Source organism: Pezoporus flaviventris, unplaced genomic scaffold, assembly GCF_033815535.1.
Source record: "Pezoporus flaviventris isolate CSIRO_AGI_PZ_B2104156 unplaced genomic scaffold, CSIRO_AGI_Pfla_v1 ptg000002l, whole genome shotgun sequence".
In the NCBI taxonomy this organism is placed as follows: domain Eukaryota; kingdom Metazoa; phylum Chordata; class Aves; order Psittaciformes; family Psittacidae; genus Pezoporus; species Pezoporus flaviventris.
The window spans coordinates 49,425,083-50,578,515 of record NW_026892550.1 but is presented as its reverse complement, the minus strand read 5'-3'; the positions used below and the strand labels follow the sequence as shown (position 1 = coordinate 50,578,515).

Here is a 1,153,433-nt window from a genome sequence, read left to right as displayed (position 1 = left end):
CCGAGCTCGCTCCCTCACCTCGGCGGCGATCGCCCCGCCGCTGCCGCCGCCGCCTCCCGCCCGCCCTCCTTCCCCCCGCCCGTCCCCTCCCCTCCCCCGCTCCGCCACACGCACACGCACTCCCGGCGCTGTGTGCGAGGGCGGGCGCCGGGAGACGGGCGGCGAGCAGCGCGGCGGCGAGACCACCGCGCACACGCGCTCTCTCTCCCTCACACACACACACACACACACACACACACACACACACACACACACATCCCGCCCTCCCTCTGTGCCTGCTCCTTCCTCGCCCCCCGCCGCCTCCCCTGCTCTCTCCCCCCTCCTCCTCCTCCTCCTCCTCCTTTCTCTGCAACGAGCGAGAGAGGGAGAGGGGGGAAGAAAAGCCACTCACAGGTATTTGTTTAGTGGATCGGCGGCTTAATTTATCCCCCCCGCACACCCACCCCCCCAACGCCCCTCGCAGTTTGTTTACAAGTATCAAAGTTGTAATTGAGGAGCTGCCAAGGCACATCTGGATATTTTTCTTCTTCTTCTTTGTGTTAGGGACTGATGTGCAACTAATTAAAGGCAGGCAGGCTGGTAGCGTCTGCACACTCAAGCCCCCCCAAATAAAGAGCCTGGTAAGTGACTGGTTTGCTTTTTCCCCCCCGTCCTCTTTTCCCCCTTCTCCGTCGTGGGTTCTTGTTTGGGTTTTATTATCTTTTTTTTTTTTTTTTTTTTTTTTTTTACGGGGTGGGTTTTCTGATTTTCTTTTTTTTTTTTCAATTTTGTGTTTTTGTCGGGGCTTTTTTTCCTTTCTCGTTCTTGTGCTCTGGAATCGTAAAAGTAGATTAATGCCAGACTTGGGCAATAAAAGGCACCGCTATATTAATTTATTAATTAATCTGCACCCGCCCCTCCTCCTGAATGTTAAATATGACCTTTGATCTCTCTGTCTTTGGCAGAGCAGACGTGCAATATTGAACATGTACGGTCACATTTAGCTCAAGCAGGGACAGAACCGCGAAGCCCGGCTGGCGATTTCTATTTATTCCTTTCATTCGCGGAAAAGAGGGCGATAGTTAAGGGGGTGGTGGTGGGGAGAAATCCATAACTGCGTCTCGGGTGCCCTTTTCATGCTCCGGAGCTGCATCGATTAAACAATAATGACCCGGCTGGTGGGCACCATCATTTTCTCGCTCCTGGTGGCAATAAACCTTTGGAGGGAGGCGGTCGCAGCGAGGAGAGCTTTGTGGAGAGAAGCCACTTTGACGCTGGGGGTTGGGGGGGGGGGAGGGAGACGACAGGGCAGATAATGCGAATGTTCCCCGACTTCTGGCATAAAGGGCTGAACGCCAACGCTTCGTTCCTTACCAGATGCGTGGCTTTCCTACACATGGCTGGCACAACTAGTTTTATTGAGGAGTTGTTACTGAGGACGTGCGGCTAGATTTTCCTTTCTGGAAACGGGAGAGGGGATTTTTTTCCTTTTGTTTTTTTTTTGGTTTTTTTTTTTCTTCCCCTATATGCAAATCCTTCGCATCCCTCCAGAAGACGCCGCTTAGCCTAGAGCTTTCCGGGGCAGCCTTTGTATTGCCACCAGGGCTCTGGAGGCAACGGGAGCCCGGGTTTACCCCTGACGTGGGAACGCGGCGGTGGCTCCTGCGGGCTCGGGGTCTGTCTTTTTTCCGACGGGAAGACGCCCGCCGGCCCCTAATGCAGCCGAGGGCGAGGTTTCCTCTGTAGGTTGACGCTCCCCTCCCCTCATCTGGATTTGTTTACATAAAGCTCGCTTTTAGTGCACGACGTCGGGGGAAGGCGAAGTTTTCGCACTCGGTAGGTCGGGCTGCCAATGGTTCATTAATCTAATTATGATCGTAATTACCGTAATTGATAACCGTTTTGATCTAAACATACCGGAGTCTGGAAACTAGACGCAGCCCCACGAGTGCCTCCCAAGTGAACATTTCTGATCTGTAGCCCCGCATCAGAAAAGATGCTGGAAATATCTATAAACTATTCAGGTAGAGCATCTGGAAAACAAAGAGGCAGTGTTCACAAACTGAGAGCTTTTTAAGTTATGTTTATGTTTTGCTTTAGTTCAGGCAAGCTGCTAGAATGTCCCTTTCTCATTGCCATCAACTAAAATACCCCCCTTCACCTCCCGGGGAGGGAGAGGGGGGGTAAAACCAGCACTGTCTCCTTGCCCCCTCCTAAACTTTCCTGGCCCCGAAGCGGAAAATTGCCTTACTCCGAGAGGGCCGGGCGGCAGGTACAGCGCAGTGCCCGCGGGCTGCACCCCCCCCCCCCCCCCCCCCCTTCCGAGGCGGGGGAACCCTCCCCGGAGGCTGGGATGGGGATGAGCACTCCGCTTTCAGCACAGCTGCGGGCGCCGGGATCGCAGGCTGTAAAATTGCCGCCTTAAGTATTTTATTTTATTACTATTATTATTATTTCGGGTTTTAACCTTCCCCCCAACACCCCCATCCCCCGCGAGCAGCGAACGGCGGTGCCGGCAGGCAGCTCAGGGCCGCCGGGCGCAGAAGGACACGGTAGCAGCTGGCGGTTCCCCCCTACCCCCCCCCCCTTTTCCTCTTTATTTCTGTAAATCCTTTTATTTATCCTTTCCTTCCCTTTCACTGCCTTTTCGCACCCCCCGGTGGAGATGGTAGGTGGGCAGCTCCCGGTTCCCCTGTCCCATCCCCGTCCCCTTCGCGGCCCCCCCCCTCCCGCCTCGTGTCTCGTCGAGTGTGTCGGTGTCCCCCTCTTCTCCCGCGGTGGCCGTGATCGCCCCCCGCGCGCGCGCACCCCCTCGGAAATGACTTTCTGTGTTTCAGCTGCGGCAGCTCCCGTGAGGATGCAGGAGGAGCGGCTGCCCGGCCAGGCACCGACGGCGGGAATGCGCCCGGAGCAGGAGGAGGAGGAGGATTAAGCGACAGCCTCCCCAGCCCCCCTCGCCCCGTCCCTCTCCCCTCGGCCCCCCACCCTCCAGCCCCGTTCCTCCCCGCCGCCCTCCCCGGCCACCATGAACACCAACGTGTGCGTGGAGAGTGGCCCCAACCCCGAGGCGCCGGGGCTGCCCAAGGACAGCCACCTGCCCGAGGGGGCCCTCAACAGCCTTGTGGATTACAACTCGGAGATGGAGAGGTACCGCTCCTTCGCCACCTTCTACAAGACCAACGGCGGCGCCTTCCCGCAGGCGGCCAAGATCGCCCGCATCACCACCCCCATCTTCCCCAGCGCCGCCGCCGCCGCCGCCGCCCGCATCGGCATGTCCCCCTGGAACTGCGACACCGCCACGGCCGCCGCCGCCACCGCCATGCTCTGGGGCAGCGGCGGCGGCGGCGGCGGCGCGGCGGGCGGCGCGAGGAAGCCCTCCTCTGCCGCCGCCGCCTCCGCCTCCGCGGCCGCCGCCGCCGCCTCCTCGCTGCACGCCGGCAGGGGCGGCATGCACCACCGGAGCGACTCGCAGCGGCTGGGCAAGCCCGGCTGCCCGCCGGCCGAGCAGCCCACCCTGCCCATGGCCAACGGCAACTTCCTCTCCACCCTCTCCCCCGAGCATTGCCGGCCGCTGGCCGGCGAGTGCATGAACAAGCTCAAGTGCGGCGCCGCCGAAGCCGAGATCATGAACCTCCCCGAGCGCGTCGGCACCTTCTCGGCCATCCCGGCGCTGGGCGGCCTCTCCCTGCCCCCCGGGGTCATCGTCATGACGGCCCTGCACTCCCCCGCCGCGGCCTCGGCCGCCGTCACAGACAGCGCCTTCCAGATCGCCAACCTGGCGGACTGCCCGCAGAGCCACGCCTCGGCCTCGCCCGCCTCCGCCCTGGGCGCCGCCGCCGGCGCGGGGGGCGGCGGAGGCAGCGGCGGCGGTGGTGGCGGCGGCGGCGGCGGAGGGGGGGCCGGCGGCGGCAGCGGGGCCGGGGCGGGCAACCCCGCCAAGAAGAAGCGGAAACGCTGCGGGGTGTGCGTGCCCTGCAAGCGGCTCATCAACTGTGGAGTCTGCAGCAGTTGCAGGAACCGCAAAACGGGACACCAGATCTGCAAATTTAGGAAATGTGAAGAGCTTAAGAAAAAACCGGGCACTTCGCTAGAGGTCAGAGGAGATGATTTCTTTTTCCCCAGCCTCCCGCCGTCCCTCCTCAACCCCCTGCCCCCGCCCCTCCAGTGCTTCTTGTCTAGCTTCAAGATGCAGCATCCCTTTTCCGAGGCCTCCTTCAGGCTCTGAGGGTGCCCCCGCCGCGGGCGCGGCGGCCCCCCGCGGCGCTGCCCCGCCGCCCGCCCGCCCCTTCTCCGCCCCGCAGGGATGAGAAACGCCGCCCCCCGTGGCGCCCCGCCGAGCGCGGCGCCCCCCCCGGCAGCCGGCTCCGCCGAGGAGGGACGGAGAGCCGCCCCCGAGGGCGACCCGGCCCTGCGGAGCCGGGGGGCGGCCGCCGGGCGCCGGCCCCTCCCCGCCAGCCCGTGGCCGTGACGAGATGCTGCTCGCCTGGTGTACCTGCCGTGCTGTTCCCATAAGACTGCTGGTTCTCTCTGGTTCCTTTTCTTCTCGTTTTCTTCTTCGTTCTCCTTTTTTAATGGCGATTCGTGGCCCTCTGCGGGGACAGGGAGGTGGGAAAGGGAAAGTTTTAGCTGAACGCCGTCGGAAGTTCAGGGAAAAGCAATGGCGAGTTCATCTCCAGGCTGGCTGGTAGCAGTTTGTTCGAGAGAGACAGCTGGCCCTAGAGCCTGGTAGTCTGTGAAATGTGCCCACGTTAAACCCTTCGGCAGTGTCTTTCACGAAATAACCCGCTCACGGTGTATAAAACACAATGGAAATTTAGCACAGGGATGACCAAACTGATTTGCACATAACGGTTATTTTGACGAGGCGTCCTCGGCACTGACAACGTATTATGTTTCCCAAAGCTGTAAGGCCAGGTTTCAGGTTTGCTGGATGTAGAAGAGACAGGCAGCTCCCGTCTCACAGACATTCCAGTTCATGTAGTGGGTACAACAGACAATGGGAACCCAAATACACAAAACAGCAATGGGCTGATACCATTTGGCGAAGGAAACAAGCGAGAGGAAAGACTAGTAATCATCCTTAATCCCTTGTCATTATTAAAATTATAGTGTTGCTGATAAGACACACAGATGCATCTGAAGGTGTCGGGGATAATGGATTTAGTACAAAGGAGCAATGTATGCTGGGTGACATCGAGGTTTGTAGTCACAGAAATCAGCAACTAAGTGAGAAATTGCAACTTCCCTCTGTGTGTGTGTGTGTGAGCAGGGCTGCTATTCCCTTACTCACTGCTTGTAGGAGTTCTCTTCAAGAAGAAGGAGGTGGGGTAAAGGATTCCAGGGAAAAAGCAACCCCAGGAGCCCGTTAATTTGATCACAATTAAATAAATAGAATAACGGAGTTTGAAGCAATAGTGCCATGGGACAAAAGCAGCATTGTGGGGTTTAACTGACATTTGGCTGATGCCATTAACTCTTTCCCAACCCTAACCAGCCCCATCAAACCAACCAATGAATTCCTCCTCACAAGAGTGTGAACTGTCCCTGCTGAAAGTTCCATTTGTAGCTAACCATCCTCCTAGCTCTTTCTTGGGAGCGTGTGGTGACCCACCGTCACCTATGCAGAAACCAGGATGGACTCCCCAGGTGCTAGAAACTAGGACGGGGTTTTCAGCCCTTGTTTTTCTCAATGATATGCCTTTGTGGACTTTGTAGCAAGTTTGCAAGGAAGATACTTTACGCCCTGATCTGTTAATAATGGGTTATAATGAGTACAGCCCAAAAGAGACTCCCCCCAGCCAGAGATGTAGAGAATCCCTCCCACACCACCCCACAGCAGGGGTGCCTTTGTACGCCAGGTCCCTCATTGGGCTTGCAGACCAGGGCGCTGCTGGGATTTAACGCTTGTGATAAATGATGGGTTCTGATGGCTTATTGATTTGTGCAGAGAGTGAGCTATATCTGGAAGAAACGAATTTGTGTGTTATCAGATCTTCCTATGGGTTTGTGTGCATCTCTGAGCACATTTCCAGAACTTCCTCGCTCCTGGCAGAGGTTTTCGACAGCCTTAAAAACTGCTCAGGTGTGTTATGAGAATGCCGCCTGTTAAAACTGTTTAACCACTGTGACTAGTAAAACCCATGGTTTAATTAGCCACTTGTGTACTCTCATAACCACCTGTCTTCATTTCTTTTCTTCACTCTTTCTCCCCCACTCACTCTCCCCTCTTTGTGCTCTGATGGATACATAAACACAAAAACTCCTCTGCTGCTGTACTGTGAGTGGAAGAAAACAGGTTTCTCATTCCAGCTGTGGAGGTGTCAGTAAGGCATTGCTTCTGTTCAGGTTGTGGCCCATCACAAAGTTCTGTCACGGGATGTGGCTAATTTCTATGCAGAAACATGGATGTCAGTAGGAGAGGCAGAGTAACTTTCTTATGTGGTAGTTTTCCTTGTATCTTCTCCTTCTTCCTTTTATTTAAATTAACTAATGAAGAGTGACAGCAGGGCTGAAGCACATGTGCAGCTGCAGTGCACTGGCTTCGAGGCCACCAGCTGGAAGGGTGTTGGAGAGTGGCAGGGCCTGTCTGAGGGCTTGGCAGTGAGGGCAGCTTGCTTTGGCCTCTGCTCCTGGAAAGGCAGCCGCTCCATGGGGGTAATCTCTGGTCACCCCTGCAGGCACGGTCCCAGGGCTCACATTCCACTATGTACTCGGGAGATTTGTGAATCAGGCTCGACAGTGGCATCAAGTTGTGGAGATGATTCAAGGCAGGGGGGCGTAACTGTGCTTAAAACTGAAATAAACAAAGAATGAGAATGATACCAGTAAACAGTAAGCTGACTGGTCCCACGGAAACCATTTCTCTCTTTTTCCTTTAAATCTCTTCTTCTACTCGTGCAATGAAGGCATAGGATATAACTCTCAAGGTTAATACATGGAATCAAAGAAAGATTCACATGAATGCTTTCCAGTCCCTGACCCTTGCATTTTTAATGGAATGCTTCCCTCCCAGCTGGTTTTTTTTTTTTGAACACTTGAATTATTTTTTTCTCTATTTTTCTTGTACCATTTTCACGTTAAAAGTGTCCCTATGCTCTAGTATTTTTCATAGAATGTTATCATTACTAGGAAATTTTATGTACAGTAATAATAAATCTATAAAAAATAAGATTGACGTCACGTTGCACGCTGCCTACTTGTGTATGTATATTCTGTGTTCATTCAGATTTACAGTCGGTTTAAAGAGACATAATCTTTATTTACCCATAGAGACTACTTATTTTCTTCTGATTGGTATACATGGCTGTAACTTCTGCTGCAGGTTATGAAGATTAGGAGCCTGATGTTACTTTATGTCCCCCTCCCTCTGAAGTAAACCATCCTGATTCACTCTATGAATCTCAGTTGCCCCTCTCCTCATTTTCATTAGTGTGGCAGCAAAGTCAGGTGGAGTGGCTGGCTCACATTGGCAGGGTCTGACGGGTTCAGCCCAAACGTGAACTCTCTGCTGTTTGGGCAGGTTGTCACCATAGCTGGTGCCACTTGCTTTGTTTGTAACAGCCCCACTAATTGATATGCACGCTATTAACGTTTGCGTAGTGACCTGAAATAGTAAATGCAAGTCCGAGGCACCTCACCTCATTTCAAGCCAGTGAGAGTCTGAGATGGACTTTGCTGGGGACAGGGTTGTGATGATTGTTTCCAGCAGGAACGGCAGCTGATCCTGAAAATCTTAACACCATATGGCATTGCCACGGGGGAGAGAGGCTGCGCTGGCAACCTCCAAACTTGCACTTCGTGTTGTGGTAGCGCATGTGAGTGCTGTTAAGGGAAGACTGCTGAGCTCTGAGGATAGGGGTCAATTAGTAGGGGCCTCAGAGGAAGCAATTTCCCTGCTGTCTATCCAACTTTAAATTACATGCATAAGTTAAGTGACGGCATGATGGAATTGAGTAACATGAGGGGGAACTGAAGAGCTTGATAAGGAGCAGGCAGCTAATGCGATCCAAGTGGCTGGCTGGAAGGTGGAAAGAAAGACCACCCTGTAGCCTGCGTGGCTGTTCTTCCCTGCAGTGTTGCTGTATGGCAGTGTTTGTTTCCTTCCTGCCGCTGCCTCATGCCCAGGACGCCCTCCATCTGGCCAAGCCTCCACATGTTAAAACACCATGCAAGCAAGCAAAAAAGCAGTCCTTGTCCCAGGGACTTTACAGTCTGGAGCAAGAGCTGCAGTCTGTCCTGAGCTCCATTCATGTTGGCTATCGACTGTAAAGCCCTCATCAGCCTTGAATGCGGGCTTTTTTTTTTTTTTAACTCTATCCTCCATGTGCGTGCCTGTTGTGCCCTGCGAGGATGCTCTTGTTTATCTGTTCCAAGGCCTGAACATGCAGGGAGCGTGTCTGGTGCTGGAACTGGCTGCTGGCACCACACAAGAGCCCTCACCAGGTGACTGCGGTGCTCTCAGTTGGGGCTTCCAACGCAGTTGTGGTGCTGACAGGGAGCAGGGGAGTCAAAAGGCAGAGTGAGGTTTGACCTTAGTTGAGTGTTTTGCAATGGTTTTTGTCACCTTCATCCAGATTTCATGTGTCTGGGGTACACATACGTTCAGTGATGAATTTTCCTTGTGACCTCTGGAGGTTCTTGGGGACAGTGCAAGGTCCCCTGCTGCCACCTCCAGCAGTGTCCATAGCAGCTGCAGGCATCTTTGCTCTCTGGTGCCTGATTTCTCCCACTTGGAAGTCTCATTGAATCTTTTTGACCTTCTGTGTTAGGATTACATCTTGCAAGGCAGGAATTCATCACATTTGGTGGGAGACATGGGGTTGAGAAAGATGTTAAGAATGTAAAGGAGTTCGGCCTTTGGTCTCCTTACTGGAGAGTTCTGCCAAATTATCAACTCAAGGGGTAGCCTCAGAGATGGAGTTGGATATCATCTAGTTTACTGTTTTATATGCTGTTGTTTCCCTTTCCTGGTGTGATACTTACAAAGCAAGGAAAGTGCTCAAATCCCATGACATTCGCATTCAGTTTACAATACACATTATATAAACTGCTGTTTGATATAGTGTAGTTTGTTAAATGGGGGCAAAAATGAAGTTTCTCCTGCCTAAGGAAACCTCTTAGTGGTGGGATTTGGTACTGAACTGAAAAGAATTTCAAGGGCCTCAGCAAAATTTAAGGCCATTCAAGGGCTTCACAGCCTCTTTCATACGAACACTGCTTTCTACTTGTATTGGAAATTTCTTGCTTTAAATCATTGAACTATGATTGTTTGCAGTGAAATTGTCCGTATTGTAAGAGAGGTTAACTGGTTGTGGTGATTCTGCATTGTGATTGCACTGAATATTTCTTTGCTCATTTTTCTAAGTACTCATATAGGTTATGTAGTTGGGGTGTCGGGGTTCCGTGCCAGACTTTGGATTTCAGTGTCATGACCGGTTAGTCTACTTTTATAAGCTGACATAATGAAATCTCTGTGTATTGTTTAGGCTGGACAAGGTGCCTGTGTCGTGAGAAAGATGATGAATGAAGCCAGTTTTTTTCCTAGAGCAGTAATTACCATAATAAGTACTTGTTTCATTCCTGCCCCCCAGTTGTCTAAGTCACTTTGGACTATGTATTTCACTTAGAGGTGCATAGAACCATTATGACTTGGACTCTTCTGCCAGCTATAGGACTTTTGGAAGATCTTGCAATTTCCATGTTCATACAAAATGTTGTGGACTATACACATAATGCCTTATTCATATAGAGAAACTCAGTTAAGCTGGTAGATTTGTCAGTATCATGTAGCGCTGATTTGGGGTGGGTAACAGTAAGCAGCTATATCAATTTTTGTCTGCCTGATTATGTATATTCATATTACTGGGGTTTTTGGGCACTTCCCATGCAGTTCCGTTTGCTAGGTGGACACCTAACACCTTCACTGAAGTCAGGGAAGACCTTGCTCACTTGGAGAATGAATTAGGATGTTAGAAAGCAGTCCCATTTGAAGAGCAACATCTTGCTTACTGTGTTTTTGGTTTTAAAAGAAATGTGCTCTAAGGGAGTTAAACAAAAGGTAGATATTAATTTCTGTACGCCTTGTGTCACGCATTTGATGCATAGCAATGACTTAAGAACAGGTCCTTTCCGAATACCCTAAAAAAAACGTATCTGTAGAAAGAAAACTGGCTTAACATGCATGTATTTTACGGGTTAGGCTTGGTGAAATATTTCTGAGCAGGCAAACCTAGAATGTACACCTTAAAGTCTCATCAAATGCAGTGTAATCCTTTCGATCGCTGGTTGCAATGGGAAGCAGCTGCTGCTTGCGTAGGGAAAGGCTCTAAGATAAGCTTTTCACTTGTACCCAAGTGAGCTAGGAGCAATAAGAAAGTAACTTATGTCCCTGTAAGAAAGTCCTTGGGAGTTGGTTGTAGCAACTGGGCCTCAGTTGCTACAGTTCTTGAGTCACTTGATTATGTGCTAAAAAAATTATGTGCCAGCAGATGCCATGTCTTCTGAGGAGTACCACCATCTGAAGGAAGCGCTTCTCTGCTTCTGTAGTGTCTGTAGTTTTTGATAGCTCATCTGCTTTGAGTGATTGTACTGAACCACAGCCTCTTGAAGCATGTGGTTTCATTTGACACTTTTTTTGCTGTTTGGGAGCCCAGCCTGCTGTGTCTGTCTTCTCCCTTCTTTTGCGCACCTTTATTGTTTTTGCACAGCCGTATCTTGTTCAGTCACATGCAAACACCTGTCCTGAAATTGAATTGCTCTGCAGTGTAATCTAAAGTCATCCCCCATTTCAGCATCCTGTGCTTTCTGTTGTGTACTGAGTTATGCTGCACCATACTTCGGATGTGACAGCCATTTAATAATGCTGAAGCCTTAGCTCTGCAGGGGCTAAAAAGATCCCGGCAGGCATGTTAACTTCTACCCTCAGACATTATGGGGAATACTTTCTCCTCCCGGGAACTCCTAGGCATCCTCTTAATTAACACCATAAAAATCCAGAGCCAGGTATGCATGAAGCCTGTTTTCTTTGCAGTTTTCCAGAGTTTCTCTATTCCTTTCTATTTAACCAGACACTCCAGTGTCTAATGGGATATGAGAACATATAAGGAATAAAGTGTCATGTTGCATACGGCATTCTTGGTGGGCAGCAAACCCATCAAATGCCTTTGCCTTACTCACCATAGGATTTTTATTCTTTCCCGTTTTCTACTCAGTATTTTCCTTTATCTCACTCTCTGAAGTGTTAGACATTTTAAAACATTGCACCTCTCCTGTCTCAGGGCAATATTCCTTTCAGCTCTGAATTGCTGTGGTCTGGGTACAGTGGTAGTGCTGAAGATGGCAGTGAGATCTCCCTGGTGAAAAGAGCATGAAATGCTGCTATGAGCCGGAGATTTGCCATTAGCAATTCAGGTGAGGCAGTTGAAGAGCTTATTGGTAACCTTCTTCCCAGCACTTCTTCAGGGGAAGGCCAAGACTTCATACAGCAGAAGAGGCTTTCCACGTGCCCTTGTTGATAAAGTAATCCAGTTGCTTTGATTGATTTTTTTAATTGATTAGAATTTCTGGAGACAATTCGGGTATCAGGGTGAGGAAGTGGTATAGGAGGAGTTGCATGATCCGAACAAGTTCTTCAAGACCTAAGGAAATGATAAAAGCAGGCAGGCAGACAGACAGGCTGACAAATGTGAAAGGGGGAGAGGATGCTTGAAAATGAGTGGCTGAAAATAATGATTTGTTGCATGAGGACTTAGAGGTTTCTTCAGTGGTGTGTACTGCGTGTCCTAGGGAGGCTGGAGCATTCTGACAACACATCAGTCTGCACTATGTTAACACATAGAATTTGCTTCATCGCCATGAAAGAAATATCCCAAACCAATTGTGATTCATTAGCATCCATCCTTCTGCACATCCTAACAGCTGAGGATTGCAAGGGTGGTGCAGCCGCCTTGGCAGTTACAGGCTTGTCAGATGGCTGAAGATCTTTAGCTGTCTGTGTAGAAGGGACAAGGAGGGCAGAGCGTGATTGTCATGGTACAGTTAGAGAGGTCAGTAATGGAGAAGGAGAGGCAAGGAGTGTATGTTGTTAAATATGTGATCTTCAAAGTGAGGGGCGTCAGTCAAACAAAGGCTCTTGGGTTTGGAGTGAGCAAAAGAGGGGAAAATATATTTAGAAGGGTCGTGGGTTTGAATAGCTAACCACCAGGGAGTGGGTGGGTGTGGACTCAATGACACAAGCTTAGTAGTGATGTAAAACCTCTTCTGTCTAAGTCACCCGTTCATCTGAGCTTTGGGAGGCACTGATCACAGTTGGCTGGTTGCTTGGAAGCTGATGTAAAGAAAATTGGAGGTCAAAGTCCAGCAGAGGTGACAGTGTCATGAAAATAATCACTGAGGTGGGTCTTAATTGTCATCCTTGAAAATTTCAGAAGACATACCCAGGAATGAATGAGCTTCAGAGCCGTTAATAATCTTTAGATGTTTCCCCCTCCAGTCAGGAGTTGTGATGACCTGCTGTAAAAGAGTTTGCATTGCCAATCCTCTCCCTGCATCTAATGGGACAATGCATGCTGCTCTCAGGCTCTGAGGAAGTCAGTCAGGCTGGCACCCGTAATTAGTCTTGGGCATTGGCTGAAAATACTCCCTCAGCCCAGGTTTGACTACTGCATTTGGGTGAATTTATGTATTTTTTTTCTCAACCATTCTATTCTCCTCCTCATCCCCCCCCCCCCCCCCCCCTTCCCCCATTTTGCAGAAAAAGAAACAAGCAAAGTCCAGGCATTTACTGGATATATTTTTCACTGTCTGTTTTATCAACAGTGTGTGAAAAATCCCAAAGGACAGAAGCAGTTAGCTAACCAATGAGGCATCATAGCTGGTTTTAGGTTCCATGCAGGAGAAAAAGATGCTGAAGCCCCAGCAGCTCTAGGGGAAAGAGATTTAAATTTAGGTTTGGTATTAAGAAACGTGCCTCCCCTCTGCTTGGAGACCAGTCTGTAAGAGATTACCGTACCCCAGAGCAGCAGTTTGGATGATGATAGAGATGTCAGCCTGCGAGTGCAAAGACTTGTACCACTGGATGACGAACCAGCAGGGATTTCTCATTAATGGAATGAATGTTAACAAGAATAATTCTGTTTTGTGAGCTTGTGTGTGTGGGAAGGATAAGTGATAGGGACTGATGGATGGTCTTCACAGGGATTTGATTAGGGAAAAGGTGAATAACTATGTGTGTGTGTGAGAGAGGGGAGGTGTATGCACGTGGTACATACATTGCAGAAGGCAGGCACACTTCTAGTTGATAATATCTGACAGAAGAGAGTCAGCAGAAGTAACCAGGCAGGTCCTAGGTGAAAGCAGAAGCTAAGTGGTGGTGTGGATGTTCCATTTTTTACTGTCTTTGGCATTGTAGGGTTCTGAGTTTCATGTTGCATGGTGGCAACAAGCCTGCATCCAAGAATTGCTCTGTAAAAGTTTTCTCGGTAGCAGAGATTTCTGCTTTATGCTGATAAAACATTTGGCTGTTTGATACTGATTCCCACAGTCAGTATGGGAGCCCTGAGTGACGGATTTTCAGACCTGCTTAGCATCAGTCTTGGCTCTGAAGTAACACTGTTAGAGCTAGTACAAGCCCATCCCCATCCCTGAAAAAGCAGGAGACAGGCCAGACCTACTGGTTGAGAGGCCGGACAAGCAGAACCGACAGAAACAAGTCCTTCACCCTGCCTGAGGCCTTCGGGTCCTGCCGGAATGCAAATAATAAATAATAAAAAAAAAAACAAAATAGCCACAGGCTTAGCAGCTCCATCCTCAGGTACAGGGATAGCCAAAAACCCAGAGGAACTGCACAAACAAGTCAAGAGGGATGTAGGAATAGGGAAAGAAACGTGAATCCCCTTTGGCAGTGAGATATGAGAGACCCCGTAACCTGAAAACCCAAACCTCTGATGTCTTCACTGCTGCCTTTGCCAGAAAGCTGTTAGGAGCTCCCATCTGAGGCCAGAGCATGGCCAGCTGGAACACGGCTGCAGGGTAGCAGACGGTAGGAGTTCCCGACCCTGGCTTGCCCGGTGCTGCCAGCCCCACGTGCGGGATGCCAGGCATGGGGAAGCCAGCGGCCAAGCCGGCTGCTCCCCTTGGGAGCAAGTAGAACAGCAGAGGTGGAGTCTTGGCTCCATCCCTTGTCTTGCTGGCCAAAAGAGCTGTGCTGGCACAAGGGAGGGAGTGTGCTGGAAGTCGACCATAGCCAATTACTCCCAGCCCAGGAGAGAAAGGGGAGAGGAAATGTGTTCCTTTCCAGGGCTCTGCCTGCATCCTGGGGTGATGCTTGTGCCTGCCAGACTCCGTGCAAGCAATGCTTAGCGCCTGGAGCTGCCCCCTGGGGATTTCAAGGCCAGTGGTGGAGTATGTCAGCAGCTCCGCTGAAAGCTAGCATGTCTGCTCTTAGCTGTAGGTGAGAGGGGTTCCGTCACTAGCATTCCCTGGGACTGAGCTGCTTCTCTTTGACAGCATTAGTCTGGATTCCTTATGATTTCTGATCTGTATTTGCCATCTGTTTTCCCCAGTGGTGTTACGCATTTTTTCAGATCAGAAAAGTGAAATTGTTTACCCATTCCCTAAATTTAATCTCATATATAAAGTGAAAAAAAATTAATGTATAAAATAAACTATGGTGTATACTGAATGTAAATGAGGGACACGTTTGCTTGTTCTTTCTCCTGTGGAGAAACACATTACTCCTCAGACTAATCCTATTGATTTAGTTGGGGAGCTACTGCCTGCTGCTGGTGCCGAGTCTAAGTGGCAGGATCTGGCCCTACACTGGCAGGTTTCTATGCCCGTGGGCATAAATCCTTTATTCCTCAGCTATCTCCACTGAAGCTCCCTGAGGTTACCTCTGAGTGAGCTATTTGAGAGGAGCTGGGTTTTCAAAACACAGCCCCGACTTAGGAGTACATTTTTTAGGTTTCAGTTTGCAATGTCCCGTGGCAGAGGTTTACTTTTCACTTGCTGGAGCTGGCGGCAGAGAAAGTCAAATGAGTTTCCTAATCTGGTATGTTCTAAATCTGGTTTGTCTCAAATACGGTCTGAGAGATACGCAGCGCAAGTGAAAAAATAACCGCCAGCACGCAGATGCACGTCCTCTCGGAGCAAATAAAGCTGACTTTTAAAATAAATGTTAAATCTCTTCCTTGCTATGCAGGGAGACAGGCCCCTCACTCAGGTGTGGGGGGAGATATTTTAAGGTGGGCTACAGAAGCAAACTCACAACCGAGCTTCTGACCTGGCATACGTGTCCTTTTTTATCTGCTAAGTCCAATAATAAGCTTGTTATTAGAGGACATCTGTTACTGCCTGATAACACGTACAGCGAGCAGGAGCGCGGCGTTGGTGGGCAGCCAGGGATTTCGGCAGCTGTGGGGAGCGGCAGCTTCGTGCACTGTTTCACACCTCACCCAGAGCTGGCATGTCCCCCCTGTGGGCCTGTGGCTGGGTGGGAGGATGCCAGGGATTTGAGGTGTGAGCTGTTCCCGTGCAGAGCCAGCGTGCACGTGTGCCCAAGCTTTAGCGTGCACAGGAGCAGCATCTCGTCCCCCTGCAGCCACAGCCAGCCCCCTCCGTGTCGGCATGGTGGGGTTCTTGGTGTACATCCAGGGCTGGGAGAACTCTTCCGAGCGCTGGGCTCTGCTTTTTCCTTCCTCCCACATTTCCAGGAGATGCAATTCACACTGTTTTCTTGCCCCCGAGCCTCCTTGCCTGAAGAAAAACATTCAAGGAGACTCTTGTGTGAGCTGAATCTGAGCATCAAGAGGTTTTCCCCAAAGTCACTGCTGTAGGTAATGTATATTTATGAGTGGAACAAAGTAGGCCATAGATACTTTCAAAGGCCGCTTTCCTGTCAGGGTAGCTCTGTATTTAGGCAGGTAAAGAGGGGAGATGCTGTCCAGACCACACTCACTTGTGGCAGAGCAGGCTGGCACAGGAGAGGTGGCACCGCCAGGCAGTGAGCTGCCTTTGCCACTGGGACAGTACCTGCCAGCGGGTCAGGACATGGCGTTGCTCTGTGGGTCAGGAGATCCCATTGCTCTGCTGGGTGCTGGTGTGTGTCAGTGAGACCCACAGCCCCATGCCAGCCCCGAGGCTGGGTCCATGCCACCACATGTGCCCTGCAGCCTGACGGTTGGCTGGGTAAAGGGTTTTTCCAGAGGGAATCTGGGTATGGAAAGTGAGCTTTGGAGCACATGGTTTCGCACCAGATTCTGCACTGTTTATGTGAGAGCAATGCTGTGTGTATAATTGATGTCATTTCCAGCATGATCAGCCTGATACCTAAATTAACTTGCAGTGCTGGAAATACAAGGTGGCTACATGTGAAAGGACAGTTTGCTTTCTTGTGGGCAGTCGTGTGAGGTTTGGGGGACTGGTTAGGTGTGTACCCAACGTTTGCACAGGTGTGAGAAAAGCATACAGTCCCTGGTTTGTGGCCAGTGGTGCTCAGCGTTTGCTGGGCTGGGCTGCTGATTGATCCAAATTGCATTTTGTGTAGGGGCTGTGACTTTCCAGCTGAACCTTTTGGCCACCATGGAGCACCAGACTTCTTCGTCTCTGATCGTAGGTCTGTATATGTACATGTGTATTGAGATACATGAACACTCATAGATACGTATATAACTTAGCAGGACAAATTTCATGCTATACATCCACTGGCCTAAGTGCCAAACTGCTCCTCTTGTGGAAGGTATTTCAAGAAGGGATTGTCCTCCAGGGTGAGAAGCTCATGTGGGGCTCTGTGCAAACCTTGGCGAGGTCATTTCTTCCCGTGTGCCCAGCACCAGTCCCACTGCTTTGGGAAATCCACTGGTTTATTTGCCTTCCCATGTGAGTTTAAGATTTCATTAAGGGCAAAGTTCCTTCACCACTGTCTATTTGTGTGGTTGTACAGGTCTCTATAAAGACTGTCAGGTAGCCTGGATCTTGTTGAATGTACCTCAGCTGCCATATACTGTCTGAAAGGCCTCTGTTGTGCTGGATCATTTCAGCTAGGGCTCCTCAAGAGGAATAAGGAGAGCCAATAATTTGCTCTAGCCATCATGTGAGTTTGCTTCAATGAGGGCAGGATTTTTGCTCATGGATCAAACATCAAAGGATTCTTACTTAAAGCAACATCTTTTAACATCGGTAAAGTATTAGGTCATAATCATGTAGTGCTCGGATATGTTTTATTATTCTATTTTATTTCTGAATGAGGTTCACCTCAACACATCTGATTCCCTAGCCTGGCAGAAAATAATAATACATACAGATGACTTACAGTGAGTCTTGGTTATGCAGCTGTGAATCTGGGACATCCTGAGCAGCAGCGGACAACTTTCCTGATCTCTTTAAGGTGGTTGTGAGCTGCAAGACACAGAGAGCCAAGGCAGCTGGCATCTCTGGCGGGTTTTGTAGGCATGAGCTTGCCAAGGGATGGGGCTGGTACCCCTTGCCTTACTCCATCAGTTTGGTGGCCACCTGGAGGGGCGATGTGGGAAGCATCATTCTTTAAGGAATGCTTTTGCAGTGAAGATATAGAGCTCAGCTGTCAAATTGGAGAATCTGGTGAGGAATTCACAGCACCTGCCAGTGCATGCATGCACACACATCTGGCAAGGCTCTGCTTTTACATTTCTGTGAGGGGCAACCAGGACAGATGAGTAGGTATCATTTTTGTGTTGCTGCTTAATTGAAGGGATTTTTAACTATTCTGTTGACTTAGGTTGCCCTTTTTACCCTCCTCCTTCAAAAATGTAGTGTACTTGGCGCCCTATGTGAAGCTGAAGTTTCAAGGCAACAATTAAAATCTCAAATTTCAGATGTTTAAGCTGCATCTTTTGCAGTGAAAGCTGACAAGAAGGGAAACAGAATAGGGAGTTTGAAAGTGCGGAGGTCATTTCATCCTGGGTTTGCACAGGGATAAATCCTCTCGAGCACCACGCTTTATGGCATTACCCGCTCGGAGGAGCCAGGGCTGTGGGTTTCTGAGCATCCTCCTGGGAGCGAGCCTGCCGTTTGTCAGCGTTTGCACCGGCACGAGTAGTGAAGGCTTTTACAGCAAAACCACGCTGATCAGCTCGGGTTCTGCTCCTCACCACCCCTCCCCAGGCTTCCGGGGGAATCTGTCTTTCCTGTCACTCAGGATAATGATTCGCCGCTGGCAGCTTAGAGATCCAGAAATGTGCTGTAATCTTGCCAAGAATTTGATTCCCCAGCTGGGACTCCCGGATTTATACAGCCAGGCGGTAGATGGTCATTGCACTTAAGCTTGTATGTTGGTGTGCTGAACCACTAAACGGGCTGAAGGGTCTCTTTCTGTCTGGAAATAACCTTGATCCTTGGAATGGTAAAATCTATGGGTTTCATCACATAAATTGGTTTAGATTTAATGCGATCCACCTCCTCAATTTTAAAAGCTTTCTTTTTTGTTTAAGCGTGGATAATAATTCATTCCAAAAATAGGGAGTTAGCGCAATGGATATTTAATTGTAAATGTGTATCTTTAATTAGAACTTTGTACGCAGATGCAAAATTCCTTATCTGGTAGCTTTTCAAAAGCACACATATTAAACCACAGCTTTGCCCTTCAAAAGTATTATTCTGTGTATTTAAAGGTCTGAATGACCTTTTAATCAGACATTGCACCTTTACTTCCAGCTGATATGACAATGTCTGACCGTGACTCAACCTGATGCTGCAAGAAAATAAATAAAGGCCATCTCAGTCACTATGTCTTTAAATTTCCGTGTCTAGTTGTGGTTTTGTGTTTAGGCAGATGGACCCACAGTGGAGTATTATGTTTAGTTTTCAGGTGAAGACAGTCTATTGAGTTTAATATGTTTGCACGTTTGGCTGTTCTTTTGAGATCAGTTTATCTGTGTGATTGTTTCCTGTCATTCCGAACTCCAGCCTCTTCTGCAGTTCAACCTCCTTATAAATTATAAATCTGTATACCTCACTCTCAGCAGCCATCTTACAGCCCACACAGACTGGTGCGGATGGTCTAGCAATTGCATTAGCTCTCCTCGTGTACTCGGGGAGCCTGGCTGCTGTGCTTTGTCACTACTTGTGTTTAACGCTAAACACCCTTAATGGGGCAGAACAGGGACTGGGAAAGATGGGTATGAGCAATTCCTACTTTTGGACCACTGACACATAGAAAACTCATAGTGGTCAGGGGAGATGTATTGAACAAACCTCAAAACAAAGCTCGTTGTCCTTGCAAATTAATTTTTGGATGATTTATTAAAGCTTAACATTTGTTGAGGGGAAGCGGGTATTGAATTGACCGCAGGTCAGAGTTCTGGTGACACAGCAGAAGTATGTTTGTCTCTGGTATTTCCATGGGCATGAGTGATAAATGTAACAATAACAGCTCCCTTTTTATATGGCTTTTACAAAAAGAGGAGCTATGTACTGCTTGAGCCTGATTATCACAAAAGGGGCTAATTATTCAACAAAAAATACTTGCCATACTAATGAGCAGTTCCTGCACTTCAGAAAGAAATATTCTGACATCAAGTACAATGCACACTGTAGGCTCCATGATTTCTTGGATTTTTATTTAAAAACTAGGGAAACATTTAAAAGGTCCTCTCTGAAACAAAAATGAAAGAATTCCTTCAAAGGGAGACATAGTATTTATGTGTGACACCAGCAAAATCAGTGAAAACTGTTTCATTACAAATATTTATTTGCAAATTCCCAGAGTTCTGCTTTCAGGGGGACATGGTCAGGTGTGATACTTCTATCCATGGACAGTTATTAGTGAGAAAAGTACTTGTGAGCTAGGACTGACTGATACAAAGTCATCTCAGGCAGGGCTTGCTCTTGCCTCCCTGGTCAGTGCCTAGTCATGAGTTCTGCAGAAGAGATGATTGGATGATTTCAAGAGCACTTTCAGCATCTTCTGATTCTGAAGAAGGCTGAGGGCCAGAAGTACCTCACAGGGGTGACATAGCCCTTGCAGGCTCAACACTTCAGTGTCTTGTGTATGTTGTACTTTAAAGTTGTGAAAGGAACTTGCCTATACCTAAATGTGCGTGGAGGCACCTGAATGCAAGTGGATGATATCCTCCGGGAGGGAACAACACGGAGAGAAGCAGGGGTAGCAACTCTGCAAATAGACTATTTCTACGTAAGCCAAGGTCCAGCATGTGTGCGAAAGAAAGTACTTGGTCAGTTTGTGCAGTCCCCCCTCGCCCCCCCACCCAAGTCAGTTAGGAGGTTTATTTCTCTGAAATTAAGTCAAGGATGTGCTTAAGTGCTTTCTGCATTGCAACCTAAATGTGGAATGGTGCGAGCAGCCTGAGGTTTGAAAACATCATCCTCATCTCACGAGGCATCTGTAGACACAGCACAAAGTGATCTGAATGGCAGATGCATGCCTTCATTATTCCCCTATCAAAAGAAATATTCTTACCAAAGCATGTACCTAACCTGCAAACCCACCACGACATAACTGTATATCCAGTATGGCAAGGCACAGGGAGAAACCATTGTACAACTGTGTGGTTATTCTAAAAGCACTGTTTTCCAGGGTTCTTTTCTCTAGCAATATTTACATTTCCATGACTACTTTGTTTAACTAAGGAGAGGACAGCACGTTAGGTGTGTTGTATACTGAATATGATTTCTCACGTGTTATCCTAAAATGGTGTGTTTGGGGAAAGGATGTGTCTATGAATTGTCAAGCAATGTGAGGCATCATGCTGTTCCTAGATAATTGAAATTATGCCTAAAATGTAAAGGAAAGAACAACTAGAAGAACTCAAGTATGCCAATGCCGCAAAAGAAAGCTTAACTTGTTTTCTTGCTTCTTTTTTAGAGAACACCTGTTCCCAGCGCTGAAGCATTCCGATGGTTCTTTTAAGCAGTAGTGTATCTTATTTTCAAGGCATTCGGAAGTGAATGGCAAGCTAAAGTCTTGTTTTAAGAAACTGCTTAGTCCACCATTGAAGAATATACTCAGATACTATTTTCATTTATGTATAGGGGTTTCCTCAAAAGCAAAAAGTCAAAAATCCGGGAGCCTGGGGAATTGGCCAGCTTCTTCACATGCAGTCCACCGACTCTTTCTTTGGTGTAACTTAGCTATTCTAGTGAAGTTGTTGTCTATTTTTAAAGTGGCTGTAAAAAAAAAAGAAAAAAAAGAGTTTGGGTAAACCCCTGCTATAAAGTCATGTATCTTTGCAAAGTAACATATCTATACTTCATTTTCAAATATATGTGTTTCGGTACTGTAAACTGTACAGATAGCCGCTTGTATTTTGTGTGTTTAGACACAAGGAGACAATCACGTCTGAGCATCAATGGAGATTAATGGTTTGTACACGATGGTGTGGTTCTGCGAGTTAAATCCGGAGCAATAAATTCTAGCTTTAACTATTATTTTGCTAGTTGTTTAGCAGCAGCAGCAACAGCGACACTGTTTTACCATGCATCCTTCCATGGAGACTTGATGCCAAGTTTCCCAAGATAAAAAGGTGGTGATGCATCTAGCAATTGCCTTCTGTCGTGGTGGTGTAAGAGGGGAAGACATAACATTTAAAAGCACTGTATTAGAGTAGTGGTTTGTGCACTTGCATTGCTTCCAAAGGAGCTTTACAGAGGGGTATCTCTCCAAAAATGCTGTCTGGTGTCTGACTCGCCTTTCACTGTCTTCTGGCGCGGAATGCCCAGCATGGGCGAATGTGCAAAGCCAGTCATCTATACAAAGGTTGCTCTAGAATGCAAAGCAAAATGAGTACGAGACCTTAGAAAAATGACGGCTTGGCCTAATTACCCTTCACCTTTGAGTTCTTATGTAAGGTTTTCAGTCAATGGAGTAAATACTTTATAAAGTGGATGCCACATTGCTGGTCCAAGTAAAGCTCATTGCAGTTAAGTGAGTTTTGACGGTTGGACTGGTTTGGGTCTCACTTGCACTTGTGTTCTTTTGAGAGCCTGGATATTTTTGCAGTACAAAAATGAACTTTAAAAGAAAAAATGTTTAAAACAGACCACTTCTCCCCACATGCTTCTTGGTCCACTGATCTTGGCTTTGCTGAACGGCTGGTCCCTTAGGCCCCCAGAAGAATGCTCTGCTGTTCTTCCTGCTCTAGCTGAATGAAGGAAGTGTCTGCTCCTCAAAAAGGCAGCACATCGAGGGGTATAAGCTCACATGTCATAAAAAATTGGACGATACTGAACTTAGGGATACTTATTATCAGTTGATCATTACTTTTTATTGCTTGGGTTCATCATACCAATCATGAATGAGAAGGCCATCCCATCAAAGTAAGCAAATGCTGTTGTGCCATGTATTTGATTGATTTACCATTTTATTCAAGATAGGACTATCGACAGTTTCACAGACAAGGTGCTGGGCATGGAAATAACCAGATAATGATGCACAGCATGTTCAAATCTCCTGTTGTTTCAGCACTTTATCCTTTTTTTGCTAAGTACATCAGCCTTTGGCCACTGGTGGCAGTCACTTGGTGTACAAAGGGGATGGTGGGGAATGCTGCAGTGTGAGACCTGTGCAGGTGGGGGAGATACTGGCTTTGGCAGGGGAGCTCACTCACAGAACTGGTGGTTGTTTGGAATGGCCCAGAAAGCAAAGACTGAAGGACAGAGGAGGAGAAACCCCCTTAGGCCACACGTGTGTGTCAGCAGGGATAGGCAGAGCATGAGTGACCTGGGTAACTGGTAGAGTGGGGGTGGGCTGGGCTTACACATGCGTCCTCAACATCAATGCACATGTCCATGTCTGTACATCATAAGATGTCATGGCTTCAGAGTTGGAATGTCACACTTGAAATGCTTCCATCATGGTGCCCCTATTACAGTTTCTGAGAGATCCTCAGTTGAATACTCACCCGATACCCCTCCGATGAGCTTTATGTCTGTTAGTATGGCAGCCATGTACGATTCTTTTTGTGTTGGAGACCTTTTGGTTAGGGCCTCTGTTAGTGACCGCTAGACCCATCCGAGCTCTGTAAGGTGTTCTCTACTAAAACGCTGAACACACTGAAGCCTTATTTGCACATCTGGCTGGTAAGCTTGCCTTGCTTTTTGGAAAACTGTGATTGCTCTTACAGAATCAGAGGCAAAAATAAGTTCAGGCTACATTAGGTGTACAAAGATACTCATAGAAATGTGCTTACTGTCTAATACCCTAATGTTGCATGTCTTGATGTGGTTTCTTTTTTTGTTTTGTTGTTTTGTTTTCAAGAACTGATGGATCTGTATATTGTAATTGTGGTGTTTTACATGTCGATTCAAAATTGTTAAACAAGCAAACCAAGCAAACCTGTTAATTATTGAAAATGAACAAGAGTTGGTTTTTCTTTGATTTCCCCATATGGTCTTCATCTCGGATGTTGTTCCTTTGCACCTTCAGATTTTTAGATTTTGCTGAAACAGTGTTTATGTGATGTAGTGCACATAGAGCATCTTAATTAGTGATGTTTGAAGAAGGAAATCCCATTTCCGACCTGTCTCTCTCCACTGCAACCCTACCCCCACTCCCCGTTTACACATGTATTTGTCAATTGGGTTATTATCAGGTTCTAATTACCAAACCTGTGCTTTTCACAAGGTCCGATACCACTTTCCATGAGAAAATTTATATTCTTTTCTGTCTTTCATTCTTACAATGCAAAAAAAAGGAAAAAAAGGGGGGGGGGAGGGGGCAGATAAAAAGCAGAGCATACTTTTGCCATCTTCTAGGTGTGAGCACTAAGCCTAATGGAAGCATTTTTGGCATACCTCAGATAAACTTATGAAAAATGGTAAGGCTGAAAGGGAGGCACATGTACCCGTTCTGTCAATTAATAACAGACCCTCCCTACAAGGGAAGATGCTCCCTTTTGTACAGAACCCCTGGTAGGCAAGTCCTACAATTAATGTTAAAGGATATAAAGTCTTCAAATGGGCCATATCTGTAATCAAATAATGAAGAAAGAAAGTAGTTAAATGAACATACCATTCAGGGTCGAATGCATTCAGCAAAAAGCAGTAGTGGGTCTTTGATCATGGTTAGATGCATAGTGATATCAAACAGTGGGTTCTCATGTAACAGCTAAATGTTTCAGATTTTGTTTTTATTAAATTTGGCAGTTTCACGCTGAGCTCTTCTGTATTCTTAGTGAATAAAAGACAGCTCCTATGTTAGAACGTACTCCATTTTCACGATTGCAGGGAACCAGGAGGGGTTTTTCAGAAACACGGGCCACAGAAATGTACTCCTTTCACAGTGTTCTCCTATTTCTGAACTGTGCAGTTATCTATTAAATTTTCTAATAGATATTTGTGTAAGGTGTATGTATGCTTGTGCAATTATGGAAAAAAACAGTTTTGGAATACAGTGTATTTATGAAAAAAAAAAAGAATAATCACTTATGGGGCATGTACAAAACTGTATAAAAACATTCAATTTGCCCAGTAAAGTTGTTTTTGTGATATTTCTGTGTTGTTGAATAAAGGACTTTAGTATTCAAAATATCTCTCTTTCTCCATAAACAGGTTTTGTTTGTGGGATCTTAAACAAAAAATACCTCTTTTAAAAAAGAATCCTCCAAATGAGTGAGAAATTCCAAATGCTGACCTCAGCCTTGTGTATGGGAATGAATGCTTATGAAGTGATGGCACAATACCTACAAAACTAATTCCTTCTCAATTAGCAGTCGATGGAAACCCCATGAGTTGTATACCTGAAGGTAACATACTCTGGATTTTTGAAAACAGCAGAAAAAGATACCACATTTTTAAGACTAGGAATGTTGACATTTTGAGACTATGAAAAGGTTCAGTGAAGTAGGAGCACAGTGGATTGCAGGAAAGGCTTCAACCCTTTAACATAGACCTCTGTTGTATAAGAAGAGTGGACTAGTGAGGGTGATGTGATAAATTTACAGTTAGCTTTGTAGGGAAAACCATACGAAGGTGAAATCTCACGTCTAACTCTTGCAACAAACAATAGACTTCAGATGAGATCATCCTGTTGCTGTTGGAGTATTTGGGATTACAAATACAGTTTATGAGAGAATGACAATAGTATCTTCCATTTAGCTTTACTGCTTCTCAGTTCAATATTCTGCTCTTTACCTGTCTTACAAACAAACTGTACATAGCAAAAGAAAGGGTTTCCTCTTGCCATTTTATTTCCCCATGCTACTTGCCAACATTAAAACAACTTCTGATAGGTCATGGCTGTGCTGGCAGCAGGTCATCTGATTTTGGTGAAATTTGGAATATCATTTCTCTGCAAATATTCCTTTAATAAACAGGATGTCTGCTCTTAGGTGCCAAAACAGGATTCTGAAAGGGTTTGAAACCCGGGGTAGGTTCTTTAGTCTGTGAGATTCTTTCAATGCCAACTGTTTTTCCAGGGGGAACCTCTGTGCATCCTTTTGTTTTTTAAAGAAAGCAACAAAGCGATGGGAATAGAAGTGGATTTTCCACTGATCCTGACTGCTCTCATCGAAATCCATAAGGATATATGTTCTTGGGAGACATAGACTGCTCATTAGACAGTGCCAAGAGTGAATCTTGAGGTCTGTTTGAAGAGGAGGAAAAGGGCTGCCAGGTTGCTCAGGCAGAGTGAGTGATCTCTCTGGATTAAATATAGAATTCACAGGGAGGAAATACACTCATTTCATGAGATGGTCGATTTGGAAGCGGGAAGAGGTCTCTGAGTTCCTATTCTTTTAATGCTTTATCTTTCAACTTTTTTTCCCCTCGAGTATTGTTTTATACTAGTCTGAATGAAAAACGTCCCTTGGCTCCAGAGAAACACTCGCCCCAGATATGAACCTTGCAGTTGAAAACTACCTCTAGCTTTTTATAGCTTTTATTTTTTAATTAAAAAAAAAAAAAAATTGAAGAAAACTCCAAACAACAAGCAGGTAATTCTTCAAAGCCAAAACTGACAAACTCATTACTGAGCCTATTAAAAGGAAGGAAAATACCTTTTTGTGTGGAAGCTCAATTCTTCCTGGCTGTCCTGGACTCAATTTGGTTTTGCCACTAGCCATTTCAGTGCTTTCTTATATTTTTCCAAGGAACAAGTCTGAAATTATGAACGGTATAGTGATACAGGGCAATGTGCCTTCTGGGAGGCCCTAGTTCTCCCCACATTCCCATGGGCTTTACTAGATAGCTCTTGAAATTGGAGGATATTATATAGGTGACTTACTTAGTTATAAGTTCTGCCTTACTTCGCTGTAAGGATGTACTCAGTCACTAGTGTGTGGTGAGCACAGATTGATGGCCCCAAAATCTATAAAGGTAAGAAATACACTTTCTGGGTAATAACTGTAGAACATAAAATAGAGTTTGAGACCATTGGAACCATCTAAGGAAATAAAGGTGAAGTTCAGCATCAGCAAAGATGTTAGCATCCGCTCCCACCATTGCTTTGTTTCTGTTTGACATTTGGTTGTTGGGATGGACATGATCGTCCGGGTAGCTGGGTCCTTCAGCAAGGCAGTTTTGCTTAAGACCGGCAGAATGAAGGAGTTATGGGTACCAAATTGTAATCTTACAAGACAAGCATCTGGAGTGCCTAAAGAAGCTGTGATGTTAGGGAAGTATTTCCATTGCTCTTTCAAGTTTTCAAACTATATTAAAGGATTGTTGCATTACTCTTAATCTAATAAGCAGGAAGAGTTTGTCATTCCCATTCCCTGCAAAAGGATTTTAGGAATTAGCCTTAACGGATTAATGTCCCAAGAAACTTTGAAGGTACCTAGTGTAATAGGACTTCCCCGTAAGATGTGAGTGCATTGGCCTGTGTAAGGCCCCTTTGCCTTGCAGAGTCAAAGATCTTCGGATGGAAAGATAGAAAGGATAGAAAAAAATCATCAGAATTCTTGTAGAAAGATCTGCAGGTGTCACAATGTCAGTGAGAGTCCGGATTAATTATTCAGTGCGGTACTCCCCAGCATGTGTATAAACATCCCACACTTGAGAAGAAAATAATTTTCTTCCTTTACTCCTTTACATCTGCTGTATAAAACCAGCCTTCTTCTTCAGGAAAACACAAACGTAAGAAGCCATTTGCCTTTGGAAAGAGAGAGAGAAGAGTTAGCCTATGTGAAAGTCCCTTGTTGCTTGCCCAAATCTCTTCACACGAGTGTTCTCTGCATCAGATGAAGCTTGTGAGCAGTCTATACATCAGCTTGGCAACTGGACACAACCCTACAGAAGATCAACACCAAAGCAAACAGGACACAGTGGGGGACATTCCCACTATGACCTCCCTGGTATATGCAACACACACAAGTCTGTGCCAGATGTCCAACACCCCTTCCCCTCCCCTGTGCCCAGCAGAGAGGTGAACCTCCCAGATCTGATGAGCAGATAGCATGCTGGAGGGCTCTTAAGAGAGAGGGTTTACACGTCCAGACAGTGATTAGAGTATCTCAACCCATGTGTCTTGTCTTAGCTTCTGATTTCTAGCTGTGGGTGTCTGAGGCCACCAGGCTTCAAGAGAAGTAGTCGGACTGTTGAGTACACCTAGTCTCTTATGTGCCTCCATTTTAATAGTCATACCTAGAGACTGATAGTGAATTTGACCAGGTGGTGTGTTGACCAAGAATGTACTGTTTAATGCAAAATGATAACAACGGCTTTCAACCTGTTTTTGGAGTTAGTGGGTAAATAACCTGGCCTAAATAAATCTGTCACCCACATTAGGAGCTGTGAACTAATTATTGCTTTCTGTTATTCTGCTCTTACTTGTTTTGCCTTTTCATCCTGATTGTTTGCATTCCTAGGACTGATTTGTCTTTTTGATGCAATGCCATGTGATCTGCTGATTAATTTTTGTGATCAGTCATAGACTCCAACCTGTGGCTGACTCAGTATATTTTTATGCTATGCTCCATAAACATTCATTCATTTCTTATGATTACTGTGTGGAAACAAACTTTTACAGGCTAATAAACTTGGATTTGAACTGGATGAAGTGTTTCCTTGTGTCACTTCTTGCCGCTTTTCAAGGAAAAAAATTAACAAAAAGGGAGTATAAGGGAGCAAATCTTGACTTGATTTAACCAGGTCTCTGTTGCTATCTCCACAGCTGCTAGCAGTAGTAAACTTAGAAATACCAATAGCAAAATCTTATTCTTGAGCTGATTTCCCTGACAGTGAGAAACACTCCTTGTTTAAAATAAAGGAGACTTTCAGTGTTTGAGGCTGGGAGAGAGAGGGAAGGGAAATCAGGGGTTTCTTTAAATGCTTACTCCAGTGCCTGCTCCTCTTCGCTGGCATGCACAGAGCAGCTTCCTGCTGAGACCAATTAAGCAGAGCATTTGCCTCCAGTCTGGCTCACTGGCTCTGGCTGGGTGATGCTTGTGTTAGTGCAGGGGACAGCTGGAGCATGTGCTGGCAGGTGACTTCTCACCACACAGAGGTCCAGGGCCAGCATCCTCCTGTGCTCCTGGGGTCTGACACTTCCCAACCTGCAAAAGCCTGGTCAGAAAAGACTCTGTGGGTGGTGGAGGTATTTTCTCTCTTAGATGGCCAGCTCAGTCTCACACAGCTTGGAAGTGGTGGTTGTAAGTGTAGAAAATGGAAGAACTACGAATTCTTGTGTTTGAGGTGTCTCAGTAGATGAGTATGCTGGCAGTAATGGGTAACCCTTTAAATGCTCTCTTCAAGGGGACTGCTGCAATGGAATAGCATTCTGCAGGGAGATGCAGCAAGGCTAGGAATAGATTGGCCTGATGCCTGCACACAACTCCATGTAGTCCTTCGATGTAAAGAAGTCAGAACCCTTTCCATGTGTTAATCTGATGCGTCACAAACATTACACATAAAAACTGTATTTTTCAGGCCACTGGAGGCCCAGGGCACACATGTTATCTTAATCTTTCCAAAGAGCATTCAGGAATTTGATAGCGGAAGGAGGGCTAATGCTTTGTCAACTTTGAGGCTTTGAACACAAGCAGTGAGATCAAGTATCACTGAACTGTGCAGCTGGACCAGCCGGGACCCAGCCTCCATCTGTGCTGAGCCTGGCAGAAGCACAGCCATCCTAGCCAGGAATCTCTGGGGGGCATCAGTCTGGCCCCTGCCTTCCATTGCCTAGTTATGCTGGAAAGAGTGACTTTTACAAGATAGGGAGGATCCTGGGGCAATCTCACCACAAAGGTGAAGCACGAGCAGGATTATTAGCTGATTGTTCTTTTTTCCCCGTTGTGACCCATCACAGCTTACTCCAGTAACGTAATCTAGAATTGCAGCAGCTGAAAGGAGAAGCCAGGGAAAAACGCAGTACAGGCAGAGCAAAAACATCACTTGCTCACTTCTTTCTTTGTTTTATGTTGCCCCTTCCCTTGTATTCCCTTCCTTTAACTCCTGCCTTCCTTAGAGGGAGGCAGCTCCCAGCTCTGTGGTTTGTGTCCCAAGAAGGTGTTGGGGCTGCACAGGCCTGAGGCCCCAGAGGCTGGAGTACCTCAAGGTAGGTACAGTGCTCAGGGTGTGGGACCAATGCAGATTGCAATGTGTGAATACATAGGCTACTTCTGCCCTGAAGTACTGGTGCTGACCAAATCCAGGGGGAGGGAGTGAGATGTATCCTTGATCCATCACTGGCATTTCCTAAGCTTTCCCCTGCCAGAGTTCAACCTTCAAAAGAGGCTGAAATAAGGCAAGCCCTAGCTAGATTTTCCCTAATTGTTTTCTCGGAAACAGCTGAGTTGGGTTTGCTAGGACTTTGACAGCACACCCAGCTCAAGGCAGACACCTCACCTTGAAGCTTTCAGCCTGCAGAACTAAAGGTCTGAATAAAGCTAGAAAACACCAAAAATAGGACCTTGTAATAGGTACTTCAGGTGATGTGAGCTGCAGGAGTTGCCATCAGCTTTGCTGGGAGAAAAAGGAGGGAGTGAGAAGGGTATTAACTCCACAGCACTGCACGTGAAGACCCAGGACAGATCTCTGCCAGCAAGGCTGGAGGCAGCTAAGGTGAGTTAGTGCCTTTCTGGGAAGGCATCCCCTTAGCATAAAACACCATTTGTATGATGGAAAGCATGGCTGCTGGGCAAGCAGAGGTGCAGAGGTGCAGAGGCAGGCCCAGCCAAACAGCTCCCCGCGGCTGCTAAACTGTGCCCCAGAGAGCAGGCAGGCTTGATGCTCACCCAGCACATGTGCCACATGGGGTTTTGCCATGGTTTGTCCTCTGGCTTGCCTGCAAAGAGCTGGTAGCCCAGCTCATCCCCTTCCCTCCCTGGTGTGCCCCAGAGGCAGGTCATAGCCAGGGTGGTTACTTAAAGGAACCTCCCGAAGGTGATGCCTGGTCAGAGCTGTGCTGGGGCATGCTGCAGCCCCATCCCTGTTCCCCACTGCTGAGGCACGAGCCACTGCCGTGTTTTGATGCGATGCTCCGTGCTGCTGTTGTGACACATCACTGCTCTCTCCGCAGTAACTGCATTTCTCTTCTGCTTTGTGCTAAAACAAGGAAGGTGTTTAAATATTTATTATCACTAGAAACTCCAGAAGCCAAGTTTCATTTGTACAAGAGACTGGGATGTTTATTTTTTTCCAATTGTCAGTAATAATTCACTAATTATTATTTTAAAGTTGTTGTTCTCCCTGTGAAGTGTCACCTTCCCACTGATGTGGCAGCGATCTGCACAAGATGTGGGATGTACAGCACCCTGGATCTTGCACCTGTGGGTTGTCACTGCTCCTTCAAATACTTTCTGCTTAAACAAAGAGGGTGTTGGGGTTGCCAGTGTCTGTTGTCTCTCCCAAAAAGAGATTGCTTTTTCTTGCTTTTCCCCTCAAATATGGTTTTGTGGCCAAGTGCCTTCTGCAGCCATTACCACACCTGCAGAATTGGGATCTGCTCTTTCTCCTTTGCAGATGTGGGACACAAAACTCAATGTGGCTCTCAGCACCCAAGGATGCTGCATTTGGCCATTGCTGCTAGATGAGTGTTTGTGCTCACCCTGGTGGGTGCACTGTGCTGTGCCAAGCCTCGGTGGTCTTTAACACAGGCTCTAAGCATCAAAGTGGTACAGTCTGGAATACAGAGCCATGCAAAAGCAATCTTGGTAGCTGTGACAGGTTGGCATTTTTCTTAGAATACTCTGAATTCGGAGCATTGCTTGCTTTCTCTTGCTTTTGCCTGCAGATGAGGGGGAAGGCAGCTCGGGAGCTGCAAGCTGTACCTGGAGGAAATGGGAATGGGAAACTTGCACTGAAAGCGCTTCTTGTTTGCTTTTTTAGCCCTGGACATGAGGTTTGTCTCTTAAATTCCATTTGTTTTGCAGTGCCTCAAACACTGTCATTACCACTTGTTGAAAGGACTGTCCCCAGGAGCTACTCCCCATCTCACCTACCAGGGAAGTGCTTGTGCCTAATGCCATCACTGCCATAGACCATGGCTGAGCTGGGTACCAGAGCAGCCAATGGCCATGGAAACCAGGTGTCAGACTGCTCAAGGCTGTGCCCTAACTGGGCTGTCCAAAACCTCTGTTAAGAGCTAGGGAGGAGGCAGTGAAAGAGCCCTGGGGGCCAGTGAATCTGGTCTCACCTGTGGCGACCACAGGAGCTGAGCATCCACAGGGCAGCCCCTAGGGCTGAGAGGAGAAACTGCTTCTCTGGCCTGAAACGTGCAAATGAGGATTGCATTATGGGTCACCGAATGTGGCTAGCTTCAGAGGGCAGCAGCTGCCGAGCTGGGAGGTACAGGCTGTGCCTTCTGTGCAGACAGGGCTTCTCTGCTCCTGGGGCTTGGGGCTGCGGGCACCTCTAGCCAGAGGAGCAGGGGCAGAAAGAGATATCTGTGTGGGCATGTGGCAATGCACACACTTACAGGTGTGCCTGCAGCCTGTTCTGTGCCTAGTGCACAGCCCAAAGACCATCTCTGCTGTTGAACCTATTGGTGCACCATGTCCCAGAGCGTTTGCACTTGCTCGTTGTGTGTGGATGTGTGAATGTTGACAGGCAGCGCTGGGCTGAAGATTAGGTTTGTTTTTCTGACACTATTTTTTACTTCTGAAAAGATACACCATGCAATTTGGCTTGGTTCCCACTCCTTCCCTTCCTTCCTCCCTTCCCCTCCTGCCCTTGCCGCTGAATGGTTCGATAACCCCTGTTTCCTCAAGAGACTAAAAGAGGGAACACCAGGAAGAAGTTAGATCTTGGTTAGTGCAGCTGAGCAGCCCCATCAAGGCTGGTCTTGCTTTACCTGGAAATCCGTGCACCAGTGTCGTAGCAGGGGATGTTTCTGCTGGCACCCCCAGCTTGCTGCTGCAGCAGCTGGGTCTGCACTGGAATGAATGCAAGTGTGGCAGCAGCCGTGCTTATAATTTCTGGGGGAGGTGGAGGGATGTCAGATTTTGCCTCCTTTCCGGGGGATGGAGCTACACCTCTGGTGCAGTAACAGCTCATGGGAGATGCTTCCTGGGAGGCAGAGCGAGCTGCAGGAGCGGAGACGAGCTGCCAGGGCTCTGTGGGATTTGCTGCTGGATAATACGCAGCCAGGGTTCAGCCTGAATGGCCGCTCGCCTTGTGTGGTCACAGGAGTGATTTGCTGAGAAGGACTAAGATGAATTGCCTTGCCTCAGGAGAGGCCCCGCAGCGGGGGGAGCCCAGCCTCAGCCCCAGCCATGCCTGTGCTTTCCGCTTCCTCTTGCCGGGGAAACTCTGCCCCATGGGAGAGCTGCTCCAAGGAGGCTTTTAATGGGGAGCACAGGTTTGGGTTGGGATCACAAGTGCTACCAGGGCATCCAGCAGAGCTGTGGTAGTGGAGGAGAGCTTTTGATGAGGATGCTTTAGGCAGGGATAGAGTGCTGAAACACTGCTTAAAAACATGTGCCCCCACAAATAAAGGCATGGCAGCTTCAGGGAGCAATCAGGTGCTAAAAAAGCCCTAAGTACAGCCCTAACCAAGTGCATGCAAGCAGCACTTGCTGTGCTGGGAAATGTGCTGTCAGTATGTCACCCATCCCTGCATCAGAGGAAGGTGGTGGTGAGGAAAGGGGAGAGGAAAAAAGCCTGCCAAGCACTGCCTGGTGCATATGGAGGGGTGAAGCATGGGGTGTGGGTGCATGTCTGTGTCCCTGTGAGTGCACCAGGACTCCTGGCTCTGCCCATGGCCCCATCTGGGCTCTCCATCCTTGTGGCAGCCATCCCAACTGGGGACCCACCTCTCCCTTGCCCCACAAGAGGTGACGATGCTCTTCATATTCCTTCCCATAGAGGAAAGGCTGAGGAGCCCAGCAGGATGTAAAGTGATATGACCATGTCTCTGGGAAAGGCCTTGCATGGACACCATGCTCCAGACATGGGAATGACATGAGAGAGCTGGAGTGTGACACAACTCTGTGCCCTGGCTCCAAGGTTCTGCACTATATGATGCTGCTCTGGGCTCTCTGTTTCAGGTTTTGGTAATGTTTTTGCTTCATTCCTGCTTTTATGGACACCTGTCACAAGCAGCTTTCAAGCCTGCTTTTAGTTTTGGCTCTTGGCCCACAGAGGTGTGCACAGCACCTAGGTAGGGAACCAGGGAAGGAATTTGGAGAGCTGTTCCGGGTCAGTGGCTGTGCCATGGGCTTCATTGCCTATCTATCAATGCGAGTAAGTATTATTATCTTTTCACATGCTGCTGTTGCAGACCAGCACCCCTCTTCTGCTCCCTTCCCAGGTTCTTGGGGCATCATCCGCTGCCATTACCAGCAGGGCTGCAGGCAGCATCATGGCTGTGCTCACATGTGCAGGGAAAGGGGCCTCCAACTGCTCATGGTGTTGAGCCATCAACCTGTGCTGAGCAGCACGGAGAGGACAAGTGGGCTGGTCCAAACCCGCATGTTTTCTCTTACAGCCACCAGCTGGTTTCTAGTGATTTGCTTTAATTGTGTTTCCCTTAACAGCATGATGTGTAATGCCCACCTTCGAAAAGGGCACAGTTACTGGGAAAGTGATATGTCTTCTGTTTGGGTGCCAGTGTTATCTACATTGCGTGTGAGTATTGCAAGGTGGACCTGCAGTCTGGGCTTACTTCTGGTTCTGCCTTCGTGCAGGAGTGTCTCCAAGTCAACTGCATTTCAGCTGCTGGCAGCAACTGGGGTAGGAGTAATTTGCTGGGCTGGGGTGTCGCTCAGCAATGAGCAGTGGGTGACAGCCGTGATCGAAAGGGACATTTATTTGCCTTTAGGATGGAAGGAACGTGACACCTCTTGTCAAATCCCATCTCTGCAGATTTGGGCTGTGAGGCAATAAGGCAGAGGGCATGGCAAAAGGTCAGACAAAGAAGCACTCTGCCTAGGCAGGCCTTTGCCCGGATGCTGCAATGGCACAAACTTGGCACGGGATAGTGGCAAGAGTGAGGAGTGGCTGGTTCCCCTTCCACTGGCTGCTCCCCTTAACAGCTCAGGTGTTTTTCCCAGTAATGGCTTGCATGCTGCTTCAACATGTGCACACTTACTTTTACACCTTGGTGGCATTTTGTACCATGAGAGTTACTCGGAAGACCAAGGGATGCTTCATGTGTCGCTCTCTTGTGTCTCACGTGTCTCATGTGGGGTCTTGCTTCTCTGGAGGCCTCTTTGAGAACTGAGGGTGTGCGACCTCCCTGATATATAAGTATGGATTCTTTAAATTGATTTAAAATATCTCTTTGTTTAAATACAGACTCGGGTCTGTAGTTGAGCTCTGGTGGTCAACGTGGACTGAAGCAAAGCAAACTTAAAGTGACCATCAGTTGTAGGCCATAAGGGACTCTCATGATCTGCTCTGCTGCCATAAGCATAAAAACATGAGACTACATGGATATGGAAAACACAGGTGAAGGACTTCCACACCCAGGGAGGCTGATCGTGCTGGGATGAAACCTGGTGCCTGCCCCATCTGGGGCATCGGTTAGGTCGTGTGTCACATTCCCACCTCTCCCACTGCCAGTGACACTGTGGCCACCCTGCAAGGCTGCAGCACCTGTGCAAGCCCTTTCCTTCAAGCCCTTTTTCAGCATATATGGAAGAACCAAGCCTGCAGTTTACAAAGACCATTCAGCTCCTCTTTTCCCATCAGTAAATGAGTATAACCAGCACTTTGCACCATTACACCTCCTTAGAGATGCAGAAAACACATAGGTTGTTTGTTTTCACATATACCTACCTAATTGATGGGTTGAGAAAGGGGAGGCGGGAAGGGAACTTCAGCCCTATTAAACTGTTGGGAATTGCGTGCGTTAGATTAGAAGTGTTTGTATTATAAATACTGCAAGGAGCTGAGGCGGGGAGCGAGCTGGGATAAAACTGCCGGTGGTGGTGGAGCCCTTTATAAACATTTGCATTTTTCCGGATGCAGGGGATAGTTAATCCAAACTACACGCCTGGAATTTATCTCCCGCGGTCAGGGGTGGTGTTGCCTCTGAGCTGGGACAGGAGCTTAGGCAGCACTGCCAGGATGTGCATGCACCCCTGCCTTGCCTACCCAGTCCTGCTTCCCAGAGGAGCTGCTGGTAAACTGCTCCCTGATGTAAATACCGACACTCCTTGCATGTGAGTGTTTAAATCTAGAATTGAGCTCTGCAGCTCTGATCTATTTACATACAATGTGGGGGGGCAGAAGTATATTCAGGTGAAATATTTTAGGGACTGGAGAGATTTGTGGCTTATTTATAGATGAGCATAGGAAAAAACCTCCAAAAACCACCCAGGGTTTTTATCTTTTTTTTCTCTCCCACTTCATGGCTGTGTACCATGCTAATGCTTAACCAGAAGGAGCACAGCTGAAGCAGACCCAGACAAGTGTCTGAAAAGCCATGTTCATATTTCTTAGGTAACACTGATGGGATTTTGTCTCTGGGAGCAGAGCCGCATCCTGCAGGGTTATGGTACCTGCGGAGGAAATCGCAGGTGTTACGAAAAACAGAACCAAACGGATCCCACTTTCTCTTCTCCTCATTTCAGGGGCTGCGGTGAAATTCGGGTGGGCAAAACCTCCTATTGGAGCCCTTCACTTTTATCCTGATGGATGGCCTTGATACTGTATGAGCACTCCTAGGTTAGAGATTTCTCCCTATGCCTCTCCCCTGGCCCATGTCTTTAACTGTGGGCTGCTGCCCTCCACCCTCTGCCTCCAGCTCAGGCCAGACAAGCAGTTGAGGGCATTTCAAAGAGTTGTCAGGTGGATTGGGCCATGCTAAGTGGAGTGTGCAGGGAGAAGAGAGGGGAAGATAAAACAGCAGGGCTGCATGCCAGTTCTCCAGCCTCTGGTGGGGTGACAACCTCGCAAGGACAGTGGAGCTAAATGTGGCTAAAACAGGTCCTCTGGGGTGGTGACTCTCCACTTGTCATCTGCAGCACAGGGCTGAACTCAGCCTGTCTGCCTATAAAACCGGAGGAGCATATGCATGGATTAGTGATTACCTTTCCCCTAATAAAAAAGGAGAAAAAAATTAGAAGGGAGAGCAAGAGGTCCTTTAGCAAGTTATTGCTTTTATGCGCTGCACCTCTGTGCACTGAGCTGAGACAGCTTCCTCTGTGCATTCAACTGAAAACAAAGAGTGAGAAGGAGAATGAAAGAGCAGGACGCAGCCTTCCCCACAGCCAGCTCTCAAATGTGAGCCTCACTCCACTGCCTGCCTGCCTGCATGGTGTTGAGAGGGGGGCACTCTGCCCTGGGTGCAAGGGTCTGCAGGGGGTCCCCATCAGCTTGTTCTCTCCTTCTCTTCAGCACCTCTGAAAGAGGAAGGGGTGCAATTATGCAGTGACTAGGAAAAATAAGCTCTCCCCACCCTCCATAATAATAGTAGTATTATGCCAGGATCACTCAGGCAATAATTTCAGTGTGCACAAACCAGTTTAAAATGGAGAGCGTTGCAGAACCACGGTCTGGTGTCGCCTAGGTAAAATGGGTGCGTTATCTGCAGTAATATAGCGATCTCGCTCTTTCACCTCCACCGCTCTGCTGGCATGGAGGTGATTGCACAGACAATGTGTCACCCCTCGCTCCCTCCACTTTTAATTCCTCCCCTCCACCCCTGCGTGAATCTATGCAATTCTCTGTTAATAAAAAAATAAGAAAGGAGCTAAGCTCTTCCTCAGAAATCTAGGTATTAGCATACTTGCCCTAATACTTTAATCCCCATCATTGTTTATAATCGGGCTACACACAAGGTTATGCGTCGTGTGGGCTGATTTATGAATATATATATATTTTGTTTTAATTGAAACGGCAACATTTAGGTTCCACCTTAACAGTGCACCTTAAAAGATTATCTCGGTTATTTCACAGGCACCGAGCCGGCACTAATAGTCCAAGGCAGATATTGAAAAGCAGCACAGGGCCAGGCAGATCTATTAGAAATTCCCATCCACGCGCCTCATACATATTGATTTCTGACACCAAGCAGCAGTGAAAGCCCCCGTGGGAATAATATATTTAGCAGGGTTCGCTGCGAGGAGGTCACAGAGTGCATACAGATTAGCTACAGAGGACCAAGGCACTAGTGTTGGAGCCAAATGCTAGATTTTATATCATTTTAATCTGAACTTTTATAATCCTTTTAGTTCTTCTTTCTCTGGATGGCAGAGGAAAGGCGCCTCTGCATGTATCATGCATCTTTTCTTCCCCCTTTATTCCTCTTATAAATGTGCAAATGCTGCTGTAATGGGGAGGAATGTACCCTTAGCATTAGCAGGAAGAGGCACAAGCAGATTTGGGGTTTATATATAGGTACGTTTGCGTGTGTATATATGCATTATATATATGTGTGTGTGTATATGTGTGCTAGTGGATAATAATGGCCATTTCAGCTGGAGACATCTTTATTTGAAGGTTTCCTTCCATGGGGGGTAGGAGGGGGCGTCCATAAATCTCAGGCTCCAGTTTTTACGTGCAGAAATAAAGAACCACCGTAAGACCTCCTTTTATTTTATTTTTATCCCAAAGCTTAATTGAGCAGAAGTTGCATTTATGCTGTTGAGCCTCAGAAAGCAGCAACAACAACAACAAAAATACCTAAACAGTTTTAATTACCTTTCTGCCTATGCTGATGGGGAGAAAATGCCTGCTCATTATGCAGCGAGGTGTTGTGGCTGGCTGAGCCTGGTGTTGGGAGGGGGCCGGGCTGAGGTTTGCGGGCTGGAGGGGTGCCAGCATTACGGAGGGAAAGGTTAGAGTTGACACACTTTGACACGAGAGTGAAATGCACTCCGACAACAAAGGAAACCAGGAGCTTGCAGCTAAACAGACACAAAAGCTTACGGGCGTCTTGCGGGCGAGGGAAATGCGCTGGCTCCCATTCCTTTCCCTTGTCTTTTCTTAGGAAAAGTTCTCCATTCTTTTAGGTAATCGGTCAGTATTCTCATACTGCTCAAACCCACCGAAAGGAGGGGTGGATTTTCACTCATCACCTCAAATAATTAAACCCAAATGCTACCACCTGCGCACACCAATACAAGCAGGTCTTCCGTACGTGTCTCTAGCAGCAAAGTCCCTCCTAAAATCTGTGCAAGACACAGACGTACCTCTACCAGGGCCCCTGCTGCCCACATGGGGCCATGAGAGCTACCCACCTGCCAGGAGCCCAGCCAGCCTGCTGGTGTCCCCGTGATCCCCCAGATCCCCTCTGGGGAGACACAGCAGCTCTGGCTGCTGTGGGGTGAGTACTGGCTGCTTCCTGCCTCGGAGGCAAAAACTCATTTGAGGCTTGCTTCCTAATTTGCAAAATGAAGCGAGGAGCAGCTTTTGCCACTTCTGCTGCTCCTTAAGCCAACAGGGTGCTGTAGCTTGGGCTATGAGAGGCTGCAAGCGCTGCTCAAGAGACTTGAGTTGTCTTTTTAACTTTTTAGCTCTTTGGATGTTGGTTTTCCTGCCAGAGGTGCCACCCTGTACCTCAGTCGGTGGAGCAGCAGTCGGGATGTCACGTGGGAGGAAACCTGTAAGCCTGCAAGAGGTGCTGGGGAAGCAAATGGCCTAGGTGGGTGTTATACAGCCAGGCTCTCCTGGGACATCCTGGAAAAGCAGTGAGGTGTTTGGTGGTGTGCGAAGACCTGCATATGGGTTTGGTGCAGCCGGGTCCCACTTTTCCAGTTCTTTCACTGTCCTCATGTTCACTGACTGCTGCTGGTGTTGTCATGCTCACCTCCTCCCCAGCAGAAGCACAAAGAGCATCTCAGTCCTTTCCATCCAAAACCTGAATTTAAACATACTTCAGTCCTTCGCGTGCATCTTGAAGCTGTTTGTAAGGCTTTTCTGCTTTGCAAGCTGTGGTAAAGTCATACGTACCTTTACAGTTGACTTCTTGAACTTATTTCCAAGAGTGGATTACCTGCTCTATTCTTGATACTTAAAAAGTCCCGGACCAGATCAGTACACGATGGTTGACATTAATCACCCATTTTTTGTCCACCTGGAGTCTCTCCCACAAGAGACAGTTCTCCACAAAGTTCTCCAACATGGGTCCTTCCCATGGGCTGCAGTTCTTCATGGACTGCTCCAGTATGGGTCCCTTCCATGGATGCAATCCTTCAGGAGCAGGCTGTTCCAGTGTGGGGTCCCCCGCAGGGTCGCAAGTCCTGCAGCAAATCTGCTCCAGCGTGGGCTCCTCTCTCCATGCGGGGTCCTGCCAGGACCCTGCTCCAGTGGTGGCTTTCCCACAGGGTCACTGCCTCCTTCAGGCATCCCCCCACTTTGACGTGGGGCTCTCCATGGTCTGCACGGGAATCTTTGCTCCAGTGACTGGAGCATCTCCTCCTTCTGCACTGACCTTGATGTCTGCAGAGCTGTGCCTCTTCCATGTTCTCACTTCTCCCTCTGGTTGCAGTTTCCCCTGCACAGTAACTTATCTCCCTTCTTAGATATGTTTTCCCAGAGGTTCTACCACTGTCACTGATGGGATCAGCCTTCACCAGTGGTGGGTCCATCTTGGGTCCAACTGGCATTGGCTCTATTTGACATAAGGGAAGCTTCTAGCAGCTTCTCACAGAAGCCACCTCTGTAGCTCCCCCACTACCCAAACCTTGCCATGCAAAGAGGTCTCTTCATCAGGTTCAACCTCCTGTACCATGAACCTTATGATTTCTGATGAGTAATGCTTGGTTGCACCAAGTGGTGGCATTCTGCAGAAGAGTTTGGTGTGGACTGTCTGTATTTTGCCCAGTCCTTGGATATCTGGAAAAGTACAAGACTGATGTTACATCTGCACTGCTGGTGATGTTATCCAATTGAGCAGCTGTCTGGAGCCAAGTCCCACCTGTGAAATTCGTTCTTTATTTTAGCTGGAACTCAGTGCTTGGGCACAACTCAGGTGTTGCCAAGGATCTCTCTTGTTGAATAAAATATTTATAAACACTGAATTATCTTTGTCAAGATAAAAAATTGGGGTTTATTCTCTGCTGTTTACTACTGGATACTTTACAGCTGAAAAAATCCATATTCATTTACCTTAAAAATCTAGTGGAAAGAGTACCTGACACAAAACTGTTTATGAATGGTGGCCTTTGCAACAACTGCAGCTTGATCCATATCAATAAGACATCAAATGGAAACCCACATTTTAGGATTATATACTACCTCAAATATGTGGCTGCACATTTTGTTTTACCCAAGCTTCTAGCCCAACATCAGTCCATCCATTCACCACTCAAACAAAATTGCTACTGAGAGCCTGGGACCAGATCTGCTTCAGAGTTTGGTTTTTTTTTGTTTGTTCATTTTTGAAGATCTCCATCTATACGACAAACAGACCCAGCATACTGAGGTGAGGTTATTGCTGGCCCTTGGCCAGTCTCTTCTACACAAGTGCCCCATTTCTTTCAGTGTCTGGAAGAGAAGACTTTGCTTGTTCCGAAGTTGTGGTTGTCAAACTTCATGCTTTATCCTCCAGCCTTGGTGCTCCCCTCGAGCACTCTTTGCGGCTCCTTATCAAGAACCGTGCATATCCTTGGAGGTGGCAGCAGTTTCATCTCCTGAAAGCTTTCTACCTTTCTGATGGCACAAGCCCCATGCAATACTTCCCTGGGGCCACTCTTGAACTAGAAACACACCTGGAGAGGTGTCACAGGAGAGTAAAGGCTGATGGTGGTGGGCATGGTCAGGAAGCTCCTGGTACTCTAGCTGGGAACGGGTCCTTGTCAGAAAGGAGAAAATCTGTATTCAGGCCCATTATCAGCTGCTGTGTGGGGACTGAAGTGTGTCAAGGAAAAGTGACTGCTGAGGTCAAAGCAGGGTGGGAAGGCTGGGGGCACACAAAGTGGTCTGGGGAGCAGACGAGGCAGCCTGCTTGGTGTTTGTGCTGGTGATGTCACCTTTGCCTGCACACGTCGCTGGTAGGCCAGTAGCAGGCACTGGCTTTGGTATGTTCTTGTAAGGCCACTTCTGCAGGAGGAGCAGATAAGTTGCAAAGACCAAAAACTGGAATATGCGGTTTTGACATGGTTTCTGCCAGCAACCTTTATACAACTGAGATATGTGGCTTTGAGGTACCTTCTGTCAAAGCAGCTCATAGGATAGCTGATGGCAGTGGGCTGAGGCATGAGGTTGTGAGGCCCCTCTTCATGAATTAACTGATTGGCTAATGGTAGGCACATCTGTGAGCATGTGGCCATGATGTTACATCTGACCATCCAGGAGCAGGACTATGGCCCTGCCCAGGGTCTGCACCAAGCTGCCTGTGGTTGCTGAGGGTCATTTCTGACATTGGGGTGGTTCCTAGTGCCTGGGGCGCTTTGGGATGGGTCGCTGGCCATCCTCACTCCCTGCCAGGCCCTCTCACTCTCACCAGGCTGGTGCCTCACTGTGAACCCAGACATGCTAATGACAAAAGGTCTGTCTAAAATTCATGTCTTCCTATGGTGGTGTGGTTGGTGTGTGTCCACGTGCCACAACGCACCTATTTTCCCCTCTCTTGTTTCCCCCCCTCTTTCCCCAAAATTGTTAAGAACCTAGAGGTTTGCAGGCTGTGCTGAGTGATGGATTGGTTGTTGGTGACACACCAGGACGACCTGGGCCCTGATGCCACAACACAGTGACCAGATGTGGCATTGCCCCTTGGAGAGCAAGGCCAAGGAAAAATACCAGTAAGTAGGGGGATGCAAACTAATCTTACACTCTAGGATGTCTCATCCCAGTGAGATAAGAATTAACAAGTTCTTCTTTGTCTTTTCTGATGTGGCAGGATTTTTATGGCTTTTTATGGTTTTTAATTTTGAATTTTTATAGCGCAGACCTGAGTATTGTTTGCATCATTCCCAATTAAAGTCTTGGGATAACCTTGAGATGTTCCTTCTCAATGCAGACCATTGTGTTGGTCAACATGAATGCAATAGCCAGAGAGAGCAGGCAGTAGGGCAGACAGGGCTGCGTAAGTCCCTGCTCCTCAGACCCTGGCTGTGGAAAGGCTGCACCACGGCTGGATTCACATCTGGCTTACGCTTAAAAGCATCTACACACGAGCCAGCTTCCTGCTGTTTACACAGCTGGGTTTTAACACACCAGGCTTGTTCTGGGCTTTTGTCTCATCATGCGGTAAAAAGCTGAGGCTTGGTGGTATTTCTTTTGGCACGCTACCTCGCAGGCCGGGGTATCTGAAAATGAGCAGCATTGGTTCTGGAGGAATATCCTGCCTACATGGGCATCCCACACCTTCTGCCTTCAAAGTACCAGCTTGTTTTACACCCATATATTTATATTTGTTATATATTTATACAATTATATATAACCATACATTTATAGACATCCATATATAAGTATGTATATATAAAATGTTTTATTGAGCAGTTCTAAGAGAGGAAAGGGAAATGTCTTATTCCGATGCAGATATGCACATGCCTGTACCAACTGCAGCTCTACCACGTATGTATTTTCAGCTCAGATTTAGACAAGTAATGGAAAATGGTGAAAGTTAAAAGCCGAAGTGTTGACCCCTACTTCTACTGGAAAGGGAATGCAGTATGATGCAACCTGTCCAGGGTGGCATTGAGTATGCTGGAAAGAGGCGCTTGAGACAGCAAGTGGACTTTATCAACAGGAAGTACTTTGTTTAAATATGAAGCTAGAAGATGGGTTAGAAGAGTCACGCCATAAAATTATGTGATTCGTAATTCATAGAAAGAAAAAGAACAGGAACAGACATCAGTAAACTGAAAGAGGTGGTAGATGAAACCCTATGGGAAGTAGGGCTGTAGCTGGTGAGCAGAAAAGAAATAGCATGGAGCTGCAGGGGCAAAATGGGGAAGAAGGCATAAAATGAGATGCAACCTGCAGATGACATAAAGAAAAAAGATACATTCCATGGGTGTTTTAGTTACTTCTCATGGTGACCAGGAAAGGGGAGCCCACTGTTAAATGAGGTGGGAAAGCCAGCAACAGGTGATGTCAAGAAGACAAAAGCACTCTGTATCTTTTTTTCCTGCTCCAGCTTTACCCGTTTAATCACCAATGAACATTTCTTAGGTTGACAATGCTCATCTCAGCAACCAGGAGGTCGAATTTAGGGTGAAAGAAGAAGACAGCAGGATATTTTCCACTAGACTGGATCTGAGAGAGCTCACAGAAACAGTCATTTAGCTGTTGGCAATTTTGTTTTTGAGAACTGGTGACAGTGAAGGGAGGTTCCCAAAGCCTGGGAAAGGTTAACCAGAGTGCCCATCTTTGCTAAAAGGCAAACCAGGGGGGGCAAGGAGCTGTAGGCCAGTCAGTCTACTTAGCACATGGCAAAAATGCTGGAAGAAATAATCAAGCAAATTATTTATGAGCCTCTAGATTATAGCATAGAGATAAGTAACAGCCAACGGGGATTTGTCAAGAACAAATCATGTCAAACTCACCTTATTTCCTCCTATGACAGGGCAATAAGCCTTGTGGAGATGCAATGCATATCATATATCTTGGCTCAGCAAGGCTTCTGACGCCGTCTCACGCTGCATCTCCTGAAGATGCCATGAGGATGTGAACCAGGAGAGGGAGAAAGCCACTCATGATGAGCCATTACCCATGTGCCCCATCCCCATAGTGGAGTGCATGGCATTTTCATGAATCCTTGTGGGATGGGTGAGGGGCGACAGAGGCATCAAGGGAGGAGAGGTGGGGAGCCCACAGGAAGGCAGGCCTTCAGCACACTTGCAGGAGGCAGTAGGGAGAGCTGAAGAAAAACCAATGTGATTCAATAAAGACAAGCACAAAGGACTGGTTTTAGGTAGGAATAAATGGCTCACATCCTGGGTGAGGATCCATTAGCAGATCAACAGGAAAAAAGGATCTGCTGGAGCTGGAGAGCATCACAAGCTGAACATGAAGCACGTCTGTGGAAAAAGCAGACGCCTCACTGGGTGAAGCAAAGGGGGGAATCACAGGCGTGTGAGGCTTTCTGTACCACTCAGTGCTAGCAAGGGCTCAGCTGGCATTCTGCTGAATCTGCCCCATTTTGAGCACTGCTCTTCAAGAAAAATATGGATTAATTGGCAAGAGTTCATCTGAGAGCACTGAGGGTGATGCGCAGTCCAGGGAGCACCTCCTGTGAGGGAGGGTGGAAAGAGCAGAGTTTATTTAACCTGAGGTTTCTCAAATGGTGGGTGCAGGAAGGTGGGGGTCAAGGTGATGCTCTCCCTGCTGCAGGCAGAACCAGAAGCCATGGCTGCATAGCAGGAAGGGAGCAGGAGTCTGGAAATGAGGGAGATGGGTGGTAAAGGTGGAAGAAAGTGTGTAACCTGATGGGCTGGCTGCTGCAGGGAAGAGTTAGGGCACAGCTGTTACCACGGGGTATCAGAAAGGGTGGTCCCCGGGGGTCCTTCCAGCCCTGATTTCAGGGTCTGGGGTGTGTGTTTTTGTTTTCCTAAAGTTTTCCCTTCAGCCTGGGCTTTGTGCTGCATGAGGATGCTCTCGGAGCAGGCTGCTGCTGCCTTGTCAGCATTTGGGATACTCTTCTGTCCACAAAGGAGACCTGCGTTAATCAGCACAGTGGGGAGATAATTAATTATTCTCAGCGCCTTCTCAATGGAAATGTTAGAAAAGAGGGCTAAACCCTCCCCGCTGCCCCCCTGTAATCCTATGCCACGGCTGGCTTTATTGGCTCTAAGGGGGAAAGAGGCACATTTTCTTTCCCGCTGATAGGGCGTTAAGCATGCTCACTTCACAGGCGTGTGCAGATGAAAGTGTAATTGCATGGAAGGTGAATTGATTGCAATTAACCTCGGGACTTGGCCTCGGGCTGGGGTGTCCCACCTTCCCCCCTGGGAAAGTGCCATCAGGGGCATAACACGCTCCTGATGAATACGTATATCATGGCATGAAACACATACGTTATGGGAGAAAGTACATAAATCATCTAGGAAAACATGTATTATACAGAAATGATCAAATTATAAATGAAGCACATAAATCATGAGATTACACCGTTGGATTGTATCAGGAACCATAAATTATATAGTGAAGCCCAAGGTTCACTGAGAGGTTCATGGAATAATGAAATGGGACTCTTATAACTTAAGGAAAATGCTGTTATCTTCCGTGAAATGCAAACGCAAATATCCAGCCTGACCTGCATGTATTTTTGCAACATCTTCTATCAGAAAGGCTCGCAACAATAGGGCCAGTTAAGCACAATAAGCCCCAAGGAAGCCTCCCCTGCTGAAGCAAACAACGATTACACATTAAAAAGCATGTTCGAAAGATAAGTTTGTAAGGAAGATAAAAAGTCTCCAGCAGGGCTGATAGTTGGACGACAAAGCTGCTCCGAAGGTTGGTGACATGCGAGCAAGCTGAAAAAGCCTCGCTGCTAAGTGTGAAAAGTAGGAAGAGTTATTCTGCGAGCAGCCGCTTGATTTCCTATTGATGGAGAGCACAGGGTGCTGAGGCTGGTGGGGTGCTCGGGATGGTAGCTGGAAATGGGCTCAGCAAGGCGCTGCCTTGCAGCTGCAGCCAGGCAATTAAAAGTTAACATGAAAAAAATTCAAATCGATATGTCCTACAATTGGAAGCCAGTGGAGTTCAGGGGGAAAAGAAGGGGAAAGGATATTGAGTGCAGTTATGTCATACCTGATCTTCTGCTGCTTTTTGCTTTTGTTGGTCTATTTACCCTTCCTTGATCGCTCCCAAAAGTGATTTCCTTTTTTACCCACTCTCCTTTGGTTGTTGTTCAAACAGATACAATCAGGAGAAGAAAGGCCAGTCCATCGTTCAGTGTGTGAGTGATATTGGTGCTGTAGCGTAACTCTGGGATTTACACCCTCTGCCTGCATTGCTGAGCTGGGGTTATGGTTGGCATGTGTGTACTAGGGTATTCCTTAGTCATAAACGAAGTGTTTGTCATTCCTCAGGGCAAGCACGAGCTGGAGCCAGCTGGATTTATGGACTGGGAATGGCTGGTTTATGGCTGACCCTGAAGGGGCACTGACTCAACCTGCTTCTGGCTGAAGATGCTAATAAGGATGCCAAAGATGTTTCAGGTGAGCAGCAACACTAACATTTATGGGAGAGTGCCTAAAAAATTTCATATCACATAGACATCATTTTTAATTAGCAAGCATCAGATGCAGCAGCTCCTAGTATACAGCAGCAAAATCCATCTTCAACAGCAAAACCGGCTCCAGCTCGGATGCTCAAACTCTTGTAAGAGAGGGCTCCCTGATAATTTATTCTCGTTGATCTTGGGATAGGAACCTGGGTTTGTATCATGGGAAAAAAATACACTTTCAAAGAAAGAATGGGGGGGAGGGCCAGGCTCAGCCTCCTCACCAAAATAAGTTGGTTAAAAATAAATGGGTGAGCCTGCTAGGTATGAGCATAATCATTTTACTATATGATCTATGCGTTTCATTAGTTGAGGTACACATTTCGCTATAATAAATGTGCTTCAGCAAATGATCTATGCATTTCTTTCTGCAATGTATGTGTTTCACTGGAAAAGGTATGTGTTCATCAGCTATGAGTAATGCTCCTAACGGCACCGCATTATATTGCTCGGCTGGTATCAGCACAGCATTACACATCCATTCCCTCATGGCCGTGGAGACACCAATTTGGCAAGACAGCACATATCAGGCCCTGTCATTCCTGTACGGTGATGCTGCGCAGGCTGGAGGGCTCCAGCACTGGGGGAGATGGTGTGAAGGAGGGGAAACAAGAGGCCTTGCATGTGATGGCTGCCTGCTGGGCATGCATTAGAGGTGCAAAGAGTAGAGAAGGTTATTGCAGCAGGCTGGCTAGGCTTTGGCAGCATGCGAGGGGTGAGCCCTCCAGGGATTCAGCAGGGGATGCAGCCAGAGGTTCACCTGCACGTTCTGTCCTCAAGTGCTCAGTGATCCTTTCTGGTTGCCCAGCAGAGAGTAGGGTGATTTCTTTTGCTTCCCAAGCTCACCAAACGCAGTAGCAATCCCCTGCAGCTCCAGCGGGTCAGCCCCTGCCAGAGTCCCTGCAGATGTGTCCCCATCACCTCTCCAAACTTCGAATTCCTTCCTGGTGTTTCTTGGCATCGCCGCTGCCCTTTGGAAACAGCCCCTGCCAGCACCCAAGGTGACTTAAACTATTCAAATAATCGAGAAAAGCTTTCCTAACTGCTTGATAATCAATCCCCTCCCCCAGCGATGCTCCTCACCCATTACAGCATTGTTATTCACTTGTAATGACATTGCTTATTACAGCAGAATGCATATTAGTCTTGGCCATAGGACTAATGATTTGTATCTGAGCTTTCATTTTAAAATCACTTTTCATCAATACATTCATTTTTATACACACAGCTTTATATAATTCATTACACATATTTCCCTTTACTGACCTATTTTGCTGTACCCTGCCATCTATCACTGCAGATGGTATTCCGTTCTTCCAAAAAATCCTGCCTTTTCTACCTTGCTGTTCATTAATATGCTCAGAAACTTTGGTTACGTATATTTTTGTGTTATCTTATAGTTTTCTCCCCTTCATCTGAAAATAAATGTTGATTTTGGAGAGGATTATAAAATCTGAATGAATCTGAATTAATTAGGAGCTCTAGTGATACTATGCGATGCCTGTTTTGGTTTACCTGGTATATGTTTTCTGATTAGTTCCACTCACTTTCTCTCTTTCTCTTTCTGAAATTTCAAACATTTCATGGTGTGTCATTTGGTAGCAGCAGTTTTAAAGAAAACCATTTCTGATGGAACTAGTTCAGCACTGATATAGGACTGAGTGTAGCTCATGCTCCAAACTGGGTCAGCAGAGAACATTAGAGACTATTAGGAGACCTGAAGTATCTGTTTTCCAAGAGAGAATAAATATTTTGAGTCAGGTCCTCAGCAAGTATAAGTTAGAATAGGTCACAGATTTATAAGCAGCTCTGGATATATGTTGTTATATGCACCTCTTGGTAGCGCGCCAGTCACCGAGCAACAGGATCATCATTAAGGGCCTCGTTAAGAGTGGATAATGATAGTCCTTTTTGCCTGTGAGCTTGGGAAGTGGCAGTGTCAGGGATGAACCCTGTACTCTGAATACTTTCATCACCCTTTGGGGTTTGTGTTAGTGTGCTACATGTGGGCTCAAGGGAAGGAAGAGAATCCCCTGTGCTAAGCTCTGTATGTGGTACCTGCCCAAAGGGTACAAACCAGAGAAGGGAAGAGGGGCTGGGAACCAGCCTCCAGGTCTGGAGTGAGGAGATCAGGGCACAGTGTCCCCCGTCACTTTTGTCCACCACCTGGTGCTGATGCAGCTGCCTGTGGCATGAGTTTTCCCATGCTCTGCAGCATTGTGCCCATCTCCCTTCACGCTGGTCCTCTCAGGAGGGGGACCTAGCTGGAGCAGAGCAGCTGCCATGAAACTGAACCTCAGGTCCCACCTCATCTTCCAGTGGTGAGACCTCCCTCCTACCTCTACTTAAATGTAATTTCTCACCACCTTTTTTTCAAATCGGTGCCTAAGGGTATCGTTAGGACCCATGGAATTGCTTTGGACCCATTGCTAGAGAACTCAATATGGTGTGTGAGGGGAAAGTGGGGCTCAAAGTGCTGTCGCTGGTGAACACTGAAGTGGCTGTTGTTGATGGACATACTATGGGTCCGCTGCTGCTCTGCAGCGCTCTCTTTCCCTCTTGAAAAGATGATGGAAGATGCTCTTGCTTCCTCCCCAAACAGCACAGCTCTCAGCTTAGCTCTTCTTTCAGCTTTTTTCCCTGTCCTATTTCATTCTGGGCTTGCAGGGCATGTCAGGATACCTGCCAAATATTAGCTGACTCAGGACTATGATTTGTGTACTGGCTTCTCCGTACTCATTTGCTGACTATAAATTTCTGTGTAAGCTCTGGGACATGCTTTTTTAATTTGCTGCGAATTACTGTATCCTTTTCAGATGTTTTTGCTACCATAGCATTATGGTTATGAAATTAAGTTCAAAGAACACTGGTGGAGAGAAGACAGACTGAAGCATAACTTTGGCTTGTAAAACGTCTATAGGTTTTGAAAATAAAAAAATAAGGGGGGGGGGGGATCAGGTTATCCAGATGACCACAAATCCTAAATTACTCTGGTGTTTTGGCCATCGCTGCAACCCCAATGGGGAGATAAATCAATTTGCAGCAGCTGCAGACAGCTATCTGAGCCAGGGCCAGAATAGCTTGACTGGAGAGGCATGGTAAAAGTTAAGCGGCTGCTATCACAGGAGGTTTCCTGAAGGTGCAGAGGGATGGGGGAAGGACAGGGAGGAAATGAATCCATAAAACAATATTCCAAGTTAGCCTGCTATTTTTATGAATTCAAACATACATGCGGTGCCTGAAATTCGCAAACCTGATATGCTCCTGCCTGTTACCAATCTTGAAAAGTAACACAGAGTGAAGGAGATTTTAGTTGTCCAAATCTGCTCTGTTTGTTGCAGTCAGCTGCTTCTTATTAGAATGTGATTTAATGTGCATGGCAGCAGTAAAACTACTAGTTTTATGTTCTTTTAACCTCAAATGGAAGCTGAACTTGGTTTTCTAAAATGCTAAAACCGGCTGTGATCTGATACAAGATCCTTGAAGGTCATAATGCTGGGATTTTGTCAGGGTAGAAAACCTTTACTAATAGCGTCCCAGATTGTTGAGATAAAAGTATTTACAATGAAAAAATGTTTTTTTTTTAAACCATGGAAAGAATGTTGTGTAAACTATGGTTGGACTGCCTCTTGCTGCAGTTTCCTTTGGTTTTGCACCTTATATGCAGTTACTGGTGGAATTTATCTTGAGTTTCTCAAAATAGCCTGAATTATTAGTGTGTTGCTCTAATCCTTTTTGCTTTGAATCTGCAAGGAACAGCCTCAATTGGTTAATGATTGTCTAATGTTTGTCACAGGCCATCTTTTCTGCAAATCCATTTTCCATGTATGATAATCACACCCAATTGTAGACCTACAGCCACAAAAGGGTTGAACAACATACTTGACGAATCCATGTAATGGGTGGCATTCTCGTGCCAAATGATTTCAGGGTACAATCAGTGCCAAATATATTCCTGGCGTTAAATGTTGTTTTTCCCCTCATTTTGAATACAGGCTCTGCTTTTCTTGCCATAACTCAGTGTTTGGAGTGGCTAAAGATAGCTGCTGATGATGCATTTTAATACATCTAGCAGGCCTATACATGTATAAGATGCTCCCTGACTCCTATTTTTCCCCCCACGTTAAACAGCAGGCAGACAAAGGCAGAGATGGTTTTTCATCTTTTGTCTCAGGATTGGTGATGCAACCTCAGATGTTGGTGGGGTTAAGGCAGAAAGCCACTGGGATAAATTTGTTCTTGTGGAAATGTCCACAAAGGTTCTTTCCTGGCATCTACTCCAGGCACTCCCAGTGGGTTGAGGTCTCTCAGCAGAGCTTTGGATTTTGAAGCCTTTTAAGAATGAACCAAGAGAAAAGCTTGGAAATGGCATCAGCTGTATGGCAATTTCCAAGTGGTATTTTTGAAACATAAGTCCTGGCTGACCTTCCTATCCTTCAGTCATATGGGGTTGAGTGGACGGAGAAAGAGAGCACAAGAAAGCATAGCACCATCACCATTCAAATCCAGCATTTCCCTGCTGATACCACTGGTTTCTCTAATTTCTTTTAACATTACGGAAAGGAAGTGTTTCAGACCTCCTTTGTGAGCTACTCTAATACATCATTTATAAGGACTGCTTAGTAAAACCTTATTGATTGCACCTCAGATCTTGATAGAATAATATCACAGCTGAAAACTGTGATTTATGAAAATTTTTGAGCAGTAAGTAGTATTAATAGGGCACAGCTTTTGCGGGACAAGCCCACAGAAGAGTGAGGGGGAACTGAGTCCCTTCGAACTCCAGAGAGGGTTCCTCCTGGGAAACCAGTCTGTGCTCTCTCCTGGTAGTCTGCTGATAGGCTTTGCAAAGGAAAATTGCCCCATGTTTGGGACAATGTCTGAAAACAAGTAATCCTGACAGAGAGATTTCCAGAAATTCAGGTTCCCTTTGAGGGTGGTGGTTATTCCAGAGGGGCAAAGTGTAGGAGCTGAAGGGCTTCAGAAACAGCAGTTACATCTTCACAACTAGAAGTTTCACCATGATCCTAATCCATCACTGGCGGATTTCTCAAGCTAAACTTTTTCATCATTATCGTCGTCATCGTCATCATCATCATCAATTTTGAGGCAGGAACTGTAAAGATTACATGTATGTACCCCGAGAAAGCAAAGCAGATAAAATTATTGGGCTGCTCATATATAAAGCCATTGGGACCTCATATTCAAAAGCTTTCTTGCATGTGATAACCAAAAGTAGGGTTCCAGTTCCATGGACTTTTCTGTGGGTAGAAAAAAAAAACCCAGTAGTCCTCAAGATCTGATCATAACCTTGGCAAAACTGGAGACCTCTTGTAACACCCCATTTATTGTCTGAAATACCACTTGCTTGGAGCATGAAGCTGCTCCAAGAACATGCAGTTACGTCACAGTAATCCCAATCAAATCCAAGCTACCACCTGCAATTGCAATTGTGTTTGAATGGGGTTTTTGTATAAGCAGTTGTGTCATACCAGGAACGCAGCTTGATTAATTCAGGGGATAACATGATGCCACGTTAGCCTTACAGCACAGTTGCTGCCTGGGTTTGCTCCAAGAGGAACCCCACGTAATTAACATGACTCTCACCCTTTCACTTTTAACATGCTTCCTAATTAAGCTCTCCAGGTTCTGAACTTCACTTTCTGGCCACAGTGGCTGCAAAATGATTTATCCCCTGATGATGGTCACTAGCGCCAACCTCGCTGTCAGGGAAGCACACTGATGCATTTAACTCTTTGAATTATTTTATCCCTTCTCCTCTCCTGTTTGAGTACAGAGGTCTGGCACAAGCCCTTACATTTCAAAGCCAGAAAGTAAAGATGCAAATGTATCTATAGGCCATCTCTGGTCTATTTGTGTATAACAGACATATGCATAAGAAATTATAAGGATGCATATAAAAAGCCTTTGACCTGTAATTAGCCTATCTTGCCTTTAAAAAAAAAATCTTTATGTCACTTCATTTGCAGATTAATGAAACCTAATAGATATAATGAAATGCAGAGAAAGCCAATAGCTTTGCAGAGATTTAGTATTGATTTATACACTAAACCAGCTTTAGTGGATTTCAAACAGTTATTGTTAATAGACAGATTTCTGCAATAACTGTTTTATGTATAAACAGGTCATATTGAGGTACAAAGTCTATCCTATGTATATAGTGGATAATTAATCCCCCCCCCCCCCCTTTGTATTTACACAGCACTCCAGATCTTTGGCCGAAAAGTGCTGTTTACACAATATTATTTTAATTTCACATGACAAATGTGCTACCACAAAGCCAAACATTCATCACTACCTGACGTGCTTTCCCCTTCCCTGACGGGAAGAAGCAACGTCAACTACTGACACGGGCTGTCCACAGATGACACCAGCTGGGGAATAGCAGTTGTGTACCGGAGAAATCCCATTTCCAAAATACCCTCAACGTGTGGATGTGCCCAGAGGCCCCAGGTACGGCACCCCCTGGATGGGGCTGGGCTGCCCTGTTGTCCAAAGCCCCGATTCCCCGGCTGGTTTGAATCGCGGCTGAGCGGGCTACGAGGGCAGGCAGCCGCGCCTGCCTCCATCCATCACGGATGCCGAAATGGGAAGGACGTGGAGCCAGCGATGATGAGGAGGGTTCGCATGAATCCCCCGAGCCAGCAAGCAGGGTTTCCTAATTGTCAGCTGCGCTGCGCCAGGCTTGTTTAAAATAATTAGAGTGCGGTGGCTTAAACAGACCGGCGGGGGGGGGGGGGGGGGGGCGGTGTGTGTGTGTGTTGGTGTGGGCTGCTTTTTTTAATCCCTCCGTATAGGTTTTTATCGGTTGCTATCAGCTCCCTGCTCATCTCTGACACCGTCACTCTGCCAGGCGGGGGGATGGGGAGGGGGAGGGAGAAAAAAAGGTATTATATTTTAAGTACACGGGCGCAGTCAGAAAGAAACATGATGAACCAGCCCCAACGTACGTGGTGGATGGAAACAATACACCCAATACACCCAAACTAGGTTATTAAAAAAAAAGAAGGGGGGGGGGGGGGGAGAAAATAATCTGCTTTCTCCTCTTCCTCCTCCAAGAGGGCTAGCTGAAATCTTTCTTAATTACCGCTTATTTCAATGACAGAATTGTAATTTATCATTTAGTTGTAATGTGACATATGTTCACACCTTTGCCATTTCCAATTTCCTCCTTCACTCTAATTGTCTGCCTGGCTCGCCTGTCACGCGCGCCTCCTGGGATTAATTCGAGCTGTCTGTCTGCAGCGGGCTGGCGGCGCGCTCGGGGCTGCCGGGAGTGTGACAGTGTCAATGCGCACACCGTTTAGCCGAGGCATTACCCGGCCGTCACGCTCCCACCCCTCCGCAGCCCCCAGTGTTTATTGTTTAGCCCGCTGCTGCATTGGTGACTTTTTCGGGGTTTTATTAGACTCTAATTACGCTCCCCGGCTGTCAGCTGAAAGGAGAGGAAACCTTGCTGTAATTAGTGGGAGGGGGGCCTGGCAGCAGGGATGCAGGGACCGGTAGATGTCTCTCGCTCTGCCTCGAAAATACACACCGGCTTTAAACGCTCTGCCTTCATTTTCCTCCGCGGCTGTTTATGCTCCTCTCTCCTGCTGACGTAGCCTTGATGGAGCTGTTGCACCCTCCTCCCCAGGATGTAGGTCCCGGTAGCCCCATTCCCCCTCTTTAACACCCCGCATCTTGCTTCAGCATCCTCTTAAAACAACCTCTCCATAGCCAGGCTCTGCTTCACCCCAGTGCAACTCCAGTCGCTGGGGGTGAATTTGGCTCAGAGGATATTTGCTTGCTGAGGATGATAATATAGCAGGGAAGGGCACCATATGCCCAGCATGTGAATATACACTATGGCTAAAAATTAACCTGCCAGAAACTGCTCTGGTTGCCAGGGAGGCGTGTGCGCACCTTTCCCCACTGCCAGACCCGCTGTGCTTGTGCTGAGCTGATCTCCTCATCTGTGTAAATGTGCAACGCACGGGGCAGCCTCTGCCGGTCCAGACAGGCTCTTGTTTTCATCAAGGGAAGCAATATTTCACCGAGGTGTTGGAAAGGAACACCAAAAATTAGATTCTCAGCCACACTTTTCATGGGCAACAACTGAATTCACACTGTGACTCATTACCTGGCCCCCTTTTCACCATCCCACCCAAATTTCTCCCAGAGGTTCCTCCGCGGGCCTCTGAAGCACATATAGATGCCATACGCCTCACTCTGAGTGTCCAGCGTGGCAGCACCCTACTTCACCCATGGGGTCCACCCTCAGAGCTCCTCTTAACATGTAAAGATGACCAGAGAAAGCTGTTTAGTGCAGCTGCTGCTATGCTTTTTGATTTACCTTTCATTTTTACCTGGAAGGACAGAAAGCAAAAAAAAATTCAAAACATAGCCACATACTAGTTGCTGTGAAGAATATTAACTCTGTCACAGCCAAAACCAGCGTACCTTCTACCATTTCCTCTTTATTTATTTTGATACCCAAGAGATGTAAAGCAAGGAAAAGAGATAAACTACCTATTCCAGCTGTTAAGTGAAGCCTGAAAATGACAAACAACAAGGTTTAAAACAAAAGAAAAAGTCAAATATTTATTCATTCTCCAGTGATTTTGAATGTCTCATCCCTCAGTACCTGCAGGCACAAAAGAGAAACTCACAGAAGCCAGAGTTAATTGCCCAGCATTACCCCCACACTGGAGATGTGGATGCTGTGGAAGGCGAATTTTGGAGCTGGCTCATCTGCACCACATACTGTATGCCCAGTCGCTGCACATAACCTCTATGAGCAGCTCTTCTTGATGGCGTAGCCTTAGGTAATTGCTTTAAGCCCAGTCTTGATGGCTTGGAGTGCCTTAATAGATGCCATAAGTATATAAAATTAAGATAATACCCGGAAAACACAAACCCATCCAAATGACATAATTCCTCCCTTCCTAAATTTAGACTGAGCCCCTTGCTCTGGGCTATCCTGAGTCTTTTCCAGCATCACCTTGGCAACACACCATGAAAACAGCCCTACTCGAGAGTGCAAGCTAGAGGTCAGCACAGCTTGGCTCTTTCAAATCCCACAGGAATTCATTTCACAGCCAAGGGACTCGGGAAAATTCCCCAACCTAAACCACGGCCCCAGTTTATCTGGGGATGAGAAAGCAATGGTTGGCAGCATGGTGAGAGGCTGGCAAGGTGCTGCCTTTGGGAAACCCCTGGCTTGGGGCCATTTGCTGTCTCACAGCGGCTGCCATGTGAGCAGGCAGAAACACTCTTTGGAGCCCAGGTAAACAGCAGCTAACGCAGAGGTGCTGGAAGATATTTAATGTCTTGTAGTAGGCAAGACTGAATGGATTTACATTTATTTAGGTTCCCCCCTCCCTTTCAATGTCTGCTTCCTACACCACTGACCTTTTAGAATTGTTTCTGTACTTACTGACTTTGTTTTCTGCACGTTGCTGTTGAGCAACTTCCAGCCTTTTGCTGTCTAGGATGGACGGCCTTCTCAGGCAGTTTTGTTTGAACTCCAGGATTTTCCTGAAGTGTCTGCAAGCTTTCAGGAGCCAGTGTTTTTGGCCACCTTAGCTGCCAAATTATGAGCAGATTGTGGAAATGCAAAGTGCCTCAAGCTGAGTCCCAAAAAAGAAGGTACTCCAAATAGTCATATGCTCCAGCGTTGGTCTGCAGGCTGGGGTATGAGGTGCTTATGATTTAGTATTAGATCTTTGCTATATTTATGGTCTATTTCATATATTGGAGCTATTTCACTGGAAATGGTGTTGGAAATCAATGTGGTCATTAGCAGTTGATTCTAAGTGCTTTTGAAAATTCACTTTCTTTTTTCATTTCTCCTAGCTATCAATTTTGGATTTGTTTTAAACCTGACTTCCTGAAGCCTTATTCATTAATAGATAAGCAGTAATAAGTAGGCTACAAGCATACAGTAGGCTCATCTTCCATGCCAGTATGCCCAGCGCACTTCCTACCTTGATACAAATCTGATTCTTCAAGGATGGGGAACTTCTTCAGCTCACAGAGGGTCTCTGAGAACCGTATGCTTTTGCTGTATCTGTGATGAGAATGACAAACTCCAAATGGGGAGGAGAGAGTCAGTCTGGACCCCAGGTGGGAAACAACCTTAAAATAGTTGTCCTATGCAGTACCAACTGCAGTGCTCCATACAGTCAACAGTGAGGTAAAGAGGAAAATACAGATGGGCTGAAACATCAAATTCTGGGGGAGCAGAAGGAGGTGCTGACTTTTGTAGTTTTTGGTTTTGGTTTTTTTTTCTTTTTTAATTATTACCTACTTTGGGGGCATTTATTGTCTCAGCAATGCTATTCATTCACTTGTGTCACAGGAATACATAGATGCTTCAGTACTGTCTCATCCTAAATGGGCTGTAACATGCGATTCTATGATTTAGCAGGGAAAAAACCCTCTCACTAGTAACTCAAACCCTAAACCCTGCTAATCATTCACAGCTCCCATATCGCTGGATGGTCAGTGTGGTTACACCTGCTACACCCCACAAACATGCCCAGAGGCAGAAGGAGGCTCTGCCTGAGCAGTGCACCCTGAGCACAGGAGATGGGCAGTAGGTCCCCTGTTCTCTTGGGAGAAGCTCAGGTGTCAGTTGAAGGACTCACCCACAGCCCTGCAAGAAGACAGCGGTGGAGTGCTACTGAAACAGTCATGGGTGGCTTTTCTTTGGTGCTCCCTCAATCCTCTCTTCAGATTTCAACAAAACCCTCTATTAATGAAACAAAAGCAAGAGGAGACCCTGATAGCACTTAACTATAAGGCCTTACAAGCCCTTTACTGTAAGGTTTCTGAGTCTGTAGTAGTTTAAGTATTCCTCTGGCTCCTACTTGAACATGGTATAGTGCTCTTACAGATGCTTGCTCAAGAACAGATGAAGAAAACTACTTGGCGTATCCACAGTATGCAAGTTTAACTTGTTTCATCCCTATAAATCAAACCTGCTTTTGTCTGAAAATAAAAGGAAAACCCTAACCCAACCAAACATAGTAGCTGTCTGTAAGAATATGAAATACTTCTTATAAATAATGGAGGAAAAACCTCTTTCATTCATGTATAGAAAAAGAGAGCTGAAATAATTCTGCTTTGAGGAAAGCACTCTCCTCTGTCCCTTCAACTTCACATAGAGAACAAGCAGCAACATCTTGATCCCTAAATATAGTGTTCTAGGAAACTGTGAGATGGCAAAATCAAGGTGGTGTTCCTCATGGAGATAGTTTTTGTGCACTAAAATATAGTGGTCATCACTGGTGCCCGCTATAACATTTTTATATGTAGAAAGTGGAAGGCTATCACGCTTTTTATATATGCATATATAAAAGTGACAGGCAGAGGAATAGGATGCCTGAAGCTGTAGGTTATGAGTGTTATGGGCCACAGTCCTTTTATTTTATTCTTTTTTATCATCTCAATGGGAAAAGTTTTCTGTCATTAGCTCAAAAACCCAATACAAATGTTTTCTTCCTTTGAAGATCTGAACACACACAGAGACCTGCCTGCTTTCATCCAGGCATTTAGTGCTGCTGCTCTCTGCTTGTTAGCATTTCAGGGTGAATTATGGCAAGTTGTGGGGCTGGTTCTGGCTGCCGGGACTGCACGTACCTGCTGTACTGCTCAAACACCCTGGCCATGGCCAGGGCAGGAGGGTGGTCACCAGCACCAGGTAAAGCCTCACAGTATTTGAGAGCTGGTTGAAATGCTGTTTCTAGCCTTGTGGTTTCTGTTCCTCAGCATCTCTAAAAACTTAGGGAACAAATGCAGAAATAGAAGAGGTAAAAGCAGGAGGTAGACCAAGGGATGCAGAAGCACCACCAGCTGTGCATCTAGTCCACGGTATCATCTCTGGCAGCAGCAGCACTGGGGGCTTTGAGAGAATAAATGGGAGTCCCTTACATAGAGAAACCTGCTGTAGGAGCTCACCACCCGTCTTCAGACAGACATGTTCCCGGCCACCTTAAATCCAGCATTTGCCTGTGCCTAGTGGGATTGCTGAAATTCCTGTGGTAGTCCTGGTATCCAGAAGGTCCTTGTTCCTGTTTGCCCTAGACCCTGCAAATGACTGTGGTTGATGTGACACATTATCCTGATATGGCAATGATGGTGCACATTGGACTGCAAGGAACTGTCACAGTTTCAATCTATGCTAAGAAGAAGGCATTTGCAGGATGTAAAGCTACACAATTTTGTCACACATGTCTTTTGGTCCTCAAAATAATATTTGCGTGGAAGTCAAGCACTTCAGGCAGTAAGGCCAGGTGGAGAGCAGGAGACCTGGAAATTCTAGCCATCCCACAGCATAGGTGCAGACATTTTACTGATGTTTTTGGGATGAGCTGTATTTCCTCTTGTGTGCTGGACATACATTTCATTGTCTGGGATAGCCCAGACAGAAGCATGGGAGGTCCACATGTGTGTACATGTTGGTGAACATACAGACATGGAAAAAGATACAGTTTTGTGTACATACTCAAACTGAAATGGTTTCCAGCCACCTGCAAATAGTACGAGCTGCAGCTCTGCATCTCACCTTAGCCAGCAGCTCACGACTTGCATTAGAGCATCCCACGCTCAGCAGGACCGTGCCCTTGAGCATGTGACAACCTCTGCTGGGTGGGAAATGCCTGTTGGGCATGCAGACAAGCAAGGAAAGAAACTCTGGAGGATCTGCAAGGAGAATTCAGTCCCTCCAGCGTCTGTCACTGCAAGTGCTGGGTTTGCACCTTGCAATTTGTTTAGGAAAAGAATCAGGGAGCAATAAGGTAATAAGGTGAACAGAAAAGGAATTGTTATCAGAAAATCGTTTGTAATGTAGCCTTTAAAATAAATATCCCAGCTATTCCTGTGCTTTACAGTGTCATTTCTAACTCTAAAAAGTCAGTGTGTAAATCTAATGGAGCAGCTATTCATAAAAGTTCAGCTTGAGTAATAAAAGTAACAATTTTCTGTAATGGTATTTTATAGATTTGAATAAGATATATAAAATATTTTGCTTTTATGGCATATGTAAAGGGAGTAAGTATAGCAGGCCTATAAAGCAGGGATTACTTTTAAATTCTGAAAATATTTCCAGAACAAAGTAAATAATACTCACTTTTTTTTTCCCCTGAAAGACTGGGAGAAAGCCGCATAGCAAACTTTTCAAATATTTTTTATGAAAACAATTCTCCTGCAGCTTCAGAGAAGACATAACACACTTCCCTCTCATCTTTCAATAAAGGAAATTCACATCCTCTCTTTCCCCTTCCTGTTGCGTACCCTTCCCTCTGAGCCCTTCAGCCCAGTTCTTTGCCAGTGTGAGTGTGTTACATGTGGGGAGAAGTTGGGCTTTTATCTGCTGTGATGTAATTTGCACAAGTGCCAACTGAACGTTGCAGAGAAGAGATCTTTCATCAAGTGCAGGAAGAAAACACAAATCTGAAAGGTAGAGGCCTGGACTTCTGGTTTATTTTGTACTGAGTCTGGAGGAAAAGACACCAAGTTTTAATGGGATGTTGTGTATTGTGCATGAAGGTAAGCAGTGTCCCCTGGTGATGCTGTTACATCCGAAGTTGTGCTCCATCTCTGGTCAAGCCATGTGTTCAGCAGTGGCACGGGGACACTGGGAAGATAGGATGCCCGTGCAAGTGGAATAGGCACATCAGTGCTTTACAGCCATGGAGGAGCCAGCCGCCTGCACAGAACTGAGGGTGTAACCTGCAATTCTGTGGAAATGCAGAGACTAGTTAATGGAAATAGCTGTAGTTTGAAAATCCTTGTAAAAGAAACCAGAAAATGCACAGCACGCACAAGCACGTAATTGTTTCTAAACCTTTTTCTGTAGGGTTTCTCTAAGGTACTGATGAGCATAAAATTTTTCCCTTATCAATAGAATATGTTTCAAAATTGCTTTGTCCAAATGTGATTTGAGCTACTTTCAGTGAAAAGGAGAGGAGTGCAATTTGATTAAGTGGTTAAAATAAGCCATAAAAAAAGATGATAGGAAGGATGGCCACATGTGGGGCTGCAGCCTCCTGGCCTGGGTTTAGGCTGACGCCCAGACACTGCCGGGCACTTTGGTGTACAGCCAACAGCATCTCCTGTGGTTCAAGCCTTTTTGCAGTGAACCATGTCCTATTTGTTTTCAATCACAGCCCAGCAGGGTAAATTAGGAGCTGAGAAAGCCCATGCAGGTGTTGGGCCTGGCCTTGCCACCCACCAGCATCTACCCTGACAGCCTCTCTGCTGATGTTTATTTGCCTGTTCCTTGTCCACCTGCTGCCTGCCTGCAGCTCACTGAGCAGCACTTATACCCACATTTAACCTGTACCCACACACATGCATGCTGTAATATGCATCATTGTATATTGTCTGCTGCCCTGCTCTGACATCCATGTATGCACATTGGCGTGTGTGCAAGTGGGAATACACAAACACATTTGCAGGTTTATACACATGCTTATTTGCTTTCTATAGTTACTCATAGGGCATGTTACAAAGGAGTCTTAAGCAAAAATAAAATGTATATGCATTTTCATTTATGTGGTTACATATCTATGCATATATATGCCCACTAGAAATGGTGTGCAGCTATCTCAATTTGCTCATCCACCTGACAGTAAATATTGGGGTATGCAGCATATGGTACAGCCATAAATACATATATCTATAGGAAAATGAAAACCAATATGACTCAACATGGAGGCTACACACATATTTGTATTGACTTGTCTATGTATTTACTTTTCCAGCTTGGCCCCTGCACCTAGCTCCGAAGGCACCACCATCACTCTTCTTTAATGTAAGCACAAAATACAGAGTCTATCATCATGGCTATCTCGGTACATATGGCCAGGTCATTACACAACCAAAGTTATCTTTCTCTAAGGCTTTTCAAATAGGAAAACCTGTGAAAACACTGTACACACCACAGCCCAGGGATGCTGGCAGTGGGTCAGCAGCAGGCTGGCGACAGACTAGTAACTATAAGCATCTTTTGGGTCAAGCACCAATAACACTTTTTGGGGGGTAAATCTTAAACAAGAAATGTTTGTACTGGAGGCTGCAGTTTAGAGTCAGTGTTACTGGGGACTTCACGGTTTAAATACTGGCCAGGTCTGACTTTTTATTTTATCTTTTATTTGACAGTTGGCATATTTCTGAAAAGTCAGTGCACATTTCTGAAATTTCATTGCACATCCATGCATCATTACCTGTTTTCTTAGAGCTCGAGGGAGATGATATTGTTGGGGGGTTTCTCTCATGTAGGGAGGCAAGGCAACGAGGCGTAACAGAAGTGAAGGATGGCCTTTGGGAGAGCAGCATAGCTTTTCTGAAGCACAAGTCTTTGGTCCAACTGAAAGTCCAAAACAAAGGAAAATCTTTGTCTTTCCCTCTCTCTATCTGTACCTTGGTAATGAAAAGGAAGCGGCAAGGGAAGAGGGGAAAAAAAAGTAGAAGAAAAAAGAAGTAGAAGCTTACTATTTCTAAAACCCGGTCCAAAGTTGAAGAGGCTGGTGAGCAGAGGCAAATACTCTTCAGAAATGCCTGGCTGCAGTGCTAGGAGGAAATATTCAGGAAAACAAGGTAGAGAAATATTTCTACCAGTTGAATGAGACTGGCTCATCTCAAAGAAAATGATGGACAAATGCTGCAGGGCGTGTTGAAGAGAGTAAAATCCCTGCCTTTACCCCAAACCCATTTGGCTAGGAACCATTTTAGGAGCTGAATGAAGTTCTCTGAGGTATTTCCTTCACTCTCATTCTTTTACTACTCAGCAGCAAACCAAAAGCTTACCAAGGTCTCTTTCTTGGCCTGAGAACTCCTGGTGTGGAAGAGAGCAGCTTTTCTTTTGAAGGCTGAACTTTGTTGTTTCATTAAGAAGTGGAGATATCACCGAGCTCCGGGGTTACTCTGGTGCCTTCATCAGTGGAGGTAGTTTAGGGTGGGGAGGACATGGGGAGCCCCTGCATTTCAGTAAACTGGGACTTGCAGGCAACTCCCCCAGCTACCTCTCCCAAGGCAGCCATTCCCCAAAACTGGTTCTAATTTATTCAGTATTTTGGAAATCATCTTTCTGCTTAGGCATGACTGAATTAGGGACATCTGGGTGCAGGTTCAGTCTGTAAACTTGGATGAATTCTGGGGGAGGGGGACGAGGAGGGAGACAACACATCATGTCATCCATTAAACTTTCTTTCTTAAACTTTCTCTAAGCTAGTTTCTTGTTTTTGGGGGGGGTTGGCACCATATCCCTGACATCCCTTACAAGGAAAGACATGGTGCTAGAACCGAAAAGCCATCCTGCAGTATTTAGCAACTGGCAAATACTTTTGCCACATTCTTCTGAGTTCTCCAGATTTCAGGAAAGATTAGGATTGCTTTTTTTTTTTTTTTTTTTCAGTTTTACATCTGTTCTGAGCAGACACCATTAACCCTCTCAGATCTCCCCTTGCTGCCAATCACGGCAAAGACAAATGACTCCTTTCCACCTGCCAAAGCCCTCTCTGCTCCTGGGTCCAGGTGCTTCCACTTGTGCAGAAAGCTGAGAGAGATGTCAGGAGGCACGTGGGGTGATGCCCACCTCCTTGCAGCTTTCCTGAGGACATGTCAGACAGGCAGCAGATGCATGGCAGCTTGGGAAGCTGCTGCTGCTGTCCTGAAGAGGGAGGCCCAACAAAGGAAGGCTCTATGTGTCCCTGCTTACATGAAGGTTAATGCCAACATAGAGGTGCCCGACCCCGTCTGGCCCTTGTGTATGCGCATCTGTCTTCCCACCCTTGGATTTCCCTGCCTGTGCTGGGAGCAGCCACCCTGCGGTCCCCGCGCTCCCCTGGGCTGCCGAGGTGCTGCAGGAGTTCTGTTACACACATGCCGAAAGCCATTAATTAAATTAGAGCTCTCCGACAGGGTCTGCAGAAGCAGCTGTGTCATCAATCATCACGCCTCAGGCTGACACACAGCCGCAGCACACAGAGGGAAATCTTCTCTCTTTAAAGCCAGCCGAGGGCTGTGAGCAGGGGTCCCATGTGAGGTGGTGGCACTGGGACAGCTGAGGTACCTGCTAGCCCGTAGACACCACATCCACACTGAGTGGCAAGGAGTGGGTCTGTGGCTGAGGCACCTGGGTGTTGCTGCAATACAGCTTAATTGGCATCATTAAACATCATCCTGTGGCTGCTCATGTCCCTTTGCATTAAGTGCTGAGGGTTGACTGAGCTGCTGCCCCTGGGGGCCATGCCTGTTTTTGACAATGGGTGAGAGTGCCAAGACACTGAAGCCCATCCACCAACTCCTGTCCTGCATGGATGCAGAGGGAGCCCGTGGCCCCCAGTGCTTGGCATGGCCCCCCTTGGACCCTCACCAGCGTGCTTGGTAGCGTGGCATGAAATGGAATGGATCCCAACCATGCACACAAAAAGTGAATTTCTGTTATTTACAGGCTCTGTGCCACTCAATAGGGAACTTTCCACCCACCACGACAGAACTGGCTTTTAGACAGTTAATCAAATAAGAAAGGCTAAGGGTAGTCACTACACCCTTTGCAAACAGCAATCCAGACACAAGAGCAAATAATTTGTGTCAGCACGACAAGAGAAAATGGAATGTAAACTTGGTAAATAGCCAACAGATACTGGCTTTCATATACGTGTTTTTTTTTGTCTCAGCCTGAGGAAAGAGCCCAGGCAGGTTTAAATTTGGGATCCATTTATAACATCAAGTGCTATCCCTGTCTTGCCCCATACTGGTGGGGAGCCAGGGAGAAACAACCTTGCAATACCATAACATTGTCTGGGCCAGCTTCTCCATATCCACCTCTTGGTATGTTACCTACGGAGGTAAGACAAAGCTTCAGCAATTTTATTCAGGCCTGTTTTGCAGTGTAGGTCACCTCGGCAGGGTGTGGAAACAATAGAACGTGCCAATGTCTCAATGGCACAAATACTGACCCACAAATAATGAACGCTCCTAGCACCTTTTAGCACATTTTTGTGGAAAAAAGGAAAAACTGAAGTTTAGTTTTGCACCAGTGAAAAGTGTCCTGTGTGTAGATGTGCTGCAAAGAGGAAATCGTCAGATAAATTATTTGTATCGACTAATCTGATCGTTTCTCCTTGGAAGCCTAATGAGTAGGTGACTTTCTGCAACAGCTGCTGCTCAGCCTCTCAGGCATGAGTCCACATGGGCTGGCAGTTCAAAGGCAATTGCTGCACTGCCTTTTTTAAAGTCACTTTTGAAAACGTTGGACTAGAAACGCTCTACCTGTTGACGGGGAGGAAAGATGGACTGGAGCAGATTTCAGGAGGTGGTGAAATTATCGTGAAGCCCTAAAAATTAGCAGTAAAAAGAGTAATTGTGTGAATGCACAAATAATTCACCTGTCAGTGCAACTGCAAGAGACCAAACCATCGTGGCTGGCTGTGATGTAATTCAGACATGTTATCTGCACTTCATGTATGCTGCTATGGAGAGGAGATGCCTCCCACATGGCTATGAGGCTGTATGGCCCCAGGGACTCTGCTGCTGGGTAGGCTATAGCAGTGCAGGCACCTTGGTCTGGAGCTACTCCTCTCTCATTGTCTGCTTCGTTTATATGAGGTCAAATACCACCTGCGTGTGTGTGTGTCAGTGGAGGAGTTTAGGAAAGGTAAAAGATCTTGTAAGGGCCTTTGGGAGGGTGGAGAGGGTTAAATGCATTCTACACTTATGCAACAATTTGCCACTCATGATATTCAGTCCATCATCTACAATTCTCCAGAGGGAAACAGATTTCCTTCTGCATTTGTTACTGAATACTTGCCTATGGTGGGCAAAGGCTGACTTGAACCTCTTTTATGGGTGATATTTATCTGTGTTTTTCTCTGACTGGGTCTAAATAGGGTAAAGTGTGATCTGTCCACCATAAGCCCCTGAATTCTTTCACCAGCAGTGTGATACAGAGGCACAGCTCTGCATGCCTGCCTTGCTTCCTTGCCCTGCCCACACTCTACCTGTGTCTGCCCTGTAGATGCTCCTGTCCTTGGGGGTAGTTTGCTCGGGTCATCTTTCAGTGCAGCACTTAACTTCCACACACCGGACCTTTTTGCACCTAGTCAGATAGGTTTCTTTGAGGGTTATTTCACTGTTCCTTATAATCTGTTCAGAAACTTCATGGTTTACTTCTCTTGTTCCTTTCCTTCCTTTTCTTGACAAAGTAATCGAGAGGAGACTTGTATGAACAATATGAAGTATGTAATATGTATTGAGGTGCATGAAAAGTATCTCAGGTAGGAACTAGCCATGAGCTGTCTTTGCCATGTGATTCTGCAGAAGTAGGTTTAAGCAAGCTGGCACAATAGGAGACACTGGGGCTGGATACATGCAGGCATGCACGTGAAGGGAAAGAAAACCACCCTGAAAAGTCAGAGAAAACACCCAAACACACATTTTATAACAAAGGATTTGATGTTTAGCTCTTAAAGGGGTGCTTACCACTGTGAGGACCATGTTTAGGATGCTTCCACACTGAGTTCAAGGTGCATACTGCCTCTTTGCAAGGCCATCTGAGATTCTACAGGTGGTTAAGGGAGCCCGGGAGGGTTAGAACTGCAGCAAGGGAGCCTGGGGGAATGATACAGCCCTCCTTTTTGTCCTAGGAATGTAATCCTAGACTGTAGCATCATCTTTCTTTAGGGATGGAGGCCAGGTCCCCCGCATTGTGCAAACCGAGGTGAACATGCTGGCTTTGTGCCCGCTGCAAGTGACTACTGGCTCTGGCCTCTTGTGGTTCGGTCTGCTTGTATATTGCTCTTCTGCGGGGCACATTGCATCCACCTGTCTTCTCATTTGGCTTGAGGGGGGCTGAGAAACCCCCAGCAGCCATGCTGGGGTTGGTGAATGGAAGGGACCATTTTGCTTTTGCAGCTTCTCATGACATTTGTGTGAGCTATGGAGAAAGCCGTGTTTTTCCCTATTAGCTGACCGCAAAGCGAAACCCCACAATCCTGCCATTTTTTGGGGCAAAATCTACTTTGGGTCATTTGGCATATTGCAAGAGCATACTGAGTAGTTCCTGTTTCATCTGAATTAATAAAATGTGCCTATAAAGTGTGCCTAAAGTGTGTATATTGCTACTGAAAGTTAATTATGAACAAAATAGTGTATTTTTTGAAACAATTCTAAGTTTGTACTTGTGATGAATTTTGGATGTCTCAAATCTCAACAGAAATATAGTATTTGATGCTGTTTGCAAAAATTATCTGCCTGCCAATTTCAGTGAGGGCATACTGCTCTGAGCACAGCCTGCCATAGCAGCCAAGGTTCTCTGCAGCCACCAAGAAGTCCAAGTCCTGCTGTACCTGCTCACTCCTCTCTTCTTGCTCACAAAATCACCTTTGACCAAATCACCTTTTAGAAAAAAAAACCTTTAATCCCAATTTTTTGTGTGCTCCTCCTTTAAGTTACTGCATAAAGATACCGAGGAAGGGTTCATGACTTACAAGTCACCCGTGTTACCCCACGACCATAAGCTAACCACGAGCCACAACACAGAAAATACTGCAGCACTGGCTTCAGTTTTTAACAAGAGCCTAGCACAACCTCAGAAACAATCCTTAAAGATTCCCTGCTGAGACACGCTGCCAACCCAGAGATAGGTAAACTTTAAGGCTGAAGGAGCAGGTGCTGAAAATTTGGAGCAAGGCAGTGTTGTGGCACTTGGGGACAGATATTGCCACAGGTAGAGTCACCACCAACAGCCGATGTGTCAATCTGTGAAAAGGTGAGCTTCTGGGAGGGTAAATGTAAAGACAGGCAGCTGTAATGAATGGCAGGACTTTGGACCAGAGAGGGATGAATGCATGAGACGCTCACACACACAGTGGGTTACAGCTATTTAGACTTGTATTCATAAACAGGCTTCAATGTGGATTCCAGGCTTACTGTCCCCATTTGGTATCCACTTAATACCTGCCCTTCTACTGACTACTAGTGTAACACACTGAGTTTGACACTCACCTCACCGAGTCACCAGTCTGCAGACATTACCAGCCGTGGGTTGAAATCATATGCATATCCAGGGGTCATTTTTACAAAATGAGGACCTGGACGGATGGATTCATATTAAAGCAGTATTTGCATGTTGTAATTCTCATGAGTGTTGGTACATATGTGCTACATGTATCATAGCTAAAGTAGGTTGTAACAGTAGGTGGCACCTGGCATTCTCTGTCATGTCAGTCACATTTTGCTTCTTCTGTGCCTTTGGATTGATATATATATATATGTTACAGATAACTGGGGTGCTCTTTTCAGTGAGGAAGCAATTTTTTGCAAAACCTTTCCTAGCCTGATCTGTGTATGGTGCCCTTTTTTATCTGGGCTGATTAAGATTCATGTTTCTTTCCTCCAAAAGGGCTCTCTAAGGTTCCTATTTACGCATGATATAAGATCAAAGGGCTAATAATTAAGGCAGTAGTGTGATACTATTTCAGGTCTGCTGCATGTTTATTTGAAACAGCTGTCTATGAATGTTGGCGGCATGATACAGGGGTTGCTGTGGTTAAAAACAGTGTTTACTGAGTGCTTGGTAAATGATTGCACAACTTTCTGTGCAAATGCCAGACAGCACATTAGAGTTCCTCTTGGGTGGCTTCACTTAGGTATAAGCCTTCTCCCCAATTTCTGTAACCGTATTGATCTTGTTTGCTTGCACACACCTGTGCGGAGCGAAGCAAGAAGGAAATGTGCCACCAAGAAATGACTGAACTTGTGTTTAGCCTGGAGAGGTGAGGACTGAAAGGAGGAGTGGAGGCAGTCTTTGCAAACATGAAAGGCCACTGCAAGGAAGCTGGGAATAATCTCCTCCACCTCTAGTGGCTACGAGAGGAGCAGTGGTCTTCAATCGCTGCCAGGAAGAATTGAGTTAGGCGTCAAGGAGAGACTTTGTAATGGTAATGATGGTGAGACAGCAGCCTGCAGAGGCTGTCAAATCTCCACTGCTGAGCATCTTGAAGAGCAGATTAGATCTAGCTTTGGCAGGAATGATATACTGTAACTAATCTAGCCTTAAATCGAGGAAATGGGCTGGATGACCTCTTGAAGTACTTCGTAGTTCATAAGTCTATTTATGCTGTTAATATTTGGAGGCAGAGCCTGATTAAACTGTGGCATACACCAAGTGCTGGAGCAGCTGCTGTTTCTTCCATCCATAACTTGGTGAGAGAGGGCTTAGCAGAGCTCTGTGGGGAGCAGGGTGCTTTGAGGGAGGATGGTACCAATGTGCCCATGCTATGCATGTCTCAGCCTGGCTCTTTGACATAAAGTCAGCAGAGGCTGCTGAGCTTTCCTGAAGCAGTACCCACTGCCCTCCAGAAAATCCCTCTCCTGTCACCTGCAGTGGGTCCAAATGCTTTTGCAGTACACTTTGTTTCCCATGCTCCAAATGAAGAATTTATTTGAAAAACATTTTTTCCCCCCCAAATGGCACATGCTTCCATTTCCAGGCATTTCTTATTTGTGTTTGGTTCTCCAGATGTAAAACAGACCCACGGGGTCAGGCGGTGCAGGTTTTCTATTTTTCACATCGCTGCACCCACAGAAGGATGGAATTCAGTATCACTCACATTATAAGGGGGAAAAGCCTTCCTACTTACGTTGTTTTTGAGAATGTAGACTTTTCTTCCAGTAATGCTAAGAAAAAAACCCTCCTTTTCTGTTGCAAAGGCTGCTGTAGGCCCAGCTAATGCTGTGGGCTGTGAATGAACACGCTTCCCCATAACACATTATTCTCTGTAAAACACGAGAAAGCTGTGACAGGCAAAAGCAACCGGTAAAGATTGCACACTGTAAAATGGATTAGCAGGTAGATGACTTCTTGAAATGGAAAGGGCTTGCTTCTCACAAGGGCCTGGATTTACTTATCTACCATGCAAGTACTTGCATGTTAATAGCTAATCTGCATATGATAAATTAATAAAATAGATTTAAGTGTAGAAGAGAAAAAAAACCCAGCAACCTAGATATGTGGTGCTCTTTCATTTACCTGAAAACATTGATGGGGGATCTGTGAGGAAATTAGTAACATTTACTGGAAGAGGAGTTTATGCATGTGTGATGGATTTCCAGATTCTTTCTGTGGTGGCTGCAATTTAGCCATATGTCTCCTGAAATGAGAGCCTGTCCTGTTTGCAGTGCTTTGCAGAGCTGGCTTTGTATGCAGCCACCTCCCTTTCAATATAGGAATCCAAAGCTTACAGAGCTGCAAATAAAAATGCAACCTGTGTAAGCCAGTGTAGCAATTTCTCCTGAGCCCACAGATGATCAAAATTATGTTGTTGGAGAGCATTATTTAAGTTCATTCCTGTTGGCAGTTAGTTACTCTAGTGCACAGTAGATGCAGTGTAAAAGAGTTTGGGCAGATGTGCAGGCCATAGTGTGGATGAGATCAGTTGAATGGCAGGAGGGACCAGGGCAGCAGGGCAGACAGGGGCGGCTGGGGAAACACCCGTGCCCATTCCTATCTCTGTGTTTCCCAGCTTCCTGTAGGAAGAGATTTTGATATTGCATTAACTGCTGTGCTACCAGAGCTGGCATCTCAGCTGTCTAACTTGTGCCAGTGCCGCTGCACTGATTACAGCAGTGACTAGAGCCTGGTGGCGGGCTATATCCCAGATTTTTCCTGATGCTCTGGTGGAGTTTGGAGTCTTTCTTCCTGGTCTTTGCTGCGACACGTGGCTGAGCTGCTGTCAGCATCGCAGCTGCCTAGCTTGGATAGATCCATCTGTAACAGTGCAGCCGCAGCAGAGACGTTCCTATCACGGTGAGAGCCACACTACTGGCTAGCTGGCCATTTCTAATCAAGCAGCAAACATGACAGAAAACATGTTCTGCCTTACTTTGCTGCAGCTCTCAGACCATTGAGAAAAAACCTTAAAATGCAGACCTTTCATCCACAAGTCTCAAAAGATGTAGCATTAATGATGTAAGCTTCGCATCAGCTCTACATGGTGTCAGCTTTGTAGCAAAACAAAAGCACAAAGGAAAGAACCCTTCTTTTTGTGTTTGTGGGGTTCCCCCCTCAAAGTCATATCTCTGGCCAATACCGCAGGCTGGCCTGTTGGCCCTGACCCAGGGCAGCATTTTGTTGTGAAAGGCTGTGAAATTTCTGCCTCTGGAGATTATAGTCTAGAAAGTAGAGCAGATAGAGGCAAACAAAGGATGCAGGAGAAAGTCCTAGCAATTAACTCTTGTTGTAAATATCTGTATTTGGAAAAAGGTGTGCTTACGCAGTCAGGGAACTGACAAATCAGGTGAGCTATGGGCCCAAGGAAAACACAGCTCAATTTTTAATATCAAATACTCTTAACAGTAATCACAGTGAGCAGCTTACCAGCAATTCAGTCCAGAATATGTTTGCGTTGCTTGTTAGATGATTTTGAGCTGTGGACATATTCACGGAGATTGTGATGTGTTTCAGGACAATTCACAAGCAGGCAAAAGGACTAAATTCAACAAATTGATTCTCCGCTGCAAATATGTCAACCAGAACTAGTGTCTTATAATAAGGTATTGCACATTTCTCATTTCTAACTGAAATAAACGTGCTGCTGTGCTATTGCATTGTTTATCATGAGAAATTTTGACTTCGTAAATATTGAATCATGAAACTGAGATTGCATTAAACTTGCTGTGTGTGGAAAAAAAAAAGAGTCCTGCACCACCTGGATCCCCTCCTGTACTGCTCTTCCAAGGTGCCATGCTGGTCCTTGGACTTTTTGTCATTGGGGTAGATGCCAACATTAATTTTGTGTCCCTTGCTGTAATGCTATGACACAATTAATTTTTCAAACTCAGATTATTTTGAAACATTGGAGTGAGTGTTTTTTGCCCCGGATGCCCACTGAACCCTGCTGGACCACCATCAGCACCCAAGTGGGAAGAGATTCCAGTTATTAAACAAACACTTTCTTCTGGGTTCTTTTTCCCACAAGTCTGTAAGGAAAGATGTGTTTTGCATAAGTGGTTGCATGTGTGGTGGCTCTTTGCATTGTAGTTTGCCTAGTCCATGGCTACTTGTGCCATGTTGAAGCCAGTGGGTTTTCCTTCTTAGCAGTTTTGCCTTGAAGCTGTAAGAAGTAAGATCATTTATTGGAGGGGAACTGAGTTGTATTTGCTGGAGCTGAGAGCTTGGGTTGAGGAAACTCAGTTGCTAGCCTCAAGCAGGTTTGGCCAAAAGTGTGAAGAGCAGTTGTTACCAGCAATGTCCTTCCTCACACTGCAGAGAAATGAGCATTTAGAGCCTGAAGGGAGCAAAAGATGCAGCCACTGAAGCCATATAATCATGAACCTGAGAGAGTCAGATCCCAAGCTCAGTAGCCAAAAGACATTTGTGTGTCCGTGCCTTGTCCTTTCATCTCCTATAAAGCCAAGGAACAGAACTTAAATCCCCCTCAGACAATTTCGGTTTCAAGGCAACTTAGTGTTGGACTGCTGTAGAACTCAATTTTACCTGCGGAATATTTTGTTCAGATCTGACACTGATAATAAGTGTCCCAGCTGGGTTAGAATTGCACACAAATGTGTACACTTTTATAATATTTGCATGTTTCTGTATGTACTGCTTGCTGCATTTGAGGATCCCAAGGGCTTTAGTGCTGTGGAGAGGGATACATTAGCCAGCTCTTACCCAAAGGTCAAGTGTAAGTCATGAAGGCCTGTGATTTTCACTTCTATTCTACTTGCTGTTCTCTTTTGGCAGCCCATGAGAAGGACCAGGCCTCCTGATATGCTGTGGGCCTGCCCTCAGCCCCAGCATTACTTTTGGAAATAGATCACATCCCTTCAGAATCATTGCTCAGTGTGGTTTTTGGGTTTTCTTGGTTTGTTTTGGATTTTTTTCCTTGTCTCTCCAAACGTACTAAAGTGTCATTAAGACAAATGGCAAACATTTCTCCTTTTCTCACATCTGTCAAAACTTCAAAATCTACTTTCATGACATTTCACAGAGCATTTTTTTTACATGCCATTCAAAGGACATAGAATCCTAATGAGCCCTGCTTCTGTGATTTTCATCTGCTATATGCTGTTACCCCTGTATAATAAATTAACAAAAGGAACATGGGAAGGGGGGAACAAAATGTGATATAACATCTGTGGGGTGGGACGAAAGGGAAAGAGAATTAGGTACCCAAACAGGATTTTGAGACACTTAGAATGAATTATCTATGTGTTACCATCAAGAGGATGTACTCCTGAGCACCTGAGCAGAGTGGTTCCTCAACCTGCGCCCCACCAGCAAGGAGGCTGAGCTCCTTAAGAGTAAAGAAATTGGAGTCACCTAAGGAAAACTCTGGAAGACTCGGGGGTATCTTTGCATTTCCAGTGTCAGTAGAGTGTCAGGAATTGAAAGGAAGTTTCATTTTTTGCCATTTAATTTTAAAAGTAATTTGTTGTTTCTGCAATTGCACATTTGGACTGCAGATGTTAACTGATGTGCTTGATTTTAGGTGCTGTAAATGTACAACCTATCTGCTATATAATAGTTCATAATGGGAGAATATTACTTTTTCTCATCAAAATACAGAAGGAAAAATGCACCAAAAATTGCTTAAGATCCTCTTTTATGCAGGGAAAAGTGGACAGCTATTTCTCTTAATTCAAGGCTGGGAAGCTAGTGGTGCTGGTAGCGCAGGTTCTTCACTGTTTATCACTACAATACAAATAGCAGCCACCTCCTCTCCATCCTCTGGGTAGGAGAAGAACATCTTCAAATGGACTAGCTGGCCTGTAATAGTTTGTATAATAGCAATATGGTTAATAAGATACTGGGCAAGTCTCCATTAGTTTGTTAAAGGTCACCCATGAGTAAAAGACCTACTTTCAATACGAGAGATGCTGAGGAACAGCTCTGCTAACACCAGTCTGTAAGCACACAATAATTATGTAGGGCCTCTTCAGCCAGGAAGTTGTACTTTGCAGGTTACCAACAGCTATAGTTGTAGATGGCTGGTTTTCCATCTTCAGGATACAAACATTTCATGGATATGTGGAACTCTGTAGATGAAGCACTCTACAGATAGATAGGAACAGCCTCATGCTCGCAGGCCCTTGTTCTCATGGGTGACTTCAACCACCCTGACATCTGTTGGGGCGACGGTACTGCCCAGCACAAGCAATCCAGGAGGTTCCTCGATTGTGTGGAAGGCAAATTCCTTCTGCAGGTAATAGAGGAGACGACAAGGAGAGGTGCCATGCTTGACCTCGTGCTCACCAACAGGGAAGGGCTCATTGGAAATGTGACGCTCCAGGGCAGCCTTGGATGCAGCGATCAGGAGATGCTCGAATTTGAGATCCTCAGGACAGTGAGAAGAGAGTGCAGCAAGCTCACTGCCCTGGACTTCAAGAGAGCAAACTTTGGCCTCTTCAGGAACCTGCTTCAGAAGGTTCCATGGGATACAGCCCTAGAGGGCAGGGGGGCCCAAGACTGTTGGTTGATATTCAAGGATCACCTGCTACAAGCTCAGGAGCGTTGCGTCCCAACCAGAAGGAAGTGCAGCAGGAGGGCCAGGAGACCTCCTTGGATGGATAAGGAGCTGCTGAGGAAAATTCAAATGAAAAAAGAGGCTTATAAAAAGTAGAAGCAAGGACAGGCGGCCTGGGAAGAGTACAGGGATGTTGTCCAGGAAGCTAGGGACCAGGTTAGAAAAGCTAAGGCTCAGTTAGAATTAAACTTGTCTAGGGATGTGAAAGATAACAGGAAGGGATTCTATAGGTACATTGCAAATAAAAAACTAGGGACAACATGGGCCCTCTCCAGAAGCTATGGGGAGAACTGGCTACCCTGGATTTGGAGAAGGCTGAGGTTCTGAATGACTTCACTGACAAAGGCTCTGACCACACCACCCAAGTCTTGGAAGGCAGATGCAGGGACTGTGAGAATGAAGACCTTAGGCCCACTGTAGGAGAGGATCTGGTTCGAGACCATCTTAAGAACCTGAATGTACACAAGTCCACGGGACCTGATGAAATCCATCCACGGGTCCTGAAGGAGCTGGTGAATGAAGTTGCTAAGCACTGGGCATCATATTTGAGAAATCATGGCAGTCAGGTGAGGTTCCCGATGACTGGAAAAAGGGAAATATAACCCCCATTTTCAAGAAGGGGAAAATGGATGACCCGGGGAACTACAGACCAGTCAGTCTCACCTCTATGCCTGGCAAAATCTTGGAGCAGATTCTCCTGGAAGGCATGCTAAGGCACATGGAAAACAACAAGGTGCTTGGTGACAGCCAGCATGGCTTCACTAAGGGGAAATCCTGCCTAACCAATTTGGTGGCCTTCTATGATGGGGCTACGGAACTGATGGACAGGGGTAGAGCAGTTGATGTCATCTGCCTGAACTTGTGCCAAGCGTTCGACACTGTCCCACATGACATCCTTGTCTCTAAATTGGAGAGACATCAGTTTGATGGATGGGCCACTCGGTGGATAAAGAACTGGCTGGATGGCCGCACACAAAGAGTTGTGGTCAATGGCTCAATGTCCGGCTGGAGACCAGTAACGAGTGGTGTCCCTCAGGGATCGGTGTTGGGACCGGTCTTGTTCAACATCTTTGTCGCTGACATGGACAGTGGGATTGAGTGCGCCCTCAGCAAGTTTGCCGATGACACCAAGCTGTGTGGTTCAGTTGATACCCTGGAGGGAAGGAATGCCATCCAGAGGGACCTCGACACGCTTGTGAGGTGGGCTGATGCCAACCTCATGAAGTTTAACCATGCCAAGTGCAAGGTCCTACAGCTGGGTTGGAGCAATCCCAGGCACAGCTACAGGTTGGGCAGAGAAGAGATTCAGAGCAGCCCTGTGGAGAAGGACTTGGTGGTGTTGGTTGATGAGAAAATGAACATGAACCAGCTTCAGTGTGCGCTTGCAGCCCAGAAAGCCAACCGTATCCTGGGCTGCATCAAGAGGAGCGTGACCAGCAGGTCGAAGGAGGTGATCCTGCCCCTCTACTCTGCTCTCGTGAGACCTCCCCTGGAGTATTGTGTGCAGTTCTGGTGTCCTCAACATAAAAAGGACATGGAACTGTTGGAACAAGTCCAGAGGAGGGCCCCGAGGATGATCAGGGGACTGGAGCACCTCCTGTATGAAGACATTCTGAGAAAGTTGGGGCTGCTCAGCCTGGAGAAGAGAAGGCTGTGTGGAGACCTCATAGCAGCCTTCCAGTATCTGAAGGGGGCCTATAGGGATGCTGGGGAGGGACTCTTCATTAGGGACTGTAGTGATAGGACAAGGGGTAACGGGTTAAAACTTCAACAGGGTAAGTTTAGATTGGATATAAGGAAGAAGTTCTTTACTGTTAGGGTGGTGAGGAACTGGAATGGGTTGCCCAGGGAGGTTGTGAATGCCCCTTCCCTGGTGGTGTTCAAGGCCAGGTTGGACGAAGCCTTGGGTGGCATGGTTTAGTGTGAGGTGTCCCTGCCCATGGCAGGGGGGGTTAGAACTAGATGATCTTAAGGTCCTTTCCAACCCTAACTATTCTATGATTCTATGATATAGCCTGTACTAGTAATTTTGTAGAAAATGTGGAACTTGGGGTTGGTACTACACAAATAAACAAAAATAAAACAAATAAAATGATAATGCATATATGTATAGGTGTATATATATGTAGTGCTGCACATACATACAGACATTTTTTTATAGTCTTATAGTGCCTCATGTCTATCTGAGCAACGCAGTATGCGGGATAGCAACATGGCAGTCACCTTTTATGCTCCTTCACAGCAGGGAAGAGGCCATCACCTCCAGGTGACTTCCAACCTTGTGGGACTTCTGTTGCCCCACTGCTGTGCCTGAATCACCAGAGCCCTTGTAAGTGGCCCCACAGGTCTGAGTTACATGAGACCTGCAGCCTCCTTCCTGCCTGAGATGTGATGCACACACCAAATTACCTTTCGCTGCCTCCCCTGAAGTCAAAGTTCAACTTTCTCCAGCAGCATCAGCCAGCAGGAAGCCTAGATAATAGTTTGACATGGTAGGAGTCAGCACAGAGAAATACGCTTCTGCCTCGATATGGAGCCTTGTACAGTTTTTTTTTTATACATTTTCAGAAAGTTTCCAAATGAAGCAGATACAGCAGAAACTGATGAAAATTTTATTTCATTTGCAGCAGGGGAAAGGGAAGAGGAAGATGGGTTAATGTGCTTCAGAGAAGATCCTCCAGAAGGAATATTTGCAAGTAGTCACCTGCCCAACTTTTACCTTTCATGTTCGATGCCATCTTTTACTAAATTGCCAAGATTTTTATTCACATCAACAGGATCTTTGGAGTGCTCACTTCAGAAAATCAGTATGTATTTGGGGGAGGGCTAAATCTGAGCTAAGATTAGTTTTGTGGGTTTTCATACCACTGGCTAAGTGTAAATTTTAATGCAACATTCAATCATTATTGCTGAATCAAAGAAAAGTCTCAGTTACTGCTGGCATCCTATTTAACAGAAAAAGATCTCTTCTGTTGCAGACATACATTACTGTGTGAATGGATGATGGGATGATGCTGCCTCGATCACTATGTCTCACATTTGTGTTGATTAGCTGCCCTATTTTAGGGCTGTTCACATTAGGCAACAGACTAGTAAAAATCACAGAATCATAGAATAGTTCGGGTTGGAAAGGACCTTAAGATCATCTAGTTCCAACCCCCCTGCCATGGGCAGGGACACCTCACACTAAATCATTAGTGTGAAAATAACAGTTGGTCTTTACGTTAAGAATTAAACATGTAAAACACATGATTAAAATGACTGAGGCTTATAGAAACAGGGAAAAATGCATGAACTAGGTGAAACAACATGTTTTGAGGCACATGAGCTTCACTGGGGATAAGTGACAGGGCTGAAGTGCACAAGTGAAAATAATCAGAACTCCTGTGTAAAGTGGCGCTGATATATTCTTAATGTCACATTACACTGCACAATGGCTATGCGTGCTCCTAAAAGGCTCTTTAATTATAGTAGTTCAAGCCTTAGAGTCACAAAACTCAAGGGTGCTAGAGGTGGGCACCATTTAAGCAACAAAAACTATGTTGCTGAAGATGCAGCACAAATGGGAAGTTCATCTCCCAGATAATTAGCAAGACTTACCTGTGATATTTAATTACCTATGTGTCTATTTAAGGCTAACAGTGGAATGGTTTAAAGGAGGGGGGGGGTGTGTCTAAAAACTTTTATTAAAACTATTATCCTTTTACAATATTTCTTTCCGCTTTATCTTTCCTTTCTAATGCTTGTATAGTGAATTGCTGGGGTTGGTGGGTTTTTTTGCATACAAGCCACTCACATATTGTCCTGCTTTTGGCTGGGATAGAGTTAAGTTACTTCCTAGCAGATGGTACAGTGCTGGGGTTTGGATTTGGAATAATGTTGATAACACACGAATGTTCTAGTTGTGCTAAGAAGTGCTTACTCTGAATCAACCCAGAATGGATCAATCGCTGCTCGGTTTGGGCTTGGTATTGGTCAGTGGGTGGTGAACAGTTGTATTGTGCATCACTTGTGTTTATTGGGCTTTGGTTTGTTTTCCTTTCCCTTTTTTATATTTTTCTTCTTATTTTCCCCTTCTTTTTATTTTTATTATTATTTATTGTTATATTGCACTTTAATTATTAAACTATTCTTATCTCAACCTGCATGTTTTACATTCCTTTGATTCTCCTCCTCATCCCACCTGGGGAAGGGGGAATGGGGGTGGTGAGGGAGTGGCTGCGTAGTACTTCGTTTCTGGCTGGGTTTAAACCATGCCTCCTGCTCTTCCCATGCTGTGGTGAAGGGTGACAACCTGTTATGGAAATCTATTCCTATTTATCAGCTCTTCTCAAGTATCTGCAAATGAGGGATGTATCAGCTAACTGATGCCCAAGTTAACAGCCCCAGGGGAGCTGGAGCACCTTGCATAGGGACAGGAGCCAGGAAAGCACCATGTCAGCAGTCCATTGCAATTTGGCAGGCAAAAATGACTTTGGCAATTTTGCTCCTCTCCTTCCTGTTGCCTGTCAGAAAAAGGACCCATCCCCTCAGGCACCATTAGAAACATCCCACAGTTGGCTAGGGATAAATAAGGGAAGTGCAAGACAAAACTTAGTTCCTGAATTAAATGAGGAATCTCTGCCTGTTGGTGGCTTGAGTGTCCTGGAGAGTGCAACCTGCGCCTTTGCTGGTTTTGTAAACTGCTGGCTAAAGCTAAAAATACTTCTTTCCTTGAGATCTTTTCTCCCACAGTTTTTTTTTGTTTTCAGGAGTTGGCACTGAAAAAAGTAACTTAAATGGAAACACAACAAAATGGGGCTAAGTTTCAAGCGGAAAAGCCCTCTTAAGCTATGGCCACGCACAGTCACATACTCTGCTGTGATCCTTCCCCTGCAAAGTGTGCTGCCAGCTTTACTATAGGTGTTTTCTTTCTGTTAGATGGTACCAATGCATTCATTAGTAGACCTCTGAAGATTGATTTTAGATCTGATATCACCTCAGTTGCCACTTTTCTTTCATATCCTCCTACATTATTCCTATGCCAGGTATTCCCAAGGGAATCGGGTTTTAACGATGGAAGAATTTCACTGTGCTGCCAAAAGTGCTTTGGTACTTCCCAGGCAGGTTCTTCAGGATTCATCTGGCCAGGCTGCACTCCCAGGACACCTCCTTGGTTGTCCTGCAATTCCCTTCCTCTCATCATCCTTCGTAAATACTGACTCAACTCACCTCCGTGCTGCTGAGCTCTGAGAGCTCACTGCCATTTTGGGGAATAGCAAAATTACTGTTGTCTTCAGCAAAGCTCATCACCTGTCTGTGAAAGTTCAAAGGCTGGGTATGTGGATTTAGAGTCATGTTGTCTTTGCAAAACACATTTCGCAGTTATGAACAAATTAATAAATATCACATGTGATGATTTGGCAAGCAAAAAGAGATGAGTTCCTTAAATAAACTATTAGCAACTAAAATCTGTGATCAGCTCAAATATTTATTGAGAGGAAAGCATGAATAAAAAATTGAAAGGATATTAGTTCTAAACTAAAATGTTTTCTTGGCAAACCCACATGAAAAGATTTTTAAAAAATATTTTAATGTTAGTTGGCAAAGTATTAGAAATTAATCATTAATTCCTAAACAAAAACGAAGCACTGGAAAGTATGTGAAATGTGAGGAAAGAATCACATTTTAGTATCACAGTGCCCTACCACATTCCTGACAGAGGATGTTTGTCGAAGGCCTCTAGACTTATGTTCTCAAGAACAGCTGGATGTATGAGCCATAATTTACTATTAATGAGCAAGAATGTGGTATTTCAAGTATATTATGTTACATGGAGGAAGATGTTTTGAAAACTGCATTGTAGCTGCTTGAAATTAAATGGATATTGCTCTGCCGCCGCTCAAAACATAGAGTAACTGAACTGCTTGCTCCTGTTTTCCTTTGCAGTGATACCCACTTCTTTGTAGCTTCTGATATTTAGATGAAGCACTTCTTGCAGAGAGAGGGAAAAACCAAACTCTTTCCTGAACGTGTGCTTTCATAAAGCATCGGCTTTGCTTGTCACTCAGTGACTGGTGTTAAAAACTCAGGACAATCCTTTTGGATGACCAGCATCCCAGGATAGAACAGACATAGAATGTCTATGTATCTGCATGAGATCAGGATGTATCTGTGTGAGTGGCTCTCTGATCAATGCATGCTATCTTTAAAAAATTATTTATTTTATTTTATTTTATTTTGTTTTATTTTATTTATTTTATTATTTTACTTTGCTGTAAACATTCTCTGCATTCACACTTGGAGTATTGTGCAGCAGAGTAACACACAAGAAATGGCTTTTGTCCTGGAAAACCAACAGCTTATTTCACTTGAGAAACCTGGAGCCATGTAAAAGTGTTTGTGCTCCCTCGATCTCCCTCACTTCCCCCTTTTTTTTGTTTTTAATATCTTTCTGCTCTTACAGTGCCAAAGGAAAAATTCAGTCAGAGCTGAGCCCCTGTACAAAATACAAGAGGTTTGCTGGAGTCCCCTGCTGTGCAGGGAAGAAGCATCAGCTGATTGATCCACCATGTCATTTTACCTTCTCCCAAGATTTCACAACCTTATATGTCTCTGTCTGTAAAGATCCTAAAGCAGGTGTAAATATGATTGAGGTTTTGCACTGGAAGTGAAAATCAAATGTAAGTGTTAAGGGAAAGAAGCAAGTGTGTGGAAGACGCAGCAGCTATATTCATAGGTGTCATTTCTGGATCCAAGAACATACTTGCATTTTACAATTTTGGAGACCTAGGAGTAAGGGGCTTTGAATGTCTTCCCCTCTCCTTCCAATGAGTCTCAATTTACCATGTTTGTATGCTTTTTGATTGGAAAATGCTTGCTGCTGTGCACGTTGCACATGCCACGCTGCATCCTTGCAGCCACAGTCCTTTGTGCTTGGTGTTTGCAGATGTACGGCTTTTTCCATCATACATCACAGCTGTGACAGCAGATTGATGATCTACAACTCTGAGCGCTGTAGCTCTGATGATGTGGCTGTGGCTGTAGTAATAATGTGGGCCTACTCCAGGGACAGCAATGCTGCATGGGGTTTTTTAAAGGTGAAGCAAAAGGCTTAAATCCCTGCTTGTTTCCTATCTGCCTCCATCCCCAGAGCTGCTTCAAGTTCCAGATCAATGAAAAAATTAATCCATTTCTGTGGAAATATCATAAGTGGTGTGGGAGAACTCACTGATTTAGATGCTGAACAGGATATCACATAATAAAGCTTTGTAAATACAGAACTGGGGAGAAGTGCAAAGGGAAATCTGACTTTTGGATCTCTTACCCTAACAGGTAAATATTGTATCAGAAACAGGACAAACTAGTCTTCTCTGTGTCTGCAGTTTGATCAACTCTTGCAGTTTTTCCATAGGCTTATATCTCTAGCCTTCATTAAAACTCCAGTTTGTTACATACATCACATCTTTCCTAAGTAAATGAACATTACCTTCTTTGAAAGGAAATGTAAACTCTTCAAATAGTGACATCTGTTACCCACTGAAGTTCAGAAATAAAAAGGTCAAGGAATGAACTCACATTTTGTTTTTACCATATTACCTTGGTTTTAAACCACCCCACTGATTTAAATCTGAGTCATGATGCTTGATTGTTTGGGGGTAGCAACAGTACTGAATTTAGATCCTCACCGGGCAGTCACTCTCTGTCTTGCTGCAGCTGGTGGTGCTGTTCTGTAGCTGGTGGTTCCAAACCAGAACCCAAACTCCTTTCTCTCCATCTCCCAAGTGCATTAGCCAGAAATATACTGCTTGCTTTTCATGGGCTGGATGGCCCCAGTTCTGGGGCTGCCTGTTTGCATGCAGACCCCAACACTACTGCTGTCCCTGCCAGCCAGGCTACATTTACAGCCATGGGAAACTGCCTTTCTCTGAAGCCCAGATATGTGAAAGGAGAAGACATGTATTGACTTCAGCAAGATTTGACTCAAGACGAAGCCTCATGCATCACACAAAAGTTGGGAACACTGCCTGTGCACACTGATATAAATAGTGCAATGTGCTTTTCTTGTGGGTCTGTTTTGGGCTTTTTTTTTAATTTAGGTATTCTATATTCAAAACATATATTTCAGCTAAGGCCAAATGGTTTTAAAAGGTGAATTCAAAAGTATCTGAATTAGTGAAAGTAAAGTAATTCCATTTTTTCTCTGGGAAATGAAAGAAGCAACTGCACTGGCAGACATATCTGCTAGTGTTAATTAAGCTGTTCAATAGCTGTTTGCAGAGGACCTTACACTTATATGTCACTGAAGAGGAAAAAGCATCACAAATGAACTGACCCCCAGCTCTGGCTGAAGGAGAGAGGAGCTCCTCACATGAACCATATACAAGCTCCCTCCTTTGTGAAGTTGCTATCCTAATATTGTAGTAGTAGTATTATAGAAAAGGTAAAGGATGGGCTTTATTTGCCCACATAAAGCAAACTGCATCTTGTGATAGCTTACTGCATAAAAATGGAGTAATCACCAAACACCATTGCATTGCTAGGTTGCATACAGTCAAGATGAAACATGCTGAGAGGGGTCAGTTTTCTTCCAGTTCAGCTGTTCTGAAGCCCCAGGTCTGCTTCCCTGTTGCCCACAGCTGGTGGAGATCAAGCTTTGTCCAAAATGTCCACACACCCTCAGAGAATACTTGGGATTTTTGCCTACTGGAATTAAAGCCTATTACTTCCCTTTCTGTCCTCACTGACTAATGAGAATTGGTCCCAGTCTTCTTAATAATGTCCCTTAACATGCCTGTAGGTAGTTACGTGTCCCTTCAGCCCTCTCTTCTCCAGTCTGAACATGCCTTTCTCTCACAGATCTTATTTTCCAAATCCTTTATCACCTTTGTTGCTTTTCTGTGAGCTCTTCCCAATTAATCTTTAACGAAAATGTGCCCAGCACCAAATGCACTGTGCCATTGCCTCTGTGCTGAAAGAGAGCAGCATAATTAGCATAATTATCTCGCCTGGTTTTCCCACAGCTCTGCTATTAACTGTTGTATTGCTGGGGCACCTTGTCCTGCTGGCAGCATGCAAATCCAGGCTTCTCCCGAGCACAAGCTGATGCTCCATCCCTGGCACTATTCAAGGCCAGGTTGGAAGAGGGTTTGAGCAGCCTGGTCTAGTGTGAGGTGTCCCTGCCCATGGCAGGGGGGTTGGAACTACATGATCTTAAGGTCCTTTACAACCCAAACCATTCTATGATTCTATGTAGCATTTGGCTGTTCATCTGGGAGTCATTTTTACGAGTCCCTGCAGAGGCAGATACTGTTTTGCCGGCAGAGTCCAGCCGCTGCCTTCAGGCAGACCTTGTCTACAGGATGCAAAGTGGAAAGTATTAAAACCTAGGAAAAGCCATGGGGAGCCCCTGCCCCAGAGGCTCCAGGAGTGGGTGGCTCCAGGAGGAGCTGGTGGCCCTGCTCTTCCAAGGGGGACACTGACCACATTGGATGCCAGCCTGGGCAAACCCAGTGTCTGTGCCAATGCCTCCCAGGGATGCAAGGCTTAACAGCTGTAAAAAGCTTACTGCCTCTGGCTGCTGGTAGGGATGTTGGCTTCAAAACAGCAATGTCTGCAAAGATTGTTCACATGCCTCAAAAAGCACTGCCCCCCGGTCACAGCTGTGGCACCCAGAGAAGCCCATCTCAGCTGGCTGGATGCTGCATCTGTCAGAGCGGTGCTGCTGGCTTGTGTTAATCTTAAGGTTTTAATGGTGACCTCTAGATCCTATAGCAAAACAACACTCCTCCCAGCATTTTCTATTGCCATGCTGCAGTGGTGCATTTTATTATTCCTTGCAGAACATTGACTTTATTGAATCTCAGCGCATTTCTTCAATTTATCTCCCAAACAACACATTATACTTTAATCCTGTCCTTCTCGTTATTTGCATATCTTCCTTGGTTTGAATGGTACCTAAATAGGAGCTTGCTCTTAAAGGCACGGATAGATTTGCATGTGTGACTATGCCAAGAGCTGCTAATGAAAATATCAACAAGCATGGGGGAATAAACTTGCCACCTGTGGAGTCTTGTCTGGCATCCTCATTCAGCCTAATAAAGAATCATTCATGTTTAATTGCTACATTTGATTGTTTAATTACAGTTATTTTACATGCCATCTTGTAGTTTTGTCGTTGCTTTAGACACTATCTGCTACCTTACTCTTTTTGAATAGTGAATTATACTATAATAGAAAGTCATTTTAGTCAAAGAATTAGAACCAGGCCTTTTAATTGTAATCAGTATTTTTTTTAAAAAGATCTGCTCATAACACTCTTTCTATGTAATGTTGCTGTATAGATTCAAAACTAGGCTTTTTTTTTCTGTGCAACAAGAATTATAACACTCTTGCAGGGCCACAATACAAGTAGCCTCATCTTCTTACTGAGTTTTATCAAATTAAGTTTACTTTGTTTAAATGCCAATTTGTTTTAAGCACTGCAAGTTTTTTTTGTACAGGCTTAACTTAGCATAAAATTAGCTTATTGCAGGTTCACTTAGCTGGGCAGTGTTCTGACTTCAGATCAATACAAATCTGTCCTAAACTTCAATAAGATGGTCTGCTTGCAAACCTGGCAACTGTTTAAGTAAATGAATGGAAAGGAAAACTCCTCTGCTTCTTCAGCTGTGCCTTCTTGGTGCTCCCATCCTGTAAATCGTGAGGAGGTACTTACCAGCTCAGAGCCCTGGGGCAGCCCCTTGCCTTGGCAGGTGGTGGTTTCTCTCTGTGAGAATGTCTCCCTGAACCCAGTTCATAGAGCAGGTGTTGGTGGCCTCTCTGGGTTAATAATAGACCTGACCTGAGCAGCCTCATCATGCGTTCCCCAACAGCTATGAACTGCCTGTCCCTGCCTTTCACTTACCTTTCAAGAGGGGAAATTCTCTTTTAACTAATGTGATTAAAGACTGGAGCAATGAAACAGCTCCAGTTCATCAGCAGTCCTTCCTTTACATTTCTGTAAACTGTACTGTGTTCCCTGCAAAGCAGACCACCATACGTCAAGCAGTCCCGAGCTCCCCTCTTTGCTTTCTGAGTGGGGCAAGGTGTTGCTGCCTCGCTCTGAGCTCCCCTGGTTTGGCTTCTCATCTTGTGCGTTGGCACATGTAGGTACCCTACCTCCAGACTCCCATCCATGGGAGTGTGCTACACTCCATCTTGATAGTATCTGCACATTTGTCCTTTCTGGTTTTTGTACACATTTGGTCAGTCACCCCTCCTGGGGTGCTGGTCTCTGACAAACTTATGTAGAAGCAACGGAAAAATCACAGAATCATAGAACAGTTTGGGCTGGAAGGGACCTTCAAAGGTCATATAGTCCAACCTCCCTGCAGTGAGCAGGGACATCTTGAACTAGATGATCAGGCCATTCAAGGTCTACCCTTTCTGTCATCTTTTCTTCAACCTTATGATATTCCCAAGGCTTCATACCAACAACTGCCATCCTCAGGCATTTTCCAGTCCCCTCCTCCTTTGGACAGTGGTGATCCCCACTATGGCACCAACTTTTCTGCCACAGGTACATGTAACCACACAGTGCTCCTCCCTTCCCACATCTGAAAATAAAAGACCGGGTGACTGCAAGTACCACACATACTGTCTGGCTTTGCCTCTGGCTTGCTCACCAGGGAGCAGATTTCTCAGTGCTTCAACTCCCCCTCTTAGATGAATAATGACAATCTGTGATTTGTATGCCCAGGCAGCTGCAATGGTGAAGGCTGCACTGATCCTCCTTGGATCAGGCTGCGAAGAAACGTGGCTGCATGGGGAAATGTGCCCATTGAAGATGGTGCTCTGCCTTTTGACATTCTTTTCTCCCAGTTTTAGGCTTTTTGGTTTTTTAACCTTGGCCATTTCTGTGTGACCAGTATAGGTACAGGAGGATGAAGGTCTCCGTTTTACCCCTGCTTTTGCTCCTCCTTTGATAATGCCTAAATCTGTCTTTGAGCTATTTGTTTGGCTTCTCTGCCTATCCAGAAGAGAGGCAACTTTCTCAGACTTGTCTTTAACTTCATTGCTTAATAGGAGAAAACTTTAGGACACTAGCAACCAGCTGGTGCCCAGAATTTACAGAGAAAATATGGAAAAGGCATCTACCAAAATGAATAAACAATGGATAACTTCATGGCACTGCACTGTGTGAGGGTTCTCCATAAAAAAGAAAGTAAAAAGAAAAGATAAGTGATCTGAAGAGCTGCAGGCCAGTTTAATGCTAGTTATTTTCCTGCTTGGAGGCCCTAGGGGATTTCCCTCTGGATGCATCTTGAGCATGTTCCCAGGAAATTCTTCCCTTGTTTATACCGCTGCCTTGCCTTTCCCCTTCTCACCTCGTACAGCTCAGAAATGACATGCCACCTGAGTGCTTTTTTTCAGGATAATTTCAGCTACTTCTTGCTCAGTTAAGATTTTGTAAAAGATGAGGCTCATGTACTCAAATCAGTTTAAAGTGCTTTGCAGGAATGTGGCAGAGGAATACTAAATCGTTATTCAACATTTGACCAGAAATGAAAATAATCTACACTCATAGCTAGTTTCTTAAAATGGCCAGTGTAATTACTAATATGCTGTACAAGAAGGTAGGAAACAACTATTTCTGCAGACAAGGAGCATCTTACTGAGACAAAGCTACAGCAAAGCAGGCAATTTTCAGTTCTTTTTCAGAAAGCTTTTTATGTCCTTTCTTGCCTTTGCACTCATAGAAAGCCAATTTTCCATGTCCCTACTACACTCAAAATGGGGCAAGATTTTAAAGATACAGCTCCACTCCATTTGACTGCAGCAGACTAAAAGAAAAATGAAGTTCAGCACTTAACTGATCCCTCTGCACTATTTCAGGGTAAATTAAAAATCAAAATGTCAAGAGGTTCAATATGTCAGTGGGCCTTTTGACAGAGCAGCCACTTTGAAGCCTGAATGGGAACTGTGCTCTTTTTTGAAACCAAAACCAAATGTGTGCAGCTGCTGCACTGTTTCAAAATTCAGGTCCTTCATCTTTGTATTTCTTTTGTAACAAAATTAGTAAAATATTCCAGCTGCTGTTCTACTTATTCTCAGAGCTGAAAGCCTCCATTTAATAGAACTGCTACCTATTTGTTAGGATGGATAATCTTCATTATCTGCATTAACGTAAAACCTGGGAGTCTTACAGTTTGCCTTCTTCCCCTGAGCAAAACTGTATTTACTGCCCGCAATGTCTTTATCTTGCCTGGCCTCCTACAAATCATTTTTTGTTTTGCCATCTCAGTTTGTGTTTGTAAAACAGGAAAGATAATAAATGATAATACTTAACTTCTTCACAAAGATGTGGTGAAGATTAATTAGCTGTTGTTTATACAAAGATTGGCAATAGTGATCTGCAGGTTTGCAAAACACTCGAGCGATTGCTATCGCTGCCGTGCTTGACAAAGAAGCACAGTCAAGGACAGGAGCTGGTGCCACTGCAATCATTTACAGGACTGATGATATATGTGGCCTTGAAGAAAACTCCCCAAAACCATTTGCATCTGCACCTAAAAGAAGGAGAAAATGCGTATCAGGGCACTCAGAAGTTCAGTTTGCAAAGCAGCATGTGCAGGACAGCACCAAGGCAGCCCTGCTCCTTTGTACCTTAGCAAAAGCAGTGTTACCTACTAGTTTTAAGGGCGAGATTTTGCCTCGTTCGAGCCTGTGAATGCAATCATGTGCCATTAGCACATGGCAAGAGAGTGTCTGGATATTGTGAAGAGGCTTGCCATGCCACAGGGGCCACAGACACAGAGCTCAGCTGAGCATGGGACTGGTGGTCTGAATGGGAGCCTAAGGCAGAATTTGGTGAAGCTCAGACTTTGTTCTGAACAAAGCTGGGAGCAGCCAGCTAGCCCTGAAGGTGCTCTCCGCTGCCCAGCAGGCTGCTCCTCACCCTGGCCACACACTCTCCACTCTTGGCCAGGCAGCGTGGGTTGGCATGGACTTGAATTGGAGTCCCCCTCGAGGAAGATGCTCCTTCACCGCTTTGGCCTTGGAATCCCTGGGGTCTCCATTACTTACCAGCGGCATTCCCTGTCCCTCACCTCAAACCCTTTAGTCTGCTGCAAAAGGCACACAGGATAAGCAATCCAGATTGCTCATTCAGTAATCTCCTAGATAGTGTTAAATTTCCTCCTCCTGAACTTTACTATGGATGCAGTGATGGATTCAACCTCTCCCACTCACATACGCTTCCCTTGCCAGTCACTGCATATATGTATTGTGCTAGAGCAAATTGATGCCTTTGGCGCTCAGCCTGCTGCGTTAGTTAGACACTTACGGGCTGTCCAGTCAGCAGGTTAGGCTATTTTCATAGTGAACCATCCACAGTGAAATGTGTTTTTCCCCACAGCTGCCCAATTTGTTCTTGTAGGTGTTTTTGAGCATGGCCAGCTTTCAGCCTGAGCTTGCTGCAGGCAAGGACTGTCTCTGTGTGAAACAAAGGGAGGCTGTGCTGGCCTGAGCGCCTTGTCCTCAACTTTCCCCTGATTCCCCACAGCTCTCCACAGGATCCAGTTGTTGCTTTTCACCTTCCTCAGCAACTCCTTGCCACCCTGACAGCCTCCCCTGCTCTCCTGTGCTGCAACACTGCCTGTGGCAAGGAGACATGGCATGTCCAAACATGATGACAGCAAATGGTGAACTCCCCCTAGGCAAAGCAGGGTCTGTGGCTATTGCTGGCAGTGACCAGCAGCCAGTGATGGCTGGGTCAGGGCACTGTAGGTTGCTGACACAGCAGATGGGACTTTTGTATCTGAAGCTTTGTTCCTGTTGCAGCCAAAGGGGTGCAGGTGATCAGCAGGAGCTGGTTGCGGAGATGCTGATCCTTCCATAACTCATGACTGCTTTTGTCAAATCATCTGATGGCACCTGGATAAGATTCCAGGGGTGATTTTCCTGCTTTGGCAGAGACCAAAACACTCTGTCAAGGAGAGGTGAATTTAGCACAGTACATGTGTGAGATCTGGGGCACTGATACCACAGTTACCATCTTGACCAGCAGGTACCAGGCCAGATGGCTGGTCTATCCTTGAACAACTGGATATTACAGTCCCTTGAAGCCCAAGATCTTTGTGTTTCTTTACTTACAGCCCTTCCTGCATAGCTATGCATTTGTCCTGGTCCTCTTCAACAGTCCACTTGCTCCTCTGTTAGTCTCGTTTCTGCTGCATACATCCCTAGGTACAGACTACCGCCACCTGAATAAAAAATGCAGCCAACACCAACCGTTCATTAACTCCTTTCACATTGTAGCAAAAGCAGCACTGATCAAACTTCCGTGTTCTGTAAAGTTACAATTTCTCAGCAATGCTTTTTTAACAGGAGAGGTTCAGTTGCTATGGTGGACACTTATGCCAGTAAGGTCAAAATCTACAGGTTAGACTGTACAAGGCTAAAAGTGCATGCCATATGATTTCAAGCTATAGACATCCATTTAATGGTGTGAGCTTAAAGGAAGGATGTATATATGGGGCAATTTGTGTTGCAAAGTACATGCAGGTGACAGTGCAATATGATGGGAGATGTTATCACTGAGATTAGAATTTACTCTTATAGCCCAAATTGGGATAGTATTTGTCTGGGAAATGATGGTACCCTGGAAAAAAATACTAAACTTCTGATCATTTAATATTGACTGTGCCCAGTAAATATCCCTTCAGTTTCTTATTTCCAGCTAAGATTAATTTTCTGATCAAAGAAAATTTGATCAGAACTGCATAGACAGTGCAACAGCAGTGATATTACATGGCTTGAGGATATGCGTTGTACCTTTGAATCTCTGCAGGAAAGCCAGCTAGGAGGGGATGATGATGGCTTGTGGTAGAAGTTCTGCAAGAAATAATAACTACTCTTTGGTTTTGGAAAGGAGTTGTTTTTATGTATTTTTTTCCCACTGTCAATCAGAGAAGCCCTTTCCTCTCTTTGAATGTACAGTCTTTGTTTTACACCTGCAAAACTCAACGATTTTGTTGTTGTTGAACCCTGTGCTCATTACAGTTATTGCTATTTTAATTTCTTTAAAGAAGACCAGAAGTAGAGATGAATGCTACCACAGCATTTGTTTTGGTGTTAGCAGCTACGTTAACGAGATTAATCTTGGTCCTCCCATCTTTCTGCCCTGTCCAGTGTGATAGATAGCCCCCTTTTCCTTCCCCTCCTACTTCTCTCTATTGCTGCTAGATCAGCTTCTCTCATCACAGGTGGAGCATCCCACTCACACAAGCTCTGAATTGTTTCTGGGTAGCCCTTCACCAGCTGTTTCACAATATTGCCTTCTTTGCTTTTTTACTACCATCACATTAAATATTCTCTGCTTCACAGTGCTTGTTAAGTGGATGGTTTGCTACTAATATCTGGCTCTGAATGGAAACATCTTACTCGGAGTATTCCCAGCACCATTTGCTGCCTCTATTTCCATTTCTAGAAAGGGTTTCACTGATATCTGAGAAGCAGGGGAGGAATCGGGATATGGTTGACACAAATCCCAGAAAACACTTGTCTGTCTTGTGCACTAATTAGCGTAGACTTGGTCAAAAGTGTTCTGAACTCTTATTTATTTATTTTACTCATTTCTATAGCATCTATCACCATGACAGCAATGTGCTTCAATGGCAGGAAATTAAAACACAAAATGCAGGCAGCTAATCAAATGCAGAAGCAAACAGAAGAATTTTGTGCAGAGCCCTTGGTGTCGCTACGGTCTTGCTTTGACAGGTAGTTGAGTTTCTGCAGGGAAAAAAAAAACTATGTTTTGTTTCTTTCGAATTCCCTTTTCCCTTGGAAGCGTAAACATGAAATTACTCTATCTTCCTCTGTTGGGATGTCTTATTTATTTTCCTGCTAGTGGCTGTTCAAGAGGATGATGTTTAATTATTTCCTGGGTTTAATTCATGGCTTGTATGATTCAGTATGAGGATTATGGTAGGACTGGTGTGGACTGAGGCACAGCCTGGTAGTAGCAGCTCCATAGCCAGGATCTGTTCACCATAGCTGCCCAGGCTCCACCAGTGCTCCTCTCTGTGGTGTGCTGTCTCTTATTAGCAGTCTTATTTTACCCTCTGCCCTTCTGGGGCTGTGCAGGCATCAGCAGATCTCTGTGCACAGGCAGGGGCTGAACACTACCTCAAGGCTCCCGGGGTGCAGCACACTTTTCTGGCAGGAGCAGGTGAAAGGGCAGCCATACAGCTTGGTCCCATGCATCGAGCTGCCTGCTTAGCCAGGACAGAGGCAAAGAAAAAGGCAGAAGGAAAACAATTCCATGCAAATTATCTCAAACCTTTTAAAAATGTTTGTTTTGAAGGATCCAAACTAGACCTCGTCTGGGCTTCATGAGGCTTACTTCAGCAGTATTTGAACACAAATATTACCGCAGTTATCTATTCAGTTCAAGCATGTCACAATTTTTCTCCAGTTTTCCCTTTCTGTGCTGTAGCCAATTCCTAACTCCGCATGTTACACCCTCTCCCATGGGCATCATTCACACACAAACCCAAATCCCTCCAACCCCAGGACATGGCAGTAATGAGTGCCGAATCCCAGGGCAGATTGTTGAGGGCCACATATGAGTAAGTAGAATTAGGGCAAGAACTATGCTCATCTGATGCCCTTCACCTTAGACACCAGGCTGTGTGGTGCAATGCTCACCTCCCTGCTCAGCACACAAGGTTTTTTTTGCTGGAAAGTGGCTAGCTGATGTTAGGGCATATGTTTATGACTACATCTACGTCTTTGGGTGTGAGGTGCAGTTGTGTGATAGAAGCGTTTTGGACTTCAGGTGTTTGGGCAATTCCTATGTTTAAAATTATTGTTTAAAAAGAAAGCTCTTTGAGGAAAATATTTAAAAGAAAGCTCTTTAAAGAAGTATTGAAATAAGCCATGGAGACAGCCGAGTAAAAGGGTAACAAAACCATTTGGGCCTCTTTTTAACCTTGACAGGGACCCTTTGAGCTCTTTACATAAGGTATTGAATACGTCAATCACAGTCTCTCCGCTGTTTGAGACTCGAATCAGAAGTCTGCTAACTTCTCTTGAACACTTTCATCAAATCATCATCTTATACTGGAGTCTTCAGATGATTTCTTTTGGGAGCAACAGAATTTCACAAACGCCAATCTTTGTATTATTCCCCCTGCACCTAAATTAGGTTTTGTATTCTTTTGAGTAAACAGTTCAAACAGCTAAGCATACCTACCAAGGAGCATCCTACCAGGATGCTTTCCTAATAAGCTTTCTTTAGTATTGAAAACTGAAATACATTTTTCTTGATTAGTGTTGATAAAATGTCTGCCATGTGAGCAATGAATCACACAAAGCTTGAGTCCTTCCCTGCACCCAGCAAGTCTGTGCAGGTGGGTAGAGTTTTTTTTGCTTTGCTCCTGCAAGCTAAGTCCAGGTTTCATAGTCATTGAGGCACTTGTCTCATAAATCCACATACTAACATTAGCAGTCTAACTCTTCTCAAAATAATTACATTGCTTCTATTTGGGGTTGTAAACTTGGGTGTGTTGTTAAGAAGCAGTTGTGTTTCACTCTCCAAATGACCAAAGCAACTGGGTTTTCTCTCAGGTGAGAGATGCTTCACAAATCTGATATACTCATTACTTGCCTGCCCATCCAGGTGCATCTAGGATAAAGATATTTACGAGTGGGCATTTTTCATCAGTGAGTTACAATAATGAATACTTTAGTCTCTTTTTTACTTCTCTATCCATCTTTTTGAATTATTTACTTGATATTAATTACTGAAAGCTCTCACTGTTTTGCGGAGCCGTTATAACCAAGTAGTGTTATTTCTTGCCATAAGGGTGCAGCAAGGTTAAATACCAAAAGCCACTTGATGTGATTTTGCAGAGATTTTGGGCATATGGAGCCACAAAAGCCCCTGAGGCTGTCATCAGATCCACTTGGCATCTGTAATCAGGAGGAGCAAGCTGATTGTCTTTGCTTTTCATAACTCTGCCTCTGAGTAGGAACTCTCCAAACTATTTCATCTGATAATGTCTTGGTGAAACTTTCATTTTATGTATGTAGCTAGGCAGTCTCTCCTTGCTTTGAAAACTGATTTTATATTGTGGCATTTTTATCTCGTATTTGCTTTATGTTTGTAGGTGCCAGTCTACTGGCTACTAGTTTCTGAAGTAGTGAATGTTAGCACTTGAGTAGTACTCACTATTGGTCAGGTTCAGGCTGAAGCCTATTTAATTATTTTTTTATTATTATTTAAAAGTTATAAATTATTCTCTGGGCTGCAGATACCTTCAGTTCTCTGTACTTGGAAACAAATCAAAGTTTGTTTTCCATTCATCCCAGGAAAATAACTTTACGAACCCTACAGTCAACTATATGAACATAATCACGCAATGCGCTTTAAAAATGGAAGTAACCCCCAAAAGGCTTTTGCTGCATAGGGAATGGGTGGAGCTCACAAGTGCCTGCTAAGGATAATGGACTCTCTATTTCAGCTCTGTTCTCTGATCCATAGGGGCAATTCCTCTCAACCTGATCCCAAACTCTGCTGAAAACTGTTGTATTTAAAAGCCCTTGGGAGAGTATTTCATGGAATTGAGATTAGAAAGCAAGAACTGAAAAGTGGAAAGTGCTCCATGATGTATTTTTTAGCAGCTTAGGATTGATTCATTCTAGTATTTGTGTCTGGGCCCTATTCACTGCTGCCTCATAGATCAATGGCACAATGGAGTCCCAGCTCTTGTTGACGCAGCATAGGGGAACGGGATCCTTTAGCTCCCAGGACTATAAAATGTCTAATAAACTCTGGAGCAAGAGTGCCAGATTTGTGCAGCATTGCCAGCTGCTCTAGCCTTGTTGTCTATTAAGTTGTGGTTTTAGTTTCATTATTGATGGGGACTGCCGATAGTTGAGCAAATGACATTGCTTGCAGATTTGAGGTACTTTGATAAAGCATCATTGACATTAGAGTGCTGAAAGAGGCTAACAGTAAAAGAAAACCGGTCAGAAAAGAGCCCTTGATATGTACAGAGTGAATTTATGATTCACCTCGCTTACTTCTCCTTTGGAGACTGGGAAGCCTCCAAAGTTGCACCTATGGGGTTCATACATGAACACGTGTTGCAGGAGGCAGGGGAAGACTAAAATTGTGCATACCAGAGGAAGAAGAAGACCCAGCTATGGGAGATCATGGCTCATAGCAGGAGCAAAGCCATTTGGTGGAAATCCCGTTCACCAGAGCTCTCCTAGCAAATCCCTGTTGTACCTCCGCCTTCTCATTTCCCTTCTGCCAGACAGGATCTGGATCAGAAAACAGAAGCAATCCTAAGTTCACCACCTAATTAAAAACTATTTGCTCATTATTTCATAAGCTTCTTTCTCCTATATCGGCATGATTTGTAAAGATGACTCCAGCTGCTGTGCCTCCTCTTGCCAGGAAGGAGCGATTCACTGCAGTGAGAAATCAGTTTAAATTCACATGAGCACTGTCAACCCTCAGTCATGTCAGGAAACTCAGGCTGGCTGCAGGAATCTTAGTAGGAAGTTCAAATGCCTTGGTCTCAAATGATCATCTGCTACTGCAGAACCCAAACCAGGGAGTCCCTGAGCATGAGTTTGCGTCTCTCTGTCTTTTTCTACCCACTGCTCTGTAGCTCCTTTTATATCTTTGGAATAAATTCCATAATCACTCTGAAAATGGTGCAAAATGTGATCTTGCATACAGACATTGTTGCAGTGGGTTGGGGGAACAGTTTCCTACTCTGCTTTGCTTGCTCCCTGTGCATTGTCACCAGGGGCATGTTGCAACTCCTGACAGTATTGTATTTATTGCTTTCTTTAATCCTATGGGACATGACATCAAGCACACCTAGGGGAAGTTAGGCAACAATTTCAGTCTCTAGTGTCTTTAGTTCAAGCTCTTCAAATTCAGTAGCAGGCACTCAAATAGAAGCAAATTAATATGAGCCAGCATCCTCAGCTCCCATTTAATCTGCTGACTATTGATGTCTTTGATCAATCTCTAGATATTATATCTTGAAAAGAGAATCCTGTAAGCCACAGGCAGGATCAGTTTCTGCATCTTGGACATCTCAGACAACGGAAAACAAAATCCGTAGCGTTAATCCTGGCAAAAATGCAAAAGAAAATGTTCCCTTGAGTCTTACCCGGGCTAAGGTCTATATGGGTGGTAATTAGAACAGCTATCACCCATGCTTGTATCTTGCTTGTTCTTGGTTTGCAAGTCTGCTGTCACTGCCCAGTGCCTGATGGCTCTTGACACCCTTCCTAATGCATTTCTGATCTCTCAGTCTTCACCATCAGTGGCTGCAGCACTGGGAAAAAAAAATGGTAAGTGCTGGTGTGTTACTGCAAGGTACAGAAAGCAAGAAGCTTGTGAGCTAAGAGTTTCTTTTAAAGAATGCAGATCGGAGGTTTTGTGCTAACAACACTCTTCAATTACTTAAAATTTGCTAAAATTACTGGATATTTAAAAATATTCAGGGGAATAATTTCTATGCCCTTCTGTTTTTCCCTTCTCTTTACTGCCACATAGAGTCTCAGCCATTAAAAATGCGAAAGAATTACTGTAATGAAAATGAGGGAGATGGCAATGGCATGTTGGACAAAAACACAACCTGTGCTTGGTGAAGCTGTATATCCTTATCAGAAGACACCAAGAGGTGGAGGATTCATTACTTTCATCAATACCTTGTTCAGAGCTTTTCACTCTTCATCTTAAAAATGCATTTTTACTGTCTCAGATTTGTTTGTCTCAAGCTTACAGCTATCTGGTCTTTTTCTCTCCCACATTAAAGAACTTCATCGTTCCCACTGTTTCTAATAGTACATAGTAATCAAGCCACCTCTCAGTCTTCTTTTTGATCCACTAAGCAGATTGTACTTTTTATGTTTCTCACTCTAAAGCACTTTCTTAAGATCTTAAACACTTTCTCTGGCACTTACTGTGGCTTTTCCTTTTCTGCGCAGTCACGCATTTTGCTACACCCTTATTAAAAAAGATGAACTTTAGAGCTGAGCGTTGTCAGCAGATGGCCTCAATTAGACTACATACAAACCAAAAATCCCATGCCTGAATCAGCTTACATTCCCCTCTTGGCATAGAGGAATTATTCTACCTCCTTTTGGTGTGGCTTTGCCCTGGTGACCTACGTTCAGTTGCTCCTCTATTATGACCTTAAACCATTTGCCGCTACTGTGGGATTACCCTGCTGCTCATTTCCAGGTGGGGCTTCTACTCCACATCCCCGCCCTTTACACCTGCCTGTAGTAACTGCAGTTTGAGTCAGCCTAACCAAATGTTGCACCATCTCCCACATGATTTACGGTTTCTCTGAGGAACTTTTAGAGAGATGGCTAGTACCTAACAGGGTGTGACCTAGTGCCTCCTGCCCCAGCTCCACAGAGCAGATTTATCCTGGGAAGGGACTCTGGGCCATGGGAGATCATAAAATGAATCCCCCAGGCCTGTCTCTTTCACCAGTTAAATGAGAAAAAAATTATCTCCTTGGCTTTATCAGTAAATTTGGTGCTCTTGGCCTCAGACTTGTGACAGACCTGTTGCTACCTGTCACATCTTCATGAGGAGTCTTGGGTGGAAAATTATTTTGATGTCTTGGTTACTTCTGACCTACAGTGGAATCATTGTATCCTACTCAAAAGTACCTCAGTTCTTCATCCATTTAATGCAATCTTTGCTGATACTGTGAAGTGTTGGGGATTTTTTTATATACAGTGCTGTACAGTACTAAGCGAAGCACCTGACAATGGAAGGAAGATTGCTGTATCACCAAATCCATCATCAAAAAGAGAAATATTTTTTGAGACAGGGTTTCCATTTATAATAATGCTGATTGACATTAATTATGGCTTAAAAATCTGTATCAGCACTTCCATTTGGCAGAATAATGATGCCACAAAGTTCCTTCAGCAGTAAGAAAAATGTAATGCCTCCACATTAGTCCCCAGCAGTTTCTCTGGTGCTGTCCACAGTGATGTGTGGGTGTTGCTCTGTGACAGAAGGAAGGTACTCCTGAATACATCACAAGGAAGGTACTCCCTCCCCTTTTAAAATATCTTGATTTTCCAGTCGGGTTTGCATGCTCAGGCTTTAGCTTTGCTGCTCAACTCCACTTTATGAGCATGGCAGAGTGATTTATTAAGGACTTCAAGAGGGAGACACGAGGGTCACAGCCGCATGGCACTCACAGGGCTGGCGAAGCCCCTCTCCCCATCTGTCTCTGCTATTTGTAGCTATATGTGGTGGCAGTGCAGTAAAGGCATTCACCCATTAAAATACTTTCAGTGCTCGTGCTTATGACTTAAATAAAGGCTTTTGGTTTTCCAGGCAAGGGTTTTAGAGATGTCCATCTCTTCATCTGCTTTCTTTTGTCCTTTGCGTGTTGTTATTGCTTACATTCTTAAAGCTCCACAAATTGTAAGCCTGTGGCTTGCAGTGAAGGCATGCTGGTATATGATTTATAGAGGGTCCTACAAATCATGTTGCACAGAGCACAACCCCTTCCCCCACAGCAACAGCCATCATTTCAGAGCAGCATGGTCTTCAAGGGAGCTAAGCTGTCCTTTTCCTGCTGAGATTTAGGAAGCCAAACAGTAAAATGCAGCTAAGAGTGAGAGTAAACATGCCACAATAACAACCTGGCATTTAAGTTTCAGCAGGGCTTAAGGTGGCCTCAGAGAAGCTCTTGCTTACCATTGGTAATATATTATAACATTAACAGGCATCTGCATATTGGTTTAATGGTTTTACAGATAGATATATATATAAAACCCCAATATGCAAGAATGTCAGCAAGGAGATAAAATGACTTCAAGGTTTAAAAGGCAAGCAGAACTTCCTAATAGTTAAAGGAACTGTATAAATCTCCATTATTAATTGTGGTCTCAGTTTACCAATCCGGTCAAACCTCAGAGGGGGTGTAGCAGACCTGAGAGCACAATCTGACTCTGTGACCACTAACCTCAAGACTTTTCAGCCACCCTCAGCACCACTCCAGAAAGACATTACATATGATGCTCCATAGGGCACATGGCAATGCCAACGCATACAACAAATGCTTAAAAACCCTGCAGCCCTCCCAGGCTCCCAAATACGGGGAAGGGATGCTCTTAACCAGTGTCCCTCCTAGCGGCTGGTGCAGCTCCCGGACTTCAATACTCAGTTGGGGAGAGGCTATCAGTGTAGAAAGTTTGGGGATCCAACTTGGTCTTGGCTAGCTTTGGCTTACAGTGAATAGAAGAGCTTTGTAAAATTGCTTATGCTGCTTTCCCCTTCCTCCTGTTCTCTGTGCTGATCAGAGAATCACAGAATAATTCAGACTGGGAGGGACTCGGGGGTCATGTAGGGCACAAAGCAGCCCCAACTAAATCAGGTCATGCACAGCCTTGCCTAGATGGGGTTATAATATTGCTGAGGATGGAGACCACAGCCTCAGTGGGCTCCTGCTTCAGTGTTTTCACTGCCCTTCTTGTGAAGAAATATTTTGCTAATCTCTGATCCAAATTTCCTGCAGGCCAACTTGCATCCATTACCGTTTATCCTATCCTCTGTACCTCTGGGAAGAGTCCAGTTCAGACTTTTCTTTGCAGCTGCTCGAGGTCAATGGAAGCACAGCCCCACACTTTGCCAGCTCTGTTGATTTTTGTGAGTCTAAAGAGTTAATGCAATAGAACATCACAAGGAAAACAGATCTGGTGTCTCAAAAGGAAGGATTTACCATACAGTGAAACAACTGGATTAACAGATTGTGATTTACACAAAATAGTTTACCAAGGAAGTTGCCAAATAGTAGAATTTATTATTTTTTTGTTGTTGCTTTTTACTAAATTAAATTGTGGACCTGGGAGGGGAATGTTCATCAGCAAGTTATGCCCTTCTAAAAATAACCAAAATATTGCTGGAGCTATAGACTAATGCCTTAGCAAGATGCATGATCTCCTTAATGAAAAAGGAAATTCTAGCCACTGTGATACTCCATCTGATGAGGACACTTAGCTGTGATGGGGTGGAATAACTTGCTTTATTATACTAAAGTGAACCACACTGCGAGTGTTGGGGGTATGGTTAATGCAAGTACAGAGAAATTACGGAGTGTCTGTTTTGACTTTCCGATTTCCTCTAATGGACACAGAGCCTTCAGGCCAAGCGCTTGGAGAGTTTTGTGCCATGCCATTTTCTCCAGTTATTACCTACGCGTTTCCTCCAAAGTAGCTGGTGTCAGCAGCTCATTCACAAACCTGGCATTTACAGCTGGGAATTTAAAGGGCTCGCCTCCCACATCTGGCATCCTTCATTTCTACCCCATTTGCCTTTAATGACACATTAGCCATTTTAATGTGTTAACCGATGTCACCTGCACGGTGCAGGAAATGCATCAAAATCAACACCTCCCCGCGGGGTTTTGCCTGTGGATTTTATTAGCTCAGTGTTCATCCTCCTACAGTGGCTATTCTTCTCTCATTAAGACCCACCTTAGCTCCCTGCTTAGATGCTGCACTGGTGAAGGCAGCACGCTGCGCTACTGATGGGGAGATGGGAGGTGCTTTTGGGGGCCCTGCTCCTGCAGTAAAAATGGCTTTCCCAGTGTGAAAGGCTGTTGTAGGGGAAGATGAGGCAAACCTCCCAGGGGAAGCACACACACCACACACACTCCACCATGCATTCAGTTACAGGGACCTTGAATAGGGCTTTATAAGAAAGCTTTTTTGTTTCCGTACTGCTGTTCCTGATTTGGGCTTGGTTTTCTTTCTGTTTTGTTTGGGTTTTTTTCGCATTTGCACTGCCTGGGTCAAACACAGATGGGGGAGTAGAGGGACTGTCAGAGGTGAAGTCTTGTGTTCAAATTAAACACTTGTGTATTTTACATATTGGATAAGAGGGTCATTTACCCAAAATACCCAACATACATTCATATACCTATATATAAGTATACATACACACCTATACAAAGGGACTGATTAGTCCCACAGCCTTTTTTCCTGCAGTGACCTCCATTTCCCTCACCTGTCTTCCAGACTCTGACAGTTTATGTTGAAAAGCCACTGAATCCCCAGGCAGTGTAAAATACTCTACTTCACCGTTTAAATCTCTCTTCCCATCAATCCCTGGACTGTTTGTTTCCCCCACTGCTGCTGAACTGGGCTTGTTGTGTGGAGCTGAGTTATTGCAATGGTCTGGCTTCAAATTTGTCTTGGTCTTGTCCAGGCGATGAGGAAATGCATGCAAAAATAGTCTCCTAGGAAAACTGACCGTGGAAAATTCAGCTTAAGGAGCAATAAAAGAATTTACTGCTGTCACTCAGAAACCAACAGGAGAATTTACATCTCCCACAGCAAGCTCCCCCTGGGGGCATTTCTGTCCTCGGGAAGGAGGGGCCCTCAGTAAGGCCACCTTGGAGGCCAGTAGCTCCCTGCAGCAGGTAGCCATCCTTATCCATCAACCACGAACTCCCCTTGCCAGGCCCACTTAACCACTGCAGCATCTCCCCTCGAGGCTTTGTCCTCCAACTTCAGGAGTAAAAGCATCAGCAGCTCTTTGCTGTGAGCTGTTGCACCTCAGCCCGTGTGAGGGTCAAAGGAGATTTTATAACCCCAGCAGGTATGGTGGCTCCCCCAACTACCCTTGCCCTGTGCTTCCCACAGCTGTGCTGCTCTGTGTCCTGGGACTTTCTCAGCGTCCCCTCTGTCCTCCCATAATTTTGCAGTTGTTACCTTTTGTCAGGCAGAGAACAGGGTTTGCACTCCTCGTTGACCTGAAGGAGGTCTCAGAGGGCTTTTTTGTCTTCTTTCATCTAGATGCTTCTGCTGTTCCCAAATTCCCAGCCCAAAGCTCAAGGGTAAACCAACATTCAGGCCTGCTGCCTTCGGGAACTGCCTGAAAGACCCAAACTGGCCTGCCTTGTGATGGCATGGGGTCCAGGCAGGAGAGCGGGCGGCCAGTCCCTGCCAGTTGCAGCCCCTCATAGCTGTGTCCACACTTTCTGGGCTGCAGGGACGTGTCTTTGCAGGAATTTTTATGGAAGAGTTTTCCTAAGAAGGTTGCTTCTGCATGCACGGCTCCAGGAGTGTGCAATGCTCCTTGCGGAGCTGGGCAAAGGCAGAGAGTGGTGCACAGCCTAAACACTTCCTGTTCCCTGTGGCTGGCACATAGGCACCCTGAAGACTCGACAGGTTTGTATACAGGCATCCTCTCCTGGGAGCCGTTTCTCCAGAGTCTTTGTAATTTTTGTTTCAGTTTTTTTCAGTCTTGAGCTCTTTTTCCTGCTTTACGTAATGCTTTCCATTTTAGAGATGTCAGATGAGCTGTGATAAACTGACAGTATGTGCAGGAGCAGCAAGGAGACGAGGTCCATTTTAATGAGACTAACTCTACTGGGTAGTGAAAACTGTTCCTCAACAAGCCCTAGATCCTGTTTCTCTTTGCAAAGCATCTTAATGGCATAAAACGATTCTTGCACAATAAGGAAGGGCAATTCCCAAAACAGATTTCTTTCAGGAGCAACTGAAATGTAAAGTTACCACTGAGAACTGTGTGCTCCCCTTTAGGAGGTAAGCATGATCAGAAATCAGTATTCTCCTGGCTCCTCAAAACAGCCTGAAATATTTCTGAGTAAACAGTGTGTTTGCTTGAGGTTCACCATTCACTCAGCAGATCCTGCTAGCACCCTACATTTCTTCTATGGTTGCCTGTAGAAGTCTGAATAACCAACAGCAGAAGGGTGGGGAGGGAGCAAGAGAGAGCATGTGAGGGAGGACTAAGCTGTGGCTGGACTTCAGAAAACAGAACCTTGCAAATAGATATGTCAATAAATGCTCATTGTTATACACCTGCCATTACTTTGTTACTATCACTTTTACCACTTCTTGAGAAGGGTGTTGGTACAGCCCCTGCCCACTGACACAGAGGTGTAGTCACACGTATGGACAGCATTACCCAGTGCTGACTCCATTCAACCCACTCCTTCAAGTGGCACAGGCAGAATCTGGTTGCTTATGATGTGGTGGAGACAAAGCAAAAAAGTGAATTTGAGGAGGTACCACAGTGCTCTCCAGTCCTTTGTCATTTCAGGAAAGGACTTGGGTGCCTTTCATCACCTCTGTAGCATCATTATTCCCTACGGATGAAGAAGTCAAGTCAACACAAAAACACTTCAGTGCTCTTACCATCTTGTAACTAGCATGTTTGTTGACAACTAAATGCAAAGGCAATTCGGTGTGCATTTCAGGGCTGTATTCATTTTCTGACTCCCCATGGAAATTATTGCTTGTTCTTACCTAAAAGGCAGACTTGAGTAACACACCACACGAAGCCGATCTCCATAGCTAAGTTATTAGTCTTCCAGGCAGACAGGGCTCATACTTCATGCTGGTTGCCAATGCATTCTGGGTGAATTCTGGAGAGGTAATCATAGTTCAAATAGGGTCAGCTGTACAAGGCCAAGGCTATTGATGCCTGTTTCCTGAGGTTTGCTGTGGTCACGAATGCCTGTGACATCTATTTCAGTTCAGATTTCTGCAGAAACCAGATAGACATCTTCACTTAGGCCTTTACTTAAGGGATTCCTTATCATAGGATAGGAGCCTCGAACTACAAAATGATGACGTACAAACCTTCAGCAATTAAGTGATACTGGCACCAGCTAAATGCAAAAAGACAGCTAGTCCTGCTCCAAGTTACAAATAAAAGCTGTTTCAATGGTTGATTTTTAACCTAGACACCACCAGCTTAATATGGAGCACCTACAGTGAATAATTTTTATGGAATATGTTTTTTAAATCTTGCTTTCCAGGGAAGTACCTTTTTATCTAGTACTTTTTCCTAAGCTATTTTTGGACCCCAATATGTGAATTCTAACATTTTTTGGGCAACATGGTGAAAAAGTGAAGAGATGAATAGGAGATGTAAAATACTCCAGACTTCATAAGAGTTACTCAGTCCGGTTTTCCTGTTCTCTATTGAAATTTGGATTTACTGATGATTTGTTCAAGCCTGTGGGAAATCTTATTTAGCTATGTATTAAAAACAAATCAAATGTTCTGATCTTAACTTGCATTTCTGACTACAAATGACTTCTAACGACTTCTGTATTTTTTCAGCTAGGTCTGGAACATCTCTCCAAGGTAACTACGATCTATTTGTGAGTTTGCTCATTGTTTGCTCATTGCTTTTCAAGGTCAGATTTATTTAAATAGGTGTAGGAAATTGCATATGACCAGTCATGAGAGGATATTTTAAAGGCTTGATCAGAACAACTGCAGGAAAGAGGTCAACATTGACTTGATGGTCATTCCAAGTGTTAATTTTTACTTCAACAATACCTGATATTAAAATGGGTTCCCAAATAAAAATTGTAAATGTTGCATTTAAGAAAGGAGAAAATGTGATCTTAGAAAAGAGATGCAGATTTTGCCGCATCTCTGTGAGCATCCAATCTTTACACATCTGATCGATACTTTTAACAGTGGGACATGCAAGTGATTTATTCACTTTCAGATCTGTCTAAGGAAGACAACAAAACAATATTAAAATCTCCTGTGGCTAGTCAGTGAGTGGATGGTATTTGCTGTGGGAAGAGCAGTAAAACTGATTTGCAAAGGCTGTAGCTACAGTTACCTTTTCAGATTAAGGTGAATGGAGTAAGGTGACAAAGAAAGATTTGATTTCCATCCATCAGGGCTGCAAGAAAACAAAATAAACAGGGCAGATGGGCACACACAATGGCACCAAGATGGGCTAAGGCAGTATCAGCTCATAACAGAGCAGCTTCATGCATCACCAAAGCAATACTGGGCAAGTGGCAGTAGGATGGATGTGTTCCTGTGGTGCTCCAAGCTTGCATTCCTCTTTTCAGATGGCTTAAGTAGATAGCTGTGACTAGGGCCTTTTCTGCACTGAAGACCCTCTTATTGCTCATTTAGGGCCCCTAACTGTTGCTAGAAGCAGGTTGGGGGCAAAAAAGCCCCAGGCCTCTGGGTACCACAGATCTCACCTATAGCCATAAACCAGCAGGGAAATGCCAGAGGCCATATGGAGTACAGCCAGTGGCAGTTACTGCCCAGGCTCCTAAAAACAGCTCTGTAAATGGGTTAACAATATCACAGCAGACATCTGCTTGTGCTTTCTGTGCCTCATTGAGGGGGCATCGTATTTAAGTTTGTGCTGCCTGGTACAATTAGGCACCAGAGACTGCAGTAACACCAGCTATTTGTCACCCCTTCTGAGTGAACCGGTGGGGGCCCTGCCTCACTGAGTGGCAGCCTGGACAGGCTCCCTGGCTCTCACATCCCAGGAGAAGCCTCTGGCAGGTGCCCCCACACTGACAACCAACAAGATATGCACAAAGCGCCAGCAGCATAGAGATTACAAAGATGCATCAAAAAAGCTTCCTTGTCTGTCTCCCTGCACAGTGGACCCAGCGGATCTTTGATAGGTTTGAAGCCCTAAAAGGAGATCTTTGTGTTCTGGAACTGCTTGAGCCTCTACAAAGGAGATGAAAAGGAGGAAGAAAACATCTGAACAGCCCAATCTGGTCTGAACTGCATGCATGCATGCATTATGGAAAAGATGGATTTCTTCTGGTTCCTCCTCCATATCCTCCTTCTCTGTGGTGGCAGCAAGAAGCCTGACACTCCAATTACAGGATATTTGCATTAAACAGAGAAGAGAGACAGCTAGTCATTGGCAGATGTTTAGGATATGGTATCCAAGACTCTATGCAGCCAGCAGAACCCTGGAGGAACAAACTGAAACTACTATAAATGACCCAGCTCATCACAACCCTTCCATGTAGACTTAAATTAGCTCCTAGCAGTCAGTGTTACCCTTGATTTAAATCAGGGTCCAAACATAGTCACTTCACTGAAGCTACTGTGAAACAGGACTGTGTCCTAGAGGTTGGAAGGGGCCCCATTGCGTGGGGCTGCTGTTGCAGTGTACTGTAGTGAAGTGCCTTTCCCATGCCTTTTTCCCCACCCAGGTTTGCCACTTGGCTGCAGCTCATCTCTGAGCCCCTCCCCAGCGCACAGTCTCAGGCCAGGAGTGCTGTTCACTCTATGCATTTACAAAGCCGTGCAGACAAAATCCATTCAAAGGCTTGTGCAAAAGCATTTGATGTTTGTGGCTCTGAGACCGCTTTGTCTTTTCAAACTTGAGACAAGTTTTTGTCTTTTTTCCCCTCAGATGGAAATGGTAATGCAGGCTAAGGAAAATGTCATTAATAATACAAACTGGGGGCTTTGGGAGAAAATTTCAGTTTTGAAAAGTGACTACTCTGCATGAATATGTCATGCCATCAGAAGTTTATCTGGATTGTCTTGACTTTTCACATATGCATATATTTCTCTTCTGCCACAGCTGGTCCTTTTTCCTTTTTTAATTAGGGTATAAGTGCATACTTAAATTAGAAGAATTAAATTGAGATTCATCCATTCAAGAGGCATTTTTATAGGGGAAAGATATTTCCCTTCTGATATTGGTTTTCTTTTTTATTTTGTCTCTATTTTTAATTTAAAGGTATTTCTCTTATGTTTTATTCACTTGTTTTCATTAGGTAAAGGAAATGAAAACCTGTCCTGAACCCACTGCCTGCTTGTCAGATAGATACAAAGGCTTGAAACATGAGAAGAAAAGCAAATGGTTGCAAGGAAAAAAAAAAACCCAACCAATCAAAACCAAAACCCAAACAATCAAACATCCCCTAAAACAAACAAAAAACCCAACCAACCAACCAACAAACAAACAAAGAAAAAAGGAAGGAATTAAACCCAGCACAGGGACATGTATCAATACTGTGGGAGTGCCATTGCATGCATTGGTAAGACTGACAGACCTCAATGACAAATCTCTACTGCCTTCTAAAAAGGTAGGGCCCTCCTTTTTATTCCTAGATTGATCCTGACCAGTTTGCTGCAAATAGCTACTGCTTGAATTTCAAGTATTGAGTGCTGATATCTGTGATTGGTCCCACGCTGTAAATCACATGCTAATGTTCCTCTGTCTTGACTGGATGAGAACAAACATAATAACCAGGAAGAGGCCTTGAAGAAGCCACTGTGGCTTTAAATCTCTCAGGGAGTAGCAGCAGTTTAGGGAGAAGCGGCTGATAAAGCGGATTAGGGAATTCTAGAAAATTTAAAACCTGCTCCTTTCCGGAACACACAGGCTCTGCCAAAGGCATCATTCCTAGGAAAATAAGGCTGCTGTGAAATTTATTGCTAGGGTGCAGAATTTACATTTCAATTTCACAGCCTGGGCTGTGGTCAGGTCCCCTCTGCCTGCCCAACTACTTCTGCACTACGTTTGCCTCTCCTCCCGGGCTCTTTGTGGGTGCTGAAGACAACCACAAAGCCCTCTTCCAAAAGTTTAAGGACAGCAAGGCTGGCTGGGGAGGGTTGCAGGGAAGGGTTGCAGAGGAGGGTTACTTCTGCTTTTCACTATATTGCTGCCTTCATGGCCAAGCAAGGGCTTATATTCTCAACCCTACAGAAATTCAATGGAGTTGAATTTTTTCATTAACTAAATTACACTGAGAGCTTTACCTGATAATAGGTAGGCAGAAGACAAAGCAGGCGATAACCACCTTTACATTTGCAGGAAAGGACCGGTCATCCTCTTCCAGCTGTCAGAGGGGCTCTGCTGGGCTCCATAGCTAGATACACCCTGATGGCTCAGGCAATGCCAAGCTGCTTCCACCCTGTGGGGAAGGACAAGGGGGCAGTAAGTCCTGAGGATGTTGTCCAAGGAACTGAAGAAGAGAAAGAAGAAAAGGAAGTTGGACATTTTGATGAGACAGATGGGGAGAGGATAAGAAATAGTGGGAAATGGTAGGCAGAGTGCAATATAATGAGATTGCTGTAGATAACTGTCCTGGGTTCAGCAGTAGCAGTCATGTTTCTCCTTCGTGGTAGCTGGTGCAGTGCTGTGCTTTGACTTCCAGCCTGGGAACAGTGCTGGTGATACCGATGTTTTTGGTTGTTGCTAAGTGATGTTTACCCTGACCAAGGACTTTGTGAGGCTCATGCTCTGCCAGGGAGGAGGGGAAGCCGTGAGGAAGCAGAGACGGGGCGCCTGACCCAGGCTAGCCAGGGAGGTATTCCATACCACAGCACGTCATGCCTGGGGTAGGGGGTAACTGGGAGTTACCCGGAAGGACACGGGCTTCCGTGTTGGGCTTGTTTTTTCAGCAGGTGGTATTGTAGTCTCTTCCCTTGTTATTTTCTCTTATCATTGTTGTCGGTGGTGGTAGCGGTGGTGATTTGTGTTGTACATTGGTTGCTGGACTGTTCTTGTCTCAACCCGTGGGAGTTGCATTCTTTCGATCCTCCTCCCTGTTCCTCCGGGAATGGGGAAGGGAAGAGCCCGGGGGGGGGGGATGGGGACAGACCTCGATTGCTCTCAGCCCAGCAGCACTCACTGGGAGTGAGTGAACAAGTTGCCTGACTGGGTTTAAACCATGACAGTTTCTTTTGGTGCCCAACATGAGGCTCGAGGGGTTGAGATAACAACAGATCTGTCTGGATTAATAGTCACTCATCACAATGCTGATTTATTGGCTCTCAAGGTTGTTCCTCTTGATCTCACAGTTTCAGTATATCGTATCTTACTTTGAGCCAGTATTTGCTGTATTAGTGTTTTTCAAGTGTGGGGCTTGGGCTAAGGTTTTTGTCTCATTGTACTTTATGGCAATGACTTGTAATACAATAGAATCATTGATCATGAAACTGATCTGGCTTATGTTCCCAGTGTGGTCACCACCTTTATACTTTGGGAGGTATATAATAGAAGTGCTTAGCAATTACACATCTTTTTTCTCCTTCTCAGGTGCTCCTGTGAAGGAGACATCCTTTTACCCTCCCAGTCCTCCCCCCAGACCATTTACATTTGAGATTTTTGAAGTTTTTGACTGGCCTTTTAATGCTGTTGAGACTTGTTTGCTGATCATGATGGGGATCACCATGCTAGCACGCATACAGAGTGTGTTTTGCCCACGACTGATTTCAAGAGTTAAGCAGAGTCAGGTTTGAGTCTTGTCTGGGGTCAAACGAAGATGTAGGAGGACCAAGAGATTTTCCCTGAGGCTGGACAGTCATGAGTGGCAGGGTGTGTGGGATAGTATGGGCAAGTATCCAGGTCAGTGGGCCCCTCCAGTACTTTGGAATTTCACCACCGAACAACTGCTGGAGAGGGTGAATCGAGTCAGTTTGCCGAGGTGAAAGCCATCCAGCTGGCCCTGGACATTGCTGAACGAGAAAAGTGGCCAGTACTTTATCTCTATACTGACTCATGGATGGTGGCAAATGCCCTGTGGGGGTGGTTGAAGCAATGGAAGCAGAGCAACTGGCAACGCAGAGGTAAACCCATCTGGGCTGCTGCACTGTGGAAAGATATTGCTGCCCGGGTGCAGAACCTGGTGGTGAAGGTACGTCATGTAGATGCCCATGTACCCAAGAGTCGGGCCACTGAGGAACACCAGAACAACCAACAAGTGGATAAAGCGGCTAAGATTGAAGTGGCTCAGATGGACTTAGATTGGCAACATAAAGGTGAATTATTTTTGGCCCGGTGGGCCCATGACACTTCAGGCCATCAGGGCAGAGATGCAACATACAGATGGGCCCATGATCGAGGGGTGGACTTAACAATGGACACTATTGCCCAGGTTATTCGTGAGTGTGAAACATGTACTGCAATTAAACAAGCCAAGCGGTTAAAGCCTCTTTGGTATGGAGGATGATGGTTGAAGTATAAATATGGGGAGGCCTGGCAGATTGACTATATCACACTGCCGACAACCCGCCAAGGCAAGCGCCATGTGCTTACCACGGTGGAAGCAACCACCGGCTGGCTGGAAACACATGCTGTGCCCCACGCCACTGCCCGGAACACTATCCTGGGCCTTGAGAAACAGATTTTGTGGCGACATGGCACCCCAGAGAGAATTGAGTCAGACAATGGGACTCATTTCTGGAATAACCTTATAGATATTTGGGCCAAAGAGCATGGCATTGAGTGGGTATATCACATCCCCTACCACGCACCAGCCTCTGGGAAAATCGAATGGTACAATGGGCTGTTAAAAACTACACTGAGAGCAATGGGTGGGGGAACTTTCAAGCATTGGGATACACACTTACCAAAGGCCATCTGGTTGGTCAACATCAGAGGATCTGCCAACAGGGCTGGCCCAGCCCAGTCAGAACTTCTACATATTGTAGAGGGGGACAAAGTTCCCATGGTGCATATGAAGAATTTGCTGGGGAAGACAGTCTGGGTTATTCCTGCTTCAGGTAAAGGCAAATCCACTCGTGGGATTGCTTTTGCTCAGGGACCTGGGTATGCTTGGTGGGTAATGTGGGAAGATGGGGAAGTCCAATGTATACCTCAAGGGGATTTGATTTTAGGGGAAAACAGCCAATGAACTTAATTGTATGCTGTTGCCTGCTGTGTAATACTTTTATAGCCTATCAACTAGATGTCTCCAGGTCATCAGCAACTAGCCCTGACTTCCCTCCAACCATCATCCCAACAGAGAATGAACTTTGATAGAACCGGATAAGTTCTGCAGTAAAGGAACGACCAGCATCAGCAGGCAACGATCCAATACTGCACACAGCCCTTCCTGCCCTGAAAGATTGTTACAAGAGATGGAACCTGACATCATGGACCGAATGGACTCAGCAGCATTATAGGGATTGGTCCATGCACTAAGAAAATGATCTCTTTCTCTTGGTCTGTCTGTAAATGGATGTATATATGTGGGAGAGCGATGGTGTATTGAAAATGTGGGATCTGAGCATGACGTGAATGGCATGGAATAAGGGGCGGATAATGTCCTGGGCTCAGCAGTAGCAGTCATTTTTCTCCTTCGTGGTAGCTGGTGCAGTGCTGTGCTTTGACTTCCAGCCTGGGAACAGTGCTGGTGATACTGATGTTTTCGGTTGTTGCTAAGTGATGTTTACCCTGACCAAGGACTTTGTGAGGCTCATGCTCTGCCAGGGAGGAGGGGAAGCCATGAGGAAGCAGAGACGGGGCGCCTGACCCAGGCTAGCCAAAGAGGTATTCCATACCACAGCACGTCATGCCCGGGGTGGGGGGTAACTGAGAGTTACCCGGAAGGACACAGGCTTCCGGGTTGGACTCATTTCTTGACCAGTGGCCTCGATTGCTCTGAGCCCAGCACCACTCACTGGGAGTGAGTGAACAAGCTGTCTGGCTAGGGTTTAAACCACGAGAATAACTCAATTCTGGACAGTATTTAGTTGAATTCTTCAACAGGGCTATTCCTGTTCCTTTGTGCTTTATGTTACTCTCCTTACCAAAGAGGTCAGCAGCAGGAAGGTTTGCAGAGATTACGATCATTACATGGATATTCATAAACACTCAGCGCACTGCCAGTCACAGGACATGAACAGGTTGTATTACCACTGGGCCTGATCAGCATTAACCAAAAAACCTTGACATTAGCAATGCATTCCTTTGTGGAGGAGTCTAAGTCCTAACAGTTGCATGACTAGATGAAATTATGTCTAAATTTGCAAAGAAAAAAACGAACCAAACTTCCACAGAGGTGTTTTGCAACTGTAAAAAAGGCATAACTCACATCATCTGTGAACTGTGATAAACTGGTATTATCATTTCAGTTACATTTTTCTTAGAAAGCCAGGAGGGGTTCTGACCCTGGACTAAGGGTCTCTCCTGATACTTAAATAGGAAGTACATACAGAAATGGAGTTGTCCAGGGTGATGACACCTTGAGGTGAACAATAGCTTGAGCTGGAAGGGTGAGGAATAAATGTTGCTGCAAGAAAAGCTGCTGAACTTCCTTTTGAGAGACTGATAATCCCACAGGCTTCTGCAGAAGCAGCTTTTGATCATCATTGCTGATGATATTAGGAGACATCTCTGGAGTCTGTCCTTTAAAAAATGTTTCCCTAGTGCTATTTGAAAACATATGGGTTGGGAACTGAAGTGAAAAACTGATGTTTTACTAACTCTCTTGGCATGATGAAGGCTTAGAAAATGATGTGCCTGATACTGGAGATGCATTTTTAACAGTAAATGAAACTAGACTGCATAAAAATTCAAAACACTAGACTGGTAAATGTAGATGAGAAAAGAAGGTGGATCAAGAAAAAGGGGCTGGTTACAGAAACAAATGAGAAAAGATGGATCAAACCTACAGCTGAGGTACATTGGAGCAGTTCCACTAACTTTAGCAGATCTATTTTGAGTTGCATGAACTCACTGAAGATCTAAACATGCATCCTTCTGCACCAGTATGGGCAAGCTGTCAGTCTCCTCCATTTCTATAAACAGGTCAGACATTTTGTCCCCTGGAAATGATTTTATAAGATGGCAAAACTTACAGTTTGCTGTATGGTGGTTACAGTGTCTGTTGAAGATGTAAGGTTCTGCAGCATCCTAAAGAAATGGTAGATCCTAAAGACAGCTTTCATCTTTAGCTACAATCAATTAACATAATCTATTTTTCAATTTTCCCAGGCCCTCTTTACATTCTCTAGCTAGGATCTTAACCTCTTTTCCAAACCCCAACATAGCTAAAAAACACGCAATATTGCTCTCATTACTTATAGAAATCAGTACAGGTTTTGCATTTGACTACACAAAGAAGTTTTATTTCAGTGACTTGAGGTGCTAGGGTTTTTCCAGATGTGACTCAAGCCATGATTTCCTGTTGAAATAAGCTTTTATCCTTTATCAAAGAGATTGTGTTATGAGAAAATTCAAATGATTTTATTCTGGACCTTGTCTAATTAAATTGAACAATAAAAATTTTTATCCTTTATGACCGCCAAGCAATTTAGTGACCCAGTGACAGGGAATTAAGTCAGTCTTCTTCCTTTGAAATGACAGCTGAAATAAGAGAGGCACTGTTCTTTGTCTACTGTATGTGTGCTGGAGAGGAGGCAGAGTGGGAAGGATGGGAACAGGACAATACATAATCAGAAAAATCCTGCTCCTGTTGCAACTGCTGAATTGTTTCCCATTAACTTTCCTACAGGCAGAATTTTCCCTACTGTGGCACACCTTGTAGGACAGCTTGATAAAAAAACAAACAAGCAAGCAAAAAAACCCCACCTTGCTTCTACTATAATTTACAGTATCCTCCAAACTGTTAATCTAAAAAAGCTCTTTGAGTATATTTTGCTGCCTTTCTCTTTCTTTGACATCCCTCATTGTAAACAACAGTGGAGCAGGAAGAGTGCATGCTAGCTCATTAAAGGTGTGTGCCAATGAACTTGTGATTTAAACATGACACAGTGGGAACTGGATGAGGGACATTTGGGTATAAAAACAGGAGCATCTAAAGGGTGAGGGTAGTGGCAAATTCACCAGCGCTGTAGTCTGCTGCCTGCCCAATAAACATGGGAGATACAGCCTCAGAGACAGGTGCCACTGTGGCTGCATAGGAAGTTTTCCCCTTTGCACAGCTACAATTATCTTAATTATAGAAACTTAACTTGAACAACATACATTTGCTTTAATTCAGTAATAAAATTGTTCAAAGTAGCACTATCCAAGACAAAAAAGGCATGTATATCTGGAAATAAGGAAGTCTGTCTGGCACATTATATTGGCATAACTATTTTTTATAAATATCATGTCCCATTTAAGGCATTTACCAGGGCATGCGGTCTTTGGGTGGCTGTTTTATATATATATACATATATATATATATATACACACAGAGCACTGTGTGACAGGATGATCATCTATAAGCATCAGTGGGTGTTTGTCTATCCAATAAAACCATAAACAAAAATCAATTTTATACAAATGATCTTAATAAGTTGGCTGAAAGCTTGTAAGATAATAACAAATGGACAAAAAAAAATATGCATCTATTTTGGTGGCACTTACCAATTAATGTTAGTTACTTCTCACCAGACATCTCACTTGTATGGATGAAAGACTGTTTTATTTCATGCTTCACAAACTGGCATAACTGTGCTCTACCACTGGACTCCACTGGAAAAGGAAAAAGCCACTATCAACTGTCCCTCATTACGCAGCAGAGTCCATCTGGAACAAGGTTTCTGTTAGCCTGCATAGATTTAGTCTAACTGTTAATTACTGTAATTAATTAACTTCCATGGATAGAAAAAGATGAAAACAAGCTAAAGAGCAAGACAGTTTCAAGCAAAAGATGTTTCTATGGCAGCTGAATGCTCCCTGCTTTCACACCACAGTTGTAAAAGTTCCTGGTTTGGACTTATAGCTTTCCTTGGGGATGGTGGCATTAATAATTTCCAAGTGGCAGACTTCAGAGTGTCAAAAGAATTAGGGCTGTAGTGTCAGGAAATAGGAACGTAAGCCACGCAGAGCGAATATAGAGGTTTTTTAATGTGTTTAGATTTTAAATCCTTTTAAGGGATAGCATTGCAGGCTTCAAATGCTCTAGCAAATCATTAATGATAATATGAAATCCCAGCAGAATTACAGCAGCTATTTATCTGTGAATTTGGCCATTCAACCGTGTAAAGAGAGTCCTTTCTACCTCTTGAGTCATTATGAAAAAAAGGTCATCTTTCTACCAATCTAGGAGGGCAGCCTGATCAGACACTAAAACTAGAAGAGTGGCCCATACTGGCTGCATTTCTTGCTCAATACAGAGCTAAGAAAATGTGTGACTGGAAGAATTCACACAAGCATAATTCTTCAAGGACTATCAAATATCTCGAGAAGTTGGTGAGCTGCAAAGTGTTGCAGGCTAGAAAAGTCCTTGGAGGGAGCATCCCTATATGCTTGTCATCTTCTCATGCTTCCTAGGCACCCACTCCTGGTTGTCATCAGCTGTTTCTGGACTTATGTTCAAAGCAGCAACTTTGGAGGCAGATCATAATTACTGGTCTTTTTCTTTAGGTGCTCTAATTTTGCCAGAAGGACAAAAGTTGAAATAAAACAACTGGTGTTATCTGTCATCCCTAGACACGGATAGGGGGCATGAATTCAGTATAGGGGTAGATAATGTAGATATATTAGAATGCATTATTATCTTCAACATTGCCTATTGCCAGTTTTATTTGTGTTGCATGGAAAAGGTCAGCACCTTTAGGTAGTTCAGAGATCCCAGAGGGTGAAAAATTAACAAGAACTCATCTATTCAGCATATATATGAAGCCATGAAAAAAAGACCATCAGCCTGGTGCAGTCCTCTCTGATTCACATTATAGGTTTGTTTGGCAAAAATGATTTGTCTGTCATTGATGGTGGGCAGATATTGAGGGCTGAAATAAGGTGGCATCTTGTTGTTCTTCAGCTAAAATGTAGCTTATGGTAACAAGATTCACAAGTCTCAGATTCCTACTGGAACCTGAGCTGTGTTTGGTTTTAGGAAACTGCAAGAAAATTTTTATTTCAGAATGCCTTACTGTTATTCCTAGAAAAAAATCAGGTCCATCCACTCTTCCCTTTTTTTTTTTTTTTAATTAAAAAGAGGAAGAAAATGGAATGAAAATAGCAAAATAGCAATCAATATGGAGGAAAAAATATGGGACATTCTTCCACAGCTTGCTCTTACAAGAACAAATTGCTCTTACAGGCATCAGACTTGACAGTCTTTGCTGGATTCTTCAGGACAACTTTATCTCAGCTAAGGGAGATTGCACCTAACCGCTTACTTACTGATGCTTAACTGAGCAAACTATTATACTAGTGCCACAGTGTGTTGGCTTTTGATCGGTCTTCCGGCTTAATTAAAGCATTTTGGATATGCTTTAGACCACCTGCATGTTCTAGATCTAGATAATTTTGGCATCTGTCACTTGATGGGAAAAAGAGGAAACGATAACACCACATCAGACAAAGAGTTAAACGCTGTGAGCTTTCAGATAAAGGTACTCTGTCATTTTGGCCCTAAAGTTTTATTCTGACTAGGCTGATGTTATATCATCTTGTTATATTATCTAATGTTATATCACCTCAGCACTGTTGAGCCTTGTACTCCTTCTAAGGTTCTGGCTTCAGTGGTATTCAGCCTATTCCCCAGATTGGTTATTCACAGTTTTTGAAGTTTGCCACCTTCTAAACGCATTGAAGTTTCCTTCTTGTTATGGGATGAGAAGTAGTGGCTAGAAATGTCCAGATGACCTCCTCTTTTGCCTCTCTCGCTTCCCCTCTCATTCACATTCTGCACTGGTTTGACAGAGCCTGAGATGGTTGCACTTCAGACCACATTGCAAGACCCGTCTATTATTCTGTCGTTTGCCAAAGAGGCTGATTTGAAGGGGTGTGGATTTTTGTGAGGCTTCGGAAGTGTTGAACTGACTTTTCTGTCACTTTCGCTACATTTTACTTTCTGTGGGTTAAAGCGCTGATGGAAATATCCTTATAGTCTATGATAGGCACTTTCTATAAATAGCATGGTAAAGAAATGGAAATATTTTTAAAAATTAAGGATCTCCCAGAAGTTTTACAAGTATAGGCACTATATGCCATCAACCAAAAATAACCACTGCATTTTTATTTTTGTCAAAAGATATGTATAAGTAGGAAAACTATGCAGTTTAATTTGTTCCTTGATATTAGTTTTCATAGTATTTGCCAGTAATGGCAACATTATAATTTGTAGAATTAATTAATGATCTGGCATCTGATTTTGATTCATTAATGTTTAAGCCAGCTAAGTCTCAATTATCCTCTGGAATATTTATTCCTTAACAAGCTTTTAGCTAACGTGATTTTAAAAATATGAAAATAGGTCTTAACTTGCCTTTAAGAAGTGACAACATTGTAACACTCCTCTACAAAATAAAGAAACCTTCATATTTTTTTTCTATTATAGTTACATTCAAAATTAGACTTGGGGATTTGCAATGGGTTCACTATATATATATTATATCTATATATACCGGGAACTTGACTTCAATTTAGTCTTGATTAAAAAATGTACTGAATTGGAAACTGTGTAATAAAGGATGCCTAAATCATGCTGACCCAGAATAGCTCACTCAGTCAGACAGTTAGCAAATAAGTGCACGGGCAAGCAGATGATACGAGAATTCAAAATTAATTCTATTCTCAGAGGATGCATAGACTAGGAGATAGCATCTGATTCTATCTGCAGAGGTGTAAAGCCAGAGTAACACCTTGGCTAAAGCCTCATTACCCTGAATTTGATAGCTTATCCTTCAAATGATCAGAATTGGACTCTTCTGTGCCCAAGGCTAAGTTAAAGTAGCTGAAACATCCTGTACTACTTCATGACATTTTTGTGATGCAACTGAAAGTCTCTCCTGATTTCCAGGTATTTATTATTTATTACTAATCCATTTACCAAAGTAATTTAAAGACTCCTGAATTTTTCTCCAAATGACTGGTATTTTTAAAAGTTCAATCACCACATTCTTTAGGAAAATCTGCCTGATGCAGCCACGTCTTGTGCTGCAATTGTGTTATGATAGGGGGCATTCAGAAACGGCATACATTCGATTTGGGACCTTGAGGCATCAGTTTCAGAGCTGATCTGAACTGATCATGAGAAGATGCTTCTATTGCTGGGCTCTGATGTGATGATCCTGCCTGCCGTCATTGTACTTTGTCCCCGCTCACATCAAAACTGAAATGTGTGGTTACAAAGATGGGTAAACAAATGAATCATGAATGTTTTAAGCAAATAATCTTAGTTAATCACTTTAGTTACTGAGATTTGTTTTGAAAGTACCTTCCAAAAGCTTTCAGGCATTATGTAAACGTTAGAAAATATAAAACTAAGGCCTCAGTGTTGCAGTATATGAAATAACTCATCTTCTCCTGAAATCGTGCTTCCTTCTCCTAAGGATTCATTTGATGGCCTCCCAATACCTGCACATCAATGTAATACCATTGGTGCTGCTGTAGTTCTTAGTTCACACTACTGTGACAGCTAGAGCTTTCCTTACCCTTCCCATCAAGAAAAGCCTGAGATGAACATCTGAGAGTATCTTCCTTCCCATTTTTAGACCAGTAATGTCCAAGATGGGAATTCAGTCCATAAAGGTAGGACTTTTAACTGAGTGAGCTGTAATGCCAGCTTCTCTTGCCTTGAAACCCAAGGAGCTGTTACCTTGGCCAGCTCTCAAATGGCTACCCCAAAACTACCAAGTGACAGGACTGCTGAAGTCCCAAGCTGTCTGTGGTTTTAAAAATGAAAACCTACTGCTGAGTCAGATCCTCTGGCCCACTGAATCCACTCTGAAATGCTCTGGGGACTCAAGGCATCTCTAAATCCAGCTTATGTGGCCGGCGCAGAACTCCTGGGTGGTCACAAAACCAGCTACCAGAGACATATGAGAGTCAACAAACAAAGGAATCCATCTCCAATTACTGAAGCATGAGGAAAACTCCAAGGTACCTGGATTGTTATGGCAAGAGTTCATTTGGACTAAGGTAAATAGGGATGGCTGAGCTGGATCTCAGGTAAATAGGGCTGGACTGCTGGAAGAACAAGCTTTCTCAATTGCTTAGAGAAAAGCACTGATCTGAGAAATCAGAGAAGCCCTGGTGTCTTTTAATCAACTGAATGAAGAGAAAGGAGGGGAGGTGGAGGCTTGGAAAGAAAAATATGTAGACCTTAAAAAGTTCCAGCTGCTGTTCTCTAATGGAGTCTTGGTTCCTCATGAACGGTGGAATAGTTAGGCCACCTGGTGGTAAACAGCAAACCAACAACTTTTGCAATTTCCAAGCCACAATAAATATCCTGAGGATCAGAGATCTCCGGGGATTGTCATAGGTTGGGAACTTTCCATTCCCAGGTGGCTGGTGCGCAGCTAGCAGCCAGTAGCGGCTTCTATCAGCTGCTATTCAGGTGCAGTGCAGAAAAGACAGGTTTATCTGGTCTCTATCCAATTTCTGCCAGACAATTGGCTCCATCACAAAATCATCCACTGCAGCCAGGCTCTCCTTTGCCTCAGGAGGGTGGCAAAGGAGAAAACAGTCCAGGGACAGCTGAACCTAAGTAAGCTTGTGAAGTAAGAGCTTGATGTGATTTTTGTTAAGTAGCTAAATGAGAACCCCTGTCCCTAAATGCAGCATGAGGTCTATGCAGGTAAATCAAGTGAGGCTCATGTGAATGGTCATGATTGCACATTTGGGATTCATATTTTAATGAATATTCTGCAATATAGTTGTAATTTCTGTGTCTACAATTTGTTTCTTCCGGCAAGTCTACTCATCAGGAGTATTGCAAAGTATCAAACAAACGTGCACAGAAGGTATCAAACCTGTTGGTGAAGTCCTTCTTCAGAAGCACTTCTAAGTACTACTCTTTAATATCTAAAAATGTAGCTGAGCTGGACAGTGCTATATTGCGAGAGGGCATTCACAGATGGGTTCAGTACAAGCAAAGGAATATAAATGGAAATGTGTTTGAAAATGTAATTCTTCTTAAACAAACAACTGTCAGTTGTTTTGCCCAATTCTGTCCACTGGACCTTTAGTCTAACCCTGGTGAAAACAAGTAACTGTCTCCAGAAGTTGCTTTCTGCTAAGCCTTGCTCCTATCTGCTCTCTCCTTGTTGTTCTTGCCTGATTCTCTCCCCACATTCCCTAACACTTAAAAGCTCACCAGACTTGTGACTCACATTTTAATCTTATCCAAGTCACAATGTTTATTTCACAGGATGCCCAATTAAAGGGTAATTCAATCTGCTCTGGAGTTGTTTCCTTCCCCTCTGGTGATTAGTATAACCTGAATAATGTAGGAAGCACAGGCAAAAAAGGCAGTAAACAACTTCAGTGACATTGGGAGACCAACTTTTTCCACTGAAGAAGAGGGGAAAAGAGTATGCATGAAAACGTTAGCATGGGTCATAATTTCTAATGTTCTCTGACTCTGAAGAATTGAAGGGAAAATTATACCTTAGTATGCTTTACGGGCTCTCTTTAAGCCTGGGGAAACATGAGCAGGTGCGGTGCCGTGCAAGCCACACAAAGTGAAAGAAAATCTCCAGCCCCATTTTTCCCTGTCCTTTCAAGTGCCCATTGTTGCCCTTCATTGAAACTAGTGCAAATATGCGTCCAAAGCAAATGCTGGAGCTCCATACTCTCAAAGTGCAGGAGCAGACTCCTGCCTATCACTTGCTGCACGCTAGTGTCCAGAAACCCTAAAAACATACCAGCTACCAGCTTCCTGACTGACTGAAGGGGATTTTTAGCATGGCACAGACTTGCATATTTTCTTGGGGCTTTCTTTTCATCTTCACACAGGCATGTCAAGTGCTACGGGATACACATAGATGTAACTCTACTTGTTATCTGCTCCACAAGTGCTCCATGAGTAGCCTTCTGTAGCTCCTCAGGCTTACATAGGAAGCATGGAAATAGAGGTAGGACTCTGCATAAAAAGAAGGGATTGTTTTTCAAAATAAGAAAGCAAGTTTAACTAGACTGATAAATGTTACCTGGTCTTGAGAAAGCAAGCAAATGAAAACCTCTTGGGAAATGCCAAATGTGAGAAGCTGAGCAGGATCGCAGCTTGGAGCTACCTTCCTTCCCAACTCATACATCTGCTAAGGCTAGGAGTGGAATATCACCAGTTACTCAAGGGAAAAAAACTGGTTTTAGAATGACTCTTTGCTCATTGGAGCAAACTCAACATTAATGCAAGGATTGGCTTCACTACCGAAGGCACCTCCTCCTTACGCAAGTGCTTAAAACAAAATGTGACACTAGCTCCTTACTTTCCCAAAGCATCACATGCTACTTACTGAGTAGAGGCCATGTTGTGCCTCAGCACTTTTCTGCGTGTGCACTGAAACACTATGCAAGCAGGGGCTCAAGGGGAGCAACTGAGGGGTACAGGAGTCCTGCAGAGCCAAGCAAAACTGTGGCAAGGACCCACAGCCCATGGGCACGTTGTGGGGCAGCTTTCCCCAAAACTAGGTGTTCTCTCCAGCTTGCAAAGGGAGCAATTTTGTGATTTAGGAAGAAATATTTCCATTTGAGCTCCTGCTGCGATGATGCTCATTACTCTCAGTTATGCCTAAGTGGCGTTACAGGGAGCTCCTCACACAATGTGCCCTGTGCCTGCCTGCCTGCCTGGGCTTTTTTTCTCTGAGGGGAGGGAAGTTTAGTGCTTGACTTTTCTTGTTGATAACATTGTAAAATTCTTCCCAAAGAAATTTTCAATGTGCTTTGCGGAGACTTTCTAAGAAAATATGGATTAATTGTGATAATTAAATTTCCCTCTGAGTGATTTCTTTGATAAATGGGTCTAGTTAGGACTTTCAATTAAGCACCAGGCCCTGCTGTGAAGTCAGACTGAGCTTCGTGTTGCAGGCATTTATTGCCTCATTTACACAGAGGCAATCTGAATTATTTTACATTACACTGTTTTCTTTATCTGTCTGTTTTTTACACAGGTATTAGAATTCCTATTAACCCTTCTATCAGGGAGCCAATTAAAAAGGTACGGTCAAGCAATTTTTAATTATTTTGTTATGGTTTAAATAAGCCTCCTGGCAGCACGGTACTTGAAATCTTTCTTTTGTCCACACTGCAGTCCCTTGCTGCACAAATTCACTGGTTTGTTACTCTGCTGGTGCTGTTACTGTGAAGATTCTTGTAGACTCCGAGTTGGTGATAAAAGAATATGAAAAGAATATAAAGTGGGGAAGACAGGACATTGACCATAAAGACAACGTTTTGATGAATGATAGTAATATGCAACAATTCCGCAAGCAGCAGCTTTTATGTTTTTGCATTGTCCAAAGTTGTGAGTAAATGGTAACTACTGCTTGGAGAATTTCAGTTATCAGGGATGCACTCCACCTTTAAGGTTGCTATGTTTTAAAGTTATATCCATGCACTTCAGCATGGTTGCATGGTCATTTTGAGTGTGGATTAAAGTATTTAAGATACACAATTTCAACCTTTTATATGAAATGGGACTATTTGCTTGGTTTTCTAGTTACTGGTATCAATGGTTACAGAAATACATACATGCTACTGGCAATCAGTGCTGTTAACAATGAATGAGAGGTCCACTGATTTAATAAACCAAACAAAACTCATCCAAAAGAAGGTCTTTTTTTTTTTAAAGTACAAAATCCACATCTAGACACCAGAATTCACTGTCATTGATAACAGAGAAGAAAAAGTCCACTAGACTTAGAAAATGGTTTTAAATTTTTATGAGTTTTCTGTAAAGCTATCCACAGCAAGCTATGCTTGATAAGATGAAATTTTAAGGATAACCAACTGATGTGCTTTAGGATATAAATCAGAAACTAACTGTCTGACATCTGGGAAAAACACGGTTTTCTCTCCTCCCACACTACCAAAAAAAAAAAATCTATTTCTTTTATTCTCTGTAGTATGTTTGAATCTATGCAATGATCATACTTGTGAGCTTGATTTTGGATATGCTTCCAAACTAAGAGTTAGTCAGAGGAATACTTTAATTCATACTACTCCTGTTCAGGAGGCAGGAGGATTTCAAGGGAATCTCTGCCATATAAAGAAATCATGCTGTCTGTTCACATATGAATCTAAGCACAGTCAGATCTCAGATTGTCTGCATGGAGCAAGAGATATTAAATGAGTTGTGACTACTGAGAGTCTGAATAATTGACAGTAATTTCAATGCAATTAATGTAAAGTAAAGGACACAAACTCATTGCTGAGGAATTAGGGTTGGTGGTTTATTGAGGTATGACAGTAAATCCAAATGTCACCACCACCCCTTTTTCTCCAACATAAAACAGCAAACTCCATGAATTTGTTATGGTCTGGAATATCTAATTTCTTAAACTGGTAAGACAAAGATGACTGATAGCAAATACTAAAAATGTACATTTTAAATATCCACATGCTATTTTAAATGAAAGTTAAAATAACAACACTGTGTGGTTAATATTTATCTAGCATCCTCTCTTTTTGAGGCACACCTAAAGTGGTTCATGGGAATGATGTGCATGACTCCGTTTGCTAATGGGAGCTGGATGCATAGAACAATTTAGCTGTTAGTGCTCTGAGGAGAACTTGAATAGCAGGGGTTTGGAGAGCAAAATAAAAAGAAAGCTGCTGAGGGCATTTGAAAATACACTCAGTACTCTTTTCCTTCCTAAGCATTGCTGCAGTAAACAACCGCTTCAAGATTCCTCTTTAAATAAGTGACATGAAAAAGAAAAGAGCGCGACTTTGTATCAACAGCCATTCAAAATGCACCCAGGGTCCCAAACTAACCTTGGGGATAGGAAAGGCTTGTGGGGGAAGGGTGCTGATGGGGTGGTTTCTTTCTTTGCTGGCCAGTGGTTTAAAGAAATTATCCCTAGTGGGAGCATTCTGACCCAAATATCAGAGACGCTGCATTTCCTGTGGGGAGTGTATTTAGGCCTGGGTTTTAAAAATACAACTGCCTAAAATTAGACTTGGAAATCCATGTAAAGCATTAAAAGAAGTGGCCTGGTTTTCAAAAGAATCAAATATCCACAGACTCCGGGTCCGAGTCCTGACCCAGCAAAGCCGATGAATCTTCTCCCCACTCCCTCCCCCCCTACCCCCGAGGCAACGTGATTGCTCATGCATTGAAGGCTAAAGTGCTTAAGTGCTCCCTCAGGTAGGGGTTAGGGAACTTAAACATGGGTGTAGAATCGACTGAGCATCATCCACTCTTTCAGATCTTGGCTGGAGGGAGGTATCTTCATTTGACTGTTTTTTTATCACCTTGCTTGTGTAGAATTTTCCCAACCAAGCCATATGCAGCAAAGTGCTTCTAAACACATTGCAAACCTTGGTCCAGAACCCTGCCAGGACAACCTCCTTTGGGGAGTGGGCTGCAAATATAGAAATTGTTGTAGGGCTGTGTACAACTCCCGAGGTCAGGGCAAACGCATACCACACTGGAGAGCAGTTTCTTTCAAAGGCTAAGCTAATAGCAAATTCTTCCTGATGATTAGTCAGGACTAGAAGAATCTGGGATATTATAAAAAGGCCAAAGAGCATTATGCATCACAGACAGCCCTTTCCTAAATGTTACGATGTGGGTCTGTTAATGGTTAAGAAGATTGCTTAAGGTATTGGACAAGGACAGAAAAAACCTGACTCTAAACCCTTAGATATGAACCTAAGCAAGTCACTAACTATTCACTTCTAAATCTGTAAAAGGGCAACATACTTTTCTGCCTTTCGAGTGAAGGGAGTCTAAAATCCATTAGTGATTGTGAAGTGCTCAGATACTACATTCTTAAGTGCTTAGATACATCAGTAGAGGAATTTTCCAAAGAGACATTATTGAACAGATCTGTGCATGCTTTTTGGTAATATTTGTCATAATGTGTTGTTGTATATCTTTATTCCTAATATTTTATTTATTACAAAGTATTAAAGGTTGGGTTTTCTTATGGGGGTGGATTGACTTGGAGGAGTTCCACAGGGAAAGAAAATGTTTTCCATGTTATAAGACTAATAACATAACGGGAAAAAGAAAAAGCTTATGTTGCTATTTGATTGAGACAATAAATAAATGCCTTCACTTTGGCCCATTGTGTACCATCTAACTTCTATGCCCTTATGCCTGTTCAGTCTCATTAACTGCCTCGCTTTTCACCTATTGTGTTTTCTTCTACTTCTAGAACAGATGTACTAAGTGTTGCAAAAAAAAACCAACAAAACCCAAACCAAACCAAGCCCCAAACCCCCAAGCCTCCAAACAAACCCTCCAAAAATTCAGTCAGGCCATAACAAGTATCATTCCATATTTCCTGAACTGAATGTCACTGTGGGATGGGCCCTGTCACATCAACAAAAATGCCATTTTCCTGTTTAATTTTCAAGTTTTCCTAAGCTTGTCTATCAGCGACAATAATAAGGACACAAAAGGAGCCAGGTTACAGATACCAGGGTCAACTTAAAACCGAGGAAAGACAGGCATATGAGAGGAAAAATCATTTAAAAGAGTGTCTTAGGGGAAGCTGAATGTTTCTCATACTTAAACTGAGGCTATATCTAAACACTGTGCTTGAGTTCTCACAGAAAGATTTTTTCCTCTATTTTCTGTTTTCTCATGCATTCGTGTTCTTTCAGGCACGTAACTTTTGGTCATATTTTGGCAATCAGCATAAACCTGATGATCCTCCTAAGCCTCAGTTCAGAATAGTTGACACAGGCTGCAGTGCTTTAAGGTCTTTAGTAATTTGGGTTCTCTTTCTCAAGATGAAATCTTCCTTGGTCTGCTGGCTCTGCAGAGCATCAGCATCAATGAGCAAAGCATTCTCATTAAGGATGAGCCTGACTTTACAATCCAGGATCTTGTGTTACAGCTGTCTACTGCATCACACTATCTGTCCCATTACTCATCCTCGCTTCTCTTATGCTTAATGATGGTTGTTTCCTGCAGTCTTCTTTTGGGGCTCTTTTTGTGTTTTATTAAGAGTCCCTTTGGAAAGCCGAATTCCACAAGTGGTACTATAACTTTTACAGAGGTGATAATAATATGTTTATGTTTTAATATTATCAGTGTCTATGTTCTGTAACACAACAGAATGTCTTCGTTTTCTCAATCACTATTCTGAAAGTGTTTTGAGCGCTTTCAGAGTAAAAGGCACTAAACAAGATACAGGCCTGTACCACCACACTACAGGCATAGTTCAGACTAAAACCTTCTGTGGTTTTCATACAGTTGCTTTATATCCCACTTGATACCTGCCCAATTTATCCAATACCTTGATACAGAATTTGTAACAGTGCTCTCTGCTTTATTACTCCCAGTAATTCCTGTCTGTCTGCTCTTGGCTGGTACTGTAAACCACACAGGCTGAGGTCCTGTGTTGTACTGGTATTGCTAAGGTACTTCAACTCACTTTTGCATAATTTGGATTCTGATCTAATCCCAGAGATTGCTCAGTTTATGAGTATCAGCCTAAGGAGAGCTCTCTGTGGATAACTTTGCAATTCAGAGACACGGTGTTTCGTGATACAGAGGTATCCTCTTTTCTCTCTAGCAAGCACCAGGCATTTCTGAAGGCTGGTTAGTGCAGACAGTATAATCAAATGAGCTTTAAACACTTTTGGCTAATAAATCTGAACTCAAGTTATCACAGAATAATAACAATTCATGATATATCCCCATCAATCTTCAAAGGACTTACAGAAAAAGTTACTGTTAGTTAAAACAAGAGATGCTCAATTTACAGATTAGGAAAATAAGGCAAAGATTCCATTTACTACTGGCTATGAAAGTAGCTGAGACTTAGGCTCTTAAAGTAGTTCTGTACCAACTACAAAGGCCAAAAGGTGAGGCCTAAAGATCTTCAAATGTCTGGGTTTTTTTCTTCCTTCTTCTTTTTTATAGCCCTTCTGTTGTATTTTTCAGAAAAAAACAAGAGCCCATAAACTTTTTCCTTCTTCACCCCCCCCCCCCCCCCCCCCACCTTTTCCTAGGAGAAAATGACATGAAGCTGAAAGGTTGCCCCTGGATCTGCTCTACATTGCTTGACAAAAAAAGAAAAAAAGGAGGAAAAAAAATAAAATGAGTGGGGGGTGGAAGGGATTTGATTACAAGCATTTTGGCCAACATTTAGAATGGAACATACAGCACTGCTGTTCTGTTTCTGCCCTTTGCACAGTTATCCACAAAACCCAAGCCACGTTCATGCAATTTGCTCAGCCCACAGCCTGAAATCAATGAGGTCTATGCAAGAAGAGAGCACCTGCCGCAGGCTGTTACTGGTTTTATTTATTATCTGCATTATGAGACCACACAGGAACCCTAACAACAAATATTTTCTGAAGCACTGTGTAAACATCAGACAAAATGATGGCCCTATCCCAAAGTGATTACAAACTAAACAGAGGACAAGAGACCACAGATGGATACGAACAGACAGGGAGAATAAAGGAAATGAGAATGCTCAGTGTGGCTGACAGCAGTATTACCTCACTAGCAGTCTAAGGGTTGTCAAAGCTCTTGCAGACGTCACGGCAAAGGAGAGCTTTAAGGAGATTGTAGAGAGCTACTAACATAAATCTGAGAGTGTTTATGCAGGGTACCTTCCAAGTATGAGAGACACCATAGAGAAGAAAATGAGAAAGGGCTTACTCTGAGAGAAGCACAAGAGGTGGTAACTCTGAACAAAAGGAGATGGTCCATTTTCAGGTTTTAACCACATTCAAATGCTGCAGCTGCCCACATTTCTGACTGCCTTTAACAGGGACCCACTTTTTTGCTCCTGACCAATCCTCTTCACTCACATCATGCTCTAAAAAGGCATATGAGGATCAAGCACAGCAGAACTGGAAGTCTGCTCAGGCAGGGCAGTTACTGGAGCTGCTCTGTTCCGTGTTCCTGCCTCCTGACAATGAGAGATGATAGGTAGGATCCCAGGGGGGCTTGAAAATGAAGATAGGCAGCTTATGTTGATGTGAGATAGGGAGGGGGGAGGCAGTGCAGGGATGCCAAGAGAGGAGTGACATGTTCAAAGAGACAGGCTAGGAAAATTATCTTTGAAGCAACAGCAGCCTCATGCAGTATGATTAGGGCATAGGCAAGCCTGCATGTGTCAAGGCCAGAGAAAAGGATGTTGCAGCAACTGAGGTGCTAAATAATGAGAACTTAGGCAGGAATTTTAGCTGCATGGAAGAGTGTGAAAAAATGCATCTTAAAAGCTGGAAAAATTAAGAATTGGAGGTGGGATGGTATAAGCAACTGAAAGTTTGAAGCTTTGCCTATATTTTACAGAGGTCAGAGCTGATTTTCCAGTACAGCCATGGGTGACAGATAGCATGGTATATTGTCCACAAAGAAAAGAAGGTGATAAGAAGGCCTGGGGCACAAAGAATAGTAGCAAGCAAGAAGTAAAGACATTTTCTTCCTCTCAACTCATCGGCTCTTCTCTCTGCAGTTATTGAATAGAGGCAACTATAGATTAGATGCTTATGATAGGCCAACACCTTAGAAAAGACTTTAAGTGCAGTCCCCTTAATAATTCTTTTCTCATGCGTTCTGTTCAATATAGACATGAGGTTGTGTCATCTAACTCAGAAAATATGAATCGTTTCCTCCGTGCTCAGTAATAAAATGCACAGACCTTGTGCAGATCTCTGTTGTATTCCTGGAATAAGATTACCAGCAAGATTAAGGCCTCAGTGCGAGAAGTGAGATTTCACAGGATTAAATGTTATTCCGTCTCCTGCTGAAACAGAGAGTAATATACAAGAAAGGACTATGAATTATATTACTGAAAATATCACAGAGCATGGTGGTGGCAAAAGTGGCAATGAAAGACCGAAAATTTAAGTTATACACAAAAATAAAAATCAACAGGGAGTACTGCAGGACCTACAGTTATCGTTTGTGGCCAGAAGAGGGCACTCGTGGCTTCCTTTTACGATTTGGGAGATTTAAATCAAGATTTCCCTTGGTAGCTTTTCCCAGGCATAAATCAAGCACAAATGAATAACCTTTGATTTATCATTCCTAATGGAGATGTATATCATATTGGCGTGTCATCACATTTCGACATTGGCCATTATGATGCCAATCATATAGTAATTTTCTTCCGTGTCATAATCAGCGATGAAGATGTACGTTTCCATTCAGTACAATTAGATTTTCATGTTTCTTAATGGTAGCTGAGGGCATTAGGCAGAATACCTGCTTTTGCTGCCTCTAACTCTTTTGTGCTCATATTTTTCTGAAATTGTATCCAAACCATTACCCAATCACCACTTCCCCGTAGTTAAATGCTACCTCTGCTCATATGGGAGAAGGCAAGAAAGATTTAAACTATTATTCCAAGCTGCAGAGGAACAGGCATCAAAATCCTAGGCAAATACACGTGGTTGGAAAATACTTGACCTCAACTATTTGAGAGCTTTTTGGTATGCTTCATGAAATCAGTTTGGGATTGATACTAGTGACCTGACCTACGGCACACACCACAATGAAGGTGCCCAGCTGGGCCTGACATCCAACCAGCAAGCTCAGCGATACTGGTAAGAAGACCTGCCCAGAGAAAACCCAAGCTAATGCTGGTGGGAATGAAGCTCTTCTGTGAGCAGAGGCTTTCTGCTGGCTGGCTGGCTGGATGTGTTACAGGTATTTCGAGCAACTCCTCGCTCTTACACATAGGAAAACATACAGACAGAATAAGAAAATTGGGGCTGTTCAGCCTGGAGAAGAGAAGGCTGCATGGAGACCTCATAGCAGCCTTCCAGTATCTGAAGGGGGCCTATAGGGATGCAGGGAGGGACTCTTCATTAGGGACTGTAGTGATAGGACAAGGGGCAATGGGTTCAAACTTAAATAGGGAAGATTTAGGTTGGACATAAGGATAAAATTCTTCACTATGAAAGTGGTGAGACCCTGGCACAGGTTGCCCAGAGAAGCTGTGGCTGCCCCATCCCTGGCAGTGTTCAAGGCCAGGTTGGATGGGGCTTTGAGCAGCCTGGTCTAGTGGAAGGTGTCCCTGCCCATGGCAAGGGGTGTGGAACTAGATGAGCTTTAACATCTCTTCCAACCCAAACTGTTCCATGATTCCGTGGTTCTGTAACTGCTGTTCAGGCCCAGCATGTCATGCGTTTGTACAAGTTAACTGAAGCTCAAGTAGCAGCTTTCAAAAGCACCCGAGCCCGTCTCAAAAATCCTGTCGTGCATCTATAGTGGGTATTCCCAGTGGCCAAACATCTCCTTTCCTTAAAGGATGCCTCACTATTTTGACACTTTCATTCTCCATGCAGCTGGACGGGTAACACTCTCTCGCAGCGATACCAGCATGGCAAACGGAGACACCGGAAGGAGAGGAGAGGGAAGCAGAGCAGCCCCTGGCCAAGCGGAGAACATGGCCCCGGCTGGGAGCGGCGAGCCTGCCGCCTGCAAGGGCACTGCGGCAGGCGGACGGGCGGGCTGCAGGAGGCGGGGAGAGGTGCCTGGCCCCGCCTGCGGGGTTTCCGTGAGCCGCCGGCTCTCGGGGTGAGCTTCCCTCCTCCCCTCCCGACCCTGCGAGGCGGTGCGCCCTTCCCGCGGGGCGCTCGGGGCGGAGCGATCAGCCCCCGGCGCCGGGAGCGAGCCCGGAATGGTGCGAACGGCGTCCGGAGGCGGGAGAGACCGCCGGGCCTGGCGGCGGAGTGCCCTCTAGCGGCCCTTCGTGCCGCCTTGGACGGCGGGCGCCTGGCCCCGGTCCTGTGTCAGGGCTGCGGGGGAGCGGACCGAGACACCTGCCCAGGGAAGGGCTGGGGAGGCTGTTTGGATCGGTAAATAACATACCTGCAAGAGCAAACCGCGCTTTTTTTGTGCTGGTGGTCTTCAAAACGAAGGCACTACTGCGGATGCTGTGACTTCAAGGGCTCACCATACTGAGTTGCTGGAGCAGGTCCAGAGAAGGGCAATGAAGCTGGTGAAGAGTCTGGAGCACAAGTCTGATGAGGAACGGCTGAGGGAACTGCCGTTTAATCTGGAGAAGGCTCAGGGAGGACCTTATCGCTCTCTGCAACTACCCGAAAGGAGATTGTAGTGAGGTGGGAGTTGGTCTCTTCTCCCAGGTAACAAGTGACAGGACAAGAGTTAACAGCCTCAAGCTGCACCAGGGGAGGTTTAGATTGGATATTAGGAACAATTTCTTCACTGAGAGGGTGGCCAGGCATTGGAACAGGCTGCCCAGGACAGTGGTGGAATCACTGTCCCTGGAAGTGTTCACAAACCTTGTAGATGAGGCCCTTAGTGGCATGGTTTAGTGGTGGCCTTGGCAGTGCTGGGGTGAAGACTGGACTTGATCTTAAAGGTCATTTCCAATGTAGCTGATTCTATGGTTCTGTGGTATTTACAGGCCTGCTCAAAAGAGGAATACTGTGACAAACCTAACCATTGTGCTCCAAATGGGTTGTCTCCTTCCTCTCATATGTAAGACTTATTTCTCGTAAAGGTCAAGGGCAAAACTATTTTCTGTGATCAGCTCCAGCCAACAACAAATTCACCTCTATCAGAGACTGTGGAAAGACCAGGCAGCCCCTTTCAGTGCATACCAAAGCCAGTCCTTGCCCATGGGGACAACTTGATATTGCCAGGGGGGCAGCTGTAGTGGCATGTGCAGCGTGCTGAGCAGGGACAAAGGCAGCACTGCCTTCCTACTGGTAAAAGCAGTGTTCTTCTAAACACAGAAAGCCTGAATTCCTGACAAGGAAGCAAATTTGCATCTTAGCAAGACAAAAAGTAGGTTTTCTACTTGACATGGGAAAAACTTCCCAATTATGTTATTATCAAGCAAGCCTGGAGGTTTTATCTATTTATAAAGCCAGCGAACTGCTTCCTTCCCATGTGTAGCTGACCTAAGCTGTAAACTTTAACCAAAAAGCAGCTGGTTTGTGCCTGGATTTAAATCCCTGTTTTTAAATACATCTGTTGATGTTGATACAGCAAAAGGCTTGACCTTTTCTGCCTCTCTGTTCAGAAGTGGTGAAGGTTTGTAGTCTCCCCTCTCGCAGCGGGTAGACCAAGGCATCCCGGCTGTCAATCCACTTACCTTGGTCAGGCAGCCTCAAGAATTGATGTGTCCCTTTTAACTGCCTGTGAGCCGTGGCTGGCTGCAGAGTTGCATTTTACCTGTTTGCTGATGAGAGAAGCTGTATTTAGTCAACTTGAAAATGAATTCAGGTTCAGACTGAATCAAGGCAGTGTCTAAAAAGACTGATGGCAATCCCAAGTCTTTTCCTGGTAAAACATGTGCTATAAAACCTGGGCACCTCATGACAGTGGGTATAAACTAGAATAGGTACTCAGCAACCAAAACCCCAGTCCTCACTGGGGGTGACTTAGGCAGATAATTACTTAAAGATAAAACTTGGGGAGAAATAAAAGCCTACTTTGTTGTCAAAGAACAGAAAGCAAATGCAAATGAATGCTGCCTACATAAGGCCATTTTGGTTCCTGTTTTGAAGATGGAACCTTTTCCCACTTATACTAGGGTGAGTTAGGGATAATGCCACTGAAATTAGCAGCCATAACAGTGCAGAAGCAGACTGAGAGAAAAATGAGGTTTTTTCAATGCCTACTTGATAGGAAATGTGTTACTAATGAATGGCAGTAGCTGCAAGTGTCACTCTCTGCTTCCTTTTTCACTTTCAAATTTCTTGATAGTGTCCTTACTAAATTTGTACTGTTCTATAGCTGAGGCTTGGATTACATTAAAATTATCAGGATTAGAAATGGGGCAAACCAGAACCTCAGATCTGAGCCTCTTTGAGTTTCTATGGGAAGGAATTTGGATTCAATCCCCAGATGTGAACGTTCTTTCACATTTAATTCTGGGTCAGTAGAAGCCTGAATTCCTAGTCTGGTTTTGTGTGGGTTTAATCCTGCAACAGCATTTGACTGCGGGATTTTATGGGGTTTATGAATGATAGATGGTGAGAGAAAGGAGGCATTTCATGACTATTGATGAGACTAGCTTCCTGTTCACAGAGTACAAAGGAACAAAAGACAGTTATTACACTAGTTTTTATAAATTGTTGGGAATACAAAATGTGGGAGGAAAAGTGCCAAAGATCATTCAGATGGCTAGAGTTTCAGAACAAAGACCATTTCTATAGTGTTAGCACAATGGAACTTCATTTTTTGCTTAGTTTTTGGGCATTATTATAACAACCAACATTAAAAAGGAGGTTAGAGTTTTGCAGGTTGACAGCTTTAGTTGTTGCCATTCAAATCCTAACAAAAATATCAACATAATTTACACTCTTGTTCCTTCACCTAAGCCCAGAAATCCAGCCTACTATGGAAGCTGGATTGAATTCTGCTGGAGAAAATAAAGTGTGAAGACACACAGCTGGTGTTTTGGGGACTGAGAGCAAGTAGAAGAATGAAAATGCTAAAAAAAAAAATAATGAAAAAGATAAAAACTGCACCAGGTGGAAGAGTCTCAGACCAGAAAGCAGGGGATGAAGTGAGAAGTTAGAGAGTTCAAGAGGAGTTCCTGAAGTGTAAACCACAATTTACTAGTGCTAACAGATCTAAACTGTGTTAGTTTGCTACAGTTCAGTGGAAGTCCAGGCTGTTTCAGCTGCTTACACTAGAAAAGCATCTGGTCTGTAGCTACTAACCTAGGAGAAGTGTTCTTGGTAAAAAAGTATTACCTTGTGTAAGCTACAGTTACTATGCTGAGCATGTCAGCTCATTTATACTGAATCCCAATGACCCAAAGTATGAAGCCTTTCTTATTTAATGTTAATAAATGACTAAACCCTTATTCAACTTTGTGCATGTAGAATTGCTTTTTCAATAAACAAAGTCAGAGATTGCTTATCCAATATTGTAATTAATTCTATGACTCTACAAGGACATCTCTGTCTTGTGGCTGGTAAAATTATTATGCATTCTCATTTTCTATTCACCATTTTAGAAAAGCATGTTTTCTCCTTGTAGGGCTAAAGCGCATCTACAAGCTTTCTCTCTCCCTCACTACATCTCCCATCACTGACTAAGGTCATCACCATTACCCTGCAGCAGGAACACTCTTGGATTGGATCAGCCATTTCCCTGCCTGTGTGTGTCTATGAGATAAGAACATAGTATTCAATCTTTGAAAAGATGTTCAGAGTAGCTTCTGTATGTTCCTCTGTGCTATTAACTTTCACATGTGACACATATGTCTAAAAGCCAGTATGATGCATTAGGGCTCAATCCCACACTACTGACGTCAGTGAGTTTTATCAATTACTTCAGTGAGGATGGGATTAGGCCTTTGTGATTACACAAAGAACTAATTATTGGATTTTTCTATGAACCTACATTAAAACCTCCTTACAAAGGTAGCTTTCAGGGTGTGAATCAGAGAAAACATTTAGTTTTAGTTTAAATTTGACTTTGGTACTAAGCCTGTTATATTTAGGGTTTGAAATGCAGTGCATTGGCAGAAACAGACACATTTTTCTGTCTATTCCAGCTCTCAGTAACAAGACATTGTGTGGTTTAATCTCTTTGTGGGCATTTCTTGCTTAAGGACCCAGTACTTTCACAGTGTCTATATTAAAAAATACTTTTATTATCTTGCAGGGTGAGACACCCCCCCCCCCCCAATATATTCTGTTTGACAGATGGTCTTTATGTAATTCTATTCTCAAACAAGCAAACAAATAAAATAAAACAGAGTAAAAAGAAAAAAAAAAACACAACCCAAACCCTAAGCTAGAAAGAAGCCTGAGCCTGTGATTTACTGTGATTTATTCTTCTTGGGTTTATTCACAGTCTTGCAAGTATGACAACTGTGATGTAATGACTTGGCCTACATATTGCATAGTACAATGCTGTAGATCTTTTCATTTTTCTGTTGTTCCTAACCATTTATTATCTGAGATGATTATCAATCATTTCTTTTAAACTCCAAAGCACATCCTCGAGGCCACATGATTTTTTATATTTGAAGCTCAAAAAGTATCTGACTTCAGTTTACTTTTCTGTAAGTCATCAGTTCACAGTGAAGGCAAATGTGATTTTCATGTAAATATAGTCTCTGCATCAGTATTTCATGCTTAAAATCAGAAACACTAGAAGTGAATAGCTGTCTTTCATGCACAACCTGTGATGGGGTTGATGCAAAGCTAATACTTTATTATTTACTCCACCACAAATTCACACTGGTATTTCACTATGTTCCTGCACATCCAAATAAAAAGGTGGAGTTTTATAATCATTACTTTTGTCTTGTCTTTGGAATTATTCTACAGAAGGTAGATATAAGCTGAATGATATTTTGCCTTGGAATAAAAGTTTATAGTGTTATTATGATGGGGTGATTGGAGCTGAACCTTGTGTGGGCAGGTTACTTCTTGGCATGATAGAAAATTAGTATATACAAGTTATAAAAAATCACTAAAAGATACAGTAACAGATTCTTACTGTGTGACACATACAACTATTTCAAGTGTTGTGTTCACCCTAGCTAAAACACTGTTTCCTAGAGCAGATATTTCATGCTTGTGCAGGAACATATAAATCTTATTTGAAGCTGAGGAAACATTAAATAAGAAAGGCTTTATATTTTGGGTCATTGGGATTCAGTATAAAGCTCCAAAGTAATCTCATGAAAGCAGGGGTGTGATCTAGGGGAGAGACACCGGCTTAGGAATCAGGGGGCTTGTGTTTCATTTCCACCTGTCTGTCTCGCTTGATAGTCCTGGCCTCTTCATCTCAGCTTTTAGTAATGCCATTTTTCACTGGTTGTCTGTCTTCACAATTGAAACTGTAAAATTGTTGTGACTACCATTATCCTCCAGTATGCTTTTCTACAGTGCTTACAGAGCATTGGAGCTCTGTGGACTAGGTTAGGCAATTTTGCCTGTGTTCTAGCACAGAAATAAGAGAGTCTCCCCTTTAAATGGATACAAGGAACAACATGATGATGTCAGAAAAATAAAGGAAGAAGACTCATACCTAGGTTTCTGATAGAAATCTTAAATGAAGTTTCCTTTATTTTGCTACATGGTTCAAATGGAGGCATTAATAAAATATTAAGTGAATGAAGCCAATTTGTCATTGCTTAGAATATCCGTATTTGTGCTATTCTCTAGCTGCTGAAATACGTTACTCAGATTTACACCAGACATGTTCACCTATGGGTTAACGACAAATAAGCCCAAATTGAGCAAGGTGGTTTGGTTGTAAGAGGTCGGATAGTTTTCCCCATCTCACTTCAGTTCTTTTCTCCAGCAAGCACACCAACACCTGTGGTGTCAGTATGTTGACCTTTGCACACTGAATCTGGTGCCCTGCAATACCTCAATCTGCAATTGAAGAATTTCTTTTCTATTTCTTTTCCAAAAGTAGTTATCATGGAGAAAATAGTTTTGATCATATACATGAATGAAGCAGAAATGTAGCTGAAGGTGATTAATTTGAGACTGTAACTATTCAAAGGAAAGCAATAATTATTTCACTACCTGTATATTTAAGTTGGCAATTTCACAAAATGTCAGCTGAATAACTTCTGCTATTGGCAAACAGGTATAGATATTGGGTACTACTGTCTGAGTACTACTGAGCCTGAATGAGTTTTTCTTCCTTCTCTTTAATTTTATCTCTTTTTTGTTTTCTTTTCTGTTTTCTTTTTATTATTATTTCCGATTATTTTTATGTTGATCTTTTTGCAATTTCCTTCAGAACATCTATTCATGCTTTTAAAAATTTTAGTGTTAATCTCTTGTTTTAGGACATCATTCCTTCCCAGAAGGAGGACTAGATTTACCTGTGCTTTTAGCTACTTTGTGCTGTTCAGCTGATCAAAGCATCTGTAAAGCCATCTTAATCAGTTAAGCCTGATTTATGGCTGCTTTACTTTGCCAGAGCAATACTAAGAAACCAGAAAGAGAACTTGGGCTCTATGCTTCTTTTCCTGTTTCCCTTATCTATCAGTATTCTTTTCTCTGTTTTTCTTGAACATATTCCCTTATTCTTCTATTAAATATAGCCAAGTGATTAATGAGTATTCAGGAATTGAAAATGATTTCTACTGTTAATCAAGTAATATTCAATTAGTAGTTCTCTTTATTATTCAAACAGCCCAAATACCACTCTCTACAGTTCTCTTATCCTATTTCTCAACTGATTTCTTACTTTCTTTCACAACAGTTTTCTTCCTGTATCTCTTTATAACCACTAAATAACCACTAATAATCATAATCAGAGTAAGGCGATACAAATGCTCTATTTGCCAAATTAACCACTAATTTCTTAATCTTTGCAATATAAAAATATATGCCAGAAATCTTTGCTTACCATTTAAAAGCCAGTACTAGCTAAATCCAGATCTTCGGAGCCCCCAGAGCTCATGCATAATCTTGGAAGTGCCTGAACTTGATATCAGGATTTTGTCAATAAGATCTTGCTAGGGTGAGCGTGTGTTTGTCTGTGTGCACATTTTGTGGGGACTTGAGTTAGCAGGCATTCTCACAGAACCACTGGATGCCACACAGAACACATCTGTTGGTGATACTATCACTGCCTGTTGATTATATCTTAATGATACCTTTTTTACCAGTTTCTCAGCCCACACAGCATTTAGCCAACATTTGGGATATGTGAATGCAGTGCTCTTGAGGGGATCTTGATCGTCACAAGGAATATGCAACACCAGTGTGCAAAGCGTGTTGGCTTGAGAGAAGACAAGGGCTGCTCTTCTTCAAAATGAAGTAATTGATGCCTACTGGACTGAATACTTAACTGGGAGAAGGCAACATGGGATTCCAGCCCTGCTCTACAAAGTGATTTTGCATTAGATCCTTGCAGTGGATCCTCCCTTAGTCCTGGCAGTACGAGGACTAGAAACCAAGCTTTTCCTCTTCAGTTAAGCACCCCAACTGTCCACTATAGCATCACTCTTCCTCTGCATTTATACTGAGCCCATATGAAAAAAATGTTAGAAATGATCCTTTTCTAAACCTGGAATAACAGTGTTATAGGATCCTCTGCAAGCTATAGAATTCAGCACGTGTAGTACCAATACTCTTACTATTGATTTTAAGAGTTTAAAGAAGAAAGGAACCTAGCTGTAGACTATTCTGTGGATACAGGAACTTTAAGAAAGAATCATCTTACTGCTCATTATATCTACATCTCATCTTCACATATCATGAGGATTATTTGTGCCTCTATCCTGGGACCAGTACAATGAACATTAGTGGCTCATGAATTACGACTTCCAAGAATGTTTTCCTTAGTGGGCAATGTTAGATTCAGAAAGAATTTATTTCTTAGTGACTTTATGAAAATGGGAATCTTTTCCACAGTGCACTGATAACCAATATTTTTCTTTGTATGGATAACAGATGTCAGTATAGTGACAATGACTCCATCATACTCATCTTTCTGCAGCACCATCAGCTCTGATATCTTTTTCAGACAGTTTATCAGCTTCTCAATTCCAAGTCAGTGATCTATATCTGAAGCAACCTGTATGTTTCCTTTTATATGGTCTCTTTCTCATCTTGACTCATAAAAAATCACCATTAGCACTTCTTTCATTTTCCACCTATGCTACACAGCTTGCACAAAGATTTTGATGTACACTGCAGCCTGTTCTCATTTTTTCTCTTTGTCCCTTCTGCACAGATTGCATCCATCAATATTAACATTTCAGCTCTCTGATCTATCTCATTACATTTCTGCATTACCAGCTAAGTCATAATTTCCTTCCTGTAATGTCACTTTGAGCTCATTTCACATACACTCTGCATGTGTATATAGACAATTACTGACTTTATTGCTCGCTTCCTTTTTCCTGGCCTTGGCTTTTCTCCTTTGTCTTTATCTTCCAGCATTCAATATTTATGGAAAAAGCTCTGCACTGAATTGTAACATCCCAGTCTAAGTTCACAGCTGCCTGAAATAGCATGACAGTACTAGCCTCCTGTATTTTCTTGTTCTCAGGTTTTTAAATATGAACTGCCCACCCTTTCCACAAAAAGCAGGATTCGGTCATGTTTCCAGTCCTATGTGCTGTGCAAAGTGCTAACAGACCACTGGAGTCACACATGTGAGTGAAACCCTGCAGAGGGCAGAGAGACCATCATCTACCAGTTAAGGGTTGCTCATTTGGCAAAATAAGAACAAGGAGTGTTGCACCGAGTTCACACTAACAGTTCATGAGAAGGCACTCTTCATAAACAGTGACTTCCTGGTAGGAAACAGGTTGCAAGAAGGACTCCTTTTTCCAAGGACAGCAAACCTTTCTCTCTCATGAGGCCACATGCACCACAGAGGCTTCCTGTTAGGAAACAGCCCTCTGCACCTCGTGGCTAGAGGGGCAAAATAGTGGTCGGAAGCAATGCCTAAGGGGATGTGCAACTCTCTTATGCCCGGAGGCCAGACATATGTGGACACACAAGTATGTCTGGGAAGACCAGGTTATACTGGAGTTCCTGTACCATTTCTCTCCTACCTGGAGACAATTCTAACCATGCAGCTGGAGTACTGCCCACAGTCCCTGCTGTCCTGACAAGGACGGTGTTTTAAGCGTTGGATCTGTACTTTGTCACAGTGCTCATATAAAATTTAAGCTCGGTACTTGTCCATAGTCCACTCCCCAAAACTTCAATGCTATAGCTCCACTCAATGAAAATAAAAGCGCAAAGCTCTCTTGCAGCCCCTTTCTTCCAAAAAGCGGAGTGGCTTGTAAGTATTTCATTGTTCACTAGAGGGCAACATTGCCTTAAAAATCAGTTTCTTTGCTCTCGCTTACACAGAAAAAGGTGAGCTCATACAAACACGGACAGAGAGACAATACGCAATACCCAATATGTTGCTCCAAGGGAAGAAAAAAAATGCAGTGGCTGTTGCAATGCTAAGGAAGTGTCTCAGACTGGAACAGAAATTAGTGACTACAGAACGGGGATGAAAGAAAAATAGTTTGCACAGAGTAAGGTGCTCATTCAGTGAGGTATTTAAATGTCCTCCATTAATCTGAAGCAGGGCTTTAGCACTGTTGTCCTCAGTCAGAGCATAAATTATTTAGACAGGATTTTAGACCCTGTCTAAATACATATGTATGTATTTATGTAATAATATGTGTTTACATAGTTTACATATTATGTAAAAGCTTTGCTAAAGGCTAAGGACTCAGGAAAGTTTCACCACCTGGAGGAGTCTGTAGATGGGCTTCTTCTATTCTTGGAGAGGCCAAAAGAAAAAGGAGGGATGTGGGCTGGGCCCTGAAGAAGACTCTTGGGATAGGAACCTATTAAGCAAAGAAATAACTTAGAAATGGAAAAGAGACACACTAGTGTCAAGAAGGGCTAAGCAAAAGTTTCTTGGTAAGAAAGTCACAAGTGTGGTCAGAGCCAGCTCTGTAGTCAAGAGTCCTCTTTGGGCTAGGTGCAAAGGGAACGGGCAGAGAGGGAATTTCTTCTGCTTTTTCCTGACAGTTTTTACTTGTCTTTTAACCCTGCTGAAGGAGACAGTTGCGCTTGTTTATTAACTCTGCTGCCCCAGTAGCATTGTTATCCGTTCTCCCTCATAATGCTGATGTAATTATCTCCCCAGAGAGCTATGCCTGTGGGCAGCAGTGTGAGCCTGCTGTGCCTCTCCTGGTCAGGCTGTGTGCTCCTGCCACTGCAAACTGTGCTGCCCACCCATCACCTATTTTAGGTACTCCTGCTGGGGTCCACAGAGGAAACAGCAGGCTGTGTGCCCACTTAGGAGCTGCATACTGATAAACGAATTGGTTTTAGAAGTACCTGAAGACACTTTTGCTAACAATAACATGGCTTGTTGGAGGTTTGTAATACAGTTTTTATAATTGGATTTGAAACGAGACTAGATTCACACAATCCTCTGTGGGGAGCATTCCTCCATGCTAGTCTGGGTTGCTGAAGAGACACAGGAGGACTGGGACATGTGTGCACCCTGTTTCACATGGCACTGGTTAGCTGTGGCTGGTCAAATAAGCAGCAGTTATGCCTCATCTCTAGTCTCATTGATCCTGCTGCAGGGCTGTGACTGTTGTGACAGCACTACTCAGGTGCCCAGAAACAAACAAGTCTGTAAAGTCTTGCATATTCCATGTGAAAATCCATACCTGGCCTCTGCCTCACTGCACTTCTCTTTCTCGCACTGTTTCTCTGCCCTGCTAAAACCTGCAAGGCAGGTTGCAACTGCTTAGAGCCTTCCCAGACGGGGTGCTGCACTTGCTGTGTGAGGGCTATAAAGGCAGCAGCCTTGTGGTCCTCCCTGGCTGCTACCTTCATGCTACGCAGCCCAGTATCAATGCCTGTCTGCTATGCTGCATTGCCAAATGCCTCAAACACCTCCCCTCACCCTGCACACCACCACCTGGCACTCAGAAATGGAAATGTTTTGAGTAAGATGAAACTATAAAAAACGAGGAGCATGATTCTGGCTTAGCTGCTGCTGTAACAATCCCCTCCATTTTGACTAAAAAGCCCCTACTATCGGAAGTGCCAAAACCTTACAAATCTGGGAATGCCACTCTGTCTCCTTAAAACTATCTAACCATGTCTCCTTCCACAGACAGCTCATAAATCAGGTGTTGGCAAGTGTTCTGCACAGCCAAAGCATGCCTAGTCCCATTTAGAAACCAGAAAAGCCCCGTGAGATAATATGAACAGATTTATCAAAATCCATTTATACCCTGTATTGCCTATTTACTCCATCTTGTACTCATTTGCTTTTTTTTTTTTATCTTTCTTTTTGTGGATTAGACAATGTAGAAATATATCTCTTAAAGCTGAAAGCTCATGCTTTTCCCACTGATGAGAAAAGATCAGTCCATGAATCTAACAGCTGCCCTGATGCATTTTTTGATGTTCTGGAAGTGCAAATTGAGCATATTGTCTCCGTTCTGCCAAGAGAAGTGCCAGGGCCCAAGCCTATGCGAGCTGTCACATTGAGAAGTAGCAAATTTGATGGAAACAGGTAGACAAGAAACAGTTCTTGAAACAGACACAGATTTGGTTCTTAGAAAGCCAAGTCTTCATTTCCTTGCCTGCTAGCAATTCACAACCTGTACAGGATTTAGAATGCTAAGTACCTGCTTATCTTCTCAGGACTGCTGGAAAGATATTGAGTCAATAAACACATTTGAATGCACACTGTGAGGGCGAGTGCTTCCCAGGATATCAAGCTGATAGGAGGCTGCTGCTCGCTACAGGTGCCCACAGCCTTGAGCTCTGCAGAAATGTCATACGAAGGGTGACCCTGAAAGGCAGGTTTGGCTTCTCATGCTGCCACCAGGGACTGCCCGTGCAAATGGTGCTGCCACAGAAGTGTGACTGCTGTTAAAAGCAGAGCTTGGGTGGCCAGTAACACTGTTTTGAAAGGAACCCTGAGAAACATACTACTTTCTCTGAGGCTTTTAAAATGGGTACAGTAGCAAAGCAACCCAAAGAGTTCCCCATATACTGCTTGGGAACAGTGTGGGAATGGTTTAATGTGTGAAGTTGGCAGGACTTCCACAGTATAATTTGTGGGTCAGATAGCCTGTTTTATAGTTATCCAAAATGTTTGATCATGTCATCAATGCTTAGAGAGACTAATGCACAGGGATTATGCTTCTGGAGCCAATACACTGGGCTCTTCAGGTTTGCATGAGTAATAATTCTCTGGGCTAGTAGCTGTCAACATGCATTTATTCCAATAATACTGACTGCTTACTGGTTTGCAATTCCTTAGCAATACAAAGATTGCACAGTTCAGCTACTGTGATGACTTTCTCAAACATCAGGAGTCTGAAAACATAAATGTCATCACAAACAGGGCCAGGATCTTTGGTTGATAGCAGGCTGCTGTGAAATACCATCTCCATTTATTACAGTTCCCCTCTGTTCCTTCCTACTCGTACTCTTTTCCTTATAGCTGAAGTAAAACCGTGTCATCAAGAGCCTGAGTTCTGCTCTTTTACTTCCTTCAAAGGCCAGTGCACATCAGCTAGTGCAGGTGCATGTGAAGAATTCCCAGGAACTTACTGGAAATGCACATTCAGCTGGTGAGATCAAGGTGGGTCAGGGCCAGCAGCCTGGCTGGGAAGGAGGCAGCAGCCAGTGAAAAAGCTCCATCCACTTCTTCCTTCCTCCCCACCTCCATCATCGTACTTTTCCCTCATCGTAACCTTTCTATTCACTGCCTCGGATATGGCAAAGCTGTGTAGCAGCAGTTTCAGTCAACACTTTCAAGGGGCTCAGGGGGACGGGAGTCAGTGAAGCCAGAATGAGGTATAACCTATGGCAACCAAAGCGACAGATGCCGCAGCCTTTCACGTCATGGTTTTTCAGGCTCCAGAGGGAAAATACCTCGTAAAAGATAACCATGTATGTATACATCCAGAAGGTTTGGGGGGTGTTCGTGTTCCAGGCAAGATATTGTCAGCTTCTTTATTAACAGCTGGCAACAGGAGGGATTCACAGAAGCTGTAACAGCAAGTCATCTCATGCTTTGCTGTGGTGACAAAAAGCATAACAAGGCCAGTAAGGGACAGAGGCACACGCCCCTGTTACCAAAGTCAGTTTCAATTAACACTGGTTCTTATTCTGGATCTGCACAGCTGCCTCATGAAGTGATATGCATTCCTTTGAAATGTAGAGCTTTATGCTGCATGTGCTCAAAAAAAAGTAAGTTAAAAATGCTACATGTGCTCTGGGAGGAGTCTTGTTCCTTGTTTTGCATTTGGACTTACTTCTGCCCAGTTCAGATATATTGGATCCATGTCACATACAACGGAAACCTTTTTCATTTTTGTTTTTCCCAAGAAAAATGACAGGGTTCTTTAAGCAGACATGGTGCTAATTTTTGTGTTCATTTACCCAGAACAAATCTGTTTGGCGTAATGCCTAGATTATTTTTGATATTGTTTATAACAGAGTGGGACAGCAATGATCAAAGTGTCCTCTACCTCAGGCACAGATTGCCGTAGCATATATCTGCTAAAGCCAAGCAAAGAGTGTTTGGCTGATCCTTAAAAGCCCTCACTCATATAAACACTAGTATTATTCTCAATAATGTAATGAATTATTATACTTTAAATATACTTTTGGGAGGTGTCCCTTCCCATGGCAGGTGGGTTGGAACTAGATGATCTTAAGGTCCTTTCCAACCCTAACTATTCTATGATTCTAAATAGTATTTCTGCCAATGGAACATGCATTTGGTCAAATACCACACTGGAGACACTTTAACAAACTTTTGCCTGTAAGCCTCAGTTTCTAAGCATAGATAAGTCTGGGTGATGTGTTTAAGCCTTTTTTTAACCATTGTTAAATACTAAAGGCAAGAATTACTAAGAGGATAAACTGGTTTATCTTTCCTAATGTCCTGTAACTGCTGTCAGTGACTATAATGCTGAATCAGAGGGCTTTGAGTCAATGCTGCACAACAGATCGCTGCCGGCCTGACACCGTAATGGAGGAACTTCAAGGGGGATATGATACAGATTGAAATATTTTTACATTGCCAAGTGCACCGTCATTTACAGGGAGTTCAACTGGAATTTCATCCCAGTTTTGTGGGCAGCACGGTACAGGCAGGGACAAGCTGCATGCCCTCCAACACTTTCACGTTTGCTTGCCCTGTAGGGTTTTTTTGGTGTGTCTTGTTCTTTTACGGTTGAAATGAAACAAATTCACTTGAGAGACTCAAAAAACATATGAGGGGAAGCAGGCTTATGAAGATTTCTCCAACAGCGTCAGAGGAAAAGTGAAACATAAAAGCAGATTTGTTTTTCTGAAACTGTTAATTTTGCCGTGAAAGCCTATTTAAAAAGAACAGCGCCAGGCTACACTCACATAGCAGGGAGGAGACTTTGAGCATACTGCTTTCTGCTCCCTCTAACAGCTTGTTTTTCGGTGAAATAATGAGCAGGGTGGAAGGTTTACGAAACATTATACCTGGCTTCTGTGCTGGCCTCTGCCTAAGCCTAGCACCTTCCCTGAAGGCACCACAACTGTGCCCTCTGTGGCATTTCAGGCCCCGCAGTCTTCCTGCCACCCCAACTTTGGCACAGCCTGAACAACACAACAGTCCCCAGCCACCACAGGGATGTACCATAGCCTCTACCCCACTCAGGATGCATCTCTCCCAGGGCCTGTGGGGCAGGATGGCAGTGGAGACACAGAGGCAAAGCAGTAGCACCCATTGCCCCAGGGCCCCAGAGGGGTTATTGTGAGGGCCACTTAGATGCTAGGTAAGCTGGTTCAGCCTGAGCTATGCCCCACCTCAGGCACAGGCTATATTTCACCCTGTGCGGCAGTGGGAACTGTTCCACAAATGGGATTTGTGTGCCTGTGCTGGGGGGCACTGGCAGTGAGTAGAGTTTAATACAGATTTTTTTGTACCACACTTCATTCCTGAGAGCCGTACCCAAGAAATACAGTTGTAACACAAGAACAACACAGTTTCCCGTTCCCTTTGTCTCTCTTCAAGTGATAAGAGTATCTCTAGGTGGTGAAGATGCTAAAAATCATTTCCTCTGCTCACCCGTAACTAGCCTGGAAAGCATTCACACCAATTCCTTCTTATTCTCTCATGACAGATATCCTCAGTGACATCTGTGATTCACTCAGTAAAGCAACGAGCTGGTGGAGATAAAGTCAGTATAGATGATATTATCAGCATAGGCCACAGGTAACTATTGTGATATTAGGATTTCATCCAGCAAGGACCTCAGCACAAATTAAATTCAAGTTTCTCCCACCTTCAGGAGCGGCTCAGCGTAAATAGTGTAAGTTTACACATTGCTTTCAGTAGGTGAAGGTTTCTCAGCCTTTGAGCTTACACTGCGTGATAAAACACAAGACACACAGAGCTGCTGTCCAATGGTTTTGTCAAGGGAAAGCAGAGAGATAAATTGTAATGGCTTTCACAGGTAACTAGCAAAGACCATTTCTGATATGTTTTGAAGCACGGTTACTGGAATAGTGGGAACTCTGAACTTTACAATACATCCTTGTAAAATGCCACAGTGGATCTCAAACCAATGGGACAAGAGCAGGAGAGATTTCTTGGCATTTTCTTTCCCCGGCAATTACAGGCTGTTGAACTTTCCCTTGAACTATGGCTTCACTGGAGCAATGACAGGACCATGACAGATTATGTCCAGCATAAGGGGCTGTACTACTTCCTCTCAGTCAGGGAGCTCCATCTCACCTTTGCTGCTGCTTTGGCAGGGAAACAAGGTTTGCCTGGGCTGCAGCTAAAGCAGCATGAATTCACCCACCGTGTTCAACAAGGACCCAGCAATACTTTCTGCACCTTCAGTAAAGCTGTTTCTGGTTCTTCATTTCCCAACAGCTTCTCCATGGAGACTACAGTCACTATTTTTTTAATGGACTTCATGTATTTAAGCACACCTAGAAAATTCATGCATATTGCCAAACAAAAAACACCACACTGACCTATGCCAACATATTACAACTATTTTGTAAAAGTAAAAATTCAGAGTCTTTTCTTTCTTTCTCATTATTTAACTATGCAAATGTTTTGGTTAGAATAAAAAGAAATGTAACAAAAATAGATGAAATATAGGTTGTGGAAATACAGTGACATTTCTGACTACTAACAACTTTCTGAATGTTGGGCATAAAGTCTGTATAAGTGACCATTACCTTCCAGTCCCAAGAGTGAAACTTCAAGTGATTTGCCTTATGGTGCCCAAAGGAATGAAGGACACTCAGACAGAAGTTGTCATGAAGCAGACTAATTATATTCCTTCTGTTAGTAATGCACTCAACTTTGAAATGAATGCTGGTGTTTTGCATTTCAGAGATTTGTGCTTTCCTCTGAAATGAGTTCATTACTAGATTTAACATCAGAAGAAAGTATGTTTTCTCAGATGTTCAGCTAGTGTTGTAGTATTTAGGATCCTTAAAAAAACAAACAAACAAAAAGTATCTGTCTTAGACACCAGCTGAATTCTGTTAGCAGTATTAAATTGAAGCTGTCACCAGTTTTTCCCACTTCCACAGTCAAATGACTGGAGTGGAAAAGCACCCAGGAAGCATCACAAAGCTGAAGGTTAAAACAAATCAGAAAACTTTTTTCCTATGTAAAACACTGGGATTTTGGCTTCACTTTCCAAATGTTTGATGTACACTAAAAACTCACTCAAAGCCGGACATATAAAAGAAATAATGGTAATAACTGAAGCAAAATGTCATCTGTAAATGTTTGGGCCAAAGTTTTACACTGGTTCTCAGGGCTGGTCTACCAAGGGTAAAAGCTGGGTGAGCACCTCTTACAGCAAGTCTTGGTCTGACATTTCAAGTTCACTGCAAGAGCTGAGTACAGGATGCAGAGCAAAACCCAAAATGAGTTCCCTGAGCTGGAGAGGGCTGCATGACCCCATACATGCCCTCCTGATCTTTCAGTATGAGCCCTCAGCATGGCAGGAATTGGAGATCCCTCTTCCCCAATCCTCGCTCATCTGCATCACTCCCCACTAGCCCCTTCTCAGGAGCCAAGGCAGCTAACAGTAGCACCATGAGTGCTGAGAAGCTGGAAGAGACAAGAGTGAATAAATGACTGAAATCCAAAGGAGCACAAAACACTTCGCTTTCACTGCTGACTGTAGTAACTGTCATCGCTGTTATTTATAGGTGCCAGGTTGGCAGCTCTGCACAGCCCCTGTGCAACCATGGCCATGCAGCTTGAAATGCAGACTGCATAGCCACTTCCCAAATCCTCTGTATTTAATCCTGCTGTTATTGCTGTGATGTGCGAGTGGTGTCGGGGCAGCACATGCACTGACACCTCTACCCTTCTCCTGACTTCAGACACGGGGAGGAGGCCCTGCCTGAGGGAGACAACCAGCACCATTGTTCCCTGGCCAACAGTGGGTTCATTTTGTTGATCAGTGACAGTGGAGGCAAAACAAGGGTCTAAATCAGAGTGCTTGCTGTTTGTCAGCAGATCCCAGAGATAATTTAGGACAATAACCATGACCACAGAAGTTGTAATTTCTGAATATGATTTTTTAAAAGTATTCACAGCTCTGTTCACAGTGTGTTCTTGTATGCACTGATCTTGAGCTGGGCCAAAACAGGCTTTCACCTTAATTGTCACTTTGATGCAGCCAAGCAAGCAGAGAAAAAGCAAAAGAAGACTGTAGCTGGCAGTAAATCACCAACTCTGTTTATTTTTATCCCTTAGTCAGGATTACAGTGAAAGAAATCTCCAGTTTAGAATGTTAGCAAAAAAACAAACTTTAGCTGCTTTTTAAGGCAAAAAGCAAACCATAAAGCACAGTCCTACACTTGCAAGGAGTGTGGGGAATGAAATTGTGCCACCTGACAGAAAATTCTATACTCCTCCACTGACTTCTGAGCTTTAGTCGTAACATTTAGCAACATTTTTCCCAGATCTTATTAAATACATCTCAGTAGGTCCCTGCAGCATGTGTTGAAAGCATATTGGAAGATTAAATCTACAGGACTTCACTCTGCCTGTCCTTGTACTTCTCTCTTACTCCATTCACATCACTGGGTGTGCTTGCCCAGCTTGGCTGAGAGGAGAGTCAAGCCCCGGGTGTATTCCTGAGGTGGTTATGTCCTTGGGACTAAGTAGTACACAGCAGGACAATAATTCTTTCAGCAGGGGCTGGTATAAGGTTAGATGTCCTGTGCACATGTTCAGTTGCACTGGCTGCAAAGTCCTTGTACTAGAAGAATTGCAACCACTTAATTTAGCTTGAACTATTTGAACAAGTATTTGCTGAATCCCTGCAGCGTGGTGGCTCTCGCTCTGACCCAGCAGCTTTGCTGCTCCTGAGCTACAGGAGCAGATCTGTCCCCATTCCATAGACTCAGGGGTTAAAAACCCAGTGTCCTGGACTCAGCAGCAGCAGTCATTTTTCTCCTTCTTAGTGGCTTGTGCAGTGCTGTGGTTTTGACTTTCGGCCTGGGAGCAGCACTGATAACACCAAGGTTTTTAGTTGTTGCTCAGTCATGTCTACTCTGACCAAGGACTTTCTGAGCCTCATGCTCTGCCAGGGAGGAGGGGAGGCCGGGAGGAAGCAGAGACAGGACACCCGACCCAAACTAACCAAAGGGGTATTCCATACCACAGCACGTCATGCCCAGGATGTAAAACTGGGGGGAGTTACCTGGAAGGGCTGGATCACTGCCAGGGTTGGGCTGGGTATCAGTTGGCGAGTGGTTGTATTCTCTTCCTTTGTTGTTTCCCTTATCATTATTATTATTGGTGGTAGCCGCAGTGGGTTTGTGTTACACCTTAGTTACTGGAATGCTCTTATCTCAACCCATGGGAGTTACATTCTTTCAATTTTCCTCCCCATCCCTCTGGGAGCAGGGGGAGGAACGGGGGTGGGGTGGGGGGGGTGGAGTGAGAGAGTGGCTGCATGGTTCTGATTTACTAGCTGCGCTTAAACCACAACACCCAATAGCATATTTCTATTAAGGGCCATCCCTCAACCTGCTCATGTCCCCAGACCATGCCAACTCTGTTTATTTACGCCACAGCTGCTTCCACTGACTTCATCCCTCTGTAGCCAGGTGAGAGAACAGAACCAGACAGAGCCTTTAACAGCTTTTGTTACCATTTGCAAAGCAAGAAAATGAGTCATGTATTTAAGCCAAACCACTCTTCCTTAGTGTCACCTGAGATTAATTCAAATAGAAAAAACTCTCTTCTGCTAAAGCTCCTAAAGATGAAATATATCTAATTTGTTGACTCTGAAGGAAAGAAAAAACTGTAAAGAGTTAAATGCAAGGTATGAAGCAGTGAACCGACAACCATATGAGGTCTGTGGTATGTTTATAAACAGGCCAAAATAACAATGCCTTATAAAAATGAAATGTATTCGGAAAATGAAATAACTTTACTTGCATGTTTGATTGTCTTTACTCTTTGAAAAGAGCACTGCTTTTTTTTTTTTTCAGTGTTTTTCTCCATCTACATTGATTTGGTTTTACCAATCCAGTTCTTCAGAGTTTACAAACTGTGGTAAACCTGTTAAATGCTGAAATAGCAAAGACCATGTTGAACCACCCAGGAGACAGAATGAGGGATGGAGGAAAGGAAAGGATTCCTAGGTAGATTATCAAAATATGTATGTTTAGGCACCTAGTTAATTCCAACAAGTAATAGATAGCAGAAAGAGCATAAAACTTCATGAAGTATCTCAGAATTAAGAGACCATAATGCTCAGAGGGATCTAGATAGTCTTCCAGGGAGAAATGGGAGACGACCAGTACTGACATTTTGATGTCCAATGGGACATTCTAGGGCCAACAAGCTACTTAAGCTAGTTTTTACACACTGTAAAGGAACTAATAAGGTGAAAGGCTCAATTAACAATAATTCTTTGCTAATCAACTTTGAGACTCACATTGTACTTGTGCATCCACAGTTTGTTCAGTAACATCCTAATGCAATTATGCCAAGTAGAACAGAAGAGGTCCAGGCTTGGCCTCCTTTGTTACACATTTTGAATCTTACACTGCATTTTGAATTTTCCATGGTGGGGGGGGGAAATCAAATTGAGCTAGTGGGCTTAAAAATATCGGAAAGAAGCACATGGATATAAAGCAACCAGGAATACTTTTAAACTGGGAATTAGATGATTTCTAACCACAAGAACAGCAGAATTATGGAACAGTCTCCCAAGAGAAGTAGACAGGGTAAAAAGCCAAATTCTCTTAAGGTGGTATTTGGCTGGTCTATAAATGCGATGATGTGCCAGGGTTGCCTGTTAAGACCAGGCACAAGACTTGGTAAGTCAGGAGATTCCTATCGTGAGTGATTACTGTCTTCCTGTCTCCTAGCTACCTGTTCAGTCTGCTACCACCATATAGCAACTACTGCTAGAATTAGCCATCTTCCTTTGGTGAGCAAGGAGCTGGGAGACAGGGCAAGAGAGGACTTCATATGCTGGCCAGGTCCAGAAGCACCCCGCTGAACTCTGCTGTGAGAAACCATGCAAGGTTTGTCACAGGCTGGAGTGCCCAGTGCTGGCTGAAGGTGTTCTGGTGTTTGACATACAATACAATAATGTGTTTGACATCATACACAGCTGCAGCTGTGAGACTGGGATTCTAGACTATGTGTAGCATCAGGATGTTCCTGGGCTCAGAACTCCATGCACTGACACTAATTGCTGCACTTTCATAAAGTGCCCGCACCCCTCACTGCTATCCCAGTCTTCTACTGCATGTTACTGCCTGGCCTCATGGCAGGGGCAGCAAGAGTAAAGCTGTGCTTACCCACACCTCAGCTGTTGCCATTGCAACCTGGTGTTTTACACTGAAGTATACTTTCAGCTAAACAGCTACAGCAGCATGTGTTGGGACAGTGAAGGTGATCTGGGACTGCAGCTCTGTCCTGCTTCCCTTATGTGGTCACTCACTTTTGGGGACAGATGGCCAGGAACAGCCACATATTCACTGAGATTTGCAATCACTCAATCCTCATGCTCAGCTCTGCACTGCCTTCAGCTGTAGAACAGTGATAGGAAAGAAACAGGAAAATACCAAGTCCCTACTTAATTTGGCTACATAATGCTCTGAGACATATGGAAAGGTTTGGAAAGCTCCCTTGTTCCAGTAAACAGACTTTTCTTACTGTATATCTGATAATTTCAGCCTTTTCATGCTGAATAGCTCCTTAAGCTCAGTTCTTGACCCTCTTACTGTCTCTGAATATTGCTTTTCTGCAGAAGCATCTTTACTGTGTTACTGAGCCCATTTCTGCCCCATGTGGAGAGTCTAGGGAACACATATATACTTATGTCCTGCTCAAAGGCAAGTGTCCTGAAATTTAACCTGTTTGACTAAAGATCAAAATCTGCCCATGTAAATGGAGCTATACCTGTTTGCCTCAGCGAACTGAACCGACTGAATCTCTGAACTACAGTAAAAATAATCTCAGAGGACTATGCTAAGAGCAACAGCAAGAGATAACACAGTCTGAAATATGTTCCATACACTGCAAAATACTTCAGAATCAAATACTAAGCAGTCTACTAAACTGGAATACACAATGACATTGATTGAGAGTCTGATTTATCTGCTAGTCACACTGGATCACAGAAGTCTGGATTACCTCATGAGCAGTCTCTACTGGCTGGAGAGGTATTCTGCCATGAAAGGAGTGAGTAAACAGAAGTTAAATAATATAAATATTAGTATGTCAGGACAGAAACACTAACATAAACAAACTAACATAAGCATCCTCCTTAATACAGATGAAGGGCCTTGGTTTCCCTCATTCCTAAAGAAGTTTGTGTAATGACTACAATCCAAGATTATGTCCTGGGATTGTTAGTTACCAAAGATGATGTGAAGGGGCCACTGACCCTGATGTTTGGGGCCTGACTAATTCAAAAGCTTGGTTTCTATTCTTGAGGCTCTGTTTAGAAGATTTGGACAACAAAATGTCTTCTGTCCTACCTCTAATCCATTAAAATCAAGATTGAACACTATAGCATTCAAGTTAGGAAAAGCTAATGACAGAGCTGAACATGAAGCTTTAATTATAGTTTTGTATGGATCATATCCTACACATGTACTTCTCCAAAGGCACATTTTAGTGCCTAGTTCTAGAACACTAGTTCTGTAATTCATAGTGTTTATAGCTAGAAAGGTTCTTCAGTATTACCCAGTTAGTCTTTAATGATGCTTTCAGCTATGGGTATTTGCCACGCCATCCCACACTTCCATTCCACCTCTTTTTAATTAGGAGCGGATTATTTCTTCCAGAGGAGCTACTGAGAGAAATCTGTTTCCACTTGGCAGTTAGGCCAGAAATGTTACTGCCACTCCTGCTGTAATTGCCTACTAGCCTTTATTAGTTTGTATTGATCTGACACAACCCACGTGTTGGATGCTTTCTAAATCTCTCTGAATTCAGCCTAAAATGAAGTAAATTTTACCTCTTTTTTCCTTCAACACACCTCTAAACCATATAAAAAAGCTTCAGCTCTTTTACAGTTCAGATTTCTCCCTGTGACAGACTTAATATTAGTTCACTGCTACACACTTCCAGGGCCAAGCCCCTGTAGCAGAGCTGAACAGAATAATAAATAGTATGGGACAAAAAAAAAACCATACTACAGCTACAACTGCTCATTACAAATTTATCTCTAGTGCTGCTTATCTACCAATTCCAGCCTTCTGTCCCATCCCAGCCAAACCATCTGTATGCTTAGCAACAGCAATCACCCAAAATACTTTGCTACTGTGGCTGCTGTGAAGAGCTCTGGACTGTACACTCTTATATCACATCTTAGAAGTCAGTGGCTTTGTAGGCTGCTTGCTTTCCTCCCTGTTTGTCTTCAAGGGGATAAATGTGCAACTGTTTAACTGCAGGACAGATGTTATGATTTGCTATCAAGCTCCCTTAGGATTTTGCCTAGTGCCGCTTTAGATGTGTCAGCGATGTATGTTGAATCTGCAGGCACGGAACAAGGCTAGAAAACAGGAGGCATCACCTTTGCCAGTGCTCTGCTCCACAGCTTTGGGTAGCTACTACAGCTTATTCAACTACCAATTCCCGCTTCTTCCCTTTGCCTGTTGACTCTGGTTTTAATAAGAATATAATCTTGGACAGAGATAGCCTGTTATTATTCTAATAAATGGCATCATGACTGGAACTTTTTTGTTTGTTTGTTTCTAGATGTAATTTAATATAAATAAGGAGCAATTAAATCGGTCTTCTGTCCTATCAATAGCATTAGCTCACTTCAATACAAAAATGTTTGATAGCTGAATGATGTTGAGGTGTGTGGTATTCAGCCTGAGTTCATTACCTTCAGATGAGCCTAAACTGCAAATAATTGTCTGAACTGAAAGAACATTTAAGTTCTGTGGGCTTGAGCCAACAGCACTGGAAACCAGTTAGTGTTTCTCAGGAGACCTTCTATGCCGTGCAGTAACTCGTTCTTTCAAGAAATGATACTGAAAAGGAAGTGAAATGTTTATGGGCTACTAGGAGAGAGTTTATTTATATTAGTTTTCTGGAGCCATTTCATAGCTCAGTATCTTACAGCCATCTGGACTTCAACAGTGACAAATCTAACATGATTACGCTGCTGCCTTGCACTGCATTTCTTTTTTCAATGCTTCACACTAGGTGATTGCCAAGCCAGTCTCTGAGGCATGCTGACTTCTTTGGCTGCCCCAGAAAGCAAGGGAACAAGGGCACTGCATAAATGCTTGGCCATATGGGCTTTTATGGAAAGCATCTCATAATTCGTCCCTTTTAACCCTCTGAGCCCCAAATACCAAGGCCATCCACTCTGTAGGGCTAAATGTATAACCTCTGGCAAACTGAGGGTTATTCTTAAACCATTTCCAGCTGAAAGATTTTTCCCAGCCAGTCAGAAAAGCAGCAGTACGTGCTAATTTCTACCAGCAGGCTCCTGTTCTGGTTTTCAGACCACCTGTGCATTTGCCTAGGGCCTGTACATGCTGTGCTGTGGGGACTTAGTTTTGTGTATGCGTGAGGTTGACAATGCATAATGCCCCCCCCACTTGTTCTCTTCCTTATTTGTTTCTGTTCATTCTAAACTTCCTTTGCTAATTGCCAGAGCACAATTTGCATTATATTTGAGTTAATTTAGTTAAGGGCCTAACTTTGATTTGTCTGTCAGCTTGTGCCAGATAGAATGTTTCCATGAAGGTGCATACCACTGTCAATGCCCAAAATACTTTAAAAAATAAATAATAAAAAATCTTTTTCTTTTTACAAGGAAAATCTTTCCAAGTGTCAACATTTAAGGATATGTACTATGAATTCTTAAGCCTAACAGTACACAAGCACGTCAATGACAAAAAATGTTTTATGGAGCTGTTCCCCAGTAAACCTGGCTCAAAAAGCCTCCTTGCCAGTCTCCTGCCATCAGCAGGCTCCCCGACCCATGTACAGCCGATCTGCTCATTTTATATGAGTTCTCCCCATGGCCTCTCATGTCCTGTTTCAGTGCTGGCGCATAAAGGCAGATCAGAAGGCAATGCTGTCTGGCTGTTTCTCCCATCCTAATGGCAGTGAGCAGCTAGGGCACAGCTGTAAGAGTGGATCTGGGAGTTTACTACCTCTCCTGGGGAGCTGGCAGATGCTCCAGCCAAGCTTTAATCTGAAAGCAGTTGGGAGCGTTTTTCACTGAAATAGTTATTGTAAGAAAAAGCATCAGAGGTGACACTGATTCCTTACTCAGTTTAAAGTTTTATGTTAGAGAAGCACAATTCTTCATAAAAGCCACAAAATATATAGGAGGTATTTTCAGCTATTACAGCTTTGCTTTAGCAAAGTGTATGGGAAGCTCTGAGCAAAAATTCCATGATGATCTCTCTCTGCCTTCTTTTGCTGCTGTATTTGTAGCTTAATCACTGGCACTGCAATGTCCTGACTTAAAGACCAGGGCAGTTTGTTTTTTCTGACTGTGAAATGAGGGTAAAGGCTCTGCTTTCTAGCCTGGTCCTTTTTCTGTGCGTGTTTTCACCATGTATTATTGTGGAACAATTTGCCTCATGTATGTAATAAACCAGAAAGTTTGGTAGGACACAGTGCAAGAGTATATAGTTGCTTGGTGTATTTTAACTTGACAGTATCGGGGTCTGACTCCAGGGGCCATTAGGCATCATCAGCCTGTCACAAAAAGTGGTGCTAAGGCATACTTCCATCCCTGAACTACGCCATGCTCAGTAGTGAAAACATAAGCCCTGCACATTCAGGGCAACCAAAGCTGAGGCACAGGTTTTGTCAAATGAAACCACAGGGTGCAGTAGAAAATGGAAATTGGCAGTGAGCTAGGAGCAGAGACATACATCAAAAATGAGGGAAAAAATAAGAGCAGTTTCCTAACAACAGAGCTGGATGTAGTGGTCTGAGAGCTCTGCAAATGTAATTGCTTGTGTGCTATTCGGACCACTCCACCTCTGTTTAAAGATATCTTGTGTAAACACATTATCCTAGAGCCTGTACTGTGTCCCGTCTTAGGCCAATGGCAAAAAGAGACATCTGCCAAATGTCTTTCTGCTTGGCAAAGGAAAGGTTTGTTTCTGCTTCAGTAGGTAATACACTGCCCACAGTATTATTTTGCAATAATTAAGAATCCAGAAACAGCTTCTTGAGATGGAGCCCTATTGTGCTGGTTGTTTTCCGAAGCATAAAACAAGAGAAAGTTGCCCTTTTGATGACTTTACATTAGTAAGTGTATCCTTGTGTTTTCAAAAGACAAACTTAAAGTAGGAAACATTCAGGCTGGATTTGAAAACAAACACCTCCTCCCAGGTAGGTAACCATCTAATTAACTTGATCAGAGGTACCCAAGCAAGGAAAAGCCATTAGAAACTGAAGACAGCCCCAGTGCAGTTCTTAACCCAAAATCTGATTTTTTTACTTGCTTTGATAAGCCAATGACTTTGTACAAAGGAAATTCTTTATTGCCGCATCTCTATGTAAAAGGCTCTGTACAATCACATGCTTTCTGCTGTGCCCTCTGCTTTCGATCAGGAGCAGAGCTGGCACTTTGCTCCAGGTTTCTACCCTCTGTAGGCATCACACCACTGGAAATGCAGCCTGGGGAAGAAGCACACAAAATGCAAACTCTTTCAAGCTGCTGCCCTTTAATTTAACTTGAATCATGTATCTGGAACTTGAGATAAAAGTTTCCAATTTTACCTGAGAAAACCAGGCAGCCAGAAAAATCCACTTTGCAAATCCTGGCCAAAGTTACAGTGCCCTGTGGTGGCACTTGCATCATTTCTGTTCTTGTTTTGCCTTTGCATAGTTGCCCTCAATTTTCCCTACTCACTATCAGAAATATACGCCTGAATCAATCCTACTTACTCTGGCTCACCCACAAGTATAAGAATTGTATATCACAACGAACCGAAGGTACATTTATTCTAGTGTGCTACTTCCAGTGATGGCCAATATCAGACATAGAATCATAGAATCATAGAATAGTTAGGGTTAGAAAGGACTTTAAGATCATCTAGTGCCAACCCCCCTGCCATGGGCAGGGGCACCTCACACTAAACCATGTCACCCAAGGCTTTGTCCAGCCTGGCCTTGAACACTGCCAGGGATGGAGCATTCACAACCTCCCTGGGCAACCCATTCCAGTACCTCACCACCCTAACAGGAAAGAACTTCTTCCTTATATCCAATCTAAACTTCCCCTCTTTAAGTTTTAACCCATTACCCCTTGTCCTATCACTACAGTCCCTAATGAAGAGTCCCTCCCTAGCATCCCTATAGGCCCCCTTCAGATGCTGGAAGGCTGCTATGAGGTCTCGACGCAGCCTTCTCTTCTCCAGGCTGAACAGCCTCAACTTTCTCAGCCTATCTTCATACAGGAGGTGCTCCAGTCCCCTGATCATCCTCGTGGCCCTTCTCTGGACTTGTTCCAACAGTTCCATGTCCTTTTTATGCTGAGGACACCAGAACTGCACACAATACTGCAAGTGAGGTCTCACGAGAGCAGAATAGAGGGGCAGGATCACATTCTTCGACCTGCTGGTCATGCTCCTTTTGATGCAGCCCAAAATACGGTTGGCTTTCTCTGCTGCAAGCCAGAAGAGGGACAACTATCTTGTGTTTTATATCCTCTCCCAGTTTTCAATGGGTTTTGGATCAAAATCCCTCTGCCAGATATAGTGTCTTTGTTCATCATAGCCTACACTCTTACCTGGTAATACCTGGTGCTAAGAGAACTGCAAATAGAGGCAGAGCTCAATTTCAGAGCTTCTATTAGTGTGGAGGACATACTAACATTTTTTTTTGTGACAAACTTTATCAGAAGTAATATGGTTGTACATTTTCCTGTGGGTTGATATCAAATGCATTACTTACAGATTTGCCTATCACCATTGGTTGGCAACCAACCAATGACCCATACTTTACAGTGACTCTAATGAATACCTAGCACACTCCAGGATTTGTCTGTTTCTTCTGCATTTTTTAGCAAGCACAAATGCTGAACTCCAGTTTAGTTCTAAACCCATGTTTTCATTAATCATCCATTAGGGATAACAATCTAACATAACTGTTTCTACTCATATTCTCAATGTAGCTGCCAGAATTATTCATCATTTTATAATTCTCTGATTTAAGTTTTTTACCTTTCAAAAGTTTACATACTTCTGAGATTTTGAATGGTAAGGATTATCTACATTTGAAATCTGAGTTAGAATAACATAGGGTGTACATACAAAACACAACAGCTATTCCTAAAGTAGTCCATGTACAGAACACTGTATTGCAGAATAAGAGAATCTTACACTGGTATAACTAAGAGGCAGGTTGAACTAAATCAAAGTGGAGTCAAGAGCAAAAATTATGAAATAGAAGTGTATATACCTGGTATTGGTTATTCAGAAATATCTGAACAGCAAGTCCAAACTAATTCCATGCCTCTCTCTCAAGTCTAAATGAGCTCACTCATCAGGGGCCAAGTAACATAGCTAATTTATCCAGCTGAGAAGTTAAGAGCACCATGTTAACATAGCAGTATTGCTTTTAGTATCACAGCAAGCTCATTTGAAGCTCAGGTATTTCTGTTTCGATACAATACCCCATGAAGGTGGCAGGGTTAATAGAATACGAACAAACACAGATGAAAGCATCAAAGCAAGTGAAAGCCTTATGGTCATCTCAGATGGAAGATTATTGTATTCATGGATGAGGCATGGTAACTGGCTTTACTTGCACTTCTAATCTGTTACAGCACTGTTAGACAGGTAAGTGTAACCACCATCGCTCTGAAAAAAGGCTGTTTTGCTGCTGTTAGTGGTCCACCCTACATAAGGTTTCAGATGTCAAGCATCCTGGATCCTAACAACAGATTTTTCTCACCTGGCTTTTGCAGATCTTCTTCTATCACAATCAGTGGTCACTGATGTGAATCCATCTTTGCATTTCAACAAATCAAGATTACACACACACAGAGTCAGTTAACTGCCTAAGAGGGATCTACAGCAGCGTAATGAATTGCTAAATTACTGTGAAGACCTCTCTAGAGCTTAATAATCATAGCATATATATGCTATGGATCACAATACTTGGCACAGGTTTGTATCAGAAGTGACCAACTTAAATGGCTTATGAAGAAAAAAGTATTTCTAGATGATTTTTCAAGGGTAATTTTAAATACCTGCCAGTTTCTGGTGCTAATAATTCTGCTCAAATCATCCAACAATTAGCAGTTAGTTGTGAAATATCAAACTGGGTGATCGAATTATTAAGTGCTTAAATACTGAATACTGACTAAGGAATACTAGAATATGATCTACTGATTCATTTCAAATTTTAAACCCATAAACCTTTCTTGCATCCATAATTTTCTGTTTAATATTCATTGTCTTGACTGCTCCATCAACACAGGTACTCTACCAATTTATTTTTTAAAAAAGAGAAAAAGAAGGGAGTAGAAGGGTGAAGAAGGGGAAGAGCTAGAAGAAGGAGGAAAAAGAAGAGGAGAAGGAGGAGAATAAGAAAGGAGAAAACAAAGGAGGCAGAGAAAGAGGAGGAGAAGCAGCAGAAAAAGCAGAAGAACTGAAAGAAGCAGAAAAAAAGCAGAAGCAGCATCAGAAGAAGATGAAGCAGAAGATGACAAAGCAGTAGACAATGATGCAGCAGCAGATGCAGAAGAAGGAGCAGAAAAAGAGCAGAAGAATGGGAGTGGGCAGTGTGTGTGTGTGGGGGGCTATATGTTAGACAGAATCTAGAAGAACCAAACATTTTCATGGCGGTTCTCAAAGGTTACTGAATACCACCTTTCTCAGATTTGATTCTAGGAACTTTGCCCTGTTAAGCCAAGAAGTTGTGATCAATAAATGATAGAGGTGGGAAGATAGGAAACACAAAATATATCCCATCTAAATTTTAATATCAGTAACATCCAATCAATACTAACTCCACTGATTTCTGCAACATCACCTATTAGCAGACCAATCTAATTTTGCACCTGAGCTGACTGAAGTTTGGAGCATCAGATAGTGTTGTGAAGTGTGAAAAAATGCATTAATAAACAAGAATTAGTGCTAGCAATAATTTGTTCAAGTTCAAAAGCTTCGAACTATTTGAGCCCAAATGTTCAGACACAGCTTAAATTCCTGCTAAAAAATTTCTTGACAGATACTCTCTAATTATGCTTATTTTCTTTGGAAATTAACAGACTGTGGGCTTTGATGAGATTAATCACACCTCATGAAAATCGCATACAGCACAGAACTTCTAACTGATATTTAGTTGGTAATAAATGAGAGCCAGGTTGCCATCAATAAATAAATATTTGTGTTATCATCCAAACTTCACAATAACAAGTAAGTACTGCATAATTTACAGTGAAATAACTTCAGAGAAAAACTCATAAATAGAAGCATTAATTCAGAAATCAGCCTTTTATTAATTAGGTTTCTTTATTAATGCAGAAAGGGATTTTCTGGTGGAAAAATGCCTAGGCTATAACATTATATAAGAAAATATGCAGCAAATAGAGACTTACAATAGTATTTACTAGGGCAGGTTTGATTTGGGAATGATGACAACTTGATTTTGCTGCTGATAACACTGGCAAAGTATCTGACAACACTGGGATAATGGTGAAGCCCATGTCTCATAAGAGAACTGGAAGGCTGAAGAGTACCCTATAAAGAGTGAAGGATCCTACAGATAAAACTAATTTTTCTCAGATCCACAATTAATATAGAATCAATTCTGTAATTCTATAGATTCTTGGTAAACAGACTGATACATATACCATTCAAAAGCCTTTAACAGTGTCTATTCCACTCAAAACTAGCACAAATAGGCATCCGGAAGTAAAGATCAGGTTCATGAAATAAAGCAAAACTAATTTTTTCGCTAAGCAGCTTGCCTTTCTTGTGCTTTGATGCTGGTGATGGTATAGGACAAGCCCCTCTGAAATACAGTGGCTAATACAGCTTTGGAAACTCCTTTCCGCAAATTTTGACAAAAAAAAAAGAGCAAATTTACCCAGTTGTTAAACAGACTAGCAATTTAGCACCCCAATAAAGAAACATGAAGCACATTCATGAAGCACGCTGCATGACCTGTTATATACAACATACCCAGCACTGTCTCCTCCACTGTCACAGCACTATGCAAAAGCTCAGACAAAACAGTCCAGGCAAGGCGACAGTGACCAGGCTTAAATGGTAATAGACAATCCACGTGTACAAAAGATAAACAACTGGTATATGCATTTTCAAACTTTCATCTGCTGGCTAAAAACATAAAGATCTGTATTCTTGCTCAACAAAATTGTTCAGTTGATTAGACAGTAATGCTGCAATTGGAGCTTTTAGTCTAGGTATATATCCCCTCACTGACTTACCAAGGCCCTTGCCTTGTGGTCTTCTCCAAGTCCCATGTTCTCTTGCAGAAGGAAGGGGCACTTCTCACAAACCTTGTAATTGAAATGAGAAAAAAGCAGTACAAAATTTTCTCCCTGATTGTAGATGACAGACGCACATTTCCAAGTACTGTCTGTCCTCTGTCAACTGAACCTATAAATCAGCTGTAGAGGCAACCCAGCAAAGCTACCTGAAGAGTTTAAGTATGTCAATAAATTTACTCAGTTGCATCATTACAGAACTTTCTCCAGAACAAAGTGTCCCATTTCCAGCAGTGTTCTAACTTTAAGAGCCGAGTTACACCAGACATGCACATAATTGCACTGACAATAATTAGATGTCAATTACTCTTTCGGGTTTTAACATTACATACAGTATTCAGCAAGTGAAAAAATACTAGAGACCTAGTTCGATCTGATCTGACATTTGCTGCCATAAAAGTCATCTTAGCATTGTGACCTTTCAAAAGAAAAGCTCAATTTACTCATCATGAAATAAGCGGCATCATTCAGACCTAATTTTCCCACTTAGGATAATCTCTTCCACATATTGATGTGGAATGCGTATTAAATACACAAACAAACAGAAGTGCTCTGACATGTATTCAAAAGCACTGGGTATATAAAATAATAAATAACAACAACAAAAGTACTGCTTAGTGCCTCACAAACAACATTCCTGGTCTCAAACAGCATTATTTGGGTAGAGTTTATATACCTGTAACATCCTAAGCATTTCTACATTCATGACTGCATGAGCTTCAGGACTCGGCAAGCTCTAGTATCTGTGTATCTTATGAGCTCCCAACCTTGTTAGCAAGGAAAACAGTTTACTATATGCTGAATTTTGGACTTGTGGGATTTTATTTATGCCTGGAGGTGCCCTACTGTTGCCTCTCCTACTCTTCTGTCTCACCTATCTCATTCTCCCATCTCCGCAAGTTCTCCTTTTCAACTGTCTCTTTTTAAAGCTTTACCCTGTGCATTTGAAGTTGTTTGTTTCAGATCTCTGACATGTTTGTTGGTTTTCAAGGCAGATAACCCTCTTCACTGATTCTTGAGTTTCAGCTGGTCAGCTATTGGCCGCTAAAGGGATTGTAAGAACTGTCAGTCAGGTAGCTATTGGCAGTAAGAGGGAGTGTTTTGGATGTTGTGGCTTATAACAGCACAGACAAAACCAAAAGGCAAGGCTAAGCAAAAATACCCTTGAAGATATTATGCATGTAAATAGCCAAAAGGTCTTTGGAAGCTGCTAGAGGACTGCCAACTCTGCTACTGTGGTCAATCACACAAATCCAATCATGGTTCTATCCTAAACGTAGTGCAAATTGTTGCTGTCATTGACCTTGGACACCTGCTCCAAAACCAAGCTTCTCTAACATCAGAAGGAGGCTTCTGACTTTAATGTGTCCAATTTATGCACACTTGGTTTTGTGACAGCATCATCTTTCATACACAGCAGTTGTTCTTCCACTACAGCAATCACACAGATCTCCTTTTAGCCATAGGGACAGATATACACAACATTTCCAATAGAAGCTTAGGCCTTCTCTGGCACCTTTTTAGCATTTTTATGTGTGCAGGTGAGTGTATGTACATACATCTGTTTCCATAGTAACTGATCATTACTCTTTATAGAGAACTGCATACCACAAAGCAGAAAAATTATAACTGAGTTTAAATTATATCATCTTGTATTTTAAAGACACACCCTTTTTTGAAGCCACGGTGAAAATAACATTATCATTTCCTTTTCTTTATTGCACTGTAGTTAGTAAGGCATCCTCACATTCAGAAATAAAAGTATTCAAGAGAAAATATAAAATTCAATGTAGAGATAGGAAAAATAAATCTTTTGGATAGAATTCTACAGAAAGTCTTCACAAAAGGTGAATATATAGCATTCATGTAAGTACAAATTTGAGTTACTGAAAGTTACATTCCTGGCAACTTGGAAGGTACTGGTAAGGGGCACGTAGCTGTGATTCGCGGGAGATGGGCAGGAGAGCACAGGAAGGCTGTACAGCCTTTCCTCAGAGCCTGTAAGATGAAAAGACCGAGACCTTTGCTTCCCTGATAAAGTTCCTGGAACGGAAATGCTGTAAATTCAAGCCACTGGGAAATCAAGTACTAAAAAAATAATAAATTTTAAAAAAAGCCCTCTTGCATCTGCATCCCAGAACATTTGCTTCAGTTCCCTTTTCTTTCACCAGGTTGCTGTCTCCTCTTAACTGGTGCCCACCTCTACACAGAATTAAAATCCACCAAAATCTCACTGAAAATAACCAGTTCTAATCCAGATTTACTACTGATTTGGAGGTTTCAGATAACTCTGAAGTTCCTATAAATATTTTTATTTATAGGAACCATTACATGTGGTAGAACAGGTTGGGAGAAGCCAGAGGACTAACAAAACCCTTAGCTTAGAAGAGCTGCTGCGTAGGAAGGCATTCAGCAGAGAGAAGGAGGATTAAGAAGAGAGAAAATGAAATCGTGCAGCTGACAGCTTGCTGAATCAAGTGAATTATTTGGAGAAGGGCTGTTTCTGGTCCTTTTGCATTTATATTAGCTTGTTTTTCTTCCAAGGTAGCAACCTGCTATGTAATTAGAGGATTTTGAATAGTATTTGTTATTCATTAGTCTCCTTTGGCTCCTTGGCCAACTGTAAATTTCTCAGAGTCTTCTCCATGCACTGGGCATCAACTTTATGATAGCTCCAATTAAGCAGGCCTAAAAAGGTACAGAATGTTTTTTTTTCTCTTATTTTTGTTTACCTTTTTTGCTGATAGTATTCCCCAGCTACCTCTACCTCAACTTAATAACTTTGCCATTACCATCTGCCTCGGTTTCTCCCTTTCCCTCAGATCCAAGCCAACATATCTTGTCTCCTGGTCTTTCATACTCTTTGCTTTATTCCCTGTCTTCCAGCAGTCAAAATATTTACCTTTTCATTGTCAAGATTTCCTTGTCTAAATACAGCCACCTCAATTCTCTGTTCCAGCACATTTTATTCTTGGATGAAACCATATTATCCTACTGAGGATTTATGGTCAGGATGCTAAAGCTAAGAATGTCCTAAGCTGAAAGCAACAGTGACAGAAAAGTTTACTGAAGTGATCTGTGATGGTTCGTCTACATGGGAAATTAGTGCTGAGAACATCAAGCAAATATGCACTGGTATTAATTTCTAATGTCATAGCAACAACAATTGCTATTCCTCGGGCAGTCTTTTCTACCCAGTTTCAAGGGAGAAGTCTTGAAAGCTGAAACACTTTTACACATCTCTGCTCTTAAAGAAAAACCAGACAAATGTGGGAGAGAAGCAGTCTTGCTGTTCTGTCAGCAGAGCTCAGGCTGACCTGGTGCAGGGGTCCAGCTCAGCCCTGAGCAAGGGAAGGGAAAGAGAAGAGCACATGGTGCTCTGCTACAGACTGCCCAATGGCACAGAATTGAAAAACTGGAACACAGTGGCACAACATCTTGTTTTTCATAGAACATATTTATCTCTGTTTCCTTATCCTCTCCTCTGTTGTAAATCTTGCTTGATGGATTTTGTCAGAAGATAACCTTCAAGTCTTTATCAGTGTTTATTCAGGACACAGGACAACCTAGATCTTGCTGTCATCTTTGGACAAAAATACCTCACGTCATAATGCTTACTCATGTGTTTTAGACCATATACTGCACACACAATGAGTGAAGAAAGGAGCACCAAGGTTTGATCTACTGTTAAGCAACTACTCATTTCAGGTTTTGATGGCTCTGGTATCCACCATATGGACAGCTTATAAAATATTTTGCCACCAGATACAGTATTTTCTTAAATGTGAGATAAAACCAGCAAAAAGAAAATGGTCAAATAGCCAAGCTGAGGAAAAGGGCATTAGCTTCAGGTTCTGGATTAGAAATTGAAGAATATGAGAGATATGAGGCTATTTAAATTGGAAGAACTACTATTAACCGGAGGAGGTCAAAAGAAGAGATGCCAGATGAAGTGCTGTACTTTTTATTGTGAAACCCCAGCCTTTTCAGTGGTTCTTGCTAAGAAGATGAGTAAGCTTTTTTCCTTAAGCATCATGGATTTCACAGCCTAAGGACTCCTCTAATCTATTTGAAACCTTTCTTAAATGATTGTACTAGGATCTCATCCATACACTTCCCAACTCTTTTCAGAGAAAACCTTGGATATTACATCTCTTCAGATTTGCTGAATTATTTGGTGGGTTTTTTTGATTTTTGTTTTTTTTTAAACAAGTCTAACAAAACCAGTAGTTTGACTGAGGCTGGTTCAAATCCTTCAAATCCATTTTTCATATCGTATATGAGGAAAAATATGGAAATCCTAACTGATCACTTACCATAGCAAAATTAGCTAAGGATTAGGTATGATTTAAGTTTTTAATAAATATGATGTGTCATATTTAAGATCAATTACTCTCAAACTTAAAACAGTAAAAACTTGTTTTGCCCTTTTCTGAAATTAAAAAATAATTTTTCTCCAACTGTTCATCATTCTGCATTTTCCTAAGTCTGTGACTCTTCTCATTGGTTTTCACCTACAATGTGGTGATGGCGACACTAAGAGATGTTACGGGGAGAAAATCCATTGCCATTTATGGTGTACACTGCTTGGAGACAGCTACTTTACTTATTGAAACTAGTGAATATAAATGGCACTGTAAGTAGACAGCAAATCCTTCAAATATTTTACTAGTGCTGCTTTGGGGCAGTCTAATAGGCAGAAAGCCAAACGCTTTTGATCTTTTTGTCACCTCACTGTTGATTTAGGAAGATTTTCCATCAGAATATGCAGTAACTGTCACAGAGGGGAAATGCTGTCTTCAAAGTTTTTAATCTCAACTACATTAAAAAATGGTGATAATCCCAGGATCAAAAGGGTTGGAAGGGACCTTTGGAAATCATAATGCCCTACAATCTCTACATAAATCTTTATACAAAGAAATAGGAGCATGCAGTCAAATCTACACGTGTATTTTCCTATTCATCTCACAAATGTAAGGACAATAGTCGGTTTCCATACAGGGGCACTGACTGCTTAGTGAAGCAGCTTCCACAGGATTTATGGTTACAAGAAGATAACGAGTGGTTTATTCAGTTTTCACAGCTGCTTGATGTCAGAGCTAGCTTTCCACCTCGGATGTGTCCTGGGTTCAGCAGCAGCAGTCATTTTTCTCCTTCTTGGTAGCTGGTGCAGTGCTGTGTTTTTGACTTTCAGCCTGGGAACAGCGCTGGTAACACCGATGTTTTTAGTTGTTGCTCAGTCATGTTTACTCTGACCAAGGACTTTCTGAGTCTCAAGCTCTGCCAGGGAGGAGGGGAAACTGGGAGGAAGTAGGACAGGACCCCTGACCCAAACTAACCAAAGGGGTATTCCATACCACAGCACGTCATGCCCAGGATGTAAAAATGGGGGCAGTTACTGGGAAGGGCTGGATCTCTGCTCAGGTCAGGCTGGGTATCGGTCTATGGGTGAGCAGTTGTATTCTCTTCTCTTGTTATTTCCCTTATCATTATTATTATTGGTGGTAGCAGCAGTGATTTGTGTTATACCTTAGTTACTGGACTGCTCTTATCTCAACCCCATGGGAGTTACATTCTTTTGATTCTCCTCCCCATCCCTCCAGGAGCGGTGCAAGGAAGCAAGGGGAGTGAGAGAGCAGCTGCATGGTTCTGTTAAGCTGGGCTTAAACCATAACAGATGACAGACCAGCTCAGCATCTACAGCCTTCTCCTAGCTCCACTCCCAGTGGCAGGCGAAGGGGCAGTTAGTTTTAACACATTTTGACTGTCAGGGAGATGAGTGTCTAGGTTCAGGCATGCATCTGTTCTTCTATCCTCCATTCTAGAAGGGGAAATCCGATTTCTGTCATTGGACCTGTACCACACCACCTGGCTCTCAGCTCTGTGCACAGCCCACATGAAATATGGCTGCCAGTAGAACTATAGGCTGCAGGGTTGATCTCAGTTGCCTCTCACCCAGTGCTCCCGCAGATTCTTACCTCACTCTGTTCCTGTCTCTCTGGCCACCTCCTTCTCCCACCACTGCCCAGAAAGTGGGGAGCACCTTGTAGTTCTCATTTGACAGGAGGGAGAAACTTGTCCTCAGAAATGCAAGCAGACAAAAGGTAGCTCCCAACCAATAACAAGGTATGACACACGATTTTGGTGAATGGAATTCAAGTGAAGATTACTAGGGAGAGATGACATGACTTACCTGGCTGGAAAGTATTTAATTTATTTGCACATATACTGACATTACTATGAAAGGAACCAATGACTGCAAGTAATAAAGGGTTGCATTAAATATGCCAGGTAAATAGAAACAATGGGATCTTTGATCAACATTGAGAAAATATTAGTAAAGAATACTGATACTTTTTTAATGGAAAAATACTAGAATTTTACTAGAATTAGGAATTTATCAATTATTTAACCTCATTACTGCTATGGTGTCCAAGGGAAATGAATTCAAATAATCTAATGTGATTTGTTTTGACTATGAATACATCACAGAAAATTTGCTAAGGTAAAGAAGTGCAAAGGGTAAAGCTGCTAGTTAAAAATTCAGTTTGAGACACAACAAATAGGCATAGCTGGTAACAACGTCATGAGGAAATAACAAGAGATTTCAGGGGTTAGTTTTGACAGCTCATGTTAATATTGCAGTTACTCCAAGAACTTGATTTACAAATTCTACAGGTTCTAATATTGCTGATTATTATCCTCATTTGATAAAATATATGAACTGAAATAGTAAAAACAAAGCATGGGATTTAGCCTCTATTCAAATCAAGGTAAAGGCTCCAGGTGACTTTAAAGTAAGCAAGAAATAGAAGTGTTCCATAATAGGTTAAAACAAAACAAAGAATAAACTCCAAACCTCTGAGATAAGCTCTGCTCCCCATTTGTCCCATTTATTTAAACAGGTAAGTTCTCAGTGAAGCTCTCTCTCTGTTTTTAACTTGCCCACAAACATTCACAGAGTTTAGCAGGAGTAGAATCCAGTTTGGTTTCCCAGTCAAACGTGACCCTTTGTATTCTGCCCTGTGCCTGGGACTTGCAGGTGCTATTGGAAAACAAATAGAAAAAACAGATGACTACACTGTTATCCATAATGGAGGGCTAAGACATAAAGGAAGCCTAAGTAGCTACCAAAGACAACAACAAATCTTACTCCAGTCAGCAACGAGGACAGCTTTTGAAAACTCTCATGAGTCAGTGGTCCATTTTCTTTCACAGTTACATAAGGCGCAGTGATTTAATTCCATGCTATTAAGTGAAAACCTTTTTATATATTCCTTTTCTATTTTTTCTCTCTTGAGGGAATGGTAAAAATTAAGCTGTTTTGGTGGATGTCAAGGAATAGCTAAGATTTATACCATCTTATTTTTTCATAATCAAAACATGATGATGGTTATGATAGTTAATTGGCAGTATTTAATATTTGTTATAAGATTAAAAGCTTTTATTCTAATTTATATTCCCATTTATATTCTGTGACTTTCTTAGAAAAAGTCTAACATTCCCCAGTAATTTACTTGTTATCAGGAACTCTCTGTCTTTTACCTGGGGGAAAAACTGAGGGAGAATTTTTATGGTTGTGAAAGAATTCTTTCCCAAGTCGACACAACTGATCACTGCATATAGGTCTCACTGTTTTCATCAGTATTTATGAGGTGAAAGATGTTAAGTGAAATTCTAATGTATTTTTATATTCCTACATTATCATCCTTATGCAGTTTCCCTTTAAGTAAAAAAACCCAAGCTGTCTCTCAAGGAGGAGCTGTTGCTATTGGTATACTGCTTGTGGTATTCATTGTGAGTATAGTAAAGGCCTTTTCTTTGTTAGGAATTGTACATCTTGCTCTCACTAACACAGTTGTTAAATAAGTTATTTTCAGCTCAAGAAGAACAAGTGAAAGCAATTTAAGCTAAGCCAGCCATGGTAAAATCCACTCATGTGGCTCAACTATGACAAGGACATAAATAATGACATCAGTTCAGAATAGTCATGAGACTTGGATCTGAGTTTGGACTTGTCTGAGACAGGGCATGATTGGATTTTTATTAGAGGGATAGTGCTGTGGGAAACTGCAGAGGTTTCCCACCTCTCACTACCTGCAAATTAATTTCTCTAGAGAAAGGATGCAGGGGAGGGTCGAAACTCGGAGAATTTGCACCAAAAAGTAAACAGAAAAATCCTGAGCATTTTCTTCTCCAAGATGAGTGTAACCTTATTTCTTTTCACAACAGTACGGCAGAGCTGTGTACTTATGATCTGCTTTTGCAACAAACAAAAGAAGATTTTCAGTGTTTGCCCTCCTCTTGTGTTTGCAATGGACAATTTAATCCACAAATACAAGCACTTGTGGGTAGGAAAATCTAGTTTGCAAGACCCAAATTGTTACATATCAGAAATCCAGTGGAGTACGTATTCTGAAAGCAGATTTACTTTAGGCATTAAAGGAAGAAAATACAGTGGTGGGATGTATATAATGTAATGATTAGAAAAGTTGACTCGTAATGTTAACCATGTTTGAATAATTTCAATTAAATAAGTATTACAAACTCAGCACCCCACATATAAATAAAAAATAGTGGAGTCATTATTTCCTCAGCTGTTCTGTAAGCATTTCAAGGTTGTTTTACCACATGTGGTGAGAAGTGAAATACAGGATTTGGCGAGTATATTTAAATTCCGAGATGGCATTATTAGTAGACCTATTTTCCCAAGAAAAGGACAAGGGAAAACAGTGAAAAGTTTAAGCACAAGAAATTCTGCCTGCATGAGTGGTGAAACGTAATTCGCCCAAATGGTGATGAGGCACTGGATTAGGGGCCCAGAGAAGCTGTGGGATCTCCACCCTTTGGTATATTCAAAACTCAGATAGCCTAGGCCCCAAGCAATTCCCATACACTTCTAAGTTTGCCCTGGATTGCATGGGAATTTAGACTAGAGGCTTAAAAAAATCATAATCTAACAAAGCATGTAAAAAATATTAATTTTACATTCGGAAGGACAGCTGGAAGTTTCTGACATGCACACACACACCGTAATTTCTCAGCCCTATCCAAGAGACTGACATATTACATTAAATCATAAATGGAAAATATAATTTCCATAGTTGGAAACATATCCATACAAAATAAAATAATAGCAAAGATAAGTGTGGCAAAAACTGCTCTGCATACATTATTTCTGTCTTTACATAAGTGTTTGCATATAAGTTCAGTATATTGATTCACAGACTACCAAGAATACAGACCTGAGGAAACAAGAAGCAGTTTGTTAAATTCCAATGTTTTTCATTCGTCCGTTCTAATTCACAATTATGATCCCAAAAGTCACATGAAAAGACACAACTACCAGCAAGAAAAAACATTTTAAAGGAAAGCAAAGTAAACTAAAAATAAACAAGCTTTCAGATCCTTCCACAGACCCTGAGGAGGTCTTACAAATTTGTCACTGTGTCAAGCCGAAAAAATTTACAGCATTCAAAATCTCATTCCTGAGACTTTTCTAGGAAAGTAGTATTTCAGCAGAAGCACAGAATGGACCCAACCAGAACACCTGCAGAACTTCAGTTCTCAAGATCTTCATCTATATAAAGAAGTGGGGTTTTTAAAGATATTTCAGAAAATCAAGCTGACAGGCTATTTGCTATTGCCAGTAACTCTACAATAGAGCCAATTATAAGCTATGGGAAACCTTCTGGAGATGGGCATACTGTAATAATATTACAGTTCCATCTACCTGAGATGTTTGGAAAAAAAGACAAGCATCATTAGAAATCGGTGGAGACTGCTCCTATCACTTGGTGAAAGAGCCCTAGTTTGAACAGACCAAGTTAAACTCTGTTCAATTCATCCATAAACTTTGTTTTCCAGACTTCAGGTGCAGGTGCCAGAGACTACCAGCAGAGTAGGAAACTGCATTTTAAAAGAGCTTTCTTACTTTAAGTGATAATCCCACAGTCACTCGAACAAACATGAGCAGGTAAATAGAATGGTTCTGCAACAGCAGCCTCAAGCTTCCAAAACCTAAAATGAGTGTGAAAAAAGGAGAGCTGCTAAGTGAATTGATGATTCATTTACATGACAGTATGTTTTACTTTGTGACAAATACCTATGTTAACTGTATTATTGATGTGCATGCAGCATTTTCATAACTGTTCACAGATGTAGGTCCAAGATAGGCACAAAATACAAATCTGACTCCAGTGAGAACTTTCTCTCCTGGAGCTCTCTTTCATTTTCTATTGGAGATGAAGAGCAATGAATTATTGAAATATTTCATCAGAATTTATATTGAGAACCTATATTAAAGGAGGAAAAACAAAATAGAACAAATTTAATCTCAATTTTGACATTGATTTCCTGAGGAAATCACAAAATCTGCATCAAAATTATGAAGTTAAAAACAGGGAGCAGTTCCATATACTTGATAAATGGTACCATGAAGAGCTCTGTACTTGCAAAGCACAAACAGCCTCTGGCATTAGTGGAAATCAAATGCAGATATCTTGGTTTCTCTTCCCTTTTCACTGTACTATCTAGTTTTGTAGCAGTACCTTGCAAATTCCAGGCATGGTTGCATATTAGCTGTTAAAAATTAATTGTAGCATACATTTTACAGGAGGTAATGAAAAGAGGAGAGGGGGAAGATAAGCTTTTTAGAGATCATACCTGTGATCAACATTTGTGTGACAAATGTTCATCTGAGTTATCTAATTCCCTTCATCAAGTTCCTTTGAGAAATATATCTTTACTCCATATAACCATATGCAAGGCATTTTGAAATGAAACTATTTCCTGCTCCTATGCAAAGAAATTAAAACACCTGCAAAAGCAGGTGTAAGTGGTAAGCAATTTTTCTAATAGGCAGAAAAGAGAAATCAGTGCAGCAGAAGTCAAAGTCAGGTTTCTTCAAAAACTAGCTGGAAAGTTGCTACATGCATGTAATGTGTTTTATTACTTTGCTACTTAAGACATTGGATGTCTTATAAATGTACTGCATTAGGAGTCCATAAAAATATTTATCTGTGTTATAGAAGGTGCCAACCCTTGGAGGCTTTAAACAGGAACTTTACTGTCAGCTTTCCAGAATCTTGACACATACGAATACAACAAACCAAAGGAAAAAGCAACAGCTGAGTTTTCTGTTCCTGGTGTCTCCAGGACAGAGCAGTTTAATGATTCATCTTTGCAAAATGTCAGTAAGAGCAGAGATGACTCAATACACTAGCAGTCCCATAATCCTCCTTTAACTCCCCCCTCATTAACGTTTCACATCTGCTTGGTGTCTCCTCTCTTACTGCTCCCCCAGGACCCCACAGCCCTGGTCTAAGGGTCTGCAGTCGTAGACGTACCAGAGCATAAGTACACCAACAACTGTGTCAAAGATCACTGAAACTGCAGTTAGTATTCTCATTACATTTGTTACAGTTTAGAGCTTCAAGTCCACCCCTTTAGAAATTTTTATTAGGGAAAAGACTTCGCTTGCCTAGTGATAGCCTCACTCAGCATCCTACTATTCTGACAGTGGCCAACAGCAAATGCCTAAGAAAGACTGTAAGAAAGCAAATGTATTTATTCTTCTCCATATAGTCAATCAGTCACAATTGCTCTCTGGTGCAAGAAATTCGTAGAATCATAGAATGGTTTGGGTTGGAAGGGGCCTTGAAGATCATCTAGTGACCTCCATTTATAAATTCTGGGGTTTGAGGTAATATCTTTGTGATTAACAGCTCTTTTTCATCTATGAAGCTTTCCAATTGCTTTTCTGCATGTAAACATTGTAAACATTGACCTTGGCAATGCATTGAGGCAGAGCTCACCAGTTTCACTATACAAAGAAAAATCTCCTCTTTTTTCTTATGTCTTCATAATTTCATTTTATAGCCCTGATTTATTGAAAGCTAACTAATACTTGAATCACAAACTCTAAAATAATCATTCCCTCTTCACCTTTTCCATGCACTGCTATCATATTTCCCTTCTGTCTTCCCTTTTCTAGACAGAAAATTCCTAGCCTTTTGCTCATACTTGCTCTCTGTCAGTGCTTGAATGGTCTTTGTATCCCAGACGCGTGGAGTGAGGACGTCCTATTTGTGTTCCAGCGCAGGATCCTTAGTTTAGGTGGTCTGCTCAGAGGAAATCAGGCACAATTCCGCTAGTACCCTCTCCTTTTGTTGGAGGTATACCTAGATATGTAACTGTTGGTGGCTTGCTCAAGTAAATGTTTCCTGATTAATCAGACACTAGCCTGCAGGCATCTTCTGGGCTTGTCAGTGAATAACTTTACCTGCCATGCAGTGTAAATTGTAACTTTTCTGCACAGACAGAACTAACATTTATGAGCATCAGATGACCATCTAGTGACAATGCTGCTTGTTAACTCTTTATGATTGTTCCTTTCGTGGAGCTAACATCTTCCGAGACCAGCGGTGAAGGAAATTGCTCAGGATCATCTTTGCTCTAATTACAAAGGAACTAGGCAATTCTTATTTGCAAATAAAGCTTCCCTGCAGAAAGTTCACACTGAGGGATCCATGCTCATGTACTCAGCAGGACCTACCTCCTAGGTGATTCAGAAGCGGCTATGCTAGCAGTGGGAAAGAGTCTGACAACTAATGGAAATATTCGCTTCCTGTAACAGTTCAGCTTTTGCCAGCCTAAGTGTGTTTTCTTATCACTAACAATTTTCAATGAAAAATGCAGCTTACAGCGGATATTCTTTACTACTGGCTAGGCTGAAAAGCTGCAGGCAGAATGTACCCACCACATTCAGGTGGATCTCTCCATTCTCTATCAGTGATTTGCCCTTGAAAAATCGATTCAGTCTGTAAGGGTTTTATTCTGGTTTCCCAATGGATCTTTAATGGACACTTGACAGCTCTTTAGGTATTCATACATCATTAGAGAAACATCTATACTCCTTTCCACTGTCCCCCAATCTTTGTTTCCATTTAAATTATCTGACTAGAGATTTATTTTTTGTGTTTTGAAAGATTAGAATATCACAATCTCTACTCCAACAGACAGCAGTAAGGAGATGATGGGAGTGTGGAATGCCAGATCAGACTAGTGATTACTCTAAACCAGTGTCCTTTCCCTGCCTAGCATCAGATTTTTACCTTTCTGTGTGAAAACTTGGAACCTTCCTTGCCTGCAGAGGAATCTTTCCTTCTTTATCTGCTAATTAGAAAGTGATGTTATACCTTAATCTAATGCTACCTACAGCGAACAAAGAATATTTTCATCCTGAACTCTGTTAGTCTTCCACTAATGCACTGATTTTCAAATACGTGCTTTTCTATGCAGTAGCATTGCAGAGACAGATTTTTGGGTAGACCATCTTAGCACACCAGACACCAGAAACTCCCTTGAAACTTCTTCAATTGTCCAAAACTGGAACTTGATCTACACACTCTTCACTCTAGATATAAATTAAATTTAAATTTTAGAGTTTTGTATAAAAAGAGAATATAGGGTTTTCTGATGATTAAGTAATCCTACCACTAAGCTATTAAAAATAAATGAATCTCCAGTTCAAATAAATGCTAACCTAACAGTAGGAAACAGTAAAATTTCTCTCTTAAATGAAAGGTATATTGAGGCAATTGCTGTTTCAACAATACATTTCTTTTCAGAAAATTCAGTCTGGTTGTCATTGAAAATTAAGCAGACCACAGCCAGTTCTGTTGGACCACCCTATGAAAACTGTTCATCCTTTCAATTTCAAAAAGAAACAGAAGCTTTGCAGACACACAACACAGTTCACACTAAGGAATTTGAGAACACACGAGGGCACGACATTTTAGTCTAAAACTTACAGTCTATCCATTTGCTCCACTGAGTGCCCCATTTCTATCCCCACTAACTGTTCAGTTCAGCTCACTTACTGTTTAGCTCAGTTCCTTTCAGGAAAAAAGGTCATATTCTATTAAGAAATTAAGAGGACAATTTGCTTGTAAGATCACAAATCTGATTTTAATATGTCACAACATTTCAGGAAGGACCACAAGAGTTAACCTAAAAGTTCACCAACCTTATTTTCTTACCTGAAAGTCCTGGGGACATAATGCCACGAGCTTTCTTTGCTGTAGCAATACAGATGGAATCGATGAAAAATAAAGCTATGAAGTTTAACAAAGTAAGGATTGCCTGTGAAATAATTCTGCCAAAGATTAAAGGACTAAGAAGAAATTAGTTCTCCTAGGAAATTGACTGCATCAGATGCATCTAAATTTATCTAGAAAGCAGAATGTTCTTTGCATGACATGAATTCATAGACGTTCATCAGAGTTATGCTATTTTATTAAAAATAAGGTACAGTATCCCTCAAGCAATATCAAGGTCCTATGAACCAGCAGCTTTATTCTAAGTCCAAAAATTCAATATCTTTATTACCCAAATGTGCATATTGAAGCAAAGTTATCTTTGTTCATCTACAGCCTTATTCTTCCCAGAAAATTCTTTCCTTTTATATGAGACCATTTAGCGAAAAACAGGTCTTTCACTGTCTTATGACCTCAGTGATCACACGTATGAACCCCAGTGATATTTCTTAGGAGGTAAAGGGGAAGATCTGCAATGGTGAGGATCACTTAATAGCTTTAAACAAAATAACAGCTTTAAGTTTAAAGAGATGCAGTGAGAGAATTGGACCAACCATAAAATGTCAGATGAAATATCTGCCTGTTTCAGTATGCTGTACTTGGTAACGGCCAGTTCCTAGGGACAAGTAGAAAGAAAATGAGAGGAACATATTTCCCAGGAACTGCCTCACAGCTTTCAGTTCTTTATTTTGAAATTTCCTCAACCACAGTGGGCATCCATTCATAATAGCTCTAGGTCATTTTTTCTTCTATTAATGTATCAAATCAATATTGAACACCAGCAAACTTTTAGCATCTGCAACAGCCTGTGGCAAGGAATTACATAGATTAGCTCTGTAGTTTGGGAGGTTTTTTTTTACTTTGTTTATTTTCAACCTGCCATAAGCAATTTCAGTGCATACACATCACTGTTAGAGTAGCAATGGAGAATAGTCCTGACAGCTTAGGGTTTTGTCTGCCAAATTTCCTAAACTTCACCCTTGTTTTATGCACTCTTGAATCCACTGAACAGATTATTTAAGAGTCTTTGAATCTAAGTTATCTAATGTAACAGATATTGGGATAATCTGCTTCTTTACACAAGGAAATTCCTCTCAGTAGATTAATTACTTGAAAATCTGTCATTTTTTGCAAAACTTTAATTATCTGAAACTGTTCAGTAACCACCATTACATCTACATAATTGAAGTTGAACTGTAATCAGCTGTTGCTCTAACAAGAAGATTGGTTGGAGCAATTAGAGCAGTCCTTCTTTGTTTTGATCTTTACCACTTTTAAATCTTTCCCATACTAGTAGTATTGACTTATTTCCTGGAAGAACAAAGTCAGCTAATTATTTCCATTGTTACTATTTGGTGCTTTTTTCACATTTTCTCTTGAATCTACATTCAATTTCTAAACTTTCATGGGAAAGTCCATTCCTTTAATCAAATGAATTAGTTACACATAGCTCCCAGTGAGTTGCTTTCCTCTAATTTAAAATTTGACTACACAGCTGCGTAACACTACACTGGTCATTTAGTCTATCATGGTATTTCAGGATCTCAGGAAACAGCTTTAGGTGAATCACATAGCAGTAGAGCTGCCTTGACAATCTAGAGTTAAGCAAGGCAAGACTGTATTTTTAATATAAAATAAATCTCTCTCTGCAAATCTTACTGTGAAAAGATAGCCCAACTACTAATATATGGCACATATATTAGTACTATATATATATACACACACATATACTGTGTCATATGGAAACTGCACATGCTGGGATAAGCAATTTGTTTTGGGAAAAAGGGGGAAATCACAGTAGGAAATTGGAATAAAGAATGCAAGAAAATAAAAGCTGTGCCAGTCTCACTGGCCTCAGTTCTTGAAGGAAGGATCTGGAAATAACCAAGTGAAGAATTAAAAGCATTGCTGTTTAGTGTACCAGTGTTGGGGTTTAATCCCAGCGAGCCACTAAGTACCACACAGCCGCTCATTCACTCCCCAGCCCCCGCCAATATCCCCCCCACGGAATGGGGAGGAGAACTGGGAAAAGAAAAGGTAAAACTTGTGGATTGAGATAAAAACAGTTTAATAATGGAAATAAAATAAAATATAACGATACAGGCTGCCCAGGGAGGTTGTGGAGCCTCCCTCTCTGGAGACATTCAAAACCCGCCTGGATGTTTTCCTGTGCAACCTGCTCTAGGTGGCCCTGCCTTGGCAGGGGTGTTGAACTATATGATACCCAGAGATTCCTTCCAACCCTTATGATTCTGTGAATAATACCAATTCAGAATGCAAATACAAATGAAAAAGGATATAACAAAAAGAGAGAAAGGAATAAAACTCAAGAAAAACAAGTGATGCACAACACAATTGCTTACCACCCACTAACTGCTCCCCAGCCAGTCCCCAACCAGCATTCAGCCTCTTCTGGCCAAATTCCCCCCAATATTGGAGTAGAGGAGCACAACAGCATCCCAGCTGAAAGTATGTAAAACCCACAAATGAACTACCTGAAAATGGCACATGCAAGAGCATCTAGAAAGGACATGAATGAACATTTGACTTTGTCACGCTCAAGTGATACACTTAAGTTTTAAATTCGTATATCCATCTCTGATCTCAGTGTCTTTGAAATTCCTAAGCTTCGTTGCTTCTCTGATAGTTGCTCTGAACTGTCACATCAGTGCTATACAAAGAAGAGTTCCATACCTTAGATGCTTTTGCACAACGTCAACTTTGAATGGGTTCTCTTTGAGAACGTATTATAAGCACACTTCTTCCCACGTTTCTGTTACCCTAGATTTTCTTCATTACAACTGTTTTTCATGTAAGCCTCTTCCTAGTAGCATATGTGAGGTTTTTATATGGCATCACTAAGAGCCTCCTCAGCTATATAATTTACTTTTTTTTTTTTGCCAATATTCACCTTGCAATTTTCTCATATTAACTTCATGCTTTCTTAAAATAACCATTTTATTATCTGCTTCAACTAGTGTGAGCATCTCTCATTCTAGTACTACCCACAGACCTCATGACACTATTATCAATACCCTCTCTGAGTGCTTAAACAAGAAGACATTTAATAAAACTGCTCCTAATACCGATTTCCAGACAGATTGCTATTATTCATTGCCTATAATATTCACTGTTCTGGCTACCTTAAGATATATTACTGTAATGCTATTCAAACTAGCTCAGACTCACTTTCAGCTAAGATTTTATGGGAAAAATCAATCCATTTTCAAGCAGCTTATGTTTTTGTGTCTCTACCTTCTCTCTCCATTTTATGTTTCTATCCAGAAACAAGCACATTTTGATTGGCAAGATCAATCCTATTTATAAAGAGAAGATGCAAAACAGTGTTTATTTTAGTCTACAGAGGTACTATGAGACATACCTATTAATATTTTTCACATGCTGAATCACAGTGAAACTCAGTACCACAAAAATGTCTTCCAGAAGCCATCATTCCTATCTAGATTTCGAAAGGTCCTGCCTGACCCTAAAGTTAGACCAACTTAACTAAAAAACAGCCTTAAAGCTTGAATCATTATATATTAATGGCAAACGACCTTATGTATCAATTGCAAATAAATTGCAATTTCACATTTATCTCCTAACAAGTAAAATGATACAGATTTAAACCACAGTAGGTGTCTCATATGTCTTTGAACCTATTTCATTACAATACCTTAAAATCAGTGTAGTTGTAATAAAGTTATCAGCTACTCTTTCTCCTTTCTCTTCTCTGTCATACATAATTAAATATCTAGGCCTTCCCTTCCTTGAATCATGGGGATTAAAGTCATCATGGCAATGGGGTTTGGACAGTGAATACAGATCACTTCAGTTACATCTTCTACCCTTATCTGTAACCCTACGACCTACCCCTTAGCCTACTCCCTTACTATGTTTCTCTTCACTAGTCTCTAAAGCAAGTCCCTACTTTGAAAATCCTAAACCCTATCTGCTTGCATTAACCTCCTAACCCTAACCTGTTGGGCCACCGGGAGGCAGATGAAGTGCAAGGACTGAGGTCATGGGGCAAAAGAGAAATCCCTGCTGCTCCAATTAATTCCCAGCAATGGTGCATACCAACTTTATGCAAAATGCCCTTATTCTCTTTGGATGTGTGAACAAACATGGTGTAGGATTCAGGCCACATCTTCCCGAGGTCAGTGAAAGACTTTTCTCACATTGCAATTAGAGCAGGATCCTTGCACTTAAATTTCTCGAAATAAAGCGAATGTGTCCAGTTCCCCTAGATTTCCATCTGTCACATGATTATATTTTCTCTCTTTCTTCCATGTTTAATGGAAAAGGAGGCACAACTGAATTCTGTGTTACTTCACTGATTGCACTGCAGAAAAAGTGATACATCTGGGAAACAGCTGCTAATCCCACAATGACATATCCATCTTACAGCGATTAACACGTGTGTGGATGAAGTGTTCTATACTGTAATTTTATACATTAAATTTCTAGAGCATTTTTTTAACTGTATTTAGTCTATATATGATCTGACTTGTGACGTGAAATGGTTATGAAGCACTAGTTGTTCTTTCCAAACCCATGCAACCACTTCAGTGCTGAAAATATTTTCTTCCCCTTGAAAGGGACTTGAACTTCAAAGCATAATTTCAAAATATAACTAAGGTAACGAACATTGCAACAGATTGAGGGCAGTGATTCTCCCCCTCTACTCCACTCTCATGAGACCCAACCTGGAGTACTGCATCCAGCTCTGGGGCCCCCAACATAAGAAGGACATGGACCTGTTGGACTGAGTCCAGAGGAGGCCACAATGATGATCAGAAGGCTGAAGCATCTCTTCTATGAAGGCAGGCTGAGAGAGTTGGGCTTGCTCAGCCTGGAGAAGAGAAGGCTCAGGGGAGACCTTAGAGCAACCTTCCAAAATCTAAAGGTGGTCTACAAGAAATCTGGAGAGGGACTTTTTATAAGATCAAGTAGTGATAGGACAAGGGGGAATGGCTTTAAACTGAAAAAAAGGTAGATTTAGATTAGATATTAGGAAAAAACTACAGAATTCAAACAGGAAATCCTTTCCCTATTTCTGTGTTTCCCAATTTGTATTTTAAGATGAAGATACATTTTAAGATGGAGATGAGCATAGATTCAGATTAGATATTAGGAAGAAATTCTTCACTGTGAGGGTGGTAAGACATTGGCACAGGTTGCCCAGAGAAGTTGTGACTTCCCCATCCCTGGAAGTGTTCAAAGTGAGGCTGGATGGGGCTTTGAGCCCTCTGGTGTGGTGGAAAGCATCCCTGCCTATGGCAGTGCAGTTGGATCTAGGTGATGTTTAAAGTGCTTTGCAACCCAAACCATTCGATGATTCTATAAAAATATTTTAAAAATAGTGACTATGTTATGTAGAAAGATGCTATATAGACACCATCCTGATAGGAAGTAAAAATGTTTTAAAACATGTAAGAACTTCCATGAAAATATACTTTGTCTCAAGACACAATGTGATCTAGGCAGTGACTTGGACTATTTAATCAAAAAAGTTCATGCTTTGATGTATTGCAAAGACTTTCTGCAGTATGAAAGCCAGCTAACATTCAATAACTACAGTTTCTATGTATGCTTCAGATATCATATTTTGTTTGTTCAGAACAAGAGGAATAGAAACTTTTTCCTAAACCATAAGGAATCGAATAGAATGATATTATCAGTATGTGCCTTCTTACAAGATATTAGACCCAGGCTTAACAATGAACAGGTTGTATAATGGATGAAATTTCTACTTTCTATTGACGTTCAGTTAGTAAGCAAAGAGTGTATGGATGGGGAGGATGGAAAGAGAGGAAAAAAATATTGAAGTAATAATAGTAATTTTCCTACAATTCTAAGAAACAAATCTTAGAATTCTAGGCCAGACACAATTTATACATATGGACCAGATGTATATTACATATACATCATTGATTGTGGCGGAGATGCTTTGATTTAAAATACCCGAGGATCTCATTAAAAGAAATAAGTCACAAATTTCCCTATTTCTTCCAGCAGTATCTCACAAAATTCCTTTTTCCTCTGTGAAGATAGAGAAGGACACTTTAGGAAGATACTTATTTTAAAGGACTGATAAATACAGAGATAAGTCATAGTCTAAGAAATTCTCAAGACACTATGCTCCTGCTGCAACAGCCGTGGATTAAATTAATAAATAGTGCTGTATGACAACCAGATGGTTCTGCAAGAGAAAAGAAAAGAGAAAAATAAATCATTGCACTCTCTAGAGGACTAAGACACCAAATAATTACTCCAATGCATTAGTTAAATTAATGAGTTGTAAATGTGTCCTCCTCTGCCACCCCCACTCAGAAATTCCACCAAATCCTCCTGTTAAGGAAGCAGGAGTCCTAAAGAGAAAACTGCAGCAGCACAGCACTATCTCTGCCATAATAACACCCCATTTTCCTACACCCAGTCCTATTCAAAGACAGACCCCTCTCTGAAAACACTCTGCATTCTAAAACATACATAAATTTTAGGCCTAATCCCACAAACATTCAACATGTGCATCTGCTAGCTTCGATGTGACATTAATAAAAAAGATCCTGCTTGTGCACACGTGCTCATAGGATCATGTCCTCACTAGTGAAATTAGGTTACTTTTATAGCATGTAGTGATTAGTCCCAACTTTACATCTTATGAGAATTGCAGGGGTTGAAAGGTAGAGTTGCAGATGTTTCACAGAACATGGCTTGGGAAAATAAGTCATTTTGCTTAATATGCGTACTGAAAATCTCTAACATCTCATGATGCAAAACAAAGCCTTAAAATCTGGCAGCATTTGTGACTTGCTACAGATACTTAGGGTCACAAGTCCCACATGCTCCGTAGACAAGATAGAATTTGATAGCAAATATATCCAGAGATTGTACCAGGACCATTCAGGTGCTGCTCCTGGCTGCATCAAGATACTCAGGAGAAGGACAGACAAAGTTAATCAGAACTTAAAAGTTAATCAGGCCTTCTGGCGTCCTGGTCATTACAAAAACCAGTGCCAGTAAGAATTTAGGTTTGTTTGTTTTTTTTTCCAGAGCATTACTCAAAAGGCTGAAGCATACTTAGAATGAGAAAGATGTTGTAAATGGCTCATAAGGAAGTATCAGTTAATACTACCTTTAAATAGGCTTTTGGCTATACTTACAGAAGCTCCACAAATTAGTTAGATTTTAACTGCAATATGGAGTATTACCAAAATATTAACATCTAATAAATACTGATCACAGCAGGAATTTTCAATTGCCATAATTACTCAAGCAAAGACCATTAGTACTGCTTCCTCCCAGCTAAAACATCAAGGCGCCTTTTACTCAATTTCATTTGCTCTAATATGTGTCAGCATCTTAATTAATCTTAATGAATTTATCTTTTGTCCAATTTCAAATTGTTGTTTATTTCCAGAAATGAATGCCATAATCTCAGAATAGCAATGCATACAGCTACATAGACTGCTAAAGGTGGTGGGGGGGGATATATTCAAAGGAACTACAAACATAGAAATTTCATTCTTTTACAGCCTCTCTGGGCAATCTGTCAGCTACTCACTTTTTTTTCTCTTTATATCAGGTCAGTTTTAGATCCTAAGATAGTTCTGTTTCTTGAAGACTTAAAGGCATAAAGATATAATTAGTATGTTTCATGGACTGATAAACTTGCTTGAATCAAAACTGTAATTTATTTGAACTCCAGGTAAGGCCAAATTTTTTTCTGTAAAAAACCTTTTTCTCACTCTGCTGGTGCTGGTGGTGTTAGTCTGCTTCAGACACAGCCATGTAAATACGTTTTGAACTTTTTAGCAGGTGAAACCTATAGAGAAATTACTCTGTATACGAAATGTTCCAGGCTTGACACTTGCTAGGGTTCACTTGTATTCTTACTTAAAAAAAATCCCTAATGATGCTGGAGCCCAGGTCAGAGGCAGAAAAACAGGATTACTGAATAATGGCACTCATTTCTTCTTCCCCTTCTGACATGAAATCATTTCTTCAAAGAATCTTTTTTTATTTCTTTGGTTTGACATCTAAAGTCAAGCCTCAATAGCAAGAAATGCGTGAAATGTCAGAAATTGCTGCTAGTCTTTCATAGGTTGTCAGAGCAACTGGCTTTTTCACCAAGTACAGCCATGATGAAACAAACATGTTTTGTTTTCTCAAAACAAAAGATGTGCCATGGAGATATATTTGATATCAGATACAAAAACTGTAGCTCTACTTGCCAAATTGTCTCTGAATGCACCCAGAGAGATGTGGGTATCACTCAGGATAGCCGAGCTCTGGATCCTCCACCTTAAAACATCATCAAAACCCCTGACTGAGTAACAGAAGCAGGCCTGTTGGTTTGCAGCTGTTGCAAATACTCCCATCCCTCTTCTGGTCTCATAGGCGGCTCACCCGCACGTAAGTTTCTTATCAGATGGTACAAGGCAGCAAACATCCCATGAGGAAGAATCTAATGATTCCAAGCTACGAGATTCAGAGCAATCCAAATTCCCCATCTGTGCCAGGTCAGTGAAAATCTCAGTTCTCTGAAAAGGAAGTGCAGAGTTCTTGATACAATTAAAGACCCTATGAAGATTCAGACTCTCTACAAGACTTCTGCTAAGTTTTGGTTTTGGGGTTATTTTTCATCCTTCAAAGGAGAAAAACACTAATGAGAGACAGACGCTGAATGTTGTCCCACTGAATACTGCAGCATGTTAAACCTCTGTGACTGTACGATATATAATAGGCATACCGTAAGTAACACAGTTCTAATAAACTGTATCTTCCATGATGTATTTTTTTTCCATGTTCACTCTAAGCCCCGTCTTTAATTTTGTTGCAGAAATATGCAATAAGTTGTTTAATCAACTCTTATCAGCTCTTTTTCTTCCTGTTCAGTCAATTATGTTCCAGTTCTAAGGAATAAACTATTGAAAAGGTGTATTGCCTAAATATACCAAAATAATGCTGTTTATGTCTAAGGGTAACCATTCTCTTTCATGACCCCCAACACATATTAAGTCACTTGTAACCTCTTCCCTCCCAGGCAACACCTGTTTCTGCTACCTGGAGAAGAGAAAGCTCTGTGGAGGCCCTATAGCAACCCTAAAGGGGGCCTAAAAGAAAGCTGGGACTTTCTATAAGATCAAGTAGTGATAAGACTAGGGGGGAATGGCTTTAAACTGAAAGAGGGCAGATTTAGGTTAGATATTGGGAAGAAATTCTTCCCTGTGAGGGTGGTGAGACACTGGCACAGGTTGCCCAGAGAAGCTGTGAATGCCTCATCACTGGCAGTGTTCAAGGCCAGGCTCAATAAGGCTTTAGGCAACCTGGTCTAGTGGAAGATGTCCCTGCCCATGATAGAAGGGCTGGAACTAGATGATGTTTAAGGTCCTTTGCAACCCAAACCATTCTATGATTCTATGGTATTTAATCAGTCATTAAATGAAATACAGAGATGAGCACTGCAGTTATGTATCTGACCACAGATGCTCTCACCACTGGTTTTGCTGCTTCTTCAGTCCTTTAGTGGACACTGGCCCAACTGCAAACCAGTAGTTCCAAGTCCAGAGCACCCTTATGGTCCAGACCTTTAGGAAGTTGGAGACAGATTCGATTTACTACAGCATCCAGTAAGATACAGGATTTCACAGCAGCTGCACACTTTGTAGATGAGGACTCTTATCCAGCTGGCTACTATGTGATCAGCAGTAATAAAAACATGACTGAAAAGCAGAAATTCCCTTACAAAATAGAGACATTATTTATGATTTATGATTAACATTGACACTTAGGATAACACTCTGGGTTATCCCAGAGAGCATTTCTCTGATGTTCTGTGGGAGTTGCATAATTCCTACAGAGACATAAATTTCCACACTTGCCATTTACAGCACTTAAGTTATGCGCTCCCTGCTGTTCTTAACAGTTCTCTAGAGCTATATCTATTTTTAACCACAAATCACATTTGCATCTAATGCAAATCACTTTTGTATCATATAGATGCTTTTGCTGACCCTTGAGATAGTGTCATGGAAATGCACATGATGTCTTCAAAATCCCACAGGTGGTAATTTTGGTGAGCTACAGTAGGAGTGTCATAGTCTTCCCAACTGCAAAAGTAGATGAAACAACCTTATCTTAACCAATACAAAGAGCACTAGAATTGCAGTAACTTTTGGTATGGAAACTACTTCTAAATCTAGCCAATTTAATATCAAAGTAATATAATTCAAGGCATCATAGAACTTGCCAGACAGTCAGTAGACACTCACTTTAAAAAGCTCAGTCTATTGCCTTTGTACCTTCAAAAATAAGTAGACAAAATTCAGCCACAGATGCATTCATAAATTCAAGAAACCAGTGACACTAAACTTTCATAGCATCTTAAAAAGAGAAGGGGTAAATCAAATTTAGATACGCTCTGAATGGAAAGAAAAAATGTTCCCATTCAAGGGATATCTGCATTCAATATTTTTTGAGAATAAAAACCTTAGCTAAGCACCATCATAAGTAGAATAATAAAATATTCTAAAACAAACTGAACAGGCAGATCTCAGCACCCAGGGAGAGACACTTTTGATGCAATATTTGCAGAAAAAAACCTAGTGTAGGAAAGAATTCAGTTAATGAATTATGTTTATGTCATTTAGTTTTTCCCTGCAAAAAGAGACTAAAACGTGCAGCCATCAGACAAAACCAGCTACTGCAGATGAGCACCTAGCTCATGCAGAGAATAAGACCTTCGGTTGCAGAAGGCATGGCAGTACATAGTGATGTGCATATCGCATTCTTATTCTAGGAACTACTACAATATTAGCCTCCATATTTCTCTTTGAAAAGAAATCAAAACACATGAAGAGATGGTTCCCATGTAGCAATTTGAATAAAATACACCAGGAATAGTGCTCATGTATTTTTCCTGGTAGTCCAGTTTTCATACTTTGTGTTGACTTCAAAGAACTTTTGAAAGAAAAGTACTGAAGAGAAATAGCTGCCCAAAGTCAGTGGGCAATCAAATGGCAAAGTTTTCAGTACAACCCTGGGCTCCTAGCTTCATCTTGTCAACAAATGTTGGAACACTCTATTCTCCTTACATACTTGTTTCATATGGGTATGTTGTCATCTTAGAATAGAATAGAATCATATAATGTTTTACGTTGGAGGGGACCTTAAAGATCATCTAGTTTCAAACTCCATGCCGTGTCCCTCTTCTCAAACATCATGCTGCTCAGTAGATACCCATTTACCTTCCTGGCAGCTCCTGTGTTGATCACAGTTTTCCATTGGGGTTATTCATCACTCCCTGCCTCCAGAGCAGAACTATGGACCTAACACAGCTTGTTTCAGCTAAAAATAGAAGCAAAACTTATCCTGATCTTTGCCAGAATAGAAGCTGGATGCAAATTAAGAGACAGTTACTCTCCTGCTACAGTTCATCCCAAAGGAACTACATAAAAAATGGCACTGAACAGAAAAGAAACTAGGTCTTATAATAGAAGTGTACTCCTGAGCATAGTAAGGCTCTCAGGAATCAGACAACTGATTAGAACCATGTTTGTTTTCTCTTATACCTCACAGCCATCTTCCAGCTATCCATATAGTTTTCCACAAGGCTGTGGTGTAGAGTGTCAATGGTTACACAGGACACACCCTTGAATTACCTCCAGGTGCTTTATTAACTCCTTTGTAGCACTGGCAGCTGCCTTTGTATTCTGCTTCAAGTTCCAAATTTCTTTTTCAAGTCCTTATTTACAAACAGCTTTTCAGTCAATCAGCTCAAGGAATGAAAGCTGTGAGAAGCATGTCACTTCAGCTGCAGCAGCAGCATAGAATCATAGAATCGTTAGGGTTGGAAAGGACCTGAAGATCAAGTTCCAACACCCCCCCCCCCGCCATGGGCAGGGACACCTCACACTAAACCGTCTCACCCAAGGCTCTGTTCAACTTGTTCTTGAACACTGCCAGGGATGGAGCATTCACAACTCCCTTGGGCGACCCTTTCCAGTGCCTCAACACCCTTATAGTAAAGAACTTCTTCCTTATATCCAATCTAAACTTCCCCTGTTTAAGTTTTAACCCATTACCCTTTGTCCTGTCACTGCAGTCCCTAATGAAGAGTCCCTTCCCAGCATCCCTATAGGCCCCCTTCAGATACTGGAAGGCTGTAACTTTTTTTTCTATTGGCCAACAATGGCAGGGATGGAAATGAATTTAAATTTGGCATATTTCTTAAACTAAAAAAAAAAAGAAGAAAAAAAGAAAAAAAAGGGTATTTTATTCTTGTTTCCACTTTCATTTGAAGTTTCCAAATCCTGCTTTCAGTATCCGCTGTTAGTTGTGTTTCTCTAAACAGATCTTACACACCAAATTTCTGCAAGAAATTGTGTTTGCACAGATCCCCACCCCACGAAAAAAACACGCGCAGTCATCTTTGCTGGTGAAATAAAGGCTAATTCTAACAATGACTTTCATAACTTTAAACTGTAAGCATGACAGAAACAGATGAACAGATACCATCATTTCATCACATTGAAGGAAAAGACCTTTATAAAGACCTTCTTCAATTCCCCTTCTCTCTTCAAACTAGGCAATTTTATCAAAAATGTATACAACTGTGTTTGGTTGCTACAGTTGGCAGTTTATCCTGACTTCATTTAATTTGTTACTGAATACTAAATATTCTTTTCTGTGCTCTGTTCTTATTGCTCTTTTTCATTGCCCTCTATTCCTCCCTAATTATGTCTCTTTGGAAACAGACACCAGAAACGCTGCTCCCATTTGATTCTGTGCTATTGTGTATTTAGCCTGTAATGTGTTGCTTCGAATGCAAGACACAAACCTTTTCTTCAAATAAAAATGTGTCTTCTGGAATCATTCCTCTTGAACATGAAAGGGGCCAAAACCACAGCCAAAGCAATTAATGACTGCTAAACCTCTAAGGTCCTGTTATCTTGACTGGTCATACAAATGGATAGGTGCTAAACCAGCAAAGTAATTGTTATTTAGAAATTTTGAAAGATTGTACATTCTAATACAATTCCTTTAAAATTCATTGTCATTTCTTATCAACCAACATTTTTATATTTGAAAATTTGACACCTAAAACCAGTGTTTTTACTTTTGTTTCCTGCAATTACCTGTGGATTAAATGAAGAATACCTTAAAGCCTTTCAAATTCAGTGTCCAGCCTTTTATGGTCCAGAAATCAAGGGGAATTAGTTTTTCTTCCTGGTCTTTGTTTAAGAGAAAACTGGAGTAAAAATCTACACTTATAAAGCAAGAGAGAGAGAAATTGATACAGAAATTGCACAGATCTCAGCATTGGTATTTTATTCGTTTCATGTCACTATATAGAGAAGTGGAGAGAAAGCTGAGGAGAGATAAATAAACTGTGCAAGAATCCATCCAAATAAATTTTCTAACAAACAGCACTGTCACCAGCTTGAATCAACCTGGAAAAGACAGATCTTTCTCTCTAGTCTCCCAGCCATTTTCTAACATGAATCTGTTCCAGGCAGCCGCAGCACAGAAAACGTGAACAATGGGAAGTCATCTCTTTTGAATTGTCAAGAAGAAGGCCTATTGGGAAGAAGAATTGTCAAGAAGAAGGCCTCAATTGGGAATTGAGTGTACTATCAGCAAGTTTGCTGATGACACTAAGCTGGGAGGAGTGGCTGACACACCAGAAGGCTGTGCTGCCGTCCAGCGAGACCTGGACAGGCTGGAGAGTTGGGCAGGGACTCACTTGATGAAATATAACAAGGGAAAGTGTAGAGTCCTGCATCTGGGCAGGAACAACCCCAGGTTCCACTATAGGTTGGGGAACGACCTGTTAGAGAGCAGTGTAGGGGAGAGGGACCTGGGGGTCCTAGTGGACGACAGGATGACCATGAGCCAACACTGTGCCCTTGTGGCTAAGAAGGCCAATGGCATCCTGGGGTGTATTAGAAGGGCGGTGGTTAGTAGGTCGAGAGAGGTCCTCCTTCCCCTCTACTCTGCCCTGGTGAGACCGCATCTGGAGTATTGTGTCCAGTTCTGGGCCCCTCAGTTCAAGAAGGACAGGGAGCTGCTGGAGAGAGTCCAGCGCAGGGCAACGAAGATGATTAGGGGAGTGGAACATCTCCCTTATGAGGAAAGACTGAGGGAGCTGGGTCTCTATAGTTTGGAGAAGAGGAGACTGAGGGGTGACCTTATCAGTGTCTATAAATATATAAAGGGGGAGTGTCACGAGGACGGAGCCAGGCTCTACTCAGTGGCAAACAATGATAGGACAAGGGGTAATGGGTACAAACTGGAACACAAGAGGTTCCACTTAAACTTGAGAAGAAACTTCTTCTCAGTGAGGGTGACGGAACACTGGAACAGGCTGCCCAGGGAGGTTGTGGAGTCTCCTTCCCTGGAGACATTCAAAACCCGCCTGGACGCATTCCTGTGTAACATTATCTAGGTGTTCCTGCTCCGGCAGGGAGATTGGACTAGATGATCTTTCGAGGTCCCTTCCAATCTCTAACATACTGTGATACTGTGATACTATGCTGCTGGTTAAGCTGAGTACAAATAAGACAGAAAATGGCTTCAAAGGCAGTATCAAGACATATTCAGAAAATGCAGTTTTAGAGGTATTGAGGCTCAGGCTCAGATTTTGAATTGACAGGAAGTCGATTATTAATTCAACCTCTGACTCACAGGCAGCAACTGTCTATACAACAAATCATGCCAGAGAAACCAAGTGAGATGAGTGACTTCAGATAAGCATGACAGTTGTTACCATGTGCACACAAAGACTCTTCCGTGTCCCCACTGCTCACTGTGCAACATATCTGTATCTCCTGTTCACTCCTGCAAGCTTAACAATAACACTCTCTGTGCTAATACAGTTGTAATTGAGTGAAACATGCAGCTGAGTATTCTTAATACTCTTCTACGGCAACACCATGAAGGGAAAAGACAGCTAGTGCTCTTGAAATGCAAGCCTAAAACACAAATATTTTGCATGGTTTTACCACAGGGTTTAATGAATGCTACTTAACTTTCCTGTTTATGAATGGAGCTAAGAGACATCTGATTGCTGGCACATTTATAAAGGAAAATTAATGCCTTCTAAGAAAACAGAAACATATTACGAAGCACACTAATATATAGCAAACATCAATGCAAAGTTGCTGTACATAATGGACTAGTAAAGTCAGAGAAGCAGTCTGCTAGCTTTTAGGAGAACAAACACAAGAGATGTGAACACAGCAGTTTTGCACTTTCTGGTGACATCTATCAGAAACCAGCACATAAGAAAATCTTCTTTAAAACTTCTGTAATCCAGAGCTGTGATTACAATGATTATTTAAGATTCTGAAACACTAGGGATCTGGAGTGATATGGAAAAATACATATACAAGTAATGTCCAACTGGGCTTATACTAGCAATATCTGCTCCAAGCAGTGCAAATAAAATGGATGATATAAGAACTTAGTATTTTCTTCTTTGCTAAAGTCTTTTTCCTCAAATATTCCCCATCCGTGTCCATTTTTAGTCACTCATCTCTGGCACTGAGAAAAGCTCTTCAGCACTGGTGTTTGCATTTCAGCACATCTTAAAGGTTTCTTAAGACATGATGCTTCAAATGATTCTGTGTTACAGGCTGTTCTGTACTATTACAACTAGTGCAAGAGACAAGAAACAAAGCTCTGTAAGAGTATGTTTCCACAGTAGTAAATATTTCTCACAAGAGGAACAGCTGAGAAATGGGATTACACAGCCTCTATGTGCTATCGTTGAAGCAGAACTGAAATTGTAAACAGGTAAGCAGTTGCAACCAAAATTCCCAAGTTGCAGGGATTTCTATTCACAGTCTCTGCAAGATGATGGCAGTCTAAGCTATTATTTCAGTACTCTGAAACAACAATGTGAACTAGCTGAAGCATTTACCTTTGAGTTCAGGGAGGACATTCTGTGAAAACCACCCTATGACTCCATGACATTGATATGAAAAGTCAACTACTTCACCTACTCATTAGCCTACAAGAAATACGTCCTATCAAAAACATTGGGATCTGGATTGGCTCCATAACTGACACAAAAATTAATGTGTAATAAGAACAGTGAGCATGTGTACAATGTTTCTACTTATAATTTCCAAACAGCTTTATAAACATTAGTTATTTAATTCACAAAAAAATATAAAATTCAAAGGAAGCGATTATTAGGTAAATGCCTAAAGAACACAGCCCAGAGATATTTTCTTTAGCCGTGTGTCATGCTTTGCCTTCCACATACTTCTAAGAAAAATATCTGCTGGAAAAATCAATTGGATAATTACTGTGAATTATTGCTTGCAAGTTTATTTTTCTACTTCAGCTGCAAAAGAGAACCATTTGAAAGGTAGTCTTACCTATTTGAAAAGATTTCCCTATAAACTAGAGTCTTTGCATTCAAACAACATCAAAGGACAAGCGATGACTTTGTGAAAATCATGCAGAATGCTGTTGCTGTCCTAGCTGGCCTTTACATTTCTGAGCACAGCTAATTAGACACCAAGCGAGATTTTATTAACAGCAAAATTATCTATTTCTGCTTTATACTTTTCTCCACTCTCAGCCAGCTAAATATCTTCATTTTATCATATTTGGGGAAAAAGCTATTGCTATTTATTTATGGCAAAGGGAATAACCAGCTTGACTAACTTTTAATAAAAGCTTACTTTGACTAATATTAATAAGAGTTTGTGGGGGTGAAGAGGAGGAGGAGTCCTTCTAAATTAATTCTGCTTCTTTTACAGAGGCCTGCTTTAATGGATAGCAGCTACACAGTAAGCTCTGTCCTTTGCGCTTCTATATATCCATTAGCTGCTTCTTCTGAGCCAAGTGCCTTTACATTTTCTCAGCTCTACCCTTTCCCTCTAATCAGCACCAGTCTTTCCGGTTTCTTCAAGGAGCTGATGGTATCTCCTTCAGCAAAGAGGCATTGCACACAAGTTGTTATAAAAGCAATGATGAACCCTCTCAGACTGCACAATTTATTCATGGACTTCCATATCAGAGACTCCGAAAGGAAGGACTAGAGTATATTTCCCCAAGACAAAAACAGACTAACAAAACCAACACATTTAATCACCAAAAATGCAGCATTTTCTTCCAGAAAGTACAATTCTTTACCTCAGTTTAGATGTCTTAGAGATTATCTGAATGACTGTCCTCAAGCAGCTGCTAATAATTTTGTTTTACTCATGGCTCAGATGCAAACAAGACCTCCCAAGCACTTCCTTCCATGGTTTTGTTACTTTCCACTGGACTAGCTGAGCTGATAAAGTGCTCACTGTTCTCCAACTGCTACTCTAAATCAAAATCCAAACTCAAATGCCTTATTGAATGCTGTTACTGTACTGCAAATACTTTCATTCTCCTGAATGATAGCATCTGTGTTTAACTAAAAAATTACCACTTTTATTAATTTTTGCAAGTAAATAATTTTCCTTCTTCAATGTTTTCCATTGATTTCCCCAACACCTCTTGCAAAATGTCAGCATTCTTCTTCAATGACAGTATATATTTTGTTAGTGTTTGGTGTCTTATCGTTATACCATGTAATTTATCGTTTTCTAAAAAAGAAACTGTATTGACCTTTAAGAATAAAATGTGACAGACATAAACATAAACAGCTGTCCTGGGTTTAGCAGTAGCAGTCATTTTTCTCCTTCTTAGTAGCTGGTGCAGTGCAGTGTTTTGACTTTCGGCCTGGGAACAGAGCTGATAACACTGATGTTGTAGTCTGACCAAGGACTTTGTGAGCCTCATGCTCTGCCAGGGAGGAGGGGAAGCCAGGAGGAAGCAGAGACAGGACACCTGACCCAAGCTAGCCAAAGATGTATTCCATACCACAGCACGCCATGCCCAGGATGTAACTGGGAGTTACCCAGAAGGGCCAGTAGACTGCGGGGTTGGAGGAGGTATCGGTCGGTGCTCGGTGGAGCTTGGGGGGCGAATTATTGGTTGGCTGGTGGTGAGGTGATGTATTCGCTTCCCTTGTTATTTCCTTTATCATTGTTATTATTGGTGGTAGCAGCAGTGATTTGTGTTATACCTTAGTTACTAAACTGTTCTTATCTCAACCCATGCATTCTTTTGATTCTTCCCATCCCTCCAGGAGCTCGGGGAGGCCAAAAATGGGGGGGAGTGAGAGAGCGACTGTATGATTTATGGCTGACTTTGTTTAAATCACGACAACAGCCTCCTGCCTTTCTGAAGCAAATGCTCATTTTCCCTCTTGTGATTTAGGCTGTCTTCAGTTTTTCTCTTATATCAGTGTAATTCTCAGACGTTTCTTCCCAAGAGAGTGACATTCAGTTATGTAACAAAGGTGTTTCTGGCACAGACTTTATTTTTCAGATACAAGGTAGATTAGAAGATCAAATTAATCAAAAGCTTGTTTACCAAAGAATCATAGATTCATTTAGGTTTGGACGTCACTTTTAAGATTAAGTCCAACTGTTAATCCAGCACTACCAAGTCCACCACTAAATCACATCCCTGAGCACCGCATCTACACATCTTTTAAATACCTCCAGCAGATAATGGCTCAACTCCTTCCTTGACAACCTTTTCAGTGAAGAAATTTTTCCTAATATCCAAATTAAACCTCCCCTATCACAACTTGAGGATATTTCCTTTTGTCCTATTGCTTGTTAACTGGGAGAAGAGACTGGCATCCACCTCACTACAACCTCTTTTCAGGTAGTTGTAGAGAGTTATAAGGTCACCCCGAGCCTTCTGTTCTCCAGACTAAACAACCCCAGTTCTCTCAGCCACTCCTCCTAAGACCTGTGCTCCAGACCCTTCACCAGCTTTGCTGCTCTCCTTTGGATACCCTCCAGCTTTTCAACACTTAACATCACAGGACTGAAGGAAGCAAGATTTCCACTGGACCGCTTGCTTAATAAAGTCAATGGTAAAGATTGACAAGCTTTAAAAAAAAAAATATGTATACAGGGGCACCATTCCATGGGAACTGGAGCTATTGCTGGTAGTGATTTATGATAAAACACATTCTAATAGTATATGATTCCACCATAGACACAAGATGCAGAGTATATGCAGCAAAGAATTTATTTACATTTTCTGTGATGGGAGATGATTCCTGGATTAGCTGATAAATTGCATTAACAAAGTGACATGCAAAAAGAAAAAAACCTGTGGGGTGCAGAGCATTCTGACAGGAAAGATGTGCGCAAAGGTGACAACATTAGCATATCAATATGAATTTGTCAGTCATATAAACCTGGAACGTTGGGTTGCACTTTGCTTTAAAAAGATCAGTTTGCTCTTCGCAAATAAGAAGTGACAGCAGTGAAAAACACAGTTCACTCCTGCACGTTGATGGCACTTGGGGTAAGAGAGATGAAACTGGATGAAGAACATCTTCAAGTAAAAATATCAACCAGCTATTTTTTAACTTTAAGGTGTCTGGCTGCCTGTAAAGAGATGGCAGGAGCTAGGTAGCATGCAAAGAAACACAGCCTTCAGTGTACAGCCACAAGAAATTTCAATAGGTATTTGGTCCTCAATCAAGACAAAAACATCAACATAGAGCTTGAGATTGATTTTTTTCCCAGGTGGAAACTTTGAAAAGTTTAGTTGTTTTGTTTTGGTTTTTACTAAATAAAAATTACTTGCGGTGTTTCGTAGTCCTCAAGTCAAACGCTTTCATTTGAGATTTGGAGACGTGAGAAGCAGCTAGAATCTGTGGTAATGGAGGCCAAATAAAATCCTGCCAATGAAAGACAGGAGTATAAACAAAGCTGCTCTGTGTTGACAGATAAAACTTCAATATTTTTAGGTCTCACTATTGATGCCTGACAAAAGTATCATCATACAAGTGTTAAGATTACCACAGACAAAAAAGTGTGATTTTCAGTCCTTCTTCCTCCCCCCAACTCTTGCACCAAAAAAAATTGTTTCAACTTCTAATTATCTTCAGTCCTCTTTTTCAATCTCCTGTTTCCCTGCTATTTATTGCTTTGTCTTTTACCCCTTTGTCCTTCCTTTGGATTTCCTCTCTTCAGCTTTCTGTATTTTTGTCCCAAATGGGAAGTTGGCTGTCTTTGCCTACTAACCCAGCTCCAGCCTCCAATTACCCTTTCTTTTGCCTTCTTGGGCATCCCACACACTACATCAGTCAAAATCAAGAACATGAGGCAAGAACTGCTTAGCAGCAGGGCACACTAGTTCAGCTTTCTGGGATAGAAGTATTTCATTAGAGTGATGCTTGAATTCACCTGAAGTACATAAGCCAGACCAGGATCTCTCTATCTTTATCATCCATAAAAGAATTTGTGTGCTCTATAGGAAGAGTGATGAAGGACTCTGTGGAACCAGAACAAATCCATTAAACACTCTGAACACATTGTTAGACACAAGAAATCAGTTTCTTTAGCCTACAAATGCTACCTCTACACACATTCCTACCACTACAAATCCTACTTGACAAAATCAAATTATTTGAACAATTTAGCAAGGTAACAACCATTTTATCAACACTCACCATCTGTATTGGTTTTAAAAGAGCAAAAGATTTATAAAACAACCTCAATCCCAAGAGCTTGCTACATGTATGAGAACAAATTAGTTCCCAACAATAGCCTGAAGGGGGTATGTGACAATTAAAAGATTTATCTTTTCCCCTGCCTGCCTCAGAAAAGCTAAGGAAGAATCACATTTTAATTCTAAATATCCCAGATCTCCGTATTATTTTCATAGTACTTTTCATAGCTACTTTCTTATTATAGCCATTGCACTGGGGATGTGTATGTGTGTGAAAAAAAAAAAAAACAAAAAACAACCCAGGCTGTGAGCTATTTCCTTTGTGGTTTATATAGACAGAAAAGGGTTTTCACATTAACTTTTTTCAAAGGTCCAGTAAAGCTAGAAAGTATTTTTAATGAGGTTGCTACGTGGTGCCAATCCTAAACAAATGGTAACCTTTATAAAGAGAACAATGCTGTTGACAGACTAATATGGTTAGAGAAATTGTCAGATGATCAACTATTATCATTATGGATGCAATAACACATTATGAGTGTAGGTACAGAATCCCAGTTTGGCTGGGGTAGAGTTAATTTTCTTCATAGTAGCTAGTATGGGGCTGGTTTGGATCTGTGCTGAAAGCAGTGTTGATAACACAAGGATGTTTTAGCTGTTGCTGAGTAGTGCTTACACAGGGTCAAGGCCTTTTCTTCTTGGCAAACTGCCCTGCCAGGGAGAGGGCTGAGGGTGCACAAGAAGTTGGGAGGGGACACAGCCAGGACAGCTGACCACAACCCCCAATAATATAAAGTGATATTCCATACCGTATGATGTAACGCTCAGCAATAAAAGTTCGGGGAAGAAGAAAGGGGTAGGGTGGGGATGTCCAGAATGAGAGCATTTGTTTTCCCAAGTAACCATTACATGTGATGGAGCCCTGCTCTCCTGGAGATGGCTGAACACATGCCTGCTAATGTGAAATATGAATGAATCTCTTTGTTTTGCTTTTCTTACACACACAGCTTTTGCTCTATCCATTAAACTGTCTTTATTTCAGCCCATGAGTTTTCTCATTTTTTTCCTCAGATTCTCTCCCTGATCCCACCACAGGGGGGGGGGGGGTGTGAATGAGCAGTTGTGTAGTTCTTAACTGCCTATGGGGGATAACCTATGACAAGCCCATAACAGAATGCATATAAGGCTAAGGTAGCCTAGAGAAAAGAATAAATGCCAAGTTTCCTCATGAAAAATTGCAATTAATCCTTTCGAGGAGTTCGTGTCAAAAATAAGTCTCAGCTAATGAACAATAAATATGAGACATTGCTACTCAAGTAGTGTGGAAGAAATAGCAAGGCAGAGGCAGCTCTACAAACTGGAATGTGTCTACAGGAGCTGCATTAGAGGGCAATTGCCACAGTCCTTCCTTAGATGTACCCTCCCACCTAAACACATTAAACAATTTTCCTACCAATATTATATTCGGTTAATGCGCTATGTGTGTGTGCATTAAATTTATTACCCACGTACATAAATACACTAGATTCATGGTAGAATGTTTTTTTTGCTATGCCAGAAAGCCAAGCACTACAGAAGTGAGAAACTAGTAGCTAAGTAGAGTTGACTATGTATTTTTAATCCTTGTGGAGAGTGTAACTGAAACAGAAGAGCAAAGCAATATTTTAAGGCAAATTACCACCCCATGCTGTCACAAAAGCAATGGAAAAGTTTGTTCTGAGAGGATCCAGCTTAGTATCTGAGAGTCCTCCCTCGAGTTCTTGCTAACAGAGTAAAGCAAGTGAAGCCTTAATAGTAAGAATATCTAGGTCCTGCCCTGCTACATTAATAAGTTGATAGCAGCTTCTCAGTTGAGTTAATCCATCAGCTATGAGCATAAGTATCAAAGTTCCTTAAATATTTAAGAAGAGAAACCTGCATTGACAGGACAGTAGTTCAAAGCTCAGTGAGCCCACTCACTGAAAAAAAATAAAAATAAATATTAAAAATGAAACAATTATGCACTTCAAATGTGTAGCTGACTTAATAAGCAATAGAAACTGTTACTGTAAGAGGTCAAAATATTAGTTTGAGGTAGTTTTTGACAGAAATAGACATTCTAAGTGAGCAATTTGATGTTTTTGTAGGAAATTTTCACTGAAATTTCAACTTTTTGCTAAGAAAATTTTCCATTTAAAGGCAAAATTTCCCCAGGCAGGGGGGAGGAAGGACTCTTCCTATTGCTACAGAAAATAACAAAATCTGTCTGATAAAATCATGCTCACACTCATGGAAATGATATAAGAAAGCATTTGCCATGCACAGTTTCTGCTTTGCATTGTAATTTATGACCACAAGCCGAGTCACTGAACATCAGTCACTAAGCTGGACAGGATAAATGGAGAAATCAAACAGTGATTAAGCAAGATGGTAATTACAGCTCATAAATGAAAGATGATAGTCCCTTTAGAAAGAGTATACAAAGAAAGTAATTTTGCAGTCAACTCTTGTTAATATTAGCTATAGTGTAATACTGCATAGTCCAGCCTAGTACAGTGCAGCAGAGCAAAGCACAGCTAAAGAGCATGCAAGATCCATCTTCACATAAAATAAACTTAGCTTTTTCTGATTACATTCAATCGCTATACTACATTATTATTTGAGAATTAATAATTAAAAAAAAGGCACAGTAATAAAAATCTAAGCGCCTTCCCCAAAGTTCCAAAACAGTCATCAAATGTTAATGTTTGGAGTTTATCTAAATAAATGATGTAATTTGTAAAGAATGCATCTTAAGCTACTACATTTTGCTTTCATGCGTCTTCCTCCCTTTTTGCTACTGCTTATTCAAAACTCAGCTGGTGATATATGGTGAATCCACAAAAAATAGTCTAAATCATTTCACCTCAGAAAATTAATTGCCTTCCTCTCTGTTGTCTTCACAATGCTTCTGGAAATTGCTGAATTATTGGGAAAGGTCAGATCATTTTCAAAAAGATTCTTTTTCTGCCAAATGAGCCAGTCTGACACTAAAAACAGGAGAAGGGTTTCGTGATTTGCTGCATATAAAAAGCAATCCCATTTTTTGCAAGGAGAGGCATACACAGAAAAGCTTGTGACAAAATCACTGACATTTGGTTTCCAACATTAGCAGCAATGATTTGTTGATGTAACTGGTAATCTCAGAGAATTTTACAAAGCTGATTAGAAGAAGAGGAATTCTGAAGTCGAGACAGAAAGCAATTTCTCCAAGCTGAGCTGTGCCACAGGCAAACTAGAACTCAGGTCTTCACAAACTCAGTTCAATGCTTCCAGCACTCAGCAACTTTTTGTCTTTTGCCTCTAGTTAAAAACAGATTAACTAAGAACATACTTTTCCTTACTTATTTTTTTAGGTAAATACAGCTTTTTCCACCTGTTCAAATCCAAAACCTGCTGGGTTTAGGCTGTATCAAGAATACTGAACAGGGCTGATATAGCACAAAAAATACTTTTCTCTAGCACACAGGAAGAGAGGTCACTGACAGTAAGAGTTTGATGGATCAGACCCCCAAAAGGATGTTAGCACATCCTATTATATAAGATGATCAAAGCAAGGAAAATATATTCAACACTACAAATTACTGCTAGAATTATGACAAACACAGAAATCACAGCCTGATTCTTAATCTAAATTATATCTGCTCTTCCTGGACTATTTCCACTATAACTCATTTTTGAACTTTGAAGCATTTTAAATGATAGCCAAGATAAAAAAAGAAACTTAAAACCTTATTTTTGGATGCAAAATTAAAAGCTGACTTTGCTTTTTAGTTAGAAAGGCAGAAGTTTAGAGCAGAGTAATCAGAGTATTTCTGGATTAACTTCAGAAATTGTCATGAATACCTAACCTAGCGTCAGCATGTCCTTTCATTCTTCCTTACAGTGACTTTTAAGAGTTTAGTCTGTACTCCTTTTAAAATAAATATATTTTCTCTAATAATCCAATGTGCTATAGTACTTTTGAGTTTTATTATTACTACTACTTGTAATGTTCAATTCCTCCCGTATGCTTAATCTGCTCTGGTTTATCTGTTTTGCAGAGGTTATGGATATTAAACGTAATTATGTACTTTTCTAAAAGGCCTCAAAATGCAACTATTCTTCTTTCCTTAAACTCTAAGGAATATAGAAAAATGTAGCAGGAAAGCTTCTTTGGCCTTGTGAATAAATCCCAAATGTATTTTAAAACAGTTTACTGAGCAGGCAGAAACAGAACAGCAATTTACAGACCATTGCAGCAAACTTGTGGGAAAAACTATTTGTTTTCTGGAAAGCTTGGTGGAGGGAAGTTACAGCTGGCATATTTCTAGAAAATCTTCCATTAGAAAAAATAGCTTTTCTACTGAGTTTCTATATGCTTGTTATTCTTGTCTATGCTGCCAGAATATCGTCTCATATGAGCATTCCAAGTAGACAGTTTTCTAAAATGGATGAGATTTCTTTTCTGTAATTGCCTGTAATGTTTTATGATGAACAATCCATAAAAATTCTTTTTCAATGAAGAAAGCAAGTAACATTAAATAGCCTCTTAATACAACAGTGATAGTAAGATAATCTCTCCTGTTATCAAAAAGCAAAGTCAAGAAGCCTCCTTGTTTTACTTATCAGGTAGCAGTTAAATACAGATGCACCACCGATGTCCTATGAATTACGTGATAAAGCTACCTGAAAATCTTGTTAGCATGATTCCATGCACACCTCCTCATCTTACTTCAGACCTTAAAGTGTGCATTTTATTATGTATTAATAGGTATGTACGTTATTATATATAAATATATTCAGTAACTCCTGGAAACAGAAAAGACATTAGTAAAATCCCCCTTAATTTGGATGTTTGGAAGGAAACAAATTGCTGGAAAGAGCCTTGTAGGAGACAGAGGAAATTGTTTTGCCAGTAGGTGCCTCTTTTATTGACTTTAATGGACTTAGAAACAGGCCCATAGGAATTTCAGGTTCAGAACATGCAAGACCTAATAAAACACATTGTTTTCATCTCTGATGTATGTGACCTTATAATACTGCTATAATTGTAACTTAAAAAAATAGAATCATTAAAGCAATTTAAAAGAAAATAAGAATATGGGGAAACATGAAGGAGTGCACACATATATGTTAAGTTGCTGGTTCATCTCACCTATGACATTGGACTGGCACTTGAGCAATCGGAAAAAGATGAAAAGGCAGAAGTACCTGGAATTACAATTGCAAATACTTTGTCTCCCACTGGAGAAAATAAGAATGTACAACAGTCAGGGAGAAGGGAACACAAAAAAACCCCCAGAACAAAACAAAAGCACACCCCCACACCTCCCCCCAAAAACCCAAAATCAAACAAGCAAACAAACACCCCCACCCCCCAAAAAAACCCAAACAAACAAAAAAACAACAACAACAAAAAAAAACAACCAAAAACCAACCAACTTGGTAAAGGTTTCACACTCCTTTGTGTCAGGGACTGCAACAAAGAGTTTAAAGAGGAAAAGGAATAATAACAGGAAAGACAACTAATCACAATAACCCAAGAAAATGTTTTTTTATAGCACATTCCACTTCATTCTGCCTTTACCTCCTCTCCACATACGATTTTAAGGTAGAAGTACCACTTGAATCAATCCACTAAATTTTTAAAAACAAAAACCTTATAATGCCTTTTCCTCTCAAAGCCCAAGCTGACCAGGAAACCAAATGAATACTTTTCACTGAACTGTGACCTACAAATTATATTTTGACACCAGCACCTCACTTACCAACTATTCAACTACTTCAATCATGTCCTACACACAGCAGCTAAAAAACAGAGGACCAGCTCCTGCTTGTGACAGTGGAAATTAAGTGTATTTAGCCTTTCAGAAGGATTGGAAAAGTCAAACTCTCAATAGCTGATGAAGTCCTCCTGGTTCTTTCTTCATCCTTCATCAAAGTTTTCTCACACAAAATATTTTGTGACTATTACATATAATTCAGAATACTCTTTATTTCTTTGTAGTGTTAATTTCTCATTACTCATCCCTAGAACTGCCCAGATTCCTTTTATTCTAAAAGTAGCTAACAGTGAAGTTGCACTTCAGCGTCATACTCCAGAAGAAAATTTGTCTTTGACTCTGATTGTCCCCACCCCTCCTGCTACTATGAAAGGCCACATACAGTATTTCTGATTTTGTCCAACCCCTTTACTAGAACATCCTTACTCACATGCTTGTGAAGTTGCCTGCTATCCTATTGAGTCATTTTCAGTTGGTGCCAGGAAGAAGACTTGCGCATTTATAATCAGAAATCAAGTTCAAACTGAATCTTCCAGCTGTGTTTAAGCCACACAAATGAAAACAAACTGTTCAAAATCCAGGATGACATTATCATGACAGCAGCACAATGCTAACAAGCAGCTATAATAAAGAGGACAATGCCAAGCATCCTTAAATTGCAAAAATTCTCCTGCTGTAGCCAAAGCTTTGCATGACTGACTGAAGAACAGGAGCTGAGGAAAACTAAAAACTGCTCGTAAAGGATCATCTCTTCTAGATGGCAGCTGGAAGGATGGAGGGAATGAGGTCATTAGGGTAAGCCTAATCAAGCAAGCAAATTGAAAAAAACAAAGGCATACTTAGTGCCCTCAGTGCTATAAACAAAAAAAATGAAAAAGGAACCATAGAGGACAGATCTTGTGAAATAGAACTTCTGTACATAACAATGATGCAGTTAGCAAGCATGCTAAATAGAGATGCTGTGCAGACTGCTATTTTACTACAGTTCCCTACTGGTACACTACTGCTGATATTCTCTGGCTCTCTTTCCCATCCCACACAAAAGAATTTAGTGGAAGAGTGACATCAGTTGAAAACGTCAAGTACACCAGAAGACCTATAGAAGATTAAATCACAGTTTCGTAAATAGCAAAGAATAGGGTAATTTCTAAATCTACCTTGTAATCAAGATGCTAAGTCAAAAGCTTAGCTTCTACTCAGCTCGGAATGAAAGGTTTTGCTAGAACTGTGAAAATGTAACTTCAAGCTATATAAAGGAAGAACTACAGACAATCAAAGCTACTTTCCTGATCAGACTTTGAATATTTCTTTCACGTTTCTCAGTGTTTCTGTGAAGCTTGGGGAACTGCTAATAGCAGCAAGTTTAACCACGGCTGACTGTACAAGCACAAAGGAGCTATCAGTGGAAAGGCAAAAGAAAACAGCAAATAGCAGATAATCAGAAAGCAGTCACTCTAAAATTTAGTACAGTCTTAACCAGAGGAAAATGAAATACTCCTACTGCAAATATACATAACCTGGAATGGCCAAAAGCTAGCATAAGAAACCACATACCTGTACTGGTTTTAGAAGAAAATGCCAGAATGTTTACCTTCTACAACCACCTCACTTTTCTACAAGGACTGAGAAAAGACACAGATCTTTGTCTTTTGTACTACTCCTTTGCGTAAGTTTCACCACAGACAGGTAGGTTTTGTTGCTTACAAGTTATTAACAGAAATGCTTTCACTAAAGTTGCTGTGAAACTTATTTGAGAAACTGAATGCTAATGACCTTCAGCAGAACAATCATTAAGTTTATAATCGATACAAATGTTGATGGAGAAACACAGCTGACTTCACTGTCCAAGTATATTTCCTCTCTAGGCAAAAGCCAATTACTGGCTGCTTAACCTCTTTCCTTAAATAAAATGGTAGCAAGACAGGTGCTAAAGGGTAGGTCAAGTTATTTCTTTGCTGCAGTCTTTTTGACGTAGGAGGATGTGGTTTTGCTCCAATTGATTGTACCAGACTGCTCCTTTAGGGTTTCAATAAGAATGAAAACCAGAGCACAGAAAATTTATTCTAGTAATCACCAAAAGGAATCATAAATGTTCCCTACAGAAGGTTGATCCAGTTGCCCAACATTTTCCCTGTACTGTTTAGTGTTCCACTTCTTAAAACTAAACAGCTCCAGATACTCACCCACCTCTTCTTCCAGATTTGAATACCTGCAGCAACACAGCAAATAACATCCAGCTTACTGAGCAAGTGACTAGTGAAAAACTGAGGTTGTTGCAAAAGGACATTTTTTCTTCTCTTCACACACAGAGGAATGGGGAAAAGCACACTTTATATTCCCTACAGGAGTGGGATAGTTCCTCAGTGTCCTCAGCATACCCCTGAAGAGGAAGACAGGACACTTTTGTCACATACTGTGTTGGTGGTCTGGCTGACATACCACAAACAGAGACTACAAAAAGCTTCCTGTTTTTTGTTTAAAGTCTGAAGGACTCAATTTACCTATAGCTTTGCCTGTATAAGGTGATGTTGACCAGTACTGACTTCTCACTGTGACTAGGAATCCATTGAGAACAATTTCTCTCGGCAGCACTGTAAAGGATTAGGGAAGGACACATGGGACCGGTTTCTCCAGAACACCCAGTGTGCAATGACAAGCAGTTTTCCAGGACAGAGAGCTAGATCAAACTTCATTCCTGTGAGAAGAGAAACAAGAACTCAGACTCCTGCTCTCATAGTCAAAATACAGCCCCTAATTTGCAGCATCGGGCCAGATTACCGCACATTGAACATTTTTCAGGGGAACTCGCCACTGAGACAGAATTTACAACACATGACTAGGACATGACTCCATGAACTGTACAGAGTAAGTAGTTTAAATACAGATCCTTCATGTTTCTATAGAGGGTAAGTTACTGGACGTGCTAACAGTATGCTGTTCCTGTGTGTTTGCACTCCGCTGCACTGTTGGCAGTACTGTGTGCAAGAAATAAGGTCCCACTAGCCTGGGAATGTGAAAAACACTCATTAGAGTCTGAGGCTCCTAGTTTGGGCATAAGGGTGGAAAGGTATAGGGCACAGGGCTGAGTTTGTGCTTTCTGACTCACAGCCATATGAAAATCTTGAGTGAAGCTCTTAGAGTCAATAACTGAATGTCCAAGTCTCTGATATAACTAGTCAATTCAGTAGTCCTCACTTACTGGAATCCCCATCTGAACCCTTTCAACACTCAAACTCACAGAGATTTTCTTCACCACAGTTAATTCAATTTCTTGGATTTTGTCTCTGGTTTAGACCATTTATTACAAGTCAGACTCCTTTTCCCAGGTAAGGGATTCTCTCAGTCTATCCCACTGGTCTATTTCAGATGACATGATACAACAAGAAGCTCTAGCTACTAAGCCTCTGGCCAGCACCCCAGTGATTTTACCAGAGGAGAGCACCTGAATCACTCAACTGCTTATTCCTTACTGCCTTCCCAAAGTCCCCTTTACACACATCCAAAAGGCAGAAAAATATACCTCACAGTTTGCTGGAGAGCTAACTTACAGCGTGGTTCAACTCTCTCAGCACTACTACAGCTTCTGCTGACTCTGCTTCTTACTATGAGACCTCTTGAGAACAGGGCACAAAGGCTGCTGGGAAACAGTGTGTGAACTACTATTCCCTTCTTCAGACTCACCTCCAGGGAGAGGATTAAAGACAATACAGATGGAAGACTTGGGTCTTGAAACGGAACTGTGGGATTAACTCCAGTGTTTTTCCTGTGATGAGGACCTGCAGCACATGAGTAGGTTCCACAAGCGCTATAGCAAAGGGTGGTTTTCGGCAGAGATTCTCAGCCTGGGATGGGCTGCTGCTTGGGATCATGGCAGGTGGTAAGAGCTGAGAAGCATACAGAAATGGCCACAGTTGCCGTCATTCAAATTAAAAGTGTAGTGCAGACCTGACAATTAAAGTGCAGGCACTATTCACACTAGGTAAATACAGCAGGGACGAAGTGGAACACAGGAGTATTTGATTTTTGTATGAAGCTTTTGTTTAAAAAAATGTAAACGTGTCATTGCTGATAGGAGTATTGTATAGCTCCCACTCCTGTGATACAGCTGAAATATCTGCTGATGACACGTAGTAGCTCTAAACTGTTAAAGCATGGAGCAGATCTGCACTAAACCGCATTTTCTCCCCAAAGACTGCAGCTTATTGAATAACAAAGATTTGTTAGTTGAAGTCCCCTGCAATCAACCCTTGCATAAAACATGCATCCCCAATGCCAGCTGTTGTTAACATGTTAATGAGAAAATTGATTTCTCAGATGTGAAATCATCAGGTGTTACATTTCCTCATTTACCCTCTTCTACCAGCATAAAAATCACCACATATGAAAATAATGTTTGCTCAAAATAATAATAGTACGAAGTGTAGAATAAATGCAAATAAGTAAAAAAGAACTAAAAAAAGTAATTTTTGCAAAGATACAATGAAAACAAACCATTAGCATTTTACACATATTTAGGGACATCCGTGTTTAGGGCTGCATAGTGTTTCAACAAAAAACAGTGTCTGATGAACATGCAAATGACTTTACAGGCATGTAAGAAAAAGTCACATTATAATTTTATAAATGTTTCTTGATGTCGGTCATGGTTTAAGCTGGGCTTAAACCACAGAAATGTCAATTACATGTTACAGATTGAAAAGTGAAATTAGCAGCAGGATGTATTTATCTATCTGAAAGGAGTCACTATTCCAAACCTGTAGTTAATGGAATGGTTAAAAAGAAAGTGTGTACTAAATAATAGAGAGCAGCAAAAAAGCAGATCTGAATTCCTCTGGAATTCAGGAAACAGCTTTAATCAAAAGCAGCCTCAGCCCTGGGATGTTCAACTAATTAGCCCTGCAAGGAAAGGGCAAAAAGAGTATTTTAAAACTTAAAGGCAATATAAAACAAATTTCTCAACATAAACAAGATGAGAATTCATTTTCCCTGTGGTGCTCTCCACAGCTCCTGAAAGTGCCTGCTGCTGTCAATGAATGAAATAAAAGGGGAGGAGGGAGAACAAAGAGGTGCTATCTTACCAGCCGATGAAGCTTATTGCTCCACTCCCTTCATGACGCTGGGTACTCACAAGCCTATAAAATGTGCCTTGGCTCCCAGTCAGCTTCTCTTTCAGCAAAATCAAAAGCAAGAGGTGGCTGTAGAGAGGAGCAATAGGATGCTGCTCTACCCAGAGGCAGCTCTCCAGTCTCAGCTGGTATAACAGTTGAACAGAGTAGCCAAAGCTTTTCTGGCAGGTTTCTCATTCCCACTGTCTGCTGTGCTGCCTCACTCCTTTTTTTCTTTCTTTCCTCTTCTTACTTGTTTGTGGTGATTTTGGTGGGCTGGGAGAGGCACATCATTTCTGGAACTGAGGAGAGGAACATCCAAGATGACTTCTATCCCCACAGCCAACGGGAACATGAGCATGAGCAGCAGGTGGAACATTAGCCTTGCTGCAGTGGGTGATCCCTGGGGACAGGAACTGGGAGCATCAGCTGGAAACTCTTCTCACCCTGTAGCATCCTCAGCAGCCAACTTCTCCAACCAATTTGTGCAACCCTTTTGGCGCATTGCCCTGTGGTCTCTGGCTTATGGTGGTGTGGTGGCAGTGGCTGTTTTTGGAAATCTCATTGTCATCTGGATTATCCTGGCTCACAAGCGCATGAGGACAGTGACCAATTACTTCCTGGTGAACCTGGCCTTCTCCGATGCCTCCATGGCTGCTTTTAATACTCTCATCAATTTCATCTACGCGCTGCACAGTGAATGGTACTTTGGAGAGGCTTACTGCCGCTTCCACAACTTCTTCCCAATTACAGCTGTCTTCGCCAGCATCTACTCCATGACAGCAATAGCTGTGGACAGGTGAGAAAAGAAAGGAAAAGTTTTGGGGTGAAATGCCAAGTTCAAATTCTCTGCTGAAATAAAAATACAGAGGAAACAATCATAAAGTAACAAGAGGCAGAGCTCTCAATAGATCACTGATTGTGCTCCTCTGTACTTCTGTAAGTTCTCTCCCTAACACACAGTTTTTCTCCCTGTCTTTGGTCTTTCTCTTTTAGACTTTCATTGTTTTCACTCTCACATTTTCTTTTACATTTCCTCTCCGTTTGACTTCAGTGGCTCTTTGTGCTCCATCTTCTAATACTAATTCAGTAACAGCAGCCACTGCTCAGGGTTTTGCTTCCCCACCTGTGAAAACAGTATCTGTCCCTCAGTCAATGTCATCTAATTCATACTGATAAGTAGTTGTAGAGATTGTGTGTGGAGGGAGAGGATTTCAAACTTACTTCCTATCTGTATTTCTGCAGCTGGCAGAGGCATTTGCCTCCTCCTCAGAAATCACTTCAGACTCTGTTTTTAATAGTTGCTCCCACAGACAGCTCTGAGTTACTTGGTTCCTCCTGATTTTAACTAATGAGACTATTTACATTGTCATCTGTACATATCCAGAGGTCTGGTAAGAACATGGTTTCAAAGTGCTTGATATTTTTCTGATTACTTCCAGCAAAGGAAGCCTCTGTGACTGTGAAAAAAAAAACAGAACAGGAAAAAAAAATTACCTTTGTGCTCTTGACAATAATAGAATAGGACAACTATTGTCTGATTTTGAACAGAGGTGCTTTGATGGACCACATTTCTCAGAAGGTGATGTGAGTCTTCCCTGGGAAATGTTCCTTTCTTTACGATAATTTTCACATTTGCTGTACTGGAGAGGTGACTTACCCCATGCTTTAGATCTCCAATGAGTTCCTGAATTTTCATTCAGAAATCCAGACCATGTTGTACTTCAGATCTTTTATATTCCTTTTAGCAACACACTCTAATCACTCATAAAACTCTTTTCTACATATCCAAATCCCATTATGCATCTTGCCTGAACTGACCTGGCAGAACTGCAGCACTTTCTGCATTTGGTAGTTAAGATTAATGGTGATGTTAGGTTAAGATTTGGTGATGGTAGTTAAGATTTTTATGAGGTTCAATCCACCTTCTCACTTCCAGGGGCAAAGATTGGGAAACATGTTATTGTACCTCTTCTCTATGCTGTGGACAAGCTCATAATAATGGTTTTGTGTTGGTCCTTCAGAAAGATAAAAGGTTTTTAACTGATGTTGAGGATTTAACTGTTATTGCTGCAGCTGATCACATCACTATCTGAGCAGTTACCTGGATGCTCTGAGTAAGGTTTTTTCATTGTTCTGGCAAAAACCTCCAGAGAGATGTAGTACTTACCACTTGAAAGTTCATAAATTTATGCTAGGAAACTGGAAACAAAGATAAATACAGTTCCCTGGGAATCCAAAGGGTGCATTTCCAGAGTAAAGTAAAGAACAGCTCTGTTCCACACTGACTGAAGTGCAATGGTCATATACAAATACATTAGAAATGTTTTCCTTGGTTTAGCAATGTGACACAGTGATGCTCAGAAGTGAATCTATTACTGCTGTTGCTCACTTTGATCTATTTCTTGTCTGACAATCCCCTGAAAAAATCACGATTTCCACCCCTCCACATCTTCCAAGCTCACCTGCCCCCAGAGGCATATCAAAATCTTCCCTTGGGAAAGCACAGTGAGCAATGCCACAGCTGTGCTCAGGAGAGCTCTCTGTTGTACCAAGGAGCATCTTGTAAAACAAAGAGCAATCTAGCCCTCCTTCCCTATTCAAATTGTTATTCCTTTTCTTTTTATACCAAATCACACCTGATTCATTCAGCATCTTTAACCATTTCCTGCCTACTACTGCAGAACAATTCTGCAGGTTCAAGAGGAAAACTGCAGGTCAAAGTGAATCCCAAGGAATGTCCTTACATGTACAGTCTGCTGTATTCTAAGGCACACATCTACTGAGTGGATGTTTTTTAAACTTTGGTTCCCATTTCTGTGAAACTTCAGCCAGTGCTTCAGACAGGTACCTGTGCTTTAGTTTTGACCCAGTAAACCCATTCTTAAACATTCATGTTCACCTAGAATTAAACAAAAAAAAAAAAAAAACACAAATTAGGAAAAAAATTACTGAAGGAACAAAAATGATGGGGTTGTATGAGATGATTCAGTAGTGGAAATTGTTAACATCCCAAAACTGAAAACTCACGGGTTGCAACTCAAACTCACTAAAAAGTATGCTGTGATATGCTCCATTGATCATTTTAGAACATCCAGACATTCACAGAGTATGAATGAGTCACTGTGATTCTAGACATCACTGAGCAGAGGTCAAGGCGGTATGTTTCCTTTCACATCATGTAGGCCAAATTGTGTGCACTGGGCTGACACCGATTTCCATGGAGTAGGTGGTTCCTGCAGTGGAGTGTGCTCATCTGGAGATGAGGATGAATGTATTCAATACTGCTGTATGACCACCTGGTCATTGAACATAGACTCAAATTTACGTGGATTTATTCACAGTTCTGAAAACCCCTTCCTGGTGGTCTTTCTCTTTCTTTCCCAACAGGCTGTTAGCAGTCTACTGCAGAGATGCCACAGGTAGCTTTAACCAAACTAGCCCAAGTATCAAGCTGCACAGATTTTACACTACTGCTTCAAAGGCATTCATTCATTCATTCTATCTTCTGTAGCTCATGCTGCACAGTATTACAGTTACACTGCTTCCAGTGCAATAGTTCTTTTAGCTACTCCATGGAGATAAGCTTTTAAAACAGCCTAAGATAAACTGAATGAGGGATAGTTCTGGAGCCATTATGCCCTTGCCACTGGCAATTATCCAAAAGGGTCATATGTCTTACCTCTGTCTGTGACTACTCGCTGTGGTACAGTTCTTGGACATATTAAAGGCAGTAACTTAGGCAGAATTTATGCCATCTGGCCCTGGCTATTGAAGACCCCCTGTCCCTTCCTAACAGTTCTTAACATGCAAAAGAAATAGTTCATGTATACTGGCACTTAATTTCCAATCCCAAGATTGCCTCATTATACAACCAGCTCTGTGTGTAGACATAGAAATTCTCTGCAAATGTCTGATGGTAAAAGTTCAGAGATGTAGGAATATAGCATAAAATAAGATGCCTTCAGTGGGGTACTTAGTGCCTTTTTATGCATTTTTTTCCTGATTTTTAACACAGTGTGACTTTTCCAGTTATTGTTCTATCAGCAATTCCATAAAGATTTCCTCACTTCAACAAGTTAACTCTTTGTAAAAGCAACTGCTCTGGAATTATACAAGGTATTCCAACAGTGACAGTGAGTAGCTGCTGATCCTATTTAAATCTTACCACTTATTTTCTTCTTAGTATGCAAGCAAACTTTTAGTCTTTGAAGAGGCATTGAATATATATATTGCCTTTATTTATATGCCAAAGTTATTGAAAAGACACACATATGCCAATATTTCATACAAATGTAAATAATATTACATTTATGATACACTAATATTCTGCATTACTGCAAAACAGCCTATACGGATTACTGCTGTTCAGTATGGATCAATATAATAACATCAAAAAACACGTAAAATCTTTTTTTAACAAATTATTATGAAAGAAAGAGTCAAATGATGGATTTAACATAATTCTTTCCAAAGTTCAGATTCCGCCAGTTGCTACCCACCTTAGTCTTATACTTTGCAAAATTCACAGCCCATTTTTCAGTTCAGCTACTTGCAGAGTCAGAGTTATTGCACTAGAATGATAAAATAAAGCCCAATATTAAGAACTAAGAGAATTCCACTTTCATGCACTTTTTTTTAATCACAGAACTTTCCTCACATGTTGTGTTGATGTAAACTCTGGAGTTGTTACAGTTTTCTGCCATTAATACTGAAAGTTCAATAATTAACTTCAAATCAGGAGGTTATCAAAGTAAATCATGATTTTTAAAACTTAAAACTTAATCATGTCCCAAAGTCCAATTATGATTTCAATAATAACTTAATCTTTTTCCCCATTTTCTGGTCCTTCTGATAGACTGAATTTTTTTTGACCTACAGGCAGATACAGAACTTTATTCTGTATTTGTCTAGTCCAATAGAGCTGTTATGAAACTTTTTATTTGTATTTATTCCACAGAACTGTGTCTGCAAGTCTGTTTTTAAAAGCTATTCAAATTAGAGCTAAAAGACAGATACATAAGCACTCTTACCTTTGGTATCCTAGTCAGCTCACTTAAGTATGGCTACACAGAATCACTACACAGAATCACACTCCTGATATGGATAACATGTTGATATCAGGATGGATGTTTTTAAAAATTTGATTGAAAAATTGAATAATCAAACAATTTGCAGCACAATGAGATTCAGAATCCAACAGCCATGGGCCCAGCTTTCTCCTTCCCAACACCCCTACACTCACTTTGCTGAACACCAGACTCAAAATCAAATTAACCTTCACTAATGAAAGATTATATCATTAGAGAATATCCATGTTTCAGAATATGATTGATTCTTGTAATTAGCAGGCTCTGTTTCCTTTTGGTTGCCCTTCTCATTTCTTTTTAATAACCTTCCTCATGCTTTTATAGTTTCCCATTTTTAAATGAAACACTATCACAGCACCTTTTGGAGGGTTTTATTGTTTCTGCAGAGATGCTAAAAGCAGCCATAATCAAGAGAATATTCAAAGAATAATAACATTTAAGCCTGACTGTAGCCACTCTTAAGGACCAACTCAAAAGCTCCTTGTTTACTTTATGCTTCCTCTTACAGATGTTCCGTAAAGCAGTCACTAATGTTGATGAATATGTTTTATGTCTGCACAGAAGTCACTGGTATCTTCTATTATTATTGTATTGCCTGCTATCAGAGCCTTTCTAATTTCTTTCAGCATGTCATCATTATTACCATGAATTAGCTGAGTGTGTAATCGTGAAGTTGATTTTTTCAGTCAAGCATGGAGTTTCAAACCATTTAATTCTATATTATTCATTAATACATTTGTTTTACTTGACTTGATTTTAAACTATATTTAACATTCAGTTTTACTCTCCTCCTTGCACAATCTCTTTTTTTATGAACCTTAGTATTACAGTGTTACTTTCTTCCTACCTAGTTTCTAGTATGCCTATTACACCAATATCCTTGTTCAAAACTTGTCATTCTAATTTCCCACCTGATTTCTTAGACTTCTAATACGTCTACAGAAGCCTACATATACTGGGTCAGTTTTTTATTTTTCTGTGACATTGTTCAGTTACAGATGGCTGTTAATAATCTCTCTATACACTCATTAGGCTCCTGCATAAGTAGTATAATACAAGCTTGTAACAGAAAACAGTTAAAAGGCATAAACATGTGGTTTCAATTTATCAAATTCATCATATGTACACACTCAGATCCTCAAAATATCACTTAGGCTCTTCATTCTCTTCAAGTGCATGCTGCAAGAGCAGTTATTACTGTCACAAAGTAGTATCACAAGCCCTATCAATGAATCTGTTACTGAAATTCTCAAGTAGGCAATTGGGCCATTGAAAAATGGATTATTTTCCCAGTAGAATACATTTTGATATCTTCCTCTGCATGAGCTCCTATTCCTGGAACAAATTGCTCAAGGCCTTTATGTCCCATAAAAATTTTAAACTGACACTCCTGCCAAACTATGCATGATCATCTTTACTCTATAATAACATTATCTGAATTGGGAGTTATCTGTTCTGTCTGCTCAGGAACACTGAAGTATAGGGAAATGTGTATGGGAAAAAATGATTGTAAATATGTCTGACAGGTTAGGATATGGAGGCCTATGACCTACCCTATGTCGTAGGGTAGAGGCATCCTCAAAAGACCCACAAAAGATGTACGCCAGCACTTGCAATCTTGTACATGTGCTTTGTACAAAGTGTTTTGTGCTTGGCTCACCAGTGAAAAGAGGAGGTTGAAGCAATGGCAGTCAGGAACCCGCATTGCCCAGCCAGCTGCTATCCCTTGCACAGAGACGAGCCCAAATGGAAATTCAGCCTTTGGCCTCTCTCTCACTCCCCTTCCGTCAAATTCTGTTGTCTCAAAGTAAATGGCTTCCATGTAAAAGAGATAATTTGCACTGAAAACTGGAGCAAGATACATATTAGCAGAGGAAAAATGAAAACAAAAAGCTGGGTGAGTTTCTTTTCAGGTTTCTTGTGCTTTATAGGGCATTTTGCCCAGAGAGAACTCCTCCTCAAATCTGAGAATATTTTCATCTGAAGAAATGGATGAAGGAAGCTTCTGTAAACTCACTGTCCTTTTTTTTCCACAGGATGCCATTTTATTGTTAGTTAGCTTTACCTGCCTCTGGTGTCCCATAACTACACAAAACACTACCTGCCCTACCCCCAGACTAAAGGTCAATACAGCTTTTTTTCCTAAAGTAATGGATGACTTCATAATCATAATTTCATGAATCAGCCTTGGTCACTGTGTATTATGAGGGGAAAAATGCAAAATATGGCTTTAAAATTGTTACTATTATATTATTACCTTGCGGGTCAAACTACAGAATTCAAACAGAAAATCCTTTCCCTACTTCTCTGTTTTCCAATTTATATTTTAAGATAGAGATATATTTGAAGATGAAGATGGGGGTAGATTCAGATTAGATATTAGGAAGAAATTCTTCACTGTGAGGATGTGAGGCACTTGCACAGGTTGTCCAGAGAAGTTGTGGATGCCCCATCCCTGGAAGTGTTCAAGGCCAGGTTGGATGGGAATTTGAGTGACCTGGTCTTACGGGAAGTGTCCCTGCCCATGGCAGTGGGGTTGGAACTAGGTGAGCTTTAATGTCCCTTCTAGCACAAACCCTTCCATAAGTCTATGAAGCACATCATATTTATGGATTCCAGTATCTAGGCTGCCCTCTGAAAATTACTAGTCCCCAGAAAGAGAGATAAAATGTTGAACAGGAGAGCATTAAGGGTTCAAAAATCAAGAGGTGAAACATAAAGGACTCTTTATGCCTTGAGGGCCTAAAATGATTTTCTAGGTTTGACAATTCTCTTTCTTTCTGAAAAAAAGAGGTGAAATAGTTTCTGCAGAACATCCTAATGCAACGACTACAAGATTCAGACTGTGAGAGACACAGGAAAAATAATTCATTTGTTGCTGTGGTACAAACTTCTAATGATCAGGATAGAACAGAGAATCTTTTTGCAGTCTGCAGTACTTTTCAAGGTTAGTCAAGGGTTGGGTATTTTTGGGTTTGGGGTTGGTTTGTTTGTTTTAATATTATTGTGTATATGCCTGTATTTCTGACAGATTTACCAGCCAGGAGAGAAATTTCCATCATTCATATATTTGTGTTTACCTAAACTAAAATTATTCAAAATAACTGCAGAAACAAGAAGGAAGGCACTCAGATGACAGTGCCAAAAAATACAGGCAATCACAGGACAGAGTGGGTTGTACTTTCTGCTCTGGAATTAAACAAGGTATTCCAACAGTGACAGTGAGTAGCTGCCGCTAGTATTGACATCTTAGTAGTGTCTGTGTAGATGGAGATGGTTTTGCAAACACTGCATTGATATTGGTCGTTGATAGCCAAGATAGATCATATTCAAAGAATAGGAGGAAGAGAAGCCCTTCTATGGGGAAGTCAGCCCATTAGTTTATGAAACAGACCAAAGAAAAGTGTTATCCCTTTTCTATTAATATGCACAGGTATTGAAAACATTGTGTAAAATCAATTACATACTTATAAAAATCTAGCCTATTGTCAGTTACCAAAATGTTCCTCAATTAGAAATCATTTCACTGTTTATGAGAACTCAGCTGTACTGAAGAATTTCAATATTCCTGTTTCAAGGTTTTTGTTAGAAGGTACCCAAAAGCAAGGCCTTGGAGGCTAGTCCTGATTTCGGAAAAGCTGCAGTTATCCCTGCTCAGAGCATGACAGCCATTCACCAAGAACAGCATATGTGCCACTGGAAAAATCAAGGCCAAGTTATCCTTCTGGGACACTGCCCATTGATATCTCATATGTACAATGTGTTTATCTATCATGCTGTCCTACACTCTTCCTTCATGCTGTCAGTTTTAAGGTGATCCCTGAATAACAACAACATTGTTCACTGTTGTAGATCCTTCTAGCCACCAAAACCAGTCTTATTCAACAGTCCTACAAAAATGCCCATAACCCCTTTCCCTGAAGAGAAAGTCAGTCTAAATAAATTAATACAGACCATTCCCACACTAAAAGATGGAACCTTGTACTAGTAGGTAGAAGATAAAGATTAAAGAATGCAAAAGTTAAGGACTTGGTTTTCACCATACAAAAAATGTCTCTAAAATCTCACAGTACATTCCATCCTCTTCAGCCTACTGTATCTACCTTACAGAGACCTTCTGTAGGATTTTTCCACAACAGTGTTTTAAATAAGGGCAGGGAATCATAGCAATTTCCCTACCTATGTTTCTTAATTACCAGTTGATTCCAAATACAAAGTTTCAAAACCAGCTTCTGTTTTGAGGGAATAACAGCATCTGTGCATTCCCAAAGGAAGTGCACTCTGCTGTCTGCTGTTGATGAGCCACTTATACGCAAGCATTATGATTCTCTCTCAGTCTCTTCCCCCATCAAGTCCTAATTTCCTGTTACAATCTGGGGCTGAATTGATTACTTTTTCCCCCATTTTAGTTTATAAACACACTGTAAACAGGTGAAACAAACCACTTAGAATGATTAAAGGGTTCCAACTGTGTCTCGAAATGGGCATTTGTAGGATCCAATTTTGAACATCATTTTAGTTGTAAAATGTCTTACATATTTTTGCTACAATTTTCTAAATAATGTGTTAAGAAGAGAAATTTTTCCTGCCTGTATTAGTCAATGTACGCTGTTCTACAAAAAGAGAAATCAGGATTTTTAAATCATCTTTTCTACTGTCACGACCATAATATGTAAACTTCAGAAGCTTTTATGGGACTTTTATAGGACCAGTTATTTGTCTTTTACGTTATTTATAAACTGTAACAGAGCTACATGCTGTCATTATAACCATTGGCTTAAACAGTTTACCGATGTTATTCAAATGAGGACTGTCTCTATTACTGTTTCAGAAGAAACAGATTTTCTTGTTTTGATGAACCCAAGAAACAAGTAATAAACAGTAAATTGCAGACTGAGAAGTTCTGAAGGAAAATAGACCTATTCTGACCCAGGCAGATAAGAAAACAGTCTTGAAGGAAAAGAGTGCTGCAGCAAGCACACCATGATGCACCACCATTACATCTTGCAGCCTGACTGATATCTCATTAAGTTCACTAGAAAGATTATTGCTGACTTTGGCAGTAATAAGCTAGGGATAAAGATTAACAAAACACAAAGCTGAAAGAAAAACAGTGACAGTGGGATTTAACATGATCACAGGAAACAAAATAATGTGCTAATGATTCCTGTGATGAAACTAAAGTGCTGCCTAAAAAGGCTTTAGTGTAATGCATAGAACGTGGTGCAAATGTTGAATAATCCACACTCTTGCAAGTGTCTGCTTGAATCTCTACCTAGAATCACAGAATCATAGAATAGTTAGGGTTGAAAAGGACCTTAAAATCATCTAGTTCCATTCCCCTGCCGTGGGCAAGGATGCCTCACACAGGATCATGTTTCCCAAGGTTCTGTCCAACCTGACCTTGAACACGACTAGGGATGGAGCAACCTTCACATATTTACATCTCTAAATTTCTAAATGCGCATATTTAATCTTATAATTATTTTCCAAGTGTTAATGTTTATGCTGGATGGGGTAATACTGGCTTCTGCTTGTTGTGGTGAAGGAGCATAATGAGTAAATTTCTTTTTAGTCGTTACATTTTAGAATCAGTATTGCTGCTTTACTGTGTGGAACAAGCTATCTGTGGCATTATCAGCAGCTCCCACTGGAGTAATAATCATTAGAAGCTCAATCCTGAAATCAAATGACTTCAGTGAGAGTTCACAGTGCTTTGCTCAGCAGAGTCCCATTTCTCCAGCTTGGTGACTGACTGAACAGTAAACACCCAAAGACTGCAAAGTCAAGTGGCACTGTACCCCACTGAATAATGTTTGTGTGGCTACAGAACCCTTTTCCATGGTGTAACAAATCTTCAGCTGCTTCTAGCCATTATAAATCCTCCTTCAGCTCAAATGCCTACCATCTTTTAGAGTGCTTAGAGTCAGAGGTGCAGGGAGGTCCAAGGTCTGTGTATAAACATCACAGAACACAGTGGACCTACAAGGGCCTCAGCACTGCCACTTTCACTGACTTCAGGACTGCGTGAGTTCAGACCACTTTAAAAAACAGTGGAGAAGCAGAACAACAATTAAGACAGATTACATTGGAGCATCAGAGAAGTCCATTTGTTCCCCTTGCATACAGTTTATGGTTGCCTGATCACAGAGAGAAGCAACTCTTTGGGAGCTCTCTCTCCTAAACCTTCAGAGTCAAAAGGTCTTGCCATCACAGAATCCCACTGTCAAAACATTGTGCTTTTCTTCTTACCTTGGAAACTCTGGTCTAGTAGGGCTGATTTTTCTCATATGTCTTTTGCCTTTACATCACCTGAGTTTCCTTTCTTATTCTCTCCTCTCTCAACCCACTTTCTATCTGCTAATATTCTACATGTCTGCTTTCTTTCACACAGTATCACAGTATCACAGTATGCTAGAGATTGGAAGGGATCTCGAAAGATCATCTAGTCCAATCCCCCTGCTGGAGCAGGAACACCTAGATAATGTTACACAGGAATGTGTCCAGGCGGGTTTTGAATGTCTCCAGGGAAGGAGACTCCACAACCTCCCTGGGCAGCCTGTTCCAGTGTTCCGTCACCCTCACTGAGAAGAAGTTTCTTCTCAAGTTTAAGTGGAACCTCTTGTGTTCCAGTTTGTATCCATTACCCCTTGTCCTATCATTGTTTGCCACTGAGTAGAGCCTGGCTCCATCCTCGTGACACTCCCCCTTTATATATTTATAGACACTTATAAGGTCACCCCTCAGTCTCCTCTTCTCCAAACTATAGAGACCCAGCTCCCTCAGTCTTTCCTCATAAGGGAGATGCTCCACTCCCTTAATCATCTTCGTTGCCCTGCGCTGGACTCTCTCCAGCAGCTCCCTGTCCTTCTTGAACTGAGGGGCCCAGAACTGGACACAATATTCCAGATGCGGTCTCACCAGGGCAGAGTAGAGGGGAAGGAGGACCTCTCTCGACCTACTAACCACCGCCCTTCTAATACACCCCAGGATGCCATTGGCCTTCTTGGCCACAAGGGCACAGTGTTGGCTCATGGTCATCCTGTCGTCCACTAGGACCCCCAGGTCCCTCTCCCCTACACTGCTCTCTAACAGGCCGTTCCCCAACCTATACTGGAACCTGGGGTTGTTCCTGCCCAGATGCAGGAATCTGCACTTTCCCTTGTTATATTTCATCAAGTTATTCCCTGCCCAACTCTCCAGCCTGTCCAGGTCTCACTGGATGGCAGCACAGCCTTCTGGCGTGTCAGCCACTCCTCCCAGCTTAGTGTCATCAGCAAACTTGCTGATAGTACACTCAATTCCCTCATCTAAATCGTTGATGAATGTATTAAATAATACCGGTCCCAGTACTGACCCTTGAGGCACTCCACTAGTTACAGGCCTCCAACTAGACTCAGCCCCATAGACTACAACTCTCTGGCTTCTCTCCTTCAGCCAGTTCACAGTCCACCTCACTACCTGATCATCCAGTCCACACTTCCTCAATTTAGCTGTGAGGATGCTGTGGGAGATTGTGTCAAATGCTTTGCTGAAGTCAAGGTAGACCACATCCACCGCTCTGCCATCATCCGTCCACCATGTTATTTCCTCATAAAAGGCTAAGAGATTGGTCAAACATGATTTCCCCTTGGTGAAGCCATGTTGAGTGCCCCTCATAACCTTCTTATCCTTGATATGCCTTAAGATGGCACCAAGGATAAGGTGTTCCATCACTTTCCCAGGGATGGAGGTGAGGCTGACCGGTCTATAGTTACCCGGGTCCTCCTTCTTGCCCTTTTTGAAGACTGGAGTGACATTTGCTTTCCTCCAGTCCTCAGGCACCTCTCCCGTTTCCCAAGACTTGGTAAAGATGATGGAGAGTGGTCTAGCAATGACTTCCGCCAGTTCCCTCAGCACCCACGGGTGCATCCCATCTGGACCCATGGATTTATGGATGTCCAGATTGCTCAACTGGTCTCTAACCCATTCCTCATCGACTAAGGCAAACCGCTCCGTTGACCTGACTTCATCTAAGGTCTCCGGGGTACAGGGCTCTTCAGGACTGCCTGCAGCAGAGTAGACAGAGACAAAGAAGGCATTCAGTAACTCTGCCATCTCTGTATCTTCTGTCACCAGGGCACCTATCCTGTTTATCAGTGGGCCTACATTGCCTCTGGTGTTAGTTTTATCTGCCATGTATTTGAAAAAGCTCTTTTTGCTGTCCTTGACCCTTCTCGCCAGCTTTAATTCTAAGGAGGCCTTAGTCATCCTAGCTGCCTTCCTACATCCTCTAGCAGGCAGTAGCCTTATATTCCTCCCAAGTGGCCAGCCCCTCCTTCCATGACCTGTAAACTCTCCTCTTCCACTTGAGCATACCCAGCAATTCCTTATTTAGCCACGCAGGTCTCTTGGCCCTCTTCCTTGACTTCCTACGTGTCGGGATGCTCCGATCTTGAGCTCGGAAAAAGCAATCCTTGAATGCCAACCAACTATCTTGGGCCCCTTCACCTTCAAGCAGCCCTGCCCATGGGATTTCCCCTAGCAATTGCTTGAAAAGGCCAAAGTTTGCCCTGCTAAAGTCCAGGGTTGCAATTCTACTTGCTATTCTACTGGTCCTACCACACAAGATCCTGAATTCCACCATCTCGTGGTCGCTGTAACCAAGGCAGCCCTCAACCCTTACTGCTTCGACCAGACCCTCCTTGTTAGTGAGGATGAGATCCAGCAGCGCTCCTCTCCTGGTCGGCTCATCCACCATTTGCAGGAGGAAGTTATCATCCATACACTGGAGGAACCTCCTGGACTGTGGCTGGGTTGCCGAGTGGTCCTTCCAGCAAACATCAGGGAAGTTAAAATCCCCCACGACGACCACGGCCTGTGACTGTGAGGCCGCTCTCAGCTGCCTGTAGAAGGCCTCGTCAACTTCCTCACCCTGATCTGGTGGTCTGTAACAGACACCTACAACAGTATCCCCCCTGCCAGCCTGCCCCTTAATTCTCACCCACAGACTCTCAACTCGCTCGTCATCTGTCCCTGGACAGGACTCAGTGCATTGTAGTTGCTCCCGTACATAAAGAGCAACCCCACCACCCCTCCTGGCTGGCCTGTCTTTCCTGAAAAGGACATAGCCTTCCATGACTATATTCCAGTCATGTAAGCTGTCCCACCACATCTCTGTAACTGCCACCAGATCATAGTCTCCTGACTTAACACAGGTTTCTAACTCCTCCTGCTTATTTCCCATGCTGCGCGCATTGGTGTACAGACATTCCAGGGAGCGAGCTGAGCACACCGATTTCACCCTAGGATTATAGGAGGCCTCCCAGTCTTCATCAATTCTGGAGCGCTGCCCCACTGGGGCAAGCCCAGCTACAACCCCATCCCCCTTCGAATCTAGTTTAAAGCTCTCCAAATGAGCCCTGCTAATTCGTGCCCCAGCATCCTTTTGCCTCTGTGAGACAAACCTTTCTCACTTGTCATTGTCCAGACTGGTGCCCTATAAAACCAGCTGTTATCAAAGAATCCAAAGCCCTGCCTGTAGCACCAGTCTTGAAGCCAATTGTTTATGAACTGAATCTTCCCATTCCTTCCCACATCATCAGTGGAAGATGGAAGGAGTGAGGAGAAGATCACTTGAGCCCCAGACTCTTTCACCATCCGCCCCAAGGCCCTGTAGTCTTTCTTCATCCCCCTCAGACTTGCTTCTGTTAATTTCTCATTATTCTTGTTTCATTTCAATTCCTATTTTTGCATTCAGCAAACTCTTTCACAGTCTCAGTTCTTCTGCTTCTGCTCCGTATCCTGTATCTCATCATTCTCCCCTTCATTCCTAGCCTACTCACACAATCCTTTTTTTTCTACACCATGTTCAGCACCATTTAGTACACAATTCAGACAGCGTGTCTGCTGCTCCCCCTTGTGACTGGCACTTTGCCATACAAAATCTATTAAAGGATATCAAACAGATTAAGGAAATGAGCCCTAATAACAGAGCTACACCATGAAAAATTACAGAGAGTTGTCAGCTGTAGGTAATTGGAATATACAGGGGCAATATCCTGTATCATACATACATATTCCCCCACACTTAACCTCCTCACCTCACTAATTTTCTGAGCAACACCTACACATAGAACTTCTAGCCTGTGCTGGCAGGAGCTTTCATTCCTGATGGAAACATCCTGGCCAAAATGGACAGATATCAAAGACAAGGGCCAACTGGAAAAAATAGCTACTGCTCCTTCAGGTTGAGCCTAAAGAGACAAGCAACTTATCATCCTTAGGTACCAGTAATGGGAAGATGACTTTTCCAGCAAACAAAATTATAGTCAGGAGTAGGTATGCCTCCTTTGCGAATGACAGTTAACAGTGCAGGAAGGACTCAATTCTCTTCTAAGCTTCCTTTGGGTGCAAAGATTAACAACCACGGACAGCTCAGCCATGGAGGTGTTTTTTAACTGGCAGCTGAGAGTCATTCTACATTTTCCACTGTCCTTAATTATGGCAGTGATGGCTTCTCTAGGAAATTGCTACCAAACTTAAATGACAAATTTGAGTGAGTGTTACAACTGCAGCTATGAAGCAGCATCTTACTATGTTAATTTAGCAATTTTGTTTCCAAGAAAAGCCACTTAGGGAACAAGTTAGATACTTCATTGTAATTGTTAGTGAACTGGCACATCAGACTAAATTAAATCTCTTAGCAAAGGCTCAGTAATAGAGAGTTGCCAATGCTTTCTGATCAGCTAAGTCCTTCCTGCACAAAGGAATTACCGAGGAAGTGGTCAAGGCTTCTCCACCTCCTCCCCATTTGTTTGTTGGAATGACTGCCTGCTATGCTTTTGTCATCTATCTTGTGCAAAAGCTAGACTGTTGGCTTATCACTCAAATTTCAGCAAGAAAGACAAGTAGCCTGCTTTTCATCTCAGCCAGCCAATAGTTAAAAATTTCCATCAGTACATCTGTAGGAATCATTTCACACAAACAACACACATTTTTAAAGGGCAGTTACCAGACAGGAAGATAAACCAACAGAATATTTTCTTAGCCAAAAGGAATTGTTGCTGGTGCCTATTGGGAATAAGAACAACACGAATGTAATAGAAATCTGACAGTAGCACATAAAATAATGTCAATGTGCAATCTGAAGAAAACTAGCAATTGAAAGGAATGATACTAGGCTAGAAGAAGATGCCTTAGGAGTCCCACAAGCATGTGAAAATGATGAATTATGGGTTATCACCTACTACAGGTAAAGATCATCAAGCATTTTGGGCAGCATCAGGCAGCCAACACTCAAGCTAGCTCAATTTGAAAGACAGGACTTGTGACTACCAACTTATATTCATTACCAAGTTGCACTTGTTTTTTGGAGGAGAAGGGAACTAGGGGATAGAAGGCAACAATCCAACTAAAGTTTATATTTATGAGATCTGCTGCTTTCTCAGGCCCAGACACCCAGCACTCAAAACTATGCCATAGTTAATTTATAATATCAAAAGTACTGGTTTAGCTGTAAAAAACCCCCAACTAACCAACCAAACAAAAAAGCAGGTAAATGAGAAGGGAACTAATTACCCTATGGTTAAAAATACCAAAGTGTAGTAAAAGCAAATGAAAATGAACAGTTGTTTTAGATTACTATTTCTGCCAGCCTTTGGATGTTTTAAGATATTAGCACAGTTCTCATGTCTACTAGAGGTTGCGAATCCAAGATGGCAGATGTTGGGTTTATCACATATTTGATGGTTAACTAAAATGGAATTTTTTTTGATAAACCAAATATCTTTTCTGCAATTAACTATGTCTCAGGTATGAAATGTCAAAAAAGTAGGAATATCCTGAATGAAATTTGTTTTTCATAGCAGGTAAACATGGATGCAGATGATTACCTGGACAAATTTTTATCAGGAGCATTATCTTATAAATGTTATAGTTATTGTCTTGTAGCTAATGTCTGTGCAGAAAAATCCTGGGGAAGTCTGCCTAGAACATTGTGTGCACTGTAACAATTAGGACATGTTGCACTCTCCTTCGTTTTAGATGACTGCTACTCTTCTGATTGCAGCAGAACACAACTTACTCATCCTCAAAAAGGATTAATTAAAATTTCTGGTAGCTTGTCCATTGATTTCAATGGATTTCAGTTCAAATCCTGCCTGGATTTGGAAGCACAGACCCAAGCAGTAATCTAAAAGTGTAAGAAGGTTTCTCATAATCTAAAGCCAAGGCACAAGATGAGAAGACAAAATGTAAAAATCATGAGTGGCTTTGGAATCTTTTTGTCTATGAATGTCGATACGACAACACAGACAAGAAAAATAATAATCACTTATTGTGTCACTTTGGAATAGGATCTACTAATTTATACTTGCTTGCCTACAGAATAACTCATTCTCTGTCAGTGTAAATTAAACTGATTATATAAATTCTAAGCCCCACAGCAACAACTAATGTCCCAACAATACCTCAAAATCTACAAAACCTAATAACACAAAGTGGTTTTTTTCCTTTTTTCCTACAGTCCTTCCATAAAAATGGCTATTACTGCCTATGTGATTTCCCATACACAAAATGGTCTCTGAATTCATCCTGAGCCATCTTTATATGAGGTAGAAATGCAGAGAAGGAGTAGATGACAAGCCATAGTACATCTTTTACTTATTGAAATTCCTTTATAAGGTATAAATGACACAAGGAGGGGAGCAATACTGGAAAATTCTGGAAATATTTTCTCTGCACATGTAGGCTGGAATTGGTGTGGTTTGACTTTCTAACTGTATTTAAAACCTGTAATAGACAGGGACAGGGGCAGTTAGCAGGCATGAAGACTGGAGGACATTTATGATCACTGGCATACCCCAATAATCTTGTCAAAGATAATCAGATAACTGGACATGTACTGTGAAAGAGAGTGAAAGTGTACAGGCCATAATGATTGTTTGGCAACAAGTTTGCTTCTTCCAGAATTAGTACTAATCCCCATGGCTGATGACAAAGTGTTGAAACTGATCCAGACATTCTCCTAGAAATCTGGCAAATTCTCACTGGAAATTATTTTCTCATTGGTAAAATATTCAAGCTGGTTTTCATACTCACCCCAGTTTCCTACCTGCTTCAGGTGTTTTCATATAATATAACAAACAAAATCAAGCAAAACAAAACCAGAAGGAAACACAGAAAATAATATTTTGTTAGTTTCCTTCTGACCTCCCTGGTTATTCCTGAGCTGCTTCTAAATCATTACTATTCTAATTCTGATTTTAGAAAAGCAACGGCTTGGAAACACAGTGTAGAATATCAGTGTTACCAATGACTTCAGAAGGGCAGATCTTCATTCAGATTCAGTTTCCAGAATAAACACAGATACACTGAATACTTCCATGGAAATTTCTTGATTTAAATTGCTGATCCATTAACTGCTACATTAACTCACAGTCAGCATGGAATGAATCATGAATAAAAGGATTTTTTAATGTACCCTGGGAACCCTCTGGATCTGAAGCAAAACATTAATGTAAAAATCATTTCCTTGTATTGTTTTGGAAAACATTAGGATGTCAGATTAAAGGATATGTAGTTAGTTATTCAGTGTGCTATATCAAGTAACAGAATATGGGCACACATAGAGCCAAAATCACCCTGGTTTTATGGAAGTATAAAAATTCCTTTAACTGTGATTCTGGCTGATACTTATCAGTATTCCCCTAATACTGGAGGAAATTTAGAATAGTGCTACCATTTAATTAACATAATTAATGATTCTGTAAGTCATTATTTGGTCATCATTATATAAAACAAAATCATGTAATCAGAGAAGTTGGGGAAAAATATGTTAATTCAGTGTTTAGCCAAGAAATCAAAGCAGTAGTCTTGCTAAGAAAAATGTGAAAATACAATATGGAGTATATAAGATACAAAATTTCTGTCTCCCTTGTTCCTTGCATATATAACAGAGATTGAAAGACAGAAAACAAGATCTGTTTTTCTTTTACTGTCTCGTTGCCTTCCTGATGTGCTTTTTCCTAAGCTTTTAAACCGTAATTAGAGTAAAATTTTAAATTCTTGTTTGCATGTTCTTCTAAAATTACCATACATGGATTGCCAATACAATTATAGAGCCGCAAAAAGAATGCTATCCTACCTGACATCACAGGAACTGAAAAGTCAAGTGAGATGTTTTCATGCTTTATATATCTATTTCTCTTGGTGCTTTTCTCATTTCTACATTACCCAAGGAAATGCTCATAAGGCTCCTCTCTCCATCTCTGTATGAATTTGTTGTGGTCTGGGGCTCTTTGGCAGATGTTCCAAAATCAGCCTGTGTTTACTGAAATGGATGCACGTGGACTTATCAAGTTCCTCCAGCTTTTCAATAGATGAGAAATAATCCTGACAGCTTGACTGTAAACTTTTTAATTAGAGATAAACCCTGTATTATGTAGCAGAGTAACAGAGGATCCAGCTGTATTGTTGCCTTTTCAATCAGGTTGTGTAATAACAGGATTAACTCTTTGATAATTGCTCTACTGATATACATTTGGTTAACCAGGTGTCCCACAGCTTTAAAATAATATTCAATGGACCTTTTTCCAGCTTTCATAGGGGCTGAACCACTCACAAAGCACAATGCCATCAGAAACCCAGGAAGATAAATATCTCTGCTCTTATCCTTCTCCCAAACCTAAGCTTTGGTTGAGTTTAGATACATCCTGATCTCTGAAGGTTTCTTATGCACAGGTTTTTGCTTTCTTTTACAGATACATGGCCATTATTGACCCCTTGAAACCTAGGCTCTCTGCAACTGCTACAAAGGTGGTCATTGGGAGCATATGGACTTTGGCTTTCTTGTTGGCCTTTCCCCAATGCCTATACTCCATAACCAAGGTGATGCCTGGGAGAACTCTTTGCTATGTAGCGTGGCCTGGTGGTCCAAAACAGCACTTTACGTAAGTTTTTGTTCTTTTAAACTTGTGCGCGGTGGTGTCTACACTTGCAATGGACTTGGCAAAAGTTGTAGAGTATCATGCAGATACTCTGCATGCAGAATAACTAACAGAACTGATCACTGAGAAATGCAGAACAAGTTTTAGGATGTAGAAAGATAGAATTATTTTAAGTGATAAGTGGAATACCTTTATTCTCTTCCGCTTCTATGTGTTCCTCATCCCATGCTGCATGTTTGCCATCACTGCTTCACTTAAGATGGCTACTTCTACACAGACAGAAATAGTAAGAAATGGGGATAGTGTAGGCAATTCAAAGCAACCTTCCTTTTCATCCTAGATAGGAAAAAATGTATTTCCAGCCTCTCCTTGTCCAAATCAGTTTTTTTCATCTGGATCTCTTTGTGAGAGGGCTGGATTTTCCCACTTCATTCTGTTACATTATCACAATTACTTATAGCAGTCCAAATAAGAAAATTGTAAAAACTGTAACTGGTTCCAGTTTCTGAAAGTGTAGAATAACAGTCAGTTAAATTGAATCTATCCTATTTTACCTCTGGCAGAATTAGGAGTAAGTGGTTACCTAGCCATAGAAACATTATCTGCCCTTTCATGTCATTACTGGCATTTAAGATGAACTCTGTGTTCAAGGCTGAAAGCCTGCGTGATCATCCAGAATCAAATTTTACTTTTTGCCCTCTTTCAGGCATGTGAAAGGGCCCACCCCGGTCACATATATAATTTGTATCACCTTAGGAGGAACACAGAAATATTTCTCTTTAGGGCAGGAAGATCACTCTCAGTGATGGCTAGGGATTCTTCATTGATCGTTCACTAGGATTTTATCTGAGGATGGCATTCAACCAGGAAGCAAGAGTAGTTACCATTTTTTCCCTAGTGCTTATATCAGCAGAGATGACTATGTTGCACATAGGCAGCAGTATTTCCTACGTGCAGCAGATCTGCAATATGGAATACTGTCCTGGTTTTTGCTGGGATAGAGTTAATTTTCTTTCTAGTAGCTGGTGCAGCGCTGTCTCGGCTCTAGTCTGAGAACAATGCTGGTAACGCACCAATGTTTTAGCTGTTGCTAACTAGTACTTACCCTGATCAAGGACTTTTCAGTCTCTCATGCTCTGCCAGTGAGGAGGGGCACAAGAAGCTGGAAGGAAGCAGAGACAGGACACTTGACCCAAACTAGCCAAAGGGGTATTCCATACCACAGCACTTCATTCCCAGTGTATAAACTGGGTGAGCTGGCCAGAAGTGAGTGAGTGGCTTGTGTAGTTAAACCAGCTGTGGTTAAACCACAAGTACGTTGGATAACACGTTGCATACCATTTAAATACTTATTTTCCTCTTTCATTTATGGTCCAGAGCACAAAATGCCTACCTTGTCCTTAGGATACCTGGCTGTGCAATAATTAAAAATCAATTCAGCTGGTTATGGACAAACATATCTTATTTTTCAGTCACTAATTATGATAACTTTAGAGTCCTTCTTAATTATGATAACTTTAGAGTCCTTCTTAATTTATGATAGTGCAAATTCAAAATCAGCTCTAGAAACCCCATAAAGCTCTTGCATTAAAATGTAAACAAGTTTGCAGTGCAATTCAAGACTTTCAAAAAGTCAGTGAAATCACCGGCAACTAGCCAGTCAATATAAAACATGCCTTGTGCTACTCTTGTCTTCTAGCAGCCCATTCCATTGGCATGGCTCCTCTGAAAGCACTTATCAGCTTTATGTTTTTTATTGCAGGTATCATGTTATTGTGATTGTCCTGGTCTACTGCTTTCCACTGCTTGTCATGGGCATTACTTATTCCATAGTGGGAATTACACTCTGGGGAGGAGAAATACCAGGCGACACATCCGACAAATATCAGGAGCAGCTCAAAGCTAAGAGAAAGGTACTGTTCCATTAAACTCACTAAGTTTTGATGAGAAAATGAACATGAGCCGGCAGTGTGCGCTCGCAGCCCAGAAAGCCAACCGTATCCTGGGTTGCATCAAAAGGAGCGTGACCAGCAGGTCGAAGGAGGTGATCCTGCCCCTCTACTCTGCTCTTGTGAGACCTCCCCTGGAGTATTGTGTGCAGTTCTGGTGTCCTCAACATCAAAAGGACATGGAACTGTTGGGACAAGTCCAGAGGAGGGCCACGAGAATGACTGGGGGACTGGAGCACCTCCCGTATGAAGACAGGCTGAGAAAGTTGGGGCTGTTCAGCCTGGAGAAGAGAAGGCTGCGTGGAGACCTCATAGCAGCCTTCCAGTATCTGAAGGGGGCCTATAGGGATGCTGGGGAGGGACTCTTCATTAGAAACTGTAGTGATAGGACAAGGGGTAATGGGTTAAAACTTAAACAGGGGAAGTTTAGATTGGATATAAGGAGGAAATTCTTTCCTGTTAGGGTGGTGAGGCACTGGAATGGGGTGCCCAGGGAGGTTGTGAATGCTCCATCCCTGGCAGTGTTCAAGACCAGGTTGGACGAGGCCTTGGGTGATATGGTTTAGTGTGAGGTGCCCCTGCCCATGGCGGGGGGTTGGAACTGGATGATCTTAAGGTCCTTTCCAACCCTAACTATTCTATGATTCTATGATTCTACAAGTGAACCCTGCTAACATCATCTGCAATTGTGTTGCAAAGTATCACAATGTATACCTTCAGAAACACCAAGTCACTTGAAATAAGAGTAATGAGAAATCTACTTTTATGAAAAAAAAATTGATTAAGTTTGACAAATTGCCTTCTATGTTCATTAGCTGGTAGGCTTTTTTGTAACCTTTGTTCACCATTAAGTAAAGGTTTGATTTTAACTTTTTACTCCACATATAGCAGTATATACTGTGTCTGATATGTGGAAACTAAGCCCAAATATTTAGTCTTTACAGAGCTAAAATACTGATTTTTGAACAATGGACTACTGAACATTTAGCTCCTCTTCAGCCAGGGTCTCATCCTACTGAAAGGAAAGTGAATCTTTCATTTTCTGTAATCTGCAATTTTCAGTAGATTAAAGCCCATTCAGCTTCGAGATGAGTGCTGATTGGCCTGCTTATATTAGGTATTTTAGGTTTTAAATCAATAACTTTTGGTGGGAGATAGAAATTGTTTTTAACCAATTACTTTCTTTTTCACTGTAAGTCTTGCCTAATCTAACAAGACTGTGGATTGCTTATGAACTGATTATTTGACTATTTCCAGTTCAATTTTCATGATGTTACAGTGCCATTAAAGTTTCTTTCTTATAATGTTCTTTTTCTTAAAACAACTTTCTTCTTTAATAAGACAGCCCTTCTGGTTTTTATTCTTGACAATTTTTCACACTAAAAACCATTTAACCTTTCATATTTGAAAAAATGCAATGTGAACATGGACTTCTAACTCACAATGATGAACACATTTTCAGTTGCTCAGTTTGCTTCCTGACACTGTGAATATGTTTGAACAGTGGTATAGGCTAAGATGCTGTAGCAATAGCAGACTGCAGCATATTGGGTTCTGAGACAATAGGGATCTTCTGCAAATACTGGAGGACACTGATGTTTTAATTGCTTACAGGACACTGCCAGCAACATTAAAGTGTTTTTACCCACATATTACACAGAAAAAGTTGTTACAGCAGAGGATATATGAAGGGAAAGATTAGGATCATTTCTCATTCATACAACTTCAGATTCGTAAGAGGCAAGCGCAAAATTTTTATGGCAAGTTTCAGTTGTCAGAATGGTAGACATGCCTAGACAACTTTGCAGTATGATGTGCAATGAGTCCTATGAAACCAAAGTTGTTATTTATTTTTGCTTTTACATAGCTTTTTTAAGAGGACAAAATGCTAGCCTCTCTTAAGTAAAATGCAGTTGGACTAGAATTATCACCACTATTGTTTGTAACAGCTTAAAGATTATTTAGAATGTGAACAGATAGAAAATGATGAAAAGTCAGAATGATTTTTCATGTGCTTTACATATTTGTCCCAAAATGAAATTATTGGACTAATTTCCAGAAATTCTAAAGCATTTTAAAAGATCAGCATTTTCTCTTTAACATAATACATAGAAGTCCAACATTATCATTATAGTCTTTGCCATGCCTGTTGTCACTTACCCGAAAGTGTATTTTCAAAGTTACAATATTACATTTCCTACAGAGCATAAGCAGGAAAAGATTTCACTCATCAATTAAGTGTGCTAGCACCAATAGTGTCCTTCCAGTCAGTGAAGAACTGTCAAGAGACAAGGAGTAGCATCCTTAATTAAAGGATGAGAGTACTGGAATGCATGCCTTCAACACATGGAACAAGGGGATTAAATTATGGGCAGATATATTGTAACTGCATCAGTGACTTTATTGGTAGAGCTACATGACAGCTCTTCAGTTCCACTGCTGTGCTCTCCAGCAGGATTTATGAAATACCCGGTATTTGGAAAGATGATAGACTGGAATCCAAATAAAGCTATAATCCATCCTGCCTCTGATAATAGAGCTATTTCTTTTCCTTTATTCAAACAAAGAAATCATCTGCGGTTTTTTGCTATTTTGCATGCAGATATCAAGACATATGGAAAGTCTGTGGACCTGTAATGAAGGAGAAATACAAAATAGCTGACTGCATGTTTCATTTTCTTCAATGATACAGTACAGAGGATGTTCGGTTAGGATTGTTTGAAATGGTATATAATGTTAGAGAAGGCAGCGAACGGAAGAAAAGAAGCAACAATATTTTCCAATAGATTTGAAGCTTGAGAAAGTTGTTAGTAGTTTGATAGGCAGTCTCATTTCTCCTTATGTGTGACTCCATATGTACCCTGAATCCTTCTGAAACCAACATCAAAGAGGAAAGGATTCAAAGAATTTCACCATACACACTACAGGTTGGGCAACGCAAAGTCATACTTAATATTTTTAAGGGTCAAAGACTTGAAATTTTTTAGAGATTCAGGACTGCCAGAGACTAATACCAATACCTTTTTATTTTTTGTGAAAGATCAAAAGTCTCAGGGACTGACCCACTTAAAGTTGCCTGACAAACTTCTGAACTTTCACTACATGTGGGGACTTTGCAGGCATTAACCCTTCTTAAAGCTCCTGGCATGAGACTCACTGATGTCCAGCTGAACATCATTTATTCTCCTTCAGTTCTAATTTTCAATTGTAGTTTCAATACTGTCATATGTGACTAAGTTTACATAGGTGGTTTATAACATTACAATCAGATTTTACTAGGCCATAGTGTTTTTTATATTCACTGCAAATAATTAGACTTGCTCACAGATGTTGTTTCCACCTTCTCTTTTTATTAATAACTAATCTGTTCCAATCCCTCTTCCAACTTTACTTACCCTATAAGAGGGAATAATCATGTACTGTAAATAAAATCAATCAGTTATTGTTGTCTTTGTCAAGAGATGCAGTTCTGATACAACTGTTTTCTGAAACATGTGCACATGTTCTGAAACAGTGTGCACATGCCATTGCCTTGCCCCAAAATGAAGAATACAGAAGAACAGAAAATACTCTTTCAACTTCTATTTCTTTTCTTTACAGTTCCCCTTACCTCTATTAACTTTATGATAATATATCACTGTGCACCTTTTTCAGCAATTTTCATTCCTCCATACATAAGCCTCTGTCAGCTTGAGTGTCATTTCAACTTCTTACTCTGATAATGATTTATTAAAGGCCACATTTTTCTAATGTTAAAATTGTTTTTCAAATTTGCTTGTAAAAACAGAAAAAAACCCTGTACGTACTCTAGTGACTCACAGTATTACAGGACTCACCAAGGAGATGGTCAAGGTTTACAGCCTAAGTGCATAAGGCAGTTTTCAAAGTTTTTTATATATATATATATATATATATATATATATATATATATTTTTTTTTTTTTTTTTGACAGCAGAAGTAGACATCCCATATCCATTTACCGTCAAATGCATCTATCTAATCAGTTAATATATGTTAGTATATGCAACACAGTGGAGGAGAAAATGAAAAAGTAGATAACTTTAGACTTCCATCTGAAAAGAAAATACTATTCAAAACACTATGGGACTGTAGGAATAATGATATCATGAGAGCCACTTTTGAATATGAATTTGAAATATCACACAGTGTGAGAAGCCAAATCAAGTAAGACGGCAGGACATGCTTTTCCAAGCCAGGGTCAGAACAGTCATATGTAAATTCAAAAATCACTCAAAATTACTGTGTGAAAAAAGCTTTTACTAGATAAACAGAAATATCCAGGTGAACTCTTCCAGAACTACAAGTAAATATTACAAAAAAGGCATCCAAACAGTTTTAGATAATTTTCTGAAATACTTACATAAAACAATTTCCCTCTTTCATAGGTTATGGAAGTAAGGAACAGGACAGGATATGAGCAAATGATCTCTCTAAGAACTGCTGCATGAACAGTTCACATGTGGTTACTCACATGTATTTTTCTCTTAACATTATCTTATTCCCAGCACAAAGACCAGCATTTCAATCTCCAATAACTTACATATGCTATATTTCATTTTCAAAATGGCATTAATGAGTCAAACTGTTTAATATAACAGAAAGTCAATATAACTTGACTATCCTAAATTCTATTAAAAACACGAGCTGCAATCCACTACTCTACATAGCTTTGTGCTACAGACTTCAAGGGACAGCCAAATCTTCACAGCTGATGCCCTAGTCTATACTGAATCACCACCTATGCATGTATTTTAAAAGTCAGACAGTAATAAACACAGCATTTTTTGGCCTTTATTCAGGTAATGGTCTACTAAGGCTGCACATCTGAATATACACTTCTCCATGTTATGTATGCAAAGAGAACCAAACCCTGGAGCACACAGATACAGAGGGAAAGCATCTGGTTTGCAGTTCATCCAGATCAGCCATGTAACAGCAGACTATGGAAAAGACTTACATTGTCACAGACCTTGCCCATCACTTGATTATTCATGGCATATGAATATTTCTACCTTGTAGATTCATTTGTGCTTGTGTTTCATGGACAAAACTGACTGCTACGGTGATGTAGGAGCACTTTGCTTACATATCGACAAGGTGCCTGCTCCAGAACTGTTCAATCATACACAGAGGCACATGTGCTCCCCTCAGGAAGGTACCCCTTCCCTTTGATTTGGGGAATTAAGCCCTATTTTGTTAGTCCTTAGTTCAGTAAATCCCAGATTTTTTCCAAGTATGCTCTTTCCCACAACAGTGTAAAACAATCCCCAGAGCTAGCTCAGTACCAATCCAGCAGTTTTTATCTCCTCTGTGATACATTAAATGAGGACAGTCTCAAGACTGTCACTGTCAGAGCTGTGTTCCATGCAACATTAGAAAAGCATCATTTTAAAAAGCCAGTAGCTAAGACTGCTCATGAAAAATGTCACTATTGTTTTGATTTTGGGGGGATCCCACATTTTAGCATTTGTAAGACAGCAATCTGATTCAAATCTACTTCATACTAGAACAGAATATCTTTTTCAACATTACAGCTTAAATAACAAAGTAAGTGATTGTGGATTCAGTCTGTAGCCAGGGATTATGCAAACTGAAATGAAAAGTAGTTTCTTTATCTCAAGTAACTGAGAAAAAGAAAGTATAAATTGGAAGAATAAAATTATTTGTTGAGCATTGGAATTGATAAGTTCCTTACCTGACTGAAAGACTTCCAAGCTGTTTGATACTTTGTCATTCTAAATGTGCATCTCTTTCAGCTATTAAGAATCTATCTTTTCTCTGGGCTAAAATAGCACAGAAAATCCTTGAGCTTGCCAAAATTATATGAAAACCGGCAGCACCTGGCATCTCAGAAATCAGTCCTTTCTCCATACTAGTACAGACCTTTGAATCTTAATTTTCTTGCAAAAGATTGTTTACTCCAAATAAACATTGTGGAGAAGCAGAAGACATAGTGATGTTTCCCTTCTCTCTGGTGCTTAGTGTACAAGTGCCATGCATGTCCCCAGGATTAGGAAGTGGATTTACTGATTGCATCCTTACAATGAAAGAATGCTTCTTACTCAGGAAGGGTTTAAAGAAATGGGCAAGACTACAAAGCACATAAATCAATTTTTTTCATAGACATAGTTTTTCTTAGACATAGGCAGAAGTACATCAATATCAGCAGAACATGTTGATGAAAATAAAAACCACTTTGATTTTCCATCATATGCCAAATCTAGCCTCAAGACTCACCTAAAGGTTGCACGACTAAGAGACTCAGTACAACTCATTTTAACCAAAGTCCCGGAACAGAGGAAAAACTCTTTCCTCTGGCCATGCTGCTCGTAATACACAAAAGGAGGCTGAGCGGAACACCAGAGGAAAATGGTGCCACTGGGATACCGATAGATGATGTTCACTGTAATCATAAATTTTTGAAAACTCCATGGTAAAATGATGGCAGAAACAGAGTCAGACATTAAGCACTACTGAATTCCGTAATTTTCTGGTTTGCTTGCTTTAGAAATATCTCGTAACCCCCAAAAGCAAACCCTTAGTAATGAATTCTATGCAACACAGAGGAGAAAGCATTTGAAAAATGGTGATATCTCAAAAAAAAAAACAAAAAACAGAACAGGCATACTAAAAAGAAATAAAATCAAAGAACTTTGTATTGTCAGAGCTACAGGTCTATGTCCTCCACCCCCCATAAAAACAAAACAAAGCAAAACAAAAACCAAAACAAAAACAAAAACTATTGAGGAGCTCTTTTAAACTCTGCAGCTGAACAAGCAGTTCTGCAGCAAGAGTCATTGGAGATTTTTTAGTGAAATATCACAGTGTACTGGGAAAAGACAATAAAGCTTTTGCAGCAAATTTGTACTTGGCCTTTTTCACTTATTTTCCCTGTGTCCTGATTGAGCTTAATAATTTACTGGCATTCATACATCAGGATTTATACCAAGTAAAATAAAGGTGCCCTGGGTTTATAGACCTTGAAGGCAGTTTCTGTTCATGGTTATCGATACCATCCAGAAATGAAACTTAATGGAAGGATTAGAGGTACAGACAAGAACTGCAAGAACTGTAAGGTATGGCGTTGCACAGTATGTGTGCCTGTCTCTGAAAGAGGAAAATAAATTGGGAATAATCTTCGTCCTTTTCATTTTCCTCTTATTCTTTTCCTCTATTTCTGCCAACATATATTCATTCTTAGTGGATGAAACAAAGACAGACTAGTGCTTTTTCATTCCTCTCATTACTTCTGTGGTTAAGTTCAAATTTAACTGTAACTGCCCTGTGTTTCAAATGATTTTATGCCACACAGACTTGCAACATCACACTTACCTTTTTCTTATAATATATCAGTGAGTGCATTGTACTTTCCGTAACAACCTGTTTTCTGGAAAAAATAGCACTTTTTTGTTCCAGGAAAACACACTTTACACATTCAACGCTACAGAACTGATGGACAGGGGTAGAGCAGTTGATGTCATCTACCTGGACTTATGCAAAGCATTCAACACTGTCCCACACAACATCCTTGTCTCTAAATTGGAGAGACATCAATTTGATGGATGGACCACTCGGTGGATAAAGAACTGGCTGCAGAGAGCTTAAGTATTGTGGTGTAACTATGGAGTTAAGTCTTCTACCCATACAATGTATGCAAGGCACGGGTGTAAATCCCCGCAGAAGAACCATGGAAGCTATGTCCAAAGGAGTAGAAAAGACATGCCATTTAATGATCCACTGGGATTTGCCAACATATTTTTGTGTTATAATTTCAGATACAGAATTTAATCCAGAAATGTCTATTCACATACTGTCACAACTTGTTCTTTGCCCAAAAATCCCTATTACATACAGTCGTATGAACATCTATGCATGTCTAGATATAGACATACAGACATACACTCAGCAAAGGTGAAACTGATACTATGTTTTGGTGTGTTACCTTCCCTTATAATCTTCCTTCTGCAATGATTTACAGTTAACTGATGAAAAGTGCTTTAGAAGAACCAAATATCAATAATGTTGAGGTTTGTGTGGACAGATGCACCTTTTGCATCTTCAAGTGATGATATGTATTGGTAATAATAAGTATTCTCTGGTACAGTACAGACCCAGCCAGCAGAAAGCTTGTAAACTGGTGTCAGATATTAAGTGAAAAGTTGTTTTATGTTTCCCACAGGAAGATGTAATATGGATGGCACCATAAAATTTATATGTAAATATGTAAAATTATTTAATTACATTACTTGAAATTTTATAAAAATATCAACCTAAGATATGCAGGGATGGCAAATGTCTTCTTTTTTTTTCTTTTTTTTTCTTTTTTTCCTGGCAAAGCTACAAGCAGCAGCAAACAGTACCTTGTGCAGAGAAATGAAAACAAAACAGCTATTGATAGCAATCCCTATTATTCCCCAGTATTGACCGTACAAATGAACAAGAGACATCCCAGCACAGATCTATCATGTCTGGTTTCATTTTACTCACGAAACAAACAAAAAGTCTGTTGTGTAAACGTGTGACATATTGGTTGAAAATGGCAGCTGAGTTAGTATTTGGCATAGTTGAAGAGGGAAAGACAGGAGTGAAAGTTTTACGTGACTTGGAATTTCTTGTGTTTCAAGCACAAAACAGAGCTCTTTTTGATTTGTGCTTAATGGAAACTATGGTAGCTAACAGATGTTATGATGCCTGCAGAAAACAACAAATAATGATCACCAGCCAAGGAAACTGTTATCCTCTGAAATTAAAAAGGATACTGCAGTTGCTCATTTCCTACAACCTTGTATTTACTCAAATCACATCTAATAAATGGGGATAAGCCATACACTTGCAGACCACAACAGAGAAAGATATCAGGGTCAATAAAGGCCAAAATGAGGTGTCCCAAGAACCCTGTAACCTTATCTCATGATTAAGTACACAGAAAAAAGTAGTGTTTTAGATGCCAAATACAAGTAAGGAAATATATTTTCTTGGAAGAATCAATACAAATGAAGTTAGAGAAATTTTCATGTTATTTTTCTTAGGAAAAGGAGGATTTCCAGCCAAGGGGGGAAAAAAAAAAATAAAAAGAAATTTAGGAGAGTCAGGTTAAAGGGGAAATTATGTAAAAGCATATTCATTCTTTGCTTTGACTAACTTTAATCAAATGCAAGAAAATCATTAATGGATGTTGAAATGCTAGTCCAAAAAAAAAAAATCTAATGTATATTATTAAATAGTATTATTACATCCTTCTTTCAGGTGGTAAAAATGATGATTGTGGTTGTGCTGACATTTGCCATCTGCTGGCTGCCGTACCACATTTACTTCATAGTTACTGGGATCTACCAACAATTAAATCGGTGGAAATACATTCAGCAAATCTATTTGGCCAGCTTTTGGCTCGCCATGAGCTCTACAATGTACAATCCCATTATCTACTGCTGTCTTAATAAGAGGTAAGAGCTGGTTATGAAAGAGTTGGTATGCATAACTTCAACGAGCATATAAATGGTTTAAATGGGATAAAAGACAAAAAAATTTCACTTGAGTAATTTTCAGTTAGTGGGAAAGAAAACAAAGCACAAAAAAAAACCCTTTCCTTTAGAGTTGTACTTGAAATCAACCCCAAGAACCAAATGTCCAGTTCCAGTAGTTATGTTAGTCTAATTTCAGAGCAAAACTCAGCATTCAGAATCCAACCCTTCCTGTTTCTATATGCAAAATTTAAAATTTATAGCAGTTTAATATTTTTTTTGCTTGCAAAGCACTAAAATAAATAAGTAAAGACAACCATTAGTGATATACAGTGGAATCTGTATGTTCACTAACTAATGGTAGCCACAGATTTGTTTTGCAGTACTGGAAGGATATAATATAAAATGTGGTTTACTGTGTATTGTAATGCTTCACCACTAGATATCTACCAAGCTCTGAGGTCTGTAACAGGCTACTAAAACAAATATTACTTCATACTGAATTACAGTATAGCAACACATTTTGCTCTGAATTTCAAAGGCATTGCTGTTGAGTTTGGTGAGATATTTGGCGGTTTGAGACTATTGGATTGCAGAATGAACTCATGCTTTTGATTTCAGCTTGTAGGACCGGGATCTAAACAAATGTCATCCTAGCCATATTATTTTTCAGTATTACTTCTCATAATGGAGTCAGTATGAATCAGTATTGAATAAGTAATTTAAACATTATTAGAAATCTCTTTTGAATGAACAGCCAGTGTCAAGTTTAATTGCTGACAAGTTTTACACCAATTTTGTTGAATATTTATAAAACCCCACTAAGGATCATGCAATACCTGTGAAAAGGAGTCTAACTGAAAATGAAGTGACCAAATGATGGCAAGCTTTTATTGACGGAAAAACACTGGATTTTGCTTCCTTGATTAGAATAGCTTATGATGCCTAACATTCATTGTCTTTCAAAATGTCAAGGTAATGCTCTATTTCATACAATCTTCTTCCCCTTTTGATGATTACAACTGTTTAAAGAAGGTGTAAAGTTCTAGTATTCCAGAACAATACCCTAACTCAAATGGCAAATTTCCTATTAATTTCAACAGAAACCAGAATTCTCTGGATGTCCAATGTCTGCAAAATCAAAGACGAGGAAAGATCATGCCTCATATTTTATCATTTACTACCATAAAACCTCTAAAACGCTGCCATTTTCTTCAAAAACTTTTTATGCAGAGTCACAAAAGATGTTATTCAGAAAATGTTAATGTCTCATATGGCTTGTATTGACACTCGTACTTTAGTACAACCAGTGTTTAAGTGCAAAACTAAACATCTGGATGAAAGAATATAATCAACAAACATTTCATAATTTTGAGACACATTAAAGGTCATCTTGTACAGAATGTAATGCAAGGAGGAAATACTGGTGAAAGTTTTCTTATACTTATGCTCAATATTTAAATCAAGAAGCCAGAATGTCTGCCTCCCATTCATGCAGCAGGAAAATACAGCCTGTTGTTGGAGTCAGATCAATTCATGCAGTATTGTTACCTCTACTGGATCTAATATGAGATGGAGTTACACCACCTATCCCCAGCCTCATCTTCCAGGGGTTATGTGTCTTCCAGGCTTATATATCTAGATATATCAAGATGAAGAAAAAACATGCCCTGAATAAGAAAGAGAAGGTGAGACAAAAAATAATACAGCCTAAAGATATTTAGGTTTTACAGTCTCCTTCACTAATAAACCCATTTCCATCAGAGGTTCTTTCAGTATTTTTTTCAAATTCTGTAATTCCATCTGAACAGAGAAACCCTAAATAGCAAGTTACCTGCTCATTTGTCACCATATGACAGCTCTGTGACAAACCTGAGAAAAATGAAGAGGAAGAAAGTTATTTCTGTGAGACAATTCAACTTTCACTGAAAACAATCTGAATTTTTTATCTGTAGTCATCACTGTGGTAGCTTTACCATTGCTCCAAAAAGCTTATAGGCCCAATAAACGACACGGCTGATCATTGAAACAGAAACGAGAGAAGCAAGACAAAGTGAAAAAGTCTGGTAAGTTTTAGGTCTAGGTGAAAAGGTGCTCTTTTGAAGGTTACATATAAATATACAGCTAATTGCTTACCTAACATTTAACTTCTATTCTGGAAATGCATACACACAAAAAGTAGCAGTAGTCCTTATAGTAAATCTGTCCCTCTGAACTGAAATAACATTATACACTTCTGAACATTGCAAGCATTAATATGCTAAAGCCTCTAAATTCCCATTTATGCATTGTTCATGTTCAGTTTTCAACTTTCTAGGATCTTCTTTTGTTATTACAAATAATTTTCAAATATGTGATATGAACAATTAGTCATTACATTATTCCCATTTAAGCATCTCTGTTAGAAAGGGAAACACAGAAGGGACATCGGAATCTGGAAGCTGGGATGGTATTTTACAGAAAAGAATGCTATAAAGGTTCTTGCTGAAAGAAGATGAAAATATAGGTGCAGATTTCTTCACAGCTCAAACCAAAATAATTTCTGTGAAGACAGTGCTGTGAAAGCTGGTGTTTGCTTATTCAGGCACAGGCAAAGGAAGGGAAATTGAGTACAAAGAAAACACCAATGTTAAAATGTAGGGAAAATATATTGAAAATCCAAAACAGAAATGAGCTGTTACCAGTAGCTTCTTTTTACCTTACTCAGACTTTAGTCAAGGAAACTCCCACTAAGTTCACCACTAAGAGGATTAGGCACAAGATAATCAGCCAAGTCAGTGTCCTGTCAGCACAATATATATTTTGAGGTGAAGGCCTGTGGCTGGCTCACAACACAGGCTTTCACCAAACATCTTTCCTTCCAGGTTCCGAGCTGGCTTCAAACAAGCTTTCCGTTGGTGCCCCTTCATCGAGATGTCCAGCTATGACGAGCTAGAGCTCAAAGCAGCTAGATTTCATCCCACTCGGCAAAGTAGCCTATATGCTGTGTCCAGAATGGAGTCCAGCATGACAGTGGTGTTGGACACTAGTGACGGAGACAACACCCACGCCAGCCGTAAGAAAAGAGCAGCTCCAAAGGACACCAGTTTCAATGGCTGCTCACGGAAGAATTCCAAAACTGTCTCCACAGCCTCAAGTCTCATCAGTTCACTGCACACATCAGCAGATGATTATTCCTGAGCATTTCATGGTGACAGCTGCTAGAAGGGCAGCACTGGACAATGCTTTCCTACTTTGGGACTAGATATTCATGCCACAGGAAAGCAAACATAATTCCACTGACAAAACCTAGCTATAAATACAGCGAGACTTTTAAGCATCACTTTTCTGCTTTGGAGAGAAGGAGGAACTTGAAGACATATGTATGCTTCAGTTTGAAAGCACACGCTTAATACACAGCAATGTTGGTAGCAATTATCTGAAACAAGCCAATGGCATAAAATACATTGTTTCAGCTGTATCTGACCTGTGGTATTTATGTTTCTCTTACTGCAATGTAACAGACTCCTTATTAAAGCTGAAATGCATCGTGGTTTCTACTATGAGTTTATTAATCCCACACAAAATTACACGAGATCTGATACAATATTTCTTTATAATGAAGACATAATGAGCCCCAAGTCTATTTTTCTGTTTGTTTGTTTGTTTTATAATTAAGCCCTATTCCCAGGCAAATAAACAAAAGGGCATTCACGTGAATGAAGTTCAGCTCTGTCTGCAACAGGAAAATTTTTCAACTATAGATGAAAAATATTTTTTTTAAAAGCAGAAAATCTCCAAGGGACTAAGTTAAATTCTACCCAAGTTTCTATATTAGTGAACATTAGATTCCAATGGTAGGTGTGTTTCCAGGAGGATTCATTGCTTAGATGAACGTCTTGTATCTTAGTGATAAGTTGTTTAAGTACTAAAAACTTTCTCTAATGACCCTAACTGGACCTTTGTGATTGACTTTAGAAAGGACAAAAGATTTTAAACTGGAGATTCACATACAAGAAAAATACCACTGTGGCAATAAGCTCTTCTCTGCAGAAGATACATAACATATCTCACTATGAAACACCTCTACCAGTAAAAAAATATATGGGTTGTTTTCCAAAATTTTCCATGTAAATGTATCTTCTGCCTGCATCTGAAAATATGTTAGGCGTTATTACACAGACACTTCCCCACCTGATTCAGAGAAAATCCACTATCACTGTTGCAAAGAAAGCTGATTTTACTACAAAAGTGACCAGAGAGCAGCCTTTGTTTCAGATAAATGGCTATGTCAGTTGCATCAATCAGCTGGTTGTTTGAATGCTTGTTCTCAAACAGTTAATCAAACCTGGAGCAAAAGAGTGTCTTCCCAAGATGGCCAGACAAGCACAGAGGAGTGTATACCTGACTCAATCCAAGACAGTATCAAAGCTGAGCAACTAACAAAGAAGTTTGAAGAGAGAAAGGCTTGAACTGGGTTTAGCTCACTTTCTTTCCCAGCAACTGGGAATGCCCAGCATTGTGAGCATATGTTATGAGACTAGTAACAAGAATCATGTTTGTATTGTGATTCATCTGTATAGTCAATTGCTATATTCTGCTAAGTATCATTTGAATTTGTACCGTGATTTCAGTGCCTTGCTGTATCACTCGGCTATATCAAAATCCTGTGTAAGACGAAACATCCTCAAATAAGTAAATCTAGTACTTAACATTGAACTCTCCATGCGTGAAATAACTGAAGAACCTGGTCATAGAGTACTGTACTCTGATAAAAACGTATCATGATTCTAGACTCACAGTTTTCCTATCCAAGGCCTGATCTTAAATCCTCTGAAGCAAAGAGCTGTGTTCATTAATGGCTTTCCTTTTAAATTTAAAATCTTCACAGGTGTTTAACAACTCTGCTGAGAAGATTCAGGATAGCCACACACAAAAAAAATAATGAACCCAGGCATATTAACCTGATGGTGATGTATTACAAACATGTGCTGTAAATTCCTCTGTCTGCTCATGTACAACTTTTGAGGAACATGTATGTATAGTTGTTATATAAACTGTCTTTTCTAACTATGGCTGTTACAAAATCAATGTTGATAAACGCCAATACATGGATGCATGTTTGAACAAGATGGTTGTAGTGAGATGAAGTTATTGTTTCTAAATGTAGAGCATGACTCTTTAAAAGTTTTATATAAAAATATATATCACAAATATACAAAACATGCTTGTTTTGTATATACAAAACATGATACTTGGTTGACAAATATTGAGGAACCAATAGTGGCTTCTTCACACCTATGCCTTTAATTAGTGAAACAATTTCACTTTACTAAGTATTTTAGGATATATTTGGGAAATAAGCAGGAGGAGTTAGAAACCTGTGTTAAGTCAGGAGATTATGACCTGGTGGCAATTACAGAGACCTGGTGGGACAGCTCACATGACTGGAATATAGTCATGGAGGGCTATGTCCTTTTCAGGAAAGACAGGCCACCCAGGAAGGGTGGTGGGGTTGCTCTCTATGTGCGGGAGCAACTACAATGCGCCGAGTTCTGTCCAGGGACAGATGACGAACGAGTTGAGAGTCTGTGGGTGAGAATTAAGGGGCAGGCTGGCAGGGGGGATACTGTTGTAGGTGTCTGTTACAGACCACCAGATCAGGGTGAGGAAGTTGACGAGGCCTTCTACAGGCAGCTGAGAGCGGCCTCACAGTCACAGGCCGTGGTCGTCGTGGGGGATTTTAACTTCCCTGATGTTTGCTGGAAGGACCACTCGGCAACCCAGCCACAGTCCAGGAGGTTCCCCCAGTGTATGGATGATAACTTCCTCTTGCAAATGGTGGATGAGCCGACCAGGAGAAGAGTGCTGCTGGATCTCATCCTCACTAACAAGGAGGGTCTGGTCGAAGCAGTAAGGGTTGAGGGCTGCCTTGGTTGCAGCGACCACGAGATGGTGGAATTCAGGATCTTGTGTGGTAGGACCAGTAGAATAGCAAGTAGAATTGCAACCCTGGACTTTAGCAGGGCAAACTTTGGCCTTTTCAAGCAATTGCTAGGGGAAATCCCATGGGCAGGGCTGCTTGAAGGTAAAGGGGCCCAAGATAGTTGGTTGACATTCAAGGATTGCTTTTTCCAAGCTCAAGATCAGAACATCCCGACACATAGGAAGTCAAGGAAGAGGGCCAGGAGACCTGCGTGGCTAAATAGGGAATTGCTGGGTATGCTCAAGTGGAAGAGGAGAGTTTACAGGTCATGGAAGGAGGGGCTGGCCACCTGGGAGGAATATAAGGCTGCTGCTAGAGGATGTAGGAAGGCAGCTAGGATGACTAAGGCCTCCTTAGAATTAAACCTGGCGAAAAGAGTAAGGACAGCAAAAAGAGCTTTTTCAAATACATGGCAGACAAAACTAACACCAGAGGCAATGTAGGCCCACTGATGAACGGGACGGGTGCCCTGGTGACAGAAGATACAGAGATGGCAGAGATACTGAATGCCTTCTTTGTCTCTGTCTACTCTGCTGCAGGCAGTCCTGAAGAGCCCTGTACCCCTGAGACCTTAGATGAAGTCAGGTCAATGGAGCAGTTTGCCTTAGTCAATGAGGAATGGGTTAGAGACCAGTTGAGCAATCTGGACATCCATAAATCCATGGGTCCAGATGGGATGCACCCGCGGGTGCTGAGGGAACTGGCGGAAGTCATCGCTAGACCACTCTCCATCATCTTTACCAAGTCTTGGGAAACGGGAGAGGTGCCTGAGGACTGGAGGAAAGCAAATGTCACTCCAGTCTTCAAAAAGGGCAAGAAGGAGGACCCGGGTAACTATAGACCGGTCAGCCTCACCTCCATCCCTGGGAGAGTGATGGAACACCTTATCCTTGGTACCATCTTAAGGCATATCAAGGATAAGAGGGTTATGAGGGTCAGTCAACATGGCTTCACCAAGGGGAAATCATGTTTGACCAATCTCTTAGCCTTTTATGAGGAAATAACACGGTGGATGGATGATGGCAGAGCGGTGGATGTGGTCTACCTTGACCTCAGCAAAGCATTTGACACAGTCTCCCACAGCATCCTCACGGCTAAATTGAGGAAGTGTGGTCTGGATGATCAGGTAGTGAGGTGGACTGCGAACTGGCTGAAGGAGAGAAGCCAGAGAGTTGTAGTCTATGGGGCTGAGTCTAGTTGGAGGCCTGTAACTAGTGGAGTGCCTCAAGGGTCAGTACTGGGACCGGTATTATTTAATACATTCATCAACGATTTAGATGAGGGAATTGAGTGTACTATCAGCAAGTCTGCTGATGACACTAAGCTGGGAGGAGTGGCTGACACGCCAGAAGGCTGTGCTGCCATCCAGCGAGACCTGGACAGGCTGGAGAGTTGGGCAGGGAATAACTTGATGAAATATAACAAGGGAAAGTGTAGAGTCCTGCGTCTGGGCAGGAACAACCCCAGGTTCCAGTATAGGTTGGGGAACGACCTGTTAGAGAGCAGTGTAGGGGAGAGGGACCTGGGGGTCCTGGTGGATAGGATGACCATGAGCCAACACTGTGCCCTTGTGGCCAAGAAGGCCAATGGCACCCTGGGGTGTATTAGAAGGGCGGTGGTTAGTAGATCGAGAGAGGTCCTCCTTCCCCTCTACTCTGCCCTGGTGAGACCGCATCTGGAGTATTGTGTCCAGTTCTGGCCCCTCAGTTCAAGAAGGACAGGGACCTGCTGGAGAGAGTCCAGCGCAGGGCAACTAAGATGGTGAAGGGAGTGGAGCATCTCCCTTATGAGGAAAGACTGAGGGAGCTGGGTCTCTATAGTTTGGAGAAGAGGAGACTGAGGGGTGACCTTATAAGTGTCTATAAATATATAAAGGGGGAGTGTCACGAGGATGGAGCCAGGCTCTACTCAGTGGCAAACAATGGTAGGACAAGGGGTAATGGATACAAACTGGAACACAAGAGGTTCCACTTAAACTTGAGAAGAAACTTCTTCTCAGTGAGGGTGACGGAACACTGGAACAGGCTGCCCAGGGAGGTTGTGGAGTCTCCTTCCCTGGAGACATTCAAAACCCGCCTGGACACATTCCTGTGTAACATTATCTAGGTGTTCCTGCTCCAGCAGGGGGATTGGACTAGATGATCTTTCGAGGTCCCTTCCAGTCTCTAGCATACTGTGATACTGTGTGTGATATTACCCCCTAGAGAAATAATCTACTGATAATCTCACCATATATTGTGGTGTAGTGGTTTCAAAAACACTCTTAACATTCCTGTTGTTCTCCTCTGAAGTTACAGGATATTCCTGTACAACGAATGAAGAAATCTGTGCTTTTAATCACAGCATTGATTTAGCAAAACATGATGATACATGGAGGAAATCCAACCCTCTGTCTCACCCTCAAAAAGCATGAGGGGTTACACAGTCAAACAAGTAACCTCTAAAATGCTTATCTGATGAAAAGACTTCATTGCTCCCTGAACTGCCATTTTGCTATGATGTTCCCTTGATATAGGTCGGAAAGGTTTAACTTTCACGTCTCCACAGACAGGATGTTTAGTGTAAGTTTTTGCTGGCATTCCCCTGACATTGGCTAAAGTTCCCCCCCCCCCCCCCCCCCAAAAAAAGGGGCTAAACATGACTACATTTAAACACAGGTATTCAAAAGATGGCTACATTTAAACACAGCAGTAAACAAGAACCTCCTATTTCACCAATATAAGTTTCAAAACACAGATCTTCAAAACTCACTTAATTAATAGAGATTTATAACACCTTTGTCTCAAGTCTTCCATATAAAAGCATGATGTTGAGAGGAAAACTGAACTCGGAGCTTGGAGTAAGCTCAGGATGCTCATACAAGATTCAGTCAGTAGGTTGCAGCCTGTAGCTACTTGGCAGGGATCCCTTCACAGCCTCCCTTCCAGTGCAAGTCTTATTATCAAGGTTGTGAGGCACTGGCAGAACTGCATGGCATGAGCTACTTGTGGCATTTTTATGTCTGGTAACTAAATGTGACAATTGAGGTAGGGCATTGACCAATACTAATATACATTTGCAAAAATAACATTCAAAATGAGCTAGTGCAGAAAAAGAGAGCAAAACACAAGTTTTAGAAATTGCCTTTTTTTTTATCTAGATAAAAACATTGAGGTATTTTGGATGTAAATGTTTCTTCTTTAATAACAGTGAATTCCTTTTGCAGCAGTAAACAATCTCCTATTTGACCAATACAAATTTCAAAACCTTTCAGGCTGTTCTCTCTAAGAACCATGGAGTTTATAAAAACACTTTTCCCTGATGCATTTATTTCAAGAGTTCTGAAGTTGCCCCAGCTCACATAGAAATTTAAACCTGCTGTATAGCTCCCCCTAGGTCAAGATGAGCTTTAAGTTTAGAGTCCCCATTCGTATGTGTTGTTTGTACATCTCGTTACAAATGATGCAGCAATAGCGCTTAGGATACACCACTGTTTACAAATGCTGTGTGAGCTCCTTGTATTAAATAATTCATTCAGTTCAATTTAAATCCTCCTGTTCATGAGCAGGTTCAAGTGATTCTGCATTAGTTATTCAAAATGATTTGTAAGTGCAGTCAGAGATAATTCTTTATCAGTCCATGAGCAGTTGTTGTGGGTATTTAAATTCAGATTGTTTCAGATAGTTTAATATATCACATGGTATACCATTATTGGCTAATCGGATTCCCTCTTCCTATCTGTAAGACTGAAATGTGCATATTGGATTACAACTGGAATCACATTTCCCAAAGCAAATGGTTACATTTACAAATACCAAACCTGCCTGTTATGAGTAGTCTGTAACATAGCCTCTGGAATCACTATTTCCGAGTTTCCCGGGAGCAAGTGTTTCACTGCAATATCTGTGATGCAAACAAAAAGGGACACCAGGGCCAGCCACATGAATCGTATTTCCAAAGCACACTTACTTTGAAAATTCATGTTGCCCAGCCTGCTTCAATTTATGTTTTAGATTAAAAAACTAATCATTTATCAATAGACATTCACCAACAGAAAGCTACAAACCTGTTAACACTTGAAATAGCAGCTCACTATAACACTGCCTACAAATTCATATACAAATGAAAGTGACAACAGATCAAGTCCGTAGATCTTGTAGATGTATAGTAGTAGATGTAGTCTTGTAGATGTATACTTTCTGTGTATAGCATACACAAAAAGACTTCAGGCAAGCTCCTTCCTGAGTGCAAGGGAAAACTTCCTGCAGAGCATCTCCAGATTGACAGAGGTTCTGCCAGATGGGGTCTGACAAGCTAAGGACAGGGAAACATTCCAGCATCAAAGGACTCCACAGAGTACCCCAGCCAGCAGCTCTTTCCCGTCTGTGATACTGAAATATACCTCCCAGATGTTAACTGAAAAATTTAAGGCAACCAGCCACACTTTGAAGACCAAAGGTACTGCTCTTCCTTTGCCCAGATCTCTACAGTAGGGAAGGAAGGAAGCTCTGTATTCAGAATTGTGTTCTAATATGTTCACAGTGTTCATTCATTTTGTTTGAGTTTGGAAACTTAAAAACACTTAGGCAAAGATATTAGTAATGAGCTAGGTAAGGCTACCCACCTGGAGCAGTTCTCCCGGACCTTGACTTCAACAAGGCAGAAAGGAAGTGATCTTCACTTTTCCTCCCATACCCTGCATCCCAGCACCCTCGGGGCTACTAACCAAAGATACTGCTGTTTCCCAACCAGCTAATATGTATGGGGCAGCAGGACCAGTACTAGCAGAGGAAAAAGACAACAAGCCAAACAGTTTGTCCCTGGGTCCAAAATTACTTTTCATAGCTTGTTGGCCATGTAATTCCCTTAAAATTGACAGGATGTTAGTGGGTGTAGTTGCATCTATTTATTGTGAACCAGTATCACATAAACCAGACTTTATTTCTCCCCACAGCAGACATTCATAAGCTCTTTTTTCCCCAATAGATCCTGTGGTTCCTCAAGAGTTTTCCCATATTAACCTAAGATTCTGGCTCCTAATCCCTTCCTTCTGCTCTGATCCTGAGGCAAAACACAGGAGGGACTGAGGGAAAGAGTTTCCTCAGCAGGAACCCTTTGAAGTAGCCTCCATTTAGCACAAAATTTAGCCCAGCTCGCTCTGTGTCAAGTCTCTCACATAGTCTGATTAGAGCTCACTGCCTTCTGGCAAAGTTGAATGGTTTCAGGAGACTGTAGATGTTCCCTCATCACAAAAGAGATCAGCCCTCAAAATACTCTGGTGCCACTAGTCAGACGTCTTAGCCTCTCCTTACAGGCACTGATCAGGCATCACAGAAAGACAGATTAAGCTTTCACCAAAGAAACTACAGACCATCAGTCAGAGGATGTTGTGCATTTGACTTCTCAGTCACCGCGACAGCTTATCAAACTGCACATAAAAATGGGTAACTGGTGACAATACCTATAATCAGCTTGGCTATAGGTTGCAGTGACATTTGTAGCTGCATAACATTGTCCAAGGAAGGGATCTAACTGCTTTACATCCCAAAGAAGAAAGAGTAGTATCTCCCACTAGGATTGCAAATTTAACAACTATTCAGGCAAATGTATTTAAAAGACATAATTTGAAGTGTACTTTTGCAGCTTACTCATCTATTCTGCAATCTCTTGGGTTAATTGTGCTGGCACCTTCTATACCTTGTACAGTATGTAAAAAGTATCATCAAACAGCTAAGGTATATATATGTGAAGTATGACTCTGTCCCTGAAAGGCTAAAAAATAATTGAGTCGAAAACCACCAAAATGCATTTTGTCTTTGGAAAACAAAGTCTCTGTCACTCAGAGCAGCTAAAGATGAATTAAAATGCAACAACCTGAGATCATTGTTTGTCTCTTCCAGTAGAAAAGGTTGACAGTAACACTTTTTCAATAGCATTTAAGTAAACAAGGTTGGATGGGGCTTTGAGCAATCTGGTCTAGTGGAAATGCCTCCCATGGCAGGGGAATTGGAGTTAGATGGTCTTTAAGGTCCTTTTCAACCCAAACCATTCTCTGATTCTGTGGTTCTATGAAACAGCATAAAAAACTAATCACAGAGTATCAAGAACTATATCTCACCTTTGGAAAAATACGTGGGAATAAAAAGCAGCTGAAAACAAATTAATTCCCTGAAAAAAAAAAATCTTATTTGAACATGCTAAATATCTGACCAAATTGTCCAGCTTCAGTGTCCAGATATAGCAGAGTTGTAAGTGAATTAGACTGATGAATAGAATTGATCAGAGTTCCACTAATACTTTTGCAAATCTGGAAAAATAATTGTCCTAGTTCTTATGGGTTGTTTTAGTGGTTATCTGAACACTGACTTCACAAACCACAAAATGTTCTGAATTCTGGCACAAATTATAAGTCTGAAAGATTATATCAGGAGCATGTTTTCATGGTCATATCATGCAAACAGCAACCCACGATAAACATCAAACACTGAGTTGTTGAATTGGCTTGAAAATAATTGTACAATTATATATAAATGGGAAATGTTTCCAAGTAAATGTTTTGCTTGTTTTTTTGATTTTATTTTTTTTTAAAGCATGAACAACTGAAGAAAATAGAAAATTATTACCAAACAAATCCAACAGACTAATAAAGAGCTTCTAATGTGTTCTTTTAAGATACTTCCTTTTCAAACAGTCTAAGCACCAGTACCCTATATTCCCAAGTAACAGGGTGGCTGATGAGGAAATTATCTTTCATCAAGTATCTGTAGCAAGGCTGGCTGTCCTACAAGGCTAACATGATTAAGTTATGCTAGTTTCCATCAACAGCAGCATGCAAAGAAGAGACGTCTTTCTAACAGACATCTCAAAGAGCTAACTTTCCACCTGGCCAGCTCCCTCTTGCAGATGACACTATGTCACACAATACAACACTGGGATCAACTGGAAGTCTCCTTGCTACAGATTTATAGAAGGCATAATGTCACGTCAGCTCAGAAGGATTTAACCGATTTGTTATATAACCTGACTATGTGTGCTCCATTATTTATTACTTTTTTTTAAATATTGGCATAAGTACATTCCAAACACGATGACCATTAGCATATCAGTCACCCTGTTATTAGAGGCTATATAAAAGCTAGTGGAAATACAAAAATAAGTTACAATATATTCAGTTTCTGAGTACATGCCCATAGGCATGAATCAAAAGGTTGCGTTGTGAGTGACAATACAGTGAAAGCCAGCAAAGGAAAGGGCACTTATGGTTCACAACAACAGAAGTTTTTTAAAAACTATTACATTTACATTTAACATTTACATTTTAGAACCCCTTGGCCCTGCCTGTTCCAAAGGAGACGGCAAAACTCCTCACACACGCTACCCATCTCCACTTCCTGCCATAACAAGATCTTTGAGCAACCTCTCCTTTTTTCAACTCAATAAAAACCTGACCCTGAGGCCATGAGGGAGCTGCAACACAACCTGCCAGGTTTCCCAGTGTGGCTGTGCCTCTGCAAGCTCTGACACAGAGCACTCTACAACTCATCTTGATGAAGACCTAGAAACCCAAATGAGACAGGAGTAATAGATCTCAACTCTAATCACTTTCTACTAGATAATTCCATTTGCCTTGCCTGCCACAGTGGCATACCAGGGTACATGTTACATAGAAATTCTTTGAAATAGAGCAAATAATCCACACATAGGTTCTGAGAAAGGAGAAAAACCTTGAACTAAATCTGTGAGTTCCACCTATGGAAAAGAACTTTCCCGATGTGCCTTGGCCTCACAGTGGTGGCTTTAGGGCCCATTCACGCAGCTGAGATCCTTGTAAGAATTTGAGAGCTTGCAACAACCAGAGTACTGTCAGGACAGCTACCAAATGATAGAACCTAGGCTAAAGTCCTCCACACCTTGAGACTCAATCCCCACCTGTGGAAAAATGCTGACATATTAGACAAGAATATTTCACTGACTGAAGGAAAATTTTTAACAAGTACACTTTTGTATGTCTTTATGTATGTGTGTGCACATGTATAAATTGTTATAGCAACTGTAGTAAATTCTGTTGACTAACTTTATAAGATCCACCTTAAAACTTCTGCTAAATGATACTTATAACTCTTTTGATGTACCAAAACACCCAGGAGCCCATGGCTTTAGAGGTAACTGAAAACAGAAACCAAATTTAATTCCTCTTACACAGGTCACCATGTGTTTCTGGATATATTAGGACAGGCCTTGATGTTTTCGTTGACAAAGCATTGTTAACGTTACTTTGATATTTCCAATCACTGCCAGAACAATTAGGAGTTAAGGTCAAACACTAAATTAACTTTGTTGAGGAGGCAGAGTACATATCAAGTCTGTGAACTCTGCAAGGCTCAAATCTCCTGTCTGAAAGTAAGGGTAGAGAAAAATGGCATAGAATAGATTGGAATAAGGAGCTGTATTTCCCTGCCAGGCATTAATTTGAAATTTTGGAAAGCATTGCAACGGGAGGTGTTGGGGAACACCAAAAGTAGCAAGTCTAACATACTGCTCAGGCCACAGAACAAGGAGCCTGGACATTGACATGCTGAAGAGCGAGAAAACATGAGGTAAAGAACCAGGCTCTCCACCACGGCTGACCCTCAGCTGGAGCTACTTTTGTCTCCCTGGAAGAGACCCAGCAAGCACACTGTTCAAAGACCTTTAAGAAAAACAAGTAAAAGTGAGAAAAGGGATAGAAAAGATTATGAAAATAAAAGGATATTAATCTTGCTTACACTGAGAGAAAGCAGTCAGTCTCTAAGCTACAGAAATCATTAAATGTACGTTCTTAAAGCTCAGCATTTTCCTCAATGAACATACCTGAAAAGCTTTTAATGGGAAATAGATGGGATCTGGAGGGTGGGAGCCATGTATCAGGACCAAAGTTAACTTCCTTCAACTTGCTTTCCCACAAATGCCGATAAAGTGTAGGGGGGGGGAAGGCTGGGTTTGTTTTTTTTTAATGCCCCCTCCAGGTCATCTGTGGCCTTAAGTATCCATACATGTCTGTATCCTTCTAATATGGAAAAGCAATAGGAACCCCAAAAGTGCTGAACAGAGGTACTTCTTTTTGTATATCAAACTGTGTGCCTGCAGAAGGCACTGGGTAAACACAACGGTGACAACTGTGATAGGGAATTGGTATGTCTCATCACATAGATGGTAGTATGATAAAATAAATACTTATTTTATAATCATAATACAAGCATCATACTTAATTTTCTTACATTAGTAGCATAATGCTGCCAAAATGCTTACTATGTAGCAAGACTCACTGTGCTACATACCTCATAGAGCAGAAAACAAAAGCTCCTGCTTCAATGAGCTTACAATTTAAATATAATACAAGAAATGATGGGCAGATCAAAATAGGTTTGATTAGAAAAGGCTTTCAAAATGTCTCCTGACTCTTTCTGTGGAAAAGCACAATGCCTTTCTTCCCTTTGCAAGGTTAACATTGAATCACAAGGCGATCTGTGAGAAAGTATCTGGGACCAAGTACCAGATTCCATTCACTTGCATGCAACAAAGTTAATTAAATTACACAGGGTTCACTCTGATATAATTGAGAAAATACACTCAGAGATTTTCATTATTGTTTCATTTGTATTCACTAAGGTATAAAGAAGAAAACATAAAGCATTATTTTTCTGAGTTTTGCTCCTGCAACATCCATTTACACAAAGATTAAGAATTTGTTAAAATTATAGAGATACAAATGACAAGAGTTTTTGAAAGAGATAGAAGAAGAAAGCACTGCTAGCATTCAACCGTTAATGAGAGTTTAGGTATTTCCACTTAGCTATTCAAATGATTTAATTTACTGATTGTAAGAGGAAAGGCTTTTCCTGATGTGCAACAGGGGGTGTTTGTAGAGAAATTTTAGAACTATTAGAAATGTAACAGCCAGGGTTTGTTCTCAAAACCTTGTGACATTTTGAAAGTAAGATGTGCATTAAGGAATCAAATCCTTAGCTGTGGGTCTTGTCTACTGACAGAAATTCTTTGGCTTTATTTCATCCTGCCTAAGTCCCTTAGAACGACTAGCTTTTAATGCACTTGTTACCTTATTGACAGGGATTTTATGACCTTTCTTAAGTGATTTTTGTTCTACAACTGTCTGATATTTATCCTTCAGGACATATTAATGCTAGCATCATACATGGAAATATTGACTATGAGGCAACACAGACACAATCCTAATGTTTCAAAAACAGAAACCCTGCTTCCTAACTGCATAAAAGCAAGAATTTGTAATAGGCAAAATCACTTACATAGAAAAAAAATAATTCAAAAAGTTGAATGTATACACAAGCAAGAGATCTGCTTTTTATGTACTTTGAAAGTTATTAACATGTATTATTCTGCAATTGGCCTACGGTGTTTTGAGTTTAGGATGCCGCTGATGTTGTTAAGACGATACAGAGTTTCTCAAAGTAACCCTGATACCACAGCTGACATGGGAGGGCACTCCAGTGGGCTGAGTGATGTGGACTTCCTTCCTACAGCTGAACTTAACAGAAATCCTCATCATTACAGCTGGAACTCACTAGCCCCTCCTCAACTGAGAAACCAAAGGCTGACACAAACAGTCTAAACCATCACACAGTCTCTGTATTTGAGCCATTTATTTCATACCAAGGAAGGTGTTTTCACACTACAGAAGAGCTTTGTTCTCTGAAGTACTGAGAAGCTCCGACTCCTGACAAAGTCAAGGGTGATGCTTGAAAAGTTATGATCTTAAAGTGTTATAAATTGTGACATTATGAGACGAAGATGAAAAAGAAAATATTTCAGACCAATCTGCTTTTACCTATATTTTGCAAATATGAGGCAAACGCACAGAAAGAAAGCTATTACCTCCATGGCTTGGCTATAGACAGGAAAGTCATAATATAGTTGCTTTAAGCTCTGTAAACAGGTTCCAGATGCATGTGTCAGAAAATGGATTCAAGGAACCATTCTTTTTCCTCATCCACACAAATGCTCCTTTGTAAAAATATCTAAATAGAAAGGGGGCTGAGTGAGAGCTTTTATTTAGATATATACTAAAGCCTAAAAAATGTCTTGCCTGGAGGACCATAGCATAACTGGAACATTCCATTTCAGAGGAAGAAAAAATAAATACTACATGTGATAAAACCACTATCACCACAGTAACACAGATAAACAAGTCATCTAAAGCTACAAACTAGAAAAGTACTCCTGTCTGAAGCACGTGAGCCTTTCTAATTTGTCTTATCAGATAGCCATGAAAGCCTCATGAAAGTAAAGTACATCTTTTTAGAGGCAGCAAAAGAAATCAATTTAACAATAAAATACCTATTGAAAACCAGTGGTCGGATTATCCATTAAGATTAATGTTTTTAGCTTCTCTGGGATGGAAAGGATGAGCTTCTGAAACAGGCTTATTCTTTTCAAAGCAACACTTTGGGGCCATTAAGAAAATCAGTGATTTTAATGGTGGAGAAATCTGTTATTTCAAAGAGTATGAAAAGGTCAGAGAAGAAGTATAAGTAGGTGGTAAGAAGACTACTCAGAAACTTTGCTCAATGTTAGTTTTATTTCAGAAAATTTTACATTTTACAACATAAATATCTATTTTATACATTTCAAAACTTATTTTCAACATTTCAAAATTTGAATGTTTAGAAGAAATTGATTTTCTCAAAATATTTGCCATAAAACTTCTGACCTCCTCTAACTGAAGGAAGGAAGAAAGAAAAAAATATAATCCAAAATTCCTGTGACATATAAAATTTCAACTGATTACATAAATTAAGCTTCTTCACCTCATCAACTGCTTAAAGATTTCCTTAATTAAAAACTATTATTTCTCAAGAGGCACTTTACCTATATCAAATGGAAGCATAGAGTTGTGAAGTTCATTAGTATATAGAAAACTAGAAAAACTTCACTTTCAAACAGGAAAGCTGTATCTGAAAAGCCTGCATGCAGGAAAGTCTGCACTAGAACGAATCGTAAGGGGATTGACTGAACTGAAATAAAAACATATTAATATTTGCATAACATGATACTACATAATAAAATCTGAGCTATTTTGTGGTGGGGAGGAGGGAACACACCTCCCTATTCCTACTCAGGATCAATGTGGACGGTTTTATTATGCATGTTCCTGACGTCTCTGTTCACCCTTATGTGAGCAGTTTAATACTACTAATTAGCACTATTAGTATATTGTGGGATTTGTGGAATTTAGTGTCATCCCAGTGTAAGAGAAGACAGTTTTTGGGTGAGGCGATACTGAAGTGTGCCCTGTGGCTGCCTGTCGCCAGGCCCTGGGTGACAGGATGAACTTCATCTGCCATGTCCCTCTGTATTTCACAGTATTTTTATAAGGCAAAGTATATAGCTGGTAACTTAGATAGTTTTCAGGAAGTTTTTCTACTCCTTAGACCAAACAGTGCTTATGAGTAACTTAACAGATACTTCCATCAGATGCAAAACTGCCCATACAGTATAAAAATAGATTCCTAATCTGCATTTTAGTTTTATTTTAATCAAGATTTCATCCCAATTTTCTCTCACAAGGTCACAGATAGGAAAGTGCAAAACAAGATGTCCCATACCTATATCTGCACTTAAATATGTTTCAGCAGCTAACCAAATAATAGTATCTTTAAAAACCAGGAACGTATAAGTACATGTAATGGAAACCATTATATCACACAAGACAAGGCAGAAAACTATCATAATATAAATGCAAAACTTAGGGAAGCAGACCGGTATAACGTACATTCTCTGGACAACTTGGGTAGTGAAATGGATGAATCACAGACACAAAAGGAAAAAGCTCTCCGACAAAAGTATCACTGGAAATTATTCTTAGGCAAATATCTTACAAAATGCACATATACCATCATTACAAGAAGTACAGCAATCACTCATCCCTATGTACCAAGAGTTACTTAACACCTGTATGTCGGGGACATACTTCTCTATCTAATGAACATCAGAGAAACCATTTATTCAGCCTTTGTTATTCGCTTGTGATTGCTAGTGTTCACCATTAAGGCCATGCATTACTTCACAACCAAACAAAAGCCAAAGTCATCATCATTAAAAAATATTATGTAGCAGAACATCTTACAATTACAATGCAACCAAAAGAACATGAAAAAAACATAGCAATCAAATCACAAACCAGCTTAGAGAAGTACAAAATACTCCCAAGCGATCAGAGACCTAGACTTCTCATGTTTTTTAGAAAGCTTCAACTCATCTACTAGCTAAATGCACATGCCTGTGTGGGTGTTTGGGCACATAGCTAAGTACTCCAAGTAGCAACAACCAAGTAGCTAGATACCTAACTAGAAGAACATCTTCCTTCTTCCCACTACCACCAAAATTGTTTAGCCTCAGTAAATCTGGGACAAAAGTTAAGAACAATTTATAAAAGCTGATCCCTTTCTCCTTCAGAGCTGGTGCAACATATGGAGTCTTTAAACTAGTGTTTTAAATTAAAATTACCTTCCTCAGGCAAATGCAACAGTTTCATAGGGTTTCAAGCAGAAAGTTCAGCAACATCCCTTAGAAGTTTTGATAAAAGTTTTGTTGTAGCAAGTAAATGACTTTCCTATAGCATTTGATTAAAGTAGAACAGGAAACATCAGAACTCAGAGACTTCTTCTGCAGTGCACGTTACTTTCACAGGCATCTCTAGGCTTAAGCATCCAAGATGAAAGACAAAAAAATCTGACACACACTGATTATTCACAGAACAAAAGGAAATACAAACCTTGTAGGTGAGGTGGATTGTCGTGTTCAACTCTTCTCGGCTACTTGTTCACCCTCTGCACTTCATTTGTCCCACTACCAAATAAATGCTGTCATGCTCTACAGGAAAGTACACATTGTCAGGCTCCCTAGCAATTACAAATGCTGTAGTGTTATCTGCAATGCATTACAGGTGACCACAATGCTGGTTTTCTCACACAGCAGTATGTTTGAATCAGGTAATATGCAGTCAGGAAAAAAATAAAAAAATCCTTAATAATCTCTTTTTCAATTCAGTTCTATCCAACCCGGTTGGATAGGTTCACTACTTTTTTCTTTTTTGATATGTAACCTACAAACAAAATCAAAATGCAATAAGGACTTTTCACACATACTATATCAAAATGAAAAAGCAGAATTAATATAACGATTTAGTCATTGATTCATGGATATATATTAATTATAGAGCCACTACATCTCCCAGCTGATAGCTTTGCTAGGAAAAAAGGGGGGGAAAAAGTATTTACAGCTCGTTTTATAACATTTTTCACATCATACTTTAAAAAAATTAGAACCAACAGTTTCCTGCAGTTGCCTTTGGAAATTTTTGATGCCCATAAATATGTTTGTCAGAAGATCTTTTCCGTTAGTAAAAAAGCTGCCTTTTCTTAAACTGAATAAAACTGATCTTAGCTATAACCCATTCTGTTACATTTACATCAGACCTTTCGGTGACTAATCCTACTCCAATTCATATTTACCTCCTCCTCAAATAATTTCCACCAGGTTTTTATATTTTGTTTCTTTTTAAACTTAGTACTGTTGATTTTTTCTTGCCTACTTCTAGCATCACTTTCTAGCTCCAGTTGAGATGTAATTAAACGTGGTTGTAAGTCAAGGTGAAGTTTGCACAGGAAAAAAAGACAGTAATTTTGCTGTTCTGTCTTATGACACTTCCAAGGAAAACACAGATTTTCCTTGGCTTTTTAAGTTGGTCTATTTCATTACACCTCATATTTATACAGATATTCATAGGCTTTTACAGCAACAGGCCTTCCTAAAAACAGAAATTCAGGTTTTAAATGTGCATTTTCTACTTGAATAACAAATAACTAACTTTCAGGTTTCTTCTTGTTGCTTAATTTTACTTTTCTCCTCATCTATTTGTAAAGATTCTTATTCTCTCTAGGTTCTTTGTGCAACAGCAAATCACTATCAAAGTTCGGTTGGCTCTACCAAGTTAAAGAAAGCAAAAGAGTAATGGAGCATGAACAATTCTATGTACTGCTCTTCTGAGGCATGACCGCCTGCTAGAGCAGTAGTCATAGCACAGTCTCTAAAATGGACAAAAATGCATGACAAAAAATACTGCAATAACTTAGTGTTGCTAAGACAGTCAGCCAAACATGGACACCTTCTCCCCTTCTGTAAGTGTCCACAGTTCATGGGGCATTCAGTTTTGCAGAACTGTCATTGTAAGGTCTCATGATAGGGAAGTCTGTCATTTTACAGATTGCTTTGAGGGAAATGAAGCTGTCTGATGTCCTTAAATGCTTAGGAACTTGTGTGGAAAATACTATGAGTCAGGGTGTCTTGCAAACTTATTATATCAATTACTTATTTCTGTTTTTAATGAATCTCTTAAGTTTAATTTTAATTCCTACAAAAATGCATATCCATGTAATTGGTTATTTTCTAAAAAGCTGAGGATGCCTTTGCAAATTCACAAATAAACTGTGTTCACAGTGATAAAGGTTTTTTATAATCAAACATGGCACAGATTATTAGATATGTCATCAAGCTGTTATTATTTTGCAACAGATGAACCAAACATTAGCAGATTTGACAGTGATTTACTCACTGAGATGTCTTTAATTATTAATGTGATAGATTTCAAGCTGTCATCAATGGCTGCTAAACCAGTCAGAAATCAGCATCAGGCACTGAACTTCAAAGTGAGTCCTGCTGTTCAATGATTACCACCTCTGGAAAACTTCTATTTTTAGATACTGAACTCACCATCAGTTTAACATAACTTGCAGCAACTGAAAGCTTTTCCTGAGTTCCTAATTTCATTAATTCCTAGACAGAGGCTAGAGTAAACATGCACTATTGTAAAAAGCAGAAACTAAAATATCAGTGTCCAGGGCTGTCATTCTATTGTGATAAAAAAACTTGAAGTAAATTAACATTACAGAGCAATGCAGAGGCACTACTGCATCAGTACACACCAAGCTGTGTGGTGCAGTCAAGATGCTGGAGGGAAGGGATGTGCTCTAGAGGGAGCTTGACAGGCTCAAGAGGTGGAGCAGCACAAACCTCAAAGTTCAACAAGGCCAAGTGCAAGGTCCTCAAACCCAAGCACAACTACAAGCTGGGAGGAGACGAGTGAGAGCAGCCCTGTGAAGGACTTGGGGTGTTGGCTGACAAGAAGCCCAACATGAGCCGGCAGCGTGCACTCGCAGCCCAGCAAGACAACTGTACTACGGCCTGCATCAAAAGCAGCATGGACAGCATGTTGAGGGAGGTGATCCTAACCCTCTACTCTGCCCTCGTGACACCCCACCCCCCCCCCCCCGAGTACTGAATCCAGTTCTGGGACCCCACCACAAGAGGGATGTGGCCCTGCTCAGGTGAGTCCAGAGGATGGCCACTAATATGATCAGACCACTGAAGCATCTCTCCTATGAAGACAAGCTGAGAGAGTTGGGCTTATTCAGCCTGCAGAAGAGAAGGTTCAGGGGAGATCTTGTAGCAATCTTCCAATACCTAAAGGGGGCCTACAAGAAATCTGGAGAGGGACTTTTTACAAGGGCATATAGTGACAGGACAAGAGGGAATGGCTTTAAGCTGGCAAAGAGGAGATTTAAATTAGATCTTAGTTAAAAATTCTTCACTGTGAGGGTGGGGAGATACTGGAACAGGTTGTCCAGAGAAGTTGTGGATGCCCTGTCCCTGAAAGTGTCCAAGGCCAGGTTGGATGGGGCATTGAGCAACCTGGTCTAATGGAAGGTGTCCCTGACCATGGGGCAGGTAGCCTGGAACTGTATGATCTTTAAGGTCCCTTCCAAAGGTAACTGCATACGTAAAGACCTACCTGGTTTGCTACCAGGTGCAACTATTAACTCTCAGTTCAGCACCTAGCCTCCACAGGGCTTATACATCTGCAAAAACATTGTATGAAGAAAAGTTAACAGGTTTAGAGCACAGGCAGAACTACATTGAGATCAAGACTTCAGAAATGGGACTGAGATGAAGATCACTGGTGAATGGTACCACATGAGGCAGTGTATCATATATATACAGCAACTTCACATGACACTCGGCTTCTCAAATTCTACCCTATTTACTTTTCTCAAAAAGCAGTTTGGAAACTGGTGACACTTCTGATTTTTTTTTGAACAAACTCATTTGACATATTAGAGCAGTGAACTGGGCCTGTGCCCTTGTCTTAGGTTTTTGTTTCTTTACAAAATCTCAGGAACTACTATACTTGGCCTATTCCATGTATTCTGCCTATATTTTTCTTCTGTGCTTTACAGCTTAGTTTCTGCATTAGAGTGCCCAGAGAACCACAGAATTCTTTTACCTCCTATAATTTGATAGAAGTAATTACACTGCAGAATAATGCATGCTGAAAGAGTAAAAACTGGTATACTGGTATATCACTGTTCTGAATTAATACAGATATTATAGCAACAACAGCTGCTCAACAACTTTTCTGGAAACAGATTCTCAAAGAAAAACAGCAAATAAATTCCTTTAGATGTCTCCTGCATAATGCACAGGAGAAAATGCTATAAAGCATCTCCATGAGAATAAATTATTTCCATAACTTAAGGCCACTTTTTTGTGAAAATACATTTTCATGGACTAAAAGAGTAGCAAGCTCATTCTTGTTCTTGTTCCAGATTTTCCAGGCACATAACAGCCTGAAAACAGAACAAATACATTAACTTGAGAAAAGTTTATCCAGGACATGCTATTTTCCAAGCACAGTGGTAAAAAGGCAGAATTTCATTGCAATATTTTATCATTTAAATGACGAAGAAATCAGAACCTCCACGAGGCTGTTGAGAGATATAGCTTGAAATTATTTAAGGCAAATTGATGTAAAAAATTACATCTGCCTTCAGACTCATCATAGCACAGAACAAAGAGCTGGGGTTTTCTCACAAATTCTACATACACAAAAACTTCACTAACAAAATCCTTCTGATTTCACCAGTTGCTAGATCAAGTGTTTCAGACAAGGGAGTAAAGGGTAATTAAAAAATGAAAACCCACACAAATCTTTTTGCTATGGATTACAGAAATGCTACTGGCAAAGAATCTGACAAAATTTCACATGAAGTAATTGAATATAGCAAAAATTAACTGAAAAGAAAGATGCACCTTAAGAAGATGCCCCATAGTATTATATATGATTAGTGAGATTAGTTTCCTGTCTGCATGCTGCAATCCTAAAAAGTCCTCCTCTGAGTGATGCTTTTAATATACTGTTCCTTTTCATTCTTTTCATCAGTAGAACAGAAAAGGTTGAAGTTACAAAAGAAAGTTTCATATCTATCATACCCATAAGTCATTTTATCTCTCTGTACACCACTCAAGGAGGGTAAATATGAAACCACTGCTACAACAGAAATTAAGTTTAATATTGCAGTTACTTCTCTGGAGCCACTGTAGCAGTGATAGAACACTGCTACCTAGTCTCCAGCACTGGATGGGGCTACCTGGTGAGGGCTCTTCATGAATTAACATCCTATCAGCACTAGCTCTACTTCAGCTTCCATTCATATCATATAAAGAACAGTTCAGAATAGACAGTGCCTTGGCCAGACCCTTTTCTGGTGTATATGACCAGTCATCTTCTAAATTAAGAAGGGCTTTACTGCTTTACAGTAAGAGTGATTTTAGCCTTTTTGCGTTAAACAATATTAAAGTATTGCTCAAAGTCTGGGAACTTTGTAAAGTTTGTGACAGTTGTAAAGTTACGGAAAGACTCCTACGTCAATTCCCTCTTCCTTTTTCAGTGATTGCAGCAGGACTAGAAGCAAGTCCTAGCTTCCCTCAGCTGCTTCCTGACCCACAGCCTTTTCTCCGAGCATTCTCTAACATGAGCCATCAATGGAAGACCATGCTTTCTTCATCAGACTCAGCCTGGCTGCAAAATACTGGCAGCTGCAGGCATGTTTGGGATGAATTCCACAGTACAGACATCCAGCACTTGTTTAAATAGAAACTAAACAGATGGTTAAATATGACAGTTTTGGATGTGCTGGCGGATGTATTTGGATATATTAGCAGATCATAGTTTACAGGTATCATACACACATATACATATTATTGCTGAATTATGGACTTGAAATATTTCTAGTTTTACCTCAAATTTTTCCAGTATCACATTTACGGTATTTGGCATCATATAGTGTGATAATACATCAATTATCACTTCTCTTCATGTATGTGTTTGCCTCTTAGCATAGATTTCTCTCACAACATGGAACTTGACACATTGTTTGCTTCATTGCGTGCTCTTTTTTAATTGGGCACAACAGATTTCAGATAAACTTTGAGAAGAAAACCGCTGAACTTTCTGATAAGAATCACTTTCACATCACTTCCTGTTATAAATGACTGGTTTTATCTTTCTTCAAAGTGTTGGAACTCTAAGTGAATTCATTAAAACATTTTAAAACCACTGAGTTAGCCTACAGATTTTTTTAATGTCATTAATATTTATATCATAATTAATAATACAATTTTAAAATACGTATTATACCCTGCTAAGATAATCTAAGTACTAAGACACATAAACAAGTTATCATGAAATAGCAACTTGCTATGTGTCAGATGATACATCTAGACTTTATCTGCCTCTGTGCATCTATTGGGCATACAGTAAAATAATTTGAGGTAGATTTTCCTGCAATGAAAGAATGCTAGAGGACTCTATGGGTAATCCCTACAACATATTTTAAATGTTAAGATAAAAAGTATACCATTGTACAAGACTAGCTGTCCTAGCAATTTTCTAAAGAAAAAATCTAATTAATTCAATTTTGTTCATTCCAATAGCTCCAGTAAAGACCAGACTTTATTCATAAAGCCTCATTCTTATTAATTTCTTGTTTGAATTTTAGACCAATACTTTTCCTTCTGTTTGATGTACCTTCTTTGTTTTCCTGAAACAACTGAGATTTGATACTTTTTCTGAAGGCCATTAAGACAGACGATGTTAGGAATAGTAGTTATTCTTATTTAGGGATTAAAGACTACTGCCGCTAAGAAGCTGCTACTAGGCCCCCTGTTCTCCTTTGCTCTTCTCTAGCACCACAATACCTAGAATACTTGCATCTTACACTACTGTAGCAAGATTTTACTGATCAGCGCTTGAATGCATAGGTGCATGCTGCGTAAGTGTTTGGGAGTTGAATTGGGAGTGTGCTTTTGAAACAAGTCTTTCAGTCATGCCACTCCTACCAGCCAACACTTTGGATCACACCTCCGAATGTCTTACTTTTACCTCTCAGAGATTAACCCAAAGACACACTCTAAAGACTAGCAGACATTCTACCAAGAGAACCAGATTAAACGTACTGCAAGGAAACCCCCTCCTCCTTAAAAACAAAGAAGGAACATCAGGTCCTCAGCACAAGCAGTGTGTCTCTACAAATCTCCCACTAATGCAGACATAAGCAATGTCTGCTGAATTGCAGTCTACTTCTTGAAAGCAGTGACCAGTATTACCTTAAATTTTGCCTCCACAAAATTGTCTATCATCTGATATTTGCATAAATTATGCAAGCTAAAATAATTTGGGTAGAATTTAACATAAAGACAGATTGGAGATAAATCCAGTTGCTTTCAGGCAGAACTGTGTTATAATACTCCTGAAAAAGGATTATTGAACAGACCTTTCAAACTTCTGTGTAAAATTGCATTATGGTAACACCTGCACTGCGTTAAGTACATCTTACTGCAGTTTTACATGGTCTTGAGGTGTTTATGAAATCTAGAAACGAGGGTGACAAGCAAAGTATAGTCAGGCAGGATTATAAAGATAGTTGTAGCCTGACAGTCAACTTTATGGTGGAAAGCAGGAAAGGGCTCATATTGCCACAGACAAGTAAGGTTGAGCAGAAGTTACAATGAAAAAGATATCCAAGATGAGTATCTGTTAAGAAAAAGTGACTTCAGAGTGGCTGCAGGCATAGTACTTTAAAATATTTCACCAATCTGACAAATAATGCCAGGGATTCGGGCACATGACCCATGAGACCTTTTCCTGAAAAATAGGTTTAAAAAAAAACAAGTAATGAACTTCTTAGTCTGCTACATAAGTGTTAAGTGCTGGTTTTCAGAAGTCAGGGATGAATTCCATCCCTCAAAATGTAATTCTTTTAACATGCAATACTTTGTTATATTGTGCTCATCTCTACTTATTTTTTAATAATAAAATGACAAAACAAGTAATTTACAGAGATTTTGCATGTGATTGTGGTAGGTACAGACATTTTGCTGTAGCATGATCTGATATTTGGCTCACATAACAAATTTATGATAGAGTCACAACAGGTGTCAGTTACAATAAAATCAAATATTGCAATATTAGTGAAAGCAAACTTTCTTTTAGAAGGAAAAGAATGTCTTTATTATTGATTTTTTTCATTTCATACCTGAAGATTGTGACCTGAATTTAAAAAAAAACATAATTAATTCTCTGTATATTCAAGTGCTTAGGAACCTCACTCATGGCCTTCATTCAGTACGTTACAGTACCAGAATACTATTTATAACAGCAAACTCAGAAAGAGAGAGAGAGAGAGAGAGAGAGAAGGAGCTCTATAGAGGTCTTTTTTTCTGCATGGAGAATGGCTGAGGAAACAACTGCATTCCCAGAATGGCGCCACACCACAAGTTTCTTCAATGCAAGTTTGGATGGAAAGATTCACAAACAAAATATCCTATTCCATAACAACTTTAGGGGAGCCCGACACTAAAAGAGGAAGTGAAAGTTTTCCCTTGGCTTAGCTAATGAAAATTCATGATTTGCAATCTAAGAGACCATCTTGTGGCACTTGTTTACAACTGTGTGTAGTGATAAAAATAGCTAAAGGCTAAGCCAAACAGAAGAACAAGGTGGTTATGCTGTGTGCCTAAGCCACAATTCTCCTCACAGGAAAATTCTGTAAGAGAGCTTCTATATATTGCCTCCCACTCACAGATGTTTGGTGAAGGAACATGCAATGCAAGGCACTTTGAATTGAGAAATGAGAAATAAATTCAACACCTCCCCCCTTCTCCATTTATTTTAAGATTATTGAAAGTACTAAAAGAGATTAGCTTTGCCATTCACACATCCATATTTTGTAATTCTTACACATTGTGTCACACCTAAAATGAGATCGTCCAACTGACTGAGCAGGAACTACGTTCTCTAGATTTTGTCAGCTTCCAACCTCAATCAGTATATGACAAAAAATAACAATAACCACCTGTGAAGAAAGTGTTACCCTCAGAATCACAGAAGATGAGCAATCAGTTGCAAAGAATTTCTTTGCAACTGAACATATCTTTTTCTGAGGTTTATCTTCAGCTTGAAACTACACAAAATAATTCAATCTGCCTCTAACTGGAAGAGATCAAATGTACTAATGCATGCAAAAATTAGTACAGTTTGATTTATTTCTCTGTACCAGAAAACAACAAACTCACATGGTTCTAAATAGTTATTCCGCCACTGGGACAAATAATTATTAGTAAAGGCACTTTCTTCAAATCTGCAAACCTATAAATACGTTTATCCTACTCTTAAACAGCGGGTAATGCTCAGCTCTAAGGTTTGAGCCTGTCATTAAATACCTCCTGCTTGCACTTTCTCCCATCTTCTGCAAGAGATATCACCTTGCAGATTAAAACAGACCTGGAAGAAGACCTTCTCTCTTACAAGCTCATCTGCCTCCCTTGCAGGAAGGAAGCATTTATTAGAACTAAACACAAAATAGAACCATAAGGCCAACGCTATTATTCTTTTTCATTAACCAATACCTCTAGCTTCTGGGATTTTACAAAATTCAGTCTTTCCTATCTGAAAATAGCAGATATTAAACTAGTCATCCATGCAGGAAGTTTCCTGACAACATGCTTGCTGCTCTCACAGTATCTCCATAAGGAGCAGAGCATTCTAAAAGCTGATTGATTTCAGAGGAAACTGAAGATGGAATAGAAGTATTTAAAAAAGTGTTTATTTGGAATTTCATAGCTATCAGCTACAGATTTTTATGAGCTTTAAAATTGCCTCAGTGATCATTCATCTGCAGTGAAAGACTGAACTGGTGACAGAAAAATCTGACTCGCCACAGCACTTACATGATACTGAAGATCAAGAGAACCACAAGAACAGCCAGATGATCTCCCAAACCTTACAACTAAGTACCCACTGTTAAAAGACAATACTTGAACTTCAGTAAAATAGAGACCATCTTCAATTAACATAATCCCATCTTGTTACTAATAAAAACATTGCTGCATTACCTTCAGAAATAACAAAGAAGCAGCTCCGTGGACACACCTTTTTCAGGATTCTGTGAGTATGCAATCTGGCCACAAAACAAATGAAAATGTCTAAAATTTATAAGATTTGGTACAGCAACATAAACAGCACAATTGCCAACTTGTAGTGCACTAAATCTCCAGCAACTATCCACTTACATAAAACCAAACCAATATAATGACAATCTTCTTCCACACACAATATAAATTTTTACTTTAAAAAAAGCCTGTTGTTACACTGCATTAACAGTAATTACAGCCACAAAGTAAAAGTACTTCTATGTCCTATTAAGAGCGTCTGTCCGCATTAAGATCACATGTCCCCAAATAGCTTCCCCCACATTCCCAAACATTATGGCTATATTTAACAATTTATGTCTGTACTTGAACACTAAGGAATTCATTGTGCATCTGTACTGATGGAAGAACAACCATCAATATTTGTTAGAACATTACTATCAGCCTCTCCACCAGCAGTAAACCATTGCTGTTGACAACAACCATACGGTATTACCTTCCAGGAGACAATTTCAATTGTTTTCTCTTCATACAAATTAGACTTTTGGAAAAAAAGAATTTCCTAACCAGCCAACCTTAAGATTAGGATAATATTTTCTGAAGATTATATTTAGCATTTTCTCTTCTTTTTCTCTTATGCGACAGGCACTGCAGCTACTCAAACCCCAGTGACAGGCACTGCAGATACTCCAAGTACAGTAACATGCATTACAGCTTCTACAACTCCAGCTACTGGCACTGCAGTTACTCCAACCTCAGTGACAGGCACTGCTGCTAATCCAACTCCAGTGACAGGCACTCCAGATACTCCAACTCCAGCAACAGGCACTGCAGCAGCTTCAACCCCAGAGACAGGCAGTGCAGCTACTCCAACTCCAGTGAAATGCTCTACAGCTCCGACAACCTGAGTGACAAACACTGCAGCTACTCCAACGGCAGCTACACGCACTGAAGCTACTCCAACTCCAGAGACAGGCACTGCAGCTACTCCAACTCCAGTTACAAGCACTGCAGCTATTCCAACCCCAGCGACTAGCACTGCAGCTACTCCAATCCCAGCGACTAGCGCTCCAAATACTCAGATTCCAACTCCAGCAACAGGCACAGCAGCTACTTAAAACACAGCAATTGGCACTGCAGCTACTCCAACCCCAGCAACACGCACTGCAGCTCCTACCACTCCAGCTACTCGGCACTGTAGCTACTCCAATCCCAGCAAAAGGCACTGCAGCTCCTACAACCCCAACGACTGCAGCTGCAGCTACTCCAACTCCAGCGACAGGCACTGCAGCTCCTACAACCAAAGTGACAGACACTACAGATATCCCAAATCCAGTGTCTGCCACTGCAGCTGCTCCAACCCCAGCAAAAGGCACTGCAGCTACTTCAACTCCAGCCACAGGCACTGCAGCTGCTCCAACTATAGTAACAGGCACTGCAGCTACTCCAACTCCATGAACACACACTGCAGCTATTTCAACTCCAGCGACAGGCTTGCAGCTGCACCAACCCCAGCGAAAGGCACTGCAGCTACTCCAACCCCAGTTACAGGCACTGAAGCTACTCCAACCCCAGCGACAGGCACGGCAGCTACTCCAACTCCAGCAAAAGGCACTGAAACTGCTTCAACTCCAGTGACAGGCACTGAAACTGCTTCAACTGCAGTGACAGGCACAGCAGCTATTCCAAACACAGCGACACGCACTACAGATACTTCAAGTCCAGCGACAGGCACTGCAGCTCCTCCAACTGCAGTTACACACACTGAAGCTGCTCCAACCTCAGTGACAGGCACTGCAGCTACTCCAACCCCAGAGACAGGCACTGCAGCTACTCCAACTCCAAGAACTGGCACTGTACCTACTCCAACCCCAGCGACAGGCACTACAGCTACTCCAACCCCAGCGATAGGCACTGCAGCTACTCCAACCCCAGTGATAGGCACTGCAGCTACTCCAACCCCAGCAACAGGCACTGCAAATGCTCCAACCCCAGCAACAGGGACTGCAGCTACTCCAACCCCAGCAACAGGCACTGCAGCTACTCCAACTTCAGCAAAAGCCACTGCAGCTGCTTTAACTCCAGTGACAGGCACAGCAGCTACTCCAAGCACAGCAACAGGCACTGCAGCTACTCCAACTGCAGTTACACACACTGAAGCTACTCCAACCTCAGAAACAGGCACTGCAGCTACTCCAACTCCAGTTACACGCACTGAAGCTACTTCAATCCCAGTGACAGGCACTGCAGATACTCCAATCCCAGTGACAGGCATTACAGCTCCGTCAACTCTGGCTACTGGCACTGCAGTTACTCCAACCCCAATGACAGACACTGCAGCTACTCCAACTCCAGCGACAGGCAGTGCAGATACTCCAAGTGCAGCAACAGGCACTGCAGCTGCTTCAACTCCAGAGACATGTAATGCAGCTACTCCAACTCCAGCGGAAAGCACTGCAGCTCCGACAACCACAGCGACAAACACTGCAGATAATCCAACTCCAGCAACACACAATGTACATGGTTCAACCCCAGCGACAGGCACTGCAGATTATTAAACTACAGCAACAGGCACTGCAGCTAAATCAACTCCAGGGACAACCACTGCATTTACTCAAACCACAGTGATTGGAACAGCAGGCGCTCCAACTCCAGCAACAGGCACTGCAGTGACTCCAACTTCAGCGACACACACTGCATTTACTCAAACCACAGTGACTGGAACTGCAGCTGCTCCAACGACACCAACAGGCACTCTAGCTACTCCAACCCCAGCGGCAGGCACTGCAGCTCCTACAACTCCAACGACTGCCATTGAAGCTACTCCAACTCCAGTGACAGGCACTGCAGGTGCTTCAACCCCAGGGAGAGGCACTACAGCTACTCTAACTCCAGCGACAGGCACTGCAGGTACTGCAACTCAAGTAACTGCCACTGCAGCTACTCCAACTCCTGCAACTGGCACTGCAGCTACTCCAACTCCAGCAAGAGGAACTGCAGCTACTCCAATTCCAGCTACAGGCACTGCAGCTACTACAACTTCAGCAACAGGCACTGCAGCTACTCCAACTGCAGTTATACACACTGCGGCTATTCCAACGCCAGCGACAGGCACTGCAGCTACTCCAACCCCAGGGACAGGCACTACTCCAACTCCAGCGAAAAGCACTTCAGCTACTCCAACTGCAGCGACTTACACTGCAGCTACTACAACTCCAGAGAGAGGCACTGCAACTGCTCTAAATCTAGTGACACGCACTGCAGGTGTTCCAACTTCAGCGACAGGCACTGCAGCTACTACAACTCCAGTGAAACACACTAAAACTCCTAGAACCCCAACGACAGACACTACAGATACTCCAAATCCAATTCCTGCCACTGCAGCTACTCCAACTGAAGCAACAGGCACTGCAGCTACTCCAACTCCAGCGTAGGGACTGCAGCTAATCCAACTATTGTGATAGGCACTGCAGCTACTACAACTTCAGTGACAGGCACTGCAGCTGCTTCAACTCTAGCGACAGACACTGCAGCTACTCCAGATTCTGTGACAGGCACTGTAGCTACTCTAAACCCAGCAGCAGGCACTGCGGCTACTGCAACGCCAGCGACAGCCACTGCATCTGCTCCAACTCCAGCGACACGAACTGCAGCTACTCCAACTCCTGTGACTGGCACTGCAGCTACTCCAAGAACTGACACTGTAGCTACTCCAACCCCAGTGATAGGCACTACAGATACTCCAACTCCAGTGACAGGCACTGCAGCTACTCCAACTGCAGTTACACTCACTGTATCTACTCCGACAGCAACAGGCACTGCAGCAACTCCAACCTCAGTGACAGACACTGCAGCTATTCCAACCCCAGCGATAGGCACTGCAGCTACTCCAACTTCAGCAAAAGGCACTGCAGCTGCTCCAACTCCAGTGAAAGGCACTGCAGCTACAGCAACTCCAGTGACAGGCACTGCAGCTACTTCATTAACACGCATTGCAGCTATTTCAACTCCAGCAACAGGCACTGCAGCTACTTCAACTCCGGCGACAGGCACTGCAGCTACTCCAACCCCAGTGACAGGCACTGCAGCTACTCAAACCACAGCTACAGGCACGGCAGCTGCTCCAGCTTCAGTGACTTGCACTAGAACTACTCCAACTTCAGCGATAGGCACTGCAGCTACTGTAACCCCAGCGAGAGACACTGCAACTGTTTATTCAGGGAAAACTCCAGGAAGAAACTTGCCAACAAAGTTTTCAAGCTGACAAGCAGGTATTCTTTATTGTGGCGTGGGGAGACACGGGGGATAGCTCCTCCTAACGTGTGTCCCCATATTGCTGTACAAGCCATCCTTATATAGTCCCTGGGCATACATGCATATTTATGAGGCTACTTATGGATTACATCATTTTCCAGAAAGTTCCTCACATGCGTACAAAAATGTGGTGGTGGTCTCTGAGGGTCGTTTACTTCTTCCAACAATCTTCATCACTTCTGGCAGCCTTTGAAGCATTCACAGTAGATGCTCATACCAGCTTAATTGGCTCCTTAGCACCTGAGTCATAACAATCCTCCTGTCTTCTTACTTATCAGTTAGTTTAACTGTAGCCCATCCTGGACACCTGCCATTCCCAGATACTTCTTACCCCTGCGTCCTGTTCTTCTAGGCTCTTTGTCTTAAATCTATGTCAACTATAATGGTTTATCTTGTACAAGAATTCTCAGTATGTTCTCTAGCTGTACTCTATTTTTTTTCTATGTATCACACACCTCAGTAATTTTCCATTGCTACTGTTACAAAGCCATCAAAGTTAACATTACTTAAAACTAATTCTACAGGTTTATAGATTCCATTTTGTGATTTTTGTTCCCCCCCTTGTCTCAAATCCCCCCTTTTTTTGTGCTTTTGAGAATTCTTTTGCAACATTTTATATATTACCATTATCATTGAAATTCTTTTTGAAATAATTTCCCATTTCTACTTGGTACTTAATTTCATTCCTTTTCCAATCTTCATAATTTATCATAGATCGTTTACAATGCTGGAGGGAACATTGTATCATACCACAAGTAATCAATATTAAAATAATTAACATCAATATTCCTGCAACCGCTTGCCTCAACCAGGAGAGATTAGGTTTTAACTTTTTCTGTATGTCTTCAAAACCCCAGGAGGTGTCATCCATGGCCATTTCATGAAATATCTTAGTTTGTTTCCAACTTTCCTCCAGATCTGTTTCAATTCTGCCACTTTGATCTATATAGGAAGAGCAACTGTCATTGATTATGGAACAAACCCCTCCTTGTGATGCCAATAACATATCTAGAGCTATTCGGTTTTGTAATACCCCTTTAGATAGGCTAGTTACCTCTTTTTGTTCCGCCTGGATTATAACAATGGTTTTAGTTTCTATTTCCTCTATGGTTGCTGTGATATTTACAATTGCCTTCTCTAATTCATTTACTCCCAAAAATGGAATTACCCATCTCTCACAAAACTATGAAATGCAGTGTTCCGTTCAGCAATAGGGTTAAACCCTTGCTTAATTCGTTTAACAAAATTTCCAGTCCAGGTCCCAGAAGGATACATGTCAACAATAGTAAGATTGGATACCACAGCACCTAAGGTGCATGCCCCCTTCCAGCTGGGAGGTGAAGTCTTATAAGCATTTTCTCCACATAACCAATACCATTCTTTCCCTTCAGGAACGGGCCACCCACCACTGAACTATGATACATCGTAATTGTAATTTGAATAACGATCTACACCTGTGGCATTTAAACTAACATACTCTCATACTCTGGTTCCTGATGTAATACATCTTTGTGCACAGGTATAATATTTCTTACCTGGATTAGGATTAACTATTCCAAATTTTAACCTTTCCCTCGGATGCAGATTGCTAGTGTTCACCCACAAATTTGTCCATGAGATAGTGTTAGGAACTGGAACTCCAATTAATGGAAGGTCTGGATTTTCTCCTGATGTAGGCAATTGTGCACACACCCAACAGTCACTACGATTAAAACCTTAGTAACATTCTGCACTAATTTCAGGTATAAGTTCTGGTCCCAAGCTTGTGCGCCAGTTATCATGTGAGTCCAAATTATGACCGATGCAATTTCATATGTAAGGGTCCTGAAGGTTCGATTTGCCATGTCTTCTCTGGCTCTGGTGCTTCCTTTGTTCTTGAATAATGTATCCAAGCAGGTTGTTCCTTTATCTTCACTGCTGTAAAGGTGGTCAATAACATCTGGTACGGTCCACTCCACTTCTCCTGTAGAGGATCTCTGAAAAATTCTTAACATAAACCCAGTCTCCAGATCTGAAAGGGTGAATCAGATAATCCAAACCTCTTGCTCTTGTGCCTAATATTCTCTTATTTATCTCCGCTAATTGTTTTCCCAGATTGATCAGAAACTGTCAGAGATAGCCTTCTCCCGCTTCCTGAAGACTTTCTCCTTTAAACTGGGACTGATATGGTCTTCCATACAAAATCTCAGATGCACTAACCTCTTCTTTCGACCGAGGTTTAGTTCGAATTCTTAATAGAGCCAGTGGGAAAGCTTGGTACCAATATAAATTCGTTTCCTGACATATTTTACTAATCTGTTGTTTAATCAAATGGTTCACCTTTTCTACTTGCCGACTGGCCTGAGGCCTGTGTGGAACATGTAGTTGCCAATCAATTTCTATTTTTTTGCTAATTTCTTGTAACAATTTTGCACTAAAGGGTGAACCCCGGTTGGAAGAAATTGCCGCTGGTATTCCAAAATGAGGTACTATTTCATTTAATAATGTTTTAATCTCTTGTCTTGCATTATTTATCCTACAAGGGAATGCTTCTGGCCAGCCTGAAAAAGTATCCATTAACACCAACAAATATCAATAACCCCCTTTTCTTGGTAATTTAGTAAAATCTATTTGCCACTGCTGTCCTGGATAACTTCCTCTTCCCATTGTCCCAATTTGATTTCTATTTTCAGTTTTAGGATTATTCTTAAGTCATAGCTGACATTGTTTTGTCGCTAATTGAACTATAGTATATAGATTTCTTCCTACAATTTGTTCCTCTTTATTTTCCTGTCCTTTTAGATCTTCAATCAATTTTCTATCCTCTTTTGAATACCTAGGTTTAGATTTTTCAATTGTTAGTTAGCCATCAGGGATTAAGGACATAATTTTAGATTGTTCAGCTGCTTGTCTAGCTTCAAAATCAGCCATATTATTTCCAGTTTCGTGATGAGAGTCACCTTGCTTATGCCCTCTACAGTACATAATAGCTACTTCCTCAGGTAGCTGAACAGCTTCCAGTATTTGTAGAATTTCTGTAGCATGTTTAATCTGCTTCCCTTGTGTGTTCAAAAGTCCTCGTTCTTTCCAGATAGCACCATGTGCATGTACCACACCAAACGTGTATTTAGAATCAGTCTAAATATTTATCCTTTTATCTATAGCCAATCCCAGGGCTCTCGTTAACACTATTATTTCTGCCTTCTGGGCAGAGGTGTTCACAGGTAAAAGTTTAGCTTCTATTACCTGTGAACTAGTGGTAACGGCATATCCTGCCTTTCATTCACCATTTTTCATGAAGCTACTACCATCAGTAAACCAAGAATCAGCATCTTCCAGAGGTTTTTCTTTCAAGTCTGGTCGGCTCAAATATACAGTCTCTATAGTGGCCAAGCAGTCGTGTGTTAGTGGTTCTGTCGATCGTTCCTGCAAAAAAGGATGCTGGATTCACAACATTAATGACCACAATTTCTATATCATCCTGTTCCACAAAGGTGGCCTGGTATTTTTAAAAATGTGGAGATAATCAGTGAGCTCCTTTCTGTTCCAGGACTGCTGATACAACATGGGACACTAGTACAGTAATCTTTTGTTCCAAGGTGAATTTGCAAGCCTCTTCAATATTCATGACAACTGCTGCCATAGCTCTTAGGTATCCAGGCCATCCTTTGCTTGCTTCATCCAGCTGTGTTGAAAAATATGCCACTGCCCTTCTGCAGGGTTGTAGTTTCTGAGCAAGGACCCCCAAAGCTATTCCCTGTTTTTCATACGAATATAGCCGAAACAGTTTAGTCACATCCAGAAGTTCCAGAGCTGGAGCTCTCATTAACTCTATCTTTAAATTTCTAAAAGCCTCCTCTGCTGTATCAGTCCAGTCCAGAGAGGGAGGGTTTCCCTTTAACAATTCTTACTGTTCTGCTCTTACCAGAACACCATCATTATGTATCCAAAGTCTGCACCATCCAGTCATTCCCAGGAATGTCCAGAGCTCCTTGACAGTCGACCATTTTGGAGTCTGACAAATGGCTTCTTTTCTAGCAGCTCCAAGTTCTCTCTGTCCTCCCATTATTTCATATCCTAGGTAGGAAACTCGGGTTTGGATTAGATGGGCCTTTTGTTTGGATACCTGATAAACATTCAGTCCCAGAAAATTTAATAATTCCACCGTTCCACTGGATACATTCTTCCTTTGTTTCTGTAGCAATTAACAGGTCATCCACACATTGTAACAGACTCCCCATCTGAGTAGGTGGCTTCCGTGATTCTAGTTCTCATGCTAACTGATTTCTAAAAATTGCTGGACTGTTTTTAAACTCTTTAGGTAATACCATCCAAGTTGAGTTTCCCTTCCTTGTTGACGCAGGAGTCACAGACAACGCAGAGACAATAAATGTGATCAAGAGATTGCCAAATTTATTACAAAGCCTTAACTCCTTATATACTATTTCTTACATGCAGTTACAGTGATTTGGCATATTATGATTGGATACATGTCTTGAAGACCCTTAGTGACTAACATATAATTGGTTAAGCACAGGTGTGAGAACTTGACCTCGAAAGCTTGCCAACAGTCCACAGTTCTCATTAACTCAGTGAATTCCAGCTTCTTCTTATCTTGCTGGCTTAAGCTTCTTCAGGCCTCTCATGGCCTTGCTGTATCTTTCAGGATTATTCAGAGTTTATGTACCAATTATGCATTCTCCTGTGAAAACACTGTCTCCACACTTCCTGTGTCAGGATTTTCCTGTTCAAAAGCAAATAATTTTGGCTTTCTTTGGCTAATGGTAAGCAAAAGAAAGGGTCCTTTAAATCCAGGATGGCAAACCATTTCTGATTATTATTCAATTTAGACAATAAATCATACGAATTAGCTACTACTGGACAAATAACCTCTGCAATTTTGATTGCCCTGAGATCTTGAACCAATCTGCAACTTTTCCCATCATAGTTCTTTACTGTCCAGATAGAAGTATTATATTCCAATTCACATTCAATTAATAATCTCTATTTTAAAATTTATCAATGATTTTTTGATTCCCTTTGATCTTCTCATTTTAAGGGATACGGTTTTATTCTAATTGGGCAGGCCCCCCTTTTTTATTTCCACTTAACAGGCAAAGCATTTTTCGCCTTACCTGGAACTTCAGATGCCCATACTCCCAGATATACCTGATTAAGATTTTCTTCTATTTCAGGGCGGTCCTCCTGTTTGCTTTTCTGCTAAATTAAAGATAAACTCAAAACTGCAATTAATTGATTGTTTTTAACTCTAAATTCCATTTTGCTTTCTTAAATGTTGCTTCTCACCCTAATAAAGTTTTCAGAGAATTTGGCATGCATAAAAATTTATGCATTCATATTTGTTTTCCCAATTTGTACTTTAAAGGTTTCAGAAAGAATGCCTCTTTTTTCTTTTCTCTTTTTTCTTGGTGGCCAGTAGCTCCCACATCTGTAACAATTTCTTTTCTCTCTGATTTAAGACCGAATAAGTTGCTCCTGTATCCACTAAAATTCCACTTTATTTCCTCTAGTCCCTAGTTTTAATTTAACCAGTGGATCTGCTAGGGTAGATTCCCCAGGTCCCTCTCAGTCCAGTTCCAATTCAGTCACCGGAGCCAGCTCATGGCACTTTCCCCCCCAGGGCAGTCTCACTTCCAGCATCCAAACTCTCCATAGCACACACAGCAATCCAGTCCCACAGAAGAGCCCACTCCCCCACCTCCGCCTGACATTCCTCCTCCACCAGTTTCAAAGCAACCACTGCAGCCGTGGCTATAAAACGACCCAGCTTTTTCTTTTTCACCTGTTCCCTATTCCTATACACTCTCCATGCTTCCTCCTTCACTCCCGTCCACATTTATTCAACAACCCCTCAGTCCCGTCTGTCAACATGTCTGTTCCCACTTGTTTGCCTGCCCCAGCACCCATCCCATGCTCAAACACAGGAGAGAGCTCCCCTCCTTTCCCCCTTGGTTTTCCTTTTTTGTTTTTTCTCACAGCTGCTCACCCTGCTCTGCAGGGGCTGCAGATGCCTGCCTCTGCAACAGCACTTCTGTTTTAACCCTTTCTTAACTCTGAATGTGAATGCGCTGCTTGTTGCCAGTGACAGCAATCTCTTCTCCCTTATCAATATCAGATAGGACAGATGTAGAGGGTGCTCCCCTCTGTATGTGATACATAATTTTGCAACCTATCTTCCTGATTACTGTTTTTTAACTTTAAAAATATTTCCCCAGTATCATAGGCTGAACAACATCTCTCCATCTTAACTTTCAGTTTTTCCCTGTCCTTTTCCAAAGCCAAAATTAAGGGATCTGGTGGAGCTATATTAATTTTGCATTCAGTCTGTCACTCCACGTGGTTTCTTAAAGTGAAAAATATATCTGCATACATTATTTCATGCCATTTTCCTTATGGCCTCAAAACAAGATTAATTGTAACAATGTATTATAGTTCAGAGTTCCATTTTTAGGCCATTTTTCCTGATCTTCTAAAGTATACAAAGGCCACTATCGGTTACAATATTTTACCAATGTTTTCTTATTTACTGAGCCCCCAGGAGACCCTCCAAGTTCTTTCCAGTGTGCCAAAATGCACCCTAAAGGACTCTTTTTCATGATCTCGTCACTCTGCTGATTTTCCATTATCTCTCACTCACACACACTAGGGATCCCACAGACACACTCCACAGAGTTACGACACTTGAAACAGAGACAGAGACTAAAATTCTATCAAACAAACTACAATTAATAACACAGTTATAACATCCTGTCACCGATACCAAAATCACAAGACCAAAATCCTTAATGTAACAAGCCACAAAAAAGATCAAATACCAACAAGATCCAAAACCATTTCCACAAGACACCCCCTGCGTCTTGCAGGACCCAAACCACAAGAAGCCCCCAGCCCCCAGCTTTTTGTGGGTGCATACCAGTAAAATCCAAAACGTTTTCTACAAGATGCCCACTGCATCTTGCAGGACCCAAACCACAAGAAGCCCCCTGCTTCTTGTGGGTGTATACCAAACAGATGCTAGCAGCCGGGTATACGCCTTTACCTACGAGATTTCCGATCTTGATTTACAGAAGGCTCCCAAACCTTGCATACGCTTACCAAACCAACCCAATTACCAATTTAGTCTTTATGCAAGATGCACTGCAGCTTATCCAACTTCAGTGACAACCACGCCAGCCACTCCAACTTCAGAAACAGGCACTGAGGCTACTCCAACTCCAGCGACAGGCACTGTGGCTACTACAACTTCAGTGAGAGACACTACAGCTATTCCAACCCCAGCGAGAGACACCGTGGGTACTCCAACTCCAGCGAGAAACACTGCGGCTACTCCAACCCCAGCAGCAGCCACTGCAGCTACTCCAAACACAGTAACAGCCCCTGCAATACTCCAAACACAAGAACACGCAATGCAGCTACTCAAACTCCAATGACAGGCACTGAAGCTACTCCAACCCCAGGGACAGGCACTGTAGCTACTCCAACTCCAGTGACAGCACTGCAACTGCTCCACCTTGAGTGACAGGCACTGCAGCTACTCCAACTTCAGCGACAGGCACTGCAGATGTTCCAACTCCAGCAACAGACAGTGCAGCTGCTGCAGCTCCAGCAAAAGGCACTGCAGCTACTCCAAATCCAGTAACTGCCACTGCAGCAACTCCAACTCCAGTAACAGGCACTGCAGCTACTTCTACTACAGTGACAGGCACTGCAGCTATTCCAACTCCAGCAAGAGGAACTGCAGCTACTATAACTCCAGTGAGAGACACTGCGGCTACTTCAACCCCACTGAGAGGCACTGCAGGTACTCCAACCCCAGCGAGAGACACTGAAGCTACAACTCCATCGACAGCCACTGCGGTTACTCCAACCCCAGAGGCAGGCACTTCAGCTACTGCAACTTCATCGACAGGCACTGCAGCTACTCCACGCCAGCAAGAGGCACTGCAGCTACTCCAACCCCAGCGAGAGACACTGTGGCTACTTCAACCCCAGCGACAGGCACTGCAGGTACTCCAACCCCAGTGACAGGCACTGTAGCGGCTCCAATTTCAGTGACAAGCACTACAGCTACTCCAACTTCAGCAGCAGCCACTGTGGCTACTCCAACTTCAGCAGCAGCCACTGTGGCTACTCCAACCCTAGCGAGAGACACTGCAGCTACTCCAAACCCAGCAGCAGACACAGTAGATATTCCAAACACAGTGAAAGCCACTGCATATACTCCAATCCCAGGAACAGGCACTGCAGCTACTCCAACTTCAGCAACAGACACTGCAGCTACTCCAACACCAGAGACAGATATTGTAGCTACTTCAACTTCAGCGACAGGCATAGCAGCTACTCCAATTCCAACGAATATCACTGCAGCTGCTCCAACTCTAATGAAAGGCTCTGCCAATGCTCCAAACCCAGTGACAGCCACTACAGCTACTCCAACTCCAGGCACTGCAGCTACTACAACCACAGCGATAGGCCCTGCAGCTACTCCAACTACAGCGAGAGGAACTGTGGCTACTCCACATCTAGCGTCAGCCGCTGCAGCTACTCTAATTCCAGCAGCAGGAACTGCAGCTACTCCAACTCAAATAACATGCACTGCAGGCATTCCAACTTCAGCGAAAAGAACTGCACTTACTCCAACCCCACCTACAGGTACTGCAGCTACTCCAGCCCAAGTGACAGGCACTGCAGATACTCCAATCCCAGCAGTAGGCTCTGCAACTACTCCAGCTCCTGCGACAGGCACTGCAGATACTTCAACTCCAGTGACAGGCACTGCAACTACTCCAACTTCAGCAACAGACACTGCAGCTACTCCAACCCTAGAGACAGACACTGCTGCTATGCCAGCTCCTGCAACAGGCACTTCAGCTACTCCAACCCCAGTAACACGCACTGCAGCTATTCGAGCTCCAGCGACAGGCACTGCAGCTTTTCCAATTCCAACTCCAACAATAGGCACTGCAGCTACTCAAACCACAGCAATAGGCACTGCAGCTACTCCAGCAAGAGGAACTATGGCTACTCCAACCCCAGTAACACGCACTGCAGCTATTCAAGCTCCAGCGACAGGCACTGCAGCTACTCCAACTCCAGCAAGAGGAACTGCAGCTACTCAAACCACAGTGACAGGCACTGCAGCTACTCCAGCTTCAGTGACAAGGACTGCAGCTTCTCCAATTCCATCAATAGGAACTGCAACTAGTCCAACTCCAGTGAGAGACACTGCAGCAACTCCAACCCCAGCAGCAGGCCCTGCTGCTACTCCAACTCAAGTAACATGCACTGCAGCAACTCCAACTCCAGCGACAGGCACTGCAGCTACTCCAACTCCAGCGCTTGCCACTGCAGCTACTCCAACTCCAGTAACACACACTGCAGCTACTTCAATTTCAGCGACAGGAACTGCACCTACTCGAACCACAGCAAGGGACACTGAGGCTACTCCAAATCCAGTGACAGGCACTGTACTTTCTCCAACTCGCAGGCACTGCAGCTACTCAAAACACAGAGACAGGCATTGCAGCTGCTTCAGTTTCAATGACAAGCATTACAGCTACTCCAACTTCAGCCACAGCCATTGCGGCCACTCCAACTCCAGCGAGAGCAACTGCGGCTACTCCAACACCAGCGACAGGCACGGCAGCTACTCCAACCACAGCAACAGGCACTGCAGCAACTCCAACCCTAGTAACACACACTGCAGCTACTCCAACACCTGCAAGAGACACTGCAGCTACTCCAACGCCAGCAGCAGGCAGTGAAGCCACTCCAACTCCAGCGACAGGCACTGCAGCTACTCCAACTCCAGCGACAGGCACTGCAGCTACTCCAACCACAGCGACAGGCACTGCAGCTACTCCAACCCCAGCAACATGCACTGCAGCTACTGCAACCCCAGCGAGGGGCACTGCAGCTACTCCAACTACAGCTACAGACACTGCAGCTACACCAGATCCTGTGACAGGCACTTCAGCTACTACAGCAACAGGCACTGCAGCTATTGCAGCTCCAGCGACAGGCACTGCTGCTACTCAAGCTCCAGTGACAGGCACTGCAGCTACTCCAACTCCAGCGACAGGCACTGCAGCTACTCCAGCTCCTGCAACAGGAAGTGCAGCTACTCCAACTCCTGTGACAGGCACTGCTGCTGCCCTAACCCCAGCGAAATGCACTGCAGCTACTCCAACTCCTGTGACAGGCACTGTCGCTACTCGAACTGCAGCAACTGGCATTGCGGATCCTCCATCTCCAGCGACAGGCACTGCAGGTATTCCAGCTGCAGTGACTGCACTGCAGGTACTTCAGCTGCAGCAACTGCACTGCAGGTACTCCAGCTGTAGCAACAGGCACTGCAGCTACTCTAACCCCAGCGACAGGCACTGCAGCTACTGCAACTCCAGCGACAGGCACTGCTGCCACTACACACAAGTTATGTGACAGAAACTGGTACAAAGCAAGCCATCGTCATATGTGAACAGACTAGAAATACTAGAGACATGTAGAGGCACCAGTGGTCAATGAATTCTTTTGCCAACCTCAGGTACAATGCCAGCTTTTGAGTTCTTCTATTCACATCTGGTTCAACTCTGCAAAATAGAAATACCTTGTCAATAGTGAAGATGGATGTAAGAAAAACAATAACTCAGGAGGCATCCTGGAGAAAACGCATCGTATTATTATGCACTCAAAGTATTGCTCACTCAACCTAAGCTACTCTCGTAACTATCAGAACACCTAGCACTTTTCATCCTCCATTGTAATGGAGGATGGTCTCAAATACCGGAACTTCAAATTTAAAGTTTCTAAAGTATTCTGAGAACAAATGATATGAATGTAAGGATAAGGTACATTTATTTTGTTTGTATTGTCGAATGCCTCCACCCTTCTCTATACAGAGATTCAAATATTGATTAACTGACTTTTCTGAAGAGAAATCTCTACATATATCTGGTAAGCACAACATTTTTCACATCATGTTTGATTTACAATGTCACTTTCAAAATGCTAAGAGAGTAATGGGTGCAGAACTCAAAGCAAGAATGTAGAATATTTCTACTCCATTTTTATATAAAAATAAATAGAAGCACAGATTCTTCATGTGATACTTCTATTTGCAGCAGACATTTTATATTGTTGTTGTTGAATTTAAAAAGTAAAATTTGCTGTATTATAAAATCATATTCAGAAAAGAGGTTAAAACAATATTACCAAACAAATCACGTAAGAGGGCATAGCTTTACAAAGTATGTTACATTTATGGAAATTCAACCTGATACTCCAGCTCTTCGTCCCCAAAGAAAGTAAAGAAAGCAGCAGTTTAATTTGCCCTCTCACCTATTACATAATTTTAATGTAACTTCTGCAGAGCTGCTCCTCGCTGCTGGGTGAAAAAGTACGGAGGCAGACTCTACATGGAAAGCTTTTATTACGTTTGCAAGATTCTGGCAGCATTTTTTACCTGTGTATTCCACTGTACTGAGTGCCAATTTCCAGAACTTCTAAGGAAAGAGGATTCCCATGGATTTCTAAACTTGTTTATTGAATAACAAACCCTAAGGACTTTCACATGGCATTTCCTGCAGTGAGTCAAGTATCCTTCCCAAAAACATAAGCAATCGTTCAAATCTATAGTCTTGAGAATTTTGAGGAATGTTTGACTAAGTTTTAGCCTTAGAAAACTATGAATATTAAGTCAAGTTTTTATTCAGTCATAAAAACAAAACAAAACAAAACCACAATATCTCTTTTCTTAGCCTTCAGCAGCCTCATATGTAAAGATCTCTGGACCTCACCTGAACAAGAAGGCCTTGTCACCACTGCAGCATTGGTCAGTTTTCAGTAAATTTTGCTCTGAGAATCATTAGATTGTTTCTACAATCCTAATTAGAAAAGAGACTTAAGCTATCTATTATGTGAAATGAAATATTTGTCTTTAACTAGTTTATGCACTTATTTGACACTATTCCTGACACATACTAATGTAAATTCTCAGATAAATTTCTCCAGTAGCTTCAACTGAGACCGTTTCAGTTTGTGCAATCTCCCCTATTTCTGATATAATCATTATCCTATATGACCAGACTTAATGTTTATATAGCATACAGATGTAATATGTGACAAGTCCTTATAGAGAATGCATTATGCCCTGAGTCATATCCAAATAAAATTCATTAATTCCATCTGGTAAAGATGCTTTCTGTTCATTCTGGCAATGAAGGTTTTAAATAATCATTCTCTGGATTATTATTATTGTGTGACTGGCATGTCATCAATACCAAGTGATAAACAGAAAATTATGTTCTATGTTGACATGTGACATGTGACATGACACTATGTTTTTTGTGACAAATTCAGAGACTTGTCCTGAGTGCTAGGAATTACTTAAATGTTAGTTTATAGAAAAGAGCAAATAAAATTCAAGTTTTCATGTCAATGATAATTCATTCATTTGAGGATTATTCTCTGTTTTTTTGGAGGGAATGTTCATGGTGATATTGTTTGGAGGCGGTCACACTAATAAGCCAATATATTACCCATACTAATTTTAAGGCTTGAACCTTGTGGACAATTTTGTGTATTTGCCCGTTTGCTTCTGCAGTGGCCAGATTGCCTGGCTTAAGTTATTTTAGCCGTTTCATGCATGAGAGAACAGAAACTACTACATATTTAAATAAATAAATGAATAAATAAATACTCTATCCTCTATCATTCCCAGATTGATTTTGCATCCTCAAAGACAGAATAAACTTACAAATCTCCCAAAGTAATATGAAATAGATCTGAGTTCAAATTTCAGATACAAAGGAGAAAAAGCAGTAATAGTTGTATCTCCTTTCATGAGGTCAGTTATTATAGTTTCCTTGAATTTTTAATTTGCATATTCTAACAGAATGTGTCAAGATAAAGGCAAGACTGGTTCTAGTCCTTGATCAACTGCTATTGACGGATGCAAAGCCAATAGGAAAACGGCTGAAAATAAAAAGTGAACTCACAACAATTTCACAAAAAAGCCCACCTCTTTGCTGACATTCATAAGAAGAGACTGCTGAGAAGTTATTTTGTTACGAGTGTATATTTCGACAGGCAAACTACATTCTCTTCTATGCTGTTGAAGTAACCTAGAAACAAAAATTAAAAGGGGACATAGAGATTAAAGCCAGTGCCATGCAAATACTAGTGCAGAAAAAGGAATACTGGCAAGTACTCAGTAGACATAACTGCCTAAACAGTGGCCCCCTAGGATCCATTCAAACCCCTGTTAATGGCAACAGGATCGCAGTTAGATCAATGTACTACTTTCTAGTGCTGCAGATTTATTTTTTTTTCACCTCCCTGTATTTGCCAGGCATGCAAGACAGTAGTGTGCTAGTCTACATTAAACTTGGTGTTACTATCAGAGGTAGGAAACTAACCACTATCTCCTTGGTCATCCAAGACTCTCTGGATAACAGTTGTCTTGCATTCCACTCCTCCATTCTTTTTACCCAAATATACACATGAAAAAGAACTTCATTCAGGTGTCCCTGCAGAAGCAGCAAGAAATAGTCAGATGCACTTCCACTTGGTGTAGAACCTGTATTAATAGAATTCATTTTCTGATATCACGGGTGTGATGTGGAGGGAACATTTATCAGACAGGAATTTGTTTTAAGCCCAAAATGTCATATTTGGAAAGAACTGAGTGACTTTGAACTTATACATCTTCCTCTCTGCCTTCTCTTTGCAAAGGCTGTTTTCCTTCAGTCATATCAGTAGTCTTTGAAAAGTCAATATAGGGGGCTTGGGGTTGGTTTGATTTTGGGGTTTTTTATTTAGCAATTTTAGACTTGTTTTTAGATTATTAACTTTGTCAGGAGCTTTTAGGCTTTGTGCTATCTTTCACCATTATGGCTGAACTTTAATTTTGACATTTTCTATTAAGTTACTTTTGAATAAAATCCTACTCAATGTCTTTGACATGCAAGTAAGTTCTGTATTAATTTAAATAGCACATACAGCACTTATCTTCTGTTCAGATCTACACACAGGGACTAATACAAACCGTTAGGTATAGAGACAATAAATATAGTTTATATACTAAGCTTTCTTTGTATTTACAGAGGCAGTTAGGTGAATTTTCACAGATTAAGTTTGTTAATATTGTCACAATAGCTCCTAATGAATTTCAGGCAGGGGGGAGGGCAGGACATGACATAATAAATACATATTAAGACACAAAGCTTTATTTTAAACAGGTATTCAAATTTGAAGACTAATGACAAGCCTCTTGGCTTCTAAGGATTTCACTGACAGGGTTGCAAACAATGGAACAATCATCAGTTTTTGTGTCCCAGCACCCACTCTTTGTAGACCAGGTAACAAAAAGTCTATCTATCCTTTCACAACTATTTCAGGCAAGGGTCAAGGAAGAGATGACCCCAGATATCATCACATGAGATGACAAATGAAGAATGATTTACAACTGTGCATCTGTTATGAACTCTCAAGTATAGTGGATTATTCATCAGTCTCTCACTTAAACACTAGCTCAAGCTCTTTCTTCATCATAAACCATGGAAGTAAGAAATGTTATTCCCCTGGTGCTGCATTTGGAGTGCTGGAAGAAAACACTCCTTAGCTATATCATAAGTCTGCAATTTGATCAATCCTCTACTTTCCTGTAAGCAGCAATTAAACATTCATATTGATACTAAAGTCTGACATATCTGAGGGTATAAATCAGCATTTGGTATCATGCAGCTATCATTGAACAGTTTACAGATTCCACCAGAGCATGTTACACCAGTGACTCACATTTTGAAGATCTATGCATTATCACAAGGATTATACAGTTGTTTAAATAAAGCCTATGTCTATTACAAAATACCCACTTATGTGCCATAAGATGTAATAATTTGTTTAGAAATAACTATTTGGTCCTTTTTTTTCCCCTCTCCCCAGACAATTTTGCATTCAAGCACTCCTTTACTTGAGTTGGAATAGACAGTTGGTCTTCATGAACAACAGAACTACTCTATTTTCAACACATGGACAAGCTTCCAGCCCTCTCTTCATGCATCAAAAAGAAAAGCACCTTGATAGGCATGTGTGAAATTTCTCCTAGACACAATGTCACTCAGACTGCCTCAAAGGAAAAAATTTATACCAATAATGTCAATAACCATGAGAAGGAAAGGAAAATTAAACTTTCTTGAGACAGTACAAACGATGAAAAAAGTTATTTGAATGTTCCCAAAAATCTTAACAGCAACAAAAAGAAGTGTTAGAGAGAGATTGAGAAGTGGATCATGGTCTTCTAACCCCCAAAACAACAAGAACTTTAAGGTTAGGTAAAAGCATGCATATTTCCCTGGCTTTTTCAAAATAGTTCAAGAATATTAACCAGAAATGCACTTTCAAGTTCTAATGCTGGGAAAATACATGTGCTAAAGCTTTTTCTTCATTAATAAAGAAATAGGCAAATAGATACAGAAAGACAAACCAGCAGAAAGAACTTTTTAGAATCACTGTGCTTGTACTTGGTGCCATGCTGGCGCATTTATTTAAGGATTTGGGTTTTTTCCACTTTAAAGTAAATACTAATAGTAGTTCAAAATTAGACCAAGACTAAGTGTATATTCAGAACTCAGGCAAAATTCTTACCACAGAATGCTCACGTGCGAGAAATTTCAGCATTTCTTTCATTTTAATTTCATATTCTTCTAAATCACTTATCATTTATAGATGTCCTACCTCAAACTGTCAGCACTGTATTACAGTAATAATAAAGTGACTTATTGCTGACCCGTTATCTCTGAAGTTCCAGAATGACACAGAAGGGCTGAAAAATGGAAGTTATTATACCCAACTGTCTTACGTGAGAACAGATCAGACTTCTACAAATTATCAATTCTCTCTTTTTTTTTCAATAAAGCAATCATCATCTAATTTATTTGTTCATAAATCAGTTCATGACTGTTTCACATTTTTATGCGCATATGAAGAAAAGGTCAATTAAGTAATAATAGGAAAAATTATTTAAAATGTGTATCACACATGGCACAAAAGTGGTTAGTTGAAGAAGATAAGCAGCAACTGGGTAAAAATATTTTTTTTCATTTTTAAAGCAGGAATGAATCTATAGATGCAAAAGCCAGAAAACCGTATATCAACTCTGAAACAAAAAGACAAATCCGTATTATCTCTATGTTAGTAACAACTTTGACTACTGAATTTTAGATATTTAAATAGCATCTTAATACAACGTAACTTCAATCATACCTTGTGCTGTTGAGATGAGCAGTTCTCTGAGCAACAGCATAACAAACATGATATAACTTCATATTGCAAGGATTTTGCTAGGTGCCTACTTACAGTTAGTTTCTCTTTTTGACATGTAATTCTTTATAGGTTACATGAAATGCATTTGAGAAAAAGTTAGGTGCCATCAGTTCACATGGTTTAAAAAACTAAAGTTATATTAGGAACAAGTCCAGATTAAAATAATAATTTTTGTTTAAATTTTCATGCACATATTCACCTGATCAGTTTCCCAAATGCTCATTTTATATATATATATAACTCAAAGAAATTTCTCTTACACTTACTCTCAGAAAGGGCTTTACTTGTGAAAACCATTACTTTGCAAACTTGGCATACGACAGCAATGTTCCTGTATGACTGTATTTGCCAGGCTTTTAGCTGCCTTATTACCCAGCTGGACCTTTTGGATGGTAGAACTTTATGGTTTGCCCAAAACGTTAATTACTGTGGTACTGCTAATTGAATTACCAAATCCCCAGGCATTCCACAAAACTGGTCTGTTTTCACCACTGTATTCAATTAAACTTCTAATAATACCTTCTATATGGATTATTATTATTTCTAATTTGCAAGTCCCTGTTTTATCTTCCTTTACCATCCCATTCCAATAATTTTTCACCCTATTATCAGTAGTGGTACTACTGCTGTCATTTATAAACACAAGAGAAATAAAATTAATTCTCGGTCTCCCACTGAGACTGTTGCTTATTTTCCAGTGTTAATTACCAATTTGTCATTTCAAAGACATCTTTAGGAGATGACAGTCATGACTGTGCCTTACTACAGAAACAACTTGTCTAGAACTTTATCACAACTGAATTCTGCACTCTATGCAAGTATACCCAGTTGAAATGAATAATTAGCTCATCATGCACAGAAACACAGTCAGAGTTCAAGAGAAGGTAAAGCGGAAAAAGCAAACCTTAGCTCTCACCACAAACCATGAAATGCAACATCACACATCACACTGTTTTTTGAATGAGCATTGATATCCTGTAACACTAGCACTTCAAGGCTACCTATTATACTACTATTTTCAAATAGCTTCTCCATTCCCCAAAAATTAAGTATTCCAGCCCTTAAGCACCAGGTCAAATTGGAATATTGTGCTGTTTGTGTCTTCAAACTAAAGTTCACACAGAACGTACGTTGAATTGGACTCTTTTGTCCACTTGCTCTCCAGAGCAATATTCATGCTAATTTTAAATGTAAAGCCTGAATTTTCTGTTAGAACAGAAGTCACAAAAGGTAATACCCTCTCCACTAAGTAATTTGTAATTAGTCCAAGCATAATCAGTGTCTCTACTAAAAGATTCTAATCAAATATACCAGACATTGTGCCATTATATTTTAATAGAACATTACTTCCATTGAGATATTTATTTATACTTTACTTCTTTGGAGGAGAGATTTAAAGCAGCCCTGCGGAGAAGGACCTGGGGGTGTTGGCCGACGAGGAAATGAACATGAGCCAGCTTCAGTGTGTGCTCACAGCCCAGAAAGCCAACTGTGTCCTGGGCTGCATCAAAAGCAGCAAACAGCAGGTCAAAGGAGGTGATCCTGCCCCTCTACTCTGCTCTTGTGAGACCTCACTTGGAGTATTGTGTGCAGTTCTGGTGTCCTCAACATAAAAAGGACATGGAACTGTTGGAACAAGTCCAGAGGAGGGCCATGAGTATGATCAGGGGATGGAAGCACCTCCCGTATGAAGATAGGCTGAGAAAGTTGGGGCTGTTCAGCCTGGAGAAGAGAAGGCTGCATGGAGACCTCATAGCAGCCTTCCAGTATCTGAAGTGGTGCTATAAGGATGCTGGGGAGGGACTCTTTGTTAGGGACTGTAGTGATAGGACAAGGGGTAACAGGTTAAAACTTAAATCAGGAAAGTTTAGATTGGATATAAGGAAGAAGTTCTTTACTGTAAGGGTGGTGAGGCACTGGAATGGGTTGCCCAGGGAGGCTGTGAATGCTCCATTCCTGGCAGTGTTCAAGGCCAGGTTGGACAGAGCCTTGGGTGACATGGTTTAGTGTGAGGTGTCCCTGCCCATGGCAGGGGGGTTGGAACTAGATGATCTTAAGGTCCTTTCTAACCCTAACTATTCTATGATTCTATGCACAACATGCAGAAATAAACATAGGCCAAGCTGCTAGACCTATCATTGACAGAATGATTGCTTCAGTCATCAGTTTAGTCCACAGACCACATAGCTTCTGGATAAAAGTTCATTTTCACTACATCTCTGTGTCCATAATTTAATTCAGTCAATATTTATTGCTACACTTCCACAGGGAAAATTAGCTTACACGACATCAACAAAATTTGTAGAGAGTCAGTTTATTAAATAGACTGGGACTGGAGTTAGTAAATTGTCTTGCAACATTTCCCACAAAATACTCCTCTGCAGTGCAGAAGAGAAGTATACTTTACCTTTAACTACTAGTTCATGGCGTTAAATTGCTACCTGCTTTTTCTGTTGGCCTGTCTATGAAGCATAATATATAAATATGAAAAAACGTATCTTATGAAGTCACACAACATGCCTGTCGGCATTTACAACACTCCTATATAGCTAGTGTGCAGCAGCAGTCCACCATTCTTCAGAATTTCTCGTTACCATTGGGAAGTCTTTGACCACCTTGGCACTCCAGAAACAGATGCATTTGAGCTTTCTCCCCACATACAGTTTTGCACATATTGACACCAAATATCCATTCCCTCAAATGCAAGCAGATACCACTGCAATAGAGCTATCATCTGTCACGTATTTCTTCACTCTGGCAATATACGGACAACACCTTGTATAAATTCAGATTTAGCATTTCCAGTGTATTGGCCAGCTAAGAAAAAACTAATTACCTGAACTGGGATTTAAAAGTTTTCCTGCACTGTTCAGTTTGACTATGACTGCTCATCTTCAAGTGCTGCTTCATATCACGGCTGGTTTTCAACTAAATATTTTCATCCTAGTAATTTGTGAAGCACACAAAAAGAGCTGACAACACTAAGTGCTGCAGAAGCAAGCTTACCGCTCTAAAGCCAGACATCATGCTTTATCTGTAACATGAGACACATGATCTTTAACAGCAGAATTTGAAAAGGGAAACTCAACCTATTGCACAAACACAGGGGATAAATACAGTTTCATTCACAGGAAGCAGGGCTTGTGGGAACCAGCATATCCCTTTATCTTCCCAACAAATAGTCAAGGGTTGAAAGGAAGACAGAGGACAAAGATTAATTCTTATTTTGCTTACTCCTGCAGCCTACTGGCTAGCTTCTATATACTCTTCATGGAGAACTTAAAACTTCAAAAGGTTAAAAGAGGCTAAAGATATACGGAATGTATACAAATCAGATTATTTCATTCAGACCTAACCAAAGCAAAAGAAAAACCAAAAACCTTAGAAGATTCAGATCATTATCTAATAAGCACTTAGCTCCAGTTTTCAATAATTTAATGGACTCTGTATCAAGACAGACTGTGATATGGCCAGAATCTAACAGGACCTTGAGGAAGAAAATTGCATACATAGGCTAAGAGGGACGCAAGTCTGAGATTTAAACTTCTTCTACTGCTTCAGACTTCCTTTCTGTCTTAAAGTCACTTCAGATTTTATCCAGGATTCACTGCAATATTTAAAAGCTAAAATTCAAACATGAAAGTGAAATGCTTCAGAGAACTAAAGAAAGCCAAGACAAACAGAAATCATTCCATACATAGCTTTGATCTTTGTCACACTGAAATACACTTGCCCCGTGCACACAGAAATCCATGTGAGGTAAGCAGAAGAGCTTACCCTCCAAAAGACAGCTTCTTGTCATCAGCTTGAATTATATAAATAATCCCATCTCCTTTCCCTCAGTCTTGTCACACACTCAGGGTCCTGAATAGCTGAATGACCCTTATCCAACAGAGGAAGAGTCTCCTCCTCTTGTCTTTCAGAATCTAGTTCAAACATTCTTCAAGGCATAGTTTGTTAGTGCTAATATAATCATCCATGGAGAATGCACAGTAATTTAAAAGCTACCCTCATACATGTGGATTCTCAAAAATAAGTATTATACAACAATTTCTCCTTCTCTTGCAGCTCATTCCAATATCAAATTCTCCTGGGCACCTATAGGGATTTGCAAACTTCTTATTGAGTGTACATATTTGTGAGCATCTATTTTTTTTCTACCTATTACAAAGTTTTTAACTAAGATTAAACTTTTCATCAAATACCTAGACAGAGAGGAGTCCCTGGCTATTTAGGTAATCAAAATTAATGGAAGAAACATATTTAAAATACAGTGAGAATCTGTCTCATTTCCTCAGTTGTTTGTCATATACACATTCTCCCACATCACCAGCACTGGGAGAGACTAAACATATCAGGGAGTGAAAACTGTTCATATCTTTGTCAATGTATAAATGCAGAATGCATAATTTTAATATTTTTAATAGAATAGTATGCATTATATAAAGAAAATTCTGAGTCTTATGTGTATTCTAATGCAACCACAAGAAACTGGAATTAGAGCCTTACTGTGAAAAACTGTAGATGGACAAATAACAGTACAGTTCCTATAAAGAATTCATAATGCTATGTGCCAATTATGCAATTAGTTATGCACAGCCATAACTCAAGGAACACTGACTGAGTAATGATTCCAACATCTGTTTCTGCAATCAAACCCAAAGTATTTGATGACAGACAACAAGCTGCTATACCATCCAACGAGGGAAAAATAATTTCCCAGTCTTTTCTGAACTGAAGCAAATTAATAAAATCCTCTTTAAAACACTTTCATGATTATTTCCCAAGAGACCACAAAGCATTCATGCACCGAGAGTTTGATTTAGAAGGATTCTACTAGCTAGCACTCTTCCAAATGCAATCACAGAATTCTCTAGCATAGAAGCTAATTATATGAAATATTGGTAATTGTGACCCTTATGCTACTGAATGTCAAAGGGAGTTCTACTTAGTTTATATTTTACTGGAACCTCATGCTCACATGAGCAATGAAAGAACAATGACAACTTGTTACAACTGTGACTATGAAAAGAGAACCAAAGCACCCCCAGTTACTCATCTGAAGGCGAGCTCTGCTTTCCAGGACATGATACTTCCAATCTCTAGCATACTGTGATACTTCATGGGGAATTTGTTTGCGGACACTGCTAACACAGTCAAGTCTTTCCAGTACTACAGCCTTTACGCTCCACATTTGATGTTCTGATGTTAAAGTCTATCAGACTTTATAATGAAGAAAGGGCTTTCCAGAGGGAATCTTTTTGTATTGCCTTTTTTTTTTTTGTAGGTACTTTTTGAGCTGCCACCTTTTTGAACAGAAGTCTATGATAACGCAGTAATTAGCATAACAGTATAATTAGTAATAATAGTATAAGTTCTTGCTAAGAAGCAAGAAGATCGCTGTGTGATCTCTCCTGATTAAACAAACCAACTAAACAGAAAGATTCTCTTTTCTGTAGTGATTTCCATCAGGAAATTCCAGCCTCAGCAATGACAGAAGATCTGTGTCATAATGTGAAGAGTCTCTGCAGCTATGGACTTTAGTGACTTTAACAAGAAAGATCATTAATCAGACTATTTATTGCTGTATTTATAGCCTGCCAAAAAATAATGTAATCACTACTCTGCAGATCAAGCTTTTTCAGTAAGACCATTTTAACACTAACGTGTTCACATCATATCAACTATGGTCAGTCAATTTCCGTAACTTTTTAAATGTATAAATTCTTTAGCACCTTTCATGGGGAATTGTGTTAGTGGATTAGTGCTGTGCCTGATGATGTCTGAGACAACTCACAAAATTTTACAGTATGCAATTACCCAGTAGGCTTCATATACAGAAACTACATGCTTACTTCTGTCCTACAGGTTGGTTTACATCATCAGTCACAAGGGTTTGAATTTAAGCTAATTCATCCCTTCTTCCTCCAACCTCTCATCACCAACCCCATACACGTCACCTGCTTTACCCTTTCAAAATAGAGTTTACACAAAGCCCTAAGTCAACCTATCATGTTAGGTATTTCCTTGCTTTCCCTGTTCCCTCCTAAGTCAGGATCCTCAATTGTGCAAAGCCATTTGCTATGATTTTATCCAAATTAATTCAAAATACCTTTTTTTTTGTCCCAATAAACACACAACAGAACTACCCAAAAAAATAAGACTTTCAGACTTTCAAGTGTGACACATCTGAAATACAAGCTGACACAATTTCTGTTGCAAGACAAAGCTAGTTTGTGTATATAAGGACCCACCAAAGATTTTTCCTTTATCTTTTTTATACTATTGTTGCTTTTTGCATACATTAGTCTGCTACTCTTCCAGCATTTACAAATTATCTCTTTTCAATTAAAGTAAATGAAAGAAAGATAAGGAATCAGGGATGGAGCATTACCAGACATCTGAAGACAGCATTTTAAGGGCACATTTTTTTTACAAAATAAGAGAACAGTGAAATGCAAATAGCTTACTTCAGAATTGTTAAGTGCCTTGACAACACAAACACACCAGGTCTCCCCTTTTGTCTTCTAGCTCCTTGTTTAGCAACTCCAACCTACAGACAGATATAGAACCACATCAGTGTGCAGTGTGATCACTGCAGCGACTGCTTTGGTCATTAAAGAGTACCTTAGAGCCATGTCTTCATGACTCTCATGCTTCTGAACTCAAAGGAGCTTTGCCCTTTCTCATAGTCTGTCCTGCACCACAATCTACAGTTGAGTGAATCCAGTCTATGTATTACTGGGAAGATAATTAAGCACAATTCTGCGCTTATCCAAACCTTGCTGTGACTGACAGGCTTGTATACATCAGACACAGGGCTGAGATCTTCGAGTGCCTGTGGTTAAAAGCCAACAGATGTGCTAGCAGCATGCCAGCGTAATTCTGCTGAGGACAGCATTGCTATGTACAGAGCATGAAATTTTAGGGCACTCAGCCTAGCTTTCTGGGGGAAAACAGATCCTGACAAAGGATCTGTTGATAAAAGACCAGAAAGTCATGGGAGCCCATTCTCATACACTTTCTAACCTCAAATTGGAAAAATCTTTGTGCATTTAAATAGAAACAACATCTTCATCTCAAGGTATAAAAACATGCCAAAATACACTGAGAAGAAAGGAAAGAGAAAGCAGAACATGAACTATGCTAAAATAATTACACCCAAAAGCATGAGAAGTATGATCTTTTGATAACACAGCAAAATTTACCACATAAAAATAGTTTGGATTTTTTTTCCAAAGGATGCACTTGAAAGCTTTATAAATTAAACATGTTTACAGATAAAAAGTGTCAGAAAGCCTAAGCAGAAGGCTTATGAAAGACTAGCAGAGTAAAGCTATATATGCATGCCATGGAGTAAAGTTTTACTAAGTACAGCTAACAGAACCTTATTAATTTATCTCACAATTTTATGAGCTTTGCAGTAGGGAATCAGAAACCACTACCAGGTCTGGCTGTTTCACAGAACTACTTGTTCAGTTCAGAACAGTTTTCTATTGCTAGTTAATTACTCCATCCAAAAATTGCAGTAAGATGTACATTTTCCAGAAATGTTAAATTCTCAAGATAGTACCTCTCTTCCAGGCAGACAAGAAAGCAAGAGCTGTGGTAATTAGTTATATTCCATGACATTTTATTGCACTTAAAATTAACTCCTTGCAACTTAAAATACCTTAACTGCCAGAAAATCAGACCAATTTTTGCCTGCTATCCAACCTCTCTTAGTGTGAGCGTACAGAAACAGTTAAGAGTTCTATCCTTTCTCACTACGCTAGTGAGAAAGAGATTATACAAAGCCACAATAACTGTAACTGAAAAATACTCCAGTACTAACGTGGCTAATTAATCACAGACGAATACGTACATAAAACTTTGTTTTATGTATAAGCATTTTATATTATTTTATGTATAAACATTTTATATATTAACATTGGTTTGTCCATGAATGAATACAAATAAATACACCAAATATATATTCATATAGCTGCCTATTGGTACACCACATCAGTAATATACCACTACACACACTATTCAGCACATACTCTGGAACAACCAACGCAAAGTTCCAACCAATTATCGGCCATAATCTGATTGCTGTATTGATCAAACTGAATTGAAGCTTGAAAATGTGAGGGAAAAAATCTAACTGCTGGTTTTCAAACATTTGAGTTTCTTGCATATTTGTTAAAGTCCTGTTTATTAAAGATGTGTTAGGTAGTCACTCAAACATGGCAATGAAATATGCAAAAAAAACCTGAGCATCAGAGTAGATGAACCCTGCTTTGACATGCCAAGAGTCAAGCAGCTGGCTCTGGCTTAGGAGACATCTTGCAGAGGAATAATAATTTGATTTTATTTAGTTCAAAGCCTGATAAGTTTGATAAATAGATGATGCAATTTCCATTTCTAACACAAAGTAAAGCTAAATTGGAAAAATCAAAAGCCAATTTTGCGCATTAACTTTATGTTCATGCTTCAAAGCATAATACAATCTGAAGTTGACAGTGCTTATTTGACATACTTTTAATGTGTCCAGGGGAGCACAGAAAGATAAATCAGTATATTGATTTTTCAATGCATTAGATACCTGTCTGCTCCTAAGGACTTAGTTTCATGTGGCATTTTAGCTGCTTGAAAGCAGTGAACTACTCTCCTATCCCACTGTACCCCAAGTTACCCAACAAAGACAACACGCAGTTAAAGATTACAAACTTTCCATGAGTCTGGATCAAAGCTTACAAAAGTTTCACAATATCTTACTACAGACTCCACAGAGATGTCTCTAGGAAGCCAGGAAACAGCAATAAAACTGTTTTCCTAAGTCACTGATAGTCAAGCACAGCAGCACTTGAAGGAACAGAGGATGCAGTAAGTTAGGCTTGGTGGGTAAGGAGAAACACCTGAGCCAGTTCAACACAGCTACCGACATCCCCTCTGCTTTCAGTGGCATGCAATGACATTTTTAAGAACCAGCACTAACCTGCAACACTGCCATGTTTCTAGGCAACCTAGGGCCACTAATACAGTTTAGTGACACTTTTTACCCTGTGTGGAGTCCAAAGCCATACAGGTATGTGAAAGCAGCAAGAAACAGAATACATTTGTTTTACTCAGTTATGTGTATAAATAGGAGCAAAACAAAAACTGACAAATTAACAAGGCTCTAGTCTACAGACAGAAAGGACCTGTTGGGTTTGTATGTGCTCTTTTGATAAATTGCATATCTAAATTTGCAGATTTGATCAAACATCCTACCAGCTTTATGCAAGATAATTTGTCAAGTACAGAGCGTGAAAGCTGGTGGGAGATAAAAGCACATTAGCATTATTTAGCATTTTACTGCTTTACTGAGAAAACTCATTTGGTATCTTCCTTAACCACTGGGTCTCTTCAGGAAACTCATCCTGGAAAACAAAACATTCCTTTTCAGAGTTTGGTGGAGGTGGGGGACAGAGGGCAGAGACTGGATGATAGGCATGTTACTTATCAAGGGTTTTTTACATTCCCACCTAAGGTCCAGCAAAAACCAGATCCTAGTTTGCTAGTGATCAGGAAATTGTGGATACTTTTTTCCTTCCCTTCCTCCTCCCCAGGATGCTATGTCAATAATTTACATGCTATAAATATGTAACTGTCAAGTCATTTGAGGAAATCTTATCTACTCTTTCTACGAGGTTGATTCAACTGTCCACTGCTGAGGCTTTTATAGCATCAGCATTTGTGACATCCAACCAGACAGTAAGCAAATGCTGCCACTGGTGTACATTATTTACAAGCTGGGTGAAGGACAGAGCTTCCAACATTCATTTAGTTTTAGATTTGTTTTTAAGTTACAAAACTCTTTCAGCCACATTTTTTAAATCAAGAACTACATTTAATCTTCTACAGGAATTCACCATGCTTAGGGATTCAAATCTTCCATGTAAATAAAGATCAAGATTTGCTACCCTAAATACACTTTCACATAAAGTAAATGGGCAGAGCCCAACATAAGAGAAACACAGAACACTGAATACAATGAAGTTATGGGTGGGCAGTATGGGCAAACATTCTAATTGGCTAAAAATCCAGACTTAATTAAAACAGTATATGAAAACTAAAACAAAGGCTGCTATACAACTCATAGCAAGCCCAGCATTCACTCATGTAACTAATCCCTGTTATATTTTTTGTTGAGTATATTAACTGAAAATTGAATACTTCAGAGAAGCTGATTTGTGCTGCTTGAATTTGGGGAGTCGTATGAATTATTTACTATGTATTTGTTAAATTATTTTTCACTCTATCCCCCAAAGCCATTACCAGAAAAATATTTCAAGAAAGAATTTAAAAGGCTCTTCTTATAGATGAAATTAAAAAGTTTCATCCGCACAAGTATTTGATAAATAGAAAGTAATGAACTATTATTTAACTTCATCACAAGTGTCAGAGGCTTAAAATAACAACGTTTAATTAAGCTGATGTGTGCCCCAAGTCTTCTCCCAGGAAACTGGTGAATCACACCAGATTCCCTTTATTGTCAAATATATTCACAAAATTATGTGAACACATCTGTTAAAAATAGATGGCACAAAGTCTCCTGCTGTTAATTCAGATTGATTACTTGTTAAGCATATTTAATTGAGGCAGAAGGGAGGTTAATGGATGTTTACATTAGGATACATAAAATAATGGAGAAAAAGCAGTTGTGGCATTTAAAGACAAGGTGAGGTACTGTTTGAACAGCAAAGTTTAAACATTTCAGATAAAATGCATGAAATAATTGTAAGAAAACTAATGTTTCCCTTTAACTGTTTTATACTTGTGTACCTATTGATTGAACAAATTTTGGTGCTTGAATAATATAAGCCAGGTTATGGTGGACCCTTTATTATTTCTGACAGGTAATTATATTTTCCCATCACTGAACGATGACTGCTTCTAAACCCTTATTACTTCACTTTACTGCCTGTATACAGAAGCTAATGAATGACTAGACAAAATTCACACATCTGAAAGTACATTGCATCCATCTACACAAAATGTTTTCTACAAATTTTGCCTCCTGTATACATTGTCCTTTCCTAAATCTCAGGGACAAAAGGAATCTAGCCAGCTAAAAGAGTGTAAACCAGAAATGACAGAGCCAGACTAGGTCTTTTTCAATGTTTTAAACTCACCATGATTTTGCCTTTTAAATGACTCTACATCTTCCTGAGCTTGATCTCAGAAGCCTACCAGGAAAACCTCTCTTGTAACTCTTGTTTATCCAGAAAGCTCTGATTCAGGAAATCCATTTTAGGAACAGAGCTACTGCCACTGCACCTCCAACTTCTTTCACGAGTGGTACCTCCACAAGTGAAATTATTATCACCTTTAATTGTTGAATTTTGGGCATGGTGTTTTTCTGTATTTGACCATATTATTAGCCAAATCTGTCTGCCTTTCCTGAAAGATAATCAACTTGTTGATTAGCAAAAACATCCATCAGCTTCACACTTTAATTCTATCTGCTCATCTCCAAGCTCTTGTTCTTTTCATTTTGGAATTAAAACAGGTAGAGGAAGTTGGAAGGGGAAAAGATAGCAAGACAGCATCAAGAAATATCAAGAAGCAAACACCACAAGAGAGATTTTCAGCTATCAAAAGCATGTAGTTTCACAGACTGCAGAAGAACTGTTCCGATTAAACCCAGTCAAGAATAGCCTTATAATTACAATTTTATCCATTTAGAAAGTCAGTATAATGACTACATCTGTCCCTCTCACCATCTTTGTCCAATATAAAAAATAAAAACTCTTTACAGTTACATATAGAGTTCACTTAAACACAGACAGTATCTTCAAACAGTGACACATTCAGAAGTAGGTTGGGGTTTTTTTGCTACAAAATTTCTCTTTGTCTCATAATTCAGACAGTAACTTCTGTAAAATTAAACTAGAATGAAAACTGGCAAGCTATCAGAATGACTTTTCTGTTAGCACAGGATCAAAACACTAAAAATCTCAAACAAGGGCAAAGCTAATTTGTGACCTTATTGCATTTATAACGGGAGGAGAAGAAAGAGATAAGACTCAATAACTTAGTTCTCCCTAGCAGGAAATTCATTAATAATCTTTCATTCCTCTCCCCAGCCACACCAGGTGAATGAGTTAATTTATTCAGAGCTCATAGACTCTAAGTTATGAACTCTCAAAGTAATTGAAAAGCAAGTTCCATTTTCAGGAAGAAGAGCTGGAATAAAAGATAAATGATAGGTAAATGAGTTTATAGCACATACTTAGAGGAAATGAACAGTTTATCAGCTGCATATGCAGGATACACCTATGTCTACAGTGACAGGTTCCAAAAGAAAAAAAAAACAAACCCTACCATCACAACTGAAAAAGAGAACAGATAAGTCTTAGGGAAGAAATGAAACTTCTGGAAGAGATCCAGAATTCCAGAAAATACATTGTTTCTGAGAAGTAACTCAAACATCTACATTTTTAGATATCTGGCAACTTTCATCATTACTGTTTCTTGATTCCTATTATATTTGGATTTCTGTGTTTTCATAATACAGACTGAAACCTTGTGAGAATTTTAATTTTAAGAGATATAAAACTCAATAAATTAATACTTTCATTTAAAAACTTTTTTTTTTCCTCCTCATTTTTGTTGCACTTTAGTGTTAAGCAAATGAAGAGAAAGGCAACATAAACTGGATCTGACTTTTTTTTTCTTGAAGGCAATCTCACAGTAAGCTAGTAGTTTTATTACCATCTTTAATTATTCAAAGGTAACTTTTTGATTACAAAATTATTGAATAAATATGCAGAGCAAATGATTAAGAATTGCTGAATTAATCAGAGATCAATACAAGGCCTATATATCATTTAAATTAAGTTCAAACTCTGGATTATGTACTAAAGGAAGTTTGGTGCCAGAGCTATTCCAAGATCTTAGGCTGAGGAAGTTCCTCTTTCATAATAGGTACTAAATTCACAGACCTAGTAACTAAACCAACTGGATTATATTTTAATATCCATAGCCAGAAGAATGTTAACAAGACGTGTCCTTATGCTCAGGGAAGCAAATCCAAAGTCAAATGGTACATAATTAAACCTGTTTGTTAGCTCAGAATTCCAAAGCCATGATACTCTTTTGAATACCAGTAATGAACAAACTAAACCTATTCACCCAAGTTTTTGATGCTCGTTTCAAAGCAGTAAAGCCATACAGTGCAACACTGAATAGTGTTTATTAAATCTCAACCAAAAATACAAATTACCGTGAGTTCTCAAAGAGATTGGAAATGCCACACAAGTAAACATATTAAGCTGGATAATTTTTTTCCTGTTATGATTTATTTTTAATCTATAAATACACTACCTTATAAGTGTAAGAGGCTTGGGCAATTTTTTTTTTTTTTTCATTAAAACTTGAAGCATTATTGCTTCACAATTATTTATATCTGTGCAAAAAGTGTTTGGGTTTTTTTTAATGTATAAAGTTAGTATGTCCTTCCCCGGAATATCATTAATGAAAACACGCAATGCAGATTCCTGACAAACAGGAGTTTGAGCCATAACTGTCTCACCAAGGTACAGTGAATTTCACTGGTTAACTCCACAATGGAATTTGGCCCTCTGAATAAAATCAAAATCATGGTCACTTCAGGAAGTGAACCACTATCTGATTAACAGATGGTGTTTGGACCTGGATTATTTAAAGAGAAATTTCAAGCTCTACTGAAAATTGTTTTAATACCCTGACTTTTTGCTCCCCATGTTTTCTTTTTACAGTTATTACTGTATTCTGGAAAACTACTCTTGGCTATGTGTCCTGGGTTCAGCAGTAGCAGTCATTTTTCTCCTCCTTGGTAGCTGTGCAGTGCAGTGTTTTGACTTTCAGCTCAGGAACAGAGCTGATAACAATGATGTTTTGGTTTGGTCAAGGACTTTGTGAGCCTCATGCTCTGCCAGGGAGGAGGGGAAGCCGGGAGGAAGCAGAGACAGGACACCTGACCCAAGCTAGCCAAAGAGGTATTCCATACCACAGCATGTCATGCCCAGGATGTAACTGAGAGTTACCCGGAAGGGCTGGGACTGCGGGGTTGGAGGAGGCATCGGTTAGAGCTTGGTTGGACTGGGGCAGGTGAGTTATCGGTTGGCTGGTGGTGAGATTTTGTATTCTCTTCCCTTGTTATTTCCTTTATCGTTGTTATTATTGGTGGTAGCAGTAGTGATTTGTGTTATACCTTAGTTACTAAACTGTTCTTATCTCAACCCGTGGGAGTTGCATTCGTTTCAATTCTCCTCTCCGTCCCTCCAGGAGTAGGGGGAGAGCAAGAAGGGGGGGGGGGGAAGTGAATGAACCCTCTGCCTGGTTTTAAACCACGACACTATGAAGTATTAGCTCTAATTGTTTTCATCTTTTCATTGACTGTACTGGACTCTCTTAAGAAATCACTCATGTCTGCTCCAAGATCATGGTTTTGCTTTATAAAAGATGAGGAAAGAAAACAAACAAACAAACAACTAGGAAAAGGATAGCAGAATTTTGTAGTCTCCTCAGGCAGAGTCAGTTCCTTTATTCAAGATGCAGGGGAATATAATTTGAGTCTTAGCCTTAAGGGAATTGAATTCAGGTCTCTCCCTTCCCAAGTTCCACTTAGGCTGGTATAAAGGGTATATGCTCCCACCAGCTGTTCTTTAGAAAACAAGACCTGCTTGTTTCTTTGGACAGTGAATGAAGAGGGGGGAAGTTGCTTTCTCTTTCAGGAGCTGATCTACAGATTTGGAGTCTGAAATAGATAACAGTGGGCCCCTTTCAGTTCTGAGAAGGGTGACTAAAGCCTGAAGAGATGCACAATTTATAGCATACCATATTTCATAGCGTATTGATAGCATATCATGACATTCCACCTCATTCCACTAAGCAATCTGCTCAATGCATGGACCGTCATGTCTTTTTGACTGCCAACCATTTTACCCTATGCATTTAAGTCTAAGCATCAAAGAGTTCTCAATCTCCCTCCAGACAGCTAAAAAACAAATGTTACAGCCCTTGAGTTTTACATATTTAAAGACACCTTCCAAGATGCTCTTTCTCACATGGGTACAGTATTTTTTCATATTTTGATAAAGTAATACAAATAAATTTATGGTTTAATATGGATGCTTTGAACACTTACTAACATTGACAGCTAAAGAAGCCGCTTATATCAACAAAACAGAAGAGAGAAGCAAGTTTCAAATGCAGGTGACCAAAATATTGTTTACAATGGTTAGATACATACTTTACAAGAAAAACACAGACTAATAGAATCTATTCTACTATCAAAATTCACAGCATATTTTGTATGAAAAACTTATATGTGAAACAGGATGGAAATTGTTGCGCAAAAAATATAGTGATGTAACAAACATACTAATATAAAATATGGAGAAACCTACCTAAGGGACACTTCATAGATACTCCTCTTTACTTCACCTAAATACAGTAATTTGATTGCTGATGGAAATTTTTGCCTTGTTTTTGTTATGCTTTTCATAGATAGAAAAAAAGACATGGAGACTAAGTGACTGAAGATAAACAGAATCCCTAGCCAAAATAATATAAAGGAAAACAAAGGAGAGAAAAAAAGTAATCCTACAGTAAGGTTGTTTACAGGAATTTTTACATCTCTGGAAAAAGGAAATGAGACAGTTATTTGCAACAGTTGAGACTGAACCTAGGAGTCCAATTTACAATGAAAGAGTATTTTAACTTACAGAAATTACTTCCAGAGAAAACGGTTATTTTACTAGTATTTCATGAAATAACAATGAAGCTTGATTCCCCCCCGCCCCTTATGCTTTGAGTATTATTTCAAATGAAGAACACAATCTACATTATTAACTCAGTAGACAGAAATTAAACACAGTGTTTCTGAGCACACTGCTATCTTTAAACAAGTCAATTATTACATATCACACAATCAAAATAGCATAATGTAGGACAACTTGCTTGGACATTGTTGAACAAACATGGCATGAAAACTTCTGTTTTTTAAGAATGATACTCAGTAGCATGGATTTTCTAACATGACTGCAGTATAAACATGGATTTTTGAGCAGAATTTCCTATTTTTTGAGTCTAACATGGCAAGCTCCTCCTATAAAGGATTTAAGTGTGAACTTACATGTATGACTAACCCTAGTGAAAAACTGAAACTTCTTCTGTATATCCCTAAGTTACACAAAACCTCCCAGCTATTTCCAGAGTCCCTAACGAAAAAAATGCTATCTACACTTCTGAAGGATTTTATTTTTGTGATATTTATTTTCTAAGTATTTGATAAATAGCAAAGGAGATGCTCATTTAGTCCTTCTAATCATTCAGAAGGGCTGATTCCCAGACCTGGTTCTCTATTTCCTCATGTTTTGTATAGTTTCATAAACCACTACTCAACCATTATACCCTGTTTTACACTGCTGCTGCAGACTACAGGATTTACCACAATAGGCTAAAAAATATTCAAATCCATTCTCTCCACAGTAAGAAACGTTTTAACGTTTACATAGCTAAGGAAAAGAAAAATAGTAATTGACTGAAATTTATAATGCTTTTGAAGTGATTGCACTTGCTCAGCTTCATATAGGAATAATACCATTACATTTAATCATTGTAAATTGAATGAAGCATCTAGTAAATATAAAAGGTTGTTGTATCACTCAGAAACGCAATATAGGCTACAGATCTGTAAAGTGAAAAATTGAACCTCCCTTTTATTAATGACAGTCTTTGCTCCATTTTAACTGTCACTCAAATAATAACTGAAATAAAATCCACACGAATTTCTACATTGAACAAAACCTCTCCTCCCTTTAACCCCTTATCCTTCAAGAAAGGAGCACTTCAGAAGCACTGCAAAAAAAAAAAAAAAAAACAAACACAAAAACCTGTAAGATTTACCAAGACTGTAACAAGCCAGAGAAAAGGAGGGTATTTGAAGCTCATTCCACCACACTACCACCACTAGCGGTATCACTATTGCAGCAATCAAAGATTCTAAACTATTGCTGTTTTTTCCACAGTTGGAACATCACAGTCATCAAGTTCCATACAGCTCTGAGCAACAAATTTGGGGATCTTCAACATGAACCACTGAAACAGGTTCAGTGATAATAGTACAGAAACACACAATTATGTACAGTGAGAGGAGGAAAGAGAAGGCACTATCCCACATACACATTCAGATTTCTCTGTGTAACAGTTGACAAAAACATGGAACAGAAGCCTACATAGATACAAAACAGGCTCATATGAACTCTGTATAGCCAAGATCATCAGTGCTTTTTTATTTCACTCTATCAAGTGTCACAGCACACAGCCTCTGAAATCCGCAGTTGTGATGCAACAGGCTTGTAGGAAATTGATAGTTCTGACCAACACCACACAGAACCTATGCTGATACTAGTTAAACACAGCCTGTATTTAAAAGATGCACAGCTGCACCACAAAACACCAATCATGGTGTTCACTGCAATTTCTAGTCAGTCACAGTGCCCAAAACCAGAGAAATACTATCACCTTCAGTGACAGAAATCATCATCATAAAGACATTACATTCCAGTATCCGAAAAAAAATATCAACTTCAATTTCCTGCAATTCTCCTGATAAAAATCTTCACCATCTCACTCTAATAACACAGTTTGAACAAAAGCTTTGTTTAAAATATAGCTTTAGCAATCGGATTATCAGGGGATGTAAAATTCTTTACCGTCTTGAAATTTTGCTGGTCCAGATCAGCATTGCTGCCAAATGCAAAGTTATATAGTTATATGCCTACTGAACATTATCCTGTAACTCAAGGTGATTTTCTGAACTCAGAGGACATAAAATACAGAATTCACACTTCAGGATGCAAACTCACGCTTGGCCTTAACCACAGCAGCTCTCCGCTGTAAGTCAGGACTAAAATCAGTTTGTCTCACAGCATATAACCTGGTCTGTGTCAAAAAAATGATAATGAAATGACAAAGAACCTAACCTTACTTTCACTGAAGTAAGTAGCAAAACTCTCACTGACTTTAATAAGTGTAAAAGCCAGCACTGGTTCTCCAGAAATTATTATTATTCTCTCCAGAGAACGATATGCATTTCCTATCAGCTCCCTGCAGAAGGATGATGGTCTCCCAGCTTTCCAATAATACTGGCTCACAAAGAAGCATCTCAGACTGCCAGCACTAATCTAACATCTATGACCACCTGAGGAATACACTTTGACTTCAGCATATAAACTGAAGAAGATAAAAAGAATCAAGCCTTATGGAAGAAGAAAGAAGCATACCAGCAGTAATGACTCACTGATAACCTTGTAACTACCAAAAGTCACTGCCATACTTTACAGAGATTTTGTATGAGCATCTATTCATAATAGATAATTATAGTATAATAAAGATAGCTGCACTAGGGGAGGTTTAGGTTGGCTATTAGGAAAAATTTCTTCACCAAGAGGATGATCAGGCACTTGAACAGGCTGCCTAGGGAAGTGGTGGAATCACCATCCCTGGGAGTGTTCAAAAATTGTGTAGGTGAGGCCCTCATTGATAAGGTTTAGTGGTGGTTTTGCAGCCCTGGGGTAATGGGCAGACTTGATGATCTTCATGGTCTTTTCCAACCTAGTTGATTCTATGATTCTATAATCCCTCTCTGCACAATAAACACCTAAGATTAACAGAATATTTGCTTTTATGCATACAAGCAGTTAAATATTTAGTAGGAAATTGCTATTAGCAATGACATGAAAAGAAGAACTTCAATCAAATGGAAAACTATATGTTGAAAGTGATGCAGAAATACATTTGGATCCTCTCTGGGTTTAAAAAAAAGGGGGGGGGGGAGAAAAAACAATGTGGCTTTTTCAGAACTGCAAAAGAAATGAATGTCACTGGTATCTGAACAGAAAAAAATATATTAGAAAGTAGTTATGTAGTTAACAGTCTTTCCATGAGAATTAACAAACACAACAAGACAGAACCTGTGCTTTTCAAGTACCTTTCCACTTTAAGTCTTTTAGAAGCAGTCAGGGCAAGCATTAAGTATTTAATTCATAGACACAGCATGAAGAAAAAGCTAGCAACCATCTTCATATGCTCAGGCATAATATGCAGTCTGAGACCTATGCCACAACAAATCAAGTAAGTATCTACTAATCATGCCTTCCTCTTAAGTGCCAGCCACTTGCCAGAACAAGCTTTATACAAAAAGCAATAGCCTCTGATTCCTACTGTACAGGTGGGGATTCAGTTAAAGTTGCCTTGCCAGCTGAAGAGTAGCTTGACCTCAGTAGTTACAGGTGCTAATTACTGGTCTGGTGATGAAGGCATTCTTTAGGAAGACACACATGGGACATGAATCTGGGCTTCCTAATTCAGTTGCTTGCATAGAAACCAACAGAGCACAGAAGTATCACCAGTTGAAATGGGAAGCTCTATTCAGATTGCCTGTCATTCCCTTCCCAGTGTAAGCATGTTCAAAATTCTCCAATGAAACTGTACAGAAATGAAACAGATAACCTGTTCTACATGCAACAATTTATACCATCTTTGCATCTCCACTTGGAAATCAGCAAGAGGCAAGACTTTGGAAAGAAACATGAATACTTTAGTTACTGTTCAGCTAATTAACCCATGCTACTGACAGTGCTCATGACAGTAAGATTCTGCAGCAATATTGCATGTATCCATTTCCTACTTTTCTTTATCAAAAAGAGATCATCACAGCACCTTGTTGAAACATCCTTTTGCAGAGGTGTGCTTTGTCCTGAGCCACTGTGTTTTACATGTGTCCTAGCTTACATAATTGCAATATAGGTGCCCCTAGTTTTCTTCTTTGTTGAACAAGACTGAAAAGATAAAGCAGTTGCCCTTTCTTGAGCAGCTGCTTCACAGAACATCACTGGCAGAAAGACAACTTAATTCCATACCATTTTCATAGAAGTGAATTACTAAACAAACCAAGCTTTTCCTCCAAATATGAAATATGGGTATTAAATGAAAAGGAATTTACAAGCAATTTCCAAGTACTGTACCGCCCTCTGCAGTCAATGTGTAAGTTCTGCAAATACATCCGCAAGAAAGACTTGCCCACATTCCTTGTGAAGATCAGTAGAATAATAAAATCTTTACCAATTGAAAGCTAGCAGAAGTAACATTTGTATGATATTGATTTACTTGTTAGAAACATAGTAACAGAATATATAACCTTTTTAATTCTTCATATAAATGTTCTGTGCAGTAAAGGATGTGGAAATTTATGTTCTGCTGCTGGTTCAAAATGGATCAGACTCCTCAGTGATACTTCTGGCGCTTACTCTTGGAACTTCACAGAAGCTTGCAATGCCCCATATGAGAATGTTTTCTGGTTACTTCTAGTAAATATCCAAAATAAACTGCTTTTGTTAAGTTACATTAACTGATCTATCAATGACAAAGAAGTATATTTTACAGTTGAGCAGCATCTTTTCTCCCTTCTTAGGGACCTTATCCCAAAGGCACTGCCACTGTCAGCTATGAGCTCAGCCTCAGAAAGTGGCAAATCCATCTTGGATCCAGCTGGCATTGGCTCTATAAGACCCAGGGGAAGCTTCTAGCACCTTCTTACAGAAACTACCCCTGTAGGTCCCCCACTACCCAATCCTTCCAACGACAAACTTCTTCACACAGAATGTTTAATACAGCATTATTTTCCCTGTTAAACTGACAGAGAACATTTGACAGTTATCCTTGGGCCACCTGGAGGTATCTGCTAAAACGTAACTCCTTAAAATGCCTTTTTGTTCATTAGCTTTAAAGCTCACTTGCTCTATATATTTGTTTCATAACCTCCTTGTTGAATGAGGTATGTGTTTACTCAAACAGTAAAAGTTCTTCACTGACTTAATTAAGAGCAATTAGGAGAACAAATTTTACACATGTGTAAATCCTCTGGATATTGACACAACTTCAAATACCTGTTCAAGTAGCACATAACACCTGGTAAGACTACAAAAGCATACAACACTGTGTTACTGTATTTCTATAAAACAAATATGTAAGAAAATGAATAGAAATTACCAGGTTCTTCCTCTGTAATAGGAGAGTTCTCCTTCACGTTTTAGTGTTTGAATACTATTGCAATAGAAGGTACTCAAATCAAGGCCTAACACTGATAACATCGTATGACAAAACTATTCCTTCAGAACACCTTCATTCCAACTTCATTTACATCTGCTTTTTTAACTTGGATCTGTGAATACAATTTTTTAAGTAATTATCAGGTTTTACAGTATTTTTTCTCCTCATAAAAGAAAAACTTTGTACCTTATGGCAACATTAAAATATAGAATATTAAACTGCACTTTCTACTGCACACCATGAAAGCAACAAAGACAAATAAACATCACTTATTTCTTTATAAACCCAAAATTAAGCTTTTGAAGATGCATTCTTCTGCTGTCACTGGGCAACTGGAAGATTCTTTCGCCGCAAACATTCAAGATGTAGCACTAACAGCACGTCATGGATGGGAACTCACGACGACAGGAAGCAAGCAGGGCTTCAAAACCCCTCTAGAAACAGCTTCGGCTCGGGCTGTGGGCTGGGAAAAGCGAGCCCGGCAGGAGAGCCCCCAGGCCCTGAGGGCAGGTGCTCACAGCGACAGGCCCTGCGGGGAGCCTCTGGCCTCCCGCCCGGCGCTGGGGAAAGCTGCGTCGGTGGCCCCCCTCAGAAATACGCTCGTTCGTCCGCCAGCTGCTGTGCCTCAGCGTGCGGCGACAAAAAGAGCGCACCACCGGGCCTATCAGCTAAGAGTGGAAGACAGGAGGCGCTCCCAACGCACGGAGGAAACTCCCAGCGCCGACGGAAAACTCGGTACCGGACCAACCCATCTGACCGCTTCGCCGGGCGTCCTAAGCAACAGCGGCCGGTTTACCTTAGCGACGCCCCGCCCCGCCGGCAGCACCTGCTGCTGCGCGACGAGCTGGCCGCGGCCGAGGGGCTGTTGCGTGCCCCAGGCTCGGCGCGTACGCTGCTGGGCCAGGCCATGGCCGAGCCTTCGGAGGAGCCCTCGCCGCAGGCTGTCCCGCAGCCACATGAACCAGGTTACGGTCTTTATCAGCCAGGATACAGCCCGTATGATGATCAGATACCCGATCCCACACAGCAAATGCTGGCAATTCAGAATGCAAAAGCCTTTTTACTGAAGAGCAGCACAACATCTGGCCTGAACTTGTAAGTCGGAAAGACAGACTCAACTGAAAGGGGTAGGAAGTAATGAGTGGAGAGAAAAGTAGTGTTGGTAAAAGGGCAAAGGGTTAAGAAGGGGAGGTATAGCAAGGGGTATATATAGAATGGACTATAAATGCTATATATAGAATGGACTATAAATGCAATAATTCCTACTATGTGACACCTCTGTGTATTCAACATCTTTCAGAATCAAAATTCCTAAGAGAATTTGTAGAGTTCAAAGGTTTTGATTAAGAGCAAATTTAAATTCAGCTTCAGCTCCAGAGGCAGGTGCCTTCCAAAAATGGAAGATGGGACTACTCATACTATAGTCAGGCCAGTTTCAAGTCTAATTTCCCATAATGCTCCATGTTCCCCTTTCATCTGACTATTCCAACAATTTCCCCAAAGCTCCAGGTGATTAGCTTCTACTTTCAATCTTAAAAATAAAATATTCTAAGACTTCTGTATAGTAGGCTGATAATATTTACATTTATATGACAGATATGATCATCTTGCTAATATGCTAACAAAGATCCTGGATGAACAGCCCACAAATGTAGTAGACATAATTGAGAATATCAGCAGGGATGTGAAGTGGACTCAGTTTCGGAAAAAAATGGACACTCTTCGAGATGAACATGAGATTCTTCCAACATTTGAAGCTGCAGAAAAGCGTAAAGCTTTGTTCCTCAAGGCAAATGGAGGAGAAGAAGAAATAGAAGAAGAGGAGATAGTGAGTTATTATCACAGAAAAATACATACCATATATACCAGGGAATGGATGGGAGGATGGTGGGAAGGGAAAGGAGGAAGGGAGGGAGTTGTGTTCTCCTTTGTAGTCTTGCCTCTCACAATCGTATACATAATTGCAACCACAGTACCATGTACCCTCCTCACAGCTGAGTTGGTCCCATGTCTAAGTGTGAAGAAGAAAACCCATCTGGCTACTTAGTTGGGTCTTTTTCCTATAGTAAGTCTAATACCCTGAACCTTTAAAACCACAGATGTTTGAGAGAGGATGAACAGAAAGTAAAGCTTAAAATATCTCCCACATGCCAGTTCAGCATGGAATATTGCATCTAACTTCCTTACCTAAAGTGACCATAATTCTGGTACTCCAGTTTGAGAATATTGTGCACAGCTGCTACTGTAAAATAGAGAATGGAGAATTTTGTGATCCTTCCAGCTCCAGCTGTGATTCCAGTCTGTCCTTCTCCAAATAAAAAAAAAAAAAAAATAATATGGTTATAATGAAGAACTACTAGAATTGAAAAGCCACTTCTTACAACAGGGGATTTTTCAGTATGCAGTTGCTTATATGCAGAAGCATTTGTATACAATAAAAAAAATAAATTCTTCAAAAAAAAAAAACAAGGGAAACTAAATCAACTAAATGTTGATTTTCACATGAAGTTACCAGTATATATTCAAATGAACTGCCATTGCAGAATATAAATATTAACAACAGCAGAGCAGTCTTTCATCTTTTCTGTAGCCTATTACTTATTACAGTAAGCTTATGCAATGGTAAAAATGGAACATGTAGGGCATTTCAGAGAGGAATTTTGAATTTTTCATACTCTGGTCTATCTTGCTTTGGTGTAAGAAACCTGGAAGGGCTGAAGAAATTCCATACGAAGCTAACTTCACTTCTTCCAAATTTGAAGACTTCTACTTGTTCTAGTTGTTCTAGTGAACAACTTCTACTATCTTTGTGTGATACAATCACCTACCCACATGAAATGAGAGAAGAGTGAGAAAGTGAATGGAAATAATGAAATCATTATTGGCCTAGTTTTGCTTCTACTGAAGACAGCTGGAGTCTCATAATGGGCCTTAGTAAGAGCGAGCAGAGGCCAGTATTTTAAAAAATGAAAACCGTATGTCAAGGTTTTCAAAAGAACAACATTCACTCCAGAGAAATATTGCTCATCTGCTGTCTAAATATATAAAATATGTATTATATTTTCCCCAAATGAATCTGCGACAAACACAAGGAAAAACAGTAACACCGTTTGCAGGCATCAAGGCCTCTTTACATAGCTGACATGCTGCAGCACTGAGGTCCCTTGCAGATCCTGTGTAAGAATTCTTACTTTCCTTATTTTGCAGCAATTAGAATTTGAAATTTTAAATCTTGTATTCTAAAAGCTGAAGCTCATCTGTGTTCTCTTTTTTACCTTTAAAACAGCATTTCAGGTTGTTTTTTTTAAATTATAGTGGAAGATGTAGTGAATGAATGTCTGTGAAGCACCTTGAGAGAGTAAGTGGCACTACAGGAAAGTGAAGGGTACATTCAGTGGATAAACCGTTGATTTTTCAAATAGATAATTACACTATTCTTCAGCTCTAACTCCATATCTTCTTTCCCAGGGAGAGACCAGTCTACCTAACGTGATGGAAACAGCCTTTTATTTTGAACAGGCTGGAATAGGCTTGAGCAAAGATGAATCCTATCACATATTCCTTGCCCTTAAAAAACTAACTAGTGTTCAGCCAGTGCCCCAGACCTGTCGCTTCTGGGGCAAAATTTTGGGTCTGGAGATGAACTATATTATAGCTGAAGTACAGTACGGTGAGGGGGCAGAAGAGGAGGAAACAGAAGAGGAAGAAGCTATTGAGGAAGAAGGGAAAGGTATGACTGAGTTCAAAGATGAAGAAGAGGAAAAAGAAAAAGATGAACCACCAAAGTCCACGTATAAGCCCCCACCTACCATCCCAAAAGAAGAAAGTGGAACTGGGGCTAATAAATATGTCTACTTTGTCTGTAATGAGCCAGGCAATCCCTGGGTGAAGTTGCCTCCAGTGACACCAGCCCAGATTGTCTGTGCCAGGAAAATCAAGAAGTTCTTCACTGGTAGGCTGGATGCTCCCATTGTGAGCTTTCCTCCTTTCCCTGGAAATGAGGCCAATTACCTGCGTGCACAGATAGCTCGGATCTCAGCAGGAACCCAGATCTCTCCAATTGGATTTTACCACTTTTCAGAGGAGGAAGGAGACGAAGAGGAGGAAGGAGGAAGAGATACATATGAAGAAAACCCTGATTATCAGCCTATTCCTGTGGCTGAAATGGTGGATTCTCTCTCCAGCTGGGTACACCATGTACAGAGTATTTTAACACAGGTATGTTCAGGAATAGCTCATTCACACTGTGGTGCTCATAGGGTTTCAGAATGTAAACACACTCCTCACCTGCACATTTGAACTATTCACCAGAAATGGTATTGGCCTAAAATATTTTTTTAAAGAAAATACCTTTGATGTAGTATATAACATGTTGCACATATTTACATTTAGCATATATTTTTATGTATATATACTTAGGAACCTTCTAGGTGTGTTCTTGAGATCAGAACCTACCTTTAGATAAGAGTATGGAATTAAGCCTTGATAGATAACGATAATTTCTGGTGATCTATATTAGGTTTTCTCTTTTGAAGTCTTTACTTGACAAAAATGTTTTAAATTCTTTTTTCTTGGGTAGGATGCTTAAACGCAGGTAGTTTATGATTGTATGCTAAATGAAACTTATTTGATGTTTTCTTTTGGTTTATTTTTCATTGCTTACTTTCTGCTGTGAAACGTGCAAATGCAAAAGCTTAAAAGCTTGTTGATACCAGGCTGGAAAGAGGTATCACTAATTTGATTACCATTGCTAGGTAAATTGCTGGCCAGTCTACCAATTCAAGAATGCTAGTGTGAAATAACAGCAAATAGTAGGAAAGAAGGTTTAAAATTATTACCAGAAAAACAGTAGTTGTAAAAGAAAAAGAAATGCATGCATTAGAATCTTAAGATAATATTTTGTTATGTTCCTCTGACTGGTAGCTAGATAACAAGGCAAAAAAAAAGTGTCAAAGTCCTTAAGTTAAGCCTCTTAGTTTGCAATAACTGGTAATGTAGAAGGATATAAACCCAATGGGCAAGAAACTGAAGATTACAAAATAGCAAAAACTGATGACAGGTATAAGGTCATTCTGGAATAGTGAACATGAGTGAGGGAGGAATGAGGGATATAGGGAACACTCTGCCAAGAGGATACATATTCTGCTAACAATATACCAGTGTTAGAATATATATATTTCTTTTCTTCTCCCCCTCCCTTAACTATGAGTGCCTGTGTCTGAGCCAATTGTTTTAACTGGCTTGCATTCTTTGAGTGATTGATATATGTATTTATTATTTTTCCGTATCAATTATAGGGTCGCTGTGTTTGGCTTAATCCTTTTCAAAAATCAGAGGAAGAAGAAGTAGGAGAAGAAGAGGAGGAGAAAGCAGACGAGCCAGATGACGTACAGCAAGAAATAGGACCACCTCTTCTCACTCCACTCTCTGAAGATGAAGGTATTCTTCATGGAATATGAAGTTTGTGATGGAGAGCCATTAGGAATGTTGTCATTTAGGTAGTAAATATTTGAAGTTACAGGAGTGACGCTTCATGGAGAAATACAGTTTGCCCCTGGAGGGTAAGCACATTCTCTTACAAAATTGATTAAAAGCAAAATGGCTATCAGTATTGACATTAGAACTGAGACATTTGGGTTTACTAGTTAACAATCTGGTTGTGAATAAAGGGAACAAGTACTCCAGACTTGCCAAGCTACTGTGAGTTCAAGACAGCTCACTACATTGAATACATTCAGCTCTTTTTCCATCATCTTTTTAGGCGAAAAAGTGTGTGTGCATGTGTAAATAAATAAATATATATGTACACGTGTGTAGATACACAAATAAGAATTTAGATCCTGTAGCATATTACTGCAGCAAATCATGGAAATATGGAAACCTGTGTATTAGATTACACCACCAGTAAATTATTTTCTTATTCTCCATTTGTCGATCAAGGTGTAATATAAGTTATCCGTAAGTTATGAAAAAGTCATTGACAAAAGACTGCTACTGAATTTCAGAAGCATGATCTTTTCTATACGTTGGTCTATTACCATTCCTGTGCTACCTACCCATACATTCAAACAGCCTGTTTCTATGCAGCGCCTACATTTATTGTTTCAGACTTCCAGCTCTTCTAACATGCAACTTAATATAACCATTGCTTGAATTCTGTGGAAGTCTTGTAGCTCAGTCTTAAATATTTCGTAGAGGCATCAATTTATTCATAGACTGTGTGTGTTTGGCTGCCTCCAGGAATTCAAAACATCCCTGCTTGGACAGGTCAGACTTCTACAGACCTGATCCCAGAATACGCTGTTGCAGTCCTCCAGTCTAACCGATGGCCTGGAGCATATGCCTTTGCATCTGGCAGGTGAGTAGCTACTTGATATGGTCACAACACAGACTGTATATGCTAAACATAGACACCGGTCTAATGAAGCCAAAGCTGCTGTATTATTAATTCATTGACTGAATTCTAAGTATTCCAGAGACTGGTGGGGAAGGCAACTTGTGAATATGTATTTAAGACTGAACTGAGTAATTGTTGGAAAGGCTAGGATGAAGTTAATGGATGTAAGTGTCCAGCCAGTATTTGGGCACAGCCCTTGATTCAAAACATTATACTTGAGTCTCTGGTACTTTTTATAAAAACAGCTACATTCTGTGGTTGTAATATTTACTTGTGGTGCAGTCATGACCTCCACATGCTTTTAAATGGGTGCTGGATTTGGTGTCAGGAACACTGCTATGTTACCAATGTGGAGTTGTGCAGTACAGCAAAGTGATATACAGCCTTCACCATTTTAGCATTTATAGAGATTTTTAAGTGAAAGATGTATTAATCAACAGTCACAGCAGTTAAAAAGAGGTGCTGTCTTTTAAACACTCCTGTTACAGAATAGCTGCACCAGGGTGACTTTTTGCAGAGCATGGAAGCCTGATAATACCTCCACAGATGTTCTGTCAGGGGTAGAATGCCTGACCTTTAACTTTTCTTTCTCAGGAAATTCGATAACATCTACTTTGGCTGGGGTCACAAATACAGCCCAGAGAACCACAATCCCACCCTGCCGCCACCAGTGCAAGCAGAATACCTCAGTGGGCCAGATATCACGGAGACAAGTGACCCCACCCTGGAAGAGGAGCTGGCTTTCAAGGCTGCACAGGAAGCAGCCTCATCGGCAGCTGAGGAAGAGGAGGAAGAAGCAGCTGAGGACGATGAAGAGGATGACGAGGATGATTATGATACGTGAGGGAAACATACGGTTTAACAGTTTAAACACGAATAGTAATTTCATAAATTAGTCATTAATTAGTTGATGCTAAAAGACATGCAGCATGTTCTGTATTCTGGAGGCTCTCCCTTGCAGCCACCTTCCCCTTGATCTTACTTCAACCAAAAAAAAAGAAATAAACTTAATTTCCCAACAGTGTCACTTACACGTGTGAACGCGTATTATTTAAGTTCAGTAAACACCGTATTAATCAACCGGCCGGCACCACGGACCGCCGCACAAACCACTGCCGCCCTGGCCGGCACCACCTCAGGCCGCCCTGCGGGGGGAAGCGTTTCCCCACGCCCTCCCTCAGAAGCTGTTGGCTGTGGTACGCTCCGCGGTTGCGTCTGTCCCGCACGGACCAATAGGAAGCGGCTGCAATAGAGGTTTAAACTCTGTTTGGCGGTTAAGTCACTTCGTTACTTCACTGAGCGTTGGCGGCCGGGAGAGGAGTTGTTGCTTCCCTGTCGCTCCACAGAGGTCCTGGCGATGGCGGACGAGGGAGCTGTGACGGTCTGTGTGCGTGTGCGGCCGCTTATCGCCAGGTGAGGCCTTGTCCGAGCGGTAGTGTCGCACCTGATCCCCGGCCTGAGGGGAGGCTGTAGTGCTGCGCGCGGCTTCCATGTCCCTCGGGTTCTCCCCCCGCGTTGCTGCCCCTTCCTCCCCTTCAGCAGGTCTCCCGGGAGTGCCGCTGCAGCCTTGCGAAGAGAGGAGGTGGGGGCGAAGTGTGGTGTCTGTCCCCGAGAAAGGGAAACCCCGAGCAAACAGGGCTGTCGGAGCTTTGAGTGGGCGGTGATCCCTGAGGAGCAGAGCCCTCAGGTAACGGATTATTTCTTTGGTTTAGGGAAAATGCCTTAGAAGATAAAGTGTCACTCCACTGGAAAAGTGAAAATAATACTATTTCAGAAGTGAATGGGACAAAAGTATTCAGTTACGGTAAGAATATGAGAGCAGTTACTTTGATGTTTACATGGACTTGTTACCGTGCTACTTGAATGTATTAACAAAGTTTAATGATGCTGGCTTTTTGCAATGGCCATCAACTTTTTTTTTTTTACTTCGCAATTTTAAAGAAGTGCCATCTGGGCAAGTAGGATTTCTGGTTTTGTCAGTACCAGGAACATGCTTTTAAAGGCACTTTCCTGATGAATATGACCTTCTCTATCCTGGTTCATGGTGTAGAGTGGCTTTGGAACACATGAGCTGTATTCTTTTCATATGAATCCCAGTTACAAATGGACTAGACTAGGGCTAGTCCAGAGCATTTAGGGAGAAAGACATTTGGGACCCCAGCATGTAAAAGTGTGTAGTGTGGATGCTAGATTGCCATAACTGCCTCACTTTGAGTCTCTACCTACTGATCCACTCTACCCTTCATCAGGGACTGTAGTGACAGGACAAGGGGTAATGGGTTTAAACTTCAACAGGGGAAGTTCAGGTTAGATATAAGGAAGAAACTCTTTACTGTGAGGGTGGTGAGGCACTGGTACAGGTTGCCCAAAGCAGTGGTAAATGCTCCATCCCTGGTGGTGTTCAAGGCCAGGCTGGACAGAGCCTTGGGTGACGGGGTCTAGTATGAAGCATCACTGCCTGTGTTGGGGGGATTGGAACGACCTTAACATGATCATAACATGACCTTAAGGTCCTTTCCAACCCAAACCATTCTATGAATGTAGCCACTGCAAGGATTTTTGCCAAAATACAGTTATAATAAAATCATGCTCCAGGCTAGGAGTTTAACAATTAGCCTGTCTTGTCAGGCTTACAGTTCTCTTAGTTAAACTAGCCGTAACATTTTTTTAGGATTAAATGGGATGGCTATTTAACTGTGTCCGTCATTTTTAAGTTGTTTTTTTTTTGACTTGCCTGTTCATCATAACTTTTTTGGATCCAAGTTTAATATCTTTTTAAGGAAAAAAAGCCTACACTAGAAGCATTATACTTTTTGTTTGAGTTCTCCTATAAACAGTCAGATGCCTATTTATTGAATCTCAAGTCAGCAATACTAAGTAAGATGGCAGCTTGGTTTTGACTTGCAGCACAATGTATTCATATGCTTGATTTTTTTTGTTGTTGTTTTTGTTAAGATCGTGTGTTTCACTCAAGTGACAGCACTGAGAAGTTATATGAAGGTGTAGCTGTTCCAATTATACAGTCAGCTGTGCAAGGGTATAATGGTAAGTTTTAAAACTGTGTTCAATTTCTGTTTTTAATATATTTCATGGTTAATCAGTTAAATTTAATCATCTGTTCTAGGCACAATTTTTGCTTATGGACAGACAGCTTCAGGAAAGACATACACAATGATGGGAAATGAAGATTCTGTAGGCATTATCCCTAAGGCAGTTCGACATGTTTTCAAAGTTATCTGTGAGGTGAGTAATTCCATTACATTGAAGTGGCTGAAAGGACTAGTAATATTTGTAATGGTTATGTGAAAGTTAATTTTAGTAGCAAGGAGCTTGTGAAGGATATGGATTTACATTGGCCTGTATGTTGCAGTTGCTTTGCTAGCCTGGCAAAGATGAGTAGTTAAAAAAAAAAAAGGCTAATGGGACTCTCTTAGTTGGAATCAAATCAGAACAAAACTGAGCTGGGTTGTTAAACTTGTAAATACACTAAACTATACTGTAAGTCTAAATAGATGCTCACCTGTTAATATGGTAGACAAGGTAATGTGACTCTTTATTTAGTCTGCTATTTTAAAACTTACAAAAATTAACAATATTAAAGACTTCCAGTGGGAAGAATATGGCACTAAATTTACTTATACCATAAAATCATAGCATGGTTTGGGTTGGAAAGGACCTTAAGATCATCTAGTTCCAACCCCCCCTGCCATGGGCAGGGACACCACACACTAAACCATGCCACCCAAGGCTTCATCCAAGCTGGCTTCGAACACTGCCAGGGATGGAGCATTCACAACCTCCCTGGGCAACCCAGTCCAGTGCCTCACTACCCTAACAGTAAAGAATTTCTTCCTTATAGCCAGTCTAAACTTCCCATGTTTAAGTTTTAACCCATTACCCCTTGTCCTGTCACTACAGTCCCTGATGAAGAGTCCCTCCCAGCATCCCTATAGGCCCCCTTCAGATACTGAAAGGCTGCTATGAGGTCTCCATGCAGCCTTCTCTTCTCCAGGCTGCACAGCCCCAACTGTGGTGCTAGCTGCAGTATTTCTAAAGGTTCTCCAATTAGGGTTTTCCAGGAAAAGAGGTCACACAGGCTAAAACACCGTCTCCACCACTGAGGTCCACCTTCTGGATGGGGAATTTCTATTCATGCACGTTTTAAATTGCTGTTACTTCACTTACCCTCCTTTGCAGTGGGCTGTGTGCTCCAACATGGCTCTGTCAGCTTTCAGACGCTGCCACAGGAGGCGATTTCCCTCCATTTTATCATTCAGTTTCTTTTTTTTTTTTCATTTTATCCTTCAGTTTCATTTTTTTATCATATCAGGTTTTCAAAAGAATGATAGGCTAGTTGCTCAATGCTAATAGGAAGCAAGTAGAAGGTATAAGAACAAAACATCACCTGCAGAGCACTTGTTATCGGTTGAATGAAACAGTCATTCCTCCTTTAAGGAGGTGCAGAGAGTACTTTGTGGGGGTGGGGGGTTGTCTATAAAACTAACTAAAGGCAAGAAAACTTTCCATGATGGTGTAGTCCTGAAGCCTGTTGTGCAGCCCCAGTATGCTCTAGCAGGGAGGCAGGGGAAGAAGCAGCAGCAAAGGAAATATGAGCAAGCAGAAAGAGAAGATGTCATGGTTTAAGCCCAGCCCTGCACAACCATGCAGCTGCCTGCTTACTCCCCACCTTCCTGCACTCTCCTGGACAGATGGGGAGGAGAATTGAAGGAATGTAAATCTTATGGGTTGAGATAAGAACAGTCCAGTAACTAAAGTATAATACAAAACCACTATTACCACTAATAATAATAAGGGAAATAACAAGGGGAGAGAATATAAACCTAAAAAGGGAAGGAAAATATCCAACAATAAACACAAGTGATGCACAATGCAATTGCTCACCACCCACTGACCGATAACCAGCCTGACGAGAGCAGTAATCTGCCCTTCCTGGTGACTCCCCCCAGTTTATATACTGGTCATGATGTGCTGTGGTATGGAATACACCTTTGGTTTGTTTGGGTCAGGTGTCCTGTCTCTGCTCCCTCCTGTCTTCTTGTGCCCCTCCTCACTGGCATAGCATGAGAGTCTGAAAAGTCCTTGATCAGGGTAAGCATTACTTAACGCACCAGTGTTCTAGCTGTTGCTATCAGCATTGTTTTCGGACTAAAGATGAAACACAGCACTGCACCAGCTACTAAGAAGAAGAAAAGTAACTGTTACAGCTGCACCCAGGACAAAAGACTAGGTATACATAAAGGAATAAGCAGAAGGAAATTAGATATGGAAAGGGCGTTTAAGCAGAACAACTGTCACCCTTCCAGTAGTGCAGTTACTTTTTATAATCCACAAAATGTGATATACCATTTATCCAGCTGGAAAGAGGTGGAATGGAATAAAACTGATTTTGTATTGATAGATGCTAATGTGCATGTGGAATGATATCCAAACATATACCTTCAAGGTAAGAATACTTGCATTAAAAGGTGATTGTTAGTTAGCCTTTTCTTTTTTCTTAATTCTTTATTTTTTCTTTTAACATCAGATTCCAGATAGAGAATTCTTGCTAAGGGTTTCTTACATGGAAATCTACAATGAAACCATTACAGATTTGCTTTGTGATAAAAGGAAAAAGAAGCCTCTGGGAATTCGTGAGGATGTTAGTGTAAGTGCATATAATGTAGTATAAGTATGGTATCTGCTTGGAGTAAAAGTTTTTTTAAAAAAAATACCGTCAGAGGTGTGTAGTTGAAAACTTGTCTGTGTCAGATTGTGTAACTGTTATCTTCAGAATTAGTAGGACACCTGATTTAGTAGAACAACAACAGTGAATTTGGGCTTGCTGTTCTTGGTTTCTCTGTAACTGTCTGCAAAAGTAGACTTAATCCCTTAAGTCTTCTAGCATAGTATATTATAAAATCACAGAATGGTTTAGGTTGGAAAGGACCTTAAGGTCCTCTAGTTCCAACCCCCCTGACATGGACAGTGATGCCTCACACTAGACCCTGTCACCCAAGGCTCTGTCTAACCTGGCCTTGAACACTGCCAGGAATGGAGCATTTACGACTTCTTTGGGCAACCTGTGCCAGTGTCTCACCACCCTCACAGTAAAGAACTTCTTCCTGTAGCAAATTATAAAATCTGGTGGTTTGGAGAGGCAGGGAGTGTTTTGGCTTTGGGGATTTTTAGGTCTTCCAATGTCCTGAATGATCAACACTTTTGGGACTTGGAAGAAGGGAGATTTTTTTTCAGTTGTATAATTATGGCCTTATAACATTTACCAAGGAAACATACTTCTGGGTTCCCTCAGAAAATGACTAGAAGGGTATTTCTCTTGTTTTATGTTTAGGAAACTTTCTAGATCTTTGTTTGATTCTTGTCCTTAAAGGGACTATAGTTTTGATAAAGGTGTAAACTTGCCCTATCCCTTGTGACCAGAGTAAAGACATTCAATTAATAATGCTTCCTTAAAAGGAAGCAAACTGAAATGAACACCATAATAATTGCTGGTAATCTTAAGATATTGAAGTGAGTTTTAGAGTTTGATAGAATTTATTACTGTGTTTTTTCTTAAGAGGAATACATATGTAGAAGATCTCATCGAAGAGGTGGTGGTTGCCCCAGAACAAGTAATGGAATGGATAAGAAAAGGAGAAAGTAAGTTGCTTAGCCACTGTCAGCTGATATCTTAGCAAAGCGTTGATGAACTGGGTATATCTAGAATCATAGGGTATCTCTTTGAGATTATATTCAGAGATCAGTGTTGTCAGATAGTTTCGGAATTGTGGTTTTTGTCTGATATCTCCAGTTTATCAGAATGTAAGCAGAAATATTCTGCTACTTTTTGACAGAAAATCGCCATTACGGAGAAACAAAAATGAATGAACACAGCAGCCGTTCTCACACTATCTTCAGAATGGTAAAAACTGTTTCATTATTAGGAGGGGTGTTAATATTTTTAAAGTGGCTTAAACTTTATTGCACCCTCATCTTCTAGATCATCGAAAGCAGAGAACGAAGTGACCTTGCAAATGCGAACTGTGATGGAGCAGTGATGGTATCCCACTTGGTAAGCAGTATTCCAAGAAGTTATTTAATGGGCATTAAGTTATTAAGTAAGCAATTTACCACTGCTGCTTTTTTGAGAAAATAATGCTGCTTTATAATGACATTACAAGTACACTTTGTTGTTAACTTTGAGCAGACATTTCTTAAGTAGAAATCATGGTTTTTATTTGTATAAAGGGAGACTCCTGGGGTGTTACCTAGAGGCTATATTCCCACCAAAGGGAATTGGATATGGGAATAGTTCCTAGACAATTCATGCTGGACAGGGGGATGTTATGCCTTTCCCAGAAGCATAAGGAGCTATTGTTGGGGTGCTCTTGTGTTTTGTTAAATACAGCTCCTGACCACTGACAAGCCCACTGAAAGAACCTGTAAAGTGGGTAACCTTAAAGTTTCTTTTCTCCTCAGACTTAGTGGTTAAAAGAACATGTGGCCTACAGCTGCAATGGCCAGAAGATTAATTTTTTTTTTTCAAAAGTAGCCCCACTTAGCACTAATCTCTTTGGTGGATTTGAATCATAAAATTATGCTTTATTACTGATATATGAAATAGCCTAAACTAGGAGGAGTACATTGCTTATCTCTGGAGTGTTTTGGTTTCCGAAGCCTTCTCTATACAGTTTCTTTGATTCTTAGGGAAGCCAAATCATCCGGAGGAATGAAATCAAAATGAAAGCATTTGAGCTTGCTAGAATCTGCATGAGCACTCTTATTTAGCATTGGGAATAGCAGTAAGTCAATCACATGTGTTGTAGAAAGAGCTTTCTGTTCTGGCTTCATGTAGAAAAGCTCTGGGATCTGAATGTAGACACTGCTCATGCAGCATCTCGGCAATTTACTGCCCACTTCGTTTTTTCTCACTGCAGTGCATGGGATCTATTCTTCTTAAACCATGCTCTGCTCTGTCTCTCTTCCAACTGACTTTAGAGTAACCTCTAGTAATAGCAGAGAGAGAGGTTGGATTTTTTTTTTTTTTTTGGTCTGTTGCTGTTTGGGAGAGTTAGTATAGGATTTTACCCTTCTGAAACAGAAACTCAATTTAAGTGAGGAGTACATGCTCAGGCAAATCATTATGGGATGGTATAAAGGTCTAGTTGACTTTGAACCAGATTTTGGAGGCGTCTCCTCTGATACTGAATTTCTTCCTTTCCTTATCTCCACAATGACAGGCAAGGAGAGATGTACAGCTGATTCAGGACAGGGTGCTAGATAGTAACTTCTAGTCTCTCTTTCCCATGAAAGATTGGACCAGAGGATCTGTGATTCTATGAAGCTTTCTATGGCTTGAGTTTGTAGTTAACACTTCTGTACTGAGCAACTGTATTTATTTTTTTTGTCACTGAGAGGGGGGGAAATTGCACTGCAAGATTGGAAAACTGTCAGGTATAATAGAGTTCATGCAAACTCATTCCATGTCTTTACGTACCTTGAAAGTACTGGTTGGTATGTGTTTAGTAGTTATGGATTGCTTCCAGTAATGACAGGCCTCTTGCTTTTTTCTAAGTGTAACTTCAGTTTTTGAAATTCTTAACCAAGATTTACAGTTAAGAGGATCTAAAACTAAATTGCCTCAGAATTAACCTGTGAAATACTTATTGAATTTGCAGAATTTGGTAGATCTGGCAGGCAGTGAAAGAGCTAGTCAAACAGGATCTGAAGGTGAGTGTTAAATGAGGCTCTTCTGAAGACTTCTTCTGTTTACCCTTGTGAGCTTGACTGTTAACAGTGACAGCATAAAGCTGCACAGAAATGCATTTATCAGAAGAAAGTGGTCAGAGAGAAAACAAGTTAATATTCTCTTACAAGAAATAATTAACCCCAAAGTTATATCTAAGGCTGGTTTGTTATACTTACACATGTTAATACAGGCATTTGCAAAACTTAAACAGGAAACAAAATTAAAGTTCTTATGGCCCCAGCTACTTACTACACAAAAAGTATTAACATTTGGGAAAGATTGCTGTCTTATTTTGATGCATTTCAGCTATTATAAAGGATTTGATACTGGCTGCTTTTGGGCCATAGTGCATTGTGGCACTTGAGATTTAGCACTTGGATAACCCTTTTAAGTGTAACAGCACAAAAGCTTGACAGGTTTAAAATGTATCTTTATCTTTTAAATTAATAAAGTATTAAAAAAAAATGCTGTGTGATACCCAGGTGTCCGACTGAAAGAAGGCTGCAATATAAACCGGAGCTTGTTCATTCTGGGCCAAGTTATCAAAAAACTTTGTGATGACCCTTCTGGGTAAGCACTTGTGTTTGTATACCTGTTTTAATATAAGTCGCTAATGAAATGAGAAATTAAAATCCTTTATGTGTAATCCTGGTTTATGCAGGTAATTATTTCAAATAACCCATTACCTCTAGCAAAGATAATTACTGTTTCTTTCTATGCAAAAGTATTTTTTTTTCTCTTTCATCAGCTTCATAAACTACAGAGACAGCAAGCTGACTCGAATTCTGCAGAACTCCCTTGGAGGAAATGCGAAGACGGTCATTATTTGTACAATTACTCCTGTTTCTTTTGATGAAACTCTCAGTACTCTTCAGGTAAAACTTATCACCTCTAGCGTTATTCAGACTTGAGGCTTCATTGTAGACAGGTTGAACAGGTGGAAGATCTAATTTGCTGGATTGTGGTCACTTGAATCTTGTAAATGTCCCCTGTGGACTTGGAACTTGAAATGTTTGTTTTGTGTACAGCATCTTTTCCTTGTTGTCATCCTGTGCGAGGTTGTCTAACTAGAGCTTTCTGGCAGTTGGTATCTCTTCCTGTCAAGAAATAACCTGTTTTCTCATTCACCTTTTCCAAACACAGTTAGAATTGCAAGTCTGTGCTAACACAAGATGTTAGGCAGATCCTACAGGAAAGGACCTATACAATTACCTACAGTAATTGACCTATTAATGAATCCTTTAGATAGGATTGTCTTTTTTATGATCTTTTGAGCTTTTTATTAGATAAAAAACTTTGTATATTTTTGCTGAAGTGTTAGGCTTCACTTTTTAGGTATTAATGTCAAGCAAAGGTTACTTTTTTTTCAAAGCTTAGAATAAATGATAAAAGGAAATGTAAATATTTAATATTATATCCATTAATATAAGTGTCCTTTTTTAGATGTTTCTCTTTATTAGAGAAACTGTCCCCTTAATTCTATTGGGAAATGTGAGACAGAGTAAGTCTGATATATTTGTTCTTTTAACTATTGTCCATAATATCCCTCCAGTTTGCCAATACGGCCAAAAGAATGAAGAATACTCCCAAAGTCAATGAAGTGCTTAACGATGATGCCCTCCTGAAGAGATATCGCAAAGAAATTCTGGATTTGAAAAAGCAGCTGGAAGAAGTATGCAATAAACATATTAATCTATCCTTAGTACTGATAGCTATTTTGAAACATTCTATTTTAAAACTAAACCAGTTAAATTTGGACTGATAGGTAAACTCTTTTGAGTTGTATCTGCCATTTCAATTCAGAGAATAGAAACTGAAAAGACAATGTGAAGTTTAGAACAACTGATGATGAGAGTCAATATATCTGTGTGAAAGCTAACACTGAATGAGAACTAATTAAATCGCTTGCTTTCTGTAGGTTATGTTTAAGAAACAGAAGTGTTGTGCCTTATAGCACACTTTAGTATTGCCACAGATCAAAAGGAATAATTAATTGCAATATAAGAAGTTACTGTATGTCAGTTAAAGATTCCAACTTAATTTGTATTTTTCCCCTGTTACTGATGTTTAGCTTCAGTTTGAGTTGCAGGATGTTGCAACTGTGTAACACCATGGGCAAAACAGATGTCATGCATAGACATGACTATTATTAATAAAATCGGCAATAGTAACTTCCCACCAAACAGTGCTTTCATGTGGTCATCTTTTGCAAAAATCTGTGTAGTTGAAGAGCAGTCTTGCAAATATTGTTAGAGCATAGATCATAAAAGATGAAGGAAAATCACAATCCTGAATGTACTGGTTTGGTGAATTAAATTGTCAAAATATTATTACAAATTATCATATAACTACAGATTTAAAAATAGCCGTAGAAAAAGGTTAAGGAAAAATAACTTGCCTCTTATACCAGAAATGAGTTCTTAAAAATAAGCTTGCATCTGGAAGTGTTTACTGTCTTCTGTACTTGGGATATTCTCCTCATTACCTACTATATCGGAAGAGTTTGGGAAATCCCATGTGACCTTTGAATTACCCTATTGCAAGCTTAAAATAAAAATAACCTAGCTACTGTAATGTAGTTCCTTTACAACAGAATAGACTTTCAGTATTTCAAATTTTAAGACAACACATGCATTAGAGTAGTTTACTGTTATTTGACAATTGAATGGTAGTCCTCTAGGCTTCTGGCCCTATGAGAAGGTCATCTTAAGCAATGTTGCACTTGAAAGAATTGGGTTTGGTTTTTTTGTTGTTTTTTTTTTAGCTTAGAAAATCTGAGGCTGTATTGTTTTGTGAAGTTTGACCTCTTTAAATACTAAGTCTACAGGTAAATTGTAGTCTAATCAGTTTCATAGTTAAAAACAGCTCTTCCAGACTTAAAAGAATGTGTGTAGTTGTGTTTAAGTGTTAGTAATTGTGTATCTGTAGGTGTACTTTTGGCTCTTAAGATGATAGTTTGATTAATAGTCTTTTTATGGAAGGTGTCTTCGAAGACTCAAATTCATGCAATGGAAAAAGACCAATTGGCCCAGCTGTTGGAAGAAAAAAATTCTCTTCAAAAAGTACAGGAAGATAGGATAAGAAACTTAACTGAGATGCTGGTGACTTCTGCCTCCTTTTCCTCAAAAGAAAATACCAAAGTAAGCACCTGTTCTAGATTTATTTAACTGAAATACTATGCAAAAGGTAACATTAAATACATAGTTGTATCGCCAATGAAGACTAAGTTTGATATTCAATTTTTACATAATTTTCCTTATTTTTAAAGGGGTAACTTAAATGTAACTCCTGAGTGACTGTCAATTCAGTATTGCCTTGCAGTGAACAGACTATAGATTTTTGCTTTCAGTCTGTTCTGCTGTAGTTTAATTCTTAAGAAACTGCGAAACACAATCTAGTTAGCTGCTGATATTGTTATAGAACTAGGCTGATGCAACATCTGTTCTCTAAATGCCTTGTATCACTTTTCTGTAAATACTTTTTTTAAAGGCCAAGAGAAAGAGAAGAGTTACTTGGGCTCCTGGTAAAATAAACCAGGCAAATGTGAGCTATTTTGAAGACTTTGAAAAAACAAGGCTAAGTGAAACCAAAAAAATTAAAAGGTCTCTGACATCACTACCAGACATGGAGGACTGTAAGTATCTTCAGGAAAAAATAAGGAAACTTTGCAAAGCAGCTTTGAAGTGAGAAATAATACCTTTTTAATAAATGAGTTAAAAAGCAGATTTGTATTATTAGCAACCTACAGCTGCATTTAGTTGCCATTATACTGCTGAAATTGTTTTGTGAACCCAGTTTTAAGAGTTACGTTTAGCCCATAAGGAAACGTGTCTGCCAACAAAGAACACTGCCTAAAAGGGAGCTGGTTTTAGTGTAACAATACTGGTAGTTCTTGCCTGGGATTAATTGGGAACTTGAGTCTTGCTATCCCAGATGAAATAATTCCCAAAGGGAGTAAGTCTGATAGCACCCACTCCCCCTTCTGGATATTGAGCTTTTTTTATTTTCTTAAAACTGAGAGTAACAGATGTGAGGTAAAAGACAGCATCTACAAATATTTCTGCCATGCAGTAGTCAAAGTTGTTCTTTAACACAGACCGTCCATCCAAACCACACCCTCTCCCCAGGAGAGGGTTTTTCTGTATGTAGGGGTGGTGCTTTTTAAGCCTTGCGGGATACTGTTGAGTGGTTCTTTCCTTGATAACTAAATATTTTCTCTAGTCTGTAATTAAGTAGATATGCTGCATTTGGTTTAGTACTCATTAACTTGTTTTAAAGTGGTAATCGTAAGTATGGACTGGACTTTAGTTGTGTTCCCTTTCATAAGGGAAAATTATGAGATTCATGAGTCCTGTGCAGTGTGCTACATCTTTGCCATTGAATGATTGTTTCCAATCTGATAAAATTCATAAGAAATTATTGATGTCCAGTTTAAAATCTACTGTCTTATTTTTTTAATACATCTTCTTTTTCAGCTTTGTTAGAGAATTCTGTACATGACAACCAGTGTCTAATGGCTCCTGATCAAATTTCAGATGTAGAATGGACTGCTGGACCTAACATGAATTGGGTAATATAATCTGTTTCAATTGTGTAATACATTGCATACATATGACATACTTCCCAGTAAGATCAGCCTTACTCTTCTATAGAACATCAATATTCTTCTATATATCTGAGGAATTGTAACTGGTTAGAAAGTTTCTTGGTCATCTGTGAAGCTGTGGGATGGTTCTATAATTGCATAGTTTTGTGGCAAATGATCCAGTAAGTGTTGGTATTTAAACAGGACTACTCATGAAAAGACAAGCAACAAAGAACACTAAACTTGCTTGATCTCATAGGTCAGTTAACTGAGAGCAATTCTTTTTCTAGACTCAGAGACACTTTGAAGAATCTGTAGAGCTCTGTGAAGCATTAGCACTAGAAAAGGTAAGTCTGTTCTGTGTTGTCTAGAAATAAGACTGACATTCCAACAACAACTTCTAAAGTTTCTTGTGCTTCTTCAGGATGTTGCTTTAAATGAGATCAATGTCCTGCAAGCTAACTTTAACAACCTAGTATTGGAAAATGAGCAGTTAAAATCAGAAATAAATGAATTGAAGGAGAAACTCAAGGAAAAAGTAGAACTGGATGAATTTGAAGCACTGGAAAACCAAACACTGAAAGTTCATGAGGTAAGGTCCATTGAAATAGAGGTAAGAATTCCTCTGTGCTCAGATGTTTTCTAGAGTTTATTCAGTGTACATAATCTTGGATATTGATTTACAGATGGTGTTTATAACTACATTCAGCAACAGAATAAGCGAAGACAGGGCTCAAACTGTATTTACTCAGAATGTAAAATTCAGACTTAAATTTTTTGAAAGTTTCTTACTGAAGCCTGGTTAAACACATTTGTGTGTGTGTACATATCCATTGTTTTCATATATGTATGATCTGAATTTCATTCAACCTCTGCAGGAGACAGTTGTTTTGCTGCATATAAGTATGTTTTGGAGCTGATCTGAAGTTACTGTACTATTGCTAAACCATACTTCATATATTGTGTGGAAAACATCTTGGCTTACAATCAAAGATAGCTCTAGCTTTTGATAATCCTTCGAACTATGTGGGTATTGACTTCTAACATTGTTTAATTTTGCAATGAAAACAATAAAAATAATAGAATAGTCATGTCTGGAAAATTGAAACATTGAATTTTCTGCCAAGTAGTCAGAGAAAGTAAAGCTACATACTGGATGACTTCCAGGAAATGCTGAAATATTTTCAGTTCTCTTCACATTCTAATGTTCTTAGTGGAGATATTCCTTTTCTGTCCAAGTGTTTTATGCTCTGATTCTGTAACCTAAAATGTCTTACTTGTTAAGTTTTAGCTGCACAAGGAATAGACTGTGAAATCAGTCACAGCAAAAAAAAACAACAGCAAAACCACACCAAAAAACCCCAACCCAACCAAAACTGTCAAACCAGCTTGAGGTATTGAGGCATGGATATATTAATCCATTTCTTTCCTGATGCCTTCTCGGCAGATTACATGTACATACAAGTCTGTTCAGTATCCTCTGAATAAGAAACTAAGTTTGAAGCTGAAGTTACATCATTTTGCACTGTTGACTTGGGTTACAATCTAATAAGATTACCTCCAACTTCCATTGTGTCCCCTACAAATATTCATAGATCTTAAACAAAATGGATCCATAACAGATTTTTGATCTAGCTTGTACTTAAGATTCTTTTTAGAAGAACCTTTGTACGGTAGACTAATTGTGTTATCTTCCTTATCTGCAAAGATTTGTTAAACATGTTTTGATACCTATGTAGCAGATTAATTACAGCAATACTGAAAGGTCACATATTTCACTAAAAACATTGATTAAAATCCATCAATTTAAATCACCACAGATACATACAGGTAAATTATGATTCTGAATAATGACATTTGACTTCTGACAGTAGTATTGTACCATATATTCTAAAAAAATCCTCTGATTTAAAGATTACAGATTGGGTTTTCTTCTCACTGTATTCTGAACTACATAAAATACAGGAGTGTGCTTAAAGTTTTTTCACTGATCTTAATATTACAGATTGTATTTTCACCTTGCCCATGCTTGTGATTTGTAGATGAGTGCTTATGGTAGAGCTTCTCTAAAAAAGACCAAAAGAAAGGAGTTCCTCAATTTTACACATGCTTTTCTATCCAGTCTTCTACTTTGCCTCCTTTCAGAGGATGCCACTGAATGTTTTTGTGCCTTGCTTCACCTAAGTTTTGGCACCTGCTCATTTTGTTAGTGAACAGTTTAAATCACAAATATCTGCACTGTGGCATAAAAAGCTGCTTAACATTACTAGAATTTGAAGTGTCATAGCTGTACAATTTCTGCATTAATTTGCTCCTGCTTCTCAAGCTGTTACAGATTAAAATGCACTTGAATCCTTTTTAATTACGAGGCCACTGAAACAGCTTTGCATCTTGTCTGTCTGAAAGAATACCTACCAACTTGCTGTTACTGTTTAAATAGATGTGTGTGTGTGTGTATATGGTTTGCCTATTAATAGAAAACACAAGACAGACCTTGCTTATTTTCATGGTGTTGGCAACTAAAACTAATGGTGTGGGTGCTTACTAACATTCTCTGCAATTTTGCTTCCATTTGCTCCACAGATGCAACTAATGCATGAAATTACCAAGTTAAAGAGTCTAGTTTCAAATGCTGAAGTGTACAATGAGGAACTTGAGGTGAGCCTGTCCATGAATTTACATGCAGTAAGACTTGTATGAAATGTGCTTGGTTTGTTTATTTTTTTAAACACTGTGTCTGCTGAGGACAACCTAGGAATCAGTGGGGTCTGGTTAATCTTATTAGCTGTATGGGGGATATGTCTAAAACTTGTGAATGCTAACTATGAGCAAAGCATTCTTTTGTTAAATTCTTACCTGAAAAACCAAACTGGGCACTAGAATCTTTCTTCTGCTTTTCTTTTTCTCCAACTTTTAGGCAGAAATGAAGTCCAAATTGGAACTGCTGAAAGAAAGAGAGAACAAAATAAGCGCATTACAAAAGCATGTGGAAGAATTACAAAAAGCAGGAGCAGAAAAGGACACATCTTTTTCAGTGGTAAATTTGCATTTTCTGTGTTGAGAGGTGGTTTTGGTTTTGTTGAAGGTGGGTTAATTTGGGGTGTAACCTTAGATGTAATTGAAATCTGCTTCCCTACACATCAGGAAAACTTTTTACACAGCTAAAAATGCTAATTACTATATTATCATACAGATGTATTCTAGTGAAATAAAGCTATGGGAAATTCTGCTCTTTATCCCATCCGTCAAATGAGCCTGCTACTCTTCATTTTAGAGTAAACTTCCCAAGTTTTCTAAGTCTGTATTTACATTTTAAATGCATTATAATGAGCACCTTTGCTTTATTATGTCTATATATTTTTTGATATCTGAGTGTTTATTTTCTTTTTCAGGGAGATTCTGATAAGCTAATTGAGGAAATCCAGCAGCTGAATAAGTCTCTCTTAGATAGTGAAAGTGTAGCCTTGGATGCCAAAAAAGAATCTGCTTTTCTCAGAACTGAAAACTTGGAGCTGAAGGAAAAGATGGCAAGTACTATTTAAACAGCATTTATAGCTGCACAAAATGCTGTTAACGGCCTATCTGCTCCTAGACTGGTAAAGAAGGCAATCAGTAAAGACCAAATGTTACAGAGTATTTAAAGAAAGCAAAGGACTTGTGCTTCAAGTAATGTTTTTATTATGGAATTCATGGAAAATGGGCCTTCAGAAGAAAGGGAAAAAGAAAACACAGACTTCTTCCACAGGAGTAGGTGGTTAGCTTTTGCTGTACTGAGAGAGTACAAATGAACAGACTTCAGGACTTACTGGGACATAAGACTCCAAATCTAATTTTACCAGAGAATTAAAGAAAAAAATACGAAGTCTGAGAAGTGTGACTTTACTCCCTCAAAGCAAGCCTTAAAGGCAAAATTGTAGACATAATTATGACCCTGACCTCTAAAGTAAGGTATGTTTTGTTATAAGGCTCTGACAAGAATGCAGTTGTTAAATTGTGGCTTATTCTGCCGTGATTATCAAGGCCAGACTTGTTCAAGGTGACAACAGGAAATGTGACAGATGCAGTATTTAAATGTCAAACAGGTAGACTTTCATTTTGTGTATGAATTGCATTGTTGGTTCTTTCTGTTTTCTTGAAGAATGAACTTTCAAAGAATTACAAGCAAATGCAGAAGGATGTTGAATTCTATCAAAGCCAAATAGAAGCAGGAAAAGCCAGCTACAAAAAAATGCAAGCTGACTTGCAGAAAGAGTTGCAGTCTGTATTTCAAGAAAACATCAGGCTAACTTTGTTGATGGAGGGTAAAGTTCCAAAAGGTACTGTTCCAGGTGGTGCTTTTATTCTTCTCCCCTCTCTTCCCTTTTTCCTGCAATGGCAGGGGAATAGGTAAGACTTTAGCTTGTCTTTTCAAACACTTGGAGCTTCTGTCGGTATGAAAATACTGAGTATCTGGTATTGCCGGCACATAGTAACTGCTTTAGCACTTTCTTGAACTATTTGGAAAACATCAACTTAATGCTTTTTATTTTGCATAAAGACAGTCAAGTTAATTAGCGTTGTCAGGGAGAATCTGAAATAGACTGGATGACAACCTAACAAATGATGATGGAATTCAAGCCAGTAGTTTTATCTTTTAATTGCTGGCCACTGTAAAACACACTTTCCTAGAATTATCTCAATATGATGTCCAGAATGCATTATGAACTTTGTTTACTTTTAAACATGCTTTTCTTCTCTTGCACTCTTATTAATCTAAACTTGTTAATTCTCTAGATCTGTGCTCTCTTGAGGAGGTGGAAAAAAAGGCAGCTGACTTAAAAAGAGAACTAGAAGAAGCATTGAAAGAGAATGTACTTTTACAAAAACAAGTAAATGAGCTAGCAGAATTTCAGTATCTACCAAATACTGTTGAGATACAGCAGAAAGAGGTAAACAATCTTTTTCCTTGTTTTTATAGTGTACTTGGCTGGTAACATATCAGTGGATACCTACTGGGTATAAAGACTTAAAGCAAAAAGTTGTCTTGAATCAAGTAACTGAGATTTTGTAACTAAGCTGAGTAAATTGTTCCTCAGGCATTTAATATTTTCAGCTAGGAATAAATTCAAGATCCCATGTTTAGTCATAGAGTCTACTATAGTTAATCAGGAATTTCTAGTCCAGCATTTGCTTGCCTACTTACCATGGTTACCACTGATAACTGTGTATATGTGTAATGGTGTTTCATCCTGGTTTACTGATCTAAAACTGAACTTTTGTCTAACTGGGTGAAGGGAAAATTTCAAGAGCTCTTAGGAGAAATGCTGCTTGAGAAGCAAGAGATTTAGCTTGGAAATCCTAGGAGACTTAAGGAAACTTTGCAGTTTACTGGTGAGTCAGGGCTTCGTAGACCAAGTTTGTTATAAATGTCTTAGAAAATGTTTGCAAACATGTTAAGTTTCTTTATCCTTAAGTACCTGCTACTAAGTATGTGCAAGGAAAATTATCCAGGGCAAGTAATCTCACAAACTCATGAATGCTTTGCAAAATGTTCCAAACCTTTCCAGTGGTCTCCTTCCACTGTTAAACAAAGCTTAATTACATGTTAACAACTTTCTTCATGATACAGAGTTTATAAGTATTAATACATCTGAATATTCAGCCAGGAGTATCAGTCCAGACCTAGCTCAAACACAGGAAAAGTACTTAAAGAGTACGTAAACAGCTGGAGGAGAGGTTTCAAGGCTTTGGCAGGGGCTTATCTGTCTAGCTTCTCTTTGAAGGATTGTTTGCGAGGCAGCTCCCTCCCAGTACAGCAAAATGCAATATACTGTGCTGTGTTTGCCTGTGCTTTATTTCCTATATCTGCACATGTACATATTTTTATTTTGCAGCTATGACAAAAATTGCCTTAGAAAATGCTATTTAATATTACTTTTCTGTTGGCAGATTCTTGAGAAATGTGAGGAGCTACGCTTATTAAAATTAGAAAGAGAAAAGCTGCTCTCTGAAGTAGCTGATAATGAAATTAGATTTAAACATATGACTGAGGAAATTGGAAAATCAAAAGATGATCTAGCAGCTGCACAACTTAAATATGTAAAGTCTGACCAGGAATATGTAGCACTTAAACAGCTCCATGAAGAACTACAGCAAAAATATGCAGCTGCATCAGAAAACAATAAACACATGAAGATCCAAATAGATACGCTATCTAAAGAAGCACAAGAGTCTAAAGTAACTTTGGATGAAGTGAAATTAGAGGTCAGTGTCACCTTGCTCCTTTTTACAGATTAAGACATGAGGAATCTGTTAATAGTATAAAAACAAACTTTGGAGAAGTAGTCTTGAAGCTATAAATAACAGAATTTAAATCACTCTAGCATGAGTGGGTATTACTTACTCTATGCCTGGTGTATAAGGTTGCAGGATTCTGCAGCTCAGTGGTCTCTTTCTTCCTAGGCAAAGTATATGTTGTTCTGTGTTCTTCTGTATTTGACCTTTTAATTCTTCTTTTCCTGTTCTTAAATTATATCTTTATTATGCAATATTTTTTTTCAGATATGCTGCTATGGCTATCTAAAGTCATAGAAACAAAGGTTCCTCATCAGGAACTTGAGTCTGTTTAGAACAGACCAAAATAAACTGAAGAACATCCTTTCATAAGATGGCAATTAAAAAGGGGGGAGGGGGAACAAAACCAAAAACTTTAAGGGAAAAAGGGAACTGTATATAGAAACAGGATGCATATTTTGACAAGACTTTGGCACTGATATGGCTGTCATATTCCAGCTATGGGTTTGATAATTCCTAAACTATACCACTTTGTGCATGTTGCTATGTTTTAGTAAGACTTCTGTTGTTAAGCATTTGTTTATGTGGTTTATGTAATGTAGGCAAGAATATAAGCAGTGACTTAAAAATTAAATTATCAACTTCCTATTTGCTGTTTGAAAGATAGCATCTCTCACCCTTTCTATGTTAATACAAGATTCTGTGAGAACATGGTACGCATTATGCAGTTTTGCGCTACAATGAAAGCATATTCGCTCTTCATTTGCAAACTAAAGCTCTCTAGCAAAACGAAGGAACTGGAAGAAAAGACAGCGGAGCACAAACAGCTTCTTGAGGTAAAAGATGATTTCATTCAGACTCAGCAGAAGTTGAATGAAATGGAGCAATTAAAAGAGCAAGAAAAGATTATGGAGTTGAAACTGAAAGCCAAGGATTCAGAGATCCAGGCAATTCTTCAGCAGCTTACTGCATGTCAGGAAGAAATAGAAGTTCTAACCCAGGAAAGAGATGACTTGAAGCAAAAAGAGGAGTCTCTCCAAGCTGAGGCACACCAACTCAAAGAGGATATCAAGGACACTGTTTCAATGGTAGGAATTCTGCCTTTATAGAAATTGACCATACATGTTAAGTGTAAGAACAAGTATAAACTGTACTGAAATATGTTGGGAAGTTAGTTTTTGTGTGGTTTGCTGTTTGTGGTTTTTAACCAGTGTGCTTACTAATGTTGAAAAATATTTGTTTTTCTTTTCTGGATTTTTTTTTTTCTTATTCTTAAAGAACATTCTGGCACATGAAGAACTGAGAAATACACAGAGTGTTCTCAAGGAGTCCCAGGACACTGTCAAGAATCTGGAAAAAAGTATTTCTGAAAAACAGGCTCAAATTCTGAGTGTTGAAGAGGCACTAGGGAAAAACATTAAAGAACTTGAAATACAGGTAAAACATTAATTCAAAAGAACAAGTATAAACTATACTGAAATATGTCAGGAAGTTAGTTTTTGTGTGGTTTGCTGTTTGTGCTTTTTAACCAGTGTGCTTACTAATGTTGAAAAATTTCTTTTTTTCTTTTCTGGATTTTTTTGTTCTTAAAGAACATTCTGGCACATGAAGAACTGAGAAATACACAGAGTGTTCTCAAGGAGTCCCAGGACACTGTCAAGAATCTGGAAAAAAGTGTTTCTGAAAAACAGGCTCAAATTCTGAGTGTTGAAGAGGCACTAGGGAAAAACATTAAAGAACTTGAAATACAGGTAAGACATTAATTAAAAAAAATGCTTTTAATATGTTTTCCAGTACTGAAAACAAACCCAGTTAGTCTGCTTATAGTCTCTTATGCTTGTCCTTTAGGAAATTTCTAGGGCTTTGGTGAAAAGTGGACAAGAAATTAATATTGTCTGATCCAAATTTTACCAATTGCTAATCAATTTCTATAGGGCTTCAAGCTGTAACATATACTCTAATAAATCTTTGTTTAACAAGTGTGCCCCATGGTTGTTACTTTCAGTGGTGGCATTAGATGACAAACGGAAAAAGAGATGAAGGTTATGTAGGGTAGGAATAAGGCTAATGGTTTATAATGCTCAGTCCCAATGAGAAGTGTAACACATGATTGTCAATGGCATCTCTATTCTCAACACACAACAGAAGGCTGATCCACCTGTTTTTGTGCTTGTTTGTTCGAAAACTGACAAGGGTGATGAGAATTTTGTATGTTAAACAGTTGCTGCAGTAGCACGGTTTCTCTGGAGGGAGAATCTATAGTATGTAACAATATATTTTTCTTGAAGTATATCAGCTGCCAGGCCCAGTAAATCAATGGTTATAAATTCAGCATTTGCATGCTTTGGAACAGATGCATAAAAATCATCCAATAGGTGTTTCTTCTTTGGTTGCTTCCCCTCAGACTTTTTCCAGATAAAATCTGCCCAATATGGCAGAAGAGACTGGTCAAAGGTTAGCACTTAGAACAAATTGACAAAGGCAAAAGACCTAGTTCTGAAGTTTTTCTAGATTGGTTACAATTGTTTGTTAAAAATAGTGTAGTAAAGTATATCAAACATTTGCATTTATTTTTGGTTTTGAATTGATGGAAATACGTCTTTGCATGTTTTTTGTAGATATCGCAAATGACAGAAGAAATAAAAATCATCACATCAGAGAGAGACCAGCTTGCTGAGGAAAAGTTGGTAAATAACTGTAGAGAGAATGATGAGCTTCGGGTACAAAAGGAACAAATACTTGCCCTCACAGAAGAGAACAATTCACTGCGGGATAAACTGGACCGTTTACATCACAGACAAGAAGGAGAAGGAACTTTGGTAATTATGTTAAAGCTGTAGTGGTTACTGATGCTTACTTAGACATCAGCTTGTGTGAAAATAACTTGCAAAACAAAAATGGAGAAAGGGTCCTGCTACTTGACTACAGACCATTAAACACTAGTATTGTTTGTTTGGAATATATCCCACTCGTACTGTTTTGTTTGGACAGCTAGTAGTAGAAAGACAAACACTTTTGTAAATTCAGTTTCAACTTGATACAGGATGGTGGTATTCGGAGTTGATCTGCACAGATGTAGTTCTGAAAGTAGTTAAAACTGAAATTAAGTAGCTAAACTAAAAATTGCTCACCTGGAAAGGGTGGTTCTGCTTTTTCAAAGCATAGCTAGAACTGACTGTTTCACTGTAGTGAAAGGGATACTGCAGCCAACATTTTCTGCTGTTGGATATGCTGATTGTATATGTTATGTATGTGTATAAAGTGTGTTTGTACATAGTACACTTGGAAAAAAGTGAAGTAGGTATTTTTGTATTTATGGGAGAGTAGACAAATGTCAAGAAAATAATTGGTTTGGCACCATTGTCTACTATTAAGACAGAAAAACTGATTAGGGCTCAGTAGCTTGGGGGAGGGGGGTGTTGTTGGGGTTTTTGGTTTGGGTTTGGAGGGTTTTCTTGTGTTTTTCTTCTTCTGCTTACCCCTTGCCCTCAAGCTTAAACTATAGTCATGAAATTCTATTTCTGGTTAACTTGTTTCAGAAGTTCTTACTTCAGATGTGTGCTTTTACATGTCTCATTTCAAGAACCTTGAATTGTGTGTTGAGTTCAGTCAAATCTTACTATTCTGGAAGAAAAATCTCAGACATTGCTTCTGCTCATTTTACGTGATCAACTTGTTAAGGGTGAGAGATGTTTTCTCTTTAAAGCTACTTCCCCAAATGTGTTGACTTCTGTCTCTCTATAAAATAGATACCACAGATTGAAGAAAAACCTATTGAGCAAGAATTGTTTCCTCTGAGAGAAGAGCTGAGCCAGGCACAAAAGAAACTGCATGAAATGGAGGAAGCGAAGGCCAATGAATGTCCAAGAGAATCTGAACAAATGGGGAGAACAGATTTGAATCCAAAACTGCATGACTGTCGGGAACTGAGCATTTTATCAGAAAGAGATAATCTTAAAATGCAACTGGAGAATCTCCAAAATGAGAGTGACCAGCTAAGAGAAACTATACAGCAGACAACTAGTATGGTAAGAGAAATAGTTCTGTTCCTTGAGGGTAATAGCCTTAGTAAACTTCAGTCTTAAATTTTGGAAGTGTTGTTCTGGTTTTAATGTACTTTAACTGTCTTGTGTCCAAAGAATTCAGAAATTAAGGAAGAATTGAGATGTGCTCAAAACTCTCTTGCGGAGTTAAAAGAAAGTCTTTCAGAGAAAGAAAATCAACTCTTGAAAGCACAAGAGGTGCTGAAGGAAACAACTGATGAACTCCAGCAGAAGGTCAGATGCAGTTTTGTCAAGTAAACTACAATTCTCTCAGGATTGGTAACCCATGTCCTCTGCAGGCCACAGTTTTTATGGGTTTGGTAACGGCAATAATGAAACTCAATTAAGTTTTTTCCTTCTTTCCCCCTATGCCCTGCCTGCACTGTGCTGCTTCTCAAAAGAATTCAGTAGAAACCAAGGCAGTGAAAAGATCATCAATTGCAATTTGACTTGCAAGCTACAACCTTTTACTTACAACTAAACATGCGTTAGTGCTGAATGATGGAATACTGTATCAGTACTGGTCTTTTGACCTCAATGCATTTTCCAAGTCTTAAACTCTTTAAATTCTCATAATGTGTTAGCTATGTAATTCTGAAGGTACTTGAGCAACTAAAAGGCAGTTTAGCTCATTCTTTGATTTGCTGCAGTATCATAAATTTCTTATGTACTTACTATTTTCATGTCTGAAACTATTAGGCTTGATTTTCACAAGCATTAATGTTTATCTACTGTGGATACAGCATTGGAGTAATTTTTATGGAACTACAATATAAACATGTTCACTTTTATCTACCAGTTAAAAGTGAAACAGAAGCACTGAAATTTTATTGACTTAAGCATGATTTACATTTTCCGATGTTTACTGTAGCAGTTATCTAATGGAGGTGTCTTCTGTAGTCGTTATAATAGCCCATATGTACAGACAGTGCTTGTGAAATACGATCCAGTAACACTTCTTAAAAAACAACCAAAACCCAGACCAGTAGCGTTCTGTCTGCCAAATTACTTCTATCCATGCTAGAGATTATTAAATGTATTAATACTGTTTCTTCTTTTTTCTTTAAGATCACTGAAGTAACTGGACACCTGACTAGTGTTTCTTTGGAATATGGCAAGCTACTGGCAGAAAAAGAACAAATTGAAAGAACAACGAATGAACATTTCTCTCAGCAGCTTGAGAAAATCAGTCGGGAGAAAGATGAGCTGCAGAAAATAGTAGAGACTTGTAAAGCTGAAAGAGATCAGTTAGAAGCTGACTGCCGGGAAAGCAAGGAGAGAGTATGTATAGAATCTCTTAATAGAATAACATTTTAAAGGCAGGATGTACCACTCTAAATTACTTTGGTTGTGAAACCTTCTGTTATTTGATATGTTTCTCTTTCTTCACTTTTTCATAGCGGCAGTAAACTAAACTTAATTTACTAATCCAATCTGGACTTTGCAATCTCTGATTTTTAATCCCCCTTTATCCTCTCCCTGACCTTTTGGTCATTGTGCCACTGTGGGTTTAGGCACAGTTGTCTGCCACCTGCTGGACAAACACCCCACAAATTCCTGCTTCATCTACAGTCTCTCTGGATTTAGCACTAAATAGTAGATAATCCGGGCTGGGTTTACTGATATCTAAGGGCTTAATTCTCCTACCACTTCAATTCATTCTGGATTGAGGAGAGAAACTCATTAGTGATACTATTTCTCCTTCCTGATGTCTTATTTCCTGGCAAATTAGGAACTGACTTCAGTATCCCAAGTATTTGCATGAAAGGTATGCTTATGTTGACGTGCTTTTCAGAAAAATTCATTCAATTTTGTAGTTAACAAAAATTAAGATGATGATTTCTAAAGTTAAAAGGAAGTCTGGTAAATATCTTTTTCTCTAAGAGAAACTCTGCAAATTTTAAGAAATATAAAAGCTTTTGGATTATTTTAGAAAACCTCAGGTAGAGCTACTGATCTTTTAAGTATGTATAGACTTAACTAATGTAAAAAATAATATCAGCAAACTTGGATTATCAAATTAATTTTGCATCTTGCTACTAAACAATTGGACGAATTGTTCATGTAATTGGCAGGCTTTGCTTAGTGAAAGGAAATGCTTTCAAGGACAGAACCTGTACTCAGACTAAAGCAGGGTGGGTTTTGTGCCAAATGTTTTGACTTGTATGAAATAATGAATGCCCTGATATGTGAGAGGTAGATTCACATGCTGTCTTATAACTTTAATGTTGTTTTTGTTGATCTGTTTTTATTCCAGATTCTTGAAACTGAAAAAGAATTGAAGTGGCAGCAAGAACTCCTCAGCAATGAGAAGATCAAAGCTGAAGAAAGGGAAGAACATTTGTCAAAGATTCAGAGGCGGTCAGAGATTGTGGAGGACTGCCTAACAAGCAAGGTGAGGAGTTCTTGTTTTAGTAGCTGTTCTGTCTTCTGATGTTATATCACAGATGTGCTAAACTTTTGCTTAAGACTAATCCTATTTAAATTTTTTTTTGTTGTCACCATATGATTTTCATGGTTGCTAAACAAGCATGAACATGGGCAAGGGACTTCCTACAAGTTTTAGTGATAGAGATAGCATCCTCATCTTCTTGGCCTCATAACCAGATCAGTTGGTCACTCCTTTAGATGGACATCAGTTTACCCAATGTGTGCAGGCTTGATACATTTATTCTGACTTCAAAAGGCACTATGTAGACAGTACTAACCTAATTGGGTTTGGAATCCTTGGTGCTTTGGATACTTTCAAACTATGTTATTCAGAAAGTCTTGCACTTTCTTGCCAGTTCAGTCTCTTTACAATTTTCACTTCTTTGCTTTTCACCTTTCAAGCTCTTCCTTTGACTGTAGAGTCAGAGTAACCAAGGAACGCTTCACATTAGCAAACATGTTCTGTTATTCATTACAGCAAATAGGCAATTCCGTTGCCCTTCTCTTATGCTGATCTGTTACTTTTTTTCTTCTGATGGGGCTATATGCTGACTGTCTTTTTGTTTCCTCTTGCTTTACTGAAAACCAAAGTTGACTAGAGTTCTTGGAGTCATGCTATTCTTTTCCTTTTTAATTTTTTTCTGAGCAATTAGAACACAAAAATATTTTTAAGCTTTGCTTGCTGCTAGTATGAATTATTATTGGATAACTGGATAATTATTACTGGATATTACTGGGTTATGGGAAATTGTGCTCTTTGACATAATTGAGTACTTCAGAGGACAGCATACAGACCAGGACCAAATCATAATTCTTGGTTATTTTTTTTCTTCACTGTTTATTATAGCTTCAACAGTTAACTGAGATGCTAAGTAATGTATCATGTGAAAAAGACCAGTTACTGGCTGAAAAGACTACTCATTCTTCCCAACTTAAAGAGGAAATCTCAGTAATTAATCAAGAAAAAGAAGAGCTACAAAAACTTCTTCAGGATGTCAGGTCTGAGCGGGACCAGCTCAAGGAAGAATTGCAAAAAAATTCTGAGAAGGTAGGTGTTGCAAGTTGCATACCTCACTTATTTGTAACTTCTCTTCTTGAATGGTACTTAAATATCTATACTTTTATTATTATTTTAGTGTGCTGAAACAAATGCAAAACTAGAGTGTGCTCTAGACCAACTGAAGCAGAGAAACCTGAATGATATGTCTGTTCAGGTGGGCCTGAATAATGCAGAGCAGATGGTTGATGACAGACTGAAGGAAACAAACTTCAAAATTATGGTAAACTTGCTTATCTCCTTATTTTAAGGATGCACGTAGAACCAGAAACTTAATACCTTTTGTTCTGGAGCATAAACATTGCTTCTGTGCATAATGTATAAAACTGTTTGCTTATCCTGCTAAGATGCCACACACCACAGGTTCAGATGATTTGCTGTTGCTGTTCAGTGACTGCACCTCATTCAATTGAACTTCTTAGTTGAGTCATCACTTGATTTTGTTGCTGTCCAGCCACCCAATGAAAATAACTAGTCATGTAGCAGTGCTTTATCATTTTCTTTTTGTAAAACCCCTCCCAAATCCTCCCTTCAAAAATAACATTCCCATCAAAAATAAACTGGTTTCACATAAATCAATTTCATTAAATGTCTTCTTTCCAAAACATAGGAAAATCCTCTAATGCATCAGAGCTTTTGTTTAGTTAACTGTCCTGAATGTGTTCTCACAGATGTGAAAGTACTCTTAACCTACTGAAAGCCAAAATAAACTGGGAGTTATGAATATTTATGGCACATGTTAAAGTAGAGTACCTTTGTATTACAGTTGTGTAAGTGCGTGCGGCAGATTTGGGCATCATTCTGTATATGCTATAAAAGCCCTGGGTGCATCTTCAGTGTAACATCAAAAGTGATAAAGGACCAAATTGTAAAAATTGGTTGTGTAGCTTTCTCCACACTTTCTATCCTACATCAGCAGCAGGGAGCTAATACTGAGGGAAGTAAACATTAGTTGATATCTTCATGGTGCTCTCCCCTTCTGACTTCTGTAATAGGTTAAGATCTTGTCTGCTTATTATGCAGTTTTCTGATCTTATCCCCTGTGTCCAACAAGAAAAGTACAAATGTTAGTTCCACTGTTTTGGGTTGTTTTTTTTTACGGTGGGGTGAAGAGTTAAACTGGTGAATCCTGTTTCTTTCAACTAAGAACCAGAGATGCAAGCAGTATACTGAGGAAGTTTTATAGTTTAAAACGTAGAATGTAGCTTCGTATGTGATACTTGAATTGCAGTTTACTGGGAGTGCTTTGAAGCATATTGACCAATACATACTGCAGAGGCTAGTCCTAGAGTCTGATGGTTTATTTTAAGCTTCTGTTTAAAGCTAATCACTCTTTACTATGAATTAATCTGTTTCACTTGTATTTAGGCGCTTCTTGAGAAATTTCCAGCTATGGGGCAGAGGTACGAACGTCTGTCTACAGTGTCACTTAATCTAAAGAATGCACTGAATAGTCAGAAGGTAGTGATAGCTGCGATAGACACTCAGCTTTCATCGGAGCAGAGTAAACAAGTCAAAATACTTCAAACTATAAATGAGAAAATAAACAGAAATCTCCAGAGCTTATTGAACAAACTGAAGGTAACAACTTTTAAAATGCCTCATATTGCTTTGGTGTGGGTTGTTTTTTAATAAGCTCTCAAATTAAGAGCTAGTATTCTTTATATTTTAGCTTTGCTTTTTTTTTTGTGGAACCATATCTTGGGGAAAATAAATTGATGGTAAATGTTTTTCAATCCTGGAAAACTGGAACTATTTAGGTAATAAACCTTAGTTTTTTATTGTAGTTCAGCTGTTTTGCAGAGTAATTCATTAATATTAATCCATTTTAACTGGAAAAAGAAATTTTCTTTCTGTATGCAATAGAGCAAATTATGGACCCCTAAGTGTGCTGCCTGTCTTTTTCCCCTCACAATGAAGAATACCTTGGAGATGCATTTGTACTCTGCAAGACTACCTAAGTAGTTTAAGTTCTATAGCCTTGCGGACCTTCTGCGATTTTGTAGTCCAGTAGAGAAACAGATTCCATTTATCAAAATTAAGGGCAATTGGGAAAGAATTCCTGTTATCATATGCAGAAATACAGTAAACAAAGTATTTTTCTGTTTCTTTATTTGCCATCAAATGCTAAGGGGTTTGGTGGTGAGGGGAGCAGTGGGGACATGATGACACACAGGTCTGGGGAGAGGGCAAGGTTCATATCCAGTATACAAAAACACTGGACATACGATCTCAAGAGTCAGTCATCTCTATAAATAGCCAGTAGCAAGCAACTCCTGCAAAGAACCTTATTTCATAACTTTAGGTTTTGCCTTTTTTTTTCCCTCCAATAGACGCTTTTTAACTTTTATGGTTAAAGATGTTTAAGTAGATTAAGTTCAACTAGATTGAAGCTTTAAATCAGCACAGTGATATTATACTTGTAGATCATCTACACCTTTCACAACTCTTAAGAGGAAATAAATACAACAATGAATAACTCACTTGGCTTTTCAAAGTCTAGATTCATGGAAGGCTGTCTAGCGCATTTCAGGCTTTCTGGCCTCTTTAGGAGTCCACAAAAAATGGCATCCTTTAGAAATGCTGGTCCAGCTACAATTCTTAAATGACACTGCTATTCAGCTCATGTGAACTTGATTTGCTTGGTCATGCTTTAGTTGTGCTGGGCACCTATGGACTAGGAAAGTGAACAGATTGAATTATGGAATTTTACCTGGATGTGAGGTACCATTTTAAAGCATACTCACTGATGCATCCTGTGCTTCTCCAACAGTTCCTGTTTAGTCGTGTTTGCTCAAAGAAAAGAGACTATTATGCTACTGTTAACAAATATGAAATGGAATTGCTTGAGGAAAAGAGAAAACAAGATCAGCTACAAGCTCAGATTCAGTACCTAAGAAAGGTCTATTTCAACCAGAATGAAGTGTCTTCTCAAGAATTAAACATCAGTGAAGTGCTGCAGAGTTTGCACTTGGAGGCAGAGGTAGTATCTGAAATAATTTTCAGGCAAACACTTGCATATTTTAAGGCATTGGGTAATGTGGTGGTGCTAATCTAATAGCATTGCTTTTATCTGTTGAGACTTAAGGGGGGGATTAAAATTTGTAGTTTCTATGCTACTAATTCTATAATTTGAAGTTTCTATAAAGTTTTCTCAAGTATATCAAAATTAAAGACGTTATAAAGTAGTGGGAATGTTATATACTCATTTGCCCTTTAAATTGCATACTTCCCAATACTAAGGTTACTTTTAAAACAATAAAACACTTACTAACATGCATATTTTTTTCCCTTCACACCTGCCCCAGGAATGTAGATGACAGACTCATTTTCCCAGTAGAGTATAACTTAAGTATAGCAGAATTCCTTTTATGTGATAATTAGATGCTAAAACGGATTTTCTGCAACTAGTGATGCCCAAAAGGGCAAAATGTATATTTAGACATGTAGTTACAAAGCAATATTTAAACTTGAATTCTCTTTTTTTCTCTTTGTAAAGAGCATTTTCAAAGATATATCAGAAATGGAAAGTGAACTTCTCTGCATAGAGGCAGAGTTACAGCAGGAAGAAAGTGCTAGAAAAGAAACTGCACAGTTTTGGGAAGCTTGTTCAGGAGCTCACTGTGATGCTGAGGAACTGAAAGAAGAGTTAAAGAAAGATAATGAAAGGCTTTCACAAGTCATTAACTTCTGGAATCCTAAAGTAAAGGTAATGTTACATCTAATTTATTGTGTCTAAGCACTCTGTAAATGCCTCTAATCTGATTGCAAACAAACAAAAAATGCTATTTAAAGATTATGCATTATCATCAGCACTCTACTGTATTCATACTTAACTGTAAGAGGTAGGAATACTCCAAAGATTTTCAAGTACTTCTTTCCTACTGTATCCAAACTTGGAAATTTGCTTTGTGAAAAATTTTCTAGGTGATAAATATGTGGAGGAGGTATGCTTGTGTTAGACCGAATTCTGGAAGCTGTAGGTTCATAATTATTATATAACTTTGCTTATGGAACCTGGCAGCTTGGCCTTCCTTTCTCTTCTTTTACCTTCTTATCTCTTGTCCCCTTTGGAAAAAGTGTTTTACAGGGTTAAGTGCATAACAAACAGGACTTCATGAGATTTTATCTTTTTGATCAAATGCATTGAGCACTTCTCAAAGAAACAGGTTATGGGAGGGAATCCGCTACTTTCTGAGTTAGGTGTAGGGAAGTTTTTACAACAAGGATATCCTGGAAGTTCCTGGTCTGTTTATGCTATTCCTTTTAATAGTATTGATCTGAAGTATGAAGAGCTCACTACCCTTCTTCCCTCAGTGTTTTGACTCAGTTCTGTCCTGTTAAGTTTAGCATATTTGAAAGCTGCTTCTTGTAGAGATTAGCCAGTCTTGACTTCTTCAGGGATTTCCCAATATTGCCAGGCTTTTTGGAAGAATTCCCTGACATTCATATTTTGTGGATCAAAGCTTCCACCAAACAGATCTAGTATAGTGGTGTCATTTCCTGACAATGTGAAGTTTCATTTTGTCTGGCATGTTAAACATTTCTAGAATAGTCCAATGTGAATATTTTCTCTCAAATGGTTTCACTTATTTTAGTCAATGGATACATTCTAACAAAAACCTCTGTGAATAATTGTGTGTGCCTCTGTTAGTCTTTCCAGTATTTTGTTTCTGTAATGCATGTGTTTGAGTTAATGCAGAAATACATTTCTAATATAAATGTATTTTATATTATATAAAATATAATTTTGTAGCGCATTGTCTTCTCTTTTGCCCCTTCCTGCTTTCAACTCCTTTGGAAAGGAAACCAGTACTTTGAGTGCTAGTGACGCATTTCTGATAGCAAGCATCTGCAAATGGGATGCTGAAACAAGAGTGTGAAATAACACAAACCAAGACACTTCTTGTTTCTACACCTAATTCTAGTTGATTCAAAAATAATTTAAAATTTATCAGTATGGCACTCTTTTATTTTCAGATACTCCTTCAACTTTCATCAGAGCTGGATGCCAGAACTGCCAGTTATTGCCAAAATGCTGATGTTGAATCAAAACAGAGAAAAGAGAAAAGTGAAGAATTGCTGCAGGAACTAAACACTCTTAAAGAACAACTGGCCCCTGGTGGCTCTGCCAGTCAAGCGTTAGAAGAAGAAAACTACAGGCTTCGTAACAAGTTACAGGCTGCAGAACAAGATGTGAAGGTACTGGTATTTGTTTCTAAGGAAAGCTTATTTAATGCTTGTTTTCTAAGTGAGAATATATCAGGCTGGAAAAAAAATTAGTATTGATGGCAACTGTAAATCCGTGCCACCTCATACCAGCCCAGAGTGCACTTCAGTTTTGTAGCTTTTTTTATTCCAGAAGTGCAAGTTTGAGCTCTTGCCTGTCATGTGTCTTAATTACCTGTTTTCTGTACACAAATATCACTTCAGAAATCAGCATGAAATGTTCCTGAATGGTTTTGATGTATTGATTTTAATAGTGTGATACTCTTGATGCTTCCTCTAAGTGTATGGTACTCACTATATCAAATAAGAAGCTGGAGAATAATTCTGTCTTTAATCCTAGGGATTGAGGACTCATTTTCTCTCTGTCCTATTTTTTGTCACAGTTGCCCTTGTTTGAAGCACTTATTTTTTTCTCCTCAGACTTGAGTGTTTCAGAATACTAAAAGGTGACACAAAACCATGAGGGTAGACACCAACAGTTGCTATAGAGCCTGTAGTGTTGGATGTTCTTGTGTGGTTTGGGTTTTCCTTTTATTAAGAGTATGATCATGTGCTGTTACTGTTGTATCCTTTTGTATAACTACTCATAACTGATTGATATATTCCAATAGGCTAAGGAAGTAAAAATTCAGGAATTGGAAAATGTAATAAAAGAAGTAGGAAAAAATCTTGACAAGAAAGATGACACTATAAACAAGTTACAAGCACAGATAAGAACTAAAACGGAGACAAGTGGGCTCACCCAACTGCAAGACAAACTGAATGAGATGGAGAAGTGCCTCAAAACTGCCTTGACAGCGAATCAGAGTCTTCAGGTATGAGCAAAATGCTTCACTCTTCTCATTCTCATCTGATCTTGGAGAGAGAATCTGCTTGAGAACAGCTGTAGCTGAAATGTAGCTCTCTCAAGTCCGTTTGGTTTGTATGGCATTCTTAAACACTGTACTTGCCAGTTTCACACTCTACCAGTGCAGCTTTCAGAGGCAAAACTTAAAACCCATAGTCCTGGGCTCAGCAATATTAGAAGCACTTATGTGCTGCATTTCTGAAACATTCTAAAAGTTTTATTTTGAAACTGAAGCACGAGCTGTTTTTTCTATGTCATATGGTTGCATACTAGTTCAAAATTCCCTTAGATGTGCAAACAAGTCAAACTTGCTATAGTATGATTGCATGTAATACATCGGAGTTAGGATACCAGCTAATACTATAGTGCTCATTGGTAATGTGGGCATTCTTACTCCAAAATAACTTCCAGCTCCAAGTCTTGTCCTGCAAAATCTAGCAGTAAAGATACAAAGTAAGCAACCCTTAAACTCATTGCTAAGAAACAAGCCTCTTAACACTTAATCTTTTCTTTTCAGGCGAAATTAGATAAAGGTGCTGAGTTGTATAAAGAAGAAATTGATAATCTCAAAACACAATTGGTAAAATGTGATATGGAAAGAATGAAACAATCCAAATCTTCTGATTCAAAGTAAGTTCAGCTTCTACCTTGTTATAGTTCTCCACTCTTTAGCTCTTAGCTCTTACTTTTCCATTTATTTTTTTCAATAGAATAAGAAGTGAGCATTCAGCTTTATGTATCCTAGGTTTTTGCTGTAGCTAGATTCCAGAGAAAGTAAAAAGCACATGCATCTCGGGTTGATTATAAAACTCCTACTCTATATGCACACCAAAATATCAACCAACCCATGTTCAGCCATAAATGAAATGAGGAGAAATCAGTAATTGAAATCACTCTTAAGTCACTGAAGTGAATGGATACACAGAGAATTCTAGTCCAGTTTGTTTCCTGCACTCTACCTAAAATCTGACAACCAGATTTATATAGTTTTACCTGTAATAACTTTGTTTTGTATTTGATAGCACATAGTAGCTCTCCTGAAACTGTGATTATTAAACTAAGATTTTTTTTTTTCTCCCTTCCTGCCTCATATAGACTTGCTAATTATAAAGCTCTTGCAGAACACCAAGAACAACAGATAACAAAGCTGAAAGAAGAACTTAGAAGAGCACATCAACAGCATGATGTTACTGGTAAATTCAAAACAAATATAAGGAGCTCTATGTTAAACATTCAGTTTTAAGGTCATATGGTTGAAGTCCAGATTAAGATATAGGCATTTTGCCTCAAAGGGTATAAGAAGGATTGGGTGCATTGGAAGATAAAGCGGAAAGTAAAATGTTAGCTGCACATACAGAATCACAGAATCATTAGGGCTGGAAGAGATCATCTAGTCCAGCCCCCCTGCCAAGGCAGGGCCACCTAGAGCAGGTTACACAGGAGCGCATCCAGGTGGGTTTTGAATGTCTCCAGAGAGGGAGACTCCACAACCTCCTGAGCAGCCTGTTCCAGTGCTCTGTCACCCTCAACATAAGGAAGTTCTATCTCATGTTGAGGTGAAACTTCTTGTGTTTTACTTCATGGCTGTTACTCATCATCCTGTCACTAGGCACCACTGAGAAGAGTATGTCACGATCTTCCTGGCATCGGCCTTTTAGATACTTATATGCATTAATGAGATCCCCTCTCTGTTTAGTCTTTTCTCTATACTAAACAGGTCCCAGCACATTTGCCATTTTTTCCTTGACTTCACATGTGAACAGCTAATTCTAATCATTCTAATCATACATATTTGAAACTATTTTAACTCGAAATGACCCAGTGAATATTCTCTTAATTTTCTCAATATCTCCCTGGCAGTGTGAATAGTGGTGGGGGGTGGAGGAGAGGAGGTGGTGGTTTACAGAAACAAAACAGAACAGAAAACCATTGTAATGGCACTTGTAATTGAGTGTGGTTTTACATGTAACACCATAGGAAGGAACAGACTAAAAAAAAATCTGACTGTCCAAATAATGCATGTATCTGTATAAAACTGTTTCCTAGTGGTGCCAGAAAAAGAAGCTCCTCAGCAATCCCAAATGCCTATTACTTGTGGTGGTGGCAGTGGTATTGTGCAAAGCACACAAATACTTATTCTAAAATCTGAAAGAGTGAAACTACAGAAAGAGAACTCGCACCTGATGAAACAACTTGACATTCTACAAAGGTAAGTATAAAGCTGATCAACAACATGTCAAATTATTTCTTGCTATTTAACTATGTATGCCATCAGCATCTCTTTCTGGGAGGCCTACAGAAGTGAGGAATTACTATAAGATTTTCTAGATACTTTCACATCAAACTTATATTTAAAGGTAGTGAGTTCCTGCTTATGTATCTTTATGGCTTTGACCTTGGTTTTCTGTTTTTTTTTTTAATCTTTTAAATGCTAGAAGATATACTTAAATTGTATGTTGGAAAAATTTTTAGCTTGGGAAATAAATTGCCTCTGAAAGCAAGATGACAGATACGGTGTTGCATTGCTGTGTGTGTGTGGTATGTCATCTGAAAATACAGGAACTGTCTTAGAACCATAGAATCATAGAATAGTTAGGGTTGGAAAGGACCTTAAGTTCCAACCCCCCTGCCATGGGCAGGGACACCTTACACTAAACCATATCACCCAAGGCCTCATCCAACCTGGCCTTGAACACTGCCAGGGATGGAGCATTCACAACCTCCCTGGGCAACCTATTCCAGTGCCTCACCACCCTAACAGGAATGAATTTCCTCCTCATATCCAATCTAAACTTCCCCTGTTTAAGTTTTAATCCGTTACCCCTTGTCCTGTCACTACAGTCCCTAATGAAGAGTCCCTCCCCAGCATCCCTATAGGCCCCCTTCAGATACTGGGACATACTTGTTGGGAGGTTTTTTTTCCTTATATAAAGAACTACTTTAAATTTTTCTTTATTAAATGCTGGGGTGTGTTTTGTTTATATTTTTCAGTAATGAGCTTCAACTGAAAGAGGAAGTTAGAAAATGGAAAGAAAGAGCACTAAAGAAAGAGAAACTCTTGAGAGAAAATGCTCGAGAGATGATGGCGAGTTCCCCAAAGAAGACAGTGTCATATTCCCGTAAAGAGCAAATGCCTTCACCTGCCAAGGAACCCGTTTCTCAGGAGGCTGTGACTCCGGATGCAGTGAAGACTCTGCCACCGACTTCTGCAACAAATTTCTTTGATAATTCCAGCTTGGGTACACTTACAGGTGTGTGACACAGTGATAGTGTGCTGTAAAGGTTTGGAGAGATAAAACATAAGGGGTGGTCTGTGAGATGAGGGTGGTAAATACTCCATACTTCGTATATTCTGACCTGAAGTTTGCATGGCAACACAGTTTTCCTGAGTGGTTAGCTGACAATTGTAGGGCTGACCAGCTGGAGCCATGAAGCTTATATATGTTCTACAGAACCTAAATACTTAAATGAACTCTTCACCCCATGAACATTATACAGTCTTTTTTCTTTTGCGAAACTTTTGTTTCTTTTGGTTTTCTTTACTTTTGTTGGAAGTTTTTATGACTGACTTTTTAATTAGCAGAATATCATTACATCATACACATATAATTACACATAGTGTTGTGAATGCTCCATCCCTGGTGGTGTTCAAGGCCAGGCTGGACAGAGCCTTGGGTGACATGGTTTATGCAAGGTGTCCCTGCCCATGGCAGGGGGGTTGGAACTAGATGGATCTTAAGGTCCTTTCCAATCCTAACTATTCTATGATTCTATGATTCTGTTCTATGATTAGCAGATAGCTGATGTTCTACACTGTTTTGCTTTTTAACTTTACATTGGTTAAACACAGACTTCTGGCAAAACTGTTTGAAGTTACCTGCTGGTTAATGTTTTTCTTCAAGATCATAGACTCCAGTCTCTGTTGCATCTGTCTGCCTGGCTTCAACTGCAGTAGTAGCTGTCCTGATAACTTCTGTTCCTCAGCCCTGGTCAAGATTTCTTACATCTGAGGAAGTCTCCTAGTGCTCTAAATTAGCATATTAATGCTACTGCCCTCATCACTGCGCTTGATTTTAAAAACCTCTAGCAGACATGTTGGAAAGTTAACCAGTTTTCCAGGTATTAATGGCAGACTTCCAGAAAGAATATAATCCATTGCAGGTCCTTGTGGTACTGTTACCAAGATCCTCAGAGGCAAGCTTTGATAGAGGACATTTGAAACACTGGTCAGGATTGAATTGCTGTATTCCTACTGCTTGTCTAACTGGGAATGTTTAGATGTTACTTTAACATTCTTGTCTTCTGTTATAGGTACACAGCCTGCGGGGAAAGAGCCCCCAGAAGAACATCTTAAACACTGGTTGGGAACTTCAGAGAAAGAAAAAGCCCCTGATTGTATTGCTCAATAAAGGTGTTTTGTTTTAAGCTGGCTTTACTGTCACTACAGCCACAACCTGCATATATGAATTACTTAAGATCAAAAGCAATCAGCCTCTCAAATTGTGAGAAAAGCACTGGCATGCAGATCCCTTGCTATCTTGGAGTTGCTACAATTGGAAAATCAGTCTTGTTGCCCACAAACTACTGATCTGATTATGTTCTGCTTTGGTGGCTTGTTTCTTTCCTGGATGGCAAAGAAAGAAAAGCTAATGTATTAAAGAAAAGGAAATGGGAATGGAACATTAATCTACTGTGAAACTTCTCAGTCATAAATTAAATTCTGTCATTCCTAAACCAGCCCTCTTCTGGGTGGGCAATACTTGTGTCTTCAGAGTGCTGTTGAGTTGGAAAGAACTATGCTTTTTGTTTCTCAGCATGTGGTTTTTATAACATGCTTTCTCTCAGTCCACAGAAACGGCATTTTCACCACAAATTTAACCTATCTGGACATTGCAACTGAACTCACTAATTTTCTGTTTATAGGGTACAATCAAGGGTTCCTTTTAAACACCTTACAGTATTTCTAAGCTCAGCTAGTTATGGTACCAAGAATAACTTTGTACTTGGCATCTTTCAAAATACTTCTAGTGCCCGTCTGAAGTTGCTATTGGAATTTTTCTTAATAGTAAGCAGTGGACCTGACACTTCTTTGCTACTCTAGTGAATTGAAAATAAACTGAATGGTGATCAGGGCTGCAAGACACTATTTTAATAGCCTGCTTATCTGCATTGTGAGACCTACTTTTTGTATGTTTTGTATAATAACATTTGTTTTGACAATAAAATGCTAAGTATTTAAAAACATATTTGTTCACTTTTGCTATGATCTAAGGGTGTTTGATTACAATATTCAGTATCTAAGAACTCTCTTTTTATAGTAATCACATCACTTCCATCATTATCTTGCTTCTTGTCTTGTGTCATCTCACTTTCTGCAATAATTACTTTGTGTGGAAGTTTACTGTTGGTGTTTAGTTTAATTTTTGGAGTCTGTCAGGAAATTTTTGGGATCTAGAAGTTCTTCCTCCCATGCCCTGCACTGCCAACTAAATAGGAATTTGGCACTCAAACCCAAAGATCAACTCTTTAAGAACAAAATAATCATCATGATACAAGAGTCATACTTAGGGAAGATAAATATATCAAAATCATAATCCTTATTTTATATGAATAAAGCTTTTGCTGCAAGTGTGTAAGTACTGTTTTGGGTTACCCAAACTGATAAGCAAATGGTCTGTGGCCTGTTCTGGAGGGAATCCTGTGGATTTGTTGAATTCCTTAAGGAGAATGGATGGTGAACGCTGGTGCTCCTTTTTTAGTGTGTTTTTTTCTGCAGGAATAAAACCACAGCATTCAGTCTCGAGTTTCGGTAGGTGGCGGCATCTCAACGTTTCAACAGGAAATTACGTTCTAGAGAAATTCACCGCTTACACTACAACTCCCAATAAGCACAGCAGAAAAGATACTGTACTTCATTTTGTACAAAGGTCAGCAAATATAACACGCTGATTGCGCTCGCTTGGTGAGTGACTGTATTAACATTTAGCTTTAAATGCCTCATAGAATCAACAAATGTTCATAAAAAGTGATTGATTGAAAAATGTATTTCTTGTCCTTGCTTGTTTGAAAAATATTGTGCTTGTTTGTGAGGCTGAAAAATGTATCTGTAGTGTATTGTGCTTACAAAGTGTTAAGGTGATTTACAGAAGTACTTGAACTGATCAGTTTTTGTTGTCTGTTTTCTGCTGAAAAGAGACATGTGACAGAAAAGACCCCCAAAAGCTTCCTCTGCCTTCAGGGAGCTTTTAAGACTTGGGTAGCAGGGGGGAGGAAATAGTGCAGTGGTTTCTGTGAGAAGCATCTAGAAGTTTCCCAGGTGTCCGACAGAGCTAATGCCAGCCAGATCCGAGACTGACCAGCTGCTGGCCAGGGCTGAGCCCATCAGTGACGGCAGTAGCATCTCTAGGATAATGTGTTTAAAAAGTGGGGAAAAGTTGTTGCACAGGAGCAATTTCAGCCAGAGAGAGGAGTGGAAGGAACAGCTCTGCAAACACCCAGGTCAGTGCAGAAGGAGGGGAAGGTACTCCAGGTGCTGGAGCAGAGGCTCCACTGCAGCCCATGGTGGAGCAGATAGCCGCCTGCAGCCTGGGGAGGACCCCATGCCAGAGCAGGGGGGTGCCCAAAAGAGGCTGTGACCCCATGGGAAGCCTGTGCTGGAGCACAGTCCTGACAGTAACTGTGGCTCATGGAGAGAAGAGCCCATGCTGGAGCAGGTTTGCTGCAGGACTGGTGCCCCTACAGGGGACCCACACTTTGAGGAGTCCATTAAGAAGGACTGCACCCATGTAAGGGACACATGCTGCAGCAGTTTCTGAACTGCAGCCTGTGGGAAGGACTCGTGTTGGAGAATTTGGTTGGTCTTGATACATAAACTGTAACTGACTTAAAACCGTTAAATCTTCTGATTCATATATTAGAATAGAAAGAATTTCTCTATTCAGTTTCTTCAGAAGTCTGATTTGTTGAATCTGTAACCTTCAGGGGAACACTGGTTTTGCTGCAGCTTTTGCAGGGAAAAGCTGCTGATGAGAAAATAGACAGGATTTCTGGGCAAAATCAGATAAATTAATAATTTGGTTTAAGATACAGGACACTGAATTTGTCTTTGCAGTCTGAGCCACAGCTTGGACTTGAGTATCTCTAGATGACAGCATTGTCTGCTAATTCAGGGGAGATTATTTTAACTTCTCAGTGAAGTACCTGGTATGTTGGTTTCATGTATATTTTTTAAGACTTAAGGTTCTTGGGATGCCTTTCTACATTCATAGCTACATAAACAAATTTTGCTCTGTGGGTTAAAAGTGCAGAAAGTTTTGCTTATTGATAACCCAGTTAACAAATACCAGATACTGCACTCTGACTGAAACGCAGTGGCTTCACTCTGAAACATCCTGTTCAGTAGTTTGTCCCTTACATAACAGAAAATCCACAGGAGGGAGGGGATTGCATTTGCTTTTTAGTTATTTGTCTGCAACCGTACATGCTGTTTTTCTCTAAACATGCCACAACATTTCAAAGTGTGTCCTTGGGCAGAAGATAGGAGGGCGGCATTTTGCCTTTCGGCTGCTACACACTGAGTAAGGTGGAACATCCCAGAGGTTCCTTATTGCTTGTCCTAAGCATGCTCAGTAGTCATCTGAGAGCAAGGAAGGTGAGAAGGGCAAGAGAGGACAGAGGTTTATTATTCTCCCCTCCCCTCTGCCTTGTTGTAGCTGGGAATTTGCAGTGCTGGAAGTTTCCTGAGACTATTCAGAGCCAACACCAAGGCCCAAGGTATTGTGTGGAATTTATTGCAATCTAGGAAGTTGATGAGCTTAAGAGGAAGAGAAGGCAGACCTGCTTTCTAAGAACAGAATAGACAATGGAAACACAACATTATGAACTGCTGTGCTTCTGTTTCATCTTAACTTTTTTTTTTTTCTGTTTAAGGCAAAACAAAGTCTGGCTTCTGCTATAAAAAAGCTTGGCTTTTGAGCTCAGATACCTTATGTTTGTTTGTTTTTTTAGCTTCTTACTATGTTAAAAAACTAAACCAAAACATATATTGAGGCAGCCTCCCCTCAGCACCCTTGGTGACTCAAGGTCACACTGCAGCAAAACAGGACAGTCTGTGGAGTGATTTGATGTCAGAGGTACTCAGAATAATGCCTAGTTTTTGGAAAGCATTTGCATCTGATTCCCAGGAATGTTGTTGGTTCATCTTTTTGTTAAAGATTCTGTGACATCTGTCTGCACAGATCAGCAGCATGGGTCGGCTTGATGGGAAGGTCATACTGCTGTCAGCAGCAGCACAGGGGATTGGACGAGCAGCTGCTATAGTAAGTGGGAAAATGTTTGTTCTCCTGTACCTAAGCTAGGTCTCTAAAGCTAGCTTGTCCAGAGACAGCCACACTAAGCAAGTTCTTGAATTCATAAACTGTAGATGAAGCCAGAACTATTCATTGAAAAAAACAGGGAATAATAGAGTCATTGTACTGCATGCATTGTGCTGTTTGAATTTCTGAAAGTCTGAGGCTCCAAGTGGTGACATCAGGCAAGGATAAGGGCAAGATTCAAGAACAGCTGCAACTGCTCTTTTAACAATACACATCTGGTACTGTCTGTACCTTTAGTCCTATATCTCTGCTGCTTTGCTCTGGAAGAAGATAAGGATAGAAGGAATATTTCCTGTTATACCCTGTAGTAAAACAATGATATTTTATTTACGTTAATCATTGACATAACTCTTACATGATGCTGACTGCACAGCTACAGTGTTGTTCACCATGAGCAACTGTGAGAAATAATTTAGAATCAATTACTTGAACAGAATTCAACATACATATTAACTTTCTGGCTACCTTTTAATTCCTTTTGACCAGTTCTTCCCCTGTGTCGTGGTTTAAACCCAGCCAGACAGCTTGTTCACTCACTTCCCCCCCTTCTTTCCCTCCCCCTACTCCCAGAGGGACAGAGAGGAGAATCAAAAGAATGCAACTCCCACAGGTTGAGATAAGAGCAGTTTAGTAACTAAGGTGTAACACAAATCACTGCTGCTACCACCAATAATAATAATGATAAAGGAAATAAGGGAAGAGAATACAACACCTCACCACCAGCCAACCGATAACTGTTCCCAGGCTGGAAGTCAAAACATAGCACTGCACCAGCTACCAAGAAGGAGAAAAATGACTGCTACTGCTGAACCCAGGACACCCTCCCATTTCATTCTTCCATAGCAGATAGAGAAGCTAGTGAGGTTATCTCAGTATCTCTGTATTGTAATCAACAAGCTGGGAAAAGCTCCTGTAAGAAGGATTTCTGCCAATCCTAGTTAGTTTCATATGCATGCAGTTAAGAATGCAGGAGACTGCTAATCTTGGCACTTCCATTAAAACACTTAGTCCAAAGGAGCAGATAATTGTAAATTTGTAAATACCCAACAAGCATGGAGGGAAGACCATTTTTGTTAAATGCCACTGTCCTTTTAAGCTGCACTTGAGACGCTTATTTTGAAGATTAGGAGCTACAGTCTGAGATGTCAGAATAACTTTGACACAGAGGTTATTTTGTTAGCATAGCTGTTGATTTATCAGTAATCACAGTGCAGAGAAAGCAGGCTTTGAGGGGCGCATCAAGAATGAGAAAGTATCTCCTGTTAAGTGCCAAAGAAAGTCATGTTTGTTTTAATATTGCTCTATTCCTACGGTTTGGTTGCAAAGTATTGTCATAAAGGTTCTATTTCTCTTTATGACTTGTGCCTTTATCTGTCAAATCCCATTTAAATCAAACAGGACAGACAATTCTAGCACTACCTGTTTGTAACAGGCTTACTAGTGTTCGTGCAGCTAATAAGGGTAATAATAGTACCAGTTGTCTTAGTCTGGTTACTGTTATTATACTGTATTTATGGATTCCATAGTTTAAGGAAAAGATGTTAACTCTTGTCCTGTATCACATACAGTTACTTAGTTGTCCCCAAGATGCATGGTAGTTGAAGCCCATTACTCCCTGACATGCACTAAATGAAAAGTGAGAGATCAACTGCCTTCAGCCAACTTTGATTCAAGCCAAAAAGGAAAGGAGGAGGAAACAGAACTTATTTATGGTAAGATCTGGAATATCTAAATATAAACTGCTTCTCTTGTATTCTTCAGGCTTTTGCAAAAGAAGGAGCCAAAGTCATTGCTACAGATATCAATGAGCCTAAGCTGCAAGAGCTGGAGAAATATCCAGGTAAATGACCTACAGTAGTTGTTGGTTCAGCTTTTGCAAGTTTTGGTGTAGAATGGCTGAAATCTAACTTGAAGATAGTGCAAACTTCAAAAAACCAGAAAAGAAATAAAAGGAAAATATCCAGACTAATTCTTTAGGTGTTGGCATTGCTTTATTCTGTGATGTGGAATGGCAGAGATTCAGCATGTTAACCTACTGCAAAATCAGCAAATCAGACAGAGTATTATTCAAGGCATGCAAAATAACTTGAGTTTTTTGTGTCACAGAAGCAGCTCATTTCTGCTTCCCAGAGTGGCACCTGTTTCAGTTATCTTTTGAGATCACCAAGCTAATTGTCAAACACAGCACTCTAAGAGGCACAGAATGCTTTTCACTCATCGCAACAGCTAACATCCCAGCTATACAGAAAGTAAATTTAGTGTCTTGCATTTCCATGGCACTTAGTTACAAAGGAATGCGTTAAGAGGATAGCTGCCTAGTAGAGCTTACTAAGTCTTCAGAAACTAACCCCGCAACACTAGATAAGCATGTTCTGTTTGCACAAATGTTCAGGCCTGAAGATGACTTTCCTACTGATGTCACAGAAACATACTGCAAGGAGCAGTTTTGCATAGTTGTTTCTTAATCATAAGTGACCCAAGTGTGCACCATCATATAAAAATAATTTTTCAGTCTTGAAATAAAAAGTAAGATGTATTTTACAACTGAAAATTCTTCCAACTTAATCTGATGGAATGAATTGGATTTAAGGAATTCCTGTTATAGGGCGACAGTCAAATATGCAAAAGCACTTTTCTCTAGCACAGCTTTTAAAGTGAACATTGGTCTCTGTTGACTTGACTGGAGTTCACCACAAGCAATCCCTTTGTAACTCTTTGGGAACTTTAGGACTTTTCCAGCTTTATTCTGTGGGTGTTTAGAAAAGTGTGAAGTTTTCAACTGTGTGGGTTTTTTCCTTCTGCTGCGGTGGTCACAAGAGGTAGTTTTCCATATACTCAGAGACATTTCCATCCTTTTGACATACAATTAGTTAAGCTGTAATTCATCAAGGCTTGGCACATTGTGGTCTTTGAATTTCATCCAGGAGAAGTAATTCCAGTGCTGATGTAAATCATCAGCCTGTAGTCTTAATTGCATCGTTATACACAAATCTCTTCAAAAGTGTCTGTATCATTTAATTAAGGCATATAAAACCTGTTCAAGGACTTGTCAGTTTGGCTTCAAAAGAAAGAGGGTTTTATCAATTTCAGATCAAATTCTCCCATAATTTAGATATCACTCAGATGCTTTACAAACAGCTTTACAGTATGTCTAGAATCAGATATGCTGGATGAGACCTCTGGAGGCCATAAACATCTTGCCTGCACTGTCCTTACAGTCCTGCCTATTGCTCAAAGTAGCTGTGGTTAGAGCAGGTTGCTCAGGGCTGTGTTGAGTCAAATTCTGAATATCTCCAAGGATGGAATTTCGTCAACAACCTCTGCAGGCCCCTGTTCTGGTGCAACTGCCCTCATGGTTTTAAAATAATAATGGTATTTAAAAACACACAGAGAGGTCCACAGCAGAAAGATGAAAGTCAACAGAAAGAAGTTGGAACATGGGGAAGTCTGACTGAATATAAGGTGTTTGGTTGTTGTGGATTTTGGTGGTGGTGTTTGTTCGGAGGTTTTTTCATGTGTGTTTTTAAATACATGGACATGGAAGTTTGTTATGATTATACAGATTCTGTAATTGTTCAGTTTGAGGGTATAGTGGAATTCAAGCTTATTGGAAATGTTTTTATGGTAAATGATGTTAGCTCGTCTGCTTGTGTGATGCTGTTACAACAAATTGAACCAGCTGATCTTTGTTTATTTCCCTTTGGAAATTTTAGGAAGCATGACCTGCTGTCCCGATTTAACCACTGCACTAACCTAATGATTAAATGTAGTTCTCGGTCACTGAGTCTCCACGTTGTGGTGTACCACTGAGGGGGACTGCAACCTGTCAAGCCACTGCCTTAAATTGTAGGTGCAATCCTCAGCAGTTCAGAAAAATAAACCAATGATCCTTAGTCAAGTACAGTGAAGCAAATACCATGTTTTTCTAGGCATTCAAATACGTGTTCTGGATGTCACCAAAAAGGAGCAGATAGAAAATCTGGCCAAGGAGATTGAAAAGATTGACGTTCTCTGTAACATTGCAGGGTAACAAGCTTCTATTTGATCCTACATTTTTTTCCAATTTTCTCTGTCTTCCACAAGTACTTCCTTTTACTTAAATGCATTTTATTTCTTTTGCTTTAGTTCACTTTATGCCTTTAAGACAAACTTTCATGTGTTTTCATCAAACCTGAATTTCTCATGTGTAGCCACGTTACCTAGGCCAAGACAGAATGGCTCTTGGATTTGTTGTGTTTTCCACACTCTGTGGGTGCCCAGCACTGATGGCTTTGGCCCTCCTAGCACAACGGTGAGCAAAGCTGAGGGTCTGCTAGTGCTCTGCTTTTCTTTGGTTTTGTTTAGTCCTTACTGCCAAGCATTTCTTTGCACATACTGCGTCTGCCTTGTGTCCCTGATACTCATCAGAAATACACCATTGCTTGCTTTCTTTGAAAGAGCTCTAGTCCCTCCTTTTCAGGGTTGGAAGAGTTATCTAGTGCAAAATCATATGGGAAAATGTGCATTAAAAGGCACAAAAGTGTAAACCACAGACTAATCCAGTTCATGCACTTATTCTAGGTTTGTTCATCATGGAACCATTCTGGACTGTGAGGATCAAGACTGGAACTTCACTATGAACCTCAATGTTCGCAGCATGTATCTAATGATCAAGACATTCCTTCCAAAGGTAAGGATTGCTTGCCTGTGATTTTTTAGTCTCTGCTGCACTGTGTTTAAAGTGTGACAGGTCTAAATTGTTGCCACTGTGACAGCACAGGATTTGAGATAAATATGCTAGTATGCAGCTTCTAAAACATTCTCTGCATTGTATAATTCTTCAAGCGGACAACCTGTCTAAAAGATGTGGTAGAGATGATACATTCAGGGGCTTGCGTTATGTAATATGTAACTAAAATCCTTCAAATGCAGAGCTGCAAGGGAGCCATTGCAATACAGTGCTACCACATTCTACTATAGCACACAGCTGCACACAGTAATTGTAAATAATGTATAGTAACATGAATTTTATGGAACTCTGGAAACTATCTTGTGAAGCGATTCAGTGCCACTGATGGCAACATGCTGGTTATATCAGAACAGTGTAGCAGCATGAGGACGCTTGCTGACATAGTAACTGGGTTTAGGACTACAGAAACTTGTGAACTGAATAAGGAGTTTATATTCCTGTAAATGCAAAGGCCAGATGTGGAAGCTGTGACCATGACTGGATGGTGATTACTCTTTTCAATCTTGTTCCAGTCTTTTTTGTTTGGTTTGGTTTTTGGTTTGTTGTTTTATAGGGGTTTTTAAGCTGATATCTATTTTCAGGTTTCTTATATAACAGCTTTAGGCACCTTGGGTTTGGAATGCCTAAAAAGGTTATAACTTGAAGAAATCTAGCTACAAATCAAAGATGCTAGAGTTGTGATTTAGTCTTCTGCAAAGCTAGCATTTGAATGGGATCTGTGAGTAACTGCCTTGGTAGATGGCATAAGCAGAGTTACTACATAGTATAGCTTACTGTGGTGACAAAAGGGCAATGATTCCAAGGTGCCTATCACAGGAAAAAAGTTCTTTCCTGTCATAGTCTTCACTCCTGAGATGACTCAGAAGAACTTAGTGAGAACTTCAGATTCTGCTTTACTACTTCAGTCAGTAGATGAAAAGAGATAAGCACCCATTTGTGCTGATTAAGCTTTGCTACCCTGTGTATCCATTGCATGTAGGACTGTTCTGTGGATTATTATGGGCTATTGTGCTGGATCTGCAGATGACAGAACAGTCTGCATTTGAATGACTTTTGTATTCTCTTGCAGATGCTCAAACAGAAATCTGGAAATATTATAAATATGTCTTCTGTGGCATCCAGCATTAAAGGTCAGTACCTTGCTAGAGTTCCTTACATAAATTTCAGAAATCATGGGACTGCAAAATAAACCTTGCACAACTTTGAAATGAGAGGGCACTGCCAATCCTGAGGAGGGATACAGTTCAAGAAAAAAGAAAGAGCACACATCAACTCATGTACACACAAGGACACGGGTGGCAAATTGCAGAAATACTAAGATGCTTGCCTCTGAGTTTATGAATCTGTACTGAATGTTTCATAGTATCCTTTCTACCAGTTTGTATTAAATAAAAATGAACTGCTTCCAGTGATACCTTGCTACGTATGTGCTTCAGAGAAACAATGAAGAAATGACAATTACATCAGCACTGTAGCTATGCTTCCCAAAGAAGCCTGATGGTGACTAACAGATGGGTCTCTGCTGTTCCCAAATCTTTGTTGGCTTTTCTGACTACTCCCCAAACTTACACTACTGAAAGGTCTTTGCTCTCGTGTGCCTGCGTAGAATTCTGGCAGTCAGCATTTTTGTTAGCCTGTCCTTACAGAGGGACTACAGGTGCTACAGGAAATGCTGGGGCCCAGCAGCAGGTGCATATTGAACAAACTTGGTTCTCTTTTTTTTTTTTTTTTAACATGTTTCTACACTGCCTTCACACTGACCTTCTGTTAGGAGTTGTGAACAGATGTGTATATAGTACTTCAAAGGCAGCAGTTATTGGTCTAACAAAGTCTGTGGCTGCTGATTTCATTGAACAAGGCATCAGATGCAACTGCGTATGTCCTGGTAAGTGTTCATACACTATTTTGTAAAGTGGGTTGTAAAGTGGGAGCAGATTCTAGAAGGCCCAATTTACTTTGACATTATTAACAAAGAATAAATTTGCAAGTGGCAACTAAAGTTACCAACAACATAAAGGTACAGGACCTGCTTGGAACATTTGAGATTTAAAATACAGAACTTGTTACTTTTGTAGTTAAGCTGTATGTTTAGTCTGTTAACCCAGCACATACACATTATATATGCACTGCATACTATTTGAATGTTTATTTTCAAATATACACTCTAGGAAGACAGGAACAGGCAAGGGCTACTAACAGGCTAGCCGTGGTTTAACCATCTGAAAAGTACTGAATCCGATTCTCAAAGTCCTGACTTCTCTCGAAATTTAGAATCCTATGCCACATTTATAGTTTTGCAGTCCTGAATTGTATTACAAGTTACATGTAAGTGTTAAGACATACAGATAGAATCATGGAATAGTTAGGGTTGGAAAGGACCTTAAGGTCCCAAATCCCTGCCATGGGCAGGGATGCTAACACTAGACCATGTTGCCCAAGGCTCTGTCCAGACTGGCCTTGAACGCTGCCAGGAATGGAGCATTCACCACTTCTTTGGGCAACCTGTTCCAGCACCTCGCCACCCTCACAGTAAAGAACTTCTTCCTTGTATCTAACCTGAACTTCCCCTGTTGAAGTTTAAACCCATTGCCCCTTGTCTATCACTACAGTCCCTGAAGAAGGGTCCCTCTCTGGCACCCCTGTAGGCCCCCTTCAGATATTGGAAGGCTGCCATGAGGTCTCCATGCAGCCTTCTCCAGGCTGAACAGCCCCAACTTTCTCAGCCTGTCTTAATATGGGAGGTGCTCCAGCCTCCGATCATCCTTATGGCCAGTTGGCTGGATAGATCCTATGGCCAACTGGTTCTCGATAGAACCACTGAACAGCATTTTTTGTCATGATTGCTGATGAAGGTGATTTTTAACACTGAATTTAAAATTTTGCATAGGAACTGTTGACACTCCATCTTTACAGGAAAGAATCCAAGCCCGGCCTAACCCAGAACAGGTGTGTACGTACATTTCACTCCCTTTAAATATACATACATAGTGGCACTTTGCCCATTTTCAGGAATGTCCCCTATTTCAGATATCAATGATAACATAGCAGCAGTGTCTCCTTTGATAGTTTGGTCAGTTTGTACTCAAGACAGAAGTCTTAATGTGTTAGAAGGTTACTATTGCTTAGTGAATACAGAGGGTCTGTCATCTATGGAAGCATCTGCAACCATTGGTTACAGCATCTGTTGCAAAGGTAGAAGATATTTTCTACTGGGGCATGTGGCAGCCACAGACTACTGCAAAACCATAATAGAAAGGGCATCCTGGCTATGCATGTCAAAATTGTTTGGAATGCTTACCCATACTGACTAGATAACTGTGAGCCCTCATTTGAAAGGTCTGGGAGTACCTACCATCAAAGGGAGAACTGACTTACACTGGCTTTACTCTGGAACCAGAGATTCAGGTCCAGTCTCCTACTGTTTTTAAATCTGAAATTCATACCAGTGTTAATGTTTAATTTCTTTGTCTAGCATAAATTCCCTACTCAGTGTACTAAAAGAATGTGTGTCTTACGGCTTATTCCAGTATTGCTTTATACATGTCAGATTAAAATAATTGGTTTTCATTTTTGATATACCAAATGCTCCTGTGTATATAGGCATTGAAAGACTTTCTAGCCAGACAGAGGACTGGTAGGATGGCTACTGCTGAAGAAGTGGCCCATCTCTTTGTGTACTTGGCCTCTGATGAAGTAAGTATGAACAATAAAATTTCCTTGTCACAGAATCCTGTGCTACTTTGCTGTTTCACAATAGAGAGAAGTTGCTTTAGGAGGATTTACATTGTCTTTAAGATGGATTATTAAAAAAAAAAAAGAAATAAAAAAAAACCAAACAAAAACAAAAGCCCACAATATTTTACTGAGTTCAACCTGTAATGCAAGAAGTACTCTAAACGTTGACAGTGATTGATACGGCATTAGGTGTTTCTTACTGTAGGCTGGTGGTTTGATATCATCCAAGCAAATTGACTGACCCCAGATCATCCTGAATGGTACGAGAAATAGGTTTGTCTTCTTTTCCACATTTGTACCAAGGCTAGATCATGTTTTAAGGAGGTAGAATTAGTAATCATCACTTACCTTCACTATTCAAGAGCAAATTCAAATTCACTATTCAAAGAGCATTGAACTGCTGGCCATTTTAGCTCAAAGGGCTAATGCTCAGAGTGAATTTACCCTTTCAGCATAAGAAAAACCACAGACTCACTGAGGTTGTTATACACCAAACTCTTAATGACCACTGCAAGTGCTACCAATATTAATGAGCATGTATCAAGGTAATTTTGGGTGCTATAAATTTACTGTGAATCTAAAACTGGGCTGGATTCATCTGGGCTTGTCCAGCAGTCCCACTGAGCATTAACAGAATATTTTAATGGAATTAACGCTGTCTTAATGTTGCTATCTCTCAGTAATCTGTTTCCCATTTTCATCTTGGTTTTATTGTTCCTGTAAAGCTACTAATTTTTTTGAGTCTGGTCATAGGGTTTTCAACCATATGTAGACAGAATTCCAGTTTTCCAGTATATTCAGTATGCTTCAGTACTGACATACAGAAGAATACCAACAGCTTAGTTGCTTACCTCACAATCTGCCTGAATCAACTTTTCAGTTAGGTGTCCTTGTAATTATTGGCTGACCTGATCAGATTCTGCCAAGCTAAAGAGCTAATAACATCATAGTGTGATGTATTATTCCTGCAGGTAAGAAATCTATAGTCTAGTTCATGTGAATATTGCTTCTAATAATATTTTTGATGCACTCCCCCGAGTTAGCCAAAAGGCTTCCATTTCTAAGTGTGTTTGTATTCTATTTGTTCAGGTATTTTTGTAAAACAAAACAAAAAATGCTTGTATAAAAAGAATGCCAGGGTGGTTGTTTTTTGGTTGTTTTTTTTTTTTCTTAAAGGAAAAAGAGTTTTCCCGTAATTAATAGCCATAAAAAATTGGTTACAATTGTTATTTGTTATGTAATTTCAGTCTGCCTATGTGACCGGTAATGAACTAATCATTGATGGAGGATGGAGCTTGTGATTGACCCTGCTTGCAAATGGAAATTCATACCATGAAAGGCAAAAAGTGAGGATTGTGTTTCTCGGATAAGGTAGCTGGCAGAGATTTAGATCACCCATATGATGTCCTTCAAAACAAATTTGGTACATTTTTACTGTTAGATGTTCTCCTTCTAGGTTGGTCTTACTGATTAACTTTTCCCTAAATAGTGAAATACTGGAGTAAGACATACTTCATGTGGCTTCAATTTCTGGTAACTCCAAGAACATGAGAGAATAGCAATTTAACATGTAAGATTTCAGAAGGCAAAGAATATTATTAAAGGTACAAAATCTGAATTGTGCTTTAAGCAAATCTGAGCAAAAGTAATTAAATATTACCTTTATTATCATCCTCCAAAGTATCTGGAAGCTAAACATTCACAATTAGATTTCCTACTAGCATTGACAGACTGTCCCGAGAAAATGGAACAACTAGTATTAAATCATCTAAATGGATCCTGATCCTGAACTAAGTGTGGTTTAAACAGAAAAAGCAGATATAATAGCAAATTTGAAGATATGATCATTTGAATAATTTTGTTACTGGTAATAAATGTTTCTGTATTAGAGAACATACTAATTGCAAATTTCATTTGAAAGCAGATTCTGCCTTGCAAATTACAAAGTAAGTTCTTTCTGCTCTGTACTATCATTAGCAAAATGGTTTAGAACTGTAATAGCTGTAGAAAAGCACTCTGAATTGTTGAAAAGAATATCTAATGCCTGAGAACACTTACAGATCCAAAGTGGGCAGTGCAAGACAGTCAAACACTGTAGATATGTGGTGTATGGGTGCATGAAACTTCCCGTGTAGACAGCAGAGGGTCACTGTACATGCACAGCTGTGCAACTGCTGTATCCATTTCCCAGATCCTAGGCAAGTTAGATTTTTGAAATCTGGAAAAGCAGTAGCACAAAAAGCAGGATTGGCCCCTTTGTGAAGTTTGGGAGGGATTTTTTTAAGCACATAACTACTTCATGAAGACCATGCTGTTTTCTTGAAGTAGAAATGATGGAGAGGAGCCTGCTCTAAAGCTTAAGACTAAAGCTTGCAAAATGTAGAAAGCATTAAAATCATAATGCAGTTCTACAGTCACTTAGAAAGCACATTAACTAGTAAAGAAGAGGTCTTAGTGGGAGAAATGGAGATCAGAACTGTTTCATTAATGGTATAGATCTCTCCTAAATTGGTCTTGGAAGTATCATTACTATATTTTGTTTGGTTTTTTTATCCTTCCATGTACAAAAAGTACTATGCAAGGACATCACTCTAGTAGGCATGGATAGGGCTATGTGTGTGAGAATTGTGCTTACACAGGTGGATCTCCATCAATATGCTTAGACTTCTGGCACACAAGCAAAAGGAGTAGATTTTACAACTCTAGATAGAGCAGATATATTCCTCTTCAAAAAGATGTATTGATATTGGACAAATGTTTTCAAATCCTTATGCTAGGTGCTAGGCTTTGTATTCTATTGCTTGATTGTCAAATATCAGTATAGTTCATGGTAAAACACAAGGCTGTTTCTCTGAAAAGCACTGTTTCTACAAGAATGTGTGTGTTGTGATAGCACATGGTAGCTTTGATTTATGAATCAGAAACCTATTAACAGAAAGTCTCATACTCTGGGGAAAAAGCCATAAATCCTGACCCAGAGATCTAAGGCACTTGATAACCTGAATTCCAAAACTATTTGTTTTGCTAACATACTATTAAAATGGACATGAATGACATAGGCTGGCTGTCTATAAATAAGGTTACCTTAACAGAAATTGGATGCAGCCCCATTTATCTAGTTTGTGAATGAATCTGTATGTAATTTCATATATATTCATATATTTTAAATACATATATGTGTGGCGGAGGAATTAAAGAATAAACGTACTGAGTGTGATTAATCAGTAATCAGAAAGCACTGGGCGAAACGTTCAGTATTTTGTGCGTGTTTCTGTAACAACTGCCATGTTTTTAAAATTATTAAGATTTTCAGTATTAACTGAAACATTAATAAAAATTATTTGATTTCAAAGATGATGGAACATGTCTAGCTAAAATCAGACTTCTTATTTTAGTATCTTAAGTAAATGTAACATTTACAAATGAGACAGTATTGTGGATGTTGGCTTCCTAAGGTTCATTTTTGGCTTAACTTTCACCCTTAATCGTGGTTGGAAGCATTCTGATCTTGTGTAGTTTGTTTAGGGGGGTTTTGAGTACCCGGTATTTCAAAAAAAGACCCTGCCAGCCAAGGAAGATTGAGCTGAGGCAGAAATCCAAAGTTATCCTAACTGGTTCCACTAATGTTCACTGACATAAATTCAAATGTTAAGTTCAGGCTGGCAGGATACCATTTTAATGGTTTTGGGGTTTTATATGAAGGCCAAAGTTCCTCCTCTATAGTAGGTGTTTTCAGACTTACCTTGAAAAGAGAATCCTCCCACTGCAGTAACACGGGAAACTTGCATTGTGTATTCTGAAAATATAATTAAGAATTTCAGAGAAAATGCATTATACTTGTTGCATATTGAACTTTATTAACATTTCTAAGTTCACTGGCGACTGTAACACACAGATGCTACTCAGGAAATGCTGCTTTTGTCAAAGAATTCCTTCAATAAAAGGAGATGCCATTTGCTTTTTATGTTGCACTAAAAGCACAGGGATACGGATTTTCGGTGGTAGTGGAGAAGCTGGTGGACCAGGAAAAAGAAAGAAAATGGGCGGAGATTGCTGTCATTTGCCTTACTAGGAAAGTTCTTCATGGATGTATTAACAGCTACAACGCTGAAATGCGTCCAGCAGACTTGCTGGAATTATTAAAGGAGAAGGCTTCTTGATGCTCTTGTGACCTCTTAATTCCGTGGTCTGTTTTAATGCAAATGGGTAATTATTTTTTTTCCTTCCACTCCAGTGATAATAGAGGAATTTTTTTACTTTTCAGATTGTAGGTCTTTTGGGAGGGGTGAGGGGGGAAGAGACTTCCCTGATTCAGAGTCCATTTTAACATTTTAACTGATCAAAACCCAGTGCTTCTTTCTCTCAGTGGACTTCACTCTGTGTAATACTACTAGGAGCAAAATAGCAGCATGTTGCGTTTGAATCTCCTTTCATATAAACCACAGAATGTTTTGGGTTGGAAGGGACCTTAAAGCTCATCCAGTTCCAACACCCATCTGCCATGGGCAGGGACACCTTTCATTAGATCAAGTTGTGCAAAGCCCCATCCAACCTGGCCTTAAACACTGCCAGGGCTGGTGCAGCCACAGCTTCTCTGGGCAACCTGTGTCAGTGCCTCACCACCCTCACAATGAAGAACTTTTTGCTAGTATCTCATCTAAATCTACCCAGTGTAGTTTGCAAAATGAGATTGTGAGAGTAGGTCTGTCATTCCCTCACATGCATGTACGGATAAGGTGGACACACTTTATGATTATTTAAGAAGGAGACATACTTGCGTTTCTTGACGTTGGTTTGGTTTTTTTGGTCTCCTGCCTTCCCTAGCGCAATTTTTTTCTGCATGTACCCAGAGCAGAATCAGCTAGAGATCCTTACGCTTCCATTGCACCTCAGCTCCAGCTGCAGCATTGTGGTCTGAGTAACAGGACTGTGCGTGGCTTCTTCCACGGGAAAGGCAGCGTAGAACACAACCTTCTTAATGCCCGCAGCTTGCAGGGAAATTACATGTGAAGCGGAGGCTATGTAAGACACGCAAACCTACTTCTTTCTGATCCGTTGTCCTCCGGGACACTGGGGGGTTAGGAGATAGCAGGTCACAGCGCCAAAGGGCACGAAGGCGCCACACGGAGGCTTTGGCCGCGGCCTAGTGAAGCCGCGGCGTTGGAGGAGGGCCTGTAGCTCCAACAGCAGCAGGGAGGAGGAGCCGGAGCCGGCACAACGGTGCCGCTTGCTGCAGGGTGCGGGATACCGCCACATCGCCCCGGCGCTGCGGGAGCAGCCCTGGCAGAGCTGCACGGCGAGCGACCCCTTTCCTGGCGTCCCGCCATTCCCCAGGGAAGTCCTCTGCCCCTCTGCATCGCCATCGGTGCGGCTGGAGGCGGCAGGAGAGGTAAGGCGGGAGGCTGCGCAGGGAGGCGGGAAGGAGGGTGTGTCACTTACCTCTTTGTGGGCGATGGTGTGTGGTTTGGGTTTCTCGTTTGGTTTTGTTTTATTGTTATGTTAGTTGCTCTGACAGTATTTGTGGTATTTTACTTGTATCCTTGTCTGTCCTGTGTGTGTACAAAGCAGAATGTTCGGGTTGTTCAGCCTGGGGAAGAGAAGACCCTGGGGAGACATTATTGTGTTCTTTCAGTACTTAAAAGGGGACTTTAAAAGAACTGGGGAGAGACTTTTTAGCCTCTTATGATGAGGTGTAATGGTTTTAAACTAAAAGAGAGAAGATTAAGGGTGGATGTGAGGAAGAAATTCTTTATGACTCTGGTAAACCACTGCCACAGGTTGCCCAGAGAGGTGGTGGATGCACCATCCCTGGAGACATTCAGGGCCGGGCTGGATGTGGGTCTGGGCAACCTGATCTAGCTCATTGCAGGGGGGTTGAACTGGATGACCTTTGAAGGTCCGTTCCAACCCTGTTATATGATTCTATGACAAGTAACCAGGGCAGTAGAGCTAATAATACAGCCATCTGCACATGGCCCCTGACAGCTATTTCTTCAGCTCTCCCTCTCTTTCCTCCTCCCTACCCATTAAAAAAAATAAAATGAAAAGCTCTAATATAAACCTTTCTAGTTTCAAAATAAGGAAAGTATATTTTACAGGGAGGTACTAAAATAAGCCTCTTACTGGCTGGTTTCCATGGTGCAGACCTTAATCTTGTGGTATGAATTCTACTCCATGATTTCTCAATCACTGATTTTTGTCTGCATAGGGGTGAAAGTTTGAAAACAAAAAAAAAAACCCAAAAAAACCCCACAACACAAAACACAACCAAATGAACACCAAACCCCATGACTACTAGCTACTCACTCTGGTCTCATTAATCCAACCGGCTGTTGCTTGAAAGTAGCAGTATCAAGAACCTAAGAGGGTGAAGATGTGCAAAACAGTCAAGGACAGCACACACACTGTCAGACCCCTCATTCACACCTTGAAACTTCCTGCTAAGTGGAACATCGAATATCCTTGCTTAATCAAATACCCTACTCTGAGCTATGCATTTAGGACCTGAAGCTGTTGAGGTGGACTTGGGCTTCTCAGAAGTATTAATGTTTTTTTTGTCAACAACTGTGTGATCTCAAGAACTGGGATGTTGCCCATACACAGCTGGATGGAGAACGATATCCTTCTGTCCCTTCTGTCCCTTACCCACACACTCTTCAGAATGACAAAATTAAGTACATATACCCTGAGGAAATGGTAGGTGGAAAGAAGGAGGGAGGCACTGGTATGTTGCTCATACTTCCTATTTCAGTTAGTATACTGGCATTCATGGATTCCTAGCCCCAGTAAAAGGATTAACAATCCCCTGGGGGGGGTGGGAGGGTGGGGGGGAATATATCAGTTAAAAAAACTTCAAGACCACAACTGGTTCCACAGGAAGTAATTGAAAATATAAAAAAGTACTGGAGTTGGAACAAACGAACATTTTACATTTAAAAAGGAAAGAAAACAAAACTATTACCTTAGAAGACATGGAAAGTGTTTGCCTATGGCTCGGTAATCTTCCTCTGTGCCTTGGCCATGTCTCAAGCCAATTTAATATCAGAACAGCTCAAACAGAACCACCCCGGTGTTACAATCGCCTCTGTCTTTGCTCATGGCACCAATTGTTCTCAAATATGAAGCACGTAATTATAAACTGAAGGCTTTCTAATTGTGAGAATTGGCTCTCTGGCTTGCTCCCAGCAATCTAGCAAGGAAGGAATATCTTCACCCAAAAGTTCTGCTTAACTTGATCAGTGTTTCTGTGGCCAGAGCAACGTAAAAGACTTCCAAAAAATTCCATTAGCACTGAAATGTAGTTAGAGAATATATGCACACCTTTACTGTCTGTGACTTTTGCTTACCTGCACCTGTGAAACTACAGTAAACATTCACACAAAACCAATTCCAACACACAGAACAGTGCGCCACCGTATCTCTTGTTAACATCTATGGGACAAGAAATAGATCAGTTAGACTAAGTACAGTGAGTTACCCACAAACAACTCGGACCTTATCTCTTACTGTTAGAAGTATCTCCATGGGACATAAGCAGTAAGAAAGAGCCATGTTTTATTAGCTTCATCTGATTATAGAGTGCCAGTTGTGCATAGGAATGATCTTCATTCAAAGAGGCATCTTCTCTTTAGATATGCAGTCAGCGTGTTTGTGAATAATCGCATCTAACAGAAGCATGTTCTTGAAAATTCCCCTGAAAATCAAGCTGGATCTGGTCAGGTTTAAGTTACAGAAAAAGCGTCCCCTTGTGTGTGTGCTTTAGAAACCACAGTTGTTGCTCTTAGCTTTATGAAATGGTTGCTTGCAGTGCCATGCACACAGAGACTCTGACACTTTCAGAACTAATGGTCGTGGTATGTGGAATTGACAGCAAATAACCCTTATGTTGCACTAATAGGAGGTACAAATATATATGTATATATGTGTGCATTTATATATGTATATACACATAACAGCCATTCTTTTAAGGAGGAAATAACAGGTTAGTACAGATCACTGTGATTCTACAACTCAGACTTTTTAATTCAACTTTTTTAGTGCTTCACTTTGTAACTTTAATACTGTTCTGTTAGTTCCTGTCTCGTTTTTATATATAGCATACACAGGTATGCAAAAACCATTAAATTCCAAATACCTGATCTATGGGGAAGGAGGGAAAATCACTGAGAAACCTTTGATATGGAAAATAGCATTACTTGCTTCTCTCTAACTTTTCTATCTTTGTTGCTTTCCTTAGGTTTGCAACAATGGTAAAGGAGGATACTGTAAAAGACAATGAAGATTTTGAGCCATCAGTATGTGAGAGAAATGGCATGATTCCCTTGCATAAGCAAAGTGAGGTAATTAATTAGGGTCTCAAAGTACAATTTCAGTCAGAGGGAACTTTTTTCCTTTCCTTTTTCTTTCTACATACGTTAAAATCCCTACATTGGAAGGGAGCACAGAGAGAAACCTTCTCAGCAGGAATTTGTTACAATTAACAAATGTTCAGGTTTTTTAAGTCTGTGGTATGTTCGATTGCTGGAAATCAGTGGTTGCAATTTCAGCTTTAAGTGGCAAATGCATCAGCTTATATTTTACAATCAGCTATTTAAGAGAATTTTTTTGACTCAAAATTGCTTCTTTGCTTTCAAATTGTGCCTGTCAGTCCACTTGCTGAAAGTTGTTCCTGCATGTCTTCCTTATCTAAGAAAAATAAACACCTCCACCAGTTTTAAACTTCTATAGGCATAATTCCAGTGTTCTTGGAAACTTCTGTGGCTTTGAAAAAGATTTGCTGTAAATGCAAGGAAGAATAAAGTTCTTAACTTAAAAGGCACTTCAGAGCAAACATATAGCATTGACTGGAAAGGTAAGTACTGTATGGTGTGTCTTTATACACACCGGTAGCTGGCAATCACAGGGTAGGTAAACAAGTAAATGCTGAAAGCTCACAAGATTTGTGTTCCAACTGTGACTCTGAGTAAGGGATATATATAGAGAGAGAGACAGACAGGCAAGACAGAAAAAATTAATTGGAAATGTGGAACTGTGTTACTGGAGGAGGGCCAAACCACAGTATAGGCAAGAATTTCATGTCCGTGCTGTGACAGTGAGATGACGTGAAGGTGAATAATCATAGGAGAAGGCAGATGATTAACTTGTCAAAAATAAGAACCCTAAAAATGAAGTGAGACACATATCCAAAAATGGTCAAAAAGCGCTTTGGCTATGAAGATGGATAAGTAGATGAATCACTGTAAGAGAACAGCTTCAAGGAAACATTCTTCAAGGAAATAACTCCTAGGGTAGTATTTCTCCATCTCTACCTTGACTTACCAGTTTGACACTTCCAGCAATGGATCATGTAAGTAATGCTTGCACTGGACAGCTGTTCTGTTTCTTTCATCTCTAATCATAAATAGTTTTGTTATTTTGGTTCAAGGCTTTGCAACAGAAATTATTTAGGAGTTATATTAAAGACGCTGTCTCACTAGAATGATGCTTATCATTAACTATATTGTGAAATCTAGACTGGAAGTGGAACCTTATCAAATTGTTTAAAATATTAACAAATATTTAGCTTGTATACAAGTCAACCTGAACTTGGCCTGTTAATATTTCTTCATCAAATATGAACAGCTGCTATTTGTACTGGGACAGGAGTCCTGTCAGTTGCAGATAAAAAGGCAAATGTCCCAGAGTATTTCACATGGAGTTCTTTTTGGCATGCAAAACCAAACACATCACCAAAAATCAGAAAAATACTACAAAGTTGGACCATTCCTACGGCAATAGTTAAAAGGCTGTGGTATATTGGATTGCTGGAAATTAGTGGCTGCAATTTCAGCTTGAAGTGGAACTAATTAACTAATGTAATCTGTAGACAGTGTGGAATTCATGAATCATAGCTGATTTCAGGTCTTGTACTGCTATATAGTAGTATACTGCTATACTGCTTCAGGTATATACAGTGCTGTTTCTGAGGGAGTCTCATTCTTTTCCTTCAGGAGGGACCAGCAGTAGATGCCAAAGGTACTGGTGGGAATATACAAACAGAAGAAACTGCTCTCTTGAATCACTGTGGTCAGCAACCTCTGGAACCAAAGTCAGGGTCTTCAATACCTGCAAGAACATGGAGCCAAATATTTACATGTCCTCCTCAAGGTTTACTGTCCCGAACAGTGACAAATGGTATGTACCAGAGTCTAGTTAAAACAAAAAATGACAAATGAAAATACTGATTTCTCTGGATGTGATAATATTTGTCCATTGTCCTTGAAAATAACAAAGGGAAATAGCTATGGTTTACATGTTTTACTTTTGTTTCAATGTTTTAGCAGGAAAAAAAAAACCAAATCAGGTGAAACAAAGGTTTGAATGTGTATTTTTTGTTCCTCCATCCTCTCTTGTGTGTTTAGCATGACAGGTGTGTTTTTGCATTGCAAATTGTTTTAATCAGAAGAAAGACCTCCCAGTTCTCGTCTTGGTAGTTTGTTTTGGTGTGGGAGCATCAGGATGATTATAAACACAGTAGGATTTTTGTCACACTAGATGGCTTTTTGTTGAATTAAGGCAACAAATATGAGACTTGGCAGAGATAACTTCTTTTGTTCCTTAATACTGTAGGTGTATAAAGCCAAGAATCCTCCTAACTACATGGAAAACTAACCCATTCTGTTTAAGATGTGCCCTACACTGAAGGCTCACAGAAGAGAATGCCTGGATAACCAGTTATTTAAGACTTTTCCTAACAAAAGACACTTCCTTCTTACTGCAGTTTTGAAGTAGCCGAAGACATGCAAAGGCAAGATAAGTTAGTGAAAGTCTTTGCTTTAAGTTCAGGACCTGTTAAGTGCTTTCCACAGTGGCCCCAGTGCTCCCTCAGTACTTTCTGGTCCCTAATGATGTTCCTAGTACCATTTTTTAAAGTATCTTAGCATCTATAAAATCAGAACATCAGTTTAGGGAGCATCAAAGATGAATTAATAATATTGTTATGATTAAGCTAATTTTAAGTGATTTTATTTTTGAAAGTCAGGGTACTGTTTTCATTAGTAGAAAAACAAAAGTGGTCTAATAGCAAACAAAGTCATCCCTGAGAAATGACTAAATATGAATATTTATTGTTTTATTCCAGTTGCAGTCGTGGTCCTGGTTTGGGCTGTGGTTTGGTCCATCACTGGGGCCGAGTGTCTCCCAGGTGGAAATCTGTTTGGAATTCTGTTTCTTTATTTTTTTGCTGTCATCGGAGGGAAAATTTTTGGATTCATCAAAATACGAACTCTACCCCCTCTCCCTGCTCTTCTGGGTAAGATATCCTTCCTTCATTTCTTCCTACCAATTTGAGTGGTTTAAACTGTCAAGTAGCACCTGCATGCTAGGTATGTTTGGATTGGGAGTAAACAAACTGTGTCATACTCAAAATCTGTAGCTTTTCCAAGTGACTTTTATCTGGTCTTCTCTGAGAAGGTGCAAAATTCCCCAACCTGTCTCAGGTGAAATTGCCTGTATGTTACTAAGGCTCTCTTTCTAATTCTTTGGGGACCAGAGAACTGTATACCTACAGATTCTAAGATTATTTTCCTTCAGTCCCCTCTGTCACAGTTACTTAAAATTTGGGTTTAATGTTACCAAAAAGGATTCTTAATTTAGACCTGCTATTACGGTAGAATAATTAATTCATAAGGAAATCATTGCTGAGCAATTTTGCATGTATCTTGCACAATGAAAGTGATTTCCAGAGAAAACACTACAAGAATTCCCTATTACTGGTAGTCCAAAGCAATTCCTTTCTCCTTTCTTTATCTCAAAATAACTGAAACCTGAGAAAATAAAACTGACCACAAGGAGTAATTCTTTTGAAGAGAGTTATTTTGAATCAATCATAACATTTTTTTCATATACACATCTTATTTTACATAAAAATACAAAATAGAAAATGATGTTAATTCTGGCATCATCAGAACCTTTTCAGACTCCCTTCCTAAAGGAGGTTTTGGTTAGACCAGTACAAGGTTGTGAAGTGCTGCAATGTCAATGAAGCTGAAAAATGAAGCTCCAGGTTCTTCTCACCAGCTGTATACTATCCCCTTACCATGCTTAGTGCATAAACGAGTAAAGCTGTTGACAGACAGTAAAATTTCATGGCACAGTAGGCTACAAATACCTGCCTGCAGTGCACAGGTGAGATTTTATAACCTGCATAGCTGGTATTGTGCTTCCCACAGTAGCACTGCTTACAGAAGGGCTCGATAGCATCATATACAGCTCTGTCCAGGTAGAATGTGTGTTCTTGCACTGCTTAGTTTCATAAGTGAGAATAAATTCAAATGAGAGGGAGGGAAGTTTTGCATGTTGCATATCTGCCTGCAATGACATGAATACAGAATGTAACACACAGGGATTCTGCCCTTTCTTGGTAAACAAAGAGAAAAAAAAGATAAAACAAAAAAAAAGATCTGACCGTTTGGATTCTGCTTTTTTCTTTTTTAAATTAAATCTGCATCAAAAAATTATGAGTTGAGCATGAAACTGCTTGTCAGACGGGTAATCCTGAGCAACAGAAACTTAAACATGACAGCACACGTCTGTTGAGTTGCTTAGGACAGAGTTCATCATTCAGATCCCCAGTCTTTGAGGAAAAATGAAGAAATCTGTAAGTCAGAGGAAAAGATGGACAATGTCTTTGAATACTCGCTTTCACACTGGCAGTACAATTCTTGTACTCTTACGTGCCTTTAATCCACTTCTGCTAGGTGCAGGTGAGTGTAATGTGGATGGCTGAGCACTTAAGCACATTATAGTGAGCCTCTGTCTCAGGAAGAAATGGAGTGAAATTGCTACTGAAACAGTCACCTAGTATATTTTAGGTACACATTGCAGAGATGTTTCTGTAGCAGGCAACATGGAGCAGAACAGTGAAGATATCCATTGAGGTGGTTTTTTTTGATTTGTTGGGTAGATTTCTAGATCAGGGTAGCTCCAGTGATTTGGACCTCATGCAAACATTGCAAAGAGCATGTGATCATTATGCTAGCCTGATATAACTGTCATGAGGCACATTAGTTATCCCATTTTTTTTCCTGGGAGGTGGTAGAAAGAACAATGTCCAAAAATTTAGTAAGTTCCGGGACAAATCAAGTCCACAGCCAAGGCTCGCACCAAGCTGGGACCAACCTGAGCAGTGTTTACTTTTCATCTTTTTTTGTTTCCTGTTTCTTTATATGGCTAATACAAATTTATGACACAAAAATGTATGTTTGAATCATCAGGCTCTACAAGAATCTCTGCAGATCTACATTTCAAGTCAAACTTCCCTGTGCTTTTCCGTGTCTTTCCAGAACCACAGTTCCAGTAGCTTTGCAGGAAGTCTGATTAGGTAGCTTTGCTAATATTTGTAAAAAGTTGGATCTTACAAGTAGCTGAAGTAGAAGATAAGACCAAGTTCCTGATTTTTCCCCCTCTTTGCATAAAAGTCATATTGCCAGAGACTTTTAAAATGTCTGTTAGCTGTTTTAGATTGTATTTCCCAATGAACTCAGCATTACAGTTCCTCTGATACCTGCATTTCTTACACCTAAGAGGATTTTTAATGACTTCCAACTTCTGAGGTAAATACACAGTATTAGACAATCTTCCTCTTTTCATGTTAAAACAAGCTAAGAAGAAAAATACCTTTAAGGATGCGGAGGGGTCTTTGCTTAATGGCAAGAATGACCTGTACCTGGTGAACAAAGCTGAATTCTGGTGACTCGCACTAAAGCTATGTGTCAGCATCCTGTGGATTTATTAATTGGTGATCTAGTGTGTTCTTAGGCCACTTTCTTTGTTTTAAATGTGTCTCTCTCTTTCCGTGCTTTAGTCCCCATTGTTAAAACATGGTTAATAATTCAGAACATTGTTTCTTCATCTCTCATCAATACATAATATGGTGTCTATTTTTAGAATGCTATGCAAGCTTTTCTTGTGCAATAAAAACAAATAATTTGACAGGCACTTACTTGCTTTCATTTAAGGGATGCTACTTTCTGGTTTCCTGATCCGAAATGTATGGTTCATTAGTGACATTGTCCAGATAAATCTGCACTGGTCGGCAGCACTGAGAAATATTGCTCTTTCAATTATCTTGACCCGAGCAGGACTTGGCCTAGATCCAAAGGTATGGCGACAGCTGTTTGTGTGAAGCAATGTATACAACAGCCCTCAAAAAAAAAAAAAGTTAATAACAGTTCAGTATTTTTATGAGAACCAATTAAGTCTTAAAGGATCTGCAAATTAGCTCATAGACCCATAGCATGGTTTGGATTGGAAGGAACTTTAAAGCCCGTCCAATTCCAACCCCCTGCCATGGGCAGGGACACCTTCCACTGGACCAGGTGGCTCAAAGCCCCAACCAACCTGGCCTGGAACACTGCCAGGGATGGTGGAACCACAACTTCCCTGGGCAACCTGTTACAGTGTCTCACTACCCTCACAGTAAATAACGGAAAGCGTAGTTTTTATCGTATAGTTATATGTGTGTTAATATTGGCAGTTGGGTTTGTGAAGCAGGCAGTCAATCAAAAAACTACGTGAAGAAAACTGATTTTATGACCATTTTCCCCTTGCCTTAAACAAATTTCCTGAATTTTGTGACCAGACCATCTCGAGGACATGTACCCCCTGGTTTGTCAGAAGAGTTTATGCTCCCTGCCAAGCTCCCTGTCAGTTTATACTGACAAACTAAAGCAAGTAATGGAAGGGATCCCCAATCCTTGAAAAGGAATGTTGCTTTTGTTTTGTTGTTGGCACAAATCAAAAAAACCCAGCCAACTAAAACATCCAAACTTGTGTGGTTTTTTTTGACTTACTTATTTCTTTGGTTTTTTTTTTTTTTTTTGAATCATTGCCATTTCAATGCAAATACATTACTGGCAACCATGAGTCCTGCTGCACTACAGAAACAATGCTTCACATCACAGTTAGGGTTTTTTGTTCACAGTGAATTCCATAATGCTCCTGTGAACAAAAACATAGCCTTCCTCTGCACACCATGAAACCTGACATCCCGTAAATTAACAAAGCTGAGGTTTTGCTTAAGCAAAATCAGCTGGCTGAAATAAAGCTGTACTGTATTGGTCCCTATCCATTTAAGTTAAAGGGACCATTTAAAGTTCATAGAAAACTTAGGTCAAGTATAGCTAGTTCAGAACAACTAAAATGATTTTACTTAACCAAGGAAGACTTGGGAGTTGCCAATGCTTCAGGTATTTAGAAAAATAGGGTGTTGTCATTCTTGAAAAATACCTGGTTTCCTAGATGACGATTGTCTCTTTTCCTAAGACATTGAAGCTTGTATGAGCATCGTGTTACACACAGCTTGGATGCCCAGTTCTGGGAGATGGCTTTTCTTTATATTCCATGACAACTTTTTTTTTTTTTTGCCAAGGGAGCTTCGTCTTTTGACTCATTTTTCTCCCACGTGGCAATCGAAGCTCTGGAGCAATGCTTTGATGCAGTTACAATGGCTCCTGGTGTAATTGAAGCTGTGAAGACAAAGATGTAGGTTGCTCTGGTAATTCCCAGCCCTAATTATGCTGGTAAAAAGTGTAACTCACTGAATTTGCCCCCGCCACCCCATATGTCAAAATTAGGGACCTGTCCTAGCAGAGTCATGTTTGTGACTAACTTTTAAAGGCAGCTGTTACATGTAAATACTCTGGTTTAGAGAAATTTTTTAATAGAAGTTGCTGAGCCAAATGGAACTTAATATGCTCTGGATATCAAGTGAGAGACAGCTGGAAGAAATGCTTGGCTCCTTGTGCCAAGTGTATGTGGTTCTACAACTTTTCATGACTTACTGATGGGGGAAATTTTTTTTTGGGGGTGATGCTTGTGCAACTTGTGGGATTATAGCAAATTCTGCTGTGGGTGGAGCAAACGGCCTCAAGTAACTGTGGGTAAGTCAGCTGTGTTGAGGGTGTACTTTTCAACTGGATCCCGGTCCAGCCTCTCACATTTACCTTGCTCTGCACAAGAAGCCAAATAGAATTTTCTGCCCCTCCTTCCTGTGACATGCAGGAACCTTGATGGCCCTAGATTCAGTGGGTTTCACTGCCACACTTGGAATTCTATATCCAAATCCAGTTGCACTTGAGCCTGTCTCAGGCTTAGGCCATATAAAGCTGGCACATCCTGTACTGCAGCTTAGAGAGGATTCTTTTCATGAACCATGTCAGATTGTACATTAATTTCCTCTCTATAAAGACAAGGAAGGGTACTGAGACTAATGTCTGAAAGTGTTTGTATATTGCAGGCTCTTAAGAAGCTCAAAGCAGTCTGTTTACGGCTTTCCTTTGGACCATGCATCTCAGAAACATGCACAGCTGCTGTTTTTGCCTACTTGCTCATGCATTTGCCATGGCAGTGGGGATTTATTTTAGGGTAACGTACTCTCTTTTCTCCTGTATGACAAATGTGTCTGTTTTCATGGTACAGTTAAATGATCCAAGTGCAGTTAGTTCTCTGCACCAAAAGGAGACCTCAGTTTAATGCCAGTAAGTTAGGAAACTGTGCTTAGGCCCCATGATTGTTTGCTTACCATTCATGTCTGGCTCTGTGGCTAATTTGAAGGTCACATTTCCAGGCTGTGGATGAGTACTTGCATCATTAATCTTCTGTGTTTGTGATGTGAGCACTTGAAGAAGGCTGGTGTGACCATTGAGTCTTCAATCACAACACAGAGGGCTTCTAGGGACAGAAAATGATACCACAATTTGGAGAATTTGCATGCTGGAATTCAGAATTTCCTTGTACAGAAATGCACATAGGACAGTCTTCCTGACCCAAGTCAAGGATAAGGATATGGCATGTTATATTCTGGAGTAATATCCTTAAAGAGGAAACCTTTTCCGTCTATTTCTATCTAAACTGGTAGAATAGGTCCAGATGCATATACTGGAGCAAGATGGATGAACTCCTACTACGCCACACATTGATTTTTATGAGAAGGAACTGGGCTGCTGACTCATAAGCATGTCTAGACTAGGTTCCTAAATGGGACAATTAAGACATATATCAGGGAGCATAATTGGCCTGCAGTGTAGACTCAAGTCTTAGAGCCCTTTATTTTTAATACTATTGAGTTGGGCAGGAAGAAAGAACCTATTGCAAATGTGTGTAGAAATACCCCTGCTTGTAAGGAAAATACCTTATGTAAAGACTTGTTTATTTATGCTTTAAAAGAATTGGGGTCAGAACATTCTGAGGTTTTTCAGTTCAGTGCTTTCTTTTTAAGAGAGGCTGAACCTGTGTGTTTTCAGTTTTGTTCTAGGTGCAGTCTCCCCTGCTGTGGTGGTTCCCTCAATGCTGATTTTACAAGCTGGGGGATATGGGGTGGAGAAAGGTGTCCCAACTTTGCTAATGGCAGCCGGCAGCATTGATGACATTCTGGCTATCACAGGCTTCAACACCTGCCTTGGAATAGCTTTCTCTTCTGGTATGCTGGTTAATCTGTGTGTGGTGAAATCCAGAATAAGCAGTGATGTTTTAAAGAACATGTGCTCTGTTATGACTGACTGGTTTGTAAGTTAATGACATCTTCTTATAAAGTTCATGTATGGACTTGAATATTGAGAGGGAAATTATTCATGATCGAAAGTCTTGATGTAACATGGTCTGCTCTGAGTTGTGGGTCACAACAATTTTCAGAGAACATTTTTCCCTCTCTGCTCCCTTAGCTGCCAAGTCTTGCCCTGCATTCCCAACATAATGCTTTCAAATATCCCTGGGTTTGGCAGTGTTCTTGGAGTTGCTTTTTGTTTACCTTCTTTCTTGGCATGAACTTCCAGAGAGAGAAAGATGCACTATCCAGTTCTTTCAGGGCCATACATTCCATCCTGAACCCCTTTGCCCCAAGTAATTTAAAGCAGACACTGCCCTGGAATCACCCTTGTAGGTATACAGTGTGGTTTGTGCATGAAAAGTCTATGTATAGCTTACTGAACCCATTTTTCTTTTGCCAAATAGGTTCTACTCTGTACAATGTTCTCCGTGGGGTACTGGAGGTTGCTGTTGGCATAGCAGCTGGGGGGATTCTGGGAATGTTTATTCGATACTTCCCAAGCCACGATCAGGTAAAAAAACAGTAAAAAGCTCTTAATGAAATAGAGACTCTTTGATAAGGGATAATGTTCTTAACTTAGTAATTTCCAAGCTTCACATGAAGCTGGTTTTGGAGAAAGCTGTGTACAGAGCTAACAGCTTTCAGGTTGCAAAGCCTATCTATCAAGTGAGGATGCGTGTTACAGGTAACTTTACTGCACCAGTAACTATGTATGATCTCATAGTCCTTCCCAGTGGAGATTTTGGAACTGAGCTCACTACCCTGCTCTCATTGAAGGTGGTGGAATTGTCCACACATAAAGGAGAAAGCGTCTGATACCCATTTCAGACAGCAAAATAATCATCAGTTAGACTGATGTGTGACACATTTACTTTTGTAAGTGTAGGCCTCTTTCCAGTAGGCCTAAGATTAAAAATGAGTAAAGCAGACAGATTGTAGGTGTTAAGTGATGGGGCATACAAGTAGTGCTAATTACAATGTGTTACTTTCAATGAAAATCAAGCCTGTCTAAAATGATAGATGAATTTACCATCAAGGGGCAATTAAGCAAATAGAAAATTGTGGAAGAAAGTAGATATGTTCTGGACTACCTAATCTCAATTTGCAAAGCATCTGTTGCCCTCAGTGGGACCAAATTTTCTTCTTATCAAATACCACAAGAAGATACAGGAACTAAACAGATGAATAGAAATGGGCAACAGTGGAAGAGATATGTCTCCTGCAGGACTGGATCAAGACCCATCTAGTGTCAAGGATTTCACCTCTCCTTGGATAAATCGTTCTAGTACTTGAACACACAGGTAGAAAAACCTGTTATCACAGAGTTGAAGCAGGGCTGTTAGAACAGAGAATCATATTCCTTGTGATAAAAAAAAAGCTTACTGGCAGTGAGACTTTGGATGGGCAGAGGATAGAAAATATTACATTTAAAAATTTTAAATTTCTTAAGAATTAATGTCAAAAAAAACCCCTCTCAATCCAGCAGTTCACATCTTACTTGAAAACTTTGATTCTTTCATAGTGGTTAATGACAATTTCTGTTTTCAAATTGTTCCCTTCAAAATCATCAGCAGACACCTTTTTCCTCCATTTCTAAAAGAAATTTACTTTTTTTTTGTTTGCTTCTTTCCTTGGCTGCAGGTGTCTCTGGCATGGAAGAGATCATATTTTGTACTTGGGCTGTCCATGTTTGCTGTTTTTGGCAGCATCTACTTTGGCTTCCCTGGATCAGGAGGGCTCTGCACATTAGTCTTAGCTTTTGTTGCAGGTGTTGGATGGTCTGAGGAAAAGGTAAATGTTTGCATAAAGAAGTGTACCATAGCAAAACCCTTTTGTGTGTACAGCCTGACAGGAGTTTGAATTTCTGTCAGGGGTGATAATAATGCATTTATGAAGCCTTAGGAGGGGTGTGGATTAAAGAAAAAAGCATTCTACATTTATTTTGGAAGTCTTTAACATTTAACATTTAGCATGACAGAAAGTTATGTGAATATATATCAATACAGAGCCTAATATACTGGCAGAGAAATGCTCACAGACTTGTCTTAGACATCTTAAGCCATTTAAAGGAGATTTATTGTCAAGGCACTTGACTAGGAATCCAAAGCTTTATGTCCCAGCTCTGAGCATCTGTAACATTACACTGTCATGTTATGGTAAGATTTACAAACAGGTGTCCAAAATACAGTTGTGTGCATGGCCTGAATACCCTGAGGTTTTGTTACGCAGTTTTGGGGTGGTGAAATGGAAAACAGTAATTAAGCATCTTCTCTCCTCTTTCCCAAATTTCAGCCAGTGTATTCCAGAGAAAAGAGAGCAGGATACCCACAATAAAGGGTGCTATAAGGCCGTATAAAAAAAATACAAAAGACTGCTTTTTAGTTACTTTTTCTTAGCTACTAAGCCTGCTTCCTCTTACCTTTGCTGCCACACTGCATTTCTTTACCTCTCACTGTATGTCTGCCTCTTTTGCTTGATATCAGATACACGAGGGCATCTTTCTCTCTACAGGTGTAGCCTTGAGACATGCAGTAGGAGAAGGGAAGGAGAAAGGGGATCAGATAGGGGATCAGATATAGCAGAGCCCATGTTCTTATCCCCATCTAGACCCTGAGTTCAGTAAGATCTCAAGGTTTGTTAAAACAATGAAAAAGAAACCATGGTTTCTATTTGGAAGTATTACCTTGTTGTCCAAGTTTAAAAGCAGAAAAACTCATCTTGGGACTTAACCACTTAAGGACATTAGATCTGATAAAGCGCTCTATTGGAAAGCTTTTAAACCATTTCAGAAAGAAGGACCTTCTGCAGTCTATAAATGCTTAGTTTAAATTATTTTGATCAGTGAATGAAGTTTTCTGGCCTTAAGGATGTTCTTTTCAAATACCTTAGCTCTTTTCTATCAGGTACAGTCAGAGATTTGAAGGTTTTCCTGCTGAGCTTCTCATCACCTCCTACTTCATCCTACGTCCTCCTCCTTCCATCATCCGTGGTGGAAGTCACTTGGAAAATACTGTCCATGGAGAACAAGGAACATAGTACCTATTGGTGGAACAGTTAAGTGGAGAGTAAAAAGACTGAAAGGATGCCAGCATCTGTAAAGAGTTTTTGGGTTTGTTTTTCTATTTTTAAAAGAAGGGTGAGATGACAAGGTGAAATGAGGCAAATAAAAAAAACTGTTTAGCAGTCTGTACATCTTCACCCTGTTCTCTCTGAGGTTACAGAAGTTTCTGTGTTACAATTTTCTACCATTCTGTTGACTGAAGAACAGGAAGACTCCTGTTTATCCTGGCAGCAGTTTTCGGAAAATTGTTAGACGTAAAATTCAAATGCAAGGAGAAAAGACAGCATTGCCCTTATACAGGGCACACTTGAAAGTTCAACTTTTTACTGGTATGGGATTTCAGACTTGCTCAGTCTAATTTTGCTCCTGCTCACATGGAAAAAGGCCTCTTGAGTGCAGCACAAGCAGGGTTAGGTCTTAACTGAAATTTAGAGGTCTGACTGTGCTCAGACACAGATGGAAGAACACATTTAAGCATGCAGTTCCCAAAGGCTCAGAAACTTCATGGCAAAGCTGTTCAAACTACAGTGTCTCCCTAAATACTGACACCATCTGTGCTTTTATTTTCCTCCTCTTGTCTGTAAACTGCTCTGTCACTCTTCAAATATCAGTGACTTTTATTTCTCTTCTTGAGATAATAAGCATTTATTTACTGGCAGAACTACACACTCTGACCTTCAAAAGGTACACAACAGATTTTGAATCTTTTAGTATTAGCTCAAAGGAGAAGCAATTCTGGACAATCTTTATGATACATTTTCACTTTGATTAATTAAATCTTGTGTCTACTTGGCCGTATTTTTGTGAATTTATTTGTTATTTTTGTTTTCATTCCAGAAAGAAGTAGAAAAAATTGTTGCTGTTGCATGGAATATCTTTCAACCTTTTCTTTTTGGTTTAATTGGTGCAGAAGTATCTGTTACATCTCTTAGGCCTGAAACTGTTGGTAAGATCATCCAATAATTATCCAGCTTTAATATCTGTAAGGAAATCTAAAGCCAAGAAGCTGACACACCCCCCCCCCCCCAAAAAAAAAAGAAAAACCAAAAAAATGAAAGTCAACCCCACTTTAAAGCTATGGTTTTAGGAGCCTTATTGCTCTCAGACACCTATGCACAAAAGTACTGAGAAGTGTTTGTCTTTGTTGCAGGACTCTGTGTTGCTACATTGGGCATTGCCCTCCTTGTGCGAATCATAGCAACGTTCCTGATGGTGTGTTTTGGTGGGTTTAATTTCAAGGAGAAAATATTTATCTCATTGGCATGGATTCCCAAGGCCACTGTCCAGGTAAGCAGTTCAACATCACTCTCATTCCAGGCTAAATTAGTTGTCCTTAGCAAAGCTCCTTATAACTAGCACAGTAATAAATAGGGAGAGGATCAGGCTCAATAAAAGCAGAGTGTAGATACGGACAGTTCATATTCTAAACCACTGCTTGAAAAGTGCATGGACAGCCTTTTATGTGAAAGTTTTTTGCTTGCATCCTGGGTTGTACTCTTAATAAATGACAGCAAATTGTACATATAGGAAATTTAACTATTTCTCAGCTATTGCACATTACTGTGCCTTTACATACAGGTTCTAAGAACTTTCAAAACAAAAGTGCTTCCCTCTTATACATGAAATGTCTGCAGGAACAGTCACATCAAGAGGCTTAGAATGGGTTTTCAGTTTCTGGTAAGGGGTAGTCTGACAGCCATATGGATAGAGAAGCCTCAGGCTGGCTGCATTCTTTCTTTATTTCAGTGATTGTTAAGTTATTTAGGTGTCACCTAAATAGCATGATTAACTGCAGACAAAAATTAATATTCCAAACAGGTAAGGATTATTGCAAAATTTGCAAACTATACTTTCAGAAGCTGCTGCTAGCTGACTGTTGTCAGGATGCATTCTGTGGTATTTTAACAGCTGCAATGAAGAATACACTGGCTCATTTCATTAATCACAAATCTTCCAGAAATGTAGGTAAGAGGACAGCTAAACAGTGTTCTTCATGGGAGGGAACCATCCAGATAAACTCATTAGCATAGAAAATTCAAAGTGTATCCAAGCAAAAAGTGTTCTCATAGGTATAACATTTACTTTTTTATTTACTGTCTAGAAATTAATCGACTCAGTGTACTACAAATGTCAAATTTATGCTAAATATTGACAGATGATTAGTTTCCTTTTTTACCTCTTTCAGTGCTAAAGGCTACTTGCTCCATTTCACCAGTGTTTTCTTTCCTGCAGGCTGCAATAGGCTCTCTTGCCTTGGATACAGCAAGAAGTCATCAGGATGAGCAACTGGAAAAGTATGGATTGGATGTACTGACAGTAGCTTTCTTGGCTATCTTAATCACTGCTCCAGTTGGAGCTCTGGTTATTGGTTTGGCAGGGCCCAGACTTTTGCAGAAGGCTCAGACAAATAGCAAGGAGGATGAGGAAGGTGCTGCGGTTGGAGAAGAAACAGAGGCCTGTGAGCCTTCGTAAGATGGACATCTACAGGAATATGGCCCTTCAGCCCTTATGCTTCTGTTGAGTAAACACAGATGTCTGTAACCTTTCTGGAGGAAACCAAACCAAGTATCAGTTATGTCTGCTATTTTGAAAGCAGCCGTGGCAGAGTTTTATGAAATATTTTTATGTGTTGATAGTGCCTTAAGAGATAAAACAGCTGAACATACAGTGAATGGGCTGGCCAGGCAGTGAGTCACTGAGAAATTAGCAGTGAACAGTTACTTGAAATATGTGGGTGTGAGGTCAGGATCAGAATTGTTCAGGCACAGAGTTGGAGTTACGAGGTGGAATATAAACAGGAGAGATTGGAGATTAATGTGAATAACTTCTTGATGGTTGAAACTAGGCCGTGAGATACCAAGTTCAACTGCTCAAAGAATGCAACTCTCTGAATGAGAGACTGCTGGCATACAGTGAATGAATCCTGCCATGGGTTGGTGATTCTCTCTCCTTCCTCATTCAGGTTCCAGAACGTGCCTTCTCATATTGCTGTTCTTCTTCAGCTCATGTACTCCTTTGTGCCTTGAAAGGACTGTCAGCTCTGGTCATAGCAAGAAACAGGAAGTGGTACTTAACGTGCTGAAAGAGAGCTAGGTCCTTCATGGGCTGTTGTAATGGAGGTGTTGCTGGTGCTAGTAGAAAACAGGACTGAGCTTGAAAATGGCATGAGGATTGTGGGGAGGCTGTAAGGACTGGGAGAGCGTTGTACGGGATTGAGATGGCTGCTTCTTCACCTGCGTTCCTCAGCCTTCACGCAACATGATGTCAAGGGAGGGAAAGCCAGTTCTTCAGCCACTGAGAGTGGCTGTGTTCTGGTACTGGCCACTGCAGGACAGAGGTAAGAGTTCTTAGGTGGGGTTAGCTGACAGGGCAAGGCCAAGGTGGCAATGAGTTGTCACTTTCTTCCTCAGTTCCTGTTGAGCAACTCAGTGATAGCAGCAGACCTCAAATCAAGATTCCTAGGTCAGCTGGGATCTCCTATTGCTTTGTCCTAAATGAATACTCATCTGGCTGAGAAAATGCCATGATCCAGCCCCTCTCACGTCTGCTTTTGGACAATTACAGCAAAGAAAACCAGGTATTTGCTACAAATATAGCCAGAGGTGCTCACTTTTCCAAGGGGTGGTTTGCTGAATTGATTGTGGAGAGTGGAGGCCTCTAAGACTTCCCAAGGTATTTTTGACTCTGACTGATGCAGAAAACTGATACACTTTAAATGAATGACCTTAAAAATACAGTGTTGAGAGGGGATTGTTCAAAGTGAAAGGAGCTTCATTCTCACCTACCTTCAGAAAGGCTGCTGTGTGAAGGCAGGTGTCATGAGGAAGCTGCATTAACACCACAGTGCTAGCACCCTCAGTACATACCCCCAGATACTATGGGTCTTTCAGAAAAAACAAGTTTCTCTGTGAGGCTGTGGATCATAGTAATGACTGACAACAATTGTGTTAAGTATCTTGCCAAAACATTTCACCAGGGGGAGCAGAAAGCTCAAATATGGTATTCTTCAGTGTATTTAATATAGATGTATCCTGCAGAGTCAGCTGCAATACAGTACACATCTGATACTCCCATTCTCAGAATAATTTCTCCTTGGCTGTTCTAAAGCCAGAAGTAAACCTCCTCAGTTGACTGAAATCCTGCTCATGCTCTAGCTGTGGTATTGGTTAGGGTTTTGTATTGACAGGTACCAGCAGACCTTTCTCACTCTGCTGTTTTGTACAAGTAACTAGCTCCAAGTAGGTCGTTCCCACCTCCACTCTCAGGCATGGAATCAGCACAGCATCACTCAGAAACTGCAGGTTTTCATAGAACGGTTTGTGTTCAAATGGACCTCAAAGACCATCTAGTTCCAACCCTATGGGTTTTTTAGCAAGAATGCTACATTGTGCCTGTATTCAAGGTGCCTCAGTGCATATATCTGCACTACAGCCAGAACTGAACTGAACTCATTTTACAGGCTACTGTGCAGAATATATTTGATGTGTCTAGATCATTTTGGCATTAGTAAGAAAGAATTAACCAATTCTGTTTTAGCTTTTACAATTTTAATATGCAACACAAAAATGTCAAACTTTTAAAAGAAAACTACCTAAAACTGTATTATTTACAGAGTGTTCGTGTATGCCTCTGTATACAGATTAATTGCACATCAATAAGTATGCCTTGGTATATGCTTCCTCTTCCAAGCCAAAAAGGAAGCTTCCTGAGAAATATTTTATCACTGTGAAATTCCAGCACAGTGATAAAACAAGGAAATTCTTTGATAAGTTCTCCCCAAACAGTTGTCAAGAACTTTGACATTTTTTCACCATGTATGCTGCTGTTCTCTCTGATTCCTTGGGGAATGTACAATCTTCAGTTCAGTTCATGTTTGTCCCCCTGACCAGAAAGGAAGATGCTTTCAAACTACACATTGATGAATGGTTAGGGTGCTGTGCTGGGTGGTTATTTTATCAGCCACTGACTTCTGTGCCTGTTCTGCCTACTTTGCATGGCTAACAGAGGCGCCCTGTTTCTTAAATAGGGGTAGTTTAAATAGGAGTTTATTTTATTTGAAATCATGTCTGTAAACCGAACTGATGAGGGAAGATGGTGTTCAGTTCATCAGTGACTGTGTATAAAATAATTTTGAGTAGAACTTATAGGAATAAAAGCTTTATATAGTTCACTTTTCCATAAAGCTTTATAAAAAGTAGACTCTTCCTGCAGAGAGGGATCACTATGCCAAATCTGGAGTCTGTTCAATAGCAGGAGTGTGACATGTAGGGATTACAGCCCTTTTAAATTTAAACACACCTTTAGCATGCAAGCAAACCTCTGACAAACAGATGATAGCCTCTAATACTTGCTCACCATCACAACAGCATCTCATAAACTGGATTTATTGTGCTTCCTTCACCAAACCGCACTCTCAGTTTATTCATTAGCTCACTCCCACCATTCCGAGTGCTTGAATAGCTATACCAATGAAAAGCCCCATGATCACCTCTAATCTAAACAAAACTGAATCAGTTTTCATTCCCTTGCCATCGTGTGTGGATGTTTCTCACAAGATTCCTTTTCCCCAGCTTTTATTAAATCTTCAGAAAGAATCGGGTTGAAGCTATTACCTAGACCTGCAGATCTAAAATGAAAAGCATTAATGCTTTGTATTGCTCCCCTCCTTACCTTCCAGAAAGGAATAAAACACCTGCATCTTGTCACAAAAAGAAATGATGGTTGGTTTTTTTTTAATAACTGTGATGACAATTTCAGCTGATTTTAAACAGCAGCTACCTTTGAGACATACACTTTCACTTGCTATCAGGCATTGTGTGGGTGAAGTCATGACATTTAAGACCATTTCCCTTTTAACAAAACACCACAAAATAATTCATGAATAATGAATGAATTCAAGCCAGTAAAATCTTTATGCCATGCCAGTCTCTTATTTGCAGGCAATAAAATTAGAGCATAATGTGCAATAAACTATAACCAGAGAAGTCCCACTGTCACGCAGACATAATCACTGACATAATGTGGGAGAGCACTGAGCACAGGGTGTGTGCAGTTCCAGAAGATTCACAAGAACCTCTGCAGCAGAAGGGTCTGATGGCACAGTGCATTCCTGGCAGCCAGCAACGGGCAGTTACACCACACAGCATATGGGACAAAACAGAAATTGGCTATCTGCAAGCAGAGAGTCTCACAAACTGGGGGATGCAGTGATAATGTAATTATCATCCCTACTTTCTCTTTTTCAGCCAATCTGGTGTTTTAGGGAATTCAGACTGAAATCTAAACTGAACTGTGAAACACTTATGGTGCAATACAGCCACAAAACAATGAATGATAGTTTCTGCATTTTGGCTTTTAAATAAATGGAGTGCAGGAGATAGGATTTTGTGCCAGCCACCCTGCAGTTACATTTACTTTGTCTAGTAGTTGCCACAAGTCAGACACCTTTCCCTAAATGTATTTGGCATGCAACTTTATTTGTAATCTAGTATAAGTACTGTTCAAATTCATCATGAAAATATCACTGTTCTTGTAAAAGGGCATGTCATGACATGCCAAGTTCAGCTTCCTCTGACTGTGCATCAAGACTGGTCTACTGCCTCAGGGCTGGCCTTAATTAGCATTCAGGGAAAATTTATCCCTTTGTGTGGAGCTTTCAAATCAGATTAGAAAAGTCATCCAGTGGCAAGACATGACCAAGCACATCCCAGCTGGTAATTGGTTAAACTCTCTCAAGCACTGGTGAGATACAGGGCTCTGCACCCACGTCAGTTCTTAGCTATCTCTTCCTGTAGACTTTAGGCAGATAATTTGAAACTAATAGTAAATTCTTTTGAAATTTTCTACAGAAAATTCTGCAGCCATAAGTGCCATTAGTACCTTGACAGATTCTGGAATGTGAGGAAATGATCATTTATCTTACTTGTGACCTTCACTTCATTATCTTGGAGAAATTACTAAAATGTCCTTCCTATGAAGGAACCGTGACTGAATGCTGCTATTGCAACACTACAAATGTGTTCCATTCCCCTCCAGGCATAAGCAAAACTAAATAACCCCGCTTGTTCCATAGCCGCAGCTGTAGATAGTTTAGCAGCAATCTTATCTAACAGCAAGCAAGGAGAAGTTAAGTACATTATCAAACCATGCTAGAGATGGAGTCAAGAGGTTAAACGTTACACTGTCTTTCACCTTTTACAGGACCTTTGTGGGAGAAACAAAACCAATTTTGCCATATTGCTTACTCTTAACAGGGTTTGTCTGAGTAGAGCAACAGAAGTGAGAACAGGACTGATGTATGTAGTTTAATTCCCAGACTTTGGAAGAAATCAAACTATTTGAATGCAAAAGTATCCTGATAAAAGCTGGAAGCACATACAAACTTGTATGGAACAGCCTGTTACAACAGGCTGTGGATTTTAAAGCCTGGAGAAAAAACAAGACCAAAACATCTAAACCCAGGACTTTGCATTTCACAGTAATTTCTTCTCCAAACCCAAGAACTGGGACTTGGTATTCAGTATACTAAATTTTTAAATGAAGACCAACTGTAGGACACTTGCAACATTATAAATTTTCCTCTCTTATAAATGTTATATCCTAATAAAAAGTTTATGGTTTGCTTGTCCATTACAGGCAAGACCACCAAGCATTTGAAGATTTTACTGTGGTTCTATTACATGCTTTGCAAAAGCAGGCACTTAACATACAATCACATCCTGATCTGCCATCCCTTGCTGCAAACTTCTTCTACCTAGAACTACAATTATTACAAATGCAGGAGGAATGATTTACCTTAGTTCTACTGCTGCTGTGTGAGCCATTATGTGAGAACTGCTTCCGGACTTACTTGTTTCAGCTCTGTGGTGACCAGCTTTGGCAATGGCACGACACTCTGGGGCTTCCCACCGGCCTAACAATAGGTCAAATTACACGCTGTTAAGAAACAGTTGAAATGTGCCTTACTACAACTGACTAAAATTGTAGCATGGGGCAATTTTTTATTTTTAAACTGATGGATTCAGTCTTTCACCAGCAAATAAAGCACTTTAGAAGAATTAATCTAGCAGGTAGATAACCAGCAATTATTTACCTGCATCTGAAATTAAGCCATACCACAGCAAAGGTTCTGACTTGCCCAAATAATCTTTCTGAATAGGTAACAAGAATACAGCTCAGCTCTGCATTCTGGTCATTTAACAAATTCCTCCCATGAAATTCTCTGCTATAAAAAGTAGCAGCTACAGTGCAAGTGAACTTGCAAGAAGCAAATCTGGGTATCCTTACACTAACTCATGAACGATCAACTCAGGTGCCCAATATAAACAGATAACATTAGTGGCTGACCTGCTGAATAGTTCAATTTATGCGGTCTGGAACTGCAGCACTCCACCTGGTAGGCTGTATGAGACTTACCAGCTAGGGGTGAGGGTATGTGTTTGTCTGAGGTAGGCTGCTTTGCATGAGATTAACAAATTGCCCACTTCAGCATTGCCCAGACCAGACCTTCAACCTAGCCTAAGTGAACAGCGCTATGCTACCTGCGTGAGCGTCTATTCACAAAGGAGGAATTTAGTATCTTTTTGCCTCTCAAATGTAAGTGCACTTAAATCTGTTCCTGTAAAGCAGAATAAAACAATAAAACAGCAGAACAGAATCAACAGTACTTGGAAATAGCAACAGTTTTAGAATTACATATTCATACAAAAAAAGGCTTAATTGTAGGAAGTAATTTTATTTACAGGAATAGTTACTTTACAGTTTTACAAAGCAGACATAATTCTTCTCAGAATAAAGTATCAAACCAGTGACAGACTTAGCACTGTCTAAATACAGTTTATTCCAAAAAGAAATCTACAGCAATTAGACTAAATCATACCAATCACATAATAAAATGCTGTCCCTTGCAACTACAACAGTATAAAAATACTTTTTAATTAGTCATTATCTAGTAGATTAAGCATCTGCTATACTTCTTTCTTCTTGAGTATTAGTGGACCTATATTATCTCCTGTTAATTCATTGTGCTTGTTGTGGGAGCCATCACAGACAGGGAACTGGAAGAAAACAGAAATGAGGAATTAGCATAACTCTACAAAAATTGCATAGGGATTTTTATATTTCTTCCTATGCCAAGAGCACTTTGACAATGTCACTAGTTCCTACTACTACATCCTGTTTCAATATCAAATTCCCTATCTCCTAAGACAGAGGACACATTACACTGCTAACAGGTAACTAAGTTTGTGGGGTCCTAAAATAGCTGTTCATAGACACAAAGTTAGGGACAAAGCCTTTTTGCATGAAAAGACAGCAAGCAAAGCAGCCATCACAGTCACAAATGGCTTAAGGTTTATTGTGGAACTAGTAAAAGTGCTCTTTATAGATTTAATCATTTGCAACCAGAAGATACTGGTTTAAGGAAAGCTGAAGTAACTGCTGAAGTTTACTTCAGTAGTGATTAGTCTGAAGCAAGAATACTTGAGAAGGTTTCTTAGGTCCAGGGCAGATTTGTTTGTTAAAACAAGAAAGTATTCAGTCCAGAGAGGGCAAAACCAGGGTGCAGTCAGCACATTGAAATGAAGTTGAGGCTAGATGAAAAATGTTCATGTACATTCTAGTTGATTTGGGGGATATGGACTACCCCAACTAGTCACCTACCGATGTCTCTGGACCAGATGGGGTTATGCTCTCCCTCACCAACACACGTCCAGCCTTACTTTCATTCTACTATGAACAACTTTCTATGCATTGTTTTTGCAAAACAGTTATCTTACAATTACTTGCAATGTATTTCCAGACATTAAATAAGGGTTGGTTGGTTTCAATCTACTCAGAGGCGGTCACCGTGTAAGCGTTTCTAGAAAAACCCTACTGTGTTTCTTGCAAGTCTCTACAGTTTCTTTCTGCATGTAGACAGGTTTACAGTGGAGAAAAAAATAAGAATTGTGTCATTCTCAAAACTCCAATTCACCACTGAAGCACTGATAGAAATATCCAAGTTTCAATCTCTAATGCTACAGTAGCACAACGTGTCTTACCGTCTTAGAACGCCAACACCTGCAGTAAGCTTTAGTGAGGCACAGATCTTCAATGTTTATTTCATTCACTACTTTTGGATTTTCCTTCTGGATCTTCAGGTTAATCAAGCTGTCCTTCTGTTGTTTCTTCTTGGGGAGGAACGGGCGAATAGCGAGGTAACCGAGCAAGGCCAGCACGCCAAGGAAAGGCAACAACCGCAGCCATTCTGCAACTAAAGACAGGTGGAACTTAGACTGGCTCTTGACACCACTTCAGTATGGTGCAGCATCAGCTACTCTCAAATGACTGAGGCTTAGGGTAGGGAATGGAACTGCTCAGTCAGCAAGGCTCTTGAGGGCAAACCAGACTGTGGGTAAGTCTGAAGAAAGACAGACCCAGGTGAAAACCTGAGCTTTACTGTAGCCAAGGTAAAAAGCTGACTCCTAGAATTTCCTCTTAACACTATAGAAGATGACTCAATGGAAACAAATAAATTGAAAACAAATAAAAGGCATACTGAAATGATGAGCCCTAAAATTACAGGGGTTCTGCTCACCCAAGGTAAACCAGCACAGTGTACTAGCAAACTGGGCATAATCGCAGCAAGTATGTTAAATGTCACTATCTTAACATTCTGTGTATGAAGAATATTCAGCATATTTTATAATTCAATTTTCAATTGGAGGGATTTGATATTTTTGTTTTTCTTAGATTTTTAGCTTCTTGAAGCTTTCCTCATTTTATTTGTTCCAAGGTCTGTTTTTTAAACTTTTGGTAGTAATTATAGAGATTACACAATAAACACTACCAAACCTTCACCTGTCTTTTAGGTTTTATTTTCAGATCTCTGTTTGCTCAGGGATCTGCCACCAATTTCTACAATACACAGAGAAAGTGTCCTGGGATCAGGTAAGTCAAGCCACAGAAAGTTGCCTTCTGCCAAGATGAGGAACTTCTTTTAAGAACAGGTAAGACATTCAGTATCCTCTACAGGCTTATCTGCCTTGCTACATCATTATAAATCTTCCAGACATACTGGTGCGAAGACTTACTGGACTTCGTAATTCATCACCACCTCACTTAAGATCTATATATATTGAAGGTGGATCCACTTTTCCAGCAAAACGTGTTGTGACAACACTCCAGTGTGATTTACGTACCACGGTGCAATAAAGGAGAGAGCATTTTTCTAAATTTCTGGAGAATACATTGAATACAATGCACCACGACTGTATAAATGATAAAGGCACTGCAAGAACTTTCACTAGTCTTTCCATACCTGTACTTACAGTGGTCCCTATGCACAATAATTGACAAAATTTGCTAAGAGTTACTGCAAGAGACTAATCCTTCTCTTCCCTCAGTTCCTCCAACAACCTGTAACCCCTAAATAATTAAACAATTAACGCTGAGATGCTTAAACTTTTTCAGTTACACAAAGTACTGAGTTTCCTGGATAGTAGTACTTGTTTGTCTCTTCTATCATTACTGTTCCAGAAGACCATGTCAACAGGAAGCCAAATGCGCTTTCTGACCTTACGTGAAGGACTGACTTGGAACTTACTTTAGAAGAGAGGAAAAACGCTTGGTCACTGAAAAAAAATTTCCAAATTGAGTACCTACCTTGTCTGGTGGCAAAGAGGTGGGTTTCTAAAAAGCTACTCTGATCTCCAAAGACAGAACATACACTCTAACAGGCATAGCATAGCCAGAAGCAGGGCACTTACCAAGTGTGTGATGAATACAACTGGGCTAAAACTGACATACAAAAAGGAAATGTCTCGCATCACAATTAAGCATCATTAACAGAGACCAGCAACTAAGCAGCAAGTGGCATCTCAATACAGCTTGAAACTCACTGATACGACATCAAAATCGGAACAGTAGTCATGTCTATGGGAGGCTCATAACCAGTTGGGTTCATCCAAATGAAACAGGAATATGATAGCTGTAACCTCTTAGAAAGGGAATTAGAAACAAACAGGAATAAGAAGTACAAGGATATTATTTATCATGGTTACTATTTAATATTTGTATTTGCAATAATATCTTTCTACAACTGTAAGCCGCTCTGTGTTTTTGAAGCCATGCATACCTTTCTGAAGCAGATGTAAGGCAATTCACAAGACTCTTTATTTTCGCAGCTGATAACTCAGAATTCAGCAATTACAGTGATTCTGGAGATTCTTTATCAGTTCACATTGTGAACAGAAAGGGACCAGCCAGCCAGCCAGCCAGCTTACATAAATCAAAGCAAGCGGTCCCTGCTTGTCTTTAATCAACTACTCATTTGGTATCTTTCACTTCCTGTGGAAATGACCACAGAATGCAGACCCAAAAGCAGCTTTTTATAGTAACAGCTCAACTGCAAGCCAACCTTTTAACAAGTATTAGCTACCAGTCAAAATGAAGACTGGAACTGTGATTGTATGTTCTCAAAGCTGATGAAATTCCTCACTTACTCAATTACATTATCGTCAGAACTAATAATAACTGTTTTCTGTTGTTTGCTTGGGTCTCTCAAGGGTGTTCTCATTGCCACACAAAACTAAACACAGAGGATTCCACACACCACTTTACTATGCCTATTAGCTTATGAAGGTAGAGAGGTCCTTTTAGCAACAGCACACAAATAAAAAGCCAAAACTATGGGTAGGTTAGCAAGCCACTCTGCAAATGACAATTTCATGATTCAAATGGGTTATGCAGATTCTGTTATCATGGTTTCACCCTTCTTTCCCTCAGTACAGTAAAAGATGATCTAAAAACTGTCCTCTTCTTGCCTAGCAGGTTGTAACATTAAAGTCCCCCTTAACATGTAGGCCACATGTAAGACAGCCCACACAGGACTGTCATGGTTATGGAAAGAGGCGTAACACCAAGATTCTTACATAAACCTTGAAGTTATGACCACATACTAGGTTAAGGTTAATGTCTATGCTGTTTTAATGACATGTACTAGGATAAAAAGCAACACCAGAATGAGACAACACTGTTCATTTCAGTGAACTTGAGAAGGGAAGGGTAAAGCAGCTATGACAAGAAACTGAAAGAGGCTTCTGAGCAGCAGCAGGGTGACAATTTAGATATCCACTTTCAAAACCAAGGTCAAACATTCTTTCCTTCCTCTCTCATTGCTCTCCCCTTCAAGAGTTTTGCACTGGATGTTAACAGTCTCCCTTTCTCCAAGCAAGCAATTTTCCATTCTGATTTTTTGAGATTACAACAGACAATAGGTGTCTCAAGATTTTTGTCAGCACACTATACAATATCCTACATGAAAGGATTCTCCCTGCACTTTTGGTCTGGTGTTTCTACAGCTGATGCACTACATGAACTGAAGTGGCATCAACTGGGAAGCTAATGAAGGTCTACAGAAGCAATAAAAGAGCTAACAAGCAAAGGACTGCACTGCTCCAGATTTGGGTTCTGGCCTGCCTTTGCAAACAAGGTCTATGCTAGCAAGTGTTTTATGGTGCTGGTCCCTAGTAGTCCCATCAGTAGATGCCACCAAAGGACAAATACTGATGCACTTTAAATGTTTTAAAATCAATATTATTTCTCACTTTCCAAAAAGAAGAAAAATGTGTGACATGTTTGATATGCCATTTGCCAAAGAATATGCCCCTCTGTAATTTGTAGTAGTAAACACAAAAAAGAATATTAATCTAGTCTTCTCTACTGTCTAATGGTCTGCAGCATTGGTAATTCAATAGATATGATCCTGTAAGTTGCTGCTGCAGAGTAACTCCCAGAGTTGGGAGTCCCCTGCTTTTAAAGGCTTATGACTTTAGGACAGGATAAACCAGACCACTATAATACAGAAGAATCAACACTTGCTAAAGCAATCTGTTTTTTCAGATCAAACTTTAGACTGACAGCAGCTCTGACCGCAGGTAAACACAAGACTCTTCCAATAAGCAATAAGGTTTCAATGACTTTCAATAACTTACGCACTAAGAGAGAATCACTTATTAATTTAGGTGCCTAGGATACGGCATCCTGTGATTCCTTTTTGAAAAGCCTTGCCATGTTGCACTTACCCTATGCCATAACTTTAAGCACCTTGTACAGTTTTGCTGTTTTTTCCTCCATTTTCATTCATATCCACCCTAAGGGGAAAATATATAAGCATGACAGTAGATATTAGCCTAGTCTGACTACTGAAAAAAATTAAAGTGTAAAAATGTTGTATAATTAAAAATACATAGCCACAGAGACATCTCTTTTCAATTTTCAGAGTGTTTAGCACAACACCAGCCAAAGAAACCACTTAAAACTAGTGGCAGTGGATTATTTTTTTTTTTTTTTTTTAACACGTATGCTTCTTAAATCCACCAGGTTTCAAAGCAATTTCTGACTTGGTTCCTTCTTTTGCCTTTGTTTAATGTTTTTGGGACTGACATTTCATATGTATGGTCTCCACTTAAGGTTTCAGTTTTGTCTCTTACCCTCCCTCCAAATTCAAAGCAGTATCTGTCAAGGGGATAAATAACACGACAACAAACCAGCTCTCCCCCACTGATAACTGTATTACAAGAAAAGTCCTGACCAGAGATTTACAGAATAAACTATATTTACTACTACGTAGTGTGAATAAATACAGAGGCTGCACAAATAATCCTGTTATAGAAATGTATGTTTGGACAAGTGAAGCAAGAAGAGATTAAACTCAAGCTTAACAAATTTTAAGTACAACTTGGGGTTAAAAGGGCAATGACTTAAGTGGGAAACTGTCAAATGCTGGAATATGAGAAGCTCCATCGTTCTGTAGCGTACTGTATCCCCTTCCTCCCAGCTTTGTAGCAGCTCAATTTCTATATTTGGTAAATATAATTAACAGCATGCTCTGATGAGAGAGTAGTTGTAGGGAAAGAAGAACGGTTCATTTCAATCAGGTCTTCTTGTTGTGGGAAAGATAATGAGACACTAAGTTTACAAGCAGTATGAATATGCTGGAAAAGTACCCAAACCTGGTTTTGAATAAATTGTGCCTGTTCTACATTGAATCACTTTCCAGCACTATTAAAGTCATATATCTTACTGCTGCAAGATAAACAACTAAAGTTGATTCTGCACTTTGAAGACTTTTTCTGTTTCCTGAGAGTTTCCTTTAGAACATTCCTCTTGTTTATTATCACCCAACTAATTTTGTCATTTGACACTACCTGAGGTTCTACCTGTATTATCACAGATGAGCCTGAGCTCAGACAGCTCCAGTTTGCAAAGCACTGAAATGCACTGAACACAAAGAATTTGCTAGTATTTTATAGAATCATAGAACAGTTTGGATCAGAAGGAGCTTAAAGCTCACCTAGACCCAAGCCCTGTGCCATGGGCAGTGACACCTTCCACTAGAACAGGCTGCTCAAAGCCCCATCCAACCTGACCTTGGGACAGGCCAACCTGCCAGGGACATGGCAACCACAGCTTCTTTGGGCAACCTGTGCCAGTGCCTCATCATCCTCACAGTAGTTTTTTCTTGTGTGACAGTAGTGATTATGTGTAGTTCTTTCACTGTGTGACAGGGCTATGATTAGTAAGTATTTTCACTCCTTCACCCTTAATATACTTATAAAAAATATTAAATAACCCCCCATAACATCGTGTATGTAACAGGTCCCAGAAACAGGTTTGTTTGGTTTTCCTATCCGTACAGACGAGCTCTGTAGCCTTTTAAGCAAATGAAGAGGCAGCGGCTTAGGCCTTCAGCTAGAATCCCATTTTCTTTGCGTGCACAGCTTCAGACTGGCTGGTACTTGCACAGAGAGGAATTTTAAGTACAGTGCAAAGAAGCTTGGCCCGAGCGGCCTGGTACGTTTTACTTTACCACTACATTTTACTCTGACGGTTATGATCTACCTCTTAAGATATCTTAAACGTCCTTACGGACAATTTTCCTGCTCGAATAGTTTAACGTTTAGGCTCCCCCTTTCTGTAACTGATTAACGGTTCAGCACGGTCGGGAGAAAGCGAGCAATGTCCGGAGCCAGAAGTGGAAGTCGCAGCCCGCCACGGGACAGCCCCGGGGCATGTGCCGGCAACTCAAGCAGACGCCGGGCTCCGGGCATGAACCGCGCCGCCCAACCCGGCCCCGTCGTGCTCCCCACACCACCCGCGGGGCCAGAGGAGCGGTAAGGAGGTCGGGGCCCCGCCGCTCCCCCCACCTACCTGTGAGGCGGAGAAAGCCGCCGACGCTCTCGGGTAGCGGCAGGCGCTTGAGGTACGCGGGCAGCTGTACCTTGACGATGCGGGCTAAGCTCTCCAGCACCATGGCGGCGACCACGACTGAAGGGATATCGCTCTGTGACTACCAACTGTCCCCGCCACGGCGGCCGGCGCCCTGCACCGCAATGCTCCCGTAGCGCATGCGCCGCCAGAGGTACAGCCGGTTCCCCCCAGCTCGGGCCGCATTTCCGGCGGGCGCTGCGTGGGGAGCGTCACAGCCGGAAGGGGGTGGTGACGGTTGCAGCAGAGCCTGGTAGGCAGTGGGGCCGGGCCGGGGCAGGGTGGGATTGGGAGCCGTTATGGCGCCTCCGGGAGTAAGGTGTCCCTCTGAGGGGAGCGGAGGGGAGCGGAGGGGAGCAGCGCCGTGCCTGCGGGTATGTGGTGCTGTCCGGCCTGGTCCCGCTTGAAGGTACAGCTAGGGAGGTGAGGGAGTGCGGCTTTAATAACGTGTGCCTTAAGTTTTATAGGCTTTATGTAATGTGTCGTCATCCTGTTGTGTTGAAGTTGTGTTTCATGTCGACGGGCTTAAAAACACTGAAGTGAAGGACTGGAAGTTTTTCTTCATGTGGATGTTGTTTTTCATATGGTGTCATAACTCTTTTGAGGTGGGATAATGTGAGTACTGAGAGGATTAATATTACACAAAGAAGCCCATCTGCCTCATGTCTGGTAGTAGTTTGTGCAGAACAAGCTCTGTCTTTGAGCACTTCACTTAGTTTTATTGAATTTTATGTCAAGGAGACTGGTTGTTTTGGCATACAAAATTGCCTTTGTAGCCAGGAGGAGAAAATAGGAAGTATGTATCTATTCCAGGTCAATTTAGATAATCTAGCCAGACCTGAAGACTCTTGCATTAGTCCTTTGGTCACGAGTACAGCACCATTTGGTTCAAGATTCTTTCCTACTGTGGGTAATCCATCCAGTGCTGATAGCATATAGCACAGAGCATGACTATCTTCAGGAAAGCCGAAGCAGAAGACACATTTCCTTATGTGATTTTGACAGGAATACAGCTGTTCTTCACTGTATGGAAACTGCGCCATATCTGCCTGTATCAGCTGTGCACTTTCCGTGCCATCCCAGAATTAAGAAGTTTGGGGATAAGTTAATAGGGTTCAGCAAAGCAATGAAAGAGTAATATAGGTATTTATTGAGTCAGATGAACTCACTGGTTTGTCTTTGGATGAATCTACTTACAGTCGTGTTTGCCTTGTATTGACTAAGATAAATGCAGTGCTACATCTCTTTTACTGGTTTGCTTTAATAACTGATTCAGGACAATCTTAACCAAAAGTTAAAATCACCATAAAGAGCTAAGGTAAAAGCTCCAAATACTGAAAGCTAGGTTTGAGACAAACAAATCCACCTTGTTTGTGCTTCTTGTCTGAATAATACTGTGACCTTACATTAACATTTCCTGATGAATCATCTTACTTAGCTAGCAAGAATATTCCTGTGATCTCAGAGTATCTTAGTTCCCTACCTCACCTAAGTTTATCCTTGTAATGACTATGTCTGATGTCCTAAGATGATTCCTTCTGGTGTAGGCAAATGCCTGCTATTAGACAAGATAATGAAAGAGCAGAATGCTCAAAATGCAGAATAATCACTCTGTAAAGATTACACATCAGATGTCATGATGTAACCTTGTTTGTGAAACTTGCTGAGGGAAGAATATATATAGCTGAAGATATATAAGGTAAATCCTCCAGCTCTGAATCAGTTTCACACTGAAGTTGAGAGCCTCTGTCCTTGCCACCTCCTCCCTTTCTTCTGCTGTTTCAGCCTTCTCTGGATGCTAGCCATGATACTGGGAGCTCAGCTGACATATCACTGAAGCTCCTGAGCCCCACTGTGCTGCTTTTGATCAGTGCTCCACTCAGCACACTGCTAGGCAATCTGCACATATTGCAGAGAGGAGCCATTCTCACTGCCTCGCCTGTCTGCATAGGTATCAGTTGACATGAGCCATGAATGGTTTTCATATATGGAAGGCTGAAGTCATAAATAATGGAAAAACTATAAAGAAAATTAAGCCTGAATGAGATTGTTAACTTTAGGGGAGGCAAAAGATGGTATTTTGAAAAACAGTTTCAACTGGAGCATAGGAGATGTATGCTCACTGTCCAACTTGGCTGCATACTTCTTGTTTCACTTAAGGGGGAAAATGTCAGCTGCAGGCTTGCTCGGTCCTGCAGAAGAAAAACAGGATTTTACACAGTAGTCCCATCTTCAGGAACCACGTTATGGGGTCAGATCAGTCAACATCAGGAGGTTAACACCTTATGTGGACATTCTTATTCCACAGGCAGATTGCTTCTTCAGGATTTTGTCAGCATCCTTTTCAACTTTGCCTCAAATCTCATTACTGTTGGGTATCTGGAAAGTTTTCTGCCTTTTTGGGGGGAGAGTAATATGCAACAATTCATTCTTGCATATTTAGATTCAGTTTGGAAACTGTTAAAAAGTAGAGATTGCCTCTGTTTCATGCTGAATTTGTCAACTGAAACTCTGGTATTGTGTAGGATATACAGAAGTCATTGTAATAAAAATGACAGCACAAAACCCCCAAGCATCAATACTTGAACAAAACCTAGGTCATCAATACTGGAATAAGATTATTACTTTCAGCAGTAAGTATTCTCTATCACTGGAATTTTTCATCTAGCAAGAAATGCTCCAGATGAGATGGAGCATGGAGTCCACATGTAGAGATCTACAGATCTGCATAGTGCTAGCTCAGGTCTTTTGCATGGAAGTCCCAAAGCACAGCCCAAAAGAGGACCAGCCCAGTTACCTTACTACTACACATGCTTTGACAAGAATGGTAGAAAACCTTGTGGTGCAGATGCAGATCATGCTTGGCAGAATAAATTCATGTCACTATAGTACATCTGAACTGGTCCAGCTTGCAGTGGAGTGGCTGGTCCTGGTCCAGCAGATTGAGCATAGGTGAAAAGAAGGTGGTTGTGTTCCTCCTTGTTACCCTTCAAAAATCACTTGATTTTCCTGTGCCTTTAATTGAGCTGTAAAATGAGATAATACTGCTCTGTTTGGAACACTAAGAGGAAAAGAATATTTATAAATTATTTTATTTTACCAAGTACACCCAGTAAGGATAAAAGATGAAAGGTTCTGAGGCAGCAGATGCGCAGTCTTTCCATCTCTAAAACAAGCCTAAATAGCATAATAATTTGCTCAGCACTCTTTCGTGGTAATGAGGTTTTCTATCAACAGGACATCTTATATTCTTAAAACCATTTTCTTGGAATTGGCACTGCTGTATTCCATGCCTGGAATAATCTCTGCAGCAGGCAAAAAGCACTGTTGTCAACTAAAACTGTCCTGTCACCAGAGGGCTGGCTTGTGTAATCAGCAAACACAAGCTTCTGTCTAGGAAGAAGCTAGCTCTCTCCCTTTGTATTTGATTCATTTCACAATGGGCTTTGATTTGCTGCTCTCCCTGATGTAGGCAAAGATCTCCCTCTCTTCCAGTTCCCCAAAAGTAAGCAAAATCATTGCACCCCAGAAGGGCTGTAGGAGCTGCGATTTGTGTCATAGGGTAGCTCCAGCTCCATCAGTTAGTTATGCAGCACTTTCAACATCCAACTATAAAATGATTGAATCTCAAAAAAAAAAAGTAGTCTGGCTTAAAAACATAAACCTTAAGACTGTATATATAAGGTTACTTTCCTGTCTTTTATGCTTAAACAAGTTGCAATTGCATTGCATGAAGGTTAAGGTTTCATTTCTTATTTTTACATCCAGAAGCTTAATTGCCTTTGGAAGAAAGTGGAGATTGTCATGCGTTCACTTAACTCTGAAACCTGGCACCTTAGGTGACTTCTGCTGGTGTTTATTGAAAATACCTAGTGTTCTGTGGTAGGCAGAGTATTTGAGAGAAAAATTAGTAAAGGAAACAAATCACACTTATAATAGAATTAATAGGGTCATTTTGTATAGCATAACTGGAGTGTTGGAACTAGATGATCTTTAAGGTCCTTTCCAACCCAAACCACTCTGACTCCATGATATTACCTTCTAATCTAACGAACGTCCAGGAATTTTAGAATGTAACTGTTACATTTTGAAAGCAGGTGCTAGGGTAATTACTTAAGTAACTGCAGTGTCCTACTAATAGCATGTATAATTGTTGAATTCCCTGTGTCTTGCTATTTATTGTCACAGATTGTAGTAAATTCATTTGTGGAAAACAGTGAATACAGGAATGTAAAGCGAAATGGCAAGATTTCTAAGAATTGGATCAAGTTCTGACATGGCAACTTTATGTATGACAGAACAGAGCAGTAGACACAGGTTTTATTTATTCAAGAAAAATACCATGCTTTGATCTCTCAGCAACAGGTTTAACTTTAAATTAAAACAGTAGGTCTTCATTATTTTTTCTGACTAGTACTGCCAGGAAGTGGGAAATGTTACACAAGTTATGTATGGAACAAAGTTGAGGAACTTCCGAACTCAAGAAAGAGGAGGTGTATTCAGTGCTAAATTCTGAGATATCCCCAGATAAAATTCAGTTACTTTATACTTACATTGTATGTTTTCTCCAGGCTGGAACTGTCTTTTTATGCAACGGTTAGCACTGGTCCACAGTAGCGGTTTCTACAGCTACTGTATTTGCAGAAATATCACAAACTGTGAATATTCACTTGGTTACACTCAGTTACTGATTTCAACTGCCTTTATTTAAAGCATAGAAAGTAACAAACTGCGTGACATGAAGCTATTGTAGGTAACATCAGTCAGCTAACAGCAATGATGCTCAAGAAAGCACACAGTAAATGTAATATTGCAATGAGTTTTAAATTTTGACCCACTGCATGAATCATCCAGTCTTTTAGAATCATAGGATGGTTAGGGTTGGAAAGGACCTTAAGGTCACCTAGTTCCGACCCCCCTGCCATGGGCATGACACGTCCCACTAGGTATCAAGCCTATGTCAGCCTGTCCTTGAACACTGCCAGGGATGGGGCATTCACTGCATCCTTGGGCAGCCTGTTCCAGTGCCTCACCACCCTCACAGTAAAGAATTTCTTCCTTATAACTAACTTAAATCTCTCCGATATGTACTGCTTATTAGGATCCAGACTGATCTGATCGCTGGTCACATACAGACTTGCGCAGATTTGGAACTTAATTGGCTTCCAGGGAGTTGCTAATTCACAACAGTTTTACTCAGATCAGAACAAATATCCTTAGGGTTCACTAATGTGTTCATAGAAGGCCAGATACATTACTGATTTGTGTCAGGTTCTGCCTGGTTTGTTGCAATAAAGCAGGCTGCAAAATCACCAGATTATCCCCTGGGAGGAAGCCACAGTGATGGAAAACAGATACATCCTCCTCTACAATGAAGGACCTATGGAGGACAAAGCTGACATAATCTAGGAAGTGCATGCTGCTAAATGAACATACGTGAAATAAAACCACTATCAAAACACTACAAGCTGCTCTCTTATGATGGGAATTCCAGGGGAAAGAAGCTATTTATATGTCAATATATTCTCAGCAGAAGACCACCTACCATTCCGTTTTAAACTGCATTGATCTTTGCTGTCAGTATGACTGTATATCCTTGACCAGGCAACTAAGGGTATATTCGTCCCCTTAGTACTTTAATCCCTTGGCATAATAGCTGTCACTGAAAGCTGTTTCCTTCATTTTGGAAGGCAAAGGTGAGAATGCCACAAGACTAAGTCCTGTGATGCAATGTGCATTCATTGGCAGGGGCTAATTATAGCACAGAATAACTACCAGCTTCCTCTGCCGAGGACAGAGTACATGATCTCTGCAATATGACTGCACTCTGCTCTTAAGTTCTTCCTGTGTCACGACACTACTGACACCACAGCAAAACAGCAGTTTGTCATTCCTTCCCAGGCTGCTCTGTAACAACAGTGATGTGGAGATTTCTGAGCCTGTCTCTCCTCTTTTCAAGGTTAGACAGGTGTGGCATTGACAGTAATGCACAGTTCTTCTCTGTCGTCTCGCAAGAATAAAGAGGAGCAATAAAAGAACAAACTCAACCCCCCAAAATATCATGCCTTTTGAATTTCGGAAAACAAACATATATATATATATATAATGGATGGAGAGGAAAGCAGGGAAAAAGTGGCTATCTTGATTCCAAGGCAATGACATGGAATAGTACTACAGCAGGTAAAAAAGGTTAATATAGCCTCTTTAATGCCTAGCTTAGTAATGCTTTTTATTTTCTATTTTTTCTGGGCTCTTCTTGTCCTCTGGACTGCAGGTTAACTATAGCACAGTGTGCTTCCAGACCCAGGTAGTTGGCTATTCCCTAGAAGATGTGTAAGTTACTTCTTTGCTTTACTTGTCAAGATATTGCCAGAATTTTATAGAAATTCTGTACTTCACACCGGTACAGGCAGCTGGAAGGTCTGGAAATACTTCTTTGAAATCAGTTTCTTTTTTCCCTTTGAATCATCAGAGAAACCAACCAGCACAAAAAGTAGGATATAAACATAGCACCTCAAAGCTTACGAAGCTTACTTTACCAGAAATGTAAGCCTAATGACTGTGAAAGGTGAAAATTATATTAAAAATAAATACATGGTAATTAAGAGGCATTCATCAGCATGCTAGGGGAGTGGTTTTGGAAACCAGTAAAAGATCCTAGTCGTTTACTGAAAATAAGTGTTGCCATAGATGTCTGTAGTTAATTTATTAAGATGCTGGAGAACGTTTTAACCTCCTTCACCAAGAGGAATTTATTTTTATATTTTTTTCTTTTTTTACACTTTTATGTGAGTTATTTTGACAGCTCCAGGGCAAGAAATGTTGTCATTATTGAGAAAATGAGTATGGTAGAAGTGAGTGCCAAACATAGTCCTTCAAATTGCCTGTCCAATATGATTTGATACTGTCAAATATCCCGAATGATGTAAGGGTAGGTGTGTAAATTAGTTTCCAAGTTCCTGAGTCCTCCATGCCTAATTGCAGCAGTGTTTGTATTTCTAATATGGGAGCTAAACTGAGATCGTAAAATCATTTAGTATAGGCAACAAATAGGAAGAGCAGACTAAGAAATCATCTTTTTTTTTTGCTGGTAACTTGAATTTAAATTGCTGTTACTGACAAGAGTAGCATCTTGGATCCCACTGTCCTTAAGCCAGTGTTTTTTGAGTTGGTTTTCTTTTTCAAGCTGAAAATTGCAAAAAAAAAAAAAAAAAGTTTCAACCCTCATTGTCTTTATAAAACTAGATTGATACCTGCTTGTAAAAGTGACAAATGTATGTAATATTTCTTGAAAGGCTGAAAAGCGTGCTGACCTTGAAGAACAGAAGTCACCAGGAGCACAGAAACTAGGTTGCCTTTGCTTTATAATTTGCACAGTTTTCAACAACTTGCCAACACCTGCCTGTGATTCATGACTACTGTGTGTGTCACGACCCACTCTTTTAGCAACAGTGCCCTGATCCATCCCCCTTAACCATAATGATGAATAGTGTAATAACTGGCTAATTTCAGTATTGGTGATTTACAGTCATCAACAGTATTTCCCAAATTACAACATGACAGCAAACAAGAGTAATATTCCTTCTAAGAGATATATTTGCCTGTAATTACCTGAATACTTGAGGTCTAAGCGAGCTCTTGGACGTCTTTTGGTTAACTGGGACATACCAAAACTGGAAAGATGAGCCAAATCTTTAAGGATGAGGTTGTTCAAAAGGTCAAAAAGAAAAGTAAAATGACTGCTAGTACCACATGATAGTTAGCTAATTAAATCCATTGTCTAAATGCACAGCATATACTCCTGCCAGTTCAAAGACAAACAAAACAAAAAAACACTGAAATATTTCGGTGGACTTTCTTATTTACTCAATTCTGTATTTTAAATTAATTCAATAGAGTGTCAAACAATTAAACCACAGCAATTTACAAGACTGTAATAATTTCCCCAGGGAAAGAACATTATTTTATATAAGACAGGGGGGAGAGGGAAGAGAATGTTTTACAAGGAAAAAAAGCCTCAAAATGAAGTGACAAAATCAGCTTCCTGCCTTTGCTTGAAGTGTCATATTTATTTAGCTACAAATATGTGAAGGATTCACCAACAGGACTGCCCCAGAAGAGGGAATAGCCAAGAAGTGTACCTTGCTGTGGGCTATTTGGGATGTCAGTAGTTCAAAGGGCTTCTAACCCAGCGAGGGTCACTGTCCCAGGTGTTCTAGAAACACCGGCCGATCTCTGTAGGGAAACCTCCCAAGACAAAAGGTGGCTGTAAAATACTTCAATATAAGGTACCCCATCAGTGTCTTGATTAGCTCAGGCTAACTATTTCCCTGTAATACTAATCAAACAATGGAAATTGTTTTTAGCATGCCGCAGGCCGTGTGCAAGGATGCTGTGCAGCATGTTGTGAAGTCTGAGCAGCCTTGCCTATACTAGGGAGCCTGTAAAATATGTTAGCTATCCTTACTAACTTTAAGCCTTAACATTTTATCTGGGTTAGCAGCTTCTATAGTGTATTAGGTACACTGGTCAAATAATTTGTTGAACCCAAGACTCCTCAAAGGTTGAGTACATCTGCATCCTGGATCAAGCATTGGAGGAGCAACTGAATCTGGATGGTCCAAATCTGACTAGTAATAAGTTACGTCAAAGTATTAAACAGATGTATCTTGAAAGTGCCTCACGGAGTCCTCTGATGTGTGCTTTAGTAAACACAGTGGGCCAAATTAAGTACTGCTGAAAACTGCTGTAAGAGCTTGGTCATTTTCAGTAACAGTGTAACTCCTACAGACTTAGTATGCAGTCTGATCACAGCCCAAGGGGTCAAAAAACAGGTATAACAAGGAAAAGCAACCACCTCTAAAGGGATGGGTGAAAGTAGGTCACCATTAAACACCTTTTTGAAGAGACCTCCAATGGATATGTCCTGGCCTACCAAAACTACTGGTTTGCTCCAGAGAGGTGTTCCACCTGCTGAATTCAGCCTGTGTTATCTTATTTTAGTAACTGTGATTAATTATGCTGCCCTTCACACCCCTATTTTAAGATGCTATTTTGCCACATATGTTTAAATTATCTATGTTTATTCAGGAATGTAAAGAATTCATCTGAAAGAAGAAAACAAAGACAGTAACTGCATGCCAACAAAAGTTTTCATTTTTCAAAGTCGGCACTGCAATTATGCTGTGCACGTGCTCATCTGACTTTCATGCTTCGATATCCATAGAGCTGAATCAGCACAGAAAATGAACATTCTTGTTGACGCAAACTGCTGCTGACTTGAGAGGAATATCTTTTTCATTTAGATCAAATGGCAGTTTTGCTGGGAAAAAAAATGAATGCTCTGTATGAATAGTAATAAATATCCTGCAGCAGTTTTCAGAGATTTCGTTGTTTAGGCCTGTGAAAATAGCATCATGCATTTTATGTTGTCAAAACTTTCTTCTTGTCAAATAGCTCTTATTTTCTGTAAGGATCTCAAAAGAAAAGAAAAATCTTCTGTAACTGAAAGAAAACTATGCTGTCACTATGAGGCTAAACAGTGAAGTGCAGAACAAAATCCTGACGACTGGAAGATTTTGTGGGGAACTTTTGTCTGCTGATGTCAATGTAAGTTACTGAAGTATTTTATATCCTTGCAAATCCCACATGACCTCGTCCAAGCTGCGGAACCTTAGCATTATGCAACAAAGCGCTCAAGCTTTTCACTGAGACTCATATGTGGACGTAAACATTAGGTCTTACAACTCTTTACATAAAGCAGCAACAGCGTAAAATGGATTAATGTAGGGACCTGGTGTCTTGCCCCATGACCTAGCAGCGAAACAAAAGAGTACACCTATACAAAACAAACATGTGGAATAGCTTATGAATTATTTCAGTGAGAATGTCAGAGAAGCTGTTGAAGAAACAATGGAGATGAATAATTGCCAAGTTAGAATATTGAGACAAAGTTACTTTTTATCTAATATTCCTTAGCTAACTGCCACCCAACATACTGATGTTGGGCTGGACTCCAGATGTGGAAGGATTTTGCTGCCTCTTCTTAACAGAAGGAGTGATATCGCCCCAGTGTAAAAGCCAGAGAACTGAGCGCACAGTACTAAGGCTGTAACTGTGATCTTGCTGTCCTTCTTGAAGGGGAGAAGCCCCAGCTACGCAGGAAGGGCTGCTGGCCTGTCATATTTAAAGCACAGATCAGGTAGAACTCAGTGACATCCCTAAACCTGTTTTTCTTCCACTGTCATGTAATGGCATGTGGGTTAGCAAATTCAGCTTTTTTATTTCTTGTGTTAAAAAAGCTGATGGAACAGTCTTATCAGCTTTCTTCTGTGATCTTACTGTTTGTGGTCTGCATTGAATCAAAAGGGCCCCAATAGGATGAGTTTTGGCCAGATTAAAGAGGGATTTGACTGCAAGCATGATTTATGATAATTAAAGGAAAAACAAGTTGGACAGGGTGCTGAAATTTGAGGCCCGGTAATACACGCAAACAGGGGGAAGCTGTTGTTGTTCATCTTCATGGCACTTTGTTTTCCAGCAGCAAAAGCTGTTGTGTTTTGTCTCCTCCAAACAAGCACTAATAATGATCTACTGGATGGATTAGTAAGAGTGTCTTGTCTTTGCTGAAGTAATTTTTTTTCTTAGCTTTTTTTCTTAGCACACTTTGCATCTTGTTTCTCTCTTTCCTCTCTGTTTTTTAAAGCATCCTGTATGGAAAGCTGCTTAGTGTCCAGGGTGCTTGGTTGCTCTAGCTGTTTTGAAGACAGGTCAAATAGCATGCTCAGAATGTAGAAAAAGCTGCTCTGGTGCAAGTGGAAGAGAAAACCTGACATTCATGTGTGAGCATACTACACTAACCTTCAAACTAAGGCTGGTCTGCTCCTCCCTCAAGCCCTCTTGAAGCTGAAGTGCTACGACAGCATATCAAGGCAATCTCCACTCATGCTTGCTCTGCTGGACCATCACAAAGCAGCTGAAATGTACTAGCCAGTTCAGCCTTTGACAGGTTATTGGCCAAGTGGCTGCACAGGACTCTGCAACGCCATACTTGATAAAGAAAACAAAATTCAAGGAGGGAGGTCAAGTGAGCTGGTCTGTTCTCAGTACTTCTGTGCAAACTGAAGTACTGAGCTATTTCGCAGAATAAACCACTGAACATCTAACCAACTTTACTACCGTATGAGGATTAGACATGGTAATACCTCTCTTCAGCCGCTTCTGAGGATTAGCTTCAAAAATCAAATTAAAATGAGGCAAACCCAAATAGACTGGGTAGTTCCACAATAAGGTGCAATGCTCATATTCAGTAACCATCATCTGTGCCTCTTGCATCTAATATTACTGTGTGCAAGTAGCATTATAGTACACTTGCTGTGTGTGGTAAAGGTGAGAAACTCTTTGTGTATGGCCCATTAGTATATTAAGGTCATGAGGCCTTAACTGCCTGAGTATTTCTGCTGAAGTAAAAGATCTATTTGAGTTTGTTTATTTCCAGACACCGAGGGGGAAATACATGATTGTTACCTCACCTTTCTGAGGAAAAAAGAAGCGAGAGCGAGCAGCAGAATGTTACCCAAGCAGGACTGTGTGCTGTGACTTGCAGAAGTGGCCACAGAATTGTGAGCGTGCGTCTTGTTTGTCACTCCTACACAAGTCAATATGCTTTATTCTTTTTCTCAAGTACATTTAAAGATAAATGTTTAAATTGATGGATTTGGTTTAAAAGAAACAACCAGTGAGTGTAATAAAGTGTTTGTCTAAAAAGGTACACTGGACCAAAACATGCAAACCCAGTTCTGAGCAATGGCTAGAAACAAGAGCTATCCCAATACATTTTAAATTCTCTTTGGAGTCAAATGCTAATAACAGATACTGCTTTTAACATGTAACTGTTGAAAGGCACACAAACAGAACTTGATTTACCAGATTAACAATTCCTGTTGTCTAAAATTAGCAGGGAAAATTACACACTGTCAACAGTATGTTTGTGCTGTCCTGCATTGCTTTCATTATACAGTAAAATGTGAATCCCAAGCCAAATCAAAACTTTTTAATAGTCATATTAAGATGTCATTAATCTCAAATAATAATTAAAAGTGTAGAACTAGAATACTGTTAAGTACCTAAATCTCCTGAGATGACAAAAATGAAAAAGTTCAGGAAGTTTGTAACCAATTTACAAGGCAGAGGAATATGTCTGTGACAGACACACTGTTGATCTGGAGCAGTTTAACAGCAGTTGCAACCTAAAGCAGGCAAGAAACAGCAAGGTGATTTTCAGCAATATGCTTGATTAAGATGATAAGAACATTAATGGATAGTTTGGGACTGCTGTTCCCAAATATGACACTCAGTGCAACTAAAATAATAAGCAGAAAATGAAGACAAGGAAGTACTAGGAATGGTTTAGGTGACCACAGAAAGATAACTGGACATTATAAGTATATGGCATTGCTTTCTTTCCCACCTTTACATGATATGAATGCTCAAAAACTATGATGGTCCTACTACAGTGCTATTTGTAAAATAAATAAAGCATTGCTTCTGTAATTCACTGGTGGCTACTCTCAAGCTTCATACTGAAAACATTGTTACACAATCAGGTTTTCTGAACATGCTGCTTTCACCAGACAATAATTACCAGCCTAGATAGCAAGAACACAGTAGCACAATAAAGGCACTATAATGAATGCAAACTGTTCAGTGCAGTCGATGTAGCTAATTACGTATCCATACTCCCTGGATAGCAAATGCCATGTTTATTAACACGATGCATCTATCCCCTTGTTGCAGCAGAAGGGCAACCTGGCATCCGTTCTCTGCCTGTTACGTTACAGAAGCAGAGGGGGATTCCTTCCCCTTACACATATACACAGCTATACATAAACCTACACAATTTATTACCGTGAGAAAAGAGCCCAGGGGAGAACAGTTTTAAGTAATATTTGGTGACCCTGGCCCCTGCGCTGGCAGCCTGTTGCTGCATCTTCCCTTTGGTCGTCTTTCTCCCTAGACTGAGAAACTTGGTGTGCTTTACTTGTCAGTGCTGGTATGCTCTCTTAAACCAAAGCGTCCAGGCCCGTTACCATCAGGCCAACCCTGCGCTCCTCCCCGATACTGCCGCTCCCCCAGGCCAGAGCAGGCCTTTTGCTGAAGCACCGGCACTGCACCGATGGCTGCAAACCCCGGGGCTTTAGGGCTCCGTCGAGGCGCACCGCCGAGCCCCAGCGGCGCGGGTGCGAAGGTGCCGGCGTTTCTTCTCTCGAGGCCGATGGAACGCCCCAGCCTCGCTCCTTGCCGCGCCACTGCAGAAGCAATCCCTTCCAACTGCCCACCGATCAGCCACACGGACACCGAGTTTGGCGAAGGGGTAGGGCCCGCAGCAGGCGTCTCCAACACCTAGCACGGTACAGGCGATGCTCGGCACCCAGCACGGTCCGACCGGAGGCAGGCCGCGGACAAGCTAGCTCCTCCCACTGCCACCCGCCGGCGCTGACAGACCGCTGAGGGTGCCGGCTAACGCGCGGACGGATACCCGCTACCGCGTCACCGCACAGATAGAGGTTCGGCCGCCGCCGCCATTTCGGCGGGGGGAGGGGGGGTGTTGACTTGTCAGCGGAGCGCGCCGCCGCGCCCAGGCAGCCGCAGCGGAACCCGCGGGCAGCCTCGCTCGGTCGGCGGCAAGAAGCGGCAAAGCAGAAGCGCTGCCCTGCCCGAGGAGACCGTGCGCCGTCCCAGAACCTTCCTTTCCCGGCCCCGCCCTCCGGCTAAGAACCGGCGCCTACCGCTCGCGAGATCACCCCGGACCTGAGCGGGGCTGGGCCTCAGTACGCATCGCCGGCGCATGCGCCCGGCCCACCCGGCGGCAGCCGCTCCGCCCCTTCTCCCTGCCCCGGGGGGGGGGGGGGAGAGCCGCTGGCGGCGGCGTGTCTCGCCCTGTCCCGCCCCTCCACGGCTCCGCCTCTCGCCTTCCCGCGGTGTCTGGGCTTGGCGGGCGGCGGCTGTGTAGGACTCTCTCGTCCTCTTTTTCTCGGGCAGGCGGTGCCTCTTCTCGTTTCTCCTCTTCCAGCCCACACGCCCTTCATTTCTCCCGGTGCTGACGGGAGGTGGCGGAGCAGCGCGGCGGGAGGCGCGGTCCTCGGCAGCCTCTCCAGCGCACGGCCTCGCTGCCCGCAGGGCGGCTGCAGCGCTCCGGTCGGGCGCCCCCCTCGGCTGTTTCCGGGGGAAGGAAAAGCGCAGCTGCCCCCTCCCCCTCTCCGCCTTCCTCCCCCTCCTCGCTTGCTCCCTCCCTCCCGGCCCCCCCTCGGCGCGAGCGGAGCGCGGAGTCACCGCGGCGCACAGACGGGCCCGGCGGCGGCACTCGCACACAATGGCGCTGAAACGCATCAACAAGGTGAGCGCGGCAGCTCCTCCTCCGCCTGCCCCCGCCACCCTCCTCCCCCCGTCGGGCTTCTTTCTTTTTTTTTTTTTTTGTTAATTTCTATTTTCCGTTTTTCCCTCTCCTTTCCCGTTCTCCGCCTGGGAGGAGAGGGGCACGGCTTCGGGGGGAGGGGGTGACCGCCGGGCGAAAGGGGGAGAGGCAGGAGGCCGGCGAAGCAAGACCGGGTAGCGGCCGGATCCTTTCGGCGAGGCCGCGGCCCGGCTGGGGCGGTGAGGCCGCTTTTTCCCGGCCTAGGCCCGGGGCCTCGGAGGTCGGCCAGGGCCACAGAGGGCGGGCGTGGGGGGAACTCGGTTGAGAGCAGGGCGCGGCTCGATTGAGGCCGGGGTGCAGGAGGCGCCGCTCCCGGGGACACTCAAATGTCAGTGCAACCTGGAGCCTCCTAGGCTCGGCGTTACCGTCTCCGCCACTGTCCCTCCGCTGTCGGCCGGCCCGGATGGTGCCGGTACGGGTGTGCCGTACCGAAACGGAAAGGGTTTCGGTCCGATCGCCGCTCTTCTTGGGGCAGGCAGTCCGCCTCTCGGGCCGGTCTCTCACCGCTGGCGTGCAACTTCTTTCCCGCATTGTAAGATGGCGGCGGGTTCGCCTAGTTGTGGCTCTTTCCGGGATCTCTCGCTTTCTGCAATAACATGACACACGCACACCACGCACGTCCGCGCTCTTGCCGGCTCCGGAGCGGCTGCCGCCGTGCTATCCTCTCCTCGGGTTCCCCCCTCCGCCACGGACCGCCTCGGCCCTCCACCCGGCCGGGAATCGCCGGCCGCCTCGCCTCGCCCCCCGTGCCGGGCGGGAGCGCGCTCCGCGCCGCCGCCTCGCCGTTGCACAATCGGAGCCGGGTGGAGTAACTTCGCGGCTAACTCGGAAAAAATGCCGAGGTGATGAAAGTTTTCTTTTTGTTGGGCTTTTGGATTGTTGGTTTTGGTTGGTTTTGGACTTGGTTGGGTTCCCCCCCCCCTTTTTTTTTTCTTTTTGGGGGTAGTGGGGGTGTTTTTCTGTTTCTTGTTCTTTTTTCAAACCTCTTTCAAGGAAGAAGGCTCCTGACGTGAGGCTGCACTTGGGGCAGCTTTTAGGGTTTCTCGGCGGCAGCGCTTCGGGTTCGGGAGTCGCTGAGATGTAATTGCAAACGCCATGGAAGTGCGGTGGCGTTACTGGGAAGTCGCTGTTGGTCTGTGCTCCTTCGCGAGCTACGTGGAGCATTTACGTATTTCAAGAGCTGAGAGGAGTTTCTTGGACATCTCGTAGCCTGCCAAGATGGCAGAAAGCGTGTCCTAAAATCGGTGAACTAAACTTCCGTGCACAGAACACCTTTTAGAGGCACTGTATGAAGTTTGCCGTCTATTAGCCTTACTGTACTTTTACATCACTTTGGCAGTGCTCGTGGGCGCATTTTAGTCAAAAAGAGGTTATTTATGATTTATTAGTGAAAGGATAGCTTTGCCATCCCCGAAAATTTTAAATCTATTTTGAATTAGGGCTAGCTAAGGGAATTGTCTTTGAATTCTGGCTGTGTTCTCACAAGAATTTCAAAACAATTCCTTTTGAATCTGCCATCAGAACTTGTTCCCCTGTATTAGTGGATGATATCACTTGAGTTGAAACACAGCTAGGATACTCCCTGGTATGCTTTGTCATCAACTCATGCTTATGAAACACGCTCAGGCGCTGCAGGTAAGAATTTATTGTCAAACATGAACCGAGGCAAACCTCCACTTAAGTAGTCATCTGGTGGTCAGAACCTTAAAGCGATTCAACATGGCTCTTGAATCACTAAGTCATCTCTTCGACTTTAAGGCTTTGGCCTGTTGTGTGCGGTGTCTTGTCCTTGCAGCAGTGTGCTTACTGGTCCTTACACTCTACAGTACTGTGTAGTATGAAGCTTCTTCCTTTGCCCAGTACTAGAGTTTAGAATTGGTGGGATGCGTGGGTTAGGGTTTTTTCTTGTTTGTTTTAGTTTGGGTTTTTTGGTTGTTATGGGTTTGGCTTTTTTTATTTTCTTTTTTTTTTTTTTGGAGGTGCTATTTTTAATTGGTTTACACTGTTACAAGGTACACTTCCAAGTTCATATATGGCTTACCGTTTTGATTTTGTATTTGCCAACCTGGAAAGTGACATTTTGCTAAACTGAAACCACTGCTTGCAAGTTGCTTTCTTCCCAAGCATGGCTTCGAGTGTTTACTGAGGCCGAAATCCAAAAATAGCAGGACCAACTTTGCAACGAGACAGTTGTGAATTTAGACTTTAATCCTGTGAACCGCTAAGACAGAGACGGGATCCCCTGTCTTCTAGTCATAAGGTCACAAATCAGACCTTGAAACTCTCCATTTCCGTGTAGTATGCTGTTGGTGTTAGATCATAGCAGGCTAAAGAGAGATCAGGACCTCAGAACATTGTAATCGCACAGCTGATTTAGTCCAACTTGCGGTATTACCTGTCAGGACTAGAATTTGTTGTCTCCTGCAGCAGATGACGTCCCAGATGCATCAGTGAAGGTTTTTTCAGTCTGTTTGGCTGACTCCCTCTTTATTAAATGTACATATTAGCAAACCAAAGTTTTTTTATTATACTGTGTAAATCAAGACTTTCAGTCTGTGTTAGTGTGTGTAAATTTAATTTGAAGGATGTTATACGTTCAGGATGCATCAACTCATACTTAACACATAACTGGCAAATTCTACTTTTGGCTTGCAAATGAAAGCATATGAGTATTTGTGTGTTATGTATTGGGTTATCTACTTCTGGAACACCCTTTCTAAAGCACTCTCCAGACTCAAGTAGTTGTCAGGTACATAGCCATTCCCAGAGAGTTTATACTATGCAGGAGCTTATGGTCACATCGGTGCCATCTGCTCTGAGGGCAGCGTGCATTTGATTGGCAGAACACTGCTTTTATTTGTACGGCTTGCTTTGTACAAGAGTGGCAGTTGTTTTATTATAACAAGCAACTGCTTTTGCCATGGAATAATGCGAACCTACATCTTAACTGTTTCCTGAGGGTGAAATTTTTTCCCCAACTCTTTTTTCCACCCAATTTTTAACAAATTCATGTTGATTTATGAACTTGTATGTAAATGCTTGACACATGCTTGTGGCATGTGGTATTGGTCTGAAGTGTCAAGTGGTACCTGCTAAATGAACATCCTGTAATTGCAGCATGTTGGCACTTCCACTTCAAATGATGATGATGATCTGGCAGCAGGGAAACATTTATGTAGGAGTACAGAATTGGGAATGCGTAAAATTGAGAAAACGTGAGGATGTTACATCATTGATGCACATCCATTTTATCACTGCTATACGCATCCATTAGAGTGAGGTAGTATAAAAGGCATGAGTGGTGGTTTTGATAGGCTAAAAGTAGAACTAATGCAGGAGATTAATAGAATTAATATAGGAAGTGTATGCATGAAATGTCTCATCTGAAAATCCTTAAAAAAAACTTGTGCCAATTATGCTTTATGTCCATTTGGTTAAGGCACCTGGCATCATTATGTCAGGGTATTTTAATAGAAAATCTGAGGGGAAGTTGGCATCCGGGAAGCTAAAGGCTGAAGGTGGCAAAGCCATTTATTGAAATTTTAGTTCATATTGAAGGCTTCCATTGACCATGGTGGAGTGGAGAATAATGCTTTTCGTCAAGGCTATGGCCTCCAGTGCTACTCCTACCTGTATAATTAATTGCAGCTTTAACCTCATTCCTGCAGATGCTCATAGTAAGAAGTGCTGCGAACCCTGGTGATAACCATATTTTTTTGAGATTGGATGTAATACGCAGCAATGAAGACTGCATGGAATTATTAGTTTAACCAAAGATGTAGCTTTTGTAAAGATGAGTTAATTAAAGAGTTCTAGAGTTTGCTTATTACTTTTGTTTTAAACTGCTTCTTACTTCCTTTAAACTTAGTATGAAACTAAAAAAACCCAATAAACTAGAAAAGCTGTTCAGGATTATGTTTTCTTCTCTGGATGAAACCTACAATACTTTATTTTCATAGAGTCTTGGATTTAGTTTGCTGGGCTTTACTGAAAATAGTTCAGTAATTTGAAGTTACATGATTGATCTTATGCATTGAATGAATATTTGGAATTAAGACTGGAATTGTCTGCTCAGGGGCTCGAAGTTAATCTCAACTAGCTAATGAAGTACATTTCATGAGCTTAGTCAAAATGCTTTAAACCCTTGTGAATATTCTCTGTATGTATTGTATTTCCTGTTTTACTTCAGTTACTTCACCTTAATTATCCAGGGGTAGACCAAGTCTTGCCTCAAGTAGACACTGCAGTGCAGCTATGGCACTCACTGGTTAGAAGGGTCATGTAGAGCCAGAAGGCAGTGGTCGATTTTAAATATTCTGATGTCACTAATGGAGTTTGGGAAGCACTAGTATCAAAGAACTTCAGTCTTGTTTAAAAGACAGGACAAAATTATTCAGCATCAGATGAAAGCTGTCATCACTTAAATTCTGTTTAAGGTTTAGCTTATCCAAATAGTCAGAAGCGATATTTATACTATGAAATGAATATCAATAAAATAGAAATATTGCTTCTTAATTGGGTAGGTTTGATACTCATACTTAAGTGCAGCGTTTACTCTTACGGTCTTGGATGTGTTTTAAGAACTGCTTATTTTTAATGGGAGGAAAATTGATGCTTCCTTAACTAGAAAGTTTGGACTGCAATAGCTGAAGATTTCTCCTGTTAATTGGGCACTAGACTTGCGAAGTCAAGTTCCCAGTCAGCACAGATCTTTAAGTATGTGCATTGGAATGGGGAGAGAAGGGGATTCTAATCTCACTGAAGTAATTTGCAGAGCTTCAAATGTACTCATTAGATGGGTACCTCTTGCAAACCTTAATAAAAACAGAGTTCTCCAGTATGTTAAGGATTTCGGTGGGATAATATACAGGGTAAGAGGTTGTCCAGTCAACGTTTGCTTTATGATCATTCCAGCTTTTAAAGATCCGCTTTTGAAAGTAAGCTGGTGCTTTTGCTGTTATTCCCTGTGTGAGTTTCTTCTACAGAAGAGCTGATGTAGAGCTGCATAGAATGAGCTCCCTTCAACAGCCTCCCCAGTCTGTAACCAGCTCTGGAGCACTAATGCCTTTCTTTGTGCAAGCACATCAATGGAGGAGGGAGGGGGGAAGGATGTAAACAGCTGTAAGTAGCAGCTGTTGAATACAGAGCAGTAAACTGCCTCTTGCCAAAGGCATCTCTGTCCCTTGTGGAGGCCACCTCTAGCATGGCTTCATTCCTACCTGAGAGTGTTTTCTCTGTATCCATTGGGGTTGAACCAGTGAAGGAGAGAAAGGATGGAGGTTCTTCACCTTGTCTGAGATGTCAAGTGACAGCTGGTAAGAAGTAGAAAAGGGTAGAGCTTTTGTGTAATTCAGATTATGGCGGTGATACACAATCTCCAGTAAATATTTGTTGCAAATATTAAAGTTTTGCCACTTCTAACTGTCTGCCCCGTGTTTTTTGCATAGGTCCCTCCCCTGTACATCAGAGCTGGCACATGGGTGTGTGGTCTGCACTTCAGCAATAGGTCTAGTATTTCATTATATGCTGACTTTTGTTGATAGTTTAGGCTATGATGTTGTAGCTTACATTGAAAAGGCTGAGTGACAGGCATGTGTTTTCTCCTGTTACTGATATGATGAAGTAACCTGCCAGAAAAAAAAGAAATTAGTGTGAGAAACGAAAGGGGCAGTTGAGAATGTAGATATGATTGCAGTCAGCAGTGCATTTTGTATGTGCTTGCTTTTTGTGAACTTGGCTTTACCAGAGGAGTCTTTAAAACTGTGTTGCGTTGCTCATGCTGGACAGTTTTGTCCTGAATCTAAATTTAACATCTCAAACTCAAGTACAGGAGCTTTTATAAAAAAACTTTTATTTCAGTGGGCAGTTTATGGGGCAGTCATTTGAATTGAATGTGGTAGGTAGTGTTGGGGAAGCCTTGCAACAAAATTAGTTAAAATTACATTCACAAGTTCAAACTGATGTTTATGCCTTTGGCAGCCTTTCATAAAACACTTGGATGTAGATGAGATTTAATGCTGAAAAATGAGCCAAACAGCATTGCCGGATGCAGGACTGAAAGCTAAAGAGGTAGAGGGGATTCTTACGTGTTTTGTTTAGACGTTGTTCAGAGCCTTCTTACCAACAGTAAACTTTAGTATTAAAATTCTGAGTACAGGAAGCCTATGTTCTGAACCTCATCCCTTTGAGATGCGTGATATGATAGACACACTAAAGATCTCCTGCAGCTTTTTCCAGTGTAATTGTAATGGTTTTTTTTAGTCTGGTTTTAAGAAAGCAAGATGGGAGGATTGCAGACTGCTTTGCAAATGTTGGGGCCTAGTGAAAAAAGGAGAAGACAAATGTTTAATCCTTTCCACAAGCATCTGGACACCAGAGTTGCAAACTGAACTGAGCGCAGATGCTAAAGTGCTTTAGGTTTTTCCAGTGGAGGGCATGAGGATTGTGTTAGATGCTCCGTGAACTTTGAAGTAAGCTTTCTCTGTAAACTGGACTTAGGTTGGCCATCAATTCTGTAAGGTCTTTTAGGTTTCTAATAAGTGTGTGTCCTGCTCTTGTGCAATAAATGTTTCCCAACATTTGCTGGCCTATTTGAATAAAAATGCCAGATAATTCTCTAAATCAGATAAAAGGAAAAACAAATTTTGCAGTTAACCTTAGATTTAATTTCTTTTTTGAATAATGTAGAATCTCCTGAATGACAGTTTGCCAGATGAGCAGTGGCTTCCTTCCATTCCCCTAATTCAGACTGTGGTCTGTTCGCAAATACAATTTTAAACACTTTTTCCTTTATATATATTTAGCATGTGTAGATTTATTTTTTTATATTTATTACTATTTATTATATATTTATTATTATTTATATATTTATTTAGCACGTGTAGATATATTTTAGAAGTGTAGAAATCAGTATTGTCTAGATAGCCAAGGTAGAACGCAACTCTAAGAGCAGCTGCACTCCAGAAACAGGCTTTGTTTGTGTGTTTCCTTAGGGCTTTTTATGCTCTCTTGGCTCAGTGTGAGCTGGTTTTGTGTGTAACTACCTAATCCTATAGACAGGCCTTAGTTTTGTATCTCTGCCACTAGCTGTTCAAAACACAGAACCATTTTGAAGGGTAATTATGCACAATAGCATAGTATGGTGGGGTCATTGTTCAGTTGTAAGGTAAGCTGGTATAATCATCCCCATGTAGTTGTGTTCATAGACTGTACCCCTATGGTATATTGCAGTAGCGTTCACATGCATCTTTAGATTCGCATAAAACATGGACTAATAAAAGACAAGCCTGCCTTTTAGAAAGGAGAGATGATTTTCACTTATTAAAAAGGAGAGAGTTCACTAGGTTAAGTAATTAAATTTCAGGATAACATGTCAGAGTACATCTAAAAATGAATTCACCACACTGATTACAGATGTGTTATTTGTTAGAATATTTGGTAACTTTCTGTTATATGATATTCCTCTCCATATATTTTGTTGTGAACGTGGAGAGTTCTTGTATTTTTATTCAGAAAATGCAGACTTACCAAGGTTAAATTATGAAGGCTGTGTGTGATTTTTTTAAAAAAATCTTGTCCTTTATTGTCTCAGTCCCCAAAATTGTTGTTTGTGGAGGCTTGGTAAACTCTAGAAGGCCTCTGTCACATGGAGTCCAGGGCAGTGCACAGAAGTGCTACTTCTGGTTGATGTGTCAAGTGCTGGTGGCTGAGGTTCCACTGTATGTTACTGTGTCCTTGACAAACTGTGGGCAGCCTGTAGGAAGGCTATCAACATAACACTGCCAAACCCAGGCATCTAATGAGTGTTAGTTAATCTAGCATTTGTGTGAAATTGTCTGTCACAATGCCAGAATCTCATTCCGGAGTGGTAGTCATCAGGCCAGAGTGCCTTCCTTTGAATATAAACTTCTTTCCAAGTACATCACTTCACATTTGTCTATACAGAATTTACTGTTCCTTTGTTTTTCTGTTTTCCTTCTGTTTTGTTCAGCTAGGTGCATCTTGCAGTTTCTCTTGTGGCTGATCTACACTAGTTATCTTCTGTGAGGGCTGCATTGTAGTCCTGGGTCATAGAACCAAAGATGACTATGGTTCTTGCAGGGAAAATCTCCATGTGAACAGTATGCTTAGTTTCAGGGTCCAGTATTCAAAAGCTTGGAAAAGCCAGGATTAAAATACCTGGTTATTGAATGGATAGGTGGTTAAGCAGTGCTTGGCTTTTCCTTTCAATGTACTTCAGTCAGTGTGCACAACCCTTATCCTGCACTGAGCATGTGTTTTTAATAGCACTGATAATTTCAAGGAATGGTATTTGTCATAATGCCTTGGAATTGATATGTGTGAAGCAGTCAGATTTTCTTGAGTAAGACTGTTGTTGCGGGTTTTGACTTACTCTGGGGAGGAACAAGCCATACCTTTGAGTTCAGAGCATAAATATAGGTGTGTAGTTGGCATCCTTTTTGTGCTGAATGTCTTTAATGGGTGACCAGGAAAGCAAAGCTGGTAACTGAGCTCCTTTTCCAGTTGGATCTGTCCAGCTACAGAGGTGAACTCTGCAAAAGGTTGGAATACAATTGAGAAACATTTCAGCTCTGGTAACTCTGAAATTTGCTGAAAACCATTACCTACATTGTACGCCTTCCAAATTTCAGAACAGAGGAGAAGAGCTGTAGACAATAGTCTCATTCACAAAGGGCTTGTGTATTCAAAGGTAGGTTCTTTGAAAAGATATCCTGTAGTCATCTGAGTAGGTATCACTGTCCAAGCACATGCAGTAGCTTACAGTTGCACAGCAGCGTGGCATTTCCTTCCTTGAGAGGCCTAAAACATGAATATTTCTAGGTTTTCTTTTAATATCCAATTATGATATTGTTGCTAGATACTGTACAAACAATATGTGGTGTGTAGCCTGTGAAGTCCAGTAGTAAAGGCTTGAGAAAGGAGAACTGTGAAAAGTAGAGCAAGCAGCATTATCAAGATAGGAACAATCACAACTGTTACATTCCTGGTCATGTTTTTGGTTTCTTAAAAACTGTCCTGTGCTTTTTGGCCCTTGCTGTTTTCTTTGACTGCCCTTCATGTGTTTTCTCTGCATGTTTGCTCTAGTGTCTTTTTGGAAATGACAGGAACACTGTCATTATGCATTGTTTTTTCCATTTAATGAATGTTGTCTAAAAGGCCAGCTTGTTTGAAACTGATAATTTTCTACTGTTTACACTTGTCTTGTGATGTGTATCATGCCATTGCTTCCTTATTTGGCTTAAAAATCCACGTTTAGTGTTCTTTCAGACTGTTATTTTCTGCTTCCAGGAGTAATTAATTTTCAGGCTGAAACGACTGTTGTAAATGCAGGTGTGTGGGATGAGGCAGTAGTTCTTTGCTGGTTGATGCTTCTTAATCTTCAAACAGGTTTAAATGGTCTTCCCCTCCCTTTATAGCTGCTTTCAATCCTTCTTTTCTAAAGCTGTTTTCATCTGTGAGCTAATGAGTGAGACTAATGCAGTGATGAATTTTTGGATCCTTAGTTGGAAATACCCTGTTTGACATATCAGACAAGGGTTCTAATAAATGTTGATTTTTTTTCTTGGCTTAAGTGTTCTTTATTTTCTTTAGTTTGAATTTATGATTTAATTGGTTTAACCTTTCCTGCCCTCCAAGGCAGAACTTAAAGCAAATCAACCCCATTTTTTCTGTTACGCTTTCCTGATTACAAACCAGCAAGCTGCAGTAAATGATTTTAACATAATTCTGTTACAAATCAATATTAAATTTAACTCTGAGTTTATGCCTGTGAAGGAAAATGAGTGATCTTCTGAAGCTGTGGTGGGAGTGATCTTCTGCCACTCTGTATTTAAGTCAGCTGCTACTAGCATTAAAAATAAGCCCAGGCTATTTCCAGCTTAAACTAGAAAAATGTAGCAGTAGTGCCACAGGGAGTATGAATGCTGACAAATGGGAAGGAAGGGAGCTGACGCAGATGCTGCTCTATTTGGTACCTTGAAAGAGGCAGTTTGGTAGGCATCAGGCCATCCTTTCTTACTGAATTTGCTGAGACCTGAAAACATCTGTGAGAAAAGCAACTAGTTCCTGTAAACATTTTCCTTCACTGTCTTGCTCATGCATATTTGGGTGAGGTATCCTTTGTAATTTTTTAAATCTTTTTCCTCCTTTAAATGACTTCCGTAATCTTCTAAATAGCTGCTAGAAAGGAGTTGTTAAGGAGTTTTTAGCAGCTTTCCTGTAAAAAAAAATTAGACACTGTTGCAGTTTATAATATAATAGTATTTTATTCCTGCATTCACACTCACAGGTCAGTGTTTTGGATCATCGTAGAATGGTTAGGGTTGGAAATGACCCAAAGATTTAGTTCCAACCCCCCTGCCATGGGCAGATGCCTCACACTAGACCATGTTGCCAAAGGCTCTGTCCAACGTGGCCTTGGCTGACAGGGGTGGAGTGTTTACACCACTTCTTTGGGCAGCTGGTTCCAGTGCCTCACCACCCTCGCTTGAAGCATAAGCAGTATTTTCTGTTAGTTACTATATTTATGAAAAACAAGCAGATTAGGTAGCTTCTATAAACATTTTTTTTCTTGAAAATACTGGTTTAAGGTTTTTTGTTAGCTTTTTGATGAATCTATAGAGAAAGAGGAGAAGATTAGGAATGGGACTGTTACACTAATAAAACTGCATCTTTCTGCTACAGACGTTGTGAAACTGGCAGAAGACCCTGGTGCTGAATTTGTGTTAAAGCAGGTCTGTTTGCTGCAGTGGCGGGTACTGTTGCTGTATTTCCAAATTGTTGGAAAATCATCTCTGTTTTCCAAAACTGTTGCAAAATTGTATGTGTATTGCTTCCTATACATGCTGCATTGCCATTGTCCTTTAACAGTAGCGTTGATGCTTACTCCTTAAAGAGTGTTTAAATCTGTAACAGCTGAGTGACTAATCATCCTTGTGGAGAGGTAGGAACTGTCACAACTTTATATTTGGAAACTGGGACACAGAAATGGTGATCTGCTGGAGCTATACCGGAAACCTCTGGCAGTGCCAGAGACTACTAGTCACAGTTGTAATTCAAGACTAATCCTTTCCGATAGGCATATAACACATCACTCTGAACCAAATTTGGCTTTCTGTTTCTATGCAAAGTTGTTGGAATTTGCTGCTTGGGAATTTATTTTTTTTCCTTAGGCCACCTGTAAAGTGAAAAACTGTAGGAGCTGACCCCAAGGAAGTATGGGTTCTGCTTTGATGGGGTTTTAAGACAGCTTGGGATGCAACTTGATGTACCTCTTGGTAAAGGAAGGCACTACTGAAACTGAATATAAACAAAAAAAAAAAGTAATATAGAAGTAAAACAAAAAATGAGTATTTCAGTAGAAGGAGTATTAGAAGCATAAAGCCCTTATATATTAAAACTTTACAGAATACTTAAATTCTACAATTCTAGTTAACCTCTGTAAAATGAAACTGAGCAGGGGTTTTACCTTCTTGGTGAGAAATAGGGGAAAGCAGGGGAACAATTGAGCTGGTTTCTTAAAAATTGCTGTCATTAATTGACTCATGGAAATGGTGACGCTTCGCTTTGATGTCAGGAGTTTTTCAGATAAAATATTTCCCCGTTGCAGAGTAGCTGCTCTTGATGGCTGAGCTGAGAAGGCAGGAGGGGTGCTGTGTGTTTCTGCTGCTGAGTCGGAGGCTTTAAAAAATAACAATTAAAAAAAGAAAAAAGAGCTCCTCCCTTTCCTTGAATGAAATGCTTCAACTGTGCTCCAAATATCACAGCCCATGTGCCTCTGCTTGTTTAGGTGACAGTTATTCCAGTTTGCCTGTTGGATTCGGCACGGTTGTAGCTTTTAGAAGAAGGCTAACTTTTTAAGAGAACTTTTTGCTCCGTTGTTTGAAAAACCTCCCTCCTTTTATGTAGCTGTGAAGTGTCACAGGCTTACCAGGGAGGTGAAATAGGCCTGGTGTTCCTGTAAGCAGGCGGAAGTTGCCAGCGTTTGTTTCACATTTGCGTGAGTTCTTCCACAGCACTTCACACTGTGCTGAATCAAATAGCTTTACTCCAAACGTTATTCTTCTGGCCGCAGTACCTAAGAGAAGCTTTATTTTTTTAACTTGGTGGGTAAATTGCTTGCTCTTTAGTTGAAATGCGAAGTGGTGTATTATGTTCCTAACCTTATCCGTGTTTGAACTGCTTGGAACTATATCAAATTAGGGCTCTTTGGGTTTTTTACAGAAGTGTTTTGGCCCAGACAGCACTTCAGTCCTTTAGCTTACGAAAATCACTGCTTCTTTGTTCTCTAGAGCAGTTCAAGTGGTTAAAAGGGGTAATTCTGGTCATGTATTTTGAAATGACTAGAGACCGGAATGTTAAAACTCCCGGTTTCAGCTTGTAAATTATTCTTCATTTACTGAAGCAGGGGTTTGCACATATTTTTCACCAGAACTTATTAAATTTAATGTTAGTTTTACATTTGCAGTCCTACTTATGTTTACTTTTTCCAGTTGAATTTACTTTATCTAGTTGGATTAGAGAGGCACTCTTAATTTTCCTCCTGAGTTAACATACTTTATCAAGTACCTATTTCTTGTTTCTTTGAAGACAGTAGTACCTTTTGAAAAGCTCTCTAGTCTAATGCACATACCTCTAGCAGTCTGCTTTATGCCAGTCTTTTCTTGTCTTAATGCTACTAGTTTTTGTAATTTTCATAAAATGTATGAAGAGCTTTTTTATGGTTCTTAGTTCCTGTGATCGTTCTTAAAAACCAGGATCTGTTCTTCTTGCCTGATTAAATCAAATAATTCAGGTACATTAAAATAGTAATGTTTGTGTCTTTGCTTACTCTATTGCTACAGTTTATTTTAAGGGACAAAATACTTTTGTTTCACTCTTAGTTTTTGGAAATGATTGCTCATTCTTAGAACTGGATAATATATTTAGTTGAAAAATAAGCCTGATTAACAAAACTTTCTGCATTTCTTAAATGGGAGGGAACCAAAGCACACACACACCCATATCCCCCCCCAAAATATTAAAGGAGCTTTCTATATGAAGGTTATTTTACATTCATTGTTTGCCTTTGCATGGATAATATAAATTGACATAGTAATCCCTTCCAGAGGGTGCTGAATAACATATGGACCTTGTAAGTGATATTTTATGGCAGAAATAAGTCTGTCACGGGGATCCTCTGTAATAACTGTGGAGTGTAGAGAAATGTACTGTAAATGGATTTACTGTGTTCATCTGGAAAGCGCTGTTGCCCACGCTTCCAAATAAAAGCAGCAGTGAAATGAACTGTAATATTAACTTCATTCTGCCATTGCTTATCAAAACTGATAAAATTCCATTTTACATGACAGTCTGGTTACTACATAACCAGTGCAAAACTGAAATCTGTTTTTTTATATTTGGGAGTGGGGTTTCTTTGAGCATATGGATGTCTGCATGTTATTCTCTGTGTTTGTGGCAGTTGTTGTCTTACAAAGAGCGAGGTATCTTGTGTCGCAGAGAACTTAATTTTATTAATATTTTTTCCCCTCATTTTATGTTTGTTTACACATACTAGATTTTTAGCAAGTGCAGAATTTGTGAAACTTAAAGGATGTATGTTAGGATATTCCTAGGCAAAACAGCTGTCTGCTCCGAATGTGTGCGTGTTTCCAGCATAATAGATATGTCTGGGTTTCTTAAATGTCTGACAAAGTAATGGAAAGTTCTTGTTTAATTACTTGTGTAGACTTGTAGCAAAATAACCTGTATGCAGCTTAATATACGGGAGAGGGGCTGAAGGTTTTCCATTTTTTCTCATGACTTCTAGATGCCTTGACAAGTGCAGATTTATAGAAGCTCCTGAAGCCATTTTTAGATTCAGAAGAGAGCAGGGGAGAGGGAAGATACCTGTTACATACTTCCAACTGAAAGTATAAATTTAATTTAAAAAGACACTGTCCAAACAAATAACTTGTAGAGCATTTAAAGGAATTAATGCTGACCTGCTTTGATTCATACCAGTAATCTCGATACTACACAAGGAATTTTCCATCTGAAGTTTCTGGTGCCCTCTGTAATGGGGAGGGAATTGTTTCTGCAGCTCAGTTACTCAGAATTGTATAGGCATTGTTGTCTTAAATGTGTAGTTTAAAATAAAAAATACAGGTATTTTGCCTGATTCCAACACTTGTCATCCTTTTTCATTTTCCTGTCTGCTTAACTCTATGCAAGATACATCCCTGCTGGAGGTAGTGGGGAAAATGAAACTGAGTTTGTGTTGTGTGGTTTGGTTTTTTTTTTTCTTTTTGTTCCAAGTTTTAATATCAGATATTACATACACAGTGCTTTGTTTCATGAAGACTCATCAACAGCTTTCTCTCTTCCCACCTCTCTAGCTAAGACTGAATCCTTGAAAATCTTTTATCAGAAAGTGGTTAGCCTTTGCCCCCTTCAGGTTCTGTGCCCTGTCTGCTCTCCTTCTGTCCCTTCCTCAGCAGGAGTGTCTTCATGGTAGTGATATTTATTTGGAAAAGCATAGTCATGGTAGCTGTTTGCCTTCATAGCTGGTTTTGGTGGTGATTGTCATTTACAAAGACAAGTTTGATACTGACCTAGTGGTTCTAATAGCTATTACCGTTCATTCTTCTGTGCTTGCATATGGAAAAACTGTTAAGGGTTTTTGCCTGATACGAAGTACAAATGACAGTTCATTAGCATTTCTTCTCTGAATGGTGTTTATTCTTTTTTTTTTCTAAAGGAACTTAGTGACTTAGCCCGAGATCCTCCAGCGCAGTGTTCAGCAGGTCCTGTTGGAGATGACAGTAAGTAACCCTAAGTTCTGTGTTTTGCTGTGCTAACTCAAAACATATCATGCATAGATAATAATGCGGAGTTTTTCTTTTGTAGTGTTTCATTGGCAAGCCACAATTATGGGACCTGTAAGTATTCTAATTCTTGTGACGTGATACTAAACGAGAGTTCTTGTTCAGGAGGAAACTGGGGGGTTTTGTTTTCCTTTTAGTTCTAGAGGTATTCCTTACAAGAAATGAAGGGGGGGATCAGTCTGATGATACTTACTGCTGGAATGTTTTATGAGGACATTTCTTTCAGCTGAAATGATCTCTGAAGCAATGTTAGGCATTATCAATATCTAGGAACTTTGTTGGCATTTAAATTTTTCTAAAATTTGAATCTAGCATGGACTTTGTACTAGAGCTGGTCCTAGTGTCAGGAATTAGTTGGGATGCCTTTGTTTGGATCTTAGAACGGGGAATTCTACTTGATCTGGTGTTGTGCACTGAGATCTTGAATGCTTTTAGGACTAGAAGGGGAGAAGTCACTGAAATGTGATCCGGCTATTACTGGAGGATAAAAGTCTCTCTTAAATGTTCAACAAGCATCTGAAACCTGAATGTGACCTTTTTCTTGCTAGAATAAAGCAAGCAAATGTTTTTCTTACTGAAACCTTAACTTGCAAACACTTGACATCTGGAGTTCTCAGGGCTGGTTGTCTGTATTTAGGAAACAAAACCTTCTGTAATTTGAGAAGGCAAGTACTGAATGCCAGTAGACCTGCAGCTACAATACGGTGCTTCTGGTGAGGCCACAAAGTAGGAATTAAATATTAGTGATGCTGAACTGCCTGACTTTAGTTACAAATGTGGTTTTAGGAAGTGGCTATGGAAAATGTGCTTATTAGAGGTTCACCTGACTGGAAAAGCGGCTTTCCATTCCAAAGTCCCTGGTCCTCATTGATTGCAGCTAGGTGCCTCAAAATGCTGAAGTTGTTTAATAGCTATATTCATGCTTAAATAGCAAGGAATGTTCTGCACTATACTGAGTATGATTTTATGTGGCTGGTGTCTGTGTGGACATAAGGTATTAAACATCAGTTGAATTTAAACTGGGATTATTATGTTTAGCTTCTCCTTCTGGTTTTAATAACATGCAGCTCCTTTTTACCCATGTGCTTTTTGTGCTGCCAAAAGGTCTGTGTTCCTGTTTCAAGGTTGGGCAGTATCCTGACAGAAGTGTGGTGTTAGTAGTTCTAGTGCTCCTGTGGTGTGGCAGTCATCTGCAATAGGGTATTACAAAAGCTGTGATTTCCTTAAATGCAGGAGAGCTTCCGTTGCCTTAACACATTCTGAGAGGGGTTTGTGTAATTGCTAAAAATGTATTCCTGGAAAATGCTGAGTAAAAGGGTTGCTTTCTGGTTCCTTAAGGCCTCGCATAGTATCTGTTGACCCAGTACAAGAGTTTGCATCTTGAGTGCTAGGTTTTCAGCAGAGATGAGATAGGGTATATGTGTTTTCAGGTTTGAGTACCTTGTCTTGTGTCACAGAATTTCATTTTCTGGTATTTAACTAAGATGTGGTTATTTTCTTACACTGGTGAAATGTTCTTGCAATTAATATGAAAATTCAGTTTGCAAATAATTCACAAGTGTAGTCTGTATATCTCATTTATGTTCCCCAGTCCTGAATCTAGAATTAAAAGCCTTATAGTCTTCAGGTTAAGCAATGGAATAGAATAGTTAACTCTATATTTCAGAAATTTAGTTACAGTTTCAAGTAAAATTTCTTGCATATTTCTTCTTGTAACTAGTAACTTGCACAATTCCTATTTAGCCACTCCATTTATTCTCTGTTCATTTTCAACTTTTTTACTTCCACATGTTGCTTTACTTCTAATAGTTAACGCCTGAATGGATTACCCCATGATTGTTTCCTTGGAGCAGGGAGTAAGCACTCAGACAGACTTGATTACGGTGAATTTCTGAATGCAGAAAGAGAGGAAGAATTTACTTTAATCTTGATAATCTTTTTTTTTTTTTAATGGTCCTGGAAGGGTAGCTTTTTTCTTATGTTTTGGGTTTATTTTTTTGTTTTGCAAGGAGCAGAGTTAGCTGTGTATTCATTCATAGGTTTTCTGCAGGACTGAGCACTGCCTGAGCCAAGGACAAAACTTAGGAGGGAATAGGAGGCCTTTAGAGCTGTCCATGGCCACTGAAAACTGGATGGCCACAACATGTATCTCTTTTCTATGGATTAGCTCAGAGAAGTCCATATGAAAAGTGACCTGTATGTGTTCTGTATCATTTACCTTAGGAAGCAGTAATTGAATTTTAATTGTCTCTCTTGGTAGGTAAGAGACAGAGGTCAGTTTTTTAAATAAATTTCCTGTTCTTTATTTATAAATAACATCTTGAGTGATATTTAGTTGTAAAGATGGTAATAGAATTATTTGTTTGCTTTGACAGAATGACAGTCCATATCAGGGTGGTGTATTCTTCTTGACAATTCACTTTCCTACAGACTACCCTTTCAAACCACCTAAGGTAAGTATTGCTTTCTCAGTTGTGAAGTTAGCATTCTTTAAAGAACCAAGTACAGGACAGAAATTGTCACATCTCTGCTGCAGTATTGTCCAGTTCTCACTTCTTTTCATGCATTCCTACAGTATATTAGATGACTAGGTCCCTCTCTGACTACCACAAGAACGGGCATGTATTTAAGAGCAAATTTTTATGTGTGAATTTTGAATGTCTTGGAATGATGTTTGGTTTTATGTCTGTGGGGTTTTTTTCTTATTTGGTACAAAACTCATTAGCATTATATTACTGTAATAGAATTATTGATGAAGGAACTGTCAAGTATTACAGTGTAGCTGTTTGGGTTGGTCTATAGGAATGTGACACTATGGATAGGGATGCACGTGCTGAGTGCCTAAAGTCAGTGAAGATGGTATTTGTTAGAATTTGGCAGTAATTGTGAAATATACTTAAATTTATTAAACATTAGCACTGTCTTCTAATTTTCAGTCAATGTGAAAGTGCACACTTGGAGCAGCTGCAGTGTTTGAAGTTCTTTAGCTCTGTGATAGTAGTGTTACTGTGGTTCAGACACTTCTGTTGAGTTGTCTTCATCATGATGCAGGCACCTGTGATTCAAACAGAGAAAGGGCGAGTATGAGGCTGTGTTTTAAATAGTGCCTGGTGACTGGAACTAGTGAGAGGTTGTGGCTTGGGTGCATTTCAGTGAATTTGGTGCAGTTTAACTGCTTAATCCTTTTGTTTTAGAGTAAATGAAGTTGACTAATGACTAATGGCTTGACTGAGAAGAAAGGGGAATGTCATTGTCATCATAGACCAAAACACACTCTTCTTTCTTTTTTATCTTTTTTGTTGCAGGTTGCATTTACGACAAGAATCTATCATCCAAATATTAACAGTAATGGCAGCATTTGTCTTGATATTCTAAGATCACAGTGGTCTCCTGCTTTAACTATTTCTAAAGGTAACTTTCATGAAGGAGAAATGTTTCCATCTTGTGTTGAATATTGTGCTTTTAGCTTTGATAGAGTTCTTACCCATCTCTTGATTTCCCTTACTTGTTCTAGACTGTTTTGCCAATTTGCTATCTTAATGTGTTTTTCATGCCTGCTGCGTGGCTGTTGAAGGCCTTGTCTGGCCACTTCCTTGCTTCAGTATTCTTAGCAGAGCTTACTGGCTTAGTCCCAGAGGAATCTGTCAGTGTTAGGATAGAAACAGGCTTGTGGTGGTATATTTGAGTTAAGGCTGGGAAACTGTTTGCATCTATCCATGTAGATGCACACTTGCATATTAATTTAAAGGCATTTTAGTAATGAAATCTGCATGGTTTTTTGGCTGAGTCAGTCTAGAATTACATGCAGGGTTATATTGGAATATCTTTGTGGTAGAATGAGTGAAGAATCTGTTACTGATACACATTCCTTTCTGCCATTGCGCACTGTGGCATTGTATTACATCATGAACTAAGCTTACTGATTCTACTTCAGGATAAATTGATGTGCTACAATAGAAGCTTTGTAGTTTTTGTCATTTTACTGTAGTAAATAACAGTTAATATTCAGATATTTTGACTATGATCAAATTTTGGTTTGCCTCAAAGCCACTGGTCACTGTGGCTTCAAAAGATCTATCAAAGTGCTCCTTTGTCTATAGAACTTGTAATTCCTGTCTGTCCAAGGAATCGGTTTACTTTTTGAATGTGGATTCCGTATGTTTTAATGCAGTCACTATTGTTTTTCTTTCAAAGCTGCTGTGAGGGCAGAGGATAAAGTCATCTCCTTTACTTTACAACGTACGTGTAGTTTTATCAGTGCAGACCAGAGTATTGCTACCTTACATAAACCAGGGAAAGAATTCAGTCTGATTTGAAAATAATAATTTTTAAAAGTTCTGGGTTTAGTGACTAAAAGCATGGAATGTGCTGGTCATCAGGATACATAATAACATGATTTTGTTGGCCGCTACATTGCATCATAGTGCTGGTCTTGTGTGCTTACTGACTGCTCTTAAGTATTGGGAAATAGGAAACAAATAGTTCTTACGAACTTTGTCATTCTGGGCTTTTTATTTAGAGTGGATTACAAATTTTGGCCTTGTATCAGGAAAAGGCTGTTTCGGTTCTATCCTGTGCTGACAGTATGTTAATGCAAAGATCTGTGCTCCATGGTTTCTGAGATTGTTACTCCTGGTTTGCTCCTGAGAATTCAGTTCTTTCTTTATTTTTTTGTTACAGTTCTCTTATCCATTTGTTCACTGTTATGTGATCCAAATCCAGATGACCCACTAGTGCCAGAGATTGCACGTATCTATAAAACAGACAGAGACAAGTAAGTACAGAGGCACAGAGTTGTGTAAGACTTTGAAAGAGTGCATTGTCACACAGCTATTGTTGAGTGAGCCTTTTGTGAAAATCTGGGATGGAGAGAACTTGTGTGTCGAAGGAGTACCTATTCTTGGTAGTGCATAATTTAAAAACAACGGGGATTAGTATCTTTGAAGTTGTGGGTTTTCTCACGTGTGGCAGTATGTCAAAGCATATTATTGCCCAGGTTTTTTTATTACCATGTATAAATAGACTATAGTCAAATCTTCATATTGAGGAAAAGCTAGCTTTGTTATTCTGTTACTTTCTTTTGGTAGCAGCTTGCTGCCTCATTGTGGTGCTCCGCTTGGAAAAAGGCTGCATAACTTTTCGTGTCTGTGTTAAAACAACTTTTTTTTTTCCTTTATGTGGTTTTAACAGTTTTCACAGATAGACTTATATGAAGTAGATTGTTTTTTATATAAAATATTAATGCTAAATATACTTGTCCAATTAGGTACAATAGGTTAGCAAGAGAGTGGACAGAGAAATACGCTATGCTGTAGGGTAAGAATATGTGCACATTATGGTGCATTTAACAAAATGGAAACTTGTCAGCACTTGGGTGCTGCATGCTCTAAGGCACTGGATTAACTAACAGATAATTGATGCACCAGTTATATTGAACTTGTATATTTAACAGCTTGATCTGTGGTTAGTGTGAAATGTATTGGCTAGTCACTATTTCTCACAGATACTGCTCTTGCATGGCCAAAAAGAAAAAAAAAGATAGTATGAAATAATTACCAAGTTTTGAGACAGCTTGTCAATTTGTTCTGATAAGTATTTGCCCAGATTTTGTCAGAATGTCATTAAAAGTGATGCCCTGTAGCAGGACCACTTGCATAGACATGAGTGAATTTAGACAATCTAAACTTTAACTTTTTATTCTTCAGCAGCATCTGTCTTCCACATACAAACTAGGAAAACGTATGGGGATTATGTTCTGCTTGTATAGTTGAAAATTAACTTCTTACTGACAAGCATGGAGTTAAGTATAAACTAATTGTGAGCTCAATTCCTCTGGAAGTAGTGTAGTTAAATATTCTTTTAATGTCCTTTTTAAAATTGCTTGAGCAATATACTCATGTGGAAAGAGAAATATTAAGTGTGAAGAAATGCGTAGTGTTGTTGCTCTCTAAAATGGGAAATTTGACATTCTGTATCCAGTGACATTATTAACCAAGTAATCTTTACTTATGGCATGTGATACTCTGTAAGGTTTACCTAAGGAGAATATTTAAACAAAATGCTCTCCTTGCCTCTCCCACCCCAGGTAGTCTCTTCCTTCCCCTTCAGTAGTTTTTCACAACAGATTTCTAGCAGATGGGCTTGTCTTGAATTTAGCATTTCATGTAGATGAGAGGATATCCTAGTTACTTCAGGGAGGGTTTTTCCATTTTTTCAGTTCCAAGTATATCTTAGTGTAGAAAGAAGCTTCTCTTAGTGTGAAGGGAATGGGGAGATGGGTATTAAGTGATGTAATCATGGACTGTTCAGGAAATTCATTTTCATGCTGACACCTGTTCCTGTTTTTGTTCGCAGGTACAACAGAATATCTCGGGAATGGACTCAGAAGTATGCCATGTGATGCTACCTTAAAGTCAGAATAACCTACATTATAGCTGGAATAAACTTTAAATTACTGTTCCTTTTTTGATTTTCTTATCCGGCTGCTCCCCTATCAGACCTCATCTTTTTTATTTTTTTGTTTACCTCCTTCCATTCATGCACATGCTCATCTGAGAAGACTTTAGTTCTTCCAGCTTTGGACAATAACTGCTTTTAGAATCTGTAAAGTAGTTACACAAGAACAGTTGCCCAAGATTCAGAATTTTTTTTAATGGAGCATGTGTATTATGTGGCCAATGTCTTCATTCTAACTTGGTTATGAGGTTAAAAACAAACATTCCTCACTGCTCTAACAGATACTGAAGATATCACCTGCAGGGGGGAGGGGAGATGGATGTTCATTTTTCTCTCATCACAGAAGTAACATTGCTGTAGCAACATCCATCTTGTTCCAAACCTTCCAGTGTTAGAGAACTGAGGTTTTATTATATACTTTTGCTCATAACTGATGTGTCTGGAGAATTGGTATTGAATCTATAGCATCAGCAGAACAGAAAATGTGATGTATCTTATGCATGTCAATAAAGGAATGACCAGTTCTTGTTTTACAGAGAATGGAAATTGGAAGTCAAACATCCCTTGTATTCCAAAAATAGGGTCTAAGAACATTTTTGTAATTCATTTAAATTTTGTTAGGAGGCTTGGAGCTATTAGTTAATCTGTCTTCCAGAACACTGTTTAATATAAGCACTGAATAAATGATGCAAGTTGTCAATGGATGAGTGATCAACTAATAGCTCTACTAGTAATTGATTTATTTTCTTCAATAAAGTTGCATAAACCAATGAGTTAGCTGCCTGGATTAATCAATATGGGAAACAAAATCTTTTGTAAAAGCAAAGCTGGTTTTTGTATATACTGTTGGGATTTGCCTCATTGTTTAACATCAAATAATGATGTAAAGTTCAATAGAGTAAATCTTTTGCCATTTTCAGTTACAGTGCTCAGTCTGTTGCAGGTTGACACATTGTTCAGCCTGATGTATGCAGAATTAATAAGCTAACATAGTAGTGTAGCCTTAGTAGTGTGCTACACTTGGTGCTGGGAGCCCAGCGTTCAAGGATGGACTTGGGACCCAGCAGATCAGAAGTGGTGTATTGTGGAGATGCTTCCTGATGCACCTGTGTTTGCTGACTGAGAACCTTTTTCTTCACATTGTACACTTGACAGCTGAAAGATCTTAATGTGGGAGTAATGATGAGGCAAAAAAATATAAAATAAAGTACTGTTTTGATGTGGGAATTGTCATGAGGCTGTGTTGAAGTGACTTTACTATGTGGGATGTTCGTTACCATTGAAAAGGACTTGTTCAGCCATGCTGCCATTTACATTGATGACTATTTTAATGCAACAGACACTTTCTTCATGTCAGGTGACTAAACGTGAATAAAGACTCATTGCTGTTGGATTTTTGTTCTACAAGAAACATTGTCTTGTGCCATTAGTTTATCTTTGCAGCAACAAGGGCATTATTAAACATCTGGCTCTCCTCTTTCCTGCCCTCTTTCTTCATATTTTCCCTTGTTTGGTTATTTTTTGTCTCCATTCTTAAGATCCATAGCTTCATTTTCTCTAGTCCTGTACTATCACTTTATTGTGCATCTGTGACTTCGCACTGGCACCACTTTTGCACTGCTTATAGTTATGTACATTCTGATTCCTTGTCCCCACATGGATGTGGAAAGCTAGATGTAAAATAAAATGTTAAACCTTAATTTTTATAAAAATTTCAACATGTAGTTTGGACATGGTTTGTTCTGGTTCTAAACTATGAAAGTGAACTTTAAAGTCTAGTTGGCTTGAAATTTAGAGACCTGGGCTCTCTTTTAACAGTGCATGCCTCACTGAAATGACATTCTGAAATTTGTTGGTGAAGTTGCAGTCCATGCAGTATTTCTGCTTTGCTAACCAAAGATTTTTTGCTTACACCAGTAGCATTACAACTGAGGTAAAAGTTTATATTTCTAAGCTTGCAAGCGTGTTGCTGTCTCCTGTTTTGGCAGTTATGTCCATTTGATGCTTATTTGTCTTGGTGTCATAGCCCCTGAAATCACTTATGTGATCAATTAGAAAAATGTTTTATGAGATATAAGGCACCAGGCTTTATAAAACTCAAGGAAGTGTGGATGAGCCAGGATCAGGGAAGGAGGAGATACTAGGATGTTACATGAAAGTTGGAAACCTTGTTTGGACCACTGTGTTCTCTTCTGCATCCGTAGTGGTCCTTCTGTGATAATTTTCTGTAATTTAGGAGGTATGTATTTTGATGAAAGTATAGTGGGTGAAATTGTAGATGATATGCATTGCCAGAGGTCAAACTGAGATTGAAGATCTTTGTGAAGTAAGAAATGGCAGGTGTTTTGTCCTTGAAGTAGTCTCAATAGTGTCTTTTGCAGGCTTCCTGTGGAGGTTATATTTGGGCTTGCTTTTCAAGTAGGGGAGCAAGGGGAGGAGGTGGTTAACCATGAGCTAATAAGGAGATATCAAAAGAACCTTAGCGTTTTCCAAACCAAAAAGCTTTATTAGTGGTCACCTCAGTGAGTGACCTATGCACCAGAACTGCAGATAGTCTAAAAAGTGCATAGTACTTGCACTTGGAGAGGGAAAAGAGACTTTCGGGTTGAACTTCATGTGAGAAATGAAGGGTTTGGAAAATACTGGAGTGAGTTACCCTTACAAGCTCTGTTAAAAAGACTTATTTCAGGATGATAACTGCAATAATGGCTTCAGAATAGAAAGGCCAGCTCAATCCTTGTTCAATTCCAAGTCTTGAATAAGGGTTTTTCAGCAGCTTTTATTTGAGAGTATTTCTGGAGAACTAAGTGTCAAACCAAGGCACTTGGATTCAACAAGCATGTAACAAGGAAAGAAACTTGTATTTCAAGGCTGTTTCTGGAATAATTTTTTCAAAGATTTTTTGCTGTGTTCAAGTGGGGTTTGAATTTGCCAGCACAATTCTAGTCAGCTTATTCAAATTTCACTTGGAAAACTTTTAGTGGTTTTAAGCACATTTTGGAGCCTTTTTAGGATGTAGTGTTGCTTAGGGTTGTTTTTTTCTTTTCCTGTCTGCTGATGCACACAGCATCTTCTGTGTTGGTTAAAAAAATTAGTATAAACACATCTTTGTGTGCATGTAGAAACATCCTACTCAGTTGCGCTGTGCGTGGTTTTTATATAAAGGCTATAGATGCTGACTCTCTGAAGTCTGGCTTTAAGCAGACCACAACAGTACGATCTGATTGCTATGGAGGCATGGAACTACAGGCTGGCAAATGATTAAGAGAACTAGTTAGAGGTGTGCAGGTGTACTATACTGGCTGTTAGGTTTGATAATTGCTTATGCAAAAAGGAATCTGCATTAACAGATAATGGTTTAAGCATTCACAGCCAAAAATGTTCTGAATAAGATTTTATAAAGTATAAGCTTTTTTATAACATTTATATCGTATTCTTTTCTGCAGCCTCTGCTCAATTATTCTGTTTTATTTCAAATCCTTCACTGTTACAAAAAATAGTGTTTTACAGCATTGTCATCTGAAGCAGATACTATAGATCCATCAGATACGGCTATTGATTCAGAAGAAGTCTTCAGTCTGCAAGTCCCTAATTAAAGCTTAGCAGAAGTTAAAATTCAGCTGAAGATTTCTTGTTGTGTTTAAAGTTGTCAAAAAAATAAATCTAAATTCAGGTTTTTTTCCCTGGTTTGTGTTTTATGCAATAAAACTAGGCTAAGACAACAGTCTCCATTAGACTTAAGCAAATAAGCAACAACGGAATAAATAATCCAGTAATGGATATTAAGGTATAAAGGTTATTTCACTAAAATAGACTACTAATTCCTTCAAGCCTGAAAACCAAAAACCTGCAACTCCGGAATAATTTGCTTTATGCTCTTCAGTTCTTGGTGTCATTGAATGGATGCTATTTTACCCCTGTGCCTTCCACATAAATATACAGTAGGCATAAATTGCCAAACAGTTGGATTTGAATCTCTGTAGGCAGTTGTTGCATAAATACAGAAAGGGAGTTGGAGTGATGGCTGAAATATTACATGTTGGCAACAGTGCAGGACCGATGCAGGGAAAGCATGGTAACGCAGGACACAAACCTGGCTAATTGTGTAGAAGAGAGAGAAGGCACAGAAGGTAATGTTATTGTGAAGTGAAAATGCATTCCTGTCAGTTCATGAAGTCTGTAGGGTAAAACCAGCTGGCTTCAAAATAATCTAGAATAAGGTTATATCTGATAAATTGGAATTTTAGGTGTCCAGGTTAGCCTGTCAAATAGCAGTTCAGATGTAGCCTCAGGAAGAGCAATTCAGTGTAGACAGATGTGCTTTTGGGGGTATGTATGGAACAAGCCAGTGCTGAGACTTGCCATTCTCCTTTGTAAATGTTGCACTAATTCTGGCCTTATGTCATTTAGAAGCAAGCACTCAGTCCTCTGCAGGGGTGGTTCAAAGATGCCAGCTATTTTTGTGCTGCATGGGTGACACATGGGTTTTTAATATGCATTGGTTGTGGAGGGAAAGAGTTTAGCTTCCAGGTGAGCAGCAGTAACTGCTGTAACTGTTTAGAACAGCTGTCTGTCTTGATTAGGTTAGAAGAGGTGACAAATGTCATCTTTACAGTGATGGGTGCCAAAAATTAAACTGAATTTGATAGGACAGTTCTGTGTAAAGTAGTAATTGCCTTTTTTTTTCTTTTTTTAAGGGTGTTTTTTCAGAATAGCTTGTTGTTTTGGTTGTTTTTTTTTTTTCTGTCCACTGGAAATGCTGCTGATTCAGTACCTTCTTCAAACTGAAGAATTTTAGTTTGTGAGGGGAGGAAGCTTCGTCAGGAGACATAGTGTTGATACGAATGTGTTGGTTTAGCTTTTAACTGAATCTAAGTCTGGGGTTGTACCTGATTGCCTGTGGGAGAGTAGGCTACTCCTTAAATGACTGCTGTTGAGATTGAAGCTCTGTACTTAAGGATGCTTATCATCTAGGTAATTCTGGCTTTTGTCTCAACTTTATTCATCTTTGAATTAACCATACATTGTCCCATTGCAGAGTTCTGTGCCTCTATGTCTGTCTCTGTGAGAAGTTTGTTAAAGTCTTGCACATCTTAAGCACGTCTGTCTGGTCTAAGTAACATCTGCCTCGACAAACAGAAGTACAAATTTTATCTTTTGTCTGTTTTGTTCCGCTTCTGTATTACCTGTGTTTTTCCACTCCACCCTTCAGTTCTCCTCCTTACTGTGAAGCCCAGTGAGGATTTCATTAATTAAAAAATGTCAGGATATTTCTATTAGAACCCACAGTACTGATCTCTCAGAGGTTTGGAATTGAAAAGCCAGAGAACAAACCATATAGAAATAGATTAGCCAGGTCAATTAAAATAGGGGTGTGTGAGAAATGTGATGTTTGGAGAAAAGTTTTCTTGCTTCAGTGGTGCTATAATGAGAAAATCTTGCCGCAGAAGCTTATGAAGGCAGTGTGCCATCAGTGTATATTAAGCCACTGTCTGATTTTGCAAATCTCCTGTTACATGTAGTAGAAATAAATACAAGCCCTCCAAAAGAGAATGAAAGTGGTTTTGCGTAAGCTTATTTTGCAAACTATTATGGTATTTTTTAATGTAGTAGTAACACTATAAAATCTTCAAGATGAAATAATTCTGTATAGTTGGGGTGCTTAAATACAGTTAGCTTTGCCTAAATAATGAAGGAAATTTTATACACCTGGGAGATGGAAGTTTGATATTGGTAACTAGTGCTATAAAAAGCAGGACAGTCTCCCATGGTTTGTCTGCAAAGAGAAGCTAACTGAAATGTGTAAGTGTCCTTCAATCCCAATTTTTGTAGTATAAAAATCCTTTGGTTTGGGAGTTCACAGTTTGCTTGGAATGAGTTCCAAGTTCAGTGACAAGTTGCCATGGGACAAGTGCAGACAGGGAGTTTAACCGGTGTAAAAGGCAGAACTTTCTTGTGTAAATTAATCGTAACCCCGTTTCTATGGTTGACTGTACTAACTTGTGCTTAATGTTTTTTACAGTTTGTATTTTATTTCATGAGGATACCTCTATAATGATTTATGTTTCCTGAGAATCCATTCCAAATTCAGTGAAAGCTGCACTTCTGGGTATCCTCACCAGACAATCAAAAGCAACTGAATTAGAACATAGGTAGGTAGGTGACTGTTACTTAATTTAGCTAGGCTTTTTTCCACTACTACTTCATATGTGCTGCACTTCACACTCAGAATTGCTGTTTCAGTGAAAAAAAAAAAAAAAATAAAAGGGATTTTCATAATCCTTTTATTTTTAAAGTGGGAAAGAAGAAAAAATGCATTGTTTGGATTAACCATGAATGGTGTGAGCAAATTGAAGCTTTAAGAAAATGCAGTTAACCCTGAGGTTATATTTTTGCACATAATACTTTCTGATACCGATATGGCTGATGTAGAAAAATACTCCAACTTTTCAGAAGGAAAATATGAAAAGGCAGGCTTGTGGAAAGGCATTGACAGGTTACCTTAAAAATTCTGGATGCAAAACTACTTCCCTGAAACAGCTTTTTTTGTTTGCTTTTCCTTAACATGGCTGATATGGCATCTTATGGCTACACATGCATTATGTTGTGCTTTACAGGAAAAAAAAGGAAGATGAAAAGAGAAGCTGCTGTTTGCTGCTTAACTGAAGCTAGAACATAGGGCAGGAGATAAAGGTTGTAGTTGACCAGTCAGCCCTCCTGACCTCATTTTCCTTCCCGTGGCCACCCAGCAAAGTTTGTCTGCACCTTAAGAGACCTGCACTTCTTTTTACATGTTTCTAGCGCATATATCTACCCTGCTAGATAGGGCTTCTTTTTTCTGCCTTCTCTGATCTGGTGCGGAATCTCTTTTATGTAAGCTAGCTGGGCAGCACCTGGGGACTCCTGAGTGCTTCTAAATTATGAACCAGTGGTTTATGCTATTGCTAGGGCAAGCAATGCTTCTTGAGATGCAAAGCATGAAGAAAGGGGGAAGGGGTAACTTGGCAAATACTCTTTTTACTCTATTGTAGTGGTTCTTGTTTGGAAAAGAGCTTGTAAAAATAGGGGAAAAAATGGATTAAGAAACTAAGTTTTTAGGTTAGATGAGTATAGATGAAACAACTGCTGTGTGTTAGGAATGTAGGGTGCAGACACACAGTGACAAGAGTGTGAAGGGGAAGAGCTCAGTGTTGTTAGTCTGAGTTTTTAAAGTTACCATGTAGCATATGCTGACACATACATCATGAATAATTTAGGGTGTGGACAGGGAAGAGGGCGCCAGCTGTACCTTCTGAGCCAGCTGCAGCTAACTGATAAGCTCTTCTAGAAGAGTTGCGCTAGGAGGAAGTAGTAGTAATCATAGTTAGTGGTTACAAGATTATGGGTCATTGCCGGGAAGCTGGAAGGATAAACACTGGATCAGCATCCTTGGTATTTAGAGAACACAACAAAGAAAGTGTCTTGAAAACGGTCCAAGTTCAGATTGCCACCAAAATGTTCACTGAGCAATGAGTGAGTATTTCCAGTCATGCAGTGGCTTCCTCGTGTCAGTGTTAAGCTGTCAGTGGTGAATTGTCCAAGCAGGAAGATGGCAGAAGGAAGCTTAGTTGTACCCTTCTGTCCTCCAACCAAAGCTTCCTGGCTGTGACCAAGTATGGAGGATTCCAAGGTGAATGATAAGGGGAAAAAATGTTATTTGTCAACTTGCTAGGCACATTGAACTACATTAAACTAAATCACCTAAATTATTTTTTTAATCAGTTTTAAGTATCTTTTGGTGTGACTGAAACTCCTCAGGATGTAGTTCCAGGCCTTTAAAACTGTATTTATCAATATGACCACTGCTGATAAACTGTATTCAGAAAATGCTGAGAGAATCAACATACTAGAACCTTTATTGACATATAGGTTTTCAAAATGATTCTGCATCTTAAACCTTTTAAGTGCTTAATAACCTCTTGGTGTCATGACTTCTTGTGGTGAAGAAACCCTTTTAACAGAGCACCATACCTCTGGAAATGATTGTTTGCTGAATGCTGTTTATTTTGCTAGTATGTAAAAAGTGCCAAAAACTTAGGTAGCTGTTCACTCTTTAACTCAATTAAAACTTTTTAAATACTTTCAGAATGTTGTGGCACTTCTGTGAAGCATTCTATAGACATGTATGCTGAATATTTATATACAGTGTTAACTGAAGTTAACGTCTAGCTTTCCTCTTTTCAGTAGATCTGTACCAGTTCAGGCTAGCTAAAGATCTTTGTGCTTACTGAAACAATCTTGGAGGATCCCAGGCAGTGGGAGCAGTGAGCTCTTTTAGACTCTTTCTTACAGGTTGCCATTGCCTTTGTGCTTATCTGCAGTCCTAGTGGGTAGAAACCAGAGCTCTTCCATGGAACTGTGACACTTGCAGCAGCTATCGAAGGTATAGGCAGTAATTTGAGCTCCACATTATTTGGATCCACTGAAAATTTAGCTGTAAACAAAGTGAGTGTGAGTAGTATCTTAATATAGCTGGTCCCTGAAGAGGCTGGTGCCCTTCTTTCTGGAGGACTCAGCTGAGGAGACAATGTTCTTTCCAGATTTCTAAGGCTCTTCATAATGTTTTTAGCCATAGACCTCCTGCCTGCCTTTCCTTCTTCCACTGCAAGTATCAAAATACTAAAAGTCTAGTACGAAACCAAGAAATGTGTAGTCTGGCAATACATGAGTATGACAGGACACGAGAAAATGGGATGAAGCTACTCCAGGGGAAGTTCAGATTAGGCATTAGAAAAAGGTTCTTCACCAAGAGGGTGGTTGGTTACTGGAACAGGCTCCTCGGGGAAGTGGTCACACCACCAATCCTGTCAGAGTTGTGGGAGCATCTGGACAACACTTTTGGTCTTAGGGTTTAGTTTTAGTTGGCCTTGTGAGGAGCAGGGAGTTGGACTTGATGATCCTTATGGGTCCCTTCCAGCTTGAGGTATTCTATGATCCTTCTAGTACTTAATTCTCTTTGTTTGCTGCAGCAGTCTTTCCTTTCTGTTACAAAGAGAATTGAACACATAATGCTGTTTTGTTTGTGGTTTTTTTTTTTTACAGATAGGAATGTATAAAGTCGTATTTTTAGTGCTATTCATGTACTAAGTCATTTTGGAAAAGAAAAAAATAATCATAGAGCCCCTATTAAAGTACATCTGCCTGATGAATATGCATGAGTCAGTTTCTGTAACTGTTACTCCTGAGACATTTGCTCCAGTGCAGTGAGCAGTGTGGCGCATGTAGCATCCTAGACTGTGAGAGGACGTAGTACCCATTATGTAGGGGGTTTGCACTGGAATTACTCAGACAAGTGAAGATTTTTTCGTATGTAGGAAAGTTCTTGGCTTATGCTGTTGCGTAAGTGGGGCTTTAGTTGATTCATTGGGGACTTAATTGATTAAGAATTCTGGCAATTCTTGTAGGAGCTGAAATAATCATTAATCTCTCAGGAAGGAAAAAAAGTGTCTCCTGTGTACCCACAGTTTTCAGTAGAGTCATTGTGAATATTCCCTGGTGCTTGCATTAAGGTCACTTTTGAAGAAATGACTGCACACCTTTTGTTCATAGTGCTGAAGCCAGGTTACCCCCACTAAAGGTCTGAGAAACAGAGGTCTAGACCTGCCCCAGTGGTTTGTCTGGGGTGACTGAGCTAGAAAAAGACATGCAGCTCCCAGCTATTTTGGCAACTCCAACTCCATTTAAGGTTACTCATTCAATTTATCAGCTATAAATTTTTGTTGACATTCTCATAATACCTGCGTGGAAAAAAGTCATTAAAACAGTAGGCTGGATGTGTTTCATATTTAGCGTAATCTGCTTGGTATGTCCTGCACTCAGCTCGCAAATCACCAAGAGAAGTACAGGCTCAGTGAAGCCTCTTGAACCTCCATCATGGGAGAAACAGTTTGTTACTTGTGATACCCGTCTTTTGAGGGATTTAATTTGGGGTGTTTAGGGACAAGTCATACATTGCATTGTGGCCACAGATGACTATCTAGTTTTGGACCTTTAAGAAAGGTTAAACAAGGTGGTTCATAATCTCCCTGTACTACTGATTTCCTGTAAGTGCCAGAGAACCAATTTTGATTCTAGACATGTTTTAAGTAAGTTTTAATGAGAGTTCACAGGGAGCTTGGGCAGCACCACACCTAGCTTTAAGACAGCGACTTCGCTGCTCATGAGAGAAGGTAAATGACAGTGGTCAGTGTTATATACTCTTAAAATATATTTTACAATCCTAATCCTTACAGATTAGGATTGTTTCAAAATTGTTTATAAACTGAAGAGAGTAAAAGCTATGGTAATTCCACCTTCTGAAGAGCTTGTCTTCAAAATAAAAATACTGTATACCTATTTTTTCCTTTTTCCCCTCCATATAGTTTTTGTCTGGAGCAGTAATTTCCCTTCCACACACTTATTTTTAATTACTCATGACTGTTAGTGTTGAGTAATTTTGTTTGCTGAGTAAATCCCCTTGCAATGACCTGTAGACATTACAATAATTATGAAAGAAACTTTAGGCCTACCACTTAAGACTGTCATTTTGTATTTTGCTTATGATAATCTAGTACAATGTTCTCTTCTAGTGATGTATTAATAGTGTCCTCATCTAAAAGCAATGTTAATTTAGTTCCTCATTTTATTTTCAACATCCTTTTTGGATGGAATTCAAGATAAATACTGAATAATGTCTGAAACGCATTCCTTCTGTCTATCCTTTACACATTCATAGCTGGAGGGCTTCCTGGACCATATTGCCTTTGTGACAGCCCAGGGAGTAACTATTTTGCATAGCAGTTCTGTTTTGCAGAGGCAGTTACAAAACAGAGGACAGGCCTTACATTGAGGAGCTGTAGGGCTTTCACAGGCGTGCTGTACTGTCTTAAGGTATTTGCAGTCATAGAACATCAGTCCATTTTGACACCAGTATTTATCCAACATGGTCTGCATGGATACTGCTGCATCTGTGCAGAACTCCCAAAAGTAGATGGTCCTTTCGTTGGTCTGCATGTTTGACACATGGTGTGTGGTGGTCGTATCTGCAGTGGTGTGCGGTTACCAAGAGACAGTAAGCCCCAATACAAACTGGTGGGAACACAAATCCATGTTTTGCTTCAAAGGTGGTAACCTTCAGCAGAAGAATGGTACTGGGTGGACAGGTGGGGGCAGTAATATCTTGAAGTACTGCACCCAACTCTGTGAAGACTTATTTGTTTAAAACCTTTGCATGAACTCATTGGATATGAATTTGAAAGAGAAAACAGCCACAGCCTGTCCCAATGATGGATTGCAGAGCAATTGGAAACAAAAGAATTCAGGGTTAACATGGCACAATTTGGGCAGCTTCAATGGAACTACTCTGTATTTATTCTAATAGAACCAAAGGCGTGGTTTTTCCCTTCAGTTTTTTGTCTTAGTTGATAAAAAATACCCGCTTTCAGTATTGTAAAGTAAGAATTGTAGTAAACTGCTACCTAAATTTGTGACATTTCAGAAAGCAACTGAATATGGTACACAGTAAAATAAAGTGACACAAGAGATGTTGTGCTGTGTCTTAAGATTTAAAAAGATAAAGCCACAGCCTTTAATACTCCTGAATCTTTAAACATTAAAAATGTCATTTGTTTAAAAATACCCTCAAAAAAAACAAAAAGCAAACCCTAAAATGGGGACATGAAAATGAAACATGATTTAACTTAATTATAAGCCTTGAACAAGGAAACAGCATGTTCTAAGAATACTTAATGACAGCATTGTTGAGGTTTTTTTTGTGTGTGTGTGTTGCTCCAGTCAGTCTTCAGCAGAAGGAATAAAAGGCAAAGAAAACACGGAAGTACAGTAAACATCTTGAAATGCAGTTTCCTTCTTACGGGAAGCTACCACATGACGTGCTGAAAAAGATCTTTAAGAAAAAAAAAAACAAAAACCAAACAAACCAAAAACAACAACAACAAAAAACAAAATCAAAAAGCAAACAACAAACAAAAAGAACCCAAACAAAAAAAAAAACTACCAAAAAAACCCAAACCAGCAAAAAACAAAAACCAGTTTTCAGTTGTTATTTGGTAGCATTAAAATTTCATTCTCTGAAAATCTGCTTCTTGAGAAATAATATCCTATAAGATGTCTTAAGCAGCACCTTATCCTGACAGATAAAGACAGAAACAGAACAAGGCTCTTGACTATTAGTGTATAGCGATTTTGTAGTCTGAACTATAAAAGGTGAGAATATTATTCATTTTGACTGTATTCTGCAACATGCAAAGCCAGTTCAAGTAACTCAAATCTACAATGACAAGTCTTTCTTGCCAATTTCACTAAAAGATAGCTGGGAGTTGAACTGAAACGGGACCTGCATTTCAGTCAATATATTGAATGTGGGTTACTCAGTCTTAAAAATACACACAGAGGAACTGTTCCAACAGCTAAATTTCTGCACAGGCTTCTGCTGTCACACAGCATGGGTCCTGGCCATCCCTTTTTGAAGTTGGCAGCAGAAATTTTTCAGAGCAACAAAAAGATGATCAGCTGCTGATTCTCCTCTTGGACCAGTGTTTCTCAGGGGACAAAAAATCACCTGCGGTTACATCATGTACTTTTTCTTTGTATGGCAGATGAATGGAAGGACTGTCGTTTTTATGTTGTATTGAAGGGTTGTCAGCTCAAAAGGGTTTGGATAAAAAATGTAAAGGCATGTTAACCATGTCCAGTAATGTTTAAAGATTTATCTAGGATGGATTCTTACAGTGTGCTGAATTAGGTATGTGAAAGCTGGGAGCTAAGACAGGAGCTCTGGTATCCCTGTTCTTGTCTGTGGTTCACTCTTGTGCTCTGTGCCACGCACCAGGAGCAGCAGCATGTTTCTGTGTCAGTCACACTTTATTCTTATGAGATTTAGTGTATGAATTGCATATATATTGTTAAATAACTCTTTAGCATCCCAAGATGCTCTGCATATTCTTTCCTCCTTTAGTTTTACAGTCAATCACAGATAATAAGAAAACATAAGGGCAAAAATGGAAAAATTGAATTAAGTCCTGCAGTTAATTGGGGTTTCTTTGAATGCTATTGCTTGGTTGCGTTTCTATACATAATCATATGTATGCACCTACGTGCAGTTAGTAGTTTGCTTTCTTTGTATGCACAGTGACCTGACTCTTCTGTTAAAAGGAAAAAAAAAAAGGAACAGGAAGATAAATAAGTGACACTATCAGTAGCATTACTTCTTTAAAGGAGTTTGCAAGATTATTTGGTTCTAAGGCATAGATTTCTCACTTAAGTGCATTCTGAGACAGCAAACTACTAGCCTGGCCAAGATTCTGACCAGGTTCATAAATGAAGTAAAAATGATACAAATCCAAATGAAACATTCATTAAATCAACTATATGTTAAGAATAAACAACAAAAATGCCACCACCACAAATGAAAGCCAAACCAAATCCACCTCAAAATACCACAAACCATAAGCTAAAGTCATGGAGTGGCTGCTAAAATGAGCATTTTCAATTTTATGTTGAGCTGTATGAGGGAGTAGTCTGCTGTGTCCAAGAAAAGCAAACTAATTGCTTTCTAATCTCCTCATAATTGAACAGGCATTACAGCAAACCCAGTCCTAAAAGTTCATGGTCTTCCGTGCTGTCACAACCTTCGGAAGGTATGTGGGCTAGTCACAACTGCGAGAGTTTTCAATGTCTGAGCACTTACCTATATTGTGAAATGAGACTGAGTGGATTGCACAGCTGTTTTCTACCTGATGCACAGCTCCAGCTGCAGGAGCAGCTAGATGAAGTGCAACCATCCCATTTTGTGAAACATTGCTGGTTCACAGAGGTGATCTAGGCCCCTCCTCACCAGGGCTCAGTGGAAACACAGCATGAAGTAGGGTGGCTGGCTACCCCTAAATGAGCTCAGGCCACTGGTTGCCTTTCCCTCTTTCCACTAAGCCATTTAAGAACTTGTTGCTTTAAGTCCTGGGTTTGGGCTGTCAATTAAGGGATTAAGCTAGCAAGGGCACAGAGGAAAGCAATAGTGTGGTCGAAAACCATGCTTGAGGTTGTTTCTTTGGAGCTGACCCTTCTGCTCCTTTGCAGAGAAACATACTAAATTTTTATAAACCAAATCCACAGCAACAGTGTTAGCACTGCTTTATGAGAAACACGAGTACTTTTTTAACAACATGTTCATGACGTTTGCTCTGGGTTTATGTGCCTAATTTTATGAGAAAGAGGAGGTGGAAGACAAGAGGCCATATAAAATCTCATGACTTGAGGGAACCAGCACTGCAAGTACCTGTCGCAGTGTTGTCACAGCTCTTCCTTATTCCTCCCACTTCACTGTGCTTTTCTAGAGATCCGAGTAAATTTGCTACGTATAAAAGATCTGTAACCTTATCCTGCTTTTGTTATCAATGTTCCAATGTTCCGCCTCTTGGAGAAAACAGGAACACACTTTTTTCTTTTTCTTCAATCTTTCTGTTTGTCTGTCTTCCGCTGTTAATGTGCATGCCCTCCTCAGCAAGCCCTTCTGTCCTGGCGTTGTCCCAGCTTGCTTGAACCGGGGGTTGTGCCCGTGCCCGTGCCCGTGCCCGTTCCGTCGTTGGCCGGGGAGGGAGCGACAGCGCCGCCGTGCCCCCCGCCTGCTGTCAGGACGGTCCGAGGCGGGATGCGCTCGGCCGCTCTCCGGCTGGCGGGAAACCCTCTGAGGAGCCGCCATCTTTGCTTCCCACCCAGCAGCGGCACCATTAACGGGAGGCGGGAGGAGGTACCGGCCTGCCCCACCCTCAAGGGCCGTAACGGTCCGAAGCACCGCCCCAGCTCTCTGACGACGCGTCCGGGTGCTGCAAAGACCGGTTGGTCGCGTCCCTGTCCTCACAGCATCCCCATCTGTCCGTCAGTACATCCCCCCGCAGCATTGTCTCCTCTGGCCATGGCGGTGAGGCGGATGCGGCGCGGATCCGCCGTTCCACCCGCGCCGGCCGCTCGCTCCTCCCAGCGGCCATGCCCGCTGCCTGTGTGGGGGGCGGCAGCTGCCGGGGGCCGAGCCGAGTTGCTGCTCTTGTTGCTGGCGGCGTTTGCGGGCCCAGCCGGCGTCTCGGCTGCGGGCGGCCCGGAGGTGCACAGCCTTCGGGGGAGCTGGCGGCTGGGCAACGGGAACGGTTCGGTGGTGCTCCGAGGGGAGGTGCCGGGCTGCGTGCACACCGCCCTGCACCGCGCGGGCCTCATCCAGGTACGGTAGGCAGCCGCGCCGGCACAGCTCGCACGGCTTCCCCTCACCCTCGGCGGCGTCCCGTGTCTGGGGCGCGGTGGGGAGAGCCAGAGCCGGGCCAGAGGAGAAACTTCGCACACGCCGTTCCGCTCCGAAGTGAGCAGCCTGCCACACAGGAAATGAACAGCCCCGCAGTGGGATCTCCAAGTGTGGGATCTACAGAAGCATGGTTAGGGGAAACCTCCTCACCCCCAAACCGCTGCTCTGTCCCGGCAGCTGCCTCAGCTGCTCTAGGTTTTGCTAGCAGATCTGGTGCAGCAGCCGGATTTAGTTTCCTCAGCCTCTCCAGTATCAAAGGGTTTGGTGGCCGCAGATTCCTCAGATGGATAACAGGAAGTTATCCGTGACAGAGCAATCCCGAATTGGGCCAGGGATAAAAATGCAAGTGCTCTGCAGTATATGGAGATTCTGCTGTTTTGACATGGAACCGAGGTGCTGACACCAGGTTTCTACAATATTGTCACAACACGTAAGTCATGTTTACCTACAGTACTGCCTCAAAAGAATGAAAAACTAAACCAATCCTTTTGAAGTTTGACTTGTTGCAAGAAGTGTGGGGATTTCAAGCTTTTCAGTCCATTAAAAATCCCTTTTAGCACTTGCGAAGCACATCAGAACAGTTGAGATTGTATACTCTCATGCTGCCTAAGAGAAGTATATTCTGAAACATGAGTATAAAACTGTTACATTTAAAAGACTGCTTCCTGCTTCAACACTTCTAAGAAGCTTTGATGCTTCTGTTTGCTATTGCCTCTTTTATTTTTGAAAACACACTGACAACTTTCTGGGACAAATTATCAAAGCTGCAGTTGTTGATTGGTAGCAAAGTACTGTGATACCAGCATCAGCTGCTTGTCACTCAGACCTGACGAAAAACAGGGCACCAACAGGGTCATCATTAAAATAAGACGCCTTTTTAAAAGGAAATACATGGAAAGCAAAATACGTATCTGGAACAAGGAAAGGAAATAAAAAGTGGTGGTTCACAAAACCATCTATAAAACTGAGAAATACACCTCTGTTCTAGAAAATGTGAAGTACTGTTATATGTTGCCTGAGTATATCAGGCATATCTAAATATTGTATTTTTTGTTCATCCAGTGTTGCATTTCTTGTTCAGCATTTACTTGAAAAATACATTCTGGATGCATACAATTTTATTATTACTGTTACTGTTATTATTGTTATTTTTATTCAGATTATTTTCCTGCTCTGCTCTGACTAAAGTTAGAGAGGTGAAAGGAGAAAGGGATGCCACTTTGGGCAGGATAATTTTAGCATTATTGTGTTGGTACAGGTTGGGAATCCCAGTACTAATAATAGATTCCAGAGAGTGTCATTGCCAGATAAATTGTCAACATTGGAAAGGTAAATACACTAAGAAGGGATAAGCTGAGCCATGAGGGCCTGTTGTTTCAACATCTGTGTGCTCAGTGACACAACATTTTGAACATATACAATTCAGGTTTTAGTATGGCTTTTCTAAAGTTTTAAACAGTGCAGTGGGCAGGTAGACCATATATGGAGGGTCAGTGAAGAGAACTGTGCCATTATTTCCCATCCAGAAGTTCCTAAGAAAAACTGAACATCTCAGATGTTGGGCTGTGCTGGGAGGTGTTACTATAGGAAGTGTGAACTAACCAGTGCACTGACTCAGGCACATAAGATAATGATGTAATGAAAGACTCACACTTAACTACTCACATTAAGTACTCTTATGAAGTGAGGAAACGTGATTGCTAATTTAGCTGCATTGCTTTAAACTGACTTGTCATTTTAGTCATTTTAAGCAGTAGTCAGATAGTTGGAAATGAAGCTGTGATCATGAACTCTCATGTGTCTGGGCAGAATCCCAAGCCTGCAAGAGGTGGGAAAGCTTAGTCAGGCTGCTGGCCAGCAGCATGGGGCTTGCTAAGAGGTAGATGGGTGCTTGGCTAATTAAATTGATGATGGTTGGTTGTGGACGCTTATGGCATGTTTACATGAATACAAGTATGAATTTGCTCCAAACACTTGCTGATATGTCTGGATATGAACCCACTGTTGTTTGGAAACTGGTGCTAAGTCGGTGGTGTTAGAATTAGTATGCTCTGTGGAGGAGCTGAGTTAACTGAAATACCTCACTAGTGTGGTTGCTTTATCTCTGGACTGGACCTGGCTGGTGTATGGCTAGTTCCAAGCTCAGGATGATCTAACTTGTTTCTATGAATAGGTATGTACAGGTTGCTAAAGATTGATTTAAACCCATTCTTACTCAGTTTAGCAAAGTCTGGTTTACAGAAAAGAACTGTTCACACAAGTATTTTCACCAGGATAACTCAATTGTTATAAAACCACCTTTTTGTTTAAAAGATAGAATGGCGAGCATACCAAAATACAGGAACAGCATTAGCAGATTTCTGATCTATTTCAGGTAGTGTTAAATGTAATCAGTGCCTATCACCATATTTGTAGCATTCTGCAAAGCAGTTTTTTGGAGGGAGTCAGTGATGTAATTTGTTATTCCAGTGTGTGGCTTCATGCTGCAAAGTGTGGCTGAGCTGCCTGTCCTGAAGTTTCCTCATTGCGGTGAAAATGCTTGTGACCAAATGTTTCCAAATGCAGCTGCCTGAAATTGTATTCCTGTGTACAAAAGCATTCACACAGCCTGAATCTTAGAAGCATAAAGGACTGGTTGCTCTGTTTCTTCAGTGCTCATTATCTCTGGGAATCAGCCTTTTTGGAGTCTGTGTCAAATGCAGAATTAGTCTTATTGTAGTTGCCTAAGTACAACAGCTTTGGTTTGGAGGGTTGTTTTGTTTTTTTTGTTTGTTTTCATTTGCTCCTTCTGCTTTTTGCTGTGGAGTGTGGGATTTTTATTCATCCTACTGAAAATGTCACTAGATGAGTGTCGTGGGTTCAGCAGTGGCAGTCATTTTTCTCCTTCTTGGTAGCTGGTGTAGTGCAGTGTTTTGACTTTCAGCTCGGGAACAGAGCTGATAGCGATGTTTTGGTTTGGCCAAGGACTTTGTGAGCCTCATGTTCTGCCAGGGGGGAGGGGAAGCCAGGAGGAAGCAGAGACAGGACACCTGACCCAAACTGACCAAAGAGGTATTCCATACCACAGCACGTCATGCCGAGGATGTAACTGGGAGTTAGCCGGAAGGGCTGGGAGACTGCAGGGTTGGAGGAGGTATCGGTCGGAGCTTGGTCGGGCTTGGGGGCCGAGTTATCGGTCAGCTGGTGCTGAGGTGTTGTATTCTCTTCCCTTGTTATTTCCTTTATCATTGTTATTATTGGTGGTAGCAATAGTGATTTGTGTTATACCTTAGTTACTAAACTGTTCTTATCTCAACCCGTGGGAGTTGAATTCTTTTCGATTCTCCTCTCTGTCCCTCCGGGAGCAGGGGGAGGGCAAGAAAGGGGGGGAAGTGAGCGAACGAATTACCTGACTGGGTTTAAACCACGACAACGAGCAATCCAGAAGCTTACAGCTCATAATCAAAAGCGAAGGTTGGTCTGAAAAGCTGTACCAGGAAATAGGAGAACAAAGCTGGTGGGAACTAAATTATTCTGGATAGCAAGACCCACATGTTCAGCAACCTTTTGAAATCTGTGCACTGTTTTTCTGTGTGATTTGCAAATGGCAAATAGCAAATAGCACTGCATCCTTTGCTTCTGTATCCTTGTGAATTTTTAATGAGTTAGCACCCAAATAAAAAATTCAAAACAAAATCTGGGAGGGCCTACTCCACCAATGTAGCTTAGTGAGCATCTCACAACTGAGGGGAAGGAGAGGAACAAGAATAAGCTGCCAGATACTAAGCTTGAAAAATGTGACTTAGATTACAAGGGTAGGCTGCAAGCAACTTAGTTATGAGTGTGTGGTTCATCTCAAGTTCAGGTCGATGCACAAACTGTTTTTTGCCCAGGGATGATCTGATTGCATGTCTGTAGCCTTACTTGAATCTGCTGTGCAGGCCATAGCTTTGAATTGAAAGTCATCTCTTTGACACCAAGGGTTCATTTCTCATTTCTCTAGCTTTTATTCTAGAGACGTTTTTACTCTTTCTTTTATAAAATAGATGTTGGATGGCCACATATTTCTGAATGCACCAAATGCATGTGTCCTAGAAAATGCTCTTGGGGAAGATATTTTTGAGTTTCCTACAGAAGTATTATTTCCTTCCATGTTCAACCAATGTAGTTCAAATGCTGGATTAACTATGATAAAAGCTCAAAGGGCAGGAGACGGTATCAGAGTATGTGTTCAGCTGGGGTCTTTTTTAGTAACATTTCATTAACACTCCATAGCTCTTAATACCATTTACATGTAAAATTTAAAAGACATGAGAAATGCACATAATCAAGGGTAACAGTCACTTGAAAAAAGTTAGTGCAAAGCTCAGGTGTAAGCAAAGGCATTTTACAAACTTGCAGTAAATCCACTGCTAACCCTAAATCTCTGGAAAGAGAAGATTTGCAGAAACCATTTTGTCTGAAGATCTAGCGTTTGTCTATTGCCAGCGCAGTATTTTCTTTCAGGTACTGTTCTGAGAAGCAATATATATCAGCAGGTAACTTGTGCATTAAGTCTTTGTGCTAGAAATAGTTGTTCCCTCACAGGTACTGGCCAAGTACTGCATGATGCCATTTCTGCTGGTAGGTGACTCCTGTCAAATTTCAGTTCTGATGAATATGGCTATTGTAGCTATATTTTCTCATCTGCCAGCCGTTTGCTTTCCTGCAGAAAGGCTGTTTTGTCTTGTTAGCTCGTCACTTTGATTTGTAAAGAACTAGTAGGGGGGTCTGCAACTGTGATGTTAATCTAGGGGCTGTATAACACTCCAGGTTTTGCCCTGTTACACCACAAGGACATGCACTTGACGCAGAAGGTTACAGTGGTCTTGGTCATATTTAGATGTTAAAATATATTAGAAGAGACAGAAGCTTGTGTATTGCAAGTGATATTTCTGCAGTTTTGGAAAGTGGTGTATATTTCGTAACTTGTTTTGCATTTTCATAAAATATGCTGTTGCTTATTTTCTGACACTTCGTAGAACACATAGAACTTCATCATGACTTATATTTTTCAGAGGAAGCCAGGTAACAGTTGCATTGGGTATTGTGTGGTTCTAACACGTTAAATGACATTCATTGATGAAATAGTTGATTAATATATTATTTTCTGTTAAAGCATATGTGCTCTCTTGAGTTGTATGAACATCTTGTGGAACTGTTCAAAAGCATATTAAAGGGCACTCAGGTTTATCTTTTGAAAGCTTGTGAATTTAAAATAGACAAAAGTTATAGTATCCTGTTAAATACAACAGAGTATTCAAAGAATATTAAGCAAGAGCTATTAATATCTTGTTGATTAACTCTTTAGTAGTATTTGTCTGTCTTCAACTGTAACACATCTTGAGTGTTCAGTTTACTGCTTTGCTACAGCAACTACTGACAATGAATTACTGTAGGATGTACTTCCAAAACTCATGTTCTGTGGATACAGTCCATTTGTCACTATTGTTAGTTCAGCTTGACTTCCAGCTCAAAATATGTGAACCTTGCTGAAAGTTATATAAATGTCCTGACTGCTATTGTTTGAGATATCAAGGAGTGCGTGGGTATAGATAAGTATCTTAACTATTTAGCTTCTGGTCTGAAGTTGGCAACAGCAAAATCACTAAGTTGTATATCATGAAACATTAAGTTTCATTTTGGTAATGTATTACATCACCAGGATTTTCTTATTATATTATATATTATATCTATTATAATATATATCATAATATATCATAGTATTATATATTAATATATTGTTATTTATAATATATTATTATAAAATATCAGCAGAGTTGATTTCTGAGAGAAAAGCATGCATGTCAGTTTCAAATTAGATCATAACAAAAGTAGGATAAGGCAAAGGAATCTGGGTTTTGTTCCCTTTATTGCATTTCATTTTACTACACGCTGGTCTTCTGCTTGGATCCCACTGGCTCTGCCTAGTGTCATTTAGGTAGGTGCCTGTGCTGTGCTGCCCTGGTTGTGTGTGGACCTGAAGCCCTGGCACAGCTTACTCCCTTGGCTTTGGGCCTCATTTCTGATGTGTTCATGTCTCATCCATTTCCTGCTTAATGGGAGAAGCTCTTACCTTATATGACTAGTTTTTCAGTATCGCCTTAAAATCATTGCAAGGAGGAGTTTCCATCTAGCCGCTTAGCAGTGCCTTCAGTTCAGTGCCGGCAGTGCTTTTGAAGTCCTGCTGATGTCCTGTTATCTGAACTGGAAATTGCTTCCTTCTGATGACCTGTAGCAGGGCTTTTTACCTCATTTTAGCAGGTGATTTGCTGCTTGCTTATAACATCGAGGCTGGGAGCAGGGAGCAAACAGGCAGGGAGCTTGAGTGGTTCAGAATTTTCCCCCAAATTGCAGGGAGCAGGAAAATGTGAGGTTGTCATGTTTTGTAGGATCTAAAAATAGATGAAATTGACTCCACCCCTCCATGACTTGCTTCCAGGAACATGTTGAGCTGTTGAGCTAATGAATGTGAAGTGTATTTAATACATGTGCAGTCTATTTCCTACCATCTCTCAAATTCTCCCAGTGCTCTTAAGAGTTTTAAAATAGCCTTTTTTTCATCCAGTTTTCTGAACTAAACCTTTAATTTTAATGTGAGCTTATTTAATATGGGATGAAATTCTGTTTCAGATAAATCCAAACAATTTGACTTCTATAGGTGCACCTTCCAGCACTCAGAATAGTTGAATTTAATAATGAAAAAGTCAATAGTCTTGCAAGTGTATTGGAGAAGTTATTTCCCTTTCTTACAGGACTTTGCGGTGGTCATACATTTTTCCTGAGCCTTGAGAATTGCCTTTAAAGCATTGCGTGAACATTGCTACATAAATGATTTTACAAGCCACATTTTTCATACTTAAAATGATTAACCACTATTAGCCTTTAACAGCTTTTCTGTGTGATATATAAGCTATTATGTATAAGCTGTTATATAGCAATGCTATCCATAAGCTGTTAGGTTATATATAAGGGTACACAAAACTAGGAGCTTCCCACCTAAAAAGGTGGATGCTTATGAGGAAAAAACAGTATTCGTGCAAGTCAAAAGGGGTTAATTAGCACTTTCTATGACACATATTTTATCAGTCAGTGTATCTCTTGAAGTTGGAAGGCTTTAGACTAATACAGACGAAGAAAGCCCCTTCAGGAAAACGGATCTGCAGTGAGCTCTGAAGAGATGTGAACAAACAGCTCCATTTGTTTGTAAACTGCTGTAAGAGCCCATCTGATGATGTAATTTCTGCCTCTGATGAAACATTCGTACATGTCTCTCTGCTGCTAGACAGCCAGTTTTGTGTTCTTCAGAGGTCAGGTCTTTCTTCATTAGCATCTTGGTATTCATGCTTTTGTGGGAGAAACAGTGTAGGTTTCTTTTATGCAGGGTCTTGATCTTTGATGAGGAACTGATGTCAGTTTGACTGCCAACCAGATTGGCTTTGGCTTTACAGTCTGCTGTTGATACTGCATTTGCAACTTGCATCTTGTGCCTTTTAAATCTTTCACACATGCGGTGGCAATGATTGAAATTTAACATGCACATTTTCCAAAGCGTGACCTAAAATAAGGTAGTATACAAAGTTAAAGCAAAACAGTTGTTAAAAATGTGCTTTTTAAGGATATATTGTGGGTTTTCATGGTCTCCTACATTTGATGCTTGCTTTTCATTGTCTTGATACAGCAATCTTAACAGAGTTTCTTTTGTAAGCCTAAATTTTGCATTTGAATATGCATTTATTAGTCTTAAATATTGCATGTTAATAAAAGTCTGAGATATATTCCCTAAAACATTTTGCATGTAAAAGTAACAGTATCTTAAAATTCAGTAATTGTTCTGGTAAGTTTATGGTGGCTTAAATTCTAGAGAATACACTGTATTACCAATGCAGAGGCCACGATTTTACTGAGGTGACAAGCCCTTTCCTTCTTGACTCTTATTCCCTCACAGTGAGAAATTTGATTGAAAGAGCATAGCATGTAGAAGCAAGCTGACAACTTTCCCTCTGTGTGAGCTCAAGGACTGAAGATTATATTGCTATGGGTCTCCAGAAAGGATTATGCTGCTGATGACAGTCACTTACATGTTATGATTTTGCTCTGCCATGTAAATAGGTTTGTGTTTATATTACAGACTGGCCTTGTTAGTTATAAAACAAATATGAGAATATGAAACATATTTTCCAGAAGGTAACAACTTCAGAAGTGTCATTACTATCTCTACTGACCCCTGAAATGGGGAGAAAAATTGAGCTTCAGCAAGAAGGAAAAAAAAACAGCCAAACAAAAAACAGGGCAGATTTTCTTCAGTGTGAATCTGGATATTCAGGGCAGCTACTTAGCTGTGCTGGTACTGTACAACACTTGGATCAAAGAAAACCTTAATGCAGCTATGCTCTCTTTTAGCTGGGTTTGAGTCATGTAGTCCAGAAGAGACTGGTCTTTGTTTTGGAAAAGCAGTTGAGCTGTGCAGCTGCTGGAAAGGATTGAACTGAGCTGTCAGTCACTGACCCAGATACCTGCACTCTGAACTGGCTGACACGGCGATGTAACACCATACATTTTTGCTACCTTTGTATGATGTGCAAAGCCATGCATTGTCAGGTGCACATTAACTGATCCCTTCAGCCTAGGTGAGGTACACTGTGATCCCCCGCTAAGGTAATAAATACAGCATGAAGCAAAAACTGTCAAGGACATAGCTTAGACCAGCTGTGCCTTTTATTCTTCGTGGGTAGTATGATTACAGGAAAATAACACATTCGGTATAAATGCAGCATTATTCTCAAAAGTAGTTATTTAGTTTTATACACCAAACCAAATTGTGTTGCTTTTCCCTTTCTTCCTTTTCTCTTCCCTCCTCTTCTTCCTCCCTCCAAATATACCAATGTCATTCAGCCTTACCACATCAAGACTAGTTGACAGAAACAACTGGAGTATTTTCAGTTGTTTTAAACTGTAGAGATTTTTTCACTTCTGTCCCTAGAGGCCTAAAATGCTGTTTCTTTGCCTCTTAAAATCCTATTAATCTTACTTTATCATTATGAGGGTGATCATGTTTCTCTTCCTCTCATTAAGTCACAAGCTGTCTTGATTTTTTCTTTCATTTTCAGCCCAATCATTTCTTATGTAAAACCAACAATTATAGCAAACAAGCTTTGCTTTGTCATAGTATTTCAAAGGTGAAAATCAAGACTAACTAAATAAGGTGATTTTGCACCTGCAGACTGAAATAAGAAGTGCTCATCTAGTGGATATTATGATGTACTACATTTCATGTAGTAACACTGTTACTAAGTAAGTGTTGTAATTTTTTTTTTTTTTGTCTATTATTAGGATCCATACTATAGGTTTAATGATGTGATGTACAGGTGGATCTCGCTGGATAACTGGACTTACAGCAGGACATTCAAAACTCCTTTTGACTTCAGGTGAGCAGTAAAGGTATGTCTAAGATAGTTCTGGGTCATCTTTCCTGCAGAACTGTGAGTTAATCCGCCAGCTCAAAATCTGCTTAATACTTTTGTATCTAATAAAACAAATTATGCAATAATGTGCAGCTGAAAAGCTGCTGCTAAAGAACACTTCAGTATTTGCTTTTTCTTGTGGGTTTGTTTTGTTGCTTTTTCTTTTCAATTGTTAAAAGTTATTTATGAATTACCAACTGAGGAAGGATAATACTTGGGCTAATTGGAAGCTAGCCCATCTGATCTGGTGGGTATGTGAACACGCTGTAGTGCAGACTTCAGCCATTTCAGCTGTCATCTTAATTTGACTATGTAAAGAAATAATATAGCCACACTAAGTCAAATGTTTTTGGAGGTAGTGGAGGCAACTGCTGAGAAAGATAATGGTGATGTGCATTTTTGTATTTTCTCTCTCCTGTGTGTTGTTAACTCTATGTATTCTAACAGGTTTTTATGCATTTGTTATCTTCTGTAGAAAGTGGCAGAATGTGAATTTGGTTTTTGAGGGAGTGGATACAGTAGCACAGATCCTGATTAATAATGTCACTCTTGGGAGAACAGACAATATGTTCAACAGATACGTGAGTAATGTGTTTTTTTCTGAAGGTAGTTCTGTTTTTTCTTTAAAGCCTTTTTGTGCTGAGGACTTTCAGTGCATTCAAGCACACATAAAAATAGGTGTTTAGACACAGAACCTGTTGACCTGAGGACTGCATGTGTAATCTGATAACAGTTAGAAAAAGAAGTATAGTTACCTCTCCAGTAGTAACAAGGTCAGATGTAGAAGTGAATGTGCCTTGTTCTAAATGAGTGGCCCCATGTAGGAGGATTAGTTCAGCTAATAATATGTCTTGCTTCTTGTCACAACTCCAAGAAAACATGAGCTTAAATCTGTTATATTAGCTGTAAATCTGCTAATTGGTATTAGAGTGGTTTGCATGTAAATACTGAAATGAAAATGCACGTGTTGTAAAGCCTTTGTGTTTCCATGCCATTTTTTGTATACGGGGTTTGATTTTCTAATATTGAGCTTTTGATAACATTGCTTTGCATTTTTGAGCTTAGCTTATGTAAGCATGGGAGTACTCATTCTGTGGCAAAACCAAACTAATACAAATTAATTTTATAGCTTTAAAATACAAAATTATTCTAGGTACTAGCGTAAGGGACAATCCTTGCTTTTAAAAGGATCAAAAAGGAAAAGTTAAAGGAAGAATGTTAATGGAATACTGAAATAATATTAGTGGAGTAACTGAATTATAAAGGCCATCTGGTGTCTTCATATCTCAGCATTTACCATTCTGGCAGGTTTTATTGCAGAGGTACTGGCCTAAGACATGAGAGCTAGATTCTGTCACTTGGGTGTGTGTACCTTGACCAGATAATTTAGTTTCTCTGTGCTAAGTTTTACCATCAGGAAAATAAGAAATTTCATAGAGCTTTTATGAAATTGCAATTACTCAGTATTTGGAGAGATTGCCAGTAGCAGGCTCTGTAGAATTGGGAAGGGATATTACGTTGCCCTTATTTCTGCAACTTCATTCAGTCTCAGATTATAACAGTTCATGAAATGGCCTTCCCTGTAAAACCAGAGTCTACTGTATTAGATTCAGTCTAAGATTACTGTGACCCAGACTTTTGCTTTGTCCACCTGTTCCACATGTCAACAACATCTTCAGGAAGGATTCTGTGAAGGCCCTATATGGGGGATGCTCTTTGCTTTGTAATTTTCTGCTATATGCCACAGTGATGCTAGCTGGGCTGCTTACAAGTTGGAAAAAATCTCCAAGACTTGGTTTGTCACAAGTGAATGCTGTGAAGAAGAAATGCGTATTAGCTGTTCAAGCCATATTATCTTGATAGCGCAGGGTAGTTATGAAAGTAAATGTTTATCCTTCTATCCAGTCACACAGAAGGGGATTTTGTGACCAGTGAGAAAGCCCCCAGATGCTTCATTTGATGCTGGCATAGAAGGTGAATCTGTACATATTTTTTGGGGTGAGAGTGCAGGTGGCACGAAATACAGCTTTGCAGCATTCAAGCAAAAGGCAGCTCAGTGCTTTGTGGTAGGTAAGCTACCAGCACTGTGTGAGTTGGAAGGACTCCTGTATAGACCGGCTTTCTGAGTTTGAACAAGGTGTCTTTCTAAAGATGCAGATGAGTTCTGAGTGAGGAAGGGAGGGTAAAGATTCTCTTGCTGTCCTTATCCTTCAGGCACTTCTGTGTGCAAGGAGAGTGCTGCAGCCTGCAATGAAGGCTCAGAATGGGGAAAGTGGTTTGCCCAGAAACATCTTGTATCCAGAATGTTACTGTGTGTTTTCTTTTTTCAGCTTAAGAAGTAGCTTTTATTTTCCTTCAAAACCAGAGCCTTTTGAGACTGTATTTCAAATGCCATCGAATAATATATATATGGTATTAAAATCCCATTGTAACAGTGATTATAAATCTTACAAACAAATGTCAGCACTGCAATGATTTTATTCTGTTTTCTTGACCTAGAGCTTTGATATTACCAGTGTGATCAAGGAGGTCAATTTTATTGAAGTCTGTTTCTTATCAGCCATTTCCTATGCAGCAGAGCAGAATAGATGTCACAAAGGATACAGCATCCCCCCGGCGTGCCCTCCACCTGTGCAGAAAGGAGAGTGCCACGCTAATTTCATCAGAAAGGTAGGGGCAGAATTGTTTGTCTCTGGCTTCAGGCTTGGAAAGAGGAATGTGCCACGTGCTGTCATTACAGATGTATTCTGAAACCTGCAATGTCATTTTATAGGTAGGAGATATTTTTTATTGCAGCTTCCTTCTCTTGTCCCCTAGAAACCTGTAATCTAGCATGACGATAATACAAGAGACATAAGAAGGCCAGGCTTCATATCTGGATGATAAGAATGTTTAAAAGGCTGTTTTTGTCAAGGAGTCAGAAAGGAGACTTGCTCCTAAGGGAGCAGGATAGCCCTGGGAAATGTGTAATCATTACATTTTGATCCACTGGGTAGGTTTAGCAATGTATGCTGACAATAGGATTCACTGTTACATATACCAGTGTATATTGGCAAGGCTGTAAAAATCTCAGCCAAGCAGCTTTGTGTTTGCTATTGCTCATGTACTGTGCTATTTATACTGGTCAGCTCTGGCATGTCACAAGAAGTGTTACCTAACAGAAGACTTGTTCTCATAATAAGATGAAAACAGTGTTGAGAAATGTAACTTCCAAGGACATTTTCAGTGAAAACAACAATGTAATATGTAAGCTTAGAAACTCTGATTTAAGACCTTGCTTCATTCCTGTTTAAACTTAATAACAGCAAACTATCACCTGAGTAGGATCTCATGTATTTCTGATAGCTTCACAGCAGCTAGAGACAATAGCTTGGTGATCTTATTTTGGGATTTCTCTTCTTGGGTGTTTTTGCATGTTTGCTTCCACTAAATGCCTTTTTTGTTAATTATTTTTGATCTTTTTAAATTAAGTCCTTTTAAAGCCTCCTCAGAAAAATTGCTAGAGTCCTGTTAATCTAAACCCAGATGCAACTTCCTTTAAAATTTGGTAATGGGAAGAGGGACACCATATTGTCCTGGGAAAATCCTTCAGGATTAAGAGGTTGTCTTTATTACTTCTTGCTGCTGCTTTTATTTTTACTGTGTATTAAAAAGTTGACTAATTCTTCTGAGTCCATTGTGTTTCTTAGAAATCAGTGCAGGGAGGAGCTTGGAAGGAAGAAGGCACTTAAATAGCTGTAGTCTTATTTATAGAGCAAAAATGGCCAGGAATGATTTTATGCTTTACTGAACTATACTTTTAAATTTGTAAGAAAGTATCCTAGCACTTTTCCTCAAAGGAGTTGTTTGGCTGTACTTGGAAGCCGCTCCAGACATTTCCAGAAACGTTTTTATGTTTCTGGAACATAATGCCAAGTATATGGCAACAACAGCAGTGATGTCACATTTTAAAAGTAATCAAACATACTAGGACATTGCTAAAGTAAGCTGGCTGCTTTCCATCTTGAAGTAATGGAGAGCTATTCACATGTTTGAGGTCCAGTATTAAGCGCAGTCAGTGTATCTAAATCTTAATAGGAATTTGTGGCAAAACTCAAGCCTTTCACTGGTAATGTACTTCAATGATACAAGCATATCATTCCTTCAGCTACTATTTCTGATAGCAGTCTCTGCAATATTATTAGTGAAACCTGACAACCTGTTGGTTATTCATTTGTTTATTTTTTATAAAGGGAAAATGACTTTCAATCTGACTTGTTTTCTAAGAGTGTGTTGTCCCTGTTTTTGCACTTGAAATAGGTACAGTGCTTGCTTCCTGGAAGGCTCTTTTGCAACTTGATAGGCAGGCAGGCTGGCTTCAGCAATGCAAGGGATAGGCCAGACTTGTGCAATGTGGTTTGCCAAAATTAGTTTGCCTTGGCTGTAAGTTATTAGTCTCTAAATTTAGAACTGTAGGTCACTGTACAAGACTTTAAGGAAATCTGTAGTATCTGCTTTGGGGGCTGGGGCTGTGTGAAGCTCAGAGGGCAGCTGAATAGATGACTTCAAGGGATTTGTTAACTAGAAGTCTGACCAGGTTTGAAAACAGCTCAATGGAAAGCAGTGTAGATACTTCTGTGCCTGAGCAGCATTTTATAATTCTGACATTCTGATGTTAGAACCAGAACTAAGCTATTTCTCAACCATTTTTTTATTCCCTTTGTTTTTGTATAAAAGAACCATAAAAAGGGGAGAAACAGTGAACATGACTGAACTACACAAACGCGCCAGACATACGCATTTCTTTCCTTGAACTAATCTGCAGTGTTACAACTAAAAATAGGAAATAAAGTATTTCACATATACCCACAATTTTTAATTTAATATTGTTCTATTAGAATACTTTAACATTTATAATCATCAGTTTTCTGCTTACTTTGTCTTTTATGTGTACGATTAAATACTGGCATTACAAATTAAGGTAGTTCAGAACTGAATTGAGAGTAACCTGGGGTTTGTTGTTTATTTTTTGATTTTTACTGTTTTGGGGTTTTTTTGTAAGTGGCGGGCTAGGCGGTATTTTGTTATCTCAGTAATACAAAATTTCACTATACATGGATGTTTAATGCAAAATTTTAAGGTTAATATAGGTAGTAGCAGCAGAGTTTTGGTCAAGAACTAAAAAAATACTGCAGGCTTTCCTGGGCTTGTGGAAATTGGAAAAATTCTTTCAGTGCATAGCAGTATTTTCTTTCTAGATGGCAAATAATTTTTGTTGCTGGCACAGCATCGATGTCTGGGTGAAAAATAGGTAATCGTAACATTATCATTCTGTATTTCAGGAGCAGTGTTCATTTAGTTGGGACTGGGGCCCTTCTTTTCCCACTCAAGGAATCTGGAAAGATGTTAGGGTTGAAGCTTATAACCATTATCACCTGATTTACTTTTCTTTGACTTCTTTCTTTGGTAAGTCTACTTTGTTACTACTTTTTATTGTTGTTTCACCTATGGAATTGGAACCACTTTATTGTTAAGCTCAATTAACTGCAGTTTGGGAAGATTCTATAGTTTTATCATGACTTTGCATGCAGTTCTTCCCATGGCATACCCTTTTAGGACCTGACACAGTACTTCAATACAAACAATAGTGATTAAAAATGTTAGAATTCAGAATCTTTTTGTGTTTAAGGATCCCTGCGACAGAAATATATGTAGTATAGGTGAGGCTAGCCCCTGTTCTCCTGTTTTGTAAATAATTTTTTTTGGCATGATTTTTCACCAAAACTCCCAATAAATACGTCTCACATCTAAAACAAAGACAAAGCTGCTATGGGAATCTGGCTTTGTGCTGGGAAGCAAATACACAGTGAACAGAGTTTCAAGAGCATGGAGTTTTCAGGACACAACATGAAGTCTGAGAGAGAAATGCAGTCGTGCTATACAAGGATAATTTGTTAAGGCTGCAATTTGAGAGGATAGTCTCCTGTGTTCCTGCTACCTAACTTACCAAACCGGTTTCCTCCCTTGATGTGCGTGGTCTTTGATTTTCACCTCCTTTATCCTGGAGATTATTGCTGCTGAGTAAAAGTAGTTAATTTTCTGTTGAAACTTTTTGTAAGCAGTATTATGCCCCATTGCAGACCACCCACATGCTTTCTTTCACTGCCTGTTGAGCCCAGTCGTCAGTGGAGTAAAGGCTAGCACATGAGTCTTCTGCAGTGTGTTGAATTTCAGCCCTTGGGAACTGAGTTGTTGTGTATGAATAAAAGATGAAGACGTCACTCCCTGGCTACTTTAAAAGCTTCCTGAAATAGCTGCAGGTCTTAGCTAGAATTAACGTGACTGGAATTTCCATGGAAAGCCCCAGCACATACTCTGTGTGCTCCCTAAAATTTAGTTACAGTAAAAAATCTTTTCTGGTCCCTCCCACATTCCCACAACTCCACCTTCTGGTAGGTAAAATCTTACTCTCTGAGTAAGTAGAGAGAGCAAAACTCTTTCATTCAGCAGAGAGAGAGTGGTTTGGAACCAGAGCCAGACCTTATTAGTATTCAAATATAATAACATTTGAAAAGTAAAGAATAATTAAATAACTTGAATTTAAGCTGCCTATGCAGTTATATCGCTCATCAGATTTGGTGTCATAGCCCTTTGACCAACGAGTCTATAAAAGATTAATTGTTCATGATTTCTCTGCCTGGACCCTGCAGTTCATGTAGTTAGGAGTGGGATGGAAATTTCTATCTGCACTTGGAAGAGAGGGAAAACCCACTGTAATGGCTGACCCTTGTGGGGTGGGTGTTTCTTTTTTAACCCCTTCAACATTTCAGAAAATTGGTCTTCCCTGGGTAATGCTGGATGGAATATAAACTTGGGAACACGTTCACTGCTATTCATTCTATGAACAGTGAAAATCGCACCAGAGCTGAATGTGATTCTTTGCTTTTGGAGGGAGCTCTCTTTCTCTCCTAGATGACGAGGCCCTCAGTGACATGGTTTAATGGTGGCCTTGGCAGTGCTGGGGTAATGGTTGGACCTGATCTTAAAGGTCTTTTTCAATCTAGTTGATTCTGTGATTCTATAAGAAGGAGAGCTAGAATATATACATGAAAAGAGAAAGTAAGTGATTAATACAAAATGTGTCTTAGTTCTAGTTTTCCTTGTTTTCTGTTTGATTTACTTTTGTTTAGATGTTAATCTGTAATATTTGAAGTATGGGAGTAGCCAAGCTATGTACATAGATAGGCAATTTAATTGCTGAATTTAATGGGAAATTTACGCATTAATCTTGAGTACCCTTGACCCTGGCTTGCCTTATTCAGTATGTTCTGTAAAGGAGACGACAGTCTAAGGTAACTGTCGAGAGCTCTTGGGGAAGTCATTAACTTGTTTCCTCTACCACACTCCAGTGGCAAAAGGGACATAAAGATATAGCCCATCAGGTCTAGACACAGTGGGCCCAATTTATCCCCAGCATAACTTCATTCATTTTGTGTAGTGACTCTGGGATGAATTCAGCTCACTTTCTGTTAATACTGTTTTTGTTTCATCGACAAAAGTGATTGTACTGCCTTGTGATTACAATCTTTCCCAAAGAGTACCATGTTCGTATGAGTGCTGACTGAAAGCAAATGTAATGTCTATGGGAACTGGTGGGAAAAAACTCCTTCCTGTTGAAGTGACTGGTATCATCATCTCTGACTTGTACAAAACTCTGAAAAAGCCCCTGTGTGGCTTTCAAATGAAAAGAGAGAGTTATGAAACGTAAATCATAGTGTGTAGTTCTCTTCTGAGTTGGCAAATGTAAACACAGATATCAAATGCACTAAACAAAAATATTAACCTTGTAGGTCTGGCTCAAACACAGCCTGAAAATTATCAAATTTAATCTGAGGTGTTTGAATTGTTTCTTTGATGAGAGATCATCTTAACTGGTAGGAATATAGGCACAATTCCTAAATTTCCATTTTTTTCTCCCCCATCACTTAGTAAAGAGTACTCAGAAGTGGCGTCTTGAAATCGAGGCTATTTTTGATGTAGTCAGCTCCAAGCCAGTTGTGGGTCTTGTAATTGTGAACATTCCCGAATTGCAAACACAGCAAACATTCAATGTGACGCTTCAACCTGGAGAAGGCAGCATTGTGCTGCTTGTAAACATCAACAAGGTAAGGAGGTGTATGTAGAAGGCTAGCCAACTGCATAAAGTTTCCCCTGGTTTCCAATGTATCTTTCTGTCTCCATGCCAGTCAGGCCTCCCTCTGCTTCCTTACTGTGTTCCTGACATTAAAAACAGGTCTGTTTATCCCTTACAGGATAGAAGAACAGTTTTTTTCCTCTCTAAAAATTGGTGTTTGTAGGCTATACAGCTCAGTGTCAAAAAGATGATGAAACCTTTTCCTTACTGCAAAACAAAAAGACCACATCATCACCAGCTGCTGTTAAATGAGCTGTTCAGGTAGATTACCTTTGGATACTCTGTGTCACTTTTCTTAACTGGCAGCAGGTATCTTGTCTCCCATGCTATTGTTTACTGGGCTCATTCGGAGTAGAATATACTATGATACTTATGGTTCTCAAGAGGAAACATTCCTCAAACCTCTTAGTAGATACTCTTTCAGGTAAATAAAATGAAAGAGGCCTATGAAGAACTTGTCTAGCAGTAAGGGTGGTGGAAATCTTGTGGAGCAGTACTTCTTTACATTGAAGTGTAGTCTCTTGAGTGGACAAAACTGAGGAGGAACTTTAGAGCAATAAAGGATTCTCTAATGAGGAGAGAACTCAATTGAAAAAATTAATTTGGCATACACCCTAGTGATGAAAGAGGAAAGAATTGATCTGCTTGCTTTCAGACAGTGTTGAGAAACTATCTTATGGCAGACCAACATGATTTAACTTCTATAGAATTTGTTTTGTTTGTGGGTTTGGGTTTGTTTTTTTTGAAACTTGAATTCTATTAGATATGATTAAGAAAAGATGTATAGGCTTGAGACATGAAGAAAATCAGCATGTCTGTTCTAGCTGACAAATAGGTAGCTGTCCTGAGTTAGGCAGTGATCCCAGTGTGGCAAAAAGAAGTATAAATTTTTCTTGGCTTCTTGCTCAGAGAGCAGGGCCCTAGCAGAGCTGACTGCAGAACTGAACCTGACAGCAGCAGACCCAGGCCATTGGGCAGGGTGGGAGCCCTGGCAGGTGCAGTGGCAGCAGCCACAATTGATGCTGGAGCCAGCAGCATAATGAGAGTTGCCATCTGCTTCACTGCTACATGGCACAGTTAGATTTGTGGGTGAACGATGTGCTGTGAGCAGAAATTTGGGGCTTCTGACAATTCTGGCTGTTAAAAACTGAGGGTCTGTCCTCAAACCTTTGTATATTTTATTGACTCTACTGATTTTCTCCATTGATGTGGATCTCTGCATTTGTTTCCGCAGTTTGAATGCATTATGCATGTGTTCTCAAGTTCTCTTATCAGTTGTTTGAGTGGAGAAAAAGCATGTGTTCAAGACAAGCAGAGTATTTATGTTTTAGTATGAACATTTAGTGACTTGCATACTTATGTGCTTTATTTTGACATGAAAGCATGAAAACATACAAACATGATTGTTGTTACTCTTGTCATCTGATATGCAAGTTGCATGAGAAATTACAAATACCCAGTTTCATTTAAAACAATCATTAGTCTCTGTTTAGCCTTTTCAGGGGTTACATTAAGCAGGTACTGCAATGTGAAACTTCAAAAAATATTTTGGTTTATTTATTTGTTCCATCCTCAACCTCAGAAGAAATCAGTGGAGTGTGACTGCAAGTTTGTGAGGAAGTACTTCCTTCAGAGCAGAGGCAACAGTGGTTTTTTATTCTTTCTACACAAAAGGCTTTGCTGCATGAATTCACATCAGCTGATTTTGCGAGAAGCTCTGCAGTGTGTTCTCATGATGAGAGAGATAGCCTAACAGAGCCCTTACTCTGTACAACTGACTTGTATGGTGCTTATTAAATAATGAGATCTCACTAGAAATTTATTCCTTATTCTAGTTGCAATCTTGTTGCAGATTATGTTGTGAAATCAGTAGGTGTTTGAGTGGTGTGTATCACCCACAATGTGTAGCAGTCTTCCTGCAGTTGCCATGCAAAGTGCTGTGTTGTCAACATGGCAGTGTTTTGCTTATAAGCTAATGGTGAGCTTGGGGATGACATCATTAGTGGCCAATGAGACACTCCAGCCGTGCCAGGCAGCTGCAAACCCTCCCTTGATGTCGAGGCACACGCTGATTTTGTGCTTCCATTTGTATCCATGCAACCCCAAGATTAGTATTTTTGTACAAGTAGTTATGATAATTCTGCACAGGGGAAGCTGAAATGTTAGTAGATACAGTCATGACTGTGTCCAAGTATGGCTACAGCGAAACATATTGTGGCTCTGTGGCCTCATTTTATTTGAAAAGATTGAGGCACTCCTTACATAGCTCTATTCAGTGCTGATCCCTCCATTGTTTGGTTGCATGCATTATTGCTTTCTTTCCACAATTTTTGGGTTGCGCATTCAGCTGGCAAATGTTGGCAATAGGACTGAGCAGCTGAACTAGGGGGCTGGGATGAAGTTATAAATATTACTCTGTCATCCTAGAGGTAGGGTTTTTTTATGTTTGTAAAAATTATTGAGTACTAATGATGTGATTAGGAAGCATAGAGAAAAAAATGAAAACACTGAATATAATGAAATTTGTCTTAAAAGCTTGATATAAGCAGTCAGCATGGTCACACATTAGCAAAGTCACAACTGAAAAGTGTCACCTCAGTATACTGAGTGTTGAAAAGATAAAAGGGGCTCCTCAATGAGAGGAGGGGTATGATACAGAGGCTAGTGAACAGTAACTGCTCCTGACACAGATACCGCTTTAAATAATTTTCACCTCAGAGCTGCAGCTGGAGAGATCATAGTTACCATGGCTCTGCTGAGGCACAGAAAACTCATTAGAGCCGTGGTTATTCAGTCAAAGATATCTGAGCCCCTGGTGTATTTTCTGCTTCTTTTTATACACGTTGCTCTGATTTTCTGTCTTGTATGTTCAAGAGTTTTGCAGTGGAGGCTTGGTGGCCAAATGGACATGGAAAGCAAACTGGATACAACATGACAACAACTTTCATCATGGAGGCAGGATATCAGATTGAGAAATTTTCAAAGGTGAGCCCTTCAGTTTGATTACAGCTGGCACTGCGCTGCTAGTGTTAGGACATCTGCTCTGCATGGCAGGTATCTAGAGCTCTTGAATATTTTGCTGGATTGTAATATGTGTGTGAAAATGCTAATGAGAAACAAGAGGGGTTTTAATATCACAACGTATGTTTATGTGTTTTATGGTAGCTTTAGCTTATATAGATGCCTTTCCTTGCCTTCAGACTGGAAGATGGCTTAGTTAGTTGGAAACCTCAGAAAGGAAAACATGTTTACTGCTTAAGTTTTCTATCTACAACAAAAATCTTTTAAACTTTATATATTGTGCTGATGGTTTTGTATTGTACACTGAAAAACCTTTTTAGATGTCTATAGAATATGTAAAGGTTTATTACTGAGGGTTTTTTTTTGTTAATTCAATTTAAAAAAATAAGCCTCTGGGATAAACTCATTACTAAAAAGCTAACATACTTTAATTTGTTAGAATGTGATAGGTGTGCTTCAGGTTTAAGAAGAGGTAGCATCTTAAATATGACCATGAAAGTAACATTGAGGGATATTTGCAAGAGGGTTCCTGCAACACACTGGCTGTATAATTATCCAATTCTTTTTACTAAGTATCTAAAAGAGGTAATTCTCAATTGTCCAATGAAAGAAAACCCCACCATACAAATTAGACTAGGCTACTTATGCCATCAGCATGTGTGAACAACCAAGTTTCCACATTTATTAGGTAGTTCTGTTGTGTATATTGCTACTGTTCACCAAGCATCTAAACTACTGTTTGTTATAACATTTGTTCATGTGAAAAATCTTATGAAAAGCAGTAGCTTCTGGAGGTTCTGGTGTTTATACGGCTAGCCCTTAGTTTGATTATGAAGTCATAATAATAATTCTTTGTTTTTATTAGCAATTTCCTTTTGAAAAAATTATAAAACCCAAATAAACATTGCATATTATGCTTGGAAAAACTGGTTGTAGGAAATATAGTTATAAAGCCTGTAAAAAGTAAAATTCTGTTATTACTGTGTGAAAATTGCATAATGATAGGTAAACTCATTGATTCCACTTGGGTAGTTGCATCATGATATTCCATAGAGCCGTGTGCTATACGATCATAGGGACTTCATGATCTATAAAATTTATTCACAAGCTTCTGTGTTTTTCCTTAAGGAGAAAGAGGATTAAAAAAAAGCAAATGTACCACATAGTGGGCACTGTAAATTAAGCATCGTGTGAAGTTTTTATAGATTCATAGTGTAAAGTCTAGTCTTCCTTTATATGTTCTGTGAAGCTCTGTCTTGGTTTCTGACAGACATGCATGCCTCTACCACCACTGCTCCCTGCTCTGACCTGGGGTGGGGAGTAGAAAAAGGCAGTTTTTTCATGTTCTGGTACAATTTCCTCTTATATCAGCAGGGCTGAATAGCAGCATTCACATGGCTTAATAAGAACTTTGAGTAGCTCAGGAAGTAAAATAATGGATAAATGTTTTTGAAGCTATTGTTCTGTTGTCAGTTCTGTTGTTCACCTAGTACTGTATTCAGGGGTAATACATTCCCCACCCCTCCTTTTAAAAAGAAAAAAGTAGGGATGAGATATTTAACAGGTTGTTTGTCTCTATCTCAGTATCTACCTAACTTTGGATAGGCAAAAACTCAAGGGCAAGAACTATGTATGTGAAAATACAGTTTGGGTTTATGTCAGATTTAGCTACCCTTAGCTTGAACTACTTTCTGGTTACTGACATATTAAGAGTAGTCTCCAAAACATTAACTAATCCTTTGGGAAAATTTCTGGGTAGTCTCCCAGTATGTAGTTGTGGGAGCTCTATAGAGCTCTAGCCAGCTGTGCTGGGAACCCCTTTGGCTGAGGGAAGTACCTACTCACTGAGAGTAGCAGAGAAATGAACCAGAATAAAACCAGCATCCAGGACAGGGTTGGTTTTGATTTTGTTTTGTTTTCCTATTTGAATACTTTGGTTTAGAGTTTGTTTCTCAGGGTAATGTGAAACAAAAAGCCAGAAATTATCTCAGAATGAAATTTTCTCGAGGGAGGGTCTGTCCAGCCCTGTTTGCTATTGATAAATTGCTTTTCTTCTTGCCGTGCCTACATCAAGGAATTTATTACCTTTTTCTTTGCTTTATGAGGCATTTTTTTTGCTTTTCAGTTATCTTTCCTCATCTTTCTGTGTTTATTTCTTCAACGCTGTAGTCAGCGGGTATTTTTATTTCATGAGGCTATTTTAGTACTTGGAAGGTCTTAACCTCTAGCCGTCTTTCCTCTTTCTCTCTATACCTTCTTTTCCCCCCAAGCCTTTTAGCATGAGTTTGAGAAGTCTTTCCTTTTGGCTTTGTAGTTTTCATACTACTTTCATGCTGCGTGCTGATTTGTTAGGTCATTGGGGTGTTCTGTGATCTTATTTCAGCTCTAGGCATCTTCATCCCTATCACTTTTCCTGCTGCTAAATCCAGGAACGTCAGATGTGATCCACAGGTCATTTAGCTAGGTATAAAGCCTTTGTGTGTAACTTAAAAAGAGGTATCTGTTTCTTAATAGTGCACAGAACTGGCTGATTGGTCTGTGGTGGGTAGAGAGGCTCTTCTGTGTGCTCCAAGATTCGGAGAAGTGTTCAGTCCTCAGGCAGAAAGGTCTATCTGACAGATTTCATGTTGGCCAAGGTTTCAGTAGCCAGAAAGGCATGTAACCAAGCATGCCAGATGCTAGTTGTCTCCCCTTGCCCTTCTTTCACCTCACAAGGTAGAAGGAAGCTGCTGTAGGAACAGGAAGAGGTGCTCTGTTACTGGATGGGTCCCTGCAGAGTAATGGAGTGGGAACGCAAAAGCACTGAATGCTGAGGGCCTGGGAATGTGAAATGGGGCTGAGGAGCTTTTCCTGCTCACCCAGGACCAGGGTGGTTCTGGGTAGGTGTTTCAGTCTCAGATTGCCTTGGATTTGGCCACTTACATGAGCTCCACCTGAGCTTGAATAAAACAAGATCACATTACTTCTGCTAGTAATATTACAAATTACAATACAGTAAAAAATACAAATATTACTCCATTACAAATGCACTCTGAGACAGTCCAAACCTGCTTGATGACATCCATTGACAGGACCTCCCAAATATTTTGAGAGCCCCAACTATATAGCACATTCCATTTTGTTCCACAAAAAAGAGCTATGCTGGAGACTGTAGTTTCTCTGTATCTGGGAATTTCTTTATTAGTATGGATAATGAGGCCCACTTGCAACTAATCCACTGTCACCCAGGGGCAGCATTGTAAAATGCTGCAGGACTTGGGGCAAGTCCCATCTATTTATTCATTCAGTTTCTATTTTTGGTCATTGCCATGATGCAGAGGAGTTTAGTTTGAGGTCAGTGATCTGCAGCCTCTGCTCATACATCTGATTTGTCATGTGCATTGTCTCTGTCCAGGTGTTAATAATACTTAATAATTGTCCAGCTGACTAAGCACCAAAAAGGAAGCAGAAAATCCAGTAATTTTCTTGTCTTCTCTGCCACTAGAAATAATTTTCTGTATGATTTTTCATTAACCAGGAGTTTAAAAAACACAATCCCACAGTGGGATTAATAATTTCTTATTTGAACTTCAGCTTTGTCTAGTGTGTGAAGTAAAGAATTACATTTTATCTAAAGGACAGGTATATCACTTGCACTTAACTAGGTTAATTTTAGCCTCGTTTACTGACAGATGTCTCAACTGTAGCTCATGGCAGAAAGAACAGGCTGTACTGTACAAGCTGACCTTTTGAAAAGGTATAGCAAATACAGTCCTCTGAGGAAGGACTGGTTGCTATCTTAAGCGTAGTCTAGAAACAAAGAGGTTCCTGCCCTCCTGACCCAAATTTGTTGCTTGGTGCGAGGTGGCTGAAATTTGCTATTAGTGTTCCTTCACTTTATTTATTTTCCTAATTATCTCCCTATGACTATGAGCAACAGGTACCAGAAAGAAAAAGTTTTTTCTCTCTGGCATAGATAAATTGAACTGGTACAAGAATGCAGGAGAAAATGAAGTCTGGATTCTCCCTGAAAGAAGTTTTCTGTAATACTTTTGCAGCTGTGCAGGTGCCTAACATGGCAGTTGTTCCATATCTGCCCCATTGCAGGAGGAGAAGACACCCCTACAAATATGGGGTCAGTGCAAAGCATTACTGCACTCAACTAACTTCTGTAGAACTGACTGTGTTTATGTCAGTGCAATCAGGATATCCCTCAGAACAGCATTGTTGCTTTGACTGACACTCCTCAAAAATGTCCAGAATGATTTCTTGAGAACTTTTCTTCCACCTGCAGCAGGAAGGAGGAATGTTTTCTTATTTCAGTCTCTGCAGTACACAATGCTGATATGAAGCTGAAAGAGCAGCTGTAAAAGTTTGGCTTCTGTTTGAGATGTGCTTTTATCTGGAATGACCTTTAATACCTTACACAGGGTTAGTTGGTATTTAGCTGAAACCTTACCACTGATCATGCTGTGCAAACACAGCTGTGATGGCCAGAGGGCCCTTCACTTCCAAACCAGCATTTCTGTTTGCACACGGATCTTTTTCTCTATAATTGCTATGCCCATTAAAAAGGTACCATTTCAGGGTAGCAAAAGAAGATTTTGATTTTACTGGACGAACCTGAAGCTAGGCATTCATGAACAAGACCTACAGTTGAGCTGCTGCAGTCTCCTTCTTTAAGGAGACAATTGCAGATCAAATTATGTGTCTGATCTAATGCAACCGCTGTGTTTCTCTCACTGGTCCTCATCTAGACTTTTGACTGAGTTCTGGAGCAAGTAAGCACACACCTGTCTCTTACATATATAAGTCCATGCACATGCACAGTCATTTGTACATACTTTCTCTCTCAATATGATAGTAACTTTAAAAAGTGAAGAGGTTTATGAGAAGCATGCTTTTTAGCCCTCTGTGTTTTCATTAAGGTGGAATTTAGAGATGTGACCATATCTTTTGACTCCTTGTCATATTCTAAGCTGTTAGTGTTTAGTTGAATCCCTTTTGTAATGGTTTTCTTTATTTTGTTTTCATTTATTTTTGTCCACTTTAAATCTAAGTTTCATGTCTTCACAGGCCTATTTTCGAACAGTAGAACTTGTTCAGGAGCCTATTCATGGCTCACCAGGTCTGAGTTTCTACTTCAGAATCAATGATCGACCCATTTTCATTAAGGGCTCGAACTGGATTCCAGCAGATTCTTTCCAGGACAGAGTGACCTATGACACGTAAGTCACATTTTACGTTCTCTAAGGAGAAAGCATCATGTTTTCTTCCTCCTGGTTCTCCTTCTGCCCTCTATTGAAGTGTGGCATTAGCAGGTGAAACTCATTTCAAGGTAGAACACTAATTCTTGTGGATCGGAGGCCTCAGAATTGAGGCTTAGTTAACATTAATAGATTTGAGTGATGTTCAAGGCATATAAGTGCAATAACTGATAGGAAGGTGGTTGGTTGCTGTCCACAGGTTACTGGCCTTTCAGGTATTTTTAGGGATGATCCTCAGGCTGTCTGATCCCCTTGCCTACAACATGTTCATTGCTACTCAGAGAAGTGCACTTCAGCCATGTCCTAATCCATCTCATGCAGGGAGACATAACTGTGTAACTCACTTTTTTTCCCCCTTTGGTCCAGGCTTCTTGGATTTCAGTGACACAGCACCCTAGAGTTACAGGTGGGATGAGGGCTGTGCTGTACTTTGACTAGGTTTTACTGCAGGTAGTTGAGGAGCCAGGACAACAGGGCATGCTCCAGTGTGCATTCACATGCAATTCAGAGGCTACCAGCATGTTTAAAAAAAAAAATGGAGCCTGAATCTCTTAAAATGATATTCAGTGTCTCAGTCCTTCTCCTCCCCCTCTCACTTCCCCCTTTTTGCTATGCATAGCATTGTAGAACTTGGGAATATAGATTTCTGAATGTGTTTAAGAGAATTTGAATTCAAGTGATTGATATTTAAAGCAAGGAATATCTAAGGAGAAAAGAACCACCTGATTAACAGAATATAGTATTTCCAAATCTGGTCCTGCCAGTGCTTCTGTAAAAGCACTTGCATGCGTCACTCTATCTATTTCGTGTTAACAGGACCAAGTAACTTTTTCTGCACAAAGCATTACTTTTTGAGAGCTCTGTTCAGATATGCAGGCTTAGAAGGGATCAAAATAGTCTGGTTTCTATCAAAGATATAAGTGTTAGATAGTCTCCTAATGATGAATGTTTGGGGTTGGGTTTTCTTGTTGCTTTGGGAGGAGGGATTGTTATGGTTGTGTGTGTGTATAATCTTAGAAACTCCTAAATGATACTGTTTCACAAAACTTGTAGAAATTTTGTTTTTTTTTGTGTTTGACAGATTACGGCTACTCTTGAAGTCTGCAGCAGATGCTAACATGAATGCACTTCGAGTATGGGGAGGAGGTGTATATGAACAAGATGAATTTTACAATATTTGTGATGAAATAGGAATAATGGTAAAAACAATATGCGCAGAACACTTATTTAAAAACTGACAAGAACTTGTAAAATAAAACTCCACTCTAAATTAACAAAATAAGAGAACTAATACAAAAGTCCTAGACATGTTTCTAAAAGTCATGGTAGATACCAACCTGAGAAGTCAGATTCAACCTGACTTTTTAAAGATTTCTCTTGAATTTGAATGGTTCCTGATTTACTGACGCTGTCTGGTGAAACTGGAAGTGATATTCTGGAGACTTTATATTAGAACCCCTGATTGTATTTCTTCTTGTAACTATAAAGCTACAAATCTGTTGCTCACTCATCCGTAGTTCCCAGAATCTCCCTTTCATCTCCACTTCTTTTTCTCTACACCGTCTTCACCCCCTCTGTCTCTTACATTTCCCCAACAGGACTGTGTCTTTCTGTCTTCTAGCTTTTTTTTTTCAGACCAGACCTCTCATCTTTATGTACTGTACCTCTCTCCCAGTTCTACAGTTCCTACTCTCTTGGGAAACAATGAGAGATGAATGGCTGAGGGACTGGTAGTAGTGATGCCATTCAGTGTAGGAAGTTGTTTTTTACACTGTAATGATGAACATAATAGAAGAACTTTTGTGAGCTGTAGGTATCAAGAGGGTCTTGCAACACTCAGTCAAGTAGCTGTGAAGTATGTAGTGCATGGGAGGGGGGTTATTCATGAGATCAAATGATATTTTTCTCACAGCAACCAGAGTGTGGGGCCCTGTAAGCTGTGTTTAGGGTTACTCATGTGAGAACAGCCCTGCTGAAGAACCTGAGTGTTTGAGGATATGCCCCAGATTGAGAGCAAAGGGCTTGCAATCTGACCTCAATGAAGATTTAAAGTCTGCTGTATTTGAGTTTTGTGCTTTCAGCCACCTTGGGGTTATTAAAATACCAGAGAAAGTAGTCATGCTTTTCTCTGCTGTGGGAATGGATTTTATTTCTTTTAGAAGTATTTTCTCCTTTATAGATATAGCTGAAGAGGTTTGAGGTTTCTTGGTTCTAACTGTCAACACAAAAATATTTCACTTGGTCTGAATCCAAGCATGGAAGGCCTTATCCAAAGGGCCATTTTGGACAAGCTATAATTGAGTATAAATGTAGCTCTAAGGGGAACACCTGCTGCAAACGCTGATAATCATAGATGAGTCCCTTTGATTATGTGAGCTTGGAGGCACATATTAATAAGTTTTGATAAAATAGTCACTGGATGAGTGAAGGCCAACTTGAATCTCATATTAAAATCCAAAGAAGTGTGTTTGGTTTTACTCTACAACATAAAAAGCAGGGAGGCAGAACTGATACCTTGCTTCTTCTGTTGTGTTTGCCTGAAAAAAATAAAATGTTACATCTATTTTAGTCATCTGAATGAGTGCCCTGATTTTCAGGGCTTCTGAGCGCTTAGTACTTTCATTTTTGACACTAGGCACCTAAGTAGGCCACTTAGATCTGTGCCTGTACAGTGTTCAATACAAGATTTAGATCTTATTTAGCAGCCAAAATAGTAGGTGGATGCAGAAAATCAGGACCCTATTCTGGAGGGGGTGATGCTGGAGGCTTTTGGTTTTGTTTCTTCTGATGGTCTTGCAAAGGCTTAAAAGTGCATGGAGTCAAACTGTGCTTAAGGAAAAAGAGTGATAGATCACTAAGGGGAAACAGAGAAAGTTTCTTTCAATAGAGAGTTTTGACTCAACACAGTCACTGAAACATTCCAAGTTGTTCTTCAGCAGCAGCTTTGCCTCTTTGCACAGTGCTAGGAGGCTAGGAGTGGAACAATTACTAATGGATCTATTACCTCTGCTTTCCTTTTCCGTATCTTCAGTTTTCCTAGGGAACATGCACTGAAAAGAGTTGAGGACAGTCTGACTGTCTCTATTGTTTATGTAGTACAGTGTTCAGAAAAACTTAGTCTCCTTTGCTTTAATGTGCACCTTCAAGAGATCTTTCCATTACCATTTCATTACCATAGACCAGCGGAAATCTCAAAGTTACAGCAGTTTAAAAAATAAAACAGGTTAACAAGAAATCTTACCCATTTCACTGGGCTTCTTCCTTTTTCCTTTTTTGTAATTCTTTTCCTTCAAGGTACAAATGGAGTTTCTTGTTGAATTGAAAGGCTGGCTGTTCTCTAGTGGTATCTACTTTATCTTTCTTTGAAGAGAAAAATCACTGTTGTTAGAGGATGTAGTTTGTTTCTGTCCCTCTTACTGGGTAATATTTGCTCTTTTTAAGATCAGTTTGTGTATTTGGTATGGAAGAGTTTTGTTAACAAATATACTTGGACATCTGGTAAGTGTGCTCGATATCATGTCAGAAGAATTACTGTTTATTTTTAATAAGTAGTGTGGATTTGGTGTTACACCTCCGAAGTAGTAAATACAGAACTGTTCTGTTCAGCTGGAAATTACCCCATGTTCACATTTGAGCAGTGCATGGGTTCTAATTATTCCATTAACACTTGCTGAACTCCATCTACTGAGCAATATTCCACTCACCAGTGAAAGTTGCCAGGACCTGATTCCTAAGGATAAATACTTTGTAACTCTGATACTGAGGAAAGCTATAGTGGAGTATGCACATACTGAAGGCCATGGAGGATGTGATTATTTTGGTGGTACTTTCCAAGAATAACAAATAGAACATTTCAATTTAATTCTTTTTTGAGATAAATAACTTCTGTTTGAACAAAGGATTGCGTATGCAATTAACCTTATATTTTTAAAGTATGTAAAATTATGTGCTTTTTTTTTTTATCTTTTCCCTGTAGATTTGGCAGGATTTTATGTTTGCATGTGCACTATATCCAACTGACCAGAATTATTTAGAATCTGTAGGAGCAGAAGTTACTCATCAGGTATTGTGTCCATGTGTTGAAGCTCTATTTCCAATTACCCATTTTTGATTGATTCTATAAGTTAGCTTTCAAAAAAAATGCTTATTAGAAAGTGTTTATTAGTGTACCTTTATGTAGCAGACACTGTAACCTTGCTAAATCCTCTTTAACTTACTTGCAGGAATAGTCTGTCAAGCAGAGGTACAGGTTTTCCTCATGTCCAAACTGCCCTCTTTCAAGGCTGTTTCAGAGCATTTACTGAGAGTAAACTCTAAGGTTTGCAACATACTTTAGCACAGAATTTACCCTTCCATGTATTTCAGTAGGTGAGGATGGAGGTACATATGTGCATGTGGTGGATATATGTCAGTGTATTAAAAGTTTGCTCTTTTTTAAGTGTGTATTACAAAAGTTTGAGCCTGGTGGAGAGCTGAGGGAATAGTGAACAGTGCAGATAAACCAGGAATTGTAGCCTAAGCATATATAACATGCATACGGACTTGTAATTCAAGTAGTAGTAAAGTGATATTTTATTATTTTTAAGAGAAGTAATTTTGCTGGACTTCTGACACTGTAAGTTGTATTTCAGGTAAGGCGTTTAAAATCCCATCCATCAATTATTCTGTGGAGTGGTAACAATGAAAATGAAGCAGCAATTGCAAACAACTGGTTCTCCATACCTTATGCTGACAGAGAAGTCTATATCAAAGATTACGTTATGCTTTATGTGAAGAACATCCGAGAAATAGTTCTTGCTGTAAGTGATCTCAAGAAAATGTAGGGGGATATGGCTTGATAGAAGGTTATAATGTTTGCAGTTTGAGCAATTTGGGATTTATTTTCTAATTCTTTGGGGAAATGAAAGAATTAGTTACATCTTTAACACTTTGTGATAGGCAAATGGATTCTGCTTTTTTTCCTTCCTATTTTTAATACCTCCCCAAATGCCTTCACTTTCAGTGGACAAAAATCAACTTGCCCATAAATTAATTAATCTAGATGATCAGGTTATCCTGATTTTTTTCCTTTATGTGTGTATGTAGAGTAGAATTGATTTAGAAGTCCCAAATTGTGTATAATTTTCTGTTAACCTAAAAATGCTACTGGCCTTTTCCTACTCAGTTATCCCGTATATAGTATGATCTTACTGACTTCAGGGTGTGATAATTTTAGTCTAATCTGTACTTTTCAGAATGAGATACTTTTCATGTTATGAGGTTTATGACCTGAAGTTTCTCCTTGGCAAAGACAGGTGCTCAGTATGTAGGTGACAGCAATAATTTGCTTGTTATTGAAAGCTGCTGGTATTGTCAAAATAGTTGTACTCTGAAAATATAGAATACCTTTTTACTGAAAAACCTGAGATATGAGGAAACAGTAAAATGAGGCCAGATTTGAAAGAACTTGCTGAAAAGGACCACACTCTTAAGAGCATTTATGCATTCTAAATGGTAATGGTGTCTTACATTCCTGTAGTTCTGTGAAATACAGATTTCTGTATTTCAGTTAGATTTTTTGAGACTGAGTTGTTAATAAAGGTATGCTGTGGTGTTTTGGTTATTAGCTACGTGAGTTGGATGGCCAGTGCATGTGCAGCAGAGTGCTCTGGCTTGATACTGTGTTCTAGTTACAGATCACTTGTGCAGCATCACTGTCCAAGACAGACCCTCTTTTATTTTAAACCCATAATATAACTATTTTGAGTGCCAGAAGGAACCATACAGTCAAATAATTTCAGGTCCTTGTAATACAAGCCAACTGAGGAAACCTGTAACTGCTACTAGCAGTACTGGACTGTAAAACTTAAAAAGAACTTCCAAGTTTGAACTAAAGACTTTAGGGAACCCAGGATATCCTGTTGTAAATTGTTTCAGTTAATTATTAATTACTCATGTCCAAAAAAAAAAAAAAAAAAGAGGGGGGAGCTGAACTATTCCTTAAAACGAAGCACACGTCTTAAGTGCTTTGCTGTATTGGAGCCAAGTGTTGTAACTTGTAGTTGGTAACTAACTTGGGCTTCTATCTTACTACAAGTATGGTAGTAAATTAATTATACCTGCAAAAGGATTCCTTCAGTACTTTGTAGGGTACTGCTAAAAGATTTAGTATACTAAATCTACTGAGGCTATAAATAAAGGCAGCTCTGAACAGTCTGAAATGTTGCCCTTTTTATAGTCTCATCTGTCTTAACATGCAGAGCCAGCCAAAGTGACAATAACGTGTAATGCTACCATGCAAGCATTAGTAGCAGAATACCTTGGCTTTGTTAGGACTAAATTTAGGTGACTACTTAATAAGAAGGAAAAATCACGGCCTTTGTTCCTGCAAAAACACTGAAAAAGTAATGATTTTTCCATTAAAAAAAAAGTCACAGTACTCAAATATTAATGTTCCTTGAGTTTATTTTTCACGCGGCATACTTTAAATAGCTTTCATTAAGAATTTAAGAGAATGTAAAGATAGAAGATCTCTTGATGTGTGGAGAGAATCCCTTCGAACAGCAGAGCAAGCAGCATCATGCCCAGCTGTCCTCCAAAAACATAAATAAGAAGCTAATTAAGTAAGTACAGATGATGAATGTCAGGACACAAAGGGGAATGTTTCCTAGGTGTTGACTCAAATTTGGAAAAGGCATGTTCTCCTTGCTGCCCTGCCTTTTCAAAATGTGGTCTGCATGTTCTGATGATAAAAGCCAATCACTTTGTGATGGGGTTGTCATTTTGTTTTGTTTTTAAATCCCAGGAAGATAAGAGTCGTCCTTTCGTTGCATCCAGTCCCACCAATGGCTTAGAGTCAGTTAAAGAAGGTTGGGTCTCTCAGAATCCTTATGATACCCATTATGGTGACACTCACTTTTATGACTACAGCATTGACTGCTGGAACTGGGCAGCATATCCTAAAACTCGTTTTGCTTCAGAATATGGATTTCAATCATGGCCTTCCTTCAGTACAATCAAAAAGGTAAGGCTGGGCTTCCACACCTTACTGTCCCCTCTGCTCTCATTTAGTGAGGGCAGTGAGCCTCTTCCCAACAAACTACAGCATCTGAACTGTAGTTGGGGTAATACAGAAAGCAGAAAAAACAGAAAGAAACACGAAAAATGCTTAATTGTGCTGAATTTTAAAATTTATTTTTTTAACTTTTCCCAGTTTTTTTTTACTTAAATAATTTGGAGCTTTTATGTATTGCATATAAGAGAATTTGGTTTTGTCTCCTATTACATTTAGATGTTGTATATTCTGTCTTTTTTATCCAGTTGGAACAGACACATAGGCTGTTTGTCTGTTTGTTCAGAGAGTGGTGAATATCATGTTGATACTCATACATGCAATTGAAAGAAGTTCAAAGTGTGCCTTTCAGTTTGCGGGGCAAAGTTTATTATCCAAGACATCATCAGTAAATTCTTTGATATTAATAGCAATGAAAAAAATTCAATCTAGCCTAAAAAGGAACAAATTTAAATAAAAACATTTTATAGAGATTGTAATTACAACGCAAGCTGTCAATAACTGTATGAGCTACGCTGCAGTGTTGTCATTAGTTGAAAAAACCTGTTTCATGATTATGTGTTTTCAGAGGCAGGTTTTGAAAATATGCACATCCTTAGACTTTATAGCCCTACTAACTTCTGTAGTTTTTTTGCCAAAATGTGTTTGACTAGAGTTCTTTCTTCCATCTTAATTTAGGGTGTTCCTGATTTACAATGAATGCAAGGAAACCTCTGAGGTACCTTGGCCAAACTGAACTTTAGGAAGAATATGCCATTCTTTCTGATGGCATATGTTGAACCAAAATATCACTCTTCCGGGTTCAACAGCAATGTCTGCTTTCATTTATTTCTACAAGGAGTATAAGAAAAGGGTGTTGCTCATTCAAAATCCTTGCATGACTGCACAAAGCACTGTAGAAATATACTACTATTTTTAAAGGTTTTTGACAGTGTCAATGGGCTGAATCCCCGTCATGAATATCCTTTCCTGAATATCCTGTCAGCCATTAAATACACATTTTGCCTTTTCATTCTGATCTCCTGCTTTTGTGGGTTTGAAAAGGTTTCCTCCACTGAGGACTGGTCCTACACAAGCAATTTTTCTTTCCATCGACAACACCATGAAAATGGCAATGATCAGATGCTTCAACAGATTGGGTATCATTTCAAGCTTCCCCAGAGCACAGATCCCATAAAGAAGTTCAAAGATACGATTTACCTCACTCAGGTAACACTGATGTCTTTAGTATAATACTTGTCAATACTTGTTCTAATAGACACTATCAGCTTAATCTGGGCCTATTATTTTAGGTAATGTTCAGTCATGCAGAAAGTTTATGCACTGAAGCATTGAAGAATCCAGTTTAATTTGGAACTAGCTTGTCTCTAGTTTGTTGGAATGCTTCTTGGGAAATTTCCCAGAAACTGGCCCAATTGGGAGATAGCCTGGCTGTGTGTGCTACCTTGGTCCCTGTCCCCCTGTCATGGCCCACTCATGAAGCTGGCCTGGGGATGCAGGGATGTGCTGCCTTTCCTGGTATGCAATTACTCCTAGCTCTACACTTTTACTTCCCATTCCAGGGTGGGTATGTTTTCCTCTTTATGTGGCCCCTATAGGCTTACTGCTTTGATTTTTGCCACGAGGAATACATGAGCTTTTGAAACGAGACTATTTCTAGAGAATGCAGTTCTCTATGAATGACATTATTAGTAACTTTTATTTGTTATGGACTCATTGTTATTTTAGAGAATCTATTTTGTTAGGGAGTTTTTTCAAATCAGTAGGTTATATTTTGCTCTTCATCTGTAGTAGTTTACTTCATGCTTGTTTCTTCACGATTTCTATGTGACTTTTAAATGGTGTTAAATGACTTTTTAATGATGTTAGGCAAGTTTAAAGTGCTGTTACTTTTTGTCGTGTTCCAAGAATTTCAGAAACCCTCTTGATGGGAATAACTGCACATTCACTAAGTTTTTAATGTTTGAGAGCTGCTGTCAGCAAGTTTTGTATAAAGCCGAAACAGCTGGAGAGCTTTAGGCACTGATGACGAGAACAAGGCTAGATGATGCTGTGAAATTGAAAAAGGTGGTAAAACTTGCTCAGTGAGGTTCTGACTCAGAAAACTATGAGAATTTCTGCAGGGCTAAGTCTGTGAGGGCCTTATTAACAGGTTAAAAAAATTAAGAATGCCAAAGTAAGGATAGCATAAAGGATAAGAAGATTAAACTTGGCTGTAGCGGTTAACTAGAAATGTTATCTTTACCTTTTGAGCTCTCCTAGAGATCTTTTCCTCTATTTTGAGACTTTCTTTTAATACCTTCCCAGCCTAGTACTATACTTCGTGAAGAAAATAACAAGCAGCTTGGCTTCTATTGAGAACTTGGCCAATTAAAAATTCTGAAAAATGTTTTTTAAAGACAAGGTGGGGAAAGAGAGAAGTGGGAGTGCAAGTGAAAAAAGGTTGCTCTTTAGCACAATTTTGACTGTATACTGGGAATGTGTGTTATGTGTTCTGAGCATAGGGATTTGGACATCATGGTAGTGTATACTGGAGGTAATGCAGCATTGCATCATTTTGCAACTCTTGGGTGTTTAACTTACATTAAGTAAAAAAAAAATTAAATTTACTTATCTTTCCCTTGTCTTCCATTTGCCTTTCAAAGACTGTTGCCCAGTGACCTTCACTGGATGGAAGGCAGGAAGTAGCCCCTCCAGAGTTTATCTAAAAATACTGCTTGTAAGGCTGTCAGGAGCTGCTAGGGATAGATCTTCTTCAAACAGAGGCCCACAGCACCGCAGGTGTATACCGTTGAATGTTAAAGTTATATGCTGTTGCTGTGAAGTTTGTATTGTATGTTAATATATGCACACATGCTTTGAAAATAAAGTAAAATGCAAAATGCAATACTCAAAAAAAGAAAAGTAATTTTTAATGTGTTTGTTGACCAAGGTGATGCAGGCTCAGTGCGTAAAGACAGAAACTGAATTCTATCGTTTTAGTCAAAGTGAAATAATCAAGGGAGAAGGACACACAATGGGAGCTCTGTACTGGCAACTCAATGACATTTGGCAGGCACCTTCATGGGCTTCCTTGGGTAAGTATTGTGACAGTCTGGTAAAAAGCATCAGCTATCAGGCTTGTTTTGTTTCCCTCATCTGGAAGTATCAGCATATGAAGTATGGCTCCGCTGTCTCTCTCAGGCAACTTTGGACATGTTTCTGTCAATCCTTTACAAATGCTTTCCAGAAGGGTATTTTTCACGATCATCCTTAATAGTCTGTGAAAATGGAAGAGGGTAAAGAACAAAGCAGTTCTTTTCCCATGGAAGTTTAACTGTTTAAGTTCAGATTCAGCAGCCATGAGCTCTTACCATTGTTTTAGCAAGGTTTAGTTTAGAAAAGTGAAAATCATATGTAACCTCTAATTTCTTAAAAACTCATTTTGTTTAAGCAGTATTCTCATTTTTCCCAAGGATGTAATATCATCGAAGTCAGACAGAGCTGCCTATTAGGAATCAGTAATGGTTAAGACTGAAGGCACAACCCCCTTGTGAGGTAAACTTTCAACTACCCTTGCTTTTCTTGTGTAGAGCTGGATCTTCCTGAAACTGTATGATATATCATACAGGTTTTTTTCCAGAGAAATATTGCATTTTTTTCATGTTTAATATTTCTTTTAATTAGAAAGGTCAATTCTTTTAAAATTGGAGACTTCTAAGAAATTCTGTTTCCAAAAGAGCCTGTCTTAGAAATTTGCCATTATATTTACTGGCTTAAGTGTATGGATGCATGTATGTACCACCCTGGGTGAGAATGGACAGAGAGGGAGCTAGTAGGATAGGAGGGTAAGAAGGAGCACCCAGGTGTAATGATATTTTCCATAATCCCAACAAATTTGGTTGATTTTGTTCCCTCCTGCCCCCATTGTTCTCAGCAGGATGGGATTTAGTATGTAAAGGCTGGGTATTTAGATTTCTTCTGTAGTCTGTTGAGGGAGAGATGGTTATCTCCAGAGTGTGATTTAGTATGTCCTTAGCTGTTTAATAAGTGGGATGAATTATGTTCTCCATGCTGAATTTATCTTCATAGAACCTTGTATGACACCTCTCATCCAGCATAGCTTCTGAAAAGCTCTTCATAGGAGAATATGACTAGCTGAGATGTGGTGTGTAAACTTAGTGTCAGGTGAGGTGAATCACTCAATGACTAAATTATTCTTTGAATATGCTATTTATGCACATGATATCTTCTTATGTATATTGTTTTTTCCTTTTAGAACACAAAATAGAGTAATCAAACATATAAAGAGATAAATCACTTAGTAAGAAATAGGGGAGGAATGTGTGGTATGAGGGAAATGGCTGTGTTTTGTGTTCTGCATATTTTATCTAATCTAAAAGTCATTTTGAAATAGAGAAGCTGTTTATGGTAGCTGTATAGGACTTGGGTAGATTCTCTTTCAATTTTAGTTATTTCTCACAGATTCTGTTTTTGAAAGTCTTTAAGAATTTAATGTGTGAAGAAATATGAGTGAACTAGAAAAAGCTAAGATGGAGTGTGAAGTTCTCGATCTGTCCTTAGAGCAAAATGCCATTTGGCCATTCTTTAAATAAAAAATAAGCCCACCCTATCCTCCCCCTCTTTCTCCAAGAGGTTTGTCCCTTTCCCTTTTTTTTTTTCCAATACCCCTCTCCCCTTACTCATCCACACAAAGTAACTGCAACCAATAAAGAAAAACAAACCAGTAGAAGAAACAGGCTATTTTATTTAAATGTTAGTGCAGTGGTCGGGCTATAATGCTCATCTTCCTGGACTTTCTAGACTTGTATCAGGAAATGGAATATCCCAGTCTTCATTGTTATGATTCTAGCAATGGCTGATGCTTTTAGGCATTAAGTGCCTCAAGAGAAAAGAATGCTTGGAAGAGCGTCTCTTTGTAAAGACAGGTGTATATTGATAGATGAAGTGGTCGTGGAGACCATACATGTCTTTTTAAGTATAGGGCTGACATCATTGTAGAAAATATATCAAATATTTGAATTATTCATATGTTGTTGAAGTTAGTTTACAGAAAAGAAGCTCAGCAGGGATACAGCTGTCCCTTTGTTTTGTTGTATTCCCTTAGTGGAATGAGGAAAGGTTTAATATTCATTTAATTAGGCAGTGTGGTAGAAGGATTTTTGAAATGCTAATGGATGAAATTATGCAAAACTTCAGAGAAATTAGTTTTATTTGCACTTCAAAACCGCATTTCTGCATCTTGTTAGATGGCACAGTAGTATCACAAATGGGTGCTTCTTATTTAAATCTCTTATTTTACAGAGAGCCATGGAGGGGCTTACATAATTTCCCATAAAAAGCGGAAGTGTTTCCTCATTAAGTGGGGAGGGAATAAGGTAGCAAACGTTTGTCCTTTTTAACTTGGGATTGAATGAAAACATGGCACAGCACTCTTGTTGTAGTACTTTTACCTTCAGTTCAGAACTAAACAGCTTTTACCACAACTGGGTTTTGACTGTTAATGCCTAGTTATAGAGCTGGTTGTGTCATTTTGAATGCTTTAGCATCTACACAGTGTGTTTTGGTGAAGAGCGCTGTGATACACATGGCAATTTACCTCACTCCCACCCAAGTGTCACCTTGAAGTACCTGACTTCGTTGTTATGAGATTCCCTTGAACAGATAACTGGCTTTTATTGCAGGCTCAGTATTTAGAGCCCCCGGTGAGCTGAAACTACAGGCTATTGCAGAGAATAATAGATCTGAATTCATGAGACTGAGGTGAGGAAAGAACTAGCAGCATGTTTCTCAGGTTGCATTTAATGGTGTGAAGCGATTAATTTAAAATCTGTTCTAGGGAGAACAGTTTGTTCTCACTCCTGCTATCAGTGTAGAAAGCTTCAGGGAAGACTCAGAAAACAGGGTACTGAGGTCTCGTTATGAACCTAATTTTAGTTTCCTGGTTTGAAGTTTGGATACTGCAGAGAGTGCAGACCCCATGTTGTTATCAGAAAAAAATTAAGGAGCTCTGATTTCTTAAAGAATTTGTTTAAATGTTGGGGGGAGGAGGAGAAAACCACCCTAGGGCTGTTTTAAATAACTTTTGACTGTTGCCTTTGGGTGTGCATGTCTGCAACAGGAAAGTTTAAGCCCACAGATTTATCACGATAGCTACTTGATCTTCAGATTTCTTACATCCATTTTTTGGGACTCGAGGAGTATTTTGTATACAATTTGCCTATTTTCAATCAAGAAATATGGCTCTGTTCTTAAGGAAATCAAGATGAGATGAGCTGAAGAATGTGGTTTTTCTTTTACCTGTGAGCTTCAGTTTTCTGTGCTGTCTGTAGTTGTTTTGACAATTGTATTATCAAGATGCCTGGCTTGAAAAGTTGTCTTTGGAAGACCCTTCCTGTGTGAAACTGCTACAGCAGTTGAGCTTTAGTTCTTCAAAATGGCTCTAGGTTTTTTGGGAAGGGAAAGAACAACCTTAAAAAGCTGATCTGAGGTAAGCAGACTAGTGATGTTTTCAAACATCCCCAAACAGTACCTGTAGTAGTTGAACCCTAAAATGAGTTTTGAAATAGTACAAACTTAAGTCTGTTGTTTGTTTGCTTTTGTTAGTTGGGTTTTTTTGTTTGTTTGTGTTTCCCTGTGGGATTGTAATGCCAAGTGTAGTCCGAGTTGTTTACTGTGCCAGTTTCTTGAGGATGTCTGTATCTGCTGCCTAGGTAGCAAAGCTTCTCTCTTTCCCTCCAGTAACCGCTGCTATGTGGCTATGTAATCCAGCTGGAAATCAAGGCACAGCAGAGATTGAGAGTAGGGCCTGTTCAAAGAGAAATGGGATTTTATATTACACTAAGTAACAGAAATTGCTCTACAACAATTGCATTATTCATTTTAATATTTAAGATAGTTGAAACCTAGATTTTTGTCATGTAAATTGGTTAAAAATTCAAGTCAGCAGGCACTGAAACCACAGACCATGCTGAGTAACTTGTCTGAGCTCTGTGGTGGGGTCTTTCTGAGGCCTGCAGTGAGCAGCGTCCATTGCACTGAAATTGAAATTCCTTTGAGAGTCTTGTGGCAGTCCTGAGGGCTTCAGAGAGTTCAACCACTCCCAAAGGCTGAGGTTGGGCACAGTGCCCATTGCTTTTATTTTTTAGATCCGATGCTGTCCAACAGTTTACTGTTTCAAATAATCCATCCCCAATCCTAATCTCTCATTTTGTCAAGTTTCATGACCCTGAGAATAATTTGTTAACACTCCCTGGTTTTGGCAGAATTGTCCTTTGGACAACCACAATTTTCTGCCAGGAATTGTCCTTGGAATGCAAGAAAATGGCTTTGTTCATATTACGAGATGATCAGGCTCAGTCAGCATGGGTTAATGAAAGGCAGGTCCTGCTTGACCAGCCTGATCTCCTTCCATGACAAGGTGACCCACTTAGTGGATGAAAGAAAGGCTGTGGATGTTGTCTACATAGACTTTAGTAAAGCCTTTGATAACATTTCCCACAGCATTGTCAGGAAGAAACTGGTTGCTCATGTCTTGAATGAGTGTACTCTTTACTGGGTGAAACACTGTCTGGATGGCTGGGCCCAAAGAGTGGTGGTGAATGGAGTTAAATCCCATTTGTGGCTGGTTGTGTAAGTAGTGTTGTCCAGGGATCAGCACTGGGGCCAGTTCTGTTCAATGTCTTTAATAATTATCTGGATGTGGGGATCAAATGCACCCTCAATAATTTGTGGACACCACCAGGTTGGGTGAGAATGTTGATCTGGCTTGAGGGTAGGAAGGCTCTGCAGAGGGGTCTGGACAGACTAGATCGATGGGCCAAGGGCAGTTGTATGAGGTTCGACAAAGCAAAGTGCTGGGTCCTGCACTTTCGTTACAACAACCCTCTGCAAAGCTACAGGCTTGGGGAAGAGTGGCTGGGAAGCTGCTCGGTGGAAAAGGACCTGGGGGTGCTGAGTGACAGCTGAACATGAGCCAGCTTGTGCCCAGGCAGCCAAAAGGCCAACAGCATCCTGGCCTGTATCAGAAATAGTGTATCCAGCAGGACCAGGGAAGTGATCACTTTGCTGTACTTGGCACTGGTGAGGCAGCACCTTGAATGCTGCTGTATTCAGTTCTGGGCCCCTCACTACAGGAAAGATATTGAGGTGCTGGAGTGTGTCCAAAGAAGGGCAACAAAACTGGTGAAACGTCCAAAGCACAAGTCTGATGGGGAACCCCTGAGGGAACTGGGGTTGTTTAGCCTGGAGTAAAGGGGACACATTGTTGCTCTCTACAGCTACCTGAAAGGAGGTTGTAGTGAGGTGGGGGTCAGTCTCTTCTCCCAGGTAACAAGTTTGTAACAAGGTAGGACAAGAGGAAATGGCCTACAGTTCCACTATGGGAAGTTTAGATTGGATATTAAGAAAAAATTTCTTCACCAAAAGGGCTTTCAAGCACTGCAACAGGCTGCCCAGGGAAGTGATGGAGTCACCATCCCTGGAGGTATTTAAGACATGGAAGTGTGACACTTAGGGTCATGGTTTAGTGGTAGACTTGGCAGTGCTGGTTTAATGGTTGGCTTGATATTAAAGGTATTTTCCAACCAAAATGATTCTATCATTCTGTATACTGAACAGCACCAATATGCTGAGTGTGTTCATCACTTTATTCAACAGTCTGTCTGTTTTGAAGAATCTCAGCAGCTTCTCCTGAGGTTTTCTTTCAGACTTCATCCCTTTGGTCTACTTCAGTGCTATTAACTTGAATGCTGGTGGTGGTTTGTTGTCAACAGTCTGATCTCATGGCACAGTTGAATCTTGTATGGTTTTTCCAGGTGGATAGGAGCTTTTCTTGTCCTCTAAGCTAGCTGGCTGTGAGCTTGCTGAAAACAGGGTGATGTGCAGGTGCTAAGATGGCGCTAATGCACTTTGCTGTCCACAAAATTCATTCATGTCTATGTGGAGTGCAGGCAGAGCATGTTCAGGTCTGCCTGTGAAAACCACAAACTCACCCTTTAAAGACTGCATCACTCTGGATGAAGTCCTTAATTATGAGATGTTTGAAAGTGCTAAGAGCTTTGTACAAGCACCATAACTATGAAGTAATTCATTTCAACAAAAGCCTATTACTGGAAATATTTTGCAGCATGCGTGGACTTAAAGCTGTTGTATAAAATGAAGAGACAGAAAAAAGAGTGAGATTTTTCTTTCCTTACGAGATGATGCAGCTGACTTGCTACTTCTTTTTTAGTTCCATTTCAATGACTAAATAATGGTTGAGCGAAGACAGAGTTAACATGCTGACAGTGGATGCTAGAAGGAAAATTAATAGCGAAAGAAACTGAAGTTCTGTCCCTTTCAAAATGGTTGTGTGGCAGTGTTGCGTTTGGCAAAATTGCTATTTTTGGAGCGGATGCAACATTTGGTGGCTTTTACAGTTTGTTAATGGCAGACTTTCAAAATATTAAAAGTAATGAGGGACAACTTTCCATTAAAGAGGCAAAGCAAACTGATTAGCATATGTCTACGTCGTGTATGCTAACTCCCATAAAGTAAGTGTTGTCTCTAGATACTGGCAAACTCATTTTGCCGAACTCAGGGTTCTCTTTGGTTTAAGAACTTGATTTTATTTTGTCTTTGTTGCTATTGATGTTCCTCTTAGGAAGAACTGAAAGAGGAGGACTAAGAAAAGGGAAGAGAGTGCTTTGTACAAGACTGAAAGTCAGACTCTTGTCTCTTTACAGAGGCGGTGGTTTGTGACAATGCCACCAATGCCAGCATGTTTGTTTAGATTCTCAACAACATAGGTGCTCCAGCTTGCTTAATGTATGGTATGCTGCATCAGTTTTGTTCATGTCATTTGTGTTCAAGGCTTTAACTGAGTAACAGCACAGCAGTGTTAAGACCAACTCTTATAGAATGTGACCTAGGTAAAGCTTAAAGAAAAGCTTGAAAGAGCATCAAATCCCTTCCAGATCATATCCTTGCCTGGAAGAAGAGTAACTTCAGTCACTCTCTGCACCTGATAGAGGTGAAAAAAGGTCCTGCTATAGCAGGACCAGCGTGCACAGGAAGAGATTGTCTGACAAGTCAATCTTGGATTCAATCTGGGTCTCTTCTTTTTAACCTGTTTCAGAGTATGGTGGTAAGTGGAAACTGCTCCATTATTTTGCCCAGAACTTCTTTGCACCACTGCTGCCTGTGGCCTACGAAGACAAAGGTGTGTTGTACATTTATGGTGTCTCAGATCTTCATGTGGACCACAAGCTTACTTTGAGGGTAAGTGACACCTCTCTCACTACTTTTGTGTCCCTCCCCCAGAAATGTGAGGAGCTGAAAGGAGCACATCTTTGCATAGACAAGCTTCAGTAAGTCCATGCTAAAACACACTGAGGTATAATTCTTGTCTTTAATCTTCTTAGGAGCAACACTATCCTCTATTATAGTAGTGTGTATTGCTTCACAGAACAAAGAATTAACTGTCTTGCTCATAGTCTGTAGGTATTGGCCTGAAATTAACTATTCTGTTGAAATTTTGAAGGTATTGATGCTTAGACAAAAATGTGAAAAATGGTACCTCACTACTTAACAAAACTCTTCTGTGGGTGTTAAACTAGATTAACTGACTAAATTGGGGTGGAAGGGAGAAGATTGTACCTTTGCCTGTTCTCAAGCTATACCACTTAGGGGAAAAAGAACTAGGTTATTTTCTGAAATATCAACATCTAAGTGTACTTAATTGCAAGGTCACCTATGCAATGTCATCATTTTACTGTCGATGCCCTAACTGTTTTAAGATAACGCTACAGAAACTGATAGGATTTTTAGGCAACAAGTTAGTCACTCTCCAATTCCATTTCCCAGCATTCCCTTGGCAGGAATTGGCAACCCCTCCTCTCAAGGGGAGAGAAAACAAAAAGTCTTCCAGATCAATAACAACAGATCCAGACTGTTGGAAATGAACTTCCTATTAAGTTTATATAATGAACTAATCATTATGCCATATCGATTGTTCAGATTTCTGTGGAGCTTCTTGCTAGGTGAAAATCAGCTGGTATGAAACCTGGGGTACTGGGTTGTTTTCACAGATGTAACTCTTCTTCTAAGCTTTGTGCTCTCTTGACATTCTTTGATAGGTCATTGTGTACACCTGGAGTTCTTTGGAGCCAGTATGCATCCTTTCCAAAGGCGGCGTGACTGTTAAAGCACAAAGTGCTGTCCCCATCTACAAGGAGTCCATAAATGACTTTCTGGAAAGATGCCAAAATTGTACTAGGAAAAGCTGCTTTGTTACTTTCTGTCTTACGGGAGAAGGTGGGCTCCAGAGTCCTATGAACCATCACTTCCTTTCATCACTAAAGGATGCTGTAGGATTGGAAAAGACTCAACTTAGTGTAAGCATCAGTCATGCTAGATTACATTATTTGGTTTTGCTAATCTTACTGTTTTGTTTGCCTGCTCTGCAGTGTCCATGTCCATGTTGTTTCTCCTTAGCTGTTGCAATCCTAGCTTCCGTGCTGAGTTCAAAATCAGGTGGTTTTTTTCTTGTGTCACTATATGCACATCTAAATAAGACTGGTGGTTTGGTTTTGGGGTGGTGGATTGTATTTTTTAGGGGTGATGGTGAGTTGGTTTTGTTTCATTTTAAATAATGAAGTCTCCATTTAATTTGTTTAGACTATCTTTCAGCTGACTGCTGTAGCATTGCTCCTTTCACTCTTTTTGACCCTGAGTAACAGATAGCAGCATGGCAAGTATTTTAGCTTGTAGACAGTAGCGTATGTGTCAGTACTAGGTTATGCTAATTCAGTTGAGTGAGGAGTGAATTATTGTCAGCAGTATTTCCTCTTAAAGTGCTCAAACTCTTAGATCAGTGTAGCATTGCTAACATGCAATATTACATGCTCCTTTCCTTCTTCAGCAAATCCCTGCCTGCCAGCTCAGGGTTCTGATTTGCGTAGTAGTTATTATTTCTTATTATTTGGCAAGTGTGTCAGCCTTCTGAACAGGCACCAAAGAGTATCAGTGTTGTATAACACTGTCATTTAGTCCATTTCCTGCTTTTCCCTAGATTTCTTCTGCTCCTAGCAAGTGTGTTCTATATATAGAGCATTTTTGTTAAGCCTCACTTTTTGGAATGTAAATCTTGTTGCAAAATTCTTAATCAGCAGACTGGCAGGATGGGGACCTGTGCATTTCCACATTTGGCTTCCAAACTGCAGCTTTTCTCTTTACAGCTAAACTAAACAAGGGTGGAATAGAGGTCTTTAATGTCTTTGAATCTGGACAGCATTAATTGTTTTACAAAAAAAAAATGGGCCAGATTTTCCCTTCTTATCTCTTCATGGCACCATGGCCTGCCTCCTGAGTATACAAAGGAAAGAAATCAGCCTGGTTTTGTGTTTTATTTTTCAGCTGGTGGCACAATCTGGAGTCTGAATCATGCTGGGTTTTTTTGTGGATGACATCATCAATAATAAAAGCTCTCCAACTGGAGCACTGTTGGGAAATTTCATTCCTTTTTCCCATGGCTGTGTTGTCTCCACGGTGCTAACTAATAAAGATAGCTAGCAAGGATAAATGTAAAGTGGTTATTTTAAGGAAGTATGCAGCTATGATTTGAAAAAAATATTGTTTTGTGAGAAGCTGGTACTTCTATACATAGTTACTAATGAACTAGCTAGACTTTCAAATGTGTTGCTAATCCATGTGCTACTCTTCATGGCATTGCTTTTAAAACACATGAAAACTCTTGTGTTCCTTCAGAAAACACGAAGTGTAAAGGATATGTGCTTTTTCTTAAACATGAATAATGTTTTTTTTTTCTTGGAAGTGGGATGTGACTTCTGCACTTAGCATAATTTGACTGCTTTTTATATCTGTTTAATTGGTATTTGAAAATGATGTAGCATAATATTTCATTATGGTGAATGGGAAGTGCTGCATGAAAATGCATCCTGGTTGTGCTTTTAAGCCTCTCTGGGATTTAACTACTGATAGAACTTGATATAAAACATTCTGCCTCATGGTGGTATTTCATAGCTGCCTTCTAAATGTAGTATAAGGACTTCACTCTCATGTTCCATTAAGATGAGGCGACCTCTTGTGTTACTGTGACTTTTACCATCTTTTGCCTCTGTGCATTTCTGTTACTGATGTAATCTGAAAGCCTGGCTACTTGAGTTGTTGTAAATTTATAGGTTGAGTGAAGTATGTTGATGAAAAGACAAATCTCTCTCACTGCAGTAAGTATAAGATACCAGTCCTACAGACATGTCAGATTACCATTTATTTGGTTATCGGCCTAAGAAGATGGTAGAGTGGTAACACTCCATGGCATTTTGCCTTGTCTATTGATGGCTTGGCTTTGTGAGTGAAGATACGGAAAGGGCTTTAACCACACTTACTACAAGCATGATGACCAAGGGCATGTGGGATATGCAAATCTGGTCGGAAAAAAGGGTGCTTAGGCAATCAGGAAGTGTCCGACCAGGACTGTCATCTCCTGAGGAATCTCGAGCTACCCATGCGCTGGTCCGCCTGCATGCAAGGTCGGATCTGCAGCTTCCCATGCACCTTGTCACCTACCGTTTCGACCCTCGCCTGTCCATACAGAGAAGTGAGAGTAAGCCCTTCCCCTCTGAGCAGTGGATTTTTTAGGTGAGGCGCAGCTTGTGCAGAACTGGCCCCATCCTTTAAACCTGAGGTTTAACTGCCACGGCCCAGTTAGCTAGGACGGTGACAGCAAAGTCCACAGGTCATAGGTTTTGTAAGAGTGTCCTTCTTTGACGGAAGGCCATACAAGGCTAGACGAGCTCCATCAGCCCGGGTTTGAAGATAGGAATTTTCCTTCTCCTATGAGGAAGGCCTGTCTTCGCTAATGAAGATTCAGGAAGGGCTTTAACCCACACATTCTGAACAAGACTGTCATTTCCTGGGTCAATCTTGAGCGACCAATGACGCAACAGCACAGATGTCGGCCTTATCTATAGTATTCATAGAAAGGCTATAGTAACATTTGCAGTTTTTACATGATTCTTACATAAGAATCCTGTTGGTTTGACTTTTTGTTCCAGACAAGATTTCCAGAAGAGAACAGCAATTTTGATCAAATGTGGTTGTTCAGTCTGTTTTACTGACATAGCAGGTCTTTCCCAGTTTGGATGTAACTGGGTTCTTTAATACATATATTTATCTATTTATTTTTACATTTCTCTTCCAGGCCTCTGTTTCCCAACAAGATGACATTTATATATTTGATCTTCATACTACTGCAATTGCTCCTTTTGTTTCTCTGGATGTAGGGAGTATAAAAGGCAGATTTAGTGAGAATGGTTTCCTCATGACTGAAAAGAGGAAAGTCGTTATGTTTTATCCTTGGGAACCTACGAGCATTGAAGAACTGGAGGAGTCACTAACCTTGACCTCTCTGATGGACATCATCTGAAGATACCTCATTTCCCTCTAGACAAGGCGTGAAACAGGAGGAGGAAAAAACCTTGAAGAATTTGAATGAAGCTGAAGTGACATACAATTTGAACTGATTGCAGAAAATTATGTCTATTCCTGTCATGTGTGAATTTTATCTGCTGCTTCAATGTAAAGATAACAACAGCAAAGCTTGCATATAATGTATGTGGTGTATTGAAAGTAAAGCTTCCTTAGGTGATGGAACAAATATATCCCATGTATAAAATGGGAGGAAGTGAGTCGGTGGAAAGAGCTGGTCCAAGTTCTCCAGTCCCCATGAGACTGGAGTTGTGAATTCATCCTAAGAGGCAGCACAAATATGCACCTCTAGACTACGGCTTTAAAAATCTTTTTTTTTTTTTTTCAGTTTCACTATGCTGTAAGTGAAACAGCAAGGTATGCTGGTGGCAAGGGGAAGGGCAGGGAGTAAAGCTGGGACTGCCCCCACAGGTGTGCCCCACTTGGAGTTGTTTGATCTATCTACACCCAAATCAGGAAAGCTCTAGTCCTCCGCTTTCAGATCTATGGCTGTCACTTGATCAGGTGTCTTGCCTGCCTCCTTGCAAGGTAGGCTTCCAAGTAAACGTGAAACCAGGGCTGTCTAGTTAGACATCAAGCAGATCTTATTCCCCCTTCTGAAAGGGGAACAGAGTCTGAGACTTGTTTTCTTCTCTGTTTTCATGCAACGTGAGCAGTAACCTTAAGAGCTCTATGTCTAACTTTGACTATTCCTGGAGAGTGGCAAGTGCAGTCACAAACCTTTTGCTGCTGTGTGGCTTCTGCATAATGTGGCATAGTACAAGATATGCCTGGCTGTAGGAAAAGGAACAGGGGAAAGAGTTGGCCAAAGGTGAAAAGAAGAAGGGGATAGTACAGATAAGAAATGTTCATCTGAGAGGACCACAGTGTTTCAAGTGACTGTTTTTTCTCTAGTAGATGTATAGTGCAGGGGCTGCTGTTTCAGCTTGGGCATTGGCTGCACAGCCATTCTGTTACCTCCTGGCATTCCACGTGAGTGGCCTTGTTATCCACACTGATCCTTCTCTCTTTCTAACAAAGGAAAAACCTCAACACCTTATTTTTACTTCTTTCTGTGTGGGATCCCTATACAGGACACTGTTGATTTATGGTTAGATCTGGTGGCACAGATCTTAGTCCATCTGAAGTAATGGTGCTTCAGCTCTAGTCTGAGTAAGTTGTTTTTAAAATGTTTAAAATGTTAAAATGCTCTAGGTTTTCTACAGAAATGCTGTCTCACTTTGGCCTTTGATACAAAGAAAATAAGCTTGCTTCAGCATCAGGGGCTGCTGTAGCCTGTGGAGCTGGGAGCCTGAGGGTTTCGCTCTCAGGGAATTGAGGCCACTGAGCTGTGCCTTGGGCAGGTTGCTAAACACTGGGCTTGCCTGTCAGCAGTGGTTTGAAATGCAGCTGGGATCTTGCTGGGATTCCACAAGGATCCTCTCACAGCCCAATCAAGTATTAATTTTCTTGAAAAGTACCTAGCAGAATCAGCACTTTACAATGGAAGGTGTTTGAACAAGCTCTACTGGTGATGACCATCTTTGTTGTAAAAGCACCACATGGGTGATGCTTGCTGTGGTCTGAGCACGTGTGGGGAGAGCAGCTGCATCTTTCATTGGTCAGTTAGAGAGCTTGGAACTGGGGGTTGTTTTCTTGCAGTGATCACAGTTTTAATGGGCAAAGAGATGAGCTTATTGACTGGTGCTTTGTCATCTCTGGTGCTTTTTTAATTGGGTGTTAACCAAAACTGATGTACTCCTGAGCAAGACAAAAAACTTGAAGATGAAAAGGAAATGATAAATGGAAGTTGCTTAAAAATGCTTTTTCAGAGCACCAAAACAACTAACTGCAGTTGTATAGGAGGGCTTCTCTGATGAAAAACTTGCCCTAGTTGAAAGAAAACATGAAAAAAATCAAAATACATGCATGTACCAATGTTTATAGTTTATGTAAAATAAATGGGGAAAATGATAGTCATGAATAAAACATAACTGTTAGAAAATGCAGACATTGATAAAAGAATGTAAAAGTTATCTGAGAGGCATCCTGGGCTAACACCACAAGAAAAATCTTTCAGTTTTTTCAGTGACCTGGGATCAAAGGGGAATCAAAGCAGCAACAGACAATATACGGTAAGAATGAAAAAAATGTGGAGAAAACATGGAATAAATATGATTAATAAATATTGCTTCAGTGTATCAGGAAAAGGGCAGGTTGGTTGATGTCTTTCTCTTACATTGATGCAGAAATTTCTTTCAGCAGCATTCAGATAGAATTTCAAAAGGGCACTTAATAGTTGTTAAATAATGAAACTTTAACAGAGTTACATGTTTCAAAGACAATCAAAAGACAATTCAAAGGCATAGGCCTATATGAAGGTCAATGATACTTGTTCTTAGTGCTAGTGAAGTTTTGGAGATGTAGAAAAGAGCTTTTTGTTTGCTAGTAGCCATAAACCTTGAATGTGGATAACCGTGACCTTGTTTAGCCTGTCATGAGTTTTAGGCAAAATCATGAAAGAAATTATGTAGCATGTGATCAATAATTGATGAAGTGGCTCTGCAACTAATGCCTTTCAGCACTGCTGTGCAGAAAGAAGAGCATTCTGCTGTTGCTTTTGCAGTTTTATGTGGATTGGCATAAAAAAGTTCAGACAATTTCTAAATTATTGTTATTTTTGAAGGTCAGAAGCTCCCTAAAGAGTGGGTCCATTCTTTCTTACTGGAAAGCTTTAATTCAGCACTAGATGCTGTTATGAAAGATTAACAATTCCTTATGGCAAATGCTTGAGTTCAAAACAGAATTAATGGGGGAGGTTCACTTCATTATTATCTTAATACCCGGAATATGTTCTTTTGGTTTCCTGGTGTTGTCATGGGTATGTATTTATAGGTGCTATTTTCTTCTCTCCCACATGCAGCAGTGGCTGTAGCATGTACCTTGGTTAACTATTTTCCCTTGATACTTTTGCCATTGCATACTGTGTGAGGTTCACTTCATTATTATCTTAATACCCTTCATAATTATCTTAATATATATATAAATATATATATATATATATATATTCTCCCACATGCAGCAGTGGCTGTAGCATGTACCTCAGTTAACTATTTTCCCTTGGTACTTTTGCCATTGCCTGCTGTGCGTGCTATATTTGGTTACATTATTCTGCCTTTACCTCAGATCAGGGCAAAGATAGGAATGCAACAGTAAAGAATCTTCAGAATACTATTGCCTCTATGGACACATCCGTCCATAGCCATCTGACTGTTGTGGCCTGGCCACTCAGCAGCACCTGTATTGCCATTTTGTATCTGACGGGCTGGTGATCAGCAGCAGGAGCATTGGGAAGAGCATCTGGTAAGTGTCATGGTGTTTATCCTCAGTGTCATTAAGTTATTGGTTACAACTGTAGAGGGGAATGGTCTCATCAGTATTCTTTCAGGATGCAGCCTTGCAATGTTTTGTTCAATGGACCACTGGGTTTGCTTGTGCTGACAGGCCTCAGTTTGTGTCTGAACTCTCTCTGGGCTGTTCTCCTAGATGGCAAAAGCAACAGTCAGAGTTCCCCTTGGCAGGAGCCATGACAAATGCCCTTCCAGAACAGAACTCGAGAATAGGTTTTGCAATTTGTATGGCATTGTCTAATTTGTTGTCCTAAAACTGGTCTCTGACAGATATTGGCTCTGAACCCCTTCAGGACCCACAAAGACCATTTTGAGCTTTAGAGAGCATGTCTTTGTTGGTACCTTCTGCCACACAGCAAAGATTTATTTTGTTCCAGTTTGCTTGAGCACTTCCTTGGAAGCTTTTCCAAGTTCTACTACATCTTTTCCAGGAAAGAAGCAGCATGTGAATGTATCTTAAGTTCCTCTCTTAAATATTGTTAGCTCTTTGCCAGTCTTTGTTGTTACCTGCTGTTTGCATACCTTGGGGCCTGAACAGTTTTTCTGCCTTAGAGGCACATCTTTCTTCAGTACTTTTACTTCTACTAGTCCCCTCTTGGCTTTGGAGATGTGTAGCAGAGACCACTTCAGTGACCTGTAGCAGTGCTGAGTGCAGAGGAACAGGCCAGCACATTTCTTATTCTCAGTCAAGGACAGTTGAGTTTTGTAGCTTACAAGCCAGCCTTTATGGTGCCAGAATTGCAGTTTTCTCTCTTACCCTTTGAGGGGGTAAATTGAGTCATCCAGGAACTTGTGGTTTGAATGCTTAAGGACATGTTCCATTCAAAGAATTGGGTTTACATAACTCTGCTTTCCAGTCAGATGTTACAAGATCATGAAATGAAAGCCCCAGTTTTACTTTAATTAGGGTGGAAAACCAAAGCTTAAGTGAAGAATATAGAACCTTAAAATTACTTGGTTTTGTGCCTGCCAACACTGAGAGAAGGCCATTTTACTGTAGGAAGTAGAGGCAGTTAGTAAAGACCAGTAAATGTCAGTTTTGATTATTGAAGTATGCATCTGCTACCCCTCTGCAAGTGCTCTGGCCACGGGTTTTGGTTTGTACTGTGCCAAATGTAGAATTTATTGACTGGGATACTTAAGAAGATACTGAGGTGATTGCACATCTGAAGAGAAGTAAGGCATTCATGATGCTCCCATCTTCCTGATAAACATGTTTGTCTTAGCTAGCCCAGCAGGTATGAATACTACTATGCGTGTGCATGAACACGTGTGTGCTGACTCAACTGGAATGTTGGCACATGCTGCTGTAGGCCACAGGTTAACTGATGTTAAGTCAGTCACAAGTGTTTGCCCTTGCAGTGTGTCATGAAGTTCGCTGACCTCCTAGTGCTCTTCTGTATTGTGAAAATAGTAAGGGCAAATGGATGGCTGAAAAATTGCTATAGCTGCACTTAAATGAGTCCATGGGGGGAACCTGTACAGGCTTTAAATAACATACATACTACAGCCTAGCTCTAGGCAGGGCATCAGACTGCTTCCTAAAACTCTTGACTACAGAAAAGCAACTCCTTGGTAATTAACTTGTGCTGTCTTTTGCTTGTAGCAGTAGGAATCTTTTGAAGCCAGAAAAAGTTTGGTCTGCGCCTTTGGCAGTTACTCCAGAGCTGCTCTAAGAGCTGATTGTGCACTCCAGGAGAGCTGTGGCTGATGGGTGAGTATTGACCATTGCACCCTGAGCTAATGAATGGGCATCACTGTTCCAATCACTTAGAGGGAGCGAGGAGAGTTGGTGGTTTTCCTTTAATGTAGGAAAACAGCATTTTAGTTGCTCAGAAAAGGGAGAGAAGATGCAGGTAAGATTCTTATCCTTCCTGCAGTCCACAAAATCTCAGAATGCTGCCTAGAACATCCCAGTACCACACAGATTTCCAACTTTGTAAATACATCCCAAGATGACACCAAAAACTTTCAGCTGTGGCAGCCAACCTAAGGTCAAGGGCAGTTTAACTTTCTGAATAATCCTTTTTACATCAGATGAAGAGAAAACCTGTAGTTTTCCGTTGTTACAACTTAATTTTGCTACATTCCACAAGTTTCTGGTGTTTATTAGTGGAGTAAAGTAGCAAATTAATGTGGCAAGTTCCAATTACTGCAAGTGCGGATTAAGTTTGGAATTATTTCAGATTTTGGTCATCTCTGTAATTAATTTAAAATTTAATACTAAACTTGACTGAGGGTACCCAAAGGTTACACCTCGCTACATTCCAGGAAAAAAAAACAACCCAACTTATTCCTGACTTTTGAGAACTCAGTGAATAATACCCTTCTTAGTTTTGTTCCCCTAGAGGTAATATGGAATAGAGAAGGACAATACCCTGTGCTACAAGGTGTAGCAAGGTCCACATGCTAGCTTACTGTGCTGAACGAAAACATAAGGCTGAGTTACACCATTACTACTTTCTCTTTAGCAGGTTAAGTGAGAGAGGTTTCTCTCTGTAAGCCAGGTATAGACAGGAGCTCTCAGGCAGCAAATTTCTGGGTTCCTGCAGGGCTATATTTTTAGTTTATTCCATCACACTTGTGAAATAGTAATGGCACCTTCCTTTCTGGGCAAGGAGGTGTATGGATAAATCTGTGTCTGGCGCAGATATGATGCTGAGGCATGTAAATGTATCTTGACAATTACCTGTTAGGAAGAATACATGTGCTTTAAATGTTTCTGCCAGGACTTCTCTGCATCACTTACACTTTCTCTTGCTAAGCTTGGTGCCTCTATATACTGCCTTCATCTTGTACCTGCAAGGAGACTGACCTCTGAGGTGCCATCAGGACAGGAATTAGCATGCCCTCTACAGGATGACCACCTACTAATAAGAAGAAAGATAAAGCAGAAAGAATAAACCTTTGTGTTTTAGCATTTTCTTTTCATTGGGCTGTCTGAGGTAAACACTAGGCTCTCCCCTAGGTTTGTGCTGACAAATGAAGACTGCACAAGAATCACAGAACGGTCTGGGTTGCAAGGGACTTTATCTAATTTCAATGTTCCTGCCATGGGTAGAGACCCCTTCCACTAGACCTGGTTGCTCAAAGCCTCATCCAGCCTAGCCTTGAACACTGCCAGCGAACAATGTCTCCTACTAGATGTTGTGCCACTTTCTGTAGCCTCCTACACTAGCTGGTGTGTTCTACTCTCGCCTAGTTCTGACAAACTGTGTGTCATGCCTGCAACACATACTTAAGTGCTAAGGGTAAAAGCAGATGGGAAAAGTTGTCCTATTATGTGACTCAACTGTAAAAATGTAGTGTTCCTGTTTGTTTGAATTGGTGAGAATACGTTTAAGTTAATATTTTCCTATTTCTAAACAAAGGCAGGGGTGGGGGAGTAAAGGGCCCAAAGCCTCTTTTGTTAAATAGACTGAAACTGAAATGCTGCAGGGAAAGAAGCTGCCAAACTGCCATTTATAGCCCTTGAATACCCAGAGCCTAGGGAGATGTCCTGCTGTTTAGTGCATGATCACTAACCTGATGAATAGCTATTATGCAGCATTTGGTCATGAAGTGCTTAAGGAAATACAGACCCAGGTGTCTTTTGGTGGTTTAAAAGCAGAGCTGCTCAGAAATAAGGCTAAAAGGTATGAATCAGCAGCCAGGGATGTCCTGGTTACCTGCAGGATTGTAGAAACCTCAGTAAGTCTCTGCCAGCCCCTTCATTGTGCTGGAAATTCTGTGGCAGCAGGTGCATTTAACTTGGACAGCAGCTCTGCCAGGGCACAAAAGGCTCCTCCATCCCCAGAATATGAGACGCTTTGCCTTTTTCTGTTACAGCTGGAATGCAAAGAGAACACTGGACAACTACATTAATTGAACAAAAGCCTTTAACACTGCATGTGTAGGTTATGCATACAGCAACTGAAAGAAAGTGGCATTTTTACTATAATGAATCTTGTTTCTCTGGAAGTAAGCAACATACTCACTAATCCAGCTGGATATAAAATCATTTCACAAGGATCTTTTTTCATTACAACAACTACTGCTCTTAACAATTCTCAAAGTTTCTCTTGATTTATTTTCTCAGGAGTGACGCCCAAGTTACTGAAGCCTAGGCAAGGCCAAGAACAACACTGTGAATCTCCATCTATGAGCCAAGAAAACTGCCTGCAAGTGAGTGACCACGGTATGATACTGCTCTTTGCTTTTTCATCCTGAAATCAGATACCTGTTCTGCATCCTTAGTAAGGCCAACATCTGTAAGTTACACTCACTATCTATCTCAGAATTAACATGAAACAAGAAGAAATACTGCTCAGAAATAGAGGAGTTTCTAGGTAGCCCAAAGAACTGTCTCATCAGAGTTTTGCTGGGATGTTAAATAGATGGTTTCAGCATAGATGATTCTCTGCTGCTGAAATGATGAGAACTAAAAGAGACCATGAGTCACGGGCTTTAGTTCCAAAGCACAGCTGCTCAGCAGTAGCTGATTCTCCTGTTCTTCCACCATAGAAGATACTTAAGTGTTAAGAGAGGTGGCTTGTGAGCCTTTATGTATGGCAGTACTTGGAAATCAGCACGATCCTTGTATCAGTGCCGAAACCTGAAACGATAAATCTGTAATTCCACTTGATAGCTATGTAAAAATGACAGCAAGGTAAACAAGAGAATTCATTTTGGGGTTTTATTATAAAAGTAAAATAAAAATAAGCATTTAAAAAGCACACTTTTTCTTTTTTAAAGGAAGATATATAAAAAAAACTATTTACAATAGGAAAATGCCAAACTTGCAAAATGTTTTGAATAAGAGGCACCAAAGTTAGGTTTAAATACATTATTTGAAATATACAAGATTATTTTTTTTAGGATTATCTTTTCTCTCCAGGTTGTCATTGTTGTGATTAAAGTAATAATTTTTCTTCGCCAGCTATTTTATGCGCTTTTTTCATGCAACTCTGCTGCAAAAACTATGACGAGTGCAGTTAGAAACTGCACCCTTTGATTGCTCTGTGTGCCTTACCTCTTCTTATTGAGCTGGTATTATGCACTAACAAGGAGTGACTTTCACCTATAAAGGAAAATCCTCACAAGCCAGAAAAGCTCAGATAGTCATTCACAGTGTCCAGTCCTGTGTATTAATGCGGCAGTAGAGCCCTAGTTACTGTATATGGTGTGTAAATGAATACAATTTAGATGTACTTGAGGAAGTATGCACTGGCTCGGAGTTGAAGTTGCTGTTGGTTCAGGTTTGTGTGTGGTTCCTCCAGTGCACTTTTGGTTGTCAGTTCACTTCCCTCTGGCCAGGATGACACCGATGTAAATGTCCCGTAACTGCATATTGCTAATTGAATATTGCTAGTTGGCTATGTAATTGCTTTGCATTGAACTTTCATGTCCATGACCCAGGGTCATTTTGCTAAGTGCTACTGATGACTTGCTGCTCAGAGAGTCCGAATAAGTAAAGCTCAGTTTGCGGAAGGAGGTCTCCACACCACTGTCACACACACTTTCACTGTCTTGAAATTTGCTGTTGTAGAGCTCGCCTGAGGGAGAGAGAAGAGGGAAATATATTATCATGTGTGTTGCTTCATTAACGTTGCTTTCAGAAAAGCCTAAGGAATGTAAACCAATAGGGTTAAAGCTCTTCTATAGGATACTAGAATCTGAAAACCTGTGCTGAACATTTTCACTTGACCAAAACACGTAATGTGATGCACTGCTGGCAGAGACTGAATGCAGCTGCAGCCTGGATGGGGCGAGAAGCCTGGTGCTCTCCTGATTCTAGTGCTGTCACCACACTAGTAAGGACTCTGCCTGAGTGCGGTAGTAGTAGGGAGAAAAATTCTCAGATTCAAAGACTGTACAAGTGTACAGCCCCAGGATGAGGCTCCTAAAATATTCTCATGTTATTTCAGTTACAGATTTCTTTTTGAGACAAATACTTGAGCAATTTTCATTTATTAAGTGAGCCTGAAATATGAAGAAGTCAGCAGCAGCTGTCTTCTGTGCAAGATCCACAAAAGGAGTGCCTGACTGCAGGACAGTATCCGAGCTGAAGGTACGATGTGGGCTCAAGTGTGAGTAGGACAGTGGTCATCACATTAGAGTTCAGTATTAGTTTTCTAAACAACCATCTTAAAATAAGTAAGTGACGTGATGCAATCCATTCATGTTGCAAAGCAGCAGAACCTCTCTTACCCTTCAAGATTAATCTAAAGAGGCAATATGTGTACAAGCACATTTTTGGATAGGTGTGAAGGTTCATTCTTGACTGAACGGTTTTCTATAGGGTGTAAACTGGAAATGTTAAACCAGGATGGACTTACTGTGGTGTTTCTTTTTTCTTTCTAGAAATATTTACAGAATTTGCACATAGGGTATAAGTTTCCACATTAGGGTGCTGGCAGCACTACCAGTGTTTGAACAGGGGAGACAAAGGCTATTGGCCAGGCAGCGACTGAACCTCCCTGATGACTTACTGCCTTCTCACAACCTCTGCTTTTCTGTTAATAGAGGACCTCCACAACTGAAGATGCTCAAAACTCAATGGGACAAGACATGGGTGACCTCATGTAATGTAATACTGGCCCTGCTCTGAGGAGGAAGTTGGACACCAGCATGTCAGGCCTGGGAGATCATTGACTAGTTTATCTTTTGAAACTTATCCCCAGTACATCCAAGGACATTACATACTGATTTATCATCAGTAAATGGCAGACGTCTGGTTTTAGAAAAGGGAGGCAGTATAATCAGTACTGTAATGCAGGGCTACTGATTCAAATGGTCCATTTTCCCCCTCTCCTCTAGGCCTTAGCAAATATCTGTGATGAGCAAGTTGTGCTGCAGTAAAATATTTCTGAAACAGAGAAGCAGCGGGGGCACTGTGTGTAGGAAACTCTTGATGTATGGACAGCCCAAGGCGAGGTGGGAGAACTGAATAAAATGCATTTTAAATAAAGTTTCAGGGTCAATTTTACCTGTCTCTCCTTTTGCAAAGGTGGGTGGCGATGATAAGAGAGGAGCTTTTGCTGTATTGTCCTCCAGGTGTGATGAGCTTTGTGACCTGGATAGTGCTTTCTGAATGATTTCAATGGCTTCTGTGTGATCCATCTGTCTCAAAGCAGCAATCAACTCCTGAATTGTGCCACCAGAAACCTAAGAGAGAAGATACCAGATGTTTACCATCAGCCAGGCTGGTAAAGCTGAAGGACTGCACTGTTTCACCATGCAGGAAGACAACATTCTCGACATGTCTGAGTTCTTTAGAACTTGTTCTAGCCACATTACCTCATAGTTATCGAGCAGAGTTTTCGATGGGGAAGGGCTCAACCTGAAGGCATTATTAAGTATGCCAAGACCCAGTTTTTGTGCTAGAGTGGACCAGTTTTTGTTTGGATCAGGTAATTCCAATAGTTTGTAAAGTTGCATCTTCGAGCTTTCTTTCAGGTCTCTCAAATGCCCTGGGGGACAGAGAAATATGTTAGTTTATTATTTATACAAATCATGCACTATTCCATTTCTAAGTAAAAACAAAGCCAAATTAAACAGTACTTTAGTGTCTATCAATCCCAGTGTTTACTAAAGTAATACTGAAAACGTACTCCTTTGTGTCATTCATTCTATGAATGAGGGGTGAGAGGGTACCTCTTCTCCCTCCCTGTTTCAGTTACAAGCTATGGCAGGGCAATGTCTTCTGCAAGTACACTTTCAGTACTAAGTTACTAGAGGTATACTGTCAGTCGTCTTTATAGATGTTACCTTGCATCAGTAAATCCTCTGAAACCACTGCTGACTCATAGGGTTTGCCATTTAATATGTCATACACCTAAAAGAATAAAGAAACCTAGTTAGTGTCCAGTATCTTGACAAGTCTCAGTAAAAAGTCCTAATTCCATCTGTAAACGGGCAGTTTTTTCTGCCTCAGGAACAATATGACTAAAGATACTGTAGAAGACCTGTGCAAAGCTTGAGGGAGAAGTCTTGAGAAGTTAATCGCCCTTGCCGTATGTCATCTGGCAACTGTTTTCAAGATACAGAGGAAGTCTTTGCAGTAAATAATCAGCAGGAGCAGTGGCTATTTGAGGAGTTATTACCTGTCTGCAACTAGTAATTTAAAACAAAGCCTAGATTTTCACCTAATACTAGTACCACTCCCCAGCACAATGATCAGAAATGCTTGACTGCTTGTACCTTACACTCATACCAAACCAAGTGGACATAATCAGCTACTAAAGCATGGGCCATGCAGCCTAATCAACTATTTGGGTAGGACAGAAGAGTGTATTTTCTCTGCACATAAAGTCTGCAATTCTGAAGAATGCTCAACATGCAGCAAAGAAACCCACTAGAGAGCATCTCTGCACATGGGCCTTCAAACACAAGCTGCCCAACCAGCTAAATACTTTTCCATATTAAAGGTGGTAGTGCAGCTATTTCAAGAAGTGCCTGGTCACTCCTGTTCAAGTAGTCTGTTAAGTGGAGCTTCCTTCCAATGCTATTTCATGTAGGGGGTTTGTGGTTGAATTAGTTTAAATTCTGATGGCAAATTAGTAGCTTGTCACCACTGTGAAATAACTGTGTATGCAGTGAAAGGAATTAGCTGAGAGAGCTACTGTTTACTATTAAAATAACAGATCACGTACCTCAGAGTTGGCCGCCATATCCAGTGGTGTTGTTCCAGGCACAATCCCTTCATCATCATCCTCATCATCTTTCATGTCATCTAGATAAAACAATGGCTCAAAGTTCTCAATGTGAGGATCTGCACCTGGAAAACAAGTGTGCAAAAGAATTCCTAAGAGAAGGCTTCAAGTTGCTTTCCAACAATATTTAAAATATGTACTTAAGCTCCGAATGGCAAATTGGCTAATTTAGCTAATTTTTTTATCAACTAAAGTTAAATGCTGTCACATCTCTGTATAAAGCTACTCTCCATTGTAAAGAGGGAAAACACGACACATGTTAGGTCCCAACAACTGAGCTGCGATTCTATCAACTGACTGAGGCTCATTCCTGGCTCACACTGAGCATAGCATGTACGTGATGAAGCAGTGCTGTGGTGCTTCTTTTTATAGTGTCAGGGAAAATGTGGATATTACAAAGACCAAGCACACAGCCAGAGCAATGAAAGGCTGGATTTCTGTTTCAAAGGAGAAAAATCAGGTCTAAATACAACTGAAATACAATTTCAATAAATACTCAAACCTAACTCTTCCACAGTGATATGAAATAGGAGACACAAACGAGCTTGTCTTTCAGTGACCTACTTTTTGTTTTTAAAGAAGCCCAACACTTATCCCAACTGTGTAACAGGGTCTCTTCTTTGCTGCTACAGCTATAAAAAACTACAAAAGAAACACTGAAAAAGCTTCCAAGAGTGCCAAAGTATTTTTCTTGACTAAAATTATTTGCCTTTTTAGCCGTTAGATGGTGCTACAGAGTAGCACAGCACCTGAAAGTAGGACTTCCCTGCGGAAAAACAAACCTTCAGGCTTTAACATCTCATTTCTCCTGCTCATTAAAAGTTCAGGGGCACATTCTTATCTGCTTGCAGCCTTCTAACCTGAATTGTCACTGTGAAAGAGAACTCTCCAGCAAAAATCTATTTTCATACCTGCTGCTTTGAGAACTGCTGCCAATTTTGTAGAGCCCCTTCCAGCTGCTATGTGAAGAGGAGTTGTTCCATCATATGTAGTGCTGTCCACATCTGCATCACCCTGAATTTTTATTGAATGACAGAAAGAAAAGTGTCACATGTCTGTACAATACAGCTGCAGAGACTCATGCACTGCTACTGTGCAGGCAAGTACCATTCCACGCCTGTTTGAGTAAAAACTCATCGTTGTCTGAAAAGGAAATAGAAAGTAACTCCAATTGTCTGCATTCAGGAACAGATGGTGTGCTCCAGCAGGAGGCACAGCACAGAAATCCAAATAGCTCAGGCAGATAAAAGCCACTCTTCACCGCATGCCACCTGATTACCCACGGTGTGTGGAGCGTGAACTGGTGTGCACAGAATTCCTGTTGCTCCTTATGACAGCAGGTAGGCTGGAGGCACAGTCACACATGGGTACTGAGGAAAGCTACCACAGCCAGCTGTGGGTGTGTAGAATTAAGCATGCTATGATCAAGGTGTTTCAGAGATGAGAAAAATATTCATAGGCATACACAACTATCCCTCTATGCACTCCTGTATCCACGTTCCACTTCACACAGATGAAGCAGTTGTTCACAAGCAGTTTCACGGGTTGCTGGGATTACTCAGTGCACACTAAATGTAGCATATGTGCTCAGGTCAGGGTCACAAACTACATTCCACAACTTTGACAAAAGATTCACCAGCAGAGCTGAACAGGTAGTAACGAGTAACATTAGCAATAGTTTTGCCATTACACCAATTTAAGTAATCAAGTCAACAGGAAACCCCCCTTACTTCTGTTCCTCTGAAGCACTTAAGGATTTTCAAGAGTTTTTAAGTATGTAAGTGAAAAGATGTGGGAAAAAGAAATTCTGCCCTTACCTCAAGCAAAAGGCAACCTGCCAAGGGGATGTTCTCTTGTTCGACAGCTAAATGCAATGCAGTTCGTCCTGATTTTTGTTCCTGAGCATTGATATTAACTCCAGCAGCAATCAGCTGTTTGAGGCAGGACATGCTATTTGCCATCACCACCATGTGAACTGCACTCAGACCTGCACAAAACAAACCCCATCCATCACATGCATTAGTATTTTAAAAAATAGAGAAATGTCAGAGCAATGAGTTTTGAGGTGGCCACACTGTGACAGCTATAAAATGAGTGACAGTTACTGTAGTTAACTGAGCAGAAGTGACAGACTTTGCCTGCTAAAAGATGGCGTTAATAAACACATTCTTTGTGTATAAATTGGTACTAGTTGTGTTACTGATGGCAAGCCAAAGCCACGCATGAAAAAAATATAATCAGCAGAACACAAGGTGGAACAGAAAGCAGGAACTAAAGAGCTCACCTACAGCATCTCTTTGTCTCAAAGGAGAGTAGCTTTAAAAAGAAAATCTGCATGGTACTAAACCAGCAGGTATCCTGCACCAGCCCCACTGCTACTGAACATCTCTGCTAGTCTGGGGAATCACTGGTATTTTTTCCTGTCATCCTCCTGTAAGGTCACGCAGCCCTATCACCTCAAGATTATCTGCACCAGCCCCCCAAAAGAATAACAGTGCCTTGTGTTTAAAACAAAAGCCAACCCAATCAACCAACCAAAAAACTCCTCTGAGGAACTTTACGCAGTTTTGTGAATCCCATAATGACTTTTTTAGGTCAGACACTTTACAACATACTAGTGCAGGAGTACTACGTTCAAATGACTGATGCCATTGAAAAATAGGAGAATTGTGTCTTTGTGGTTAGTTTATAGGCTCTAGTTCTGTATGGTCACCAAGAACTAGATATGAAACTCAACAGAGGTCCAGAAATTATGTTTGAGGGGATTTTATTTACTAGAGATGAAGAGGAAACATTACTTCTGGAGGGATTTTTTTTTTTTTTTAAAGCAGTGGTTGCATAGGGTACTCAGGAAGAACACAGTTCTTGATGTTTTGCGAGATTAAAGAGAATATACAGTAATAACATTAAAATCCATACTGTGTCACATGGCCATTACCAATCCTTATGTATAATCAGAAAACCTACATGTCTGTGTTCTCTCATCTGTGACTACTGCAGGCATATAAAAGTCAAGGACAGCATGCAGAATGGGGAAGGATGTTATTTCCAAGGTCTGCATCTACCTGTGTAGAGACACTGTGTTGGCCAGAAGCTGTGTTGGCCCCATCCCTGGCAGTGTTCAAAGCCAGGTTGGATGAGGCTTTGAGCAACCTGGTCTAGTGGAAGGTGTCCCTGCCTGTGGCAGGGGGGTTGGAACTGGATGATATTTAAAGTCCCTTCCAACCCAAACCATTCTGTGTTCTATGATGAACTGAGGAGTGCTTGTCTGGTAGTTATGTGTAAAATAAAGCCACTATATTTTCATACCTTCACCACTGGAAAGGTCGACCATTGTAGACATCTTCTTATGCTTGAGGAGTAGACTCAAAATCTTGTCGTCTCCTTCAGCAGCAGCTAAATGTAAGACAGAATTACCGTGGCGATCCAGAAGGCTGACATCTGCTCCAGCCTTCAGCAAGTCTTCTACCACCTCTGCCTGCTTTGTGATTACTGCCAGGTGCAAGGGGGTCTAGAAGTGACAGAAGCAAGCCACGAGAAGATAAGCAACAGCTACATCACTTCTACAGAAATCTCTTAAACCCATAAAAGTTCCTAGTGTGAGAAGATGTTACCCTACTTCAAAGCTAACAGAAATGAAAAGCTGGAGCAGGTGTATGTTTTTCTACTGCACACTACAAATAGTGTTTCTACTTACTAGAAATAAGAGCTGCTTTGCCAGTGTCAGCAGTTGGACTTTGGGAGGGACACAGACGTTGCCTACTCTGTAAGCCAGGGCACTGACCTGGCTGTTTGAGCATTGCAGTGCAAGGCACTTGGGAAGTGAGGTAATCCCTGTGCCCCCAGACACTGCAACCCTGCTTCTAGCTGCCCCATAGCCAAGTTCATGCCACAGAGGGAGCACGCACACTTTCCAGGGCCTGCTCAAATTTGCCTTTGGCACTGAACTGCTATCTAATTTTACTCCTGAACAGGAGGCTTGCAGTCATGGGCTTAGATTTTCCTTATCCCTTAAAATGACTGCACAGAAAAGAAGAAAATCCTGCTGTTCTGTGCATGTGTCAAAGTGCAGAACAACTGCATTTACGTGGCGCCTGTCCAGCTAGCTAATTCCATTTGCACGGTCTGCATTTTTGCACAGACACAGCAGCTCTTGAGCCAAGAGGTTTCAAGTATTTCCAAAGGTTGATTGTATACTGCATCCTCGGCAGCCCTGCCAGTGAACAGCGTGATGCAGAACATACTCAGAAATGTATGCATTTAAACAGTAAGCATTCCAGTCAGGTTTTGGAAATCACCTTTCCAACACTAAAACCATCTAAAAATTGCACAAGATTCCATATTGTTATCTTTATATTAACAGAAGACTATAAAAAAGAGACTCATTCCAGCTCTGTATTGAGCTTCTGTTTGTCAATAGATGTCAATGTATCTGCAACTAATTACCGAATCTAAGAGGTATGTGTATGACTCAGCTTCCAGAATGTCTGCAGAGAATGAAAATTCCAGCCCAAGCCTGCATTCCCTCCCACCGCTGCCTTAAGGTTTTATGTAGAAAGGCAGGAATAGCTGCAGAGGTCCTGGTAGGTAGAGATTTATTTCTTGTGTGACACAGCTTTGTGTCCTGTTTCTGTTTAATAGGGGGCACAGGATTCAATTCAGAATCTCCTGCTTGCTTTCATCAGCCTCCCCTAACTTGCTTTATATGAATGTAACAATGAAATGCAAAAGGGAACAAAAAAGTTAAACCCTCTGGGACTATCTGTGTAGAATAAAAACCTTCCTTTACTGTTCACAATGAAAGAAATGACAGGGATGTTATTTTACTGCTGTGTAACGTTCAGCTGGTTACCTTTGGGACAACCAAATGGCACACATGTTTGAAAAGATATTTGTTGCCAGGCAGGGTTCCACAGCTCTTTTTAAAGCTTTTCTGAGCTAAAAAAAAAAACAAAAAACACCTCAGACTGTCACAGAGGAGGCTGAATTATAGAATCACAGAATGGTCTGGGTGGGAAAGGACATAAAGATCACCTAGTTCTAACCCCCCTGCCATGGGCAGCGACATCTCACCCTAGACCATGTCACCCAAGGCTCTGAGAAGACAGAACTGGCAGTTTTCCTGCTAGGTAAAAGACACAAGGATGGGCTTTTTTAATTTTTGTTTGTTTTGCTATAATGTGAATCTAGAAATGAACGGGAAATCCTGGTGCTCATGTGATGGGCACAAATACCATCTGGGCTATAAGAAGGGCAGAGTTTGTACAGCTTCCCCATGCTTACAGAAAACTGATGACGCAGCAACTGACTCACAATCCCAAGTTATCCTATGTTAGAAAGGCCAAAAGAGCCAAGAGTTGGCACGCTCTGTGATCGTCACCACTGGTTTAATACCACAGAAGCCAAATAACGAAGACAAACTGAAGAATTTTCTATCTTTGTCCTGTTTTACAGTTAACCCATGGAGACATTTTTGTTAACATCAAGGGAAGATATAAACTAAACTGCTGAAAACATGCTTTTGCTCCTCCACCACCTTATACCTTAAGCTTATTTGTACTGCAGTCTGATCTGGGCTTATTCCAACATATAAAAGAGGACAGACAGTAAATCCTGCAATTTCTTTTTTACTGGCTGAACAATTCACAGTACTTATACCATCACAACTGAGTACCTGATAAAGGTCGTTTCTCATGTTAATGATGTCATTGTAATTCAAATCAGCCATCACTTCCAAGAGGTCTTTCACCAGCTTAGTATGAAGGTGGATAATTGCTAAATGAAGGACGCTGAAACAAACAACAAACATTAACAAATGCACACAATTTACAAATCTATTATACAAATTGTAAGGTTTTGCTGTAGATCTGATTGAATTCTAACAGAAACACTTGCCTATTGGAGGTCACGATTTCAGCACTAAATATCAGCATCTAAAATGAAGGCCAACATTAAAATGCTTGTCAGAAGGGAATAGTGTTTCACCCTTTAATCACAAAAGCACAAGTTTATTACTAGTCTAATAAATACAAACACTGGAGCATAAAATAATTGTTTCAGAACTTGCTGAAATCCCCAGATTTCATGCTTTGACTTCTGCAGCACTGAACACTTCTTTCTGTGAAACCCTTCCTTCAGAATTTCCACAGGCCTCTCTGCCATCAAAGCAGATTTTCCCTTGGGGGTTTCCCCACAGCTGTGGGTTTTAATTTCCTTCGTTTTCAAACAGAAGAATGATGAAGGATTGGCCTGGTGACTAACAGCCACAGGGCTTGCAGCAGTGGCCAGAGACCTCAAAGCCAAAGGAAAAACCCGTTCTGGGACATGAGTGACTGCACAGCAAGGCACTTCACCACTCCTACTGGTGAATGTGATGGCCTTTCCCGTGCTCTTCTCCTTCACCACCAGCCACGGCGGCTGTACTTGCAAAAGGACACCAGGAAAACAGGAGGTTGTGAATCCTACACCCCATCTCAAGCACAGCTCCATTTGTCTTGCTCCCTTTGGACTTTCTTTCAAAGTCATGCCCTTTGTTTTGAAACACATCCTACCAAGCTCTCCCTTAACAGATGTTGGCAAGCCCCTAGACTCATCTTTTTAGTACATTGCTGCTGGGACACAGTATCAACATAGGTCATCTGGCACGCTGCTAGAGAAATACCTAAATATACTCACATCTATGCTTTCATCAGAAGAACAAGGAGTTCCTTGCCATTTGGGGGGGTACAGTCATTTTGAAATTGAGACTGTGAGCGCTCAAAACCAGAAGATATGTTAAAAAGTGAAAAAAAAAATTCTAAACTGAATTAATCCTCTAAGGGCCCATTTTATTGGTTCTGGACACTGCCATAGGCAGTAACACAGCCCTTTCCCTCCTTCAGCTCTCCTGTGCTGTTCAAACAGTCCCACCGCTACTATAAAAGAGCTGTTCCTCTGCTCTCTGGTAGATGTGTCTTATTATGCCCTATCATGCTAACATTTTATTTCCAAATCTCACTTCAGAAACAAATCTGCTCTTCTACTGCCTTTAGTTCCATTTCCTGTAGCAAGTACTTTAATTTTACCCTGCCACTACATGTGATGCTGTAAAGACATGATGACTAGACCATGAAAGAGCAAGTCAATTCCATTTCTTATACAGTCCTACATCAGAAACTGCATTTCAGCCCCCCTGTAGAGGCAGAATGCTGCTCCACCATCAGGCTTCTGGAGAACAGCAGTGGTGCTGGTACAAATGCAGCACCAGCTGGTGTTACTGAGTGCCCACTGTAAATATGCAGTAATCAGGGACTAATGTATTTTGTCTTAAAGCCATGAAACACAACACACGGTCAAAATAAATGTATTTTCACTCCTTATATACTCCCTTGATGAAAGATGAGCAAAATTGCCGACAGCAACATTTCTTTAAAGGCTTAAGCAAAAATCTTGTAGTTTTTGCCATACAATTTTCATGATTAACGTGAAAATTAGGAAAACTGATTTATGAATTCTGATTTTAAATTTTTAAAACCAGCTCCTGTGGGAAGACAATCACCAAAACTCTGTTTTGTTAAAAAGCCGCCATTTAGATGTATTACATGCTCACAGGGTAAAATACATCACAAGAGAAAGGCATCATGAGCCTGAGCCTCACATATTTGCAGGTACTTCTTGACTCAGGAAGAAAACAACTACTTGCCATCATTCTGAAAAGTATTTTGACTTTGCTGAAAGTCCAGTTCTGAAGGGCACCTTACTGATATTTAAATGCAAGTCCTACCCCACCTCATGGTTTTAATTATAAAAAAAAACAACCAAAACTCAGAAGCTCTATTGTCCTAAGTGCTTGCAGATTTTGTTGCTAGCTCCTGCCTCATTCATGTTCCTGCTTTCCTCAAAGCAGACATTAGGTTGCCAACTGGAAAGCAAAAGTAAAGCAGCTCTCTCTGATTTTGCAGTGCTTTATCAGTAACCTGAGACCTATTTTCACTCAAAGTGGAAGGAAAGTTGTAGCCTCTGTGGGTAATCCTGCAGTGGGATAGCATGTCTCAGCCACTTGTAATTTTCCATCTAGCCAGATACCTTAAGGCTTATGTGGCTTCTACTGTAAAAAACACTACAATTTAAGGAAACATAAGTGATTGCACAGGGTCTGCCCAAAGCCTGCCAGCTAAAAAGTGAGGATGTGATAATGTCACTTCCTTCCACATTCCTTGCATGTGTTCAGAGCCACTACTGCTGAATTTGTTTTTAAATAACTACTAATCATTAGTTCCTCATTGTATTTTAGTCTCTTAGTCCCACAGAATCTGCATAGCTATAGAGGAACAAAATGGATTTCTGTTATAGCTCCTATTATTGAAGGACTGATATTAGCAAATATTAGCAGCCAGGGTGGCCACAAACATCCATGCAATCTCTTGGAAGACAACAGTACAGTACAGATGTAAGCAAGAACAAAATAGTTGTCTTGGAAGACCTTGGTGTCAGTGAGAGAACAGCAGCAGGGACACTCCTGCAGAGAGACCCTCTAGAGTTTCTAATGTCTCCCAGTGCATCTGGTAAGCTAAAGCTTCCTGTAAACACAAGCCTTTCGCGGCATAGAAAGCACAGCACTCTCCTTCAGCACAAAGATGAGGGTCCCCATCAACTGTGTACCATGCTGCAGGCATGGCACTTTGTGGTCAGTCAAGATTTTAAGTACAAAAAAGCAAACAAGCCCACAGCATATCCTCAAAGACCAGACTGCTTTCTGACAGGTACTGACTGGATCAATGAACTTTGTGCTGCAAGTCACTTTTCTGCAAATGCAACAAAAATGTCTACATTGCAGCTGTACCACCCCCAGACAGCACAAAGGAGAATGGTGTTTATTTAGAATCATAGAAGAGGGTTGGAAAGGACCTTAAGATCATCTAGTTCCAACCCCCCTGCCATGGGCAGGGACACCTCACACTAAACCATCTCACCCAAGGCTTCATCCAACCTGGCCTTGAACACTGCCAGGGATGAAGCATTCACAACCTCCCTGGGCAACCCATTCCAGTGCCTCACCACCCTAACAGGAAAGAATTTCCTCCTTATATCCAATCTAAACTTCCCCTGTTTAAGTTTTAACCCGTTACCCCTTGTCCTGTCACTACAGTCCCTAATGAAGAATCCCTCCCCAGCACCCCTATAGGCCCCCTTCAGATACTGGAAGGCTGCTATGAGGTCTCCACAGAGCCTTCTCTTCTCCAGGCTGAACAGCCCCAACTTTCTCAGCCTATCTTCATACAGGAGGTGCTCCAGTCCCCTGATCATCCTCGTGGCCCTCCTCTGGACTTGTTCCAACAGTTCCATGTCCTTTTTATGTTGAGGACACCAGAACTGCACACAATACTCCAGGGGAGGTCTCACAAGAGCAGAGTAGAGGGGCAGGATCACCTCCTTCGACCTGCTGGTCACGCTCCTTTTGATGCAGCCCAGGATACGGTTGGCTTTCTGGGCTGCGAGCGCACACTGAAGCTGGCTCATGTTCATTTTCTCATCGACCAACACCGCCAAGTCCTTCTCTGCAGGGCTGCTCTGAATCTCTTCTCTGCCCAACCTGTAGCTGTGCCTGGGATTGCTCCAACCCAGCTGTAGGACCTTGCACTTGGCATGGTTAAACTTCATGAGGTTGGCATCAGCCCACCTCACAAGCGTGTCAAGGTCCCTCTGGATGGCATTCCTTCCCTCCAGCGTATCAACTGAACCGCACAGCTTGGTGTCATCGGCAAACTTGCTGAGGGTGCACTCAATCCCACTGTCCATGTCAGCGACAAAGATGTTGAACAAGACCGGTCCCAACACCGATCCCTGAGGGACACCACTCGTTACTGGTCTCCAGCTGGACATTGAGCCATTGACCACAACTCTTTGTGTGCGGCCATCCAGCCAGTTCTTTATCCACCGAGTGGTCCATCCATCAAATTGATGTCGCTCCAATTTAGAGACAAGGATGTTGTGCGGGACAGTGTCAAACGCTTTGCACAAGTCCAGGCAGATGACATCAACTGCTCTATCCCTGTCCGTTTGATGAGAGCAGAGCTGCAATCCACGATCAGCACCCACAGGGGACAGAACAAACTGACTACACCATTCTGCTATCAAAACCATGACTTTCAACCTGGTAAGTACAGGCCAACTTACTTGTCTCCATTATCATCCTGGACAGCAGTGAGATGGCGCTGAACAGCCAACAGCATCTTCACATCTCCGGTTACAGCATAATCAAAGAGAGCATTGCAGTGACGCTTGGCAAGCTGCATGGCCTTCTCCAGGAACAGACCATCTGCAAAACAGAAGTTTTGCCTTCATCTGCTTTGTCTACCTTGCAACACCACCTTCCCTGGGCAGGCATTTGTGCTGCCAAAAACATACAAAGTGCAGAGCACCAAGCATTATTCACTGATTCACTGAGACAGGTTGCCAGTTACTCCCAAGATGTAAGGACAGAGGGAATGAGTCCCTCAGAAAAAAATCTAGGTGCACGATGAGCATTCAGGCAGCAGGAATCTTGAGAACAGTCAAATCCTGAAAGCTACCTTTAGTTTGAGTGGTACTGAATTAAACGCATTGATGTGTGCTTTTGTGTAATGAGACAAAAGGAGCAGGAACTTGGATTTGCTTAGATACAAGTGACATCTGAGGACTGTTGTCCACAGAGGACTTTAAAGAACCTCCTATGCAGTTCTGAGTAGTTTAACTTGAGGGAACCAAGGCACAAGAAGCGTAAGTGACCCGTCAAATACTGCACAGAAAGTCACTGTAAGGCTAAGGAATAAATGCAGGGCTTTGTGCACCCTCTCCCACCACTCAAATCATGCAGTCTCTCCTGCTTTGCAGCAGCGGCACAAAGAGTCTCTTCACCTGTTTAAAACATTGCAGTGTTTACCATGCTTAGTATTTTTAGTACCCTGATTCTAGATTTGTAACAGGTACAGCCACTGAGATTTTAGAAAGCAGAATTTGTCATGGTGGGGAGGCAAAGGGGAGAAAAGGGAGGACAGAAACTCATTTGTGGAAAAAAGTCAGTCTAGAAGCTCTGTCAATACCTTTGTGGTTCTGTACCAGCAAGAAACTAGTGAAAATGAAACAGATGAACTTTCAAACCCCAGTTGTCATTCTGGGAAGCAGTATCGTCTGTATTTTGAACAGTTTCATGTTTCTATAAAACCTTGTAAGGTTAAAAATTACTAGGAGCACACAAGCAAAACAGATGTCATTTAAAGCACACATAGGGAGAGATTACCCAGGATTTCCAGCTACACAAAACCAGGCATTTGGACTGATTCAGAAGAATATCCCTCTTAAGTAAAAACACATAATTTCTGCAAGCCAAGACTTACCTATCTATGAAGATTATTGTTCTAGCAAATCCATCACTGTGGTTCCTGTACTGTATGCCCAGGCCGATACATTTATCTTTGCTATTTACCTCATAACACTAAGTAACAGCACTAAATAGATGTTGAGGAGACATATCCAGGGCAAAGGGTGTTAAGCAATTCATACTTTTTTCATTACAGACATTTCCAAAGACCAAAAAACTGGATGCTGAAGCTCCCTGGTTTTCCATATCAAGCACACAGAAAAGACATCCTTCAAAACACTATAAAAGAGCATATTTAGCCTAATACCCAAATGTTCTAACCTACAAGAGCTGTTTCATGGAGCCTGTTCTTCTGCGTCTATTCTTCATATAATCTGGAGCTTGACATTGCCTCTTTTCATGCCATTATAATAGATAAAGAAAAGAAACAATTTCCTGCCTACAGTATTCACTACTAGGAAACCAGGTCAACAATTCAGTCCACTCCTTGGTGACTGCTAAATGGACATTTCTTCACATAGCAGCAAAAAATTTTGCGCTCTGAGTCAGTCGAGATTTATCACAACCAGAACTGTGAGCTAGCACTGAGCTCCTCAGGTTCTCTCAGGAGCATGGTCTGTTTCTCAGATCACAAGAAGCTACTACACCTTGGAGAACTACAACCCATCTGCTATGCAACTCTTGTTTCCCAAGCCGCAGTTTCTAGTGCTGTAAAACAGCAAGTGTTACACAGGGCTGAGAGACACAAAGTAACGTGCCCTCTTCCCGATGAAGGAAACAAGAGTGATCTAAATCACAGTGCGCTTGGTAAAAGCCAAGAACAAGAAATTAGTTCCCGCTCAATTCCTACCACTACCACATCTCTCTAGTCCAACTGTTGTTGTTTTTAATTTCATGAGAAACACAATTACTGAAATCCTTTAAGAAAGTGACCATCAGCTCTTCTGAGAGAACAATCCAGGGAAAGGACATCTTCCTGCCTGGGAAATGGATTTATATTTATAGTATGCACATATTTTACATTTATACATTTATAGTCTGCATACAGTTTACAACCCTGCTGCTAAACTGTTTCTACTGACTCCCCTTGCCTTCCTCCTCTTTTGTCTGATGTCTAAGACTTCGCTACCCAACAGTGTTAATTCTACTATGTATTTTTCACATGGGAACGTTCACATTTTAAATTCAAACCTTTACTGCTACTTTGCACGCAGTTTAACAGTAGAACTGCAGGGAAGAACTACTGCTAACATCCATTTACTCATCCGTTAAAGCCTATCAAATATCAAAAGCCAAGTAAACTGCTGAGTTGTATGCCTTGCACCTTCACTGCTTCCAGTGTTCCTCATACAGGTTTATTATAAAGCAGTGCTAAATGTGCCCAGCAGGCTAAGCTATTTCTTCTCCTTACATGACAAGCAGAAGCTCAGCTGCCCAGTGGCAGTGCAAAGGTGGATGATTATCTCCAACACTGTGTATGGGGAGTGACCTTAGATTTGGGGGAATGGAATCCCTCCTGTTAACTCCAGGAGGAATTATCGTATTTTGAAAACAGCAAACATATTTATGGAGTTTCCAGGCCTTTAACACCAGCTTTGCCCATACTACTGTTTGATCTACCCTGAACACATTTGCTTGTTCACTTACCCTGCCACCTCCAATTTGTTTCATTTACTTCATTTTTACAGAAAGAAGCAGCATCCTCCTTCTCCTCATGATAACCAAAGGTTCTGCACTCATTCCTCTCCGTAGTTTCCACTTTCACATCACATTTCACGTCCTGTTTGTCACTTTGTTTATCACAGCTCTTCCCATCTTGTTCAGCTGTGCTATTTAATAGTCCTTCAAACAAAAATTAGTACCATTAGTGTCTAATACTGTTGCTTTTTTATGCAAGTGATAAAGCTCAACTAGCCAACACCAAACCCTACAAAGTCTATACAAATACTGACATTTACATAGCTGTTATCATTAAGCATTCATAAATCATAATATTCCAGATGCCAACACACATGGGCAGACATAGCAATGTAACTTGCTCTAAAGTGATATTATGTTTTTGACAGCCTCTGCTTTAAAGATGAACTTTTATATATAACAAGATATATACCTCTCCTTTTATGATACAAGGATGCAAGTCTGAAGTATTCACAGGAAATCTAGCTGAATGATTCAGATTTACTTTTATTCTTCTGACATCAAATTCATCCCTTAGACTCTGGAAATAAGTACAGAGTATTCAACCTGCAATTACTTCCTTATTTTAGGAAGCCAAGAATGTCTTTATTATTAACTTAATCTTTTCCATTGACTTGTATGTTACTTCTTTGGGCTGTTGTGTATCAGACTATGGTGACAAAGGAAGATACCCTTCCTCTGGTCTAGTCCTTGTGTCACCTGCAATCAGCATGTTCAAGCAAGCAAAGGGCTGTTGCTCGAAACATACACTGAATACATAAGCACATGCAGGACTTTTACAAGGAACAACATTTTACTGTTACCATGTTTCATTCCAGCATTGGACTTTGTTGTGCCAGGGTGGAAATGCATCCCTCCAAAAGCAGAGTATCCATATGAAGGATAACTGAACCCTAAAGAAAGGAAAAAGAATTAACAGAATTACAACCTAAAGCAATGAAAGCATCATCTGGAAGAACACCGATCCTAAAGAACTGGAATTTTGTTTTTTACGCACCTTCTGCTTTATTCCAGCCAATTAATTTTTCCAGGCTGAAGATGAACTATTCCTCATCCCTCCAAAATCCAAGAAATTCTAGATGGTTGGCTAGTGACATGCTCTATCCCAATATCCATAAATCCATACAAATGCAGTATCACTAGTATGCTCCATCTAAAACTCAGCTGAAACTTCACATGCTACTTCTATGTTTTCGAATCTTTGTGACTACAACAGATCCCATTCTGGTGTTATAGATGTGCTGCGAGCAATGCAGGTAACTATTTGAAAACTGCTGCTCTGTCCCCTGCTCTATAAAGAAGGTTTGAAAAGGTACTGTGGTTCAGATGAAATTTGCTGATCTACAAGTTTTTAGTGCTTTGCTACAAGCATTGAAGCAATGCTCTTATGCATCCCAGATACACTCTGGCTTCAACAGATAAAGCATAGAAAAATTACTAAACAGTATTGCAAAATTTGTAATAGTTCTTTGCACTAACAGGGTTAATTTGCCAAATTCTACTCAAGGTCTCAGAAATAATTAAGAACCTGTTCAAATTTCAAGCCCCTAAGACAGTACTCAGCTGAGCTGTCTCTTGAATTTCAGTGCCTCTGAGGCCCTAGGAAGCAACAAAGCTAAGGTGTTACAGATTCCTGACTAGACTCCTCAGACAGAAAGGTGTTATCTGTGACTTAAAGCTTCAAGGAAAAGGGAAAAGTCACCAGCAACCTTATATCCAAGTAGGAAAAAAAAGGAGCTGATGAAATATTTAGAAAGCAATGAGATACTTGGACTGAAATGAGTAACACTGGCATAAAGACGGGAGAATAACATCTTATCTATCTAGAAGGAGACAAAAGTCCTCATCACATTTTAAAAATCAGAATAAACATCTGTCCTGCTCTCAAAGTAGAACCCCTTCTCCTTTTTGACCAAAACTGCTGCCTTACCAGAGCCAGCACCGCCACCTCCCCCTCCATACATGCCACCTCCTCCTGTGCCGCTGCCTCCACCGAAGCCATCAGAGAAGTTTGGCATGAGCTTCTGTCGTTTCCTTTGCACTTCTTCTTTGTCTGGGTTAGGATGAACAGATGTGGTAAGGAGTCATTCTTGCAGGTGGACACACACAAAGCAGCATGTGAATATATAAAGCATTACTTAAGTTCACTACTTCAAAAAGGAAAATGCAATGTTGTAGAAAAGTCAACTCTCTTGAAGCTCCAAATAATAGAACAAATTTGTATATAATGGAGCAGCGAGAATCCCTGTGAGAAGCAAGCTAGTGCCAAGTCCCCAGCAAGACCAACAGTATCACCTGAGCTCATGTGGTCTCTTCAGTTATGTCAGGTGCCTTGTGTCCAGACTGGGAAGGAAATGTACAGAGGTGTCTTAGGGGCTCAGCGTTTCCTTCAAAAGTGTCTCATGGAAATCAGTGGTCTCAAAATTGTTCTATGTCTAAGCCAAGTCATAAACCAGCACAAGTGCCCTGAACCACAAACTTGAAGAAAATTTGTCTTTGAGGAATATATGCCCAGGCTCTTCTACTAAGCAAATCTACTTCAGAAACAGACCCTTATGAAAGGGTCAGCAAATCACAAGGCACTTTGATTTCCAAAAATGCAGAGTACCTGCAGTGCCCTTTGAACTTCTGGTTAAGGGTAAGGAGGGCAAGAAAAGGTGAAAACAATGTTTACTTGAAATGATTTACTTAAAGTATCAGAAAAGCCACCAGAATGAAGACAGCTGTCAGGCAGGACATTACACTGTCAAACCATGATGGGCGAAATAGGAAAAACCAACCTAAATATTCTATAGTGTAATAGTACTTAGGCCCCTTGGAAAGCAAATCACAAGGATTTCCAGTACTAGGGAAAGTGAAAATGTGAGAGCTACCAGAGAGCTACACAAGTAGGGATACAAACACTACAGGGGTTTAAATCCAGTTGGGTTGTTGAGGAAATAACAAAATACCCTTTGTTCACAAACCTGCTAGTTTTCAACAGTCCTACGATAAAAAGAAATTTCATGCACAGGCACATCAGTCAGTGCATCAAATGAGACAGAGGAATACATGAACAAGTATACTGAAACATACAAGTGCATTACTTTCAGGTACACATGATCTGTAAGTAAATACACGTGCACATGCCAAGCATACTCACACTGATGAAGAGAGAAAACTCTAGAGAGCAATCTAGTCAGAGAAACAAACAAAAAATCCACATACACGTGTCTAAGTTTGTGTGAAGACTTGCAACAAGGAAAAGAACAGCCCCTAAGTAGTAATTTCATGATTAGGTTGTGTAGGGGATCTGAAAATACACATAACCGTGTTGAATTAATTTTACTCCATTAAGAGGCACATGCAAGAGGTTTACTTCCAGTCTGGCAGCTTTGCTCTGCAGCTGTACACTTCCACCTTCTTGTGCATACTTGTGCAAGATTCCTGAAAATCACTGCTGATATAAAATCCTCCGGCAACTCTAAGGTTTTCTGAATGCATGCCTTCTGCTATTTTATTACAATAAGTGTAATGTATATTCACTTGGATGTCAACCACCATCCCCTTTTTCTCAGCCCTCCTTAGTCCATCACCACTAATACACACATTTTAGAGATTTTGACAGGGTATTGATTTTGGCTCTAAGTTAGGCACTCACAACGTGCAAGATTAAGACTTAATAGTGTGACCTGCAGGCAGGTGAACTGTTAAGAAAAAGATTGTCTTAGTACAATGAAAGACAAATTCTGGCTTGGGCCTCTAGGCACTTCCATATCATTAACATTACTGATATTTAAACCCATGATTGCTGCTGCCATTCACATCAAACACTGGAGACTTTAAAGGGCGCAGATCTGCTGGTTAAACTTCTTTCCTAACAACTTAGGAAGCAGGTCTGATGTCAACTATTCTACTTCCACTAAGCAACTACACAAAAGATTGAAACAGTACTTTTCCTGCTCTCACAAGTGTCTTGGGCTTACTTAACTAGAACAGTGAAAAACATCAGTGAAGTTGTGAGGCATGATGATAAAGGAGAGAACTGCAAAATATGTACTTTTTCCACCAGATACCAATGAGTCTTTGGTTTAAGGCTTCATCTGAAAGTACTGTCAGAAAAAAGTCCTCAGATACTATTCTGCAGAAACTCAGAGGAAGAGAGTGCCATCTACTGTATGGACAGGCATGTATGCGTATAAGAATCATGCAGGGAGTAAGCCTCACAAGGCAAATACGCACGGATTTACTGCCCACCAGTCCAACAAAAAGCCCACAGACCCATTACAGAGCTACCATGGTTCATACTGCACCAAACAAGAAGACAAATACCCTATTTTCGAAAAATAACAACTACAGAAAAATTCCCCCATTCCAAGAAGTTCCACCTTATTAAAGACATTCCTAGGCATCCTGCAGTTCTTTCTCCAGTGCGTATTTATACTGGAATATGTATTTCCTGGTCTAGCGGGCAGATCCCCGATGACTGGAAATTGGCCAATGTGACGCCTCTACAAAAAAGGCAGGAAGGAAGACGTTGGAAACTACAAGCCTGTCAGCCTGACCTCAGTGATGGGAAAGATCATGGAGCAGATGATCCTAAGCAGCCAGCAGGGCCAGGGCAGTGATCATCCCCCTGTACTTGGCACTGCTGAAGCTGCATCTCAAATACCGTGTTCAGTTCTGGGCCCCTCACTACAAGAGAGACATTGAGTTGCTGGAGTGGGTCCAGAAAAGAGCAGCAAAACTGGTGAAGGGTGTGGAGCACAAGTGTGATGAGGAACAGCTGAGGGAACTGGGGGTGTTTAGTCTGGAGAAGGCTCAAGGGAGAGCATATCACCCTACAACTACCTGAAAGGAGGAAGTACTGAAGTGGGGGTTGGTTTCTTCTCCCAGGTAACAAGTAATAGGACAAGAGGTAACGGCCTCAAGCTGCACCAGGGGAGGTTTAGATTGGATATTAGGAACAATTTCTCCACTGAAAGGGTGGTCAGGCATTGGAACAGGCTGCCCAGGACAGTGGTGGAATCACTGTCCCTGGAAGTGTTCAAAAAATGTATAGATGAGGCCCTTAGTGACATGGTTTAGTGGTGTCTTGGCAGTCCTGGGGTAGTGGTTGGATTTGATGATCTTAAAGGTCTTTTCCAACCCAGCTGATTCTATGATTCTATATAAAAGAGGTTTAATGAATTACCTTTGATTTCTGGATAGTAAAGAAAAGGCTTTGGTTCGCTCGTTTCTAGATCAGATTTCCGACGCAGTTGTACAAATACAGATGCTGGTTTTGTGATATTGACATCTCGATACTTGGGTGTTTTGAACACAATAGCAAACTGTGAAGAAAACAGGGATAAGCACATCTATCATGGAGCACAGGTTTTGACAACTTTGCTTTTACATTTGGGTTGCTTATTAAGAGTTGGTTCATGGATTGTGAGGCAAAAACTCTTAGGAAAAAGCTGTAACAACAAACTTCCATTTTAGTTTTCAGCTGCACTTTTGAGTTCCAAGTCCTAAAGCTTTTGGGAAAGGCAGAACTGCCACAGAAAGTATCACAAGGTCACGACGTTAGCACTGCTGCTTGTTTGTCCCCGCATCATTTAGCATTGATTCTGTGGCTTTCCCAGTTCACAGGAGCTCTGAGAACTTTTTATATGTCTTATCCCAATTTATCCTGGTGCATGTCAAAGCAATAGGTCTATCTCCCAATTTCCTCACACTACATTCCTCACCTGCTTAATAACTTTATGTATGGCTTTAAAGAACAGTTAAAATTGTATTATTATTAGGAAGTAACCAACAAAAGAAGTGGTTAGTACAGGATATACAGATGCTTTCACCTCATTTACTAATTATAATATAATCCTAGTTTACAGAGATAAGAAAATCCACAACAAATTACATGCTCTGTTACTTACCTGTCTATGTACATCTGTAGGAGAAAAGTCTCCAAAGCCTTCCCACATACCACCATTCTCATCCTCTTCATAGAAACGTATTTGAATATCATCTGCAAAGAGTGAAAGAAACACTCGTTGGGATGTCTGTGCATTTGTTTAACCTTCGGCTAGGTTTATTTCCCATAAAAATCAAAATGGTCACGTTTTGGCTGGATGATAATATTACATAATACATGAATTACCACTTTTATACATTTTATGAAAAGATCATAATTAATGCATTTTTTATATGATTTTTAGATCAGCCTAATTCTAATGGTTTCAGTAAAGTTCTTATTTACTGAGCAGTAAAAGGAGAACTAGGCTCAATACCTCTTCCTATTCTGGGGCTATAAGGCATTCCAGAGGAGCTTTTTTTGGAACAAACATGTAGGGAGGGGAGAACTTGAAGCGTGAAATGTAGAAACCACCCTCTCTCCTCCAACAGTTTCAGTTCAAAAAACACTGTAGCAAAACCTGAAGTGCCACAGTTCAAGTTCCGCTTGCTCCTGGCAGAGTGCCACTCTGGGGCTACGGCTCAGACAGGCTGCACGGGTGTGAGCAAGCGGCATGTCAGCAGTGATCCCTCACCCCCAAACACAGCATGGGACAGAAACTGTGATTTGGCTTCTGCTCTTCTAAACACATTTTCTTTTGTTCTCTTTGTATTTGTTTATATTTTTAGAAGTTTTTGGGAAGTATCACATTAGCATATGCCTTCCCAGCACTCCTGGTGAGAAAAACCCAGAAAAAGCCCATTCTCTCTTAGGGTGACTGAGGCGGGACAGCCTTTTGGAGCAAACAGACTGCTTCCTCTGGTCCATCACCTGCTAGTCTTAAGACTGTGAACCACCATGTCTAGTCCTGCTGCCCTGCATGCTCAAGTTCCTTCAGGCAGGAGGTTTCTGAGAGCAGTGAGGTCAGGGGAAACCCTGATCTGGCTGAGGGGAAACCCCACCTCAGGGCTTCCACTGAGTCAGACATTTATTTATTTATTTAGTGCACAAGAGTTATGTTTCATCTCAGCCCTTCTGAAGGCTGAGGGTATATATGCTGCTGAAGAAAAACAGCACTTTCAAAGCCTCTAAAAGCCCCCAGGAGCCCTCTCTCTTTCCTGAGTGGTAGAAGAACGTTTGCAAGAAAGACAGGTGGAAAAGGACAGTGTGATTTTAACATGTACAAGGACCGATTCCAAACAGGCAAGAACAGTGCTCCTGCTCCACCATGCAATTTGCACCAGGGTGTCCAGGTACTACCTACAGCTGAAATCCAAAGGATTTTCCTCACTCCCACTTTTTTTTTTTTTTAGTTCAGCCCCAATGCTACAACCAACCACATGAACCATTACCTTCCTATCCAAAACCAAAGCGTTCAAAACCACACCAGCCCAATCCTGACACATTTATAGCCATGAGTAGAGATTACCAAAATAAGTCTGTGAGATGTATCTGTTTACACTGAGTATTCTCCATCATTAGCATATACATAAACCCAAAGTTACTAGCAGCAGTGCTGAACACATTCAGTTCCCATCAGTGATTAATAGAGAATGCTCAGTCTTAATCTTTTTCATCAGGAACTTAATAATAAATCAGAAACTTTAATATAATTCAGAGCAGGAGTTAAGTTAATGGAATCAATTATCCTCCAGGACCCACCATCCAAAAAAAACCCAGAACACGGCCAAGGGCAGAAATCTGAGAAGAACAAAGATGATCCCATGGTCTCTGTGGAGGCAACACAAGCTGGATTTGCTTTGCAAGAGATTGTTTTGATTTATTCACTTTCTGGACTGCTGGCCTGACTTCCAGAAAGGCTGAGTGCTTACGATTCCTGCTGCCCTATTAGAGCAGAAGAATACTAAGGCAGCACAGCAGGCTTCACATGTGATCCAGATGAACACCCTGGTTCGCCTTACAATACTCAGGACTCTTACCTTTCTGAACCTTGTCACAGAGAAGGTAAATCTCTTCCCCTCCAGTTACACACCCTGCTGTTCTGTCCATTCTGACGATTTTTAAGTTGGAGGCATTGGGAGCTTCTATTGAGAAGAAACATTAAAATAAAATGCTTACATTCATAATGGTTTTAGATCAAAAAAAACCCAAACCCAACCCCCAAAAAAACAAACCCAACCCCCCCCCCCCCCCCCCAAATGCAGTACAAAGAGAAGTCTCCAATACAACCTATGTAAATTTGCCTATGTTTTTTAAACATGGATAAATCCACAGTTTTTCATCTGAAAGGCAAAAATCTTTTATCCTCTAAGCTTTAACTGAACTGTGAACTATAAATGGCCCTGGCCATTCCAGCACAATTACTGGTGGAATTACTGAACTACTAAAGTAGCACAGCTGTGAACTGCATTCAATACTCTGCACCAGCACTAACAAAAAATGTATGGGTTTTTTTTCCTGTTTTCTTGACAGTGTGACTCTCACTGTTTCACTGCAATATGCAATACTTTGCTTTACACAGTGGTAAAAAAAGCCCCCCTCCGCAGATCTTAGTAGAGGCACCAGTGCATACCTATCGGTCCTCAAGACAGAACTATCATCTGGTAAGTAAAAGCAGCTGTCATAGACAGCTACCAAAAGTTGCATCTATGCTGTGGAAGAGGCTTCAATGGTACCAATGAAGAGTGTTAGAAAAAAACCCAGAAACCAAAAACTGGAATTAATAAATGTTAATTCAGAATTAATGAGCAAGAGTTTACCTTGGGGGATCAGAAACTAGTAACTGACATCTCTGAAGCAACTTAAAACTGCAGAAACATGCATACAAAATTTTCCCTCTATTCATATCCATAGTTGGAGTCAAAATTTTGATGGTCAGGTTCAGAACAATAGGATAACTTCAATTATTTTTATATGCATGGCTTGATACATGCTCTACATCTGCTGATGCTTTGCCCTTCTGCGCCTCTTTGCTTTACAGATACTTTCTATCATTATGCAGGTGTGAGAGTAATGAAAACCAATGGAATTTGTAATTGTGTCTAATGAAATATCAAGATTCCTTAAAGACACTGCTTGGTAAATCACCTCAGCTTCCAGATGGAAAGACTGTTTTCTCATCCAGAAAATGCACGTCATGTGTGGTATAAGAACAGCAGGCATCATTTTTTCATTCAGTGAATATACGTAAAATGGCTGCGCTACATCATTACACTCCCCAGTGAGTAGCAAAGCTGACTATATTTGAACAACTGCATTTAATACCTTTTCATCTAGACTTCGTCCTTAAAAAACGATGATATAAGCATGACTGTTGAGCAAAGTAAAAAAAGGTACTTTTTCTGAGTCATTACAGAATGACTATCAGGAACATGGTAATCCACAGCTACAGGGAGGAAAACTCAGGCAGCAGAATGGGTTCAGGTAAAACGAGTAAGTAGAATTGAAATGCACAAAGTAGAACATGAAGTTAAAAGATTCATTTAGAAAAAAGACAGGGGTGTCAAGAAGTATAAAAAAAAATACTGACAGGCCTAAAGGACTGCGAGCTCTGCTTGTGCTAAGTCTCACAAAGCAAGGACAAGCAGCTCGCCAGGAAAGCTATAAGGTGTCAGACTTTTAACAATGATTGAAGCAAAGTAATTTTTTCCTCACATCTTGCATGACAAGGCTTTGTCACAGAAAACAACTGAAAACCCCGCAAAATTCAAGCACTTCTTATGAATGTAACAAGAATTTACAAAATCCTCATAATAAAAGTGGCAGAATTAAACATGCTAACAGCAAAATATCATCTTTCTTTACAGCTTACATCACCATCTATTAAACACCAGAATGATAACATGTATTTGGGTAGACACGGGGCCAGTTATGCACAGGCTACTTACTTGTTACTGATCACATAATGGGCAAGCAGCAGGGCTAGATGAATCTACCTACAGCATTATCTACACATCATTTTTGCATGTACAAAAGCTCCCCCCTTATTGAAAAAGTAATTAAAGTCAAATATACTTACTGCTGTCATATATTGCATCTGATATAACAGGATCAAGTTTCCGTGTGAAACTACCATTACTGTCAGGGAGGAAGGCTGTAAACATCAGACGCACCACACTGAGATCCATTTCTTTAGTCTGCTGTACTGCCGCCTGACGAATAATTTCTCTTTCTCGTTCTGGAACCGGTAAGTAGACAGATGAATTAACACAAGGGGTAGACCCATAACAAATCAAAGAAAGCATTTTCCAACCATTACTATCAAAAGCCACCAGTACTCAGGAAATGTTTTTCTTTCCATTTAGTATCACAGGATCTTGGAGTGGTATAGGCTGGAAGGGACCTTAAAGATCATGTAGTTCCAACCCCCTGCCATGGGCAGGGACACCACACACTAAACCAGGTTGCTCAAAGCCCTGTCCAACCTGGCCTTGAACACTGCCAGGGATGGGGCAGGACAGCTCCTCTGGGCAACCTGTGCCAGGGCCTCACCATCCTCACAAAAAATAATTTCTTCTAATGTCTAACGTAAATCTCCCCTCCTTCAGCCTGAAAGCATTCCTCCTTGTCCTATCACAACACGCTCTTGTAAAAAGTCCTCCAGATTTCTCATAGTTCCCCTTTAGGTACTGGAATGCTGCTATAAAGCCTCTCTGGGGCCTTCCCTTCTTCAGGCTGAACAAGCCCAACTCTCTCAGCCCGTCTTCATAGGAGAGGTGCTCCCTCTGACCATTTTTGTGGCCTCCTCTGCTCTCACTCCAACAGCTCCAAGTCCTTATGTTGGGAGCTCCAGAGTTGAGCTCAACGCTCCAGGTGGAGTCTCACAAACATGGAGCAGGATCCTTTGACCTGCTGGTCATGCTGCTTTTGATGCAGCCCAACACGCAGTTGGCTTTCTGGGCTGCAAGCGCACACTGCTGGCTTATATTGGGCTTCTCATCAACCAACACCCCAAGTCCTCCTCATCAGGGCTGGTCTCAATCCATTCTCTGCCCAGCCTATATTTGTGCCTGGGATTGCCCTGAACCAGGTGCAGGACCATGCACTTGGCTTTGTTGAACTTCATGAGGTTCACATGGGTCCACCTCTCAAGCATGTCAAGGTCCCTCTGGATGGCATCCCTTCCCTCCAGTGTGTTGACCGCACCACACAGCTTAGTGTCCACATCAAACTTGCTGAGGATGCACTCAATCCCACTGTCCATGCCTCTGACAAAGATGTTGAATAGTGCCAGTCCCAATAATGACTTCTGAAGAACACCACTTGTCATTGGTCTTCACTTGGACATCAAGCCGTTGACCACAACTCTGAGTGAGACCACCTAGCCAATTCCTTATCCATGGACCAGTCCATCGGTCCATCCATCAAACCCATGCTTCTCCAGTTTTGAGTCAAGGATGTTGTCAAACGCTCTGTACAAGTCCAGGTAGATGATGACAGTCTCTCTTCCCTTACCCACCACTGCCATACCCCATCATAGAAGGCCACCAAAATTGTCACGCACAACCTGCCCTCGGTGAAGCCATGTTGGCTGTTGCCAATCACTTCCTTATGTTCCATGTGCTTCAGTGTAGTTTCTAGGAGGATCTGCTCCATGATCTTACCCCGCACCGAGGTGAGACTGACCCACCTGCAGTTCCCTGCGTCTTTGTTTTTTCCCTTTTTAAAAACAAGGGTTATATTTCCCCTTTTCTGGTCAGCGGGAGCTTCACCAGACTGCCAAGACTTCTCAAATATGATGGATGGTGGCTTGGCAACTTCACCCACCAGCTCCCTCAGGACCTGCAGATGCATCTCATCAGGTCCCATGGACTTGCATGCCTTCAGGTTCCTTAGATGGTCTCAAAACTGATCTTCTACAATAGAAGGTTCTTAGTTCTCCCAGTCCCTGCCTCCACCCTCTGCAACTTTGGCAGTGTGGCTGGAGCTCATTTTGCAGGATATGGGTGAAATGCAGCCGAGTGAAAGTATTCTCAAAAGAAGGTCCCTAAGTTACTTAAGGATAGCGTGTCTTGCAGCAATAATGCAAAATGGCTGTTTATCATCTCATTAAACAGGTTAAGACCAATGAAATAACAGGTGCAGAGATGGGTACAGGCAGCTATGGAAGGATGTTGCTCTATCTCATGTGTGTGTTGACAGCAATGAGTCCTTCATTCAGACTTTTTAAAACACAGCAACAACACACCACCTCTTAAAGTACACAGCCATAGGCTGTCTTCCTATCAAAGGCCTTTCTCTAAGAATCTGTGTTTTCAGAAGCTAAACCTTTTTATTTTACTAAAAACCTATTAAAAGACCTACTAAACCCAGGCCATCAGTTCTACATACCAGTTAACTGTCTGTCTCCACATCCTTCTGCCTGCAGATAGCCAAGTTCAGGATGCACCAGGAGTCCGGGGTTGTATCCTTTTTTGCAAGCATCTATCATGCGTGTTTCCAGAGTTTCAAACACTTTCTTCTTTGTGACATGAAGTATTCCAAGATTTGCAAACCTGCCAAGTTTTGATCAAGGGAAACGTTTTATTAATTCTTTATGCCAAACCTGCCGCAGGCACTCTCTCTCTTACCAGAGGCAGCTACACAACTGAAGTCAATGGGCAGACTCTGTAGGCTTACTTAAGCACTATTAATTCTTGAGGGCAAATCTTCCAGTAAGAAAAATCCACGCTTACAAAACACATAAAATGTGCACTGTTATATGGCAGCGACTGTATGGGTGCTTGGGTTTTTCCCATGGCATAAGTAGTAAGTATTAGGTTTCAGACTTACACTGTGGAAGCAACTTAAAAACATTTGAAAATCTGGCTGTCACACTTTGCTCTGTCTTGGCAATGACATCAATATTTCATTCTATATGTCTGTTATACAGAACAACTGCTTAGAATAAGCTCCATCTGTTCAAAATGATTTGGAGACCAAGCTAAAAAGCTAAAAACAGTGCAAGGTTTTCCAAAGGAAATGTTTTAAGCACGGCCCTGGACATTCAGCAAAACACTTCAGGTACCTACTTGAATGAAAACTTCCATAATAACAAAATGTGCTTTTGTAAAAATCTCCTGGCATGTTTAAAAATCAATTAGATCTGGAAGTATGAAAACAAAACAATAACTCAGTTTTCACGTGGGTCAATTGAGGATAGGAGAGCTGTTTCTAAACATCTGATGAAAAACAAGACAGGTTAGGAAATGAGCCAAACTTTTCAAGATGAAAAGGAGCATTTCAAATAAAGCTATTTAAATTGTTGTGCTTGGTAAAGTCAGTGCACTGGGCTTGGACATCAAAAGTTACAGTTTAAAAGAATCTCTCTCTCTCTCTCCCAACCTTCTCAGGTTTTTAAACTTCATCTTCTTCACCAACAAAGACATTCTTGAGATCACAGAACTAAAACTCACAGCCAGTATGAAACCTGATCTAAGCCTGAAAACGTAGACAGAAGCCTCAGCTTCATTTACTGATATAAACAATTATTCTTTTAAATTAAAGAACAGAACTACTACAATTTCACTACAATCTTACTGCTTTAAACTTAAAAAGTTTGACTCATTTAGTATTTTCATGTTTATACATGTCTTGCATTAATTTCAAATTTACTAACCCTATTTTCCTAATGCTTTTCACTATATTCCTATTAGCAGATTTCAGCAAAAGCAAAATATGAATCAAAACTGTAACAGAAGCAATTTCACAGTCTTTCTCTTTGATCAAAACACCTTACATTTTAAAGACTGGGCTGAGGATACAAACTTGGACTGCACACCAAGAGACTGAAATTCTACAAATTCTAAAGTGAAAATTATTTGCTTACACCTATTTAGCTTGCTTAGGGCAAATTCTGTAGGGGTAAACAGACACCCCATTTATTTTTCTATGTAAGATACAAACAAAACACAGATCAGAGCATGAACACCAGTTAGCTGCCTCTTAGTAGTATTTTTGTATTGCTTCTTACAGTGCTTATACTTGATTCTCCTTCCTTTAGTCCAACTTCACAAATGAGTCGACAGACTTACCCTACAACCATATCTTTAGGTCCTGCATTAACAGTGCATACTCCATCTTCACAAAATTTACCCACCAAACTGTGAGCGTGTAAGTGGACGTATTTCCCATTAGTAACTAACTGGACGATTACTTTTGCGGGTCCAACATAATTGCAAATCTGTAAATAAATACATAAAAAAGTGGGATTGTTTGTTTGGGTTTTTTTTTTAATGTAACAAGTAATGATTCCAGCTAAGTGTCTTCTGTCGGCAAAGCAAAACTAAACTTACATAGAAGTGTGTATGCGTCTCCTCATGAAATACAAACTAACTGTATCAGCTCATCACAAAGAAAAGCCAACAATTGGGCTTGACATATAAAAGGGCAGCAGAAATGACCAAAAAAGCTAAGAAATAAAACAAAGCTAAAGGAAAGCATCCTTCTATTTCCCAAATCATGAACCTCGGGTTTTACACTTTGGCCAGTAACTCTACATTGCTCTCCTTAAATTTCAGTTAGGACATTGAATTCGCAACTAACATTGTTACATATAAGAAGCATACAGAAAATGTAAGTATTTAAAAAAAAACCCTGCCCAATTTGAAAACACTTAAAAGTATTTTTAAATATTATGATTGTTTAAAAAATTTTGGTCCCATTACAATGACTTTTCAGGTAAAGGCTTTAAAGTGAATTAATTTCATATTTGTAGGTATTTTGTTAGTTCAATACGCTACATCAGCACATTTTCCCTTATCATTTCTAATCACCAGACACTTTTTAACGGCTTTTAAAATTGTTATGTCAAGTAATGCCCCAAAACAAACCTGAAATTACTAATGACATACTGTATTGGTAAATTATTTGCTTTACATGCGTTATTTAGAACTTTTTTCCCCACAAGTAATATTCTTTAAGTCACTTACCGGTTACGTACCACTTTCAAATTATGCTGAATATAAAACAACTCCACTTTTTAAAAAAGCAAACATTACCTTCCCTTCCAATTCACTTAATTAACCCTTTTATCAATGTTGGGGTTTTTCCCTCCTCCTCTAATTTTTCTTTTAATTTGCCTTGGGCAAAATTCTTTGTATTACAGCAGCTAACAGATCTAATCAACCAAGGTATTAAAGGATCATGATAAACATTAAAGCGATGAATCTGTGATGAACTGAATACCCAAGGTTATATTGTAGATAAAATGCTGATAACCAGGGATTGCCATGATTTTACCACATTACTAAGTCCTGCTAGCTTCCTTCACTCCAGTTAACCGCTCTCTTGAACCCATTCCGTCACGGCTGAAGCACTCCGCATACATACAACACGTGCCCTCCCATCTTCCTATTCACTGCTAAAAGCAAAACCAAAAATCCCAACTATGAGAAAGCTGTTCCAGAAGGAACAGGTGTGCAGAAGTTCTCTCATTACTCACTGCCTGCTAGTTAACTGTTTAATACTGGAGAAACTTGCATTTTGCACGTGCTGGTTTCTAAAATAGAAAACACAGGGCATTCATGCTTCCCTCCTGTTTCCAAACTGTAATCCTTCCTGGACTGAAACAACAGAGAGATGCAGAATAATCACTGCTTCACCATTTCCACCATTTACCACCAGTGAAATAAAGCAGGGATCTCTATGCAACTTTCCCAAATCCATCTGAAAATAAAAATGATGGCGTGTGGTGCTACATGTCACCACCACTACTACAATTAACTTTTCAAGAGGGAGGCTTTAAAAAAAATCATTTTAATTCAATTTCGCACTAAACAAGCCTTTCCCTGCTATAAAGTTCCCAGCATGTCTATAGTGTTATATTCATTATGAGTAACAAGCATGTTCTAGTATCACATCAGAAAAGTTCAAGACAATCCCGCATCAGCTGTAGAAACCACAGTGAAACCATAGGTAGGACTACAGCACGTCAAGGACTTTCCAGCCTCTGAAGGCAGAACATATAACTGCAGTGGTAACCAGATTGTAATCTGCCCCTGCTACTCATGATCTTTGTAGTCTCTCTCAGGGAAAGAACAAAAGAGTTCTTAAAATGTAATACCTTATGTAGGTCACAAGGCAATAAGGGACTGTTTTTGCCATCCAGTCTGATGTCCTCCACAGCAAAGGCTACAGAACGTTCCTGAACAAATTCCTACCTGTATTTCTTACAGACAGACCTTCCCACTTGACTTTGAGACATCCAGGCTATCTCAGTGGCCCGCAAAATAGCCTCAGTGGTTAAACAACCTTATGTACCATAAATTAAGTCTGAAATAATTTTTCAGTATATCTGAATCATCCAATACCACAATTTCAGAATAGCTTACAATTTATGCTGGCACTAAGATACATAAAAGGTGATAGGTATTTATGTGAGAATTTAAAAACCACTGTCAAAGACATTAAAAGGTAGATGGCCTGTAACAATGCTGAATATCTACAGAAATCAATATAGAGGTAGGGCTATGGTGATGACACAAAAACATTCTCAGCATGAGACGGAGATAGCATGTGGGTACTGTACTGCTCAAAATCACAGCTGTGATGTTAGAAAAAAAATGGCTACCGAACTTCAAATTACACATAGGGGAGAAAAAGAAAACAGGGAGTTCCTGGGAAGAGCATAGCTGTAATACTTGATTACATCCTGTACTGAAGCAGCATTCAATTGATCTAATCTGATAAAGTTAAAATGCTGCAGGCTCACATTTTTCTGCTTTTTCTGTTTGAGAGAGATTTGTCTGAGAGATTAAAAGGACCCTGTCAACTTGAAACTGAGTCAATTTCAAAAGACAAGCTGAAAGTTTGTTCAGTTATTTCACATCCTTCTGCAACCCAGACCCCAGACCATTTTTTATAGTTTCTAAAACTTTACAAAAAATTTACAAGAACATTTTCCTACTTCAGTGATGTTTTTCACAGTTACTCTTACAAGCAAGAAGTGAAACCAACTGGTCAATGACAGAAAGCAAATGATGGAAGACCATGTCAAACCTACAAAGCTAGCAACTACAAAATACCTACTTGTCTTCCAGTCACTTTGTTACAGCAACCACATCCCCAGTCCTGCCTAACCTTCAGGGTGTGACTGGTGCTGCCCTCAATACACACTTACAATAATTGTTTCACAGACAAGGCATCACTCACTCTTTAGAAACAGTATGTTTTCACAGAGCAGCATCAATTTTTTTTCAGTTGCTGGTTTAAGATAATATTTCAGACATGGTACAAATCATTTCGACAACTGAATGCTTAGGCAGAGGTCTAAGAATAAGCAATGTAACTTAAACCAATGGGAGCTGAAGATCTTCCGATCCTCTGAGCCTGAGGTCACCCTCATGCCAAAAAAACAGAGTTAGGTGCTCTCTGCTTGAGGATCCCAGCTACACGGACTCAGTGATCCATAGTCAGCCAAATAAACTATAACAGTAAAAAGCACAAATCTAACTGAATTTAACTTTGGTTGAATTTGGTTCAGTGCAGGTCATAATGAAAAGTCTGCTCATTCTTGTCTAGTGTTTATTCCCTTAATTCAGCTGTTAAATGAATTTTTAACTTGTAATCAGTGATCTACCACTCTACAATTTAATTCCTGCAGGGGCAAAAAAGCAAATATGCTGCTCCTTTCTTCATCAAGAAGGCTCATAACAAAGTAACTTGACTAATTTTTCATAAATTCCCCTCCTGAACTTGAAGTATGTGCTGAAATCCCCAATTTCAATGAGAATGCTTATCTCCAAATTGAGGTATAATTTAGGATAGCCCCAGGATATGACTGGATGGGCAGTTCTTCTGTTCAGGTACCTGGGTTCCCTTAATTGTACGCAGCTTTGATCCACAAACTGAACTGCATAATGTCCAAACTCCTTGGCAGAGACATGGTGCTCATCAGCTCGGGCACAACTGTGCAATCGCTTACTCGAGTCTCTGGGCTGGAGCTGATTTGCATCCTGCTCACAGAGAATAGGCAACTTGAGTTCGCAGCCACCCACAGAGATTTGCCCCCAAGGAGATGAAAATTCAGGACATATCCTTCACACCACTATTTTGAGCAAACTCTTTTCACACCCAAAACTGGATCAAGTACTTCAGTGCAAAACATGAGTTTGCCTACACTAATATCAGTATGTAAGATCATGACACACATGGTAAACACGTAAGGAAGCCAGTGGAAGTTTTCTGTGTCAGTTTTCTCATAGTTCTTCACATACATAAACCCAAGAAAATTATGAATAAAATTTTAGACAGTTAAGTAAGCTGGTGATAATAGTAGACAATAGAGTTTTCTTCTTTCTTCTTACACGATTGATTGTTCCCCTGGATAAAAAGTTAACGATGAATAAGAAGCTCAGGAGCTTTGATTTCAACTATTATAGATGCAGATTTGCCTTAAGTGTAAAGACTGGCGTTGTAGAACTGCTACATTAACACCTGATCTACACCATCTCATAATACTCTATACAGGAGGTGGTTAAATATGTAATTAACTACCAAAACACCTTGCTTAGAGACACAGGAAAGTCTTCAGCATTCCAGCCCAGAAATGAAAGACATCTTTATGTGTTCTAGCTCAGCAACACTTTAAGGACGCTTCTTTGTGCACTAAAAATGTCTATTTTCAGCACATCCCATGGCAGCTACTGGTAAATTATATCAGCTTTCTCTGCAGAGCTGGCCAAGCAGAAGAGATGCTAATGGTAGCTACACCATAGCCAAGGTGTAAATATCTATCACAAAATCTCCTTTTCACAGTACAATCAAAGTTTACGCTACTGTCCTTTCACAGCACTGTCATCAACTAATGGAGGTGTTTTGGTGAAATTCTTAGCACAAGAGTTAAAAAAAAACCAAATCAGATCAAAAACCCCTAATGCAACATAAAATAGCAATCTTCAATTGTGCTCACCTGAGTTATGACAAGGTGAGCACCCTTTGACAAAACACAGAAGAGACTTACAGGAAAAGGTGTGAAACACTTCTGTCTTTACTGGCACCACTTAAATCAAGAACAGGCACTAACAAGCAATGGCCCTGAGGAATTTACTTGTTGTGTTCCCTTGCCAGCCTCTCCCAGCAGGTGTTGCCATGTGGGGATTTGTACTAGAAAAAAAGCCAGATGCATACAGTAGGACGAGAGCGAGGGAGAGAAAGGGGGACACGTGTATGTGCGTGTGTGTGTAAGCTTTAGATGAAATTAAAATCTGATTATCAATGAAAACAGAAGGTTTGATGGAAAGCCAAACAACACTGTGCTTTCTAGTTTACTCACAGAGAAATTCCATTTCCTGTATAACTCCTCATTGCATATCTCCTTGTCATGCTATTGTGTGACCCACCACACTTTATAAAGTACCATTTGTATTATCAATGCAGACTGGATTAGAATCCAAAGATCTGGCTCAATTGAGATAAATTATATCTGAACATTCCAATGAAATTTAATTCATTGGTCCACCATTACCATCACAAATGGATAGGGGAAAGCAAGTAGATCCTTTGCCTGGGCTAGAAATTTTTCACAGGGGTTTTGAAAGGCTATATAAAATTAGCTTTCCCAGCCTCTTCTCAATTTGCAAGATTAACACCTTAGGCTATCTCAGCCAATGCTGATTATTCTCCATTGAGTCATGCCCATACTGATTCATTATGGAGATGCAACTGTTCCAAACTCCAGCCTTTCTCAAGAACTGCGTAAGAACTACACATGTACTGCTGAGAAAGCTGAGGAGTGGCACAGACGAAGACAGAGGCTGACTGCTTGCCACTCTTCCCTCCCCTTCTCTCCCCATAAAGGAGAGAGTAAGAGATAACGCCAGAATTTAAATGCATTAAGAGGTAACACCAGAATTAAAATACATTAACCCTGATCCTCATGAAACAATCTCTAGCGCAACAGTTCAAAGAGGTGATACAAGACTAAGACTTCCATTACGTTAAAAAAAATACTGAAAAGAGACAGTGTATCTTTTTCCCACTTCCACGGAAAAAGAATTTGCTGCAAAAACCATAGGTAAAGACAGCTTGTCTCTAATCCTAGAATGATTAATCACCACTGTTATAATCTTCATATTGTACTAGCACAGACTGTTTCTTTGATTAGTATCTTTGAATTTTTTCCGGGGGGGGGGGGGGGGGGGGGGAATCCCCCCAAAATGTTCAGTGAACATCTGAACATAATGCTGCTACTGTTAAAATGAGAAGTTTTCTCTTGACTTTAAAGGAATTCAGTCCTTAAGAACTGAGTGTCCTAGAGATATTGAATAAGGAGTAACGGGAACAGAAAAAGAAGGAAAACTTGGTAAACAGCATCTTAGAGTGAAGTGGAGTAACAGACCAGACTCATGCTAAAACTTTGCAAAGTGCTAGAAGTGGAGTAATTGAGCATCTCAGGCCTTGCTTTATGCTAAACTGCATCTTAAGGATCAGCTTCATCAGCCTGCAGAAGGGCAGTAAGGTGCTAAGTGCAGGAAAGCTTACTGCTCAACTGTTGGCTGATAAACACTGTGCCAAAATAATTCCAAAAATATGAAGACAACTTCCTTTTCAGAATCAACTGCATTTTGAAAGTTGAGACTGAAATGCAGTCTTGAGTAATTTCAATCAAATTCATGTTGATATCCAGCAAGGTCCTATACACATACATATGACACATGCATTCAGCTGCAAAACTAATGATTTATGTACTTACTTTGACCTGAGGGTATGATTTCTTGTTCTTTTCACTAGAAGCACCAGGAAGCCCACCATGTGAAGGCCCTTCACATACGTATCGGAAACGAAACCCTCTCTGTGGAAATGAAGGAAAAGAAACTTCAAAGCTGTTTAGAACAAAACTAAGACAAAATAGGACACATGAGTGCACGTGCACACACACACAAACAAAGCTTGCCCAAATCACCCACAAACAGAAAAGTTGTATCTGTTCACCCTGAAATGCTGTCCGAGTGCTGGTTAACAAAGCATCATCGAACTGTGCCCTGGAGAGACTGCTCTATTCTCACTTCTATAGACAGCAGCAACCTGAATTTTTTCTTTCAGTAAGTGAAGATATTTTGAAGGAGAGAGCTATTTATACTCTGAAAACAAAATAAAAATTAACAGACAGAGAATGCAAGAGCAGATACTTTCTCCCATGACTGCCGCTAGGTAGAGAAAACTGAAGCCAGTAATAACCAAGGAAGTCCAAAGCATTGTAAAGAAGAGAACAAGGATGAAACAGAAATGCTTCTTCCATCTGGGAAGAGTGAGCATGCGAAAGCTGTATCTTCAAGCAGAGTCCAGAAACAGCACAAAAGCTTCAGAGGACTTTGAATGGTTGGTTTTTCTTCTCAGCTACATGAATAGATGTCCGAATACACTTCAGGGAACTGCAGGGTATTAGCAACCACTCTGGAGTACAGCTATCCATTTAATGCATTTTTATTTACAGGAACTAACACCCCCTTTACTTCACAGGGTAATCTAAAAGGCACAAAAGATGCAATTCTTAAGCACATGTATTTGGTTACTCTAAGCGTACTTAACTGTATTATTTCTTGTGGCCCCCGACTTTGAACACTTTCAAATCTACTCCCCATCTGTCCAATTTCTGGCAAAATCCCCATCTTATACAGGGCTCCCAAAGTAAGTCCAAACAGTGCCAGTTAGTGTTGTATTCTTCATCAAAAATCATTTAGCTGCTTTTTAACAGTAGACAACTCTGGATTTAAAGTCTGTATTAGCTGACACAGTTCAAAAATTACTCTGTGATCATTAGCTTCCACACCTACCTCTTCAAAGTCTTTTCAGTTTAAGAGCACGTTTTCCAGGCAAATGTAAAAATCTGATGTCTATTCAGGTATCACCAGACAATGTATTCATACTTAAGCATGTATTTGCCTTCCTATGGTGAATTGACTATATTGAAAGTGCCCAGCTACAATGAGCTCGAACTCAAGTTGTCCAAAAAGCAAAGCAACCTCTGCAGTCACTGTGCATGAGACAACCTAGTTTCTCTTCACCTCTGTGTCTTCGATCCAACAGATCCGTCATCTGTGTGACCTTCCCCAGCCTACTGCCTTTGCTATCCTACCTATGTTTTCCACATACAGTCTTACTCCCCCCCCAGGCTGTCTCTGCTCCAAAAATGATCACAAGCACCACTCTGCTGATGGATCACTCTCATCACCCTGTTATAATCCATTGCCCAGCTTGCCACATGGTTACTCCACTATAGGACCTACTTGCTGAGAAGTCATGCATGGAAACAATAGCTTCCCCTTAGGTACTGCACAGTGCAGACTGCACCATGCAAAGACACAGCCTGATTTTGGATGAAGTAAAGGAACAAGGAAGAGGGAGCATATTCTTGTGAGTTCACCATGCACTACTATTGCACCTGTGACCATGAAGTGTCCTTATTCCTGGAAGGATGCTCAAGCACAAAACCGATTTGGTCTGTCAATGAAATAAATGTTCTCTACTGCCTCCTGCTAGGAAGGCTGGATTGTGGCATGTTTCTGCAGAAGACCAAAGGAAGGATGGAACAGCCTTTAGTCAACCCCTTCCCCTCTCTACTGAACAGCTCCATAAGGTAGAGTTTTATGCAACTGATCAGGAGAGGCAGAAAAAAAGGTCTCCATACTGTAATAGCTTTACGGTGAATTGTAATTGCTGAGAGCACCAGCTAAAAGGGGAATGATAACCCTGGTATACTTCAGGGCAACCTTCACCCAGCTATTACTTTATACCTCAGTTGAATGAAAAATAACCTGTGCATTGGGATGACTTTTATACTGTCAGAGGAGCACAAACGAGTGTTTGCTAGACACTCACTTGTCACAGAAAAAAAACATATTCAAGTATTTATCTTGGTTATTCAAAACAGCAACTGTGATGAAAGGAATCTCAAAGGACAATGGAATTTCTTTGCAATGACAAAGCACAAGTCAAAAGTTCTCGTAACTTGGGAACAGTGAAACATTGCTGGTTTTTCCTTCTTGTGTTCAAGAACCATGAAGCAAATTCTGAAAATTTTCCACATTTGGTCTAACCATTTACGTTTCAAAATACAGGGGTACTGTAAGAGCCACTTCCAAGATGAAGAGTGTGTACTTAAAAAGACATTTGTTTAAAACTCTCAGTTCTGGTTTGGGTCTTTGGTTTTGTTGTTTTGGGGGTTTGGGTTTTTTTCTTGTCTTATTACACTTCCAGAGAGACACAAAGATGAAAACAGAACAAAACAGGAAACAATTTAACTACAAAAGTGAGAGGAAAAACGGGTCACAGTTTAGGGTCACATTTGTTACGAGAGTTCAACCTCTTCAATACTCTATTTTTCTCATCTTAAGTCATAATTTTATTTAAAGCTGAACATGGTGACTTAGGTACCTTAAAGATTTTCAAAATGTAGTGCTCTTCTTACCTGTTTTGGCTGTTCTATGATTTGAAGATACGGTCCCTCTGCTAAAATAAAAGAAAGAAAAGTCATAATAGAAATTATGTTTCTATTACTATGACACATAAATTGCGAGGGTAAAACTGATGTCCTTAAATGTCTTGAGATAAAATTCTGGAAAGCATCTAAGTATCTTCTGTACTTAAATGTTAATAAATAATTTAATCAATTGACAGTCTGTCATTTCCAGTGCTTCCTAAGACCAGTAGCATAAGAAGGATTAACTCAAAAAAGTTAATTTTGACTCAGAGAGCCTTAATGGGCAACTCTGATCACTCACCTGAAACTTGCAAGGGTAAGAACAGGATCCTCCCCTTGCCACTGACAAGCAGCCTGGCCTTCCTGAGCTAAGGTTAACTTTTGTGTTTAAACCCCTTGGGCTCTAAACACTATACTCACAAGCTTTTGGCCCTAGGGCTTCCTACTGAATAGGTGCTTTTGAAAGTCTAGAGACAGCCAATGGGAAGCTCTGGGGTATGGAATACAGAAGGAATTCAAGCTGTCTCAACATGCCCTAACAGTCAGAACTGCTTAAAAAAAATATTCTGGAATTGAGGATACTAAACAATTTACATTCTTTTAATAATTTCAGATTCACTTTTAAATATACAGTTTTTGCTCTGCCTCTAAAAACACTGAACACAGCTTATTCGACTACAAACACAGACTCTATAAGGAAATCCATGTTTGAGCATGATGCCAAAAACAGTATTACGTTCTACTAAAATCTTGTTTGTGTCTTTCAAAGAAGGCTTCCTTAAACAACTCTCAGCCTTGCACCACTCTCTGAACACTGGCAAACTTCATACCATAAACCAGTTTAAATTGCCTTCAAGCAAACCTAAACCCAATGACAACTCGGTGCCATCAGAGTTAAGAATTCATCACCTGATCAAAGCTTAGCTCCAGCTCTGACTGTTTAGATTTATTTACACTGAGAAAGAAAGCTCTCTAGGTGGATGGCTGTGAAATACCTCTTAAAATGCAAGCCACTCCTGAGTCTGACAATGACTGTTCTGAAGGGTGTGATTTCTTCCCTGGCTCTAGATACGCAGAAGAGAAGGTTTGGATTTCAATACTAAAAATTCAGTTGATATCAAAGCAGATACCAAATGACAGCTCCACTGTGAATGCCTACACAATATTTTGCCAACGATATCACTGTTGAAATTATGCATCATCATGTGCAGCCTATTAAAACCATACCATGCCAACATCCAGGTGTGATCCGCCTCTGAACAACTGCACCATCTGTAAGTACCACACAATCCAGCTACCTCAAGTAGGTAGTACCTGGCTTCAGGAAAGAACTACATACTTGTATCAACTTCAATTTGCCAATAGGCCTATTGTTAACTGATAATTAAAAATGGCAAAGGATTCATTAATTTATACTTTGTAATATGACTACATGCATCCTTATCAGCTCCTCAATACAAATTCACTTTAATAAAATAGACCTTCATGTATTTAGTCAACACAGGTCTTAACTGAACAGGCTTCTCTCAACAGGAAAGTTTTGATAAATATGCTAATAGATGACATTAGTATTTTGCTGTTGAAGTTAGCTGACTCAGCAACTGAATTAGCTTCATGCCAAAGTTATATTACAAATGCCAGTCACAACAATTACACATACGAAGATTTATTTCCCAAGTCCAATGCTTTTCCTGTGAAAAAGTAAACGGTGCTAAAACTAAAATCTTGAAGACATGCAAAACAATTGCCTCAAGACCATTACACAACCTCTTACATTAGAAAGAACGAAAAAAAGTTTGAACTTCAGAAACTTTAAAAGAGAGAGTAATATTTAGCTTCTATGTAGCTTTATGTTTCAGTTTTTGTCTGTAACATGGACTCCAGATGAGTTGAGTTGGGTTTAAGCATCATATCAGCACTTAAATTTAAGACCTCTGTTCACAGACCTCTAACACACCTCACGCTTTAGGCATGTAAAATTTTATACTTGAACAATCCACAGGCCTTGTATCTTCTGAGCACTGGCAGAAATATGTACCTAAACTACAACTGTGCAGTTCAACTTTCAACCAAGCCTTCAGGGCAGGATCTGCCAAGTAATTGTTCTTTGGCTTTTCTCCCCCTAGGAATTCATTTCCAGGGCATATACACTGGGTTAGTATTGGCACAAAATACTACTGCTTTGTCTTATGCATTAGCCAGAAAAGGAAGTTCTCTTTTATCCAATAGCTAAGGGGTGGCAGCAGTCCCCCAGGCTGCTGCAAATCTGGGTTCCAACTTTTCCTCAGCATAAGGAAATGCAAACTCCTAAGACAGCGATATACACTATATTGGACTATTGGAAAGCTCAAGGGAAATCCTTTGTGTTGCTGAAATGTTTTCACCTTGCACAGCACTTGTGAAAACTCAGGAAAATTGAAAACTTAGGACTGTGGTTCTTACGGCCCCTCAGGAAAAAGCCTATAAAAAGCATATAAATATACTGATTAGAAAAAAAATCTTCCATACTAATACTAGAGAAGTGCAAAAAACGTGCAGTGTAAATGTTCAAAGGCAAATTAGGTATCTGTTATCATGAATCCATTATCATGAATCATATATGAGCTCAGCTCGCTCCCTGAAATGCCTGTACACCAATGCGCGCAGCATGGGAAATAAGCAGGAGGAGTTGGAAACCTGTGTTAAGTCAGGAGATTATGATCTGGTGGCAATTACAGAGACGTGGTGGGACAGCTCACATGACTGGAATATAGTCATGGAAGGCTATGTCCTTTTCAGGAAAGACAGGCCAGCCAGGCGGGGTGGTGGGGTCGCTCTTTATGTGCGGGAGGAACTACAGTGCACCGAGTTCTGTCCAGGGACAGATGACGAGCGAGTTGAGAGTCTGTGGGTGAGAATTAAGGGGCAGGCTGGCAGGGGGGATACTGTTGTAGGTGTCTGTTACAGACCACCAGATCAGGGTGAGGAAGTTGACGAGGCCTTCTACAGGCAGCTGAGAGCGGCCTCACAGTCACAGGCCGTGGTCGTCGTGGGGGATTTTAACTTCCCTGATGTTTGCTGGAAGGACCACTCGGCAACCCAGCCACAGCCCAGGAGGTTCCTCCAGTGTATGGATGATAACTTCCTCTTGCAAATGGTGGATGAGCCAACCAGGAGAAGAGTGCTGCTGGATCTCATCCTCACTAACAAGGAGGGTCTGGTCGAAGCAGTAAGGGTTGAGGGCTGCCTTGGTTGCAGCGACCACGAGATGGTGGAGTTCAGGATCTTGTGTGGCAGGACTAGTAGAATAGCAGGTAGAATTGCAACCCTGGACTTTAGCAGGGCAAACTTTGGCCTTTTCAAGCAATTGCTAGGGGAAATCCCATGGGCAGGGCTGCTTGAAGGTAAAGGGGCCCAAGATAGTTGGTTGACATTCAAGGACTGCTTCTTCCGTGCTCAAGATCGGAGCATCCCGACACGTAGAAAGTCAAGGAAGAGGGCCAAGAGACCTGCGTGGCTAAATAGGGAATTGCTGGGTATGCTCAAGTGGAAGAGGAGAGTTTACAGGTCATGGAAGGAGGGGCTGGCCACTTGGGAGGAATATAAGGCTGCTGCTAGAGGATGTAGGAAGGCAGCTAGGAGGACTAAGGCATCCTTAGAATTAAACCTGGCAAGAAGGGTCAAGGACAGCAAAAAGAGCTTTTTCAAATACATGGCAGACAAAACTAACACCAGAGGCAATGTAGGCCCACTGATGAACGGGATGGGTGCCCTGGTGACAGAAGATAAAGAGATGGCAGAGTTACTGAATGCCTTCTTTGTCTCTGTCTACTCTGCTGCAGGCAGTCCTGAAGAGCCCTGTACCCCTGAGACCTTAGATGAAGTCAGGTCGACGGAGCAGTTTGCCTTAGTCGATGAGGAATGGGTTAGAGACCAGTTGAGCAATCTGGACATCCATAAATCCATGGGTCCAGATGGGATGCACCCGCGGGTGCTGAGGGAACTGGCGGAAGTCATTGCTAGACCACTCTCCATCATCTTTACCAAGTCTTGGGAAACGGGAGAGGTGCCTGAGGACTGGAGGAAAGCAAATGTCACTCCAGTCTTCAAAAAGGGCAAGAAGGAGGACCCGGGTAACTACAGACCGGTCAGCCTCACCTCCATCCCTGGGAAAGTGATGGAACTCCTTATCCTTGGTACCATCTTAAGGCATATCAAGGATAAGAAGGTTATGAGGGGCAGTCAACATGGCTTCACCAAGGGGAAGTCATGTTTGACCAATCTCTTAGCCTTTTATGAGGAAATAACACGGTGGACGGATGATGGCAGAGCGGTGGATGTGGTCTACCTTGACCTCAGCAAAGCATTTGACACAGTCTCCCACAGCATCCTCACAGCTAAATTGAGGAAGTGTGGACTGGATGATCAGGTAGTGAGGTGGACTGCAAACTGGCTGAAGGAGAGAAGCCAGAGAGTTGTAGTCTATGGGGCTGAGTCTAGTTGGAGGCCTGTAACTAGTGGAGTGCCTCAGGGGTCGGTACTGGGACCGGTATTATTTAATATATTCATCAATGATTTAGATGAGGGAATTGAATGTACTATCAGCAAGTTTGCTGATGACACTAAGCTGGGAGGAGTGGCTGACACGCCAGAAGGCTGTGCTGCCATCCAGTGAGACCTGGACAGGCTGGAGAGTTGGGCAGGGAGTAACTTGATGAAATATAACAAGGGAAAGTGTAGAGTCCTGCATCTGGGCAGGAACAACCCCAGGTTCCAGTATAGGTTGGGGAACGACCTGTTAGAGAGCAGTGTAGGGGAGAGGGACCTGGGGGTCCTAGTGGACAACAGGATGACCATGAGCCAACACTGTGCCCTTGTGGCTAAGAAGGCCAATGGCATCCTGGGGTGTATTAGAAGGGCGGTGGTTAGTAGGTCGAGAGAGGTCCTCCTTCCCCTCTACTCTGCCCTGGTAAGACCGCATCTGGAATATTGTGTCCAGTTCTGGGCCCCTCAGTTCAAGAAGGACAGGGAGCTGCTGGAGAGAGTCCAGCGCAGGGCAACGAAGATGATTAAGGGAGTGGAACATCTCCCTTATGAGGAAAGACTGAGGGAGCTGGGTCTCTATAGTTTGGAGAAGAGGAGACTGAGAGGTGACCTTATAAGTGTCTATAAATATATAAAGGGGGAGTGTCACGAGGACGGAGCCAGGCTCTACTCAGTGGCAAACAATGACAGGACAAGGGGTAATGGATACAAACTGGAACACAAGAGGTTCCACTTAAACTTGAGAAGAAACTTCTTCTCAGTGAGGGTGACGGAACACTGGAACAGGCTGCCCAGGGAGGTTGTGGAGTCTCCTTCCCTGGAGACATTCAAAACCCGCCTGGACGCATTCCTGTGTAACATTATCTAGGTGTTCCTGCTCCGGCAGGGGGACTGGACTAGATGATCTTTCGAGGTCCCTTCCAATCTCTAACATACTGTGATACTGTGATACTGTGATATACCGACGTATTTAAAACAAAGTTTTGTGAGGTCTTATTTTAACCTTTGGGTCTGGTGACTAAACACTGCCTTTCTTACAATGACTAAATGATTATCTGGTATACCAACTGAACAGTACAGAGAAAGCACTCTAATGCAAGACATTTAATTACATCTGAAATACTACTTAAAAATAAGCCAGCAATATTCAAGGTAACTTCCAAGTATCAATAGCATATTACTTTGACTATAAAAAGGATTTTAATTAGAATCGTATCATAGAATGGTTAAGGTTGGAAAGGAACCTTAAGATAACCTAGTTCCAATACCTCCTGCCATCAGCAGGGCCACCTCACACCAGACCATGTCGCCCAAGGCTCTGTTCAACCTGGCCTTGAACACTGCCAGGGATGAAGTGTTTACAGCTTCTCTGGGCAACCTGTTGCAGTGCCTCACTACCCTCACAATAAAGAGCTTCTTCCTTACATCTAACCTGAGCTTCCCCTGTTTAAATTTCAACCCATTAGTCCTTGTCCTGTCACTGCAGTCTCTAATGAAGAGTCCCTCCCCAGCATCCCTATAGGCCCCTTCAGATACTGGAAGGCTGCTATGAGGTCTCCACGCAGCCTTCTCTTCTCCAGGCTGAACAGCCCCAACTTTCTCAGCCTGTCTTCATACGGGAGGTGCTCCAGTCCCCTGATCATCCTTGTGGCCCTCCTCTGGACTTGTCCCAACAGCTCCATGCCCTTCTTATGTTGAGGTCACCAGAACTGTACACAAAACTCCAAGTGGGGTCTCACAAGAGCAGAGTAGAGAGGCAGGAACTTCCTTCAACCTGCTGGTCACTTAGTGAAAGGTCTCATACAGCTGTCTTCACTAAATTCTGAATACTTCCCAGAAGTACATTGGACAGACATCCGAACATTGGCTACATGTGGTTCCTTCTTTCCCTCTCTCACCCTTTCCCATAGGGAAAATAAAAGATGTCTAGCGCTCTGCACAGGGAAGATCTTAGTATATCACTTTTATTAGTAGGCGTGTCTGGTTTAAGTAGACAGACAGCAGAAACCTGAAGATGTACACCTTGTCAAAGGAACCAGTAATGACAGGATTTGTGATGATCTTTTGCACCCCTGTTCTAGTCTGGAAAGTTGCTTGAAGTTCTTGTTTAATGAGCAGCCCCCTCTTAAGTGTTAAATAACCACAAGAAGGAACGCTGCTTAATGTGTGGCTTAAGTTCTACTTTTGCCCTGCAGAGAGGCTGAAACAGCATACAGACATGGAGATGGCCTCTACCCAGAGATGACTCTCACTGTTGCCAAGAGCGAAGTTTTGACATGAGCACTCCTCTTGACTTGCCTGGCACTACTGCAGCCAGAAGAGCTAAGAACTGCAACTAAAACATGCAGTCCTCCAGCCTCGAGGATTAGTGCAGACTGCCTCATCCTGAGTATGCTTCAAGTGCTTCCTTTTCTGTCTTCTCTCCTTGGTTGCCAGAAACTGACTCGCATTCCACTGCCTCCCCTCCAGCCTGCGTCACAGTCTGACTTCCCCACGTCTTCTTCAACTGCTACATTTCTTCATTTTCCTTCCTGCCTGAGTCAGAGGCCCTCCTGCATCTTTACACTCCCACCACTTACATTCTTTCTTCCTCTTGACAGGCCTCACCCTGCACACACACTTCTCAAAGGAGCACCTATTTTAGGCTCCCTTTTGGTTCCTTCTTCCCGTGATAGCAAAGTCAAGAAACCAGGTGTCTTGTGAGGTTAGTGGGACACCTCTTGCAGAACTGCAAGACAAGTGGGGCCCTTTATCTAACTGCTTACCTAGTACCTGAGGCCATTCAATTTCACCTGCAAGCACCTGTGGTCAAGCTCTCCCTCACCTCCTGTTAGTGGGTCCCCCAGAACAGACATCTCACCCTTGTAATTGCGCACTGTTTTGCTCTGCGGACATGGATGAAAATGCTCATAGCCTCTAAATCTGGATTGTTAAATCCAACAGCAACCCTCCTGTCTCCATATTGGCTGTGGTACCTTGCTACTAAAAGCTCAGACTCCAGATATGGTGTCTTATCCTTCCTGAATGCCTACGATAACATTCGTATGTCCCCCTCTTGAGTGATTCACCTGCACAGGAACACTCCTGCATCTCAGCATTTCAGTGTTCAAAGAAAGATGTTTAAAGCAAGCAGCTCATGAGCTGTAACCTCTCTCTTCCGTTTACTCTTCAAAATACAAGCACAGATCTAGAGAAAACAGAAGATGCAGTATGCAAGTCTGCTCATGCTTCTAAGGATTAGGGCCAGTGCTATGGGACAGGGCAAATGAACACTCATCCAACCTGTGGCGATGGCCAGGCTTCCTTGAACCTCTAACATTACCTCTCTGAAAAAAAAAAAAAGCAAAGTTTTTTTATAAGTGCCTTTTTTTTTTGCCCGTGCCCTTCCTTCTCATTTCCCAACAGCATCACAGAAGGTTGGGCAGAGGCGGTTAAAGAAATACCAGAAAACTAATTTCAGTAGCCTCCAGGCAACACTGTTCAGCTTCTGATAGTCCTGCTTCAACTTCACAGGTTCAAAACCACAACATTTTAATGCCAACAGCTATTTAGACCAGAACCCCTACCTACCCAAACAATTAATCAGTTCCCTAAACCACCTCTAACTGGCACACAGATTGCTATGTTACATGGTTGTAGATGGCCTTGAATAATCAGGAAGTAAGAAACACCCAAAATTGTAAAACACTTTGCTCAGAGCTCTGCCCATTTCCTCTCCAATTTAAGGCATCACTTTGTCCCTCCACTCCACAGTGGAGGGACATCACACCGATGCGTATCTGCTTTTACAGAGCCTAAATACATGCCATGGGTAACTCTCACTCCATCCCAGATGCCAATGAGGACTAGTACCTAACTCTCAAAGGCGGAATACTTCTCAATGAGTCAAAGGGACGGTTGACATCACAACGTACCGTCTTTGCTGATGGTGATGTTTTAAACACACAGCTCAGTCCTGCAGTTTGCACAGTTACTGCACTTGTTATAAATACATCTTTTTGTCACCAAAGACACAAACTACTTCTCTTTCTAGAATTAGATGTAAACGTAGAACTTGAACCATGTAACTACCCACTACAGCTTTAGAGCCAAAAGTCAAATTTTTACTTAAAACTGACACACGAGAGAGAAAAAGAAGCAAGCAAAGACCCTTGAGCACTGACAACCTCATTGAGAAAGTCTCAAAGGTCTTCTACTGTTACTGTAAATGTTAACATAACAGCAGAACATCTATCATCAGAAAGTCCCCAAATTCCCCAGCTATTTGTTGATTCAGCTACACTGGCATGATACCGCAATCTACAGTTATATATTAAACCTGTCTGCCAATGTAGTAAGTCTGACATTGTGCACTTACAAATGCGCAGATTGAAAGATGTAGGTACTACACCAAATGATGAGGAACAATTAACATCTTCAGTTCTTTCTTTTTAAATCATTCATCTGTCCTAAAGAAAAATCCTTTTTGGAACACTTATTTTACCCTCTCCATATCCCAGCTGGAAGTACTTTTGGAAAGTCCCATGAGAATTTTTAACTGGCCTTGCTGCGTAAAAAGAAATCATTAGTTCCTGCCTGGAAACAACTAAAGCATAATATGCAAGTTCTTTTACTACCTTATAACTGAAGAACTAGTCCATAGTAATTAACACAACATAGTCCCAAGCAGGGGAGGAAGTAAGCATTATAGCGATACTACACAAGAAACAAAATCACTATGGCACCAACAGATTCCACTGAAATGATAACCCTTACTTAAACCTGTGGTTAACTTATTGTTTGTGAAAACCTAAAATCCATAATCCTTTATTAAATACCATTTCGTACCTCATATAGTGCAGCTGTATACAAGAACAGTGCCACTAAAACATGGCCTTTTCTGAACAACTCTGCAAATTAAGAATAGAGCTAGGCTTAGCTCAGTAAGAGTTTTCTGTGACTGCAGAACTCAGTGAATTCTTGACTCCCCACATGGTTTTAAAAACAGCTGTCTTCTAGTTCAGACAGGACAGAGATATCTGAAAATCAGATATCTCTGAATAATTTGTATGGAATGAGTCTGGCATGAGGAGTACAGAGCAAGCTTAAAAGGTACATGTAAGTGATCATTATGGGGAAATCAAAATTCCAATAACTTAAATTGTTCCACAGAAACTGGGAGAACAGCAAAAAAACCCCAACCCTTAGCATACAATGCACAAGCCCTTTAATCCTACAGATGAATCTTACTGAACAATTTTATCTGCCTTAATAAAAAACACGCCACAAACGATTTCAACATTAATTTGTTGGATGCTTCTCTGTATTTCTCAAGAGCTTAGCTCATCAAAACATTTTATCTTGATACAGAATTATCTATACCATATGTTTCTTGATCTTTTCCTGCTACTATTCAGTCAAGAAAACTGAAGTATTGTTTACACCACGAAACACTGAAGCAATAAGCATGCCTTAATTTTTCTTTTTAAATCAGCATTTGTTACCTTACCTATGAATTAAAAAGCTAATTTTTTATTTCATTTTACCCATCACACCTTCGCTGCTGTCAATGTATGTATGTCAGTGTATGAAATACTGCAAAAAAAAGATCTGCATTTTCAACAACTGCAACAACAAAAAAGCAGCAATCTGCAATACGGAAGATACCAGCTTACACCCAGATACAACAAACAGGTCAAACTCAAAAAGTTGTCATGTTAAAAGACATAAATAGCTATACTGAAGGTATGTTATTGGAGATATATATTGGAAAAAACCTCACATATTTAAATAAATTTTTATTTCCTTCCTCCTTTCATATCAGCTATTTTAATGAAACTATGCATGAAAAAAGAGTTTTCTACATTTAAGTGTGAAGTAATACTTATAAAGAAATTTAATAACCAAAACCAGATCAAGGCTGATCAAGCTATTGGCTGAGATATAACACACTTTTATTTAATACAACTGTTGTGAAACCATACTGAAAGAAGAACTGCATATCAGACCTCTGCAGAATAGTATTTGTTTATTTGCAGCGGTTGGTTGCAAAATTTGACTCTGAACTTTTAAACTTGTGTTATTATTCAGGAAATTGTCAGGTCCCTTTAATAGCAGATTGCCACTTTACAGGAAACAGACAAGTCACTGAAAAGGAAAAACAGATTCAGATGATACAGGAAGTTGAACATATTCTACATGTTATTAGTGAAAACCAAGTACCTTAAGAATTATTACAATATATGAAACACCAGTCAAAATCAAAAATAAAGTATATGCTGCATCTGGCAATACAAACATGTAGGTCACTAAGGATGCCTAGAAACAGGTCACTCAAAGCACTTTGGTCACACAAGCCAACTGAAACTTTCACTTTCTGTACAAGCCAAAATAAAATCAGATTTGATTTACTTTTGAAAGTTTCTTGAGGGCAAGAAAGAGATGCACAAGGGTGTAATAAAAAAACTAGTTGATAACCTTGGGGTCTTGCATTATGAAATACAAGAGTGCAAACAGAAAAGCCTCTGAAAAGAATTTCACACCAAAAATAACTAAAAGAAACAGCAGGACAATAGCGCAATCAAATAGCAACAGTTCATACCTGTTCGCAGTGGCAAGTCCGGCGTGATGTAATTTGTATTATTAAATAATGTATTCATTCCCATGAACTGATCCATCGCAAACATCTATGTCAAAATAAAATACACTTTTCATTACTATATATACACATAATTTTATAAAATATCTATCAGCAAAGAATTTTAAAGTTCTCTGCAAATACTGAGATTGCAAACACACTGGTGCAGTACACAAACATTTTATATGAATTATATTTTTGTTGCAAGCAAAGCTGATAGTACTGACCAAGTTCCACCAGTATCATGAGACCTCACTGAGCTCAGTGCAGTTTCTAAGTATGCATTTTGCTTACATGTGCTGACAACTATACATTCAAAAGAGCTTATACAGTATATTCTGAAAATCTGACCATAGATGTCTTTGCTCAACTCATTGGTGAGACCCTGCGACTTTTTATTTTCACTTCTGTGACTAAACCCCATCAGACTACATTCCTTACGGAAATATATTTACAAGCTCTAATGAAAGAAAACAGTATGTAACCAGGTTGAAGTTTGGGAGCTTCTTTCTTTTTTGAACTCTGACATGTCTTAACTCATAGTAAACGTTGTCGGGTATAAATCTGTCTTCTTCCGAAGTGCAGCAAGCATAAGGGAGAAAATAGTTTCTTTTTGGAAATTGAGCAGAAATTATCTCAAACTTTTCATTCAAGCACCAATTTCATAATTCAAATGCATCATGAAATGACCTAATAGATCAGGAGGAGCTTCTGAAGAGCTTGACCTTCTGATCTGTGTGAGCAAATGAACATTTCAGTCATCAGTGTCAATGAGAATTTCACAAAAAAAATCACACAAAGGGGCCTTTTAGGGCCTAAGGGGCTTTATTTTCAGATAGAATATAAAGAAACAACAGAATAAATTTCAGAGCAAGTGTCACAGACAAGCAGGGCATAAAAATTAGTATTTTTTCAATTGCTTCTTTCAGCAGGCCTAGCTTTCCTTTTCATTTCAGCATTTCACCAGTGGCAAAGCAAGCTGCAGTTGACATAAAAATGCCTTAGAGAAAAAAAAAAACCTAGATTTCCCCAAACCTCATTTCTGCCAGTAAACTACAATGCTTTTATGTCTCCACGTTGTAAAGCTTAGGAAATGACAGGACAATAAGAGAGGAATCCAGAACAGAGAGCTAGAAGAAAACACAAGGATACTGAAAATACACAAACCCACTTACCTGGGGATCAGACACTCCCATAATATAGGAATCTTCTCCTGCCATTTTAATTCCTGAAACATAAAAAATATGATCAGAACACTCTTTATTATTTTTTCCTTTTTTTTTTTTTTTTTTACCCAATGTACACCAGTATCTTTAGATTAGACATTATGAAAAAAATTCTTCACTATGAAGGTGCTGAAGCCCTGGCACAGGTTGCCCGGAGAAGCTGTGGCTGCCCCATCCCTGGCAGCGTTCAAGGCCAGGTCGCATGGGGTTTTGAGTAACTTGGTCTAGTGGAAGGTGTCCCTGCCCACAGCAGGGGGCTGGAACTGGATGATCTTTAAGGTCCCTTCCAACTCAAACCATTCTGTGATTCTATGAATTAAAAGCCCCATCTCTGACCCTTATTTTACTCATGGTAACAATTTCTAAATTACTCTTCAGTTCTTTATAATTTGCAAAAGGCAAGCTAAGGACAGGAGAGGCTACAGCTAGGATTTTCCATTGCCTGCTCCCAAAGCAACTAAAAATTACAGCCAAAGTCCTGAAGTAACAATTTCTTAAAATCAGGAATTAATTTGTTTCTGTCTTTGCTCTGCCATTAGACTTTCAGCAAAGCCATTACCATGGCTTAGCAAATGCATGTCTCTGTGTTTTTATACACTAAAAAGACTGAGCATTCATGAATGAACCCTAACAGTTTTCTTGTGAAGTAATAGTAAATGAAAGATAAAGATGTCCAAGAAAAGAGCATCCAGTATTTTTTCTTTAAATAAAAACAGCTATCAAACATTGACTAATTACGTACACCTTTATTTCCAGAGTTCCGCAAGTGCTTGGCACCCACAACAACTCAGTGCTGACAATGACAATTATGGAGGTACAGCATATCTAACCCTCTCTCACAAGTCTACATGTAAATGCTGAACACTGGGAAACTTTTGCCAGTAGCAGAGGCTGGAAATTTTGTTAGGAATTTATTAGGTCTACTATAAAAGATTAGTGTTATTTCCTTTCATGTTGATGTTATTGAAAGAATTATAATTTCACTTATGTCGATCTTACTAAAAAAGGTTCGCCAAGGGAACATCGGGAAGTAACTGTAGTGACTATTTCAAGAAACTCTTATCTGCATTCAGGCAGATACTTTAAGTAAGGTTAATATCTAATAGAAGAGAGAAACATGTCACTGGCCCTCACATTCCACCACAATACAATGAACATGAGCCATGTTTTCCAGCAAAGTGAACAGTGAAAACTGAGAGTGGCAAGTCATCAGCAAACCGATAAAGAAAAACTGAGTCACAGCGTAACTTCTACAGGAACTAGAAAGGCAAATAGTAAAAAGAAACTTGGAATACTCAGATACTTCACTTTAACAGAAGCTTAACTCAGCCTGCTAACAAGTGCCAAAGACAACAGATAACCATCCATCCCACACAAGTAGAAAATGAAAGAAAACCTAAAATGGAGAAACAGGAGACACAACACCCAGAGAGCTTCCAGGAAAAAGAGGTCCATGAGGGTAAAGTTATTTCTAAACCTAGAAAATAAAAACATTCACCTGTTTTAATTCAATTTTAGAGAAAAATATTGACTGGGTAATATTTATTTGAAGTATTTGAGTAAATAGAAAATAATTGGTTACAGCCAAAAATAAGTAAACAAGATAACAAGCATCCACCCATGCTGTACCTCAAGCCATCCGTGATCTATTTCATCACCTAGTATATATATATATATATATATATATATATATAGATATATATATATATATATATATATAGATATCTCAGGACTTCAGCAATATTAAAAAATGCCAGTCAGTCACATTATCTCTCAGGCATATTCTACAAAGCATTAGTTTAGTCAATAATTTGCTATTGTTATTATCAATCTTTACGGGAAAAAAGTCAACGTACAAGGCATAACAAAACCTTGAGCATATAACAAACTTTACTAAGATGTTTTTATTTGCCATTCTGTTCCATAGAAAGAAAATAACCTTCATCACCAATTGACAGGTTACTGAAATAACTGCAATTTAGTTTTTGGCAAGTGCTTCCCAGTTAAAGATGTAGATATTACAGAAAACAATCTGAAGACCTCAGCAGCCAGTATTTTCTTAGGAGGCATCAGAAAATACCCATCCTGCTGAGGCATACCGATTTGCACTCACAAGTAACCGTGAGTGCAAATGCCAGATTTCTTCTGCAGAAGCAGAATAAAAACTGGTCCTAAAAGCCTTGATTTGTGATGTCTCATATTTAATCACTTATTATTTCACGAGTCACATGTACAAAACTGTGTTCCAAAGTCCCTGAAGCACCCAGATGTGACACGGTAAATGTGTTTCTGCAGAAAAACCAAACAAACAGAAAGTCCAAAGAGCTAATATGAATAGCATCTGCCCACCTGCCTGTTTGCCAAACCTATGCTTCCTTGCAAAACTTTCAAACAAAGCATCTCACAGCTTTTTCTAGAAGTCCAACAGGATAAATCTAACACCAAGTTCTACTCTTCATCCTATTCCAGTTTCTTGGACTGGATGACAGTCAGTGCAGCAGAACTCTGTGGGACGGGGGTAGCTCTCACACCTGCTATGCTTCCCAGTCACGTATACAGTTCTACAACACAACTTCAACACACTGCAAAAACACCAGAGAGGCAATATTTCTGAAAACTTTTCATTTCAAGTACTTTGAAATAAGAATTAGAATCTATCCTGAAGTAACACTGATGTCTATCTGAATCAGCTCTTCAGTTTCACCTGATCAAAACTGTAATTTCTGTCCACTGCATCAGCCAGAAAGCCGATGTCATAACAGCGAAACAGCAGTTATTAAAAATGAACGTTGCACTCAGAAGCAGCAAGGTGACTACTGACATACTACTCAGTTGCTGTAGGTGCATGCTAATGAATTTCTAACCAGGTATTAAACACAATTTCACTCACACCAAAACCACAGGTGTCTCTTACTTGACATCTTTTGTGCTCAACAGTCAGCTGCAGTGTTTGGGGGAAAGATTAAAGACATTTTCTCAGGCTTGAATGCTAAGCCAGTTTATTATAAACACACGATAATTTAGATGTGCAAACATATGCCTTTGTAAACTGACACTTGATTGCCTTTTCAGGGCCTAGACAAAAATTAACCCAGCTGTTTAATATGACCCCTCTAAGTGAAAACTGAAAACACTCTTGGTTTCACTGTATGTTTTGTCCCCTTTCAAAACCAATAAAATGTTCTGGGAACCCTACCTCCAAAATAGAATTGTCTCCTTAGGACTTACTTAGTTTACAAAACCCAAAGTGTCCTCCTGTTAGGAGAAAACTGAGGCAAATCCAGAGAATGAATAACATGATCAAAACCTAAAAAGACATCTGTAGAAAAACAGACCCTACCACATGATTTTTAATTGGCCTCTTCCCTTATTATTGCTTGAGTTTCTAAGCACCTTTTCTATATGCATTAAGTGTTAAGATTAGCATCTACCACAAGTAGCTTTGTTCATTCTCTCCTTACACAAGCTGTATTTTGGAGCAGAGATTGTTTTTATCCATGCTATATTTGCTGCTATATGCATCTTAGAGAAATCAAGTCAAAAGCACCTCTCACTTGACTGGGTTAAAATTGCTTTGTGGGGATTGGAACTGGATGATCTTCAGGTCCTTTCAAACCCTAACCATTCTATGATTCTATAATTGTGGAAGTTTGTGTTACTACATATGTCTGCTTCCCACATAACCTCCAATTCCCACAAACAGTACTGCAAACCTGCATCTACAGTAAAAAATAGCCCTACACCTGCAGACCACAATCAACCACGACAGTGTTCACCCTGGAGATTGTCTAAAGTCTTCCAGATAATGGGCACAGAACACTAGACATTTCAATTCACTGTATCTTTTAGTGTGAAAATTCAAAGGTAGGTGAAGGAAAGTCATTTAGCTCTTAGTGCAATAACGTAAAAACCAGCCTAACTTGTCCAAAACCACACAGCTGTGCCTACTGAGGGACTGTGTGTCTGCATGATGCTTGTATGTATGCAGTATTCCTTTCTTCACACAGCGGGCCAGCTGCCATTGTGAAAAAGGTAAAAAATAAAAAAGAAGAAAAAGGGAGAAAAAGAAAAAAAAATCAGATCTATGCATATATGTATATTGCACACGATGGGGTTGCACCAACCAATCAAGGTTGGTTGCATTACCACTGCTCCTTAATACCCAAATAGTACCACATACAAATAGGCACAGCTGGAAGAACATGAGTTCATTTACTGTATTCTGAGTATTTGTTCTAAAGCTTCCAACAGTTCATGCATTTAAAACAGAAACAACATAATTAATGCAGGCACACTCCCATCCAGGAACAAGAACTCTCATTTCTGTTTATCTTGATCATTTGATTTCAGATTTCACCTTTCAAGGCTAAGATTCAGAAAGCAAGCCTCAGTGCAAGAAATGCAACTATTACACTTCAGCTGACTTGACATACATACTGAAAGCACAGTTCTTCCTGTGAGTTTTTTAGCAGTGTTTTTTCTCTTTAACTTGGCTTTCACTGGAATTTAGCTATTAAAAATAAACCTCTTTAACTGGACACTGAATGAAAGCAATGGAATTCACTGTGATTATGCTCTTAGCCTGTTTATTTTACTTATTAAAAACAGAGAAGAATAAGGATGAAAGGCAAAGACATTTGTGTGTTATATATTGTAAGGGTTTTGTTACATCAGGGCTATAAGACATGGCAGACTACCTGACTGCAGAGAACTATGTTTTCAGGGTCAGCACCAAGTTCTCTGAAATCCTGTAGCAGCTATGAAATATCAAGGTAGAAACAGAAACTGTTGCATTTACAGTCTCTACAAAGCATTTTACCTGGTTTTCTTTATTATTACTATCTACTTTTAGTGGCAACTAGCCATCCTTGAGCCTCACTTTTCTACCCTTTGCAAAACATAATCTGTATCTGTATAGAGACAACTGCTACACAGATCAGAATTTCCCACACATAGATGCTGGGAAATGTATTGTGCAATAGACATTGCGAGTTGCTGGGTCAGGGCTGGAGGCAGGAGAAGAGCTGCCGAGACATTTTTGGCTAGAGGACAGAATTGGCTGCTCTGACACAACAGAGAGATGATCCAAGTTGTTTAGGCTCCAGCCTTCATCACTGCAGTGCCTCTGAAGTCAGGATGTTCCCCATTCCTTTCACTGCCTAGCCTTTTCACCTCAGCTCTGCACACCTCCTCTCCAACTTCATCCTTCATTTCTCTTATAGCCCAATTATTTTCCAAAAATACTGGGAGTACAGCTCCAGGGCAAAAACCTTTTGGTGTAGAATATATTCTTAGAGAAGCACATGGAGGGGAAAAAAGGAAGTCTGAGAACTGCTACTTTCTAACTCTGCACAAAATAGCAAGCCACATGTATACACAGGCTTTGGTCTTACGGCACTTCAGAGGACACTGATGTTGGGTCATGAACCGATAGAAGTTACGTGGATAACCCTTAAAGTATGCATGTCCTTCTAACCACTTTAATTTTTGAAGTCTCAATAAGATTGTTTTCTGAAGAAAAATAAATCTTATTTTTGTTAAAAGCAATGTAAACAACACTGGGAATATTGCACAGGCAAGATTCCAAACAGTTGCTGGCATTTTGAACACATACTGTCCAAACCTGCTTAAAGCAGGTCTACACAATTAAACTCTGAAAGGTGTTAGCTACCAGCACCTTGTACTTCCACTGCTGTTGCCACTAATGAAGCTGCTGCAGAAGAAAGCTTTCTGGAGAAGGATATTAGGGAAAGGGGAAGGAAAGACATCCCCCTCCCAAATACTAACCAAGCAAAATCTTAACACAGAAGAGGTTTTACTAATGGTTACTTTATTTATATTGTTCCCAACTACTATTTCAATTGCATCCATTTTAATAAATTATACTTGTTTCTGAAGTCACACACATTTTTCTTTTTAAAATAAAAGAAAAAGATGTGCTGCAGAGAGAAAATCCCTAGATCATCCAAAATAAGAGGTGATAAACAGTTATAGTATTTCAAAATACACAAAGTGAACAGAACCAAAATATTAAGGGAACTTCATGCATGCTTTCACTCACACTATTGGCACAGATCTCTAGCACAAACAGGAAAGAAAAAGCATTTTAAAAACCATGAGAGGTGATTGCTAACTCACTCAAGCTGACAAGGAGCCCCATTAACTATGTTTTTTTTTTTAAGGGAATTTTAACTTGGTAATGAAACTGACTTGACATTTGAAGTTTGCCTTTAAATGTTAACAGTCCTTATTTTTCCTCCATCTATGACTTCAATGCCTAGGGATGTAGGGGGATGTTGTTCTAAGGGAACTGTATTCTCATTATAAAACTCAACAATGCTTAATTTCCGCAAAAGCGGCATACGGAAGTCATATTTTTTACTTTCCTTCAGCTACCAGAGACGTGTAATCTCTGAATAAAGATTTGAGTATAATTTCTCAAGTATACAAGTGAGAAAAGGTTTGTCCAGAGATGAATTGTTAAAGAAGATACTACTTCCTTCTGCAGACTTGTTCTCAGACTGCTGCACCTGCAATAACACTACATAACCCCAAATGACACTGTTTTGTTTTTCCTAATACAACAACAGAAATTGTCTCTTCTTGTTATTAATGAAGTCTGCTTATTATTTCCTGTTGGGTGGGACCTAGGAGTTTTTTCTGTGCATTTTTAAGATTAGAAAACTTTTTAAGTTAAAATTTTTATATATTTTCAGTCATGAGCGGATGCATTACTGGACAACAGTATATAAACTACAAGACGTTTAGGAAATGAAAAAAAGTATTAAAAAGACTGCAGAATTGTGATGCTCTGAATCAGAATTTCTGGGTGCAGAATTATGGTAGGAAATCTAGGCTCAAATTTATTACACCAGAAAACTATAACTTTGAAGAAAAAGTCATATCATGAGGAAATTCACTTGGTAAAGAGTAATTGAACTACCTGAATGGTCATTTCATTAAATATCTTTACAAACACAATTTTTGGGTGCTTTATTCCTTCTCCAAATGTCAAAGTAGTGAACTAATATTACAAGAGGAAATACTACAATGCCATAAAGACATCATAAACAGTTTTTCCAAGATATCGCTGGAATCAAATGTTTTTGTTAAAACACATTCAAAGCAACTTAAACCAAAGGAATAAACAGTATTCAAATAGATAGCAAACATACTCCTGTATGTGAATAATACAAAGTGCACGTAAAACCACTGAGGTTCAACACAGCAGAACAACTCCAGTAACTACACTGTATTTAGCACAGAGTGGTAATGCTACTTGAACTAACCTGAGTATCATGTTAAAACGCTTTTTCCTACAGATAAAAGAACTACTGAATGTTCTTTAGAAATAGTTCTAGTTCATACAAAGTTGTTCATCAAAGTAAAATTTTAACTTAAAAAGCCACACATACCCATTCTGTAAGACTCAGGTATAATGAATCATCAGTATTAAACAGCAAACCTTTTCCTTTTGAGGAGGGGCGGGGGAGGTGGGGAAGAACAGTTTCTGAGAAGCCAAGTAACAAGCAAACCCAAGATTTCAGAAGCCCAGTTCACATAAGGTTTGCTGTATCATCAGGTACTTCCACATGGGATCTGGGGTCTTACTGAAGACAACAGTCCCTCACTTCATGAACAACGGCAGCAGAAGAGGACTCATAAAACAGCAAGGGCTGTTACCATCACAAATACAAAAGTGAGCTAAGGGGTTCTCAGTGTCCTTTTGGTTTTGAACAGCCACTGAGAGCAACATGACAGAAATGGTCAGTTAAATAATACCAGTAAGTGGAACCAAACAAGTAGAAACCAAGTCTAGCACCATTGCAGTCACATCCTAGGATTCAAATCTACAGGTGCAAAGCGGTTACTAAGGCTTTTTTAAAAAAACCCATAAACAGTAAATAGTACAATTTCCACAGCCTATTTTCTCCAGTAACCTAACCCACCAAGACTCAAAAAACATCTGCTCACTCTGTTTTTACTTAATCTCTGTGCTAAAATCTGTCCATAAGTGTTTAAACAGATAGAAATATGACCTTTAAAAGAAACAAAGAAAACAAACAAAAAACCCCAATACCACATAACTCAGACCTGCTTTGCTCTTGATTCATCTGTAACAGTAGTTTGCTTGAAGGATGCAATGAGATACAGGAGATTTCAGTTTAGCTAATTCTGCATTTTAAATTAAGAAAAAATTGTATCTGGCAGTGCTTTTCAAAATAACATAAAAGTTGAAAGGGGGGAAAATTGCTAGTAGCAGCAACAGTAGCTTCCTCCCCACACATGGCCTGTCAGCTCCACCTAAATCCTGAACAAAGGATTTCACCTGGAGACTAGAACAATTTGAAACATCTCTTAAGGCTTGACTTCTGAAACAGTCAACAGTGCTTTGGCAAAATATATGTTTAAATGAAAGCACTGAAGACGACTCACTGAATTAGTTCTATGCTCAAACTTAGTGCCTGACTGACCTAAGGGCACAGCAAATGACAACCATAATTTATGACCTTATCAACATAGAACTTAGGAAAGATCACAGCTTATTTAAAGGACATCATCAAATTACAACTTCCACCTCTAAAATACCTGTGTCGGAGCTAAAAGTGACCAAGACCAGGAGTTTATAACAAGAATGTTTGCCTGAAATTCTCATTATAAAGCATCCTCTTCACTTTATAATAGCTGTGTTATTTTGTGTCTGCCAATCAAAGAAAAGCTACCAACATGCTGGGAAAAAAAAGTTTCACTCTACAATTTCCATTAGTTGCTTAGGGAAGTGAGTAACATTTTTCTTTAAGACTAACACTTCTGAATTTAGAGTTGGCAAACATTTACAGCACTGAAAGACGAGATGATTTTAACAAATAGATTTTGTAGTCTCTGAAAACACAGAATAGTTAACCAGAATCTCCAAAGGCTGCAGAGTTTGCTCATCACTAGCTACATCAGAAAGCCAACTGTAAGTTAGTAAAAAAAAAAAAAATGTATTTCACTATACCTTTGCAACTTCAAAACAACATTCTGTATTCACTTAACTTTTGAGTGAGACCCAAACCCTAACTTTTCTAGTCACCACAGAGTATCCTTGACAGTGAAGGTCTTGAAACTTGGTTCCTGTCCATCCGCACTCTGCAATGAAACGCTCTATGACATGAATTCCTCGCCACTTACTCCTGGAGTTTGCATGCATTTACGTGACAGCGGCAAGGGAAGATTTTGGGAAAAGGCAGTGATGAAAAGAAGAGCACTGTTTTCATGAAAACACAAAAATCTATTAGTTAGCAAATTTGCTTCAGTGACATTTATTTGTAGCTATCCATTACTGAATTCACATAATGCTATCTCAATGAAAAAAAAAATTAAATTTGTTATTAAAACTTGTTTTAAAAGTCAAATACGTAGTAAATGAGAAGCAATTAAATTACTGTTTTTCAATAAATGAAGCAGCAAATTTTTGAATGTGGGTATAAATGAAGTATCACAGCATGCTTTCTACCCTCTTGCCCTCGGCCAAAATTTCCTTGTTTTCTCTTCCACAACACTTATTTTCCCCCCCCAGCACAATCTTCTGATTTCAAAATATACACCACAAAAACATTGCCAAGGTGCTGACTGAACTAACTGAACACAGGTACGAAGTTTATCTCCTACAACACTTTCCTTTAAAAAAAACACACACATGACAAAGTGATACAAAGCTGTGCTCAGTTTTTACAACCTTAGCTCTACTTAAAGTATATTCATTACTTGCATGAGAAAATAAACTCCTTCTTTTATGACTCTAACACTGATTGACATATCTTTCTTTAAAAAAGGGACAAAGGGTGGAAAGAAAAAGGCTTTTCCCCTTCTGTTCAGTATTTCAGATTACGTTATTTAAGAGATCTTGTACATTTCAGCACCGAGTTTCCCTGAAATCTCCACACACTGGTAGATCCTGACAGTAATACTTCAGCGTAACTCTCAGTTAAATTCTTAAGCCAGGGAAGTTTACTGAACAGAGGATCTACATCTGGATAGTTACGGGCTGCTTTTTCCTCTTTCGTTTTCTCAATTAGACTGCAGTCTTTCCTGTAGATTACAAAACATCGCAGACAGGATGACGTCTTAGAATGACATCTTGTTTAACACTTTCCTAGAAGGGGCAGCTATGTTCTATTCTGAAAAAAATCAAAAATGCTTTGGCTGAAATACTATTTCAAAAGTATACTTTGCAGTACATAGCACACAGACTCTGGATGTCAATAAAAACAAAATGCTGTATTTTCAACCCTGTTCTGTTAGCTTGACAGTGATGGTGTAAGCACCTTACAGCATGTAAGAGCATGGCAGAGAATTCATCTGCTTGGTACTAATTTTCCCTGTGAACAAAATAAATGAAGAGGGTACTGTGGAAGCACTGAACATACCAAATACAATCATCACTTTAAAACCATTAAAAATAATCTGTATTTTCTTTGACATTTTATTCTTTAGCAAAGATTTTGGAACAGGAAGCTGAAATGAAGCAGATGATCCCTTGCCTACAAAGACTTATTCTGCAAATGCTTTCAGGCACTCACGTTTACTTATTTAAATGAAATTACATAGCAGTGCACTCCATTATTGTAATTGCCAAATAACACACAGCTCATCTGTACTACAGTTCAGAAATTACAGCCCATTTTATGTTTATATAAAATAACTTTATAGTGCTTCCTTATCAGTTACCCTTAAAGCAGAAAGAGTCAATAGGTAAACAAATAATTGCAATGATAAAAAGCTGCATATTCTTGGGTTTAAGGTCAAATCTAACAGAGCAATCAGTCTAATAATATTCCTTGCCATGATGAAAATGTGAAGTTCTCACTACTTAGTACGAAGTTACCCTTAAAAATCTCACTATTTACTACCTTTAAAGTAGCCTTTACTTATACTACTTGTGACACTCCGCAAGCCTCACCCAAGACAAGGGCACCCAAAGCTGGCAGTAGCAAAGGCAGCTCCGCATGGTAACCCCCCTGTATTTTCAAGGCCAGCGGACGACTACGCAACAGCAGACACTCCAAACCGTGTCTCGCGTTAAGCACAGATGTCATCTGCGAAACCACTAGCGTGAGAAGCAGCACCCCCTTTGCCTACGAGCACCGTAGCAAAGCTGGGGTTTCAAAGTTCTTTCGCTTTACATGACAGCCCTTCACAGACACCCCTTCGTAGTTAGGAAGTCTCCTCACGCAGCAGCAGAAAAGCCTATTACGTGCTTAAAACAGATAAATCACAGAAAAGGCGTGAGGCATTTCCTGCACCAACAGGGCAACGAGGCGGAATCGCCCTTTCCAGAAACTCGGCGCCGGGAAGAAACGGTGTCCGCTTCTCGGCTTCCACAGTCACCCCGCCGGCAGGGCCGGTACCAGCACGACACACAGAGCCCCGCAACCACCCCAGTCCCGCCACACGGCAACGACCGCCTGCTTGCCTTCCCTTCCACCCCCTGCACTCGCGGCAGCCGCCCCGGCAAGCGCACGCGAATCCCCCGGCGGCCGGAGCTCGGTCCACACCCTGGCCGAGGTCATGGCTGAGCGGCTGCCCGGCGCCACACTTTCGGGCGGTAAATCTCTCCTCCGGGGGGGGCACCGAGCTCCCCAGAGCGCTCCCCCCGACCCAGCTCAGGCAGGACGCAGTTGCTCGCTCCCACCCCACACTCGCTCCATGTCGGGCCGCGGCGGCACAGAACGGAGGGAGCGCAGCCAGCAGCAAAGAAACCGAGGTGAGGGCAAGGCGAGGAAGCAGGCAGAGAACGCCGGGGTCAGGGGCTGCCTGAGGCTCACCCGGGGCAAGGCAGGGCTGGCGACGCCTCGTCCTCGTCTGCCGCCAGTGGGTCCCTCGGCGCCGCGCGTCTCTCAGCGCCGCGCCATGTAACCGGCGTGACGCCGCCGGCGCCGCCCGCGCCCTAGCTCCGCGCGGACTTTCCCTCCTCCCTCTCTTCTTCGTCCGCTCCCTCCCTCCACTCCCTCCCGTCTGCCCGGCCTACCGCGAGCCCGTTGGCGAGGGCAGCCGAGCGGCACCGGCCTGGCCCCCGGCCCACCGCACTTCCTGGCTGGAAATTCCCGTTGACGTTCCGGCAGCGCGGGAGGGGCGGGAGCGGGCACCCGATGGGGGGCAGAGAGGGAGAGAGTGGAGGGGCAGCTCCGAGCACCGTCGGACGGCCCCTCACCTCACGGCTGAGGAGAAACCCGCTGCGGGAGAGTGGGGAGAGGCAGCGGCGAAGCGAGCGGGGCAGCGCGGAGCCAAGGAAAGGCCGGGCTGCCACCCAACCCCCGAGATGAAATCCCTCTCTCCCCCAGGGACAGGCCCTCCCGCCTGGAGGGAGCCGCGTGAATATGTGAGCCTTTTCATCCTAAAGGAATTACCACCGCCCCAGGAATAATCCTGTTGTTGTACATGTTGCTTGGCTCACAGCGATGTTTTTGGGGTTCTTCTGTGGAGTCAGGCCCGACCGGGTGGCTGCCGAAGTTTTTTTTGTCGGTTGATACCTAGAAAGTTATGAAGGGAAGAGACTGCATAGAGTTAATTTAAGCCACCTATGTAGTGCCTGACTGTTGGCTATCGTTCACGGGCGCTTCACAAAAGGAGGTTACTGATTGACCTGATGCCTGAGAACAGCACTGAGCAGCCAGCATAGGCTACACAGCACCATTTTTCCTCTGGATTTATACAGCTGCTGGCAGAGCAGACTCCCAGGTTGGTTTAACTTTTTTTAAATAGCGCCAGCCATCAGTAATACACTGGTCTTCTTAGTACTGGAACTGAAGTCTGTAGTATAGAATCAAAATGGTTTGGGTTGGAAGGGACCTTAAAGATCGTCTAATTCCAAGCCCTCTGCCATGGGCAGGGGCACCTTCTACTAGACCAGGTTGCTCTATGTAATTAAGTATAACCTTTAAACTTTCTTCTTAAAATGCCAACATTCCTATGCGTCTGTATAGTAACCAAGTTTCCCAGATACATCTAGCCAAGGCTGAAGGAAGTCAGCTAGTGCCATGTTTAATTGGCAAAAATACTACACAAAGCATTGAAGTTCAAACATCTTTATGCTGAGTCTTAAACGTCTACTTCGTTAAGGGTGAAGAGCACCTCAAATCAGCAGCCAGCGTGGCTCACCTAATGTGTGTTAGCCCAGAAAGTCAGCAGCACACCTGAAAATAACCTGTGGGAGATTTTGTTATGCCATGAAGACCACATGAGGTGGAACTTCAGGAAGTATTTATCTCAGAGTGGAAGGACACTAACAAAAATCATAATTTATAAGGGGGATTAAAAGCCCCCATTTAGGAGTTAAATTATACAACTACTGCTTCTTTTATTGACATAAGGCACTGTAGAGCAAAACTTAATTCAAAAGAAATAGGGTAAAATCATAACCCACCTGTTGACTGGAACAAGAAGGAATGGGTATTTTTATCAGGGAAGTATTACAACCTTATCTTTAACATTGTATTGATAGTCATGTCACAGAGGGAGACTGTGCTGCTGCACACTTCCAGTCTATCCAGATGGTAAACAATTTCATTACTGGAAAGGGAGTAGATTCAGACGTTAACGCTTTATGCCCTGTGTCTGGGTTGGGACAGAGATGCACTCATTTAAAATTAGAGCTGAGACTACAGAAGGATTTTTCTGTCTCTTAATAAAGAGAACTGAAATCTCATACAGATTACACATACATATGTATGAGGAGACAAGTCATTTCCTTTATTTGAATTGCCACTTATGCTCTGTGATGCACTTCTGAAAGTGCATTTCCCATTCTCTTCCCAATCCAAATTGGGGATTGAGATTGACTGACCGAGCATTTCTGAATAAAACATGTTTTCCCTTATTACATTGGAGTGTTTTCTGGACATTCAAGATTCTATGTTAGTCTTTCCTGTGGAACCAAGTGCGCTGAAGTAAGCAGAGCAAAAGCAAGGAGAGAACTGGGCCCCAAAGCCCTTTAAGAAGGAAGTTTAGATGGATTTAGCATACACAAAGTTTCAGAATACAATTCATTTGAAATGAAAGGTGCCATGTCATGGCAAGCCGAAGGTGTGCTCACAGGGCAAAACCTGTATGAACAAGTACCAGGAAATCAGACAAGGTGGAAAAGTTCCAAAGCTTAAGAAGACTTACCTGGTGGATTTATTTTAAAAGGACGCATCAAGTACCCAGTCTCAGCTTTTCCTATGACATCCTTATCAGCTTCTACAAACATCTAGATGTTAAAAGAAAAGCCTCTTCTAAATTATATTTAAAGCATAAACTTCTCTTTCTTATAACTTAACACCATGGCAGAAATGTTATTTCTGCTGAAACTCATGATAATGCCAGGCTGTTTGGTAAAATTATATTTACAGGACACTCTAGATAAATGAACTGCATTAAAGCACAGGCTTCTTACCTGAAGAGCCAAATGAACAATTATTTCTCTAATCCTGTTCCCAATCATTAGAGAAATTAGGCAGATAGTATAGACTCAGGTGTGAATGATTTGCACTGAAAAATTGGGTGCCTCTTTCCTGGGTAACACACATTTGCACTGTTACCTCTAGATACTTCAGTACCTGGACAACATCAGCTCACAAAGAAAGAGTGGGTGATTAAAGCTGGATGTGAAGGAACAAATGCTGATGTTGTTGAGCTAGAGTAGACCATGTGAAATGTTTCCAGCCTCGTTATAGTCTCTGGTAGCTGGAAGGTGCATCAGAGGAAAGGCTTTCTAGTTGTGCACTTACCCAAGTTGTTTCACCTTAGTAGGTTGTGTGTGTTGTAAGTTTTCTAATATGTAAATGCAACCTAAGAGCTGTGTCTGTTATGAGCTAGGTTTACTCTGGGAGGACAGGTGCCTTTCTGAGGGATAGGAATCTTTTTCTAATTAATGCCTTATTTCTTTATCATGCCTGTAAATACTGATTTGCCTCAGTAGCCAGTGATTGTCTTGCACACACTCCAGTCCTCATGTAAGTTATCAATGTTTAGCCAACATTTGCTGTTTGCATTGCCATTATTTCCTGTAACTTGAATCCACCAGGAAAATAACAAAATAATGAGCTTTAAAAAAAACAAAACTGTATTTTTAAGATGATGCCATCATTCTGAGACAAAATGTGTTGAGCTCTAATGAAGTAGACAATAGAAACCGTATAAAAAGATCTCTAAGTATTTAAAGTACATATGCAAATTCAACCTTTGAACTGTAGCTAGAACTGTAGCTTTTGAACTGTAGCTAGAGCAGGGTCTAGAGTTCAATGATGCTGCTGAATCCCCATGTTGCAGCGTCCATGAGAAGTACTTTCTGTCATTTTTTGCTGGTTTCTGGTAAGTGGTGGTCTGGCCTCATTTCATTCTTTATCTCATCAGGGCTTAGATGGACACAGCAATGCCCTACAACTCTCAGAATAGGGTGGCGTCTCCTATGGTTATACAGATCACATCCTAAATGTACCATTCACTTGCTTCCTACAGAACCACAAATCAGGTATGAGACCTCATATTACTACCAAAGTGGTTCAGACCTGTGACTGCGCGAAAACACTAAATTTCTAGCGGATTGGGTAAAAGTGCCAGAGCTAAAGCAGGAGAAGATATCAGTAGTGAATAGATGTTTGGGGGAATAAATTTAGTGGACTTAAGTAAGAGAACCATGAGGTTGTAAACATGGCTGGTGTGTATAATTAATAGAGAAAGGGGAACCTCTGAAGAGAGCTAGAAGTAAACAAGAAAAGGAAGACTAAAGGCAAAAAAAAAACCCAAACAACAAATAAACACCAAAAACCCAAAAGCAAACCAGAAGTTATCATGAAACCTTGAATAGCGTATAACTGAGGGTAAGCACTAATCTGAATAGGAGTGTGGGTGAACCTACATTTCTGTGTGATAGCTGACATTTGTGCCTAGATAGCTGTAAATAACAGGTTAGCTTAGCTCTACATTCCAAGTGGGGAGAAGATCTGAATGGATGGAAGGCAGTTTATTAGATTCCCTTTTCTATTTTTTCTCTTCCAACATCCTATAGTTTTCTTGCATTAATAGCTGATAGTTATGAGTCTCCTTTTATCTCTTTTTCCACGAAGTAAGCCTGCCAATTAATTTAGAAAATAAATCCATGCATAAACACTCACATTAGGTATTACGATAGCAACTTTAGCTCTGACATCATCTGATTTGTTCTCAAATATGACTGCTCAACATTAACTGTTACAGCTATGATATTGTATAGGGTGTCACTAACTTAAAGACATGGACAGAACCAAGCAGAGAAGGCAATTTTTTGTGTATCATTTTTGGAATGGTTAGCCTAGCCTCCGCTCAGTTTGGCTGTGTAATGCCAGGCCTCCTTCTGTCCTTTTTCTTTCATACTGGCAGATAGCAAGGAGCATTTCACAACAAACCTCTCAGTTGCACCGAAAATTTTGGTTTATATATTGCGTGAACTTACTGCGAGGGAGCTGCTTTCAAGGAAGAGAAGTTGTTCCCTGCATAGTTTGCCTGAGCCTCGAAGCGGCTTCATGCAGAAGATAGGGACTGCTCTATCTAAGCTGGTCATATTTACAGAATCTATAAGACCATTAGTGGTGTGTAATGCTACAATGTGAAGGACATGTACCGTAGAGCCATAAGCAAACTGCTACATTAAGTAGTCACAGATAAGAGTTCTGCTTTCTGGTAGTAAAACTAATAATCTACCAGTCAGTTCTTTGAAATCTGGACCTAGTACAGACTATGAGTCATTCATTCTTCTAATGTTCAACTACCTAACACCTTGACCAGCCACTGGAGGCAGAGGTGTGGGGTTTTGCTATTTGAGTTCAGTGACAGCAGGTACTTGCTTAATACTGTACTATGGTCAGTGTTTCATATATGAATGGATTGGTTTCTCTTCATGGTCTTTTGCATATCTGAATGATATGTATTTACAACTTTTATCTGATTATAACCACCAGAATCCAGTTCAGGGTCCCATTTTTTTCCCAAGAGACGCACATTCTTCCCATTACATGGCTGCCATTTTAGCACCCTGACCATGTTTCACCCAGTTAGCTCAAGCAAATGAGCAGCTCTTTCATTCTTGTTGTCCTTGTCACTTTGTTTTGTTCATAGTCACTTTCATTAAGTATATGCTCAGCTCAATTTATGAGGTCATTTTGTGTTAGGTGTACTGAGTAGGACCAATATTAACAGTTTATAGAAAGCAAAATATAGCTAACTTGGTTTTATATATCTGCTGGTTTATGCCACAGCAGCTCCTTAAGGACCCAGTTGAGGAAAGTGATTCCAGACAGCTAAGAAATGTACAAATATATGGGAAAGAGATTTCCTCTGCCACGGAACTTTCAACATCTAAATATATAATGAGAAATGGATTATGAAAGCATGAAGTGGCATGCTCATTGCTGTTTGAACTCACACAGTGATTCATTTAAGTCTTCTGCTCAACTGCTGGTAGAAGTAAGTTCTGATTTCCTGAGCTTGTTTCTGTTGCAAGTTCTAAGCCTTTACCATCATTTATGATATTCTTAAAATTCCTGGAATCTCTGGATAGGTGGCTATTTTCTCACAGGTTTTGATGAAAACTTAAAACTCATGTTTAAAAAACCCAGAAGTATCAATGTTCAAAAAGTAACTTTTAAATTGATGCAATTATTTTACGCGTATCCTGTGGATTTAGGGGACTCTATTTATGAGCTTGTAATGATGGGGGTTAACAACAGTGAGTGGTGACCTAAGACATATCACTAGCATAGTGGATCATGCTGTGTAAAAATACAAGATTATAAAAAAATATTTGGAGGGCACTACAAGAGGCAAATTGTCTGTATGGATTTGGTTTCATGAAAGCTTGTGTTCTCAACCTTTGCTGCAGAGCTGTGAGGGCTAGAAACTTCCAGGAAAGTATTCTGTACTTAAAGCTGTAACATCAGAAACAGTACAGGTGCTGTCTAAGATTGTGATAAGATGCAACAGGCTGTTGAAAAGCAAGAGAGGATGTCATGACAAGGAAAAGAGACCTGTGACAGAGCAGGGTTTTGGAAAAAGAGAGGGACCTCAGTCTGTTTGCTGCTCTACACGAGAAAAGCAATGAGTGATAGTAGTGGAGGAAGCAGGATGTTCTTATCCTAGTTTCTTTCTCAGTTCCCCTCTTGATTTACTGATTGGAAGCTGAGGCTGGGTGGTAACAGGGCAGTCATGTTCTTTCTCTGCCCCATGTAAGAGCACAGTGCAGACGTTTTTCAGCTATAAATATCCCAGCACTGAAGCCAGAACTAATATGACTATGCAGTTCTGTTACTATTCCCAAGCATGTTGTCTTGGATGCTGTCATGCTTACAAGGCCTGCCTTGCTCTTAAGGCTAAGGATCCCCATATAGTGCTGTAACTCATTAGGTACATGTACAGGCTTGGGGTCTCTGCACTGCTGAGACCTGACCTGAAAGTGCACGTGACTTTTGACACCTGAGGGTAGGGAAATGGAATTGCAACATCTTCAAATGCTGCTGTTTACCTAGACGTCCAAATAAGAATATGCGACTCCTGTTTAAGCCCTTGGGTGTATTTACAACAGCTCTTCCCAGCTTTAAGCATTGTGCTGCCAAAATTGGCTGCACCCAAAGACACTCCCTTAGCATAGTGAGAACACAGTGCTGCTTGTATTCAGATCAGCAGCAAACTCTTGTTGACCTAGCTGGGTGTAGGGCTGGTGGCTGAGGGAGGATCCCTGCCTTCTCTACAGACTTGGAAAGTGTTCTGACAGCATGTTTGTGTGGTTGCAGATAGTAAGCTGAACAGCATCTGCAAAAACAAGTGTTTTCTTGAAGCAAGCTTTAGCTTTGCAAGCTATATACTGGTCTCATAGAAGGTAAGGAGGGTGTCATGGTGACTTTATGAATGCTTCTGGGTAGATCCAGCTGAGTCTGTTGTAGTTCTGACAGTGATCTAGACAGGTTAGTATGGTGTTCACGTGACAAAAATGCTATTCTTATTCTAAGGATACAGAACAAAAGCCTAAAAAAGTTAAGATCGAAAATGCCAATGTTAGGATGAATCTGAAACACTGAGAATCTTATTTTCCCTACAGTTCTTATCATTAGGTAGATGGATATACCCACACTTACCACTCAGGATAAGTGTGTCCCAAGCTTGAACAACGCATAGGGCCCTGGAGCCCACTGTGGCTTGCTCCATCACTTGAGAATACTTGGAGGAGATGGTTGTGCCATTAGAAGAAACTCATCTGTCATTGGATGGTACTACAGGACCTGCCTGACTAGAAAAGTTGGACACACTGGTATAGTACTTGCTGTTCTCAAAACATTTGCCGGTGTTGACTTCAATTGCACATGTGAGTGTTATTAGTATTTCTGCAATCAGACTTGGTGTCCAAGTCCTAGAAGACTGGCAACACTTACTACCTGTGAAAATTTTAGGTTAAGTGATGTGACTAGCATCACACAGGAATTCTGGCACAGAAGAGGGGACATTGCAGCTCACTAGATTAAGGATATGATACTGTCTTTTCAACCAGTTACCTGTTTGTTATAATCCTCCAGCTTTTGTCAGGAAATTCATGGAGGACCTATGGAGAGGAGTCTCTTTAACATGCTGTTCTTCTCTAGAGAGCAGCCCCAACCTAACAAGTCAGCTTGATACAGATGCCTTGGAGTGGGAACTTTCATACAAAGCAAAGAAATTTTGCTAAAGTTATGAACTGAAAATAATCTCCTCTTAGAAAGAGGTTCTCATCAATAGATTAATAGGTGAGTAATATAGTCAGCCCCATTCATAATATAAAGACAAATATGTGGTTAGAGCAAAAGTCACAGAATCTGGCTTCTCTGTTGACTTCCAGTACAACTTTCAGAGAAGAAAAACTGTGACCATTTATGTTAAAGGGTGAATAAAGAGTGGTAAGAGCTAAAATAAAGGTAATAGCCAGTGACCAATTCTTGTTTAGTATTGCATGTAGCCCTTAAATTATTTTCCACTTTGCAAACAAACAAGGAGCATGTCAAGCAAACAGGTTTCCACATCCTGGGTTTGCTGACTTGGATAGCAAAACACTTTTGTTTTGGTCCTTCACCGACATGCAGTAGTGGAATTTTTCTGGTTTCATTAAACACCTGTGGTGTGACACATTAAAACTGGGTAACTACTAAAAGTCAGTCTCCTGATGTGCCAATAGTTTCTCTAAGCTGTGCCTTTAGTAGAGCAGCTTTAAAACCTTGAAAGAGTCTTACATAAACTTGAAACTGAAAGAGAGCAGGCCAGATTTAATCAAAGTATGTATGACTCATTTTCCACTCTTTATCAATATTTTTTGTGACAACGTCACATCAGCAGCATCTGTAGCTGAAAAATACTGTCTTGCAGAAAAATACTGACTTTCTGAAAATGGAGTTAGTGATTCCCACTCTAGCAGATGATCTGCATACGAACAGCACAAGTTGAAACAGAAATGCTAAGCAGGAAAACCTGAAAATGGGACTACTGAGCTATAAAACTCTTGGCACCTTTTATCACAATGACCTACATAAAAAGTCCACCCCCACTAACTTTCATCCAATATGACTTGAAACTGTCAGGCACCATTGCATCTCAGGCATTTATTAGGTCTTTGATGTTACTGAAATTGAAGAATTCTCCTCATCCTCACCATTGTTTAGAAGAAAAAATATTTCTGAAGTCATTGATGGATTTTCCCCAATGTGTAGTATATGCATGACTACTTTCTTCTCATAAAATACTGTAAAGTCATCAAATAATCAAGTAGCACCACAAATGAGGATGCTGTCGTCTCAAACTGACAGGAGCCTCATGGTTTTCTGAGAATTCCAGCAGCGTTTCTCAGACTGTGATTCATGTCTTTAACAGAACAGGTCAGAGATCTCAGTAGAGAAGCCTGATCGCATGCAGCACATGCCCAAACATGTTACAGTTCTTTACCGAGGGGCCAAGACCAACCACAAGTGTTTCTGTTTTGTCACCTCATTCCTTAACAGAAAAAAAAGGCTATTGAGATTTATTATGTTTGTTATTAAGTTCTCTTAATAGCTATGCAAAGTACCTCTTTTCCATGCATGTATCAAAGCCATATCATCATGAAAAAAGTCATTCTAGCGCCTTTTAATTCATGTATGTGCTGCTGTGCCAAGACTTCTATAAGGGCCTGAGCTAGACACTTTTTAGAAAATATGCAATCGACTGAGTACTTTGCCAAATTCTCACAGTCCATTTCTACAAAGGAAGGCTTCCACTGATTTCAAATTCTAAATCTTTTCCACTTTGGCTTGCATGAAAACACTTGAAAGGTGTGTTAAAGGACAGACACACCAGAAATAAAATCCGAGTGGTGTATACAGTGAAGTCACATCTCATTAATGGAGACCACCCAAAACTTATTCCTGCCCTGAAATCTACAGAAGAAAGACATACTCTGTTTTTAACATCTAGCTTAAAAAACACTCGGCTATTTGTACAATCTCCGAAATTCCCAGCTTTGGTAATATTCACATGTAGGATGTTTGTTAGGCAAGTACTTCTGAGCTGTGAACAGCAGCTCTGGAATCTCCAGACTTGCTGGAATAGATTAAAAAAAAAAACTGGGCAGCATGTCAGACTTCCTACATCAATCTAAACTTGTTTAATGAAGACTGGAGATAAAAAAATACAGAGGAAATTCTGAGTAAATGGAGTTGCTATTTATCAGTGTCTGTCTTGGCTGCACAAGAAGGGAGAGAATCTTGACACAGAGCAAACAAGAAAAAAGCCCCAGTGGATTTCCATCTAATCCACTGCATTAAACACAAGCCCACACAGACAACTGGGTACATTGCTCTGCTTGCCACTGTGTAAAGGCTTCCCACAGCAGAATTAAAGGCCAAAGAAATGTAGTACGAACAGAAGGCCATAGAGCTAAGGAAATTACTCTTAAAATAACAGCTTTCTAAAAATTAAAGAGACTACCATGGAGAAGAGACAGCATGCTTGGGGATACCAGTAAAGGCAGATTGGCACTCGAGTTGCCTGATGGAGATCTCATCACCTGACAGGAGGCTACATCAGTCATATGACAGGGAGCCTGAAGAGCCTGTTTGGGTTTTTTTTGTTATTGTGTTTGGGTTTTTTTGTTTTTCCTCAAGACCTGTAAATGCATTTTTTTTTCCGAGGAGAGGTGTGGTGTAATGAGAAATCTTTTGCAAAGCCTTTCTGTTTCTGAAGAACTCTGTGATTCTGTGTAAAGGAATGTATTTAAGCTTCTGAGGGATTTAGGGCTAGGCTATGTGGAGAGGATGCTAAATTGTGAGCCTGTCTCCTAGAAAAGATCATCTCTACCCTGTGAGTGGTTTGGGTTTATTTTTTTTTTGGTCTGTGTCTCAACAGGATTCACCAGAAGTGAAGAACTGACAAGAAACATAGGAAGCTTGTGACAGGGAAAAGCCTCAGCCTAGAAAAGGAGTAGGGCAATTGAACTAAGTGAGCCTTACAGGATATTTATTTGGTGATAGCAGGAGCAATGTGATGCAGAGTGATGTGATAATCTGCTTGTTGGGGCCAACAGATAACTGACTTTGGGAATCTGGAAAAGACTACATTATGAGTTGTCAGGGTTCAAAGACGGGGAGTCTTGTTTCCAGCTATATGGACAGGCTTTTGAGAAATGCTAGAGAGGAACTGACTCTTGTGGTAAAACGGGTAACAGTGACACAGGGAGGTTCTGCAGTCAGATTTAGGCTGTGACGTGAAAAACCAGAAAGCAGAACCTCCATACATCATTTTCTGGAATGTGCTTGATACCGCATACAGTGCCAGTCAGATTTGCAGAGCTAGCTTCAATATCCAGCTGTGAAAATGACATCAGAAGGGAAGTTTGAAATTCATCAGGAAGTAGCCATGTAAAGTGAGAGGTTATAGCAAGTGTATGCGACACCATGCCTAAGTATCCTGGTCCTGCAATTGCTTCAGCTGAGAACCTGTACAATGTCTTCCTTGCCACAGAAACCAATATGCCAGAAGCTAACAGATTTTGATCTTTCATTTGCTGTGGGGTCAGGACACTATAGGATGTAATTCATTAGCTACAAATTGGGCTGTAGCCAGCATTGTACCACTGTGTTTCTTTCGTAAGTTTATACAGAGAGACTCCTAAGCTTTTACTTTAGGAAGATGGAGGCCACGGAGTTGTTCCTTTATATCTCTTCCATGTAAGTTGCTCTGGTTTCAGCTATATGATCTGAAATGGATCTTTATTATCATTTGGTGAACAGTGACTTGGAGGGGGAAGAATAAAAGATGGTATTGTGCAGTTTAAGGTACTCAATGGTGTATTTGAATAAGGTATAGGCTTTGGTACATGAAATAAGGATATACAGCCTACCTGAGTGCTGACATTCTTGTGTCTGTCTCTGATACCACAACCATAATAATCTTTATATAATTACTGATAAAAATTGCACCTTAACAGTATTGAACTCATTAAGTAACTTAGAAAGGATTACATTGAAATTTAGTTTGGTTTTACTAGCTCCAACCCTGTGGCAACCAGGCTAAACCTGGGCAATTCAACAGAGAATCAACCCTGCTATTTCTAGTGTCTTCACCAGTACATATTTTCCAGGTTTTACCACTAATCTGGATTTCTCACTGTCTTCACCAGGAAGCACAATCCATAAAACTAAGTTTTATAGTTTTAACTGATTTTTTTTTTTAATGCCTATTTTACCTCTTGCCACAATGTTAAAAAAGAAAAAGCCAAATAAAAAACCCCAAAGTAGAGTGATATACTTTAAAAGGAAAACTGTCCTGCTTGTAGACATCAGAATAAGCCTCTGTAACTGTCGAAAATCCAACCCTAAATTATGTTCTGAAGAAACAGAACACATGTCCTTCCCCTCCCACCAACATGCCCTTAAGAGCCTTAGCTCTACTTTCTTAGACCAGAACTTCACCTAATTCCTGGGGAGGGGGAATTTTTGGAAATGAAAATATTTTGCATCTTAGAATTTTGACAACCAGAGAGGGAATGCTTCTTTCTTCTCTTGATTCTGACTGTCCTCCCATCATCTATTTCACAAGACAGGTTGTTCTTTTGTTTTTTGTTTTGTTTTCTTTTTTTAAACAAAAGTGTTTCCAAGAGGGAACCGGGAAGAAAAAGTACGTGTAGAGCTACTGCCACCTACAGTCTGGCTGAGAAAATGCCAGCTTTGGGGGAAAACAGGCGTAGTAATAATTTGGTTTAAAGTGTCCACCCAGAGAACATTTCAGTATAATTTATAATATTTATATTATAAAAAAAATTATAATAAATTACATTTAGGATTCATGTAAGAATCCTTAAATGCCTTTATGAAGATCTTAATCAGCTCCTATTTGCTTAGCCTTTATTATGGGATAGATGATTTTTCCTGTAGATACTAATGATACCTTTCAAAACCTGAAAGGAGGATAGAGCAAGGAGGTAGAGGATCTCTTCTCTCAAGTGACAAGTGGTAGAACAAGAGGTAATGGCCTCAAGCTGCATCAGGGGAGGTTTAGATTGGATATTAGGCAAAATTTCTTCACAGAGAAGGTGATCAGTTATTGGAACAGGCTTCCCAGGGGCGTGGTAGAGTCACCATCCCTGGAAGCATTCAAACACTGTGTAGACAAGGCCCTTAATGACATGGTTTAGTGGTGGACTTAGCAGTCCTGGGGTAATGGTTAGACTTGATGATCTTAAAGGTCTTTTCCAACCTATCTGATTCTATGGTTCTGTAATTCTGTGATTGACACCCTAAAAAAATCTCAGTTTTTTTCCCCCATGTTATACAGTGAACCACTTTAATAGACACCAGATGTAAAGAGGAATGAGCTCCTACTGGCACCACAGTGATGGATGCTGTTGCTTCAGCTGAGCAGAAGTGAGGTGTGTTCCAAGAAACAAGAGGGTTCCAAAATTCCTGCAAACAGATCGTGGTCAGATCTATAGTAGTTGTCTTTGGTCTTCCTGACACTGCAGAAGCAACAAATTGAAGCAAGAGATGAAGCAGTAGAGTCCTGATAGAACATGCAAATAAAACCCACAAAGAGTGGGAATATAAAGATGTACTGTGTCAAGCGCCTGGTTGCTGCTAGTAGAAAAGAGGTTTTTTTTCTCCCTCTGCCCTATTCTTTCCCAGTGAATGTCAGACAGTTTTTGAAGGAGTTAGTCTAAAGAAGTCAGAAAATATCATGCCTTTTGGGAAACTCTCATGACCTTTAAGGAGAAGATGGTACTGAAAACCATTCAGACCAGCTACATGATCTAATTCCCCCCGGCCCTCCTCTTTAACCAGCCAATGTTGTGAAGATGTGTTCAGTGGTGGTGTTTGTATCATTCTGTTCTGGAAGCAACACAGGTGCTTGTGCCTATGTTTCACTGATAATCTGACAACAAACATAACTTTTTTCAAAGCCTATTAAACATGTGTTTAACAGCCTGGAGTTTTTTGGGTTGGTGTTAATTTTTTTTTTTTTCAGGTTTTAGGCTACTCTAGTAGTATGTTTAGCTCCACTTGATGGCGATATGTAGACAGCATGGATTGGTTTTCTATTAATTATAGGAGTTCTAGCTTTAGATGTTTTAAAAGTTTCTTTTCAGCCTATAGTCTTCAGTGACTTAAAAATAGTGATCAATCAAATTAAACTCACATGGTCCTAATTAGTCATTTAGGCTTGTATTTATCACTGGGTTTGGACAATGATGACTTGTATACCTGTGTTCTTTGCAAAATGAAGGCAGCCTTACACATAATCAGAACATAGAAATTGGAAATCCAAGGTAAGCCAACAGGACAACGGCAGCAGCTGCTGTTGCCATCGTCTAGGAATGCATGTTGTAGGTTTGTGACTGACGGTAGATGGAAGAAATTCAAGCTATGAGCAATTCTGGCATTGGTAGGTGAGGCATCTATGATACTGAAGTATCTTATGGCTCTGGATTTGATAAGAAGTTATAATCTTAACAAATGTACTATTAGTTGGGAATCTGGGGGGGCTTCAGGAATGGATTCAACCCTTGTCCTCTATCGTTCCTTCATGACAGTGAAATAGTTGGTGAGATTATACATGCAAACACAAGGATGATTCCGTGTTGTTAACATGCTACAGAAGGATTTGGGTAGCATGGGTTCAGTTCCTTACTTTGCAACAGTTTGAGTGACCTGAAGTATGCAGGCCAAGGCCAGCAAAAGGGCTTATACACAGCTCCTCATACTAATGAGTATTAGACACTTGAATTTCATTGCAGATTTGTCCCTTAATCTATTTCAGTCCAATTATTTAATCTGAAATAGGGATGGTATTCCTCTTCCATGCTATGGTTGTGTCTCTTTTATTTGTGTAAACTCTTCATTGAGGACTGGTTTTCACCAGTATGTGGAGAGACCAGTGGTATCCTTGTCTCAATGGACAGTAAGATAATTCACAACAATCTGTAGCAGCGGTGATAATAACCACACCCAGTCACAGAAGAGAGTTAAGAGCTTTCTATTTTGTGCTTGAAACATACTTATTTCACTGACAAGGAGTGGAGGGGTAACTAGACTGACATGCTTTTCTCGGGAAGCAAAAGGTTCCCGTTACAAACCTGTTGTAGCTTTTGATGGTCTGTTAAGCGTTCAAGTTCTCTTGGGTCTTGTCGTGGTTTAAACTAAACCCAGGACATGTCTCTACTAAATAATAAAGGATTTGTGGCAGACAATGAAGTTAGGAATGCTTTTTGAATTCTTATGACTTCAAATGAAAGGTAAATAATTTCAGGAGTTTGGATTTTAGTGTTTCATGCTGTAAAGAAGTCACTCAGTATGTTTTGCATCATTTCTAAAAAATTATGATGGGATGTCTTGCCCTTATTATAGCACTTCGTTTTGCTGAGTGGAAAGTTGAAGAGAATAGGTCCCACAGCTTAAATCTCTATTAAGTATCATTTTGTTGGAAAATCCTCCATTTGAATGCTGCTTATTTTTAATGGTATCTTCGGTGATGGAAAGCTTCTGAGATCGGTTGGAAGACAGTGTGACTTGTTCCTGTAGCAGTCTCATAGGCACTGCATCAAAGACCTCTATCTGACAATGCCACATTGCTTACGTTCTTCTTTAGATTGTTATAGTGTTCTTTGAGTGCAGTAGTTCCTGCCAAAATTCACAAATAAAATACGATTTAATGACCTCGTATTTTAACATTCCAGAAGTCAAATAGTCAAACTTTTAATACCTCTGCATTGTGTAGTTTTCATTAGGCATACTCTGTAAATGGATGCAAACTACAAGACACCTCTGTTACACTGGTTGAGCTCTACTTTCATGAAAAATGTGTTTGTGAATTTAAGACATTTGTGTGGTATCATAGAAAGATGCAATAAAAGTGGGGCAGGCAGAAAACCCTGAGCATTCAAATGTGGTGTTCAGGAAGGAAAAAAAAGCAAAGCTAGAAAAAACATATCCAAGATGTTCACAATTTTTTTCAGATATAATATCTAATAACTAGACAGTGAGTAATGACAAGTATATTCCTTATACCCACTTTCTGAAGCTTCTGAAATATTTCAGTAAGCATGTATTGAGGACTTCAGGAAATGCATGGTTAATTTAATGTGAAAATCCTTACATCAACCATAGCATTCTACAACATTTTGGTAATAGGATAACCAAGCCACAGTTTGAGAATCAAAATTAAGTATGTTTTGTTATTGGTGGTGGTTTTGTTGCTTTGGGGTTTTTTAAATGTGATTGGAGAAATTCTTTATAAGAAGTATCTTCTTCTGATCTCTCATGTAATTACTCTGTAGCAGTTTAATTGTTTCTTCATGAAGTATTTTATTTTTTAAAACAAAGGTCAAAGGTTTCAGAGACTCAGCTGGAAATGGAACCTTTGTTCAATGACCACCAGTTGGCATGTGTGAGGCAGTACAGCAGCTTACTGTACTCACGGGAGTTATTTTTTCTCAGATGTGTAAGAAAAAGTGTGCTTTAAGCCTTCCAGTTTTGCAGTAACAGCAGAAACCATTGAGTCATTCCATTGTTTGGTCTACACAGATTACTTGGTTTGAAGCGACAAACATCCTAGTATACACATCTTAATGGCACTGTGATCTTAGCTGGTTTCTCTAAAGGCTATTGAAAGCAAATTAAGAAAATTTACTGCCTATTTCAGAACATAGCCTTACCTGTGAATGAGAGCTGGTGCATGGTGAGCTTTGCTGAGCCAAGTTCTGAACCTCACCTGCTGGAGCTGTTCCTTGGGAATGTGGTGTGCTGCTCCTCCTCTGAACCCCTTAGGACAGAAGTGATATGTTTTTCAGGTAGTACTATAAGGCACCTACCACAGCTTCCCTGTTACTGACACAGCAAATATCCCATGCTCAGATTCCATTGTGTCTAACTTGAAGGTATTGTAATAGGTTACAGCCTCGTAACCTTTAACAGAAGAGTATACATTAATCCTCTCCCCATATCTACATCATGAAGAGGATTCAATTTTACTCCTTCAGCCCAAATGAGCTGCTTAAAGAAGAAAGTATGAGATGCTTCTCCTCTTCAGGTGTGCTTCAAAAACTGAATTTATTCTAGAGCACTGTAACTTTTTATAGCTTCACCATGACTAGTCATGTTGACTTAAACCAACTGTGTATTCTGTCTATGGCAAAGTTTGATATTGACAGTTGAGCTAATGCATGATCCTTGATGAATAATTCAAGCAAAAATGGCCAGAATTATTAAACCAGTGCAGGGCTGCAGGCTTACATTGAGGGGTTCCTGGATTTTCTATTGTTGAGTTTTCAAATGTAAATAGCAGAATGCGATTACTATGCATTTGATAGAACAGCTTTGTACTTTTTAAGGAACTCCAGAAATGTTGGACTGAATTTTACTGGATACAGGGAACTTCCAGTGGGGACCTTGCTTTCATTTAAGAGGCCCATGGTAGTCCACAGGCTTTTCTTTCTGAGAAAGTTTCTTGTACGTTCAGAAAACATGTAACAGATAAACTAAGTCTTTCCATCTGGGGAGGGTGATTTAAACAAACAAAAAAAGTCAAATATATGGCAAAAGTAGAAAATCTCACCAGGACATCAGCTTATCTCATTTATTTTGTATCCTAGGTAGGGGTGAAGCCAAACGCTTGAGGCATTCACTCATTGTCTGCAAGTTTTCACAGTGCTGTGTGTTATCTGTAAACACTTCAGTAATGTTACAATTCCAAGCTGAATACTGGAAAATGAAGGAGTGGTACTGTGTTGTTGCTGGCATTCTTTCATGACAAAAGACTGTTAGCATAATGCTTGGGAGCAGGGGTTCTCTCTGAACTTACTCATCTGAATGTATCTTAACTGAATGGCTGCAGGTGCTTGTATTTCTTAGAATTGTATCTCTGAAATACAAAAAAGACATATGCTAAGAGTTCCTGTGGTGTTGTAGACTCATACAGGACTTCTTGGAAGTTAAAATTCGACACACAATAAACCAAAACTAGTGCTGATTTATTTTCATGGGCTGTTTGTAAACTGCAGTAAGTTGCTATCTTATGAGCAGCTCAGCACTCTGCATAGCAGTAGGCTGTTTGGAGGCAAGATAAAGAGCTGGGGAAGGGTACTGCGGCAGTTATCTCATCATGCGCCTTCGTATCAGCCAGAGCCCTCTGTGCCTGCTCACAACTGCTGCTGATTCTTCTAAACACTGAGACCAAAATCTGGAGTCTGCATGGGATGACTCAGGAAAGCGTATGCTAATATTAGGGTTTCTGCGTGTTTGTCCCATTTTTATATTGCAAGTGCAGCTACCATCCATGACTCAAATGTGATTTTTGGGGTAGCAAGTGGCCTTGCTCTGTCCAGCTTCTAGTACAATGGGATCCAAGTCTGGGGTTTACATATTACTATCAGAGGACAGTCTGGTACAGCAATATTTTGGAGTAAGACAAATCCATTTGCAAAGTAAAAAATAAAACGTGTATCATTAGGGATGTTGAAAGCAGGGCATATTTAGGGGTGAAGTGACAAGCTGAACTGTTATGACACAGACACATGCTGGTCAGTGCTCACTGTCTTGACCATATACTGTAATATCACTGCAGTGAGACTGTGACTTTAATTACACTTGCATTTCAAGCCTGGCACAGCCAGACCTTTGCTGGACTTACGGAAAAACACAGTGTGTAAAGAACAAAAGAACTGCAAAACCCAAGAAACACTACCTCGATATGTTTAGCTAACCTAATTATTTTAATAAACTGCTTCCATGCTGACATGAAAGTTTGATAGGAAGTTGGTGTTGGGGAAATGCACGCTATTGTTGTAGTGCAAATCTAATTACTCTGTGGGACATCTCACACGCTTAGCCAGTCCTTGTCCAAGGATTGCCTCAGCTCTTTAGCAGCTCTAACTTTTGAGAGTAATGCAAAGAAACTGTGACTGCTGCTTGAGTTAGGTGGCTTCCTGATGCAAAACTACCCTAGTTTGAATGAAGAATTGATGACAAAGTAATAAAACAGTAGGCCGCCATAGAGAATGCAGAGGTGGCTAGAGTCTCTGGCAAGTATCAAAGGAAGTCAGAGGAGGTGCCAGCAGAGAGCAGTTAGAAGAGGCAACAGGTACCACTTCTGCCAGCTTCTAGCTCTACAGAAGATGTTTTCTGAGCATTATGCATGTCCAAATACTGTTTACCATGCTGCATATTACTTGTGCCAACGTGTTATATTTAATTATTTGGCTACACACAGCACAGCAAGATGCATATTAATAACTATATTGGTTATTGCATATGGAAAGCTGATAAGAAAGAGTAAGCACAGTTGGGAGTACTAAAATGCATGTGTTATATTTGTACCATCCTCTGCTGTACCTTTCAGAATTTTTTAATTTCTTATAGTTGGTAAAAGGGAAAAAATAAAAAAGTGATGTGTGCTGCTATGCGATCTAGGAAGAAAAAGCACTTCAAGTCACTGAAACAGTGGTAAAACAAAAATAAGCCAAGAGCTCTCTCAGCAGAAAGGGTAATTAAAGTATTCCCCATCTCTTAAGCATTGTCCTTCCAGGAACTATCTGGAAGTTCCTTTTTCCTGAAGTTTGCCAAGATCCCCAACTCAGTAAAAGAAATTGAGGGTATGCAAGGTGCCCTCAAGAGCAAGGTTGACATAAGGTAGTGGTAAGCATGCTCTTGAGTGGTCCATGTAACACCCAACACATCTGAGACCACATGTTATCAGAATTTAATCTTGAACATTGTTTTTAAAACATTAGTTCTAATTTTAAGAATGATCAGCACTTCTGATACTGAATTTTCAGCATGACTTAGTTACTTGGATAATATTTTCTCTGCAATATGTATTCAAGAATCTCAAAGAAGTTCTGTACTACACTAATGATAGTTAAAGGCTGGTAGGATCTGTTGTTGTTTTTCTTGGCAATGTGAGTGAATTAAAGAACAAAAATATGTACCAAGATGGAGGATATGTTCTGCAGATGTTTCTGCTTAATTGCTTTCTAAAGATAGCTTGAAGTTTTAAAATTTACTAACGTGGGGACTGGCTTAGCTGAAGTGAAGACCTTCCATGCTTTTAGTTTCTTGAAAACTATGTTATGAACAGAAACTGAACTATTTCACTTACAGAAAGAAGAAGAAATTAAATAGTCGTGATTGGTTATATTCAATTATACTGTGCTTCCTAAGAAGCAGAAAGTAATCCTGGCAGTATTAAAAAAATGTAGTAAAGATAGGTTGTCTCTGGGAAATCTTGCAAGAATTCCAGAGGGGTGAAAAAGGTGTGATGAATAAGCAATAGCAGAAATAGCATTGTCGATAGCGAAGTTATTTTCAAACTATATTGCATAGACTTTGGATTTGCTCCTAATTCTGCTAACATCAATGAAACTTCAGGAATTGCTAAGTAGAGGTGTGCTTGTGCCTGTTACTAAGATCAAAGCTCTTATAGTTCAGTTTTCAGTGGTTCTTACAAAAATGAATGCTTTGTTATGCTACAATAACAAGCACATCAAAATAATCTTATAAATTAACCAATTGCATCTTTTTAATTACTTATGTTGTACATCAACCTATGATGTTATTTTAAAGGTAATCAAGGTAGTCACACAACTTGGTGATCAACAGAGACCTTTTCTTTCCAAGAAGTGTGTACCCAGCTATTTTTCTGACATCCTCCTTGGCAAACCATTAGTCTTACAAACATGCATACGTTAGTGCTACTTGTACATGTCTGGGCATTGGGAAGAAAAAGGGGATGAGCAGACACCGGTCATTCAAATTTATGTCTAGGTAAAAATAATATGACATAGTAACACAAAGTCTTTCCCCATGTTTTCTTGTCTCAGCCAATTGATTGGGTTGTGAGGGTTCACTGTTCTTGAAGGTTGTGTTCTAAAAACATATGTAAAGTTTGTATGTCAATAGAGGAACTCTATATACTTATGGATTCTCAATCTGAACTTTCTTATCTGATTGCTATTTGACTGTATTTCCCACCTGGGAGCATAAAAAGGGCTAGTCTTTTCTCAAGAAAAGACTTTGCTGATTACTGTTCAAACTGTTAGAGGAGCCAGCTATGTCTATCACAAGATATTGCATGACTTTGTTACTTTTTTTTTCTGTTTCTTTACAAAACTGAATCAGGTTAGCTGTGCCTGAAATGTGAAGAAGTATAAGGCTTGGGAGAGAGTATTTGTGATAGCAGAACAAGAGATAAACAGGTCAAGACCTCTCTCTTCTGCTGCTTTCTGAGTTTAAGCACGTGCATCTCTTTTTTTCCATCCAGTAAAGGCAATATAAAAATGGAAAGCTCTCTGATCATCTATAGCAGGGCTAGAAGAAAATCAGAAATTAGGATACAGTATTCTAAATCTAGGGTAGTGGCTTCAGCAGGATGATTTAAGGCTCAATACTTGAACTTAGGAGATAGGTAATAAAGAGAAGCCGGGTCCCTAAGCTGTCTGGTAATGGAGACTCTTGCAAGTAAAGCATTAAAATTGTTTGGAAAGCCTCTTGCCAGTAATTGCAGCTGTTCTGTTCACTGCACAAATGAGCTGGTTCATTCTGTCTGTCCTGTTAAATCTTTACTAGTATCTAGCAGTTGATCTGATCATTTTTATTGTTTAGTAGCCACTCTGTAGTTAAGGACACATTGTTCGCAATATCTAGATAGGGAAGGGGAGAAACAATGAAGTTTTATTGTGTTTGCAAACAAGTCCATTGTGACTCCGTGGCATAAAATCAGGAGCACAGCTTGACCCTTCAGTGTTAGGAGGGCAGTGCTGAGGTATGAAGTGTATGGATTTTTCTTTCTTGAGTCAGTACAGAGAAGAAGAAAGATCTGGAACCCAACTTGCTCATTTGGTCCCCGCTACCCACTTCCCTTCCTTTTCCAACGTGTTTTGTAGTTAGTTGCCTGCTTTGCCAATAATATACAGAAAAGTGTTGTTTCCTGGATATAGTGTGTGTAACATGTAAAGCTAGCATTATCATCATCACTTACAAGAAAACCTGAACATACCACCACTTCAGAAAGGTACTGCTCTAAAGCAGATGTTTCACCAAGATTTAGTTTGAGTGCAGTTGTAGTGACAAAAGGGCTGATGAGGCTGTAAGTATGATTTGCTGAATTCTTACTTAAGCTGGCAATGCTGTATGCCACAGTAGTATCACTACTTGCATCGCGGCTGCATCAAAAGGAGCGTGACCAGCAGGTTGAAGGAGGTGATCCTGCCCCTCTACTCTGCTCTCATGAGACCTCACTTGGAGTATTGTGTGTGGTTCTGGTGTCCCCAGTGTAGAAAGGGCATGGAACTTGTTGGAACAAGTCCAGAGGAGGGCCACAAAGATGATCAAGGGGCTGGAGCACCTCCTGTATTAAGACAGGCTGTAAAAGTTAGGGCCGTTCAGCCTGGAGAAGGCTGTGTGGAGACCTCATAGCAGCCTTCCAGTATCTGAAGGAGGCCTACAAGGATGCCAGAGAGGAACTCTTCATTAGCGACTGTAGTGACAGGGCAAGGGGCAATGGGTTCAAACTTAAACAGTGGAGATTTAGGTTAAATATAAGGAAGAAATTCTGCTCTGAGGGTGGTGAGGCACTGAAACAGGTTGCCCAGAGAAGCTGTGGTTGCCCCATCCCTGGCAGTGCTCAAGGCCAGGTTGGATGGAGCTTTGAGCAGCCTGGTCTAGTGTGAGGTGTCCCTGCCCATGGCAGAGGGAGGTGGAACTAGGTGATCTTAAGGTCCTTTCCAAACCAAACCATTCTGTGATTCTGTAAGCACAGACTATAGCATGCTACCTAATTTCTCAAGTAAATCTTCAAAACAAAACTGAAATGCCTGCTTTACAGTGTCAAAATAATTTTCTTCTCCCTCAGAGTCGCTGTGTTTGTGCAGAGAAGGCTGCAATAGGAACGGCCAAGTTCTCAGTTGTCCAAACAAATCAAAAAGTTTCAAATTATCCTTTTAGCAGCATGTTTCTTATAAAACATCCAGTGCAGTCAGATTATATCACCAAAACCAAATATACAGTCCGGCATAAAGCCAGAGCATTACCTACAATTCTGGTTTATCAAGAACAATAATTGTATCAGAGCAGAGGGAAATGAAATACTCTAGCACTTGGGTACATTGTAATTAATGGCTCCCTAATAAATACTTGGTGAAAGGCTGACATACTGGGTGTTCCCGGTAAGTGACTGAAAGCTTTATTGTTGGTGTGGCAGAAATTCAGGCCTGGGTTCGTAGCTGAGTTCTTTCATTAGGTCCTTAGTTCCTTAGCAAATGTAGTTGCTTCTGAATCTACTTTCATGTTAGTACTCATGTGCAGAGGCCTTGGCTACCCTACTTGTCCCTTCCCAAAGGGTTTTAGAAGCACAGAGTTTCTCACTAACACATTGGTGTGAGTAGCTAGCTGTGCACTGTCCGTATGCTTTTAGAGTCTGGATTAAGATTAACTTCTTAAAATCAACCGTATGGACTGCACTAAAAATAAACCAGTGCTCCACTGGAGGCTTTCACATCCTGGATTCCAACCTAACTACAGTATGGTCACTCTCTAATTAAGGATAGCTTCCTGTGGATTAGAAACTGTCTAATCCCAAGGTAAATGAGACATATTAGCTCTTTGCCCAGCAAGTGTTGAATAATTGGTTTAGTATATTAAAATAAAAAAAAACAAACTAGCATTTGGTGTCTATACTGTAACTGAAACAGCTTTGCCAAGATGTAATTTATCTTTTCACTGTAATGACAGACTTTCTTCATTTACTTCTGTAAGAAATTTTAAATGTTACGAATGAATACTTCAGTGTTTGACAAACTCTGACTTGAAACATCAAATATTATCTCCATTGATAAGAAGCCTACATGATTGTTACAAGATGTGACTTCGCATAGCTAAGGACATGTATTACAAAGCCTACCAATCTGTCTATATTTACCCATTATTTTACAGTTCTTTCCCATATGCAGTTCTGTGGCTCTAATGTAATTTAAAACCACCTTATGGAGTCTCAGGTTGTCTGAGTCAACCGGTGCCATGTTTATACTGTCCTAAACCTCATGTAATTTTTTCATTTGTGCAAAGTGCGTGTACAATTTTGGAATAAAGTTTTCATGTTGATCTGTACAACTTAGAAGGAAAAAATCTTTCTGCTTTGATGAATCTTAGAATTTTCAAGTAGCTGCTTATAATCTAGTGTTGTTCTGACCTCAGAAGTATATAGTGTTTTTCCTGGCAGCAACAAGCAAAACCCTGCCCAAACAGACAAAACTGAAACTTTTGTGGTAGGATGACAGCATTGTGATTTTTTAGAATGGATTTCTAAACAGATTCTTATGGAGAATCAATCTGTTTATGGCTTGATAGGCTACATTTATAGGTCTCCTGATAACGTAACTCTTTGTTTAGTGTAAAGTAAATAAACAGGAATAGCATCAGTCCAGGGGAAGGTGATGTGCTAAAAAGTAGGTAATATTGAGAAGACATAAAGTAACTTCTCGAGGATGATGACATGTGGAATTCTCAGTATTTAAACGCAATGAATTGAAAGAAAGCTCAGTTTTGCAGGTTGATTGTCTTTAGTGTTGCTAGCAGCCTCAAGGGAGTCCTTCCTGTTAATGTAGCACTAAAGCTGTAGGGTCACAGTTGTTAAACAATGGAAGCAAAACAGCCCTTGCAATCCCAGAAGAAAGCAGAGTGCTGGTATCTGATGCTGAAGTCTAATCTCTCCGTCTTCCATTTAGAGGAAAGACTACAGGGTTTACTGCTTTGAGCCAGATCTGGAGCTGCAAATAATCCAGACAGCATATTTTCGGCAGCTCAAATAACTTAATGTGTGTTGAGCTGGAAGATGATGCAGAGCTAAGGGGCATCTTCTAGGTTTTCTGGTAAATACTTGGCAATACTTAATTTCAAATGATTTTGGTGGTGGTGATGATGTTCTAGCTTCTGTGAAAGTGTCTGTAACTGCTGCCAGCCAGCACAGTTTAGAGCAGCCTTTGGCTGTGCCAGGACAGAAGCGGTTGTCCTGGGTTCAGCTGTGGCAGTCATTTTTTTTCTTCTTAGTAGCTGGTGCAGTGCTGTGTTTTCAACTTTAGCCTTACATGACAGGGATTTAACACCTTTGCGTCCTCCGGATCCTTCTGTGCGTTCCATGAGCTTGTCTTTCTGACTTGCAGCCAAGTCTTCAGATCTCTGCAACTGTCTGCTTGCAGGGAATGCTGCCAGATGCCAGCACCTGTCAGAGCAGAACAAACGGCATGGGCACAGCCCTTGCTGTTGATCAGCAGGGTGCTGGGATTCAAGGGCAGGGGCAGGCCAAGAGGACAGCTGTGAATCTCCTCCTCTTGGCAGGAGCTGTGCCACATATTCTCTGATACCATGGTTTGCTGTAACAGGATTAAAAGGTAATACCCTAAAAAAGCAAAGAAGTGTGTTATAGATCAAAATAAATATGCAATATAGTCATGAGCTGTTACTGAATGCGTTTAATTTTGTACAACTTGCTAGGAAGCAAGTGAGAACACTATTTAAGGTAGCGCACATTAACTTTCTCAGGATGATTCCAGTTCCCTGCTCAGCAGCACACTTGTTGATCTGACCTTTTCTTGATGTATGGCCCCGACTTTCCTCTCTGCTTGTCTTCTAACAGCCATCTATGACTGCTGTGTTGTTCATATCCATGCCTCTCTGCTGTCTCTGTGCATCTGCTAGAAATTATGAAACTGATTTAGGCCATACATTACAGCTCTGTGGCTTTATCTAAATAATTTTATTTCTCCTTAGACATTTAAGAGGAGAGAGAGAGAGAGAAATCCTCTCATCCTTGTCCAGTCCTTTCCCTATTAATTGCAGAATTCTGGCTCTTAAGAAGATACTTTTCATTGGTTTTAGTGAGGGAAAGGCTTAGTTTGTTCAGTGTTAAACAGAGTAGTAGTTAGTGGTACTAAAATAATGTAAAATCTGAAGTTTCAATTCAAGAATGTGAAATGGCTTTAAAACCAGAACAGTTGGTCATTTTTAAGAGCTGCGATGGATAAGTGTTCATGGTATCTTTCTGATGGGAGTTTGTTTTGAACAAATCATTTGGAAGTGTTTAGCACAATCTTTCTTGAGTGTTGGCAGTTGTTTTCACATACTGGAATATGAGAATAACTTCACAGTTAATATTAAGTTATTTACTCCTTCAGTCTTGTAGCAGGAGATGAAGATTTTCTTCTTCAATTTAGCATTGTGATCAACTCCTACCTGTGTCCAATTTGTGTATGAAGACCATATCCTTGCCAGATTTTGTGATCAAGAAGTCAAATCCTGTTGCTTCCTTAAAAAGACCAAAAGGGAAGTTGTGTGTATGTACAACCTTTGCCTGGCAATTTAAAGTCACCATTGAATGTAGTATTAGGGCAGGTGTTAGGCATTGTGTTTTTCCATCATGAGGCTAACACCTTTCTCACATGTTTGTAATAGCCATCAAAATGTCTCAGAGAAGTCTAATCTTTTTTTAAAAAAATAAAATGAAATAACTTTTAATTTTTGGTGCACTCACCAGAAAACTCCATAACAAAGTATGGAGAAGGCACTGGAAGCAAGAGACCCAGGAACAGCTGCCCTTGAATGGCCTCTGTAGAGTCCTGTCCTTTGGCTTTTGTCAAAGGGGGTGGCGTAAGGCACCAAGAACAGCCTATTGCTCTAGCTGTGTCTTCCTCCGCCCCTTGTACTGTGAGGACAAGGAGGTTTTGTTCAAATTTCAAACACTCTCATGTTTCTTACTACCAAGTCAAGTGAAGGACAGAGGGGAAAGGTTTACATTCTAAACAGTAGGGAAACCTACCTGAGAAGACGGAAGTATTGAGATGCAAGTGTCATAGTCACAGTATGTATTAGCTGACACTGGCAGAATCTCTTCTCTGTAAACAAAGGTATGTATACTTATAACTAAATTATCTGAATTGTATTTATGTTCTTTTCAATCACCTAGATAGGATTAAGCAAATTCATTTTGAATTTTTGTATGTTTAATAAGTGCACAATAATTCAAGCATTATTTTTAATCACAACAAAAACTTTAAACATCTCTTAGGGGAAAAAAATCCTAAGATACTAAAATGACAAGAAAATACTCTGTAGAAGTGAAGCATGTGTGATGTTGCATCACGCATTTAATGATTTATGCCTTGGAAATTCCTAACATTTCACAGAATTGGTAAATTTACAACACAAAACTTGTGTGTGGTTTTGGGTCTTTAACGATGTAACGTGGGATGCTTTAGCAATGTTCTTCAAATTCTCTAGCCATTTAAAACACGAAAGTGCTAGCAGATGTACCAATACAATGAAATTATTGCGTTCTTAATAATGTTCTCTATACATCTGAGGAGAAGAAGGTAGTACATGATGCTGAGCTTACTAGCCCTGAGCTGGTAATTGTAATGGGCACTGCAGGAATAAGTTGGCTGTTCCTGCTCTCTTAAACCATTCTGTTTCTGACAACTTCTGATGTTACCAGTCAGTCTGAGATTGCTTCAGATTTCTCAAACACCATCTAAGTGGTTATTATGTTTAAGTATGTTGGAAATGACAAGAGCATGAAAAAATTAAAATGCAGGACCATATTGGAGAACCATTACTTAATTCTGGATTCCTCTGACAGTGTAGTTACAGCTTCAACTCCCCCTTCCTGTCCCCGAAATAGTTATTTAATGCTTTCTAAACCCTTCCTTTGCTATTCCTTGTATGCTGTGAAATCCAAAGATCATGTTTTAATGCTGTGCTTCAGCTGGTCTTTGGCAGAAAACTCGTGGCCTCTTGGCATTTAGGACCTGACGGCAGATATTTCACTGACATGGCAGCTTTGCCACACATGAAATCTTTTGCCTGTTGTTTATCTCAAGAGGTGTTAGTGGTGAATGCTTTTCCTAAAAAAAAGAGATTAGCTCAAAGTTTGGAACAGTTAGGGAGAGTCACCTCTTACCACAGTTAGGTTATGTGTTGCTAGAAATAGATAATTTCATGCTTCTCCCATGTTATTGTGACCAACTTTGCTTCCGTGCTCCTAAGCAACAAAATTACAGGATGTCCTTAAATTACAGGGGTTTCTGTGTCTTAAGGTGGTTTTGTTTTGTTTTTAATTATTTAATAAAAGTCTTGGTAAAGTGCTTTGCCTCTCAAATTTTGAGCTGACCCCTTTTGCTTCTGTTGTTTAGGAATTTAATCCTAAACACACCCTTGCCCTTGTTGAATGGTGTTTGTAGGAGACCTGTTCTCTAGAGAAACGGGGTGGTGTGCAGTAAGAGTTAAAAAAAAGAACTGCACTATTTGTAAGCTTCCCAGTCCTTACAAACTAATGTAGTATTTTCTTCACCCACGGTTTTTAGGAAGATGAGCTTGTTAAACTGAGTATTCTTGAAATTCTCAAATGAAGGTCATGCTTGTGGTCCCTATTGCTGTTAAATTATTGCTTTGGTTACTGTTCAGTGAGGACTGAAACTGTGTTTACTTATCAGGGTCAATCTGCTCAATCTTTCTTTCCTTAAGAATTGTAATTAACCACAAGCAACTATGATAGGAATCTCAACAACAATGTGGTGTCAGTTGTACTGATAATTGCTCACTTATGAAGCTTTCTGACTGTTTATGCAGTGCTCTTGTATGGTATGGTGGTTTCTACCCAACCCTAAAATGAACCATTTCTAGGGTAGTTGCTTAAGGCCATTTGTTTTGTTTTGTTTTTTAAATTGGTTCTCTTCCAGTTAATAGCTCAGAAAGCACACAAATATGAGAATATGTGAAGGTAAGCTGAGAAAGTTGGGGCTGTTCAGCCTGGAGAAGAGAAGGCTGCGTGGAGACCTCATAGCAGCCTTCCAATATCCGAAGGGGGCCTACAAGGATGCTGGAGAGCGACTCTTCACTAGGGACTGTAGTGATAGGACATGGGGTAATGGGTTAAAACTTACACAGGGGAAGTTTAGATTGCATACAGGGAAGAAATTCTTTACAGGAAGTGTGGTGAGGCACTGGAATGGGTTGCCCAGGGAGGTTGTGAATGCTCCATGCCTGGCAGTGCTCAAGGCCAGGTTGGACAGAGCCTTGGGTGTGAGGTGTCCCTGCCCATGGCAAGGGGGCTGGAACTAGAAGATCTTAAGGTCCTTTCCAACCTTAACTATTCTATGATTCTAAGAGCTGAAAAACTACAGCAGGAGTTACTTTAGAATAATTTTATGATCTGTTCACGTTGGTATATTTTGTCAGCTCTACAGGTGGATATAGAGGGGCTATTTCTTCATCTGTAGCAACTTATTGTCTGCTTCTGCAGTCTAGAACTTGGAAAATGCTGTTTCTGCAAGCTCATGAAAACAGGGAAAAGCTGACTTGAACTCCTATGTTTCTTTTCTCCCTGCTGAGCTTCTTTGAAAGGACACCTTTTGTAGGCCAAGCAAACAGAGATCACAGGACTCTTAATTTTTTGACTTACAAATTGTGATTGTAATTCATCCTCTGTTCTGCTTTGCCAGAGAGTCTACTGTGATTTGTACCAGAAGAGCATAAACAGATTCAAAGCACTTAACATAGCGTATTTAGTCTTCAAAGACCTCTAAAAGTGTTCAGTTGCTAAAAATCTTCTACAGCATTTTAGGGTTAGGATAATAAAACAATGTGTGAATTGAGCTGTAAAATTATCAGACACTTGTGCAGCCAGCTTCCTTAAAATTACTAGTGTTGAACTAGTTCTCTGATTTCTCTTGTGAATTTTTTCATGTGGCCTGCAGTTGCAAATCTGTAACTTGTTCAGGAAGCATTCTCTGCCAAATGTTTGTACTGTGTTATTCTTTAGCCATTTTAACACTTTCGATTCTGCAGCTGATAGTAAATACACTTTGGAAGGTTGTGGTTGGTTTTGTTTGTTTGGGGTGCTTTTTCTTTTTTCCTTTTTTTTTTTTTTCCTTTTTTTAAGGTTTGAGTCACCCATTTCCAAGCTGTGGTAAACAAAGATGGTGGGTCAGTGGTTTTTCAGTGTGCTGACCTGATAATAAGTTAGCATACAGCTTCCAAAACCTTGGGGCTTTTAAAGGTTGATTGTTTCTTGGTTTTGTGGTGTGTTGTTTTTTTTTGTTTGGTTGTTTTTTTTAAAGTCATAGAAACTTTCTGGTTCTGTAAACTTATGACTCCTTTAGAATCAATGTGCAGGTACATTCATGACTTCAGCCTTCCCGTTCTGCACATATTATGTATAATGACTAATCAGCAGAACTGGACGTACTCCTGCCTGAGTAAGCTAGGCTTAATGGTGTTAGGCCTAAATGAAAGTACAAGGTTTTGAAGCAAAAATAATTGAATATGAAAAGAATCTGTGGTCACTTACAGATGGTTTTCCTCACACACACACACCCGTCCTCCCCCCCAAAAACCCCAACACCTGAACGCGCACATGCTGTAACGTTAAACTCCAGCACTTACTAAAACTCTTAAGTGTGCCGTGCTGAAGTTACAAATGGCATTCAAAATTCTTACATAAACAGTGATATGAAGTCTGAAAACTACCACCACTATACAGATGAGTATACATTAAATACTTGCTTGTGGGAAATAACTGTTGCATTAACATTCTGGCACTTTGAGTAGCAGTGAGAAAAGGTTCAAACTTACACTACATACTGCCAAAGGCTGTTGCAGATAAGTTAGTCAAATACTGAAATGCCACTGTGCATATACACATCTCTTTCTCTAGTGATAAGTGAGAATGCCAAGGGAATATCTAAATTTCATGTCCTCTTGTACTTTGCTCAAGAGAGTGACGTATCTTGGAAGACAGGGCTCTGTAGGAAGGGTGAATGCTGAAATATTCTGCTTGACTAGAAAATCTGTTAGAGAAAGTAAAACCAGTGAATGAACACTGATGAACAGCTACTCACTACTGAAGTATTGTTTCCTCCTGCATGTGAGGAACCCTTACAGAGGAGCTTTCCCCATTCTTCTCCCCATAAATTCTAGTGAAATCTAGAATGTACTGTGATGTAAGTTGAATCTATTTATCAATCTGCACATGTAACTGAAAGAGGTATTTGGTGAAGGAAGACCTAGTGACATTGTTACCCTTTGGCAGGGTTTATTCCACTCCACAGATTTTTAGCACACAAGCATCAGCTCAATTAAATCCTTGAAGTCAGATGCATCCATGCTCTTCATGAAAATGTACAGAACATGGAAAACAGTAAGAGTTCTGTGTTTCACTGAACTGTGTATATTTTCCTTTAAAGGACAAGCATTCTAAAAATACTTGAAGTACATAAATTACTAATAGCTTTCAGATTCCTAAGATTGCTTTTAAAAAATTTGCAAATTCTATTTATGCTAACACTGAATAGAATCTTCTTTCTTTGCTAGATGCCTTAGACATTAGGTTTCGAGTGCCATGTATAGCCTATGGGTGTATAGCCTGGGGCTGCATATGTTAAAGATTTTTCTATGAATTATTTAGTGGTAGAATATTCTAAGCACCTCTCCTGTTTGTGTTTATGCACAGTCATATTTTGTGAAATAAGCATGGGAATGGATTCTACTGTTGTGTGAACTAAGTCCATAATAACTCAAACGTGTAATGCTTCAGATTTCAACAACCTTCAGATGAAATAGGAACTGCCTTTGGTTGATATTATTGTGCTTCTGCTGTGTATGGTATTAGAAGCTCCACTTTGGCATGTATGAAATCCAAACTTGGCAAGGTTGTCTTGTAGGCAACGTCATACCTAACCATTATATCTAAATGTAAGGGCTTGTATGCATTTCTCTTACCTTTTATAATGTCCTGTCTGGTGCACTTGAATGTCTTGATTATCAGTGTGAGTATTCAATCCTATTTAGTTCTTATGTAGACTTAAAGGCATCTTGTGGCTGTATTCTACATCATAATTATGAGTTGTCAGAGTTTTAGAAAACCTATTTTCTAATGTCTGATATTGTCCTATAACCTACTGCATCCCAAACTAGGAAAGTGTTAGCTGCAGCTGTGGTTTTCCTCTGAAGATGTCTTCTACCTTATAGCACCTTTTCAACCCTCTCATTTAGGAGTTGTTGAAAAAATAAGCTGGGTTTGGTTTGCCAATCCCAGGAGCCTGGAGAGCACCTATTTTAGAGATATGCTAAGCATACTGACATGATTTTCAAACTCAGAGCTGAGTTTCCAGGTTTTCAGAAAGAATTTGCTTATTCAAGCATGTTTAGCAGCTGTATTTCCAAGAAACAAACAAAGGGAATGATGTATTGAAGGACACTGATTTATAAAGCGTCCAGAATAATTATTTCTTCCTAGGTCCTGTAATGGGAGCTTGTAAGGCTGTTTTGGTGCCTTCCCAGAAACTGTACTTTTTCACCTCACTGGATTATGAGAAAAAACCCTAAATGTCTCCTGCAGCTGGTGTGTCACAGGGTTCATCTTGATCCCTGCAGAATCCAGCCTATAAAATACACCAGCATGTTGTGTCTCAGATATCCTGCTGATACTACTCTGCTTATCTAATCTTACTAATATTGACATATGACTGCTTCTCCTTTATTCTCTGGTAACCCTTGTTCTTTAGATACATACAATTTGGTGAAGATATGTCAATACAATCTGAGCTTGTAGTTTTCAGACTCCCCTGGGATCCTCTGGTGGATTTAAAGGTCATCATCAGGTAAGAGGTCCTATTAGGCACGTTCCAACAAAACAGAAACTGTTCCATCAATGATTTTGAGACTTAAAGGTTGGGTTTTAGAACAATAGAAAATTTGAATTTCAAAGTGTGTTTGCAAGTCTTGAGGAGAATTGCTGAAATGTTTCACTTTGAATTTGTGAATGTAAGAATCCTTTTACAAAGCTACAGTTTAAAACAAGACTACCTTAACAACAACTCCAAACTGCTGAACTTCCCTCTTTTGACAAAAAGAAGTTTAACTGATAAGAATGTGTAGTGTCTTCAAACCCCCACCCCAACCCCCCAAATTGCAAAAGACATGTATTTTGGCCTAAAAGAATGCCGGAAAAGGGCTCTTCATTAGGGACTGTAGTGATAGGATAAAGGGCAATGGGTTTAAACTTAAGCAGGGGAAGTTCAGGTTGGATAAAAGGAGGAAGCTCTTTGTTGTGAGGGTGGTGAGGCACTGGAGCAGGTTGCCCGAAGTGGTAAACGCTTCATCTCTGGCAGTGTTCAAGGCCAGGTTGGACAGAACCTTGGGTGACACATTTCCAGGGTGAGATGTCCCTGCTCCTGGCAGGGGGGTTGGAACTTGATGGTCTTAAGGTCCTTTCCAACCCAAACCATTCTATGATTCTATGATTTATTTATTTATTTTTTTCCCCCAGAAGATGACTCTCCTGTATTTGAGTAATGTGAAGATGACTACTACTCTCTTTTAAGAGAGCTTATTACTTCCTGTCTCTCTGCACACCTGTCTTGAGTACGTTGAGTCATGACTCACAGCTCTTGCAGGCTGGCCCAGCTCTCCAGGCACTATCTGACTTCATACCATCCAAGGCCATATCCCAGCAGATACTAGATATGTAAGTTAGAAGCCTGTTTACCAAAAGAAAATTACAGATGGCCCTAGGCCAAAACTTCAGATTCAAAACAACTTTAAGCTTTGACAGTAGAAACATGACCTAATAATCTTGACTCTATGCTAACAAAGTGTCAGTGGAATTTTATTAAGCTTATTTTTTTAATGAGCAGCTATGAACTGAAGATAATTTCATCTGCTTATCTCTATTAAAGAGAACTCCTCTTGTGGTTTAAGATCCTTAAATATCTCTATATATTAGTATTTGGAAATGTAGGCAATGAAGATTATTATCTGATTATTTTATTATAGAGATTTTATTTTAAAGATGCTTGCTTAAACAGTATTTAGTCCTAAGGAGCAAATGGATCATATTTCTTCTCAGATGCAGTGTATTTTGGAGTTTCACAGGGAGAGCTAATGAACTGGCTAGTGGAGGGTTGTAGAACAAGTAATACCTCTTGCTGGGTGAAATTGATTGCATAATGTTCACCTTTTGCGGGAGCCAAGCTTCTCAGGTAGTAAACAATACACAACTGATCCCAATAGCACAGCCTCAGAAAAGAAGCATGTTATGATTGATTTACCATAGCAATGCCATTATACCTCTTGTACTTAGAGGCCCGTGCCCCAAGCTCACTATTAAACTATTAAAATTAGAATAAAACTCTTTTGTAAAACTTGAGATCCCACTTTTTCAGCTGTTTTACTATATCAGTACAAGGCATTTTGGCCAATATGCCTTAAAGGAAAGATTCCTTTTAATTCTGTAGTTTCAGAAACTGTTCTACTATGACATATATTGTAATATTTTTAGTGTCATTCTATAAACCCAAGCTTTCAAAAATGAGTCAACATCTGCAGATTGCTAAGATTCAGGCTTTTTTTTTATGTTCAGATTTTTAAGCTAAACGGCATGTCTTTTATTTGGCTTCTGTCGTTTTGAGTCTTCACAGTACCCTTTGACAGTGTTCCTAGAGCTCCAGTCCCTGAATTCCCTTTTAGTATTTGTGAGAACACAGAATTGAGAAGTGCAAGACTCTGGAGCTGGCAATATTGAAAACTGAGTATCTATCTTAGCATGCTATTAATCTGCTGTTTGTTTGATGTGGGGCTTTGGAAGTTAAAGTACAGCCCTGTGAGCATTTGAGACTGCCTAGCCAAGTTAAAAATGACCCCGTAGAACTGCTGGGAATTCACTTACCACAATGAAGAGAATTACTTGGGGAAAATACATGAAAAAAGGTGTCAGTCCAATATTTTTAGATATTTACCTAGGTAATTCCCCTAGAAATATCCACTGCTATATGTCATTTCATTCAAGGGTGTTTAGTTGCAGGACATCATTTTTTAATCCTATTTAAATAGTTAATCCAGCTAAGAGTTGAGAGAAAAAGGGTGCAATACAAGAATACAAGGGAGGAGTGTGTCTATTTTACGTGCCAAATGACAGAATTGTAATATGATGGCTATTTTCCAGTAGATTTCTTTCAATTGGCTTGAATAACAATAAACAGAGGGTTCTTCTGACTTTGAGGCAAGTAAATAAGACATATGACTTCAAATCCTTCTAACTTTTATGTAATTAGCTACAACTTCACTGAATTTCCAAAGAGAAACCCACTTCAGAGAGGATCTGGTCCTTTAGAAGATTGGAGGAGCTGATTGTGTATTGTCTTGCCTGCTGCCCGTCACCATCTGGTGCGCTGGCACCTTGTGTTGGTTAAAATGTGCTGTAACACCATACAGGTGTAAGAAAAGCAGGAAACGAAACAATAGTGAATCAGGACCGTGAAGTACTGTTGGGACGTACTTGGTTTACAGTGTACAAACAGATTGTTCTTTCAGTTTGAGAAGGAGAATTTGGCTGTTAGTATTTGGCTAAGCTTTATCAGACTTGACAGGAACAAAGATCAGGCTTCCTGATGGGGTCTGTACATCACAACAAGTCTTCAAGTTCTATATACATGATTTGAAAGATACATGACCTCTGGTCTAACTGTTAGTACACCTTTCTATTTCTTGTGGTCTCATTTTGGTAAGACTCAGTATAGAAACCTTTTATTTTAAACTTGAGCAGTGTGAATGCGTCACTCCTTGAAGAAAAATTTTGGCTGTTGGAAATAGAGCAGGATTTTCATCCTGCAGAGGATTGGCAACAGAGAATAATTCTTAATGGAATTATACAGGAATTCCTTGAGCATTTCAGCATTATGCAAATATAGGCCTAAGAACCAATGCAAATATGAGTTTGTTTAATTACACTCATTTAAATAATCCTTTATTTCCGTTACTGATAAAAAGGAAATCTTAAAATAATTGATTTTGAGATTAACGCTTTGGCCTTGGACAGCAGAGCACTGACAGATCTTTCTGATGCAACCAGCAACCTGTTTTGATTTACCTGTTTTAACCGGTTTGCAGTTGTCTCCAATTTATCTACTGGTCATAAGGCACTTTTCAAATTTAGACTTACAAAAGTTTGAAAATGCTTTCAATAACTGACTTTTTACTAAGGCAGTGTTTAGAAACAGACACACTGAAGAAGGAAATGTAGGAGGTGCCAGTTCTGCTAATGATATTGCAGCCTGAAGAATGCTGCGATTCCCTCAGCAGCAGAGGAAATCTGGTGTTGATTTCCCTGGAAGTGACCCAAAATGCACATGGAGAAGGAGAGGTGGGTAGGGTGGAGCAGCTTCAGCCCCAGGGTACCGTCATTTGGAACGTACTGCAGCTAAATTGTGCCAGGGCTGTTTAGGTGCCACCAACCAAGTGCAAGGAAAGAATGAAAGTACATTAGCTATTTGAGCTCTAATTCAGGAAGAGTAACAGGATTTCCAGTATGATTGTAGCTCTGTAGATATTTAATTCCCGCCTTTTCATACCCATCCCTCTATTAGTGGGTTATGCTGCAGCCATTTTTTTATTTTATTTTTTTTTTCCCTGCGAGATTCAGTTTGCATCAGGGATTGGAAGTTGTTTATGAAGGATTTATCCAAACGAGTTCTGCTGCTTGTGAAGTATCTTTAACCATGGCTCCTTCTTTCCTGCTGTTACCAAGACTGCTTGGCACACACAGTAAAAAAAAATTCCAGTTTCAGAAAGTCTGGAACTGGGGACAGTGTCTCATCTCATGTAATTCAGCTCAGTTACACACACAGAGGTCTAAATGAGAATCTGTTAAAAAGCCATACCTCTAAAAATACACTGTCTCTGCCCACTACAGAGATACATAAGAAATTTTGTAACAGGCGGTTACAGAATAACTTGTTAATAGTACAAATCCCTCCTGAGCTAGAGCAGCTAATACATGGCTGCTGTCCTGAAACATGAGGATTTTTATCTCAACTACTTGAGCGATACTCCTCGGGAATATAATCCTGAGACCAGTCACAATTTTCTCCTGTCTAAAGGCATCCATGAAACAGCATGGGGTTATGCGTTAAACCTTCCTAAAAAGGTAGACGAGGCACAAATCCGTGTCTCAACCTGCAGGAGGGAGGGGGCCTTAGAGAAGTGAGTTGCCTAACTGCTGCCAACCTAACTGCTCATTCCAAGGTCCAGATGCCTCGACTGTGGAGATACTGTTGACGAGGTGAGGTGTGTACCTCCCTGTGGGCCTGGCCTGGGTCTGGACCTTGGCCTCGACTGTCCCATCTGGTATTTGTGGGTCAGGGCATGTGGAAGCGGGGTCTTGCCTGGCGGAGGGAGCAGGCTGGGCTCGGCAGGTACCTCTGGAAGCAGCCCTTGGGGCGGCACGGAAAAAGCTGTATGCCGCCGTGGATATGTCCGGTGGTTGTGTGACCCTTGGTCCCGGCGGCAGGGCTGGCACCAACCGGGAGTTTTGCAGCCTTCCAGTTTGCGCCATGTGCGAGGGGTCAACTCCGGACAGCCCCCTGCGCCCTTCTGCCCTAACGCAGGCCTGTGGGGACGGTGAGAGCCACGACGGGGACCAAAAACCGGGACGGGCCCTTGGGGACTCCCGCAGGGGCTGGGGGGATCGCAGCAGCTAGCGGTGCCCGCCCCGTCTCGTCTCCCCACTACGCCCCCCGGGGAGGAGCCGGGCCGGGCGGGCGCTGCTCCCGCCCCGCGGAGCCCTGGGCTGGTGGGCGGTGCGGAGGGCTGCGCCGTGCTGCGCGCCCAGCGACACTCGCCGTGTCCCGCGGGGCCGGAGATGCTCCCATCGAACGCCTTCGCCGACGATGTGCTGCGCGTCTTCGGGGCCAACCGCAGCCTGTCGGCCGCGCAGCTGTCCGCGCTGCTGCGCCGGCTGGGCGCCGCGCCGGCCCTGGGCGCCGTGCTGCCGCTCACCCACCTGCACTACAACCAGGTACGCGGGGGAGCCAGGCTCGTCCGGCTGCCGCTTCGGCTCCGCGGCCGCGGTGAGGGCTGGGCTAGAAACGCGCGTCCAGGAACCAGGGCGCCCAGCAGTGAGGACTCCGCCGTAGGTTCCTCAAGCTGATCGCCGTCGTGTTTCCTCACGTTGAAGCGGGGAAAGTGGGAGGGAGCAGATACCTCCTGGGGCGCTGGGCCCGGGTTTCGGGCAAAGGCACCGGTCCGCTGTGAGACCAGAGTGCGGAGGGAAGGAACTGCCCCATCCATCAGTGCGGTGCTGCCGTGCGGGGCTGCCCGTGGGATTAGCTCTACCTCTTCACTGCTCAGCGTTTAAACTGGTACTTTTCCCGTGTAAATAGCATCTGGAGAGCAGCAAAAAGTGTATAAGAGTTGTATAAGCAAATCTTCGGGACTTGTTAAAATACAATTGTCATGTGATAGCACAAACTTGATAATAGGCAGATCTGCTTGTGTGATGAAACTTTCAGAAGTGTTCACATCTCTCAGCTGAGTGCAAAGCGTACACCCATTAATTAATCTACTAAAAGCTGCTGAAAAATGTTTAATTTGCTGACTAAATATTCCTGGAATATTACTTTTTATAAAAATATGTTACTCTGTTTAGTGTCTCCATACAAAACTCAGACCTCGCTGCTACTTTTAAAGTCCATGTAATTTCGTATCGTATTTCATTTCATCTGTTTGTTTTTTTGAAGGAGATTCTTGAGGCTGGTGGAGATTTCCTTATGCTCAGGAGCCAGGGACATGAAGTCAGTCACAGAAATGAAAGGAAAGCAGGGATGACTGTTTGCTCTGGTTTGCTTCCACTGCTTAAGAAACAGAAGAGGCACAGTTCTAGGGACCTTGAGAAAATTGTTCTGCATTTGGAGTAGTATCTCTTTTGCGTGTTCTGTAAGGAAGACAAACCTTGGATAAGCAAACTTTGGTTTAGAAAGAGGGCAATTCTGATGTCTTCTAATGTCTAAAACTTACGAGAGGTTTAATTGGGAGTTAATGCCACTGAAATCAATGTAGTATTCAGTATAAGCATGGCAATATTTCCATAGTCACTGCTTTCAAATCTCACAAATTGAACACTGTTCCAACACAGTGAATTAAAAACATAAACATTCCCCACCACACATGCTAAATACAAGTTTGCAGTGTTGAATATGGCTATGAAAAGGAGCTTTCTTTCAAAGGCCATAGAAATGAGTTGATTCTTCAGTCCTTCAGGTTTTTTCTCTGTAAAAGCACGTAGCCCTCGTACACAGGCTTTGGCACAGGATACAGAGGGGAAAAAAAAGTAATACTTTCTTATGACTGTAAATGTGTGTTCCCTGTCAGTCATTTGAATTTTAACTGAGACTTTTTTTACAGTCCTGTTCTAGTTGTGTCCATTTTAAACAATATCTAGGGCACCGTACTGAAATGTGCATACTTTTTTCTGCTGAGTTACTTGTATTTTTTTTTTAAATTGGCCTTACAGCTGCTTTATCAGCCAGTACCTTTTAAGTAAGTGCTCCTGGCTTTTGATCCCTCATAGATGTTAGGTGTATCGATGACTTGGGGCAGGTGGTACATGCAAAAGAATACATATACGAAGTAGATCATACATGATCATTTTCAAACTCTTAATGCTTACAAGTTGATAATTTAGAGTATCTGCTGTTATGAAAGAATACAAAGTAGATCATACATGATCATTTTCAAACTCTTAATGCTTACAAGTTGATAATTTAGAGTATCTGCTGTTATGAAAGAAGACACAAAGTGGCCTAATCTTTGTGTGTTGGAAGACATCAGATGCCTAAGCTTTACCGATTCTCTGTAAGGGAAAATAAATGCCTCTGGAGAATAATTCAGGTCTTTCTCAGGCAGGCTGAATCCATTCAGGCTGCATAAATATCTGACTACAGGAGGAAACAAGGTTTATCTTAAAGTTTCAGTTCTTAACTTCAGTGTCCAGAGCTAGTGGGGTGACTCCCAGGCCTTTCTTATAATCAAGATAACACACCCCTGCTCTGTCAGAGAGTCCCTTATCCAAGCCTGAAGTAATTTTTAGTGGAGAGCTGATCTGTAAGGGGCAGGTGATACAGCACTTCAAAACCCAGTAGGAACAGTCTGTGTTCATTTCAGCCCAGAACTGGTGTTTAGTTTTAATGTTTTGTTCATAACAATTCTGTTAAGTGTATTAATCTTACAAGAGAGGGTCCACCAGAAGCTGTTCCTTTTTCTTACAGTTTGAAGGAGTCTGGATGTGTAAGTCAGAGGAAAATGAATGTTTGATTTCTGTTTTCCTTTGATCCCAAGTTGACACAAAAAGATAAAGGAGAAGAAAATATTGTTTAATTTGTTGATGATGGTATTTGAATATGTGCTCATGTAGGCATTTATGGTAATGTATGTCCTATAGTGTCCATGAAGATGTTAATTTTTTTCCTGTAAAAGACAAAAAAAAACCCCAGTTTTTGGGGGGCACTGTTTGGAATGTTTGAATTGTCTCCAGTCACTTACGGTTTTGGTCTCTTTTTTTTTTTTTCCTTCAAGCACTTTTATGTTTGTATTTTCTTATATAAACATATATTTCTTATATATATGTGTTTATATAAGAAAATGTTTATATTTTATATAATTTTATATTTTCTTTGCTCTTCATTTTTTCTGTTATCACCTTTGCTTCATATATAAACTGACATACTGTCAGAGAAATAAGTAGTAACTGAGCAATCTCAAATACTGTTCACTGCTGGCTTTTCACATTTGACTGTGAGATTCCAACACATTTTAGCCCTACTAATAGTGATAAATTAGCAATTTCAGTATAATAGATGCTGGCATGTTTACTCACTCTTTATTTTATTAAGAAGATTTAAAACCATAGAAATATATTTGATCTTCTATCATTGTTTAATTGTAGTATGATAGCAATACACATGTGTGGTGAAGGATCAAATTACACGCTTAAAAACTTTGGTCAAAAAATACATGGGAGGTAAATGGGCACTGGAAAGAAAGCTTCTTAACATCACCTTTATTTTGTGCTTTGACGTAATCAGTAAGTGCTAAAATCGTGCTCCAGTTTCCTTCTCTGAGTTTTCTAAATCTGTGTTTATGCCAGTCTAGATGTTATGCCTGGATACTGTGTCTTAATGTAATGCATTTTAATTTTTAAACAAAATATTTGGACAAAATGAAGTTAAAATCTTTACTTTTATTCATGAACAGATATAAGTAATTTTTACCTCAGAAAAGAGTCTGATGTTTCCGGGCCAGCGAGAAAATAAATAGGCTTACTTGTTCTACCCTGTAAATGGCTTATTCCTACAGTATCTTCAGCAAATTTCAGCATTCATGTACAGTGTTCAGCTCCCAGCATGAGCAGCTGCCTTGAACATGTCAGGGTCTATGTGAAACCAGTACAGCACACAAAGGCAAACCAGCTTCATCTGGTTTGACTCTCATGGAGTGCTGCTTCTTGAAGGCATGGTGGTCTCCTACCATCCAGTTCTTACCCGTGCTGAGTGACAAAAAAACTGTCACCACATCAGCTTTAGATTCTTTAATTTGTTACAAGTAAGTTGGGGAAGACATAGTTGTATGTCTCTACTTTGCCTGATTCAGGCTCAAGCTAAGTAAAACAATAAAGTAAAAATGCTGGTCATGTAGGTATTCACTGCATTCTTTCTTTCCTGTTGCTGCTGAGTGACCCACTGATCAGCTCTGGTGTGGGCTAGGCTAGTATTTAATCCTGCAAGATCAAGAAACTGCAGTCCAGGTTGCTGCTGGGTATCTTTAGTACTTCACATGTGGAATGCTACAGATAAAACAAAGGTAGAACAAAGATAAGAAAATGGCTGAAGATCAGAAAAAGGACTGCAGGATGGTTGGACTGTATTATTTTTGTTAATTTTCCACATAGAGGTCCTCTCTGCATTTGTCCCATCCTTTCCTTCAGAGGATGTGGTGAGCTGGCATTTGCTTTGTTTATAACTATACAGGTGTAAAGAGATTCTAGATAGTTGGGTGTCACTTTATTTAATTTACCATCTTAAAGAAACCCAACCCATATTGGTCAATCATTTTTGGGAGAACCTTGCTAGGAGAAAAGTGAACATCTGTTTAAATAACCTAGTTGATAGCTTTTTTTGTTAGCCTGAATAGTTTGTATACATTCTACTAGTTTAAGTCCTCCCCAGTTCTAATGAAAACATTTTTTAAGTTATTTTTTTTAACAGTTCAGGGACCTGATCTCTTATGTCATATCTTTTTTGCAATTGTTTATTAAACTCTTGGTGACAGTCACATTATGGCCAGTTCCCTTACCTAACAGGCTTACTGAATAGCAGGGGGCAGACATGATGGTAGTCCTGGTAAGCCAGGATATCATTCTGAGTCCCCTGTTCCATGAGGCTAAATTTCCTTATGTTTTTACAGCAGTGTGGCTGTCTTAATGTATTTATTTGCCAAAGATAAATGCAGTTTTGCAATGTGCACACGAGTTGCTCCAGTCCAAGGCTTCCAATAGATCTAATCTTTTAATTAATCCTTTAATTGTGTCAGTGAACTCATGCAAACTTGCTTTTTAGCTCTTGGATGTATGTAGGAGTTTACTGTGAGGATGAGGTGACTTACAATAATGAATCATTTATAGGAATCATTATCCTATGGGTTTGCCCCTGGTCAGAATAATGAGAGTAATTAAATAAAATGCTGTTTGTCATCTTCATATAAAAGAGCTCTTGTCCATGGTATTTCTTGTTTGTTTGTTTGTACCTATCCAAAGTTACAAGTCTCAAGTTTACTATTCATGCTGTGTCTGATTTATGTTCTCTCCGTAATCTATTTTTCTACCTACAACATGGTTTGGATTTTTGTGAACTAATAGTAATGCTAATATATTAGTATTTTAAAATACCAGTAATCCATTCTGTATTTCTAGGAATGAGATAGTTAAAGGTGATTTCTATTAGAGACAGTTATGTTATGAATTTTCAGCTCCTACAAGCTTGATTTTCTAAGGTTTTTTTCACTGCAGACTTCCAGAAATGGCTCTGTGAGCCAGTAATACAAGAAACACCATATAGGAACTGTTCCTCTAAACCACAGCTATCCTTTCGTTGTTTCACTGGACATATTAGCCATTTATCTTGCATTAATCCATAATATGGAGTTAACTGTAAAATGGTGAGACACATAATCTAAGTTATGTTTAGAAAGCTCCAGAGGTTCATGTATTGGGCTGCTAAAGGCTGTCTCTCGAGTGATGCGCTACTTCCATTGAGATTGAGTGGACCAATGTGCTTGAAAGCAAAAAAACCACATTTTCTGTTATCAAGTTATATTTCTTTTATAAGTGATACTTTGACATTAGCTGAAAGAGGAAAGTATATGTACGTTGCTTGTATATATTTGAGTCTTCAAGGTCTCATGGCTTTAACAAAACTTATGTTTAAGTTCAGTCATGTACTTGGAGTGCTCTTATAGACTGGGTTGTCAAAGAGGAAGCACAGAAGCATCCTGGATGTAATTTAGTTGGAGGTAACTTGAATTGGCCTGCATGTTCTCTTCCTCCAAGCTGAATCAGAAATAGTTACAGTCAAATGTTGTGTGCATGCCTTTCACCTTTTGGACAGTGTTAGAAAAATATGCATTAATGGAAGCGGAAGCAGCTCTGTTGAAATAAATGACTTGCAGTTGCTTTGGCTTATCTCTAGAAGGAATTTTCTTTACAAATAATAATCTTGCGTTATTGGAAGTGTTGTGGAATCTGAAGGCAAAACTGAAAAGTGCAGGGAGTGACCATTTGTTTTTTTATTTAGCTAAGGCTTCCAGTGCTTTACTTTTGCAACCCCACTGAGATTTGCTACAGGGAGACTTATACTCTATATTAGATATCCAGATAGAAGTAAAAAAGTTGATTTTTTTTTTTGTGGCTTGAGGCTCAACCTCTGTATGCATTTATTGTACAGCAGAAAGCCAATTCACTTTTGTTTACACTCAAAAAAGAGCACTTTTTCCTTATTGATTGTTGTAGAAAATAGTGAATGTGAATAAATGGAAAGTGTGAGATGAAGGACTTCAGCAGTATAGAACATTTCATATTAAAAATACTATTTTTTTTCTCTAAATGTATATTTTAAGATACTTCACGGACTAGAGACATATTTTTGATTGAAAGTAAGAAACAGAGCAACCAGCCCTGCCCCTGGCCTGGGTTAGTGCTGCTAAGTACTTTTATCCTTGACTTCTTAGATACTGTTTCTGTCCTGAGCTGAAGGCAAAGTGGAGATCTCATTGGAGTATGGGACGGTTTTACAAAACAACGTTTGCTGTTAATAATTATTGCTATAAAATGTATGAAAAAATGATAAATGCTACTAATGTTTAGACCGTTTTTAAACATCTGGTTTGGGGAGGTAAGAAGTGCATTTTGTAAGGTAGCTATGGATTCTTGTATGAATAAGGGGTCACTGAATTACCAGTCATTTTCTGACATAATTCTGTCACTGAGACTTTAACTGCATCTAGTCTGTTCTTCTATGTAATTATTTTGTTATTACATGAGATTATAATTACTTTGAGCTATTCCTCCAAATATATTGTAAGGTTTAACTGTCGTGGTTCATAGGGCACAAGATTTGCAAATGTCTACTTAGAACACGTTTTGTTGATTTGTGATTTATCTGAAGATACTTCAAATTGCTTTTGCTTCACATTAAGCAGAGTGGTTTTATGCACAAGGCGCAAACAGTGTGTACGCTTCCTTGAAAATGTGTCACGGTATTTTCATGTTGTAATTCTTGGGTTTTTCACTGTATGACTTATTTCTTGGTTTTGCGTTAATGTATTAAGTTGATAAAATCCTTGTTTTGTTCCAGTGCTTGACTGGTGAGGAAATTTTTTCATTGCATGGGGTACCGAACAACAGTCTCGTATCGTATTCAAACTTCTCCACGATATGTCCTGCTGTTTTGCAACAGCTCGTTTTTCACCCATGTGATGATCAGGAAAATTTTGTGGATACATCCAAACCACATTCTTTACAAGGTCAGTTAACATTAATTGCATTTATACTGCTACTGAGGTGGGGTTTTCTTAGGGGAATAGTAAGCATTTGTCTATATGTAATAGGACTACCTTGTTTAGGAGGATGTAGTTGTAAAGTGGTAATATAAAATTAAAATACTGCTTCAGGTCAGTGAATTATCTAAACAAATATCCTCTCTTGACAGTGATCTATTCAAAGTGTTCTAGAGAAGGGTGAAAGAACCAAGTATCTTGTTATGGAATAACTTAGCTCTTAAAGGAAGAGTCCTTGTGACTTGTTTTATTTGGATAATGGTTTGTGCCTTGAAGCGTAAGGACTCTCACTAATAGCTGGTTAAAAGGACAGAAGATGGGAGTACAGAAGGGAAGTTTGTGCAGGTGATATACAGTGGGAAATTGGACTTAGGGGGATGTGTATGAACCAAAGCAAGTCAAGGTAAAATATTTAAGGGACTGCTTTCAAGTGGAATAATTTGCAGGTGGGAGTCATGACATCAAGGGAGCCAGTGACTGTTTTACTGAGGGAAAATACTCATATTCTTTCCAAACTCCAACTCCCGCTTTTATTTCATCTTCTGTGCATGTGGAACATCATCACATGGCTGAGTATCCTTCCTCCTCTTTTCCTCACTGTTATTTCAGTACTTATTATGTACAAAATTGTACAGTGCATTATAAAGTGTAGGACAGGGAAGATTCAGCCGGTTAATGAAGTTGCTTGTTGCACTGACAAGGATCAAATAGATAATGGCCTGTTTTGTCTATTTATTTGACTCAGTATTCCAAATAAATTTATTATTTCAAGGGAATCAGCTGAAATAAAGTCAAAAGTTAGGATCTTGGATGAGCAGGTGCCTAATGTCAGTATTTGTGAGAGGAGTTACAACAGTATTTTTCATAAATTTTCATAACTTTTGCAATATTAGTATTAATAACATTCTGGTTAATATAAGAGATGATATTTATTAAGAATCACAGATCATTCCTAAAACTTAGCTATGTCACTGAATAATTAAAATTATATTTGATTAATCACTGAAGCCATAGCATCAATTTACCATGGTTGTTCTAGATGGCTTATACTGTATGAGGGCACATATTGTCAAGAAGTCCATAATATCTGCACTGGAGGGTAGGATCTGTCTTTCTCTGTTTTTTTATTTGGGACTGTTTTAAGTAGGTTGTACATGGAAAGCTTGACCTATAGTTAACCTTAGCTGTTTAGACCATCCCTCTTGTTTTTCTTTTATCCTGCCAGTTCAGAAGCTATGTCCAGTAGGCAGATAAGCAAGGCAGCCTTATCCCTGCCCCTCCCTTGGCCACAGTGTAAGAAATCTGCAACGCCTATGGTTTTAAAACCACAAGTATATGAAGCTGTGACACAATGACACAATAGTGGTACCTGTTTGGAAGGGGGCTCAAAGGAAGGCTTTTGGAAGCCTTCACAGAAAGACTCGGTGCCAAATGCAGATACCAATTTACACACACCCCCACCCTATCACAAAATTAGTTTGTATTGTGGCAGCATTGAGATGAGATGATTTCAGTTGCTGTCCATGAAGCAAAATCCTCTATGTATGTTTCCAGCTGCGTTTAAGTGAATTTTCTGCCCAGGGACTCCCACACACATAATGATACTCTGTATTCCAAAATACAAATGGACAAGACATACAGAAGAAACTAGCACAGTAAGCTTTATCAGGCAGCTACTTGCAATAGCAGAAAAGTGCTGCTGAAGCAGAGTAGAAGTTGAAATGCAGTATCTGGCTTGTCTTTTTCCTTGCGGTCTGTATAACTCATGTCTAACCTGGCTGACCCTGGGGGCACACTCATGTCCTTCCCTTTCTTGCTTCTCTGAAAGATAATGGGAGAGGTTTATAGAGCTACTTGAAATAGCTGGAAACGTACACTAGTGTTGCCTCTGTCCAAGCTCTGTGCTCTCTGCTTGGCTTCCTCAGAAAGTTATTCATACGCTCATTTCCCCTTTGTCCTAGGACAGGACTAAGGAAAAGTTCGAGCCTGCCTCGAGAAGGCCCAGAGCAGTCATTCCACTTCTCATAAGGCACAGAGCTGAGCACTGTTGTTCTAAGGAGGGTACCTTACTTTCACTCCTGCCATTTTGCTTTTTGGATTTCTGGTGCCTTTGGGTATATTGGTTATCTCTTTGTTGGGGCTACAGTTCTAGAGACAGAAAGAATAATGGGAGTTGGCCAAGGCTGACCGTGCCACCAGTCCCTGAGGAAGACAGTCTGTGTCCTAAGCAGAATGCTCTGCTCTGATGCAAAAAGTCAGATTAACCAGCTTTGAGGTACATAGCCTTAGCTTAGTGTGGATGGAGTCCCAGTGAATAAAACCACTTTTAAGACAGTGGTGCCTACGTGATACTGTGAAATACAGTCCACAATGCAGGAACTTTTGCAATATTGGTTGTCTTGGAATTTTATCAACCCCTCCACCCATATTTCCTATTTGTGGTATTTTTCTTGAAGTACCAGTTCCCGTACTTGCGTAATTATGAGCTAATACTGTTTGGGTTTTTTTTTTTCCTTTCTAATTACATTTCAGGTCTTTTTGAACTCAAAGAAAAACTTGACACAAGGCCCGCGAGCACCTTCCTAAAAAATGTATAAGAAAGATCTTAGATTTATTTTATTCTGTTAAAAATTTCATTAGTTTAAATTAGTCCCCATATTGCTGAGGCTTATTGCAGTGAAATGCCTAGGTTGGATAATACTTAATTTATTCTTTCATTGAGGTTGTTTAATTGCTTATTTTAATTTCTCCTTATTCTTCCACTTTGGGTGAGTAAATCAGCACCAAAACATCAATATGTAAAATCCTAAATTCTTTGGGCTATCCAGATCTAGGGGATACTATATCCCAGTGTATTAGAATATGTGCCTACTTATGAGCACAGGCCCATTAATTCATTATGAGACATATTCCATTGCATTAAGCATACAAAATGGTGACAGTTGTATCATTTATAACATATACTTCAAGATAAGTGTCCCAGTATGTTTTGCTGTTCTGAACTTTCAGCATGAAAGTTAGACCATTTGTTAGTGAAACTACAGTATTGTGAAAACTTGTCTCACAATTTGGCAGTAACCTATTTTTTTTTTTCTTTGTGCTTGGTTTTAAGCCCCATTCTTGTATTGTTTTTATCATCCACTGAACTACACACACCATTTGTAAATTTATCCTCTTTTGTTGCAAAAAGTAATTAGTACTGGGTCTTACAATTTTTGAAACTTGTTCTAATTTACTGTGTCTGATGAAGTTATTCAGGCAAGCACACTGTGCACTTCATATCTGATAAATGGGGTTTTTATTTTCTAACTCAGTTTAAAATTGTGCTCCCATAGTAATCCCAGACTGTAAACAGTGGTTTGTGACTCATGATGGCTTTGGAAGACCATGTGTTTATTATAGATTTGACTTAAAAAGAAATAATTTACAAGCTGAATTGGCATTTATTGTAATGGAAATTTGTCTCCTGTATAGCTTAGTGAATCTACCCTATCTAGTTGTGTGTTTTTCCCTCGCTCTGTCTCTCAAAAATGGCAAATGAATGTTTGAACTGGCATGATTTATGTTTTGCAAATGCTTTAAATGTTTCTGATGCTTTCTGTTCTTGACATTATATAAAATTCATTGCATATAAAGATTGTGACACTTTGCAAACAAAGCAGTCATCCCAGTTGCAGGTAAGGAATCTAGTTTAGTGTGTTTGCCAATTGCGTTGCAGGAAAGTTAGGCTGAAGATTGTAATCTGATCTGTTAGTTTCTGCTATGCAGAAAGGAATTTATGGTAACTTCTCCACATACATATTGTAAAACAGTGGCGCAACTGTCTGGATTATATCAAACTGTTCTCATATAACCAACATTGTGTCGACTTTGGCTGTTATTTGTAGTTAATTTTTATGGATGAACCCATTGTCTTTGTGGATAACTTTGTGGTTCTGTGGCATCACTTGAGGCAGTATTGTAGACCTCTTCACTGCAACCTTTAACGTTTTTTGCCACACTCACAGAGCTCATAGAATGTTTTGGGTCGGAAGGCACTTGAAAGAGTGTTAGGAACAGAAAGTCACCACCTCAGGATGAATTGAAGGAGTCATCCTTTATCAGGAAAGATGTTTTGGATCTAGTACAGCCAAGACAGCAGGCTTTGTATCTTGTGGCGATCTAATCTTGTGTTAGATCCAATGGCGATTACATCTAACCCTGGGACTAGTAAGAATCTTTGCCTTATGTCTATGCTATAGCTACTTGGACTATTGGCCTAACCCTTAATTTTTACTCTTCTGACTGTAGAGAGACCTGATTTATACTAGCAGCAGATAGGCTGTTCCAGATCTGCACTAGCAGAGTTTCCATTTTTAATATGGTAGTCCTGGACAATGTTTCCAGTTATTTCCTTTCTGCAGGTATGTATCTTAAGTATCTATGCATTTGTGAAGTATAACTTCAACAAAGGAACCACTCTCCTTCCTAATTCCATGTTAATTTAGCTGTTAGAAAAATTGCAAACAGCCTGAAGTGAGTGTTATACTAAAATATATTTCTCCTTGTTTGTCCACAGTTTGGGGATTTGGGTTCCTGGCTGTGACTATCATTAACTTGGCATCACTTCTGGGATTGATTTTAACTCCCCTATTAAAGAAGTCATATTTTCCCAAGGTTTTAACCTACTTTGTGGGTTTGGCCATTGGTACTCTCTTTTCTAATGCAATTTTCCAGCTCATTCCAGAGGTAAGCAAGGGGAATCATTTGGTTTTCGTATTAGTTTCTAAAGGTATTAATTTTAGAAGCATGATGCAGTGGGGTTCTGTGTGCGGTTGCAGTCTCATTGTTGATGGGGTTCAATACCATCTCTTTCTGGCTGGGTGAGAAAAGCCATCGAGATGTATGTCTAGTTGTACCATGGGAAAGACCAAGGACTATCCTGCCTCTAGGCAGAAAGAGAAATGCATTAGATAAAATGCTAGTGACTCTTAATGGGCTACAGGCTAGACTCTCCTTGTCTTGCATTTTACTGCTGCATTCTGCATTTAAAGTTCTACTGAATTCAAACACTGTTAACATTTAATCCAAGTTAAAGAAAAAAAAATCTAAAAAGATCAGTACCTTTCATAATTTCAGCCCCATGGAAACTTATGGTCAGTAGAGAGACAGTCTGTAGTTTAGCAGAGTATCTGTGTGTGTGTGGAGATTGTTTGCTTGTCTTTCTGTAAATGTACTAAGATTACACATTAATTTGCATTGTTTTTTTCTTCGTTGTTAGGCATTTGGGTTTGACCCAAAAGTAGATAACTACATTGAGAAAGCAGTTGCAGTGTTTGGTGGATTCTATATTCTGTTCTTTGTGGAAAGGATTCTTAAAGTCATATTGAAGATCTATAACCAGGTAATGAAACATATCACTAACTGAACAAGCCTTGCTTTAAGTACCTGTCATATTTTGAGGTACTTGGTAGTTTAATAAAATGGTTTTCCATTTTACCTGAGGAATTCAGTCTTACTGTGTATTCTGACATAACTGTTTAAAATCCATATGGATAGGGGAAGCAATCTCACTTTTTTTAGGGAGTTGAAAGCAGAGCTGGGAATAGAATCCAGATGTGACTGTGGTCTGTTGTCACTGACATGTGCTTCAGTTGCTCTCAACTGTCAAGTCATTGCTGTGCTAGCTAAACACATCAGAAAAAAGTGGAAATACGTAAGAGCTGGAGCAAATGGAGTCTGCCCCTAGAGCTCCCCTTCTGGCAGGAGAAGTCAGTCCCTCCCAGACTGGCTGGTATTGAAGATTCTGAAGATTAACTGTCCTGCATTTGTAATAACTGCACCCAAAAAGAAAAGGAAGAATTTGCTGCCCTTTATTTTGGGGAATGGTTGACAAAGGCTGAAACGTCTATTTGACAAGCAGCCATGAACAGCTAGCAAATGTTGGTCACTTATGGTCGTGTGTTCAGCTTGGGAGGTTGTGCATAATGGTACAAAAATGAAAAATCCCCACATGTATTCTGATTAGCTGAAAGTAAGAGACACAGTAGGAACTTAGATACATTCGGAGTTCATTTAAATACTTAAATGTTTACTGCTGCCCATTTAAACTTTTGTTGAAAGCAAAGCAGCGTGAATATGATGCCCCCCAACTTATTCTTTTTTGTCTCTATATTCTTATTTTTGTTACTATGCTTTTGTTTTAATTAGCTACCTACTTACTTATTTGTCACCTAGACTGGCCATAATGACTCTGAAAACAGTGGACAGAATCGTTCTCAGGAGAAGCCTAACCCACCCAAAACACTGCCATCCAGCAATGGGGGGACATGTTATGCAAATTCAGCCGTCATAGAGAGCAATGGAAATCTTGGTTTCGACAGCATCAGTGTGGTCTCAGCACAGGTGTGAAAATTATGTCTATTTATTTGTTATATCCCTGCCAATCTTATAAGCACATCTGACGGGAGAGTTAATACAAGTTTTTATTACTTTTGTCAGTTTTTTGTACATTTATAGCTTTTACCTTGCTTGAGCAAGCTTGTGAAAAAAAGTGTGGGGTTTTGGGCAAGCTTACAAAAGCTGAATGATGCATTCAATTTGTAGTCAACAGAAAGAACTAATTAGTATCAGTGTCAGGGTGGGTAGAACAGAGATATATTTAATCAGATAATTCAGTTAATTTTGATTTTGTTATTGTTTTGCTTAGAAGAGTGGTACTGTTTTGCTGGATAAAAGTGATAATGTGTTTCAGTGTTTCATGATCCATATTGTGTTCCTGACTATGTAAATGTGAGAACTTGATTCCTCTGAATCAATGGTTAATGAGGAAAACCAATACAGTATGTAACTTCCACGCAGTATATTGTGCTACTCCAGTATACTGTGGGATTTACAGAGCTAGTATGTTGAGACAGAAGCCATTCCTCCTGGTGTAACTTTTATTATTTCAGATTTGTTCTTTTTATTTCTCTGTTTGTTTTCATACTACAAACATGACTTCCTTCTGTCTGAGAAGAAAATGGAAGCAGGGAAAGAAAGCTGATGTGTTTCTTTACTCTTTTCCAGTATAGGGAGGAGCAGTACTGTACCTTATTTAAGAAAAATAAACCACATAGAAATAGCTCTCTCTTGATAAGGCAGATTTTATCATAGTAGTGATTTCTGGTTTATCACCTATATTCTGTAGCCAGCAAGTTATTTGTAAGTAGCAAGTAAGGAGCAGGAGAAGAAGACAGAGGCAGGCCCTAGCAGCCAGGAGAGAATCTGAGAGTTCTGCCTTGAGCCTGTAGGCTCCCGTGGCATTTGATGCACACAGTTTAAAGTACCAAAACTGTAGTTGTCATTTCAGTAGAAATATCATGAAGCCGGGTGGATACTGGGCATTTTAAAAACTGGGAGAAACATGCTTAATAATTGAAATTTCCTGGGCACCAAGAGGGAATTAGTATTATGAGTGTCCCTAAACTGTATTTTGTAGATTTATAAAACAACTCACTCTCTATGGAGACAGTCATCTCCAGTGGTATGGGTGGTGTTTTTCCATTCTGTTTACCAGAAGTTTTATCTGGATCTATTCCATTATTACATTTTGGTGAGCCATCTGCTTATGCGTAACATAAACATCAAAAATCATACCATATATTATAATAATAAAATGTAACTATATAGCATTTACTTCTAGCAACTAGTTTAGATGGAGTGCTCATGAAATAAAGTATTGTAGGTCACCCCAGGATACTTCGTGGATCATACGTTTCCTTTTATTTTGACATTGACTTTAAGAACTTAAAATTCCACAAAGGTTCTTCTTCTCTGCTTATTCTTCTTGCAAAAAATTCATAATTCCCAGTTTTTCTTTCTCTCCATTTCTCCAAAGTCAGGGTGAGAATATGTTGTATTAAAACCTCCTGAAAGTAACAGGGTGAAATTCACTCTGGAGCCAAGGCTGGCTGCAAGGAAAGCCCAGTGGGCAGATAGTCCCCTGCTGATAACTGGAGATAGCAAAAAAAGCTATCATTACTTTTCCTCCTCCAGTCAGGTTCAGAGGCGAGGTAAGCTTCAAAGTCATTAGGAGGCAGGGGAGGGCCAATGTGGCTGAGGGATTTTGGAGCAGGCTGGGTAGTGCCATAAGGGTAGGGCACACGTTCAAGTTTACAGGCATTTGGTTATTTGTGAAGGAACCATTTGGCATAAGTGAACACCTACCTAATAGAATTTTTATGTGTCCTTGTAATCTAAAGCTTATTACAGAGGGCAAACACAACATAGCTGCAAATCATCACGTAGGCTTTAAGGAGGGAGTTTGAAGTCTAATTGTACTAAAGTGTATTAATTGTTTTCAGCCATGAGATCCAGCCGTATTCTCTTTCTTAATGCCAGAACAGACTGACTGCCGGAGTAAATCTGAATGTTTAATTAGTCACATACTTTCAGATTTCACTTGCAGTAGTAAATGCAACCAAGGAAACCTCTTTCATACTTACCCCAAATTTTTATCTACGATGCATTAAAATGATGTGGCTTTACAACAGAATCTTTAAAGAAGATTTTCTTTCAGAGACAATTTGCTGAAGTGTCTGTATCCTTGAGTGCACAGTGTTAGAGTTGTATAACTAAACTTCATGGTGGCCTTTATTTATGCCCTGGAGGCCAGTGTCAGTGGTCCTTCTTGGTCCTGTGGGCACTGCCAGAGCACACAGAAGGGCATGTCTCATTCATATCTGAGGGAGTCAGAGTTGCATTAGAAATAACAATAGTAATCTGATGAGATATCGTAGGATAAAATAAGAGAGTCTCTGTATGATTTCTTAAATTTGGGAACAAAGGATATGACATTACTTTTAAAGAAAAAATTGTGTTCAGAAGAGCAAAAGTACCAAGGATGTCTTTGGTTCACCATAAACTGTGGAGATACAAATAATACAGATCTGCACTAATAATTAATAAAAGTCAGACCTGATAGTCCAGTTGGGCATTACAATGCTCCTTAGCTGGCACCTTGTCTGTGATGAAACTATCAAACTACCATGACAAAGTGAGAACAGTCCAGCAGAGACAGACATTGTTAGTTTTCGCCTTGGAATCTTATGTATTTGTAGGGTCAGTTTGTCAGTATTCTGCCTGATCTTAAACGTTAAGCATATGCATTAGTCGTCCATCTACTTCTATTTGACACACGAGCTGTTAAAGTTCAGAATGTAAACCCAGACAAACAATGTAATTGTACTTTATATAATTTATAGAAGTCAAGACATTATCTGAAATAGATTACAGGCAAGAATTATGATACTTCAAAGCTACACAGTAAACAGCAGATAGCCCTGTATATATTACAGAAGCCTCCCAGTAACTGATTTCCAGTTTTTAAATACCAATTGTTTCTGCATTTTGAAAGACTGGATCAACAAAGTGATTTTTAGAACTTAATCAATACTGTTCTCCTAAATTGCAAATACTTTAAAAAGTACATAAGTAAAACAGCCCAAACCTCAGCACATTTGTAGAGTCAGTTCCATTCTTAATGAGTTCAAGTTAATTCTAAATAGCATCTTCTTACTCAATGTTCATTTTCTTCATACGCACATGGAAGGTTCAGCACATATATTTGTAAATTATTTAGTTAAAGGAAAAAACCCTTTCTGATCAGATTTTCATGTTTGTCACACATATGCAATGCTGAACTGGCAGCTGTGCAACTGGTACCAGAACATGGCTCTTTTGCTTGGTGCTATGGCTAAGCCAGTTATGCCCCTACAGCCCACAGAAAACTGTAGGCACACAACACACATGGTTTCCACAAAAAAAGCCTGAATGTGCTTTGATGGGAACAAACATAAACACATAGGCACAAGTCACATTTTTGCATGTTTCTATTATTTGCTCACTGTTTTCATTTTTTCATCATAACAAACACTTTTTGTAAAACCACTTATTTTATGGAGATGCTTGGCATTTCGTGTGGGATGTTTTTTGGTAATAGAGGGTTTTTATAGAACAAAACCCACTACTACCTCTCTTTCTCATATATAATAGAAGTTACTAATATACCTTTTCAAAATGCAGTCTGATGGATTGTCCTGGTTTCAGCTGTAACAGTTACTTTTTTCTCCTTCCTAGTAGCTGGTGCAGTGCTGTGTTTTGGCTTCAGTCTGAGAACAATGCTGATAATACCAATGTTTTAGTTGTCGCAAAGTAGTGCTTACTTTACATAAAGGAATTTTCAGTCTCTCATGCTCTGCCAGTGAAGAGGGGCACAAGAATTCAGGAAAGAGCAGAGACAGGACATCTGACCCAAACTAGCCAAGGGGCTATTTCATATCACAGCATGTCATGCCCAGTATTTAAACTGAGGGGAGTCACCCAGAAGGCAGATGGCTGCTTGAGTTGGGCTGGGTGTCGGTAAGTGGGTTGTGAGCAATTGCATTGAGCGTCACTTGTGTTTATTGGGTTTTTTCCCTTTCCTCTTTTAGTTTTATATTCTTTCCCCTTGTTATTTCCCTTATTATTATTATTAGTAGTAGAAGTTTAATATTATACTATAGTAATTAATATTATACTATTAATATTATACTTTAATAATTGAACTGTTCTTATTTCAACCCATGGGGTTTCTATTTTTTTGATTCTCCTCCCCATCCCGCCAGGAGCAGGGGGATACTAAGGGGGATGGTGAGTGAATGGCTGCGTGGTGCTGAGTTACCAGCTGGGCTTAAACCACGACAGGATCATCAGGAATTTTTTAGGGAAGGTTAATTTGTGCTTCCTACTAAAACGGTAGTTCCTTTTACTGGAATCATGTTTTGTGTTACTTCATGGCACCGCATGTATAAATTATTTTCACTTTTGTGGGTATGTATGTGCATTGGAGGTTTGTATTAGCCTGTTGTTCTCATGCTCTGAGCCTTCAGTTTGCACAGTCAGAATTACCCCCTTATGTTTTTATTAAACATGCACTTTGTAGAAACTAATTTGGATAACTGGGCATGACTGTCATTGCTGCAGATTAGAAATGAAGTTTATGGAGTATCTGGATGTGTGTCTATATTCATATGTACATGGCTGTTATTGTGGCAGCTAAGTGTGTGTCTGAGAGCATGATGTACTGGCAGTATGTAACTGGGCCAGGTAGGAAATGGGTTTTAGATAGGAAACGCATGCGGTCTGTCACTGTGATCAGATCCTTCTGACTATACATGCTTAATAAAGGTGGTTTAGGAGGCTATGAGGAGCTTGCATTCTCTTAATCTGACAGATACTCCAGAGAGACATTCAGACCACTGTAGTGTGAACTGTTTTCTGCCTTAGCTGAAGAACATTTAAATAAAGCTTTGTAGAGAGAAGGGTGATTTGGCCCTGTGTGTTAACTTGTTGGAACAGAAAACATTTGCTGCTGTTACCTGTGCTTTTTTGCTTCTTGAACCAAGCATTTTGGTCTCCATATGCAGTAGTGCTTTATTTTATACTTAGCATTCATTTAAAGACAGAAAAGATGCCTTCTTTATTTAGCGTTGTATGTAATTGGTTTTTTCTGTTATTTTTTTCTAGGAAGAAGCCACCCAAGCCAATTTATGCAAGTGCCTTAATGGGCGTCCACTGTCAAAGATTGGTACCATTGCTTGGATGGTAACACTGAGTGATGCTGTACATAATTTCATAGATGGTTTGGCTATTGGTGCTTCCTTCACTTTGTCTCTGTTTCAAGGGCTTAGTACCTCCATAGCCATCTTGTGTGAAGAGTTTCCTCATGAACTGGGTAAGGAACTTCATTCAACACTGTTTACTGTGGAAATCGCTGTTATTGGAGGTTGTGCTGGCCAAAATTTGGCATTGATTGAAGGTTTAGATAAATTATTGGAGAACATATTCATCAGAAAATTTCAAAGCACCAAAATACACATCTAGCGCAGAAAGGTCCCAGGTGCAGATGGGTGAAAGCTGGTATATTAGAGAGGTATTAATTGGCCTGTTCATATATGCTACATACACTGTTGTATACATTATTTTTCTGAAATCCTTATAGGTAGTTCTGTGTTTCTATGCTCTTAGCTCAAATGTACATAGCTACTTGCTTTAGAATATTTCAGTTACCCTAGTTTTGAAGGGAAATCCTCATTATATACTTGAATGAAGAAAAACATCAGGGATCATAATTTATATACGGATCATGTCTTCAGACTTCCTTTGAAATGAGAAAATAATCACAATATCATTTTCTGAAGATTTTTTTCTTTCTTTTAGGGGATTTTGTCATCTTGCTTAATGCAGGAATGAGTACTCGGCAGGCTCTGTTTTTCAATTTTCTGTCTGCATGTTCCTGTTACATTGGGATGGCGTTTGGTATATTAGTAGGCAACAACTTTGCTCCTAACATCATCTTTGCCGTAGCTGGTGGAATGTTCCTGTACATCTCTTTGGCAGATATGGTGAGATTTGTTTTCATTTATTTATTTTTCTGTAAGAAAACAAAAACTCCAGTAGAATTTACATTAGTAAAATTAGTAAATTTTGTTAATTAGTAAAATTAATAAAATTTGTCCCTCTCTTACTGGTGTCATCTACTTATCATCATTAAATCATCAATTATATGTTTAATGGAGGCACACAAATAGTTATGCTTATTCATGAAACATGAAAACTTTTCACTTCACGAATAGGGCTGTTCAGATTATTGCTGACACAGAATTTTAGAGAGAAATGAGCTTTTTATGAATTTGGGCTGGCTTCATCAAAGAGTAAAAAGTGTAGACATACTTTGTTCTGTCATTTTGAGGTGCCAAAGTATTTATCTTTATTATTTTTAAAAGGTTCAATTGTCTATTTAAACCATATTTTGAAAGAAAAGAAAGAAAAACAAGTTAAACCAAGTTAAACAAAATGAAACTAAATATTTAGTTTTGAGTTGAATGAAAGGTGTTGTGTAACCACAGTGAAAGCTTTGGGGTTCTTTAAGTGAAAAACCTGACTTAAATTCTGTTCTGGTTTAAATTAAACAGTGCCAGCTCCAGTTTCTTGGTTCAAACTAAAATTTGCTAAACTCTATTCACAACAGTCTATCATTTATTTTTTAAAGTGTGCAAGAAGATCTAAGCCAAAGAAATTGTACTAGGATTCAGATCAGATTTAGACGATTGCTGATGAAGTGGTCAGCAGCATTCCAAAATTTACGATGACGTATTATGTCAAAATGAGAGATATCTTTCAAGAATTTTAAGTTTTATCATGCTTAATTCATTGTTGTAAGATCAGATGTATCTGCAAAGGTGTTTACAGCTGCCACAGGAGAATACATTTGAGTATAGAGCTGGAAGAGTGAGGCTTGAATTTGAAAAGATTTTGAGACCCCAGTTTGGTTCTATATGTATTTAGGAGCTGTCACCTAGTTAAAGTGACTATTTCAATAAATACGATTATAATTTAGGTAATAACATAGAATTTAATAAGTAATAATGTTAGAGTTAAATGAACAATTTAGATTTTGTTTTATAAATTGGCTGTACCTTAATTGCTAAAGCTTTTCATTTAGTTTCACTCCCATTTAATGAATAGTAGCTTACTCAATGTAAAACTCATGACATAAATTGAGAGTGGCTCAACTTAAGTTTGTTATTAAATCCATCAAAGTAGGTAACATTCTTTTCTTTGTATCTGTTCTGTTCTCTGTTTCTCTCTGTCTCTTTCCCTCTGCCTCAATCTTTCTCTCTTTTTATAGGTTTTTGGATTGTATCATTTACCTATCTGAATCTTTCTTCCCCCTGAAAAGTCTGAAATAGGGTATTCAAGTGCTCTATACAGAGATCTGGCTTTACGCTTTCTGTTACGGTTTTCACACACTTCTGATTTTCTTGTCCAGAAGCAGGTAGGATTAACTAGAATGTCATTCCTTCCTTATTTTCTTTCTGCTAATCTGTTTTTCCTCCAGTATTGGCATAGTCCATCTTCTGCCAGTAAAATCACTGTGTAGTGAGGCTGTGACATGTGAGAATGTATACACTGAGGTGTGTGCACAAATGAGCCTTGCTGTATGGCATGAAGCTGATCTGGTTTGTTGCCTCTTGTGCAAGAGAATTACGGAACACTGGAATGATTTCTGGGAAGGTTTGGCCACTTCACACTTACCTTCAGTGGCTGCTTTTGCCTTGTGAGAGCAAAGAAAGATACAGTTTCTGAGTCACCCAGCCTGAAGGTTTCTAACTAACACTGAGATATATAGTGTTCTTTGCATTCTGGCTATATTACTTTCAGCACAACAGAAGAGTTCAAAGCTTATTTGGGTATGTTTGTCAAAATCTACTGGAGCTGACTTTATCTGCAGCAAACACATACCCTAAATCACACCGTAGAGGGGACTTTATCACAAATGCTAATCTGCCATCACCTCCATTTGCTCTCAGAGGAAATATCTTTGTTCATGCAGTCAACAACAGATAGCCATCCTTTGCTATTATGTTGCCATTAAAATGCGTGTTATGGAATGAGGAATCCCCTTCATTGCACTGTAATGTAATATTGCATGTGTTATCACCAGTTTCACAACATTGTTCTTTGTTTCTTGCTTTACCACTACATCAGCCCACCAGGCCTTCTATTTGTAACAGATTTCTTATTTCTGAGAGGTTGTCTCTGTTTTTAGCTTCACTTCATTTGCTTCTAGATAAAGCAGAAGGGTCTTAATCTTCTATTTCCCCGCAAAAGATTTCTCAGTTTATATTAATGAAGGAAGAAACACAGCATTTAGCAATACAAGGGCAGCTGCTCCCAGCAACGTATGGACCAACAATTGGACTCTAGGAGATTGCTGGAATTAAAAAGAGGAAATTTGCATGAGAAAAAACCAGGTGAAATCACAGCAGAGAGGAGCAAAACACCATTTCATTTCAACATCCTTGGTGAAATGTTTTTTCAGGGTAGTTAGGGTGACCCAGTCCTGTGACTGCTTTCATCCTCTGTTATTTGTAATATTCAGCCCTAAGTAAAAATATGGTTCAGTTCTTAGTGCCTGAGGTTATGCATGCTACCACGAGGTGGCAATACTTACCTAAAAATATCTGTTTTTCAGTTCCCAGAGATGAATGATATGCTGCGAGAGAAAGTGACAGGAAGAAAGATGGATCTGACATTCTTCCTTATTCAGAATGCTGGTTTACTAACAGGGTTTACTGCTATACTGATGATTACCTTGTATGCAGGAAATATTGAGCTGTGATAATGCAAGTGAAAATGGAATCAGTACTGAAGACATCAAGTAAATTACAAATGGAAGACACTTGAAATCCATAAAGGGACATTGTTTTAATCTACTTCGTTTCAAAATGGTGACAAGTCCTGTCCTGTCCCCCTTGTTCCAAATATGGGAAATTCTTCTTTAGGACTTGCAGTCAATCCAAATAGTAGAAGCTGTCAACTTCTGTACCATGCCAAAGAACCGATTCTAATGTTTGTATTTCTACTTAAAACTATCAGACATACCTGAACTGTCACAGAGAAAGAATGTCACTTGGCCAGTAGAATTATGCAATACTTGCAACTCAAGACCAAATGAAAGCTGAGGTCTTTCAGGGAAGATGCTTATTTAAAAGAAAATAATGGAGTCTCATATCCTTTTTTAACTGTGATGAAGGCAAACAGTTTCAAACTAGTCAATTTTCATTACTCTTTTTTATAGGATTTGTCTGTGTAGTGTCCTCTTTCCCCACCAAAAAAGGAATTAATTATAAAAAATCAAACTTTTTCAGAGTAGGTACTAATGAAGCTAAGATTTTTAATTACTAATTAACACTGGAAGGAAAGATACCAGTTACTGCTTTTGATCTTTTCTCTTTATAAGTGCACTAGGGAATCGTTGATTTATTTTGAGAACCACTTTCCTGAATTAGGGGGAACCTGTGTTAAATTTATGACAATTTATCAACTCCATAATATTTTAGAAATATTGAATATTTTTAAAAACGTTCAAGCATTTTGTATTTTATAAAAAATGTTTTCTACTGAAGTTCCACAAATATCCCTTTTAAAAATGAATATTTTAGGCTAAAGTTTTTAAAGATTGTTAGTTTTAAAAAGTGAAATTTAGAAAAAAACTTGCTAAAATCAACATTCCAGTAAGCTTTTTTGTAATTTGAATAATTTCCTTGTGTGCAGTTGGGTGAAAGTAAGTGATACTGAAATATACAAACTCTGATCACAGTCTGTTGCATGTGAGCTTTCTAAAAATCATGCTTTTATGTATGAGTTCTTCTGAAATAAACAATTCAGCTACTCTGGTGTTGTAAGATGTGTGCAAGGAAATTAACAAAAAAATATATTGCATTTCAGTTACCACTAAGCTTTAAAGGAAGTGCCATTATTCCCTTGTAAGTTACTTTCTTCATTGATTCTTAGGCAAGTTTTACAACTTCAGAGAAGGCAATGTTGTTTCTTGACATGTTTCCTGGCAGTAGGAAGTGATAAATCTTTTATTTTTATTCCAGTATTAGAATATTTTTTCTGTCAGGTAAAAGACTTATTTTAATATTTTGTTTGAATATCATCTGTAATTACATTAGAAAAAATGACTTCTCTAGGTGTCTGGTTTGAAAAGCTTTAAGTTAAACTGCACAGGACTTGTAACTGATACTTATTTTAAAATATGCTATAATGCTAAATGTAATTATAGTAGTCTGGTACTTGCTGTATGGAAAAAGCATTTATTAGTCACTCTATGCCCTCTAAATTTCAGTGAAGAAGAAACTTCTTAGCTAAAGAAAGTTTCACTGAAACTTGCAGCCATTCCACATTCTTTCCTTTAATTCTTTCTTTTGTTAGAGTCCTTGGTTATAAGCTGTTTGTAAATGCTACTCTTGTAGATAACAAGAATGTAACTATGACTGTTCATTGACTTTTAAAAATAATTTGATGATAATATGCCTGCATCATACTTTTTACCTTTAAATCCAAACATTTGCAAGGGAGACTTGATTTTTGTTATCTCCCTACGGAGGAAAAAACTGAGACACAAGTCATTGAAATAACCTACTTTTAGATCACAGAGCGGACTAGGGGTGGAACAAAGTATGATTTTTCAAGGTAGTGTGCTAGTCACAAACCAAATTGCCTTTTCTGCTAGTGGAATATTTGGTAGGTAAGAAAGCTTTTTGATTTCTCTCAAGCTGGTTTGTCTATATAATCTTTGTTATTATGTTTGTCCAGTATACATACAATAAATCTATTCCAATTCTAGGACTGCCAGTGATTTCCTAGATTTTGCTGATACATCCAAGGAGGAAGAAGCAAGGGCAAACCCTCAAAATAATTGTTGGTTTGTGACAAATAAGACTGCAGTAAGTTACTCTGTAAAAGTTTGGAGATAGTTGAAAGATTTTCATATTCTTTTTCATGCTACTATTGTCTGTAACACTGTTCATCTTACATTCTGCCATCTCTTCAGCCTTCTTTTCAACATTTGTTCAAATTCTCTGTATAATGTAATTCCTGAGGCCTCTTATATGCTTTTGTATTTGTTACTTCCTTAGAGCAAATTATCTGACATCTAATTTAGGCATTATCTAAGATACACTTGGGAAGACATTCTGTATTAGCAATACTGTCATAGATAGAATACTGTTGTTAGTAGATCAGTGTTGTAAAGTTTCCTCTTTTTTTCATGATGTGTTTCATGACCCAAGACACACTTCAGTAAATTTCACTTGAGGTGAGGGGAAAAAAGAAACACCACAAACCACCACACCTATAACAGGCATTAAAGAAGGAAGAACAATTTGTTTTGGAGCTAAAAATGCAAAGAGCAACAACATGGACAAAGGATAAGCCCTACATCCCTTGAAGAAGGTCTATGGGAAACCTGTCAAAAATATGAAACATAATTACTATGTATAATTTCAGAAAAATGAATTGAAAAATTAAAGTGGTACTTAAAGTTCAGGCTTATTTCTTTTGACATTTCGGTGGGTTCTTCACTGAATAAGGATTTAAAATATTAAACTAAAAATTTGGTCTTAACCATAACTAGCTAAATTAAATATCAGCCCCATTCTAATAGCAGCCTGGAACTCATTTTGTTCTTCTGTATGCTCAAGCATTGGCCCTGCTGCTCCATCAAGTTTTGCAGCCTGCCGGAAGCTTTGTGTTGCCTTAGTTAAAAGAGCTGCAAAACCTGATCTACGTAGTTCAAAGATGCCTTGAACATGCATGAATTACATTCAGTTATGCTGATGATGGCAGTGGAAACATCTTTTATTTGATACACATGAAGAATCAGTTGTGTGTGCTAATTTCTGTATTGCGATCTGTAAGTTTTTAAGAAACCACTGGTTTTACCTGTAACAGGTCTACTCCATGCAGTTCTAATCAAGCCATTTATGGAGGCAAACAGTGTTAAGCCATATTTTAACTTCTGTGAACACGTAACTTGTTGTGAAATGTAGAACATGGATTGAACACACTTCCTCTAACTCTAGACAAAAATGCTAAGCAGTAGAATTCAAGAAATCTTTCACATCCCTTGAAACTTAAACTGTTTGTGGGATTATTTTTCTTTTTTCTCAAGTGAGAAATGCTGTAAGAACAACAATATATAACAGAAGACACAGAGTCTCGCTGTCCTCTCTAACGTTATGGGAGCTAGTGAGCTGTAATTGATTTCCTGAGTATGTTGCAGCACCTTCAGGTGTTTGAGCTTCCAGTCTATATGAAAGGTGCAAAAGCACAGATGCTGTGAGTCCATTTCCAAAAAGATCAAAATTGTTCAGGATTCATTGATGGAAGTTTGACTAAAGAAAAATAAGATAGAGAAAAAAATATCTCTATAAATGCATGTGTTATTTCAGAAATCAAAAATACTCATGGAAAGGGCACTAATTTGGATTATCCTTCTGCAGGCAGTTACTCTGTACAGATTGGTAAGTGCCAGCAAACCATTTCATGTATGCCTGTGCACCAAATGCACATTGTAGCTCTTGACTTTTATTTTAGTATAATATCCCAAGGTTTCCAGGAATGCTGTAGCTGCCATATCTGCACTTAAAATACTTGATGTACAAGTTCTCTTTCTAAGATTTGAGAAGAAACTCTTCTCCTTGTCTTGCAGTTCAATTCAAAAGGAACAGGTGTGACAAGCTGACAAAGGTTGCTAAAATGAGACCTAGACAGAAAGCCACAGGTCTGCTAGCAGTAGGTATAATGCACTTGTCAAAGATAAGGTTACAGGGTATTTTTAGGGCTTAATCCCTACTACATTTCTTTCATACCTGATAAATTGTGAGTTGTTTTTTCTTTTTTACTTGGCTTTTGAAGAAGAATGTACTGACATGTTTTGTAGTCCTTATTATGATCATGCTTTCTTCTAATCAAGAATACCGTCCACAATTTCTGTATCTTGCTCCTTTTTGAAGTTAAGTGCTACAGCATGAAAGGTTTGGGGTAAAAATTGGAGATACTGAATGGTATAGGAAGTGAACTGCAGAGGAGATGTAGTTTGAATTTATTGATAGCATGTAAATTTAGGAGGTAATGTAATTCTCCATAATGTCGCAATTAACTGCTGCTCTGGGTGAAAGCATTATGAAAGATTCATAGGACCCATATTTGATTTCCTTTAGAGAGATAGCACTTCCTAACTCTAATGAGAAAAAAACTTCAAGTAAGGATTGTTATATTCTTCAAGATACAAGACAAAATAAAGCAGTTATTGGCAGCTACAGTACCCAAATAGGGACCTGGATATCTGTACCACACTCAAAAAGGAGTTCTGTCTTGTGATTGTCATTTGCAGTCTTTGTATTGTGCCAAAACACTTTGGGAGAATCACTGATGCAGGTAAGTAATAGTATCTGTGAAAGTAACATGGCAGGATGCACAGTGCTCAATATTCCACCTGCTCTTTCCTCTTCCTATAGAAATTAAGGAAACTGGTGGGTTAGCATATTTTGGGAGGGGACTTTTTTTTGGTATCTTTATTCTGTACAAGAAAATCAAGAGAATGTGCCTAAAACCACATTAAGAGCACTGCTGAGTGCTGTGCTGATGAAATTAATGGTAATGAAAGTGCTCTAAGAAGTAACTCTTTATACAGGCCGTGAACAAGGAATGAATATAAAGTAAAACTGAAAAATGCTTGTTTTCTTATCAAGCTGCTTAATAAAACTCTAGGAGAACTGCTTCTTTAGACCAAACTCCAGATCAAAGAATTTGGAAAACATTTTCTCTGAATTTCTAATTCCTGTTTTGTTTCTCTGAACCACAAACAAAGCTTTTGTGTCTGAAAGTCTTACACAGATGAGAAGAGCCTTTCAGTTATTTCATCCTGTTTACTTCTAGTCCAATACTCTTTTTCCTTACCTTGACTACCTCCATGGATAGTTGTTAATTTCCTACTGATTACTAGCTATCTTGCTCTATCTTTTAACTTGCAATCTTAGCTTGTGTTAGTGGAAACGGTAATTATTTAACTTAATGTTGAAAAAGCAACCCACCCTCACTGATGTACTGCCCTTGTTCCTGTGCTTATTTGGATCCTTCCATGAGTTTTAAATGTAGAATATTTCTATTGTGATTGTTGCTATGAAATCAAATGCATGTTGATTTATTGCATTGATTTCAGATTGAACTGCGTAGTTCTCGTGTACTTATTTCAAATCTAGATCCCAAACTGTCCTGTAAAAGGGGGTCTGTGTGAATAGCATAGCTTTTACAGATAAGTAAAAAACATATCCAGAGGGCGGCAAGAAACAAGAGTTAAGAGCAGAATATCAGCCTTCTGTCTTTATTTGTTAGCTACCCTTTAGACCACTTGGGAAGATGGATGACATCCCAACAGATAGTATCATCAGGAGCTCTCCTTGGTTCTTTATTGCCCTCTTCTAAAAAAAAATTATTGGTTACAATCTGTCTTTTTCTGTAGGTTTTGTGTATGTACAGTTGTTGTTTATGACACTGCGAGCAACATGTGCATGAATGTGGTTAAGTTTAATGGAGAAAAAGATACTTTTCTCCGGCACTAAAATCCAAACCGGGAAAATGTGCAAAAATACAACATTTCTGAATGGCTCTTGCCTGAGATCAAAACCGTACTGCGTCTCCAAAATCTGACCACCTGAATTCTGCTATCTCAGTTTTATCATGGCTTTACTTAGAATCATAGAATAGTTAGGGTTGGAAAGGACCTTAAGATCATCAAGTTCCAGCCCCCCTGCCAAATATCTTGTGATAGCAGCTACATATATGCTATTCCAGATCACTGTTTTACAATCTTACGAAGTGATGAGGAGGAACCCATCATGATTTTATTTGTTAAGAAAATATAGTTGGACCTACAAAGTTGCTGAAATTAGCCATATGGTGTTTTGTGGAGTTGATCTTTGCAATGCCCAATTTATTAAAAAGAAAATAATAATAACTATCCTGTTCAATAAAAGCATTTAATTATTATACTAGATATTTATTATGTAGTACAGTTGTGGTAGAAATAATCAAAGATTGAAAGAAAATTTATTTATATCCAGTTAGCGTTAGTCAGTTGGAGAGACAGCAGCAGTCATCTCTGGTTAGGCTGGTTCTTGAGAAGAAAACACGCACAGTGGCATTCCCCTAGTGCTAAAGAGTGAGAAAACCAATCCAATCAGAAGAAACATGAAACGAGATTATGTGAGTTGAGCATATTTATTTAGTTAGAGAATACCAAATGGCTTTGATGTCATTGGCCTAACGGATATAGAACTGCACTAAAATCCACTTTTCCTATTCATGGGTAAAAACTAATGGAGTTTTTGTCTCACAGTAAATACAGCAACAAAAGACTGCCTAGAGAAAGGTAAATAATTTTCAAATTGTTTCTGTAACACAGAAAAAAATTATTGCTAAGTATTTTTTTTTTGCAGTGACTTACACTAAGCTGACTCAATTGTAATGAAAGCTTTTTAAAGAATGTTTCTTTTATCTTTGGGAGAACCATACTTGTGTGTGAGGAAAGTTATTTCACAGGTTTTCATCTACTGAAATTAATTAGATCTTGTAAAGTTTATACCAGAACTTTCAGTGTCTCTCTTCCTCTCTAATTTTCTTATGTAGTTCTTATAGTCTACAGGAAGCTCCTGACCATTTTAATAAGCTATTAGTAAGGTAGTACCAACCCCCCTTTGGCTGTGAAGATGTAATGATTTGCAATAGATAAGTGGTCATTAGAAGTAAGTTATGGTGTGATTTGTCTGAAATTTCCTGTTGCAAACAGCAGACCGAGTGCAAAAATTATTCTGGTTAATGTTTTTGTATGAAAAAGCATGGTTCTCTGCGCCAACAGAGGAATTGTCCTCCATTCAGCAGAGACTTTGTGATTTTTCACCTCATTGTTGTATTTGTGAAATCAAAGCTACAGCTTCTGCTGAACTGGTGGGTAATTAGATGTGGTACGTAATATTCCTTGACACTTGTTTGTTTTTAAAAAAATCAGTCCATAAAAATTGCTTCTCCATTTTTGCATTTTTACTTCTCTTCCAGTCATAGCTAAATCTGTGGTTGCTCGTCATACCATAACGAAAAATCACTTAGCAGCTCAAGTGAATGACTTTCATTGATAACAACAAGGGGCCTTGTTCACTGTCACTGAAGTACTTGTAACAAATCTCTTCTGTACTTCAGGGGGAGCTTTGGGTATGCAAGAGGCATAGAGCTGATTTCTAACGATGACTATACTCAGCATATTTCATGTCTTTCAAGATGGCTTCTGCCAAAATCGTTTTGTGAACTTAGAAACCAATGTGGTACCGTTTGCCTTGCACTGTGTATGACTGCTTGAGATGTTGAATGCATATGTCTATGCTGCATAATGAAGGGTTGTGTTGAGAGACATCTGTACTAGCTCAGATAAACAGAGTAGTATATGTTTGTAAGTAGAGTATGCAGGAAGGACAGCCATATTGATAAGGCAGTCAGGTCTAATAAAGCTGAACGAGGTCATGAAATGGCAGTAACCCTTTGTCACATAGGGATAGTATATCTCCATGAAGTCATACTATTATTTATTTATATAGTAAGTATCAGGCACAGGATTTTCTGCCTTAAGTTTATATAGTACGGAAGCTTAATGAACTACAAACTCATTCCATTGTAATTATATTCTTACACATTGGTATAAAAGCTGCCTTTAGACGAAAATCCTCACTTTCCAGTTTAGCATACTCATCATGTTTTTTTTTTGTTTTTCTTTTTAGAGTAGAATGTTTACAATGCAGCTGCAAGAGAGTTTGAAACAGTTGTACAAAACAGTGAAAAAGGATGGCATGAGGAACTTTTGCTTGTTCACTGAGAGTAAACCTCCTAACTTTTGAAAGGCCAACAATGATCACACCAAACAGAAACCTGCATTTTGCATCTTATCTGAAAAAAATATAAATTTTGGTGCTTCCAGTACCATAGCGTAATACTGGTTCAATGTATTCTCTACATACTCTTCTTCAGTTCTTCTAGACTTTTTCATCACTTGCTGGGTTAGAGCTTTACTTAGCTAAAGTTTTATTTCCTAGTCTACTGAGCCATGCTGAGGAGAAAGCTTATAGAATAAAGTACAAGAGAGAGGTGTCAGTCTATTTATAAGGCTTCTTAGCTGATAATTGGATGGGTGTCCAGACACATCTTGACACTGTATTGACATAAGACCCAGGTAAGTAATGTCCTTCCTGCACCTTCTTATCTTGTATCCACTCTAATAGCCACTGGAAGCAAAGAGGCTGGCAGCAAGGGTAGATTCGTAACTCTGCAAATTTAGGCAACTGGCAGTGGTTTACTTTCCGGAGCATTCTTGCCTTGTGATTTAGACACAAACATAGGTACCGACATAGCTATAGAGCAACAACTGGAGCTGAAACCACATTTGACTAGTAATTGCTTATTCTGTGTAGGTGTGAAATACCTGCAGAGTTCTCAGCGGGTTCAGGGAATATACTGTGTTTCAGAAACATTATTCTTTTGGGTCTTCGAAGTCAAACTGCATCCCAGTTTGCAGTTTATGAGAAACTTGAAAATACTGGTACTAAATGGGAAATTTATCCATAACTACACAACAGAAGGCACTCCATTAGACACAAATACTGCTTTTCCCTCTGGTATATCTGCTCTATTTGTCTCCTGAACAATTAAACCTAACAAGATCAGTGAATCAGTACTAGCAGGTCAGAACAGGATAGTTTGTTTAGATTTCTGGTAGGTGATGAAGTGCTCTGTTGTGTGTGAGGGAGGAACTTGTTTTTTTTCCCCTCTGAGGGTGGTGGTGGTGAAGTATATAAAGACATAGCTGATACCAGAAATGCAAGTCAGGGCACAATTAGTAATATAATTGCACCATAGTAGCAATAATTATTATAATTACTTTTATTTACATAAATTTAATTCTGTGCTAAATCCTGTAATTAATGTTATGGAGACATTGTGATCTGTGGCTTGTGAAGTGAAAGATGATTCAAATAGAGTTTTCCCCTTGCAGGGTGAACAGTAACTTCCTTTTTGAGGCTAAGAAATGTGGTTTTACACTTTAAATTACAACAATCAATTTCTTGAAAAGACTCAGCCAAGTCTAGGAAGGCACTGCGTCCTCTGGGCACTGTTTAGTATTCACCAAGAGCAAAGGAGAGAGAAGTCTGCTCAACTGCATCTGGAGTCTAACTGATCGCTGCTTGGAGTCAAAACATAGCACCTGGCAATAACAGGCTCAAGCCAGAGTCTGAAGGGTGAAGTCCCCAGCAGTGGGTACAAGGACAGGAAGATGAAATGGCAGTATGGAAAGGGAATGGCACAGCACCTACCGCTTCTATTGGGGGTGGAATTACAGAGGAGTTGCAGCTCTTTACTAGAGGCTGCCAGGTAGTGGGACTTGGAACAACTAGTGAGAAACTAAATAATGAAGAGAAGCAAAGGCTTGGGGCTAGAAGTGGTGTTGCTGTTTAGAGGACAGGAAGCTCTTCTTAAGGAACAATGAGCTGGAGGATTTGGGGGCAAGTATACTGAGAAAGGAGGGTTGGGTAATGTGGGGGATGGATGATGTCTTGGGAGATGAAAACCAGGAAAACTGCTGATATTTTATCTTGGCAGTCTGTCATGCCTATCCTTTGATTTCTGGTAACCCCACACTGATTTGGAGCATATGCCATAAAGAATAGGAAGAAAATAGCATACAAGGTCCCCTACAGTGGGGGGAAAACGTGGCCTGGGCGCATGAGAGATTTTCTAAGTTGGAATATGTCACTGAGGTGGGATGATACATATATGCTGTAGTATGTGCTGCAATGTGACCAATACATTGACCAAAGAGGCTCCCACTGGTGTGGACAGCAAGCATGTGCTGAGGCAATGCCCCAGCCCAGGTGGTGTGCTTGGAGCCATTAGCTCTAATAATTAACTTTACAACTTCTCTCAGCTGGGTCCAGGTGGCTAACAGGGCTGAGGGAGGATTTGCAGGGCCAGGAAACAATTTGCTTTAAAAAGTTCAAATATATAAACCTGATGAAGATATGCCATCAATAGATTGAATAAGCACTCTAAGGGTGTTTATAACAACAGATGGTTTCTGTAGGGTTTTACTGGCTTCTTGCTGCTACTCATACTTCTGCTAGGACTAAGCATGAGTCAAAGACTGCTACCTGAAGGCTTTTGAGGAAACCGCCTGGCTTTGGAAAGGGAGTGACTGGAGTCTGCATCACACTAGGAAATCTTGGAGAGGAGGTTGACCTGCTTTGGACTTCTATGTAGATTTGAGCTAACAAAGAGGTAAGAGGGGTGGTGTGGTTGGGAAGGGTGAGCTGGGGAAGCTGAGGAGTCTCTACCACTGTGGGTGGTATGGATCTGTGTTATCTTTCTGCTTTTCTGAATCTGCACTGGGTGCTGCTGCTGTTTCTGAAGTGAAGTGCTGAGGATGCTGGCCAGAAGAGAGCTGTGCTCCAACCTAACATGTGGAAAACCCAAGGTAAGCATGAGCCAAAGGGACTGCAGTGGCAGGTTTCTCCAGGAACAAGTATGCTGTTATAGCAGCTACAGCATGGAGTGCTTCTAAGGGAATCCTAAAGCAAAGTCTTTATAGAATACTGTTCTGGATTACTGCAAAAGGAGCTGGAATTATGTAGTTGCTGTGGGGTGTAATTAGTGGGCATCGTAAAAAAAAATGATGGAGAGGAAAGTAGCTGCAAGTCACTTGTCTGGATTGAAGTGTTCAGCTGTATAATATGTACCAAGGTGATGATGGGTACCTGAGTCCAGGTCTCTTGCCCTGCTTGCTACAGCTATGCTAAGAGAGTTGCTCAGCAAAACGTGGCCTGTGTTATGTAACAGTGTGTTTTCCACTTGAGCTGTCTTGGGAATGGGGTAAGTGAAATAGGGGAAGTTTAACATGCTGCTGTGCTTGGGCTAATTAAAACAATTTGTTAATACTTTATAATTTCCAATCTTTGTTTTGCTGGTATTTTTAAGTGTGTGTGAACTGTAATTTCTGAGAATGGCTAACGAGTTCTGCTTGCTTTCATCTGAACACACAGTTTTATGACGATCTAAGTTTTTTGCTTTTAAATGGTTCTGTCCTGTTAGGTGCCCATGCTGTTGGGTATTTATTTTATTATTTTTTGCTGTTGTAATAAGCAATAAATAATAAAATATTATAAAATGCTTTATAAATAATAAATGCAATAATAAAGAAAATAATAAATATAATAGAGATATGGTTATATAGAATTATATACATATAATGATAAAATACTAAAAATGTATAAATAAAATGTTATAGTTATAAAATATTATAATTATGTTAAATATTATTTTTATAATATTTATTATAAAATATAACCTTTGAGATGTGGAGTGTTTTCTATGGGGAGGCTTTGGGCTTTCAACAGTGCTTTCTTGCTTGCTTAAGCAATTGGTTCCTTTTTAATGTTAGTGTATTTGCTTAACTTTAATGGATGTGAATTTACGTTCCTGGAGAGAGAGGTTTAGGAAACAACTTTTATCCTTTGCTTTCTGCTCACTGTTGAGGGGGAGGTAGAAGAAGAGGGTAAGGAGCAGCAAATCACAGAAAACTAATGGTAAGGAAGATCCTGTGTCTAAGATGGGAGAAGTGAGGACTGTTGAGAACTATCTTCTTGTGGTTTTGGTCTGCAAACTGAAAATTTTCTCCCCGCCAGGAGTGATAAAGCAAAACCCATAAATAGGTGCATGTTACAGTGACTACTATGCAGAAAATCATATGTAACATAGAAAACTTTTGAAACCATTATATTTCAGTTTTCTCCTCTGGATAATGAGAGGTCATGGAGAAGCATGACCCTGTGACATGCTGACACTGTAGGTAAAGAAACATTCAGCTTTGCTTTGTAGTAATTCTTGAATGAAGCATGGGGAATACAGTACAGTACCCAAGTTCCCTGGGTCTGCAACAGCATGTGTGTACAGGGCTGACTGTATTCATGTGATAATACAACCACTGTCTTGTTAAATGGGGTGTGAGTTTGTAAGAACTTGGCTGTGCTACTCCCCAGATCACACTGGTGAGTCCATGTGATTGTATGTGATCCTACTTGTGCCTTTGTTGATTTTTACACAAAGGCAACATGGACTTTTCAAGTTGGGTCTGGGTTTAGCTGCTGCTCTGATTTTATGTAGGTCACTTAAATCTACCTTCTCCCTTGGTTTCTGCTGCCTCCCTGAAAGGGCAGTAATGGCCCATCTTGTCTATCAGTTTAAACCATTGCTAATTGCAAGCTGTTAATGTTTGTAAAACAAATTTATAAATGATTAGAGATTAAATTGCCACAGAAATAAAATCAGTGTCAACTTGCCTCATTCGCTTTTTACCCCAGGCCGACAACAGTGAGGCCTGTGCCTGGGGAAGCAATTCGTGGCTTCTATAGAAGCAGCAGAGGTGCTTGCTGACTGTCCTTCAAAAAAATATACAAATCGAGGAAAAGCGTTTCAAACCTTGGAGGTACAACACTGCTTTGCTGCTGTGTTACTTCTTGACAGGGAAGTTTCTCTGGATTTAAAAGAAGAAATACAAAATATTGGGCACTTTGTCTTGCCTTTTCCAAGTCTATTCACAATGCGCAGCATGCTGGAAGCTAATGGGGAGAAGGGTGTGGGTGGTAGTAAGAAAAGGAGTTCCTACGAAGGATACTGAGTATTATCGTAGTGTTGCCCTTCTGTATTTCTACCAGTGAGTATGAAAACCCATCTGTTGAAAATGGATACATCTGACTTTTATAGCTCTTCCTAGCTATCCTACATGGGGTAATTCCCCATTAGTTCACCATTTTACTTGGATGGGAAATTCCCCTTCACAGATGTGGCACAGTCCTGCAAGTCAGAGCCTCCCGTTTGCTGCTTCAGTGAGCAGCACCAGCTACATGCTGGGTCTTCCCATGCGAGCAGGTTTTAGCATGGCTTACTACTGCTATTAACACTAGTTGGTCTGGCAAACTAACTAGAAGTATATTTTTAGTTCCAAACACTAAGATCCAAGATGACAAGGTGGAAACTATTCAGTCACAGAAGTAAAATGCACAGCTTAGGCTGATTTTGGTAAAAGGTAAATAGAAATTGTCTCAACATGAATAGATAAATGCAGGAGTCCTGAGTGCCTTTGCAGAATTGGAAGGTTGTCCAGTCTATATAGATCCATGTCCAGAGTCATGATTTGCTCCACGTAATGGTCATGTAAATGAGCTAATGTACCTTTTTAGCAAGGCCTTGTATTTCATAGCTGAATCCAGTCAAGTTAAAAATCTCATTTCAGCAGAAAAATACACAGACTTAAGCTGAAGGCTGGGGTTAATATAATTCCTGTAGGACTTGTAGAAGGCACACCATATGCATTCATACAGCAATTTCTGTTGGCTTCCTTGTGTTCATAGAGAAGACCAGACCGTGGTCATACACTTTGTAGTAAAAGAAAATTAGAGGTCTGGTTTTCATGAGTGCCTGTTGATGTCTGCAGACTGGGATAATGAGGCTAGGCAGGCCCTTGGCAACAGAGCCTGCATGTGTGGGCTGCACATGACTTTAAGCTATAAAATAAACCAAAAAGCTTAGACCCCAGCAAAGATCTGTGTGCTGTGGTGTTTGTGATAAAGGACTTGAAAAGGCAGCCTGGACTGAAACAGAGCAGGCAACATTAGACCATAGTGAGAACTCAAACTTGCTTAAAGTCTGTAGCAAGTGATTTTAGAGACGGCAAGTTGGAGAAACTGTTTGACAGACATGGAGACTTAAAGCAGAGATAGATAGGACTGCTAGTTTGCTGATGGCTGCTTTTCTGGGTAAGAAATGTCAACAACTCCTCTCTTGCCTTAGCAACTGGGTGCAACTGTGCTTTCCTGCAGAAGGAACTGAGGATATGTGCAAGCTCAGCCATATTACATCAATTTTATACTTAAGCCTGGAAAAAAAAATACTGCAACCTCCCTTTATTTTATTATATTAAAAAAGATACCAAAGCTGTTCTGAACCTTTGCAACATAAATGGGAGCAGGGAAAATTGGAATGGGCAGTCTCTCACTGAAGACATATGTACTGTACTGTAACTTTATATTCCGGTATCCTTGAGCTGCTAATGTCACTTGCCCCTCTGGTAAATTAAATCACTGTTTTTCTTGACTATTTGTTTTTTTTTTTTTTCTATTTCTGGGAACATCTGGGTCTCGATGTTAGTGCAGAAAGTTTTTGTGAACTCAACAGTGCCATACTTGCCCTGTTTATTCCTAAAATTGAATCATGTACTTCTTGCTTGAAATTAAGATTAAAAATACTTTATCCACGTTGGGAATATTTGTCGGGCAATAATACCATCTGCTGTAGCTTCTTGGTGCCAGCTGAAGTTCTTGGTTGTGATACGGGCAATCAAAAGATGGAATCTACAGAAACCCAAACCCTGAACTTATTGAGAGAAACGATTAGATCACCTTAAGGATTTATTCTATTCACAATGTCTTTCCCAAAGCTCTTTCTGGATAGGATCATCCACACATTCTTCTCAAAAATCAAGGTGCTCTTTTGTGAGGCAGGTGCTGTGTTAGTGCTCCCTTTAACCCGGTAACAAGAAGGAAAGAAAGGAAACAGATTTTGCTTATGATGGCAAAATAAGAAATATAATTCTCGGTATTCTCTTGATAAACTTGGGCTGATTCTTTTAATGTAAAAATTCCTTGCTTATAAGACGGTCTTTAGCTTAATAATATAGGAAATAAAGTACAATCTAGGGGACTTACTTTTTCCTCCAACAGTTGGCCATTTAGTTTCTAAGGAATATCACGAAGAAGGGAGCTATTATCAGCTGTGGTTGAGGCCTTTCTGATCTTGCTGGGTATATCAGCAGCTGGAGAAATCAGTTTCCCAGTCTTGAACTCTTTTTCTTTGCAGTTGTTTTATCTTTGCTACTAACAAAGAATAATGCTTGTTTGTGTTATAGATCAGCTGCTTCATTTGCAATGTCTGTAGTGATTTTATTGCCTTTAGTGCTGCTGGCAACTCAGATGGTGATTTCATGGGAGAATTGCCACTGAAATACCTGGTTCATGTCTGTAATGTCTGCTCACTTTGTATCTCCATATGAGATATTTTACAGAAAAGTAACACTGATTATGCAACTGTGCACAGTATATGGGCTCAGGGGAGAGATCTCACTTGGCTTCAATCCACTTTGGTCTGAAAGCTGGTCCAAGGTTTTATGCACCTATAACTATTGCCTGTATTGCAGAAGAGTAACACCTTCCTTTCAAGTGCTTCACCCTGATTCTTAGTCATGTCTGTATTTCATAATCTGTGGCCGAGGGATTTTGTGAGACTAGACCAGTGATCTTAATCCACCCTGTTGGACTTCTGCCTTTGTGGGGCTGTAGCATTGCTTTCATTCTTCCCTTGGCAGATTCTATATATTGTGACTATCTCCCTTGCTTCAAAAGGAAATCACATACAGAAAAATACATTCATTATCTTTGCATGTATGATGAGTTCCTGTTAATACCCTTTGGAAATAACTGGAAATTGATTTGTTGTCCTAATTTGCACTACATCACAGAACTTTGAGCAGGGAATTTGCCAGCAGTTAAAGCAGTGGCTAGATGTGTCAGGGAAAATAATTTTTCATTTGGTAGACTGCAGATGTTCAGTGCATACACTGGCTGTTCCTCATGTATGGCAACAATTTACCCCTCTCTTGTGAGAGAATTAACAGCAATAGATATTAACTACAGAACTTGGAAGGTGCTGTAGGTTATTCTAAGGCAAAACCAAGTTATTGAGTTGTCAGATACTTGCCAGTTCTTAATTGCATCGCTTCTTGTCTCAGCATAGCTACACTGCTGTAATATGGATCTTGCTGTACAAAAACCGTGCTTATTTAGAGCTTGTATAATTACACATTTGGCTTTAAATTGTGAGGTAGCAAATCAATAGCTAGTGGCCAGCTACTTTCTGCCCTGGACTGTGGGATAATTTTTTCCATTAAAGATCTTTAAGACACTGAAATAAACTAATTGCGTTGGACCTCCTGGAAAAATTCCAGGAAAGTTTTAGGGTGTAAAAAGTCCATGTTGCTATGGTCATCTCTGGTTTATGGAGGCACTTGGTACCTCCAGGTCCTCCCAAGAAGCAATCATGACACCTGTGCCCTGTTTGGATATAAAACTTATTTTTAGTTCCTTCAGTGCTAGATTGCACTCGGCACTCGTAGATGTACATCCATTTCCTCCTACACGTGCAAGCACTAGATAATTCAAGCTATCCCATCAAACTTAACTGTGAGCTCTTTCAGGTGGGGAGAGGTGTAGGCTGGCCTCCACTGACGGCATCACTTATGCCTGTGTTGCAGAACAGCCTCCACCCAGTACAGCTTGCGAGCCTGATTCCCACGGCCTTGCTGCATAAGCTGCTTCTCTTACGCCGTGTACACAACACTGAACTATCGGAATTCCCTTCTGGCACATACGTACTTCATACACAGTTTGTCATGAAGAACTGGTTTTGGTGTTGCTCGTATGTAGTCACTAGATGTGACTTGGTGTCATTCCCTTGGAATGTGACTTTAGAGTGGGATCGGTTGATACAGGAGAAATGACAGTGTTACAAGGGCTTTGCTGAAGAGCTCCCTTCACATGAGCTGTATGGGTTCCTGCCAGTCTAGCTTAGTCTTTTCCGTACTTTTCATGTGACATGACTATTTCAGAAAGATCTCCATACTAGGGAGAAAAAGCTTGAAATCTCTTGCAAATCTGAAGCGGTTTTCTTCCAATTAGAGGAGATCACAGTTGGAGGCTGAAATGAAGTCAAATCCCTTTGAAGTGCTGAATAAATAGCACCAGCCTTCAGAAGGATGAAAACTGACAATGCCTGGATCTTGCTGATATGTAAACAACACGTTGCTAGCTACTGGAGAAAAGGGGGTTATTTTATTAATAATGTATTTCTGCTCTCATCCTCTTCTACAAACTCCATCCTGCCATGGCCTGTAAGTTTATCACATGATAACAAACAGTTTTACTGCTTTGTTTAACTTGATAACATGTAGCCAAATAATTCTGTACAACCCTTATTAAACTTAGCAGAAATAGCTGGATGGACTTTGATCTCAAGTCTACCAGTAAGTGAAAAAAACTCGGATAAACAGAGGTACCACTACCAGTGACTGTTACTGTTCTGAATAATTTTAAGCTTTTTCTGCAGTTGCGTTTATTTCTCCTTTTCTGCATTATGCAGATTATAGAAATGGAGCCTTTTCTATATCAGGACTGTATAAGAGGGTATGGTGAAATCCAGCAGCTAGAAAACCGCTTCTGTATGTATGTGTGGGCAAACTTTAGTTTTGCCTGAAGAATGTAACTTTATGCTTTTTAACTTGTGGTGCAGATACAGCAAATGTGCAATTAAGCCTTCTAGCGGGTCTGTAGGACTGGTAATTGTTTTGTAATCCTTCCTTGGAACGCAATAAATGCAAACAATAATCACAGGTTTAATGAGTATAATCTGTAATAAAATACCTAACAAACAGTACGTGCAATATTATCTTCTGGCTCATGCTTCAAATATTCCAACGCTGTGAAAGGAGTGCAGCGATTGCTGAGTACCTACCTAGGCAGGAAGGAGAGAACAGACTTCTAAATAAGTAAACAGTATGATAGAAAAAAATGCTTATCCAGAATTCCTTTTGCTCTTGTGGAGGTGAATGGAAGCATCTTGCTGATTGCAGGTGCTTGCCCTGCTGCTACATGAAGGCCTAGTTTATCTAAAACTCTTTTTTGAGAGATCACACAATGTACAACAGGGTATTTGGAAAATGTTGCAGCATCATGAACTGCAAGACTCAATGTTTATCTTTACTGCATCTCTGTAGAAATCCTTATCCGTGTCTTTGTTCTCTTATATCTTAATTGCTTTGGGTTTCTCACATGTGCGTGCCCCTTCCAAAAAACATGGAATAACCAGGTTCTGACTTCATGTAGACCAAAGGGAGAGTTACTGTAGAGCTAATTATACAGGCTGTAGTCCTACGCTGCCTTTACTCCTTCATAAAACACATCTTGGGCCGATCTGAAAACGCTCTAGCTGTGTGATTCCTTTGGGGGAGCTGTTGACACTGGATAGCACTGAAATAGTTTCAAACTGAAGTTTCTGGCCAGAGTTACTGAAAGGCTCAAAGCTTGTAAACTTGAAACTGGGAGACCTTTTCAGCCTGAGATTAAACAGAATTTGGTATTACCTTCAGGTAATACCTGTCAGGTACTGTATGTTCAGGTAATACCTGACTTCAGGCAGACCTGGGTGACCTTTAGGTTAACTCTGTTGCTTGTCTTCTCACTTCCCTGAAATGTTAGAGGAATTTGTTACTCTAAAAGCAGACAGTTGAAAAGACACTGCAAGCATGATTCTCAAGGGTTTAACACTTTCTGCTAGAGCAAATGCATAAACTTAGTGTGTTTTTCTTGTCTTTTCCTGAGCATACAGAATAGTTTGCTATAGGGGAAATATCTTGCCATGGTAAAAAGTTGACTTTTGTGTCTAAATATGTTCAGCGGACTTAAGTGCTGTGTGTGCCTCTTCTGTAGGTCCCTTGTGCTGCCACTAGGGAAATGCCACCTATCTGAGACTCAAGTGTGGAAACTGTTGCAGGTAGTCTTTGTCTTTCCTTTGGTTTACATGGGTTAAATCCATTATGGAATCAACTAAAGGAACTCGCTATTCAAAAATCTCACAGCATTTTTCTTCAGCTGACTCACAACACAGTGTTGTTTCCAAGCTATCTGCCAGTCTGACTTCAGTATTAAGTAGAATATGGCACCTCATGGACTAACCATCTGATTCATTGTGACAATTTTTTTCCTCTAATGACTGAAGTTGTAATTAAGGGAGGAACATGTGGGAGAGAGAATAAAAATCAAGAGATAAAATAAGAATTGAATTGCAAAGGGAAGGAAAGAACCTTGTAATTTATTCTGCTAAGGGAAATACAGGAGCAATGCTAACTGTGCAAATAGTTATATATCCCAGTTAAAATCCCCCAAACCATCTTGACTTATTTTACTTAAATCTGGAGTGGTTTAAAGACTTTCTCAAACCCTTATGGAAATTTGGCCAATCCAGTGGGATGTGCCAGGAGTAAAGCTCTCTGCAATTTAAGTGGATAAAAACTCCAGAGTAAAGGTGTGTTTGTGTGCCGAAACTCTAGACGGGGTCGAGCACACCAGCGTGCTGAACCTGTACATGCTGTGCATTGATCTGAATTTTCTAGTCTGAGTTGGCTGCAGTTGGAATAAATCCGAAAGCGACATCTGCTGCAAGTTAGCTTGTGTTTTGTAGTCACAGGGCGTTAGTCAGTGCTTGTTACAGGCAGATTGAATCTTTGGAATAAATTGGCTCACCAAAGAACAGTGCCAGTGGATTCCATTTCATTAGACTAAAGGTTAATTTGTCTCTGAAAACTAATGATTTCCCTGGAAATAGTGTCATTTTCAGTCACAGGTGGTTCTTAAACAGCAAAATGAAGCCATTCCTTGTAAAAATACAGTGAAGCTGTCAAAGACTTCAGTTGGGTTTCAGTTATAGTTTTACTTCATTTACATTTATTGAGACTGAAAAGTTCTTTTGTGCAGACCAGAGTAGTAGGTTGTGGAAGAGGCAACTGGAGACTTCTGGCAGGCAATAGTTTTCCATCTTTTATAGCTTTACATATAAGGGACAATATGCTATTGAACAAATTAATTTGCCTTTTTATGGCAGCTGTGGCCCATGTGTGATTCATACTAGAGATATTTAGACATTTTGACTACCACAGCAATAGATTCAATAGCCATCTTCCTATCTTGCCTGGCATGATTCAGACTCTGCAATGATGAGGATCACTTTAAATCGTACCTGTGAAGTACGTGAAATCCACCTCTCTGATTTCCAAGTGTTTTGAATGTAATAATTTATCAAGTATAGCACTTTTCTTGTTAAGGTTTTGCATTTACCCCTTCTTTGGGCAACCTGTTCCAGTGCCTCACCACCCTCACAGTAAAGAACTCCTTCCTTGCATCTAACTTGAACTTTCCCTGTTTCAGTTTGAACCCATTACTCCTTGTGCTATCGCTAACAGTCCCTGATGAGAAATTTAGGGACACAGTTCTGTTTTCAGTGGTGTTAGTGCTTATATGGAAGTGAAGATCCTGGGAAAGAGGACTTGTCTGGGAGCTGCCTTTTCTTGTGGCATCCCCTTCCCATTATGCCTGCTATTTTCTTCTCCCAGCCCAGTTTTCCAGTGGCTTCTATTATCACTAGGGCAGACAGGCTTGGAAATCTGCAAGAGAAGGAAAAATTTGTTTGCTCAGGAGCTCTTGAGTGCCTGGGGTCTACTAGGAGCAGTGGGATTTAATATGATTTAAGGCCATTCATTCCAACTTCCCTTTCACCCAGGGATGCCTAGCAAGCAGGGAGAAGGCACGTTCTCTGAGACCTCTGCTTGTACCATGCCGTGGTCTCCTCCAGACTCGGGCTAGTCCATATCCTGAAACCCAGCCAGCAAATCTCCTGCCTCCAAGAGGATGGCTGTACAACAACTTTAGATTTACAGCATGTTGGCTGTTGCTCAGTAATTATTCTGTGTGGGTTTTGCTGCTTGGCAAATGAAAGATCACTTGTTCCCCAGTTACTGCTGGGTAAGAGCTGGCACACTGCAGGTACCATGGCTTTGGCTGAAGGGCTGCAAATCTAAATGAAAGGTAGCTTGCAGTCAGGGCTGCACGCTGTAATCTCAAACAAGTCGGGCATATCTGTACAATACAGGTGTTTTCCAGACAGGGATTTTTATGCTGAATAAACTTTTCTATTGGTTATGTTTCCAATGTCAAGAGCTTTGACATTTCTTCTAATGGGAAGTTACATGTGCCTAATTTTGGACCTGCAGTGATCTTACTTTGGGGGGTGTGGGGGGGGATTGTTAAGGAAAATAATACAACTACTTGCAAAATTAAATACATATTGAGAATGGACTTAAGCCTCTAAGTGATGAAACTTGGAACATATTGTGAGAGCTTGCATCTGCATTTGCAGAAATAGGCTGTGTTTTGATTATTGTTTATAGTATGTAAATGAATGCTGTGTTCTTGGTCTCGTGTTGCTCACCTTTTTCTGGAAGGAGCTTACGTGAAGACGGAGATAACACTTCCTTTACTGCTTTAGGCACACACAGTTGTGATCTGGAAGCGCTGCTCTTTGTTCAGTAGAGTCTACAGTAGTAACACTTCTGTAGTATAAAAGACTATTTTTGTATCAAATACATCGGTTACAGAATTTTGCTGAGACTTCAGTCACTTGCATAGGTAAAAAACCTCTAAAAGAGATTTGAGAAGAAATTTGTCTCTCTGGAAGGTTATTCCAGAAGAATCCTTGGAGTCTTTTACTAACACAGTTAATACTGACAAGTAGCAGAATGGTTTTCCAACTGAAAAGGTAAACTTGAGGTTTGAGTGCTGACTGTGCCCTTGTTGGATATTTCCTTTTTTAAAGAGAAGCTTCAGATTGTACTTTTGTCTCTAGAGTAATGACAGGATACCTTGGGAAGAGCTTGTTCAGCAATTTGCACAGTAGAACATGCTGAAAAATATGTCTTTTTTTTCTTCATTAAATCTATGGAATGAATGTAGGCGTGAGATGGCTTACGCAAACCTGTAGCAGGTACAGTCCTCCTTTAGGAACACATCCTAGCTGTTTGGAAAACACAGACTGTAGCTTTTCTTGTGAGTGGCATACCTGCCTTTCCATAATCTTTGGAAATGAAGTCTCTTGACTAGAAAAGGCAATTCTGAGCTGACTTTGCAGGGGGGGAGAAGGGAGGGAACAGAAAGTAATGAAACGCTTCCTCTTTTCACCAAAAGACTGCCTGCAAAGGAGTAGGGAGGACAGGAATATCAATGGCAATGGATCAATCACGCCCTGTCCCACCAGTGTCACATGTATATGTAAACTTAATTCTTTTTTTGTTCTCCTCTTCATACAGCTAGGAGGAAAAAGCTGAAGTGTAAATCTTACTGCATGTGAGAGGTTCTTTAAAATTGGTAAGTTCCTGGCTTCAGCAATATTTTAGCAATTTCTACAGTGACAAATTTATATGCATTTTTTTGCATCAAGCTTGATTGTTGAGTTCACTCTAATGTATTTTGAAGGTACAGTTAATAGACGTGAAGTTCATTCTTTCTGTATCTTCCTGTGTCTTTGCACTCTGTTATCCCTTTTTACTTGACTTTCTGATCTAAAGAGTAGCAAACCCTTCCCAGTCTTCTACAGTTATCCATAATGCAAATCATTTGCATATGAAAGACATGAATAGGAAGAACAGATTTGCAGGCTGGATACATGGAGGTGGTTTAAGCCATCTTATCTGAAGAGGAAAAAAACTGTGTTTGGTGGTTTGTTTGTTTTTATGAATAGCAATGTGTTTTCAGTTTCATCTTCCATACTTAATTCAGTGTAAGGTTTTTTTTGTTGATGCTTTAGCAACAGTTGCAGACTCAGGAGATCTCTCACTGAATTACTCTTAAGTGTTTGCCAACTCTTTCTTCCAAGTTGCTTACACAAGCTCCTGGAGGATGTATGGTTTAGTCAAGCTAGAAGAACGTGCCTGATTTCAGAATGTGAACCCAACGTGGTATCTTGTTGCCTCATGGCTTCAGTCCTGAAGCTTGTCAGGATCTTCCTTCTAGACTTACTGAGAGACTTGGTTTAATAGCACATCACAGCAGTGCTGCTCAGAAGTTACCTGAACTGGGTGGGGCTCTGGAATCAATACTCTTGGATTGTCCCATGTAGCCTAATCAGCTCTACCTATGCCTAATATTTATGGACTGATACATTTAAAGTGTGTGTGTTAGCCACACTTAGCCGCAGATGGGACATGGACAAGCAAGGGAGTCTCTGTATTTGCGTTCTAGGCGCTTTGGAAAAGAGGTGTAGCTGAAAGAGCTCTCCATCCCAACACACCTGACAAGAAGCTGTGCCGTGATGCCAGTTAGGAAGTTGTCTATTAGCAAGAATGCTATTGATCAAAAACAGTTTGCCAGAATTAAATATTGAGCAGATACATCATCTGGATGAATACTGAACTAAGAAAGAATGTATCAGCTAAAATGTTAATCATAAATTTATGCTTTCACGTCCAGTGTCGGGACTGACAAATGCAGTTATATCTGCTGAGCTGAGCCTTCTGAAAAAGCCTTCTTTATAATTCAAGTATCTTCTGGGCTTTAGCTTACAGACCTTAAGCCTGGAAGAACTTCTTGCATCATCCACTCTGTTTTTCACTGCTACTGCTGGAGCTCTGCACTCACTAAAATATTAGTGCTTTTAAAAGACGCCCTCAAACTTCCTCCTCTCTGCCTTCCCAGACCCCTGCCTGAATCTCGCATATACCTGAATCATTAAAACGGCCCTCGACAGTACATCCTTCTCTAATGAGGCAAGCCTCTGCCAGTTTTAGTGCAGTGCAGTTGTGTGTGAATGTAGGGGAGGGAAAGCAAAGGGTGTCTCTGGCAAAATGATTGATTGTAAAATTGCTAGCACAGCTACTGATGTTTCTCTGTTAATTCACATTTTGCAGTGAATACAGAGAGAAGCCATTTCATCTAATCCCAGGTACTAATTTAAAGCCTGCTCTCCTTAAGCTGTGGGTATTTTGTGGGGAAAAAAGTAAAATCCATTTACATTGGACCTCTAGAGACTGCTGTGTCCCAGAGGATCTTATGAAATTCCAGCTTGAAAATTATCAGCAGTGTGGGTTAATGTAATGTTTCTTTGTCTGCCCGAAGAAATTATCGCAAGGCTGAGTTGTTAGAACATTTTAATCACTGGCAACGGTGGTTTCAAAAATAAATAGGTTTTAAGCTTCATTTATTTAAATATCATAAAGCATCCGAAGAGTGCTCTCCCAATTATTTACTTCCCCTGCTGATGCTAAGAAATATATTTGCTATATGCCTTTCACACAGTGAGACTCCAGGAGGCTTGCAGTGCTTATGGATAACACGAATTCATCCATTCTTGCAATGCAGCCAGCTGTGCACCTGAAAACAGTTGGGTGAAAACTGGTAAATGCTGAAGAAGGCCTGGGAAGGCTGCATTTCCAAATGATTGTAGCCTCATAGTAGTCAGCTTCTCAGCACTGAACTTGTAGGTATTGCATCTCTAATCCCTTACAAATGGGTATTTGCTCCTTTCTGCAATACATCCAGAGTTTAATGATGCCTTAGTGTGGCTCTGAGTTGTTGCTATGTGGCCAAAGTGCTCAAGTTAGAGGACAGCTGAGTCCTTTGGGCTCAATCTATTGCTTAGATTTGGAATGAATCCCTGAGTGTAACCTTCTTGCCCTCTGTGAAAGCTCTAACCACAACATCAAGAATCCTGAGGCAGGGTGGTGGCAGCCACACAGACTGCGCTTCCCCTGATAAAATGCAGTGGGCAGTTTACAGCCATGGTACAGAATTAAGCTACATTCAATAGCTTCTATGCTAGGACAGTGTGCCCCACTGACCAGGTCTCGGCTGGTGCTTCAACAGCAAAAGCATCCTTCTTTCATCCTCACTTCTTTAAAAATGAGAGTAAATTTGCAATATGCTCCTAGGAGGTTGTCACCACCTTTGAAATTGGTGTTTTTATTTAATGGTCTGTGTAATTTAGAAAGTGGGTTTAATGAATTCAGGGATGAAAGCATTCACTTGATCATTATTTTTCCATGCTTTGCATATCATGCTGCTATACATTCTTGTGTTCACTGCTGGTTATCTAGCCGAGTTGTAAACCAGCCCCTCTGCTACACTGAGACAATGACTCATAAGAAACCCACATCTACTGAGAAAACCGAATAGATTAAAAATGGCAGTTTCAATCTGTAGCAGCAGTGGGGGTTGTTACAGTCTGATTGCTGGAGAATTTACTGTAGGCTGTGTCACTGCAATCAGCTGAGCACATCAGCTGCTAAGAGACTGTGGGTTTCATCATGAAGGATGGTGAACTGTCAAATAAGATAAAGTGAGGGAATCATGCAATCGCTGCTATTATGCACCATGCCTGTGCCCCATTACTGCTTCCCTTTGCTATTGCATATCGTAGAACCATAGAACAGTTAGGTTTGGAAAGGACCTTAAGATTATCTAGTTCCAACCCCCCCTGCAGTGGGCAGGGACACCTCATACTAAACCAAGGCTCTGTCCAACCTGGCCTTGAACACCGCCAGGGGTGGAGCATTCACAACCTCCCTGGGCAACCCATTCCAGTGCCTCAACACCCTCACAGGAAAGAATTTCTTCCTTATATCCAATCTAAACTTCCCCTGTTTAAGTTTTAACCCGTTACCCCTTGTCCTGTCACTGAAGTCCCTAATGAAGAGTCCCTCCTCAGCATCCCTGTAGGCCCCCTTCAGATGCTGGAAGGCTGCTATGAGGTCTCCACACAGCCTTCTCTTCTCCAGGCTGAACAGCCCCAACATTCTCAGCCTGTCTTCATACGGGAGGTGCTCCAGTCCCCTGATCATCCTCGTGGCCCTCCTCTGGACTTGTTCCAACAGTTCCATGTCCTTTTTATGCTGAGGACACCAGAACTGCACACAATACTCCAGGTGAGGTCTCACAAGAGCAGAGTAGAGGGGCAGGATCACCTCCTTTGACCTGCTGGTCACGCTCCTTTTGATGCAGCCCAGGATACGGTTGGCTTTCTGGGCTGTGAGCGCACACTGAAGCCGCCTCATGTTCATTTTCTCATTGACCAACACCCCCAAGTCCTTCTCTGCAGGGCTGCTCTGAATCTCTTCTCTGCCCAACCTGTAGCTGTGCCTGGGATTGCTCCGACCCAGGTGTAGGACCTTGCACTTGGCATGGTTAAACTTCATGAGGGTGGCATCAGCCCACCTCACAAGTGTGTCGAGGTCCCTCTGGATGGCATTCCTTCCCTCCAGGGTATCAGCTGAACCACACAGTTTGGTGTCATCAGCAAACTTGCTGAGGGCGCACTCAATCCCACTGTCCATGTCAGTGACAAAGATGTTGAACAAGACCGGTCCCAACACTGATCCCTGAGGGACACCACTCGTTACTGGTCTCCAGCTGGACATTGAGCCATTGACCACAACTCTTTGTGTGCGGCCATCCAGCCAGTTCTTTATCCACCGAGTGGTCCATCCATCAAATTGATGTCTCTCCAATTTAGAGACAAGGATGTCGTGTGGGACAGTGTCGAACGCTTTACACAAGTCCAGGTAGATGACATCAACTGCTCTACTCCTGCCCATCAGTTCTGTAGCCCCATCATAGAAGGCCACCAAATTGGTCAGGCAGGATTTTCCCTTAGTGAAGCCCTGCTGGCTGTCACCAAGCACCTTGTTGTTTTTCATGTGCCTTAGCATGCCTTCCAGGAGAATCTGCTCCAAGATTTTGCCAGGCACAGAGGTGAGACTGACTGGTCTGTAATTCCCCGGGTCATCCATTTTCCCCTTCTTGAAAATGGGGGTTATATTTCCCGTTTTCCAGTCGTTGGGAATTTTGTGGAGGCATGGCGCTACTATTAATAAAACACGATTGTCGGTGCATGTCTGCCCTAGGAAGAGCCCAGTGTGGGCCTCTAGGCTCAGTAGTGGGAGGTTTGTGGTCATGCAGTGCTGGTGAGGCCATGGGCAGTGTTGTTGCACTGCAGCTGAGCACACACAACCTGGCAGCTGCTTTTACCTCTGGAGAGGACTCTGGGGTTTGTCCAGTATTTCTTTACCATGGATCCACTGGGTGAGCAGGGGTACCTCTAACACAGTGACTGTAGTGGGGCAGGGGTGGGAAGGGGGCTACCTCTTCTATGGCTAATGAGCCTGAGCTCTTCAAATTCAAGCTCTCCAATTTCAGCTGCCTTCGGCCTCTTTGAAAACCCCGCTTGCTGTGTTTGATGGTTACTGATGCTGCCTCTGGATCTCTAATTAGCAACTACTTGCTCTTGCAAATAGCCCCTGGGGGCTGTTTCAGTGAACTTGCACCAGTTAGTTGAGCGCAGCATATTACGTGCATTTGCAATGTAAACCTGTGATGGCCCATCTTGTACAGGCTTTGTAAGCATCCTGTCCCCACTGCTTCTCTTACTCTTTCAATATCAGAGTCACAAAAGCCCTTACTGTAATGCTGAATGCCTGTGTGCAGCTGGGCTGTCAGCAAGGAATATCTGTGGGCGAGTGGCTGAGAGCATGAATGAATGACTGAACAGAGGTAAATGCAACAAAAGCTGTGGGTGGGAAGAGAACGCTTGAAATTGCCTCGCCCACCACTTTAATGTGTTCTTTATAATGATATATGCAAGTGAGAAGAGGATGGAGGGGTCTTTACTCCCCCAGCTGTTTGAATTCAATGTGTTTTTGTCTTGGGCATATTTTTGTTTCTGCACTCTTTAGGAATGGGGAAAATGCCCTGGCTGCCAGGGTTCTTAAAAGCGTGCTTGAATTTCCTGAATAAATAAGCAGCAGCTCCTGTGGTGAGTACAGGGAATCTTGCTTAACTTCATGCTCCATGGAAAGCTGCAAGATAAGGAGAGCTTGGCTCTGGGACACTGAGCAAGAGACTGGCTATGGGATTTTCTGATATCCTAAACCCCAACGTGATTAGCAAACGGATTAGGTCAGTGAAGCAAAACAGACGTGTGGATGTTTCATTAGTTTGTTCAGTTTGATGGGATCTGTGACCTGTTAATGAGCAAAAAGACTGTTTCCCACCATTGAACTGTTTTTTCTCTGCACAGTGTTGCGGTTTGGCTGTAGCTGGCTATAAGGAGCGATACAAAAGAACTCAATTTCTTCATGGCTGCAGAAGGGTTAGCTGGTGTGCCATGTCCTTTATGGCCACCTGGGTAGGCAACCAAGCAGAAGGGGGAAGTAAGAAGTATGTGGTGGGATATTGGCTCTTCTTCCTCAAGGCCAGGATAGGAGGGGATTGAGGGAGGAGGGGCACTAGGCCAAGCTGTTCATACACAGTAGGTGTTCGAGCAAGGTAGACCAGGAGAGAAGCAAACATGACCGTGTGGCTTCCTTTGAGCTCCACGGCTTACATGCTTTCCATAGTGTGTGACTTGCTCTGGTGCTATATAATCTCATTAGCCATGACTTTTGTTTATGCTAATTTGGTATCCTGTGGAAAGCAGTATCTGAACTGCCTTCTGTCAACTACTGGTAAAAATAATGCATCTTGTACTCCCTAGTGTAGTCCGTCCTGTAGCCTTGGAGTTATCAACCTGCTCAGTGAACTGAAACAGTCTCCTTCCAGTGGCAGAGCAGTTTCTTTTCACCCTGTTGCTGGTGCCACAGAATCTGCATGCATCCTTACATGTATAATTCGATTCACGTGCCTTGCTGCTGCATTTTGTTCCTGTATTTTGTTGAAAGATAAGGGGGATGCTTAAGCCAGCTTGAAGAAGTGGAGCTTCCCGTAACTGTACAAAATTTGGTCAAATTTTGCTTTGACTCCAGTTGGACAGTGACCAAAGAGGCTGCACAGGTCAGATTTCTGCTTTTTCTTCAGTAGTGCCATAGATACTTTAAATTATGAGCTTTTACAACGTTAGCTATTAATCTAGGTTATTTGGTGCAAGCCAAGCATGTTACATTCAAAGCTGAGTTAGAGACTAGTGAAATAAGGATTATAATGACCATTAGGCCTGGATAACTGATCGACTTCATTGTGGTTGTGGATGTGGCATTTGGAACAGTCAGATCTCACCTCTGAAGTGTTAGCTGGTCTGTGCTGCAAATGGGAAGCTATGGTTTTCTTGACATTTAAACATCAGGAAGTTGGCGGCCTTCATCCAGTTAATCCTGGTGCTCAGTACTAACGGCTCAGTAACTGCTCTGGATGAGCTGGAAAGGGGAGACTTGATTTAAAGATCCCTGTGCTAGGATATTGCCTCCAACTCCCATGCTGGGGTTAAGCCATCTTGTATCCTCTAGGAGGAGGAACGGAGCCTCCTTTCGATCCGCACAATCATCTGCTTTGTCTTACAGAATAGCACTGTACCTGCTGTCCCTTCAAGGCAAAACTGTCCGCGTTTTACGGCACTGGACTGTAGGAAGTGTTACAAAATAGCTGATGCTTGGTGGGGTGTAGGGATGGCAGAAGTGTAGCTTCCCCTAAGACTGCTTTGGGAAGCTGACCCATGCTCTGGAGAGCTCATTTAGTTAGAATCCCCATCTCAGCTTAATCTTGCAAACAGTTTGTGTTTTCACTCTGACATGCCTCCAGTGTGCAGTTTTTGTTTATCTTGCGTGTGTTTGCGACGCATGCGATTAGACACAAAGCTGACATTTAGTATGTAAAGCTGGCAAAAGAAACAGAAGCTGTATTCAGATCAACAGTCAGAAATAGAATACAAGATGTTGTTAATGACACTTGTGCAAAGCAAACAAAACAACCCATAAGAACTGAGCTACCGCATACTGTGTGATGGCAACCAAATTCAGCGCTCAAGCTCACTCAGCAGCAAACACTAACAAAAGGTATCCAGGAAAGAAATACCCTGCCTGAGAAGTTCTGTAACATATCTTTCCTCTGAGGCTCCTTTTGCAGCTTGTTCACATCTCGTAAACTTCTATTTTAGGTGGGCAAGAGAAAGTAAGAGATGATGTGACAATGCTCAAATAGCAATGAAATCGTGAGAGCAGGGGAATGCTGCTGCCTCTTTCTTTCCCTTCCTTCTGTTACCCCACGTGTCTAACGCTGAGAAATGAAAATGCTTGTCATTTTTCCCCCACAGGAGATGGATTTTGTTAGTGTCATTTTAGCCTCCTCTTAATAAACTGAGCCAAGTTGGGGATGGTGTAAAAGTAACATAAAACTCATTAGATGGATCAAGGAGAGAAGAATCCTCTGCAGAGCTGAGGCAGAAGTTGCTCGCCTGTTTTGGTCTCATCACTTTTTGGTCATTCTGGCTTACCCCAGAGCACAGGCATCACTGCTGGCCTTGATGTATCAAGTGAGATTGAAATTATCAAAGAAGAAGGGTGTGGAAGTTGTGCAGGAGAAACCATGCACTGCAGTTGGTGGATTTCCCTGCAGTACCTCTGTGCCATCTGTGTATTAATAGCACTCCACAAGTGCTTATGTGTTACAGCTAGAAAAAAATATGGTTTTAATGGTGTAGATGTTAATGAAGAAACTTGCTTGGCTCCAAAGGAATTTAACTGATCAGTAGAAACAGCATCAGGATCTTCATTTATCGCTTCCTGTGGTTATAGATTGACTGAATCCACCCTAAAAGAGAAGACTAATATAAGTTGTCAGCTGTATGGGTTGTGATGGAGCTGTTGAGGGCATACTTAAACAAAGGCTTCTCTCTTGAACTAATGGTGCAAATTACCCCTTGCCTAATCCTTTCCCATTCCCATTTCCTTCACCAGAGCACATGTGTCTCTCCATACTGCCCCCTGTGTGCTGTGAGCTCAGAACTGTGACTTGGGAGAACCTGGGGCTCTGCTTGGAAGCAAGGCAGCTGCTAGTATCTGCTGGGCTGGTTAACAGCAGGTGGGGAGGAGCTGTGCTCAGCTGCAGCTTCTGTCTGTGGCTTGACCACTGGTATTTGCATGGCTCTTGAGTCTTACTTTTGATTATTGTTTTTTCGAATGACGCTTGAGTGCCCTGCCATCCGCACTGCAGTTGTGTTCGTAACAGCCCTGCAGCACAGGGGAATGCAAAGGACATCGTAAAGCATCCCTGTGTGTGTAAAGGAGCTTTGATGCAAAGATACTACATGCTGTCTACACCAAACTTCCAGGGATTCACTTCCAACTGCGGCATTCATAAGCCTGTTTGGGTGCCTGCATTCCTTGGGTGTCTGGGGTTGGAGTTGGACAGACACCAGTTTGGGTGACAAGGGGTATAAAAACCTGCTGTGATCACCTGAAAGAGGCGAGGTGGTTACTCACAGTGTGGCTGTTTGGTTACTTACTGCTGCCTGACTCCTGTCTTTGGAGTGTGACTGAAATCTACGCTGTGGAGTGGGGCCCTGTACACATTATGTACACAGTTCCTCAGCACCAGACTGAGGCATGTGGGTTTTCCTGTAGCGTAAGTAAACAGCAAGGATGTGTGCCAGCCCATGCCTTGCAGGTAGATCTGTGTGTTGTAACTTCCAAAATGAAAACAAAGTTTACCAAGGCTGCTTTGTGATTTCAGCTTAAGAAGGGAAAGGATGTTTTCAGAGGTATTTTTATTTTCTTTATCTAGAAGTATGAAAAGACTTCTGATAACAGCACTTAATGCAGCAGAGCGAGACAAGGGGGTTGAACTAGACAAATCTCTGCCAGGAACAAGTCCTTCAGACAGTTGTTACACCTGTGTGTTTTGCCTTGAAACATACTGGGTCCAAGGTGACTTTGTGAAGAGCTGCTGTAACCCAACGAACCTTCATAGGTGAGTGCCCTGGAGTGAAACATTCTGGCCTGTCTTTTGCCAGGAATGAAACCACAGGTTCGTAATGAGTCATCTTAGCATTGCAACTGATGAATACTGGCTGACTAAAAATACTGCTTTTTTGCTTTTGTTACTTTTGTTGGTTTGTTTTTCTTTCACCAGGCTAGGTGCATTCTCTGTGTATATGGCAACATAAACTTTTGTTGGCAAGCTTTCCACACATGGTTTTCTTTCTTTTAGGCAACTAATGTGGCTGAGCTATCCCATATGTGCAAGTATCTTGTGTCATTTGCATCTGCAACCAATCGCAGCTAATACATGTGTGTTTTACTTTGCACTGTGCACCATACTGACCGGGGAGCATCCATGTTGGGCAGCCTCAATGGATTCTTCACCTATGCTGATCCCCTGTCCTCTTTGAACAGGATGTTTTGCAGACCTGAGCTGAGACCTGTGCTCTCCTTTCTTGAGAGGCTCTTCCAAGCTTTCAGACTGTTGGGAGCAGGCAATGATGTTGGTTGTAGGTCTTCAGAGTTATTATTCTGGGTGTCCAGCATCAGCTGACTGTCCCTTCCCTGTGTCAGTTTTCTGCCTCCATCAAATTCTTCCTTGCTCTCTTGATGCAGCTCCTAATCTCAGTTACTGCAGCCCAGCATGTGTGGAGTGGCCTCAGACCAGCTACATCCCTCCACCTGCTTGCTGAGGGCTTGTCTTGGGGCCTTGTTTCTGAAATGATTCAGTTCAGAGTTGCATTTCAGTACTGTGGAAGTTTGTCAGGATGAATGTTGGATAAAGGAAGTGAAGGAAATGAGTAGTCAGTCTACATGGTCTTGCCTCTGCTTCATTATTAACACCCCCTCGAGGACTGCCAGGACGACTCTTGTCATTTTGCTCCTGCTCTTATCACAGTAGAGGTTTCCTACCAAGACTGAAATGCATCTTCAGCATCACTTACACTCCTCCGAGCCTTACAGCTTGTTTTATTAAATGAGGGCAGGACATTAGATTTATTCTCATTCTATGTTACACTGCTATTGAAATGCTACAAGTATTTATTCATAGGGTGAACATCCAGCAAGGCCATATGGCACCCTCGCTGGTGACAGGCTGCATCTGAATGGTGAGTTATCCTAGAGAAGAGTGCATAACCTTTGAGCACTGATGACCCAGTGAAACCTCTCATCATAAGTCTCCTCCTGCCAGGTAAGCCAGGTTGTCCACAGGACCCTGACATGAGTTTTGGCCACTGCTAACTGCGGTCACTGGTTGTCACCATGTTTAAAACGTTTATTTCTGGATGGATCATCAGTTTAATAGGACACATGCTGGCAGCCAGAACAGGAGAGTGGTGGTATTTTGCTGATCAGTCAATTAGTCCATCTTCCAGCTTACAATGAAGAAAACAGTTGAGCACCTACAACAGGGATCTTACGTCAGCTGTGTGCTTTCAGGCTCTTGTACCTTCAGGCTCTTGTGACTGACTTGACTTAATCATTTATGCACTGCTAAAGAGCCGCTTGCTGGTGCTTCCTGCTAATCACATTTGATTAGCAAAACTTCAGGCCGTCCTTTGTGTGAGAACATCTCCTCATAACCATGTGTGAAGTTCAGTGGCACATTTTGGGGAAACACATAGAAATCCTGCAGCAGCACTGTGGATACTGCACATGACCAGGGTGGGAAACAGATGCTTTTATTTTAGTGGAAGTGTAATGATTTTACTTGTACATAGCAAAGTATGCTGAGATTAAGAAATACCCTCTGGGGGTAGGTGGAGGGAAGGCATTCTTCATTTCTTCTCTTAAGCCTTAACTGGCGCCTTGGAGTATGAAACGGCAGTTGGAATTCGATGTTTGTGGTGATGAAAATCGAATGAACAAAAGTTCTCAACTTGGTGCTTAGCCATTGAAGAATTTCATACCATAGAAATCACACTGTCATGGACTGCAATTTGTCAGGAGGATTTTGTATACTGACTGCAACTGACCTCAGATATGGGACACATAAGACACTGAAAGGGTTTTGGTGGGGTGGTGAGGTTTATTTGTTGTTGTACATTAAAATAGCAGGAGTCAGAGGAAATATTAACCTATTTGTGTCAATTTCACCCTCAGCTGTCAAACACTAGGTGTGCTTGCTGCCTGGAAGAATGACACAGCCTTAGGAGAACTGCAAGGAGGCTAAAAAGGAGGAAAAGAAGAGCACGTGTTGGTTGGGAGGGCTTATGAAAATTCCCGCTAAGCAAATGCTTCAGTGATTAAAAAGAGGAGAGGTGCCTCTGCCTGTCCTCTCCTCCCCTTCCTGCTCAAGGAGTACTGATGCTTTTTGCCTTTTAAATCTCACTAATGTTGCTGGGGCTTGAATTTGGCCTTTAAACTTCTAAAATCCTTTTTGGTGGTGTTACCCTGTGAACAAGGCAATGGTTTCTTCCGTGCTTCACTTTTTAGCAATTGGGAATTCCCTGGTTGTGATCCCAGCTGGAACCAGTGCTATGCTTGGATGCTGCTGAAACCTGCACCACTGTACCTTGTGCACTTAGAGCCAGGTTTGAATGAAGCAGCAAAAGAAGAGAACGTGGGTTACTTTGTAATGGGGAATCCTAAACCACTCTGGGCTGGAAGTCCTAGTGTATCATACCATGCACTGGAGAGGCACATGCTTGTTCATACATAGACAGAGCACACCCCCTTTTTTTATTTTATTTTATTTCCTGAAGGACCCACACTCTGGCTTCTAGTTTGTTTGGCTCTGTTGCTATATTGTTACTTCCTTTCTTTTCCTTAGGAAATCCACGCAGTTTCCTTGATGTAACTTTCTGTGCTTTGTGTTGATACATTTCCTATTCTGTTAGTTTCTTACCAATGACCTCAATTCTCCCCATTTCCCAGGTGCTCCCTCACTGGGGCAATGGAATCACTGCCTCTCCTTTGCCAGCACAGAGGGTACTGGGATCCTGCCTTGAGGTCTGCAAGGACTGATGTCCCTCCAAAAGGTCCCTTCATCTCCTCTGCTACACATACAAGCAACAAGCTTCAGAAAAGAGAGCAGGTACTGACATGAGGAAACTTCTCATGTGTTGTATGCTCTTTCCAATGTATGTCAGCTCCTCAGGAATGCTTGCCAGGGGATATATTGGCTAGCTAGGGTTATCAGAATATAAACAGGGTGTTTTTTTTTTGGCGGGGAAGGACAGGAACCTCATAAGGGAGAATAACAGCTTATACACATTTAGATTTCCAAGTAATTCTCCCCACTCCCTTTCTTGCCCCTTTTACAGGGCAATGTAAGCCTTAAAACATCACAGCTTCTCTCCCCTGTAAAACAGTCCCATGTCCCTCAGTTCAAACACACTGACTGTGTTTCCAGATCTGGTAAATGATGTATGTTTCAAGGCTTTTGATGTGGTTCAAATACAAAGGCTTCCCTTGAGGTATGGAGCACAAAGCTGTGTTGCCACACTAATACAGCAGTCACTGAATATTTATGACTTCAGAGCAATACATCTGCAGTATTTGTGGGAGTGTTTCTAACAGAAATAGGGGGTTTCCCCAGAGAACTGATAATTTCCTGAAAACGTTTAATCACCCCATTCAAAATAGAACCTTAATTAGCCTAAAGCTATATGTGGGATACAAACTTGTAAGTTCTGTCATTATTTTAAGATCCTAGAATTATCTTTTTAGCTTATTTCTGTTTGTAACAGTTCTTGGCACAATAATCTGCTGAAATTGGAAAAATAATATGACCATCAAGGCTCTTAAAGTCTGAACATCAAACCCATTCCCCTCTTCCACATTTGGGCGTCACATTAACATGTCATGAAGTTTTATATAAAACACTTTCTGGTTCTAAGTAGCGTTCAGTTTTTCCTAACTAAAGTTTAAGTGTCTCCTAAGGCATGCAAAGCAGAGATTCAGCACTGCAGAGAGCTTGAGGGGCAGCTTGCTATGGATTCGGTGCCTAAAGGTGTCTCTGAATAATGCACAACTAAGAGGTTAGTCAAGATTAAGATCTCTGCAGAGGCAGTTTTGACTAACAGCACATGAACCTGCTTTGTAAGAAAGCTTCTGAAAAGCTCACATAACTGGGGTGGGGGAAGTCTATTTAAGCTCCTACTTGCCTGAAAGATAAAATAATCTTTTATACCCTCTGAAGTCTGCAAATGAGATGTTTTTCCCTTCTTATTTATGAAGCAGAGGAAGTCATCTTGGATACTTTTGTCTTGTTACATGCTCACTTAAATTTTGGAGTCCATTGCTGTGGGAATGCAGGCCATTATACTCATTAACCGTATTTATTCCTTTACTTTTGCTCTGTAAATGCAGTAGACTTGTTTTTGGGCATACTCTGGTTATCACTTATCTTGGACAACTTGTTAAACAAAACACAACTTCCTTGTAACCGCCATTCTTGTAATCAGTTTAATGCATTAGTAGATACTTTGTACTGATTTACATAGCTTGACTTTAGAGATTAGCTTTGCTTTGAGTGCAATTATTTAAATTAGTAGAGGAGTACAATTATTCCTAGGAAAAACAAATTTATATAAAAAGGTTATACAAAAACATCTTAACAGAAAGTAAAACCTAACTCTTGCGTATTATAACTTCATAATCATAGTAACTTTTCATGATCTTCCTCTTTGGTGCATAAATTTCACTTTTAAACAATCATCAAGCATTATGGAAAAACTGAAATGAGTTTAAAACTAGTTACCCAAAGCACACAATGTATCTTTATGTAAATCCTCTGCTGGCATCTTATAAAAATATTGGCAAAGAAATAAATGTAAAATTCGTTGCTGACTTTACAAAATGTCTTATTAATTTGCTTTAGTGATACTGGACTTCTTCCACAGTTGGCCCAGGTGAGAGATTCCAGTATACTGGAAGCACAATGATGCTCAAATGGCCATTTCACAGCAGGTTGTGCTGGAGGCCGAGTGTTAGGATTTGGCTTAGAGATGTGTGGGATGCCAGGGCGAGGAAACTGAGGCGCAGCCGGCCTGCGAATCGCACTGTAAGAAATAATGCCTGTTATTCATGCTAGTTTACAATCAGATCAAACACTGTATTTATTGAATGCATGAGGGAATCAAACCCACAATCAACTCCTTCAGATCCACTAGCTGGATCTCAACTCCATTCTCCTTCTCCCCCCTGCCATAAGGAAAGTGTGATGATGTATGGGTAGGCTAGAGCACCACAGCTAAGAGCCTTGCACTGGTGTTGGAGGCTCTACTCTTTGGAGAGTCAGAATATTAGCAACAGAAATGTAGTTTTTGGATGTTTTATCTGCATTTTTTTGTCAGTATCAATAAAACTCAATCTCATTTGAAAAATAGCAGTCTGTCTTCAGACAGACTTCAGGTCCAGTCCTCCTAAGTGGTATTCACAGCATTCTTGTGTACACCACTGAATGCATTTCATCACTTTTATAAAGAACACTGGAGTCTTAGGAGGAAAAAAAGTTAAAAACCAAAACCCAATTTCATGGTGTTGGGTTTGGAAGCACAGATTTCAGACATGAAGTTCGGTTTCTCAGAGGATTTCAGAACTTCACCTTAAATGCGTGTTTTCCAGTGTGTGTGGGTAAATGAATGTTCACTTTCCAACTCTGTTAATACAGTCTGAAGCAATCCAAAGACAGAAAACAGCCAGAAAGCTCTGGAGAGGCCACATTTTGCAGAAGAGGAGAAACTCTGAGCTCGGTGTGGATAATTCACAAGCAGAACTGATTGACTGTGCTGGATAAATTGTATTCTGCGAATTCTCCCACATAACAATTGTCTAGAAATGACAGAGATCACCCATTCTGATCCCAGGGGTAATTCCCTCACCCCCTTGAATGATTCACCTCACTTCAGCATCTGCAATTTATAAGCACCTCTGCTATTACCAAGCTTTTCATAATAGTTATCTCCAGCTTCAGCGCTTTTAAGACTCAGTGCTTTTTTCCCATTTATTGTAGGTGACTTCAGCTCCACGCAGGGCAACAGCTCTGTTAGGAAACCCTATGCAGGAGCTGAGCTGCCTTTTGAAGGAAGAGTGGTAATTTTTCATTTCAGGTCATGCGGTAAGACTAATTTTTTGTGGGTCTTAAGAGAACTCAACAAGAGCTTTGGAGGATAAGCAGCAGCAGAGGCGGTACCTACTGCTTTTTGGTGTGGGCGCTGTACTTGTGTGAGTAGGAGGGTAGCAGGCTTCAGAAATGAGACATGGCAACACGGCTCTCAGAAGGAGCAACTGCCTTCTCCTTTGCATGGGAGAAGGGTGGCAGGAAAGACCTCGCTGAGGATTGTCCATTTTACAGTGCCACAGAAGGAATGCTATAACAGTGGAACATGGCATTCCCACCACTTGGAAAAGTTGGAGAGGCAAATTGGTTCAAAGTAACTTATCTAACAAGGCCTTTAAGAATGACATTTGTGTTCAGGAATAAGTTGCATCATTTTGTTACTATGAACAAATATTACTTAATCTCTTTTATAATTCTCATAATGCAAAATTACAAATAATACTGATATCTAAAAGGATAAACTTTAATTTTGAAACTTTCAGGTCCTAAACTCATCTGAAGGAAAGGAAACTGGAGAAGAAAATCTGACTTCTGGAGCTGCTTAGCACAGACTGTTCTTGCAGAGATCAATAAACTGAAGGAATCTGGGGCCTAAGAAAACCAAGAGTCAGAAAACTGGTTAAAGTTCTCAATGAGAAGATTCGCAGGTATGTTAACAGAATGCAGACATCCTTGTTCTGTGCCTTAAACTTTTAATGGCAACCATCCTTGCATGCATAAGAAGGTTGCATGACTCCTTCATTTTCAGAGGAATAAGCAAAAAATAAGAAACTTTCCAGGTCATTATTTTGCTGCCTATTCTTAGAATGAATGCAAGATAATTCATGAGGTCTGCAACCTCAGATTTTTATCTAAGTTCAGTTCCTGGTCAGTTTGTTCTTGGTACAGATTTGAAAGCTGAACTGATTAAAAAAACCACAAAAAACCAACCACTAATCCCCCTCAGCCCAATGAATGCTATAAACCAGATTTATTTACTTTTATCTCCTCGCAGCAACTCTAATGATCAAGTTTCACTGAAAGGCAGACCGACAGTTTTACAACTGCTATGAGATATCCATGGAAGCACACAGGTAGCAAATGGTAATTAAACTCACAGCTATTAAAGATCTCATTAGATGCCCAAACCCAAGAAACTCATAATCATTAACACAACCATCAGAAAATTCTGCTCTTTGTGGAGACAGTATCATCACCTCTAAGTTTGCCAGCACTTAAATGACCACTGGTCTCTTGGTTAATCAACATTTCTGGACACATTTATGCCTTTAACTTTGTTTTGATATTCAAGATGTTTGATACCACATATGGGATCAGTGTGTAGGGACGCACTCTAATAAATACAGCTTTTGGTTGTATAAACTCTATTAGGTGTGATAATGGGAATTCTCTTCAGCTACATCCACAAGTCAGGTGTCTAACTGCTGGCAAGTCTGCCTTGCAGTAACAAGAGTAAGTTGACACCTAACAAAGAAATCAGTTCTAGTATAAACCAGGATGTAGGATGGTTATGGTTTATCTTGTGAAATCAGACCTCTGAGCTGCAGTGCCATTCTCTTGTAACACAAACACACTCTGATGGAAAATACTTTCATGAGGGTCAGTTTCCATGATGTCTGTGTGTTCATACACATACTCTTACCTCTATTAATTAGGCATCTGCTCCTTGTCTGTTGGGCTCCTAGTTGGAGACTAAAAAGAAACAGATGCAATTAGTAGTCACGTATATCAATGATAAATTGGGCCAGTACAGAATGTTTTTCAGAGTTGAATAATTCACAAAATACAGACTTATGATGAGTCCCTTCTTATGTGTTTTGCTTCAAATGTGACTACAACACCCATCCCTGGGAGCAAGGGAACAAGAGACATCCATAAAAATAGGCAGGTGTTGTGTGGGAGAATGACAGGAGGTGGATTTTGTACAAATCTTCCTTCTAACAGCATAGCTGGTCTCTGTTGGTGACAGTTGTTAGGAGAGGCTGAAGGGAATGTGGATATTCAGTTGTCTTGGTGAACTCCTCAGTCAACAGTTTGTGGGCTGGTCTTGTGAAGACCTGACTTGGCAACAAATGGGCAGGAAACTGCTTTTTATTTTCTTGACTTTAAATTTGAGCATCACGTGAAGCTACAAAATACTTAAGAAACTGGAAATAAGCCAGGCTAAAGATGTAGCTTCATAATTCTTGTGCCACTGTGGTAAGCTACCAACAAACGAGTATTTTCAAGACTGGAAGTCCTGACTGAAATGCAAACTTTTGAAGTCATGAAGAAAAAGCCTTTTTTTTCTCTGACTCCTTAACTCTCCACACATACAAAAGCTTGCTCATGCTTCAGGATTTCAAGTTATTCCAATTTTGCTAACTGGGTTGAGTTAAAGAAGTTTGAGTTCCCATGGGCCCAAATGTCAAAATTAGGGTCTGTTTTTGTTCATCTGCCTAATGACCCATCAAGACGCAATGCGTACTGGTTAATGTCCTCAAAATTTAGTTTTCAGGGAGCTCTACTTAGATGCTACCTGCAAGCTGGAGTGGCATCAACTGATGAATAAGCAATCTGTTGGCAGCTTGGACTAAAAACAAGGTGCTGATGAGGTCTGAGGAATAAGCCAGACATTTAGCACAGCAAATGTAATCAATAACCTGCCAGTTTCTGAAAGGTGCATAGTGCTCTTTTGAGTGATTTTTTTTTTTTTTTTTTTTTTTTTTTTTGCATGAAGCCAAAGAAGAGATTTGGCTTTCAGCAGCTGCTTGAGCAAACTATTAAACCAAATCTGCTTTGTCATAGGCATGTACAGATCTAGAAATCGGTATCTGGAAGAAGAAAGTCTGTGAAGTATGCCGTTACTGCAGTGGATGACCTCAATGTACAGTGCCTCACAGGAGTGGGTCTGTAGCAACAGATAGTGAAGTTGTCCTTCTTGGATGTGCAGTGTAAGTTCTTCAGTGTAAGTACCTACTGATGCTAACAGCTACAAAATAAATGGTTTCAGTTGAGTTCCCTGTGGAAAAAGCTTTTGACCTTTCCACATCAGGCCACCTACCTCCAGGTCTTGCCAAAGATCCCAAGACTGGAATGTATGCAAAGACCAAATTGCTCATTTGCCCTATGCGTGTATTTGTCACTGGGGGATTACTAAGCACCTGACGTGTTTCCCAACACCTACCTTCACTTAAAACTATTATGTAAGTTCACACTGAAATAATAACAATTAAAAATTCAAGCTTAGCATTTGCTTAATGCAGTACTGGTTTTCTGAAGTCCATCTGAGTTGTAGTTTGTTTTCTGTGGCCTCTATCTTGCTCATTACCCAGCAGTGAAATAGTGACAGCTACTACTCAGTTCTTGCTGCAATGCTGAGTGGACAAAAGAGTATCAGTCATTCCTGGTTTTGATGAGGAATCTTACACTATACTAGCTGTATCCCTAAAGACTAAGTTCATGGTTCTACAGGGATTAGCTCTAAGGGGAAAACTAACTACAAGCAATTCAAACACTCTTATGTAGGTTCTGCAATCTTGTGCTTATTTTTAGATGCTGGATGACTAAATCTGTGGGATGCGGCACATAAGGTGCCATAATGTAACTGCAATAGAAGGCAGATTTTGAAATCTCATTTTCAGAAACAGCTAAATGAGTTTCATGTAGGTAATTCAAGTGTCCAAAGATGTAGACAGGCATCATGCAGGTTTTGTTAAAATTCCTATGAGCTACAAAGTATGCACATGGAATGCTGCATTGTCCTTAAGACTTTAAAGGAAATATGTCTAGTCATCCTTACATAAATGTTGTCTTAAGCTGCTGCCATTCATTCTGCTAGTGGACATGCACAAACCCAGAAGACTCTCAAGCTTTATCTCCTCTTTAAGGGTACAGGCAAGGAATCAGTTACGCAGAGTAAGCTGAGGCCTAACCATATTTGTATGCTCATGCTCATTTTTTGGTGGTGGTTATTCTGTCGGCTAACATTTTACTTCCCTTAGAAAAAAGATATTAGTGGTGTCTACGGGCAAGATCACATCTATATTATATAGTAATGAGAGAAATCACAGTCTGTGCCTGCACTTTCTGCAAATGAACATTCTATATGCTTAGTCCTTATTTAGTTGTTCTTAAAGTAGGTGTTTACAGATATTTCACTCTAAGAGTGACAGAGCTTTTTGCTTTGCAGCTGACTGGCTTTTTGAGGGTGTTATTCAGCCCTATATTAAACTGTTCCAAAATGAGACATGAACTTCAAGATAGCATCAAATGGTATAATGGAGGACTGAACTGAGTGCTGTTCCCATTAATAACTTTCACTACATGGAAGCAAGATCAAACTTATCAAGAAACTAAAAATTATATTCCATTCTAATTTATAGGAGATATTTTCTTTTCTCATTAGAATAAAATCAAATTCCTTTTCTAACAGGATTTTGTTATGATCTCTTTAAATCTTCAATCAAGTCTTCAGAAACCATCTATGAAAAAAGACTATCCAAATGCCAACTGCAAACATGGAATGGGGAGAAGGAGGCCCAGGGGTTTAAAAGGAGAGTGTCTGCATGCAGATGTGAAAACCAGAATTCATTAAACAAACCTGAGGATTGCTAACATGCATACATACCGCTTTATTAAATGGCATGTGGAACAACAAGTCTCTGAAATGAATGCTCTTTGGTCTGCTTTCCTTAGGAACTATGAAAGGGAAAAGAAAGTAACTGTCATTTCTGGCAATTTATTTCTATCTGGACTTAGGTAATGGTCTTCTGCTATCCTTCCTTACTCTTGCCATCAATATGCTGTTGAGAAAGGTTCCATCTTTTGGAAGTTCTTATTTTCAAGAATTTATTATCCAAGATTTAAAGTGCACTGTTGGACAAAACAGGCCTCCATAACAATTCTTCCCATCGTATTGCTGCAGTGCACATCTGCTGATTTACATGCATCAGAGAATGTAAGACAGTGCAGCAAAGGGCAGAGAGGTTAGGAACATCATGATCATTATCTGAGTTACTGGATAATTTCACAAAATTTACAATTCTGGTGTTGATACTACATTTGTGCTGGTATGATTCAATAACCAAACTCTGGAGGACAGCTGCAGAGGCAGAATCGATGTGGCCTTAAAAGAAAACCCTACAGACAAATAGTTTCTGAGCATCATCCTCATGTCCTCATTAGCTTTGCCTCACCTATAGAAAACAGAGGGTAGGAACAAATGCAGTAAACCCAGGCCCTCAGGCTCTGAGCACTTTGTGAAGGCTTCTGGAGTGAACCTGCTCAGAATGCTGTACCCCTACTGACCACAGAGGACATTAAACTGAAATACAAAGTTTGGACTGGAACTCTGCCACTGAGGCAGCAAGAGTTCCCCTTAATTACAGTATCTATCTCACAAATCCACATAAACACAACACTGTTTAACAAAATAATGGAAGCACTACTGTGGACTGGTTTTCTGTCTTGCAGGAAGGAAATAAATAATATATTTAGGTGCTAATTTTAAATAGTGATATACAAGCAATACTAAACTGCCCTTCCACCAACATGCATGTACTGAAGTTTGCTGAAATGATTTCTGAAGTCAATACCATCCAATACAATCTTTTCATAACAACAAGAAAAAATATTTTGCAGGAAACACTGGTGATTTATACTGCTTCAGGTGACATTCAATAATAAAGGGAAAAAAAGCATAATAAATGACCAGTGTACAGGTTTTAGTAATGACTTCCAATACTGAATGGCTGAAGCAGTGGAAAGTTCATCAAGAATTTGCAAGTGCAAATTGATAGCTGATTTACAAATAACATATTGAAGTCGTCAAGTAAATTGTTCTAAAGAAACCATCTACCCTAATTGTGTTATGCAGTAGGAAATGGGCTACGGAAAAGCTGAGCCACAACTTGGTAACTCTCACTGAGCTCATCTTTGGGATGAAATCTTGACCCTGCTGAAGGCCTGATTACACTAAAATATGATGCAGAAAATGCTTATTACAAATTCAATGCCTGATCCAAAAGCCTGCTCATGCTTTGGATCAGACATTTGCAGTACACTTAACGGTTTAAGGCTACAGCGTTCCAAAAGGCACAGAAAGTGCAACTCACCATTTCGATTTTCCTTTTCTAGTCTGTTTCCAACAATGCTGTCTCTAAGGTGGTGTGCTTTTTCCTGTAAGTAGAAAACAAGCATAAAACCAGCAGCAGAAATCAGTAACGGAAGTTTACTGCAGCAATAATGAGTAACTACACAAAGCCAGATGCTTTAGCATTCTGAACACCAAGCTTCTCTCTCCAGGAAAACAATTTTAAAAGACTGAAAAATGTCTATGATGCACTTGTAAGTAGATGCTAATTTTAGCATTTATACCTAAGAGTCTTGTGGCGCTTTTTCCCCATCAGTAAGTTACACTGATTCTGGCATTACATTACAGAGGCTTGGGGTTTATGTTTTGCTTCGGCCAAGTGATTTTCCCTCAAAAATCCCAGTGAATACCAGATAACTACAGTGACAGCATGAAGTAAATTCCTAATATTCATACTGAGGTAAGTGAAAGACTTTCCTCTGGTACAAACCCAAAGAAGTCACACATGCAGCACAGAGTATAAATCGCCACTGAAAATAGCTTTTCCCCTGAAGCAGTGAAAACAGGCCAAGTAAATCCTTCTTGAAATACAGGCATCTTCTAGGTAACCAAGAAAAAAAAAGAGACTTATGACTTAGTGCTGCTCTCTTTGCACAGATTAGATATCGTCTTCCTCCACAAGTAATTCCCTTGCAGAGCAGAACCAGCAATTCCCATCTGGGGTGTGGGCCACAGACATATTCAGAAGGGGCACAAAGCACACTGGCAGTGCTGCTCAATGGCTAGCGCTGTGCTGCTGGTACCCTCCCTGTGAACTCGGCTCCAAGACTGTCCCAAGGCCCTTGAGCTTCTGCTGTTAAGTGTTCCACTGTGATGACAAAACTCATACTATTTCTTCAGTAAAAGCAAACACGAGCATTTAATCTCTCTCCTTGTTGGCAGCATTTGGTAGCTCTCCCACTCTGTTGCGTACCTTTGGTTTTCCTCTTTCTACTAAATGCACTTACAGGACAACAGGAAAATACTTTTGTTAATGCATGACCTCTTATAAAATGAGGGCATAACCTCTTCCTCCAGCTGCCTTGTTACAAGTAATTAGCAAACCTCCTCATTGTGCTTTTCTCTTTCGCTTGGAGCTTTGATGCAGTTCTTTCAGTGACTCAGTGTGTAGGCTTTTGTAAATCCTGTTTTTTTGTGCACCTCAATTTTCTCCATACATTGAATATAAAGGAGCTGAAGAGGACTGCTAAGAATTGTGAATTTTACTAGGTAGATTGAACACTTGCAGATAGGCATAAAGCCTGATGTAAGTCTATATATATTAACAATGCATGCTTGATGTAGTTAGGTTTCTGTTAGCTGACACTGTTCAATAGCTCAGTTGGTTCGTTCAGCTACCAAAGGTTTGTGGTTTCATAAAAGATGCATAGACCCAGCAGTTTAAAACAGAAGTCTCAGAAGACCAATATATTTAACTCAGGATTGCTGAATGCAACAGCACCTGAAGTCAGGCAAAATAAATTCAGGAAGCCTCTCAAGTAATCAAACAACAATGGAAACAGGCATCTAGAAGATTCAGAATGATAAGCAGCAAATTCCTTGGGAGCTGATAGATACATAAATCAGGACTTAGTTTTGACCTCATATGTGGCAGCCAGAAGACTAGGGCTTGTTTTTGGAACTTCTGATCAAGATTCTTCTCAAGAAACATAAATTTCAGACTCATACCTGTTGAGAGGACTGTAGTCTCTGTTTTTCCTTCTGCCACTGTTGAAATCTGTCAAGGGTTTCATACACAGAAGTTGTTCCGTTTTCCACCTGTTCCTGCAAGTGGATGAGTTCTTCCTGTTCAGTAGGGATGCTGTGTTGCACAGTACTATCAGTTACTGCGTCAGCATGACCTCTGTGTGCTACACAGTGCAGTAAAGGTAAAAGTAGAAAATATTAGCTCATTTCATTCCTTTATGATGCAATCACTTTTTTCTAAGGCATGCAAAGAGTAATTCTCTAATCTGACATCAATTAAAACCACACTGTCTTTAGAGTGCCCCTCCCCTTTCTTCTTTCTGTTTGGTTGTAAGGTTTTTTGGGAGGGGGTTGTTTTTTTCCTCTTCCAATGAGAGAAATGCAACAAATCAATAAGGATTCTACCATTACTCCTTAGTAGCAGAGTAGCATCTTAAACATTTCATTTATTACTATTGCCCTGACCCATGGATTCTCTACTAGTATCAGTTCATACAAGAATTTTTCTAACACTAAAACTGTAGTACTGACATTTTAAAGGCAATTGTTGCTCTGTTAAGACAAAAAATATTCACAGTGCCTTTTTACCCTTCCTTCTTCAACTTCACACATTACATCTCTCAAAAGCTGGGGCTGAAATCTGGCCAGAAAGCATTTTGGAATTTCACATGATTTCCTTCCCCCACGTCATTAAATACCTTGCAGTGACAAGGAAACACAACAACCTGGTCCTCCTATAGGTTATGACACAGGTGCACAGCCAAAGGGAAATGACAAGGAGACATGTTACCACAGCTTGGTCCAGGGAGGTGCAGCACCACATGTCTCCGTGATACTGATACTGAAATGACCCATCCAGAACAAGTGAGAAGCTGTGAAATAGGGCTCTGCCAGCCCTGTATGAGGCTGGTGCAAAGCACCTGTTTCACTGCACAGCGAATGCAACCAGGATTAAACTATAAGTATGACCTGCGTCAATCCTTCTGCTGTGTCATGCACCAATATATACTTTAAGTGAGGAAGGACTATGAGAAGGGAAATACACTAAAGAAGTAAACAACCACCTACTGTAGTTTCTCCTGCTCCTTCCTTTTGATCATACTAGCACATGTTAGGCATGAATCTCTACTCTTTTGCATCTCAGCTAGTTGATTCTATTTTGACACACTAATGACCCTAATGCCTTGCATCTGATATGATTATTTGGAGATCAGACCAGCTTAGGTAAAATTGCTTTTTTTTTCATAACAGAAAAAGGTGTGTGGGTGTATTTCTTCAGACCCATAAAAATTACTCTGTTTATCATGGAACCATAGAATGGCTTGTGTTGAAAGGGACTTGTAAAAGCCATTTAAAGCTTAAAGCCATTCCCCCTTGTTCTATCTCTACTTGCCCTTGCAAAAAGTCCCTCTCCAGATTTCTTGTAGGCCCCCTTTAGGCACTGGAAGCTGCTCTAAGGTCTCCCCTGAGCCTTCTCTTCTTGCTGAACAAGCCCAGCTCTCTCAGCCTGTCTTCACAGGAGAGGTGCTCCAGCCTTCTGATCACCTTTGTGGCCCTCCTCTGAACTCACTCCAACAGGTCCACATCTTTCTTATGTTGAGAGTCCCAGAGGTGGAGACAATAGTCCAGATGGGGTCTTACCAGAGCAAAGGGGCAAAATTGTCTCTCTTGACCTGCTGCTTACAGTTCTTTTCTATCTGCTCTATCATAAAAGGTCACTATGCTGGTTTGCAGACTTATGCTACCAGTACTCCAACACAGTAAGCTCTAGAAAGTCCTGTATTCTTTTCCTAAGAGGTTTAGCATTCACAAAAACTAATGTCAGTAGCACTGGAGACTGCAGTTCCCAGCTGCAGAAATAAATAGGTGATTATGTGCTGCTCTATATGCCTTAATCCTGACCTGATGCTTGTTAACACAAGATAGAGGAAAAAACTTCACTCGGTGTTCAATAATTTTGTATATAACATTGTTGATTATTTTAGGGCACCATTAATGGAATTTAAGGTAGCAACATTTTGATGTGCTACAACTCAAATAACTGGAGTGCAATAAGTGATCCATTTTACATGGATCTTGAGGTACCCAGGAGAGAACTGCTCCTCCCCACTCTGCTGCATTTCCCTGGCTGGCATTAGCACATGGCTGAGCCCTCCTGTCTGTCCTTTTCTTGGTTTTAATCACAATGGAGAAAGGAAACAGAAAAGCATAAAGTAACTCTGACTACAAATCTTTCCCACAAGAATGTAACTTATGTTTTTCTTTCTTCAATCTGATCTCTTAATGCTGTGATACCATTAAGGAGACAAATCCTATGTGGGAAAAGAGATGTTAGATCACTCAAAATGAAGTCACAGAAAATCTCTACTAGTCCTGCTGAAAAGCATCAAGGCGGTGAAAGAGCTAAATTAAATTCTGTACCGGGCTTCCTGGCATTGCAGTACGTTCCGTTGCTGTCACTGGGCACTCGAGTGGCCTTTTGCTGAAACACTACAAAATTATCAAGATAAGGAAACTGGTGAAAAATGCAGTAAAACCATCAGACATTCTGAGTGAAGGAAGGAGGCTCATGAAAGCAGGCTGGAACAAATTTTGTGTTCTAGCTGAGGAGTACTTCTCAACCCACTTATCAGGCTAATGTTAATTACTTGAAAAACTGTTCTGTTGCACAGAATGGCAGGATTACTGATAGTACAGATAGCATAACAAGAAGCTTTGAAGAAAATAGAATAGACTTATCACATTAACATATTACTTGTTTAGCAAAACCAGCTAGATCTCAGGAGTTTTTCACATGGAACAAACACCAACTGTAGCTTGTTCCTTATTTCATGAGGAAAGCTTAGGCAGGTAAATACAACAGTACTATGAGAATAATGACTCTGCTTAAGAAAGAGTATATGTATATTTTTGTCTACTGTATTCAGGCACTGGGAAAAGCAAAGCATGATCACTTACTCCATCAGCGTAGCCCATCATCCACCCCAGAGTCCTGGCATCTTGTTTCTGCTGCCTGGGCAAACCCAGTGATGCTGGTTTGCTCCTTGTCTGCCTGCTCCAGCTGCCTTGTACAAAACGTCTGCTTCTCTCAGGGAAACTTGTGAAAGGGGTCAACAAGATCTCTGTGACATCTAAACTCAGTGCATGCTATATGCAGAGGTGAGGAAGGAGCAATTCCTAAGGGTGTACTTCCTACACTGCAAAATAAAGTATTTACACTAACTCCTGAGAAGGCTTGTATGGAAGGTGATGATGAATGAAAACAGCTGGGACTTGGTGTTCTTAAAACGTTCTCAGGCTAAATAGTGAGAGTGAAAGAACTACACAGGCAGCGCAATCTGCTGATGTTACGCCCTTATCTTCAGCCTAACACTAGTAGATTTCAACTTTTGTAACAGTCCTCTCGGTAACTCTCAAAGAATCCTGCTATATACGGTTGCAGTGTTTTCTTCTATACTTGGAATAGCAACCTCTTTCTGAAGAAGAAATTCAAGTAACCGCAACACAGAGGTAATGCAGGCAGCCTGCATTTTACTGCATAAGGAGGAGAAGGGATATACTCAAGTGTCCCTGCAATTGGAAAGCACTTTAATCGATAGGCTTTGAAATTTCTGCTGAGTTTTGCAGTGCTGGAGTAATCAGAAATGGAATTACTCTGCTAGCTCAAAGTGAAATTGTTAAAACCACTTTACACGCCACATCTTGCTGAAATGATTTTAGCTGGCAGCAAGTATTCAGTGTGGGTGAGGTCAGTGAAAACAAATTCCTGTTTTTGGAATGCCTGGAAAGACATCTGCAGATAGCACTGCACAACTGCTGCAGGTTTAGGGAAGACTCCAGAAATTTACTCTTTCATTCCCACTTTCTAATTACTTACGAGCTGCTTGGATACAGTAGTTGAATGAAAGAAACAGGTAATCTTGCACAGGGATATATTCCATTATTTCTTAGGAAGATAAAGTGAATGCTCCTTTAGCAAAGAGATATTAATATAGCAATTTTTTCAAGTGTCAGAATGCCAGAGTCCTTCAGCTGACAAGAGATACGTTTTTATATTTTCAGAGACTCTGCCATAAATAATCTGATTAAATGGTTGCAGTACTTCTATTCTGCTTTTTTACTTAATGTACACCCTTCAATAATATCTGCATGATGAGAAAGAGTCCTTCTGAATTTTTAATCTCATTGTGACTGGCCAAAGTACCCATGGATGCCTGTAATTAAAAATCTGGAAATTAAACATCCTGACCTGATAATATGCAATACAATTTTTGTCTATGACGTATCTTCTCACTCAGTTTCTCAGAATTAAAAGAGGCTGAGAGAACTAATAAGTAATTCCACTTTATTCCCTTTTGTTTCTTCAGTTGCTACAGGACACAGAAGAAGATCTTTTCATGCCCTACATACATTTTTATTTCTTAGGTAGTAAGACTGCACTTTAGGAATAAAATGTAACCTCAATATTTCTCTAGGAAAGCAAACTCAAAGAGTAAGAACTACTGCAGTATTTTCTAGTAGGACATGAAAACAGAAAACAACATTTAAAATGCATGACAAAACACAATTTTTGTGGCAAATATGCAAAACTGGGAAAATCTCTAACATCAGGCTTGGAAAGCGAGTGGGATTCAAGGAACTCTGAATTGTTTTCTTTATCTCAATCAGATTAGCTACAGATGTTGTTTGAGGTTGTCTACACATGCAGGTAAATAATGATATGAGCCTAAAAATGTGGTTAGTATTTTCATGGTTATGTCTACAAATAGAAGGGATAGAAACATCTGAAAGCCTGTTGTGTATAATTCTGTACCACGAAAAGCATTCTGCAGTCACACACTGCAAGAAACTGGTGAGTAAAAGAGTCTAGAAAGAAAGATATTTTTTACAATAGCTGGAGGTTGACAAAAAGAACGGGAATTTGATTTTCCAAATGAATTGAGGTTCTACCTCAAAGCCTTAATGGTAAGGAACCATAGGCCCACTATGATATTTCAAAAATTTCTTAGTGATAGGGCAGTAAGAAGTGATATAATTAGAAACAGAGGCAACAAAAACACTCGAAGAGTTACATTATGGGAGAGGACACCTCATATCAGGAGGCAATGATCAACCACGATACGGTTTCTAATTTACATTTTACTTTACCCATCTAAACTATGAGGGATGTTGCCTAATTTGCTGCATTAGCAACATTACCGCTAAAAATCAAACCATAGTTTGCCACTATACACTAGTGATTCAAATAAAGCCAGACTGATTGACCTACCCTCTGGAAGATATGTGAACTGATCATACCTAATACTTCCCTACTTACACAACACTTTCAGCAGAACAAACACAAAGGAAAAAAAGGCCCAGACACCCCCAATCAATAAATATCACTAATTTGAACCCCATTTGCTTAGGGAAATTCACTATGTATTTATTCATTAGCTTCATTGATCTGATATTCCAAACAAAATTATCTATCACCATGACTGTTTTATTTAGGAAACATTCAAAATTAAAATCCAGGGGAACAAAGTCTTTATAGGAACACAAGGCTAAGTGATAATGCAAATTAATTAATACACTGGGGCTGCACTTATTAACACATCTCAACTCAGTTGCAAATTACAGTGAGTTTGTAAGCTTCCTCCTTGTTCTTAGCAGGTTTCTGCTTCATTCATTTTAGAATTGTCACACAATTAACTCATGATTAATGGAAGAATGGAAGAGGGAGGAACTGCTAGTTGGGATATGTTGCAGGGAGAGACTCCTATCTTTGCCTGCTCCATTTTTTTCCTCATTATTTAAACATTTTTAACATTTCAACTGTGTGTGCACAGTACCTAGGCAAATAAAACTTGTAAGTTCTTTTTCTGGCACGGATTAGACTGTAAATTAGATGTAGCACAGCAAGGGATGACAAATACACAGAGAATACTAAGGAAGGAATATAGTAGAACAATGCTTATTATTCAAGAGATGAGAACTCTGCAGATGCTTGTTCACATCTTTTTAGAACTCACTTTATTTTCGTCCGTTTTGTTTGCTAACACACTGAGCATCACTCAGCATGAGGACTAGACAGAGGTCATTGGTGCAATGCTAATCAGTAAGTTTTGTGAGAGATGATTAAGGACCACTCCTAAAATCTATACAAAGTATTTCACAATCTTAAGATTCAAGCCCCAGAAGCCATCCTGTCATGACAGCAAAGGTGTCTGATTGCACTTACACTGTCACAAGACAAGAGGAAAAAGAATGTCCAGCTTTAACTGTATTGGTATGAGAAAACCAGTGACCACGTATAAACTGGTACAGAAGCACTCACTTGTTCTAAACATGCTGCCTGACACTCAAGACATTTATGAGAACACACAACAGGATCTTCATCAGAATGAAGACCAGGTGGTGTCAAAAATGAACTTGCAGAAACACCAAACTGTGATGCTGCTCTGTTATTTGCAGTGGCTCAATGCATGCTGCTTGAGTTTTTCACCTGCAGCATCCTGTCCACCCATCACAATTTATAAAGGCTGTTGTCAGCCTCTACCTTCCACAGCCACATAATTAGTTGAGATTGAAAAACCCCATTTTCTCAGACCAAAAGTAAAATGGCTTTAAAAAGGAATCACAGTGTAATGACAATGTGCAAACATTAACCCAAAAATAAATAAGCAATTCTCTTCCCAATTTGCAGCGTGACTCTGAGTCTGTCAAATGAGAGCTCAAATCTGTTAGAATCCCAGTTGGGGAGGGACCACAAGAGATGACTTCACTTCACTGAGGCAAGATAACGAAATACCGGACCCCCTTCTGAGAGAAGGGATAAATGAATAAGAAGAATAGGTGCTGGTGCAATATGCCAATCAGAAGGCAGTGTTGAAGTACTTGCTGTACCAAACACAATGAAAAGAACTCTCCCACTGTGGCTCTTGGCAGAGAGTTAATGTAGGGGATCATGGAAGTTGGAAGGACTCAAGAGATATACTCAAGAATATTTGCTCCAGAGTGTACAAACTGAATACTTCTGTAGTCCTATTTTTCTTCAGTAAAGGAAAAAAGGGGTAGACTATGTCTGGTTTTACCAGAAATATGCTATTTAGAACAGCCTTTCAACAAGGCAGCAACTATAAATATTTTCTCTCCGTGCACCTTATTCAGTACATGTTTCAATCCACCGAAGTTAAGATAGCAAAAAATACGCTTGAATGAACATAGCAGATGAAGCCAGTACATCACTTCCCAGACAGGTCTGTAAAAACAGTCTAAGTGCTCTGAGACAGCTGAACAGTGGTGCCTAGTATTTTATTCATGGAAAAGCACCCTTAAGTTTGGGATATGTAATGAAACTCATCTGCAGTGCAGTACTTTATACTCACTGTAGGAAAGAACTAAAACATCCCTCTGTGGAACATAAATGTTTTGCAGTCTGCATGGGCTCTGAGGCTTCACTTTGGAACCCCTGCTTTAGAGCATTTAAACAATCTACACATTATGAATTACTAACTCAGGATGCAATGACTGTAATTCCCAGTAATGAACCCGTAAGTTTCCAACAGTTTTGGTCTGGATGTTTTTTCCTTTCATTTGGGTTTACATTGTCTATTCTGTACATGAGATATTCTGCCTCCATAAAAATATCCACTGGCTGCTACTTTTCCTGCATAACCTGTGATTTTGATGAGCAATGAGAATGCTATTCTCTTCTGGGATAGCAACTGGGAAATGTATTTTTCCCCTTCTAACTTTTAACCCTGGTGCGCAGTCCCACAGCTACCTTTAACCAGTAAAATGTTTCCAGTGCACAGAGGGGAAATACGTTCCTTCATGCAAAGGAACAAAGGCTGTAGGCATATAAAATTTTTTTTATGTTGGTGTAGGATAGGTGTCCTTGCTGCAGAGAGGTGGTCTCTGATAAGAGGTAAATGACTGAACTAGGACAGTAATCTTCAAGCCCTCAGGCAGTCCTGGTAGGTCAAACTTCAAGAGTGGTAGGAAGGCATGACAGAAACTCATGCACCTGCCCTAATAATACACAGAGGACTTTGTTTTCCAGCTCCGTCAGATCTGGTATCAATAGGGAACATAAAATCACACTGTAAACTGAAAACACAACACCTTCATACATTTATTTAACAGTTGTTTTGGCAGCATGCTACCGAAAAAAACCACCAAAATAACCTACAAAGGAATACTAAGCACTTGAGGAATGGAAAGGGAGCACACTAAGAGTGCACACCATCTGGACAAGAAAGCTATCTGGCACCAATTTGTGGCTCCATCAGTTGATGAGCCTTTCACACTGAAGGCAGAATTCTTGCAGTGGTCTAAATTAAAGAACAAATGTACTCCCTGTTTGTTAAAGATGCAGTACGCTTAGCAGTATTCAATACAGTAGTTAGCACATTCATTAAAATTTGAAAACAGAATAAATGAAACTGAGTAAAAGCAATCTGAACACTTATGTTTTCAATCTATCTACTCACTCATGTTTCCCAGGGTTTGCCAGCAAATTCAGCTCAGATGCTCAAACTGCAAATTGCATAGTTTAGTTACGACACCTTGCATCACTAAGAGCTTGCTGCCTAGGTTTGGAAGTGTTGATCTTGATCTAAGATTCTAAAAATGGGCTTGTCATGTTCTGTTTTCTCTAGAGCAAGAGTACCGATAACCTGTCCTTCAAAGCACCAAGGGGTAATCTATAGGGAGCAGGCTTTCTGTCTAGTGTAACCTTGAGCTTGTATTTGAAGGCTACTTATCATAGAGGGCTATTTGCTCACTTTGTTGCTATTTTCAGGAAACACCACCACTTTTGCTTAAAGGGGAAGATACTCTTTTGTAACTTCATTGGCTCCAATGTGTGGTGAAAACCCTCATGAGGATTCAGCCACCTGATTTGTTCTGATGAATTCAGAGTATAAATTAAAAAGGAGACATCAGCATGCAACCCAAGAGGCAAAAGGCATTGCATAGCTTTGTTTTGCCAATAAACAAGCCCAAAATTTTCTATCACCTCTGTGGGTACAGAAGGCGTAAAAAGAAATCCTCCTCTTGCACCTCTGCATACACTGTCACAACAGGCCCTGCAGTCCTTTCCTTCCCAGAGTACAGAGGGATCCGTTCAGCTGTGGGTGACTGTGACTTAATGTGGCCCTCTGATGTGTATCACACTTTGTTCTCTAATCCCGTTTTCCCCATAGAACTTGTGTCTAACTGAACACCAGAAGGGAATGGCTCTGAAGATAACCAGAACTGTGCGGTGAAGACAATGTGTTTCTTACAGAAGTATTATTCAGCATGTTTTATAAGTTAAAAGGTATTTAGTCAATGGAGAGAGAACACAGTGGAGGGAAGGATGCCTCAGTTAAGTATCTAAAAGCTGCTCTGTGGAACAGGACTCCTCTCTCCAACCAAGCCCCAGTGTAACCCCAGACAAGTCATTTCAGCCAGCAATCAGGCTTGTGAATCCCTGACATTAAGAGTGCTGGCTAGTCACACTAATAATTTAATATGAACTTCTGAACACTCATAGTGGCTACTGCAATCACTGGGATCTCTGCTTTGAATATTATATAAGGCTGTTAATCTCAAAAATGGCATCTCAGTTATTTCATATTGGGCATCCAAAACCTCAGTGGATCCAGAACAAATCAAAGGGTTTATTGCAGGAAGGTCTGAAAGAACACAGTGTTTCAGGAAGGCACGAACTATATTTTAAACAAAAATGGGAACGAAAAACGCTGAAAAGTTCTGCGTCTTACACTTGCTCACTTTAACAGCTAGATGAAACAAAATAGCTGTGATATATAGCAGTACACGGCTGTATATTTACCAACTGTACTGAATGTTTGTGGCAGGGAGAAAGAAATAAGCAGCAAAATTACCTTGATTCTAACTTCTCGATTATTTAAACTGGCAACGTTTGCAACGGTCTTTATAACATAATATATGAAAACAAACCGTGAAACTATGAATTTATTTGAGGGATGAAAAAGGTATATATACCCTAGTCAGAGTAATTTTATTTTACACTGATTAGACTAAATCATAAAGCAATGGCTACAAACATATGGAGATTTTAATGATGGACCACAACAAATTTTTCTTGTTTTTACAGTCAAAACAATCAATTTTTTATGATTATAAGCAGTTTTCATATAATAAACTGGTAACTGGGATATTGCTGGACTGGATAAAGAATTTTTTAACCAGTGTGGACAAGGACAAAACCTGCCAAACCAAGTTGCAAGAAAAAACAGCTGAAGATGTATCACTTCTGTCCTAAATTTCACTATCTCAGGAATCCCTGAACAAAACAGGAGAATAAGAAACTCCAGACTTGGATCTAGCAGGATGGCCAGCAATACAAGAAGCTGAAGTGGTCAGCTGAAGATTTCTTAAAGTGCTGCCACCTATACTTCTTGTATCACTAAGTAAACTTGAGCCAGAGGCTGATTCCACAGAACGACAGGAAACTAATTTGTCTATTTTTCTACCACTACCTGTTATAAAAGCAAAGCTAAAAACCGTGGAGGTGCGTGTGTGTGTGTATATATATATATAAAAATACATGATATAGAAGAACCACAGACCCATCAAAGCAGTTCCTCAGTCTCTTCCTTAGTGAATAGTTAGACAAAGTGAAAAACTATAGTGCAATAACAGACAATAAAAGTAATCTCCCAAATAAAGCATCTTCACAGTAAATGTTTTCACGTCACTAGCCTGTCTATGATGATGGAGGACGAAGACTTGAAACACAGCACTAGTAATCTCAGTAAAAGCAGCCATTTCAGGACTTCTGCAGGTGTAACAGGCCCCCTACACATTCGTGCTTGAATTACCCTTTAACTACTGTAATGATTCATCCTTGTACCTCCTGAACGTGCTGAAGAAAGAGCAACTAAATGATAAATGTGTTAGCCCACACATTCTGGCCCTCACCTGGAGTTACATAGCCTGGAGGAGGAGAGCTAGCTAAGAAGAATAAAATAAATCACTGACTGAAATAGGCATGAAAAAGGAGGTGCTCTTTTGTATTTGGTAGGATGATCTAGGTAGTAAAAATCCTGTTTTAGTGCAGAACACTCACTGGATGGAGTAGGCAATCTACTGGTAACCTTTGTCAGCCTGGTTTTCTACCATTTATTCTTATGCATAGCCAGCTTTCTGTAGAGGGAGCTGGTAATGCAGGGAGTATGTACTGTGGGGCTGAGAGGTCTATCTCTGCAGCAGGTCTGAACTGAACTGCAGGATACCCAAGATCTCTTCCAGCTTTAAATTTCCATGTATAAGCTCCAAAAGGTCCCCTGTTTTTTTACAGAAATGGTAAAAGGACATAATCCTTCCTCAGAGGCCATTTCTAGCATCTTGCATTAGAGAAAGGAGATTTGAAAGAGGAGCTCTCCCACAGGCCTTTCTCCTTACTGTTCTCATCAGGAAAATTAAAAAAAAAAAAAATTATACATCTCTAAAATTTCTCTCTTAGAATTAAGAACATTTTGACAAAGAAACTAAAAGCAAAGGCAATTCAAATAGCACATTTTATATTGCACTATTAAAACTGACATGCTCCCAGCTAGCCCAGTGATTCTTATTTATTCATCATATGGCCATAGGTTTTTTAAATGTAAACAAAAATAATGATGCTATCTGAGATGCAAATTGAAAATTAACGTTAGTCTGAGATGTTCTCCACTCATTTCGAAGGAGAGAGTAGGTTGAGTGAATCAATTTATTTGCTGGTTTGAAAGTAACTGAACAAATCTTTTAAACACTCATCAAATAGAAGAGACAAGTCTATATTCTAACAGCAAATATTTACAAAGCAACACACAAACCTTGCATTATATAGGGAGCATTCTCCTCTCTGACTGGTGAATATACTGGACGAGGGGCAGGGGCTGGTGGCCTGTTCACGATAAAAGACTTGACCTCAACTGGTATGAAATCATACACAGATTCATCCAGTGTCCTGAAAGTGTACAGGTCTTCCCCCCCACTGTCTCTCTCGCATGTATCTTCTTTGTAGCATGCTGTTATAAGTCTATCACCATGTTGTCTTTCACTTCCGTCCTCCACAGACTTCCTCTCTGAAAAAGTGAGGACTTGTGTTCCACATATACAGTACAGAAAGGAGATCAGGACTTAACTTACAGCTTTAGAGTTTCCTAAAGTAACTTGAGACTTAATTTCACCTCTAAAGCGCTCTGATTTTCAGAGGCTTCTGATCATCTAAATCAGTAGAAAGGATGACCCAGAAGAATAATTCCAACCTCAGAGCACCCTCATGATTTCACATCAGATTATCAAAACCAGATTCTTAGCTATTAGCTCAAAGTAAATGGGCTTATTTAAAAGAAATGTTGAGTGCCCCAGGTGCTCCCACCAGAGTCACACAAATATGTGCTTTAATGGTGAAGCCAAGTAAGTGGTACCTGTGGCCCTCGGCATTCTGGAGTCAGGCTATTTGTTAACTGCTGCAACAATGACTTCAGAATTGAAAGTTATTCTAGAAAACGCTGGGGTTTGTCTTTCCTACGTCTTAAGTGTCCCACATGGTTTTGAGGGTTTTACTAAGATGGAGTGCAAGACAAGGTGAAAAAAAGTTTAAAGAGCCCCATACAGGGCAGATGAAATTTATGACCTCTTATAACCGATGCTAAGACTATCCCCCCCACCAGTAACTTCTCTGACTCTCTGTACTTCCTACATTTCATGTATTTCATAGTATAACTGCTCAGTACTTGCATTCCTTTCACATTTTACTGCATTAAAAGGAATCAAGTTTCCCAATACTTGAGTTTGTTTTGATTTGTCTTTAAAACCCCCAAATCTGTGAAGAGTTAGAAACTATAACTGCGGCTGGTGTTCCCATAGATGTTTGTAACTTTCTTGTGCTGATTACCCATCTCTCCTGCAAAAACAGGAGCCTGGAATTCTTGCACTGAGTTATGTTTTCCTCATGTTGTAATCTACTGCCTGTGCATGTGTATCTGCTAAACTAGGCCGTGGTCACTACTAGGGTTTTCAATCCTTTGGCTGCTATTAAAAGAATTGCTTTGTCTGTTTATGAATCATAGAACCCCACAGAGAGTCCCTTCCATAGGCTGGAAGGGACCTCAGGGATCATCTGATCCAACCTTTCTTGACAAAGCATGACCTTGACTAGATGTCCCAGTATCCTGTCCTGCCCAATCTTATACGTGCCCAATGGTGGGGAGTCCACCACTTAATTCCCTGGGGAGGTTATTATGGGTTCAGAGGAACCAAACAGTCTTTGTAAGTGGGATATATTTATAAATGGGATGTGTTATTAATACGTCCAATCAACATGCATTCTGGTTAAGTCATAAAAACGTTTTAAAGCAGCAAATGGGATTAATACACCTGCCATATTTAATATGAAAAATATTCTGTTTCCATGTCACTATGGAAATTCTGTTCCTTGCTCTGCAGGATCCTCTTTCTTTTAACTCCCACATGGGGCACTGTCGTGTCACTGCCAAAACACAGGCTTCAGGAAGAGGTGACTTGCCTTTAGGTATTCCACGGCAACACTGAAAGCAGGTGGCCGATAAAACTAGGTAGCAATGACACATTAGAGCTCCCCCTTGAAAGCAAGCCTCATCCTTGTTTAGAGGAATTCTCATACCCTCCCCACCTTGCTCCCCAATGGTGAAACCAAGGCTAATGCTTCAGAAAGCTTCACAACATGTTTTAAACAAACTATTCATACAGGAGTGTTTTTAGACAAACTCTGCCTTACCAACTGCACTCAGCACAGGACATTACGTAGCCAAGAAGCTCTCTTAAGCTGGTACTCACATACAGATAGACAGCATTCGGCAGAGGGTCACATTACTTGATGGTAGAGCTATGAGAACTATTCCAAGACAGACATTTATTTCAAACCTACACTACCAAATCCTATATGCCAAACCTGAACCTTCATTTATGCACACATATAGCTGCAGTTGAGTATTTCATGGGAAGCAAAACACATCTTTAAAATTAATTTTATTCTTTCTTTCAGAATCCACCTATGACTTCCAGCTTTTTCTTTCACAGAGAAAACAGGACAAAACCCTACCTATAACAGACTGTAAGGCTAGAAAGCTATTTCTATCTACTTATGCGAACTTGGATGACTTCAGTGTGCTTGGTGATAGTAATTTAAGACTCTCTTAGGTTGTGCCACATTTAAAAACAGAGTTAACAGTAATAAGCAGTGGAGAAACTGAGAAGCAATTTGTGTGTGCACTTACCAGTAGTATCCAGGACAAATAAGAAGGGTTTATTTTCCCCTATGTGACTATTTAACACTGGTATTTAAGCTTGACTTCTTTTGCATACTTATTTTCCCAATGAGTAAAAAATGATAATCATCCCCTCTGAAAGAGAGGCAAATAGTATTTTGGGCTTCTCATCAGTTGAATCAAAATACAACACAATTTCAGGTTTTTACTCTGGGGCAGAAGGATGAAAAGAAAAAAGGGGGAAAAAAAAGAAGGCAAAGCATTTCATTGCAGGTCATAATTTCTCCCTCTCTTTTCAATCTGCAGCACAATATGGCTTTTTATTTATAACCACAACATTGGCTAAAATGTAACATACTGTTACTTCTCTATGCACACTAGCTTTAATTCTACCTGTGAAATTCCAAGCTGTATTAAATCAAGGTAGAATTTAATATCTTAAAATGGTAAATATTTAACTTGACAAAAATACAACCCGAATAGTTTGTTTCAGGCTACTTTGGAAAACCAGTGCATCATGTACGATATAGCAGCTCTCTGAGATGGGCAGAGTGAGGAAAACCTAAAACCTGAACCCAGCAGTGCATACTCCAGTATCAGCTGAGATGCCTGGTCATGAATATCTTGGTGCAGGAAAGCCCGTATGCACTTGCTTGCTTTGCAGAACTAGGCCTGTATTGCCTAGCCACTGCTATTAGAAGTAACCATACATAACCTCTACAGCAGCACCTAGCCTGCATTTGCACATGTTTGTGCCTGGGGTTATTTTCTTCCCAAGGTTGTACCTTTTGATAAATCATTCTGTCTTAGGATGCCAGGCAGGTTTTGAGGGGGAGGAGGAGGTGGCCCCGTACAAAAAAAGCAGTTTCTTCTCTTCTCTTTGAGAACATCAGGTATGCCGGCATACAAATTGTCAGGACGGTTGTGAAAGCTGTATGAATCTTCTTGATCTTCATGTTCTGTCTCTCTGCTGTCTTCCATATCATCTTTCTTTTCCTCACCCACCTCAGCCTCTTGTTGGCATCTTGAACCAATTCCATATTGATCTCCTGGGTTCTGCTTGGCTTTTAATGCTAAAGAATGCATTATTTCATTTAAAATTTGCCATCGGGAAACATTTCCTGTTTCAAGGATTCCACAAAAGCAACACAATTGCTAATAAAACTTTTATGAAATGATACCATAGGAAAGCTGTCAAATACATAGTGTCAGTGAACAGCTTTTTAAATATGTACCAAATCAACAGTGGAAGTTTTTGTTGTATCTTGCTATTCTGACACACACCATCTTCGTGCATGTAGTGTTAAACTTCTCTAGAGCTGCTGTCAGTCTGAAATCACACACACTTAACTTGCTTCCATAATATACTTGACTTTCAATGCAGCACAGTGCCACACTTAGTAAAACAAAGCTGTAGCTCACACAGCTGTGTAACTTGTTTTTATACAAGTGCTTATTTAAATCTCTCTAAAATTAAATAAACATTGCCCTGGGAGACATGGCTGTACTCCTGTGTAAATGGAGCTCTTGCGTCTTTAGTGGCCCATGGACCACAGAATAAGAACATAGCGTATGGATGGGAAAAGTTACATGAACAAAAGCACCAAGATTTGGATAGTCAGCCTCAGTAACATAAAGTCCGCCACCAAACTTACAGTAAATGCAGAGCAAGTAATACCAACCCTTGATGCAGGTTTCCATTCTGATTTATCTTTTGGTGATGCCTTTCCTTCAGCACTGATTCAAATGGGAGGTTAGAGTATTTAGCTGGCTAACACAGTCAGCTGTTACAATCTGTGGTGGTCTTCCCTGTGCTCACCCTGAGGTGTTCCCATAGAAAGCCTGACAGAGGCAGTGAAAATGTATCAGGGCTAAAGCAACAAGTTTAAACTCACCAAATAAGAAATAACCTTTTTATATAGAATGTGAGACATTGTTAACAAGCAGATAAGATAGAAACAGGATAAAGTTTATCTTTATGATCCATGATATCATAAAACATACGCAAAATACACAGCATCAGTAAATGCAAAAATGCAATTTCATTTGCAATCTTCAAGGGGAATTCATATGACCACACAGATTGTTAATAAGCTTCTAATCAATTTATGCTTAGATGTATGAACATCACACTGCAAAATGTGCCTCCACATAGGTGCTTGGTGCACCTGTGGGCAGTGCCTCCCCTCTCTGAGAACTCGGAGAATTCAGTTCTTTTCTACATGCAGAGATCACAGATCTCCAGAATCCACACGGAGGGGTGGTGGCTGCACTGAGGTCTAACTGAGCAATGACTTTGTTACCATGACTGAATCCCTCACCTTTCTTCTCCCTTCTCCTAGGACATCTGCACTCTCTGGAAGCTGCAGTAACATGTGGAAATGGAAAGTAATGTGCCCCCTCTGTTTGTCCATAATCCCACTCATTTAATACAGTGCATGCTTTGCTATTGATAAAGCAGTCTAACAACATGACTTACTCATGGCAGGTTGAGTTTCTGAGCCTAGCATAACCACGTAAGTGTCATCATCTTCTGCTTCCACCTTGCAATTGGTGAAATTGTCTGCTGTATTAATCTAGAAAGAAAAACAAAGGAGAACATTTGCTTTGATCTCATCATCTCCTATCTTCACACCCTGCAGGACCCACTGCAAACAGTTCCCGTACCCTTGTGGTTGGTACCAAAACCTGCATGTGCACTGAAAAACCAGAAAAGGGACTGCAAAGTATGGTAGTGGTTCTACCTCAGTACCCCATAGTGGCAAAGCATTGGGTTTTGCTCACCTAGAAACGTTTTTAGGTTCACACAGGGCTATTTTAAATCAGCCTAGTGAGGGTCAGAACACTTGGTTCTCTACAATGTTACCAAGTTATTTCTTCAAGCAGAAGAGGAACAAACTTCTGCTCACTCCTGGCTCCTAAGAGCAAACTTGTAACATACATAGGTACAGACAGTTCTGCCGTCTTGAAATACGTATCACACACTTGTCAACTGCTGATTTTCAGAAAGAACTGGCATTTCAAAAGGTACCTTTTTTTTCCAAAGAACTCAGCAGGCACTTCATTCCCATGTAAGGGTAATATTAAACACTCCTGCATAGGCACAATGGAGCCCTCAATAATTGTTCAGGAATTTTGAATGACAAAATGTCAGGTCTGGGAGTCTGAATACACCACCCCAAAGCAGGCAGGGAAACGCAGTATGTATCATCCAGTCTGCAAGATTAATTACAAGCAGATTAGTGGACAGTGAAGTCAAGAGGAAGAACTGAGACCCTTCTGCATGCACAGAAACTGACTCCTATGAGCTCATGCCATACTTGACGTTCATTCCTAGTATCCTGCTGCCTCCTGGGACACAGCACCACTGTCTGAGTCACAGAGTTCACATTGTGTGAAAGGGGAAAACATTTGGAGAAATGGTGGTGTTTTCTGGGGAACCAAAAATGCCTACTTCCCTGCGGTTTCTGTACACAGCCACCTCATGAATACTGGTCTTCAAGGCATCGCAGCCACTGACATCCCCCTGACCCACTTTGTTTTGCTGCTTTAAGAAGGTACCTGGATTTCTACATATCTATACCTGCCTCCAACAATGAAGTATTAATTTCTGTCTTCTATGCCCATATAATGTGCACATCAGAGACTCTTGTTTTGCTTGTACTTCTTCATCATTTCTCTGGTTCCTCTGTACCTCACAGATGTAGGATACCTTTTAACAGCCTTGAAGTTAGAGCTTTCCAGAATATTTATTTTCAAAAGATTTAGGCCTGCATGTGCTAAATGTAACTGCACAGTTGGGAGAAAAAAGGGTTTCATGAAAAGTTATGTATTTCTCCTCAGAAGATGGGTGCAGAAGCAATCAAGCAAGCAGAACTCTGGATGCATTAAAGCTGTCCCCCCATTACAGTGGAGTACCACACCAGAGAAATTCTTTCAAGGTGCTCACTTTTATCTTTGCAAACACAAAGTATGCATGGATAGACAGTTAGAATGAGGTCAAAAGGGTAAGTGGAGGAAACAACTGCCACTTTCTGATTTTCTTCATTGGCAAAGATATTTCTCAACTGAAGGAAACCTGGTGACTCACAGAAAAACAACAGAATAGATATGATTAATATCTATCTACCTTTGAAACGTCAGTGTTTCAGAAGACTGAGGATCAGCCTGCCTTGCTAGCTTATAGTAGCTCCACAGATAATGCTGAATCTTCGAAGATTTCCTAGAATTCAGGATACAGTTCAGAAGTTTAGCCACTGACTACACTTCCTAAACGTCTCCTGGACCTTGGAGACACAGAAAAGCTGAATAGATGGAAATAGTCTTTAACTAAATATGTTCAGGCTAGAAAAAAAAGATTCTGTATAATGCACAGATTATTGATAAAAGCCTCCTCTGACACTGGAAATGGTGATACCATGCAGCTGAAAATGGTGCAGTGTCTCCAAAGGCAGTGGAGAGTGTCCTCATTTAAGAATGCAAAGCAATGTAGCTGAATCAGAATAATGCTGTTACTGAGATGGCAAAACTTGCCATGATGCCCTAAACTAATGCCCATTACTTTTAGGTTTAGAGTGTCTGGGCCGGGTCACATAATTTTAATGTAATAGCATAGCTAGCATGATGTTTCTGTAGCAGAATTTAGGATGTAGTGTACAATATCCATGCAGACCTGAACTTTAAAGTCTTTTGAGTCTGGCTGAATATGGTTCTTTGATGTACTCAGAGATTTCTTACAGATGTCAAGCCAGTTTCCAAAGGAAGAACTAACCTTATTAGAAACCACTCTTACAAAAAGGTATAAAAAAGCTGCTATTGTCAGCACAGAACTGCTCACAACAGACTATGGAAAAGGGCTCTGAAGTTTTGAAACTCTAGTTTGTGAGTTAGCAATAAAATTTCCATACCTCAAAATGCAACAGGAATGTTGGAATGAATTGAAAGTCCTCTGAAAGTGTGACAATGTTTCAAGTCCCAAGATAAAATGCCACCTCTCAACATCAAAAGGTAGATACTTCATTTTCTGTCAGAAATTTTAACTGTCTTCCAAAAAGGCCGAGTTTTTGAATAGCTTCAAAGCTATCCCTCTTATGCAAAGTCTGAACCAATTTACCTGTTATTTACTCAGGAATGCTATTAGCAAAATTATTATAAACATCCTGTTAGCATTTTTTGCAATGCCCTTCTGAAAAGCCATCCTTCTCAAGGCATGTTTTCTAAAGATTTCCTCCTTCTCATACAAAGGATTTTCTTACCCACCAAAACCATTTCTCTCCAGTGAATCCTTTACCAAGAGGGAACCCTTCCCCATGGTAAGGGCCCATACCATTGAAATGTGGTGCTTTGTACCTTCTTGTACAGCAAGGAGAGAAATGTGAAAGAATTCAGAGGAATCTAACCGAACAGTGATATTGTATCCAGTTACAGCAAAAGTGAGGAGCAGCTGGACATCAGCACTTCATTAAAAACTGCAACTCACAGGTAAGTATATCAATTGCAGCTCACGTAAGTGTTTATATATAAAATATAAATGGATATACATATACATCCATACCTTATGTTCCCAGAAACAAAGTAACACAGAAGTCCTTGTGGGAGATTCCTCAACAGCTTTCAAACTGGGACAATGCTTAGGGCAATAATTCACTAATTCATGTGATTCTTATGTGATTGATCCCACTGTTTTCCAATTCTCTCTGTATTAGTTGCCATTTTCGTCCAGAAAATTGGCCCCTAATAAGCTGAAATTCAATTGCGTGTATATATGTATATCTCTCTATCTTTTTTACACTGAATAATTACCTCCCTTGTGACTCTAAATTCAGACTCACATCTCCATTTCATCTTATTGTGCTGGTATTTCTTAAAATAAATAAATAAATAAATGTATGTAACAGAGACTTCCATGTCTGTGTTGCAATTTAGGAAATCACTCTATCTCCTACCTCCTCAGTTTTTCTGGATTGTCGCAATAGAAAAACTGCTGGAGAAAAAAAATTCTTACCATTGCTTGTAAAATTTTCACTGATCCTTTTGACAAGACATTCTCTTTAGTTAGGCCTGAGTTAAAAAAAAGAATTTTTATTCCTATGGAAGTTAGTCCCTGATGTGATATAGGGCAGTTTACAGAAGTGCACTGGAATATTTACAGTATCGTATGGACTAACAAGGAGTTGCTTGTTTAGGCTTAAATATCAAGCAGTAAAATGTTGACATGGATTTGACAGCTTTGTGTCTCTGTCTTGACAAACCTGTCATCCCTTCTGTGGATTATCCTCTAGTTTCTTGCAGACTTTGCCTTCACAAGTCACAGCTCTGTGCTGTCCAGTGTTCAGTGCCATTGTACTGGTAACTCTCAGGCTGTCTTGGCAAACTCTAAGCCTGAACGAGGCACATTACTGCAGAGCCACTTACAATGCTAAATGACATGCATACATAATATTCTGTGGAGCTCTTCAGTGAATCTTCAATACTGAAACTTAACACTATTTTCTTCCCTACATGTAAGTCAGACTCTGCCAGGTGTACCACGGTATACTTTGCAGCATTCTCCCTAGATACCTTCTGCTACAGGATGGAATGATGTTTTTGCATCCTGTGTATAAGATGCCTGAAGAACATCATGTGTTCCTTCCTTGAGACAAGATTTTCTTTCCCAAAAGTCAGTGCATTACTGGCTGAGCTAGGTGATTCCCTTCTTTTCGGTACAAATTATTTTTCTTGTAGCCAGTATACAAAGCAGGATAGCACAAACAAGGCAGCTCCCTGCAGCCCACACCTAAATTTTAACTCTAATCTTAATTCTGATTCAATTTTCACACATCAGTCAGTTCACCTGCCTACCAGTTTTCTTCATTATGCCTTTTTCTGGGAGAAGCAAGACTTTGAACACCAGTTTAAACTAAAGGTGCTGCCTTTAATTTGTTTAGGACAAAGACCATCTGATTTTCTGCCCTCCAGGGCTTTTCCAGCTGCTTGTGGGAAACCATTCAAGCTTGCTATCAGACATCTCAAAAGATTATCTCGTCACACTAAGGCCTGTTTTTTCAGAGCTGAGATGGATCTGGCTGCTCGATTTGTTTATAACATGTCACCACAACATTTCTTCTTATTGCACTCCCAATATTCAAGTCTGCAGCTCTGCCAAGAGAAGCTTTGCTCATTCATCTGTCTCCCACTACTCTATGGCTCATGATTTCCGATCAGAAGACAACCCTGGTACGCCTGTCCTACAGACACAGCTTTAGTCATCTTCTTCTGACTATTAAGCAACAAGATAATCCTTGGACACTGAGAAACAAGTTGCCAAATGCTGGTTAAAGCTATCACAGTCTATATGGGCTTGCTAGAAAGGCTGCGAGGGCACACAAAGCCTGGATGCAATTACAGTAGTGCTTTTAGAATTATCTGATACCAACTATGCAAGTACATGGATGCCTTTGTCTCTGGGGTCAGAGCATCCTAAAGAAACAATCACTATTTTCTCTAAATATAATTATAAAAGAAAACCAAGTGGATGTGTACTCATTTGCACTTATACTTCCAGTCTTTTCTTCCTTTTTTCTCTTCAGTGCAGACCTCAGTCCTGCATACAGTCCCTTCTTAAAAATCAACAACTTTGAAAAGCTGGAAGTACATGTGAACTGTGAACACTTCCAAACTACATGTAACTGTATGAGAGTTAAATCACTACATAAATCACTACACTGGATTGTGGAGTTGGAAGGAATTTGAAAAATCTGTCTATTATCTAAATTGTTAATAGGGTATGGAACAGTACAGGAACCAGGGTGACTGTAACAAACAAACCTTTCCATTTTGACAATGAACTGCTGAAAAACAGCCTTATAAAAACATGTCTTATTAGTTCTGACTTTTCTTGTTAGCTGCATTTCATTTTGTATCTTGGTCTTCCTCATAATGTCCTTACATGCCTATGCTACACTTCTGTCTTTGACCTTGGTAACCTGATACAATTTTTACTTCCTCTGGACTTCATTTTTCTGTTTGGGGTTGCTCTCTTTCAATCTTTCCTCCACAGTGAGGTAAGTTTGCACTTCTGTTTACAAAGAAAAAAATCCCCTAACTACTTCCTTCATCTTAAACATCAAAACCTTACCAATGCATTTAAAAACTTGCTGGATAATGTCTCCTCTATTGTATTCCTTCCCAGGCAGATGCTGATTATCTAGACCTCAGAGCAAGCCTATGCATGGATGGCAGACAAACACAGCACTTTATCCTTTTTCCCCTTGACTATTTCCTGAACAAGCCATGCTCTTTCATATAAATCACATAAATTATTCGATCTGTTAATTAACCAAATGTTAAGGTTGGTGTCGTGGTTTAAACCTAGCCAGACAGCTTGTTCACTCACTCCCAGTGAGTGGTGCCGGGCTGAGAGCAATCGAGGCCCACCTGCCCCCCCCCCCCCCCCAGCCCCCCTGGGGTTCTCCCCTTCCCCTCTCCCAGAGGAATGGGGAGGAGGATCAAAAGAGTGCAACTCCCATGGGTTGAGACAAGAACAGTCCAGCAACCAATGTACAACACAAATCACCACCGCTACCACCACCGACAGCAATGATAAGAGAAAATAACAAGGGAAGGGAATACAATATCACCGGCCAAGAAACGAGTCCCACCCAGAAGCCCGTGTTCTTCCGGGTAACTCCCAGTTATCCCCCCACCCCGGGCATGACGTGCTGTGGTATGGAATACCTCCCCGGCTAGCCTGGGTCAGGCGTCCCGTCCCTGCTTCCTCACGGCTTCCCGTCCTCCCTGGCAGAGCATGAGCCTCACAAAGTCCTTGGTCAGGGTAAACATCACTTAGCAACAACTGAAAACATCGGTGTTATCAGCACTGTTCCCAGGCTGGAAGTCAAAACACAGCACTGCACCAGCTACCACGAAGGAGAAATATGACTGCTACTGCTGAACCCAGGACAGTTGGTCACATAAAAGAACTGTATCCTTATCTTGATTTCTATCTTTTTTTTTGTTTTTATAAAAGTACCTAAGTTTTTTAAGCACTGGCCTTGTTTTCCTTATTATTTCTTTAGGCTAAAAATCCCCTACAAATTAAATTGCACAGAAACTTTTGCCTTCCCAGTTTGCAGACATTACAAATCACTATCTGTCAGCATTTAAGATTCTAGAAAAGGGAGACAGCATAAGCAACCTAAGTCTCAACTTGAGAACTAGCCCATATGCAATCTACTCCAATAGAGGGATGTTTTTTCATTTATTCAATTCAAAGCAATGGCATGAATGCCAAAAGAAGATATACTGGCTTTCTTCAAAAAAAGTATGCTGGATTCTTCCAAAAAAGGTCAACTTGTTAATAAAACCCAAAACCAAAGCCCACAGCCTCCCTCTCCCCCAGTTTCTACACCCTTTTTACTGCAAAGTGTAAAGTCTCTTCCAGATAATTTACAAAGAAAACTACAAGCCTGATTTACCTAAGTGACAAAATTTGTCAGCAATTTAATGACCTTTTCAGTATGATTTCCTTATCTAAATAAAACCTTACTGATCTCGTAAACTGCACAACTGAAAATCAGGATCACCTCTGACAGAAAAACCCAAACAACTCAGTTGGTCTTCCCACAAAATCTACTTTCATGTATGCTGTAAAGATGAAGAAACAGGTTAAATATAATTCAAAATACTGCCATGCTTCACAGTCAACACCCTGTGGTGGCATTTCTGGTCTCAGCAGCAGAAAAATATTTTCTCAAATAATTCCATCAATTCGTGTTTCATTGCTGAATCATCTTTCGGTTTTGAGCCTCATATGCTCATTTGGAAACTTGTCACTCTTCCTTACCTAGCATTAAAGCATCAAAGCATCAACATAATATATTTCATACGCCTATACTGCTTCCAAGTGCCTTCTATACAGCCAACTTCATCCGTATTTTAACGTTGGCTGGTTTTGGATGGGTGACACCTCCACATTTCATTTAGAAAGGACTTAAATTCTGCAAAAGCAGGACTAGGTTCCAACTCTTTAGTCCTACCGCAATAAAGATTTTAAGGCTAACTTCATGGAGTACTTCAGAATAATTTATGATGGAAAAGCATAACCACCTTGGTGATAATGAAGACAACCTTACCTCCCAGTAAGGAGTGTGGAAAGCCTTTCCCAAAATAAAGGGGTTGTCCTTTTGGCCTCCATGTAAGAGCTAGCATACTCTAGGCCATCTGCTCTCAGGAGACAGTAACAACAGTAAACCACTACTTTCCTCTGTTATTAGGTATCAAATGGCACACTTGGCAGGTTGTTCATTTCCATGGGAGGTGACCTGTGCTGGCAAAACCAAAAGCTCTGTCCTCCAGCCCAAACAGGGTACTGGGTGCCTCCCAGGGGAAGGAGCCCCCTCCTTACTCTGACAACTTTATTAACCAGAGGGCTTCAGTGCATTTCTGGCTGACATACAAACCTCACCAGGCAGGGATTACAGAAGTGGGAAACTTGCATCGCACAGCCACAGCTATAGCGTCCTCTCACAGGGAGTGAACTTGAGAACAGAGGAAAACAGGATGGAAATAGGGCAAGTAATTTCAGAACATCAAGACAGAAGAAATTGTTTTCCTTAGCTGGATTGTTCCCTCTCTTTCCCTGTCACAGGCATACCAAACTTGCTTTCTAAAGCATCTGGTCTTGCTTTTAGAGAAACTGGAGTGAAACACAGTAGTTGGGCTTCTCTTCCAGCCTCAGGTGATTTGCTCATAGCACTCCTGATACCTACCAGCACTGCTGGCTTAGACCCTATTTTCCTCAACTGAAGGAGAAGGGAACTCAAACATACTGCCATTTGGCATCCACCTTGGTAGTTACTGCTCTTTTTGTCTTGCCCTTGCTATAGTCTAGCCTCTACTGCATCCTTTGTCACTGGGCCTGCCAGAGCTTTCCAGAATACAAAGGTGAGAGCTAGTTCTACTCTAGGGAGTATTTTTCATTTGCACTTTCCATACATCATTAAATGCAAGCAGACAATTTGGCAAACTCCTTCAGTTCCACCGGCATCCCTAAGGTATCACCTTGTGAGCAGCCATTCTAGTTATAAAAATTTTTCTAACTCTCAAGTCTGCATTAATGTTACTAATATTCACATGTTCTACAATGTAAAATATTCATCAAAATATTGGAAGTGTTTAAGTATTTATTACTCATTTTTCCCAGGGCCCTAGTATGAGCACCTGGAGAAATGACAGAAGCCAGCTTCATAAATTTGATTGCATGCATAAGGACAGATCCAACATTGCTGTTCATTAGCTTTATTAATGTTAAGCACTTTTACTACCCTATTACCTGGCTTGATATCCAATGCTTGCAAAAAAAAAACCAAAAAAAAACCCCACAAAAAAAAAACAACCAAAAAACCCCAGTGAAACATTCAATACACTGTTACAATCAAGGATTACAGCAGGTGGGAAAAAGGGGGTGGAGGAAGCTTTGCTACACATATTCTAGCATGAAATGCTGAAACAGAGAGCAGTTTTAAAGCTGTGTGGGCTGAGTAGCCTAGGGGCTGGATCCAGCCCTTGAAATACTTGAACATGGCCTCCTGAGCCAAGCAAGACTTATCTTAGAGAAAGCCAAAGAACAGGATATATTATCCTGCCAGCCAAAACTGCTGCTTTCTGCTTGCTCCCCAACTGTCAGAGCAAGCTGTGTGATGTACAATGCACTCTGCCTTCTCAAAGAACATGGCTGAGCCATTCCCATTGAACTCTATGCTGCTACACAAGGTGGCCCTCAGCTTTCTTCTCCTCTGCTTCACGATGGATGGAGGGAGCTCACGTGCCGCAGTGCCTCAGATCTACACATCTTTGACTTACGCACATCTCAGGATGTGCCTAGGAGCTGCACGTGCAGCACTGCTGAACCAGAAAAGATCAGCACATTCAATGCCCAGAAATGAGTTAGAGGACCCTCCTCCTATTTTATTTTATTTTTCCAGGAAAAGTACAAGGGCATAAAAAGTTCCTGGGATTTTTCTCACTGATGCTGTTCAGTGCTATGTTTTCTATGATTTCCTGTCATTTTTCCATGCCTTATTGAGGTCTTGTGATACTGATACAAGACAACTGCACCCACAGTGCCATCAACATCCCTTAGCTAGCTGAGGAAGAAGTACAGATTACTCTTCAGGGGTCACAGGTGTGTATAATTGTTTTCTTTATCGGCATGGATTTTGACTTAACCAGCTAGTTTCTGCTTTGTTCGTATTAGTTCAAAGCAAGAGCATTTCATGATCTAATGGATGAGCATACTCATGTTTTGATTAAACTAATCCCAACAAATTAGAACAAAACAAGCACATACTAAATTAGGTAGAAAACCAAGCAGGGACACAGAATGACAGCAAAAATAATATTGTGACATTCACAATAATTTGTAAAATTCCTTCTGCATACAGTTTGCCAGAAGTCCCAACAGCTACCATATTTTCTGTGATACTAAAAGATAACAAAGTGTTAGAATTCTCACGTCAGTGTGCTGAAAGTATATAAATGCACATAACTACCAAAGATAGATGATTACATGGAGTAAAAGAAATGAGACATGAAACAGTCCACTGCCAAAATCTAATGATTTTGGGATCAGTCTGGAGTAAATGTATGACTGAAACAAACGATTTGCAGTGTATTAAGAACTAAATAAATTAAAACGTCAATAAATATCCAACTTTGGACTCAGATATTTTGATAAGAGTAAAAAGAATTGCTTCATTTGAAATAATCTATTGTAATTTGAAGTAATTTCCATCTGGGCTCTCTTACTAAACCATTTCATTTGCATATCTGCCTTTAACTTCATCACGAGCAGATTTACTTCACTGTGCATCAGCCAGCTTTCATTCCTGAACTGATCTCTATTTGCATCATTATTCTGTGTAACTTCACAGTTACTTTGTATGCCTGTCTATCAAATCATAGTAAATTTTCTGCAACTTTTTTTAAACTCCTACTTTTAACTGAATTTTGGGGAAAAAAAAAACACTCCCTCCCTTTGTACAAATTCACCCACACTAAGAAACAAACAATAAACAAAATACAAACTAAGTAAAAGCTTGGTGTCTTGATAATCGTATTTCTCTTTGTGTTTTAAATGTCCATTTATTATTACATAGCCTTCATCACTACAGATTTGAAAGAAAAACATTACTGTGGGAAAAAGAAAAAGGGACTCGTAATCACAGAACTTAATTTACTGGTATAAACAAAAATGTTTGGTTTTTAAATCAAATCACTGCAGTCCCCATCCGAAGAACTTGTGCTCACTTTCTCTCTTCCAAGTATTTGTGCTTTTCTCTAATTTAACTACTGAGTATCAAGGGCTTGCTTTCTTTCTGAGCATTCAAAAATAAAATTCCTCCTCAGACTCATTTTAGCTCACTTCTCCTTTAATGACAATTCTTGTTACTTCACTTTCCACACACCTACACAACTTTTTGAAAGACTCAAATCTTGTAGAGTACTGATTCTGCTGAACAAAATATCCACTGCTGTTTGACAGGCTGTGTAATCACTGCAAACTCCACAAAAGCACTCCCATCTTGCTAACGGGTTAATTTTTCAGTCTAGCAGGAGAAGAATTTTTCTTTTCTTAATTATTTCTGGGCGAAATGATAACCATTCTCCAGAGAGCTTCCCTTTCTCTTGATGACAATTGCACTGTGTGAACTTTCAGTGTAGTTATTAAATTACTGCTCCCTTAGCAGACCACCCAGTAGCAGAGAGAGGAGGTGGAAGATCATTAAGTAACATCTAGTGTTTGTGTATGCTGTGAGATGAAGAAATCTTTCCATGAGGATTCCTTGAGGGAATCTGAACAGGATTTATAAATATAGATGCACTGGGTCTGGCTGGAATGCAGTTAAATTTCTTCATAGCAGCCCCTATGGCGCTATATTGTAGACTTGTCATTAAAACAGTGATAACACATTTGTGTTTTGGTTACTGCTGAAGAGTGCCTGTACAGCCTTAAGGCCCTCTCTTTTCCTTCTCTGCCCCCCTCCCAGTGAATAGGCTGAGGTGGGCAAGATGTTGGGAGGGGACACAAAGCCAATTCCATGCCACGTAACAACACACTCAGCAATAAAATATGGATGGAGAAGGAAGAGGGTGGGCTTTTTGGCTTCCAAGGTGTCTGTTTGGAGACTGGCTGGGAATAAGTCTGCCTGTGGGATGTTCTCATTTGCTTCACTTGTTTCCACTTTCCCCCTCCCCCGGCACCATTTTCTTCACATATTAAACTGTATTTACCTTGACCCACAACTTTTCTTGCTTCTGCTCTTTCTATTCTCTCTCATCCCACCAGGGGCAGGGCAGAGTGTGCTAGTGAGCAGCTGTGTGGGTGCTGGTTATGGTCATCTCACCACATTAGACAAGTATACCCCTGTAAAAAGGGATATGTGTGGCATAGCATTAATTTCTTTTTTTTTTTTCCTAATTTTTCAGCCTATGCTAACTTCAGCATCAGCCACTATACAGTGAATACCTCCTCCCATCAATTCATGACAGCTCTCAAGAAACTGGTGTCCAGCTCATACTGCTCTAGCATAGCTCCACCTAGATCCGCAGCACCTCCCAAACTCACCCTGTAATGGAACAAAAGCGCTGTACCTACTATAGAGCTTCCTCAGGTTAAGAGAAAGAGAGCATTTGCAGTGCCTGACTGACAGATAGGAAATAAGATAGAATTTTAGATCTCATACCTATTTATTTCTGCTTTTGTTTCTCCTAGATGGCAAGTATTAAAACTTCTATTTTAAACCAAAGCAAGAAAAAGCTCATTAGCTCTGAAGAGAAAACTGATTCTTTTACACAGCAATAATATGAATGGGTAAGAATTTTGGCTTTGTAAAACATAATTATGGCTTAGATGACCATAATATTACTTAGGGTGTGAAATGTTTCAAACACTGCAGGAGCACAGCAGCTAAATAACAGGCAGATTGGGACGCACCTAAGAGGGTAACCAGCTAGTGGAAGTGCAACGCTTGTGGAAAAATTAAGACTGGCACAATTGAATAGTTTAGGCTTAAAAGAGAAGAGAAAATAACTGGCATTTAGCAAGGTTTTGGGCCATTTAAATAATCAATGAGTCCTCCTGAAAGGAAAAGGAAGAGAATGGAGAAGACAGTTGAGTAAATCCATCAAGCTTGCCTACTGTGTAATGAGGACAAACATGGTCTGAGGCCCATGAGGACAACCATGGTCTGAGGCTGAGGAAAACAACATGCAGTCTTTCAGAATGGGGTGTTTCAAAGCCCTGTGCTCCAGATTACTTAAAAGTATGTCACAGACTGGAGTCAAAGAGAGTTGAATATATGCTACTAGCAGAGCATTTATGATTTACCAGGGGGCTCTAGCTCTCCAGCATCAATAAATTATTCCTCATTTCCTTCCCTGTATGTATACACTGCACAGTGCTACTCTTAACGTGTTAGCAGATGCTGTATTTAGTACCAGAAGAAATAAATTTTAGATGCTGGTAGTCACAGTATTGCTTGTCACTTGCACTGATCAAGTAACAGCAGTTTCTAAGCTCTCTAGTGACCTCTGAGATCCAGCTCTTGCCCCCGATCCTGCTGCAGGCCCAGAAATCTTTCTTCCTTCACAGAAACCAGAGGGAGGTCTGCTCTATCTAGCCAACATCTTTATTTTTTTCTTTATATTGAATTAAAGGGGAGTGGGATAAAGTGCCTAAATCTGTGAAATGCCATGGTATTTCTAGAATATGTACTTAAAATTTCCACATGCATGTGCTATCAATAGTCAGAGTTTTAAGATAAAGACTTTTATATTCAGGTTCTTAAAATAATCTTTATATTCATAAACAATAGCAAAGATAAAGACTGAGAACAGCAGTTGGAATAGCAATTATTATCTGTACTGCACTCAACTGTCAATTAAAAAGCTACTGTTCTCAGGCTGTGCATATACATGTGAGCAAAAATAATCTACTGAAGCATTTCTTCTGTGGGGAAAACGGTATAGCATGTGGCAAAATTAGGCACTTCATGAGTAACAAAAGCAGGGAACATAGGCAAAACATGATTTTCCCTTTGAAACATGTATCATATATATTCACACAAAAAATTAGGTTCTGTACAACTTTGTTTTCAAAGGACAACCAAGGTTCTCCTCTTACTTTGCTTAACTCTGAATGGATTCCTGCATACACAGAACAGCTAAAAGGGGCAAAAATCCAGTATAATTTGATTCCATTTTGCATAGAATATGCAAATGTTCTGAAGTTCACCTTCATGGCTTCTACAAGTCCTCTGAAAATCCAGACCCATTAACAGAGGAGTGAATGTGGTAACAGAGGAAAAGAATACCAAGCTACTTTTAGAAACCAGGGTATCTGCAACTCAGCAAAACAAAGTGCTTTTCAATGATCTGTTATCTAGCATAATGTTGTGTTGAATATTTCTATGGGGAGAAACTCCTAATGTTGGAGCAAAAAAATTATTCAGCATGGAATGTGAGTTCACAGGAGATGCTACTGAAAGAAATAAAGGTTCATTTGTCCTAATTATGTAAGGTATTCCTCTCTGACATGCTCCCATAACTTAAGGAAAATATCTAGTCTCTTAGCTTTGTTTGTTCTATAAGCAGCAACAAACCAACAGTGAGCAGTCACCTGTGCTTTGATAGTTTTTCCAAGAGTGTACCTATGTGTTTGTACCATATGTATTTTGACTCTTGGTGACCTATTTTGAAAGCTGCTGTGGTATGCAGTCTCTGCCTCTAGATGAGAGCACCCTCCTTGATCTATGGTTTTCCATCTTTACCTCAGTCTGCCACCACCTTTAACTGCTTTCCATATAAACCCAGTAAGCATCTAAATATGTTACCTGCAGCACTGTATCCCCTCAGAATTTTGTATGAACGAAAAAGGGTTCAACAGAATATTGCACTGAATTAAACTACAGATCACAAAATCTGGCACAGCTGAGGAAAGGTTAAACGAATACCAGTGTTTTGCAAAAATCTAAAAGAAATACATTCCCTGACTGATGACTGAAATACAATTAAGTAGCTGCTTGCAGGAAGCAACTAGGTACCTGCTAACAGTTATGAAAATTACTTATGATCACAAGATGTGTTGTGAGGCCTACTTCTGCTTCAGAATGGAAAGAGACACAAATTATAACTTTATAAGACACTGATTTATGTAGTTTTCTTTTAAAAAAAGAAGTTTGTTCTTCTCAATCTAATGGGGCAACCAATCAAATTTGGTTAACCAGCCTTCTTTTATGCTAATGATATCAGTATCAGAAAATGCTTAGCAAGCACAGCTCACTAAAAATGTGTTTGAGAGCCATCTTAAAGGCAGCTGCTACTAGATTAGAACTTGATGTGAATATGGATATCAAATGTTACCTTTTCAGTGAGAACTTTTAGTTCTCAAGAACAGAAAGAAGGAGAAAAGAACAAAATAAAAGTCAAGGTGGGAAGAGACTACAAAGCAAGAGAGAAAAAGGAGAAAGCAACTTACATCTGGACACTCAGTGTGTGGCTTCCTGCAGCACCATGTTCTTATTTAATACCAGTAGCATTAGTCTACTGCAATTACCTTTGCTGTCATTTACATTTTTCTAATTCACAGTCAGGATCCAGAAGCTTAGCTACTCAACTTCATATTTTAGAGCAGTTGGCCAAGTTTGGCATATGGCAGACATACCTGCTGCATTAGAGCAAAACAAGATGCTAATGAACCTGGGATATATTACATTAATGGATTGTTTTTTTCCTACTCTCACCTCTCTCTCAGACACCTTGTGGCCACTACTATAAATAATACAACACCATATAACAGAAAAGCAATATAAGCAAGCAGAGATATTGGAGTTACTAAGCAAATAGGTTCTACCTTTTCACTTTAGTTTTAAGAGTTTTTGTTCTTAACAGGACATGCACCATTTTTTAAGGAACTTGTCCCCCTCCTTCTCTTCTCTGCCCAGCACCACACAGAAAGTAGCTGTTGAGTTTAAAGACCGGTAACCTTATAAGAGCTCAGGAGTTGAAGGGCCCCAGCAGCAGACGGGAAGAAGAGTAGCTGCCATTTACAGAAGGAGTCCCATTTTATTCTTTCCCCTGAGGCCTCTGCCAGCTATGCTGCACACTGGATAGCACTCCTGGGAAAGATCTTCATGTGTAGTAAAGTGTATGTCAGCCTCAAAGGGACTATAATACTTTATATGAAACTATAAAACCTATTTTTGTCTAAATATGTGCAGCAGTGCAGGAAGAATGTCTGAATCTAAAAGTCTATAAACTGAACCTATAAAAATAGGTCTGTAGAGGAATAAAGAGTTCCAGACAAATGTACTACTGCTACCAACTATCACTTCGAAGTCACTTGTCACACTGACCTCCTATTAAAAGTGGTTATCCTGGCAGGCAGGAATAAAAAAGCAAGATAGAGATGGTATCATATAACCTGTTGCCCATAGTACTCTGGCACTGTTTTTGAATGGACTGCCGAGTGTCCTGCTGAGTCTTCATGATTCTTTGTTACATTGTAAATTCTCTTTTGTGGAACTCTAATAATGCGTATAAACTCTGACATGCAATTCCTGTGAAGGGGCAATCTTTGATATTCATGTTTCACTGAACAAACTCATAGTACATGTAACTTTAAAGAGCAGCATACAATGCTGAGGACACTTAGAAACTGGATTTATTGTGGAGGGTAGAAACTCTTCATAAATAATATCTAATACTGAAGAGATGTTATTAATTGTCATAGCAAGCAAATGTGTACCGCTGAGAGACGTAACTTTGCTGGCTAAGGAGGAACGGGAGAACAGGAAACCTTAAATTTACTTAAAACTTAAAAAGTTCAATGTATTTTAAAATTCAAAAGCTTTAGCAGATACCATAAAGAAGAGACAACACTACTGCAGGGGAATTACAGATTAAAGAATATGAAAACCAGCATAACCCAATTGTATTTCATGTTGGTATTTCCATTCCTGTCTAAAATGCCTGGAAGGTTAATTTCCACATGAGTGCTGGATGAACTGCTGCGTTGTTGGGTGCTGAGGAACCCAAGAATAAAAAGTGAATAAATAAATAAACAACATACCTAACGGTTGGGTGTAATATAAAAGACCAAATATCTAGTTTTAATAAACTGGTTAAAAATTCCCAGGCATTCCTGAAAAACAGGCACTCATATGATAGATTAATATGAAAGATGCAACTTTGCTCAATTTCCAGCCTGTCTCTACTTCAGCAGCTAGGTAGGCAGGATAGATCAAAGAGAGTTAGAGACTGACAGACAAACAAGAACCTTGGGGCGTGAGCCATGAATTCATAGAAGGATTTGGTTTGGAAGACACCTTAAAGCTCATCCAGTTCCAACTCCTTGCCACAGGCAGAGACACTTTCCACTGGACCAGGTTGCTCAAAGCCCCATCCAACCTGGCCTTCAACACTGCCAGGGATGGGGCAGCCACAGCTTCTCTGGGCAACCTGTGCCAGTGTCTCACCACCCTCACAGTGAAGAATTTTTTCTTAATAATATGTAATCTAAATCTACCCTCTTTCTGTTTGAAGCCTTTACTACACTGTGGAGCACCAGGCTCCAGCTAAATCATGCCAAAATAACAAGCGGCAAACCCCATACAGGAACAGTTATCACCAATACAGAAGATATGTCACTTTGACACTTGGTCCTGCCTGCAGTTCACTGTTCCACGGGTAACTTGTTAATGCTTCATACCTTAGGGTGGGGTCTCAAACTACAGTACTCATGTTTATTATACTTCATAAGTGGTCAGGTTTAATATATGAAAAACAGACCTCAGCTGATTTCATTATTTCTTTACCATCAGTTCCAGTGGGATGCCTCCCTTTGAGCACAGCAGATACTGCAGGCATACAAGTACTTTGTATGACTGATGTAATGGAAATACCAGAATAATACAAATGCTACCTACAGTTTCTAGAAAAAAATAGTTTAATTTTGACACTTGCTAAAAAACATTCCACTAACAATGACGGTGGTTTGGCACATCTGGAAGGAAGGGAAAAAGAACTGAAATACAAGCAGATTCTCTTGCTTGGGATATTCTTCCCCAGATGTGTACAAGACCCAGAACTTCCCAATGGGCTGCCAGAAAGCAAATCATGGAACTGGACTCCACAGCCCAAGAGACACACACTTCACTCTCACTTCCTGCAAAGAAAAGACAAAGTAGGAAAAATGCTAATAAAATCATACCTCTCTCCTGTGCAGCTCAAGCTGTGCAGTTTTGGAAAACATGGGGTCCTCTGTGCCACAGATTTGTCTTTGAAATGAGTGAGCAGAGAAGGGGCAATAAAATGTTTAAGAGTAGGATGAGCGAACAGATGAACAGACACTACCAAACTTACTGTCTAATAACAAATGATTAAACACAAGAGACTGAACTTTATACTTCAGCAGCCCTCCAGTGTAGAAACTCAGGATGGTTATTTATTGATGCAATTAAAGATTTTAATAGATAAATGACAACCATTTTTCTATGACAAGGCACGGATGTTTCTAGGGAGAAGAAGTTTTAGTACTTAAAGTAATACTACTTTTACATTATAGGAGACCAAAGAAATTACAAAGCTAACACAAAAGACTCATATTTTAGAGGGAAAAGAAGTGTCACCTGAAGAGCTTATTTTAAGGAAGTATTCTTCATCACAACCCATCTCCACATACTGAAATAGTGAGTATGACTTCATCCTAATTTAGTGAAATGGGCAATTTAGAAGCTTTAGGGACAGGCTTCACTTACATTTTTATATTTCACTTGTTCTGCTCTGCATGTTTGGTTGTTTCCCTTTTGTTGTGGACAAACCTCCATAGAATGCACCACAAAAATGTATATAGCCACCAAAGAGAGATAAAATGAAGAGAAACAGAGAAGGGGAATGAGAACGAAAGGAAAACAATAAAGAGAAAAAAGCATTAAATCAAGCTAGGGTGCTTTTCAACAGAGTAGTCAGAGTATTATGCCTCCTCTTCAGTTCAGCAGAAGAAGAGATAAATCAAATTTAGCAAGTAAGTTAGTTAATGTTAATATTCTTCATATGAAGAGGGTTTTGTATGTACACATGCATGTAATATTTATGAAGCCACTTATGACATCTGTAGCTGTGGGTGACTAATTGTTATATTACAAGTGGCACTTTGCAAATGTAGCAATCCCTTACACATCGGTGGAGCAGCACAGCCATCTTTTATACTTAGACCCATCTGAAGGCAAGATTTATATGTCTTTTGTGGGGTTCAAAAAGAAAAAAGAAAAGAGATTATCTGGAGATAACTCCAGTGACTCTTGGGAACAAACTGGAAACAACAGAAACGAGAAGATCCTGCAGTAGAAGAACCATCCTGACATACTGACTGGATTTGATGCAGAAGAGCAGCATTCTCCATGCAAAGGAAGGGTAGTAGCTGACCTTCCTTGACCAAAAAAAAAGAACAGTAGTATATATGCAGGGAGGCAACTTCCTACCAAGGCAGAGAAGAATTATACAAGTCATGACCCAGCACCCACTGAAGCAAACAGATTTTGCACTAGCTTCGGTGGCTTTCATAGCACTGATGCAATTTTTACCTCCTGTCAACCATTTAAACTTCCTCTTCAAAACTCAACAATAAGCACTGGGCAATTTCTATAGCGGTGAAGAAAAGCATGTTATCTTCTACTCAGACTCACAGTATAGGGAACATCTTGTTGCATATTTACCATAGCAGACCCATAGAAAAAGGTTCGGGCAAATATAGAAATACATAAAATGCCTTTTTATATTCCTCTCATATTGTGAAATGATTAAAAAAAAACCCTGAAATGTGTGGTATTAAAAAATATAAATCAAATTCTGCTCCTTTTCTGAAAGCTAGAGCTTTTAGCTATCTACACAAAGTGCTATATGGCCTTGATTATATCCTGCCTGCTGGACAGCCACATCTGTATTTTGGTGCCCTATTATGCTTAGGCTGTTTTCATTTTAGATCTCTGCAAAACCTCCTTTTTCTCTAGTGCGCTTACTGCGCAGAGACTGGTTACTATGACCTTCCTAGCAGTGCAGTACAAGGGCTATAGGGGCAGTGTTGGCTTCTGTGACCCCATAATTCCTTATGCATTAATTTGTCAAGAACTCCAACCTTGTGCATGAAGGGACAAGTAAAGGCACGTGCATTTTATGATTATTTCAAGGAGTCCAGACTCTACATAAAGCAATAACACAAAAGAAACCCCAACAAGTATCTGAAAAACAGCAGATGCTCACACGCCCTGCTACACCTCAAATTCTTTTTCATAATTCAGCACGTCCTGGGGCTAGATCAGAGGTTCAACACAAAGCTTTTCTTGAGAAAAGGAAACCAGTTTCCCCTTTTTAAAGCAATCTGTTTCCTTTCCTTCTCCTCTACAAACCTCCGTACTGCAAGCACTTTTGTTTTATAATCACCATCTTCTTCACCTGGGGACTCTTTCATCAGTCCCCTTAGGTGATCCATGTCCCACCAGCTGATCTGTTGCTTAGTTACTATGCCTCTGTGTTTCAGAGTCAAAAATGATCTGTATGGGGCAATAGCTAACTTTTTGTAAAATACTGCTCTATTTAAATACATGCTCACTGTAGTTAAAATGACCAGTCATTTTTGCTTTCTGCCACTGCAGATGCTCTCCCTCTTTTCCCTGGTAGATTTTATAACAATACAAGATGAGAGCCTGCCAAGAAAGAGAATAAACTCCAGGTCCAAAGTGGGGTTTGCAGCTCGATGTAGACTGTGTTCCCAGCACTGAAGAGAAGCCCTATGCTGTGCAAAACCTGAACACCCTCTGCCCCCATTTTAATAGTGACAAACCTAGAGAATATGGTCAAAATATGTGGGTTTGTTCTACATGGAGCTAAATGTGCCAGCTGTATTTTGCTGTAGTGAGGTGCAGAAATCCACTTATAACATGCTAACACACTCTGTGCTGCTAGGTGATGTATGAACTTGTTCTGCTGCTCCTATCAGAACTCAAATCCACTACAATTTGGCCTTCTTACACATCATCTTTCAAATTTCCCAAGATCATATCTTTTTTTTTTTCCCTAAAATCTGCAGTTGCAGGCCTGATTCTTCTTGCCCAGTTCTTAGTTTTAAGACACATAATTCCCCTTGCCTCAGCTGAATTATTCTAGATTTCCTAAGCATCTATGAGTGGAGAATCAAGAAACTGAGAGAAAATGAGGCAAAAGTTTTTCCCTTCCTCAATTCCTGCAGGCAAGTAACAGTCTACAATCTGAGACCTAATGAGCACCAGGCTCATGTCTCACATGTTCTCAAACTGCTCCCCATATCCATCTATGAATTTCACATCTGTAATACAAAATGCTGGTTTGCTTTGGGCTTGGGTTCCTGAACTTTCTTCTCAAGCTCAGAGTGGAAAGAACATTGTTGGCCATCAACATCCTGTAAGTTTACCTTGCAGATACGCCACTGTCGTGGTTTAAACCCAGTCAGGTAACTTGTTCACTCACTCCCAGTGAGTGGTGCCGAGCTGACAACAATTGGGGTCCGTTCCCCCCCCCCCCCCCCCCCCCACCGGGGCTCTCCCCTTCCCCGCTCCCGGAGGAACGAGGAGGAGGATCGAGAGAGTGCAACTCCTACGGGTTGAGACAAGAACAGTCCAGCAACAAATCACCACCGCTACTATCAACTGCAACAATGATAAGGGAAAATAACAAGGGAAGAGAATACGATACCACCGGCCAAGAAAACGAGTTCCACCCAGAAGCCCGTGTCCTTCCGGGTAACTCCCAGTTACCCCTCACCCCGGGCATGACGTGCTGTGGTATGGAATACCTCCCCGGCTAGCCCGGGTCAGGTGCCCCGTCCCTGCTTCCTCACAGCTTCCCCTCCTCCCTGGCAGAGCATGAGCCTCACAAAGTCCTTGGTCAGGGTAAACATCACTTAGCAACAACTGAAAACATCGGCTTCACCAACACTGTTCTCAAGCTGGAAGTCAAAACACAGCACTGCACCAGCTAACACAAAGAAAAAAAACATGACTGCTACTGCTGAACCCAGGACAGCCACCCAATGTGCATTCCTCACAAAGCCACTATCTTCTCACTAAGTACATGCAGTAACTTACAAAACGAAGACAAGAGGCTCCTTGTGGGAGACATACTGATAAAGATTTATGGCAAAACCATGCTTCTGCCCCTATCTACCAAATAAGTTACTAGGAATATATCCACTGTCTTCAGCAGGAATTCGATGTCATGACTACAGCATCAGGACCTGAATTTTGTTTAATACAGTATCACAGACGATGAAAACAACAAGAAAAAAAAAAACCACAAGACTTCAGCAATCAGCTGGGACATAATATTAGCACAAGGTTCAAAAATTAGCATGTTTACTATAGAAACTATCTCCAACAGCCTAATTTTCATTAGGTAGCATTATATTTATGTATTTTACCGAGCAAGAAAAAGGACTACTAGCAGTAAATAAAGGCATGAAAACTCTGGCCTCTACAGTGTTAAAATAATGTAGCTGGTAATGATACATAAAAGTTACTTGAAATAGCTAAAATCTGGAAGCACAGAGAACAAGCTTACACAGCAAATTGTTTCAAGATTGCTATTCTAGAGGCCATTTTTGTTCTGGAAAACAGTTTTTAGCATCTGTCAATGACCACAGAGGTGACCTATCAGAAAGCACAACTACTCCCTTCTCACATGCATGTCCACATTTCCCACCAAGGGGCCTTCCAAAGACCCTGCCAGAGAATCCAGACTGAGGGACACCCTGCAGGAGATCTGCCCTGTAATGTAAATACAGCCTGTATTTTTCAGGTGCTGTGTCATAAGAGGTTCTTATTTCGCCAGCCATGTATTTGCCGCTAATGTCTTTACAGTCGTGGAAGAGAATCGGCCTTCAGGCTGACTAGAAAACCTTTCTTGCCCAGAAGCGAAAGGCTACAAGGCACTGTGATCTGTGCACCCAGGCACACCACCGACAATTAGCAGGAACTGTGCGCCAGGTGGGAATTCAGAACAAGGCTGAGATGAGTTTCCTTATAAATGTTAAGATTTGTAGAGATTGCCAAGAAGGTGATGACATTAAAAAGTGTAGTAGGTCACAACAAAAGTATGAAGCTCAGTTTATGCTAAGTGAAGTTTGCTCTTCTTCCAAAACCAATCGAATTCCTTTTTGTATTTCTATTGTGGCATTCAAAATTCTTGGATTATGTCTCTGTCATACCTGTGCTTCCACTCCTCAAAATGCAACCTCACTTAGCATTGTGAAACAACAATGATATTGCAAGAACATGTTAAAACAAAAGTAGAAATACCAAGATGTTCACTGATGTTGTGGTTTAAATGCAGCCAGACAGCTCATTCACTCCCCCTGCTTCTTACCCTCCCCCTACTCCCAGAGGGATGGAGAGGAGAATCGAAAAGAATGCAACTCCCACGGGTTGAGATAAGAACAGTTTAGTAACTAAGGTATAACACAAATCACTACTGCTACCACCAATAATAACAATGATAAAGGAAATAACAAGGGAAGAGAATACAACACCTCAGCACCAGCCGACCGATAACTCGCCCCCCCCAGCCCGACCAAGCACTGACAGATACCTCCTCCAACCCTGCAGTCCTAGCCCTTTCGGGTCACTTTCCGTTACATCCTGGGCATGACGTGCTGTGGTATGGAATACCTCTTTGGTCAGTTTGGGTCAGGTGTCCTGTCTCTGCTTCCTTCCGGCTTCCCTCCTCCCTGGCAGGGCATGAGGCTCACAAAGTCCTTGGCCAGACCAAAACATCATTGTTATCAGCTCTGTTCCCAGGCCAAAAGTCAAAACACAGCACTGCACCAGCTACCAAGAAGGAGAAAAAAGACTGCTACTGCTGAACCCAGGACAACTGAAAAAAGATAAAGGTTCCACAAGAGATCTTATTGCTGCTGTCAGAAAGCTGGAAGATAATACAGTATGGAGTGATAAAATAGAAACCTAAAATAGAAAGCTCTCTAAGCAACAATTATACCTTAAATATGTTGAATACTTGTGACTGAGCACACAACCCTTGACTGCATTATATTCTATGGGGCAGGTCCTCTGGTAGCAATTTGGAGTCCTGAAATCAATTTATATCAGCTAAAGAGCTGCCTTATGAAAGTCTGAAGCTGATATTAAACTGAGAATACCAATGCACACACTTACTTCCGTGCCTCTTGACTAGAGGTCCTGTTACTATTCAAGGGATTTAATGGACTATATTCATCACTGTTGATACTGTTCCGCGTGCTATTTCTATACTGTGATGCATAATGGAGTTTCTACAAGCAACTACATAACCCACTGTCCCAATCCATTATTATTTTTACAACTGGTTATGTTAATTCCCTCAATACACACACACACACAGAGCTAATTCTGACAGAGTGAAGTAATGTTCACATTGCCATTCTTTGTTCCCTGTTCAATTATATCCTTTTGACATTAGGAAAAATAAGGAAAAACAAATGCAATGTCTCCATGAAAGATGGGTATGTGTATCTTCTTAGGGGCAGCTAGTCTCAGAGCTGCAGTGGAAGCAGCACATGCCTTGTGTTTAGTTTTGACCAAGAAAAGTAACTTCAAAGCCCTATATACATTCTTTTCTGATCTTAGATTTTCTTTCAATGTGAAGTAACCAGCAGATATGCATGAGAGTATCACTCCTGCACAGAAACATATACATCAGCTTACTGGAGGCTTGTAGACAGTACAGTCTAAAATACACAGCCAACATGCTTTCCCTGTCTAGCTGGTGACCAGAAGTAACACTGCATTCCCAAAGGCATGCAAATGTAGGATGAGGCTTGCCTCATTTCCCTAAAAACACTGCAGTCTAAAGAACAGTAAAATCCAGATAAAGGTAGTCAGACATCAAACACTGAATCCTACAGGGAAGAATCTGGGGACTGTGAGAAGAAGAAATGGGAATTAAAAGCCATTCTCCCGTTTTGAGGTTTAGAGATGAAATTGCAGCTCCTGGGGTGCTTTTCCGCAGAATACTCTGGCTGCCCTTATGCCCACTTTGATCTGCAATGGAAGCATTGTTTTCCACTTTTCTCATGGATTGAAGCAATTTCCATTCAACACACTATAGTCCAATTCAGCTTCACTGAAGCTAGCAGTTGAAGAAAACAGTAAAGCTTAACAGGTGCGTATTATGTGTCAAGCGCACACATACCCACATACTTTATGTTGCAGTGCCAGAAAGTGTAGACCTGCTCTGCATCACTTTACCATCAGTTCTTGAAAACAAAACTGTCTGAATAATGTCCCTTTGTTAAATAACAATCCCAATAGTTACAGGGCACGTGTTTCCTACTTCCCGCATTAAAATGCAAATATCTGCCTTGACACAATGAGACCCAAAAAGGAATTCTGTACAAGTAGCACAACAGCACAGAGCTTGTGTCATCTACTGATAATGATTACTTCTACAATTATTTTATTTGCTTTCATGTTTATAATTTTATGCACACATTTCCTTAATGAGGGAATGATTTTTTTATATAAACTTAACAACTAAGAAATATACTAAAAGATGTGAGCTTAAATTAGGTTTTCTGATCTCAAACAAGAAATTCCATGATAAATTAACAGTAACAATACAACAAGTACCAAAAGAAGATTAAAGGAGGATTCTAGCCAAAAAAGGCTTTTCTAATCTGGGGGTCTGACAGTTCCATAAAAAACAGCAGACAAGAAGAAATAATGGCAAAGCTATAATCACAATAATGGTAATATATGCTGTGAGTGCAACTTTGCACCAGAATTTCTTGAGCAAAAACTGACTGTCTATAAAGTTATCTTTTACTTCTTATTCTGGTACGTATGCAAACGAGAAAAGCCACAGATCTTAAAATACACTGCAAACTGGCCTGGTTACAGAATTTACACAGCCACCTGAATAAAACAGGAAGAACCCTTAACCATGGGAGACTATAAACATAGTAGTTTATGAAAATCTACACAGCTAGTACTCATCTTTGGATGACTGTCAAATACTGCTGTAAATAACAGACATGATGTCTTACAAAAGAAGGCATAATTCTGCTCTTCTCTTTCAGATTTAAATGCTGTTGAGTGTCTTTTTCATTTGGGGATCAAGTGACCACTTTTATGAAGGTAAAGCGAGACAGGTAAATTCTGCTGTTAGAGCACATGAAACAAAGAATATTAGTGAGTCTGACTTGTTGGATGGAACCCTTCCATCCAACAAGTGAGTCATGGGCCAGTGTTAGACAGGATTTGAGATCAGCTCTAGAAGAATGTCCTTTTTGCAACAGCCTGGTGCTGCCCCCATTTATTAGAAAGCATCACCACATTAAACACTATTGCTACTAACCAGTCATCTGGAATACCAGTGCAAACTGCCTTACAATATTTAACTCCATTAAAAAAGAAAAATGAATATACTGCGTCGAACCAGTCCCAGCAGTAGATGCTCTCCACATCTACTATTTTCAGGTCAAGAGATTTCCTGAGCCAAATACAGTTTCCCTCTATTTACGCACCATGATTTTCTCTTCCAAGTACTAACTCAAACTCCATTTTACCTAAGGGACACACTTTTAAACTCTGAGCATTCACAGCACCCTGTGGCAATAATTTACAGAAGTGTATTTCCCACCCAGTGAAAAATAACTTGTCTTGAACTCAGCTCTTACCAGTTTCACCCAATGCTCTCTAGCTCTTGCACCAGAAGAGATGCTGATGGAAGGATGCCTACTACCCCCCCAACCTGACCCTCGAGATGTCACCTCTTTCCCTTCTCTCTTCTGCTCCCCACCTGCTGATGCACTGCTGAAGAACACTACTTATGTAAAGCAAGTTCTTCCATAAGCCTATATTCTGATAGAATTGAAAGGCTGTTAAGGGAATCTTAATTTTACCTATACTTGCTCTTTTTACTGTGATTAAAATGTAATAAAAAGATTTAAAAAAATAATTAAAACATGAGCCATGTTCTCATGTCATAATATCTGCTTTACCAAAAAAAACTATCAGCTCTTTAGCTGATACAAATATCCTGTCCTGTGAGCTGGTCCTTTTCTAAGTAAGTTGCACCAAGTGATTCAAAAATATGTAAAATTAATACTCCTTCTAAAACCTGTTCTTGACAGGATTGACAATTCTTGATAGTCTTTTATTCTTCTGAACTTTAAAAAAGCACCATAAAAATCCTTCTGGCTGTTTCTGAATTATAAAATATAAAACCGCAAACAACAATCTTTAGTTCTATCCACACTAAAAATTCCTGCTTAAAAGATTTAACAAAATATTTTCCTGGGACTGAGATTATGAAGTTACTTTTTCTAAGTCATAAAATCATGGAATATCTTTTGTCAACATGACAGTCTTTGGTCACTAAAATTCTCCTAACTGAAAATTTTCTCATTATGAACAATGCCAAATCTATCCTGTTATGCCACACACTCCTCTAGAAAACTCTGCTTCCTATTTTATTATGGTGATGTGGGGTAATACAAACCAAACACAGAATTATTTTGGCTGTGTTGCACTCTCACCCCCTACTTGGAATCTGTATCATTGTATTTCCATAGAAAGGCTCAAATACCCTGCTAGATTGCACTTATATTACCAAACAAAACTTGTGGCTTTATCTTGTCTATGTTCTTTCAGATTAATTCTCACCTGATTTATACACAGTGTACGTCAGGATCAAATCCAGTGCAGACCAAGAGTTATAATGAAATCAGCACCAGTCCCTGATGGTTAACATCATTGAGCTGTCATGCTGTATCGGTTTCTGCTTCTTCATCTTTGAAAGGCCAGAGAATGTAGCAAACTCTCTAGACCTGATTTTCTCCATAAATTAGAATAAATGGGGAATATCACTATCACAGTCACTATCATTGTGGTGAAGATTCAGGAGATACCTGTAAGGCAAAACACTCAATTCTGATTTCCCTTTTATCAGCAGTCTACCAGTTAAAAAGAATACAAAGGTTACAAATCAGTTATAGTGATGAAATCAGGGAAAGCTTTCAAAAAACACTATCATCTAAAGACCTTAGATATCCAAGTTCCATCTAAATAGCTTACAATTTTTAGAGCCATAGATGCTTTTGTAAATCCACTGCATTCAGCCAGACATGAGTTTATTAATTTTGCATGCTGTGTGTTCAATTTCAGCAGTCAGTGCTGCAATGAACTCAGGACAGAGACTCTTTGCTGAATCAGGGATTATCATTTTGCAGGAACAAACACATTTAGAGCTGCCAGTAAGCAAGGTACCATAACTTCATTTAATCGGGCACAATTTATCTTGTTCCAAGTATCACAGAAAGCTATGAAACAGTAAGATGTCCAGCTGCTTCCTGCATCAAAATCATGGTTTTGAGAAGAAGGCATTAAAACACGCCTAACAGTCGAAAGGTTGCAAATGAGCTCAGTGAAAGCTGGCAGTCATGTTTCCATTTTATCATAGCTTCATTTCTCATATCCACACTTTCTGATACCTGCCACAGTGCAGCCTGCTGTGACGCTCAGAAAATATGAGTGAGCTCCGTTATTAAAAACCACTGTGGGCAATACAGCTGTGTTTTGGTGCTAGCATGATCCCAATTCATCTTTCTTCCCAAGTACACAAAACACGATTAAGTACCATTCCACAAGAATAGAGCACTGCATTAATTCTGCATTTTGTTGCTAAATCATACCCAGTGAGAATACATTTACAACATTTTGGCCTAGGAGGGCAGAATAATCAGCAAATGGATTTCATGGCTAGGAGCTCCCTGAATCGAGAAAATCAGAAGCCTGAGTCTTTGCCATCCTTCAGTGAAGTCAAGCACTGTGATATACAATGAGCTCAGAAATCAACTTAAGGGGAGGCAAAGACAAATATTGTGAAGATGGGCTTTCAGAGCCTGTCCCAATTTAAAACAGAAATGTTGTCGGTTTTAATCTTTGACAACTGCCTTTGTTCCTGAAACAGAAAGAATGAGTGTATGGCTTTCCCCTAATTTCTGTATTTTCTTAACTGTATGGCATGAACATTGGTGATGATTCTGAATGTTAATTCCAAATCATTACACATTATGGTCTATTAACCTTGCCCACTGCATTATTTCCCAGGATATCAAATCCATAAAGTAATGGCTTAAGAATTGGGAGTGGACTATTCAAATCTTTCCAGTTGTTTCTTCACAATTTTCTGATAGACTCTAACAGTCTAAGGATAGAAATACCATTTCAGGGTGACAACATATGCAGTCACCGTGATCACAACACCTGACAGACTTGGCCATCTGAATCTTTGTGCTGGAGATATCAGTATTTGACTCAGAAGCACCAAAAATGCAAACTGACATCAACTTAGCTTTTAATCCCACTATTTAGATTTTGAAGCTGCACCTAATTTGAGACACTTTGCTGAAAGCATAGGGTCCAGTGAAAGAAACTTCTGTGAAAGAACCAGGCTAAAATCAGTATCACTGTAAATGAGGATAGGAACTGACTGGAAAATAGGCATGAGATGAGTAGTCTTGAGCTAATTTAACATTCACAGAGCAAGGGGGCACAAGAGGAGAAAAGCTGCACAGGTGCATTACTGGGATCTCTGTGACCAAATTCCATGTCAGTATCACCTGTTCACAGGGAACATTGATCATTTCAGATCTCGAGTTTGATTCCCCACCTAAGATACTTATTGAACTAAACACAAAATCAGTTCTAGTCACATCACCTTTCTATTGCATTTGGTTTTGATCCACTCAAACCTAATTGACAGCTCTACTACTTGAATCACTGCTGAAAAAGCCCAACATTTTTTTTTCTCTTACCCTCAAACCTAAATTTTGCTTCAGTGAAAACTTTTAAGGCACATACTGCTGGAGTTATCCTATGAAGACACTCTATAGACTTAGTTCACATTTTATGAAATGCCTGAAGTTTAAAGGACTCTGTAATAAATTGGAAAATGAACCACATGCAAATAAACAAAACTGTCTTACTGTTTCCGAGGAAATGACTGTAGCAATGACTATAAACTAGAATTTTGTGTGTGTGTGTGCCTTGGTCTCAGCTACAGCATGCGATCTGCTTATTGTATATGACTACTTGTATCATACTGATGGAAACAGACTGTTGTGGTCTCTGCTCCTAAAGGTATCATTTACCACATCAATACTAAGACTGTGACGTAAGCTAACCCCCAGAAGTGGGAACACATCTCAGGAAACAGAGAAAGCTGGAATGAGGAGTGAACTTTCTGTTATCTGGTATGCTAAAACTCCAAGCAATATTTTCCCTTCAGTAGCATGTAACAGCTTATGAGAGGGCTGAGTAACAGGGCATGAGCTCATATAGGCTGCTTTGCTCCCTGGACCACAATCCCAAGGGTCTCTCCTACACTCATCTCTTCTTACAAAATCTGTAGAAAACAAACATCTCCAGCAGGTAACAGTAGTTATATTCCTTCCCACTATATGCTAAAACTTTCCTCATAATGAATTGGGAATAGACCGATTAACCTAAGCCTAGGTTTGGTTTTATGGTGAAACTCATATGGAAAAGACTGTGATATGCATTTACCAAAACTGCTATGTAAAGTATTGCAAATGATCACAAAAAAAGACTTTGTACTGAGCATTCTGAAGACCTTAACAAATATACATAATACAACAATAAAAGTGGCTTCAATCCATTACATATTTCCAGCTGAATGCAGTATGTTTTGAAGTACATATTCCCTGGTACTACATTACAGTCTCATGACTAACCTCTTACACTGGGTTCTTGCCATGATACATTTGCAAATACATGGACTAATGTACAGCTCAATTGTTTGAATTTCTTTCTCTAAGCAATACAATGTGAGATACAAGTCTTCCCTGCATATAAAAGTGGTTTTAGTTGCAGGCCATTTTCCGTGTTTCTCCAGCTTTGATCTTATAAAAGAAGAAAACACTTATCACACTATCAAGGCAAATAATACATGCCACATTAGCTTTCCTCTGTCACAACTGGTTAGGTGCACTGCAGCACTCTTCTATGCAGCTAAACATAGAGACATGTCAAAACAGTGACTCCTTCAGGCCTCACTTTTACGATTTACTTTGACATAGAAAGTTATCACTCTGTATGCTGTGGATGATATTAATTCACAACACTTCAGGTATCCTAAAAAGGAAGAGGCAATTCTAACTTTTCTGATATTCAGCATTGTTTTTCTAATTTGCAGCTTCATTACACAAATCCTAAATATGGTCTATAAGTTTTAACTAGTTCTTATAGTGCCAATTCATGATGGACTTGCTTTTCTCCTAAGCATCATACGATGTAACTGCTTGCCAAATAAGTGTAAAACATATAAGAAGTAATTTTGTTTAAAAGTGTTATTTCTTTTTTTTTGGATTATATAACACCAGAGAAGCATTTGTCTTTCTACATAATACTCAGAAAAAAACAGTTCTAACTACAGATACCATTTTCCTTATGATATGCAAGCTTGCTATTTTTGTACAATACATACTCTTTGAAACATGTCATTAAAAACACTTGTTGAAACTTTGCAAGCAGTTATTCTTTTGTCTTTCAGATTCCAAGCAAGCCACATAGCTACAATCTTTTAAGCACCTGACACAGGAAAATAGCTCCACTGAAAACTAAGCAAGTATTTGGAGCTTATGAGGAAGAAAGAGGTTGAATGGCTGAATCTTGTCTACATCTTTCAAATAAGTCTCACCTGAAATATTTTGGTAGCTCAATGGCTTATAGCAATGCAATTAAACTAACTCTAGTAGAGACACTACTAGGTCACACTAAGCAGAGCGAAAGGAGGACTGTGTCAATGATATACACACGGCTTTCACATCAATTTGTTGTCCATGCAGCCTTCAACTAAATCCTACAGACTTTAAACTTAGAAGACCTACCACTTCTCAATATCATGCAAAGGTAAAAACCTAAAGAATGCAGTTTATGAATGGACAAATATCACAAAGTTATCACTTCTTGTCCCACTAGAAAGTGTAGGAGAGTCAGACTGCCTGTCCAACATACCCACCTGCCACATCAACACTCAGCAAACACAGCCTTCAAAGAACAACAAACAAAAATAAAAATCACAACAGGGTATTCAAAATACAAATCTAGGAGGAAGTGTTCTCCTTCTATTTACAGATCCCTTACTACTACCTACTATATACAGGCCAAAGGAATTATCTATTAACATTAGGAAATCCAGCCAAATAGATGTGTGGTCTCTAGGATGTTCTTTGATGAGTCCTTGAAAAGATAATGAGAAAAGATTGTATGTGTTTCGTGAATGGTTAAATTCTAAAGTTATGGCTAATATGTTTAATTATGACTGAAAGCACTTCATTTTATATTTTAGAACATAGTTCACAGAAGAAATCTAACCCCCCCAAACAAGTGAGCAGACAAATTACAAATGGTGAACTTATATTATGCATATTCATACATATTTTTCTTTCTTACAATACATACCTTGTTCTGACCTAGCATATGAGCAATTATCATCCTAGATAAAAAACAGCACGCAGAGGAACAAAGGTCCAAACTCAAAAGCCAAATCTATTCTGTTCTGCACGTAAAACTCTGTTGTTATGAACGTATCAGTTTCATTAACCAATTATCAGAACTTCCTAATCTTTTTACCTTTTCTTCTTTCCCTGTGTTACCTTTGAGATAACAGTAAAATGCCAGTATTGGGTATCCACTGGGCTTGCTATAGTTGTTCACACAGTCAGCTTTATATTTTTATTGTTAGCAGTTTGCCAGTTCAGCTGCTGTCAATAATGCAGACTGAAGGCAGAACAGAAAACTGAAAAAATTAAATCATTGTAATCAAACCCTAACCTGTTCAAAGAACTATGACATACTGGGGGTTTGCTGGTCACTGAACAAGAACAATAGGAACTGTCAGTTCCTAGCAGCCAGCTTATTGTTCAGTGCTTGTGCATAAAAATCTATGCCCCAAAGCCTTCCAAATATATGGAAATGAAAAAGACAAGCCTGACATTTAAATCCCAATGGTATCTAAGTGAAATGTATCATTCCGAAATCTGACTCATGCTCTTCTGATTTGAAGAACATTACCTTCAGTGTGTTAAAGCACACTCGTATAACTAACATAACATTTGCCAGACACAATAAAATGCTGGAATCGTCATATCGTTTGTCATTTTGTCAAGCAGCAGTAGTTTTGGAGGATTCTGGAAGAGAAAAGACAACTCTGGCAAGCTCCATTCACCTCCATAGCCAAAAGCAACAGTTTTTAAACAAACTGTCGTCTCAAATTTTGTTCCTTGAACCCCATTTGTCAGTTGATGCTTTAAATTCTTCTAAGTCTCCTAGTCTTTGACAGAATGCAGTTCAATGTTACTTTTTCTTAATCTAGTAGATGGAGGCAATGCAAGCCTCTTTATTTGATCATTTTACAACACCAAATAAACTCTGAACACCAACTACATCAATGTCAACTGGAACTAGTTAATCAGCTCCATCTAGAGATGAATGGGAACAGCCAAGCAAACAACTGCCTTTCAGGGGCAGCTGATTCACTTGGCACCCATGGGGTTCTTCAGGGAAGGACCCTTCTGATGAAGGTCTGTGCTAAGTTCTTACTGGAAAAATTAATGGTGACCATCTATCCAAAGAGTATTGTACTCTACTGGAGTCATCTAATTATGGTCTTCAAGGAGCAGCATGCTCCTCTGAGCATGGTAGTCAGTCCACATTTTGACACCATTGATTTCTCCTTTTACATCATTGGCTAATTAGCGCTAATGCTCTGTTTGGATGCTTCACTGTCTCCCTCTTCCAGCATCTGTTTAAAACAATATAGATTTCAAAACACTTTCCCTGTTGCTTCCCTCCCTCCCACAAACTGCATTAAACTTTTGCTTTTCATTTCTGTTTAGTAAACATAAACCCTTTTGAGGGTAAGTTCTATGCATTTGTATCTATTACTACTTCTTTATTTTAGCCCCAAAACATGTATAAGCAGAAGTGAGCATGCAACTGTGGACCACCTGTACGTAAATAAGAGCCCCAAACCAACAGAGAAATTTCCAGTCAAGAAAATCAAAACAGGAGCAAAATCAAAATCAGGGACTGAACAGTACAAATCTCAATAAAACTAGTAAAAAATTAAACCAAACTTAACACACATTACTGCAAAGCCCTCATCATGGACAAGAACTCTAGAGCCCTATGTGCTGTCACAGATTAAAAACATTTCTCTGCTCTTGAAGCCGTGAGTCCATACAGGACTATTTCTTCAGCTCAGTGTTGCCTCTTCTCTTTCCCTACAATTCTGCATTATGACTTTTTCTTTCAGTCATTAGATAATTAATGTTCTGAAAATCTGCTCTACACATTCTTATATTAAGAATTAATTAGAGCAACCCAGTGTAGTTTTGCTTGCAACCTATGTAAGTATACTGATTGTTTCCAGACTAAAGAGTTGTAGACTTTATTCTTTTTACATTTGAAAAACATCCACTGCATTTCTCGTAAAGATGGTAAATCCTCAGTTGAAGCTTGATTGATGTGTTTGTTTGTTTAGCTAGGAAAGAGAAACTGCACTGATTTCCCACCCTGCTCTGCCCACAAACCCTGACTCAGAAGTCCATAATCCAAGAGAACATGCTTTGGCTTTTCCACCAAGACATTTAACAAAGACATCAAATAGCAGTGGTGATAGTTTTCTGCAAAAGGCAAAACCAGCCAAATTCAATTTTAGCTGCCACCTTTCAGTCTCTACTGACATGGGCTAGATCTGAATGGCTAATCTAGACAGATGGCACTGCAGATAGGAATTATCTAGTTTCTATACAACAAAGAAGAATTTCTACATAAATCTCCTGAACAAAGTAGATCACTGAGGAATTCACTGCTTGTACAACAGCAGTTATTCCCCTTCTAGTTTAATTAGGCAAGGAAATGAAATACTTTGCAACACAGACATTACTCTCCTTTAACAGCATAAAAGGCTGTCTTGAACTTAACCCCTTGGATAACACACAACCAATCTTTATTAAGAATAAGGAGCTGGTTAGCATCTCAAAAGGCAGAAATAGCTCCTACATTTGGTGGACTGCATCCTCCTGGTGACATACATGCTATTCTAGTAATCATATGTCCACCCCCATCTCTGCTGCTGTCAACACTGATGATGAGTGCCCAGCACTGTGCTGTGTAGCTTAGTTAGTACAGAGATATGAGCTGCTGCCTATCATCTGTTCCTTCTCCACCTACAACCTCAAAAGTGAAAGAGAGAAACTTCCTGCCAGCATCCATTTCAGACTTCACAGGAATGAAATCTGAAAATATCCAATGCAGCTACCATGCTTCTTTCTGCCCCACAGTGTCTCTCCTGTATCTTCTAATTTCAGAGGATTTTCTTTCTGTCACAGCTGGGACCTACTCAGTCCTCCATGGGACTTGGGAGAAAAGGATGGGAATAAATACATGATTTCATAAAATCTTGTGTTATGGATGCACTTGACCCCTTAACCAAACTATTGGTAGCTTGGTACAGACTCCAAAGGAGGCAACTACATGAGCTGTAACTGCGTCAAGAACTCCTTTGGTTTCAATCTGTTCTCTGAAAAACCCACAAAGGAGCAGAGTGACATGGTGAGCATTGGTGCATGTGAGCTTGGAACACCAATCATGTGATTAACACATGAATAGCAGGTAGCTATTCCAAGACTCATTTATCAAGGAGCAAAGAAAGTTGTGGGTACAAGGAGTCTCAGGCACATCTCTCCCATCACATGTAATTTGACCATGAGCCAATCACTCCATTCCATAAATATGACAGCTTAAGCAAGCCTTCCTTGAGCTCTCCCTGCTGGGCAGTGTGGCTGCATGGCAGGGATCTCCTCTTGAGCTGGGACATCTCTCAAGTCTGCTCTCTGAGGCATGGAGACCTTTCACCAATGGCAGATCTTTGGCAAGTGACTGGAATCATATATAACGCTGTATAGTAACTTTTTACTATGCCTTGGTAACCTTCATTTGTGCCCTGGTAGTTTTGAGTCAATATTCAAATGATTGTGTCGTAACAGAGTGATAGAGTGAACCTTGCCTAAGAAAGTCAGCCATTACTGCAAACTGAACAGCTACAAAAGCTGTTACAAGAAGAAAAGGAGAAAAAACAAAGTTGGAAGAAAAAATCAAGATGATGCTCATGTGGGCTCGACACCCACCTAACCCCATGCAAACTACGAAACTAATAGTGGTCCCAGAGGACTAGGATGGTGATATTTGGAGTGATTCTGATGATATGATAGGGGACATGATGACCCTTTGTTCCCTTCAGATTCTTCTGAATATGAGGTTAGACCCACGATTAAAGCAGAATACATTCTGATTCCAGGTGGTCCTTGATGACAACTGGTGAAATTTCTAATACAGGAGCACAAAGTTCAATACTAACACAACAGGATGCTGAGAAGCTGGTTGTGAGATCTGGATGGCGGAGAGTTAAAGTAACGAGTAAACGGAGAACATGTAATTTGCCAACCACAACAGTTAGTTTAAGGCTTCTAGGCAAGAAGCCACTTTGTCTACTTGTTTTGTGATTAAAAAAGCAAAAATTAAAAATGAAAATATTTTGGGTTTTGATGTTTTGTCTGGATGAAACTGGTGCTTGCCAGATGTAAGAGTGTGGTTCTTTGGTACAAGTACTGATCCCAACCCTGGTATAAATTGAGAGGCTACAGTGAGTGTATTCCATGCAGCCCCTGCACTCCCCAGTTTAAAAAATACCAGTGTACCACAGCATCTGATTCCTGTTGTGGAACAAAATGGAGTTTCTGATGTAACAGCAGACTTGGAAAAATGTCACATTATTTCCAGAACCCACTCCCCATACAATTCATCCATCCACGCAGTCAAAAATCAGATAGGAGATGGCACCTGACAATTGATCACTGATGCCTAAATGCCAACACAGCTCCACTAAGAGCTGCAGTACCTAATATTGCAACTTTAATAGCCACACTAAGGGCTAATGCTTCTACTGCACATCCATGCAATGTCAGATGTCAGAGATATATTCGTTATGGTCCCCTTGCAGGAGAAGGATAAAAATAAATTTATAAATAAAAATAAATTTATTTTGCTTGGAAAAGTATATAATACACCTTTAACAGGGGTATAAACATTCTCCCACCATTGCTTAAGTTGCTGAACTTTTACAGTCAGTCTCACTTCCTCAGGATGTGAAACTCTTTCATTATATAGATGATATTCTAATTGGAGGGACCTCCCAAGAGAAAGTGGGAGAAGAGGTAGCAGGCACTTATAAAGCAGAAGTTGACATTACACCTGAAAATGTCAGGAACCAAGTAGAGAAGTACAATTTTTAGGTACCTGGTGGATTGCAAGTAGTGTGGTAGTTCCATTGGACACTTTAAGTAAAATAGAACAATTACAGATGCCCCAACCTAGGAAAGAATTAAAACAACTTATCGGTCCTTTAGGATATTGGAGGAAACATGTAACTGGATTTTCTAGCATTGCTTGCCCACTGCGCTCACTTTTACAAAAGGGAAAACCATAGAAATGGAAACCAGAACATGAAGAGGCAGTTGAAACTCTAATACAGGAATTAAAAACATCAGTCACAGGGCCAGTACACTCTCATGACCCTGTTATAGCAGAATGGGGTTTTACAGAGCATGGTAATTATTGCAACCTATTCCAGACTGGGCCGAGCAGGCCAAAAAGGCCTTCCATGTTTAGCCTGACTGCATTTAAAGAGACAGACAAGATATTCTGGGTGGGAAAAGGGACTTACGTCTTTATTTTGAGCAGGTAAGTAAGTAGAGAAAATACACCAGGGGCAGCCTGTTTAGACTTAGAGGGCCATTTAATTTGATGGAAACAATCCTAAAAGGAACTGCTGCCCCCAGAAGGAATTGCACAGAAACCCACCACCAGGAACTGATATGCCTACCTGCAGAGGGTAGCAGATGAAAAGCAAAGGACATACAAGACCTCCCAAATTGCAAATGCATATGAATACATCCCCACTAGCACTAAACCATTCATTTAAACCTTTACCAATTCTAAATGCACCTCCTCTCACTGAGAAAATACTTACTAAATACATTTGGTTTACCCATGCCTCAGCAGAGAGGGTAAATGCCAGATGATAGTATAAAGCTGCCACGTTAGAAATTACCACTTGCAGGCAAGTAGCAGAAGGCGAAGGTAGTGCAGAAGTAGAGACTTAAGGGCCATTGTTCTAGAAGCACAAAATGGAGCAAAAGTCATTGATATTGACCCTTATGCCATGTGGGGAGGTGCCACACAATAGCTCAGTCAATGGGAATCCCTGAGCTGGGTAGTTAGCAGGTTGGAGAAGATTGGCAGCTATACTAAATATAGGCAGAAAGACACCATTCAAGATGGGATGGGTGAAAGCTCACAGCAAGGAAAATAAACCACCCACAAACTGGAACAAAAAGGTGGATGAATTGAATAAGATGAGGAAAATAAAAATAGGAAGCTCCTTAAATCCCAAGTGGTTTCAGTTGGGAGAATAGCTACATCAAAAATTAGGTCTGAAGAGGCACTTAACTGCATAGAGCAAAGGCTGGCTTTGTGAAAGTATTCTTAGAGAATGTCTCCAATGTAGACTGAAATTACAATCAGACCACCCTGCTAAGGCACCACCTCTACGTACCAACGAAGGGGAAACTTTATTAACTACATGGAAAATTGATTATATCAGGCTATTTAAACCCTATGTGAGGTATTGGTATATCTTCACAGAAGTGGAAGCTGTTTCCGACCTGCTTATGGTGACTAAGTGCCAAAAGGCCAACAGATGAAACACAGTATGAGGGTTGTCACTTTGGTTCTCAAGTCTATCTCCTCCTGATGTCATTCAAAGTGATAATGATTCCAACCTCTCATGTAAGTAAGTGAAAGAATGGGCAAAACAATAAAAAAAACCCAATGCGTATTCCACACCCTGTATTATCCTCAATCAAATGGGATGGTAGAAAGAGCTAATGGTTTATTGAAAAAGAGCCTTAAGCCATACACGAGGCCCAGTGGGATACTCAACTTTCCAAAGTACTTCAGCAACTGAATAACTGTTACGGGCCCGCTGGGAGCTCAGGGAGCTGAGCATTCTTTGCAAAAGCTGAGTTTTATTCTTCACCTTCTGACGAAAGAAAGTATCTGATAGTGTTACAGCCAGGACAACCCATCATGGTAAATTTACCACAAATTGGAACTATACCTATGACTAACTAAACCTTGTCTCATGCACACCTTCTTCATCACATGTAATCTGACTACAAGCCAACCACTTCATTCCATAAACATGACAGCTTAAGTAAGCCTTCTTTGAGCAATCCCTGCTGGGCAGTTTGGTTGCATGGCAGTGAATCTACCACTGAGCCAGGACATCTCACAAGGCTGCTCTTGGAGGCAGGGAGACCAACAGCAGATCTTTAAGTGACTGTTATCATACATAACCTTGTAGTAACTTTGACTTTGCCTTAGTAGATTTGAGTCACTATTCAAATGATCGTTCTGTACAGTAAGAGAGTGAACCTTGCCAACAAACTTGGTTAAGTCATACACTAACATCATCATATTAAAACCATCTTTGCTAATACCTTTGACACAGATCCTTTCAGCAATCTAAACCTCCCTTTTTCAACACCTTGATCTTCCCCTTCCACCCACGGGCTTTATGGGAAGTACCGTCTTAGCACTAATATTTTTGTAAAAACACAAATGAATTTGGAGAAAACATATATACTTTTTCAAACCCTGGGAGCCATTCAGTTCCTGAGCTGAAAGGTCAGCACAGCAGCACTAATGCAAGATGTATAAGCAATGTGGGCTACTTATAAAATGAACTCTATCTCTTCTGACCTTCAAATGTGAAATCAGGCCATAGAGTCATAGCAAAAAAAAACCCTCTACAATGTAAATCATGAAGTTACTGCCTTAATTGCATGCAGTCTTGGAGTCATATCCACTGTGGGGGAAAGTCTCCTTCTTTCCTAAAACTACATTACATATGGCTCCCTACTGGTTGCATCAGTGTTTCCCAGGAAGTATAGGCATTTGCAAAATAGAAGATCACCTTCACATTCCTGAAAAAAGAACCTAAATGCATGAACTAGACTGAGTAGCCCATAAATCTACAGGCAGAGGGCACATGTAAACATCTGCCTTAGTGTTTCCATGGAGGCTCAAGAGAACTGTGCTGTAGTCCAAGGGATCCATGATTCTGAACCTAAATAGTATCCAGTTCCAAGCACTGAGGGATATACCTCTATTCCCTACAGTCGCTAAAGAGCTCTTACTCCTGTGTCTAATGCCATCAAAGCAAACCTTTTTTTTTTTTCCTCCCATGAAATGGACTCTAGTCTTACATTTTCACATTCTTATAGCAGGAAGTGGATGTAAAGTGGTGTACAACTTGGCTCTCTCCAACTGTATGCATTGCTATATAAAGATGTACTGTAACAAATACAGAGCAAGCACGACACAAACTGCCTCCTCAGCCATGTATACAGAATATGATAAATCTATAGATACATGATATGAACAGGACCCAGTTTAATGAAATGACACATGAATAAAGAGGATAACATTCTATCTGAACTTTAATGCTGTTATACACGTATTGGAATTACGAAAGCGTTCCCCCACGCAAAAACTTTTGACACAGGTCAGGAACTTCCTCATTTCCAAATGAAAATCAACTTCAGCTAGTATTGAAAGCTTCTTTGCAATCCTTTTACTTCTAAAAATAAGAGAAATCTAATAACTGCACTGCTTTACCAGAAAAATGAAAAATAAAACTAAAAATAATTGAAAAAAAAGAATAAAAGCGTAGAAAATGGCAATCTTTTGGCTTGCCTGACATAATGGAAAGAATTGCATTACCCACACTACTTGTACAAATTAGGATCAAATTAATTAATGCTTGAGCTGCAAAAAGGAGAGAATTCTTTTCAATAAACTGTAAGAATAAACTAAAAAGAAAAAAACAAGTGGTTAAAACTAAAGTTCTGTGAAATGGGCACTAAGGTTAAATGTAAAATGACAATTTTTTCCTGTCAGAAAAAAATTAATGTATGTTTTCCACCAATTACTTTGAAAATATAGAAGTGAAAGAAGTGATAAAACCAGCAGATGACAGACGTTTTCTGCCACGTGTCAAGTCAGATTAAATCTATACTCTAAAATATACTTCAGCCATGAATACTGATGGCTAAATAGTGACCTGCTGTCATACACATCTCTAGAACAATCATGCTTGAGACATTCTGAGAAAGCTACTTCCCACATACATATGCCATCTGAACACACTTGTACCAGTCCAGACTGTGTTTCTAGAAGTGAGATCAACAGTATTATAAAAACTGGAAACATCTGCTGAAAAAACATCGTTAAGCTTTGTGAAATCAGACTCTGGTCCTCAGCAGTACTTTGACAAGTCAGCATCAAATATTTTTAGTTGAAACCATCTTTAAAATCCAGTATTTAAGGCCTGCATAAGCAGGCACAGAACTGTAAATAAGAAACTTCACTAATCATTAAGAGTATTTAAAAACATGCCAAACAGCTTTAAAATGTGAACACTCTCAAGTTCTCTGACAGCTTGTCTACTCCTTACAAGTTCATCTTCATCTTTGCATTTGTTTCACTGAAGCCCTGTACTGTTTTGCTCAAAGCTTAAGACAACTAAATATGCAAAAGTTAAAGCAAACAAACAAACACGCAAGGCCAGGGAGTGCTGCTTCTCAAATAACAATTATTAAAAGTATCAAGAGAAGGGCTATTGCTAAATATTGTTATATAGGACAAAAGGGCTTTACAGAGAAGACACTCCTGGCTACCAGATTTGCCTTGGCTGTAATCACTTACATGGGTATAAATGAGACTCACTACTAACATCTCTCATGAAGGTGCTATAAAAAATGATGCTGATGATTCCATAATAGGATATTTCACCCTCAAAATCTTACTCTGCTTGCATCAAATTCTATCTATTTCTGGTGCTTAAGCATTTCTAGAACAGTCATAGAAAAGTGAAAAAAAGAAGAAAACACGAAACACTTCATAAAGAACCACAGTCATATGTTTTGTGAATACCAATTTTGGTTTTTATGTTTTCAAAATTTTATGTGTACCAAGTTTTTATGCCTAACATTTCCGATCCTTTAAAAAGTATCTTCCAAAGAGGAAGCTCTCTACTAACACATAGGCCTTACTGGAAAAGGAAAAAATCATCCTTTGTTACTAAGAAACCTGCAAAAATTACTAAAAGGTGCTCAAATCTCCTTCATATAATGGGCTAAAACCAGGCTAAAGGAATAAGGCAAATGAAATTAAAAAGAAATATCCAAGTGATTAATTTGATGAATAATATATCTGAAGGATAACACATTATCACCATCACTAATATTACAGCATATTACCAATGACTGGGCATAATATGGTGCTATATTAGTTAAAATTATTGTGTGTTAAGAACTAAACCCCAGTAATTCTTACCATTAGGCTAAAAAATAATAATATGCATTAAAAATAAAATAAAATCACAGTATCAAGGTTTCATTTTCTTTCAGACTCTTCAATTACAAACCATTAAGTGCTGCAGCTTTTCCCCAAGCAATTGAATTAGAGACAACCAGCATGCACTCTTATCATATGACTCGGCAGAACCTCCTGTGTGATTTAATTCCAATTACAGTTCCAAGAGAGTCTAAATAGGCTCACAAAAAGAGTATGACTCATCCCTGTTTATGGAATGGGTAACCCAGAACACACTGGGGAATCCCAAACCCCAAATGCAGATTAGCAAACGTCAGATTAGCAAATTCAGACAGGCAAGCGTGTCCAAATCGGATTAAAAATACACATACTAGCAAGCAAAAATGCAGCCTGGAAGAGCCTTCTGCATTAGCCCCAGCCATTCTGCTACTAGCAAATTCCATGTTGTTATTCTGAAATCCTCAGTAAATATCTGTCTATCAATCTGTGAGTTTTTTCCGAACTGTCGCAGTACAAAAATCACAATTTGAGTAGTGCAATTTATCAGTGTCAAGAAAGGGTGGTAAAATATCTTACTGGCCTGCCTTCAGGCACTCTTAAGATTCTCCTCAGTGTTTATATACTGGCCTTTTCTGTGATCCCAAAACAAGGAGGTGGTTCTGAGTGTGAACTTCAACATAAGAGAACGTGGGTAGGAGAATAGCAAACCATTCCTCCCCTCACATTCAAGCAGGACAGGGAGACTCCTTCCTCCATTGCTCTATTCACGGGAGACATGGCAGATCCACAGTGTCAGAAACTAAACCCCAAAACATTCCTTACATTCAAAAGACCTCCCTTATCTGATGGTTTCAAAGAGATATGCCTCCTGCATTAGTTACAAATCTTGAGCTCCTACAGCATGAGTCCCTGCCAAACTTAATTTGTCTGTTTTGTATGAAATGTATAAATGATACAGTAACAGTTACTGGAACAGCTGTGAATGAATCATCAGCTACAGTAAACACCATTTAGAGAGCCCCGATCAAAACATCTTGGTAATACTGCAAGTTTTGGGAACTGCAAACACAGAAATAGACTATCCCTAGACTTGCACAATCTGCTGCACTCTGGATCCTCCAAAATTTTCTAGAAATGGAAGAAAGGAGGGGCAAGACAGATAAAGTGGCAGGAAAAGCATTTCTGTCTCTTATATAGCTCTCTTGTAGCATGGAGAGTGATAGCAGATATGTAACCTCTCCTCATGCTTCTCATAAACAGCCTGGCTTCTCAAAAAACCTTGCCACTGCTGCACACATAGCATAACACACTGGCCACTTCCCCCAGTTTACTGAAGAACAGCCTATAGTTCCTTATGAAAATGAGAGGTGAGATAACACGAACAAACCAATTTTGGGCATGACTCAGAAGACAAAAAAGTTTAAACCTTTCACTGCCTTCTTTACTGACTACATTTTATTGGTCATGGCAGCAAAAACCTCAAGGAGTCATGCTGTTTTCACTAGATTCAATAATAGCTGCCAGGACTAATTTTGTTCTGAAGTGTTTCCTTCTGATATTTTGTCCTGTTCCTTTTTTTTTTTTAATCTGTTTTTAATAGATTGCTGTTTTTTTCATCACTTAAATCTAGCTGTTCTTCACTGTTAAAGACTTGGCAAATTACAAAATATATAATGAATCACCTAAATATAAACAAAGTGATAACTTATCTCAGTTGCCACTGAAGTTACTTTTCCTTTAATATGGTTGTGAATGTTGTCACCATACACTTAATAACATAATTCACCTATAAAACGTTTCCTAACTATCACTGTAAAACACAGTAGCATCTTATTCTATAGGTCCTTAACCCACTTCTCCATCCACAAATTTTGTGGCAGGGAAAAGCCCAAAGAGAAATAGTACCAGGCAAAACACACCAAGCAAACACAAAAGCCTGTGCATACTTTCCCGAGTTTAAAAACAAAATTTACCTCCGTAAAAATAGTTTTTACTTCTTCAGCCCTTCCCACTTAGAAGTTTGAAACATGCCACCTCTATGCCCACCTGCACATGTACTCTTTCATAATCCATTTAATCTGCAAACAAAGGTTTATTATAAGCATTTTTAGCTATATTCATCTCTAGCTGTTCATCTCCACTATACTACTAGACTTACAGTAGGTCTAAGACTTGGAGGCACTTAAAAAAATACTGATTGTCAAATAAGGTCTTCCTGTCTGCTAGCTTTTAAAATTGCAGATTTATCTATAGCACTTAGAATTAATTTTCTATTTTGTCATGTAAGTGTTGAAGTTTCTTTAAAGGACACATACAGGGTACAGACACAGGAGTATCTTGCACTGCCAGCTACAATGTGGTTGTGAACATTGGATGAGGATACTATGTTCACCTAAGTCAGGATTTAAAGATTCAGAAGTTTAATGGTAAAAGCCTGGATGTGGAACAGCTACTGATTACCTAGAGAATAACCTATTTCACTCAGATGCTGAGTGTGATCAAAGAAGTGCAAGTCTGTATACAAGGAACAAAAAGCTCTGGGGAAAAAAGGCTACTTTTTGTCTGAATTTACAGGAAAACAAGCTATACTTGAATTTAAATTCTGAATTTAGCACCCATGTCTCCTTTTCTTATGAAGTTAGGTTATTCTTTCTAATAATTTTCTTGTAGAACATATCCATTTGCTTGGAGAAGGTATACAGCTGCAAAATTTCTAACTCCTCCACTGGCGTATGGAACTACTACAAAATGCTCTTTTCCTTCTGTGTCCACTGCTATCAAACTCAAGATGCTGCCCTACATTTTCTTCTTTCTTAGACTAGCTGCACTATTTTCCCAGAGCGTTTATCTGTTTTTCTTTCCACAAAAAGACAGATATAGCATGTGTCACACAGACAAATTCTGTCTCTTCTTCAGAAATAATGCTCTAACCTGTATTACTTGCCACAGATAATTGCCTGGGTCAAATTTTCTGTGCTCAAAAAACTATCAAGTCCCTGTTCATGATCTGAACATCAAAAACCTGGCTGCCTTAATGTTCCTCAAAGTGGGCAAAACAGACAAAACTATAGCTGCTCTTGTAGCAGATCACTGCAGCTTGCTATAACTGAAAATGCCATGCAGAGCTATGCTTGAACTTCTAGCTATTTCTTCTTTTTGTATGCTGATAAGCAACACAACCAGTATTAGATATGGCAGACTTGCTGTCTTTCTTGTAGACCTAAAAGCACCTGTCCAAGGGTATCATCATTTATGGGTACAGTGAACCCCACCGAGGGCAATAAGTGGAGTTACAATGGGGAAGAGAGAGAGGAGTCAGAGGCCCATACTTCAAAACAAAAAAATCTCTTCTGAGGTAAAGGTATGAAACATTTCTCTATGGGGAATAAGAACATGCAAGGCTGAACAACTGCTCTGTTGTGTTCCAAGTCCACTGTCAGTGCTCTAGTAGGTCAGAGAAAATTAACTAGACTAAAATAGCTTCACACATTCTTAACAAATTCACATCATACATAATTAATACAAAAGCATCTCTCATACAAGCACCATAATTCTATTAGCATACATAATTTAGGTAGCACAAAAAACTCACATACATAAAACCTCTACATATACAAAATTTCCTGACTTAAACTCTTTATCTCTCTCTAACCCTAGAAAACAGCATCCTATTTATTCCTATGTACAAAGTAAAACCTGACAGCCCCAATTGCATTTATGCTTTTTTTTTAAACAGTGCTACACTACTCTGATCAATGAAAAAAAAGAACATAATTTTGACTGAGGTAAGAAGTGACAAGGAAGAAATGACAGTGAAAACACCCAAACTACAACATGGTTATAGAGGGCTTGGAAGTATGGAACAAAGTCATAGCAAAATGCATAGCTTTTTGTATAAAAAGTTTAGGAAAAGAATCTTTCCCTGGAAAGTACTTTTCTGACTGACATTTTTCCTTTTCCAGAGGCCTAGTGACATCAACTGAACCTATGCTTCAGAGGCCTAATACTCCGTTTGATGAGTATTTTTAAAGCCAATTCTACAAGAGCTGGCATGCAAAGCTGGCAATGCAGGACTAAGCCCAGATGGAGGCTGGTTTAAAGATGCCTGACATATTTAAATCTGTTTTTTTACCAGCTTTGGATGCGTAAGAGAAAGTAATAGTAAAAAGACAGTAACAGTAAAAAGACAGAAGAAAAAAAACTGACAAAGACCTTCTAGAGCCTGCCTGAGGAAAAATCTTAGCTTTCCACATGGATATAACTAGGATCTCAGCAAAATATTATGCTACCCAGAACTATATTTGTTAAAAGTCTTTTCTAGAAATTAAAGCTTCTTTAGGAATAAAATTAGGCCTTTTCCATCTCAGACTAACCAACCTTACTTAGCAATAATGGCTAACTAACAGCCTGAACAAGAGAAAAAGGATTCACCATCACAAAAGACACACAATTCTGTGTTCCTGCAAACACTACTATAAAAAATGCACATCACTATCACAATTATAATTAGAAATAGATCCAAATCACAAATGGAATCTGACTTTTTTGTTGGGTCAGGCATGCTACACACACATGGCTCTGGCCTGTTTCAGAGATAAGCTGTGATGGGAGCAGCATCTAGCAGTCTACTAAAATCTACATCCAAAAGCTTGCAAATAGCAGGAAGGCCCAAGATTTAGCAGGTCCATTTCTCATAAATAAATGGCTTGGTATGCAGCGCTCTGACATTCACACCTCTTGGTAGTTAAAATGTGGAATGCCACATGTAAAGTCTGGGACTCAATTTATCTCTAATCCTCCTCTATGACCAGCTGTAGAATATGAGCTTAATGGGTCAGGGCAATGATTTTGTTGGGATTTCTAAACTTAGATCTCTAGTAATTTTTGCAGATCGTTCAAGGTGATGGGAACAGAATGTGTCTAATCTGCATAACATATGTATTTACCAAATAAATTTCGAGCTTTAAATCTTGAAAAAAGCATTCTTGCAGCATGCAATGCTTAGAACCTGTGGGAGCTGGGACAAAAAATGCACTATACAGTTTTGTAATTAACTATTGCTATATAGGATGACAAATACTGGTAATTTTTTGTAATGTGAGATAATTCCAGTTGCTGTTCATAACATCACATTTAAAGACATGATGTTTTGTGTGTCTGAGCTCTAGGAAAGAGCATCATGTATTTTTCACATAAAAGCCACACTGATATGTGAATATTGCACCTAAAGCAACATTTGAAGGTTATAATACAAAACATCTTTAAAATTACAAAATGTTTCACTAAAAACATAGAATTGCAAATGTTATAAGCCAAAGACCAGAATAATTCAGTTAATTGCACTATTGACACTGATTTAGAGATAGAGATGTTCACACACATTTCCTCAATGCTGAGACCAAAAATTGCAGAATCCAGTAACCATGGAAGCACTTACTCCCCAAATCACATAGGAACAATTCTTGACAACATTCCTATCCTATATACCAGCATGTTATGAGTTTGGTGTTGTACCAATAGAATCAATAACAATTATAAGACCATTGTAACAATTTGTGTACCAATCTGACACAAAACTTCATCCAATCAGAAAAATCTGCAAATTAATCTAGTACTATTCTCTAAACAAACTAGCAGCATTCAATTAACATTTCACTGCTAACTGAATTACAATGAACACAATAAAATTTCCCAACTATTAAGTATTAGAAATGGAAATATCTGTAGCTAGAGAAACACATAGGAAAGGTCAAATTACAATTTCGAATATCAAAAATGACTCACAAACTTACTGAGGGTATGATGAATTCAGGTCTCATAAAACATCAGGGAAAACAAGCATCATGAAGCTAGGGTCCTTGGCAATTAAAAGTCTCACAATCAATTTAGTAACTAAACAAATCAGTAACATCCAAATACTCCACATGATTCCTTGTAAATGTGGGTAGATTTTCAGGTTCTCTAAAATATGTCAACCTTGCTGCTGTCAGGTAGCAACAACCCATTTCTTTCTTCTCGATAGGTTAGATCCTACAGTCCTGATGCCTCAGGTTTTTATGGCAATCTCCTCTTAGTCTGCAAAATAGTCCACTTTTTTGTGAAAACAATAAAACTTGCAATCATTAAGACCCCTCTAAATGCAGTTTTTTTGTTGAGAGGTGCTAGATCACAGATTCATGTTGAGTTGTGACTGTTATCTGTTGCTGTAGCCCTTCCCATTTACAGTAACCATCCTCTGCTACCCAAAGCACGACACTGGTTACAGATGACAATCATTCATTTGCATTATTCTGACAATTGACAGGATTGAATACAGATCCAAGTATAACTCTACAGCCTGTTAGCACATAGCTACTTAATACTGTTTCCGCTAGCTTTTTAAGAATGAAAATAATGTATAGAAGCACTCAAGTTTTTAAACCTGCACCTAATTGCAAAGCTTTTTACCCTTGCCATCAACCTTTGTTGTGGTTTTGCCAATTTATATTAAAACTTATTGTCGCCAGTACATTTGACAGTGATCCTTTAAGCAACCTAAACTACTGCCTTTCATGACTCCACGTAAATATGGTCAATTTTCATATATTATTAAGTATAGTGTTATCCAGCAAATAAAGATTTGATATATCCAGTCACTAGTTTATCTACATTTCATGCGAGAGCTACTGAAAGCTCTTCTGAGGCTCTCTTAAGGAAATCAGAATAAAAATACAGAATACATGATTCCCCCTGCCCCCAGCAATACAAACAAACCCGTGCCTACTTTTCTGTATGGAGCCAATTCTTCATCGACTATCAATAATGAATTCTTTCACTTGATCTGGCCTATATTTTTGATATATGTGAAAAGTCTTAGCTGTGTCTCCAATCATATGGTTCCCTCAATGCAAGTATAAAATATCTCTGCCTCCCCTGCCATAGACTTAACTGAGAAATACCACCTATATAGCAGAAAAACTTCTAGTTATAGTAATAATTGGGAATATGGAACTTTTGGTATTTTGTACTATTGTCATCATTACTACCCATAACCCCCCCACACCTCTCTTTTCAGTAGATCACAAAGTTCATCACAACCATAATATGCAATTTTTCTTTTATGAACAGACTGCCACATAGTGTTCAGACCACAAATCTATAGCCAACCTTCCCTTCAGTCCTCAAGGACTTCTTTGGCAACACCAACAAAGCCATAACCCATTTCATTTACAGAAGCTTTTAAAAGCATATTAAACTTTAAAAATTCTTGAAATCCTGCTAAATCCTTCTCGTTTGGTCAATAATGACATTTATTTTTGCTAGCAGCCTTGTCACATACACCACAAACACCAAATATAGACAATATGTTTATGAGAACAGGGTACCACAGTATAACCTAGTTTGATGCTCATAGTCACAGTACCTCTGAACTCCAGACACTTTCATGATCATTTTTAGTTTCTCTGTCTCTACTTAGATCAGCATACATTGTCCAATGTATGTTTTCACCTTTGTTGATCTTCAGTTGCTTGTGGAAAAAGTCAGATTCAAAAAATTCCCCAAGAACAAATTCTCAATTCCAAGTAGGTGCAAATCCCTCTATCTTTTTCTGTTCCAAATCTACTTTTTCCAACTCTGCTGTGATAAGTAGTTAAAACTTCAGCTTTTATAAAGTATGGTTTTGTTCATTTATGCCCTGGGTACATTATTTCTGCTCTGTGAAATGTCCAACAGTAGCCCACCAGCTCCGCATTTTTCCAAGGTTGCTTAAAGCCTCTGCTCATGTACTTCTACCATTTACTCTTTTTACTGGCACCTACTGCTTGCAAATAGAGAGTGAATCACTGCGAAACACCCAGTTGTTTACTACCTTTCTGGAAATTTTCAACTCCAGTAAATCTTTTAACTACTCCTCCTAGTTAAGTGCTGCCTGAACAATACGCTGGCACTGTACATTATTGTTCTTCAGTAATGACTCACAGCCAAGGGTCTGAGAGAAGCCTGTTTTACTGAGTGCCTGAACTCTAACTAAACACATTATATTTTATGAGCCTCAACATAACACAGTGCAGTCCCAACGCACTGCATATGCACACTCATTTCTTTGGCACTTACTAAAAAACTAGTAAGAAGTATCATCTTTCCCTTTGCATTACATGGGTGCATTTAATATGAACAAAATAAATTAAAAAAACTACTCTTTAATAATCTGGAAGAAAGGAGGTGAATGGTTCTCACTAATGAGCTCAGCCATGATTGCCTTCACATATCTGAAATTATCTATTTTGTATTTTCCAGAAGGAGGCTTTTTTTTCCTTCTCTGCTCATGCATGATTAGCTCAGGCCTGCATCCAGGTCTATCTTGCTTACCTTTATGAAGAGAGGAACAAAGAAATCTATAGAAATCACCATACTTTACAGTTATAACTTCATCACTTGTGTTGTCAATGACAGGTGCCCCTAGGATAAGCTGGCCAGAATTTTCTGCAGATCTATATACTGGTACTAGATTTTGTCACCTTTAACCTCTTTTCCTTTTCCAACACAAGACTTTAATTTGGAAAGCACATTGAGTCATATGAAGTCTCCATGGAAACTTTTGTTCAATCCTTTGATCCATTTACATAAGACAGTATATGCTATCAACTGACAGCATTATTAAAAATTATATCTCATTTAAAAATATCTTTGAAGGTTTAAGTGATCTAATTAGGAACCACACTTATTATATTACTTCCATACCTGGTACAGAGACCGATTTCTGTGTTTCCCTAGGTAGTCTTGATAGTGTCTTCCATATGGTAGGAGACTTTCTTGCCTACTTTCATTCTTGTGGTTCTCAGAAAGTGGTATTTCTTAACAGCAGATGAACTCAGCTGGAATTCAGGCGGCCACAGGTGGCCAACTGCATGTCTTAAGGAGCTCTCTAATATTTCAAGGATGGTTTCCAGGTCACCCCAAGACTATAGAGATGCAGCAAAATAACCTGCTATCTCAGGAGCATGCAAAAGCAAGTCAACGTGGCTCACATGATTGGCATCATCAGAGAGTGCTAAGATCAAGTTATACGCTTCACACTCACAGTAAGAACTGCAGAGAACCATTAACAACTTCTCCCTAAGAACAACTCCTAACCTCTGACAAACATACACTTCTGTTACCAGCCATATGAAGATTCTGGGAAGTAGCTCATGAGGTTGAGGAAGGCTGCCCAGATCTGATACAGACACAGCATACAACTTCAGTTCTAGTGATTGGGATGGTTATTAAACATGCATTATAAAGCAGTTTATTAACATACTGTCTTTCTTCATAAAAGTGAACACATGCACGTCAATTGCTGCATGCTCTTCTGAGTTTGGTAGTGTGTGGGAACTCAAAAACCATTTTTAAGTTTGTATCAAACACAAGAAAAGTAAATAATTATTGCTAGACACCCTATAGTTCTGGCAGTGAAATACTGAATCATAAACTGTAAAACAGTATGTGGAGGTGGGAAGAATAGAAGGCAAAATAGAGTGTGCTTTCTGTGCAGGGTCCTCAGACAGAATTCTAAACTGAGACTGTGTATGGCTATGTTAAATAGTACTAACAGTCTGCAGGGCAGAAATGGATTTTCTTAAGCAGTTTCCATATAATGGGCTTGGTAGCTTTGAGAAATGCCTTTCCTTAATGGTCATTCTATTGATGTAGAGCCTAAAGACAATTTTTCTAACTAAGCAATAAATTACAGCTGTAGGAAAGTCTGGTAAGTCACTATTAGATCTGTGCAGAGCTCTGAACCTTCAGGCTTTAAGGACATGTCAAGCCTCTTACGTAACTTTACTCATGAATTCTTCCTTCTCCATCTAGTTTTCTTACGTCTTTGAGATCAAAAAGCTCCCTTCAGACCTCACAATATCACCCAAACGGTAGGTGGTTTTGGCTCACAGATGATATTTATCACAATAACAGCTCCTTTCCCCTCTTAATTTTCCCCTATGAAGCTGAAAAACCCTTATTACAGTTTTGTTCTGTGTTTTTCTTCTGTTTCTGTTTTTTCCCTTCTGAGAGGCTGGAGAAAGGTGTTGTTGATATGCTATCTTTCTTTGTGCTCAACAACTTGCAAGATACGCCAGATGTTTGATTCCTTCCAGATCACTGGGAGGCAGCCAAAGGGCATACTCCAGAAAGTCTGAGAACATATACTGTATCAATATAAACCTGCTTTTTGACAGTTATACATATATCTTCAAATTGCTTCCACTGACAGAGGCAACACCCCAAATTTGCTTTTAGGCCTTCCACTGGAATGCCCCAGCAATCCCTTCTGTAGTAAACCTGGAGCTAGCAGGTGATTTTAGATCATTTCACCTTTTCCTTTGCATTGTAAGGGCTTCCGAGATGTCTGTATTTGAGGAAGACGAAATAAAAAGGCAACATTCTCACCTAATAATACAGGTAATGGAACAGAAAGTGCAGAAAAGCTGATGAAAAGGTGCAATGAATTTTTGCTTTAATTGACAACTATGAGGTAGCTTCTCCATTAACCTCATGCAACTGGTTTGTAACTTGGGCAGAGGATTAATGCCCTCATGATGTAAACAGCACACGACACAGTACTTTTAGTACTCAACATCCACAAACACCTCTAGCCTGTTAAATCCTTCCTATGCTTCTAGCTTCAGTGGTACCTTAACTAGCTGAATAGAGGAATTACATCTTATACAGAACAATATTTATGTAAAATTTGTTTGTTTGCTTACCATGAAAGAGTTTAAGCAGAAGCAGCTCATTTACTTTAAAAACAGTCATTATTCTACTTATCTTTAACCATATACCTTCTAACACCTCCTCAGGCTAGCGCAGAGTCCTTATCTACCCAAATGCAGAGGCCAGATTTGATATAGGCATGCCACTGATGTCTACAACAACATAACATGGTCGCTTTTACTTTCTCTCACTTCTGTGAAGTATTTTATTTGAATTTCTATTAACATAAACAGCTTAGCCAGGTACTTTTCACATGTTCAAATTCAGAGCCTATCAATGCAGATGAAACAGATTTTCAGCCTAAAAATTACTTCTGAAAAACTGGATGCTCCCTATCCCACCTTCCCAAAAAGTCCCTTAGCTAAGTATCTTTGCTGATGTTGCCCTGTCAACAAAACAGACAAAAGGACCTCTGGAAACACCTTGGTTTTAAAAGCCTAGAAACATTTAACAACAGAGGTATTACCACAGAACCCTTTATAATTTGTCCTCCTTCTAATTCACAAGCATTCGCCTGAAATTCTATTAGCATTCAAGTTTCCCTTAAAAATTGTAAAAGCGTTTTGAAATGCTGAATTGCAAATTACTGACTATAGTTATAGAATATCAAAAGATGAGACAAAATACTAGAAATTTCTTTGGAAAAAACATCCTAGTTCATTTTCAATTACACATAAATTTCAACAGGCATCTCATACAGAAGGTTTCCAAATCTGCAGTTCCATTTGTCATTGTTATTGCAAGGTTACACTCAATTGCATAGTTATGACAAGATTTAATCACAGTTAAGGTACAAGGTACTAGCCTGAATAAAAGCCTACACAGAAACTTTAAAAATGTGTTTAGTGTAATGACTGTGATTTTTTAAAAATGAGAAATCTAGCCTTTTCTCCTTAAAGACAAGCACTCAAAGTGCAACTTATCTATTCACTAAAACATAAATTGTCTGACCTCAAAAGGCAGTATATGCCAGAAAGTTATTATTACAGAGAGCATGTCCCTCAGAATGTGTGAAAAAGAAAAGAGGGAAATACCCACCCAGTAGAAATAAGAAACTCCCTAAAACAAATCTTGAATATACGACACCAAGCACTGATAATGGGATGCCTCTCCACAAGCAATTCTGGAAAAGAAAGAGAACAAAGTACCTGATGGAAATCATAGTTTAACATTTGCATATCAGCTGGCAGAAGCTCATAGGACTTAGCTCCAGTTCCTCAGGAAGTTTAAGAACTTGATTTGTGAATATCCAATAAATGAGAAAGTATCAAAGAGATACACTGGAAATGACTAAGAGTAATTTCTGGTGTTGCAAAGGATGTACGTAACCAATACTTCTGAACATTAAAGTACTGTGGCAAGAATAAATCCCATCACACTTCACCAAGGAATCACTAGTGGATTAGCATGAATTTCAGAAACCAGACTCATCCTCTTCTGTTTCGCACACTCCTCCAGCTTTTTGAAAGTAATGAGCTATGGGCCAGTGCAATACTATTGTATCATTTAAAGTAATTAAATGAATATTGATAGCAATCAAGTTAATTTCACTTAACATTCTTTAATATATATCCACTTCATCTTTCTACCCATGGTCGTTCCCCAGCAGAAAATTAATAGCTCAAGAAGATATTGCAACCAGATTTAAAACCATAATAGTTTCATTTTGAAGAGCTCTCCCATATCATATGGCCTTTTACAGAAAAACAAAGCTAAACAGAAACATAAGAATCACACTTATGTGTTCAAAAAAGATAATTCCTGATGAGCTTCCGGAACTCCCTAGCAAATAATGAGAATTCTTGGGATTCCTGCTGTCTAAAGATTTGTTATTACTTGGAGATGGGAGCTACAAAGCCAGGTAAGATTCTTTTTGCATAAAACAACTGAGGGGAAAAAAGTACACTCAATTTCTACAATACACCGGTTTTGGAGATTGTTTTCTGTTTCATCAAGATATTTGAAGAAATTCTGTATTCTGGTTCAACCATTCAGCTCAAAATAAGAGATGGAAAGGGAAGAGTTGTACATGGATGAATTACTTGCCAACATACATCCCTGTATACCCTTTAAGTTTCCTAACTTATAAAAATATAGCTAGCATTTCAGAAACAAAACCTTCCCCCCCACCCCAACTTATGTAAAAGATGTGTCTTCAATAAAACAGGCTCTGAGTGACAATTATGATTGTTTCTTTCTGCTACTGAAGAAACTGACAATAGCAGCGAACTGAGCAACTATGCATCTAGACATTGCAGGATGTATCTCAACAGAGTTAGAAAGGAATTGATGTAACTCTCCCTTCTTGAAAAAGGCCCAAATTTCTTGTAAAAAGCCTATCCAGGGCACTGTCTCTCAATTCTAAAGCAACTTCACCGATAGGCACAGAATTAAACACGTATTATATTTTCAACAGCTGCCTAAGGGATGCCTGAAGCAGGCAGACAGAAAATTATATTGAACAAGAAATCCAGGCAGAGATATGCTGGTGGCAGAGGAAGAATATTCTTCCATCAGTCCACTGCTCTGCCATGGATTGTCACAGACCTGGCCACAGATCTTGGGCAGATTAAAAAAAAAAAAAATCAATTAAATTCCATTTTCTGCCTTAGATTTCAGCCAATCAACTCTGGAATGTTAGAAGGTATTTTATATCTAAAAACAAATTTGTGCTGTCTCAACTGTGTGTTTGAAACATGAAATGATTGTTTCAGCTTTTATATTTAAGTAGCATTTATACCACCCCTAGGAATCTGCTTTAAAGGCCAAAGCCAACAATTGAAAGTTATTTGCATTAAACAACTAATAAAACACTTTCTGCATTGCATTTTTCTTAGGAACTGCGATGTATACTACAAGTGGTAATCTTCCTGACTACGACACATTCAGCAGCACAGTTCTTTGTAAAAGAAAGGAGAAATTACCAACCCAAAGTGCTGGAACAGAAGAATTACGCCCATACCAAAGCATAAATGACAAAAATGGCTATCAATGTGACTTCCAGTTTTAAATGATTAGGTCACAAATTGAACATACTCCCCTCCTTAGTCACCTAATGCTTAGAAATTTTCTCTCTTCTGTTTTTCAAAGTCTTGCTTTGTGGGCTAGATAAGAACTTCATTTAAGTGCCTTCCTTATTTTCTGGTGGCAGAACTTTTACGTAGGTTTAGAAGACCATAGCTAACAAGAAGAACAACAAAGTAGTGTCAAAGCAGCTTTCAGGGACAGAGAATATGCAGAACACAAACATCTGAAATAGGGCCCAGATATCCAGGCAAACTACCACGGCTTAACAAGTACTGCCTGTCATGGGTACTCTTAACAACTGACTGCAGATGTTTAGAGCCTGTGGCAAATGGAAACCAAAAGTATTCCAGCCTTTCTTACTGGCACTTGAGCCATCAGCTGGATCAGCTAAGCTCAAAAGGCTCATCATCTCTCCTTCAGATGGGTTCAGATACTCTGAGACAAGGATTCCTGCCAATATTCCTACTGAATGTCTCTCACTCATTTTAAATTCACACACCTGATTCAAGCAATTCAGCCTAAAAGCAATTATGGAAAATATTCAAGTACTCAGTTGTATAGAGGAACAAAATAACAAGACTAACAATTGAGGATGTTATTGCAGAACATTAAACGATATCCCTCTTTTATGCTACAGAAGAGGGAATTACTTCATTTTAACTATAATGAAATATGTAGAAATTGGAAATGAATCTCCATTCAGGTGCTTTTGTGCTAAAATGCAAGAAATAATTGCTTAATAAACTGCTGGCACATTTTAGAACGTGCTTTATCATAATCCCCAGTGAAGACTCTAAGGGACAGCTTCATTCATTTAATACCTTTAACATAAATGGTTCAAGTCTTAGAGTGTTCCCTCAGAACAGAAGAGACATTTTCGAGGAGTGTTTGAAATGCAGCATTTCTGACAGAGATAGCAAATGCTACCACTCATGGATGTATGCTATACAGGGTCTTAAAAGCTATGGTGTTTAGCATTTAACGTCCCTGCATGTAACACTGGTACTAAAAGGGGAAAATCTCTTCCCCTACATTCATACAGCTGTTTCAACAGAAGCCTGACACATGTTAAGTGATCCTTCTTCCCCTGTGCTTTGTTTTGACACAAATCGGGAGGTCAGCTCCCAGCATGCCTGCCAGGCACTCCAGATCCGTCTTCTGTGGCTCTTAACACTCCACACATCAACGTTGCGTCCAGTTGCAGAAAAAGAGGGTTTCCCTTTAAACAAGGACAGGGAACTTGTGCGATACAGATGACCCGGTGTGCAAGTTAACCAGCTCCAACAGTTCACTTTTGTCAACCGAATGCTGAGCACCTTTCCAGTAAGCCTGCGGGACACGGGAGCTGCACAGCTGCATCACCAGAGAGCCCTGAGCACTGATGCGCTCACCAGCCACAAACAGGGCTGTGCAGCAAAGCCCTGGGCTCAAAGGTAGCTTTGTGGTGTTGTCATTTCTGCTGTTCTCTCTCCTTCTCTCTCTCTCTCACACCATCTCAGGGAATTCTTACTCCCCTAAGGATTCTCCAGCACAATGGCAAATGAAAGACATTTTCCAAGCTTTTGGACAAAGTGAATGCATGCTTTTATACAGTTATTTTTCTGGAACTCTATTGCTCTTTAAGACAGAAGTGATGAAGTACTGTGTATATTTTGGAGTTATTCCTTAAAGCAATGGCAAAACACAGGTAACATTTTTAAAACAGTGAGAGGTACAGCAAGTACAAAAGTACTTGTATTGTAACAATGAGCAATTTCAATACTCCAGCTGTAATGGGAAGTTCCTGGAATGCAGTTAAACTAAATTCTGCTTGGCTCAGAGCCATGCAAATATTTCTTTTCCACATTCCCACCAATTACAGAAGTACAGTAAGTGTTCTTGTTCTTAAGTGCACTATTACAGAGACACAAATAAGCCATTTTTCATCCAGTGACTGGAGCTAACATTTCTAAAATACTGTATTACACATTTGGCAAAATTGAAGCATGCTCCACTTTTTGTGTTGCATTAGAAAGCCATGTCATTAGAATCAACTGAAAATGGGTGGTACCACAGCACATCCGAATCAGACTAGACACTATGATGGTAGTAGAGTTGTTTATACTTCAGTGCTAGTAAAAGTATTCACACTTAGGAGAGCAGTCACCAAACAGAGATCCACTATTGATAACTGCTTCCATGCAAACAATAGCAGATATGTATCATGACGGAAACCTTTTAGGGAAAAATTACATTGCATAAAGTCAGTTATCATTATAAATCCATGTTTCAGATTGATAATTTTATACTAATTTATCCTACTAAAAAAGAAAAGCTAATCAGAAGTATACACATATTTTACATACTTTTTAGAGTGAAATATATCACCCTCACAAACATTGCCTTCCATCAGTCACAAAGTCTACCAAAATCTAGAAAGACCATAAGAGTGCAATATAATCTCTTAATGTACACCAGCTGTAGTCTGCCTGTACCATGCGTGCTTATGTTTCCTCTTACAGATGCCCCAAACTATAGCACAAGGTTGAATATGAGTGCATTTCTAAGCATAAAAAGAAAATTGCCCAATTTTGGAAGCCTGCAGCCCCATATGGCGTGCACAACAAAGATATGTCTGAAGTGCAGGAGGGTGAATTTCTACAATACTAGCATGAAAAAAAGAAATATTCTCCAGAATCAACCATTATCACTAAACATGACAAATTAAGCATGGAAACTCTATTTCTATACTCAGCTCAGACTCATATGACCATCTTAGAAAAGAAATCTAGGTCTCTCACTAAGAGTTAAGTACCACCTTATTTACATTCTGCCTACTCTTACCAATCCTATGCATATAGCATGTACCAGGGGTAGCTGACCCTATAAAGACAGCATCTAGCCAGATCCACAGGTAGGGATGTTGGGAAACACAGTTCCATTCTCTTGAAGACAAACTGGTAAACTCCAAGCTCTGGAGTTTACAGACTGCTACTGGCAGGAACTCTCTGACCAGTGCAAGGATGACTGTGAGACAACTATGGCTTTGTGGACAGCTTTACACTGGTTGGAAAGGAGATCACATTTTCTTCATCTCAACTACAGTACCAAAAACTGAGATAAAAGTATCACCTCTGTACAACATCCCTTTGCACTCCATCGATAGAAAAAACTTTGCAGTGCTTTTGAGATCTGCTCAGATTCATTGTCCAGAAAACACAAGGCCATGCTCTGTCACTTCAGAAAACAAAACAGATCACATCCTCAACTAGGTATGAGCTTTCTTTAAGTATTAGAAAAGGAGAAATGTCTGCTTTGCAGATATTCTCCACCCTCAGTGTTTTCAGAGCCTGTATCCATAGCTGTTCAAGAACAAAAAGATAAATAGCATATTCTCATTCAACACCATGACCATAACCAAAAGTGCCTTACTACTTTCAGGCTCTAGGGTCTGCCATTTTCTTCCCCTCAAACTTACAGAAAAAAAAAACCAAACCTTGCTAAAGCCATCTTCATGGTTCAACACTGATCACAGTAACCCTATCTTCAGTTTTCCCAATGCCTATCCTTCACCTCTACATTAGATGCCAACTGTATCAAAGAAAAAACTTGGATCAATCCCCATGTCCTTGTTCTAGAATTTTAATAACTAACCTCAGTCAGCCAGTATTTCCATTCCTTATGATATCTTTTATTATATTAAATTATCCTTAGGTTTCTGCATTTTCCTCCTTAATCACGCAAAGCATTATCCCTTACATAATCTACAGACCTATTTATTTCTTTAGATGCCATCTTTGGTGTTATGTCTATCCATGGTTACATCAAGGTGACTGGCTAACAGAAAAATGAAACTTCTGGTTCTCTCACTCCTTGTATTTTTTCCTCTTGCATGTCTGTCATTACCATTTATCTGTGAACATGGAATCTACTACCAAAAATAGTTAAAAAAACCCCACACCACCAGCAAAGCTGCTTACAACATCAGCTTACTTATGCCAATGTTCATACCCTGTCTTTCTTTCAATATATGATTTACCTGATCTGTTCTCTAGGCTTTAAAACCTCTGGGGCAAGAATTATCATCTCTGCTCATATTAAACAGGTTAAAGTTGTCAAATGTTACTACAGTATATTGCTTTTTATACTACCAATTCAGTTAGGTTTTATTAGCAATAGTTCGCATGCTAAAACTATGCACAGACCTTTATTCTATTATTACATTTCACGTGAAAAGCCTAAAATGACTCCTGCATACTTAGCTGACGAAAGATTTACTCCATCTAACAAAGGATGGTACAATTTAGCTTTCTTTTACAATGAAGCAGACAAGACAACCGCTCTTTGCTGAATGCTGAGGAGTGGCAATACTAAGAGAGTTCAAAGTCACTTTTAAAGTGACTCTTAGATAAATCTGTTACTCCAGACAGTTGGTCTAGACTACTTACAATATAATCATTGCTTGGGTGCTGAAAAAAGCAACCTAGCCAGATCACACGTGGTACTTATGATTTGCTGGTCTCCTTCCATTACATGCCCAATACTTAAGCAATGCAAAGCTCCATTATGACACTGCGTCAAGAAAGTGGCGGTACCCCATTTGGAACCCTTTTGGAGACAGGATAATATAACAATATTTCCAGACAGAAGGACTGCAACATCTTAGGCTTTACAAGAGGTCATACTACGGAATCTCAGTAGCACATCACACTCCCCTTGTTACAGATGACATGAAAAAGCGCACAGACTTACTGACAATTCTCTGATTAATTTTCTTAGTTCCCTGTGCCCGTGCTTCTCAGCGATAGTTGCTGGATCCTCTCCATATTTGTTGGTTATTTTGCAGACCTTTGCGGCCTCAGGAGAATCGAGTAGAAAAGTTGCGAGGTTCTTTAATCCAAATCTGGCTGCGCAGTGAAGGAGAGTAGGAAATTCTTCCAAATAGCTATCTGTATATGGAAACAAAAGGTTTCATAAAGAAGTTTTGCTTTCATAGAACACTTCTTTTACAAAATTCCTTTGAACATTAGTGCTAGGGAATCACAGTTATCAAACTGCTAATACAGAACTTCTATCCAAAGAACAATTCCTCCAACTAACAGTTTTACAATTCACATATATGTTTTAACAATGGAGCCTTTAGTGTAACTAAGAAATCTCTTTGTTTTGACAGAAGGATTTTAAAGCATTTAAGTTCTATTAAGAAATAAGTTTTCTTGCAAGGAGAAGAAAATTCTACAGCCAAGAAATGCTTTGGCTTAGGTGTATATTATTTAATGCTTTAGGACTATTTATAGTTTGCAGCGTTTCAATTGGGCATTTTTAAAGGTTTATGGCCCTATGTTTTCATATTAAAAGACATTTCTGAAAATTCCTATGACTACCAGAGACTTGCAAAATTTTGCTTATCTGTAATGAAAACCTCAGGGAATTTAAAGATGAATGTATTAGATAATGGTCTTTTAGGATTTACCTGAGAAAGTATTATATTCATTTCTATCAGAGACTTTATTTTTCACCCTAGAGGACTCGGACAAAGCTAAACTGAAGTCAGTTTATCATTTCAGCATAGTCCTGTATTCCAGCTCTACAAGATGCCACAAATTATACAGTACAACAAAGAACAGAAAGAAAAAAAAGTGATCAAGCATAAACAATACTTCCCTTTGCCTTCATACTCTAATTTGGTTTGTTATGCAGCTATTTGTCTATATATCAGCATGAAATGTACCTCTTTTCCAACTATGTATTCATTGTGCTCCAGGCACCACCAACTTCATGCACCCTCAGGGTCTTTTGGCAGCCTTTACTACCCAGTGCATGAAGAACTGCTTCCTCTAGTTTATTTTCAACCTGACTCCTGCTAGGTTCAATTGACAATCCTTAATTCATGTTATTCTCCACCTCTCTCTGCCCTTCTAAGTGATTTATTCATTCCCAGACTCTTTCTTGAAGAGCTCCAGTCTACTTAATTGTGCCTTACAGAGAATCAACTCCATAACCCCCATTGCTCTTTTCTAAACATATTCCAGCTTTAATATATCTATTTTGAGATGATGGGACAAGAGCTGCACATGATACTTAAGTTGTGGGTGAACCATGCAATTTATGCATTGTCATAATTATGTCCTGGTTTGTTCTCTATTTCTTTTCTAATAATTCTTGGTGTTTCATTCGCTTTTTGATCTGCTGCCTAGCAACAAGGTGATGTTATCATGGAACTGCGTGGTCTTATTCCTCAGTGTTAATAGGCTGCTCAAAGCCTCTCATTCTGTATGACAACATAGGACCACTTTTTCCACATGCATCACTTTGTTTCTACCTACAATGAATATCATCTGACATTTTACTGCATAATTACTAAACCTCATACAGCCTTTCTCCCATTCCCCCCCCCCCCCCCCCCCCCCCCCCCCCCAACTAGACCTCCTCACTGCCCTGAACATTTTGTATCGCTAGCCTAAGTTTTTTCCAACTGTCTGCCTCCTGGTTTTGGCCAGATGTTCATCCACGTGATGACTTGACTTGATCAACTTAATCAGGGTTGATGACTCTTATAAAAAACGACAAGAAATCTATAAGCAAGTCTTCATCTTACAGAAAAATTATTTCATCACAATTATTAATTTGTCTGGTAGAGACAACACATTAACCTGCTTCCAGTTCTCAAGGTCCCCAGAGAAATTGGGCTTTGGCATCACAGTTACACCTTCCAGTACTGCAGAACTGAAAAACTGCACAGTACTGTTAGAAATCCAGCTATTTTACTTTAAAATTTCCTCAGAGCTCTTATGAATACCAGTTAGTCTTGGTAATATCTTTGTGCTCAACTTGCCCATTTCTGTTGGAACTTTGTGATTTCTTCAACTCCAGACAAACTCTTTCCACATGTCTCCCAGCAGGACTACAACTTGGGAATCTACAGTTTCTTATAGCTTTCTTAAGTTCTCTTTCATATTGCAGTCATTGGCTGTCCTACAGGGACATGTCCTGCATTTTCAGCCTTTTGTATGCTGGAAAAAAGACTTCGCAGTAGTAGCATTGCTCAACATATTAACTGAAGTTCCACAAACTGGACTTTGTTCTGTAGAAGATATATAAATGTTACACCAGAATATAGCCATTTGACTTCTTGTCACTACTTTGCTAACTGCCGGGAAAACCTAACCTCATTCCTGTTGCGGTTTAAACCTAGCTGTGGTATGGATGTGCTGTGGTATGGAATGCCTCTTTGGCTAGCTTGTGTCAGGTGTCCTGTCTCTGCTTCCTCCCGGCTTCCCCTTCTCCCTGGCAGAGCATGAGCCTTACAAAGTCCTTGGTCAGGGTAAACATTACTTAGGAACAACTGAAAACATCGGTGTTATCAGCACTGTTCCCAGGCTGAAAGTCAAAACACAGCCCTGCACCAGCTACCAAGAAGGATAAAAATTGACTGCTACTGCTAAACCCAGGACAATTCCCCACAGACGGAGGCAAATATATACCAACTTAAGGGGCTGTCACATGAGCAGTAAAAATGTATGCAAGTAATTTTAAGGCTGGGATCACTGCAGTAAAGCCAAGTGTACTTTTACACATTACACAGGATTCTATTACAAAAAAATAAAATTTTTCAATGTGCAGCAATGAATTAGGTGTTGAACAGTAATTTTAAGGAGCAGACTACATGAATACTAATCAATAATCTGCATCCTGTCAGCAGACCCTAGAAGGTCAAAAGCAGTTAGTAAAAAGAGTATTAATAAAGTATTAATAACATGTTCTAAAAGAATTTCCACTCATGCTAATGATATCTGAAACAATCGGTTACAAATTCAAAAGCAGAATCAAGTCTATATCTCCAATGGACTGCATGCTATGATTTTATCATCAAAATAAAGAGAAAAAGAGACAATGGCATTTAGAAGCATCTTCTAGGCTTGTAACTGAGTTTTCCAAATAAAAAACCAGAGATATCCCAAAAAGAAAGCCCTTCAGCTCCTTTGCAATTGAGCTTGTTCTTCTGGTTACCACTCAGCTCCTCCTTAGCTAGATTTGATATTAAAGCAGGAAGGCTGCACTTACATACTTTGAACTTTACAGAAGACTACATCATTAACAAATGAAATACCTCAGCCAGCCGTGGAAGATGGTAAAACTCAGTAAATCAATTTCCTAAAACAAACTTTTTTCCAATACTACTCCTTGCAGTAAGGAGGAAAAAAAAGAGGTTGTATTCAGGTATGAAAACTTTAAAATCAGCACTGGTAGTGAGCGAGATCTTTTACATAATACTCAAAAAAGACTTACGCAAAACAAATGGTTTTAACACCACATAAACAACATTAAAGCACTTTTCCCAAGGACAAGACGTAGAAATAGTTTCATTTATTTCTTGTTTTGAGAATGAGTATTCAGGTAAATCTGACCTGCATACCTTCACAACTTTTTGGGCTATGTGAGCTTTGCTATAAAATCATAGCGCCTCAAAAATGTTGTTTCTAGTTTCAGTGCTTTTACTCTGCCCAAAATGAGCGGAACGCAAAGACTTATTTTCTTGTGCAAAGAAATGTGAACTACACAGGCCTCAAACAGCAGGGTGGTTAACATGGCCAGCTTCTACAAAACACATCAGACAAGCACACACATGGCTTCTGGGGCTTCCTACTGTACAGATGCATTAGGAGCAAAGCACTGTCTGAAAACAGCTGACTCCTGTCACACCAGTCCTACCACCTAAACTGACAACCACAGCTAACAAAACTGTCCCCGCTCCCAAATGAGCAACTAAAAACTCTTCCTATTGACAAGAAATACAGGCTTCCAACTCAAGATACCACCTAGGGAGACTCTTCCTATAAGGAATGCAAACACTGACGAACGACATCATCATACTATTCCTAGCACTTTTGACTTCAGCTGCTTTTTTGGGGCATGATAACATTCCACCTACAGCCTAGGCTAGGTGCTAACAAGATTGGGATTAGAAATTGAGAAATCTCAGTTCAAACTTATTTTCCTCTGCCCTCATGGAATTAATGCTAGGCATGTGATTAATCCAGTTGCTCCTGCAGGGTGAAGAGATTCAGCAATGAACAGTGTAGGAAGATAAAGCTTGCAGCCATGATGACTGCTGTTTCTGCATTCCAGCCATCAACAGTTTCAGACATCAAATTGTACCAGCTATTCCCACAGATGGCTCATATATACTCTGTGGTGTAGAGGGAAGGAGCCACACGAACACCAGAAACTCATGGGGAAAGCAGGTATGTGGCTTTGTCTACTGGTCCTGCATTTCAAAATTCCATTTCATTTAATTACCACAACACTTTTGGATCATAGAACCTCTTCAGGCTCAAAAGAGACATATGTACTTTTTGCTTTAGTTATGCAGATCACCAGCTTGGATTAAGAGGCCCTTGACTTGTCACCTTGCCCCTCCACACTCTATATGCCTCGTACCTACAACTTTTCCACCTACCAACATATGGTGGCATACTGATAATACAGAAAATAAGCAAGCCCTGTATCTGCAGGCACTTACCTCATGTCATCTTCAGTCAGTACAGCACCATCAGGCTTACTCTAAGAAAGAGAGGCTCTCTACATCTTAGAAATCATAGAACAATAAAATGGATGGGGTTGGAAAGGACCTTAAGATCATTTAGTTCCAATCCTGGGCAGGGACACCTCGCACTAGACAACAGCTCCCAAGGCCTCATCCAACATGGCCTTGAACATCGCCAGGGATGGGGCATTTACCATTTCTTTGGGCAGCCTGTGCCAGTGCCTCACCACCCTCACAGTAAAGAGTTTCTTCCTTGTATCTAACCTGAACTTCCCCTGCTGAAGTTTGAACTTATTACCTTTCATCTTACCACTACAGTCCCTGATGAAGAGACCCTCCCCAGTATCCCTATAGGCCCCCTCCAGATACTGGAAGGCTGCTATGAGGTCTCCATGCAGCCTTCTCTTCTCCAGGCTGAACAGCCCCAACTTCCTCAGCCTGTCTTCATACGGGAGGTGCTCCAGTCCCCTGATCATCCTCGTGGCCCTTCTCTGGGCTTGTTCCAACAATTCCATGCCCTTATGTTGAGGACACCAGAACTGCACACAATACTCCAAGTGAGGTGTCACGAGAACAGAGTAGAGGGGCAGGATCAACTCCTTCGACCTGCTGGTCATGCTCCTTTTGATACAGCCCAGGATATGGTTGGACTTCTGGGCTGCAAGCACACACTTAAGCCGGCTCATGTTCATTTTCCCATCAACCAACACCCCCAAGTCCTTCTCTGCAGGGCTGCTCTTAACCTCTTCTCCACCCAACCTGTAGCTGTACCTACGATTGCCTCAACCCAGGTGTAGGACCTTGCATTTGGCTTTGTTGAACTTCATGAGGCTGGCACTGGCCTCTCAGAAATTCCTCCCCTAAATACATATTTAATTAATCAATATAGTAAGGTTAATGACATCATTAATGACATCAAAAAAGACAATGGAAGCCTCCTGATCTTTCTTTTTGCTCTCATTCTGAAAAGAAGCACCACTAACTACTTAAATCCCTCCCAAACCACCTGACAAAGGTGAAGAAGTTACCTCTTTCCTCCAAGTTCTACAGCAAAAAAATCAATGACAACTAAAGATAACACCTAAAATAACCAAGCAGGAACAACTCACTACAAGATCTATTTGTGTAGGATTTTTTAAAAAAATATAATTGTTCACTTAATTGCCGATTTACAAAATTCAGTGAACTCTTAAGACAAATTAGATGTTCTACTGTAAAGAAATTTCCACCATACTGTGTTTAACTGCTTTAACTGAAGTTTTGTATTATACACATTAGGAAGAGGCTGTAATTATTTGAAAGCACACATGCTTCAGGCAGAAAATACCGTTCTTGAGCTCACAAGTTTGTCACATTGAATTGGGGAAAATTACTGGAACTTTTATCAACTGGGAAACTGCAACAACTGATACATTTCAGCTAAATACATAGAACTGTACAAAAGTAGTAGTTATTAGGGTAACTAGAAGTCAACAGCTTTTGCTCAGTAGCAGTCCTCTAATGAAGAACATTAAACAGAAAAGCTGCTACCGTTTGGCACCTACACTAAGAACTAGTTAGCTGGTGATCATAAGCAGGAAGGAAAGGTTAAAAAGAAAGTACCCAAGTGGCATATTCGCAAATTTTTAAGAGCATTAAGGCAGCTTCTTCAACTTTCAACTAACTTTTAGGCCAGTGCTTGCTTTTAATTAAAGTTTTAGTTGACATACAACAGGTTAAGAGGGAACTGCTGTTCTGTCCTGTCTTAATTCCTTCTCTGCTCTTCTCTGCAGAGCATTCTGGAACATCTCAGCTATAAAACAGAGCATAAAATCTAATATTACTGTATTGTAGCACTGTCTTAGCCTGTGGGAATTTTCATAAAATTGCAGTAAGCAAACAGAGCAGCCTACAGTGATATTTCTGCAGATCTTGAAGATATTATTCTTTTATTTCCCGAATTATTGATACAGGACATTACCATTTTTTTTTTAAGCAACTTAAATAGACAGTTAAAAGTATTTCTACTGTGTCAATATCAATCAAGCCAAAAAAATGCTTAAATCCCCATCTGTTTCTTCTCCCCCAGTCTGTTCTTCTCCCCCAGTCTGTCTTTTCTCCCATTGTTTCACTAGCAACTGAAAACCCAGGTTGCTTCTCTTTTGGGATAGATGTTTCAGCTTGAAATAAAGAATTACAGGAATCAGAATAGGTCTTGCTATATTGCTAGCAGTGTTAGGTGACAAAAAGCAGTATTTTCTACAGAGAACAAATTCAGGACTTATCATAAGCCTGCTTGAGTTTAATCAGAGAAACAGTAACAGATAACTTGTAAAAAAGGTAAATTACATTAAAGTGGAAAAAAGAAAGGGGTTTTCCTCAAGTAAACTACGCATCTCTTGAACAGGAATCAATGTACAAATAATTCCCAAATGTGAGGATTCAAGAACAGAAACAGAGCTTCCTAAGGTCAAGAAAAGTTTTGAAACCTAAGCTTGTATTTTTAGTGCATTTTGACTAGATTCTATAGCCAGAATATAAAGGCATAACATACATCAAGGTACCCTAAAATCAGTTTGGTGCAGAATGCAGAATATTCAGGACAGTACCTCCAGCTTTGGTCACATACTTCCAGAAGAGATGGAGAATTCCACAACTAAAAATCTCAGACATGCCTTGGCTCTGTCTTTCAGTTAACACTGTTGCTGAACCCAATGTTTTTCCAGTGACTTCTGTTCAGTCTGACTTTAGCTTTCTCACCTGATTGGGCTTCCAGTATTCCCCTTCAGAGACTGCAGAATAATCTCTTTAAATATCACTCATTACTAAAACATTTTTTTTCCCTTGATAAGCTGAATAGAAGTCTTTATCTTAATTCTCCTATACTGTTAGTCAATAATACCCATGCATAATCCTAAATATATTTTGACAATGTTCAGATAGTTTTATGGTCTTTAGAACTACAGAGAACATATTGTACAACAACAACAACAAAAAATAAAACAAACAAAAAACCAAACAAGCCAATTAAAACAAAAAAAGGCACAGTTCAGGACTGAAGTGTGCACTTTATTTCTGACAAGCTTTTATATATACAGCAGTTCCAATGATATTTTTCTGTTAGAGATTACTGATGTACTTTTTCATTACTACTCTATTACAGTAGGATACATCACCAAAAGCAAGCAATTGAAACTTCTTATGTATGGCAAAATACATTCCAATGCCTGCCACTGGAAATCACGTCTACTTTTACCATTTCCAATTGCTGCCTTTTGTAAGTCTGTATCTTTTGAGTAATACTGACAAACTTAAGAGGAGGTCAAACAAGATACAGTATCATCGTCTTTATTTAGGCATAGATGCAATTTCCTTCCTGCATATAGTCCAACAAATGAGATCCCATAAAGAAAGAATATTACAGACATGTTGAAGTGCTCAGGGGGCTATAGCCCTAGGTTTTCATATTGAAAGGAACATCACAAAGTCTGATGCGCTGCTCAAAGAACTCTCTTTGCTTAGATGGCAAGAGATGCAAATTTCCAGAACACATACTTGTGATCCATGGTATCTTTTGAAGATATCCCACTAGGGAAAATCAGCACATACAGGAATTATGAAATTAGGGCTGATTCATCTGCTTGTTCAGAGATTCAGGAATAACTCAACTCAGTGCCAAAGAACTTTTTGTCTGTTAACTAAATTTTCTTCCAAAAAGTACTTAATTAGGTTTTATTATTTAACATTGTCTCTTTGGAAGAAAACATGGTGCTTGGAATAAAATGATATAAAAATGGCTTAACAAGGAGATGCTAGTCCTTTACTAGACCTGATATGTTTAATGCCTGCTTGGGATGCTCTTATAGGGAGTCAAAGACATGGATTTACATACCTTTAAGGGAGAAGGGGAATCAGAGCCTAGTTTTTGCACATTTGAGTGCTTCCTGCTCTGCAGCCACATCTTTCTATCACAAATAACCTAGGCATCTAACTTTGAACTTTCTTGTTGTGCTCCACATCACATCAGTTCTTTTTATGAAGGTCCCTATTTGGCTAAAGTTCACAAACAGTCAACTTGTTCTTGAACGGCACAGGCCTTTTCGGGAGGAATTGCAGGTTGGTAAGCATTATTTTCAATATTCACAAATGTGCCCAGGTCTAACTGGTTACGACAGAAGTAGAAAATCTTTTGATCATCAGAACTAACATTTCACATTGGGAGTGACTCTTCAATGTGTCCTATGCACCCTCATCCTGCAAGTCTTGCACAGAAAAACTTCAGTAACATGTGCCTCACTTAGCAATCTACTTGACCTAGACTCACATTTAAGCTCATTTTTAGACTACAAGTGGAATCATGTTTATTTAGTAAAGGGGGGTGAATTCCATCTTCAAAGAAACCTTACTGAAAAGGAAAGGAAGCATGATACTGGCCACTTATTATATTTGATTATGGGATGTGTTATGTTTTACATGATTGTAGTGAGCTTATTTTCTTGCAAAGCCAGGCACACAAAAATAGAAGTCAGGCAATTCAAACATATCTTTCTTAAGTATTTTCTTGGCTTTTGTTTTTTTCCCCAAAAGTTTCTGAGAAAGGCTGAGGTCTAACACACATCTGAAATAACATTATAGCAATGCTTTCAAAACACAAGCTAAATAATCACACTCTTGGTTTATTGCAAACCAATCTGAATCCTTAGTAAGTGGTTAATGAATTCAATCAGAACCCCTAACTGGTACTAACAGTAGCTTCTTTTGACACACTACTGAATTGTGCTTATAGTCTACTTTAGAGACAAATCCTATTTTAACACACTGGGATGCCTTTTTTTTTTTTTTTTAATAACGTAATTATCTGTTGCCTGAAAGTAATGGAAACTATTAAGTACATAGACTAAAGTGAATGGAGAATTTTACTGTTGTTCTAAGTTCAAAAGCCATCTATTCTCTTCAGATAGAGAAATCTTTCTGATTTTCTTTTTGTCACCAAACTTTGAGAAAGCCAAGTTCAAATTTTATTGTGGGAGATCAATTACTAGAGAAAAAAATAATATATGATGTACAGGCATCTTCTCATGTCTCTTATTGCCCATTTTGTCCATAAGCACACATTTGTTCAGAAGTAAAGCTGTTATTTTGCAGTTAATCCAAAACTCAAACATCCAGACTAGCATAACTACATACTGCTGAGTCACAAAGAAATGATTCACAGAATTCTTTTTCCCATTTTTCCGGGTTATGTTTTCTTTATTTGTGGCTTTAAATAAATTGTCTTACTAACATTCATAAATAATAATCATAGCATCAGTAATACAAATCAATGCATACAAGAAGTGACTCACTAGCTTGTTGATGGTGCTCTTCATTCTGGAATGGGCTGAATTCATAAGTAGACATTTTGCTTTTCAATAAAAAAGTCAAAACATTGTCCAGCTTCTCCACAGAAGAAAATTTAAAAGCCTGTTAAAAAAAAAAACAAACAAAAAAGAAAAATTGCTACATATGTATTTTTAACTTTACACTCAGGGCATTAGTGAGTAAAATTACTCAAATCAATTGATTATTACAAACTCACTTTTAGTAAGAGCAACATAGGTTTTGAAAAGCTTCAGAAGACATACTCTAACATAGAAGCATCATGATAACACAATCCAACTAAAGAAAAACAGGTGTAACAACTTCCGAAGTTCAGCCACATCTAAGAACTTCTGAATGAAGGGCAAGGACAGGAAGATTTGTGTTTATCAACTCTCTATTTAGCTACAACAATGAAGTGCAATCAGGAGCTGTTCTAACAGTTGCAAGGTGCTAGGAAATCCAAGGTCTTAGTACAGCAGCAATTCAGGATGAGCATAAAGACTACAGTAGCTCTGTTACATTAAGATTGCATACACTGCCCAGTAGGAAACAGCTTCAATTCCATCAGGCTAGTCATAACATCACTGACAGATTAAGCAACTGATAGCAGTCAGTTAGATGACTCACTGACTGCCATGAGATCTTTTTTTTGATTGCCTCTTTCTGGACAGAAGGCCAAGATCAAGAAGGCTAATGACTCAAGGTAGCCAAGCTTTGCTTGGTGTGACAAGAGAAGCACAACTACAGAGATTTTAACAGTAAGAGTATTTTACCTTGAGTACTATGCCAGTAGTCCAGTCCGTGCTGCACTGAGCACCAAAAGTTGTTCAGCCACAGCAAAGAAGCGCCCAGGAGGAATAGGTTTACTCTGCTCAGATGTCAGCAGCCCTGCATTAAAGTTTGTTTTCCCATACCTGAACTGTTTCTAGCCAAGACAATTCTGGGAGTATCTACAGACACAATTCGAATATAAACTTAAGAACTCCATGAATGACATGCTGAGGAGAAAAGAACAGAGGGGTCCTACTGATGCAACATGAAGTTTAATTCCCAAGACTGTCAGAAGTAAGAAAATAAGTGTGATGTGATCAGAAAATGTTGAGGACACAGGTAGGATATAATTTTCATCTGAATCCTGCCCAGAATTAGAGTCATAGAATCACAGAATAATCAGGGTTGGAAAGGACCTTAAGATCATCTAGTTCCAGCCCTCCTGACATGGGCAGGGACACCTCACACTAAACCATCTCACCCAAGGCCTTGTCCAACCTGGTCTTGAACACTGCCAGGGATGGAGCATTCACAACCTCCCTGGGCAACCCATTCCAGTGCCTCACCACCCTAACAGGAAAGAATATCACACAGTTTCACAGTATTCTAGAGATTGGAAGGGACCTCAAAAGATCATCTAGTCCAATCCCCCTGCTCGAGCAGGAACACCTAGATAATCTTACACAGGAATGTGTCCAGGCGGGTTTTGAATGTCTCCAGGGAAGGAGACTCCTCCTTACATCCAGCCTAAACTTCCCCGGTTTAAGTTTTAACCCATTACCCGTTGTCCTATCACTACAGTCCCTGATGAAGAGTCCCTCCCCAGCATCCCTATAGGCCCCCTGCAGATACTGGAAGGCTCCACGCAGCCTTCTCTTCTCCAGGCTGAATAGCCCCAACTTTCTCAGCCTATCTTCATATGGGAGGTGCTCCAGTCCCCTGGACTTGTTCCAACAGTTCCATGTCCTTTTTATGTTGAGGACACCAGAACTGCACACAATACTCCAGGTGAGGTCTCATGAGAGCAGAGTAGAGGGGCAGGATAACCTCCTTCGACCTGCTGGTCATGCTCCTTTTGATGCAGCCCAGGATACGGTTGGCTTTCTGGGCTGTGAGCGCACACTGAAGCTGGCTCATGTTCATTTTCTCATCAACCAACACCGCCAAGTCCTTCTCTGCAGGGCTGCTCTGAATCTCTTCTCTACCCAACCTGTAGCTGCGCCTGGGATTGTTCCGACCCAGCTGTAGGACCTTGCACTTGGCATGGTTAAACTTCATGAGGTTGGCATCAGCCCACCTCACAAGCGTGTCAAGGTCCCTCTGGATGGCATTCCTTCCCTCCAGTGTATCAACCGAACCACACAGCTTGGTGTCATCGGCAAACTTGCTGAGGGCGCACTCAATCCCACTGTCCATGTCAGTGACAAAGACGTTGAACAAGACCGGTCCCAACACCGATCTCTGAGGGACACCACTCGTTAGTGGTCTCCAGCTGGACATTGAGCCATTGACCACAATTCTTTGTGTGCGCCCATCCAGCCGTTCTTTATCCACCGAGTGGTCCATCCATCAAATTGATGTCTCTCCAATTTAGAGACAAGGATGTCGTGTGGGACAGTGCAGAATGCTTCCAGGTAGATGACATCAACTGCACTACCCCTGTCCATCAGTTCTTGTGGCCCCATCATAGCAGGCCACCAAATTGGTCAGGCAGGATCTCCCCTTAGTGAAGCCATGCTGGCTGTCACCAACCACCTTGTTGTTTTCCATGTGCCTTAGCATGCCTTCCAGGAGAATCTGCTCCAAGATTTTGCCAGGCACAGAGGTGAGACTGACTGGTCTGTAATTCCCCGGGTCATCCATTTTCCCCTTCTTGAAAATGGGGGTTATACTTCCTTTTTTCCAGTCGTTGGGAACTTCATGAACATGAAGACAAGTTCATGCAGGTAGGGAGCTACTATTAATAAAATATGATTGTTTGCTTTTTCCATAATTAATACCAGCCCTTCCAATATTGCTTATGAAACATGGAAGTGATTATGCTTAAGAACTTGTAACCTATTTCTTTCTATAAGTCATCCTTTCTGTACCGTCACATTATATTCCCTGTATTTGTTTTTTCAAGAATTATGAGTATATGGTTTAGTTCTCAATAACCAAAGCAATCAGCATTTAAAAAAAACGCCCCCAAAACAAAAAACAAAATTAACCCCCAAAAAAGTCTCTACCTTTACCTTCAAGAATAAAGATACAACCTGAATATCAGACTCACAGTGTGAACTGAGAAAGGAGATGCAAAAACCGCCAAAACATCTGTAACACCCTCCACCACCTTATTAATACTTACATTATGCTTAAAAGTTAACAGCAATAACATCAAATTTTATTTAGCAAACAACATTATTCTCTCTTATTCCAAGAGGGTCTTCTTAGATATGGTATCATCACTGGTACTACCTTAAAAGAGTTCAATCTAGAATAAGACAAAAATAAGTAGTAACATAGGAACTAGCTCAGATGAGTGCATATGCAGATACTGTGCCATGAAGAAAGAGACTCAAAACCTGCGAGCCTGAATACCAGTGAAGAACTGGTATTCACTGAAGCAACTCCATAGCAGAAATTCAACTATATAGAGAACATACAGGTGGGCTTCTAGGTGAAATAAACCTGAAGAAATATTTTCAATTTCCATTTGAAATGGCAGGGACACCCCTTACACATTTTTCTACCTACTAGTCCTCTCTGTTCCAAAAGAAATGAACAAAGAGCCTCTTATCATTTGTCCTGAAATGCCCTAGGAGCAATTTCAAACAGAATTCATTTCAGACTGTCTTGTACTTTAAAGCTAAATAAACAACTCTCAGTCTCTTTTCAACAAGCAGTCAGAGTAATCTTGCCTACAAAGCTCCTCTGCTTTTTAATACAAGCTGAGGCAGAAAATCTTCCTTCTCTCTTTTTATTCAGTCAGAAATCCAGGGAGGAGTACCTTAAGAGCTTATAGCTCCTTGTACTCAGACAAACAAATCTACATGGGATAAAACAATGTTTCACAATCAGAAAGGGAGCAATTCCTTGAAATAAGAGCAGCACACAACTTCAAGAACTTGCAGAAAAGTTTTTAAGGTCATAAATAGTTGCGTAGCTTCACCACATCAGGCTAGCTAAGTTTTGCAAGAGGTTGAGACAGAAACTAGACCTTCCTGATCTCCCAAAGGGAGCAGATTAAATTGAAGCTCAATTTCTCATGCTTTAACAGGCCTGCCTTCCAGTGACCAACCTACCCACTTCCATGATTTCAAAGTCAGGCACAATACCTTTCTCATACAGCCATCAATGGAACTTGCTTCAAGTTTTCCACCTCAATGTTTTTCTCTTAGTCCAGGGATCTAGAAGCTGAAGGCTCTAGCAATGATTTAACAAGCTATCTTGTTAACTAAAGGATAATGTGTAGCTTTGCTTTGCTACTCTACAGCAGAGTTATTTAAAAAAAAAACCAACACCTAAAGTCTATGCTCAGGTCTTTCCACACATAAAGTCTGTTCCAGTACTTACATGAAAATAACAGCTGAAATACTAGTGAAAACAGAACAGCAAGAGGACTACACTGCACTATCTAGCTTTATACCAACATATAGGTCACCTCCACCAAGGAATGCCATTTAGAGACTTTTACTTTACTGCCCATTCCAGCTCCACAGCACTCACAGACTCTAAGTATGCTGCATTTACATATTTCAATGTGTACCCTACACAGGTCTTTATAGGCCCATGATATCTTCACAATAAATCCCTCCAACACTATGTACCTAAAATTCACACTGAAGCTTCACCAAAGCCAACAGAAGTAGAACTGTGCTTAAAGTACATTGCAAGAGAACACTGAGCCATGCATGAGTTTAGAAAAGCCCACATTTTATCTGAGTAAAGATTTAAAACATGGCAAAAAAGTAAAAGCACTATATTCTCCCTGCATGCTTACAGGCAAGTTCTTCTTTTAAGGAGCCACACATAATTAAGGTAACGGGTCTGTAGGCAATTCTTGTCACGCTCTCTGAAGCACAACCAGCTTCTCTCTGCAGCACAACCAGCTTCTCTCTGCTCCATGCTTCCATCCTAGTCCTTCTGCAAGAGCTACTACCTATCCCAAAGCTCGTCACCAGCAGCTTGTCCTTGTTCAGCACCACCTCCCCAGGTGTAGGCACTATCTCCACTCCCTCTCCCTTTTCAAAGCAACAAGACACAGCTGCAAACAACGGAGAAGCCTCATCACACCTGGGTTTCCAAAAATCATCTTTGAAAAGGACAAGACCAAGCACGTATTTTACTACTTTTGTGAACAAAATTATCTACATTTTTTAATAACTGCTAACAAAGCTCTGAAAATATCCGCCACTGAAACACAGTCAGTAAAATAAAATACTTCTTCATGGCTTTAGCAATACTAACAAGGTTAAATTTAGATAAAGATGAACTTCTTCAGTGGTTCTTATATATATATCAGACACTACTTTGTACGTACTTCAGTATCTAGATTTCTACCAAAAAGAATGGGCAAAGCTTAAAAATCACTTAGGCATTTCTGACAATTTTAGCCAATGATAGAATATGAAGAGATTTCATATGTAGAGGAAATAAAAGAAACACTTTAAAATAACAGCCGCTGACGTGGCTTAGAGGATTGAAATATTAAAAAACTGTTTCAAAGGAAATATCTCTGGGATCAGGTAAAGGTGCATGCATAATATCACCACATAAGTCATATAACCATTTCTTACAAGTTTTCATAGAAAAGGCTGCAGTTTATTTTTATTCTTCATTTTCAATATCCACTATAATTGGAATCCTGTTTGATGAATATAATAAAAAAAGTCCTTTAAGGTATCAAGTCTTGCAGAATCATAGGAGTATTATTCAACCAAAGTCTCTCATAAAGACTCCCTGAATCTCTCCAGATCTTCCGAATCACTCAAACGAACATAAACCTATCAATTTCAGTAATAAGGATATGACCCTAGCTTCAATTTTGTTTATAGAACCTAAGAAACCTGTACCTGAAAACCCAAACACTAAATAATGGAATCAACAGCTGCATTTGATAAAGTCTGAAAGAAAAATCAATACAGCATGTAAATCCAGGAGAATGCTGAAATGAGAAGTTGATGAAAAGTAAAATATGAAATATGAAAAAGTTTATTTATGAATTATAGGAACCTTAAAATCAGTCTGATCACTGGGTTACTGTAAGTACTGCCCAAGAGAAGGGTCTTTTTTACGCAAAATTGTATGAAAAGAGAGAACAAGAAAATTCACAGCCTTCAGCCAATACCTACCCTCATATATTCTGACAGCAAGGAAGTTCAGCATTATGATTCAGCTGTTATAATCCCAACTCTTCCTACTTTACTATAAAATTTCAACTGTTTTTTCTTTCAAAACTTATGCAGACATTTATTTCATTTTTTACAATATTTATTTCCATACAATTTAAATATTTATTTCACTGTTTCAAATGTCTTACTAATGTTGGTAAAAGCTTTTTAAATTTTGAGAAATTTGGAATACAGAAAATTACAATCTACCAGATGTGGCAAAGAATTTAATCCAAAAACATGACTGGAAAAAAACCCCTTAGAATACTTAATCTAAAATATGGCTAGTGTTAATCTCTATAGTATTAATATATTGCTCTTTAAAGAGACAAATTCTAAGTGCAGCAGTACCTTTCTTTGTTGGTCTCAAACTAAGATACACAAACTGACCTGACCATCAGTAAAAAGAATGGATAGGTGTAAGCCTATTTGTTGGAGTTTGCTTATATGTTTGACTTTAGTGGGGGACAAAGTGAAGAAGGGGACAATAATCTCAATGATGATGGCATCTCAAAGTAACTGGAAGAGCTGGCAACACAGGATACAATACAGTGAAAGCATTTTACCAAAGCACAGTGGTATACATTACTGTAGCAATTTGCTTTCTTCACAGAATTTTAATGAGGAGATACTTCTCAGCTTGCAAGCATTTTTTAAAATCTTGAATTTCTCTTTGAACTACAGAATGATATTGCCTTGATCAATAATTGCTGTAAGCTTTTCTATTTTATTTCGGTTTTGTTTTCCATTGTGTTTGGTTGGTTGATTGTTATCCACAGATAAATGACTGTTGCCCCAGGATACTTTTGCAAATAAGCTGATAGTCTCAAAGGTTTCAATTATCCTGGTTAAATAACAGTTACTACTACTCCTGCTACTTGATGGGAATACTAATTATTATCAAATCTGTTTTGTTTTTCCTTGTGTGAACATATTTTTAAAGATTAAGTTACATCATGCTCTCTCAATTGGATCTTTACAATGTATCTTACTGCCATTAAATCAGGTTTACGTGAGAGCTGGAAGTATTTTAAAAGTTTGTGGCAAGTTTTGCTACCTAGCTAGTTAGTGTACCTCACTCCGTGGCCCAGTAGGTACCATTAAGTATGATGACAAATCTTCCAGCACATATGTACACTTACAAAAAGATTACCATTAGTAATCCTGTACTCACAGAGCAGCCAAGATACTGTGCAGATTGTACAACTTACTTGATTGTAAAGATTTTCTCAGCATTAATCTTTCAGTTGCCAAAACCATAGAATTAAGAACAGGAAAACACGATCACCTTATTTAAACCCTTGCTTATTATCCAGATGAGAAATCGTGAAACATGCCTGATAGTCATAATACCACAATTGTATTTCCTGGTGTGTACTACTGCTCTGCACAGAATTACTTTTGCATTTGAATATAATTTGAATTGCAAGTGTCTTACTAAGTATTAGTCATGCTGGTTAAGTGAAGGGTCAAACTGCTAAATAACACAAACAAATCTCCAGTGGAAATACCAGGTGTGTTGTAGGTATCCAGGTTACCACTGTAGTTTTTAATCATTATTACACGCTTCTTATGCATAAAATTGTAGATGAAACCTGCTAGAAACTTACTTCTATGTCTTTCAAAATACAGGCTAAAGAATGATGGTTATCATGAAGATTTTAAGAATGTACTTATACTTAAGAGTTGCACTATTTTTCTTGTGTTTTCTTAGAAGCCAAAACGACTTGTACTTCGAAGGAATCTACCCCCATCCTTAATAGAACACTAATAATGCAATACATCATTTTTTATTAATCCTTTTGTTATGAGTGTAATGCCTTAGGTGGTAGATAAGGTAGATTTGTCACAGGAAAATGAGACTGTCTGCACTGGAAACACAGACTATTATTTTTGTTCTGGCTTTGCAATTACAATATAGACATCACGACAAGCTTGCTTGGGCTACCCACCATTCAAAAAATGATACTTGAGATTCCATCCTTTCTTAATAGATGCTTTCTTCTCTTATTATTTTGTATATGCCACTGGCAAAGGACATACTGCAAAGCACTCAGCTCAAAACCTGAATTTTTCTAAATATATGCAAAGAATCTGCATGGCAACCAGCAAACCACATGAATGATAATTCAGCAGCTATAAATGGACTCTGCATGAATAGCAACCTACTGCGTTCCATACAAGCTATGCCAGAAAAATCCCGTTTGCTCGTGAATGAGTAATAACCCTCCAAGTACAACGTGATTTAAGATTACTTGCTTCTACCAGTTTCAGAACATACTAAAAAGAACACTTTCAGTGGAGAGGGACATCATTGTTGTTTGTTATTTTCATCCTCTGTAATGCAGGACGCTGTTAATTGGGCATATACAGCACACAGTTTATATCACCCTCTAAACAAAACCAAAATAGACATAAATTTGTTTTCACTTGCCTAACTTGCTTTAGAGCTAGACATCTCAAAGACACTCTTTCTGTAATCATAAGCCTGTTACGGAGCCATTACCCATTACAGTGCAATCAAAAGATTGTGTATTATGTCTTAGCTCATATATGCACTTGTGTTCTTCCTTTTTTTTTTATTTTTTTTTAATTAAAAATGCAGAAGTAAACTTACCTGACAAGTGAAAGCTATTGGGTCAGCCACTTTCTTAAAAATGTGCTCAATCTCCTCTAGTGTAGTATAGTACTCGATCTGTGCTGTGGTCTTCACGACTCCTCCACAATACACATTTACATAAACAGGGCCAGCAGGAAAATCTTTTAAAACACAATCAGAACAGTAGCTTAAAATATTTTAACAGGCCCAGACCAGAGGGCTCAGGGAATGGGTAAAACCCAGGAAAATCTCACAGAAAATGCATACAGCCAATGAACTGGATTTACGTTTCAGAGATGATTCAGTGTAGTCAATTTTTTATCCAGGTCTTTCAGTCTAACATTAAAAAGCTGGCAAAAGAAAACATGTATCTGTAAATCTGTCTAGAACAAAGCTACTGCGTTACTTCACGTTAGAAAGGAGATGAAAACAGTATGATTCAAATTTTCAACTTCCCTTTGATAGACTGATGACCTGTAATCGGCTCCCTTATGCCTACAGATTAAGGAAAAGTTCATTTATTACAAATAGTGGAACTGCTATTCATCTTTTGAAACTTTTTTCTTAATTGCAGGCAAGGTTCTCAAAATTGAATTTGAACTAGGCTGCAGAAATTGCAGTATAATTATTTCCATTCCAGTTGTTTACCTAGTGAAAGCAAAAGAAAGTATTATTTCTACAGTCTGTTACTTTAGTATGGCTTGCTCTGTGTATGCAGCATGAGCCCTCTTTATGAGCACATTTAGAATTCATTAGTATTCACTGTGCCAGGCATCCTGCTGTACCAAGCCAGTACTAACCCGGTTTTCTTAGAATTCTAACTCTGCCCACAAAAAGAATAAAAATGGGCAACCCTGAAAATGAAGAGGAGTAATAGTGCCAAAGAAACTAAATGAATAGAACATCACCTTAAATCACTTCAATGGAAACTGCCTTCCCCCCCCCCTTTTTTTTTATTTCTGACATGAGATCACGTGGATCCTTATTAAAAAGGGTACTCCAAACTTCCAACTTTCCCAGATTTTGAAACAGAAAAAAGCCCTCAGAGAGAACAATTAAATACAAATGATAAAAGAAACAAAATTAAACTCAGTCTGTAGCTCTCTGCCAAATTTTTTCATAATATTTCATTTACTGTTCATATTTTATTTTTTCATCCACTATAAAAGCCTTTCTGTGATCAACATTGTTGCTGCAGAATAATTATGGAAGAATCTTTTAAGATCTGTGAATGAGAACTTCAGCTTTCCTTCTCTGAAATCCAGTTACAGATGGAAGTTTCCAGCTGGTCATGTACTTCCCAATCAGGTCTCTAAAAACAAACTCTCTGCACCACCACAGCGATAAAGAACTCTCAGACCATATGCAACCATCATCTCAGAACAGTATTCAGGATAAAAATCAGGCCACAGAATTTCCCAAGTGCAGTTCCAAGAAGCAACTGTTGCAAATTTTAGCCTATATGTATATATTTCTTCCTATCCTAGTGCAATGGCTTTAGAACAAAATATTCTATCAGTTCCTTTGGGAATTCACAACATGCAGTGAAGTAGCAAGCTACACTCTGAATACTTAGGTGAAAAATTCTTTAATTCTTAACTCACATCAAGTGAGTGGGGATAGGTGTGGCCCTTAAAATCTGCACAGATCTCCTAAGAGAAGCTACTGTTAAATAGCTGAAACTGTTGGCAACTAGTTATGGCTGGAACAGTTGGAAAAAAAAAAAAAATCATTAGAAACCGTCAGAGATGAGTGATATAGAGAAATGGCATGGACATGAACAAAGAAAATAAATTATTTCCTGTATCAGTAAGAATTCGAGAGGAATATAGCCAAATTTACTGCATTAAATATGAAATGAAACATTTTAGTAATAGAGTAATAAGAAAAGAATATTAGCTTTGTATTTTATGGCAGTGATTTTGAAGACTGTTACTGTGACTAATCAATGACATTTTAAGAATGCCACCTGCCATTTAACCACACGAAAACAACCTAAGAGAACCTCATTTCCCATAAATCACAAGGCCTTGCTCCTCTGCATTATTAATAAATGTTCTGTGTGCAAAACCCATGTACAGGAAACACCTACAAATAGTGAGAAACGAAATTACTGATCAGAAAAAGTGAAGGGAGTCCAAAGTTTCCTACTTACTTAAAGGTAAAAAATGTTTTCCTTACCTAAGGCTTTCATGTACTTGATCTTCTTAGTCCAAGAGGCTGGCTGTGTCCTAATTCGTTGATTATCTGCTATGAATTCAATTTCTAAAGTTTCATCATCTATTTCATCTTTCAACAAAATGAATATTTCACCAGGGTTCTATAAAATTAAAATATGTTCCCATAAGTCCTTCAGCAAATTATACTGAAAGTGTAAAATGCAAATGAAAACAGAAGTTGGAAGGAAAGGTCCTTTATGAACAGTTTCACACAGAAAAATCGTAATACCAAACCATGATGCCATCTCAGTGCTCTCCTTCATCATTTTACTGATATAAATGGCACAATTAATGTAGTATTTTAAACTCAGCTTACCTAATAGTAGTTTAAAACAGTATTTTAAATTCCTATGTAGGCGAATTGTTACATTTTCTAAGGCCATTCTACTTTATAGTCTACAAGAATGACATTCAGCCTGACAAGAGGAACCTAAAATACTCACACTCTTACAGTGAACTGACAGTAAAGTAAGACAGAAGCAGCAGGTAATGTGAGACGACACCCCTCTACTGCCTTCTGACCCAGAGGGAATATTACTCCCTTAGAGCTAAACTGATCTCAACAATAAAATTATGTGCTGTCTCGGTTTCAGCTGTAGCAGTTTTTTTCTTCCTAGTAGCTGGTGCAGTGCTGTGTTTTGGCTTCAGTCTGAGAACAATGCCGATAATACACAGATGTTTTAGTTGTTGCTAATTAATGCTTACCCTGATGAAGTACTTTTCAGTCTCTTATGCTCTGCCAGTGAGGAGGGGCACAAGAGGCCAAGAGAGAAGAGAATCAGGACACCTGACCAGACTAGCCTGAGGGATATTCCATACCACAGGACATAATGCCCAGTTTATTAACTGGGGGGAGTTACCCAGAAGGGCAGGTTACTGCTCGAGTCGGGCTGGGTATCAGTCAGCAGGTGGTGAGCAACTGTACTGAACATCATTTGTATTCTCTGAGCTTTCATTTTTTCTCTTGTTGTTTCCTATTTTTATTACTATTGCTATTGTTTGTATTCTTTCTATTATCACTATATTTTACTTTGGTTTAGTTACTAAATTGTTCTTATTTCAACTTGTGGGGTTTACATCTTTTGATTCTCCTCCCCACCATGCCCTGGGGATGTGGGAAAATGGTGGGGGTGTGAGCAAACGGCTGCATGGTGCTGAGTTACTGGCTGGGTCTAAACCATGACACACACATAAATCATCTTTGAAAGACAGGTAACAAGCAAAATACATGACATTCCATGTACACTGCAACCTCCTTATCTGACTGTGGCCACTTATTTTTATAAAGGAATAGAGTGCTGGATATTGTACTTCCTCTGTTTACATTTTACCTATTTTCTCATAGCAACTCTAATTAAAAAAAACCACATATGAACATTTGTGTCCATTGGATATGTGTACAGATATGCATATATAAATATTTCTGATTTCATTTCAAATCAGACAAGGTTTATGGTCACAAAAGCAAGCACTTGTGTAACCTATGGTATGGGCACATATGCATGTACCCATATACCCATCATGGATTCTTGCCAAGGCACTCCACATCTCCCAAGAAGTGCCTAATTACATGCTTCCTCTAAACTACAAGGCCCACGCGACAGTAATATCTCTGCCCAAGCTTCCAGATGATTCTAACAGAGATAAAATCCCACAGAGGCTGTATCAGAACTATTTTATTTGTAAGTCTTTTGGCTGCAGTGTGGATGTGACCCAAAGGCAAAATAAATCCCACTGCAATCTCAATGTACTCTCATTTTGGCCCCTTATCTGCTATATGTTTTCAAACTGTTACAGTAAGAATGAGATTGCAGCAGGAAGAGAACAACACTGACTGTTATCCCAAAGATTTTCGCATCCAAATACTTACCTCACATGATAGTCTTCCTGGAAGCACCAATATCGACTGCTTGTTAGTTTCTAATGTTTCAGAAAGTATCTCTGTTTTAAAAATGAGGTCTGTTTTTTCTGATGCTCTCCTGACATCTGACAAGGTAGCATCAGAGCTAGTCTTGTGATCTGAAATAAATAATGTGGAATAAGAACATTGTTAACAATCCCAGAACAACAAAACATGGCAATGATGTGGTTTCCAACATACTGCTCATACGGCATTTGGAATCATGTTAAGGGTAACTCATAAAAGCCTGGCAAAATTCCTTTTCATGTAGTGAGGTTTCCCCCTTTGATAAAGAGCTTCAGCTTGCCTCTGAAGTTCTGATCCTGCAGCCTGTAACTTTATGGACAGGCTCTGCTCATATGCTTTGCCCTACTGAAATCAAAAGGGTCACAGCCGTTAGACCAAACGAGGTCAAAGAGATAAGCCAGTTTTGTAGTCTAAGAAGAACAATCTCTCATATGCTGAGATTAACTTTGATTTTTACCACTCTTGCTTTCGCTATATATAAACAAGGACATGCAACACATTTACAACATCAGCCCATTTGTCTACAGGAAGGAATTATGTGCAGGCAGTGATACCTGTGACAGATAACTACGACAGCAGACCCAGGTTTCCTCGACACAGACTCAATAGTCTTTGTCTTCCTTCATGGACAAAATGATGGACTGAAGGCATGCATTTTTTGTGTAGGATATTCTCAATTTGGAACTGCTATGCCAGGCATGCAGACAGCTAGCAACAAGTTTCTTTTCTGTTTTGCTGTACCAGTAAAGGCCCAAGAACCCTACTGAATCCTTCACCATATCACAGGATTTAAAGAGGAAACATAAAAGAATTGACAACTGCATCTGCAGAGCTCTGACTAAGCCTGTGTTTTAAAAAAGCCATCTTTCACACCTGCTACTTCTCAGCTCTATCATTACTACTCCTTTCCAGACACTCTATTACCCTGTACAAAATGCTCTTGCTACCCATCTCAAAGGACTGCAGCAACTCTTCATCACACAGGATTACCCAACATATTGCAGTCACCTAGTTAGATTAATGGTATCATTCCAAGCAGCACAGAGTTAAAAAATCTTGACTGGCTGGTGAGAAAATATCCTGAGAGACTTCAACAGTATCTTATACTACTGTAAATTATGGAACACTCAGTCAACTACATTCAAGGACACAAATAACTTTTCAGACACATCTTTTCCTCTTAAATTGATGTAGAATATTAATATAAATTAGTCATGGGCAGAACACAGAACAGTAGCAATTTGGCTTTGCTCAAACAAGTACATTCTCAGGTTTTTTGCAAAAGTGCCCAAGTGACTGAAGTACACAAACCACATGGTGCTCTTAAGCAGCATGGAACTCATTCCATTCAGCATCAGTATTGGTAATTTACAATTAGTTTTCTCACTTGTTGCTTGCCTTTATTTCCCCCATATGTACCAGTTTCTCTGATATAGACTGTTCCCTTTTCTTACCAACCTTGCCTTTCCTACAAAGGCATAGATTTAATAAACTTATATAATTAATATGCCTGATAAGTGAAGTTATGCCAGGGAATGTAATACAGAAGCTTGGGTACGCTAGGTCTGATTTATCTGAGATAGACTTTTTTCTTTTTTTGCAGAGATGTGCCTTGATTGTTGGAGAGCTCTCAGAACAAGGAAAGAAAGGGAAAGGTAGCTTTTGTCCATGTTTCACTGAGGAAGCTAAAGGTTCTTTGAACATCTAAGGAGGGCAGGTTCAGTGCTCATCACCAGCTAGCAGAAATTTCCCGAACTACTCATGCTTATATTCTCCTGCCTTCAAGGTAAACTAATTTTGAATTTCAGCTGTGAATTCAGTGCACATTGGTAAAATTACACTGAACCTTTGTGTAGACATACATCATTGAATTGAAGCAGTTTAAATTCCATTTGCTTTAATTTAATTTGAAAGTTAAACAGGCTACACTAAACAAAGGCTATTTTGATTTTGAATGAGAATCTACCCACAGTTGGATGCAGTTTAGCTAATCCAACTCAAAAAATAAATGCATTAATTTCTCTGATCATCCCTGTGAAGACTAGACTTTATTTAGCACCACCCTTCAGAAAAACGAAGGCATGAACCCTTGCTTAAGAAAACAGTTAGAATACTGTGTGCCCACAGCACATACTTTGGGAATATTATGTTTTATCTGCTCATATTTTAAGTCACTCATAAATCTTAGGCATTTACTTAAGAATTTACTTCAGAAACAACTCATGTGAGATACATGCCGCTTCTGAAATTTTTTATACCCCACTTTAAGCAAAGGAGTATTGCAAAGACAAGAAATATTTCATCATCAGATTGACAAAATAAAAGGACTGCATAGCAAATCTGGTAGGCAGTAGATTCTCTAATGTCGGCTTCCTGTCAGTGATCATTCTTCAATAATCTTGTAGATGCATTTTAATCTATATGAAGTTCATGACAGCTTTATTTCTACAGCCTGCATACTGCTTATCAAAGATGACAGTGGTTACTTCCACCTTTTAATGTACCCAATAATTAATCTACCAAGAAGGTCAATGCTAGTGATAACAAGTTGTTTCAAACTATGATATTTTCCTCCCACACTAATTTCATTTTAATGTTTTTATTATGCCTCATGATGTGTATTTACAATATTAGGACTCCAACCCAGTCAATATTGGAATTCCACAGCCCTAGAGTATAATCAAATTATTAAGAAATGTGGCTTTTACATCAAAGAGTTAGGTATTTAAGAGAATGAGGGATTCCCTTGTTGACTGTAAAAGTAGTTACCAATTTATTAGCTAAACACCATCAAGCAAGACTTACTTCACTAAATGTCAGGTCTACCTAACAATCAATAAAAGCCATGTAGAACTGTTCAAGATTAACAGGGATCTAAATTATCATTACTATATATTTAACAACCAAAATCCAGAGCCCCAATCTCTAGCACTCAGATTCCTACCAACAGTTGCACACTGTCTGTCCTAAAATGTAGAATGTGAAACAACCACCTGAAGTGTTGTCAATGCTGAATGAGAAATACACCAGAGATTAAGGTAGCCTTTTCTTGGTGGCATTATCTAAAACAATGTAGCTCATTAAGGATTTAATACTGTAGTAATGAAATTTTAGTAATACAAATATAGCAAGGTACAGAAAATACTTGTTTAATGTGGGTAGAAGGCGTAACCTGATGTATAGGTCTTTTGAACACTCAGATTTTGGATATCTTCATTGTGAATCCTCTTTACAGTCTTGCTTTCAACCTGAAGGCATAGCTAGAATATCCATTAACTGCTAAGGCTTTCTGAAAAATGATCATTTAACAAAAATTTACAAATGTAGGTGAAGATTAGCTTCATTAGGAACATCATTATAATGCTGGAATATCTAAGAGAGAGAATTTATTAAAAGGTATTTGTTGCTTGGTGACTCTGTTCTTTTAACATTATATATAATGGTGACCTATCTGTGAGGCTCTTAAAATGAAGCAGTAATGATTAAACAATGGATGGATAAAACCAAACTGTTTTTTGAAGGATTGAGGTATAACAAATTATTAACTATATCTAATGATGCTTAGCACTATGAGCTGGAAGCTAGAAAGAAAAGAAAATCTATGAGATAATCTTCCCTTGAGTATTCAGGGCATACCTACTGGGAGTTATCATCTATTATAGAGGGTAATGCTCCATTTCCATTAGGTTACTTTTACTGGCTTACTTTTGATAAGTATCTACTGCAGATGGCCACACTGAATGTACTGATCTTAAATTTAAATTCATATTTACATAATAAAACATTACACACATGTACTGTAACAGATATTCATTTAATTGGGCACAGTGCTGATGCTTTCAACTTCCCTTCAATGTTCTCTCTTAATTCATGTAAATTCAATACATCAATTTGATATATTTTACACAAAACCTTTTGGAATGCATTATTGCTTTCAATTTAACATTTTAAACTGAATTAATGAAATTACTTTGAAATTGCATTCCTTTATATAAACTGAGAAATTTTAATGAAGCCTCTCTAGTCTCTTGTGGATTCAACAATTAATTCCCCATCTTGGCTTCTGAACAACTTTCATGCCACATCCAACCTCTCCCCCACTTCCAAATTCTAACTTTTCAAATACACTCTTTAGCTATCCACTTTGCAGTCTACATTACGATCATAAATTGCCTCTGTCTTTTATTATTTGGTACTTGCTACATGTTTTGAGTCAACAATGTACATGACAGATTTGGGGTACTAAAAATAGCATAAACAAACTTATGAAAGATTTATGTGTTTTCTAAGGCTACCCACGGAATGAATCTCACAGCTGAAATACATCTAGTTTTAAGAAAGCAAAATGCCCACTAGCTTCACAAATTTCAGTTCTTACTCAAGTCTTCCTAAAGCAATGACAGCTGAAGAACTGAAACTGCATTACAAAAAAGGTCCTTGTTTATCCCTGGATCAACACACCATATAAAAAGGATGAGAAATATGGGCAAATCAGGTTAGGCAGATGACAGGGAATGGAAAGGTAATAAAGCACAGGTGGCCAGCTTACCACATGAAAAAAAAAAAGGCAGTGCATTCCAGTGTCAAAGATTAAAATAAAAATTATTACAGGGAAGAACACATAGGCTAAATCTGGCAGATCATTCAAGTGCAGGAGTCATTCCATGTAACACTCCCCAGCACAATGTGAGGTAAAGGCAGAGATGTTCCCATTGCACTCTGTGAGGTATAATTGAAAAGGTACTTGTCTACAAGTGACTTCCTTGCAATTCAAAGGCTTAAAGCCAAACACTTGTGTGAGTGCTCTCCAGAATTGTGGATAAATGTAGAGCCATACAGGCAAAAAAAAACCCAACAAACCACTGTGTGGAAAAATCACAAAAAGCCATGCACATCACAGTCTTCCTGCAATCATCATAAGATTATCACAGACATTTATAAAATGTAAACCTTTTAAAGAATCTGTATCTGTAAATGCTGTATGAACTCAGCAAAGTGCAGTGGAATTGAAAGGCAGCCTTTAACTACATAAACTGCAGTTTATAGTAAATGACCTGAAAAAGACTGTGAGGAACATAGAGGTAGAAAACATCCACCACACTAGGCTTCATTCAATGAACCTTTTTTTCTCAGCTTGCACATGTGATTTATTCATCTTTACCATAATCCCCTTTTTAAGATAGGATTTCAAAGCAAATTCCCTTTTCTGCTCTGTTGAAAACTTTTCTTCTACTGATAGCGAGAGAGGGCTTAGGAATGGAAAGGTTTCTAAAAATCACAGAAAACTATTAAATACATACTTATATAAACATCTGACTTAAATCTTAATTTCTTTTGTTTTCTACCATGAATAAATTTCAGACCAAAGTAAACATATTCATTATTGAACAAGCTTTAAACAATGTTTCTCCCTGTGCTGAATCATCTATCTTTTGCAAATACATTGACAGTTATCTTTTTCTCAAACGCGTTCTGAGTCCCAGTTTCTCCTGCATGGTTGAGCTCTCTCGTCAAAAACAGTAGCTTTCTGTGAGTTGGCCTATTTTGCCTATGTCTCCAAAATGTTTCTGTTACTTTATTTATGGTGAACAATTTTTCTTGCAAATAAGTCTCAATTTGACAGCTCCTGTAAAAGCTATGAAGAACAGTATTTCCTTTTCTGAGTATTTGGAGTTGGTGTTTCTGTCATCTTAGCAACTGATGGTGCCGCAATTGTCATTCACATCTATTTATCTCTCATAACAGAGCAATCCCTAGAACCTTCCCCCCATCTACTGTTTTATGCATTGCTATATATGAGTAGGCAAAGACTGATTCGATTGTGAAGGTGTGTACACACCTGTTCTTATGTTATTGAGTATATTTTTATACACAGCAATTTACCACTCTGACATAATTGTAGCCTAATGGAGTCATCATAAAAGCATCTAAACACTATATAAAAGTCTTATTATGTGCAGCTATATTGGATCTGACAGTAAAACCAAAAAATCCTGCCTTCAAATAACCCCAAAACAGCAAAAAATAATTTACCATGAACTTATCAATAACCTTCAAGAAATAAATTGCATGAAACTGTAGGCATTTCTTGATATATATACTTTGATTTTAAGTGTATATTCAGAGGCAACCTAAGGCTATGACAACTACTGCCTAACTCGTCTGTGGCTTGACGTCAGCTCAGCAACCAGTGCTTTGGTTAGGATGCACACACATTTAGGATCTTTTTGGGACTAAGCTTATCTTTTACTATATATCAATTCATGTTATTATTTTTATTGTAATCAAATTATTTTCAGCTGCAGCAGCACTAATAATATGAACATTCAGCTAAGCTTTAGACACATAGTAAGACTGTCCCAAAGAGTTTCTAAACTATTAGGCACACTGATTAGTTTGGAAGTTATAACAACCTGCACAAGGTTATTTCAGTGCTAAGCAGCCAGTTATTTCCAGTTTCTACATTATGCATAGTTTCATCCTGCCTCTTCTCCAGAGAAAAGCAAACTGATGTCTGGCCTTCTGTGTGTACCAGCAGTTCTCAGTTATTAAAGCCTAATGTTTTATTAAAGAGTCCATATATCCACTTCAGAGCTACTGAAGTTCTATCACAGTAAGAACACTGGCATTTTTGTTTCACTTCTTTGTGGTATCAGCACACACATCTCTCACCTCTGTGTTTCAGTGAAGAACTATACAGCACTAAACATTGCCCTAAATCTGGGATGTGCTGTAACAACAGACAGGTCATCCTCCTGCGGCTGACTCAAATTACCAAGGAAGACAAAAGGACTGATAACAGAGGCATCCAGGATTGTGAACGGACCTCCAAAACGTGTTTGTTTGATAAAATGGTCTCACAACTTCCTTATTATTCCAAAGGGGCTAGCTGCAGCTGCCCAATGGCTCTTTTATCTCTAAACTACAATTCAAGCCTCTTACAACTGGTCTGGCACAAACTGCAGACTGTGCTTGGACACAGAAGTGGCACGTGGCTACATTTTGAATTACACAGATATAAAAGAACATAGCTAGATGGGAACATTTTAGAGTCAAGTCATTGTCCAGGGCAACACACCTGGCAAGCAGGCCAAAAGCTCACATTTCAGCTGAATAGGGGTTTAAGTTTTTATAGATCTCATCCTCAAGAACTACTAGTGAGTAGCCAAACTTTCCCTTCTTGGCCACATTAAGCAATTCTCTTGATGAAGAATATTCTTTGCTGTCATCAAAGTTCAAAAGACATGATGTGGCTGGAAGCTCATGAACTTTAAGACAACTGAAAAGTCCTTTAGCAACTGCTCTGGGAGAGGTTAGGCGGAGAGATACTGTTAGCTGGCATTTTCAGCCTTTGCCCTACTCAGAATACAGGCTACGTGTCATTAACAGTATCAAAATGCTTACCAACACAAGACAATATACTCCATGTTATGGTATCCCTTAAATCAATCTAGTAACAGAAGCTAGCTTGGACTGCTGCAGCTCATTTACCAAATAGCATATTGTAGTCTGACCGTAGAGCTCCAATACCTGCACAGGGCTGTTATTAGTGGCTGGATGAAATCTGTGGTGCTGCTCTTGATATGTACAGCTCTAAATTACCTCAGACTTGTCTATTTAAGAGACCACATGTCTCCCTGTGCCATGCTGCCACAGCTGCTGTCAGCAGAAAGACTCATGCCAGACATTTGATATTAAAGAAGGGGAAAAAAAAGTGAGTTGTCAGCAAGACTGACTCACCAGGGGACAGGCTGCTTTGCAATTTACTCCCACCTTTGGTTTGAAATAGCTACAATCTATTGACCCTTAAACCGGGCTAAAAGGTATGCTGCTTTCTCAGTAACACAATCAAGAGGGATATTTCTAGACACATCTGAAAAACACGCTTGCTTTCTAACTCATCATTATTTTTCTTTTATTAGGATTATGAAGAGTAACCTGAGGTCCTTCTCTGTTAAGAAACCATTCTTTAATCCAAGAACAAGCATATTTTCAGATACCATTATAGGAAAGAATAGCACACTAGAGGTATTCTGATTGCTCTTCTTTATCTGCAAAAGGGCTGCCATCTATCTTGTTACCAAGTGCTGGCCTTTCTCCAATTCAGTTTGGTAAAGGATACAGGTAACACAGTATGTACATATATGTTAGTCTGATGAGACCTCTGAGCAAGACCAAAAGATGCCTGCAGGTAGCCTCAGCAGGTAGACAGCTATTACACTTTGAAAATCAACTTTTTGTGCTGCACTTTGCCCATCTCTAATTGTTTCAGTGAATTAGTGCTAGGATACCAGACTTAACGGTAAATATTAAAAACAGACAAAGCTGTTTCACAGAAGGGGAACAACCTTTTTTGAAGCTGCGTATCACCTAACTGTATCTGAATTTGAGGTTAGGTCTATTTTGCAGGTAAAATAACAAATGCCAATTCCTGAATAAGGCATTCACATTCTATCTGTGTGGTTCACAGATGCATACCCACATCTGAGTAAGATTGCTTCAGTTTCCCAAACTTTGCAAATTATTAAAAAAATGCTTTTTTGGGAAGCAGAAAATTTCCTGAGGAAATTTCTCAAAATACAGCTTTCTAGTAATAAAAATAAATCCACTTTTCTTATATAGAAACCAGAAATACAGTAAACACAACTATATTTGTGAGTGGCTTGTTCAGTTATCACCTACATGAATGAGTCCTCATGCATTCGTATCATGACGATTAGCAATTTCAAAATTTTTCCATCACTCACCAGCAAATCAATCGTCTTCACAGCTGCTTGCAGCTCATATTTCCTCAAAGAATCATATTGTTCGTCCATTTTCAAATGTACTGCCTGACCTTTTCCCTCAAGGCCTTGCACAATTCATTTTAATCAATCACTTCTTATCGATTGTTAGCACTTGCTCATTCCCCAGCTATGTCTGCTTTATCGGATATAGTTTGTATTTAATGTCTTGTCATCCACTTGCTGCTCTTTCCACCCTTGTTGCTTTAGATTTCTCATTTAGGTTTCTCATTTAGCTTTATACTTCTGATCTCTTCAACTTTCATTCAAGTTCAAGTCTAAATTCCATCTACTCTTAGCTTATCCTTTCTTCTGTATAACATACTCATACTTGAAATAAACTTCAGCTTTCAGCATGCTAGTCTTCACAGAACAGAAAGTGCTTCTGTGAATTTATGCAGTTCTAGCAAAAATCCTTTCTTGGTTTATGACTTCTCCTGACAGTTCTGTGTCATACATACAACTTATCTCTGCATACAATTCCTTCTTGTTAGAAAGAAGCAAAGACAAAAAAGAGTTCCTGGAAACATTTTTTTCGCAATTCATCCAAAACCTATCTGGTTACCTGAAGATTCACCTACTTTCTGCAGGGCAAAAACACTGGCTTATTTGCAGCTGCCACTTTGCCCTTCTTGGCTTCATAAAGACTGACATGCTGAATCTCGGAAACTGCAATCATTTCATTTCTTGGGCCTCTCAGCAGTATCTACACAGCATTAACTCACAGAGGCTACATACAAGCAGTACAATCAAGATGACTGCCAGAAGCTGAGAACTGTGGTCCACGCAACTTCAGCAAAGATTTCAGGTGAGATTTTTGCTTTTAATGCAAGACATTCTTAGCCAAAAAAAATTGTTTGCTTTACTACAACATCAACTATTTAGCTGATGGAAAATTTGGACTACTCTTCAAGTGCTCATATAGAAGCAAAAAAGGATTCATATAAAAGGAGTCAGGGTTTAAAGCAGGAGTACCTTGCAGGAACATCTCCCGAGTCCTTTCTTTTCTCAGGATTCTGTTTTCTGTGACCATTTCCTCTTTTACTGTCTCAGTTTTTTGGACATCACGATCATGAATGAGAGGAACAGTGATGCCACCTTACTGAGCACCTGGATGATTAGTCAGTAATGACAAAAAGCCTTCTTTATAGAATCATAGAATGGTTTGTGTCGGAAGGGACCTTAAAGATCATTTACTTCCATCCCCCCTGCCATGGTTGCCCAAAGCCCCATCTAGCTTGGCCTTGAACACTTCCAGGAATGGGACTGTCACAGCTTTTCTGGGCAACCTGTTCCAGTGTCCCACCACCCTCACAGAAAAGAATTTATTTCTAATGTCTGATCTGAATCTCCCCTCTGTGAGTTTAAAGCCATTCCCCCTTGTCATATCACTGCATGCTCTTGTGAAAAGTCCCTCTCCAGATTTCTTGTAGACCCTGCTTAGGTTCTGGAAGGCTGCTATAACGTGAACCTTCTCTTCAAGCTGAACAAGCCCAACTCTCTCAGCCTGTCTTTACAGGAGAGGTGCTCCAGCCCTCTGAGCATCTTCATGGCCCTCCTCTGTACTCATCTGAGAAGTTGTAAAAACCAAGTTCTTCAATGCGCTGGCCCATGGTACATTCAACGCACGAACAAAAGGGACATCCTTAGAAACTATGACAGTAGGTCTGTAGTATCAAAACAGTGCAGCTTTACAGCAGCTTTCTGCTTGAGTACACCCAAGATGCCCAGAGAGTCACCAACGGCCCCTGTCAAAAAGGAGGGAGGACTAACAGAAGAAGATTTAATAGAGAAGTGCTTGGTGCTAAATACTCCCTTTCACACTATACACCTTTCAAAGAGGTACATTTCTAGCTAGTTCTGGTCTGGACCTGTAGAGTGCACACCTTTTAGTGTCTGAAGTGTACCCAGTGAGCTCCCTGAAAGCACTGTCCCTTTTAGTTCTATCTGAAAGGAATACAATCAACATGCTCCAAGATCAATCTGGGCACCAAAGCTATGAGAGAATGACAAGCATTTAAAGGCACACAGGTTGATGTTTGTGTCTTGAAATTAACTCAGTAAGCTAAAATTCTAAACTCCATGCATCACTGACATGCATGTTGAATTTGTGCCAGTAAGGAAGAGCTAGTGAGCTTGCAGTATCCTTCTGCCCTTAAGCCTTGCCAGCAGAACAGACACACAAAGCCAGCAACCTCAGAGTCCAGCATCACAGAACTGCTATGTCTGAAATTCCAAAATGACTTACACATTCTTCTCCATCCATCAGCAAGCATGTACTGTTAGTCAATCACTTCACAACAGTGTCAGACCAGAAATAAAATTGTTTAAGTAAGAACTGGGGATAGCAAACATGTTATGTGGCTGTTTACTAAAAGTAAGTGGATATTTTGCTAGTCTGTTTGCCCTAGTAATTGGACTTTCACAGATATAAATAAACCAGAATGGCAAATGTCAACAAGTGCTGGAGTCTTGATGCAGGGCTTCTCCCAGCCACTGGCTGCCAGTGAATGATGCTGCAAGTGTAAGAGTGGGACTGGTCTATCTGAAATTTCAAATCAGCTGTCTCTTCACTACGAGCAAAACTCATGCTGGGAACAGAAAAAGGAAGCTCTTTATATCTTCCTTTTTCTCTACTCTGAAATTAAAGGAAAAAGGAAACGTTCCTGTTGAATCACCTCCTCTTTTCACACTCTTCACAAGAGTGTGTGGGTATAGGTGTGTGGGTGGATGTTTCAGAATAAGACATATTCTCTATGCAACTGTATGCTATGGTAGGGTTAGTTTATTGCTATGGTAAGGTTAGTTTATTGCCCTTCATGTCTGACAAGATTTCAGCAAATTAAATTTATTTTCTTACGAGTACTGGCTTTATTTGAGAAAATGCAAGGGGAACCCAACTCACCATCTGCAAGAAGTACTTCATAGACGTCAGACAAAGAGTCTCCAGGATTTTCATTCTGTGGCTTACCTAGGAAAAAGGAATAATTTTTTAATGGTATATATACTTGGAAATATCTTTAACTGGTCATCAATTCTGATGACAGTGATCAGTGCTATCATAGTTGACTGTTTCATAGAATGTTTAATTTGCTCTAAAAAAGACCTTAGTGTTAGAAATCAAGCTGGGGGGAAGGGGAGAGAGAGAGAGAAGAGAAAATGGCAAAATCAAACAGAGTTTGGAAAACACTACGATAATCATTTCCACCTTCTTTTTTTAAATGAAATTCTGTATGCTGTGTTAAATGTAAGACAAAGCTGTTTTAAAGCTACAGTTTTGCAGATAGAAAAAAAAAAAGAAAAAAGGGCTCTTGAAGAGGAACAAGCCAAGAGAGATCTTTAGATGGAATTGTATTTATTTCTTTTTAGTAAACATCCTCATGACTAGTCTTTTCTATTCACTACAGTAGGTAAGAAGTCTGGACTTCTTAGAAGAGAAGTTTCCCCAAAAGTCAATACAGCAAACAACGGGAGAGGAGCTGAGCAAAAGGAATGGGAATGGAATAATGTTCAGGAAAATGGATGCAGGCATTGGGGTCTGGAATATAAGACAAGTGTGTAGGGTGGTGTTTTTGATAATACAATAAATTTGGCTAAAGAATTTCCCGTACCAGGTCAAAAAAAGCAATGGCCACATTATGTAATGTGCTGGTCAAATATTAGAAGACTCTGTCAGTTACAATTTGTTGAAATTATTTTGATGGCTTAGTAACTGTCATGAGACTTTTTGCCTATGTCACTCTTTCATTATGCTGGATCAAATTATCACCTGTTTTTCCCACATCTGAGGTAACACTGACGTAAGAGATAAAAGGCCTGCTTGAGCTCCAAATTGTGAGATTCAGCTAACTCAACAAACATGTTGTTGTACAATATTTGTGGGATCCTGATTATGTATATTGTTGGGTGCTCCAGAAGTGAATAAGCAATCTTACCACAAGGGACCAAGACTGAAAAGAGTCACCAGGTGAAGACACCAAGGCTAGGATGAGAAGAATCACCTGGCAAAGTGATTGCTTTACTATGGCTTTATTAAGGTTGCATGAAATCAAACACTCAAACCCAGTCCTTCTCTGTACCATATTATCGACTATTCCTTTCACCCTTCTTTTAAATTGCTCTGTACTGTGGGCAGTGCACAAGGCAGACCTACTCTGGCACTGACTTGTGGTGGTGCTTACTGTATTCTGATTCGGTTACGCTTGTAACAGGAGTCCAGTGAATGAGGATTCCAGTGAGATAAAGCACAGCGGTATTAGCTGATTCCTGCTCTAAAGAATTTAGATAATTTCAGGTTGCCATCCTGAAGTTTTGAGACTAAAAGCTAGAGGGCTTTTAAAACATGCTTTTCAGAAGTGCTCATTGGTTTTGTACTGCATTTTCTGTGAAAGACCCTACAGCTGACCTGCAGACATTTGAGCAGCCACAAACGCATCTGAAATTAAAGCAAGTGGGCATAAAAAAATATACTAGTAAGTGTTAGGAAAAGTAATTTTTTAAAGTGGTATCAGAAGTAGAAGAAATGTTTCACCCTAACCTTGCTAATACTAGTACATAAAGTGATGATAAAATACTGTTTGAACAGCACTCAATACAGAAAGGAGTTCTACAGGAAAGAACATTAGGAAATTAATAATTCTGTTTTCTCAACAGGATTTGAATGGCATTCAGTACATAAATAATGCAACCACAAACTCAAACACAAAACAAAGTATCAAATAACTGCTAATTAACTGAGCACTATTGCACTATTTATCCTGTGTACTAATGAGGACAGGTTCTTGGGAAGGGGGTAAGAATGCACTTACATAATTGAAGGGTATCAATGCATGAACAAGGGTCCTAACTAGAGTTTAAAAGCCTACTTTGTACCTGTAATTCTGATTTTTGAACACTTTGTAATTGAAGTAACATTTTCTGGACCAAGTTCTGTCCTGATAGCCATTTAAGTAACAACAGAGATATCCCACCAAGAGCAAAACGTGATGCTTTACAAAAAAAAAATATAAAAAAAAAAATTGTTCTTTTGCTGTCTCAATTTTATGTTGGGTTTTTTTTTTTTTTTTTTTAGTATGAACTTAAATTGGTGCTACACTTCACTTTGGTGCTACACTATTCTATTTCCAGGAAGTTAGCACTAACTCAACAGAAATACATTGTGGTAAAATCACAAATAGCAATTTTGTTAATGACAACATTTGTGTGTCAAAAAAATATACAAAGAATGCATTTCCAGAGGACTTCTGCAGACACCTTCCAATAATAACTTACAAGTAACTGACAAGTAACCACAGTGCAAAACTCGATGAAAGTCAATAATACATTATATGAAGGACATGCAAGACTACAGATTCACACAGCCATTTTACAGTTCTAGCTTCAAAACACCTGCTGGAAATCTTAAATTATTTGTAAGCTTTAGAAATTGCCTCACAACTGCAGCTAAATACTGACTGATGACTGTTATGCCATGAACAAGACATAAATTTGGATGGTGTCCATTTGCAACCTTGAAAGAACAGACTAATGATGATAAAGCCATTCATTTAAAAAATAAAATAATTGTAAGCTAAATAAACAGTAAGATCACAGTACATTAATTTAAATTAGTACATGCTGTTGCAGTAATGTTTATGTTCTAGTCATTTGACTTTCGCTATTAATAAAACTTTTTATGAGCTTGTCCTAAACGCTGTTAGAAAATATTCACTTTAACATGTCAGTGCATTCATTTTCCCAGGGTTTTTTTTTAAGCAGTTTTCACCTAATTAATGTCAAAAATAAGAGAAGAAAACATCACATACATAATGCATTCAAGGGTACAGGTCACCGCCAGCCAGACACATCAACATGAGTTGTTACAAAACCTGATCGCAGAATGAATAAAGTCATGTCTGCATTTTGCAGAAATAAGAGAAGAAAGAATAAAGAATTCAAACAGTTTAAGCAGCAGGGAATGACAGTCTCAACATCCTATCTATGGTTGCCACCTCCAGGCTGTCACTTCAGTTTCTCTTCTGGTTTGAAGCCAGATCATGTGTCAGATGAAACAATTTAGTGACACTAACCACAGTTTTTTGTTGACAGTCAGCCCTGTTACAAATCCACATCATGGCATTGGCATCCCAGCAATCATTCTATGCGGATATTGAGAAACACAACATCTCAGATTTATTAATCCAGTAATTTTAGCAGAAGTCCCCACAGAGGACTCACTGACATAGCAAAACGAAGTGAGGACTACACTGCGGCACGCTTCAGCTATAGAGTATTATAGACTATTTTGGTTTTCATAAAAAAAAACTTAACTGGCATTTGAGGTGCTCCTCGATAATCTGATGGCCTCACTGCCTGAAAAACACACCCACAGAGCCAGCAACCTCCGAATCCAGTGACCTGCATAATGGGAATCAGCCCACATTTGAAGGGGGCTAAGACTTGTGTGCATTAAGACCTCTTCTAAACTCCCAGCCTGTTTGTCCTACGTTTGTTCATTAGAGACAAACACTGAATGCTAGTATCTCATTACTCCACATCTGTATCTTACTAGTAGTTGCAAAAGCAGTTTTCTTTCCTTGGTCATTTCTCTCCTTGGTGATTAAAACTGTGCAGGTACACTGAATGCTTTTTAGGTAACAATCAGAAATTAATGGCATAGTGCTGTCTCAGGTAAGAGTTACATACTCATTCTGAGAATCTTTCCTGGGCTGACAAAGACTGTGGATACAGTTTTCCAGTTGGGTTATGTTACTTTAAGTACCTCTTCTTGCTTTTTGGTAGAACAGCACATAATGAATGGAAAAACATGCAGGTTTCTTGAGCAGTTCTCAACTATCAAAATTTATAGAAGTAGATTCCCTTCGTATTTTGGAAAAAAAAAAAAACAAGAAAAAAACCACCAAAAAAAACCCAAAAAGGATACCACTGCTTAGAGAAAAGACTGTAAGTGGAAATGACAAGAGCTGTTCTGTTGAATTGTAAACTACGAAACCTGATAAAACAGCAAGCAGTCTAATGGATACTTATGACTCCTGAGCTGTACTGAGACATCTCATCAGAAAGTCTCATAAAAGTGTCAGCACACTGTAGAAACAGTGTCATGGAAAACTATTTGTATTAGGTAAGACCTGTTCTTTTTTTTTTTTTGCATCATCAGTGAAGCACAAACAACTACAGGAGGAATTCAGTTCATTTGAAGTAACTACCTCCAGCTGCAAATATCTATCTCCAAAAGCAGAAATGCAAGGGACAAGAGATAATCACTGAAAACAATTAAAAGCAAGAGAAGATGATGATCCATATGAAGAGAAATGGGAAATCTTGTGAGTGCATAGGCCTGAAGAAAGGCATAAAAAAATTGCTCCACAGGAAAAATAATCTAAGTATAGTTAATAGCCCATTAGCAAGCCATTTTAAATAAAAAGGAAAAATCTTTTTCCCAGATGCATAATCTGTCAAAGTCCCTGCCACAGATATCACAAACATAAAGAACTTCACAGGATTCTACAAGAGTATTAAATACAGACACTGCAAGCAGTCACCATGTAAGCAAAGGTAAATACTGGCAAGACATGCACACCTTCATTCCTCAGAGCTTAAATCAACACCCAGGTCACAGCAAATCTCACACCTGGAGCACTTGCACTGTGCAACACAGAGCAATGAGTGCAGAGGTCTCCTAGTAAGCACTGACCTGAACTGGCTTGCCTGAAGGCCAGGGCACATCAGCACAGAAGAAACCAGGCCAGAACAGTTCTGATCTATGTGTACAGAGGAGGGCTTACACCCTGAAGGACCATGCAGCAACACTACTCCCAGTCCCAGATCTAGTTCATATAACTGAACTTGTCTGATTGCAGCCACAGTCTATGCATTCCTGGTAAAGATGTACAGACTGAGACTGAGGCCCTCCACAACTATTCATTAATTCAGCTTGGTACGTTTCCCTGAAGTTGTCATTGACCACTGCCAAAGACAAGATCATTTGAGCACCTATTTGTCACCTGATGTTACAAGGCAAGTAAAATCCCAAGGGCATGTGCAATAGGTATTTTTGTGAACGCACAGACCTAAGCAAAGAACCATCATCTGTCTTCTAGGAAACTCTCTGCAGAAAAGTTTGCAGTTTCCTGTGCATGAGTCTCTGGGCTCAGCTCCTTCCTATACAAACACACATACATACACACACATTTAGTATAGACCCACTGTTTTCATTCCACTAAAAGGCTGCCAAGAAACTTCAGTCTGAAGCTACATATGGACACAGTCAGAAACTGCAAACATTACCTCCTGAAACCAAACTAGGCAACTGTAATTAGCCCCGAAACTTAAAGTCTGAGACATGCTCATAAAAAGATATGAGGAAAAGGTTAGTAAATACTGAACAGCAAGAAATGTTAGAAAAGGAGATTGTTGGGAAGGAGTGTAAAACTTAGTTTTGAACACACTGATCTGATACAGCCAGGCTGCAGGTAGGCATGTTCTCAGCAGCTTTGAAAGCCTCATAGCATCCTTAAGGTTGCTCAGCCACAACACAGCAGGGGCGTCCAGCTAGGCCACCCTGACTCATCTGGGGTCTCTCTACCCCTGTATTCAAAAGAATATTCTTGGTTGTTCATCTGCATCCAAAACCAGGTTAATTTCTGATTAAAACTCCTGAACTGCAGGATGTCTCTCAAGCACAAGCTCTTCTGCCAGTAAAACAAGCACCTTGCAAGACAAGTGCAACAAAGACAGAAGCACAATGCTCTGCTTAGTAGACAAAATAATGACATAACAGCAAGAGCTGAGAGGAGGCAAGACATCTAGAGACTACAAAGAAACAGTAATAAATATGCCTTGAAAGCAAAACACACAACCACCTAACCTGATACCAGTGCACAACTTAGATCACCTTTTCAAAGTGGCTCATGTATCTCTCTTTCTAAAGCTATTTCTTGGCTTCATGTGTGCAGCCTAGCAAAGTTAAACTTTGGGTTAAACTAAAGATGTGCAGAGACTTTGCTATTTCAGTACCTCGCACTCTCAAGTGAGGAGTTTTTCTTACATTCAGGGAAGTGCTAAGTTTGACAATAATGTTTCTTTGTAGTTCCCACAGATGTGCAAACACATACAAACTGGATAGCTGTAGTCCTTCCAGTACAGACTTATTACTTGGGTTGGTAAACAGGGAAGGGAACTTCTGCCCTTACAGATTTTTGTGTCACACAGCAAATGATGCCAGCCATGAAAGCCTGGGTCATACTCAGTAGCTATTTTTCATGCTCAGATTTATCTCAGGAGATACATACACTGTCTCATTAAGCCATTTCAAGAGATGAAACATAAAATAATAGTTTTGTACCGTTTCTGAGATTTGTAAACTCAGGAAAAAGAGAAACAAGTGTATAACAGCTTTTCAGTCCCTGCCCATGGCAGGGGTGTTGTAACTAGATGATCTTAAGGTCCTTTCCAACCCTAACTATTCTGTGATTCTATGATGCAGTCTTACCATGAAGGAAAGGTGGAAGGTTCACATGTGCCAGTGGCAGCTTTTAGACTTTCCAAAGCAGCTTCCCTGTGAAAATGAAGCCTGATTAAGAGTACAACAGTTTTATCACACTTCAATGACAAATGCATCACCAAACTCAAACTGCTGGACCAAGCTGAAGAAAGAGAATTTCTCCAGAAAATCACATTTTTCACTTGAAAATGATTAATACAGCTATGAAAACTCTTCTAATAATCATACAAAGTGATTCTTATTTTTAGATACGTAGTGATTTATTTTTAGATTACCTGGTTGAATAATTCCAGTAACAACAGACAAATACTCTTCAGGTTCCTGATCAGTGGAAATCTCGTTGCTGCCTCTATCTAAGGTCAGTGTCTCATAAAGTACCTCCGAATTCTCCACCCCACAAAGCAGAATCACCACATTATCTGGAGGTCTTAGAACTCGCTCCAGAAAGTAACTTCTCTTTTGATTCAGGCAGTTAAGAAGTCCACATGATAGGATAAGGAGTTTACATTTATAAGATGGTAAAGAGAATAGCTCCTGCTGCTTGAAAGACGAAGTCTCTATATTGTAGAGTAAGATTCCTTCTTCATTCACTATGTGTCCAAAAAGCGATTTTAAATACAGAGCCCACTCTTCTGCTTCTTGTTCATATATCACGAGAATATCCTCTGTATTTTCTAGAGACAAGAAAATATATATATATATATATAAATAAATTTTTAATCCATTATAAATATCAGAAGACATATTAGTTAACACCCCCCCCCAAAAAAAAAAAACAACAAACTGGAGGACAGGTCATTGCCTTGAAATGACAACCATCTGCTTATTTCTAGACAAAGGCAGCCAGATCATCCACAGAAGTGCTGGTAAAAGAGCAGACTATTTTATGATGAGAATAGTATTCAACTAGTATTCAATTAGTATTTCAGAACAAATAATGAAATTGCAGTGCAGAAAGTAGAGCACATTCACACATTCTGCTCTCTCTTTGAATCTTGACAAACAGGTGATACTATTAAGAATGCAACCGTTCACTTATAATGGCAGTAGTAAAGAATATATATTTGAACACTGGACATGATCTGACTTCATCAGAAACAAACTGGTATGTTTAGGATATTTTGGCAGCATGGTATTAGGACAGTTGTTCGTTATCTTTCTTGACTGTCCTTATTCTAACAAAATACTTAAAGACCTGACAAAAATCCAGAACGACCTTTTTGTAGTTCTGCATCTCTAAGATGCTAGTAAGAAGACTAATACTCTTCCACAGTGTTACGAGGGTGACAGTATGAAACAGAAACAATAGGCACAATCTAAAACACAAGAGGGTCCCTCTGAGCATCAGCAACACATTTTTCACTGTGAGCACTGGCACAGGCTGCCCAGGGAGACTGTGGAACTTCCCTTGCTAAAAACATTCAAAAGATGCCTGGACGTGGTCCCGGCTCTAGGTGGTCCTGCTTGAGCAGAGCAGTTGTATAAGATGGCCTCCAGATGTCCCTTCCAACCTCAACCATTTTGTGATTCTGAGAAACCACAAAAACCTGTGATTTGCTGATCAACACAATATACATTAAAATGCCACGGTAACTTCAGACCCTGAAGCAGTTCACAATCACAGCCGTATACAGCAACAGTAAGAGACTCAGGAATAGATACAGCTGTTGCACTTTACCTCCACTGAATTTCACTATGTCTCCCAGGTTCCTGATGGGTCAGGCAACCTGACTGACACTTGTCTGCAGTGCACCACAGCTTCTTCACAGGTGAGTATTTAAGCTGCTTCTTTGTGAGTAACAAGAGATATTGAAAATGCAAATATACACAGAGTTTAAATGTTTCTTGGGATACACTCCTGGAAACATAGTGCAGATGTAGCTAAGGGAATTTAAATAACACAAAACAAAAAAAAAAACACAACAAAAACCTCAACTTGTCAAGGATCCATGCAAGTCCTTGTACAAAAGGAGAAACTGAACCTAGATTCTGAGCCCAGGATTACAGCTCTAGTTATGGACTCCCCTTCTTTTTAGAAGAAATTATTTCTAAATTTTGTTCATTCATTTTTTACTCAGGAGATACTTCTAATAAAATACCCAGCTGAAGGCTGACTGGTATTTGTAGAATAGGAGTACGACAGTTTGGTCTCTTGAGTTCATTATATGCCTATAAAGTGCTTGGTGCTTGGAGGACAGCTGCCATCTTTTAAAGATTTGTGAAGACTTTTGAAGTCTTTAAAAAAGTTTTCAGTCATAGGAAATCATACAGGGACATGCTCAGTATGGTAGTGGGTGATGATATTTCAAGATAACCGATATATGACCCTGACCAATATATTAGATCAGGGTAATATTTGTGAAAATGGGTTTGGAAAGGTGACTACTATATTCTCCATGGTAAAAACATTCTCAAAAATACCTGTTTCTGCTGAAATGCTGGAATTTAATCATAAAGAAAAATAGTAGTGTATTTCTCATTTAACCCAGAGCAAATTTATGTTTTATGACACTACGATGAGAAATGTACTTGCTGAAATGTCGTTTTTGGAATCTCATTTAATTTTCCATAACTCTCACACAAAAAAATAGAAACAAAAAGCTACGGAGCTTGCTGCAGGGTTTCAAAAGAAGAAATTATATTAATGGAGCTGTAAGTTCAGAAGCTTTTTCAGTCTGACCACAACATTTCGTATCATAGGAAATGGCATCACCAAGCACCTTCTACTTTCACCCCTATTTACTAAAAGCATTGTGGATTTAAAGAGGATGCTCGATCCATGAAGAAGACTTCAGAACTCATTTTGAACATGCTTAGTTTCAACTTCCAGCCACAGAATGTAATTTTATCTATTTCTGCAAGCTGAAAAAAGTATCTGCTCTCAGAATTCTGTCCCCTAAGGTCTTCAGACTCTTGTGAAGTGACTCTTAGCCTTGCCTTCGTTACAGTTTGCAAACTGAATTACTTTGCCCACTACAAGAGAGGCTTTGTAGAACTCCTACAATTCTTTCTCCACTTTTGCAAACTTTCTCACCTTTTCAAAATACTTTTGAGAAACTCCAAATTGTATACATGGTACAAGTTCCTTGACACAGTGTATAGGAAGAATAAAGTAATGTCACTTGAGATTACCTCAGATAAGCACAGAAAATTCACATTCAGTCTCTAAGTTAAAGGTCTCATTTTAAGTTCATGTTCAGCCACATTTCCTTCTACTATGATGGATTTGGGTAATGACATGGCTAAGTAGAATTGGAGGGAGGGGTAAAAAAGCATGTTTAAATTAAATGGTAAAAATATTTTTTATAGCTTCACAGAATCTTGATGTCCTGATCATGCAGAAGATCTGGCGGTGTCTTCCATAGCACCCACTTGGCCAAGTCTAAGCTTCTTCTCCCTGTAGAAGAAGAGCTCTGGTAAAGAATGGTGCACTACTGCACCTCATCCCTGCGCAGACTGGAAGCACTCAAAAGGCATTTCCATATCCCAGAGCAAAAAAGAACTGCTGGACTCAATCATTCAGGCACAGCTGAAGAGTTCCCCGTGGGCATGGAGGATTAAGTTTTTTTGTAGAAATATGCTTAAAGAGTTGACTCCATATAATAATCATAATAAAACATATGTAAGGTATAAAGTTCATGCCTGTGCAAATGGACAGCACAAGGCTTGAGTACTCAAGAAATTCTAAAGATGAAAGTGAGAAAGTTGCACTGAAACATTAAAGGATGATGAAGTAATTCTTATTTCCACATGGTATATCTGCACCTAAGTCCAGAGCTTTGATCTTAGGTAAGTGTGAATGAGAAAGGGGTTTTAAGATGTTTGTTGAAGGTTTGACTGCATTTCTTTTTAACTATATTGATTTTTATATATGAGAAAAAGCTTTATTTGTATAAGGGAGTGAAATATATCTAACACCACACTTGATGGAAGAAAGGCTCTGCAATATGCATCTCATAAAATTTTAATTTAATATGGCTGCCATATTCAGTTTGTCTTTTCTATCTATATACAGACGGAAGAGTCACACTGTTGAGGAGAGACTCATACAAGCAAGGTATTTCGTGCAGCAGTTTGGTGCAATGTTTATCAGTTTAAAGAAAGCAGCTAGTGCTATCAGGTTACCTGTGGGAAACCTAACATGGCTTTGTTTTGAATTACATGCTTATATTTTTTTCTGTCACTGATATGCCTTCTTGATTTTTAACTTTGATATTAAGCAGGAATGCAAGACCTACATCTTACATCACCAAAACTGTATTAAATTGTGAAATACCACTATTTTGAAATGCTTGCCTGACTTTAAAGTTTACCCTAAGAATAGTTATGGAGTCCTCTATCTAAAATGTGTCTTTAGCTTTTTCCTGCTACACAATGTTTTGACTTCAGAAATTTTACTAAGATATAGATGCTTGAATGCAGCTTACTTGAATGCTAAAGCCCAGCCAAGACTCTGTCTTCAAAACAGTACCATTTTTACCTGAACAACAAAGGCTGAAGTCTAGCTTTAATGCAACACTGTCCAATATTGAATATACAGTAACAATGCTTAACTTTTCAACTAGAGTTTTCCCCCTTCATTATTTTAATCTCTCACTGATTTTTTTTTTTTTTTTTAAGTTATGGCACTTGGAGTATAATGTAGGTTGAGATGAATTTTGTTCCCTTGAAAGCTAATGTAATAGAAACTATCATATCCTGACAAAATTAAGCCATACTTCAACTACTCCTACTTAGAAACTGAATCAAAGGTAGAAATAAAAAGTATTATTAGTTTAGCAATGAGAAACAGTAAGAGAATTTATGTGGTCATCCATAACCTGAAAGGGTTATTTTGACAAGCAAGTATATTCTCTAGTTACTGGTGTGTACACGGCTGCCACCAAAAAACACATCTCATCAAACATGCCATCTGAAGCATTCTTTGAGAAGACCTGATGAATCTTACGAGAATCAAATGAGACAAAAACATCTTTGCATGCTAATATGACCAAACAGGAATCAAGAACTTGCATACACAAGAAAAAAGAACATCTTTTTATGGAAACAATTAAAAGATACAGCATGGAGGGGAAAAGAAAAAATTAAGTATATTAGAAGTGAAAGAAAGAACTCAAGAACTCTGTAATGCACTAAACACATCAGGAAGGCAAAGGAAACAAATTAAAGACTGGGAACGGGTGGGCTACACTTAAACAGGCCCTCAGTTTATGAATCTTGCAATCCTGTGTGTTTAGAATTGAGCTAGAAGTACTTGTTAACACTCATCTTCAATAACAAAACTGCTCAATTCAGAAAAGCAAGCCCTCTGCACTAAGGCAAATTTATTCCCTGCCTTTTAAAGGCTTAATGTTTGTAGATTATGTGCTTTACTTCTAGATACCTGCATTTTACTACAGCTGTTTCCAGCAAATGAGCATTAACATACTTTAACTTAAATAAGGCTGATTTCAGTTAGGCTAGGGTTTAAAAATTGGCTCTACATTCCCACTGCCTTCGGATGCTTTGACAAAAATATAGTGACACCTGAACACCAACATTTAACCCAAACTCTAACTGAAAGATGGACACTGTATATTTCTCGGGGTCATCCACAGCCTTCTCCAGTTAATATGCTGAACCCAACAATGTCATACCTGTTGTTCTTGTTCAACCAGCTACCCAGGAATTCCTGTAACTACACAACAAGCTTGTCACAGTCAACCCTGACAAAAAAGTAATCCCAGCCTGTTTACAATCTTTGCCTTAATCGCGCTAGCTTTTGATACCTGCATGAAGAAAACTTTTCGAATTGTTCTGAAACACCATGTTGGGAAAAGGGATCAACTGCTAAAGAGGAAATTCATCCCTTTTATTTCTTCCTGCCACAGAAGTCCTCATTTATGGAAGAGGAAACTGTGCAGGTTTTTTTGTTGTTTGGGCTTTTTATTTTGTTGTTTGGTTTCGTTTTGGGTTGTTTTTTTTTTTAATGGCAGTCTTTAAAGGAAAGGCATTTGACAAAGAAGTGTATCAACTGTGTCAGCATGTAATGAGCTACTGCACATTGTTAAAATTTGTTAAAATAAGGACAGCTGCTGAATATCTCAAAGGAGAAATGAAAAGGCACAGAAAGGAAGTTCTTGCTCACTTTCTTGTAATACATTGATGAAAAATTGGGGCAACATAAGCAATAGGGAATGACATCCATTGCATCTTTAATTCTATTATGAATAGCAGACTATACAGGATCACCATGAACATCTTGCCATGCTAAAACTTACTCATAAAGAAGCAGTATTTTTCTCCAGGCATGGACAGCTAGGGCAGGGAAATGCAAGACGTCAGAAGTCAGTCACACTCATCTGATCAGACCTTTTTTTTTAAGACTCTAGTTTCACTGTCCAAATCAAATGTCACCTCAGGTGAATGCATAACATTCTCCCATGAATTCTCATCCCACAGAAACATGGGCTGCATGGTCTAGAGTGATGTATTCCTGCCCATGGCAGGGGGGCTGGAACTAGATGATCTTCAGGTCCTTTCCAACCCAAACCATTCTATGATTCTACTCCTTCCTCATTTAGAGAGTCTGAAGTCCATGTTTTTTCAACCTTCTAAGGTTTGAAAAATGTCTGTTTTCCCTCTGACATTATCTATTCTACTCTCCCTTTTGCCCACATTCCTTCTACCCTGTAGGATAAAACTATAGGTATAGTCAAGGGTGACACAATGACAAAAAAACAAAGCATGAGGAACGTAAGAATCCCAGACTCCTATCTCTGCTTAAAGATTTGCAAAACCTTCCTTCTATTCTCAAGAAGATACCTTTCCATTTGGATAGTATGTAGGATGAGAATGGCAAGCATACATAGTAGTTCAAAAGAGACTCCAGAAACAGAAGACCTTTAGCCTCTTGGCCCCTTTGCAATCCTTTCTCAAAGATTCAGCCATTCATCTCTTCATGTTGCTTGCCCTGATTGCTTAAAATGATATAAGGAACTATGGAAAAAGTTTCACTAGTACTTCAAATAACCCCTGCAATTTAACATTTGGAAACAGAATGAGAACATTTAATTCAGCACTAATCAGTGGCCTTAGTCTAATGAACTGCCCCTCACCCATTCAAAAGGCATTGATTTTCCCAGTCAGCACACCTGACATGCATCCAGTAAATGTATCTCAAAATGCATCTCTAGCTCTTGGTTGCTGGAATTCTGTAAGGCAAATCCCCTGAAGCAAGCCAAAATGGATTCATCGCAGGAAGGACAGCAGAAAGCACTTTAGAACTACTTGTAGATAATGGAAAATGTTTTCAAGTAAGACATGTTGCTTTTCAGAGATGTTCCACTAATGGAAATGAAAATTATAAAAGCCTGCCTGTAAACTTTAGAGTGAGATTACGAAGTAGCTAAATTGCTGCTGTGCTGTGGCACACCTGTTTCAATTAAAGAAATTATCCTATCACTGTATCAGCCAGCAGAGCGGCTGCACTTTGATTCTCAAATGCCTTTTCACTAGCATGTAATAAGAACATTTTCATTGTTTATGTACCTTCTGTTGCTAATTGCTAAGTTGTGTGTGAAAACAAATACTTGCTGTATCTGTATAAATTCAATCCTCATCTCTTCATTGTTTTTCTTATTAAGCTCAATGAGGTCTGAGTGGGCAAAATGAAAAATGTTCCTACAAATGGGATAAATTTAGGCTTGATCTAGTGGGCTTTCTCTGTAAAGAAATTCCATTGACCTTCCCTACAGTGACAATAGGAACACAGAGCCAATGGGGTACCCTTCCAGAGCACGGAGCTGACCCAGGCAGACTAGAAAGATACCTAACTATCAAACCTGACAAAGACAGTACTAAGTCCCGAAAGCTGTTTGTCCTGAGGAGTGATGTGGCCTTATTCCCTAGTTTAGGCCTCTCTCTGATCTGTCCTGTGAATACATGGGCAGAGACATCTTATACTAGATCAGACTGTTCAAAGCCCCTGTCCAACCTGACCTGTAACAATCCAATGATGGGGCATCCACTGCTTCTCTGGGCAATCTATTCCAGGGTCTCACCCGTACTTCTCTGGGTTTCTAAAACTGTTGTTTCCTTTGCCACAGGTCAGTAGAGTATTCAGGGAAGGCTTCTGACATTCCATTAATCAAATGGCCTGATCTCCTACTTTTGCAGACTGGTTTCAAAATCAATTTTTTATACATCTCATTTACTTGAGTGTTCATCCAGAAATTAAAGGAAGTGTGAGAAGCAGTTTCTATTTGATGTATAACATGTCTAAGCTATGAGGTTGTAGGAGAAAGTGTCTTCCTATTTCAGCTCATTTCTTTTATCCCTTTCTGACACATGTGACAGCCGCCAAAAAAAAACCCAAACAACAACAACAAAATCTTTAATCAGTGTTGAACAAGCACTTTATATTTTTGTGTTGACCTTTTTAACAGCATTCATGCTAATGATGCACACAGAAGTAAACGAAGTAGAAAATCACTGCATAAATATGTGCAGCTTCATTAAATGAGCAATGACAGAGGTAACAGTGAGTTAGAAACCAAGCTAAATAAAACATTCAACAACAACCTCAGTAGAAAGCTGACATCTCTATATTAAAACCTCCTCAGCTTCCTCTTTACTGTCTTAAGATTAAGATTCTAGACATAAGCTATAAACTACTTTTATTTCTGCCCATCAGACAGAAAGAAATCGAGTTAGTCATGAGTGCAAGCCTGCTTTTGCATAATTTACCCATAGGATGGCAAAATCAACCACAATGCCCAAATTCCTTTAAAGCTTACATGAGTTTCAAATGACACTTTTCCAGCAAGCAAGAAAACTATGTCTACACAATTATGTAAACTGGAAAAAAAGAAAAGTACCTTACTGGTACTTTTTTGCTTCTCAAGCACAATGTCTTCCATTTCCAGTTAAAGGCACAGAATAGAAAGTGAAAACAAATCCTGCTTGAACCATTTCTGAGACCAAATTAAACCTCATCTTTTTACAGAACCTGTAAAATTACAGAACCTTTGTAATTCAAGTACAGTAAAACTCAGAAGCTTGAGGACAACAGGACAGGATCAAGGGATTATGAAACACCCTGCTTTTTACATGATCAAGCCCCTCATTGTTTGACCAAATTTGTATAATCTAATTTTTCTTTCCTCTTGAATATCAAGAAAAATCTTAAGAAGCTGTCACAGGTTTATCACTGTATTCTTTGTAAACACATTTTACTGGTGTCTAATCTAAGATTCCTCTAGACACCACAGTTTAACATGCTACCGCATCCCAGGTGTTCAGCAGTAACTGACTGCACGTTTGGTATAGATATGAAACACAATGTGCATTTTTACATTTCCTCCTCTGAAGTTTATACCACCCATGCACCATCTTCCATTTTCTGCAGATTACTGCTATAACAGCACAAACATCTTAAAACCACAAAGAAAAATCTCACTGCTACCAGAAGGCACAGTCCTATACATTTCTACTATACAGCTACTTATACCCATCCTGGCAACTTATTTTTTTATTCACCACTCTGGTCAACTCCCTCTCCTGCTTTGCCTTGCAGTTGCCTAAACATTTCTTTTGACAAAAGGGAAAATGAGGCATGGGATAAAACCAAGCCTCTGAAGTTACCGGGAAGGGAAAACTGCCACTTGCAGCAACAGCTGTGGCTTAACAGTGAATCAACATTAACATTCAGTTAAGATCAGGAGTATACCCTTAAACCAAACCATCTGATTGTGCCCACTCATCATGCTTTGCTTCATATTATCAACTGCGCTCAAGTGCATAAACTGCATACATTTCAGATGAAAGTAAAACAGAACGTGCTTCAGAATCACACCTAATGTGCACCACCTGCTAATGCCATAGGATCAGACTAGATCAAGTTCAAAATAAACTCACTTCAGTGGTACCCTGTATGGCTCCCAGGCACTTAGTACCTACTGCTGGCCTCAACAAATCCCCTTCTGTAGGGAGCACTGTTTACCAGTGTGGAACTAGCCTTACAGCATCTGGGAAACTCAGCCCTCAGAGTGCTGAGTTGGCAACGGCCACTCAATGCTAAAGCACTGGTAAGTGGTAAATTGAGCATGCACCTGAGCTCCCACTCACTCTTGCACACTTGACCCAAAGCACATTCCTCAGGCAACTCTTGAACGTAGCCATGTTCATTATGTTCATAGCTGGTGTGGACTGCAACGTCATGTGGTCCTGTAGTATGTAATGCACTTACAGGCACCTGGATTGACTAATTAGGACTATAACAAAATTAAATACTTGATAAATGCTTATTATGATATTCAAATTGAGTGCACAAGACTTTAACAATACACTAAGTATGGAACTATCCAGAAAGAAAACAACATGCTCAAGTGTAATTTTCAAAATGACAGTTGCTTAAACCTCATGTGAAACTGTCAATCAATCTGACCTTCCAGTAAGAAACATAAACTTATAAAAAGGGAGGAATTTAAGTTTAGAAACACTCCTTCAAAGACTCCTACTTAAAGTCTTCATAAAGACTTAGATTCTTAAGTATCATTTATCCAGTACTGGATTGTTTCAGGCAATTTTATTTTTTTGGTGGTGCTAGATGAGTGTGAAAACTTTGTTGCTCTCAATGTACTAAACAAAACAGACTGTTTGGGGAGAGTAAGTACATTTTGGCAATTTAAGTTTTACAATGCTCATCTGCGACATAATTGTGGTCCAAGAAATAAAATAACATAATTGACTTTTATAATATCTTAAAGATGGTTAATGTTCAACCCTTAGCTTCTGATAAAAAAGGATTAGCTTTTCACAGAGCTCTCCAAAACATTACATCCAATGAATGAATTATCACAGCTTCAAAGGATAGTTCTGCCTTTTTATGATGTTACTTAAGGCATGTTTTAAAGAAGAAGTTGTGTACAAAATGAATAATAATGATTATCGTACATGTGATACACAATGAACAGTGTGGACTTAACAGCATGTAGGAGTACAAAATTTATGGCATACACTACCTACTTGCAAGCTAAAGTACAGGAATATGGATTGCTACTTTAACGAATACTTTAAGCTTCAGTGATGAAATACAGGCTGCAAGTTTGCCAGTGAAACAGAGCTGGTTTTAAACTCTTGTAGAAAGCCAACTGACAATAGCTTGGCAAGAATGCTACAAGAAAACTGAAATGGAACTGTCCTGAATGTAGCCTGAAAGCAGAAAAAAACTTCTCATTCCAAGCTGGCAGGTGTAGGATCTGCCTTAAGCTTCCACAGAAAATATCTCTTCTCCAATTCAATCATCACACTGTTTCATGCATTCTTCTAATATGGTTAATCTTGAACAGGGACCAGGAATGATAAGGGAGAGAAAAAAATTTGGAAGTATTGATGATGAGACTTTAGTATTAATAAATAAAAAACAAAACAAAACAAACAAAAAGACAAGCATGAAAACCTTAAAAAATTTTGATTAAAAACACTGGCAAAATTTCCTCTGACAGTGTGAAACAGCAAAGCTTCATTGATTAAACAGAGCTACTCTGGCACACACTAACTGGAGAATTAGCTTTGCATTTGTACAGGAAGGGAGTCTACAGCAACTGGAGATTCAGTGAAATGCTGTAGTAGCTGCTACAGGGGGGGGAGGAAAAAAGAAAAAAGCATATTTGAGGCTTCTACATTTTTATTATATTTTCTAGATAATATTTAACATCCTTTCTGAGCAAGCCTACTTCTGTAGTTTGATTCAATCTTTATTACATTTTCTAGTAATGTAGCCCTACCTTTTAAAAATCCTATTTAAAAAATTCAGATAAATTTGAAATGTAAATCATCTTTAGATACCAGAACTAAGATTAAGCTGCTAGAAATTACTTTCTGGACATAGCTAAAAAAATCTTTCAGATACTCATCAAGATGTTTCATAGGCTATCTGATTTACTTAAAGACCTAATCAATTTGCTTTGAAGTAAACCATAAATCACATGGAATGTTTATTTCCATTCCCTTGAACAAATAACAGGCATCTGAGAAATAATGATGATCAAATAGTCATATTTGAGGGCTCTTCTTTTTTTTTTTAAATCAGCTCCAAAGGCGTAAATATGTTACATCCGATTAAGCCAACTTCTCTTCAAATTCTCAGCTAGATTGAGTTTATAGTGGGAAGAAGCTCTAGGTAGACAGTCTGCTAGTACACTGTTAACTACATTGGCCACCTTCTGAAGGTTTTTCATACTGCTCAAGCACACACTCCTGGCCAGTGTTACAGGCTTTTCAGTCATAACAGAATTATAGAATCATAGAATAGTTAGGGTTGGAAAGGACCTTAAGATCATCTAGTTTCAACCCCCCTGCCATGGGCAGGGACACCTCACACTAAAGCATCTCACCCAAGTCTTTGTCCAACCTGGCCTTGAACACTTCCAGGGATGGAGCACCCACAACCTCCGTGGGCAACCTATTCCAGTACCTCACCACCCTAACAGGAAAGAATTTCCTCCTTATATCCAATCTAAACTTCCCCTGTTTAAGTTTTAACCCATTACCGCATGTCCTATCACTACAATCCCTAATGAAGGGTCCCTCCCCAGCATCCCTATAGGCCCCCTTCAGATACTGGAAGGCTGCTATGAGGTGTCCATGCAGCCTTCTCTTCTCCAGGCTGAACAGCCCCAACTTTCTCAGCCTATCTTCATACAGGAGGTGCTCCAGTCCCCTGATCACCCTTTTCTGGACTTGTCCAGAATTACGTGAATGCTATTGCAAACATTTCAAAAACATATTAATACCAAAATCTTAGGGAAATCACTATGCGATGAAGGATTTTAGAAATATGATATACTATATAAATGAAAGCTAATCACCATCAGATGATAGATATATTTTGCTGTTTATATGGTTTTGTTAATTAAAAATACTTCAGTCATTCACACATATTATTGTTTAACAAAGAGCAATCACCCAAATCTTTTCAATCACATAAATCTCAATATATCAGAGGAACACCACACTTGAGGCTTCTGACAAAAGTGCTGCTTGTTTTCATTTAGTGCCCACTATCACATTAGCATTAAACTGCTTTGAAGCCTGTACTGTATTTAGCTTTTCATTTTTACAGAAAACAATAACATTACTGGATGGGGGCTTTTATTTACAGTCCTCAACTGGCTCTAAATTGTCCTTGTTCACCTCACTCCAGGCACACCAATTTTTTTTTTTTCTTTCAGCTATTTAAATTGTAAATGTTTCATGAATAAAAATGATGAATAATAGAAAGGTGCACTATATGAAAACATGTTTAACATATGATTAGATTTCATAAAAGTTCAATTCATAAATGCCATTCCATACATTTTTCTATTTTTTAAACAGCTTCTAGAATTTATTACATTTTCCATTAGAAAATAAATAATGCTTACAATTTCAATCATACCTCTAATCTGATATTAAAAACCAAAAACCACACTTAAAATCCCACCACTTTCTATTGACCACAGTAAATAAACTTGAATTATTTATTCTTCATGAGTTAACATTCCCCCTGTGTAATATTGGGAAAGGGGGGGGTGTGTGTGTGAATTTGGAAGAAAGAATAATGATGAATAGCATGTGAAAATGTCATTACTTCATTACATCTTGATGGGAAAATAGCTTGCTTTTTTTGAGAGACATAATACATGCATGTTCTCCAACACTGAGAAACTTAGATGGTAAAGTACATTAAGGCATGAACTGCGTTTTCACACAAGGACTCAAATGCATTAGAGAGCCTTTGACAGGATCTCTGTCAGGTTTGGGCAGCAATGTTACCTTTTAGTCTGACATTATTTCTGGTAATAACATTCTTTCATCTGGTTAATACAGTATGTCTAGAGCAGGGGATCTAAGACGAGCTTCTAGATTCAGCTGCACTATTCAGTTGCACCTTAACTTGGTGTCAGGGCTAAACTCAGGCATTCATGAAACCCCCTCTTCTTTCCAACCTATGATGTAGGTTTCCATACGTAGGAAAGACAAGACTGTGAGCTGCATGGAAGCTGCAGTACACTTCAGCAGAAAGGCTAGACACAGCCGTAAGTTATTTGGCAGATGAGATGGATGTTTTTCTTATGGTTTTAAGAGATTTTGCTAAATACAGTAAGATGGAGAACTAAGAATGCAGTCTCCTCATTCCCTCCAAATTCTTTACCCTAAACTCGTCTGCAACAGAAAACTGCTAGAGCATGTTTCACAATGGCAAAAAGAAGAAAAAGAAATGCATGCAGAAGCTACGGACTTTAGAGGTAGAGAAATAAAAGTCCTCTGATAAGATGAAGGAATGAAGAAATAAAGACATCTACTAAGACAAGTTGAAAGGTACTGCCCTGAAAGTTCTCATGCAGATGATCAGTTTACATTCAGGTTTACTACAGACCTGTGTGTTTTCAGTATCCACATGACCCAACCAAGACTAGTTCAAAAAGACTGAGTACTCACAAATCCACCTGTGGTAAAGCATAACAGTGATTCCTAAGCATTTTGAAGAGCAATCCCAAGTATTTTAAGGAAGGTGAACAGACAGGCTGTTAAAAAAACTTGGACATTTCAGAAAAATCTATCTGTAAACTGTCTGTCCTAAACGTTCAAAACTGTTTATCTCCTAAAAATAATGGCAAGTACTTGGCACTGCACGCTTCTGAAAAAATCTTGTCATCTTTTTTAATAACATGTCATTTACTTGCATTTTTTAAGTACGCTGATACTATCTTCACAATCAAAAAGAGGGAAGATTGCTTTCCTCTTCTAATCACAATATACATTATTGTGTACTTCAGGATTTGAACACTCTGGATCAACATTCAGATGGTATGCTAGTAAAAGAGTATTCTCTGATGAAAGTAGTAACTGACTATCATTTAATGCTGATATACCAAGTAGGCTATACTCAGGCAGTAACCATATTTCCTATAGATCTGTTGTGAGTTTTTATTTACCACAGAAGTGATTTCAAGGTACTGTGAAAATGAATTGTACTTACTGTTATAAATTTGGTTTTAACAGCATGTAATATTTGGCAACAATGAAGAATCATTGGGTGGCAATTGGTCATATAATAATGAGTGCTTATCACCCCTAAGCTTACAAGAAGCAATGAACCATAGCCACAAACTGTAGATATTTATAAACATCTGTATAAAGTCTGAAGGTATTTACAGCTTTTAAGCATGTGATCTGAAAGCAAAAGGGTGCTTTCCAAACTCTGCTACACCTCTGCCTGAACTATCTCAGTATCAAATACGTATAAACCTTATCTTATTTAATTGTACAAAAACATAGAAAAACAAAGTAATTATGTGACTGCCTAAAACCAGTTTTCTTTAACTGTCAGGCCTGTAATAGCATAAATTATACTCTGTTGCTTTTTTACTATGCAGGGAGCTAATAAACACTAAATAATGACTAATATTACCATATGAAATTGATTGCAGTTTAAAATTAAGATCTTGGTATTCACAACTTCCTTATCTTCATAGCAGTTTCAAAATGCCTAGATATTTAAAGTACCATTTTGAACTTATTACCTTTGTTTACATTTCATAAAACTTGGCTGTTTATCACACATCATGTTGTAATTGCCTGATTTTAATTTATATAACAGCTCAGAGCAACTCTATGTTTTCAATGATAGCCAGAAACAACTGGACCTCCCAGAAGGAGGTAATTATACTGGAAACTATTGCTACTGTCTGCATTGTGGCATTTCGGCTTATTAGAGGAGTTATCCAAAGGAGTTTTGGAGTTTGTGGGCTTTATTACCCACAAGCATATAGAGGAGTATAGAAGCTAACTAAATGCTTGAAGACCATGTCCAAGAGATATGTAAACAAGAAAACAGTGACTCCTGAGACCCTGGACACAAATGCTCTTCTCAGAAGCAGAGATCGCTGCTTTTTCTTCTACCTTTATTGTGGTATCAGTGATGCTATTTTTCATATGTGGGTGGTCAACTGCCTATATGCAACCTTCAATAATCACTGGTTGCAACAGAAGCGAGACTGGAAAGGATTAGCGTAAGGAAAACATCTTGTTAGGATCAACTTTTGAATCTGAATCAGCAACCAAACATTTCTGCAGACAAATGACAGCTTTGTGTTAATTATAAGGTACTTCAGTTTCAAAGCTTAATGGACCCTATTTTTCTTTTTTCCTTATAAAGTATTTGTTTTTAAATATAAAATTCTAGTTCCTAGCCTGAAAATTTTGCACCTGGAGTACATATCAAAGTAGCTTGTTTATCCAGGATAAAGATTTTCATTTCTCCGTTTTAAGGAGGCAGACTTCAGCTTTAAAATATCTGAATACTGTATTTTTGTTTCTCACTGCAGAAATATCAAAATATTTTATCAATAATAAAAAATAGGAACTTCTCAGAAAAATAACATTGCAAACAAATTATAGCAGCATTTGCAGTACTGGCTGCTTTGATACCCAAATTACTAATACATTATTATTAGTAATATTAATTATTCATATAATGATGTTATTGCCAAATCTACTTCAAAACTCCATTGCTAGACCTCTTAGATTTTAAATCAAATCATGGTCTGAGACCATGAAAATTAACTCTGACCCAGCCAAAACCAGCATGCCTATTATTCTCCCTAAAAGTAAATGAGTATAAAATTTTTAAGGCTACCAAGAATTCAAGTGATCCCAAATTCTTCAGAGAAACAAAAATCAACACTGGCTAGATTCCCTGGCAGTGCACCCATCACATAAACACTGACCCAGAAACAGTTGGGGGCACAGAAAGGTACATTGTGTAAATAAAGAGCACACAAGGGAAGATCCTGGTGAAAATATTTATGTTCAGGAGTGTGGAGAGCAGTGATAACTCAAACACAGCATAGTTATTAACAAGTTATCCTGTCAGTGCCTCCTGTCCCAAGTGATGTCATCAAGGATCATGCATTATAGAATCATAGAATGTTCAGGGTTGTAAGGGACCTCAAGATCATCTAGTTCCAACTCCCCTGCCGTGGATTATCTACCTCTGCTAAATACAGCATATTTAATGGAAATTGCATTAAGAATTTCATCTAATCTGGGGTTTCCTACAAAGTACTGCCAAGTAACAAGTCTGTCTCTCCCACCAAGCATCTTAAGGAGTTTCACATTTGAGCTAGACTAGGCTTTGCAACTTCACTATCTCACAGTTAGTGTCCCATCAGGAGAAAACAGAGCTCTTTTCAACTGTGGAAAGAAAGGTTTGGTGCTGTGGTAACACTGCAAGAGGAAATCTATGCATGGAGGTCCCAGGTGGATGAGGCCTGCTCAGAGCAACACACATAAAAATGACATATACAAATGGCAACAGAGTAGAAGTCCAGCATTTTCACTGCTGGCTGAACGTACAGTTACTTGTTTCCCAGTCAATGTGTGGAACTGGCTGCAAACAACTGGGAAACCAGCCATCCTTCTTCAGTGCTCTTATGTATTTGTGCAGAATTTACTCCAGCAATTTCACATGCATACTCAGGATTTGACTGCCTTTATTAACCAAAAGCCAGACTTTAAATTGGAGGTCCCCAGGTAATGCACAACTGTATACCGTAATTTATATAAAATGACCACTAAGCAAACGTCTGTGATTATCAGACTACAGCTGAAAGTCCACATCTAGAAATATCTGTTTGCCTAGCAACTGGGATACTACATGTATATTTAGAAATGCTATTACACATGTGGTTTTGCTACATGCATGCTACTTTTTTCCTTTAAATAAGCTTGCAATACTGCAAGTTGAGTCTATACAGAAAATCCTATCAAAGGCTAAAATAGCTATATCCGCTTTACAACCAGCCTCGGGTACAAAACAAAGCATATCCCAAGTTTTGATGTTTTATCTGCAACTAAGTTATTACACAACAGCTGGGAAAGTCACTCTGCCTTTCTTCTCTAGTGTTTTCATCTGTATAATGAGAGTAGTAGACAGAGATGGCTTGCACTAATGTAATCAGAATGCTGCATTGGATAATTAATATCTAGTATGGCTACTTTGATATTGACAAATTATACAAAATATTAGGTACTCTGAAAAAAAACAAAACAAACCCAAACCCAAACCTGTCTTGACATCTGAAGTAGTCATTTAAAATGATGAACCAGAACAGTAAACCAAAGCACTGAGTCACCTTTCCACAGTAAGGCCTTCAGATCTCTCTTTCTTGATTCCTCATGGATAAAATTAGGATAAAATATTGTTCCAACTAATAGAAGAGTCACAAAGATGAAGCAGAGCTTTCTGCTGAAAGCAAGTTAAACATCTCTCATGCGGCTTCACATCTTTCATTTCCCCTTTACTGAGTGCTCAGCTTTGCAGTCACTCATTTAAGTGTTCCTAAGCCTTGCAAACACCCATGAAAAAAACAGAAGCAGCAGGTACACATTTCTTTGAATAAAGAAACATAACTGGGAAGAATGAACACAGGGACAAGGAGTCAGGGCTTTCTGCTTCACATTCAGGACTGCCTCTGATTTACATGTGACATTCGTAAGCAATTTTATCTTTTCATCATTTTTTTCCACTAGTAAGTGGGATGAAAATACATTCCAACACTAACAAGTGAGTAACAAAATACACACTAACAGTTTTGTGGCACACAGATAATGTGACAAACACCAGTGAAAACATTAATAAGCAAATGAATATTTCTGTGCAAGGTCTAGCAGGGTTTTGCTGTACAGTATGAAACAAGGCTGGATCCTTTCCTGAATTATGAGAGACTGAAAAAGGATGATCAATTTTCAATTAATAACACATGATAGTAAATTAAGACTATCTCCAAATACATATACACATAGAACAGAATTAGCATTGCTTATACACATTTTATTCTTTCATTTCCTAACTTTTTGGTGCCAGACTTCCCACTTTTCACAACAGGTTCACTGAATACCATCTGCAATTAAGGGCTATTTTCAGGGAAAAGTTATCTAAAACTGTCTTGAGGTACTAAGCACAGGTATCTCAATAAAAAACTCTGGCATAACATATCATGAGCAGGTCACACGAATTGAGTTTCAAAAGAGAAACAAAATTGGTAGGACTAGCCATACTCACAGGGTACGCACCCAGCTTTATCAAGAAAAAGCAAAAAATACCTCAAAGAATTCTCCACTCTCCAAATGGAGACCTGCACAACAACCTGGGTAAGCAACTTCCCACAAGCAGTGCATCCCATTTCTCCACAGAAATCTCACCACACACCACTGCCTCTACCCTTCACCCGCGGGCAGCCCAGGCGAAAACCGCCGCATCCGTTCCAGCAGCAAAGCCCTTCACATTCACACCGAACCCTCAAATCCCCACCTCATCGCTAAGGGCTAAGGTGCGCGGCCGCAGCCCGCCCGCGAGATGGCGGCTGTGGCGGAGCAGCTTGCCCTCGCCCCTCACCTCACCGACCTGCCGACTGCATAGCTTTCTCGCCCGCTTTACTCCCCGGCCCCGAGGGCGCGCTCCCGGCCGCTGAGGTCGATCGCCACCGGGCCAGAAGCGCGGGGCCGCCCTCGGCTCCTCCCGGCCATGGGGCTCCACCGCCCTCTGCGATCCCCCCCATATACCCTCCCCGCGGCTGTGGGGTGGAAATGTGAGGGAAGGACCCAGCAGCCCTATCACCCTCGCCCCGTTAGGTGCGGTGAGAGCCCCTGGACGTCGAAAGTGGTTGGCTGTGGAGAGAAACTGAGGTGGCGGTCGCGCCTGTCAGCTCTGCAGGCCAGTGAGCTTGGTCCGAGGCAGCAGTGAGCCCAGGTCACCCCAGGGAGCTGCTGCGTTGTGTGGAAAGCCCGTGGAGGACAAATGGCGGCTGGGGGAGATCATCCCCCCCAGGGTCTCTGTCATAGTATCATAGTTTCAGTGCCTGGGCAGGAAAGTGTGGTGCTGTGTGAGTTAGCACCTCTGCAACATTATATTTATCTTTCGACATGCACAGAGAAAAACTGAAATCTAAAGAAGCAGGACAAAGCAGAGCATGTGAGAGGCTGCAGACTATTTAGCTCACTGCTTTGCTAGCCAGCAAACTTAGTCAAGATCAAGATAATATCTTTCAAGTTCAAAATAAAGACCAGAGCCACCACAAAGAGCTGGAGTTGCCCGTTAAAGGAGGATTACAGGAAAACTGAAAGTACCTTCTGCAGGAAAGAAGTGTTAGGTTGGTTTCCAAAGGGAGCAGTTGTTCAGCTGTACTTCACACATACGTTTGTCTGTGCTTCTCACCCACCTGAACTTCTTTGTTCCCCTTCCCTACCAGATCTTTCATGTCTTGTGGATGATTTTAGAGAAATTTGTCAAAGATTTCAAAGATATCAAAGGCGAAGTTGCTAAGTATCAGTTTCAGCAATGTGGGTGTCCAGAGGAGACAAATAATACTCAGGTCTGCCTGAACTAAAGGAAAGGATGCAGAGTGAATTCAAGCAATACTAAAGACAAGAAAATCTGCAGAGAAGTCGTCTTTATAGATGCCTCAGTGTGACAAAATCTTCACAGTTTGCAATCAACCACAAAACAAATCTGCAGGAGGTTGGACTTCAGTCAAAGAACTACTTTTGTAAAGCCCTTGCACACTGCAGGGACCGTGTCCAACTGAAATATGTGAAAAAATGAACCATTGTGAACTGCTCCTGTCATTACACAGGTAGGTGCTTGATTTTTACTTGGTGTCTTTGTGGTCTGGGTTGTTTTGGGTTTTTTAGTATGCTGAGTGGTTTTGATGAATTTCTTTCTTGACCTGGCCTGCCACACAGAGGAAACTTCCAGCTGCATATACACAGGGAAAATACAGAGTAGATCAAATCATTTCAGTCTACAGCTACATCAAAAAGAGCCTGAAATACCTCCTGTTGTTCCTTTTGCTCATTTTTCCCTTCAGGTTTCATTCATTGCAGTGACAGGTACCTCATACCATACCTCATTCCAGTACTGTATTTTTTGACACAGGGGATGCATCACTAGAGTGTCAGTAGTCCCGAGTTGTTGAGCAGGATGAATAGGAAGGAGGTGTCTTATAATGGAGGAAGCAATATGTCATTTGGAAATACTGTATCTGACTTTTTGCCAAGGTAATACTGATTGCTGCTTCTTAAAAGGTGGATTAGATAGTGTGGTTGGCTGTGGTTGGGATGATTTTGTCTGAACTGTGACAATCTTCACTGTATAGATGAGAATTTATGAAAAGAAGGCAATTAGGCATAAATGTATTTAAATATGAAAATAACTAAAATTGAGCTTGAAACTTTGTCATTCCAGTAAAACCAGAACAAAATTAGAAGCTTTTCCTGGGTACTGGAATGAGGGACAAAACGGAATTGTGATAGGCCAATTATATACATTTTGAGAGGAAAGTAAGAAGAAAAGGGAAAAGAAAAAATAAAAAAGAGAAAAGAAAAGAAAAGAGAAAAGAAAAAAAGAAAAGTAAGGCAGCAATGTGGAAATCAGTTTTAGGAGGAAGAATAAGATTTGCTTTTAGCAGGGTCCAAACCAAAGAAGTTCTGCTCCACATGGAGGCCTTGCTGGGGCATTGGTCAAAGACTTGCAATGATACGGGCAACATGCATATTCTCATTGAGGGGGGAAGAGGAAGCATGGTGCTAGGCGTATGATGGTTTAGGATGTATAGAGACCATCTAGGACAGGTTGATGAGAAGGTGAAGCTAGCGATGGAACATAATTCAGGAGTTGTATTGTTAGATCACAGTTTAAGGGAGGATAAAACTTGGTGGGGACTGTGGCAGTTTTAAGAAGGTTTGCTTGGTGTAGTGCAGATCATTTGTTGTGGTATGTGCACTTTAATCCTTACCTGATGATGGTTAGGCTGAATGTGTTGGGTCTGTGCTTTTAGCTGAACACAATTTAGCTGAATTAGTGTTCACTTTACCACAGAGTTTTCCTGAGCTACGGTGCTGCCATCACAGCTTTTGAGACAACGATGAGAACAACAGGGGTAATGATGAGCATGGTGCTGGTCTCTGATTATTTGCAGCTCACAGCGGTGCTAGGTATATTGAGGCTTAGAGCTAGCAGCCTTATTTCCAAGAACAAAGCAGCTGGATTTTCTAACTGCAGAGTTAGTGCCATCAGTTTATACTTCTTCCTATACCAGCCCAGCCATGAAGGTTTTCTCTGCTGAGGTGTAATGTCTGCATATAACTAGCTATTAGTGCCAATGCCATTTCCAGCAAAAACTCCTGCTGACAGATTAAGTTTGCTGTGAAGTCTCTTGTGTCAATGTCTTCTCTGCAAGCCCAGTGGAAGAATTAGGTTTCCCCAGTTCTTCAGCCTCCTAATGACTGCACTTTGTATGTACCATTAAATCAAGGAATTTATAATTTATGCTGGAGGCGGAAGAACACTCACTGTTTCTAGGCAAGGAAAAACTAGTTAAATTATTAAGCAACTTCAGCTCTTGTCATGAAGTGGTGCTGTATTTGAGGGAAAACAAACAAAAAATACATGTTAAACCATGAAAAATATGTCTTGGGAATGACGTCAGTGTTGTGTTCAAGTTGTCTGGGTGTCCTCAATAAGAATTTCAAGCTTCAATTTTAATAAATTTACTTCTGAGTATAAGCTTACCTCCATACATCATAGATTCGCAGCACTGATTTGCAGATAATTATATACTTCTGTAATGCTTTTTAACTTTAGTTTCTCACTCATATTCTCAAAACTAATTTCTTGCTAATAGTTTCTGGTTTTCCCTCCATAATTATATGTCTATTATTGGAATAGTGGCTTCTTGTCTGAATTTAGTTAATATTTGATATATTGCCAGTATAAATTCTCACATATATTTCATGTGGTTCCTACAGACCTAAAGTTTGAACAACTTTTTGTCTGTTAAAGACCTTGAGCTAGTCTTAAAAAATTTATTCAGTTTGTTATTAATTCTAAATTTTATTTGCAGCCTTCATTGCAAAATCCACTGATACTACTGCTATAATTACTAATGTAAGCAGCTAGGAGTATTGCACCACAGGTGATATTGTTTGGTTTTGTATTTTATCAGGAGTTTGCATATATGTGGGATATTTTAGATTCAGGGTGTAGCCATGTTAGTTTATCTGCCTGTGCACATGGATACTTCATTTCAAAATCAAATGTTACTGTAGGAATTAATACGTATTTAGCTGAGTGTCCACTCTTCCTGTCTAGTGGGAAAAAGGAGAAAATAAGTACATTATATATTTCTAAATATTGGTTAAATCTTACGAAGAGATACTGAAGAACTGAGAGTGTTACTCAGTTTGTATGATAGCTTTCAAGGAAGCAAAAAAATAGTGCTTGAGACTTTTGTTACTTAATTTCACGTCTACTAAAATAGTAATAAAGCAGATCTAGAAGGGAACATGAGCCCAAAAGAAAATGTTACTGTACACCGTAACACTGTCATTAAGGAAAAAATGGGTTAAGGGAGACGAATCTAATAGCTTCTGTCTCTACTACTGTTATGATTAAATTGGTTAATGACAGACATGAAATATAAGAGATATAAAATGGGTAACCTGGAGCGTAAAAGCACTGCCAGTATGTGATGAAAATGATTAGTGTCATTCTTTAAGTTCATTCTTTTATATATATATATAAAAATCTGTTTCCTCCCATGGTGTCCTTGGTGGTCACAACAGTTTTATATAGTTTTGGAGAAACTTCAAATAGATTATACTTCTATGTGGATTAAAAAAAAAAAACAAAACCTCTTTACAGGTATAGCAGGGAGCAGAAATGAAATTCTCCCCTCCCATGTATGTAATATGATTTCATGTACAATCACCTGTTATCAGGTGATACATGTTATTTTGATTTAAGTTTTGGTATGCATGTATGCTATGCATGTATGTTTGGTATGCATTGTGTATTAATCCTCAAGATTTTGCTTAACAAAAATCTGTGAGTTGGGTGCCATGTAAGCCTTCAGTGGTAAAAAACTGAATTAATAATGTTGTGATTAGAAACCAGTTCAAATGCTTTTACAGCATAAGAAAGTCAATGCCATAGTGCAATGCTATATAGCAAGCTACTCTTACATGTTTAGGAAGGTAATACCTGATGTGTCTCATCTATGTCTTACAGTGATTGTTGGTAAATATGAATTTTTAATGCCTGCCATCATGGTTGTTTTATACCTTTATTTGAAAATCTGTATTGAAGAGCTACACTGCTTATAAATCATTTGATGCAGTGCCCAACAGGATGTTAGAAAAATTGCTATTGAATTGATTTGGACGCAAATCCCATTAAATAGACAATGGGTGGTTTATGGATTAGAAAGCTTGGTCATAAATGAACTGCTGGTTTGTCTTCCCATATGAAACCTGCAAATGAAGTAATGACCATAAAGATAATAAATAGTTGTTCAAGTCAGTTGAGACCCCAACTGCAGAATTTTGTGTTCCTTCACTTCATCGAAAGCATCACTGGATATATACATACTGGATTTTTTAGACCTAGATTGCTCACTGTTTTTGGGCTGTATTCTTGGCTGATGCAAGTCAGATATATTCCGTCTTCACTCTCCTCAAAGTCTATGGACATACCTTTGTATGCATCACTTTTTCTTCCTTTGTATCATATTGTATGTTCTTTTCATATTAATAACATACCTGCCAGTATGTCTAGCAAAGTAGTGACTGCTTGGACCATGCAGGAGTAATGCTTGGCTCCTCTTTGAAATCAGTTGTTAAAAATGGTCTGGAAGATAAAGGAGGAGGACACCTGAATTGCATTCTTGAAAAATAGCAAATATATGTGTTGCAAACAGGGAAGGACTAATTCAAGACAACCTAATAGGATTGTAGCAACATGTGGAGATTAAAAACCAGTGAGGCTATTAACTTCAGTGTCTGAGGTTGAAAAGAGAGATATCCAATAATGAAACCAGTTGGTACTGACTTCTTACTGATTGTATGTGCCTCAGTGACTATGGTGACTTCATTTTCTTCTCAGTAGCAGTGTAACATTATGCAGTCTTGACATTTGATTTGTTGAGGGCTATTTGTAATTTTTCAGAACATAATTATTGTACTGTAATGGTTTGTTTAAACAATGTTGATTTACAGGTTCCTCCTGTTAATTTATTGATACACACCTTTGACCATTGATGATAAAATTAATTTTGTGCAGATTGAAGTCCTTCTAGTAAGAAATTCCTTTTCAGATACAACTGAATCCAGATGAGAAGACGAAACTGTTGCGTATTTCACTAATACAAACATCTTCTAGAAGAGAAGAGGCAAACCAAAACCTGAATGTATGATTTTGAATTCTCTGATTATATGATTCTATGAATGAAGGTAAGATGACGTTTATTTCATACTACAGTAATGCAGTATTGCAGTTAACTAGTGCATCACTGCTGTGATGCAAACTAATTTAGTGGCATTTGAAGGAAAAGGGGAGATTTTCCTGTGGAGTTTCTCTGCAAATGGGTTGAGAGAGTAAAACTCATTTTAAAACATGGGTCAGTTAAACTTGTCACCTCAAACTCCTTGAACTGGCTTCTAAGGAAATTGTCTTCACCTCTCCAAGCTGGTTTTTTTTGCACCTTATATGTACCAGGGCAATTTTTACAAACGTTCTGTCATACTAGATATTTAGCTGGACAAGATAATATTATGGGTTTACCCCTCCCAGATTGGGGAAAAACTCTTACATCTCAGAACTAGTGAACCAATTTATTTACCTGATATCTCTAAGTAAAACAGACCTTTCTAAAAAGCAGAGTCCTTAATGGACATACACTGCACATTTAGGATCTTCATTAAATTACTATTGTATTTAGCTGATGGCTATAGGATTACATTTTGGTTTAGTCCTTGTCATGTCCGCTCCCCCCACCCCTTCAGTAGTAAGATGTCTGGCACAATACTTTTTGTTTCAAGACAAAGTTTGGTTTACAGTTGGACTCAAGGATCTTAAAGTCTTTTCCAACCTAAATGATTCTATGAAGTGGTATGAAGAAACCAATAAGATGTCTATTAAGGAATATTTTCTGACAGCATGAATTTTAAGTACTTTGTGGTAGTTTTCACAGACAACCTGTCAGGTGGTAAATGAATTATAAAGAACCTTTCACTGGAATAGTGTTACTCACTTTTTAATTGGAGTTACTCAAAACCAGGTTCTACAAAACACTTCAAAATGAACAGCTCAGTCCTGTCAGAACAGCAGAAATAGACTATGTGACCTAAGAGGTTTTTGCTGAAATTACAGTCTCATTTGCCAATATTTCACTTTTCAACTAATGAGAAAATCCAAGAATTCCTGTTGCAGAAGCAATTTCAGCATACATTGCATTGCCATTTGCCTGCGGTTAACTACTTGAAAAGGCACTGTTCTTTTTCATATTTGCTTCAGCTTGATGTTTTGCAGGACTTTAAAAGTTCTTTTTTAGAATGGCTGCTTTTGTATCCGGGAAACACACTTTGTATCATAGACCATCGTGCAAAAAGTGTCAGTAGAGTCCATTAGGAAAAGTACCTAGTGATGCAAATCTACAGAACAGAAACAAAACATTAGCAGCAGAGATTAAAAAAAATACAATAAACCAGAAACTGTTCTCCACCAGAGTGGACAGTTTACAATATTAAGCGGTGGTATTTCAAAACTCAAATAGATTCGTATTTATGTGTTTCAGAGTTCTGTGGTAAACTGCCTGCTAATTCATACACTGGAAAATTCTAAAGTTTTATTATACCAAGAAGCAGATGATTATGAAGAAATTCACTGAAGTGTAATTACTGTAATCTTCAAAATAACTGCCAGGAGCCAGTTGGTAATCCCAGTTATTGAGCTTCAAATTGTGAAGCAAAAATACGCTGTGATTTTAGACCAGCCAAATAAATGTTCTGCTTGATAACACCTCAGTCTACTACTAGTGATATCTCTCAAAAGCCCTTCTATCCCCAAATTTCAATTCTGATAATTTCAGATGTGCATTAAAAAAAAACGGTTTTGTGTTGTGCTAGGTAGAAAGGGAGAGATAGGTTTAACCCCAAAATATTTGTGACCAGTCTTTTCCCCATGACATACCTGCAAGAGCACCTAATGCCTGGCTCTCCTCATAAAAGGAAGTGTATGAATCTCACGGAACTATGTTTCTCTTCTACGTTGTTTGCTTGTAGGTCATGTTGAACTGTTTTGTTTTGTTTTGTTTTCTCCAAAATATTATTGTACTGAGGAAATAAAATGCAGATGGGAACTTTAGATCCACATTAAAAAAAAAAATTACACCTCCTTTCTGTGTGGGTTGATACTCCTTTTCTCACTTTGCTGAAAGTTGTCTTGTGAATTCTGATCTCCTACTTCACTGTCTCACTACATGCAAATCATCATACAGCCAGATGCATCACAGGTATTAACTGGTTTGTCACCTCCTTGGCCTTATAAGATTGGAAAATATTTCTTATCTCAGTTGCACTAAATCTCTGTTGAGTCTGGATTATTTCAATACTTTAGGGGGAAAAAAAACAACAGTGTTTTAGGAGTGTAGATTATGGAAGAGGGGCAAGTCTGAAAAAAGAACCCCACTACTTGTACTTTGACTGGTCTCACATCTGCCGTGATGCAGCAAAGCAAGTGTACATGTGACTCATTTGCTTCTGTCCTGGAGTGAACAAATTCAGACAATCTGCAAGATAGCTGGGACTCCCAGGCACCCAGAAATGACCTCCCAGGCACCTAAGGCAGGAGGGACGAGGGCTCATTTGATCTTGCTGGCATCTTGCCTACATTGTTTTACACATAAAAGTGGCATAACAAAGACTGAGGTGTAAGAGAGGCTGACTTTCTTTGCACCATGTAGCCTGGTATGACTATTTTAGGCTTTGCAGCTTGATAGAGAGGGGGAGAAGATACAGAATTTTTAGGCTTTACAGCTTGATAGAGTGGAGGAGAAAATAGAGCACTGAAAGCAACTTTTAAGAGTTGCATGTTCAGCATACTCACTACGCCTTTTTTTATTTTTACTTTTTAAAGTACCCGTAAGTAGGTGGGTGCTCGGAAAATAGGACAGCAGGATAAGAATGACTGTTAATATTAAACATGCTTTATATGCAATAGCTTTGCATAAATGTGTATTTCAGAAATTACTTTTTTCTTCTTATGTTTTCTAGGAGTCTTGTGATATATTACCATACTCAGTTTTTCTGAAGTCCAGATTAGAAACCCCTTATTGTTAAATAATTTCCTTCCTTTTTTTATAAACTTCTTTTTTCTCACATTATCTGTCCCTCTATGGGTAAATTGGCATGTATCCAAGAAGTGACCTGATCATTTTCAAAAGCCCATCTGAAGAGAGGGAGACATGCTCAGTAATGCTCTTGCACATTTACCCTCTTGTATCAAACAGAACTCAGTGGAACCCAGCATTTTTGAGAACTATGAATCTCTGGGTAGCACTGATCTATTTTGGTGGGTATATAGGAGCATCTTAATATAATTTTTATCGGAAAATAAAAGCAAGATAATTTTCTGTCTGAATATATAATATATGAATGACTGCTTTTGAGACACTAATACATAAATTATAGATAGCCTTTCAGATTCTGCACTATGTATTATTAATTAAAAACTGAATATCTTCATCTGCATCCAAGTTATGCTGTGATATCTAGGCCACTGGAGAACATATTACAGTGTTGGGGACTATATAGCCCAGGCAGAATGCAATGAAATGCTGTCTTTTTGTTGTTTATGGTTACCATTTCAGTACAAAAAGTGCCCAGAACTTTCCCCTATTACAGTGGACAGCAGGTTTTTTGCTTTATGAGGAGGAGGAATGAGCAAGAATCAAGCTAATGATATATTTTCCTTCACACACACACACAAAGGGAAGAAATATTTGTATCATGCTTTGCTTAGATTATATAATTTCCCACATGGCACAGTGTTCCTCGCTGCTTCTTCTCATCCCATCTCTTTACAATAGATTTTAATGTTTGATGAGTGTTGTAGTTGCCTGTTAGAGTCTTTCTCAATTAGAGGTTTAGAGGGCAAATGAAACAGTGAAAATCACCTGATATTCTTAATAGCTGAGCTTCTAAAGTAAAATCAGAGAGATATATAACAAAGCACGTAATCCCAGCAAGCCACAGTCAGCAGCAGTTTCTTCTATGTTAATGGAAACAGCCTGTTGTAGATGGCTGAGGTGTTGGTTAGTGATTGTAGGTTTGTACTAAAGAATCTGCTTGGGGGATGTGGATTCATTGTTTCTTGTAATCTAAGGAAGATGTGCTGTAATTGACAAATAGCCTTGAATTCTTTGTGTAAATCAAAATACAATAAAAGCTAATAATCCAACATGTCTAAATCACAAATTTAACGGCCATTAGAAGATGTCTGTCTGATCCTGCACTTAACGTATTTTTTACTAGCTCTGTATGGGCACCTGTGTATGGTTGCATATTTGTTTACATTCTGTGAATCAGCTGTAACATCTACAGTAATACATATTTTTGCAGTTTTTCATTTTTGCTGGAAGAATTGGTCATGCGGGGACCGTTATACAGAGGAGATATGAATTTCTTGCAGGGGGCAGACATACTAATGATAAATGCAAGCTACACAACCCAGTCTGGAATAAGAGCTTCGCACATCCTGTAGCTCCTGCACTGGAAACAGAGAAATCATTCTCTGAGGAATGGACCTCCAAAACCTGTACACATCTGAGGTGTTTATTGTCTCACAAACAAGATCTTGTCACAGCTTCCTTAAGCAAGGTTTCCAAAGACTCCAGGGGAATTATTGCAGCAAGACTCATCTCTCCAAAGTTCATACATGGTAAATTAAAATAAAAATTGATGTCTTTAAGGAATTCACCCAGGGGAACTCATCTCACGTAGTGAGAGTAACAGCCATTTATTTTCTTTTAGTAATGAGAAGGTAAAATAGGTGCCATCTGCTCATGATTCAAACAAGTAATTTTTTCCCCATCATCTAGCCCTCTTGTGCATGGAAGTAGCTGCCTTACTGAGCTCCTCTTGTGTGCAGGCATCTTGTGTATGAATTGGAGTCCAGATCCCAAACAGCCCTCATGTGAATATTTAAATGAATTATTTTCCAGTGAATAATCTCCTGCATTGTTGACAAAATGAAAATGGAAGGAAGAGGTTGGGGTGGGGGGTGATTCTGTTTGACTGCAGTGGAGTAGCTGCTGGGATTTATTGGTTGTCTAACTTCATTTTCCTTAGAGAAGGAGCTGATTCAGCAGCTGCAATAGTGGTTTATGCCGATGGCGGTCTGCCCATGCAATCAGCACAGTCAGAGCAATGTAATCACCCTTTAATGCTACTTCAATTGACTTTTAACTTTGACTTCCCGTGTCCCCACGTTTGGCTGCTTTGCAGTGGTTGAAAACAGTAGGGCACTAACTAGTTCAAAAAAACTTGGTCTATGAAGGTCAAGGCCTCCATAGACCAAGCACAATTGTTCTCTCCTCTCCTCTCCTCTCCTCTCCTCTCCTCTCCTCTCCTCTCCTCTCCTCTCCTCTCCTCTCCTCTCTCCTCTCTCCTCTCTCTCCTGATTCTTCTTTACTGCAGCCTCCTTCAGATATGTTTTATAGGAACTGATATGTCATGGCTTGCCAGTGTTGACCTACCCTGTGTGTCACAGTACATTGCAGCATGCAGAGTCAGAGCAAGCTCTAATGGACCAGGGCATGAGTGGTGAGGCATGAGAGGGCATGGTATGAGGTACAACAAAGTGAAAAAGGATCTGTCACTGTAGAGGAAAGGAAACCACTGACTGTTTTTTTTTATTTCCAGACTTTGGGAGGCCCACATTGCCAGGAGCTGTTCTCATCATACCCTGCGAGTAACCCTCAGGGGTACAGTGATTCAGAGCTACACCACCAAGTCACAGTTCACCAAAAGTGGCTTTCATGAAGTACTTCTACTGCAGCTTCTAACTATATTGAGGTCAAAAATTATGCAGCTCTGAAGACAGATGGAAACATTTCTGAAGTTGCAGTACTTAGAAAAATAAAATTTTGGAAGTGAGATTGAAGCTGGGGTGTTGAGTTCAGGACAAGACCTTAGATATAGATGAAGGAAGGTATCTATCACCTTTATTTCAAAATTCTAATGCTAATTACTATCGGGGCAATGTCTTGGACTGAACGTACAAAAAGTCAAATACAGAATTACAGGACCTTTCTTTCTTGCTTCTCTGTGCTCCAGGAGAGAGCAGAAGTTAGCTTTTCTCCCTTAGCAGTAATACATCACACCTTCCTCAATCAGTTCATATACGCACATGTATACATAATGTATTCTTGAAAGTAAGAGTCTTGTAATCGAGCCATATTTCTTATTCACCTTCTTTAGTATCCTATAAGCAAACAATTCATGCAATTTTCAGTCTCATATACAGAGTTTTATGGTGCATGTGCCAATGCAAAATCAAAGGATTCAGGCAATGCTGACTTTTCTGTCATGTTCCCATGCTTCAGAATCAATTGTGCTGTGCTTTCTGTTAGTACAGTACAGTTCTGTGGGTCTTGCCTTTTAAATACACTGTTTCAGAACAGGTTTTTGGAAATTGTTGTGGCAGCAGGATGCCAAGTGGTGTGTGGGCTATGTGAAAGTGGCTCAGAGATGTGAAACTCCAGCATCGTGGCTTATAGGAATTATTGGACACCAAGCAAGTAATGCAATAAAAGCTGCAAAGTGAAGGCAGTCAGTTGCTCACTTTTATGCTGTAGAAAACAAGCAATTGTTCCCCTGAACCCTTTCAACCATTATGTTTGTGCAGAACAGGGAAGATGAGACATGATGTGTAGCAACTGTATACAATATTGTATGTTTGAAATCCTCAAAACTAGAGTCAAGTTTTTATTACCAAAATTAGAATGTTGATGCACACTGAGGAGCTACTTAGTCATATGGTTTTGCTGTCTGGTTGTGGCTAGTGCTGCTTTAAGAGAAGGTATAATAGTTATTATTGAAGCCGACAGCCTAGGTGGAAGCTATGGTGCAGTATCTCTTTCCTGGTATTTGACTAAAGCAACTAGAAATGAAAGAATTAGCCTAAAAAAACCAGGCGTTGGCAATACATGGCATATAAAAGCTAAAATCCTAAGAACTATAGTGTAATTATGTTCCAGAAAACTGTTCTTTCTGGAGTTTTGTTCTGCTTTATTGATTATTCTTTTTCTCTCCTTTTGAAACTAACGTAGTTAACCAAATCCAATGAAAAACAGTTCAAAGATTCTTGCTGATGTTAATGGATATTGGACCCATCCGTTAGACCTGAACCTGGCTTTAGATGCAGAAGGATGCAAAATTAAATGTTAAAATATAAAAATATATGTATAAGTATGTATTAAAATTCATACTCATACATGTACATATACACGTACATATACACATATGCATATGTATATATACTTCCTTAAAAAAAATCTGAAACAATTGTGTAGAATAAATGATGTTTGCAGAATAATGGTTTTAGTGGCAGTCATTTGTTTTGCTTTAATTGCTATCCTCTTCATGAATAATCTGGTGTATTTCTTGCCAGCTAAACTCATGCCACACCACATGTACTACCTATTTCATATCTATCTGGGCCACACATGTTTGGGTAATACCTTGAAAGTATTGTAGAGCCTTGTAACATACTGTTTTCCTCCTATATCTTTGATTAAATAAAAAAAGGGCAGTTAAGAATTGCAATGTATTAGAGGTATTTTGTTTTTTTTCTAACTCACACTTTCTAAGTAGTTTTACATATTTGTTTTGTTCCTTGTAAAATGTCAATGCCATGTACATAGTTTTATGTATATTTGTGGGTACTGAATAGATTTGGTGTACATATATGCACATAGGATTTTTGGTTACCCATACCGATTTTATGTGTCTCCTGTTCATTCTCCAGAAATTGAAGAGGAAAGTAATTTTAAGTTAAGCAGTTAGAATTATGTCTATAGTAGACTATTACGTTTTAGTAGAGATCTAAAAATTAGAGTACATGAATGCTATAAATATTGGCTATATTTTTAAATGAATAGACATGGCACTCCTTCCCACATCCAAAGCTGCCACACTTTATATTTGGAAGAAAAAATGATACCTTGATGAAGCACACACATGCATCTCCTTTGCTGAGTTACCTCCTTATTCAGCAAAGACTGTATTCTCTCTACTTTCCATTCCAATGAAACTGCAGGGAAAAACTCCTATACTTCTTAAATACAGCAGGTGTGTTCTCATTATTAGTATGTTGTAATGGAACCCAGCAGATGTTCCTATAAAAAAAATTGCATCTCAGTTGGCCATTCCTGTAGAAATACTAAAAGTACATGTGAATATACTTTGATATATCAGAACGTAGCAGCACATTGAAATAGTTTGGTCACAACTGGTCTGAAAAGTTTAAACTTCAGGAGTATTTTCTCTCTAACTTCAGAGTTAGAAACTCAAACCTTGAGTCCCAAACTACCGGTACAACATCAGACCTCAGGGTATAATCTGATTATTCAGATATTGCAGGTAACAGAGGATATTAAATTGAAGCTCCAGGTTACTAAGTTTTAAAATTAACTTTTTGCTTTTTTTTGCCTAATTGGAAAATGCTGCTTTTTATGCAAGTAGTTTGCATGGCAGCAGCAAGGCAGGTGTGTACAGAATATCACTTATGTTTTATGTTATGCAGGACACTGAGACGTGACTTTTTGGTGTCTTACTTAGTGCAGGGGAGTGAACAAAAGGACCCTGTAAAACATAGTAAATGTACAAAGGAGTATCTGGGTGAAGAGGGATAAATCCCTTACTGCAAAGTGGCCATAATGTCAGATCCCAAATACACAGGCTTGTGTTCAGGTGATTTAGGGCCTTTAAGATAACTCCTTTACTGCTTTCTGAGTTCTATTACTTGGATTAGGAATGTAGAAACTGAAGATACCACTGACTTCTCTGAGTCAAATCTTTTGTTTGATCTGAACAATGCAGGGTCTTCTGACACAATTAAAATGCTCAGTGCAAAGCCCATGCTGCATTCTTTTGTTTTCTATAAAGCTTTTGTATGCTTTTCTTCCATTTGTAATTTGGGCACTTGAAATGTCAGTTTCTTTAGAAGTGAAAACAGACATTCTCAACGACTCTACTGACTGCAGAACTTGACCCACAAGAATAAAACACTATGAGATTTTCTAGTAACACAGCAAATTGACAGAGTTGCAGAAGCAATTAAACTGAAACTTTTCTCATCACAAGGGATGTCCTGTAGTTAGGATGAGGTATTGGACTTTTTTTTACTTTTTTTTTTAATAGAAGCTTCTTAGCTCTCTGTTCTGCTCATTCTGCCAATCTCTGCTGTTGTATGTGGTGAGAAATCCCAACTGATTGGAAATCATCACTGGGAAGCTGGCCCAATCTTAGTGGCTATATCTTCAAAGGTGTAGAAATGAGAAACTAAACCTTTTAATTTATATGACTTGTGGCAATTTTTGCAATTACCTGAGACATCTATAATGTGGGATAACATTGGGAAAGATATATAAAAGACTTGAGGACTTATGAAAATAGTGTAAGCAGGTACAATTTTATGGTAGCCTACCAGTAGCCAGAGTCAAAGCTGTGAGTGAAGACACTTGACTGGAGGATACCCCAGTACTTCTGTTCCCATTAATTGTCAGGCACAAGACACGTATCTTTTGCTGTACATCCAGCAGTCACTGTACTGAGCAGAAAACATAGCCTGGATGGAGGACTTGAATGAGCTTAAGTGCTCTCTGTGACAAGTAAGGAGGGGGTATGGTACTTTCACATTGTAGCTGTTACAGTCAGCAAAAATAATTGTATTGGCACTGAAGTTTTTATTCAGGAAGCCAGCAGGCCTCTCTGATGGGGTGACAGAGGCCACTAATAGTTTCACTGGTGGATGTTGTGTAATAGGTCGCATTCAAGATGCAGACATCTCACATAACACATTGTCCTTTTTGTTTCCTCTTTTACCACTGCACATAGTTCCTGGTCAGTCTGATTGCCCCTGCCATTTACCTTCATTTCCCTTGCACCTTTCATCTCTTGCCCCCTTTCCCTGCTTTCTTTTTGATTTCTTCGTTCTTATGTCCTGCAGGAAAATAAGCAGTTACCATCATAACAATATCAATATTATTAGAGATTTCTTTGATTTTTTCCAATAAAGTCATCACAGGAAATTTGTAATTTGTTCTGAAAGAGCGTTCCATAAATCGTACTACTTTCATGAATGTCAATTTGGCTTTTCACAGGGTTGCTTGAGAAGAAATTATTGGATGCATGTAGAATGCTAGGACTATAAATACAGGGTATCTGAAAGGATAGTGATCTTCAGAAAAGCAAATATGACCAGTGGATGGTGAAAGTTGTAAAGTTGTTCTCAAGGCATGTTGAGTTTTCTTATTTTAGAATAATCAGAAGACTTTTTTTCTCATTCATAAAGACATTTGGATGCTGGGAGGGACTCTTCACCGGGGTGTGTAGCAATGGGACAAAGGATATTGGGTCTAAACTAAAACGGGAAGTTCAGGTTAGATATAAGGAAGAAGTTCTTTATTGTGAGTGTGGTGAGGAACTGACAGAGGTTGCCCAAAGAAGTGGTGAATGCTCCTGGCAGTGTTCAAGGCCAGCTTGGAGAGAGCCTTGGGCGACATGGTCTAGTGTGAGGTGTCCCTGCCCATGGCAGCGGGGTTGGAATGAGATGGTCCTTTCCAACCCAAACCATACTATGATTCTGTGATTTGTTGAAGCATTATCAAATATTTCAGAAGTACAAGACAGAGTTTGTTTCTTTGTTTCTTATTCATTATTCCCATATTGTCCATACTTGGGCCTACACAAAATAGAGAATTCTTTTTCCGAAATTACTTCCACTGTATGCATATTAGGCCCTACACAGACTGAACAGAAACAAGAATATGATGGGATTAACATTATAAATTATTCCTTTTTTCTTTTACTCGTTTTATGTGAAGCTGATCTACTTAACTGTTTATTGCCCCCTTTCTCACATGAATAGTGCAACTTTATTCAATGTCTTTATTCACTTTGAATAGCTTCCTATTTTTCCCACACTGAAGCAGCAAAATAACATCACATGAAACCTTTGTTCTACATGAAATGTTTCTGTGGTACCTGAAAAAGATTTCACTTCTCTTCTGCGGTCTCTATACAAATAACATAGCACTTTTTTCTTTTGTCAATCGTACTGTCCTGCAATTTTTGAAGTTGTGCCGGCTCCCTCTGGTGGCCAACCACCACTGTCCAGTCTAGAAATGTTTTTAGTACTAGGGAGGAATTTGATAGAGAGATTCTTATATTTGGCTTTTTATTTATGTGGGTTATCGTTACCAATGTAATTTTAAATAAGCCTAGAGATATAATAAAATTAAGTATTAAATATAAATATACATAAAATGTAAATTTATTTTATTTGCTGTTGCCTTTGCTATTTTGTGATATTCTAACAGTCTCTAAGTGACAGCTTCTATGTCTTTCTAAAATATTTTGCTATCTTAGTTATTAACCAGCAAACCAAGCATGGTTTCTTCCTTTCAAAGACTGCAAGACCAGAAAAGTTCATTTTAGCAGTCTTTATCATCAGGCACTGGGATTAGGGCTGAAAAGGAAACAACCATTTTGCCACTTTTTCACGTTAACATCGTTCCAGATGCTCTTCTCATTTCTTCTACATTTTTTATTATGCCTTGCAAACTAGGAAAGTTTATTGTGTTTAGTCATTTAGGCTTCATACAGCAGATTTGAGCTTTCATCTTGTCCTTTCCCTGGCAGCTGTGTGGACCACATGCATACTTTTTTCTTCTTTGCTGCTTGGGGTTGGCTGTGAGTGGGAATGAGGATGACCCCTCACTTTTTCACAAGCTGTGCACAGGTAAGACAGGCTTTGTAAAGCAGAGCATGGCAGCATTGACCATTTACCAGGATAAAGACATCAAGGCATTTTGAATGCTGTCACACCTACAAGGCATTTCCTAATATTTTGTCATTTGTATCTTGTGTTAGGTAAATTTGAACAACTGAGTTCAAAGGCAGCGTGAACTATGAACCACTTCTTTTGTTATCCTTTTAGGCTGATCCAGTGTCTGTTAACATCAGTGGTAGCCATGGTCTTCATTAGAGGTAAATCATATTCTTACTTAACTAATATTCGGAACAGAAAAGATAAAAAAGATTGCCTCCCTTCATGTTTTTAGAATTACAAAATAGGTTATTTTTTCTTACCATAGTTTACTTTCACTCTTTCTATGTAGCAGGATAAAAGTCAGCAATGTTTTAGACCTTCTACCATATTGTTTTCTATCCATGCATACTTTCTTAATATCTATAAATGCTGTGTTGGCAATTGTAAAGGAAGAGAAATCTAGTATTAACAGCAAGAGGTGCATGTTATTCCAAAAAAATGCCAGGAGTCCAACATCTAGGAAAAGCAATTTAACCTAGTGAAAAAAATTTTGTGGTTGCTTTTTCTTTAAAAAAAATTCTGTAAAACTGATGATGTAACTCCAGTGTCCTACTGAACACATACTTCTATTGCCTTTGCTGTAACCAGCACAGGTGGTGGAGGGAAGTCTGTAGTAATGTACTGCTGGGATGCTCAGCCTGCCATGGGAAGGAGATGAGGGGAACAGACTCAAGGGCATGACACAGCTGTTAGTGAGTGACTGCATTCAGGAACTGCACTGACTTCAGCTCTTTCAGAGCAGTACAAAATTCATGACGTTTTCCACAGTGGTTACATGCCACCCGGGATCAGCAACCCTGAGCCTACAAGTTGGCACTGCACTGCACAGTGCATGTCTACACTTTTCAGAGTGTGAGGACTATCTTTGCCATTACAGCCATCTTTCCTTCTTTCTGTCATCTAGGAAAGCAAAAAGAAAGATGGGAACTTAGGAATTATAGGAATCTAAAGATGGTCCAGACATCTTAATCAGATCAAAAGTGAACATTTCCAGTAAATTTTAAAGACTCTTCTGCATGCTAGCAGATTTGTGTTGTTCAAATTCACAGTCCAGGTAGAACGGGTGTGTCTTCTTTGACAGTCTAATAAAAAAGTTCTCAGTGGAGATTTAAAAAACTGTATACAATTTATACAGAAAGAAAATTTCCCTCTTATCTGTACTATGTATAAACCTTTCTTAAGGAAACCCTGTGTGTGGCTGCAGTTCTTTGTGAACAGAGATGTAGAAAGAAGAAAGCAGGGGAAGTCACATCAAAAACATCAGCAACAGTAGGAGAACTGAGACAGTTTTGAGCGTAGTTTCATCCACACATTTCTTTTTAAATTGCTTTGATCTTTTGAAAAGTCCATGTTACACACTGAAAAGCTGGAAGACAGAGCACTTGCACTACTGCGTGAATTCAGCAGCTGTACTCGAGCTGAAATACGTAAGCACAGTTTTTTTTTGTGTGGACTTTATTAACAGAAGAACACAAAAAAGTGAATGTGGATATATTTTTATTAGAATGTTAGGTTTGGTCTTTTATTCTATGTTGTGAAAGGTTATTTTCCTGACCCTGACATTCTGATTGGTTGGGAATGTGGGCTGTTTGGGGATATCAGAGCAGGGATTAGAAAGGGATTTAAATGCTATGCTCTGTTGGTCCAATAGTATTTTCCCAATATCATAATAACATCAGTTGGTCACTGTAACTTGCATGGGGACAAGCACTCATGATTGCTGCACAGCCTCTGGAGTGGCACGAGAGAACTCTTGGTTAAGCAGCTTGGTTGAGATTATTTCTGAGTGGGGACTGACTTGCTGTGTGGCAGCTCCAGACTTAAATGATTTGCCAAAAATAATTGCTGTCAGAGGGTTTTACTGCTTGTTTGCTCAGCCTTGTACTATATCCAGGACTTCATTCTTCCCTGAATTAACATTGTATAATGGGAAGGAAATGGCGCTGCCTAGTAGGTAGAACACTGGTTATTACAGGGAAAGGAGAGGCAGAACTGGGAGCTAGTCCTTCTACCCACAGTTCTCTATTGTTTTATGAGTGTTTAATAGAAAACTGCAGAATTGGTCCTTTGAGCAGGGACTGAGCCTGTAAGTGCTGCAGGATGATGTTTATTCTGTATTCTCTTTCTGTATTTTGAAGATGTGGCACCATGCAGAAAGCAGTCAACTGTGCAAGTGCTGTCAATAGCATGTGGTTAGGGCACTCTTAGGGGAAGGGGGCATTTGACCAGCACATCAGTCAGTTCCAAGAGCACAGGAGACAACCACTAAATTTCCAACACACAATAAGACAAAGGTGGGAGAGAAGGCTGAAGGAGTGTGTACGATTCAGTGATGGTGGGCTCTGGCATAGAATCATAGAATCGTTAGGGTTGGAAAGGACCTTAAGATCATCTAGTTCCAACCCCCCTGCCATGGGCAGGGACACCTTACGCTAAATCATATCACCCAAGGCCTCGTCCAGCCTGGCCTTGAACACTGCCAGGGATGGAGCATTCACAACCTCCCTGGGCAACCCATTCCAGTACCTCACCACCCTAACAGGAAAGAATTTCCTTCTTATATCCAATCTAAACTTCCCCTGTTTAAGTTTTAACCCATTACCCCTTGTCCTGTCACTACAGTCTCTAATGAAGAGTCTCTCTCCAGCATCCCTATAGGCCCCCTTCAGATACTGGAAGGCTGCTATGAGGTCTCCATGCAGCCTTCTCTTCTCCAGGCTGAACAGCCCCAACTTCCTCAGCCTGTCTTCATACGGGAGGTGCTCCAGTCCCCTGATCATCCTCGTGGCCCTTCTCTGGACTTGTTCCAACAGTTCCATGTCCTTTTTATGTTGAGGACACCAGAACTGCACACAGTACTCCAGGTGAGGTCTCACAAGAGCAGAGCAGAGGGGCAGGATCACCTCCTTCGACCTGCTGGTCACGCTCCTTTTGATGCAGCCCAGGATACGGTTGGCTTTCTGGGCTGTGAGCGCACACTGAAGCTGGCTCATGTTCATTTTCTCATCAACCAACACCGCCAAGTCCTTCTCTGCAGGGCTGCTCTGAATCTCTTCTCTGCAAAATCTGTAGCTGTGCCTGGGATTGCTCCGACCCAGGTGTAGGACCTTGCACTTGGCATGGTTAAACTTCATGAGGTTGGCATCAGCCCACCTCACAAGCATGTCAAGGTCCCTCTGGATGGCATTCCTTCCCTCCAGGGTATCAACTGAACCACACAGCTTGGTGTCATCAGCAAACTTGCTGAGGGCACACTCAATCCCACTGTCCATGTCAGCGACAAAGATGTTGAACAAGACCGGTCCCAACACTGATCCCTGAGGGACACCACTCGTTACTGGTCTCCAGCTGGACATTGAGCCATTGACCACAACTCTTTGTGTGCAGCCATCCAGCCAGTTCTTTATCCACCGAGTGGCCCATCCATCAAATTGATGTCTCTCCAATTTAGAGACAAGGATGTCGTGTGGGACAGTGTCGAACGCTTTACACAAGTCCAGGTAGATGACATCAACTGCTCTACCCCTGTCCATCAGTTCTGTAGCCCCATCATAGAAGGCCACCAAATTGGTCAGGCAGGATTTCCCCTTAGTGAAGCCCTGCTGGCTGTCACCAAGCACCTTGTTGTTTTTCATGTGCCTTAGCATGCCTTCCAGGAGAATCTGCTCCAAGATTTTGCCAGGCACAGAGGTGAGACTGACTGGTCTGTAATTCCCCGGGTCATCCATTTTCCCCTTCTTGACAATGGGGGTTATATTTTCCTTTTTCCAGTCATCAGGAACTTCACCTGACTGCCATGATTTCTCATATATGATGGCCAGCGGCTTCGCAACTTCATTTGCCAGCTCCTTCAGGACCCGCGGATGGATCTCATCAGGACCCATGGACTTGTGCATGTTCAGATTTTTAAGATGGTCTCGAACCAGATCCTTTCCTACAGTGGGCGCAAGGTCTTCATTCTCACAGTCCCTGCATCTGCCTTCCAAGACTTGGGTGGTTTGGTCAGAGCCTTTGCCAGTGAAGACAGAGGCAAAGAAGTCATTCAGAACCTCAGCCTTGTCCAAACCCTGTGTAGCCAGTTCTCCCGAGAGCTTCCTGAGGGGGCCTACATTCTCCCTAGTCTGCTTTTTATTTGCTATGTACCTGTAGAATCCCTTCCTGTTATCTTTAATACCTCTAGCTAAGTTTAATTCTGAGCCTTAGCTTTCCTAACCTGGTCCCTAGCTTCTCGGACAACATCCCTGTACTCTTCCCATGCCACCTGTCCTTGCTTCCCCTTATGATAAGCCTCTTTTTTCATTTGAAGTTTCCTCAGGAGCTCCTTATCCATCCAAGGAGGTCTCCTGGCCCTCCTGCTGCAGTTCCTTCTGGTTGGGATGCAACACTCCTGAGCTTGCAGCAGGTGATCCTTGAATATCAACCAACAGTCTTGGGCCCCTCTGCCCTCTAGGGCTGTATCCCATGGAACCTTCCGAAGCAGGTTCCTGAAGAGGCCAAAGTTTGCTCTCTTGAAGTCCAGGGCAGTGAGCTTGCTGCACTCTCTTCTCACTGTCCTGAGGATCTCAAATTCAAGCATCTCATGATCGCTGCATCCAAGGCTGCCCTGGAGCGTCACATTTCCAACGAGCTCTGTTGGTGAGCACGAGGTCAAGCATGGCACCTCTCCTTGTCGGCTCCTCTATTACTTGCAGAAGGAAGTTGTCTTCCACATAGTCGAGGAACCTCCTGGATTGCTTGTGCCGGGCCATACCGTCCTTCCAACAGATGTCAGGGTGGTTGAAGTCACCCATGAGAACAAGGGCCTGTGAGCGTGAGGCTTTTCCTATCTGTCTATGGAGTGCTTCATCTGCAGGTTCTCCTTGATCAGGTGGTCTGTAACAGATCCCCACAGTAATGTCTATATTCCCTTTAACCCTGACCCACAAACTCTCTGTGGACTGCTCACCTGTCCCCAGACAGAGTTCCATACTCTCCAGCCTAACCCTAACATAAAGGGCAACTCCCCGCCTGCCAGGCCTGTCTTTCCTAAAGAGCCTGTAACCTTCCATTCCAACACTCCAGTCATAGGAGCCATCCCACCATGTTTCTGTGATGCCTATTATATCATACCCCCGTATACGTGCCCACATCTCTAATTCCTCTTGTTTGTTCCCCATGCTATGGGCATTTGTATAGAGGCATCTGAGCCGAGCTCCAACTGAAGCCGGCTCATTGGCTGGAGCGGCTGGGATATCTTTACATTGCTCCAAGCATTTATTATAGGTTCTGGCAACTGACTGGGTGTGTTGGGATGGAATGATGCCCCCCTCCCCCAACACATCTAGTTTAAAGCCTCCTTGACCAGTCTGGCAAGCCTCCTACCAAAACTGCTCTTTCCCTTCTTTATCAGACCAGCTCCACCAGCCCCCACTAGACCTGGCCTACAAGCTTGGGTCCCGTGTTCAAGACACCCAAACCCCTGACTATGACACCACCCTTTTAACCAGTTATTAACCTGGCCAATCCTCCTAGCTTTTTTTAGGTCCTCCCCTGTACCCTGGAGAATTGATGAAAAGACCACCTGAGCTCCAGAGCCCCTAACCACCTCTCCCAGGGCTCTGTAGTCCTTCTTTATGTTCCCCAGGCTACTACTATCTATATCTCTTGCCCCCACATGTATCACCAGGAGTGGGTAATAGTCCGTGGGACTTACTAGAGCAGGCAGCCTCTCTGCCACATCCCTGATCCGTGCCCCCGGTAGGCAACACACCTCCCTTGAGATGGGGTCTGGCCGGCAGACGAGTGCTTCTGTCCCTTTCAGTGTAGAGTCCCCTACTACTGCGACCCGCCGCTTTTTCCTAGCAGCACCAGTAGAGATCTTCTTTAGCAGTGCATCAGCCGGCTGTTTCTGGCTCCAGTGCGCTTCCTCATTAGCCCCCTGCAGGACAGCAGAGCGGTTCTGCGTGGGGACAGGGGATTTAGGGAGAAGCCCCTTGCTTTTGGTTGTCCTTTTCCTCTTTTTTTTTTTTTTTTTTGTTTTTTTTTTTTGTTGTTTTTTTTTGTCACTAATTCCCCGCTTCCCAGGTTAAGGGCCTCCTTCTTTCCTTCATGAGCTAGAGGTGAAGCTCGAGGCCCCTGCACAGTTTGGGCCTGCAGCAAGCATTCCTGCTTCCTCTCAGCTTCCCTGACATCTCGCAGCCTATTAACAGCATCCCGCAGCTCAGCCCCTGCTGCAGCAGGACCTCCACCAGGGAGCACCGAGCGCAGCCCTGCCCATTGTGCACCCTCCCCTCACCAGACCAGTGCAGGCACTCTCTGTACCCCGAGCTCTGCACTGCAGCCTCCCCTCTCACCGGCTCTGTCTGGGTGCCTACGCTGGCACCGCCGGGGCAGCCAGAGCAGAGCTCCGGGCCCGGGCCCTGCTCACACGCCGAGCGCTCACCACCCCGCTCCCCTGCCCGCGCGAACCGCCTCCACCCGCTCTGTTCGCCCGCGCTCCCTGGGGCAGGTTTTTACCCAGCCAGGGCTGGTGCCGCTGCTTCAGGCTGCGGCCCCTGTGAGTCAGCTGCTCGCTCTCGTCAGCTGAGCTGCCGGCTCTGGGCAGGTCCTGTCGAGGACTTGAGGCTCCCTCGGTGGCTCTTGTCGCTCTGAGTTGAGGCTCCTGGACGCTGATCTCCCCCCCGCTCCGGTGTTGCAGGCGTCTTCTCTCGAGCTACTCACCTCAGCAATTGCTACTCACATAGAAGAGAGGTTTTGGCACTGACAGCACTGAAGGGTAAAAAGCTCTGGATTTTTGACAGTCAGACAGGTTTCAGGACTGTGGTTTTGGCCAGATTGTCCTGGATTCTACTAGTGCACCATAGACAACTGTTCTGTTTAGTATACAACCCTTTTATAACTTTTTCTTTCTGTGTCTACGCTCTCCTTCCATCCTGAAAGAGATGGGAAACACTTAGGGCAGAAGGGCAGTAAGAATCCAGGTAGCTGTAAAGGAATGTAACAAAACTCTCATATTACAACAGCTGTATGCCCACAGTAGGCAGCCAAATTTTATGAATGGTGTGCCCAAGGTATTATTTTAAGCAGTGGACTTGCAGTAGTGCCAATAAAAGCCCAAAAAGCAGACTGTACTTTGTCAGGATTCATCATAATAGCCTGACAGTGCACATCTTACAGAAATCAATTATTATTATTGAAAACCTTTTTCTCCTCTGCACTGATGTGAAAGCATTCTTCAAATAACAAGCACTGGCTGAGAGAGTATAACCATTCAACATATTTTTAGGTCATTGTAGGACTAATAAACCACAGCTGGTGGGTCGTGGATTTCTTACAGAATCACAACCTTTTCTCTTCATATAAATCCTCCAACCACATGGTTCCTGGCCAAAGCCATGGGAAGCATAAGAACCAGACTTGACAAGCAAAAGTTATGGAGGATTCTCTTATTTCCTTAGGAAATAAATGAATAAGCCAACAAAACAACTCATTAGGTCACAGGAGAACAGATTCTGTAGGAGTTACCACCTGTCAGCAGATGTCTTGGCTCCAAGTTAGAAGTTGTAGTATATGTGCAAGATCAGCATTTGGTAAACTAGCCTGGACACCACCTCATTCTCTGTCAGAAATTAGATCACTTGATTAGCACAAGTAATTTAGCAGAAGTACTCAAAAGGATTAAGAAAACACTAAGAGGAGCTTTAGGTTGGGAGAGAAAACCAAAACAAGGTAAAATGGGGTGTTATGTGGCTTTGAGACAATACTAAGGATGTGTTAGCTTGCAAGGGGTAGTCTGTGGAGCATGCTCAGTGTGGAGACCAAATAAAGAGAGTAATCCTGCAGGGAACACATTCTTTCTTCCAGAGAACAAATGAGAAGGTAAGGAGAAAACATAGTTTCTGAAGCAGTATAAACCAGTTTTCTAATGAAGAAATAAAACCAAAGATCTGACAACACTTCATATTGATGTATAAGTCTGTAAAACTGCTCACAGCTTATGCAAGAGACAGCAGCATGAGCTAGCAAGAAAAAGAAGCCTTTCTGGAAAAAGGATATTTTCCTGGATATTCTCAACCACCTCATGAATCTGGGAGGACCAAGGGGGAATATTGCTGGTTAATAGTGCTGTGGGCTCCTGCATATGGGGAAAGGGTTTTTAAGCCTGGATACTAAAGTCTTGTTTTGCAGTTACAGCGTTTTCTTATACCTTGTTTGGCTGGGGTGGGATTGACTATGGGATCTTCTCCTTGGACTCATGCTGGAAATGTTTTAGAGCAAGAAATGAGATGTTTTCATTAGCTCAAGATTTTGGAAGGCTTCAGTGTTCTTTTCTCTCAGTAACCCAGGCCCTGTCAAAGAGTTTTGTGTCAAGCTGTGTTGAGGAGGTGATGATGCAGACTGGAAGGTGCATTGTACAGATGGTTGTGGAGAGGTGCCATTTTCCTACTAGATGAAGTATGGGAGAGAACATCCATTTGCCTCAGGGAGACATGGAATGGGAGCCTGCACTCCTCATGGCTGACATGAAGGTGTTCCTACCATTTCCCAAGCACTTAGACAAAGCATAGCCTCCAAGATAGGCAGAAACATTATGAAGGGTCCAAATTATAGGAGAATAATTGTATTCATTACAGTTAGTCATTCAGGATAATTCTTTGGTCAGAATTAGTGGTTATAATTTCAGGTTTATGAAGATAACTACAGCCTAGATGGGTTCCCTTGTCTTCTTGCTCTGGCAAAATGAGACTTGCGATATTAATTTGCTCCAAACGTGCTAAATATGCTTTCTGTTTTGCACAGCTGGGCAGTTCCTGGATGGCTGAAGGCACTGAGTCCTCACAGCAGTACATGCAAAACGTAAAGAGACAACTGGGTAACAGGCAGCCCATTAGGTCTTGTTGCTCTGTTCTTTCCAGGGACTGCAGTAATCCTACATGCAAAATCTTGTATAACTTTAGAGAGACTAGCATGCAGTGCATAATTCCATCCTGGAAGGAACAGCAAGGAATAGTTACTTGTATATAACTTTAAATGTCTTAGTTAATGTTTCACAAAATGAGAGGAAAAAATTAAGTAAGTAAGACTAAATTGAACTAGGAAGAACTTTTTCATGTTCTGTTATTAAAAGGTAAAAATTAAAAATCATCCTTTCTGGAAGCTGATAAAATTATATGGTAATTTACCATTCATTATTAGGCTCAGAGCAACTTGTATTGTAATAAACTTCATAAAGTAGTCCTACTGGAATTCTGCCACTGTTTTAATTAACAAACTCATCATACATTTTGGTCATTTATGTCTGTTTTATGTTTCAGGAAAAATAGACTTCATCTCAAGCTGCCTTACTGATGGTTGCTCTGGATGATGATTTGTAGTTAAATCAACTAGCGGGTAGCTTCAGTCTGTTATTGCTGTAAATCAGATTCTTTCAGCTTGCACTCCTCTTGTTCTTGATATCTGTGTTTAGGATGAGGTTTTGTTGTGCTTCCTTTTTTTCTCCAAAATAATTTCTTAAGGATAAGTTCAGAGGAGGGCAGGAAATAATAACCCAAATGTTCACAATTGCCAAGGAATATCGGTGTTAAACCTAACAGAGAAATTCGTGTGCATTTAAGCTGAGTAATAATTGCAGTTTGCAAAATCAGGGCAAGAATTCTTAAACATGTTTATACAAGTCTTCATTCACTACTATGAGTTTATAAAATATATCCTACTGTTAGGCTGTGATGTTTGCTGACAGAGGTTACTCAAAATCTGCAATATTAGGAAGATATTTTTTTTATGTTCCTGTGGCTTTCAAGAACCTTGTAATAACAGTTGTATATACACAGTAGTGCTTATGCAGTATTAAAAAGAAATAATTTCAAATAGATACCCCAGTTCTATTATAATATGAAAATAAAATTTAGATTCCTATGTAGATGTAGTTAAGCTCATGAAGCAAGGAGATGCAAAGCAGAGCTGTGATCTTGCAGAAGACTCTGTCAGGCCAAACAGCCTTAAAGACATAAGCATGTGGACCTCTGAAAAAGATTCAAAGGTGTGACAGTTTCTTTCAGGCTTGAACCTGACCTATTTCATTCACTGCAATTTAAAGCGATTGAGACTGGCTAAGGCTAGAGGAAAGGTTAGTGTTTCTTAAATGATAACATCTCCAGAGGCTGAGTCCAACAACAAAATGCACCACTGAGACAGGGAGGATCAGGCTGCAAGAGGTTTCTTAGAGAGATAATTTACATTTTAATGTGTCAAGTTCCTTCTGCTGCTTCTACTTCCTCACGCACTTCACCAGCTTTTACAGGTACACAGGCTTTTCTGTTGGAATGGCTAAAACAAACTCCACAGTTTACCTTTCCTGAAGCAAGCTAGTATGAATGTGTGGACACATGGCTTTAGATTATATCAATTTGGTTTACATCTGTGTTCAAAAATAAATGTGGGAATGCAATGACAGAAAATAGGCACATTGACTAGTACGACCTGCAAAGGAAAAACAGTTTCCTTGGAGGTGCAAGACAAAAAAAAAAAAAAAAAGCATTAATGCTATGCATGTTCCTAGGCAAATTGAGCATGGTTTGTTTGTTTGTTTTATTGGAGCTAAAGGGTTATTGAAGTAGTGAATACAGGGAGAAGATGGTTTCCCCAGCAACTGTGCCTCTAGAAAAAGGCTTTGGCTTGTTCTCTTGCTTGCCTGTTTTACAGCATGTAACTAAATGATATCTCTGGTAGGAAACAGATACTGAGCCTAGTGATCTCCAGAGTGAGTCCTGTTGGCATTAACAGCTGTGGGAGTTCAGGATGCAAAACCAGAAGTCCTTCTGGAAGCAGTGATTCCAGCTCAGCTCAGGTTGGTGCAAGCTGTCTGCCTGAGCCAAAGAGCGTGATCCAGGAGGACCGATTTTTCCAGTTCATTTAAACCTCAGAGACCACATCCCTTGGTGCTCAAAAAGGCCCAGCGTTGCCTGCAAAGACCCATGGTCAGAATTTAAGGGGAAGGAAATGCAATCCCAAATGTACTGTTTTTTTTTTTTTTCTGTAGCAGTGTAAGTCAGTTTTAGTAGCTTGTTGTAATTAAGTAAAACTGTCTTAACAGTAACACTGTGATACAATCTAAGAGATAGAAATCCTAAAGCATTTGCATTTTGAGTTAAGTATTTGGGACACACATGACTGTACACTGAAATACTGAATATTCAGCCAGAGACAGAATTTGGGATTATTTAAATAAGGGATGTATTGCCCACTCTTAGTTTTATTCACCTAGGCTACTGATTTAATAGCCCAGGAAGAGTTCTCTGACTTTAAAGATTTGGTGTCTTTCTAGATTAAAATGTTAAGCTAGAATGAAACAAACTACACACTCTGTAACCGTAAATTGAGGGCGGGCTATTGCAAACAGGTTGCAGGTCTGTTGTGCTAATTGACTACTCTGGTGAGTGGCTGCGTTTTCAAAGGTTGTCACTTTAGATACATGGAGTTGATAGGGACCTATTAGTAACAGCAAATAAATCTTCAATCTATTAAGATAGTTCTAAAGAATGCAGTTCTAAATGCAGTTTGATCAATGTATTTTTAATCCCTAGGCTCGGGCATTGTTTTCTATTTCATTTCTAGATGATGAGTGAGTCAGGATCTTATGAGTAAGGATTAAAGGGGAGTTCAGCAAGGGAAAAGTACCTCTGTGGTGCACCTAATTTGATCTGAATTGTAACAAATCCAGTTTGCCACCACAGAAAACCACTTCAAACAGCTCAAAGTTTCAGTATTTCATCTATGTGCACATATATAAGCCAAGGCATCTAGTTGCCATTTTATGCATTTGGATAGATGCCAGTTATGTCACAAACCCACAAGGGCCATACCCTTCTGGGATGACAGCTAGATGCTGGGGGGGGAATGGATATCCTAATATGGCAAAATGTATCTTGTATTGATCATCAAACCTCACACTAGTGACTTGACTAAATCAACCAAATAGATGAACACAGAGTTGTCACTTACTTTGGATAAGATCTTTATCTGGTGCCCCCACAGTCCCAAATATATATATTTTTGGGGGTGTTTTAATTGTTTTAGAGTTAGCAACAAATTGTATTTGCAGAGCTGCGAGGGAAAACTGGTTGGTTTTAAGTGCCAGTGGCCTTTCCACCCTTTGACTTATTGTTAGAATGTGAGGTGGCAAGGTTTTGTTTCTCAAAGATAGTTTATCATTCTCTGTAGATGGTAATTTCTGAACCTCTTTCTGAAGCTAGTGCATATAAACCAAAAGTACATGGGAAATACTGGACCCCTATGAGAAATACACTCTGCTCTGCTTCTTTTGAAAAACATTTTCTGCCCTGCGTACTCAAGAAGACAGCAGGGCAGAAAGAAATAGTAGGATTGAGTTCACTAGTTTCCAATGGTATCAACCTTATTGCGTCAGTTAGTGAAGACAGATTTGTCCTCTGAATCTTTAACACATCAGGGTATATACAGTTAACCCTTCTCATAGTCTTCCTTGTGTCAAAACAAATCAAAGGCTTTGTCAAGACAGAGGTCTAATTCCAAAATGTCAGTCTATACCAAGGAGTAAAAATACCTGGTAAAATTAACATCTGTTAATTTGTGGAATTCAGGACTCTGATTATATAAAGTTCAAGTTGTTTAAATATCACTTGATTTTCTTGGAATAGAGAGCTGTGTCTCTGAAAACCTTTACCGTATAGGCTAAATTGTAATTAAAGATATTGTGTATATTCTTTTTTTCCTTTTCAGTCAAGTACACATCAAGAGTATCATCCTTTGCCTTTACTGTTTTTTGTTTGTTATAGACTTACTATGATTATTGACATTTTAGGACTCTCAATCTCAAAGCATGGCCTTTGTTAGTTGTGTAGTTCAGTTAAAATCTAAATGGTAGATTTTCTGTCTGTTGTTGATGTTTTAACAGAGTTAGTCATGTATGCATGACTGAACCAATCTCTTTTCAGGTTAAATGCAACTAATGTCACGTCAAGGAACTGATTAATGTCCTTAGTAGGGGAAAAAATGAGGAATTCAGCTCTTCAATAGAATTACTCTACAATCCACTGAAATTCAAGATAATCCCTTTCAATCAAGTTACATTTGGACAGATCTTTTTCTCCAAGCCAGTAGGTGGGATCATTATAAGAACTGCATATGTATTGAGCCCTTTAAAAGAAACTAATTTTAACAATGCATGTGTTTATGCTTCACTGGCCTACTAAGCATTATAATCTTGCAGCTCAGTGACTTCCAGATGTGCATTACTCTGAGAGACTTAATGGTAGAGTTTTGTTCAGTGAACTATGGCATGATCCTTTATAAAACTTGTGTACATATTCTAATGACTGCCTTACATCACACATGTCAAGGAAAGGTGAAACACTGTTGCCTTGAATGGATATTATGTATGCCTGTGGTGTTCTGCAAGAATGGCCAAGAGAAATTAACAATCAAGAATTAATACTTAGGTGTCTGCGGCCCAGTATACGATGGGATGGAAATTTATGTTTGTGCTGATGCCCTCATCTTTCTACATGCTTTGCTAGCTGCTTGGTTTTGTAGTCTGAAGAGAGCTATAAGGTGCATACTGGTGTGTATGCCCTGTATAAGCCATATCTATATTTTACTTTCTTATCTAAATTGCTACTGGAAGTGTCTCTGGGGCTGTATTAGCACCTTACACATCCCTGGATACTTAGATCATAAGTTGGTACAGGACAAATCCATGCCAGGGACAGTCTTAGTAATTCAGCTGTAGAAATGAGCGTGTGCCAAGCTTTAAAACATACATAGTTTATTAGTATACATTGCTTAGTTTATTAGTATAGACATAGTTTTGTAACTTTCTCATTGGACTGACGGGAAGATTATGGAACTGTTGTACCCCAAAAGAAATACAGTCTTCTTCAACAGTTTGTGGGTAAGTTGAGAGAGGAGGGCGGAAATGGTCCCTGTATTTTTCTCATTCTTTTTTACCTTTTTTTTAATTGCCTCATTTGATTGCCTTATATAATGAACTGCTTTAGTGTGTGTAACATGTGCAGGATAGTAGCTAGCTAATGTCAAAAGAGAAGGTTCAACTACTGTTACAAGAGTTAGCAATGTCTTCTAGTAGTGAAGATATAAATTAGGGCTTATTTTTTGTGGCTAGCCCAAGCCATGCTGATGATAGGGCTTAGTGTATTTATGATTAAGTAGGTCCTGGAAAGAAGCAGAAGACTAAATGCTTGAGGTATTGTTCTCAATAGTCCCTTGAATAGTCCCTTGGAATTTCTACAAAGAGAGAAAGACTCCTTTTGCCCTGTAGAGTATTAAAGTTTGAGCATAACCTGTTCTCCCTCATAAATTTTCTGATGGTATTATGCAGAGCTGACATATCAAGCCCATAGAGTTTAGCCAGGTTGTTCCAAATCTTTATCAACAACTCAGACAGTTTTTATCCACATAAGGTCATTTCTGTTACACTGTCTCTTCTGTTTTCTTCCCATTCTTCCAATGAATCAGAAGATGAAGGTATTATGGTGGGTTTTTTTCTGTTACATTCTGAATTGATTTTTGCAATTTTCCCCTGACAGTCTAACAGGAAAAAAACCAAACAAACCAAAACCAAACCCCCAAAAGACAAAGCTTCTTTGAGCTATTTTTTAAAATTATTAGTCCACAGCTATAACTATGTAAAGCAGGTGTTTAAACGTAGATGACACTCTATAAGTAAGTTTATAAAATCATGAAGTAATTAATATATTTAATCATCAAAACCTTAAGTAGCAAGCATGACTACTTGTCTTCTATTTATCTGCAAAGTGCATACCAAATAACTTCCCCTACAATTTTAGGGGGGAGGGAGCGGAAGAAAATGTTATTATTGTCTCTGATTAAATTTACAACTAGAGGAAGGGTCTAGTAGTATTCATTTAACTGTTTGTGACTGTGGAACTATTAAAAATTCTGTTCAGTTTCTCCCCTGAAGGTAGCATTAAAATGTTCTTCATCTGTTTTAGCTGACTCATAATCCCTATTCCTACCATTCCTTAAACCATATTCTTTTATTTTTTTGATTCATAACAAGAACTATAGTTTTATGGATGTACTGATGTATCTAAAGCTTTCCCTAGATATCTATGCTGGATGACATTTTTGGTTGTTTTTAATTGGGTACAATATCTTCCATGCTTTTTCCTGTAACAGGATGTTTGACTTGATCACCAGCAGCCTGGGAGTTCTTTCCCTTCTCGTTTCCCAGAGATTTAGAGGAGGGAGTAATGAAGCAAAGCTATAGTTTACAGCTCACATGGAAAGCAGAGCCATAACAAAAGCTTGATGCCTTGTAACAACTACCAGGTCTGAAGGGTTGGGGTGCATTCCTCAGGTACACGCAGATAGATAGCACCAGGCTCTTTCCAGACGTATGTGGCTCTCTAGAGTAGCAAAATAAGTATCTGTCTCATTCCTGTCTGTACTCTTTTCCTTTCGGGTAATTATTTGTCCATTGCTCATAGATCTGGCATTGAAAGTTGAAGTATTGCAGTACCACCTCCTTCAGTTTTCACAAGGGTGTGAGAATCTGTACAGAAGTTGTTTCCTGGGTATTTTTTTTTTCCCATCTGAAAATCAGTAGAGGTCTGAAGGAAGGTATTTTGGAATCATGCATTACCTCTGCACATCAGGAAGTGAAACGCACTGGGAGGCCTGTGGTTATGCTGCATGAAGCATGTAAGTGACCCCCTGCAGGTTTCAGAACAATTGTTAAAAATACAAGCTGCACCCTGCACATACTCCTCATCCATCACATGGTATTTAAACAGTAAACAAGGAGAAGTACATGAATGTCCTTGAATGAATCCAGTCTCCTGGTTTTGCCAGTTCTGTTTCATAGCCTTTCAGATGGTTTAGAATAAGCAGGTAGAATAAACATCCATGTAGTGGGCTCCTGTGACAAAGTGGGGGGGAAAAGGCATTTTGCAATGCCATTGACTGTAATTATCCTGTAAATGTGTAATTATTAATCTTTCCAATATTTGGAGTTTCTATAATTTGTGTCTGTGGGTGGGATACTTTGTGCTTTATATACCAGGTTAGTAAAGGAGGCTTTTCCTTCCAAACCTCAAGGAAATGTATTTAAGTCATACATTTTTGGTTTTGGTTTTTAAATGCTGCAAGAATCTGAGACTCTCAGAAATGTCAAGCCACTAAAGGATGACGCTGTTTCCTTTTAGACAAGGGGGTCCCAAATACACTGACCATGACTGAAAATGGGTTGCTAAAGCAAAGGTTGAAATTCTGCCAGTTTTACCTATGTAGTTCCAACCCAGTCAGGCAGTTAATGCAAGAGTTCTTAGTTGAGGAAGGCTGACAAAATCTGGCCTGTGATGTCTATGATTAAACATTGCAACCAGCTCATCCAAGACACGTTGCAGTCCCAGTCCCACACTGATTCTTGAGAATGTGCTCAGCTCAAAGAACTGCATTCAGACCTTGGAGTTTATCCCTGAGGAATTCTCAAATCATGGTAGTCAAAGAAAACAAAAAAAAACCTATGTTGAGGAAGAAAAATAGGCCTTATCAGAAAAATATTTCTGTTTTTTATTGATTTTTCTTTTGTCACTTGGCTTTAACTGGAATTCAGCACTGAGCCAGATCATAGGATTTCCTATGATCTTTAGGTTTTCTTTCGGTTTGCAAGGTTTCCACAAAGCAACTTGCACAGTCTTCTTCAGAGAGCAGCCCCTTGGACAGGTCTAATCAAATCAAGAGATCGCTTCTTGGGAATTTAAGCTAAGAGATTCTCTCTGTTCGGGTTCTCTGGCAACATTTGAATATACTGACAAAAATCCTAAATACCCAAATTGAGAGTTATTGGAATAAATGGCTCATAGTTGAGGTAACTTATTTCTTTAGACCTTTAGATAGAAAATTAAAGCATAAATTAGTCATACTGCCAGTAAAGTTTTTCCCTGTCACAGCCTTTCTGTTTCTCTTCTCCTCTAAACCACTAATGAACACTCTAGCTGTTGAAGCAGCACAAACATTGTGCTCCCTACACAGTACTTTTGGCAGTTCATAATGCATCAGTGTCTGCACTGTCAGATTCTGCTTCAGGTCAGATGGCCGCAGATCTGGCACTAAGACAAGTATGTTTAAATCTCACACAGCCCAGAGAAGTGGGGAAGTCTCTGCAGGTTTAGCTATGAATACAGCCCTTTCTTCAGTCAGGTGTTTTGGAATTAGAAGTTTTCACTAAAATTACTGGCATAATCCGTGCTGCAAATAGTCTCTGTTTCCTTTCTGTACTGCTAAGGTACTACTCCCAGTGTATAAACAAACGGTGATTCATTAGCACAATGACATAGAACAACAGATGACCTTGCATATGAATGGGTTATTCTTCTACTTCAGTTATGGTAATGAATCATTTCCCTCTTGCACTCCTCCCTTTACTTTTACTTGAATACATTTCTTAGTATTCAGAATTCTCTTCTTGAAAGAGCAGTTGTCTCTGGAGGTCAAGAGGGGAGGGATCCTTACTGGTACAAAGCACAGAGGGACACAACTCCACAGAATTATCAGGCAACCTTCTGGTTACCAGTGCTTCTATTGACTGTTTTACATTGGAGCATACTTTCTTCTTAACAGTTTATGTCCTCATGACATGAGGTATGTTTCAAGCATAAATTATACATGAAAAATCTTATTCCTTCTGTAGAGATCTCACTGAAATTTGGAGACTGGGTAGATGTAAATTCTGAGTAAAAACTTCAAGATTGTTCATTGGAAAAGCCATTAGAATAAAACTCTTTTGTCGGTATTTAGAAAGCAGTTGGCATGTTTCAGTTTTCTTATTCTGTAGCCCACTTGAATACAGGGAAGCCTTGTTCTGAACTTGCTACCCCCACAAGCTCTTCATGTTTCTTAAAATACTTCAATATGCAGATTTCCTGAAGGGCTTCCACAAAGTGGTACTTAGGAATCTCTGGATGTTTTCTCTGGAAATTTTTTGCTTAGGTAAATCTTAGAATCATAATCTCACATTTAAATATTCCTTTTGGCACTTGGCCATTTGTCCCTGTTTCCTATCAAGGGTAAACAGCTGAGTTGGCTGACTTTTAAATACAAAAACATTGCGTTCTCGCTGAAGCTGTTAATGAAAATACTACTGAAAAGACTGTTCATGGGAATTGGTAATTGCAACAGCCCTGTTCCTAGAAGTGCAATGTCTGATATTAACAATGGCTTTGCAGGTCTGAGCACTTCCTTTGGCAAAGGGATACATGCAGTATACCACCCAGCTAAATGATTTCTGAAGCATGGATTTACACACCTAAATTGTTTACATACTGCTTAGACTTGAGGTGAGAAGAGTGGAGACTCGCTGACATTCTTCATATGTTTAAAAACTTGCTGCAAATGAAGGAAAATATTTGTGAGTTCATGGTGGATAAGACAAAAGTAACAGTCTAAAATTGTACTAAAGGAGGGTTAAGCTAGACAATGGGAGAAAAAAATAAAGTCTTCCTAAAGAAAAGGATGAATTAATCCCTGAAATAGGCTGCCTAGAGGTTTTAGAGCCTCAGTCCCTGAATGTTTTTTAAGAGCAGTTAGACACCTTGGCAGAGATACAGCTGATCCTGCTTCGGGGCAGATAGATGGACTTAATAACTTCATGAGCTCTTTCCAAGCCTAAACTCTGTAAATTCCATCACTGCTCAAAGTCACACCAGAGCTGTGTGGCAAAAAGGGACCACACATTCTGCCCCGATTTCTGCTACCATTACAGCAAAATCATCCTTGCTTTTTTAGGAATGGCTTGAAAAGCCTGAATGTGCTGATTTACTTTGATCAAGATACAGTGTTACTGCTTACTTTCCTAGTGCTTGCATTTCCTCTGGGCAGAAAGTGACTTTTAGTCAAAAGACCAGTCTACTGTGTTGCTTATATCCTGCACAGGGCCTGTGCTGATGAAGTCAGGAATAGTACATCTGCATGGGTAAAACTTACTGGTGCACCAGAATATATGAGTTATAAGCTGCAATAGCAATAGGCAAAAAGAAAGTGGTCATCTCTGCTTCTGCAGATACAGCAGCCTTAATATTTAATACAAGTATTGATAATAGTCAATTGTCCACACCAGAAATGAAATAATGGCTGAGGGGCTACATCTGTCAGCACCATACTTTATGCTGGCAGTATGGATTTGGTCACCGTATCTTTTATACAGGCTTCCCAAACAATGAGGACACGTGAGTTGTCTTTAGGCTATCTTAAAAAATGTTTATATTCTAAATAAAATGGTTATCCTGACTTTCTTTCACTACCTGACTCTCCTCTGTATTCTCAGGAGCAATTAAAAAAACCCAAAGCCACAATTCAATAGAAATAAAGTGCATAACAATATGGTTGTACAAAATGAGTTCTGTAAGATTTGACACTGCTGCAGCTATGCTCAAAGTTTTCTGAGATAGGATCCAGCCAAGGGGTTTCTCCAAGTTCTTCACTGATCCTCATTCACCTTTTGCATTTCTGTCTATTTCATACTGATTTTTATGATACTGCAGCTACAAGCATGTAAACCCTGAGAGGAATGAAGTGCATCTGAAATGAAATACACTGCTGTTGTATTTTAATTGCTGGTAAATAAAAATTATATTTTTTTTTGTAACTGTGGGTGAGTGTCTATAAAAGATCATAATTCCTGACTATAATGCAAAAATTAGAAGGAAAAAACAGGTTTTACCCTGCATTTCAGAAATCTGGGGTAAAGGTTATGGATTTATGTTGTACATATCGAAAACTTTTTTATGGAGTACCAGGATATCATTCTAAGCAGTTTAAACATGTGGCTACATAAATCTATGAAATTCTTCTGGAAGAAGATTAGACGTAACAAGTTTTTACTTTTCAAATCTCATGTGCAGCTTTTCTAAGCAAAAGGGTCTATTGAAATCAATGGGACTTCTTGCATTACAGGATTGCTCTGGAGTGAAGTATGTGAAGAACCTAAGCAGAGCAGACTAAACAAATACTACTTTTATTGCCAGCACCAAGTGTCAATTCACATTGCAGTGGTTTTGTCATCATCTAAATGTTTCCATGATCATATGGAGAGCCTCTAGGCAGCTGCTGAACCTGCTGAGATGGGTGACAGAGTTAGACCAGTGGATGGACTCAGTCACAGAAGGATCTTTTTTATAGGTGTATATGTAGTTTCCTAAAATATCATCATCACAGCTTAAAGTTAACAAATCCTTAAGACAGAAATTCTAATGTGTTCAGGTAAACAGAAAAAAAAAACCAAGAAAAACAGAGCATCTGTCCTAATGACATCACATAATGATCAATAAAAGGCAGTCTTCAACCCTGCCATTCATTTTCCTCTTTTTCTCATGAAGAGGGATTGGTGGCAGAAATTACAGACTGGACTGAAGGTATTAATACCACTATGTATTTTTCTGCAAGGCTCTGATTTTTTTTCCCTAAGTTGCAATTTGTGCTCTGTTGCAAAGGAGTACCTTCAAAAAAGAAACATGTTCTAACAAGCATGCAATCAGTTTAAAAATAGCTTCATAGCTTCAGTATTTGACACTTGCTGTGTTTCCAGATCAAATTTAAATATAAAATGTTATGAGACACAAAAGAAGATTGACCATAGGTGCGTCAACCAGATCTGCAACATTTTGGAGGCTTCAGGGTGCTCACCCAGCTCCCACTTACAGCTAAGAAACACTTACTGCATGCGTTCCTTAAAGTAACTTGTTCAGTATTCAAACTCTCCCTTTGGTTCTCAAATGCTGTGTCCTTCCTCCATCTACTATGACTCACTTCATCAGTTACCAAACCCATGTTTTCATCCCTTTTGTATTTCCACTTTCATCACTCTATTTTTGTGGAACAAGTATTCACCAAGTCACCTGACTCTTGTCAGATGAGGAGTTCATTACTTGTAGGATCAGTAGAGTATGCAAACTTCAGATTCTGACCATGGTACAGGCAAATGGAAAAACTTAAAATTTAAGAGATGTGCATGACTGGGTAGATAATTGGAGAGGGTTCTGGGCTAGGAAAAGAGCATGGCAAGGCAGTGGCCAGCAAATTCATCCTCTTACCTTTTTTCCCATGATGGAAAGCAAGACACTACAGCTCAGAAGAGGTTCATATAGAGTATTTGGTCATATAGAGTCATTGGTCATATAGAACATTACTTTACCAAGCTTCTTGGAAGATAATTTCTGATGATTGTACCACCAATCTTCTGCAGACCAAGCGTTAATGTAAGAACATCAAATATGGGGGGGGGGGGGGGGGGGGGGGAGGGGGAAGCACATTATTGTGACAAAAGAATTGGAAAGATCTGAAATAGATAAATATAGAATCAGCACTGCAGTGGAATAATAGGTGTCATTCTAGGATGATGAACAGCTACTTGGGCTGCTGCTTAAGCTCAGAAAAATTAGAAGAAACTTGCACTGTTTGTCATATTCAAGATGAGATCAAAGTCTAAGCCTGGATGTAATCCAATCAGAAATAAAATCATTACAGTTCTTTTTCTAGCAAATCCAGTCAATATGTCGATCATACAGATTAACACTCCTACGACAGCAGATGACAAAGATGCAGTTGATGAGTTCTATCAAAAGCTTGAAGAGACGTTCATTAAAAATGAAGCAAAGCTATCACCCTTGCAACTGGGGATCTAACTGTGAAAATTTGACTCTTGGATGTACAAGCTCTCCAAAAAGAGTAATGGGAACTGACTACTCGGCTTGGTTTACTGAATGAAAGAGTCATCTGGTTGAACTTTGTTGCTTTTATGTTCATTCATTCTTCATTTAATGCCAAAATTGAATGTCCAGGATATTTGTACAGATGAGTAAAGCATCATGTCTGAGAGCCAAGTGATGCTAACAGATGAATATGTAGCAAGCAAAGAACACTCCGAGTTGGAAGATCAATTGTTGGCTTTTTGAGCGTCAAAAGATAGATGCTCACGAGCCCATTGCTTCTTGTCCAGCTACAGAAAAATCTATGCGATGTCTATCCAGAAGAGGTTGGTGTTAGTGGTGAAAGTATAGTCAGTTAACCCAAATGGGCTATGGAATAAAACTGCCAAGTGCAAGCTACCAATAAACACACTCTGATAAGTCAGTGCTGGGCTTTGAACATCTGTGAACTGCAGCAGGCAACCATTTCATTAGATAGCATGTGAATAGTGACATATGCTGCCCAGAATTTTTCAACGTGTATAGAGAATTTTCTTTGAGAGAAGCTCTGAAAGGATTTGCAAACTAAAAAGGGAAGGCACGTCCCACCCCCCAACACCCCGGGGAACAAGTCAGATGTGCCGATGAGATAACAAGGCAAGCTGTAGTCCTGGATAATAGGCAGCAGGACCTTAATGTGGGAGGGAATGAAATGCCTGTATACTGACTCAGTTACCACAGATAGGATGCAAGCAAACATTACCTAGTGATCAAATGCAGAAGGAATAGATAAGTTCAGTTAACTGGAAACTTTTCTATCCAACGACAGAGATATTCAAAGGGAAGTGGAGGCAGAATTCCAGTTCAACTGTATCTTCCCACAGAGAAAAGCATAAGAAACCTGAGAAACATTTAGAAAAGTAGAAAGATTCAACAGCTGAAAAGCCTAACTTATTATTATTTTTTTCAATACTGATTTGGAGAAGCAAAATGTAGGAAACTAAGCACAGAAAGAGAGCAGAGATATGTAGGCTTTATGCATACTGTAGATAGAAAAGAATAAAAATGCTTGTTAGGAATATTGAAAGATAGGGGTGTCTCCTGTAAGAAATCAGTAGGAGTAACTTTGGTATCTTGGTACTTAATATATTAGAGAGAAGAGAAGACATAAGAGAGAATGTGAGATTTACAAAGGAGGGAATGACTGTGCTTTGTACCAGATGGGAACAACTAGAACGATATGGAAAGGTGGGATGTGCTGTACTGTACTTTGCATTTCAACAGTGTATTCTTTCAAGAAGGCTTCTAAAAAAATGCTCCCAGCTAAATCCACTGCTTTTTGGTTTACTGTTCAGAGTTGACCAGTCCTGAGTTCTCTTTCATTTCTTGTGAGCCCCTCAATGGCTTGCTTTAAATGCCACCTTAAAAACTGCTGTTCACAAGGGAGTCTTCTTTGAGCAAGACACATAGTGAAATAGATCATATAGTGGTCTCTAAGCAAATGAATGTAAGGAAACCAACTTATTGCAGCTTTGGTCATTTGGCACAATGGAAGATTAGTGACTGTTCTAAGACTTTTTTTCAACACATTTTCGGTCCAAGGTAATGTAGAAAAGCTGATAAAAGCTTATTATTCACCTAACTTTCTTCCCATTGTACATGGATCAATTTCTTGTTAGATTAGCCTCTGTTCCAGGCATATCTTCTAAAACATCAGCGAAAGCACCACCACCAGCAGTATCTGCACATAATTTATATAGATATCATTCCAAATTACTTAGGCTGGTACTAGAAGGAAGTATTAATGTCATCAATGTGCAGTATCTACCTTTTGGCAACTATCCTCCCTAAGATGTTAGTTATAAGCTACATGACTCTAATGAAGTAGTACTGATAGCCAGTAGTTAGCCTTAATATGGATAAATCTTCTGTAATTTTAGATCTTTGAAATCCAGTTATTCTGTACTTTTTACTTCACTGCTTTCACAGCCCTTTTGTATTGCCCACTTGTATTTTTCTGAGTTATGCCTACAATAATTGAAAACTAGTTTTGCTTATTTGATGGAAATCTAGACAGATTGAAATACAGCACATTGCATCTCTGCTCTCTGCTACCCTTCTGTCCAGACTCTGAACAGCAGCCATGCAGTTTTATCATGCTCATTACATTTTATTGTGACTACAGGCATGCAGTTCATTCCTTCAAGACTTACTTCTAAACTTACAAGTTTAGAAGAAAATGTAGGTTATCTAACAGTTTCCTGAACCATTTGCAAATATTAGGTTGCAAAATACTATACATAAGTGCAAGGAACCACAAAAATATCTGCACTCAGAACAACAGGTTAAATAGGATAACTGGACTTTTGAGAACTTCCCCCCACCCCCAAGCTCCAAACCATCTGTTCGACTTCTGACTCCTGCAGCATCTCCATCCATCCTTTCTATCTTTTAGGTATTTAATTGTACTGTTTCCCTCTTTTTGGTGCACAGAATGATCAAACTAAACTGGTCAGCATGTAATCAAGATAATATTGGACTTTGTTCTCTATGTTTCAGCTAAAGCTGAACATTTGTTGCTTATGATCTGATTTAGATAATTCCTTGTTTTATTTTTTTTTTTTTAAATCAAACTATTCTCACGCTGTGAGGAAGGAGTTTTGAGATTGGTGTTTTCCCTTCCAATCTTTGTTTTCTACATCCTGAATTGCAGGTTTTGTCCTAATATTACAGAAATACTTAAAGAAAGCTTCATGGTCTCCAGAACCTAATTTAGGAGATTAATTTTCTGCCCTGTCCTCTGTCATTTATAATTTTTGCAGTCTGTGAAATACAATGCAGCATTGCAGTCATGCCAATGCTGTTGAGCCTCCCTTCTTGTATATTCTATAGGAAAAAAAAAAACCTGCTTTTTTTTGATTTATTCTTAAACAGTTAAGAACACCATAACTCCAGAAAAGGGGAAAAAAAGATGATGTTTGATGAGCAGATCAAATGCACAAAATGATAACTTGGTGTTTATCCAAAGGACATTTTCCTTTACCCAGACATGCTTCTTCTCCTTGTTGCTGTCATGATTGATTAGTGAAGCACCAAACAATCCACGTAATTATTCACCAACTGCAGACCATCTGGAGTTAGGAATTTGCAGTCTCTTTCTAGAAATGTATCTGCACGGGGTTTGCTGTATGCTTTTGAGCCTAGTACTTAATCACCACATGTGGGAGGTGTTAACTAGGGAATTGCCTTTCCAGTCTAACTACATTATCATTTATATTGTGCTGTAAATGTCTATAACTTTTAAGATGCTTTACAAAGGGTTAGAAGTGCAACACATGCAATGGCTTATACCCCAAAGAGCATAGAGTTGAAGTGCACAAGCGAGTACCATAAAATAAAAGGCAAATGCTAAGGGGAGAGTGGCTGCTAGAGAGGTAAAGAACAGATGTCAGAATTTTTTTGGAGGAGGAGGTGAGTGAGGAGGAGGGAAGCTGTTCCCATGTGAAAGATGATCTAAAATAGGGAGTGGGCGAAGGAAACAATTTGGAGTTTCTTACAAGTATGTCTGCTGTCCTATCAAGAAGTGTTTGTGCTTTTGAAAGCATAGCTAAATTTGACAGGAAAAATAAACCTTTTCAACATACTAGCGTAAAAAGGAACATAAAAATCCTGCCCATTGCATGTTCTAGACATACTTTGCATTACAAAAGTAGCTCATCACCAAAATAATGCACATTGTACAACCAGAAGCTCTCCAAAACCTCGTAAACTCATCATAAACTGCATCTCTCCTCCTCCAGAGACTGCAAACAACCCAGCCTGAAGAGAGACCTGAAGGTCAAAAACTTGAACAGGAAGGTCAACAGTCTGGCTTTGTGGTCATGAGGCAGGAGGCAGGAGGCTTGTTCCTCAGCTGGGGATAACACAGTGGATGCCAGACTCTGACCATCTTATAGTTAAACCAGGGATTTCACATGTTTTTCACTGTGGTGCTTCACATATGCCCAGTGCATATACACCTGGGAATAATACACTTTAGCAATACGCCTTTATGGTTGAGACTTTATAAATTTATTGCTTCAAAATCCAGCAGAGACAGCTCTATCATTATTATTGAAGCTACAAATATGTGTTCATAAGGAGTCATTAAACATGAAAAGACATCTATGTTTGGAATAATGTCTCCTAGCTGGGGGAACATCCATACTGCTTCATGCACTACTTAGCTTCTGCAGAACTAGTTTCTAGAGCTCTTATGACACATATAGTGAGGCTATTGTCTGTACAGTCTGAAGTAGCAAAAGCTGGTTTATTTATCAGTCTTTTTGTACAATATCTGGTCCTCCTTCCAAGACATGACAAGAGCTTTATTTTAAAAGGAGGGGAGATGGATAGATTTTTTGCACATGCAGTTTTCTCACAAAGGTGTGCCACAATGAAAACATATGGGCAGCATCTCTTTGTGCTAATAAACATTATAATGACATGGCCTGTTGTCTGGCAGAGATATGTCAGAGCTTTTAACGGTGTGACTAAAGTCTTCTCCTGTTATAATCTGCCCTGGTTACTTACATAAAAAGGACCTTGTTCAGCTTCTGAGCCAGGCTGTGGCATTGTCTGGGGGAGCACTAATTGATATGGACCAAATTCATGCCAGGCACTGTGCTTACAATCAAACAATATAAATGGTCATGATCTAGTGCTGAAATTCATGCCCTGTTTAGACACATGGTACACTGGTGCAGACATAACAACAGCATCTGTAAATTCAGAACTGTTTTCAGATGATGGAGCTACAGAACTGATGGACAGGGGTAGAGCAGTTGAAGTCATCTACCTGGACTTGGGCAAAGCGTTCTGCACTGTCCCACACGACATCCTTGTCTCTAAATTGGAGAGACATCAATTTGATGGATGGACCACTCGGTGGATAAAGAACTGGCTGGATGGCCGCACACAAAGAGTTGTGGTCAATGGCTCAATGTCCAGCTGGAGACCAGTAACGAGTGGTGTCCCTCAGAGATCGGTGTTGGGACCGGTCTTGTTCAACATCTTTGTCGCTGACATGGACATTGGGATTGAGTGCGCCCTCAGCAAGTTTGCCGATGACACCAAGCTGTGTGGTTCGGTTGATACCCTGGAGGGAAGGAATGCCATCCAGAGGGACCTCGACACGCTTGTGAGGTGGGCTGATGCCAACCTCATGAAGTTTAACCATGCCAAGTGCAAGGTCCTACAGCTGGGTCGGAGCAATCCCAGGCACAGCTACAGGTTGGGCAGAGAAGAGATTCAGAGCAGCCCTGCGGAGAAGGAATTAGGGGTGTTGGTTGATGAGAAAATGAACATGAGCCGGCTTCAGTGTGCGCTCACAGCCCAGAAAGCCAACTGTATCCTGGGCTGCATCAAAAGGAGCGTGACCAGCAGGTCGAAGGAGGTGATCCTGCCCCTCTACTCTGCTCTTGTGAGACCTCACCTGGAGTATTGTGTGCAGTTCTGGTGTCCTCAACATAAAAAGGACATGGAACTGTTGGAACAAGTCCAGAGAAGGGCCACGAGGATGATCAGGGGACTGGAGCACCTCCTGTATGAAGACAGGGTGAGAAAGTCGGGGCTGTTCAGCCTGGAGAAGAGAAGGCTGCGTGGACACCTCATAGCAGCCTTCCAGTATCTGAAGGGGGCCTATAGGGATGCTGGAGAGGGACTTCTCATTAGAGACTATAGTGACAGGACAAGGGGTAATGGGTTAAAACTTAAACAGGGGAAGTTTAGATTGGATATAAGAAGGAAATTCTTTCCTGTTAGGGTGGTCAGGCACTGGTATGGGTTGCCCAGGGAGGTTGTGAATGCTCCATCCCTGGCAGTGTTCAAGGCCAGGCTGGACGAGGCCTTGGGTGATATGGTTTAGCGTGGGGTGTCCCTGCCCATGGCAGGGGGGTTGGAACTAGATGATCTTAAGGTCCTTTGCAACCCTAACTATTCTATGATTCTTTGGCAGATAATGACCAGGAAGCCTCCCTAACACACCTGGACTTCCTTTGGTTTCTCACAAACTGAACCTGTGGAATAGGAGCCACCGAGCAGGCTGGAATACTCAATATCTCCTATTGGGATGTCAGCTACTACCCATATTTTTGTCCCTCAGATTGCGTCTGGTTTTCTCATTCATTTGTTCACTGTGATGCACTTTAACCTTATCCTTAAATAATTTATCACCCCTTCCCATCTTATGGCATCTTGAGTTTGTTCTCAATAATCTCCATCCTATACCAAATTAATTAAAATAGTCATTAATATTAATCCCAGATCCCTGTGGAATCAGTCTAGATGCTGGGCCACAGACAGTTGCTTAGTGAGATGATTTTTGTAACCAGTTGCGTATGGCTAGTGAAGGTGCAGGAAAATCAGGTGAGGAATGATTCTCATACTGATCCTGTAATTAAGAAAAGGTGAGAAGCAGTAAGTATCAGAGAAGTTGTCATATAGACTTAGCAATGTTTTACGTTCTATCACACTTATTCCCATTTTGTCTCTCAGCTGTCTAGGCAGCTGCTAGACTTAAGTACAGTAAGATAATGTCAGAAAACAGAAGCAAAATATTTTAATCTGGGGACTGCAGAGCTGTGGGTGGTATAAACTACGGCCTCCTTGGATGAGCCAGGAAGAACTTTCAAAAGAGTGAGAAGCTAAACTATTCTGTTAATTTGCTATCTTTGCTTATGTCAATGGGAGGTTCATCATAGTCTCCAGTGGAGTCAGAGTTTCTGTCTCAGTACTAAAACTCTGCCAGGTTAACAGAATAAGACTAAAAAAGTCACTTGCTGTACATTTTTGTAAACTAGATACACGTAGTTGCTGTATCCCACTCTAGCCACATACCAGCTGCATATTGGGTAAGACTCAAGCATTCATTAGATTCTCCACTTCTTGGTGACTTCATTTCTACTAAATGAGAAACTTGGCATATGAAATGGGTAGATATCCTGGTCTGCTCTGAGGTTGTCTCTAGTCTGGATGATAACAGGACTTTTGAGAACATCATGGCTCGTATCTGCACTGCATTTCTTAGATGCAGCCTAAGAAAATCTCTGTCTTCAGAATGAAAGAGGTAGATACTAATACATGGAGTAGCCCATGTACTTCCATTAAAAACTCAGTCTTGTACCACGAGATACTGCTGCTTCATAAATGGTCTAATGATGTTCATTGTCTTAGATGTGATGAAATTCATTCAATATGTTAGGAAAGTGCTTTAACCAGGCTGAAGAGTGATAGAATGATGTGCAGTTGAAAAATCGTGGAAACCATCTGGTGATACCTTGTCTGATTCAGACCATTCTTCCTTTTTAATTCATACTATTTTTTTTTCATTAAATTAACAGAGGTCCAGCATGAAAAGTAAAGAAGGAAAAGGGAAAGGGAGGCAGAAAGAGTCTTTGCCTCTGTCTGCCAGGTAAGGAGTCCCACCTCTGTTAAGCTTCCAGGATGTTTCTTCCCTAATGCATTTAAAAGTCCCATATACCAGGGAAACAGACCAGTGTTGGGGCCGTATCTGGGTTGTGTATCTGCCAAGTCTTAAGAAAAGGGATTTTATAACCAGCTCTACCAAAAACATAGTTTAGAGGAAACCTTCATTACAAGCAGTTGAGGTAATTGGGGGGGAAATGCCCTCATGTTTTCTAGAAGCACCCAGCACTGTCCTTAAAGCAAATTCCATAACTCAAACTTATTTGTAAAGGAGAATTTTTCTTCCCAGAACATAGTAGTATCCTTGGGAAGAAAGAAGAGTTTGTAATCTGACCTAGAGTCAGTAGGTCTGTACTGCACATTCTATATACCCAGTGAGCTATATAGCCACCTCATCAAGCCATGATGAAGCTGTATGACCGCTGACATTTTGTCTGCCCAGCCTCTTGTGGGAGTCTGTAGTTTTCAGTGGCATGCTGATCCAGACACATCAGAGATGAGTTCATGCATAAGAGGGCAAAGAAGGAAAGGAAAGTTTTTTAAATTGTGACATTTTCCTACTACAGTCTAAACCAAGAGACATTAACAAATTAATTCATAAACATCACCAGCCACTGACAGTTCCTTGCTGCTTCCAGATTAGACAGAATTCAGACCAGTGATCAAGAGGTGAAGGTTCTCTCATTCATTAACAGCCCTGTGAGCATCAGTTTCCCAAGAGCACTAGGTTTTATAGGAATATCAGGAAATATGCAGTGTTCATGGTGTAGTGTATGCTTAAAATGTTAATGACCTTTCTAGCTTAAATGTCTTTGAGTTACTGTAATTAGACAGCAGAAGACTTTTTAAAGATGCGTTCCTGGAGCAAGTTAAACACTGTTTCTGTTACATGTCATTCTTCAAAGACAGCATCTGAAATACATATCTGAAGTGTGGCATCTGAACAGTTTATCCCAGACTTCACTGTAACAGCCTTCCCTGAATTTAATAAGGCTGCATTAGAATGAGCAGTGCCCAGGGTAACCTGAGTCAATGAAAAGCAATTTAATTTAGTTTATGGAAGAGGCACATTGTGTGTGTGTATGTGTGTGTGTCCCCACCCCGTAGATTAAATTAAAATCTCTCTTAACTGGATCAGTGCTTTCAGGATTGTGTATCATACTGTGATTGCTATAAAATCTTGTGTAAATTTGTATATTTAGGTCACTATGTATTTGTTCTAAGATGCAAAGATGAGCTAGGCATAAATGAATACACTTCTCTAAGCATACATAAAGATGATTATTTAATTCACTGAAATAAAAATAGGAACAAAATAGCTGAGGTACAAGTGATACAAACAGGATGGCTATGATAGCCTATGTGTATATGCTTTTTATTCTTTGCAGTTCAGTAATACTTCAATGCCATGTATACAGGACACACACTAGGAAATCCTGTCACTATTGCACAGTTTGGCTCTTTGGTGGTATGGCCTAGTGAAATATGCAGGGCTAGTGCCCAAAAATACAAAAAGGTTATGTCCTGTGCCATGTCCTGATTGGAATTTCACACTGAAACCAAGGGCCAGTGAATGTGATACATTATATGTTGGCAATGGGGAAAGCGAGGATGTCCCAGAGACATCCTAACTTCTCAAGCAAAGAGTGCCCTTGTTAGGCCACAGAGGAAAAGACTTCTGCATCCAGGGTAAGAGTCCAGATAGATACGTGAGACATGTTATTAAACATACCAGTACATACTGTGTTTGAATGCTGTCCATTAATCAAGACAATGAAGGGTGGGGCTGTACATCACTATATGGGCATATGGCACAGCACAAACTAGTGTTCACAGCAGAGGTCGCTAGCAGAAACCGCCCTTTGCACAGGTAGAGAAGCTGTGTGTTTTAGTCTCCTTGGAACTATAAACACTCAGAAATTGCACCAGGATGCATGTTGCACTTTCAAGCTTGTGTTTGATCACATCTTTTATGTCTATTTCATATATTCTGGTTTTCGTGTTAAGCTTTCTGCTGGTATCTTGAATCTTCCTGATATGCAGATGTTAAAATCAAATGCCTGATTGTGGAGGTCAGCATTTGCTATTCTGTGCTTTGGACTGTATATCCAAGCAGCATTTTACAGCAAAACTTCCATGTACAGGATGCAGCACTATTGAGAGTTTTAGTTCTTATGGCCTAGAGGGCATCTTTATTTTTTTGCTACCAAGGCAACAGTTTAACTTCAGGCAACAACTCATAAAGTAACTGTATATGCTAATAAGAGATCTAGTTTCTTAAGAAAACAAACCTATTTCACACTATGATTAATTGTAAGAATAAATCAATACCAGAATTGTAAAGCTAAACATAATCTCTCTAACACAAAATTTATTTTGTCTCCAATAAACTGAGTTCATGTTTCAGAGACAAATTAAAAACCAACAAGCTTGACTTCCCTAGGAGTAGAAAAAAGGTCAGGAGGAAAATGAGATTTATTCAAACAGATGTCCATACTTATAAGTAGGCTTAGAGGGACAATATATCACAACTGTATTCCATGTTTGTTCATCAGAAATTGCCTCACAATTCAGAGTATGTAATTCCAGGTGTTGTTAACATCTGTACATACTATAAACAACTAATATATAGTTTAATGATACCTTCTGCTGTTTGGAATTGTTCTCGATTAAGTTTGATCAGCCATTTTGGAAGACATATAAGTTTCATGTATTGCATATGCCTGGCCTGATTTTCCATTCTGTGAAATTCACAGATAGAAAATGACAAAAACCCTACAATGTGCTGGGAGAAGGCAAATAAGTTAAATAGGAAATAAGAGTCTGGAATACTGCAGTGTGTATGTGCATGAAAAAGACAGTGGTGCTTATCTGGGGAAACAAATCCCAGAAGGTATTTACTGCTGAAATTGGTCTGTGAGTCAGAGCTTTTGCTGCTAGTATGACATACAGCCACACTGCTCATGAGTCTCTAATTTATAATTTTTTCCATTTTATTTGTGAAGTTGATCTTCCAAACCCATCCTGTGTGTCTTGCATAGGGCTTGATCAATGTTTAAGAGATGCTGTGGGCAGTCCTTAGGGAAGCCTAAGTACTGGGAGGGGCACAACAGTGTTGGTGTGTTTGACGGTGGTGGTATGGGGCTGCTTGCTGTGGGATGTGGAAGGATCCTGGTGCAGTGGCAAAACCCCAGGCAGTGTGCTGGTCCTGGCACTCTGAGCTTGTGCTGTGTGCTGCCTGGATTCTGGAGACAGGAGGCTGGAAGGCCAAGGCACAGCAGGGCTATAGGCAATGCAAGATCACGGTGTAACATGGAGAGCTGTATGGAATGGGGAAATAAGACTGAGATGTAGCCTTATGGTTGGTCTACAGAAAGGTACTTGAAATACCTGTTTGGTTTCCATTCAGGAAAATATTTCCCAGCCCTGCTTTAAAGAGTGTATTTCCATGGCTAGACAGAAGCACTAATGAAGAGCTTTGAAATTTCTGAAGCCTAGTTATATCATTCTATAGCCATCAAGGGTTATATTAGGAGCTATTCTGTGTGAAGAAGTGACTCTCAGTGAAAGAAAGCCATGGTACAAACACACACATGCGCAGAGCAGTGACATCATAGCATTAGCAAGTGCCTCAAAGTCAGAAGTCTTATTGTGAGTGTAGATTTGGTAGAGCTTCCCAAGGAAAAAAGGCTTTTAAGCCATCATACTGAGTTTGATGTTACAGTAATTTCCTAAGTCAATGACTCCCTGGCCTCTTACACAATAATTGCAGTGCTGCTGCCTTCTTTTTTATCCCAGCTGCTGCTTCCTTTTGCATACTTCTGCCCGCATATTCCATGGAAGAATGTCTTTGTGACTTGTATTTTTCCTATATTATTTCAGATAGGGCTAAGGCAAAGATAGCAGTAATAAACAGAAAGAAAATTGCAGTATATATGTGTATTTGTATAAAAAGTTTCTTCTAAAACACTATCTTGAGCTACTCTTGTCTAGAGCTAGTATTCAGCTTAATGGCTCCCATCCTCTCTTACTTTGCTCCATGTCTTCTGCAATGAATGAGCAAGTTCTTTCAGAGACAAGCAATATTCCCATCAATAAAACAACTGTCACAACTCTTCAGTATGTCCAGTTCTTACCCTGGTTTACTGTTCAGTAGAAAAAATGAAACAAAACAGGAAGACAACTCTGGGTCATCCCCTTTGGATCATTTTCCCCATCCTGTTTTATTTAAGAAACCTGAGTATAACTTTTGTAGGAGTAGGTAGACAAATATATTAAAACTTAATAGCACAGACATAACAGGGACAGATGATGCGGAGTGTGGGCTGAATGTTCATGCTCTCTTCTTTGTTGGAAAACCTTTAAAAGTCACCAAGTAGCAGAAAAATAGTAAGAAAGTTCAACAGCAAAAGACAGGCAGCCAATTTCTGAAAATATACTTTAAATTTATAATCATGTTCAACCAGCATCTCTGCATACATACTCACCCTGAGAGCCCTACCATATTACTTTCTGAATAATCATCCATCTCAGCCTGGCTTCTGCAGGAGGATCCAGACCCTGAATAATTCACCTTCCCACCACGTTACAGTCTGTGCTACTGTCTTCATCATGATGTTCATATGAGAACATCTGAACAGAAGATCCACTGCTCTCCTCACCTGGGATCTCCCATGCAGAACCTTCTCTAGTCAATTCAGCTTGCAAACATATTTTCCAACTCAGTATCAGAACCCTGTCCTAATTCAACTTGTGTTTCCTTCTGGTAAAAGAAAGTTCTAGGACAGGTATTCATTAAAGACTCTCTGCACCAAATATTGTCACAGTCCCATAGTATGTGACAACTTTTTTTCAGATTCTTTATGCTGTCCATACAACCTTTCTTTTTTTGGAGTGGAGTTTAAGCACTACCTTTCCTAAGTACTCCATGAAGTCCCAGACCCTCTCAGTGTACTGTGGTAAATGGAAAGTATCCCACTTTCCCTGAAATGAATTTGGGATTCTTAGGTTTGATTCTTCTAAAAATTCTCATAGTCACTGAGTCCTAAACAAAGTTTAACAGGAAACATGTGACCGGTATAACTGACAATGTCCTTTGGTCTATGGCAAAACACAACTACAGTAGAGAGATCATCAAAACATCTGCCTGTGTTTTCCTCTGTTTTACCCCACAGACACTAGATTAAAGGAATTTGTCTTGTTAGATCCATCTCTGTAGCCAAATCAATTGTTCCAGATACAACTGCTCTGAGGATCATGAGCAATGATTCAGTTAACATTCCTTTGAAAAGTTTGCTGATAGCCTTTGAAATTAACCTGTAACAGTTAAACTAGTATTTCTCTCCATCCTGTTCAAATTTTGACTTCTAATGAGTCAAAAGTGGCTCTCCTAAAATAAATGTATGGATTCTGGATGAAGAAAATACCAAAGTATTTATTTTTAACTCTTTGGGGGAAATACATGTATTTCACCTACCTCTTATCACAAATCCTTTGCTAAAGATAATAATGCTTTCATTTCAGTGAGACAAAGAAGATAGGTTCAAAGAGGGGACATGAAGCTGAATACCAGAAGAAAGCTAATTATTGAAATAAACAAAAAAGGTCTTTGTTCAGAAGCTGAAGTTTTTTATAATATGTTCTGTTGAGCAGGCTTAGCTTGGGGCTTTTTGTGGTTGTTTATCTTGATTCCAAAACTCTGGACAATATGTGCATGTTATATATGATGTGTTTATACCTTATTTTTTAACTGAAGGGAAATAAAATAAGCTTCCTCATTTAATTTTTTATGTATGTATTTCTCTTAATATATGATAACATACCTGTGGGGGTTTGCTTTTGTTTTTTTTTATTTTTCCAAGAATTAATATTTCCTGTGATTAAAAGAGTGTCTTGATGTTATTTGCATCATTGTCTGGTTCAGAATTGGACCAGTGCTGAGAAGTCCTGCTTAGACATGAATCTCAAATTTTGAACGTGACTGTTTTAGTGATTTCAGTTGCTACTGATCTGCATGCAGAGACAAGATTACTAGAGAATTGAAAATTTGACATTTATCTCCTCATATAAACAGGATGATTTATTCTTTAAATCAAAGTAACCTACTTTGGTTATTCTTAAACCTTTTTTTTTCAGCTTTTCAGCATCTGATTAAGGTGTTTTTTTCTTTAGCAAAGGAATTTTACGTTCAGTGAGTTTAAATTTACTCAGTCCTGGCCTTAGAAACTGCAATTTCTGCCTAGAAAGTTATCTTTCTGAAAATAAAGGTTGACTGCCAGTAGAAACCATGGGTAAATCTTAACAGATGGCAGTACGTGCTGCAATCTTATGAAATTCCTGCCCATGACTGTAGATACAACTTACTCTGCATAGTTTCTGGGAGCTGTGCAATTTGGTATGAATATATATTACATGGAATTAGTTCTGCCTAAAAAGAAGAGCTTGTGTGGACTGACATGGTAATACAAGTGCATGTTTTCTTACATGTGCCTGAACCTTGGACAAAATTCCATTAAGCCTGATATTCAATACAAGCAGCATAAGTGTCCAATGCTTCCTGACATGGCCCTAGTGATAGTGTCTCTGAGATGATTCATAGAGTCATAGAGTCATAGAATAGTTTGGGTTGGAGGGGACTCATGTACACATGTACATGAGCTGAGCCTGTTGCAAAGGTCATTTATACTGAGATCTATATGCAGATGGACAGAAGCATCTGTGAAAAATTTGGTCAACAAGAGACCAAGTAAATGCCAAGGGATAACGTGGTACTGAGTTACTTGCCCTTTTTAAGGAATGTGACTTGTTCTACACTGCTAGGATTCTGTTATGTTCTGTGTCCCCAACAGAAGGTTGGGGTAATGTAAAATTACCTCATGTGGCCTCTGGAAAGATTATTTTATAACGACTATGCTGCCTGGATTGTTGGCAAGATCCTACTCTACCAGGTAGTGTGGCAGCTAGACTGGAACAACTGTGTTTCACTTGCTTTTGTTCTTTGGGAATGATTTCTGGCTAGCCGCAAAACAGTTGGATCTAACTTGCCAAGCTAAAATATAGTCAGTCTCAACTCCAGAGAAAGCTTGGGTGGATTTTCGGAATATTCTTGATTCAGCAGAGCTGTGTGTCAAACTTTTTTGTTTTGTGAAATATGAGGGAACACTGAATACAGAAAAACAGATACTAGTTGAAAGCAGCATGAAAATTCTAGTGTGTGAGGAAAAGTTTTAAATGCCTAACTAACCCCTCCGCAAACTAAGTAGTTGCTGACTAGCACAGAAGAGTTAATTGCAGCGTGCTTTCCAGAAAGTAAGACCTTTTTAATACCTGCAGGTGTCCAGTAGATTCTTTTGTATCAGCTAGTCATAAGGGGTAACATGATTCTCCACGATTTCCTTTTGAGTGGAAGTAGACAGCGTGTAGGGCAATAGAGAAGATTAATAGCTAGATCTTTACTGGAAAGAAAATGAACACCACACTGAAATGGCCTTTTATCTATTTGGAAGTTCAAACTGAGCTCCAGCAGGGCTCTAATCTGCCTTTGAACTTAAACTGAAACACTCAAATCGGAGCCACTTTGTACGTTTGGCTCATTGCTTTGCAGCTGAGTTTCAGCCCCATCCTGTTGGAAATCCTCATGCCCCATTGCTCTCTGCCTGGTGAGGTCAGGTGCAAGATTGTCACTGCCAGATACTGCAATCAACCTTTTCTTGGCAGCTCTCAGTAAAAGCTAGCTACTGGCTGTTTCCTGTGACTGAATGAAGTCAGTGCTTGCTGCTGCTGCTGCTGCTTTTTTTCAGGCTTTAATGCTTTTCATCAAGAGTTTTCTTTTCATTAAAAAGACTACTATGGCAGCACAAGTAAAATATTCAAAGAACTTTAACTAAGGAAGAGATTTCAAATGCTCAGTGTCTCAGAGTCATAATGAGGACAATGGCCAGTGCATTCAGAAGCTAGTCTGAGGCAATGCTTTTGCTGCTCTACTTGTGGGCCTATTAAATCATTTGAAGGGGACTGCATTCCTGCTGCTGCATCCTCGCTTACTCTTTTGGAGAAAGAAGGGGGTGGGTGAAAGACGCCCTCCTCCCACTCAGTTACACTGCTTATGTTGAGATATCTTTGAACAACATTTCTGACCACAAGAAACCCTTCTTGTATCTTCAGATGTCCAATGTTTTTAGAAAATGGGTTAATAGCACTAACTACAATGCTGCCAGTACACACTTTAATAAAAATGGAGCCTATGCTTAATACCTCATAATGTTCTTTTTATTGACCTAAATAGCTACCATTAAAAATCTCCAGACAAGTGTACAGCAATGCTCCCCTTTTCAATGTTGTGGTATCACCTAAAGGCAGGAAATCTACGAGTAACCACGACCTGACCCATGAGTAACCAGGACCCGGCCCACAGAAGGCGTCTGAACAAAAGAGTCATACAAAGGTCTAGTTGATTCTTTAAAGTAAATACAGTGATCTGTAAATTGCAACATCAGAAGGAGTTACAGAGACTTCAGCCTCTCTTCCCTCCATAAGACTGGTCTTAGAATTTCCCCAAAATAATTGCCGTTAGAACCAAAGCATAACTGTTTTGAAAACCACAGCTCCTCTTTCAAAAACTGTCAGCCAGGAAGAATTCAGCAAAGCCCTTGACAAGTTGTTCCAGTGCTTAACTATTATCACTTGCAGAAATAGCACGTTATTCCCTATCTAAACCAGTCCATCTTCACCTTTTAGCCAGTTACACTCATGCCTGCTAATCCAAACAGCCTTTTACTTCTCTTGTTACGACTCACAGAGAGGGGTTAAATTGCTTCTTAACCTTTTCCATTGTAAGCTTTTAGTTTTTCACTGATGCAGGGCTTTTTGTAATCCTTTAAACTTTCTCATGGCTCTTCTCTACATTTTTGTCACCATTTTCAATATCCTTCTTGAATTGTCAATACCAGAATTGGAGATAATCAGCCCATAACTGAGCAAGAATGCCACATGAAGGGGTTATACACGCTTTCTGCTCACACTAGGTTCTCCTTGTTATGTTTCCATTATTTTGCACGTGGTGATGCTTTTCAAAAAAGGAAAGCTAGAAATATGGGGATTTGCATTTCTGTCTGGAAGATGTCCCTTTTCCATGTGGAGGGGCATCTTCCCTAAAAACTAAACCAAAAATGGGCAACTAAGCCAGAGATGGAATAAAGTAGATTTTTGGTTTAGTTGGCTGGTTTATTTTTGTTTGTTGCTTGATTCACCCTTTTTTTTTTGGAGCTCTTTTGCCTTAGTTACTTTTTTATACCTCCTACAATGTGGCATCTTCACTAACATGATAGAAGTTGTTAAGGATAACACAGCAAAATTATGTGTCAGTTTAGACATCAGTCAAGCTGAAATTAAAAACACTGAAATTACTCATTTTGTAGCCCATATACACATATGTCAGCAAGGGATCTAAGTAAGTGTGTATGTGGTTTTAAATAAACCCCAGAATCTTAAGTTTCCTTCTATTGTTTTCTGCAGAAGCATGATTGTTTTAGTGATATTTGGGAAATGTTAACTTGTGTTATTTGGGAATCAGCCATGAAAATAACCTGATGCATCTGTAGCACAAATAGGAATTCCAGTACTCCTCTGCAGTTAAACTGGGCTGAGGTGGTAATCAAAGAAAAAGAGCTTAAAAACTATATGAAGATACAATAGGACAGTAAAAGTCACTAAGGTTGGGGAATAAGGATGAAATGAAAATCAAGAGAATAGGTTCAGTCTCCTAAGAGGGTACTACTCAGCGGTTGAAATTAATTCAAATAAACTGATCAGGTGGGAATTAATTATAAAGAGAAAGAGATATAGATCATTCGTATGAAGGGTCATAGCTGTATAAGCAATTTCGAAGTTTGTATTTCTCTTTCAAATAGAGGGGGAATGGGTGAAACTGTCAAGAGAATTGCTAGAATGAAGCCATTTGGAAAGAGAGAGAGTGAAAAAAATAATTCTTCAGCCATTACTACAGAAATTGGCAAAAAGTCTGGGAAAGTGTCATTGTAAATAACCTGAAAGCTCCAGGGTAGATTATTTTGCTCATGGACGTATGGATTTTAGAATTTTCTTTTATCCTTTCAGGTCTTGGTCATGTCATAAGCATTTTGGTTTCTGGTTTCCTTATGATGACATTCTCACCATGTCCAAGAAAGAGATTTTAATAATGACTTTTTTTTTCTTGAACTTTGTGAAGATGATCTTTGAAGAAATACTAAAAAAATGTGATATTGTAGAAGCACATGCAGAGGAAGTATGTGGAGCAACCACCCTCCTTCTGTATTTGTTGTTCTGATGCTAGATGTCTTTTAAGAAAGATGTTTATTAAATCTCATTCTCCCTTTCTACATCCACAGCAAAAACAATGCATTTACATTCTTTTGTTTGCGTATGTGTGCTGAATGTGCCTGGATCAGCATTACCGAACTACTGCATAAATTTTGGGAGCTCTTGTTGTAAAGACAGGCCTTTAACTTCTACATTGTAAAGACAGCCTGAATGTGAGTTTAGGGGGAGTTTCATGAGGTGATTTCTGCCTGCATATCACAGAAGGAGGTTCTGCAAAGGTCAGCATGGGGAAAACCCAAAGCAGCTACTGCTGCTGTTTCAGAAATCTTCAGGTGATCTGTATACATTGTAGTCAGACCATCTTGGAAGGGCTCTCAGTTCACCCCATTCCCTGTCTGTGGAGGAGGGCTCCTTTGACTCTCTTGCCATATGGAAACCTTGTTGGATTTATCGCTGAGGATTCTTCACTCAACTTTAAAATAAAAGGTCCCTATTGAACAAAACTGCAGGCAGTGGGAGTAAGGATGAGGAGACTGGGAACAAAAGTCCTGAAATACCTTCAACATGTTGATTTTGTATTTGTTCCAGTGCAGATCACAGAGAAGCTGTTGTCATTTTATTTAGAATTGGGATTTGGCTTTTGAAAAATGAGTGAACTTCCACAGAAAACTGCCTGCACACATAAGGCTCATTGGGACTACTAAGGTGGGTGCCTTATTGGCAGCCTCACCGAAAGGATCTAACAGCAAAGCTGCAGGGTCTGTCTGACCATGGTTCTGAAGATGTCAGTGCGACTTGTTTTGTACCCACCTGAAGAATGGCATTCACCAATGCTTTTAGACCAACCTCAGTGAAAAGCACTATGTTTAGGTCTAAAAATTACAGGGAATTAAATACAACCAAATTTCAGCACTGTAAAAAAAAAAATACACTCTCACAGTTATAACCCAAACCCAAACCATTCCAGATGTATGTAAAGTTTGATTTTAATTGGCTGTAACTTCAGGAAAGTTGATATGGTCTGGTTTGTTATGTTATTTTAGAAAACAAATGCAAAATGTTTAGTTAACTGTAAGCAGCTCTGAAACTTGCCTACTGTAACCCATAATCCTCTGATATTTTTAGATAAATGCTTTTAGACCAGACACCATGAATGCAACAGATTATACTTAGCCTTCTGTGGTTTCTTAGCATAAAAATAATCTAGGACTAAACAAATAGTAACGGGAAAAAACCCAAACCAAACCAAACCAGAGAAATGTAGTATTCCTACAACTTGAAGAATTGTATCATGGCATTAAAAAAAGTTCATGCTTTCATTTTTATTTGTTATATGGAACTTTTTTTCGCAAGGATCATCTAACACTGCTAGAACTAATGTGCCATCTTGTCTGTATGATACTAAAATATCCCTGAGTAGCTAAGTACAGCTGCTTCTCACAGAGATTCACAAAAAAACCCCAAAGTGATCCTTTATCCAGCTTACGTTTTAAAAAGGCTGGACTTGCTCCCTTGAATAACAAGGAGAATATCTAGCAAAACAGGATAAAAATTTATGAAAACGCTCTCAATGCCTATAATGCCAAAATTCTGAAGATGCCGTCAATAACTCTGCCATCACTGACATGAATCAACGATTCATAATACTAAAAGATACATTTTATACATTTCTGATCATCAGTCTTCTGTGCCCTATTATGTATTTTTCCTTTCTTAAAGGTTTTTTTTTCTTTTTTGGTTTTATTCCCTCCTTTGCAACTCTTAGAAATGATCCAGTCATCATAACATGAATGCATTGTTTCCTTTTCCCAAAACCTAAATTTCTACTACAAATCTCCTGCATCTGTGTTTCTGCATAATTAGCTAAAAGTCGCATTTTTCATTTAAAAAAACTGAAATGCTTCTGCTCATTATGGTTGTCAAAGATATCTTCAGAATATAAAACTCAAACGCTTTGTGTGCAAAATGAATGTTAAAAAAATTCCAAAGTTCAAGAATTCTCATGTTTTTAAGCCAACTTTTGTATGTTAGGCACCTTTTACTCATATTTTAGTGGTAGTACATATTTAGTGGTACTGCACTCAGAAAAAATAAAGCTTATCAGAGCAGCAGCTCTATGAGTAAATGTTAGAAAAATTGAATGCAGAAACATAGAGCTAGGATTATATCAGCCCTTTGGCCTGGAAAGGGGTTTCTTTTTACCCACACAGATTTCTGTTTGAGAATCTCCATCCTCCAGAAAAACAGATGTAGAAACAGAAGGCACTCAATGCGGCTAAAATTGCTTTTTAATCTAATGCAACTATTTATCTTTGGTGAATTTAAAAGGTACCAGAGACGTGGATCAGTACATACCAATACAAAACATGTCCATTAAATATATGCTCCAAAAGGGGAGTGGAAAATTTTCCTTTGAAAATACTAAGTATGAACAAATTTATCCAACATGTGGAACTGAGAAATTGTTTTATGACTGTCTCATCGTAGCCTACCGCATGGCATAATAGGCATCTATATATGACCTCACTTATCCTGCTATTGTATATTGCCTATTTATGTTGAAATCTCCTTACAGTAGCCACACAGGTTTTCTGCTTCACTGTCTAAACCACGCATGATTTCATCTTTCGGAAACATTCACAGGAAACACACATTTTCAGTATAAAATGGGCCTAATGTGCCTAATCTAATTACGGACTTAAGGTCTAGCATATGAAATACAGCGAAACATTTTAAATTCTATTAATATACATGGGAATGCAACTGTAAATTAGGTATAAATGCAAATTGAAGGTATATAAGAAATCTTGGGCAGGATGATCCAAGTTTTAGGCAGGCACAACGTTTTCATGGTACAGTTAGCGGAGGCCTGTAAGATGGTAGCTGGTTAAGCTGCCACTACTTCAGTACAGTGTCACACATCCTAAAGAACTCTAAGGTACTTTACAAGCTGCAAAGATTCAAAAACCCTACGAAATATGCTTTCCCCTGGCAAAACAGAAGGCAGTGAGTGGTCATGCAGCACACTTCTTATTCCAATGCTTACAATGTTGTGCACAGCGTCAAAAGGCTTTCATTTTGTTTTCCCTGGCACAGTTATTTTTCCTCATAATTAACTCCACTGGCTATTTAAAAGTTTAGCTTGATTTACTGTGGCACAGAACCAGTTTCAAAACAGATCTGACTGAAAAGTTACTCCCTTAGTTACCCATCTGGGTTACAAGAAAGAAACAGTAAGAAACATCAGCAGAGTATCAGTACTATACTCAAGTCCATTCTGATGCCCAGCCTGATGAAACAATGAGTTGACTGAGCAGAAAACATTGACAAAATAATGCAATTCACTCATTTAAATCTTGAAATAAAAATTCTAGTGTCTTTCCTCTCATCACTTCCAAACAACTCACTTGTGTGTCTTTTCTGTGGAATAGACTCAGATTTTCCAAAGCCTTTAGGTGCTAAAGTCATCATGAAAAACACACAGGGCTCTGGTCCCTGGAGCAATTTCCTCAGTCTTCCTATCCATAACCAAGCATCTACACATAAAATAGTAGAAACCCAAATAAAACACTGCCAGGAGTCATATTTTGATTATTCCGAACTGCAAATGCACCACTGTAAGTTTGATCTGCAGAACCAAAGTTCAGCTCTTGTCAGGTCAGTGTTTGGTTTACTGATTAATTTTTCAACAAAATGTTCACCTCAAGTTCTTAGAATGGTTTTAGGCAGTAGAACAGGGACTCAACTGTACTCTGGAGTACTGGTGAGGCATGTAAATGCCATTAGTAATGCATTACACTTAACACTGTGTGTTAAACTTAAATGGAAAAGAATATTCAAATAAATAACGTTTATTATGAAATTACTTGTTGACAAAAGCATAGAATCATGTCATTTTTTTTTTTCTCAGCTGACTGTGGAATTCACATCCCTTGAGTTGAAGTGGCACACAAAATTGCCCCAAAGCTTTTAACAATGTTTATAAGACAAGTAGAAATTAAAAAAGCTCCACAACAACAAACATGATACTTGATATAACACTGTTATTCTGTGCTTGCTTTTAATACTTTGCGTCAAGGAAAACAATTATTCACCATTTGGAGAGGGTGATAGTTAAATCCACCCTCAGTATCTCATAAGATTTGACCACATGCTTTCAGTTCTCCTAGTGTTACCTACCTTTGGCTGTGTTGGGGCAGGCTGGCTCCCTGACATACCCTGCAGTCCTGCTTTTATCACCAGGCTCTGCTTGGTTACTGCTGGCCTGTTGCGTCTATGTTTCCTCTGCAGGTAGTCACAGTGCAAAAGGCTAGGAAGAGGGTGTCAGTCTGATGACCCATCATGGTGGGTCAGCACACTGTTGGTCCTTGCAGACCTGATGGCTAGGGAATATCCTTGTTCCAATAGGAGAGAGGGAGATTTTAGTCTATTTATACAAAGGCTGATATTTTCAGGACAATGTAGCAGCAAATAAGGAAGGGAAGGGATGCAGAGATACTAAGAGTCAAGGACTGAATGAGTTTCCAAAAAGCAATTAAGGATGGCAATTATTATCTGATATTTCTGTGAGATTATAATGGCCTAAAGACAAAGATATAAAAAAAATATAATTTCATAGACATCTTTCCTTGGTGTGATAGTGATTATGCTGCATAGATCTTACTGACTGTAGTAGGAGTTAGGAAACTCTGGGGTGTGGAGCTCTTAGAAGAAGTATTTTACAGTTTCTCTTGAAATACGTGTAGAAATGTGTACTACAGAAATCTTTCTCTTGTTATATAATTTTAGTGTTAAAATATAGCAGTCACCCTTCTCCACAGTGCAGTGGAGTTGACTGTTCTTTTGATGTCTACAGACCATCAGACAGACCAATGCACTCAGGTTCTTCGCATGAAGAATTCCTTGGCCACGGATGCTTCTGTGATTACTGCCCTATTGTAAAATGAGATTGTGCATACCTGTCTGAAGTGTGAAACACACAATCTTCTTTGACTTTTCTAGGCCTTGATGAAAAAGGAGACACATACTGCTTCAGTTCCCATATCTGAGTGATTAATGAGGTTATTTCTTAAGTGTTAACACAAGTTATGATTGATCTGGAAAAGTAGCATAGAAGTATCACCTTATTTTGTGAACAGAGTAGGGCAGGAGCCTGGCTTGCATTTAGAAATGCAAATTACAAATATGAACACAAATACAGATTTATTATGTTGGAAATTTTCTTTGAGTTGTAAATATATTCATGTAATAAGAAAAAAAAGGGGGAAACTGACCTCATAAACACTTCTAGTGTGGTTGCCTACATTATGAAAAGGAGGTGACTAAGAGAGGTATGACACAGGTCTCTAAAAGGATAGAGGGCTCAGAGAAAGCAGGTAGGCAGTGATTAGTCACTATGTCTTACAGCACAAAGCTTCTACACTCACACAATCGAGTGACTTCAAAACAAACAAAAGGAGGTAGTTGTGCAGGGAACACAGAGTGAGTTGGGGCAGTTTGGTAATTCATGACATTGGGAAGTCAAAGAACTGACAGTGACAAATTCCTACGGGAGGCAGGTCAGTCAGTGGCTATTAAAAGTTTTTTCAGGTGGAGTTTTCAGTTTGGGAAGTTCTGAAGTGGTTAGGATAACTGTTCTTTCATTTCTCCCTTAGATAAATGCGAATGGCCACGGGTGAAGAGTGGATAGATAGTACTGGAGGGATTTCCAGCTGCTTTTATTTCCCTTTTTTCTGAACTTTGTGGTTTTCCATAACTTAATCCATTCATAACACTGAAAAAAATTATTTTCATGGCATTTTATTGGCTTTTGTCATCCAGTGGAATTATCTCAATTAGACCACTACATGGGCTCTCATTTTGCCTGTGCACTGACATTTGTGATGAGGTAGAGGGACTATCCTGACAAAGTCGTTCTTACCTTGAGCAACTGTTGGATGCTCTAGAACTGTTTGTTCTAGAATAAGTCTTCTTATAGAGTGAGAGCTGTGTTTAGTAGCAGCAAGCACTGATTCAGATTTAAAAAGCTCAGCTGAAGTAGGCTCAAATACCAAAATTTCTGCAGATGCTGTGATTTTTATATTTGTGCTGTAAACTCGCATGATTTTGTCATGAGTTCCAATCCAGAAAGGAATTCAGGATTCTTTCTTGTGATGTTGAACGGTGAGTGACGGATTAGCGATTTTCTAATGCTACAGAGGTGTTGCTAGATTTTCTAATGCCATGGAGGTGTTTCTAGAGTGGATGGAATATTTTTCTCAACTTCTAAGGACAGCTTCATTTGCAGATTAAAGAACTCTTTCAAAATGAAGTGAATCACTTGGTAGTTAATAATAGCTTGGCAGTAGGTAGTAATAGGTAGTAGTTTTCAGAATGAGCAATGGCAGAAAAACTGAAGGGGAACTTGATCTCACCTATAGGGCTTCTGCTCCCAGCTCCTTAATTTAGGTGCAGAAAATTAAATGTTGACTGTCCATGAAAATTTATGGTACAAGCTAAATATTGGGTGCACACTGGACAGAAGATACGTTAAGTACTTACTTCCTGCAAGGTTGATTTTTAGTAAGTATGCATGCTGAAATATGGAAGTTAATTACTCAGCATCATACACTTTAATGTGTGGCTGACCTTCCACAAAGCTCCAAAAGCAGCTCTGGGTATCTTTATGAGGTACATGTTCCCCCAGCTTCCAGGCTTAACATGAACCCAGGAAATGGTAAATCTATGCGGTTACATCAATTTTGCATGACCATTAAACATTAAATGGATGCAAGTGACTGTAACTCATTTGCTGCCCAGTTTATATACCCTGTATACATGGTCTTTTACTGCATTTCTGTCACCACTGTATTTCTCCAAGCTCATGCTTATATTTCACTGATTTCAACAATATGCCAATAGAACAGAGCAGAGTGGAATTCTATTTGATATTGTGCCTGAAACTCTGAAGACACATTATATTAGAAGGCCATGGAAGAAAAATCAATGCTGTGATTGGTAACTCCACTATAGATTGATTAAGACCAGAGGCAAGGGATTAAGCGCAGCGCAATCCTTCATGCAGTTTTATTGCAAACACAATTTTAAGCAAACTTCTTTAAGACTGCTCAAAGTTGAAGGCCATGTTGTATGGCATTGCCAAGGCTTTCTGCCCCCAGAATTTTAGAGTCTTTCTGTCTCTGGGTGTAACATGGTACCAATGATATTGTGGCAATGTGAATGAAACCTTCAATGATCCCTGTGCTGTTGTGATGTAGAATGTCATGTCATTTGTTTGGACATTTTCTACAGATTGACAAGTACATTTTGGACACTTCCCTCCCTCCCCCAATTTATATAATGATAAATCATTGTTACAAATGCACAGATTCCTTATGAGGGAACCTTTGCTGGCTGGACTTAAGTTCGACATTAGTCCTTGTCTATATGACTTCCTCTGAGAATTAGAATAGTGCTAATTAAGTAGTACCAAAAGTCACAATAGAGATTGATTTGTTTCTGCCTTGGACTATAATAAACATAATCTCTCCTCTGCACCGTACATGGAATGTCCTACTCTCATTTTATTACTCATATGTGGCAAAACTACTTGCATCATTGTAGCCCAATGATCAATAGTGTTTTTAGATAACATAGCAAACTTTTGAGGTTAGAGGTTTGTTTGTTGTTTTTTCTTTAAATTAAAAACAAAAAAGAGTTGAATGCTTCCCAACTTTAGTTCCTTTGAGGCAATGCTCAGCAGGCAGAGGAACCAGAGTCAATAGAGTAAGGAAAAACACGTATGATGAGAACATGAAAATCCTGATAAAACAAGTGAAGTCCCAGCTGCAAACGCATGGCAAACCCTTCATTACTGACCCAATCATCGTAATATCATGGAAAACACCAACTGCTACAAATCTAGTTAATGATTGTTATGGCAAATTAAAGTGTGTGAAGTCATCTATCATTATAATTCCAACACAATTAGGAGTATCTCCTCTTTGGTGGTCTGTGTGTATAATGTATTAAATGTCTTAATGACAATGATGCATCTCAAAGCAAATGCAGTTTCTTAATGCTTGAAATGCAGCTTTCCAGAAGTGTGCTCTCTGCTGAAGGTCTTCCATAATCGTGGAACCAAGATCTCTTATTTGAAGAACTTTCTTTATCAGCACATTCCTGTGCAACTTTAGTGAATTGCTAATCCTCCGTATAAAGTAGAATCACTTCTATCTCTACACATCCCACACCTACTGTAGCTCCAAAATACCTCTCAATTTACGGAGCCTCTGTAACAATTACTCTTTGTACAGTGTTTCCCAGGTCAAACAGCTCTTTTTAAAGAACTAATTAGCTCTGTTTTGGTTAAATGCTTATTCATGACCTAGTCTCAGTTTTCTCTGATATTTTGACTATTGGTAATGCTTGCCCAGGTAATCCCACTAAAAAAATATGGTTTATTTGGGTATCACCTACCTTTGCTGTGCTTTTTTATTTGTTATCATACCCACTCACCTACATCTCATGGGATTATTTTTATTTGCTTGTTAGGTAGTTGACACTTTTTACACCTGCATTTCACAAATTAGCTCTGCTGTGGAAGACGGGGATATAATTACTCTGCTGTAGCTATGGGGAGGCAAATAGTTGCAAGCATTGAATTAGCATCCAGAAGTAGCTTCAGTGCTTCAAAATAAATAATTATTGCATGGCTTGTTGCAAACAAAATACACTTTTTTGTTAAAAATGCATTAGCAAAGTGAGGATTAGATTTGTGCTTTTAAGGGGAAGTTCAGGTTGTAACTCAGACCCTGGTATAAAAACATTACTGTGTTGCCCAGTGATATCTGAGAACAACACAGAGTACTGAACAAATTGTACCTGCAGCACAGAAGGCGCCAGAAACCACTCTCAGAATAACTGAGTGCATAAAAACAGAAGTTCTTGAATATATGGGAAAGGAGCAGCATAAATAAAATGTTATTTCCTAAGAGAGAAAGTGGAATACATCAAACAGACTCTGAGTGAGAAAGAAACAATTATACTGTGGAATCTCCCAGGAAAAGAAAGTGAATTTAGCTTCCCAAGATTGTTCCAGTGTATGGTGTTAAACTTTTATTATGGGTACACTGTTTTACCCAGCTCTCAAGTGAAGCAGCTCTCTAGGTTCTTAGGCTCCAGCCTGACTGATCTAGGAATACCCAGGTAGTGTTCTGTGGTCTGTCATTTTAATTATACAATGTGCTTGGCAGTAGTCATCTTCTTTTACGATACCTTGCTGGATATCAAGCACCATCAACATCCCTCCATGGTTTTATTCGTGGAGCTCGTCTCTGTCAGTTTGGTTATATAGACTTTACTGTCGCTTCTGCAGATTTTGTCAGGCTGTTTCTGCAGGAGCCTCTCCAGCTCCCTGTCCCTTTCCCTTTCCTGTCTCCGGCCATTAAGAAGCCTCTGGACTTCAGAATCCCACTGAACACAGTTATTTTATCAGTCTTGCAGTGTTTTTACTGAGTCTGTTTGCAGCTGAGGTAGAAGGATCTCTTCAGTTACTTGCTGATTATGTCCTGGTAGCTTTTGTTGGTTTCTTTAAGTCTCAGTTGTCCTAATGTTGGGTCACGCAGATGGTGCTGGGCAGCTCTTGGCTGTGTCAGGAGAGCAGGCTGCAGAGCGTGTGCCCAGCCGGGCTTCTGTGGCCAGGGAGCACACCTTTTTCTTGGGTCTGTCCCCAGCCGCAGTAACCATTGCATGTAAGGCTGAAAGGCCATGTGCTGCTCCTAACAGGATGAAGGGCCCTTTTATGCCATGGAAAACACTGATTTTGCAACATTAAGGACTTTCAGAAGTATGAGGATAAGACCTAATTTACATGTTCATCCACATAAATGTGCAAGCATTTTCTGCTTGCATGTGCAATAATGGATACAGTAAAATTAAAGTTATTTAATAGCTTCCTATGGAAGGTACCATCTGCTTCAATGTAATATTTAACATTCAGGATTCTATTTATAAACAGGAAGAAGCATAGACTTCAAAGCTGGATTTTCTCTTCCCAGCACTATGGCCACCTCAGAAGCTATATATATATATGTATTTAATATGATACAGATCTACAGACCAAGCCCTGTGTGTTTAAGTGAAGGAACAGAATGTGAAAGTGAAGGCCTATACACCCTCCTCCCAAGCTTAAACTAGAAGCAATCAGTGGGTGATAATTCTTCTCATCATTCTACTTTCATTAAATAATCACCAGCATTTGAAAATATATTAGAGAAATAGAAATTGCATAACTACTGTGCTATGATACAGGCATATTTATAAATAGATACTGCAAAAGAATACCTATTAGGTTGATCTAACAGTTCAGCTTTAGTCTTGCCACTAAAAACCGTTCTTTACTCGTCAAAAGGAAAAATTGGTTGTCTATGATATGTGTGCACATAAGGTATTTGCATTCAATCCAGTTTCTGTGTGACCAACTAGCTCAATACAGGCATATGAGAGAGTGAAGGAACAGTCCAGATGGGTTTGTGGCTATCTGTTTGAGCTAGCCCACGAAGCAAAGCAAGCCAGGGTTTGTCTGGTTTGTACATGAAGGCATGAGGGGAAAACACTTAGAGCAAATGCTTATCAATTAAGTAGTTTTGGTTTTGTATTATGACTTTGTATGCAAATGATAAATTGTTCTGTGAAGCAAGGACTTTTAAAGGACACAGTAGTGGTGTTTGCTTCCCTACACTGGGCAACTGCCTGCCAGGTTACAGTGTTCTATGGTTAAAGGCAAGTTAACATATCCAGTGAAACAGCTTGCAAATTTGTTAGTTTGTTGTTTTTTTTTTTAGTAATAATGATGATTTCTCAGAATCTACTTTTGAGTTTTTTTGGTTTTGTGGGTTTGGTTTTTGTTTTTGTTTATATTAGCTTTGAGTTAGGAAACATACCTATGAATTCATGTTTCAAATATGATCTGGAGAAAAATAAGTAACTTGTAAGATAGGTTTACAAATAAAAAGCTGAATATTTCATAACTATGCTCTTATAGTTGCCAGGCGGATCATCTGCCAGCTGTATTGATTTCAGCCATCTTTAGTCAGACAGAACTCCTGGATCTGTTTGAAAAGTTTAAGCTGCTTTTGTTGCAAGTTCAAATGGGATGCAGATGCGAAAACATCTACCTTTTTGATACACCCACAAATAAATTTGAAATGAAATCAAAATGCAAACAAACACAGTACATTTTGTGATAGAGAATAGGAAAGCACAACTACCTGAATTCTAAATGGATTTATTTTCGGAACTTATGTTTGACGTTCTGGGCCGACAATGAAAAGTCATTTTGACATTTCACGCTGAAAAGCTGCATTCAGTTCCTGCCATAGTTGGCTCACGCTGCCATCAACATGTACTACATTTTCTCTCAGGAGGAAAGGTACAATGCAGACCTTCTGCTATAAGCCTCCCTCACGTTAGACCCATGAATTTGAGCCTTCATGTGGATTTAGGACAGGAAATTCATAGAACTTTTTTTGTTAAAATATTGCATTTTGATGGGTGTTTTATCAAAAATATTACATGGATGTTTAGTCAAAACTTTAAAGGAGGTAGGAGAAGAAGGCTATAAACTTATGCATGTGCTTATTTTGAATGTCACTGTATTACAAACCAGAGAAGAACAGATCTGTATTCCTAGGAGTTCAAATCTGAAGTAATGCAGAATGTAATCATTAAGATGAGACTAGCCTCTCTACACTGCATATACTCTTGTCTGACCCTGCTGAACTGTGATATTTGACCAGGAACACATGCAGCTGTAAAAGTGATTTCCTTCAGCATGTAAATAAGTTGTGTATCTTAAAAATGATCATGACATAATCAAAAACTATAAAATCATTGCTAAATGCCAAGGAAATTGCCACCAAGCTAAGATAGAAATACCTGCAGCCTGAAACACTTTAGACTCATTTTCTTTACATTTGACAGCACAGGTTATTTATTTATCTCCTTTTTCATATGCCAGAATCGTGCATATACATATGTTTACAAGTAGGTACTTACCTGTTTATGAAGAATGGAAGTTATTTATTGGCACTAAGACGTACATAAATAAAGATGAGATCACTACTCTGTGACTCATGGGTTTTATCCTGAAAGATTTTGAATGTAGGAAGAGATGAGGAGTGTCTCAAAGTCCCTACCATTGACTCAGTGGGAGGGGATTTTTTTTCCTGCCTTGCAATTTGCTCAGGATGTTGCACATCAAATAGGAAAGACATTAAGATCCACTTGATTTGAAATTTTTTATCTGAAGACGTGCATTAGAAATTGCCCACTGTGTACTTTTTTTGCCTGTACTAGTTGCAAAATACTAGACTAGATGATTCCTCATGACCCAGTGTTTTCTAGGAGATGTGTGCCTTACTGTTTTTATGTACTTGGGACTCTAAGACTTTAGTGAGATTTTCTAAACTTCTGGAGCATCCAATTAAGACCAAAATCAGCAGCAATAAAAGGGGATAGATTTCTGCAAGTCTTAACATTAGGACTCTTGGAACACCTAAAACCAGATTAAAAGCTGATGTAAATAACCAAAATGCTATAAATTGGCCACGATTCCTGCTAAAGCTTATAAATTACCCTTGTTTGGTCATGGTCCTGTTGTATCTAGATTTAAGCCTAAGGTATCTACATCCACACAAATATCATGCATCATTTTACTTGATTCAGCCTTTTCAAATACTAAATGAAACCCTTTCCTCTTTCTGAAGCCCAGGAAAAAATGCTGACACCAGTAAACAGGAATTTACCCAGTTCATTAGAGCAGGATTGTTACTTAATGTATAAAATCTATTAAAAAAAGGTAACTACCTGAATTTACCACAGAGAGCACTTCATTCATCTTCACCTGCAAACTTAATCCAGGGACTATCAGCCCAACTTCATGGGGAGAAAGGTGATTTTTCTGAGGGCAGAAGGAAGAAACTGGTACACAAATGAAATTCTGGTTTTAAGGAACTATGTTGATTCTGTGGTCTTCTTCAGTGCTACTGCCAAAGTGAGTCCTTGCTCCCTTCCAATTTTAGACATATATGTGCAGATGTAAGTATCACATGTAGGTAGAGATGCATGCAAAAGTGTTCTGTTTAATTTGTTTGTATACCCAGCCTTTTCTCTTTTAATCAATACTTAATCATGAGGCAGACATTAAAAAAGTTATGTGGCTGTAAATAATGGTCAACTCATCTCAACAATGATTTCACTTACTGTGTCTATGTACAGAAAGCATGCATAATTTCTCCCTGCAATCACACTTTCTTGCATCCATAGCTATCCCTTTTGCAGATGGGTAGCTGGTAGTAATTTAAAATTAAGACTAAGAAGGAATCCCATGTACAAAGAGACCTTCAGCAGAGATTTAAATTTGAAGCAGAATAATGGATAATTTTGGCCATCTATAATTTCTTATTTTAAAATTAAATCACTTGCTAATTAAATTTGATATAATAGCCCCTATCTTACCTCCTTTATTTATCCCATATATGTGAAATCTGAAACCTGATTAGCAATGAATGGAGAAAGAACAAGTTCTAGGTGAGATACTGTTCACTGTTTCAGTCCATCTTTATCTGGAAGAGATGTTTACGGGCCTTCTATGGCATAACATGGGTTTATGAACTCCCTGTACATGGATTTATAAGCTTATTAATATGTTTGTAAACAGTTATAAACCTTATTCATCAATAAGCGTATTTATGAACCATATTAATTGATAAAAATATTTAGAATCATGGAATAGTTAGGGTTGGAAAGGACCTTAAGATCATCCAGTTCCAACCCCCCTGCTGTGGGCAGGGACACCTCACACTAAACCATCTCACCCAAGGCTTCGTTTCCTTGGGAAAATATTATTTACTCCATCATATAATATGTTCAGCTCTGACTCATGTTTTACGTGATCAGTTGACAGTCACCAGCCTGGGAGTGGACTGTAGCAGATGCACATTTAGTTTAGTTTTATAGCTACACACTCTTCGATATACAATTGATGAATCTCCATTAAAAAGTCCGGATTGCTAAAGTTATAATACCATCTGATCCTGACAATTATTTTTGCAAACACTGGCCCTTGAAGCTAGTCAGCCTCCTCTGTCCTGTCCTTTCTGGCTGCCAAGTCCCTGTTCTTTACAAAATGTTGACAAAACACTGGTGCTACTGAGTGTCTATTTAATTTTTGACTGATTTTCCTGCTGCATGAGATCACTGGCAACTGCTAGAACACACTCTTGCTTTTCCAAACTTTGTGTTTATTTCCCTGAAGATCTTGCCATCTGCTGTGCTCAGCTCCCAAATAAGTACAATTTTCCATGCTTATATTTTTTTTTTCCCCTGAAAACATTATCTGTTCCCTCAATCTTTCCAGTTTTCATCAGGTTCTTTATGATCAGCTCATCTCTAAATAACGTGTATCATAACAGGCCAAACTACCACAAACAGGAGTACTGATTTTGGCAGTAGGACAGAGGTTACTGAAGCAATGTTCAATAAGTAGCGTTCCAGATACTATCTAGAGGTCAGCCAACAGAACTGTGGACAACAAATTCATATATGATGCTCTGCATGCAGTGTATATTCTGTTGGCCTTACTTAGCATTTGCACCTCATTTGTTCCAACTTGCTTACTTTTGCCAACCTCAACTGTTCAAAATCATGAAATTGGCTTGAAAGTGATAATGCTTTAAGCAGTAATGCTTTTAGAAGTTCTTAACCCAGAGTGCCTGCACTTTCAGGCAATGCTGGCTTAGTGGCTGAGTTACTCTTGATTTATATTAACATAAGTAAATGAGAATGCTGCATAAATAACTTACAAAATGACTGCTTGCAGCAAAAATGATATATGTTTTTACCTGCTAGAACTTACATGATCACTTCCCCTCCATACTGGTTCCATATTATTTCTCTTTCAGAATTGGGTAAACAAAAGCTCTTGGAGATGGAGGGGCATGCTGTGCAATTAAATAGAGAACTGAATTAGTGAAGACATCCGTGCCTCCAGACTGGTTAGTTCTCATGTTGATCTGTTTATGTGTACCATCTCTACTGCTCTACAGTATCACAGGATCAGTCGGAGCATACCTGGGGTCAGCCTGAGCCTTGCTAGAAGTCATTGCATTATCAAATGCGAATTGGGCTTGATTGCATGAAAGTACTCTTTTCCTTTGCCTTGAAACGTGTTCAGAAATAAAAAAGGGGCAAGGCAAAAAAAGAAAGAAAATTAAAAAAAGACCCCCAAAACATGAGTATCTCACAGTCAGCTGTTTGAAAACTGGAACTGGGGCACAGAGCAGACATTTCGTGTGACTTTTAACTCCCAAATCTATTTTGTCTATAGCTTCACCAAGCAAGCTCTTCACATTCTTATACCCAGGTCCTCATTTATTTTTCTCTCTTAGGTGTTTTCTAGTGGGATGAGAGTGGGAGGTTGCCGGAAGGAGCAGAATGAATGAAAAACGAGTGAGTGTTGTTTACATGTGGATCCTGGGGACTCCCATAAAGCCTAAAAAAGAAGCAGTGGAGGAGGATGTGACTGCTTGCTGAAGGGCTCTGTGGGCTACATCCTGTGGCCTGTGGCTAGGACAGAGCTTGCACAACCTTTTTGTTTGTTTGTGGTTTTTTTCTGTGTGTGCTAGGTCCTTAGACAATGCTTACCCATAATGGCATATGTATCTAATATAAAAAGAAAGACCGTGCCCTGGCACCACACCATTATTGTCAATACACACATCCTGCACACACTTGGTTTGTTGATTAGACAGATAGGACCCTGATGTTAGCTAGTACGATGTTACAAGGATGAACTTTCACTGTGGGAACCATGTTAGGGTTTTTTCTCCAATACAATCTGAATTTTAGTCCTACAGTTTTCCCCAGCTCCGTAAAACTTTTCTGAAATGCCTTTATATCACTTCATGTAGTTCAGCAGAGTGTAAAATAACCTCTTGGCGGTTGCTTTAGTTCTGTCATATTCTGTTTACAAATTCAAAAGAACCTAACATAAATAGCTGTCAACACTTAGATATTACTGTGATTCACTGACTTCACCACAAGAATTTTGGTACAGCGGCAGAAAGAGCATCAGTATAAAAATCTTATCTTGAAAACCATTGCAGTTGTTAATCTCTCTTTCAGTGAGTGTGCACAGTGAATCTAATGCTTCCATTTGAGATGTAATTACACAGTTGCCAGAACAGGGCATCACAATGGTACCTCAGCATTAGTGTGCGGGCCTGAACCACCTAGAGTGAAGGGCTTTCTTTGTCTTGTGTTGTTCCAGGAGGTACTGCTTTGACCATCTAGATTTAAAAACTCATGTAAATAGGGGGAAGAGGGAGAAAAGAGAAAAAAAGAGAGAAGAAAACAATAAAACCAAAGCATGTGTGTCTCTTCTTCTTAACTGCTATTTATTCATAGGTCAAAACTTCCTAAAATTCCACTGAATTTTTTTTTGGGGGGGATCAATTCTGACAAAATCCTACTATGCCATTTTCAGGCCTAAGGAGTTCAGCTTCAAGCAGAGGCTATTTTGGGTCTCATTTTTGTTATAGCTATTTAATATCTAGCTGTAGACTGGGAAAAACTTGCAGCACTGATAGCAAGCTCCCTACCTGTGTTCCTGTGGCCTGTAACATCTCAGACCTGTATTGTGAAAAGCCATCAGCACACAGCAAACGCTGCAGACTGGGATTTAAATCATGTCTGCTGTGCCATGGGAAAAGAGAAGCAGAGAGACTTGTTGATCCACTTTTACATAACTGTGCAGTGGACAAAAAAGCGTCCAGCATGTGTTATGTTGTGGAAGGCACCAAGCTGCAGCCTTTCCTTCTCAGTCCTCCAAACCAAAATGCACAAACACTGCAGGAGAGTTTGTGTTGCACAATGACAAACAACTAACTCATCTCTGGCTACAGGGGTCTATGAAGGTGGAACTGGGACGTCCTCAGCTGGTTCAGTTCAGCCTTATGTCTGGAAATGCAGCCTCCGGCGACATGAGTTTGACATCTCTTCTACAAGGCCTGATTTCTCTGAGACCACCATGTTACCTTGCTTATGTGCTGATTCAGGAGGCTCTGAATTGCACAGAGACTATTCTGGATAGTAAATATATCCTAGGAGATATATTTAGCTCTTGTGGAAGTTCGTGGAGCCTCACTGAAATAAGTGGACTAATTGAGGAGTAAGGTAAAACCACTGGCTTTACTGGGTTTTATGCACAGGCTGAATGGACTGAGTGTTGTCTTCCTTTTTTTTTCTTTATGAAATGGTAAACAAGGTGCATCTTAGGGCACAGTTCTGGCTAAAATGTTCCATCTAGCTACTCCAATTGATTAAATTCATCTGGAAATCAAATGGATAACTGGATAAAATCGAGCAAAGTAATGATAGACTGTGAGCGATAACTTCTATAGTAGCACTAGAAAGATGTCCCATTGTGTCAGTGCCACGAAGCAGTCAGGTAAGAGACTTTGCACTGAGCTTCTAAGAAAAATAGTTATGTGTTTTCAGGTACTCAGTGTAGTGTATTTAGGAAAAAGACTTGCATAGTCAGCAGGCTGGATTGATAAATTTGTTGGCATAAAATGCCAGAAAGAACTTTCTGAATTAATTGGAGGTGGCAAGATGACACAGGGCATCCAGCGTTCAAATACATGATTCCTAGGAATGAGAAGCTGACATGGATTCTAGCTCTTTGGATAAAGGCCAGATTTTTATGCAAACGAACAAGGCATGAAACTGCTTCACTGTGGAAACCACTGGGAGCTGCCTAGTCTGGGTGACCAGTGCTCTATGGGAAAGCCTCATCGGTGGGGGCTGAAGTTTCTTCCTGGCAATGGCTAGGGAGAGCAGAGAAGAGTTTCTACCTTTACTCTCTCTGACAAGGATTCTGCTTTGGAGGGGACTAAGACTGCCTGGCAGAACTGTAATTACACTCAGGATTATTGGGGATTGTACAAATTAAATGATGAAGACATACAGGTGTCCCAGAAGAAATCCAGGCTGCAGTGCCTTGGGAGTCTCAGCAGCTTGGTCTCGGTCAATGCAGGAGTAAGCGGTGTGACTTCGGCAAGTTGCTAACCCTCATGTGTAGCTGTAGCCGGTCACTGTTATTTTTACTGGACTACAGTTCTTCATTTTCAGTCTATTAAAAATGATTAAAAAATAAAATACATGAACAAAGATGTATAAACACATGGTTCACATTTTATGGGAATTTTGGTTTGCTTGCACTTGAAGCCACGCACATGTTCCACTTGCACACATTCTGTCATATACATTGTGTATTATAGTATGACCAGTGCACCCACAGACAGCTAATTTTTAATTTAAGTGCTTGATATTCTCAGCAAAAGTGAATTCATAAATAGTGTGCATTACCAGGATTTGTGCAAACTGTGTTTTACACTTGCCTGGATTTCTGTTTCCTGGCCACTAAAGCTCTTAGGACTTTCCTAGCCACTAAAGCTCTTGGACTGTCTAGTCTAACTTTCTGCATAACAAGGCCAATGGTTTCTACAGTGAGTTCAGTATCTTGCAGCTGAAGCAGACAGCATTTTTTTATAGGCATCCAGACTTGATTTAAAAGCTCCAAGTGTCATAGTATATTCCAGGGCAAGCAATTCCAGTGGTTAATTACCTGCACTGTTATAAACGTGTGTCTTGTCTCCAGTTTGAAGTTTGCTGAGTTCAGCTTCCAGGCTCTGCACCTTTGAATGTGAAATGTGAAACTCTCACTTTTTGTTGATTACTTGTATAGTTTATCCAAACAAGAAAAGGAAATGATTCTCTGTGGCTAGTGAGCAGGGTGGGCAGGAGGGTGTTAGCATTCCTGCCCTTCTGCAAAAGTAATTATGAAAGATGCCAAGCAGTGGTTTTTAAAGCCCCGTCTAACCTGGCCTTGAACACTGCCAGAGATGGGACAGCCATAGTTTCTCTGGCCAACCTGTGCCAGCTCCTCATCACCCTCATAGTGAAGAATTTCTTCCTATTATCTCATCTAAATCTCCCCTCTTTCAGTTTAAAGCCATTCCCCCTTGTCTCATCCCTACGTGCCCTTGTAAAAAGTCCCTCTCAAAATATATTTAAGAAATCCAGGAGTTTCCAAACATACTGTTTTCTTCAAAGCAGTTTATATACTTTTAGTCCAACACAAAAGTAAGCAAAAGGCCAGAAAGCATCTGTTTACTGCTAAATAACAAGAAATCATAAAATTTCTCTCTTTTTCCACCCTCATTTGGGAATTCAGCATACTCTTAGGAGAAAGTCAGTGTCTTCTTTTTAGCATTAATTCCTACAAGTTTTCTTATATGATCTTCATATCATGTGAATATTATATAAGAATGACACGCAAATTATGCAGAACTTTGGAGTAAAAGGCTGGTGTCTGTCCCCAGTGGGACAGCAGCTGCTTCTCCCTCAGTTTCGTGCTAATATTTATTTCATTGGCCTGCCTGATTAACTTTATCCAATGTTTCTGCAGTGCCTCCACACCAATCTTTTGATTGTTGCCAGGGCTTAGCAGTTTCTGGAGTGATATTGTACAGCTTGTCTGGGAAATCTCAACGCAGATGGAAGCTGGCTGCTATGTGTGTTACTGTTGGCAGTGACTATATATTTCTATATGTTTAGAGCATTATTAGCAATTTCTTTTCTTTTTTTTTTTTTTAAGTGGGGAAACCAAGCTCACCTCTGTTTGTGAGGGACTTACTCAGATTTTACCCTAATGCATGTAGGTAGATACTTCAAAGACAGTGGCCAGAGAATGCTTGGAGTGATTTGAATTACACGCTCTGATGGGGAGAAAGTGGAGACCACTTGCAATAATGGAGTTTAAGAATCTCCAGAATACTTTGGAAAGTGTTTCTGGACTCTACGAGAGTATATGCTGGGAATGCTGAGAAACAGCTCCTTCCTGCGAAAGAATCACTGGAAAATGTCACAGCAGACTTATCCATTCCTCCTTATCGCTGCCCACCATGGGCTACAACAGAGCAAAGATGAGGAGAAAGAGAAAAAAGGGGGGTGCAGGCAGTAGCTTTAATTGGGTGTTTTAAAGGTTCTAGGAGAAAGGGAATGTGTATGGTACTGCAGGGTTCGATCTACATTATTAAGAGGAAACATGCTATAATAAAACTTTTCTGAAGTATTGTTCCAGATACTTCTGAAATGAGGGGGAGGGGGAATAAAAAATCCAGAATAAAAGGAGAGAAAAGAAGAAAGGAAAACAAAGAAGGAAAATTTTGAGGACACAGCGATGGAAGGAGGTGAACCAATCATTCCCCACTTCATATTCTCCATCTGAGCCCATGAATATGCAAGTGAATATCAGAGCAAACATTATCACTGACACAGATTCCCTTCCACAGCATATTTGTGTTGCCATGCATATGAATAATTGCATTAGTAAGGCAGAAGGTCTGGTTCCCATATTTTACATGCATCTATATTTTTTATGTGGCCATGCTTTGCACCCTAATTATATGGTGCTGGAAACAGCCATTTGTCTTGTTTCTTCCCAGTATGAACAAGATCTTTTTTCCAGCTGATCCAGTACATAAAAGAAATTGGAGCAAGAATAAAAAGTGTCAGCTCAAGCTACATCTGAACAAGACAGAGGCAAAAGGAAAGCATTTTAGTGAAGTGACGAAGGTCGGATCATCTGCCATCTGGTAGGAACTCATTGTATTAGCAGACCATGTTTAATTCTACATCTGCATAGCAGCGATAACTGTCTTTTATGTTCTGCCTCTTTCTTTTCGATGTAAGCTTCATTACTAAAATAGATGGATACATAGATGAGATGACATGACTACATCCTCTAGCACCCTGTTTCCCAGCTGCGGGGGAACATGACGCAAGCACATAGTGGTAGCACTCCCTGTGACTCTCGTGTTTGGCACCAGTCACAGTGTCAGGGCTGCTTCCAGCCTTCAGGTCTCCTGGGACCAATGTATTGCATCAGCATCCAGATCCTCCACTAGTATCTACTATCCTCCACTAGTATCCAGACAATTGTGATCAGGCCTCTGCCAGCTGATCTATTAAAGCAGAACACTCCTGAGAATCTGGCAGAGCATGTGTCCTGAGCTACTCAATTTTGGAAGTCTCACCAATCCCACTCTGAGGTCAGGATAAGCCCTTGATAATTTTCAACTCAGAGCAAACCCATTTTTGCAGATACTAGATGAATTCACTACTGAGCAGAAGGCTAGCACTGTAGTACTTAAATATCATTTGAGCCTTATCTGAAGATTTTAATTGGACTTATTAGGTATATGATCTTGGCCTAGTCTTGGCACAAGGATTATTTTCACCCGAAATGAACTACTGAGGAGCTGACAACATCCTTTGGAAGAAAACCAGCAAGAAGTCATTACTCTTGGGATAGCTGTGAACTCCAGGAGAGTTAGAGAAGTATTTCCTTCTTAGGCAGAAAGCAGCATCATATAAAGCAATTAACCCAAGTGCTGGGCCTATATGCAATGCTAAGATAGCTAGAGTAACTGAAAAATATTTACTTACATTCAATATGCAATATCTTCGTAGTTTGGATCATGTTACTGTCTGCTCCTTGATATGGTTTCAATTATTTTCACAAACCATTAAAGTCAAGCTGATGAAATTGAACCATCCTGTGGAACACATCTATTTATGGAATGGATGTGCCCTGTACCAATAAGAATCATAGAATCATTTAGGTTGGAAAAGACCTTTAAGATCCTCAAGTCCAACTGTTAACTCAGCACTGTCAAGTCCACCACTAAACCATGTCCCTAAGTGCCACATCTACACATCTTTTAAGTATCTCCAGGGATGGTGACTCAACCACTTCCCTGGGCAGCCTGTTTTTGTGAAATGTCTTTCCTAATATCCAATCTAAACTTCCCCTGGTGCAACTTGAGGCTATTTTCTCTTGTCCTATTGCTTGCTACCGGGGAGAAGAGATGAACACCTGCCTCGCTACAACCTCCTTTCAGGTAGTTGTAGAGGATAGTAAGGTCTCCCAGACTGTTTTCTCTCTGTTATATTGTATTTCCAGAAGATATCTGGTAAGATGAATTCCCCGATGAGGACCAGGTCTAGTGATGGTGAAACTTCTCTCAGATGCTTATAGAATATTTCATCTGCGTCTGCATCCTGGCTGGATGGTCTATAACAGACTGCCACCACGACACCTGCCTTCTCAGCCTTCCCCATTAACACTCAACCCTAACCACCACCATTAAGTTCTATACAATCAAAGCACTCCCTCACACAGGGCTGTCCCACCACCTCTCCTTCCTTGCCTATCCCTTCAGAAGACTTTATAGCCATCCATTGCAGCACTCCAGTTGTGAGTCATTCCACCATGCTTCCTTGATAGCAACTATGTCATAGTTTTCCTGCTGTGCGATGGCTTCCAGCTCCACCTGTTTGTTACCCAGGTTGCATGCATTGGTGTAGATGCATGCTTCAGTTGGGCTATTGATCCTGTCACCTTCTGGAGGGAAGTCCTAATTCCTACATGACCATTCTCAGGATCTTCTGTGGTTTTTAACACATCAATAACCCTTGTTCCTTTGCTGCTAGGGATCTTTTAAAGGAAAATACATTATCTGAGTGCTTTTCAACTGTGTTCTCTAGTCCTGTGCACTTGTCATCATCTAAAGCCATACCAGCCTCTGGGTAGCACTTTTTTAGCAGTTCAGAAGATTTATGTGTCTGTTGCTGTGCTGAATTCCATTCTTTGAGTAAGCACAGAGTACTGAAACTCTCTTTTGAGGAGTGAGGGAGGAGGAGGAAAGATTAAAGCAGCTCATGTGCTTCTTACATAAAACTTGAGAAGCTAATGAAAAGCAATTTGATTAAAATATGATTAAAAAGATGTTCTGTGGCATGCCTGAAGCTGATGTTTTTAGATGACATAGGTGCATGGGGGAGAAGGAGGGAGTTTGGTTGTTGATATTTCTTTCTTTTTTTTAAGTATAGTAACACCTAATATTACAAGCTGCCCTGCAGGAAAGCCTCGTGGGACTAGTAGAGCACTACTACAGTGAAGGAGTGTCTTTGCAGCAGATGGTGAAGAGGGCACCCCTGAATTTGCATCCTTGGTTGAGAATATTTTTATGCAATTAGAAACCTGGCTCTGCCTTACATTAGGGCTGCTCTTCATCACCCCAGGAATATAAAATGGATTTGAAGTGAGTGTAAGTGTAACTTACAACAGCTATAAAGCAACTTTGCATCTTATAGCAGTTTAAAACCTTGGGGTAAGTGAGAATCTGGATTCCCAATGTATAAATTATGGCCACTCTGACTGAAAATGAATTGAAGAGTTTTATATTTTGTAATGCTATCACTAAGCCAACTTCACTAAGTTAGTTACATTTATTTCAATATAGCAGTTCTATTCATTAGAGCTCCTTAAACAGTATGGCAATCTCCAGGTTTCACTGGTTTGCTTTGTAAATATTTGGGAATTTTACAGATACACATTCAGAGATCAGATTGTTCTCTCCTTTTTTTTCATTCCGTCTTCCCTAGGAAGACATAGCACAGGAGGTCAGTACAGAAAACACATTCTAGTCCATTGTTCCTTTTCATGTTCATTATGCTTCTTTAAATAATACATCACAAGACACTTTATGAGAGTTTTTCTCAATGAAATTGAAGGTTTTGGTATTTGTTCCTTGGATATTAACTTACTGTGATTAATTATCTCGCCTCTAACACCAGTTATGGTCTGTTTGTTATCACTGAGCCCTCAGTTGGCATTGACGGTACTTGAATAAATCATTTACTCCAGGATGAGTTCCATGCATCTTACTTTTAAAATAGCAGGGATTTAATCTATACTATTTTCGGGACAAAAAGGGAGAAAAATAAGTAGTAAATCATGAAATCTTTATGAAAACAAATAAGGTTCCACTCTTGCAAAAGATTATACACATTCCTTTTTGATTTTGTGTCTCTGACAATGGCATTACTCCTGTAAAAAAGGAGGCAGAAAAGCAGCCTGGGTACTGAACATACTGAGCATCACGTCTTACTTTGGGATCTCATCAGCTGCTTCTGCCACTAGTAGTTTTTAATACCATGCCAGAATTAAATTAGCTATTAGTTACTTATAATGCAAAATGAATATATATCTTGCTATTTTGCTGTTCCCATTTCCTTCCAGTATTGTTCCTTTCTCTCTCAACAGGAATTGGTCATGATGTTTGCTACTGCAACAGCATCTCAAAAAAAAGCAATGAGCTTTCCCTCCATTCCTTTCTTCATTTATATTTTCTGGAAGATTTTAATATTCACAGGGATAACATCTCAAGGCCTATTGCAAAATCTGCGTTCCATAGTCTCCCATTAAAAGCAATGTCTAATTAAGAACCAAAGCCTGCGGGATGAGCTCTCTGGGAGCAAATGACTAATTCTTGATAGCAGGACTGTGGTTTTAAGCTGTTGCCAGCATCTTGAGAACAGTTCGATGCTAGAAGCTGCTCCCAAGGGTCCTTTCTTTCAGTTTCACAAAGTACTGACACAGGTGAAGCAGCTGAGGTAGATGCTCCTCACCACTGTGCAGAGAGGATTAGGATGTGCACACCAGCAGGGGGAGATGAGGGGTTGTCTTTCCACTTCTGGGAACCTTGGCACTGTTGTCTGCCTCCAGACGCATCTATTTCTTCTACACTAAGGCCTTTCCACTGCACAGACTTGCAGTGCTTAATTAAAGCTATAATTTTAAATACATTTAGGCATATCATTGCAGTGCTCTACTGGATACAGAAGATGAGTTAAATCTGCTGCGTGCACCAGTGAATTTATAGGGACAAGCTACTCCAGCAGATTGAGTTTTAAACCAATGCACATTTATCCACACTGTTGGACTCTGCCTGGGCTACTGGCCCTGCAGCTGGATGCAATAGGGCAACTGGGACTGTGGCCCAGCTGTGCAGGAGCTATGGCTTGGCTAATTTCCTCTAATAGCAGATGTGTCAGGCAACTCCACCAGTTGCTCTTGGCAGTCTGCAGTGCCATTTGGCTGTAGTTTTGCTTCTGACTCTCTTGCTTTTCATTCCTGTTTGCTTAGTCTTGATCCCTGGTTCCCGTCTCCTTTGTGTTATGCTGCTATAATTCACCTTGTTCCAGCCCTGACTTATAATAGGGACTCTGTGGTTTTCAACCTTCTGGCTCCATGAATTTCTGACTATGCTTTTCAGTTTGGTATGACTCTTTGCATCCCTGGTGTCTTGATTTATGCTGGCTTCAGTACTTGTCTCCAAACTTAATTCCACCTTTGGGCTTACTAAAGTAGCCTGATGAAAGTATGTGCCCCTTAAGAAATCTGAAATTGCAGTGGAGGAAACTTGCATTGACAGCACTGGAAACAGGACAGATGTGGAAGTCCCTTGCATGATTTCTCTTGAGTTTGCATGCTGCTAGGGATTACAGACATGACTTCTGAATTAGTTTAGCACCAGAGGCTTCATACAAATGCAAATATTCATTTGCAGCCTTAGATGACAATAGCTATGCTTCTTTTATATTGAAATATGTTGTAAGCAGGCCAGTTTTGGTAGGGAATATAACTATTTCCAGGGTTCAAGGTTATTTTCTTTCATTTCTTTTCTTTCACTATCTGTTGACTTTTCAAATGTCAGTCAAGCTCTGTATAATTGCTCATGGCACCATTTGTTACTGGTTTTGATGTTGATTCAGCATCCTGGAATTTGCAGCTGACCTGTTTTCCCTCTCCAGTATTCCAGATGCCACTGCTTGCATTTTATTCCAACACAATTCATTTTGATATCATCCGTTCCGTGACTCTCTGTAGAATTATCTATTTTGCTTGCTTTCTAAACCAGGCACAGTATCATTAACAGTGTGTACAAGTTCTGCTAAAAGCTTCAGGACCAAATCCAGAACCTGTATAAATAGCTGAGCCAAAAGCCCAACAGATGAATGCAAGGGGAAAACATGCAAAGCTCCAGAGGGGCTGATGATGCAACAGGTTAAATGCCTGAGGAGGATGCCTGAAGGCCACACATGGGGAAAGGGGAGGATACATTTGGTGATGGATTATGTGGCTATGCTTTGCCATCTGAACTTTCCATCCCTTTGCAAACATAGCCAGAAAGCGTTTGTATGATACAAGGAATTGTTTTGTGCTACAGGCCCTTTATCTAGCTCCCTCTTGTGTACTGAGGTAGAGTAAGAGTGGAAACAATTCATCAAGAAATTCTCAGACTGGAACACTCAATGATGATATAAATTGACATACATATATATATATATATATATATACACACATATACACGGTCCTTTGTGTAGGCTCTCTCCACTGGGGTGAATTGCCTCTTCTGAATATCATGAAACAAAATGGCATGTAGAGCACTGGTAAATGATACTGACTTTCCAAGGCTAGTACATAGCACTTGCTATCAAATTTATTTTGGTCAGATGTAGACTAATATAGTTATTTTGGGAGTTTTAGGTGCTTGTAGTCAGTGCTGTGAGTGCGGACTGTAACAGAACATTGATCTCTCTGTGGAACATCTCCTGAAGACACACTGTCAACATAGATTAGTACATAGTGGTTTTAGTCTTGTAGATAACTATGTTATAGAGACTATGGCTTAGGCAATAGAGTTAGATACACGGGTGTTAAGAATCCCCATTAATTTTTATATTGAAGGGTAGTAAACTGAAAAAATCGCTCTTTAAAGAAAATACAGATCTCTCTTTAAAGAAAAATCAGGAAAATAATCAGTTAAGGCAGCATCAATATCCAGTCTAACCTCATTGCACATGTTTTCCATGCAGCCAAACATAATACTCAAGAGCACTAACTCCCCTTTACTTCCAAGATACTGTCAAACTTACATTTATTACATGTGAAGCCAGAATTTCTAGGGGCTAAAAGATGTGTGAAGAACAGACTCCCTATATCTAGAACAGTCTTTCTCTAATAATAATGATTAAAATTTTAAATGCTATCAACTCTTACAATCAATACTTTAAAACAGTATCTTAATTGGTTGAATCAGTGTGCAAATGCATGGTTACATTTCTAGAAGATAATCTTCATCTTGCCGCTGAAATAAAGTCCAAGCAACTTGATTGCTGATTTGTCATGAGATCTATGGCAATGTTTGGAATCTGTTAGCCTGTAGTTCTTTATGAGTCTCTGGCTTAAAATGAGTGCCATCTCATTGTATGGGCATTTATTCCTCCTTTCACTTCAGCTGGATGCTGCTGCTGTGTGCTTACAAGAATTGTCATGTCTTAGCTAAAATGGAAAAGAAAAGCTCATCTGAGGCAAACAGGTGGGGACTGACTTATTTTGGACTTGAAAAAATACTCTCTCCCCCAGCCCTCACAGACTTTGTCTCCAGAATCTGTGATCAGAACTTGACTGCTCTTCAGAAGATCAAAGCATATCATGCTGGGCTTCTATTCTGCTAGGGGATGAAATGACTAATGATGTTACTAGGGATCGGTGATGCAAGAGGTCAAGTGTGTTAGAATTTTCCAAGAATCCATACACTGTGTTATTCCCATTCAAAGATGTGATCTTCATGTTCTCCTCCTACTGATAAATACGAAAAAAGGAATCAAATATGACTGAGATCCCATGAAAAAGAAATCCATCTATGGTAAAGGAGGTCTTCCTGAGAAAAAGCTGAGGAATCACCTGTGTAGCTGAGGAGAAAGGACAGATTTGAGTAACAAGGAATAGTTATACAACCTTTACTACTAACACAGATGAGAATTACAGGATTTTCCCAGGCCATTACTATTATGAGAGAACAAAAAATGGGGGTTGGTGATTTCTCTCCCTTCCCTTCCCTCCCTCACAGCAAGGGTAAGGATTTCGTAAGTGCTCCTGACACAAGTCATGGGGTTAAGATTGCATCACGCTACGACAGAGGAGTCCTGAGATCTTACACCTGTGATGCGAATCTTGGCATATCATACCTTACACAAGCAGCATGGTATGTGGTAATTGGCAGTGGTACTCATCTTTGTCTTATGAAAGCTAATCTGAAAACTCCTCTAGAAGAAATTACCTGAAATGGGGATTCTAGCTTGGAAAGGAATACTAAATGCATTCAACAGGTGTGTAATCAAGACACTCCACAAGATAAAATGAAAGAAATTTGCCTAGCCTCAGTGGCATATTATAATTGAAAACTTAGAAGCAAAGGAAAACTGTTGAAAGAAAGAAGCCCTAGATAGCTTTCAAAATTAATACAGACATGGTGAACTTGTGACACTTGAATGTCCTTATGTAACAGCAACAATAATTATACTTTCTTATTAAAAAGTCAGAGCTGAAGTCTTGTCCTGTGACTAATGGGGGAGCGAGTGTAACCTGGAGAGACTCAGAGTGTTATTGCAAGCTATCAAGAAGAATCCAGATGACTCACGCAAACAGCCTGCAGTCACAGAAGAACGGATATCCAAACTGCTCCTCCGCGTCTCAAGAAGTTGTGGCCCACAAGGTGTAGGCAATACCTGAATGTACTGGCCATACTGCATTCCTAACATGCTGCTTCTCCTTCTGTGCCCAGGCACCAAGTGCCGCTAAGCAGTGCTTCCCAGCAGTGGGGATGAAGATGTAGAGGTTTTCCTGTTCAGATTCTTCAGTGCACTTCACACTTCATGAAGTATGCCCAACATATGGGGAGCCTTCTGCACACTTGCCATGGGCTTCAGGATTTCTTTGGGCATATGTAAAATATCCTTGCTGGAGCACTGGCTGTGTTTCATATTCCTGTGTTCCCATTGCGACAGGATCTCAGATGGGAACTTTGTTACCCAGCTAGCTCATACTTGTGGGACAAAAGGATGGTCACACCACATGGAGCTCACCATGGCTGTGGGAACATGCTGAGAACCCATGCTGCTGTGTTGAATGTCAGGCGCGTACAATGTCTTCCCATGTTCAGTGAAAATGCCACAAGGACAGACAACAAAATGTCCCCTAAAAATGTCAGGGATATCAAAGCAGAGATATGTGTCATAACTGCCATCTTATTTTCTTTGTGGCTTTCTGCTAAGCATGCAACTTGTGCATCACCCTGGAGGGAAGTGGGAAGCTGGGTTAGGTGTCTGTTGATTCTCGGCTCATCTACACAGACGTTGTTCAACAACAACTCTGTAAACATCCCTCTTCCAGAACAGGTGTGCCCTATTTTCCTCTTTAATTAAAAATTACAGTGTTAAAGTAAACTGGAACAGCTCAGCCTTATTCTGGAAATTAGTCATGAAATTAGTCAAGAATAGCTCCTCCTGAACAACTACATGTAGAAACATGTAAAAAATATTTATGTTGTTTGAAAGGATGGGGGACACGGTCACAGATGTACATTGCTTTCCAATCCCCAAAGAAACACAGAGAGTCGTCACCTTCTGACCGGGGGCAACGAACACTTCAGACGCCAGGTTTGACTATCATGGTGTTCCTTGGTGGACAGTTTGAGGCTACGTGGTGCTGGTCAGGCCCCAGCAGCATGGCCCAGAGCTGCAGCCTGTGCAAGCTAACCTGCGCCAGGTGCACCAGGGAAGATACACGGTTACGAGAGATGGATGTATTCTTCTTTTTTTCCGTAGTGGAGAGTCTTTCACCGAGAGATGTCCTAGCGATCCCCCAGACCGAAGGATGTTCTTTAAGCAGTTACCTGGCTGTGCAGTGGCTGTGCCGCGCCGGGGTCGCCGCACCTGGGGGTAGGTACCCCCGGGGGCTGGCGGCAGGACCCGCCGGGGCTCGGCGGCTGTTCGCACCCCCCGCACCAGCGCGGGCCGGCCCGGCACGCAGGCGCGGCCACCGGGCGCGGTTCCCCGGCCACCGTGAGTGACAAGTGGCGGCCGCCCCCGCGGCCATAGGAGAGCTCCAGGTCTCCGCCTGCGGCCCCGAGGTACCTCCGCGGCCCCACGGGGCACAGGAGCAGACCGGACCGAGCTGCAGGCCCCCGGCCCCCACGGCGCGGGTGGGGGCACCCGCGGTGCACCTGGGCGGTGCGGCGGCGCGGCAGAGGCGGTGCTACCTGACAGTGATTGGCAGCTCGGCGCAGCCAATGGCGGCGCGGGGGACCGGGAGCCGGGAGGGCGGAGCAGGGCGGCGCGGCGCGGCGGGGTGAGGGGGCTGCGCCGGGGAGCGTGTGCAGCGCCGTGGGGCCGCGGCTGGTGTCGGTGCGAGAGAGGGGAGAGACCCCGCGGGGGGCGGGGGGAAGGGACGGATCCGGATCCCCATCCCCGTCCAGGGCGGTGGCGGGAGGAGCCGGAGTAGCGCCTCGGAGGAAGGAAGCAAGCAAGCAAGCAAGCAAGCAAGCAAGCAAGCAAGCGCAGGGCTGGCCGCTGCGTGTGCAACCTGGCTGTTCCTGCTGCCCGCGTCCACTCGCGGCTTTTCCTGCCGGCGCTGCCTGACAGCCACCCGCCAGCAGCGGGTGTTGTCGCCGGGGTCTTTGGCCGGGGGGGGGGGAAGACCGAGCCGTCCTAAACAACCCGGAGGCGTGATTGAAAGCGAGCAATAATTAACTGGAGGAGGAGAACGGGGGTGGAGGAAGACGAAGGAGGAAGGCACCGCGCGGCAGAGCCCAGCCGAGCCGAGCCAGCGAACGGCGGCGGGACGCGGCAACTTCGGCCGCAGCGGAGGAGCCGGAGCCCTGACCCCAGCGGCGGCGGCCGCCGCCTGAGCCCGTGCCTGCCCTGCCCGAGCGGGGAGAGCCCCGCCGCCTCCCCGGCCGCCGGACATGTCGGAGCATAAGGCCGTTGATCCCAAGTTATCGACGACGGACAGGGTGGTGAAAGGTGGGTGCTGCGCCCCCGCCACCCTTTTTGCCGGGTCGTCCTGCCGTGCCCCCGGCTGGGATCGCGTCCGCGCTCCCCCTTCCCCGCCCCGGGCGGACACCGCGGGGCTGCCGGTGGCACGGCCGCTGGGAGAGGTGGGCTCGGCCCGGGGGCTTGCGCCGGGCCCCGGTGGAGGGTTTGCGGCTTCCCTCGCCTGCCCGCCCGGCGCTACATTGCAGCATTTCCCCCCCTTCTTCCCCCCGCCGCCTCCCCCTCCGCCTTGAAGGCGCTGCACAGGGCTGGCGTGAGAGAGAGGGGGAGCCCCAGCTTCCTCACCCGCCCCAGCGCCTGGGGGAGAGGGGGGCAGGGCTAGGCCCCCTCCCCCAGCACGCCTGCTCCTCTGGGCATCCCCCCTTCTTCCTTCTCCTCCTCCTCCTCATTCTCCTCCGGACTGCGCTCCCCGGAGCCCCCCCCTCCCCCCGCAGGCTGCGCTGCCGCTTGTCACTGCCGCTCGGCTCCCTGCATACAGCAAGGATGCCTGGAAACATCCCCGCGCCGACACCCGGGGCTCCGCTCCCCCACACCCTCCCAGTGCGGAGGGACCGGCTGCCCGACCGCCCCCCTTTCACCCCCACTCCCGCCTCGCTCTTTGCAGGGCCCCCCCTCGGCACCCAAGGCGGGGATGCCGGGCGGGGGGTGCCGTGGGCGCTGTGGGAGGTGGCGAAGGCTGCTTCCTCCTCCTCTCTCCATCGCTGTCTCTCTCTGGCGGCCCGGCCTGCCTGGATGTGAAGTTATCGGGCAGGCGGACCGTGGCCGTGCACCCGCGTGTGCGTGCGGCTCTGCGTGGGGTGCTCGACACGTACCGGCTCCGTGGTGCTTGCTTAGTTTCGAAGGTATGCGTGTGCTGCGAGCCTCGGCCATATAAACAAATTACAGTTTGGATTAATAACACGTTGTGCCCTGCAGTGCAGACCAAGGGCTTAGTTACTGGGGTAGTGCCCGATTTCAATTGCACATGTGTATTTCTCCGTGCGCATGAAGTGCCCGAGTATTTAGTGATTTGTTGTTCCAACCCCACCCGCCTCTTTTTTTCCCTTCAACCGTGGCAACATAGATAGGTACACTTGGATACAATATATTTCATCCAGTTAGATTATAACCCATATACCAATGCAGAGTGTTACGGTGGAAAGCATAAATCCTGGATGCAGCATGCATCTTTCCAGAACTCAGGAGGCTGGAAATAGAAATGGCCTTGGAATACGTGTACTTGTGTATTTACATGAGTGTGCACCAAAACTAAACACTGTAGGTAAATATTTTTTGGAAAGGCCTATTGTTTATATTTTTGTGTTTGTATTTACACTTACTTCCTTATGCCTTTTCTCTTACTTAATTCCCTGCTTCCCCCTGCTCCCCCCCAGTGAAACTGTAGATGCTCAGATGTTATGAGAAATGCAATTACAATAATTTTTTAGAAGTGAGTTGGGAATTCACCTTTGCCTTCTAATATCTGGAGTATTTACTGCTTGTTTAAGTACTTGGTCTGTTATATCACACCAAGAGTAGGCTTTAGAAGCCTGAAACAGCTGTTTCTTCTGTAGAAACAGCAGAATGATCATCGTATTGGGAAGACTTCCTATGGAGAAGACTTCTTCGGCATTATGGGATGCCTAAGTTTTGGTGGTTTTTTTTTGTTGTTGTGTTTTTAAAATTTATTTTGTTGTTGTTGTTTTTTTTTTTCTTTTTTTTTAAATCTGCCTTGGTGCTAAAACATGATCAGATGTCCTGTGCCTGCTGTGGCAGAACTTTGGCTTAAGTCGATGTTTGTCATCAATAGGAATTCTCTCTCTAATATTTACAAAGCCCTCAATGGCTTCAGCATATCTTCATGTGTTTTGTCAGTAATTGCTCCTTGCTTTTAATTTTTATTTTTGTTTTTTACATGTGTAAGGTGTCAAACATCTAAAAGCACTATTTCTAAGAAAACTTAGCAGTCTGTATAGTCAGGCATTTTTATAATGCAACTAAACCAGAAGTCAGCTTTGTTAAACTGAGCTAAAGTAGTTAATGAAAAGAACAGAACATAACTTGCTGCTTAGGTGTCCCGCTTCTTCCCCCTGCTAACCGTTGTCTCATAAGGTCAGTGTTTCACTGGAGACCTAAAGATGTGTTTAACTGGTTTAGTCCTGTATTAAATATTGAAACCCTTTTAAAGTCTTAAAATAGCATCTGAAGAGAGTAGTACACAGTAAACTGATTCTTAATAGGCTTATTCTTTGCTGTATCATAGGCTCTTCACACTGCCTTGGTGTATAGATTAAGGAGATTGAGTAAGAAGACAAATGGTGGTAACAATAATAGAGATAGGAGATGATTACTTTGTTGTTCCTTTCCTATAGAATGTGATTTGTACCTTATTGAGATGAATATCCAAGCAAGTTTGCGGTGTTAAATGAATAAGGAATAATTAAAAAAATAACAAGGCACCGTGTAAGCACCTATCCAGGGAGTTGGAGAGCATTGGTATTTTAGAGAGGAAAAGCAGATATTCTGATGTTGGTGAGACATAACCTGTTAAAACAATCTTTTTTTTTTTTTTTTTTGCAAGTTAGAATGTCATATAAAGCCTTACTTGGAAAGGAAATGCTTCTAGCATATGGATGTAGGCTCTGGATTAAACTCTCATGTGTTTTGTGGTGACTGTGGGGTTTGTTTTTTTTTGCTTATTTTTATTGTGTTTGGTTGGGCTTTTTTTTACAAAACCCTTTCAGTTTGCTGGTACATGACAGGAGATGTCTCCTAACAACAGTTCTGGGCTCTCTGGTGAAAATCCTAGCTCAGCACCGTTATGTAATGGTGGGGTGGGTTTCAGGAGGTTACGGTTCCAGCAGCTTCGTGCAGGTTGCTTGTGGCTCAGAGCTGCCTCTTTGGGGTTTGCTGTGGGCTTATTTTGTCTTCTCATACTTTTAACATTCCAGTGTACTGAGAAGTGGGCTATTTCCATAGGCGAGGACTTCCTCTCGCACTTGCTTTGCTTGTTGAATTCTCTGAGCTGTGCTTAAACTGCTTGGAATAAAAAATAAAACATGCTTTTGGGAGAAGGGGAAAAAGGTTTAGGAGCCCTAATGCTTGTAAGGTCCTGGTCTTTTCCCACCTCCGTCATGCAGCCTGTGCACAACTACATTTGTCAGCTGGAGTGAAGTTTTTGGATCTGACACTGTTGTGCAATGAGCAGTGTAAAGAAGAAACTCAAGTCTGTGTGTAATGTTAAGTTTTCAGAAGCCAATTATCTCTTGTTAAAGTTGACAAAACTACGTTCTGTTGAACTAAAGGAAAAGTATGCGAACCTGAGGATGCGGTTACAGTGTGAGGAGTATGTTTTTGGTTTGTGCTGTCCTTAAGATGGTATGTATGTTATGATGCAAATTAGACAATTGACCTTTACTCTCTGGATTTTGTGGTCCTGTAGAGCAGCAACACTTCAGTCTGTTGACTGCAAATACTGCAACCAGTGCATTCAGGTACATTCAACATTTTGCAGGATCAAGACTCAGGGCAATGTACTATTGCAGCAAATACTGACTTGACTTACTTAGGAGTTGAAATTTCTTGCTTTTTTTGTTAGAGATATGATGCAGCCTTCACCTGGATAGATCAGTCTTTAAGTTCCTGTTCTCCTTCAGGACTGAGGAAGCTACTCCTTATCTATGCTGCTTTTAACTTCTGAAACTTGCCAGCCTGAGTGTGGACTTGTTTGCTCTTGAGAAGGTAGAAATACCTGTCCAGGAAAAACTGGACTAAGGATACTTGCCCATTCCTCATGGGTCACATAACAGCTGTCTGATGTCAACAGCTTTTGGTCACTACATGAGCAAGATTTGAACCCCACAGACCTGGAGAGAAAAGCCGTGTATCATGTTACTTGACCTCCTCAAAATATTCAGTGTTGCATTACTGCCTTCTAGAAATACTGCTCTAAAGCAAAGTAAACATAATTAAAAACTTAGAAAGTGGACTGGAGCAGTCATACAAAGAAGTAAAGTCAGTAGTTCTTGGAAATCTTGCTGTTAGCTATGTACAAAGATCAAAGATTGATTTAATTCTCTGGGCAGTCAGATGTTTGTGTGCTTCTGAGTGCTTTGTTGTTGGGTTGGTTTTTTTTTTTTCATTATTATTATTTTTCTTTGAAGGAAAGTGGTGCTTTAATGAAATCCTCCCATTTCAGCTGTATCGATGGGCTGTTGACGTGGCTTGTGAACCTTGGTGTTGGCAGTCTCCTTTCCTCCAGTCTGTTGCGTGTGGAGGTGTACACAGTTATATCGACAGTTGACAAGACCCCAAAAACCTGGATACCATCTCTGCGGTCTCTGAATTTCAAACCGTGTCATTGTTAATGGTCTTCTAATGTTCAGGTTGTTGGTTTTTTTTGTAACATAATATGGATGCCAGCTCGTGATCAATATGTTAGACATCAGTGTTAATTTCAGATTTGTGAAAGGTAAAATTGCTGTCAATAATGGGAATTAACAAGGAAGTTTAGAGCCTCCATTAGTCCAGGGAGGCTTGTCTGTACTTGCCAATGGCTTGTGCTCCAGGCTGGAGTCCATCATTGGTGTATTGCAGCAGCCTGCCTCTCTCTCTGTGAATCAAATGCCGTTTTCCCAGCATAGATGTATTCTGCAAGTGCTGGGCTGCCATTCAGTGGTTTTTTTTGAGTAATTGGGTGATGACCTGAATGTCAGTAGCATTGGTGTATTTGGTGTATGTTTTGGTATAAATTTGAGTATTGGGAAATGCATGACAAGGACCAATCTTGCTTGGATCTTTATAGCTGTCTAATGATAGTAAAGGGTTATTTGCCCCTCTTTTGAGGGTGCTGAGGATTCAGTATCTGCCTGATCCTCATGAGGGGAGCGAGCTGCTTTGTAGCTGTTCCTATTGGCATAGGAAAGCTGACTCCATTTTTCTTTTAATGACTTTATCCTTGTATTATTCAGGAATGTACTCACTTGCTCTGAGGAAGCCTGCACCTGGGTTTAAGGAGTTTACTAACTACAGAATCCACCTTGAGCTATGTCAGAAAGGTGGCACTGGTACAGCTGGGGATTATCTGCTTGCCTTCATCCACTTTTACCTTCATTTGGAGGGATGGGTGTTCCTCTACCTTAGCTTTGGTAACTCTGTAATTGCAGATCCCCATATACCATCATAAAGCAAACCATATGAGATACATCTGAGAACAGAAAGCAACTGAATATGCTTGCATAGGTTTTATTGTTACTTAAGAAAGAAAATGAGGTTGCCTTGTTATTTTCTTCTAGGTAATCACTTTGTTCTCATGGTCACAACTAAGTTAATACTTGTAAGACCAGTGGAATCTGTCAGCTGGGTGCTGCTTGGATATTGCAGTCCGTGTGTGTTTTACACTGCATAAAGCCGTCTATATGTGTGATGGGCGTATAACACTTGTAAAAGATTGTGAATACAGTAATGAGAAACTGAAACAAAACCAAAGTGCAGTGCTTGACAATTACGCTTGTGTAATAAAGCTGGTGATTTATTTTGATTTGTGAACTCAGCCTCTTAGTCATTACGATAATTTTGTAAATAAGCCCTTTAGCAAAATGAGTCTTTTGCTACATAGGCATAGGGGAAAAGTCTTGCTCATGCTAAAGGACACCTTTCTTAGGTAGCTCTTGCTGCACTGAATAGGTTGGAGGCTTTTCTCATGCTATAGTATGAGAATGACTTGCTGAGTCGCAGGACTGATATAAGGTGAGGGATAAAGTTGCCTTGTTTGTGTGTTAAAAAACTTTTGTTTACTTCTGAATTCTACATTGGTTAAAGCCATCTTCTGTTACCTGCTCCCTTTAGCTGAGCCTAGCTTGAGGGCTGGTGCTTTTGATACCACTGGTGGTGGCAAGCAGCTTGAAAGAGGAGTTCATGCTGGATGTTATCAGCACTTAACTGGAAAATACAAGTCAGTTGAGGTACTTTTCTATAGGGGGATGTTGTAGAGAACAGTTGTTTCCTCTCTGCTGTCTATTCCCAAATTGAATGTTATTTACTTTCATTGCATGCATCCTACTTAGAGGTGATAGTTGTTGCATGGTTAAGCTTGCTTTTCTGTGCAGGTTGTGGCAGGAAGATTGAATGCAAAATATATTTACCTTTGATTACATAACTTGATATTTTTGAATTATTTTTTTTGGTAGTTCCATGACTTGCAGAACTCATCACATTCCTTCCTGTCTGGTAATTCTAAAGGGATTTTATGTCAAAAGTCATCTTGGATAGTGTCAATACTAGTGGAGCCTGGATATTCCAGACTTTTTAAGGTTTCTTCTGTTTTGCTGAGTGGTCCCCACTCAAAGTACAAAAGCAGGACTGTAATTTGAATTTCATCCTCCATTTAAATATGAATATTAATTTGTCCAAGGCTTGCCAGTAATGTTGGAGCAGCATGTAGTGGAGGGTATTTCCCTCTTGGTATCTTCAAAGAATGTGGAGTAAAGTGTTTCCTTAAGAGTATTGTAAGGTACAAAGATACTGCTTAACACTTTTCTCAAGTGTGCCATAAAAGAAGCCACAAGTTTCTGAAATTAAAGCCACTTCAAATCATCTTCATGAAAAGGTGCTTTCTTAAATCTTTTGTATGTGGTTTCACGAGTCAAATGCAAGTTATAATTGTGTAGTGGTTCTTCAGCCAAACAGTTAAATCACTTCCTGTTCTGATAATCAGTCATTTACCTTGACTTTCCTCCAGCAAACATTATTTTATGGCCACTCAATAATGGCGGAAAGTATAATCCCAGTTTGAACATTATAGCTATGTGCAGCCTTGTGCACCTAAGTCCACGGCTTGTTGCACAATCTGCTACTCAGATTGCAGATTCAGATGTATGATTGTTGGAGGCTGTACCCTAGGTACAGATGAAAATCTGAACTACTTATTCCTACCCTGCTTACTCCTCCACCAGAAAGCTGCTACTGTTGAAATAACACCTCCAGAGTAGTACCTCCTTGACAGGCACTTACGTGTGTTTTAAACTGCCTATGATGTCTATATTTATAAGCGAGGTTAGGCATGTTAATGTTGGTATGGCAACACTATGAGGAGAGCATGACTGTCTTATTTGGGACTGAATTATGGTGCCAACACAATCTCTGACTAGTTTCCAACTAATACTGTTTACATTTGGAGCTGGAGAGGGGAAGGAGCAGAGTGGAAAGGCACCAGAGGTCAAAAATGGTGTTTTAGTTAGAAGCTAATTCCTGGGTATCCCAAGATTGCACGTGCTAAAGCTGTAGGTGGCATTCTTTCCTTTTGAGGTGTACTTCATACAGCTTTTGAAAACATTTAGTTTGAGGGTTGTCTACCACTCAAACACCTTTCTACTTAAAAATAAAGCTGTGCTGTACTGAACTTCTGTTGCAGCTTCCTTTTGTTTTAGGCGAGTTGTTTTATTTAATACTTTCTCCCTCTTGTGTTTCAATATGTCTTTTCCTGTCTATTCCTTTCCCACATTTCTGCAAGCTTTTTTTCCTACTTACTGCTCTCATACTTACTGCACACATAGTATGTCCAGCAAGCACAAGTACTGCCTGGTATTTGAGATTTGGCTGTTCATATTGAACGTGAGATTTGCTGAACACTCTGTCTTTCCTCTGGTACATCTGTAGGTTCCTGGAGAAGCATGTGAGAATAGGGGAAGTATATTCTGCCTCTTCCTCAGACTTCTGTTGTAATTTTGTAGTCAGCTGCTGACTCTGTAGCTTTCTTTTCAGCAAATAGCTCCACTGTCATTGTACTGCTCAAGCTCTACCCAACTTGTCACAGAGGGATGTCTCTATTTTGCAGTTCAGCTGCTGCTTGCAGGTTGCTTAGCAGTAATGTTGAAAGCTCACAGTGTGCCTGTTAGTTTTAACTCATGTAATTTGCAAAAAGCTCTGAGGGCTAGCATAGGCAGTGGTGTGTTTTGGTTAACTTGAGAAGAGAGGTGGTATAAGCACTCAGTTTTTGCTGTCTTTGCAACCAGACACAGAAGTTGGCAACCCAAGGTGAGATTTGGTGAAGCCGTTAATACTTGGAAAAAACCCTGAAGTTCACCACAGAGTGAACTTCAAAACTGCCACCTTAAACTCTAAGAATAACAGGTGCAGAACCTAGTCTGTATAGAGATTGTACAAAATCTTGGTGGTAGAGAAAGAAAAAAGGACAATAAAATATGGTTGCATTGAATCTTCTAATATAGTAGCTATTTTTCCATCTTTCAGATAGGCATAGTAAAATAATTGAAGCCTGATGTGTTCTAGGGCTTTCACAATTGAGAAGTGCTGTAATGGGATTAAACATGTATTGATGGAGATAGGTGTTGGTATAACAATGCCAATATTCTACACCATGGTTTTGGTTTTTTTTTTCTCCATCCCATCTTCTGGAGACATGCAGCTTACGCGTTGCATCAGATTTGTATTAACCAAAATACTTTCCTTGGATCATCCTGACTGTTGCACAATGTGGAACTGATGGAATGGAGCAAAAAAGTATAACTAGCCTGCTGTGGAGCAAATTCTGTTATAATGTTGGCTCTGATACTTGCTTATTATACAAAAATATCAAGCCTGCACAATGTTGCCATAAGAAAGGAAGTGCACTTTGAACTTCTGATTGGAATGGTGAAAATAACATGTGTTAATAATGGCTTAAGCAGATGTGGTGCTGCAGACAGTCTTTAGCACTCACTCTGGGCATTGTTCAATAGGCTTAATTAAGAGAATCCAAACTAGAGGTTTTTGGCCTCATTTAGTGTGTGATCAGATTTTAATTTTTAATTTAAGCTTTTGTGAGTGTCTTTGAAGGTAGGTTGTAGGATTTTAATTTTTTCTGTAGCTTGCTGGTAGTGACAGCTCAGTAATTGTGTGGCTGCATAAACTAAAGTTCCCGAGTTGCTCATATTTTAAAGTAATCATCATTTGGAAAGAAATCCTTTGCAACCTAGATAAATGGCCCAAGGTGAGAAAAAGAGACTTCTCTTCTACCATGTTTTCCATTGCTGTGTTTGGCTATATGTACGTGTTTAACAACTGTTGTATTTCTTTCCTTGGATAAGGATGCTTCAAAAGAACAATAAAGAATTGTTCTTTTGCTGTGGTTATGTTGCTTGGTATCGACTCCCAGATTGGTTCCTATCAAAATGGATGTATGCTGTGTATGGTTAGGTGTGATTTGTCTTTCTGAAATGTCTGGAATTCCTTTGGAAGTGTTCTTCCGTTCTGAAGGGGAGAAACTGGTAAAATGAGTGCTAGTTTTCTTAATAAATCAGTTATTTCCTTGGTAACTAGGCAGTACAGGAACTTCTGACTTCTTTTTGGTCTATAGCCTATATGGGTTATTTTAGATGGACAGGCACATGGCTAGAGAGGAACATATACTCATGTATTATCTGTAGGAATGACATGAAATGACATGAAATAGTATGTTTCAAGTTCTGTGGAGATTTTATGTAGGAGTACATGCTTTCCCCTTGCTGCTTCTCCATCTGTCAAGAAGTAAAGCTCCAGTAGAGAGTGTTGTTTCTGAAAATTCTTTCTGCATCTATGTATGTGTTGTGTGTGGTTTTTTTTTTGTCTTATTTTAACCTTTACTTTGCATCTGTGTATTTGAATCCTTATGAACAATCTGGTTTGGTTCACATACAGTGCAGTTAACAAAACAAAAGCTTCTAGATGGGGGAAGCCCACCCTTTTGTTGGCTTCAGAGAAAAGGTGTTTCATCATCCACTTTGGACTCGATATAGTTCTACTTAACACACCTCTTTTCAACAAGAGATTTGGGATTTCTTGCCTGAATTCTGCTTTTATTACTGTGAGAGAATTTTAATAATTTAATGCCTTTTATTTACCATCATTTTTAAAGCAGTTTAACGTAATTGACAGTTTGAATGCAGAACCACTCATACAAAATCCCTTCCTGTACCCCCAAACGCAAAACCCAACCCATGAACAGAAATTAAAAAGAAAAATAAATCGGAATTTAAACAATTTTTTAGACTTTTTTTTTTTCTATGATGCTGGCCAAGTTCTGGTTTGATGTAGATTACAATGGTCATACTGTGTTACAATCTTTGAAAAAGTGCAACTGGTCATTAGCTGCAATGACACGAACAGCTGTAGTGTTTTATGGTAACAGCTGGGAGCAATCTAGTTCTTTTCAATAACTTTCTTTTATTGTTCCTTTCATGCCATTTTTTAAAATGAGAAAGCAAGATTATTGTATTTGTTTTCTATTTTACACCAGGGACTTCTTCATAAGCAGTAGTGGCAGTTGGATATCAAAATACAGCGCTGCTCTTTGTGATTTGGAACATTTCCCTCTACAGGACCTGTTTCATAACCCGCTGAAATCTGCAGGAGTTGGAGTCTTTTCATTAACTTGAGTAAACCGTGAATCAAGTAGTCATCCTAGGACCTCCAGTTTTGGCCTTTTCAGTGCGTGATTTCTCTTCAGTTTAAACTGCTTCATTATATCTTATCTTAGGCAGCTTTAGCTCTTATTTTAACACCATCCTAAGTGCACTTCTGCTTTGCAGTGCACTTCTGCTTTGCAGTGCTCTTACTTAGCAAGCAAAAAGGGGCTTGTCTATTTGTAGGTGGCTGGTTTCTCAAGAAATTGTTCTCCTGTTGCTGTGTCTTCAGAAGTGTAGTCTAAAATGTTTTCCATGTGTATATATATATGGCTATTTTTTATCGCTGGAAAAACAAGTGGAGCCTTTATCATGTATAAATATTTTTTCTATCCCCTTACAAGTGAGTTTTCTTCAGTAACGAACATATCTGGATTGCCTTAAATATAATCTGTTTAACTTATTTTCCTGGTGTAATAGAGTAAGTCTTAGTATTAAAATCACGCTAGCAGTACTAAAGATGTACATACCAGATCTGCGTGGGAGCATTATTTTCTTCCATGAGAGACCTGCTGTGCTGTGTCACGCAAGTGGTGGTGTCTGTGATTACTAGAGGGGAGCCTAATGGCATAACAAGGTATGTTGGGTGCACAGCTGGGAAGTTTGGGAAGAGGAAGTAAAGAGCACAGCAGGCACAGTATGTGTTTTCAGTTCGGTAGTGTGCTACTTAGGGAATCCTATCTTGTTTAGAAATCAAAAGCAGAGAACTGTTTTGGGAGTACTTTGCCTGTATTGGCTCAGGTGAATACCTTAGAGGTGTCTGTGCAGCAGGGCAGGAGGCTATGCAGCAGCTACTAGGGAGCTTGGCTCTGGCAGCAAGCAGCGAACTGGCAAAGGCAGTTGGTGATACTTTTACTTACTCACATACCTTGTGTGTATAACCCTAAGTTTTGTTTAGAATATCAGTGAATGATCTTTCTGTATCTTTAAGAGAAGTTGCCTGAGATAAGGTGCTTATGGTTTGTGTTCACTGTATCAGCTTCTAAGCTGGTTGTTCTTACATTATCAGCAACGTGGTGAGGAAAATGACTTCAAGATGCTTACTGAGATGGAGTTACTTTTGGTACAGGGAGGAAAGGAGGAGGGAGGTTTTTAAAATACCCCCTTATTTGTAGTACAAAAGGGAGAACAACTGCCTTCATTTTACTTGAGAGATTAGTTTTAGCTTCTGGGCTGTTGACTACTTTAGCAGGTATGGGTTTTTTTCTTTCTCATTTGATGTTATGCTCACCATACCAGGGGAGAAATACTGTATCCTTAATTTTTCTGAACGATGTGCCAAAGTATCTGTCTTCAATCACTTACAACTAAAAAGTATGACCTCTGATAGCTTCATAGAAGCACAGGATGGTTGAGGCTGTAAGGGATATCTGCAGGTCACCTGGTCCAGCCCCAACTGTCATAGCCTCTCCTCACAGGAAAGATGCCACAGTGCCTCTAAATTATCTTAGTGGTTTTTTGCTGGACTCTCTGCAGTTGCTCCACATCTCGCAGTTTCTGTGTGAAATCTAAATGTAAATGAAAGTTAATTTATATGTCTAAAGAACTTGCACCTTAGGGAGTAGCACTTTCCTCCTTTTTAACAAGGTACTGACACCTCCCTGCAACTCTGAATCTCAGGTGACACCTGCCTCATGTAACGCTGTCTGTTTACCACATAGAAGATGAGGGATAGTGCTATCATTAATGAAAGTCTTAAATGCATGTGAATTTTTTTGTACAGCATTAACCTCACATCTTGTACCCTATTGTGGAAGACAATACTTCACTGTAGGATGTTGTTTATATAACCTAGGCTAATCTTAGAAGTATTGCCAGTCAGAAAATTACTCGGCAGATATCTTTTCTGTTATAATCTAGTTGCTATGGCTTCTGAATGTGTGTTAGACACTTCTCCCCACCACAGATGCTTCCCCCCCTCCCCATATTAATGAAAGTCACAGGAGACAGGTTTTTATAGGTCATCTTAGAGAATTTGGCAATGGTATCCTGAACTGAATTAGGAGGAGTGTTGCCAGCAAGACAAGGGATTTGATCCTTCCCCTAGGCACTAGTGGGGCCACACCTGGAGTGCTGGGTCCAGTTCTGCGCTCCCCAAAGCACGTAAGACATGAACATACTGGAATAAGTCCAGTGCAGGGTCACAAAGATCACTATAAGACTTTCATGTGTAGAGAGGCTGAGAGAGCTGGTGCCATTCAGCTGGGCAATCTCATCCATCTCATTAGGATGATCTTATCCATGTGTATAAATACCTGGTGGCAGGAAATGAAAAAGGGGGATCCAGGCTCTTCTCAAGTAGTCCCCAGTGACAGGGCAAGAGGTAATGGGCACATTGACAGCTCTTACAGTAAGCAATTTTCTGTTTTTTTCAAACCCTGGCACAGATTGCCCAGGGAGGTTGTGGAGCCTCCATCCTTGGAGACACTCAAAAGCTGTCAGGATGTGGCACTGGGCAGCTGGCTTTTGGTGGCCCTGCTTGAGCATAGGTGTTGGACCAGATGGCCTCCTGAGGTTTCTTCCAGCCTCAATTATTGTGTGATCATCTTTTATTGAACGCTTTTAAAGGATAACTAAACCACTGTTTAGAATTTCACATTTGACCAAACATGACACACAGACATCTCCCTCGAAAAATGGAAGGTTGTGTCTGCAAATGAGGTATTCTACAGGAAGAATGCTTTGTGTGATGATGAAGCTCCACCAAAATGTATTTTGAAATAACAAGATGTGTTGCATTGGGAAATCATATATGTTTTAATTGACACATCCGTACGTAGCTGATAGTGTTGCTGGCAAAACACTGCACAGATCATTGTTGACAAATTTCAGAACCTCCTGAACATGTACAGCTCCTGAGTTTGGTGTACTCTGAAAACAGGGACAGATAGTGTGCCCACAGTACTTCGCTTTGGGCAACTGTGAGAAAAATGGAAACAAGCTTTTGCATCAGTCTTTCATAGCTATTACCGATGTTTCTGACATGACCATCAGAAAGGTCCATTTTCCAATTACTAGAAGGAAATGGATATCTTTTACAAGTCCTTGGTGGAAAAATGGTGGCATGATGGTTAAAATTGAGGGTGATGGCAATTGTGTTTCAGCTCTAATACTCTGGCATTTTTTTTTTTGCTGCTTTCTCGTGCTTTTTTATTTCCCTTTGAAGGTGCACATTGCCCTTTAAAGTTGACTAGGAAATAGCTAAATCTTGACGTGCAAAACTAAAATCAAACCTGTGATAAGGGAATTTCTTGATGTGGGTGACAGGGAATGAAAATCAGCATTTGGAAGAGTCTGAGTGTGACAGAAGTATGCTGACTGCTTCAGAAAAGTTAGTAGAACTACTATACTAGAGGCTTTGAACAAGTTCTCTAGGTGGGATCACCTTCATGCATAATTAATCTGGATAATGGAGATAACTTTTCTTTTTGGTAGTGAAAATGCAGCTTCTAGAGTTGCTCTGTTGACTAGATACATTTGAGGAAAATGATAGATACTGTAATTTAAAGCTTGAATTGCCTTGGTGCTCATATAGATCACGCTGTACCATGAAAACCTGGGGCAATATACATCCCTATGAAAGAAGTTTAAATGCTTTTATTGTCTTTGACATACTGAACAACAACCAGGAAGAGGACTTGCTAGTGCAGCCCGGAAATCTTTGGCCTCATTATCTATAATTAGAAAAGTGTATATCAAAAGATTACTTGTTCTTGAGAACTTCTGTTTGCAAAAAGGCAAGTGGAGTGTTGAGCAGTTGCCTTAAGGATACTTAAAAAAGGAAGGAAAAAGATAGGTTGAACACAGATACAGTGACCTGGAAGGATGTTCCTGGCAACTAAACACACCAAAGGAGCTGAAGAGGTACTTTGAATAGATGGAAATGAAGAGCAAATGAGAAAGCATAGATTCACCTACTTGAAGCATTAATGGGTGTTCCAGGAATCTCTCTTCTAACTATGCTGCAGGGCATTTTCCTAAGCAGCTGTGATGGTTATGCCATCATCTCCTGCTCAGGTACAGGCCATACAAAGACAAGGCTTTTTAGCACAGTGAGCATCTATCCTAGTCACCAATAAGTCACAAGAGGAAATTGTTTCTATGGATTATATTAATGAAAACCTTCTTGAGAGTGACCATGCAGGAAAAGTGATTGTATAGCTATTAAAATAAGTATTTATGAGGGAAGATATACGATGCTGGTATTTGTTGTTGAGAATCCGCTGTATCCTGATATTCTGATATATTGAGCAAGATTAAAAGCTGACTTGAGTTTGTGCCATGTTTTATCTGAACTGATGATGCAAGCTGCTTCTAATAAATAATTTTATCAGTGAATAGTAATAAATTACCATGGTTTCACAAGGTTTCTAAAATTTTTTGCCTGAAGTATTTAAACCCTGATTCTGTCATGATTCCCAGAAAATAAAGGGCTGTGTGTGATGGAAGTGGATTCTTCCCATGCCTTGATGGAGGGCCAGAATTTTAACTTCTTCCCTAAAGGTTTAGCAGAAGCATTTTTTTTGGCTTCAAAAATGCGGGTTTTATCTTTATTCAAAGGTAACGGGTGGCACTTTTTCTAATGTGCTGAGCAGCTGAGTGAACTTGAAGAGTCGATGAGATCAGATGGCCTGTCTAGCTAGAGAATGCTACAAAATCCTTTCATAACTGTGTTTTAACTACAGAGGAACTTGCCTTTGAGTTTATGTTGATCTAGTACCATGGATTATTCTGGTAAAAACCATTCCTTTTAAGCGTTCCTCTTCTCTCCTGAGCATGAGGCATAATGGAGCATTTATAAACCGTAGTCGATAAACATGGGAACAACACATGGCAACCATTTCATTGCTGGAGCCCTTGTTGAAAGCAATATATTTTTTTTATTATTATTCATCTTCTGGACATGCAAAATCGTATTTCTTGATGAGCGCCCACCAAGCTTTGTCAGATTTATTTTAAGTAAGGTGAGTCTTTTGCAAATTCCTGGGTAGTAGCAACCTAGGGAGGAGCAGGCTGGGTTACCTCTGGAACTTTCCATGCTGTAGGAGGCTGAGAAAATAACAGGATGAATTTATTACTGGTATAGTACACAACAACAGTCCCAAGTATGCTGCTTGAAGCTAGGGAAAAACACAAGTGGAGTTTGAATTATCTCTCCTTTGCTGTATCAGCATCTGTGTGAAGCTTATCCTTATACCTTCTGCCTGCTTTTGCTGTGATACTACTAACAATGTAAATATTTTCTACAAACCTAGTAGGCCCTGCTCTTGCACTTTTGAGTTGGAGAAAGTTACTTTTGTCCTAACTTATCCTGGAATACTCTACTTGAGAATCGTATATTTAAGTAATTCAAATGAGAGATCTCATTTGGCATTTTTAACCTCCATTAGCGAGGAGTTCTGGGTATGATAAATGGACTAAAGAGAGTAGCTATTTACTCGTGTTAGTGTATCTGCTGCACTGTAGAAGTCTCTGTCACAGGGCTGATTTCTCTTGGAGGAAACAGGTCCACATAGGTGATGCATTTGTACATGGCAGGACTGTAATACCCTTCAAACCTCTTGCTGAGATCAGCATGTGCTTCCAACCTTAGCTTTGGAACTGGAAATAGAAAAAGCTTCAATGTTTGCTACTGGATGGTAAATACAACGCATACTACTAGTTTGTTTCTGGTAGAACAGCACCTCCATGTATGCATACCCATTTCTGGTTCACTGGTGTTACAGCACAAGAGACAGCATTTGAACTAGAACAAGTGTATAAGGAAAAAGTAAGTGTTAGAAGCTTTCCAGTTGAAACTCACCAATTCCCTTTTCAGCCTTTAACTTTCTGCTTAGATGGGAAAATAACTGTGGGTAGTTCCGTGGCCAGGTTGGACTTGAAGAGGCATAATATTTTGTGCTATGTACTGGCCTTAGGAAACTTTTGGCCTTTTTTCACCTTGGAAGGGTCCCAGGTTGCTAAACCTTACTGAAAACGGATGAATTTGTTCCTGAGTTAGCCCAAATGAATGTCTGTTTTTTCTTTAAATAAATCCCTACCAAAACAAAACCAAGCCATCAACAAACATCTTAGAAAAATATACGCATCTGTACATTCCTTTTTATCTGCAAATTTGGACTCGTCATGAAAAAGAGGATGTTTTATGGCTTTGGTGACTTAGCTGCCATAAAACTTCTGTTAGTATGGCCTGTCTAATGTCATATCCTTCTTCTATAACAAAAATGTGATGACTGGAATGCATGTCGTCAACTTTTGTAATCAGGGTACTTAAAATATTTACAATACGGTGATTGCTGTAAAACTTCCTGTACATACACACAAGCTGTAGCTGCCTTATGTATTTTTGCCTTTCAGGTTTGCGTCTGAGTTTGTCTCCTGTTCTTGCTTTTTGTTTTTTAACCAGGATGTTTGGCAAAGCTAAATAAAATACAAACTTTATCGCCTGTCTGAGGTTTGCCATGTAGTCACTTGTAAAATATCCTAGTGAAATAAGCAGGAGGAAGGAGCAGTCTTGCAAGTCTGAATCTTTTCACAGGCCAAAACCAAACCCTCAATTGTCTGTTGAAGCTGTCAAATTCTGTATTGGGGGCTGTGTGTCAAGAGACAACAAGTGAATATAATCAAGCAGCAGTGGGATAAATGATGGAAAGGACTCTGTTTGGAAGGCCACCTCAAATGACTGTGACCAGTCTATGAATATTGCCCACCTGTGTTACTTTCAGTAGCTGAGATGTGGAGGAGTTTTGGGGCAAGAATAGGCAGTCTAATATGCTTCCCTTCTGTTGTGTGCAAGAGCTGTGAAGACTTCGTGCCATCCTTGGGTGTAGAAGCCAAGCCAAAAACATCTACAAAGATGTTTGTAAGAAGCAACATCTACTTGTTTGAAATGCTAATAATGAGTCCAGTGGGAAATAGTAAGGTAGCCCAGAACTGTCACAGCCATAATATTTCCTGTCTGATAAGCGAAGTTCAAAGAAAACCTTCTAAAGCCTGACTATAGATTCATTTAATTGAATCTCATATTTTAAACTGGGCATATCATGGACTGAGTCCAGTGCGTGAAACTGGAGAGCATTTGGTGGCACTAATAGATTATGTTCTCCTGTAATTGGATTGCTAGGCATCTGTTGTCTGCCCATGAGAAGGCAGCGTTAAGGAACGTACCTACCCAGTGACAGGCAAAGAAACTTCCATCTTGGGTTTTTCTTAGATGGGGATCTTGTAGAATCTTTCATGCTGGAGCCTAGAGCTCCAAAATGAGGCTTTTGTAAGTGGTTTTGTTCGTCTGGCACAAGGGAAGTACCCACAGTGAGAGGATATGGATTTTGCTTTGCTGCTAGGCTGACGTTTAATTTGGAAGCAAATTATGCCTGCATATGTGGCCGTGTAGCTTTTGTGTCTTCCCTCAGAGCTGAGGGCTGCTCTGTTTGTGCCTAGCTGACTCGCCTGTCCTGCGCTGCTGGGCTGTGCAGTCTGTCTTCCTTAACAGGTTCTAGCAGTTACTTTTCACCTCTGTCTGAGAAATTTCCATTTTACAGGCTTTTTCTTTGTTGGTAGTCTGGTCCCATCCCCAGAGGCTCTCTTGCATGTTGATGTACGTAAACTACCTCAAGGTTTTCTCAAAGAATAGTGGAAGCAAGCCCATTAGTCGTCCCAGGAGGAAAGTGCTGTGAGGTCAGTGGTATTCCTTTTGCTTCCCTTTCAGTTTTTTACACTCCTATGCCTTGTAAAGCAGCCAGAAAGATTTGTTATGAATTGCTTTTAATTTCCTCTTGTGCAGAATATAATCCAAAATGGACTTTTTCTGAAAATAAATCTACCCGAAATTGTTTTAGGGTTTTTTTTTAAAACCTTGAAACAAAACCAAAACTACACCCCCAAACCCCATCTGGGTGTTATAAACACATCTTGGGCATAACTTAACTCCAACCATTTCATTATTGGTATATCACTTGTTTGATCCGTATGCTGTTAATAGTTATTGTCTAATGGGATGCATAACTAAGGTTCACCTTGCCTGTATAGCCTTTGGTTATTTTGACTTGTGTATAGAAAAAGCTGTGTCATTAATTTAAGTGACTGTTATGAACATCTTTCTTTACTTCTCTCAGTGGGCTGTTATTCAGGTTTTCAGGTGTTAAAGGGTTTTAGGTGGGGACACATCATGACACTAGCAGAAGTGCTGCAGGGAGGGATAATCTGCAGTAAACTGGAAGAGTGGATAGCCAGGGGCAATCCAGTATTTTGTTCTCTACTAAGTTATTTTCTTTCCTGATGGTTTTCACTTGAGGCCAGGCCAAGAAGGGGGAATGTTATGTTTTGGGGTTAGTGGGTTTGGGTTTTTTTGCTCTTCTGGTCACTGACGTGTGTTAGCATCCTTATTCTGTTCTCAGTGTGAGTTACTGAGAGGAGAAATGGATCAGGTGGCCCTAGTGGGAGTTGATATGTACTGACATCCACAGGAAATTTCTTATGTGAAAATACACTGTGGATTACTGGAGTTTGTTGCGTGACATTGCACACAGAAGCACATGACAATAGAAATGGTGTTTCACTTGGCTGGTACTCTTTGTAACATGCAAGCTGTGGGATTGTTTCCATTCTTTGAGACAGAGAAGAACTTAACTTGCTTCTCTGAGTCCACAGCTGCTCAGTTACTTCCCCATGGTCTTGCAAGAAGCTAGCAGTAAAGCCAGGAATGGCATTTTAGTCCCCTGTTTTGGAGTCTAGTGCCCCAATCTGTTACATCAATATTGCTCTCAAAATAGTGCCGCCTGGTGTTACCTGTGTGGTAGAAGTGTTTGGTCTGGCATAGGCAGCTTTGTTCTTGGACTGCTTTGCCTTTTGCTGAAGTTAGAGCATGTATATTTCCCCTCCCCAGGTGCATGATCCTTCTCTCCAAAACTGTGATTCCAGAACAAAAATAAGGATTAATCTTTAAATGAGAATATGAATTGTTACTGCAAAGCCTATTTAAGTGTAATTAATTGTCCTTGAGAAGAATTATATCTTCTCCAGAGTGGTTACAGCTTCTCCTTTCTGTCTTTTTAAATTGGAATATTTGCTAACTTTTAGTAACTTTACTTGAATTGCTATAGATGGGAAGTAGTAGATCTGCTTGGAGCACAATATGTAAAGGCTTAGAGTGTTGCTTTCACAGCACCTTTTGTTTTCAGTTCCTCAGATCTAGCTTCGTAAAAATCTGGAATCATGCTGGCACTGGGAATTAACTGTGGAAGGCCAAAATGTCTAGTTCAGACAATGCCTCAGGTGTTCAGTCACTTAACTTTCCAAAGGCTTTGTTGTATTTTAAACCAGTGCGTGGGTTGCTCTGGTATGTCCTTGAGGATGATAGACCTTGAAGATGTTCTTGGGCACTCAGCCAACTACAGATTATCATGACTCTTGAAAGCTGGTTGGATCTCAGTATGTTTGCAGTAATTTGTGTTTTATATAGCAGTGACTAATTAAAACAAATACCCTCTGAAAAGCCTCTTAAACTTTAGACAGAAAATGTCTTGTTTCACCCAATGCATACTTTCCTAAGGCAAAGTGATTATTCTGCAAAATCTCAAACTCCTGTAATGATTTTTCTCCCCCAAGATGATCTGCCTGGAATTCATGGAAGACCTGTATATAGAGAATATATTGCCCTCAGCATTGCAGAGGGAGAAAGTTCTGTTACAAATTGAAAGCATAATAAATTTATAGCATTAGGGAGGACAGCTAAGAAATAATTTTTGATGTTTTCACCTTGAGCAGGTGGAAACAAGTAAAAAAAGGGGGTTTTGCAATTCAAGTAAAAATTGACATTGCTATTCCTGATGGCTTGTGACTTGTGCATTTAAGGATAAGGACTGTTAAGATTTGTCCTGTCTGTTTGCAGAGCAGTTCGGTGAGTTAGAGATGCTGGCTTACAGAGGTGTGATGCTGTCCAGGGAAGAAACCCTGTTCCATCCTATGTTTCCTTCACTTTTGACCCTCTTTTTTTTTTTTTTTCCTTCCTCTCTCTTTTTTCTTTTTAACTGAACTGTGTTGATTTGTGGTGTGATCTGAAAGATAATGGAAGCAAAGCGTGTTGGCAAGTTTGAATTCTTTGAGATCTGGTGCCAGAAAGCTTTTGGAAAAATACTTGATTCTAGCACACAGATCAAATATGGGAAACTTTGATTTTGGTCACTATAAAAGAGGAACAGATTATGTTCTTTGGTGTGTTCCAGCTCAGGTGGGCTGTCGGGAGTGTTGTCCTCCCGGGAACATTCATATACAAAAGTAAAAAAGGCATGTTGTATAGTTGTAGGATGGGATTCCCTATATATGCATCACTTGTAAATTATAGCTATTTTAATGCCTAAAATTACTTTCCATCTAAACTTGTGATTAGCTGGAAGTAAGATGGAGGGGGTAGTTGTGGGTATTTGTCTAAATCACTCTTAGTCGCAAAGAAGTTTTTCAGTATTCCAATCTGGACCTGTATTCTGAAGCCTCCACATACTGGACTGGCCCTGAGTGGAATCAGACCACTCTCCCCAGTCTTAAAATAAATAAATAAACAAATCATTTGCTATATGTGTGGAGACTGTTTTACCTTCAGTTCAATTAATGGAACAGCTGATGGAAGCTGTCAGGTGGGTGGATATCTGTGCAAGAGGCAGTGGTCTGTCTCCTGAGACTAGTTGCCAGGTAGGATGGCTTAGCACAGCCCCAGCATCTCACCTGTGCCTCTTGCAAGAAAGCCTCTTCAGGGAAGGGCGACAAGCTTCCAGTTGAGTGTTTTTTAGTTCAGGCTTGGTTTTGAGCCAGTTTATTAAAGTGGCAAATGCAGCTTTTTTTTTCCTTTTGGTTGTTTGCTAACACTGGTTTTGCAGCATGGTTCCTTGTAATGTGTCGCACGTGAGTTGGCTGTATCAGCAGACAGTCCTGCCTTAACGTATCAGATAAGCATAACAGTTTATAGAGGGCTGAGGAAATTCACTTAAGGACTGGTTAATACTGTTTGTCTTATCTCTGTTAACCTAAACAGTTTCTCTAAGTGGCTGGTGGTAAATGATCTCCACTAAGTTGTATGGAAATAAAGTAGTTTTAAATTAGTTCAAGAGGCCAGCTAGAGTTTACTTGTCTGTGATCGTAAGTTCTCAAATAAATCATAAACTCATGTATGGGTGGTATTGAGACAGGCCAACTAAATGTATTGGGAATCTTTAACTCCAATTGAAATACCAAAGTCTCTCTTTAGCTTTCTGTTCTTAAAAAGTTAGTTATTTTGTTCCAGAATCTGGCATCTTACAGAAGTTGTTACCAGAAGTTGTAAAAGTTTCATCATCCCCTCAGAATGACTACAAGAACAATGTGATTTTGCAAACATCTGCAAGAGGCTGGAGTTTGTTACTTTGTTGTTTTGTAGAAGCAGGGATGGATCAAAAGGCTTTTCCCTGCTGACATCTCATTTGCTGCTCCACGGTCAACTGAAAGGGTAATGAAGAGGCACAATGTCTCGGCTGTGAGGGAGATTCAACCCTTGACATTTTCTTGCAAAGGCTAGAGGATGACCTGTTTTCTCAGGGTCTTGCCTAAAGCCAAGTACAGAGCACTTGTTCGGTAACTTAATGATGTATTTTTGATAGTGTTCCCAGGTCTTGTTCAGCTTATGATGTCTTGCTGGTTAGTATAGAAGTTACAGCTCTCTTTAAACGTTGTGTTGCTCTTGCTTTACCTTTGTGCTATAAACCACTAGGAACATTTCTGAGATCTGTTTTCTCTTGCTTTGCTTGACCTGTGAAATCCTTTTGATTTTATAATTTGTTTAAAAAAACCCCACCAAACCCAGCATATTTTAAAACAAATTCAGCTGTTACTTATCCTTCTGGAGGAGATGGAGGGTGACTGCCCAGGGTTTCTGAATTACTCAGTACTAGCCAACTCCGCTTGCTGAGGATGCCTTGGCTGGTCCCTCCATGTGACAGGAGGAGATGCTGCTGCTGACCTGCTTCCTTCTGTAGTCACACACCACCCAGACGGAACAGCTTCGCCATCTCTGCTGCTGTTGCCATGGTGCGTGTAATGCTTACTGTAACTTCTTATCTAACGCCTGTGAATCTCTATATGGTGTAGGATTCGTCAAAGCCTCTGTCGGTGAAAAATCAGTTTAAAATGCATTGCGTTGGCTTTTGTCTTGCTTGTGTGTTTTGTTTTTTTTTTTTGTAGTTTTCCTATAGAAGGAGAAAAGAGAAGAATCTTCTAATGCTCCTTTTCCCTTTCCAACATGAAAAAGCTCATTAGCTGATTGCTTAAACTTGCATCGGTTTGACCTGTGATGCAGGGCAAAAGTCACAGTAACTAAATAACTCAAAGTCACTGTTAAATGTCTGAAATAAAGGCTCGTAAGAGCATTTTGTAGAACATCTGAGATCACATCTGGAGGTCAGAAGGTATAGCTGTGGATGTGCTTGTCTCTTTGTAGTGACTTTTGTGTACTTGGAAAACTGCAATAGTTTCTTTAAAATGTTTCTTTGGGTTGAACATTTCAGCCTCTTAAATGACCCAGCACAGTATACAAACTACTTTATTTTCCAAAGATGAAGTGTAAGAAAGAAGTCATAAGTAATTTACTGATATATAGAAACCAGGGGCAACCCTGCCACTGTCAATGGCCAGCTGAATTTCACCCAGTTGGAAATCCCAGTGCTGTTCTCTGTAGCAGTGAGAGCTGAGCCACTGTCCAGAACATTGCCTGTTGACCTTCCACAGTGTTTTCCACCTTTCCTGAGGAAGGCTTTCCTGCTCATTGAGTGGTGAAGGGTTTGGTCCCTTTTATTGCAGGAATCTTCCGTAATCCTGAATATCCTGACTGAGAGACTAATGAGTGAAAGAACAGACCTGGGCTTCCAAGTTGAGCTATTTTGCATCTCTTCTTTCTTCTCTGGGACCCAAATAATGATTTGTGCCTCATTAGAATTGTCATTTTTTTTAATATAGAGTCTGTACATAATTCATGTTGGGAATATAGTAAGAGAAACTATCAAACTCATAAGTGGAAGAACTGAGATTGAAAATACTTAGCTATTCACAAAACAGCTGACCAAGAGTGTTTTCTGCTGGAATTACAATGCTGGGAAAACTTCTCGTAGTCTCTGTTCTTAGTCACTGACTCTCTCTCCTTTGAAGTCCAGAAACTTTTATGTCTACACAGGCAGTATGAATACATGTCATAAAATATTTTGAAATCTGCTGCGTTTCCTGTGGTGACACATTAGGTGGGGTTTTGTGACTCTATATAAAGACAATTAGAGTTGCTTGCTTATGGGAAGAAGATGTGGATTTGATGGATAAAATGCTTGTCTTACTCCTTTACTTATTTCTGTATCTAACTGTTTAAAGGTCCATTGGGATGTGCTAATGGCAAACCAGAAACAAATATATACATCCCAGGCTAACGTAGCATCAGCTGAATATGTGACGTATTGAAATCTACCAGACTAGCATGAAAAGCGCAAAACTCCTGCAAGGCTGGAGGATGCACAGCAGGGGTGGGTTGGCAGCTGCCTTCCACTGTGTCCCAGTGCTCCTTGCCAGTCCTGCAATGGGGTGGGAAGCTGCTCCAGGGACGGCACATTGGCTGTTGAACACAAGTTACTTAACTGTTCCCAGGCATCTCCCACCCTTCCCTAGAGACCGGGTTGTGCTCTGGTGCCTGGCCAGATAGCCATTTCACACTCATGAAGTCAGGAGGCAGAGGCTTTTCCCACACCTGGGTGTGGATGGCATCTCGGTAGATTGCCTTGCTTGTTTTGCTTTCAAATGTAGAGATATTTGCCTAGGTCACAGAGCTGAAACTAGCCCGTGTATGTCTCTTGGTACACAGCCCCGTGTCTTCCCAGGCTGTGGCTGTGAAACTTTAGTTATGGCATGGAAGCAAATGTAAGGGCAGGAGAGTTGGTGCTCGTATGCAGTGTAACATAGCACACTGGTCATCAGCAGTGCCAGTGACATAGGTGTGTTTTGCCCTTGATATTTATGCCAGACGGTGTCAAGCTGAAGGCCGTACCCCCTGGCGTGGGAGGGGAGCAGGATTGTGACAGTGGCGTATGGCTGTGCTGGCAGCACAGCGAAAGGCTCTTACTGCTGTTCAGGGTATTTCCAGTTACCTGATCTGTGAACATTTTGTCTTTCGGCCTCATGCTGACCTGTTCTCAGGGCAGCTCAGGGTATTATTAGTTTCAAACTTGTGGAGCCCTTCTCAATAAGGTTTTTACTACGTGCATTTCACAACTGGGGTGTAAAGACCCAGGCTCCACTAGTGATAGCCTGGGAGAGCCTCTGCATGAAGCATGTAATGAATGAACAACTTGGCTTGATCCGAAAGCTGGGGCTTGCATTTCCTTTGGGATGGCTCTCTTGCTGTTCAGTCTGCACAGATATCAGATCTCACCTTTACTATATTCAATAAAACCCGAATAATTCATATAATTCTGACTAGTGATTGACGGGAAGAAGCAGCAGTGCTGCTGCAATGCTCGTGATTGCTGAGATGGCTTCTTGTTAGGAATTAAAATGAAGTTCCTAAAAACTCAGCTTAGAAACATTATTTCAACTGGAAGCATGCTATTGTTAGATGTGTTTTTCTTTTCTTTTTTTTTCAAGTGGACTTGCAAACCATGTTAAACAGAAGCATAGTGATAAGAAAGAAACCATAGAAAAGGAAGAGGGTATTCATGTGTTTCCTGTTTTATCACTCTTGTGTTTAACTTAATTTGTCAGTGGCAAGATTCACATGATCTAAAACATCCTTTTGAAACAAATTTGTCAACTTGCATGACTGTGCTTATTAGTTCTGCATTTTGAAGAAATCCTGAGTGCCTTCATGAAGAAGCTTACTTTCATTATGATACAGTATATCGTGAACTATCAAATACTGCTTTGTGTTATTGCACTTACAGGAAATGAGGTATGGATGACCTTAAGTTACTTAGCTAGTAGCAGCTGGCCATCGTACTTCTTTGTCTTTAATTTATGGGAAAAAAGGCATGTATGAACTTAGTGCAGGTTTTAATTGCTACCCAAAGGAGCAGGATTTAGTTTATAAATGTATCCCTCCTTTTAGAATGTAACAGATATCTTACTATTCTCCCTTGGTCACCCTTGCATGAAACAGGAACAAAGATGCAAAGCTTTCCTTCAAACTACAAAAAAGCTCCACTGTATAAGAGCTGTTGAAAGCACCAATGTGGCTTGTAGGTTGACATTTTCCATTGAGAATGTTTTCTTTGTGCAGCCTCCAGAGCTAGGATAAGGTCTAGCTGGGAGGGAGAAGGAGGAGGACATGAATTGTGCTGGGAGTCCCCCAGAGCAGTGGGATCAAGGCAGCTTCCCAGGCCCACACACATGTCCCGGTTACACCACAACTCTGCTTAGGATGAGAGATGATGTCTAGCATCTCTTCCCCTTTTCCAGGCTGTCATTGTATTTTCCAACAAGAGGAAGCTTGTGAGTGGTGTTTGGCATGGTGCATGGGTGCTGTGCAGTCTTGCCCTGGCTGGGGGTGCTGGACCCCAGAATGGGCTTCCTCACGAACTCTCTTCATGGAAGAATAAGTGCCCAAGTGAGTCCTGTGCAGGAAATGAAGGGTGTGAGGGGGGTTTCCAGGTAACATGTTGAGCTAAGGGAAGGGTTATTATTCATCATCACCTTGTTTTAAACCCAGAAACAAATCTAGGGAGTTGTAGAGTTAAAAAAATGGTAACAATAAATAATGGGCATTGGAAAGAAGAGCTGAGCATTTGTGTGCAGAGCAGAGCAACAGGAAGGTACGTGTAGCTCCTGTGAAGGCTGGCACTTGTCCCGCTGAAGGGATCTGTATAATGTTACAGTAGACTGCTGATGCTACAGAATTTTGACAGATTAAACCACAGTTTGTTTATATAGATTTTTCTCTAAGGTTCAGTTATTTCAATTGAAGATGAAGGTCTTTAATGAAATAAAATTATTTTCATCTTTGTTTACAAAGCTTGCATGGTGTTCAGGCTGAAGAGTCGTTGCCGTTTTGGGACTTAAGCAGTAAGTTGTTTTTTTTGTACACCTTTGCAAACATGAAACAGTTGAGTGAATAGTCTTTTCATCTATGTAGATGTGCTCCTGCTTTATTTGCAGTGTATGGATCATTCAATCCAATTTTATTACCTCTGTCTTTTATGTGCTTGGGAAGGGTGGGTGGTTCATGTTCTGAGGCTTCCTCCCCCCATTTAGGGAAGCACATGGCTTTGGGAGAGTTGCCTTACATCTGAAAACCTGACAACAAGTCTACAGCTCATATATTTAGTTCCATTTCTAAATAATGACTTCTTTTCCAGGTATCTTTTTGATTTCTGCTTAATTATATACTTTTGGCAATGAGAATGTTTCTTGGGACAGTAAATAGGTATATGCATATAAAATAGGCCCTGTGCAAACTCTGACCACCAGATTAAATGTTAGCATTTAGAAGTCTGTCGACTTCTTCAAGTGAAGAAAGAAGTGTTCACAGTAACGAGGTGAGATTAGCTGGGTTAAAGCAGATGCTGAAGAAATGATTTATTTCCATTGCCTGGATGATGACAGGCAGCACTGCAGTCCACTGAGAAATTAGGCTGAAATGTTGTGCTAGGCTGGGTTGTTTGTTGTCAGACTATTAAGTGAATTCCTGGAGGAGGCTGGCTTAAGTTGTTTACTAGTCGATATTCTCAGTATTCATCATCCATTTGTTACTGTCAAAGAGGATAATTTGAGCATTTTTGCAAGACAAAGCAGGAAAGGATTATAAACAGTTAGGAGGACACATTTAGAATTTCAGATGATGAATTGGAAAAATGGTCTGAAATCGATGCGATGAAATTTAATAAAGACAATCGTAAAGTGTTACACTTAGGAGAAATCAAATGCACAAATATAAATGGGCTAGGCAGCATGCTGACCAGGAAGGACCCAGGAGTCGCAGTGCATCACAAACTGAATTTGTCAGGGCTGGTGTGCATGACACTGAAATTTCATTAGGGCTGTGTAGGTGATGAAACATGTCAGATAAAATAGCAGTGAAGGTAATTATTCTTCTTTCCTTAGAACTGTGCTTCAAGCCTCTGTTTTAGACTTCTTATTAAAGACGGATGTGGTAGATAAAGGGGGCGGTATCTCAGTGGCACCAACAAGGCTAGAACACAGCCTTTGGGAAAAATCTGAAGGCTTTCAGTTTCTTTAGCCTACTAAAAAAGACTTGGGGAATGCTTAAAACTTTAATGATACAGAAAGATGGTGGAAGTAAGGTAGAGATCAACTATTCTTCATTTCTACTGAGGCTAAAATAAATTATTTTAATTTGCCATGGGAGAGCTTTAGATTACACAGGATGGAAATTTTCCAGTACTGAACATGTTTTAAAGGCTGAAAGAAATTCTCCAGAGGTAGATGAAACATTGCCATCATTGCAAAGATGATACACACATAAAAGCTGCCCAATGTAGGTAACCCTCTCGGTCCTCTAGCTGGGGTGTGCAGCATAGGAAAGGAGCTTGTAGCTGGACTCTGAAAGCTAGAGAGCAGCAAGTCAACCCCGCAGAGAGCCTGTCAGCTCAGCCTTAGAGCTGCACTGACGTAACCAGGGATATCTGGTTCTGTTCATGTAGCTGCCTGGGATGCTTCTGCAGAGAAATTATGCTGGGTGGTACAGATGGCCTAAAGATGCCAGAGTCTGTGCTGGAGGCAGGGACTGGTGTTAGTCAGGGCTTCTCAGCTTTTCTAGTCCATGTCCAATTTTCCCTATTAAAAATTCTTGTCTCATTGTAGTATGTGGTTCTTGGAGTGGAGGAGAGTCTTCATGCCTCACTTTTTTCCTGCAGTGTTTCAACAGTGAGTTACACCTCACAAGTTGGGAAGACCAGGTTTAGATGGATTGCCAGGGGCTATTGTGAGCAGGCTCAGAAGCAGGTAAAATAACCAAGTGGGCTGTAGTGTACACGCTTGAGTCAATACAGTTAGCTTCTCAGCCAGCTAACTTTGTGTACAAGAGACTGTGCTACAGCATCTCAGTTGGTTCTTGTACATGAGCTAGCCCATTGAGAAGTGGCTTGAGAGTCTCTGCAGCACTGACCTACCTGTGTCTTGGGCATGTTCCCCAGCCCTGTAGTTGTGGTGCAGGGAAAAGCAGCCTTTCCTCTGCTGTATATTTTTCAGGGCTACTGATGTTGAGCCAGCCTGACTGCGTTAACCCCCGTGTCTGCAGAATTATTAGGTGGTAGCTAGAGTAAAAACATTTTCTTTTCCTGTCCTCATCTATCCAGCTGCACAGAGCATTGAACTCAGATAAACTGTTTACTCTCTTTTTGCTGTGACTTTTAGTAGGAGCTACTTGCACTGATGAATAAGAGGTGATGTTAGTTTTTCTTTCTTTTTTCTTTATTTTCTTTATTTTCCCACCCCCCACTGGCCTTAAACAACAGAGCAGTAAAGAATTAGTTATGCTTGAACATCATGGGAAAAATAACACCGATTACAGATCCTAATGACTTTTTTGCTTTTTTAAATATGCTTGCTCTTTTTTGGAATTAATGTCTTAACTCCTGCACAAAACAGGGGGATATGAGACTGTTGCAGGGGGAAGGAAATTAACAGCGTTTATAGAAGTTGTGGAGCTCTGGTTTTGGTGTTTTACTGGAGATCGGCTTTTGAGCTCGGTGAAATCACTCCATTTAGGTGCTATTGCAAGAAAGAACCACCCTTATTTTGGTAAATTAAGGGGGGGAAGATTAATCCAGGCCGTCTGTGAAAGTGCAAGGGAGTTGGAGCTCAGTGATCTTCAAAGTCCCTTTCATCCCAAACCGTTCTATGAAATTATTTTATTCTTGAAGGCGGAAGAAAATGCATTAAAGTGAAATGATATTTACACAATTCAGGCAAAGTGGCTTGTAAACTCTGGTTATGTAATTTGCAGAGACTAAAACTTTGGAACTCTGATAGTCATGTAAGTTTGTCACTTCATAAGGGCCTGGTTTTCAAAGTGCTACAAACATGAAATTTGTGCCTTTCTATACTGTTTTATTTTGGTCAAGTGAAAGAGTACAAACCCAAAATAGTGGCTTTCAATGCTGAGGTTATTGACCATTTATATTAGTTTTAGGGCAGTTGAGAGTTCCTGTTAGGTACAGAAGGGACACGCATTCCTGATGATTTTCAGGAGATTACTACTGTAATTTAGCACAGTGTAATTGCCAGGCTGCTGCTGTTAATTCCTCACTCAAATGCTTCTTGAAAAGAAGGGAGCATTTCATTTAGAAAACCTTCTTCTTTGGGCAACTGCACGTGGTGGTATTCAGACTTCATGACTTCTGGCATGAAATGAAGACTAGTCTTAATCCCTGTATTTTCTGTTTACTGGGGCCTCTGTATCTCAGCTGCTGATCTGATAAAACGCTTGATACAATGGCCTCTTCAGCTGGTTGAAGGATTATGTTGGGTATCCACCTTATTGCTTGGAGTAAAATGAATAGTGTAAAGGTTTTCCCAGGTAGTCTCTAGATGTGTTTTGTGGCAATCATTGAGACACAGATTAAATAATAAAGTGACTGTCATCTTCTAATGAGCTCTTCCAGTGCACTTTGTCAGCACTGGGGCTGTTTTCACTTGAACTGGCTCCTTCATTTAGCAGCCTGCATTAGCACAGGCTGTTGTAATTTCATTTCCTTCTCTGACAGAATACCTCCAGAAGCTTCTTGTACAGTTTTCCTCAAGTGAAAATAGCTTTCTTAATTGGCTAACATCACCATTAGGGTTACCTTTGCTTCTGGTCAGCTCTTTTTTCTTCAGTGTGTGGAAGTCTTAGCTTTGCTGTTTGCCATAGTATAGTAATGTTGGTTTCTTTCAGAAAAACTCAAATATTTAGATAGCTTTATTCACTACAGCACTAAAGAGGATATATTTTTACTACCTTGACATTGTGCGCTTAAACTAACTTGTTAATTCATTTAGCTTGTTGTTTTGTCTTCTTTAAGGTAATGGGTTTATGATAGTGTGTTCTCTTATTTCTCTGTGTCGCTTTCTGATCTTTCTGAGGTGCAGCAGGTATTTCATTGAGGGATTTGGCATGTGTAATATCAAATGGTGTCAGAGATGAGACTCGACTTCCCTGAAAACCTGAAGTAATGATTTTCAGTATTGTAAATTCAGGCTTTGTAAATATTTTATATGTATCTGACATAGTCTCGTTTTAGCGCAACAAGCCTAATGGTCTCTTACCAGCCTCAGCAGAGCTCTGCATTGGTTATTCCGCACCAGCACTTCTGAAAATCCCCCCTGCAAAACATCTGAATGCTTTCCACATTAATTGAAAGGCAGTTGTTACTTATCATCCAATAAAGATGCAAAAATAGCAGTACCTGCTACTTTTGCAGGACGTAAATATGTAACTTAAATATGTCACATGCTTTAATATATTGATTTAAACTTAATACTTGAGACATGATTTGTGTTTTCAGCTGGCACATCATTGCACATCCTCGAGGCAGACAAATCTGAGGCACCTATTTCCTCATGGAGCATTGCTGAATTTGTGTGAGTGGCATTTTCTGTCAGTCCTGCTTTGAACATCATGTACGCAATGACAATTTGTAGTCGCTAAAGCAGTTGCATAGGAGGCCTTTTAAACTTGCAGTTCTATGTAAGCTAAATAATTCTCTGCAGCATATATTCTAGGCTTTCTGAAATAGCAAAACTTTTCATATTTTGAGAGAAATCTCCCAATGTTTACAACTCTAGCGAACTTTCAACATACTCTTTATGGCACCCAGAGCTAGTGTTTGAGATGTAGGCAATGCTGGCGAAACAGTACAGGGCTCCCCAAAACGAGGCTTTTGCAGTCTACAGCTTTCTGTGTTGTGAAGTTGTGAAGCATGGAGTGATGTTACTCATCATGCAATATCTGTATTTGCTAGAGATTGTTCTGAATAGCAGATTCATATGACAGAAGCACATTTAAATGAATATAACCTTGTATATCTTCTCTTCTTGGATAATTTTAGGAACAGTAGCAAATTTGGATGATGGGCTTTGTAGAGTTACTGCTTGGTAAAGGTGTTAGCCCAGTGGTTTCTCTCATCCAAAGGCAAAGAAACAGGATCTTTTTGAAGTCTATTTTTACAAGTCTTCCTCATTTCTTGTTTTCCTCAGAATTCCTTAACTATCCTTGTTTTCTCCAGATAACTATTTATAGCCAGTATCTCTGTAACTGGGAGGACTCAGCTGGCAGGGCCTGGGGGGATTCCTGGAGGTGACATCATCTCCTCTGCACGGCAGCAGTCTCCTGCTGGCATGGCAAGGAGGGAAAAACCCTTTACTACAGATGAGATAAGAGAGCTTGCAAAATGCCTTTTATAGAGAATGCGTGCAAAGATGTAGTATCTTGCCCGCTTCTTACTACCTGAAGAAATAGTGTCTCAAAACTCATGTTGCAGGCTTGGTCTTGAATTTTTAAACTGTCCACCCACTCTTTTCTGTCCTGAAGGCTGCTTTGTATTTCTTTTCAAGTGGAACTTTAAAAGCTTTTTGAAGCAAGTGGCGGAGACAAGAGATTTTAATTTGCTTGTCTTCCATGAAGTGGAGTGTGAATTGGATGGAACTTAAAGCTTCGTTCTGACAATAAATGTGCCTTCGGTGGCAGGAATATCTAAGGGGATATGTGTTATGTTGTTTCTTTGTCCTCTTGGATAGTCAGCATCTCTCCTTTAACGTATCATCAGGAAAAGTAAGGGTAAATGAGGCACATATGTAGCTTATTTGTCACCCTTATGTTTTTAATATGAGGAATAAAAAGGCTTTCTAGGGAGAAAAAAGGGAAATCAACATTTTCTCCTATTCATGCTTTGCAATAAAATATTTTTTGACAAGGGGGCATGTATGGACCTCATCATCTTGGAAAGTCCCAACTACCTGAGGAGGGAGGGTAAACCTCCTTGTCCCATCTTGCAGATAAGAATTTGGAGTGGACATGGGCTGATTTTGATTTTTAATTTTTTTTCTTTGTTTTTGTGGGGTTTATTTTTTTTTTTAATAATTCTCAACCCCCGGTGGTGTGAGATGCAGCTTTTTGCGTTTGAGGCTTGGCTATGCTGTAGCCCTGAACCCAGGTAACAGAGCTAACCAGAGAAACAGGGAACACATAGCAAAAGCAGCACTTGGGCTCCCCGAAACGCTTTCTGATTTGCAGCATGGCAGGGCTGGAGCAGCAGCTGATGAGCTGTTGAAACTTGACCAAGTGTATCCCCACTTCACTTGCCGAGTGCCAGAACATTTGAACTCCAACCCACCGTCCCTTTCGTTGTCCCAAACACGGGTTCAGCAAACTGGAGTTTAAGGTTGTGCTTGCTCTAGAGACTTTAGTTTTGGTGAATCAGGTTAGGAGTAAATCTGTAGATAAAATGCAGAGGAACAATGAAATAATATGCCTAGAGTGACTTGTGCACTTCAGAAATGCTTGAGTGAGAAGAAGGTAGTTTGGAAGAGGTGCTTTTTAAAAAGAAATTGTTCATCAACGTGACTGATAACATATATTGTTGCTGGCAGGACAAGAAGAATATAGATATGTATCAAATGGAGGTATTTAGGAGGACTTAAAACGGCAAGGATGACTCCCAGCTTCCTGCCCCAGTTTGGATCCATTTTGAGGCGTGAAGTGATATGCTTAGCATTTGTATACAGGATGTGTTTGCAAGCTTGAAAGTACCGGGTATGTTAGTTTCTGTCTGCTTTAAAATGACAGATTTTTGCGTCTTCATTCTTGTGCAAGTCTGCGAAGCAGGCAGCTAGAGGTGTGGAGGGGAAGAAAGGTGGTCAGTGCAGCAGCTGGAGGGCTCCTCCTGTCTTTCCTGTGATAAAAACAAGGTGGAAGAAAGCTGATCTCTTGGATGAAAAGTACACTGGGGTTTTCTATAGGCAAAAAGATTTCAGCCTCAGCTGCTGAAAACTGATCCTGAGATACTGCTGATAATGTGCTCTCCTGTGAGAAGCTTGAGCCCTGTCGCAGGTGACAGCTGACCTACTTACTGCAGCCTGGTTTGAAGAGCAGTGGCCAGCCCTGGTGCCCGTGAGGGACGGCGACATGCTGCTGCCCCGCCACCCTGCGGTTACCCTGCCCCAGCCGTCTGCCCTACAAGACATCTTCTGTCTCCTCCGTGTAATTAGTGTCGGTGTTTAAACCAGCACCCTGGCAACAGTTTGGTGTTTTAATAAAAGCCCATGCCCAAGGGAGGAGAGATAAAAGGGACACAGTTTGCAAAGTGCCTGAGCGGTTTAAGCTTGTGTGAAAGGAAGGTGTCTGGTGGCTGAGAGGTTATAGAAGGAAGGAAAGCTTACTGTGTGGATTATACACTTAACAAAGTGACTTGCATATCCTTTAAAATATGTATACAGTTTTTTTTAGATGGTAGAATAAGAACCTGACTTTGCTTCATCCCTTTTTAAACTCTTCAAAATAAGATTTAGCTGCTTAAAGTGAAGTATGTGTTCAGACTCTTGTACTACCAGCCATGATTAACTCTCTTACTCTGCTAATTGTTTCAAAGAACGCATTAATTCCCATCCGATATTAGCAGAGACCTATCACTCTGGGATCCTAATTTCCTTGTTTTCAGAATTGCAGTGGGAAAGAGGGAGAAGGAACAAGTAAGCACATCAGTTGGAGTTTCATTATTGCTACTTGTACGCTGGTCGTTGAAGTCAAGTGAAATTGGAAATGTGTGCCTCGCACACTCTCTGGCAGCCATCCTGAGGAAGGAAAACAATTAATGCCTCTTCATATCCCTGGGCTCTGAGTGTGTGCTTGGGGCAGAGTGCACGTTGGAGTGCTTTCTTCAGCCGGGGTCCATTAGTCATACCAGGCAGCCCAGTCGTCTTCTCTGTGAAGAACTGATGTTTTTATAAACCTTAAAGTGAAAGGAATAATGGCTGTGTACAGCGCAGCTCCTTAGGTTGGTGGTTTTTTTTTGTTTGTTTGGTTTTTTGGTTTGTTTTTTTTTGTTCAGTTATGCTTTTATCCGATTTCTGTGAGAAAAGATAAAGAAGTGAGAAGAGATAAATGCATCTGCCTAAAGCATGGCTTCTGCTGTTGCAAAGGTGTGTATACTAAGAGATCTGATACCTTCCCTTTGTTTAAAAAGTGCTGCCAAGGTCTCTTCTGTCCTTGATGGCAGTTTTGTGGAGTCAAAATGGTGTGGGTTTGACCATCTTTAAAACAATATTAATGGAAATCAGAAGAGAGATGCATCTGTCGATTAGAAAGGAAAGAGGGCTAAATATTGTCAACATCCATTAAAGGCAGCTCCTCACTGTAGTTGCTTAAGTTAATGAAAACATGGTGTCATGTAAAGCAGCTCATGTTGGTGACCAAATTGCTGGTCTGGAATCCTCAGAATTCAGTCCTCATATGGTGCATTAATTTCTGGCTGTTCAAAGGGTACATCCCAAGTTTGGAGATAGTAGATAGGAGGATTTGAATTTCCCAGTTATGAAAGGCGTGGGGTGTGATGCTGTATTTTGGTTTAGTTTGTTGTTTCCTTTTTTTTTCAGGATGATAATGGGCATTGAATGATGATGGGGAAAACCACAATAAACCAGATAGTAATGGTCAGCTTACCTAAGAATTAATGCTTCATCCTTGCCGTATTAGCTTTGGTGTGAAAGTTCAGATTTTGCTTTCGTTTTAAAACAAACATTGCATGTTGTATCAGGACTTCAGGGTTGTAGCTTGTAGACAAGAAGTACATCACAGGTAGCAGCTCGGAAGTGATGCTTGTTTGGGAGTACTGCTTTCTTTATTTCGGTTTACTTTCTCATTTAGCTGCCAGGCTGTGACAACATGGGAATGAACTGAGAAATTTCACCCTATTGGTTAACTTAAAATTGGCAGTCCTCTGGTTTCCTGGATTGCCATGACTCTGGTAAGTGGTGGTCTCCTATGAGATCAAACTATGAATGATGAGATGCTCAAAAGACCAATGCAGTGTGGACAAAGCTGCAGTAGAATTTGCTATTAAGCATCTGAAGGTGGCCAGCCACAGAATAATCCTTGAAGATTAATTTGCTTGCAGTGCGTTCCCAGTGGATCCCCATCCCGTGGCCTCAAGCCCTCCTGGTGCCAGGAGCTGGTGGCATTGTGGTAGGTGTGACAGGCTATATACTCCTGGTTCAAGATCGGTTACAGATGGTGAGTCAGTGATTGCATCTAGGCTTTTCTTCCCAGTGCTTCTGACTTGCTTCAATTCTAAAATGCAGGAATAGAAGGTAATTTAGCCTGTGAGGTTTAAGAGGTGAAGAGCAAAGTCCTAACCAGTCCTCCTGTCTCCTTCCTTTGTTGAGAAGCTGCTATATTCTTCCATGGAAGCTGAATGCCAAGTGTAATATCCAGTGCATATATCCGTGGGAGATGTGAGGTTATCCTTGGGTGACCCAGGCTGTCACATCCCCATTGTTCATATCTGTAATATTCCTCTTCACAGTGACATCATGTCATCAGGTCTGTATGGCTCTGAATTCAGTGTTTTACTACTCTAAATTCCTTCTACATAGTGCAGCATTGAAACCCCATAAGTTGTGAAATTATGCTATCAGTTTTCAATCTCTTTCTTCCAATCCTGTTTCTTTGAAAAGGATTTTTTTTTCTGCAGCGCTGTGATCATGATTACAAAATTGTATAATGTGGATGCAAATAGCTAATAGTACTAATTAAGCTTTTAAATATTATTCCTAAGTGTCACTGTACCGTCTGTGATACTGAAATATAGTAGCTGACTTCTGACCCTCAGACATATTTGTAGAGCTGTTTTTTTTTTCTGTGGTGTGATTCAAGCCTGCTTTTAGTCAAATAACAGCTATACTTGAAACCTGTAGTCATTGTCAAGGCACTGGCTTCTAATTTTCTGCATCCTGTAATATTGCATCCTGTAATATTGCCCCAACCATGCAATTTGGTGGAAGGTGAAGAACCTACATGAAATTTCTGGTAATTGTTAACCCACACATTTTGGGCCATCAGGAGCAGCCTTCCCTCCTTTCAGTAAGTATCGCACTGCAGTTTTGAGCATATTGCTGAGCGTATACTAATCTGTAAAAAACATTCTAATAAAGACTAAAAAAGAATAAACAGTAATGTTCTAATTGCAACTGAGCAACCTCCATTTAAGAAGTTTATTATTATTATTATTATTATGCGATGAGTTTTGGTTTTAGATCTTGTCAAATTCAGTAACTAGCAGTTGACAGTCTTGTAGAGCAGAGCAATACACATTAAGTGTTTTCTCTGTAGCTGGGCAAAATTAGACTTTTGAGTGCAGATAGGACAGGGTTGGGAGCACCTCTGTAAAAGAACTAGTGTGTGCAGCCCCTCTATTTTGGGATTGTCAGGACACAGACTTCACTGACCGTAAAAGCAACGGGAGGGACTAATGTCATACTTGTAGCACAACTATTTTGTATTTGAGGATTTGCAAATACACGGCAGTATTCAAGGAAAAAACCCAAAACCCACTTTGTAGAATCCTTGCAAAGCACTAAGTTTTAATTTCCCTGAGGAGCAAGCGCTGTTTCAGAGCGTGCTGCAGTGGGAAGGGGGATGTGGGAGAGCAGCTCTGCCACTGCTTGCTTTACAGCATCCTTGAAATCCTGCACGGCCCACCTGCCAGCGGTTAAAAATTGGCAGAGGTGGGGTGAGGCAGAGGATATTGCTTACCTTGACAAGGACACGAACATTGTCTAACAGTGCCACCCAGTGATGTCTGCCATAACAGCACGGGAGAGCAAGGAGCTCAGTGTTTGGGAAGGGTCCCAGCCCCCCTGCACACGAAGCACTAGGCAGGATCAGTTTTGCTCCTGCTTCAGCTGTCTTCTAAAAGTAGCATATTTGAAATGAAGAAGGCTACCTGTTGACAAGATACATCTACTTCCAGCTTGAGGGAGGCATCTTATTTAAATACACACAGATGGGATTAAGCTTTCGAGGTAGGTCTCAGGGGAGATAATTTTTGGAGTGTAAAAATGCATTTCGTTTAGTATGCCTCATTTGTATACTGCAGTGTTAAACTGACGGTGCAGTCCTGTTGCTGTAAGTGTGGTAAGAGCTCAGTCTAGCTCTTCAAGCCATTTCTAGTCCGTATGTACTAGGAACACATGAATTTTGAGACTGGGTTCAGTGGCTAAATATGGCAGTAATTGGGCATAACCGGGCTGTTGAATCAATCACCACTGAGTATTCCTTACTGATCTAAAAGATAAATCAGTCTTTTGCAAACACACTTATAGTTCATGTTTAAAAAAGTGATTTTTAAAGTGTTATGAGAAAGAGAGACTGTATAATTTTATCTTTAACTGGCATCAGTCCATCTCTCTTCTGCTGTTTCTTCCCAGATAGGATGTTGGAGAGCAGCAAAATTCAGAAGGTTGGAGTTCACCTTGCAAATTGGAATTGGGTAGAATTTTTAACCTCAGAAAGCTACCTGGAGAGGTGGAAAGGTCACTGGGCTCTGCATAGGAGGGCTTTGCATTTTAAGACTAACAGCAGCTATCGCATTTTTTAGGAAGGTAATACAGACAAATCAGACAATTTTCACAAACAAACCATTTGTATTCAAAACTGTAAGTGGAGATTACTTGAAATAAAAGATTAATGTGTATTTAAAAGAAAAAGACACTTAACATTGTGGTTGTGGGGGCACGCTGTCTTCTTTTATGGTGTACCCTTTTTAATAGTATCTGGCTCTGAGACATTTTGGAAAAAATGAAAGCAAAGCGTTCTGAGTACTGATGATATATACCATTGGCTTACTTAGATTCTCTTGAATACTCCAAAATATGAAAGTAAAGTGTTATTGCTTCAAACTGCAAAAGGTTAAAATATATTTTAATATCGCAAGTAGGAACTGAATGTTCACGCATCATGCTTCCTAGAAATACTTTGAGTAAAGGGGAAGGGATAAAGTAGATATCTATCTACTTTACTCCAGAGGTCAGTAGTTAAGTTGCCAATAAGAATGTAAACTATTGGTGCTGTTTCAGAGTTTTTTGCTTGATATCTATAAGTTCTTTAAAAACTTCAGAAATTGGAGTCTGAAGGCAGATGCCTTTATGTAGATCAGGCTTTTCTGCATCCAATAAAAATGTTGGCACTGGCACCTGGTCTGCAAAACCTGCTGCTTTTTAAAGCAGGACTAAATCCTCCAGTTTGTTTTGTAAGCTATGCTGAGTGAAAGTAAAAATTGCTTCCAGGCCTTTCTAAACTCGCCAAGGTTTTGAATTTCTGGCTGGTGGTTGAAGACTTGAAGGGATGTCGTCCCTGCTTTTGCCTTTGAAAATCTGCAGGTATAACCTATTTAGCTGTTGTGCTGTCTACTTGGGATTAGCTGAGTCTATAGATAAGTACAGTGTTGCTCTATGATTTTATCATCCTACCTTAGGACTAATGGGGTTGGGGTGTGCATATCTGTGAGCTCCTCTATTCCCTGTGAAAACAAGGGAGAACTCCCCAGCCAAATGGGTTCAAAGTGCTGCCTGAATGTGAGGCTGCTTAATCTTCTGGAGGTATGTGAGGAGGCTGGCACTGTTTGACATGTGGAGAACTGCTGTGAACCTTTGTGGGCTCCAGCAAGCAGAATTTGACAAATTTCATTTGGTGCTCTTCTTTTGCTTGCGTTTGTGTCAGGGTGGAAAAGAAGGAAGCTCTGTACTACTTGGAAATCCAAACAGATAATGTCCAGAAAACCCACTGCTGATTCTTTTCATGATGATAGGATCTTTTTTATACCATCACTGGTTCCTCTTGATGCAAACCTTATTTTTTCCTACTGATAGTTGATGTTGAATTTTTGATGTATGGGAGTTCTGTGGCATTTTGCATTATTAAAGTATGAAAAACATGCCAAAAAGAAGAAATTGGCAGTCCCCTCTTTCATGTCAAAGGACTTGGACCTGTTGCTTGCAAAGGTCAGTGTACTGAGCCACCTGCGTTCAAGGCCCTGTTATAACACTGTTCCTGTGTGAATATCAAGATCTAGTACTGGTTTCCCCATATCAGGGCTGTTACTCTGTTTGCTTTCTGGAGTCCAATATTAACGTCCATACATGTGCAAACATAATGAGGGATTTCTGCAGTAAAGGCAGTTGTTCTTCTGATTCTTTTTTTTTATGAAATGTGCATGATGGTGCATTAAAATTTAAAGATATTTCTGCAGCTCACAGGAATGATAGCTCTTTCTCCTGGAAGAAAAAAGATACAAGCACTCTGGATTAATGTATTTTTCCAGAATAGCCTCTTGCAGGATCAAATAGACTTTAGTTGGTCTCACTGTCTGAATTCTGGTGCTTAGCTTTCTTTTGGCATTTGTTCTAATATGTTCCATAACTCAAGTTAACCAATTCCTCCCCCCCTTGGTTACTTAATGTCAGATTTGCAGTAACATGCTGTGCGTGTACCAGGACATGAATGTGCGTAGGTGTTTTGGTCTGTATTCTTTATTCAGATAATTGTTAGCACTCTTTAAGTATATGCTTTCCTAGCTTAGATTTTCTTGTTCCTGTTGGGTTTGCAAAAAGTAGCCTGGTACCATCTGCTAGTTTCAGACTGCTGTATAGCTTGACCTTTGTAATCCTTTCAGATGTAGCACAGTGCTGCCTTTGCTGGAAAGTATCTCATAAGAGATGCTTCTTCTCCCTACCCATTGAAAACCAAACCTGGATAATTTCACTGTTTGTGGGGTTTAATTATAGAATCATAGAATAGTTAGGGTTGCAAAGGACCTTAAGGTCATCTAGTTCCAACCCACCTGCCATGGACAGGGACATCTCGCACTAAATCATATCACCCAAGGCCTCGTCCAGCCTGGTCTTGAACACTGCCAGGGATGGAGCATTCACAGCTTCCCTGGGCGACCCATTCCAGTGCCTCACCACCCTAACAGGAAAGAATTTCATCCTTATATCCAACCTAAGCTTCCCTATTTTAACCCATTACCCCTTGTCCTATCACTACAGTCCCTAATGAAGAGTCCCTCTCCAGCATCCCTATAGGCCCCCTTCAGATACTGGAAGGCTGCTATGAGGTCTCCATGCAGCCTTCTCTTCTCCAGGCTGAACAGCCCCAACTTTCTCAGCCTATCTTCATACGGGAGGTGCTCCAGTCCCCTGATCATCCTCGTGGCCCTTCTCTGGACTTGTTCCAACAGTTCCATGTCCTTTTTATGTTGAGGACACCAGAACTGCGCCCAATACTCCAAGTGAGGTCTCACAAGAGCAGAATAGAGGGGCAGGATCACCTCCTTCGACCTGCTGGTCACGCTCCTTTTGATGCAGCCCAGGATACGGTTGGCTTTCTGGGCTGTGAGCGCACACTGCCAGCTCACGTTCATTTTCTCATCAACCAACACCCCTAATTCCTTCTCTGCAGGGCTGCTCTGAATCTCTTCTCTGCCCAACCTGTAGCTGTGCCTGGGATTGCTCTGACCCAGGTGTAGGACCTTGCACTTGGCATGGTTAAACCTCATGAGGATGGCATCAGCCCACCTCACAAGCGTGTCAAGGTCCCTCTGGATGGCATTCCTTCCCTCCAGGGTATCAACCGAACCACACAGCTTGGTGTCATCGGCAAACTTGCTGAGGGCGCACTCAATCCCACTGTCCATGTCAGTGACAAAGATGTTGAACAAGACCGGTCCCAACACCGATCCCTGAGGGACACCACTCGTTACTGGTCTCCAGCTGGACATTGAGCCATTGACCACAGTTCTTTGCATGCGGCCATCCAGCCAGTTCTTTATCCACCGAGTGGTCCATCCATCAAATTGATGTCTCTCCAATTTAGAGACAAGGATGTCGTGTGGGACAGTGTCGAACGCTTTACACAAGTCTAGGCAGATGACATCAACTGCTCTACCCCTGTCCATCAGTTCTGTAGCCCCATCATAGAAGGCCACCAAATTGGTCAGGCAGGATTTCCCCTTAGTGAAGCCCTGCTGGCTGTCACCAAGCACCTTGTTGTTTTTCATGTGCCTTAGCATGCCTTCCAGGAGAATCTGCTCCAAGATTTTGCCAGGCACAGAGGTGAGACTGACTGATCTGTAATTCCCCGGGTCATCCATTTCCCCCCTCTTGAAAATGGGGGTTATATTTCCCTTTTTACAGTTGTTGGGAACTTCACCTGACTGCCATGATTTCTCAGATGTAATGGACATTGGCTTAGCAACTTCATTCGCCAGCTCCTTCAGGACCCAGGGATGGATTTCATCAGGACCCATGGACTTGTGCGCATTCAGGTTTTTAAGATGGTCTTGAACCAGATCCTCTCCTGCAGTGGGCCCAAGGTCTTCATTCTCACAGCATCTGCCTTCCAAGACTTAGGTGATGTAGTCAGATCATTTGCGGTGAAGACCAAGGCAAAGAAGTCATTAAGAACCTCAGCCTTCTCCAAACCCTGTGTAGCCAGTTCTCCAAATAGCTTCTGGAGGGAGCCCACATTGTCCCTAGTTTGTCTTTTATTCACAATATACCTATAGAATCCCTTTCCGGTTAGCTTTCACATCCCTAGCCAAATTTAATTCTAACTGGGTTTAATTATTGTTATATGTTTTCCAAAGGCTTTTCCCACCAGACAGACTTGATCAGCATATAGACTCCAAAACTACATCTGGTTACTGTTTGCTGGTGCATGCAGGCCATCATTTTGGTCTATAATTTCTTTTAGTTCATAATATGGGAATATATAGGAATCCTGTTCAGTTTGCTTTGCAAAAATATGGTTTGTTTTCCTTTCCTAAATTGGTAAACCACTAACCTTTTAACCCTCAAATCAAAATGTAGAAAATCTTAATAAGTCTATGTGCAGTCTTCCTACTGCAAAAGGAAAGGGGAGAAAAAGGCATTAAAGGAATTCTAGCCACCAAAATTCCCAATTTTGAATTATTTTTGTTTTCTGTATTGCCATTGTGTTAAGGGACAGTCTTACTGAAAGGTCCATCTGGTTTCAGTTCAGAAAGTGAACCCTATAATCAAAAGTCTGATTACAGAGATGCAGCTTCAAATCTGTGCCACCGTTTGTAACTCAGTTATACTTAGTATTCTGGTATTTATGATGATACTATGCTACCTAAGAAAATAAAAACCAGTAGAAAAGTCCAGTAAAAGAAATGTGTCTTAAAATGTGTGCATTTTCAAATAGGATGTGTTTGGGACCTTAAAAATGCTTATGTATGTGACAAAACCATTGGCATTTGTAGTCTTTAAATACTTAGGACTGCTGCTTTCTAAATGAGGAATGTTCAGCGTGCTTCGAGCTAATGCGTCTTAGTGATAAAAAAGGAAGATGGCCACAAAACAAAGTGGAAAACCATCAGCGCCCTAATTCTAAGCCAGCCACTCTCTCAGAAACATGGCTGTATGTTTTTCTGTCCAATTCAAAGCTTTTTATCCTTTCCAGTCAAGCAGTAGAACACTGGATGTGTTTTTTTGCTTATTAAAATTTTTAAGCTCACATCTGTTAATGTTATTTGTTTTCATCGTTCAGGGTTGGGGTTTTTTTTTTCAATATGTTTTGTCACATTTCTTTCAGTAATTGAGCTGGGAGTTAGCAAGACTCACAGTTATTTGTGCATTTCTAAGCGAATGTGTAAGCTACTGACTAGCACTTGGTTTCTTTACTATTAGTTTATTTTGGAGAAATTAGGTTGAGTAAAAATTTCTCGTTGAGCTGCTTTTCAGAAATGTGCTAACCTGTGTATTGGTTAAATGAGTTGCTGGGCACATTAATTGGAGTTAACTAATTAAAAATAGGAATATTTTAAAGTCTTGTGCATCAGACATATGATGTCTTAATGTAATTTGGGAGATGTATATATACATTATGCTTCATACAGGCCTGAAGAATATCCTACATAAGGGGGTCAACCCAGGTGGTGTGTATATAAGACAAAAATGTATATTGGTGGAAGAAGAGAGAAGTTCCAAAATATAGATTTAAATACAGGTTAAAAGCAGCCTAGTTCTATAGATAAATATCTGGGCAAAAATGCTGTTTTTAAGATGCTAAACCATCCCTGCCTCTGCATGCTAAATTGCAGAAATAACCAGTATGTTAAAATAAAAGTAGTACTAGTTGTCTTCCTCTTAAGCCAAATGAGTTTTGTGAAGTGAAAGTGCCTAATACTTAGCACGGTTTGATAATGGAAGCGGTTGCAAGAGTATCTCTGGCAATAACAAGTTGACAATAGAAATAAAACAAAAAAAAAGGACAATGATTAGGAAAATTGTTCTGGCTTTTTGAGCCGGAAGAGGCCTGCTGGCTCAAAAAGCAAGATCCTCACTCAACAAAATGGATTCCTTACAGAAAGCACTGTAAAGTAAGCGATGTGGAAAGATGCAGAAGTTACAATGTTATTTAAACCACTCTATCCATACTTTTATTCATATATTTATACCTAATATTGGAAAACAGATATGTTTTTTTTCAGTGTAACTGTATTTAGCCTTAAGTTTAGTAGGAAGGCTACTAAACATCCCTATAGGCAGCAGCCTATAGGGATGCTGGGGAGGGACTCTTCATTAGAGACTGTAGTGACAGGACAAGGGGTAATGGGTTAAAACTTAAACAGGGGAAGTTTAGGTTGGATATAAGGAGGAAATTCTTTCCTGTTAGGGTGGTGAGGCACTGGAATGGGTTGCCCAGGGAGGTTGTGAATGCTCCATCCCTGGCAGTGTTCAAGGCAAGGTTGGACGAGGCCTTGGGTGATATGATTTAGCGTAAGGTGTCCCTGTCCACGGCAGGGGGGTTGGAACTTGATGATCTTAAGGTCCTTTCCAACCCTAACTATTTTATGATTCTACTGTGCAAAAATACTTTCCTAAATATTTATCTGAAGTAGTTTTTGGATAGGAATGCTGTATATATATGTCAATATATAAATAAAATAAAGTCTATTGTGTGTGTATGCACACTATAAAATTATTAAAATCAGACACATTAAATACCTTTATATTTTTACATAATTTTTATACAAATGTATCTTTTACATAGTGGCCAGTGAGTAATGCTGACAGAGTGGCTCCTGTGCGAGTTGCTCGTGCTGGGCAGCATTGCCAGAACCCCAACCATAACTGTCAGTGTTGATCTCCAGACATATTTCTGCCTCCAAGGCAGGAGCTGATGTCCTCTCCCTGCTGTAGCAGTGCTGTCTTACTGCTGTTTGGACTCTTCCCTGTGTTTCTGTGTACGTGGATATTTGGTTGATAATGAACGAGCAGTTGCTGGTCCTCTGGGAAGCTGCTTATGTGAACTTGATGGCTTGTTTGCAAAAGCAGAGCTTCATATGCATGGCAGCTCTGACAAATTAGCAGAGCAGTGATGCAACTGATTGGGAATCTGGAGGGATTATTTTAAAACTGCAAAAGGAGGAATTACAGGACTGGGAAGGACCTCTCCTGGAGCACTGAATCCACTCATCTGTCACATCAAGTGCTCTTTCAGCCCACTCCAGAAATGGTTTGAGCTCCATTTCAACTCTGTTGAGATTTGTTTTTCTGTCTATCTGGATTCAAAGACACTGTGGGACCTTTTCAGTGCCCCTCTCTGGCAAGCTTCATGTTTATGACCCAATTTATACCCACTTGCTCTTGGGTCAGTACTGACCACGTGTTTCTCTCCAGCCCCTCTTTCCCATTTACTGCTTTGACACCCCTACATCAGGCAGCCATCTTCCTTCCCCCAGCCTTCCTTTTGCCTAGTAGAAGGAGAGAAACTCTTTCAGCTCTCATAAAACAGCCCCATGCTTGCTGTGATCATCTTGGCAGCCCTGCTGAGCGTCTTTTAGGATATGAATTCATTTCTTGATCGCAGGTGTTCAGAACTGTATAGGGTGCGCCTGGCCATTGCTCACCACAGCCTTCATAATCGCTGCATCTCAAACTTGCCTCCTATGTTCCAGGGTTGTACATGTTAAATCATATGTGCTGTTCATTGCCTTTCTTTCTTCTCAAATGTATTTACAAAGAAAGACTGAATGTAAGCAGCTAATTTAAGCAAGGAGTAACCTGATAGTGAGGATCTGGAACCAGGGCATGTTTTGAAATTACAAAGTTTGAGAAATAGAAATATAGAACATGGGCTAATGAAATAAAAAACTTTAATGGAGTCTTTCAGGAAGAAGGCAGAAGACCCTGACATCTCTGCTGATAAGTAGGTATCAGGATAGTTTAAAAACTTGATATTTTTCAAGTTGAACTGTGCAAAAAAAATCCTAAACTAACTAATAGGAAAAAAAAAGTGCTCTGGGTGATGCAATCAGCATTTCCTTTTTTTAACCTCAGTATTTCTGTAATATAGCGTTGATATTCACTTCAGGAAATCATGTACAGAAGCAGCCAGAAATAAATAGACTGCAGTGGAAACACAACCTAAAAATGGTCTGGGATGTGATACACAAAATCTCCAAGTGCTGTAACCAGAGGGGAACCAGTGTGTGTGGGGGAAATCATCAGCTAGTTTTGGCTGGGACAGAGTTAATTTTCTTCCCAGTATCTGGGATGGGGCTATGTTTTGGATCTGTGCTGGAAACAGTGTTGAAAACACAGGGACATTTTAGCTATTGCTGAGCAGTTCTTGCACAGAGTGAAGGCCTTTTCTGCCTTTCACACTACCCACCAGCTAGTGGGCTGGGGGTGCGCAAGGATTTGGGATGTGACACAGCTGGGACAGACCCCAGCTGACCAAAGGGATATTCATACCATATGATGTCATGCTCTGCTTATAAAGCTGGGTGGAGGAGAAAGAAGAGGGGGGGTTATGTTCAGAGTGATGGTATTTGTCTTCCCAGAGTAATCGTTACATGTGATGGAGCCCTGCTTTCTTGGAGATGGCTGAATACCTGCCTGCTCATGTAGTAGTGGGGAATGAATTCCTTGAGCAAGTGGCTTCTGCTTTACCTTGAACTGTCTATATTTCAACCCACAAGTTTTCTCACTTTTGCCTTTCCCATTATCTTCCCCCATCCCACCAGGGAACAATGAGCAGGCAACTGTGTGGGGCTTAGTTGCTGGCTGGGGTTAAACTGTGACATTCTTGTGGCACAAAGTACTACTTCAGAAGCATGAAAGTATTTCTGGATTAGTTTTGATTTTATGCAGTGGTTTATCTCTTGTGGAGAGATGATGTTTCAAAAGTTGAGGAGAGCTTAATGTTGGCCTTTAGAAAGGCATTAAATATGACACAAAATTTCCACTGGTTCATGTTCCATTAATATAACAAAATATTATTTAACCCAAATCAGGCTCCACAAATTCCTATTTGCCCTTTTTCTTATGTAACAGACTCATCATAAGAGATAAGCTTCAATGAAGTGCTAGTGAACCAGATTTGTTTGCTGCTGTGATGCTCTCACAGCCAACTCTAAAATTTTTACTGCTGGGAAAAAGAGCAGGAGAAAGTCAGAAGATTGATGTTTGATGGCTTTTAATTTAAAAAAAAAAAAAAAGTTGGCAGTCTAAAGAAGTAATCCATTCTGGTATAATTATACTTCAGTAATTATCTTTCAACCCATCACCAGCTTCTGCTGGTGGGGGGAAGTCGGAGTTTGCCATTTTTCAGCTCGTAGCCTTCTCCTTCTGTCTCCCACAGTATCCTCTGAGCCGGCTCCCCATCCTCAAATGACTTTGGTACCTAGGTGCCCTGCAGCCTTGCTGTCATGATGTTTTATTGATAGCTGCCCGGCTGGCCAAGGAGCCCTGAGCAGCAGGCAGGGGCAGCTGGCAGCCAGCATCTAGGGGAGCTCAGCTCTGTCAATGCTGCTCTAATTGGCAGCCAGCCACAGCAAGCTGCTGTGCAGCAGCCTGGTGCAGCTTTCAGACTTGGCACGCCGCAGCTGCGGCCTCAGGTAGCAGAGGAAGCAGAGCAGTTGTGAAAGGGAAAACTTGGATTACTGCTCTTCAGAGTCAAGCAGAAACCTTTGCTTCATACACCTGAATAAATATCGTGGGGAGGGCTTGTGGCACCCACTTCAGCTTGGCATATTTTTGCTGCTCCTCCCCACCTCTGACAGAAGAGCTGCAGTTAATGTGGGAGGCAGCTGAAGTGCGGCTGCAGAGTGAAGGGCCTGGCAGCCAGAGGAGGGAGGGCGGTATTTGAGCAGGGGCTGTTGCTCGCAGAAGTCAGCGTAGGAGATGTAGGCCAGACAGCAAGCAGATAGCTTGCTATCAAGGTAGTAATGAAAGGGAGCTGTCAAGATCATCTCATGCTTCATTCACCCTTCAATAAAATATTGCTTGCTTTAATATGTATGTAATAGGAGGTGAAAGTTGTTGCATGCCAACTAAAAATATTTTTCTCTAGATAGGATTCTCTATAACCCCTTCTACAAGAGGCTTCCACTTACAATTTCTTTTTATTAGGCTGGTAGATATGTTACACCTTTTTCCTCAACAGGACTGGAGGTAGCCTGCCGCAGTTGTGGCATTCTAATGAAGCTGATGTGATTTAATATCTTTCTGCCAATTAAAACAGAAGATGTACAGGTATATTGTGAATGCAAGTTGTGTCGCCCTTAAGATATTGCAGATTTACAATTGTATCGGAGTTGGAACAAGCTACCGAAGTTATTTATTTACAGCCATAACAGGAGAGATGATGGCTATTTGCTTTAACAGTATTGGTTCCTGTCTTTAATCTTTAATTAACTCTCTGAATTTGACTAGATCTGCAAATAGCAGATGGTGAAGTGTTTCCAAATTGCCGCTTATCATCTGCTTCTCACATACATAATTTGTAAGAATATAAGTATAAAGAAAGTACATAAAAAGTCCTCAGCACAATATTCCCTGATAGAGAGTTGGGTTCATTTTTCTTTTGGCAATTAAGTTTAACAGTGAACAAGGTATTAAATACAGCATTCACGCAACAGAACACTTTCATGATCAAGTTTTCGAGAACAAGCAAATGGGCGGCCTCTCTAAAACTTTGAGTTGTATTAAACCAAATGAATAATTGATCTTTAGCTGTGTGATAATCAAATGAAATGGGTAGTGACCTGCAGATGAAGTATATTCACTTTTTTCAGGTGCTAATAAATGATGCCTCTTGTCACTTGCAGTGGTGCTTCTGAACTCTGACTGGGTGGTAGTAGTTAAACACAAAAAGGGGGAAAAGGGCTCATTAAATCCAGGAGTTCCTTTTGGGGACAGGGGGAGCACGGTGACGCTAACTTTATCTGGTCGAAATACACGTAGTTTTACATGCCAGCTTTGAGGAAAGCTGGAATTGTAGACTGTTTTCTTAACAGCGTCTCTAAAAGGTCTCCTTCGTTACCAAATATCTGTTATTACCTTTAAAACAAAAACATATAAACACAAATTTAAAAGTAAAATTGAAATATTGAGAAAACTTGCTGCTTGGCCAGTCGCTCATCTCCCGATTTAAAGATGTTTCATATGTAAGGCTGACTTTGCTTTATGTTTTCAAGACATTAGTCTGTAGATGGTACAATCCTCAACTTTAATATTGCAGTTGCTGTAATTCAAATGTGGGATTACATCATCAGGTTTTTTTAAGGCAGTGATTTGAAGCTTAGCTGTGTGGGCTTGACTGTATTGCTTCTAAAGATGCTTCACCATCCTCTTACTTAGGGATCTTTCAGTCGTGCAACTGGGAGATGCATGCATGAAAACCTGCACAACTGCAAGATAGGGAGTGAAATTGCTTCTGTCCTTTAAGAATTTATTTGGTTATAAAAGCTTTTTATGCCAGAAGAAGAAATTAACTCATTTTTTTTTATCTCAGGAGCAGAACCTTACAGCGCTCAGTTTAACAAATGCATGGCTAAGCAAAATACATCCATTGAAGCAACAGACTTCAGGGAAAGACTTAGGGGAAGGAGGGGAGAAAAAACGAGTTGGGTTTTTTATCCATTATCTGTACTTTTTAGCAATATTTTATTAATGTCTTTTATGGTTTATTAACTTTTCAATTCCATTCTAATTAAGTTTACATTTAGCGTGTACTCCTTAATTCTATCTGATATTTGTCAGACTGTCAGGGTTCTACACTTATTTTTTCTGTCTGGTAATAGACATGTGGAAAGCTACATTTTGAGTATATGGTTTGAAAATGAAGGCATGAATTTTGCTGCCTTCACAGATCAGTCTGTTGTGTCACTTAAAAAAATCCATTTCCAAAAGAGCTGGTTACTCTGAGCGATATTCTAGTGTGCTTGTAGTGGGGAGGGGGAAGATGGGATTCCTGAAAGGGAAGAAGTAAAATATGTTTTGCCAAGTGTGGTTCGGGAAGTTGGTTGACTTGAATCAGAGTAAACCTCAGAACTTAGATATTGTAAGTTGTGTTGGTGGGAGGCTGGTGGAAGTTGGGGGTTTCTCCTGTAGGTAATATGCATGTGGGTAGTGTGGTTGCCATCTTCAAAAGAAATTCATAGTAAGAGCCATAGGTAAGTGAAAAAGCTTATGATTTCTGATTGCTGTTGTGTAAGCATTCAAACTAAACAGGTGGACAGCCCAGCTTTTACATTAGGAGGTTTATATGTACTCCTGTCATGTTACATATAACAAGATGAACTGTGACTGGTGTAGTTTTTGGTTGGGTTTGGTTTGCTCTGCTGACTCAAATCTTTTAAGTAACTATATAGCTGAAATGGTGGGATGGTGAGAGCTAGGGGCCTTAGCTGAAAAGGAGAGGCCATTTTATGAAGTATATATAGAGACCTTGGGCTAGATTCAACTTCCTTTCTGTGTCCACCTCAGCTAATTGCCTTCATCTCCTTTTCCAGGGAGTAGAGAGTAACATGCATGGGGGGGCACGCATCCAACCTATTAAAGATTTGTTCTGTAGATTGAGCTCTATCATGCTGTCAAAATGCTGGTAAAGGTTGTCTAGAGATACTATATTAGTCATGCACATCTGTAGGTAATCATATGTTAGGGATGAGCTTTGCCTGGTCTTGCAGTTGGAGCCCTGGGAGCATGTTCTACTTTAGGGCAGTGTCTCAGAGTTTGTTACATCTGGAAAATTCAAGGGAATGTAAAAAGGTGTTTAATGTAGTTTGTTCTGGGATGGTCACGGAGGTGATTTCATGATCTGGGTTCTGATTTGCCTGGGTTTTTGGGCAAAATGTAAAATAGGCAAGCAAAGAGTACGGGAACGTGGTGCACTTTGCTTGCAGTCATGGAGCAGGTTCACGGCAGAGCTAAAAATGCTTAGAATATATGAGAGCCAGTCTTCTTGAGTGAACTAACTTTTAGGTTAAAAGCATAAAGAGGTTGGTCTAGCTTTGATGTTCAGTATATTAGGTTATCTCTGGAAGGCTAAATACGACCTGGCTATAATTTTATGACTGGGTCAGGCAGAGCTAGAGGAGTTCTTTTTCATCCGGGTTTTAGCATACTGAATGTAAAGAGGTCTTCAGTAAAATGAGGGAATCCAACATTTTTTTGGGAAAAAAAGTGACTGCATAACCCTTTTGAAGAACTACTGATTCAGACCAAAGCATTACATCCTCTGTTTTGTATTTTACTTGGTAATGAAAGTATCTGACACATTGGTCTGAGTTTCGGCTGCTTTCTCCCAGATGCTGAGATGGTGATGTCTCCTATGCTAATCTATAGATAGATATGTAATGTCCTATATTTCGTTTCCCAACAGAGGAAATAAACAACTCTTTCAACTGTTAGACATAAATCAAAACTGGAAACCCGCTTTTGCAAGAAAATCATGGGGACAGCAATAAGCTGAATGGATTTACATTGACGAAAGCAGGTTGAAACCAGTGTGCGTCTGTAATTTTTAAAACCTGACATTTAATTTCTGCTTTGTAAATCCCTGCCATTAAAGGGGGATAGCATGAGATTTTAAGAGATAGGAAGACTTCCTGGTTGCAGATTCAGGCGTAGTTGGGGTTTGGGCTGAAACCTCATTTTCTCATGGCCTGCATTTCATCCCAGTCCCCAAAATCCTGACAAGGAAGAAAAAAAGTGACATAAAATGTGGTTGGAATTAACACTGTGTAGATGAAATATGTTTGTGTTTTTGTGGTTTATTACATGATCTGAAGCTAAGTTTGAAAGATAATGTTTAGCAAGAATTGCTGATAGAACTAGGTTGTCGCAATCCCTTGTATGTGGGAGTGTTAAAGGAGTACATAGGAAGGGAAGAGAGTCCCTTAGAAGATCAGATCTCCCCTGATGTCGGGGTGCAGGAAGTGTTGGACAGGTCTGTTTGCATAGCAGACTTGTGTAAAGAATTGGGATTATCCACTTCTTTTTCTTTATATCCTTTGTCTTCAAACTGTTCCGAGTGTCTTTGACTCCAGCGTAGCCTTACAGTGGCAGGAGAGATGTAGGTAGTCGTTTATTGCTATTCCTGATACCTTTCATGTTTGCCATTGTGTATTTGTAACCCTGCTGGGTTGCGCACAATGGCTTTATCTTGGAACTGCTTTGTTTGCTGTAAAGCAGATGAAAAGCTGTGTAGTTCTCATGGCTGGCACTTCCAGGAGGTTTTTAAAGTAGATGAGAAGGTGCTGTCCAGGCGAGCAGTGCCATCGCATGGCAGTCCCTCAGGCAGCGCGTTCTGCTGCGATCAGAGTGGGAGGTAGGCACGCCGTTTCTCAGTCTTGTGCTGATTTCTGGTGGTGACCAAATGAAGGGCACAGGCAGGGATTAATTTTATTGATTGTTATGAACAGTGTGCTTGGAATTTGTTCTTCCTTCTTACTTCGTTTTTCCAGTGACAGTAATGTCAGTGCTCAAAGAAATGAAGTTTCTCATGGCTTCTTGCACCTGTCTCTTTGATTTAAAGAGATGTCCACCGTATAGGGATAACACTATTAAATATGAATAGGAAGGACAGTGATGGTAACCACTGAATAGCAAGGATATCAGAGTGACCAAGTATTTAAACGATAAGTATTCAAGTGGCAAAGCTCTTCTGGCGTGTGTGTGTGTTCATTTGCATCTTCCAATTTTGTGAATGTAGTGCTGAAGAGAGAGGTTTTGCAAGACCACGTCTTTTTTTTCCTCTTGATAATCCTTGAAATCAAAATGTTAGAAAATTAGGGCAGGAAGGGATATGGTGCAGTGAAATGGTCTCATCCGTCTTTTTTTGTTCCTCCTGTAACTGATTGCAAAGCTCTGTTAAAACAGAAAATGAGAAATGCTGACTGGCCTTCTTATTCTGGAGGTAGCAGTATCATACCTGAAACCTGTCATTAGCTAATTTTAATTTCAAAGAACATGCTTGTGGGTTTCTTTTAGGAATGTAGACATTTTAAGAATACTCCCCTCACTCCATTCTGCTGTAGGTATATTTAAATCAGAACCTGTTTCTTTTTACAAGAGTGAAGGCAGTTTATCATGTTTCTAGGGAAGCCTACAAATTGCTTTCTTCCTCTTAATCATCTGCTAGACATAAAAAGATATTGTAAGTATTGATAACCAACTGATCAATGTGCTGTGTGTGCTCTATCTAGTTTGGCTGTTGATACTAATCTAGGGTTTTTGGTTCCCTGGGAGTGAGAGTGTAGTAAGTTTTAATCCAAATTTGCTGGTTTCTATTTGTTGAGTTATTGGAAGTGCTCCTTTTCGGTAACATCTCTTTAGGCAGTAGATGGCCCTGTGTTGATTAAATCCCAATAAAATGAAACATTTACTTGTGACACCATGAAAGAATTGCCTGGTTAGTTTCTGATAGGATCAGGCCTATGCTGCAGCTTTTGTATAGCTGCACAATATGATGGAGTAGATAGTAACTTAGTAATTTTTCTTTTGGATGTTGGGATTGCTTTTTCTACTTGTTTTAGGATTGTTTCCTGTTGTCTAATACATAGTGAGGGCAAAGTAGTTCTATTGTTAAGTTAGTGTATGTGTGTATTGTTGAGTTAGTGTATGTGTGTATTTAATGTTTTAACTATGTGCTGAGTGAAAATGACAGCTGGGAGACTGATTCCATATCCTTGTTTAACTCTTAGTGATATTATTTTTTTTTTTGTGACTAAAGAGAATTTTGGGTGCTTAGAGTTGACTTATTTTTTATTTCCTAACTAACATCAGAGAACTTTATTTGGAAAAATACCTCAAATGATGCTTTTAAAGCATGATTGAGTTTATGCTTTTTTTTTTCATGTTTCATCTTATGTCATCATAAACATATCAATGGGAAATAATCCAAGATTAATGAAAATGGTAGAGAGACTAAAAATCACTATAGTACAGGTTTCTACTTTAGGTGCTGTTTAGTCACATCAATTCATGCAGTTGTTCTGGCTTTTCTGCGACCACTCTATTTGGAATGACAAGAGACTCTGGAGCACAGGCTGCCGCCGTTTCTGGTTTTGTCTTTCCTGCTGTTTGACCTTCTTGCATCCTCCACTGCCATCTCCCTTAGCTGATCATCTCCTCGCTGCTGGACTGAAGTGACAGATTCATGTCGTTAGGCCTGTCACAGTCCTTGTGCAAACAAACCAGCATCACTGGGTGACTGTCAGAAACCGTGTACTTTCAGAGTGAAAAAGGAGGGAACTGTGCATGCACTGTACCTCCGACAAGCTAAGGTCTGGATACCCAGTGCTGCTTGTGTCCTTTGTGCCACATACATGCAGTTCTAGGATAATTTCTTCTCCTCTCCTCCCAGTCCTGAAAGTCGGGACTAATATTCTAGGAGGATGCGCTATCAGTGAAAGGCTGTTGAAGTGTGATGTATGAAGATATTAATGATACCATGATGACCATGTTTCAACGGGTTGAAAAGTCATTAAAATAAACATTTTGGTAGCCAAGTGTTTTATGCAGGCTTCTGAAATGCTCATGAGTAGGAGTCTGAACAGCAAGAGCAATTAGGCAAATGAAAAGGGCACAGAGTGGTGTGGTACTGCTCTTCTCGTCCTGTAGTTGGAGAGGGGATGAAAGGAAAAAAAAAGTTACGTGTGTGAAGAAGTGAGACCAAAACCAATCAGAGTTAGAAGAGGAAAAAGAAGTATTCCTCAAATCTAGTCTTTGAATTTCTAATTGAGGTCTCTCTATCTCTTGAATTCTGCTACAAGCAGTATTTCAAAGACAGATGAAACTGAAAAAAAACCACTAAGAATGTCATAGAAAAAGGTTTTTTGGGAAATGCCAAAGAAAAAGAATAGATTAACTAACTTGTATCTTGCTATTTCACATAATATTTTGATAATTTTGTTTATACCTGTTCTTTGTTACATTGAAAAAGTATCAGCTGCTGATTGATGGGCACAGAGATAAATCCATTGCTATCTTTTACTGTAACTATGCATTACATGAAACCAAGATATGCTGACTGGAAGTTTTAATTTTGATTTCTGTGGCTGTTGATTTTCATGTGTTATGCCTTGCATTAATGGAAGCTTCAGCCATGTACGTCAAGTTTATGGGAAATTTCTCCTTTATTAATCTTCAGTAACGTAATTGCAAGCCCTGCACTGTCTCCTTGTTAGGCATAAGCTGCTAAGTGAGATTTCTTATGAAGTGTAAGTACCAAACTGTTTTACTGCTTTTCCACTCTGCTCATCCCTTGCTCATGTATGTGAAGTCTCACCAGGTCTGCCAGTCTGTGTTCTGTTAACTCCTTTCAAAATAAATCCCTGTGCTTTAGAGCTCATCAGGCAGGAGGACGCCCATGAGGGTGATCAGGGGACTGGAGCACCTCCCATATAAAGACAGGCTGAGGAAGTTGGGGCTGTTCAGCCTGGAGAAGTCTGCGTGGAGACCTCATAGCAGCCTTCCAGTATCTGAAGGGGGCCTATAGGGGTGCTGGAGAGGGACTCTTCACAAGGGACTGTAGTGATAGGACAAGGGGTAATGGGTTAAAACTGAAACAGGGGAAGTTCAGGTTAGGTGTAAGGAAGTTCTTTACTGTGAGGGTGGTGAGACACTGGCACAGATTGCCCAAAGAAGTGGTGAATGCTCCATCCCTGGCGGTGTTCAAGGCATGTTGGACAGAGCCTTGGGTGACATAGTCTAGTGCTGATGGCAGGTGGGTTGGAACTAGATGATGTTAAGATCCTTTCCAACCCAAAGCATTCTATGATTATTAGTTCATCTTGTATTGAAGATGTGGTAGCTAGTAGACTTGAAATTTTATGAAATAGGGTAGAAGATATGTTAGCAAAAGCCAAAGGATGTATTGGGAACATGGAAGGGTATCGGCAAGGGGAAGGTGCTAGCTTTTTCTTGTGCTGAAATGACATTCAAATGATCTTACTCTAGTTTTTTAAGTAGCATGGCTCAGTATTTATTCTGACGTTGGAGTTCCTTATTTTGCATTCACTTTGAGCCAAGTCCCTGATAATAGATCAAACTGCACTGCCATTCTTAATGGAGTCAAGAACAATAAAACAAGGACGAAGTGTGATGTGTTGTAACAGAGTGAAACTGGATTTAGGTCTGTTACTGCAAGAGACATAATGGCACATAGCTCATTCCTGCATGCAGGCTGCATCATCTCAGGATAATGATCTCTGTGATGAGACAAAGTGTTTCTGAGAGAGGCTGCCAAAAATGAAGAGTATGAGTAAGACAGTGGCGTGTTTTTCCCCTTGCAGAAAAGTGCTGTGTTCCATAGCCATAAATGTCAAATTAAACGGGAACTTCCAACATTTTGGAATAGGCAGTATCAACTGTAGAAAGCTGAAAACATTGTAATAAGTATTGGAAAAATAAGATGAGATTCCTGCCCCCTGTTGTGTTGGCTGTTTAAATGATCTGGAAGAGCAGGGAACAGTGAGGTAATGAAGTACTAATTTATTCAGGGTAGTTAAGGGTCAGCTCTAAAGAATTGTGCAGTTACTTCACAGTCCTGCTTAACTAAGCCTCAGAATTGTAAATGAAGTTCAATATAGAGAAATGTGACTGTGCAGATGGGAATGAGAAACGTGAGAAAATAGCTGTTATACCATGCTAGGCCCTGACCTAGCTCTTGTCCCTTGGTTGTTGCTCCAGGATCATCTTCCCATGAGTAGCTCTGGGAAGGCTGGAGCTTGAAACACAGTATGGTTAAGTACTGCACAGCAAATTGAAAGGCAGATATCGCTAGGTGAAAGACAAAGAATGAGTCATAAGACATCGTTGTACAGTGGTGTGCCTGCATCTTAAACGTTTAGAGCAGTTCTGGACTAGCATGCAGCATAATTAAGCTATAGGCCTGTCTACCACAAGCTATTCTGAATGTTATGAAAAGCTATGATGAAAGTTTGCAAGAATTCAAAAATATGTGAAAGTAAGAAATCCGTTAAGAGCAAGTACAGAAAACCATATCTGGCTCAACGTCCCTGAATCCCAGGTATTTCCATTTCTCTGTTTTTAAAATTAGGAGTTAATAGTAATCTAACAAAAAGCTTGGTTGTCTTATGATGGTGATGCTTGTTTATGTAAACATAGTGAGATGTTAGGTATGTTTTGATATGTTGCATGAAAAGACCTAAAGGTCTTTTCCAACCCAAATGATTCAATGAGTACTAGAAAATGAGGGGGACAATGTGTTTCAAACACTGTGTTTGAAATGTCATTTCTCAAGCATGAAAAAAAAGAAAACCAAACCCTAAATAAAGAAAACAACCCCCACAAACCCCAAGTGTCCCCATACTATGACAGCTATAAAACCCTGCAGACTGACATGCGATATTACTCATACTTCTTCGTAAGAGGAAGAGAGTAGCCTAACTGGAATATCGTTATATTAGAGTGGAAAAATTGCTAGGAATTTTCTTGGTATCTCTGAGGGTGAATGCTGCGTGACTTCCATGGCAAAACTTGGGGAGCTGGATTAATGCAAGCTACCAGATGTTCGGGGGTTGCTTTCCATTCTGGGGAAGAGTAAGCCTGTCCTTGGACCTAAAGTTTCACAAAAAGGAAACAAGCAGTGGTAGAAGTATCAGTAATGTAAAGGCACAGGCAAGCAGTACAGCCTTCCGTTTGCAAGGACTTGCTATGCATTATGTATAAACTTATCTTTGAAAAGTTGCTTGGTATTTACACCAAAATAACTGTTTGGAAATACTGTGTTGCTTGTTGCTGCTGCAGGAGAGGTTGTTTGTTGGGTTTGGATGTGGTTTTATTTTGTCTTTTTGTATTCTGAATTAACCAGCATATTATTCAGAGAAACATGCGTGTCTTTGCTCTGTACTTGCTTCATAGATGTGTGGATTCTGTGCTTGTAGTTTGCCATTAGGGTTTTTCCAATATGTGCTTCTGAAGGGCAGCAAAGCTGGTGAAGGGTCTGGAGCACAAGTTTTGCGAGGGAGCGGCTCAGGGAACTGGAGGAAAGGAGGCCCAGGGAGACCTTACTACTCTACAACTACCTGAAAGGAGTTTGTAGGGAGGTGGGTGTTGGTCTCTTCTCCCAAGTAACAAGGAATAGGTCAAGAGGAAATGGCCTCAAATTGTGCCAAGGGAAGTTTAGATTGGATATTAGGAAAGATTTTTTCACTGAAAGGGCTGTCAAGCAGGCTGCCCAGGTTGAGTCACCATCCCTGGAGATATTTAAAAGATGTGTAGATGTGGCACTCAGGGACGTGGTTTAGAGGTGGATTTGGCACTGCTGTGTTAACTGTTGGACTTCATCTTAAAGGTCTTTTCCAACCCAAATGATTCTATGAGTACTAGAAAATGCGGGAGACAATGTGTTTCAAATACTGTGTTTGAAATGTCATTTCTCAAGTAACCAGGTAGAGTTAAATGGTGTGGATGGCTGCCTTCATTTCTTAGTGCTGGAGAAATGCAATATGCAGTGTGATTGATTTAAACTGGTTCAGTTTAAATTCCTGAGGAAAGGATTTTAAACTCTCTGCATTAATGTATGTATATCTATTTTGCTTTTTGATAGCAGGTTTTTCTCTGTGTCAATATTTTTGCAATAAATACATCTTCAGCATGCTTCTGTATTGTGTTTTACTGGAAAATGTATGAAGTTAGTTCAACTGAGTGAACTGTTAGTGTTTCGCACAGCAGCTCTCCTGAATGCAATGAGAAGTAATGCATTATTCTAATTTATAAACCTGGTACACTGGGAAGCAGGCCTTTTGCTGTTGTGCTGAAATGTCTATCTGTAACACAAATTAAAATTAAATCTAACTAATTTTGAAGTTGCTGTATGTGAGCATTGCTGGAATTGTGATTTCAGTGTGTTCATCTCGTTACTGGGGAAGAATGAATTTGGATGCAGCCTGCCGTGCATCCCAAGAATTTCAGGGTGAAGTTTGAAGACAGAGGGACTGCTGTGGAAACTAGATTAGTTCTGTTTTGCAGGATCTCTGCCAAGGCCCTTAATTTGTAGAGGAAGGCATAGTACGTTTTATCTATGTTGTGTCATTATAACATAAAGCACAGTCCCTCGTTATGGAAAAGATGGATGCACAATGTTTTCTTTCCATTCTCTGGGACTCTGTGAACCTCAGAAAACCCATTCATCGTTTCATGCCTTGCATTTTCTGTGTGGAACAACATTTCTTCTTGCTGGATTAGCCTAAACTTTTTAATTTTTTTTTTTTCCTCATGAAAGCATAGCTCCATACATAGCTTCTAGCCAGGAAACATTCTGGGATTCCATTTGGAAGGTTTTAAGCATGAGAGGGGGTAAAAAATAGACAAACAACTTAACTCGCTTGACATCTGCTACTAAAGTTGATGTGCGTAAATGTGTCAGATCATTTTGGCTGCCTGCAGAAGAGGGAAATACTAAAACCATAAATTCAGTGCTGTTTTGTTTGTCCTGTCAGCTGAGGTTGCCAATTCAAGTGATGATTACTGGTTAAGAGTTTGTGATTTGGATTAGCAGATCTCCCTGCGTATCTGCCCCTGACTATAGGCAGGGTAGATTCTGACAGTGATACTACCAACATATGAAGTGTAAGCGTAGGAATCAAGTAATTTAGAAATAACATTTTTGTGAGACTGAGAATTTAGCAAGTAAAGGTTCCCCCCCCCCAAAGGAGTTAAATCAGAATCCATTAAGTCGTAAAGCTTTAAATGTAGAAATTATTCTTTTGCATTTACCATTAAGCATTAATTTTAATATTTAAATATCTTTAAGTGATTAGGGCAGTGACACAGGTTTTAAGATCTTCAGGTAATGAAAAAAAGATTGGAAATCCATGTGCTGTGATTCTTTAATGCATCAGGGCACAGTTGTAAACCAGGTTTGAGTTTGAATTCAGAGGTCTTGAAAGTGTGATAACTGCCCTCACGCAGCTGAGCCTTTTGTTTTTCAGGTTGACAGGCTTTCTGTAAGGTTAAATCTATAAAAGGTAACATCAAAGCAGGGGTCTGAAAGAGCATGATGATGGTGCTGGTTTTGCCTAAGTACATTGTGTGACAGTTGCTCGGGTAGAAAATGGCAGCAACGCAAGGGTCAAAAATCAACATTACTAAAAATTAATGATTATTTAGCTTGTAAGGTTTAATTCTAAACCTCATAAACTAAACACTTGACATGACGAAAGGTGGAAATTATACCATTGTTTACATCTAGGGGAGCAGGGGATAGTTTAGGACAACCCCTTTAGACCCACATTACTACTTTTAGGATGACAGTGCAATTAGTCCAGCAATCTTTGAGGTTATTGTCAGTCTAATCTTTAAACAAATGAAAATGTGAAAGTTACTCTGTGACAGCAACATGATCAACAATGATAATACTTGAGAAATTAGAGTTTGAGCTTGCTGACTTGCCTACATCTGGATAATGGATGGATTCTTTGTTGCTTTGGGAAATTCCCAAAGGTGGTCTCAGACTTTGTTAAAACATGTTCAAGAAATTAAGCACAAAGGATTTTGTTTCTTGTGTGCTAAATCCTACTTAGTAAACATTAGTATCTTTATGTTCTTAATGCTAAGATAATACTAATCTTAGAAAAGGCTTTGTGTCATACAAATGTAATATATATTTTTACTTGCCTTTCACTTACATGACAGTAGGCCGTGATTTTTCTACTCCTTATCAAGTTGCCAAGCAATTTGTGACTGCTTGATTCTGCAGAAAATGATTCAGTTGAAGTGCACTTAATTTAATCTCCTCTGTTTCACTGAGTGTTTGATAAAAGATAATTGAAAATGCCTCAACTTGTGCTTCAGAAAGTTGTACTTGTAGTGAAATCAGGCTTTGGTTTGCTCTTTTTTTCCCCTGCTCCTTCTTAAAGGTCAATGGATCTTATTTGTAGTGTGAATTTTGCTGGAAAGTAAGCCATTTAGGGGACTCGGTCCAGAGCTCATGGAGCAGACAGTTGAATCTGCATTTAAAAAGTAGTTAGTGCATTATTCACTATCCTACAGTGGGAATATGGGATTGGTAATCCAACCAAGTTACCGCTGTGAGGGGAGCAATAATTGATTCAATATCCGATGAGTTCTAGATTTTTCTAACAAATCTATCTTATGTTCAGTTGTGGAAGTAACTTGGAAGGGGTGAGGGGAGCACATGAAAGCTTGGGATTGGTTTTGCTGCTTATTTCACAGACAACATTTTGCTGGAAGGCTGATCAGGGTGCTGGTTCTGTAAGGTGAGCTCCTTACCGGTTACCATCTGCCATTAGAGTCATCTTAATAGTGTGAAGAATAAAAAAGACAACTCTACCTCGCTTGCATGTCCCCAGTTTTTCTTTTTTACTGACTCTAATTCAGTGTAGGGTGTTCTGTATTTTTCCTAAGAAGACAATGCTAGAAATACTACCTTGTCTTCAACAGGGCAAACTTCCTCCCTGTCTTTTACCATCCTTTTTGTTAGAAAATAAAGTTGTCTCCTTCTTGTTCAGCAAAATGGTGATGACTTTGTCAAAGTTATTGTTCTTCAAAGTTATTCAGGAAAACAAAATGTCTCTTAAAGCTCAGACATGGTTTATGAGCAGAGAAGTCAGAGATTAACAAAGTTTGAAGGAGATAGGGGAAGGAAAAATCTTCTAATCAAATAATGACTGTAATGACATCTAATATTTTGTAGTTTAAACAAAATAAAAAGTAGCTTGCCAGTTGTGAGGTGAAAGATTCTCTTTCCACAATCTGTGTGATATTGCTGTTACTGTGCATTACTTCTGGGGGCATTAAATAAGAAGTAATACAGTAGATAATAACAGGGATTTCACTTCATACCTTAAAAAGAGACACAGGAAAGTCTGTGGTTGCATGGCACAAACCCTAGTTAATTCGTGCATTCAATAAAATTAGTTGGAAAATGGTTCCAGAAGCCTGTGATTTCTGCTCAGGAGTTTGGGATGGAGTACATCAATGAGCTCCTGCGCCAAGGAATTTCCACAGCTCTTAGCAAGTCTCCGTCAAAGAAAACCAAGTAGCGACTGTGTCTCAGACAGGGCTGAAATTATTCCAACAGTAGTTTCTCTTCACCTGATGTACCAAGTCAGGAGATGCCATAGCATAATCAGAGTATTTCATGAGAGTGGCAGGGCAAGCATGTTGGAAAATGAGCATGCATTTTTATGTTGGAAGAAGACTGCTGGACAAGGTTTTGCCACAATTTGTAGTACCAAAGTAGCAGGGAGGCTCTGTGCATGGGATGCGGCATGCATGGTTAAATGAGCTACTTTGGGCGGAAGTACACTGTGCTTTGCTATGTGTACTTTGACAGAAACCTCCTTACTGGTTCTGCAGGCTGTGATAGAAGGAAATGGGTGACATGGTTTAGTGTGAGGTGTCCCTGCCCAAGGCAGGGGGGTTGGAACTAGATGATCTTAAGGTCCTTTCCAACCCTAACTGTTCTATGATTCTATGAAATCAGTTGTGCTGAAATGAAGAGCAAAAAAGCTCTTTGGAGCTTGGATATACATTGAACTGAATTGGAATACTTACATATTCAAAGGTGGATTAATTCTTGGATATGCTTCTCCAAATAGGAAAAAAACCCAACCAAAACTCCACCACTACTTTTTTTTATTGTAGACTCCAACAGATTAGGTGACCACCAATGGATGAAAGGGTGGTAGGAGAAATGGCTAGAACTAGTTACACTTGGAAGGCTAGCTGGATTTTGGAGACTAATAATTCCACCCCACACCCTTCCTCCGAGCCACAGTAGTTTATTGCATTGTAATAAAACCCCCTGTAAATTAGACTTCAGTATTCAAAAGATACAGAGTGACATGTTTTCAAAGCCAAATTAGATACAAATCTCTTAGGCCTTTGCAGCTCCCCTTAAGATTTTGCACATGTTGAGTCACAGGAGTTTGCCTGTTAACTAGGTCTTATGCAACATAGACGTCATGAAAAATACAGCTTTCTTTAAAGGTAATTGAAATGGTTAACCATATTTTTAATATGTTTGGGGGGTGGGAAGCAGAGTGAGGCAGATTCTGCGGTCTTTAGACAGATGTTACTGGAAAACTATGAAGTGAATATGCTTTTCTCCATGTCAGAAGTGAAACCAGATTAATGGATGGGTCTGAAATAGAGCCTTTTTTTTTTTGTTTTTCTGACATTTACAGCATAGTCTCCAAGAAGCTGGTTCTATCAAGTATACAAAAGTAGTTTTGTGTATCCCGGCAATTTGTGCTCTAGGAGAAAGAACAAAATTATTCCTACTACAAAAGTGGTTCTTGATCTCTATTGACTGTATTTATAAATTTATTCATTGTTAAGCTATTTTCTTTTTTCTGTTTTATCTTTTTCATGATGTGCACACAGCATCTTATAGTGCAACTCTCTGATGTATTTACAAGGAAATACTGTAGACCATTCTGGAAAGCTGTAGTGAAGTCAGAAAAAGCAGCCATTCCACTCCGTTTGGTATCTGTTGCATTACAAATATGAAAAGACTATAAAAAAGTGTGGAAGCAAGTTTAAATATTGTTTCAACTCTCCAGTGGTATTCCAGAAGAACAGTTAGCAGAATGCGAGGGCTGGGAGCTGCTATCATCTTTCCCACTGGTTCTGTGCTCAAAAACCTTACTTATAAAAAAACACCAAACAGATTATTAAATTGGAAACAAAGGCATTCTGTACCTTTTTTTGATTGCGTTTTGGAGACCTTCATAACAGGGAATGTGTTTTATACCTGATCAGAAATTACTCTTTAGGGTAAAGAGGAGACAAGCATCATGTCTGTCTGAGTTTAATTTGTTTGAACAGGCACTTTTTGTGAAACGGGGAGGGCTTTTGAAAGGCCCACCTTCTCCCCTGTGTTTTCTGGTGATAAAAGAGGATACTTCAATACTTCACACACGGAGCTACCCACTGGCTGCCCACAGAACATGAGAGACTCTCTTGTGTTCTCCTCTCAGAGCAGTGTTGCTTCAGGAGATAATGGCATTGCTGGAGATGCTCTTTGAACAGAAGCAAGGTTCCTGCAGTGATTTGGGAAAAAAATGAAGGTAGCTGGTGCTGAAGAGGTTCTTTCAGTGTTCACTCCAGGTATAATACACCTTATTTTAGCAGGATCCAAATTGCCTGGGGTACTTAGAACCCCAGGATGCATTTCTTTTTCCCACTTGTTCAGATGGTGATAATGTGCTTTTGGGAGTTTGTGCTTGAGTTTCGATTGATCAAGAATTAGTATATAGCCTAGAAGCCTTGCAGCTATTCAGTGTGTTTGCTAGAAATGATCCTTGAGGCTTTGGGGAGCATGTGAATTAGAGTCCGTTGCACTTTGAATTCAGCTGGAATGTCTTGTTTGAGATAGTGAGACTTTAAGATGTATACTTCCCCCAGATGTTTACAAGGGCAGCACTCTCGGAAGTGACCAGTTGTTCACATCTGCACAATGGGATGTTACTGGTCAGCAAACCTAGAGAAGCATTTTTAATTGCTCGGCGACGTGGGGGTTTTGTGTGAAAAGGGACTAGAAGTAGATACAGCCCTTGGTACTTCTTTCTAGTTCTGTATAGGTTTAATTTATAAAATACATAATCTGTTGCCATCTGGATGCCAACACAGGGCACATAAATTCGTTGCATTTTCTGTAAATGTAATTCACTCCTTTATTATTAAGCATACAAGAGCGTCAGCAATATGTCTTGATGCCACTATGGTGTGCGTTATTTCCTCAATAGATTGTTTATTAGATACAAAACATGTGAGAGTGCTTTGTTTAGAATAATTGTGCACAGATAGGCATTATAAGTATTTTGCATCCTTGTGCAATGTCTGTTCCCCTTACAGGCACTTCTGCGTTTGCTGCAGAGGGTGCAGGGTAAGAGTAGCTGAAAATCCCTTCAAGAAGTATAATTATATTTTTAATTGTGCAAAGCTGAAGGTATTTGAAAACAAACAAACAAAACCCCCAGAAAAACCCAAACCTAAATCAAACCGCAAAAAACTTAAAAACCTAAAGCCAAAGGAACCACAAAACCTCTTCATTTTGAAATTATTTAGGGCAGATTGCTTGGTTTGGGATACCTCTGTGTGTTTTAAAGGTGTGCTTGCTTTTGTTACGCTGTTCCCCAGAGTAACTGTTGCCTTGGTCACAGCACATTCAAAGAAGCAGTGATGAGGTACTGGCTATGCAAATCTTCAGGCACCGTTCAGGACTGTTCCAGTGTTCCAGTTAATGATATTATATACTCTTTTTCAATGTCATTCTCGCATATGACCAATCCTGGGTGAGCTTTGCCCTTTCTCTGAACAACAAACCGCTTTGCAAAGGCACTCATCCTCTTACCAAGAGGAGAACAAGAGCAAGCCTTGACAGAGATGGTTTGATGTAGTCGTTTTGTAAGTACCAGGCATCTGCAGGATCCCACTGGAAGATCAGCTGAGAGATGTGGCAGATAATTTGCTCCTTTTTGTGATGTTTTCGCCCAGCCTAGTCAGAGTTGCATCAAGGCGTTACCATGCAGTGTCATCTCAGAGGTTTCGCTGCACGTGTATTGTGAAATCACAGATCAGGCTTACAACATGGTGAGCCAGGGGTTTTGAAGATGTGCTACATCCAAAGTTTGCCTTCAAAGCAGACCTGAAAGAAGGAATGATGCCAAAATGGAAATATTTCTAACTTTTGTATGCCTAGGGAATTACCTGATTTTATGCTGGTATTTTTACTCCCATTTGATTTTAATGGCCAGTTGTACACCAGAGGTTCTGTAGATTGTGTAGGAGAAAGAAAAAATGTGTGAGGGTTCATTTTGTTGGTTGTTGTTTCCTAAGGGTTTATTAAAACTGCATGAGTGCATACACATGTGAAAAAGTTAAACAAGAGAAGGTCTGTGTGTGGTTACAGAGCTGTTTCAGAAGGTGTTGACCACCAAAACTGTTTTCCCTTCTGCCTCTCTTGCACCAGTGAGGTGATCTGCATGAAGCAAGAACCAGTGAATTCTCTGGTCTTGTGCCCTTTCATTTGAGTTGTGAAGTATGTCTTTTATCTGTGGGCCCTTATTATATGTTCAATGCAAACCCATTGTTCAGCGTGAGAAGTAGCTGCAGCCTTAGAAAGATGATGCTTTCATTTGCAAGTAGCAGGAGCTAGCCCCTTGATATTTAAATAAAAGCTCTAAAACCCCATGTTCCACTTCAGTAAGAGTTGTTTTCCTTGAGTCAAGATGATATGCAGAAATCAGGTAATGCATCTAACAAAACAGAATAGTGCAGCACACTCTTAGAGAGGAAAAAAACAGGCAGCTCATTCGTGGATTGTATATGCTGGATGGCTTCTTGGTGCTCAGTAGTGACTATGGCTTCTCTAGGACCTGCTTTGAGTTATGCTGCTTTGAATAATAGGCCAGCTATATTGGTTAGGTCTGTAAAGTCAGTATTATGATATTTCAGAGAGATAAATTCCTATTTCTTGCTATGGTCATTTAAAAAAATTCTACTGAACCTTACAGTTAAACTCATCTCTTGGTAATGCAGTGAGCAAATGGCTCGAGAGATGAAGAACTAGTGAAAATGGGTAGGATAGTTTTATCATTTGCAATCCATTGGTGAATGGATCTGGTTTTATATTTCCATGAGCTATAGCATCTGTGTCTTCTCGTCTGGCCATTTTTTATGCCCAGCAACCACCAAATTTTAAAAGTGGAAGTGATCTTTGGAGCAGAAAGCAAGAGTTTAATTCCCACACTGCCGGGTCCCCAGATCTGACTAGGTTGCGGTGTCACATTTTCTCTCCTGCCATCTGATCCAGGGCTTTTGCATCATCTTTGGGAAAGTATTTTATGTTTGGTCAGGTTAGGGGAGAGGACTTCCAAACCTCATCTTGGCCAGGTCTATAGCTGAGATGTTCACCAAGAGTAGAGGAGAGCTAAGAGTATTGAGCTGAGGTCTCTCAGTACTTCACTGAATAAAGTGAGCTCTGGCTGATCGAAATTAGGTCTTGGTTTGAAGTAATAGTGACCTGTTCTACACTAAGGGATTTGAGACTTGAGGTGTGACTCAAAGGGCAGTTAGCAGATGGAGTCCTTTCTCTCTTCTTGGTTTCTCTCTGGTGACTGTTCTCATTCATTGGCTTTCTTGGGAAAGGTGCTGGAAGTCCTGTTGTGCCATGCTGTTCTCCATGTGGCATCCTTCACAGAGCCACCAGGCTCAACACACACCAGCGATGACAGAACCGAGTACTCCGATGCTGAGGTCTCTCTGTGGGTGTAGTCACTGGCAAGCAAAGATTAAATTGCTTGCACACAAAAGGCCTGGGAATAAAGCATGGGTCTCTGATTCTTTTGTAGCCTCATAAAGCTGCTTTTTTTAAACTCCTGTTCTGCTTAAGAACAGGATGTTTCAGAGAGTATCAGCAGAATGGTAAGTTTAGACAGGTTTATTTTTATCCAACACATTTGTTACGCAGCAATTGAGATATGAGGGAAGATATGGTTTACAAAAAATATAAAAGCATCTTTAATAAATAAAAGGAGGATTTGGATTAAATATCCTTTTAAATACAGGAGCAGAAGCTTATACTAAGGGCTTTGAAACTCTATTGCTGCCACATATACACAGAAAAAACCCAGAACAACAGCTTTAAAAAAAAAAAAAAAAAAAGCCTATTAAAGTACATGATGGTTTAACTACCAAAAACTTGCTTTTCAAATATTTTTTGATTTTTGTTATCCTGCATGGTTGGTCTCTTTTCCCAATTAGCAAGCGATAGGCCAGAGGTAACGGCCTCAAGCTACACCACGGGAGGTTCAGATTGGGTATTAGGTACAATTTCTTCACCAAGAGGGTGGTCAGGCATTGGAACAGGCTGCCCAGGGCAGTGGTGGAATCACCATCCCTGGAAGTGTTCACAAACCCTGTAGATGAGGCCCTTAATGGCCTGGTTTAGTGGTGGAGTTGGCAGTGCTGAGGTAATGGACTTGATGATCTTAAAGGTCTTTTCCAACATGGTTGATTGTATGAGTCTGTGTGTTATTTTTAAAGTAAAACCAACTTTCTGCAGCAGTCAAGTTTAGATGATGGAAAGAAATACGCTTTGGAGATGAATCCAAGGCAGAATTTCCATGTGGATGCTCCATGGTGTAAGGGCCGGTAGAGACGAGATATGAAAACTGAACAAAAATATCAGGGCTGATTCACAGCTACATTACTTCAGATTAATGCCAGTGTCACTGGGTTTGATAAATTTTATTTAGATGTCAAGTAGAGCAGGCTGAACCCTGTTTCAAATCTGTGTAATCTGTTAATGCTGGATTAGAAAGAACATTTGCTTAATGGCATTACAGTGACATAGCGTGGTGGTGAATGTGGTCCATAATCTTCAGCACTGATCTATGTGAACTGTAATAACATCACAAGAAAATTAGTTCTTTGACTGCGTTAGAAGAACAAGTTGTCATTGGGAATCAGTTCCTACAACGTGCTGGAAGAGTTTCCATTCTTTTCATCAAGAGCAAGAGGCACTGTCACTTAAAGGGCCCATGGAGGGTTCACATACCCTTTGTCTTTTGCTTGTGTACTTTCTGAAAATGAAGGGCTGAATTTCCCTATTAAAGGGTCTGGTCTGAACTGGCAAGTAGTATCTCTGATATCAGGGAAGAAACAAATTGTGCTGAGCATGTGCTGAGTTCATTAAAGCTCAGTTCCAGCAGAAGCCAGTTATTTAAACTGTCTTTGGGTATTTAGTAAAGGCTATGGTGTCTTTGTTTTGTTTTGTTTTCTTCTTTTTTTTTTCCAGTATGACTCTGTGTAATGTGTTGTGTATGTTCCTAACTCCTGATCCAGCCGAAGCAAAACCGTGCTGTGAAGACTGTTGGTATCTAGCTGTTAAATTGCAGAGAAAAAGAAAAAAAAAAACCCTAAAAATTACTACTATCTTCTTATGTTGCTATTTTTTCCAGGTATGTGACCTGACCCCTACACAAGAAAGGGCAGTTGCTGGATTGGTAATAGGTGTAACCTGGCACAAAGTGATTTTCATATAATGAGGTGCTCTTTTTTTCATGCCTATCCATTTCCTATTTATTGATTATGGCTGAACAAGCAGAATTCAGTATTAGTGTAATTCTGAAATGGTGTTTTCCACACTAATACGTGTGGAGCTTAGCCAGCCCTCATGCAACATAAAGCAGTGTTAGTATGGATTCACTTCTGCAGAGTTACGCTGATTTAAAGCTTCTGTCAAAGGCAAAAATGCTACTAGAACAATCAAACCTGTTCAGGAGTGAAAAAACCATCAACCAACCAAACAGCATCAAGAAAAAACAAACCCTGAGCCAAAAAAAAATCCCCAACAAACCATCAACTTCTGTTTCCAACTATTTTTTAAGGTTAATTTGGCTCCTGCTGCACTTAGGCCGTACACATACTTATATTTGTAAGGCTTTACTCTTTAATTTATACAGCTTTGGCCTTGTCTGACTGATTTATGAAGTGCAGGTGTAGATCTTCTACTTACTGCATGACTCATGACCAGCAAAATAATAAACCAGGTTAACATTTACAGATAGGCAGGATTTTTTTATTTAGTTCGCGTGCTATAGTTCAGACATTAATATTTTGTATGTTTCTCGCATCCTGATACTTATTGGCTTGAATAAGGTTTTGGGGTTTTTGTTTATTTTCTCCAAGGCTTGCCTTTTGTTTTAAAAAAAAAAAACCCAAACCTTAAAACCAAACCCTAAAACTTACACAATTCAAAGATTCTACTTTCATACCCTTTGGTTGGCATTGGCAGCTTAGACCCTGGAAGATATAGGCAGTAAAATATGGAGCTTTTATTGTTCCTATCCCCTTGCCTTCAGCCTTCAGGGCAAAGACTCTTTGGGCAAGGTGTCCATTGCTAGATTCCAGAAATGTCCTAAATTTGAAATGTAAGATTTATTTTTGTAAAGGATTACTTTGTAATGCTAGCAGGGATTTATTTCCATATCTTCTGCTGGTGAATAGCTTCTTTGGAGCAAAAGGTGAGGCGGTGGTTCTTATTCCAGGAAGCAGCTTCTGCAGGCTGGCATTTAAGCGGGGCTTCTGTAATATGTAGTATTTAAACAGTGTTAGAAAACACAATATCTGCAAATAAAGGTTTCCTTACCTGCACTTTCTCACCTCTCTTTCTAGGACTAGTTTTAACGAATTTGTGTCACTAATGCCAGACTATGCACAGTGGTCAATTTTTGGAAGCTACATCTTCATTGTATTTAAATCTCATCTTGGTGGAGCAGCTTTGGAAGGGAAAGGATGTTTATTTTTCTGCCTTTTCACATGTCACTGTCACTTAAATCTTAAAGCTAAGCTGATTTCTGACCAGACTTGGTAATGGTATTCCATTATGCTCAAAAGGTGTGAGAGAGTCTTAGTTAAGACTTCAATTTCTAGTCAAGGAGTTGTTTGCAATGTTCCTTTTGGCTACATTACCACATTGGAGACTGAAATTTGGTAGTGTCAACTGACTGAAATAGGTTGAATGAGGAAGTTGGAAAGAAATGGTGCCATAAATGTGGACTGATACCTGAAGGTCATTCAGGTCCTAGAATTGATTATTTTTTTTCCCAATAGATTGAAATCATTCCACATGCGATCACTTCCTAATCACTTCTAACTAGGAACAATAGTGAAGTCTTATTGTAGAAAGAAATTATCCATTACTCAAGTATTTTGGGAGATGCAGGAGTGTGCCTGATTCCTTATCTAAGTCTTGGAAGACCTTTGGTATTTTCCACTGTTACAGGTTTTTTTCCCCGACTTTGTTTTCTCCAGATGAATTGTTCCTATAAAGGAATTTAAACTCTGGATAATTATTGTTCTCTGTTCCAAAGGCTAATAAAAACAAAGCTCAACAGTATGCAGTTGGAGGCCTATGGAAAAACTTGGGTGTAACACACAAAGTAGAAAAACAAATTTTTCTGATGAGGCCAGGAAGCTACAGTCACATTTTCCAGTTTTAACTGTATGTGTTGGTCCTAACTGGGAATGTTTCCTGTTAAACTGAATTTTTCCCCTCTATTTAATTTCATAATTCTTTTTTTAAATCCGTAAACTGTGAACATGAGAGGATAATAAATGTCAAAGATACTTGTGTGTGATCTCTAACACAGGCAAAGAATCCATTTTTGTACTATTTTATGGGGATGTGTGTTGCTTTGTGGTCTGTAAGACCAGTAGAATTTGGTTGCTTATTCTAGTCGTTGTCCAAAAGATACTCTGGGAATGCTGTTAGTAACAAACACATACTCTACCACTTCATATTTCAAAGAGAACCTTTTCTTTGAATTATGAGGCTTTTATTTCATCCAAGGCTTTTAAAGTGTACCTCCTTCCGTTCCCCTTTCCAACCTGTACCTCTTCCTAGATTCTCAGGGTATGCCCTCTGATGTGTCTGAGCCTGTAAACGTTCTTCGGTAAAATATTTTGTGTCATCATTTTTTCAGGTACTTTTGAGAAACTGAAAAACATTTTTATTGCTGATTGTTTTACAATGTTTGAATATTGGAGCTAGATCTGGCTGGTTATAGTAATTCAAATTTATGTGTGTTACTGATACCAGTGCTTTAATTTAGTACAAAAGTATTCAGAGTGGTTGGGGTGGGTACATGTGAATCAATTCGCCAGACAGAAATGAAACTTCAAAGGGAATCTTGTGTGTTTGTCCAGGCATTCGTGTGTTTTATTACTCTTCATTTTTTTTTCTGTATGTGGTTATTTAGGGTGCTATAGCTACTTATGGTTGTTCAAGTATAATTTGAAGTGAGTTTATGTGAAGATCAGTTGCATTCATTTGAAGAATTGAATCATAGACTCTTAGAATAGTTAGGGTTGGAAAGGACCTTAAGATCATCTAGTTCCAACCCCCCCCGCCATGGGCAGGGACACCTCACGCTAAACCGTATCACCCAAGGCCTTGTCCAACCTGGTCTTGAACACTGCCAGGGATGGAGCATTCACAACCTCCCTGGGCAACCTATTCCAGTGCCTCACCACCCTAACAGGAAAGAATTTCCTCCTTATATCCAGTCTAAACTTCCCCTGTTTAAGTTTTAACCCATTACCCCTTGTCCTGTCACTACAGTCCCTAATGAAGAGTCCCTCCCCAGCATCCCTATAGGCCCCCTTCAGATACTGGAAGGCTGCTATGAGGTCTCCACGCAGCCTTCTCTTCTCCAGGCTGAACAGCCCCAACTTAACGCAACAGCACTTTTCCATGGACTATTTCTTTAAGCAGTATTGACTAGCTTGCGCAGTGGAACCCTCAGGTATGTGAAGCGGCATATCTTGTTCTTGAGTGACATTGATTTAATTATGTCTTTAAACAAATACAGCTGTGAGCTGCTCTGATTACACTGCAAGGCCTTCTTAGCCATGAAGAAAAATTAATGCTAAATTTCTGTAGGAATCCTTATGGTTCCTTAGGATTTTATATTGTAGAATTTATTTTTTTTTCTCCCCAGATTTCAATTTCTGACAATTTTACCATCCAGGGAGCAGAGGCAGTAAAAAACAGTCCTCAAATACATAATGCTTTAAAGTAGCAGGCGATAGCTTTGTCTTTTAGAAAGGGGTTACTAATTCCAGAGGTGTTTCAGAGTCACAGTAGGTTCCAGGCAGGCCTTGCATCAAGTGTGCCTACTCTACTGACAGTAGCTAATGTAAGATGAAACCTGATCATTTTGGTTAGAAAACATTCAGAAAATGAGTTCTGCTTTGAGTTCCACAATGAAAATTGGTTTTGGTTTGAGTTTTATCCTGTCATATAAACTGCTGGGGTTTTTTTAACAGTTAGAGACATATTTTCCTATCTAAAATGCAAGTGGACAAAACCCTACTATGAACCCGTACATGTTATGAATCCTATAGTGCGAATTTTGGTATTGAAAAGGGATTCTGTCTTCTAAATAACTCACTCTTCTGTATGAGACTCCTCAAAAATACCTGCTAAGGAAAAAGTGTAGGTTAAAAAAAGATCCCAGTGATCCAATATGCTTGAATGGTGAGTCATCCATGTTCTGCCTGAAGAAATCTGTGGAGGGGAGTTTGTCGTGTGAGAACCCAATGTCCTTAATGGCTGAGCATTTTTGGCAGTGTCCTTTGCCTTTCCCGCCACTTTGGTGATCCTTGTGCTGCCTGGGAGGTTTCGCTCTGTTCTCTATCGCATCTGTGGATGGCAGTGATTCATCCTCTTGTTCCTGTCTGTCACCTGAAATCAGCAGTGTTCCTGAGAAAAAGTAAAACAAAATTCGTCGTTCCTTCCCTTTTGGTTCATAGTAACCCTGGTAAGACCAAAATCTATAGCCAACTCTACAGGAACATGCTCAGAATTATGTCAGAAAAGTCTACCTTTGGCTGCTTCTTTATATACTGGTCAGACATAGCATGGTACAGAAATACAGAGCTCTGATTAAATAGTAAATGCCCCAGTACAGCGGTTGTTACTCTTCAGCACGAATGGCCAAGAATATGCCATGACTTGAACTGAGTTGTAAAATGGGGTTAGATTTTCAAAGTCAGCCTGCAAAAAATGATAGTTAACCATTAAAAATGTTCCTGGCTTTCAAAAATGCCGTTTTGTTGGCATTCCTGAGATGACAGGAAAATTTTATATGTAGTAGGTTTGAAGGTTATGAGTAAGTAGATAGGAAAAAAATCAAGCTGCAGTGACCTGACTTTTTTTTTTTGTATGTGTAGTGTGAATGTTGGCCCATTTAATAACTTGCGCTCTAGCCACTGCTACAGTGCAAATGTTTCTCAAAATGGAGAATGTCAAATTGCCATCAGACAAATGCAATGCATTGGGTTATTGAGATGACGATAGTTACTGGTATGTTTTCTCTGCAAACGAAAACATATTTCTCATGTAAGTGTGATGTGGTACAAACAGCTACATACAGTCATACAGCATAAGTTATATGAAATTACAAGACAAGCATTACAGAGGGAGGTAATTTGGGAGAAACTCAAATATTGATAGCTTTTCTTATGCGCAGCCTCTGAAAGCATTATTTTAGTGTACAGCTTCATTTAAAAATGAATAATACATAAACAAAATAATGCTTGCTTTGCCGCATGCTTGTATTTTATTCATGTATGCACACATGGTCCACTCTAATTAAGCACAGCTCTGTATGTTTTATTTATTTGTTCTAGAGAGGCTGCTTAATATTTGAGAGAAACAGTAATGATGTGTCTGACCTTTACAATGGCTGTGTTAATGGTAAGATGGGTTTTGCAGGAGCCTGCAAGAGCAGTAAAATAGCAGGTTGATCTTTTTCTCCATTTGCTGGAACATGCTCAAGAGACCTGAAAGCACAAGAAAAAAAGCCCAACCAGAAAGTGGTTAAAGAGTATATTCTTGTGTTTTCAGATCTCAGGAGGATGCTACTGTCAGGCTGAGGTAAAGAGTTAAAACTTTGGTTCTTTCCTTTTTGTTGTGGTCTGTTTTATTACAAAACCACCTGGATGTATGTAACTGTAAGGGTAGTATTTCCCATGATGAATAGTTGGTGTTGGGGTTTTGTTTTTTGGTTGTTTTTAAATAACAATATAAATAAATAAATGTAAAGGGAGGAGGAGAGCAGTCCAGATTTTAGGTTTTGCAGAGTATGGATAAGTGTGCCTGCTTCTCTTGTGTGGTGGTCTTATAGTGGGATTTGTCACTAAACTTCCTAAAAACAACAAGGGGAATGCATATGCAATTTTTATTGCCTCTCCCTTTTTTTTAATGGCCTTTTCTTAATAGAGATTCATACCTCCTTCTCAAAAACATGCCCTGAGTCTGTGTGGTGGTGACTAGCTCACTGCTGGTTCAGACCACCACTCCTTTCTCCTCTTGCCTCTCCCTTGTGGCTCCTTTCCCAGCTCCATGCTTTTCCCTGTTGTGCATGCTGTGTGCACAGTTGCTGTCTGATAAGGCTCCTGGTTTTATTTCTGTTTAAGGCAAAACCACTGGGAGCGGAAGAGTTGCTTGTTGCAAGCACTGATAGAATAGATTTTGAAAAAGCTGAAAAAGAAAGCAGGTATGGAGAATCTGATGTATCCATCCCTATGTATTCAGAAGGTAACATTGCTATATATAAAGCAATAGAAATTAAATGTTTGTTATATTTACAACAGGATTTTGTGGGTGATACCAGCAGAGAACAATGTTGAACCGACTTCCACAGGAACGTGACTGTTTGTTGCGTTGTTCGTCTGTGGAAGCTCTGTGTATGTGTACATACAAAATTAATATTCTCATAATGGAAGATGCACTTTGTGGGCTATTCAGTCACTCATGTTTTTGCTAATTAATCGTGAGTCATCTGCTATTGGAACAGTATCTTCTTCTTTAATTACCCACTGGTACATGTTTGTTAGAACCCTGCCTGCAGAGCTCATACAGTGCTGCAGTGTATGCCATTTTCTTCCCTTAATCAGCAGGTAACATTTCATGGCCTTTGTTTTCTTGATTGCATGTCTGTTTTGCTTTGTCTTTATTCCTTTCAGCATACATGCGTAACAGTGGTTACCTCCAAGTTAGTAGTATGCGTCATACATAGGCTTTTACATTGTGATGCCTTCTGAGAAGAACAGAGGCCGAAGGAATACACGCTTCTTCCACCCAAACTGATTGGAGAGAAACAGCAACTTTGCCTTCTCCTCCTTCATACAGGATCATGCATGAAGGAAATGTGAGATCAATAGGACTAGCTAGATGTCACCCAGCCAGAAGGGCTGAGCAGATAGGGCCCTCTATAGACTGATAGGTGCAGCCTCATGTTCACAAGCCCTGGTGCTCACGGGGTGGAGTTCAGCCACCCGAATATCTGTTGGAGGGACAGCACAGTAAGGCATAAGCAATTCAGAAGGATCCTGGGATACACTGATGATAATTTCCTTCTCCAAGTGATAGAGGAGCCAACAAATAGAGGTGCTCTGCTGGACATTATTCTCATCAACAAAGAGGGGCTGGTGGAGAACGTGAAGCTCAAGGGCAGCCTTGGCTGCAGTGATCATGAAATGGCAGAGTTCAAGATCCTGAGGACAGCAAGGAAGGTGCACTGTAAGCACTACCCTGGACTTTAAGAGAGCAGACTTTGGCCTTTTCAGGGATGTGCATGGTAGAGCACCATGGGAGAAAGTCCTAGAGGGAAGAGGGGCCCAAGAAAGCTAGCTAATGTGCAAGAATCACCTCTTCCAAGCTCAGGAGTTGAGGTCGCATCTCAGCAAGGAGGAAGTCTGGTTTTGGTCTTTAACAGCCCACCTTTTATCATAGAAGTACCATTTAAAACATTTAGTCATTTAAAGCAGTCTAGGAGTTCTTGTTGTTTGAGTGAAAAGATCATCATGGATCTGTGTCAGGGCTTTTCAGAGATGTATTTTATCTTCATTGTGGGTTGTAGGTGTCATTGCTTCTGGAGAGCAGTTGGGTTTCAGTATATTTCAAAGAGCCACATCCATCAGTCACCACCACACCGTTTAAGTGAATGGACTACTAGGGCTGGGGCAGCAAAAGGGGAAAGAATTGGGGGGTGGGGAAAGAGGTGAAGTTGGAATTTTCTGATCTGTGTTTAAAATATCAGTGGAAAATAACTGCACAAAGTTAAATTGTTTTTTATATGCTCTGTTACTTCTGGTGGTGTGAGAGTTCTTGACTTGGGCTTTAAATTATGTTTGTGATGCGTGGGTTGTTTCTGAAGTACACTGATTGTGAAATGAGGAGGAAATTGAAGCTAACAGATGTAGTGGTCCACTGCATTAGGGTTTCGTGTCTCATGATGTGGCAGAGCTGCCTGTAAGATACTCCGTGGCAGACAAAGTCCTTTGTCAGGGATGGGGTTGCACTGCAGATGCAGTCAGCTGAGACCAGCCTTGATGCTTCTTCCTCTCTCTGCTCGGATCTCCCAAATAACCTGACCCTCCTGCAGCTGTGGCAGGGATCAGTGTAATTACCCTGTGGCTGGTGAAGCAAGCAGTGCCTACTGCCACTCTGAACTGTGAGGGAAAGGGGGTTAAGCTGGGATAACGCTCCAGCTTTCTCCTGGCAGCTGACAGCCTTCTTGCTCCAGCTGGCTACAGGAGAGCCAGAGCAGGAGCATCAAGTTTACTGTGCGTCTCAGACTTACGTGAGAGCAGCATGGTTACTGCTGTGTTGCTAGGACAACCTGCCTCTTTATTCATTTATTTCCAACTTCAGTCTGATGTATCCTTTGCCCTGCCTTTGCTGGAGCAGTCTGGTTGGCACTCAGGCATGTTTTAATGGGCTTCAAATATATTTTATGTAGCTATCACTTGCACAGGGAAGACATCTTCCATCTCCTTACCCCAGGTCATTAGGGAGAGGTCTGTCTTGGATTTTAGCATTTTAATTGGAAAGTGTATATGCATATCCATGCACAGAAATTCAATATTGCACTTATTTGTGTATTTTATGCCCTTAATGGAAAGAGAGGGTTAGATCAGTGGTTTGTAAGTGCTACTAGAGCAGTTTAAGCTCCATTCCCTTCTTTTCCTGATATTCGCATGCTTTCTGGGGAGCTTGTTTGAATGTATCTACCTGTAAATATGGTCTAAATCTTCCTCTCATTGTTTTTGTAAGCACAAATTAGTTGTTCTTGCATGTGTGAATAATGTAGCCTGCCACATAAGTGTACTTTTAATAGTACCTGTGGTAATCTATGTAGAATTTAAACCACAAATCATAAAAGGCAGTAGAAAGTTCATGTTGACGCTGTTTTGAAGCAGAGATGTCTTTTGATAAGTGTCATGATCAGTGACAGAGGCTTTGCTGTAAAAAGTGACCAGATGTTTTTGTCTTTTTTTTTCCACTCAGCTGTCCCGTTTCCTCCAAGTCATCGGCTCACAGCTAAGGAAGTGTTCGATAATGATGGAAAACCTCGTGTGGATATCTTAAAGGCACACCTTATGAAAGAAGGGAGACTGGAAGAGAGCGTTGCTTTGAGAATAATAACAGAAGGAGCTTCAATTCTTCGCCAGGAAAAAAATTTGCTGGACATAGATGCACCAGTTACAGGTTAGTATGGAATTATGATGATGGAGTGGATGGTTGGTAGGCTGGGACATGTTAAGTAATGCAGTAGTGTATGTGGCTACCTCAGGAGCTGAAATGCAGATTGAAAAGCATTTGTTCTCTCCAATACTTGAATCTCACTCTTGTCTGCTGCCACTAGGATAATGGAGGCCATCAAGCAACTTGTAAATTAGAGGAAAAGATCACATCTTCTGAGCCCTTTCTGTTTCTAAGGCAGAGAACATTTTTAGTCTTTAGGAGAAGGTTAAAATGACTTTCTTAAGCTTGAAAAATTACCTGGCCTTTTGCACCAGGTATTAATTCCATAATTTTATAGATACCATTTACCATAGGAGTACTGGTGAGATATATGGACAGCACTGGGCTCTGAACCTCATGAAGTTCAAGAAGTCCAAGGGCAAGGTCCTGCACATGGGTCACAAACGCTACTGCAAAGTAGGCAAAGTCTGGATTGAAAGCAGCCCTGCAGAGAAGGACTTGGGGGTGTTGGTCAATGAGAAACTGAGCATGAGCTGGCTTCAGTATGTGCTCGCAGCCTGGAAAACCAGCTGTGTCCTGGGCTGCATCAAAAGGAGTGTGGCCAGCAGGTCAAGAGAGGTGATTCACCCCCTCTTGTCTGCTCTCATGAGACCCCACCATAGCAGGGGTGTTGGAACTAGGTGATCTTTAAGGTCTCTTCTATCCCAAACCATTCTGTCATTCTATGAAGGAATAATGGTGTCAAAGTAAATGGAAATTTTAATTAAATTCGAAGGAAAATAATGACTGTAGAAAAAAAGGAAAAAAATCAGCAGAATTCCAGTTTATGTTGCCTGGAGGATTAATGAATTGTGCTGGTTGCAGAACCCATCCTGCCCTTGACTGTCAGACAATACCACCCACTCATTAATCCTCAGGAAATGCCTTATACTTTGAATTTCCTTTCTAATTGTCCCCTACCTCCGCTTGCATTCTGAATGTATGAATGCATTTGCTTGCTCTAATGTGCCTCCTCCCCTGTTTTGTTACTGTTATCGAATATGAACGCATTTTTGGCAAGAAATCTATCTCTGGCATAAAATGTTAGCTTCGGGGCAAAAGATAACTAGTTTTAACCAGCTTAAATAATGAAACCAGACCATAAAACTTGGTATATGAAGGCAGGTCCTTTTGTCACTTTTGTTTCTCGAGAGCCCTGGCAAAAGTAAAAGAAATAGGTTAACAGGTAGCAGAAGAAGGGTTACTAGTTTTCATTACCAGTACTGGTAGCATTCACCAAAAACTACACAGAAGTAGCAAAATCTTCATTTTCAGGAAACCTACTCTGAAACTGAAGAGCATAGTGTCTGGACTAGAAAGATGTGCAAGATAAAGCTTCTCATTTTAAAAATGATGTCCAAATAGGGGATTGATTGTAGCTTGACCTGGAGAGGTAATGAGTATCATTTTTTATGTAATAATTAGCATGTCATGCTGCCATACAATTCTGATGGAAAAGGTGTCAATCATGTTGCAGCTGATGGATGAATAAAGGAAAGACGACGAATAAAAGGATTCCCTGAATAGACTGAGAATCAAGTTCTACAGACATTTTCTTTGACGCTTAAGGATAAATGGAAGAAGTCATAGTGGTGCAATGTGCAATACCATTGTCCATAACCCATAATTGAGTGAAGTACACAGAAAAGTCTACCTTTTTGTGGATTTTCACTCTTCTTTTTTTGAGTGTGCCTTTTTTTGTTAATCCATTGAAAGATGTAGACTGTCGGAGGGTGGGTCTGGTGTCCTGTGTCCCAGCTGATTTCCTTCAGTCCATATTTAATGTTCTCTTTCTCTTTTTAACTTTTCTCTTTAAGTATTTTTTTTTTTTTATTAAATGCTTTTGAAGGCATCAGAATTGCTCGGAATTACATTTTGGAGATTAATCTCCTGAAGGTTACCCCCATTGTATAACACTGGTATAATTTAGGTCTTTGATTCTTTTTTCAGTGGAGCCTACGTCTTCCTTTGTTCCTGCTTTTGAAATTATTCTCACACAGTGATTGTGATAATGCAGTATTCTTCGGAGTGGCTGGTAGCTACTCCCTTTTAAGCTAGTTTAGGAAAGCTGGGCTCCTAATGCTTGTTAGCGGGGTAGCTGAGAAGTGCTAATGCTCTGTATGAACAAACATGAAAGCTGGAGTTATGAAAGCTATCATCAAAAGAAGCTAAAAACTAAATTGTGAGGGGGAGGTTGGGAAAGCTTGTGAGGCATGTTGTTGTGGGCCTGAAAATTTTCTTTGTGTGAGTATCATGACAGCAGGTGGCTGGATAAAGAGAGTATCAATTGACTGATGTAGTGGAAGTGCAAGGTATACAGGCAATTGAGAAGTAACTATGGAGTAGAGGAAAGCTTTTCTCAAACGTATGGAAGAACAAACGAAACCATTGGTAGAGTGGAGAAGCAAATAAGTTTTAGGTTTTAGAAATAGCAAGCAGTCCTGTTGAGGAGTGGCAGTCATAAATCATTAATATGGGATCCTTTGTGGGAGATGCAATCATCTTTTGGAAACATAGCCCTGTATCTGGTTAATGAGATGGTGATCATCAAAGAGAAGAGAGATAGAAAAGCATGACTGTTGAAGTAAAAGTATACTGTGGAGTGTCACTGTACAGTGGCATACTTGATGAATGTTAAAGAAAATTCAGAGTTGTTTGTTTTTTCTTTCAAAGCCTTGTGCAGCCATCCTTGAGTTTCAATTTTTTTTTTTTCTTTTTAAGGGGTGAATAATAATCCTCAGAAAAAATATCAGCATTCTGTTTATAAGCAGTCATGTGAAATAAAGTGGGTACATAGAAGACCTGAATTTGAGTGAGAAGATGACTTGTATAATGGGGGAGGCATGCAAAGAGCTTGAATATTGAATGCAGAATCCATTATTTTGCATACATGTATAAAACTTACTCTGTGTCTGTGGTTATCTGGAAGTACCAATGTAATTGTCATTTTGAAGTTGTACATTTTGTTTTCAAATCTGGCAAGGTTATAAGCCTTTTTAAGTATTGCTAAGGAATTAGTTTGTAACCTTAGCTCAAATTCAATCATTTTCTACATACATATGTACATGCATGCATAGTCTGCTACAGTTCTGGCTTAGAAGCAAGGTGAACAGTTGTTGCACAGCCTGAACTGAGAAGAGACTCCAAGTCCTCTGTTAGCGGAACTCTTATATCTGGGAAGTACTGAGGCAGCTTTGTCTTGACTCGTGAATGTGGGTTGGGAAGGATGGAGAGAATTGGGTCAAAAGTGAGTGTATTGAGCGTGAAGCTGAAAGTAGGGATGGAAAGTGGTAACAGGGCTGTTCAGCGGATGACAAGGAGGTGGCTGAGTCTGGCTACTTGATTGAAGACAAGAATTTGTGATAGAGGTGGAAAGTTGGGAGACAAGAAATGGTGGAGTCAGAGGTTAGGAGAGCATTGCTGAGCAGGCAAAGTAGGAAGATGAGGAAGAGGTTGACTGGGTTTTGGGACTAGGTGGGCAAGGTACCCAGTGTGGGATGTGAAGGGGCACATGTTGGAGTAGGTTTGGCTGTCTTACGACTGTCAGCAGTGAGGGTCTGCCATAAGGCTGTGCAGTCATCTGTGTTTCCATTGTAGGGAGTAAATGAGCCATACACTCTGGACTACCAGCGCACTTTCTGGTCGCATGCTGCACCATGGGGAATGTCCATGCCAACCTTCACTCACTAGGCAATAGGCAAACGACAAAAAGACAGGGAGACGCTTTCCACAGATGAACTGTTCCTGTTTTCATCTGTGCCCTTTTCTTTTGGAGGCATGTGGTCTCCGTCTTAAGCTTGTGGGTTTAATGATTTTGATCTACCACTAGACTACAGCTGTTCAGTGTTCAGAGGAAAGATGTCTCTATGGCAGCCTTAGAATTTCCAGTCCTGTTTTATGTTCATAACAGTCTAATTACACATGGAGAAATTGGCTCATTTTTAATAGCTTTTTTTCTAGAAGGCTATGGCAGTATATCTCTGAACCTCCCTGATGGCAATATTTACTGGAGTCACGCTCCAAAGAAGAGTTGTTAATGCCAGATTTCAAATTGCCTGCATAGCTTTGTTGTGGCCTTATATAATAAGTTCATTACTATACAGAGCAGTTCTGCACAAGTGACGTGCACTACCCTTTGCTTGATGACTAATTACCTGCTTGTGTTTATGGGTCCTCACTTCCAGATCCAAAATCTGCTGTTCTTCAATACGGAGCACTAACTGCATGCCAACCATGTGTCGCTTTGACTTCAGTGCATGGTTAACTTTATTTCTATGTGTATATACATATATACCTCTGTATATTATAAAATTATCTATAAAATGAGAAGCTCTTTGATGGCAATATTGCCTTCTTTGGCTCCTACTCTGTAAAATGGACCTTTTAGTTCACCTGTGTTTTGAAGACAATAATTCACATGTCTTCTGAAGTGATGGGATACTGCTGTACTGAGAGGTGTTAAAAGTATGCGAGCACTCTGATCATCAAAGTAAGGTTCATAGAAGTTTTGTAACTAAAACGCATTTCACACAAGTGAAGGGAATACAACTTGAAAGTTGCTCACTGCGTGAGTATTGTTCGTTCTGTCCACTGCATGAAAAAGAGCAGAAAGTGACTGTATAATTAAGGACTTGTAGCATAATGTATGTGCAGTAGAGGTTGTACTAGAAACCTTAATTCTGACACATCCTAAATACAGAGGGTTTTTTTTGCCAGCGTTTGTGATGTTCCCTTTAATTACTAGGTGTATGATTTATTGACTTGAATGGGTCTCAGTTCACTGTTTGTTTTCAAAGCAACCAAAACTGTGCTTTTGGAACATGGTAAATTGTTGTTTTCCAACATCTGTAAAAATTACCACCTGCAAGTGATGAAATAGTGTTATTAATCTGGAGGGGCTGGGATTAAACTACAAAACCCCATATTGCAGAATTTTATTTCAACAAAGTAGCTGATGGCAACAGCCAATTCCAGCTTTGAAGCTAGATCTGATTTTGAAGTTAGCTGTTTTGAGCAGAACAGGTTGTGCTTAGATGACCTTCACACCTTAACATTTGTGATTTTAGTTTATATCTCCTTAAATGACATACTTAACTACAGGGTACATCTGGAACTCTTAGTGGTATATTTATCTAATGTCTATCATTGTGTGTCTTTGCTTGTACCTTTTGGTTTATTTTTCCTGAGGATATTGTTAGATTTACAGGTACTGAATGAAAATCGCATGATACCTCTTGCACATATGACTGCATGAATGAGTAAGCTTGTTAGAAATACATGTTTGTGTTTTCAAGGTAAGTCTCTTTTCCCTGTTGATCTCTATTTTAAAGGTGATTAATGTGTGCTCTGTTCCTTCCTGGAACATTTGACATCTTTCATTTTGCGTACTCATTTTCTGCTACTTTTGATTAGTCTGTGCCCATCACTATTAACAGGAGTTTTCTCCAGTAAATGAAGAACACAAAAACCTAAGTAAGTCATATGCATCTTCATAAACCTGTGGTTTTTTACATATAGTACTTATATATAATGTATGAATGTTCCCAAGGCAGCTGCCTGTGTGCAGATGTTCTCAATTCTGTTTGTGCGGGTGCCACCATCAGCAGTGGCAATGACAGCGGTTCTGCACTGGTGACAATAGCCAAGCCATGTGCAGGCACAGGGGCAGCATCTGGCAGTCCCTCATTTATTAAAAGTGGAAAATAGGTAAAACAAGCATATGCTCTTGTTCTAAACCTGCATGTGCTTCACTGAGAAAGCCCTGACTGCTATCCTGTGTTCAAAGCTTTCTGAAATGCAAGGTGCATGCAGCTCATTATGTGAAAATAGGAGAGCACTGGGTGAAGACAGAATAAAAGCTTATTTTGGAATTTAGAAAGTGACTGTCTCTGCGGGTCTTCCTTGGCCATATTGTTTTCCTTTACTTGTCCTGAATTTTGCAGCTCCTGTGTTTATGCATGTGGTAGATAGAAGAAAACCACTGCTGCTTGCAGAGCCTTCCTTGCTATTCCCTTTGCCTCACATAATGTAAGGTAGGGGAGCATATGTATTCCAAATACATATGCTAGTACTAACCTTGTGCATACTAAAGAGGAATACACCCACTTCCACTTCATTGTAGTGTCTTTGGGTAAAAATTCCACTGGCTTGGTTAAATGCTGCAACAGACTGGAAATAACTCTCCAATTATGTGTAATGTTTGTATTGTAGTGAACGTGCTGAGATTTTTGGGGATTTGAACTCTAAATTGATGGGAAGGGAGAGGCTGTAGTTAACTGGGGATAGCCTGTGGAGCTGGGAGCAGCTGTAACTGTGGTGACCTTTGGAAACCTTTGATGCATTATAGGTCCAGAAAAAACTATAGAGGGAAAGCCCTTTCCTGCCAGCATGTGCCTTTGTGATCTTTGAGGCTTCCAGATATTCTCTGCATCATTCCATGGGACGATAGGGTCTCTTGGGCCTGAACGTTTCCCCATTTTTCCATGTACATTTTTCCTTTGCCTGGTTTCTCTCATTTGTTAGATTAAATAACATTAGTAGGTTGCTAGTGCTGTGCAAGTTAAAACTTTGTAAACGTCAAGAATTCCTAGCTAAAGTGATCAACCCTAAGGCAAGGTAATAAAAGTATTTATGCTCACGTTATAGTAAGGAAGTGATAATGATTAAAACTGCATTGAACTGTAGCACATATGTAATCTATCTGATGCAATTGGATCAGTTCTTTCTGATTTTTACCTTTGAAGAGGTGTAAGATAGAATTCCATCTTGGAAAATAAATGAGATTGCTTCCTGGGGGCCTACAAGTAGTGTAAGATCTATCCATATTAGCACAGCATCAAAATTTGTCTGAAATTAAAATTTCAGTAAAAGCAATTTTAGTTGAAACTTCTCTATTTCACACTTAAGTCATTTAATTTACACTCTAAACCTAATGTACCATGATTACTATTGAGGAAACTATTGAGTTTCCAGGACACTGTTATAAATACAATATTTACTTGCGTGTAATGAAAAAAGTATTTACATGATCAAACTGTGAAACTTCATCCTGAGTGGTTGGTGTCTTCAGACTCAAAAGTCTAAAAGCTAGTTTGAAGTCTAGATGCCAGCAGCTTCTGAGAGTAAGTGTTAAACAGAAGAATCATTGCTTTCCCTTCTTTGCTATAATGCATTCATTAGTCTTAAGAAGCATCTTTAATATTGCTTGTGATACTAAGAGTGAGAGAGTGATTGAGTCTGCCCTTTGAACAAGGGTGCTGGTTTACAGCACAACACATTTTTCTGTGTCTCAGCCAAGTAGTTGTATCTTTCAGTTGTAACTTCTTTAGCTGCTTTAATTGTATTGCTGTCCATTCTGAGAAGCTGCTGGTATTTTGTTCCTTCTAGCCTTAAAATGCAAAAAATGTCCCATATTCCTTGTATAACTTAAATCAGTTTGAGTTTTTGCATTATACTGTTGGACCTGTAGCATTTTTCCTTTATCATAGGAAAATTAACTTCAGCTTCAATGTTAGTTTGACTTGTTTCTTTCTTAATATCAATTCATTGTCTTGTTTGCACAAATAATATGATATTTCAACAGAGCAAGTTGAAACTATGGAAGGGGAGGAAAGGGAAAGTACCAATAGCGCCATTTACTCTTGCATCCTTTTTGAAAACAAATTACAGTCCAATTCTTTTTACATGCCTGTATAAGGCAGATGTGCTTTCTGACATAATAAATGAATTAGACTTTATGAAGAAATATTTGCTATCATTTTCAAAATGTTATATCTACTTTTTTCTCAGTGTATGCTTGAGCACAGTTTGCTGTTGCAATAGTTATTTTCCTTTGCAGATCACTGTTGAATGTTATGAAAATACAGAGAAACCTGCATGTTGAACTCCTGTTAAAAATAAATTTGATATAAACATAGTTTTGAACAGCTAAAGTGAACTTGATTGGATCCTTTAATTCGATTGCTGCTTAACACTGCTCCAGCTATTGTGCACGCTTTATTGAAAACTCATAATACACCAAATCACTTGTGACTTAAACTGGAGCTACTGAAAGAAGGTGGAGATGCAAGGCAGTATATATTAAAATTCTTTTTTTTTTTTTTTTTTTCTGATCTATTCCTTCCCTAAATGCTTCTGTCAGTTCCAGATATACATTGAAGTACGCCTGCCTCCATCTCTGGTAGAACAAAGTTGATTGCATCTTGTATCTTAATTGAGCTGCTTCAGACGTTAGCATCTGAGATCTTGGCAGGGATGATGTTTTCTAGTAGCAGTTGCTTAAAACTATTGTTATTGCCAAGACAGTGGATTTACAGACCGTATTCTTTACAACTGCCTTAGCTGTTCCTTTAAATAGTCCATCTATAGTTAACTTGTATTGGTGCAAAAATCATAGCCAAATAAGCCGAAGTGAAATTGTGGAGTCCGAGGTGCCCTTCAGATATGGAGCTTAGTTGATGCAGTGAAATGGAGGATCAAATACATATTGGGCTTGAAGTCAGCAGAGAAATTGCATTGATTAAAAAATAATCACCAGCAAAAATACAAAACAACTGCTTGCAAATACCTAAGTCTTTATTACTTTGCTCTTATGGCCCTTTGTTTAGCATGTGGGTTCTGCTTCATCATGTAAATACTGATGGCACAGTGTCACAGGCTGGAATTTTTTCTAGGGCTGCTCCAAGAAGACAGTACATCGCAGCAGTGGTGTTTATTGTAGCTTCTCAAAGATTTTTCTGCAACTTGTAAATCGTTTTTTTTTATTTGCTTTGCAATTATGTAGTCGGTGGCACAATTTGAATTAGAACTGGGTAGTTCTGGGTCTTTGACACTTGGATTCTGTTTTGAAAATAACCCTGATGTTTGCACTGTTCAATCCTCATTAGAAAGAAAGAGAACCTTTGTTCTTACCTTTCATGTGCTCTTAGCTTTGCCTAGTTATTCTTCCTTTTGATTCTGGCAGCAGGTTAATTTAACTCAATCTTAGGTTGTAGTTTATACTGGCAAGGGGTATGGGAATGCTGTGGGATCACTGCTGAAATCGCAGCCACCCACGTTCCTTCCTCCCCCATTTTGGATGGAGGAGCTACTGAAATAAGACCTAGAGGGGGGCAGAGGGGAATTCCAGCATATGTTTGCCTTCCCCCCAGCCAAGCAAAAATCTACCAGTCACACACAAACTGGCGTTCCCCACTTTGTGTGTGTGAAATAGTAGAGAATCATGATTTATACGTGTGTAAGGCTGGAAGGGGGATTGATTCTGTCTTAATCACACTGCACCTGCAACAGCTGTAGAGCAGCTGCAGAGCAGAGATTAAGCTGGGAACAGCTATAGAAGAGAAGAAAAGGAACTGGAGGAGTGCGAGGAGGCGGACTAATAGCAAGACAGAGACAAACAGCATTTTGTGTCAGTTGATGACTACCGCTTGGAGGTACCACTGTTCATCTGGTTTGGGAACTGCTGTGCAGATGTGGGCCCCTGTTGTTTAGGGTTCAGTTGCGCTTTCGAGGCTAACACCAGCTGTCTCTTGCCTTCATTTGTGCTGTATGTTTTTGTGTCTAACCTTTCACCAAAACCTGACTGTGAAGCACTGGCAAGTGCAAAGGAGAGATAACTAGCAGGTTTGTTCTTAAGAGATGTTATAAACATTACCTGTCATCACTTAGGAAAACCATAACTCAGAGAGCATTAGCAGTTGAAAAATGATGCTTATAGAAGGATGTTATTCTGGGATGGGTGGTTCTCCTACTTCTTCCTGCCTGTAGATGCTTTTTCATTAGCATTTTAATTATTCTAAAAAACACTGCTGGAGCTGAGACAGATACTTTCTCTATTTGGTTTTCTGCAGTTTATCTAGATAAAACATTTATAGGATAATTTCCAAGTGTATCTAATAATCCTCTTTGAAGATACTGCCTTTTTAAATGGAAAAATCTGCTATAGTTCAAAACATTTTAATTAGTTAAAAATATAGCGTATTTAAGTCCTCATATTTTTAAATTGTCTTTAAACTCTATAAAATCCATGCTCTCTAAATAAGTGCACCAGTTTTGAAGATTAATTGTGCTAGCGTCTTTACAATGTGCAATTGATTTCAGAAACTCTTGGGAAGAGTCACAGGGGATTCTGGCAATAGTGTACATGATTTGTACTGCTACTGTGTCAAGCCGTAACATTTTCTTCTGACCCAGGGGTTATTCTCTGCCTTTTCTAGGGTATCAAATCATTAAATGTCGAGTTTCAAGTTATTCATTCTCCAGAATGGCTGTGTTGACTTCTGCTTTTCTCTTGGGTTTGGGCATCTAAGTCTAGTTGATATTCCTTTATTGATACCACTGAGGGTGCTGATTATTTCCTGAGAAAATATTCTTGATAAGGGAGGAAGGTCATACTCCTCATCCTCTGATGAAGATTCAGCAAGACTTGAATTTTCAAGGGGCATATGTGCCGTTTTGTCATTCCCTTTCTATAATGTGTATTGAGCTCAGCAGTTGTGTTGAACCTTGTGGATTTTTTGGTTTAAGTCAGTGTTGTTCCTTTCTGTGATGTGTTGGGTGTTTTTTATCCAGCTATGTCATCTTTGAAGCAGGCAACCCAAGGACACAATGGCAGTGGATTAAGCTCCAGTTTAAGAGCCTGTGGCTAAGAATTGGAAACAGCCTTTTGGTGCTCAGCACAAGGGAAGGTGCTGCAGAGAATCCTTCTGGTTCATTAGGTGTATTGGCATCACTGCTTTCAGATGTTACTTATAAAAGTTGCCATGTTGAATATTTGATAGTCAATCTTACTCCCCCCTTCTTGCTCCAGGTCTTCCTCTGCAAAAATTTCTACCTTTAAAAGTAGAAAACACCAGGAAAGTATTTATTCGATCAAAATACGTTGAATTCAGAAATCAAAACAAACTGTTTGTGAGACTTCAGTGTAGGAATTTACCCAGCCAGACCAGATTTTTTTTCCCCTAAATAATCAAGTGTCACAGTAACTGTGTCACATTTATTCTTTATTAACCTGTATTAACAAAGAAAGCTTTCAGGTGTAATTTTTTTAATCTGTAGTCTTAAAAAACATACAAAGAGAACAACTCACTACACATTTCAGCTAGGCTTTCATATATGTTCTCTTGTGTTCGGTGCCCTCTGTACATACAGCCTGAGAGCTGCATGTACAGCTCATTGGGGCATTGCTGGTAGCTATAGAAATCCATCCTGTAACTTAAGCTTTTGATGAAGTTGTAGTGCAAGCACGCTTCCATTTTCTTTCTGCTTGGCTTGCTTTCTGTCACAGTTGCCTAGAACATTAATTTATGAAAGCTAATGTTGCTTCTTTGTTCCACTTCATTTCCTTTGGCTCTTACCAGACTTTAAGAGATGAAAATCTAAACTCATTGTAGGTATGCAAAAGTAAAGAGAAGTAGACCTAAGAACTGTTTGAGAACAGCCTATACACTTAAAACTAAGTTATATCCCCCCCCCATAATCTCAAAAACCTCTAGTTGAGAGGGTAAAACTCCTTTGAGGAGAAAATCATCTTCAGATTCTAAACAAATGATAAAATGTGTCTCTAAACTGCAGTTAATTATTAAACCTATGACAGGCAAGAACCATTTCCTCAATATTTTACTTGAAGTGAGATTAGCATAGTAAGCCAAAGTGAGACTAGGTTGCTAAGTGCAATAAAGCAGTCATAGTTAAGGATTCAAGGGTGGCTTGTCTGTTACACTTGTTACTTTAATGATTGATTGCAGTAGATTAAAAATAGGTTTGTAGTCTGCTGATTCTCTTGGAATTTGCTGGTATTTGGGGGTTTTTCGTTTGGTTCTTTTCTTGTTGTTGCTTTTTTTTTTTGTTTTTGTTAAGGTGCTGCTACTGGATATAGACTTGCTCACTGTAGTAGAAAAACTTAATTTCCAAACACACATAGAGGTAATTTGTGGTCAAAACCACCTCTTAATATAAAGGACCAGCACTGATTGTAATTAAATCCCATGGAAATCGGTAGTCCCTCCGTGGAAATCCAATAGCATTGCACTGAGATTTTATTGTAGAATTAGAGAAGAAGCATTAGGGTGATGTGTGAGGAGAGGACACCAAGCATGGTGCAAAATACTTCTATGGGACTCTGAATTATTGAGGGAACAAGCTGAGTAAACTGATGATTTTAGCAATGCTAAATAACTTTCACACTATTGTCTACAGCGTAGGTGTTCAAAAGTGTTTCAGCTTTTTGTAGTGTAGTGGATTGAGGCTTCAGAGTACAAGGACCATCAAATTCACTACCTCTTGAAGGCATGAGCTGTTTAAAATGCAACCGGTTGAAGATGCCATCTGGTGGTATGTGTTTGGTATGTATGGCTGTTTCCTGAGGTACCTGCCATAAAGGCCGTACGCTCTGTAATGTGCAAGAGAGGAAGAGTAGCCATTATGGTAAGGCCAGAACTCAAAGATCTTCAGTTGTTGCTATAGGCACAGGCTGAAAAACTACCAGAAGTGTGGGATAGAACATAAGCAATCAGTGCAAGCCAGCCTTTTATTTTGAAGTCTGATTTTCTTTTTCTAAACTAACATTTGGGGAAAGTTTCAGGTTATCTTACATGAGGGGTAGCAGTGAAAAATAAACTGGGTTTGTGTTGATTTGAAGTGGTAATGAAATGGTGATCTGGCACCTCTGCTTGCTGCAGATTTTTATGGCAGAAGGAAATGCATTTCAGTTGCATAATCAAAAATTCTAAGTTCATGCATGAATTACACAGAAGAAGGTTTGATCATGTTCTAAAACCTCAAGGTCTGTATTTTTTTTAATCTGTAAGAATATCAAGAATATGGATATCATCTTTGCTAGTTCTTCTGTAAAGCTTTTTTTCTTTGAGAAGAGCTTTTAAGGTCTAACATTAATTCAGTGGGTAAAGGTTAAAACTTCGTAGCAATAGCTGTTATTCACTGTGCTATTGAAGCTAAATTACTCACTTTACCTAGTTTGAACAAAGTCAAAAGCATTAGTCTGCCAAAAGACATCTGTCTTCTCTTACATTTACAGGTTCTTCTGCTCTTATTTCATCACATGCTTTCCCTAAGCATCAGTAACTTCATCTCCAAACTAAAGCTTTCCTTTCAGCATAGGGTTTCATTCAGTAATGAAGATAATGTTATTTTTATTATGTTCTTCTTACATTAAGCCCTTTCCTTAAAATTATGGAGTAATTTAGGTTGGCTGGCCCCAGCTTCAAAGACAGATCAGGGCTAAATTCTACCACCTCTTTTCTCAACTAATCCATCTTCTTCCTTCCAACTTGCACACATTTCTCCTTCCTCTTAACACCAGGTTTCTGAACAGACCTCCTACTGTTCCAAATGTGTAGGGAGGGAAATTAACTCCTTACCGGAGCCATCAAATTCTTTAAGCATCAAGACTATCCCTCTTACTGTCTGCTGCTGTTTCATCAATTACCCACATTGTCTGTTTCACTCCAGGAACCCTGGTGACTCAGCTGAGCTCAGTCAGACAGTTTCATGCTAAGGCTCAAACACTTAGAATCATAGACTCATAGAATAGTTAGGGTTGGAAAGGACCTTAAGATCATCTAGTTCCAACCCCCCTGCCATGGGCAGGGACACCCCACGCTAAACCATGTCACCCAAGGCCTCGTCCAACCTGGTCTTGAACACTGCCAGGGATGGAGCATTCACAACCTCCCTGGGCAACCTATTCCAGTGCCTCACCACCCTAACAGGAAAGAATTTCCTCCTTATATCCAACCTAAACTTCCCCTTGTTTAAGTTTTAACCCATTACCCCTTGTCCTGTCACTACAGTCCCTAATGAAGAGTCCCTCCCCAGCATCCCTATAGGCCCCCTTCAGATACTGGAAGGCTGCTATGAGGTGTCCACGCAGCCTTCTCTTCTCCAGGCTGAACAGCCCCAACTTTCTCAGCCTATCTTCTTACAGGAGGTGCTCCAGTCCCCTGATCATCCTCGTGGCCCTTCTCTGGACTTGTTCCAACAGTTCCATGTCCTTTTTATGTTGAGGACACCAGAACTGCACACAATACTCCAGGTGAGGTCTCACAAGAGCAGAGTAGAGGGGCAGGATCACCTCCTTCGACCTGCTGGTCACGCTCCTTTTGATGCAGCCCAGGATACGGTTGGCTTTCTGGGCTGCAAGCGCACACTGAAGCCGGCTCACGTTCATTTTCTCATCCACCAACACCCCCAAGTCCTTCTCCGCAGGGCTGCTCTGAATCTCTTCTCTGCCCAACCTGTAGCTGTGCCTGGGATTGCTCCGACCCAGCTGTAGGACCTTGCACTTGGCATGGTTAAACTTCATGAGGTTGGCATCAGCCCACCTCACAAGCGTGTCAAGGTCCCTCTGGATGGCATTCCTTCCCTCCAGGGTATCAACCGAACCACACAGCTTGGTGTCATCAGCAAACTTGCTGAGGGCGCACTCAATCCCACTGTCCATGTCAGCGACAAAGACGTTGAACAAGACCGGTCCCAACACCAATCCCTGAGGGACGCCCCTCGTTACTGGTCTCCAGCTGGACATTGAGCCATTGATCACAACTCTTTGTGTGCAGCCATCCAGCCAGTTCCTTATCCACCGAGTGGTCCATCCATCAAATTGATGTCTCTCCAATTTAGAGACAAGGATGTCGTGTAGGACAGTGTCGAACGCTTTACACAAGTCCAGGTAGATGACATCAACTGCTCTACTCCTGCCCATCAGTTCTGTAGCCCCATCATAGAAGGCCACCAAATTGGTCAGGCAGGATTTGGCCTTAGTGAAGCCCTGCTGGCTGTCACCAAGCACCTTGTTGATTTTCATGTGCCTTAGCATGCCTTCCAGGAGAATCTGCTCCAAGATTTTGCCAGGCACAGAGGTGAGACTGACTGCTCTGTAATTCCCCGGGTCATCCATTTTCCCCTTCTTGAAAATGGGGGTTATATTTCCGTTTTCCAGTTGTTGGGAACTTCACCTGACTGCCGTGATTTTCAAATATGATGGACATTGGCTTCGCAACTTCATTGGCCAGCTCCTTCAGATCCGTGGATGGATTTCATCAGGTCCCATGGACTTTTGCACGTTCAGGTTCCTAAGATGGTCTTGAACCAGATCCTCTCCTACAGTGGGCGCAAGGTCTTCATTCTCACAGTCCCTGCATCTGCCTTCCAAGACTTGGGTGGTTTGGTCAGAGCCTTTGCCAGTGAAGACTGAGGCAAAGAAGTCATTCAGAACCTCAGCTTTCTCCAAACCCTGTGTAGCCAGTTCTCCTGAGAGCTTCCTGAGGGGGCCTACATTCTCCCTAGTCTGTTTTTTTGTTTGCTATGTACCTGTAGAATCCCTTCCTGTTATCCTTAATATTCGTAGCCAAGTTTAATTCTGACTGGGCCTTAACTTTCCTAACCTGGTCCCTAGCTTCCTGGACAACATTCCTGTACTCTTCCCATGCCACCTGTCCTTGCTTCCACCTTTTATAAGCCTCTTTTTTTCATTTGAATTTTCCTCAGGAGCTCCTTATCCATCCAAGGAGGTCTCCTGGCCCTCCTGCTGCACTTCCTTCTGGTTGGGATGCAACACTCCTGAGCTTGCAGCAGGTGATCCTTGAATATCAACCAACAGTCTTGGGCCCCTCTGCCCTCTAGGGCTGTATCCCATGGAACCTTCCGAAGCAGGTTCCTGAAGAGGCCAAAGTCTTCTCTCTTGAAGTCCAGGTCAGTGAGCTTGCTGCACGCTCTTCTCACTGTCCTGAGGATCTCAAATTCGAGCATCTCCTGATCGCTGCATCCAAGTCTGCCCTGGGGAGTCACATTTCCAATGAGCCCTTCCCTGTTGGTGAGCACGAGGTCAAGCATGGCACCTCTCCTTGTCAGCTCCTCTATTACTTGCAGAAGGAAGTTGTCTTCCACACAATCGAGGAACCTCCTGGATTGCTTGTGCCGGGCCATACCGTCCTTCCAACAGATGTCAGGGTGGTTGAAGTCACCCATGAGAACAAGGGCCTGCGAGCGTGAGGCTTTTCCTATCTGTCTATGGAGTGCTTCATCCGCAGGTTCTCCTTGATAAGGTGGTCTGTAACAGATCCCCACAGTAATGTCTCCCATAGCTCTATTCCCTTTAACCCTGACCCACAAACTCTCTGTGGACTGCTCACCTGTCCCCAGACAGAGTTCCATACTCTCCAGCCTAACCCTAACATAAAGGGCAACTCCCCGCCTGCCAGGCCTGTCTTTCCTAAAGAGCCTGTAACCTTCCATTCCAACACTCCAGTCATAGGAGCCATCCCACCATGTTTCTGTGATGCCTATTATATCATACCCCTGTAGACGTGCACACATCTCTAATTCCTCTTGTTTGTTCCCCATGCTATGGGCATTTGTATAGAGGCATCTGAGCCGAGCTCCAACTGAAGCCGGCTCATTGGCTGGAGCGGCTGGGATATCTCTCCATTGCTCCAAGCATTTATTATAGGTTCTGGCAACTGACTGGGTGTGTTGGGATGGAATGATGCCCCCCTCCCCCAACACATCTAGTTTAAAGCCTCCTTGACCAGTCTGGCAAGCCTCCTACCAAAACTGCTCTTTCCCTTCTTTATCAGACCAGCTCCACCAGCCCCCACTAGACCTGGCCTACTAACTTGGGTCCCGTGTTCAAGACACCCAAACCCGTGACTATGACACCACCCTTTTAACCAGTTATTAACCTGGCCAATCCTCCTAGCTTTTTTTAGGTCCTCCCCTGTACCCTGGAGAATTGATGAAAAGACCACCTGAGCTCCAGAGCCCCTAACCACCTCTCCCAGGGCTCTGTAGTCCTTCTTTATGTTCCCCAGGCTACTACTATCTGTATCTCTTGCCCCCACATGTATCACCAGAAGTGGGTAATAGTCCATGGGACTTACTAGAGCAGGCAGCCTCTCTCTTCTTTGACTCTTCATAGAAGGAGGGCCATATGCAGCTCCTTCTCCCTGTTATTTTTTTTTTTTTTTTTCTCCTTGGTGACTTCATTCTTGAAAAATCTGGCATTGGAAGAGTTGTTCTCTGAGCATGGAGTTGTCTGTCTTTTTTCAAGACTGGGTCCTTTCACATGTGCTTCCTGGGACAGGCAGTGTTGACATTTAAGCTGTCATTAAGAGCTATTTTACTCTGCAGTGTCCAACTGATGATTATTCCCCATTAAGCTCACTGATGTATGTGGAGTAGAGCATGGTGTTCAGAGGCTGTTTTGAGTGCCTGCAGCTGCCTCATTTATACCCTTCTTGGCCACCTACCCTCTCTGCTTCTGGACTCACAAAGCATAGCTTATGCAAGACTTGAAAGAAAGAGTAATAATGAGGATCCATCCATCCGATGTGTCATTGTCCCAATTGAAACCTCGGCCTCAATGATAGCTAATATTTAAAATACGATTTTTGTGTCCTCAGGGGTACCCAGGCACAGAAATGGACTTACAAAAAAAATCTGACTGGTACCTTTGTTACAGTCTGAGGAATTCTGAGGCCCAAATATCTTCAAACTTTTGGAAGTGTTTTAACTCCTGTTAGTATTCTGGGATGTAGGGGTATAAAAATATACCTCGCCAAATTCTCCTGTTTCTAATTGCAAAAAATTGATATTGACCAGAGTTTTGTGGGAAACACAGAAGCTAATGTATAGAATTTTTTATTTTGGTGTCTGTTCTGCTGCATTCCCATTCTTGTGGACTAGAAACCTTTCCAGTAAAACAAGCATTTATATCTAGAGTATATATTCGACATGATCTCAAAGCCCAATTGTTACAGCTGATAAATATGTTGTGTGGATGCTGTATCAGTTGTGAGGCTCTGGTGTATTTGCATGCATACAGGGAATCATATAATTAACCACATTAAACTGAATAACACACAGCCTCCCCATTGTTTCTCTTTATGTGTGTAATTAGATGCTGAGAGAACTATAGCAGGAAATAGGAACAGTTTCCTCCTGCCACCCCTCAAACAAGTTTTCAGTTCCAATTAAAATAAATTACATTTTCAACCAGAAGAGATTACTCATATGATATCTGTGTCGTTTAGAAACAGACATGAAGAGCCTGGTGTAAAGGTAAATATTAGAAGGGAGAAGGTGGGGGAGAATAGTTTAGAAGTCCTAACCAATAGGAATTCAAAAGCTGATTCTTTGAATTGCTCAGTTTCACTCAAGTGAGAAATGTCTACTAGAGGTTGAGTAATGGGAAGCGGGGAAGCCCCCTCACAAAATTTGGGGCACTGGAGATTTCTTTAGTTTAACTATATGGTGGGCTTGGACACTTTGAAAAGTAAAGTCTTCTAGTTTTATATATTTTAAAAAAAAACAACCTTAATCTTATGAGACTACTTAAGGAAGAAATAATATATGACACTTTCTGCCCAGCACCTTTCTACTTTGGTCTACCAGATGTTCTGAGTGTGTATTGTTTCCTGCACTGCTGCGGCAATAGGACTTGCAAAAATAAAGAGAAGAAAACCTTTCACTAGGATGCAGTTAGGTGGAAGGAGAGGATTTTTGAAGTGTTATTTTTGCTGAAACACCATGTGTTTCATGTCAGAAATTAAACAGTTTTGGTTTGAAAGTATCAATAAGAAATGAGGAGAAAAAACCAAACCACATAGTGAAAATTGCATGCAAAAAGAAAAGCCTTATCTTTGGGGCTATGGTGAAGTTTAAGATAATATTTGCATTCTTAATAAACTATGTAAGGGAAGCCAGTGATCTACTTAGCACGTGTTGTCCAAGATAGGAGCCTTTGATCCTTTTCCTGAGGATAAAAGGATGGGTAAGGTGGTGCGAGACAAATTGAGAGATGAGAAATTCCTAGTTCCCCATTAACATCATACACTTCCTGTAAGTTTTAGGTCTTCTGATAGACATTATGACAAATGATGGCCCTCCTTTTAGCTTAATTATATAGAAAAACTTCTGCTACAGTACAGAAAAAAAATGTCTCTCCTGGCCTTCTCTTAGGTATTGTGGCTGTTTAAGGTGGTTTAAACATAGTTGTGAAGGATCATATAATTAGTATATTAATATCACTGCGTTCCATGTGTGGAAACTCTTCATTTCAGTGACTGCTTGATCTGGGTTTCCATGGTACCTGCTATGTACATTACTTCAATACACCAACCAAACTGTGAAGGGGATGTGGACATGGGCTCTGCAGCCGGACAAGTACAGTATTATGGAGGTTACGGCTGATATACTGAGTATCTTGATTTAAGATACAGAAAACAAGAATACAAGAAATTTTAACATAACCCAGTTTGTAGAAAAAGCAGAGTTGGCGAAACTAATTGATCAATCTATGCTTTGGATCCATTGGGGTTTGGAGCTACCTCAGCTACCATCTTCAGGATGGCTTATTTTGTGAAGTATAAAGATGATAATGTAGCTCTGGACTAAAAATCTGAGCTGCATTTGGAAGCAGTTCATCTCTGCAATTGTGTGGTAAACTCTGAAGTAAAAGCATCGCGATGACAATTCAATTGGGAAATTAACTACACAATATGGAAGACAGCTCATTCTTCTGCCACTTTTCCCCTATCCTTTCATCTACAAAAGTAGTGTAATTCCTGGCAATCTTCTTATTTCCTCTGCAATTTTCCAGTGTCCTTGATGATATTGGAAAAAGTACAAGTCTTAATTGCTTCCTTTTTCAGATATATGAAGAGCAATCCCTTCGTATCTTTTTTTTTTTTTAACATGTACTGTTGCTTGAGTTTAAAGTTAAAATGAGTCAGGTTTGTAAAATTGGCTGTAATAGTAAGTTTGGCTCATTACGTAAGGAATTTAGAGCATGTTCTTGTGCTGTCTCTGCTGTTAGCTTGCCAGCCACATAACTGCAAATATCCTTTCTGGCCTGATGCAATCACCAAATTATTATACCACTATACATACTGTCGGTTGACAGGACTGAAATGAGTTCTGCAGAAGATATTTCTTCAGGTGAGCAGAGGTAGGCCCTCCCATTTTCCTTTAGGCTCCTGAATAGCTGAGCCCAGTGTAAGTGACCCTTTCCTCCAGCGTGGATGTTGGCTTCTCTCTTCGCTGGCTGGGGACTGTGCTGTGACCTTGCCTGCTGGTTGTCCTCTCCCTCTGGGCCCAGCAGCACCCCCAGACCCATGCTAAGCCCACTGAAATCTAACCTGGCAAAAAGGATATGATTAAATCTAGTGCTTGGCTTTTTGCTGGGTTAGTGTGCTGAGGCAGTTCATTTTGCTTGAGGATGTCTGAGACCACGAGTAAGGGGGACTGCAGTGGTGAGGAGCATGATTAGCTGAGACTGCTGTGAACCCTTAGGCTGAAATTACGTTTGCTTATTAGGAAAGCTGAAGGCACCCTGTCATTTCTTTGAAATATTTTCCTCAGGAAATTATAAATACCAGTACCTGGGAAAGTCAAGTCAAACGTATAATCTAGGCATGCTTAATATGCATAGCCAAAGCATGTAATGCTTTTTTCATTTTCTTACGGTATTATATTTAAATTATAGGAGAAACACCGCATTTCTTAAAGTAATTTGCTATAGTCCTTTACACTGCTACTGTATGGAAAATCTGCTGAATTTTTCTGAGCATTGCAGAATAATTATAGATGCAGTGCTTGAGTCATCCTGTGTCAAACGGGCTGTCATGCTCTGTCATCAAGAAATTCAGTCCAGCATGATGCTATACCGAATAGCATGATGTTTTTCTTTGCTATGATTTCTACCTGGTAGAGAGGCCTAAATCATACTTGTGAAATTTGTTCAAAAGGTGAAAATGTCGTATTTGTTTTCATTGAAATACTTCTCTGTGAAATCAGTGTAACGGAGGACAACTGTTCACTCCTAGGCTTAAAGAAAAGCTGAAATCAGTATGTGTGTATGAACACACAAGATACAAGGCTTAAAGTTGGGTTTCATGCACTTGTGTGTATATGTGCACACATACTGCATTCTATCCGGGTGAGATTGCACAGTGCATACACTTGACATAGATTTTTAAAAATATTTGAAGTGTTTACAGTAAATAAGCTATCATTCTTCTTCAGAAGTAGCAACATTGCTTATGCCAGTGCTCAAAATTATGGCTTGGTTTGCAATTGTGTTTGTTACTTATGTACTAAATATGTGCTGATTATATACTAGATGTAACTCTTGATGAGGGTTGCCTGTACTCTGTTTTGCTGCAGTCTTCCCAAGGTTGTGAATTCTATCCTTGCAAGTTTCATTTTGTTGTACTCCAAGGAGTGTCAGTTGAAAAAGTAATTTCTGGTGTTTTAGCATCCATTTGCTTTTTTTTTTTTTCCTCTCCTTTTCAATCATAAAGCCTGTTTATAAAGATTTTTTTTTTTTCTTTCCTTTGGTGATAAATGATTTTCTGCCTGCTCTTTGTTGTATCCTCTTTACACCATCCTTAAATAGAAGCTATCTATCCATGCATAAGGAATGCCAATGTTTATTCAACTTTGTATTTAGTTCTGTTGGAAAGCTTTTAGCTGTATTCTTCATCTAGGCTGTGGAGACCTGATGTGTTGATTTTTTTGATGTTGTCTCTTCATCCCTCTGTATTTTCCTTTTGGAGAATCTTAAGTGGTTGATGCGGTGTTCCCAGCCTTCCTGGGATGGCCACCCAGTTTTACATCTGTTTGCATCCATTTCATGTTTGGGTGAACATGAATACTGGGGCTGAGAATTACTGAAGTGTGGGGTTGTTGTTGGTTCGGGAAGGATTTATTTTTTCTGCTTGGTTGTTTGTTTTGGTTTTATTATATTTTATTTCTATTTAAACCCCATTTTGTTTCTTCAGAGCCTCTTACGGAGAGTATGGTGGAGGGGAGGAAAATTAAACTTTCCATTCCCACATTCTCTCAGGTGTTCTCAGATAAGAAAATAGGCACTCTCAAACAAGAAAAATCTAAATCACTCAAATTTGTTACTTAAAAGCATCACGCAGTATGTTTTTGAAGCAATTTGTGCTTTACTAAGTTATTTCATTGCAAGCACAGCAACACCTTTGCCTTGTCAAAAGCCCTGTGAGGGTTCTCATCCAGTCTTCTTCCTCTGCATCTCTCTTCCACATCAGCTTTCGAAACTTTCCATGGCTCTGTTCAGTCCTGTCTCTGCTTTCTCAATACATCCCACTTCGGCTCTTCCCTTTTTTTCTCTTTACTCTCTCTGGTGCAACCTTCCTCTCTCAGTCACTTCCTTTCCTTGGAAACACATGAAATTGGTGCAGGTTTTTGCTTTATGTTGGCTGTCCTTTAAATGCTGTGTGTAAGGGCTGGTATATGGAAATGCAGAACTTCCTCTGAAAGTTTTTTAGGCTGCTGAAACAGAGCTGCAGGTTTTTGATACCATGTCCTGGGTTCAGCAGTAGCAGTCATGTTTTTCCTTTGTGTTAACTGGTGCAGTGCTGTGTTTTGACTTCTAGTTTGAGAGCAGCGTTGGTGAAGCCGATGTTTTCGGTTGTTGCTAAGTGATGTTTACCTTGACCAAGGACTCTGTGAGGCTCATGCTCTGCCAGGGAGGAGGGGAAGCTGTGAGGAGGCAGAGACGGGGCGCCTGACCCGGGCTAGCCGGGGAGGTATTCCATACCACAGCACGTCATGCCCGGGGTGGGGGGTAACTGGGAGTTACCCGGAAGGACAGGGGCTTCCGGGTGGAACTCGTTTTCTTGGCCGGTGGTATCGTATTCTCTTCCCTTGTTATTTTCCCTTATCATTGTTTTAGCTGATAGTAGCGGTGGTGATTTGTTGCTGGACTGTTCTTGTCTCAACCCGTAGGAGTTGCACTCTCTCGATCCTCCTCCCCGTTCCTCCGGGAGCGGGGAAGGGGAGAGCCCCGGTGCAGGGAGGGGGGGGAGACGAACACGGACCTTGATTGTTGTCAGCTCGGCACCACTCACTGGGAGTGAGTGAACAAGTTACCTGACTGGGTTTAAACCACGACAGTTCTTTTTTTGGCGCCCAACGTGGGGCTCGAAGGGGTTGAGATAAGAACAGATCTGACTGGATTGATAGTCACTCGTCACAATGCTGATTTATTGGCTCTCAAGGTTTTTCCTCTTGATCTCACAGTTTCAGTATACCATATCTTACGTCCATCCGGTATTGGCTGTATTAGTGTTTTTCAAGTGTGGGGCTTGGGCTAAGGTTTTTATCCCATTGTACTTTATGGTAATGACTTGTAATACAATAGAATCGTTGATCATGAAACTGATCTGGTTTATGTTCCCAGTGTGGTCACCACCTTTATACTTTGGGAGGTATATGATGGAGGTGCTTAGCAATTACACATCTTTTTTCTCCTTCTCAGGTGCTCAACCTGTGAAGGAGACATCCTTTTACCCTCCTAGTCGTCCCCCCAGACCATTTACATTTGAGAGTTTTGAATTTTTTAAATGGCCTTTTAATGCTCTTGAGACTTGTTTACTGATGGTGATGGGAATCACCATGCTAACACGCATACAGAGTGTGTTTTGCCCACTACTGATTTCAAGAATTAAGCAGATTCAGGTTTGGGTCTTGTCTGGGGTCAAACGACGATGTAGGAGGACCGAGAGATTTTCCCAGAGGCTGGACAGCCATGAGTGGCAGGGTGTGTGGGATAGTATGGGCAAGTATCTAGGTCAGTGGGCCCCTCCAGTATTTTGGAATTTCACTACCGAACAACTGCAAAATCCAGAAGAATTAGTAAAACACTTAAATGAGGTGTGTGGTCATTCTGGCCATACCAGAGATGGACAAATCACGGCAACGTGCTGGGGCTTGGCCTATGCTTACAGGGCCTTGTTCAACACTATCCAGCACCTTCAAAAGGAAAAGAATGTCGGCGGATTTGAGGGCAAAGTGACAGTCGCTACTCAAACTTTGGCTGCAATGAACTGCGCAGCTACCCCAGTGGCAAGTACAGCAGCTGCTCAAACTTCAACTGCAACAGACAGCGCGGTTACCCCAGCTCCAAGCACAGTAGCTACACCACCCCCAGCAACAAGTACAGTCGCCACTCAAACCACAGTGATAATCACTGCAGCCAAACCAGAGGACCAATTCGTACCAATATCAGTTGCCCCTGTACGCAAGAGAACAAGCAAAAAGGAGGCAAAAAGGGTGAAGCGAGATGAAGAACCAATGAATTCACCACCCGGTCCAGAATCTGATCAGGCGTCATCCTCACATGACGAAGAAGAAGAAGAAGAGGTAACTTCTCGAACTCGGACCTCAACCGAGCTGCGGAATATGCGAAAAGATTTTACCCGTCAACCAGGGGAGCACATCATCACCTGGTTACTCCGATGCTGGGACAATGGGGCCGATGGTCACGAACTAGAAGGTACAGAAGCCAAGCAGCTGGGATCACTTGCTAGAGAAGGGGGAATTGACAAAGCAATTGCAAGAGAGAAAAAGTCCCTCAGCCTTTGGAGGAGGCTCTTGGCAGCTGTGAAAGAAAGGTTTCCGTACAAGGACGATGTTACGAGTCGTTCGGCCAAGTGGACTACTATAGACAAAGGCATCCAGTCTCTGAGGGAATCGGCCATCGTAGAGATGATCTATCACATCAAGCCGAATAACGGGGATACACCTATAGATCCAGATGAAGTTGAATGTACACGACCCATGTGGCGAAAACTTACATGGAATGCACCGTCATCATATGCCCATTCATTGGCAACAGTGACCTGGAATGACATAGTACCACTAACAGTGGATGAAATGGTTCATAAACTCCGAGAGTTCGAAGACAATCTCACTCCTTCCATCATCTCAGCTGTGAAAAAACTGTCCCAGGACCTCGACAAATTGAGGGACGATGTATCTGATTTATCCAGCTCCTCACGTGTACCAACACGCGTCTCAGCTATTAACAAAAGACGTCCTATTGTTCAAGAGAGGAGATACAGAAGGTATACGCCACGGGGTACCCTATGGTTTTACCTGCTGGATCACGGAGAAGACATGACAAAGTGGGATGGAAAACCTACTTCAGCTTTGGAGGAACGGGTGAGTGAACTGAAGAGGGGAGCAAGGGCCAAGACTGATCGTCCCATGAGAGCTACGGCTTCAGTCTCTGGTGAGCAGTTTCCCAGATGGAGTGGAAGAGCTGATTTTACTCCAGCTCCTGTGATAACGAAGAATAATCCCTTTCAACACGACTTAAGTGTCCAATGCTGTGACGACCATTAGAGGGGCCCTGCCTCCAGCCAGGTGGAGGTAGGGGACAATCGGATTTACTGGACTGTGTGGATCAGATGGCCTGGCACATCAGTCCCACAGAAGTATAAGGCTCTAGTAGATACCGGTGCACAGTGTACCCTGATGCCATCAAGCTGTCAAGGGGTGGAACCCATCTATATTTCTGGAGTAACAGGAGGATCCCAAGAGTTGACTGTGCTGGAGGCTGAAATCAGCCTGACTGGGAGGGAGTGGCAAAAGCACCCTATTGTGACTGGTCCAGAGGCTCCATGCATCCTCGGCATAGACTACCTCAAGAGAGGGTACTTCAAAGACCCAAAAGGGTACCGGTGGGCTTTTGGTATTGCTGCTTTGGAGACTGAGGAAATTGAGCAGCTGTCCACCTTGCCTGGTCTCTCAGAAGATCCCTCTGCTGTGGGGTTGCTGAAAGTTGAAGAACAACAAGTGCCAATTGCGACCACAACAGTGCACCGGCGGCAATATCGCACCAACCGAGACTCCCTGATTCCCATCCATCAGCTGATCCGTAGACTGGAGAGTCAGGGGGTGATCAGCAGGACCCGCTCACCCTTCAATAGCCCCATATGGCCAGTGCGAAAGTCTAATGGAGAATGGAGACTAACAGTAGACTATCGTGGCCTGAATGAAGTCACACCACCATTGAGTGCTGCCGTACCGGACATGCTAGAACTTCAGTATGAACTAGAGTCAAAGGCAGCCAAGTGGTATGCCACGATTGATATTGCCAATGCATTTTTCTCCATTCCTTTGGCAGCAGAGTGCAGGCCACAGTTTGCTTTTACTTGGAGGGGTGTCCAGTTCACTTGGAACCGACTGCCCCAGGGGTGGAAACACAGCCCTACCATTTGCCATGGACTGATCCAGACTGCACTGGAACAGGGGCAAGCTCCAGAACACCTGCAATACATTGATGACATTATTGTGTGGGGCGATACAGCGGAAGAAGTCTTTGAGAAAGGGAGGAAAATAATCCAAATCCTGCTGAAAGCCGGTTTTGCCATAAAACGGAGTAAGGTCAAGGGACCTGCACAGGAGATTCAATTTTTGGGAATAAAATGGCAAGATGGACGTAGACAGATCCCCACAGATGTGATCAACAAGATAACAGCAATGTCTCCACCAACTAATAAGAAAGAAACGCAAGCTTTCTTGGGTGCAGTGGGGTTCTGGAGAATGCACATCCCAAATTACAGTTCGATTGTAAGCCCTCTCTATCATGTGACCCGGAAGAAGAATGATTTTAAATGGGGCCCTGAGCAGCAACAAGCCTTTGAGCAAATTAAACGCGAGATAGTTCATGCAGTAGCCCTTGGACCTGTCCGGACCGGGCCAGATGTAAAAAATGTGCTGTACACTGCAGCTGGGGAGAACGGTCCTACCTGGAGCCTCTGGCAGAAAGCTCCAGGGGAGACTCGAGGTCGACCCCTCGGCTTTTGGAGTCGGGGATACAAAGGATCTGAGGCCAGCTATACCCCAACTGAGAAAGAGATACTGGCAGCCTATGAAGGGGTTCGAGCTGCTTCGGAAGTGATTGGCACTGAAGCACAGCTCCTCCTGGCACCCCGGCTGCCCGTGCTGGGCTGGATGTTCAAAGGCAGGGTCTCCTCTACACATCATGCAACTGATGCTACATGGAGTAAATGGGCTGCACTAATTACACAACGAACTCGAATAGGAAATCCCAGTCGTCCAGGCATTCTAGAAGTCATCATGGACTGGCCAGAGGGCAAAGATTTCGGAATGTCACCAGAGGAGGAGGTGGTGCGTGCTGAAGAGGCCCCACCATATAATAAACTGTCAGAAAGTGAAAAGCAGTATGCCTTGTTTACTGATGGCTCTTGCCGTATTGTGGGAAAGCATCGGAGATGGAAGGCAGCTGTATGGAGTCCTGGACGACAAGTTGCAGAAACTGCTGAAGGAGAGGGTGAATCGAGTCAATTTGCCGAGGTGAAAGCCATCCAGCTGGCCCTGGACATTGCTGAACGAGAAAAGTGGCCAGTACTTTATCTCTATACTGACTCATGGATGGTGGCAAATGCCCTGTGGGGGTGGTTGAAGCAATGGAAGCAGAGCAACTGGCAACGCAGAGGTAAACCCATCTGGGCTGCTGCACTGTGGAAAGATATTGCTGCCCGGGTGCAGAACCTGGTGGTGAAGGTACGTCATGTAGATGCCCATGTACCCAAGAGTCGGGCCACTGAGGAACACCAGAACAACCAACAAGTGGATAAAGCGGCTAAGATTGAAGTGGCTCAGATGGACTTAGATTGGCAACATAAAGGTGAATTATTTCTGGCCCGGTGGGCCCATGACACTTCAGGCCATCAGGGCAGAGATGCAACATACAGATGGGCCCGTGACCGAGGGGTGGACTTAACAATGGACACTATTGCCCAGGTTATTCATGAGTGTGAAACATGTGCTGCAATTAAACAAGCCAAGCGGTTAAAGCCTCTTTGGTATGGAGGACGATGGTTGAAGTATAAATATGGGGAGGCCTGGCAGATTGACTATATCACACTGCCACCAACCCGCCAAGGCAAGCGCCATGTGCTTACCATGGTGGAAGCAACCACCGGGTGGCTGGAAACATACGCTGTGCCCCATGCCACTGCCCGGAACACTATCCTGGGACTTGAGAAACAGATTTTGTGGCGACACGGCACCCCAGAGAGAATTGAATCAGACAATGGGACTCATTTCCGGAATAACCTTATAGATATTTGGGCCAAAGAGCATGGCATTGAGTGGGTATATCACATCCCCTACCATGCACCAGCCTCTGGAAAAATCGAACGGTACAATGGGCTGTTAAAAACTACACTGAGAGCGATGGGTGGGGGAACTTTCAAGCATTGGGATACACATTTACCAAAGGCCACCTGGTTGGTCAACACCAGAGGATCTGCCAACAGGGCTGGCCCAGCCCAGTCAGAACTTTTACATATTGTAGAGGGGGACAAAGTTCCTGTGGTGCATATGAAGAATTTGCTGGGGAAGACAGTCTGGGTTATTCCTGCTTCAGGTAAAGGCAAACCCACTCGTGGGATTGCTTTTGCTCAGGGACCTGGATATACTTGGTGGGTAATGCGGGAAGATGGGGAAGTCCGATGTATACCTCAAGGGGATTTGATTTTAGGGGAAAACAGCCAGTGAACTCAATTGTATACTGTTGCCTGCTGTGTAATGCTTTTATAGCCCATCAACTAGATGTCTCCAGGTCACCAGCGACTGGCCCTGACTTCCTTCCAGCCATCATCCCAACAGAGAATGAACTTGGAACATCATGGACCGAATGGACTCGGCAGCATTATAGGGATTGGTCCATGCACTAAGAAAATGATTTTTTTTCCTCTTGGTCTGTATGTATATGGATGTATATATGTGGGAGAGCGATGGTGCATTGAAAATGTGGGATCTGAGCACGACGTGAATGGTATGGAATAAGGGGTGGATAATGTCCTGGGTTCAGCAGTAGCAGTCATGTTTTTCCTTTGTGTTAACTGGTGCAGTGCTGTGTTTTGACTTCTAGTCTGAGAGCAGCGTTGGTGAAGCCGATGTTTTCGGTTGTTGCTAAGTGATGTTTACCTTGACCAAGGACTCTGTGAGGCTCATGCTCTGCCAGGGAGGAGGGGAAGCTGTGAGGAGGCAGAGACGGGGCGCCTGACCCGGGCTAGCCGGGGAGGTATTCCATACCACAGCACGTCATGCCCGGGGTGGGGGGTAACTGGGAGTTACCCGGAAGGACAGGGGCTTCCGGGTGGAACTCGTTTTCTTGGCCGGTGGTATCGTATTCTCTTCCCTTGTTATTTTCCCTTATCATTGTTTTAGCTGATAGTAGCGGTGGTGATTTGTTGCTGGACTGTTCTTGTCTCAACCCGTAGGAGTTGCACTCTCTCGATCCTCCTCCCCGTTCCTCCGGGAGCGGGGAAGGGGAGAGCCCCGGTGCAGGGAGGGGGGGGAGACGAACACGGACCTTGATTGTTGTCAGCTCGGCACCACTCACTGGGAGTGAGTGAACAAGTTACCTGACTGGGTTTAAACCACGACATACCAGTATGCCAAATCTGTATCAGCAGTTGTGGTTCATATGTGAGATTTAAAACATCAGGATCCCCATGCAGAAGGGTGAGATCTTTTGCCTCTAATCCAGATCACTTCAATAGGTTTATTTACAGTGAATCCCACAGAGTTGCCTTGCTACCTGTTGAGTATCCATCTGCATGAAGGGAGCAGAGTTTCAGTTCGATTTAAACAGCTGTTTAAATCACTCCTGGGCTGTGAGGAAATGGGAAGATACATTAGTTAATCTATGTTTGTTAAAAGATTTTAATACATTCTGGAGAAAGATGCAGCATTGCTTTAAAAAAACCCAAACAGACCAACCAACAGAAACCACAAACCAACCAAACAAAAAAGGCACAATTTTCATGTGAGGAAGGATATCTCTTCCCTCAGGGCAAATGAGGTCTGCTTTAGATCTCTCTGAGTGGGGGTAATGGTGGTGTTTTTAAAAGAAAGTTAATTAAAAATACTTCTGTTCACAAAGGAGCTAAAATTTATTACAGCTCTCAGACTTAAGAATTGTGCAGCTTTGAAATTTAAACAGATAAACTACATTAGCCCTTGGCTGGACTTGAAACTTTTGGTCTTTTTTTGGCTTCTCATATCCTGTAGTATGAAATACAGTTTGTCTGCATTTGGTAATGCTAGTAGTAATACTACAACAAGTGCTGAAATACTGCTACATAGTGATTTTAGACACTACATCCAGGGTAGACTGCAATAACAGATGTGACACTACTGAAAAATCTAGTTTAGTATTTTACTTAAAGGGATATTAAATGGCCTTTTTTTCCACTGGATTTGGATATTAAAAGACCTTCTCTTGCTCTGTAATTGGGCATGTGTGTTTTCTGGTCCCAACTTAGGAAGAAACAACTTCCAATTCATTTACTAAGGATGGCTTTTGAAAAAAGAACCATTTGGTGCAGTTCTCGAAGGAATGCCCTCTGCTTAACAAATGACTGCTGTTAATCTTGAGTGATGATTGTCACTGTAGTGAAGATTTCAGAACTAGGCAGAGTATTTGCTGAGATGAGTTTTTATGTAGGAGGCTCTGATCTCAGGGACAGCTTATGGGCTCTGTACCCATGTGCACTCTGACAGAGCGGAGCACAAATCTTCTGTGTCACTGCTCACAGCTTTCAGCTGTGCTTTTATTTGCTTATTAACATTTTGTTCCAAATATTTTCTCAGAAAAGCACCTTTTTAGTTGTCTCTTAATTTTGAAAGTAAGGTTGAAGCAGATATTCTTTAGGTTACTTCTTGTCCCAGGGCTTCTGTACAGCCTTCCTACTTAGGTGTTTCTGTATGTCAGAGAAAGCTATAGTGAGTTGTTTAATTGTTTATTCCATGAGGTAGCTACAGTATGCAGCAATAAATATCACGGAGAACTAGGTGTTAACACTATGTTGGTACCTGTGTTAGTAGCAACTTTTTCTGGAATCTAATGTGCCTTTTCCATTCCTTATTTTATTTGTTAGATTATATACTGCCTGGGCAGACCTATTGCTCTTGGAATCTGTTTGCTGTTCTTACCATTAGCAGCTCATAGGCAGCTCCTTTTTTTTGCTTTGTACCCATATCAACTATGGAAGTGACCACTTGTATTGGTCCCTAAAACAATTCAGGGTGGCTGTAGTTCTGTAGCGCTGAACATCTTGCTTGTTATGATGGTTTTGTCACTGGATTGTCTACAGAAGGATAAGGAAACGGTTTTCTGCTAGGCTGAGTTAAGCCTGTGGTAGCTGGGTTGAGCTGTCAGCCTTCAGCACCAGGGGCTATAGAGGCTGCAATGATGGCTGATGACTGTTATGATTGTGCCAGTGGCACTGCACCTTCATCTAACAGTTTCAGTGGAAGGGCAAAAGCATGGGTACATAGTAATCAGTGGGAAACATAATTTATTGGTTAATAAACTAATTGGAAGTTCTCTAAGGAAAGCTACTTCTAAAGGGCAAAACAATTTTATTTGTGCAGTTGACCCGGGAAGAACATGAGGTCAGTGTGTTTCTTCCTTAGTCTAAACATGCCTAGTGGTATTGCTCTTTGGCATCTTGCTATTACCCTTCCTTAACATTGGGGTTAAGCACAGCCAAGAGATTGCAAATGGTATTTTACAGTGTTTGGTATAGTCACTTCAGAACAGATGAACCCTCAGTGGTATTTAACCACTATTTTTTATTGTGTTTGGTATAGCACTTAGGCATCTCTCTCTGTATATATGTTTTATTAGTTCTGTTTGTTTGGGCTGCTGCTTCTTACCAGCAGAGATCAAGAGTTAAAGAATGAGCTGGTTCAGATGCTGCTTTGGAAATGAATTTGAAAGAAATGCTCACTTCTGGGAACAGCAGGACATGTTTGCTTATAGAGTGGGTAGATACATTGCTCTAATCTTCGAGCCGAACACTTAATACCCCCATACTTTATAAAACCTTGAAAATTGTGTGGTGTGGCCTTTTGTATTCTCTTGGAGCATGGTGAGGTTTGATGCTTTATTCTTTGGGAAGTTGTTATTAATTTGATGTTTGTCAGAAAGGCTGTGGCAGTAGCTGCCTCACACGGAGTACTCCTTAAAAGTGTAATGGGAACAGGACATGGATGAAATGTGGAGTTTGCTTATTTACTATTCAGAAGAGCAGAGCGTTAAACAAGCAAAACAAATAATAATGGTAGTGTTCTAGGAAGCAGAAGATTTCCGGGGTTCAAGTGGTAAATTGGAATGGATTATGAACTCCCAGAAAACAACACCCAAGCAAATGGTAGGATTTGAAGAGTGAGTTAATTTTCTTGTACCCTGTCACCTGTCTTGAGGATTTGTGTATAATGATGTATGCAGTGATGCAGTGGGCTGTCTATAGCCAAAGACTTAGGAAGTACTTTGCCTAGGTCTTTGATTCATCCTGCTGAAATGGATTTATAAGGGACAGAATTGGGCAGATGTTAAAAGGTTTTGAAAAGCTCCCTGTTCATATATGTTGACTGGATTAATGAGGCACTTCGCAGCTCATAGTTTTTATATGCTGTTTATGTTTTTCATCTAGAAAAAAAAAATATTTCCCTTCTTTATTCCTCCTCTTTGATGCAACTCTTCTGTTTACCTGCTCCAACTTCACTGTTGCCTTTTCCTTATTAATTTTAAATGACTTTAAAGTATTCATGTGGATTTTCTAGGTATCTGCTCCAGTTAGAAATCAGTGGTGCTTGTGCGAAGGGATCCATCAAATTTATGCAGAAATTTAAGGCACTGTGAAAAAAAACACTGGATTGGAAAAAAATAATAAAAGCAAGAACTCCTTGATTACTAGATATGGTAATAACCAGGAGCTGTATATGCAGTGTGCTTTTAACAACACAGAATAATTTTGTTACACACGTACATCCTAAGTAAGTGGAAGTAGTACTGTGCAAAAGTACTTTTTAATAATTTATTTTTTTTACTTTTTTTTTAATTTTTAATGAAGTTGCTTCCACCCAGGTGGTCAGCATCTAAAACCTGTAGAGCAGATGGCTCTCTCCAGGAGAGTGAAATGCAGGGTTGCAGAGTGCAATCTAATGGTGCCAGACCATGCAGGACAATCTGCTGCCTGAGCTTGCCTTAAAAGCAAAACAGGAACAGCACAGAATTCACAGATGAAAAAGAGTCAGGTCAGCGTGGGGCAGAACATAATTTACTAGATTATTTCTTGGGGAATACAGAGAAATACTTGAATAGCAGCAGGCAAGAATGGATTTTAAATATATAATTGTGCTTAAGGCTAATTCCTTGCTTTTACCTGTTGAGTTTCTAAACAGTACAGTGGGAAAAGATGACCACTTTTGAAAGCCATGGCCCTTTTGCTTTTATAAACCTATAAATGTGTGGTTTGCTGAACACCTGGCATGTGAATAGATGTAAAAGGAATACTTGTGTTTCTGGCCTTACAGCAAGCCCTGAAAATCATGTTTTCTTCACTTTCTCTCATTCACCATATGCAATGTCCAATCATTTTTGCAGTCACTCATGTATTTGAGGGATTTCTTTCTTCTCCTTTCTGTTGTGCTCTTTAAACTGCAGAATTTCCTGCAGATAATAAAACTGTACCTTGTGTCAAAATAGTGGTGGTTCCCTTCTCAGCATGGAAGCATCTTTTCTTTGGCCTTTGAGGAAACTTCACATTTCTTTGGCAGACATATGTCCACAGCTTGAAAGGCCCATACATAAGAAATTTGGGCTTGCTTGCGTTAGCTGCTTCATTCATGTCCTTCAGAACATCTGCATCTTGCTTACCATTGGGAGGCTTATGATGTCCTTTCTAAGAGGGATGGTTTTGCATCTCAGACAACAGGCTATGAAAGCAGGCAGGTGTGTTAATATCTCTATAGTAAGTAGCTAGGGTTTGAAAGCATGGCAGCAGATGGAAACTCAATTAGGAATGAAAGCCAAAAAGGAATGTGTCCTGCAGCATCCCTGGCTGGAGAGGATTCTTGAAGGTATGCATTACATCAATTTGTCACATGATTACTGGCTGTTCCATCCTAAAATTTAAGATGAGTGAGGTGTTTTTCTGTTTAAATTACTTCTGTTTGCAGCAATAAGATTTCTGGTGTGTAACAGTGCTTTCATCTATGCAGTTATCCTTTTCAAGCAGCCAGTAGTTGCAAGTATGATTAATTTATAGGCACATGCTGTCTTCTACTTCGGATGTTTTTTTGTATTTTGCTTTTATGCTTCCTTTCACTCATGTATGTGAGAGACTGCCGAAAAGAAACCTCAAGTTTTTGCTATATTGTTTAGAATAAGACTTTTCCCTTGGTTCTATGGTGAAACATCTGAGAAAACCAGTGTGTTTTCTTCAAGGGTTGAACTCAGGGCCCTGGCCACTATCCATCACTGTTCCATGGAACTCTTACCAAAGTTTTGCTGATGGTGGCCTGTTTATCTGGCTGTAGATGACAGGCAAAAGCCAATTGGCTGTGGGGCTAAAGGCAGTGCTGAAACACATGCTTCTTCCTTTGGGGCTTTTTGTGAATGCACTGAGATGACCCATTTCTCCTTCTGAAAAGACCTTTAACATCCCCACTGGAGTGGGGCTCCTATCTGGCTGCGTGAAATGAGAGGAGAGCTTGGGATGATAAGTGGGCTTAATTTTGTCTATATCCACTGCAGAGGAAGGTTGTTGCTAGGTGTTCGGATAAGTCACTCTGTCAGTAAGATAGCAGAAGTGAGATTAAGTGATAGGCATTAGCATCCCTGATGTGATGTGTATACACACAGCTGACATGGAGCAGTGAATTCAGAGGACAGTCCTGATGATTAGTTGACATACACTAGAATCTCTTCAAAGAGTCAAAGTTAGTCATGTGTTTAGTACCACCTGAATTTACTGCAATATTGAATTATTTAATCTCTATTTTCTGAGGGTTCATTATTGTAGATTATTATTTAATAAAATAAGTAGTGAGCCATGCTAATCAGATTGCCAGTACCATTATGGCAAACTCCCTGCAGTCATCTAGTAAAAGGCGGTTTCTGGTTCACAAATCAGTCTGTCCCACTAGTTTTTGTTTCCTCTGTTGTTGTAGGGCTTTGGTGGTGGTGGGGTTTTTTTTTGCTTATGTGTAATAACTGATGCTATGCAATCAGTGTAAGAATTTAAGCTAAACAGCATTTGGGGCAAAATTCTTATTGTACTACATTACCCATCAAAATGGTTAATGACAGTGTTTATATATTGCAGTTTTATCTACCAGCCCAGAGTAAAGATACCCATATTTTAATCCAAACAATATTTAGTCATTCTAAGAAGAGGATTATGAAGTCTCCTCTTTTACTTTGTATTGCTCTTGCTTTTGAATGTGGTTTTAAAGTGACTTTGGCCTTTGCTTTCAATATGATTGTGGGCATTCAGGAAGTGGTATTGTATGGTCTGGATTTGTTTATTCCAAAGGAGAGTGTGTTTGTCATTTCATATGACTTTGACGTCTTTTCTCAGGGTATGAAGAGAGGGAGAAAGGAGGAGAATGGAAGATGGAAAGAGGTAGCACATGTACCTGAAACACAGATGAATGCTTCTTAAGAAGCAACAGAATTTGTGCTTTGGAAGTCACAAACGACAAGAAAAGCCAGTTCAAGCTTTCATGTGATATGTCTTTTATTTTCATTAAATAACACTTGTTGGTGATGTTGCACTTATGTAACAAAATAAAGCTAGTGAGTCCAGTCTTAGGAAGAAGACCCTGTCTCCTGCCCCTCTGAAAGAGTGGCCCTTGTGTGTCAGCTGAGTCCTGTGAACTTGAAGTTTCTACCGGAGCTGGGATGTTGATGCCAGCCTGGTTTATGACAGTCTCTATGAGAGTGATTGAACCCTCTAATAATCTAGAAATTATTTACTTGTGGTTTTAACTTGTATCATGATGTGTAGGTGTTCTTTCTGGTTCTATTCACATTTGTGGCTCTAAGGCTGGAACTTAAGGCATGGTGTTTGGGTAGTAAATGTATTGGCAGTTCTGCAGGCAATGTGATACTGACTCCTGTATTCCTGCCCTACAGGTCCAAAGAGCATGTGTGGAAGAAAGAGGGGAAAAAGAAGCCAAGTGTCATGGTTTAAGCCCAGCTGGTAACTCAGCACAGCCATATAGACATGGGCACAGCTGGCTTTATTGTGTTGTGTGACTCCAAGTGCATCAGCACCTAAGAGGAATTAGGGGGAGGGTAAACCTGCCTTGTAATGCCCTGTAAAAGCAATTTATATATGTGCAGTTCCATCTTCTGTTTCCTATAGTATGATTAAAGCTTGCTGTGCATAGATGCTTTTTCATGCTGACATTAGGTACTGGAGGTTCACTACCTTTGTGGCTTGTAAATAGCTATGTGAATTACAGGTTTCTTACCTAGAGTTTCAGAAATGATGCAGTGCTACCTCTTACAGGCTTTATCCTGACGATAAATCCTTGTTAAGGCATGTATTGAGGGGAGGATAATCCAGCAATTTTGCAATGACTGCTTGATTGTATTGTCTGCTTTCAGTGAACACAGTTGTGTGGTCTGATTTTTCTTTTGTTGTTTGGATACAATTGGTGTCTCAATCAAAGGCAGGACACTAAGGGCAATGTTGGTCACAGAGTGCAGAGTTAGGGCGGGAAGGTGTATAAGTAGGAGGTTGTCTGTCGAATTGGTCCATTACAAAGCTGACTACAGCATTCCTGCTAAGTGTGAAATGATTTCCCTTTCGATGGGTAGCAGAGGAGAAGCAAGGAAGTTGGTCAGAAAGAAGAGGGGAGCCAGGAAAGAACAGTGAACATGTGTGGTGGTTGATAGATTATGTTTTGCAGGATTGTCTGCTCCATTCTCTCCAGATGCAAGTGCAGCTGCCATTCTGCATGTGCAGATGTTGATGATGGCTCTGAGGAAGGGCATCAGCAATAGAAAAGGCTGCTAAGTTACATCTTTCCGAGATGGAATTTAGCACTGGGGTTAACAGGTAAGTCCAGGAGAATATCACAGGATACCATAAATTAGGATAAAGATCTTTCTTTGTAATGTGGTCAATTTGTTCTAGGGCTGACTGGCTGCATCAGAGCTTGGGTGTAGGCTGGGAGCCTGAGGTAATCTGGTCATCACTGAGGTCACCAGGCTTGCACTTCTCACCAAACTCTGTCAACCTTGTAATGCTAAGATGAGGTGGCCTGAGCACTGCTGAAGGAAGTGCCTCTTTCCAAGAGGCTTGGAGATTGATCAAGAGACAAATAGTAAATAATATTTTCATTAATTACCCTGGCATAAGGGAGTGGGCACGTGCTAATAAATTTTGCTGAGGACACTTTGTGGGAGGCACTGTCCAATAAAGAAGAGCTGGAAATGAGGGAAGAACTAGAATGTGTTAAAGGTCGCAGTAGTGGAAATGGGATAAAATCCTTAGTTTTGTATGTGGAGTTGCTTGTCTGTGGAGGATAAAGTCCTGGCTTTGATAGTTAATTGCAGAATGGCTGTAAGTGTTAAAAAGACAAATTCCATCCTGTCTGAAAAGGCATTTCTAATAAACACAGAGAAGTGCTGAGCTTATTTTCATCAGTGGGTAGTTCAAAACCCTGGTGGTGAAACTTGTATGGAAGAGCACAAGTATTTCTGATTGTTTGTATTCAAGATGAAATTAAACAGAAGTGGTTATAGAGAAAATGCACCAAGGATGAAGGGTGCAGCAGTGGCAGAAGGGGCCACACTGAAAACAAAAGGTTGAAGGGAAAAAAGCAGAGGAAAAATGGCCAGTTTTCTTTCAAAGTCACTGTCGGGACAAGAAGGGATGGTTACCTATTAACAAAGATAAAAAGTCAGCTGGGAAGAAAACTTCCTCATCTTCAGAGTAAAAATTTTCTGGAAGGGTTCCACTAGAATTAGTAAGGACAAAAAGGGAATTAACTTGAACTGGGTTGTGGTTCTTTTTTTTGTTGTTGTGTTTCGGGTTTGCTTTGTTTTAAAGGGCTCATAAGCAGGACTACCAGGATGTGAGTACTGTGGGATTTGATCCCCTTCAATCCTGTATTGCAGGCCTCTAAAAAGTCATAATAAAGTGTTTATGTCTGATTAAAGGTGGGGGGGCATCTTTTATTTTAAAATACTTAATCTGTATGTGTGCTTGTGACTTGAACTGGTACTTCTGTAGGAAAAAGCATCTGAATTCTGACTATAGGTGTAGATCAACTGACATGTTCTCAGTGCACAAATTAACTCTTTTCGTAGTTTGGTATCACTGAAAGGTCTTTAGGTTATTTTCCTCTGAGGGCTGCAGAAATCAATCTTAGGGCAGAAGTAGCTACGTGGGTTTTTTTTTTAATGCATGACCCAGAATTCTGGTTGGTTTCTTTAAGTTTTAAAAGAACTGATTGTCAGAAAAGAAAATCAAAAGGAAAAAAAAAATTTAAGGCCGTATATGTAGATTATAAGAAATAAATTCTAAAGTCCATCCTTTCAATACCTTTAGGGTGAGGAAAGGACCTGTTGAAGAACAACAAATATTGACAGCAAAGAAAATTTGCTTCAGTATCCCGAAGATGAGGAAGCATAAGTCTGTTTTTATAACCACTTCCAGTTGTAGGTGCTGGTGGAAGTTGGTGCTTCTGCCTGATTTACAGGGGTTCACTGGACATAGAGCAGAATTAGGAAGAAAACCAGAAGAGTGAGAGCTTTCTGCTTCATTAAATAGTATTCAGCTGCTGGCATATTTAAGAGGTTTGAAATTCTATTCTATTGTAAATTTTGGTTAAGCCATTAGAGGCATTACAGCAGAAGTCCAAAAGGGATTTTGTCAGGTTTTGCAGCATGGAGACTGTAAATATCAGACCAGATATAGCTTGCGACACTTAATCTTTGCAGTACAAGGGACAGGGACATTAACTTATGACATCTGGGATAACTTTAGCCGTACAGTCATCTTTAGGCTTCATTACCTCATTCCAATTTCACTTGTGTAGTACAAACTAGGGAGCCCCCCACTAGTGTGATTAAAATTACAGCATAGGCAAGGTACACATCTGGGCCTGAGCTTGTAATTCTGAGAACTGTGATTTAAATAGAGAGCCAAAAATAAAAGGAGATGAGTACACAAACTAGGTGTGAGTTTATAGTTCCCCTGCTGCCTCTGAAGTCTTGCTGCCTGTCCGGGCCTCTCCCCCAGGCACAGCCAGCAGCGTAGGCTGATTGTCAGGGCAACCCAGACATCTTGCAGCTGGCTCTTCATTAGGTTTGTCTCATTATATGAGCTCCTGAGCTGAAACCCTGGGTTATTTTGCTGAATTGCTGATTATGTAGTTTGGCACGAGGTTGCTGGGGGCTCTGCTTGAATTCACCCCATCCCTTATGTGCTGGTTTTTTTTGTGTTGTTTTGTTTGGTTCACTTTTTTCCCTTGATAGTTTGCATTAGCCTTATGTGTATCAAATTGATATGCAGAGTTGATAGGAATTTAAGAGGACTGCAACTCTTGTAAAAAAAGATTGTTATGATGTCCCACTTGAGCATGTGAACCTCCCTGTGCCTTGTACTGCATGCCTTGGAAAAAACCCTAGGGAAAATAAGCAGCTCTGTGTTTGCATCCTGGTGTGAGAGTGCAAGGCTTCAGCACGGAGCCATATTTGAAGCAGAAGGAAAACAGAACATTACTCTTTGAAAATCTTACAGTCCATCCTTTGTATTGCATGTGGCAAGATTCCTGTTGGCAATACCTATCCAGTGAAGGAGTACTAGTGCATTGTCAGCAGAAGAGCAGAGCAGCCTGAATGTCGTAAGTCACCAGCATTTGGCACCTGTGACATGGCTGAGTAGGCCAGATAACTGGAGTGGGCACTCTGCAAATTGAGCCCATGTAGTAGTGCTGGCAGCCAAACCTCTATCTCATCACTTAAGGATATAGAGTGTGCTGGAAAGAGGAGGCTGAGCTGGGGGTACAGGAGAACCTGTTGGGAACATCCATCTGTTCTCCCTGCTTATGAGGTTACATGCCTGTAATTTCTTGGCTGGAGAAACTTGACTAAATAAATAAATATCTAGTGGGGAAAAAAAGCTTCTATGACTAATAACAACAATTTGTGCTAGAAGACAATGCTATCAATTTGGGAGTTTAAGAAAAAGATTTATTTCTTGTGGATCACTCTGATCTGTGTGAAGTGATTTTTGTTTTTTTTTTCCCCATTAAGATATTTGAACACTTTGGTATCTTATTCAAACCAATAATTGTATTTTTTGGTTCTGCTAATGCACTTGCTGTTACAGCCATACTCTTCCCATATGGGAAATGCACTGCTATTAACATAACCTCCTGCTGAGGATATAAACCTTGCTATTACACGTTGGAGGACTGAATTACAGGGAGCTGACTTGAAGAAGACATAGATTCATGGCTGCAAGTGTGCTGTGCTATTTTTTTTTTTGGTTTAGTACCATATGTCTGCCTTGAACTAGAAAGATTCAGAGTTGTCATAGCTGGAAAGGTAGTCAGCTTTCTGCAACCCATGGAGAAGTAAGTATGAAGTAAATTGCAGCTATATTAGCTAATTTGGCGAGTTCAGTAAGATGGAAAAGAGAGGAGAAACTTCACTGTAAGACTGCTTACTTTCAAGTGGCAGTAATTACTTTAAATTTATAGTAGTGAGAAGATGGACATTGATATTTCAGAAGCATTTTCATTAGTTTTATAAGGTTTCCAAAGCCATTGTATGTTTCTAGACTTTGTCAAAAAGTTCATGAAAACAGATTTAAATTATTTTCTCCTCTTGCAACACTCAGCAGCATAAGGTCACGGCGACTTTTTTTACACTAGTATTAGGGGAGAAGAAACATTTTCTTTGGAACTTAAACTTTCCTTGTCGCTTATGGTGGCCTGACTAATCATCTGCTTGGAGGCATGAGGCAACATGCTGTCTTTTGTGACCTTTTGTTGATTTTTCTAGCTTTTGTTTTGGAAAGCCAGCAGAGCCTACCCAGCCCTCTTTATGAGTCCATCCAGGAGTGATTTGTTGCATGAAGAAGTGGGTTATGTCTTAGAAGTGAACAAGGATTTGCTGGAATTGCTTTATGCTTCTGGGATTTATAATTAGGGAATATCTTCAGGTGAGGAATAGCGCATTTTATTTGCGGTTCTTATTGTTCTTGTAATGGAGGACAGTTTATTATATAATAATTTGTGTTGTGTTAATGCCTCTGTGTTTTGGTATGATCCAAATGTCAGTGTCTGTTGCATCTGATGACTTAACTTCCTTTCCTGAGGAAGTACATAAGCAGTAGTCTTGAAGAATAAACTCTGCTGCAGCATACCATCCAGTTATTTTACTTGTAGGCAAGTGCAAAGGAAGGAATGCATCCAGAAACACATTGGAGGCATTTGATTATCAGAACCATTTGTTATTATTTCATTTGCTGTTAAGCAAGAAACAGCAAGGGGAAAAAAAAAGAAAAAAAAAAGCCAAAATCCTCCAGGGAAACCAAAAGCGTTTTAGATGTGTTTTGTGGTTGATGTTTCATGCTTGTTAACTCCAGGATTTGGTTTCAAAGCCCTTTTAATAGAGATGCTAATAGGATTCTTCTGCATCTTAGAGAATGTATGATAAGAGATTTTTGTGTGAGAGTAGTGTGAGCTGCAAAGGGCAACATTCAGTAACATTGCCCAGATTTCCATAAAGCTGGTGTTACTGGGGTAGTATTTCATGTTGGTTTTGTGTTACTGGGGTAGTATTTCATAAGAGAGAAGGGCATCACTTACATGCTTGCTTGGTGTTTGCCAGTTTGCTGGCAGTCTGCTCTGGACCATGTGCTTAAACTTTTGTTTGTTCTTTAAAAGGCATAGTATGGGTGGGAATGAAACCGGAATATTCCTCCTCACCAAACTCTCCAGCCTCCCTCAGCGTGGCTGCCCTCACCTGTTGAGAGAAAGCTCGCACCTGCAAACCTTTTTCTTCCTACCTGCAGTTGCGGTGATGGGCTGTAAAGAAACCAGAAGTCAGTGGCTAAGCAGATTGGCTTGATTGCAGAGCCTGGAGCTTCATGTGGACTAATTTACCTTGGTTGTCAGGGAGTTTCCCTACTCCTGCAGGTCAGCCGTTGTAGATCTCTAATATGGCTTGGATGTCCATCCATGGACTACAGTGTCTTGAGGCACAATGGCCGAGCAAAGACAATTTGAGGTGAAGGTTAGTCCCTATGAACTGTCCATTCAGTTGTACAGTCTCCTGGTCTTTCAGTTTGTAACAGCTCATCCTGGCTAATACTTAATCCGCATACTTAACCCTACGTGAATGATGCCACTGATGATAAAGCTTTACTTAATGAAAAATAAAGTCTGACCTTATGGGTTTTTCATTTCACATCTGTAGATGTTATTTCTTGTAGTGTCTCAGGTCCTTTTGGGTATTTTAGTCATCGTCAGTGTAATCATTGCTACTCCAAGTAAAATAATGTGGCTGTCCTAAAGTTTGTTTGTTGTGCTGTGCGGCAGATTTTATATTGAGCTGTGGACTTCTGCTCTCTAAACAACAGTTAAGTGACTGTGGACTTGGATTTAGTGGATTTGTTTCTCTTCATTTTATTCTCTTTTGCTGTCACCCTGCCAGAGGTAAACCATTAAGGTGAACAGGTAAGGTGAAGCAGAAAGATCTAATGACACATGTTGGAAATTAATTGTAAAAATAGATTGTAGTCTGGTTGTCTTCCTTAGTTCTTGTTCATGCCCTGGCAACTTGCAAACAGGTTTTGTTTAGATCTTGTGATTTCTGGTTTACATTGTTTCTTTTCAACTGGGAATGCTATAAATCCTTTTCAAATAATTTGCCTGACTCTCAGATGTGCTCTCATGCCTGTAGTATTAACATCAGGCATGCTCTCTGGACACCTAATACAGCAGGAACTGTTTCCCCCAGATGTGCAGAGAAACAGAATTAGGTTTGAATAGAAAAAGGGAATAAAGCCAAAATGAGGAGAGAGGAAGAACTGGCTTGAGTTTCTGAGGTGAGGGTTTAGCATATTGTGTTGTAGGCTTAAAAACTTCTTAATTTACTGACTAATGTAACTCTGGCTACTCAGCATAGCGTGATGCCTACCCCTGCACACTATTGACACTGTCCTTTACAGTCCTTAAACACAAACTTTCAGTGCTGTCAGCAGATACTACCTTTATTATAAAATAGCCACCTAACATTTGACAGCTATTCTGTGCTGTGACTACAATGCACTGAGAAACTAATGGCACAAAACCTTTCTAAAGTAGTGTTTTTGTTTTTTAAATGAAGCTGTTCTTCAGCGGTACCTGAACCTACTGGCTGACTGTTCTGGTCTTTGCTCAGCCCGGCAGCATGGGGCAGGATGACCTGCCTCCACAGCAGGTGGTGCAGTGCCATTGTTAATGTATAATCTGTGATGCTAACTATGTATAAAGCCAGTGAAAGTGGGAATGATGCCTTTCTGATGGTGAGGCCATCATGCTGACTCTTACATGGGATGCTTGACTCATACCAAATTAGCCTGAGCTGATGGATCTGCTCTTGATAGGTAGAGTACAAAAATTGGAGGACACCAGCAGAGTTTAAAGGCTTGGAGAGATGATTAAATTTTAATGCTGTTTTGCAGCCTCATACATGTTGGTTTTGTGTTACGAGGCTGCCACTTTCCACTTTTATTTTCCTGATGGTTTTCAGTGGAAACAACCACGTGCCTCTCCTGTTTTTCCTGTTTTTCTTTATTTTTGTTCCTTCTGAGTGCCGAAAATTACCATTCTGTGTGCACAATGATCGATCTGTTTGTGACAGAAGTTTAGGGGACAGGTAAAGGGACCTTCTCCAGCTCATAAGGTGCTCCTCTTGCACCTAGTGCTTTCCTCTCTTCTCCCATCATTTACACTATTTCTCCGGTTTGAGGAATGTATCCTTCAGCAATTCCAAAAGTGAATTTTCAGTTTCTAGAGGCTTAGTGAATTAAAATATAATTTAAAACCCAAGATACACTCTTGTATGAAATAGCTTTCTGTGTTTTAAAATGATAACAAAAAGACTTCATGCTCATTAGCAACTCAAACTGTGTCAGCCAGTAATCAATATCAGAATGCTGTATGTAAGTGAAAAACTGAAGTGAGGCTACAGGAAGTAGAAACAGTCTTTTTAAGTTATCCAATAAACTCTTTTACTGTTATGATTTACAATAGAAAAATATTTCTTGGTATCCCAGCAAACCGAAGTAGCAAAAGAGGCCAGTGCTGTCTGTTTCTTCTACTAAAGTTTGGATTCAACAGAAAAGCTGAGTTTTGCAGCCTCCCACGTGATTGCATTGTCACTAATTGAGTTTTAAATGTTGCAGTCAGTTTCCTGCTGTAATAATGACTTATGTCTTTCTAGTTAATAAGCCTGGATCATTAGAGCATCCATGTTCAAGGGCTGCCCTAACAAGCACAGCTGTCCTGCAGTCAGCTGAGAAGTGATGGTTCTTAACCCTTTTACTTAAAAAGGAACTTCCCAGAAATAGTGGAACACCTTCCACTAGACCAGGTTGCTCAAAGCCCCGTCCAACCTGGCCTCGAACACTGCCAGGGATGGGCAGCCACAACTTCTCTGGGCAACCTGTGCCAATGCCTCACCACCCTCATAGTGAAGAGTTTCTTCCTAATGTCTAGTCTAGATCTCCCCTCTTTCAGTTTAAAGACATTCCCCCTTTTCCTATCACTGCATACCCTTGTAAAGGTAAACATGTGAGTACCATAAGCACTGAGAAAACAAGAAATACGTATTTATTTGGTGGTTGGTTTTGTGGGGTTATTTTTCCTCTTTGCAAATATTTCTGGAGGGTTGTTTTTTTTTCTGGAGAGACAATAGTCTGTACATGAGATCTATATGAGTCAGTTTGTAAATGGATAAAGATTTTAGTCTGAAGGGACTGCAGAATGCTAATGGCTTGCTTGGGTATAAACTGCCCACCAATTTCTTTAAATGGCAAAAATTATGTTCTTTATTTGAGGTTGGTTTATATAAGATAGTTATTTGTATTCAGTTATATACAGCAAGCCAGCCAAGGAACAAACTCAAGGAGTACAGTGAGTATTAAGAATCGTTGATCCAATGCAAATCATACTTGATCCTTATCGTTTACCCATTGTACTGATGAATCACTAAGTGCAATTTAAATAGTTTGGGTTTAGCAGAGATATGAATACCTGTGACAGAGCTTCACCTTAACAAATTTACAGGGAAAAAACTGAAAACTGCTTTCTTCACTTTTGTAAAGCTTATGCCTGGTGCAGAATCCTTGCTAGACAGCACAAGTCCATTGCAGCTTTGTTTTCTTGATTGCCTTATTGCTGCTGTTTGTTTGTAGGGGTAGATCATTGAAGGGCTCAAAGAAAGTCCTGAGTCCTACCCTGCTGAAACTCAGGAGTGGAAGCAGGTCCTTGCTTGGCTTGGGAGGGACAGCTCAGACTCTCCTTATATTAGAGGAGGATCTTCTAGACCCTTCCCAGATCCTAGGATCCCCTGTAGCTGGTACTTGGTCTGTTAGTCCTTTGTGTAACTGATGTTCACAGTGAGTTTCTAAAGCTCAGTCCTCTGAGAGAAATTGTAAAAACAGCTGCAGCATTTTAGATCTTTGTGGTCCAGTTGCTTAAAAGCAAAGCTGAGCAGGTATTTGGAATTAACCAAGACTACTTTTTTCATGCCTTTTGTACTTTAATAATTCTGAACAAAGTATGAACGATTATGAAAAGTGTCGGTATGTTCACTTTTGTAGTCTCAATAAGGTGCTGTTCCAGAGAATATATACTTATCCTCCATGTCAGTGTTTTTGTACCTAACTGGCTTTTTGCTATATAGGGGTTTACTTTCTTTGTGGAAAACTCCAGTATTTCCTAGCTCTACATGCATTCGTTTGAATTAAGAGAACGTATATTTTTGGATTGTATTTTAGAATTGCGTATTTAGTCAAGACTGCATGAAAAAGGGGAAAAGAGATTGAAAACCTATTCTTTTCGACTTCTGATTTTTCATCAGCTCTACTTCCTGTGACGCATGGATATCCCTGCTTCTCTTGGACACCAAAAAGGCAGACCCACAATAACTTTCTTCTGTGGGTGATGATTTTCTGAAACCTGATTACCTTGCTTGTATGTTTTCTGAAGATAAGATCCTATCTGTACTGACTCATATTTTTAGTCACGATGATGTGTCCTCTTTCTTTTTTGTAAGAATATTCCGTTGATTTGTTGGCCTTTTATTCTGCTGGTCAAAAGCTTTTCAGCTTTCTAGCAGGCTATTTGTGGTAGACCATTGTCAGTTGAAGGTCTTTGATGAATTTTCTCTACAAAGTTCAATAATGTAAATATTTCAATTTGAAATAGATATATATATATACACAAGAAAGTAATATAACATTTTCAATGAAAATACAGGTTATAAAACTTTTGGAGCACATGAAGACTTTTGAGTGTAATAAATACAGCTTTATGATCCAAGAGGTATTATTTTTCTTACTTGGCCAGGTGAAGGAGGCTAAAAAAAGAGACTGCCAAACAATTTCTACAGTTTCAGTTAAGCACAGGGAAGCTTTAACAAAGGTATGAATACATTGGGATTTTATTATTTCTATGTGTCTGAAAGGTTTCTGCCTTGCAATCAGTTCAAATAACCATGCTATTGCAATCCAGAGAGAGTAACAAGCAGCCTGAAAAATGACTGGAGTGCAAACAGTGCATTTTTTTTTTTCACTTGACAGTAACAAATCCATGAGAGAACTGTTTCCTTTGAATTGCTGGACTGCTGAGAACTAAATTTGACCGATCAGTCGTACTAACCAACACAAAGGAGAAGCAGTAGCAGCAGCAATCTGTGCTTCATAAAGGAATCTATAATGAGGGCAAAAGATTTTGTTTCATAAAATCAAGGCAACATGTTCTTGGGAATAACCTCTCGCTTGCAAGAAAGGAATAAAATAGCCAGAAATATGCACAAAAGAAAGACTATAAATTCCATCATGTAAATGCGCCTTCAGTGTAGAGGATAGCAGGTCAGCTATTCTGTAAGGGAACAATTTAGTTTAGGTACCTACAGATCATAGAGAATAAAGGGAATTAGACATTAACAAAGGAACAAATGAAATAGTAAATAAAGAAAAGCTGAGTGGACCCACTTTTTGTAGTGAAGGTCTATTGAACTCGGGTTTGGGTTATGATTTCTTGCCAGTGGAATGGTGGTAATATCAGTTCTTGGACCAGTTTTGACTCTCTTGAAAACTTACCTTAATTCTTTTTTTATTAGCAACAATGCACATTCTAAGCTCATGGAAGTATCAGTTGACCTATAAAGGCTTATAAACCAAGGGCAGATGCAGAGGAAAAAAACCTGTTGCTCAAAAAAGGCAAGGAGTCTTGTGTGTGGCTGTTTTCCTTACGAATGACAGCCATTTTATTGCAAGAAAATCTGTAAAAATGCTGGGTTAAGTGCATTTGCCCATAATGTGTGAGAATATTTTCTTTCTTAGTGAAGGATTTCAATGTTCTAGTGAAGGATTATGGTCAGTGTCTCCAATAGTTGCCTTGATAAGGGCCTGTGGTTTTGAGCGCTTCCTTGTGTTTCTGCTTGACTTTCACCAGCGATTACACAGCTTCATTAAGCAGAAGCATGTACTGTCGAGGTCAGTTTGTCACCAATCTGCATGGATGGAACCTCACAGCCTGTAAGAGGTAGTAGAAAGCGGCATTTCTGTCTGAAATCTAGTGTTAATGACAAACACCCCACAGATCAATAACACTCTAGATAAAAAGTTTCAAGTCAAAGGAGTACTCTGTGAGCACGTCCAAGTGTTTCCTTTTTCCAAGTAATTTTTCACCAAAAACATTTTTGTGGTCCTTGTTTTCTACAGCTTTGAACTGAATTTAAAGCTGGAAGAAGTACCCGCTAAACAAATGAAGAGATGGGAAAAAGAAAGAAATGCAATTGTTTTAATATCATGAAAAGGATTTAAAGTTTTCAAGACAAAAGTAAACTAAACTGTGTCTGGATTTGGGGTTAGTATTGTAGTAGTTGTAACTGGCAAGAACATTTTCTGGAATGAATTAAACTGATAATGTATTTGATCTTAGCCAAAAGTAGACAATGTTCTTTCTGAAAAATGAGTCATTCTGCAGAGCAAGAAAGTTAAAGAGGGAAGTTCTGAAAGAAGGGCTTAGCTTCTTCAGTAACTGCATGAACACAGAAATATATCGCCAGTACCCAACTTGAATGGAATAGAAACAGGGTAATTGTAATCTTCTAGTGCCCCATTAGAGCATTATTTTGCTGTATGATCTGACAGGGTATTGTTACATTGTACTATTCAAAAGAGTATCTGCATTGTGGTCTAAAATAATGATCACTGTTCTAGTTATCACAGTGTGTCGTGGAACTACAGCTGATATTAGCCCACTGTGGGCTTCTCCTTCTAAAATGCAATTTGCCTTTTTGCTCTGGAAGTAAATATTCATTAGCAGTACTCTGCTCCTTAAATACATCATGTCTTACGGAGCTGGAGTATTGTGCTTGTATCTGGTACTGGTTCACACACCAGCCTCCAAAGAGCAGTAAGCACAAGGGACATAGTTTCAGAAGTGACTTCAGTTATTAAAAAAAAAATAATATTTTTTTTTTCCTTGTATGTCATATTTTTGGTGATTCTGTCAACTTATTGTAAAATCTAACAGATAGGTTGGATTTTCTCCTTGAACTAGGAGGACTTGGGGTTTAGGCTGTTTATGCTGTCCCAGTGCTGAGAAGAGCTATGGTGTTAATACAAACAGGTAACTCTGGAGAAAGATCTCAATGGGTATTTCCCCTTTTTTTGGGAATAGTCAAGAAACTTTACTTGCACCCCAGATGAAATACTGGTTTACTTATCAAACAGCTTTTTCTTGGTCAGCGTGACTTCACAAAAATGCAAATTTAGGAAGTAACTTGCTTATCTGGTTTATAGCAGTTTGGAAATCCCTGTAAGAGAAGGTCTATAACAACAGAAGACCAGCTTGTGTTAACTGAGAGCAGCCGGACCAAATTTGACCTAAGCAACTGATTGAAGTCAGTGCTAGTAGTTACTTAGTGAAGCTGTGTATATTCAGGTCTTTGAAGCCAAGGACAAGTAGGAAGAAAATGGACATTGTATACAGTAGGTGGACCCAATCATGTTCTGGTTTGAGCATTACAGTAGCGTGCAAAGCCAGGAACTTACCTTTAAAGTCACATCAGATATAAGGCTTTAGTTCATTTTGTACAAGCCGTCTTTTGGTACAGCCATACAGGTATGGGCTACTCTGCCATCAGAAACAGAGTGGTTTTGCATTAAAATGATAATTGTCTCTTCTGGTGTATGGTACCATAACATCCTGCTGATGGGACCTGCTTCTTTTGTGTTTAGGGTTGGAATTGCTCTCTCAGAAAGGATCTTGTGTTTGAGGAAGTTAGTTGCTGGTCTCAGCTCTTGTGTTTTGTGTTAAAACACGTCCTTGTTAATGTGGTTGCTTTAAGAGGAAACATTGCATTTTCAGATGCTTCCTTCATTATACATGCTGGATTTAAATGGATGTACATTATATGTTAAAACAAAATTTCATAAAGTCACATAAACAGCTGCATATTTAGATTATATATATGTCCAGGATTCTGATGTTCCATTTCCTTTGAAACCAGATAGTCTGGGAAGTGCAGTTGAAGAAGTAGTCGTTTAGCTCCCATCAGAATTAATGAACTCTGTGGCTAGATCCTCTGAACTTCCTAAAAATCTTGTCCTTGCAATATAGAAAGCTGACTTGGGAGTTCATTTGATATCTGTACATGTAGCTTCTTATTAAAATCCAGAGTCTGTGAAATTAGTTTTCTCATCTGGAACTGTAGCTGGAGTATTATCAGTCTGTGTGTATCCTGGTTGAGCGGTCTGCTCTTCCATGATCCGTTTGGCTGAGGCTGATTCCAGTGGAGGCCTTTATCTCTCAAGTGCAAAAAATAAGGCGGTAGAGATCTTTGGTCAGATATATTGAATTCACATACACTTAATTCATGTATCAAATTTAACCTGATCAAATGTCAGTGAAATCCTCTTTGCCTGATTGCTAAGATATTAAACATTTTTCTACCTCCCCTTAGAATGTTTGGTCTGTAACTCTATTAAAAATGTATCTGATAACTCTGTATTAGAAACCTGAAAATTGTCATATTTGAGATTACTGATAGACTACAAACCTGGAGTATCATAAATGCCAATTCAGTGTATAGATTTTTTCCCTATTTTTTTATCTGATATTCTCTTTCCAAGCTATTTTCTGATGGTGACCTTTTCTTGTTACCTCTGTTTCTGAACAGCAGTACTCTGTTACCTCCCAAACCAGCTTACTGCATGTGATGTAGTTAGTGCCTGTCTGCCAGAAAAATATTTATTCTCTGTTCTTCCATTCCTCTGACTTTGTTTTTTGGGGTTTTTGACTCCCCAAGCAGGCACTGGGGAGAAAAAAAATCTCTATATATTAGGAAAGACTGGCTGGATTGCTTAAGGAGCATGGTGCAAGAGCTAGCCCAAGTATGCCTGGGTGCCACTCCTAATGCTACCCAGAGTCCTCTCTAAATGATGTACGCTCCTTATATGCCTGATGAGAAGGTTATATAAAGGTTTTCTCTGGAACAAGATGATCTTTAAGGTCCCTTCTAACCCAAACCATACTATAATTCACATTGGGTTTAGGGTCAGCATATTAATTTAACCACCTACTCAATATCATGTTTAGGTGTATATTTTCAGTAAGAGGAAATGAATGTGGTCAATTGCTCCTTGCACTGGCTCCGCTAACTGTCATGTGAGCTTTCACCAGGACATAAATTACTATGGAAAGCTTTCTCTTAAAAGCACTTTCCTCAACGGTTTCATTTTTCACCAACAAGTAGATTTGTATAAAACTTTGGTTATGGAATTTAGATTCTATAATTTTAAAAAGTCATCTTATGTGGCTTGAGTTGCAATTGGGAAACTTGCATGTTATTTGATTTCTTTATATACTAGCACGTGAACAACTCTACTGTAGGGTTAGATTAAAATAATAGCTCAAGCCCATTAAAAATGTGGGTGCAAAAGCTGCAGGTAAAGCTCAGTAGGTCTTCACTGCTGGTTCTTTTCACTCATGGCTCTGAATACAGACCATAAAGCCCAAATGCTGAACTTCACAGAATTTCTTTGCAGCTGTTGTACTGGCTTCTTCCACTCAGTGTGTGTGCAAGTATCCGTATTGATACTGCTGGCTGCTTATTAGGATTTTTAGAAATAATATTTTGTTTTCCTGTAACATCTGTTCCTGGGAAATACAGGCAGAGTGCTTTAGATCCAGAGGTAATGAGCAAATGCATTTGAGTCAAGCAAATGTTTGTTTTGCACTGATAAGACAAATTGTTGTGCTGCAGGAAGGAGGATGCTTTTTGTTATAGAGCAATGATTCTGATTCTTAGTGAAACACTGATCGGGGGTGGGATGGAGCATAAAGCAGGTCTGCAATGGCACAGAATGAGGAAACTGTGACAACAGATGTTATCCACAGGTGAAAATGGAAAATATATGTTACAAGCCAACATGTACATACCTTTTTATGTGGTTAGGTTTTTAGACGCAGGGTATTCATATAATGAAACTTGACATGCTAATGGTGCTACCCATAATATCTTGTAAATTGCTGGGTGCTTGGAAGGTAATTGGAATGCAGTCTATTAGGGTAATACTGCTCTAAAATTCTACAGTAAGAAGAACAAATAAAGATACTATCCATAAAGCACTTGTAAATACCAAGGGCTTCTTTGGGTTTTACATAACTATCATTCATGTAATACCAGTGCCTTTGTTTTAACCTTACTGGGATTGAGATTTGTGCTCCTTAGACAAATACTAACTGCAAAGAAACCTGAACCTAAGACTTGAATTAAATCATCAACAGCAACAACAAAAATCACATTAAATTGTGAAGGACCAGCTACAAACTACTTATAGCGGCAAATTGATGACTCTGGAAAAATATTGTATAGCAAAAAACTAATGGGGATCTCTTCAGTCAGATTAGTGAGAAAGATGTAGCACTGGGTATTTCTAATAGTGAACCTATAACCTGTATGTTATACATGGACAATACTGCAGTCCAACTTATGCAAATAAAAACTATTTCCAGAATAAACCACAGCATTGAATTTTATGCTTTTTTCTATGGAGCTGAGCATATTTGAACTTCTCCCCTTCAAAAGCCCCTTCACGTTTTGCCTTGTTTCTCCTGCCCTGAATTTCCTAGAGCATCACGTATAAAGCCAGGCTGTGCTTGCTTCTTGTGCAGAGCTTTCCTTCCTCATTGAAAGGACTCTCTTCCTCTGGTACATTGAATTGAATGGAGCAATATGAGGACGTGTTGTTCCCTCTTTGGCTGTTGCTGCCCTCCTACTGACCAAACATGTGACCTTATGAATTATTGAACTTCCCAAGGCCTTTGTTTTTTACATTTGTAAAACTGAAGATAAGAGAATTTCCCTATTGCTATAAATAACCTTGACCTAAGGATATGAGCTGGAAATCCTGACCCATGTACCAGTGAAGCACTTTCCTCGCAAATAAAGATGGAGTTATTTGTGGAATAAACATTGCTCCCTGATACTGAGGGTGCATTAACAAGAGATAACAACAGTGAATTTGTTTTTCCATTTGCTATGAAGGATGCTCTGGGGCAGCTTGAAGCTATGAAGAATGCTTGAAGACGTAGAAGGGGAAGAGCTGGATCTTTATTTGATGTGTAGAAGAGTGAATGCTGGTTTACTCCCATCCTGTTTCATTTCTTTACCTGTGACCTGGTTCAGCATCTTCTGGTATATGTGATGACAGCATCTTTCATCTTGGAAGAAAATCTGTAATATAATCTCTAGATCACCATCCCATTTCTACTACATCTCTGCTATGTTGCTTTGACACCTCACTGCTGTGACCCCCACTTACTCTACTGAAAAATTCAGCTAGGTTTAGGAGCATGGAGGGAAAGATTTTTTTTCTCTGCTGGTGCAGGTTTTGCAGTACTTGGTAAAGTCTGTTTCCTAAGACACTATTGCTTCTATTATCTCTTGTATATACAAAGGTGCTCCTCTTCTGGCCAGTATGTACATGGCTTTTATTTCGTTTTGAGGCACTGCAAATAATTTTGTGATACAAAAAGTAATTTTGTGGATCTATTTTTAAAACCTTTATGCTGAAGGTACCTTTGTAGCCTTAGCATCTTGAAGGGCTTGCTGCCACATGGTTTAAGGGTGGTGGTATTTTTTGCTTCTTCCTTCACCTGAGAATATTAATGGCTGTTGTCCTGAAGGTCGTTTCTGATGTCATGTTTTCCTTTCCCCACTCTTTTTCACTCTACCTCTTCAAATCAAGTGTCATTAATTTGTTCTAGCCTTCAGGGGATGGTGGGAGAAAACCAGCTCCTATTACAAGGAGTCAGCGTGGGTTGATCTTTACAGACACTAGCAGTTTAAGTGCTGGCAGAGCAGAACACAGTATAGACTCCTCATGTGTTGCACAGAAAACAGCTTTTTCCCAAGATGATACTTTTGTGGTTTTTTTCTCAGTACAAAGGAGGAAAGTGGCAACCAAACAATAGTGTCAAAGGTGGTGTTGATGATCTATTTGTGGTTTCCTTTGCTGTACCCTTATGTCTAATGGTTTCTGGCTTTATCTTTGGTGAAGCAGGCCTCTTTATGAAATACACAATTGCAGTTTTTAGTTTATGTCAGTTCATTCTGGTACTATAAACTTACCAATTTGCATGCAGTGCTTGAAGGGAAAAGACAGATGAAAGCCTATTATAATGTTAGATAACCAAATATGAATATGAATGAGATCATGCTTTCTTTTAGAAATACAGAACTGTGTTGTTCAGTACACTTAGTATAACAAACATTCATATGAAAGCCCATTACGTTGAGTCTAGTAGATGTTTTCTTAGGATAATAAGTTACCTAGTGAGCTGTCTAAATGATTCTGACTTTAATTTCAGTAAGTAATGAAGTCTGCAAATTCTTTAAACATCTCGCTTCTAAACTGAAACAAAACTGCATAACTACAAAAAAATGCATGTAACTTAGCCACCGAGTTTGTGTCTTCAGTAGCACTTTAGCGAGAAGCTGCAAATAAAAACTTGGAGTTTCCGCTTTTATTTTGTACTTCTCCTTCCTCCTTGTTCTCCAAAAAGTAAGGGAGAAAATTGATCAATCTTTAGCAATTAAAAAAAAAACCAACACCACAACAAAACAAACAGCTGAGAACATGGAATGGAACTATGGCATTTTGAACATTTCATACTGCTGTGCAAAATATAATGCTCCTCAGAAACACATACACTTGGAAGCAAAGCTCATTCAAGCTCAAAGATTTGTGTAATCAAAGACACGTGACTTATATGTGACTTTGTTCTTAAGTCTTAGGAAAAATGAGATCCTTCTGGTTAATACTTGAGCCTTTCAGGAGCAATACAGTAGTTTTTCTTGAAGCACCTAAGAATTTTATGCATATAGCTCTTGCGTGTGTTTTCCCTCATATTTATCAGTTGGCTAAGGAAGCCCATTCTTTGACTCTTCAGCTGCAGGAGTTCACCTAGTTGGTTTTGCTTTGCTTTTTTGTGTCCACTATTGCTTGTAAGTACTCCTTCCTCACTTGGCTTCTTCATTCAGCCTTTGGTCACATTTCATTGCTCCAAACTACTTCTCTGGAGAAATGATGGGGCATACTTCTCATTGAAGTGAAGCACAGCCTCTTGGAGCTCAGTGCAAAGACATCCCTATCTCAGTGAATCTAAAGAACAAGTTGTCAAGTGATGGATAATATTCCCTACAGAGTTGGTATCTTCTTTAAAAGATGTCTTTTCTGTGTTGTTGTTAATTGTCACACATGTATGAGTTTGCAGATGTTGCTTCTGAAGCTGATGACGGAGTGAATACCTGTTTCTAATCCCAGATAATATTTGAAGATGGGAATATAATCTTGTGATACATGGGATTCAAATTCACTTGAAACAGTAATGATATTTTATTATCAGATTACAGTTCTACACCAATTAAGTGCCTGTATATATACATATGATAAATGACAAAATAAGTGCAGCAAATTGACTGTTGCAGATAGAAAAAAATTAATATTAATATACTACAAATATAGGTTTTGTTCTTATTATCCATCTGGAATTGGAAACCACACAGAATAATCTCTGGACTGAGTTTGTATGTAGTGAAGAGCCATTAGTTATCCAAAGGAAGTAGCTGGAAAGCATTTTCAGACTTACTTGTGCCAATAACCACTGAGTCCAAATCACTGCTCTGCCACTCTTACTCTGTAAAATGGCAATACCACTGCTAAGGTTTGCGTTTCCTTCACTGCAAATACAATTTGAACTTAATGGTTCCTGTTCCAATATTGCTTGTTCCCTTGACATAAATCAGAGGGACATCCTCTTAGTCAAGCCATCAGAAACATTTGTGCTAGTATGAAAATTTCTAAAAACAAACACATTAAAAAAAATTCCCTTTTCTCCCTCATGTCCAATTTTTATTTTCATAATGTTATTTTATAGACAATTGCTTTGGGAAAGTTCTGGTGCTGTAGCGTAAGGTGGCATAGTTTGGTTAAATTACCCATTATAAGAAGCAGGAAAAGCTGCTCAGAAACATGATTTTTCAGTAATTGCATGGGCAGGCCTGTGAACTTGAATCTTTTGGAGGGGCCCCTGTCTTCTCTGAAAACTTCCTTAACAGAGGGAAATTTCTAAGGAGTCTACAACCAACCAATATTTCTTAGACCTTCTGACTGCGCCAGTGGAATTCAATAGGAGATCAGTTTAAAACAGCTTGAAAAAATGCCCTTACACAGTGTGTCATGCAGTTCTGGAGCTTGCTGCCCTGAGAGGTCAGGTAGGTAGATGCTATTGAGAAGCTCAGACAAACTCACAGGCATCAAGTCTGGTGCCTGAACTCATATCTGGAAACTGTAACTCAGTGGAAACACTGTTGGTTTTCCTGAGCTGGCAATTTAAGGATATAAAGAAAGTTGAAAAGCACTGTATAAATTAAGCAGTCTTTTGGGGGCTGGAGGGGGGCAAGGAAATGCAAATGCTGTCAAATTATTTACTTATCATAAATTGATGAGTGTGTAAATGCCATGACTTGATGGCACTTTTGGGAAACCAGTGACATAGGAAAATATGTGAATTTCTAATAGAAGATACACCACCCGGTATTCCTCCTTCTGATAAATTTTGTCGTCTGCTTTTAATGTTAATCCCACACACATGCAAACCGTGTTTTATGTTCCCCATCTTCATACTTTAAATCCATAAGTATGCTGATCCTGGAGATCTTCATTAAGAATTGAATTTCTTGCTTCACTGTCCTGGGTTCTGTTTTGTTGTTATGTGGTGGAAAATTGTTCATATCTCTTTGAATGCACTGTTTGACAGCAAATGTTCCAGTACCCAAAGAGGGCCTGCACAAGTATAAAAAAGGACATTTTGCACAAAATTAAGAGGCATGTCAGATACTATGGTAATGCTTCTGCAAGAGTAAACATGAATATATAATAAGAAGTGTGCTTTAAAAGTTTTTCTCTGTAATATGAAGGGGGAAGGTAGTGAACTTGAAAAGCTTTGTAGAGGCAGCATGAAACCCATCCTTTACACTTGTGGTGGGACAGTGCTGCATCTTTGTTTGTGATGGGAAGCTGCAAGACAGAGTATGAAGGGAATGGCAGAATTATTGGCTGATGGATGTTTCTGCCTTTATGACTGAAGACATAATGCTGGATCTCTTCTGCCCCAGCATCATGAAAGATAAAACATTGACCTGGCTGCCTGGGAAATCTTCCAGTTTGGAGTATTGTAAGAATTTAGAGTTGGAAAAGAAAGATGGCGGATCTATAGCTTTAGAGGTAGTTGCTTTTACACTGTAAATGGAGTGTAATACTGTACACATACAAAATTGCCCTTTAATTTGTTTGTAAATAAGGCCACCATCAAAATTTGAGTACGCAGGTTTTATATTGTAAGAATGCTTCAGGTGTATACACATAGACGTGCGAAGTGTAAGATCTTTAATCTATTCCAGGCAAAACACTAATTGAATTAACTGAATGCAATATTGTAGTCTTTCAGTAGGAATTCTGAGATCTGGCCGTAATAAATTCTCAATGTTAACTCTTGAGAGTCTTCCTCCCACTCTCTTTACCTGCTGATTTTAAGCTTCTCTTTTGGAATTAATTTAACTGGCAGGGTTTTTTAATTTTTTTTCTGGGTATGTTTCTGCATCTGTTGTGAAGTACAGAAAGAATAGCCTAGTGTTTGCAAGGTGCCTGGAGTATCCACTGAGTATCAATTCTCAAGTCTCGTTTGAACTTTGCAAGTCATGGGACTGCAGAGCTCTGGGCTTTTTGTTTCTGTCCTTCTCACTGGTTTCTTCTCTACTTTTCTGACTTGTGACAAATTCATGGGCATACATCTATTTGGAGGAAGCCTTCTAACCTTCCTGGTTTCTCTGTAACGGCCTCAGTGTATTTACCTGTTCACACATGTCAGTATAACAAAAACCCCAAGTCATGTTTCTTTGTGCTGTAGTGGAAGAGCAGAAGTTAAATCCATTTAAAAGACTTTCAGTCTTGTTCAGCTCTGGGATTTTGCAGTTGGAGCAAATGGGGGCGGGCGATAATTGGTAGAGCCATGCAGTTATATAACAAAAAGCTTTCTTGCTGGAAGTTAGGAGAGCAGATTGCTTGGCCATCAATATGCGACACGTGTTTTTAATCTTCCCACAGTGTCCACACAGAGGAGTTCAGTCAGGCACTGTATGTTGGTTTGGTAGATTGCTGTGTTCAAATAAAAATGCTATCAACAGATTTCCTTAGGGGTACAATTATTGGGGTTTTTTTAGGGAAATAGAGGCGGTGTTATACCACTTGAGGATTTAAATAGTATTTATTCTGCATGATTAATGGCAGATATTATTCTTAGAAAGAAATTATAACTGTTGATGGATCTCAATATGAAGGTTGTCATCTAAAACACTTGTGGGGGTGATCAACTAGGAAAAAGAGGTTATACAATCTAACAGTACTGCATGCTATTTTATGTGGAAAACACACTGTTATCATAGAAGAATGCTCAGATAGCCAGCACTCATACATTGCGTCACCAATTTCATATAAATATTGAGGAAAGCAGTGACTGGCACATCTGTGGTTTTCTCTGTACCTGGATGGGGTGGGTGGTTAGTTGGTTTTTGTTTGAATGGGGTTGGTTTTGGTTTTAGTTTTTTTAATGGAATGACAATATTGATGCTATTGTTAGTGTACACATTCAGAGAAAAGTGATAACAAGTAAAAAATACAGTGAGATACTGGACTGAGATGAAAGGCAATAACATACAAATACTGCACTGAGAGTTGGATTTGGTGTTACAGTCGTCCTATATAGTTCTTCTGTATCTGTGTGGAGATGTGACTTCAGTTTCTCTGTGGCATGTGGCAGATGTGAGGTTTGTTTACCTGTGATGGAACAAGATCGTTACATCAGAGAGAGCATCTTAAGTCTACTGAAGCTGTGTTGCTGTTGCAAGATGAGGTCTGTCTTGGACCCTGGTTTATTCATATGGTTTATTCAGTTTCTTTGTAATCACCCTCCCAGTCTGAAAATCAGAACTCTTTTAATTTTTTCCCTTTTTTTTTTTTTTCTTTTGTGAGTCATTGAAATGAGAACTACTCTCAAATGACCTCAGTAACAATCAGGGCTGTTACCGTTTTCTTTGTTAAAGGATTATTGCCAGAAAAGACCTAAACTGGGGTGGTGGTGGCAGTACGTTCTCTTCTTCCCTTGGGTAGACGAAACAAGGCAAAGCAAAACAAAGCAGCTTTTCACACAGCACTGTTAGTTAAGCTTCCATGGAGTCCTCCAAAAGCATCACCTACCTTCTTGCAGGTGCTTAAAACCACCCACCACAGCAAGTTTGTAATTTTGTGAGATAGCTGAGCCAATTTCTTTAACTCCAAGGCACAGAAAGCGATATCCCCACTCATCCCCAGCTACACATCTCTTGTGCTCAGTTATGTTTATTGGGGTTGCTCTTGCTAGGGAAAGCTGCTGATTAGATTGACTTCATTGCAATGCATTGAAACAGATCATAATTACATGAGGGTAAATAAAATGGTAGAGGTTAAAGCATGAAAAACAAGTGTCCTCTTGTGTAAGGCATGCTTTGGGAAAGCAAGCAGGCTATTTTCCTATACAGAAACTAGAAGACAGAAATCTGTCAGTTTAACCAGTGGTGTGCACAGGACAGGCACACTTTGTGTTGCATGGAAAGCCTATTAGGGTTCGTTTGAGTTTAAGACTAGGAGAAATAGAGGAGTAATGTCAAAAAAAAAAAAAAAAAAAGAGTAACCTTGCTTGAACATGTTCTGTTTATCAGGATGTCTTTTGGTTTGTTTTCCTGCTATTGCCAGTATTGTGTGCTCTGCTGGGCAGTAGGAATGCAAATAGCTATGGAAATAGTTGGTAGCCTTTTGCATGCGTATACATGGATGAATGTCATAGAAAAACAGCTTCTACTGAGCAGCTGCCAGCTCTCACTGGTCGTTTAACTAGAGGATGATGCAAAAAATTAACACATTTCTTATAAGAGAGTGACTTCAGAATGTCTGTGCCTAAAATGATCTTTGTGTGGTCAATCTGAACATTGCTGCTTTTCTCTTCTAGTTTGTGGAGACATCCATGGTCAGTTCTTTGACTTGATGAAACTGTTTGAAGTGGGAGGTTCTCCTGCCAACACACGGTATCTCTTCCTGGGGGACTACGTGGACAGAGGGTACTTCAGCATTGAAGTAAGTTTCTTATTTCTGTTTTTGGCTGTGAAACTGCTTGCAGCCTATTGTGTATATTTAGCATCATAATTTAACCAGTTCAGGAATACTGAAGCTTTTCACAGATGCCACTTGTGAGCAAATGAAGTCGGCATCAATGCCACTGTTGGTGTTTTCATAAAGGTTGTTTGATATCCAGCTAAATCCCACTGTATCTGTGCTGTAAAACTGACAGAGAATGGACCTTCATGCTAATCAGTGGCCATCCAAATCCATCACAGAACACAGTCTGTTTTGCAGCTTGCGCAAGCTAGATAGGATGGATAGACATTAGCTATAGGAAAGAGACATAATATAAAAAGTAAATGAACAACTCGTAGCTTAGCTTGACTTCTAGGTTTATTTGATCTGAGTCTCCTGAATGCAAACTTTTATGAAAATTGAAGGACTAGGTAGGGAATAAATGGGGCAAAAAGCCTGCAGATAACATGCTGTGCTGGAGAGAACAAATGGGTTCTGTTTAGATATGGTATGCAGGAGTGTATTGTCTTTGGCTTTTAATGCAGCATGTGAATCCACAGAGAAGTGATGCACACCCTCAGGTTGGTGGAATGTGGAGGTCAAATGACAGCATCTTTAGTTGGCTTGCAAACGAAATGGTGTCCTCTCCACCCTGCCCACCTTTGACTAAAAGCGAGTCAAATACCAAGCACAAATCCTATATTCCAGTGCTCATAAACCAAACTGCACTATTTCTTCTGTGTTGCTGCATGGTTTTACAAACTGACAGATGAGGTGCATAATTATCAAATAAAGCCTCACCTGGTTTTGTTCACCCAGGTCGTAGTTGATCTAGTCATTAACAGTCAGAAACCCCTGCAGTGCCTTTTGAGCCACAGCTTGACTCCTTTCTCTCAAAAGTTCAGACTTGAACCCCTTCCGAGTCAAGGGAGAATACCCATTACCTGTTAGAAGCAGTATAGGTCCTCTAATGTATGACTGTGTGTCTGTGACTAGGCATGATGGCAATATACAAGAATACATATACTGCTGTTTTATTATACCACATTTTACTATGCTGTTGCCATATTGATATAAAAATATGTAATCCCAAGCTGCCAAGATATTTATAATGTGTTTGTAAAATGGATCAGTGCATTGTCTGGCCGGTGTTGTGTTTATAGAATAAAGAGAAGTTTCTTAAAAAGAGTCAGTAAAACTACTTTTGCTACATTAGTCATTATAAAACTTAATATAATATGTTAACAGAATCTTTTGGCACATTTTCCAGATAGAAGTATGCTGTTCCAAGTGCAAATGCTCTCAAAACTTAAGAATTGCAAGGTTCTCTCTTAGTCTCGTACTGAAGTGACTTCAAGGTGCTGAGCACCTTGTTTGTGGCTTTTTTTTGAGCCCTGTGTGCCTGCTTCCTCCATTCTCTGACCCATGGTGAGCTGTGGATTACCACGTTTGATTGCTTAGGGAAGGTTGGGAGTATGAGGAATGACTTTACAGGCTTAAACCATTGTGCTGCTCAGTCTTAAGCTACCGTTTTTCAGTTGCAATGACCTAGATTGCATCTCCTATAGACTTTGACCAATCCCAGTTGCATCTAGAAGAGGAGAGTTTTGTCTGCATTTTTATATGTGCTTTTGATGTAAGAAATAGAACAAGTGGATTGCTTAAGCTTTCAGGTGCTTGTCTGACAGTTTGCCAAAATCTGCTCCAGGGTTATAACTAATTAAACACGATAGCAAGCCATATAACACAAAGCAAAATAGCTTATGGGTGGGGAACAAGCTCCTTAAAATTCCTCATTTAGCAATCTGCACACACACATTTAGCAAATTACATTTGAATTTAATTTTTCCCTTCTGAAACACTACTTTTTCACTGGAAGGGGTATTGGCTTGCACCAGCACCAAGGAAATATCTGAGCTATTGCTTGTATTATTCTTTTTTGTATGTAAGGTTCTGAATTCAGTACTTTTTTGGTCACGTAACTGATTCTTGCCACCTGTCACCTTGATTAAAAAGTACTGAAAGGAAAGGCAGGTTTCTGTTTCATAAGCGTATTTGGATGTAGAGCTATGTATTCAGGCATGAACTCGGGACAATAAGGAATGACAAGGAAAGGAAAATGATGAGGAATGCATCTTGGCATGTTGGGGATGGGAGGGTGTGCTTTCTATAGAGAAGAGGCCCTGAGCATATCTAGCAGGCACAAGCTCTTGCCAGTACTTTGTGTAGGAGAGGTGATGGTGGTAAACAGTCCTAGCATGATCTCAGTGCACACTTCTACCAGGTCAGTCACGCAGTGATCTTTATTCCATCAGTCTGCTGGCTTGCCTTTCTGCTATGTAGGCATGAGACTTGCAGCTCTGGGGTCTTTCCAAAAGACTGAAGTAGCTGGTCCAAGCTACTAATCACAAAATCTCCTTGGTTGCCATGTGATATCTAGTGTAAAAGTGATACCATTGAGCTTAAACCTAGCTGAGTTCTGGTTAGTGGGCGAGATAATCCTCGTCTGTGGGCTGCAAAGCAAAGCATTTGGGAATCTTCTGGATGAAAGGTACTACATAATGTAAGCTATTATCATTAAGAACAGAGGAAGAAATTGCGTAAGGTAGGTGGAAGGCATTTGATAATGCAGAGGGAAAAAGAGAAAAGTGTTTATACAAGGCGCTGAGCAGAAATTACAGTCCTTGCCCCATAGAGCTTTTGATCCAAGGACTCAGTCCTCCACATGTGCTCCATTTTTACCATGGCTTAAAAGGGTGTGTGTGTGTGTTTTGTGCCTTTAAAATTAGTTTTAAGCAAGGTGTCACAGGATGAGAGACCAATAAAGGAATTGCACCAGGTCAAATAAATGTCAAAATTGTAGGTAGAATGACATGAGGTTTCTTGGCACAGAAGAAACTGTAGCTGTACTCTCTTTTCCGTTTGACCTCTTGGCAGAACCTAAGCATTTCTTCTCTTAGAATAACAAATTTCTGCAAGTCGCAATATCTGATAAGGTGCACTTGTTTCCTTGGCTCCATGGCTGGTAACATTTCCGTGTTGTGCTTGTGTGCTGTTCCAAGGGGTTGACTCCAGAGTAGAAACCCCTCAGTCCCCACTTCAAAAGAAGTTTTATTGTCGTGGAGAAAAGAAACCCAAATGATCAAAACAGAGGGCTATTTTTAACTCCAAAGAATATTAAAATGGCTCTGCAGGAATGGGTTGTAAGGAAGAATGACTTAATCCTGAGTCTGAGGACTCTTTTGAAAGGCAGACGTAAATGCCATATGGTGTAGGGAGAAGTATACATACTTCCCCTTGCTTTTCATCACAGCCTTGGGAAAATTACAGAGTAAATATTGACTCTAGGGATTAATAATATTATAGAATCATAGAATGGTTCGGGTTGGAAGGGGCCTTCAGAGGTCATCTAGTCTCAGCCCCCTTGGAATGAGCAGGGACATCACCATCTAGATCATAACCGCATTTAGCCTGGCCTTGAATATCTGCAGAAATGCACATCCACCACCTCTGAGCAACCTATGCCAGTATTTTGCCACCCTCAGTGTAAAGAATTTGAACTTTTGGAATTATTTTCCTGCTCAATCTCACATAAAAAAGTACAGGTTTAAATGTCAATTGAGTATCAAGGTACATAGTGATCACTTTTTACAGAGCAGATAGCGAAGATATGCAGAATTAAACCAATATTCAAAACTAATAAAGCTGGAATTGTATTTTATCATTCAAAATGCAAAGACTGAAATTACAGGAGGCACTGGTTTTGTGGTATTTCCACTAAGTGAGGTCTTTGGAGTGAGTCTGGAATTTGATCATTAGACTTTTTATCAATTAAAAAAGCATCTGGTGCTCGATACGCACCTGAACTCAGTGAACTGTTAGAAGTTATTAACTGGTCTCTCCCAAGAAAATAATTAAGTAAATTCACATTAGTGAACTGTGGGTGAAGTTAATGCTGGTGAAAGCGTGTGTTTATTGTCTCTCAAGTCTCCATGCACTTTCTCGGCCTTTGTTAGTAGAATAAACACCTTTCGGTTTCCTTTGTTCTAGTGTGTTAATGTTTCCCAATAAACAGTTTATTTGAAAATAGTTTTGGGTGGACAGTAATAGATCACTGGTGAAGTCAATTGATTTTTTTCACTTCTCTCAGAGCAACAAGAATCCTGATACCTTAATAATCCTAAATTTTTCTGGCCCTTTTCTTCTGTACAACAGTAGCAGATACGTTTCTCTGAAGCAAGAGTTTGCATCTTGTAAGATCTTACATTTTTGCTGGGCTGTGCTCCTCAGAGCCGTGAATATTCAGAAATTCAGCAAATTCATATTATTTCTGTATATATTAGATTGCCAGACTGGAGCATCTGTTTGCGTTAGGGCCATCCTTGCAGCTTGCCTGGTCCTGTGCCAGCTCTTCCTAGAGTGAGTTCCCAGCATGCCAAGATCCCCTTTCGGCTGCAGGGAGAGAACATGGGAAGGTATCCTGGAGGCTGCTCACACTGTTCCTCCTTCCCCACCTCCACCCCCCACCGCCCCTTCCATCTCTTTGAGGAACCTGTCTTCACAGAAGACGGCTGGGGCCAAGATGCAAGGTTCAGTGGGAAGAGCGAGGACCTATTACAGAGGTACAGAACTTGGGTACCTATTTAGAAAGTCCTAACTATAAAAATTAGAGGGACATAAAAGAAAAATAATTTTCTAGCCACTTCTTGGTTGAAGAATTGGTCCTTCCTCTTTGGTCATTTTGAGGTCCTTCCAAAGGCTGAAATAGGAGTGATGTGGTCTAAATGCTTAGAAAAGAGTATAAGGCAAGTAGCAATGTTTTGATGATTGCTTTTAATCAAATCATCTCTGGGACTAGCTAGAAAAGAGTCTTGCAATAACTGAAGCGTCATGCAGATATCAAAGCAAGACCTTGCATCTCTTGTGAGTATTTTGTTACAGATGCAATGTATCTATTTCTCTCTGAAATAAAGCCCTAATAAATAGTCATGCCAGCAGTGTGAATGCGGTTATGTGTGTAAAAAATAAAAAATACATGGTTTCCTTTGGGATAGTTACTCCATTGTAGAAAGCTGTACCTCTACTGTGTATTGCTATGGTATAATTATTTTAATGCAGTTAAATTAATGCAATTTTTATATTTAGGTGTGGTGTGTTTTAGCTACAGAGTGAAGAAACTATGCCAAAATACTGCCGCACAGTTCACAAAGCATAAGTAGAGGCCTTAACTCAAATTATCCTTTTGAGTATGAATTACCTTGCATTTATTCACACTTAATTTCGGTTGCTGGGGGAGTGCCCAATGCCATCAGTCATGTGGAGGGAGAGGTGGTCTTTTGTTACCCATACAAAGCCACACAGCTAACAGAGCAAGCTACATCTCTTGCTTCCTGGCGTGATCAGTGCAAGAGCACTCAGAAGTGAGTGTGCTGTGTTACTGTGGGTTGCTTTGGGTGCAGTCTAGTGGCAATGGTAAATATATTCTCCAGGTTGCTTGTTTTGAGCACATACATTGAGATGCGTACAAGAGGTCTGTGGCTATTGGTTCCACTTTTCAGGAGGTGCTGAGATGTCAAATTGTGCAAAGGCTCAAATTCAGCATGCAGTAGTGGGGTTAAATCCAAAGTCCATTTTGAAAATATGTGCCTTTGGCTTACACAGTGCTTAATTGCACAGACCTTTTCTTTCCTGATGCTTAGGCTGCCAGAGCCTCAGCAGGAAAAAAGCTTGACTACAGGAGCTATGAGGTAGGCAGATTATCTCTTTGTTATAAACTTATCTGTTATTTCAATAGCTGAAAGACACCAAGTGAGTAAGCAGAGCTGTAGTTTGATGGCTGATGGCTGGCATTTAAGAGATGTAACGTTTTTTCCTTTTTTGATAGTATGAAATGAGACACACCAAAAATGCTTTAGAGACATCTGGATTGCAAGGTTGCTGCTGTACCTTTTACATAGAGATACAGCAGAACTGATATGTAGTGTATTCCTGATGAAAGAGTTGGAGGGGGGAAAAAAAAAGAGATTTTAAAATTTTGTTATTGGGAAGCAGTATCACCAAATAATTGAAGATTGTAAGCTCAGATTTCCAACAGGGGCAAATGACGATGAGTCTTTTTACTTCAGTAAGAATTATAATATGCAGCATTTGGAAAAAAATATAAAACCAGAATGTTTGCTCATTGTATGTTGTTTGGACCTAAGTTTTTTGTGTGTAAGCGACTTAAAAGTTCAAAAGCCATAAAAGATTATCACCCTTGTATTTGCTATTCAGTTTGCAAAAAGCAGCTGCTTATTAGTTCTTGTTTACTATTAAGATACCACATCACTGGACAACTGGAGTTATCTAAGCAAAATAAGCCTTCAATATTGTACCACTAAAAACAACAGGAACTGTGAACAGGGGACTTAACAGTACTTGAATAGTGGCAGGAAACCACAGAACTTTCTGGACTGCATTGATCCTGTTATCTTCTCTGTTTCTAATGAGGGCTTCAAAGGAAGCATAGAAAAAAGAAATCTATGATAAGCCAATGTGAAGAGATCTACCCGCATGCAGGTACCAAATGTCAAAAAGATAAAACTTCTGGCTTTCCTTCTTTTCCCTGCTACCCAGATCTGGATGGTATTTGAAGTGCCTAGTGCACCTTTCAATCTTGCCAAGGCTTTATGAAAATGAAAAACTTAGTTATAAGGGAAATGTAACTTTTTTCTTTATTAATAAAGCATTTCATCTAAGCACTAACCACTGTGGTTCTCTAAATTATAAGGTGCTTTGGCAGGATTAGAAGCTCTAAGGTAACTTAGATACAACTTTGAAAGCCTGAATTTTTCTTGCATGGATGGAGATGTCACTTTAAACTTCTTGTCTCACAACATGTACGTCAAATTTTTTGCATTAGCCAGGAACTTGAGAGAAGTGGAAGGTTCTGGGAATTCTTGCAGGAATGAAGAAGTCATCATCAAAGAGCTCAAGAATTGTGCTGGTGATGTGCAAAAGTACAGGCTTCCTTCCTTCCCCATGGAAGTTAAATCCTCACCCCAAGTATGGTGGAGCTTGCACAGAGAAGCAGCCTTCCTCAGGCAAACCCTTTGCAGTAGTTTTGGGCCACAGCAGATAATTCCTGTGACTTAACACCGTAATTCCATGCTGCATTATGTCAGCGTGATCTACCTGGTGTTCTGACTTCTCACTTCTTGCAGTGGCAATAACACCTGGGAGGTGGAAGAGGTGGTGTGAGCTGGGAGGTCTTCCATGTGTTTCCAAGGGGAAGGATTAATTTTGCCAGTCTTGAGGGATGCAGCCTGTGCTTTCTGCTCTTTTTACCTGGCTCTGGAATCTATGAGTAGCAGAACAGAAATTGCAGTGTGCAGGCAGAGCATCCAGATGTTTACATATAATAACTTTAAGACAAACAGTAATAGTATAAAACCCCTGCTGCTCTGTAATTATCTATGGATATGGATAGGGTAAGGTTTAGCACCGATACAAAGATGTTGCATCCTTTTTTCTTTTCTGTTTTTTAACGATGAGGACTGTTGAAGCAGAAGAGGGAGAAGAAATCAAAATGTTGGGATGTGATTATTGTAATTATGCTATTTATCAAGACATTCTGAATTCTAGAAGGGAATTTATACTGTACAAAGTAAGAGGCATTACACTGACAAAAATGCTGATTTTGCTCTAAGCAGAAGCCATGGTTAGGAGTACATTCTGCATTTCTAACTACTGATTATTAAGTTAAAGTAAATAACTTTTGTTGAAAGAACAAAGGGAAGTGTTAGGAAGTATTTGCAAATGAAGGGGGGGTTGACACCTTTTGTTTCTTGTGCAGCAGTTCTTCAGTTCATGGATATTTAAGAAAGAAAGGGTTGGAGTAGAATAGTTCAGTTTTCTGCCTCATGTTTTGGGAGGCTGTTGTGGTCTGTACATTTTTGGATATGGTGGACTCATCTCATGGAATGAATGATTTCCATGAGCTTCCTTGGAGCTGTAAGTTTGTCAGCCAGGTACCTGAGACAGGTTATCTTGAACAAAGGATAAATGAAGCTTGCAAGTTTACTCATTTGCAAGAGTGTCATAATACTTTAGTATCATTTCCATGTCAGTTCTGTTTTTCAAAACACCTATTTTAATCGGATGGTTTCAAAAGGTCTGAGCAGAGATTAGCATCTCTGAGTCTTCTATTTTATCTTTAAAAACATGTCTAGGAGAAATGTCATCTCAAATAGAGATCTTCTTGAAACATAAAAGGCTTTATAGAAACTTTGCAGTAACTTCATTTAATACAAAAGTCTTGTAGTTTTTTCTTGTCTGTTTGCACGGAACAATGCTAAGTGAAAAATGAACAAGCATTCACATTACAACTGTGTAATACTGGAAGCTAAGGTATTTCCTGAAGTGTGGGTTAAACTGTTCTAGGGCAACTTTTCCTTAAGATGGGAGATGCGGATCTTCCTGACTGTGAATGTGAAATGCAGTGAAATTGCTTCTGTGATGGGTTTCTGCTTAACCTGCCAGGTGGAGAGTGTGCACTTCGTTTTAGAGATGCACAGCGATTACTTCTTGATAGCTGGGCCACTGAAAGCAATGCATGGCTGAACAGGGAGGTACCACTTAGCAAAAGCAGAAAAACTTAATCTGAATGTACTGATTCTGGTTTCAGCCAGTCCAGGCTGAAGGGCAGAGAAATGTTTGCAGGTAATGGGTGAAAATAGAGTAAAGTTAACCCATTGAAAATAAATGTTTCACACGGAATACTTTCTCTTCTAGGTCTTTTATGGGGGGGGACACGGGACACAGGACATAAGTGCTTGAATTAGGTTGTTAATTATTAATTATGTCTTTGTTTCCAATTTGCAGTGTGTGCTGTACTTGTGGGCCTTGAAAATCCTTTACCCCAAAACACTGTTTTTACTTCGTGGGAATCATGAATGTAGACATTTAACAGAGTATTTCACATTTAAGCAAGAATGTAAGTCTACCTTAATATTTCTTAACTCCCTTTTCAACAGCTTGATTTGTTATTTTGTGATTATTTGATGCTGTTTACCATCAGTGATTTAAAATATACTTTTCTTGTTAACTGTCATTGAATTGTAATTGCTGTTCCCTGGGAGGGAACATCTTGCAGGGCAGGGGAGGGTGTCTCAGTGTTGGAGAAAGGAAGAGGTTAGACACCCCTCGGCAGGTAATGACCTATACAGACCCAGGGCTGTCATCACTTGGTGCTGCAGGTACGGAGACACTTCAGCTTCCCAGCCAGCCTGGCCTGGGAGGCAGCCTGGGGCTACCACAGGACCATCTGGGCCTCAGTGCTCTTGGTGAAATCTGCTACTTTTTGCAGTGGCTGACAGTTTGCTGCTCCACACAGCAGCCTGGCAGTCAAAACCTGCCAGCACACCAGCTCTGGCACCTCTGCAGCAGCTCTCTGTTGCTAGTGGAGGAGGTGACATCTTACCCTGTCTCATCTGCAGAAGGGAAAAAATGCAAGGAATTTGTATTTTTGATTGTTTTTTTTCCCTCTGAATGCAGTGTTTTCACATTTACCCTGTAAGTAGGCTTGAACTTTTTGGTACGTGCTTTTTACAGTAATTCCTTTCTGTGTTGCAAGAAAGGATTTGGTGACACATAAAAAGCTCATTAGATGCAGACCTTCACCTGCACAATGAAGCTTTGTATTTTTTTCGGAGGCACTGTAAACTGAAGCTCTTGCAATAGGTCTCCATTCCCTTTTAGCATCAAGGGTAAAGGAAATGTTAATTGGCGCAAAGGCCTCATGGTTTACTGAGTTTAATATGCCTATTGGTAAATTAACATTTCAGCTTCATTGTACCACCTCGTTCATTTCATAGTGGCATTTCTATAGGTAATTAATTCTAAGGAACTGGGCTAAAGTTCTGATTACTTCATGGAGAGTATATTGTGTCATAATGATGACAACCAGCAGACTTATTAAGGCTTGCCCTATAGATTTCATGGCAGGCTATAACGGTATTTTATTATTGCTTGTTTACACTTAGTTTTTTTTAGCAAGATACGATAAACTTGGCAGAACTTTGATTAATTTCACCTCAGAGTCTGAGGAATTTTTCCAGCAGTGAATAACAATAATCTTAAAGAATATTTTGCATGAGGCAAGCTTTGGTACAGTCTTCAATGCAAGGGAGAGCAGTGAAAACAAGATTTGAGTTATTAAGCAGCATCCTAATTTATTTTTTCCTCTTAAATATTGATGGCACTTCCTGACACCATCTTAATCTTTAAAAGGTAAAATCAAATATTCAGAGCGTGTATATGATGCCTGCATGGATGCCTTCGACTGCCTTCCCTTGGCTGCTCTGATGAACCAACAGTTCCTGTGTGTACACGGTGGCTTGTCTCCGGAGATCAACACTTTAGATGACATCAGAAAAGTAAGTCTGAATAGTGCTTAGGTCTAATAGGTGAACAGTTAATTGCCAGCAACTAAAACTTGGCTCCTTTCTCAATGTTGTTCATTTGTGTAAGATGCTGGTATGTCATTCTGACACTCGGGTTGACATTATTGCCTTTTAAAGGTCTTTTTAAATAAAACATAAAAGGAATTGCAGCAATTAGTCCCATTTTATTGAGGTAAGGAAATCACCAGCATCCAGTAAAACAAAGGATTTACCGTCTTTGTGTTCTAAAACAAAAAAAAAAGTATTAGGTACGTAAGTAATTACAAGCTAATGAATACATAGTATGAATTTAAGTACTGTCTATTACCACAGTGTAAGCACACCATCTGATTATTCCTTGTGCCTTGTTAGGCATTCTGTACTTTCTTGGCAAAGCGACAAAATATAGCTCTACAAAAACCTCACAATACTTAAAACATTTAATAAAAAAGTATGGTATGATTGCAATGAGTACAGTAAAAATAACATATAACTCTTTAAAAGTGTCAAGGGCTTCATTCTCAATAGGTCCTGCCACATTTTTAATAGTACTGCACTTGAGTACCTAGCACATTGTCTAAACGAGGCTTTATAAGGTGATGCTTGCGTGGTACTCGTGAGTTATAAGAATTTTCTTACGAACCTCATGAAAGTTCAGGGAACAATGTTGAACAGTCTCTTCACTGTAATCCAGTGTTGTTGCACGTTAAGTTTTTCTCAGGTGTTTTATAAAGGAATCTCGGTTGATCTTTCTAAAAGGAGGTATTTAAACCATTCATTCCCAGTATTTCCAGCAGAAAAGATTTTCTTATTTCCTGCTTGCATTTTGAAATCTGCAAACATGGATATATCCTTCTGAGCTTTAAAGTTACTAAAAGATAAATTATGCTTTGAGGCTAATTTGTGGCCTGCTAAGAAATTAATAATTTTTTTTAATAAATTAGAAATTGAGCCTGTAATTACATGTTCTGGTTTGAAAGCAATTAGATTCAGATATTAACTGCACTTTTAAAAGTTACCAAATGTAAAGTTTCATTTCTGAGGTAAAGCTTCACTATCTAATTAGGCAAAAATATTCTCTGCCTAAAATTTAGCTGGCTTTGCAACAATGTAATGACAGAGTAAAGCTGTTCGGCTCTCAGATTCAAGATTAGGGTCATTAACATCTTCACTTCCCCCCCACTAGCAGGTTAATTCATCATTGGCAATCAGCAGAATTGGGTTTGCATATTTATGAATTGTTATTTAATTTAAATGAATTATAGTTACAAAAGCAAAGTTACCAATTATGTTAGAGGGCTGAAATAAGTTAGAAGTGTAGGTATGATATGAATATTTCATGATGAGGGCACAAAGGTAGAATCATAGGGGTCTCTTATTAAAACTTTTTAACTGAGTGTTGGAAACATCTAAAATCAATTCTCTCTGAATCTTTTTTGGGGGAGAGGAGGAGGTATATTAGGTGTGCTAATAAATCATTATGCTAATAAATCATTACTTTATCTTTCTGCTAAAGGGTAGGTTTTATATTCAGGAGTTTTTGCAGAGGAATACTGATTTTTAACATTTCACTGTTTTGCTCTGCTTTGTCTTATTTGCCGAATGTTTCTATATAATTTGAATTTTTTTATACAATAGTCAGACAAAAAGAGGGATTTTTAGCTGCTTAATTAGGGCTAAGGTTATAAGAGCACTGAGAATATCATGGGAAGATGCTGTAATGCAGAAATGTTGCCTTGGTATTTAAATAAAGATGGGAACTTAAATCAAGATGGGAACTTGCTTTATAATAACTATTGTATTTTTAACTTGAGGTGCCTCACTCACATAAATCAAGTGCCATAACGCTTAAAAAAAATCACAAAATACAGAAATACCATCTTCTCTCTTGTCCACTGAAATGCTTGTAAAAATGTGTAGAAAAAGAAAAAAAAACACGCAACTGCACTCAAAAATTCATTTAGAATGGGAAACCACTGTATTTCTTAGTTTTCAGTTATATCTGTTCCTCTTTGACAGTGTTAGCAAGGAATGTTTCACTTTTACTCAAAATCCACTGCTTTAAAACTCAGAGCAGCCTGAAGCTGAAAAACAGATTGCTTTGCGCCCTTGTTTGCCAGCCCACAGAATGAAAAACACTGACTTTGCTTCAGTGTTTCTGTGGTACATGGTTGAAAGAAGTTAGTATTTCTTTGTCTCCTATTTTTCTTAGTTAGATCGATTCAAGGAGCCACCTGCATATGGACCTATGTGTGACATCCTGTGGTCAGACCCGCTGGAGGACTTTGGAAACGAGAAGACTCAGGAACACTTTACTCACAACACAGTCAGGGGGTGCTCGTACTTCTACAGGTGAATATTAGTACATTGAATGGGTTTCTGTATATGGACTTGTCCTGGTTTTTCAGTATAAATGTTTTGCTTGAGGTTTGTAGTTCTGCTTAGATAATTGAGCCTTTTTTCCTGCGGACTTGCCTTGTTTTCAGGTAAATTCATGTTTCATTTATTCTGTATCTTGCTTTCACCCGTAACTGGGGAACCTTAAAATGACTTAATTTGATTCACCAAAGCCTGTGCGTTTTGCTTATTTCTGTTCTTGTAAGTTAGGGAATGAATGCGTCCCTTCAGAAATGTAGTTACCTGCCCCTTTTTTGTTTGAAAGTTAATTTCAAGTTAATTTAACTTAATTTTGAATGAAAAACGCAAGCGGTGGAAAAACACACTACCTGAGTTATTCTGCAGGGTATGTAAAAATTGTGATTTTTCCCAAAGCAGGTACTTTTTTTTGCCCTGTTTTAGCAAACTTTTGCTTATGTTTGGGAATGGTTCTTCCCAAGAAATTCAGGATTTCAACGGAATTGGTTAAACAGGACTGGCTAAGAGCCAAAATGCAGACAAATGCCTGTAACATTCTTTCAGAAACGCATATGGACTTAAATGTAAAGACATCAAGTTGTGATTCATGTGTGAAATAATTTCTTTTTATTGATTTTTTTTTTTTTTTTAGTAAAATAAATGAGAATATTCCTGAAAAAATAATAGTAATGGGGAGGATAGAAGGACATGTAAGCAAATCTCTTAATTTGTGACTATGTAAAGGAAGCTTGCTTCTGTTTCATTTCTGTTTAACGGTGATTGTCCTTTAAGCATGGGTGTGTGTCAAGAGTGGGAAGGCTGTCTCTCTCCTGTACTTTCAGTGAGTGCTGGGGGATGCCCTCTGACCTCTCTTTGACAATGCACCGGTAGACCAAACCAAGCAATGAATGGTTACCTTTTCCCGGTTCTGCCTGGGTGCTGGCTGCTGCCTTTTTCCATTTCCAGCAGTAGGCGGTTTGGTTTGTAGACCAAGTCCTGTGGACACCGGGCAGAAGACACCCCGTTGGGTGTGCTTAAGCTGGGGGATGAACCTCTCAAGCACTACTTCTATTGTCTCTTCATCATAGGACAGGCCTCTGTTACCTCATGACCAGCAGTGGTGATGAAGTTGTCCCCTCTTCTTGACAGTGTGGGGATTTGGGGGGATTTTGGCTTTTTCTTTTTTTTGTTAGAGTACTTAAGGACAACTTACAAAGATGCCAGAGTAACAAAACTGGACATTAAATAGCAAAATAAGCAATGTATGCAGGGAATCTTAATTTAAAAATTCATTTTTGTTGAGGAGAAACGTGAAGATGCTATTGGAATGTTAAGAGGCTGTTGAACCTTTGAAAGGTAGCAGTTCTGTTTTGGCCTGTGCTAGTGACATGCAAGTCCAAGTTTTTCCAACAAGCTCAGCAGAAGTGAGGAATCCACTCTTTTAGCTATCTTATAAAATCTCACCTTGAACATAGCGGATCTGTAGCTGTTCAGTAACATGTAGAAAGCAAATCAGTGGGTTCTACTAGTAACCTGGAGACAGAGCTGCTAGAATCAACCTCCTTTTGGTACCATTAGCAGGAAGGTAACAGATGGTTTGACTCTCAGAAATTAGTTTTCCTGTCCTTTTTTTGAGCTGTAATTGCTGCAGCGTGGGGATGGGCTGAGAACAAAGTGGTTTTGCACTTCAGCCTGGGCTGCTGGCATGTACCTTCTGTGGCAAGTCGCAATGCTCCTTCCGATCAATAATGTCTGGAAGGTGCTTGTTAAATGTGTTTGGTCTCATTACGAAGGAAGGTGTCAAACTGTTGCAAACAATTGATCTGTGCAGAAATGGACTTATGACTCTGAGGGCTAAAATCATTCCTCTTTCTCTCAGCAACACCATACACTGCAGCATGCCTGGGACTCCCAGGCACTGCAGGCAGTGAGCAGTGGTGGTTTCCCCTCATGAACCTCTCTTAGAAAACTGGGGGAAAAAAGCTGTGTGAACATGTCTTGTCGTTATATACAGAACTTATTATATACTGGAAAAACTTTCAGATTCCCCCCGTTCTGGCCTGCCCCCACCCTGAGTCTGTTTCTTTTAATTGCCATAAAATTTCCCTAAAATATGTGTTTTCTCTTGAAAATGTATCCAGTTTGTCCCCTGACTCTTGTTCAGAAAAACTGCATATTACAGGAAAACAGGAAATATTTGGAAGATACCTAATTGTTAGATTATGTATGAGGGATATGTAACTGCTAAATGATATGAGCAAATGACTAGCTTGGGGTCAACTTATCTGAGGTTATATAAAGGCAAATGTTACTCTTAAAAAAAGTGCTTAGTTGCTCTGGAAGGTGACTAATTGCTTACCTAATGGTAATCCCTGGCAAAAAAAAAGTATCCATCACTGTGCAATGTGTAATTTTGCTTGACTTTTCTTACTTCCAAGTTATTTCCTGAGAAAAGGAGCAAATTTTCCTAAAGAGCCAGCTCAGCTTGTAAATGAGGACTGAATTATGCAGTCATTCAAGGCAGTCCGTTGAGAGGACAGACTTTGTTTATTTTTCAGTGAATAAAGCTTCTAAAGTTTCTTCAGTCATTTCCAGAAAGGGAAGTTAAAAGATAGCAGTGGGGATTTTAAAGGAAGGTCAGGAAGATTTCAGGCACACACATGAACCAGGGAAATTATTTCTAGATGACAAAGATCTCTTAATCAATTGCAGGAAATAACTGTAATAAATAACTTTATCAGGCATGTTCATTATAATGTCAAGTTTGGACTGACTTTTTGCTGATTTAAAGTTATTTCCTGTAACAAAATCCTATGAGGAAGATAACAGTAACATGGCTTTCTAACTGTGTATATGCAACATTAACAGCACCTTCCAGCTCAGTAGCACATGAAATCTTCTCCATTCAGCCAAAATTCTTTTGTGAAGTGTTGGGCCATTTGTATGGCGTAAATACACATGCAAAAGTATGAAGACTGTGGCTTACAGTAGTCTGACAAGCTTCTTACTGCATTTCCCAGGTGATCGCTCACGTACAGCCTGTTGAATTTCAAAATGATAAAGTTTTTCTTTAAGAAGTTTCTTTTTGTGTAGGAGTTCGCAAAGCTGTTATGGCTAGCACTGTGAAATGTCAGATCTTGAAACCACAAGTCTGAACTGTCATTTAGAGATGTAAAGAATAGTGAGCATCATTTTCAAGGGTACTAAAGAGTCAACGCTTAATGCGTGCCTTTTGCACCTAGCAGCATGTTGCAGTGTGGATTGTCAAAATTTATGGATCCTTGCAAAAGCACAATGCCACAGTAAAAAGCACCTGTGAAATTTGAATAGTTCTTGGAAATTCAGTCAAGTTCTCTGTACCTTAAAGTACAACGAGCAATAGCGGTGAGATTTTATTTCCCCTTTCTGAAATTCAGGTTGTACGTTCTTCACAGGACATACATGTAACATTGCATGTGTGATGCAATTTCATGAAAAAGTAGAAATAATTGATGAAGTGCTAGTTGTCTAAATTGGGTTTTAATTATGAGTCAGGTGAGGCTTTTCTTTAATCCTTACCCAAAATAATGTCATATTCAGGGAATGGTATGAACAAGGAGGAGTTAATTTGTCCCTGAGTGATATTCCCCGCTGTCTTTCCCCCAGTATTTTCAGCTGATCCAGCCAGTAAAGAAATTTTCCTTTTTGTTTATCAGATTATCCATTTTTGCCTTAAACTTGTTTAGTGAATGTTTATTTGCACTTAGCTGGTTGTACTGATCTTGCCAATGACCCACACACTTATTTCATGAACTATTGGTACAGTCATTTCGGCATTTCTGTAATAAATGTATCTGACTTGGTAAGATACACTGCTACTTGTCATCTTGAGAATGGCTTCTTTCAGTGATCAGAAAGCTTGAAGAAGTCAGCTAGACTTGTTTTCTCTCTGAAATAATACTAATTTAATGGCAGACAGCCACTAAGCGGGTTTAGGCAATTGTTGAAATGTGGGGAAAAGCCTTTCTAATCCATACTGGGATGGGGAATGTCATCATTGCCATAAGATTTACTGGATAGATGAAGAATTAAAATGTTTTTTCATCACATTCACACAAGGTTGCTATGAGCACGCATGGTGTTTACCATAAAAATTGTGATTGGATCTATGCCCAGCTTGTTTCACTTCCTTCGTGTCAAAGCTTTGGTAAAGAACGTTGGAAGTTTGTTTGCACAACTGAGTTAATTAGTAGTGTCTTATCCTATGTAAGGTACATCAAAGGTTTCCTATCAGGGGTAGGCACATGTGCAAGCTTAATACTCACTTTCTGGGATAATTTATGTGTATAAGAATTGGTTAATTGCTAACTTTTAACAAGAGCATAAAAGTGCCGTGAGCCTGGCCAAAGTCAATTGATGACCTCAGAAATAGATTAGATACTCAGAAGTTCACTTCACGCATGGTGCTCCAGCCTCTTGGGTTTTGTTAGGGAGTTTAATATCAGCTTTTAAGGAATGGCGATCATGTTAAAGCTGTTTGACTGTTGTGACTACATTGTTACATTTTTCCAAAGCAACACAAAACCAAAGGCAGAAATAGTTAGCAGTGACAAGGGTGACCAGCATTGCAGGCTCCTCCAAGAACTTCATTTCCCAGCCTTTAACAGTATTGAAATGGTTCAGCCTTGCAGGTGCTCTGGGGTAGAATAATAACTTGGGGCTGCCAGCATATCATTTCAGTGGTTTACTTCATATGCACGCTAAGTTTGTAAATATGCAGGGATTAGAGGAATGTCTGCTAAAAGCTTTCGAAAACTGTAGCATGTTTCACCTCAGGGTGTGAGGCAGAGTTGTGTGTTTTCAGGAGCAGCATTTTAAACAGATTCTTTTGCTCACTTTTCCACTCTTCCTTCTCTCAGGCCAGAAGCTTTTTGCTGCCCTCACACTAAATGCCCAGCTCTATTGGTAGAATTCCTTGTGTGCTTCATCAGACCTGGGAACAGATCCAATTTTAAAAGAATGACTCTGCAAAGAAGATATGTATTTATTTGTTCTAATCTCATACAGTTCCCTACTCTGCTTCTCAGTGCATCTTTGCAGGCAGCATAGCTAAGGGCTAGAAAAAGCAGGTGGAAGGAGATGTGCTGGGAGCTGCCTAGGACAGCAGAGGAACAAAAGCATTTGCCTTTGGAGGCTGAACTGTGAGGCCAGTGGGCTTTGCTGAAAGCCTGGTTTTATACGTGCATGAATCTTAGAGAAGCCATTGGGCTAAATTTAGATGTCTACTTTTTAAAGAAATGTTTATGCCTCTGTTTTAATAGTACGATGAAGAATATGAAAAAAAATGGATTAATACATCCATTTTTTCCAGTTTTCATTGGAAGAGCAATTTGAAAACATCTGCCATTTTGATTCAAATTAGCAAAGTATTGCTTCTCTTCCAAAACTGCGTAGAAGTAATCAGTGATCATGCAAAAGAGACCTCAGCACAAGTAAACTATGCATGAGGCATTCTAATCAAAAAAGCATGCCGAAGCAGGGAATAATCACAGTCGCATACTCTATGGGGAATAACATCTCTCTAGCTTAGCAGTTGGGTATTTTGTTTTCTCTGTGAGTCAGTGCTCTGCTGTGATTCAGCATGACACATGAAGTACAGGCAGAAGGTTGGGTTGTTGTGGAAAAGCCTGTTGCATGGGCGGGGGGGTGTCTGTTTGTTTGTTTTCTCTCTTGGCCAACTGCTTTATTTCTGGCTCATCTGAATAACAGTCTGGGCTCTGCAAAGCAGGGCAAGGAGGAAAGCATTTCTGGAAGGGTAGTGCTCAGAAAAACTAGTAGGGAATTTGATTGAGATGATAATTTTCATTAGAAAGATTAGAAGAAACATTTCCAAGCAGAAGTCTTTTCTGTAAAAGCTTATTTCTGATAACTTTTGCCATAATCTTTGTTTTGTTGGCATTTTGCAGGACGTTCTGCTGTTTACCTGGAGAGCGTGCATTTTTGTGTTCAGGAATATCGTTTAATGTCAAACTTCAGTGGGGCAGGAACAAACTGTTGCTAAGAAAGCACTGGAAATAAAACCCCTGTATTTATTGGGGTAATAGCTTTAAACTGAAAACGAGTAGATTTGGAGTAGATACAAGGAAGAAGTTCTTTATTGTGAGGGCGGTGAGGCACTGGAACAGGCTGCCCAAAAAAACTGTGGCTCTCCCATCCCCGGCAGTGTTCAAGGTCATGTTGGAAAGGGCCTTGAGCAACCTGGTCTAGTGGAAAGTGTCCGGGCCTGTGGCACAGAGGTTGTGACTATATGTTATTTAAGGTGCCTTCCAACTCTGCCCATTCTATGATTCTGTTGTCATAACTGTATAGCATATGTGACATCTACATGCAGTGAAAACCTTGCTTCTCCCCAGCCCCCACTTCAACAAGTAGGTGAAGAAGAATGAGAGTTGCTTTGCCATTTTCAAAACAAAATATTCAGATAAACTGCTCATGGATTGTCATGGTCTGGGTAATAGGGGTGCTTACTCATTACAGATACCACGCTATTCACGTAGAAGAAAAGATGGCAGCCAGACTTTTCTTTTTTGTGTATTTGCATGGAGGACTATGTGACATCTCTGCCTTTCTAGATGTGAGCCCTATAGAATCAGCCCAGTTCTGCTAGTGGAGTTCTGTTTTCCACAGATTTATGAAGAATAAAGTAATTAAAGAATAACCTTCCCCCCCCCCCCCCCCCCCCTTTTTGTACTTCAAAGTGGAAAGAAGAATCTATCATGTCTATGTAGGAGCATTTTCTTTTACCGCTTCATTATATCTTCTTTAAAAGCAGTACTTAACACTGGATGAAAAGAATATTATGGGGGAAAATGTAATAGGCTAGACATTTTGAGCAGCTGCACTGATAATGAACATAATCAACTGTCTATCAGATTTTTCATTATAGACCCCAGTTTTCAGAATTTAATGTAAAAATTTCTAAACAAAATGTACCATAAGTCTGCATTTAGTCACAATTAATTATGAAAAGAAATGTATGCAAATTAGTTCTCAGTTGCCAGTGGGTTGAATGGCAGCTTGTCAGCAGTTGAGATCACTGCAGTTGCCAAAACGATACCCCACATAATTTGGGAATTGAAATTACTTTATCATGGCAATCTTTTTAGATAATTTCAAATACCAAACCTTCAACTGAGAATATATGCTAGATGGGTCAAGTCCAAAACCAGCAGTATACCATTCTACTGCGTTTGTAACCTCCAGCTGCAAATGACATTTTTGCTTCAAAATATGCAAGAAAGTTGGAAGCAAGAGTAGCATTTGTCTTGGATAAACTGAAGGAAGGTGATGCATTAGATTCTGCAAGGGGTTTTTTGTATGAATTTTCATCTCTTCAATGCATGAAGTTAGAAACTGATGGTGCTGTTAAGTGATTGCAAGTAGGCTCTGAAGGTGGTCCCTGAAATCAGGGCTGGCACAGCAGGTCTTTTGTACAGTGTTTAGTTGATGGGGTTTTGTTTGTTTTTTCTTTGTTGTTTTTGTTTGTTTGATTGATTGATTTTTTTCCTTTTTTTTTCTTTTTTTTCCTCCTTGGAGATTTGGAGACTCTAGAAGTTTGTGTTATTTACAGGCACACTGCAAGCCCATCATGCTGCAGAACCAGCATAGAACTGACCATAGAGATGCCTTTGTGTCTTTCCCAACACCTTGTATTTCCTTCTTTAAGCCCTTCCAGCTATTCTATTATTTGAACTATGGGAGAGCTGAATCGATAGTGGAAAATAAACATGGTGAAGGGATGTTATTGCAGAGTCTCTTTTGCTTTCTGTACAGCCATTGGGTGACATTTCAGAACTGCTATGTGAGGTTTACACCTTTTGCCACCAGTTTCGATTTTTTATTTTTTATTTTTTTAAACTTTTGAGCAACAGGTTTTTTTAATTGTTGCTCTCCAGCTTGCCCAGCAATGAGAAGAAGGAATTGAACATCTACGTGTCACATCCTGGGCCTCAAATCCAGGAAAATGTGTCCCGGTCTCAGGTCAGATATTGCTCTGGGGCAGGCTGCGCTCTGAAGGCAGCCAGTTCTCCACCCTTGCCAGCCTGCCTCTCTACCATGTTGGCCTCAGAGCTCGGGCACTTGGAGCCGGTCAGGCTCCTGGCAGACAGAGGGGCACAGAAAAGTAGCAGCTCTGACTCCTGTGCCTGGCCAGCTTGTCCTGCTGCTGATGTGCCGGCAACCTCTGGTACTGGAAGTAAATTCAGATAGTGACAGGAAGTGGTAATACTTGTTTCTCCCCAGGTTTAATGTTTTAAGTGCAACTCTATTAAGCTGCAAAGGATAAGGCAAAGCAAATTATATAGGACTGGCCCAAAGAGGGAAGAAAGGGAGTAACTCTAGATGTTGTCTGAATAAAGACTCCCACCCCTTCGATGTTTTTAAGGGTCTGGGAATGTTTTGCGAAACCTGTGAAGTATTTTTTTATTCTGGTGCCGCTTCACCTTTATCCTTTTCCATGCATGATCTTTGTTCTGTTTTTGCTCTTGCTATAGTCGGCTTTTGACAGGGGAAGCCAGGAAGTTTTGACTTTCTTGGGTTCTGTATTAAATTACTAATGATAGCAGAAGAGAGGTTTTGCTTCCTGACATGATAGATGGTCATTGTGGTTTTTATCCTTTAATACAGGCATGGAGAGTTATCAGTGGTTTAAATGCAAGAAGAAAACAGCATTACAGAAAAAAAACCTTACTTTTGAAAGCAACAAAATGGAGTAATTTTAAGTTCTGTAATGCTTAATTTTAAATAGCTTTTCTTGAAAACTTAATTTTTCACACTTATGCTGTCGAAACTGTTATGTTTTGTTTTTCTTGTATGTGATTTCCATATGTGTTCACTGTCTTAAACAGCAAAAATAGTTTTCACAGTGCTGAGGTTGTAAGAAAGGGCTCCTCCATTCGCCTTGAAAGCAACACTGTCCATGTGCAGTGAAAAATATGATAGAGATTCCTCTATCATCATTTTCACCTAGTGATTTTGTTTTCATACAGTAGAACACGTACTGGAAAGATGCGTTCAGTGAGCACATTTTCAGGGTTTCAGAAGTAATAAATTTACATTTCAGGTTGGGGAAAAGATAGCTCTTGCTTATCAAGGAGATCAAGTTTAGAAGATCAAAAGTCTCCAGTTTGGAGATTGAGTTGCCTTTCTTCTTTCTTTCTCCCTCTCTTTCCACACACCACCTTATTATATGGTGTTCATAAGCAGCCTGTGCATACGCCATTAGTGGGTAAGAAGTTTTCTGTTGCAAGAAACCCACTGTATCACGTTTTTCTGAGTACATCAAATCTTAAAGTATAATAAATTATTTCTGACAGGCAATAGGGTGATTTTTGCCATGTAATGAATTGCACCTCTCTAGTATTCCTCTTCATGCAGGAATGGGGTAGAATTGAAGAAGGTGCTGCTGCTAGTATTGTCTCCATTGAAATCTGCCTGCAGAACAGGGTCTGATTTCATGAATGATGCATGTTGGACAAAACGTTTTTTGAAAGCTAGAGCTAAATGTGGTGCTTCTGATAATGCCATATAACAGGTGCTATTATTTTCTTTGAACAGTTACCCTGCTGTATGTGAATTTCTACAGCACAATAACTTGTTATCTATTCTCCGAGCTCATGAAGCCCAGGATGCTGGGTAAGTATGTGTGGAGAGGGGGCATTAATAATGTATAATGGCTTAGTGTTCTCAAACAGAGCAAGGAAAGAAAGAACAACTGAGTGAGAATAAACTGGAAAGCTTAAAATTAAGTTGCAACAGCCCTCACTTTTTAGTAATACTATAAAAACATACACTGGCATTAGAACATATGTTATTATTACTGGGTTATGGGACTTAAATGAATCCTCATATGTGCCATTTACTTGGCCTCAGTGATTTTTAAGTGACATAAAATGACCACAAGACTGTCAAATTGATGCCAAACTTGGGAAGGAAAAGGATTCAGCTCAGAAAAAGAAGTTTTACGAACGTGCCTGAGACTTCTAACAGACTGATTGCCTCAGTGCCTGGGAAGTGATTTGGCTTATGAAAGCCAGAAGTGTCAGCTTTTAAGTCTTTCATGCCTACATGAAACTTATGGTCCTACTGGTTTTATGCTTAACCAAGAAAATTCACTTCTGCTGCTCTGTAGTCCAAACAGATTTTATGCAGAAGTATCAGTGATGAATTTTATGTATGCAAAAACAGTCCAGGTTGAGCACCAGGGAGTGCTGATGGTTCCCTCATGGAACTATTGCCTGTGTAGATAGCATTTTTTATGCTGATATAAAAACTTAAAATATTATCTATTAATTGAAATGTACTGTGCTTGTGAGATATTAATGAAGGATTGGTATCTGAATAAATAGCTTTGCATATCCTGCAGAAATTATTAATGTGTTTATTTGGAGGTAGAAACTTACCCAACCTGAATAGTAATAAAAGATAAAGGGACAAGATGGTAGGAATGAGGTCAGTAGTTGCTATGCATATAAAAAGCTATTCTGAATGTTTGAATTGTCACATACTTAAAAACGTCAATGCAATTAAAAGCAAGCTATTACTCTGCCAGAAATAACTGACATGAAATTCCCAAGGGTAATGAAATTTCATTATTATTGTATTGCTTTCCAATAAAGGGTGAAAAAGAAAATTTTGTAGAAAGGATTGCATTGAAACTATACAATGGTTGCTGTGCAACTATTGTACATGTCTGCCAGATTCCTCTGTTTCTTGTAGCTGAAGACTGAAGAGCAGCATTTGGTGTTACTTACGTCTTAGTAAGACAAATACTGTTTGGTTTGTTTGCTTCCAATTGCTGCAGCTTTAATGCTGGATTGATTATCTGTTGGTCCAATAAACCTTTTATTTTTCATAAGGCAGCAAGGTTAAGTAATGAAGACATGCAAGCGTTAGTAAACTGGCTGATAGACTGGATGAGGTTAGACACAGCACTGAAAATATTGGATCCCCTGTTTCTCCTCTCCTTCCCATACTTTCCATCTCCCCTGGCCTTGCCATCACTTACCTGCCCAGAGAAGGCAGGGAGCTGGAGTGTCATGGAGGACAAGCACTTCTCCTCTTGAAGCAGAACTGTGCACCTCCAAGGCATGTGCTGGTGCTTGCCTTCACCCACAGTCCCACAGAGGGAAAGTATTGGAATGTCCTGGGGTGCACACACATAGAGGCTGCCTGGCTCCAGGGACAAGCACTGAGGGAACTCATAACAAAACCCATTACTAAGTGTCAGACAGAGACACAGGTTTCAAGCATGGTGTGAATACATGCCTATCCCAAATAGATATAACAAATAAGCCTGCAGAAAGTATTTTTTCCACTTTAAAAATCACACATGCATGTTTTTCTTGGCATTTGTTAACAGCCACTGCAGTAATGTACTAGGGGGTTTTGCTCTAAATTTCATCAGTGACAAATATACATACAAACACTGGGCAATAATTAGTATCTTCTCTTTCCTTTCAGGTATCGTATGTACAGGAAAAGCCAAACAACAGGCTTCCCTTCACTAATCACAATTTTTTCAGCACCAAACTATCTAGATGTATACAATAACAAAGGTAAGAATTTCATTCCTATTAATACACAGTAGACTGAAGTACTCTTTACTCAAATATATTACAATGGTTTTCTTTTTCACTCCTTTATCAGTTCATTCTCATTTTCTTCGTTTGTTAGTTCATGCCCATTCCATTTATTACATAATGCAAATCTAATTAAATTTATTACAGGCAGATGTATGCTTCTGAACATAACTATAGGTTGTAATATGCCTTAGGATATTTCTGTACTTCAACTGCAAGTTATTAAGTAAGTGTTACACAGGAAGCAAAACTGCAAACAGCTCTATTAAATGAGAGAAGCATATTAAGAAATGCTCTAGGTGAGATGTTCAGAGCCCAGTGTTCCTTTAAAATTATTTGTCCCTTTGCTCCTTTCCGGTAAAATTAATGGAGTTTGCATATGCAAAGCCTGTAGCCAGCTAACACTTTGGCAGATTGTCAATGGATAAAGAAAGGGGATAGATATTGTCCAAGTTCCTTTATGTTTTGGGTTTTTAATCACTGGAAAACTATTATGTAGGAAATTAAATATCATTAGAAAAAAAAGAAGAAAAAGGTTACAGTACAAATAAGCAGTCACTGGTCACTCTATGAGGTCTCCACTGAACACAAGTGTTTGCAGCTTCCCTGAATGTATTAGTTCATTGCATTCTCTGAAATCTCCTCTGACGAACTGGAAACAAAGTCATGTTTCTAAAAATAAAGTATTCTAATAAACCTGTCCTGCTGTATCTTGCAATGAGCAGTACTGTTTGCTTCACTTGTAGTCCCAGTAAAGCTAAAGTTATTTGTGTTCCTCTGTGAGCAAAACAAAACAGTTTTTTTCTCAATGATGCTCTTGCAAGTAGCTCCATTGCAAAGAAATCAATGTTCTTCAGAAGAGACATTTTTGGATGCTTACCTGCAAAGGAAGTAAGCCATTTTAATTTTTTTCTTACACCTGCAAAACAAAGCTTCTTCAGGCATCATTTTATATTATAAATCTTGTGATCTAAAAGCTGTTATGCCATGAACTATATGCAAGAGAAGGAAACACTTCACTGTTAGATAATGGTGTCTGTACACGCTGGTGTTCTCAATATGCGTGTTAACTTGTGTAAAAAATTAATAAAAGCATTCTGCAAAATACATGCAAGCAGAGCTGTCAGTAGCTACGTTTGTAAAAGTGAATAATACAGGGGCTCTGCCAGCAACCCAAGAAGCGCAGGATGAAACAAGGAATATGTTAATTTTCTTGGCATCATGGTTGCTGTTGGTGGAAAAGTGTGTTTAGTTGCTGGGCTGGCTGCTTTGGGTAGAAAGCAGACCAATGTCAGGTCTGTACAAGTGAGGTGTCAGAAAGTGTTCACCTTTTGTTTATTAATGCATGGAGGCAGTTCTGTACACAGGAAGGCTAAGGGTGAGCAATAGGGGTTTTTTGTCATGAAGGCAAACGTTAAAATTTAAAACAGTGATTTATAATATTCAAAATCTTGTTCCAGGATGCTCCAGTGTAGCAGGCAGGTCTTAAAACAGTTGAAAAGCCTTTTCTGGCGAAAGGCTGTTGGCCAACTTGAGAGGTGCTGGTTATCTCTGGTCAGAGCTGAAGTTTGGGTGCATTGGTGGTGATTACCTGCTCTGAGTGAGCTCAGCAAGTCAGCAGCAGTGCAAGATCAGTACCGGTGTGACACTTTTTAAGGTGTGAATTGTTGTAAATTTAGAGGCTGCAGCTTTGATTTCCATTGTGTTTAACTGCTTCTTTTTCCTCTCATTAGAAGTTTTGATGCATTATTTCACGTGACTGATTGCACTGGCTCTTTGCATTTAAAGTACATCATGCATAGTTTTTCAAGCTGCATTGCTCATCCATTTTCTCCTGAATAGCAGTTGGGTGCTAGCTTCCTTCGTCATGAAAGAAAAGCACCATCATCCTCAATCAGTCCAAAACCTGGCTTCTTGTTGGCTTCTTTGATTTGCAGCAGATGAATTAAATAATTACAGAGCGCTCCTGACTGACTGGTTTCAGGAGGCAAAGGAAGGTTTTTTCCTCCAGAGGTGTTATAGGACTGTTGCTGTAGCTGACTCATCATGCACTGGTGCAGAACCTGACTGATTTTTACAGATCCTTTTGGGGTTTGGTTGCTGTCACTCCTTGGAAAGGGAGTTCCCCTCTTCCTAGTAAGTGCCTTCCTTTCTAGTGTGCATTCTTAGTGTGCTTGTGGTTGTTACTTAGCTAATAAAGTCATTCTAAATAAATTCCCGAGAGGCTCCAGCTACCACTGACATGAATTTTTAAATTCTAAATTTAAATCATTTTGTATGAAGTGTTATTTAAGATAATTTTTTTTTTTTAAGAAGCTGCAAGGAGCTAGGAATGCTCATTTTCTTCCCCAGGTTGATAGTTCTCGTACCCATTAAAGCAGATGTACTCTCTTGTACTTCTTCAAAGCACTTCAGAAGAAGTGGGCTTGGTTGCCAACTTTATCCAAGGGCTTATTCAATCCCTGCTGGAGAGCAGCCACTGGGATCAGATATGTCCTCAGAGAGCAGTAGGGAGGCAACATTTGCAGAGCAAAAGGAAGTTCGGCAGGAGTAGCTTGAAGGTAAGCTACCCAAACAAGACCATATTCAGCATATCTGCTGTTAGTAATGCTGCTGTGGATCCTCTGCATGGACTGTCTCACAGTACCGACCCAGCATGGGAATCTCTTGGCTTTGCACTAGCCCACTGTGGCACCAAAGGGAGTGTTCTGTATCCTTTGGTTACTGGTCGTTGCCTCGTGAAGGCTGCATGTGTAATTTATCTGTCATGTGGCTGCTGGTCGTGCTGCAACGCCAGCCCACACACATGCACAACCATGGGTGCCAAAGTTAGGTTTTTCAATTAGGAGGCTCCTGTCAGGGGTTCCCTGTGTGGTTAGTGGAGACAGAGGGAGACACTTTCAGGGGGTGATTCAGAGACTTGGCAACTGCCTAGATATGGGGAGTCTAGAGTCCCTTCCCTTTCCAAGACTATCTTTCTTCATTATTGTTATTAATGCATTTCATGTTCATTATAATGGAGAGCATTGGCAAAGCAGAGGAATTTGTACATATGGTTTTTGGCAGCTTCTGAGCTTCTGTTCAGTGTCTTCATAGTTTTCCCAAACTTTTCTGTTCTCATTTAGATTATTAAGAGGCATAAAGAAAAAGATACTTTAAGATTATTATTAAAACTTGTTACAAGAAATACCGGTGCATTGATCATTTTCTAAGACTACCCCTTCTGGAGAGGATCAAAACTCCTCATGCAAGAAGATAAATGGTATTTGGATTGTGGTAGTTACTTGTGGATTCAGGGCCTCAGAGGAAGGCTGTACTGATCAAGAAACGCTGAGAAGGTTGTTAAGTACAGGTTTACTACTGAGTTCAAGGGTGCCCATCACCAGGAGAAATTCCATAGAGCAACACAGTAAGAGGGTGCCAAAAATGACTGCATTGTATGATCTGCTGGCCTTGTAGTGTGTCTGAACTTTGATTACGGCATTTAATGTTGCTTGATGCCCTACTTGAGGCTTGCTGTAATGCTGTTAAAAAATGAAGGTGAAAGATTTTACAGAAGTTCTACAGAGGCAGACAATTTTGTTTGTAAATCTTTGGCTATACTTCATATTTTAGCGTCTGGCTGTCACTTCAGTAGGTGCATGCTTTTTGGCTGAGTGAACAATTTTAACTAGCTGTCTAAAGACAGACAATTCTCTTTTGAACACTTTTAAAAGGTTAGGTTTCATAGGGGTGAGATAACCACCAGAGAATCCAAAGCTATTGGAAAAAAAAACAATGTGGTGTTTCTTCCAGCACGCTGCCATGTACATGTGGTGTTGCTGAAAGGAAAAGCAGATGATGAGGGAAAGAATCAAAGACAGCAAGCAGGGGAGTTTGGGATACTAGAAAAATCAGAACCAGCTGTACATCGGTACGCTTATTAACGTATCAGATAAGTGATGTATCAGTGAAACGTGTATAAAGTATCAGCATGTGGTATACCATAGGTACACATTAAGAAATGTACCTGATCCAAATGGATCTAACAGGAAAATTATATCTGAAAAGGCAGAGTAATCTACCTGGAAGACAAGGATGATCTTCAAGAAATAATAGTACTTTGGGAGGAAAAAAAGCAGAGTAACCTTCTGTTTGCCCTATCAGTTTTCTTTAATACTTTTTCTCTGCTGTTGTGATGAGGCCTTGTCACAGAAACAAAAGCTTTTCAAGAGGAGCTGTCAGAGTATCTAGGCCATCTCATTGCCAGCACAGAGGAGTTTATGCCAGGAGTGATTTTTTTGCAGCCTGTTGAAAAAATCTTGAACGCTATTGTGCTGTTTCTTTGGAAGATGCAATTGCACCTGTAAAATAGAAGTCTTCAGCATTCTGGAAGGGAAGATTTTCCCAGCTGCGATTGGCCCTGCTCCTGTACAGGATTATTTAGATTATTACCTTGTATAGTAAATATTTTTTTCTTTTGAGAATGTTTAAACTCCTAAAGCATTTTACTAACCCTTATCCCTGCCCTGTCTTGGGCAGAAAATGCTGTGGTTACTTAGCAACTCTGCTGGAGGAGAAGGCGCTGTTCCCAGTTGCACAGTTAATGCTGAAGTTAATTTGGCATTAAATCAGAAATCGAAATTCTTTCTTAGGCATGAAGAATTTGAGAGACCTTTTGCTGTGTTCATGTTCAAAATGCAGGATGAGTTTTCTGGGAAAAAAATGCAAGAAAATTTTGTTTCCTAATATTATTTTGAGGTTGTTTATCTAAAAAGATGTAATTCATTCTAGGGTAGTATTTCTACCATGTGCTTTTCCATCGGGGGGAGGGGAAGTTATCAATTAATTTATATTGGAAAATGATTGGCAGATCTCAAAGCAGGATATGTGTTTCTGAACTATTGGTTCAGAATATCGCTTAATGATGTTCACATTGCTTAAGGGCTTAATCCACCTCCCAGCATATAGGCTTTTAAAGCACCATTTGAGATGCCAGCGAGTTCCGAGACATCCATTCGGATCTGATAGCTATGGCGCAGGAGATGGGGGCCATCCCAGCTCATCTTTAACTGAGGGAGACCAAGGAGGTACCCCACGGGTCTCAGATGGCACGTTTGTGTTTATATTTGAAGGTTAGAAGAGCCGTCTTCATTTCTAGCTGTAGGAAGGAGGTTCACTACCTGCACATTTTTCACCACTCATATTTCCAGCCTTCGGTACCTATGTTAAATGCTTAAAGCTACACAGTCTTTGCTTGCTGCATTAGTCTTTTATTGCACTCTGATGTGATTTCAGTGTTCAGTATCTCAGTTTACTAGCATTGGAAAGAAATATAATGTCATTTGGGATATCTGCACATCTTCACTTTACAAAACACTATCCTCTAAAACTCATTTACAACAGCAGGAACTGAAATAAGGTTAAAATGTGTGTGGCTGTTAAGAATAATAAAATAAGATCCTTGTTCTGGTTGGTGATTATACATGATAAAACTTGGCTGGTGGCATGGTCTGCTAGTATCTGAGTATACATTTGGACAGAAAAATATAGAAGTTGCAGCCTAGAATAATAAGCAAATGTTGGAGAGAGTCATTGGCTTCCTCATTTATCGGTTTCATAACCAAAGAAACCTGTCCCGCTTTCTTTTGTCTCTTCCATTAGTGACTGTGTGGCCTGTAGTCATATAACCTTCAAAAGGTTCCTGTTCTTTCAGGGTGGCTGGGGTATCCTATAGCTACTTAGACGTCAAGTTAATGTGCATTAAGAAATGAAGCAGAGGTGAAACCTCCAAACCTTCTCTGAGCCAACAGAGAAAAAAAAAGAGCTATGACCCAAAGAAAGCAAGGGGCTGGAAAAGCTCAGGGAGGCTCCTGCTGTTATCAAAGAATATCTTCTAGGTGAAGTTTTCTTCTTCTAACTACTAAGCAGTAGTGAGAACTGCACAATCGTAACAAGAGCCAGTTTGTTTAATGTAAATATCATCTTCATTCAGCTAATAAAATATCATTCACCTAATAAAAATACTGCATACATTCTGATTGTAAATAAAAGATTTTTAAATGAAAAACTCAAAAAAGTATTTGTGATACTTATAACTACCATATTTTATTTTATTATTTCAAGACTGGGGTTGTTTTAAAAGACTTCCATCTCTGTTATTACCCTGCTCTACTGTATAGTGTTATTTTATTTCAAGTAGCTTTTGAAGTCATTTGTGGGGGAGCTGTACAGGCCATTTACAGAGGACAATAGTTTTTAAAATGCTGTTATGAGAACTTGGTTTTGTAAGATAATCAGATATATAAATTAATAAGATGGTATGAAGATTTTGGTTTTCACAGTAATCTCCAAATAAGTTCTTACTTAAAACAAACAAACTCCAAACCCACCTAAAGCCATTTATCTTTAATTTGACGTTTTTCTACTGTTCTGCTTATGATTCAGGCTTTTTTAAGGCCAGCTTTAAACATTCAGTGTAAAAATGATTTATTCAGCTTTCACAGAATTTAGTAATACACTTAATGGATAAATTGAAGAAACAGTGGGAAGGGGAACTACCTCAAGCTCACTATGATGACGAATTTGAAGGTTTAGTCCTTCTAAATGAATATTCACAACCATTAAGTAGTCCTTTTTGTGTGGTTTTGACTCATTTTTGCTCTATAGCCACAAACTATTTTTATTATGCAATTGGGTCCCTGTAGTGGAAGGAGAATGAATTTCAATCTGCCATGTATAATTTCAGCCAGAAAGTGATGGAGATATTAAGATCAACACTAGTTTTCTCATTTTTGCTAATAGCAGTATTAGGTCATTTATATTTTACTGAGCAGAAGAATGTCTGCCAACTGTCATACTAGGATGGGCAAAAGTCAAATGCAGTTTATTTAAATGGAGGGTGTCTGGCTGGCAAGAGTCCACGTAAATGTTAGTGAGCCATTTTCTGTGTCTATCAGTGAGCAGGCTTCAGAAACTCCCAGGTCACTCTGGACTCTGTCATTGGTCACAAAAAGGAAGACATTTAGCAGCCTGCTAAATTTTTGTGGGAAGAAACAGTTTAATGCATCAAAACAGTTTTTTATCTGACTGACACACACGTTAGTCAATGGGAGGAGATGAATAATCAGGGAAATTGTTCTTCACCCTTCAGCCAGTGTTGCGATACGCTGCATTTCCTACAGTGCTATGCCGTGTAGTCATGCAACTTCATTGCTGGCTGTTAAGTTATAACCAGCTACTGGAACTGTGTTATAAGTCTTGCTGGTTTTTGTTGGTCATCTCAAAACTATTTTTTTCTCTAAAAGCAAAGAAATATAAGCTCTTCTGTTTCATATATAACTCTGTTCACGTCCAGAAGCACATGTATTCTTTGCCTGTGAAACTTAGAAATCATTGCATTTCAAGAAATAGATTCTGTAAATCAAAATATGCCCCAATTAGATTAGAGGTACTGTTACCAGGTTGAGTAACTGCAGTATGAAGGTATTACATTGTGTGTGTCTTTGCAAGAAGACAGAAAGAGAAAAAAAAAGAAAATACTAAAAAAAGAAGGAAGGGATGAGATTTGTTTTTACCGTTTCCCAAGCTGAGGCATTTAGGCCGTAAAGTGAACAATGAACATCCAGCATTGGATGATTTTTATTGAAAGACCATATTATTGAAAGCTCTCCCTCAATACATTCTTTTAAAGGCAGCTAATAGATCTGTGACACAAACAGCTGCTGAACCCGTGTCCATTGTCTGTTCTCCAGGTATTCTCAAAGAATGGCCTGAGGTTTGGGTAATCTGCAGCACCCTAGTAACCACTTACTGCTATGAGAATTTTCAAAAGTCCATGGAAGTCTAGATTTGGTGCTGAATATAGTGTTAGGGCAAACTTTATACTTTGGAAAATGAGGTTGGGTAAGGGCAATCGTCTAGGCATTTGTAGAGTTCATTTTATTTCACCTGCCACATTTTCAACATTACTTTGCTCCTTCCTAACCAAAGCAGTATTGTCCCTTTCTCTTCTGACTGCATTCACAGTTATACCCAAGCCACATTCAGCCTTTCCTTCTTCCATCCGACTTTTGACTGCACTGGGCCTGGGTACAATGGTCTCTTCTGTTTCTTACTGAAATGCTTTGTAATACTTTGATTTACTTTGTTCTGTTAATATTGCAAAAATAGGTTAATCAGATCCTGTTTCAGATACGAATCTTAAGTCCATTATCACAAGTTAACACTGAACTTGGCGTAGTGCTTTAAAAATGTAATCTGTCTTTTGTGTGTGTGTGTGTGTGTGTGTGTTGACAAGAATGGTACAAATTTCAAATGGTGCAAGACAAATAGTATTCATTTGAGCTGTAGGGAGCACAGTGTCGTGTACCCAGAATTTGAATACTGGGAGAACAAAGTATCATCTAGTATAATACTATGTATCAAGTATAATACTATGGATATATCAAGTATAATAATATGGATAAAATATGTTGAAAATGTTCATTGGAAAAGCAGCATTCAAGCTCTTTAGTGATGAATGCTCTTCTGTGTTATGTCCAGAGTATGGTTGTGAGGAGCTCAGATAACTGTGAAATGGGTGGTTGTGGGTGCTCTGCCTCATTCTCTGCTGGTAGCAGATGCTAGAGCCTATATTCGTCACTACTCAGAGTTATTAATTCACTTACCAGCCCATCTTAGGGCCAAGGAAAGCTGACGACACCACTTTCAGATTGAAAATGGCTTGCAACTTCTTAAAGGCTGTAGGCTGTATCCTATTATAACCAGCAGCCAAGTGCTGCCACTGGGTGAAGTGGTTCAAAGGTGGTGAACAGCTCTGCCGGCTGCGCACACTGTGAGTGTTACTGGCCTGGCAGCTGGGCACACACGTGTGGCTAATGTCTCTCTTGTTTCTCTTTTCTCCCACCTAGCTGCAGTATTGAAATATGAGAACAATGTTATGAATATCAGACAGTTCAACTGCTCCCCTCATCCATACTGGCTTCCAAACTTCATGGATGTGTTTACCTGGTCCTTGCCATTTGTGGGTGAGAAAGGTACGTAAATTGGCTCTTTAGAAACTTCAGAATGGTTTCTAAATCACTGTGCATGTGGCCTCTTTTATTTGAAATGGCAAGAATAATTTGAAGACAGATAACTTGCTTTCAAGGACAAATTTGAAGAAACAGGCCTCAGAGGGACAAGCAATTACTAATGGTTAATCACACTTCTCAGATGTTTTTATAATTTCCACTCTTTCCAGGTAACGATGCCATTATGTCTCTGCTGTAAAAGCAGATTTTATTGCAGACAAGAGGTGCATTCGCTGAATAAAATTCTTTTCAGTTCTTCCTTTATAAGCTGTTAGACATTCTATTGGATATTGCTTCCTGCTCAAGCTGCAACACAACAGACTTCACTACTTCAGGGTTACATCCTTACCCAGCATTCATTTCTGAGAAGGTGATGATGGATTCCTTTTTCATCAGCAAACACAGAGCTGGTGATAGAATCATAGAATAGTTACGGTTGGAAAGGACCTTAAGATCGTCTAGTTCCAGCACCCCTGCTATTGGCAGGGACACCTCACACCAAACCATGTCACCCAAGACTCCATCCAGCCTGGCCTTGAACACTGCCAAGGATGGAGCATTCACAGCTGCCCTGGGCAACCCATTCCAGTGCCTCACCACCCTAACAGGAAAGAACTTCTTCCTTATATCCAATCTAAACTTCCCTGTTTAAGTTTTAATCCGTTACCCCTTGTCCTATCACTACAGTCCCTAATGAAGAGTCACTCCCCAGCATCCTTGTAGGCCCTTGTATGCCAGACCCAGTCTGGTTAACTGCTCTGGAGTGATGGCAGGAGGAATGAAAGCCTGTTCCTCAGCCCCTTCTCTACTCAGGGCATATGGTGGCTCATTGCTGGCAAGAAGACTCTGAAGAACATAAGTGGTGTTTTATTGAAACAAGATGCTCTTGATGTTGCCTGAAGACAACTTGATGCTGTGAATGTCAAGCATACAAAAGGCATGAAAACACTTTGGTCTAACATATTAAATGGGTACATAATGCAAACTGTTTAAATCCCAAGTCATTTTATTCAGGGCCTGAGATGAAGCTTGCTTTGATCCATCCATTACAATATATTGCTGCAACAGCTATTATTGCTGGAAAACTGTAATAAACTCTTAAAAGCTGCTTGGAATAGCAGTTCTCTCTTAATAGGCAACTGGAAACTACAGCCAGCTGTGGCTCTTACCTGCAGTCATTGACCGGCTTGGTTTTCAGCTACTCTTATGTATGAGGAAAGCCGCGAGAAGCCTGAGGTCTCTCTGAACAAAGCTGATAGACAATGAAATAGGGATTAACAAAGAATAGACAGCTGTTTCCACTAATGGAGACATTACATAATCCACAATGACGTGTGCTGCGGATTCTTGTGAAGCAGATAAAACGCTTGCATTTTCTTCAGCTGTGAACTCAGCCAGGCCATTTTTAGAATGGGCCTGTTCTCCATACATGCTGAAGTCCTGTAAGATCCTTTTGTAAGGCCAGTTTTTCAGATGTTTATATTAGTGGCCTCTTCGGGTGAGGTTGCAGGATGCACAGCCAGATTTGTTGAGGTTCTGAGACCATGGACACTCCTCCTTCTTTTTTGTTGTGTTGTTTTCTTTTTGTCTGTGTGTGTTTGTGTTTGATCCTTCATGTCTTCCCAATGGTCGCTCTTACCAATTGCTTGGAAATTTTAGAGCCCCCTGGAAGTGAAATCAGCATTTTCCTTTTCTCCACAAAACAAAACTCATGGGTATAAGAGATGTTCTACACAGCTTTTTGTTTCCTTTTTTTTTTTTATAGATTTTTTTTCCTTCAAAGGCCAACCAAGGTAGGAAGCTGTTGGTTTCACTGGTGGTTGTTAATGTGGAAAGTCTTTCCACTAATCCTGTCAAAGGAAATATTAAATCCTGCACTAATGTAGGGAAAATATAGCTTTGTCCCCACCCTTCTAATATTCCAAGCCATCATAGTTGTCACAGAAGAGGATCTTAATAACTACTTGATTAAAAAATTTAAAGTTTCAACTTGTGTAGCTAGTGCAAGACTAGACATGCCTGGTAACCATTTTAATGATGCTTTCTACATGTAGATGTAGTGGAGTTCATTTCAATCTGCTAATGATTTCACATTTTACCTCATAACTTCGGCTTTTTTGATCTCTTACATTTCCTTGGTTGTGATTTTTTGTGGGTGGTGGGTTTTCTCGGATTTTTGGCTGTTCTTACTCTGTGTGCTTTCTGGTTAGTATCTCCCTGCTGCCTTTCCAGGAGGAGCTGGGGCCAGATTAGGGGTTAGCCTGAGGCTGACTCTTCCATGTGCAAAGTGCAAAGTAAACAAGCTGAATATATTCTGTATTCACCAATAATGTTTATATTGAATACAGAATAGTTCCAGCTGGAAGGAACTTTAAACAATCATCTAGTCTGTTTGCCCTGATTTCAAGGGACACTGCCTCTTTGGTGAAATTGTATTGAGGAGGAGAAAACAAAAGTTACCCAGTTTATCGACCACTGCAGAAAGAGAGGTTTTTAAACACACCTTTTTATAAGGTCTATTTGTTGTGGTGTCTTTGGAACAATTGTTATGGAAAACTGTACTTTTTTAATTACAGAAGACACTTCAATCTTACATTACTACATGAATAAAACAAGGCCATGTTGTTTAAAAAGTGGGTGCTGTTTTTGTCCTGAATCTTCATTGACACTACTACAGCTAGAGTTTTCTCTCTGACACACCAGGGAAGCTTAATATCAACATTTTGCATTTTTGTTCTATTTTAGTGACAGAGATGCTGGTAAATGTGTTGAATATCTGCTCAGATGATGAACTCGGGACAGAGGAAGATGGTTTTGATGGTAAGAGCCTCCTGCCCTTGATTGAGGTTGTTTGCCTTGAAATTACTTGAAAAGGTTATTTACTAACCCTGGGATAATATTCTGAGTCCCATTTAAGTTATGTGCTGCTGAAAGCAACTGTTATGCTAGACTCCAGTGGATTTGCTCACTGCATGCTTTGGAAAGAATTAATGGATCTTCCGAACTGCTCTAACGCTTTCCTTGGTCTCACTCTTTGGGTTAAAAAGCCTGGTTTTCTCACTGTGAAATCTGGATTGTGTTCTCCCAAAGGGGTAAGATGTTGATTGCATGCATAAGATCCAAGGGATTCTCATAGAAAGTTTAATTATACCAATGAAATGATCTTCCTAGGATGAAATAAGCTTCCTGCAGAGCTCCTTCTAAAACATCAGTACCACAACTTTGGAAGACTTCTACTTGTGATGTTTCATTACTCACCTCTTCTAAAATACTTGTGTATCTGAAAGGCTTTAGGAAGCAATAGAATAATAATAATAAAAAAAAAAAACAAACAACAAAACCAACATGCAAATATTCTGCATAATATTCTGACCTGATTTCTGCTAAGGAAAGAATAGTCACTTTCTGTTGCCATTTGTGTTGGCTTTTATATGATGATAAGTTGCCTTGTACCTGTTGGTTGGACTTATAAATTATACTTTATATCTTGTAATTTGTGCATTCTTAGAAGTCAATTTATTTTACTAGATGCTGGTTTCTGTTACACTGTGCAAGAGTAAATTGCAGATCTCCAGAATGTCCCTTCTCAAAAATTCCATGCATCCCTGATATACTTACTATGGCTACTTCTAGTGTTAAAACAAACAAAAAACCCAAACAAAAACTAGGAAAATAAAAGAAATATTTAAAAATAAAAGGAACCCCAGAAAATCTAGCACTGCCAGCTATTCTCAAGATATTTGCAGGTAGAATGAATGAACAAGGAGAATGAAGAGCTTTCAAGTAAGAAATATTTAACAATTAAAAATTTAAAATTAAACTTCTCTCTCCAAGTCTTTTATTTTTAATCTTTGGGAGAGGAAGGTGGATCACATGTTTTGACAAATGTTTCCTTTGCAATGGACAAGAAGGGTATGGATGGTAGCGCTTTGATTTTGCTGTGAAAGGCCAGATGGAAATTCCTGTACTGCATCTGCCACAGAGTGTGGACGTGAACAATTATCTTGCAGGACTTGGGACAAAGACTGAATGTATTGAAACCAGTAATCAGTGGAGAGAAGAAAACACCTGTTTGAATATTGTGCCCAGTTTTTTTCTCATGAAATTTAAATAAGTAGCTACTGTGTAATTAAAGCAGCGTGTGAAACAGTACGGAGGCATACAATGAGTAAAACTGTGTCAAATTAAACACAGTAGCAACAAAACCATGTGCTTAAAATCCTTGGCTCAAGAAAGCACTTAAGTGCGGGCTGAAATCCCACTGAATGCAGTGCCAAGCCAAAGGCTTTATGGGAAGGATTTTAAATTAATTCAGCATTGGCCTAATACTTTCTTTTAAAGCTGTACTGTAAACTTCCGTAGCATGAGTGTAGGCTGATACCTGTAGTCCTTTTCTAAAAACTCTAGTGTGTCAGCGTCCCCATGCCTAAGCTGCAACTCAGGAGCACGTTTTCAAATGAAGTCAGAAACAATGAGGCGTTAGGGGTCATTGGGGGCAGCAGCCCTCTTCAGCTGCAGGAGGCCTCTGCATCTATGGTGGTTTTAATGCAAGGATGATGACTCCACATCCTGCCTCCCCTGGAGTTTTACCACGGCACTCCTCCAGAGTGGAGTTTGCAGCATTGCAGGCAGACAGGCTGAAATCCTCTGGGCTTGCATGTGTGTGTGCTGCATAATGATATCTAACAGCATTAAAGTTTCCAGATGAGGAATAATTAAACGGTTCTGGTACTGTAATGCTAATATTGTTGTCTTAAATCTGCTTTCAGTTTTTTTTTTTTTTCTGTATGAATGATTTCTCTGTGTAAAACATTATGTTAGGGAAGATATTAGAAATGTTGTCTTCTGTAGCATGTCTAGCTAAAGTCAGAGCTGGCATATGTTCATGTCTGCTTTCCCGGCTAATCCCCTTAGAGCTGTAAAATGGGATCTGTGGTGCTGGTGCTGCAGCTTGCTATGGGCACACGCTTGTACCTCCAGCCCAGTGGGCGCGGTGGGCTCATGGGTATTGTGCACATGGAAGAGGCTAGATTCGGGCATAAAAGTAAATGTGAGGGTTGATTCAAATTTAAATAGAAGCTGATATCTTTAATGTTTTCCTGATGGGTTATGGTTTACTATCTGTACAACAAAGGAAAAATCCTCTTTCTCTTAGAGAGATTTGAATTCCATATCTTTTCTTACTATTTTTTTCCTTTGGGGCCTTGCCTTTTGAGGGAGAAACTGCAAGATGTATTTTATTCATGTTCTTGATGAAACAGACTGAAATGATTATCAGCTTAGAACTACTTCTGTAAAGGCTATATATTGACAGTCTTGCAGTGGTTCAGCATTTCCACTGTTGTTCAGTAATTTCTGTTCAGCTTCCTTGGAGGACTGCAGCAGTACAGTCCTATTTGCCCCCTGACATTTTTCTTTTGCAGTATTTCCCATAGAAGGAAATGCCTGATATCTGCAGCAGTGGGTGCGTTTTGTTTGATGGAATGATCCTTTAAAATCATCGCTTGTTTTTTATATCATCAGTAGTTTCCAGGGCTCGCTGCTGATTTCCTTTCTCTCCTTGCAGTTTGAACATGCCCTGACCTGGGTTCCCACATGTAATGAGAATGATCCATCACTATGGTTTGCACTGATCATTCATTTGCTATCTTCTCTTACACTTTCTTGCCCTCTGTCTTCCCCTCTCACTTTCCCCTTCAAAACAAAGCCCCATCAGTATTGTCTGACCTCACTGCATGGTGTTCTTCTGAGCCCTTTTTTTTAAATTATCATTGTTATTTTTGGTTCTGAGTCATGCATGTTGCATCCAGCCATGAGCAGGATGCTCAACAGCATGTATTCCCCCTTTTATTTTTTAATTTTTTTTTTTTAATCTGTTATTTTGCTTAAGAAAACACATCATGGGGTTCTAATGGATTTGTGGTAGGCAGTTACTGTGTATGCTTAGTGGGAGAAAGCCTAAATAGCAGTCGTAGTGCCCTTTGTCCCTTACATCCCTGCTGGCCTGTATTGGCCTTTTGGATTCACTGATTTTAAAAGCAAGAAAATATGATAGGTCAAGTTTTCTTATCTCTGATAGTTTCCTCTTGTTGTACTTTCTCTTTCCTGTTTGCTGTGGTGACTGCAATGTAATCTGATCCAGAAAAAAATGTCTTGTGTGAACATTAGCTCATGTGCTGTAATGGTTTGTGCATCAAGTGTATCACTTAGCAACAGGAGCTGCAAATACCTCTACCTAGCCAGCATATAGTTGAAGTCCTGTTTTATTTTAATTAGCAACCTTTCTGGCCTCATGCACGTGATTGAAAAAACAAACCTAATTAAAAGGGTGCAGTAATGTAATAAGCAACTTGACACAAATTCACTGCTTGCTTTGTATGCATCACTATCATGATTTGGCATAAAGACATTCCTAAATTACCTGCATTAATTTTTGTATTGCCTTCAAAGATGTAGCTCACAGCCTTCTCATGGAAAAGATGCTGTCACAGTGCAGCGATTATTCTGCAGCTGGAATACAGCTTCCCCAGTACAGTGCTGTAGTCCGAGCCTAAAGAGAATTACCAAGTTAAACTTCTTTTGCCAATCAAAACCCGGTTCTGCTGTTAACAGTGGCAGGCAAAATTTGCCACAGATCTTCAGTGCAATAAACTACCAGGGCAAGCCGAGCACTAACAAACACAGAAACTGATTGAGCAAAAGCAAATGCCTTGTCCTCCTTAGGTCTCAGTTGTTTACTAATGCCTTGATAAGAGTGTTCATGATACTACCTGGTGAGAGAGTTTTAGCTTTTCAGTGAGTTAATTATTACTAGTAGAGAATTTGAACGTTTTTCCTACTGGTTTGTGTTTATTCTTCCTCTAAACCAGAAAAGTTGGGCTGCAAAGTATACCTCATCTCTGTGAGTTGGTTGCAGAGGGGCATTTTAATATCTTTATTTATACATTCATTTATTTGGCCAGGTATGTTTGTTTCTGTGCCAAAACGTTTTTCGTATGAGCCATACTATGGCATGTTGGTATGCTCGGCTTCTTGCACTAGCCTAGCAGCATGCACTAAATAACCAAGACCCCCAAAACACATGTCCTGGTGTAGTTACGCCTGGACACTGAGCGCTACATTTGTGTTGCTTTCAAACACGTTTCATTTTAAAATGCAATACCATGGTGCTCTTTGAATTTGTTAATTGTATGCTGCTGGCCCATTTAAATATGTATGCAGTAAATAGCACAGAGTTTGGAAGAAATAGCAGACATGTTTATCATACCAAGCTATTCTTTCAGATATTGGACGTAAATAAGCTGGAACAATTGGCTTGTTTCCTCTAAGAAAAGAGGTGTCATCAGGCAGGCCCACCCCACGTGACCTGGGGGGCTGTTTTTGAGAAGTGATTAAGCCTTATCAAAGCAGCTGCAGTAATGTAGGAGGAAGTGTGCGTTCAAGGGGTGGTAACACTGAGGCTAAGCTTTGCTGGTGATCTGCCTGCATGCTGGTTTCCTGCAAAAACTACTAACAAGACTTTAAGATGAAAAGTTTTCTTTCTTCCCCACCCCCATCATTCTTAATCTGTTTCTTTGCTTTTGGATATTCCCTGCCTAATTTGTTTCTTTTCTGTTTTTCAGACTTTACTTAAACATTACGTTTCCATTGATGTTGTCAAATGTTCTGTATTATCTTTTTATTTTCATTCTACAAACATCACTGATCTTTTTCTCTCCCCCCTCCCCTCCCTTCCCCTTTGGAATTCATAAGAAGATCCCATTTGTGCACAGAAGAAAGGTATTCAATAAGTTGGAAGGCTTAAGTTTCATTAATTTTCCTTATGCTTAATTAGATAATACATAATGTATTAGGATACCAGTGAGAGATTTTGATTTGGCTTTATTCCGCAGTGTTATTTTCTGTCTGTTCAATCCTACATCTCAGAATATTTTCTGACTTTACAGTATCTTTTTTTTTCCTATTGTTCTGCTTCTTAATCTGAACGTCTAAATTATATTTCACATAAATCCTACATATCCAGCTTGCAAGATCTATGTTTGGATGCTACAAATCTGAAATCCAGTAGAACTTGTTATATTACTGAAGATTCAAAGCTTTTATTCTACCTCCCAAATAATTTTTGTACTCCAGTCTTAAACTTGGCTGTGTTCATTGTAGTCATACTGTTTTTTAAGTTCCTTCATTCGAATAGGGTTTGTTTAGGTATTGAAAGATCTTTTCAAACTAAACAATCCTATTATCCTATGAAAGAAGAGTAGGAGGATATCTGAGCAATGTTTGCAAAGGCTAAAATTAACCTGTTTGCCCATAGCCAGTTCTCAGGTTATGACCCATTTAGTTTCCCCTAAGTGTGTGCTTAAGAGTAGCTGAAGTAATTCATAAGGATTTGTATTAATAGTGAATTTCAGAGTATTCAGACTTGAAATGTGAGTCTAAGACTTATGTATAAATAGTTAGGGAAGCCAGATACTGTATGGATTAGTGGTATTCAGTCAATACTAACAGGGTAATAAAATCTTTGTAAATAGCAGGTGCAAAATTTAGAAAATAATGTTTTAAAAAAACAGCAGACATAAAATCATTAATTTACTAATCTAGTAAACATAGAACATTTTAAGTCATTTTCATAGCCCTGTTACGAATTAGGAAATTCAATGGAGACCAAGATTTTTTTAAGTGTATTTTTTTAGTAACCTTTTTTGTGTATTGATGAGAAACAAAATACTCCCTTTAGGCCTGTTGTGGTGTATGATTAAGTATTTTTTTTCCATTCTTATTTTACATTTAAGTGTAAGGCATCGTGTTTCACTTCAGTCATAAATTGTATTTGCTGTTTTCAGTTCTCAAATCTTCTGGAAGTTAAGCAGTGATTGAAAAAAGGTTGAATATACTTACAAGATCTAGAACAGTGTGGGTTTTTTAATAAGCAACTAGACATAGTGACACTTGGGGGGAAAAGACGTGTTTAAGTGTTTTCAAGGTATAAAAGGCTGAAAAGCATGTTGTGTATATGTTGAGAGTGGAGTTCAGCGAGATTGTCGTAACCGAGGCAGGAATGTACCCCCTCTGTTTCTTGAAGAACTGAGCTGAATCATTGCTGTTTAATTTAAATTTTTCATTAAGCTGTTATGAATATATTTAATTCAGTTGCAGCTGAATTACAGCTGTTTCTCCCACTCTTTATTGTCTAGAATTAGACATTTATGCCTAAGACTTAATGTCTTTATTTTTTTTTAGCTTTATAGTTTTTATATCTTTTTGTTATATTTTTATCTTTATGTGTGGGAGATTTGAAAGCCATCATTCTAAGCATAGTTTCTTTCAGTTTGAATTTCAAGATACAAGCTTGTAATTTCAAGACAGTCTAGGAGGACAATTAGAAATGCCTGGAAATAATGTATTAATACCTTGCACTGTTTGGGTTTAAACTTGATCTTGACCATAATGTGAAGAGTTACAGTGAAATTAATCCTGAACTTTTATATTGTTATTCATGATATTTGTTCCTGCAAATAAGTTTCCTAGCTTTCTTTTGAACAGCTCTAGGATTTGTCAATTGAGTTTATTTTAAATTTGGAAAGTTTTTTTGCAAAGGATGGCTATTAGCTTTTTTAAATTTAAGCACAGAAAAAAAAAAAGTACCTTCTTTTCATCTCCTCTAAAGTGCCAAGGTATCAGCCAGGCCACCTAGTCATCTAGTATTTGTCATGAAGCAATGCTTGCATTTCCAGCGGTAGTCTCAAGCTTAATTGCAATTGGGAAGTCTGCCATAGGAAAGATGACAGTGTGGATAGGAGAGCCGTGGACTGCCATCAGCAGAGATGGGAGAAGAAAGCTAAACCTGTGAGAATTATTGCACAGTCAGCTCCCAGAAGCAGCCCAGCAAGTCTTCTGCATGGCAGCATTGAACCTCACCAGCACTGCCCAGAGCAGCTGGGACTGCACAGAGGAGTGAACCACTGGTGCTGCCGAAGCAGATGGGACTTTTGCCATTGAATTCAGTGGAGCCTGTATTTCATTATGAGCCCTTCAGGCTGAAGTTGCTTTGTGCTCATAATACAACAAAGAAAGGTCTGCACAGCAAGGCCCCATGGCTGTGTCTTCTGCAGCTTTTCAGCTCTTGCACCCATCACCAATGTTTACCAGTGTCTTGTTCTCCTGCCCAGTACCCGCAAGCGGCTCTCGCTGCCACTGCCTTGGCTCCCTGGGGCTGTCCCCTCTGCTGCCATAACCACCTCCCTCATTTTTGTCCCTTTCTGCTCATTTAGCTTCCATGATGGACTATGGATCAATTTGCTATGAACTGAAAATAGACATTTTTATTTTTGTCCTTGGATTCTGGAGCAGTGAAGAAGGAAGTGGTACTGTGATTTGTAGTGGTTTTCAGGTGGCACTCCTGAACCTCCCATACAAGCCAAGGTTACCTGTTATTCAGAAACCTTTGAGAGGAAACTTCATAGTATATGTAGTTATGATTGTGGTAATTAAATGGTTTACTTAGTATAGCATGGCGTTTTCTTGGGGACATGGGAGGTCCTTTTTAAAAGAAATTCCTCATCCTGATAACTTAGGTTTTCCCATTCAGGTGGTTCTCTTGGATGCACAAATAATATTCTTGGTTTTGATGATATCCAGCTAACAGGTGTACATGCAAACTTAGCTGGACTGTAGTCTCTATTCCAGCATGCCTTTTTATTTATTTGCTTATTTAAGGCAGATTACAGTGTGAGTTCACAAATTTCAATGTATTGTAATTTTGAGCTGGCTATAGCGGTAACAAGCAGGAATTTGCTGTATGGAACTCTTAAGCACAGCCAGCCAACACAATACCTACCATTTCATGCTGGTCTTCGTGACTCTGCCTTTAGGTTTTATAACCATTTAAATACTTTTTAACTAGGGTTGGAAAAACACTAACTGGACCCTCTTTCCCTTAATCTTAACCCTTAAGGGTTAAGGTTTTCCAGAAAATTAAATGAAATGTGATTGTTTTCACTTAAAATTATAAGATTATGAACTAGGTTTTAACTCCATGGTTGACTTTTAACTCCTTTTTTTATGGTTTTGGCACTGTTCATGTTGGCATTTTCAGTTTTTTGAAGAAATTTGTTTTCAAAAGGGTATGATCTCGGAAACTGTTTTTGAAATGGAAAATTAGATTACATTGAAAAAGCATGCAGCTTTAATGTGTAGCAGGAAAAGGATCATGTTTCTAAAGGTAGTAATAGCTAGATTGATCAAAAACAATCAGTCTTGAGCGATAAACAAAAAAATGGTGGTTTTGGGTTTGCATATAAATATGGCTTAATAAGTTTCTTGTATTTAGAGTTCAAATCACTGATATGTTGTTTACAAATCCCTATAACTGTTTTTAATGTGTTTTCCATAGGAGCAACAGCTGCTGCTCGAAAGGAGGTTATAAGGAACAAGATAAGAGCAATAGGAAAAATGGCTAGAGTTTTCTCAGTGTTAAGGTAAGGTTTTGTGCTGTTTCAGCTTTTTAATGTTAAAGAACATCTTTCACTGATTACATAAAACACTCTACTGTTAATCAAATAGCAAATTTGATATTTTAGAATACCAGCCAACTGCATTTTACTGGAACCTTTTAAAGATTGTTTTATTTATACGGTACTGCTATTTATTATGACTCTGAATAATCCTCTTCCTCAGGGCTTTTGCTGAATGTAAAACAGACAAACAAAAGACATCAGCAAAGAAAATTGCAATTACCCTTTCTTTTTTAAAGACTTTTTGCTCACCAGGTCTACTAATTAACTCTTAGCCTCTTGTGAGGCCAGAGTTAAATGTAGAAAAAGGGTATGTTTCATATCATGTCTTATTAAAAAGGAAGCCAACTGTCCCACTTTGTCACCCACAGTTGCTGCTACAACCGTGAGTAAAGATGATTAGATAAAAGCATTAGGGTCATTTAACTAAAAAACCAGGAAGTCCTTGTGCAGACAACAGCAATCATTACCTTAGGCTGCACTCCCCCAAACACATGAGCATGAGTAACTAATTGCTACCCAATGTTTAGGACTCTCCATTTGATGTCTCTAAGCAGAAGAGAAAACATGCTGTACTGTGCTATGCTGAAGTCTAAATATAGAAAATAGAGTTCTCCCTCCCTTTGAGCAGAGTTGTTTTTTTTTCCCACAGGAAATTGTATGTTCTTTGCTGTAGTCAGTTTATGGCCATTATAGTTAGTGCAAAATCAGGGGATTTTTTAAAGTACGTATTAATATGCTTATATGATTGATATTAAAAAAAAAAAGGAAACAAAAATAGTTACTTGAAGAATACACTCTTAATTTCAGCTGAAACTCTCAAAGTTGCTTGATTTGAGGCTCTTCCTTAGCATGCAGACAGTGGGCAGGTTGTCGGTGGGGCTTTGCATGGCCACAGCATTTCACCCACATGCTGCAAATTGCAGCAGCATAGCTTTAAATAGCATAGTGAGATGGAGGACTTTGTTCCTGGGCTTCCCAAAGTGTTATATGTGAATTACTAGTGATGCACAAGCTTCTTTAAAGTGGTACCCATAAAAAAAGAAAAAAAAAGAAAAACTGGCATCTTGCCTTTTCTCTGAGCAAGACTGGGGAGCAATCAAATGTTTCCACTTGCTCCTCTGTACCAAGCCTGGCAAAGAGCCTGGAGCTGACATTGCTACCACCTTTGTAAAACAGCACCGTTATTTTTCTCTGATGATAGTTGAGCAAACGAAAGTTTTTGGAAACCTGGCTTTCTCCCATAACCTTGAACTGCAGCTTCTGGAGTTGCTGTATTTTGTTGTGGAGCACCTTTTGAAATGTAGGATTAATTCAGCAGTAACATGTATTTTAATATACAGAAGGGCCTGGAATTAGGTGCACAGCTGGTATATTTGAGTTTGCCAGATGATTGACATCACCTACGCATCAAAGACTTTTTCGAAGGGAGCTATGGGGCGGAAGTTTTTCAGTGGTTTCAGGGTGGAAGAAGCGTACGTGGTAGTTTTTGCATGTGTCCTGTTGAAAGTGATCTGCATAAGCCTCATAGCTTAGGGTTTTAGCACCATTTGAAATTTCGAGCCCTCTTAAATTATTTCACAAAAATTAACATTTTAAGGCACTGACGGAAATCAGTCTTGACCTTTCCTGAAAAGCAGTGAAATTCATCTCAGAGAGGGATATTCATGAGACAATTTTTTACCCTTACCACATACATCTCAACATCTCCAGAAGATCAAAATGGACTGTATCCAGTAGAGAAGAAGCCAGTGTCTCACTCACTGAAACTGCTGAGACTTACACAGTTCTTGGTTACTGGTGGACCATAAAACTTTGCAGTGAGGACTGAAGATGAAGTGTATATTTGTTTTCCCTTAGCTTTAACCAGCAAATACAACCGCATCCTTACTGTGGTCAGAAGATTGGTCAGCAAATAAGTATCTCCGGTACGCAGTTTTGCTGACCAGTTACCAGGAAGGAGAGTGACATTTCATCCCAGCCACCTCTTCTCTTTTGATGGGAAAATTTGATGCTCCTCAGCTAGGTGCCAGGCTCTAGACAGCAAAAACGACATGAGGTTAATCTTGCAGATATGGCTCCTATAGAAAAGCCTGGGTTATCTTCTCTGTCTTGCCAGCACAACCCACATGTAACACGCGAGTGTCTGATAATTGTGTGTAACCCCACAGACTGCAGTGGCACTGCCATCTGATCCAACCTATTTCAGAAACCTTTGAAGTTGCTATTTGAGTCATGGTTTATTTCTGACATTTATTTCACTAATTCTTGAAAAATGTTTCTGAATGATCAGCACCTGATCTGAACACCTTCAAAGAGCTCAGTCGAACATCCCTTTTCTGATGTGGAGTAGTCACTTTCCTCAAGGATATAACCTGAATGTAAAACTGAGATATTTTCAGCCACTTTAGTCTCAAAATTAGATATAAAAATTGTGTAGTATTAAGTTTCAAATGTTCTAAATGGGCTTTGCTGAGAATAGCCATCATAGAAAGATTGGGTTAAGCTCAGTGGAAGACCTCACGATACCCTGTCATTGCCTCTCTCCAACTTAGTTTCACAAGTCCGAATTTTCTTTGGATATATTTAGACAGCCAGGAGGTAAATAAAATATTTAATCAGTTTATTTTCCTCTTTTTAAAATGAAAGTAAAGGACATAAGGTAGAAAATAAGGAACACTGAAGGCTAAAAAAATGTTAAAATTTGTGATACAGAGGTTTCTTGGGAATATGCAGTTTAAAGGTAATAGAAATACAGTGAACAAATTTGCCCTATGAAGGTGAAGCTAAAAGTGCCATTGCAGTTTAATCTAAGAAAAAAATCAACAAAGAAATGGATTGAATTGAAAATGCAGATTAAGCATTTACTTGCAGTGGCAAATAATCAAGAGAAGGCAAAAACTTTGCTGTGTAATTCTTGATGGTGCAAATACTATGTTAATTCTGGAAATTTGGCTGTTGCATTAATTCTAATTGCTTGGGAAACTTGCAAGCAAAACCGTCACAGTTTGATTTTGACTATTACACAAAGAAAAGTACGTACAAGGAGAATCATTTTCAAAGTAAAAGTAGAACTTGAGTATATGTAGTAGGTAAGCAAGAGTTGTTTGAAATACGTGAGTAATTCAGGGCATATAGGTCTGAAGAAAATTATAAGTAGTAGAATTGCTGAGACAGTTTTGATAGACAAAGCCACATTATCCCCAAGTGAATGTGGAACTAAATTCTTTCTTTGTGTTTGCTTCCTTCAGCTTAATGTCCTTATGTATTTCAAAGTAAAGCACTTCAAAATAGTTTTCTCTTAAAGAATTGAGGTCAGTTTTGCTACTGAGAAAGTATGTCATCACAGACAGCATTACAGTACTCACATAAATCTGTATTTAATGGCTTGTCTGACAGAGCTGTTGTATTAAAAACTGTATGTATATGAAGACTGGCAAAACATATTTAGGTTTTCTAAAACGTTTTTCCTGAATTCAGTATTATTTTTAGCATACAAAACTATGAAGAATAGTGCTAGTAAGTGCTTATTAATTTTAATGAGCTTTTAGCTGCCTTTTTTTTTTTTAAGTGGCTGATGATCATTAATAAATAATGCACCTGAGTGCTGGTGTAGGCAAAAGCAAAACAACAATTTAAGTTGATTTTGGACCACATAGCATAAAATGCTTAACTATATTGTTGGCAATAACTGCTTCTTTGGTCCTCCTCTTACCAAGTTTGTGGCTTTATGTGTATATATATATGTACTCAAATGTATGTCATAGGTTGTTTCATAGATGCAGGTTATAGTGTTAACTGTAGTGGGACTGTCTGTATGGTGTAGTGCAAAGGGGAACCACTTACATAGCAGTGAGGGGAACTGCACTAGCGCTAGTGGTATCACCGGATTCAGTCTGTCCTGATAAGGAGATTGGAAATAACGACATCATTGCAAGGCAGGTGAAGCATGTCTGGTGTTTAAAAAAAAAAGACAATTATTTACTCCTGTTTTTTGTTTTTTGTTTTTTTTCCTTCTGCAGAGAAGAGAGTGAAAGTGTGCTGACGCTGAAAGGTTTGACTCCAACAGGAATGCTGCCCAGCGGTGTGCTCTCTGGAGGAAAGCAAACACTGCAAAGCGGTAAGCATGTTTGCCTGTGTGTGTCATTATGTGTAAAGAATAAACAAAGCACAGTTGGTTTTCAGCTGCAGAACCTAAGAAGAGAAATCACAGTTTTCTCAGGAAAAAAATCAAGGGCAGAGTAAACCAGGTGGTTTGTTGTACTGGAGCATTTGTGGGTAGTTCATGTAGGGAAACTTCTCAAAACTTGCTATGTACCACTAATTTTCAAAGAGAGGGGGTAAAAATCCCTTGAAATCAACTGTTCAGAATGGTAGATCAGCATTGCATGTGAAATGCACTGTTTCCACACTTTACAGCATGGTTTTGGGTTTTTTAAGAGCAGCCTTTGATACACAGAGTACTGGAGGTTCAGCTTAGATAATGACAAGCTCTTATTTTATCTGATTTGTTCTTCCTCATAGAGAATCACCGATGGAAAATAGCTCTAGAATTAGATTTTCTCTCCTAGCAATTCTAGGTGACAGCATGAGAACAATTTCACTCTGATTTAAGGCCAACTAAAGGGAAGCTCTTACAAAACACCACATTTGCCTTGTACACAAACACAATACAGATTGTCAGTTCAGTTTTATACCAAGTGCTTCTAGTTACAGGAATTCTCTAAGTCTATAGCAAGGCTGCTTTGATAAAATATTCCTTTTGGAATAAGGAGCTGCAAAGTATTTAATTTACTACTGTAAGCTCTCTTTTTTTTTTTTTTTTCCTGTGTGTATTGCTGTAGAGTATATTGCAGGCACATAAGAATGTTTCTTTCTTATTGAGGTTCTTTTGGCAGCAGATATAAGAAATAGAAATGCTTTATAACCTTAACACAGTCTCAGCCTCTTGTTTTCCTGTTTCTTTCCTGGAGCATTCTTTCTCTGTATTTTTCCCTTTACTGTCTCTTTTACCTAGAAGATTCAGGTATATGGTGGTAAACCTTCTTTTCCCTTTTTTTCCCTTTCCTTTTTTCTTTTTGATGACTTGTGTGTTACTGGCATAGTAACGTTCTGCTTTGAAAATGCTGCAATATGATTCCACAGGATGCCTTTTTTGATGGGGTTCTGGTGTTTACCTAGGCTTTCCTCCATATAGTTTCTTTACATTTGTCAGAAAATTTGGTTCAAGGAAACTGCTATTGCTGCACTAGCAAAATGTTAGGAACAGAAATGGATTTGAGCAAATTGCCTAAAGTTGTTGTTACCGTGGCTAAAAGGAAAATCTCCTCATACTGCAGTATTCTGGCTCAGTAAAACATTACTATACACAAGTTTCTGCCTTACTTAACATGTAGTGCCCCATTCACCAAATACTCTGTAGTTTACATAGTTTCTGTTAAGCATACATTCACATTACCATATGTGTTAACAGAAAATATGAGTAGTATGTTCTGTTGTGAAGTATACATTTCAGTTGTCATTTCTTTTCTAATGTGTCAGTGCTGGTTTGGATCTGGTTATTCGTTTTAATTTCCCATCCTAGTTGTCATGTTTCCTTTTAAGTTTGCTTTGGTTTCGTTCCTTGATTTTTGCCATCTCTCTTGCTAAGTAGCTTGAGAGGCATAGGCTTACCTTGGTGCATGGGGGTTAGCTCCTCTCATTTCCCCATGCAGCAAGATAATAGTATACATGTTTTAGTATTGAACTCAATCCATATTTAACATCATAACTACAAAAAAAAAAAAGTTTGGATTTAATGGAGGATGAAAAATCTTTTACATAGGGGAAAGAAAGACAAAAAGGAAGAGAGGGATTCCAAAAAACTTGGCTTCTTGAGCTATTATCTAAACCAGAGAAGTTCTTGAAAATCAAAGTTTCTTTTTAAATATTTGAGCTGTACCATTGCTATATTGGAATGCATTTGCTGATTTTGTATCAGCTTATAAATCTCTGACTGTAGAAACAAATTCATGCTAAAGCTGATGGGAGGAATTCAAATGAAATTATGTCTTGAAGAACAACGAACGGTTTCAAAACAGTGGTAACATGGTATTCATAATACTGCAGCAGCCTCCCAGTTACAAACTTTTCTCTCTCTGACCAGGCTTTGCAATATTAGAGGTCCAACAGCTTTCAATCTTGTCTCCATGTCCACTGCTCTAAATAAAATTTTAGAAGAATGCTGTTTTCAAAGATGGGGTTGACAAGAAGGATGCTTATAGATGGAGCAGACTGGGTGAGATTGCAAGCAAAGGCAAAGCTGTCTGAGCAGACTCTGTCCTATGCTGTGGGGAGGTTTCTTTTAGTCAGGAGACAGACAAAAAATGGTTCTGAGAAGTTGTACATGTGGCTCTTGTGCTTTGTACGGGCAGCTAATGCTTTTCAAGGTGACATTGTGAGTGGTACGAATTTTGTGTGATAGCTTTGTGCCATTTTTTCGTTCTCTTTTGACAGGGCAAATCAAACTGCTCTTATTTAAAATGGGGAGAATTATACAATGACCTTTTCAGGTCAGATGTGCAATATGGAAAACATTTTCATTTTGTAGTTCTTTTGCGTCAAAAGAAAACTTCTCAAATGTGTCTTTAAAATTCTTTAGTTTGTGAAACTTCTGCTTCAAAACAAACTGTAGCTTAATTCAATCTGCAAATTACTGTTTCTATGTAAGCATTTCTCTGTCTGTCTGTTTTGCCAAAATCCAGCACTTACAGTAACATTAGTGTTGTAGCTCCTTTGCTATTCACTGACTTGTTCTTAGAGTTAAAATCCTCTGCTCATTTTTCTCATTCGTTTTGCTACCCCTTTCTTCTCTTCAGCTACTGTTGAGGCTATTGAGGCTGATGAAGGTAAATTGGCCAGTCCCCTTTCTGTTGGTGCCACAACAGATAAGGGCTCTGCTGGGTGTATTCATTTTGCTGTAGCTTGTACAGATTGTGTGGGTGTTGGGCTAACAATTGTGGCTCGGTATTAACCAAAATGTAATTGCTTTAAAGGGGAAAATGTTTTTTGGTTCTTTGGTTTTTGGTTTCTTTTTTCCATTGCTGCTGTTGTGGTTTTATTTCTTTCTGAAAGTTACAATCACGTTGGAATTGCTGTACGTTGAACTAAGCACTGAATAATGCCACAGGAGATCAGGGGACTTGGATTTCATGGGACATAACTCGGCAGCAGCTCATAAATACTCTGTGACACATAGCTCAAAAGCTGTACGCTGGAGGCTAGGTTTTGCCTCTGCCTCAAAGTACTCTCAGCAATCTCTGGTCTAGGAAAACACACAGCTTTTTCTAAATATTCTCTCTTTTTGTTATGTTTTTTTCTTGGGTTTTTTTTTTTCTTCTTTTGCTTCAGTTTGTTTCCTTTCCTTTAGGTCACTAGTAAAAACTTTTTATTGGTCTTTTGTTACAGTTCAGCATGTTTCTGTTTCTCTTTAAAAGTAAAACAACATGAGACATTTGTCTGCAAGATGTCTGCTTCCTCTGGCAGTTTACACACTGGTTATTAACATTAGAGCAACCATTAACACCAGCACCATCTTAGCTACAAATACAAAGTGACCGACTGCCTCAGAAGATTTGTGAATGTTTAGTATGGAAAACCATGGTGCTTTATTGACAGACCTCTAACTTAACTCTGAAGCAGTTTTATCACTATGGTTAAAACCTCAGTAATCACGTATTGCAATGTAGATGCACAGTATTCATCCAGCACTGTGAAATTTTGGAAGAAGAATTTTCAGAATTCCCCTTTAAAACAAAATTCTTCAGTTGTATTTTGTTCTTGCCCCTCTCAAATTTTCTGTGGGTATTTTTTTTAGTGAATAAAAATAAAAATCTGATGATTGCTGTCTGTTGGTAAGATATGCCCTTTTGGCCAGTTGAATTTGTTTTTGAGTTTTGTAAAGCAGTGAATAAAATTACAGAACAAACAAGTAAGAGAAAATACAACTGCTTTCTAAATAGCAGTGAGTAAGCTGCTATTTATGTTGGAATTATCTATTCCTATTGGCAATATCTAATCTGCAGTGTGCATTCTTGTTGACAGTTTGGCTGTTTTCTGTGATTTTCTGTGACTATGTGTTGTGTTTTAGTACACTCTTAATGTAAACTGCTAATACTCATTGTCTGACCAGCAACTACCGCAGAGCACCTTCCTCAGTATTACAGAAGATAACGTGTCTGCTTGAAATACGGTCAATTGAATGTGCCCCCATTCCAAAAATATATGCGCCCTTCAATTAATTCTTGCTTTGCCATCCTTGCTAGTTAGACACCATAACCATAGTTTTGATGACTAGTCTGTGTAGACAAAGCTAAAGATGGAGAAAACGTTTTGCCCTTTACCAACTGTCCTTCTGCAGTTTGATTCAGGGCCCAATAACACTAACCGGGCTGTGCTGCTGGCGAGCTCCAGGACACAGCAAGTGTTTCAGCTTCAACATAGCCATCCATTAAACTATTGCTTTAAGGGATTGGCCTGGGTGTTTGTTAAATGTCTTCATTTTTGTGGTAGAAGATATAGTAAAAGAAAAACCCAATAACAAACAAAAAAGAAACTTGAAAAAACTCACTGTAGGGCCTGTTCTGTTTTCACTGTTCCATCACTGCTCACTTGACTAATCACCATTATGATGATGTTGTTTTCTGAGTTGAAGTATAATACATGTTTTAAAACCCATGCACTTCACAAAGTTCCAATATAACATTTGTGAAACTGGCTTAGGAACTAAATCCTGAGGCAAACAGGATCTTTCAGTTTTCACAGGAATGGTTGGCAAAAGTATCAGCATGAAAATGCTTTTCTCGCTCCCTTCAAAATGTAAGGAGTGGTAGATTGGTACCAGGGATGTTCCGGGGTTTGGGCTTTGTTTCCTTTTTTGGTTTTTTGTTGGTTTTTTTTTTTCAACAGAAGTTACCAGCTTATCCAGACTCAGGACTGCATGTTGAAAGGAGAGCAGGAGTACTTTGGGGTAAAGAGGAGATAAAGGGAGGGAAGGAATATTGAATTTGATCTTTGAAACTCCCCTACCGTTTTCTCCCGAGGGAGTCTGCAGTTTCCTGGTACTAACACACCATTTCTGCTCTATGGCATGTTAAAATAGAGACATCGCAAAAGTGCCAGTTTGGGAAGTGCAGTGCATTGATTTGGTGCAGATAAGAGAAAAACACACAGAAGGCAATGACAAATTATCTGTGGAGCTGTGACCCGCTGTTTGCCTACAGTGCTTTTTTCTCTTTTGCTTTAAATCTAAAGATCTTCAACTCTTCAATTAAATACAGAAAAAAAAAAAAAAATAAAAATCACTCTCTACAAATAAATTCCTCAGCCTGTAGCTGCTTTCTGAGGTTGGTGTGGCCTCATTAATGTTGCTGCTGAAGGGCAGATCAAAAGTCCTCAGGTTCAGTTGGAACTTTGGTCCTTTGCCAGTGCATTTCCAAAGTAAAATTGTACAAATATGCCAAAATGACGATATCCCTGGTCCATGTTGCATGGCGTTACTGCTGTTTAACTCAAGCTGTCCAGGGACAACTCGGTGAGGGTAACTAGCCTGAGCAATCAACAAGCAGCTCGCCCCGCATTGAGAATATAAGGCAACCTGTTGTAGGGTTGCCTCACATTTCCCATAGCTTTAATGTGTACCCCAAAAAACTGGTCTCACCGTGTCATCACCATCTGTAACTGACCAACGCTTTTCCCCCTGGTCTTTGAAAGTCAAATGGGAGTTTTGCCTGATTTCAGATGTTACAGCGAGCCACAATGTCTTTAAGGCTGTAAGTGATGATGACAAATGCTAACTCACTGGCTCACGGCTGTGCCCTAAGCATGGTTCCTAACTGCAAACTGTAGTTTCATGTCAGCTTCTTAGCATTTTAAGCCGAACCCCAGTGGAGAATCGAATACTGGAAGTTGATCTTGTTGAAAAACAATAGTTGTGTTGCAAGAGATGGTGGTGGTTAACCCCCAGCTCTTTCCGAGTATGATAAGGAGTCGGTCATGTCAGAACTTCTTGTTGCCGCCTTCACAAAGAAGGACTTTTGCACTCATTGCTGAGTTGGGGGAAAAGCTGCCAAGAGTTTTACCTTGCTAATTTTACTTTTTAATAATCCTTTATTTAGCTATCAAAGGATTTTCACCCCAGCATAAGATCACTAGCTTCGAAGAGGCCAAAGGCTTAGATCGAATTAATGAGCGAATGCCTCCACGCAGAGACGTGCCATCCGATGCCAACCTTAACTCCATCAACAAGGCAATCTCCACAGAGACTAATGGCACGGACAGCAACGGCAGTAATAGCAGCAATATTCAGTGACCACTGTTTGGGCGGGGGGGTTGAGCTGCAGGGCGCGATGGGGTTGCTGCACATCAGCAGTGGGATGTTCTTGCCTCTGATAATAGCTTACTTGCTCTGGGGGCCAGGTGTTGGATTCAGTTTACAAAAATCATCTATGAAGAGATCGTCAACTTTAATTTGGTGGGGGGTGGGGGTCGGGGAGAAACACCTCCTTTGGATATGCCTTTAAAATGCTTGTAGAAAAATGAAAGCTCGTGCTGGTATATATTGCAAAGTTAGGGGAATGAACATGTTTTCCTACTGCATTGGGAGCGTCTAGGTATGTTACTGAAAGGCCTTTTATTATGTTACTGGACATGAAAACTTTGTTTAATTTCTTACTAACTATTGTACGTTTACAGTTGCAGCACTAAACATGGACAACATCAAAACATTTTTAACAAAATGTACAAACTAAATAAGGACTATTTATTGATAATGTTTTGCTACTCTTGTCAGACAATGGCTATGAAATAAATTAGGCAGTCTTTAAAAATATAGAGGAAAAAAAAAGAAAAAAAAATAGAATGTTGGAAATTTGTTTAAAATGCCAAAAAATGAGAAAGAGAGAGTGAGAGAGAGCGAGAGAGACAGTTTAATTTTGTACAGATTATGCTTACCTCAGGTTTCTTTAGTGTGCTTCGATGCCCTTCTTTAAATATAACACTTATCTTACTAATTTGGCAGCAATTATCCTTTTCTTTGTTTAAAAACAAACAAAAAAAACTGGAATAATGATAACATTTATCTTTTTTTTTTGCTGTTTATATTTAGGGGTTTGGTTTGGGAGGTTTTCTGGGTTTTTTTTGGTAAATCAAGTCTTGGTTGTGGCTTGCTGAATTTAAATATTTATGAGTGGTGCATTTTTAAGTATAGTGAAAAAGACACCATATTAAGTGCAGTGAAAAGCATCTATATTCTGTAAAAATCTGCCTATGCATGTTTTTTAAGAAAAAAAATGGCTGTATAGGCCTGTATGGGACTGTAATGCGCTTAGTGGTCTGACTTATACTGGAAATGTATGTATACTGGCGTACTTTATATTCTCTAAAAGAAAAATGCTTAATGCCTTTGAAATTTTGTAATCAAAAAAAAAAAGCTTTGAAAAATCTAAGGGGAGAGTATTCTTAAAGTTTTTAACATAAGCTTGTCAGTGCACATATAGATGGGTAGCATGTTTAGCAAACCTTGTGAACTTTAAATAAGTTTGTAGTTACATGTGAGATTCTAAATGCATGATAACTGTTAATGTCATAATGGTTTAGTCATTTCGTTCTGTTCTGTCATGTGCCACAATGTGTAATTTTTTCACTTTTTTCCCTTTGTATATCAGTTACGGGTTTCAACTGGTTCATTCTGAGAAAGAAAAAGAAACAAAATGAAACAGTCCATTGATATTTTTTAACAATTGTATAAGTGCCCAAGTAATTCACTACAGCCTACAGCCTTGCCTTTGTAATTTGACTTCGAAATGTTGGCAATCAAAGCATGCACTTGTAACAATGAAAGAAGCATTTTATATTACTACTCAATAAAAATGTGCATGAACTTAACCACTCTTCCTTTTCTTGCTGGCTCTGTCACAGAAGCGTACGCAGGCATATGCGCTCGTGTGTGCCCGTTGCTCTCTTTTGCTTTGAACAGGAGAAGACCGCCGGTATAAGAGAAGGATGACTTATTTCACAACCCAAGGTCAGTTCTTTACTAAGAAAAAAATTCATTTGTTACCCAGCTGGTGTAGGCTACTGAACATCCGCAGATTTCCCCAGGTTCTGGTTAGAAAGTTGAGCTTTCATTAAAACAAACAGGATGTATCCCACAGGTAGAGTGCAGAAGAAAACGTGCCCTCTGTGCGCTTTCCCCTCTCATCTGGAGTGTTTGAAAAGGTCAATTAATATCATTTACAGTGTTCCTTTAAGGGAAAACAAGTAATTGACCCTTTCAGATTTCACGTGCTCTCTCTTGTAGTCAGAGGTCAAAGCTCTGCCTTGTGCTCATTTTCTCCCTGACTGTACTCAGCGTCCTTCCACAGTCTGTCATCCTGCACAGAACTGATGAACAATGCCAATGGTGCAATGCTGTGGGTATTGCTTTAGTCTTCCTTTCAGGTAGCAACCTCAGTGCTTGCTTTCTTTTTCCCACTTTAGCACTTGTTAATTTTGGCAAAATATGACAGGTGGCAAGAATAAAAGAGAATTCGTAATACACGGGGCTAGGAAGGCAGATCAATATTAGATTTTGATTTTTATTTCACATTATATAGAAATACAGCGCAGGAGAGTCTATAGCACACAGAGTCTAACTGTTCAGCTGCTCAGTGAAGCTGCTCATCTGATTAATGACCATGGTCTCTGCAAAAAGTGATGGTGAAGGTTTGAGTGACCACTTTACTTGCCATTTCTGTCCTAGGTACATGCTAGCTGAACAACCGTAGGTTACCTCAGGTAAGTTTTTCTGTAGAGACGTCTTAGGTAGGGCTCAGCAGGCACTTTGTGCAGCAAAGAGCAATACTGTTGTGCAGTGCAATGTGTGCTGTCTGGTTTCATTTACATTGCATCCTGGCAGTTGCCTAAACTGATTTATCTGCAACGAAGAGGTTTTTCCTCTCAGTAGCAACAGTGTGGCCTAGACCGCTCAATTGGTAGACTTAATCCAAAAGATCTGTGCTACAGACCAGAAGTGGGTTTGAAAATGCCTGCTGTAAGTGCCAAAGAGCTTATGGGTAAGTGGGGTAGCCCAAGCTGAGTAATGCATTAGGAAATGTACAAAGTCTGCCTGGTCAGTAAGGAGATTTTGGGGCTTCTCTCAAAAGAATGAAAAATATCCTGAGTATGCAAAATGACAGTGTCCCATGTGTCCAGGTAAGATGGCCTGGCTCTATTTTGGAGCAAGCCCCATTGTCCTACCATGGAGCAGATTCTGGACTGACTCAGAGAGATAGTTTAGGCTATGCCCAAATGTCCCTAGAAGGACTAAAAACTTTTCCAAGGTTTTCTATTTCCAGGACATCCCATCTTTTCCAGTTGGCCTTCCTTTTTCCTGCTGCAGAAGGAGCTGTAGATGAATTTAAAGAAAAAACATGGTGCCACTGAAGGCTGAGTTTCGGATTTTGTGGCCTCACTCAATGACATGTCATGCACTAGAATATGTCTCCCATTATGGGTTTCCTCCTTTTTACCGAATATGCTACTTTAATGCCAAAAATATCATTGGTGGCTACATCAGGATTTACTGTATTTTTTTTAACCACTTTATACCCACTGTCTGAGATAATGTATCGGATACATGTATTATATTTTCTACACTTTCTTAATATTCCTTTCCAGCAGCTATTAAACAGGAAGTGAATCAGCTCTTAGTGTATATTTTCTGGAAAACAGAACATCCAGATTTTGCCCAAGGTTTCCCTAAAATTTGCTGTAGGTTCAGCCCTGCTCAAGCTTGTGCCAGAATTGCCAACTGACAGGTACAGATAAAAATCGTCAGCATTTTCCTTGATCCCCTTTTTTATTGCCAGAGGAGGGTTGTCTGGAACCTCTAGAGGAGTTTGGGTAGAATTTGGCTTTCTCCTGAGAATGTGTCCAGCAAAATTGAGGTCAGAAGGTAGGACTAGAAACCAGTGCCAAAAGATGCTCCTCGTTAGCACAGACCTGATCTATGTCCTCTCTAACTTCAGCCTTGGTTTTTAGTGAAACAGTGGAGTTCAGAGTGCAAAACCTAAAAATTTGGGGACTTTTTCTAGGTTCAAACTGGATTTACAATTTTAGTCCTTGGAAATCAGTTTCCCTTCTCCTTTTTCAAGTACTGTTGCTCAGATTAGTCAGATCCATGAATCTTCCCACTATTTTCACAAAGAGAGGGATGTGAGAATCAGCTATTTCAAATGTTAAAAAAACTACAAGCACCAAAGCAACCATTTGGAAAGCAGTTTGCAGATCGCATTCCTAGTTGCCGTTGGGAGAATATTTGATTCTGCTAAAAATGTCCAATTTTGGTATGCAAGAGGATGAACTTTCTGGTTCTTCAGTGATTTTAGGGAAAAATATATCCAAGTTCACATGTGTTCATCTGTATGTGAAAACACAGAGGGCTTGCAGCCACCTACATGGGGGTCACAAAAAGGAGGAGTTGATGGAGCTAGATGTAGGGGATTTTATTTTCTTGTCTTGCTGAGCTGGTCAGCATTATATATGAGCCTTTGCATTTTCTCATGTTTTTTAAATACCTTGAGGGCAGTTTTAGTTTTACATGCGACACCATGTTTCACCAAGCTGACATCTCTGTGCTCTGGGCAGTATTCTGCTGTGACATTCAACTGCAAAGGGAAGGACTGCCTTGACTCCGTTATCCCTGTCAAATGCTTGTTTTGGGTAAAGTAACTTGTCAAAGACTGTGCTAAAGGACTGATTTTGCAGCCAGTGGGCAGTCTGCAGGCACAATGGCAGACACAACCGTGTCCACTCCTTTGTGGAGTTCACTAGTGCCTGTCTTGGGGTTGCTGTGGGGTTCACTGAGGCCCCTCACTTTTGAATGGAGCCTTGCACAGTTGTTTGTTGGAGGGTTGGGTCTGGGCAACCAGTTAGGTTATTCGTACAGCAGCAAGACTCGAGAAAGAGGTGATTGTTTCATACTTTAGCTGTTACACCCCTGAGGCAGTTGATATAGACCACCATGGTGTGATCGAGCAAGCCCATTTCTTTCAATGTCTTGGTATTTAATAGTCTCTCTTATTTTAAATGAGCAGTTGAACACTGTGACTTGGACTAATTTTGCAGTGGTTTAGGCCAGAGAAGCTTGTTGGTTTACAGAATCAAGACCCACTGAGGCCAGCATGCACCACTGGATCAGCTCCTACAACCTAGCTGCTCAGGGAGGGTCAGCTGGAGCAGGTTATTCAAGGCTATGTCCAGTCAAGAGTTGAGAGTATGGAGATGGATGAAGACTCCACAACCTCTCTGAGCAACCTGTGCCAGTGCTTGGCAGCTCTTAGAGTAAAAGAGGATTTTTCTTGCATTTAAAAATCTCCTGTATTTCATTCTGTGCCGCTGCCTTTTGTTCCATCGCCCAGCCTCACTGAGAAGAGCCTGGCTTCACCTTTTTTACTCCCTCCATCAAGTATTTATACACCTTTTCTCCAGGCTGAGCGGTCTCAGCCCTCTCCGTCTCTCCTCATAGGTCAGCTGTTCCAGTCTCTTAATCACCTTCATGGGCCTTTGCTGAGCTCACTCCAGTAAGTCCATGTGCTGGGAAGCCCAGACCTGGACATGGTCTCCCCAGTCCTTAGTGGGGGGGGAGGGGAGTTAAATCACGTGCCCTGGTTTCCTATATATACCATTAAATTTCTACAACGTATATTGCTGACAGTAATTTAGGACAAATGACATTTCAGGCCTCGTAAATCAAAGGGACGGGAGCTGTACCTCAGGAAACAGAAGCAGCTGAGGTATGTTGCAGTCACAGAGCTGAGATGCACTGAGATATAGATCCAAGAAGGTAAGAGACAATGAATGCCTCACCAGTCTGAGAGGACAGTGGAAACTGGGATGATATTTGCTGCCAAATTTGGTCATTAATGTAATCAGCAAATTATCCGGGTAGGTATCAATTGCAAGAGGGAGGACCCTGTTCACTGCCTGTCCTGTACTATGCGTGACCCACCTACTGCTGATCCTTGGTGCTTCAGAAGGTGGCAAAGAAGTCATCAAAAAAATCTGGCCAGTCTTGCACCGAGGGAATTAATCCCTCCCTGGACTCAGCAGGCAAGTGACTGAAGCCTGTGTGCAGACAACATGGTAGTGAAGATCTGCACATGTTATTGGGATGTCACGTCGATGAGAGATCTTGTGTCTCCCTGCGGAGGGAGAAGTAACCTTCCAAGGAGATATCCTGAGAAGAAGGTAATTTGTTTATCTGTCACTTGGTGGTTTATTGGTTTCAGTAATAAGCTTTGCACTTGCGCTGCAGTTTTCAAGTGCACTCTGATGGGAATGCGAGGCTGACGTTGTGGCTGGGTTTAAACAAGGCTACAGGGCTGATGTTCAGGCTAAAGACTGAGGAAGTCCTGCAGACATGGACCAGAGTGCCAGAGAAAGAAAAGGCATGAGGAGTGGGGCTGCGGGAGACCTTGGAGTATTTATTCATTTCATTCCTTTCTTCAGGTATATAAGAGAAGGAGTGGTAGTGGCAGTGCTGGAGGAGACCTGAGCACTTACTCTGCAAGTCTGAGATGATAAGATAGAGAAATTGGAGGATGTACCTTGGCTTTGGGTAGGCAATGACAGGAGCTATTTAGGCTAAAAAATACCTTAGACTAGATATGCACTTGATAGTGGAGTTCCGGCTGTGATCTGAAGACAGTCATGCATGAAAGGACAGTAGGGAACAGCATGGGAAATAATAGAGTTTTGGAGAGCAGACCCGTGAAAAGGAGAGGGCTGAGGCTCAGAGCCCTGGCAGAGGAAGAAGCACAGATTGCAGGATTGGATGCTGTATTGCATGCAGGAGAACTGAATCAGTTCAGCTTAAATGCAGGGATGCCTGGTCAGTATAGCTTAGGAATACAGTGAAAATGGGTAAGAGTCCAGTTAAGTTGTCTTTGCTGATCATGGTTGAAAAACAGCAGAAAACTTTTCCAGACGCTCAAATAGGCAAAGCAAGGTATAAATAAGTGGGAAATGATGCAATGAGGGTAAGGGAGAGGTTTAAAGTAGATGTATTGGCTAAAGGACTGTGGAAGAAAAGCCAAGAGTGAGATTTAGGGCATGGAAACAAGAACTAGAGGGATCAAGACAGAAGCAAACTCGGAGTTTAATGCACTTATTCCAGGAAAATGCAGTAGTTTCTTTCCTACAGTCACAAAATACCACATTTGCTTACTTGTCAAACATCAGTGCTCTTTAGCAGCTTTCTGAATGGGTGGTGTATTTTGAAAGTACACTTGGAGAACATGAAAGTACGTAATTATATATATCAATAAGGAAGCAACCACAGGGCCATTAGTCTGTGCATGATCAGATGCAAAGATATAAACAAAATGTTGAGGGGAAACACTGACCAAAACCTGTGTGAGAGGGGCTGTTTGCTACAGTGCAGTGTGGCAAATAGAAATAAGTTATGGATGTCAGGGTGGAAAGGAGCCAGCAGAAGGGAAGATCACAGCTGTTGGTGTTGGGAGAGAAAGTTCTGGGTGGTGACAAGATTCCTCAGAGGTAGCAGATAGAAGTTGTGCTAAGGAAGAAATGCTTGCAGTACCATAAATTGTTCCCCCCTTCCCTTCTGAATCTATCTCTCTGTCCACCCTGGTGAGGTAGGAGATGAGGTTTATTGAGAGGGATCAGGATTAATAAGGGGAATTGCTGCTGAAGGGAGCTCCCTTCCACACACCTTTCTCTTCCTGTTCCCTTCTTCCCCACTCTCTTCCCCTCTTGTCCCTTCTATTTTCCTTCTTCTTTCGCTTTATCACAGCCACTGTTTAACCAATGGTTCCATCTCCCAGTTACCCAGGGCACTGCTGCCTGCCCGCTGGGCAGGCGAATGCCACTGCCAGCCCTGGCTCACAGCACCCACCTCCATGCATGGGGAAAGCATGGGGTGGCAGAGCCCCTCTGCGGCCTGTCTGTACCAGGATCACACCTCCCTCAGGGGTGTCCCCCCTTCAGTTCCCCATGCTGTGCTACCATCACCTCCGTCATGCTTGGACCTAAGGTCCATGTGTCCAGCCAGTGGCTACTCACAAAAACCAGAATAAAACTTGATGATATTCCATGGAGACTGGCCCTGAGTGCATGAGACCCTGATAGAGGGTTTTGTTCCTATTGACAGTTAGGAGTGTTCTTTGGGAGCAGGTGGTGTGTGGTGTTAGGAAAACACTGGTATTTGCAGGGAGAGAGTGACTTAGCAGGAGAATAAGGCAATTTCTTTTCTTTCAGGAGATGAGGAAATACTATGGCTAACAAAAGCTTTTACGTATGTAGTGAGAAGTGCTGACGTTGCCCCAGATGTAAGTTGGCATCAATTAGTGACAGCACTGATCCTTCCTGAGGAGCTGGTGGGGAAAAGGAGCAGAGGGATCAGCTCTGGATGAGGGGAGAAAGGGGATTTCTGGTATTTTCTGCCTCTCTGTGGCTATTTTAGTTACAGTGGAGAAAAAATATAATGGTCCATTTTGCCTTTGCTATCTCCCAGCAAAGTTTCTCTTGGCCCTTTCACCTCCACAGCTTTTTCTTGTAAGGAGTGATTCATGCATGCGCTTTTGGATGGAAATGGATTTGCAAGGCTTGCCAGACAACGCACCTCCTAAAAGCACAGCTGGGTGCTGACATGGCAGTGCTTCCCTCAGTCCGGAACGCTGAAGCCAGAAATAACCTCCTGTCTCTAACAACTCCGTGATTCATGTGGGCTCCGGGGAGGGTGCAGGGATTCCCGTCCCCAGAAAGCCTTGCTCTGGGCTTGGGGAGGGCTCAGTTGCTGGGGAGGCAGCGCTGAGCTGTCAGAGCCCAGGCGAGAAGAGATGCTGTCTGGACCCTGAGTCAGAGCTAATGACTTCTGTGGGGGCCCAGAGTTAGGGAAGATGGGCAAAGATAGAGTGGGACAGGGATCTCAGGATAGGGTCTAAAGCAGCACTGGCAGGGCTCCCCATCCAGGGTGTTGAACGTTCCCTTTCTCCCCCAGAGCTGGAAGAACATGCCTCGGCTATGCCCATGGAGCAGGCCTTGTGTGCCATGGATGAGGTTTGTTTCCCATGCTTAGGGAGGGCTGGCAGTCATAAAAATCCGAGCCACAAACACCATGTGAGCTGTGTGCAGCCCTTCCAACGGGGTGTAAGAGCAGAGGCATCTGGCTGGGACTCCCTGGGGTTGTGTCTTCAGCTTCCCAAAGGGGAGCAGGGGGAATGCTGTCTGTACTCTCAGTCCTGACTCCCCCAGCTCCCCTGCCATGGTTCCTGCAGTGGCTGGGCTGGCAGTCCCTAAATGATGTGTTTTCTCTTAGACCACCTAAATTATCATGTGGCTTGTCCAAAACTCAAGGGGGTTCATCCTTGTGAACGAGCACCTCTATGGTGGTCTTCCATAATGACTGAAAATGATATCTGCAGTAAATTGTTCTTACTACTAAGATACAGATAAAGACATCCAAGCAGTGGTTACAGAGCCCAGCAGGATTTCTTGCTGGTCTGGTCTTTGCTGTCTTTGCTCCTGTATGAGTCCTAGAGTATGAAGATTTTGGTAAGGCGATCTATGGAAATAGTTTTGTTCCTCTTCCTCTGTGTTGTGCTTTTATTGTTGTTTTTAAACACGGTTCACCCAACTTCACCTCTGTATCTACTGTGTTGTAATGACTCCCAGCTTCTCACGGCTTCATCAGCATGAACGTAGCGTCAACACAGGCTCTGGCTGCAAGGGGGTGGTGGGAGTGAGAGGCAGAGAGGAGGAGAGAGATAGGGATGTTAACTAACATGGGTGCTTTGGGGAGAGAATATGATCTTTTGTCATCAGTTTAGGCTGGACCTGCCTCATTACCCTGCAGGCATCAAAAGACAAAGTAGGACACTGCCATGTCTGCCCTTTCTCCCCCTTCACATGCCTGCATGTTTAATCTGGCCCTTCCTTCAGGGCTTCCTCACTGACCTTTCCTAGCACAACAGAGGAACTTTCTAGCCTCTCTCTGGGAAAGCTGCAGCATGGAGGGGACTCGGAGATGGCTTAAAACCAGCAGCAAAAATCTCTCAACCTGGGTGCACCAGCACTGACAGCACCTGCAGCCCATCCATGCTGGTAGTACCAGCAGATGCACACCGTGTGGCACCAGGGCTGGGAGTGATAGTGCAGCTCAATAAGCTAAGGACAAGAGTATCTGGGCCATTCAGAGCTAGTAGGGAATTTTAGGTAATATTGTTAACTGTGTAATGCTTTGTTAGTGAAGCTTGTGGAGGAAAACCTTTGTATCCAGTGGAATTACTGTCATTATTTCCTGGCTTAGAAATATTTCCAGTCTCTTGCGATATCACATGTACTGGAGAGGTCTCGGGGATCGTCTGTTTGCAAGGGCAGTGAGAGGCCAAATGTGGGGAAATGGAGAGAAAGGAGAGAGGAATGAAAGTATGATTTTAGCAGCAGAATATATATTTTTTTTTCCAAAACTCCATTTTGTTTGGGTTTTTTTTTCTTATCATTGCCAAGAATAATTAAGGATAAAAATCCCAGAAATACAGATCATTTGAAAGAGATCAGCTGGGAATGAAGCTTTAGGAGAATCAGTTTAGTCAAGAGACTAAACACATCATTTATCTCAGCGCCACAGCTGAGGTGCAACAAAAACATACATGCTGCTGAGCACTGAAAGTGAAATTAAGTTATGCTCGTGTGAGCATTTCTATGTCTTTAGAATAAAACCCTGGGGTTTTGTAATTGGCTCTGGTAATATACCCTTTGGGATGGCTGTTGTGGGGATGGGTTTGCCTGGTTATAGGCAGCCTACTGCTCTATCAGTGCATCACAGCAGATAAATGCATAAAGGCTGCCTGGGCCCATTGGATGTGATGGCTTGAAACCTACAGATGAAAAAGCTCAGTGGAAAGCTGTTGGATATGGCACTTTCCTAGTACCAGCAGCACACCTTCCCATTTTCCCAGGGTGCTCTCCTAGGAGCCCTCCTTCCCTGCTGGCTCCCTGGCAGGACGCGAGTCCTCTTCAGTAGAAGAAAACAAGGGGAAAACCGCAGCATGAAATACATGGCACCTCTGCTTTCATCCTGTGAAACTACATGACATTACTCAGCAAGGCATCGTCAGTCAGGAGTGATGGACAATACAGGGAATCATTTATTTATGCGGTACAGGTCGTGCTTTAAATTCAGCCTTGCTCTTCTTCACCCCATCCAAAGCCTCCTGCTGGTGCCCCAGCCTTCCAGGCCACCAGTGAGGACCTCATCCTCTTCAAAAGCTGCTGCCACCCCTAGCGATGTGCTGTGTGGTTTGTGGCTGCCTGGCACCTCCTGCAGCCCTCTCCCTTTTCCCTCCTGGAAAGCTGCAGTTTTGTGGAGTGCAGCTCAGAATGACGTAGGTTTGTAAGGTACATCCTTCAAGGGGGTCTCTACAGATACCTTCCTTGAACTGAATTACACCTCCTGAGAAGAAGAAAGAATACGAGCTCCTTTCTTCTCTTCCCTTTCCATGCCAGGGGATTCATTTGAATGGCCAGAAAAGCTGAACTATTTACACTTGCATCCCTTCGTACTGCTGTGTGGTGAGCAGTGATGCAGCAGCCCCCCTGACAAGCAGCTCACTGTGTTGTCACCATCCTTGGTGTGCAGCTTTGGAGCACACAGGCCTGTGCATCATTGCTATGTGTAAGTGAAACCTGTTGCCATGGTGATAGCAGGGCTTTCTAAGTATGGCCTGTGATACCCAAAATCGCATGGGCGTTATCTGCTGACATGCACACAGAGTCCCTGCCGACAACAGAAACCTGCTGTTGGGGCTCAGCAGAAGAGAAAGCGTTTGCGCTGTAGGTGAGCCCCCTGAACCGGTGGCACTGTTAATTGCAGGTTGATGGTTTTGATCTTCCCAGTGCCTCAGGTTCCCCTCAGGACATGCATCTCATGGGAGGCTGGACTGTAGGTATCTTGTAAGTACAGGCAGAGATTTGCAGCTTTTTTGCTACTCGAGGTGGCTGGGTTCCTTCTTGCTTAAAGCGATATAGCTGTGCCAATGCTTATCTGTGCAGGGCTGAACAGAAGCAGGCTGAGATTACAGCTGATACAATTATCAGTCTTGTAATTGCATGCAACAGCCCCAGACACCCTCCTAGGTTTAGTGTACGAGTCTAACAAGTCAGGCAGGGGAGTATTGCAGGGTAAGGAAACCTATGTTTGACAGACCTATGCCTGCAGCTCTTGGTGAGAGCCATGGGATGAAATTCAGCGACATGTGTGAAGCCGTAGCACTTGCCATGCATGTGTCCATCGGTGCTCTGCTGAGGAGAGACAGGAGCTTCACACACTGGCCACCCCATGGTCCCTGTGATGCTCGTCAGTGTTTTCTCGCAGGAGGTGAGAGCTTTTCTGTGCCTCCTGCTGGTCCGCACAGCCTCCGAGCTGAGCTGGGTGCTGTTGGAGCAGAAGGACATGAGGCTGTGTCAATCCCAGCTCCCAGCCACAGCCTGGGCTTCCCTGGCTCTCATCCTGGCCGTGCTGTCCCTTGGAGAGCCACGTGAGGACCATGCACCCTCTCTGCCCCATCCGTCTGCTCCAGCACTCCCAAAGAGACCTTGGTTTCAACAAGAATTATGAAAATAACCAGGGCCTTTTATTCCTAATGCTGTAAATAATAAAGGTAGGAAAACACTATTCTGGGCTGGCTGGTGAGACCCAGTGCAGGCAGCTTCTGGGCTCCCTCCTGTCTGATTTCAGTTCAAGGCTTCCCTTAGTATGGGGCAGAATATAGGGGACTGGCCCTCACTGACAAAAAGCTCCCCTCAGGTTTCGAATCCAGCAAGGCATCCTAATGGGAGGCACACACGTGCCTCTGCAAGCTGCAGGAGATGCACATGGGGTGAGATGGAGCTGGAGCACAGAGGGGAGAGGGTGCAAGGGGAGAGTTCCTCTGAGCCTGGCAGCAGGAGGAGGAGAAAGGAGTACAGCAGAGGTCACAGCTCCTGCTCAACCTGCTTCCCAGAGCTTCCCAGCCTCTTGAAGCAGCCCAAACTTTCCTAATATCAGATTTCCTTAAAAAGGCCAAAAAGCTCATATTTGAAGTATGAAGCATGAGGAGAAAGAAAGGGCAAGGAGTGAGAAATATGATGCTGCAAACCAGAAGCTACTGCCGCTAGTACATAACAAACCTAGAGGCAAAGGCAGAGAGGGAGGAAGGAAGCTTGTGGAGCAGCCCTGCAACAGGGAGCTGCTTGTTGGAAAAGCAGAGGGGGGAAAGGGGGGCCAGGCATGCCAATGCAGATGAAAAACCATGTATATATAGAGGCAGGCCAGCAACAGGAATTATTCAGATAGTGTAAAGCCATCGGGGATGTCCTGTGCAGGACCACCAGCTTCTGAGCTGAGTGCACAGTCAAGTGTGGAGCACGTGGGGCCGGGGCTGAGCTGTTGCTGGTGACACCCAAGGGGCAGAGAGGAATTTAGTGGGAAGAGGGAGGCAGGAGGATGGGAAACACGCATCACTCTGGTTTCCATTTCACGGTGGAGGCGAGAGGTGTCTTTTGGAGCTCGGAGGTGGTTGTGCTTTTTAAATACTGAGTGAAATGTGAAAAATAAGATTGTTCCCGGCCCTACACCCTCAGAATGATTTATGTTGGTATTTAATCCCACTTGTGTTTCCCTGCCCACTGCGTTCTGCTTTTCTCTGCACTTTTGTAAGCAATGGGAAAGCAGCTACTTGCAACCCAGGGCTGTTTGGACACAGAACTGGGGAGGAAGGTGGAGGGAAATAAATAAATAAATAAATAAATGACAAGTCCTGTCATCGCAGTGAATGTGGGTCCTGCTCTCTGCAGAGCCCAGCAGTGTGTTTCCAGGGAGATTGCAAGTTACTGGTAGTGATTTTCTGAAGCCTGGCTGGCTCAGTGTATGGCTGGTGGCGGTGGTTGCTCCCCGGCGTTTGTACTGCTGAGACAAGCCAAAATCTGCTGGCTTTGGGGTCTTGCTGCTGTGGTTTTGGGGCAACATCTGCATGGCCAAAGTGGTGCATCTGCCTTAGCTCCATGGAGGCAAAAAGAGGTGCTCAGGGCTGGTGCTGGCTGCAAGGGCAGAACAGGCGGCTGCTGCCGTGACGCCCAGGAGACTGATGCACGCTCAGTGCATCAGCAGAGATGTTTGCTTTCATAACAACTATATCTTAAAAGCTTATTCTTAAACTCCCAGCATTCACATGCTGATGGACTGTGCAGTCATATCCTTCATTAAAAACAAATACAAAGGCACCTGGGTTGCCTCTGGGTAGGGGAATGCAGGCCTTGATAATGGGAGGATGAGGAGTGGGGAAGCAGTAGCAGATGTGCATTGCCAGCGTGCTCCTTTTCCCTTCTCACCTGGCACCTTGGCCGGTGGGGCTGGTAGGAGGGAGCCAGCAGCAGATGCAGGCAGGGCTGGTGCTGCCTGCATGGTTCCTGCTGCCAGTGAATTTAATAAATAAAGCTTTTTGGCCTCACATTCCGTCCACTGTTTCAGACAGCTCAGGCTCCTTGTGGCAGGTCTTCTGTGACTGGTTTTATTCACTTCTCTTTCTGGCTGAAGGCCCCTCAGCATGCGGCCTCAGCTCAAGGAAAAGCCATCCACAAAACAGGGCCAGGGGAGTGTTTCCCCTGCTCAGCACTCTGGCTTGCAAATCTGGCTGGCTGTGCTCAATGCATCATCTCCTGGAGCCCATCACCCTGGCATAGTGCAGAGCAGTGGCACAGTGACCGGCTGTGACAGGATTTCTCTTCCTGGGATGTTTGGTTTTGCTTTGTTTCAGGTTTTGGGGTGTTGGGTTGTTTTCTTGCTGCCTAAAGGGCAGGAGATGGTTCCAAATGAAAGCAGAACTTTGTGGCGGGGCTCTTCAGGCAGAGGCAGGTGGCACTGGCAGGGCAGCCTCCTTGGGGGCGAATTAGGAAAAGGTGCCTGGAGTCAGGGCAGGCATACATCCTTAGCATGCTCCTCCTGCCACCTGCAAGCTCTGGTCTTGTCTATCTTCAGGCGTCCCCACCGTGTAGACCAGCCATGTGTGCATCTGCCCATCCTGTTGGAACCCAGGCCCCTCTGCAGCCCTGGAGCCCTGCACCCTCCCTGTCTGGAACACCCAGAAGGGAGCCAGTTCTATTTTGGTGTTGAGCAGCTACACCTCAGACTGGTGAAATCCATGGATTATTAATGTGAAAGCAGCTCTGTGTCAGGACACATGCAGCAGCACCGCTGTGGCCTTTCCCAGTCGGAGTTTATGCGGGACTGTTTGGCTCCCCAGCTCCTGCGGTGCCATGCTTGCTTCTCCTGACTCCTCCCTTTGGCTGGCAATGGCCTAACCACAGAGAATGGCTAAGGATTAATTAACTGACTCCAACCTCTGCTGATTCAGAGCCCTGGTGACTGCTTGCAGCACTTGTGCACAAGGTTGCATTGGCACAAAAGGCGAAGGATGAGGGGAGAACACACAGTCCTGAGGTGCTTACTGTGGGATGATATCTGCTCTTTGCCCCTCTGTGAGGAGCACAGCCAGCCCTTCATGAGGTTTCTGGGGCCAATGGAGCTTCCCTTTCCCCCATGCCTGGTTCTTCTTGTGGAAGTAGTCCATTTCCTTAGCAGGGAACTGTGCAAAAGCTATGCCATGTAGCAACTTTGGGAGACTGCACACCTGAGGGATGTGCTAATGGTGCCTGTTCACATCTCTGCCTCCACACCAGCTTCAGAGGCAGCCAGGTACCAGCTTCCAGGCTTCCTGCAGTGCCTCTAATGCTCTCTGAGGTCTGGTGTCTGGCTGTATAAGGTGGTCTGCATGGAGATCAGTTTAATCCCAAAAGTTTTGACCTCAGGTCATGCGAAGACCTGCTCTTGTTTTAGTGATCACCAGTGACCTTCAGCATGCAGGACCACGAAGCCAACGCTTCCCATTAACTCTCTTTCACTTGCACTGCAAACCCGCCTCTTCTTCTGCTGTCTTCATCTCCCCCCCCCCCCCCCCCCCCATCCTCTTTCTCTTCCTCATCTATGATCCTGTCTCTGATCATCTGGTTCCCTGCAGATCTCGCCATGCAGGATAGATCACACACATCCAGCAGTATGATCTGGGCATTTCCAAGCACTTACATATTCTTGGGTTCATGTTCAGGAGACAACTAATATGATTTGAAAGAAAACAAATTTGCCTTGAAACCTGCAGAATTATATTTTAGGGCACATGAAACAACTCAGGGATTTAGCTAACTTGCATGAAAGAAAAGGGGAAAAAGAAGAAAAAACCCTTCTGCAGCAGTATTAGCTGCCAAAGCCATAATGTGCAAACCTGGAAATCCCTTGCTCAGCTGAACGTAACACATTCATACAGCATCTTAAGTGAATTAGCTGGCATTGGAAAGCTGGTGTTTCTTATATATAATAAACCAAACATCTTTTTTTCCCAAGTCATCCTGACAGTTTTCTTGGCAATCTGCAAATATAATACTTATGTTAACCAGCTGTGTCATCTGGATGAGCATTGCAGTGTTCACATGGGGAATTAGAAAAGGTAATATCTGTAAAGCAGTACAGTTCATATAGATTATAAAATACAGTTTCTAATGCAGGAATAGATCAGCTATGAAGTGATAATTTATGAAACATAATCCCTGTAATTTATGGATGTGTTTATATTGCATAGTAATTTATTCTGTTACTTTGCTGTTTTTCTGGTTGCTGTTCAGCTTTTGTTTTTCCATGTTAGTCTTCTACGGATTGTTCAGGTTATTCAGCTGTATGCCCAAGGGCCAGGATGCTGGATTCTGGCAGTGGGTGGGTCTGTGCTGTGAGGTGATCTCAATTGCCTCTGTAGGCTTGGGTGCATTCATAAATGCTAAGACCAGACCAAAAAGGAGGCATGGCAGTGCAATGCTCATGTGTACTTGTCCTGGGTTCAGCAGTAGCAGTCATGTTTCTCCTTCTTGGTAGCTGGTGCAGTGCTGTGTTTTGACTTTCAGCCTGGGAACAGCGCTGATAACACCAATGTTTTCAGTTGTTGCTAAGTGATGTTTACCCTGACCAAGGACTTTGTGAGGCTCATGCTCTGCCAGGGAGGACGGGAAGCCGGGAGGAAGCAGAGACAGGACACCTGACCCAGGCTAGCCAAAGAGGTATTCCATACCACAGCACATCATGCCCGGGGTGGGGGGTAACTGGGAGTTACCCAGAAGGACATGGGGTCTTCTTCTGGGTTGGGCTCGTTACGGCAGGTGGTATTGTATTCTCTCCCCTTGTTATTTCCCTTATCATCATTATTATTATTGGTGGTAGCAGCAGTGATTTGTGTTATACCTTAGTTACTGGACTGTTCTTATCGCAACCCATGGGAGTCATATTCTTTCAATTCTCTTCCCCATCCCTCCAGGAGTGGGGAGGATGGGGGGGGAGGAAAGAAAGAGAGGGAGGAAGTAGAAACTCTGTGGCTGACTGGGTTTAAACCACGACAGTACTGAAGGAAAGCTCTTTGGTGTTCTGGTTCTTAGAAGTCTTTTTAGGCTGCAGTAGATAAGGAGTGAGGCTATTTTGTTAGCGTGACTTTTCTTGAGGGAGATCTTTCCCCTCCTATTCCCCAGAACTTTGGTACTCACAGGTCCCTTCTGCAGGCACTGGGGGTTTCAAATTTTGACACTCTGGGTAGCAACAAACTTGCCTAAACTAACTCCTCTTGTCTAAGACTCATGAAACCCTGAGAAGGGCATTTGCGATGGATGCTGCTGGTGGTGGTTTGATTCTCCTTCCCTGCCCGGTAGAAGTGTCTTCCAGGACATGCCCCATCTTGAGTAACTCCATGAACCTGTGTTTCATGTCTGTATGTCCCAAACCAATATTACAGGGCTGGGGAAGGAGGTAGAAAGAAAAACTTCAAAAAGGCCCATGGAACAAGGGGGCCTTTTGAACAAGACCCTTCAAAAAGGCTTGGTTGGGCTAACCATGTGGCTCTCTGGTCTCTAATCTTCTAATCAAGAGCAGTCCCACGGCCAGATAAAGAGGTTCCAGGGGGATGTGTGAGTAGCTGTGGTTTCCAGAGCCTAGCTAGGGGAAATGGTGAGGTTCGGGCACTGAGATTCCTTTTAAATATTGAGGTAGAAAAAGCTAACCATGGAGGGGCAGTCCCCAGAGCAAAGCATCATGGTTATCCTGTGCAGAGTGGTGCAAGTGGAAAGCCTGGGAAGATGGGCCCCTCTTCCCACCAAGGGAAGAAGCAACGTCCGGGAAACAGCAAGACCCTACTAAGCAACAAGGGCTGTGTAAAAACAAACGCGCAAGAAACACTGAAAATGTTAATGTCTTCTTTCTCTGTGTTTTTCAAGGGGTGGCAGATAACAAGGCGGTGAACCAGAGGATCTATAAGAGTGCCCAAGAAGATGTGGAAGCTCCTTGTGGACTTCTAAATGAGCAGTGCTGAGTCTGACAAACCTACGAAATTACAAGTTCTCAAGGCATCTGTTCCCTCAAATAACATCATAAAAAGTAAGTGCAGTTGGTGGCCATTTAAGGGAGATCTGATCATAAAATTCACATATGAGAAAAACCTTTGGGGTCTTAAAGTGGTTTTCAAGCATAGAAGCTGAAGGTGGGCATATCTGCCCAACGTACCGGCCAGGAACCTGGAATAGAAACAGACATTTCAGTGATCTTCTCCACATAGGTAAACCCAGTGTTGTTTTGTGTTACTGGAGGGATTTGGAGTATTGCTGTCACTTTTTATCATTTTGCTAGGGGAAAGGAAGGAAAAGCAAGACTGTACATATTGAGGAAGCCAACCATCAGAGGATCCTGAGGACAGACCTGCTTGTCTGTCACTGCTGGCAAACAAAGCATCCCACTGAATTGCCAAGGCTTATGGAGGGAATAAGAAAATAGAATTAGTGACAAGTAGTATTGGATCTATCTTAGCTGCGTCAAGAGGGAAGTCGGTCTAGTGCTGGGATCTGCCTCAGCTCCTCTATGAGACTGACATGCCTGATGCAAAAGACAACAGGTTACTCAACTTGCTACTTCAAGCCTTAAACTTGGCCATCATTCTCTTGTGAGGTGCCAGAGAAAAAAGAGAAAAAAGAAAGGGTAGAAGGAGTGGAAAAGTACATCTCCTGCTGGAGACTGTACAAGGCCCTTTACTAGAAGAGCTTAACAATAGCTGTTAGTAACCATGAAAGGTTTATATTTAATTCCATACCCACATATATTGTCACCACTCAGACTGGAATAGCTATCATACAGTGATGTGAGAAATCATGGGTTTTTAAAAGTACATGGTAATTAAAACTATTAGAAAAATTAAATATTTTTATAACCGCAATTTCCCAGTTTCCAGCGGGATTGTGGTGTTGATAATTTAAGACTGGGGGCAGAGGGAGAAGATGCACGTATATTGGAAAGTTAATTTAGATTTGAAGTGAAGGAGTCCATCCCGTGTTATGAACATTGGCAGCAGCTGCAGCTGAAAGAAGCAGAAACAGCTCTATCCCAGTTGTCAGACAGCTGTCCATATGGAAACACTTATTTGGGAAGAAGTAATTGAGAGCCTTAATACAAAGATCATTTCAGATTTGCCTCTGAATCAAAAGGTCTTTCTCCTTCGAGATGAAAAATTTACATTGAATATTAACAAAAGAACAGTAGCAATTTCTGCTGGGTGTTCATGGCACGCCTGCGATGCCATCACGAAAAGTGTTTGCAAGGGTTCACAGTTGCAGGAGGGTGTGTGTACAGGGCTCCCGGCCTCATGGAAGACAATCAGGCCCTGGCAGGGCTGAGATGTCAGCCACAAAGTCAGCCCGGCTCCAATAGTTTGAAAATGAAAAGTCAGTTTCCAGAGTAAAGAACCAAAAAAAACCCTGCTTCGCCTCTTTGGAGGTTTGCGATTAAAACGAAGCATTTTGGGTTGAGCTCTTTGCACTGCTGAAAACCTCCATGTGCACAGGGTCAACGCAGTTATGTCTGCATCAGGATTCAATCTCCTTTCTTCCTCCTCCTACCACTTTGACAAATAGGCAATTGTAAATAATTTAAGACTGTAAATTGTCCAAGTCAGTGACTGCCTTTTAAGATAAAGAGTCTTTAAGTGCACTAATGTAATCTGTACAGTAGTTTGAAGTTCAGGATTACAGATACCAGGTATTATTTTATTTCAGTGTTTCTTGCCAGGGTAGCCTGGCTACGAGAAAAAGTTATAAAAAGCGTATTTCCACCTCTGCCTAGATTTAGGGGTGGATGGATATTGATTCAGTCCACCTTCCTGTCTAGGTGCTCTTTGCCTATAAAATGCTCCATGTGTGAGGGTGCTCCCCAGCTCATGGGTTCTGGAACACTTCCCTTGATGGTCCCACCGCTTTCCCACCTGCCCACTCTCCCCTTGAGCCTGTGCATAGGCAGGGAGGATGACTCCCAAAAACCTGGAGCAGAGCCAGGTTTTGGGGTATTTAGTTCAAGGGGTAGAAGCAAGTATTCATTTATTGATTGAGAAACAGCACAGTGTTTCTCTTACTCGCTATCAGTTTCCAAATACGCTTTAAATAAACTCTTCCCGTGCATAAATCCAGACGAAATGTCATTCACCATATGCTTATTACTAAAACTTGGCGCTTGCTCGCATCAAAGTAGTTTGCACATGCAGGCTGTTTGTTACAAAACCTCAGTGAAGCAGGTATAATTAGCATTAGTGCTTGAGGGGGAAAACTTGGGCTGAAAACAGAGAAAATAATTTCCTTGCTGCTGCAGAGGGAGTCAGCACAGGGATTTGGATTAGAAGCAGCCTTTCCATGCTTCCCATTTTCTTCATGCAGATAACTAAATTTACATATTTTATTAATTTTTACAACAATTGGACAAATACTACCTTGCTCATTTCTTAAAGAAAGTGCTTATAATGCTTGTAAGAATAGCTTAGAAATATCAAAGTGAATCATCTTCCTACCTGAATGATGGTAATGACCTTGTAAGGAAGATGTATGATGAGATACTGTATGCCATTTTGCGTACAATTAACATTTATCAACCAGAACACAAAACGCTTTCTGGAGACATCATTTATATGAGCTTTATAAATGATCCACTCTCGTACTGCTGCCATAAGTCGCTCTGCTGAAGCCATGCAAAGAGCCTCAGAGCGATGATCAACTAGCACAAGACTGTTTTGTACAAAACTTCTCCAACCCTTTACGTATCACCACTAGGATTATTATTAAGTGCTCAAGGATTTTGGACTTTCAAATCAAGTTCGAGAGATCTAAGGAGGCAAAGATAACAGATCTTTACCCCCCCATTTTTTTTTCACTTTAGTGTTTTTACATGAGCAAATAAAATTATAGGCTGCTTTTGATATTTTCTTGGCTGTGAAAGAAACTTATCAAAAGATTAAATTCACATGCAGGTATCCCCTTTTAGTTAAATTCCTAATAAATATGAACTTGAAATTTTGTCTGAAAATGGCAAAAATAAAAATCTTAGAATCATAGAATGTGTAACCTGTTCCAGTGTCTCTCCACTCTCACAGTATAGAACTTCTTCTTAATATCTAATCTAAATCTACCCTCTGTGAGTTTAAAGCCATTCCCCCTTGTCCTATCACTAAGTGCTTTTATTGAAAGTCCTTCTCCAGATTTCTCATAGACCTCCTTCAGATACTTGAAGGCTGCTCTAAGGGCTACCTGGAGTCTTCTCCAGGCTGAACAAACCCAACTCTCTCAGCCTGTCTCCATTGGAGAGCTGTTCCAACCCTCTGATCATAGTTGTGGCTCTCCTCTGGACTCATTCCAACTTCCCTCTTGTGTTGGGGGCCCCAGAACTGCACGCAGTACTCCAAATGAGGTCTCATGAGAGAAGAGAGGCAGGATCATCTCCTTCTACCTGCTGGTCGCTCTGCTTTTGATGCAGCCCAGTATATGGTTGGCTTTCTGGGCTGCAAGCACACACTGCTGGCTCATGTTGCGCTTAAATTAACACCTGGAATTGATTTTCCTTTCCTTTTAGAGAAGTGCTTTGTGCATGTTAATGGGTCTTTTTAGCAAATCCAAAGATTGATTTTCTCAGAAGAGCATAATTATTCATGCAAAGTCTTTGCCTTTATATTTCATTAAATACTGCTTTTTAATTTACTTTCTCCTATTGTAAAATCCTTCAAGTTATTCTGTATTAGAAGTGAGAGAGAGAGGCTGGGTAAGAGTTCAGTGGAAAAACACTTTGTGAGAACTGCACTGTCCCTCCTCTGGGAAACTTTATTTGCTCTGGGATGCTTCATTGTCACAGCTCACAAGTCCATGTTGCCCTCATCTCCCAGCTCAGCTGGTCTCACTAAGGTTTCTCTACAAATCTCCAACTTCAAATTGCCGTATCACTTACTCTGAAAGTCTTTTCACTCCCCAACAACCCGCAACCTTCTCTGACATGAGAACTTCTCTGCCATCCTCTGTGTTACATATCCAAAGCAACTCCTCAATTAAAGATCTGCGTTTCTGGATGTCTGGTGGGAGACACCAAGTGGCCTAATTTCAGGAAGGCTCCATCACTCTTAATTTACAGGTAAATTTCACAGGCTATGCTGCCATTCTACATCGCTGACTCCAGACATCTTCATGCCTGGGACCCTCAGTTCCCCATTCATCTCTCTGCTCACTCAGCCACAGGGATACTGGCTTCTTCCATGACCTCTCACGATCTCAAATCTCCTTCCTTCACTCACAGCTGAGAGCCTCCAGCCAGTTCTTGTGATGGCCCCATCGAAGTGAGATGGGACTCAGTGAGGAGAATCTCCTCAATACCTCTTATTATCGCTTTCCCCATCTCCAGTTGTAAAATGCAGTGGTTGACTACCTGGGATCTCTGTACCCTATGACAATGAGAAAGCAAAGTTTCTGGGTATGCTGAGTAAAGCGTATAAGAGTATGTTTAACCTCTGGAGACTTCAGTGGGATGGAAGGTGAGACTCTAAAAGGTGACTCTAGAAACAGAACCAGGAGTGGAAGCGACAGAAGGGTAAAAGGAAATGTTGGTCTCCCAGTGACTACTTTCAATGTTACAAAGAAATTACATGTTTTATGTAACCCACAAAAGAAGTGGGTTTTGAGGGAGCACAGTGAGCTGAGATAAAATAGCATAATCCTCTGGCTATCGTACATCCTGTTAAGAGGCACTCGAACAAGACATAAAATACACTAATGTTACCTGCTGCACGTACTGTCGCTGTCCTTCAGCATGTGTTCAGGGAATTGGAGCTCCTGCTGTTTGGTTTGAAAATGTGTACCTGTGCAATGCAATGTCTACCTTGTGATATGCTTTATGTCTTTCAATATTACCATCATGTATTGGCTACTCCTGTTGAATCTAATGGGTTGGCTCTTCAGATCATACTCCGATGGACGAAACATGCTGCAGCCCAGGGTTACCCAGTAGAGACTGCAAGTGCAAAAGGATGATGCAGTTGTGTGAAACATATGATGGACACAATGTCACTCCATCAGGCATTTCCTGGGGTCTTAGTACGGTATCAGAGACAAATTAAAGCAATTTTTCTATTCCCCAAGTTGTTCTGGAAGGATATGGGTTAATTTTAGGAATATTACACACACACTGCTACTGTAATTTGGTGATATAGTGTACTATTTTAAAAACCCTTCTAGTACTCTTTCACAAAAGCACTTACAGTGCATCCAAAGACCTACTAGTTCTGTCAAAGAAAGGGCATTACCTGTGTTATTTTCATCATTGTGCAAAAAAAAAAAAAAGAAGAAATTAAAACTGGATAAATTATATTTTCATAAGGTTTGTTTCCCTGCCATTTTGCATATGCCCTCTGGGAAATTTTCTGCAGCCTAAAATAAACATACCCAAAGGGCTAAAACCAAGCAGTGTGTAAGGCTTATGGGGCAAATGGCTCTGATGCTCTTAGGCTTAGCCCATAGCTAGGGCTGGTTTCCACACAGCACTTAGAGCAATCTTTGTTTTGGGCTGATGCTACAATCACAAGTGGAAGAGCTTGAAGCTGTCTTGTGGAGTGCACGGTGTTTGCCCCAGATATTTCACCAGATGTGGAACACAGGTGCTGCTGGAGGCATCCTACGGGGAGTGGGCTGTGTGGCTGGGCTCTCCTCCTGGGCAGGCACAGTCAGGCAGTGGGTGCCTCTGTGGTCCTGCTCCAGATACTGCAGAGGCAACTGAGGTCATTCATCATCCTCATTCCCTTCTTTCCACCCTCTTGAATGCTATTTCATTTTGGTTTTCCCTTTGAGGTAATGAAAGTGGTGAAGCTTTCATTAGTACATTAGTGCTGCTTCAGGTGAGTGGTTAGCAGGTAAAAGAACCCTAAGTGCATGGGGAAGGCACCTGGGAAGTGGGTTGTGCTGTCAGCATGGAGGCAGGTAATGGAAAACCGAAGGGGAAAGACCATTAACCACCTTCCTCTGCACTGGGCTCTGCGGCAGGAAAAGGCTGTTGTTCTTTTGCCTCCTGATGTGCTGCTTCGGCATCTTCAGCAGGGGTAGTGGGAGCTATAGCTCGGGGGGTGGATTTTGGAGGGTGTTTTATATCCTCCTACCTGCAGTAGCTCTGACACAGCACTAACCAAGCCCTTGGCAATTCTGTCCCCACCTGCAGCAAGGATGGGGAAGGGGAGAAAGAGGGAATTTAGAAAATGCACAAACCTCTAAATTTTAGCAGAGGTATCAGGTTAAATATTATATCTTTGTGAATCACTTCAAAAATCACAGTTTGGGAATGAAGCAGAGACTAAAATCTTGATCCAGAAAACAATTAGTTCCCCACATAAGCCCACTGGGACTATTACATGAGATGGGCTGATTTCAGGATGACACTCTATGGAAATTAGGGTTTTATTCCGTCTCAAATGGGAGGAATCGAAAAATGTGGAAAGTGTGTTTTAGAAGTGTGTCTTGTGTTAAGAATTGGGAGTTTGGGAGCAAGGCACTTATCTCCTTCAGAAAGTGGCCACTATTTTGGCAGGTGTAAGCTGAAATTGGTGAGAGGGTGCCAGATTTGGCCAGCGTGGATGAGGCTGCAGTGTCTGCCCGCAGTGTGCCCTCCCTGGGGTGGCTTTCTTTGCCTGGCTGCTGCCAGTGTGGCCAAGCTGATGGGTCATCCTCACCCAGGCTTTGGTCAGGTATTTTCACCCCTTGGGAGTGCTGTTTTGGTTATTCATCAAGATATGTAGGGGGAGCAACCAAGTAAATCCTACCATCTTAGGAAAACATTTTCCCAAGCAACAAAGTTGTTTAGAAAGGAAAATTAGATAAGACCAGGTTGCAGATGATGCACTGAAATGCAAATATGTGTTGACTCAAACACACAGGGATGAAATAACAATTTTACATCATCAGGGTCAAAGAAAAGAAAGTGGAAAACAAAATAGAAACTAAGTCAAGCATGAGCAGGATAAAGGCCATGAAAATAAGACCTGACAACAGCCCCTGTAGTAAGCATGAATGAATGGAGATGACAGTAAACTGAATGGGATTAATTAGAAATGTAACTTTGCATACAATTAGGTTATTTGTTTGAAATGCTGGATACATGCATTTAAGCTGATTTCAGTTACCATAACAACCCGATACAAGCATCATATAATCTTTTATCACATTATTTTGGATATGATTACATTATTTTACAACTTTGGTTGCTAGGAGAGCACGGTACCTTTCTGCGCGCTTCAGACAATACTCACTTTGCAGAGACATCAGCTCCTTGTGACGGGCTTCTCGGATAGCTTATGGAATCATAAACAATGCAAGAAACTGCATCATACATGTAGGAGTGCGTTGCACTGGGAAAACTCTCTGCAAGAGGATGGCTGGGATTTTCTTCTGCCACAGAGCTGGCAGGGGTGGCTCTTGTCAGAGAAAAGCCAGGAAGCAAGGAGACAGCAGTCTTGGGGGAGCCTTATTGGAGAGATGGCTCAAGCAGAGGAGCTTCTTGTGCTCTTGTTCTGATGAATTTGTATTACAGAGTACAAGTTGCATTTCATGCTATCGGATTCCTTTGATGGAAATTCTAATAAATGTGCAGTTAAACTCTAAAGTTGTTTCTAACAGAAGAGCATATGCCAGTTTGTAGTCACTGTTCACACTTTTGCCCACAGAATAATCTAATACACCCCAAGCAAAGGCAGCAGATAGCTGTGGGGCAGCTGGCTCCCCTGTGCTTTGCAACATAAGGTCATTGCAGAAAAGGAGTGGTTGCTATTTAAGATACAATTGCAACCATTTCCCAGCAGAAAGCAGTGGCAGAAAAGACTAAATGTGATGGTTCATGTGTTGGAGATCAGTGTTCATCACACTGAGGAGGTTTTTCTGGCACCTGGCTTTGCAGATGGATTGGGGGCTGGTATTGATGGCTTACAATGATAACTCTGGACAGGGGGAATACAGGAGAGAAGGTGATTTCTTGCAAATACTGACTGCCAAAGAAGGCAGCACCAAGAGACAGGGGTAAGGCTGGTGGGAGGTGTTCCTCTGCCTGGAAAAAGGACCAGCAACACTTCACTACCTTTGGTGTCTGGGGAGGCTTTAATGCTTTGCTGCTCCTGGAGAAAAAGGCATTACAGGTCTGTGTGGGGATTGTGGTTACAATGGGTAATATGGAGGTCTGAAATGAATAGGGAAATGAGAAGAACACTGAAATATCTTTACCATGTATTTAAGAGCCAGGAGCTGTTAGTAGAAGCAGGGCATTTCTTTTTCCTTTTAGATTTATTTATGATTACAGGAGCTCTGGAAAGATTTTGTTCTTAAACCACACCCAATAGCAAGAAAGGGAAGAAAATTAGTTTGGGTTATTTTCCTCTCGGTCTTCTCCCCTACTGTGCCTAGAGATTGCAATTAAAACAAAAGCCCAGTTGCCCAAGAAACAAAACAGAAATTCAAGGGCAGCCTAAATATCAGCCTCATCTTGTTTTCCTTTGGTCTTCTCCTTGGAGAGTTATAGCTACTGGACAATGCAGGCAGCAGTGCCAAGCTGGGGATTTGAATAACAGCATGCACATCTCACAAGGAAAACATGGAAGCTGTGCATTCATTGTTCCTTGTGACGGCCGCGTGTCTCCTCGGAGGTGCAGAGGGACAGAGGTTGCGTGCAGGGACCTGCAGGAAGCAGGATTCGATGTCCCGGGCAGCAGTCCGCTTGACAAGGCTGCCAGACTAACATTTCTCAGCGGCACAGGACCCTCCTCCCTCGGCTATGAAATGTCAGGCTTTGGCACCTGCGGCGTACCTCCGTACTGCTCTGCAATGACAGCCAGGCTCTCTCAAGTGTCACCAGTGAGCCAGTCCCCAATTAACGGTGCAGGTTTGTGAGTTTCTGACACTGTTCTTAAAGCTCCTGCAGGCTGCTGCAGCCTACAAGCCACGGATCATTTCTGCCTTGCAAGGCTCAAAGGAGAGGAAGGGAAAAGGGCTAAGAAGTAAAAGCTATGGTTTCATTATTCCATGCTAGCAGGATAACAGAATACGTTTCCTTTCGTACTAAAATGTGTCATTTGAGCAAAGATCATGCTGTCTGATCAAGCTCTCCATTAGTTATTTTTGCATGTGCATGCACAAATCCAGCAGCTAAGCCTACAGCACTGCTGTATATTGGAAACCAGAAAATGCTGCAGGGTGTTTCTAAAGAATAGCAATTTGGAGGTTGTGGGTGGTTTGTGGGTGTAATAAAAAAGGCTTCATACCGAGGCATGTGAATTAAGCTTCTCTTTAGGCTGCTTACAGTCTCTATCAAGATTGTTAAGAACCTGATTCTGCCATCCTTACCCTCACCTGGTAGCATTTTCTCCTGTGAGCAATTTCATTTAAGTGCCACCCGTTGTATCAAGGGCCCTAACACAGAGGCTGAGAATCCAGCGTGGCTGAACACAAGTGGAAAAACACCAAGCTTTACTGTACTTACTGATGCTCCCTATATTTTTAGCAACTCCTGAAAGCTGAGATCAGTTGGTCACCAAACCGTGGCGCACAGGGGACATGTCGTCTCACCATATTGCCCACGACGCTCACCACTTTGCTCTCCCTCACACAGCTCACCCAGAGTCTCCAAGACCCCCATGGTCACCATCAACAGAGAGTGCAAACCATGCAGTTGCCCTGCGGACACTTGCCATCTTATGCTGTCACACTCTGTACCATGCTGGAGCATTGGCTTCAATGCCCTGCAGCCCCTGGGGACTTTCTCCCTCTGGCACCCACGGTGGTCAGCCACAGCCACCACCACCTCAGGACCCTCAGTATCTCTTATCTTCCTGGTTGGGTTTTTGTTTTGTTTCATTCTGGGGGGTTTCTCAGTCTGGCTGGGGAGGTTGTTTTGCAAAACTCCCTCCTTTTTCACCTGAGGCTCCTTTTTCTTGCTTGGCTTGAGGGACACCAGGGCAGGCAGACTTCTGCCAAGCTGGTGGCTTGTGCCTTGTGGGCAGCCAGCCCTGTCCTACAGGCAGCTGACTCCAGCCTCGCCTAATCTGGTTGATCAGTTACTGCAGAGTTAAAAAAACCCCACCAGTCCTTGTGCTCCCTGGAGCTGAAGTTTTGCCCGGCTTTTAACTGCAGTAATAGCAAGCTTTATAGCCTCAGGGCTCCCACTACGCATCAGTGCTGGAGCAGCGCAGAAGCCTGAACCGTTATTCCAAGAGCACGCCTAGCAAGTTCCCCAGGTCTTTTATAGCCCTTATTTTGCTAATGGAAAGTTAACCATTGGCTTGAAACTGTGCAAAAATGTTAAGGGAAAGAATCACAAGATCACAGGAAGAACTCTAATGTGTTTCCTACTACGTTCCTTTCATTTGCCTCTGCAGTTCACAGCTCTAAGTACCTTGGGGTGAAATGTGTCTGAGCATTTCAACACCTAGCAAATATTAACTACCTCAGAGCAGGCTCAAACAAGCAGGATGGGGGGGGGGGGGGGGCATGTGCCTTTGTGCTGCAGCCTGTTAAGTTGGGAATGCAAGGTCTGTGAAATAGCCACTTTTACATTCTGCCCTTCATGTCTGTAATCCTGTGGAAGACCAGCATGGAACGGAGTAATGCCACAAAAGCACTCACAGCACCTAAGGACCCTTCAGTGCTTGACAAACATTACTTCATTAAGCTTTCTGATGCCCTTCCAAGGTAGTTCTGGCATTGTTATTCCTTCCTGCTTTCAGAAATGGGGAAATCTGGGATTCTCAGTGAGCAGCACAGAGCCAACTGACTTGTGACGTCCCTCTGGACTTCTGATCCGTGGTGTAGAGGAGCCCACCTTCGTCCTCTAGCTAAAGATGCTGCTAGCTGAGCTGTTTGCAAGGGCGGGGGGGGGGTGTGTGTGTGTGTAAAAGAGCATGTGTTCAATAACACTGAACACTTTCCTCTCTGAAATCTACTTTTCTTGCTCAGAAGCAATATTGTGTTGATTGCCTTTCATAAGCAAACACAATATCGTGAATGGCAACCCCTGTGTGAGGAAGCTGAGCAGGTAGGATTACTTACAGGTATGCTCTTTATTATTTCCTTTTGGTCCTTCCCATGGGAACAGTGGACTGGATGGATTTGTACTGATTTTAGTGACCTATTTGGTCAAAGGAAATATGAAAACAAATCTGCAAAGACTTGAAATGTCTTTTTTGGTGGACCAGTGGAACTAGACCTGTGGATCACACCTGATAATGTGTTTGTCTTGCAGTAAAAAGCAAAGTCTCTTTTCTCCCAAGCAGTATTTTCTAACCAGGAATGACATGCAGCTGGCTAAAAATACATATGGCAAAGAGAGAGAAAAATAAAATTCTGGTGTTTATAGAGCATGAGCAAGTGGAGACTGTAGAACTGTTACATGCCTGTTGATAATTTATCTGTGATATTAGGGGCTTTTGGGGTGTTTTTAGAGAATATAATCTGGCCACCCATAGAGAACAAACTCAAACCATAGCAGGCGGGCTTGTTTGCCTCACAGCGATGCAGCTGTGCTCTTTAAGGAGCAGCATCCCACAGGAATATAGCCCACAAAGCAAAACAGGCTGGTCTTTTTCTTTCCTCAGATTTGAGCTGCTTGAACAAGTAGGGGGAAGAACATTACAGGAAGAAGTGTGCTAGAGACAGGGTACTGCACACCACTCTTCAACATCCAGAGCCATGGGTCGGTGTATGACAGGCTGCAGGTGGAGATGCTCCAGCGTACAGCATCCTTGTGCCACCATTGCAGCCCCTGTTTGTAGTCATATATCTGCCCACAACTTCTTTTACTATGTGTCCAGTGAGATGTTTGTAAGTGACGCAGCAAAGCCTCTGTGGCTTTGCCAGCTGTACCTCCTTCAGGCAACCAGTTTTCTATCTACAACATACAATATGGAAGAGTTGCTTCAGTATGTTTGCATTTCAGCTTGCTTGCTTTACTGATTTAGTATAAATTACACTGATTTCTAGCAAACCCAAACGCTTACAAAATTAATGAGGCAAGAAAAGAGTACTATACATAAATGCCAGGGAGCAACCTGTGCTTCTGCCATTTATGGTTGTATTTCACTGTATTATGAAAGCTCCCGTTGAGGCACAAACTTCTCCATGCTGTACAAGTTTTAAGACCCTAATAAAAATAAGAATGAATACAGTGGCCAAGAACTAGACACTTAAACAAACTGAAACGAAGCACATACATACTCTCAAAAGAGTAATTATCTACTCTGTGCTGCTGTGCTCCTGTCTCTTTGGTGAATCATGCAAGGTGGCATGAGAGCAATTGTCTTACTCTCTTGCTGGATTTCATGGCAGCCTCCCCAGATAAGACTTCAAAGAAACAATTAATGGGAAGCTTATCCCTATGAGGGCTTTATTTGCTGCTGAACGCCAGGCTTTGTCACTGTTCTAAGTCAGCGGAGCCTCTCCCAGGGCATGATGGTGTGGTTAGGTGCAGGCTTGCAGGCTCACAGGCCACTGCCCATGTCCCGAGCCAGACAGAGTGGAGCCAGCTGCAGTTCAGAAGCTGCATTAACTTGGATCCCAGCCCTATAAAGTATCTGATTTGTTGGCCAGCTGTTTTTCAGGATCACAACTAGTTTCCTTATGTGGTCTAAGGGTTTGAAGGTAGTTCCTCATACTTTAGTGCTCTGTGTGCCTCTGCAACAATTGCTCCTGGAGAACATCAGTGTCTTTCTGCAACACATCTTCTGTTGTTCAAGATCTGATGAAGACAGATGTCTATAATCCATTCTGCCTGTACAAAACATCGATAAACACATTAAGTACCTGCTGGTTCATTCCTGTCAGTAGCAGCCAGCTTCTGCTAGGGACCAGCCTGACCAACACTGCATAACATACTCTTTCCATAGGTCATGAATCAGACCTGTGTTAAGGGAGCTTTTATCTTGGACCTAAACAGTAAATGACTTCCCTCATTTCTAAGATCAATACAAAATCATGATTATGACTCCAGAAACCATTTATCTGGCTGAGACATACCAAAACCTACAAGTGGTACAAATCCACACCACCCTCTCATAAGAGCTCCCTAAGAAGGAGGCAGCTCAGATGTGCTGGCCCTGGGTTACCTGACTAGCCAAGAATGGGAAAATACCTCTTGGTTCATAGCTTTATTTCTTGGTTTTCTTCCAGCTGCTGCGGTGCTGGCTAAAGAGGCTGCTGTCCTTCACATGCCATGACTGCCACCTCCAACCCACCAGTGCAAGGCATCAGGTGGGTCCTCTTGAATCTCTTTCCATCCAAAGGACCTGAAGTATCAAGAGCTGCTGAGCAGAGTCGTCAGCTGGTTGTAACTGAGAAATAGTGAGAAGCTACTGCTCTGGGAGGCCTGTAGCCTTTGGCATTGGAGAACACATCTGTGATGGGAGATCCAAGCTATATGGATGCACAAGATACAGCTGGTGTTTATGGGACTGTGGTTTTCAGCTGAGAAATGCACCAGACCCAAGGTAGCTCTTTGCACTCTGCTTCACTGTTGGCAAAAAGATTCTTGGATCAAGCAAGGTTTGGATCTAAAGAAACCTGGTCTGACAAACCATAGCTACTTTTTAATTATGTCCTCCTTGTCCCAGCTTTCTAGAGGTTTTTGTCTTCTGTTTTATGGTAAAGTGTCAATGTTGCTGCACAGTAGGTGCACCTACCTTCGGATTTAAGTTGTTCTCATCTCATAATTACATCCCAGAGGAAATGCTAACCATACTAGAAACAAACACAAGAGAACAGTCACTCTTCCAGGTCTGCCATGCGCTCTGACAGAAAGAGGCCTCTGTGGGTGCTCAGTCACCCCAGAGCCCAAACTGTCCCTCTGATCTGATCACAGCTTCCAGCCCTCCTGCTTGAAGACACCTGACCATATTTCTGGCACACGTAACAAGCACAGGGGGAGACCGGTGCTTTACGCTGAGACTAGGTAGTTATGGTACACAGATAGATGAGCTGTTCAAATGCTCCCAGAGGTTTCCTGCAGATGTTTTGCTAATGTCTGACCTGCTGCCTGGGTTCAGACGGGAGGAAATGATTGCAAACGCAGGTGGTGGTTGCTGAATCAGCCTTCCTTGGATTTAGATCATGAGAGGAAATGTTCAGCTCTTCCAGCAGATCTATGCCCAGGTATCCTTCTGAAGTAGAGAAGCATTAATTGCTCAACTAGGGAGGTGTTAATTGGTATGTTGTTACAGCTGCAGCTGACTATTTCAGCCTGTAGTCAAACTGTCCCATGGTGCCTTCTGTCCCTAAGATGGCTTTTAGGGTCTATGCAGGTTGTTACAATACAGAAACCTTTTCCATGGCAAAAAAAATCCATCACAACTACCAGCAGGACAGAAAGTAAGTGAATGCACATTCAGGTTGGCTGATTTGGTTTGGCATGAGGCAGTTAGCCAGCCAGAAGGTAGGTGCACCATGGTGAAGTGAGCTGCACAGATGCTTTGTGAGTCTGTGCCATAACTAAGCTTTCTCAGCTATTTTTTAGCCTTGCTGTTTAAAGATTCTTACAGTAATGGGCTGTTATGAGGTTGAACACATGCATAGGGCTTGCTGCTCGGCCCCCCAGTCCCAGTGTCCTCTGGCTGCCAAGTAACCTGCAAGTTCTGCTTTTGGCATGTTTTCCTTTCCCCTCCAATGTGACTGGAAAGCTGTAATGAGCAGTGCATATCTGAAGTGTTCATTCTGGCCTAATGGTTTCTTAATCCTTAGCAGGCAGGGAGTGGGGGTGACATGCTGATATTACATGAGCAGCAGACAGCTCTGTCCTCAATACCTCAAGGTGCTCTAAATTAATACTGATAAAGCTGGCAGCCTATGTTAATCCTCAACTAAATGCATGAAAACTGATTAATAAAACAAAGCTTCAAGCTCCAGCATCTCCTGCATTCAGGTCACTGACCCTATTTTAAGAAACAGTTTTGTGCTTGTGCATGGTTCCTACTCCTGAGGTGGGGAGGCAGAAATGATAACCAGGGGAACGTACTGGTCTCTGGTGTGGCATGGCTAATCCCAAATTCTTGTCCCCTGTATTTGCCATTACATATCCTTTTTACTAAATCCTTTGCTCATGTCTTATTTAATGTTTCCTGATGTTTCGTACTAATGTTCTCATTATTTAGTAGTGACAAAAGAATATATTTTGTTTCCAGGAGAGCAAAAGCCTTATTTTCTAACTGTGTTTATCTCACTTAGGAGTTTAGTCTAAATGCACTGCTATTAAGACTGCATAAATTTAAGCCAGGAGTGGTTTATTGCATGCTTAAAGTGTATCTCTAATTCGTTTATACTAGTGATTTGGGCAGGAGGTAAAATGCATGTTACTTCTGGATACAATCCAAGGGCTTAGCTATATCTAGTTCAGCTGAAGCTAATGAAATATTTCAGTCCAAGGAGCAAGACCTCTGCTTTAAGGAGCTGCCCTCAATGTGAAGGCAATGGGAGTTCTTTCATTAATGCTTTCAGGGTGTCAGACTTGAGAGGCAGGGGTGGCAGCGTCTTGCTGCTGCTGCTGTGGTCTTACTCCCATAGAACAGTGAGGAAACAATAAATAGCTGTGGGTTTGCTGTATTGCAAGGCCAGCATGTTCATTACACACCCCTTAAGAACTACCCTCATGTTTGACTGCACTGTTGTGATTAAGCTGCAAAGAATTCTGGGATACCACCAGCCTCAGTGCTGGGATTTGCCTTTATCCTTTTAAAACGACTGCTGTTATTACCGTGTTTTTTTCCAGGACAAATTTGGTCAACAGATTGCAGGCTGCTGTCTCATCCCAAACAATTCGAGTTTGTAACCCATCAACATTGGCTGCCTCCATCCACCCCCTGGCTCTTGCCTGTGCCTCTCTCAGGATCAACTGAAGCTTCTGAGCAGATGTGGCACAAGGGACTCTCCAAGGGTTAAATGCAGGAATTTGCTGGCCAGAACTTTATCAGCTGAAGGCCAAGCCTGCCTTTATAAGCTGTTCCCTCAGCAGAGATGCTCTACTTTCTCCTGAAGGCATGCGTTATCCTTGAGCCACTCGAGCTTGGGAATTCACAGCCGTTTTCTTCAGCCTTCACAGGGAACTGTGAGCTGCAATTTGGATCCTCTGCAAAGTCCTCTGAGTACAAAGCCTCACACCAATGGCTAATGCTCACTGCTCGCTCCTGCTGCAGACTGAAGGGTACATTTGCAAGGCACAGAAAGCATTCATCTCCTATGCAGCTTATAGACACCACTTAGCATCCTGGGCTTTGACTTCCATGAGCATTCTTGCTTCAGTGCAAAACCTGTGACAGAAAATTGGATTTCACTGAAGTCTGAGGTGTTCAAAACACTCATTGCTTCTGTCTCACTTGAAAAACAGCTTTCTCTCAGCCCCAAGATATATTATTATCCTTCCCCTGTCACTTCCCCCAAGTTCAGCTACAATAGGAATAAAATTCAGTGGAAGTTGCAAGCACCAGATCATCTTTGTCAAAGATGGCAACAAATCATTATGGAGCAAGTTATATTTAATCAGAGTTTTTCAGAGACTCGCAGGCTGGCTTTTCTGCCCCTCTTCTCTCTCTAAAGTAAAATGAAGCTAATTTCAAAACTGGAGGAGTTTTTGCTTAATCTAGTTTTGGCAGGGCAGCCTGAGCTAAAGCAAAGCCGTGCTGGTCCTTTGATCAAACACAGGAAATTGAGAAACCCAAGGGGTCTGCAACGGAGCGAGGACATCTCCATCTGATGCTGCACAGAGCTTGTACCACAACCTCCTTGGGCGCTGGAGATTTCGCTTTGTGCTGCTGTTCATGGGGACCAGTGCGCAGCCACTTGAGAAAGCTGTGGTGCATCTTGCGTTGCTCTGTCAGAGGTAAAATCTAAATTAAGTTGGAGGAGGTGGTGGGTTTCTAGCCGAGGAGAGGAACATAACCAGCAAGGCTCTGTAGAAGGATTGTAGGACTTGCCAGACGCTTCTTTTTTAAACCTAGAAAATCTGAAAAGCAAATTAATGTGCTCTTTGAGTCATTCTGTGAAACCTGTAGCAAGCTGTGAAATTTTACTCAACGGCTAAACTTCTGTGTAAGTTGTTTGCCTTATTTTTTTCCCATAGAGAGAGGGTGGAAAAGAGAGTGCAGGAAGCTACGAACTGGGAAGGGCTAATGCTGAAAGAGGAAATCTCTGCCAGAGTTGCGTTTCAGTGGAAAATGATGAATTTTTCGTCATTTCAGTGATGCATTTCAGTGGAAAACGATGAAAAGTTTCAGTCCCAGAAAGTTTAAGGGGGTGGGGGCACATGACGCAGCAGTTTTGCATCGGGAAGCTATGTGGGCTGATGAGGGTAGTCATTCAGTACTAACACCTGGTACAAGGGGTACAATGACAAGGACATACAATTCTGTGTGTGTGCTGCATCCTCTGGGAAAACCAGGGCAGTGAAGAAAAAGAGGCTGTGGGTAGAGAAAAATTAACTGATTCATGAGTGGGTTTTCTCTGGTTTATGCTATTTTAGATCAAATCACCACTATAATATTTGGGCTATTTTATCAGATTAAAATTTCGCATGTCGTGATAAGACTTCTGCTAGCATGAGAAACCAGGGGCATGGCACTGAGTCCCGGTGAAGTATCTCCTGTGTTTTCTTGGGATACCAAAACGGGGACCAGAACTAACCCCTAATCCTTTGCTGGTTCCTTACATCCTCTGTGTCTTTACATCCTCCTTTGCTTTCAGGAAACCAGGCTTATCTGAGGCCACTCAAGGTAGAGCTCTCTCAACTGACAAGCTGCCCTCATTTTGTAATTTCTTTCCTTCCCCCAAATCCTTCTTCCACTTTAAATTCACTGCAGGACCAAAGAAACCTCATGTTCTTCACAAACACTTTGTGTGCTTGTTTTGGGGCTAGCACTGACAACAAGTCTGCATCTTCATATCTTCCCAGGGGGCCTGGATGCTATTGCAGGGGAATCTGTGTTACTCAGGCTCCAAAATACCCCAGCCCCAGACCTCCATGTCTTTTTAGGAAATAAAATTGTTTTCAGGGAAAAAAAAATACTCTTTGCTACTGAAGAGTAGCTCAGGGGAAATTTGTCCTCTCAGATCAGCATGCCAGATTGCATCTCACATTTGGGAGCAGCTCAAACACATGGGAGCAGGGTGGGGAACTCTTTTTCATGCAGCACACATGTAACCCTAAAATGCTGGTGTTAGCGTGGCAAGCCAGTAATTGAACCCTTGAAGTTTAAGCTGAGTAAGAATTCAGCAACCCTAGTGACTATTTGAAATGTTTGAGCTGGTCAGATTAATCTGGTATTTTAACCTCCGGACCCCCAAGTTCATGCATGGGTTTTCTAGTACTCGTTATGTCCTATACTGACTGAACACAGCAAATACACAAAGCCCAGCTATTTTGCTGTGTCAGAGCCACAGATATCTGAGATGAAGCAAGACTTGTTCCATATTTTTATGTAAGTAAAATCCAAATCTAGTTTAAAACAAAACAAAAACCAAAAAGAGCAAGAGCTGGAGAATGCCTCTCTTCTTTTTCTTTCTCTTGTTTGTCCTGTTATACTTGTTACTCTGCCTTCCTCCCTTCCTCCATGACATCCACAGGAGTCCAGCTCCTATCCCAGGAGCACAGCAAATCTTTCCTGGCATGATACAGAAACATAGTATCACAGAATTCTTTAAGCCAGATGAAACTGGTTCAGTTTTAAATAAGTCTGTGGAATAATGCTGCTCGGTTAACATAAAACTTTTTTACTATCAATAGCATTGTCCCTTTCTCGTACATCATTGTAGCATTTCTAGCTGTGCATGAGTCTCACCCTTACATATGGAAAAAAAGGAGTTCTTGTAGTAAAAAATGTATCCTATTCCACTTGCATCCTTCAACTTGCTCTAGTAAAAAGCATTAATGTCATAAACATTACATACTGTGGAGTTCAGCCACGTGAGTGGAGGTAATTTGGTTCAGCATACTGACAGCCGTGCTAGAGGGTGCTGAGAACCCAAGGGTTAAAGGATGCTTTTCTTCTGACACCTCTTCTGGAAGGGCCCTCATGTTACACAGGGGCTAGAAAGAAGAAGGGCTTCCCTCTGTAATTTCTCTACTCTAACCCTTTCCCAGGGGTGTGGGAAGAAAACATACCTACATTTTGGGCACCGCCAATGTAGTATGAAACTATTGATTGCCATTTGCCTCACATCAGGACTGTGAACCAGGGTGGCTAAAGGATAGTCATGCAGCTAGGTCTGCTGCCTTTCCTGTGAGAAAAATAGTGTTTGCTAGGATGGCAGTGGGGGTAGGGAATACCCTCAAGCCTTGCATCTAAATCACTTCAGACTTCAGCTTTAATCACTCCTCCAGGGGTCTAAGTAGGAAGTTAAAACAGCTGGAGCCACAGTTCCAGTGGTGTTCCTGAAGGTGATTAGTCTCTCATTTGCAGAATTTTTTAAAGTGCCTATGCATATCCTGTGATAATTCAAAAATGTAGCCATGGTGTCCATTACAGACAGAGGGAAACACACATCTTTTTCCAAAAGCCCAGCCGAGCCTGAAATCAGAGCAACCAGTGCAACAAGGTTTGCATTTGAGGGGAAAAAAAGGCATAATTATTGCAAGAAAATACTGCCTTGGTACCACTCTCTTCCGCTGGGAAACTCAGCATGTGAAAGGCCCTGGAGCCCCTCTTGTGCAGAGGAGCTGCTGCCATGCTGATGAGTTATGGCTTGTGGGGAAACAAGTCCAAGAAAGAAGTCTTCAAATGACCTTGAGTCTTGTGTTGAGAAAAACAAAAGCAGCCTCAGGTATTTTTGTGGAAAAAAAAAAAGGATGGAAATGCAGTTATAGAGAGGGTGGGAGCTGGGGGATACGAGAGCTATGAAATGCATTTATTTCAATCTTGTGAAGTACCACAGCATATCGAAGGACTTCACTGAGAATCAGGAGAGATGGATTTTGACACAAATGTGTCTTCTGAATCAGCTAGATGCACGTCTCCCTGCCAAGATTATTCATAGGTGAACTTTGAGAAGTGCTAGCCTCATCAAAATGAAAAACCAGATCACTTCTTGCCATCTGAGACAAGCTAAGCTCTGAAGGAATATATATTGTTAGGTGCAGGAATATGAACCTTGATGAGCATATAGGGCTGGGCAGACCTCTGGAGATCAGCTACTGATTTTCTTTTTTTCTGGTAGCCTAAGTAGCTCTGCAAGGAAAATATAATTTTGTGTTACAGAAATATAATAAATATCTCATTTCTTATTTCACACAGGCCTGAACTTTACCAGCTACTGCTGCAAAAAACCCTAGAGTGTTCATAACTGAAAATATAAATGGAGTATGAGGTGCCAAAATCCCTCAGCACACCCAGCTTTTCTTGCATGCAGTGCAGTTGGTTTATCTGGAGTAGAGGCAGAACGTCTCTTCTAGTACCACCAGGTTCCATCGTGCTGTTGTAAAGCTAAATTATCTCAAATGAACAAGCTACCTGGTTCCTAGCAGTGTCAGGCAACTTTCACCTTGTTATTTTTTCCCTTCCAGGTTTCCAAATCGGTGATTTCTGAGGTGTTACCCTCAGACATAAGTCACTGGTCAAAACGCTGTTGCACCGCTCAAGTGTTGCAGAGAGCTGTATTAGTGGTGCGAAAGAAGATGAGGGAGGAAATGGGGAGGTGGAGATCAAATCGGGAGCTTGAGCACCATCGACAACTACTCTGGCCTGGGGGGATTGCCACCTAGATAAAAGGAAAACGTGCTCTATCTTCACCTTTCTGTTATGTTGTGGTGTTGGCAAGATTTGTGTCTGTTTGTCTGCATTTACAGTGGTTTATGTTTCTGTGGAAGGATTATAATAGAGAAAAATGAGGAAATAGAGGACTTCCTTTTTGAACTTAGTCCTCAGATTAACAAATGAATATAACTGAAAATTATTTAGGTAGATTTTCAGTCTGCAAAATATCCCATTTTTCCCCACAAAAATGTTATGTAGCATCCCCTGAATATTTAAATTTGATTCAAAACCCACAAAACTGCTCTCTGATGTGGTGCAGAAGAAGGTTTTTAAGTTTCTTTGCTCTGATGCCGACATCCAGAGTGAACCCATAGGTAGCTAACATTTACACAAACAGTTGATCTTCTTGGCTAGCTGTTGCTCGTTGAGCAAGCCCTGACCTCCAGGCAAGGCTCTCCTGGCCCTCTAACACATGTCCTCCCAGTCAAGCCTGGACCTTAGGTCTGAAGCTTAGGAAAAACTTCAGGCTCTTTCACCAAATCTAAAGAATAGCTGTGTTAGTTTTGGTACCAGTGAACCTCTGTTTCTTTCAAAACCCCATCTAGGAGCAATACCCCATAGCTCCTGCCTCTGCTGATGCTCATGGTAAAAAGAAAAACATCTTTCTGTTGACATCAGCGAGGCAAGGAGTGGGCCCAGCTTCATTCACACCCACACGGTATGTTTAATTAGAAACTATTTTCCTCTAGGAGCAGGCATTTGAATTTCTTGAGATGTTGCAGAGAGCTTCCAGAAGGAGTTGCCGAGGGGTGGGGGTGTTTCAGGTAGGAGGAGGCAAATAACAGTTGGGAAAAAGAAATAAAAATTAGGGTTTTGGATCAGGGTGGTTTTGTAATGATCCACAGTCAGAGGCTGTTTGCATCCTCTTCATATTTTTCAGAGGAGTTTTCCATCCCTTCAGGGTAAATTTGACCATAATCCAGCTAAAGCTATTTTCTAACCAGAGTTAACATAGGGAGGATTGTGCTGTGTCAGGGAAGACATCACAGCCATAACATCTGCCTTGTGCTTGCTCTCCTGTAGATGTCCTCTCTAGCCTTCCGTGGACTTTTTCCATTGTGTGCTTTCAGTCCTGTTCCCAGGGAAATAGCTATTTATTAGTGTTGTAACAAGAAGGTTTGCACTCAACTTAATTAGCAGACTCTGTGTCCATAGCCTGCTTGCTGCTTGGCTGTCGGGATTTATGAAGGAACCATTAAGTGCTTGCCTTGTATGTGCAGTTAGATGGAATTACGACAGATTACAGCCCATATGTGACAATTTAATGGCAGTGGCAAAACACAGCTGAAGTCAGAAATTTCATGAGAGCTGTCCTAATTCATGCCCTAATGACATGTTTGTGTTTGTAAATACCCTTCTGGCTTGAATGATGTGCCCAACACAGAATCAGGGGCTGAAAGCCAGTCTTTATGACCAGGGAGGTCCTGTGCTTTAATAAAAAGCCCCACCTTATTGCAGCCAACAGTATCCAGTCTCTCCATATGTGGAGGCTGCTATTGAGATGACCCTTGAGACGAAGTCTTTTGAAAGCAGCTAGTAATTTTTTGAGAAGTGCGAACACAGAGTGAAGTGTTTCTTAGGCTGCTCCTTTCCTCTGAGACACATAAAGGAGAAATTGCGTTTGGCCTTCCAAAGAAACCATATATCCTGGCATGTCCATCGCAGGTGGTAGAGCACAGGAGGGATCAGGAGTGCTGACCAAGTGCAAGCGCCGCTCTTGTTTAAAGGTGCAAGAGGGACTTGCTGGGAGTTAATAACAGATTCAAGCCTTCCAATTAGGTTCTTCAGAGCAGATAATGACAGGCATGCATGTGGGCATAACCATCCCATGGAGAAGGCTGGGAAGTTTCAAGCATTTTCTGAAACCTGGTGATAGGTGTGGCAGGAAGAGCTGGTTTCCTGGTAGACTGGAGCTGCCCAGAGATGCTCTCTGATGGCAGCAGTGGAGAACCTGGGGGAATAATGAAGAGAGGGAGACATGCAGTGACTCTCTGAAACCTCCAGTGCCCACTGCTTTATTGGATTCTGGCGCAGTCCTTCCTTCTGCTGTTAAATTCATACTGATTACTTGATAGCTGACTAAAATTGAGTAAAGCTGTCACTACCAGTGGGGAAGATTAAGATATGCTGTACTACTCCCGCTTATTTTCCTTTCAATTTGGAGAATAATGCAGTGCCAAGGCACAGTGGTGCTATGCCTACACTACAGCCCCCTGCTTTGCTGTGGCTGTCCCTTGGCTCTGCTCAGAGGAGTGAAGAGGAGGAGAAATGAGTGGGGTGACACACAGAGTATCTCTGTCCCAGGGGACAGGATGTTCAAACAAGCTGCTGTAGGCAATGCACTGTGTGCAGCTCGTAAAGTGGAAAAATACAGCTTCAGACTCCAGGGTAGAGGTTACCTTAGGAAAGATAATGGTGTTATTTAGCCTCGGGACACCACCTGCGAGATATTCAATAAGACCAGTGCAGATCTGGGGGAACGGGATGTCACTGGGGATGTCTGGGAGAGCCACAGAGGATCTTCAGGAGTGTGAATATTTCAAGGGAAAGATGTTCACCTGAAGGCAAATAAAAAGTACAAAATCTTAATTTTGTAAAGAAGAGGCTGTGTAAGGGGCTGAGCTGGTACCATGTCACTCTACTGTCTGCAATCGGTTTAGCCCTCTTGTGCTTGATGTTATGGTTCTGATTATGAAAAAATGCTAATCTGTTACTGAATACTGAATACAGCTGAGTAGCAGTTGCTAGGCTCTCACAGTCCTGTCATTTGCTTTATTTGCTGTCATTGTAAATACTATTGGTTAGGAATTTCATGTCGAAATGTATTTCTTGCACGATCAAACTTTTAGGAAGGAAGAGTTTTGTTTTTCCGGAAAGGAAAATGTAAAGAAAATCTTTCATTTGCCATAGGGTTAGCACAGACTGAAATCTTTATGTTTGTAGCACAGAAACAAAATACTGTATTTTGAGTGAGTTCAACACTGACCTGTACCACCCCCAAAATGCTTTCTGAGTGATGCATGTTGTGTGCCCAATTTCCCTCTACTGCAGCCCCCGAACTGTGCTGTACCTGCTCATCTTGACAAAAAATGGTGCACATAGCAGGCTGGTTTAGGTGTATTCTGCAGTCCTCTGAGTGCCCTTGTTTTCTGGGGAGCCTAGGCAGCCTCCTGGTGAGAACTAACCTGCCATACGTTTCCTTATATGAAACCTTAAGCTGCACTGTAGGAAATACATGGTGCTAAAGAGTGCAGAGAAAATGGAAACCACAACTCGGGAAGGCTCTGTTAGGCCATGCAGAAATATGATTTCACTTTGAAGGTAGCCAAAGTGACATGTTTTGGTTTGCCTCAACATACACAACTGAAACATTTTGTTTCAGTCAAAATTAACGTGTTGGGAAAAATGTGTCTTTGTGTTAGAATTTGTATTTTAAAGTAATTTTGATCAAACATATGGAAATTCCCTTTTGCATAGGAATTCAGGTTTTTCTCAGGTGTGACTGTAATTATTGATGATTAGTTTGAGAGACTACGTTCTGACAATTGCTACTTTTCTGTATCAGTGCTAATTATAGTATGTTTTACAAATAGTAGCAAGCTCACTGTCAGGGAAATAATTTTTAAATGAGGAGAGATTGTTTAGTGCTATTTTCTGGCTGAGAACAGCAACCAGCATGAGAAATAACTGTGGTTTTCTGGCCTGCTCTAATGTTTTCTTCTGGTTTGACCCAGAACTGTCCCTTTCCTCCCAACAACTTATTAAACTGCATTTTTTTATTATGGTTTTGTATAGCTACTGCTTGGGAAAGGGCACTGTCCCTCCATCACAGGGCTTCTGGCACAAGGGGAAGCTCAGTGTGATTGCAGCTTTAACATGCGACCATACTGTAGTATGCATTTTGTCATAAGGAGGCTATTATAGATATTCTTTCATGATACAGTAAAAAATGTCCAGGTTTCAAACAAACTAAGAAGCAGTGTTAAGGTGATCTGCTCAAATTGTGGCTTGAATAATATTAATTTCCAAGATCACACTGCAAAGATCTACAGGCTCTTTTCATTTTTAGGAACCGTATAATAAAGGCTGTAGTAGCTCGTTTGCTGTAGGAGTGAGTTATGTGTCCCCTGCTGTGGCAGCCTGTGATTAGAGGGAGCTGGGTTTCCTCCTCACACAACCAAGACATCAGATAAAAAGCAGTGTTCCTCCTGTGGAGCGATCTGGTTACTTGCTGTGTAGTATGCTCATGACTAAGTAACCGCTCCTGCTGATGCTGCAGTCCCAGGGGCAACCCGAAATGAAACCCCAGCCAGCAATCAATGTGTGAATCAATGTAACTAATTTTCTTTTACTCTTTTTTATCTTTTTTTTTCTTTTGTGCAATGAAAACAAATAATTGGATGCCATGGACAGCTGCTTGATCCAAGGGCTATACCTTCTTCCCTCCCATAAAAATAGCAATGAGTGCTCCTCCTTTTATTTTTTTTTCTTCAAACAGTTATTGAGCAGCTCTGTGGGAAGCTCTGAAACCTTCATGCAGTGGTAGGGAATTTATTCTACTGGAAAACTTACTGTTTCTAAGGACTGGAAGTGTAACATTAAATATCACTAAAGCAGTGCTGTGATTTACCCATGACAATTGCAATAGTGAAGTTTTACCCTCCTGCTGATGAGCAAATTCATGTAGAGAAGATAAGGGATCTGTCTAGGGTGTCTCTGGTAGGGAGCAAAGCTCCAGGGGTAACCCTGCTTTCCCAGAAACAAGCGCAAATAGCAGTCTCTAAAGACATTAATAAACAATGAGAAATTCCTCATTCTGGTGAGATTTACTTGATTTTATTACTGATACTTATTGTGAAAACCTTGATTCAAAGGTTCACTGCTATTATGGGCAAGCAAAAAAGCATGAATGCTTCTAAACTGACTCAACATTTGACCAACCTGTCAGTTTCATAGGTCGTTATCAAGGGATTCTTAAACTAATTTATAGTCTTGGCTCCTTCAGTGCTTTGAGAACTGGAAAATTCACAAGTTCAAGTGTACTGCTGAAGTTGGCTTGCTGAGTTACTGAACTTTGAGGAGGATGGCAATGGGAGAGAGCACATTGTTTATCATCATCTCACTCAAGGAGTTATGAAGGGGGTTTTATAACAGAAGACAAAATTACAAGTAGGAGTTTAAAATTAGGCATGAAAATGCAGTCATCCTCAAATAGATTATAAAAATTCAAAATCCAGAGATAATAACCTGAGTGTAGGTTGGGCAGATTCTTCAATCTAAAGAAATTAACATTGTTAGACTGATGAGGGTCCTTCAAAGTAAAATTTCTGAAAAAGTAGGGATGGAGTAAGAAAGGAGGATGGCAGTAAAGCTCAGAGAAAAAGGCCATTTAAGCAGCATTTATGTTTGCATATCAGATGAGGAATAGAAGATTCATGAGATGGAAATGACTCCTTTTATATGATTTTTCCAAATTCAGAAAACATAGATGAACACAGTAATTGTTCCATGCAAGCAGCAGAGAACAGATGTCAGCCAACTGTCCCAGCTGAGGAACCCAACAGTGCTATTTCCAGACCCAGAAGGAAATGAGAAAGTAAGTCTGAGGAGTAATGGGAAACCTGTATCTGGTAGTTAATTCTTTGAAATATTGCTCAGAAGTTTAGTTTTCCATAGATCAGTATCCCAGACATGAGAATTTCCAATCTATTTTGATTTCAGTGGCAGTGAGTTAGTCGACTGCAGGGATTTTGAAAATCTTCCGTCTGACAGAAGGCAGGACTAATGATCATTGTATTCATACAGGATGGGGATAATTGTAAGTGAAAATGGGAGTATCTTGTGTCTTGGGTGAATGTCCTTCCAACTGAAAACTACCAGCTCTGTGGTGTACCTCTTCCTTTCTTGAATTTCGTGTAATTTCTGTTCTTGACCTCAGCAATGCTGCCCGTGAGAGTTTCATGAAAACCAACACGTTGCTGCAAAAAGGGTTGGGTTTGAATTTTCATACTTCTCTGATGAAAAAAAGTAGTTAGAAAATTCTCAAACCAGCTCTCATTTCAAATGTTAATGTCATTTTTCTGTAGAGAAAAAGCTTTTTGGAAGAAGGATTACATTTTTGTTTTACCAATGCCCTTCAAATGTGCATTTCCAGAGACAGACCACTTCAAATGAAAATGCTTATTAGGAGCCATCAAAAGCTTTATCAGAGATTTTATTGGGCTGCCTTGATTCAGAGATATGTGGCAAGTGCTGGTAGTGCTACACCGAAATTCAGACCTCAGCATAGCTGGACTTTAAGTTTAAAACCTTAACCGCACATTTGAAACTAAGAAATAGAAGGCCTTGAGGACAAACCTCAACTATTTTTCTAGACATAGAGAAGGCAAGGAAATGAGCAACCCTGTACACTATCCTAACTCATACCCTAACGTACTGTTTGTATCTGGCACCAGATGAAAGAGGATGCTTGCAGATGAGTTGCAAATATCAGGGTTACTGTGGGTAAATTCTCATGAGAGTTGTGAGCACAGTTTCAAGCCATCACTGCTTGTTGATCCATGTTTAGCAGGGTCAAAGGGAAAGCGTGCATTGCGAGATTCGGACATGTGGATGAGACAGGGAAAACAGGAGAGTCTCTTCACTGGTTCTCCAGCTTTCTCTTGCTCCTTGCTAGCTTTCAGCAAACTCATTTGGCTCAAGTGCTCTTAATTTGAAAGCTTAAGCCTATAGACTGCTAGAAAGTAGTTCTTGTTATGAAATATCTTTTATCCTAGCAGAAAACACTCAAGCTGATAATGAAAACAAACCTGAGAATGTTGACCATATGGACATCCTGCAAGAACTTTGGTATGCAAGCCCTGTCACTCAGCTCTGTAATGATTGTGAACTACTGAGGAGAAAGGTGAGCACAAAAAAAGGACGTTATTAAAGACAGCAGCAAAAATTGTTCTATAAAGCTATCACAAGTGGAAACCTGTGTTACCTTCTCACTGGGTTCTGCAGCACTAGGCAGATGAGAGAGCAAAGGAAGTGCATCTCCATACAGTACATGGAAAGCCCACCACGACTTTTGGCGGATCTTGACGTTTTGTTTTAAAAAACAAAACAAAAAGACCCTCACACAACAAGCAACACATTAACTTGGTGTCTTGTAATTCAGGGCACATTTAGACAACAGCCCTAGCAGTTTCCCAGATTCAAAGTACCGTAGTTGTTCATTATGGGGAGTGCTTGGCGCATGGACACTGCTGCAGGTGCACACTCAGGTATGAAGGTGCTAGTTACATTAAGAACACCTTGAGGAGAAATGGAAAGAAGTTGTTGGGATCAGCACAGGTCTGTGGGTAAATGATGAAGTTCTGAATGAAAAAACACAGTGTTTTAGTTGTTTTTCCTCTTTCTGTTCCATCCTCAGCCTTGAAGATGTCTTTAATAATGGTGTCTCAGTATAACAGACAGTGAGTAGGGGTTAATGGGCTTGGTGTTTTAGAACTGCAACATGGAGATTGGAAATCTAAACATTAGTCAATATTAAAGGATAAATTGAAGACTTTTTAATTGCTTTGGGTTAAGATGTGTATCAGTCACCAGGGGACACTACTAGTTGTTTAAACTTAATTTTTACGTGGAGGCGGAAGTACAGACTGGATGGAGAGTGGAATAGATTAAAAAATATTTAGATAAGATGGATGTACTCTAGTCAGCAGGGTCTGATGGAATTCACCCCAGAGTACTTAAGGCACTGGCTGAAGCAATCACTAAGCCATTAGTGATTATCTTTAAGAACTCACAGAGGAGAGAGGAGGTCCCTGCAGACAAGAGAAGGGCAAACACAGTATATTATATTTTAAAGAGGGGAAGAGAAGGACCCAGGGAATTGCAGACCTGTCGATCTAACTTAGGTCCTTAAAAGATTCAGGAACAAATCATTAAACAATCAATTTGCAAGTAGCCAGCTGATATGGTGAAGAGGGCTGGGGGGGAGTGGGGGGGGAAGGGAGGAGGAAGAGAAAAGAAAAACATAGGCTTGTCAAGAACAGTTGATGTCAAATCAATCTAATTTCCTTCTTTGTCACTGTAGCATGTCTAGCGAATAAAGAGAAAGCAGCAAATGCAATAGTGCTTGATTTTTAGTAACACTTTTTGACATATATGACAGGCTAAAGAATATGCTATAGATATAATTACGATGGGGTAGGTGCGTAGCCTGTTGAAAAATAGCTCTGCAGCAATAGCTAGTGCTGGATCACTGTCAGGGAGGGTATTTCGAGTAGGTCATACAAGACGGTTTGTCTTGTACCCGGTTCTATTAAGTAGTTTTTATTGACAACTGAACAACAAGCAAACAAATCCAGCCTGTGGATGATACAATTAGGAGGTGCTGTGAGTCCTAGAAGGTCAGGATCTGAATTTGAAACAATCTTCACAGCCTGGAGAAATGACTCCCAAATGTTTAAATGAAATTCCATCAGGAACAGTCCAAAGTACTGTGCCTGGAAAAGAGAGACATAGACACTTTGGAGGTGGGGGGAGAAGGTGAGGTGGAATAACCAGGCAGCAGCATGTTTGTGAAAGATTTGAATATTGCAGGGAACAATGAATTCAATGTCCTGGATTATAAGAACAAGAGCATCATCCTTGAGGCACTGCCCACAGTTATTTTCCTTTCTTGGCTTCACCTGTGGTACCACATGCAGTGTGCCAGAGTGCCACCTTTTCCTGCAGGTGAAGACAAAGTGGAGAAAATCCAGAGAAAAGTCAGAACGTAGGGCACCAGAAAGCACAAACTGTGAGGAGATGCTGAGAGAATTGGGTTTGTTTCAGAAAAGCAAATGCTAAGAGAGTAACATGGCAGCAGATGTCCAGTTTAGAGGTGAGGGCTGTGAATGATACAGTGAGCAGTTGTTCTCTTTGGTTGTGGAGAGGATAACAAGCAGAAATTATCTTGATTCAACACTTAATGTCAGGGTGCGAAGAGCTGGCACAGTCATGCAAGGAGGCTCCTTGCTGTTTGGTTTTGAGTTTCTTAGTTTGTTTTCTTCCCCTTAAGACAAGTCAGACAGTGCCTGTTGGGAACCTCTGGCTCCATGTCAGTGTGGGAACTCATGCCATGAGTTTCTCACAGCCACACATTTCTACTTAGGGATAAAAAGAAATAATGTAAAAATGTCCTTATTGCTCGAGTTTCCATTTTAATGTTGCTTTGACAATATGCCAGAAATTGTTTGATTTGATGGTCTTGCATTGCTCACCATGAAAATGTCAACATTTATTCTCTGTTACCATTCTCTGTATTGAAGATACTGCAGTATTTTAGTTCATAATAAGCCAGCTGGTCCATTACACATGCTCTCTTTATGAACATCAATTACTGCCTGCTTTAGACTCTCCTTCTTTCTCCATGGCAGCATCACTCCAAACCTTATTTTGTGGAAGATAAGAGACAAAACAGGCTTATATAAATATTAATTGAGAATGTTGTGAAAGAGATTATCTGAGAATCTGTCCCTGGGAGAGAGCAGCAGAGCAGACTGTTGCATTAAAAACATCTTAATGCAGCTTTCCAGCAGAACACAGACACCCCTTAAATAGTCTGCATAATCAGATCCGGACATGGGCAAAAACCCAAGGCTTTCTTGTTGTGTTGCGCTCAAGGGTACAGCTCCTGATTTCAGTAGCTGGGGTTCTGCTAGACCCTGCTAGCATCTCCCCAAAATCAACAGCCGCTATGGGCCCCAGACCCTACAATCCAGACATGTTGTGCCAATAGTGTTACCCTGCTGCCTTTTTAGGGGCATGTGGCTTAACCTACTGCTTGGTGACTGTTTTTCCTACCGCCACCACCTATTGCAACCCAGCCTGTCCCTTCCTTAAATCATACATAGGCTACCCCATCGCTGCAAGAAGTCATTGGTTCCAGGGTGTGTTAGCAATAATCCCACAGTTAATGTCAGCTGGTTTGTTAGAGAACTGAGCACCCTCAGCTTTGCTTTCAGCTATTAATTAACTAACCAGTCATTAACTACTGCTAACAATTGATTTACAGGGAATTATTGCTTAAATAGCAGGAGGTATTTAAGAGGAAAATAAATTAAAACAAAGAACTGCTGGATCCTTGGGCACAAAAAAGGACTCCTTGTAATATAGAGCATAGCTGCTACAGCACTGTAATTACAGAGTGATAAACAGTCATTGGAAAGTACGTTCCTTTCTAGAGACAATGACATTATGTCTCCTGGAAAGAGCCCCTTTGTCTGCACTAATTGAATGATCTGAAATGAATGATGTTATCAGAAACCTAACCAAGGCAACTAATGTTATATTTATGGGTTATCAAAAACGTTTAATCACAGCTGCGGTCTCTTCAAGATGTGTCATGGACACTGCAGCATCCAAAAATATGATTGAGGGTCGGCACGGCACATTGTCTTAATTATAAAGGAGAATTACAAGTTCTTCCACTGATTCTGCCTCCTTCCAAAGTGGCAGAACAAATGAGACCTATTAACCTAAGTGCAAGCGAACACCGCCTCCTAATGACACTTTTTCCTCTTTGTGGACAGAAAGTGAATGAGTGGTTGCATACTTTTTTCCCCAGGAAATAGTGACCTAAATCAATTTACAGAGCCTGCGACACGTGAAACCCCACTCACGGCCACTCCTGTTGAATCTGCCCAGGTTTATGCCAACACGGTCAACATCTAGATTGATTAAGCGGGCGTTGCTGAGCAGGTCAAGGTGTATTTGCCCTTTCCTGGCCAAATTAAGCCGTGTTTCACTGCCCTCTCCTGGAGCCAATGGCTGCCTGCTCTGCTGCCGTTTAGGCCCTTTTGGTACCCCAGCACTAGCAAAAATGCATTTGATATGAGAGAACAGGGAGAGAACTGCTGCTTTTTCAGACCTGAGGCTGTTGATTTCTCTTGCTGAGAGGCTCTGCATGAGATGGCCAGAGAACAGATGGGAAGGTATCGCTTTAAAAATAGATCCTGTGCTTCAGCTTCTGAGATAGTTTACTTTCATTAGATATATGTCAGTTTTCCTCCCCACCTGCATTTTTGGGAGTTGTTTTCTTGTAAACACGCTGGCAAAAGTATGACCCAGCTCAGGTGGAGAGCAGTGCCCATGGGAGAGTAGGGGGGAGAGAGCTCAGGTATAACTGCTGGAGGGGTTTTGCTTGAGGGCAATAAGGATGCTCAAGTAGACATTAGCTGAGGACAACACCTTACTTGCTCCAGAAAGAAATGTCACAGCTTTGGTCACTTTGAAAAAGGTAATTGGCAAAGCCCTGAACAAAGTCCTGCTCTTCTGCCTCCTCCCAGCAGCTGTGTCCTAAGCTTTGCCTCTCTCCTTTTCACTTATCTGGATAAACTGAGCTGTGGGGACCTGGAAAACCCCTAGTTTCGAACTTTCAATCAAAATCTTGGGGTTTGTATCCAAGGCTCACAAATGCTGCAAAAAGAATTTCCTCAGTCCTGCAATGAATAGCAGATATTTCCGAATAAAACTTTAAACTCCCAAGCTTTCTCTTGTCTGGCTTCAGCTGGTTTGGTAAAGAGGTATGAGTTTTGGGTTTAGCTTCCTTACAGATACCCTGGAGAGAAGAATTCATAGTAACCTCTTGATTTAGCTTCCCTCTCCTTTCATTCGATTACAGCTACAAGAATAATTAACTTTTTGATTATCTGTAAAATAAACAACTGCATATAAAGGGCTGCAGAGTACCATAAAAATTGATCAGGAAGTAAGGATTGGGATATTTTGCGTTTCTTCACCTTACCATTCCTGCATGGCTGGACCTCATATGTTTCTGTACCAGGAGGTGGCGCTGGTAATCACAGGGATCTGCAGCAGATCTGAACTGAAAACTGGTTGGTAAAACCTCTTTGTTGATATGAAGCATAACTGCAGCTGTGTGAGCCTTCACAACAGTCTGCGTGTCTGTTTTGGCTTTATTTAACCTGCAGAAGAATGGCAGACAGCCTGTCTCTACCCAAAATTCTCAATTATATCTCAAAAAGGAAGTGCAGAAGTCTCATGAATGGTCATAGGATGTCAAAAAATGAGCTGCTAGCAAGGAGAGTATCAGTAGTGTGGTTCCCTAATGCATTTATAGTATTTCAGAACATCATAAAACTGTTATCAAGTGAGAAGTACATAAGCTTCTCAAAATACGCCTGAGAAAGTTCTGGTGCTCCTGGTGGAGGTAGAAGTAAGTAATACTGGCATGGTTTTTGGACTGAGAAATCTTTTGTGATGGTTGTGGAGCTAGAGAAAAAAGTAGCCTAAATGCCTTCAGGCACTGCAGTGCTTGACTTTTAGGTCCCAGAGAGAGAAACAAACATGCCTACGACAGGGCATCTCATGGGGAATCGGTATACATCAGAGTAGGGAATCTTATTTGAGGTGTTTCACAGAGTTTAGTCCACAGACTGTTGGTACTCTGTAAGATATCAGAAGGTATCCTGTCTAAGAACTGCAGAATTATCCTTAAACATTAATGCAAGGAAAGAAGGAAAAGTGGAGAATAAAAGTAAGTGAACACTCAGATGTCAGCCTGCCTGACTTTTGGTTCTGATGCAGAATATTACAGTAACATTACAGAGGGTAATCCTTGGGAAAAACAATTGTTTGAGGCTTTGTTTAAAGATCTGGAATCATTCTTGTTTCCAGGGTGTCCTCTCAGGGCTGTGAGGAAGGCCAGCAGCTGCCTGTCTCTCCTGAGGACAGGGCTTTTTGCCCCTCTGTCTTTCAGAGCACAGAGGGCTAGAGTCTCGTCTTGAGAAAACATGAAGGGTGATTGTGGTAACTCTTACTTGAAGGCATTTTGGAGATACTGGGAGTAAGTTGTTCAGATCTTCTGGTGGTCTAAGAAATTTTTAAGCCACATTTCTGATCTCCAAAGAGAGCTTTGTAATTGCCAAGATGTAAGAGCATGAAAAGGGATGTCTTCCCTGAAGCTCACTCCAGAGCTTCCTGAATTTGTTTCTTAAGCCTGATGGAGGCATAAGAATTAGGTGCCAAAATGCAGCAGCTGTGCACATATCCAGATGTGGACTTTTTCTGCACAAAAGCTGCTTCCAGTGCTTTGCTCAGCTCAGGCAGAGTTAGCTGGGAATCTCAAGCATAGCCCTATTTAGGCTTACCCTGGCATGCCTGAGGAGTAAGATGTAGCAAGAAAACTAAATAAATTGCAATCTATTGGAGGACTCAGTATTTTTAGACAGTTGATGTGACCACTTTTGGTGGGATATAAAGCCCAGTCACTCATATTAGACACAGCCTATCCAACTCGAGGTGCAAACTGCCTCAAGATGGGAAGCAAGCAGATTCTCAGTTTTTCTATTTTAGCTCTGTGTGTATGAAGAGCTGATAAAACTAATAAAGCAATGACTGATTTAGTTTGTCTAGTGGTGGTTGTCTATGGTTGTATCATCAGCTCCTCTCAAAACAGTTACCATAGTAATGAAAAACATCTGTAACAATTTAGAGGTTCTTAAGGACAACAAATGCATAACTTAGTCCAAGAAAGAGGTGATTAGGAAAAGGTCATGCTGGATTTACTTCTCTGGAAGCACTATCTCTCCATGCACTTAAGCAGAGGTCCTATTCACCTGAACACCTGATCTTTGTTCTTGTATCCGCATCTCCCAAATTCAACAGGATTGCCTATTTAACACATTTGCTTCCTTCTTTAACTAGGCTTTGACAAACTCCAAAGAAAATGTCTTGCCTTGTCAGAACAGTTTGCTTTTTATGCAGTAGGAACTGACCCGCTATTTATTTAATGTCATCTTTTTTCTCACATCTAATCAATAGGAATTGATCAGTATTGTTATTTATTCAGCTCAATGAAGTATTGCATGTTTCAAACAATCGTATAGCTGATGAGGTAGGTATAACAATTGCTCTGTTGTTTTTTCTCTGTTGTTATCTAATTAATGCATTTTTTTCTCTAATTACAGCTTTACTTTGGAATTATAAATTCAAGGGACTTGATATAGAGAGAATGATTACATGCTATGATGTTGAACAAAAATATTAGAAAGCTGTTAAAACCCATGCCAGAGCATTAGAAGCAGCATTTGAAGTGAGCTTATTTTATGTTCAATCTGGTCAAATAAGGTTTTCTGTTGGAGAAATTAGGTCAAGCTATAGTAGAAAAATACTCTGAATAGAGCCTATCAGCAGTTTTAAGATCATGTTAAGCTTGTGGGTTCCAGGTACTCAAATGAACTTTGTGTGAGGTGTTGCCTGAAGTCACGGATAATTCATGTGGTCATTACCTTACACTATCCTTTCTCCCATTTTGATATTTAAAACACAAAAAGCATTTATTCATCCTCTCAATTTTTTTTTAGAGGCTTGTTGTGTGTTTAAATCCCTGTTTCAAAGTCAGCATAAATATTTCAAGGTTTGAGGGCCCGCAGTGAAGCCCAGGAGCAGGAAAGCTCTGCGGTGAGGGCTGTGAGCAGCTCTGAAAATGCCTGCAAAGGTTTTCCTCACTCAAAGCTGTGTGAAATATTTGATGGGAGGAGAGAAGGCTGACATTTGGATTAAGAATTGTTGAGCACTAAGTGTTTTTGAGACTGAAGATCTGGCAGCAAATAAGGTGAACCAAAGTGCAGCTTATCTATTTGGCTGGGTTTCCAGGGCTAACAAGTCCCTTGTCCAGGAAGCACACTGATTGCCGAGGGAGGAATGGGGCTGGGAAAATATTTTTGTACTGAGGATGCTTTCACAGGTGCTCTTCCCTTTTGCTGATTATTCCCAAACAGCTTTTTTCTTCATCTGTTTGCAAGGCTCACCTGCATCTCAGTGCCAGCAGTTTGCTCTTGAAGGGCCACTTTTTGATGAAATACTGGAGCAGGGGCTTCACAATAGCCTTGAGATTGGCCCATAGCTATCTGGCCTTCTTATCCAATATCTCTCACCAAGAGTTAATTTTGTTTCACCTACAGGATAATTTTGTTCAAGCTGATTTTATCCAGTGGAACAGTTAAGGTATTGACAAATAGTAAAGAATAACAACAGAACACCAACTGAAAGAGTAAAGCTTTCCCTCAGATGATTTTATTTGAAACATCTGAAATAATTTCTGCATAAATGGAACTCCTCTATGAAAAACAATTTTTTTTTTTAAAGAAGAAAGAAGTGTAACAGGATGTGAGAAGGAGTTTGCATTTTGAATCCATGCTGGACAAAGCTGAGCATAGATGTAAAATACTGCAAATTCTCTATAGAAAAGTGTTCTGTGATTTCCTAGGGATGGGATGAAAGACAGAGTGAAATCTGGCTAAAGAGGGTTTAATAAACTCCAAAATACTCATAGGATTATTTTTTTTTTCAATTATCTTATGGTGTTCGGCTTAACTTCTGTATGCAGGAAATACCACTCTTGGGAATGATATTTCGATTTCTATTCAAATATCTATGATATTTGACTTCTATTTCCACAAGGGCTGGGCAGGTTCACCATGTGACCAATACTGTCACACCAGATCAATTAGGTATTTTAGCTTAAACAGCCCCAGGACCAGTGAAGGAATAAGGAGGAACATCCCCCCACACTTTGGCCTATATCGGAAACCTGCTTCCATGTAGAGAGGAATGATTCCTTTGAGAGTTAACACTTGCTGTTAAATACACAGAGGTGAAGGAGACCTTTCAAATATACGATGTTCACAAATTTGTGCACATTCTTTCCCCAAGATTAAGATCTTTTGGCCTTGGGTGCAGGAAGTTTCTCCTGTCACCTAATGAGCAAGCTTTAAATGCAATCATGCTCCAAGAATTAAAAAAAAAAAAGGGGGGGGGAACCCCAGTATGCAAGCCATGGGGTCCTGATTCAGGACCAGACCCAGCTACCTGTACTCGTGCTTGCTTAAAGTGACTTTGCTCTGCTATGAGACACTAGTCTGGGTGTTCGGATGGCCCCAGTGAAGCTTGAAAGGCATTGTTTTGAAGTGCTGCTGGCTTTTCCTACAGTTCATCACAGATCTTGTTAGGAAATGAAGGAGAGGAAACTGGGCAACTGTGCTTCTCAGCCATGAGGAAATGCACAATGAGGGTGGTGAAGCCAGAAGCTGCAAGACAATAGGAACAGGCTGGGGCTATTTTTGTTAGATGTGAAAAATCAATTGAACGTGTGAGCCTTATCGTGTTCCCTCCCCACCTTCTCCCCCCCTTTCTTTAACACTGGAAATTTTCCCAAAGAGAAAACAGCTTTCATTTTCTCTTAGCAAAGTTGATTACCATAATAATTTTCTCTTTCATCTCAGAGCAGGTTTCTTTTGGAAGTCTTTGATGGCTTCCTCTGAGCACAGTTATTTTCTTGCTGTGACTGAGTGACTTGCAGCTGGGTCATACTCGGCATTTTGAAACCTGGAGCAGCATTTGCTGGTATTTATGAATAGGTAAGGGTCCCCTCACCTCTCGCTTGCTGGATGTGGAGGTTGGAAACATCTCTCCCAGAGTTATTTTCAGGGCAGAAATCTGAATTTGAACTGGGCATAGCTTTTACAGACAGAAAATAAACAACAAACTTTCATATCCTATCAGATGTAATGAGGAGAAATACATAATTAAGATGGTAATCAGCGCTCTGATAGCTGAATTCCCCCTTATCTTTATGACTGTCTTCTCAGAACAGTCCTTTTAAATGTCACAGCAATATTAGCTCCAAATCACAAATGGAAAAATTGAGGGACATAAGCACATGATTTATGCTGTCAAGTAAGCCTGAAAGAAAAAACATTTTGCTCTTTAAACAGAATTACATTTTCCTGTATGTTCAGACATGTGTATTACTCCCCTGATACAGTTGTCTTATTTACATTGTTTCAATGTTCTGTGTGCCAATAGCAGATATACTACCCTAGATTCTCATACTTCATAACTGTGAAAGGAATATATATTTGTAAATGAGCTTTTCTAACATCTTGTGATATTTCAAGCATGCACTGAAGCAGCACTTCAGGTTTGCTATTAATATTTTTTTTATTTTCAGTTCTTCCATGTGTAAGTCTCTCTCCCTTTATTAAGCATCCTATTAGTCACATAAGATCGATACTGCACTTCTACCCATTATCTTAATGTCACTGAGATCTGGCTAGGACTTCATACCACAATTCTTGCTACTACTTAATTTCATTATAATGACATGTTTACATTGGTAACAGTTCAATCAAAATTGGATGTGTTTATAACACTTACTGCAGTTTAGATTAACAGCTTACTTCTACTTTACTACAAGGAAACCACTAAATTGACTGTAATTCCTGATCAATATAGCTATAATTCTTAGCATTTAAATAAGTTTTTAAGCACTCTTGCCTGTGCTGCTAAAGGTGACATGGCTGTCCCATCTTACCCATTTGGGTGAGTCCAGCTACGTACTCATTACGCTGTCCAACTATGCTTCTCTGTTCCAATTTGTCTCTACCAGTTCACCATCATTTTCTCAAGATCCAGCAGTCTCACTGGGAGCAGCTGTGGCTCAAACTCAGCTCAGTGCTGAAAACAAAGAACACAGTTTTCTCAGAGCGGCAAAGTCAATGCTCTGACCTCCCCAGTCACTATCAGAGAAACCTCAAACAGTGCTTGTGACCAGAGTCCACAGTTTAGGAATTTATCCTCTGTTTTGGGCTGGCCTACAACACAACGACACAACTTGCAAGCATTGTAATATCATGGTCTGCACACGGAATTACTATTTTTGTCAGTGTTTTGGTTATATTTCAGCTGAGGACCCAAGTGTGTTTCTAAGCATGCCTCAGGCACACCCTGCTCCCATACCAGAGGGCACCAGTCCCTACCTAACACCCCTCCACCTCTTTCTCCTCTTGTGGAAAGGAAACCCAGCTGCAGGAGACCAGACCTTGCCTGCTTGAGCAAAACTCTGGATAGACAAACACTGATGCATTGTTCAGATGTAATATGGCATCCTGATGTAGACTGTTGTTTTGTAGTCTAGGCAAAAGTTCTCATTGAAAATAGATGTGTAATTCCTATGGCTG

At 40.4% G+C, this 1,153,433-nt stretch overlaps 13 protein-coding genes and 7 long non-coding RNA genes across 40 annotated transcripts; 16 read left to right on the top strand and 4 right to left on the bottom strand.

Annotated features, from left to right (window-relative positions):
- Window positions 1-2,916: 2,916 nt before the first annotated feature.
- Window positions 2,917-7,163, top strand: CXXC4 (CXXC finger protein 4). The gene has a single exon (XM_061477995.1). The coding sequence runs from the start codon at window positions 3,005-3,007 to the stop codon at window positions 4,202-4,204; it is 1,200 nt and encodes a 399-aa protein (XP_061333979.1). The 5' UTR covers window positions 2,917-3,004; the 3' UTR covers window positions 4,205-7,163.
- A 30,276-nt stretch (window positions 7,164-37,439) lies between these two features.
- Window positions 37,440-39,984, top strand: LOC133275490 (uncharacterized). Its single transcript, XR_009745547.1, has 3 exons — window positions 37,440-38,617; window positions 38,808-38,935; window positions 39,816-39,984. It is a non-coding gene; the product is annotated as an uncharacterized LOC133275490 (long non-coding RNA).
- Window positions 39,985-157,371: 117,387 nt separating this feature from the next.
- Window positions 157,372-158,465, top strand: LOC133275481 (uncharacterized). Its single transcript, XR_009745544.1, has 2 exons — window positions 157,372-157,489; window positions 157,803-158,465. It is a non-coding gene; the product is annotated as an uncharacterized LOC133275481 (long non-coding RNA).
- Window positions 158,466-161,964: 3,499 nt separating this feature from the next.
- On the bottom strand, window positions 161,965-202,003 carry LOC133275485 (uncharacterized). Its single transcript, XR_009745546.1, has 3 exons — window positions 201,809-202,003; window positions 166,697-166,882; window positions 161,965-162,525 (listed from the first exon to the last, which is right to left on the bottom strand). It is a non-coding gene; the product is annotated as an uncharacterized LOC133275485 (long non-coding RNA).
- Window positions 202,004-205,444: 3,441 nt separating this feature from the next.
- On the top strand, window positions 205,445-240,841 carry TACR3 (tachykinin receptor 3). Its single transcript, XM_061477982.1, has 5 exons — window positions 205,445-206,158; window positions 225,191-225,379; window positions 227,139-227,289; window positions 236,593-236,789; window positions 239,672-240,841. Exons 1-5 carry the CDS (start codon window positions 205,683-205,685, stop codon window positions 239,985-239,987), a joined length of 1,329 nt encoding a protein of 442 aa, XP_061333966.1. The 5' UTR covers window positions 205,445-205,682; the 3' UTR covers window positions 239,988-240,841.
- Window positions 240,842-308,679: 67,838 nt separating this feature from the next.
- Window positions 308,680-315,250, top strand: LOC133282000 (radial spoke head protein 4 homolog A-like). The gene is made up of 6 exons (XM_061477971.1): window positions 308,680-308,949; window positions 309,451-309,682; window positions 311,323-312,072; window positions 313,152-313,293; window positions 314,095-314,212; window positions 314,846-315,250. Exons 1-6 carry the CDS (start codon window positions 308,762-308,764, stop codon window positions 315,093-315,095), a joined length of 1,680 nt encoding a protein of 559 aa, XP_061333955.1. The 5' UTR covers window positions 308,680-308,761; the 3' UTR covers window positions 315,096-315,250.
- A 227-nt stretch (window positions 315,251-315,477) lies between these two features.
- CENPE (centromere protein E) lies at window positions 315,478-352,703 on the top strand. Of its 2 annotated transcripts, none has more exons than XM_061477959.1 (42): window positions 315,478-315,664; window positions 315,964-316,055; window positions 317,207-317,296; window positions 317,376-317,494; window positions 319,797-319,916; window positions 320,827-320,908; window positions 321,103-321,170; window positions 321,249-321,320; window positions 322,927-322,978; window positions 323,480-323,567; window positions 323,746-323,872; window positions 324,550-324,669; window positions 325,979-326,137; window positions 326,487-326,631; window positions 327,473-327,567; window positions 327,873-327,929; window positions 328,007-328,174; window positions 330,166-330,240; window positions 330,500-330,619; window positions 330,975-331,109; window positions 331,721-331,898; window positions 332,356-332,510; window positions 333,511-333,825; window positions 334,632-334,943; window positions 335,134-335,292; window positions 336,474-336,674; window positions 337,614-337,883; window positions 337,995-338,132; window positions 338,967-339,179; window positions 340,156-340,293; window positions 341,176-341,376; window positions 341,465-341,608; window positions 342,754-342,966; window positions 344,159-344,368; window positions 344,885-345,094; window positions 346,366-346,587; window positions 347,226-347,429; window positions 347,979-348,091; window positions 348,557-348,654; window positions 349,508-349,670; window positions 350,453-350,712; window positions 351,773-352,703. In XM_061477959.1, the coding sequence occupies exons 1-42, from the start codon at window positions 315,609-315,611 to the stop codon at window positions 351,868-351,870; spliced, it is 6,255 nt and encodes a 2,084-aa protein (XP_061333943.1). In that variant the 5' UTR covers window positions 315,478-315,608; the 3' UTR covers window positions 351,871-352,703. The 2 variants fall into 2 exon arrangements, with proteins under 2 accessions (XP_061333943.1, XP_061333937.1); XM_061477953.1 differs by having other exon boundaries at window positions 337,605-337,883.
- A 615-nt stretch (window positions 352,704-353,318) lies between these two features.
- Window positions 353,319-368,458, top strand: BDH2 (3-hydroxybutyrate dehydrogenase 2). The gene is made up of 10 exons (XM_061477927.1): window positions 353,319-353,423; window positions 355,699-355,779; window positions 357,598-357,676; window positions 359,766-359,862; window positions 360,397-360,505; window positions 361,635-361,695; window positions 362,337-362,450; window positions 363,453-363,511; window positions 364,166-364,258; window positions 365,548-368,458. Exons 2-10 carry the CDS (start codon window positions 355,708-355,710, stop codon window positions 365,599-365,601), a joined length of 738 nt encoding a protein of 245 aa, XP_061333911.1. The 5' UTR covers window positions 353,319-353,423; window positions 355,699-355,707; the 3' UTR covers window positions 365,602-368,458.
- On the top strand, window positions 363,492-388,005 carry LOC133281959 (sodium/hydrogen exchanger 9B2-like). Of its 2 annotated transcripts, XM_061477907.1 has the most exons (13): window positions 363,492-363,511; window positions 364,166-364,258; window positions 372,537-372,639; window positions 374,290-374,473; window positions 375,420-375,590; window positions 378,298-378,440; window positions 380,577-380,704; window positions 381,583-381,758; window positions 382,289-382,395; window positions 383,526-383,675; window positions 385,783-385,891; window positions 386,096-386,232; window positions 387,178-388,005. In XM_061477907.1, the coding sequence occupies exons 2-13, from the start codon at window positions 364,254-364,256 to the stop codon at window positions 387,415-387,417; spliced, it is 1,653 nt and encodes a 550-aa protein (XP_061333891.1). In that variant the 5' UTR covers window positions 363,492-363,511; window positions 364,166-364,253; the 3' UTR covers window positions 387,418-388,005. The 2 variants fall into 2 exon arrangements, with proteins under 2 accessions (XP_061333891.1, XP_061333898.1); XM_061477914.1 differs by lacking the exons at window positions 363,492-363,511; window positions 364,166-364,258 and adding an exon at window positions 369,429-369,689.
- A 5,654-nt stretch (window positions 388,006-393,659) lies between these two features.
- On the bottom strand, window positions 393,660-401,296 carry CISD2 (CDGSH iron sulfur domain 2). Its single transcript, XM_061477939.1, has 3 exons — window positions 401,137-401,296; window positions 394,986-395,197; window positions 393,660-394,001 (listed from the first exon to the last, which is right to left on the bottom strand). The coding sequence occupies exons 1-3, from the start codon at window positions 401,237-401,239 to the stop codon at window positions 393,912-393,914; spliced, it is 405 nt and encodes a 134-aa protein (XP_061333923.1). The 5' UTR covers window positions 401,240-401,296; the 3' UTR covers window positions 393,660-393,911.
- A 13,974-nt stretch (window positions 401,297-415,270) lies between these two features.
- On the top strand, window positions 415,271-438,418 carry UBE2D3 (ubiquitin conjugating enzyme E2 D3). Of its 4 annotated transcripts, none has more exons than XM_061478251.1 (8): window positions 415,271-415,588; window positions 430,425-430,488; window positions 430,574-430,605; window positions 432,927-433,004; window positions 433,857-433,962; window positions 435,232-435,325; window positions 435,818-435,867; window positions 436,906-438,418. In XM_061478251.1, the coding sequence occupies exons 1-7, from the start codon at window positions 415,565-415,567 to the stop codon at window positions 435,864-435,866; spliced, it is 447 nt and encodes a 148-aa protein (XP_061334235.1). In that variant the 5' UTR covers window positions 415,271-415,564; the 3' UTR covers window position 435,867; window positions 436,906-438,418. The 4 variants fall into 4 exon arrangements, with proteins under 4 accessions (XP_061334235.1, XP_061334242.1, XP_061334252.1 ...); XM_061478268.1 differs by having other exon boundaries at window positions 415,465-415,588; window positions 430,560-430,605; XM_061478263.1 differs by lacking the exon at window positions 415,271-415,588 and adding an exon at window positions 416,485-416,508.
- A 5,855-nt stretch (window positions 438,419-444,273) lies between these two features.
- MANBA (mannosidase beta) lies at window positions 444,274-502,099 on the top strand. Of its 5 annotated transcripts, none has more exons than XM_061478147.1 (17): window positions 444,274-444,676; window positions 461,684-461,778; window positions 462,290-462,395; window positions 464,314-464,484; window positions 467,136-467,259; window positions 469,783-469,958; window positions 472,862-472,972; window positions 478,064-478,215; window positions 479,336-479,453; window positions 482,231-482,317; window positions 482,886-483,053; window positions 485,039-485,257; window positions 486,350-486,514; window positions 488,238-488,382; window positions 495,423-495,565; window positions 496,423-496,680; window positions 499,509-502,099. In XM_061478147.1, exons 1-17 carry the CDS (start codon window positions 444,662-444,664, stop codon window positions 499,731-499,733), a joined length of 2,478 nt encoding a protein of 825 aa, XP_061334131.1. In that variant the 5' UTR covers window positions 444,274-444,661; the 3' UTR covers window positions 499,734-502,099. The 5 variants fall into 5 exon arrangements, with proteins under 5 accessions (XP_061334131.1, XP_061334116.1, XP_061334126.1 ...); XM_061478132.1 differs by lacking the exon at window positions 444,274-444,676 and adding an exon at window positions 451,923-452,254; XM_061478154.1 differs by lacking the exon at window positions 444,274-444,676 and adding an exon at window positions 452,274-452,762.
- A 749-nt stretch (window positions 502,100-502,848) lies between these two features.
- On the top strand, window positions 502,849-509,463 carry LOC133282221 (uncharacterized). 2 transcript variants are annotated; one of them, XR_009747629.1, is made up of 4 exons: window positions 502,849-503,137; window positions 504,791-504,898; window positions 507,263-507,434; window positions 509,097-509,463. It is a non-coding gene; the product is annotated as an uncharacterized LOC133282221 (long non-coding RNA). The 2 variants fall into 2 exon arrangements; XR_009747628.1 differs by lacking the exon at window positions 502,849-503,137 and having other exon boundaries at window positions 503,644-504,898; window positions 507,263-507,348; window positions 509,097-509,462.
- Window positions 507,846-572,534, bottom strand: NFKB1 (nuclear factor kappa B subunit 1). Of its 2 annotated transcripts, none has more exons than XM_061478120.1 (24): window positions 572,363-572,534; window positions 560,502-560,554; window positions 559,291-559,375; window positions 548,175-548,215; window positions 545,460-545,558; window positions 538,801-538,949; window positions 537,119-537,282; window positions 534,807-534,965; window positions 532,768-532,872; window positions 530,811-530,902; window positions 530,087-530,225; window positions 526,844-526,966; window positions 525,717-525,806; window positions 524,863-525,057; window positions 522,033-522,174; window positions 517,552-517,666; window positions 515,187-515,388; window positions 513,695-513,864; window positions 512,789-512,891; window positions 511,818-511,942; window positions 510,934-511,000; window positions 510,463-510,635; window positions 510,153-510,330; window positions 507,846-508,718 (listed from the first exon to the last, which is right to left on the bottom strand). In XM_061478120.1, exons 2-24 carry the CDS (start codon window positions 560,544-560,546, stop codon window positions 508,531-508,533), a joined length of 2,949 nt encoding a protein of 982 aa, XP_061334104.1. In that variant the 5' UTR covers window positions 560,547-560,554; window positions 572,363-572,534; the 3' UTR covers window positions 507,846-508,530. The 2 variants fall into 2 exon arrangements, with proteins under 2 accessions (XP_061334104.1, XP_061334094.1); XM_061478110.1 differs by having other exon boundaries at window positions 548,175-548,212; window positions 572,363-572,522.
- Window positions 572,535-572,884: 350 nt separating this feature from the next.
- On the top strand, window positions 572,885-634,213 carry SLC39A8 (solute carrier family 39 member 8). Of its 5 annotated transcripts, XM_061478230.1 has the most exons (10): window positions 572,885-573,275; window positions 575,931-576,048; window positions 577,811-578,018; window positions 616,813-616,981; window positions 621,573-621,742; window positions 622,275-622,397; window positions 623,231-623,398; window positions 628,541-628,748; window positions 629,234-629,418; window positions 632,052-634,213. In XM_061478230.1, exons 3-10 carry the CDS (start codon window positions 577,929-577,931, stop codon window positions 632,196-632,198), a joined length of 1,260 nt encoding a protein of 419 aa, XP_061334214.1. In that variant the 5' UTR covers window positions 572,885-573,275; window positions 575,931-576,048; window positions 577,811-577,928; the 3' UTR covers window positions 632,199-634,213. The 5 variants fall into 5 exon arrangements, with proteins under 5 accessions (XP_061334214.1, XP_061334207.1, XP_061334200.1 ...); XM_061478223.1 differs by lacking the exon at window positions 575,931-576,048 and having other exon boundaries at window positions 577,814-578,018; XM_061478216.1 differs by lacking the exon at window positions 575,931-576,048.
- Window positions 634,214-640,959: 6,746 nt separating this feature from the next.
- On the top strand, window positions 640,960-674,512 carry LOC133282232 (uncharacterized). The gene is made up of 8 exons (XR_009747630.1): window positions 640,960-642,742; window positions 664,963-665,069; window positions 666,015-666,445; window positions 666,789-666,948; window positions 668,737-668,919; window positions 670,461-670,584; window positions 672,766-672,911; window positions 674,393-674,512. It is a non-coding gene; the product is annotated as an uncharacterized LOC133282232 (long non-coding RNA).
- On the bottom strand, window positions 668,079-815,352 carry BANK1 (B cell scaffold protein with ankyrin repeats 1). 4 transcript variants are annotated; one of them, XM_061478203.1, is made up of 16 exons: window positions 814,549-815,352; window positions 796,731-797,129; window positions 778,114-778,262; window positions 776,206-776,344; window positions 774,043-774,185; window positions 765,267-765,384; window positions 755,148-755,344; window positions 694,526-694,622; window positions 692,832-693,119; window positions 689,629-689,880; window positions 680,219-680,287; window positions 677,780-677,961; window positions 676,074-676,137; window positions 674,588-674,658; window positions 671,621-671,670; window positions 668,079-668,917 (listed from the first exon to the last, which is right to left on the bottom strand). In XM_061478203.1, the coding sequence occupies exons 1-15, from the start codon at window positions 814,571-814,573 to the stop codon at window positions 671,626-671,628; spliced, it is 2,238 nt and encodes a 745-aa protein (XP_061334187.1). In that variant the 5' UTR covers window positions 814,574-815,352; the 3' UTR covers window positions 668,079-668,917; window positions 671,621-671,625. The 4 variants fall into 4 exon arrangements, with proteins under 4 accessions (XP_061334187.1, XP_061334163.1, XP_061334180.1 ...); XM_061478179.1 differs by lacking the exon at window positions 689,629-689,880 and having other exon boundaries at window positions 692,901-693,119; window positions 814,549-814,849; XM_061478196.1 differs by lacking the exons at window positions 689,629-689,880; window positions 692,832-693,119 and having other exon boundaries at window positions 814,549-815,347.
- Window positions 815,353-816,740: 1,388 nt separating this feature from the next.
- Window positions 816,741-901,873, top strand: LOC133281951 (uncharacterized). 2 transcript variants are annotated; one of them, XR_009747602.1, is made up of 3 exons: window positions 816,741-817,115; window positions 862,493-862,568; window positions 901,233-901,873. It is a non-coding gene; the product is annotated as an uncharacterized LOC133281951 (long non-coding RNA). The 2 variants fall into 2 exon arrangements; XR_009747604.1 differs by lacking the exon at window positions 901,233-901,873 and adding an exon at window positions 893,078-897,144 and having other exon boundaries at window positions 862,493-862,561.
- A 1,363-nt stretch (window positions 901,874-903,236) lies between these two features.
- PPP3CA (protein phosphatase 3 catalytic subunit alpha) lies at window positions 903,237-1,098,082 on the top strand. 2 transcript variants are annotated; one of them, XM_061477873.1, is made up of 14 exons: window positions 903,237-903,711; window positions 981,322-981,522; window positions 1,041,076-1,041,200; window positions 1,050,063-1,050,174; window positions 1,051,470-1,051,615; window positions 1,053,834-1,053,973; window positions 1,063,571-1,063,648; window positions 1,065,476-1,065,570; window positions 1,074,486-1,074,611; window positions 1,077,393-1,077,467; window positions 1,086,040-1,086,124; window positions 1,090,183-1,090,280; window positions 1,093,018-1,093,047; window positions 1,096,315-1,098,082. In XM_061477873.1, the coding sequence occupies exons 1-14, from the start codon at window positions 903,654-903,656 to the stop codon at window positions 1,096,506-1,096,508; spliced, it is 1,563 nt and encodes a 520-aa protein (XP_061333857.1). In that variant the 5' UTR covers window positions 903,237-903,653; the 3' UTR covers window positions 1,096,509-1,098,082. The 2 variants fall into 2 exon arrangements, with proteins under 2 accessions (XP_061333857.1, XP_061333866.1); XM_061477882.1 differs by lacking the exon at window positions 1,093,018-1,093,047.
- A 30,208-nt stretch (window positions 1,098,083-1,128,290) lies between these two features.
- Window positions 1,128,291-1,149,507, top strand: LOC133275476 (uncharacterized). Its single transcript, XR_009745543.1, has 3 exons — window positions 1,128,291-1,129,055; window positions 1,140,896-1,141,012; window positions 1,149,381-1,149,507. It is a non-coding gene; the product is annotated as an uncharacterized LOC133275476 (long non-coding RNA).
- Window positions 1,149,508-1,153,433: the final 3,926 nt, after the last annotated feature.

What these genes read in the sequence shown, in the direction of transcription:
- CXXC4 (XM_061477995.1), top strand. Translation starts at nt 3,005, where the DNA reads ATGAACACCAACGTGTGCGTGGAGAGTGGCCCCAACCCCGAGGCGCCG.
- TACR3 (XM_061477982.1), top strand. Translation starts at nt 205,683, where the DNA reads ATGACTTCTATCCCCACAGCCAACGGGAACATGAGCATGAGCAGCAGG. An exon ending in GGTCCAAAACAGCACTTTAC is followed by an intron (nt 225,380 to 227,138) that starts GTAAGTTTTTGT and finishes TTTTTATTGCAG; the next exon opens with GTATCATGTTATTGTGATTG. An exon ending in TACTGCTGTCTTAATAAGAG is followed by an intron (nt 236,790 to 239,671) that starts GTAAGAGCTGGT and finishes CTTTCCTTCCAG; the next exon opens with GTTCCGAGCTGGCTTCAAAC.
- LOC133282000 (XM_061477971.1), top strand. Translation starts at nt 308,762, where the DNA reads ATGGCCGAGCCTTCGGAGGAGCCCTCGCCGCAGGCTGTCCCGCAGCCA. An exon ending in ACAACATCTGGCCTGAACTT is followed by an intron (nt 308,950 to 309,450) that starts GTAAGTCGGAAA and finishes TTTATATGACAG; the next exon opens with ATATGATCATCTTGCTAATA. An exon ending in AAATAGAAGAAGAGGAGATA is followed by an intron (nt 309,683 to 311,322) that starts GTGAGTTATTAT and finishes CTTCTTTCCCAG; the next exon opens with GGAGAGACCAGTCTACCTAA.
- CENPE (XM_061477953.1), top strand. Translation starts at nt 315,609, where the DNA reads ATGGCGGACGAGGGAGCTGTGACGGTCTGTGTGCGTGTGCGGCCGCTT. An exon ending in TGCAAAAAAATTCTGAGAAG is followed by an intron (nt 341,377 to 341,464) that starts GTAGGTGTTGCA and finishes TTATTATTTTAG; the next exon opens with TGTGCTGAAACAAATGCAAA. An exon ending in CAACTTGACATTCTACAAAG is followed by an intron (nt 349,671 to 350,452) that starts GTAAGTATAAAG and finishes TATATTTTTCAG; the next exon opens with TAATGAGCTTCAACTGAAAG.
- BDH2 (XM_061477927.1), top strand. Translation starts at nt 355,708, where the DNA reads ATGGGTCGGCTTGATGGGAAGGTCATACTGCTGTCAGCAGCAGCACAG. An exon ending in TCAAGACATTCCTTCCAAAG is followed by an intron (nt 360,506 to 361,634) that starts GTAAGGATTGCT and finishes ATTCTCTTGCAG; the next exon opens with ATGCTCAAACAGAAATCTGG. An exon ending in CCCGGCCTAACCCAGAACAG is followed by an intron (nt 363,512 to 364,165) that starts GTGTGTACGTAC and finishes CTGTGTATATAG; the next exon opens with GCATTGAAAGACTTTCTAGC.
- LOC133281959 (XM_061477907.1), top strand. An exon ending in CCTTGCATAAGCAAAGTGAG is followed by an intron (nt 372,640 to 374,289) that starts GTAATTAATTAG and finishes CTTTTCCTTCAG; the next exon opens with GAGGGACCAGCAGTAGATGC. An exon ending in TCTTAGGCCTGAAACTGTTG is followed by an intron (nt 385,892 to 386,095) that starts GTAAGATCATCC and finishes TCTTTGTTGCAG; the next exon opens with GACTCTGTGTTGCTACATTG.
- CISD2 (XM_061477939.1), bottom strand. Translation starts at nt 401,239, where the DNA reads ATGGTGCTGGAGAGCTTAGCCCGCATCGTCAAGGTACAGCTGCCCGCG. An exon ending in CGGCTTTCTCCGCCTCACAG is followed by an intron (nt 395,198 to 401,136) that starts GTAGGTGGGGGG and finishes ACCTGTCTTTAG; the next exon opens with TTGCAGAATGGCTGCGGTTG. An exon ending in GGTGTTGGCGTTCTAAGACG is followed by an intron (nt 394,002 to 394,985) that starts GTAAGACACGTT and finishes GTTTTCTTCCAG; the next exon opens with TTCCCTGTCTGTGATGGCTC.
- UBE2D3 (XM_061478251.1), top strand. Translation starts at nt 415,565, where the DNA reads ATGGCGCTGAAACGCATCAACAAG. An exon ending in CGCTGAAACGCATCAACAAG is followed by an intron (nt 415,589 to 430,424) that starts GTGAGCGCGGCA and finishes TTTTTTCTAAAG; the next exon opens with GAACTTAGTGACTTAGCCCG. An exon ending in TGCTTTAACTATTTCTAAAG is followed by an intron (nt 433,963 to 435,231) that starts GTAACTTTCATG and finishes TTTTTGTTACAG; the next exon opens with TTCTCTTATCCATTTGTTCA.
- MANBA (XM_061478132.1), top strand. Translation starts at nt 451,955, where the DNA reads ATGGCGGTGAGGCGGATGCGGCGCGGATCCGCCGTTCCACCCGCGCCG. An exon ending in TTCTTTGACTTCTTTCTTTG is followed by an intron (nt 467,260 to 469,782) that starts GTAAGTCTACTT and finishes CCCATCACTTAG; the next exon opens with TAAAGAGTACTCAGAAGTGG. An exon ending in ACCTTCATGGGCTTCCTTGG is followed by an intron (nt 488,383 to 495,422) that starts GTAAGTATTGTG and finishes AACCTGTTTCAG; the next exon opens with AGTATGGTGGTAAGTGGAAA.
- NFKB1 (XM_061478120.1), bottom strand. Translation starts at nt 560,546, where the DNA reads ATGGCAGGAGAAGATTCCTATATTATGGGAGTGTCTGATCCCCAG. An exon ending in AATCATACCCTCAGGTCAAA is followed by an intron (nt 538,950 to 545,459) that starts GTAAGTACATAA and finishes ATTTATTTACAG; the next exon opens with ATTTGCAATTATGTTGGACC. An exon ending in AGAGGATTTACTGATGCAAG is followed by an intron (nt 510,636 to 510,933) that starts GTAACATCTATA and finishes TCTGTCCCCCAG; the next exon opens with GGCATTTGAGAGACCTGAAA.
- SLC39A8 (XM_061478212.1), top strand. Translation starts at nt 609,771, where the DNA reads ATGCTCCCATCGAACGCCTTCGCCGACGATGTGCTGCGCGTCTTCGGG. An exon ending in CCCACCTGCACTACAACCAG is followed by an intron (nt 609,927 to 616,812) that starts GTACGCGGGGGA and finishes GTTTTGTTCCAG; the next exon opens with TGCTTGACTGGTGAGGAAAT. An exon ending in TCAGTGTGGTCTCAGCACAG is followed by an intron (nt 623,399 to 628,540) that starts GTGTGAAAATTA and finishes ATTTTTTTCTAG; the next exon opens with GAAGAAGCCACCCAAGCCAA.
- BANK1 (XM_061478203.1), bottom strand. Translation starts at nt 814,573, where the DNA reads ATGACTACTTCAGATGTCAAGACAG. An exon ending in TACTTCAGATGTCAAGACAG is followed by an intron (nt 797,130 to 814,548) that starts GTTTGGGTTTGG and finishes TCTTGTCTCTAG; the next exon opens with AAAATACAGAGGATATTCTC. An exon ending in AGAGCACCATCAACAAGCTA is followed by an intron (nt 755,345 to 765,266) that starts GTGAGTCACTTC and finishes TTCCATATACAG; the next exon opens with ATAGCTATTTGGAAGAATTT.
- PPP3CA (XM_061477873.1), top strand. Translation starts at nt 903,654, where the DNA reads ATGTCGGAGCATAAGGCCGTTGATCCCAAGTTATCGACGACGGACAGG. An exon ending in GACGGACAGGGTGGTGAAAG is followed by an intron (nt 903,712 to 981,321) that starts GTGGGTGCTGCG and finishes TTTTCCACTCAG; the next exon opens with CTGTCCCGTTTCCTCCAAGT. An exon ending in CATGAAGCCCAGGATGCTGG is followed by an intron (nt 1,063,649 to 1,065,475) that starts GTAAGTATGTGT and finishes CTTTCCTTTCAG; the next exon opens with GTATCGTATGTACAGGAAAA.